Source organism: Cavia porcellus, unplaced genomic scaffold (assembly GCF_034190915.1).
Source record: "Cavia porcellus strain 051 isolate PalLab524CR breed Dunkin Hartley unplaced genomic scaffold, mCavPor4.1 scaffold_1, whole genome shotgun sequence".
Lineage (NCBI taxonomy): Eukaryota > Metazoa > Chordata > Mammalia > Rodentia > Caviidae > Cavia > Cavia porcellus.
The window spans coordinates 170792475-171716903 of record NW_026947484.1 but is presented as its reverse complement, the minus strand read 5'-3'; the positions used below and the strand labels follow the sequence as shown (position 1 = coordinate 171716903).

The following is a 924429-nucleotide window of genomic DNA, read 5'->3' as shown; positions in this document are numbered from 1 at the left end:
TGAGACATAATATCCAACTCTGGTAGCTAAAGGATGAGAGGTTTAACTTGCTCATGGTTTTTGTCCATGTGAGGTTCACATCAGCCAGAGATATTATGGTGAAAAGGAACAAAACTGCTCAGTTTATAGTGATCAGGAAGCCAAGCAGGGAAAACATGAGAGAGAAATGGAACAGGGACTCTATACTGAAGCCAGGGTCACATCTCCATGATCCACACAGACACACCCAAAAGTGTGCTTTATTAATCCACTAGGTGATTCTTAAGCCAGTGAAATTGACATATCAGGGTTAATCATCACAATATACTCCTTGTCAACTTCACTCCCAAGTACACTTCCTTAAACTATACTCATCTCTAAATAAAGCCAACCATAAATTCATAATTTCATCTAATATAACACAACTATCTCCTGTTCAACTGGAAGTGCAATAATCTCTTGCTCAAAGTTTCAGCAGTTCTGGTATTTTTTTCAAAAGACCAAATCCAACTCTCTTCTAAGACTCAAGGCGTACTCTTCGCTGTGAAACTCTATAAAGATAAAAAAAATTACATAAATTAAATAGTCCCAAGGAATAATGGCACAGGGTAAAAAATCCCCATTTGAAAAGAAAGAAATGGGAGAAATGAGGCAACATTAAAACAATACCAAATACCAGCACAACAAACATTAACTGTGTAGACCTATGTCCATTTTCCAGAATGCATTATGGTAAAATGAAAGTTTCAAAGGACATAGATGGTCTGACCCCTACAGCCTCACCAATTGCAGATCACAATGCATCCTTCTTGGGTGCACCTCCACTCATGGTTTGAAACTTTCCTTGACTGAAGCCACATTCCAGGTGGCTTCAACTTCCTGTGTTCTCCATTATACCTTCTGCTTTATTTCTGCAGCATCATGCAATAACCTTTCAGGGGCTCCTTCCCTGGTATCCCAAGCCTGTTTCCTGCATTTGCATGTTAATGAGACCAGCATCATTGGATGATGCCAATGCATGTTGTCAGCTAGGGACTAGGCCCCTTTGGACCATGGCTGCAGCCACCTATGAATGACTGGATAGCTGAGCATGGTGAAATGAATAGCTCGAAACCAATCCCCTAGGAGGCCTTTTTAAGTCGGGATTCCAAAGCTTGTGTTCTCAAATGAAATACTGGCACATTTATATGCTTGAACTTACCATTGGTGGATCTTTCTGCTTCCTCAGATTCCCTCAAGGCACCTATCTTCTTGTCTTTGTACAAAGTACAAGTTTCTTTTTAATACTGTTATTCTTTTTCTTTTTAAAATATTGCCATACCATAAATATTAACAGCCATACCTCTTTTGGTCCGAAGTTTATACATGATTCTTTCTGTGCCAAAAATTCAAAATTTTCAATATTTTTGCTTTGCCTCTTGTTCCTAAGTTTCATTATAATCTGACTCAAAAGCAACCAAAAGTACCCATGCAACAGCCTAAGTATTAGTTTGTCTTGAAATTCCCTCCCCCAGATTAACCTACTACTCTTAAACTCAGTCTCCTGCAAGACATGGGCAAAGTGTATACTTTTTCTTCCTCAGAGTATAACACACTGGTGTTAAGTTTAGCAATGGAGTCCTTGCTCCAAGCAAAAACCTCCTGAGCCTGACCTTTATTCTCATTTCTATCAGGATTCTGACCTTTTAAGCTCCAACTAAAATTACCCATGAAACTCTATTTACACCATTGAAGATTTTCTCTAGAATTCTTCTCCAAACCTTACTAATCTTCTCTCATAAACCAGTCCCAAAGGCTTCTAAACCTCATGGTCAGATACAAATAGAAGCCACTACTCACATACCAATTTTCTGTATTGCTCAAATTTCTCATCATTAAGGCTCAATACTCAACACTCACAAATTAAAGAACAGGTTTAATTTGCTCACAATTCCTTTCATGACTGATTGGCTTCAAGGTAGAGGCATAATGATGAAAGGGCATGGTTATATAAAGCTGCTGAGGTCAAGGTGACCAGGAAGGAGAGCAGAGGAAGACTTCTAGAGAGGAATGGGCCAAAGACCATATATATTTTCTAAGGTCATGTCTTAGTGACCCATTCACACACTTCTTGGAGCATGCTTTTCTGATGTTCTAAATGTTTCTTAAGCCAATAAAATTGACACATCAGAATTAGGGGTCACAATCCCTATTCTTAAAAAAGAGTGCTTTCAAATTTTGAATGACTTACATTCTCTGTGCTTCTGATCCTGGTTTTTACTCTGGCTAGAGAAAATCTCATCCTTCTCACATGTGTCTGGCATTTCACTCCTCACATTATGAGTTTAAGTACCATTTTTCAAAGGAAACATTTCAGGATACCCTCCTGTGTATCTCAGGACTCAACACAAGTTCACAGAACCTACACTCTTCCCTCAGCATAGCCTGAAACCACCAAGACTGTTTCCCTCTAGTAACTATTAGATCCTAAATTCCCTGAAGGCAGAGACTTCTGTGCCTTTAGTTGCATTCCTGTATCTATTCGATATTTGTTCGATGAATAAACAAACACACTCCACTGGTAAGAAACACTACTAAAGCAGGAAGAGAGACAATAGGAATTTTTAATGCACAGAAAGTCCTGCAGGGACTTTGGGTACGCCCACAGGTAGCAGGAAAAAGCAGAGGACCTGCAAACTTAAGAAAGGGAAGGAGGAAAGAAGGGAGGGAGAAAGGGAGGGAGAGGGAGGGGAAGGAGAGAGAGAAAGAAATAGAGAGAGAGAGAGAGAGAGAGAGAGAGAGAGAGATCCCTCAAAGACCCAAGCTTCCTCACTTCAACAATCCTTGTGGCTTCCTTTAAGATGCTGCTGAAGAGGTCAAATTGTCTCTTCACAGGTCTCCTCCAAGATCCACAAGAGGAAGAAAGTAGAGTATGGCAGAAAGGAGGGAGAAGAGGAAAGGTTGCTTGGTCTTCACCTGAAAACTTTTGCCTCCCCATTGACTGTCATCCATATGAAAGGTTTAAAAAGGAGAGACATCTGATAGAGTCAAATAATATTTTAGAAAAAATAAAAGCGAAAATGAGTAATTCCATTGGTTAAAAAGTTCTCTGTCCACTATCCACAGGAGAAATAGTTTGCTTTGGCCTTGCTGGTAACTTCATCTGCTAGGCTCATCATCAGAGGTCCCCCAGCCCACCCAAGGTCCCAGGATCCTTGGGAGTACTGCTCCTCCTAGGAGAATCTCTGTGCTCATGGAGGGCAGTAGCTTCCCTCACCGTCCCTTGGACTCCCCATACATATTTCGGGGCATGGACACCATCTTCTCCTCGCAAGTAATTTTGGTGTCCTTGAGGATGCTGTACCACACCATGCCTGCAGGCCGGACCTCTTCGCTGCGGCAGAAAAGGTAGGGCACGGTGTCCACACGGTTCTGGATATAGGCGCTTCGCAAGAGACTGGAGCAATGGCTGCTTACCCTCTCCAGCCGCCGCAGGATCAGGTGGGCCTTCCTGAAAGGTATGAGAGGCAGCAATGTTCAAGAAAAAATTCCAGATCAAGGGTTAGGCCTTTGGAGGTAGCAAATTAAAGTCAAAAGACACCTGAAGACATCCACCCCAATGATTTCCTGTGCATTTCTAATTTAAGTGTGGTATTTCAAACACCTGTCCTTTTCAGTTGTGCAAGTGTAAAGAAACAAAAGAGGCATACCCTTTCATTTAATCTTCATCCAAATGAGATCCCTTGGAGTTAAAAGATCACTATTCTTGGGATTCCGATCAACAGAAATTAGAGTAATGATTTTTTTCAAAACTCACAATATCAACAACTAAAACTTGATATGTAATAGGCACTAGTTGTGTACTTCATATACAAAGTAAAATCTGTATGTAATCGTCACATCAGTCCTCAATATCTTGTTCTTCACTCACATTTAACAGATGGGAACCCAAGCAAGGTTCAGAGAAACTATCTTACTTGACTGAGGTTAGATATCATTGACCCCTGCAGATGGGCACTGAAATCTGGGCCTGAAACCCCACAAGGTCCCTTTCCAGCAGTTTGCTTTCTTATTCCCTCATATGCTTCTCCCAGCCATGGAATTTAGAAAACTTGCCCTCTATGCCTCTCTTTGATCAAAACCTAAAAATAAATGTCCCCAAATTAGAACCTTCCTGTGTCCCATTTTTCCCCATCACTAAAATAGTGATGACAGCCTTATTCTCATAGGTGGGTTATGTGAGATTATGTATGAGAAATGCCCAATGGCTGACACCAAACAAGCATCCAATAAATGATAACCATGATTATAACGATTATTATAATGATATTTCAGTATCAAGCTTAAAATGAACACTATGCTTAGCAAGAACCATTCTGTGTTCTGGTGATCATAATTAGGAATTTATTTAGAACCTTTCATCTAGCAATAGAGAGAGGCCTTATGTGAGATCTGAAAGCTATACAAAGGTAGCAAGAATCTTCCAGATCAACTGGAACAGGGTTTCCCAACAGTGGTATACCAGTACTTCTCAGTTTACGAGGAACTATATAGGATGTTTACAAGTACCCTCAGGCCTTAACCTTGGATGACAAGGGCAGCCCCACGCTCATCAGAAAAAGAATATTAGCTTCAATTATTGGGAGAGGGAGCTAAATGATCCCTGTTGAGAAACACTAATCTAATCTGAAATAGCCTCATTAAAAATGTGGAAAATTAGAAGTAGAGAGAGAGAACAAAAAGAAGAAAGACTTTTTCCCAAACCACACAAGTCCGTTTCGTTGTCAAGCTGACTGTCTCACCTTTCTTTACACCCAGCTTCTTCAAGATGCCTACGGGTCCTGTGAAGCTAAACCAGAACTCTCGCCTTCTCCATGTCCTCTCCATGCCCTTCTCAGATCCTACCAGAAAAGTTTTATGACAACAGACCCCACAAATGGCAGACTGTGTTAGGCACCTGCATGGGGGCTGAAAAAAGGACTGAGTTTATACATTATGTTTTGTGGGCACAATTTATGAGGTGCCTTACAAAAAGTCCTCTTTGTATTGTTCACCACTTGGGTGGAATATTTCCTGAGTTGCCAAGAATTCATCTCTTCATAATTATATTCGACTCACAGTCCTCCCTCCTCTATAGCAAGTGCACCCCCAAGAGGAGTTTGAAGAGTTTATGTCTCATTCTTCTTTGAGTTCTTGCTCTGTTCTTTAATTGCTCTGTATCCTTGGGAAATTTACTTGACATCTCTAAACCTGTCTCTCTGAAAATGGGCTACTGTGAAGTTGAAGGAAGTAATGTAATAAAGCTGAGCACAGTGTTCCTTTCAGTAGGACTTAGTGGGAAAGACAAATTAAGATTATAATACAAGAGACAAGAGAGAAGATTGAAAAAATAGCAACAGAACCTGTAAGAAGAAGACAGAGGAAAGTTCCTAATAAGATTCCCCAATCCAAGATAGCCTCAGAATGGAAAGGGAATTTGTGTTGAGGTTTGCAAATGAATACCAGCTAGATAAAGAGGAGGTCAAAGGCATAGAAGATGCCATAGGCAAAGTCACAGAGATGAGAGACTCCTTATAGTTTCTGAGAATCTATGACTGGGATACAGTGTACAAATGGTAATCAGTGGAAAATTGAGAGAGGTTGCAGCTGGCATGTCACCAAGGTCCTGGCATGGGCTCTAATGTGTGACATAATGGTACACACACAAGTTCTGGATCATTGGCTGGTCAGAATCAATACCAGTGGAGCCACTTGACACTTGTGTGCTTTATCTGCTTCATCAATCTGCTTTATCACTTGTGTCTCGGTTTCCTTGCTTTTCCTATAAAATAGGAATGGTAACTATATAGGCCACAAAGTATTGTCTCAAATATATAAAAGGAAATAATGAATCTAGAATAAACCCTTAATAGAGATAAAATTGTTAAACAATAAGTAAAACAATAAAATAATAACAACAATGATGAATGAATAAAAGTAAAAGTATTACCTCAAGGATAAGTAAGTATTGGAGTTACTAAAAGAGCTTAAAGAAACAAAGTAAGGCCATGGTCATGCCAGGGAGAGAACAAGTCAGCACCTCTCAAGAATCAGCCATGCTGGAACTTGGGGGACTGACCAAGAAAGCAGTGAACCATCCCTCCTGGTGAGTGGTGCCAGCAAGCCATGAGTGTGCCAGGGAGAAAACAAGTCAGCATCTCTGAAAATCAGCCATGCTGGAACTTGGAGAAGAAAGCACTTCCTGGTAAGTGGCATGAGAGAGCCACGGGAGTGCCAGGGAGAGAATCAGTCAGTGACTCCTGTGTGCCTGGCATAGCGTGGGCTGAGAATTAAACATCAAACATCCTGTGCCCACACCCTCCTCACCATTAGCAACTAGATGGTTTCAAGGTCAGTGGGGAGTTGATAGCAGGTAAGGTACATAAAGCAACTAAATGCTAGCATTGTTTGGTTGATTATGCTGACCTGGGGCCAGAGGTTTGAGCATCTCTTGGGAGGATGACCGTATGCAATACAGCAATTATGGGGGATTGCCTTCTATCTTGTCTTTGAAGGCCAGTGTTTTTCCTCTGTTCTGCTTTGTTCTGATTAATTGTTTTTCTCTATTCAATATTCTGCTTTGATTGGTTTTATAGTGTTCTGTTTTTGGTTTGATTTCACTATATCTAATTGAATGGACAACTATTATGAAGATAACAAGTTATGCTATGGTATCTTTTATTGTTATTCTGGTATCCTGCCCTTAAGTTCTATACCAATTTCACTGCATTGTCTTAATTAGCTTTGTTCTGTATTGTTTTGTTGTATTTTACTATCTTTAAAATAAAAAATAAAGAAACTTTTATTAAAGAAACATAAGAGGTTTGGAGCTGGATGTTTGAAAGTATTTTTGATTGCTTTGAGAATTGAACAGGAGAAGGGCAAATCTGGCAGCAAGAAATCACATAGAGGGTACATCCAGGTGTCGTTACCCTCATTGTGCCTAGAATTATGGATCTGATTTTTCTCTTTGCACTGATACAAACTCTTCACTGTTTTATAATCTATGAAAAAGGAATACCATATTTCTCATCTCATAGACATATTGTGGGAGTTAAACAAGTTAAAACATGTATAATTCTTCAAAATTGTCACATAGAAAAGCTCTCATGGTGCCCAGTAAGAAGGAAGGAAGTATCATCAACATAACACTGCCACTATCAAACTTGTATTATTGGGTATCCTTTGCATGTCAGGCACTGGGGATACATAAGAACTGGTTTGTGCCTCAAATGTTTTCATAAGACATTGGCAGCTGGAAGACAGAGACATTAAAGGGAAAGATGCTGCATTGGAAAAGGCAGAAGGGATTGTGGGAGAACAGATGAACAGCAAGTCAATAATTTAGGACTCAGAGAAATCTTCCCAAAGGATGTCGCAGCTGAGCCAGGTCTTCAATAATAAAGCAAATGTTAGGCATAGGAAATAGGCTATTCCAAATGAGACCAGAGGTAATGCAAACCAGCAGTCACTTACAATGACTGGTTACAGCTAATGAATGTGAGACCAATGAACTCAACAAAGATTGGACCGTCTGGACTCTTCTATGCCATGCTGTAGGATTTGTATTTTATTCTTTGGGTAACAGAGGCCAAATAGAGGCTGATTCAGGCAAACACAAAAATAAATAGTAAATACAAAATAAGGTAGGAAAGCACAAATATTCCAACAGATTTAAATGATTTGTTTTCAAAGGCACAGCCATTTTTCAGGGAGAATCTTGGCATTCAGCTGAACAAAACATTCTTTTGTATAGATGGAAAAACTGCGGGTTGAAATGACAAAATTATTTGTCTTAATTAAGTGTTTTAAGTTAATAACTGAAAATGTAAAACAAGGTTCCTGACTACATAGGCAGAGATGGCCAACCTCCGGCAAACACAGCAGGCTCTTATTGTATCACTGAAACCTCTAAAAGGTTCATCATCACTGCATACAGTCAAGTGAACTTCATCTCTGAAATCCCTGATTCAAGTCCTGACTTTAATTTAACAACTATATAGATAATGAGCAGGTTCTTTAAAGCCATTTATTCTTAGTCACATCAGTAAAGCAGAAATAATGGTGCTGCTGGCAAGATAAGACACTGTGGGTAATGTTCTTAACTCTAAGGAAATCCTAGCAGTGGCTCAAAGTAGCATTTATGTTAGGAGGGACATGGACTTTAGTGTCCACCAGGGCAAGCTGTTTGACCTTACTGATCCTGTCTTTTCAGTTGTAAAATGAGAACAGAGATACTTACTGGGTAGGGCGGTTATTGAGCTAAAATGAAATGAATAACAGAGGCATAAAAGCACCAAAATTAGTATACACCAGGCACTAAACCAGCATTTACAAAGACAGCAAAGGCAAAGGAATTTGGAAGGCAAAACCACAGAAAAAAGGACTAAAGGAGGGAAAACTGGAAAAGAAAAAGGGATGTGAGACAGAGTATAGGTGAGAATGTTGGGTAATAAACTGGAGGCAAAGAAGACTCATAAATCAAAGGCTAGGCACGCTTTCTCTGGAGGGGAAATCAGGACAGCGTGACTATTTTTCTCAAATACCAGGAATGTAATCTTTCTCATCAGAAAGCAAGAGGTATAAAAGGGACACTATATATGAATTTATTGTATATTAACAGGTATGAAGGAGAGGGACGACTTGTGAAGGAGTAAGGGGTTGGCCCTGACTGCCATTTCTCTGGGAATAGTAGAACCTTCGACCAATCATTCTATTCCCATAATACTTACCCAATCAACTGTGGACATAGTTATCAGACAGAGTCTTCTAAAGGAGACTTGCAGTGGAGAAAAAGAAAAGAATTGAGTTTAAATGCCTTAGTGTTACCTGACTCTGCACTTAATGAGAGGCAGGGGCATGGCATGGATGCAAAAGACTGGAACACAACTTCTTGAAGAGAATAGGCAGATTAAAGAAAGTGATGACCTCATTCATGCAGCCCTAGTAAGGCCACTTCTGGAAAATCTTGGTCACTTCTGGTAAGAAGGATCATCACACCAGAGAGTGCCTTAAACACAGTTCCGCTGAACTGAAAACAGGAATAGAGAGGAAGATGAGATGTAGACAAATGATTATTTTCTATCAATTGAAGACAGTGAGCAAAAACCTTGAGGGTCGGGGTGGTAATGACTAGGTGACTTCTTCTATGCCACAAACAGTGCGTATGCATCCATGGGAAGACATTTGTCTGGGAAATGAAATTTAACCTGCATTGCAAATCGTTATACTTCATTCTCAGTCTATAGATGGTCAAAGTGAACCTGTGACCAGTCCTGTGACAAACACTAGAACAGAATCTCAAATCTCTGTTGTAAGGCACTGAAGTATTATTCATGAAACCCCTCCAAAATTAAAAAGGAAACTTTGGTTCAATGTGATAATATTAATGAAACTGTAAAACTATGTTCTTTGAAAACAGTAGTGTGCTCCCTATCACTGAAGGTGATAAAATAAACTATGTTTTAAAAAGAATTCTGCTGGTAGTGTATGTTGGAGGGGGTGCTTGTTGGTATGGTATTTTGGTGTATTTTTAGTGTAAAATGAATTCAGGTGCTGATTCATAGTGAAAATATCATCTGACTTAACATCTCATGTGCAATAAACAAAGAACCTGCCATGACACAACTGTCAAAGCGCTGGGTTCCTGAGGTAAAAGGACCACATTCATTCAGGTTCTAATCACAATTGAAAAGTCACACTGAAATTTCATATTCAGGGTGTCTTCCAAACCTTCCCCAATGTCATAAGCCACATTTTCCCCTAGGTTGCTGCAGAATTTTATTTCTCTACTGAGGCCTATAACATCGTCTCTCTTAATTATGTATATGTCTTGTGATGCAATATACTACATTGAAAAAGATGCTAGTTTGACCTCAGAAAACAATATTTTGAATTTGGGCTCTGAGTGCTGTTACCTGTATAACCTTGCACAATTTGTGCAACCCCACTGTGTTGCTCAATCTTCAAAATCTGTTACGCAAGAGTTGAAATGAAATGTAAATGACTGGGCCCACAAGAGGCACTCAGCTAATATTTCCCAGATGCTTCTTCGACAATATATGATTTGTTTAGTGTTGAGCTCCTAGCCATGCAAGATGAGGGATTATTAAATGTGAATTGACTTGAACTTAGGACATTTTAGTCCTACACTTCAAAATACGGTAATTCTCTAGCAGCACTTAATAAAAGGAATGAAACAGCACACGAGCATCCTTTGAGCTATGGAAATGATTATGAGTGGTCCAAAGGCTTACACAAATTCATCTGTAATAACAAAGAAATTGAAATAAATTTAGTTGGTGTTTAGCAAAAAATAGAATAATCATTAGACAATGTATTTATCAAAAGGACAATATATTGATATGTGTTTCCATTGGAAAAAAAACATGGTACACATTATATATTCATTCACTGTAAAATACCTGTCCGATATGCTGTTTAGTGGAAACAGGTAGATAATAGATCACAGTGTGCATATATTTGCTAAACATAATGGAGATTATGGAGATGGAGATGTGGTTGTAGATACAGATATACCCTTAAGTTTTGGTTTTCCTTCTCCCATAAATATCTATACCCATATCCATATCTATACATGGAAATATATGCAAGCACTATTAACAATTTGTGCTGAGGTAGGGCTGGAATTATAGGATTAAAGAGTACAAAATTTTCACTGCTTTCTATGCTTCTACATCATTTGTATGCTATAGAATGAGCAAGAATTATTTTGGAAAAAAACAAACAAAGGTATTTCTATTTTGAAAACACAAACATGCACACATATTTTAAAGTTATTATGATAAATTTAGTTATTGCTGCCATGAATTTATAGTTTCCCAGCTAACTAGGATTATTTCAGAATAAACTTACATTAAAATTTTAGTCTCAGATCACCCTTCTCCAAAAACCAGGAGTCAGACACTCAGGTACCATCTGTGGATAAATGTCACTAACATCAGGTTTGAAATGTGATGTGTAAAGTAGCCAAAGAAAATGTGTTCTTTCTTCCTCCTCCCTCATAATAAACTATGAGAACTTTTTAATAATATATTTCTTGACTGATGGCAAGAGTGACTAACCCAAAGCATTTCCAGCTGGAGTTGAGAGATTTTAAGATGGTAACCAGTAGGTGAGGAAACAAAGCCAGAAAAGACTTGTTCAAAATCATGGTGTGCCTGGTTAGTATTTCTCCATTCTAAGCTCTGATATAAGAGATGTGATTTAGTAACAGCCTTTCAGAAAGGATACCATCTTCATTTCAGAAATGTCCACCTATGCATGAAAAATGAAAGTGTATCTGAGATTATAGGAATATAGCTTCAGACCTGAATCTGTTCTTTTTCCCAATATCTTTAAAAATTCCAAGGGAGTTAGCTCAAGATACCAAGGAAGTTAAGAAAGATATTAATAGACCTTAACCAAGGAAGAAGCTGATACAATAAGGGTAAATGTATAACAGAATTCCAGGTTTGCTTATTTTTCACTAAGGGTGCAGCAATGGATATGTTAATTTCAAGGAGGAAAGGTGCCTTGTCTCATTATGTTGAGAAAGATCTCAGGTTGAACTAAGCCTGTGATCATTTCTGGGATCTATTAGCAATGTCTGCCATGGAAACAAAAGTGACTGACAATAAGTGCAGCATTCCTCTTCTGGATAGATTGACTTCACTCAAACAGAATCTCTTCAAACACTTGCTCTCTTCTATCAATTTGATCAAACATGAATGAAAGGTTATAGAAGCACAAGAGTGGCCAAGGATGCTCTGCCCTGAGCAAATTCTGGTCTTTAGCCACCTATGAACTCAGTTTTTCAAATCTCCTAATAGGATCCTTATGGCTGGGACAGCTGGGTGTCAGCAGGTCTCTTTTGAGCAGCTGTTTGCAGTAACCTATAGCTGTCATGAAAACCAGGCTCTGGGGAACACTAGCCTGATAGATTCATTAGACAGTGGTAAGATATACCCTTTGTCACTCACTTATATGGGAATGTGGGACCATCCACAGATCCAAGGAAGAATTGAAAACATTTTATAGTTTGGTCATTATAGGCTAAGAGAATCCTAGTAAAGCTCATCCCATAATATCAGCCCTCAGTTTGCTTCTGGAAAATTGCTAGTCAACCTAAGTCCCTGAGAAACATCAATGTGTGGGGGCTGGAGGTAAAATGACACTCATGATATGTCTGCTCTCTGGTATCTATGACCTTCAGGTTCTCTGGTTCCTTGGTTCCCCAGCTGGAAGGGACTTTGGAATTAAGATCTTTTATGTTACAAATGAGTCCAGAATAAGGATGGAATTTGTCCACAATAAGTTGGAGAAAAGCTGGCATATACCCACCCCACTAGAAGTTTCTTGCTGTCTTTCCTTTACACTTTCATAAGCTGCACACTTGCTAACCCTTCAGAGGCAGAGCAAATTTTTCAAAGTTCTCTTTTTTAAAAAAGAAAAAAAAAAAAAACCTTTACATGGCTTCTAGGAAAGAAGTAGCACAAACCCCTTAACAAGACTTACAAAAGTCACCATGATTTGACCCTTGCTATATTCCATTATAAGTGTAACCAGCAGTGCAACATAGAACTTTAAATATTAGGATTTTTTTTCTATTTTAGAGACAAGTGGCAAGGGATGACAACAAGTTATGTACATGTACCAATTCCCCATAAGTGATATAATAATTGTGTATGACAAACATGTACTAATAAAAAGTGAGTAGAACGTAATGAATCACTGGTCATGTATAACCTGCATTGAAGTGGGAAGAAAAGCAATGCCTAAATATTTCTGTAAGCCATGGGCATTAAAACTGTGAGTTCAGTGCAGATTTAAAATATGAGGGTGCAATGAGTAAGTCAGTAGACATTTTAGAGAATTTTCTGACAAGGTAGATCTGTATATAAGCCTTTAACTTCTATGTAAGATATATTTAAGGAAAAATAATTCCACTGATAAAACACAATCAGCTGTATTAGGTCATCTAGATCATCTTATAGATAAGACTGAGGTCCAGATAGGGTAAGCACATATTTGTACAGTGAGTTTATAGCAAGGGCAAGATGGATTAGGATGCTACTTATTTTATTCTTACTAACATGACAATGTGAGATGTTGGAGCAATTTCAGATCCCTTCGTGAGGGGCAAGACAAGGAAAGAAGGAAACTGGGTGACATGGCTCAGGATTGGTAGACAGGGACTGGGTGCTGACTGATGGAAGGTTAGTAGGTTATCACAATCCATTACTGGATTGGTTGCCCTGAGTCTTTGGGCAACCAGGAGGCATCTCTCAAAGATTTATGCCTGGGAGGGTCATAAAGGATCCTAGCAGGTTGTAAAGACAAAGTCAGGAATGGAGCTCTGGTTTAACTTGCACCCAAACTCCCTGAACCCTGTGGGAAAGCCCAATAAAGTGGAATGCCTTTCTTGGTTCACAGGCAAGATGGCAACCAAGATGACTAACATAGTATCTTTCATCTGGGGCTCTGCTCTTCTGCCTGCCAGTCCACTTCTTTCAGCTTTTATCTTAAAGAACCTGCCTTTCAAGTGAAAGGTAAAGAATTAAAGTCCAGGACCCAACAGGACTGATAAGGCCTGCTCCAGGGGGAGATCCCTTTTATCATTTTAACTAAGCTCTCATTTCATCTCATCTCATCCCTTGATGGCCCCAAATGCTTAGAAGGTCATTCCAAGTGTTACAAGGTTTCAGTGTGAGAGTTCAAGGTAGAACCAACTTCTGTGCCAAACTGAGCATCTCAGAGCAGTAACCCCATGGGACCACCACTTTCCATTACCCACAATATAGGTCAAGTATCCTATAGCTTCATATGAAAGTGTTAAGGTACATAGAGCCATCCACTATTTTCGGAAGCCATGCAATGCTCTCCAGTACCACTAATGATACCCCAGCTGGGAACATTATATTGCATCCCTGCGCCCATCATAGCAGCATTCAGGGCTTCACTGCCTCTCTCTTGTTTTAACTCCCCTTCCCCCTGCTTCCAAATGCAGTCAGAGGGATCTTTCTATCTTGAAGATCTGACAATATCACCTATGTGCCACCCCACCAATGAAAAAGCACTTGAAAAGCTGACCCTGGAGAGATAATCCAAACTCCTTAACCCTACTTAAAGGGAATTCAGGATTTGGCCCTGCCGACCTCTGCTTTCTTATCTCTTACCTCTCTTGATTGTCAAACAGCACAACTGCACGGAAATTCTTGAGTTCCTCTAAGCACAATGCTTAGTGAAAGGTTAGAGTCCTCTTGGGTAGAGGAAAGGATTTTAGCTGACACTCAAGATAACTGCAAATCCAATATTAAAAAAAAATCAAATATGCAAAAGTGGTTAGGTCACCTCCATCATTCTCTTCCTCTCTTCATATTACTTTCAAAAAACATTTTGGTTTGGGAAGGGACTGATCTCCCTTTTACAGGGAACAGCCTCAGGTTCTGCTAGGATTGACCATTTTTATTTCCTTCAGTTTTTGTTTTTACCAGTGATTAGGTTAATTTTCTGTTGTGGGTAGAGGGTACGGGTTTTTTCCTTCATAAAATGGTAGTGTTTTTCATTCAAATATATTTCCAGTAAGAAGTAAACCAATTTCCCATGTTTAGACCTGACATAACTCTACTGATCACTACCCTTATTTATTTGACAAAGTTCAGTGTCAGCTGACAAGGAAAAGATCACCTAAAACAACTGGAAGAAGAAGAATCTGCCCCCTAACTCACAACCATAATCCCATACCTGGGCCCCAGCTCATCCTCGCTCCGCCAGACAAAGTCACCAAACTTCTCATAGTGAGAGTTGTAGTGGTGTTGAACTCGGAACAGCATTGAGGCTGAGACTTCCATCAATGTGTTATAGGCAGTCTGCTGCTCCTTGCCGCTTGTGTACCCATTGTACAGATTGTATATCTTGTCGGCTATCTCTGAGAGGGAAGAAGTACAGGAACAGATCACTGAATAGTCAGAAAAAGTGAAGAGAAAAGCAGAGATGTCATGAGGAAGGCCTGGTTGTCTGGGAGTTTCCTTGCACGGCCTTTGGGAATAGACAAATCTTAACTGCATCCTGAATATGTCATTGACTGGCTGTGTGCAGTTTCTTATCTACCAGCCAAACACAACACAGTCTACTCTAGAGGTGCTTTGGAAAACCAAATTGAAGAGTGGCTGCAAAGCATTCAGTACAAGGTGTGCTACAAAACTACTCATAGTCACATGCTACATTATTGTTATTACTGTGCTCATGATGTAACAGGAGGCTCCAAAAAATGCCTGGGTTTAAATTAATTGAATTGGCTGATCTCTACCTCTTCCTTCAATTTCAGTGTAATATTTCTAACATGTTTCCATAATCAATTCTGAGGAGTCACTGTTCAAAAACCTTTTAAAGGAAATCCAGACTTTCATTCCTGTCATTCAGAGCCATTTCTACTCCTTCAGTCACTCTTACTAATCAGGATGGCCTAAATTCATCTTGAATGGAAGGCACATTCCTTCAGCCTTGGAGGCACTGGTAAATATCTACGTGTATTCACTAATGATGATTGCTCAGAGGCGAATCCAGCATCTTAAGGGTCACGATGGATGGGAAAAGTTCTTACTTTGAACTAGTTTGCGCTCTGGTCTTTTATTTGTTTTTAGTTTGTAACCATATGTATGTATTACTTTAAAGTAATCATGATAAAAATAAGAAAATATCAGAAATTCTTCCCTCTTTTAGGGTCAATAGCTCTGTCTCTTCTTGTCTGGCATCACATAAACATTTCCAAGCTACTGATTGAACTCTTTGTGGACATGTCTGTCTCTCCATCCAGAGTGTGCAGTTTTAAAAGATATAGACCTGTTTTTACTGCATGGGCTGGACAGGGACTCCATGGAAGTATTTACTCAATTTAGGCCCGGCCCAGGAGAGCACTCATTCACCACATCAGTCACAACTATTTACTCAATTTAAAGTAGATAGCCAGGGTTTATTGTTATATCAATGTTAGATTCTGTCAATTTAGGTATAGAAACTGTATCTATATATTGCCTAAGTATATAATAGTATTTTTTTCAGTTATTTTTTTCTCACTAATGTTTACAACCTCCTGGGCCGGGGAGGAAAAAGACTTAATATTGCATGCAAATTTTGGCTGATAGTTACTTATAGTGCACTACGCTGAGGATTATAAGGCCATTACTTGGCTGGATGGGACAGTGTCCTTTGATCAGTTAATCATGTCTGCCATGGTGCAAAAAAAGGATATGGTCTTCCAGGAACCATTTGCTAGCTCTAGCACAGATTTAAGTGCAGGAAAGTAATTGGTCTCTAAGAACATTTTATGTTAAGGATCTCAGGCTCTCTACCATTCCTACATAGACAGAATATGATTAAACTATAAAAGAAGAGCAAATCATACACCTGGCAAAGCACTGTTAGTCAAACTCCATTATTTTCATTATAGCTTTGATTAATGTAGCCCCATGTTCCTCCTGCTGCCTTAGCTCCTGTGCTCCCTTCTCTCTGTACTTGCTGGTGTGTGCTTGCTAATTAGTGACTATTGCATGTAGGATTTAAGAAAGAGAAACGTGAGACTTAACCTGGGAAGTGAAAATGAAGTCACCAACCTTCTGCCTTATTGTCATCCACCAGTGGACAGGCTGTTCTCAGGGTCACTGTGCTGAGCTCTGAGTGCCTCCCCCGTGTATCCACAGCATACAGAGTGAACCTGCAGCAAAGCAAGCAAACAGAGCACTGGGCTGAGACTTCACAGAAGGCCCTGGGAATTAGTCGGAGAAATACAAATTACTACACAGGAGCACTGGTCAAAAGCTCAGGAATGTTCAAGCTGCAAAATATTTTTTTTTTAAAGCATGGCAATTATAAAGCATTTATTGAGCACTGAATGCCTACTGGGCACTTCACCTTAATTACCTAATTTACAGTTTAGTGAGACTAAAAGGCAGAGACTTATTAAGCACAACTTTCTGTGTTCTCATAGTTACTGAAAGATAGAATACAGGTTTGAACTCAAGCAATCTAAGCCAAGGCCTAAGAATTAAGCCTCAGTGCTATCATATCATCTGGATACAATTGTTTGTATGTTCTTTCATTCATTCATTCATTCATTTAAAAAATACTTATTGAGGGCTAACTATGTGCCTTGAGTTATTTTAATGTTAAGTTTCTAAACTTCAACCAGAAAGTCAAGTTCCCGCTGGCATAATTTTAACTGAAAACAAATAATGAACATGGTGACATAGGTTTAGGTGCAATGAGGATGATGAAAAAAATACTACCACATAATGTGAGAAATATAAATATGGTTGTGGGGGATGTATGTGCTCTAGACAGGCTAGTTGATGAAAGTCATCTTGAAGAGGAAAATTTTGAGCTGATACCTGAATAAAGGGAAAGAAGCAGCAATGAGAGAGAGACCTGGAGGAAGAACATTCTAGGCAAGAAGGTCAATGAGTGCAAAGGCTCTGAGGAGAGAAGGAACATGGACTGTTGGAAGAACAGAGAGCTAGTGTGGCCAGTGTAAAAGGAGATGAGACAGAAGGCTGTGGCCAGGAGTCTCAGAGTCATTTTAGCTATAGGGCATGTCCCCACCTCCCTATGATGTCATCTATAGCTCAGTACTGTACTGGCAGGAATAGACATAGGTTCTCTGGTTTCAGAAAGAGAAAGGTGGTCATGTAGTGAATTGAGGTCTAATCTAGAGAAGCAAATTCATTCTAGAGCAGCCTCTGTCTGCCTGGGGGAGGCTCTGTGCCTATTTGTAGCTCCAGATTTCTGAGTTCCATAGTTTCTACAAAGTCTAAGGAGGGAGCTGAGAAAAATTTCCAGAAGGGGTAAATGGCCTAGAATAAATACTTCTTGTGTATCTGAATGGCCTGTTGTATATACCCTCCTTTCCCATCTGCTTTTAAGGGCAAAGACAATGGTATGGGGTGAGAGGAGGTTTTCCTGTGTTAAGTGGAAGAGTGGGACCTGGAGCCCTGTGTTCTTTCCTACTTCCTAAGCTCTTCATCTTAATGTGTGTCATAAATGGATGAGAAACTATGGTTGCCGAGTTTCAGAGCTGCAAGCCCTGATGGACCAGACATATTAGACACTAGGTAAATGAGTTGCACGTATAAATTAATATATTCTGATGTCTTAATATGTATCAAGCACTGAGCTAAGCGGTTTTACTCACAGCAGTCTAAAAGGTAGACAGCTTTACTCCAGTTTCTACCTGAATCACATAAGCAATTACTGGATGGTAATGTAAGCCTGGGTTGTCCAGCTCCAGTGCCCACGCACTAATCACTACTGTCCTCTGTTCACAGGCATGTGGATCCCACCTTGGTACACACAAAACTCCTTCAGCCCCACCTGCTAAACACCAACTGTGTTGAGGCAATTCTACCTCGAATATTTTCCTACTCTTAAGAAAACATGGTAAAATAACATTCTATCCGCCTTTTAGAAAACAAAATTAAATGCATAAAAAAAACCTATCCAGAGTCACAGATTCAGAAATTGAAAGAGTGCAACTTCTAGTCTATGTTACCCTAAAACCTGTACTTTTTGCTTTCAGTTGCCATTCCTGCTCCAGCTGCACCAATCACTGGCTTAGAGGATGGTATGAGTTTTATGACCTCATGCCTCAAAATTATCTTCAAAAAGGTTTATATGCATCAAAACGTCTTAACACAAAAGAAAGAGAGAGAGACAGAGAAAGGATCTTGGTCTTGCAGATGTTCAGACTCTTATATTGTAGCTATATTCCCTTACTCTGTGAACCTGGGCAAATCCCTTCACCTCTCTGAGCTGACTTCTTTCTCTGTAGCAGGCATTTGTGTCAGACAGACTAACACCCACCTCACTGCTTTCTGTGCAAGTGGATATGAATTCTAAATACTTTCATGTAAGTTATCATTGGAAGGCCACACGGAAGAGTCGGGAACAAGTTCACATACACCCATACACACAAAAGCAAAAACACGTCTGGAATGTCGGAGCAAGTAAAAGAACAAGAACAATTTTCACTAACATTGAGCAAGTACTTAATATCTACCCACCAATTTACCTAGAAACTAGCAGTGGCAGTACCTAGATCCTAGCCTTCCATGTCCAGAGAGTCCACAGCTTATGCACTGCTGCTCAGGTGCCAACACTGCACGAGGTATGACAGGCAGTCAATAAATATTTGTGTAAATGAATGAACCTGACTGCATTTCTCCACTTTTGTTTCTTCATCAGTAAAGTGGGGATAATTTTACAGAGAGCACATGGCTATCTCATAGAATACATGTATGAGGGTATGGCTGACTGCTGCAGATTTTCATAAAGAACGTATGGACAGCACTTTTTTGTGAAGATACAGGTTTATACAACTGCTTTTTTGGGATTTAAAGAGGAGATACATTGCACCTGAAGGATCCATGGAAGAATAGCAGTGAGTGTAAAATTTAATGGAGCCTCAAAGCACATGGACTTGGAATACTGTTTAACAGCTCTTCCCATTGACAAACTTAGGCTTCTGTGGTACGTCCATAATACATTTCCTCAACCAAGCATGACAAACAACATCATGCTCATGCTAGGGAAAAAGTCATCCTGGGATTTTAATTTATAAAATCATTTCTCCAATATCAGGCTGAGAATTCCTTTTGAAATCATTTAGCCTTCTGTACACCTATGTCTTCTCACTTGTAAAATAAGGTGGAATTACCTATCCCTCACAAATTGAGGATCAAGAGTCCATGTTATAGCCACTGATGTTCAGTCTTCACTCCTTAAAGTGTTGCTTCTATTTTTGTTATCACAGCAACCAAACACGTGACTGGAAGCCTCAGAATGCAGGAGGCCACAGGCCACCCTGCCTGGGGTGGGGGTGGAGGAGAAAGAGGAAGATGTCAACCTCACAGGCCTGGGTCAAAAGTCACAAGGCCATGCGCTTTCTGCCTGTCTCAGCTGTAATTGTAGAACTGTTCCAGAGACACATCTGAAAGCTGTTAGGGGATCAGGCTGGGATGGAGGGGCTCGTTGTGAGGAGGGGGGAGTATAGTGATCCTTGATATAGAGAAGGGGAGTGCAGACAGATTGAGAGAGACAGAGACAGATAGACAGAGGTATATACCACATGCGAACCCATTCTGGAGAGGGAGGGAGAGAAGGGGAGAGAGAGGAAGGAACAGAAATAGTCAGACCTGTCTTTCTCAGAAGATAAGTGTCAGAGGCTCTCTGCTTGGTTCTGCCATCCTCTCTCTGAAGCGAACTGAGGTCCAACAAAGATGTGAACTTACACTCTTGAGTCATCCTCTAACTTTGAATCTTCATTATGGGTGGCCTATAAAGAAAGGAAGTCCCAGAGGGAAACGGGACTTGCATAAGGACCCACCACCAATAAATTCAGAGTGAAGACAATGGCCTTCCTGATTCCTCCTCCAGTGCTCTGTGTGCACACCACCCTGCCTCTTGTACAGCTGGCTGACCTAGCTCCATGTCTATTTATAGGAAGCTTTTATTATAAATGAGGTGGCTTTAAGGGTAAAGTTGGATGGACTTTCTAGGAACCTGAAGCTCCAGGCTCAAATCATTGCTATTTCTTCCCCTGACCTTGTTTCATGGAAAAAACTTTGCTCAAGGTGGTTGGAAACCTGAGTTTGATTCACAGCCAGCATTTCTATGGACTGTGCAATATGAGCATTAAGTACTTACAGTAATCTGCTCTCAGTGCATTGAGAAATTAAAGTTTTAAAACCTGCGTGTGGAAATGCCTTGTGATGACTACTGAAACACGAGGAATATTCAGATATTTCTTCATCATCCTCACGATACCATTAGCCCATTAGTTTCACCACCCTCAGGACAAAGCCTCTCACTCTCCGGACAAACTCCCCACCTTGAACTCCCAGTACTGCTCCTTGATGATGATTCATTCAAATGTACCCTTATCGCTGAGTCCCAAATAAGCTGTGGTGAAAGACCCAGGCTTGTTGGTCAATCTTCGCTTCCTACGCTATTTCATAGTCCAGGTGGTCCAGCTACTAGTGGTTCCAGAACTCTGTGCCTCCTCTTTGGCTCTGGACTTGCTTCACCCACTGTCTGAGTCAGCCTGCTCCTTCTTCCATTGAGCCCCCCATCTTGTTCTTAAAGCATGCTTCAAACCTCATCTCCTGCCCTTTGAAGAACAGTGTAGCCCTTCTCTTTCACAATGTCCATGTCACATGGCTAGTTTAGTGCCCACCCATGTCTCTTACCGCCATGAATCTGTGCCTTTACAACCAGAATATAACCCTGCTCATTTCTAAACACCTACACTTGGTGCACCAAGACGTAACAAATACTGCCCAGAACAAGTGGCAGACTGAATACATGACTCAATTGTTTTCTCTGGGCCCTTTCATTCCCTACAAACCAGTTTTTTTCTCTTTAAAATGAACAAAAGATGGTTAGACTTAAGGGTTAAAAGAGGATATAGAAAAAAGCAAAAGAACTCAGCAAATGACTCTGAAATCAGCTGATTTTGTTTACAGTTCTGGTTCTCCATTTCTTGGTTGCATAAAACTTTGTCTTAATTTACTCACCTGTAAAATGGGGTCACAATGTTAAGGAGGGTAGTTTTGGAATAAAATATGATATTCAAAGTGCCCAGGATAATGTGCTAAGCAACCACTGAGCAATTGATATTGATATTATCATTAATATTCCTATTATACCACAGCTCAGGGATCTGACTTCACCCCCACCTGGAGTAAGAGAACCTAGTGGAGTTTTTTGAGGGAGAGGGTGGTAAGGGAGCCATTCAAGACCCCTAGACCTCCTCGCAGCAGGGGTGAGCAAATGAAACTGAGAAGTTAATTGGCGGTGAGAGCTTCTCACGGATCTGACAGGGGGTAAGAACAGGGATGGAGCCTGAGAGGCCCACATCAGGCCTGGGTCCCTGAGAGTACAGGAGAATGTGTTTGAAGTCTCCAGGCCAACGCCTGCTCTTCCCCAGTTGCTGCATGATTTAGGCATTCTGGGGAGGCAAAAGTCTCCTTGCTGATTTGAAGGGAAACAGATGTTTCCAGGCCAGAGGCCCTGGTCTTATAAAATGCTCCTTCCCCCCACTCAGCTTTGGCAAACAACTTCCCATTAGCTCAGGTCCACCGTCTTGTCTTCCTCCACCAGCATCACTCTTCTCTACCTTCCTAGCACAGTGTGCAGTCAGGAGTGTTGAGAAAACACCCAGTTCCAGGACCAGCTCTGAGCCAGAGTCTCTGGGTATTTCAGGACGCCTAACTGCTTTTCTGTGAATCTTTCTGCAGGACAGAACTAGATCAAGATCACCTCTGAGAGATCTGAAAGCTGACGGACAGGGAAATTGTTTTTCTCTGATAGAGGTATATTATCAGTTCCAGCCTTTTCTGCATTAACCTATGGCATATATCATAGGCTTACAAATCAGACTGCTCTGGATTTCAATGCGGACAGCACCAACTACTGGGAAAGCAGCAATTTAAACACTAAGCCATACTTCTGCATCTAAAAAATGTGAATAAAAGTTCCATCTCATTGAGCTGTAAGATTTAAATCACAACTCATATTTTAGGTTTCTTGAGAACAAAATTGAATATCATAGCTTTTCCCTGTACTCCCCAAAGTGCCAAGACTGGTCCCAGAGTCAGTGGGCAATGTTTATAACTGGCAGTTGGGGAGACACTGCTAGTTCCTCTGCAGTTCAAGGACACAGATTCTTAATCCAGTTCTACTCCTGTCCTAGAGGAGAGCATTCTCAACGTCCTGATCAAAAGGAGGCAGAAAGTGCAAGGTTAGAATAGACTCTAGAGCCTCACTGCCCAGGTTCAAATGTTGGTTTTGCAACTTACTGTCTTTGTAACTTTAGGAAAGTGATTCTTTGTTTTTATCTTTTAAGTGTGTACAGTATTACCATTCAGAGGGGTATGGGAAGAACAGTGCACTTAGACGAGTGCCTGGCACATAAGTGTTAAATGTTGCTGTTTGTGAAAGATTAAATTACTAATTCCATCTATAATAGATTTAAAGAAAGCCCTCTTCCAATTCTTCAATATTTTGTCCTGACTGTGAATGTGTTTGAGGGCTTTGAATAACAGGGCACAGTGGAAGCGATTCTGTGAGTTCTAAATCCCGGACATACAAAGCAATGGGACTTCCATCTTGTTCACTGAAACATTCTTGCTTGGAACCCAGCCTCCAGTGAGAAATTAGACTGTTCTGAGGCCACTGTGGTTGAGGAAGCCAAGGTGCACGGAGATTCATGTGTGGAGCCTATGGCAGGCCTGGGGCCTCAGCTCCTGACAGATGAGCAAAGAAAGCTTTGGATAATTTCAACCAAAAGAGTTGAATCACCCCAGGTTTGGTCCTTGAAGTTGAGTTCCTACACTTCATGAAGCAAAGACAGAGAGGCCTACTGTGTCCAGTGTAAATGTTTGAACCACTGAAGTTCTTACTAGAATAAAATGGTTGTTTCATGCCAGTAAATTTTGGAGTCATTTGTTATATCATTGATAGTAACTCTGACAACTTACAAGCATTAAGAATAGGGTCAGCAAACTGTAGCCCATGAGCTGAACACGGAACTGCTGTGTTTCTATTAAAAAAGCTGTAAGGGAAAACAGCTTCACTCGTGTGTGTGTGTGTGTGTGTGTGTGTGTGTGTGTGTGTGTGTGTGTGTTTGTGTGTGTGTGTGTGTGTGTGTAATGTATTTTCTATGACTGTTTCATACGGCAGTGGCTGATAGGAGTGACTGGACTTTAGAGACCATCAGGCCCATAATGCCTAAAATATTTACTCTCTGATCTTGTAGAACAAAGTGTGCAAACCTTGATGTAGAGCATTAGCAATATTTAAGGAAATAGCTTTTGCTTACATTATTTCATTTGATTCCAGGATTAGAAATCTTCCTCACTGTACAGATAGGCTCAGAGAATTCAAGTAACTAGTCCAAGGTCACAGGTCTTCCAACTCCTGGTCTGATGTCAAACTGCCCAGTGAAGTACCAGACTCCAGAACTAGACACTGAATGAGCAGTGTGTCTTCGACAAGTCCCACTATTTCACAGCCTGGCATTTCAGAACATTAGACAAGGCTGCCTGCGGTGGCTGCCAGAATTTAAACGCCTAGCTGGGTGCTGGTGATGAGGCAAAATTTCTTCTGCTCCCCTTTGGTTTACGAGTATCAAAGTAGAATAAGGAAATAAGTAGGCAAAGGATACTATGAATTCCTTCTCTGGTCCACATGTAGCTTTCTGAATCCCTAGCACCAGAAGCAGACCTTCCACTTCCCACTCCTGGCTAACAACCGAAATTTTTTCTATCAACATACATACTTAATTCTAGTGCTGAGCACAGAGACACCATCATGATAGTAAGAACTCTGGGATGAAGGTATGTGGCTGGACTTTAAATACCAGCTCCTCTTGATGGTCCTCCCATCAGCACTTCTACGTGAATTAACAGGTGAAGAAGAAGAGTGGGAATTTTACAGAGAGTGCTCTGGGCTAAGGTCAGCTCTGGAGACTAACACTAGCACTAAGACAAACTAGAGCTGACAGCAACCTAGAATCACTTTGAAGAACAATGCTCTGCCTAGTAAAGCCCCAAAATTAAGTGGTATGCACATATTCCTCCAAAATTCACAGTGCCACAAACATTAGAAGTAAATGGTTACAGTATTCTTTCACAAAAATTAAGTAAATATAAATTAAGCTATGATGAAAGCACGTGGAGTATTATCTCCAATAACTGCCAAAGGGTAAGTAATGTCACAGCACCTCCACTCTGTGTGCCTTGCAACAGTGAAACACCTACTAGGTACCAGACAATCTGTTAAGCATGGAACATCACCCATACAAAAGGAAAAGGAGACTTCTTGTTTTCACCAAACAGCAAGAAGATGTTAAGTTGAACAAAATATGGAATACAGCCCCACCAGCCCTTCAGTAGCCTTGTGTTTGCTTCAGGATTTTCCTTCTTCTTTCTCTCAAAATAGTAGATTAAGCCTTATATGTGAATCCAGTAACTACCTTGAACTAGCTCCTCTCTTCTCCGCAAAGTGAGGTCATCAACCACCTGCAAGACTCATATTTTCTCCTATGAAAAAGTGGTATCAATTCTTGTTCTTTCTGGAAATCCTTTGACAAGTGTAAGGCAGTTGATTTAGATATGCAAGTATTTTGCAAATGTTCTATGTGAGTTCATTCATTCACTCACCAAATAACCCGATCTCTCAAAAGAAAAATCCAGATTGGCAGTTGGTTTGGCTTTTGCAACAGTTATTAACCTTGTTTTCTTTTTTTTTTTTAACTTCTTTTCTTCCTTTTTCTCCTCCTCCTTTTTTCTCCAGTGGGTTTACTAAACAATAGTACATAATTGAACTGACCAACTAGCTGGAAGAAGTTCATTATTTAATAGGTTGCTTTAAAGTCAAGCAGACACAGACTAACTTTATGGTCCTTCGGCAAGGGATGAATTAAGCCTGGAATCCCCAGTTATTCTACTCTAGCCTGTAGAATCCAATCTGAAAACCGGACACAATTTTTTTTTTAAAAAATAACTTCAGGAGCTGGGGATTTAGCTCAGCAGCTCAAGTGCTTCCCTAGAAGGTGTGAGGTTGTGAGTTTGACCCCCAGTACCAAATAAAATAAAGTAAAATAATTTCAGGTTTGGAAATGATTTTGTAGAAAGACATACCTTAAAAGTATGCAAAATTAAGAAATAGAGAACACAATTTCAGGTTTTGCTTTGGCGTTAAATACCTGTGTGACTTTGGTCAGATTGTTTGACCTCTGGATACTCAGTTACCTATTGATAACCCCAAAGAGATGCTGCAAGAACCGAATAGTAATTATGAATGTGAAAGTGCATTAGAGATTCTACACATACTTCCTGGGCATCTACTCTGTGCAGACACAGTGCTGGGAGCATTTTACACCGTTGTTTTCACAACTGCCTAAGGGATGCATATGAACAAATCTATTTCACAGGGAAGCAAGTCAGCCGTGGAAATTTAAATTGACTTTTACAGGGCTACAGAGATACAGTATTAATAGTTCTGCAGAGCATAGTATAGGCCTACTCACTCAAAATTTGATGTTATCTTCAAACAGATTTCTTAGGCATTCATTGGTTCCAGTTAGATCTTCAGGCACAGTTAGCAGGTTGCAGTGTATTCAGAGTATAAGTTTCATGTTCCCAATTTTTAACAAGAGATCTTATCATAGAAAGACCATCCTCCAATGCTCCCTTGCAATTCTGATATTTCTCTTCTCCCATGGTTGATTCTAAAGCCTTTCTTCCATAGTGACTTTGAACATCTAAATTTGCCAAAGTTTCACCTAGAGACGGATGGGCCAAGCATAGACCACTGATGTGGATTACCATTGGTCATTAAGGTGAGGAACTCTGAGACAGGATTGTTGGTTACTCTGAGTGAAGTTCAGTCCTCATTTCTATATGTGAGCTGTTTTCCATGGGTGGAGCGGGTTAAGAAGAGGGAGAATGAATGCATTAAAAAAAAAGAAGAAGAAATAAAGAAATAAACTGGAAGACTGTAACAAGGCTTCTTCTATTTCTTGTTTCTCTCATCTCAGAGAGTCTTGTTTTGCCTATCTACAGAATAGAATCAGCAATAGTTGTTTCAAAAGATTGTAGTAAGGATGAAGTAACATGGGAAACACTTCAAACAGAGGTTGCTACAATAATCTCGTGGTTTTTGTGCTTACTTACTGCTGCTCAAGTGAGAGAAAGTTTGGACAGTACTTCTTGAAAGTGAAATCACGTCAAACTAATGCAAGAGCAGTGGTTCTGGAGGGTGTTGTAAGCAACAAAACCATCATTTTGAAAACACAATTTGGTTAGAGGGCAGTTCGGCCACTGCATGTATAGACAAGTCACACCATGTCCCCAAGCCTCAGGGCCCTCATCGATTACACAGAAACAGGTTTACCTTCTCTCAGTGATAGTTAAGAGAATATGAGATAACACAGTGAGTCATTAGCTGATCTAGTCTCTGAACCCAGGATGCCTCACTAGAAAGCCCTGAACTTATTGTCACTGTGACTTCAGAAAAAATCCTTCCCCATTGCCCCAGTGGATTAGCAGATGACTTCACTGGTAAATTACACGAAAGATCAGCACCAGTCCTCCACAGACTCTTCCAAACACTGCCAACTAATTCAACGAGGCCAAAATTACTATGAAACAAAAAGCAGGTAAATACATTGCAAGATAAGACAACTGCTGGCTAGTACTTCTAGAAATAAAGATTCAACAGTTGCAACTGAATTGGACAATCATAAGAGGGACTATGAATCCACAAAAAGGTGGGATTTATACCATGAAAGTAAGGTGTGTACTGCATATGAAAATCATTCCATATACTATCATATCAATCAAAGGACAAAGATGACTGGATCATCTCAGTAAATGCATTAAAAGCTTTTACAAACCTAAACACCCTCACATGACAGAAATGTTCACCCATCTATGAATAGTAGGCAACATCCTTAATATGAAAAGCAGCATCTATGGAAAACTCACAGCTAAAATCATATTTAATAGTAAAAGACTAGAAGTTTCTACCTACATCAGATTGGTAAAAAGACTAAGATTGCAATGTTCACCATTTCTACTTCATATGATAGAAGGTTCTGGATGTGGTAATTAAGCAAGAAAAGAAACAAAAGACTTACAGCTAGGGAAGAATAATGTAAAAAAAGGTTATGTGAAAATACATAAAATATGTAAATATACATAAAAATGAAAAGAGAATATTTCAATATTTATTATTTAATAAATATTTTAAAACAAGTTCAGTGAAATTATAAAAAGTAATGTACAAAACTAAACTGTACAAGATGTGAGGAACACAGGAAGTTTTCAAATGCTCATTCTGGTACAGAGATTAGGTGAATGGGTTTGAAGGTGAGCAAATTCTGTGAGTACTCTGTCTTTTGAAGACTGTGTGACACTGGCTGCGTACTTTGCCACCTTCATGCTTAGTCTCCTTGCCAATAAAATAAACAAAGTTCCATCTGATTTTCAGAGTTCTGTGGGAGATTCCCTGGAGTAGATTAATTACACTTCTCTCAATTCTTGACAAATGATAACTGCTTGATACACAGTTAGAATTACTATTCTTAATAATCCTCATCTACATTTCCTAGCTCTTTGCTAGACAGAAACACATAACTATTTTCTATCTAGTCAGGCTTCACCTTGAACTTTGGAATGCTTCCAACAGCCTGTACTAGTTCCTTTCTCTGCCAGGAATGTTCTGTCTCTGGTTCCTTCCCTTCCCTTCAAATCTTTGTGGGAAATGCCTCCTCTGAGGTTCCCTTTTCAAATTTCAATTACATCAGAAATGCCACACTTCTATTACCATTTACTCAGCTCTGTTTTTTTTTTTTTCTTTTTCTTCAAAACATCAGATTTTCAATAATCAGTTTTATTACTTTCTATACTTACTGAACTCGTCCCCCTCCCACTTGAACATAAGAACTCTAAGAATAAAGAGTTAGTCTGTTTTAGGCATTGTTATATTTCCAGTGCCCCAAGCTGTGCCATATCACATGGTAAGCCCTTAACAAACATTTGTGGAAAACACACATACATAGAAATTATATCTACAGAAAATCTTGTGAATTTTTCTATAAATATATGTGTACAAATAGATAGTATATGACATGGTAGAATAGAGTTCCCTGTCAACCTGAACTGAATACATTAACAAGTGAGAATTAAGTCTTTATTATGGTACTTGCTAGTATTCTGGTGTTGTAATTCAGCATATTTTGGCCTATCCTGACTTAAATAGACCATAGTCACAGACTGAAGACAATAGGGAAAAGTTACCTCAAGAACTATAGATCACGTGTATTTTTCATGCATATTCACTTAGGTATCTGCTAGGAACTTTATATGAATTGCTTCTGGTCTTCTCTTTGTCCTGATACAGACAGTGGTAATTATCACCATTTTACAATTGAAGAAACTAAAGCTACAGTTTGCTTTAATTTACCCAAGCTCACCCAAACAATAATTGTCAAGCTAGGATCTGACTTCAAGTCTATATGGTTCTAAAGACTGCTTTCTTTTTGATAAAATATGATGTCCTTATGGGACATTGTGAGTACAACACTGCAGAGGCCCCTGCACACATAAAATGCTAGAAGTCCCATCTTTTTGCTAGAAGTCCCTGTGTTTTTTTTTTTAATGGTTGTTTTTGTTTTTTTCTTTGTTTTTGTACAGGGATCAAATTCACCATCTTGTGCTTGCCAGGCATGCACTTGTGCCACTGAGCTAAATCCCCAGCCAAATTTTAACATAGACTCCTAATGTAGGTTTTAACATTGTCCTCTTTTTCCAGAAGGAGAAATGGGAAGACAGAGAAGTTAAGTAGCTTGTCCCTTGTATCCTATCTAGAAAACATAGAACTAGGATTGAAATCTAGGCTGCCAGAGATCCTAATCCTTGCCTATGCCACACCACAATGCTTTGAGGATACTTGTTTTAATTTTTACTGTTTGATAATAATTCCACATCCCTCTGAAAAAGGTCAGAGAAAGGGTAATTTCTTGCCTTTGATGGGCAGGCATTGGTAAATGGTCAAACTTATTCTTAAGTATAAGGAATGACTAGAATGAAAGTTCTGTATTTTGCTCTAAATTCACTATTGACTCCATGACATTGAGCCAATTACGTAGTTTCTTTTAAGAGGTCAGTAGATTTGTCTGTAATGTAAAGACAGCAGATAATGTTATTCTTTTGGATCACAGGGAAGTTTTGGGTTTTCTATCCCAACAGGTTTTTTCCTCTTAGGATTTTTTCTTTAAGAGTGTTGGGCAAAACTGTGTGTGAGTGTGTGTGTGTGTGTGTGTGTGTGTGTGTGTGTGTGTGTGTGTGTGTCTAAATATATGTAAAATTTTAACTTGGCACTGTCAAGCAAACTTTTAAGCAGTGTAATCCACTAGCTACATTTGGACATTCACAGGTAAATCAAATCCTGCCTTCATCTGGACTTCTCCCTGTCCCCCAGACCATCCATCTTCCTATCTTCCTGCCCCTACTACAGGGCAATGGTATCATTCAGTTACTTAGCCATGTTCTAGATATCTCTGCAGACATATCCCACTGCCTTTCTCAACAGTCTGTTTCTGTGTGTTCTTCAGTAGACGCTCTCATTATTTCTCAAATTTACTGACATTTTTTCCTTCATTGTAACTGTTCAGGATGCAACCTGGATAATTACTACCTGGATAACTATTACAGCCATTTTCCAAACAATTTCTCAGGCTTCCCTCTTTCCATTAGATCACCATCCTGGCCTATTCTTCACCTTTCTCCAGGGATATCTTCCTAATATTGATATTCAGTAATACCATGCCTTGTTGATTTCCTCTCAGCATTTATGACAAAATTTGTTTAGCTGTTTGACAAAGGTTTTTGACCTTCTTTAAATTATTTCCTCCAACAAGATGTAAAAGAAAATAGCACTGTTTTCAAATTTTTCCCATAATAAATTACTATGTATTCTAACCATTATGACAGGAATACAGGTAAGTCCTCAATGTCAGAATTTAATTTTTCCCTGGTGCCTAAGTATAGATGGCTCATTACCTTTTTTTATAGTTTTATTTTTAAGTTTTATTGGTACTTTTAAATACACATAATGATGTATTCATTGTAGGACATTTGTATCTTTGCTGATTCTTTTTCTCCCGTTCCTTCAATCCTTCTTCTGCTCCTCATTTACAAACATTTGTTTCAATTTTTCCCCTTCTATTCTATTTTTTTGTACCTTCCATCTTTTTCCCTTTCCCTCATCCTAGTTTCTTTCCAGTTGAATATTTTCTTCTCAAGTCCCAATATCTACAGTGCCTTTCAGACTTTACTTATATTTTCCATTTCCCACACCAGAGAAACAACTTAAATATTTGTGTCAGATTTATTTCATTTAAGAGTATGGTCTCAAGTAAAATTTAGGTAGAAATGTCTCCAGTTTATCCTTCCTTTTTTCCAGAGTAGTACTCCATTGCACCAAAACATTTTTTTTCTTTATCCGTTCATTGGCTGATGGATATGCAAACCAGTTCCAAGATTTAGCTATTAGAAACTGTGCTGCTATAATTGTGACTGTGCATAGATCACTGTGGTGTGCTGCTTGTAATTCTGTCAGAAAGATACCAAGAAGGGCACTAAATATATCAAATGAAGCCTCTAAATTTAGTTTTATGAGGAATTTCCACACTGATTTCCACAGTGGTTGCACTAGTTTGCATTCTCATCAACAGAGGAAAAAGGTTCCTTTTTCCTCACAGCATCACTAGCATTTGTTGTTGGTTAATTATTTTATTTAAAGAAAAAAAAACAAATAATACAGAATTAGAAATAATACAGAATTTCAGAAAAATAAACAGTAAGAACCAGTCGGTAAGTTACATACCATCATCTTAGAAATAGTTGCTCATTACAAAATTAAAGCATACAAAGTGATAATCAAACAATGACACTGCAAACAGTTCTGCTCAACGATCCAATAAGAACTTAGTAATATGGTTATCAGTCCTACACACTTGTTTTTTATCCTAAAGAGAGTAAGATTAAACATAACAAAACAGTTTAAAAGGGAACAATTTAAAGGAACATAGATTTCCAAGCAAGTTCACTGGAGATCTTCACTGTCTATCTTATTGTCTCTAGTTTTCTTCCAAATAGTTGTCCCCATCTTCACACACATTGAATATGTACTGAACATTATAGAACTAATCAGATCATTACAGGATGATGAAGGCTTTTTAGGTCTTCAAGACCTGATTTTGGGGAAGTCAATAATGTCTACCATAATGTTTCTCAGGCTCTTCATAGTAGCTGTCTTTATCTTTACATATGCTGAAACTGAACATAAGAGACTAGACTAAAATCACTCTGAACAGTGATAGTATTGATAGATTTCAGATCATAATGCTACAGAATTAGCACTGGGTTTCTTAGTGTCTCTTCTTCTTCAGAGCATCCGTTCATTATATTGTGTATTATATAATCTGTTCTCCTACATAGTTTAGAAATTTTACCCATGTATGAATCTCTACATGTATATCTATCCTTTCTGTATTATAGTGAAAAACAGATCAAAACAAGACAACAAAAATAAATTGCTAGAAAAATATGAAATGAAAAAGACACATAGGACCACAATATTAGGTGATCTACAGTAGTTACTATGATTTCTCTTATTATTTTCAATAGAATTGTCCACATCATCAGGCATAATATAATTGAACATAACATTACATAGCTATTTTAATAAAAACACCACTTTGAAGATATTGTAGGACTTGAAAGCTGTTAATAATCAAAACCAGAATGGATATCTTTTACATCTTGCCATCTTCACAGTAGTTGTCTCCATTCCCAGACTTGATACTATCAAGCATATCAAATTCGAATGAAATCAGTCAAGACTTAGCAGCAGTCTAACAAACCAGCTTCAAATCAGTCATAGTAAGACAATGTTAGTAATACAGGGTTTCAGTGTAAGTTAATAGGAAATTAAGGATAGTTACCATGGTATAATCTGCTATTTTGAGTTAGCTGTCTGTGCCCTCAAATCTAATATAAGTAAACAGACGGGAATAATATATAATCAAACTAAACAGAGTGATAAGACTACTGTGACTTTTAAATCCTGATACACTATTAACAATGTCCTCTGCCTTCCTTTTTTAGACAATTCCTTCCTTTTCCCTTTCTCAGGGTGCTTTGTATATTTTGGGTCCCACTAGCTCTTTTAGTTTCTAGATTAGGGGGCCAACATGTTATCTATCTGAGTGTTGCTAAACCTTTTTACTCCTGAGCTTGATCTTGAGCTGTACTCCTTTACTTACTAAAGTCACAAGGTTGTCCTTCATTCCAGCTGGGTAGTTCTACCTGCCCAAAAATGTCGTAACTTTCCAGTCTATTTGTGGCTGCTGGACTAGTTGTTCCTATATCTCTCTGGTTTCCTGTCACATATAGCATTGTTGTCTCATCTTTGACTCTGTTTATTAACCCTCTTTCAGGTTGAATGTATCTCCTATTCAGAGCATTTCGATGGATCCTGCCTCCTAATCTACTCTGCTTATGTTTCTTTTTTTTTTTGTTAGTATATCAGGGCTATCTATATTAAAGATTATAGTTTACCATCTCTGCCTCATTTCTGCTATTTTATTCTTCTGTCATTATTTGTCCACTTTACTCCTTTATTCCACTGTCTGCCCTGTTCATTGAGGCCTCTCTGTCATTGTTGCTGGAATCCTGGTATTTTTTCCTCTCTCTCTCTGGAATGTCCTTCAGTATTTTTTGTAGGGTTGGGTTGGTGGCCATGAACTCCCACAGTTCCTCCTTGTCTTGGAAATACCTTGTTTCTCCCTTAATTTTGAGGGAGAGTTTTTCCGGGTACACTAGTCTTGATTGGAGGTTATTTTCTTTGAGGGATTGGACTGTTTCCCCCCCAGGCTCTTCTCAATGTGAGAGTGTGTGTTGATAAGTCTGTCATTATTTTGATAATTTTTTCATTGTAGGTAATCTGCCTCTTTTCTCTGGCTGCTTTTAATGTTCTGTTCTTGTGGCGGATTTCTGGAATCTTGATTATTATGTGTCTGGGTGTAGATCGGTTTTGGTTGTAGGTGGCTGGATTTCTGTATGATTCTTTTATCTGGATATCATTTCTTTTTCCTATGCTTGGGAAGTTTTCCTTAATTATATCTGTGAATATTCTTTGTAGTTCATTTGTAGTTACTCCTGCTTCTTCGCTCACATTTTTTATTCTTAAGTTATAAATTCTCTTGTCATCTTATAGCCTTTGTATTATTTCTTCCTGGTTCCTTGTTATTTTTAAGAGATCTTTTCTTTCATGATCACACACCATAAATCTCTCTTCAAGTTTCAGAAAGCTAACTTTAGTTTCTGTCAAAGCATTTTGCCAGCTTTCAATGGAGTTTTTAGTTTTGTGGTAATCTCTTTGGATCTGTTTCATGTGTTCTAGATTTTGTTTATATTCTTCACCAAAGGTTTCTCTTCCTTTTCTGAGTTCCTCCATTCTTCCATCTGTGTTCTCTTGGGAGGGGCTTATCATTTCTTTAATTAATCTTTTTATATCTTGCCTCACCTGGATCAGAAGTACAGTTTTAAATTCATCTATGAGGTCATGAAGGTATTTCTTTATGTCCGCTGATGCTGATTGCATGGTTATTGCACTATTTCTCTTCTGTATTTATTTCTCCCAGGCTTATTTTTCCAGGGTCAGTGGCTGGACTTTTTTTTTTTTTTATTTCTATCTCTTGTCATGTTTCTGGTTTCTTTCAGACAGGTGTGTCCAGGGGGGTCTCTGGCCCTCTCCGTATTGCTTAGAGACTTTCCGAAGCGTGCTGACTGGGGTTTTGCTGCCCTCCCCAATTTGCTGTTATCTGAAGTATCTTAAACTCCCTCCCAGGGGCTCAGGACAGTGGGGGGACATTCACCCCAGGCTGCCCAGTGTTCAGGGTGCACACAGGCAGGCCCAGTTCCCCGAAGCTGGTTGATCATGGCAGGAAACTGTAAAGTTCTGGTTCTGTATTTTTGATTATTGTCTGAAGAGGTGTTTTCAGCAGCTTCTCTGGGCTCTTCACGGCAGTGGCTCCATGGGGCTGTAGTCATGCGGGCCTGGCAGCAGTGAAGAAACACTTGCCCGCCTGGAGATCTCCGGGGCATTCTGGCAGCGGGCGCCCCCTCAGTACTGGCTCTCTATGTGGGCTTGGGTCCTCGCACGAGTGGAGGGGAGAGTGTGAAGCCAGCAATGTGTCCCAGTAGGTCCAGTCCCACACCCATGACGCTGCAATGCTCACTCCTCCTCGCGCCCTCCAGGATGCGGCCCAGATCTGGGGAGGCTGTGGAAGTGGTAGTGGCCGTGGTGCCAGCAGCTCCATGGGGCTCTGGTGGCACAGGCCTGGTGGCAGCAAAGACACACTCACCTACCTGGGGACCTCGGGGGCATTCCGGCAGCAGGGCCCCTTTCAGCGCTGATGCCACGGGCTCTGGTCCTGGCATGAGCGGCAAGTGCAAAGGCAGTGATGCATCCTAGCAGGTCTGGTCTTGCACCCGCAATGCCGTAATGTGCCCTCTAGGATGCGGCCTGGATCTGGGGAGGTGGCGGAGGTGGCGGAGGTGGTGGAGGTGGAGGCGGTGGGGGCAGAGGTGGTGGTGGCAGGGATGGGGGCAGCCAGTGGGTGCCAAGTCGCTCCACTCCCCAGCCTCTGGCAGGTCCGCGGCACCAGAGTCAGAGGCTGTGGTTGGGTGCAAGGGCGCGGGGATGGCCTGTCTTGCCAGTGGCCCGGAGATGCGCTGCACCGTGGTGCAGCCAGCTGGAAGTGTATGTTTGATTGGTTTTTCTCACCTTAGTTTCTTGTTGGGACAAGAGAATTCCTATCCCTCTGTTTGGGGCTCCCCATGTTGTTTATGTTGCGTTCTAAATTGACTATCTCAGGCAGCCTCTGTAGACAGCTGTTATTTATCTGCCATCTTAGCTCCACCCCTAAATCAGTTAATTTCTTGACAATAGCCATTTTTCTGGAGTAGAAATGGAATCCTGATGTTGCTTTAATTTGTATCTGTTCAGTGACATTGAACACTTTTTCATATATTTATTTGCCATTTATACCTCTTCATCTGAGGAGTGTTTATTCATGTCCAATGTCCATATTTGAACTGGATCTAAATTTTAGAGGTTTGATTTTTTTATTCTTTATATATTCTAGATACTAGTCCTTTGTCTGGGGAACAGCTGGGAACAATTTTTCCCACTGTGTGATTGTCTCTTCAGTCTGTTGGTGGTTTCTTTGTTGCATAATGAGCTGAACTCCCAATTATAAATAAGCTGAAATCTCAATTGTTGATTATGATATTTCCTGCACAATCAAGGTTTTGTTCATAACACCCTTGGCCAAACCAATTTCTTTGAGAGTTGTATCTATTCCCTTATCCAGAAGATTTAGTGTTTTTGTTTTAATGCTCAACTCTTGGACCATTTGAACTTTAGTTTAGTGTGTGGTGAAAGATATGGGTCTAGTTTTAATCTTCGGCATGTGGAAAGCCAGTTTTTCTAGGACCATTTACCTTTCTTTCAGTACATGTTTTTGACTCTGTTGTCAGAGGTAAGGTGGATGAGTGTGTTTGGAGTTGTTTCTGCCTCCAATGTGTTCCATTAATCGTTGGCTCTGTTTTTTCAAATTTTTATTTATTTAGTGTGTGTGTGTGTGTGTGTTTAACCAGTATCATGCTGTTTTTGTCACAGTAGCTTTGTAGTATAATATCAAGTCAGGGACCTTGACTGCCTTGCCTTTTATTGCTCAGAACTGATTTTGCTATTCTAGGGCTCTTCTGGTTCCAAATGAATTTTAGGATTTTGTTCACTAATTCTGTGAGAGATTCTAGTGATATTTTGATCTAGTTTGCATTAAATCTATATAACAATTTTGGAAGTGATCATTTTCACTATATTGGTTCTTTCTGTCCAAGAACAAGGCATATCTTTCTATTTTCTGATATCCTTTTCAATCTTTTATTTAACCATATTCTGATTTTGAATGTAAAAGTGTTTTACATCCTTTATTATATTGATGCCTAAGTATTTCAATTTTTGGATGCTAGTGAAAGTTTCCCTGACTTTTCTCTCAGTGAGTTTATTTATTTGTTGTTGTTGTTGTTGTTGTTGTTCCTATTACTGTATGTATTCAGGCAGGGTTTTGCTATGCAGTTCATGATGGCCTTGACTTCACAGGCTGGCCTCAGACTCACAGAAAGCCTCAGCCTCATCAGTGCGAGAGTTATAGACATTTGCCATCACTCTTAACTCAGTGAGTTTATTTGTGCACATGAGTACTAGTGGTTTTTGAGTGCTGACTTTGTAACTAGATATGCTACTGAATTTTCTTGCCAGATATAGAAGTTTATTGGTGGAGTTCTTGGGTTCTTCTATGTAGAGTATCATGTCATCTGTAAATAATTACAATTTCACTTTTTCCTTTTCATACATATTCCTTTTATTTTTTTCTCTTGTCTAATTGCTCTGGGTAGTGTTTTCAGGACTATACTGAATAAGAATGGTGACAGTCGACATCCTTGTCTTGTTTGTGATTTTAGAATAAAAGATTTTAGTTTTTGTCCTTTTAATATGATGCTATTAGTAGATTTGACATAGATGGCTTTTATCAAATTGAGATAAAGACTTTGTATTCCAATTTTATGTAGGATTTTTATCATGAATGAATGTTGGGATTTCTCAAATGCGTTTTCTGCATCTATTGAGATGATCATGATTTTTGTTCTTGGCTCTATTAATGTGGTACACTGTACCTATTTATTTGCATATATGGCGCCATCCTTGCATCTTGGGATGAATCCAACTTGATCATGGTATATAAACTTCTTGATAATTTGCTGAATTTTCTTTGTTATATCTTATTGTGGATTTTCACATCTACATTCATTAGGGATATTGGCCTACAGTTCTGTTTTTTATTAGATTTTTCTCTGGATTTGGTATCAGGATAATGCTTGCTCCTGGAAATGAAGTTAAAAGTATTTTGTCTCCCTTTCAATTTCATTAAAATGTTTGAGAAGTTGTAGCATTAAGTCTTTCCTAAACTTCTTACAGATTTCAGCAATGAATCCATCAAGGCCTGGGCTTTTCTTTGGGGTAGGTTTTTAATTACAAAGAAGTTGCTGCCTATTTGGCCTAGCCCCTTCTGGGAATAAAGTTGAAAGTATTTTGCTTCCCTTTCAATTTCATTAAATGTTTGGGGAGTTCTTTAGCACTGGTCTATAGTATTGTTTATGACCATTAGGCAATCTCACTCTTGACATAATAAGAACAACTAATTAGGACAATTATGTCACATTGGCCAAAGCAATATAATCAGAAATAGCAATATCAAACACAGCCTAGAAAATTACAAACTAGGGTAGCTATTAAATTTTCAACATTAAGTGTATAAACTATATTTGTGGTTATATAACAAAATCCAAAACAAATCATAAAATTATATACAGTAAATATGTCCTCAATCTGGAAATTTTACTTTCAGAGGAGAAATTTTACAAGGGCTTAAAGGGAAATAGAGAAATAGAAGAAGAGGGAGAGATTAGAAGCAAGACTGGAGAACAGAGGAAGATTATGCAAACTTTGGAAAACTGATGAAAAAGACAAGGGTCAAAGGGAGAAGAAAGAAATAAAGACAAGAACAGAACAGAGCAACAGTGACAAAAAACCAGAACAAACATTCCAGAAAAACAATAAAACAGGAGAAAGAAAAAGAAAGGTAACGAAAAGAGAGAGGAGAGGAGAGGAGAGGAGAGGAGAGGAGAGGAGAGGAGAGGAGAGGAGAGGAGAGGAGAGGAGAGGAGAGGAAAAAGAGAAGAAAAGAAACGAAACATCCATTTCAGGGAAGGTTTCTGTTGTCACTAGTAGCAGTGTGGTCCAGCAGAGTCCAGAGTCATGCTGAATAATTCCAGAAATCCAGATGCAGGTTTATAGTGGAGTAGTGGATAACACAATATCACTCCTTTAGTTTCATTGACTTTCAGGCTGGTTTCTGACTGTTGGAACCTGATTTGTTCAGCCTGCAATACTCTATGTGTTTGCTGCTTCCTTGAAGTCAGCTTCTTGACCTCCTGCTGACTTGATCTTTAGTTCTGCCTCACCCTGACACTGGGAGCTGCTAGATGGAGCCAGCCATAGTTGCTCTGAGTCCTAGGACAGTTGATATCTCTCCAAGATAGCCACTAGTCAATCACTCTCCTATGGACACATTTGAACCCAAATAAGTCACTAACCCCTGCAGTCCACTGTTCCATTTTACTGGAGCTTTTCTCCAAGAAGAGAACTCGGAAGTTGCTAGTAGTCACTGTGCTTCTGCGGGTTTGAGCTGCCACTACTACACAGTGAGTCAGGGACAAAACACAACTTGCTATTTCCTTCTTCTGTCTTGGGACCTCTCTATTTGCTCTCCCCATGGGCTCAATTCTTGCTTCAAATCTTTGCTAGGTCTAGGGGACCCAATTCCCTCCTCCTTCTCTTCTTCATTTTGCCATATTCTAGCATTTACACACCAAATTTCACAGAGGCTGTTTCTTTGCTGCTCACCAATTTGCTATCTTTCTGGAAGTTTCTATTATATTCTTAAGTAATACCAACCTATGTACTAATTCATCAGATATGCCACTGTTCCATAGCCTTGGGGCTTTTCCTGTGTTCCTCCCGAATGTTCTCTCTGCGTGTAACAACCATCATCACCTCACCCTTTTGGGGTTCTTAACTGCTCTTTTACATAGTCCTTTCTCTGGGAAGACTTCAGCAATTCAATCAGAAGATGTGAGGAGCATAATACAAGACATGGAGAAGAAGATATCTCATTCTTCTGTGCTTTTCTTAGTGCACTTCACGGATTTCATTGTAGCCCTATGCCTGTTTTCTATACTGACTCCCTGACTATCCTATGAGCTGCTTGAAGGTAGGGGCTGCATCTTATTTGTCTTTATCTAGCCACCATCTAATGCATAGCAGAGGACTGTTAAACATTTGTTGAATAAATAAATTAATTAATGGTTGAATGTGTGTGTGTTGGTACACGCATATTTATCTTTTGGAAGTTGTGAATAAATAAGTGTGATGGTGATGTGTACAAGGATGAATGGAAGTAAAGCATGTAAGACAACACAGGATTATACATCCAGTAATCTAACACAGTCTTTTGTGGACCAGAGGTTTACTGTGCACTAATTGCAGGAATTGGACAAAATGACACCATTTGTCTTAAACTGACTTCGATCAATTGTAACGTATGTATACTGACATGTTATTTGCCTCTTGTAGTATTTGTGAAATATTAATAAAGGATTAGCAGAGTGATTTGCAATTGGCATTGAAAAATGTTAGTAATAATTGTTTTTCTTGGGAGCAATACTATGTCTATTCATAAATAGGTATGCATAGCTCTAAGTACTGAGTGTGTATCTGTGGAAAGAAACAACATTGGATCTTGTTTTTCACATTAGCATTGGAAGCCTGGGAAAAGGAGGAAGTAAAAAGAGAAGGGCCCAGCAAGAGGAGGCATGATAGTCCTAAAACAACAACAACAACAACAACAAAAACAAACAAACAAACAAAAAAAAACCAGTGGTTTAGGTGTACACATCTTCTGTAGCTTGCTGATGTGGCCATTTGCTAATCCCGAAGATTTCTAGAAATCTATCTACACTTAAGTGCCTTTTATACTAAAGTTTTAAAAGTAGATATAGATTAGTAACTCTATGCATTGATGACTCCACAGGAGAGAAGTTTAAAGGAAATATAAAAACACACTGTCTGCCCCTCAAGAGGTCCCCAGTTTACTTATCTTTCTATTTTCCTATCTATTTTCCTATCTATGTATTTATGTATCTATGTATCTATCTACCTGTGTATCTATCTATCTATCTATCTATCTATCTATCTATCTATCCATCTATCTGTTTATCTATCTATAGACATCCATCAGACAGATATAGTCAAGTAAACTGGTAAATACATATGTATGTAAGATACAGATGATATAACATCTTTGTCAATTATTGACTCTTGAATATCTAATTCTCTTTTCAACAAACCTTAATATTAGTCCATAATATCTATGTTTATATATGAAAAATTCATAGAAATGAGTGAAAAATCACAGAGATGAATCATATGAGTAATCAGTCCCAAGGCCACATATAATCCTAGAGCTTATCTGCCTCTAAACTGTGTTTGGTCTTATACAGTATGAATTACCAATACTTATTCCTAAACCAAAAGGTAGTTACAATCCTCCTTAAAGAGATAAATATGTGTTCACATGAACAATGGTAAACAAGACAGAATAGAACGTTGGACATGGTTAACATTACTCAGAAGTTATACAGAAGTTGGTAACTCTTTTCCCTAGGTAAATACAGAGTCATAGTCCTCACTGATTTAAGAAAGTGACGGCGATAGAAAATGAGGTTGTACATTGTCAATAGTACAACATAGAAATCAAATATTTCATACAGACTACCAAGAAAATATTAAATATGATGGATTTCTGTTATGTTGGTAGGACCTGTAGTAAAGGTAGGAAATACAGGGAAATAGAAGTAACCAAGAGAACCCTCACTCTTCTCAGCCTTAGGTTCCTAAAGAGAACTCAAAGCATTGTCCAAGCCTAGAAACTACGAGCACCAGGATACAGTCTTATCAAGTGCCTTATTCAAATTCTTCACTTAACTTTGGCTCAGGGAGAGAATTAATTTGTTCTAGATTACACAGGGAGTTCAAAGTAAATCCACAGCAGGATGCAGTATAGATGTCAGGCTATATCCATTAGAGCACAAGGCCCCAGTGCCTGGTTCAGGGGTGCTTCCTAGCTAGGGATATAAGTCCTGGAGGCTCTAAACCCCACTCAGCCAGGCACAAACCCCAGCACTACACTCTAGGGGTGCATGATTGCTAGCAGAACAAAAGACCTGAGCTCTGCTCACCCCAGCATCCCAGTGCAATTCATCAGGAGTGTGTCTGGCCAGCCTCACCGGTCACAGAGGTACTGAGCCCAGCCCAGCCCAGAGCCCCAGAGCCACCCATCAGGGAGTGACTAGCTTAGCCAACTGGGTTCTGGAGAATTTGAGCTTCACCCATCAGAGTACAAAGCACAGCACCATAGTTTAGGATTGCATTCCAGTTAGCCATGTGGATCCCAGAGGTTCTGAACTGCTCCTCACCAAGTGCAAGGCCCCAGTGTTGCCACAGTTCAGGGGCATGCTCTGGCTAACCAACTGGTTCCCAGAGATTCTGAGCTCCTTCTGCCTAGGCATAAAGCCCCAGAGGCACAACACTTGGAGGCCCTGCTCCAGCTAGCTGCCTGGGTCCTGGAGGTCCTGAACTCCACCCAGCCAGGTACAAGGATCTGGCACCACATTCTGGGGGTTCATCCTTGCTAGTTGCTTGGAGGATGTGAGCTCTGCCCAGCCTAGCATCCCAGTACAACCCAGCACAATCCATCAGAGGAACACCTGGCCCGCCTTACAGGTCACAAAGCACAAGGCTCCAGAGCCATAGTTTGGGGCTACATCCTGACTAGCCATAGGGATATTAGAGTATTGAAGCTCTGCCCAGCATAGCATCCACCATCAGGATGGTGCCTGGTCAGCTGCATGTGTCCCAGAAGAAAATGACAAAACGAAAAAGCAAATGCAGTCTCAGCCCTTCGGTCCAGTAATAATAAACCCAGGAGGTAATGAAATGGAAGACACTGGAAATCACAAAATTGACATTTCTGAAATGATACCAACTGAAGTAAAGAAACAACTCAATGAAACTATAGAGGAAATCAGATCAGAAATAATCTCTGGTTAAAAAAAAGTAAAAAAAAAGAAATGAGAAACAATATGAAAGAAATGTTGACTGTATTTAAAGAAGATCTAGATTAAAAAATAGAGGAACATAAGAAAATGATGGAAACTTTGAATGAACAATGTAATACAGAATTAGAATGCATGAAATAGATTCAAAGTGATATTCAGGAAATTAAAAATTCCACTGAAAGCCAGCAAAACTGCTTGAGTGAAACTGAACATAGACCTTTCAGACCCTGAAGACAGGACGGAAGCTTATGATAATGAAAGAAAAAAAATCTCTTAAAAATAATAAGGAATCAAGAAACAACAATTCAACAACTGCAAGATGATGCAAAGAGTAACAACATAAGACTGATAAGTACTAACGTAAAAACAGAGGACAACACAAATGACAAAGACCACTTACAGAAATAATTGCTGAAAATTTTCCAATCATGGGAAAAGAATCTGATGTACAGATAAATGAAGTATAGAGAACCACAATTAGTTATAACCAAAATAAATCTTCACCCAGACATATAATAATTAGGACATCAGAATTCAGTACAAGAACAAATACTAAAAGCTGTCAGAGAAAATAAACAGATCAGATATGAAAGAAAGCTTATCAGAATCATGCCAGACTTCTCAACACAAATCTTCAAGTCCAGAAGAGCTTGGAGTGAAATATTTCAGGCCCTGAAAAACAAAAACAAAAACAAAAACAAACAAAAAAAAAAACAACTTCCAACACAGTTTGATGTACCCTGCAAAACTATCTTTGAAAATTGATGGAGAAATAAGATACTCCCATGACAAAGAACAACTAAAGAAATTCATGACCACCAAACCAATATGACAAAGAGTACTGAGAGATACTCTAGAAAGAGACAAGGATAACTACAATCCCAAGAAGAACAGCAAAAGGAAACCACTAAGGAGGGCAAAAAAACAGAAAAAGTAAAAAATCAACAACATAAAGTTAACATGATAAGGTTAAGTCAATACATACCAGTTGTATTCATCAGTGTAAACAGTCTCAGCTTACCAATAAGAAGAAACAGACTGGCACAGTGGATTAAGAAACAAAATCCAACAATACGCTGTGTACAAGAAATACATTTACCTCAAAAGGAAATTCATAGACTAAAAGCCAAAGGATGGAAAACAATACTTCATACAACAGGAACCCAGAAAAAAAGCAGGAGTAGCTCTTCTGTTTGCAGACCAGATGAACTTCAAACTAAGAATGATCAAAAGAGATAAAGAACATCATTACATACTTGTTGGTGGAAAACTTGAAGAGGAAGAGATTACAGTCATAAATATAAATGTACTAAGTATGGGAGCACCCAATTATGTAAGACAAATCTTAATAGACATGAGAAATCAGATAAGCAATAATACAGTTATAATGAGGGACTTTAACACCCCATTGTCACAAAGAGATAGATCAACCAAACTAAAAGTCAGCAAAGAAATAACAGAAGGAATTAAACTTGTAGACACATGGATGTAGTAGATATGTACAGAGTGTTCTATCCAACAACATCAGAATACACATTCTTCTCAGCTATACATGGGTCATTCTTTAAAACAGATCATATACTAGCCCACAGAACATGCTTAAGTAAATGCAAAGGAATTGAAATAATTCCATGAATATTATCTGACCATAGTACAATAAAATTGTAAATTAATGACAGAAATCCCCACAAGAACCCAATAAACACATGGAAATTAAACAACACTCTCCTAAACACTCAATGGATCACAGAAGAAATTAAAGAAGAAATTAAGCAATATCTACAATCAAATGAAAATGTAAATACAATTTACTGGAACCTGTGGGACACAATGAAAGTGGTCCTCAAAGGGAAATTTTTGAAATTTATAATGGTGAATTTCCACATGTGGTAAATAGAATGAACACAAATAACCTAACGCTGTACCCCAAACTTCTAGAAGAAGAAGAGCAAGTCAAACCCAAAGCCCAAAGAAGGGAGGAAATTACAAAGATCAGAACAGAAATTAATGCAATTGAAACTAAGAAAACAATATAAAGAATTAATGAATTCAAGTGTTGGTTCTTTGAAAAAATAAATAAAACTGATAAACCCATGACCAGCCTTACCAAAAAGAGGAAAGAAAAATCTCAAACCCACACAATAAGAAATGAAGAGGGCGTAATCACTACAGACCCTGTAGGAATACAGAAGATCATCAATACTTACATCAAAAACCTTTACTCTCATAGCTTCACAGAAGCAATGGACAGATTCCAAGAAACATATGAATTACCAAAGCTAAGTCAAGAAGATATAAAATTGCTGAATAGCCCAATTTCAGTTAATGAAATTGAAAATGTAATTAGAATCTTACCAATAAAGAAAAGCCCAGGTCCTTATAGATTCACTGCTGAATTCTACAAGAAATTAAGAAAAGATTTAATGCTGACATGCCTCAGCCCCTTCAGGGGAATTGAAAGGGAAGCAAGTCTCCCTATAATTCATCGCCAGGAATATGTTTTATTCTAATATCAAAACCAGAGAAAGTTCCAACCAAAAAGAGAATTACAGGCCAATCTCCTTAATGAACATAGATGTAAAAATTCTCTACAAAATATTGACAAATCTGGGCACCACCGCCAGAAGGCCTTTTTCTCCATGCACCCAGCATGGTTGGAGAGAACCAGGAGAAGACCACCTCTACCTGCCAGGCACCACCACTAGAAGGCTCTTTCCTCCCTGCACCAGTGTGGGCAGAGAGAAACAGGAGAAGACCCACCTCTGCCTGATGGGAGTCCCCTCCAGAAGGCCCTTTCCTCTGCAAACCCAACACAGGCTGAAGGAGACAGACAGATCCAACTCTGCCTGCTGAATGCTGCAACCAAAAGGCCATGTCTTACAGGTGGCCACAATGGGCAGAGAGAAACAGCAGATCCACCTTCACATTCAGGAAACTCCACCAGAAGGCTCCTTCCTGCAGGCAGACAGCAGGAGCCTGGACACCCAGCCAGAAAAGACCTGTGCATCTATAGGCCACCATTTGAGACCCTTGGTTCCCTCAGACAGCCATCATCTACTAGCAGATTCAGAGAAACACACCGCTGTATGTCTGTCTCCATTGAGGGAGTCCCAGTATAGACACACAGCTGAGAGAAGCAACCCTGATCATCAGCCAAGCCCAGTGTACCTGCATGGTTCTGGAAAAGCCCACTCCATACCCTACTACTTCCATATAAATCTTGAATTAGAGGAACCCAGGTGCCTCCTCTATACTGCTTAGGGGAAGCCAACATGGGAACTGCCTGGGACCCCACAACCAGCTTGTTGAGAGGAATTCAGGAGAATGTCTAGATGAAAGAACAAAAGGCAAACTCAGACTTCTAGCCCACACACAATATGTCTGGGAGATACGGTCATGGAAGAAAATGGATGTCACACACCTGAAATCTCTGAGAGGATAGCAACTATAGTAAGGAAACAACTTCATGAGGTTGTAAAAGTAGTCAAATCAGAAATAATGTCTCAGGTTAAAAAAGAAATCACAAACATACTGAAACAATTGTTCAGCAGGTCTAAAGAAGTCATAGACAATAAAGAGGAACATAGGAAAATGATGGAAACCTTGAATGAATGTAAAAGGAATTACAATGCATGAATCAGATTGAAAGAGGAATGCAGGAAATTAAAAATGCAATTGAAAGCTGGCAAAATCACTTGAAAGAGACTGAAGATAGATTTTCAAACCTTGAAGACAGGATTGTAGTTAGTGATCATGAAAGGAAAGATCTCTTAAAAAAAACATAGAATCAGGAAACAACAACTCAATGGCTGGAGGATGATGCAAAGAATCATAACTTAAGAGTGATAGGTATCAATGAAGAAACAGGGGTCACCAAAAATGAAATTAAAATGATATTCACAGAAGTAGTAGAAGAAAACTTCCCAAACATGGGAAATGGATCTGGCATGTAGATAAGTGAGGCATATAGAACTCCAACTAGCTATAACCAAAGTAAGTCTACACCCAGACATGTAATAATCAAGATCCTAGAAATTCAGCACAAGAACAAAATATTAAAAGGTGTTAGAGAAAAGATACAGATTACCTATAAAGGAAAACCAATTAGAATCACAGCAGACTTGTCAAAACAAACCATCAAGTCAAGAAGAGTTTGGAATAAAGTGTTTCAAACTTTCAAAGAAAACTATTTCCAATCCAGATCGATCTACCCAGCAAAACTATCTTTCAAAATTGTTGGAAAAACAAGATACCTCTATGGTAAAGAACCACTGAAGGAATTCATGACTACCAAGCCAACCCTGGAGAGAGTGCTAAAAAATATTCTAGAGAGAGATGAAAATAACCATGATTACAGAAACAGCAGCAGAGGAGGATCACTAAACAAGACAGGCACTGAATAAAGGGGAAAAGTGGAGGACCAACAACAGGAGGATAACAAGGCAGAGACAATCAATGAATGCTGGTTGTAACCATTAATGTAGATGGTCTCAGGTCAGTAATAAAAACAAACACAGGGAGAGTGGATCAAGAAGCATGACCTATCGATATACTGTATACAAGAAACACATCCAGCTGGAAAGGAAATTCATGGACTGAAAATCAAAGGAGAGAAAACAATTGTTCCATGTGACAGGAGACCAAAAAAAGAAAGAGTAACTTTCTCATCAACTGCAGAATGGATAAGGAAGATATGGTATTTTCATGTAGAGGAAAGCTACCCAGCTATAAAGTAGCATAATCTCAAGGCTCCTATGGGTAAACAGATGCAACCGGAGATCATGTTCATGGCCAAAACAGTTCAAACTCATATGTGTGAACAAAAGAAACAGAAGGAGTTAATGGGATCCAAAAGCAAAATAGTTAATGTAAGAGCAAAAGGGAAGAAACACCTAGAAGGGAAAGGTGAAAACTACTGTCAATTTATTATTGTCTTATCTTGAACTCTTGCATTGTTTACACAATGTTGTTAGGTTTGGCTTTGTTTTGTCTTGTTTTGTTAGATTCTATGCCATCAGATGGTAGAGGCAGCTATTTTGAATATAACGAGATATTTTATGGTAATCATGGCGAATTTCAGTCCTATTATAGTGAAGTCTTACAATGCTTTCATTCATTGGTTTGATGGGTTTTATTCTGTTTTGTTTGATTTCATTAGGTGTGATGTATGAACAGCTATTTTGAAGAAAACAAGACATTACGGCAGCCATGGCTGATTTACTATCATCTTGTTTTGAAGTCCTACCATGGTTTTGTTCTTCTGTTTTGATAGGTTTTATCCTGTTGTGTTTTATTTGATTTTATTATGTGAGATGGTATAAACAAATTTTTTGAGGAAAATGAGATATTATAGTAGCCATTGTTCATTTCCTTTTATTTGGTGTTGAAGTCCTGTAATATTTTCACTCGTTTGAATGGTTTTAGAGCATTTTGTTATATTTGATATTATTGTGTGTGAAGGTATGCTCAATTACGTCAAAGAAAAGAGACATTATGGTAGCTACTGTTGATGAAGAACCCGGTTGTCTTGTGAAGTGCTGTGTTGCTTATATTGTTCTGTTCTGATTTGCTTTGTTCTATTGTCTTTTGTTTTATTTTCTTTAAAATAAAAAAAAAATAAAATACTGGCAAATACAATGTAACAAATCATCAAGAAGATTACATACAATATCAAGTGGGATTCATCCCAGGAATTCAGGGGTGGTTTAACATACACAAATCAATACACCTAATATACCATATCAACAAAACCAAAGACAAGAATCTCATGTTCATCTCAATAGATGCAGAAAAAGCTCGCAACAAAATCCAACACTCATTCATGATAAAAATACATACAAAAAATTGAAATATATGATCTCTACCTCAATCTGATAAAAGCCATATATGATAAATCAATAGCCAACATCTTACAAAATAGACAAAAATGAAAACTTGCAAACTAAAATCAGGAACAAGACAAGGTTGTCCATTATCACCACTCTTATTCAATGTATTTCTGGAAACATTAGTCAGTGCAATTACACAAGAGAGCGGAATAAAAGGAATAAGGATAGGAAAGGAAGAGGTTAAATTATTATGATTTGTATATGATATGATACTATACCTAGAAGACCCCCAAGAACTGAGGAATTGATAAAAGATACGTGGTATTTTTATACAATGGTGTACTACTCAGCTATAAAGAAAGATCACATTGAGGCTTTTATAAAGAAATGGATATGACTTGAGACCATACTCATAAGTGAAATAAATCAGACTCACATGTGTACATATCATATTGTCTCCCTAGTGGAAGCAACTAAAAAAGAGTATATATGATTCAAATCTACAATAAATATTGTGTAAGCATAAGAAACCACTCGAAGAGGAGAAGTAACTGGGTTAGGGGAAACAAGGAAAGAAGGAAGGGAAAACGAAAGACATAAATTTGTGTATTTGTATATATATATATATATATATATATATATATATGCATAAGACAACTAAAATGACTACACTACTAATTGTATTAGTTCTTGGAAAAGAACAGTTAATACTCAAATGATTAGATCAATTTTACATGTCTGCATCTGACAATCTAAGTAACCCCTTTGAAAGTAACAATATGCCGTATTACAAACATTAAATTCCTATCATCTTGTTTTGTAAACCCACACTGTTATTGTTCTGGGTTTGTTGTTGTTGTTTGTTTGTGTCTTTTGCTTTTTATGTTCCTTTTCTGTGTCTTTTTTCTTGTCTTAAACAAAATAAAAAAAAAAAATTATGCGGATTCCATGCTAAGAATCAACTCGGTATAGACTATGATCTGTGCAGATAGAGGGGTTTCCTTCCCAAAAATCTTATTTGCTTCTGCTCCCCTGACAAACCTGAACTGTCAGACAATCTGTATACTGGGAAATTCTGAGTGCTTTTTCCCTGATTCCCTTCTCTTATTCCTGTTGTGCTTGATCACACATTGCTCTGGTCTCTGCTTGCAGTACGGATCTACTTACTGCATTCCTCCCAAAAGCCATCTATCTTGCATACTACATGTGCAGACATGGTGTTGTATATTTCTATTTTCCAAGGACATTTGTAAGGAAAGTGCCCCTCTCTCTCCTATATGCAGATCACAGAAAGGAGCTCAGAGCAATGATGCATTTGCCTCGTACATGGCAGAATGTAGGATTTGAACCCAGGTCTGTTTGCATCTACCATCAGGGCTCTCTGCTCTTCACAATACTGTCTTTCTTTGTTTTAACCACAGATTTGGTTGCTAATTTGAACTCAAGCAACCCTGTACAACCTTCATCTAATATCTCTGAACCCCAACCACCATCTGGCTTCCTCTGCCCCGTGAAGATAAGCCTTTCTGGTCCACTGGACACAGTGGCCTTAAAAACCTTGAGTTGCTAGCATAGGAGCAACAGGCTGGCTGGGCACATTGGGGCATCCGGCCCTGATAAGACCTCGCCACGGCTGGACAAACTCTCAGAGACGTAAGGCTTTGCGTAAGCATGAGATTAGAAGAATACATTATTAAAATATTTATTTTCTTACAAGTATTGGCATTAAAAGCAGAGAAAAGGTTTCCAGGAGAGGGATAAGACACTGTTGACCTTTTTACGCCTTGGTTTGAATACATGGTTATTACAAAAATTAAGTTAGTATTAATAAGAAATAATAACAATGCAAGCTGCAAGCAGTAGCTGGAAGGAGCTACATTTCAATTTGCTAACATATGAAACCAGAGATGAGGGTGGAAACTGAAAAACAAGCAAGCAATCGAACAGCCATAAATACACCTTGATCTGTGGGCTAGACCTATAGCTTCTGGATAATGGCTGTGACTTCAGAGGAAAAGAAGGAGCAGAATAATGGGAAGGGAGAGCAAAGTAATCTTCAAATGTATCTGTAATTTTACTTTCTTTAAGGAAAAAAGAGTTCATAAGAAAATGTGAAAGAACTGACATGCATTAATCCTACACAGTGCCACATAGTGAAGTATTACATATTTTCCATAATTTGTGCTTTTTATTTTAGTTTTCATGGTTAAAACAAATGAACACATCCCTGACATCTATCAATTTACATTTTGCAAAGCTTATTACACAAATAGCCTTGAAAGCAAGACAAAGCAAGGTTTATTGCCTACATTTTACATTCAGAGAATTTGATAATTTGTGGGGAGGGTTGCAAAGGGGATTTTTAATCAAGGACACATAGTGAAAGAGTGATAGAGCTGGCACTTCATCAACTATTGGTCCAGGGCTCCTAGTGCTGCATTCACCTTGACTTTGAAGACAAAACTGTTCCCCTCTATGGTAAAACCTCTGTGGGGTTTGCATTGGTCCAAGGACTGTGATGGCACCAAGGCATCTCTTATTTTGGTCATTTATGCACTTATATTCATATCACTCCACTATCCAACAAAAAGCCTTGACATCATTGGTTGGCAAACATTTCTTCAAGCCTGGATATGAGGCTGAGACTTGCAGGTGCCCTGTTTCACAATTAATATCAGGCTATTCTCTCTATGAGCCTTCTCACCTATTTCCCTTTGCATAGGTTTGGTTGCTACACCCAACCGGGGTATTCCAGACACAGCCTTCACAGTGTAAGGTGAAGCAGTATGGTACAGAGATTATGAATCCAGCGCATTGGCATCTAAAAGCCCTATGTATGAACTCTTCTAAGCTTCAGTCCTATAAACTTCCATTTTTTCACATGTATAATGAGGTGAACAAGACTGTTTTCTGTTTTTCTTCCCTTACCCAGCCACCCTTACTTCTTTCTTTTTTAAAAGCACACACAGTACCTGTAATCACTAAATGTGGTATGGGTAGGATTACTCATCTTATTTGCCTGCCTCACATCCAAGCAAGGTAAGGGTCCTTTCCCCATTTTATTCCCAAATTGCTTCCTACAGCTCTGCCCCATCTTGAATCTATTACTAGTATATTAACCAGAGCAATCCCCCTGAAAAGCAAATCTGCCACGGTCTACTGCGCTGATGGCTCAAGACCCTTAACACCTTTCCTCTCAAGTTAAAATCCACACTCCTTACCTGCGCCCAAAGTCCCTTTATGATTTAAGTCCTACTAACTTCTTTAGCCTCACCAGTCAAATTTGTTCACTGACCTGACTGTAGTTTTAAACTTGCCAGGTTGCTGCAACAGTAACTCACATACAAGATTTCATCTCCCTGGAAAACTACCTTTCCTTTACTCCCTACCTTGATCTTACTGATTGTAATCCTCCCTAGAGTTCAATTAAACTGTCATGTCATTTTTTTTTTCATCAGCCTTCCCCAGACAGAAAGGCATTCCCTTCTCTGGGTTCCTATATCAAGGATCACATTTTATTGTGAGTTTTGTAGAAACAGGGACCATGTGTTTTTCAACCGTGGTTTCTGAGGAGGAAATGTAGAATCATACAGCAAAGTAGATACCTCAAAACTAATGGAATAAAGAAACATCAGAGGTATTAGGGAGGGCATCACATTTGAGCATACAGCATGCATTGGAAGGCAGGAGGACATCATTCCTGCGTGCAAGAGAGCTTCCTTTTTCTTCAAACTTGTTCATCCATAACTGATGAAGTATATGATATTATAGAACCATTTCACTAATTTTAATTGGCTTGTAAAACAGTGGTTTAGTTACAAATCTGGATTTTTCCTGAATAGGAGTTTTTAGGGAAAATACTATCTCATTCCTTGATATGTTCTTAAGGCTTAGCAAGAGATAACATAGTTCAGAGACTCAGAGCATGAACATAGGCTCTGAGACCAGACAAGATCTCCTTTCAAATACTAATTCTATCACTTATTCCCTTAGTGACTTTGGTCAAGTACTATGAAACCAAGTAATCCTTTATTTTCTTAGTTTCAATTCCATTTGCCCAGGACAAAAAAAATACCTGCTTTATACATTCAGTTACAACATTTTCCATTTATTTCTACAATAAATAATTTATTATAAAATATTTATTGAGTGCCTTCTGTGCATGTGTATTTGAGTAAATATAGATAAAAAGCATTGCTATCCCCATAAACTGTCAAAACTAATAGATTACATAAATTAATATACAAGTAAATGACTAGTACAAATTTGGCCATTGCAGCACAGGAAATGAATGAGGTTTATAATTCATACTATGGGTCTGGAGCTGTCATTCTTGGGAAGCAACATTTTGACCAGAACTGAAGGAAGATGGAGGAGTGGTTGTTAACCTAGGGAAGAAATATATAGCTTGTGTAAACGCCTCGAGATTAGAGCACATGCTCTGGTGTCTGTGAGGCTGAGTCAGTGCTAATGTGGTTGGAACCAGTTAATGATTAGAAATCTGTGTTCTGGAGCCAATCTGCAGGAATTCAGATTTGCCTTTCCTACTGACTTGTGGCATGAATGGTGATCACATTCTCTACTTCCCTGGGACCTTGATTTTGTCATCTGTAAAATGGGGATAATTACTATTCTCACAGAGAAGCCTGGGTGAATTAACTTAGGAAAGCCTTTCAAATGGTCTCTGAGGTGCTGAAAATATTTTTAAATAATGGTGATTCATATCACTGATGCTTTTATTTTCAGCCTCACATAGACACATTATTTACGTAGACACTACCGTCAAAGAGAATGGAAAGGTCTCATTGGAAGAAGATTTGTTGCAGGTTAAGAACTGGAAAAGAATAAAGGGAAATTAGGGGAGGTTGTCTAGTAAATTGTCATGGATTCAATGAGCCTCCTTCTGAACAGCATGACCCTTGCTTCTGGATGCTGTGAACCTCATGATGCCAGAGGTATTCCTGAGACATCTCTGCGCAGTCCCCTCAGCCTGCCATTGGCTGCCTGGATTTGGATGAGGGTATTGAGATCCCTAGAAGAAAATTATGACTCTAAGACAATATATTATTTAAAACTCCACAAGATTAAAGCAAAAACAAATTTAGAAGGTCTCTAGGGGTTACTATGGCTTTTTTAAAAAGATGTTTTTGTGAATTTCATATCCATGGGGAAGCCAGCGAAATTGCTATTTATTTATCCTGTAGCTTCTGGGTGTCTTCCTTGCCCCTGTACTTTCCCTCCTCTTTCTGTTACTGGCCCCAGATAGGATTCAAAAAGATCTATTTAATGGTGTTAGATTACTACACACATGGGGGCGGGTTTCTGGGGACAGGCTTGGGATAGGGAAAGAGGAGTTGGATACAGCTGTGGGAGTCTGATATGAAGCTCACCCACCCACAACCTCTCCATAAGCAAGACAGCTCCCTGCTCTTCCTTGTTCATTTTAATCCCTGAATGTTTCCCAGAAAGAAACAGTAACTTTTTCTTTTTCTGGCAAGGGTGCCTGATGAAACTCCCTGAAAACAGGGCCTCTCCCTCCCCTTCGAGCTGGCCTCACACATGCTAATGGGAATCAGTCCTGACCCAGCCAGAGATCTTTGGGAAGGCTGCCAGGAGCTTTAGAACAAACATGCAAAGAATGTTATTTCATTTCTAGCATCCTGGGGAAAGAGGGACAGAAAGAGGGAACTTGGGTAGTGAAAAAGGTAGAGAGAGAGGAAGAGACAGAATTAATATAAATGTGCACTGCAATAAGAGAGAATAAAATGAAAAGAATGGGTGGAAATTCACATGAATAAAGGATGGTAGAAAAATTGATAGATGGAATAGTTTAAATCTTACATGTGTATTTTGAAGTAAAATTCATTATTCTCAACTTTTGAATGCAGAAAATGTGGTCTAAAAAGTTGACAAATTTTCAAAGATCATTCGGTGACCAACTAGCAGAGTTAGAATCTGAACCAGATTTTCAAATGTCAGTCTTGAGTTTTACCTGTGAACAGACACTACCTTAATAATTGCTCTTTCATAAATTCCCCAAGAAAACTCAGAGCACAATAACCCCACAGTTTATGAATCCCATTCTCTGTCTGCTCCTTTATGGGGAAAAAACATAGAGGTAAGGCACCACTTGCTAAGTGAGATGTTTTAAGAAAATGACTCGAAATTGACCACATCTCATGTTCACGTGACAGTGCTGAAGGAGAACAGAGAATTATGACCAATTGTGCAGAGGACAGGACAACCAAAAACTGTAAACCCTGTTCATAGTGATCCCCCAGGAAGACTTATTAAGGAAAAGTCTTGTGTGTTCTTTGTATGCATTTGGTAGTGTACTGGTCATCTTAGGCCTAGGTCTGCATGTGTTAACTACTCTATACTTTTTTTCCACAACCCTAACATAATAAATAGCAATAACTCCACTTTGTAGATAAAGAAATGATGACCCAGGGAAAATAAGTATTTTGAACAGCTAGATAAGCTCTGAGATTTTAAATAATATATTGTCTGAGATTTGAGTCACACTTGGACAGCGTGACTCAAGATTCCATGGTCTTCACCTCTCAGGCACTCAAGAGGATTGGATTATATGGACCCTTGGACAAGAATGCAGCAGGAAGGTAATACTGAAGTTAAGTGTCCTGGCCCAGCTTAACTGTGACACTAGTTGTCGGAGCGATTAAGGACTGGTTTTGTCCTCTCCCCGAGCTTCAAATTCTCAATAAAGAGATGTTTATGTCAATGATGTCTGTGGCCTGAAGCACTAGTATTTTGTGATTCAAATATTATAGAAGAGTGGAGTTGTCGGTAGATGGAGAAAAGCTGTCTTGGAGGGAAAAGGTGAACAGAGCAGAAAGAAAAATGCTAGAAGTCTGGATTCTGTCTTGCCTCTGACTCTCTGCACATCATTAATGGTGATCCCCTGCAGTCCACTAACACCTTCCAGTGATGACCTCAAGACTGCTCATGGCAACAGTCTCCTTCACAGATGGAGGAGGGAATGATAGGTAGGAAGGCATCCCTCAGTGTACAGTGATAAACCTATAGCCAAGATGGCAGAAAAATTAGAGGGTGTGGCTTCAAACCTGTTCACTCCTAGAGTTCCCTGATGAGCTGAACAGGAAGGAGTTTTTCACTAACCCTCTCACTGTTTGCGGGGAGGAAACTAAAATTCATAAAGGCAAAGCTCTTGGTCCAAATCCCCAGGTAGATGACGAACATATTTAGGCACAGAACGTAGGTGGAATTGAGACCTTCACCACAGAAGCTCTCACTACGCTGAGGTATCACCATGCCTTATCCCTCACAAGGTAATGCTAAGATAAAAAGTGACAGCCAGAGTCCCTGGCAAGAGCGTCTGTGTTAGTCCTGGTTCAGCCTTGATTATGAAGCCTATTGATCTCTTGGTGTCTTGACTTCTTCATTTCTATACAGAGCAAATTGACATAGAGTTCTCAAATAATTAACTGCAGGATAACTGTTGCCTACCAAGATTTTGTTGTTGTTGTTGTCTGTTTGTTTGTTCACTTTTAAAGCCAATTTTATATTCCTACCATGTACCGTAGAAGTTTTCCATCTAGGTCTTTGTCAACACAAGCTTGGCATTCTCACACACTGAGGAGTAGCTGAATCTAAGTTTTCCACTCCATTTCTAGTTTACTATACTCCCCTCAGCTCTCTTATCAAGTATCTGGCCACACTGACCCATTAACATTACTGCCAATTTCTTCCTTTCAAAGTCCAGCTGAGAAATCACCTCATCCTTGTCAGCTCTCTATTGTCCCAGCATGGGGGCTCTTACTGTCTATAGATTACAAGCCCACTAAGAGCCAGTGATAGAATGTTCCCTTTCAGATAGAATGTACCTTGATCACTGTCCTGCTCTCTAGTGTCAGAGCGAACACATCTGTGCCTTTTGACTCTTGAATACCCCTATAGAGTTTATTGAACTAAATATGAACAAATAGTCCAGCTCACTCAGATGTTTCTTAGTGGCATCATTTCTCTCTTGACTTACTTTCTCTCTTCTAGGTAATGTCTACATCTTTGATCTTTCCTTGCAAGCCATAGCTTCTCTGTCATCATGATGTTCATTCATACCATTCTCTCCCCTGAAGATTTCCCACGCTCCTCATGGAGACGCAGTATGGCTGATAAGGTCCTTTTCAGTTCTGCAGACCCAACTCTCCTACTTCCCCTTATCCTCTACACTCTGGTTACATGTTCTATGGTACCATGCTACCTCTTTTCAGCCTTCTAACAATCCATCTTCTTCCTGAAATCCTTTTCATCCCTTGTTACCTTCTTATGATCAGAAAAAAAAAAAAAAACAAACTTGGTAGCTTAATATAGCAGAAATTCATTATTACATAGCTCTGGAGGTGAGAGGTCTGAAATCAAGGTGTCAGAAGGGCCATGCTCATTCTGAATGCTCTTGGGAAGAAACTTTTCTTGTGTCTTCCAGGTCCTGATGGGCCTAAGTGTTCTCTGGCTTGGAGCAACACATGTGAAATGTCTGTCTCCATCTTCCTATGCTTTTTCCTCCCAATGTGTTTTTCAGTATCCTCTCATCTTCTTAGACTGACAACAGTCACTGGAATTGGAGGATTAACCTCATTGATTATGATCTTATTTTGAACCTTAGATAATTATACCTTTAAAGACCATTTCCAAATCAGATCATATGCTGAAGTTTATGGCATAATTGAATAGGGGAGAGCATATTTCAACCCACTCCAGCTACTCTGACTTTCTAGGGAAGACTTTGCAGCAGAGCATTTCTGAGCTCTTTCTTAGTTTTCCCATAGCTTCTGGCTATTCCCATCAGAGAAAGAAGTAAAGCATCAAGCAATAGCCCCGTCCTTTATCTGTCTCACTAGCATGGCTGTGAATTTCATATGCTCGTGTATTTTTTATGGCTTGTCTAGTTCTGCATCCTGGGTGCCTATTTCAGTGTGCTTACCTTATATATGACTAACAATTATGACTTTTTCTTAGCACCTTACACTGTAGTTGTTTATGTAGAAAAAACTAGAACTTCCCAAATGTTTCTGGAACTCAGTTGAGGACATACTATCCCACTTTGGACCAGGATATTCCTTACCTGGGGATAGACTTAGAAATTCTGAATTATGAGCGATTCACATTTTCCTTCTACCTGCACTCAATGGCCTCCTTTACTCTCGACAACCATAGTCAGAACTGTAAAAGCACAGAATACATCCTGTCCCTCATCAAAACTCTTTTCTGACTTCTACGGCTTGTAGGAGAAGGCCCACGTCTTCAGCTTGACATTCAAGGGCTAGCTCTGCAGCATATCCTCAGCTTCCACCTCCTCCAGCCCAGGAGTTCACATGTTTAGTCTGTGCCCTTCCCTCAGCAATCATGGCTAGCTTCCCACTCTTGGATGAAATCCTCATGCAGTCTGAGGAAAGAAACAGCCTGCTTGAGAGTCCCCAGCAGGTTTTAGGAGCCTCACTGTCGGCTGAAAAACAGTGTTATTTTTCCTCTACAAGTCTCTCTTGGCTTGAGATGCATGACTGTGTTTGCGTCTGGCTTGAGGTCAGCTCTTTCCCCTCTCTGGGGCCTCAACTGTGCACTTTGGAGAGGTCAGTGTGACCTGCCACTAGATAGAATTGAGTTGCTAGGCTGCCCCTCTCATTCTCACTCCCTAATGGGCATTACAGCCAATGACAGTTCACATTCCACCAGGGTTTGGGGACATCACAGACTCCTGGCCTCTGCTGACCTCTGAGACCATTGGCCACACTCAGCTATCTGTTCAACCCAGAGCCTAATAATAAACACATATCCTAGTACTTAAGCTGGTCTGAGGTGTGGGCTGTAGAGGGAGGATAATGGAGGGGGAAATACCCAGGAGGACAGAATAGAAATGCTTCGAATATACAAGACAAGACACTGAGAAACAAAAAGAAATGAGAAAGAATCAGAGATACAAGTTGGAGGCATCAAGTACAAGAGCTATATAGGCATATAAGTACAAGTACATATAGGCATAAAAAGAAACAAACTCATTGGAAGTCACAGTGACACAGAGAACAAGGTAGCATCTCAGGGGGTGGAGTGGGAGACAGAGAGAGAGAGAGACAGACAGACAGACAGACAAGATAGTAACTAAAAATAAGACAAAAATTAAAGAAACAGATGGACAAAAGGAAAAAGCACAGAGGAGATATTGAGAAAAATGTGAAGAGGTACAGGGAGAAAGAAAGGAAAGAAGAAAGGGAAATGAAGACAAGAATAGTAGAAAGAAAGGAAGAGAGGAAAGAGAAAAACTGAAACACGCAAAATAATAACAAGAAGATGTCACAGTGGGAAACAAAAGGTCAGAAAAGAGCAGCATAGGAACTCTGTCAACACCTCCCCCACCCAGGCATCCTCTTTCCCTGATGTGTCCTGGATCTACTATGTGTAGCAGCCTTAGCTCCTGTTGGTTCACAGGCTACAGCCTAGACCCTGGTCAGCGTGGAAGGCTTTCTTTCTGAACATCGCTTTTCTCATAGGAGCTGGAAGTTCCCTCAAAACTTGGCTGAATCTTGTCTGGAACTTGGTTCAGGTGCCCTACAGAACAGTTTGGATCACTGAAGCTATGCGAAAGGAGAGTATCCTGCTATAAGCAGAATGAGATTCTTTCATCTGAACTTGGACCAATCTCTGTTTCCCCAATTGCTAGGGATTTGGTTTACCTCCTTGCCTCCATCACCACTTAAATGCAGTTCCTGAATTCTGAAAAGTTGCTTTCAGATGGCCCCCTTTAATCCCTCTTCCAGAAACTGAGATGTTGAGGCTTCCAAAGTAGAAATCATTTGCCCAAGGATTCCCACATACTTCAAGCTAGAGGCAAGAAGACTCTCCAGTCTCTGTCTCATATCATCTGGGAAAGCACTTTTGACAACCAGGCCTGGAGGTCTCCTGATGACTTTCATGCTATTTCCAATAAATTCTGTGCTCATTCTTAGAATCAACAGAAGAAATAAAGAGGAGAGAGGAGGAATGTAAATAGAGAGAAACATGAGAATTTCATCTAGTATATAATTATAATATCCATGGTGGTGGTCTTGTGCTATCCAGATTGTATCCAGGGACAGATAGTCCTGAGGGTGGTGGAGAACTCAGAAATGCACCATCCAAGGATCTATACCCTTGAGCTATTGGAATAGGATCTTTGGGCCAGTAGGTTGGACTTCTTGCAGAAACATAGGAGTCTGAAACCTAGGAAACCATTTCAGCAGATGAGACCTGCAGGGCAGAAGCATCTCAAACATAGCATTGAGCATTCATCCCTAGAGAGGGGCAGATATCCTCAAGCAGAGGCATGCTTCATGTGTTTGCATGGCACCATGGGGAATAGAGAGGGGGAAAAACCAAGAGGTTTTTTGTAATTCTTTTGTGGGAAAATTGAAAATGTATTCTATATTGTTTCCAATCCATCTGCGCATGAACCCTTGAATAAAATATTCTTTCCCACAGCTTCTACCTCCTGACCCCTGGCATTTCTACATGTCCAATTCTTGACAAAATCTAGTGTGGTGATTTTGAGTTCAGGTACAGGATATAAGTTGGCTGGGTACATATTGTAATCTCTTGCTAGCTTTGTGGCTATGGCCAAGTTACCTACTTTACCTGTGTCTTACTGACCTCATCTGTTGAATGAGAGTAATAGTAACTGCCTTATAGATTTGCTTTGAAGATTAGATTAGACAGGATTAACAGAAGAAACAATGGCAGAAAAAAGAAGAAAGAAAGATAGGAAAGGAGAGAGAAAAAAGATAAAGAAGGACAAAGGAAAAAGAAAGGAAGCAGAGAGGGCGGGAGAGACATAGAAACCTAGAGATAAATGTATAAATATGATACTGGACCACACTCTGGTACCCAGCGGGTGCCTCTTGAATATTTGGTGAGAGAATAAGTAGGAGAGGATGTTGTAAGTAATTAAAGGAAGAAGTCACTTTCTCCAGAACTTCTGCATTGATTTAGAAATTTGTTCTAAATAATTACTGAATTTTTAACTGGTGTCAATCCCAGTATCATGCCTCAGGAATAGAAAATAAACAAGGATGAAAATATCCTGCTTTTTTTTGTTTTTTCAGTAGAATAATAAAACCAATCATAAAGAGCAAATAATTGAAGTTTTAGTAAGCACTATAGTGTTAAGTGTCTGTGTTTGAGGCAGGTGGGAATGTCTGTATAATAATGTGGTGAAGGAAAGTTTCTCTAAGAAGGTGATGTCTAATTATGGCCTTGATGAGAAACAAGGAACTTGTCAGGAGGAGAGATAAAGGAAGAACTGCTGTGAATAGTAAAAGGTCAAGAGCTTTTGGAAAGGAACACAGACACATTTTGGCAAATGTGCCTGGAGCATGATAGCTGAAAGGTCAGTAGGGGAGGTGATGGCTTAACTTGTGCTTCCCATTGAAGTGGTCTCAGCAGAGGCCATCTCAGGCATGACCACAAGGGAAAATACACAATTAAAAATAGGCATAACAAGGAGTCCTCCTGCTGCCATTGGCTAAGCCTTGACAATAAACTAGAAAGTATGTTGTGTTCTTTCAGTTCATTACATGGCCAAGATCCAATTAAATAAGGCCTGTTATAATTCCATCTTACATATGAGAAACATGAAACATAAAAGTGAAGAAACTTGCCCAAGGCCACATAGTGGGTACTTGTTCAAGCCAAAGTAAAAACTCAACTCTATATGACTTCAAAAGGCCTAATTTAAAAGCACGTGTATGTTGTGGTGGTGGTATGGGGGCTCTAGATAGAAAAGACCTACTGCTCTTTCTTTTGCTGCTGCTTGACAAATATAGTTTGAAACGGATAAGCCATTACACATGTACAAAACCCTATAAAAAGAAGTCAAAATATTTTCTCATCTATTACATAGTTTAACCTTTACAACAACTTTGGGTGGTACAATCAACTATCTCCATTTTATGGATGATAAAGATAAAGCATACAAGTATCTTATTCCCAGGATCTATAGAATGTCCTCTGGGTTTTCTGGACCCCTCCCCCAACCATGGTATCTTCAACATAGTAAACAATGTTATTTGTGGTTAGAAAGATCTCTTCCAAATCTTCCCTCACCAGGTGTGTCTTCAGCTCCATATACATGTGTAGCAAGGGCGTTGATATCACCTTGGGAGAGGTGGGTTTTAAATGGGTAATAGAATCAGCTAGAATAGGAGTCTTGATTGTATTTTTTATATGTAACTTTGGGCCAAATGATTATACCCTTAAGCCTCAATTTTTCTAGTTTGTGATACAGAAGATGGTAAGATCTTCTCCATAGGACAATGGTAAAGATTAAATTAGATGACAAATTCTATTAGTCAGAAATAGACTAACTGCTGGGATACAGTACCAAACACACACAATTTACAGATTGTCTTAGTTCACAGTGTTAGAGAATTCAGTCCATAGTCAATTAGCTCTGAGAGAGAGAGATATACAGCGAAAGGGTATCACCCCCAGGAATCAGAGTAGAAAAGTTTCAGAGAAAAAAGAGAAAGGAACAGATATATTACACAAGGTCACACCTCCATGACTCACTTAGACACACCCAGAAGTGTTTTCCCACAGTCCCCTTGGTACTTCCAAGCCAATCAAGCTGACACACTCAAAATTTACCATCACACACATGTACCTAATATAGGTCCTGATACATGGGGGATTTTCAACAAAATACTATTTCTGCTATTATTTTCCAGAAAGTATTGATTGTGCTGAGGATCCAAACCTTGGTTTGGAGTCTGCGGCCATACCTCAGTAAGCAACCTTTTATAGTCTGCTGAGTTTAAGCTTTCTTTATACAGATGAAAAGAACAAGACCAAAGTATTATTGAAGAAGATAAGAGCTGCTGTCTGATTCCACACCACAGGTCCTTTTTCTATACAATGCCCATCCTTTTAGGGCCTTGGATTTCCTTCCACTGCTGTAATCCTACCCATCCCTGCTAAGCATTCTGTCCCCACCATGGATGTCGGCACTTGGCTTCAACACCCAGGCTCCCTTGGCATTCCTTTCCTAGAGCTGAAGCCAAGGAGGTAAGGATGGGCATGGGGGAAGTGCCTAAAGTCTGGGGCAAGCCCTAAGAATCAGGCATAACTTCTGCTGGCACATTCACTTTGGGCCCTTGGCAGCCATTCATGATTACAGAAAGGCAAAGCAGCCAAGACAAGGCAGAGTCTAATTACTTGGGTAATAGGAAATTGGAGAACAGCTACAAGCAGGGCGCCTAGAACTGTAGCCAGGCAAAGACAGGGACCATGGATGCCCAGGCTGACCTCAGCCTCTGGGCCTGAGTGGAAACTCCCACTTGGGGTCATTGTTGGACTCTATCACTCCGAGAACATAGGAGCTGGCCCCACTGTCAGATCTTCTGGGGACCCTCTCCCTCTCCTATTCTTGTTTGCTTTCATTCAAAGGGAAACAAATGAAACAAACAAGGAAATTCAATTTAAATAAGCATGGGTGGTGACATTTCTGTTTTGTTACACCAGAGTGAGCTTAGGACAGAAAATCAGCTTTGACTTTTACTTCTCTGTTCTCTCCCTCTGGCACTGAATAACATGGATGAAGGGGCTGCAAAAGCAATTTGTCTTCGTAGACTGAGGTAAAAAGAAGGAACAGAAATGGTGGAGGAGAAGAGAGAGCAAAGGAGGGAGGGAGGGAGGGAGGTTGCACAACATTCAAGTTAAGAAATAGAACTGAGAGACAGGGCAATCCACTCGGGACCCCTTTTGTCTCTCTCTCAGACAGAAGCTTTCTTTCACTCAGTAAATGTTTCTGCTAAAAAAAAGAACTGAGAGACAGAGATGCATACTGAGATACAGAAACTAAGATAATAACAAATAGAATGCAAAGAAAGAACATTAGGAAAAATGGCAGACTACAGAAATCCATATAGAAAATACCCAGAGAGGGTTTAAAAGACAAAAGATAGACACAGGAGAGATAGGCACAAAAGTGGCAGAACAGAAGTGAGAGAGGTTGAAAAGTTGGAAAAGCAGGAACATGGACAGAAGAGAATGAAGAGAGAAAACATAAATAATAAATCACATAGCAAAATCTGCATTCCCATAACTCTGGAGTTGTGGATAAAGCAATGCATGTACTTTTAAAAGATGCTAAAGTTTCAGAACAGGTAGCAGACATGAATGTTTAGCGCAAGACTGCAGAAGTGATGGTGATATATTGTGAATCCAGGGTTTCTGGTAGAGACATTGGTCCTCTTCTTTCTTGTCCCCTAAATTCTTTTGGAAACCTGGATAGGGTTTGAGAAGTGGTGGTTATGATTGGCATCTGACTGTGTTTAGCTAGCAGTCAGCTCTTTCCAAGCCTTCTCTTTCATGGATCCTCTTTTATTCTTTTCCCAAAGGTTCCTAGATAGTCACTCTTTTCAGAGATAATGGGACAGCAACTTACCTCATAGGAACTAGCCATTCCAGGATTGTCTTTGGGAGGAAGAGTCACAGATAACCAGAGACTGAAGCAAGAAGAATGAAATGGGAGAATAAAGCTGCTAAATCTTTACGCAAGTGCCTATGCGCCAGGCATTCTAGCAAACTGTTCTTGTAGTTTCTCAATGTAATCTTTTCTATAAACCTATGGGATCATGGCAATTAATAACCCTCTTTGTAGAGAAGAAACTTTGTCACAGAGCAGTGAAAAATGACCTGCCTGGATTTAATTTATTAGCATGCATAGGGCAGAATCAGAATTCATACCCAGCCCAATCTGTCCCCCATGTCTGTGTTTTTTCTACTGTCACATGAACTCTATCTTTGACTAAAAAGAAAAAAAAAAACAGAATTCAGTTTAAAAGCAGCAAGCAGAACATGAGAAACCTCAAGAACTCACACTGAAACTATTTTAAAACTCAAAACTGACTTGGTCAGACTTCACAGGGGGAAAGCCGCCAGTGGGAAGAGAGGTCATTCCAAACAACGCTCTGGCGCCTTGTCAGAGAAGCCCAGCCATTAATAAAATCAATTTCAAAAGTAAATAAATAAAAAATAAAATAGTGTTCAGAGATAGTGATGACAAATTCATGACAAGCACTTTTCTAAGAGAAAGTAAGAATGTTTCTCCCTTCACGTGGTGGGAAAGAAGGATGGGACCAGGCAATGAGGAAAATAGGTGACAAGGGACAATGTTCATCCTTTTAAGGGGATGGCAGCAGATCTGTCAGCTGTCAGTGTTAATTGCTTTTGAGGAGCTATAAAATATTTCATTGCTTTCTGCATAACGGGGTTGTAGGAATTAGCCTAGCTAACAACTTCCTACAACTCCACCTAGAGACAGGGTCACTACTGATTTAGTGGACAGGAACCACCTGACAGTCTTCTGACCTTTTCTGCTAGCTTCTGTCTCTCCTATCAGTTGGAGAATGGATAGGAGGGAGATGAAATTAGTAATTACCACAATAAAGGCAATAATAGCAACAGGGTTAGCAGTTAATTCTTATGTTCCCTCTGGGAGCTCCTAATTAAGCGGAGATTTTGGCACATGATGTGATCAAGTTCCCCGGGAGTCCCAGGGAGCCAGATAGCACTTTATTCACATTCTCACAGAGGAGGAATTTGAGGTTTAGAGAACTAAAGAGCTGATAAAGGGGAGGGTATAGATTTGAAAGTAGGAGTATCTGCCTCCATTCTACACCTCCATGAGGGACAGAAGAGACAAAATCCAGTTGTCAGCTGGTCTTCTGAAATGCTACTTTCTTCATATAATCATAGCTTTTAGAGTTGAAGAGGAGGAAGTTGTAGCTCTTAATCTGGTCACATATTTATTTTGCATAGATGTAGTGCCCCCAGAATTCATAGCATTAGTGTCTGTGTTTACTGATAAAGAAGCTATAGAATCTTACTCTCAATGCTCTCAATGTCTGAGTCATTTTTTCAAGTCCAGCAATATATCCTATCTCCTCTTGTGAATTTCCTTGATATCCCACTAGAAGAGCTCAGACAACCTAGTGTACTTTAAGGATTCCATTCCTAGACTACTCATTGCTCACAAGTGACTTTACAGAATTCTTGAACCCCTCTCTGAAACAGTCAGTGGCAAAGCCAGAGTCAGAAGGTGCAATCCCCATCTTATGGTGATATTCTTGAGTTTGTGTGTTAGTGCGTTATGTGATATCAAAAACACTGAATGTATCAAACATGCAGAGTTGTCTTTGCAAAAGTTATTGAAAGCAAATGGAGGAAAGAACTGTAATGTGATTTAGAGGTAAGGTAGGTTCACAGATAGTGGAGGTGTATATGATATTTATGAGACCTACTGTGTTACTTATTTTTCTCTTGTTGCTGAGACAAAATACTTGATACTCAAAATTATAGATAGAATGGTTTATTTAGCTCACAGTTTGTGGAGGTTTCAGTCTATACTCAGCTGGCTTTGAGATAGGGTGACTCATGTCAGAGGACAACAGTTCGTAGCAGTGGAAAACAGGAAAAGCAACAAGAGCAAAAAGGGAGGAGCATGAAAGCAAGCCTCTTTCCTTCCCTTTTATTCATGCAGGCTACACGTCCCAGGAAGGATGTAGCACTCACATACATAATTCCAGCACTGGACCATGAATGAATCACAGACTTTAGAAGCCTACTTCCATAACTGTATGAGGTTCTGGGTTGGGGGGATCCAGACACAAGCCATATCATTCCATCCCTCATCCTCCTAAAACTGCACATTGTTTAAGCAAAAGACAGTCCATCTCCAAGTTTCCAAAGTCCTAAAAGTTTCAGCATTGTTGAAAAATCCAAGTCCCAAGTCTCTTCCAAAATATAAGGTAAACTCTTAGCTATGAGGCCCTGTACAAATTTTTTAAAAAGTTAAACACTTCCAATATTTAATGGCACATGGTAAATATTACCATTTCAAAAGGTACAAAGAGTGGACTATAAAGGATTGGAACTAAACAAGTCCAAACTATAGAAGGGTAAACGTTCTATGTGGAATATCTGAAGCAATCTGTAGCAAACCATGAGCTCCAAGAGTCTTCCATGCTTCTATCCCTATGGTACTTCTGGTAGTTGTAGCTCCCATGGCTTCTCTCTTAGGCCCACTCTGCTCAACCCTTGCAGCTTTCCTCAGATTATCTATATTTGGGCATTTTTCAAACTTCTAAGGTCTCCATTGTTCTTTTTGCTTTACACTCATAGCTTCAAACATTGTTGTCTTAGGTGCATACTGCCTGGGCTTTCAGACCTTCTTCGGAAATATGGGTGGAAATTTTTAAATCTCAGAACACTGGCATTCTGCATGCACCTAAAACTAGTGCCACGCGGATGATGCCAATGTCTGCAGTAGACAGGCTTTCTTCTCACTTGGCTGTAGGGGCTGAGTGCCTGGATCCCTGAGCACTCTGAATCTGATTCTGAGGAACAAATTCTGTATGCTGCCAACATTCTGGAATCTGTTTCAGCCTCTACCTCCATTGTGGAACCTGGTGTAGCTGCCTCCACTTTGGAACATGGTGCTTTGAGGCATTCTCCTCAAAGAATGTCTTCCACTAATGCAGTTTTGAGGCTGTAAAGGGTAGAGACTTGCTACTTCCTGTGGTGTCCTCAGGCCATCTTTTCTGTTTTTCTGTTCCTTGTTGGCAATGAAGATCTCTTCACTTCTATCTTTGCGGTCCATGGCTTAACTGGAACTTCCTTTCTGATCAAACTCACAACATTTTAAATCATTCTTCTGGGCTCTTTGCTTTTTATTTCAACATAGCTCTGGATGAAAGCCCCCCAAAATAGCCATCTCAGAGCCTCAACACTCAATTGTCTTGAAAGTTCCTCTGCCAGATTAATTTGCCCACCACCCTTAATCTTAGTCTCAGATAAGATCACTGGATGTGAGCAAACTGCAGACAAACTTTTTGCCAAGCCTTAACACGTATTGCCTGAACTCCAACAGCCAATGTAGTCCTTCCCAGCAAAAACCTCCCCAGCCTGGTCTTTCCTAGCAGGGTTTTTATAAACCTTCTGACATTTTGAGCTATGACTGGAATCTCCCTTACAAGAACAGCCTAAGGTATTCCAGTTGTACTTTTTCAGGTGATATTTTAGAAACTTTCCCAACTCTTCCCACAAGCCAGTCCTAAAGTTTCTTGAACCACGTTGTCAGGTATAGTCACAGCAATGTCCTCACTTCTCTGATACCAAATTCTGTGTTGCTTATTTTTCTTTCATTGCTGTGACAAAATAACTGACACCAAAAGTTAAAGGAGTAAAGGTTCACAATTATTTAATTCACAGTTTGTGGAGGTTTCAGCCCATAATCAGCTAGCTCCAAGGCAAGGTAGCATGGCAGAGGGGCAACAATTCATAGCAATGGAAGACAGCAAAAGTAATAAGAGCAAAAAGGGAAGAGTATGAGGAGAGAAGACTCTATCTGTCCCTTACACTGTATGTAGACTAGTACGTACAGTGGGGGTGTAGCACTCACATCTACAATCTCAGTATTAGACCATAAATCAATCACCAATTCTAAAAGCCTGCTCTTATGGCCATAAAGGCTCTGGGGGGATATCCAGACACAAACAATAACATATATATTTGGAGATACTGTACTAATGTTCAATTTTCCCATAATTAGGTTTTATTATTTCTGTTTTACGAAGATTAAACCTGAGACCTATATAGGAAAGGCAATTTATTTAAGGTCACATAACCAAAAATGTCAAAACCAGATTTAATATAAACTCTGCGGCCTTTTATACCATGATTGGGTTATAAGTTTTTTGTTTTTGTTTTTGTTTTTGTTTTTGTGTGTGCAGTACCAGGGATCAAACTCACATTTATGCTGCTGAGCTAAATTCCCACCCCAATTATGTTATAAGTTATATGAAGATAAGACTTCTACCATAGTTGCATTTATATCTGAAATGCTTAGTGCAGTACCAAGACATAAGAAATTCACAAAAAAAGTGTTTTTCAAATAGATAAATGAGGGATAAATGAGTAAATATGAATGTAAACAAAATAAGTGATACGTTAATGCATGAGTGAAATAGGAGTATAAGTGAAGATAAGTGGATAGAAGAATTGATGGGTGGATTGAATGAGGTAGAAATAAACAGAAGATGAATGATTGAGTAGATAAGTGAACAAATAGATGAGAGTATGAATCATTAAGTAAGTGAATAGAAGAGGAAGTGAATGAGTTGAATAGGTAATAAATCTCAATTTCTTAATAACTGAAGCTTGTGGGGGATTAAGCTCAGTGGCATAAGTGCCTGCCTGGAAAGCGTGAGGTCATGAGTTCAATCCCTGGTTTAAAAAAAAAAATACCAAAAAATCTGAAGTTTTCTGGGCTCACTGGGAGGTAGCCTATATTTATAATTAGAATATGAAAGGAAAGTTGATCTGTTGGGGAGTTTTACAGCTTATGATGGCTTCATCTAGAAATGTAAATACTCATCAAGATGAAAAATAAGCCTGTTTTATTATCTTTAGACTAACAAATTTTAGAGTGACATCCTGTTGCATCTTCTGAAGTTTGAATGCAGTGTCTCCAATGTACTCTACAAAGGATATGTGTCTTCTATTATACTATATCAGTATTATGCATCTCAATGTATATGTGTATGTCAATATCTACACCTCTTAGTGTGGGTATGTGTGCATACAGGTCTCATGCATCTCAGATATACTAATCAAATATTTTTAAATAGAGACAGCATAGAAGATAGAAGTGAACAGTAGGCAGAGATTCACAGTCTTCTTGATAAGTTGCTTTATGATCTTAAATAATCCACTTTCTGTCTCTGAGCTGCAGGTTTGCCATCAGTAGGAGGAATGATTTTGAATTCTTAGCCACCCTGGGTCCTTTTGCATTAACTTTGTCTGAGTCTGTGATTCACAATGGTCACACTTCCAAATGGATTCTTCTAAAACATTAGACACTCAAGATACATAGAGGCTGACCAATAAATCATTGGGCTGGCTAGGATAGAATAACTATTGCTTTGCTTCCTGAGTTTAAAATTATTCAGTGTGCTTCATTCTCCCCATACACCCATCACATCTTACTTGTAGAGACCATCAGGTTCCAGGCACTTGAAGATGACCGAGTAGATATTGACTTCAGGGACCTCTCCATGGCTTCGACCAGCTGCTACACAAGATGTGCCCAGACCAGAGAGTAAGTCATCAGCAAAACTCAGGAATTCTCCTGGAGAGAGACAAAGACAGATGAGCTTGCCACTCACCCTTGATGAGCTGACATCCAAGCGCTATCTAAACCCATCAAAAGTCTGGATACCCATAATTAAGAGGATTAGTTGATTTTAAAAAGCACAAGATCATAAAATGATATTGATTCATATCTACTTCTGATGAATCTTTGTTCATATATATTATTGAAGAATAATTCAAAATTAGGTGAAATGCTAATATCTACCTTTATCAGATTGCAACAAGATAAAAATGCAATAAATTATTTTACAATTAGAAGTGTGTGAAAAGACAAGAAACTTGTGTTATCTTTCTGTCCAGAGGAACAATTTTGGCCTTGTCTCTGCCATTATATTAGTCAACTTCTTGAACAAGGCCCTATTTTCTTGGAATCGCATTTTCTTTATTTATAGTAATAAAAGAATTAGATTAAGGTTAAAAGTGATTAATGTCATTTGGGAACTATTTACACACTAGTACTCAGTTTGTGAAGTGTCATATTGAGATGGACAGAGACCTAGACCAGTCAAGAGGAAAGCAGTTTTGTGAGTCATTAGTAATGAAGGTCACAGGTACAGGAAACATATTTGAGATCTACAAACTCTGGAATTTCTGAAAAAGTCTATTTAGCTATTGAGTTCAAACAAATTGTTGAAGTTTACTACAAAGGGAACTCCACTAAGAATACTTCAAAATAAAGAAGACTAGAAAGTAAAATGAACTTTCTAGAATGTTGGGAATAAGTTTAGCTCTTATCAGAATGTGTTGTATAATTTTGGGCAACTAAATTCCCATCACTATGCATTTATTTTACTTGTATGAAAGGTGAAGATGCTAGAATTATTATTAGGATTCTTGGGGAATAAAAAGCACAGATGTACATAAAAATTGAGTTGCAGAACTATTTATATGAGTTATGAATTTAAAAATATGTAAATGTTCAACAAAACAGAAAAGATTATAAATTTTAGCTCATTGTTGTAATGGGGTATTTTATAGTCACTAACACACATGAAGTTATATAAAAGGATATTTACGACATACATCTAGGCTAAGAAAAACGTTATGCAATTACAAAATCATCCCAATCTTTTGGAGAAAAAAATGTATGAATTTTAGAATAGAAGAACTAAATATAGCAAATGCTTAACAGTGACCCCGGAGAGTGAGATAATGGGTACTTTTCTACTTATTTTTGCCTATCTCTACTTTTAAAATTTCTTCATAAACATATATTGTTTCTGAATAAAGAAAAAATCAATAAAAATTGTTTAAAAGTAGATAAAGTAAATGAGCCAGGCTAAATGGCCTCTCAGTCCCCACCCAATGCTAAAATTGGGTGATCTGAAAGTAAAACTGTCATGAGAAGCATTTTATACCACACAGTGTCAAATGGTATGAGACCTGCTAATTGTGTCTTACTTTTCCCCCTTCATACTTCTGTGGAGTCCCTCTGACACTGCATTGCATTTGTTCCCAGTTATAAGCAAGAAGAGAATGCCTGTCCAGTTACACCCCCTCTGCCCAGCATTAAGTTCAAGCTGGTGATGAAATCACTGTGAAACAACCATGTCAGCCAGTCCTCGCAACGTCTGAAACTCACAGAAGCCATTGGTACTTCTCTATGGAGGAACTGGTTTGGTACAATATACTCAAAATTTCTTACTGATTTTTCAAAGAAAAGTTTCATGCTGAAGGAAACACAGTTAAACATAAAAATTAAAACATTTCATTCTTCTTCTAATTTTTTCACATTTATTTGACTAAATTACCTGGCTAGTCCTGGGATTCAGTCACACAACTGTACTACAATATATTTATCACTAGAGTCCAAGCGATCTGACGAGTAGTGAGGTTTCTTTTTTTGTTTGTTTGTTTTTGTTTTTTTAACAAAGCAATACACAGTTCATTGGCTTGTCAGGTAGATCCTGGATTAAGTGTCTACGTCAAGCTAATGTCAGCAACATGTAATTTTAGTTGCCTTCACAGAACAAACCTGAGACTGAAACCCATTTCCACCATTTGTTGTAGGTCCTTAAACCTCTCAAATCCTGCTTACCTTTACGTGATAAGGAGGTAGTAGTTCCTTTATAGGTTAGGAATCTAGAAAGTGAAGCTAACAGTCTAGAAAGAAACAAAGATGTCTAGAACTAAAGGTCTTGCTGGAAAATGAATGCTAATTAAAGCTCCTTTGTCACCACCTTTGCATCCCACATTTTCTCTGTAGACCTTGCATGTCAACTTGCACTATAAACCAACAATTTCTCCATTCCAATAGCTATCAAAGCAGATCAATATAAGCTGTGCAACACATTTCAGAAAGAGAGAAAACTATGAGATTAGTCACTAGATGAAGTGAAGGTCTTGCTTCATTTGTTTCTCAAGAAAAAATTGGTGGCTTATATTTGTTTTCTTTGAGGCTGACTCCATGTCTTTTACTTTTCAATTTATTTCCAATAGCTATTGGAAGAGTTGGCTCTTCATAAGGAAACTCAGTACATTTGTGGCCGGTACTAACTAACTTCCTAAAAGCCAAAAGGTGGCTGACATCAATTTCAAATGGGCAGAGTTTTCCAGGTATATCTACGAGTTTTAGAAAATTCTGAACAATGGATAACTGTAAACATGTCAGGTCTGTAAAATTCTCACGGTGCAAATTTCTAAACAGTTTTAAGGGTTGTAGGTCTAGTTTAACTAAAGAATGTGACTCATTGAAGTTTATATTCATTGCATTATATTCAATACCCAATTTTATTTAAGACTATATGCAGATATGTGGCCTTGAGAAGAGTAAAAAGAAGTAAACTATTATTTAATATGTACTTTTCTTTTCCATCTGACCTAACTGTTAGACATCATCCCCATAACAAAACTGAAGTTCAGACTCCAAAGTTACAAAGGGATACAGATGATATTTGAACCCCTGTTCTTTAAACTCCAAAGCCACATCCTTTCTTTTATGCTATGCTGCCTCCTAGAGAAAATTTTAAGAAGCCAATGTTAGAAAGTGAGATCTATCAAAGCTATTCAATTTATACAACTCTTAGTTCTGTGAGTTTGAAGAATAAGATCATAAAAGAAATGGTCCCTGACCTTCTACAGCTTGTAATCTGACAACAGGAAGGGTTGTTAAATACAAGAACAGATCCATAAAACAAATTGTGAGATTGTTTTTCCTGGTGCTATACTTCAGAAGATTTTAGGGACAGGTGAATGAAGAGACCCTCATGTACCTCCCCACCAAAGGAAGAGATACTAAAACAGGCCTATGAGCTTCTCTATGAGCAAATGCAAATCAGTGCAGTTCAGCCACACATTTGTGGTTCCACAGTATACCATATTCCCCAGCTGGCAGCAGTTCAATTCAATAAGTAATAACACAGTGGAGTGGTTAAGTGCTTGGGCTGTTAATGTATACAACATTGGACTAAATCCCAGCACACCCCAACTTATTGCTTGCTTGGGACAAATTCCTTAGTTCTCCACATTTATTTTCATACTTGTAGAAACATAATGACATCTAATATGGTGTTGTGAACATCATAGAAAATGTTGTATATCAGCTAATCAGCAAAGTATCTAATAGTAAGAATTAAAATATATTAACTTCCATTATTATTATTATTATTATTATTGAGACAGGATTTCACTATGCAGACTAGATTGCCCTCAGACTTGCAATGATTCCTCTCCCTCAACAAGGCATGTGAGTTACCATGCCTGGCTTTATTATTGTTTTTGTTGTTCTTGTTCCAGTCACCATAACTTTCTGCTTACAGCACCCCATTGAGGCATCAAGTCTTCCCCAATGTCAGTTAAGATAAGAACCTCAAACATTTTTAACCCACACTTCTAAGATCTTGGAAGGAAAGTGACATACCCATGGTCACACACAGAATAGGAGGTAGGTTTGTCTTGGCTCTTGTTGTCCATGTGATCATTTATATCAGCCAGTTTAAGTGAAACCCAGAGAATTAAAGTCTTTCAAAAATGGCATCTGAGCTCCTGCTCTCAATGTCTGACTATATCACTGAACATGAACATGACATATTTTCTGGACATGTAGTATTATGTACCAGGCACAGTGCGAGGTATACAGTTCTGCTCTGCCATCTTCTTAAACCTCTTATTTCTGAAAAAGCTACAGAGACCAAATGAGACAAAGGAGCTCAGGATGTTTCTAATATATAATATTTTCTAATAGTGCTTTGCAAATTAGAATGTGCAAAATACCCGGAGTAAGGATGAATGCTAATGAGGGTCGGGATACAGTTATCTCCGCTATACTCACACTAACCTTCAACCATATCAGCTCCATTTTGATCTAACTCATGCCTATGTTTCTCATACTTCATTTTAAAAGCTATTCATACAAGCATTGTTAAAAGCTTTACTGAAACTTTAAATGCTTAAAATATTTTGAATCCAAAATTGCGCCATATTCCCTCATCAAAACATAGAAAGGTTCAACAATATTCCACCCTAATTCAAGGATTTCAGCTATTCAGGGTTCAGAGTAAGAGCCAAACCTGGCTCTCTTACTTCTGAACCTCGGGTTCCTTCCACTAGGCCACTCTGCCTAGGATGTCTCTTCCCCTCCTCCCTGGCACAGTATCATGACCTCATGGTAGAACCTTCCAAGAACCCAGGCTGCTGCTGCTGCCTCACCCAAGCCTGTGCAAGTCTCTAACATTCTTTTTCTGTTTTGCTTTCCTTGAAAACAGATAGGGAGTTGGGAGTCGCTGAACAGGAATGTGCCTGTTCCCCATTACAACTCTTCTGGGGCTGTAACCCGAGTGGGCTGGGGCCAGACCCCCACACATTTCTTTATCCACTGACTTGAGCCCTGCTCTCATTATGTTCCACAGAAAAGGTTAATCGTGATTCTGCAGCAGCTTCAGAAAGAACCAACAAAGCACAGAGCAATTTTCCTAAATGCTCCACCCCCTGCCTCAACTCTCTTCCTCCCTCCCCTTTCAGCACTCCTGCAAACCCTCTTTCTCCTTGTTTTCCTTCTTTCTCCTCTCCCTCTCCCTTCTGATTGGGTTGAGGTCAGAGTCAAAGCCAGCCACAAGAGCAAATTGAAAACAGGTTGGGAGAAAAGCAGAAAAGAAAATTCCAAAATGGAAAAGAAGGCGGGTGTGCAGTGAGTTATTTAGCTCAGGTGGGGAGAAAGGTCCCCAGCTCAGGACTGCACACTTTTCAGGAAACACCAATGGGACTTAGCAGCCTCTGAGCTGGCTTCACAGTTACCTGCAGGTGCTCTGCCATGGAGGCAAAGGAAGCTTGTACCTCCCTACTTTCCACATCTCCTACTTTCTTGTACTTGGGAAAAGGTAAACATCCATCCTGAGACTGTGTCAGTGTCAAATGCAACTCTATGGGCCCCAAAACTATCAGCTGCAACGGATTTGTTTCTTCCAAAACATAATGCTATTTTAATCTGAAGAACTAGCATGTAATGAAACTCACTTTTAACATTAGGGCAATATAAGGTAGTGGAAGGAGAATGGATTTGCAAGAGCCACAAGAGTCTGATTTTGGAACCAGGTATAGCACTTAGGCACCCTGTATTTTAAATAAAGATGCATGATTAAACACAGAGACTGGTCTTTATCTGGAAACAAGATCAACACATCTATTTCAGAGAATCAGATAGGGAGTGAATTAGATAATAGATGCAGTAGAAATGGATAATACACAGGTGGATTACAAATGTTACCATCCCCCCATTCCTGCTCCCCCCATTCCATTATCATGTATCAATGTGTCTCATGGCAAAATTTTTAATGGTGAAACTCATTGCTTTTAGATACATGATATTTAACTCTGTATTTTTTGTAAAGAAGTCATTTTAGAGAAAGGAAGAAAGAAAAGAGGAAATAGAAATGATTATGTCTTATTATATGGTGTCAACAATGCTAGACATTTTTATTTACATTGTTGGGCTAAAAACACTCAGTAGATTAATGAGTTACATTGACCGTGCTTTTTACAGGTGAGAAAACAAATTCAAGGAACATTAAACACCTTACCTTCAAAGATCTATCTAGAAATGTTAAACTGGAGAACCAGGCCATTTGGAGTCCAAGGTCTCTGCTTTTTCTACTAAATTTGCCTCCAGACTGCAAGATGCTTAAGGCATGAATTGAATTTTGAGCACTTTGATATCACTGGCACCCAGAAGAAGAAGGGATGTGCCAGTGTTTACAGAATTCTGTGGAACTGCCCTTCAGTGGCTGAATTTTTGATCCACTTGAATCCCCTCAGCACCACCACCAGGCAATGGAAGTCTCCCTTGAGAAAGCCAAGGTACTTCCTGCCTGAACTTTCAGCAGTAAATAAGACTTGCCTGGTACTGAAAAGAAGGAAGTGACACAAATAAACAAGGGTTCTTTAAAAAGGCAATGGTAGTCTAGCAAATATTCATTAAGTGCTCTTGTGTGGCACATATTATGATACGGAACTCTAGGATCATCTTTATATCCAGTCTCTAACGGGCACTGTTGGTTTGATATATTGCATATTTCTTCTTTTTGCCAATAGCACCCCTGCTTTCTACTTAGTAGTGAGGTCTTCCCTAGTTTCAGACTACATAACTTAGATAGAAATAAACTTCTCTCTCTCTTCTGAGGTTTGCATGTGATGAATGACTAACCATTCCATGTCAGAGGCAAAATGGAAAATGATCCAGGACTAATCGTCAGACTAGCACCACGACGTAGACCAAATTATGGTAATATCATTTGAAGTTCTAGACCCAATCATTACTGATTCTCAATCTACCCTTTGATATTTCAGATGTATGAGTTCATATTTTTCCTTTTTTGCAATGGTAACACACATTTGTTTTTCATTAATTGCAACCAGAGTCCTTCCAGATACAAATCATAAGTTGCACAATTGTCATTTTACAAATTTTAAGAGATGTTCACAGCAACTTAATTTAAAATAAGTTCCCCATGATCTTACACCATCTGAGAGACAAGACTACAATTCAAATTCAGATTTGTCAGACTCCAAAGCCTGAGTCTTTCTATCGTAAAACACTGCCTACCATGAGGAACACAGAATCCACTTCTCAGTAAGAATTAATTTACTATCTGCAAGGTCCTTTTGCCTTCAGACTTTCCATCTTCAATGTCTGTGCTTCCTTCCAGCCATGTCTTTTTCTCTAATATATCTAACATGCATGCCTTTGCCCTGTCATGTCAGTGCCGGAAGGCTCACTCCCTTTGCTTACCAGAATCCCTGCTTAAATGTCAAAATGACTTCTTCGTTTTACCCACTATAAAGGAACATTCACTGTCAGCCTCTATCCCTCTCCTACTTTACTTCTCTTCAGAAAATCTACCACTGTATCATAAACAGTGTGAAGTGCTGTGTTGTCTGCATTCCCTACCATAAGCCCCACTGGGGAGGGATGTTGCTCACGCAGAACAGTGCCCCCACACAGCACATTCTTCACAAATGTGCAGCAAGTGAATGTACAAACTATGCACTCAGAACTGTCATAAATGAGCTGACAACTGAGAACACAAACACGAAGACCACATTAGTTTGAGCTCTTTTAGAAGCAGAGCCTAAGAAATGGCTTAGGTGCAGATAGTTTGAGAGGCAATCCTAGGAAGAAGCATGGAGGGCTATTCCTAGGAGGAAGCATGGTGGGGAAAAGAAGAACAAAACAAAGAAGAGGAAAAGTCAATAGAAAGGAGCATCATCACGTTTCAGTAGGGGCTCCATTCTGTCAGGACTTTTTAAGAAGTGAATGAAATGTTTGCCAGAGTGGTTTGGCTGGGAGTCAAGGAATTAAATAGTGCTTCTCTCCCAGTTCCTACTCCCCATTAGTTGAGTCCCCTGCCCAGAGTGTTAATTCCCCCACACACTTTAGCTGTGCTTACACTTGAACTTGGAGCACCCCCTCACTCTCACTGTGGTGCAAACAGTGAAAGTGAGCATTTGAGACCGCTGGGAGCATGAGGAGCACCTGTATGCACAGAACTGTTTGTCAAGACTGTGGATGAAAAGGCCACAGGCCAAGAGGATCTGGAATGGCCTCAGACGTGTCGCTATAATTACCTAATCTGTGCCTTTGAGGAGTTTGTAGAAAGGACAACTGCTGTGCTGACTCACAGAGGTCCAGACGAACTTTCTATCCCCACTGTTGTTACTGCTCACCCACTAGGTGCCAGGCAAAGGATTGCAGCTGAGGACACAGCTCTGAACCACACGAACAAAGCTCTGTGCCTGCGGTGTCCACAGCTTAGCAAGGGAGAATTGCAAGACTTGCTTTTACGTGAGACCCACCAAGGAGTCCTGCAACTTATTATTAATAATACAGAATTTAATAATATTAACTCCAGCATTAATGTGCACTTGGCTAATAGAGCCTTTCCTTTTCTACAGTTGGGTTAATTAGGGCCATAAAAGCTCTCGTCATCCACACAGTCTTGAGGAAAAATGATGCTAATGCATTTGGCTGGAGTGCGTATTGCTAACATGTGTGAGGGGGACCTGATTTGGGGACTGAAATATGGAGGAGGGGGAAGGAAAGCCAAGCCTCTGTCCCCCTCCATCACTCTTCAAGGATCACAGGGTGCATTCCCTGCCTTCGAAGGATTCATTCACAGAAGGTTTTCTTTATTTTAAAAATCGCATTCCCAAATGTTACACATTGTTAAGTGGAAAGAACCAACAGTACACAATGTGCTTCTCATCAGATCCTCAGTACCTCTGACACTTCCAGCCTTCTCTGGGCTGAACACTTCATTCAGGATCACCCTCTCAACAAGGCAAAAACCATAAGGTGGCTGATGGTGGCCCTCAAAGCTTTTCTGCCCACAAATGTGATGAAAACAGCACAAGCAGGGTTGTGCTGGCAGGGATGGAATTATTATTCTCATTTTGTGAAGAACAAAATAAGGGCGCAGAAATTGGGACACATTGTCCACTGCACAGCTACTACCTAGTGAAGCTAGGATTTGAATCAGGTTGAACTGATTCTGAGGATGGTGGGTTTTTTCACCTCTTGTCTTAGTCTCACTGATTCAGAAATGAGGATGTCAGTACCTACTTTACAAAAGGCTCTTGAAGAATGAATCAAGTCTATAAAAGCACTTTTCATGATCTGCAAAGCATAATATGTATGTAACGGGCTGTTCATAAGTGAAATCCACAGAGTGCAAGTACAACCATAAAAATATCAGAGGAGTGAGTACTTCTGAAGTTGGTGGAACGGGAGGTCCTTTTGGAGGTATCAAGATACGTCAGTATTCACCTCAGGGACACACCAGGGTACACAGTGTGACAGCCAAGGTCCTTTGTCAACCTTAAGATGTAACCACTGATTCCACAGAGGAATTTCAGTGCCAATAAGGTAACTCTGTTCACATAGAGAAGAGCTGGGGAATTAGAATGCTGTCATTTAGAAAACTTCAGGATAACTTCCTGAGACTGGAGTGTCCCCAACTCTTCCTCCTAGTTTTCTGAAGAGCTGGCTTCCTCTCTCTCTCCTTCTCTCTCTCTCTCTCTCTCTCTCTCTCTCTCTCTCTCTCTCTCTCTCTCTCTCTCTCCAACTCAGTGACAGTTTCACTGCTTCCAAATTCTTGGCACCACCCCCTCTGATGGAACCCACACTGCCTGCTGCCAGTTATACCTCATCTTGGAACTCTTGATTTTCTTCCATAACTGCTGACAATTTGTAGTTATTGTTTGTCAGTTTATTTATCTTTTTCCTTTTTCTACATTATCAAAACATTAACTCCATGAGTTCTGAAGCTTTGTTGATTTTATTCAGGATCTCCCTGATGTCCAGTAGAATTTGGGAAAGACAGTAATTATTCATTAAGGATCCACTGAATGAACTGAGGGAAGGCTGAAGCCCCGGGAAGGTAACTAATGACTCAGCCAAGACTGCAAATATTTTGAGAAAAGCCCTGCTCAGTTCTTTTTCTTCATTGTCATTATCATTCAAAAAGCACCTCCTTCCCACCCACTGCCTCCACCCAGCAAGATTTAACTCCCCTGACTGCTGTCTGGGTCTCCAAATTCCCTGCACCTCCCTACACTGTAGTCCTGAAGTCACTCGTCATAATTACCTATTTATCTTGCCTCATCTTCCTCTATGGACTGGGAGGATTCATGGAAAAGTTTCTAGACTGCCTTATTCACCATCTGAGCCCCAGTGCCTGGCCTCATTCAGAATGAAGAAGTTGATGAATGTGCCTGATTTCCCTCCAACCTGGATGAAAGCCTAACCAGTGGGAGAAAAAGGATGCTATCTACCTTTGAGTCATATTGGAACAGCAATCTCATGGAGTCACTACATCTTATACGAAAAGGTACCAAACAGGGACTTGGCGAATTGGGCTCTGCCCCTGACTCCCTCCTTGAGAATCTGTACAAATCAATTCATTCCTCTCTGCCAAAGAAAGTGATCATGATACAAAGAGTGCTCACCAATCTCTCTCTGTAACCCTACTAACCCTTTGATTTGCTTTTCCCTTTGCAATGAGGAATGCCTTAATATTTACAAGGATGCCCCTGCTGCCTCACCTTATGGAAGCTTCACAAGTGCACGGTAAGCCAGGCAAGACAAGATGGGACTGAAAAGTCCCATTTCACAGAGCGGAAAACTGAAGCTCAGGACAGGGATGTGTCTACCAGAAGAGTTACTGGAACAAGATGATGCATTTCCGAATTTGAGACCCTGAGCCTTAGCAGTGGTACAAGTGCTCTCCTGTCTTCACGGAGACTGTGAGCTGACCTAGAACTAACACAGCCTTCCTTCCAGTACCCTGCAGTGCTTGCCAGGAACCCGCCCTTGTGGAGTTCTCCACACATTTACTGAGTTAGATGAATTCACTGAGACACTAATATCAAATCCCCTTTGGCCAGGGAAAAATAGCAGAAAAAAGGCAACATTGTGCTCCGATTGGGTTTGAATCCTAAGCAACTCTTAGCTAGGAGTGACTTAATCTTGTGAAATCCCATTTTCCACTCCAAAATGGATCTGAAAGTTCCTACCCCAAAAGAGGCAATGGAATTATATTTAAAAGAATGGTTTATGTTTGTATTATTTAATCAGTTTTTCATGCCCATATTTTTTAATCTGAGCAACTACATTTGAAGATAACCCTACACAATCTGTTAACCATTGTTAATCTCCTATTATCTTGTTTTGAAATTCTGTATCATCATTTTTATTTTTTCTTTTTAAAATAAAATTCAATTTAGGCAGTATATGCAAAGCATTCAGCACACTTTCTTACACATGGTAGACACAAGATAAATGGCAATTTTGTTATTATTACTGTTATGAAAAATACAAGTTTATGACACAATCCACATGGGGTAAGTAGAAAGAAAAAATGACAAATGAGAGAAAGTGAATTAGCCTCATGGAGCTAGCACTTCTTGTTCCTTCCCAAACCACAGCAACACAAACTGAGTGCCCAGAAAGTAAAAACTACTAAATGACCAATGTGTCAATCTGTTTACTAACTGTAACCCTCAAAAACTGATAGATATCTGGGATATCTTTGGTACCTGAATCAGCCTCTGTTCTTCTTCTTCTTCCCTAAAGTGGAGGATTACTCAGCCTTCAGACACAAATCTCACCATCACTCTCAAAATGCTGACTTTGGGGATCACATCAAAGGACCAGGGGAATCAAGTGAGATCTTGAGCTACTCTCCTCACTTGGTTGTCTTTGCACATGGATCCCTACACTCACACCCACCGGTGCTCACCTCCCTACCCAGTCTGTCCCTGGAGGCCTCTAGCCTCCAGAAGGGTGGAGAGGAGGCCTGGGCAAAGATGAGTCAGGTTTTCTGGTCGTGCAAACAACACCATTTAACCGAGCTGAGGTGAATCACTGAGGAAAGAGGTGGGACCTGGAAAGTGGCAAAGAGATATATACTTCCAAATCTGTGTGTCTGTGTGTGTATGCGTGCACATGTTTGTCAGAGAAAAAGACAGAGACAGAGACAAACACAGAGAGACAGAGAGAGAGGGAGAGAGATGAAGCTAGAAAGAAACCAAAGTATGAATAGAGCAAAATAAAAGATAGACAATAGGAAACAGGAAATAAATATTTTGTAAATGGGTAGGGGACTAAGAGTCAAGATAAGAGAGATGGGAAAGGGAAGTGAAAGGAATTATTAAGTGTTATATACCAACTCTTCACAATGACTATAATGACTGTGTACTACAAACATGTACTAATTAAAGTAAAAATTAAATGGAAAAAACCAATGAATGGAAGGAGGGAAGGAAAGAAGGAAGGAAGGAAGGAAGGAAGGAAGGAAGGAAGGAAGGAAGGAAGAAAAGAAGAACCTCACAGGAGATTGATGCCCTTATTTATCTGACCAGGGTAACTTTAGTAACCTCTGATCCCACCTCCTCAGAGGCAAATAATTGCAGAAGTAAAGGCCAGAGAGCTTATAGGTGACCACTTTCTCTATTCAATGCTCCTCATCTATTCCTCCCAGTTACATACAGATTGTTTTCATTCTCTACTAAAATGACTCCCTTGCCATCCATTTATATTAAAATTTTCCTTTAAATAGAAAAAAGGAACCAAGTTCTCTCTCCAATCCACAATGAAAGATATAAAACAGTTTTCTAAGCTTGGAAAATTTAGCTGGTCAGTTTTTCCTACTGTTTAATACCCGCCTTGGGTTACACCAAATGAGTAAACATGTTTTATAAGCTTCTAATTCATACCTAACCCTGTAAGTTTATATATGTGTATGTGCAGGTATGTACAGAGTAGGGCAGGATTACAGGCACCTATGATTAAGGTAAAACTCCTGGGAGCCACAGGTATCTAAAGGTCACAGCTCCTATCACAGCTTCTCTCTCAGTAGTCACAGAGACTGATTTCAAAGCTGAGGCAACACCATGCCGAATTCTGTTCAGTAAGGTCCCAAAGCCAGGGAGATCCTCACATCATATCTTTCCAAGGTTCATTTTACAGACCAGAAGACTAAAGCTCAGACACATTATTATCCTACTTTCCTCTGCACATTACAAAGCAGAAAAAGGGAACTAGCACCCTGTACTTCAGAGATTTTGCTTCCACAAAGGTGATAATTGTTCTAGTATTCTGATTTGTCGGAGTAGGACACTCATTTAGCAGTTAGTACCCTTCTCTGATGTCTACAATTAGAAGCTTTTAGATTCAGTAGCATTATAAATTGCAAAATTTGTATACAAGACACAGGTTTCACATCTTTTGAAAGTAATGGAAATGCTGCACATTCTCAATAAATACTAACACTCCTAGCACATTGGAAGCATCTTACTACACATATGGTACATCAATATCCAGAAAGGTGAAATGATTTGCCTAAAGTCATATTATATGAAGCATCATCCAAGAATAGGGAAGATCTTGACCTTTTATTCTGTGTGCTTCCTAGTGTCCAATAATCTACTCATTACCTTAGTAACACTGAGGCTGTTGATGAAGGAACCATCAAGATGTATACTCATTGGCTCTCTGCAGTGAAGACACAATGTTGGCTCTCGCCCAACTTTTCCCAGGAACCCAGCCTGCCTTCTTGCTTCTACCTTCTCTCACTCACTACCAGGTGGATGTAAGTGGACACAGAGGGACATCAGGTTTATTTTTAAAGTAAATCTAAACAAAACCAAAGCTAGAAATCTGCTTCCACAGGCAAAGCAGTTTTGGGGTTCCAATGGAACTGGGCTTTCTGCCTTTTGTATACTTTTATCATTAAAATAGGAATAAAAATGCTTTCAGTTTGATACAATATTCTAAAGATTCATTGCAGAAGAAAATGGCTAGCTCAGTACCAACACTTAATGCATAGACTATGTTCCCACAACAAGAAGTATCTGTGGATCAGAGCACTCAAATGGGTCTACAACTTTAAAATACACGTGGCATTTTTATGTTCAAGAACTCTTCACCAGGGTCTTCTGTCTGTTTGCTGTTTGCTGTGAGTACACCTCCTTGATGCTTCTCAAGTATTTTCAAGCTTTTGTTATTGCTGTTCTCAGCCTGGAGTAGTCTTCACCTATCTCTCCAAGAGGTTCATTCACTCCTTGATGCTGTTTAGTTCTGTGTTCAAGACTTTATTCCTTAGAAAGGTATTCCCTGATCCTCTTAACTAAAAAGGCAACCCCTGACTTCTATCCCTCTGCCAATTTACCTTATTTTTTCAAGTACATATTACTCTTTGAAACTGTATTGTGTATCTGTTACTTTATCATCATCCTCACTCTCAAGCTAGAATATAACTCCATGACTAGGGCCAGTTTGTGCTGTATCCTCAGTTCTAGAACAAACTTATGACATAGAAGGAACTCAGTAAGTGGGTACTGAATAACTTAACTCGTTGTTTACTATGAAATCCCAGAGCCTGACCAGGATGGTCAAGCTAATGCTATTTCACCCATGAATAAACTCAGGCTCTGGTAGGTGAAGAAACGTCTCCAAAACCTTCCAGCTTGTAGGTAACAGGGGTCAGACTGGCAAACTGAGCTTCACGGCTTCAATCCAAATCCTTTTTCCTTCACAGTTATGGTTTAGAGCAAAACTGTCCCATGATGACCTCATGTGCTTATAGATGGGGTTTCTGGAAGTGGAATGAATCATGAGGATGATATTTGCTCTTAGAAGGTGGGGCTCTTAGGTGAGAAGCCTCAGGAGACGGTGGTGTGAGAAACAGTTTGTCCATGCGCTCCCCACCCAGTCAGGCCTTACTAGAGTCCCATAGGTAAACAAGAACTCCAGTCCCTTGCTGGGTGTAGGCAGTCCCATACCTGTGTGCCAGACCAGCCACTAGCAGCCAAAGGAGGAAAGGACTGGTAACAAATTTGAAGTATGTGGGACGAGGATCAGGAGAGGATTGCTCTATTGCTCTAGCCATCCCCAAGGCTCCAGAGAGTCAGGAAGCAGAAGTCTAATTATCCTTTCAGAATAATTTCCGCCCTATAAAGAGGTGATGACTTACCTCATTGCCCTGAGCTTTCCATTTGCCTACCAGTGATGGCCAAGTCCTGCAAGGGCGGGAGCTGCTCACTGATTCTTCAGTTCTCTGGAGAGGAGAGGAAGTCAGGCTTGGACTTGGGTTGTGTTTTTGACTTATTTGTTACTCTGTGACTCACCTGTCCTCTATGGACCTCACTTCTCTCATCTATTTAAAGAATCCATGGGCCTAGATTCTGGCGATGTGTTTGAGGGCACACAATATAGCAAAAGGCAAGTACTATGGTGTATGTCAAATATCAAGCTCCTTGCTGTAAATCAGCCACAGTGTTTGATGCGCTACATACAGGATCTTTTAATCTTCACTCAAGTACTGTGAGGCTGAGGCTATGACACTCATTTTGCAATTGAAGGAGCAGAGATGCAACATCAATAAACATTGTCAGATTCACACATGTAGTGAGTACCCATTTTGAGGTCATAATTTGGAAATACCCCCCATGTTCTTATACTTTGTCCCGCTCAAGTGCAGAGATGAAATATTGCCCCTTAACAGTCTTAGTACCAGATCAGAGGCTTCTACAGACCATTAAAGTGATTCTCCTATTTTCTACACACAAAGAAAGAAAAGTGATTTATTTACCTGAGGCCAGGAAGCAGGATACAAAGACTGTTTAATTAGAACTGAATCAGACTATTCTGATGAACAAGAAAGAGGATTAATGTATTAGTAACCTACAATTTGCCATTATTATCCAGTCAAAAAGAGGATGGACTGCTGTTAGTCTGAAGGGCATAGCTTCCTATCCTTCCAAACTTCCTTCTAGACTACAATATTCCTGTAGCATATCACTCAGGGCCAGTACCTACTGAATATTCAAAATACTAACACAAATAAATGGGTGAGTGGATTTCCAGGCCAGACTAACTCCTCTCTTACTACTTGTGGTCCCTTTCTACAGTGGCACTTTTGTTCACACTTTCTTCCTTGTCTTATATTGTTTTGTTTTGTTTTTTTTTTTTTTTTTTTTTTTTTTTTTTTTTTTGTCCCAGATTTAGACTAACACTTACTCCTACCTTTCCTGGCTTCTAGTTTAGTACACAGAGACATTATTAAGTTATAAACTTAAACAAGTTTCACAGCTTTTAAAATCCTCAGTTTCTCCTTGTATAGGGCAGAAATAAATAGTAACAAAGTATCCAGAGGATCAGTGATGTCAGTTGCATTTCTTGAGGCACATATTTCATATTTGCTGTATGATGTTGGTGTCACAGTCAATCATTTCATCATCTTACCTACTTACACAGCCTATAGGAATTTCAGGATGCTCCAGTCATTCTTCTAGACCCGTCAACAGGTGTTTAGGTACACATGTATATACTAGAGAACCACCATTTGGGAAGCCCTGGTTTAGAAGGAATTACCAGCACCTTGGCTCATATGCATGATCCTTTACAATTTACAAAGCACATTTTTTCTTTCCGCATGTTGATCTTTATTTAACAATACTTCTGAGCAGTTGATGCTATAGCTGAGAAAAGCTGAGGATCAGAAATAGGAATTGACCTGACATAACTAAAGTGGAAAATGTAGACGCCCTATGAAATTTACAGGCTCGCACTGAGCCCTGTCCAAATGAGCTTTCTACAGCGTTTACATACATACAATAAGAAAATGGTTACAGAACAAAAAACAAAGTGCTTCCACTAAAGGAATACTGGGAAGAAGGCAACAGACAGAGATTTCAGAGGCAGGGGTCATCGTGACAGGCACTCCACACTTGACTCTTTCCAAACACGGGAAGAAAATCCATTTCTGCTTCTGAGTGTATCTTGGGATAGTGCTATCAGAACGGGGAAGGAAGAGGCATACACTTCAGGGCAGAAACAAGGGCACAAAAGAGAACCAGAGCTGGCTGCCTAATATTTACACTCCGACCACCCTCCCTTCAGACCTCTGGTTAGACAGTGTGAGATAATGTCCTTGTTTAAAGAATCAGAGTTGGAGTGGCTGGAGGTTTAGCTCAGCGGCATAAGCACCTGCCTTGCAAGCAGGCAGTCCTGAGTTTGATCCCCGGTACCAATAAAAGGGAAAAAGACAAAAAAAAAAAAAAAAAAAAGAATCTGAGTTGGGATTACTGTTAGAGCCAAAGATTACCTGATGCTTCCCATGGCTCTCACACACAGACTGTGCCCCAGTGCAGTTTTCACCTGGGATATTACAGAGGGTCAAGTAGGCAATCGGAAGTTATTAGTCACCAATAAAAAAGATAAGATGTTTAGGAATTTTTGTCATTTTTGATAATTTATGTCAACGGTCCTCAGACTTTATTAAGGGTCAGAATCAGTTGGGTCAGTCTTGCGGAAATGAAGATTGTGAGATCCACTTTTAGGATTACTGGTTCAACAATTCTGTCTGGGGCTTAAGAGTTAAAGTTTCAAGTAAGGTCTTAAGTAATGTACCTGCTGATCTGGATAATTCAGAGAATTGCGTAACAATTTCCCTCACACCAATTTGTATATAAAAGTAATTTATTATTTATAAATCCGATCCTTTTCTACATTCATTTTTACACTCCTATTTTTATTTTTATTTTTATTGGTACATGTCTGCATTACACAGTATTTTGCTAGTGCATGTTTGAGATACATAATGAATACGTTCATGGTGGGGGTGTGGGACACATACAAATGGCATCTTAATCCTTTTTACTTCCTTTTCCTCTTTCTTCTCTCTCTCTCTCTCTCTCTCCATCCTTAAATCCAGCTCCCATCAACAAAAGGCCTACCTTCCTATTTCCTGTAATGTTTTATTTTTTTCTTTATTTTCTTGGTTTCTCATACAAGAGTATGCAATATTGAATCTTTTTGTCATTATGGTCTCAAGGCACATCCATTTTCCTAAAAATAACACAAATCTGTCCTTTTTGAGGCTGAGCAATATTCCATTGTGTATATACACCACATTTTTCTTTGCATTCATCTGTCAATGGGCATACAGGCTACTTCCCAGGTACAACCATTATGTTTGTGCTGATTATATATATATATATATATATGTGTGTGTGTGTGTGTGTGTGTGTGTGTGTGTGTGTATGCATCACTATAATATGATTATCTTTAACTTTTTCAGGAAAATACCCAAAAGGAGACTATTGAGGTCAAATGGAATTGCTATTTTTAGTTATTTCTATTATTAGTTATTTCTACTGTTAGTTATACTAATTTCTATACAACACTACTTCATATTTCCTCCAACAATATAGAGAATTACTTTTTCCATACAGCCCTGCCAGCATTTATTGTTTTCTGAGTAACTGATGATGTCCATTCTTTCTGGAGTAAGGTAAAATGTCAGTGTTTTCTTAATTTGCATTTCTCTAATGACCAAAGATACTGAACACTTTTTCAAATACTTATCAATCATTTGTATTTCTTCTGAGAAATTTCTATTCATTTCAGTGGCCCATTTTTTTCTATTGAGTTATATTTTGAGGGGTGTAGGTTTTAGTTCTTTATATATTCTAGATATTAGTCCTCTGTTTGAGAAATAACTAGCAAAACAGGTTACCATTCTGTAGGATGTCTCTACTCAATTGGCTGCTTCAAAGCCTTTAACTTGATTTAGCCTAATTTTTAATTCTTGGTGTTATTTATGTGCAGTTGGGTTTCTGTTCAGAAATTCCTGGCTTATTCCTGTGTCTTAAGAGTTTTACTTACTTTTATATTCCAGAGGAATAAGGGTTTCTGTTTTAATAATCTAGGCTTCTTATCCACTTTGATCTTACTTTTACCATAGGGTGAGAATTATGGGTCTAGATTTAATATTCTGCATAACCAATTGGATGTGGTTTAATCAGTTTTCCCAACACCACTAAACAGGCTATGTTTTCTCCAGCATATGTTTCTTGCCCCTTTGTCTAAGCTCAGATGGATGAATGTACTGGGGTTTGTTTCCACACCTTCAGTTCTGATCCATTGCTTCATATGTCCATTTCTGTACACTGCTGTGCTGTTTTTAACACCATAGCTTTGCATTATAATTTGCAATCCGGGACTGTGATGCCTCTTGCTTTGCCCTTTTTGCCCAGAACTGCTTCTCCTATTCTAGTTTTATGTAAGTTTAAGATTTTTTTCTAGTTCTGTGAAGAGTGCTGTAGACATTTTGATTGATACTAGTTAAATCCACGTGTCAACCTCGGTAATACAGCTATTTTAACAATATTGGCTCTGCCTATCCATTTTCTGATATCGTCTTCATGCTCCCTTTTCAGAGCACTTAGTTTTCGTTACAGAAGTCTGTAACTTCCTTGGTTCAGTAAAGTGTTAGGCCTAAGTGTTTGTTTTTTAAAATGTACTATAAATGGGATTGCTTTCCTAATTTCTTTCTTGGCAGGTTCATTGTTGGTGTACAGGAACACTGTTGATTTTTGTGTGTTGATTTTGTATACTCTAAATATGAATTATTAAGCAGTAGGAAAAAATATAACTAGAGCTTACAGTAGTACACCTGGAAATTACTATTGAAGTGTGTCTTATATAGCATTTCATCCTTTATGCACATCATACATAAATAAGAGATGCAAACAAATATGCTAGATGCCAAATGCATCAGACTTAGAGAACTCAGGAGGTGGATACAATGATGGAGAGATAACACAGAAGGAGTCTTCTCTTCAATGCCCTGCCCTTCATATCGTGCAGCATTGGTAACCATCCACATGTTTGTGAGATTAAAAGATAGTAACTATTGTCATTATTGTTGTGCAACTGTCACCAATTAGACTTTATAAATTTCTTTTGTATCCACCATCTCAATCTTCACATAAAAGTGATCATTATGATTATGTGTAGGAAGAGGAGGAGAAGGCATAAGAGATTCGAGAAAGAAGTTAAAGGAGAATGACACCCTTTGTATACGTGGAAACTAAGTCTGAATGACTTGTTCCAGTCTTACAGAAAGTAAACTCTAGTACTTAGACCTGTATTTACCAGCCACTGAATTTTATAATTTCTCTTGTAAATTATGCTGTTTTCAGTGAGCAGTTATAGATACAATTGTGGATAAGAAAATTAACATTTAGAGCATTCACAGCAATCTCTCCTTCCAAAACTAATGATACCTTCTTGTTTCAGAAACTATCCATACATTAATAGCCTGCAAGGCATCTTCATTCATAGAAACATTGAACACTTCACAAGTAAAGCAAAACAAACAAATAAACAAAAAAAGACATAAGGGTAACTATCATAAATATGTAGGGGACTGTTTTGTGATTTTCACTGAGTACTAGTAGCTGACTATGATTCAGTTTGATAAACTTGACATGCTGATTACTGAGTCCATCAAATAACTCAGATGATTTTAATGATAGTTATATGAACTATTAAAGGTGCGGTATAGTAGCAAAGGAGAGATAGATAATCAAAAGCAGATAAAGAAATTCAAATTTTTTTCTTGAGAAATTTTAAACACTGTGACATGGAAACTTTGACAAAAGGAAAAGGCGATGACAATGAAATTAAGCCCACCTACCTCTTTCAGTAGACCAAATACATTTGGTCACCAACATAGCTGACTCAGTTTCCCAGGATGGATGGTGTAGGAAAGGAAATGTGGTGATCCTTGGTAGACAACTAAACCTGACTTCTCATTGCCTCCACTTTAAAATGAAGTTCCTGACACCTCCCTTGTAGAATTATGGGAACTGGCAAGATGATATAAAAGCTTCTGATAGTCTCTAGCTCCGAGTAAGTGCTAATAATAGGGAGCTTTTATAATTTTGACAGGATTTGGTAAGAAAGTAAGAAGGTAAGAAGACTTAAATGAAATGATTACTAGATTGGTTTGAGTAGATATAACACTTGCTTTATATGCAGACTTTCAAATCAGTTTCTAATAATTATTTTTAAAGTCAAAACTTGTTAAACCAAGTATTTCATAGGTCTGACTTCATAAATTATTTCTTTACTGTTTCAAAAGCTTTCTATAACAAGAACTAGCCTTTTTAAGGCAAATAATCAGAACTGAATCACATGAGAAAAATATTCTCTCTGGGGCTACAGATGCACAGAACACATTCCATGGCCAGTGCCATTTGGATTATTAGTAAAGGTAGAAAAGCCCAAGTGTTAAAAAAAATCACACAGCAGCATAGCTTTGATGCTTCGATTTGGACTAAGATTGCTTTCCTCTGAAAGTCTGTTATGGGTACATTATTTCCCCATCTCATTGACAGCATATTTTAACAAGGGTTGGACTCCCTAGAGAAAGGAAAAGTGATTCATAGTGTGAGAAAAGTTAGGAGCTTCTGTGTCTTAGTAGCTTCTACATGTGTCTGAGTACCTCAACAGAATAGAAAAAAGATTCTTTTTCTATTTTGTTATAGGCTTTCCTAGTAAGTGCTATGTGAAATGTAACTAGATTGACTGAAAGGCAAGAGAATTGCTAAAAACAGTACTTTACTATTTAAGCCATAGATCATAACCAGCATGGGTGAAAATGTTTCCATGGGAAAATGTGGTCAGAGTTCCTTTCTGTGTTGTGGTGCCAGAAACACCTTTCCTTTGCAGGCTTTCACTGATTTCTGGGAGGCAGCATGGCGTAATAGAAAGAGCTCTATATTTAGAGCAAGACATGAGTTTCAATCCAGTTTTCCTCCTTTATGAGTTGAGTGACCCTTAAACTCTCTGAGTCTCAGTTTCCTTATCTGTCAACCAGGTAGGAAAGTTCCTATTCTCTTGGGATTTTGTGAGCTGAAAGGAACAATAATGTTGCAGAATCACTCTGAAAATCTTCAAAGTTCCTTGTACAATTTTAAAGAATTCTTAGTAACTCTCTAATCTTCCAGAGTTAAGCTCCTCTATATCATGACCATACTGGAAGTATCATTTACATCTCAGCATTGCATAGTCAAGGTACCCACTTTTCCCTGTAGGCATGTTGACTGCAAGGTGATGAGGACCTCTCATCTGACAACGTCAACTTCCAAAATACATATGCTCCGAGACAAGAAGATTGAAAATGGAGCGATGATTGGAAGATATGCCCACAAGATGTGGTACAGCTCATGCTTCTTTTTGGATCATCTTAATAGAGTGTAACTTAGAGGTTTCTGTCCCCCCATCCAGTCTGGGAGCTTTTATACTATGAATCAGATCTCCTGTCTGTGACCAGTGTAGTAATCTAACAAATCAAGCATCACGTCTAAAAGCTACTTACTTTTCTAACACTGCTCCTTGTATTTGAGTGATAGTGGTAACCTAGAGTAATAACCACAGGATAAGTATTAAAGAAAGCTTCCTGCATTCAACAATAGTAGCAGAAGGGTATACAAAGGCTTCCCAATGTGTGTTGTCATTCGTTTGTTTTCTCACTGGAACCTAAGTAAAGCTTCTGCTACACACATTCCCTGCTGAAACGTCTTCAGCGATCTAAGGATCTCCAAAAAGGGTCAAAGCATTTTAGAGTTGTACCAGATGAAGTAGCCCCACTACCACTCCAAATCTAGAGGGGAACTCTGTCCCTAACCAAAGTTCAAAGCTTCATGTTCTGTGCTTTTTTTCTACACTCTTGCCTCAACTTGGTGGGTCATTTCACCTTTTTTCTTTGCCTGTTCCAGTATAGCCTTATTCTTCAAATCCTAATCCCAGGGCATCACTCAGGAGCCCTCTTTCTTATGAAGACTCACTTGATGCAAACACCCCTTTACAGTATGTGCTGCTCCTTTTTGTGTAATACACAGGTGACTTTTATTATTTGGCATTGATTCCCTTTGCAATAAGATAAGAGGGTCAACTTCACATACATGCATTCAACATCAGCTACATGTACGTTTGCCAAATCACAGAAACCTCTAAATGCCCATTACACGGTGGCTGTGATTGGAAAATACAAGAGATAAAGTAAATTTTAATTTTTGAAATATAACTTATTGGTCATTGTGATCTTTAGTGTGATTGCCTAGCATGCTTTAATTTTTTTTTTTTTAAATTCTTTGTCTGATGTACATTTTAAGTGCTCAAATCCAATTCTGGCCTAAAGCTAGTAACTGTCTCAGGATAAAAAGACTGACAGAATAGGAAAGATAGCCCAGAAATACATCCACATGCTTAAGTTCAATTACTTTTTCACAAAATTGTCAAGGTTACACAATGGAGAAAATGTGATATCTTTAATAAATGACATTGAATAAATTGGATATCCACATTCAGAAATTTGAAAGTAGACCTGTATATCATTCTATATACAAAAATCAACTGAAAGTTGATGAAAGACATAGGTATAATACCCCAAATTATAAAAATAAGAGAAGAAAACATAAGGAAAATATTTCATGACTCTACTAATGCAGGCAAAAAAGCAAAAGTAGAAAAAATGAAGTTGCATTAAACTATAACAAGCAATGATTAATACAGTGAAGGCAACTTATAGATACTATATGGTAAAAAGGTTTTAATATCCAAAATATATAGGAAACTCAAACAACTCAATAGTAAAAAACAACCAAATTAAAAATGGACAGAGTCTCAATAAGCCTTTTTCACAAGAAGACAATCAGATGGCAATAAGTCCATGAGAAAATGTTCAAAATCACTAGTCATTAAGGGAATGAATATTACAACTACAGTGTTTTCACCTCACAAGTTTAGAATGACTATTATCAAAAGCACAAAAGATAGAAAATGTTGGAGAGGATGTTATTGGCGATACATTTTTCATGGGTGCTGTTTTAGGATGTAAGCTTTCACCTAAGAGCCTCGTGCATTCAGATGTGGCACTTTTGGAAGGTGATTGGATCATGGTGGTCTTACACTCATCAGTAAATTAATTCCTAATGGATTCATAGCTGAATGTCAATTTAAGGGAGATGATCAGAATAGATAGCTCAGAGATGTCATGACTTTAAAGGATGTATTCTGTTCCAGCTCCTCCTATCTTCCTCTACTTTCTAACTACCATAGGGTAAATTTGTTTCCTACAGACAGTTCTCCTACTATGCTATTTCTGCCTGAACCCAGCCAACCATGGACTAAAAGCATTGAAGTTATTAAATAAATCTCTTCAGCTTTCAAACTGACAGTATTGGACATTTGGTCCCAATGACAAGCAAGTGACTAATATAGAAATTTGATACTGGGACTGGGGCCATTGCTAGGATTGTAACTCAATATGTGGTTTAGAAGATGATTTGTAGGAAGAGATTGGAAAGATGTGGAGATGCCAGCTAGAGAAGCCCTAAAATACTTTAAGCTGACATTGACTGGTGATTCTGGTTGGAATTCAGAAAACAAGAATGCTGACCAGCACATGGGCAATAAAGATGGAGATCAGGAATTTTAGTTAGGCTGAAACTGGACTAGATGCCATGCATGTCTCATTACGGCAAACAATTTGCCTACATTTTCCTCATGTCCTTGGACTTGTGTGAGACTGAATGTAAAGGTGGTGGACTAGTAAATCTGGTATAGGACATGTCAAGATAACCCAATGTTCAGGATCTCGTATGAAAGATATGGCCAGATTTATAATACCATCAAAGCAAAAAGAAGAACTGAAAGGTGAAAAAAGTTTGCAGTTTCATTAAAAAGAATGTATCTGCGAAGCTTGGGCTGAGTGTGGTTGCTGAAAAGATTAGCATTAAACCTAAACCAAGTAGGATGCATCAGGCCAATAGGAAAAATACCTAAAGGGCATATCCAGAAATGACCAGTCTCCACCCATCACAAGCTTAAGGGTGAAAGGCATAAATTCCTTTAAAAAACTTACTTTGGAGACAGAAACCCAGGGCACTCTGCTCTTTCAGGAATTCCAAATTCAGCTATTCAGGCACTCAGAGTCAACTACAGCCATTATTCAAAAGCCAGTGGAAATCTTGGCATCACCTGAATAGTGTTGGTTATGTAGGCATATAGAATGCAAGCTACAGAGTCATAGAAGCTTCCACCTAGACTCCAAAATCAGACTTCAGAAACCAGGCACAAGTGTGAAACATGGTTACAGTCTCTATCAGGAGTCCCTAAGAGGACAATACTTGAAGGTTTATAGGAGAAACAAGAGATTGGAAAGTCTAGAAATGTCGAATATCTGCCAAAGAAAACCATGGTTAGTGACTAGAGTCAGCTCCAGAGAGAGGCAATATGGTCTACAGATCACAGGGGCAGGACTGTTCCAGCCCTTTGGGGCTCAACATAACCTGCACCAGGAGCTGGGAATGAAGCTACTGGATGTTTTTGTTTTGTTTGTTTTCTGTGTTTTGCTACAGGACTTAATTTTTGCCCTGCTGAGTTTCATTCTTGTTTCCGTTCACTTCTTGCATGTTCCCTTCTTCCTTACTTTTAGAAGGTGAATGTTTATTCTGTACCACTGTATGTTGGAAGTACTTAAACTTCTGTTTGATTTTTACAGGGGTTCACAGTGAAGAGGTTGTTTTTATGCTCAGAGTAAAGTATGCAATTGGACTTTTCACCAATACATAAACTGTTAAGACTCGGGCAACCCTTAAAGATAGACTGAATGCATTTTCATAATGAAATGAACATGAGCTTTTAGAGGCTAGATACAGAATTTTTTGGTTTAAAATATAAATATGTCCCATAGGTCCTGTGTATTCAGAATTGGGGATTTTGGAGGATGGTTGAATCAGAGGGGATTATACTCATGGATGAATTAATCCATTAATGGATTCATAATTACATGTGATGTTAGGAGACAGGATCTGCTCATAATAGGCATAATAGACTTTAAAAGGTATACTCTTGTCTCTTGTTCCTTTTCTCTTTCTGCTTCATGCCAAGAGTAAGAAACTTTCCTTTACCTGGCCCATCCTCCACAATGCCATTTGCACCTAAAGACCACAGACTGAACCCACTGAAATCATGAGGCAAGATGAGCCTCTTTTCCTTAAAGTTTAGGAAGCATCAGGAAACTGATTGATATAATAGTAATACAAATTAGGACAGTTACTACAGAAAACAGTATGGAATTTCCTTAGAAATTTAAAAATAGAACTACTGCATGATCCAGCAACCCTAATACCACACGCAAATCCAAGTGACATGAAGTATGTGTATGAAAAAATAAGGACATTTCCATATTCACTGCAGCTTTATTTATAATAGCCAAGTAATATAATCAATCTAAGTGCCCAACAACTGAGGAATGGATAAAGAAACTTTGGTATATATACGCAATGGAATACTTACAAAGTTTTGGGAAGATGGAAATCCTGTCATTTGTAATAATATGAATGAACTTGAAGGACCTTGTGTTAAGTGAAATAAGCCAGACACAGAAAGACAAATACCACATGATCTCAGTTATATGAAGAATCTAAAAATCTCAATCTCATAGAAACAGAGTAAGAGAGTGGCTAACTGAATTTGTAGACTGGGAAAGGAATGAGAAGCTGTTAGCCAAAAACACATGAAATTTCAGCCAAAGATGAAAAATAAAGGAGAGTTATTGTATATCACGGTGAGTATTATTCATAAAATATATTTCAAACTTGAAAATTGCTAAGGTCAGGTTTTAATTCACCCACAACCCAAAAAGAGAGAGAGAGAGAGAGAGAGAGAGAGAGAGAGAGAGAGAGAAAGAGAGAGAGAGGGAGAGAGGGGGGAGAGAAATATTTGAAGCATTAATGTGCTATATAGTTTTATTTAGCCATTTCATTCCACATTTTATACTAATATCCAAATATTATGATGGACTATATATAATTTCATTTATCACAAAAATTGATAACTGATGAAATGACTGACAGACTTAATGAGTGAAAAATAAATGAGTCAAATAACAATCAAGAAACAGGAAAGACTTTTCAATATGAGAATACTAAATGAAACCAAGGTTCTCCTATACTTCTCCAGATGAGACCGAATTCTTCCTCTTATATCATTTGTCACAGTATGAACTGCCTATGTAAATCTGTTGAGTTACTATCTGTCAGCTCCAATTGACAAGTCCTCAATAGTAGGGTCTGTTTCTATTATTTATCAGCTACCAGGCCCTAGGAAAGAATATGACATTCGCAAGCACATATACATATTTAATAAATGAATAAACACTTAGATGCTTTTATTTTGAGAAAACAGAAAATCTTGCTTAGATAAAAAGAGAAGTCAAAGTATAGACTTATGCAGTAACTGCAACTAAGATGAGCAAAGACACCTTGTTTCTCCCATTTCATTATTTACTCTGGATTAGGGCATGCTCTGTGTTCCCCTTTCTTCCACCTCCCCTCCCCACCATAGAAACACTTATCACCAGTCCTGAATTAGTCTGCATCCTTGTCTGCCTAGCCCACAGGCTGTCATGCTCAAAATGACAAAAAATATTTGTGTTTATGTCCTAAATGTGTAGCCTTGGGTGCTGAAACAATGGCAGAAATTGTCAAAGTCTATCTGACCAGTGGTTGAAATTCTCTCTGCTTGATGGTGCTCATGGATATTTTCTTTCATCTGGCCTTGTTGCTCATCAAAATTTCTCCATGTTTAGATAATGGTGGAACAAAAAATTGTGACTTTTGTTTTGCAATTTATATTAATAAATTTTCAAATTCATTTGGCAATTGTATCATATTTCTGAAAATTACAGATTTTCCATCCACCTGAGATCTACAGAGTTAAATTTAAGAGAAGGAGTGGCAGGTACAATGATGTGTAATGTATATCATGGGCTGGGGACACTGGGTCCTGCAACCATATGGGAAAGCCCCAGGAGGTAAATAACTGAACTTTATTACAAGCTGATTAACCTTGAGTTTCCAAATCCAGAAAACCTTAGAGTTTCTTAAGGAAAAGTCTTAAACGTGGCCTGGGTTTTGGAAAAAGGGTACACTCTAAAATCGTGAATATCAGAGAACTCCATTGATGCAGATGCCCCATAAGAATAGGTTACTAACATCCAATCAAAAAAAAAATCAAACTTCAAGAAATAAGCATTGAGAGATCCACAGTAATGATTCAAACCAGACGGGCAGGTGGGTTGGGAGAAATATTTATACGCAGGAGGAACTCTAGTTTATTTTACATAGTTGTCACCACAACCCCTCCAGAGTGCTATAGTTCTACACAAGATGGAAGTGGAACTCAGAGCACCTTAGTAATTTTGCCTAAGGTCATAGTGCTTCTAACTGACTACTACAGGATTCGAAGCCAGATCCTCACATCTCCAAGTTCAGGACTGAGCCCACTATAAAACTAGTTGTGGTATCTGCTTTGTGTCTTCTAATATTTCTTTAGGTTTCTGGGGTGTGCATCCTAAGTCTCTCCACTCATTGATGTTCAAAATGAAAACTTTGCATGGTGACCTAAGGAGAAGTACCTAAAGACATATTCCCTGCCTTCTTAACTATAAAGTACACACACATTTTGCCTCTGGCTATACCTGAAATTGAGATGCATCCAATAAATGATGATATGCAGTGTCCATGATCCAGGCAGCAAGTGTCACTGTCTGTGGCTACGTGAAGTTGGTTTTTACTTCTGACAGTCTGACTAGATAAGTACAATCCTCATTAAGCCCAAAATATTCCGTAGAAATAATTATGGAAGTAATATGAATCCTCTCTGTTGTCAGACAATGTTCATTGATAAGAACTAAAAAGATTAGGAAAGAACTATCATTAGAACTTAAAGGAAAACCCAGAGGTTAACAGGTGCAGCAATAGAAATGGGTGATATGTATGCTACCATATGAATGGTCCTTTAAAACAGGGAAAGAAACCAATTACAAAAGAACATTTAGAGTCTAATTTCATCTAAATAAAATAGCCTGAGTAGAAAAATCTATAAGAATAGAAATTAAATTGTCCAGGATTAGAAAAATGGGGAATCTGTCTTACCAAAAAGAATAATCAGGATCAAGAAATCAAATAATACAAATACTGAACAGGCTATAAGGGAATCAGAACACATCTATATTATTTAGTGTAAACTAGTACAAACTATGGAAATTGATATAATGAGTCCTCAAATAACTAAAATTAGAATTTGCCAGGGAACAAAACTGTTGGGGACATAAGAGTTCTGATCATGTCATTGCTCCTTGTAAAGCCAACATGGGCTGAGGAAGAGGACTAAAACCAGCTAATGTTCCCCAGTTAGGACATGACACAGTCTACTTCTGAGAATGGGGAATGGTGATAAACATCCAGATTCTCTCCAGCTGCCCTTGGAAAGAGACCACCAAAAAGATGGCATTTTCAAACTAAAGAATTTACATACAGAACTTTCAAAGGGCATTTTATGGTTGACTTCTAGTATTTATGATGAATAAACCCTGAACTCTGCACTGATGGAGTCATATTACAGAATATGCAATGCCTAGGGAGAAGTAAGGTAGCCAAAAGAAAAATAGAGTATCCCAAGATGCTGGGGGAGAAGACAAGGCCAACCCCAAAACCCTCTACACCTAGTCAAGTGACTCACCTTGTCACAGCATCACAGGGTCCCACATCCCACCACCCAAAAAAGATGATTAGCATCCAAAATCTCTATTGGGAAAGAACACATGTATCTTAGACATGATAGTGGTTTTCCTGAAGTTGAGTCTTCTTTCTCCTCATTATTCTTATTCCTCTCTTCTTTATCTTCTGCTTCCTCTATTTTTATAGATAAGTTTCTATGTTTGCACATTCCATAAAAAATAAAGAGTGCTTTAGCTCTTCAATTCACAAAGATTTCATGTAACTTGGACAGTTATGTCATATTTTGGACTGCTACGTACATTTATTCATGATTTGTTTGGTTGATTGTTTCTTGGGGATATCAGAAGTTTATACTGGAACAATGGAAAGTCTTGCAGATCATATAGTTTTGACATCAAAGGTGACACATTGGGTTAGGTGCTGGGGGCCAGGCCTCTAGACCACAGGAATAAACACCAGAGCAATTTTCCAGGAGCCAAATAAATGGGAAACATGACAGAGAAGATGAAACTTAGAGACATTTTTGTGGCTGCTAAGGACATAAAAAGCCATGAAGCATAAAAAGTCCTCAGAGGGATTCCCTCATCTTCCCAGCTGCAGAAACATTTTGCCTAGCTTGTTTTGGAATCTGAGCCAGAAGACCCTTGGTGAGAGTGCCAGTGGCCAGCTCCTGGCCTAGCTACCTGCTATCCTGTCTGCCTTAGAAAACTTGGATGGACCCTGCTCCTCCACAACCTCTGAGACAGTTCCTTCCAGCTTCCCAGAGATGTTCTTGGACTATGCCGCCAACTCTTGGCTCAGAATTAGGCCAAGTGTCCAAATGTGCCAACTTGCAACAAGAGATGCCAGACCTGGCATTGCAGGGCCGCCTGCTTGGGGCCAGGGGCTATCCTCAAGAAAACAGTGTTTGACAGAGCCTGGAGATTCAGTGTCTGTGTTTCAATAATTGCTCACGGACCTGAAATGGTTGTCCAAGAGCCCTAAAGATTTATATAGAAAACACTGCTCCCAAAATTGGAGAATAGGGCTGGGGATTTAGCTCAGTGGTATAAGCATCTGCCTGGCAAGCACGAAGTCATGAGTTCAATCCCCAGTCCCAGGGGAAAAAAATTGGATAATGAACTGTGAATTGAAGGCTTCACAAGCACCCACCCCCTCCCTTCTATACTCAGTGCTTCATTTGGTGATAACCCAACTCCTCATTACTTAAGGGTAGTCAGCTTTCAAACATTTTCAAAACAATAAAATCTGCCTTCAAAAAAACCATACACATGCACCCTGTGTGAATATACATGAAAGGAGGATTGTCAGATTGTATACAACCAGCCTCCCCAACATCAGCTATTTCATTGTGCTGCTTGATCTCTTAAACTTTTAAATAAAGTTATTTTTAAAACATGGCTTGAGGAGTTATAAATAAATCCAATTTTTCTTAAAATCCAATTTTAAAATTTCTAATTTTTAGTGGGGAAAAAATTTAAGCAAATTACATTTAAACATTATCAGAATTTATTCAACATTTTTCTGAATATAGGATAAAAGACAAGCACTTTTCCTAGGCAATAAAAATGAAGAAATAAGCAAGATATAATTCTAGTGCCCTAATAGACGTTGTTGCTGAATAGCCTTTGAGAAACTGTTTGCACCTCTAAGTCTCTGTTGTTATAACCTCAGGAAGTAAAAAAATGCTAACCACGTGAGAGATTGACTGTTTCCTTGTGAAATCTCTTCATTTTACTAACAGAACTCAAATTTTGTAATGAAATATCAGACTCAAGGTTCACACTCAACTTTAAGCCTCTGTTTTTGTAGTCATATATTGTTTTAGATTCTCTAATTGCAAAGTAATGGGGAAAATCAACAAGAAGGTAATGATAGCAATGATTTGGAAACAGCAGGTATGGTGGTGATGCCTGAGTCTTCTGAACCCAAGGTAAACACTGAAGATCCTGGATCTCAGGTGATAGTGTAAGGCACTCAGAACTTAGCAAAACTGACAATATAAAATGAAATAAACTGGTTTGATTTACAGTATGTTCCTACTATAAATAACATTCCTTTTGACTTTCCAAATGCCTGTAGTTTGAAAAGCATTTCTACTACCAAGACCATGTTTGATCCTCATAGAAAAGATCTAGTCAGAATAGAATGGACATTGTCCCTTTTTCAGGGTTGTGGAAACTGAGTCTAGAGAACATGAGCTGTCTTGTCTGAGTCAAGACAACAGACAAGCAGCTGAGCCTGGACATCTCAATAAAGTCAGTGGTCTCTAGCTGTACACATTTTGTTTGTTTGAAGTGACTAATATGTTAAGTTAGAGACAGAACTAGAACTGAATTCTGACCTTGGAGTGTGAAGATGAATGACCTTGGAGTGTGAAGAACTACCAAGGAGATAAAATGGATATTTTAATAAGCACATATCTTTGCACACAGTTATTATATTTCAGAACTTCATAGTAGAATGGGAACGTAGCCATGTAAAGAGCTCAATAACATCTAGAGCAATGCATTAAGTCCTGTACCAGATATGTACAGAAGCTTGTTTGTTATGGTAATCAGGTATTATATTAATCTCCAACTCTCTCTGATGAGGAAACTGTGGCTCAGATAACCTAAGTCAACAGTTGCTAAGTCATGCAATACATGGAAGGAGGAGAAGTTGGGACTCTCATCACCAACCCCAATGTCCTTGCTCTGTACTTTGTCTAGCCCCCTTCAGTTTCTGTGAGGATTTCTACATGCATGCCAGCTGGAGGTGTCAGCGAATATTATGTTATTTACGTTTTATTTGTATGATACTGTGATATTTATCTAGAAGCTTTTGTTTGGACAATGCAAAGTATTTTGTAAACTGTTTTCATTTTTTCTCTCTCCTGCTGCCCCACCTGAGTCCTTGGGGACCAAAGAAGTTACCAGGGGTGACCAAGGTCATACGTGTGGACAGCTGTATAAGGGCTGGTGGTTCTCCACATGTAGACACAGCTGTGTTTGGTGATAACAGCAACAATCCCTTCCATTTGATCCTCATATCCGTCATGTGAAATAGGCAAAGCAAGCATCAGCTTATAGAGGAGAATACTGTGGTTTTCAAGGGTCAATTAACTTTTCTAAAGTCACATGGTTTGGCATAAAAGAAGTAGAGATTCCAAGTCAGATCTGTTGATTCATGTGTAAACAACACTGTGTAGTAGCTGAGGCTTAATCTGAGTTCTGTTGAGTTCTCTGTCTACTGTGTAACCCACATTCATAGCTGTACACCTAGAGCAGTGGACTTCCCTCTCTGTGATCCTGTTTTCTCATCTGCAAAGAAGGCTAATGCATCATTCCTATTCCAAGGAGCTGGAAAGAATCCATGGAGGCTTTTATATAAATTATAAAGAACTTATCACAGAGCTTGGAACACAGAGAGCTCTCAGTAAAGGCAACTACCACTCAAAGTCCCAACTGAGGTCTCTCTGCAGTGGAACAAGTGTCTGGGAAGAAGGCCTAGAGCTCCCATACACTTGAGAGGGTCAGCTTGGAGGTGGGTCCAGGTGCAGGCTTTACCTGAGCTGCCACCCAAGCTGAAGTTCTGTGCCTCATTCTTTTACCTTTGGGTATTAGCCTGTGTGTGGGGTGCATTCTCAGGCTGCCATTGGCAACAGGTGTGGGAGGCACACACTCCTGACTCACCTCTACAAGCTTGGCCCACCTGTCTCTACTCTTTGCCGCTGGCAGCTCCACTCTACCTCAGAGAAGAGCAGCAAACCTGCGTCCTCAGGTGCTCCCCTCTGAGTTCTCCAGCCCCAGGATACAGCCAAAGAAAACCAAAGCACTCTGTTTGTTTTCTAAGCTGGAGCCAGGAGCAATTCCCGTAAGGCACTGCCTAGCTTAATAGGGCCGTGTCTGAGCCTTCCCTGTGAGCCAGGCTTTGGCAGTCAGGAGGCTGCTCTCCTGCCTGGCTCCATCGGAGGCCACGGCATTTGTTTGAGGTGATGCAAAATCAGAGCCAAGGCGTCAGAGATGGCAGGAAATTTGGTTTGGGTTTATATAAACTGAGTCACTGTGTGACCCTGGACATGTCCTTTCCTAGCTCTGGGGCTTAGTGCCTCAGTCTCTCCATGTTAACCATAAAAGCAGATGTTTCTAAGCCAACAGTTCTTCACCTAGCTGCCAAGGAAAATCACCTGGGGGTGTTGTAAAAATTGAACACCTGAGACACATCCCCACAAGTTTTCTTGGGATTCAACTTGTAAGGAGGTCTGGGTGACTGAACCTTTTAAAAGATTTTTAGTAGGCTATAACAGTCTAGCTCCACGGCCCTAAATAAATGCTGGGATTCCTGTGGGCTCTGTCATGCAATGAATCTGTGAAAGATAAAGAAGGATTTAGTGAAGGAAGAGGAAGAGTCTGACAATAAAGAAATAAGCAAGAGTAGAAGAGGGGAATTAAGGACAGAGAATAGCAAAAGGAAGGGAAAGGAAAGGAAAGGAAAGGACAGGACAGGAGTAAGGGTAGAGAAGATAGCAAAATGTATACGAGAAAAAAAGGAACGGAAGCCATGAGAGGGGCATAAACACCCAGATCATTCTCAGTGAGTCAAGACAGAGCTCAGCCACATTTGGCCATACAGTCCGTTTTCAGCAAGCACAACTCCAGCAAGAGCTCCCATCCCAGCTGGGGCCCCAAGCCTGGGGCTGGAGCCTGCATGGGGGCGGTCTGACTCACAGCTGCTGTGTTTTCACCCTGCTTCCAGCTTCTTGCTCAATCCAGGCAGCAGACAGAATAGATGCTCTTTTGAAGGTGATCACTGCAGAGCATGCCCTGTAAGCTTTACACAAGGATTTGGGGGTAGGGCTAGGGAACAAGAGTAGGAGACCCCATGATCCTACCATAAGGAATAGCTGGGCAACTCCAAAAGAAGCCTACTTTTCCTGCCTCCTGGCTTTTCTCTAATGCCTACTTCTACTGGGATCCCTTCTCCAAGACAGCTGGCCTGGCATGGAATATTAGGCCTCCCTCATCTGGTAATATCTCTGTCCTCATGGTTCGTCCACATGTGTTTTACACTATTTGTAAAACTATTTATTTCTCCAAATATAAACAAAAGTTTCCTACCTCTTCACTTTTACTTATGATGTATGCATTCCCTCATCCAATTGAAACCACAGAGATCCTTCATGATACACACACACACACACACACACACACACACACTGAAATGTCCCCATTTTAATACTTTTCCTTCCAAGAAGCATTCTCAGACAACTAAAGTTAGAATAATTTCCTTCTGCTTGTATACTGGTCTATAGCATTCTGGATTCTGGATCTTTTATATTAGACCACAAAATTAAAAGTATGTAAGGTGACAAGATTTTTGCCCAGATAATGTCCCCAACTGTAGTGGTTTCAGTCTAAGTTTTACCACTTGCCCTTCATTTGTTTTGAGGAGTAGCATCCTGATCTGCAGTACAATGATGTCATTTTTTTTTTTTAAATCTCCTAGTGTTGTTGTGGGAATCACAGAGAGAATATGTGAGGGATGCCTGGAATGTAGTTGGCCTACAGTGGTCTTCAGAAATATGACTTGCACTTCTCAGTTAAAGCTCACGAATTCTAAAAGTCATGTGGAGAAGAGGACATAGGGAAAAGGACAAGAATGGTCATGCTATGTAGCAGTGCAAGCACACTTATATTCTCTTTTACTGATGAAGCAGAAAATGTGTATCTGGTGCTACTTTTCACTCAAGACTATTACTTTCTTGTAATAGTCTAGTGACAGAGGCTGAAATTCATGCCGGGCCAAATGGAGAAAGACTGTCTCATTCAGGGTAGGTTAGGACTTAGTCTCTCTTGGCATCAAGGTACCTGGACTTGCTATAAGGCCTCTGCTGCCTCCTAGGAATAAAAGCAATCTTGGCCCCCATAAGAGCATATGTCAGCCTTAGGACACAATGGGACCCGATCATGTATTTAAAGGAAGCCAAATACACCACTCACAAAAGACCAGGGTGTGGAGCCAGGAGAGGAGAAGGGGCATTAAAGAGTCAAGGTAACCCTTTGGGAAAACATTTATTTGGTTTCATCACCCCAGGGAGTTTCTCAATCGGGTGTGTCATGAACATTAAGAGACATAAGAATCACCTGGGGAGAGCATTAAAAATAAATATTCCCAGAAATTGTGATTCAGTAGTTTTGGGGCCAACCCAGTCATCTGCATTATTAACATAGTTTCCTTGATGATTCTGATATAAATGGACCATATATTTGCGAAATGTTTTAGTGCAATTCCTGATCTAAATCAGCTCTCTCCTCCCAGCCAAGCCTGCTGCTCCCTCAGAATCGTCTTGCGCTGAGAAGATAGAATAGTTGATGCACATATTCCCTTCCTCTTCTGCCATCTCCCATAATTTCCCCTTCCATATTTCATGCAGGTCCTAGACTAGTATATAGGAGTCATTTGACCTTTACAAGGTAAGTCCTTGCCTTTAGGTTTCAGATTCTTGAAACCCCTATTCTTGACTCCTTTGAGACCCAATTGAATCACTGACTCTATTGCTGTATTTCCTTTCCTCTGGAATCATTTCATCTCCCCAATCCCCCTTCTCCTACACACAAACACATGCACACACACACACACACACACACACACACACACACACACACACAAACACACACTCACCACTAATGTCCTGTGAATTCTACCTCTCAGTAACCTCCCCCTTATTGCTATCATTCTAGTTTTGTCTTCCTTCTCAAGGTTGTAGTTCATTCAGCCTGCAAAATGGAAAAAAGAGAATGATAGGGTAAGAAATGAAGCTGTGTAGTCGTGGAGCAGACTTCCAGTCTCCGAGTCTTGGGAAACGGAGAATAAGGAAAACTAGAAGGAAGCAGAGAAAAAGAAAATGAGGCCTAATTAAGTTTGTAGAATTACGCCTAATGATATAGTTGACAGAATTTTTATAACCAACCACAAATTCCTTGCTTTTACACATTCTTACTGCAATGATTTTCAGAAAAATAAAAGGTTTCCATTAAGACTTTGCTTTCTTCTCCCAGTAGCTCCCAGAGGCCAAAATTGGTACCCTGGATTCTCCTGACACCAAAGATGCTACGAATGTTCTATCACAGAATGCATGAAATTGTGGATGAGAAAATATTTTATTAATCAACCTCCTCCCCATATCTCATTTCTATCATTGAAATGGATATATTATAAAAATATTTTGTTCATTTCATTTCTCTTTGGGTGAGTTGTGTGCACAAGTGGGTGAGTTGTTTTTTTAAATTCTTATTTTAAAAACACTATTTATTCCTAATAAAGTCTTACAGGAAAACCCAACAGACACTGTGTAGATAAGGCAGGAAGTGAGTGGATGCAAACTCCTATCCACTTGAATTTACCTCCCCCAGTAACTCCTGCATGCCTTCTGTATCCCTGGGGTCTAACAGGTTTGGAAACTGCTGATCCAAACCAAACATTATTTTGAGAATGAGAGAGGGGTTTTGTGGGAGCTCATCCGCCAGCCATAGTAGAGCTGGGATATGAGCCACTGATTCCCTGCTCTCACCAGTGCCCCTCTGCTGTGTTAGATAGGTGTCAAGCTCAGGTATTAAGGACATGATGAAGATCCAGAAGTCGGGTGTCATAATAACACTCAGCATCAGCATAATAACACTCAGACCAGGTTCAGCACCATCCACTCTAGTCCAAGGTGTCATAGGTACAGTAAGTGATAATACTCAACAGCTATTGGACAGTTAAGAGTTTGTGCTGGGGTCTTATGGATTTCCTTGGAAATCTATAAAATTACTATCATGAAGAAAATGAGGAACATCCATGTTGGGGAACCATAAGGACTAAAGGAGACATGCCTAGTATAAAAAAGATTCATGCACTGATAGGCGATGAAGCTGGGTAAGACACAGAGACTTGAAGGCTTCTTCATGCTGAGTGTTTATAGAGATGTCTGGGCTATGCTTCAGCAGAGGGTCCCCTGGAAAAGCAGTCCCTGTGCCCCTTTCTAACATTTTTCTGGGTTAAGGAAGAGCCTAGGAATCTGCAGACATGCCAGCAAAGAGGCCAGAAAGTCTACTTTTCACTCTAAAACAAGACTGATCAATAACCAGTCTGACCTCATTTCATTTCAGTTCCCAAATTAAAAATAAATAAAAAGATGCAACTTTAGATGCTTATAGCACTCACTTCAAAGTAGCCCTGGGTAAGGGAGTGAAGTCCAGAGAGTGCTGGGGCAGCAGCCACTGCTTGTTTTCCTTCCCTTTATTTCCCCTCCCTTTTGCCCCTCTAGACCTCAATTTCTCCCCATCTGTTATATCACCATTGTCCTTAGCAAATATTTTCTATGCAGAAATTGTTTGTGCAGTATAGTGCCATACTTTATACTGGAGCAGAAAGCACATGCTAGAAAAATGTTCTGCTGTCAGAATGTTTATGTGCATATAACTCTGAAGTGCAGTGGGGAAGGCAAAATACTAACTTTGAAATTGGAAAGACTTGAGTCCAAGTCAAAGTTTTACTTCAGATTTGGTCAGGCTGTTGTGTCTTGGACAAAACACTTAACTAAGCCTCTACTTTTGTTTGGATAAGATATGGACAGTAGACCTATCTCCACAGACCTGGCCATATTATTTGTACTCAACCAATGTCATAGCCTCTATTCCCTCTCTTAGAAAATCTGGGTGAGTCAGCTTTGGGTAAGCCTCTACTTGTTCCCGTGATTCTGGGCAAAAGTTGAAGATGTAGAAGATTTCTAAGAAAGAACGGGACATCAGGCTTCAGAGCCTCCTGCAACTTGATGCATCTAAAGTTCTAGTTTCCCCAAAGAGGAACGAATGAATGAACTGCATGTAGTGAGGATTCAGTGTGCTTGTAATTGACTTACATTTCAGTTTTCATAATTTAGCACAGTTTATTCTATCCCCTTTTAATAACAGTACATCTATTTTACTCCATTTTGATGTGCTTCTTAGGGAGAGTAGAAAAGTATGAAATGGTAGAGAATGTGAAAAATAATACAATAGAGGCAGAATGTTGTGTTGAAAAATTATTGTTTTCTTGACAAAACCCTTACTTGTGAGATTCTAGCCCTGAAAAGTGAATGGGTCCTTCAAAGAGGCAACTTGGTTTGGTGTGAAGGCAGCGGGAGGAACGGCTCTAGTGACCAGAGTCCCGGGTTCAGGACCATCACTGTCACAGTTTTACTGTGTGATCAGAAACCAATCCCTTGCTGGGCAAATAAAATATCCATGAGGTTACATAGTATTTCTCAAGTGTTTAACAAAATTAAATAATTTAGGGCAAAAAAAAAACACAAAACACTTCCTAACTTTCTTATAATTCTTCAAATCCAGTTGTGGAGAGTGACTTGATTTATTGTTTGTATGATTTGACACTTCTGTAACACACACCAGCTTCCATTTTTTAGACAAGAGAGAAGGTCAGTCTCTGGAGGCTGGAGAGAGTAGAGCACCACAATCTGATGAATGGGCCCTAAGTTAAGGTTAGATAGAAGCAAGAAGTTTTGGTGTGCAATAAGGTGACAGTGGGACACACCAGCTTCCATTTTTTAGACAAGAGAGAAGGAGGTCAGTCTCTGGAGGCTGGAGAGACTGGAGCACCACAATCTGATGAATGGGCCCTAAGTTAAGGTTAGATAGAAGCAAGAAGTTTTGGTGTGCAATAAGGTGACAGTGGGGTGACTAGAGGGTGACTAGAACAACAATACATTTCAAAAAGTGAAAGGAAAAGTTTCTAAACATTTGCACTATAAAGAAATGATAAATATTCATAGAGACAAATATGTGTGTCCTGATTTAAATATTATAAAAAGTATACATGTGTTCAAATATTATCTGGTACCACATTAGTATGTAGAATTTTTGGTTTTTCATGCATCCATTTGTAAAGAGAAAAGAGAGAGCAGTTTCTGGTTTAAAACCTTTCAGGGGCAATAACATCTATGTAGAATTTTACAAAATTGTTTTGTTTTCATTGTATTGATTTTTAGAGTTATATTCTATTTATGACAAGGAATCCTGGTTTTCCATTTACCGGTAGTGATAAAAATTTCCATTTAGAAGTCATTGATTTTAGCCAAAAATAAGGACAAAAAGAAAGGAGTTAATTTGAAGAAGAACACATTATGATAAGAATATCCCCATTAGGATAAAAATGTGGAATTGATGCTGAAAGAGACGTAGAAAAAGCTATGCTCGATGATTTTGCGGGGCTCTTTGAGGAGGGAAACTGAGATTATCTGTGGTCTCCAGACCCTGCAACTTCTAGTCAGAACATTCTAGTGGGGATCAAATGAACTTTGGTTTTCAGGATAGAGTTTCTGGGAAAAATAATTTGTATAAAATGATACCCAAGCATTCAAGAACAGCTATTCTCAACCAGAGCCTGTAAGGGAGAAAAGCAAGTCTTTAAAGAGTAAAGTGCCCTTTAACTGTGGAGGCCAGGGAAAACAGCCTACAGCTGCCCAGAGGCCACCCTAACAAGAGGCCCTGCATCTCTCTGAGCTCCCCCGGCTGAGCCTCTCCACTTCCTAGCCAAGCCCAGGCAGGGCCAGCTGCACAGAGCAGCCTACTTGAGTGCAGCCGGGATCTCAGAGCCAAAGGGAATCAGGGCCCAGATGCAGGCCCCTTCTTCTGTACTCTCCCCACCGCCAGCATGAAACACAGTAGAGCATGGAGGTGAAACCAGGACAACCCCAAAGTGCAGCAAATGGGGTTAAGAGGGATGGGTATGGGATTTCCCCTCAGGACTCAGTGCACTGTCTCCCCACCCTAACACTCCTTGCCTCCAAGCCATCACAGGTCACAGAAGGCATTGTGAAGCTGACCTCTGCAAAATTACTGGATAGAACTCTGAAGTTATGGAGCAGGAGAAGTACAAGGAAGAGGAGGAAAAGGAGAAAGTAGAGGAGGAGCCAGAGGAAGAAAAGGAGGCCAAAGAGAGAGGAGGAGGGGAAGAAAGAGCAGGAGGAAGAAGAGGTTATTTTTAGTTCAAGAGGGATGAGAAGAAAGGAAGATGGATTTCTCCATGGATCTAACATTCACTGAACATATAAGTGATGTTAGTTAAATTTAAAAAAAAGAAGAAAAACTCTTAACCCTGTACCCAACACCTGAATCATAGGAACAACAGGCCATGGAAAGAAAAGAAGTCTCTGAGATAGGGGTATGGGGCAAAATTGATTTTGATTCCAGAAAGTCAGATTCTTGGTTTAGAGGCAAGTAGATCTGGGATGTGCTTGTTTAGGTGAGTATAGTTGGCCGTCACTTGGAAAGTCACAAACTCCTAACATGGAATCACCAGAGTATGTAAACTGTCTAAGCACATAGCAGGAGTAGAAAGATCTGCATCCATTCATCTAATCTATGCAACAATGCCTTCCATGTACGCAGCTCTATCCTAGGTATTGTGAATACGCAGGAGATTAGTTTACTGTCTGTGCCTTCCAAGTATCTTATCTTCCTCAAGCAGGAAAGACAGAAAGCTTGAATAAACAAGTGCAAAACTGTGACGAGCTCCCTGAGCTCAATGCTTAAGTCCCACCTCACCACACTAAGAAGGTCCTGAGGAACTTGGAGATGTACTCATGTGCCTCCTGACTTGAGGGACCCCACTAGTAACGAGGCAGTGTGTGGAGATTCACAGCTTTTAAGACTCAGGGCTCTTTAAAGGTGCCCAGAGACTGCTGAGGCTTCCACTTGAACCCTGAGTCACTTGCTTTTATTATTATCACTGTGTTTGTACAGTGTGCTTTTCTAAAACATTTGAACAAAAAAACCAATAAATATGTTTCAATACAGGGGCTGCTGAATTAAAAGTAGAGGGAGAAGGCTGGCAGAATTTAACTGGTTGATTACCAGTAACCCCTCCAGCTTTGGCTTGCTAGGACTATGATGACACAAACACATCTTAATTTAGCACAGTAGTTCTGGGGCATGAGAACATATCTGTGACCATACTCATAAGTGGAAGAATTTTGATCACCTTGTTTTCTTATAAATACTTATAAAGCTGAAGTTGTTAGTGTTCATACACAGGCACATATACACATGTGCATACCGTACTTATAGCATACATAGGAAAATATATATGCATATAAACATGTAGATTGAGATACCATTTTCTAATTAATGACATCTCGTTTAGTGACTGTTCAGCCTTATGATGGAGGCAGACTGTTCAGACCTAAAATCTTTTTATTGGTACAGTTATGTACATCTTGATACATAGAGTCTCGATGTGTTTTTTGTACAGCATACTTTGTTTATATATTACAGTGATTTTTGCTGATTGTACTGTGAAGTACAATACTGTAGTTTTATGTTCTTTTATGCATTATAGTAATACATATGAGTTATGCAAATAAAAGCAAAGTCATCAGACTGAAGTATTCTTTAATCATTTCTTTGTTTTGATTATTATAATGTACATACTATATTCAATTTCTCATTTAGCAACTAGTTCAGCTAACCATCTTGCCATACAGAGGTAGCTCAGTCATTAAATGAGGAATACTAGTATAGTGGCTAAAAGTATAGTATTTTGAATCTAAATGATGACCCCTCACGTTTCTGATTTGAAGAAACCTTATCTGTATACATCTTAATCTTTTTCTAATCTGTGAAATAGTAATATAAATAATTAACTTTGCAGTATTCCTAAATTAAATGAAAGTGTATAATGATAGCATTCAGCATGATATGTAGCAAGCAACCCATAAGCATATAAATTAAGTACTTTTTTGTTTTATACCCCTTCCAAAATATCTAGGCATTTTCTCTATGTGACATCCTTGTTCTCAACTCATTTTTTACAGTACCCCCCATTTTATTTGCACCTGTAGATACTTAAATGTGCCCAAAGATTAAAAGGAAAGATTAAAAGGAATTATATAAAATTATTAACAGTGATCAAACTAGAAATGATTACTCTTTGCTTTATTTTTTTTACTAAAAATCATATTCATTAAGTTTTCTGAAATGAAAAATTGTTTTATACTATCTTGTCCTTAATTTAAATAGGGACACTGCCACTAGGAAACCATTCCTAGAAAACAAGTTTATGCGAATGAAAATATTGCAAGTTGGAGGATTTTAGATTTTCTTTTTGCATTCCTACAGCAATGCATAGTCCTCAACTACAATGTGGAAAGTAAATATAAGCAAAGATGAAACAATAAAAAATGTTATGGTATATGTACATAATATTCTGCCATTACTAAACTTCAAAAAGTAACCACTATTGGTATTTTCCATACTCTTTTCTAAGCATTTATAAACAAATGTAGTACTTGCTGTATCTTTCAGACATCATATAATGCATTTATATTCCCTCAGGTAAAGTGATTATACAAACAAATAAAAGAGTAGCAAACTAGCATACTCTTCGCATTTTGTGCCTTGCTTTCTCAGTAGCTCTAGATTTGCATTTGCTTCAAGCGCAGTCCCCATTCCAAGTTCATGACTGAACGCATGTGTTTATATTTTTGTTTTTGTTAAAGCTCCATTTCAGAGAGACAATCTTACAACAATCATGTTCACCCTGTCGCTCAGTCTTCTTTTCAGCAAATCAGTACTAGGAACCCATTTGGACCATATTCTATACAATAGGAACTGACATGAGGGCAGAGTCCCTATTCTTGCAGGATTCTCAGACATAGCCCCCATGCCTTTGGAGCCACACATCCAGCTGGTGATACAGGGAACTAGTGATGCAGTGAAGGCTGGACACCTTCAGAAAAAATAACAATATAAATACTGGCAGCTACCATTTCTGTTAGCAAAAATTATGTTAAACACACTCACTCTCTGATTCTCTCTGCATCTCTGCTAGGTAAACACTGCTCTCCTTTTTCATTGCACAGGTAATAGAGCCACAATTATCTAATAAGCTTTCCTCCTCTGGACTAAGAAAGCTGTGAAAAACATGGGCCACATCTCAGAAGGGTCAAATTACACACTTAGTGTTGCTTTGGCCTAGGAAATTCAACTCAGGGAAGTAAATCCAAGCAGCCCAGGAATATAAGGCCTGAAAAGGACTATCTTTCCTTGGAGGCCTTTGTGCCTGCCTTGGTTAATAATGGTTCTAATTGAGCTCTTCTTTCCTAGACCATTGAACTCAATATATGTCTCCATCTTGATCCCAATTGCCCTACCCTATTCTGTTCTGGCTGACAGGAGGACAGTGTTGCAAGTTGGAGAATCCCAGACTAATCTATCTTTTAGGAAAACATCTGATAAGGCAGGATGCAGAAGAAAGAATGAGGGCTAAAACCAAGTTGCAGATAATAATCATATGGTTTATTCTAAATCTCAGTCTCACCAAATGTAAAAGATGACAATATTATCTAGTATATAAGACTGATGTGAGGATCAAAGAAATTATGCGAAGTTGCCTGGCACAAAGGAGATATTTAACCAATGCTTATTCTAATGCATTTACTTATTTAATAAATATTTTATTTATTGTTCACTATGAGACATTTACACCAGTAAACAAATCAAGTTTTAGATAGTTGGTTTTGTGGTATCTACATCTGGGGAGAGAAGAAGATGTCCTCATCCCATCCTACCTTTCTTCCTATCCAGCCAATGACAGTGAAGTTTGCTTCATGTATAAGGGTGCACAAGTCCTACAAGAGATCCCTCATCTTCCCTCAGGTATTAAATACTGCACTCAGAAGGACCCTTGGAAATTCCCTTTGGAAATGGCTCTCTGGGCCTTTGCCCCACTTTAAATCCATTGCCCTAACTTATTCTATCCTACAGGCCAATTTAGAGAGCTGAGACCTTGGAAATCTCATCAGACCAGATGGGCAAGAAAATCATCCAGGGAGAAGAAATTTAACAAACACATGGTGAATGTATCTCTTCCCGGGCCTATCCTTTGCAGGCTGAGAGAAAAAAGCAGGAGCACACACCCAGTTTCTTTCACAACTTATTTGGAGACAAATTCCAGTCTGAATTATGAGCAACGGTGTTTTCTTTTGCACTCCCACTCAGCGTGTTTGTATACTTGTAAGTCTGGCTGCAGGAAAAGTCTGAGGACAGAGTGTTGTCTGCTAACTCGTTGAGCGTGTTATAAACATGCTAGTACCGCATTGTCCTTCAAAAACTTCAACACAAAATGTGGAGTCTTAAACACATTTAATGCTAAGAAATTTAGATAAGGAATCTTAGATATGTATTACTATTTTCCCTACATCACAGATGAAGAAGCTGAGCTTTAGGATTCTAAGGAACTTGGTCAAGGACACAGAGCTAGTGATCAGGATTTGAACTTGAGAACCTGAATTCTTGACCTGTATACAATTCTGCCTTTTTCTCTCTTGAAATATTATTATATATCAGGCACTTTATCTTACTCTTCTTGTACTTTATACCAAACAGTTACTTATTATTGTATATGTTTTATTGAAATATAATTGCTCAAGAATACATTTAAGATCCTGCTGGTCATGGATGGTACTAGAACTGAAATTTGAACCAAAGATTGGTTAGTCCTAATACTTTAACTGAACTATACTATCACAGCTCAGTGAGGATCAAAAGGGGCTACAACTGCACACTATTAGCACATTGATCCAACTTGCATTTCCTCTCTTGTCTCCTTTCAGTTTATTCCCCATCTAATAGTACAGTGATGTTTATAAGAGAAAGTCTCATTATATCATTAATTCACTAATTTATTCTACAAGTACTTATTAAGCACCCTGATCCCAGGTACTTTGATGCTAATGTCCCTGCATCAAAAAAAAAAAAAAAAAAAAAAAAAAAATCAAAGAAGACAAAGGCTTGTCCTGAATTTCCATTATGGTTAGCAACAACTAATAGCCTTATATCAGACACCCCCGGCTCAGTCTTACAACTGAATCTTTCCACCTTTCTCTTTCTTGCTCTTCTTCTCCCTCATGTCTTCTCTATTTAAAGTACCATCTGGTGGTGGTTCATCTTCCAGTCCCTCATTCAAGTCCTGCTCCAGGCTCAAGTCCTTAGCCCACAAGACTTCTTTATTCCTGGAGTGTCCTTCCTCATACTTTCGCTTTATAATTCAGTGAGTATGTTTTTCTCATGCTAGGATGCAGGCATTGTGTGCTCAGATCTATGCCTTTTTTTGTTGACTTACATATTTCCACCCTCCAGCAGAATGTCTCTGAGACCTAGGAAATACCTGATAAGCATTTGTTAAATAGTTGAAAAGCTAAATATTATTTTAGAAACATAGAAATCAAATATTTGGGTCTAGAAGACAGGCAGAGAAGGATTATACAAAGCTTCTCAGAGAAAGTGAGTTATTTAAGCCACAAATCATGACAGACGTCTGACAGGCAAAGAAAGCAGGAAGGGCCCAAGAGCAGAGAACAACCTGTGTATGTCGTTATTCTACAGAACCAAAATAGAGGTCAGCAGGTGAATCCTGGCTAGTTTGTAGAAATGAAGAGCGAGGGCCTGGGGGGAAATAAGGTTGGAGAAGTCACACATGTTGAAAACCAATGCTCTTTAGGAAAAAAAGAAAGTATCCCTGCATCAAACCCATTCAAACATGCCTCCCCCACCCAACTTCTCCTTCTGCCTTGTAGGCTCTAATCTAGCACGTGCACCATGATGCCTTCAGGCACTTTGCAATGCTTGTCTCTCATATGATGTTGGAAAGTCCTTGAAAAAGAAGGGTGAATATTTAACTCATCTTTCTTGTCTCAATGTCTATCCTAGGAGCCCTGGCAGAATTTTAAGAAATGTTTATGGATTGGAAAAACTAAAGTAAAATAAAATATGTGTTTTCTTTGTATTTATACCAGTTATTATCTTCTAATTCCTAAAGTTTAGCTATATCATCAGGTTCCATGTTCGAAAAAGTCACTCCAAATTTATGAGACAAAGTAGACCATCAAAGAGAAAAACAGAAACCAAGAATGACTTTAAGACACAGACAAAAAGAGGCTGAGAAAAACAAGTCTCCTTTGTCAAAATCTGGAGGGGCCTGCTGGCGGCTCCCACAAGCCCCAGGGAGAAAAGATAAAGATCCCATCCCTATGGGTATCAAGCTGCATCCATTACATACCACCACTAATTTAATTTATACAGCATGACTGATCTGCCAAACTTTTATTGTTGAGATTACTTGAGACGATAGTTATGGAGGGCAAGAAGGAAAAAGCCATGCCCTCTTCTTCCACAGGCAGGGTCATAGGTGTCCCCTTTTCGTTCCCTTGGCTTCCTCCCAATTCTCATAATTGTGACACTTTATATTTCATTAGGGCTTGCCTACTGGCCAGGAAAAAACTTAATTTTTCCTTCCGGCACAGCCTTTTTCTCATCCGGCAAATAGAAGGTAGAAACCAAAACCATGATGGCAGCCCTGGGGCATAAAGCTAGAGTGACAGAGGTTGGTGGAAAGTAAGTTTAGGAACATTCCAGATTGTGACAGAAGCCCAATTCAGGTAAAACAGCATTTTCTAAAGTGGGTTCCTAAAAACTGGTCCTTTAGGGGCTGGGGAGTTAGCTCAGCAGCATAAGTACCTGCCTTTCAAGTGCACAATTGTGAGTTCAATCCCTGGTACCAATAAAAAATGAAATAAAAATAAAAATAATTGGTCCTTTAGAGAAAGGTCAAATATTCTTTTACAATTCCTCTCTTTGAGATTCAAATGCCCTTTAACACCAAAATTGCAAAATCACTGAATGTGAAAGTCCACTTCCATTCAATGAACTCAAAATTGTCTAAACTGATTTACAAGAGGATTCTGATGTGTCCTCATGTAGTCTCATGTGTTAACATTCAATAGGACAAATATTCTAGTGGGTGGATTTGTAGATACCTCAAGGGGAGGAGAGACAGGTTCAGACATGCTCTAGAATATTTCATGGAGGATGCAAAGCTTTTGCATGACCCTGAAGAATGAAAGATGGGCAAGCACTAATGAAGCCCATGAGAGAGAAAAGTTTCACAAGGTTTGTTTGTGTAACAGAGCATTCAACACATATTCATTCGGTGCCCACTCTGTGCCAAGGAACACTGATGTTGAAGACACAGAAATGATCAAGAGAGACATGAGCCTTACCCTTATGGAACTGGCATTCTGAAAAATAAAGACAGATACAAGCAGACAGTCACAGAGGAATTCTTAAGATGCCAAGAAAAGGATCTGAAGCCTAATGGTTAATTAAGAATTCTCTCAATAAAAATAGAACAAAATGAACAATGGTACTGGTACTATCCTTCAAATATCCCAGGCATGTTTTAACTCCAGAGCCTGTGTGTCTGCTCTTTTCTCTGCCTAGAGTAATCTTTCAAGTCCCTCATTGCTTCCAAGTTGTGCTCCAATTTTGCACTTTTCTGATCAGCTTATTCAAGATTATACAATTGCACTCATTTAGACTCTGCTTTTCCCCCCTGTTGTCTTCTTCTTCTGTATCTATTCACCATCTTCTGTAAATTATGTATCTTGTGTTTTATTCTTTTCTTTTCTCACTCTCTGTGTTCCTCTCTCTGTCCAACTAGACTCATCCTTCAGAGCTGTATGAAGGATGCCTCTGGAGTGACACAGTTATGGCAGTGTCAAGCACAGCAGGATGGTGACTCCATGAACCTGAAGTTTCATCTCTTTGGTTCACTGCTGTATGCCAAGTACCCTCGCGCCTGGTACACAGTCAACATTTAATAAATATTTGTTGAATAAATCATTTAATGAGTGACTAAGAAACATGGAAAATTTGAAAGACAAAGAAGGGAGGGAAAGAACAAGGATTTGTAAACCCCTTCCTCAAAAAGCACAAAGATTAGAGAAATAATGCAAGACTGATGTTATTTCCATTTCATAAACAAGTAAACTAAAGCTTAGAAATTTCAAGAGACTTAAATCAGTGTCACACAGCTAATAAATGAAGAAGCCCAGACCTAAACATAGATCTGATTCTAATTGTTAAAATACCTTAAGCCTGGTTAACTTTTAGTGCTCTCCAGCTGACTTTGTGTTCTTGTTCTTCACTTTAATGCAATTCTCCCTCAAACTAATCATGCAGTTCTCTGAGGTGGTCCAGAGGACATAGAACTGATTGGTTCCTAGGCATGGGACTGAAGAATAATGTCATAATGCTTGCAGGGCTGGGGATGACTCAGCAGATCAGAGGTGGGGAAAAGAGCCCGTTTCTTCCTGCCCAAAACACCTCATTCATTCTCAGATGTCAGGCGCCTTCCTAACCCCATGCTAGACCAGTTAATAGCTCACCCAATAAATGGGTGCATAACAAAGTCTACTGCAAAGCCATCACTTGGTCAAATTTGGCAGATCTCTGTTGGCCACATGACTAATCCCAACTGGCTGTAGTCCCATGCCTGGGGTCATTTAGAAATCCTTCACTCCTTGGTTGAGAGTCATCAGACTCACAGTCTGCAGTCCTCCCTCCCATGCTCCTTCCCCTCCTGCCTTTTTACCTTTGTTACTTTATCCCCTAATTTTTTTCATATAGTCATATATTCATCGAGTCATGAATTCATCTGTTCATTCACTTATTCATATAATTCTATTATGTTAATTTGTCATCTAAATTCATTTTTAAATGCACATATAGAGCCACTCATTTTCTTAATCAATCCCTGTATGCTAAGAGGTATTACAAACATTATCTGATCATAAGTTACTTGACTTCTTCAAGCATCTTTTCCAACTAAAAGAGGTAGAAAGAGGGCATTGATGACAAAATTTTTTTTCTTTAATGGGGGAGAAGGGCAGGATGTTAGTATGTGCTATAGGCAGGCTTTAAATTCACTTTAAATTTTAAAGACCCAAATTTATGAGGGTCTTCCTGCTTCAGCTTTCCAAGTGCTAGGATAACAATTGTGTGCCACTATACCCAGGTAAGTTTGTGTTTGATCATTTATTTTGATCAAAGGATTTTTGACATTTCCCACTAAAGGAATTGTTATAGTTCAAACTCAGCACAAGCTTTCTTATCAGGACCAAAATCTTCCTTTAATGGTAGAATTCCATGAGTTCTAAAATGTTTAAAACATGAACTCATTCTACAAGGATTCATAATCTAAAAAATATTCCTGTGATACACATATTTTTCCACCCCAATCTAGTTCACCTTTGCCAATGTTTATGATTAAAATACAAACTTTACTGAATATACCTTATCCTTGCTAGTTTAAACACAATCTGTTATATTCTTTATGTTTTTCTTACTGTTGGCCACAATTCACTAAATTGATTTCACAACCCACTAATGGGTTATTACTGAATGTTTGAAAACTGAACTAGAAGGTCTGTTTATGGGAGGATCTTTTTTATTACAAATATGCATAACACAAGCTAGATGCTTAAAGACCACTCTAGGCTCTCCTTTCTCATCATTCTCTGAATTCAACAGCCATTTACTGATGTCAGCTGTGTCTGCAACAAGCCTCTGGATCACTAATCCTTCTCTGATTTCTCCCTGCTTTCTCTTTTGCATGGCAACCATACTTCTCGGTCCTGAATTCTTGCCTCCTATCTTACTACTGTAGTCTATCCTCTAAACTGCAGTCAGTACTCATTCCAAAATATATACACGATGAGAAGTCTATAGCACTTTTTGATTGGGACCCTTTTCTTGCCACATACAGCTGCATAGGGGCAGGGAAAGTGACCTCAAGGTAAACCTCCCTTGGTCCCACCTCCTACTGCTGTAATGTCCTATTAGGGCAAAATCCTTTCATTTCTCATTTGTCTATGGACTATGAAATAAAGAAATGTATCTAATTTCTTGTATGACCCTGATTTCTCCTTTATGGCTCATCAATTTCACTTTTGATGTCACTTATAAATTCTTGACTATTCCATGATCTTTCATATCTCTGGGCTTTTCGTGCCCTTTTTACTTAGAATTCTCATTTTGACCCAATACTGCATTTATTTTTTAAAAAATCAGTTCAGTCACGTTATTCTATGTGGCCTTTCTGAGCTTTCTACTTACTTTTTGTACTATGCTGAATATATTTACTGAAATCTGCCCTGTGTTGGACTCATAAATTCAAAGACTGTGTTCGTGAGCCATTCTCCATCCCCAGCCCTCAGCAAGGAGACATGGTAAGGACATCGAGGCAGACTGCTTCCAGGAGAGGTAGGTCTCCTCCTGCAGACTCCCTTAGCTGCGTGGCAGACTGGGAGACTGCTGCACACCTTTCACTCCTGTGCTCCTTCACTCGGAGTCAGACACTCACCACAGACAGGGTCACGGCTCTCTCGGCAGCCCCCCTCTTCCATCACATAAGCCTTTCCCTACAACCACCCTTGGATGTTTTTCCCCACCTCAACATCTACTTCTCAGAGGACCCAAAGTAACACATTATTTTCAATGGATATAAGAAGGAACTGAATCTCAGTGAGATCATGTGACTTGCAAACAATTGATGAGACTGAGGTTCAGCTGAGTGCTGGTAAATGTTTAACAACTGGCTCTCTGGGGGGGGGGAAAGGTGCTGATTTGTAGTACTGGCTGGTATCCAGGATGTAAATGCTTCCACCTTGGCCGACCCCACACTACCACTTTACTGAAAATGAAGGTGAGAAGAGAGGTACACAGTTGTCTTCAGCAGCCAGACAAACCAGTTTTAGCATACTTTCTTGAGGTTTCTGCCCTGAGTTCTGATCTCTGCCTGGAATCTTCATTACTGTCCCCGAGTGAGTGCTCTTTTCAGGAATTTCTGCTCTCTGTGGGACCTTGGTGAACATGTAGCTTCTCCAGTGGATTAGGAGGTCCTAGTAAGAATTTCCTGAATCCTTAGAAATGTAGGTCTGCTAGGAAAGGACTGGTCAGGGAAGCCCTGTAACAAGAAGATGACCCAAGATGATCCTTCTGGATCTGACATGAAAGGCAGATGAAATGAAAGTATAAGAAAGACAGCACGGCTGGTAGAAGTAGATTTAAATAAGAGACATAAAACTTGAATGAGAGATTGTGGTATAAGGACTGTTTCACGAAAGAACTCATGCAGAAAGGAAAGGAGGGAAGAAAGACCATAGTTAGTAGCTACTGAATTTTATCATTTGCAAGGCTCTATGCTAAGTACTTTTTCAAGTGCCCTCCTCTCAAATAACAAGGTGAGAATTACTATCCCTTTGTTACCAGCCATGGGAACTGAGCTTCTGAAATACAGTGACTTTAATAATTATAGTGAAAGAGGTAGCAAAATAGTAGCTAGCATGTCTTTATTTTTACCCTATGCATGAGTGCTATTACTTCACTTTAAAGATGCGGTTAAACAACTAACAAATGGTAGCATTGAAATTATAATCCAAGCAATTATATTCTCATGACTAAAAGTATGTTGATGCAAATGCCATTCATAATTCACATTCAATATCTAAATATTTCATTTCTCTTTTCCAGATTGAGACAGAGATTAGGAAATGAAGTGCACAGTGTAAAAAGAAATGACTCTGAGATCCATTTTGCAGATGGAAATCCTCAGGTGCCCTTACTGATGAGACAATATTGACATTTTGCTCAATATTTTATCATTGGGCCAACCTAGAGTGAAAATATATATATATATATATATATATATATATATATATATATATTTTTTTTTTTTTTTGTCTTTTTCCTTTTTTTTGGTACCAGGGATTGAACTCACGACCACCTGCTTGCAAGGCAGGCGCTTATGCCACTGAGCTAAATCCCCAGCCCTAGAGTGAATATATTACTTGAAAGGAATTTTGGAGATGCTAACTACACTAAATAGCAAGAAAAGCTAGGGAGAAAATTAAATGTATTTGAGAACAACAGCAGCCATTAACCTTCCAGTCCTGAGAATTTGAATTTGTAGCCAAATCTCAGCAGACAGAGCTGGATAATGCCAGCATAAATCCCTTGTTGAATAAGAGACAGAATAAACAATAATATTTGAACACTGTGGCCACCCAGATTCACCAGCCAGCCTTCCATCTTCAACACATACAAGCTTGGTGGGGAGATTTCAGGCAGTGATCCCACCAACCTGAATCTGGTCTCTCTCTAACTCAGGGCCAACTATTCAGGTCAGCTCTCCACTGAGGATAGCTCACACCTTCAATATGGAACATGAATTTCACCAAATAGAGCCAGGAAAGACCTAAGAGTGCAGGGATAGAGGGTTCTACTTTACAAAGGAGCCAAGGAGGAGCAACTGGGTGAAGTGTTAAAGGCGAAACAGGTCCAGGGTAAGGTGAATGCCAATTTTTGATATTCCTCTTTAGGCAAGATGAAGCCTTTTTTTGACTCTGGTTATCAAGCTGCAAGAAAAGCAGTGAGTCCAAGCCTGGCCCAGGGAGCAGTATGATAGGAAGCAGATGAGAGGTTTGGAGCTCTGGAGCTTGATAATTGGCTCTGTGACTTTGGACAAGATATACTTCTTGTCTTCACCTGAGTTCTCTTTTCTGCAAGTCGGTGACAACTGTACATTCCTATCTCTACAGTTTTGTCAGGGAAGGAACAGACCAGACCAGTCAGAATTGAGAGTTAGGGCCAGACAAGACTGGTTTGCATGTCAGTGTTGTCACTGACATGGTATGCTCCCCATAGCAAGCCACTGCGTGCTTCTGAGCCCAACAAACATAATGCCCATCTAACAAGAGTGCTGTAAACACTTCATAAGACAATACACGCAAAGTGCTTAGCATAGTTTAGGGCATGTAATTAAGTGGTTAATAAATGTTTGTTACTGTGATTACTAACCAAAGCACAGCAGTAATAAATGAAGGCTTGTTATTGAGCCTCAGGTCTCTTATCTATAAAATGGTCAGATAATCCCAAATGTTTCTTCCCAGCCTTCTGTTATTTAATAACCCACAAAAATAATTTAGTGATATCTTTAAAAGTCACGCTTGAGATCATACATAACTGGAGAACAAAATTTGTTGTTTTTTTTTTTTTTTTGTTTCCCTTAGCCTCCATCCACATTTGTGTTCAGTGGTTTTGCTGCATTTCTTCTTTTCTTGACCAGTAGACACCTAAAGAAACTCATCTCTGACACCTGACTCACTCACTCCACTGGCCAAATGAGGACAGAGCCAAGGGCTGCGCTACATAAGAGCAGAAGGCTTTAGAGGAACTTAGAGAATCTACATGTTAACATCTAGTCAAACCCTGAGGCCAGACCCGCAAACCAGAGCACCTACATAGTTGGCTAAGGGCAAGAAATCTTAGCACCCCAGTTTTCCGCTTACACTTGGGATGATCTGACTTGTTCCCTTCTGCCACCTAACTCAGGCTCTTTGCCCTGTGTCTCTCACCTTCCTGTTGGCCCTTGCTCAAGATTTAAAAATGTTACAGGAAATGCTTAATTATTACCATGTAGTAGGACAGACAGGGGCTTTCGAAGTCAGAACGCTTGGTTTGATTCCAGACTTTCTAACTCTGCTGTCTTAGGCAGGTAGCTTCATATTTTAGCCATGATTCCTTCATTTTAGCATGGCTCTTAACACCTGTTTCACAGTTTGTTATATGAATTTCAATTTGGATAATGAATCCATATTCATCCTCTGTATCACATTTAATAGATTTTGAATTAATGTTCTCCCCTTTCTATATCAATAGAAAACAGAATCAAATTCTATATATTTATTTAACCTTTACCCCCATTGTTTAAGGTTTTTATTGTATATCTCTATCCTATATTAGACTGTGTGCTTTGGAAAGTAGACTGAGTCACTTCTTGATTCTACAACCCTACATTGCTCTGGGCCAGCTTGATTGCTTGAGAAAGTTTGCTGATCTGAATCAATTTCACTGAAAATCCCATGATTCCAAGAAGTAAGTTTTATTTGGTTAGTTACATAATAAACCAGCTTTGCTCAAGTACTGTACCATTCTGACCTGTCCTGTCTTCTCTGCAGGACCAGGCTTCTTAGGATCACTCAAATCCTCCACTCCCCCGACCACATTTAAAATATATATAAATTATAAAAAGGAAAAAGACATATATCCTGAGAGATGGGGTAATGTTTTTCCCCCCAATACATGATACCTGATGATAGTTACATGGGAACTCATAGATGAGTATTAAATGGGATGGAGAAGGTTGAGGCAAACCTCCTGGGGATGAACTGGAAACTGCAGGGACTCAGAAGATGTGGTTGGTGCCGTGCTCCAGCTAAAACTGAAGCCCAAAGCCTAGCCCTGGGCTAGTGGCTCGCTCTTTCTGGGGTACCATCAGCCTGTACTATTGCTGCTAAGTCATTGTGACCTCCTCAAGGACACCACCTGAAACCAGCTTGCTCTTTTCTACGGTGACCAAGGCAGAGAGGGAAAGAGGCAGAACTGAGCATTGTTAGATCTGGACTCCAGTTCCCCTGACCTGGGTCATCTCCTTTCCTGCTGTTTACAAACCTCTTCCTCTTCTTTATCCCCATTTCGGGCCTCTCTTTTCTCCCACAGAACATTTACTGAATTCTAAGAATTTCTGATGCTTGTAGACTTGTGTCGACAGTGAGTGTGAGTGTCCTGTGTGAGTGGGTGCAGACAATGTTACCTGTTCCTGTCTGTGCCAGGTGAACAGAACAGGCGTATGGGACATTTGTCTTTACAGCATGTCTGTGGGGATGTGATTATGTTTATGCATCTGCGTGTCTCTGTTATTTATCTATGATCTGTTTCTTGGGGTATCTGTTGTGTGTCTAGGACTCTGCATTACCTATGTGTAGGGTGCTCTCACCCTGCTGGGTGTCTCTGTATGTGCTACATTTTATTGTGTGTTTGTGTGTTTCCTGTATGTGACCATGTGGCTTTGGGATCTGCCTGTAACATACTGCACATAGTTTGAATGTCCCTGTTGGATTAGGTGCTTGCACGTATGTTTATTTACAGTTGTGTTTATGTACTGTCCTCGTAGCTGGATGAGAAATGGCTCCATCGTGTGCATCTATCTCTGTGTGATGGACTGCATTCATATTGGGCTTCTGCATCCTGTGTGTGTGTGTCTGTGCAGGGTAAGTGGTAGTTGTTGTTTGTAGGAATAATGTGTGTATTCTGTGTGTTTGCCTGTGCTTCTGTCTCTGTGAAATGTGTGTGTGAGTGTTTTCCCGGCCAGTTCTTCCTCCCTTTCGGGTGCCCCAGCCTCCCTCCCTCTCTTCTCCTCCCTAAGCTGTGACCGCTCTCAGCTGACACCTCCGCTGCTCTGGCAACCCAAGAACAGCCTGGAGAAAGGTCAGCTGGCAGCGTTCTCCCTGGGCCTGCCTGGATCCCTCACTCCACTGTTGTGGTGTGGGAGCGCCCTCTATGGGTAGCTTGGAGCTCAAACAGCACTGGAAACCGGCTTCTTCCTGTTTCTAAGGCCTCCAGAGAAGAATGAGTACATTTCTATATAATTGTAAATTGAGTCACTTTTGAGAATGAAAGAGAGTGCTAATAAGTGCATGGAAACTCTGAGTAAACAATAAATGCATCCAGATAAGATGGTGAAAAAGCCTCCCCAGATTTACGCAAACTATAGCTCCACCGAACTGAGCCATAAAATATGTACTAGGCCTCATGGTGTGACCAGCTATTCTCAACATACAGTCTACTGAGTGAGAATCTCAAATCGACATTTACCTGATGACTTCATTCTCTCCCCCAGGGAATAATTTTCCAAGACTTTAGTTTTCCCTTTGCAACAGGGTCTAGTCGAGACCCAAGGGTTTCTCCAAAAAGAGGACTGAAAAGTTTTCAGTGGATTTAATGTAAGAAGAACAAAGGTATCCTTGTAAGAGGAAAAGGAATAGTCTTGGAGGCACATGTACACACACACATACACCAGATGGGAGAATACTCAGTAACTAATGTGGCTAATATCCTTGGAGTTTGGGAACAAAAACATTTAAACTCCAAGTGTCGGGTACAGTGGACTCAAAGGACCACTAGGTTCAACTAGTCTAAAGAGGGATTTCTATGAAGCACTGATAGATATTTCAAGGCACAACTAAATAAAAATTTAAAATATAGTTAAATAAAGTTAAACATATTTCTTTCCCACAAGATATCGCAAAACCTTTAGTACAGCAATATGTTTTATGACTTTCTAGAAAAGGGGAAGAGTGCACTCACTTTTCACCAAAAAACATAGATAATAGTTTTCTTTTTCCCCTTCAAAATTCTGTGGGAGAAATGATAAATTTACACACCATCCAGGCAAGGTACAAGTAGCATAATTCAATTACTATTAAATTCTACTTTTCAATAAGGCATACGTTTCTGTTTTTGTTTTTGCTTTTGTGCATGGTTTAATTTATATCTCTGGATCTTGTAGTAACCTGCATAGGCAAGTACTATGTTATCATGCAAAATTACAAATGAGAAAAGAGACAGAGAGTTGAAGCGACATGTCCCAAGTCACGGAGGCAGTCAGTAAGAGAACAACATGACATCAAGTTTCCTTCTATAAAACACGTGACCTTCCACTCAGCTAGCTACTTCTGAGCGTGACTTTACAGAAAGTTTAAAATGTGGCCCCTGCATAACAGCTCTACATTGTTTTTAAAGAAACCTTAAATACATATATGGATAGATAGATAAGAGTAAGGTACTAAAAACAGTAGCAGATAAGGTAAGAATTCAGCAGGAACCAGGGTTGTCAGAGGAAACTTTCCAGATGAGGCGAATGTGAGCTGCACTTTAAAGGATGGAGAAAATTTAGATCAAGGGTCAGCAAGTTTTTAATGTAAAGCATGGTACAGTAAACAGTTTCTCCTTTGTGCGCCACCAGTCTTGTTGCTGGTGCCCTGCTTGCCTCTGTAGTATGAAAGCAGCACCCATAATAAGTAAATGAAAGCACATGGCTGAGTTTCAGTAAAACTTTATCTGCAAGCCAGGCGGTCACTACATGGGCCATAATTTGCCAACTCTTGAATTAGAAAGAGGAAAAGAGAAATCTGAGGCCTTTCCGAGCAAGGAGAATCCCTTTTATGGAACCAGTGAGAAATGCACTCAGGGTCATGCCAGGTCCCAGGCCTGCTCCTTGTTGTTCCCCTTCTGCTTCCACTCCACCTCAACCCCATCTCCATTGTGTTCTAACCCCCAAGGGCAAGCTTACTGCAGCTATGCAAACAAAAAGCTGCCTGCATAGAGATAAGCTGAATAAACAGCTCACGGATCCCAGTGGAAGGTGCTTGTGAACGTGTGCGTGGATTTAGTCTTTTGGGAAGGTGAAGACAACAAACTCCTGAGTTCCCTCTTGAAAAACGAATTGGTCCTTTTTTTTTTTTCCTTTCAAGAAGTTAAGGCCAATGATAAAACATTTGCATGGTGCTTCTACAGACCAAGCATGGACCACCTGCCCTTTAGCAGATAGCCAAGCCAATGTGTAGAATCCACATTTCATTGCATGCAAATGCACTAAAGCAACACTTCTGGTCTTTATCTCTAGTACAGTTCGCATGATGTTATTCTTTTGCATATTAAACTTCAGTAACTTCTCACTTGGTACAGGATCAAAATCAAGGGTTGTAGCCTGGCATTCAAGACGCTGTACGTACATGAGACTTCAATCTAATTCCCTTTTGCATCTACTCCAACTAAACTCCACTGGTCCCTGTGCATGACTTACAGTGTCAGTCTTCAGTCCTTTGTACTTACAGCTAGAATACACTACTGTTTCCTTTCATCCAAGTCCTGCTGTGTCCTCCCAGGCTCTACTCAAGGCCCTTCCTCCTGCCTGTAGCAGATATCCTGTTCTACCTCTACATTACCATAGTCTAGGTGTGTTCCTCATGAGCAGCGCCACTTTCCTTGGCTTGGTTTTTCTTTGTTTTCTAAAATAAATGTAATGTTTAATGATTACAAAAATTCAAAGGTGCTGTTTGAAAGACTTATGCATTCTAAAATGTACTTTGAAGGAAAGAAACATGGTAAGGTCCAAAAAATGAAAAAGGATCTAGACTTGACACATGCCTGTCATCCCAGCGGTAGGGAGACGAAGGGAAGAAGATCACTGAGTTTGAGGCCAGTGGGGACTACAGAGTGAGTCCAGGCCAGCTTCAACTACTTATCAAGACCCTGTCTCAAAAAAGAAAAGAAAGAAAGGAAAAGAAAGGAAAAAGAAAAAGGTATGGTAGTCTTTCAAAGTCTACGGCTGCTTTGTTGTGGGTGATTAAAGCGTCCCTATAGCGGGGTGATGAGCAATGTGCCTGGAAAGCTAGCAGGGTCCATGTATATTTCATTGACCTACAGATTATTGGTGAAAAAGCAATGAATGGTCTCAAAAAAGCTCCTAGCCTGACACACAGTAGGCAATCTGCAAATATTTCTGAACTAAAATAAAGCTGGTCTTGGGTTCTTGTGCTGAGAAAGCATCCGTAACTAGATTTCCTAACACTGTTGCTATAGAAAAGGCATTGTGTGAAACAGTACAGTAAAAAGCTCAGGTGGGCTGGCACCTGTTGGTGATCCTGTAAAGTATTTCTTTAATCATCTCCTCATCAAAACATTCATTGGCCCTCATATTGGCCTGTGTGTTAAAGATAGGCAGAAAAATGTGAATAGATTTTATTTCATGGTGAGCTGATGAGGGAAATCAGAGGAATACATGATAGAGAATTATATTTTTGAAGTGTAACTCTCTGGATAGGATAAACAAAGATTGCAGCACTGGAAAAAGGGAGGAGGAGAGGGAAGAAGACTCCCATAAGTCACACCTTTGTCCTCATACTGACCTTCTTGACCTGGGAAGCATTTGAAAGAGTGACAGAAGTATCTATTTCAATGAACTCAAACGTCCACGGAGCCTCACCGCCCCCCTTTTGCGTACCATTCCCCTCCACCCTTGAGCAATCCCATTACAGAGAACTCTTTCCACCTCCAGGAGCTGGTGTCGAAGGGCATCCAGGTGCAAGTGCAGGCAATGAGAAGAGGAAAGGGGACTAATCCTCTGAGAAGACTGTATGTCAGGCACTGACTTGGCTCGCCACCTGCAGTGTTTTGTGTAATTCACATGACAACCTTGTGAATGGGGATTAATATCCCTATTTTACAGGCAAGGAACATGGGGCTCAAGGATATTGAGTCATTCGACCTAATTATACATCTGTTAAGCAGGGGAGCTGGAATTCAAACTCAGGATGTTCTACCACCCATGCTCGTGGTATTTTGGGCAAAATAAGAGCCTCTGCTCAGACCAGAAATAGGGAAACAATTCCTGTAGATCCTCAATGGGCTAAGATAGGCCAGGATGACCCTCCTGATTTGCGGGACCTTAGGAAGTGTATGAGCGGATGCCAGGTGGGGCAGGAATGCAGGAAGTGCTTCAGGACAGGATTACTGCACATTGGCAGGCATGGCCCTACCAGCTCCTGTGCGGTTGGTTCTCGGTGTGCCTGTGCCTGTGCGTGCCCTGCGATGTACATCTTGGCCATTCTCTCCTTTCCACCTCCCTTTCCAAGTCTCAAGTAAATGAGAGAGAAAGAGAGAGAGAGCAAGAGAGAGTAAAGCTTAAGGGATCAAGAGTGCCCTGACTTGATCCCATAATCACATAAAGCAAGCCTCACCTTGTGTCTGTTACCAGCTCTCCTTTCAAAACCATCAGAAAGCTCATCCCTTTCTCCCTTTGCTTATGAAGCAATTTCATCCTTTCAGCAATCATTGTGTCTCCTCTGAGCCTGGAACTAGGGACACAGAAATGACAACATCAACACGCCCAGAGTCTGTGTGCCACAAGCTCTGCTACGAGCCCATGTGCACTGACTTTAGGTGAACAGCCACCTGTGAGATAGGTGCTGTCCTGACTCCCATTCTACAGATGAGGCCCATGAGACTCTAATTCATGCAAACTCACACAAAGAGGTTGATGGAGGTAGAATCTGACATCAGAACCCAAGGGCAGCACAATGAAGAGCCTCAAACAGCTAACTGTCCCCTTAAGAGAGGAAGCAAGAACATGCTGGTATGAGCTGGCATAGTGAGCATCCCATTCAGGAAAGCAAGGGGTCTCAAGTGAAGTGAGCAGAAGAGCACTGATCCTGTGAAACACAGTCAGTTTATACCAGGTGCTACACAAGTTTGTTAGTTATCTCATTTAATAACTTCTTTGATCCTGTGGAGAGATTATACCCCCATTTTACAGATGAGTAATTTGGATTAAGAAGATGTCAAGTCACTTAATCTAAATTAAAAATTCAATAATTTGGAGCTTTGAAGGTGAAACTCCTAACATCGATGCAAATTGAGGCAGAAGCTCTTGGATAAACAAGCAAGGGTATTTTAACTGAGGGGATACAGTGTGCAGTGGCCAGAAATAAAAGATGATCAGGGCAGGACCAGAGGACATGAGAAGAGATAGTTTTGAAGAGACAAGAAACTGAAGTTTTTGGAGAACCATATAAACCACATTTGAAATTGAGACCTTACTGTGAAGCCAAAAGAGAACTGGCATGAGTTTTAGGATCCTTCTTCTGTTTGCAAAGGGCAAAGCAGGTAACAAGATTTACAGAGGAAACAAGGGAGGAGAGTAGTTAGAAAAATAGCCCAAATACTAAGAAAGCGATCATGTGAAGGGGCAAGGACCACCGAACAAGGTTGGGAGGGACTGTATTGAATTATGCTCCATTGACTAGGAAATTGAGGCCCAAAAAGACGTTTTAGTAACTGTCAGAACTTGCACTCGAGTGTTGATCTTCTGATTCTTTCTAAGGATCCTTTTGGGAGCTGCTTATAACCTCTCACCTAGAATTCACTTTGCCACTCAATTCTTTCACACTGTAAGTACCTATCATGAGCAGCACATTCTGCATATATATTAAGAACATTTTTAATCATTAGATGTGACTGGTATTATCATTTTTAAATTATGAAATCAAAACCTAGAAAAAGCAAAACAAAACATAACAAAACAAAAGTTGGTGATTGTGTGTAAGACCATGTTAACAAGAAATAGCAGAGCTAGGATGTGAACCCAGGCTGTCTGGCACTAAAACCTATGTCCTTTCTTCTCTACCATGCCAGTACCTGAAACAATACTTTTGCTTCTCCTTCCTCAAATTCTAACCTCCTCTAAGCTCCAGCACATTTTATTTTAGAAAGACAGGCTTTCAAATGGAAAAAAAAATAATCGATGGACTGAGGAAACATAGTATGTAATACATTCTTGAATAAAGTTATTTTTGTCCACAGTGCTTTCTCCTCTTTGGAGGAATTACAGAAGGTTCAGATCAGCAGAAAAGCAGCCTGGAAATTTCATGCTTTAATAAGTTCCAAATATTTTTGAATTATTATTTACTTATTTTCTTAGGAAGTAAGTTCTATACTTGGACAAAGGGGAGGGCAGAAAGGGCCACATTCGCAGGTCTTTATTCACTCTCAAGAAGTAAGGCAACCAAAAAGATCATGACGTCCAATTACTGATCTGCTACTATGGGTCAACTATGTACATTAGCTCATGCGGTTGTCCTGAGTATTCTAAGAATTTTACTTTAATTCTTATTTTAGAAATGAGGAAAGTAATACCTAGAAAGGTAGAGGACTTTCTCTACATCACACAGAGGCATATGCGTAGAGATACCACTGAAATAGAGGATTCATCTGCCACACAAGTTCTTCCCTTTCTACTGCAATCTACCACAGCCTACTCAATAGTGAGCTTAGCTCTTCTTTTTCCTATACCTTCTTTTGTGAGAAAGTAGTGGATACAACTACCATTAGGTATAACGTGAGGAGAGGCGCAAAGACAACCTTTCCAACACCTACGACTTTCCATCTCACTATCCTGCTTTCTAAAACTCTACCATTTGAAGGCCATCATTATGAAAGTATGGAAAGCATATTGAACTAGTGTCTGGCTCTGGGATCCAGCCTTGGCTTGGCTGTGTCATAGGTATAGGTTTATAGACCAATGACTGCTAGCTAACCCTCAGTTTCAGCATCCACAAAATGAAGAGGGGCTCCTCATGAGTTTATATTTTAGGATTTAGTATTTCTGATTAGCATGAAATGCAGGGAACAAGTTCTCAGGGCACAGGTAAGCATATATAGGACAGAAAAAGCAGAGGTGTGGAGAGGGAGAAGACAAAGTTGGAGCTTAGCAGGAAGTCTCTAGTGGAGGGTGTGAAGAACAGGCCACAGTAGCTGGCAGCTCTTTCCTCTTGTCCAGACCCTTGCTGCTAAGCTTCATCCCAGATCAAGGACCTACATCCCTGGGGTTGTAGGTCCAACCAGGAGTTGATTTAAATCTAGCATTGAATGAAATAGCAGAAGACAGCTGGTGACAAATTTTCCAGTCACTCAGAATGCCCTGAGTGATCTGATTGTGTTACAAAGCTGCTCTTTGCTACACAGCAGCCAAGTTGGTGGCATCGGAGAGCCAGACATAATAGCAGAAGCAGCTTAGCCTTCCCTCTCTTTTTCCCTGGCTGCCATTTTCACATGAAAACCATAAAAGATCCCAGAAATGGGAGTTGCACTTAATGGGTTTTTTTGGCACCAAGAAATTAATCTTTTTTAAACTGAGGGGATTTTTTTTTTTTCCTAAAGATCTTTGGCAAACAGGAGCTAAATTGCTTCCAGGCCTCATGAAAGGTATTTTGTGCAAACGAGGTGTGATTTACACTTCCTTTAATTAGTCTGAACCCTGGAAAAAGAGAGAAATAATAGAAAACAAGAGCTACGTAGAAAACAAGTCCAAACAGCCCTAAAATAACAGTTTTGTAAAAGCATCAGTTGAGGGTGTTAGAAGGAGACCAACAACAAAAAAATCCTTCTAATTCTGGGAGTGGAGCAATTACAAGTGAATTGAAGTTTTGTTGGACTCTTTTCCCTTGGGATGGGGGTGGGGAGAAAGTTTGGCAGAAATGAGCTTTAGTGTTCTCAGAATGAGTTTCATGCTCTGGTTGACCTTCCTTCCACTAAGCCTCAGTCTTTTCTAAGGGCATTTGGGGTCTAGGAAGTCAGAAAACCAGGGGAGAAAGAGGACAGGTTTTGTTTTTGTTTGTTTTTCAGTTTATTTGTTTGTTTCTTTGTTTGCTTACAGCCACAGATATTTCACCACCAAGCTTGCTTCCCAGCTGGGTGGCAATATGGCATTTGGAAGGGATATGGCCTCTGGAATTACAGATCTGGCTTCAAATTTTAGCTCTGCCATGTTTTACCAAAGTGACTCTGGGAAACTCATATCTTCACTCTGTTGACCACTGTTGTGGTTTGTTTAAATATCCCCCCAAAGCCTCATGCAGTCATAGAGGCAACTGAGTCTAGCATTTGTGATTGGTTCTAGGTCTAGTCCTGAGATTGCTGGTGAGAGTAGTATACCTGCCCAGGAACAGGTAGGTCACATACAATCTAAGGGAGGGAAGGAGCTAAGCTTTTCTCTTTTTGCCTTTTTGCTCTTGTCCCTTGTGGCAGCCATGAATGCTTAGCCCCTAGCCACGCCAACCTTCCTTGAAGCCAGCTGAATATGGACTGAAACCTCCACAAATTGTAGGCTAAATAAACCTTTCCTTCCTTCATTTTGGGCATTAGATATTTTGTCTCAGCAAGGAGAAAAAGTAAGCAAGACAACTACCCTCTCCTTCTAGAAGTTTTCTTTTCCAACATGGCATCTCCACTTGCTATTTTGGTGGCTTTATTAGGTTATTCCAGCTTAGTGTCTTCTTTTGAATTAGGCTCTTGTACCTTGTAGTTAGTTGCTGCCACTGTTCAACACAGGTTCTCAAGTCATTTTTTCTCTTGGTCATCTGACCTTATTAAGAATACGTGTCTCTTGTTTCACGGCTCACCTGATAACTCTGAGAATCCTAGAACTAAGGCTGCTCTCCTCTCTTTTTTCGTCCTCCTATGCAATTGTCTTGCTACACATTTACTTGGCTATTTCCAAATATTGTACTTCAGATTCAACATATTCAAAATTGAACTCAGGCTCTTCTACCTTAGTAAACTTCATTTCCTAAGGTTTTATTCTCAGTAAAGAGACATACCTATCCATGCAAATATCATCTTTGACTCCCTTTATCTTTCACCTTTTATATCTGCTCTAAAACTAGGTGCAGCTGATTAAATTTTTGTGCTGATGATAATATGTAACCCAAGCCAACCTCAATCCCTGTTATACAAATAGGAAGAGTTTAGCAAGATATCCTCTGAGCATGTATTTACTCATGTGTGACTCTGTGTGACAAAGCAATTGTGATCATTTTATTCAGCCACTATTTTATTCTTAGCTTTCTAATTTATAATCTACAACAATCTCTGGCCCCCTCCAACCTTGATCTCACAAGTTCTTAGAGGACTTTTAAATTTGGGGGACAATACTGGACATAACAAAACTAGCCTTAAGACAATCTTTCTCTTTATTAATCCCATCCCTCTAATTATTTTCTCCTGCAGGGACAAAAAGAAAGGAAAAAGAAACCCAAAACTACCTTTTCAGCAAAAGGAATGGAATGGTTGAGTCCACACTCTACACAGCCTTGACAATATTTTCTTTCTGTTTTGTGTTTCTGTGTATAACACATACTTGATTATTCAGCTATTCTGCGGCTCCTTAAGAACAATTTTGTTTTACTTCAGGGGATGTTAAAGGCCTATAACTCCATTCTACCTCTAGAATACATGACAATTTCACTGTCCATATACAAAGAGTAATGAATCAGGAAACCCAGCCTTAAATCCCAGATCTAAACTCAGTCCCTTCCTACCTTTAGGGCTTGATTTTCTCAGTATCAAATAAAAAGGTTGAAGTAGATGATTTATATGGGCTCTGACAACTCTAAGGCTTGCAAGATTGTGTTAAATCTTACTGTGAGAATGGCAGAAAAGTCCAGGGATTCTCTTTTTCATCCTTCCTTGAAAATCACGCATATTAACTTGGCATGGTACCCACATATATCTATAAACCCAGCCATTAGGAAGGCTGAGACAGAGGATTAAGAGTTCAAGACCAGACCAGACTGGGTTACATTGCGGGTTCCTGTCAGAAGGAAGGAAGGAAGGAAGAAAGGAAGAAGAAGAAAAAGAAGAGGAAGGAAGGAAGGAAGTAGAAGAAGCGAAGGAAGGAAGGAAGGAATAAAGGAAGGAAGGAAGGAAGGAAGGAAGAAGGAAATGTTGAAATATGCATCTTTCTCATGAGAGAAAGAATACAAATAATAATAGTAATGATGGTTGATATTTACTGAGCATTCGTAATGTGCCACAGACTAACATCCACAGTAAAGAGTGAAACTAAGAACAAAAACAAAATGAAGAAATTAAGTGTCATAGCCAATGGTAATGGCCTATATGTCCATTAACACTTGAATGGATAAGGTAAATGTAGTACTTATATGTGCTGGAGTACTACTCTGCCATAAAAAGGATACACTTGAGTCATCTGTAGGAAAATGGTTACATCTTGAGACTATAATATTAATTGAAGTAAATTAGACACACAAGCTGAACTATAACATAATTTCTCTTATTTGAGAAAGTCAAAATATAAATAAATTAAAGAGCAAACTAAAAGATAATAGGAAACAATATGGTAAATTTTTTTTTTTTGTAAAAGAGAGAGAAACCAAGAGATGGAGAAAGGGAGAAGAGAGGGAAAGGGAAGGGGATGAAAAGAAAGAATTAAGATGTGTTATGTACTTGTGCCAATTCGTCACGATCAATGCAATCATTGTGTATTTCAACATCTAGTAATAAGAAAAAAGTTTATATAATAGACTTCAAACTTAGGCTGACTGATGTCCAAGTCTGTGTTGGATAGTGCTCTTACTATCTTTTGTCATTGCTGTTGTTGTGACTCTGCTTATGTTTCTTCACCCATTCATTCACACTACAAACACTCCTGAAGTACTTTCTCTGTGCATGAAACTATGTAAACACAAGAATCACAAGTAGAGATCTGTCAGGAAGCTAGGTTTGGCTCCCAGTTTGATCAGCAGGTTTAGAAAAGTGATCTTTCCAAAGCACTACTCTGATCATGTTTATGATCCTCCTCAAAGGGCTTCAAAGGCTCCCTTTTGCTTACAGGATAAAGTCCAAATAGCCTTGCCTGTTTTCTAATCCTTCTATGATCTGGCCCCTATCTCATATCCTGTCAACCTCATTCATCCAACAACATTTGTTCATCGCTGACTTTGTGCCAGACACTCTACTAGAGTCTAGGAATTCAAGACTGAGTGACACAGAATTAGTCCCTACTCCCATGGAGCTTATAGATATTATTCAAATAATCACAGAGAATTATTTGATATAGGGCTATGATTATCTTAAATTTTCAGTGGTCTAATCCCACTAGATGAGGAATTAGAGGTCTGGTCCCTCATTCTAGCAGACACACCCCTAAAACAAGCATACAGTAATTTTCCTTGTTTTCTCTAGATGATCAGTTGACTTTTAACAATATGATTTGTCCAATGATCCAAGCAGAAATGTCGCTTCTTTTGATTTCATGTTTTGATTTCAAAAAAGTTCTTTAACAATAGGTTGAAGCTCTTTGTTATCTATTGCCATGGAATATCATAGTCCCCTCTTTATACGAGTTGCTGTGCTTAAGTTTAAGCATTTCCTGCACCCTTTACTAAAGGCTAAGTTTCAAGAAAACAAAGTTTGCTTATTTTTGTTCATCAGTGGATTTCTAGCACTTTGGTAAACTTGGCACATTGTAGATATTCAGTACATATATTGCTTAGACTGAATCATCTTTAACTACATGGAGACAATTCAAAATGAGGCCATGGTAGACAGAGATTCCTATCATTCTTTTAAACTGGGGAAATATCCTGAAAGGAGAAACAACTTTCTAATTGCCACAAAGAAGGTTGCTAGATTAAAGTTGGGACCAGGAGAATCAGATGTCCTGAGTTTCAGTTTAATATACTATTCACAAACCTTGAGTCTGAAATGCTAGCAAGGCATGTCATCAGGAAAAAACCAACAGTAAATTGGGTGAAATCCAGTGTCTCCCACCTTTGCTGTACTAGAATTTACCTCAGAGAGATTTAGTGAATAGACTGTTCCAGATAGAAAGGCACATCTTCATAGGCAAAAACTTTGTTTGCCCCCAAATAAGGCCTCCATTTAACCCAAACTCTCCAAAATATTGCTTCCTATTATGTCTCAATAACTAAGTTTAACACACCCATATATCAAGATTAGATCTGTGAGCTCACATAGACTCAATCACTCAATTAAGAGGAGGGAAAATCTGATCTTCTCCAAACAAAGTAAAATGTGACATAACTCAATTGCTAGGATTATGTCTCACTCAGGAAGAAGCAAAAAAAAAAAAATCCCAAAACAAACTGGGAAAGAATGGGTGGGTCATTAGTGACAGAGAATTTTCCAGAGAATCTAAGTGGTATGACACTCTAGATCTTAATGTTCAAGCCACCAAAACAATTCTAGAGGCAAGACTGGATTCAGGAGGGCATAGTATCAGTGATGAGCTTTACACAGCTAAATCCAGAAAATCCAAGAGAGAAATGCTAGCCTTGGCAACATAATCAATTAAGCTAATTCAGTATGAAAACCTTCCTTTTAATAGACAAGTCCCTTTCTTTATCGGGACTCTAATCTCCATTTCCATAAAATCAGAGCTTATAGGAAGCTGACATGGATAGCATCTAAAAGTCTCTTCCAACAACTAAGGTCTCCAACTCATCAACTGAACATCTGGGATGTCTAAAAGGGCAAGGATTCTCATAAATCTGGATAGGGCTGGGTTCATATGCCACTTCTTAGACCAGTGATTTCTCTTGAGTATGTTTTATTGTTAAAATGGAAATAGCAACTTCTAGTTCATAGAATTACAAGTATTTGGTAAAATATATTTGGTATCCTTAAAACAGTGTCTGGCATACAGATGTATTCCAGTAAGTGATAGTCATTACTCTGAGACAGTCTTTGGACTTTGGATAATTATTCAAGAATGCAACATTTATGGATAAAATTTAAATAGAAATTTTGAGTTCAAAAAGGAACAGTGTTCTCAAGTTAAATATTTTACTAATTCATCAGCAACTTTTCATCTACTAGAGACACAATTCACAGTTGAAGGAACCTACTTTCCTAAAATCAACTGGCCATATTTAAAAAGCAAAAGCATTCCAGAACATTCAGATCTCAGCCTAGCATAGGAGGATACAACTCTTTCTGTAATTAGTAATAGGGACCCCAGTGTAGACTTAGGTTAAGATAAACTGGGACAACTTCTGCTATTGACTGGGTCATGCAATTAATTTTACAACTCTGGATTTTAGTTTTCTCCTTCTTACATACTACATATAATGGTAGAAGATTTTAGAGTTTGTTGAAAAGTTTTATGGTTGTTATTCCACATTTTCACAGTGCGGCGAGTTGGCAACAAGAGCAGGGATCCTTAGCAGATGGGTACCCTTATACTTCTTATTAACTATACATCCTTGGTTAATTCATTTTCCATTTCTGGTGTTCCATTTGCATATCTAGGAGATGAGTTCAAGTAAATTCCATTACAGGACTATTGTAACTGTGAAACAATGTATAACAAGCATTTTTAAAGTACAAGTTATTATTGAGAGGCAGTCGATGCTCAATTCAATGCCCAGTGTCTTTCTCTTATTTTTCTAATATTGGAGTGATTGTACTTCCATGTAGACAAGAATATGAAGAATCTATTTCCATCTCTGTCCTGCAAAAAGATTGCCAGTATTATTTCTTTCCTCTCATTTACGGCATCCTGAGGGGAAACTGGCCAGACTGTTGTCTACGTCCAGAGTCTTACTACAAAACTAAAACCCCACCCAGAAATCTGAGTCAAATAAGGAATGAGGCACTGGCATAAACCATGCCAAAAATATCCACCCTCTGCTTTTCAGGATCCCAAAATGTCACTATTCATTGAAAACTCTCCCCTATACCTGACAGGGAAAGTTCATCTCTGTTGAGGATGAATTTAATTCCCAAACTTAGTATTAAAATTCCAAAAATATCTTTCAAAAACTGTGACCTTCTTTTCAAAGACTTAATTTTGTTTAATTGTTTATTGGAAAAGTTTTAAGACCTACAAAATAGGTGAGAGCTAGGAGTATAGCTCATGGTAGATTGTGACATTAGCATGCATAAAAACCTGAGTTCATTTCCCAACACATAATGCTAAGAAATTTGGTATCTCTCTCCCTTCTGAGTTGTGGAGAGAGAAGGGAAAGTTGCATTAGACATCCCAAATGAGTTTTCTTTGCCTCTAATTCTTGCTATTACCATATGATATTACTATGAAAAACAGGAGTTTTGCATGGCTCTGTACTAAGTTTGCAGGTGGAGGCATTAGGAACAAGTATTATAGAAATCACAGTGGTCTTTCCATAAAGAGTAACTTCAATCCCAGAAGACAGCAGGGCTTAGTTTTCCAAGTCTCCATCTTTACAGTTTATGTTTCATTCTTCATTTCAGGTAACGTCTACTGTGATGTGTGCAAATAACAGTCTTTAAGCAGAAGTCCCTATCACACTTAATCCTCTCTCATCCTCACTATCCCTAGATGCTAGAATAATCTTAAACCTGAGATATTCTAAAACTCATAAAGGAAAGAGAACAACCTCTTCCATAATCAAATTTCCATAGCTCTTCTCAGAGACTTTTACGTACTCACTGAGAGAGTTATTCAATATGACAACTTCGGTTAACCACAAATTGATTACTCCCCCTTCATAATCTATGAATCTACGAATCTATGAATCTATGAATCTAGTCCCCCCTCTTCCTATAACTAAAAATTCAGCTGTAGGCTAACTTGCTATCTGAGTATGTAAAAACAACTACCAAGTTTTAAAACGGCATCTTTCTTTAACAACAAAAGAAATGAAAAAGAAGAGGAATGAGAAGCAGGTGGAAAAAGGAAGAAAAAAGAGGAGAGAAAAGAGAAAAAAGGGACAAGGAACTTAAATGCTATCCAACAACATATGAATGTATTTCACAGCATGGTGGCCAAAGGAATCCAGATACAATAGAATGTTTATCATATTATTTTTTGAATAAATCTTGAAGGAAAAAAGTAATCCAGAAATTAGAAATTGTGACAGTGTTTTATCTCATGAAGAAGCTATGACTGAATGGAAATACAGGATATGTTTTAGAAGCTTATAATATCTGATTTGTTGACATGGTTACTGATCACATGATTGTACTCACTTCAAGAAAATGAATCAGGGTCTACACTTATGATTATTGTTCTCTTTTGTATGAATGTTATATGTCCAAAGAAAGTTCAAATGATTGGAGAGCATGATACACATGTTTCATAACCTTAAATGCTTAAAGTCATAAAGCCTTAAAAAGATAAAGGTCTCACACGTTATTCAGCCAACTCATTTCACAGATAAACAAACTAAGGTCCATAGACATAAATACCAAAATCACACAGGGATTTACTAGAATCAGGTCTCCTGAAACCCACAGTTCATGAATTTTTGCCCTTCACAATGTTGCCTTCCTTCAGATAACAAAAGGTAGTTGTGAGCCATGCATCAGAATGTCACAACAAAAAAATTTTCAAATACTGATTAATATTAATGTCTGCCTTGCAAATGGCTTCAGCATCTGGGACGTGACAGATGTTGCTATTACAAATGTGTTGCCCATGACACATGGGTCTGAAAGGGTGGACGGAGTGAAGGAACAAAAGGAGAGTTTATCTGCTTGGAATGCAATGAGAATAAAGATTCCAAGGAGGTCATCCAGGGAGAAACTGTGCCTGAACCCCAGAAAAGGCTGGGGGCATTAACCAACATTCCAAACATCTGTGATTTTGCAAGAGAGATAAAAGGAAATCTGCTTCTCTGCCTCAAGGCATGATATACGGGCTTCTGAGGCACTGGGTGTGGGCTGCTGTTGAAGGCATGATGCAGGGTTTGATGGATGAAGGCTGAAGCAACTCACTAGGCCACACATTAATAAAAATTATCAACCTGTCCTGAATGGTAGGGTAGAATGTTAATGCCATTCTCCATGTGGATGTCAAAAACAGAAAATGTCTGGAGGGAGCAGGTTATGCTTTATATCTTTACCTTGATTCCACTTGTCCAAATTAAATCCTCTGTTCTTCTGCCAAGGTCCTAACTAAGCCAAGTCTGAGAGGGTGTACTCCAAACCAAAACCACCCATAATACTTCACTTGCCTCTAGTCATTCTTGACTAAGAATAAGAAGGTATATTCTAACACAACTTAAGCTATAAACACCTCCAATCACTCTCCATTGCCAAAAACTAGAGTCCAGATATCTTAATATGAACTTTGAGGTTTTCCCTTGACCACAAAATCTGGTCTATGTTGTACTGTACTCCTCTGGGCATCTCACTACCATCTTTATTCTGTGGTACATGCTTTTCTATCTGTCTTCTTCAATCTGTCTGAACTTCCTCTTCATTGCTTTCTACTACTGAAAGCCTTTTCATCCTTCCACGTTGAGGTCAAAGTTTACTTTAATCCATAAAAGTTCCCAAGATTAACAGTTTCCCAAACCAAACTAATCCTTCTTCCAACATTTTTATGACTATTTAGTCCCACTTGACTTTTACTACACTGTCATGCTGTTGTCCATTTTTCATGTTTCCTTTTCCAGACTGAGTGCTCCAAAAGAAAAGATAATATTTATCATGCTTTCTGTTAATTTTGCATAAATGCAACAATACACTAGACATATATACTTGCTTGATGTATTTATTTTCTGAATAACTATGTGAGAGAATCCTAGGGACTTCTGTACATTCCTCACTCTGATTTCAGCTTTACTTGCAGTGGTGTGAGTGAGTTCAGGTACATTTTGGGCTATGCTACACTAATACCTTCCACCTCAAGTATTTGTCAGATAGGTCTTTCTATTTTCTGCTCGAAGGCCTTCTCTATTGACACAAGGACTCTCAGCTCACAAGAGTGAGCACAGCTCAAAAATATAAGAAACAGCAAACTCCAAATAATAAGCCTGGAGAACCAAAGCAGCTTTGCATCCTTTAAGTAGAAATACACCCAATACATCAGCAATAATATTGTAAACACATCCTTATGCTACCTGCTTCTTCTTACAGTATCACTATTTATGATCCCTCATGTGTGTTCCTAATGCATAGCTATCAAATAAACTATCTGCTCCTAATCCTTGCTCAGGTTCTGTTTTTCATTTGTTTTGGGGTGTGTGTGTGTGTGTGTGTGTGTGTGTGTACACATATTATCAAAACAAAAATAAAACAAGATGAGGAAAAGTCTTAAATTAGTTCTGTTTCTGACATTTTTGTAGGGCTTAGAACCAGTAATCAATGTCAGCCAAAAAGGTGTCTGAAAATAGGAACTTCTAGTATCAACTGAACCTATGGAGAACAGTTCCATGTATAAACTCATGATCATCAGGACAGAGGCTTGTGTAGCTAATTCTAGGTGAAAAAATGCCTGGGAAGTTCAGTCTCACTAATATTTGATTCTACTTTGTCACTTCAGATTGGGTCAGTTAACCGTACTCATTGGATCTCATTTTTGTCACTCCATCCACTACACAAACCCGTAACTCCCCGGAGAAGCTTAGCCACAGCAGCACAGGAAAATCTGACCTTCCCAAGGTATGACTCATCAAGCCCATGATGACAGGACATGTGCGTTTAATACATGAAGTATGGTGACCAGCAGCATCGGCCCAGGATGTGACCCCCTCTGGACCAGAGCTCATGTTGTTTCTGACTCCTGCCTTGAACCAGTGCCCAGGGCCAAAATTTCCCTCATGCCCCTAATTAAAAATATGCCTCTAAATTTTTATTTGTTTTTTATTACATTCTTCTCTCTTTTATGTCATTAAAAAAAATCCATCTCCCTTCAGGGACTTGTTTTAGAGCAGCAATAAAGAGCATGGGCTTCTGAGTTCAGAAAAAAATTAGTTTCAGAATCCTTAAAAACTATATGCTCATTAAGCAAGGGACTATATGCTCCTTGTTTCTCAGTGTTCTTTGTTTATTAGTACATGTTTACATTATGTAATGATTATATTTATGTGGGGAGTTATATACTTCTAAGTCATAGTTTTCCTATCTGTGAAGTAAAGAGATAGGCTGGGGATTTAGCTCAATGGCATAAACGCCTAGCTGGCAAGTGCAAGGTGCTAAGTTAGATTGCTGATTTCAAAAAATAAATAAATAAATAAAAGAAAAGAAACAAAGATATAATTGCTTTTAGAGCAATTCTGAGGACTATATAGCATTCATTGAGCATGTAAGTACTGAATAAATGCCTTAGTTACTGTTCTCATTGCTCAGTCAAAATACTCAAAATCCAAAGTTAAAAGAGGAAAGAGTTATTTAGCTCACAGTTTATGGAGGCTTCAGTTCATAAGTGGTTGATTTTAATGCCAGCATAGCAGACAGGCATCACGGGGGAGGAACAATTCATAGTGGGCAGAAAGTAGCAAAGCAAGCAAGGTGGAGGACAAGACAAGTCTCTTTCGGTCCCTTATATCATATCCAGGCTACTGGGGTTAGGGGGTGCCAAACCAATCAGTGGACTGATTTAGTAATCACCCACCCTTAATCTTGGCATTGCACCAAAAATCAATCATACACTCTAGATTCTGCCACCTCTGAAAAAGTCCTGATTAGGGCTCCATGAGTCTGACTGGACATCAATTAACTGACTTCTTTCCCTTTCCTTTAAAGGCTTTGTACTTCTCACAATGCCTACAGAATTTTTGGTGTAGAGTAGGTGCTTATTATCTTAACATGTTATTCCTCTTGGTTGGGCTTATTTGTATCACATATCTTTATGATCTTAATTTTGTGATGTATTTGTATTCATGATCTCTGATAATTGTATAACTTATATTTTGATCATAAGAACACATTATAGAATGAGACAGGCATTTTTCTCATTAATATTGATCTTATACTCAAGAGCAATAGAACGTTTGTACACTGTTGGTGGGATTATAAAATGCTGCAGCCAGTAGGGAAAACACCATAGTGTTTCCTCAAACAGAACATGTAGCTTAGTGGTAGAGTGCTTGCCTAGCATGTGTGAGACCCTGAAATTAAAATCAGAATCTCAAATAGATATCTGCATCCCCCATGCACATTGCAGTATTATTCTCATTAGTCAACATAGAGAAAAACCAAACTATCATCAACAGAAAAATGGATTAAAAAGCATATGCACAATATATAGTTTTACAAAGAACATGGATAGACCTGAACTACATTTTATATGTGAGATAAGCATGACACAGTAGAATGAATACTGAATAGTCAAATTACATAAGGAATCTAAACAGTCAAATTTTAAAAAGAAAGAAAAGAATGTAACTTCTAGCAGCTGGAGTGATGGTTAAATGAAGAATTTGTTTTCATTGTATACATTCTGTTTTCTAAAATGAGTAAGTTCTAGAACTTTGAAATAAAATATAGCACCTATATGGGACCAGTGAGTGGGGCTGAGGTGTGGAATCCCATCCCAGTCTGGGGGAACACTCTTCCTTGCCTGGGGACCAGCTCGTGGTTTCCTACCGGGACCAGTGAGTGGGGCCAAGGTGTGGAATCCCGTCCCAGTCTGGCAGAACTCTCTTCCTCACCTGGGGGCCAGGCTGCGGTTCCCTGCCAGGACCAGTGAGTCAGACCAAAGCATGGAATCCTGTCCCAGTCTGGGGGAACTCTCTCCCTCGCCTGGGGGCCAGGCCATGGCTTCCTGCCATGAAGGGTGAGTCCAGCCAAGCTGCAGAACCCTGTCCCAGCCTGGTGGACCTCTCTCCCTCACTTGGAACAACACTTGAAGCTCAAAAATATAGGAAAATGACAAAACGAAAGACCAAAATGCAATCTCAGACACCCAGCCCATCCCAAGAAAGCCTAGAAGCCATGTGCATAGAAGAAAATATATGCCTGAAATACATAAATAATAGTAACTGAAATAAAGAAGCAACTCTGGGAAGCCTTAAAAGAACTCAAATTAGAAATAATCTCTCAGGTAAAAGAAGAAATGATAAAAGAAATGGAGGAGATGCTGAACATATTTAAAGAAGACACAGTTAAAAAATTGGAGGAGCTAAACAAAAACATAGAATCCCTGGATGACCAATTTAAGAAACAGAATATATGAAGCAGATGCAAAGAGATATACAGGAAATCAAAAACTCCATTGAAAGTTGTAAAAACCGCCTCAATGAATGTGCAGATAGAATCTCAGACCTCGAAGACAAGATTGCAGCCAGTGAACAGGAAAGGAAACATCTTTTAAAAACAACAAGAAATCAGGAAATAACAATTCAACACCTGCAAGATGAAGCAAAGAGGAACAACATAAGGTTGATAGGGATAAATGAAAAAGAAGGGGACAACATAAAGGATGTCAAGAGGATATTTAGAGAAGTAATAGCTGAAAATTTCCTAAACACGAGATTGGAAACTCATATCGAGATCAATGAAGCATATAGAACTCCAAAATGGCCATAACCAAAATAAAACTACACCCAGAAATATAATAATCACCATCCCAGAAATTGAACAAAAGAATAGAATATTAAAAGCTGTCAGAGAGAAAAGACAGATCACCTATAAAGGAAAACCTATCAGAATCACAGCAGACTTCTCAGCACAAACAATAGAGTCAGGAAGAGCATGGAGTGAAGTATTTCAGATCCTAAAGGAAAATGATTTCCAACTTAGGCTGATGTACCCTGCAAAACTGTCCTTCAAAATCGATGGAGAAATAAAATACTTCCATGACAAAGAACAGCTGAAAAAAATTCATGATCACCAAGCCAACCCTGCAAAGAATGCTAAAAGACAGCCTAGATACATTTAGGAAAAAAACACTAAACAAAGCAGACAATGAAACAGAGCAGAAAGATAAAGATGCAACAGCAGAAAGATAACATGTCAACAATAAACCAATATATAACAGTTATAACCATTAATGTAAATAGTCTCAATGCACCAATTAAAAGAAATAGACTGGCAGAATGGATCAAGAAACAAAATCCAACCATATGCTGTCTACAAGAAACCCATCTAACCCAAAAGGATACTCAAGGACTAAAAGTCAAAGGATGGAAAAAATACTTCATGCAACAGGAACCCAAAAAAAGTGGGGGTAGCTATTCTGTTTGCAGACAATGTGAACTTCAAGCCAATAATGATCAGAAGGGATAAAGAAGGTCACTACATACTGGTTAGGAGAAAACTCCAAGAGGAAGAGATAACTATCTTAAATATATATGTACCAAACTCCTGAGCACCCAGTTATATAAAACAAGTACTAACAGAAATGAAAAACCAAATTAGCAGTAACACAATTCTAACAAGAGATCTTAACACACCATTGACACCAATGGACAGATCAACCAGACAGAAAATCAGCAAAGAAATAAAAGAACTGAATCACACCTGTGTACAAATGGACTTAATAGACATATACAGAGTATTCCACCCAACAACAACAGAATACACATTCTTCTCAACAGTACATGGGTCATTCTCTAAAACAGACCATATATTAATTCACAGAACATATTTAAATAAATACAAAAGGGTTAAAATTATCCCTTGCATGCTATCAGATCACAGAGCTATGAAATTAGAAATTAATGATAAAAGATACTGCAAAAATCCCACAAACACATGGACACTGAATAACACACTCTTGAGTAATCAGTGGGTCGCAGAGGAAATTAAACAAGAAATTAAACAATACCTACAAACAAATGAAAACACAAATACAACTTATCGGAATCTGTGGGATGCAATGAAAGCTGTTCTCAGAGGAAAATTTATTGCACTGGTTCCCACATCAAGAAAACAGAACGAATACAAATAAATAACCTGATGTTACACCTCAAACAGCTAGAAAAAGAAGAGCAAGTCTACCCAAAGCAAAAAGAAGGGAAGAAATTATTAAAATCAGAGCAGAAATCAATGCAATAGAGACTAAAAAAACAATCCAAAAAAATCAATGAATCAAAGAGTCGGTTCTTTGAAAGAATAAATAAAATCGACAAGCTCTCAGCCAACCTTATTTTAAAAAGGGTCAAGAAAAAGCTCAAAATCATGTAATAAGGAATGAAAGAGGTGAAATTACTACAGACCCTCTAGAAATACATAAGATCATCAACACCTATTTCGAAAACCTCTACTCTCAAAGGTTTGATAACACAGAGGAAATAGACAGATTCCTAGAAGCATAAGAAGTACCAAAGCTAGGTCATGAAGATGTAAAACTACTGAATAACCCAATTTCTATTAATGAAATTAAAAATGTAATTAAATCTTTACCTACAAGGAAGAGCCCAGGCCCAGACAGATTCAATGCAGAATTCTACAAGAAACACAAAGAAGACCTAATGCCAACACTCCTCAAACTCTTCAATGAAATTGAAAGGGAAGCAATCCTTCCTAAATCGTTCCTAGAAGCAAATATTACTCTAGTAACAAAACCAGAGATGGACCCAACTGAAAAAAAGAACTACAGACCAATCTCCCTAATTAACACAGATGCAAAAATCCTCAATAAAATATTGGCAAATAGGATGCAGCAAATCATCAAGAAGATCATACCCCACGACCAAGTGGGATTCATCCCAGGCATGCAGGGATGGTTCAATATATGTAAATCAATAAACGTAATACACCATATCAATAGAGCCAAAAGTAAGAATCACATGATCATTTCTATAGATGCAGAAAAAGCTTTTGATAAGGTCCAACACTCATTTATAAGAACTGTGTAGAAAATTGGAATAGATGGTCTTTACCTCAATATAATTAAGGCCATCTAAGACAAACCAACAGCCAGTGTCATACTAAATGGCCAAAAATTGAAGGCCTTTACTTTAAAATCAGGCACAAGACAAGGATGTCCCATATCACCGCTCCTATTTAATATAGTACTGGAAATACTGGCCAGAGCAATTAGACAAGAGAGAGAAATAAAAGGCATAAAGATAGGAAAAGAAGAAGTTAAATTATTATTATTTGTAGATGACATGATACTCTATATAGAAGATCCCCAAAACTCCTTGAAAGACTCCTAGATATAATAAAGAAATTGAGTAATGTAGCAGGATACAGAATCAATACTCAAATATCAATAGCATTCCTATATACTAACAACAAAGTCACACAGAGAGAAATAAGAGAGACCACACCCTTCACACTAGCAACCAAAAAAATGAAATATTTAGGAATTACTCTCACAAAAGAAGTGAAAGACCTACACAGGGAAAATTATAATACACTGAAAAATTAAATTGAAGATGATCTCAGAAAATGGAAACACATCCCTTGCTCATGGATAGGAAGAATAAATATTGTGAAAATGGCAATTCTCCCAAAACTTTTATACAGATTCAATGCAATCCCAAAAATACCATCAACATATCTCATAGAACTCAAGAAATCACTCCTAAAATTCATCTGGAGTGAGAAGAGACCTAGAATAGCAAGGACAGTACTAAGCAGCAAAGGCAAGGCAGGAGGTATCACAATCCCTGACTTAAAGTTATACTGCAAAGCAACTGTAGTAAAATCGACATGGTACTGGAACCAAAATAGAGCCAAAGATCAGTGGGATAAATTGGAAGATACAACCACAACTGCAAACACACTCAACCACCTTATCTTTGATAGAGGGGCCAAACATGTACACTGGAAGAACCACAGTCTCTTTAATCAATGGTGCTGGAAAAACTGGCTCTCCATATGCCAAAAACTAAAACTAGACCCATACCTATCACCATGTACTAACATAAAATCTAAATGGATCAAAGATCTAAATATTAAAACAGAAATACTAAATATGTTGGAAGACAAATTGGGTAAAAACCTTGAAGACATAGGAGTAGGTAGAGAATTCATGAACAGGACTCAAACCACACGGAAATCAGAATCAATAACTGGGACCACCTCTTATTAAAAAGTTTCTGCACGTCAAAAGAAATCTCCAGCATAGTGAAAAGAAAACCCACAAACTGGGAAAAAATCTTAGTGAACTGCCCCTCAGACAAAGGACTTCTGTCTAAAACATATAAAGAATTAAAAAAAAATCAGACCCCCAAAATTCAAAGACCCAATCCAAAAATGGGCATCTGAGTTGAATAAACAATTTTCAGATGAAAAAATACAAACGGCAAATAAATACATGAAAAAATGTTCACCATCACTGGTCATTAGAGAAATGCAAATTAAAACCACACTGAGATTTCATCTCACTCTTGAAAGAATGGCCAAGATCGAGGAAACCACCAATAACAAATGCTGGAGAGGCTGAGGGGAAAAAGGAATTCTCTTGCACTGTTGGTGGGAGTGTAGACTAGTGCAACCATTGTGGAGGTCAGTCTGCAGATTTCTCAGAAAGCTGGGACTGGAAGCCCCATTTGACCCAGCTATTCCACTTCTAGGCATATTCCCAGAGGAACTGAAAGCATCATACCACAGTGAGATATGTGCACCCATGTTTATAGGAGCACAATTTGTAATAGCCAGATCTTGGAAACAACCTAAGTGTCCATCAAGGAATAGATATCCAAGGAATCCAAGGAATGGATAAAAAAAGTTGTGGTATTTTTATACAATGGAGTACTACTTAGCTATAAAGAATGATCACAATGGGGCTGGGGATTTAGCTCAGCGGCATAAGTACCTGCCTTGCAAGCAGGCGGTCATGAGTTCAATCCCCGGTACCGATAAAAATGAAAAACACACACACACACACAAAAAAGAATGATCACATTGAGATATTTATAAATAAATGGTCGCAGCTTGAGACCATATTCATAAGTGAAATAAATCACTCACATGTATAAATACCGAAGTTTCCCTTCGAAGTGTAAGAAAGGATAAGAATACTTAAAAGTATGTGGTAATCATGATTCCCAGTCATATTGGTTTGAAACCATATAATGTTTTCACTCATTAATTGCAATGGTTTTAACCTGGGTTGTTCGATTTTTAGTATCCGTGATAGTATGAATAGCTATTCTGAAGAAAACAACACATCATAAAAGCTAGTGCTGATTTAATATCATCTTGTTTTGAAGTCCCATCAAGCTGTTGTACATCTGTTTCCACTGGTTTAACATGTTGTATCTTAGTATATTTTACTATATGCGATAGTATAAACAAATTTTTTTATAGGCAACGAGATAATATAGAAACCATTGTTCATTTTCTGTTAACTGGTTCTAAATACCCTGTAATTCTTTCATTCTCTTGAATGGCTTCACACTATCTTGATATGCTTGATGCTATAGTATGCGAAGTTATACTCAAATAATTCAAGGAAAGAGACGCTATGGTGACTACTATTATGTTAGATTTTCTGGGGGTAAAACACAATGCTGCTTAAATTGTTCGGATCTGACCTGTGTTGTTCTGTTACAATGGCCTCTTTTATCTCAATCTCCACCCTTTTTATTTTTAATTAATCTACTTTTTCTTATTTTTTTTCAATTAAGGGAAAACTAAATTAAAAAATAGTGGGATATATTGTAGTAACTTTTTTGTTTTCTTATTAACCTGATTTGAACCCCAATATTGCTCTCCCCATCTTGTTCTGTTTGATTTTACTATATTCTATTTTGTTTGATAGTATCAAGTTTGAGGGTATAGGCAACCACTTTGAAGGCAATAAGATTTACTATGATGCCCATTATGGTTTGACTATTATCTTCTTTTGAAGTCCTGTAAGGTCCCCAGTGTAGGTTTTATTGGTCTTGTTCTATACTGTTTTGATCAATTCTATTATACCTGCTGGTATAGGCAACTCTTTTTAAAAATAGCAAGAGACACAATGGTAACCATTTTTGATCACCTGATATTCTATTTTTGCATCATGTACTATGACTATCCTTCTGTTCTAACTGACTCTGTTTTGTTTAGTCATGTTAGGTTTTATTCTCTTCAAAAAAAGTAATAAGAACTGTGAGAGTAAAAAAACCCCAAAAGTGTAATTTTTATTATAAAAAAGAGAGGAAAGGAAGGTGATCTAAGGGATATAACTGCGTGTATGTTTGAGTGTGTAGGATGGAAAACCATATTACTGAGCTTTTGTTGGATCATTGAACAGAACTGTCTGCAATCTCATTGTATGAATGTTCACTTTATATGCTTTAATTTTATAATTTGGACAACTGTTTCTAAGATGACAATACATAACCTATTAACTAGTGATTTCTTACTGTATATTTTTTCTTGAAATTATTTGTACCCCTTTATTGCTTTGTTTTTTATTTCCTTTCTTTTTTCTCTTTAAATAAAAAAATACAGCACCTATGGTTAACAATGTGTAAATATGCACTTTGATACACTACAAGGATGGAAGTCATGTTAAGTGTTATTACAAACATATAAACAATAAGAAAAAGAAATTTGTGGACATGGTGGTCTTGGTTGAGGTGATGGTAAAAAGGATGGGTACACACAATCAAACACATCAAGACATATACACTAAATGTATGCTTGTGCTAGGAAAGAATAAGTGATTCATCTAATAATGAATTAGTGAGATAGCCTCACAGACCTAGAAGTTTTGTTGTGTACACAACAAATATTTAAAAATGGAAACAACTTCAAAGAGACATTTCTATTTCTATAGTACAGTCAGATCAAACACTCTATCCATCTTATGGGCAAAACAAAAGCCAAAAATATTCTAATCTATGGTGAGTATCTCAAGGGAAGAGGTTCTCTGTCTCTCACAAAAATTAGCGATATCTCTAACACATTTAAACCTGCACAGAGAAAAGTGGATAACATAAATTAATGTAGTGGATTGGATTTTCAAAATCTAAAAGAGAGGGACTATGGAAAACCAGAGTTTATACATGTTCTCATGAGTGAGAGTTGCTATTCCACCCTTGTGCCACTTGGAAATGTGAGCCAAAGACTTCCAGAATCTGCTTTTTTTCAGCTGAAGCCAAGGATCAAATTTTTATGTGAAAAAAATGAAATTTACAATTCATGTAAATTTCCAGAGATGGCAACTTATTCAAATATTTTTAAACATTATGTAGCCACTGGCTTTCCAGCTCATTTAGGACCAATTATTGAAGATGAGCAAGAGCACTAGATGTACTTTCAAAGAAGAAGGGAAGGGAAGGGGGAAAGGATGGATTGTTACTATTCTCCACATACCAGGCAATTCACATACACCACATAGCATTTTATATGTTGCTCAAAGCAATGCTAAAAGTATTGATGTTTAATTCTCATTCTTCTTTCCATGATGTCACGCTTGTATGGAGAATATGTCTTGGAAAACAGACAAATATGACTCTGGAAGGATGAAGACAACTGAATATAAAGGAAGACCAGATGAGGTAAAACAAGGTGAGAAAGTTATAGCAAAAGTAGTTAGTGTGGCTCTTGTGGAGAAGAAAAAAAGGACAGATCTGAGAAAATGCAGAACAAATTAACTAATATTTTAAAAAGCCAAACATTAATGTCTCAGCAGAGAATTGTACCTTCCTTTACCTTCCCACTTTATACAGAGGTGGGAAGGACATGACATCTTAGACTATTCATTTTCATACCTCTGTTTAGTCACATCTACCAATCCCTCCAGAAGGGCAATGGAAAATGAACCCTAGTCATACAGACTGGACTAACTAGATCATGTCTTTATGCTACACAGAATCATTTCTTGTATCAATGATGTTCTGCAGAAAAGGTCATACAAACATCTTTATAGTTCCAGTGATTTCTTGGCTCTGATTGGATTACAATGCAGAAAGAAATGAAAAGGAGTGTCAATGAAACAAAGAAAATCAAATTATATCATGTGTAGGTGCAAATTCCCTGATGAATGCAATCATTATGCATACCTAATATATACTAATAAACAGTTAATAAAAGATAGTCAAGAGACACGATTAATTCTTGGTCCCACTTCTTAGAAGTTTTCAGCTATAAACTGCACAAGCCTGATCTTCATCCACCTAATCTACAAATATAGATAATATTGCCTTTCTGCTGAGAATTAATTAGAAAAAATAAAATAATTGATTAATAGATTTTTCAATTCACCCTCTATAAAGGAGCCACAGTGACAAAACTTGTTCTCTTCTGATTTCCTGTAATGGACACTGAAATCAGGGCTTTGCCTATATTAGGTAAGTACACTTTAACACTGAGATATGTCTTCAACCCTTTAAAATTTTCTTTTGAGACAAGCTAAATTGCCTAAACTGGCTTCAAACTTGTGATCTTCCTGCTTCAGCCTACAGTGCAACAGGGATTATAGGCAGGCCCCACCATGCCTAATGGAAAATCTTTACTCTTTAGCATGTCCTAAACAATTGTCCAAGCTGGATGAACTCCTGTTCATACTTCAGAATTTATTGGGTTCTTCCATGTACGTGACACTATATTAGGCCTTGGGGATAGCGTGGTGAAAAAAATGAACTATAACAACACCTTGGAGAAGCTAAAATTCTAGCAAGAAAGGCAAATACTAAATCCCTTCCCCTTGTCCCTCAAATTGAAATACATTCATTACTCAAAGCATAGGGGATTAATGGCAGTGTGTCTTTTTCTATAATACATTTCTAAAATTAAAGACAAAATGCATTCAGTATAATTGTAAAAAGCACTACCAAGCCATGAAAAGTATAAAATGCTAAAAAGTTCTCAACATTAAAAAGGAAGCCATATCCAATCTAAGGATTCAGAGAAGTGATACTTAAGCCTGACAGCTGAGTTTATGGGCTTAAACTGGAAAGAAAATTGGTGGTATCAACAGTGAAAGAAAAATACAGGCAATGTGATAGTTAAGCTTAGTTGCATCAATTTGATTGGCTTGACAGATGTGTAGGACAGTCATGTATGTGTTTGGGTAACTGCTGACGGCATGAAATTAGGTACCATGCATAGGAATTCCCAAACCTGAGTGAGGGACCACCTCACCAGTCAGGATTCATCTCTATTTGCAAATGCTTCCACTGCTGTCCTTACCATCTGAGATTCACTTTCCACCAGATCAGTGATAGCATTAGATTCTCCTAAGAGCCTAAACCCTTTGCACATGCTCCTTATGAAAGCATAATTCCAAACGCATCACTCACACTCCACCTCCCCAACTCCCATACTGTCTTTACTTTTCTCTCATTGTTGAGACAAAATACCTGACACCCAAAGTTAAAGAAAGAAAGGTTTATTTAGCTCACAATTTGTGGAGGTTTTAGTACATACTCAGCTGGCTCCAAGGCAGGGTGACATGGCAGAGGAACAACAGTTCATGGCAGCCAGAAGATAGCAAAAGCAGTAAGAGCAAAATAAAAGAGTGAAACATAAGAGAAGACTGTTTCTGTCCCTTATATGTATGCTACTCACCTTAGGGTAGGTGTAGCACTCACTCCCATAATCCCAGCATTGGACCATGAATCAATCACAAACTCTAAAGCCTGCCCCCATGACCACATGAGATGTTGGGGGAGACATCCAGACACAAACTGTAACACATACCTACTCCCATCCATGGAAAAACTGTCTTACATAAAATCTGTCCATGTTACCAAAAGGATTAGAGACCACTATCAGGTATAGTCTCTTGCCCTTTCTCTCTGATGCTTGTTCCTAGACACCCTGAATTATTGTTATGCTCTGCTTTTTCACCATGGTATTCCTGCCTTTCTGTCAAATGAGTCCTCTGAAACCACGAGTCAAATAAAACTCTTCTTTAAATTGTGGGTATTGAGGAATTTGTCCTAACAACCTGAGAACTGACTAATACAAATAGGTTAGTAAAATTGTGCATAACTTTGTTGGACCAATCAAAAATTTAAAAAGCTTCTTATAATATTCTTACCTCATATAATATCAGAGGTGCTTTCTCATATTATTCATTAAATCTTTCTTTCTCTCTCTCTTTTTTTATTTTCTTTCTTTCCTTGAAATTAAACCCAGAGACTTTGCATTGAGCTTCATGCCTAGCCCTCTTTAAGTTTTTATATTGAGACATAGTTTCACTAACATATTCAGTTGATATTCAAACTTGAGATCCTGTTTGTCTCAGTCTCCCAAGTGAGAGTTCACAGGCAAGTATCACCAGTGCTGGTTTATGTGCTTATATCTCCCTAAATTCTTAGATACCACATATTACTTCTGTCCCTAACCCCTATATTTCCTGTATCCTTCTTTAGCAGATTATTTTCATCAATGTTTAAATATACTATTTAACTTTTCTTCTTAAAATAATGAACATACATTCCATCTTATACTATACTGACAGGTGAGTACTTTATCTGCTTCTTTGTATTCCACTGCTTGATGTAAACCACTCTTTATTTATGCAACCACCTAATAATTAATCTTCATACTCCCTTTTCTCCTTCAATTTCAGTTCTTAGTTCTACAGCTAAAGTTACCATTTGATTATAGCTAGTGCCTAGCACAGAACCTGGCCTACCATGAGTACTCAATAAATATTGGATGAGTAGGTGTAGTTATGTGTGAATGAAGGAAAGATGGGGTGTTGTGGGTTTAAGAGTGAGGAAGAATGTAAGTAGAGAGGAGAAATCTAAATCCAAAGTCTAGCTGACATTAGTGACTAATATACTTTGTTACCAATATTCTAAACTGTGTGCTTTTCTCTGGCTGTTGGGCAGTATTATCACAGATGGAGAATTACATCCACATAGGTTTGGCAAGAAGGGCATGTAAAGAACAGGCAAGTAAGGTAGATTAGAAGGTTGGTGAGAGCAATGGTTTAAATATGAGCCTTTAACCCCCCCTCCCCCGGGATAAGGAGATGACATTTTAAAAGCTGAAACTGACAGACAGAAGGAAGAGTAGTGATACTAAGGGGCAGGAAGTCCTGATGAGTTAAAAGACAGACACAGTGGGAGTGAGAGAACTACAAACAGAGAAATTAAAATTTGCAGTTAAAAAGTGGAATGTTAAAACTAAGGATTTTGACAGAAAAATACCTTGTGAGGACAAAGTCCACATTATGGGCTAGAAGTCAGTGGCTGGGGTAGAATGGAGAAAAGGTCCTTGAAAATGAGCAGTCAAGGACAGGCTGAATTATTGGAGAGGTAATTCACGAAGACAAGAATAGTGATGAAGAAGAAGGTCCAACTCAAGTTTAAATATTTAAAGTGGCTGGGAATTTAGCTCAGCAGCAAGCACCCACCATGCAAGCACATGGTCGGGAGTTCAATCCCCAGTACCAAAAAATTAAATAAATAAATATTTTAAGCATCAATTTCCATTGAAACAAGACAAATCCTGGCTTTATAGACATAAGAAAGGTTGGCTTTGGTCCAGGAAAAGTTTTTGTATAAGAGATAGGCACCAAAGTAGCATAAGTTGTACCTGTCCTGGAAGGAGATTCTGGTGAGTATGAAGGGAAACGTTTTTTCCTCTCTTAGCATCTGTAATGGGTAGATGGTACCACGGACAGGACTAGAAACAGATGTGAGGGGGGAGAAAGTGAGACCTAAGGTAACTGTCATTTCTGCTAGTGTTAATTTCCAGGTGAGGTCTAGTAGTCTTAAGTATACCAAGTTGATTGACATGATTCATTATTGGGTTCAGAATCTCAAACAACTGTCTCACTTTTTCTGGGTACTCTGAACTGACTACTGGACTGAGTTTTTAAAAAATAATAAACCTCCTTTCTGTGTTCCTGCATTGTGAAAGTTGTTGTCAGTGCTTACGATACTATGACAACTTCTTGCTAAATTGTTTCTCTTTCCTAATAGACAACAAGTTCCATGAGGACAGGAATCATGCCTGTCATCACCATTCCATGCTCAGTATGCAGCAAAATGCCTGGATCATTGTAAGAGTTCTATATAATGACTGGATGAATGAGTGTTTTGTGATCTGTGAAGAACTCCTTGATATAGGAAGCAGGCTGGGTGGCCTGGAGAAGTGGACAGAATTAAAATTCTCTAAGTGCTTTACTTTCTAGAGACTTTTGAATTTAGAGACCCCTCACCCAAAGAGCAGCTAGAGTGACAAAAACATCTTCTGAGGCCCTAAGATCAGTTCCAGATGTTTGCAGGCATGTCATTTTGTACCTCACCCTGTAAAACATATTTCCTTTGCTGCTGCACCCCCTCCATTGTAGGTGAGGGAGTGGAGTCTAGTCTCTAATGACATCACCTCCCACAAGTCGTTCAGGCTAAGCAGACAGCAGGAGGGTGAGAACCCCTCTAGTTTCTCAGACAAAGAGCATGGTTCAGCCATGACCCACACTGCTTGAAAAGCTATGAATAATTTCTACATGATTTCATAAACACCTCGAATGTAACTGCTCCCTCCCAGTCACACCTCAGCTACTGGAGGAAACAGGTCCTCCTGTTCTTTTCCATAAGTTATTTCTCACAATAGTCACCTCCAGTTCTGCTTTCCATTACTTGAGTTTTTATTCTAAGGTTTAAGATGAAGCAGTGTGTGTACAATGGGAAAAGGACAGAATTTAATGGTAACAGGAAGGAAAAAAGGTACAGGATATAGCTGAGAGCATATAGAGGGCATCCTTTGACCACTGGGACAAATTCCTGATATGGATATGAATCTAGACAAGCATCTCATATCTGAGACAACTTGAAGCGATAAAGACAAAAACGTCATGGGTTAAGACATGGGCAGAAAGTGAAAGGGAGTGGAAATCAGAGACAGAAAGAAATCTACCGAGAAGGAGACACATACAACAAGAGAAAGAAGAAAGGAGAAAGGAGAAAAAAATCAGGAAAGGGTAAAGGAATAAAGAAACAGAGTTCAGAGTTGAGAGCTGGCAGGAAGCAAGCCTGGTACAAATCAACTAGGGAAAATCTCATCAGGCTCCCAGATGCTAGGACAAAAAAGGCACTGGCGAGCTCCAGATGTTGCTGCCTCTCATGAAAAGGCATGGGGTGGGGTGTGTGGGGAGGGTGCTGCCTCTCTGGGAGCCAAAAGCACCAGGTGGATGTCCAGCCTTGAACCAAACAAGCTGAAGCTAGGAATCCCACAGTGAAGGAGACAAGCCTCTGAGTTTTAAAAGGTTAAACAAATGCAGCAGAAGAAAAGCAGATGACCAAAGGAAATGTATGGTAGTGTGGTGGGAATATCACAGACTGCAAAGCAGATATGCTGTTACTGGGAGAGACCCTTTCTTTTTATTTTTTTCACTTTTCTCATCTAGACATCAAGAAGGATGAACTCAGTGTTTAAAGTCTTCCTACTCTAAAATGTTGAGGTTCTTATATACTAGTATATAAGAAAAGAGAAAAAATGACAAATTTGATACTATATATCTCCTATCTTTTTTATATCGGGTGACTATATACTTCAATCTACTGAGTCACATGAATGTTCTGTATCTCTAATTTCATCTGCTTCTAGGTTCATTCTCAATCAATGCAAACCATACCAGATGCACTAAAGGTTAACAGAAAGATCATCAGGCTTAATGGGGAGGCAGGCAAACAACTAGTCTGAGCTCTAGGTCAGGCTCTCCTACTAACTTACCATGTGTGAAACTGCTAGACAAGTCGCTGTCCTCTGAGCCCTTTTCTCTGTAGGTCAAACAGGGGATTTGGATTCATTAAATCTCCTTGTGCTTCATCCCTTCCTTCTTATTCCCATCCCCCTGCTTCTATCCTGCCCAAGAGGCTGAAACCTATGCCAGTTGCTCTGATGAGGCCACAGGGGAGAATCAGAGGTCTGTTTTTAATATTGATGACAGATTAGCATGTGGGAAATTCAGCCCCTCCAAAAAAACAAGCTCCATTTCTGCTCAAAACAACTGGAACAGGAGGCTACTTATGCTTGGCTTCTCCAACAGACACGCAGAACAGACAGAGCAATGACTTCTCTAAAGGAAACAGAGTGTGCCAAATTCAAGAGAAGGAAAAGGATAAGAGACAGGAGGAGAAAGTGAGCATTTTAATAGTTCAGAAGGTGTGGCACAAATGGCAGCCATAAAGTATAAAGTATGTGTGTATTCGTGTGTACACATGGGATAAAAAGAGAAAAAGGATGTGTGTATATGCCTATGTCTGTGCACATGGGTACATAGCCTAATGAATAAATAAATAATTCTAGCACTGGACTTAGCTGCTGACAAATATCCAGAAAGATCAAAGGATCAGTTTCCTATTCTGGCCTCACCTGACCAAATGTGTGAGTAATTATAACTGCCCAAAACAAGCCATACCCTTTATTTTGTTTTCTTCCTGATTTCTCTTTCTCTCTCTCTCTCTCTCTCTCTCTCTCTCTCTCTCTCTCTCTCTCTCTCTCAGAAAGGAAGCAACTAAAATGAAGTTGGCCCAAGTTTCAGAGCACCTGAAAGATTCCCTAAAATAGGAAATCAGAGTTCTAAGTCCAAGGAAATAAAAATGACTAGAGTTTTCAGACCAGAGTGATCAAAAGGAGATAGCTGCATAGCAGAGAAAACAACAAAGAGACATGTACAGAATCCCTTTCAGTAATCCACAGAATACTGATGGGAGCATGTGTATAAAGAACCTATCAACATAAAAGATTGGAAAAATGTACCCAGTGCTCAGCTAAGAGCCAGTAACAGCTCCCATCTGTATGAGCCATATTGGAAAACCTCTTAACTCACAGGCAATTGCATAAACAAGACTCTTCCTTTTAGACTAAATCCTGACTCAGTTACACCTAATAAGTATTTTAAAAATTTAAAAGAATCAAATTGTTTTCAAGTAACAATGTCTCTTAGAACACAGTTCAATAATTACTTTTAGGAATTCAAACATCTTTAGCACTCAACAAAGCATACTCTTAATATCTGGCATCCAATCAAAAGTTACCAGACAGCCAAAGGAAATAGGAAAATTCAGTCCATAGTCAGGAAATCAATAAATCAATTTAAACATACTTAGCTGACATTAACAAATAAGGATATTTAAAGTTATTGTAACAATATTCCATATGTTACAAAATATTAAAACATGGAATACATGAACACTTAAATGGAACTTGTAAAGTACAAAATCACAATGTCCAAGAGAAAAAAAGAATCACATTGAATGGATTAAGAATACTCTAAATTTCAAAAAGATTGGATTGGAAAGGATTAGGAATATATCAAATTTAGATAAGATAAGATTTTATCAAAGGTATAGCTCTAGAAATGATCCAAAATGAAACACAGAGAAGGAAATTTTTAAAAAATAAAAACAGACAAGAGGAGATGAGTCACAACTTCAAATGGCTAAATACGCATGTAAATAGAGTCGCTGAAAAATAAAAATGGGAAGAGAGAAAAAAATTGACAAAATGGTCACAATTCTTCAAAAAGTGGTGAAATTTAAGCCCACAAATCCAAGAAACTCAATAAATATCAAGCACAAGAAACAAGAAAATTATTCAAGGTAATTAATAAAGATTAAACCTTAGAAACAGCTATGAAAAAGGAGGGGTATAGATAGAAGGAAACTAAGCTAGTGATTGGGACTGATTTCTCTTTTCAACCAACACAAAAATGTAGGGTAAGGAAAAAATTCTTTAAATAAAAAAAAGCAAATTTGTCAACCTAAGATTCTTTTCCTTTCAAAATATCTTGCAAATGCAAAACTACAAAGAATATATAATTAACTGACATTAAATATAGGACATAGTAAAAGATATCCTGGCAAAAGGAAAAGGACATCTTATAAAATGTGGCTGGTAACAAAGAAATCAATACAAGCAAAAATAGTACCTATATGAGTAAACACGCACAGCAATTCATCTTATTATTTAAATATCACTAAAACATAATTAACTAAGGGAAAATGAATTGCATTTATGTATTTATGAATTTTTAAAATTGCATTTTAATACATGCATAAATAAAATATATCAGAGAAGTACACAAATGGTTAGAAACAAAACTACAAGGTTCTTATACTGTGCATGAAGTAGTGTATCACTTAAAGACCCAATGTGATATGATAAATATTGATACTGTAAGTCATAAAGCAACTGCTAAAGAGTTATTTTTAATAAATCAACAAAGGAGATACACTGAAATCATAAAAACAAAAGAAGATGGAAAAAAAGTTAAAGAGAGATGGAACAATAGAAAACAAGATGATAAACCTAATCATATCAATATCATACAAATTATAGTCCACACATCTCAATTTAAAATTAAGAATGTCATGTAAGATAACAAAAGACAAAAATATACAATGAGATGTTGTCTATAAGAAGATTATATTGATTATATTAGAGATCTGGGTCACCTCAGACTGCTGCCCACTGGTTCTGCCCCTACGACATGAGCATGTGGGCTGCCCCAGCATAACCTAGCCACCTGAGACTGCTACCTCTGGGTCTGCCCCTCCATGGGAACACATGGGCCACACCAGCAGGCCTGGGTTGCCTCAGACTGCCACCATGTGTCTGTCCCTTGGGAACCCATCCACTTCTTGGACCTAGTACTGCAGAGGATCTTTGGATCCAACCCCTTCTCCCAGAACCTTGGACGACAGTGAATTACAGTGCTGGCTGGATGGGAGTCTCAGGAACCTCTCAACCAAATATAATACCTCAGCAGGCTCAAGTCAGTGTGGTGAGTATGCCCGTAAAATAGAGTCTGCAGTGGGTAAATAGGAGTGAAAGTGAAACTCCCTCCAACTATAAGACCTTGAGGAGCCTGGCAAGAGAATGGGTAATCCCCTCCTCCATTCAGAGAACATCAGATAAACAGAGGAGTGTGCCATATAAGGCCTCTGGCGACTTGGAGAAAATTAAAAGAGCTTATGAGACCCCAATGACACTGTAGGGCCTCAGCTGACACAAACACTATAGACAGGGAGAGCTGGTCACCTGCAACACCCTGAAGACATAGCAACAGTAAGAACTAAGAGTTGATCTACATCAATACTTCTAGGCTAGTTAGCCCAGAAAGAATATAAGACTCACCAAACAGGCCCTGTAGGAGGAATTCAGGTGACTGGCTCCCTTCTCCATTGTGGTACCCAGCAACTGGACAAACATCAGCCATACAGTAGGACCCTAAAACTCACACTACAGATAGCTGAGACTGTTGGGATTGAAAGACCAAATATTTACCCAAAAGGTGTAAATGACAAAATGAAAAGGCAAAATGCCATCTCAAACATCTAGTGTATCAGGGGCAAGTACAGGTGACATTGAAATACAGGACTATAAAAGTCATACACCAGGAATCTCTGAAAAGATAGCAAATGAGGTAAAGAAACAAATTCATGAGGCTATAGAGGAAATCAACTAGAAATAATGTTTTATGTAAAGACAGAAATAACAATCTTAGTAAATATGTTGCTCAACTTAGCTAGAGAAGAAATAGATTTAAAAATACAGGAGCATAGGAAATTGATTGAAACTTTGAATGAGCAATGCAGAAAACAAGCAAAATCCATGAAAAAATTTCAGAGAGACATCCAATAAACAAAAAACTCTATTGAAAGCTGGCAAAACCATTTATATGAAGCTGAGGATAGAACTTCAGACTTTGAAGACAGGATCACAGTGATCATGAAAGGGTAGAAAAGGTAGGGTTATAAAAACAACAAAGCAGCATAAAATGACAATCCAGCAGCTTCAAGATGATGCGAAGAGAAACAATATAAGACTAACAGGCATCAGTGAAGATGCAGGAGTCAATGCAAATGATATAACTGAACTATTCACAGAATAGCAGAAAATTTCCCACACATAGGGAACAAATCTGATATACAAATAAGTGAGGCATACAAGATGCCAAACAGTCACAACCAACATAAATCTACACCCAGACATATAATAATGAAGATATCAGACATATGGCATAGAAAGAGAATACTAAAAGCTGTTAGAGAAAACATACAGCTTACATATCAAGGAAAGTCTACTAGAATCATGGAAGACTTTTCAGCACAAACGTTCAAGTTAAGATGAGCGTGGAGTGAGGTGTTTCAAGCCCTGAAAAAAAAAAAAAAAACTTTCAATCCAGACTGATGTACCCAGAAAAACTGTCTTTCAAATTTAATGGAGAAACAAGACACTTCCATGACAAAGGACAACTAAAGGAATTCAGGTCCATCAAACCAATTCCTAGAAAGAGTACTGAAAGACATGCTAAATAAAGATAAAAATGACCCCAATCCCCAGAACAACAACAGAAAGAAACCACCAGGCTGACAAGAAATAAACAAGGGAGAAAAGCCAGAAACAATAGGAATAGGAATAGGAACACAACATGGCAAAATCAAGCCAGTACATACCAGTGATATCCATAAATGTAAATGGGCTCAATTCACCTATCAAAAGAAGTAGGTTGACAGAATGGATCAAGAAACAGGATTTCACAGTATGCTGTATACAAGAAACACATCTGACCCAAAAGGAAACTCATAGATTAAAAGTCAAAGGATGGAAAACAGTATTCCATGCAAGGAATCCAGGAACCCTGAAAAAAGCAGGGGTAACTATTCTATTTGCAGACAATGTGAACTTCAAACCTAAAATGATTAAAAGAGATAAAGAAGGTCACTACATACTTGTTAGTGGAAAAATTCAGGAGGAAAAATTAACAATTATAAACATATATGCACCAAATACAGGAGCACCCAACTATATAAAACAGATACTAATGGACATGAAAAACCAAATACACAAGAACACAATTATAACAGGGGACCTTAACACACCCCATTGTTGCAAAGAGATAGATGAACTAGACAAAAAGTCCACAAAGAAATAATAGAACTGAATTATATCCATAAGCTTTTGGACTTAGTAGATGTTTACAGAGTATTCCACCCAACCACATCAGAATACACATTCTCATCTGTGCCTGGGACTTTCTCCAGACAGATCATATATTATGCCATAAAACATTTGTAAGTAACTGCAAAGGTATTGAAATTACCCTATGCATAATATCTGGCCATAGCACACTGAAACTGGAAATTAATGGCAAAAGAAATTGTAAAACCTGCATAAATACATGGAAATTAAATAACAACCTGCTGAACAACCAATGGGCTACAGATGAAATTAAAGAAGAAATAAAGCAATATCTATAATTAAGTGAAAATGCAGAAGCAACATACTATTATCTATGGGATGCAATGAAAACAGTATTAAGAGGGCTATATATAGCAATAAATTGTCATATCAAGAAAACAGAATGAGCACAAACAACTTAATGATCCATCTCAAGCTTATAGAAAAAGAACAAATTATACAGAAAGCTCATAGAAGAGAGGAAATTGTAAAACTGTCACTTTAAAATCAGGAACAAGACAAGGATGTCCACTATCACCACTCCTATTCAATATAGTTCTGGAAACACTAGCCAGAGTAATCAGAGAAGAAATAGAAATGAAAGGAATAAAGATAGGAAAGGAAGAAGTTAAGTTATCACTATTTGCAGATGACATGATACTCTATATAGAAGACCCAAAAAAACTCCATTAAAAGACTACTAGAAGTAATAAACACATTCAGCAGTGTAGCAGGATACAAAGTCAATGTTTAAAATCAATAGCATTCCTGTACACAAACAACAAACTCACTGAAAGAGAACTTATGGAAATAATACCTTTCACAATAGCATCCATAAACACTAAATACTTAGGAATCAACTAAGCATGTAAAAGACATATATGCTGAAAATTATGCTATGCTAAAAAAGGAGATGGAAGAGGATATTAGGAAATGGAAGGCTATTTTTTGCTCTTGCCTAGGAAGAACCAATATTGTGAAAATGGCCATACTCCCAAAACTCTTATACAGATTTAATGCAATCCCAATCAAAATACCATTAATATACCTCACAGATCTAGATAAAACACTCCTAAAATTCATTTGGAAACAGAAGAAACCCAGAATAATAAAGTCAATTCTAGGCACCAAAGGCAAGGCAGGAGGCATCTCGATTTCTGACTTAAAAATATACTACAAAGCCACAGTGATAAAACCAGCATGGTACTGGCAAAGAAATAGACCTGAAGATCAATGGAACAGATTTGAAGATGCAAACACAACTACAAAGACACTCAGTCACCTGATATTTTATAAAGGAGCTAAACATCTTCACTAGAAGGATAGCCTCTTTAATAAATGGTGTTGGAAAAATTGGCTCTCCCAGGGCTGAAGACTGAAACTAGATCTATGACTATCACCATGCCCTAAACTCTAAAGTCTAAATGGATCAAAGACCTAAATATTAAAACAGAAACTAAATCTACTGGAAGACAATGTACATAGAAATCTTAGAGACATAGGGGTAGGCAGAGAATTCATGAACAAAATGCAAACTGCATGGGAAACACTTCAAAGGATCAACAACTGGAATCTCATGTTATTGAAAAGTTTCTGCACTTCAAAAGAAATCACCAACAGAGTGAAAAGAAAACCCACAGAATGGGAAAGAACTTTAGCCAGCAATCCCTCAGGCAAAGGACTTATGTCCAGAACATATAAAGAATTGAAAAACAGCAAGCCCTTCAAATTCAAAGACCTTCTCCAAAAATGGGCATTCGAGATGAACACACAGTTCTCAGATGAAGATATACAAATGTCAAATAAATATCTGAAGAAATGTTTACCATCACTGCTCATTCAAGAAATGCAAATTAAAACAGCATTGAGACTTCATCTCACTCCGGAAAGAATGGCTGCCATCAAGAAATTAACTGATAACAAATGTTGGCGAGGCTGTGGGGGAAAAGGAACACTGCTCCACTGTTGATGGAAGTATAGACTGGTGCAACCACTATCGAATTCTCAGAAGACCAGGATTGGAAGTTCCATTCAACCCAGCTATTCCCCTCCTGGGTATTTTCCCAGAAAAACTGAAAAGGTCATATCACAGTGATATATGTGCATCCATGTTCATAGCAGCACAATTTGTAATAGCCAAATCTTGGAAACAACCAAGATGCCAATCAACCACAGAGAGGATGAAAAAGATATGGTGTTTTTATATGATGGAATATTACTCAACTATAAAAAAGGGTGATCTTGAAGCCTTCATAGGCAAATGGAGACAACTTGAGGCTATCCTCCTTAGTGAGATAAATAAGAATCATATTTATAAATATCACATTGTATTTCTAGTGTAAAAAAGTAATAAGAAACCCAAAATGTGTAAATGCTATTATAAAAAAGAGAGGAAAAGAAAGTGCTCTAAAGAATATAACTGCATGTATGTTTAAGTGTGTAGGATTGATTATCATATTACTAAGTTTTTGTTAAATAATTGAATGGAACTGTTTGCAGTCTCGCTATTTGAATGTCCACTTTGTATGCTTTAATTTTGTAACTTGAACAACTATTTCGAAGAGGACAATTTGTAATTATCAACTAGTGATTTCTTACTGTTTATTTTTTTGAAATTATGTATTATCTCTACCCTTTTCCTGTTTTTTCTTTAAATAAAAACGTTTATATTAAATATAAAGGCAAAAATAATATCACACTAGAAATAAAAATAATGGGCTCTAATTCAAGCATCTTGAGACATTATGTTAATGTCCAGCAAGACAGATTTCAGCATAAACAATGTCAAGAGATATATGTTATAGTCAGAGGTTGTAAGGAGAACAATTAGAATCAGGACACAAAATTTATAGTATTTTAAGATGGTCATCGAGAGTTAAACACATAAAGTGCAAGAAATCTGCCCACAACACTAAAGACTCAGAATATTCAGCTAAGAGTCTGAATCCCACAGCAATGTCCTGCATTAGTCCAGATGAAAACCTAGAGCCCATGGCAATGACTCCCATGAGTCCAACTGGAAGTCTAGAGCCCACGAAAAGGGCTCATACCAGTTTGTTTTATGGATCTGTGCTGGAAAGGCCAAAGGTCAGCAGTGGAAGCTAGAAAGTCTATGTCAGCAGGGTGAAGGAGCTGTGCTGATAGGTTGAGGGTTCTACAATGGAGCCGAGAAGTCACACTCAAAATAAGGACCAGGGCTGTCCTGAAAAGCACCACAGCCATCCTCAGCAACACAGAGGTCACGAGCTGCTCCAACAATAACAGTAGTTGAGTACATGCCAGAAAACCAACATGACAAGTTTCTCCTGGAGATTAAACTACACATGCCTTCCCCTCCAAGCCAGGAAGCAATGCTAGATGTAAGGACCAAAGCTCCCCCAAAGTTGAACCACAGCCACTCTCACCAACAAGGTCCTGAGCTACTCCTATGACAATGGTCAAACTCACATTAGGGAAGCTAGACATGACGAGCTCCTCCAGGAGAACCAATGGCTCAACACTTAGGAGAACCCACAATGTCTCACTCATCTTCTCCACATCTCTATTTATGCTGGCAACTCTCCTCAGCTGGAACATCTACACTCAGCATCATGGTGATTTAATTCAGCTGGTGTTAAGTTGACAACCAATTTTTAATCCATAACAATACAAAAGATATTTAACAATGAAAAAAGTATCAATTCATCAAGATAATATGAAAATTTTAAGTGTTTATGAAATTAAAAACTTGAACATACATAAAATAAAAACGATACACTTCCAGGAAGATGGCAGAGTCATAAAGAGTAGCAAATCAGTCTCTCCAGTGTTGAGTCCAGAAACTGAAATATAACAACTTGGGGAAGAAAAAAAGGAGGGAAGTGAGTCCCTGAGATCCAGGAAAGATCTGAAGGTAGAATTAGAGCCCACAGGGAAAATGAAGAAACAGGGCTCACCATAGAAAAAGGAGGTGGCAAACTGCACTTTCTCCCAAAATCTTGGGTCATGGTAAGAGGGAAGAGGTTTGCATCTACAGAGATACAGAGGGAGTGGAAGATTCCAGAGGCCTGCAAGGGAAAAACACATGAGTAGAGCAAAGAAGTGGATGCTGTGAGCTACTACTGGTGGGGGGTGGCTCCAGTCCAAGTGACTCCTGGAGATGACCCTTGGCAGACACCAGTGAGTTGGAGCAACCATGGGTTGGCTTCATCTTAGCACTCCCAGTGACTGAATGAGGCACAACCATACTAAACATCCAGAGTCAGGAAGATAAGGTCAGGCTGGGAAGAGACACCAAGAGTGTCATAGGATGAACAATTTAGCCTCCAATTCTCAGAGGCCGACCTCAACTGGAACTTCTGTGTAGATGAAAGCATAAGGAATACCTTATTTCTATTGCAGGTTTATTGGGATCATCCAGCATGGATCTGGGCTCTGTCTGCCTCTTTTGTTTACCAGTGACATTGAACAAATGCCCTGAATTGGAGAATACCACAAAACTATGGACTCCAGAACATCACTACAGGCTTAAAATCATGAAGAAATCTCTTTTGCTTTGAGTATTTTGTTTGTTTCTAGATTGTTTTCGCTTTTTCATGAGTATGAACATTGTTTTAAGGGCTTTATTTATTTATTTATTTATTTTGGTTTGGTTTAGTTCTTGTTTTTACTTTGTTCCTCTTTCTTTCTCTCCTGTCTTCTTCACTAGTTTCCCAAAACTTGGGTAATCTTTCTGTCCTTGAGTCTTGCTGCTAATCTCTTTCTCTTCTAGTATTTCTCTATTTATTTTACTTATCTCTTTTAAATTTTATCCCCTGAGGTTAAACTACTCTATTGAAGGAATATTTATCATGTTTAATTTTCTGATTTGTTTTAAATTTTGTTTTTTTTAAAGAAAGATAAAACAAAATATAAAATGGGCATAAATAGTACATACTTTCAAAGAAAAGAAATAAACAGTAATAAATCACTAGTTGAGGTATACATATTGTCTCCCCACAAATAGCTGTTCAAGATAGAAAAGTGAAACATATAAATGGGAATTCAACTAGGGAGACTGCAAACAGTTCTGTTCAACTATCCAACAAATACTAAATAATATGGCTATCAATCCTATACACTTAGACATATATGCATTTATCTATATCTTCATTTATGTTGAGACCTAACAAAACTTATTAGATTAAAATCCTTCTGAACAAAGATTAATAATAATTTCACATCATAACACTCCGGAATCAGCACTGGGTACTGAAGTGCCCCTTTCTTTCCTTCAAAGTATTTGTTCATTTCATCATGTGTCATAAGATCATTTCTCATAAACTGTTTATGGGTTTACGCAAGTATGAGTCTTAACATGTATTTCTATCCTTTCTATATTAGAGGGAGAAACAGAATGAAGCAGAATAGAACTAAACTTATTCCTATACATATAAAAATAAAAAGACATATAAAACTGTTGTATAAGGAGTTCTACCATGGTCACTGTGCTGTTTCTTGTTTTCACCAACCGAATTGGCTATATCATCATATAAAGTATAATTGAACATATCAGTATATAACAGAATTAACAGAAATACAACTTTGTAGATAGTTGTACACCTACAAAAACAGGTAGTGATCAAATCAGAATGGATATCGTGGTGAATCAATTGTTTTCAGTATAGTTGTCTATGCTCCTTAACTTGATACCAGCAACCTACCAGTTTTGAATAAAATCTGTTAATAATAAGCAGTATTCAAACAAGTCAGATTTAACTAGGACCAGTCATGATAAAATAGTATAAGTCATACAGGAATCCTGATTGAGTTAATAGGAAATTAAAGATGACCACTGTGCTATGTCCTGATATCTTCAGGACAGCTGTCCGTGCCCTCAGATCCAGTGCTTTTATACAAACTAGGATGGAACAAGTTCCAACTAAGCAGAGTGGTGTGAGTAATAAGGGTTAAATTCCTGATACACTATTAGCTATGTATTTTGCTGGGTTTTTTTTTTTTTTGAAGACTATTCCTTTCCCTACTCCCCCAGAATGAACTGTGTATTTTTGGGTCTCCCCAACACTCATGGTTTTATATTGGGGGGGGCAATCTGCTATTTAACTGTTTCTGAACTTCTCACTGCTGGGCTGGACTTCTTGTTATATTTCTTCATTTATTAAAGTCTGTCTGTTCAACCTATCCATAAATACTGGCCCACTTATCCCTATTACTCTCTAGTTCCCTATCACATCGAGTTCCATTTTCTCATATTTGATTTTGTTCTATATAACCTTCTTCAGGCTAATTTTGTTTTAGATTTTGTTATATAGCTATAAAATCTTGTACATATGGTTAAAGGTGGCAAATTAATACTTACCACGGTTTGTCATTTTCTATACGGTGCTTAATGACATTGTTATTACTGACTGTACTACTTTAACCCAGATGAAATAGATGCTCTTCCTTTTAGGTCAATACCAAGATTGTTGGAGTATGGGGTCATACATAATACCATAGTCCAGTGCCAAAGAACCGGGTGCTAGGCCAAATGGTCAGCAACTTCTTATCTCTAATAAATTAAAAGGTAGGATCTTGGGACCAACTCAAAATCTGAAAGCCAGTAGATATCTCTAAAAAGTAGTCATTTCTTAAGGAGTTCTTGATACTAGTAGTAGAGCTACCTATCATAAGAAATTTAGAAGCATCAACACAGAAAACCATTTTTTAAAAAAATAGAAAATTAAAGGGCACAAAAGTAAGATGCAACCCCAGACCTCAAGCTGACCCAAGGCAAATCCAGGGGGCAATGAGTTAGAAGAAATCAAAATCTACCTAGATGAATTTTTTTGAAATGGCATCAGGAAAAGCATTAAAGCAAATAAATGTGTCCTTAGGAAAAAAATCAGAAATAATTTCACAGGTAAAATAAAGTAATGCTGACCATAATGAAGGATGTGGTTAGTAAATGTAGAATAAACACAGATTTTAAAAGATAGAGGAGTTAAAAAACTGATAGAAACGACAAATGTTCACCATAGGAAGGAACTGGATTACATGAAACAGATCCAAGATACAGATTTAAAAATCTATTCGAAGTATATGCAACAGAATCAACCAAAGTGAGGAAAGAATATCAAATCTAGCAGACAAGTTTCCAGTTAGCAATCATACAATAAAAGAATTATTACTAATAGCAAGGGACCATGAGAAATGAATCAAACAGCTGCTAGATGATGCAATGAAGAATAACATAAGATTTTTTGGAATCAATAAAAAAGCAGGAGATAGCACAAATGACATAAAAATACCACCAGAAAACTTCCCAGACATGAAATTTGACATGCAGATAAGTGAGGCATACAGAATTCCAATTAGCCATGATTAGAAAAAAATACACAATGGCATATGATCATGAAGATTCCAGAAATTCAATACAACAGAATAGTAAAAGCTGTTAGAGAAAAAAAAAAAGTCACATATAAAGGTAAGTCCATCAGAATCACTTGTCAGTATAAATCTTAAATCAAAGAGAACTTGGAATAAAGTATTTCAAGACCTAAAACAGAACAACTTCCAACCTGATGAAATACTCCAAACTTATCATTTAAAATTGATGAAGAAATCAGAATTTCCATGAGAAAGAATACATGAAAAAAATTCACAACCACCTAACCACCACTCAAAAAAATGTACTGCAGGATATTCTAGGAAAAAAAATTATGAATATGAAAGGAAGAATCTATCAGGCAAGGCAAGGAATTAAATAGGGGGAAAATAAAGGAAATGAACAAGAGAAAAAATAAGAATAAGTCAATATATATCAGTTATATTCATCATTGTAAGTGCTCTCAAATCACTAATCAAAAGAAACAGGTTGGCAGAATGGATCAAGAATGACCTAACAATACAGTGCATGCAAGAAACACTCTTAACTCAAAAAGAAATGCACAGAGTAAAAGTCAAAGAATAGAATATAATATTCCATGTGACAGGACTCCAGGGGGAAAAGAAAACAGCGGTAGCTATTATATTTGTAGACAAAGTGAATTTCAAGCCAAGACTGCTCAGAAGAGACAAACAAGGTCATTACATCCTTGTAAAGGAAATAATCCAAGAGTAAGAGATAACAATCATAAATATATATGTACCAAATACCAGCATGCACAACTACATAAAGTAAAAATGGGCAAAACTTCAGGGAAAATAGACAAATTCACAATTATAGTCAGAGATTTTAATACCATTGTCTTATTGAAAAATGAAACAATGTGATTAATTTAATATAACTGGCATATATAGAACATTACACTTACAAGGTGCAATATATATATTTTTTAAAGTGGACACTGAGCCAGGGGCTTAGCTCAGAGGTGTAAGTGCCTCCTTGGCAAATGCAAAGTTGTGAGTTTGATCCCCAAAATAATGATAATAATAATAATAATAAAGTGGACATTGAATATAAAGATGAGGCATATTCTAGATGACAAATACAGTTGCAATAGATTTAAAGCATTTAATTATAAAGTCATAAAAAGTATATTATGTAAGTATAGTAGAGTCAAATTAAACATCAATAATAAAAAGATATCTGGAACATCCCAAATACTGAGAGAAAGAAGTAACATGCTTATAAGTAACCCAGAGACTGAAAGGTAAATTAGAAAGTATACTTTCAACAGAATGAAAATGAAAATTCAATTTAACAAAGTTTATAGATATCACTAAAGGAGCAATTAGAGAGAATGGCTGTATCACAAATAAGATCTTAAATCAGTAATCTTAGTGACCATCTTAAAATATAAGAGGCAGAAGAAGAGGAGGTTCTCAAAGGAGAGGGAGGGCAGGAGCAGGGTAAGCTCAGAGGAAGGAGGGAGAGAGGATTCCTAGTTAAAGTAAAAAACAAAAATATCTCAGCAAAACTAGAGTAGAAATTACCCTCTCCAATACAACAAAGATCACCTACAAAAAAAAATCTAGATATCAGTATACCTAATGGTGACAGACTAAACACTTCGAGCCCATGATCAGAAGCAAAGCCATTCTTACCACATTCTTACCACTTCTGCCAAGGAAGATCTTGCCAGAGCAATTAGGCAAGAAAAAGAAATAAATGTTATGCAAATTAGAAAAGAACACTGTAATTGTCGCTCCAAAGGACATGATCTTATGCATGGAAAACTTTAGGAAGAACTTAGATTCCCTATATTTGGAAGACTGTAAGGAGAATGGATTTTGAAAGGTGTAACAAAATGATAAAGGGGAACCAGGATGAGGCAAGCTCTTAAGATCTTTAACTTTCAAATTTTAAATCTTACAATAGGTATTTCAAGACAGTGAGATAAAGTGCAAACTAACCATCCAAGTATTTCTATTTCCCTTGCGATCTGCAGTCTATAGACTTCTGCTATGATAAAATGGCACATCACAAAGACAAAACACATACACAAACAAAAACCCTTCTCACTCATTCAGAGGTACTGACAAATCTTATGCATGTGAAAATGAAAGTGCAAGCAAATGAACACGAACACATATATGCCTAAATTTACACATTCATACAATCACATAAACTTGCACAAGCACACGCAACACACCAAGTCAAAAACTGAAAAGAATTAACAAATCTGGAGATGAGGTTAAAAAAAAAAAGGTTGCCTAATTACTGTTCCATGATTTGCCCCTCTCTGCAAATGAGGCCCAAAGCTAGGTGTCGTGGTGCATGCCTGTGATTCTAGTACTTGGATGGCTGCAGAAGGATAGTTGTGAGCTCAAGACTAACCTGGGCAACACAGTGAGCTCAAGACCAGCCTGAAATGAATAGAGAGACCCAGTGTCAAAAAAACAAAAGACAAAAAACAAAAAAACAAAAAAAAAGGACCCTCTTCCGCCTGTGCTAGCCCTCAGTCAGTAACATCAAATCAGTCACATCAGTTCCACCACTGACCAGGGTAACATCTCATGACATTTAGAACCTGGATTTTGTCTGACCTATCTCATATTTACAACCACACTGTAATAGTTTCACCCTAGTTTCAGAGAAAACAAAACAAAAATAGCCCAGAGAGGAAAGTAAGAAAAGGAAGAGAAAAGATAGAGACAGAAAATAAAGAAAACAATAAAGTTCCTTTCATTCATTATTCATTCGTCTTACAAATGCTTAAATGGCAGACTGTATTGAAGCACTGGGAATTTAATCTTTCTGAAAACACTTGTAACCTTCCCTCTTCCTATAACGTAATTGAGCAAATCACTGAGCAACTATACTTTAAGTATTCCAAAAGTCCCAATCTTGCTTCTGGATTAAAATTGTGAACTAGAGGAGACATCACAACCTGGATTATCCTGGATTAGTCTCAGATTCCTAATTTGGTAGTGGATGTAATAAACACCAAGCCTCAGGGCTGGGGATTTAGCTTAGCGGCATAAGTGCCTGCCTTGCAAGCAGGCAGTCGTGAGTTTGATTCCTGGTACTGATAAAGATGAAAATAAAATAAAATAAACACCAAGCCTCTTACAACTGTGTAGTTTCAGGGACATCTCAACAAAGTACTTAGTTCAGTGCACAGCACAGACGTAGATTCCCAGTGAAAGTTTTCTATTTGGAAAAGAACAATTACTGAGTGGAAGTCTCAAACAAGAGCAGAAAATGTAACCTTAAAATAAAAATCACAAGTAGATTCTTAGCTTCTTGGTAGTATCAGGGGTTTAGAACTCAGAGGTAATAATCTGAGTTACAAACAAATATACCCTCTTAAAAACCATCTTCCTCAAATGCTCCTGCATGCTCAAGTCATTTCCAATTTTCTCTTCCCTAGCAACGGTTGATAGACTGCCTCCATACATACATGCCACTGGAAAGGAGAGATGTTAGAATCTATTCATCTCTGTCTCAGAGATAATTAACTTACAGACCAAAATTTTCAAACATGAGTCCAATAGGCCTTCTCAAACAGAGGAAAATAAAATTCTCTTTAGAATCAACTAACCTTTTCATATATGATTTTAAAGGTACAGTTCAGAGAAACTCTTTTCAGCTACGAGTAGCTAACTTTTCTTATTTAACATCATACAAACACACAGATATAAATGGGCACCAGGAGAACACTAAATGGTTTTCCCAAACCAGATGACAGTAAGACTTCTGAGACACTAGAAAAACCCAGTTTCTCTCCCCTATCATACAGTTTCAGCAAAATACGAAGCCATATACTTACCTGTGTAAAGGTCAGTATCTGTGTACTCATCCACTTTCTTGTGTTGCAGAATATAGTCAGAAACCTTGGTCCCAATAGCTGGCTGAACATCCATCCATTCCAAGGATACCACAGTGCTGGAGGGTTCCACTGTTGGGGACAGTCGTAGCCTATAGGGGTGACAGGGAAGGTGGCTTGTTTGCCAGCTAGAATCTGATGGAGTTCAAAAGACTGCTTTTTTTCAGTATGAAGCAAATATTTCAGCATAGGTTCAAGTGCTGATTCCATCCCACAGTGAAACCTTGCATGGCCCTAGACCAATTTTTATTTTCTCAAGGCCTACTCCACCATCCACAAAATAGAGATAAAAAGAGCCACCTTTTAAGATCAATGTGGAATTCAACTAATTAAGCCATATACACAGGGTATGCTCAGTGGAAATTGATTGGCTTTTTGTTTATTTAAAACATATTCTCAATATTTCATTTTTAAATAAACTTTCAAAGATTTCAAATGCAAAAGCTTTTTATCTTTTTTCTATTCCCATCCAGTCCCCAGCATATCAGTTCATCATTTAATATCATTAAGTCTCTCAAAAGGAGAGTTACTATTCTGAAAAGGAACAGAAATCTTAAGGTAAATCCTTCTGCAAAGCAAGGAAAAAGCAGAATGACTTAAGGATAAAACTGGCTTAGTCCTTGGAGATAATGAAGTGCAACTTCCTAATTTCACAAAACAGGGAGAAAGGCAAATGGTTTGCTCAAGGTTACACAGTCAACTGGGAAGAGGACATTATGGTAAATTTGCATATCTCTAACCAGATACTTTCTTTCCTCTGTTTTACCCAATGTACTGCACTATCAAAGGCCACCATTTACAAAGTGATTCTCTCTCTCTCTCTCTCTCTCTCTCTCTCTCTCTCTATAGCACTAAAGATTAATTCTAGAATCTTTACACTGAGCTACATCCCCAGCCTTCCACTGCTTTTTGTTTTGTATTTGAGACAGGTCTCACCAAGTCATTATAGAGCTGAGGCCGCACTTCAACTTGTGACATTTCTGTCTCCACATCCCAGAGTTCTATGATTATATGGATGTGCCACCACATTCAGCTTACAGTGTGATTCTTCTACCTTACAGAGGTATATTCTGCTTTCCAGTGTTGGCTCCTGTACTATTCTCCTTTGTTCTTCAAACTACTTCCTCCTAATCACATTGCTCCAATCAAGATAACCTTTTCTTATTTCTCTGAATGCATTTCCTGTGTCAGGGCCTCCATAAATGCTATATCTCTTGCCTAAAATGCAATTATTATCACTTGCTAGCTGGACAATTTCTGTTATAATTCATACTCTCCTTATTTCCAATTCTTTGTCTTTCTTTATAGTTTCTTATTCAATGTGAAACCTACATTTGATTTTTCTTCAACATCCTTCTCTCTCACTAAACCAGTTCCCTAAATGCAGACTGTACCTGATTTGTCCACTGATATTCTTCCCAGTGCTTCATACACAGCAGGTGTCCACAATTATTTGTAAATAAACAAAAAAATTAATTTCCTTAGGAGAGATTCTGTACTTTCTTTCACTGTTTGGATATCTTTTTAAATGTTTTTATCTATTCATCTCCAGTACCTAAAACAGTAGTACTGACAAAGCAGTAGTCAGTTGCTCAATAAACCTTCCCTGAATGGATAAGTGAAGGGAGGAATGATGGACTGTATGGCATCATTTACAAGTCCAGTGTATGCCTCTCTACCTGTTTCTGTTCTGTCAAAGCTCCCTTCCTTCCAAAGAAAGCAAGTAGGCACCACAGAATTCAGAAATCTGGTTAGGTGCTCTGGGAACAAAGTCAAGTCATAGACTGGGCTGGCAAGACAAGGATGTGAGTCCATAGAGAAGGGTGGCCAAAGTTAAGGGGGCCATACATACGTACACCGGCTGTGGAAGGGGGCTGCAGTTGGGGAGCCCACTGGCATCAAAGGCGCTGAGATCACATCTGCACCAGTCATCGATCACATCCCCTTTCCCTGAGCACCAGTAGAAACTCATCAGTGCACTCTTAAAGGCCTGGAAGAAAAGAGATATTGACAGGGGTAGAGATGCTGAGAATGGCATCTAACCATCATAATGGCAGCCAACCAAGGCTCCAGAGCAAGCTTTTTAGGCATAAAACACTGTCATTATCTAAGTCCCTAGCATGCCACCAATAGCTTTTCTCATCCTATCTATTCCTAATATAAAAGCCAGAATGATCTATTGAGAACCTCCCCTACCTAGGGCACCTGTCTTAATTTAAGTAATACCTGTATTAATTTATGCCATAGTCAAAATAACCTTTCATGCTAGACATTTTTGTCATTTCTCATTCTACACATTGGACAACTCAGGCACACAAAAAAGTAAGTAATTTGCCTGAAGTTTATAACTAGTAAGTGATAGAGCTTGAATCTGACACAAAGCAGTATCTCCAGAGCCTGCCTTTGCTACAGTCCCAAAGATTATGTTTCCTTTCTATATAAGAGTCTTCAAAAGTTTCCAATAATCCTCAAGACTAAATCTAAGTTTCTTGTTTTATCTCCTGGCCATTCCCCAGCTTCATCTCTCCTCTAACCTGACCTTCTTTGCGTCATACTATCCACTCTTATAACCCATTAACATGCCAAACAACAGTGAGCTGCTCTCTATGTAAAATGTGATTTAGATCAGGAGACCACAAACTGTCTCTGCAAAGAACCAGAAAATAAATATTTCTGGCCTCACAGCCAGGTGGTCTCTGCCGTAATTACTTAATGCTGCCATTATAACATCAAAGTGTGATAGACATCATTTTAAAAGAATAGGCATTGTGCATTCCAATAAAACTTTATTTACAAAGACAGGAAGCAGGCTAGATTGAAACTAATGGCCATATTTTACTGACTTTCACTTCAAATTATGACCAATTTTGCACTTACTTACAATGTTATTCACAGTCTTTAAAAAACAAAACAAAACAAAACTCTTCTGCCTGGACTATTCTCTTCTTGCACTTTCAATATCAAGTGAAATATTTTCTCTTTTGGAAATCTCACCCTTGCTTTCTTAAAGCAAAGACTGATCAAGCTTCACTTCTGAATAACATAACATTAGACCACTCCAGCCATTATATGTCTTTGTGTATCCTGTTTCAGTCCCGAAACGCTAATTCCACCAAGGTCAAGTTGCCATATTCCTAGAAATATTCCACAGGACTAAACCCAGTTATTCCATTAACAGTGAATAAATGGATGGACATCAAGAAAATGGACATTAATATTGCCATTAAATAATTTGGAAGGCATTCCTTCAATTCAGTGGAGGACAGACCTCAAGTGTTACTTTCTCCTATGTTTTCTCCCTCAGTCTCAGGTGTAGAAGATACCTTGAAAACATGCTTGAAGCTAGAGTGAATAGATTGAATAATAGTCACTCCAATCACACTGGCATTACAAACTGAAAGATTTGAGAGAATTTTGATCTTTTATCTCTTTGCCAGGTATGCACTTCCCCAAACTCTATATGGCTTTTTTTCTTCCATTTCTTCTATTCTTTTCACTTTCTGTGTGCCTTTTAAGTGAAATTTACACACTGCCTAATGCCAAGGATACCTGATTATCCAAATGTCATTTTCCCATCCTTCATTGTTCAAAGATTCTAGTAGACGATGTTTCCGTAAAGTTGGTCTGAGGTCTACATCGTTAGCTACCCAGAACAGATCAAGATGGAGAATGTGTGCTTCAAGAACATCACGTGTTAGATTTCATCAAAATTTTTTGCAAGAATATTCCCATTCTCTCTGCCACATGATTTTATCCATATCCTATTCAAGGGATAAACACATTATCTAGCTTCTCCTGAGTTAAATGTAGTACACCCCAAACTAAAAAGCAATTATAACAAAAGATAATGTTCAAAAAGACTCAGCTACACAGTTCAAGGTATTTTGAATGCCATTAGAAATGTCATCTTCACAACAGCAATGAGAGAAAGACATATGATCATCACTTATAGATGAGAAAATTAGGAGTCAGAGCAGTTGAGTATGTTTACCAAGATCACACAACAATAAATGGTGAAAGCAGAATGCCGCTCAAGTCTTTTCTGTTTGATTATCCAGGGCAGTGAAATTATTTCTAAGGAGTGTTGCCAGGTTTTGTAAGAAAATATATAGTATGGTGAGTTAAATTTAAAATTGAGACATATATTTTTAATATAAATATATTCCATGAAATATCTGCACATAAAGCATCTGGGACAGAGTGTAGAACAAAGTAAGAGCACTGACCCTTTTCTATGCCAGAACCTGTGCTGGAAACAAATGTGCCTTCTGCCAGCATTAGAGGAAGGTACTTTCACAAGGACAAAAGGTAGATTGGAAAACACTTGGTTATGCAGTCAGATCTTTTCTCCCTTATTTGCAGATTTTCCCTCAGGGAAAATAATGTGAAGTGTTTACACCTTAAAATTCTGTAACAACTCCAGGCAGTGCTAAGAGCTTGACTGCCATAATAGTGAAACTTAGAGGCATGGAAGAAATGACACAGATGTAAGATTGCACTGGACTCAAGCAATGGTGAGAGAACATCCTGTTTTATGTACATGTTTTTATTAGTGCGTGTGTGCATGCGTGTGTGTGTGCGTGCGTGTGTGTGTGTGTGTGTGTGTGTGTGTGTGTGTGTGTTTTGTAATCAATAGGAAATGAAGCTTTTAGAAAACAAAACAGGAAATCACTCTGAACTTTGTGAGTTTCACCATCCAGCTTTTCTTGGGAAGAAATCCTTCCTGTGACTCTCCCTGTCCACTGGCTCTTTCCCAGAACCCTGAGGAACAGAATGGGGACTGGTGAAATAGCCAGGCAAACCCTGGATAGAGCACAAACACTCTGATAAAAGGCTGACATCAAACAGGGAGCACTTGCAAGGCAGCAGAAGCCAGCATTGTGTCAGCGCAGGATCACTCTTTTCTTCTGCCTTCAGTCCTTGCAACACTCCTTCCAGAGTCCAGCTAGATAGATCCCAGGGGAGGAGAGTCATAGAACATTCCAGCTTCACAGGCCTCTGTCTGTAAATCATCTAATTTAATCCATTTACAGTGGCCCAGAGAGGCTAACTGAGTAGCCCACGGTGAAAGAGACACTTTGTGATGAAACTGCTCCATCCCTCTACTTAATGCTCAGAATTACCCTCTGAGATGGATTTCTGACCCCCATTTACAGAGGTACACAGAAAAGAAGGGAAGAACTTGGTAGACTGAAGTTCATTTGACTCCTGTCAGCCTTGACCTTCTTAAGTCACATGAAAACAATAAATACTGAGATTTCATCCAAAATACTCTTTTCAGCTGCTCTACTTTGCGTCATGTGCTTGTGTGTGCATGCATGCATGTGTGCGTGTGTGTGTTTTCAGAAAACAATGAAATCATGTACTATAGGCACTGCTGATTACTTGTTTTTGAGTAAGTGGAAGGACATAGGAAACAAATCCTGGGCTTAATATAAGGGCTAAATTGCATGGTCATTGGTTTTCATAACAAAGAAGGTTTGCATTTCCAGAGCTTGTAAACGCTTCCAGTTTCTACTTAATTAGTTAGCAAACCAAGTTGGGCAGGAGGAGCAAATGGCCACAAAAATGTTAAGCAATCAAAATAAACTAGGATTTATTCCTGACTCTATTATAACTTTCCTATTTGAAATTTGCAAATGATTGCTTTTCTAAGTCTCAATTCCCAATCTGAAAAATAAAGGGCAGAAGATATATTTTTGAAGATTTAATTAGTTTCAATAAACATTCACTAAACTTTTTGCTCCTTACAACGTGTTGTCTAAAAGTTAAAAGAGAAGATGAACAAGGACCAGTGGCTAACTTCAAAGGACTCGTGGTTTAATGGTAAAGACACACACGAAGAATTAAAATTACTATGGTTCAAATGCTATGAAGTAATACACACAGGAGGTTGAGGAAGTACAAAGGAAAGGCCTCCAGTTCTAAAAGTTATAACAATGTCTAAGAAATCTTAAAGTTGAAGTAAATATCCTGTATTTGATTAAGATATTTGGGACTATCTATGCAGAATGTCACTAACCTTATGAGTTACTCTTGACATTGAGATGTTTATGGTCTGTAACCTTATGAGTACTCTTGACATTGAGATGCTTATGGTCTGTAAGACTCCAGAAAGATGACCTTAAATCTTTACTCTGAACCTAAGGATTTTGTTGTCTCCACAGAACTAATAAGCAAAGTCATATGGCTGAAAAATCTATACCAAGTAAGGAGCAGAAAAGCTTTCTAAAAACAAAGCAATCTATTATCATTTTGTCCTCTAGCTCCATTTCAGGGTCTAACACAGTACCTAAAATGTAACATGAGTCAGTTAATATTTATTTAAATGAACTGAATATTTGTTGAAGTTCATACAGCATGCTGAATGCAACAAACCAATTTATAAATGGTAAAAGCAAAGAAAATGTGTTAATATGTGTATGAATCTCTTTCTCCAAGTTTTCTGGTTCACTTACATGAAGTTGATGTCTCAAGCAAAAGACTGAGAATCATCTGGACTCCACCCTCTATTTCAAAAACCAACCTTCCTTCTCTTGTCCTACTATGTTGCTAGTTAGTAGTGCATCTTCTATAGACAATTGCCATGACATCTGGACTAGAGTCATAGTTCCAATGTCACCTATTCCAGCAATCTTCTCATGCCTTTCTAAAATATCACTGAATATTCCACCCTCTTGCTTACATCTCAGAAAAATTTCTTCTGCATTCTGGTAAAGCTTATACTCTCTAATTGAAAAATTCCTTTATTCTTCAGCTTGTCTCTCTTCTCCCAATTTATTCCCACTGCTCACACACTAGCACATCCTGACTTCTTACAGTACTGCATTATTTCATACCCACAAGTCTTTCTTCATGCTGTGCCTGTGGTCTAAAATGTCATTTCCCCACTTCCTCCTCTTTGTTGAACTCTGAGAAACTTTCTCTTCCCACCAGGACCTTGCTATACCTCAAGAGACCTTGTTTATCCCTCCCTTACTCTCATTAAGTTTTTGCAGATTTCATATTTCCTTGCAATTTGTTTCTCTACATAGTCTTCTCATCTATCAGACAATGAAGTACAAGGTCATGTATTCGATATTTCCCTGTGTCTAGCTCTAAGAAAAAGGATCAACACATAAGATGGTACCAAAAAATAAGCCTTAAATTCCATAGAAGTGGAATAAGATGCTCTGTTAAAAACATAAAGCTCACTCACTCACTGTTGCTTTGCTGATCCAGCAAAAGAATTGAAAGATGCAACTAGACATCATAAAAGGACTAAATTACATCAAAGCCTTTGAAAAGGGATGGGGTAAATTAGGGAGATAGCATCCCTTTGAAGACATTTGGAGTCACTGACTGAAGGAGTATACATTGACATATTATTATATTTTTTTGACCAGAAAATGAGTGCAGATATAAAACAAGAAGATTTTAGGGCCCTAGAGAAAGATGAAAGCAACATAGTTTGACATCCCATGTTTGTAGGAAGACCACACTGACCATATGTTTAGCTGGTCAGTAGGAATCAGGATGGATGAATATAGTGAAATCCCAGCAGTATCTGCACAGAAACAGAGGTTTCGTGCCACCTCAAACACTTGGGTAGGATTTACCAGGGCCACCTGTTGTGAAGTCATCAGCACGCCCCTCTTAAGTAGCTGCAGGAGAATTGAATCACTCGTTTCCCTAGAAGCCAAAGGAGATAAGACAACAGAAGCTGAGAATGGAATAATACATATTCATATGCCATAACAGTGAAGAGAGTAATTAGGCTAAAATTGATGAATGTGTGATTAAGCATTATGTGAGAAAACACATTTAGTAAGCAGAGTGGGTAGTGTTAGGTGACTTTAATCACCTTATCCCCAGACATGGCTGGAAGGTGAGTGTAGTGAGTCATCTCAAAGATTGCTTGAAGGTGGTTACAACTAAGGAACTAGTGACCAAATGGAAGCAGAAACCTTCAACTACAAATTTATTTAGAGCTCTGAATCGTACATGAGCATCTCTCAGATCTCTGCAAGATACTGTAATGGTATGTTCATGTCATTACTTATTTGTCACAACTCATGATATGCACAACAAGGTAAACCATGGAATATGGGTGACAGTGATGTTTCGATGTGGGTTCATCAATTATACAAATGGACCACTCTAGTGTAGGGTGTTGAGAGTGCGAGTGATGGGTTGCATGTGAGTTGGGAATATAGAGGCAGTCCTTGCTGGGAACCTAAAACCATTCTTCACAAAATCAGTCAGATGTCCTGCTTGGTAACATTCACTCTGCAAAGTAGTTCACACATACTGTTAATAGTTTGATGAAGAAAGAGTGAAATGAAAAGAATAGACATCTACCAAGCCTCATCTTAATCTAAGGTTGATGCTAAGAAATCTATTAGCATCCATAAGGCTCCCAGTAACTTTTGATTGCAGAAGCTCTTACTGATCCCAGTAGTTCTTAATAGTGAGTAAGTGAAAGCACATAGAACATACTGACCCAGCATCATCTAGATAGAACACAATCGAGCAAGGAGTCTACTTTGGATTCTTAAGTTCCTAATCCCAAGTGGTGGCCCCTGACCTTCTTCAACTCATTGCTTATTCTCAGCTTCGGACCCCACTATTCAGTGAAGAAATATCAACTGAGAAAGACCCACTTCATATATAAGAAATTGTCCAACTCAGTCTGTGGCCCTGTAAATCACAGAAATAACACCTAATTTCCCCTGTCAGGATAAGCTCCACTTTTCAAGCTCTTCTCTCCTGAATGATGAAGACCCAGCAGAACAACTCTTTAAACTAGGTGATAGGAAGAAGGCATGTAAAGCCAGCCAAACCTCCATCTTGCCACACTTAACTTTGCTAATGAAAAAATATTAGAGAAATAAACATATAACCCAGCGAGACACCCACATGGGAATCTGTAATCTGTCTGTTTCTCAAAATGCACAGAGTCAAGTTGATAGGGCTATATGCTCCTCCAGCAAGGAATTATTTTTCTTGTCATTTGGTTCCATATTTCAGCTTCCATCCCATTTAGAGAATGAAGTACTAGGTTTTAATGCATTAAAAATAACAGTGAACATTTTTTAAACGAATCTATATGCCAGAAACAGTGCTGATTGTTTTACATACAGTGAGTCATTTAATTTACACAATCACACAATGGATTAAGTACTCCTACTATTCCCATCATATATAGGATGAGACTGGGATCCAGGAAGTTTAAGTTCTCTTTCTTAGTCACATAGCTATAATTCAGCAAAGCAAAACTCAAATGCACATTTCTCAATTCTAAAGCATAAAATGCTTAGCCATTATGAGCTCATTTAGTCCCTATGTTAAGCATGTAGGTTAAATTTCATTGTTTCCAGGAAATCCTGGAGAAGGTTGAAATTTTAAACAGTTTGAGAGTTACATGGTCAGGAACTCTATTAATATCATAAACCCAGATGATTTAGAGTTGAGATTCAAACACATGTCTTATTCCAGACACAGATTTCTCTTCTCACACTGTTGTTTTCCTAACAATTGAGAACAGTTAATGTTTATTACTTATTATCTGGATATGGGAGGGTGAATGGTATAGTTAACCAAGATCTTGTGAGTGCTGAGGCCTTACCTGCCAGAATAACTTTTCAAAATGTGTCTTCAGGAACCTGAGTTCACTGGCATATTAACTGACTGACATGACTAAGATTGGGGTGGAGGTGGAGGTGAAATGAATTTGAAGAAGACTAGATTAAACACAACCATAGATTAGATTAAACATAGAACTACATTAAATATAGGACTGTTAAAGAGTGCTATGTTAATGGTTACCAGGAACTCCTAAGTAAGTGACATATAAAATGTAGCATGTACCAGACATGCTTATCCACAGGACTTTTGTTTCTTACATGACACGAAGGGATATGGGATTCTTCTCTACTTTGTTCTAATCTAGATTCTCAATCAGAAACAAAGCTCTCGACCAACTAAGAGTTGCTCTGAAAAGAGATCACCCAATTCTGTCAATAACTATTCAACTTCAACAAAGTGAGATTTTCTTGAATCTCATTTATATTGCCTGTCATTTATATTGAGGGTGTTGAACATTCTTATTTCACAGCCCCTGCTTTCTTATATCATCATGAATGCAAGGAACATGTGTGGTTATGAAATCCAGCAGCCCTGGGCTGCTTTGATTAGGTGAGCTCACTAGGACTCTGCCCACAGACCCTGCAATATCTCATTCAAGGAATATAAGTCATTTGGATGTCTTTTTGATGATGTTAGGCCCCCAAATCTCTAGCCTCTGTTTCCTCCTCCAGTGTCACCTCTCATCACTGTTCCTTTAGCGTTCTGTTTTTCAGCCATGTTTTTTTTAACCTTATCTAGTCTTTATATACTAACTCTACCTCTCCATCCAACAATTTGCGTCACTATCAATTCATTAACCCTCAACCTAGAGACTATCTCTTCCAGGCAGCATTTCCCTATCACTGTAAACTGGGATAGATACTTTCCTTTACAATACATCTTTTTCTCTTTCTGTAATTTGTTAAGGTGTTATATTTAATTATATAAGTACTTATCTATTTCACCTAACAGACTGGGTACATGAGTTTTGTCTGTTTTGCTTGCTATTTAATCTCTAGTATCTGATTCAGTGCAGTAGCCTAGAAATTGACTAATTGATCTATCATAAATAACATAGTGCCAGAAATTACAATCCCAAAAAAGGATTCTCCATCACTTTCCCTTAAATTGGAAGATGTTTCCACCCAGCTTCAGTCTTTGCTCCTCATCTCTGCCATGCTCTAGTCCTGCAAAGATTATTAAAATCCAAAGCTCTTATCTTAGAACCTTTCAAATCCTCACTATGTAAAGCATTTTTCAAACTTTTTGAACAAAGCACTCTAAAATAACACAGAGACTAGTGCTGAATTTCTTTGAACTGTCATTTTTTTGTTTTAAGTGGTTATACAAATCACATATTCAACTTTCTAATAGATAAGTTTGTTCTTAATAAATACAATAGAGATTTATTTTACTCAAAATGGTTCCCCTAGAGCAGGAATCTGGTATCAATCCACAGCCTGTTAGAAGCAAGAATGATTGGAGCAAGAGTAAAGCAAGCAATGCTTCTTCTGTTTGTGTATCCACTTGCCATCACCCCATTACTACCTAAGCTCTGCTTCCAGTCAGATCAGCTGCAACAATGCATTCTCTTAGGATTCTGAACCACACTGTGAACTAAGTATGTAAAGGATCTAGGTTGTGTGTTCTTTATGAGAATATATTGCCTGATGATCTGCGGGGGAGCTAATGTAGTAGTGCTTGCATTCAGGAACACCTGCAAACAAAGTTCAACATTAAAAGAGATGTTTGACTGCACAGAGACCACAACAGATCGATTGCTTACAGATTCATACAAAACCACATCAGTGAGTAGTGAGAGACAATTAAGTTGTGTTTGGTGGCAGGATTTATAGTGGCAAGTTATCTGATATACTTGGATTGCTGTATCTGGAGGAAGACTTTAAGTCAAAATCCAACACTTCTTTAAGGGTGAACAGAGCCTGCCCATTATTTTATTTTCCATTTACACTCGTATCTATGCATCTGACACAGTTACATATAAATGTCACTGGAGAACTTCTCTGAAAGGGGGAAAACATACACTGATGAGATAGCAGAATGCTCTAAGACTGCCAATAAAAGGAAAACTGCATTTAAAAGAAGATTCTACAAGTATTACTTAAACTGCATGTCCATTGAAACAGGTGACTCTCAGTGTCCAAGTTTGTTTTTATAGTATGTAGCAACTAATTATTCAGTGAAGCCATGAAACCTTCAAAACTGCATGGCCTCATGGAGGTCAATCACTCTACATTATTTACAAGTATTTACAAGTCCTTAGATTTTTGGAAAGAAAAAAATATTAATAGGAAGACATGAAGTCATTATTGAAGACAACCACTTTAATTGTGTCTGTAGTATCATTCTTAGTGTCTAGCTGCATGGTTATAGCTATGAAGCCCTTTACTATTGTTTAAGAGTTGATCTTGCCCACAGCTAGAGACCTTTATTATAAAATTTTAGAAGAGCCTGGGATGCAAAAAATGGCAAGTGTGCCACTTTGGGATAGCATCATAACTAAACAAAGAGGTAAATAATAGTGGATTCTGGGACACAATTGTTAGCATGAGTGAGTCACCATTTTATGAATTCCAGGATGACAAGTTTACAGATGTTGACAGCAAGGTACCAATACTTGTATTTATGTGATATATATTTTTCAAAGGATGTGCATTAGGGTGGTATGTGCTCTTGATGTTACAAAACTATTCAAGTATTCGGTTATATAGCAGAGAAGCAGGAATAAACTAAAGGAAAAAGAGCTTTAATGCAGTCCTGGGGCTACCATCAGAGCAGCTAAGATTAGTGGCTATCATGCTCTCACTGGAGCCGCCCAAACTCATGCTGCTGGGACTCACTGGAGCTGCCTGATCTAGCACCACTGCAAATCGCTGGAGCCACCCAAACTTGCGCTACTGTGACTCACAAGAGCTGCGGTCATGCTGAAGTTGGAGATCAGTGAGCCCAATCGAGAACAGAGCCAGTGAGGGACCTGCATTAACCCGAGGTGAGTACTGGGAATAAGACCCTCGCATGGGAAAGGGGTGACCAACTGGATGACATGTTGTAATCAGTTAGGACGGACCTGAATTAGGAATGGCAGTGACTTCAGCTGCCCCTACCCAGAGCAGCTTTGGTGGGATCTGCTTGGCCTAGATCATGCCCCTAGCCAGGACCCAATAAGTCATCTCAAAGTGATTCTGTATGAGCAGCACACAGGTTGACTGGCTCAGGGTGAGTGGCCAGCATATGCTGCCCCTGCTTACACATCAATGACCAACTGCAAACTGGAGAGTGCAGAAATCACTAGCCAGCATGCTTCAGAAGAATCATAACCAACAAAGAAAAGGGCTGGGTCCTCCACTCTACACGTGAAGGGAAGAAATCAAAAACATGACAAGAAAAAGAAATAAGAAAAAGGCCCCACACCCCAACCCTGAGAATATTGATCCAGGAGAGGTAAATACAAAAGAAATTGAGGGCAGCAAACATGCGATATCAGACATGGCATCAGTGGACATAAGAAATATCTTTGGGACCTTGTAGAGGAGCTCAAAACTGAAATATTAATTCAAGTAAAGCAAGATATAGGTATATTAATAAAAGAAATGCTAAGCACCTCTCAAGAAGACACAGATGGAAAAATGGAGGAACACAAAAAAAGGAGAGAAATGTTTGATGAAGAATATAAAGAAAACCTAGAATACATGAAGCAGATTCAAAGAGATTCTCAGGAAATTAAAAACTCCATTGAAAGCTGGCAAAACTGCTTGAAAAAAAAAACTAAGGACAGACTATCAAAACTTGATGACAGTTTGGCAATGTGTGATCATGAAAGGAAAGATCTATTAAAAATAACAAGGAAGGGGCTGGGGATTTAGCTCAGCGGCATAAGCACCTACTTTGCAAGCAGGCAGTTGTGAGTTCAATCCCCGGTACCAATAAAAAGGAAAAAGACCAAAAAAACAAACAAACAAAAATAACAAGGAAAGGGGCTGGGGATTTAGCTCAGCAGCATAAGCGCCTGCCTTGCAAGCAGGCAGTTGTGAGTTTGATCCCTGGTACCGATAAAAAGGAAAAAAAAAAAAAAAAAACAACAATAATAATAACAAGGAAATAAGCAGTAACAGCACAAGACTAGAAGATGACAAGTGGTTAAGAATTAAAAAATGTGAGTGAAGAAGCAGGGGTAAAAACAAGGGAAATGTCAAAGCTATTCATGGAAATAATTAAGAAAAACTTCCCAAGCATAGGAAAAGAAAACTTTATTCAGATGTATGAGGCATACAGAACTCCTACCACCTACAACCAAAACAGAGCTACACCCAGACACATAATAATCAAGATCCCAGAAATTCAATATAAGAACAGAATATTAAAAGATGTCAGAGAAAAGAAACAGATCACCTATAGAGGAAAATCTATCAAAGTTACTACAGTCTCCTCGACACAAATCATCAAGTTAAGAAGAACTTAGAGTAAAGTATTCCAAGCCCTGAAAGAAAATAACCTCCAGCCCAGATTGATGTACCCTGAAAAAATATCTCTAGAAATTAATGGAGAAACAAGATGGTTCCATGACAAAGAGGAACTGGGGGAATTTTTGACCACCAGTCCAACCCTACAGAAAATACTGATGGACATTCTAGAGAGAGAGAGAAAAAAAAATAACAGAATTTCAGGAACAGTAGCAGAGAGGCTTCAATGAATAGGGCAGACAGTGGAATGAAGGAGAAAAGTAGACAACCAATGGCAGAAAAATCGCATAACAGAAATGAAGTAGAGAAGGTTGGCTATAATCTCTAACATACATAGACTTGATACACTAAAAAAAAAAGAAAGAAAGAAAGAAAAAGAAATACAAGCAGAGTAAATCAGGAGGTAGGGTCCACCAAGTTGCTCTGTATAGGAAATATAATTAACCTGAAAAAGGGTTTATGGACTGAAAATCAAATATGAGAAACAATGCTCTATGTGACAGAGAAATAGGGGCAACTCGACCAGCACCTGAAGATAGGTTGGAAACACAGGATACTTATGTGCATTAGAGAGTTACTCTGCTATAATGAAGGAAAACCTTGAGGCTTTTGTAGGCAAAGGAATATAACTTGAGATCAAGTCCAGGAGTGAGAAGGTTCAGAACCACTTAGGTAAATATCAGGTTGCCCCCTAATCTAAAAACTAAGGGAGTTAGTGGGACCCAAAATGCGCAGCACACTGTGGGAGTGAAAGGGGAGGAATAGTCTAAAACAAGAAGACAGAGGATATTGTTAATAGTGCATCAGGATTTAAAACCCAATTACTAACACTGCTCATTTAGATAGATTATATTCCATTCCAGTTTGTCTACTTATACTAGATTTGAGGGCACAGACAGCTATCCTGAAAGTAGCAGGATATACTATGGTAATCATCCTTAATTTCCTATTAACTTAATCAGAAGTCCTGTATAACTAACACTGTTTTATCATGAGTGATCTTAGTTGAATCTGATTTGTTAGATTGCTGTTTTGTATTGACATATTTTATGCAAATCTGTCACAATTCATAGTATCAAGTCTGAGAGTATAGGCAACTACACTGAAGATGACAAGTTTCACTAGAATACCCACTCTGGTCTGATTATTACTTGCTTTTGAAGTTTTACACTGTCTACAATTTTTTATTAATATTGTTATATACTGCTATATTCAATTATACTATGCCTGATGAAGGCAACTACACTGAAGATGACAAGTTTCACTAGAATACCCACTCTGGTCTGATTATTACTTGCTTTTGAAGTTTTACACTGTCTACAATTTTTTATTAATATTGTTATATATTGCTATATTCAATTATACTATGCCTGATGATATGGACAATTCTATTAAGATAGCAAGAGACAACACAGTAACCATTGTAGATCACCTTGTACTGTGGTTTTATATAAATTTTTCATTTTGTGTTTTTATAGGAATTTGTTTTGTTTTGTCTTGCTATATTTTGTTTTTCCCTTTAATACCAAAAGGATAGAAATATATGTAGACTTGTGCATGCATAGAACCCATAAACAGTTTATGAAAACTGATTATATAACACATGATGAAATGAACAACTACTTTGAAGAAAAAGAGACACTAACCTACCTAGTGCTGATTCTATAGTGTCATGATGTGAAATCCAGAAATACTATTATTCTTTGTTCAGAGTGATTTTAGTCTATTTTGTTTAATTTCAACATACAAGAAGGTATGAACAGCTATTTTGAAGAGAATGAGAGACACTATGACAGCCATTATTGACTTCTCTATTGTCTGGTCTTGGAGACTTAAAATGCCTTCCTCATCCTGTTCAGATCAGTTCTATACTACGTCGTTTCCTGTGAATTCTCTGTATGTGAAGATATGGACAACTATTTGGAAGAAAATAAGAGACAATATGATAAATAGTGAAGATCTCTGATTGTCTTGCTTTGAAATTTATGTCTCTTACATTGCATTCTTATGTTCTGTTTTGTTGCATTTAATTTTACCCTCTTTAAAATAAAAGAAAGAAAAAATATATGTGTAAAGAAGACAAACAGTCATTTTATGTCATTATGTGCATGAACAGAGCATCAGTCATGACTAACAACTTTCCAGTTCTACTACTCAGGTCAAAGAGGTCTCTTCTGAATGTGAGTCCATATACTGGATCATCTACAAAGTAATATTGATTAGCCCAACAATTTAACATTTTTTGATGGATGTGATTAAAACCATCAACCACAATAAAGTATATGCCCTTCACTCGTGACTGTGCAGCTCTGTGAGATGAGTGTAGAACACCCATGTCTCTTCTTAAACACATCAGTGAGATAACTTTTATTAAGGTAGATAATTGGCCAGAGTTTCTGAGTTAGGAAAGCCACTTCAGAGATTACTTTTTAAAAAAACAGTCACCAATTGCAGCATGATTCATTGTCACAGAATGGTTACAAAACTTGCTTATTCAAGTGCCATATTCAGCCTGATCAGTGAACTCAATCTGAACTTCAGGGGAGAACAACATCTGTGTTCAGGTCAGCAGATAATGTGGCTGCATTCAGAGTGAAAGGAAAATTATGTAGGCAATAAGAGGACTTTTTTGCATGATTCAAACATTTGCAGAGATTTTTAAGGACCTGAACGAGGATCTTTTTTCTCCCAGTTTGGTCATTTATTTCAGCTTTCAAATGAGTGAGCAGTACTTTCTAACCACAACAGAGATCTTAACTGGGAAGGAATAAATTTGCCACTCATTATGTATAATAAAATGAATTAACTTTGTAATTTAAAGTGATCAGCTGCTTGAGATCACAAATATCAATAGCCTTCAAATTTCCATATGTTCTGGATTAAAGCCAAGGCAGAATATCCTGTTATTACCATGTAAAAGCACTGAAAATTCTTTTTTCCATTTCCAGCATCCTCTTTATGAAGCAGGATTTTCTGCAGTGACACCAAGCAAAATGATATTATGGAATACACTTGACATAACACACTTCAGTTGTCTTTGCCTCCTATCACCTGTAAATAGTACTGTATAGTCACAGTGGGAAAAAAAACCCAGAGTATGCCCACTGATTATACCTTATAGTAAGTTGTATAATTGTTTAACAATGTAATAATAACAGAAATAAAGTGCACACCAGGAAAGTGAAAAGACAGCCGACAGAATGGGCAAAAATTTTAGTCAACTGTTCCTCAGACAAAGGACTTCTATCTAGAATATATAAAGAATTGAAAAAAATCATCCCCCTCAAATTCAAAGACCCAATCCAAAAATGGGCATCTGAGATGAATAGGTACTTCTCAGATAATAAATATATGAAAAGTATGCAACATCATTTGTCACTCAGGACATGCAAATTAAAATAATATTGAGAAACCATCTCACTCCAGAAACAGAGGCTATCATCAAGAAATCAACTGGTGGGGATATGGGGAAAAAAGAACACTTCTCCACTGTTGGTGAGAGAGTAGCCTGATATAACCACTATGGAAATCAGTTTGGAGATTCCTCAAAAAACCAGGGTTGGGGGTTCCATTTGATCCAGCTACTACCCTCCTTGATATTTTCCCAGAAAAATCAAAAACATCATCCTACAGCAATATATGTGCACCTATGTTTATAGCAGCACAATTTGTAATAGGTAAATCCTGGAAACAACACAAATGCCCATTGACTGTGGAATGCATAAAAAAGATGTGGTATTTTTATATGATGAAGTACTACTCAGTTATAAAGAAGGATAAAATTGAGGCTTTTATAGATAAATGGATGCAATTTGAGACCATACTCATAAGTGAAATAAATCAGACTCACATGTGTATACATCGTATTATCTCCCTAGTGTAAAAATCTGAAAGAGTAGATAAGATCCAAAATGTACAATAGATACTGTGAAAGTGAATGTAGATGAAACAGCTCAAAAGAAAAGAACAATTGGGATGGGGGAAAGGAGAAAAGAAAGAAGGGAAAAGATTATATATATATATATATATATATATATATAATCTTTTCCCTTCTTTCTATATGTGATAGATAATTACATTACTAATCTATTTGTTCATTTAAAAAGTTTGTACTTTCATTGATCATTTTTTCATGCCTATATTTTGTAATATGAGCAACTACTTTTAAGATAACAATATACAATATATTAACCATTGTTAATCTATCATTTTATTTTGAAATCGGTTTACTCATTTTTATTTTTTCCATTTTAAAATAAAAAAAATTAAAAAGAAATGAAGTGCACCATAAATGCATGAACTGGAATCATTCTGAAAGCCATCTTTCCAACTTCTCCTCAGGAAAACTGTCATCCATGAAGCCAGTCCTTAGTGCCAAAAAGATTGTAGCTTTCTGCCATGGTGTGTTCTAGGGACTTGTCTTACTAATGATCTCAAGAACCTGTTAGAAATTCGTATTTTCAGAATGTAGTCAGATGCACTGAATCTCAATATAGGGTGTGCTATTTACATGATTTCACAAACTTCTAAGAAATGCCTACTACTGATAGATCATCTTTCTATCTGGTGCCTTTCAGTACATGCACTGGCACTTCAAAGTATATCATGCTGGATTAGGGTAATTCGGTTTGAAAATTTTAAAAAATCTACAGAGCTTTAATTGATACTTTCTAGACATCAGATAAAAGAGAACAGTTTGGTAGCCATCTTTGAACTAAATAATGCCATTGTTTTGTACAAGACTGGTTGAACCAAATTCGATTACTTGAAACAAACTGGGTCAATAAAATTTTTTCTTGAGATTTAGATTCAGATGTTATTTGATGTCTCTGAGTATCTAAATAGTATTAGATATAAAATGTTAGGGTCATGTGGAACTATGTACCTTCAAGAAGAGAGAGAGAGAGAGAGAGAGAAAGAGAAAGAGCGAGAAAGAAAGATAACTTCAGAAATGAGAATGTTCAACACTTTCTTGTTTATGCAAGTTAACTGATTCCCAGTGAACACTGGCTTGACAAGGACTGGTATAACTGGGTAAACTCTCTTTCCTGGAGAAGTTCAGAGTAAAACAAAGATAAAAGACTCTAAGATTACGGTTGGTAAGGGTAACCTGGATGCTGGCAGTTCATCTGTGTTCTCTGTCCTTAAATTACATGAAAAATTATTATAATTTCTGTTTTTCTCTTTAAAGGAGCTTTGACTAAGACAATGATAAATATTCTGTTTCTTAGTTTGACATATAACACTTTCACCAAACTATCTCTCTAGCCTCATATGCTCCAAGTTGTTGTTGTCTATCTGCATCCTACTACCAGCCACCTTAAACACTAGTCATGGACCAGGCAAACCAACAAACTTCTGCCCTCATAGATGGCTTCTCTCAGCCTATTGTGCTACTTTTCCCTGCCTACCTCTGATCAAGTCAAACTCAATCTTTAAGATCCACTAAACTATAAGCCTCATTAGAAACTATTTCCTGATTTCCCAGAAGAATTGAAGGCCCTATGCAATATGGGCTACACATATTAGTGAATTTATCATATTCTACTCAGTTATATGTTTGCTTTCCCTTTCAACTGAACCATGAGTTTTTACTTTGTTTTACCAGAAGCTCTTTGCACAAGGCACAACCCAAAGTAGGTACTGCATCAATGTCCGTTGTATGAACAAGTGTTGAATAGATGAGTTGTAAATGGGGAGCTCCCTAGATGTCTAATTTTTGTGATCCTAGTAGACCTGCTCAGTCATCAGGGCAGTAGATTCTGCTTGTGTTGTTCTAAACTATCTCCAACCCATTTGTCCTGCCTGTCATTGAGCTGATAGCAATTGTGAAAGTGATGAATAGCAGACCAATTATGAGGAATAGGAAACATCAGTTATAACTCCAGGGAGAAGACATAGCCATATCAGTAGCCTCATCCATCTAACTGAGTCATCTTTCCAAGGCATTCTTCCCTGTGACCTTGAATTGCCAATCTTAGTTTTGGACAAATCCAAATTCTTCAGAGGATGGCTCCTCCTCTCAGCCTGTCTCCTACAAGGCGTTGCTCCTGGCCCACTCTGTCCTGGAAGAGAAAAACTGGATGGAAACTATATACTTTTCCTGAGGGAAATCCTTAGCCAAGTATCTGAACCCCACCCAATAGACAAGACCTGTCTTCTAAGTCCTACTATCCTTTGACAGATAGTGACTCCTCTCCCTTGTGGTGAGAACATCTGGAGATGGGAGGTGGGTGGAAAGGTTTCAAGTGGAGGATTTGTCCAAGAATGTAGAGTTTATGTCGCTAAATGCTAGCTTAAGTTCCTGAGTAAAGAACTGCAAAATTTTCCTCTGTGGCCACTAGTGATCTCATTTTTCCAGTACACCCATGATCCCTTAGGAAGCATGAGGGAGAAAGCTTCCCTTGCTTGAAGTTAGAACTAAGAGTTGGGTCCAAAAAAGGAATTCAAAGCACAAGAGGGGTCAAGCTTAGTCTAGACCCATACTGACCTTATCTTAGCCTTTTTTTTAAAGGGTGAAGTAATAAATATTTAATCTTTATGGGCAATATAAGTCATATGCAACTTGACCATGATTGTGGTAACACAAAAATAACTTTACACAACCATAAGCAAATTGGTGTGACTATATCCAACAGGACTATTTACAGACATCAAAATTTGAATTTTACATAGTCTTATCTTAGTCTTTCAAAAGGAGTTTTGGAAATTTGGCTGAGGAAGTTATGAAAGGAGAGACTCTTATCAGTTTCATTATAACCATATTTGTATCATGCCAAGTTGAATTCCGAAAAGTCTAAATCACTTAACTCAGAACAAGATGCTACACATGGTAGAGGGACAGAAAAACACACAAGTTAAGAGCATGGTCACTGGAATAAGACTCCTGGATACAAATCCTAGTGTTATCACTAAGAAGCTGGTAAAAAGGACTTCAGCTTTCTCCATGTTAAAGTGCTTCACTTTCTGCAATGTTAAACCAGGGTGTCTTAATATCTACTTGTATAAAAACTGCTGTGTCATTTACAAAATGCCTAAAATAATGCAGATCTGTACAAATATCCACACATTAACATATATTGATAATTAAATGAATATTGACTAAGCCTTAAATGCAAATATTCTCTAGATCAAAGTAATTGATGAATATATTAGAAAAAAAGTGTTTGTATTTATTTAGAGAGAAAAGAGTCCAAACATATTAAATACACTCACATAAGATTGTGTTTATCCTTTTAAATGTTGCGTACTGGAAAAAAATATGCTGTTGGAGACAACTGGTGGAAATACTTTGTTTTTTGGGGAAGCATGACTTTCTTTGTCTCTGAGATCTGTGAAGGCAAGGCAGTACTATTCATTTATTCTTATTTTGTGCTGGACGTTTTAATCAGAAGCAAAAGCATAAAACAGCAGGAGAAAAAGGAAAAAAAGAGAAAGGTAATGAAAATGAAGAGGAAAGACACTACAACGAATATTTATCAAACTTTTAGTCATATGAGGCATTGCTAAATGATTCACATGCATTTATTTATTTATTTAGGTCTTTTTGAGACAGGGTCTCTCTATGCAGTTTAGGCTGGCTTTGAGCTCACTTTGTAGCCTAGGCTGGTCTTGAACTCACAACAATCCTCCTGTCTCAGACTCCTGAGTGCTGGGATTACAGCCATGAGCCAACACACCTGGATCATAATTTATTTAACAACTGCTCTATGTGTTAATACATTATCATCCTCATTTGGATTCTGTACATTTGTTTTTTTTTTTTTTTTTTTTGGTCTTTTTCATTTTTATCAGTACCAGGGATCGAACTCACGACTGCCTGCTTGCAAGGCAGGCGCTTATGCCGCTGAGCTAAATCCCCAGCCCCTGGATTCTGTACATTTGAGCTGTATTTATACACTAAATGGTAAAATGAGAATTTAAACTTAGGTCTGCTTGATTTGGATACGTTTTTTTCTTTACATTCATCATTATGTATAATACCTAAAACTACTATATAAAAAGGTTTTTCTTATTATCTCCCTTTTGCTGATATAAAAATGAGTTTCTAATAGGCTAACTCTCATGTATAATGCTATCCCACAGGCAAGCATGAAATTAGAATTCAAACCTAAATCTAGTGGACCCCAAAGTCCACAACCTTTCAGTGAAATCTCACTAAATCTCCTAAAAATCTCAAAATCTCACTAATAAGTATGCCTACCTTGAATAACATTAACATATGCCCCAATATATTAAAAATAAATACATATTTATGTATACCTCAATGTCTAGATCTGTTCAAAATTATTGTCTTCATATTTGAGAAATAAACACCAGGGAAGCACTGTGGAGGGATGAAAAGTGTCTGCCCACATGATTCCCTTCCCCAAGAAGCTACTATGCTTCCATTAACTGGTATTGTCTGACTTATTTTTTAAGAGTATCAATACTTTCCCCAAAAAAAGGATTCATGCTGAGGCACAATAATAATAGCTACTTAAGTAGCCTTGAAGGAGCCAAGTCCAAACTATTTGGAGAGTAGATGTATTCTCTCTAGAAAAGGGAAGGGAATTTTGGATTGAATTAATAGCAGGTCTTCATTAAGTATTAAATGGGGGTAAAACTGAACTTAGATTATGAAATAGAACTTAGCTTCTACTGCACTGAGAGATGACTCAAAGGTGAGAATAAAGTTCCGCCAACAGGGAAAGATGACAATAGCTAGTGGCGGGAAAGTCTCTGGAATCCCCCCAAAAAAGCTTCTTGGTGATAGAAGAGTCTTACCCATTCAAAGTATAGTAGGAGATGATGATGAAGTTTGTGCAGTTTACACAATGGGACCAAGGCTACAGGAACTGTATAAACAGTTGTTTATACAGTAGACTCTAACCTACTGGTTATGAGACACTGATGCTTCTCCTCATGAGTTTCAGTCTCTTTTATCCACTCAGCTATTTTTAATGCCTACTAAGTGTGTGGCAGTAAACACAGAAGCTATTATGCTCAAGGGCAAACCTAGAAATCTGAAAGCAAGAGAATTAGCTTTTATCTTTAAGTCTGTAGGTTTGAAATAGTCTCTATGTGTTTTTAAATCTCTTTATTAAAAAAATAATATATTAAGAGAGCTTAACTTCCGCTTCTCTCCCACTTCCGCTTCTCTCCCAGCGAGAGAGACACGAGTGGCCAGGCCCAGCCGCAGCCGCAGCACAGCCGCCGTGGCGGCACGGAGGAGCCAGACGCAAAGAGAGCAAACCGAGAAAGAAACAAACACCCCCAAGAAGAAGGAGAGTAAAGTCAGCATGAGCAAAAACTCCAAGCTCCTCTCCACCAGCGCCAAGAGGATTCAGAAGGAGCTGGCAGACATCACTCTAGACCCTCCGCCTAACTGCAGTGCGGGTCCCAAAGGTGACAACATCTATGAGTGGAGATCTACCATTCTAGGACCTCCAGGATCTGTGTATGAAGGTGGTGTATTCTTCCTAGATATCACTGTTACTCCAGAATACCCCTTCAAACCTCCAAAGGTTACATTTCCGACAAGAATCTATCACTGTAACATTAACAGTCAAGGAGTTATTTGCTTGGATATATTGAAAGATAATTGGAGTCCAGCACTAACTATTTCTAAAGTCTTCCTTTCTATCTGCTCACTTCTTACAGACTGTAATCCTGCTGACCCTTTGGTGGGAAGTATTGCCACTCAGTATATGACAAACAGAGCAGAACATGACAGAATGGCCAGACAGTGGACCAAGAGATACGCTACATAAATTGAACTGCGCTTTCACAATTCTTACATTATTTGTCTGTCACAGAAGAGAGCTGCTTATGATTTAAAGGGGCAGGGGAGGGTGGGAGTTGGTAAAGGGTAGGGTATTTCTATAACAGATATTATTCAGTCTTATTTCCTAAGATTTTGTTGTAACTTAAGGTATCTTGCTACAGTAAACAAAATTGGTAATAGCAACTTTTAAAACTCATTAGTTCTACAATATTGGCTGAAATGTAATACAGAAAAGAATGTATACTAGATATTTGGGTTATATTTGGATTCAATTGCTTGTATGTAATTTTTAAACAGCTTAATCTTGTACAGGTTACACACATGGCAATTTATGTAAAGTCATTGTAAAGTGACATACTTCTTTGTTTTAAATTGGAATTTGGCCCTTCTTGGAAGGGAGCACTGATATTTAACAGAGTTTTTAAGACTGTCATCTCATATATATATATATAAATAAATATAAATATATATATATATATATATATATATATATATATATAAAATAAATGTGGCTATAAGACACCATGTAGGATATGAGTAGTTAATGTATTTTATTTTATATGAAATTTACTTTAAAGGTTTGAATCAGGACTTCTGAGAACCTGTAGTGAAATACCTTAAGCTGTTAAGTGTAAGGCGTGGAATAGGAGTCACTCAGTGGATTAGTTATATGTTGTAGACTTCTTACGTTTGCATTTGTTATTGTGTTAATAAACCATATTAAAAACAAAAAAAAAGAGAGAGAGAGCTTAGAGGTGTTGGAGTTCTTTCAAGGCCTAATAAACAGAGTGATTGAGATAAGACTGATGGCTGTGATTAGAACAATGGTGTGTCCACCAAAATTCATGTTGAAAATTAATCCCCACTGCAATAACATGATGTATGGCCTTTGGGGAGGGGTAAATTATGAGGGTTCTATGCTCATGAAGGATTTAGTGCCTTTGTAAAGGATCTTAAGATAGAAGGGGGCACTTTTTTGATATTCTGTCCCTGCTGCCACATGAAGACGTCATATTCCTTCTCTCCAGATGATGTAGCAACAAGGCACCAACTCGGAGGCAGAGAGTAGCTGTCATCAGATACTAATCCTGCCACTGTCTTGATGTTGGAATCCCTAAACTCTAGAACCATGAAAAAATAAATTTCCATTCCTTATAAGTAATCCAGTCTCGTGTACTTTGGTATATTGGCACAATTAGACTAAGACAAAATGTAAATAAATCCTTAAACTCACATAGTGAAAAACTGTTGATAGAACTAAGGACAATTAACAGGTGAGAAGAAAAGTTCTACTCAGATCTAAAACAGCTTAGTATACCTGAAAGTCTCTTTCGCAAGAAAGGGGAATAATTTTTATTGAGTTTCTTCAATAGCAAGCATGGTTATAAGCACCTTATGTAGATTATCTCAATTCATTTGCAAAACAATTCAATAAGACAAACATTACCAATCCTATTTTCCTAGTGAGAAAACAAAAGTTTAAAAACTCAAGGGTCCAAACATGTCCAAAGGAACACAGAAACTTTGTGGTACCTGATATTTGAGCCCATGTTCTCAGGTTCCAAAACACATGCTGTCTACTAAGTCATTACCTAAGGTTTACTCAGTAAAGTATTGATGGGTAAAAACATTAACAATAAGAAGAAGAAATACACAGGAAAGTATTTTGACGGTTGAGGATGGAGCTTAGTGTCAGAGCACTTGCCTGGCATGTATAGGGCTCTGGGTTCAATGTCCAGGACTTGAAAAGAAAAAGCATTTTTAATTCAAAATAAAGAAATCTGCTTCAGTAGTTAAGAGCAAGTGGCTTAGGGAGCCACTGAACAGGCCATTCCTAGGTGTATTATGACACAAACTTTTTCAGGACAGAGAAGAAAGTGTCAAGCAATGGATAAGGGCTGGCCTAGATGCTTAAGCAATCCCTCTTACGCTTTTTTTTTTTCCTCAGGAAGTATAGAGAAGAAAGGGCAAGATCAACAACAGAAAGAGGGAAACTAGTAAGACAAGATCTTGTCTTTCCTTAGCATTTATTATATGCCAGGCACAAGCATGCTATTACCAACTCTTTATAATACAGTAACCTCGAAAATTAGTAACAACTAAACTTACACAATACCTGAGAGACTAAAGCTCAGAGTCCCTTGCCAAAATAAAGAAAAGGAATAACCAGGATTTGATAATGGATTTGACCTGCATCAAAGATAAACAAACAGAGCTGGGGATGTAGAACAGTGGTGGAACACCTGCTTAGGATGCACTGGCCCTGAGTTCACTTACCACTATTTAAAAAATTCTTAACTACTGGAGAAAAAAACAAGTTTTTCTATTAATCATTTTGATTTACAGGTCTGTCAGTACTACTTGTAGTGAATTTCAAAACAAAATTTTAAATCATGTTTGATTAAACTTCTAGACTAAACTACCAGATTATAAGAAAAATGGGGCCAGAGGAATATGTAAGATGGTACAATGGGGATACAACCAGCAGAATTCAGGTTGGAGGTAATTGTATTTACAAACAATTTAGATGCATCAATGAAAAATTCTAAAAAATAGAAAGAGATGGAGGAAGGAACCTATATATTAAAAGAAACTCATTTAACAGCCAGTAACAATACTTGAAATTTACTTTTACCCTAATTTGAACAAACAAGTTGGTATCAAAGATTATCAGGTTATCTAGTTAACACAAATAAGAATTGGATATTGAATGATATAGAGAGATTATTAATTTGGGGATCTTGGTAGTGATATATAGGCTATTTTGTGTTTGTCTTTTAGATATAGACTTTAACATTTACACATGATCTAATGTTCAAGAGGTTTTTCTAAATTACCAGGGAAGTAGGGAGCCAGATGGAAGAGGAGGTAACACAGGCATAAATTGATCATTGATAAAACTAGGTGACAGGAACATGGTAGTTCCTAATGCTACTCTTTCTTTGTATGTTATATTTTTAAAATTAAGTTTTAAGGTGATATCAGATCCTATAATTTAATAGTACTCCCCAAAATGTTACAATTTGAAGATGAAGTAAAGAAGAAATTGAAACACATGATCCAATGAGAAGTCATGTTCCTCATGGTCTTCCCTTTCTCTTAAGGTATAAGTTTGTGTCCTGAAACTCTTCTATTCAGACATCCTAGGAGTGATACGAGTCTGTTGGCCCACAAAGGCACTGCACAGACTATTTGTGTAACAGTTACAAACTCAAGCTGTTTTCAACTGCATATGCCTGATGACTTGTGAGGAACATCTGGAATGAGTTCTTTTTTTCTTCTTAGATTAGAGGGGAACAGAAAGTGAGAGTTGGGTTGTTTGTGAATTCTCCCTGGGCCTTTGGTATCAGTGCTGACTGAAGTTGCTTAATGACCCAAGAAGAGACCCCTGTGAACAGGGCCAAGCTCCAACAGGGGTGGGACCCACAGCCCACTGTTTCTGGAAGTGCAGCAGTGTGGTGGATAGGGCAGTCTTTGCATGATACCTTCAGATTCATGATGGCTGTGTGATGAATGCGTGGATGTGAGAAAGCTAGGAAAGGATTTCCAGCCCCAGCTCTGACATTTTCTAGTCCTGTGGGGCTTCAAGGAATGATTGCCTGTACTCTCTGAGCCTGTTTTCTTATCTATAAAATGAAAATAAACATTGCTACCTTCATAGCCCTACTGAGAGAATTCAGGAATCAGTGTAGCATGTAGGCATACTGATACAAGCCAGTGACTTTTTTTTCATACACCATGTATCTGTTCACATTTAGTTGTGCTTATTGGATTTTTGTGATATCAGACAGTACATCATAAGCTGCTGGTGAAAGCAGAACACAAGTTGGTTCACTCTGATCTCATGAAGTCTGCCCCCTAGCGTACAGGAAAATATTTTGACTCAGTATAATAAAAAGAAGTCTCTGAATGGAGATGGAGTTAGGAGTCATTGAGCACACCATTTGAAAAGTAGGAATGTTCAAACACAAGCCCACAACTTCTTTCAAGGTGTGGTAGGAAAGAACTAAGAAATAGACTATGGTTGTACTAAATGCCTATGTTTCTCTGTTCCTGAATGTACTGCATTTTCTTCCTCATAAAGACTGAAGAGGTCATAAAATAGTAAATTTTGAAGAGGACATACATTAATCAAACAATTACAAAAAATAAAATTATAACTAGAAATTATAATACTCTATTATGAAAACAATGAAGAGACTGACAAAAGTCAGGAATCTTGTAAATTGTACTGCTAAAATCATGGATATGCCTGTATCATTGTGATTGTTGACTTTAATTTTTTTCAGGAAGATACCTACAAAGGGAATAGCTGGATCAAATGAAATTTCTAGTTCTAGTGTTTTGGGGAATTTTTGTACTGATTTCCATAGTGGTTGTACCAGTTTACACTCCCACCAGTAATGAAAAAAAGTGTTCCTTTTTCCCCTATAATCTCACCAGCATTTGCTATAAATTCATTTCCTGAATACATATAAGAGATGGAGTGGTGTGGGGTGGGGGGAGAAAGGGATGGAATAAAAAAAAATTAAATACCATGTATACGTATCAGTTCCCCACAATTCATACAATCATTATGTACTCTAAATATATACCAACAAAACAATAACACTGAAAACATGAAAGGAAGTGAACAAACAAACAGAGGGAGTTATCAAATCTAGAAGCTTTGGCATTCTTGTAAGTGACTAATAGTTTACTACGTGGAATCCACAGAAGAAATGGGGTAAAATACACTCCAGCACCAGGGAACAGTATATGCAAGGTCTCTTTGGCAGGATAAGACATAGAGTCTTCCAGAAACTGGAAAAAGAGCACTGAAGCTTGAAAACAGAGACAAATAAGGAGTAAAAGGTGAGTTTTAAGAAAGTAAAGTGGTCCAGTCCAAGGAACACTTTGTAGCAACGGTAGGGACCTTAAACTTGATCCTGGGAGCATTGGGAGGCCCAAAACTTTTAATCAGGAAGGGATGGAGGATGTTTTAGTTTGGAAAATATCACCATGGCTTCAAGATAGAAAATGAATTAAAAGAGAAAAGAGTCACCATTAGCCAATTTAGAGGCTACTACAATAGCACAGGAAAGGCTGAAGTTGGACTGTGTAAAGGGAACATAGGAGAAATTCTTATAACAAATCTACATGATTTACTAAGCCATATGGTGGGGTACAGGAATAAGCACGAAGTAAGGATATATATCAAGTATGTCTCCTTGATTTTGGAATTACAAGAACTGAGATTAAAAAAGAAAACTTTGACAGAAGAAGACAAGGTCATTTATGGCAAATATACTAGAGAGGTTGACCCTAAATATAGGTGAAAACTCACTATATTTCCGCTGAGTGTTGACAGCCAACCCTAAAATGAACCTGGATGAGTAACTATAGACAGCAAACATAGTTTACTTTTTCAAGGACCTCAGTACAAAATATCCTGAAAAAGTCATAGAATGAAGTAATAATGTCTTTAGTACATAACAGACTTCCATTTTTACACTTTCTTTCTAAAATAGAAGGGAAATAGATGTTGGAAAAAAGCATAGCAAAATGAGAAAAAAAAAAAAAAAAAAAAAAAAAACCTCAAGTACTGAGGTCAAACTCTGGCTCCACCAATTCGTACTTTTGAGCGAGTGATTTCACTTTTCCATGCCTCAATTTCCACACTGGAAAAGAAAGATAATGATGATACAGGGTGAGACTAATGCAAGGGTTCAGTGAGCTAAGTACATAAAGTAACTTTAGCTTAGCTTTTGGCCCCATTGCAGTGCTTAGTAAATGTTTGTTATTATTAAAAGGACAATGGAAAAGTATTCTGTCATTCTCATTCTTACATTTAATAACTGAAATCAGTGTCTCATACAACAAAAAACACTCTACTCTTTGACAATAGGGATGTTTGTGTTAGCTAAGCCTGTGTCTTGTACATCTTACTGAATCTGTTGGTCCCCTGGTCCATGAAAGAGTTATATGTCTCAGTTTCTCAAAAAGAGGAGCCAGGTATTAAGTTCCTCTTTTGTAATTGACCATGACTGTGTTGAGTAATATGTGGATTATTTCTCCTTCTTTTCTTCGATCAATCCTGTTGCCAAGGACTGTCTGACAGTTTGATTCCTGGCCTTTTTGATTCATCTCCTTTTCAGAATGCACAGAGAAGGAGAGGAAGTGGCTCACCAATAGCAGAAAAGATTTAATCTAGATTATAAGAAGTACTTGACTTTTTAAATCCCCAAATCAGGAATTCCCTGAAGGAATTTTTAAATGAGAAAGGTATATGAACAGAGTTGTGGTGAGCGAGTCTCAAGAAATTGCATTTTTAACAAATGTTTCTTTGGTATCATCCCCAGTGATTCTGGTCTGATTTAAGACACTCAGATATAGATCTCTACCCTCCAATAAGCACTCTTTATCTTTCTTATTTGGCTCTAATCATTCTTTTCCTTAACCTTTTAATATTACATTATTTACAAAATGGAGTGCTCCTTTTCTGTCTATCACATATACTCTGGTAAGAATTAAGTTCCAAATGATAAGGATATATCCCTGCTTTGTTCCTGGACATATCCCAAGTGCCCACAACAGTGGCTAACCCCTGGAAGTCTTCAGTCAACATTTGTTACAATTGCTTGAACTGAACTGCCCCTTCCTCAGCCAAGTCCAAGAGCGATTTCTGCAGTAAACCTCCTAACTGATCTCCTAATGTTATTATTCTAACATTTTAATCAAGAACATTCAGATCCAGGTATGGTGACCCTTGTCTGTAATCTCAGGATTTAGGAAGCAGAGGGAGGAGGATCACCATGAATTTCAGAGCAGCAGAGGCTACATTTACATGAGTTCAAGGTCAGCCTGAACTACATAGTGAGACCCTGGGTCAAAAAAATAGGATGGGAATCTAAACAGTCTTTAAAGTCAAGCACACAGACATTAAATGAATAAATCTTGCTCTAAAAGCAGCTGTGGCCCCTGAAATTCATTGCCAGTGTACATTGTGAGTATCCCTAAATTTCGTATCTAGTTATATCTCCTTTTGATTCAAAATACTGAAGGACTCTCAAGGGTTACACGCTCCCCACATTCCTTAATATGGCACCCAACATTGCCCACATGCAGCCTTCTGCATAACATTTTTACATCATTGCAAAAGTGGCTGAACACAAAATATTGGGCTCAGACATTTTGGGTTTGCATTCTTATCCTGCAATTCGCTAACTATGTGACCTTTTTTATATAAATTATTTTCCTCTCTAAAGTCTCAAATTTTTGCTTTGTGAAATCAGCATAACAGTGCACATTTTAAATATATTATAAGAGGATAAAGAATAAGAGAACATGTATTAATATACTTCAAAATACCAGGTACATAGTTGTTACTCAGCAATTTTAAGTTTTGTTTTATTTTTATGTATTTAATTTACCGTTCTTTTTTTTCCAATTTCCCTCAGTATAGATGTAGAGTTGACGAATTTTTGTGGAAAGCACTAGATAGTATGTATTGTGGACCTTGCACAGGTCCACAATACATTTTACTGTTTTCTGTGGTCCCCACTCAAAACTACCACTGTAGCAGGAAAGCAATCATAGATAATACGTAAATAAACGCACGTGGCTATGTTTCATAAATTTGCTTACAGAAACAGGATGCGGACCAGGTTGGTGTATGAGTCCTAGTTTCCCAACTGTAGTCTAGACTAGGCTTGGTACCTTATAGACCTCAGTTCAAACTTCTCCAGGCCTCTATTTCCTAATCTGTTAAGCAGGGCTAATAATAATACCTTCCTCATATGTTACTGGATAGTCAAATCTTTTAGTACATTTTTCGGCACAGTATAAACATCTGGTAGATGTCACTAACTTTATCACCAATAGATTTGCCTCAAGCTGTACTATTCTCTGCTCATGTCTACCTTTACCTTTCCAAGAATCTTTTTCAGATTGTCCTCTCATATATTCCTTACGCTTTCTAACATTGTTTGGATGCTTAGTGTAGTATCTGAAAATCAATCATGCAGTAATGCGGCATTCACAAGAAGTTATAATTGCTTATATCACTTTAGCTTATTCCCTCAAGAAGACCCCAGCTTCTTGAGGGCAGAGACGGTATCTTATTTGGTTCTCTGGCATGTATCATAGTATCTGGCACACACAGAATACCTAAAGAAAGGGGATGGTAGTAATAGGGCTAAGGTATAGTGGCAGTGGTAGTGGTGGTGGGAGAACTGTGATGGTGATGGTGATGGTGAACATGATTAGGATGGTGGTGGTGTTGGCTGTACAGAGATCATGATGGCAGTCACAGTGGGGGCACTGCATGTAGTGATAGTCATGTGATAATAATTGGAGTAGGGGAGTTGGTTGTTTTTCAAGGGATAATTTTTGAGATTCTCTTCTAAATATGATCCAAAAAAATGAAAATGGAAACAAGTCTTTCTGGCAGGGAAAAAGATCTGTAGAAAGGTCAACCACAACAAGACCAAAATTTTATGACACTTCCTAGGTCAGTGTGGAAAGAAAAATGTTTACAGCCTTGAAAATCAGGAAGTCTGAGGATTAGAAAAGATTCCTCTATATCAATAGAGTATTTTAGTCTTCAAACTAGCAGCCAAAATACCATTTGATCTCTTAAATCTTTTTACTTGAGTCCCCCATATATAAAATTACTACCACCCATTTCACAGATGAGAAAACTGGTTCTCAAAGAGGTAAAAGATATTTCTGAGTTTGGTGAGAAGTTTTCAAAATTTTCAATTTAGAACTGACCATGTGACTTAGAGAAAGTTATTCTCCATTTCTAGATCTCAGTTTTACTATTTATAAAATAAATCAGTTGCTGACCTGTAAAATGCACAAGACATGGTATTAGAGCCTCTCTCAGCTAATAAATTATCATGGAGATGGGAGGAAATATATAATAAATAAACCAAGTTGTGATTGGGAAACAAATTGTAGGTATTGGGATACCTCTTTCAACCTCAAAATACTTCTTTTATATTCTACTGAGAAGTTAGATCTGACCTTAACATAGCACCAAAGGGGACTTTGGAAAAAGTTAGCTTGTACTATTCATTATACAGATAAAGAAACAGAGGTCAGATTTAGTTGGAAGCAAGTCTGATGCTGTATAACAATCAGGGTAGAGGCAAAGTTCAGATTCGTGATGTCCCAACTCTCTATTTTACCCAGAGAAAACTTTCAAAGCTGAAATGGACAGGGATAGAGCCTATAAAACATTCTTATAAAACAAGTAAAAGAAAGGTCTCATAGATAGTAAACACTAGAGATGGGATTCAAATCCAACTGTCTGAGTCTTCACTATAACACTCACATGTCTTCCCACATTGGAGACTCTACATAACCCTGGCTAAATTAACAGCCACATAAACTCTTGTGTATTTATATGCCAATTATGCTGAACCAAGTTCTGTGGTGTTAGGATGTGTAAGGGCCATTTAACAAGTGGACAGAAGAGATTTATACATTAATCAAATTCTCCATCATAGAGAGTTTTTTCTTGCTTTTCTTGTTTGTATCCAAAGCATTAAGTATAATTAAGGGCTCCTTTCCACTAGAGACAGAGGACATCATCCTTTAAAATATGTTCATTGGAATGGCTCCAACGAGACCCCAATACCTAAGGAGCTGGTGTCCAACTGTCCCCAAAGCCATTCAAACATCATCCTGTCTGCCATCTAGAATCAGAGGCCAGGACAACCACCACAAACCTCAGGCAAGTAATATCCCTTCTCTATTCTCTGTTGCTCCCTGACCATGCCATCAAAGGGTCTTAAATAGCTCGAGGAGTTAGGTTCTCACACAGGATTTTCATTCTGTATTGGTTTCAGTAATTGATTATAAAGTGAAGGAATATTCCTCAGATTCTTTCATTTGTAATCTGTCCTTTTGCTCAATGAAAGGGCCACTTCCATATGATGTGCAGATCCTACTCTAACATGCCATTTAACTAATACTCTGAGCATCCAAGTGTTTTTAAATACTGTAGTATCTAGAAGAAGTACCAAAGAAACATACTAAAAGAAGACAATTTCAGATAAATATTTTATCAATATAGTCAATAAGACTTTTTGTTATGTGCAAGATACTATAATACTTATTATTTCATTTGAGTCTCATGAAACAGAGGTCATGATACATATATAGTTTATAGATGTGGAAACCGAGGTGCACAGATATCATTCAGCATCATACAGTAAACAGGGAATTGAGGCAAGACTGCTACCCAAGCCAATATAGCACATAGACTCCAGTATTTGCTTTCATGTAGGCAAAGTTTCTTGTATGAAATTCAGAAAAAAGAAAATTGTCACTCAACTTTTCTGGTTTCTCAGATATCAAAAGTGAAAGACTTATCCAAGGCCTTGTTATGACTCAGTATAAGGATCCTAGTCCCTCAACCCCAGGTCAAGATTCTTTTCTGCTTTATCTATGTGACTTTCCCTCAGCATACAGAGATGACAGTGAGATGGGGAGGCATGGGAGAAGAGATGGTAGGGGTCTGAGGCAGAGGCAGAAAAAGCAAATGATGGCCAAAACAAGAGGGACTGCATTTTCTCCATACCAGCTTGTTGGATAGCCATGCTGCCTTGTGCAGGACCGTTTCCAGACCTGCAGTGGGACTCTCTCATCTACTCGTACTACAGCCTGGCTGCCTTGAAATACCTAGTATGTCACCAACTCTCAGCTGTGAAACTTTAAACAGGACTGTCGTTTGGGTTTGGGGAGGGGAAGAAGAAACTGGAGACTTAGAGCAAGCCACCTCTAGTCAGCCAGCTCGCACATTTCTTTCTAACGATCACTAAAATAAAAACATGGAACTAAGAGAACAAATTCCATGCCTTCTACCTGCTTGCTCCTCTCACAATTCCTGCAACCTATGTCCAAGTATTTGGGTACCAACTTTTCACCCCAACCTTCAAACTCTCCTGAGCTCTCTACAGCATTACCCATAGAGAAACCCGTCAGTTTTGACCCCAGATGCACAGGTTCCCTTCTGACCTCAAATGGCCATGCTTACCAGTCTTTGTAGGAACTGGGCATTCTACTTGGAATATCCTAATATTTTTCCCTCCTAAGCCCAATCATTCTCATTCACTTTATATGTGCCTGGCTCTGAGGATTCAGTCTAAATATCTTATTTTAGAGAAGACTCCTCTGACTCTACAAGACTACTTGTCACACACTTTCAACCCACTCACCTACACTTTTCCTTGGTACTTTGCATAGTCTGGCTCTTTATATATTTACTCCATAAGTGTATCAACACCATGAAGATAAAGATCATGTAGTGACATAATTTAGTGGTGCAGCATTTGCTTAGCATGTATGAGGTCCTCAGTTTAATCTGCACTGTAAAAAAAAAAAAAAAAAGATAAAGACCATGTACATTTGGAAGACTGAGGCAGTATGATCACAAATTTGAGCCCAGCTGGAGCAACTTAATAAGACCCTGTCTCAAAAAAAAAAAAAAAAAAAAAAAAAAACAAGGATCAGAGATTAGAGAAGGAGGCCAGTACTGGGTACAATACCAGTACCACCAAAGGAAAAAACGACTAGGTACATTTTTCTATATGGTCCATTTCTCAGGGTATAACCCAGGGTTTCACATAGAGTGGGTACCCAAAAATATTTCCTGAATTAATGAATCCATGATTAGTACATCCTATTTCCCCTGGGCCTCCTGCAAGGAAAATAGTGACATCTAGTGACCACTTTTGTACACCCAGGCTTCTCTGATTCAGTACTTAATTGGTCTCAGAAACACTTCACTGGATTCCAAAATCCTAAACATTTCAATTATATTAAGCAGAGCTAGTACAAAGTCCAGCCATAGGGGAATTTGGCTCCTGAGCAAAGAGGAAAAGAACCACTGTCCCCTACACACACATACACCACCACGTGTGTGCCAAGAATATGTTGCCAAAGTCCCATAACTTTGTTTGCATTGTACCACATTGCAGATGCTAAAAGTTTAGCCAGAAAGGCAGTCATTAAGGCAAATTCATAGAGCAGTCAACAGAGATGTTCACTCACAAAGTCCCAGAGAGCCAGTGCTACGCAGCCAGTTCTCAGCAGGTGTCCATTTCTACTCTTGATTCCCACAATATAACCTCACCCTGCAGTCAGAAGTGTGGAGACATGTATGCATTTCTTGCTTGTAGTTAATTAGTTTGGAGATTTTTGATACACAGAATTAGACTGCAATGTGATGGTTGCTTCAGCACTCAAGCATATGGCTGTGCATGTCTTATTAGGCATTATTTATTTAGCTCTTTAGTTAATAATTTAGTTACTTTAAAACACTTTAAAGGAGTTTTAAAAATCTATCACCAAAAATACCAATTAGTAACTATACTGTTCATTATATCCTTGCTTCCTTTTTAAAATAGTCTTACTGGACTGGTATTTATCCTAAAAGGTAGAACATTTGAGGTAAGAGTATATGTGCTTTGGCTTAAAAAGAGGAAAATGCTCATCATGATATACAAAATCTGTACAGAATTTGGACTTAATTTTTCACTTAATAAATTTGTTCCTTCATTTTACATTGCTAAGTGTCACTGTGGTTCATTAATTTTTGCTGCAGTAGTACGTGCTATTAAATGAGTACCACATACTTACCTGATCTCCTATTGGTGGTATTTTAGGTTGTTAATAGAAGAGTCCTTCTGCCACACAAATTTAATCCTATCAACCCTGTCACCATCTATCTCCATCATCTCATTGAAGTGCAGGTCCCAAACTCTATGGCTGTACTTAAACTATACTAAATGATCAGACCATTTCTGACATCTCCGGCCTCATCCTTGCTCTTTATGCAATCCTCTCTGATCTCTGTCATTCTCTAGCACTGATCCCAATAGAATGCTGTGGAAGAGGAAAATAACCCAGAGTTCTAAACTGACTTCTTTGGAGGCCAAAAACTGTTTGGGAACTGCTACAGAAAGAAGAAAAAACCCACTTCCTTCTTCTTCTTCTTCAGTGAAATAATGACATCACTATTCCTACTTTTATGGATTGGGGATCCTGGAATATCACATTTGTAGAAAGTATGCCATGAACATAAATTTGCAAACCAGTGAGCCAAATAACTCATATGATCTTTTCAAGTCCTGAAATGCTGCAATTAAAAATAAGACACAGAAGAATAAAAGAAGAGATATCAATCATAGCATAGTTAAGCATGTAAACTCTGGAGCAGACAAACTTTGAACAAATCACTTAACATCTTTGAGGTTCTCTCAGTTGTAATATGGACATGGCAGTAAGATGAACCATATGTTCAAATGTCAACAATTTCATGTGAATCAAACCAGTATTTCTAAGTAAATCATAGATCTGGAAGGCAGATTAAAGGGTATAATTCACATGTAAAGCTGAGGTAGACCCTGCTAGGTTTTCACCACACCTATGCCCTCTTCTCTTAGGCACACAATAAGAATGTATTTCCCTGAATTGAAGACAAGTATAGACAATGGTTGTCATCAATAGAATCAGAGCTGAAATGACATTTGACCCATTTAAACCTTTGCCAAGCAATCCTTGAAAGATCTTTTTCCTTCGACAGTGAGTATTACTGGTGCACGAGATAAAACAGGATAGATAACAAAAAGTAAAGACACCCATCAACCACAAACATCTCTTTGGGACTCCACACCAACAAAAATATAACTGCTATTGTATTGAGACACTGAGATTTGAGGCTTTATCAGTTATATAAGCTAGTGTCACCAAGCTATCTAAGTTGTTTAGAATATAATAAAGAACCAAAAATGCCTGTAGTCACCATAATTTTGTTATTGCTGTTGTTGTAGAAGGTGATGATGATGATTATAATGATCCCCATGGACAAAGGGTCCAAAAGGAGAAGTGGTAGGAGGTGGTTTGATGTGGAGGCTGGGTCAGGGGAGCTCACCTCCTTTGTGCCATTGTCTTGGATGAGGGTGTAAAGTGGTACCACACGGTTGATTTCCAGCAGCACTGGTGTGGGACTCAGCTGCTCCTTGCCCGGCCGACGGCAAAGGTGGCAGGTAGAGGGACAACGACCCTTTTCCTCACAGCGAATCTCCACACCTGAGATGAGCTGGTCATCTGACAGCATCTGGGCCGTCAGCAGACCTGAGAGATAGGTGATGAAGGGCATGGACTTGAGCTCCTTCTTGCTGCCCAGCTCTGTGGTCTCTGAAGAGGCAGAAAACAGGAAGAGGTAGAAGTAAATTTAGTATTGTTCAAAAGGCCTAATTCTTGAACCCATAGGGAGAATTTGCAAAGGAGCTGGTATGTATAAGAAAAGAAAACAGATCTTTTTGTGATGACTTGCAAAGATGGCTAGCCTGAGGATTCAGAGATAAGAATTGTGTGTTACGCTATCGTTTATACTGGATATCTTCTAGACCTCATTTTCTCCATGTTTAGAGTTGGTAGGTAGGACTAAGTGATTCTCCAAGCAACTTGCATGGTATAAGTGCTCAGAGATATTTTCCTCAGTCAGAAATTCCCTTCTGTCTATTGTCAACTTGCAAAGGTTATACCCTTGCTTTAAAATTTAGTTCCACCTGGGGATCTAGCTCAATGGCATAAGTGCCTGCCTAGTAAGAGACAAGGTCATGAGTTTGATCCCTGGTGCCTAAAAAAAAAAAAAAAAAATTGACAAAGTAAAATTTTGTTCCAATTTTATTTATTTTATGAAATTAAATGTAATGAGACAAATATAAGCTTTGAGTCCAACCAAATTCACTGTAAATCCAAGTTCTGCTTGATAATACCTTGATAGCCTTGGAAAAGTCTTAATACTTAGAAGACTCTAATCATCAATTCTGTTAAATGAGCTTAGTGAAATCAGCTGCTAATGATAAATGAGCTACAAGGAGATGGAACTGTCTGGAACAGACATGATTTCCCTTTTCTGTTCTGTCTCACTTGTTCTCTTATTACAATTCTTTTCCTATCCATTTCTTCACATGTACACTAAAATCTTATTTGTGCATGTTCATTCTGTGCTGTCTTTCTTGACTGATACAATTCTATTCCCTATCTCTATATGCCTTTGTTCATGCTATCTTACTTTTCTCCTTTGCATCTCCAAATTTTTTCTATCAACACTCTGCTTCAGTTATACCTTTTCCAGGAAGTCTTTTCTTATTGGCTCAGACTCTCTACTCTGAATAATCACTTCTGTTTAGAAGATTTTAAGTTCATTTTCTTATCCCATTTTCTTATAACTTCCCTAACAATATTATCAAGACCAGAAGCCATGTCACTCATTTCTACCTACTTTTAGTGCCTAATGTATGCCACTGACGTACTGGAGACTTAAAGAGGGACCTTATGCAACTCTGAGTAGACAGACCTGTATCTGTGACCTAATCTAAAGACCCAAAAATTTTCCGATAGGAATTCTAGAAATCCAGAGGATAGGAACAAATACTCTGAGGAAGAGACCTGAAAAACCCGAGGCTTATTTTGTAGCATTATAATATAAATTCTAGCAATCTATTGCTTGCTGATTAAAATAATTCTGGACTGGTTTCTTCAGCTCAACTTCAGCATATGCAGAGATGGGGACGGCTATCACAAAGAGAATGAGAGACGCGATGGTAGTTGGAAATGTCTTCCCTAATTTGGAACTTGAGGACCTAAAAAGACTCCATCATCCTGTAATGATTTGATTAGTTCTATAATATGCAATAAGTATAGAAAGTGGGTGAAGTTAGGGACAACTATCTGTAAGAAGCTAGAGACAGTTAGATAAGGTAGATCTCCAGTGGACTTGCTTTGAAATCTGTATTTCTTTAAATTGTTTTTTATTTTTTTTTTTAAATGTTCTGTTCTGTTTTGATATGGTTAACCTTATCCTCTTAGAGATGTAAAACAAATAGGTGGGACTGATAATCATATTACGGAGCTTTTGTTCGGCCACAGAGCAGAATGGTTTGTAGGGTCACTTTTTTGAATGTCATTCTAAATACTTTAATTCTATAACCTAAACAGCCATTTCGAAGAAGACAATTTGTAACTTATCAACTGGCAATTTCTTACCTTTTGTTTGTCTGTAATTTAGTATTATTTTTCTACCCTTTTATTCTTTAATCTCCATGTATTTTTTTTTTCGTTTCCTTTTCTTTAAATAAAAAAAAAAAAAAAAAAAAAAAGGAATTCTAGAAATCCTAAAAAGCAACCAGCAACAGTTTACGTAAGGAAGGAGGGAAACTGAGTGGGAAGGCATCTAAACAATTTCAGCTTCAAATAGAAGTTTCACTTTTATGCCTTTAAGAGATTTGCTTTCTATGTACTAGCTTATTTAAAAAAAAGAAAGTCCTATGCTATATGACAGTTCTATGCTACATGAAGACAAAAAGGAATTTGTTTAATTCACAGGGTTACATTTACATAATATACTATATGTGAATGATGTTTTCAAAGATATGCAGGCAAAAAAGAAAAAACTAGTGTGATCCACACCAAGGGCCAGGGCTTACTGCAGACACAAGCTTCTACTAAACCTGGTGAAATTCAGATGGGGTGTCCACAGTGAACACAGAGACCTTGGGCACTGAAACCTAGGAGAAATACTAGAGTTTGCTCTTGCTCTTGCTCTCAGCTTGCTATGACACGCAGCTGATCTGGAAATGGGCTTACCAATTAGAAATACAAATAAATGCAGCCTTCATTCATTACTCTCTGGGCCCTCAGGCCTAGGATCTGGCCTCCACCTTTTCTGTCTGGTTGTCAGCAAATGCTCATGAGCATCAGATCAAAGGCTCTAGGGAAGGAAGATGAGGCAAATTCCAGCCAGCCAATCCTTCAGAGGATTAAAGAAGGGTAGTTACCAAGATAAACAAAACCAGGCTGTGAAGAAGGCATCTCAGCAGCTGGAAGCTGGAGACAGTCTTCTATATGGACATGTGTGAAGAAAAAGACAATGATGACTTTTGTGACTATAGGCCAGAGGGACAGTTTTGGAGAAGGGTGACTTCAAACTTGGAAGGAAATAGCCATCTGGGGAGAATATCAGAAAGCAGACAGATCTGTGAGGATAGTAGCAGTCAGTTAATCTATACTCTGGGCTAGATTTTAATACACTGTGATTCATGCAATAAGTGCATATCATTTCTTGCTTTTGTAAATAAAGTTTTATTGGAACATAGCCACTCCCATTCATTTATGTGTTGTATATGACCACAGTAGCAGAACTGAGTAGTTACAATAAAAACTATGGCACACAAAGGCTAAAATATGTACCACCTCATCTTTACAAAACAAGCTTGGCAGTCCCTGTTGTGACTTTATTTTACAGAGGAGTGAATTTCAAAAAGTCACAGGAATATAGCAGTATTAAAACTTTAATTGTGGAGCTGCACACACCTCTAATTCCAAGCACTTGTAGACTAAAGCAGAGGACAGCCAATTCAAGTCCTAGATAATGTAGTTGGACTGTTTCTCAAAATAAAATAAAAAGGTGTAGGCATGTAGCTGTATTGTTGGAGTACTTCTCTAACGCACCCAAGGCTCTGGGTTCAATCCCCAACACTACACACAAAAAAAATAAAACCAGAATCAAATAGACCATCAATATATTTGGACAGTGAATCACCAAGAAAAAAAGATAGAGTGGGACATCTTTTCTCTATTAAAAGTAAAAACCTATTGAAACAGCATGCTTTTGAAAATGCTAGCCCTAGTACAAATATCCCCATTTTAATCAAGAAGAAAGTGTGTCCCAAAGAAGGAAATGACTTTCCCAGATGACGTGGTGAGTTAGTAGTGGTCCTTTTAATACATGACCTGAGATTTCTGATAAGCAGTTCATCACCTGAACTAGTTGTCTCTTATTTTAAAACTCTGATAGCAAGTACCATGTAACATCTCGCCACATGTACATTACTTAATTCAGGAAAAAGTAACTTGGAACTGCTAGTAAAAATTCGCTTTATCACACAAACATCCATAAGCACTGGATTAAAGATATAACTTCATTTCACAACAAAATAGTCTACAGATCTTTTCTGCTCTGCTTCTGCTCAACAATCTATCATTCCAGTAAGGGGGTTAAAATCTGATAGCGTCAGCTAAAAACTGTACCACAGTTCAAGCAGGAGAGGACGTCTGTATAGTTTGCCTTTCTATCAGTGTAGAATTATTAGTTGAATTTAAGGCTGATTTTGCAAAAGAAGGATTTGGCAATCATCTGGAAGAATCTTTTTCTTAACTGATGAGAAACCTGAAACCAAAAAAGGGAAACTAAGTTACATCTAAGTCCCATGAACATTTATTAAAAATAATTCTTTTCTTAGAAGGTTATATCATGCTTAAATGATGGTCCTAGTGAGAGTTACAGCAGGGAAGACTGTCAGTCACTTCATTAATTATTCTTCTGTAGACATTACAATTGTGAAAGCTACCTGCTTTTCATATAACCTCCCTGTGTGGTTAAAATCAGTTTTTCAAAAGGCAAACTATACAGACGTCCTCTCCTGCTTGAAATTCTTTGTTGCTAGACTTAAAATACAGATCAAAACCCATAAGGCAGTGCATGAATGATATGGGATGGAGACAATCCAGTGTGATCTCAAATTTTATCCCACCTAGTCCTCCTACTTTGGCCTTTAATAATCTTTAAGTCCACTGTATACAACCAGTGTCTTTATATCATTCCTAGCACACATTCTTCTCTCTGAAAAATGCTACCTTGGATTTTACATTCAAACGCCTGACTGATCTTTCAGAGCTTAATTCAAGTGCCACTGATTCAGGAAAACCTTCCTTGAATTGCCATGCCATCAATATGTACTAATATCTCATATTACAGAACCTCATAGCATTCTGATCTCTCTATCAGCTAAGACAGTCTCAACTATAAACTGCATGAGGGCAAAGGAGAGTACCAGTCTTGTTCATCTCTGCATCTACCTTACCCAGTTGCAGAACATAACGGTTTTCAAAATTACTTTCATTATATATCTGTTTATTATACAGTACCATTATATGCTCTAATCCCTCTGGTATCTTCTCAAACAATCAACAAATCTAAGTGGCAAGATGGGGGAAATATAAGTATGACAACTAATCCAGTCTCACTTTCAAGACACAACCTCTTACAAGTAAAACAAGCCTTCTCAATTGAAAAATCAGTATGTGAAAATCTGATAGGTTTTCCTGAGGTTTTGACCTCCTCCAGGTTTACATATAGCCCTTGCCATTGAGAGAATGGGAAAGTTAGGTTAAACACGCTGTCTTTTACAGGCCAAGAATAAAGAGCATTTTTGAAGAAACTTATCCTCTGTTCACATTTCCCATCCGTTTGAACAATGCTTCCAAAATAGGATCATGTCCAATTCAGTTCCAATGACACTACAACCCATTCATTTGAGAACCTGCCAACTGAACTCTCTTTTTTCTCCTCCCAAATTCCTGCTGGGTATTATTTTGTTGCCACCAAAAAAAAAAAAAAAAAAAAAAAAAAAAAAGCCTCAGTTGAAGTGACAACTCCTTGTTGGGAGGGCAGCCAGGGCCTTTCGGCAGGAGGTGATGGCACCATTTGCCCTCGTCCAGAAAACAAGACAAAGGCATCAGAATAAGGGCTTCTTGGGAGAGCCAAAGCTACAAGGGTGTTTGTTCAATATTCCGCAGCAGCAGCACAGGGCGCTGCCCCCCTAGTCAGACAGGCTTGCTTTGGCAATAGGCTCACAGTTGAAGCATTTAAAGGCTCCACAGGGACCAAAGAGCCTCAAATTAGAAATGTTAAGGGAGGGGAAGAAGGGTGAGACTTTTATATCATAAAGAATGGCCTTTCTTACAGCAATGGCCTCTCAGGAATTGCTGAAATGGGATCATTTCTTAGGTGGAGTTACTGTCTCCTGTTGGAGGAAAGTAGTTGCTCTGTACAGACTCAAGGACTCATACGAATACCCTTAACAAAGGGCAAACAGCCAGCTAAAATGCCATCAGTTAAGGCCTGTGCCTCTGTGTTGCACAATCTGAACTTCTCAGCCTAACAAAGTCCAGCGTCATCAGTACGTCCTTTATAAATAACAGTACAAATCTAAATGACTCATGGTGAGTGAGGCTTAAATAAGGTGCCTGGAACAGGTTAAGGCCCCAGTAAATATTAGTTGTTATTGTTTTTGTTGCTGTGGTTGTTATAATTTTATTGCTGCGGTTGTAACAGGATGTTAGAAATGAAATTTCTATTGAGACACCAAGATATCATATTAGTGAAATCTCAAAGTCATGCTTCTGCATCCAGAATTTACAAAGCAGATGAATCCTAACTAGTTTCATAACTTCAGAAACTTCAGCCAGAATAAGAGAATAAATAAGAGATCAGAGAATGAAAAAAAAAATGATTTCAGGAAAGTTTTCTTTGGAGAGACCCTCTACATGTTTGTGGTCCCCAGTACCTAAGGTGGGACATGTAGAGCATGATGGCTTTTAAGTCCAAGTTTTGCATAAAGGATCTCAAAGTGTTACTTAAAGAACTTATTATTTGTTATCAGCAGCAAGAAATGTAATGGAATAAAGTCTTTCTCTACCTAAAAAAGCTACAGGCTACTGCATCAGTAGCCTGTATCAGAAAGGGGTTCATGATATTAGCACAAACTCCCAGAGGTTTCCAGAAGAAAAATGGTTTTGTTTTCCCTGGACCAGATGTGGAGAAAGAGCTAGCCTGGAGCTGTTTTGTGTTTTGCCCAAGAGGAATTCTAACATAAGGTCAGTGGTGTACAGAACGAGTTTCCATGAAGTGAAAGGCCAGAGAAACAGAAGGTTGGAGGATCTGCAGGAACCAAAGGAAAATTGTAAGATTTCATATATTTGGAGAAGTTCTTAGCCATGGGGATCACCACAATGCCATTTCAACCCCTCTCCCCAAAACAAAGGACTCAGTATGGAACCAGGTAACAGGATACCAGAGCAAGTATGACCATCCCAATCCTTACCAATTCTTCCCTTCTACTTTGAATGTGGAAGGAGAGAAGGAACTACAAGTTAGAGAAAGAGAATGATGGTCAACAATATCTCAACTCCTAGTGACCTGACAGAAAATACAGGGCCTGACTATAATCAGATTTGATTATAATTCTGGACTGGAAATCCTAATTCTTGATTTGAAACAGTGTCAGCAATATAAAACATCTATTGTATTACCCATTCCACCAGTGATAATAGAAGTCTGCTATGATTTTCATCAGGGGCACAGGAAGATTAACCAAAGCAGATACACTAAAAGCAGTGCTAAAACCAACTCAATATTCATAGATTATATTTGACTATTCTCAGTGTCCTTTATCACTGAGCTATGACATCATTGCTATAGTGCTTATCACATTTGCAACTTTAGTTAATGTGCTGGTTAAAAGAATATCGGCTTCACTAACTAAATTGTTAGCTCCATAAATACAAGGACAAGGGCCAGTTTTAGTAAGCTTTTTTATTCTCAGTACAGAGTTCACTGTCTGATACTATATACACAGTTTGCAGTGAAATACCTGAATAAATGAACTCATGATGTGTATTTATTTCACTCAATGTGTGGACCTGGCTCCTTTCTACTTAACCTTTCTTTTCAGGTGATATTTACTAGACTGTAAACCTATTACCTCAGTTTACTACCTCAGTATCAGACAGTTGGCCTTCACCCTATGTTACTGATTTATACTTAGGTAATTTGCCAAAGCCACACAGCTAGTAATCAGTCTAGTTATTTATACTTAGTTATGCTTCTTGCACAGAACGTATTTCCTCTTTGAAAAGATTTTAGCACCAATTTTCACTCTGCATGATGAGTCTTCCCTGTTCTAAGACCCTTCCCTGTACCTGCTACACTTCGCCAGCCATTTTCATTTGCCACTAGGTTCTAATGAATGGAAGGCAATTTAAAGGTCATCTCATTGGAAACTCCATCTAATGTTTCATTCACCAAATCATCTTCCAATTCCTTCTTAGACACTTCATGGGATGTGAAAAGACCTATTGTGAGAAAGCTGTTAACCTGAATTCCCATCTAGAAACTGTGTTTCTCCAACTCACAGATAAGAGTTTCATGCTACTTGGATGACCTTTCTGAACTATTCAAATATGCTCCCTACTTAAGGTCATGCTAAGATTTATCAATTAGCTAGGTGAATGAAGTCCATATCACAGAAGCTGTGGGAGCATTCCTGACTGGTTTCTGATAAGGTGTATATAGTGCTATATCCCACATATGTGCATTTGGGCAATGGAAGGAAAAGTAACAGTGGAGATTCCAAAAAGAAGAAAGCAGTTTATGAAACTGCCAAATTATCTGATACAACCTTATTTGCAAGCTTTTTATGCTAAATGCATAAATGATAATAAAAATCACTGAGCGGCAGCTAAAGCACAGTGGTTTGTTTGACTTTGAATTCTTCCATTTTTCCACTAGATGAGTTTGGACCACTTATCCTATAGCTCTATTTTCTCATCTGTAAAAGGCCAATAGAATTAGTACTTAAATATTGGTCATTTGAAAGGTTAATTAGAAACAGAACCCATAGAAAAATTTTCAATTCTAAAGCATCAGGAACATCATAAACAGTCATATCTTCTGTTTCTTAGTCTTTATGCCATCATTACTCAATTCTTATGCAAGTCAGAATCTCTCATTTCTTCCCTTGAAACTTGCCTGGTGCTGATAAGATATTTCTCTAAATCCACCTGCTTTCCTTGCTAAATAGACTGGTGTTAAACTGAGTGCTTAAGATCAAAGCTATTGAGTCAGACTACCTAATTTCAGATTATAGACAAGCCACTGAATTTACTACAATGATTTTCTCATTTGTAAAACGGGATCCTAATTCCTCTTTCAACTCTCCTGAGAATCAAATGAGAGATGCTTAATTACCCAGTTTACACCTATGATTTTATACGGTCTTCACCATCATCCTACAAAGTACAAATTGTTGTCCTTTTTTACAGATGTGAGAACTGAGGCTCAGGTGATAAAGCATAACCTATAAGCAGTTACCTGCCTTCAAATATAAACAAGTACTTCTCTGTGGAGGGTCCTACTTTCTATGAAAGAGAGGGAGGGGGCCAGGCACAGCCCAGCAGTGGCTTGATGTTTCGCCAGAATCAGCGAGCAGTCAGCCCTGAACTTCATTAACATGTCTGTCTCTGGAGAAAAGAAAGATTGTGACCAGTAATTGGAGGCTTCAAAATAGACCATGTGTGATCTCCTACTGCCCTCTAGTGCCTGTTTAAAATGATTGCTCTTGGGAAACACTTGCAAGATACCTCTCTGTGCCAAACAGTAATTACTGTTTGCCAGCAAACTTGAGGGGCACTGAGGGCAGCAAAGAAGTTAACAAAAGTGGAGCTGTAACACAAAGAAGTCTATTACAACAACTAAAGTAATTCTGAATGATCCCTTCCTTACAAAGTTTATCTAGTGCTAGGCACTGAGGGCAGGTGTGTGTGTGTGTGTGTGTGTGTGTGTGTGTGTGTATACACATAATGATTTCTTCTAACGTTAGTGGTACTTAATTTGACTGAATGTGTCAACTGGGAAGAAAAATAGAGTTGGAGAAGTGAATAGAGATGCAACATAGAGAAAAGATAATAGAGCTAAAGCTTAAAGGACAGAAAAAGGGCTAAATGCCCATGTGGCAGTGGGAAGGACATGGTACTTATGTCAGATGAGTTCAAACTTCAGTTTGTTCAAAAGTAAGCATGCTAGAGGGGGCTTCTATAGCTAGCTATGCAGGCTGAGCCCTATGAAAGGATAACAAGGAAAAGAATGAGCAGGGACCAAATCCATTCTCAGCACTACTTGCCAATTCTGTGCCCACATAATTGAGTCCAAGCAGAGGAGCATCTTTTCTTAGTCCGTACAAAAGGAGATGTACAGGTTATCTACAGGCCTGCATCAAAGCACAAAAAGCTAATTCCTCAATAGAAGGCTGTGTGCTTTCATGTATAAAATAAGGGTAGTACCATGCACAATAAAAGTTGTGAAAGCTTAAGGTAATGTGTGCCCATGCCATACATTTAATAGTCAATCAAGAGATACCAATTCTTAATGCTCTTCTTTTAGTATTATAACAACATAGTATTTTTAGGACGGACTAGGATAAATATTTGAAAAAGAGAAAGTGGAAAAGAAACACTTCTCAGTCTTCTAGTTTTTATCAAGCATGAGAGACCATAGATCTCATTGAACCTTCTCAATGTTTTTTGGACAAAGAAATGTTATAATCTTTACAGTTATATGATAGCTTACAAAATAGAGGTTTTGAGGGGTGATAGATTTTGGTTACTCAGAACCTGACTCCAAAAGTCTCTTTTTAATTAAATGTAGCTCAAAGCATCATTAGTGAGAGATCTAGATCATTCCCTGAGATCTAGTTCCTCTAGCTGGTTAAAACTCTGCTCACAATGTACTGCACAAGGAATGACTTAGTTCCTCCCTGATTCCTTCTTCTTCTTTCCAGTTGTAGAAATAAAGGTCAAGAGATCATATTTGAATAGAGCTTAGAGAACAAGAGGCCTCTGAAATACTAACACCTTGGTTAAGTGAAAACTCCAAGATTGCCTGCTTGGATGTGACCTAGAGGCAGGAAAGCAGATCAGCGAGGCAAACTAGGCCATCGGGGGCCAGGAGAATGCCAGGACCAAACCTCCAGGAAGGCGTGAATGTAGGATGGGGACTGCTGGTGCCTTCGGTTAGAGAATTCATTAGGAAATAAAATTGTAACCTTCTGACCACTTTCATAGGAGAAGCTCAGCCTTGCCTTCTCATTTCTCTATTTTTATCAAAATCTTACAGTACTAGAGTTAAAAGATCACTTTCAAATGTATTTATAGACATTCCATAATATGCTCAAGTGTGAGTTCCTTCTCTTGGCTGTGCTGCTAAGGGCAAAGGAGACTAATGAACTTGTCTAGCAAAAAGTAAAATTAAATTAAAATTAAAAAGTTGAAATTTAGGAGAAATCTCATCTTAAAATGGAAACAATTGCTGGTAATTTCACTCGGTAGCTTAAGCACCTGCTTGGCAAGTGTGAGGTTATAAGTTCGATTGATCCCTGATACAAAAAAAAAAAAAAACTGAAACAATCAATAAAATTAATATTAACAACTGTTACAAGTCTAAAGGCACTTATTCTAGGCCAGGTATTCTGCTATTTGTTTTCCATATGTTGTTATACTTGTTTTTTATAAATCATAGCAGCTAGGAGAGGTGTATTTCAACATTGCTTTTTACTGATGATGAAACAGATCATAGAGTCAGAGGTCCAAGAAGAACTAAACTAACATGACACTTCCACCTATCTTTATTTCTAAACATTTAATCAGTAAGGTAAGCTGCTTCTTCTATGCTCTGTTGCTAGAGATTCAGCTCTAGGCAATTACAAACTCTGTATTTGAACATATAATTTCTGTAACTTCTATCTATTACACCACAGTGATAAGCAATAAAATAAGAATCTATGAGAAATTGATAGATAATTCATTGAAAACTACAGTGTATCTAAAAATGGCATAGAACAAAAAGGAATCAGAAAAATCTTTATTATAGGCAATATAAAATAAACACAAATATATATTACTAAATTGGAAAAAAGCAATGCATCCAGCAGTGTTGATAGTGCTTTTCCTGGGAAACAATATTTTCTCCCATCTTTTTACACAAAGGATATAGTTTTTTTCACTTAAAAATATTGAAATTATTAACCAAACAAATAAAATAGTTATCTGTAAGAGAATCCAAGAAACTAGGTCAAGCAAGACAAAAGTGACAGATCGAGTCTTTCAGAATATAAGTTTTAGCTTTGCAACACAAATTTTTGCATACTTTTTAAAAAGACAAAATTTATCTTCACAAATTATATACAAAGTGAAAAATCAAGCTGTATATCAAATTGTTGACAGAAATAAACAGAGAAAATAATTTGAAGTGCCTTTATCAAGCAGTATTTGGGTGTTATATGCTTACTGGTAAATATTACAAACCAAATAACCTGCGAATAAATTTAAACTATATTTAATGATCTTATCTACAATTATAACACTGGTACTGTAATTTTGAAACTATTATGTGCATATCTAGAAATAGCAACTAAGCCATTATGTTACTAAGATTTTCAGCATAAAACAAATAGTGTAGGCATAAGGTGAAAGAAGTTAAAGAAAAATTTTGTAAACTGAAATTTCAAGTAGAAATATCTGTCCACTCTAAAGGTCTAGAAGTAAAGACAACCTACTATAAATGAAAAGACTTAATGCTCAGATACTGATTTCCAAATATTATTTTCCATTAAAAAGGAAAAGAAAAAACAAAGATTCTTGAAAAAATTCCTGCTTTCAAGTTTGGAACAAATATGGCCCAAGCTAAGCCTAGGAGGTTTTGTTATATCAAAAGACAAGGTCAAGGCTAATGTGATGATTTTAAAAAGACTTACATCAGCCTAACAAGAAAGAATTTCAACATCAAAGATAATAATGGTAGCTCAAGATTGAAATTTATCAAAGAAACATATTTCCATTAATTCATAATATCCTCTAAAGGTAAACTTCAATCACATTAAAACTTAATCCAAAACTCAATGAACAAATAGTGAACAAACAAAGCTCACTGGTCACTGATGGAGATTGCTAGTGTGTGTGTGTGTGTGTGTGTGTGTGTGTTTGAGACAGAATCTCACTATGAAGTTCAGGCTGGCCTTGAACTCACTTTGTATCGCAGGCTGATCTCAAACTCACAATAATCCTCCTGTTTCAGACTCCCAAGTGCTAGGATTACAGGTGTGAGCCACCATGCCTGGCACAGATCAATGTATTATTTGAAAATTAATCAGACAGCCAATTATTATTCATGTGTTTATCATATGAACTGAATTCTATGGCAACTACATCTTTGTGGAAATATTACTGGTAAGAAAGCCAGAATGATAAAATCACAAAATTGTTACCTGCAATATCTAATAATTGTTACAGATAATTATTAAGAATGAATCATAAAACCCTTAGAAGGAATGGTGATAAACTTTCTAATGAATAGGTTGAATCAAAGCAATTAAATCTTCTGATCAATCTTACCATGACTAAATGTACTATAAGTATATGCTAAGTCTTGACATGATCTTATAGGAAGTACACTTTTTATGTACTTTTGGTGGTACTCCTTAAACCCATGTGTAGCCTTTGGAAGTCTGTGAACTTACATATGAAAGAAAGTCTTTGAATTGCATCGTGGCATTACTTTAAATTATGAATGCAAGCAACACACTAGAGTAGTAGTATAATATTCTATTTATTTGCTATGAGTGAATTTGTGTATATTTGCATCATATTATAATTTTTTACAAATATCTCAAAATACTTATGTTCTAGTCAGAAATTATATTAGACTATCCGATAAAGATTTTGTCATTAATAAAACAGTATATATGTAAGTACATTTTAAAAACATTGTTTTGATGACAATATCTTGATATAGTTTATTTTGTAGTTCTTATATATTTTTTATGCAATCAAAAATATTAGGCAGAGGGGCTGGGGATTTAACTCAGTTGTATAAGCATCTGCCTGGCAAGTTTGAGGTCATGAGTTCAATTCCCAGCATCAAAAGAAAAATAAACAAATATATATACATATATGTATATACGTGTGTGTGTATATATATACACACACCATTATAGTATCACACAATTGGATTTCCACTGCCCCCCAAATTCTCTGTGCTCCATTTATGCATTCCTCAAACCCCTAACAACCACTGATCTTCAAAGTTCTTTACTGTTTTGACTTTTCCAGATGTGTGTAGGGGTGAGTAGTATTCATCAATCTTAGCAAAGGAGTCCAGGAAACAAAAACAAGTGATGAACTAAAAGAGAGCAATAAATTAAACACCATACAAGGAAGCGATCTGTTAAATTTGCAATATGGAATGGTTTTTTTGTAGGTTGTGTCCTATCATTTTGTGAGAAAGGATATCACTATGTAGTTCAGGCTGGCCTTAAACTCTACATAGCCCAGACTGGACTTTAACTCACTGCAATCCTCCTGCCTCAGTCTTTGAGTGCTGGGATTCCAGATGTGTACCCCCAGCCTACGTAGTACAGAAATATTTAAAGGGCAAATGAAATGGTATCTTCAACAACTAACAGCATATTTGTGGACAAAATTAAAGTGTTAACCTCTATAAATTAAAAAAAAATCTAGTATAAAAACTAATATATTTTTAACATACTTAAGTATATCCACTATTTTAAAAATCTTTTTAAAAATTAATTTTTATATTCAATTTTTGAAAAACTGAGTATGAACTGCTAGATATTGCAATATTATGTTAAAATATCTATCTGTTAAAAATATATACTGAGGTATTTATGGGAGGAATTACATGGTATCTAAGATACGGTTTAAAATATTTCAGCAACAAAAATAAATGAAGGCTGAGCAATAGCTAAAGCTAAACTGGTAAAATATTTACAATTACTGTGTAATAGATACACAGAAGACACGATATTATTTTCTTTCCCAATGCACATACTTGGAAATTTCCTTAATGAAACATTAGGACACCTGCCAAAAGGATTAAACAAAGTCTGTAAAGATCATGATTGCTGCAGAGTAAAATGAGGGAGATTTTTTGATATTCTACACTATGTGCTGCTTTGATTCTTTCTTGCAAATCATATTAACTTCTGTCATTTTTTAATACCATTTTTACAGCATTTTTAGGGTTACAGAAAAACTGAGAAGGTACACAGTTTTCCCTGGCCACAAACATGCATAGCCTCTCCCATTATCAACATTCTCATCAAAGTGGTATATTTGTTTAACTGATGAACATACATTGACACAACACAATTACTTAAAGGCTACAGTTGATAATACAAGTCATTCTTGGTGCTTTACATGCCATGCTGTTCTACAAATATATAATATGTCTCTGCCATTATAGTATCATACAATGGATTTCCACTGCCCCCCAAATTCTTTGTGCTCCATTTATGCATTCCTCAAACCCCTAACAACCACTGATCTTCAAAGTTCTCTACAGTTTTGACTTTCCCAGGTATTATATAGTTGGAGTCATACAGCATGCAGCCTTTTCAGATTGGCTTCTTTCACTTACTAATAAATATTTAAGGCTCCTCTGTATTTTAACAATGTAAGAGGTAATTCTACTTAGTAAGCATTGTGATACACAATCTGGATATACCACCTTTTATGTATTCACTGACCTACTAAAGGACATCTTGGTCACCCCTAAGTTTTGGTATTTATGAAGAAAGCTGCTATTAATTGTCATATGCAGGCTTTTGTAAGGGTAGGTTTTCAATTCCTTTTGGTATACCCAAAAGAAACCCAAGTGTTAGAGCTCGTTACAGCATATTTTTTTTGTGTGTGAAAACCTGTCAATATCTGTCCTCTAAAGTGGTTATGCCATGTTGTGTCTCCACTAGCAATGAATAAAGGTTGCTTCATATCTTCTCAGCATTTAATGTTGTCAGTATTCTGGATTTTGGTCATTCTCATAGGTAAACAGATATATAGGCATAGGTATTTTGTTTTAATTTACATTTTTCTAGTGACAAATAATGTGGAACATCTTTTTTCTACCTATAGTCATCTATGCATCTTTTTTGATAATTGTCATGCATTTTCATCTCTGTACCTTCTTTGACAAGATGTCTATTAATACCTTTCTTTATATCTTGTCATTTACATATATTCTTTGATAAGATATCTATTAAGTTTTTGGTTTTTCTCAGCTAGGATATCACTATGTAGTTTAGGCCAGTCTTGAACCTGATGTATAACCAAGACTAGATTCGACTTGATACTGTAGTTTCAGCATCTCAAATGAGAGAATTACATGGATGAGCCACCACATCCAGCTCTCTGTTAACATTTTAAAGCACTTTATTCAAGTTGTTTGCTTTGTTATTGTTGAATTTTTATGTATTTTAACTATCTGCTTTATCAGCTGACTAACAGTGCCTCACTGGTTTTTGGATTTTCCCCAAATCTGTGTCCTGTCCTTTCATTATTTTCATATTGTCTTTTGCAGATCAGAAGTCTTTAAATAAAGCCCAGTTTATCTAAATTTTCTTATGAATTATGTTTTAAATTTTAAAATGGCATCCAAATTTCTCATTTTTGCAATATCTTTACAATTTCTGAATTCTTTCATGATTTTAAGAATTAAAGTAACCTACTGGATAAACAATGACATAAAACAGCATATGTGAGGAGACTAAACAAAGCTAACTGTCTCAGTATACAGCCAGTTTTGCAGAAGTCAACTGATGGATTAGTGATAACCACTAGGAAAAAAAAAAAGGTGGCAAAAATCCTGGAATCAAAAACAAAAAAAATATGGCATGGGGTTGAGACACAGGGCTTAGAAGAAACAAGGCACATGGAAAAATTTCTGGAAGGCCTCATTTGGCAATGAGTTAGGTTAAGATTGGTGAAACTACACAGGGAACATGCTCTGGGACACTCTTCTATGTTGGGAAGGATGTGGCCTTTAACCCTGCTCACCAGATCAATCCATTGTAAACTGGGTCAATTCAATGAACAACAATGTATATGACAATACCATAAAGATTCAGAATTCTGAACTAGGTATTGCCATATTAGCTCAAGAAAAAAATGAAAAGGAAAAAATTCTCTCTGCACAAAGATGTGTATTCATTCTTGGTTGTTCAAAGATGAGCTTGTCAACTTGACAAATTTCTTAAATAGCCAGTTTGACAGATATGAAGGCTGGAAAAAGTGATTTCAAACATTTCCTCATATTAGATAAATAAAAGGTTAAATTTATATTTATGGGAAAAACATTTTTTGGATACCTAGCATCATCATTAAGTATGAAATGAAATGAAATTAATAACAGAGTAGCTCATGTTAAGGAGAACTTTGTAAATGTACATGTATAATGGAAATATACATGTGTATAGGTGTATAATAATGGTTATATTTTGTGACAATTATATTGAGGTGGTAGAGTTGACTGTTTACAAATACTCTTTTATGCACTAAATTTAAATTGAATCCAAGCATCTACTGAGCAAGTATCATGGATCAAGTATTGGCAAGACTAAAAGTCATGCAGATATAAAATATGGAATATGGAGATTGAGTCAGTTCCACCAAAATGCAGAACCAAATAGATAGACAGATAGACACAAAGAAAAACAGAATAAGAGCAGGAAGAAGAGAAAAACAAAGGAACGGAAGGAAGACAAGAGGGGAGATAGCCTCTGCGATAGTCTTCAGCAATCTCACCTCCTGATGTACACTATCTGTTATAACTTTCTCGATTTGAATAACTTACTTGTAACCAATAGGATATGACATTATGGAAGGGATGACACTTATGTGATGAGTTACAAAAGAATATGACTTCTATCTTATTAGCTGACTCCTTGTGGGCTTTAATGAAATGAATTAATAACAGAGTAGCTCATGTGGCAAGGAACCAAGAGCAGAAGCCACACTAAAGTCATCAAGGAACAGAGACCCTTAGTCCTAACTGAATCTAATCACCTACTTTAGTAATCTTAGAAATGATACTTCCCAGTCAAGCCTCCAGATGCGACTTCAGTCCTAGTCAATAACTTGATTTAAGTCTTGTAAGACACTGTGAAGCAAAGAACCCATCTAAACGGTGTTTAGATTTCTAAATCATAGAAGCTATGAAATATTAAGTATGAGTTGCTTAAGTAGCAAGGTTTTGAGAGTTATTTACTATGCAGTGACCGATTAGTAATACAGGTACAAAGATATTGACATTCCTGCTTTAATCATCAGGTTCCGTTTCTGCAACTAGGTCATTAAATGAATTGGTCACTAATGAGGAATTACATATACACAGCATATATAATATTCAGAACAAAGAAATAGTCAAAGAAAACTTCAACTTGATGACATTGCTTTTATTTATGTAACTCTTACATGCAGTATTCGGTAACAGAACACAAATTATAGTACTATATAGAATGACCAGCAAAACTCACAGTACTGTACTGTAGAAGAAGCCACCATAAGGCCACCCTGTCATCTATTTTCCTGTATCATAACCCCAGTCTGAATGTGGGTTGTAAATCCAAGCAGCAGGTAGTAAGTCCAAACAGAGCTCCTTGTTACAAGTCAAGTCGTTAAACAGGTAGGTTGTTAAACAAGGGATATCTCTGTATAACTTTTCATTGTTTCATAAAAATTACAGTAATTGTAAACCTCTAGATTCAGAAAGAATTGGTTAGGATATATGAGAGCTTAAATTCCTAACATTTTCTGCCTTTTATGCTACAAGCAAAATATTCTTCTGCCTCATATATAAGTTGCTAATGAGAGACTAAAAGAAACTATTTTGATGAAGATAGTAATGATATTAGTAACAATACTATTAATGACAATAACAGTTAACATTCACAGAGCACTTATTCTTTATCAGGTAGGACTCAAAGCCTTTTAGATCTACTGAGTCATTTAATACTTACATTTCTATGTAATAGATAACTATTACTATCCCCATTTTATAAGAGGATAAAAATGGTGTGCAAAGATGCTAAATTGCCCTAGGTTACAATGCTTTATCTATTCCAATAAGTTACTAAGCATTACTTTAAATCATCTTCTCATCCATCCAAAAGTACCTCCCAGGTGGCAGAAATTAGAGATTTATCTGATTACCAAACCTTCTTTCTATACAATGGTGTGCTTAGTAAGCAAACTTTTTTGTTTGTTTTGTTTTTTGGATTTTGTTTATTTGTTTGTTTATCTTGATGTATAGATCAGGCTGCCACTGAACTCACCATGTAGTGTAGGCTGGCCTGGGACTTACTGCAAATCTGCCTTAGCTCCAGAGTGCTGAGATCACAGGTGTGCACCACCAAATCTGGCCTAACTTATTTTAATAATAACAAATACAATATAATGAATATTAAAAGTACATGTTAAGTAAAATACTAAGCATTTTATATCTAACATCTCATTTGGTTCCTAACAACATTGTGACTTGGGGAGCCCTTTAAAGTAGAAGAAAACCACAGATCTTTTCCAGAAACAAAGCCAACTGGGTCCCCCAAAAATGATGTGTTAGAGGCCTAACTCCTTGGACATTGAATGTGAGTTTATTTGGAATTAAGAATGTGACAGATGTAATCAGTCAAGGTGAATTCATACTGGAACGGCACAGCCCCTTACTCCAGTATGACTGGTGTTCACCAACCAAGGAATGCCCGAGGCCACCAGAAGCTAAAGTAAGCAAGGATCTTTCAAAAGGCTTTGGAGTGAACACGGCCTTGCCTACACCATGGATTCAGACTTGTAGACTCCAGAACTGTGAGAATAAATTTGACTTGTTTTAAGCCCACCTAGTTTGTGGCAATTTGTTATTTTTCCTAAGAAACTGATACAGGTTGTTTAAATGTTAAATGAAAAACAATTATATTAAAATGTTGAATAAAAAGTAATAACTCCACAAAGAATATTTTTAAAATGTCTAATAAGAATGTTAATATTGTGCCAGCATGTAGAAAGCTACCGTATAAAAAATGAATACGGATCCCCAGAGTATTTATTTTACTCTGAAATTTTCATGAGACATATGGTAATTAATTCAATTGGTAAGTAATTTAATTATTAAAAAAGATAGTCATATAAATAGCCATTATTTTTTAAGAGAGTAGTGAAATTTTTAAACATAAACAGTAGTTTTACCCTAAGACTTTAAGGAGAACCATTAATTCTTCTCTGTGATTGGGAAGACATCAATATATATGTGTGTGTCTTCCTAGTCTGAGAAGGAAGAATAAGTTAAAAAACATTGGACAATAACTCTCCCATATCTCTCATCTGTAATAGAGTAGCTGGACCCAGATCCCTATCCAGAGGCTCCTGCCTTTCTAGTGGGATAAACCAAATTGAACTTCCAACATGGTAGAAATCCAAGGAAGATAGCGTTTCCTACTCTTCTGGGGTTAATACTCAGATCAGTTTGAGGCAATCACTGTCTTGCGAAAATTACATCACGTGATAGCCAAAATGTGCCAGGCAGTCCCTGATTTCGTAAGTATTACTATTTCTTTTCTCTTTTGAATCTTGTAAATCTTACTCAATAAAATGGAAAGACAGATCGTGCCCTTAAATACTGGTAGTTCTGGGCTGGTAGTTCTGAGTTTGTCATAGGCTAATGGGCCTGGCTTTACACTTTAGCTCTCCCACTTCCTAGATGTTGGCTTTAAGCAAGCCATTTAATCTTCCCGTTACCTCTTTTGCAACATGAAGTTACTGGTCTCTACTTAAGGAATTGCTAAGGAGACTGTGATGTGTCTGACATATTAATGATGCTCAATAAATGGCCAACTCTTACATGACTGATCCCACTGACTCATTTGGCTGCTAGAATAACTCCAGGTAAAAGAACTGTGATTCGGCTACGGTCACATTTCCATCTGACTCATTTACTCAGCAAATCTTACTTTCATGCTGAGTTGAGTGTTATGTTAACAGATGTGACTGCACATGGGCAATGTCCTTCAGGAAATTTACAGCTCACTGGTGAAAATGATAGGTAATGGATAATTAAAATCCAACCAGTATGTTTTATAAGAAATCATCAAACTGCAAGTCTTCATGCAGTAAACACTTAAGAGTTACTAGGAGCACAAGAACGTTGGGAAAGCAGAAGGCCCTTCATCTGTCTTTCCACAGTTCTCTCTGTATCCATCAGTTGCCAATTTCAGTGTATTCTAAGTCCTTCAGTCCCCAACTGGGATCTCATCTCAGTCCAATTTTCACTAAAACTATTCAAGGTTTATCTGATGAAATCCCAGACGGCTCTGAATTGCAAGTCTATTGTCAAGGCTTTCAATCAAGGAGTACAGAGTCCAGTGCTCTGCTCCAAGGGCCATGTCATTCAAACCTCTTGTCTAGTGTCTAAAACGCTGCAGGCTGAGAATTATGGAACCAGCAGCCCAGAATATGTAAGAACTAGTTACAGTGTTTTAAGTTATCAATAATTAAGTGAAAATCAGTCATGATCTTGATTAGTTCTCATACCAAATCCTATTTTTGTTTAGAGACAAAACAAGGCTAAAAGAATTCTCAAGAGTTCAGTTTACATAGTTTGTTTTTCCTTGATTTTGAGGCATTGGGGATTGAACCCACTTTCTTGCACAAGCTAGCCATATGCTCTCTCACTGAACTATACTCTCAGCTCTTTTAAAGCATCATTTTGAAGGAAGGTCTCACTGAGTTTCCCACAGTATCTTCAAATTTCTGATCCTTCTGCATCAGCTTCCTAAATTGCTGGGATTAAATGCATTGGGTACCCTGCATGGCTCTCAGAATTGGCTTTACATCTAGGTTCTCACATTTAGGAACTCTTGACCTTGTTATTTAATCACATAGGTATCAGCCACCCTATTTTAAAGGGTTGCTATGATGATTAAATGAGCTTTCCCAGTGTAATGTAGAGATAGGTCCTCTTAGCCCTTGAAGAATTAGTTTTATTATTGTTTTTGTTTAATCATTGTGCAGGGTCGCGTTGCGATGTGAAATATCACAACCAAGCAGAGATTATAGTACTTCAGACTCTTCTGTGCTCCTAAACTACACTATATGAGCAGGTGATTAACCTCAAACTACTTTAGGGACTGCAGGTCCTGGCCAAGCAGCAAGCACCACCTCCCATCTGGTAAGTAAGGCTCCCTCCTGCCCCACTCCCCGGGGCTAGACTGAGAATTTGGGCTCCTGGATAGCTTCAGTCTGCAGGCACAGGGGGCTACAGTGTTCTTCCAAGTCTACCTCTGCGGCAGATCTTCTAGCCGTGTAGACAAAAGATTCCTCAGCAACAATTCACTTCTCAGATCGAGTCTCCAGAACGGGGAGTGTTAGTGGCACAAATACTGCCTTTTTTTTAACTTTTTTTTTTTTTTTTTCCTTTTTTGTTTTTATCAGTACCAGGGATCAAACTCACGACTGCCTGCTTGCAAGGCAGGCGCTTACGCCACTGAGCTAAACCCCCAGCCCCAAAAGCACTGCCTTTTGAAGACAGTGAATACAGCCCAGGTTCTGTGCATGTCCTCCCTTGCCCCATCTCCCGGGCGGGAAAGCTGAAGCTCAGAGAGGCCTTCAGGCAAGGTGCCCAGCGTCTTTTGAGGAATACTCCTAGAGGTTACAGTTCAGTGAAGGGGTTAAGACTTTGAGACCGCGTCAGACCTTTGGGTTCCAGCTTGGCTTCCAACTTGCCGAGAGAACTTGGGCAGATCCCTTCTGCCCACTTTCGTCACTTGTGCGAAGCTGCTTTAGCCATGCGAAGGCCTTCAGCAGTGGACGAGATAGGGCACCTCAGCCACCTCCGGTGCCTCCGGCCCCTCCAGCCACTCAGACCCGAGCGCCAATCTCGAAGGCCTACAAGCCCCAGAATCCTCCGGGAGAGGGCGGGAATGAAGTGACAGACAGGCGACTCTACGAATTGGAGCCTGAAGACGGGGAGCGCCTTGGCGCAGGCGCATAGGGCGGCGGGCGGGTGGGCTGGCTGCGGTGGACTCGTCGGAGCCGCGGGCGGTCAGGTAGGGGGCGGGAAGGAGGGTCGGGGACTAGGGTCTGCGGAGGTAGTCGCGGGTGTTAGCTGAGCTGCGGGGGAAGGGGCGCATGCCCGAATGGCAAGGTCTAAGGACTGGATCTAAGGGGCAGAGCCGGTGGGGGTGGGGCTGTGAGGAGCAAGCTGCTGGGGAGGGATTCCATGGGGCTGAGGAGACGAGGAGATGCAGCAGGGGGAGGGGAGCGAGGGGCTGTTCGAAGATTCTCAGTGGCAGCGTCTCGGGACGTATCAGGTAATGTAGGGGCCCAGTGGAGAGACAGGGTGCAGCTTCTGGAGATAGGAAAGAATCTGAGACACCTGGAAGGGTCTAGGCGCCCAGTTTCAGATATATAATGAGCTTGGGAGGCCTTGATGAGATCTGAAGTGAGAAATCTCAAGAGCTTGGAGGAAATCTGGGGGCGATAGGAATTTGAAGAGAGAGACAAGATCTGAGATCAGAGAAAGCAGAATTTCATTGCTAAAGAGAGAGAGGGATTTCCAGAACAGGATCTGGAGGAACCGAAGGACAGGTTCCTGAGGGAATCAGTAGAAAGCAGCATCTTGTTAGCTAAAAGAAGAGACCTGGCAAAGGTTTGAAAGCAACACAGGAGGTTGGAGGGAGGAAGGAGGAGGACTTGAGGGTGGTACAGCGCCTGATAGAATGCAGGGCATGGGAGCTTGGATTGAGTCAGGGCAGGAATCCGAGATGTAAGAACTGGGGCATTGGGCCAGGATATAGGGTTGAAGGCTACGAAGATTTGGAAACGGGAATTAAAGAATATGTCAGAGGAATTTGGGGCACATGAGTGAATAATGGGTGAGACTTGCGTGGTTGCAATATACAGCCAAAAAGGTTGAAATTCTGAATTGTAAGAGGGTGGAACAGGATTTGGAGAAGATTGAATGGTGGGTTGAGGATTCCTTAACAAGGCTATGGAATTAAAGGACTTTGGATAGATTTGTGGGTTGGTTCCCTGGACTACTGAAGAAATTTTCTTGACCTCTCTGCATGGGAAGTAGGAGGAGTTCTGGTGACCAAGGACCTAACAGTAATCTATGCAACTATGTATGAGTGTATGAAGTTTAACAGAATTCAGGGGTTTAGCAACAAAGTCATAGATGTGAAAGGCAGAGACTTCCTCACTTACTGACCAAAATCCTTTTTCCAAAGATAGGCATGATGCTGCCACTTACTTCCACTTTGACCATCCTACTCTTTCCAGTGCCTGCTGAAAGTGTTGGTCTTTGGAGAAGAGAAGGATGGTCAAAGATAAGAGTGGTAAGATAGGAGACTATTCAAGGTCATCTGGCTACCCTTTCTTGTCCCTCTACCCCCAAGTTGTGATAGCAGATGTGTGAGACCTGCATGAGAATAAGTGGAACATTAATCTTATAAGGTTTATTACAGCACAAAGAGGCAGTGGCCCTCTGAATGAAATATTTGGGCTGCGAGAAAAACAAAAGGAGGGGGATGGCTCCTGTATTGTGCATTCAGACCTATGCTATGTTTTAAAGCAGTAGTTCTTAACCAAGAGTAATTTCATCCCTCACAGGATATTTAGCAACAACTGGAAACGTTTTTTCAGTAGTCACAGGTGGGGAGGTACTACTGGCCTCTGGTGGATAGACACTAGAGACGCTGTTATCTTATAATGCATGGAATAGCTCTCACAGCAGAGTATTGTCTGATCCAAAATGAGTCAAATTTGACACACTTTGCTCTACAGTCAGGTACTCTGGATTCAAATCCTGGCTCTTATGTTTTGCTGACTGGTCTCGAGTGAATTACTTACCTTTTGATGCAATGAATTACGATATTATAGTGAGGATTTAGTGAATCAATCAGGGTACCTAATGTTTAATCAATAGTAAATGCTTGTGTATCAGTACTTTTTAGTTTTTAATATCACTTCTTACTCTATTTTTGTTTTGTTTTTTAAGAGATAGGGTTCTTGGTGTATCACTGAGTTGTGCAAGCTGCTTCTGATTCAGTTTTCATAACATCCCAATTTATGTCTGTATCTAGTTTGGTGACATAGTAATGCTGGAGTTAAGCTCTTATCTAAGATCCTTGTAATATACATTCTCACATTTGTTGTCTTTCTGTTTCTTGTTTTTGTTTTGGAGAAGTTGTTTGTTTGTTGTTTGTTTCCTGGCATCAGCTTAGTCTTATTTTTTCAGCCTGTTATCTTAATGAAAAGGATGATGACCCAGTGAGTATCACTGAATATCAAAGTAAATTCTAAGGGAGGGTAAATCGCTCTGTTTAGATAGGGATAAGCTCTGGATTTTGTTCTTGGCTTGCTGTTAGACAGAAGCCAGTGTGAGAGGTAATGGAAGAAGCTTGAAGATAGGAGGCTTGATGAGGTAGAAGGGCCTATAAGATGAGGCCACTGCCACCAAAATATACCATGTAGTTCAGGCTGAAGGCGGTCATGAAGGAGAGTAACTGCTGTTCTGAATGATCCCTTGGGCTTCCTTCTTCTGTGCCAGAATAGTAGCACTGGCTCTGTCAATAACTGAAAGGCTAGGTATACTATTGTCAGAATTAATTTACAAGCAAATTCAGACGGAGATTTAGCTAGAATAACCACACACACTCCTGACAATGGTATGTCATGAGAACTGAGTTAATCTTGAAATCAAAAACTTAAAAGTTCAGACTTTTTACTTTGGTGCCTAATTTTCTATATGACCTTAGTCAAGCATTTGTTCAGTCAGCCTCAATTTATTAAAAATACAAACAAGTATACTTACTGAGTGCTTATTAGGTCTCAGTAACTCTTGCCTGGCAATTTTGCCAACAATCTTAAGTGTTACTCCTTATAGGTCAGAAAACTAGTAAATTAAATGACTTAACCCAGGCTACCTAGCAAGGCGTTAGAGAGAAATGCAAACTCTTGTTCTGTTTGACTCCTGATTACATTATGCTAGCTTTATTAGAAGAACTTTCCCAACACTTAAACTTCCCTATGCTTATATCTGGAGAGTGGTTGGAAAGCAAAAATTTATAAGGCTTTTGAGATGGATCGTCTTCTGTGCACACTGATATGTTTCCTTCGTGACATGCCCTGCATTATGTCCTACAGTAGAGAAAAGTGAGATTTTAAAGTCTTTCCTAGGTGTCATTACTAGCATTAATGGTTGTCTAATCAGCTAGATAAGCATAATGTGTGTATCAGTCTGATTTTATGGCTGGTTTCATTTACAGATGGACATTTTGATCTGTGTTCTGCTCACCAGTGTGTAGACCTTGGATAGGTCACTTTTCAGGGACCATTGTTTTCCTTATTTGTAAAGAAGAATAGCATTTTTCACATAGTTTTGAGAATAAGAGCGATGCATAAAAAGCTTCTGATACTCAGTAAATAAACTGTTTTATGAGTAATTACAGGATAAAGGTAAAGCTGAAAGGGACATAAGTGCTGTTTTGCCATATTTTTGATAACCATAAGTGGTTTGCAAATTCCCATCCCCTACTGTATTATTCCCAGTATCTGCTTCTTAATCTTTCAGTCAAAAATTTCATGATCAGGGCTGGAGATGTAGCTCAGTGGTAGAGGGCTTGCCAAAGAAGCCCTGAGTTTATCCGTAGTATTGCAGAAACTAACAAACTAGAAAACAACTTGTGATTAAATGATCATAATGCAGAGAAATGAACTATGGATTGAGTGAGAAGTTTCTTGGAAAAAGACTTGAATTTTTTTCCCCTTGTCTTAGATTCTGTGAGTTATATTGACAGTATAGATATTATCAAAATTTTTGTGATGATCACATAACATTTTTTTTAGCTCTTTCAGAAAAATTTTGAGAAAGACAGAAATAACAGGCAAATGTTTTTTTCAGGAAGCCCCGTTGTTGCTATAACCTGACCTTGATTCAGTTGAATGAAAAAAGTTTCCTTTTTCACAGACGTATTTCCTTCTGGTTTAAGTGTCCCATACTGGCAAAACTTTGGGAACATGCCATTGTCTTCCTTAGCTGTGTGCATCTGTTTTAAATGCCCTGACTGGGTAGATGTCAGGCAGTAATCTCATTGACTTCCTGAGTGACCTTTGTGGCATGGAAGTAGTTAGGCATTTGATCAACATTCTGTTAAAAAAAAAAATGTATGAGGAGTAAATACAAAAGCTGACATGAAAGGGAAAGTAATAAACCTTGCAAAAAACCCAGCCAAACCACTAGAGTATATGAACAAAGCTTGTGAAAGGAAATGTATTTTACTTGTCTGGATTTAATGTGAAGGCACTTTTCCTGTCTCTTTCTTTCTCAAAAATAACAGTCCCTTCCACGGAGCTGGACTTGTTGCTGGGTCTCAGTGAAGATTGTTTTAATTAATTGTTTTAGGTCCTCCAGTTTAGCTCATGATCTAAGCCACCATGAGTGCAGGTGAGTGAGCCACTGATATGGTGCAGGAAATACAGACAATGAAGTGGACACATTTAGAGAAAGACCTTGTGACTGAGATTTAGTCAGTGAATGAACATTTGAAACCTTGGATCACCCCTAAGTTTTGTTTTTGACATTCGATAAAACAATCTCCCAACAAGATTCTGAATATTCTCTAAATGTGTGTGATACTTCAAGTATAGTTTGCCTATTGAAAAGTGTCTCTTCATTTCTTCTCATAGGATGAGTGCTAGTGGTAGCAGGTGGTAGCTGGTCCCACTGCCAGTAATAATAATAAAATTTTATTTCTGCACAGCTAATTGTATGCCTGGCTTGGAGCTATATTATTTTATACACATAAACTCATTTAAACTTTGTAATAGCTATATGAGGAAGATACTGTTTTTGAGACCCTTTTCATAGCTAAACTGGCAACTAAAGAAGTTAAATAACTTGCCCAAATCTCCAGTTAGAGTTTTGGTTCAATTCCAGAATGCCTGACTCCTAGGTCCACTTCCTTAATCTATGCAATACTGCTCACTGCCTTTTATCATTCTGCTGAATGATTTATGTGCTTAATTTCCCTCTTCTGGTCTCAGTTTTCTCATATATATTACTCTTTGAGATCACTACATGTCTAGTTTTAGACAAATAACAGTCTGATGGGAACAGTCTATGTTTAGTCTCTCTGGAAGCAACTATAGCATTTTACTTTGGGTCAAGAGAAGTTGTGAATTAGTTCTCTATAAGCTTTTAGTCTGGATGTTTATCATGCTTAACCAAATTCCTCCATAACTTACCAGGCCTTTTATTAATCTTCATGTGCCTTTACTTCCCATGGAAAGTTAAGTTCTTCAGTCTTTCAGACTTTAGTTGTAAATTGAATTGTTGGTTAATATCCGTAGTACTGATGGTCATTGTTAATGCTGTTCCTGATTGTTAAAATTATGGTAAAAGGCACCCTTTTATTGCATTCTTATCAGTATCAAGCTAAGTAATTTATGTCTGTTATCCCTAGTCATTATGGTAATGTTTTATAAATTAAATGAAACAGGTTTAAATAAGTTAACAACTTGCACTTATTCCACGTCTTTCAATGAATGTGCTAAGATTTGATCTCAGTTCTGTCTGACTGCAGAATTTATGTTGCTTTTGTTTTGTTTGTCCTTTGCTTCTCTAATATCCTAATCATTTATTTCATGTACTATGGAAAACCTGGTGGTACCATAAGAAACTAACCAGGCTGGGATAATATTAAAACAATTTCCTGAGTCTTTGGACAGTCAAAATAGACATAGATTAAGGAGTACGTTTTTCTTTTGGAGTCCAAAAAAAGTGTTCATATCATTATGGTATTTGTAGTATATAAATCATCACATCAAAGAGGTGAAGGAAGAAGGTACTTGAGGTTAGAGGAGGTCAGAGATTAAATCTTGACAATACAAAGGATGCAGTAAAACCGTGTAAGAGATTAAAATGGCTAAAAATATAAATGTTGTGGTTTCATTCTGGTTGGTCACAGATCTTATAGCTGGTTAAAATGGGCAGCATACTTAAAGGCCTTGCGTGATAAGGCAGTTCTTTTCACTTGTATCGTGTGATGTCCAACTGAGCTTCCATATGAGTCATTCTTAGTATTAACAGTTATGACCACATTCTCTTGAGGACAGAAGCTGCCTCTGCCTGTTTCTTCTATTTCAGGCTAACAACCTTCTGCAAGCTGTGTTTTTAGGTCATGATTTGGATTTTTTCCAGGACTAAGACTCTTCATGCCTGATATTTCTTTAATAAAAAGAGCTTATGTTTCCCTAGCAAAGCATGGCAGCTTCAGTGCAGAAATTTTTCCCATCCTGCAAGGACGTGGTGTGCTTTAGACAGGTGAGATAATTTGGGGTATAGATGTGAGCATAGTAAATTCATTTTTTAAAGCTGATGATTGAGACAGAAAGGCAGGAAGCTTTTTATTTGAAGGAAGTGGTATGATATTCCCAAAAGCTAGGGAAAGAATTTGCTGGTACTGTATTTTTACAAGTTGGCAGCCTTGTTTAATTATCTGATCTGCAGTGCCAGCTCTGGAAAGAACAGATGTCCCTGCACATTGTAAGGTAACAAGCTCTGGATCCAAACACCGAATGTTGCCCTCAGTCTGTTGTCCCAGATGATAAAAGAGAGACAGTGAAGCTATTGGTTTAGAATTGAGAAGGTTCGCATGGATCCTGTGTTGGGGTTTCTATCGGAATTTCTATACTGGTGCCCCCAGATGCATGAGGTACAAGAATTTGTCCTTTATAGATATCCACGTAAAGCATTTTAGGTTCATAACGTGTGCTGATTTTGTATTTTGTTGAAACATGGACTTGGATCCTAGTCTTCTCTTTCATGAGAAGAATGAGAATTATATGTTATAAAGGCAACATTTCCCAAGGCTTGCTCTATTGGCCTAGAAAACAAAGATATCTGTTCTGTACAGTACCACCATGTTTGAACTGCATGACCTTGAGCTAGTTTTTATGAACTTTAATTTTTTTATCTGTAAAGTAGAATAATGAAAAAATGTATTTGAAAGTGTCATTATAAGTATTAAATGAGATTAAGCATTTGAAACACCTGCCTTGCTATCTAGCACACAGTAGAATGAATACTAGATGAATTCCTTGCAGTAGGGGGACTTCAGGGAGGTAAGATTGACTTTAGATAAATTGCAGATGTTTGCTGCTACTTGTGAAATTGCAGCCCAAAGCTAAAGATGGTAGAAAGTAGTTGTAATATGTAGCTCAACATGTACATTTAAGTTGATAAGAGCAAAGCTTACCTTAGGTAGCTACATTGCTCTTAAAACCAAGCTAACTGATCCTTTACCATCTCCTTGACAGTGGGCCATCCATAGGTGATGAGAGTGCACAGGTGCAGCTGCTATAGGATTTGCATTTAAGAGGTCTGTGTTTAGCCATGTGCATCACCTTGCTAGTTATATTCATTCTAATTGGCCTGTAATTCGGCAATGAAAAAAGGCTGCAGATCTCACTAAGTCAGACTTATGCACATATGTGAGGAGGCTGGGAATGTTCATAATACATACTGGCTGAAGCAAGAGGATTCCAAGCCAGAAATATAATGTCTTGATAAAGAAGTACTATTTTTTAAATCATCCAGGCTTGAATATTTGGCCATTGTAGCACTCCACTCCCTCATCATAATCTACTCAGTTTCTAAGTCTTACCAATTATATTTCTGAAATAGTGGTCAAATATATCTTCTTTCTATTAATATCTGCTCCATAGGTCAGACTCCTGTTATCTGCTTCAGGCTATTTTGCAGTTGCTTCCGAACTAGTTGCTCTGATTTCTTTGTCCTGACTCCATTCTATCAGTTCCCTGCTCCAGAACACATGGCTTCACCATGCCCTTCAAAACAGATTTCAAAACCTCGTATTTTGCCTCTGAAGATCTTTTAGAGTCATTTCCCAGTTTGCATTTCCAAACCTTGTAATCTGTTTTCCCTAAAGGCTCCCATAATTTAGTGTTCCATATACAGTAGTATATATATATATATAATTTAATCCTTCATCCTGTAAGTGCATTATTTACATTTTACAGGTCAGAAAATAGAACAGAGGTTAAGGGTATTCTGTTCTCTTTGCAGCACAGAATACTTGTCTTTGCCCCTGCTTTCCAGCCACGCTTAAGGCTGTATACTTTGCTGATTACTTGTATCCCCCATCTGTATACTTATATGCATTCTTAAAGGCTCACATCAAATGGCATCTTCCCTCTGAAAATTCTGCTTTCTTTCAACATAGAGTGAATTCATCTTAACTGCCATCATTTTTTATTTATAGCCCATTTATGATACTATCCTCTACCTTGATTTTTTACATATCTTCTTTTTAAAGTTTGAGCATCTGAAGAACACAATCTATATCCTAAACACCTCTTGGTATCTATTATAGTGCCTGATTCCTAGAGTAAGATAGATGGGTAGGTGCATAGGTAGGAAAATAGGTCAACGGAAAATATGCATTTTCTGGTCTAATGTTTTGCAGATCACCTAAAGCTAATGATCACAACTTCAAAACTTTGTTTTCTGAATAGTTCCTAATCACCAAACATGATATAGTAAACCCTGTGACCTAATAAAAAATCTTACTATAAAAGAGACACCATTGTATTAGTTTCTCAAGTGAGTGATGAAGAAACAACTTTAGGGAGTTAGCATTACTTCTTGAGCTTCTATCTTTGATGTAGTGCTTTGTAGCTTTGTTTTGCTTTGTGTCTCCATCACCTGCTGCATAATAGACCTTAATATATGTTAGTTAGATGAGTGAGTGACTGAATGAGCATAGCTTTTCTCTAAATGTTTCTTAACAAAATTAATTTATTTGGACAGTGGAAAATGAATAATGGTTTCTTTTTCTCTTTAGCAGGAATTTGATTCTGTGGGGCATGAATACTAAGCTATTCAGTTCTGTGCTGTGCTAGCAAGAGCATCAGGAGAGCCATGGCTACAGCAGCCGCTTCTCACCTGAACCTCGATGCCCTCCGGGAAGTACTGGAATGCCCTATTTGTATGGAGTCCTTCACAGAAGAGCAGCTGCGGCCCAAACTCCTACACTGTGGCCACACCATCTGCCGCCAGTGCCTGGAAAAGCTACTGGCCAGTAGCATCAATGGTGTTCGATGCCCCTTTTGCAGCAAGATTACGCGCATAACAAGCCTTACACAGCTCACAGACAACCTGACAGTGCTGAAGATCATTGACACAGCTGGGCTCAGTGAGGCCGTGGGCCTGCTCATGTGTCGGTCATGTGGGCGGCGGCTGCCCCGGCAGTTCTGCAGGAGTTGTGGTTTGGTTTTGTGTGAGCCCTGCCGGGAGGCAGAACACCAACCTCCTAACCATGATACACTGCCTGTCAAAGAGGCAGCTGAGGAGCGGCGCCGGGACTTTGGAGAAAAGTTGACCCGTCTTCGGGAGCTGATGGGTGAGCTGCAGCGGCGGAAGGTAGCCTTAGAAGGTGTCTCTAAGGACCTACAAGCTAGATATAAAGCAGTTCTTCAGGAGTATGGGCATGAGGAACGCAGGGTCCAGGAGGAGCTGGCTCGCTCCCGGAAGTTCTTCACAGGCTCTCTGGCTGAAGTTGAGAAGTGTAATAGTCAAGTGGTAGAGGAACAGAGTTATCTGCTTAACATTGCTGAGGTGCAGGCTGTGTCTCGCTGTGACTACTTTCTGGCCAAGATCAAGCAGGCTGATGTAGCACTACTGGAAGAGACAGCTGATGAAGAGGAGCCAGAACTCACTGCCAGCTTGCCCCGGGAACTCACCCTGCAAGATGTGGAGCTCCTGAAGGTGGGCCACGTTGGCCCTCTCCAAATTGGGCAGGCTGTTAAGAAGCCTCGGACAGTTAACATGGAAGATTCCTGGGCCATGGAGGCTGCAGCTTCTGCTGCCTCTACCTCTGTTACTTTTAGAGAGATGGACATGAGCCCTGAGGAAGTAGTTGCCAGCCCTAAGGCTTCACCTGCCAAACAGAGAGGTTCTGAGGCAGCCTCCAATATCCAGCAGTGCGTCTTTCTCAAGAAAATGGGGGCAAAGGGCAGCACTCCAGGCATGTTTAATCTTCCAGTCAGCCTCTATGTGACCAGTCAAGGCGAAGTACTGGTCGCTGACCGTGGCAACTACCGAATACAAGTCTTCACTCGCAAAGGCTTTTTGAAGGAAATCCGCCGCAGCCCCAGTGGCATTGATAGTTTTGTGTTAAGCTTCCTTGGGGCTGATTTGCCCAATCTCACTCCTCTTTCAGTGGCCATGAACTGCAATGGGCTGATCGGTGTGACTGACAGCTATGACAACTCCCTCAAGGTATATACCTTGGATGGCCACTGCTTGGCCTGTCACAGGAGCCAGCTGAGCAAACCATGGGGCATCACAGCCCTGCCGTCTGGCCAGTTTGTGGTAACTGATGTGGAAGGTGGGAAGCTTTGGTGTTTCACTGTTGACCGAGGAGGAGGGGTGGTCAAATACAGCTGCCTCTGCAGTGCTGTGCGTCCCAAATTTGTCACCTGTGATGCTGAAGGCACTGTCTACTTCACCCAGGGATTGGGCCTCAATCTGGAAAATCGGCAGAATGAGCACCACCTGGAGGGTGGTTTTTCCATTGGTTCTGTGGGCCCTGATGGGCAGCTCGGTCGCCAGATTAGCCACTTCTTCTCAGAAAATGAGGATTTCCGCTGCATTGCTGGCATGTGTGTGGATGCTCGTGGTGACCTCATCGTGGCTGATAGTAGTCGCAAGGAAATCCTGCATTTCCCTAAGGGTGGGGGCTATAGTGTCCTCATTCGAGAGGGGCTCACCTGTCCCGTGGGCATTGCCCTCACTCCTAAAGGGCAGCTGTTGGTCTTGGATTGTTGGGATCATTGCATCAAAATCTACAGCTACCATCTGAGAAGATATTCTACCCCTTAGATGACGAGAAATACCATTTTCACCTGTATCCAAGTCAACTTTCCTTCCCTTAGTTTTCAGTTATTGATGGTACCATAGAGTAGACTTGGTGTATGTCTTTGATTCCAACTGGCTTGTCCTGGAATTTTAGAAGCTCTAGTTTTTAGTGTTTGTTATTCCCTTCTCCCCATACTGTCCCAATAAATTTAGAGCTTTAACAGATTCCCCAAATAGGACTCATGATGGTGTTAACCGAAGTTTGATTAGAAATTAGTCACTTCATGGCTTCAGTAGATCTACTTTAGCCCCTGTATTATAAATTTGTCCCTGTAATGAATCTTTGTTGATTTTCTTTTTCCTTTTGGTTATGATGTCGTTGTCACTGGTACACTGTTTCTTTAATATAATGTGTTTGATCTGTGGAACCTCCTCTTTGACTCTGGTTGCATTCCATGTGCATGCTCCAGCTGGATCTGCTTAGTCTTTCAGTGACATTTCAGACATCTACCCCTGCAGCATGATATCTTAGGTTAATGACCTTTATCAATGTGAAAGTACATTTATTAAGTGCCACCAAGGTACAGTATCCCTTAGGAAAAGAATACCTTTTTGGCTGGGCAATTTGTGCCATCTTGGATTAGTCTATTAGTGCGGATGTTCCAGAGAATGGATTGATCCTAGCTGGTTAGTGTTGAAGACTTCAGTGCGAACTATTTGCCTTTTGAAGGAACATGTGAAATTATGCCACACCATAGGAAGATGGGACTAAGCAAATTTATATGCTCAAATAGCCAGTAAACTTAAGAGTGTCTAGGACTCATGTTTCATACTCTTTCTAGCAACCTGTAATAGAAGTTGTTTGAGGAATTGTAGGACACAGGCGATGGCCAACAAAGTGGAGAGGTAGACACAGTCATTTTCATTACAAAAACAGACAACTGTTGGGTATTCTGTATTTTCCTCAAGTAAGAGCATAATATTTGGCTTTGGAATTTATATCAGTTCTTTCAAGCATTAAATAATTGATAATTGTTTCTTTATCAGTGGTATGCATGTCTTTTAATTAAATACAGGATTTGGAAGGCAAGGAGAAGGATAACTTGTACCATGCTGTTTTGTTTCCTGTCTGATACTGTTCTTTGAAAGCATAGTGGTCTACCCAAATTAAAATTCAACCAAAAGCACCATTATGTAAAGATAATGCAAATCTTACTTACACATGTGAACAGAATCAGCCCCAACGTTTGGAATCACCCTGTTCAAAATTGAGCCTCTACCATATGTATGTGTTTAATTATTATAATTACAGTTTAAAAAAGAAAAATAGTCTTGCACATTTAAAACTAAATGTGAAAGAATCTGTGATGAGATTCCATAACTGATGTTTTAGTAAAACACCAGCATATCTTGATTTTTAAATGCAGAGATGGTGGCAAAAGGCACAAGCAAAATAGTCCCTTGCTTTCACAGAAGCAAAATTTCTAAACTGAGCTATTCATAATTACTTTTAGAATTAGCAGTGTTGCCTCCCCATCCCCTTCAGTTGTGATTAGTTGTCACCAGACAAGTAAGGGATTCATGTGATATTGAAGTAGTTTGTCTTTTGCTTTTCATCTAAGAGAAAGCTCTATATTCTGATTATGAAATTGCATCTGATTTTCAAAGATTGTATAATTGAAAGGAAACTGATCCAATTAAAAGTACATCAATAGTTATTAGAGCCGTTTTATCTGGTGGCACCCAACAGCAGGAGATCTGTCTTTGCTGTCAGCAGGGAGCTTTGCTGAGGCAATAATAGCAGCCAGACCTTTATCATACAGTTTGTACCGGAAAAAATTGAATATGTGAGCTGGCTTGAGGTAAACAAGGCCAGGAATCCTCCAGCAGCCTGTACTTTGGGAAGAAAGTGCTATTATTTGGCACTCAGGAATTGGATTACATTATTGGCATTCAGGAATTGGATCTATCCCCATTTCTAAACTATAGTCATACTCAAGTAAAATGAATATCTGCAGGCTTAAAATGTGGTCTGAATGTTTTTACTTCTTTTTACTCATTGATATGAATCTTTGGGGCTTTGCTTGGTACAATTTTCAATTATCTGCCATGTTAACTACATTGGAGAGTATGGTCCCAGGAAACTTAATTTTCTCACAGTAGTTGGTTTGTTTTGTTTTGATTTGCTTTTTAAAGCAGTGGAATTTTATCCAAATAAAGTCATATGGGCAACTCTGTGATGTAAAGGAGACTAAAGAACACTGGCTGTGGCTTAGGCAGATTTGTAAGGCTAGAGAACAGGCTACTTCCTCCCTCCTCCCACTGTCTCTGTGCTACCATTATAAAACACTAGTGAATCTACAGTATACCTTTGTTAAGCCAGTGAAATACAGCAGTCCTAATTTTTCAGTTGCATCTCTTTAGCCATGTGGCCTTGGACAAATCACTTAACTCTGAAGAATGATACAAATGACCCCTGCTTCCTGAAATGGTGTGAGATAACATGTGAAAACTAACAGATGTGTTTGAGAAATGATAACTGCATTAACTTCCTTATTGAGTTGCTCAGAAAAGCATTTCAGTAATGTGAGGTGGTACAACACCACCAATCAGTTCTTTTCTTCTTGCCTACCTTGTTGCTGTACAGGTTTCTATTGGCAACCAAAACATTTCTCAGGCATTTTAACTATACATCTCCAAACAAATCGTCACCTTTGGTAGTCTACTAGCTATTTATATTTCTAGTATCGTATTAATCATTGTTTTAATATTTTTCCATATATAGTATCTGAGCTTTATTGGCAATTAGTCTTTAGCTACTAGCACATATAAAATGTGCCTAGTATAAAGTATCTTCTCATTTACTTCACTCACTGAAGTTATCTATCCAACTTAATGGTGGCTATGGTAATTTGAGGTTTCTTAGTGCAGACTTCCTGTATTTGATAAAATGCCATTCTCAGATAAGCCCCTTTAAAGAGGTTTTAAATAACAAATAGCAAACAGTTGACCTAGGTTGAGTAATCTTGTGTCATTTTCTTTAGGTCTATAAAATTTGAAGTATTGGAGCAATGATTAATTAAGCTTTTAATTGAGCACCTACTGTAGGCCAGGTACTTTTCCAAGTGTTTAGAAAAAAAAAATATATGAACATGTATTTTTCATAAATTATCCGACAGTTTCTTACCTAATGTACTTGAAACCCATATTTTGTCATTTTGCACTTCTTTAAAGGCCTAGCATAGACTGTGTCTTGAGTTAATGTGAAGGCAATTCAAATGTATGCCTCAGTCTGAGCTGCTCTGCAGAGAGGCACTCCATTGTTCCAATCAGAATAAACTCAGCTTGAACTATAAGGCATTTCTGAAAGACAAGCAATGCTTACTTTTTAACCTAGTTATTAATAGCATCTTAAAAGTGAAATGCTACTGAGCTCTGTAAGATGCAAATGGAAAACAGCTAACATGAGACTCAGGTCTCAAATCAGGTCTTACACTCAGAATATGAAGCCCCTCAAGGGATCTCAAAACAAATTACAGATGTGAAGCAGCAGATACTTGGATGAATTTTACAATTAGAGCAGTGGTGAGGTAGCCTTTTAGCAAAACACACACTTAAGACTCCAGACCTATGGCTTTATCTTGTCAATAGCATTAATATTCATGGGACCTTGTCTAAGTATGAGGGTAGGCAGCTCTGGGACTGAAGTGCATTCTAGTGGGAAGATCACTGGACTTAGAGTCAAACCTTTTTGTCTGAATTACAGCACTGCCACTCAACTAGCTAGCTACTGGACCTCAGGCAATCACCACATCTCTGAGTATCAATTTCCCTATCTATAAAATAAGAATGTTGAATCAAATTGCCAAAATCCCTTCTAGCTCTAAAAGTTTAATTTATTAATCGATGCAAAATGTGATTTTTTTCTCCCAAACTTTTTGCATAGTATTACTTAACTAGAATAGTAGAAAAAACTTGCACTTTAGAATCAGTCTCACCTTGGTCCAATTGCTTCTCTACCCCGACTATTGTTACCTTGTCTCACTTACTGGCAGTTGCTTCCCTACTAATCTATAGTTTCCTCATCTTGTAAAAGGAAATGAAAGTTTGCATTTTAAAGAACAGCCGTGGTGAGAATTAAACAATTGTGGAATACTACATGCAATGTACTTAATTTTGAAAATGTGACTTCATTATGCAGGACAAAGTCTTCCTTTCCCCTCATGATGAACTCATACACATCCTAGGAAAGATTTCACACCTGTATTGGTGACTTGACAACATATTCAGCACTGGTTGGCTTCTTAATTAAAAAGTCTTGCCAAAAGAGATATTTCTGGAGGTGCTGAGACAAAACTCACTCAGTAGTACATCCCACTAGGAAAGCTGCACACAAAACCTCAAGTATAATTATTTGATCAAAGCAATTAAGAGAAAGCATCTTGATTTTCTGAGGTAAATAATATCAGGATTTTTTAAAAGGTTATATGCAGATACTGTATAGATAAATCTGCAGAAAAAACTTATAAAAGGTTAGAGACATTCATAACTTCTTGTAGATGGGTATGTTAAAAAGATTTTCCCTCCAAATCAACATTTATTAACTCGAATTACAAAAATAGCCACAAATAGTACTGTTAGATGGAAAGGAATTCCTAAGTTTGGTCGTGCTTCCCCTGCTTATTGTCTCTATGATCATTACACCACTTAGCTCTCAGTCTCGGTTTCCTCACATATAATACAATGATTCTGTTCCACCCTTCACTGCAATATTGTGAAAGGGTGATAAGCATAAAACACTTAGCAGCATAAAATGAGACATTTTTTAAATTACATATCTGGAAGTTAGTCTCAGTTTTTATGATACAGGGAAAATACAAAACTAGTAAAGAGTCTGGACCTCTATCCTTAAGGAAAGTTATTTAGTGGTGAAATTTTGATTAAAATGATTAAAATCACTGAAATTTTGATTAAAAATGAAGATTTTATAAGTCAAGTGCATGTTTTTCCCTCTACAGGTAAAGTTACGATTTTCTTCTAGTGACTATAACATTACATATTTTCTAGTGACTATAACATTACAGAATAAGAAGATCTGAAATACTATTTGTTCATTTATTCATTTAACATATAAGGTATTACTGTTTATTAGAGTAATGAATGCAAACATAAATCAGTCATGTATTTTGCAGTCAGGTAGCTTGCGGTCTAGCTGCAGAATGAGATATACAAATAATACAAATACACTGAATAATAGGATAAATTATAAATGAAATACTGTGTCAAGTGTTTGAGCAAAGACTTCCAAGCTTAGAGGACCTGGCTGCTGAAGAACCTTGAAAGTAGGTGGAAAATCATGAAGAGACATATAACAATAGTAAGTATGAGAAATTTGAGGTCTAGAGATCAACTTGTCTGTGACCTTACTATGAGTAATAATTCAAGTGGTTCTTTTCCTTGTCCTAGGCCATGTCATGTCTCAGTAAACAATGGCTCAGTGAGGCTTCATTCTTAAGGAAGTGTTTCAATATGGATTAGAATCTCCTTGGATTCTTAGAGGTGGAGGGCACGGTGTGAAAATGTCCTCTCAGTTTTCTAATGTGTCTCCTTAATAGGTTTCACTGATCAGCATTGTTTCATCAATAAGTCTAATGCCTTTTAAAAAATCTGGAAGTAGCATGAAATTAACTCTAAATACAAATTTCCCTCAATAGCTTAGACCAAATAGATTTTCTAGTCTCGGTAACTGTGGTAGAATCTGACTCAGTTTTTAACATTTGTCAATAGTTTTCAAAACTCATGATTCCTCCATTGCCCCCATATCTGTACGTGCTCGTAAGAAAGCTCAAGTGCTTCCACTTCTGGTGCCAGCCAGAAGTTAAGACCTGTCCACAGTCTATCCATGGAGCTTTCATTCTAGCCCTACTTCCACATGACTATAAAAGCCCAAGCTAGCACCTTTACCTGTTCAGGCACACTCCTTTCCCCAAAAGCCTCATTATGGGAGTGATAAATCTTTTCATATTTTATTTTGTATGAGTAGTATCACCAGTCTATCTAAAGCAAGTTTCAGTGGAGTCTTCACTTCTTTCTGTGGAATGACTAGCAGTTGACCCTGGGGCCAAGGAGATCACAACCGCCACTAGAGGACTTTATGTCTTTATGTCCTTTGTCTCCAAGCTTGTGCATCAAGCATTGCCATATTTGCTTCCTCATCAATTCTCTATTACAGATGTATTCAACTAAGTTTGAAATTTTTATCATTAGCGTTTAAGGAAAAGAGAAAAGGACTCTAGTCAATTAGTCTTGGTCCAGATCCATCAGTGGGTCTCAGATTTAATTACATGTTTGCATTCCAGTGTAAGTGGTAAATGACACAATTGGAGGAATCACTCTTGCCCTGTGATTTTTAGCTGGTTGTCCCAACCAGGTATTGCCTCCATTCTGTAGAACTTTCATGGGAAATACTGATACCCCATTGAATGTACACACCTGTTGGTGGTCACTTGTGGAGGAGGATGATTATGCTGTGCCTTACACATCTAAAAGTAGACAGCTCACTAGGACTTAACAAAATGCCTTTATTGCTGTACTACCTGTACCACAGTGGACAAAAAAATTCTGATCTTTAGGGAAAGGCATGACATACAGTATCACCAAAGGGTTAGTGAAATTCAACTTACATTGAGACTCCTTATACCCTATTAAGTAATTATTGCCATCTGAGAAGCCCTAATCCTGATGATACATATCTGTGACTGGAGGAAAAAATATACATATGAACAATAAAGAAGACTGTCCCACAACCCATACACATTAAACTTTTTTCAGTGACTACTCCTCCACCAAACGCTTTGAGTGGAAGGAAATAAAACTAGGCAAAATAGGAGCTCACAATTTGACCTAATTAGAAATCTAGAACTTACTGAAACTGTATACAGCAAAAACACAGCAAGATAGAAGGTTGCTAACTGACTTGCTCTTCTGCAAACTAAGTTCTCAGTTAACATCTTCCAGAATTTAGTTGTCAAACCTTCATAGCAATAAGGCTAAGGCTCAAATTAATTATACCTTATCGTTATTCCCCTAATTCTAAGCAAGATATCCCTGTAATCTAAGGATAGTTTCTGAAACTATTTCAGAACTTGTAAGAAAAATAATGCCTCGTCTTAATCAGCAGAACTTGCCTAGATACCTCACAGCCATATCATTCATGATCATAAAGAATATACCATATTAGGCATTGATGCTTTTAGCCAATGAGTAATAAAAGTTTATCTTTGATATTTAGTAATTGTTTTGCCAAAATAGGACATGGACCTTTCCCTCCTCCACTAGTTAAAATAGTTCATATGGCCCAGTTTAAATCAAGGTCTTCAAAATTTGAAACCTATATTGGAGACCTACTTAGGACTTTTATCTTCATGCTTCAGTATTTAATAGCTCAATTTGGCCTGCTCTTAAATCTAGAGATAATGCATGGTACCTCAGTGGATTGCTGCCATCCTAATGCTGAGGTTCTACCTAGTGCCAAACATTTTTTGATCCACAATTTTAAAATAACCCCGATGTGTGTTGGAGCTTTTAGGATTTTAGAGATAGTATATTCCTCACTTACAAATTTTACTTTAGCCCATTTAGGCTGTTACAAATCTACACATCTTGATTTGTACAACAAAACATTCTAGAATTACAATATAGTATTGCACTGAAAGACTTTAGCAATGTCCACTCAAGTCTTCTGAAGCCTCTGGATCATACTTGATGGTGTTAAGCTGTTTGCAAACATCTGGGGCAAAATCTGCCTCCTAAATTCCATACTATATGCAATTAGGATGCAGTTACTGGATACACATCAGACTCTTCTGGTAGCACTTTGGTCATCACAATTCCTGAGCTTGTGACGCCACATACACAGCTGCCTATTATGCCTTAGGTCAGGTAAACACCTCTCTGAAAGCATAGCATAGCTACTCAGGCCTCTGCTGCACTTCACAGTCAAACTTGGCATACCCTCTCTGCGGTAAATAGTTTTACCCATCCTTAGTCTCTTGCCGGATATTATGGTACTAATGAAAGTTGCCCTCTTTACCAGACCTCTTGGATATCTGTGGAGCTAAACTGACTCAACAGTAGACAGTATGTGTGTCTTTTACAGATGACATCTACTGCCATTACTTGTGATGGATTTCCCTGCAAGGCTGCCTATTTTTAACACTTATCTGGGATGTCTTTGATATGGAACAGGACCCAAGTCAACACAAGCAACTTCCTATAGTCTTTTTTAATACTGGATGCCCTGGCTAACGGTCTTCCCTATCTGCACAGTTATGTTGACTCTTGATCCACTGCCATCTTGATCATCTGTCCCTGCCAATTGCAGCAAAAATAGTTCCCTGTCCAGGATTGCCTTTTGGAGGAAAAGAACTCTTATGAATGTCTTTCCTCTCAGATACCCAAATATAAGTCATACTAAATCCACAATAAAAGATCTCACTAAGACATTCTTTATATTTTCAGGGTCTAGACAATACTGATGGTTACCAAGTCACTCACTTTATTTTTCAAAATATACAGTTTTGGACTCTTACAAAAGGATTTAATGGAACTTTCACTCCCTTAGCAGTCTCAGACTGCAGACCTCCTAGAGGTCCATAATGACTTACTAAAACAAGTTCAATTAAATGAAACCACACATTTTAGTAATCAACCAAACATCAGGGGTGAATTGTAATGATGATTTTGACTCCACTTTTTGTATTTGATTCCTGAAAGCTTTCAAATTGTACTATTTCTCTTTCCCCTTCACCTCATTTCTGGGCAAATGATAAGAAACTGTATGTGCTCCTACCTGTAGAACTTCAAAACATGCAAATGCCAGATATCATATAGGAAAGGAACCAGTTCTAGCTTCAGCCACACCAATCTCCTTTCCCCGTTTTCTCAAGGCACTTTGGAGCTGCTTTGGAGCCCCCACTGCTTTCCTGAAAAAGTTTCTTTATGTCAATGATACATTTTTTTAAAGGGTGTATGTGGCATTATCTGTCTCAGTATCTGAATTGGTTTTGGGAAGACGATCTCACTCCTTCAGAGTGAATGACAACGAATGTTTAAATAGTGAAAATTATTGCATACCATGATAAATGAAGTTTTTATATTTAATTATGGAGTGGCCACATGAATAAAGTCAAATGTTTTGCGATGCCAATTAATATTTAATTTAAAATAATCTATAAATCTCTCAGGTCTCAGGATCTAAAACTTATTTGAAACTTTTAATTCTGTAAAAGTGCTAGGAATAAAGCTAAGTGGAAGATACCATGGCTTTAAAAATGAACAGGCAATTATATGCATATTGCTTCACCTAACCCAAGACGTATGGGCTAGATGTAGGCAAATAAAGCTTGGACGAGTTGATAATGCTGGTTATATAAAGATAAAGTACGTATGCCCTGAACCCTGGATAAAACACAAATTATTACCTAGATGAAAGTATAAAGAATTAAGCAAAACCATAAAATGTTTATTCTTCCCTTTACCGATGGTTAGAATGGCCACATTTTCTCTTCAATGAAACAGATATATTAACTTCAGCCACTTAATTTATACTAGGAATGTTCTTCAGTGTCCCATAACATTTTATGTAAGTAAATGCTGGCAAACTGAGCAGCATGGGTATCATCTCTGAATGCAATAAATCCTCCATATGTAAAACGTCAGAAACAATATTGGGTGTGACAAGAGAAAATAGCTCCCTAAGGAAACACATTGCAAAACAGGAACTTACTTTTTATTCTAGATGATATTGTTATCTCTCACTTCAGTTACCTATTAAACTTTTTCAAATCCTGTGTCTTTCAGGCTTTGTCTTGCTTTTGATTACCAGACTGGTAGCTACTAAACTTCCCATTTTATATTGCTACTTACATATCCTAAGGAGATTTAGACTCAGCATATTTAAAGCTGAATTCAGCTCACCCTTAACCAACACTTTTTCTTTTCCCCCTATGAAATATGAGCATCAAGCATTTAAGCCAAAAAACTTGGAACAGTGCTAATCACTATCCTCATCTGTCATCTACCTCCTATTATTCAGTCCTAAAGTTCTCATCTGCTATCATTTGGGTGTGCTTTGAGCACTCACCAAGAGTCCATGTTGACTGATGCCTTGGTCATCAGAAGGGCACTGTTGGGAGGTGATACAACCTTTGAGAAGTGGGGCCAAGTGCAAGGCCCTTACTTAGGTTTTGGGGTGCATGTCTTGGAAAGTAGGTCTTGTGGGACTCCTTGGTAGTTTTCCTACCAAGGATTGCTAGAAAAACCTGAGTTTAGCCTCATGCAGCTGTCTGCTTTCTAGTTCAGGATACTTTTGCTTGCCCCAACATGAGCTTCCACTGCTGCTATATACTAACTGCCCTTGCCAAAGACAAATATAACAAGGTCTGCTTAATTTGAGCCCTGGAACTTCTGAACTAAGTAAACCTCTTTTTTGTAAGTAGCCTGTGTCAGATATTTTATTATATGATGTAATGTGAATTAATAAAACCCCCATACCAGCAAATTAATATTTTTGGCTTCTGTTTATTCTTTTCTTCATCTTTATGGCTACTAGGATTTAAGCCACTATTATTTTTCTTACTATAACATTTGCATAGCTTCTTAATCGATCTTGACTCTAGTCTGGTATTCCTCTAATCTAGTATTCTTCCCACAATGCTTTTCACCATAGATTGTGTCCTACCCCACACTAGATAACTTCAAAACCACAAATACTAATAATAACATAGAACTTTGAAGTGGCCTTTAACTACCACGAGTAAAATACAAACTCTTTAACATGGTCTACAAATTGTAGTGGAATTTGGTTCCTGCCTGTCTTCCTAGGTTTGTCTCACCACCAGTTCCTTCTCTCCCAGAACTCAGCCCTATCTTCATTGTTTCTTATCCTATGGACTTTTTTCTATGTTTTTCTTTCTTGCTACTTAAAACACATTCCCTCTCTTTACTTACCTATGTTGGCCTGAGCTTTATTTCCAGGAATTCCAGAATGCCTTGACTGAGTCACCTCACTCTTTGGTTCAGGTGTACATCACACTTTGAATTTCCTCCTTTGACATTTATGTATCACATTGTGACTTTTCCATTACTTGTCTTTCCAAGGCTAGAATGAACCTTATGAAATCACAGTAATATTTAATTTACTGCTATATCTAGAGTATCTAGCACAGAAGATAAAAGATAGAGTCATATCTGAATAGTATCCCTGGGTCACAGCATCAACTTGGTTATGCCACTTTCTGCTCCTGTCACCAACTGTTATTCTCAATCACAAAGTCTGGTTTCAGTTGGAAAATCAGCTATAATTGGAAGGTGCAAGGAGTGATTCCCTCTAATTTGCTTTTCCTTGTCTTATTAGCTCTAAAGTAAATGAAAATCATGTTCCCATTTAGATTCACCCTTTCTTTGTCTTTGTGCAAAATCAGAACTGGAAGAGACAAGTTAAAAATATACTTTGCATTGTGTGGTATATAAACTGTATCTCTGTAAATTTAATAACAGAAAGTGATGGTATGCTAGTTAACTGTTGTGTTAACTTGAGTAAAAAATGCCCAATTGATTGGTTTAGCATAGTTCTGCGTGTGCCTGAATGGACTTAACTGAAGACAGAAGATCTGCCAGAATGTGATTGACACCAACCAATAGGGTTGTAGTTTGAATGAAACAAAACAAAAAGCAGAATGAAGTCCTGCTTCTGTTTCATTGGAGGAGCATTTGTCTTTTCCTTCACCTTGGACATCTGGCTCCTGGTTTCCAGTGCAGACTCTACAGCCTATAGAACAAAGTGTTCAGCCTTGCAGTGCACTCTTTGGGCTTCCAGCACATACCTACTATGGACTCATGTGGGAGTCTACAGAGAGCCCCCAACCTTTGGCTTTTGACTGGATCCTTCTCATCGCCACCATGCAGACAGCCCTTTTGCACTTTTCACACAAGACGCCGTGGGCAGCATTGTAACACTACTTGTTAGCTCAGATATCTCGCATATCAAATATTTCTCTACTGAACACTGAGTGTTATACCTGGTCTCTCACTCTCTTTTATTTTTATTTTTATTTATGTTTTGAATTTTTAAGATAGGGTCTCAGTATGCAATGCAGATTGGCTTTGAACTCACTATGGAGCCCAGGCTGGCCTTGAAGTTCATGGTGACCCTCCTGCCTCAGTCTCCCCAAATGTGTCACCACACACAACTATACCTGTTCTCTCAAACTGCCTGTTAATGCACTTTATAGGATGGAAGACAAAGAAGAGGGACTGATATTCCTAGGTTCTAATCCTATTAACCAACTTGTGGTTTCTTTGTGCAAACTGTTTCTTCTCCCTCAGATTATCATCGCCTCCATCTACATTATTAATTTTATTAAATTAAGCATCTTTTGAGTTATAAATTTTAATGACTCTAGACCTCATAGACTTAGACTTATTGAGCTTACATCTGCAAAAAAAGCCTTCCAACTCCCTGAATATCTGTGGAACTCAGAAAAATAGTAAAGAAACCCCAACAGACTGACCATCCTAAGGAGGGAAGCCTGGGTCTAGGTGTCATATGTGTCAAGGACCAGTATGACTGTCAGATGAAGATAACCAAGGCCAACTCCAACCCCTGAGTTGGATAAGTCAACCTCTAAGACCTGGCTCAGAACCTGTACTGTGACGCAGAGCCAAAGTGTTAACTAGGAAAGAAGGGTCAGAGCCAGCTGGCCAGAATCATGCAAGCTTAACTCGTAAGAACTTCTAACTGTTGAGGAGAGAAATGCCTCTTTTTGGAATCCCTTCTGTGGCTAATAGCAAAATGTAAATGATGAGAGAATTGGAACAAAAAATAGAAGAAAAAGAAGGCAAAAGAGGATACCATTTAACAGCTCTGTGGTTTCAGATTATGTTGTTTGCTTCCCTAGCCTCACCTCCATCTGAGTTTCCAAGGCATAAGGATATCAACTTGAGAAGGCTGCCTGAGAATTAAATGGAAGCATACATGAAGTATCCAGCATATTGGGGCATCTAGTGGCCTCTCAATATATCTGCACACTGTATCTGCATCTGTTTCCATAGGGATGTAGTGAGGCATGTGGACTTTGGAGTCATTCCTGGAATGGACTTGTCTCTCTGTGTGAGACATGACCTTGAGAAGACAAGGTAAAAATTAGTACGGACCTCACCCCACAGTATTGTTATGAAGGTGATATATAATGAAATTAATGGTTGTGCCATAGTAGAAACTCAAAACGTGTAACTCACTGTTGCCCTTTCCTCTGTTGCCCTTTCCCACAACACATATGCCAGCATATGCATTCTTCTTGAACAGTATAAACTTGGTAATAAGCTGTGTGGATATGCTCTCCATGGGCCCACTGCTGGTATCCAGCTTATACTATTTGATAGCATTACCTTTTATCCCAACTCCCAAGTAGAGCTCAAATTTAAAAGCTTACAGATCTGCCATGAAGAAACAGCTATGATTTAGGAAGCATGGCAGAAGACAGTATATATTTTAGGCTGCTGTAATCAAGACTGGGAAGAGCTATATCATCATGGGGTTTTTTTGCTTATAAAAACTAATAATAATAATCATTAGAGGTTTAATTATGCCTCAAAATAATAAATGATAACAATAGCAACCAGCATTTCTTGAGCATTTATATATCAAGTCCAATGATAATTACTTTACAAGCATTGCTCCATTTTATTGTCATAACAATACTTGTCTTGCATTATTATATTCATTTTAAAGATCAAAAAAATTCAAGGTCAAAGAACTGAAGAAGTTTGACATAAGTCACACATCTGGAAAATGGGACAAATGACTCTCACAGCTCGCTATGTATTTTTTTTTTTTGAGACTTTCACTTTTGATAAGAAGTGGACACTAATGACTGATTTGTGCTGAGTTTCCACTATTGGCCTAACTAACCACAGGACCTCATATCATCTTCATAAAACCAAGTGCAATATAGACGGCTTTTCAAATCTTTCTTGGTCCATTGTTATTACTAAACATGTATTTGTGGATTCACTTTTTCCTATTTGTTATGTTTCTCAGTTATGCATAAAGACAATGGAAAATTTTCTAACTACCTAGGAAACTGAGGCACAGCGACATTCAAAGGTCTAGCAAAAAAGCCATTGGCATTCCTCAGGAGTACCTGAGGTGATCCAGACACTACTGTTTGTAACTGGTCTGAGGTATCTCAGCCTTCTCCAGAGTTCCCAGATCTTCCCCCATATCCAACTTTGTAATATGTTCCTTGCCTGGAATCTCCTTTTGCTCTACTTCACCTGTTGCAACTGTTTAGACATTTCTTCCAGGGAAGCTTCTCAGGTCACTCAAGGTGGGAGTTATAAGCCCATCTCTCAGCTTTGCCTCTTCCACTTTTCCCCTCTTACCCCTAGTCATGAGCATACAAATGGGTATGAAAGGTTGTTCACCTGTTAGTTTTGCTCATTTGACTATGAGGTTCTTGAGAACAGACATTGTTTCTCACCTTGTCATCCCTAGCCTGGAGTATGTTAGGGGCTCAGAGCCCACCAGGAATGGTAGAGAATTGAGAAAAGCAATGCAAGGCAGAGGGGAAAAGAAAATACCAACCACAATGGTGTGGTATCTTAAGAGGATTATCTTTAAGTAAGGCTGCACCTATGATGGTGAATGAAACCTACCGATGAAGGGGGAAACAGAAAAGCTTCAGTCTATATGTTTGTGTTCAGACCATCATGTGCTCACTAAGGGAATAAAGCGAGACAACAAAAGCCCCTTTCCCGTGTCCATGGAAATTTCCAATTCTTGGTGCGAGAATTATGATAGAGAAGCGTCCTAGCTACAATCCCACTCCCTAAGTCCCTGCATCCATGCTTGGGACCATTACTGTGAAAGGTAAATGAGTGTGGTTTGTCCCAGCTTGAAAAGAACCAAAGTGACTAGTTCACAACAGTGTCAATATCTTTTGTCTGTTTTCCTAAGGAGAAAGACAGTGAAATAGTCCTCTGTGTTTCAGGTAATGATATAATGTGTATGTATGTTTATGTGTGTGTACATGCACAGGTGCATCTACACATCTCCTCTAAGCAAATGGGCTACCAACCAATGAGCTTGATGGTGTCAACCTGATAGACTTCGGTTTCTGCCCAGTGGATTAATGGTGCACACCTTTGGATATGTCTGGCTGGGTTGTACACGCATGGCACTGAGGTCCATGGTCCTTCATGCTGTTCTCCTCTGACAGTCTTCCCCTCCTCTGATTTCTCACTGCCATGACTTAAACAGCTTTGTTTCTCCATGGCCTTTCATCATGATGTATCTACCCTTAAGGCTCACCAGCCATGGACTGAATCTCCCCAAACCACGAGCCAAATTAAACCTCTCTTCCGTTAAGTTGTAGGTGGCAGGTATTGTTTTCAGCAATGAGATAACTAATTGATTCAGCTTGTAGGAGATTTTGCAGCCAGGAGTCTAAATTTGCTCTAAGTTTTCAGGAGGAGGAAGACAAAAATACTTCTCTCTGGCTATTAATAATGTTTTCCTTTATAACCACAGGTCCTAATACTGCATAAACTTATTTTAACTCTTCCTATCAGTAGGGAATAACTAACCTAGATAGGAGTAAAAATGCTTTACATAGGAATCATTATGTGTTAGTCTTCTACTACAAAAGACATTACTAAGTAAGTCATCTTTTCCCTCTGATCCTGGTCCTTACCCAGAATCTTTTGAATGTAGTACTCTAGACACTCACTACCATTTGATTAGAATGTCAGAAAGAGAAATTCAGGCTTGGCAATGTGCTTGCTAAGTCCTCTTCCAGCTCTGATTTTTACAGCTTGTCTTTAAAATACTGCCCCTGAGCAAATATTTGGAAGCTAGTTGTATAGAGGGGTATTGGTGAGTAAAGAGAGTGTTTCCACACCTGCCCAAACTGAGATCTAAACTCTGAGTCTTAGCTTTCTTCATTTCTGACTGTGATAAGAGAAACAGAACAAGAGAGCAAGTGGTTCCCTGGGGTTTGATGCCAACATCTAAGGAGTTCTTTGAAGCTGCTGTGGTATAGTTGGATAAATACTGACTTTGGAATTAAAGCAGCCTGGGTTCAAATCCCTGCTCTGCCAAGTTTCCTGGTGTGAACTCCAGCAAGTCACCTCACCCTTCTAAGCCTTGGTTTCCTCAAGCGTGAAATGCAGATAACAACGCCTACCTTGCAGACTTGTTGAGAAAAGTAAATTGGATGAAATAATGTATGTGAAAGTGCTTTGTGAGATGCACTGCAGTGAGCACATGCGAGAGATTATTATTCTTGGTGTGCACCAATAGGAAAATGACGAGGGTGTTCCGTTCCAGATGGACTCAATCTAAACTGGGGAACAAATGCTTTTTTGGTAATTTCATCTTGTGGAAATGGCAATCTCATGGGCCTATTTGTGTTTAATGAACCATATCCTGTATCGTCTTTTTGCATGATTCTAAGAAATAAGTTGGATCTCTCCTCTGGCATGCTGCAGACTAGAAGGTGTCCAGCTTATATTTAACCTCCTCCAGTCTCCCTGCTGTCTCCAAAAAGAAACTAGAGCTAGGCTGATCCTACATTTAGCTGCACAGAAGCCAAGGCTCAAGGCAAGAGGAAAAGGCTATTTATCCAATTTCTACTACCATGTTGGGCCAAGCACGGACTAGTATTTTAACTCATCTTATAGTTAAGCAGTATAAGGCTCAAAGGTAAAGTTATGTAACTAAGAAATGGAGAAGCTGAGTTTAACCGTGGCCAAAGCCAGCATTCTCAGATACTCAACAAAGTGCTTCCTTAATCATTGTTTTTCAAGTCAGAGGATGGTTTAAGATTTCTAGAGAGCTACGGAAATTTTCAGCCCCAATTAAACACAAAGACAGACAAACATCACTTTGCTTATAATACTAAGATATGTATGATCCTCCCAGGCTGATTCATTCATTCATTCATTACAATAAATTTTAGCCAGACACTGGCTAAGGCTAATGCTGCAATGGTTAGCCAATCAGAGCTCCAATCTTCATGGAGCTTATAGTGAGGTAATGTAGACAGGCATAAACTAATGAATATAAACATTGAGGTTATGTATACCAAAGGAATATCATTCAATGAGAGAAGGTAACAAAGACTCCTTACCTAGCCTTAGACTTCTTGAAAAGTTTTCTTGAGATTGGCATTTGAGGTAAGTGATATGAAGCGTTCCTGACAAAAAAGGGACCAGCAGCAGAAGACCAAGTTGAGGAAAGACTACAGCCTGTTCCATGATAGGAAGGGAAGTCAGTATGACAGAAAGGCAGAGAACATGGGTACACACGAAGCTGAGTTGCGTGGCTAGGGACAGATCAGACCCGAGAGAACCTTGAGGCCATGAGAAAGAGTTTAGAAATTATCTTTAGAGCAAGGACAGGGCACCCACAAGTTTCAATCACAGGAACAGCATGGAGGGGCACTATTTTAGAAACAGTGTGTGATGGTTAATTTTGTGTGCCATCTTGACTAGGTCATGAAAGGTGGTATGTCTGGCCAGACATTATTCTAGGTGTACCGGGGAAGGTGATGTAACAGGAGAATCACATTCAAATTGTTTGACTGAGTAAAGCAGCATTCTCTCCCCAGTGTGAATGAGCATCATCCAATCAACCTTCTTAACTATGTAAGCCAATTCACTATTATAAATGTATATTTATATCTTATCTAACTCTTTTCTTCTCATCCCCATCCCACAGGTAAGATCTGTATGTATATATTTGAATCTGCACCCTGTTGGTCCTGCCTCTCTGAAGAATTCTGACTAATACCTATGTTCAGGGTTGCTGTGTGGTTTGAATTGACAGCTATTGAACAGCCATAGGAAGACAAAGGAGGTCAATGCTGGAATGCATGAAATGGTGATAGCTGCTTAGTACACGGTGGTTGCAGTGAAATGGAAAGCAGTGACAAAATTCAAGAGCTTTTTGGGAATTAAAATTAATTGGGCTTGGGATAGTTTGTAAATGGAGGGAGGTATGAGAGAAGAAAATGCTGAAAAGGAGTCTTAGGATTCCTAGGCTTCTGGCTCTGCCTCTAAACAGATAATTGAGCATTTTATTAGAACACTAGGAAAGTACTAGGTTAAGCAGAGGCAGGGGAGTTAGCATGGCAGCAAGCATCAAAGGAAAGCCTGGGGCTGGAGGTATAAAGTAAGAGACATCAGTGTAGGCAAGGCATAGGGAAACATGACAGGTTTGCTTCTGTATACTCTGGGAGGGCCCTCTAGGTCAGGCCTTATGTGAAACAGCATTTACTGTTTTGGCAGAGGAAGGTAATCTTGCAAAGGAGACAGAGAGACAACGGGTAGAAAGAGAGGTGGGGACCAAGAAAGATCTGGTACCACACATCTGAGACACAGGAAGTGCCTCAAGCTGGAAGCTGTCAACTCTGTCAAATGCTACTTAAAGGTCAAGCACCAGGGGAATGGAAAATGCCCTGGGTTATTAAATCACTGTGGAAATAAACTAGTACCCTGCAGGTCACAGATCCTGAGAACCAGTTCTTTCATGTCTTGTTGCTGTCTTTGAAGCACGTTCCCTCAGGAAATGGAAAGCTCAGGGGAGTTCTCTGGCTCACACCAGCACCCCCTTAGGCACATCTGTCCACACAAGAGGAGGTGACACTTGACTGCATCTTTCCCTTCTTATCCCCTCATCCTCTGCCCCTGATATGCCTTTCAAACTGCTAAAAAAAAAAAAAAACTCCTTCAGCTGACTCAAAAATGCATTTTAATTCAAATAGAAAAGCAAAATGCATTACCTTGGACAGTCCTGGAAAATTATAATAGAGATAAAAGATGCTTTGAAAGTGGCCACAGGTATTTGTCAATAGGGACAACACTATACCATGGATCCAGCTGATCAGAACTCAAGAGCAATGCAAACGTCACATGGAAAATGTTCTTTCACAGGGCTCACAGGGGCTGACAGGCTGCAGACTTAGAAAAGGCATGTTAGTTATATAAATTCATTTGTTTCTAGACTGTCCTTATTTCTCCATTTGTCTTTTCGATTTGGTTTTACCTTCACCTCTGTTTCACTCTCTCCTCCTCCACTTCCTCCACTTTTTCCTCCTCCTCCTCCTCCCCCTTTCTCTCGGTCTCTTTCTCTGTCTCTCACACACAGAGAATGAGTAGTTCCTTCACATACACACACCCATCACCTTCCAGAAACAATTTCTCCATGAAATAAAAGGCAACTAAAAATTACAAATAATATTAGGCTGCTAATTTGTATATCCATCAGTATTCTTCCTAAGTAGAAAATGATGGGCGGACAAAGTCACAGAACCCTTTTGATATCTCTCTAGTCCAATTCCTTAGCCTCCTTCCACCGTTGCTTCCACAAATGAACTCTCCATCCCAGCTGAACCCATCCCATACCTGATCCAGGGTCAGTTGATATTATGAGGAAAGAAGTAGTAGTTACCTACCTGTTCATACATACATGTATGCCTGTGTGAACACACACACATGTATGTACAAGTGTACAGACACATCTGCTTAGAGTGATTCAAATGTATGTGGCATCCAAGGGTAGAAGGAATGGTTTCAAAGAACAAAATAATTAGGTGCCCAGCTCACTACTAAATGGATCCACTCATTTATCTATGTTCTTATTCCATTTATACAACTATACTCTGTATTTTAGGCATAGAGAAATTGATCTCAGAGAGTGAATCAATTTGTCTAAAATTCTATCACTGGCAAGAGGTAGAGCTGGGTTTTAACCAGTGTCCATCTAAATGTAAGATCTATGCTTCATCTCCAAATGAATAAGTCTTTATTTGAGTAACCAAAGGAAATATGCCTTTATAAAGATAGAACCATGATATAAGGCTGAGTATCAATGTCACACCTACGCAGAGAATGGGAATATCAAGATAAAGAGTGAAATTGAGCCCTATTGGGAGAAAGGTAGCTTTACAAAATACAGTCTATCAATAGCATAGCAGCATACAGTGCAAGTATTACCAAGAGCAAGACACCCAGAACGTTACGTGATGCTTTGGGAACAGCACAGGGATAGAGGTTATGATATGAGGACACTGACATGCTAAATACCTTCCACATTAATCAGGCCTGGGGCCTGGATCTTCCAGGGATGTCTTCAGTAACTGCTGTTGCTTCCTGATGCCCATCTTTTCCTAGGTTAGGCCATCTTCCATCTTATTGACCTGTATAGATTTCTAGTCCCCTCTAGACTTCTGGAAAGCCCAGAGCACCACCTCCTAATAGAAAACTCCACCTGCCTCCAGTCATCCTGCCATGTCCCATATCTCCTCTGGAATCAACATGAGAAGCTAGGTCTCTGTCATTCTGGCTTTGAATTTTCCCCTATTACAGAGAAGAAAATTCACAGGATATAGTCTACCACACTCCCTTACCCTATTTAGAACAGATACTACTAACTGATCAGAGCTTGTTCTCAGTGACACAAATGACCACCATACAGTGGCTTAAACCACTCCCCAAATAGTCATAATTGGCACAGGAAAGCTACAGAGCATAATATGACAGTGACTGAGTGTCCTACCATGTGCCAGTCCCCTTCCTGTTTCTAGCTGCCTACCAATAGGTTATAAAATGTTGGACTGGGGACATAGTTCAGTGGCATAGTATCTGCCTGTCAGGCACAAGGTTGTAAGTTCGATCCCTGGTAATCCCACCCACCCACCTAGCCAATGTCTACAAAGAAAATAATGAAACTTAAGAAGCTAAAACAGGCTAGTAATGAACTAAAGAGTCTAATTCTCACCTACTGAACCACTCTAGCACATGCGGCAATACGTACAGAAAGAAAGCACCTGGTAAATGTTCAGTGAAGCAGAGAACTGATGAATGATGAATGTGCCTTCTTTTTCCTGTGGAATGTACACTCAGAGACACTTAAGGAATAAAAGTAAAACCTCTCATGGGAAACATTTTAATCAGAAACATTCACCTCGTCTCTCCTGGCTTTCCAGTAATTTCCAGTGACTACCCCACATCATAATAATGGCCGGGGACCATCACTAGTGAAACCTGGAAAGGCTGAGATACTTGTTTCTGAAGCATAAGGGTGCTGGATCTAGTGAAATGAAGCACTTGGCTCAGGTTGGGATTCAAACCCAATTCCTTCACTGATGGAAAACTATGTGACATAAAAAGCTATTTTTCTTCATTATGCTTCACATCATGCTTCTATAAAAGTAGGTATGAATATTCTTGTCCTCTTTGCTCATCTGCAAGCTTTAGAAGATTGTGCAAATGCTCATGATTGTTTTCCGTACCTTGTGTCATCTATTTTCCTTCACCTACTCTTCCAGGTGTGGCTTACCTAGTCAAGTAGATGGCACTGTCTAAAACTCAGATATCAAAGATCATAAATTTCAAAAGAATTCTAGAACCCCATCCACTGATCTCTTTGGTAGGCTAAAAAACAAACAAACAAACAAATACAGAAATAACTGATTTCTAGTGACATATGAGGTTCACAGGAAAAAATGAGGGTTGAGGTCACCTATTAGCAAGGACTGGGATCAGGAAGAGAAGCCTTAGCTGCTGCCCACTATTTTTGTGTTATTTAAAGCTTCTGTTTTTTTGTACCTAGCATTTTACTCGCATTATCTCATTTCATTCTCTCAAAAGCTATTCGAGGGAATTACTATTCCTCATTTAACACAGGAAGAAAATGAAATTTATAAGTTATTTTGCCCAAGGTTACCTGGAAGATATGTAAGAAGAAAAGTCACGATGTGAATTCCCATCTGTTCCACTTTAACATCGTGCTGTATCTCTCTTTCTACATGCTCTGCCTTCTAAATTATAAGCCTCCAATCTCATTCATTTTGTCCTACGTTCCAGTGATTAGCAGATGTCAGTGACATAGAATTGATGGTTTGGAGACTATCACTGATTATTTCTGAGTCTGAAGAGTTCCTCCAGGTCCACAGAAGCAAACTATCAGCTTTTCAATTCCTTTCCAGATACAAAAAACAATGTAAAATATATCTGATGTACAATTTAGGTGGTCCCAGCAGGTAAAGATGGGAGGGAAGAAATGCACAGTAAATGTTTAAGTTAGCTAGCTTAAAGGTATGTCTTTACTCTTCTTGGGAGTAAGTCTGGATATGGAGAGGAAAAAAGCACTGTGCAGACTCGAAGTCCAGAAAGGGAAGCTACTACACCAAATTTACCCAGAAAGTTTGTAGCAGATTCACATCTTGGAGGAAAACCTCTGGCTGCTCTGTCAACATGGTTTTTAACCCTCTCCCACTTCAATTTCCCAGTGGCAAAATGGAAGAGCTGGGCTCATTGAGGTCTTTAAGGTCTCTTCTGTGGCTTTATGACTTATGTGATTGATTTAGTTACTAGGAATAGGGAGTGCTGAGCCGAATGAAAAGAGATGCAAACAGGTTTGTAACACCGCTCCTCACTCTTTCTAGGGACAGTCAACATGGTTTTTACCCTCTCCCACTTCTCACGTGCAATTGCTTCTATATATCTACTTTTTCTGGGATCAGGAAGTTGAAGCCCTGAAAATCATCCAACAATAGAGATGGGGTGGAATTTAGCATCAGAGTACTGTCCCAGGTCCTAAATGTGGCATGAAACAAATTAGTTCAGTGGCCGCAGTGAACAGAGGTTTTTATAAACATAACCTAATTGTATTACTTCAAAGTCCTGAAGCTTATTGCCCTGCTTAATGATGTGTCACATTATTTATAGGGTAGCACAATGAGACTTCTATTGATTTAATGCACTTCCTTAAAGACTATCATTGTCACAGCCATAAAATCAGGCTATTCCCAGACAACTCAATTATGTCCCCTGTGCCTATAAACTACCCGCACCCCACACAGTTGCACACAGGAGTCAGGCAGGGATCCAAACATGTCTAGGGATGCAAAACCCCCAGAGGCAAAAGGAAAGGCTTATGAAGAAACCAAAGGAGATGGCCAGAGTCCCATCCCATCAGCAATGCACAGCAGCTGAGAAGAACTAGAAGAGAGGTATGGGGTACCCTTGCTCTGTCTTGGCCCAGAGAAGTGGAGCTGGGTGAGTTTTAGTAGGTTTCCTCCTCTTCTTTAGCCTTCAATTTCCCAGTGGCAAAATGGAAGAGCTGGGCTCATTGAGGCCTTTAACGTCTCGTCTGTGGCTTTATGACTTATGTGATTGATTTAGTTACTAGGAATAGGGAGTGCTGAGCCAAATGAAAAGAGATGCAAACAGGTTTGTAACACCGCTCCTCACTCTTTCTAGGGACAGTCTTTCTTTTATGATTAATTAATATTGTTCGTATTTTGGGGGAGCAAATACCAGGAATCGAACTCAGGGCTTGTGCTTGCCAGGCAGGCACTATGCTGCTGAGCTACATCCCTAGCCCATTAGTATTAATTATAGCAAGAAGCACATCATTATGACTGGAAGAGGGAAAGAACATAGACTTCTGCAACCGGCCAGCCATGGACTTCAGGCCTGGGCTTGCTACTTACTAGCTGTATGTCTATGGGCATTTGAGTCTGAAGCTCAACTCAAATGTGAAATATGTTGACCTATAAAAATACATGCATATGAGCAGTATTACTAATGGTAACAAAGTTCTGTTGACCAGACACTTCCACTTTTAAGTGGGGAAATGGATAGAAATAGGTATTTAATTGTCCATTTCACAAGAAGGGAGAACTGATGTAAGACAGAGATGATTTCCCTGAATAGCAGAGATTAGTCTCCTGTACTTGGTCTGGGGAATTCCATTTCTGATATTAGTTAAGAACCATTTAGAAATATGATCTTGTGGCCCTCCATGACGATGATAACCTCTCCATGGAAGAGGCTATTAAAGTGTGCTCTTGGATGTGTGGGGATCTCTTCCAGAGGAGGAGAAATTCCTCCTTGATTCTGTCAAGAAACATGAAAGAAGATAGTACCAAGAAGACCCCACTGCCTGTCCCCAACTCTGATCATTGCCAGTTATTTAAAAGATAACCCTTGCAGTGGAAGGTTTCTGCAGGACAAAGCACCAATTTAGGGCCTCAGAAATGCATGAACTGAAAGAATCCTGAGAATGCATATCCTCTAACTCTGCCCACAGTGCAAGTAGAGCCCAGACAGGATCAGGGACTTGCCTAAGGCTGCAGAGATTATCTTTAGTAGAGCCAGGATTTCAGACCAAGGAGACCTATTGACTACCAGTCATCTTCCCTGGTCACCACCTCTAACCAGCACTCCAGGCTTACCTTTCTGATACTGGAGCCATAGCTGCTGCTGGACTTTCTTGCTAGGGAAGTGGATGATGCAGGTGAGCTCTGAGCCATAGAGGGCCTCTGCAATGTAGTGGGAGCCATAATGCTGGATGAAGGACAGCAACTCATCCCGACTGCTCTCTTTAGTCAGGATCTTGAGAACATTGGTAAAACCTAGATGAGGAGGAATATGTGTCAGACTTCAGAGAGTACAGGCTAGCAGGTTATACAGGCTTCCTAGCTTGGCTCAGTGCCTATTCCTCAGCACAGAGGCAGTAGACTGGCTGCCCTTGTCCAAGGATGCACATTACTCCTCATTGGCATAGTAAAGAATTGCTTTGCCCAGTGGACACCATGACAGAGAAGGACCCAAAGGAGCAGAAGGTCTAAACTTAGTGACCTGGATTGTGGTAAATTTATAGTTATAATCCAGAGAGATAGAGTGGCCTCAAACTCACTTTCATTTTCATTCCAATTATGCATGTACCAAATAAACTAGGATGTGGACTATCAGCATCTGGAATCCTGCATCTTCACTGACCCCAGGCTCAGTGTACACTCGCTCCATGGATCTGATCACTGCATTAGCTTCCTATAGCCTTTTTTTCCTCTTTCTCTATACTTGCTTTCCAATCAGCTGCCTTCCTAGATGACCGCAGGACTGTCTTACTGCTCTGTTTCCCTTAGTCCTATCGTGAGTCTTAGCACAACCATCAGTGAGTAACAGCTGCTCCTCTTTCCCTGACCTTCCTCAAATAGTGCCTGGCCATGAGAATGTGGTTTACAAGGTCCCTTTTCAATCACATCTCCACAGCCAGCAATGCAGTTTTAGTTGAATGAAACACTTAGGGAAGTTTCAGAGAAGAGAATGATGGGACTCAGAAAACTGTACCCTCAAAACATGCTACTTTGAACTTCAAGGTTAGAGAAATGGGGTAGCAGTAAGTGCAAGGAAGAGCTTTTTTTTTTTTTCATTGCCCTATCTGCTTTAGAGCCCAAGTCCTTTTGATTTCTTTGAATTCCTTTCTCAGCTAACTCAGGAAGGAATAGTAAAGTTGACATCAAACTCAGGGCCCAGATAAACTGTCCTAGACTCCTGACCTTCTTTGGGCCCATTTATCCCCTCTAAACATCACTTACTCTTCCTCTGCCTCCCTTCCCCACTCTTTCAGACTCTCTCAAGCTCCTCTCTGCTCTTTGATAAAGCCCAAAATGACTTTATTTGGGCACTTAGACTCCCCAAGGCCATCTGCTGAGAGCTAGACACACCAGGCTTCTGCTCCAGTCAAGACAGTTTTCTCATTTGTCCTGAATGTGACATGGATTTCCATAACCCATTCATACTTCGTCGACATACTTAACCCTGTAACTCCTGTACCCATTCATCCACACAGACACACATGTCCATGTGACTATCCCATCTTCTGTAGGTTACACTTATGCTTCCAGACCCCTGGGAAGTTACCCTTACCAAGTAATCTCTTGCACAAAGTCTTGCTCTATGTGCAGACAACATTCCCTACTGTGCAGGCAGCAGTCCCATCTCACTTTCCTCTAACTCTGCACTAACCCTACACCCCAATCAAGTGCATGACATAGTCCCTGGAGTACAGCAAATACATCAACCCTGATTATCACAAGAAGAGCCCACTCTGCACCACATTGAAGAATATGCAGCTCTCCAGCATGGACAATGAGCTCCAGTTTACCAAAATTTGATTTTCAAGGAGGGCATCCAGGAGCACCACTGCTGATTAATTAAAGTCAATACACCTTTGTAATTTAACAGAAACATCACAGTTAGATTCAAGTGCAGGGTGAGGGGGTGATGCAGAAACAGAATTAGAACTCAAAGAATGAGTGCTTGATTAGGATAACCTCTTTCCATCAACATGGTAACTCGTGGAACTGGGTAATTAATACAGTGGTATTCATAATGACATGTTTCTATTAAGTAATAAATGACAGTACCTGGGATCTTTATCCAAGCAGACAAAAATGCAATGGAACACCTCTGCTCACTGCTTTGCCACTTACTAGCGCTATAAACTTGGGTTAGCTATGTAACCTCTCTGACCCTCAGTTTTCTTATCTTAAGGAAAATGGAATAAATAATGCTTTCTTGGTAGGACTATTTAAACATTATGAAGTACTTGACAGATGTCAGCAGTAATAACTATTTGTACTTTCCAGAGGGTAAAGTCCTCCAATTCCCAAACCAAAAGAGCTGTTTTGCTGATGAACAATATGATACTAAAAAAGATGGGGAAAGATGTAAGAATGCATGGAGAATTAGGGAACACACAGACTATAAAGCAGTGATGGTGTGGTCAGAATCAGGGTGGAAAATCTTAGAGAAGATCTCATCTTCCCAGAGTTCTTTATGCCTTATATTTTGATTTACATTTTTGCATTCTTCAATCAAACATGAGCACTGACAATGTGCTGATTCTCTGTTATATTCTGGTTATATTCGAATAAGCAAGGCCTTGGTCTTGCTCAAGGCTGTCAGGTCATGGCAGAGACAGATCTGATTAACTTGATTCAGATATGAATCTAGCTCTTGTCAGTGCATTGATATGGGTATTCCAGCAGAGCGAATTACCTGAGTTGTACCTAGGGGAATGTAGAATGTAGAAGGTATCAACTAGTAGGTTAGTATGTGTTTTCCAGGAAGGAGATGCAGGCAGAAGGCACAGCAAGAGTATAATCACAGTCACGGAAAAACATGTCCCACTTCAAAAACTATAAATTATCCCTCTGCTGGAGCTCAGTGTCCATGTGGACAGCATGTGGGTAATGCATGTGTATGAGGTGAGGTGGAGTGGGGCTACATACTATTGCTGTCTAGAGATGGCCAGGAAAAGAAATTGGCGAGAAGAGAAGAGAGGAACTGGTGCCAGAGAAAATGTGCAAGCCACCAGCCTGAAATAGTCCTAAACATAAACATAACATATTCATCCTTCCCAACCCCGCTTATCCCCTCCTCCAGGAAGCCTGTCTGACCTCGCACAGTGGACAGCTCCTGCTTCTGTGCCCCATTCTTTCATTGGCCCTCTTGCAGCATATTGATGTTACTGCCTGCTAGTCCACCTGCCTGCCTTGGGAGCTCCTTCTTCCCCTCAGGACCCTCAGGGTCAGCACAGGCTTGCCACATCTTAGGTCTTTGATTCATCCCAAGTTCCTTGGCTATCTGAGTGGCATCCTCACCTGCTGAGAGGGTGATGGTGCTAAGTTTCACACGGTAGAGGTTGCTCCGTACTCGCCACTGCTGTACCATGGGGTAACCCATGGCCTCGTCATACCGGACATCTCCTGAGGGAAGAGATAAGATGGCTGTGTAACTGAGAATTCAGATGTTTTATGCCACAGTTCCTGCCTTTGAGCTCTCAGCTCTGGCTAATGGCCACGTCCCCAAAGTGAGCCCAGGTTTGGTCTTTGCCTGTGTGCTTTTAGTAGGATTAGCAGTCTTGTCTGGACCTGCCTCCGGGCCTGTGATCTCAGCCCCATCCCTGCTAGTCCTCTCTTGGGCTTGCAAGTCCCCTTCACCCTACAGAAAAGAACATCCTCAGGCCAGATTTATATTCCACATAACCTCACTGCCATGGAACACTAGACATCTAAGTTTGCCCATCTGATGCTATAGCTACCTCCACTAACCTTATTTCATAACCATTTTGTGCGATTTGGATACAATAGAAGTGGAAACCTTTGGTAATCTAAAAATTCTGTACACATAGACCAGGAGCCAGCAAGCTACACCACATTTGTTAAATTTTGCCTGTGGTTACTTTTATACTTATATGCATAGAGACCACTTGAGAGGCCAAGCACATTTATTATCTGCCCTTTACTGGTTGCTGACCTGTGAGAGAACCATTATTTCTTGACAGGGAAATACAAATGTTCTTAAGTATTATGTAAAATACATATGTATTTACATAAAAGTTTTCCATCTCAAGTAAGAATAAGAAACACAGGTTAAACAAATTAAACCATAGATTTTCAGGACCCTGAATAGATTGATATACATATTAAGGCTCTATAAATGTGTGCACACCTTTTTGACCACAGAACCCCTTTCATATTGAAGACCCAATTGCACTCATGTTCCATAGAATAGTTTGGAAAACACAAACTATTCTATTGTATAAAAATTTTTTATTGTATAAAAATTTTTTTAAAGACAAAATAAAATATTAGCAGTGGTTAACTTTGGGCAATGAATGTATGAAAAATTGTTGTCTGATTTACATGCATCTCCATGTTCTAAGTTTTCTCCCCTGAGCTTTGTAACCTCCCTTCTTTATAATTAGGAAAAAGTGCATTAAACAAGAAATGCTAGGCACTTCAGAAGTTATTATTATTGCTGTTATGTATCCATGCTTTCTTGTGCCTCTTCAAACAACAAGCACATTTCCTATCCTTTTCTCTTGTCCCCTGGTGAGGAGACACTTAAGGAGATATCTGATATCAAGATTAAAGTAAGACTCTCATTGGAAAAAAATTATTTCTTCCTGGACATTACTGCAGTATTAAAGTTGTTCATTACTGTCAACCTTCTTTTTACTCTTTAGCCTTTTCAGTAATAATATAGTTTTAGAAGATTTCGTTTTAAAGTAAAATATTCATGATCTCCAAAGATACGTCCACTGGAGTGAGGTTGTTTGGCTACAAATATATCTTCTTTGTTTATCTGCTCTGTATCTCCTGTCCCTCCTTTACAAGGGCTGTGAGAGAAATGAGAGTGAGAGGAGGGAAGAAGGAGAAATCCATGGTTCTCATTCAGGGCACAAGAAGATTCAGATCTCAGGACCCAGGCAGCTATGCAGCTTCTACCATGGCTCATTCATGTTCAAAGCTGGCCATCTCTAAGGCCATTTCCAACAGAGGAAGGCTGAACATTATGATGCAGGGTGTTGCAGTAACTCTTTCATTTGACATGATATCCAAAAGGAAGAAAAAGCACACTCTGATTGTGAATGAATTTGTAAAACCTTTTCCTCTGCCCTTGAGTCTATCCTTAGGTTTCCCTCATCAAAACCATCACTCCATTTCTCACTTCTCCACACCCTGGTCCTTCCTGGATTCGGGCCTGAAGTATAAGCTTTTCAAACAGAGTCCATCGTCTTGAGCATGAAGCTGTGATCTGTATTATTTGCATTTCTTCAGCCAACATAAAACAGAGCTCAGCATATAGTAGTTTCTCAAAAATTACCTAACACTTGATTCATACCAGTCACTCCATTCCTTGTTTTCATATTTTGCCTGGTCACCATCACCCCCTGTTCCCTCCTAGATTCCTACCTGGGATTTATAGGCATAGAATGAAACTCTGGGATGAGAGAATACTTTTTCTTTGTAATTAAATTTTTAAAACCTCTTAAGCTATAAAAATTCCTTTACTGGAAAGATTTCTGAGTCAAAACAAATAATATAGTCAGTAAGAATGGCACAGATTTGTAATCTCAGTACTTGAGAGGCTGAAGCAAAATGATCATGAATTTGGGGGCCAACCTGAGCCACGGTTTGGGACTGGCCCAGACTATATAGGAAGACCTGTGATACAATGTTCAGTTCTGATCACTGAAGAAATAAAAGTTAAAACAACATAAATATTTCATCTTACATCAGGAAAAATGGTGATCATCAAGAAACCAGTTAACAGGACAGCGGGGCTGTGGTGAAAGAGGAAGCTTTCTACATTGTTGGTGAGAATGTAAATTAGTGCCACCGTTATAGAAATCCACATAGAGATTTCTCAAAAAACTAAAAACAGGAATTCCATTTGACCCAGCTATTCCCTGCTAGGTATCTTCTCTAAAGAAATAATGACATCAAATTACAGTGAAGCATGCATACCCATATTCACGTTAGCACAATTTGTAATAACTAACTCCTTGAAGAAACCTACTATGTCCAAAGACAAATAGATAAAGATAATGTGGTATCTATACCCAATGGAATACTACTTGGCTATAAAGGATAAATTTGAGACATTTGTAGGAAAATGGACACACCTGGGAAACCTAATCCTAAATTAAATAAATCAGATATGTTTAAAGACCGTATAGTTTCTCTCATTTGAATGATTAAAAATGTAAATAAAGACAAAACAGAAGACTGATTAAAAGAAACCGAGATAGATCTTTTGAAGTGAGAAGGAGTCCAATAAACCAAGGATCAGAAGAGGGGGTATAAGAATATTTCAGATGTGTTATGCATATGCACCAAATACCCTCAGTGAATGTAATCATTATATGTCCCAAGTGTGAGAAAAAATAGTAACAATCCTAATGAAAACAAGGAGAGGGGATCTAGTGACAGGGAGGAAAGAAAGTGTGTCGAGGAAGGGGAATGAAAAGAATCAAGATATGGTAGGTACACACACCTACTCCCTAAAATGAACGTAAACTTCATGTACTGCAAGCACATAAAATAAATAATAAAAAAACAATAATTTGTATCGTCACAAGAGAAGCACAGTAAACCAAGAATTCTATACACATGATCTTCATTTCTAACCGTAATTGTTATACTACATTTTTTAAAGTGAGAAACCCAAGCTCAAAGAAGGAAAATAATCAGTGGCATGCAAGGATCAACGATGGGGCCAGGCACCTTTAAACACAGCACTGCACCATGGACCACGAAAATATTTGCTCAGAGGTGATAACTCCTTGGCACTGGAGGTATCCAAAGAAAATCATTTTCTCTGCAGGAGTATTCTGGATTTAATTCCTTATTAGAAAGGAAAATCTGACTAAATATACTTTGGAATTTCTATAGCCTTATGAAAAATTAAAAAATAAGGAGGCATAAAAGCTTTTAGGCACATCTTACAAAGCATTTTTAAGAGTTCATCTGGATTTTTTTCTGATCTACGTCCAGGTCTCTCTTTGAAGTAGGACAGGTCAAGGAGGTGATGTAAAATAGAGAACTTTGGAGTCAAGACCAGCAAGGCTTAACCCCTACCGAAACATTTGTAGACAGTTGTGGGGTCTTACAGGAGATACAGTTCCTTTAACCAAGAACAATAATGCCCCTACAGGATTATATATGTTGATATATAAAAGGTCTTGGACCCAAGGAGGCCCCTGACCCATGTGAGTTTTCTTCTCTGTCAGTGCCATGTAATAAGAAAGGTTCAAAGAAGTTAGCTTGCCTGGGCGTCAGAAGCATTGGGGGAGATTTAAACCTAATTCTATGACATTGCAGATCCTCCCTGGGGGACAATTCCCCTCTAAGTGATGGAGCTCAATCATGCATAGGGGTGACCATTTTCTCTGGGAGTAAACGCCATACAACTACTATATCACAAAGCAGAGTCCAGGCCCACATATCTTGGAAAAACCACCCCAAAACAGGTGGAAAAGGAATAGCAGGAGACGATGAGGAGGAGAAAGGTGTGCTGAGGTGAGGCAGAAAATATGAGGCCTCAAAAGAGTCTGCAGAAGACAGCTTCACAGTAGGGTGTGTGGGAGCCACAGAGCTAGCAAAAGGGCAAAAGCCCAGGTTCTGCTTCTGGCAGCCAGCCCGTGTGACCCTGGGCTGGTCTTCAACTCTCTGAGTCTAGACTCCTTAACTGTAAAATAGAAAACATAATTCCCATCAGGGGAATGGCTCAGTGCCTAGTACAAAAACAAGCTGTATCACTCAAGTGTTTTCTTTTCTTTCTTTCTTTCTTTTTTAAACTCAAGGGTTTTCAAGTGTGCGACGCTCTTGGTTGGACAGTCTGCTGACTTGACTTTACAATGAACTTTAGATGAACCAAGAAAACAAAATACTGAAAGTAAAAGAAAAAAAATCAGAGCATTGTCAAGACAGTGAAAAATGTTTTGATACTTAGACACAGAGGCAAAACCCTCACTGAGAAAGGTTGAAAGGTTGTTCCTGTTCTCAGAGAAGCCTGTCCTTGAAAGCAGTTCCAACCAGAACCTGGGATCTCAGCAAAGTCCCTCAGGTGAGACACAATAGCAGGAGCCCAAGAACTGGGAGGTCCCTGCCCACCACCCCCGAGGAGGCCTGGATATCCTCCTCTTGGATCTGTTGAGGACTAGCATAGACCTGAAGCCCAACGAGGTTACGGGACACGCATCTTACCAGTGAGTAGCTGGAGGTCGGGCAGGGGCTCAGAGAGGACTCCCCGGCACTGCTCCTCTACTGGCAGTGGAATCACCAACAGCCCGTCAGCCAGCTGAGGAAAGTCCTTGATGAAGTTGTTCTCCCTGTGGAGAGGAGCAGAGAGGCTGCCAAAATTGAGGAAGCGGAGGCTGCTGGGCTGCAAGGCAGGAAGTCAGGAAGTTCCCTGGTTGGAGAAACCCATGCCTGGCTGGTTTGCCTGGATGCTTCTGGTTCCCTGAATCCTGGCTCTAAGAACAACATGCTAATGGCAGGCAGCTGGGCAGCCAGGCAGCAGGCAGGCTTGGGCTTCAAATCCTGGCCCGAACATTTACTGGCTGTGCGATCTCAAGCAACTTATTGTTTCTCTTGGAACTTCAGTTTCCTTCTCTATAAAGTGAGACTTCGATCTTATGGATACCATAAACGCTTAGTAGGATAAAGCTGCCAGTTGTTTAGGACACCCTACAACGCTCTATAAGCTATTTGGCTGCTAACTGTCCTCTTGCATTAGCAATGGCAATAATACACCATGATATGAGGGAGCTGAGATGAGTATGAAGTCTGAAGAGTAAGGGGACAAAAATAAGTTAAAGAAAAGAAGGCTTGGAAAAAATCTTAAAAGTGTGTTAAAGTGAGAGGGTCCTGAGAGATATTTTAGCTTAAATTCCTTTTACAGATGAGGAAACTGAGGCCTGAAAAGGGTAGTCATTTGTTTAATAATATCATGCCCTAAACTCACAGGGACTTCCCTCTATCTCTTCTATGAAGGGTAACCCCAGGAACAGAAAATATACACCTGAGTGTCTCCAGAGGACAGAGGCCTGAACAACAGAAGTTGTAAGAGGGACAGGGAGGCAGGTTTCACTCCAGTAAGCAAGATCTGCCTAAAAACTGAACAGCTGCCAATGGAGGCGGAAAGCTCGCTGGGGGGAGGGGGGTGCAAACAGGGAACTTGACAGCCAATTGGTTCGGGTGATATCAAGGGCACTTCTGTATTAAATCTGACTTTTGAGGTTACTTCATATGCAGAGATCCTCAGAGTTATAGACACTAATTACAATCTGGAGAGGGAGGAAAAGAACAAAGGGAGGAGGATGTTTATCATTTCGTTTTGCCACCTGGAATAGGCAACCTTGAAATGAAAATCAGAAAGACAGAAGCAAAAATCCGTGATACTAAAGCAATGTCTTTGAAGTCAGGACCTCAGGCAGTTTAAAAGCAGCTGTGGAAGTGTCAGATGACCTCAGTCATCCCGTTGTTTGTACTCCACATCCTCACTCCATGCTCCAGGCACCACTAATTCATTCGTGTAATGAACATGTTTCTCCATGCCTGCTTCTGGAGGAGGAGCAATGCCCTCTCCATCTTCATCATCCCAGCAGCACTATCATCATTTCTCACTTTGTCACTGCCACCTGTATTACAGCTTTTATTGGATTCCCTCTAATTATCTAGGATCTAGCTAAGAACTTTACCTACATTTTGTCATTTCATCTTCACAGTAACCCTGAAAGGTAGATATTATTATTTTACATTACAGATGAGTAACAATGAGATTGTGAGTTAGTAGGAATAGGATTTGAATCCAGATCTTCCTGTCCCTTGGACTGCATGGCTGGGGATGCTTGTGCATGATGGTGAGGCTCTAAATCTACATTCAACACTTAAGCATCCGTGTGTGTGTGTGTGTGTGTGTGTGTTGGCTCCTACTTCAGGTCTGTGGCAGCATGTGTGTTCTACTTTGGTGGTTGTTCTTGGCTTTGTTTACAAACCGGAGCATGGAACAGCAACGCAAATTAAAAAACACCAACTTCCAGGTAAAGGAAGTGCTGTCCCATAGCATGTGACACCCACCAGAGGTAAGAGACTGAGTTGCTTCATGCCTCCACTGTGAAGCAGCCTCTGATCCTACAAATCTTCCATCAAAGGTATAGCAGGGTAGAGAAGTATTCCACACACCAGTCAGTCAACCAGGATGTGCTGAATCTGTACTCAGAGAGAAGCCCTGGACTGGATGCTATAGATGCATAGATTGCATTCACCACTGTCCTCTCCATCTTCCAAGGCTGGTGGGAGAGGAGACACACACTGGCCATGCAGAATGGTCAATGGAGTGTGCTATCATGATTCTGGGTGAGCTGAGTGCTTCTGTTTGGTAGCCCCTTTCTCACAGGACCCAGGCCCTTGTTATCTATATAGAAAAGGTCACACATGAGGAGATGATGGTAGCGCTGAACACAGGGCTCCAGTTTTGCCTACAAAACTGGGTAAACCAGATAGAATCACCCCAGCCTCAATATTGTCACCTTTAAAACAGGGATCATAAAAGCCACTCATCCTGCTATATCAGAACAATGATAACTTTACTGAGAACTCTTTATGCTCAGTAGTTGCAAATACTTTACCACTGCCCAACCCTATGAAGTAGGTGCCCTTGAGATTCCCGTTTTGAGACTGAAAAGCTGAAGCACTAAGAAGTTTAATAGCTATTCAACACAGCTGGGAAAAAGAAGTAGTCTGGCCCTAAAGCTTGGACTCCTCACTCAGCTGCAGGTACTGAGAGCCACACACAGGACTGACACAAGCCGCCAAAGCCAGAAGGACAGATGTGCCTGTGGGTGCACTACCCCCCAAAAGGCTACAGCTAAGAGAAGGGATCCATGGTTCATTACAACCTGATCATTCAGCAATGCTCTGTTCTCAGAGTGACCTCACCAGTCCTCATGCCCACACCGAAAGATGGGCACAAGTGTGGGGCACATTCCCCCCACTTAAGCAAGGAGAAAATGGAGAAAAGAGTGATTTCTACAGATTTAAACTAGGAAGGCATTTGGTAAGCAGGACCAAAGGAGAAATTTAGCTTATTTAACTTTGTCACTTAGGGCCTCCATTTTCAATCTCCTCTAGAAATGTTTTTATACTGCAGAGGAGGAATGCGTGGCATTCTCTGTCCTGTCCATGCCCTCTCCACCAGTCCCTCTGCTCTCTGGCCAGGTCAGTGTGAACCTTGTAGGAAACTATGTCAGGACATTGGAAGGGAATATAGTGGTCACCTAAGGAGACAATGCCTGGCTCAGGATGAGATTTTCTCTTGGATTGAAATTTTTCTAATATTCCAGAAAGCAGAGAGGGACTTCAGGAAGCGCATGAGGAAGAAGGTGACAAAGGGAGTGGTTAGCGAGTCAGCGCTGAAGGCCTACCAGGAGGCAGGCAAGGAAGAAGTACAGAATGACAAATCAAGAACTGTCCCTCTACCCCTACTTGTTCCCTCGGTGGCTGCCTTGGTGACAGCCACAGTCCTGCACAGACTCTGCCAGCAGAGGGCGCCCTGGGCCTTCGCATCCATCAGCTCTGCAATGTGGCAAACCTTGAAGGTGGAAAAGAGCCATCCGGAAGTTCAGATGGAAGACCAGGCCACAGTCTCAGAATCCACTCACTTGGGAGAGGTGACCCAGGAGGAAGCTGATAGGAGGCTGGCTGAAACTCAGGTAGTCAAAAGCTGCCATCTGATTCTCAGAACTCCTCCGTGTGTGGGGTATGTGTGTGTTAAAAGGTATTAGGTAATTAGAAAGAATAATAAGTAGCATTTATTACAATTTATTGATTGTATGTTTTTCTCATCACCTTTGTTCATGGTTGTAGGTTGAGATATGTATACATGTGCCATTCTAGTCTCATAAAAACTATGAGACAATTACTATTATTATTTCCATTTTATAGATGAAAAAACAAATCATCAAGAAGTTAAGGAATTTTTTAAACCGAGGTCTACAGTTAGGAAGTGACAGTGCCCAAGATCACATTCTAACTTCTCTAGTGTCTAGCTCGTGCCTGACACTCAGAAAGTACATGTTTAATTAATCAAGCAAATATCTGTACACTTGATCACAGGAATAAACTGAATCCTGCAAAGATGAGGCCGGCAGATGGGTTGCTCCCCACCTCTGCAGAGTGCTTTTTGCACACAGAGTTGATTTAATGTGCATATCTTTGTATGTGTTGCATGAGTGAGTGTCATGTTTCAAATTAGCAACACAGCCACTGTTGGTTTAGGCCCAGCTCTCTCAAAATACATTTACGTTTTGGTAAAAACAGTTTAATTTCAGTTGGTATTATATCGAAATGATTCACCAAATTTTTGAAAAAGTAGATTCTGAGTTCTGGGGACTCTAGGAATAAGAGGTGTCATTCGTCCCACAAATAGTTACTAAGGGTCTGTCCTATTTTAGTGGCTAATCTGGGCACTAAGGGATACAGCAGTGGAAAATCAGAAGAGAGGCCCCATTTGTGAAAGTCAAGAAAGTCTAAATGCCATACTGAAGTCTACAAGGCCCCTCACAGTATAAGCCTGGCTATTCCTGCTCCATACTCTGGACCACTGTTCTCCATCTGCACTGACTGTCCTCAAGCTCCTTAATGAGGAATATTCCATTCTTCTTTATCTGCATGACTCCTACTCACCACTCAAACCACATAGCACTTCATCACCTTTGAGAAATCTAGGATCTTGCTCTCTTCTGCCAGGAAGGAGGGCTTCAGAGTTTCTAACCTTAGACCAACCCATGGGAGACCTGCTGATGCTCATTTCTCTCACAGGCTGTCAGCTCCACATAGGACCAAAGTATACGTGTCCAAAGTACCGCGGCGGCATCAGGACTTAATCATGCAGACTGAATAAGACTGCGAAAAATGGTGAACAGTAGGTGCTCACGGAAAATCTGTTCGAAAAATGAGGAAATGAAACCAAGAAACAAAGGCAAGGTGTAGTCAACCTATATCTTTTGCTAGAGCCCTGTCTGATGTCTTGCCATAAGGTCCCACAAGGCTTCAAGATATAAGGAATACTGAACATTTGACTGTGAAATCCCAAATCTTTCATAATAAGCTTTAAAATCATATTTTATTGCCCAAACTTCCTATGGGCATAGTCACCATGGTCCCAAGGAGACCAGAAAATAGGACCCAGTGACAACGGGGCTAGCAGGGATCAGATGGGAAAAGATATCTCTCCTAGAGTGTGTGTAGGGGGGTGCACAGGTCTGCCCTGTGCCTCCACATGTTGGAGGATTGGAAGCTGAGAAGCAGATAGGGTGAGGGCTGTCAGCAGGAAGCAAGAGGCCCTGTTCAAAACCACTTCTTCACAACACCAATGCAACCTTCCCTGGTTGGAATAAATCCTTCTTTATCACCTTTCTCTCTTGTTTGTCCATAGATTACTCTAGTGGCTATAGGATCTGATGGTAGAATATGCATAGAGTAATGGGTCAAAATTCTGGGTAAGGGAGATTGGATCTAATCTACAAGCATTAATGGTTTCCTGCATAGAACATTGGTAATGACATTAGTTAGCTTCCAGGGGTTGGGAGAAGGATTTATATAAAGTCACTTTTAATTCTCATTATTTTCTTGAATCTCCCATTAGACTTTTAATCTCTTCAAGGATCTTGGGGTGTTTGGCACAGTACTTGGCTCTCGGTATACCGGTTCATCTGTGAACCATGCATAGAGGGGAGGAGACTTCTTTATCCTCCAACACCACCTACATATCACCTCTAAAAGCTACACAGCCTACAGAGTACTTCCACTGAGAATACATACACCCAACCGAGCTTCATTATAATCAGCCAAGCTGAGGAGAATCCCAAGCAAGGGAAGCTGACCTCCTTTGCTACCCTCCCCCACCTTTTCTAGGCCCTTCCCTTCCTCTCTCTTTTAAGAATATGTGTGAGTGGTTTGGATACATTAATACACAGCAAGAAGCAAGCAAGAGCCATCACCCCTCAGTTCTGGGGAAATTAGCATTTAAATTGAGGTATTTCAAAGAGGTAAATCACCCTAGAGCCAGCCAGCTCTCTCTCTGCAGCCTTTTCTTACCTGGGAGAAGCCAAGGAGCTCTGACCTGGGCGCTGGGAAGTTTGCAGAGAGGAACTCACTCTTTCTGCCTGTCTTACTGCTCTTCCTAGGCTGCCTCCCAAAAGGGTCACATCATAATCTGAAAAATAATGAGGACATCAGCCTCATCTCTCACCTCCTGTTGAATTGAGCCTTTCAACCAAGGGAAAGAAGTGGCTTTGGCTGACCTTTAGTGTGTTCAGGAAACGAGGTTTCAGGAAACCTGTGTTCTCTTGGTTCTGTCACTGCCAGGCTGTATGATTTAGGAAACCAGCTTTCCTTTTTTGGAATCAGCAAGGGTGAGAGAAGGGCTGGTGTGAAATACCTGTCTGAACCTTGGGCTGGGAGGTGTAGAAAATTGAATTTGTTACCTGTTCTGTTGTAGGCACTGGGTGATCAATCTAATGCTAACATTGTCCCATCTGCAGTCATTCTGAAGCGCTGTCCTTCTTGGGGAGCAGTTGGAAGACCCAGGGTGTACTTCTTATTGAGGGACACTAGTTTACATTCTTGTCTCAAGCACTCAAGACTCAAGCGCTATAAGACTTTCATTATACTTTTCACCTATTCATCAATTCATTCAACAATCTTTACTATTGTGTACTAGGCACTGGAAACCCAGCAATAAAAAAGACATTATTTTTGTCCTCCAATTAGTCACTGGTTGATAGGCAACATACATATACAAATAATTCCTACATATTGTGCAAGTTTCATATTTTTGAAAATATTAAAAGGGATCATATTCCTTCCCAGACATGTGTTTGGGACATTACTCACACCAAACCCAGAGCCTCCATCCTTTTCCTAGAGGAGCAGATACCACCCAGAAAAGAAGGGTCAATATCCAGCTTTGCATGCCAAAGCTGGCTTTGTCATTTCGGATTAGTCTGTGCTGAGAGTGAAGATTCTTGGCTATGTCAAAAGCCATGCCAGGTCAACTCATTGCATTGTGTTTTATTTTACTATATAGGTGGCACAGGCCTTAAAGCCTGTTCCCACCAGACTGGAAAAGGAAATAGAAAACCTTTCTCTCTGCTTCTGGTGCTGCAAGGAAGGCATTACTAAAGACAAAGACCAAGAGGCCGAGAGTGCAGATGTGATTATCTCAGCATCCCAACTTCCAACCTTCTGAAGGTGAGCATGTTCTCTGTGCACTCTAAAGTATGCAAATCTTACCAACATATGTTTATCTAAATGAGGAGCAAAGGATTTTGAGAAAATCTCAGGGTAGGTCACCAGAGCCACAGGGCAGGTAAACAGGGCCAACTGGACTTGATTCCCTAGAATCAACTTTTTTTTTTTTTTTTTTTGGTCTTTTTCGTTTATATCGGTACCAGGGATCGAACTCACGACTGCTTGCTTGCAAGGCAGGCGCTTATGCCACTGAGCTAAATCCCCAGCCCCCTATCCCCTAGAATCAAGACATGGTCTGGGGAGGCCATGCACAGGCAGACTGGGAGAGAGGCAGACACCAGCTCTCTCCTGTGAATCTGCACATTCGCAGACTGTGGGGAAGGACGGCAAGAAGTCAACAAGAAGCCAAGACCTCCTGTAAGTGGGTGCCATGGGTGGGCTGACTGGGGGAGAGCCACATGCCAGCCTCTTGTGGCGTGTGGGCAGGGAGACAAGAAGAGCCAGTGTTCCTCCTAACACGCACCACCCGCTCTGCCATAAGCTACCAGCTCCAGAGGAACACAGGCTGTGATGATAGCTAAGGAGGTAAAATACAACTTAATGCTTGCAGTGTTTATTGTTTCACTGACTTTGCAGACCTAGAGCAGTAGTCTGATCATTTACGCAGAGGATAACAATATGCAAAGTAGCATCTATGGGGGGGGGGTCTCGTTCTGAAGGTGATAGCCATTGTTAATTTCCTATTATCTTATTTCAAAATCCTGTATCATTTTCTTTTTTCTTTTTTTTTTTTTTTTTTTTTTTTTGGTTTGGTGGGATTTTATTCTGTTTTATCTTGTTTGATTTTGCTGTATCTGATGGCATGGGCAGCTATTTCAAAGACATTAAGATATATTAAGGTAGTCATTTTGAATTTACTAGTATCTCCTTTTGAAGTCCTGTATTGCATCCCATGTTTTGTTTTTATGTATTCTATTCTATTTCTGTTTTGTTTGTTTGTACTGTATCTGAAGGTATGGGCAGCTATTTGGAAGGCAACAAGAGGCATTATGGTAATTATTGTTGATTTCCTATTATCTTGTTTTGAAATCCTATGTCACTTACACAGTTTTGTTTTTATTGGCTTTATTCTGTTTTATTTTACTTGGTTTTATTCTCTCTAAAATAAAATTTCAGAAAAATTTTTAAAAAGACATCGTCTGGGGAATTTGTAAGTCCTTTCATTCAATAAGCTAATAGGAACTCCCATGAGGAGTAATGGTAGTGAAGTAAAAAGCTTGAATTCAAGCCTGAATGTTGCACACCCACAAGGTAAAGGAGGAAACACTGCCAAGACTTCTTGGCACAGTATCCCTGCTCCTCTAGATGCAGTGGTAATGGAAGAAGCCCAGATCAGAACAAATGGAGGTCAGCATAGAAAGCCCTAATGACTTTGGACTTTGGATGCGGGTTCTAACATATTGCACCTCTTTAAAAAACTGTTTAATTTTTTCATATGATGATAGAAACCGGATCTATTGACAGCTCAAACTAAAAACCATGTAGTGAATACCTGCAAGGATCCAGAAGGCTTTGTCCCAGAGACTCTCTTACCAATATCTGCCTGCACCTTGAGGCAAAGTTGAGCGGTGCTGAGACTGTTTGGTATAAAAGAGGAAGCGCTGCTGGGCAACTATGAATAGACTGGTTATTGTAGATAAGATGTTTTATATCCTTAATCAGCAAGTGGAAGAACTTTTATGTTATTGGTGTAGTGGAAACTGGAGGAAATGGTTATGTCTGTTGTATAAAATTAAGACTATAGTGATTTGAATGTGGAGCTGTAGTGAAAAATATATGAAACCTTGATGGTGTAAACAGACAGTTTTAGGTCAGAATAATGAAACTAAATATTCATATGGGAAATTCAGGAACAAAAGAAGCACAGAAGAGGAATGCTTAATGCAGACTGGGGAAGTGTGGAAGACTTCCTGAAGGAAGTGAAATAGATTTGAAAGCATTATTTAGAACAAGAGTAGGAAAGACAGATTGGGGGGGGGGCTCAAGCAAAAAGAACGTTTCACGGAAAGGTCTAAAGGTTTTGTATTTGAGTCAAAGGGGGAGAGAGAGACAGAGAGAGAGAGACAGAGAGAGAGAGACAGAGACAGAGAGAGAGAGATTAGGATAAAATACTTGCATGGCTCAGTCAGGAAACTGAAAGATGCTAAGACATTGAGTATAAACCAGATGGGCCTAGAGAAGTGCAGGGGGGTCAGCTCTTATGTGATTCTCTGAAATAGTCTTTATTCTGAGGGCAATCAGACTCTTTGCAGGGCTTTCAGCAGGAAGGCAGTTTTATGAGCTGGAGCTTCAGAAAGATTGTCAGGCTATTGTGCAGAAGTTGGAGTGGGTTAGAATGAGGAAAACAAATTCGAAAAAAAGGAGTCTGTTTATGAAGATTTGCAACAATCCAGATAAAAAGTGATGGGATAGCTGTGTGGCAGAGTATAGAGAAGAGGCACAGATCTGAGAGACTGGAAGTAGAACCTGCTTGTCCCCAGCATCAGTTGCCTATGTTAGGTAATGGGAGTGGAAGTCATGGGATCTATCAGGCAGTTCTAAATACAAAGTTAAGCCTGTGCTCCCAAACTGACTGTACGGGCCTGTCTTCCCAATCTTCCGTCATTACTAAGCATCAGAACCCTCCAGACATGCCTTGGTTTATTGACTACCACCAGAAAACAGACCAATGTGTATGTGCCCACAATTGAAGCTCAGTCCCATTTCTGTCTGTGCCAGCATCAGTTCATCTCAGTGTAACTGCTCTTTGTTAGAACTGCAGGAAGGGATTCAGGTCTTGAGAAACTCCCCACCTCACCCCAGAATATTTTGCAAGCTCAGCCACCTCTCAGGTGGATCTCTGAGGGCTGCCAATCCTTCCAAAGTACAGTGATGTTCAGAAGCCCTATCTTCCAGGCTGCAAAATCAATCCACTGACTGCGCAGTGACCCAAAAATGTGGGGCCATTCTAACACAGCTGAGGGTCCCGGGAGTGATGCTCATCACCATTCCTATCTGATGGGAGACAAGACAGAGAAGGCAGGGAAGTGGCTCATTTAAGAACTCCCAGATTTTTTTCTTCCTTTACAGCACCTGGACTGGCTACCAAGCCTTAATCTTGATTTCCAGCCTGGACTTGTTCCATTTGCATGTTCCGAGGATCAGTGAAAGTGACCATTTAATTGGCCTAACAACCTGTGAGTATCGATGCCTTCAGAACAGAGACTGTGCTGATTCTTCTATGCAACCTCTTCTTAATCATCTTGAGATTTCCCAGACAAAACTCATGGTGTCATCTCTTCTAGGAAACTGTCCCTGAGCCCTTTCTTTGGAAGTAATGTCCTTTGGCTTTCATAGCCCTTGATTCTGGCTCTGGCTTCAAGATCTGCACATTCTGCCATGTGTGATCCTGCATGTCTGTCACTCATCTCCAACTGTGTGCTTCTCTTTTGCAGGGGTGTACTGGCTGCTTCCCCTCCAAGCCCTCTTCCCTACAGTCTGAGTCCAGAGTCTAGTGCAGACACATTGCCTAGCAGTCATCTGCTCTGGATGAGGACACCCTCCACTCTCATCAGGACTCAGCATTCATACTTGTCCTCTCCAGTTCATTTAGCATCATGCAGCCAAATGATTTCCTAAGCGGATGGTCCTAACTCCATGTATTTGTAATTGCTGCCTAACAAGAAACTATAAACTTAGTGAATTAAAACAACATAAACATACGATCTTAAAGTGCTGTGGGCCAGAAGCCTAGCATGGACATTTGGGCTAAACCCAAGGTGTCTTCAAGGCTGCATTCTTTCTAGAAGCTTTAGAGGAGAATCAGTTTCCTTGCAATCTCTAGCTCCCTGAAGCCACCCACATTCCTTGGCTCACTGCTCTCTTCTATCATCAAAGGTAGCCAAGGCAAATCAACTCTTCCTCAAATCACACTCTCTGACTCATTCTCTGCCTCCCTCTTCCACTTAAAGATCCTTGTAATTATATTGCACCCATGTGGTACTCCAGGAAAATTTATTTATCTCAAAACCAGCCGAGTAGCAACCTCATTCACCCGCAGTCTTACCTCGCTGTTTACTATGTATGGTATTCAGTTTCTGGGGATTAAGACATGAACATAATCTTCTGCCTATCATACGCAAATAAGTTTTATTTGCCTCTCCTAGGAGGACAGCACCACTGCCTTTCCTTTCATTTGAAGATTAGATGCCACCTCTCCATGTTTCCACAGTACCTAGTCTGCCATTTATACCAGACCCTTATTTGTGGTCATGCCATCTCTCTCTCTCTGAACCATGAGTGCTTGTGGGCAAATACAGTGCCTGTCTTCTTCAAAGCTGTGCATTTAGCCCACCCACGTGACAGGCACTCGATAAATGTTTACTCAAAAATGATCAATGGAATAGATTAGAAGATACAACCACAACCACAAACACACTCAACAACCTTATTTTTTATAAAGGGGCCAAACATGTTCCCTGGAAAAACGACAGTCTCTTTAATAAATGGTGTTGGAAAAACTGGCTCTCCATATGCAGAAAACTAAAACTAGATCCATGTATATCATCATATATTAAATTAAAATCTAAATGGATCAAAGATCTGAATATTAAAACAGAAACACTAACTCTATTGAAAGACAAATTGGGTAAAAACCTTGAAGACATAGGGGTAGGTAGAGAATTTATGAACAGGAATCAAACCGCATGGGAAATAATACCCAGAATCAATAACTGGGATCACCTCTTATTAAAAAGTTTCTGCACGTTAAAAGAAATCTCCAGCATAGTGAAAAGAAAACCCACAAACTGGGAAAAAATCTTAGTGAACTGTCCCTCAGACAAAGGATTTCTGTCTAAAACATATAAAGAATTTTAAAAAAATCAGACCCCCAAAATTCAAACATCCAATCCAAAAATGGGCATCTGAGATGAATACACACTTCTCAGATGAAGAAATACAAATGGCAAATAAATACATGAAAAAATGTTCATCATCATGACTCCTTAGAGAAATGCAAATTAAAACCACACTGAGATTTCATTTCACTCCTGAAAGAATGGCCGAGATCAAGAAAACCACCAACAACAAATGCTAGAGAGGCTGTGGGGAAAAAAGAACTGTCCTGCACTGTTGGTGGGAGTGTAGCCTAGTGCAACCACTGTGGAGGTCAGTCTGGAGATTTCTCAAAAAGCCTGGATTGGAAGTCCCATTTGTTCCAGATATTCCACTTCTAGGCATATTCCCAGAAGAACTGAAAATGTCATACCACAGTGATATATGTGCACCCATATTTATAGCAGCACAATTTGTAATAGCCAGACTTTGAAAACAACCTAAGTGTCCATCCACTGAGGAATGGATAAAAAAGTTGTGGTATTTTTATACAATGGAGTACTACTCAGCTATAAAGAATGATCACATTGAGATATTTATAAATAAATGGGCGCAGCTTGAGACCATTACTCATAAGCAAAATAAGTCAAACTCACATGTATAAATACCGAATAGTTTACCTAGTGTAAGAAATGGTAAAGATACATAAAAGTATGTGGTAAACATGATTCCCCATTATATTGCTTTGAAGCCTTATAATGTTTCATTCATTAACTGGAATGGTTTTATTCTGGGCTGTTTGATTTTATTGTCTGTGATGGTATGAACAGTTATTTTGAAGAAAACAAGACAATATAATAGCTAGTACTGATTTAATATCATCTTGTTTTGAAGTCCCATGATGCTTTTGTTCTTCTGTCTCCATCAGTTTATCATGTTGTATCTTATTGGATTTTATTATATGTGATAGTGTAAACCAAATTTTTTATAGACAAAGAGATATTATAGAAACCATTGTTCATTTTCTGTTATTCTGGTTCTAAATACCCTGTAATACTTTCATTCTCTTGAATGGTTTTATACTGTCATGTCGTGTTTGATGCTATAATATATGAAGTTATACTCAAATATTTCAAGGAAAGAGACACTATGGTAGCTACTATTATGTCGGGTTATCTTGTGGTGAAACACTATGTTGCTTAAATTGTTCTGTTCTGACCTGTGTTATTATGTTGCTATGTCCTCTTTTATCTTAATCTCCTTTCTTTTCATTTTTTTAATAAAAAATGAATGAATGTTCATGTGATGTGTAAGCTTGATTGCATCAAATTGGCTGGCTTGGGAACTGCCCTGGAGATTGGTGGAGCGCACTTCTTTGTGTGTTCTGGGTGGGGCAGGGGGTGCTGGCTTTGATTCCTTTCCATTTCCTCTCTGGCACTGTTTTTCTGCTTTGCTTCCTGGCTACCATGAAATAGGTAGCTTTGCTCCATCATGCCCTTCTGCTATATTTCTTCTGCCTTAGAGCTAGCTGTCATGCACTGAGTCTCCTTAAGATATGTGTGAAAGTAAACCTTTTCTCCCTTACATTGTGGGTTTCAGGTAATGTGTCTAGTAATATGGAAGCTGACTAATATAGCCTCCTAGTTGAAGGAAAATGTAGGGAAATAATACATTAGGTGGTGTAACACGGATTCCCAGTGCTGAGTCCAGGTCATTGCCTTATTCTTTTCTGCTCCTTTCCCATCTTCTTCTCTTTCCTAGCTATTTAGCACATGGAATTAAAATAACTAGCATTATTTTAAAAGGTAGTATGTACTGTTAGAGTGTGCTAGACTTTGTTCTAAGGGCTTTGCACATATTATCTCACTTCACACTCACAACAACCTTCAGTGTTAAGTACTTCATTCTAATTTAATTAATTTACTTAGTTGGGTACTGGGAATTGATCTAATTTTATTTTTAAGTGAAGGGATAAATACATAAAAATGTTAAATACATAAGGTTTAAAGGCTGGGTTTGGAAAAAAAAATCCTAACTCCATGTTCTTAAAACCTATGAAGGTGAAAGTTTAATTTTTCCCATAAATGAAATGCTGAAAAGTGAAAGTTGACTTCTTGAAAATACCAATGCAGGCTGAGTGTCCCAGGTGGACTCACACACTGATAATAGTGACTAACTGTCCTATACTGAGTGTACTCCATGTGTTAGGTGATCAGAAAGCTTTGTTTCCAACCTTCTCAACTATCTTGCCAGGTAGGTATTATTATTTCCATTTCAAATGTGAGGAAACTGGAGCTAGAAGAGATGAAATAACCCAGGAGTCATCTGCTACTCAAGGCTGTTAGTGGCACTCCTCGCTCTGTCATTCTGACCATGACCATGTCTGCCTTTCTGTCTCTTTCCTGCCCCTGGCTCTGCCCCTTCACTCATACACAGTGTGCTGCATGAACACACACACACACACACACACACACACACGCACACACACACAGATGCAGACAGAGACGGAGACAGAGACAGAGTGAAAGAGTTATGCCTCGGTTATACATTGTATGTAACATCTTTCTCTAAATGAATTGCAAAACTGCTTCTGCCAATGGCACCAAACTTACTTAAGCATCCCAGGCATGGCTGCTACTAACTCCTGCCCTGGTAATTGCGATCCCTGAAATTGAAAGAAATTGCAGGCTACAGAAACATTATCTTCTCCTCAGCCACATTGCCTTCTATCTCCTTGCCTGTGTGTCAGCACTGGGATTCCTCGTGCTGTCATAACATCACGTACAAGCTGAGTTGTTGTTATCATAGCCTCTGGAATGTCTTTCCAGACTTTTTCCCTTTTCATCTTAGGAGAACAAATCAAAGGCCCAGATACTTGGATACAAAATTTTAGAGCTGGGGATGGGGAGAATTCAACATTTCTTGGTCCAACCTCTTCATTTTTCTGACAAAGCATTATGCTTATCTCTGTTTTTCACATGTTGTGAGATACACAGAGGAAAATTAGGCTTGCTTCAGATCACAGAGCCCAGATGTGGTCAAAGAGATCTGACACTAACACCTGTCTCCTTACACAGATGTGCAGGGCGTGAGAAATGAATTCCCTGGTCCAAGGGGACAGCTGAGCCTTCTGAAGGAGGAGCCTTGAGCAGCATTTTCTCTTCCCAGGTGACCAACTTTTGTGGGACCTAACTATTTATTTTATTACAGTCAAGGACAGAAGCCAGTATCTGTGTGCATTTAAGGATGTTTCAAGTCTGATCAGGATTGTCATATTCTGGTATTCCGGCATTTTCTGTTCTTAGTAACGCTCTAATCCACAGCACCGTTGCACTGCATACTGTTAAAGGCAGGGACTGTACTCCACCAAGATGCCATGAGACAAGGCACAGTAGGTACATGAAGGCGCTGGCTCCCCAGTGAGTCCAAGGGCTGGGGACTGAATTTCAAGGTGAACAATCATCATTCTTCACATACCCGGGTCAAGGGACAGGACACCTGAGCTCTGCCCATCTCAGGGGGCTTTAAAGCACTGAAGTCATTTCTTTGACTAACACAAGTGTCCCTAAATGGTTCCAACACAGGGCACAGTGGAAGTTCCAACCTGGAATTTCCCTTTTCATTGGAAATTTTTATCTTCACTCACTTTTTTTCAATCATTATTTGTAGGCAGACACACTGGGTTTGCACCCTGGTTTCACCTGTGATTTTCTGAATGACTTTAGTTGGACAAAAGATTGAACCTTTTCTGAGATCCTATTTCCTCATCAGAAAAATGAGAATAATAATCATTTTTCTTCACATACTTGCTGTGAAGATGATAAAGTCCATATAACGAACTGCTTAGCACAAGGTGTGAGAAAAGTGGGCTCTCAATAATATGGTAGCTATTACTGCTTTAGAATGTACCACCCTAGCAAATTTCAGCTTAAAAAACTCAGAAAGCCTGTCATATCTAGGCACAAGAAGAATACAAATTTTAGAACTGGAATGGTCCTCAAACTATTTTCTTTAATCCCTACCCAGATAGCATACGTAATTTGTCCAAGTCACATGATAAAACTAAAAAGAGAACATAGAACATACAGCTACTAATTTGGGGTTCTTTCCTTTATATCGTGAGACCCTTTTTCTATGTTTTTTTAAAAATTTTTTTCCTAACTACATATTTTACTCACAATCTCTGGTAAGAGTTATTAAATCTAAAGAAATGCCCTTGTACCATAAACTGAATATCCTTCTCTCTATCACACCCTGCCCTGAATTGATATTTTCTAAATTGAGAGGCAGAGAAAAACTGTACCCTTTCTCTCCTTATCTGGTACCTACAAAAGTATTGGGCACACAGAAAATGCTCTAAAAATGTTTGTGAAATTGAACCTCTAGTAGATTGGACTGAAAATTAAAGGAAAGAGATTTTTCAAAACTCCTAACATAAAGCAACTGATAAGAAAAAACTTCAAAGTCACATTTTAAGTATCCACATAAAATCAATTTGTCTTCAACTCCATCCCTGGTGATCTAAAGAGAGAATATGCATATATATTTTTTAATGTTCACAATTAAAATCAAACTATGAACCAGACATTGGAGTCAGAACATGTGGCCTAACGACAGATGGTTCTGATGTGAAATTGTGGCTGGGGCCATATTTCTGAAACTTTCTTTTTTTCTCTTTTGCCTTTCCCATTATCCCCAGGGCACCTTGGAAGTCTTTCCATATAGCCACCTCTAATGAGCTTTGCAAAATGAGAAACCTGCTGTAGTACAAGGAAATCTAATAGCAATGGCTTTCTTCCCTCTCTCTTTTCTCTTTCTCTCTCTCTTTTTATTAGTCATTAGCAGTGGAGAAAGAAAACACCCAAAGGCAACACAAAGGCATCAATACTTTCACATGCTTCCTGCGTTGCTGTGCTAATGAGGAGCCCTGGCCATGCTTCTCTCATATTCCTTCTTGCTTGTTTCCAACAGACATCAGTTGCAGCCAAATCCAGAACCCAGCTAGGGCAGGCAGTAGGCAGTTCGCTTCAGAACCAAGAGGAAGTGTGCGTGATTCACTTAAGAGATGTCAAGACTTAAAAAGAGGCTTAGGAAAATAAAAAATATAATTAATGAGCACAATTTTGGGTCTTGTCAAATTTGACATCAAAACATAATTGATTTCAGTTTCAAAAACACTGTATCTAGTTTCCCATTTTGCTAGCTATAAGTGATCCAGTCACATTCAATTCTCATGATCATGTTGAGCCTCAAGTTTGCCTGTAGTAACCCTCACACTTCCTGAAAGGGTTTTAACTGTGTCTCCTCTAAGTGTGTAAACATAATCAAGTTTTTATTTTTTTAATTGCAGGACCCTCAGTCACCTTATTGTAAAATATCATAAAAATACCTACATCTATAGGCTCAACCAGTATGATTAAACGGGACGAGGAATATAAGCATTCTGCATATATTTGAGTGACTGGTGGTGTATATTATAGTTATTTGTTTCCTCATAAGAAGGACCAGGCTAATGGTTTGGCTCTGTCTCTAACAACTTCAGATAAGCTCCTATAGTTTAATAAACTTCAGTTTTCTCATTTGCAATAGGAACAAAATAACACTACTAGTTTTGCTGAAGTGTTATGGAATAGCAAAATTATAATTCCAGCGTAGCACCTGGGTGACACATCTATATACTACATCAATGTTAAATATTTATTATTATGACTTTACTAAGTTCATATCTTTTTACTGTGCAGTAAAAAAAAATACTAGAGAGACAACAATAACAAAACTGTCTTGGAACTAATACATGATTATGGCAAAATAAACAAGTTTGTGTACAAAAGCCAACCACTTTCCTATGTCAGCAATAAATAGTTGAAGATTAAAAATGCTGTACTATTCATAGTAGCTCAAAAATATAAAATACTTGGGTATAAATCCAACAACATTCTATATGAAGAAAACTAAAACTCTGAAGAATCAAATCAATTTATCAATAAGAGGAAAGATACTCCACATTCAAATTTGATATTACAATGTCAGTTCTTTGCAACTGAACCTAGAGGTTCAATGTAATTATTTTGTAGATGCAACAAATTCAGTATGAAGTTTAAATGAGGCAAAAGACCCAAAATATCCAACATAATACTGAAAAAGAAAACAAACTCAGAGGAAAAATACTATCTGACTTTAAGACTTATTATAAAGCTAGGGTAATCATAACAGTGTGACTATGGAGAGGAAACAAACAGATCAATGGAACAGAATAAAAAGCCCAAATAGACCCACGTACATCTGGCTGATCTCTTGACAAAAGATCAAAGGCAATTAAGTAGAGAAAAGACAGTTTCAATAAATGATGGTAGAACAACAGGATACGAATGTGCAAAAAAGAAAACAAAGCAATGATGCTAAGTACAGACCCTACACTTTCACAAAATTTAATTCAAATTTATGATTGGTATAAGCATTCAAAACAAAATTGTCGAATTCTCATAAGATAATACCAGAGAAAATCTTAGTAGCCTGCAGTTTGGTGATGTGTTTTTAGATAGCATTATCCATAAAAGTAAAACAAAATTGGTAATGTAAATACTTAGTATTTCTACTCTGAGAAAGACACCATTAGGAGAAGACATGCCACAGATTGGTAATATTTGCAAAACATATCTGGTAAAAGACCCCTATCCAAAATAGGCAATGAAAACTTAAAATTCAACAAAAGACAAATTACTCAATTTAAATGAACAGAGGAACCAAACAGACCTTTCATCGAAGAAAATTTACAAATGGAAAATACGAATGTATGCACAGATCCATGTCATTTGGAACTGCAAATTAAACAACATTGAAACATCACTACCGTACATGACTATCAGAGTTGTTGAAATTCAAAACACTAATACCAAATGCTGACAGAAATGTGGAGAAAGAAGAAGAGTACTTTCCTGGTGATAATGGGATATGTATGGGCACGCTGGAAGATAGACCGGCAGTGTCTTACAAAGCTAAACTGTCTTACTCACTTCAACCATTTTGCTCCTTAGTGTTTATCTAAGCGAGTGGAACATACACCGACAGAAGAACCTGCACAAGAATGTATACGGGACATTATTCAGACTTACCACACCTTGGAAGCAATCAACAGGTCCTCACCAGAGAAACAAATAATGCTACATCCATACAGTGGTATATTTTTATTCATCAATAAGAAGTATGTTCTCTAGCCACAAAAAAAACTTAAAGTAACTTAAAAATATATACTCACTAAGTGAAAAGAGCCTGTCTGAAAGGCCTCCATACTATGTGATTGTTGTGGTTTGGACCAAGAATGTCTCCCCAAAACTTCATATGTGTATAGTAGTGGCTTTTGGGAGGTGATTGAATCACAGGGCAATATAGCTGCTTTGCTGTTGGGAGATGGGATATGGTTGGGCGAGCAGGATTACTGGGGTGTGATCTGAAGGTGTACACTTGCCTTTCTCTCCTGCTGCTTCCCGACCTTCATGACTTGAGCAGCTTTCCACTGCCAGACCATTTACCATGCTTCCTGCCTTGGAGCTGGGCAGTTATGAACTAAAACATGAATGAAAACATACTTCTCCTTTAAGTTGTGGGTGCTGGGTATTGTGTCCCAGGATCAATAGAGTGACTAAGACAATGACTACATGAAACTCTGGAAGAGGCAAAGCTATAGAGACAGTGAGAAGATCAGTAATTTCCAGGGGTTCTTGGAGAGCAACAGAGAAAAGATAAGGAGAGCCCAAGAATTTTAGAGCAGTAAATGTGTTCTCTATGATAATTTAATGGTAGGCATAAGACTTTATGTACTTTTAAAAACCCATAGAAACCTGCAACACAAAGTCAAACTGTACATTTCAGTTAATACTGTAAAAATACTGGGTCATTTATTGTAACAAAGATGCCACACTAATGCAAGACGTTAATAATAGGAAAAACTGGGTATATTAGAACTCTTTGTGCTCAGATATTCTGTAACACATAAAACTGCTTTAAAAGTAAAATCTATATATATCGAGAATAAGATGCATACTATGACCCTCTAGTTAATCTGACTCCTCACATACTTATTTTTATAAACAATGTTTTATTAGAACACAGCCACACCTATTTACCTTTGAAAAATTCCAAAATTTCTGTTTTGGAATTTCAATGGCAGAGTCTAGTATAGATAGATAGAACTAGTATAGATAGATAGAACTGACATAGCCCACAAAGCTGAAAATTTTTGCTATCTGGTCCTTTAAAGAAAAGTTTGACTCCTGCTGTAGAATATAGACTTTAAAGCTGAGAAGTGTGTTTGGAAGCTGTTTAGCTCAATTACCTAATAAAGGTTTGAATCCTTGCAACCCCATCATCCTGGGAAGCGTTTTCCAGCTACTATGAACTTTGGCACATTCATCTTCACATCTGAAATCAATCTCTCTTCCTTGCTTGAGGCCGCCAAGCCCATACTTTGTGATCCAGAAATAACAGGTCAAAGTGCAACTTAGGCTTGTACCCAAATCTCAGCCTTCATTCTAAAATGGTTTTCTTGGCCCAACTCCACTTCTGAACTTTCTGGTTCTGACCTTACTCCTAATTCTTCTGCCTCCAGGTCCTGCTTCTGCCTTTTAATTTACATGTGTGATCTGAGCACCCAGTTCTTATCCTTTTCCCTTTGACTTCATTTACATTGGAAAGTCCTGTGAATAGGCCAAATCATGACCATCAAAGATATTCAGGCACTAATTTCAGGAATCTGTGAATATCAGCATATGTTCTGGGTTAAATTGTGTCCACCACCAAACAACCAAACCAAAAAAAAAAAAAAAAAAAAATCACTGTTCATATCTTCATAGTAATCTTCCCCCGAGAACCTTAGAATGTAACTATATCTAGAGATAGGGTTTTAAAGAGGTAATTAAATTAAAATATGAACATAGCATCATAATCAATCTGACTGGTGTCCTTGTGAGAAAAGAACATTGGAAAGCATACACACCAGGAACCAGCGAGAAATGGGCCACCTGAGAGCCAAAGAACCAAAGAGGATAATGCAGAAGAATGTGAACCTGCTGACCCCTTGATCTTGGACATCTCATCTTCAGAACTGTGAAAAATAAATTTCTTTTGTTTAGCCCACTCAGTCTGTGGCATCTTATATGGCAGCCCTAGCTAATTACTAACATGTCCTGTATGGAAAAAGGCTTTGCAGTGGAACAGTTCCTTAGTCTAATCTCTCCACATACATCAAATTAAGGTTTGTGAAGAGGGAGATTATCCTAAATTAGTTGGGCAGACCCTCAATGCCATCACATTTTATGTCTGTGTAATAGGAAGACAGACAGACATTGAAGTACAGAAAGCAGGTGGAGGTGAGAGGAGAGATTGGAGTGATGGGGCCACAAACTGAGGAATGGTGTCCCACTGGAAGAGACCAGCAGGGAATCTTCCCTGGGGTCCTGAGAAGAAAGGTATGCTATCAACTTGATGTCAGCCAATTAAGTCTCAGTTGGGTTTTAGCCCACAGAACTATGAGAAAACAAATGAGTGTTGTTTGAACCTCCAAGCTTGTGGTAATTTGTTACAGCGATGATACAAAACTAATATATCCACCTTCTCAGATGAGAACCATTTTGGCTTAGTTGGGCCAGCTCCTTCTTAGCCACCAGCATTCAGGCAGGAGTCTGATGGCCACTTTACTACTGTACTGTCCACACAAGAACAGTGTGCTAATGTGGTTGCATTCCTAGGAATTCTGTGCAACACAAGCTTGGGTATCAGCCATGATTAAGTTTGAACCCCTACTCCAAAAGGGTCTGTCTTTGTGATACTGAGCATGTTATTTAGCCCATTGAAACCTCAATTTTCTAACAAATGAGTACTAAATGATAAATATCTAGCACTGTTGTGATGATCTTTAAGTGAGTAAAATGAAGACCACATTTTCTGGGGGTAGCACAGATTATTAAGAAGTAGAAATGATTGCTATCTGTAGTTATTTTTGGATGTACAGATCTTCTGAATCTGACTCCCATTTTCCAAATTCACTGAGGGAGTTTGGCACTTCACTGATTTGGTAAATATGTGCCATCTACTTCCCGTGCATTCCATTCATTTCAGTTCTACATTTTGGACTTAAGAAAGATTGAGTGGCACATCTTCAGAGAAGCTACTTTCCCAAGGTTGCACAGTTAAGTGGCCACTCTGATTAAAGTCCGGGTTTCCAGCACACTGTTCATAATACCACATGTGTCTCACCTGCTCAGCTTGTCTCTCCAAGTCACCCTTTTAACCATGAGAGCTGCCACCACATCTCCTCCTGCTAAAGTGGGTGAAGATGTTTCCCTGAAGTCACCACCCTCTCCTCTCCTTTGGGATCTCCTTTTTTGGGACAGTGCCTAGAGAAGAGACAGATGGGTATACCCCAAGCAGATGGTGGAAGGCCCAAGACACTGTGCCCTTGTACTGGAGAATGTGGCAATACACCCAATATCCCTCCATCAGGAACCAGCGCTTACACAGACCGCCTTCCCGCTCTGTCAGCAATCCAGACAATATGGTTAATTAGCTACAATTTGCAACCACATCTGTGATCCTATTTCTCTTTTTGGCATGCCTGAAGTTAATTACTGGAACCATGGGAAGCTGCTGGACCTCTGGGATCATGGTAGGTGTGGGCGCTCACAAAACATGCCCATGGTTAAGGGGTCGGGGTCATGGAGAAGTAGAGGATGGAGAGGGCCATCTGACCAGATGAAGACGGGGCCTTTCTGGTATTAGCATCAGTGCTTATGGGACACAAGGACCCTCATCTGTGTATGCTGGCAAGCATCCTTAACAAAGAGCACCACATCACTGGATGGCAGAATGGGGAGTTCATTCTCTGATCACCACTGCTCTGCTATTCTGCCGTGGATTATTCTACAGAGTATCTATTTTCCTAGCACATGCCATTGTGCTATCCTGTCCCGGTACATTGGACCTGTGACATGGAAGGTATTGGTCGGAAGACTAACACATGTTGCTGAGCATCTGTGGAATGAAGACTGTAAGATTTATATCCCACTATTTTATTAACTATTAAATGAATTAAAGTCCATCCAGCACCCATCCTGGCCACTGTCATGATGATTGGTACTCAACACTAATTTGTTGAATGAAGAAATGAACAAATATGTCAATGAAGATATAGCACAAATACGTGTGTCAGGGCCAGGGATATAGCTCAGTGGCACAGTATCTGCCTGTCAAGTGCAAAGTCCTGAGTTCAATTCCCAACGCCCCTTCTCCAAAAAATATGAGTATCAGTACTGTAAGAAGCCAGAGGTAAAAACTGAGATCAGTCCATCTACTTTTCCTCAGTTTCTTGACCTGTAGATGAGCACAATATAATCCTCCTGACTTATTAGGTTTCTTGAGGATGAAAGTTAAATAGAACTTTTAGAAGAAAGTTGAATGCAGTCAATAGTGCTGCTGATGCTGTTCATAGGAATAAAATGGGAGAACTTACTTCTGGTAAGAGAGGGAGCCTAGCCCATAGAGCAACAGTCGGTAGTATTTCCTGCATTACAATTCAGGGCTCCTCCCTCAGTCCACATTGCCACTTTCTGAGCACTAAGGACCTTGTGCCATGCACAAAGAGTCCCAGTGTTCAGAAGACAGAGGCGCCAGCTCCCAGGAGTCAGTGTTATGATGCAAAAACAGGAAGTCCCCACTTGTGGAACACCCTGTCCAAGAAACAAAAGTCTAGGCACGCATTGGCTGATGTTGCCAAAAGTCTTGTCCAGTATGAGGCTCCTGGGGCTCCTGCATATAGTTTTGCAGATTGTACCAAAGCTGAGAGAGAAGACAGAGGCTAAAGCTTGGCATTTTTGCTGTGAGCCAAGCCCTGAGCCCATGCAAGAATATCTGTGTTTTTTCTCTCCCAATCACATGTAGGTACTATACTGTATTGTCAGCTCTGGTCTTTGAGAACCTCTAGGGCCAGCAGGTAGCCCAAGGGCAGGAGAACATGAAGCCCCAGGACTGTTTGACAACTGTTTCATGGAACAAATCAGAATCTGTCTTACTCATGTCTGTATCCCTAGTGCCAGACCCACTATATGCCCGCGTGGACACCCAGGCAAATACATGCCGAATAAATTATTTTATTCTTAATATCTGCCATAACCCCTACCCTGTGGTGTGGGCTCAGTGTGTGCTATATAAATATTGGAGAAGAAACTACAAATGAACAATAATTTGCTAGATCTACCGCCCTATGTAGTAAGACTTATTGGGGAGTAAGTCTGTGACAGGTGTAGCATTTAGAGCTGAAAAGTGTTATACCCTTAAATCTCAGGATACGCATCAAGAATCGTTTGCAATTTACAGATAAGGGCAGGCTCCAGGGCTGCAGAGGGCTGAAGGACTTGTCTGTGTTCAAGCAGCCCTGAAGGAGGAATATTATTAGCACTTCCATCTTGTTGTTCCTGGTGCGTTTTGTATCCACCGTGCTCTTCTCTACTGGGCCCACTCCATCATTAAGCCACCTAGCAAACTCTCAGGAGACCCACAATTCCCTCTGTCTCCTATGCTATCTCCTTCACTCATATAGTATGCGTTCATCCATTCCCTGCAGGTGTCTACTTACCTGTCACCTCTTTCCAGAAGGCTGCCTTGCTTACCTTATATAAAGCAAAATTTCACAATTCTTTAGCTTGCTTTATTTTTCTTCACATAACTCACTATAGAAATACCTCTTGATTTCCTCTTGGCCTTTCCCATGTTTCTCTATCTCTTCCCAGAAGTTAAGCTCCATGAGTGCAAATTTCTTACCTGCCTTGTTTAATTGCCATTTTACTACCACCCAGAATGACACCTGGCCCACAGAATTACTCAACATATATTTACAAAATGCATGAGAAGATGCTTGAATATCCTTGGGTTAGGAATTAAATGTCTGCTTGATGTCTAATCTCTTTCTTTCGAGACAGTCAGAAAAGCTACAGATCTGGGTGGGTCATCAGGATAGGTTTAAGGACTCACCAAACAGAAGGAATTATTATTGCTAAACATCACTACACACACCTCATGGGCACAGATCTTTCACCATGTTCAGGCATAAAAGCTCAGGATATAGCCAGAGGCCTTCCCCTCTGCCAGGGCTGAGAAGCACAGCCTAATCTCAAAACCTGTTTTTGCCAGTCCAGAAAAACAGCCTCCACTAAGACAGATCAGCTGCGGTGGTGTGAAGACTGTTTCTGATCAAGGAAGGAAGAGGGGAAGCTTTTAAGGCACTAACAACTGATGGCCACATAATATTATGTGAGTCACTTCCACAAAACCTAAGTAATGACAGTGCAATCATACAGGAAACTTGCTAGAATCGAACAAGCTAATAATTTTGCAGGCACTTGGGGAAATATGATACTTAACTCTCAGATAAGGCCCTAACCTTTGGGAGTAAAAGCCAGGTCGAGACGTTCATAACTTGTTTAGGTAGAAGCCTCGGGAGGATTTTGAGAGAGAAAGAAGTACACTAAGCAAGAGTGTGATGAGACAGGCTTGGCCTTCACTTCCTTTCTTTCCCTTCCATGTTATGCCTGAGGTGGGGGAGGGAAGAGAGATAGTCTGCAAGGGAGGGAATCCCACTTCCAAGACATGCACACAGCGTGGGGAGCACAGAACAGGCCTGGGTGACAGGCACCACTTGTGCCACCCTGATTAGCAGGGAAAATGCAAATCTGCACTTCCTTCCCTGCCGCAGCTAACAAGATAATGAATATTTTCATCGTCTGCAGAGAATACAAACATCTGTAGGAACACCAAACCTACTCTCAAGGGCAGGGGAGGAGGGAAGATGGGGAGGTGGGGAAGTGTAGCTTCCCAGCAGCTTCAGGAACAGGCAATGTGCTGAGTTGCTGGAAAAGTGGCTGGGAGCTGCAGGCTCTGGCTAGAGCCTCCTGTGCATGATGAAATGGGGAGTACATAGCTGTTCATTACCACCATGCCCACTGATTTTCATGGTTGGCACACTAACTACTGTCCCTAATGGACTCATCAGTCTATCCACCTGCACCTACTTCTCTCCCAGTTCATTCACTTATTAAGTCACAAACATTTACTGAATCCTGTTGTGTGCCAGGCACGAACTAAGGTTCCAAGTGTATTCAAGTGGATAAGGCATCTTTTATCTATCCTCTTGTTTTCAAGAAGTTCATTTATTCCTACAGTCATTTAATTATTAAATGAATATTAAGTACCTATAGTGTGAGGGATATTCGTATTCTAACTGAGGGGACAAATAGTTGACCTGGCCTACTACTGAAGAAGGAGTTTGAAGTAGAAGAGCAGAGGAGGGTGGACACCTAACTGTTCTGGGAGAGGTGTTCAAATAAGACCCTAGGAGAAGATGACAGATCCTGGATATGCATCATAGATTAGTTAGAGTATTTTAGGCAGAAAAAGTAAACAGTATGAGCAAAATCATAGAGACACGAAGAATTCAAGGGTACTGAAACAGTGGTGAAGAGATGTATAATGGCAGGCAAGGCCTGAACCAGGTTCTAGAAGATGCTTGAAGAAGGGTTTGAGCCTAGTTACATGGAGCCACGTCCATCATGCTAAATACTTTATTCTGGACACAATGGGAGACATTAAACGTTGTAAGCAAGGGAGTAACATGATCAGAGCTGAGTTTTAGAAAATTACTCTGGTTCCTGGGTATGTTGGCAAATATTCATAATTCCAAAATTTAGTGGAGTGATGCAGAAGGAGTTGAAGCCCCACCTGAGTTACATAGCAAGATGGAGAGAGAGAGAGACAGAGAGAGACAGAGAGACAGAGAGAGAGAGAGACAGAGAGACAGAGAGACAGAGACAGACAGAGCCAGAGGGACAGAGGAAGAAGAGAAAGAGGATGAGAAAGAGAAAGAGATAAAAAGAAAAAGAGGAAATCACATAAGCTATGTGGAGGGTGACTGAGAATAAAGATAAGTAACAGAGCGGTTGAGAATTCTAATTCAGGGCTTCCTGGCCCTGATACAAGACTCCAGAAGGCTCTGGTGGGAGGTCCCGGAAGGGATCTGCAGATGGGGCCATGTAGCTTTGCCATTTAACAAGCTCTGTGACTTTGTAGGGCAACTTAGCTCTCTGAAAGTCAGGGGCCACTAATAATCCCTTCTTCGTGGAGTTTTATAGAAGAACAAATGAGATAATGTGTGCCAGAATGACCTACAAAGTCTAAGGCACTGTCGATATATTAGTTACCACTGATTTAATTATAGTAATAATAACGGGTCTAATCATTACTTCATTCTGTTTTTCATTCCCATTGCTGCTATCCAGAAGCAGAAAATGGTACCAAATTGGAGCCTTGAGGTTCTGGCACTAACCGTGAGCTTGGAAAGTGCCCTAATCTTTGTGCTTCCATTTCTGCTTTTCTGAAATGGGGATAATATTCTTCTCTGGCTGTTTTGTAGGCTCCCAGGAGGGCAAATCTGAACGACTGACTTTGAAGTGAAATGAAGAACATGACTTCAGCAGCTTGAAGAGGAAACAGGTGTGATCTCAGATCCACCGAGTACGGTACTTTCCATAAGTTCCATGTTTTCAATCAGGGATTTGGCAAACTATTCTCTGCAAGTCAAATACTGCCTTGTACTTTTTGTTTGTTTGTTTGTTTTGGTATTGTGGGCTGACATTGTTTTCCTAGATTCCTAAATGGTTATTAAAATTTAGAAGAGAAATCTTACAACATGTAAAAATTATAGAGATTCAAAACTTTACATCCATAAATAATATTTTTCGTTTGTTTTGAAACATACCCACAACACACTAAATGGATGATTGGAAGGATGGGCTTATTTATATATTGTATATTGCTGCTATCCCACTGTTACAGCAAAAATAATAGCTCTTTACAGTAACATTTTTATGGCTGCAAAGCTTAAAATATTTGCTATTTGGCTTCTTTGTAACTTTTGCTGACCCTTTTCCTATTTTAAATATGACTTGTTTGATTATTGTAAAGCTACAAGTTGGGATTTTTTGCCCCCTATTAGACAGATTATGTAACTGAGGCTCAGAGAAATAGGATCACTTCCCCAAAGTGATGCATAAGAAACCTGCCTTGACACCATGGCTGCCTTGTTTTCAAAGTGTGTTTTATCTTTACCTCACTATGATGCTCCTGGGAGGGTCAACATTCTGCCTTCACTGAGGATACCTCATAGTCAAGGGATCCGTAGCTGTCTTCTCCTCTTGACTACAAACCATGTGAGCACAGAGACTGAGACCATGTTGTTCACTACAGTTTCCATAATGTCTAGCAGGGCATATGTAGCTCAAGAAGTAATGGTTGCTAACTTGGATGCACGCAGTTGGAGGTGGCAGCTCTGTTCTACCAAGTTCCCCACAGTTTATCAGCCATAAATTTATAAGATATACTCCTTTTCCTTTTAGAAATGAGTGTAAATCTGTCCCCAGGCACAGTGATTAGAAGACATTAGCACACCTTCTGTTCACACAGCCACATAGGACCTCTAAAGGCCAGCTGCAAATGATCGGAATTTCTTCCCCAGGCAAATATCACCCACACTTGAGCAAACCGGCAGGAGAATGTCCACCAAGGGTGCAGTGAGTGGTGAAAGAAACACACCCTGTGTGCATCTGGGAAGGTGGAGTCAGGTGGATCTAGATTTTTATCCCAACTGCAACCATGATGGAGTATGTAAACTAGTGCCAGATCCTTCATTTCTGTTTTTATTTCCTTATAGGTAAAGCAGGGCTCACCTGTCAGGACTATGGAGAAGAGTGAGCAGAAGAATGGAGAAAGAGCCTTTTCCTGATTGCCTATTGTAGACCCAGTAGGCTCCACTAGAGTCCCTTTGCTACCACAGGCAAAGAATTAAAGTAAGCCCTAGGGAGTTGCAGGTTCCTCAGATGGGGAGGGAGCAAAATACCCAGACAAATAAGGCACCAGGTGTATAGGAGAGCAACAGAGGCCCAAAGGAAATTTCTGGATAAATTTTACTGAGGATTCCTTAGAGGCTGGATATTGGACTGGGCATATCACTGAGAAAACCTCTGAGTCTTTCCAACATTCCTATTATAGAATGTCTATTATAGAATGTCCTTAGACAAGAAAAATGATGGGTGAGATTATGTGACTGGGCCCAGGTTAAATGACTACGTGGTAAAACTGTGAAGCTCCTTCCAGATCTTCTCCAGGCTGGGAAGACTGGTCTCAGCTGCTGGGTGTGCTCGGAGCTCCCCACAGGGCTGCTTGGCTGTAAACACTAAGGTCCTATTCCACGCCTGCCCATAACCAGCCTGGGGATAAAGGCCTAGAGATCTGGACCCAACACAGGACAATGCTGAAGGATTAGTTCATTCCAGAGCTCCCAGGAATGAGTGCAGAGGTGGTCTTTAAACTTTCAAGGAAGCTCACTTTCTTTCTACTTTCACTTCTACCCTGTTCCTTGCATAGTGTTAATCCTAAAACCACTATTTTCCAATAAGCATCCTGTTTGTTCAAGTCAGATTCTGCACCTTTAACAAACCCAACTCTATGATAGCTACTACACGAGCCAACATCTGAATCACATCTGTTCAGTTCTCAATTTTAACATCTTTCTATGCATAATTTCATTACTTGCAAAAGATATGCATTCATTTTTACAAATATTTTGTTGTTTCCTATGTAATTGTCTTCTCACCTTTTTGTGAGTGTTGACACCTGAGCATTTTATCTGCTTCTGTTATTTTAATTGGAAGTCGAGGGTGCTCTAATTAAAAAAAAAAAAAAATAGCAAGCACCAAAAGCCCACACCCATCTGATTCTCCACTCTTCTGAAAGGCCCTCACCATACCCTGTATCCTCCTGTGCCCACATACTCAGCCTCACTCCTCCCAGTTTCTCTCTCCCTTTTTCCTCCTCATTTAATTCTGAATCAGCTCTCTTTATCTTTGAGAGACTCTAGTGAAATACTGATGCCTCTACAGCATGCCTGCTAATGACAAATTTGAGGACTGAACCAGCATGGCTCTGAATTAGGCTAATTCAGCCCAAGAGGGTTCCTCCTGAGTGGAGGCTAAGTTCTACCTGAGAGCATCCTCTGATGTGGCGGAGCAGCCTAATGAACCCTTTTATGTGCAGAAAGCACTGCTCTCCCTCTTTCCCAGCATTCATCCACCAGGCGCCCTGCAGCTATGAACTTCTAGATGGTTCCCAGCCCCTGAGTCCAGACTAGCCAAGGTCCTGAGGCTATCCAAAGCCTTTTCCCCACAAAACTATTCAGAGTTAAATAAGTACCCGAGACAACACCAGCTGCCTACCTCTGGCTGGCTCAGGACTTTTGTTAAATCAGAGACTGGGGATATAGACTGGTTTGACCTTTCTTCAGGCTGTGTGTTGGGTTTGCCATGTGAATGTGCTCACTGCTCACCCAAAAGGTTTTGCTATCAGATTTATCCTTAGCAGATCTGTTTCCAAGGGTGCTCTCCATGATTTAGTTATGATAGTGAAAAGCTGAAATAATCTAAATATCTATCAATTGGGAATTGATTAAATGAATAAGTCTAGATAATGAAATTCTGAGCAGGCATTAAAAACGTACAGCTGATCTTTAAAAATTAGAGCAGGAAGATCTCTAGGGGATGCTTTTAAATGCAAAAAGACTAACATAGGCTGTGCGGTGCCTCCTCTTGTAATATGTGACTACAGCCACAGAAGGAAGGAAGTTTACTAAAAGATGAATGTGGTCACCACGAGATAAAACTTTAAGTTACTTGATTTGGGGATGACAATGCACAATGTATATCTCATTATTGGCCCTGATTGATGTGTTTGAGATTTTGTTGGGTTTTTCCCATTTTTTTTTCTCTTTGAAATAAAATGAATTTAAAAAAGAAACTTCAAGTGACACTGAACCTCTTATTTTTTGAATGGCTGTTGGATTTTCTAGGGAAACATGTATTAACTACGGGAGTAGCGGAGAGAATAAAGGCTGTGTGGTCTTGGACATATAACTTTCCTTTCAATCTACTATGTTACCTGTTAGTTGAGGCCAGTAAATATCACATAAAATATATCTAAGGTGTTCAAAACCATACTCTAAGATTTGGCTGGCCTCAGTGGTCACTGTTAGCAGCTGTCATAAAGATTAAAAGAGACTATGAAATCCTAAACAATGAGCCAAAAGGCATAACAAAGAGATGATAATCCTACAGGACAAACTTCATTCCTCCTACTGTTGAAACATACACTCATCCACACACATGCACATACATGGGTACACAAAGATAAGCACAAACATGCAAGCATACTCACATAAACAGATTCATTATTGTATACACATACATGAATACGCATTCACCCTCACATGCACATAACCTCACAAGCCTGTGGAACTCACTCAAGAAGAAAACACACCTATCCCTGCCCACTAACTCACTCAACCCATGTCTCTCTGCATAAATTGGCTGGTCTATGATGGCTCCCAGAGGTCATATCCCTGTGAGGACAGGAAGGGGTGGCTGGGAGAGGAGAGGGTGATTGTTTCAGTTTAATTAAGCCTGACGTCCAGAGAGAGGAGTGGAGGATGCACTGTAAGACACATTCTGCTGAACTCAGAACCCTGTTCTCCTGGAGTATATGGATCTGACAAAACATTTCAAAGCAGAGGAAAGCATTAGCAACAGAGGTAGCTGACAGCTCCTAATAGCACAGTAACAAGGAGACATTAAAAGAGTTTTTGCCTGTGAGCTGAGCAGCTCTAAAGACAAAGAGACTTGGGATTTCAAAAGCAAGTTGGCAGTACATAGGCCTTGCTTGTGGTGCTTCTGTCCCCCAATGTACCACAAGACAGGACAGCAGTTCATGGAGGAAGTGTGTATAGAACCCTCTTCTGAAAACTGGAATCTCTGAATCATTGAAAGTCCTCTGTAGTTAAAAGGATATAGCAGCATAATAGATGCCCATAAATATCTGTGGGAGAAAAAAAAAGAAGGGAGGAAAAAAGGAAGGAAAGGCAAAGGGAAGGAAGAAAGAATAGTAGCAAGGATAAAGGGAGGAGGGAGGAAAATCTTCCATCCCCTAACTGTATATCTATAATATAAAAGAACTCATGGCCCACATAAATGATCTACACAATTGTTGATGTTTCAAGACAAAAGTTATTAAACACTTATTTTGTGCCAAACCCTACGCAGTACTGATTAAAATCAAATAAAGGAAAGACAAAAAACAAATAAAGACCCTGTCTTCAGGCTCTTGGCTGTTTAGCAGAGGAGTCAGGCAAGTAAAAAGATAACAGAATATATTGTAAAAGCTTTCCCAATCCAGTGTGTTCCCCTATACATTCCAGTGAAGTTCTTCCCTGAAAAAGACCTTGTCTCATCTCTCACCCTCACCCGACTCTCCCACATCCTTCTTTCCACAAATCCTTCTGTACCACAGTCACTGATGACTTCCAATCTGCCAAAGCCACTCGTCTCCATCCTCCTCCTAGGTGACCTGGGAGTGGCATGTGACACAGATGACAGAACCGTCCCCATGAAACTTGTTCTCCTAGAGAACCCATGACATCCACTATCCGGGGGTTTCTCCCACCTTCCTGGAACCTCCCCTTCGGCCTCTTGGCTGGTTGTTTTTCTTGTTCTGCCTCCAAATAATATGTTTCAGCTCTTTTTAACACCTATGTGAGACAACAGCTGTGTTTTGAATGTTCATAAGCTGTAGGTTGAAACTCTAATCCTCAAAGCCAGGCGATGGTAACAAGAGGAAGAGACTTCAGAGACTGAATCTTTTCATGAATGGGATTAAGGCCCTTATAAGAGACTCCTTTGTCTCTTCTCACCTCTAAGGACACAGCTAGCAGGTGCCTTCATGAATCAGAAACTGGGCTCTCACCCCACAGAATCTGCATTGATCTTGGATTTCTCGGGCCTCAGATCTGTAACAGATGTTTGTTGTGTATAGCTACCTAGTTTATGACATTTTATGGGATTTTAAATTTATTGCTTTTCCAGGGTCTATCAAATAGATACATTTGATATTCAACTAGGAGATGTATTTTCCTATCAAGTAGAGTTATTCTGGATAGTTTGATACTTTGTCTTTCTCTCTGAAGGACTCAGGCAGGTTATACAGATTTAGATTACAGCATGCATGCAATGCTGTGGGAGGTTATAGCCCAGAAGAGTATATATGGAGAAAAGACAAGTGTACTGAGCAGAATGTCCCAAGTAGTCTGTAAGGCATGTTAAAGGGCAGAAAGAAAACCAAGAATGTGTTGTGTGTGGAAACCAGAGAAGTTTTTTAGACAGAGTGAACAATGATGCTAAAGAGAAGAACTGGGATAGAGGGAAAAGTATGCATTGAACAGGTGCACTTTTGGCCTTGGGAGAGGCAGTATCTGGGTGATGGGTGTAGAAGCCAGACTGTGGTGGGTGGAGAAGAAAGTACGAAGTGAGGAAGTGAAGACCATTTGCATAGATGTCTCTTTCTAGAAGGCTGGCTGTGAATGGAAGACATAAGGTAGTAGCTGAAGGCAACTGGAAGTTTGGGGGGATGAACATATTCATGCGCCAAAGGGAAAGATTGTCCGACAGGGAGATATATATGACAGAAGGCAGGAGGGGGTGCCTGATGAAATTAAATTACATAAATGATTAAAGTATAAGGGATTAAGTATTAGTACAAGAAACACTTCTTCCATAAGGTAGAAGCAGTTGTAAGAATGGATATGTACATGGATACAAGTGAAAGATGTGTGAATGTTATACCATTTCCTGCCTAATGGCCTTACATGGTTTGTTTTAACCTTAGGATGGAAGATAAAAGAAGGGGACTTAAACAAGAAATCTAAAGTTTTTAAAAGAGCCACTGTTCCTGGCATGAAAGGAGACTGGCAAGAAGACTCCACCCTAGTACTGAAGATTCAGGTGATATTGAAGACCATGGGTGGGTGCTGGCACCAATCTGCATTGTGCTGTGGATTATGCATATTATGTGTGTCTAATCCTAGACTGGATGAAAGACAGTTGTTGGGTTGACTGAAGCTTGGGGATCTATGCAAGATTAGTCCTTCCTTCAATGTGCATTTTATAGGACAAAAGGTGGGGCCTTTGATAGGTTATGAATCTTTTCATGAATGGTATTAATGTCCTTATAAGAGACTCCTTCTTCCCTTTTCCACTGTAAGGACACAGCTAACAGGTGCCTTCAAGAGTCAGGAACTGGGCTCTCACCCCACAGAATCCACATCGATCTTGGATTTCCCAGCTTCAGAACTGTAACAAATAATGTCTGTTGTTTATAACTACTTGGTTATGACACTTTATGAGATTTAAATGTTTACCTATATTCTAGTGTTTATTAAATAAATAAGTTTGAGATTCAACTGGGAGGTTCAACTGGGATGGTAACAGCAGCTATCATTTGCAGAACATTAATTACACACAAGAAGCCTTGCACACAGTAAATTTAATTTTCAAGATAGTGCTGAAAAACTGCTAGTATTCCTCCTTTTATGCAAAAGAACCTGTCTCAAAGAGATGATGCAATTTGCCCAAGATTTCATGAGACTGATTCCAAAACCCTGACTTTTTCTTCTATCACACCTTTTTCCAGCTCTAATTTTCCTTCTGAATATTTTCTTCTCTTAGACAAACAACCTGCTTTTATTATTTCCTTACAAAGGCTCATCCTTAGTCCTCTCACTCTCCTGCTTTCCTCTAGCTTTTCGTTTCCTTTCCTTGAGCACACCCACACTCACATGCCCTCTCTCAAGGTACCAGTAGTAATGAATTCCCTATGGAAAACTTCCTCGGTAAAAATTTCCTGAGAAGGACTCTGGGACATTTCCCCCAAGGACACTTTCATATGCTTCAATTTAGCTTCTCCCTTATGCCAATTTGCCAATTAAGACATCCTTCAAGAATTCAAGAGTGGCACTACATGGAGGTTCATCTGCTTAGCCCTCCCGCCGAAGTTTGACTCTCCTACTCCATAAAAATCAAACCACTTGCAGTCTTATGTGCTTCTTTCCCATGGTTTTATTATGCTCCCTACTGATCCTTCTGTCTAACATATCCTTCTCTTTGCCCTTTCTTAATAGTCATTTACTCTTCAAGATTCAAATAAGGCATCACCTTTTAGAAAGTCTTCCAGATGTCCTCACCACATCAGGTGCCTTTAGGTTTCAGGCTCCTACCAGAATAAGCAAGGCACCGTGACTAGGAGAGTAGGTTGTCTGCCAGTAAGACCAAACAAGACTTGATACAGGGCACTTACTGAATCTCTCATTTTACCTGTTATTGTTTCTGTCTGGTCAACTGTAGAATGGGTAAAGTATTCCATCAGAGGGTTAAGCTGATCAGCATAAACCACATGACACAGCGTGTGGCACATAATCACTGGTACTTATTCCTGCAACACTTGTCAAAAGTTGTATGTTTTATTTATGCTTATATATTACCTAAGTAGTGCTTGATTTGTGGTTTCCCTTTTACTAACTCACAGAGTCTGGTACAGCATAGCAGCTTATGAATAAATGAATGGGTGAATATATGTCACTATCTCAGCTTATACTGTCCTTAAGATCACATTATCTAAAATCACCTGTTTTGTTTCCATGATTTTTAAAGCCAAGATGAGGAGTAAGACAGACTTTCATCATTTGAAAATCAGGCTTCTCAAAGAAATAAATGGAAGGTGGGAGGATTTGTAGGTCAACTTCCAGCCTCCATGCAGGGCCACAGACAGTGATGGTGGTGGGTATGCACAGCTAAAATGTGGTTTCACTCATACAGAAATCATCAAGGCCAAGAAGCCAGGCATCCAAAAGAGTAGGCAGGTAAGGGGAAGCATGTGGAGAGCTGTGGGAGCTCTGCAGCAGAGCTAACATTCTGCTCATATTGGTGTATATGGCATTTCTCAACTGAGTGTGGTGACGCACACTTGTAATCCCAAGCACTTGGGAGGAGGAGAGGATGCCTGAGATTTCAAGGCCAGCCTCACATAAAGAGTGAGTTCAAACCCAGCCTGAGTTACATATGCAGACTCTGTCTCACAAAATCCAATAAACAAAACAAAACAAAACAACAAACAAACAAAATATTTTCATGCTAGTCCATGTGAGAGCCCCAAGATCCATTCTGAATATTTGGCAGCTATGTTGTTATATTTATGAAACATAAAATATTTCACCACTCTGAAACCCCAGGATCCAAGGTTCCCAGGAAGACTGAGAAGTCTGATGAGCAGCACAACTTGAGGATTACACATTCATGGATTAGACATCAAGCTAACAGAATAGAAGTCAGGTAAAGAGAAAGGTAAATTCAGATAAGGGAAAGGCCAGCTGACCAGTAAGTCAATGACTTAGACAGCACAGTCATGGAAACTACTCCTTCAAACATTCTATCAACCAGAGATTCATTATGTGTGGAAATGATCAGCCTCTTCCCCAGCACTCTCATCCCTCACAACCATTGTTCCTCAGCTCTCTCCTTCCTATATCAGAGCCACATAACTTGGAAGCAGTCTCATCTTGGCTGCAGTTGCCTGGACTTTATTTCAGTCAAAGAAAATTTATGAATCCTTATGTCAGAGCTCAAGGGACTCTTCTTCAAGTTCATACTTGGTACTTGTATCTATTAGGAATACACTAAATAGTATAGACATGGCTTCTTTACAGAAGTGTTTTAACTTGCCTAAGACTTCCCTACAAGCAGAAGGATAAACAAATCATGGAAGGAGAAATAAGGAAATATAAGGTCAAGAAATTAGGCTGGCTTCTGGCTTTACTCTCTTGTAAGGAACTGATTCTAGTAACTGGATACCCATCCTATGTTCCTGCATACTTTGACCTTCCTTTTTATTCTTTCCCTTACGAGAGTAGACCTCTATCTATAAATGTTTGTCTACACTCTTGAACCTTTAGCTTTTAGAAACTGATTTCTACTGCAAAGTCCTGGGTTACAACTCTGGGTAAACATAAGAGTTTACTGCCCAAGAGGGGGAATATCTGTATTGGACTAGCCAACCTAGTAATATAAAGCTTTTCCCTTCTTACAAGTCTCTTCTCACAGAGTTTACATTCCTACCAAATTTGTCCAAAGGTGGAGTGTAGGGTGAAAATACTGTGGCTAAGTGGGGACCTTAGAAGAAGACAATATCCAGGCAGAGTAAGAGCTTAATAACTGAGGCGGGAGGTGGAGTCATGTCTCCTTTTTGAGGTTGCTCTTGATGACAACCTTTGAAGACTTGCACTAATCATGCAACAGAGAATTCAGGTGAGGAAGAGTGGAAAACTAAAAACACACTGAGTAGACATCTCATACTGAACAATTTGAGTGTTTTCTCTGCCATCCTTGTCATAGGAGGCTTTATCCCCATTTTTACAGAACAGAAAACTCAGACTCAGAGAGGTTAATAATCTGGCTCAATATCACCAGATACTGACATGGAATTACATCCACTCTGTTTGATTATAAAGTCTTTCTAGCCTCCTACAGACCTAGATCTCTAGTCTAGACAGACTTAAGATATTCCTACATTTCTAAGGCATTCATTGTCTCCAGATTAGCTCTACATCTTAGAAAATATATTTCCATATTTTAAGAGAGAGAGAGCTCGCTGTCTCATCTAATTTAATTCCTTCCACTAGGAAGTAGTAGAATCATAAGACATCTAACTATAATAACATTAGCAATTTGTTGCAGCAGAATTTTATAAATTCCTTCTTTTTATTTGTAGCAAAATCCCATGTTTGCAATTCCAATGCATGAAACAGATATTGTAGCATACTCTTTAGTCCCATTTTGCCTTTCTGGGGAGGATGCCTGAGGCTCTTCTGAAAAACCCATGTTCCTCTGTGATGCACAGTCTCATAGACGTTGTCTCCTCATTTGTGAATGAGGAGGCTAGGGATCAAAGTCAAGAAGGGGTTTTCCTGAGCCTATCCCATGACCTTGAGGCAGAACAGAGACAAGAATCTATCTTTTGCACTGTATTCTACATGATGGCCAAGTTTTATACATCAAAGGGATGGTATGATATTCTGGTTTCATATGGATTGGTTAAGTAGAATGTGCTGGAGGCAGAGGCAGAAACTACCTTCTGGTGAGAAACAATAACAGTGGCCAACATTTAACAGGCACCTCTGCAGTGCTAGGCACAATGCTAAGAACATTTCTTGCAATATTCCATTTAATCCCATCAGCAGTTTAGGATCCCATTAGGCAGTTAAGACAGGTAAATCTTAATTCCTCAGCAATTGGTGGACAAGGTGTTCACTTATAACTTTGGTGGGATCTGATCCTTGGGCATATTGTTCTAGAATCCTAGTTGTAGCAAGTGTCCTATACTGTCTTCTTAGGAGTAGGAATAATATCTTAAAGGCTAGAAGCTTCTTCATATTTACCCACACATCCTTTCTTCTCCTCCTGTGAATCTCACAGCAAATGCTTTGCACGATCAGACATTTCATTTTCCTCACTGTGAGCGCCAATGTGCAGGGTCTTGGGTATAAATGCACACTCCACTGGCCTCACTGCAACACATGCACATGCAGCAATATACACAGGCACAGGCACGTGCTCATGCATAATGCATGACGCGGCAGTCTCAAATCCCACTAAATTGAGATTCAGCTGGCTGTTGGGTCTGGAGACACCTCAGTGCCTGCGTCATTAGCTGAGCTCTGAAAGTCATCATTACTGCAGCCACTGTGGCTGAGGCACTGAGACTGTGAACAGGTAATAGAATTGCAAGGACACACAATAAAAGGGAATGGAATGGGGCTGGAAAGGAGGACTATCTGTTAGCAGATGCTGAAGGGTGATATGTAAACAAGGAGCTCCAGGCCCCTTGAGATGACAGTTCCACCAAGTCCCCCAGTGCAGGATAATAAATGGCTCAATTATAACCTCTACATGCTGAGGTTTGAAAGGAAAGGATGGAAAAAAATCAATGAAATTAATTTAACACAGACCCATTCTTTATGTTTGTTTTGCTACAGCAGTTGTATGAGATACCCCTATAGGCCTACTCATCTTTCCTTCTTCTAATGTTTTTACCCATGAGAACAAAGCATGAAATAAAGGAGCTGGGGAGCCAAGCCTTCAGACATATTTGTCCCTGATAATCTCAGGGACGGTAAACAGATCAAAGACTGCCAAGGCTGAAAAAGCCTTTCAAATCTCATCTTTCATGACATCAAGGAAAACCTGGGTCTCTACACATGATGCTGAGGCTGTACTCTGCATGAGGGTATCCGATTGAATGGTGAGGACTGAGATCTACTCCATCCTAACAGACAGATCTTTCATGGAGTTGCATCCACCATTATATAACTAATGAGGAGAAGCTACAGGTGGATATAATGAATCATACTGGCCAAACAATCAGAGATCTGCATTGCACAGGACTCAAAGTGAATGACCTTCTTATACATCTCCTTTCTAGATATGGTTCTTCCTTTATAAAAGGAGGGTGGTAGGTAAGACACCTAGCCAACAATTAATAGGACACAGAATTCTCACTAGGCAAAAAGTTGAGAACATAAAGTATTTGCCTTTTAGGAATCTCCCTTAAAGTTAACTTAATTCCATTTCAGTGACGGAAAGTGAAAACAAAGATCGTAGAGATGTGTTCATCCGACTCTGGTGATTAAACATTGAATAAAGAAGAGCTAAGATTGAAATCCAAGCATATCTGGCCTCAAAATTAATGCCTCCCTCACCCAACGCCCCACAGCATCTCTCCTCTTGAAGGCTATTTCCACATTTAGTTCTCTGTGATTCTCCTTGTAAAATAGCCTTGATTACTAGAGGGTGGGGTGGGTGGAGCAAAGGAAAGTCTTTGCTATCCAACTCAAACATCAGAACCATTGCCTGATAGGAGTTAATGAGAGGAATTTGCTCAGAAAAAGGCAGGAGGTGGGGAATGATGGTAGTAAAACTGACCAAATGCAGAACTGGCTTCCCTAGGATGTTAGTGAGAGGTGATCCTGAAAATCACTGTCCAGTCAGCTTGGCATCAATATTTAGTAAAATAATTCGGTGAATGTACCCAGTGAAAATCTGTAAGCATTCAGGAGATAAAGGAATAATGAACAATGAGGAGGTTCATGCAAAACAAATCATTCTGGACAACTTGATAGCTTTTCCTGACAAAATTACATAATTAGCAGATGAAGGAGATTTAGTAAAGGTTAGAGATCTAAGCTCCAGCACAATATGGAATAGCATTATGTGTGATGCCCAACTTGCCAAGTTAATTCAAATTGTCTCTGTCAAGCTGTGCCTTGCAGATTAATGTTACTGAATCTGATTGAATAGCGCCATTGGATGCTGATACACGGTACTGCTCCAAAGGTCATTGCAAGACTTTCTTGGCTCCATCTGTGGTCAGAGTATGCCACAGGGTCTTTGGGACTCCAGATAAGAAATGAGGACATCTATAAAGCAGAAGAAGATCCTGGGGCAGAGGAAGGGACATTTCACAAGTAATTTAATTATCACAAGCTTTCTATAGGGCAAGTACCATTAGCTCACCCTCTTCATCATCTTCACCTATCCTCCTAATTTTGCTTATAAGACAAGGTGGTGGGGATTGGAGAAGGAGAGGCTTTCCACAGGCTTTCTACTCTTGGTAAGTTAGAAACCATGTGTTTCTTTTTTTTTTTTTTTTTTTTTTTTTTTTTTCATTTTCTTTTTTGTCTTTTTCGTTTTTATCGGTACCAGGGATCGAACTCATGACTGCCTGCTTGCAAGGCAGGCGCTTATGCCGCTGAGCTAAATCCCCAGCCCCGAAACCATGTGTTTCTGATTCTAATGGCTTTAAAATTTTTCTATGCTCAGTAGTTCTTGAACTTTAGTCTGCATTAGGATTACTGGGGGCAGCATTAGGATGGAAGGAGAGTTGCTAAAGCACAGATCACTGTGTGCCACTCACAGAGCTTCTAGGTTGGAAGGTTTGGAGTGGGGCCTGAAGTTTTGCACGTCTACCAAGTTACCAGGTGATGCTGGTTTACTAATTCAGAGCACGCACTCTGAGAACTACAGACATATTCTAGTTCTCAGTAATTTGCACAGATCTGAGGATCTTAGTAAAATGCACTTGTGATTTAATTGACTTTCTGGAGAGTAAGGGATATTGCATCTCTGCTGAGCTCGCATATGACCTCCATACAGTGTTATGCTTCGTATCATGAATAGTAAACACTGGTGCCAGGATATTTGGAAATGAGAGACTAAAAAGATAGCCCTACCATTCAGCAATTTACTCTGGAATATAAAAACACAGAAGGCATATTTTAAAACAAAGATAAATATGAGCTTTAGAAAGAAAACACTTTAGCAGATCTGAATTCAAAGTCTGACCTTTTCTTTCTTTTATTAGCATTGTGATAGGGCAGGTTTCGTTAGCTTCTTTAGTTATCATTGTGATTACTCTTTAAAAATTATCTTAAAGAGAATAAAACCAAGCACAATAAAACAGAATAAAACCAATAAAAATAAAACAGTATGATACAGGATTTCAAAACAAGATAATAGGAAATCAACAATGGTTACCACAATGCCTCTTGTCTTCAAAATAGCTATCCATCCCTTTAGACAGAGTAAAATCAAATCAAACAGAACAGAACATAACTAATAAAAGTCAAAACAATGAATGCAATACAGGACTTCAAAACAATAGTAAATCCAAAATGGCTACTATAGCTTGTCATCTTTGAAATAGTTGCCCAATGCCATCAGATATAATAAAATCAAACAATATAAAACAGAATAAAACCCAACCAAACAAAAAAATAAGGATACAGAACTTTGAAACAAGATAATATGGAATTAACAATGGCTACCACCTTCAGAATGAGATTCCCCCATACATACTATACTGTACACTGTCATCTCCCCAATAGATGATAAACTATCAGCATTAAGCCTGTAAACTCAGTGAATCACTAACACTAGATGCTGTATTTCACCTCCTTAGCTATCATCACAGCCTGTGTCTCTCCAGACAAGCTGGTCACTCATGGGGTGGGGTGGAGGGTATGCTGACCCTTGTTGTTTTCTGGAAGGAGCTGGCACCGGCTCTCCCTTAGTCAGCCTGTGCATGGCATCTATGATTACTATTTTAAGGCTTGATTTTTAAAAGATTCATAAAGAAAATTCTTGAAAACAACTGTTGAAAATAAGGTTCATGGTACTGCACAGTACTGCTTTTCTTTTATCACATTTTCCTCTTTATTTCATTTGTCCCACTCCACTCTTCCCTCTATCATTATTTCTTCCTTCTCTTCTTGCCTTCCTTCTACATTTTATTCCTTATCCAGAGCCTAGGCATGCAACTGCATCCCCTGACCCTTTCTTTTTACTTTTTTTTTAATTTTGAGGCAGGTCTTTCTAAGTTGCTAAAATACTCAGTCTTGTCTTAAATTTGTAATTCTTCTGCCTCAGCCTTTCAGAGTGTTGCTGCATAGTACTTTTTGTATAGAGAACCAGAGATAAATCCATGAATGCAATGTTAAGAAATCTCTGTCCCTTGATGAGTATATGACCAAGAAAAACCCCATACAACCTCCTTGTCAAGATTTTACTTAACACACACTTTTAATAGTTTTATTAACTCAGAATTCTAGAATTGCTATATTAAATTGAAAATGGGTATATAACCTTCTGCATTAAATAGAAAATTGCATGTATACAATTTATTGTTACCTGCTGGAGTCCTTTAGGAAAACAGAAAGGACCTCAACTACTAATACAGTCAACACAAATGGAAGGAAGTCTGCTACCCAGCCTCTTCTTGAAGCTCAAGAGAGAAACAAAAAAGGGATTAATGAATCTTTTTACATCCAGTCAGAATTAAATGGCTAATTATAATTGTGATTATTATTATACACTAGGAAACCAATTATATTTTAAAATTGATATTTAAGGACTATAATTAATAAAACTATTGAGTTCTATCCCAAATAACCTCCCAACCTCTGTTAACTCCTGTCTTTCTTTTTCTAAAATCTCTGTGTGCCCTCCTGTGGGATGTGACGTGACCCTCCAGTCCATGTATTAGAAACTTAAACCCCAGGTCAACAGTGTTGGGAGGCGCATGCTTCAGAGAGGCAATTGGGTTACAAGGGCTATGTCCTCATGAGTGGACTAATATCCCAAAAAGGGGCTTGATTGGGGGAAATTTGGTTCCCTTTTCCCTCGTTGGTCCTTCTTCCATGTAAGGATGAAGACCTCTTCCCTTTGAAAAGATACAAAAACAAGATGGCGTCTGGGAGAGAGCAACCAGGCCCCACACTGGACACTGAATTGCTGGTCCTTTGACCTTGACTGTCACAACCTCTGAAACTATAATGGATAGTTTTCTAATCTTAATAAACTATCCAGGCTTAGGCATTCTGTTAGAGCATACAAAATTGTATCTCTCCACCTACATTTTGAGTTTTTTGGGAACATTCTCCAACATTTCACCCATATCCTCCCAAACCTCAGAGCCTAGCATAACAGAAAATTCTAAGTATTGATTTATTTCTTAATATTTCCCAAATCCCAGGAGAGTCACACTAATATTGTTAAAGTCTTTGTCAATTTTTCCAGAGCAATAACATAAAGTTCCCCAAGGCCATTTCCCCAAAGATGTATAATTTATGACTCACTATGGCCAAAATCATGTCCAAAATCTTTGTCAGTCTAGCTGGGTCAGTGATTAATACATTCACTCATTCCTCTTTTCAATCATAAATGTTAAAACTTTCTCATCTGTTTTGCCATTCATAGATTGCTTCACTAATCTATTAATAGAATTATTCATCCATGTATTTTTATATAAACTTATCATATTCATATATATTCCATGAGTACTTCAATCCAATTTTTATTCACATATCAATTCTCATTAACGTGTTTACTTGTTCATTCACAGTACAACAGCAATGCTTATTGGGTGGTCACTCAAAAAGGTCTGTCTTGGGCAATGAAGCTAAGACATAAAACTACTGATGTAGAAAAATTTAAAAGTCAGGAAAGGAAACAAAGGAGCAGACTCTATAAGGCCAGGCTGAAGCAGCAAAGGGGAGGAGGTTGGGAAGAGAAGAAGACATAGTTACTGAATAACTTCTATGTTCTAAGTACTTTACATGCCTTATCTGATTAAAATGCTCCCCTCACTTTAATAGACAATAACACTAAATTTATATAAGAAGAGACTTAGCTGAAGTCTGAGTCCAGGTGTTGTCACCCTGTTTCCAAAGCTCTTAATCATGCTACTATACCCACTGTGGCTATCACTGGGGGCCTTCGTTTGGACTAGCATTAATGGAGAATGTTGTTGGAGACATCAAATTACTAAGGTGTAAGGAACAATTGGAAAGTGAGGAAGTGGAGACAATAACTTTCTCTTAAGCAGAGTGTCCTTTCATGGGAGGACAGAGAAAGTTGTAACTGCAGAGGAGGTCGGGGTTGAGTCCTGGATCTGGCATCAGTTGAGTCCTGGATACGACATCAGAAGGATCTCATGAGTGTGGACAAACATATCAATCGTTAAGCTTTCATCCATTCTTTCCCTGTAGTTGTCTTCACTTTCTCTGTCCTTGCCATGAGTGTGTCCTACTTTTTTTACTTCTATAAACAGCAGGACTCAGCCTGGGCCCTGCCAGAGAGTAGTTGATTAATTCACACATGAGGAATGAATGCCAAATGCTGTAAAATGGATTCACATGTTATCTAGAGTTACATTTCAAAGATAAAAGGAGGAGTAGATCATTTGAGCAGACCTTTCTACCAAGTAGCTCATAGAACCAATTGGATTCTGGAAGGTGGATGACCCAGAGTGAGTGACTATGATAACCAAAACAAATAAACTAAGACAACACTGATAAGGAAAATACAGATCAAACACAGGGAAATTGAGTTCAAACATGAACAGAGAGAGGGATTAAAGTTGAGGGCATGTAGGATTGCCTTTGAGAAGACAGAAAATTTGCCACGGCAAACTTTGACCTAGGAGATAAGTGTCACATGTCTACATCTTTTAGGTGTTTTCACAGTTTCCTGGTAGTCTATGCCAGTCCAGGAGCCCCAGAAGAGAAAATAATCTCATATGTGTAGGAAATGAAAATTCCTTCAGTGGGGTGAGTTTTATTACAACTGTTGTTAGTCTGTCATGCAAAAAGCTCATTTAAAACTCATTGTGGCTCTCAGAAATGTTAAGCATCTTTTTATAATTACATTCTCTCTGATTCCTCTCTGTGATTCTTGCTGCCATCTGAGCACATGAACTATGAAAGATATTTAGGGAGGGATGGCTTTTAGTTTGTTATTTGAGTCCAGGGCCCAATACCTACAGCTCATGTCCCACATATTGCTAGAAGAAAAATAAAAGGACTCTGCAGGTGGTGAATTATAGCAGGTGCTTCAACATGTATTATTTTATATCACAATAACTAGAGGAGCTGGAAGATCAAAAAGCTCAAGTAGCTTTCACAAGGTTACACAGCTAGTTAGCTGTAGTGTCAGTATCCAATTGTCTATCTTCAAAATGTGTACTCTTTCCAGGGGTCCATGTTGCCCTCTGCAATGGGTCTCTTTATAAGAGAAGACATTTCTCATGACAGGTTGGCAATCTTGGATTTAGAAATGGGGGAAAGCAAGGGAACAACGGGTGAAAGGAGAGGACAGAGCATCATTCCACGCCAGTTTCAGACTCAAAGATCACTCCCCAGCTGTCAGCGAAGCCCACAGTCATGGTTGAGTTTTATTAAGGAGCAAGAGTCGTTGAGGAGTGAAGTGACAGATTTAAAATTAACTTGCCAAACTCCCCATCAATATTATGACAGTTCCCAAATACCAGTTCCGCGACCCAGTGCACCAACTTGACAATATTAACATAACTTTGTTGGAACAAAAGCTTTCTCTGTCTTTTCAAGAGAAGTTAATTTTGGGGAGACAGACATTCTTCCCTCTGCCTCTTTTTGCACCGCTGTGACAGGTCCCTTTGGGCCACCCCGAGAGTGCATGTTTCATAAACCCCCATTATCCTTCCACCTCCCGGGGGGTTGCCACACGTGGAAGATCTTGAGTCAGTCAGGAGGTGGTTCTGTTCCTCAGGAATCTACTGAGTGAACGAAGGCATACTTACCTCTTTACGTTAGTTTTATTTTCTAATTTTGCATTTTTTTTTCAATTTAGGATGAGGCTCCAAAATGTTCAACTCCCTCATATTTAGCATGTGGGGCATATGTTATCCATACCCACTGTTTGCTCACCAATGAGTGCCTCTCTTTTTCTTTGCCAAACAATTTGTTACCCCTCACCGCTCAGCTTAGATATTGACAGATTCTTGAGGAGCACCTACCTCAAACCCCAGGCTGATTTGCTTCTACCGCACTCTGATTTCAATATGTCATCCTGCATGGGTAACTTTATTGAATTTCATGGAATATATTTCTTTCTTTCGTTGGTTTATGAGCACAGTACAGAAAGCGACTATATAATTTGTCATCTAATCTAGGCTTCATTTTTCTGGGATAAATTCTAAACTGAAAAAGATTGTAGAACAAAAATCATAAATTAGAACTATCCTAGTTAAACTGGGATATATGATCACCCTGAAAATAGGACCATATACTTTAACTGTTAAGCCTTCATTCTGAGTCCCCACCACCTTGTGTGGAGGTTAGAAATTAGTACAAAATGTTGAATGAAGAATGAATGAACGAATGGTTCTTTTTCTTTTAACAAATTCTTCAAGCAAACTGAAAAAAACCCTTTTCTCTCCCTCTGTCTATTCTCTCCCTCCTTTTATTTCTTCATTCCTCTCATTTTTCTTTCCTGTCTTCCAGCTGTTAATCAGCTTCTATGCATCAAGTTCTGTTTATTTATCATTCATACATTCCTTTTGTGAATCCAGAACTTTTGTATGTGTGTGTGCATGTGAGTGTGTGTGTGTGTGTGTGTGTGTGTGTGTGTGTGTATGAATTTGAAACAAAGTTCCCTTATGTATTTCAAGTTGGACTTGAACCCACTATGTAGCCCAGACTGGCCTCAAATCTAGGCAGTCCTCCTGCTACAGCCTCCAGACTGCTAGGATTATAGGCATTCACCACCACATCCAGCTAAACCCAAAACATTTTTTGTGCATGGCACAGGGCTATAACCTCACTTGACCTCTGTTACAGATCATTTAAATAAGCATGACTTCTGCCCTGAGGGGAAAACCTGCTGAGCCTCTATTATGTGTGAGCTGATTCAAGGACAGTGATTATTTAGCCAAATGCCCTGATAAGTCAGTTACAAAAACAAGATAGTGAAATCTGGAGAAGTTAAGTGACTTGACTAAGTTCATACAGCCAACAGCATCAGAATTTGAATTTAATCCTAGGTCTGCCTGAGTCCAAAGCCAAGATCTTCTCACTAGACTAAAAGATCATTTCAGCTCCATAGAGGGAAACTCACATATAAATTTTACAGGACAAAATGCACAATGGTTCATTCCAGTCCTAGGCTGGATACAGAAGCTTGTCTGACCCACAAAATCTTATATACATTATCCATGTCAAAAAAAATCTACTTAAAAAATCAAACTTCTGTTTAAAAACTTTTATCCTGAAAAAAATGTTATAACTTATAGTTATGGTATGGTCTTGTTTGGTTTTATTTTGGTTGAGAGAGGTCTTACTTTGTAGGTAAGAACATTCTTGAACTCACAGTGTCCCTTTTGCCTCAGTCTCCCAGGTTTGTATCACCATGCTTGACCAGTCATGATATGTGACGATCTTAGTTGTACCAATGATTTGCCAGATCTTGGAAATTGATAAAGATGAGGAGTCAAAGCTGAGGTTAAGCACAGGAAGTAAACATTTAAAAGCCACAATAATTTTGAGTTTCACAGGCCTCTCTGAGAAAAATACTATGAGAACTACCCATAGTTTTTCCTTTATAAAATCATGATTTTCACAGATAAGGAAATTCAGGCTTGAGTAGATAAAGCATCAGGATCACAACATAGAGAACTAGGATCTGAAACTGTATCTACTTGACTCGTAAAAACTATATTGCTCTTTCTTTTCCTCTTCCTTCAAAAACAGTTCATGCACAAGGGATTCGTGGAACAGAACAAATCCCTGACTACCACTGTTTCTGTTCTCTCAACCTCACTGTCTTCATATGCAGAATGGTTGTGACACTGGTGCTTCCTCACAAGTTTGCCATTCGGATTAAAGAAATAAAACATTTACAGCATTTTTCAGGGTGGCTGGCCAAAATCTATCTGTCCAGTAAACAGTAATTATCACCATTGTTAATATTACCAGGCAGTAGTGAATTATTGACCAAAGTCATTTGGTGGTCTGTCACACACAAAATGATCTGTGTAATTGGTTATCTTTTGACATGGGCATTTTTTTAAAAATAACTTTTCCCCCCATTCTTTTACTGTCATCACCTCTTTCTCACTCAGTCAAACACAGTAGTACAAAAAGAGAAGAATATGCAACCAGCCTAGTGGTGTAAGAGGAGGTACATATTTGAGGATGTGTTTAGTGCTAGACTGCCTAATCTGCACATTATGATTTATAAGACAGAGGACACTGAGCAAAGTACTTAAGCTGTGTGCTTTAAGTCCCCAGTGCTACCATCTGTTAAAAATGAATGTATCCATGTGTCCTAGGTCACACTATAGGGTGTAAGGACCGAGTGGGTTATGACAGGTGAAGTTGCTCCCTGTGTTTCCCTTTAATGTCACCAGAAGCTCTCCTCAGTCTCCTTCACTAAAGGCTCCTCCTCCTTCTGACCACCAAGTCTTTAGAGGCCTTCAGAGGACTCAGATGTGCTCTTCTCTTCTACACTTCCTCCCCAGTGAGTCTATCTCCTCTCCTTTAGATCTTCTCCATGCTATGGGGTCCTAAATTTGTATTTTATGTCAGGCCTCTGTTCTGGAATGCTGTATCTTACTGGGTTCCTGACATTTCCATGAGGTATTATACTAGACATGACCAGATTATGGTTCTTTAAGCAGGATGATGACACCATAGCGTATCATTCTACTTATGTCCATTTTTATAGACGTCTGAAAAGTTCCACAATCAAGTTCATTCTTTTTTAACCTGGCCAAACAAATCTGTATTTCTACTCCCCCTTTTTTGGTGCTTATTCTTCTCATAGTCTTTCTTAACTTCATGAATGGCACATCCTCCTCTCCAGTAGCTCAGGCCAAAACTGGGGAGCCAATCTTGCCTTCTCACTTTCTCCCCCTCAACAGTAAATTTGGAATACACCTCCAGAATACACTCAGATTGTGTCCAACTCTCACCATCTCAACCCTCAGTAAGTATCCTTGCCTTTCACCTGGACCACACAGAAGCAGCCTGGGAACTGTTTCCCTGGGCCAACCAGCTTCCCTGAGGTCAGTTCTTCATACCCCCGCTGGGATGGGGCTTTAAGACATAAATCAGATCAAAGTACACATCGTTCAAGCTAATGCACTGTTTTCTTTCTCTTCTTACTCAAGTTAGATCCAAAGTGCTGTACTTCTGTGACTCACAGGACCCTACACAAATTGCCCACGCTCTCTACTTAATACCCACTACCTCTTTATTTTTAACCTTTTCTCCTACTGTTCACTTCCTCTTCTAATCTGTTCCATCCATTTGGGCTCTTTTTAGCTCATGGAACACATTGAGGATCTTGGTACCCACTAAGCCTCCACCTGTTCCTCACTGCTTCACTTTTAAGGTCTCTGCAGTAATGTCACCATATCAGAAAAGCTTCTCATATCTAGTTCTACGAAACAGTCCCCTCTGCCGACTATACGTTAGCACCTAACTTAACCTGCTTTCCTCCATAGGTTTTATCTACCTGAGAATATCTGTATTTGTTGACTGTCACCCCACTGAAATATAAAACTCTTAAAGATGGATTTTTATATGCTATATTTCAACTTTCCTAAAATTATGAGTGGCATATATAGTAATAGGCACTTGAAAATATTTTAGATTAAACTACACTAGTGCTTGGTTCCAGGTAAATTGGCACATGTGTCATTATTATTCTTATTACTCTTATTTCTGCTACACTTACTTTTATGAAACCTGGGATCCTAACAGTTCTTATCTCAGCAGGATCACAATGATATATAATTGCTCTTATTTTCTGTACATGGAAAAAGAAGCTAAAAAAGATAAATCCAATCCTGTGAGGACAAATGGCCGAAGACCTGGCATCTCCTGCTGCCAAATCCATGCCTTTTGATGTCCCTGAGCTCCTCATGTTCCATCTTCCATGGGGGAACTGTGTCTTCCAATAGAATACTGCATGATAGGTTTTTTTCACACTAGTTTGAATGGTGTTTGTTTTTCTGTTTAAAAGTTGCTTGTCTTTGAGATATATAAGGGGTATCACTAAATAAGAAAGCGAGAATATATATATTTGATCACTTGAGAAAATAGTAAAGAAATATTTAATCTTATTTGTTTATATTTACGTAAGAAATGCTGAAAAGATACCCAAGAAACTAATAAAAGTGAAGGACACAGCACAGAAGCACACAGATACAAAGCAACTGAGAAGGGAATGTCACTCCTCATTGGATGGCTTTTATATTGTTTTTATTTTTGAACCTTGTGAATTTAATGCCTATAAAAAGCCACTTAAAAATAAGCATACCAAACTGTCACAGCCAAGACGAGCTTGTGGAGACAGACTGCTAAATGTAAGAGAGTGACCAAGTGACCCCAACAGTCCCCTCTGCTGGACTCAACTCCAGACAGGCTTCTTATAGATGGTGGGTCCCTGACCCCTCTTTTCTTAGTGCATTTACTTTAAAAAAATTATAATTGTAAATTCTTTTTCTGCCTCTTTAAGATGTAAATCTTTTTAAAGGCTTTTTGCTAGTTTTTCAACAGAAGACTGTCTTTTTCAAGGAACTGAGAGCCATCTATTCTTCAAAAAAGGTAGCAGCCCTATCTCCCCAGCTCTGTGGGAGGGTGGGGGCCTAACCTGCATGGGTGCTAATTAGCAAACACAGATGGCCTAATTGCAAAGACAGGAATAAGTCAGTGTGCTGGACACATCTCATGCTTCTACCTCTTCCTCATGTCCTCTGTACTTTTCCACTTCCTCACATTAGTGCTCAAAAATGCTCCTGCCCTTTGTTCCAACAGAATTGAGTCCAGACCTGTTCACCCTACTGCAATGGTCTGAACAGAGTCTTTCTTCTCTGTTTAACACTGCCCTCTGCAACTTCTGCTTTGCCCAGAGCACGCTGGATCAGGAAAAGGGTTCTTAGGTTAAAAACAAAGAAAATCAGATTAAAGTCTGGTCTTTCCCTAACAATAATGAACTGCTATTAATCCATCAAGAGATACTATACTAATGTACTAAGAGAAACTGGGTATAGGGTGTATGGGAACTCTCTGTACTATCTATGTAATTTTTCTGTAAATGTAATTTTATTTAAAATAAAATTTTAAAAGTTAAAAGAATCAAATTATTAGAAAATAACCTTCTCTGACCCTCAAGGATATGATATTGGAAAAAAAAAAACAAACATAAAAAGCCTGCTACAGAAAGATGCATACTGAATGATCTGTGATGTAGATTCCATGAATTCAGAATTCTAGCAGAGAACAGAATGATCATTACTGGAGGTGAGGAGTAGGGGCTGGAGTCGGGGTGAGGAGATGGAGAAAATGAAGATGCTGGTCAAAGACTCAGTTATACAGGAGGAATTGTAAGGCATGTTGGCCATAGTGTTTAAAAATTCTGTATCTCAAAATTGCTTTTAAAAGGACCATTTGAATGTGTTCAACACAAACTGATGTGACATGATGTTTGTGTTAACTAGCTGGGTTAAAACATCCCATATGTATGTGAAATATATATTTCAAAATACCACATTTTACCCTTAAATATGCAGTTATTATTTGGGAATCACAAATAAAATTACACATCCATACATCCATACCTATACATACACAAACACACACAGAGAGCTATATAATCTCATGTACTATGTGGAAAGGCATTCATTTTGACACAGAAGCAATGCAGGTGTCAGAAAGAGCCAGGCAGGCAAGGCTCTGACCCTAGCTAAGTGACTGCAGGCAAGTCTTTCTGCATCTGTTTAATGACCAGCAAATCCAATTACATCATGCATTTTCAATGGTGGAAGCAATTATTCTTTGGTTAAAAAAAAGCTGAGACATTACATTGGCTTCTGTCCTTTTCCAGCCAAACCCTATCCAATAAAATTGTATCCTTCAGTGTTTAATTTCTCTCATTAAGGAAAGGTGAATCTGAAATTAACTTTTTACCAATGGGGGTGGAGCAATAATGAAAAAAAATGTCAAGAAACACAGACTTGGGCTGAGAATTTAGCTCAGTGGCTCAAGCGCTTGCCTGGTAAATGCAAAGTCATGAGTTTGATCCCCAGTACCCTCCCCAAAAAGCATATATATATATACATATATATATATATAATATATATATAACATAAAACACACAGATTTACATGGTATGGTATCAACAAGTAGTATATATTTTTTTTTCCCTTTACTCCAACCGGGAAGCAACCTATATGTCCATCAACAGGTGAATGGATAAAGAAAACATGGTATCTTTATACACAGGAATGCCACTCTGCCATCAACAATAAAGTGAGTCATTTGTAGGAAAATGAGTACACCTTGAGAGCATCATGTTAAGTAAATCAGACACAGAAGCTTAAATATCACATGGTTTCTCTTTTATGAAGAACCTGAAGTATAAATACAGAGCAAAATAAAAGAGATAGTAAGAAAAAGGAGACAGATCTTTCTTAGAAGGGGAGAGAGAGAGATGGAGGAAGAAGAGAGAGAAAGAAGAAGGGTATGAAAAAAGAATTAAGATGTGTCCTGTACATGTACCAAATCCCCACAGTGAATGTAATCATTATGCATTGCAAACATGGATTAATCAAAAATAAAAACTGAAAAGCAAGTTTTGTCCTGTTTGAATCTTCAAAACCTGGCACTTAAAAAGTACTGGATGGATATTTATTGGTTGACTCATAAGACTGAAGGATCATTTAATTGTACTTTAGTTTTGAAGCTATGTTTCTGCCTCCTTTGCAAACACAAATGTAAAATGTCTGAATGGTTTCCAGGCTTACACCATGTGTTTCTAGAGCCATGAAATACTAGGTAATTAGAGAATTAATACAACTCTGGAAGAGTGTGGTCTTGAGTAACTTAATCTCTCTGAACAATGACATGGCAAGGAAGACCAATTACTTCACTGTTTCTTTCATTGTTCTTTAGAATGTGTGGTGTATGGGGGCTCAGGAACATTTAAGACTGCAACGACCCCCTGGCAGAACAGAACAATAGCTGATTAATTCACTTGAGCAAGGTCCATATGCAAGGACTTCGCCAGCCCTGGACTACACTAAAGTCTACAGCTTTGGCTCCTGCCTTGTGCCTGTTAAACTAACTGCCTGAATAGGCTCCACAGAATCTTATAAGACATTAAAATAAATGCTTATTTTGGCCTCTTAAAAGCCACCTTTGAGGTGACCCACTAGATTATTATTGATGGCACCTATTCAATGTTGATGTTACATAAAACCCCAGTCACTGTGCTTGGAGTTTTCTATATTAATCTGCATCCAACAGACTGCAATTGTATCTTTCATTGGAATTCTTAATAAATACATTTCTATTCAGGGTACTTCCCTGAAATGGAAATATTTCCCTAAAAGTTAATTTTCTTGATATACATGCGTAGGCTTATTAATGTGAGCTTAGAATAGATTTTTTCATTTCTCTGGAAGGAATGCAAAGACAGTAAAGCTGGTGAAATTGCATCCCACATAATGTTAAATGTGACAGAATGCACCACAACACAAAATTTCTGAGTAAGTTGTACCTCACAGATGCTTGAATTTTTGTTAGGAAAATGTTGCTAACATATGCACATGTCTTTACAAAACATTTTAACTTGACCTTTCTCACCACCTCTCTGGAATTCTCCTAAAAGGTAGGTAGTGTTAGGTTTCCAGATTTAATGATGAGGATCCGAAAGGTTAGCCCACACAGTTTTATAGCTAGTAATGTTTCTCCTTCGTTTGGCACTTAAACAGCCCTTCTTGGTTGAATGCCCACTCCAACCACTTGGCTCTACAATCCTGTCTTCCTTCTTCCTCTCTCTTTTCTCCTCCATTTTTTCCTTCTCCCCACGCCTCAACACCACTCCTTCATCTTTTTGGCTAGGGATTGAACCCAGCTCTTGTGCAAACCAAGCATGCACTGCAGCACTGAGCTACATCCCTGCTCCTCCCTACTGGAAACCCTTCCCTCCAATTTTTCTTTTCTCCAGATCCTCTGTGCCTGTTCAGTGAATTTTCTTATGTGGATGAGGAGGATTTTTGACCTCCTCTTTGTCTTTTCATCCCAGTGCTTTATACAGCCCAGGCCACAACAGGTATTCAATAAAAATATAACAACAAATGGGAGCAAGTGGTAGCACCATGGTTTTGACCTCAAGGGAATCCTTTGGTATCTTCCCATTTCCTCTCATAATTAATGAAATATTAACAATAGCAAATGACTTCTCAGGTGTGATTCGTTCTGAGAGCAAAGTAGCCACATTCCTTAGCATACTGCAAATAGAGTGCCCTGAACTCTGTTTATTAAGTTGCATAGTGTTTGTCCAGGGTGTGGGCTGGCTCCTACCTTTGGAGTGCTTACTTATAAAAGAGATTGCTAAGCACATTACTCCATTCGCAATGTAAACAAGGTCATGGGGAAAATGGTAGAAGATACTTAAGAGAACAAACTGCCTGGAGTCAAGTTGAAGCACTCACTATGAACAAACAATCACAGTGCTAATTACAATTGCTTTGCTAATTACAATTACTGTGCTAATTACAATCTATCCTTATCTGCTCAGTAGGTTCCCTATGGACTTTTCCTTCTGAGTGCTTAGACCAGCTTGAGTTACTGCCTGTGTTTGAGTGTAAGGAAATTGCTCTTCTTTAAAAATTGTCTCTGCTTCAGATGTCTCAATGATTCAGATAGGCTTCCCCCTCCTAGTAAAAGCACACAGTCAGGGATTTTGAAGCCAGGAAATTGAAAGCAAAACTGTGTGGGGGGTGGGGTGGCTGTGAAGAGTTGTGAAATGGATCTTATTGCTTTGACAGACCAGAAACACATTTTAGGTAAAGAGCAATTCTATGTATAATGTGATCTTTTTATGGAATGTTAAATATGTAAACATTACAAAGCAAAATGTAAACTAGCTATTTTTCTTTCTTCTCTCACTATATCTAGGAAGATTAGAGAAGCCTCGTTTAAAATTCTCTAGTCTTGTCCCCATCCCTGTTCCACACACCCAGGAAAAGGCATCTTTCATTGTGTTTTAATTTTACTACTTTCTCTCCACCCTCAGTTAAATTAGTAAGTGTTAATGGCATCAGATTTTTATCTCAGTGTTTAAGAAAAATAAACTTTATTCTGACCTGTGTCCCTTTGTAAATGAACTTTTTGCTACTCTTTCAGAATTTGTCTTATGTATGAAGCAGACCACAGCTCAGCTCTGCACTGGCAAGTGGCATTCTGCTACATTCAGTGACAGTGTGGGCACATGCAGGTGGCACAGATCTGGGCACTCAATCATAGCTTTGGAACTTGGGAAGCAGAAGCCTTCCTCATGTAAGTGCCACTCCATCGGCAATGACCTCAGAGTGTTCAAGCCCCATCATTGATCTGAGGGGACAGACTCAAAACAACTTGTCCTCTATTAGACACTGAGGTCCTACTAGATGGCAGGAAAGGATTGTCCATCCTGTCAGTTGACAACTAAAACATATCCTTTGCACTTGGTCACTAGGGGGATGATTAAGGGAGAGGGACGTTTTGGGACCCCTTAGGATTATTTTAGTCCCAAGGCCAGGTGTTACTGGCCTTGAGAATAAATTCCTGCTTTCAAACAAATAAAGGAGCAATAATCCAGCTCTCAGGCATAGCCTAAGCAGCTGTGATTCCCACTGAGCGCAGAGATTAATTTAATATCCTGCTATGCAAAGCTGATCCGCAGATTCAAGAACTCTTTGAAATGCAGAGCCCCAGTCCCTGCCAGTGATCTGTAGAATCAGCATGATCCCATGGTGACTCATATGCACATTAGAGTTTGAGATGCTCTGATATAATTTTTATATATTGAGTTCTGACTGTAAGGAGATGCATGGGAAATTCCAAACTTTAGGTAGGTTCTCATGTATAGTAATGATGATGAGCTGGACTATACATTCTTGGCCTTAGAGAATTGAATCCTGTGCTTTGAGAGCATATGCATGTGCACATACACACTCAGTATCTAGAGACTGTAGATTGGGTAAGAGGGCAAATCCTGAATCCTGGCTCCATTCACAGGCCATGTGACTATGAGGCTCACTTCTCTGAGCTTGTGTATTCTTATAAAACTATGACAGATGCTTGGAGCATAACTCAGTGGTACAGTACTCACCTAATATTGGCAAGACCCTGGGTTTGATGCTAAGCATCAAGGAAAAAAGTGTGACCGTCACTGCGTTCTTTCTATATTTGTGTCATGGGAGACACAAATGTGCCTTGAAGATGGCTTGGAAAAGAACAATTTTATAATATCAGTTTTGCTTACAAGCATCAGGAATTGTTCAGAAGATACAAGTTGATAAAAAGGAAAATAAAGGAAGGAAAGTAGATGAGCAAGACTGACATGCAGCCCATCAAGGCTTCCTGGTTCAGTTTTGTTCTGTTTGGATGGATTTCCTTTCCTATTAGTCAAAACTCTATGCTAATCATTAAATAATATTAATGTCATTTTAGAGGTGACAGAGTAACACATTACCAAAACTTTTGTATCTGGGTCTGGACTGATTATAACCTTTCAAACAGGAAACATCAGCACCTAAGTCCTACATTCCTAATGAGATATATTTCAGTGAAGATTCATCCAAAGACAGAAAGGTGGTACTTAAAGAAACAGGTGATATAGTATGTCAGAGAGATTATGATTTTCCAAAGCATGGTCTAAGCACTCCCAGGGGAGGGAAATTCTGAGAACCTTCTCACTTTGTACTGTGTGACTTCTGGAATTAGAGAGAAAGGAATGCAGTTGAAGGCAGAAGAAAAAATATTTACTGATAGCTTGCTATGTGATAGGGCATTTGCTTATTAGCCAGTTAAATCCCTTACCATAAGCCTCCGAGGTTATTTTGAAGTAAAAGACACAATTTTATGAAGATCTGGGAGTTCATAGAATTAAACAGATTTGTTCAAAGCAATATAGCTAAGAAATGGCAGGCAGGGGATTTTGATCCTACTAGCTTTTCATGGCAGCACCCAAAATTCCAGTTAGGTGTAGAATAAGGTTCCTGCAGAATCATGTGCCTGGAGGTGACTTTGGCTAAAGATATCTCCTTAGTTACAAAATTGTGAGCTCCTAGTGGTACCTAGAGCCTCCTTGTTGGCTGAGAAAAAACAAGGAATAGATACCAGTCTCATTTGGTTATCACAATATCAGGAAGTGGTATCACTGTAATATTCCTAATTGAGAAAGGAGAAACAGAGACTTAATCAAATAATGTGTCTATGGTTATACAGTTAACAAGTGGGAAAAATAAAAAGAAACTGATGCCTCAGAGCTTTGCCTCTTAGAACAGGTCATCATATCCCAAAATTGGTGAATCACCTGGAAATATTGAGAATTCACTTTTCTAGGCTCCTTACCTGAAAGAACATGGTATGCTTCAGGGCAGCACCAGGGGATTCCTGTGATCAGCTGAGTAGGAAAGGCTTCACTAGACCCCTGTCCATAGGACTACACTGGGTCAGAGGACCTGGATCTTCTTCTGAGTTCTGCACCAGCCCTTTTTATTTACAGAAGAAGTGATAGAAGCCAGCGAGGAAAAGGGCCAAAGGTGATAGTGCTGGGAATGGCAGAAGAATATCAGAAACTCATAGATGTGAACAGCAGCATGGTGGTGTGGGAAATGATGAGGTGATCCATAAAAGGGTATACAGTTTTGGTTATGTGAGATAAATAAGGACTGGGGACCCACTACATATGTAGCATGGGACCTATGCCCTACAGTATCTCTTTTACACTTACAGTTTTCTAAGAGAGGACATATTACCCCACCTAAATAAATGAATGAATGATAAAGGGGGTGGAATCATACTTTGAAATGAGATGACTGCATCTATGTCCTTAAGAAGGATGGTGGTTTTATGGGTCAGTACTGATCCCTAAACTAATGAATCATATACATTAAATATATATAGCTTTTTTCATGCTATTAATATCTCAATAAAGTGATTTTAGAAAATTTACAAAAAATGAAAGTTTCCTAATTACAGTAACTATGGTAAAAGCCAATATTGACTTGACTTCATTAAAAAGAAGTGATAATAGTCAAGTTTCCTTCATTTGCAAATTAAGGATAATTATAACAACAATACCTGTACCTACTTTCTGGTGTTGTGATAATTAAATGAGATTGGCACTTGTTCCATAGTATATGTACTCAGCAGTCCCAGGAGCCACAGGAAGCTACAATTCCATAATTAGCAGGACTCTTTGGCAAGGATCACCTCTAGAAACCTGACCCTGCAGGAACCAAATCCTGTGCCTGGCTGGGATAATACATAAAGGGTTAGGTGATCTCATGAGAAGCAAACAGGGCCCACATTCCATGTCTGCCACTTCCTATGCTAGCATTCAAGGACGCATGTAACAATGATTCCTCTTTTATCTCAGACTCCCAAGTACCAGAATGAGCAATGGCCCTGCGTTCTCTGTGAGAGGTATAGGGTTGGATCAATACATCAACGTTTTCAAGTCAAGCCACTGAGGTTTTGAAGTTGTTTTTTCCCAAAGCATAACCTAATGCATTCTAATATACATTCATTTCTTTTTGCAAAGCCAAGTTGTTAATGGTTACTTTGGTAATAGGAATAGATAGATAGATCAGGTAAGAAAATATATGAACTATGTGGTAAGTGACAATACACATAAAAGTACATGCATGAAATAAAGAAGGAAAAAAGGGAAAATATGGAAAAAGGGAAAATATGGGAGGAAAGATACAGGAAGATCCAGGAATAGTATGTGCAGTTAAGTATCTCTCACGAAAGAATTAGAAAAGCCCAAATCCAGAACAGCTTAGCAGGCCACTTCATCAGCTCTGACTCAGTCTTCTGAGATGGGGAATAAATAGATGCCATTAATGAAACCAGCTTTCCTTGAATTCTTAAAAACAGCCCTTCTGTCTCACCATGAGTGGGTTTATGATGTGGAATACTAAAATCCCACATCTAACTCGAACTGTCCTCTTATGTAATACAAACATCTAACTTGAACTGTCCTCTTATGTAATACAATATGCACATCTGATAAACAGATTGGAAAGTGGCCTCCTAGCAAATCTGGAGAGCCCCTCATGTCCTTTGTAGGTCAGTCTTGATGCCTGTGAGCAAATATCTGCCACCAGCATGACTGTCTTATTTTTGACAATGAAGCTTTTGCAAAACTTAGCACTTCTAAGTATGGTCTCAAGTTGCCATCATTTACCTATAAAAGCCTCAAGATTGTCCTTTATAGCTGAGTAATATCTCATATAAAAATACTATATCTTTTTTATATTGTATTATCTCTCTAGTATAAAAAATAATAAAAAATAAAAGGCTGAAAGAGTAACAAGATCCAAAATGTACAGTAGATATTGTAATAATCAAAGGGAGATAACATAATAAAAAGAAAAGAACAACTGGGATAAGGGAAAAAAGAAAAGGAGGAAAGGAAAAGATTATACCTATGTTGGTAATCATATATACAGGTATGTATGTATTTATACACAAGATAACTATAATATCAGCCTCTCTTAGTTCATCAAAAAGAACAGTTTGTTCTGTCATTGTTTGATTATTTTTGTGCCTAGATCTTATAATCTGAATAACCTCTTCTGAGAAACAATGTGCAATATATTAATTAGTGTTAACTTCCTACTGTTTTTTGAAATTCTGTGTCACTTCTATCCTTTTTTTCCTGTTTTGCTTTTTAAAATAAAATTCTAAAAATTCAGAAAAAATTTTTCCACTCTAATTTGCTCATTTTCTGTTCTTAAGCAGCATCTCTAAACTGCCATTTCTGAGACTCTGGACTCAATAATAGTTCTTGACTGATGTTTATCTAAATCCCTGCAATCTATAACCTAAATTGACCTCTCCTCCTTACAGGAATGCAGTAGACTGGATGAGGACAGAAAAGAGAGGGAGTGACACCAAACAAACAAACATCAAATACCACCAAGCTTTGACTCATTTATCTTGCTTCAACAGCCTGCTGATTCCCACCCTGATTAAGAGCTACAGAAAGGAGATTCTGATGGTAACCCCACAGGGGTCATTAAGAACAACCCTGAGCACCAAAGGAGATTAAAAACAGACAGCCTGAATCACTCCTCAGCTTCAGGGGCAACTCAGACCATGAGATACTGGCTTTCCACACTCCAGCAGAACTTGACATTTCACCAAAGGCCTTTGTGTCCATTCATTTCCACTTGAGCCTGATTCTAATCTCTCTCAACACCAAGTCTCAAAACAGTCCTCATTTCCTCCCTAGGAACAAACTGTATTTTGACTGTGACCTCTGTGTTCTTCTTTCTCTCTCACTCTCTCTTCTTCACCCCTTCCATCCTTTACACCTTCCTCACTCCCTCATCTTTTATCATATACCTCCTTATCTCTCCTCTTAGCTCTCCCTACCTTTAATTACTTCTGTGCTTGCTATTGCCTCCTGTCACCCAGACATTTCTGCAGTGTCTTCCACCTTTGATTCTGACAACATGAAGTGGTGGCCACCCATGGGTGGCTTTTGCTTACAATCTCTCCTTCAGTATAAACTATGGCATGTGGCTCCCTCCCTCTGTAGTAAAAGCAGGAATGGAGCACATAGCTGTCCTCACCATATGTTAACATAGACTGTGCAGGAATTGTATATGCCTATCCCTCCCTGGAGAACTGGGAATGAGGGCGTAGTCTGGGCGGAATCAGGATCTCTATCTCTGTCTTTTGGCCTCAGAAGAGCTCACCTCTGTATGTGCACCTGGATGATTGTATCCTTCCCCTTTTACCGTAGTTTCTCTACCTATGCAAGACAGGGTAAGTCTGAAATTGTTAATCTTTAAATACTTGTCTAGCTCAGAGATTTTACACTTTAAGTGTTTGTAAAGTAGAAACTAGGTTGCTTTATCATGGAATTTTGAGAGAGGAAATGAAAATGCAGACTTCTCTTCTACCAGCAGCTGCTAGCTGTGGTCACCTGGAGACAGGGATGGAGGAGAACAAAGCAGAGGGTAGCTGTTTTATGAAGACTCTAGCTGGTAGAGATCTGGAGCTCGAGGGCCAGGCAGTTGCCAGGAAGTGAGGCATATGGTAGGACGGCTGGTGGCAGAGCCTGCTGGCTACTCTCTAGGGGTGGACCGGAGATTACTGAGAAGAGGAAGGGAAGGAAGTAGTAGGAGGATGTGAGAAATGACAACAGCCTTGGAAAACTTTCTGAAAAACTTTAGCCTTCCAGCACATGGTGGACAAAGAAGCTTCAGCCTCTTTCCTGCGGGGGACTCAGAAACGGAGATTTGAGAAAGATCAGCGTGGATTCCTCAGAAAATAGCTTGCTTTCCCCTAAGCTGACTTAGCATGTAGCTCCAAAAGGTGACATGGACTGGGGGTGAAAACAACTGCAAGGAAAGTTTCACTGGAGCCAAAGATGAAAAAGGCTAAACAGAATGAATTGTTGTTAATCTAGTAGCAGTTTGGAGAGTCCCCTAAACATTGAGGCTCTCAGGGAAGAGAAAAACCTACTATATTCCCTGTATTTCCTGCTGTGAACAGATCAGGGAGGACACAGGTCCTGCCTACCAAGAAGCCATCCAAGGTAAGGGTACTGGGGAAAATGAACCGTGTTAGAGGCAGATGAAGAACTGATGGGGTGAAAATTTCATCTGAGCCCGGACATCTGAGCCTTTGGGTATCAGTAGGTGTATAGCATAATGGGCAGTAAGATCAGTAATCCCTTGCTTTGTGATCAAGTTTCTTCCCATGATCAATCAGGGCTGTAAAAGGACTACCAGGATTCCAGGAAGTCCTTTCAGAATTTAGCATTTTGTTACCATATGAGTCCTCCTTCCTTCCTCTGAACCAAACTAAATCTTTACAAAAGAGAATGAAAATAGGACAATTGATCCTATCTTTATCACATGCCAGCCAGAGTAGTAGTTATCAGAAGAACTCAAACTACATCAAATATGTAATGTGCCTATCATAGTAGCTGATGTCTGAAAAAAATACCCCCAAACAATGCAGGAGCAGAAATATTTTCCTTGTGGGTGGAGTTGAGATTCTGCTAGATTTATCTGAAGTTCTGCTTTCCGGACTTCCTTTCTGTTTATCCATGTCCAGGTCTTTGAACACTCCCTCCTTCCTGTGCAAGAAAATGACTTTGTACCTCTCTCCCAAAGGGTAGTGATCTTTGCTATCACTTCAAACTCCAGTTCACATATCTTGTCCTCTGAGAAGTCCTTTATTCCTCCTTCTAATTCCTTTCAAAAGGTTTCACATGAGATCTCTTTGGAAAGTAATGGCGTTCCTTAGGACAGTGCTTTGCAAATTTAATTTTGCCATTATTTTTCAATTGTGCATGTCATCTTTCATGCTTGTAAATTCCTTCCTCAAAGGGATGGGATCATTTATTTTTTCCCTTTTGATTTCCAAGCAGCATTATTCTATTCATCATATTTCCAAAGACAAAGCCTCATAGATGATTAAAATTATAGAAAACCAGCATTATAGAATCTCGGTGTTGAGTAACAGTTCACCTGGTCTGCCCTTATGTTTTTCCCACTGCTTCTTTGGTAAAATTGCATTCAACATCAGTTTGAGCATCTGAGTGTTAAAACTATTCTTTTCTGGGGGTGGGTGGATCTGACTCTGCCAATAACATATATGGCTGTCAGTCTCTTCTGTCATCCTTGAATTTTCTCTCAATTATTCCTCATCTTGCAACTATTCAATGGACCTTACAACTGTCCTCCCAAATTTCTTTTCTCTCCAGTCTTGTTCCCATCATCCTAGTTGAATCCACTGACATTTTATGGACCTTTCACAAAAGATACCTATTTGACCTCTGTTTCCTCTCTTCCATGCAATCTACTTCCTACTGAGCCACCATGAAGTTGAGAAGTGCAATGCCATCATTGCATACTCCCTCTTTAATTCTTCCCTTCTTTGATGGTTGTTAGAATAAAAAACTTGACCTGCAAGATCTGCATGATTTTCTACTGCTTGGCTTCATTCTCTTTACTTACTTTAGCTTCAGCAACAGTAGACTCTTAATTCCTGAAAGCAAGCAACTCCATTCCCCTCTTTAGATATTTGCCTCTGCTTGAAAACTTTACAATGCTCATTGTCCCAGTGGTAGTTAGATAATGCTTCATCTAAAAAGTAGACTTCAAAGCATCATTATTGCTATCTAATGTCACAGTGGTACCCTCAAAACTCTGATCAAGCCAATTTAAATCCTATTAGTAATTGTTTTCTTGACACCCTATATTTCTACTTTTTCCAGAAAATTAAGTAAATTATAATATTTCCTATTCATCTATGCCTAAAAGCCATGGAATATTGGAATTTTTTTTATCTCATTTTCTACTTGGTCCTCAGTAACAACCATGGTACCTGGGGCATAGGAGGTGCTCACAGAACGAGTGCTGATCACAAGGATGAATGTTTTTAAGGAGTTCACATTTCCATTCTGATTTACTACAATGAGAAATGAGGGAGTTTATGGAGTTAAAAAGAAAGCTTCAGAATCAGACTCACATCTGAATCTGGACTCCACCTCTCACTGTACAGTGACATTGCAAGTCATTCACTCTGCCTGGCAGTGACTTTTCAGTTGTGAAGTGGAGCCTTGGTTGCCTCAAGAGGCTCTAATAGAGTACCTAAAATGGTATTATGTTGGCTCTCTCACTTCCTAGGAAAGGATTTTTGGAAAATTACTTTAAATTTATATTTATCATCTTTAGAAAGAGTAGGATAATAGTCTCTGCCTCACAGGACCACTGGGAGGATTACACAAGTTAATAGATGCTAGAAAGTGCTAGAATATCATACGCATGTACTGTGCCAGTGTTAGTGGTCATTATTATTATTAGTGATAATAGTGGGAGTAAAAAGAACACAGAGTGATTCTTAACCACTGCTAATTACAGTACCACTCCTGCTACAATGATGATTACTGCTAGTAAGATGATGAGGTGGGGCAATGGTGACTATTATGATTTGATACTAAATATGCACTTTATATGACTTCAAATGATAAAGATGAACTAGCTTTAAAACACTACCATTTCCATGAAAAATTATCTAAATTTTTGCCTATATGAAGTCTGCTTTTATACATGCAACAAACTTTCTCAATCTACCTTCTTAAACTCTTGATTTTGCAACATGAAGAAGTCCCATCAAAGTTCTCCTGGAAGAATAGCCCTAATGTCTTCAGTCATTCAAGGCAGGCTTTCACCATTCTCTTATATGTCTAATCTTATACAATCTAGCCAATCAAGTTATCATTCTATTCCCGCTCATGTCAGGTGTGTTCCTTTTTATCTTTTAATTTTCCATGTACCATTGTGTCATTAGTAGGAAAAGAGGTCATTGGCATATTGCTGGGCAGAAAAAGATAATTTCTGAACAGTATCACTAGGATTTGAGGTGTGTGTGTGTGTGTGTGTGTGTGTGTGTGTGTGTATAGACAGAAAAATAGTGAAAGGGAATGGTATAAGGGAGTAGTGTTGTGAGTAGTGTTGCTTATTTCTGGGTGATGGGTCTTTATTTTCTACTTCATTAAATGTCTTTATTTTTGAACTTCATGAATAGCAAAGATAGGATTCTTATTTCTTAATAGACCAAAAAGATTAATTACTTTTTAAAAATAAAGTCATTTCTTTTAGGACAATTTAAGGTTAAATTCAAAATATGTAGATAGAATTAAAAAATGGGAAAGCAGGATAAGTAAAGGCTAGGTCAATGAAAAGGAATATCATAGAGTGACTTTTGATGAACTCTAACACTCTTTGGGGAGGTGATCATAGGAGATATGCTGGCCAATATAACATGTCTCAATTTTGCTATACTCATGGCTTTCTCCCCATGCCCAGATTTTGAGCCCATGACTGGCACTGTGCAAGTGCCTGTCCCATACCTGAAGGTCATCTGGAAGACTTGACCTTGGTTCACATGCTGGGTCCTGTTGTTGTATCCATGTAGCATCTCTCCAAAGAGGGTATCATTGAATTTAGAGTCAGGTTTAAGGCACTTTGGGCCCTCGCAGACATCTGAGAGCATCAAACAGGATTTTCCGTCTGGAGCCAGCTTGTATTCTTCTACACATCTGTATGATAAAACAGAAGAAAGTGTTAATTCTGCATCCCAGGTACTCTCATTAGAGATAACCTAAAATTTTTATTTTTGCCTGAAAAAGAGGTCAAAATTTAGAAACGGAGATGGCCATTTTGACTGGAATTTATCTAGGGCACAGGTGTCTAGAGAGAAAGCACATTAATCCTGCAAATTAGTAAATTCAAGGAAAGTCATTTGTGACATTTTGGAGAAATGGAGGGAGAAACCAGTGTGCACATCCATGCACAAAGCAAATTTTAAAATGGTTTTCCACGAACACACAGACTTTAAAAAGCATGACAGGCCAGTTCATGGAGAATTATTAGTTTCACAAAACAAAACAAAACAAAACAAAAAAACGACCTATTCTCAGTGTATCTGTCAACCAAAGTTGAATATAGTAGCAAAAACCAGGTTTTTAACACCCTTGGAGTTCATGGGTGACTCTTCCAGGACCACAGACAGCACTCAGAGCAGCAAGCTCTACTTCTGTTCAACCATCAGCAGCACAAGAAGCCCCAATAGGCTTCTCATCACCATTCCTGACAGCCAGAAGGACTCTTGACATCCCTTCAAGTCAGGAATGGGCTCCTCTAGGAGCCAAACAAGCATCTGAATTAGGTAAAGAAATAAGACATGTAATTTGGGGATGTCTGCAGGAGGAAAAGGATTTCTAAGAAAAGCCTGAAGGCACTAAGGTAGAGATTGAGAGTAGAAAAAGAGCAGAGATCTCCGGACCCGAAAAAAGAAACCCAATCCAGAAACTGAAATTCTTTGAATGTTTACTTTTTATGGCTCTGTGCCAAGCACTGCATATAGGGCACACATAAATTAAGACAAAAAGAGAATAAGATGCACAATTGGAGAGACTTGTAAAATTTCATCTTTAATTCTTGTGACCTATGTGAATCCAAGCAAGATGTTTAATTTCTTTGGCCCCCAGTTTCATCAGAGGTAAAATAAGATAGAGCTTCTAATATTGCCTGAATTCACTAGGATGCCATGAGATCATATGATATATTCAGAATAAAAATAGGGATTGCAATGCATTTAACAAAATAATTAGACTAGTGGTAGTCAAGATGGTGAGTTCATTTATGGGCCATGTTTTACCCACTGGACAATTTGCATGTTTATTTTCTCACCATGAATGAAGGTAAGTATCATCATTCCTACTGTACAAATAAGGAAAATGAGGATTCAAAAAATTAAGCAAGTCACACTGTAAGTGGCAAACTTGGCATTCAAATATGGGTACGTTTAGCAACAAAAGCATCTTTTTCTGTTCTTTTCTCCATGTGATCCAGTCTTTTCTATTTGCATGACAAACCCCTAGTTAGTTTGGTTTGGGCTAGTATAAAGCAGTCAACTCTTATTTGCCTTCCCTCTACTGGAGTGGAGATCCACTGAATCTGATTGCACAGAGATTCAAAAAATCATGGGACAAGGCAGAAACTGTGAAGTGATTTGGGCAAAACTGTATCCAAAACTGTTGAAACCAGTAGTAAGTCATGAACACTTTTGAGTTACAGTTCAACTGGAGGCAGAACATAGAAAGAGACAAAACCTTAACCCAAGACCATTCAAGTGAACGTCTTATGCATGAAGCAAGCTTCCACTGTTTCCTTGATTTCCCCTGGTCCTCAGTATACTGCACTGATGCTCTTACTGTTTTTCTAATGTTTGTGGGTTATTCCCCAAAGTACAGTAGAAAGTCTTTTGGAAGGAGGTCCTGTCCCGAAATGCAGGTAAAATCTATCCACTTCCTCTTTTCATCTATTAAGTACAGGCAAGTTAACTTTAATACAGTTTCAGTGCAGATGAAATGAATGCATATTAAATATATAGAGCAATTGGTAAGTGGTCCATAAAATCTATTTTCATGCATTATCCCAGAAAGTTCCCAATATCTATGAAATAGTAGTATTCTGTGTACCCTAGAAAGAACTCAGAATTCCCTGCTTCTCTCTCCTTCCTTCTATTTACTGCAATATCTACAAACACACACAGCTGTGCACCTATGAATAAACACATCATGTTGTAAATTAGTAATCTCCATAAAAATCTAGAGTAAAATATCAAATTCTTACCTTCCTACTTCACCTGTGTCCTGCCCTGTACTTATCACTATCTATGTATCTACCTATCTATAGATTTAATAATAAAGAAACAAAACTGCACTGTACATTATTATAAGACATGCAACATGAGTTTTTACCTAATACTATTTTGGGTTTCCTGCCAAGTCTGTAACATACACGTCTACTTTTTAAAAATGGTTGCATGTTATCAAGCAGTATAAATACACCATAATGTTTTCAGCTAATCGCTATAGATCACTCTTCACAAACACGTGTTCTGCAAGCCTGAGGAAATCCTGGCATTGTTTTATGAATTTCAAAATTTTGATGATTCTACTAAATGGCCTTCTGTCATTGCCCTGCCAGTTCACAGTTCCATCATTGATGCATAAGAGGCCTGGTTTTTTTTTCATATTACTCATGGTTATTACTGCCATTGTGAAGTAGAAAGAAATTCATTTTTGTATGGAATTGCATTTCTCCAATTACAGGTTAAGTCCATCTTTTTGCCATAGTCATTTATATCCTCTCTTGTACGCCTTGCTCATTTGCTTTGACCATTTTTATACTGGCTTTTTCTTACTAGCTTTTATATCCTCTGTGTATTTTCTATATAGTTATTGTTTACTTTTCCTTCACACAGAAAATTTCTTCCAATCTACATTGGTATTTTAACCTAACATTTCACGTCTTAAAACCCCTATATTCTGATCCTCTACTGTTCCTGAGTTGTGTTCAATATTCATGAAACTATAAGATTAATAAATTACCTCCTTGCTTATTATTCTATCATTTTCATAAGTTTTCACCTTTAATTATTCAAAATGTATGAACTTTGTTTCTCTGTGTGGTGGAAGTGATTATTTTACCTTCTTAAAAATCAAGATTTTGGTTCCAGCTGAGCTTGGAGAACTATGGAGTTCTAAGCAAGCAGGTGGGCGCCCACTTTTCCCAGAGCACAGCTTGTTTGGGACCCTCACACTTTCTGGGTGCAATGGAGCAGCTAGGTGGGTCTGACGTGCCTGCATCCACTTCCCCATGTGCTTGGAGAACTGTGGAGTTTGAAGCAAGTAGGCGGGTGCCCACTTTCCCCGGAGCCCAGCTTGTTTGGGACTGTGGAGTTCTAGGCAAGCAGGCAAGTACCACCAGTTCCAGAGACCTGGTGGCCTGGAAGAACTGGGTGCCAGAATCCCAGGAGCTGAGGTCATAGAAGTGGATTTCCAACAGATCCTGGGTAAGCTTTCAAGTAACACTTGAAACACAGAAATATAGGAAAATGACAAAACAAAAGACCAAATTACAATCTCAAACATCCAGCCCATCCAAAGAAACCTTAGGAGCGATGTATATAAAAGAAAATATATGCTATACACCTCAAATATTGGACATAATAGCAACTGAAATAAACAAACAACTCCGGGAAGCTTTAAAGGAATTCAAACTAGAAATAATCTCCCAGGTAAAAGAAGAAATGAAAAAAGGAAAGAGATGATGAACATATCTAAAGAAAACACAGTTTAAAAATGGAGGAACTAAACAAAAAGATAGAATCTCTAGATGAGCAATATAAGAAACAAACAGAATACATAAAGCAGATGCACAGAGATATACAAGAAATCAAAAACTCCACTGAAAGCTGTAAAAGTCACCTCAGTGAAAGTGAAGATAGAATTTGAGACCTTGAAGACAAGATTGCAGCTAGTGAACAGGAAAGGAAAGATCTTTTAAAAATAACAAAGAATCAGGAAATAACAATTCAACAACTGCAAGATGACGCAAAGAAAAACAACATAAGATTGATAAGGATTAATGAAAAAGAAGGGGATGACATGAAGGACATCAAGAGGATATTTAGAGAAGTAATGGTTGAAACTTTCCCAAGCATGAGATTGGAAACTGACATCAGGTTCAGGGAAGAATATAGAACTCCAAATAGTCATAACCAAAATAAAACTACAACCAGACATGTAATAATCACCATCCCCAAAATCCAACACAAGTATAGATTATTAAAAGCTGTCAGAGAGTAAAGACAGATCACTTATAAAGGAAAAACTATTAGTATCACAGCAGATTTCTCAATACAAACAATAAAGTCAAGAAGAAGATGGACTGAAGTATTCTAGATCCTAAAGGAAAATGATTTCCAACCTAGACTGATGTACCCTGAAAAACTATCCTTCAAAATCAATGGTGAAATAAGATACTTCCATGACAAAGAACAGCTAAAGAACTTCATGATCACCAAGCCAACCCTGCAAAAAATATTGAAAGACAGTTTAGGTACACTTAGGAAAAAACCACTAAGCAAAGCAGATAATTAAACAGAACAGAAAAATAAAGATACAACAGCAGAAAGATAACATGTCAACAATAAGCCAACATATAACAGTTATAACCATTAACGAATATGGTCCCAATGCACCAATTAAAAGAAACAGATTGGCAGAATGGATCAAGAAATAAAATCCAACCATATGTGTTCTACAAGAAACCCATCTAACCCAGAAGGATACTCACAGATTGAAAGTCAAAGGATGGAAAACAACACTTCATGCAACAGGAACCCCCCAAAAAAGCAGGAGTAGCCATTCTGTTTGCAGACACTGTGAACTTTAAACCAATAATGATCAGAAGAGACAAAGAAGGTCACTACATACTCGTTAGGGGAAAACTTCAAGAGGAAGAGATAACTATCTTAAATACATATGCACAAATTCCATAGAATCCAGCTATATAAAACAAGTATTAACAGAAATGAAAAATCAAATTATCAGTAACACAATTCCAACAGGAGACCTTAATACATCATTGACACCAAGGGACAGATCAACCAGACAGAAAATCAGCAAATAAATCACACATGTGAACATTTCGACTTGATAGACATATACAGAGTGTTCCATCCAAAAACATCAGAGTACACATTTTTCTCAGCAGTACATGGATCATTCTCTAAAATAGACCATATATTAGATCACAGAACATATTTAAATAAATGCAAAAGAGTTGAAATTATCCCTTGCATCTTATCGGATCATAGCGCTTTGAAATTATAAATTAATGATAAAAGATACTGCAAAAATCCCACAAACACATGGAAACTGAATAACACACTGTTGAGTAATCAGTGGGTCACAGGGGAAATTAAAGAAAAAATTAAACAATACCTACAACAAAATGAAAATACAAACACAACTTAACAGAATCTGTGGTATGCAATGAAAGTTGTCCTCAGAGGAAAATGTACTGCACTGAGTTCCCACATCAGGAAAACAGAACGAATACAAATAAATAATCTTATGCTACAGCTCAAACAGCTAGAAAAAAAAGAGGAAGTCAAGCCCAAAGCCAAAAGAAGAGAGGAAATTATAAAAATCAGAGCAGAAATCAATGCAATAGAGACTAAGAAAACAATCCAAAGAGTCAATGAATCAAAGAGTTGGTTCTTTGAAAGAATAAATAAAATTGATAAGCCCCTAGCCAACCTTATTTTAAAAAGAGAAGAAAAAGCTCAAATTCATACAATAAGAAATGAAAAAGGTGAAATCACTACAGAATATATAGAAATACAGAAGATTATCAACACCTATTTCAAAAACCTCTACTCTCAAAGTTTTGATAACACAGAAAAAATAGACAGATCCCTAGAAACATATGAAGTACCAAAGCTAGATCAAGAGGATGTAAAACTGGTGAATACCCAAATTTCTATTAATGAATTGAAAATGTAATTAAATCCTTATCTACAAAGAGGAGCCCAGGCCCAGAGAGATTCACTGCAGAATTCTACAAGAAATACAAAGAAGACCTAATGCCGACACTCCTCAAACTCGTCAATGAAATTGAAAAGGAACCAATCCTTCCTAAGTCATCCCTGGAAGCAAATATTACTCTAGTATCAAAACCTGAGGAAGACCCAACTATAAAAGAGAACTATAGACCAATTTCCCTAATGAACACTGATGCAAAAATCCTCAATAAAATATTGGCAAATAGGATGCAGAAAATCATCAAGAAGATTATACACCATGACTAAGTGGCATTCATTCCAGGCATGCAGGGATGGTTCAACATGCGTAAATTAATAAATGTAATCCGCCATATCAATAAAGCCAAAAGTAAGAATCACATGATCATTTCTATAGATGCAGAAAAAACTTTCAATAAGGTCCAACATTTATTCATGATAAGAACTTTTCAGAAAAATGGAATAGATGGTCTTTACCTCAATATAATAAAGGCCATCTATGACAAACCAACAGCTAGTACATACTAAACGGCCAAAAATTGAAGGTCTTTACTTTAAAACCAGGCACAAGACAAGGATGTCCTTTATCATCACTCCTATTTAATATAGTACTGGAAATACTAGCCAGAGCAATTAGACAGGAAAGAGAAATAAAAGGGGTAAAAATAGGAAAATAAGAAGTTAAATTATCATTGTTTGCAGATGACATGATACTCTACATAGAAGAACCCCTAAACTCCATTGAAAGACTCTTAAATATAATAAATAAATTCAGTAATGTAGCTAGATACAGAATCAATACTCAAAAATCAATAGCATTCCTATACACTAACAACAAAATCACAGAGAGAGAAATAAGACAAGCAACACCTTTCACGTTAGCAACCAAAAAATGACATATTAGGAATCAATCTAAGAAAAGAAGCAAAAGATCTATTCAGGGAAAATTATAATACACTGAAAAAAAGAAATTGAAGATGATCTCAGAAAATGGAAAGACATCCCTTGATTATGGATAGGAAGAATAAATATTGTGAAAATGGCCATTCTCCCAATACTCTTATAGAGATTCAATGCAATCCCAATAAAAATACCATCAACATACCTCATAAACCTAGAGAAATCACTCCTAAAATTCATCTGGAGTGAGAAGAGACCTAGAATAGCAAAGACAGTTCTAAGCAACACAGGCAAGGCAGGAAGCATCACAATCCCTGACTTGAAGTTATACTACAAAGCAACCATAGTAAAATCAACATAGTACTGGAATCAAAACAGAGCCGAAGATCAATGGAATAGATTAGAAGATACAATCACAACTACGAACACACTCAACCACCTTATCTTTGATAAAGGAGCCAAACAAGTTCACTGGAAGAACAACAGTCTCTTTAATAAATGGTGTTGGAAAAACTGGCTCTCCATTTGCCGAAAACTAAAACTAGACCCATGTCTATCACCATGTACCAAATTAAAATCTAAATGAATCAAAGATCTGAATATTAATACAGAAACACTAAATCTATTGGAAGACAAGTTGGGTAGAAACCTTGAAGATATAGGGGTAGGTAGAGAATTCATGAACAGGACTCAAACTGCATGCAAAATACTTCCCAGAATCAATAACTGGGACCACTTCCTATTAAAAAGTTTCTGCATGTCAAAAGAAATCTCCAGCATAGTGAAAAGAAAACTCACAAACTGGGAAAAAATCTTAGTGAACTCTCCCTCAGACAAAGGACTTCTGTCTACAACATATAAAGAATTTAAAAAAATCAGACCTCCAAAATTCAAAGATCCAATCCAAAAGTGGGCATCTGAGATGAATACACACTTCTCAGATGAAGAAGTACAAATGGCAAATAAATACATGAAAAAATGTTCATCTTCATTAGTCATTAGATAAATGCAAATTAAAACCACACTGAGATTTCACCTCACTCCTGAAAGAATAGCCAGGATCAAGAAAACCATCAGTAACAAATGCTGGAGAGGCTGTAGGGAAAAAGGAACTCTCCTGCACTGTTGGTGGGAGTGTAGACTGGTGCAACCATTGTGGAGGCGGGTCTGGAGATTTCTCAAAAAGCTGGGATTGGAAGTTCCATTTATTTCAGCTATTCCACTTCTAGGCATATTCCCAGAAGAACTGAAAGCATCATACCACAGTGATATATGTGCACCTATGTTTACAGCAGCACAATTTGTAATCACCAGATACTGGAAACAACCCAAGTGTCCATCAACTGAGGAATGGATAAAAAAGTTGTGGTATTTTTATACGATGGAGTACTACTCAGCTATACAGAAGGTTCACATTGAGATATTTATAAATGGATGCAGCTTGAGACTATACTCATAAGTGAAATAAATCAAACTCACATGTATGAATACCGAATAGTTTCCTTATTGTAAGAAATGATTCAAATATATAAAAGTATGTGGTAATCATGATTCCCCATTATGTGGCTTTGAAGCCTTATAAAGTTTTCACTCAATTGGAATGGATTTATTCTGGGCTGTTTGATATTATTGCCTGTGATGAAATGAACAGCTATTTTGAAGAAAACAAGGCATCATAATAGCGCTAATTTAATACCATCTTATTGTGAAGTCCCACCAAACTGTTGCTCTTTTGTCTCCATTGGTTTTATCATGTTGTATCTTACTGGATTTTATTATATGTGATATATAAACAAAAATTTTTATAGGCAAAGAGATAATATAGAAACCATTGTTCATTTTCCATTAGTTGGTTCTAAATACCCTGTAATACTTTCATCCACTTGAATGGTTTCACACTGTCTTGATATGTTTGATGCTATAGCATACAAAGTTATATTCAAATATTCAAGGAAAGAGATACAATGGTAACTACATTAAGTCAGGTTATCTTGTGGTGAAGCACTAGGTTGCTGAAATTGTCATGCTTTGACCTGTATTTTTATGTTGTTATGTCCTCTTTTATCTCAATCTCCCCCTTATTCATAAAAAAATTTATTTATTTATTATTATTTTTTTAATTAAGGGAAAAAAATCAAAAGAATTAGCACGGTATATTATAGTAACTTTTTAAATTTCCTATTAACATGATTTGAAGCCCTGTATTACTCCCACTATCTTGTTTTGACTGATTTTTACTCTGTTCCATTCTGTTTGATAGTATCAAGTTTGACGGTATAAGCAACTACTTTGAAGGCAATAAGATCCACTATGATGCCCATTCTGATCTGACTATTATCTTCTTTTGAAGTCCTGTAATGTTTCCAGTGTTTAGGTTTTATTGGTCTTGTTCTGTACTGTTTTGTTCAATTTCATCATACCTAATGATATAGGCAATTCTTTTTAAGGAAGCAAGAGGCATTATGGTAACCATTGTTAATAACCTGGTATTCTGTTTTTACATCATGTGCTATGTCTATTCTTTGTTTTGACTGACTGCTTTGTTTTGTAATATTTGGTTTTATTCTCTTCAAAAAAAAGTAATAAGAACTATGGGAGCAATAAAACCCAAAATGTGTAAATTTTGTTGTAAAAAAGCGAGGGAAAAAAAGTACTCTAAAGGATACAACTGCAAGTGTGTTTAGGTGTGTTAAGATAGATGACCATATTACTAAGTTTTTGTTGGATCACTGAACACAACTGTTTGCAGTCTCACTGTTTGAATGTCCACTTTGTATGCTTTAATCCTATAACTTGAACAACTATTTTTAAGATGACAATATGTAATCTATTAACTAGTGATTTCTTACCTTTTTTTTTTTTTTTTTGTAATTCTGTATTACTTGTAACCTTATACTGTTTTTTTTTCCCCTTTAAATAAAAAAGGAATCAAGATTTCACCATGTAGTTCAGGCTGCCCTTGAACTCACTGCGTAGTTCAGGCCATCTTTAAGCCAAGTACACCCTTGCCTCGGCCTTCCATGTGCTGTGGTTGTAGGTATATAACATTACACATAACTTAAACTATTTTTAAATGGCAAAACAATTGTCTTTTCACATTAAATTTTTTAAATGACTAGACAATTACATTTTCCCTAATTTGAAATACCATTTTATCAGATATTAAATCCCAATATATAGTATATGTACATGGTTTGCTTTTTTCCTACTTAATTATCTATACATTTCTGGACTAATTATATTATTTAAATTACTATAGCTTTATGCCATGATTTAGATATGGGAAAGTAAGTCTGCTTTCTTTCATAAATACCAACATTCTATTTCAAATTATTTTGACTGCTCTTCCTTATTTTCCCTTTCAAATCAATTTTAAAATCAGATTATCAATGTCCAAGTAAAATCCTAGTAAAAAAATTTGGGTGGCACTGTATTGAATTTGGGTAGAAATGCATTGAAGGTGAGGGAAGATATAGATAGATACAGATACAGATACAGATACAGATACAGGAACAGATACAGACATGGCAAGAGACAGACAGAGAAAGATAGTAACAGGGAGAGAGAAAAGAAATTAACTTTTGTTTGTGTGCTTCCGATTTGGGCAAGAAAACCTCATTCATTACAGCAAGAAGGCTTTTCTTATCTTGACTGATACAGATTTTTTACAATTTGGAATCTTCTAATTCAGATATAGAGTTTGGAGCATCATCTACTAACTGTTGTTTAACATTTACTGGACTTGCAGACATTTTGTGATAAAGATCTTCCTAGTCTTGTGGAGGTTGCTCATGGGTGTTTACAAAGGACACTGTACCCTAGAGGCCACAAACAGGTGTTGGAATTTAAATCCTGATTCTACCACCTATTAGCCATCTGACCTCAGACAAACTGTTTAATCTACCTGTATTTCCTCTGTTTATCAATAAAGACATTTCTACTCTGTAGTGCCACTATGAGGAGGAGATGTGCTATGGTTGGAATGTTGTATACACCTTTGTGCTGCGAATGATACTATTACTAGTCTTTTCTATTTCAGCAATAGGATCATTTCCCCGTATGTTCTTACGTTTTCTGAATAGTTAAAGAAATTTGAGGAAAGCTATTTTTAGTTTTTGTAAGCAGATTTTACATCCTATCAACATGGAAAAAATAGATCTAATATGTCTACCCAAATCTCCTAGATGTTGCATGTTAGTTTAGCAACTAGAGTTAAAAACAGAATAAGTTAGAAAACTGCTTTTGGTTTTTTTTCCTCTGGATCAATATATATAGGATTGTGTTCTTGGTGATTTTAATAGGATCTACCTATAAAAATCTATAATCTCAATGTCTTCTCACTTGTAGATATTTAGTTCTCTTATCATTTATTTCTACATTATCTACCTAGTTAGACTTTTACGTCATCCACACTCTAACTTGATAATTTCTCTTTTCTAAAAAATAATACCTTTTACCAAGACTTTCAAGTGTGTTGGTATAGAGCTGTACACAGTATTTTGGTTTTATCTTCTGTGCTTCTATAGTTAAGTCTCTAGCTCCTTCCTAATGTGTTTATTTGTGATCTCTCTCTCTCTCTCTGTCTCTCTGTCTGTCTGTCTCTGTCTCTCTGTCTCTCTCTCTCTTCTTGAACAGGCCTTTTGAATTTTATCCATGGGGCTCCAATTTATTTCCTGTTCTATTTCATTTACTTCTGCTTTTATTTCTATTAATTCCTCTCTGCTGCTTTCTTTACTTTGCTTTATAATTCCTTTTTCTGGTTTCTTGAGTTAAATGCTTCCTCTATTTATTTTCAGTCTTTTTAGTGCCTTAATAACAGGTATGAAGCTTCTGGCTACAACTTTGCCTACATCTCACAAGTCTGATATGCAACTCTGCTTCTCCTGCTTATTTCTAACGAGGTGACAATTTCAGTTTGACTTTTTTCATAGTGGAACTTAGACAGCACTATTTAAAAAATAATTTTTAATTAGATTTTTCCTTTATTATTAATATTATGGATTCTAGCTGAAAATGTTGCATGTATAATTTCAGTTCTGATGACTCTTGAGATTCTATTTCTCCTTACTTAAGGTAGGCACAAGGTGGAAAGTTCAGATTTTGGAACTAATTAAAGTTGAGTTCAAACAGAGGCTCTACTACCTACCCGCTATGTGACATTGATCACTTCCCTAATTCCCTGGCATCAGTGTCATAATCTATTGAATAAGGATAACTATAGGCCTGAGGTGAGGTAACTTAGGTAAAGGATGAAACTACTTCTCACACAGTAGAGAAGTACTGCATCGGCTGTTGTACTTACTATAATTTTATTAAGACTACTCTTATTTTGTCTATTAGCCCACTTACACTTCTCAGCAAGTGTAAATTTATTTCCAATGATTCTTAGCTTCCCTAGAGATCTAAATTTCTTCAGAAAAAAGGGGTAATAGAATTACTACTCTTTTTTTTTTCCTTTAAGGTACATGATTAGGAACATTTTTGTGCCATTTATTGAAAAAAATACACAGTTGCTTTTTATACATATAATTATTATATATGTAAATAAATGCATCATGACATATTCATGTATAGGTGCATGTACACATTCATTTAAAGCTTGTCTTGCCTTGAAGATCTCACATTTGAGTGAATTTTATATATATATATATATATATATATATATATATATGTGACTTTATTTGGTCCTTATAATCTGTAATGGATAGAGCAGTGTTGACTCCAAACTGTAATCCTTTAAAACTATTAATGTACTCTGGATAAATGTCCCCATGTGGCTTAACTCTTTAACATGATTTTGCAGGCTTGAATCACTGGTAACACATGCCTCACCACTACATTGGGCAGATTGTTCCCCTGGTGGTACAAATTAACCTAATCACTTTTACAGGTATTTTTACTAACAAATAAATAAATCAGTCCATGGTGCTATTGACACAAGGACCATAGAAAGAAGTTAGGTCACTGGAAAGCTTTAATGGACTACTGTAACCCAGTACCTTTTTAATCTCTCTCTTTTGCTGCCAAGCTGATATGAGGAGAGCAGGTTTCTCCATCATGTATTCTCATCATGAATTACTGTGTATTATGGGCCCAAAGAGACAAATCCAAGGGACTATGGACTGAGACCTGTAAAACTGAGGATCAAAATACATCTTTCCTCTTCACAAGTTTGTTTATCTTAGTTATTCTGTTGCAGTAATGGAAAGCAGAATGCTAAGCATTTGTGAGCATTTTAGCTTACATGGCAAGGAGTTTGCAGATGTAATTAAGTAAAACATTGAGATGAGAGTATAATCCTAGACTATCAAGGTGGACTTAATATAATCATAATTATGGAAAGGAATCAAGAAAATAAAATATCTCTATCATCTGGAAACAGATTCTCCCTTAAAGATTCCAGAAGCAATGCAACAATGCCAATGCTTAGGTTTTAGGAGCTGTAACCTTTAAAGTCACTAAGTTTGTCCTGGTGTGTCACAGAAGTGAAAGGAAGTGCATAAACTCCACAGGGAGCAATGCTCCCACTGTGAGATGAAAAAACCTGAGGTTCAGAGAAGTGACAAGTCAACGTTGGTGTTAGGATTAGCACCTAGGATTAGAGTTCATTTTTTTTTTTTAATCTGTACCATGGATTGAACTCACGACCCCGTGCTTGCAAGACAGGCGCTTATGCCATTGAGCTACATCCCCAGCCCCTAAAGTTCATATTTCAAGGTGCATATAATAAGAGTGTGTGTGAATGCAAGTGTGTGTGTGTGTGTGTGTGTGTGTGTGTGTGTGTGCACGTGCACACATACATGCACATGTGTGGCTTTAACCACAGGGTGATGTTCTTTTGCCTTAGGGTAGAAAAAGATTACAGTTTAGAAGGAAAAGAAGGAGGGAGAGATAGAAGGCCTGGGGTCTGCTCAGTAAGACCCTTAGAGATGTAAAGAGAAAAAAACAGGGACTCATAAAGGCAAATGATCCTCTGAGTTTTGAAATGTGAACAATTCTTTCCCATAAGCCACCTCAGGGCACAGGAAGATTTATGTGAGGGTCTGTTTAGTTGTTAGTTTCTTTTTTAAATTTTATTTTTGTATGATGCCACATAATTATACAGCTCCTTTAGAACATTCTGTCGTCTGGGAGATTTTCTTGCAGAAAATCTAAAGAGCGTAGGCTCATAGGAAACCAGCCAAAATCCGTATGAAATTGTATTTATACATATGCCAAGATGAAAAACATTAAAATAAGTACAAAGACATAAACTGGGCATTTTAGTTGAAGGCAACAAATGTGTTACCCTTAATATACACATCACATTATCGGGAATATCAGAAGTAGATGGGACTCTGGGGACTGTGCCTCAGAACCCTGTACGTCTTTAGTCGAGAGCATGTATTATTTAATCCTTATAGTAATACTGTGAGAAGGGTAATTTCATTCCAACATTGCCAGTGAGGAGGCTGAATCTCGGCATTCACAAGTACTTGGAAAAGCCAGGACCTTTACCTGAGTCTTCTTACTCTAAATATAGTGCTTTTCCCACTTTAGCATAAAGCACTTTCCCCAATTTGCCTATTTTTTAAAAAAAGGAGACTAAGACCTCCAAAAAAAATGACATTGTGTCAAAACTATCAAGGCAGAGATTCTAAAAAAGTATTCTATTTATTTGCTTATTCATTCATTCATTCATCAATGATATATGGAACCAATTTTTGTGAAATATGTATGTGTGTTAGGTTATCATCAGTGGGAAACAATACTTGAGATATATATTTTAAAGGTGGGAAACTTTTTGGCTAATGGCTTCACAGGTTTCAGTTTGTGGTTACTTCGTCTCATTGCTTTGATCTGTGGTGAGGCAAACCATCATGGCAGGGAATTCTTGGAAGACCAAAGCAGGTCATTTTATGAAGCCAGGAAGCAAAGTCAGAACTCACTTTATAAAAAACCCCTGCATGCCAAAAGCCATTAATTTATAAACACATTAGTGGATCCTGATGTCTGATAATCCAAACACCTCCTGAGACCCCACCTTTGAACACAGGTACTCTAGGGACCCAGTCTTTAACAAATGAGTTTTAGGTGAGATACTTAAGATGCAAATTATAAATATACTAGAAATATTGTTTTAGAAGAAGGGAAACAAATCCTAAAAATATAAGAATAGAGAAAAGTTAAGGGAAAGAATAATTCAAGGAATTGAAGACAGGTAGACTCTGAACAATGTGGAAATGATTCTAAGCATCCTATCTCCAGGGTAACACAGAAGCAGGCTCTTTTTCAGGGAACTTTGGCACTGTAAGAAATCCCACCCTGGGGATATCAGGCCAGGGTCAGCAACCAAGAACTTCAACTGTATCACTGTTGTGGGAAGAGCCTCAGTCTCACCATCAGTCAACATAAAGATCAGTAGGTTGGCCTGCAGGTTTCACTCAAGGAAAACTTGATAGTTTCTACAAAATCTATTTTGAAGGTAATGTTCTGAAGACTATTCCTTAACAAGTAAAGAAGAAAAGAAATAGAAAGGCAAGGAATCAGGATTCCGTGGGGGCATTCTAGGCTAACTCATAAAGCACAGTTTATCTACTCTAAGATATCAAACCATCGTAAGAAATACTAGCATCTAACTTAAAACTCAGAAAGAAAAAGTGTCACCAATTTAATTCTGTCAAATCACTTATAGTAAGATTCTTTGAATACAATAACTGTTAATGTGTGAAAAACAGTGGCAATTAACGAGTGGACAATGCGTTTCCCTCCATTTTATTTCTTACAACTGAGCTTTTGCATGTGGTTAAACAGCAGAGGTACAAGGTTGTAATGATTCATTAGAATTTGGTACACAGGACTAGAACACAGCTTAGTGGTGGAGTGCTTACCTAGCACATACAAGGCCCTGGGCTCAAGCCTTTTCACACATAAAAACAGGACTTCCCATCAGAGCACTCATTGGTAAACAACAGAGGTCAAAGACACATCATTCAATCATAAATTAGAGGAAAGGGGACACAAGTTCTTGTCTAAAAGAAGGGAACTGCCACCAATCTGCAGGCAGTCACTAAGTCAAAGCATGGTCTCCGTTTTCTAGCTCAGTGTTATCTAAAAATCAGAGCAGATCTCAGTTTTGGCAGTGAAAATAAACAACTTCCAGTGAACGGCGAATATTAACCAGGTGTGTTTATCTCCTTTCCCTCCCAAAATCACACCAAAGGAACGTTCAACCGATAAACTTGGCGGGACATGGGCTTCGAGCCCAGGTTTTAAAATATACTTTCACTGAAACTGCAACTGAGAGATATTTGGGATTTCTCAAGGTCCTTTTAAACTTTATGTCTTAATTGGCTGTGAGATGTCTTTGGGCCTTAGTTTTTTTCTCTAAATGGCCTGAGAAATTGTAAAACTTCAATAGTGTTAGGAAAAGGTGGACACCTCCTGAAAACAAAACAGACCACACAATTTTTCCCCAGGCAAAGACAGTGTATAAGCCACTATATTTTGTTTTATATTTTTTCCTATTTACCATGGTTGCCAGGAAGTACAGAGCTAGATTTATCTCATGTGGAGTGACTATCATTTGAGACTCCTGAAACAATTTTCTCTCTATGCCTTTTGCTCTTTACAAATGACTCTGATCATTCTTATCTTCAGATTAACAGGTTTTAAAATACGTGCTGAATGTATGTGGATAAAGTGAAGTTCTCTTGGAAGTGTGTGCAGCAGACATGGTAAATACACCCACGCAAGTGAAACAGACCAACTTGGTTGCTAGGTAACTTCTGGGGTTTTCATAGGAGGTAATACTTCCGCACCTGTAAATTTCCTTCTAAATGCTTCAGCTTAGTATCCAGTGACCTTCTCAACCTCTCCTGCATTGACTTGCTTCTGCCTCCTACACTGGCAGCTGTGGTCTGTCAACATTCATCTGGGTCAAGTGAGGCTCAACCAACTGCTCCCAGTAGCCTCTTTGCCCCTCCTGGGCAAGGACTTTTACTCAACACTTCACTGTATTCTTAATATTTCATTATCCAAAAAAAAAAAAAAAAGAAAGAAAAAAAAAACTGAGCACAAAGGAGGCATGACGAACCTTAGGTGAATTAATTCTTTAATTTCACTGAAATGGTTTTGAAGTAATCCTCGGGGCAAGTAGGATCAAATGGTAGCTTTTACCGCTCCCCCCCCCCCCACACACACAAGTGAACAAGACAAAGACTCTGCTCATGAGAAGTTTATACTGGAACACACAAAGCAAGAAAGTCAAAAAATGTCTTAGTCACTTTACTGTCGTGGAAACACAATACCTGACACCCATAATTCAAGGGAGCGTTTTATTTTGATTCATAGTTTCAGTCCATGGTTAGCTGGCTCCATGGTAGAAACAGGATGAGAGGGGGACACAGGTGAGCCAGGCAGCAATGAGCAAAGGGAGGAGCAGGGGAGAAAAATGTATCCCTCCAGGATACACCCCAGAGCCAAGCCTCCAGCCAAGCCCTTCCTCTCAACTACACATTAGCACATTCGGTGTTGTGTCCCCAAGATCCAATCACCATCCAAACACAAGGCTTTGGGGACATGTTTTCAAAAATCTAAACCATAACAGTAATTAACTGAGCAACGGAGTTACCACAGGGAGAAATACAGGGAATAGGCTGTGTGATGCCAGGAAAAGGATGCTTTACCCGGTTTTGCAGAATTTGGCTTCACACGGATTTGACAGTCAGGGCAACTAGTTGGAGTTCCTCCACAAGAGATGTCAAGATTTCATGAGATAAATTAGAATGTAAGGAAAATGTAAGTATTCCTGTCTCATATAAGGGGGCTGAGAAGAGAAAATAGTCTTTTCTATGCTGGCCTTAGCTGAACTTGATAAATTCTAAGCCATTATTTAAATAATTTTCATTTGAAAAGATACGTATTTTTACATCGCTCCAAGCTGACTGCACATCATACTCTTGACTTCCATGGAACTCAGAACTACTGTACCAATAGTAGAAGATCAGTCAGAGATGTTCAGGCTAAAGAGACAGGGACAAACAGAAGAAAGGAGGTAGCTGGAAACACAACAGGAAGGTCAGACTGGAAGCAATGATTTAGCCATGTTCCCAAAGCCTCACACATTCACAGGTGACTGGATCATGGGGTGTAATAATCATCAGCAGATCAGTTCACTCATGGGCACAGTACTAACTGTGATGTGGAGAGGTGAAGTCTGATAGAAGGAGGTGGGGGTGTGGCCTGGCAGGGTCTGTCTACCCCCTTCCTCCAACATCGCTTGCTTTCTTCCTGCTACCCTGCCATGAGCTGTTCATCCTCTACCATGCCGCCCAGCCTTGGAGCCAGCCAATTACAGACTAATTCCTCTATAAACTGTGAGCTAAAATAAACCTTTCTTTCTCTAAGTTGTGGATATTAGATATTGTGTCCCTGTAATGAGAAAGTAACTAAGATACCATGTTCATAATAATCATTTGATAATTACAGTTTAGAACCTACCTTGTGTCAGGCATTGTTCTAGGTGCTGGAGATAAGAGTTGTGGGAAAAATACAAAATCTTGCAATTGAATATTTATGCGAGAGAGTTCTATACTCATGAGAATAATTATTAGTATAGTTTACTGGGAGCTTAATTATGACAGCCCCTGTGCATATATAATTTTCTTGAATCCTAACAATGGTGCTACAGTCACTTCTAATTTTGCATGGAAGAGCAGAGGTTCAGAGAAACTGAGTGACCAGCCCAAAACTACATGACTAGCTATATGCTGAGAGCAGCAACTCATATTAGATTTGTCTTGACTTGGACTGGAGCACATGAGCTGGGCTTGAGTCCTGAAGTGCCCTCTCCCCAACTTAGCAGCTGTGTGACCATGAGCAAGTCACTGAGCCACTCTGTACTTGATTTTCTTAACAGTAAAATGGAAACCACAGTAGACTCTGTAGCAAGCTGTTATGGTAAATTAAAGGAGCTTATATATAGTGCACTTAGAATAGTCATGGCACACACATTTGCCACTACTTGCCTGGCAGCAAACAGATTTATTAAATCTGCTGCTGATTAGGAAGCTCTTAAGAAAGGGCACAGAGCTTTGAGCAAGCTGGGAAGGTCTGCCTGAGTGAGGCTTTTTGTTTTCCCTGCTTAATTCAACAGCATCCACTTTCTCTCTCAACCAACACTTTTGCAAGCACCTGCTAATAGTCTTCATTGTTTACAGCGCTTCTAACAAGTGTGGTAACTCCTCATTTGCATCCGTAATAGCCAATTTCCAAATCATGTTGAAACTGCAGTTGGTTTTTAGGAGACCTTGGTTTTATTTGCTTTGTTGTCCTTTCTATGGGTATTGGATAGCTTTTAATGGCTCACACTGAGCTGTGCCCTGTCTTATTTAACACTTTCACACACCATTCATGACCGAGAATGTCACTAAGTCCCTCAGTCACAGATCTAGAAACCACACTGTCAAGGGTATCAAGTCACCCAGCAAGTAGCAGACAACCATCATTAGGATAATTCACTTTAATTATTACTCAACTTCTTGTTCTAATGCTGTGCCAGGCACCATTCCATAGGACTTTAATATCAATGCAAATTTAATGTATGTGTTTGACCCTCACAACACATCCATAGACAGAGAATACTATTATACCTATTTTACAGGTGATGAAACTGAGGTAGAGATGTTAAATAACTTGTTCACGATCACACAGCAAGGGGGCAAAGATCTAAACTACTTGCTGTATGACCTTGAGTGTGTTGCTTAACCTTAATGGTGTAACAAATGTAAAATACTATGTACTCGTCCCAGCCCCCATTATATTAATGTTGGCATTATTAACATTTTATAAATGAGGTAATATAAGGTCAGGGGTTTGGACTCCAGGTCCAGGGACTGGGCCTGGAGTCTACGTCTATCAAATCCACGGTTCCCTGAAGCATGCTCTGAATGGAAGGTGGTGATTGCTTCTGATGTCAAAATCCATTACGGCTGTCGCTGCTGCTATTACTGTTGTTATTTTCCACTGAAGAACACCCACCCCTCCCGGTAGACAGGGAGGGAAATAACAATGCTAAGAAGCCAGCTGATTCCGTATGCAAGCCTGCAGATCTGAGTCTATGCATAATTTACTCAACACTGCCCTGCAGTCACTTAAGCTGAGGAGAGACGCCATAAATTCAGGTCGGCGTACGCTAATTTATTTCTTATTTATTTTACTGATACATATCTGGGGCCTCCAGTGAGCTGCTCCAACACCTGCTTCAAGGCACCTGCAGCCCCCTGTGTAACCAGGGCAGAAAAAGAGACCCTGAAATAACTACTGTGTACTAGAACCGTGAAAGTTAAATTAATTTCCTGGTAAACTGGGATTAAATCTATGTGTGCTCCCTTTTTGTTGTGATACGTAAGGCAGTACAGGTTGCTGAATCTCTTCTTCTGCTTTTCTGTTATAGTAATGAGCATGCTAGGCATGCTTCTCACAGCAGCATGGGGTTGTTTTTCTGAGTCACAGAACATTGTCAAAAGATGAACAAATTTTCCAATGCAAAGATCATCAGAAAGGGAATGAAGAGGAGAAGAAAAATGCTGTTATTTTCTTGAGTGGTTACTGAGGACCACACACTACGCTCATTGTGACACCAGCGAGAAGTAACTCCTGCTGCACATACAGAAAGCAGGTGAGTTGGAAGAAACATTAGCAGTGACTGTGGAAAGATTCTTCTTCTAGTGGTGAGACTGTGGCCCAGAGAGCAGAAATGACTTGTTCCAGGCCACTCAGCAAGTCAGTTCCAATATGTCCCTCTCTTTCATTTTCACACCAAGTTTTAGATTCAGTGTAAGGAGTTATAGAACTAGCTCAGTGTTAGAGCACCTGCCTGGCACCTTCTGTCTCCAGTATCATAAGACAAACAATAACAACACACACCTCAGTTTGAGGTCTTCGTGAGCCAGAAACTGCACTGTGGGTTATATTTGTATAATTTTCTATACATCTCTGCTCCTCAATTAATTGCCATTAGCTTTAGGGGAAGTAAGGCACAGAAAGTCTGAGCGTCGAACTTGCACTGCTGATTTCCTGAAGAATCTAGTTCCAAGCCTGGGTTAAGCACATGCAAATCAATTATTCAACACATCTAGTGGTTTCTTTGTGACACCATTCATATCTTTTGTTTCCACACTGCACTGAACAAGGCCACAAAAGGAGATGTAGAAGGGTTCAGAAGATCTGTGGGAGAAAGGTTCTGACCCTAGAAGACAGCCTGGACAGGGACTGCCTGAATTTATTAATTTTTTTCTTCATTCATTCTTCTTCACAACCACCCAACAGGTGATTCTCTTGCCTCCTGCCTTCAGGGCTGACCCAAAAGTCCAGAAAGGCCATTTCCCAGAAGGTTAGCTACAACCTTGTGGTCTGTGGTTCTGGACCATTTTCCCACACATCCCCTGTGGATATGAACATCTCTGAAGCTTGGATTAGACACTCACCCACAGAACATGAAAATGGTGCTGGAGCTGGCATCGTAAGGCAGAGGCAGTGTCTGCTGCAGGCACAGCTGCTCACAGCCACCGTTAAAACCATCAGAGCAGTCGATGCCTTTGGAGTGGTCATAGCAGCCAGAGCCATCCTTCATGGGCTTCAGCTCTTCAGGACACTGTTCAGAGAGGAGAGAAAGCAAAAGGTGGTTTACAATAGAGGAATTGGCAGCCCCATCACACTGTCCCCTCCGACTCTCGAATAGGTTGAGACAGAGAAGCATTCAAAGTGGCCAACTAATAGCTGAGGACAAATCCCTTTGCTTCTCTGCATTCACTGTCCCCACCTGTAGAACAGGACTTTTGTGAACACATCGTTCAAACAATTGTGAGAGTAAGGAAGGGAGATACTGTTGGCAAATACTTAGAACGCTGGCTCACATGGCAACAGACAGCGAATATTAGTTGCTGTTAATACTGATGTTGCTGGAATCATTTTCATGATTATTTATATTGCTATAGTTAGGCAGGGTCTGATGCTATAAAGTTCACTTAAGGAGGCATCTGGAGTTTTAAAAAAGAATCCCTAAGTGTGTAATTTTAAATTCTAGCTCTTCCCCTTCTCCACTGTGTGACTCTCAGAAAATTAGCATCTAAGTTTTGATATCCTCATCTATTAAATGAGCACTCATACCACAGGTTCATTGCGAAGTTTAAATTGGATCGTAAGTTTACATACCTTCAGAATTTGCCACATAGTGTGGCACTTATAAAATATGAATTATCTTCCTCTCTGTCTTTAATTAATCTCTTTTCCCTCCTTATCCCTTGAGCCCTAAATGAGATTCCTGATACAAACTTGAGAACACCTTCTCACTTGTCTACTGGCCTCCAGTCCACTTCCTCTAAACCATCCTTCAAAGGGGATCAAAGTGCTATTTCTACATCGCAACCCTAGTTTGAATAATAAATGAATTTTCAAAAACTTGAATGTTCCTAAAGCTGCTAAGCTGAGTCTTCTACAGATGATTTCACATCCTCTGCTCACCACGTGCACCTTCCTCCTCACAAGCTTACTCTGGTCTTTGAGCAAACCCCAGGGATCCTCACCTTCAATGACCCCAGCTGAAGTGCCCTTCTCAGTGTATCTGGCACCTGCTAAGTGCTCTGTGCATCTTATACTATGGAACATCTCACTACATATTTAACTTCCTTTTATTTAATGAGGCTGGGCTCATCTTCTCCAGCTCTGCTGATGGGACTGTATTTGGAACTCTCTTGCCTCAAAACAGAAAATGAGGCCCCAAGGTTTTAATGTCAGTCATCTTGCCTGCATTGGCTGTCCACAAAGATTAACACACAGAGCCCAGCCTTCATCATCACTGGCCATAACTGATTCACAGGCCTTCCCAGGGTGGCTCCCCCCAGCTGGTTCCCTGAACCTCTTCTCTCCAAGCCATCCTCCAAAATGACATCAATAACAAAACACACACACTGCAAAATTAATTTCCAGAAACCACCACAACAAAAAAGAGGTCAGCCCTCTTGGAAATTAAATTTTGCCTAAGAAACATTTGTAATTACAAATGCAGGAGAGATTTCTTGGAGACATTTGAGACTGGCACTATGAAGGGTGATGGAGAAAGTAGGTTATAAATGGCCTTTGTCAAACTGCAGAAAGGTTATAAAATTGCTACATTTTGTGCTTAAAAAGAAAAGTCAATTTTCTGTGTGTGTCCATATTAATACAAGCTCATAGGCAGCTCCTGCTTGTCTGTAAATGGTCACTGTTAGACAGAAAGGTACTTGGTCACAGGGTCATTTGGAACCATTTGTCAGGACTAGGGGCTAGATTCTGTCTGCATAGATTCACTGAGGAACTCTGAATCTTCTCACCAGGTAACAGGAGAGTCCTGAGCATCGTGATAGGTTCCATCCATCACCTGCCAGTTTTGTTCTATAAGTGAGTGTTCACTGTAATCCAGGTGTTATTTAAGTATGCACATTACCTGTCCATACTTACTGAGTCCTTAGAGTGAACACCTGGAGAAGTGTGAGGGCAGAGAATGTCTCCCAACAATGCCCCTGTCCTAAGCCCTGGAACCTGAAACTTGTGAATGGTACCATCTAGAGTAAATGTTTTGCAGATATAACTAAGTAAAAGTTCCAGACAAAAATATCTTGGATTCTCCAGGTTGGTTTAAAAGCCATCATAGGGGGCTGGGGATTTAGCTCAGCGGCATAAGCACCTGCCTTGCAAGCAGGAGGTCATGAGTTTGATCCCCGGTACCGATAAAAATGAAAAAGACAAAAAAAAAAAAAAAAAGCTATCATAGACGTCCTTACAGTAGAGGCTGAAGGAAATTACAAAAGTGAAACAAAGGAAACAAGCAGGTCAACCAGAGAGAGATTGGTGTGTTGTGGCCACAAACCACAATGGTGGCAGTCACCAAGATTTGGAAGAGGCAAAGCATAGATTTTCCTCCAAGGTCTCCAGAGTGCAGGATCTGCTGACACTTAATTTAGGACTTCTGGCTCTGGAACTGTGACACAATAAATTTCTTTTGTCTTAAGCCACCCAATCTGTGGGAATTTGTTGTAGCAGCCAGAGGCAGCAGTTTTCAGGGCTGACCTAACTCCTTGCTTTCCAAACAAGGGGATGGAATGGGAACAGCGTCTGTGACCCACAGGTCCCTTAGCATGAGGATAGAGGACACACAGCCCGATGTCCTTAGTCTCAGACTCCAGCTCTCTGCTACTCCATGTTTACATTAAAGAATTTTACTGATGAAGACAGACTGCAGATCCTTTAGTCTCTTTCTCCAAGATTATTCACAGCTGGAAACTGAGGTTGGTTCAGGAAGGTGAAGGGTTTTGGTTTTTATCACACTATGCATTTAAAGTAGAGATAGAATTCCACCTCGGTTTGGTCCATGGGCAGGGCAGAGACCTTCCGAGTAAGCAAAGTGGATTTTTCAGTTACTCCTGTCGAATGCCTTCATCATAGACTTCAACCTGGGGTTCTAGGCAGGGGCAGACGGAGTCTAGCATTGCCATCATTTGTAATTATGTGCATATTGTTTTAAGTTTTTCATTGCTTATCCTCTGCCTTCTCCACCAACATGTAAATTTTGTAATACTAGAGACCACAGGTCATTTGTCCTCAGCTGTACAGTAGGTACTTGGTATGTATTAATATAATTATAGAGTGCCTGATAAGATATTTAGTGCATCTGTGAATTAACTGTGAATCTGACTCCAAACTGCCTTCTATAAGCTGAGTAAACTCTGCACTCTTATGTTCCAATGACTACTGAGTAGGGATAAATAGTGTAGTAGCCAGGTGGAAAGAGAGTTTCCTAGTGATTTCTGCTTCCTGGGCTCAACACCCTTGCATTCACTCCTCCCTCCCTGCACCAATGTTGTCGATGTGACCAATAAGCACGTAGCAGTAGAGATAGTATGTAACTTCCAAGATTAGGTTATACAAGAATATCTCTCATCTCTCTCTCTCTCTCTCTCTCTCTCTCTCTCTCTCTCTCTCTCTCTCTCTCTCTCTGTCTCTCTCTCTCATTCTCTCTCTCCCTCTCCCTCCTTCCCTTCCTTTCTGTATCCTTTAACTCACTCTAGTGAAACCTAGCCTCTATGCTTTCAGTAAAGAGACCTATGTGGTGAGAAACTTGTCTCTGGGCAACAGTCATGAGATGAGACAATAGCCAGCAGGCCACACACTTGTAAGCTTGGGAGTGAGTTATCTCTCCCTAAGAGGCTTAATTGAGCCTGTTCAGACTGCTGCAGTCCCCAACTGTATCCTGACTGTGACCTTGCCAGAAACACAGCTAAGCCATTCTTGAATTGATGACTCTTGGAAATGGCAAGAGAAAATATTTTTTTAGCCGTTTGATTTTCAATATTTTCTTGCACAGTAATAAACAACTAATACTGTGACTCAAATATATTGTGTAATTAACGTAGCGATTAGCAACTGGTAGCTGCAATTGTGAGTACAAGCTCAGAATCTAGCTTGAAAGATAAGAAATTCATGTATTTGTCAGGCACAGAACTAGTTCTACAACAAACATCAAAAACTGTGGTATAATTTAACTGGACAACAAAAATTGCAAGTAGAGCTGAGGAGTATCCAAAAGAGGAGACTTTACTCACAGATGCCTGACTGAAAGAGGAAATGTGACTGGAATAGAAAGACACATTGAGAGTATGAGATGGGGAAGACCTAAGCTGCTGCCTAGGTACCCCACTCACCTTGGACACTGGAAAGTCCTTGAACCCCTGTGGGGTACAGTTTCCTTTCTTTAAATGGGAATACAGCTTGAAGACAAGAATATAAACACCACATACTTTAGTGGATTTTGACACACGGTTTCTGACATTGAATATCTAGGCAGGATACTTTTCCTAAGAGACAGCCTTGGGGATCTCATCTGTAAAATGGGAATTGTAACGTCTCCTAGAGGCATTTCTGGGGACTCTATGAGAAAAACATGCAATTTTCTGCATATGACTTTGGGCTTGACACATAACAGACACTCAATAAAGGAAGGATAAATGGATGAATAAATTGATAAATGATAAATAAATGAACTCAACCTACCAAGAGAAAACTTACTTGAAATTGTCAGTTCAAGTTTTCTTCCCCATCGATTTAAATCTTTCATTAAATCACTTGATACATATTTATTAAAAATCTCTCCTTTGCTGAGTTAATTTGTGAGTGATAGAAATAATGCAGTAAAAAAAATATGGCCAATATTCTGTTCTTAGAGAGACTAACACTAGAGTGTAGGCAAATGATTATTAAGAAAATAAATAAAACAATTATTTCTTAGGGTCAAACTGCTATGAACAAAGAAAAAGCTGTAATGTGATAAAAGGTTAATAAAATGGGGCAAGAGAAGTCTAAATTTAGCTTAGAAATAGAATAGAGTTATTTCACTTTATTTTTCTTCCTCCAAAAGTAGCTTTTGCTGTTTTAGTTACCTTACCTTTCTAAAAACACTTTTAGAAAAATATTATCTATGTCTACGAAACTCATGTGAAGATTTGCATAGTAATTAGCCTAAAGTCTTTGTCAATTTGGGAAGTCTGGGCATCTTTACTATATGTCTCTCACAATGATTTTGATTTCTTGATTTTTTTATCAGCATTTAGCAGTTTTCACTGTATGAATCTCCTACATATTTAGCTAAATACTTCACTGTGCTTTAGGAACTGCATATGTGATTTCATTTTTATGTTAGTGCCATGTGTTCATTGCTAGTATAAAGGAAGTATATTCTCTACTGAGAATTGAACCCAGAATCCTTGCACTGAGATACGTCCTCAGCCCTTTTTATAATTTTTTATTTTGATACAAGGTCTTGCTAAGTCACTAAGTTTCCCAGGGTGAGTTTGAACTTGAGATTTTTCTGCCTCAGCCTCCCAGAATGCTGACATTACAGTAACTATAGCAACGTGCCTGGCTGTTTACTTATCTTGTATTCCGAGAACTTGCTGATTCATTCATTGTGCCTACGAATGTGTTGTTTTTGTTACAGATTTCTTAAGATTGTCTGTTAAACAATCATGTGATCTCTTTAGAAGTAGCTCTATTTATTTCCTGCTATTTTCTTTTTCCCCATCTTACTGCACTTCTTAGACCACTCAGCACTATGTTGAATAACAGTGATTGTTTCTGGCCTTTAAAAGAAATCATTCAGTGTTTCATCATAAATATGCACTTGTAGATTTTTTTTTTTTTTTTTTTTTTAAATCAGTACCGGGGATCGAACTCACCACTGCCTGCTTACAAGGCAGGCGCTTATGCCACTGAGCTAAATCCCCAGCCCCCACTTGTAGATTTTTTTATTGATGTTTGTTATTAATTCTTCTCTGTCACTATTTTTATGACAGTGTTTTAAAATCATTTTGAGTGTAAATTTTGTCAAATATTTTTTCTGCTTCAACCGATATGCTCATATGATTTTTCCCTTCTTTTGTCTTTAAATATATTAACAAGTTTTCAAACATTAATCCACTCTGTGTACCTGGAATAAACTCCATTTAGTCACAACATAATTCTTTATGTCTTACTAAATTCTATTTAGTAATATATTTTTTTAGATTCATAATCATTTACATGAGGGTTTTTGGTATTACTCTGTAATTCTCTGGTTTTACACTTTGATTTTGGTAATGAAGTAATGGTATTGCCCCAAAAAATGAATTTGGAAGTATTCTCTCTTCTTCAATTTTTGGGAAGGATTTTTTTTCTCAAGAATTGGTACTGGGGCTGGGGATTTAGCTCAGCAGCATAAGCACCTGCCTTGCAAGCAGGCAGTCGTGAGTTTGATCCCCGGTACCGATGAAAAGGAAAAAGACAAAAAAAAAAAAAAAAAGAATTGGTATTAACTCTTCTTCTAATATCTAGTATATGTTTTCAGTGAAAGTACTAAGGTCTAAATATTTTTAAGTAGTAGTTTTTAAAGTTATAAATTCAATAGCAGTTGAAAATTATTTCAAGTTTTAAGTTTTTTTAAGGAAGTGGTCATGTAACTTAAGTTCTCAAAATTATGTGTATAAAATTATCCATAATATTCCCTTATTATCTGTTTAATGTATTCTGGGTTGATATTGAGATTACCTGTCTGATCCTCTAATATTGGCTATTTTTACATTCAATCTTTTCTATTCATTAATCTTGAGTTTTTTCTATTTTATTGACATTTTCAATGAATTCATTTTTTATTTTATTAATACTTGTTAATTTTTTATTTTCAATTGTATTGATTTCTTCTCTTTTTGTGAGTTTATGTTGCTGTCCTTTCCCTAGATTCTTGAGGGAGGAGCGTGAGTTACTGATTTAAAACTTCCTCTTGGGGCTGGGGATTTAGCTCAGCGGCATAAGCGCCTGCCTTGCAAGCAGGCAGTAGTGAGTTCGATCCCTGGTACCGATAAAAACGAAAAAAAAAAAAAAAAAGACAAAAAATAAATAAATAAATAAAACTTCCTCTTTACTATAGATGGATTTAGGCCTATACAGTTTCTTACCACTGCATAAAAAGCCACAAATAAACTACAGGAAAAACATGAATCATGGTTTAAGCTGTAATCCAAGAATTTTGGAAATTTTATTTTTATTTTCATGTAGTTTAATGTAGTGTTTAATTCCCTTGTGTCTTTCTCTTTACTTAGAAGTATGATGTTTCTTTCCAAGTACTCAGTGATCTTTCTGTCACCCCTGACAGAGGCTCATGTCCACACTAATTCACATTGAAACTGTAATTCTGAATGTAATACTATTCTCACCTAGAACCTTTGGGAGGTGGTTGGATCATGCAGGTGGATCCCTCATGATTAGAAAGGAATAGAGAGTTTGCTCTCCCTGAGTGTAATGTACAAAGACACAGGAGGGGGAAAAAAAAGAAAGCCCTTACCAGAATACTGACTTAACTAGACATTTATCTCAGAATTTTAGCTTCCAGAACTTTTTTGTTTAAGCTACACAATCTATGACATTTTTTATATTAGCCCAAGCTGATAAAAGGCACTCTTTTATTATTTTATTTCTGGTTTGATTCTACTGTGGTTGGATAACATTCTATATGACATGAATTCTTTACATTTTGCTATGTTATTTGAGACATACACATTTATTATTGTTGTCAGATAGCTCTACTAAAATGGTAGATGATCCTTTTATCATTATATGATGTTCCTCTCTAGTAATTTGTATTCAATCCTACTTCATCTAACACTAATATCCTACTTCTGACTCTATTTGCATAATGTGTCTTTTTCTATTGATGTTGGACTTACCTACAGTATCATATGTGAAGAAATTTCTTGTACAGAGTATACAATTGGGTCACCTTTTAAAAAAATTCACTCTGATAATTTCTTTTAACTTGTGCCTGAGATTATTCAGTTTAATATGATAATGTGTAGGTTGTCTCTTCTCTCTGTTGGCTGTTTCCTTTGTTGCGCAGAAAGTTTTTAATTTGAAGTGATCCTATTTGTTGATTTTTGATGTTATTTATATTTGGGGTTCTGCTCAGAATGTCCTTGTGTTTGCTTATGGCTTCAAGAGTTTTGCCTGCTTTATCTTCCAGCAGATTAAGTGCTTCTGTTTTAATATTAAGATCTTTGACGCATTTTGATTTTAGTTTGTACATCATGAGGGATATGGATCTAGATTCAATCTCCTGCAGATGGGTAACCAGTTTACCCAGTCATCACTTGTTAAATAAGCTATCTTTCCTCTCCTGTATGTTTTTGGCCCTTTTGTCAAAGACCAGAAAGCTGAATGTGCCTGGAATGACTTCTGCATCCTCTGTTTTGTTCCAATGATCGACATGTCTGTTTTTGTGCCAGTACCATGCTGCTATTATCACTGCAGTTTTGTCATATAACTTGCAATTGTGGGTTATGATGCCTCCTGCTTTGCTCTTTTTATTCATTGTTGCTTTTGCTATTCTGTATCCCTTCTTGTTTCATTCAAATTTCAGGATTTTTTCACTAGATCTGTGAGAAATGCTGCTGGCATTTTATTGGGATTGCATTAAATCCATATCACAGTTTTGGTAGTATGACCATTTTGACAATATTGATTGTGCCTTTCCAGGAACAGGAGAATGTTTTTCATTTTCTGATGCCCTCTTCAACTTAGCTTTGGGCTTTATTTCATCCTTCTATTTTACTTGGATCTCTCTAACATCATCAGAGCAAAGTAGTTTTGTTTCTGATAAAGGAAAACAAGCCCAGTGGGTCCACCTGGTCCCAGTGACACCTAAGAAGGAAGGGTCCTTGCTGCTCCTGGGTGGGATGGGAGTCTGACTCCTCACAAAACTTAATACCTTCCAGATGGGAGTGGGAGATCTGTCTAATTACTGCCTCTATTAACTTGGCCTCTATTAACACCAGATGGACATGAGGTAGCCTTGTTACTGGTGGTTGGAGGTGAGCATTCTTTCAAATTAGTCTTGTTCTGGCAATACTATGGCAGGGAAGAGGAAGGGGAAGGCATCTCATTGCTGTGGGAGAGGGGTAAAAGTGCAGGCTTTTCATATGGTCTTCACTGACATTGAGTGGGCCAGGATGTGCTCACTCCTTCTTGATGCGAAGTAACATCTTGACTCTCCACTTGACTTTTTCTGTCATGTGTAAGATGAGGTCCATATTTATATTTTCTTGGAGGATTCAGCTGTAGCAGTAAAGTTCTTGTCTCACAATTTTTGGTTTCTAAGCTCTTTTTTTCTAGTACATTAGCTAGAGAAAGCATGCTTTTTATTTTTATAATTTTTAAATTTTTTGTATGTGCTTACTGGCATTTCTGAGTTACTATTTCCTTCAGTTCCAAACTTTAGGACATATAAAACAAAAGAAAACTCAGGAAATTGAATCTTTATCTTTTCTTAGGTCCCAGTTCTCCTAACAGATCTACCTTTTCTCCACGTTCTATAGTCTTATGTTTTGTTTTATACATAACATCTAGGGCTGTTAGTTGTATTTAGCAGGAGGAATAGAGAAAAGATGTCTGCTCCCCTGCAGGCTGTTTTTGCACAGCCCTAAAGCTAAGAATGACTTTTACATTTTGTTTTTAAAAATGGAAGAATATGAAACAAACAAAGGTATCACACGTGACTTGGAAAGTCTAAAATATTTACTATGTAGTCCTTTATATAAAAAAGCTGCTGACCCTTGGCTCAGACCTAGCTGAGCCAGACATCCAGTTTATTCTAAGTACCCCTGGAGGGCTTTGAAGGGTTGTCAGCAGAGGAATGAAGTGATTTGATTTGCTACTTTGAACAGATTATGGAAGTTAGTGGATTCAGTTATCTCTAAGCATTTTCTTAGCACTCACAAAAGGAGCCTTGGGAAGCAAGTTCCATGAGACTGGGAGTGCATATGAGAAAGAAGCGGTCTTGTCTAGCAAAGACTCCATCCCATGAGCAGCTGCTCCTCTCCCTGAGGCTGCACAGTAAGGTGAGAGAGCTGGGGCTCTTACTCCTGTCCGCTGGTATGTAGACAGCGGACACTGTGCGCCCTTTCAGGGGCAGACTCCCTGGCAGACTCTAGGACTGGATCCCTGAGTCTAAGACTTGCAGTTCTGGGAGTAGAGGATGCCTCGGGGACTTGCATCTGTGCCGCTCACAATTCCTTCAGCCTCCTCCTCTATCCCATCGCCTGCTCTTGCTGCTTCTTAGCCCAATTTTTCATCATCACTAAGCCATTTGTTTCTGTTTGTAATTATGCATTTTAATATTCATTAATTATGGAATGAAAATTGCTGCAAGTGCAAAATTTGTAATGAGCTGTTCCACCACCCCACCCCAGGTCTAGAAGGTGGGCCAGCTGTTCTGAGCAGAAGAAAAAACAACCAACTTACAAAATAGAATAACTTCTCCTTGTGGGTAGGGAGTGCTGAGTGAAATGTAAAGTAAATAAAGCTGAGGAGTTTCCTCATGGGGTGCCACCAGAGGATGCGTGCCCTTCCTGGGTCCTGGGGGACCTTAGTATAGTACCTTTGTTCTTTCTTACAATATTTGTAATACCAATACCCAAGCACTGTGGTATTGAACAGAGCCCAAGCTTAGATGGACTACATTACCTTGAGTTTGTTATCTGGCTACAAAAAGCATCAGCTTCTTCATCTGATGACAAAATAATGAGGAAACCATCCTCACAGTGGGTGTCACTGGGAAATGAGATTCTGAAGATAATAAGCCAGGTCCCAGAAGGCCCTCAGTAAATACCTGGGGAGAGCTCTCAGAGCACTGAAAATTGCAGTTCTGCCTGGCCTTGTTCTCTAACTGACTGAGTGGCTCTAAGGCAGCAACAATGGACTCTGAATCTGTTTTTCCACTGTGAAATGAAGACAGTAGTCCGTATGAAGATGGACAAGCAGTTCAGAGCTTGATTTTTGTCAAAACAACTGTAAACTGAAAAAGGTTCTAAAATATTTGAGAAGAAAATAAAAATTTCCCTAGGAATCAACTAAATGTGTCTTAAGATTTCATAAGGATGCCTGCAACCCTACGTAACAGTGGCTGAAGATATTTTACCTCCAAATGCTCAGCAATTAATTGATTTCTCCCATCTCTTCACTAAAGTAAGGGTAATAATAGTGCTACCTCTTTCACATAGTCCTCCTCAAAATAGCATCCCTCCTGACATCATGAGAAAGATTCAATGAGATATGAATATAAAAAGACTGAAACATATATGAAAGGCAGAGCACATTGTCAGTCACGTGGGATATGCATAAAGTCTGGGCACACTCTCAACATGTGCCCTTGCTTCACTCAGCCCCAATTTCCATGCTGACTCACTGGAAAGGGTAACTCATTTCTCACTTGTGAGAGGACCAAAGGAGATCAGGCAACCAGTAAGCAGCACACAGATGTAAGGCAGGTGCTCACCAAATGTTCCTACTATGGCTACCTTGCTATTTTTCCAAAGAGGAAACAATTCAGGGAAAATATAATAGGCCACATATATAGAACATGCAGGCAGCCCATTTGCCATAGGCGATGTTATTCTTCTCAGCAATAGGTATGCTTCTGACTACACTGCAAAAGAGGAAACCAAAGCTCAGTCCAGGTGACTTGCCTGAAGTCACCAGAAAGGGAGAGGTACACCAAGACCACCACTGGTGAACCCTTGATAATACATGCACCCTGCTCTCTTAATCCACAAGTCATCAACCTTTGATGCACAAGGGATTCAGAGTGATGAAGGCTACCCAGGGATACTTGGAGCCCTCCGGGAAGGGTGTGTGTGGCTTTGAGGGCACAGAGACAAATGGAGACACTGCTTTTAACACTCTGGGATGTGCAGACCCTGGGAATGAGAGGGAGAGAAAGAAGCAAAGAGGGCAATGAGATGGATATTTATCGAGTATTTACCAGGTGCTTGACATCTTCCTGTTTGCTATCTCTTTGAATTCTCAGAGAATTTAAGGCACTTCTCATTTGTGCCCTTTTTATAGACAGGATTACTGGAGATCACATAAGCAGAACCAAGGCTGCTGAATTCTTCAGAATGAACCATGCTTTAATGAGAGGCTGAGTGAGCCTGGCTCTCCTCATCGCAGGCACCTTAGTATACTGCCTGGGATGTGACAGGGTCGGGAAGGCCCTGCCAGCCCCCAGCTCCCTACCTTTCTCCCTCCTTAGCCTCAATCTGTCAACGAGTCCAGCTCACCCTGCTATTAATGCTGACATTGATTTGGACAAGCAGGCCAGTCAAGAGCTCATAATTACTGGGAGTTTTAATCAACTCTTGCCAATTCAGCTGCTGCTCAATTTGTGCAAGGCTTTGGTGCTGACAAGGAGGGAAGGGGCGGGCCTGCAATGAGGATTAAGGGATCAATGGTCCTAGGTAATGTAGCCCAGCAGCTGCAGTCTCCAACAGGGGACCTTGGACTCAGTGTGGAGAACACAGAATCTGCTGGGCTCTTAGGAGAGCTCCCAGGCACAGAGCCCAGTCCACCATTCTGCCAGTTGGGCTGCAGACCCTTAGATACTGGCAAACAGTGCCTGCTCCCTACAGGGTCCAACCTCACTACTTCTGTCCATCACCAGAACTCTGGCCCCATAGAGAACACTATGCACTGGGCCTGGTGGCACATACTTGTAATCTTAGTACTCTGGAAGAGTGAGGCAGGAGGATAGCAAATTCAAGTTCAGTCTGAGCAACTTATTGACTTAGTGAGACCTCGTCGTAAAATTAAATAGACAGACTTACAGATGTGCTAAGATGATGGCTTCAATCATAATTCCACACCACCAAAACCAAATCTTATTGTGCAGTCATACCTGTAGTGCTTCTCTGTGGCTCTCTTCTTGACCTCCAAAATCAAAATAATGAGGAGACAGAAAAAAATCTGATCCAAATGCTTACACTAGCTAGCTGTGTGACTTTGGGCAAGTCACTCTACCTTTCTGATCCAATATTCTTCATTTTTAAATGGACTAGGTAAATTACTTCCTTCTATCCATCAAAAAAGGACCATCGTGGACAAGAAATGTTTGAGTAGAAGTTTCTCCTCTTCTCACCCTCTTTGGGATGTGATGGGTAGAACATATGTTCTGCTATTCAGTACATCTCCAGCACTTTCCTTACTTTTCTAGTAAAAAAGAATCATTCTGCTTTTTCTTCCGGGCTAATGAGATGATTTCTGGTTCATAGCTTGCCTTTCTGTGATTCCTTGGCTGTTTGAGGAGGGCTGTCATACATACAGCTTCTTGTTTTCTGCCCAAAGGGATATGCCAGTCAAGGGTTACCTTTGTGGCTAGGGAGAACTGGGCTTGAATCCCTGGTGTTGTCACTTGAAAGCCATAAGGTGCTAGCCAGTCACTTCATTAACATATTGAGTCTTGACTTTCTTAATATAAAATGAGCCCAATCATACCTACTCAGAATTGCTTTGGAAAAAAATAAATGTAAAATATTTAATGTCCCCAGGATAGTGTCTGGGATATGGCAAAATCCCAGCTGCTATAAAAATTGTTATTAAGACTATTATCACTCTTAATATTTGATGCTTGATAAATATTTCTGGAATGTAATAAAAGTGTCTGGCTGCATTGCTTCATTTTGGCTTGAGTTCCAGTAAAATACCAACAGGCCATTCTCCCCACATGGCAGCCATCTGTGCGGCATTCAACACACCCTGACTAAAGACACGAGAAAGGAAATTCAAATGTTTTCACGACATAATATGGGCCAGGCACTACACTAGCTGTTACCCTTACACTCCTTTGGTGAATAATAAAGCTCATATCATGAGCTTGCTATTTAGTAGCTCAGTGTTTGAAGAAAAGGACACTGTCACAATACATTTCTTTTGTTGCTCAACTTTTAGTGGGCAGAGCCCAGGTGCAAACATGATACTTCTGGCCCATGAAGAAACTGCACCAGCTGGAAGGAATGGGTAAATACCAAGAGGAAGCTAAGTTATGCTCCCGATGACTTATGATCAAGAATTGTGCCAAACAACAACAACAATGGACCAAAAATGGATACAAATCTTGAATAGATATTTTCCCAAAGATATGCAAATGGCCAAGAAGTAAATGAAAAGATTATTAATATCATCAATCACTGGGACAATGTTAATCAAAACTGTAATGTATCTCTCACCCATTAAGATAATTTTTGTCAAAAAATAAATAAAGAATAATAACCATATGTTGATGAGGATTTGGAGAAACTGGAATCTTTGTACATTACTGATAGAGTAGTAAAAAGGTTAAATTGCTATTGAAAACAATTTCGAGATTTCCAAAAACTTAAATGAAATAAGAATATGATCCTGCAATTCCACTTCTAGATATAAATCCTAAATTAGTGAGAACTACTTGTATAACTTTGTTCATAGAAGCAGTTATTCAAATGGTTAAAGAGTAGAAGCACCCCTGTTGTCTATGGATGGATGAACAGATAAACATGCAGTATATTCATACAGTGAAATTTTACTCATTCTTCAAAAGTAAGGAACTTCTCATACATACTACACTATTGTTGAAACATGAAGACATTATCTTAAGTGAAACAAGCTAGTAAGAAATGCAAACACTATATGAGTTTATCATAGGAGATGTCTACAGCAGTCAAAAATCATAGAGACAAAAATAAATAATGGGATTTCCAGAAAATATGCAAAAGGAGAATGAGGAGTTATTTATGGATATAAAACTTCATTTTAAAGGTGGAAAGAATGTGCAATCGTAATTAAAATATTAAACATTTTTTAAAGAAGACATGATGGTTTCGGACCTCAAGGAGAATCCAGATCAACTACAGGCCTGGATAAACCCACTAAAAGAGTTAAGCCCTGGTTCAAAATGGCCTATGATTTAGAATCATGCTGCAATGAATATCAGTGTTTTATATGCACACACACACACACACACACACACACTAATCATGGCTCATTTTTCCAAACATGTAATTGCCTGCCTATCCATTTAGTGAGCTCCTAGTGTATTAGGAGGCACAGATGATCATTCTTGCTTTGGGATGAGGGAGGTATCAGCCAGTCCCTAAAGGCTTTCCCAGCTTGGCTATTCCCTGGCACTCAGCAAGAGACTGGCAGGAATGCCAAGGGACTCAGGTGTTGGGTTCTGAAAAGAGGCTGCACCTGAGCTGGGAAACCGGGTAGAAGGGTGCCCCAGTCAAACTGGCTTGGAAACTTGCCCACAGTTCATCTCTCGAAGGGGGGTGGTCAATCTTCTGGAGACATTCCCATACCCTCTGCATCCCTGTCTGGATCTCCCTTAGGCCCTGCACCAAGTGGGTACTTAGCTCAGCAAATGCCTTATTCAGAGCCTGCTGTCCTCCCAGCCTTTAAGAAGCATCTAATTTGATAGAGGCTGGGGGAATAAGCAAGCATGTCCTTACAGTTCTTGAGGGTTTTACATGGTAGAAATAAGAGCTAAAATCTGAGAGAGGGGAATACAGCTAGTGTTTTCCCAAGAAAATCTGCCAAGAGTCTTGAAAAATGTCTATTCAATAACTGTCTGGTGATGATAATAAATAGCCTTTGTATAACTCATTAATAATAATAATAGCTAACACTTAATAGTGCTTACTGTGTGCCAGACACTGTTTTAAATGTGATTTGAATATCAACTCATAATGTGAACAACCATCTAATGTTATAGATAGTACTATCCTGCTCATTTTTCAGAGGAAGAATCAGAGGCACAGACACAAATAGCTTTAAGAACTTATCCCAAGGCAAAGGGCAAGTAGAGGCAGATCTAAGGCACTGAGCTTCCCTATACAGTCTTTCATAACGGTGTTCACATTTCTAAAGAACTTCCTTGTCCATCACATTCTTCCTGTTTCCCATGGCTGCAGGACACAAATCCAGATGCAGTTAGGAAGAAGAGGTACAGACATTCATGTGAAGAACTTTCCCAGGGCTTTGTAATCAATACCACGGCTTAGAGCTTAGGTTCAACTCACATCCAGGTCACCCAAAGCTGGGTCTGCTGGGTGAGACTTAGTGAGAGCCTCTCTGTTGTTTGGATGGGCACCTTCCCTGTTGTCCTACCAGATTTAAGTATTCTGAGTTTCAGGGTGCTGGAAGGGGAATGGCTATCTCCTGGATACTATGCACATCGGTCACACTGCTGCAGGGCTACGTTATTTTACTTAATCTTCTTAGCCCCTCAGGAAAGATGTACTGTTATTCTCCCCAAACAGAAAACCAGGTCGGATAGGGGCAATGACTTTCTTCAAATGCACACTCTATGTTTTTGGATTTCTTTTTTCAAAGCCTCATGCCCCACCCCCCTTTTTTTGCCTGTGAGCAAAATTTGGGGAGCAAAAAAGGGGAGTTTGGACAAGGAAGGCATGCTACAGAGCTGTGTGCAAGGGGTCACTTGGGTGAAACAGCTTTTTGTGATCATATCTGAGCACTCACTCTCTTTGAGTCAACTCCCAATGTTGCTCGAGATGTGCTTAATTGATTTCTTCCTCACAGTAGCCCTAGGAGACAAATACCCTGACAATGTCCACTTAACAGATGGAATCAAGCACTATGAAGTTCATTAATAATCTTTAAGTCACGTAGCCAGTAAGTGGCAGAGACAGGAAGTCACTTCCTTAACCCTTCAACCAGATTTCCTCACATAGTGACCATAGAAGACAGTGTGATAGCAGAAGAAATCAAACTCATTTGTTCTTACTATACTTCTTTTTTTAATCGGTACTGGGGATCAAACCCACGACTGCCTGCTTGCAAGGCAGGTGCTTATGCCGCTGAGCTAAATCCCCAGCCCCCCTTACTATACTTCTTGCACCACAATCAACCCAGAATAATCCTTTGGTGATCTGTGGTGACTAAATGGTGCATGGAGCTTTCTGTTTACCAGTAAGCTGCTCTCTGTTGGATGCTTTGGTGAACACCAGCAGGGTGTCCTGTTTTCATTCCGTTCTGACTTGTCCATCTGGGAATAGTGTCAGATCCCACAGGTGGAGGGTTCAATTCAACAAAATGGCCACCTATTTCCTATGTCAATTGCAAGCTCTGGGTTGTTCTGCCATTGCTTATGGCCAACTGGCTACAAATGGAGGATCCCGTGTCCCCATCCCTGGGATGGATTGATATGTCAGGTTGGCTGACTGGCTTGTTATACTTATGAACACCAGGTGGAAGAGATGCATAGAGCAGAGACCGTGGTAAGGGACGGGGCACTTGTTTAGTGTACTACTCTCCAGAAATATGTTCAGATATTCAGAAACTCCCAAAGTCTACTCGTCCTGGGTGTTTATGGAAATTTCACTTCAGGAACATAATTGATTAAATTATTGGCCCTAGGAGATCAACTAAGCCTTCACTCTTCCTTACCTAGATGTGAGGAGATGAAGTTAAAAGTCCAAATCCTCTTATTTTACCTTGGTATTTCCTCCGACCAGTCACAATGCTGAAGCCACCTAAGGGCAGTCAGCTAACTCATGAATACACAGAAACACTTTGGAAATGAAGGATTTTAGGAGCTGTATGACAATGACCAAAACAAAAACAAAACAAAACAAAACAAAAAAAAAAACGGGAAAAGACTAAATACTATAACATCACAGATATGTCCTATTATTATATTTTTTGTGCTGGAAGACTAAGACACAATGAAGTTTAAAGCATCGTGTCCTTTGAATGGTTTTACACTGACTTGATATGTTTGATGCTATAGTATATGAAGTTATATTCAAATATTTCAAGGAAAAAGACACTATGGTAACTACTATTAAGTTGGGTTATTTGGTGGTGAAGCACTAGGTTGCTGAAACAGTCATGCTTTGACCTGTATTGTTATGTTGTTATGTCCTCTTTTATCTCAATCTCTCCCTTATTCATTAAAAAAAAATTATTTAGTTATTTTTTATGACTTTTTTAACTAAGGGGAAAAATTTGAAAAATTAGCAGGATATATTATAGTAACTTTTTTGATTTCCTATTACCTTGATTTGAAGTCCTGTAATTCTCCCACTATCTTGTTTTGACTGATTAGACTCTGTTCCGTTCTGTACGATAGTATCAAGTTTGAGGGTATAAGCAACTACTTTGAAGGCAATAAGATTAACTAAGATGCCCATTCTGGTTTGACTATTATCTTCTTTGGAAGTCCTGTAATGTTTACAAGGTTTAGGTTTTATTGGTCTTGTTCTCTACTATTTTGTTCAACTTTATAATACCTAATGAGAGAGACAATTCTTTTTAAGGAAGCAAGAGGCATTATGGTAACCATTGTTGATTACCTTGTACTCTGTTTTTACATCATGTGCTATGTCTAACCTTGGTTTTGACTGACAGCTTTGTTTTGCCATATTTGATTTTATTCTCTTCCAAAAAAAAGTAATAAGAACTAAGGAGTAATAAAACCCAAAATGTGTAAATTTTGTTGTAAAAGAGAGAGGGGAAAAAAAAAGTGCTCCAAAGGATACAACTGCAAGTGTGTTTAGGGGTGTTAAATAGATGACTATATTAATGTTTTTGGTTGGATCATTGAACACAACTGGGGATCGAACCCATGACTGCCTGCTTGCAAGGCAGGCGCTTATGCCGCTGAGCTAAATCCCCAGCCCTCCTTACTATACTTCTTGCACCACAATCAACCCAGAATAATCCTTTGGTGATCTGTGGTGACTAAATGGTGCATGGAGCTTTCTGTTTACCAGTAAGCTGCTCTCTGTTGGATGCTTTGGTGAACACCAGCAGGGTGTCCTGTTTTCATTCCGTTCTGACTTGTCCATCTGGGAATAGTCTGCAGTCTCACTGTTTGAATGTCCACTTTGTATGCTTTGATCCTGTGACTTGAGCAACTATGTCTAAGATGATAATGTATAATCTATTAACTGGTGATTTCTTACTGTTTTTTTTTTTTTGTTGTTGTTGTTGTTGTTGTTGTTGTTCTGTATTACTTGTAACCTTACACAGTTTTGCTTTTTCTCTTTTTCCTTTTAAATAAAAAAAAAAATAAAGCATCATGTCTGCCACTACAGAAATATTTGAACTTGTTCAGTATTACAGAAGATTTGAAACCTGAAAGCTGGACTCCAAAGAATTCCCTCTTTATTACACTGTGTCTCCTAGTGAGGTACTTATTTAGGGGTCAGGCCAGGCCTTCATTAGGGCTGGAGACATGGTCCCTTCCAGACCTGCTGGGTTTCACCAGCAGGTTTCCCTTCTCCATCCTTTGTAACTAAAAACTCAATTTGCAGCTCGGGGCTGTGTCCTTATATCACACCTTCTTATTGATCGCCCAGACTCTGAGTGAGAAATGATTTTATAAGCTAGTTGGCTTTGAAAAGCATAGAGCAGCAGCCATTGAACATATGCTTCTGTGGGTATATATTTATTCAGCTTATGCTGAGTGTAATTTTGGATGGTTTGCATATTTTATTTTATTTTTTTTTGTCACAGAGAGCAATTTAAAAGAAAAGTAGGAAAAAATTCTATCCCCACATGAATTCAGATGCCATATATATTGGACCCTCAGGGATTTGGAAAGAACGCAGTTCTCCAAGTCCAGCGTTCCAGGAATGGAAGTGGGTGGAAGAAAACTCATAGGCGCTAAGAATCAAGCATAAATTCTGATGTTCATGGTAAGGCACCTACCACCAAGGCCTCAGGCAGGCCTCTGAAGTCTTTCTTATAGGATCTCCCAATATCCAGTCTGATTTTCTCATTTAGGTATTATTTTCTGAGTATTGAATGCCTGTCTTAGCAAGCCCAAAGTTCAGTGTCCCTGTAGGCACAAGTCCACTGACCTGTGCCTGCCACCATCACCATCAGCTGACACAGCGGGAACCTGCATACTGAGAGGCCTGGCTCCACAGCCAGCACAAAGTCCCTCTCAGTCTCCTTTGGTACTTACTGGGTCTTGGTCCCAGTGCTGCCAGTTCTTATCTAAGTGGCTGTGGGGATGTCACTCCTTCCTGACCTGGTCTTTACAGTCAAAATGCTGGCAGCAAGAACATTTTTGTGAAGTGAACTGGAGATTCAGAGATACAAAGTTGCACTTAATTCACTTGAGACATCCGTTTTCTTTCTCCACCTCATAGCATGCCTAAAACGTTCTGCCCTGACTCAGGATGAACACAAGAGGTAGTGTTTCAAAATGAGCTTTAAAAAAAGCTTGAAAGGTTTTGGGCGTGGAGCAGCTGGAAGAAAAGAATTCATATCTAAACCACAGTCTACACCAAGGAGAGTTCAAGTGAGGGAGAAATATTCACCCTACTGTGCAGAAAGGAGGATCCATGTGGGACTCCAGATGACAGAACTCAATGCATCACTTTCTGGCCATGCTAATGCTTGTGAGCTATTTGGTCACCAGGGCACAGGTGATCTCTTATGGGTTTAGCAGAGATCTCACATGTAGTAAGTGCACAGTAATGAGTTCTGAAATTCAAATCACTCTGTGACTGACTGATAAACAATTTTTGCCTCAGCTAAAAGCAAAGATCAGTTTTATAAAGATCTAGCTCAGTGAGATGTATTATATGATGGAGAATCTACTACTGAGAGTCATAATTAAAATGAAAGTATTACTCTATACATTCTTCTGCATATAAAAGGAAAGCAAGAAAAGGATATGAGCAGGATAAAAGTCAGTGTTAGGGTTGTTTCTACGTGGAAAGAGGTTAATGTGAGAAATGAAGACATAGTGGGCAATTCAGAAGAGGATTTCTGGAAAGCAAAGAATATTCTCATTCTTGACTTGAGTGATGGTTTAATGGTTATTGGTTAATTAGTACTGATTAAACTGTAAATAATGTTTTACATGACTTTCTATACATATTCCATTTCACAATGACATTTGTAAACATGTATCACCTACAAAATCTAAAAGAAAATATTCAAAGATGGACAGTCGTTATTGGAGGTTGGATGACTGGGTGTCACTGGTCTTTTCTCTATATTATAAGCATTCTTGCACATGCCTATTTTAATTTCAAAACTTCAAAAAGATGTTGTATTAGTAGAAATGGGTTGTTTCTAAAACAAGTAAATAGCGAAAGCACAAAAGCTGGTTCTATCTCTTTTGCCTAGAATTGTATCTCATGGAAACCTCTGTCACCTCCCTTACTGTGCATAGAAGAACAGTTCTGCAGTGGGAGCTGAGACACCATGTCACACTGGCGCATCTTCAGCATCTGAATATATACAGACCCATGTACAACTCTGATGTGTGGACTCTGGGTAGGAAAGAAAGTATCCCAGAGAGAATCAAAGGCAACTCTGAAATTGTAGAATGGGAGGCAGAGCCATACTGGGGAAAGTGGTCATTTTATCACCTTGGTTTATGTCATGCTCATGGTAATGAGCTCTTAAAATTATCCTTTCATTTAAATGACAATGGAGATAATTTCTGAAAGCCAAGCAAAAAAGCCATGTTTCCTACCTCATCAAACTCTGTGTTTCATAAAAGGAACTGACCTTGAAAAGAGAAGCCATGAAACTGGTTTTAGTTCATGTCTGGTTGAGCACACAGGCTCCTTCCAAAAACACTGTAAAGTGCATGGATAATTCCCAGTTTGGAGACAAGATAAGAAAGTCAGGGTCATTCAACTCCAAATCACGCACTCATCTGCTCCATATCACACAGCTTCTGCCGTGAGGATGGGATGCACACCTGACTCTATTGTGGCTCAGTCTACTCTCTTCAGGGCTCCACAGTTATGATTAACTAGCCTATCTCCCTAGGCACGAGTATCTTTCTCCCCAGTGAGAATGAAGGCTAGCAAGTGTTTAATGAAATCTTTTCATCGTTTGCTATCTCAAGGTGAACATATTTAAAAACATCTGGGCTTGATAAAAGATTTTTAAGGCAAGAGTTATAGAAAAACTGGAGAATATGGGGAAAAGAATAACTTTAATTACTCATGCAGTTAATAATTCAGATGAAAATGATGCCATTCCTTACCCACTTATCCCCAACAGTCTGGATAAAAGAACAATGATAAAGATAAAAGAACAATACTATCCTAGGAAGATAGGCTAGACTGAAATTAAAGACTCCCAAGTTCTATTTAACCATAGCTTCTGTGACCTTCAGCCTCAATTGTGTGTGTGTGTGTGTGTGTGTGTGTGTGCGCACATGTGTACACATCTGCCTATCCATCTATCTGTCTATTTATTGTGCTGGGCATTGAAACCAAGTCCTCACCCACACTAGGCACAGGCTCTGTCACTGAGTTTTGCTCCAGCTACTTATCTTTACTTTGACACAGGAAAACTAATTATACATGGTTAAATTTTAGCTAGAAAGCCAATCGTCTTTCAAAAATTGCCCTTTGAAAAACATGTATAAAGGTATACAGTTCTGATATGAAAAACTGTACCAAATAAACAAAACTGAAAGCTTCTCATGCATTCATGTTTCAACTCATATTCAAATTCTTATTTGTATTTGCATATGCATAGGGGAAAATGTACAAGAATTCTATACATAGATCAATCATGGCACAAATATCTCCTACGTAAGTGTGTGCTAGGGAGAAAAGACCTTGTTTTTTTTTTTTTTTTTTTTGGTTTTATTTGCTTTGTACATCTCTGGAGTATTTGAATTTGTTTCATTGCATACTGAGCATGTGCAAAGTAGGGAAAAATACCCTAAAAGAAAATTGAAGACCAGATGGAGAATACAACTTACAAATATAAAAATTCTGTTATTATGATTAAGATGAGCACAGTTCTTTCATCACAGAACCAGCGAAAGATGTCCAAATACCAGGATTCAGAGCGAAGCAGGTTTCCCATGTGCTCAGTACAGCCATGCAGGGCTGTGCGTTCATGGCATGTGACCTCCTCCGACCTCAAAGAGACAGCACCCGCTGCTTCACTGACTCCTCTCTGCCCCCCATTTGGACTCTCTCCCACAAGCACTTTGCACACTTCACTGGGCTCCACTCCCTCAAGCACCACTTTTATTTTTCATCACTCCTCTGTGTGAGGACCCTTGCAGGCAAACACCCTCGCCTGCCCTTCACTGCAACATGAAGGCAAAACAGCAGCCTGCGACAGAAGATGGGTGTGAAGCCGCAGGCAGCATGGCTCCTGGGTTTGCTGCTGCTGCTGCTGTTGCTACTAATTCATCGCATTCCTTCACCTCCATCATGCGATACTAGAAAATTGTCCTTACAAACTTCTGGGTCTCTCATCTAAAGAAATAAAGCCTAGAAGAAGACTTCTGCCCAAAGATGCTCAGAGATATACAATATGTAATAAAATAGGAAGCAATCAAAATGTCCAAGAAGACAAAGCAATAGAGAGGATCTTCCACCCACAGAATATCTGGCAACCATTACAAATGGTGTTTACAAAGAATTTGTCCTGGCTAATGTTTCAGCTAGTTTTGAGCCTCTTGGACTAAACTTCCTGCTGGAGAGCTTAGGAACTGAACTACAAGGACCTAAATAACACCAGTTTTCTACCTATAAGAGAAGAAGTAATAATTAGACTCACCTCAGATGCTTGGAATATACCAGGTACTTACACAATTTTATTTCTCATCATCTCTACCACCACCATTATCAAATAATATATTAGAAAATAATAACACTAATATGGCTATATTTCCTGCCTGTTTAAGGCCATACACTGATCATTCTCCATGTATTATCTGCTACTCCTAGTAGTGAATTTGTCATCAAAGTATTATTATCATTGTTTTCCTCAACAGGACACTGAAAGAGGTCTTAAATAACTTGCCCTTAGGTCACATGTTTAGACAGTGACAGAGCTAGATTTTGTCCCAGGTTTCTCTAAATTCAGCAACTGTAGTCTTAAGACACTGTTCTGAACTACTAACTAGACTACTAACTGTAGTCTTATCACATATCCTTAAGATTGGGGTTACAGTGGAGGAATACAACTTCTTCTATACAAACACCTTTCCAAATTATAAAAGATGTATGAGGCAGGTACACAAAATGCACAGTTAAAATATGAGTGATGAATCTAACCATCCCTACACTATCTATTGTACATTTTGGATCTTATTTACTCTTTTTTTTAACACTAGAGAAGCAATACAGTATTTACATATGCAAGTCTGATTTTTTTCTCTTATGAATATGGTTGCTAGTTGCATCTGTTTACATATTAAAGCCTCAAGTTCATCCTTCTTTATAGCTGAGTAATACTCCATTGTATAACAATATCACATCTTTTTTATTCATTCCAAAGCTGATGGCTATTTGGATTGTTTCCAAGATCTGGCTATAAACATGGGTGCCCATATATCACTGTGGCACAATGCTTTCAATTCTTCTGACACACATAAAATTTAAAAAAGTAAAATAAAATAAAATAAATAAAATGACTACAAAAGGGAAATAAAAGGAGAGACATACTTCCCTCTGGATACTTCTTTCCCACATACTAATGAATTCATTCTCACCTTCTCCCTCTACTGTCATTCCTTGATCTTAAGACCTTCCAGTGTTAGAATCACTACCCTCTGAGACCCTGTAACTTGAAATCATGAATTCTAAAAGCTAAACCTTAGCAACGCATTGACACTCCCTTAGCTGCTTCCTCCCTCCACATCTTTCTCCCAGGAGTCAAAGGGTAAAACACAGCACTTTGGAAGGGTGAGGGCTGCTCCCTGACTTTAGTTGATAATGACTTCTGCACAATAAAACCAACTTACCAGAAATACCATCAGACCCAGAAATCTGGGTCCCAAAGGACTAAAATGAGGGGAAAAAATAGACAAGTCTTCAAATGTCACTGGAAGAATAAAATATTTAATGTCATAAAAGGGTGCACATATTTTATGAAAATGTCACGCATTATAATCTTGGAAATCCTTTGCTGCCTCATCCCTTTCTACCAGGTTTGAAGGAAAGAGAGCCATGCTAGAAATTCACAAGGAAAGATGCAAGTGCATAGCTCCTTATGGAGGAGAAACTCCCTCACTTTCAGCCCCCAAAGTTTGAGTCTTGTGTGCCAGAAGTGAATCGATGCCAGTTCCAGCTTTGTCCTGTGCAGACTGTGCCTGTCCCCTTACCTAATTTCATGCTCTCTTCATTTCCTGCAGATCTCTTGGGTGCTAAGGAGGGAGAATGAATGCTGGACATTGAAGGGCAAAGGGGTGCTCCCTGGGGACATTTGCTTTATACCTGGAGATTCTATTTTCATTCTCTGGTAGTTGTCATCTGTTACATTATGAGAATGGGTTTTAGAGTTTGATAAAGTTGGATTTAAATTGTTGCTCTGCCTTTACCTGGATGGACAAATTTCTCATACTGTCTGTATCTATTCCTCATGGATAACATGAGAGTAATTATGCTTGCTCTGTAAAATTCTGTCTGTGGACCATTACATCTGAGGGCCCTCTGACAAGGATACCATGGAGACGACCCACCAGTTAAGTAATTTCTCAACCTTCAGAGTCTGAAATAGTCCTCATAAAGATGCCTGCTCCTGACTTTGCATCTTTCTCACAATTTTTAAAAAGAAGCATATGATTAGCATCATTCCTTTCATTTTAGATATTACCAAAACCTGTTCCCAGTCCTCTAAGTCCTAATATTTTGATACCATTTCCTCAGCTCTGAAATGAAAATGAATAACTGAGTTCATTTTAATAATAATACTATAATTTTTATATTCATAAGGTATTTCCCAATCTGGTATTCAGTTTTCTTTTAGTTTCTGTTTTTAGGTAGTTCATGCTTACTGTAAAATAAATTGAATATAAACTCTGCTGATCTCTGAAGTGAGTGAGTGGTAGATTTATCAGGATGGACTGAGTCCACTACTAGGAAGGAGGGAACACTGCTCAGAAGCCATAACCCACCAAGGCTCGGTCCAGCTGCACCTCCTCTAGGAGGCCCAAACTGCAGGCAAAAAGGGTCTGGCTTCCCGTGGCCAGTTGTGACTATGCTGAGCTCCAAAGAGATTGAGATTTTTCACCCTGCAAATTCTTCTCACTTTTCTTCTCTACTTCCGTGAATTTTACTTCTTTATTTACAGCTTCACTGAGTCATACAAAGCGGGGAGGCACTAGCAATGGAGAAAAGCAGCCTCTCTCTGCCTTATTAAACCAGATTACAGTCCCTGCCTCTCTTGGAGCAGTGCCAGGAGGAGCCTGACCTGTAATAAATGAAAATTCCTACCTTTATTCATCTTGACATTATAAAGGACTGCGTTTTGTTGTTGCCCCCCAGTATTTCTGGGCAGTCATGGATCCTACAGTGCTTCCTACTATCAGGGAATCTAAATGGGTTTTCTGGTCAAAATGGAAACAAAAAAGATAGGGCAAAGGAAGTAGAAATGTAGCTGAGTGATTCATGGCAGTGTTGGACTGGTTTTGAGATTGTTCTGGAACTCACAGCAGGGCTGGGAACTGATGATGAACATACCTCCTACAACATGCCAGTTCCCCGTGGGAGCTACTCTGCAAATCTATCCAGCATTGCCCTTCTTTCTAGCTTCCTGTCCTACTGTGCTTTTCCACATATCCCAGTTTCTTACCTGTTTGATTTGTCTCGTGTAAATCAAAGTTAATAATAGTACCTAACTCACAGGATCACCATAAGCATTAAATTGCTGGAAATAAGCAAAACACTTGGAACCGTGCTTGGAAGTCATTGGTTGCCGTCACGTTAGTACCATTTCTCTTTTTATAAAGTGGATATGGCAGTGCTCAATTGGGAGGACAGTTAAAAGCACTAATTGCCGTGCACGTAAGCTGTCATGCAGAAGGTGCTAAATGAGAAACTCTGCTCTCCAACCACCAATGCCCACTCTTCAGTTCACACACCCACCCCTCAGATACTCTCATTCAGAGAAACAAAGTTACTTGTTTGAGGCCACGCTGCCACCTTGCTAAAGTCTATTTTGTCCTCTGAACTAGCTTACCAGCAATGTGGGCCTCTTGTTTTTGTATTTCTTGCCCCATTTAACAGAGGTGGACACAGGAGCGCTGTTAAATGAAGATGCAGACTGAATCACTAGCAAAACTCTTGCTGGAATCCATTACCATAGGAAGGTTCACGGGATTAAATCCAGATTCTATCATTTCCTCCCTACATGAGCACAAGCAATTTCTGTGCCCTGCTAGGGCCTTTCCATTTTGCATAATACACAAGTGCTGGCTTGGGTTAAAAGATCTCCAAGGTCCCTTTCTATTCTGGTCCTTTTCTTTCTTTCTTTTTTTTTTTTTTTTTTTTTTTTTTTTTTTTTTTTTCTTTTTTGGTACTGGGGATTGAACTCACAACCTCACATTTACTAGGCAAGAGCAAGAATCTCTGAGCTAAATCTCTGACTCTCTGGCCCTTTTCTAAGACTCAAGATTGTAGATGAATGGGTAGATAAAAGATGATCGCAGATTCTTTGTTATTCTCAGCGACAGATATAGTTCAGTTTTTATCTGTTGAATCTGGGCCGGCCTTAATAATATGCTTGGCCAACAACAGAGGGGTGGACATGATGTTCTGGGACTCCTGGGAATAAGGTACAATGAAGACTTGTAGCTTCTGCTTAGGGTCTTGAAACATTTGATCGTGGTATGGTCCCAATGCAAAGGAAGCCTCCATAGCACAAGATGTTCAAGCCAAATGGAGAAGCCACATGAAAACCCTCTAGGCGACAGCCCCACCTGAAGCCCAACACAGGTAGTGCCACACACCAGCAGCACTAGCTCTAGCACTGGACAAGTAAAGAAAGGGGCAGTCTTGAAAACTGAACTGTGGACCTGGATACCCAACCTGCTACAGGTCAGACACAAGCTATCTGCACCCTTTCCATACTCCCTGATCCACAAAACCATAAGTCAATAAAACAAGGTTTTAAGCCATTGAGTTCTGGAGTAGTTTATGATGCAACACTATACAATTGGAACAACAAAACTAAGCTATCAACTGACAGAATGAAGTGGTAGAGGAGGATGGAGTTGCTTGGAGTTGGGTCCATTTAAAGGCTTTTTTCTGCATTGGGAAAACTGGAAATCTAAGGCAATAATGTGAGTGAAATGCGTCAGGGGGCAGCAGTTACTCAGAAATGGCAGGGGAAGCGTCCTCTCCACGATGCCATAATTAAGTGCTTGCAGTTTGCTTTATTTTTGTCCTCTATCTTGATTACAGTTTTCCAGTGTTTATACTGCCACACAGAATAAATGGACTCATAGCTTATATTTAAAACTGTGCCTTGCTGATATCATTACGTTTGTCAGATTTGTAACATTTCTAATACACAACAATTTTTCACTCTCTAGGACACTGAAGGGGAACTCAGGCTCCCTCCCATTTCTGATGCTTCATTCACTGTTGCTTTCTCCATCCCTGGTCAAAAGCTGAGATCTCCAGGGAAATTATTTGGAGATAAAAATATAGCATCATTCTTTATATATTATCTCCTGTATCAGCCTGGCTCCTCTTATAATCTTTCACTCAGCATCGCATTGCTTTTGTAACAAATTGCTATAAACACGAAAGTTTAAGGCAATGTAATTTTATTAGCATAGAGTGGTGTAGGTTGACATTTCAACACCAGTCTTCCATGGCCACCATCAAAGTGTCTACAGAGGTGTGTTCCTTAGTAAAGGTCTAGGGGTGAATCCATTTCTGCTTCTTCTGGCTTCTAGAGACCCTGCTAGAGACAATTTTCCTAGCAAGCACTGCTACAGGTACCCTTCAGCTTCCTCTGCCACATTTAAGGACTCCTGTGACTACATTGGGAAAGCCCTAGGAATTCAGGATAATCTCTGTCTCTTGAAAAATCTGATAAGTAGGAATCTTCATTCCATATGCAGACATCTTTTGATCTTGTAAAATGACATCTTATTCACAGGTTCTAGGAATTAGGATCTGGACATCTTTGGGAGGACATCATTCTGTCCACTGCACAACTTATTTTTACACTCAAAATGAGTTATTACAGACCAGAGGAATACATTATTCCAAAGGAATGTTATCAAAGAAGACCAAGAAAACCAAGCAAAAGAAGTCTGCTATTGTATTTCACTTTGTGTTTCAGAAGTTAGGGTCTAGATAAAAGGTAAAAATTACATTAATAATTTTAGCTTAATGGAAGTCTGTGATGTGTTACAGATCTAAATTCCCTCACACCTACAGAGAAGTAAAGATCATTTGAGTAGGAGGAGGAAAGGCATCTTAAAAGTCAAACAAGATAATCTTGTAGGTTCTAATGAGCCTCCTTAAAGGGAATTCTTTGCTCTGTTCCCACCAGGCTAATCACATGGGCGGTTGGCAGGGAAGGAGGACTATAGAAAATTGGGTGAATTCCAGGTCAAGGGGTCTACATCTTGCCAGATAGCATCTCTTTGATGGCAGATATAACTCAGTGCTATTTCCTGGCATGAAAACAACCAAATATAAATTCTCTCAGGCAATTCTATTTCAAGAGGGCTGCAGACAGATCCTTAGGGTTGTGTAGAAATGCTGTTAGACATTCCTCATGCCCTCAGGGGGCTGGAAAGATATCTGATAGATACAGGCAGCTGGCTATAAGTGATCTCTAGGTGGAACAGAGTATCAAAGAGCAGATACAAGCATGGACCACACATCTGTGAATCAAGTGGGCCAGGGAAGTCCTCACACACACAAGAAGATGAAGAGAGTGATGGACATGGGTCAGAAGGGACAGCAGGTACCAGACTGAGAGGTGAAGACAAAAGGCCATCTATCCCCTGGCTCCCAATGCTTTAGAGACTCATCAGTCTCCTTGGACTTAAATGTGTAGGAAGAGGTAAGAGATAAAACATTAGAATTGACTTAAATGTTAATTAAGTGTTAATGAATGGAGCAGAACAGAAATGTCATCAGTTATATGAGGATCACAGAAAGATATGCTGTACTCTTAAATATATACTGTGTCAACTACCAGTGATATGACCTTATACAGAAATAGCATTTTATAAATCCTGCATCATTGTACTTTTTTTATTTTCCAGAAACTCTGTGAGTTCAAGAAGCAAAACAGTTATTGTAAGAGTGACAGGGAGGAAACTCCTGGGAGGGAAAGGTGGAAACTACTGTTAATTTCTTATTGTCTTGTCTTGAACGCTTGTACTATTTTCACAATTTTGTTAGGTTTGGCTTTGTTCTGTCTTGCTTTGTTAGATTTTACTTTGATTGATGACAGGGGCATTTATTGTGAATATAATGGGATATTTTATGATAATCATGGTTTCCTATTATATTGTTTTGAAGTCTTATAATGCTTTCATTCATTTGTTTAATTGGTTTTACTCTGTTTTGTTTTGTTTTATTTTGTTTGATTTTATTATGTGTGATGGTATGAACAGCAATTTTGAAGAAAACGAGACATTATGGTAGCCACTGCTGATTTCCTATCATCTTGTTTTGAAGTCCTATCATGCTTTTGTTCTTCTGTTTTGATTGGTCCTATCCTGTTGTGTTTTATTTGATTTTATTATGTGTGATGGTATGGATAATTTTTTGAGGAAAATGAGATATTATAGCAGCCATTGCTCATTTCCCATTATCTGGTTTTGAAGCCCTTTCTTTTGAGTGGTTTTATACTATTTTTTATGTTTGATATTATTGTGTGTGAACATATGGTCAACTATTTTTAAGAAAATGAGAGACATTATGGTAGCTACTGTTGATTTCCTGTTGTCTTGTTGGTAAGTGCTACGTTGCTTGCATTATTCTGTTCTGATTTAATTTGTTCAGTTCTGGGTTTTTTTTTTTTGTTTGTTTGTTTGTTTTATTTTCTTTAAAATAAAAAAAATAAAAAAGAATTGTTCCCTTTCAAAATATTGGGAAAAGAAGACCAATGAGGTTAAGGTACATTCCAATGAACACCCACCAATGAACAAACCAGAGATTAGGAACAATGCATCAAAACCATCCTTTTTTCTATGTTTTTTACCCCCACGTGGCCCTGATTTTAAGAATGATGCTGGAGACAGGGCCTTGGTCTTCTCTCCTTTACTTAGTGGTCAAGACCTCAGAAAGTCATGCTGCTTCCTGAGCCTCAGGCCCTCATCCACAAGAGAACCTGTAGCCCAGGTATTTTGAGACCATAAATTATTGATTGTAGACATGCTTTGAGCACTTTAAAATGTTTTAAAAAGTGTTTACTTTTATGCCAGATGGGGTTTCTCTTTTTGTTTGTTTCTATTTTTTGTTCTTTGGTATCATAATCAAACTTAGCACCTTGTGCTTTCCAGGCAGGTGTTGTGCAGCTAAGCTATATCCCTGGACCTAGACGGAGTTTCTCAGAAGAGGAAGTTGGAGAAAAAGTTTGATTTTGTAGGCATACTAAAGCATACAGAAAAATGAAAGGTATTTTACACCTCAGTAAGAAAGTGAAGGTGTTGGCCTGTCTATGCTACAGAACAGAGTCTGACTTGCATCCATTTAATCCTGCAGTTGAAGTTTTAACATTAAATCCTTAATCAAGAGAGGAAAGTCTCTGACAACCTCATCAGACTACTGAATTTTCCCTTAACCTCCAGGGAATGAATAGTCTTTCTTTCTGTGTTTTCATCCTTCCACTTCATATTAATGAGAGAAAAAGAGAAAAAACTTCTGCCTACACACACACACACACACACACACACACACACACACACACACACACTTCTGCATTCGGAGGTTTCATTCTTTTGGAGACTTTCATCCTCAAGGAGAAGGAGCTTAATTATTTCTGGAATGAGAACTGTTGCCAAAGAGGAAAAAGGCAGACAAGTCAATCCTTTCAAAAAGTCAATTTTGTGCTTTGGAGCCAATGTGGACATAGACATTCTTTTGACTTTTTTACACATTGACTGACTCCAAGAGTTGGACAAATCTTCCTCTCTTTCTCTGGGTCTCACTTTTCCAGTATATAAATTGAAGGATTGGGTTGCAATAGTCTGAAGTAGAAAGCTACTGGAATGTACCAATCTGGCACCCACAGCGTCAATTCCTACTGCTATCATCCACATTTCCTTGAGACTCTGTCCCATCCCCATCCCTCAACCATCCACTGCAGGGGCAGTTGTTTCCTGCCTGGAGCTCCTCGGGTGACTCGTAGATAAGCTCAGCCGATCACTTTGACTACAGGGCCTGGTACAGGAATGGGCAAGAGAATCAAGACGGGTTGGTGAGATGAGTTGGTGGTGTACTCGGAGGGCCTAGGAAAGAGGTGCAAAATGCTGCATGGAAAATGTGCATCTGGCCAGAGGATGGCACGATGTTAAAGAAATCAGAGCTGAGAAGTAAAGAGAGAACAATGATAGTGTTAGAACTCCTTACTGTTCTCATCATTCAGACAAAATACCTGACTCCCAAAGTTAAAAGAGGAACAGTTTGCATAGGTTTCAGACTACGGTCACCTGGACCAAAAGCCGGATACCATGGCAGAGGGACAGAGGAGAAACAGCTTATGGCACGGCAAGCAAAAAGCAGAAGGCACACGGCAGCAATCAATGGCGCAGGAGTGAGCAAGCCTGCCTTTCTATTTCATGCCAGCCTTGGCATCAGACCCTTAATTCCAGCACCAGACCCTTAATTCCATCATCACTCACCCTAGATTCAGCCACCTCCAAATACCCTCATGTGACCACATGATGCTTTGCGGGGAGATCTAGATAACAGGCCACAACACCTTTCAGCCCAACTTTACTGAACCTCCCCTGGAGCCAGTATATTTCCCCTTCGCCTTAACTATTTCATGTTATTTTTTTTTTCACTTCTAATCCTAAGAATTACAATTAATGAAATTTCCAATTCTTCTACTTTACAATTGCTCCACCAACAGCTTAAAGTACAAATCAGTATGGAAATCCCTCAAAAAGGCAAACACAGAAATTCCATTTGACCTAGGTATACCTCTTTGGGATATCCTTCCAAAAGACTTAAAGACATGTGTAGTCATGAATATAGCAGCACAACTCATAATAGCTAAATCTTGGAAGCAGCCTACGTACCCACTAATGGATGAATAATAAGGAAAATATGTTATATATTCTTAATGGAGCATCACTTAGCCAAAAAGAAGGAATAATTTGAATCATCTGTAGGCAAATGAATGCACTTTAAGACCACAATGCTAAGTGAAATAAATTAGACATGAAAGATTGAATATTGTCATTACTCTTATGTGATAACACAAAGCATAAGTGAATTAAGAGCTAATTAAAAGATAAATGATAGGAAACAGGGAGATGGGTAGGGTTTCTAAGAGTGTGGGGGAGATAGGAAAAGTAAAAAGGATCAAGATATAATATGTACACATACCTATTTCCCACAGTGAATGCATTTATTACATATTGAAAACATATGCTAACACAAATTTCAACTGGCCATCCATCTTTAACATTTGTTGATCTTTGAATCTAACATATATTTTCATTGTGTCATCTCATTCTAGATGATTCTTTTACACTGATCCCCTGGTAAAGAGCAAATGAAATAGTCTTTGCCAGCTGTCATGCAGATGTGTTATGGGTCACTTGTATATTCTGCTTTTCTTGGATCTCATTAAGAAATCTTAGTCTAGAGCAGAAATTTCCCTTCCTTCTTCCATGCCCACCTTTATTGCTTCTTTACCTATTGAGTTGGTGAGAGAATCGACTCCCCGTTTGTGATGTAACCCCCCCCCCGAGCTATAGAACAGAGCTGTAAGGAATGTCTCACTCCCTAATTCTTCCTTGAGATATCGGAGCAGGACAGGAAGGAATGCATTTGCTAGTCATTAACCACAAGATGTTCTGTCCTCTGTAAAGGAAAAGATAAGTAAAGGAATGTGCTGTTCAAACGAGACCGAGTTGTACCTGGCACTCTGAGATCAGACCAGGACCCTCAGTCTCCATGGTTACTCAGCCCCAGACCCCTTGAATCAGCAGCTGCCAAAGTCCTGCGCCGTTCAAAATTAACCAATGCGATCTGCTTCTGTAAACCTGCTTGCTTCCCGCTTGTACCCTTAAAAACCCTGCACAAATTCCCCTCGGGGCCCTCCGCACTCGTTTGCCTGGAGGACCCCATGCGCATGAAAATAAACTTTTTTTCCCTCACCAAGAGTTGAGTCCTTGGGGTCTCTTTCCCTGCGGCGGCGGCCCTAACATTCTGGAGGCCCCGGTGAGATACCACGCCTCACGGGAGGTGACCTCAACGGCTCTGCGGTGGGTGAGTACGACCGGTCGCTTCTTATTTTTACTCTGAGGATCAATCTACCGGTATTTTACGCCCCGAGCCAAACGGCTCCGATCTAGGGGCAATTTTTGTTACCTGTTTTTGTTATCTGTTCTCTGTTTTCTGGTGACCGGGGGACGCCCCACATGGTTTTCCGTGACTCACCGTCTGCGATAGGATTTTCCTATCGGTCTGGGGAATTTCATTCCCAATCTGTGGTCCGTCCGGGCCAATTCGGAGACACCCTCTGAGGTGACTCATCCGGGCCAATCTGGAGACACCCTGTAAGGTGGCTCTTTGGAGTGAAACTGATGCGTGAGAGTGAGGTGGCCGGCCTGTTTGTCCTGTGTGTTGTGGGTGTCGTGTTTAGTTATTTGTTGTATCGCGCTTGCGTTAACCGCCCTGTGACCATAGAACATCATGGGACAGTCGACCTCATCACCATTGTCCCTCACCCTCGACCATTGGTCGGAGGTGCGGAAGAGGGCTCACAATCTCTCCTTGCAGGTCAAGAAGAGTAAATGGCAGAATTTCTGCTCGACTGAGTGGCCCACTTTTTCAGTGGGATGGCCGCCGGAGGGGACTTTCCACCTGCCCCTCATCCTAGTGGTTAAGAACATCATCTTCCGCCCTGGACAAGGGGGCCACCCTGATCAGGTCGCTTACATCTTGGTATGGCAGGACCTCAGGGAGGAACCCCCACCATGGGTGAAACCCTTTCTTCCCCCTTCTGACTCCTCTATACCAAAACTCTTAGCTCTGAAAGGACCTCCCACTTCCGCTCCGGCTCCGATCCTGCCTGAGTCTCAGCCTGATCTACCTTTACTCGACTATGACTGGCCTCCTCCCTCCCAGCTGACTCAACCTCCTCCGTACCCACTCTCTCCTCCAGCCTCCTCGTCCGGATCGAGCGCTCCTTCTCCTTCAGCACCCTCTTCACCTGAACCGAACCCCTCTTCTCCTCCGATACCCACGTCCCCTCTGTATCCCCCGCTCCCTACGATGGCTTGCTCTGGGTCTACACCTCCGGGGCCCACAGGCCCAGCCCAGAACACTCGAAGCAAGCTATGGCCTGAGGACCCAGTTGTTACCCTTCCCCTTCGCCCCTACAGGCCCATGATAGATGACGGGTCAGATGGAGGGCAGATGCCCGCTTTACAGTACTGGCCTTTTTCTACCTCAGATCTCTATAACTGGAAAAACAATAACCCTCCTTTCTCTGATGATCCGTCTAAGTTAACAGGTTTAATGGATTCTATCATGTTCTCCCACCAACCCACATGGGATGACTGCCAGCAGCTTCTAGGGGTCCTGTTCACCACCGAGGAGAGAGACCACATCCTTCTGGAAGCCCGAAAAGCTGTTCCCGGAGAAAACGGCAGACCCACCCAGAGACCAGACCTGATTGATGATTTCTTCCCCTTAAAACGCCCCAACTGGGACCCCAACTCACCTACCGGTAGGCAGCATCTTTCTATCTATCGCCAGACTCTAATGGCAGGTCTCCAGGCGGCCACAAGGCGCCCCACTAATTTGGCCAAGGTAAGGGAAGTTACCCAAGGGCCTACTGAGACTCCCTCAGTTTTTCTGGAACGCCTGATGGAAGCTTACCGGCGGTACACGCCTTTTAACCCTGAAGAGGAAGGCCGACAGGGCTCAATAGCCATGGCCTTCATAGGACAATCGGCTCCTGATATAAGACGTAAGCTCCAAAGGCTAGATGGTCTGCAAGACCTAACTCTGAGGGATCTTGTTAAGGAAGTTGAAAAAGTCTACTATAAACGGGAGACAGAAGAGGAAAAAGAGTTAGCTAGGGACAGAAGACGAAGCAAGGAACTAGCTAAAATGTTGGCCACAGTTATTCAGGGAAAAACCTGAGACAGGAAAGGGAAAGCCCACTCGCCCCTCATTAGACCCTGACCAATGTGCATATTGTAAAGAAAAAGGACACCTGATCAAAGACTGTGAGAAATTGAGAAAGAAACAAGCCAGAGAGGAACGAGAAAAACAGTCCTCGCAGCGGCCCCGAGCCCCCATGCTCGCCTTAGATGAAGAGGACTAGGGACTTCGGGGCTCGGACCCCCTCCCCGAGCTCAGGGTAATGTTTAAAGTGGAGGGGACTCCCGTAGAATTCGAGGTCGATACGGGAGCTGTTTACTCGGCTCTTCAGGCCCCCTTAGGGGCCCTTTCAACTAAGAAATCTCTAGTTCAAGGGGCTAATGGGAGCAAATATCGCTCGTGGACCACCGAGCGCACAGTTGACCTAGGCAAAGGAAAAGTAAAACACTCCTTCCTGGTTATTCCTGAATGCCCGGCTCCCCTCCTGGGACGAGACTTATTAACCAAACTGGGGGCGAAAATCTCCTTTGAGCCCCAAGGACCTCAGGTGACATTCCGCAACCCAAAGGTTGGGCAACCCAAGGTTACAGTGTTATCTCTAAAATTGGAAGATGAGTATAGGCTCTACGACCACCGAGACCCCCAGCCCATCGCCCCTGCCTGGCTAACTGATTTTAAAGACTCCTGGGCTGAGACAGCTGGGCTCAGGCTGGCAAGCCAGCAACCGCCTGTGGTGGTTACTCTAAAAGCCACCGCCTCCCCTATTCGAGTTAAACAATATCCCATTAATAGAGAAGCTCACCTAGGGATCAAGGTACACATACAGAGACTTTTAGACCAAGGGGTATTGACTCCTTGTCAGTCTGCATGGAATACTCCGCTGCTCCCGGTCAAAAAGCCCGGGGCAAATGACTACAGACCAGTACAGGACTTGAGGGAGGTCAACAGCAGGGTGGAGGACATTCACCCCACCGTACCCAATCCTTATAATCTCCTCAGCGGTTTGAATCCGTCAAGGACTTGGTACACTGTTCTGGATTTAAAGGATGCCTTTTTCTGTTTGCCTTTGCACAAAGATAGCCAGCCCTTGTTTGCGTTTGAATGGACGGACCCCGAGACTGGGTCCACCGGACAACTGACCTGGATGCGCCTCCCACAGGGCTTCAAAAATAGCCCGACCATCTTTGATGAGGCTCTACACAAGGATTTAGCCCCCTTTCGGGCTCAACACCCGAACCTCACCCTCCTTCAATATGTAGATGACTTGCTGCTGGCCGCGGACTCTGAGGGTGACTGCACCAGTGGAACTCAGGACCTTTTACGTGAGTTGGCTATCCTGGGATATAGGGCATCGGCAAAAAAGGCTCAAATTTGTAAACGAGAAGTAATTTTCCTGGGCTACTCCTTAAAAGGGGGGAAAAGATGGCTCACTGAGGCTAGAAAACAGACTGTGGTCCAGATTCCCCCTCCGAAGAGCCAAAAACAATTACGGGAGTTCCTGGGTACCGCGGGGTTTTGCCGGTTGTGGATCCCTGGGTTCGCAACCTTGGCAGCTCCCCTGTACCCGTTACTGAAGGGGGGATCTCCCTTTGTTTGGGAAAAAGACCACCAGCAGGCCTTTGATGCCATCAAGCGGGCCCTCCTATCCGCTCCGGCCCTGGCCCTTCCTAATGTGGATAAACCCTTTACTCTCTTCATTGAAGAGAAGAAAGGAATAGCGAGAGGAGTACTAACCCAGGCCTTTGGGCCATGGAGGCGTCCGGTGGCCTACCTCTCAAAAAGACTGGACACTGTGGCGAGCGGGTGGCCGCCCTGCTTAAAGGGTATCGCAGCGGCTGCTTTGCTCATCAAGGATGCTGATAAATTGACTTAGGGACAAAAAATAACAATCATTGCCCCGCATACGCTAGAAAGCATCATCCGCCAACCTCCAGACAGGTGGCTCTCAAATGTCAGAGTTACTCATTATCAGAGTCTCTTGCTCAACAAGGACAAGATAACTTTTGGACCCCCGGTGACTCTCAACCCGGCGACCCTGCTGCCGGAAGAAGCTCCGGAACCCATCCTCCATACCTGCCAGGACATCTTGGCAGAAGAGGCCGGAGTACGACCGGACTTATTGGATTACCCCCTACCCGATGCAGAGGTGACCTACTTCACTGACGGAAGTAGCTTTTTGATTCAAGGTAAGCGGTATGCGGGGGCGGCTGTGACTGATCATTCCAATATTATCTGGACAGCCAGGCTAGAGGACGGGTCCTCGGCCCAAAAGGCCAAACTGATTGCTTTGACTAAGGCTCTGGAGCTCGCCAAAGGAAAGCGGGCAAACATTTACACGGATAGCCGATATGCTTTTGCAACGGCCCACATCCATGGGGCCATATACCGCCAGCGGGGACTTCTGACCTCCGCAGGCAAAGAATAAAACACAAACAGGAAATCCTTCAATTACTAGCTGCAGTTATGTTACCTCAGAAGGTGGCGATAATACACTGTAATAGCCACCAAAAAGGGACTGATCCTGTCACGAAGGGAAACAACCTGGCCGATCGGGCAGCAAAATCTGCAGCCATGGGAGGCTCACAGATGTTGGTGACTGATATCAAAGATTCTCCTCCCAAAGAGAAAGCTCAGATTAACCAAACCCCTGAGGCATCTGACCTGACTACTTACATACAACAGGCCCACCGGCTCACCCATTTGGGAGTTAAAAAGCTGTGCCTACTGGCCCAACGCCAAGACTTCCTGGGGGCATCCCCCACTGCCATACGCCAGGTCGCCACGTGGGTTGTGACTAATTGTGAAGCATGTCAATTGACCAATGCCTACCCTGCCAAGCTGGCCCCCGGCAAAAGGCTACGTGGTACCAGGCCTGGACAATACTGGGAAGTGGACTTTACAGAAGTTAAACCTGCCCGTTGTGGACTAAAATATCTGCTAGTTTTTGTGGACACCTTTTCTGGATGGACTGAGGCTTTTCCTACCAAAAAGGAAACTGCTGCCATGGTAACGAAAAAGTTGATGGAAGAAATTTTTCCCCGGTTCGGATTGCCAAAGGTAATAGGGTCCGATAATGGGCCGGCGTTTGTGGCTAAGGTAAGTCAGGGACTGGCCAACATATTGGGGATTGATTGGAAGTTACATTGTGCTTATAGACCCCAAAGTTCAGGACAGGTAGAAAGGATGAATAGAACTATTAAGGAGACCCTCACTAAATTAGCTCATGAGACTGGCCTAAAAGATTGGACGATGCTCCTACCTTATGCCCTTTTTCGCGCGTGAAACACCCCGTCTGCCAAACCCCCTAACCTTACTCCCTTCGAGATCCTCTTTGGCACTCCACCCCCCATTCGGGATCTCACTCCCTTAACTGAACATGCTGCCTTGTTGCCAACCTCCCTGTCTGACAGGCTCATCGCCCTCGACAATCTACAGAGGGACGTGTGGACACAACTAGCCTCGGCCTACGCCTCCAGTGAGTTCCCTGCACCACATCCGTACCAAGTGGGAGACTTTGTGTTCATCCGGCGCCACCAACAAGAGACTCTGCAGCCTCGCTGGAAAGGACCATACCAGGTCCTATTGACTACTCCTACAGCGGTAAAGGTTGACGGAATCGCCTCTTGGATCCACGCGTCACATCTAAAGCCTGCTTCAGCGCCAGAGGACGGCTCCTGGGAACTCAAACGGTCTGATAACCCCTTGAAACTTAAACTGAGCCGAAAGACTCTTTGATGCTGTTTCTGTACACTCCCCTTGTGTATTATTGCAAGATGACCCAGCAAAAACCCCAGATTGCAACCCCCTGGGCTATAATGAAATTACTCATGTTAGTGTTAGTCACCCCTACAATAGCTAACCCCCACTGCCCTTGGATCTGGTCATTGATTAAGTGGGACAACCAAGAGGTGGTCGGCAAGTGGGAAGGATCAGGTAATCCCACCTTTGCCTTCTTTTCCTGCGATATTGTCCCTCAAGCCCCCTGTATGGATCCATCTCAGGGTGTTTACCTATGCCCAACTTCAGTGGAGGGGAGAACCTATTGTAACTCCCCAGGAGAGTATTACTGTGCTTACTGGGGATGTGAGATGGTGGCCACTGCGTGGACACCCACCATAAGGGACCAACACATTAGTCTTTCAAGGCTGACTGGGGCTCGCCCAAAGCCCCCCACTTGTTATGGTGGGGCTTGGAACGCCGAGTCGAGCCAGGGACCTGGACCCTGCCTATACCTACAACTCACGGTCCTCACCCCCCAAGAGCCTTCATGGATCACAGGAAAAACTTGGGGGTTTAGATATTATCAAAGTGGAAAAGACTCAGGGGGATATTTGTTTATCAAAAAGGAATTAAAACCGGAAACAAGGCTGTCCCTGCCACCACTGGCCCCAACAACTGCTAAAAGACTTTTATCCCCGGGGCCCAAGGCTACCCAAAATTGAGAACACATGACCTCACCTCGCACCCCCTCCGGGGATTTAACTAATCCTCCTGAGTCGGGACTCGTCCCTCCAACCGTGAGCTCTCTTCTCAGCCTTATACTTGGGGCTCATAAAGCCCTTAATCTTACCCATCCAGACCTAGCCCAAGCTTGTTGGTTATGTCTAAGTGCTAACCCTCCATATTATGAGGGGACTGCCCTAAATGATTCCTATACGCTGACCCCCAATTCCGACCAGTGCGATTGGGATCACGTGTTCCACACCCTTCCTTTACCCGGCCTCGCTAGCCGAGGAACCTGTATAGGGACACTTGATAATTGGCCGGCAGACCTACGCCATCACTGCCTCACACATACCCGCTCCTTCCCCAGAAACCAGTACCTCGTCCCTCCCACCGGGGCATTCTGGTTATGTACTACGGGGCTCACCCCTTGTGTTTCCACAAATGTACTCCTTGCAGGGGACAGCTCCTGCATCCTCATAGACCTTATGCCACACATTAAATATCTCCCTCCTGACATGCTCCCCCTCATGAAAGGTCGATATAAACGGGAACCTGTCTCCCTGACCCTGGCAGTCTTATTAGGGATAGGTGTGGCAGGGGGGATAGGAACTGGTACAGCAGCCCTCATTACTGGGCACCAGTCCCGCCAGCAGCTTCTTGCAGTTGTGAACCAGGATCTACAGGCCCTAGAGACATCTATAACTGCATTACAACAATCTCTCTCGTCTCTATCTGAAGTAGTGTTACAAAACAGAAGAGGCTTAGATCTTTTGTTTTTAAAGGAAGGGGGTCTCTGCGCCACACTTAGAGAAGAATGTTGTTTTTACACTGATCATACTGGGATTGTAAAAGATGCAATGGAAAAGTTGAGAGAGAGAATCAGATCTCGAGAGCCCCCTTCAAGTGAAGCCAAAGTGTTCTCTTTCTGGGAATCAATCCTGCCCTATATTCTCCCTTTATTGGGACCCCTGGCCGGATTCATTATAGTCATGGCTATAGCCCCTTGCCTCATTAACCGAGTAACCTGGTTTGTGAGGGCCCAGATTTCTCAAGTAAAAGTTATGGTGCTACGTCAACAATATGATCCCTTACCCATACAGGACCTTTAAGATTAAATGTCATTTGCAAGAAAAAGGGGGGAATGAGAGAATCGACTCCCCGTTTGTGATGTAACCCCCCCCCCCGAGCTATAGAACAGAGCTGTAAGGAATGTCTCACTCCCGAATTCTTCCTTGAGATATCGGAGCAGGACAGGAAGGAATGCATTTGCTAGTCATTAACCACAAGATGTTCTGTCCTCTGTAAAGGAAAAGATAAGTAAAGGAATGTGCTGTTCAAACGAGACCGAGTTGTACCTGGCACTCTGAGATCAGACCAGGACCCTCAGTCTCCATGGTTACTCAGCCCCAGACCCCTTGAATCAGCAGCTGCCAAAGTCCTGCGCCGTTCAAAATTAACCAATGCGATCTGCTTCTGTAAACCTGCTTGCTTCCCGCTTGTACCCTTAAAAACCCTGCACAAATTCCCCTCGGGGCCCTCCGCACTCCTTTGCCTGGAGGACCCCATGCGCATGGAAATAAACTTTTTTTCCCTCACCAAGAGTTGAGTCCTTGGGGTCTCTTTCCCTGCGGCGGCGGCCCTAACATTGGGAGCTATTGGGTTGCTGAGCAGAATCACCATGTTCTCAGTTTGAGGAGAGAAATTTTAGAACTAATCTAAGCTTGAAGTATCACCAACGAAACAGTCACTGTGGGCACAGAAAACAGCAATGATCCCTTGAGGAACACCACTACTCCGTATGGGAGAGAACAGTCTTCATAAAGGAGAAAGCACTTGAAACATATGCACTTGTTTTCTCCGTGCGCTGGGAGAACAACTCCCTCTTTGCAGAAAGGACATCTTGAGAAAAGCCATGAGGCATTAAACAGGCAGCACATTCAAAGAAGAACATCTAATTAGCACCACTTAGCTCTACTACAGCATGAAGTAAAGTGGTGTGAGATATGGCAGGATGGGTTGCAAAGGGACCGAAAGAAGAAAGGCACTGATTGCTAGGCTGAGTTTAGTTTGTGGGGAAGTAGCCTAAGTGCATTTCCAACACAGGGACATATGCACACCTCTTTCACTTGTTAAAAAGTCGGGTTCCAGAGACCTAATCTCTTCTAGAGTGGAAGCCTGAAATTTGCATTTGGAACAATGACTACGCCCTAATGTCAGCAAGAGAAATCATCATTACACTTCTCCTTTGTCCTTATTTCACAATAGAGCCTGAAATGCCACATGCACAAGGCTGCTTTCCCTCACTCCCACACTTATGTCTTGGCCATCAGCACTGTGTTCCTAATGTACATGGAGTGGTCAACATATACAGTGTATACTTAAATTTAAAAAGTACTCCCATAAAGATACATCGCCATCAGGCCCCCTCTATGTACTTCCTGCCCCTTGCTTCAAATGCATATACTGCATTGTTCCTGCCACTTTCCAGAGCAGTTCTGGAAACCCTCTTTTATGCTGTTAGGGAGTGTTCTCAAAAGTATAGTAAAGGTTGCTGCTGAGTGCCACTCAGTGGAAAGGCGGGCTCCAGAAAACATTCTGTGTCCGCATCCACTCCTTTACCTAATCTGGCACCACGTGACCTCTGGATTTTCCCAAAGTCAAAATGACTATGAAAGATAGACATTTTTAATTGATTCAGGACACTGAGGCAGCCAGGATAGCAAACTAAAGACACTCATGAAATAGGGCTTCTAGAACTGCTTCAGGTGGTAAAAGTATATTCAAAGCAAGGGGCAGTAGCTTGAGACAATGTGTCTTTAATAATTTTTAACAATTTAAATATTCACTGTATTTTTAAACTGATACTTTTTTAATTTTAAAAACAAACAAAAAAGGATAAAAAACGATACAGAACTTTTGGGATCACACCCCACTGATACATCTGTTGAAATCATTTCCAGTATCAACTTCTTAAAGAAGTCTATTCCACACTTAAAGTCTCAGCTGATCCTTTCTCTTCCAAATCATACCAAAGCACCTATGCATTGTATAAGAGTATGCATCTCATTGAGCTCCACTGGATTCACAGAGATAGGGCAAGCTCTACTGTACCTTCAAGGGCACTGTAAGTTTCCAGAAGCCAGAAGCTCTAAAGGACCTGTTTTATGGTAGGCATTTGGGTTATAATATCTCATGTCCTTCTGCCAACAATGCCAAGAGGAGAGTTTAATGTTACCATTTTACAGGTGAAGTGAACAAAGCAGAAGCCCGCAGTGGCAGAAGCTTCCAGTAGTATGATGTGCCTTGACCCACTGCCCTCACAGGGGAGTAAAGCCTGAGCAAGTAGCCCTGGCATCCAGGTGGGCACTCACCACACATCCGGAGGAATCCACCTGGCGGTCAGATACACACTTGAAGTTACGCGTGCAGCCCCCATTGTTCCGAGAACAGTCACGAACTGGCCCGAAGGAGGACAGCAGATCATTGATGGTTTCAAAGTATGTGGACAGCATTGCTTCTTCCCTTGGAGAGAAAGGGGAAGGTTAAAGCCCAGAAACATCTGCAATGCTGGATTCAAAAATTAATATGCATTGATTCATTATATTTAAATCATCATTTATTTTATGTATAACTAGGAAAACAACATAAATAAATACTTTTAAAAATCAATAGGTAAAGCATCCTGTAGCATGGTGCTTAAGTCCTGTTGTGGTAAAGAGAAATGGACTTAAGACTCTGTACCCTTCATTTCATTAATCCTCACAATTTTGGAAGGTAGGTATGAGACTTCCATTTTGCCAACAGGCCCTGGACTTAAAGTGATGGTGTGTTTTGCTGAAGATCACCCAGAAATGAAGTTTGCACCATGTTCCAAGTCCAAAGAAAATGCATTCTACTATAGAGTTTTGACTTTGATCAGATCAGTTTTTAAAACTTATAAGAGCTTCAGGGGCTGGGGATTTAGCTCAGCGGCATAAGCACCTGCCTTGCAAGCAGGCAGTCGTGAGTTCGATCCCTGGTACCGGTAAAAACAAAAAAGGCAAAAAAAAAAAAAAAAAAAAAAGAAGGAAAAAACTTATAGAGCTTCCTATAGCAATTAGGAAGTTCTAGTTCCTCTAGAACTGGGTACAGTCTTACTATTCTAGTTTTATTATTCCAAACTACTATTCACTTTATAAAACTGAAGCTACAAAATGTTGTAGGACTCATCCCAGGGTTACAGTCTATGTACAGCATAGCCACGACACATCATTGATGATTGTTTCTCAGATGATTCCATATACTTCATACCATCAAGGTTGTCAGTGATAGCTGTTCAAAAGGTCATAGTATTCTAAGGAAACACAATTTTTCCCAAATGAAATCCCCAAAATGTAAGCATGGACTAGATACCAAAATCCATAGATCTCGCAAAATTTTGTAAGATGGATACTGGAGGATAGAGGTGAAAGCTTGTTATGCTACATTCAAATTTGGGATGACCTTCAATGGACGCATGCATGATTCCCGCAACTGCAGGGTATTGAAGGGGCAATACAAGCAGTGGAAAGAGGCATTATCTTCTTTCATGATTTGCAGCTCAGGAAGCCCAAAGTTGTGAAAGAACTTGTATAAACACAGATAGCAGGAAAATCTGGGAAACAGTGCTCATAAATGTCTTTGGATCATTCATTTTAAATTTTCCCCCCAGATTTCGCTACTTGGGCTTAGAGCTCCAAATTTGAATCTCCTAACTGATTTCCTGCCTCCAATCGTATCCCTTTCTTTTCCATGTTTTCATACCGACTACCAGTGAACCTGGTAAGTCCAGGATCTAAGGAGATACTTCCCTGATCAGCAGCTTTTCAGTATTTACAGATGGGTTTAAATTAATTTTCTTGGCCTTCAAGGATCTTCATAATCTGGTCCCTGGATACCCATCCAACTAGAGTTACCCTGTTCTCATACTCTCTACACTCTGGTCATATGCCTTTTTTCATTCCTGGAATGCAGAATCTTAGATCTAGTGCCCATGAGAACAGTCTCTGAAATGCAGTAGTGTACATGAGGTTTGTGGAGGAACCACCTTGTGAGTTACATCTGTGCAAAGTGACCTTGAAAGGATCAGAAAAATATTTGCAAGGGGGATCTGAAGACTCAACTGATCCTGTTTGTCCCTCTAGAGCTGGGGTGATGCTTTATAGTTGCCCCAAGTTAAGCTAAGTGACCCAGAGCTTTTCATGCCCACATAAACCTGTCATTGGCTGAAGGCTGCTGTCTACAAGCAGGCACCTTGGGTGAGGCAGTTCTCTGTGGCAGGAGCCAATGCCCCATGGGAAACAAAGCTGTGGGCCATCGGTCATGGCTTGTGAATGGGTGGATATGAAGTGGTATGTGGATCAGCATTACTACTTGAGTGTTCGCTATGCAACACGCCTGGGACCAGAAGTGTTTCAGACTTCAGACTTGGCAGTGCATTGGATTTTGGAATATTTGCATAGACCTTGTCTGTTGAGCATCTTTAATCCAAATTCTAAAATCTAAAGTGCTACACAATCTGAAACTTGAGTACCATTATGCAACCTATACCTTCATGAATCTCACTGAATCTTTAATCATATTCTTCCTTTGGTCTGGGGTGTCCATCTCTGAATTCTCTTCCTGATGAAACCCTGATGACTCCTGAAAAATATTTCAATTCATTCATATATTGTACAAGTTTGTTGAGTGCCTACTGCACACTACACACTGTTCTATGTACAGGGGATATTGAACAGGTCTTACCTCCACAGAACTGACTGGCACCTGCTCTGTGAAGCCTTGTCTACTTCTCCTCACTAGGATTAATTCCTCTCCTTTTGAGCACATTTTTAAAATCTATTACCTTATTGATCTTAAATACTAGGTGCCTGGTTTCTCGGAGAGACTGTAAGCTTTCCTAGGCAAGGGCTCAAGATTTACTCATCTCTGTTTAGTCCCCGGCAGAGGATGTAGAAGAATTGTGCTAGGTAGATGTTTTTAAATGATGCAAAGAAAACATGAAAAAATACCAACACAGTTCCCACTAACCAGTTCTTTTACCAAGGATCTGCCCACAGTCTCCCCCTTGCAGTCGTTCTGAGTTCCCATTCCAAACCCTTCATACCCAAGGCTGTTAAGATACAGACAAAAGAGTATGTGCAAAGAGCACTGCCTGATTATCCATCACATAGTAACTTCATAGAGAGCGATGTGACACAAGGTGACAGGTGTATGAGGAGAGAGAATTAACTGCTCCTGAAATGAAGCTCTGAGGAGATATGCCACTTTTGAATCATGGAAAGAGTTGAGGATCTGGGGAAGACATTAAGGGTATTAAAATATTAACACCTTTAGAGAGATAAGAAATGGAACAGGAGACGAGGAGATAAAGACTGAGATGGAGACAATCAGGGAATGAAAGAGCAAGAAAAGAAAAAAATATATGGAGGATGCTAGGAAGAAAGAAGAGAAACAGGAGCAGAAACACAAAGAGGTATCAGAAGATTAATATATATAGAGAGAGAGACAGATAAACAAACAGAAAGACTGGCAGGTAGGCAAGCAGAGAGAGAGACACCCATAGAGGAATTTCATAAGAGACTGAAGCACAGGGGAATAGAAGGAGAGGAAGTATACAAAAAGGAAACAAAATGAAACAGAGTGGGAATAAAGGAATAGAGAGGAAATTATAGTAGGAAACATCTAGATATACAGAAAAACGTGTAAGAATAAAGAGAAAAGGAAAAGCAAGAATGTGGAGGGAAAAGGGATTTAGAGACAGAAAGACAGTAAATGAAAGTGAAGGACTAGATATTAGGTAGAAAAGATCACAGCGAGAACAGAAACAGAGAAAAGAGAGAAACAGACGAGAAAAACAAGCCAAAAAAATATATATATCGTCTCGGGAAACTCAGAGATGAGTCAATGTATAAAATAAGGAAACTGTTAGCCTTAAAAAGAAAAACTACACGAAATACAAACAGTCCCTTGACCTAAGGGGTTATCCTTAGGGGCTGTTAGTAAGCCAGGATAATTGATTGTGTCCTGGAAATGAAGAACCTAAGTACCAAAAGAGAACCCCGGGCTCTGTCCAGGTGGCACAGGGGAGCATAGGACTCTTGCCCCGTGATGTACAGTCCCTTTCCACAACATTGGAGAAGAAGCTGGGCCTTGTGTCTGCGCCTGCATATTCCTACAACTTCTCAGCGTCCTTTGGGCAGTGACTGAGGAGATAAACCATGCAGGAACAATGTAAAAAAAATAAATAAATAAAAGAGAAAAAGATTTTAAGGCAGATAGTGGTGTTTTCGTAACTTGGGGACTCAATCCACCGTCTTAGCCTGAGTCTAGGGTTTGTCATCTTATGAATTTTAGAGCTACCTCATAGTAGGGGGTGGCTGCATGGGGGCCGAGATCAGTTGAACTGATAGATTTAGAGGCATAGGAGACCTAGTCGAGAGTCCTGGCCTTGTCATGAGTCTCTGTTATCACCATCATCTTCATAATTTATGATTTTGTGAGCACGTACTATGTGCTGGGTTTTCTTAGGTTACTGCTTTTGATTTTCATAACATCTCTTCGAGCTTCAGCGTTTGCTTCTCATTGGACAGCCCAGGGCTGGCAGGTCTCAGTGGAGACTGGGCACACAGATCTGCCAGATTTCCAGCTCTGTGCTTTTTCCATGCTGCACTAAAATGTCAACACCTGCTCTGTGTCCAGGGTAGGACAGCTCTCCTTATAGGAAATCCAGTAGAAATCATCATATCTAGTTTCTGTCTGCTTTAGGGGAGGACAAAGCGGAAGTCCTAAGTCTGTGCATTCTTCATGTAACCTTCAGTTTCTGACTTCTGGCTTATGCTTTGGTGTGCACAATTGCCTCAGTCTATGTTGGAATAAAAGGGGAAACGCAGTGTACTCTTCTCCCACAACTGCTATTGTAAGTACCATAGAGAGAGTGACTGAAGACAGCAGAAATCCTGTCACGTTCTGGAGATGAGACGTCATCCAGAAGCAAAGTGCTGGCAGAGTCGTGGACCTTCTGTTAGATTACAGAGAGACCCCTTCCTTGCCTCTGCAGAGCTTCTGATGGATCATGACAACTCTGGGCTCCCCTTCCTTCCATGACCTGCATTTTCATGACAACAGTACCTGCCTGTGTTGTAACAGGGCCTTCCTTCTTGAGTGTACCTTTGTATCCCCCCTCTTTTTTTTTTAAAAGAACATTACTATAATGTGAGAGCTTTACGATGGACCCTAAACCCTCATGGGAACTTAGTCACCAAGGTAACAGCAAGGACAGGTACCACATTTGGGAGGTGATCGAGTCATGAGTGTGGAAACTTTGGGGATGCAATAGTGTTCTTCTAAAAGGGCTCATCAGACAACGAATCACCAGACAATGAACCTGACGGTGCTCCAGAACTGTAAGAAATAAATTTCTATTCTTTGTAAGGTTTTCAGCCTGTATAGACTGTTATATTAGCAACAAAGGAATTAAGTCAACCTTCCTTTGGGTTTAAGGCCACAAAAGGCTGAAGAGTTGGAGTTAGGATTTAAAACTAGGGATCTTATATATTTACATAAATTTATGTCTTTTTCCTTTCTTTAGCTAACATGATTATGCTACTAATTGTGTTAGTTCTTGGAAAAGAACAGTTAATACTCATATGATTAGATCAATTTTGCATGTCTATATCTGGTAATCCAAGCAACCTTTTTAAAGTTAACAATATGCAGTATTACAACTATTGTCCAATTCCTATCACCTTGTTTTGAAAACCTATACTGTTATTGTTTTGGGTTTGTTGTTTTTGTTGTTTAGCTGTCTCTTTTCCTTTTTGTTTTCCTGTTCTGTATCATTTTTTCTTAAATAATTTTTTAAAATAATCAAAATAAAACAACAACAATAAAAACTAGGGATCTCTGATTCCAGAAGCCACATCCTCCTTCCTACGGTCCTTCTGAACCTCATCTTCTCATCTCTTAAATAGAAATAACATCTATCTTGCTCCAGCCCTATAGATGATTATGAGGACACAACAGCATAATATGCAGCAATGTGTTTTCCAAACTGCAAAACCCAAAGCAAACTCCTTCACCATGCTTTCATTTAGTAAATAACTGATCACTTACTGCATGCCAGTACTGGGATGATTATTCTGGCTTCTCGCTGTACCCTCTTCCTGTACCTAACTCCAGACAGTGTCTAAAATGATTCTAAATATTTCTCTGCCTCTCCTATACTTTCTTTTTTTTCTTTTCTTTCTTTTTCTTTCTTTCTTTCTTTCTCTTTCTTTTTCTTCCTTCCTTCCTTCCTTCCTTCCTTCCTTCCTTCATACATCCTTTTTTTTCTTCCTTTTCTTCTTTCTTTTTTCTGACAATAATCAGTTCAAAATGGAGTTAACCAGACCCAGCAGAGCTGGGTAAGGCAGCGTTCCCTCGTTATCGGCCTGGCCACACGCACATGTGTCATGGGGTTCCATTTGGCCCAGTCAGCCTGAGTACTGCACAGGGTGAGCATTAGACAGGGCAGCCTGGAACAGATGCTGACATGACCCGCTGTTAATAAACACCAGGCCACTTCTGTGTCACTCACAGAAAGGTGTGAAAGGATGACTGAGAGCAGAGAGAGTGACAAGCCCCCCACAGATACACACTAATCACTTGCTGGTAACGATCAGCAACTTTGTTTCCTGAGCTCTAGGGGAAGTGCAAAGATGGCAACAACTCTAATGGGAGTCAGATTCTCCTCTTGCCCATCTGCCTTAGGGTCTAATGAGCCTTCTCAGCACCCAATTCCTCCAGCTACCATGTAGAATAACAGATAAAGGGCAGATATGTCTGGAGCCTGATAGCTATGTGGCAGATTCCCAGCTTCACTCACTGAGGTTTCAGGCAAGTCCTTTAAATTCTGAGCTTCCATTTTCACATCTGAAAAACATAGATATTAATACCTAGCTATCAAAGTTAACATGAGAAATAATTTATATATGCTAAATGCCTAGCAGTTGGTAAGTGTTAACAACTGGTAACAAACAGCATTGTCTGAGTGTCCCTCAAAGTTGCAAGAGGTATGCTCAGAGTTGCAAGATGATATAGAAAAGAGGACCTATGTGCTTCATTTACTCATTTAAAATGTTTTAGAGATGTGCAATTTGTTCTGGGCACTGGACTGTTTCTTGGGAGATGTAGGAATGTATGCATTATAGCATGCACTGAGGAGGCAGGAAAAATTAACCCAGCAATATAAGCTTTACCAGGATCAGTTAATGAAAAGTTTCCAGGGGAGGGGCAGGTGAGCTGGCACAGGGCACAGGGAAGTGAGTTCGAGCTTTCCTCACACTCAAGCGCTCCTGCAATGGGAATGCTGCTTCCCATTCCCTCTGCTGGCCTGTGGAGGAGCAAAGACTGAGAAGGGCTGTCCATCTCCCGTGATGGTTGTGCACAGTCACCCTTCTAGGGGAGAAATGTACAGTGACATGATGATAATAACAATAATGACAGCTAATATCCACTGCATGGATTATTTCGTTGAATTCTTGCCATTGCCCTGTGGGATTGTTTTATTATCCATATTATTTTATTTAAAAGATACAAATTCTCGCATGTAGAAGGTGGCACCTATAGCAGTGAGCCTTTCTGTGACAGGGAAGCGCTCCTGGGAGTGTCTAACTCCAGTCTCTTCAGAGACCTGCTCTCCTCAAGATTACTCCCCACTCAGAGATTCTGGGACTGGCACTGCAGCTGACACTTCATATTCTATTTCCTGTCGCAATTATACTTTGCACTAATTTAGGTGGAGAATATGGATTGCCATGCAGAGTGGTCTCATAGCTTCCTGTGAGTGCCTTGGGTCTTTGAGTAGCTTGTAACTTCCTGCACGCTGTAAGCCTTTCTCAATTACCTCCCCCAGTGCACTGGGCATGCTGCAGCTGTGCACTGAATAAGGTTGGGGCTGGAGGAAAGGAGGAGGGGAAGGATAAGGCCTATCAGCTGCGTGGTGTTGGGAACAAACAAATGATTCTGATGTCCATTGTGTGTCTTGGAAAAAAGACAATAATATTCAACATGCAGGATTGTGGGTTGAGATTTAATAAGTGAAAAGATAAAAAAGCTCCTCATTACCACCAAACCAAACTGGGATGCTCCACAAAGGGCAGAGATGTTTTGGAAAATGCATTTTGTTCATTTAACAAATATTTATCCAGGCCAGGCATGGTGGCACATGCCTGCAATCCAAGTACTCCAGAAACTGAGGCAGGAGGATCTCTGCAAGTTCAAAGCCAGCCTGGACTACAAAGTGAGTTCAACGCTAGGCTGAACTGCATATTGAAACCCTATGTCAAAAAGACAAGAAAACAAACAAACAAAACCTAAAACAAATATTTATCCAGCACTTATCTTATAGGCTGAAAGATGTAGCAAAAACTAAGTAAAGCACACACGGACTTTATCCTCTAGGGTTTGTGATTAGTTAATGGAAGAGTCGCCCAGCATGTGCCTACCTCTTCACAGTATGTGTGTCTATATTTAAACCCATGCCTATCTATGGCTATGCAATAGCTATATCTGTATGTATGTAACTCTATCTATGTCTGTGGCTATATCTATATCTAAGTCTATAATTACAAACTGTGGAGATTGCTCTAAAATACTGAGAGCACTGTGATAGCATATGGCAGAGGGACCAATCTAATCTAGGGAGCTGGGGGTGGTACTGTGGGGACAGATTTCCCTGGAGAGTGTCAGGCCTTCCTTGAGCCAACCAGGCTGTGGCCTGCCAAGGTTTTGCCATGCCATGGCTTTCTGAGGGGGGGGGGGTGATTTTTGTGTCCTCTCCACATACACAGTAACCACAGATCCCAATCTGATCTCCAGGGCCATTATTTCTCCTCTCTGTACTTGCTCTGACTGCTCAGTAATGGAAAATCTCCTTTTCATCCAACCTCCCTCCTACCCCTTGCAAGTCTCATCATTATTTTTAAAAAGAAAGAAAGAAAAAAAAAAAAGTTCAATGACAAATGCTGAGACTTGAGGTTATTTATTCATGAAATACACACGCAGAGTCATGGACAGCTCCCCATGGTTCTCATCTCAGCGAGAAACTCATTATGGCTGAAGAGATCCTTCCCCCAGATGGAAGTGTGCCTGCTACCTGGAGCCTGGGAGACCTGGTGGTCATGGTGGCATAGGGGCTGCTGTGAGCCAAGAGAGCCCCCCACCAGGCATGTGTTCCCCAGCAGGGAGAGCATTATGCTGGAGGCTCAGGAACAGCTCTGCCTCCTTCTGCTGTGTGTCCCTGAGTGACCCACATTCTCTCTGGGCCTCACATTCCACGTTGGTGCAATGATGGGGTGATCCCTAAGGGCCCTTCCAGCTTGGATTTCTGTGAGGCTTTCCAAGAAGGTTGATAGCTGCTGTCAGATGTCAATTTCAAAGATAAGGTAGAAATATGAGAATGGAGAGTGAGAGAGTAGTCTTTATTCCCATTATTTTACACTTAAGGAAATCAAGGGACTTCCTCAATCAGCAAGGACACCAGAAATAAACACAAGCATGTCCCTATGAAGATTCCTGCAGCTCAAAACCAAGCCCTGCCTTTTATTATTAGATCAGAGACCTTTAATGACTCATCCAACCTCCCTGAGCCTCAGTTTCTTCATATATCAGTCACAGATATTAGTACCTGAGGATAAAGAACTAATAAAAAGTGCTCCGTGAAGGCAGGAGCGTTGTCAGCGTCCTGCAGTTCAGAGGCTTAAACAGTGCCTGGGGCACTTGCCAGATTTTTATTGAATGAATTAATGAATGAATGGGCACATGAAACACTGTGCAAAGCACTGAGTCCAAAACAAAGACCAATATGCTCTCTATTACTGTTGAAGTGATTCTTCCTAAAAAGAGCAAGCTTTTTGTCAGTCCTCAAGTCTTCCTCACAGAAACAGCTATTCTTACATTAGTGCCCAGGTTCCCTTTGTGAGTCTGGTGAAGCTTGAGACCCATTTCTTAGGGTCCTGCTTTTGTATTCATGAAGCCAAATGCAAAAGCATTACAAAAGAAACCATTTATCAAAATCTTTTCAAAAAGCCACTTATAATATCATAATATATGTGTTTCTTTATTGGCACATTTAATAAAAAATCTAGGAGCAGGTGTAATAATAACCATAAATTCAAAGTAGTGATGAGCATAAACTATATTTTAACACCTCTGCAACAAAAGAAATAGGATATCAAGCCATATGTAATTTCTATTGGTGATGAAGTCACAGGTAATGTTTCCATATCCATATTTGTTTGACTGTGTTTGTAGGAGAAAGAAATATCTACATTCCATTGAGAAGTTAGGGAACATAAAGATGTATTATTTTCATATGTGACTCCATGGGCCGCCAAACTGGACCCCAGGAAGAGCTCCTGTCTAGACTGACAATTTTCCGGAAAAGGACCTCCACTGAATATGTGCCCCTTTGTGAATGTAATCAGAAGCTGTGGTCCAGAGAAGACGAGACAGGAAATTAAAACTCAGTTCTGATCACAAGAATATAATTACATCCTGGAGGGACACATGTGGTGTGATGAAAGGAAAACAGACAGTAGCTTTGGGGGAAATGTTAAAACCTTAGGGGATTTGTCCACGCGCAAGTGATGTCCCCTTTCTGACCTTCGGTTTTGTCATATGTAAACATTCATTGCTGTGTTTCCTCCATGGGTAGCTGAGTAATTGTGTAAAAGAAGGTAATACACCTATGCAAGTATGCAAATACTAGTTCTTCCTCTCTATCTCCTCCTCTCCCTAGAGTAAAAGATGTGTATTGGAGCTAACCACACTTGGAACTGCTGATGTACCATGGTGGGGATGCATTTTATAATTTCTCGAGTGCCAGGACCTTTGTTAGATATGCATGACTCAAGCTCTCGGGAAGTGCACAGTCAGAGAAGACCAAACAAAGTAAAGATTGAGGACAAGAAGCCAAGAGGACATTTACAGAGGCATAGAGGAAGAAACAACTTCTTCCTGGTGAGATTGGGGAAGGTTTTCTAGGTCTTGCAGGAAGATGGAGACAAGGAAAAGGAAGGAAGAATAAGAAAGGGAGGTGAAGGGAGGATGGGGTTAGAGCAAAGCATAAGTACAGGCACTGAATGAGGAGCAGAGGAAGAAAAACCAGAGATGCAGAAATAGACCACGCGGCCACTATGGAGGCATGGGGTGGGCACCAGGCTGTGTTGCAAGTGACACTTTCTGGTTTAATCTGACAAGGCAGATCTCACCACCTCATTTTACAGGTGTGAAATCTTAGGCTCAGGGAGAAGAAATTGTTTACAGGCTTGTAGCTTTCTGTGGAGAACCTCCTGGAAGGGTTGCAGTTCTCCAGGCTGGTGGATGATACTTGTCCTTCAGACCCTGGGGATTTTCAAAGAGGTGTCCTGGAGGTGAGGTGTTCTGGCCACAGCAGTATTCTGATAGTACTGGGCTCTGAAGTTCGCCATTCTGCTTTCCAGAAAAACCCTTGTAAAAGACTGTGCTTTCTGAACTTCCAAACTAAGATGATTCAGGATCCAAAAGCTTAATAATTGGGTTTTATCACAAACGATGGCACCAGGCTCTCTTCCTCATCTTATACTCTTCATATCACCTCTTCCTTGGTGCCTTGTGGGGAAACCTGGGTGATAATGAACACTGAGGTAGTATGTGGTGACAATTGGATTATAGTCCATCACCCAGAAGATGGTCCAAGGGTTTTTCTCCTGCCTGCTTCAAACTCACATTGCCAAGGGCTTCCTCTGCTTTCAGTCCTAGCCAGCCTGGCTTCTGAAACATGCTGACTGGTGGCTCCCATGACCAGCAAAGGTGAGAGCTAGCCAGCTCCAGCTTCCCTCCTGAGGGAATACCTAATAACATACAGTGAACACTACAGTGTATAAATGTCAAAACAGTCTGAGGATTTGGAGGAGTTGGGTATAAGACATCCACTGAGTTTTCTAACCCTCTCCTTAGCCCGTGCATATCTGACTTACTCTGCTGACAAATCCCCATTGTCTTTGCACATTTATGCTTTCTTTCATCCATCCAAGCCTTGTTAAGTTAGTGACATTCTCCAGAGCCTCACTGAACAGTGAGTTTATTTTATTATTGTTGATCAAGAAATGACTGCCAAGATGCTGAGTTCTCCACCTGCATTACCGCATGCAATCTCACAGCAACCTCTTAAGAGAAGCATTTACAGGCAGACAATATGGGTATAAAAATGGGGATGAGGGAAGTGAAGACGTTTACTTCAAATCACATAGGTAATGAAGACTTGAACTGAGCTCCATTTCAAGGAGGTTTTAACTCCTATGCGATCCTGAAATGAATGGCAGTTCTTACCACGTGAGTTTACACATCAACTCCACAGTAAGTACTAGCCTGCAGAAGGTACTGTGTAATCACAGAAGGATGCAGGAAGAAAAGGAGCAGTTGAGCAGAGAAGAGGGGTGGATAAGAGACAAGTCTGGATCTTAATTTTCCAGTAAACTGCATCTAAAGGCAAGAATTCTTGCACCTTGCATTAAGGCTTAGCATAATGACACTTACTAGGGTTGTCAAATACTTTTTGAAAATTTAAGTGAATAGCTTGATGTACAAACAAATAACACAACTGATTGAGGAATTAAAGAAAGAGTTGGCTCAAAATTTCTTGTTAAGTTGATCTTTAAATGAATCATATTTTCCATAGGTGAAGGTTCACCCTTTAGATGTTTCCCCTTGAGGTAATAATAAGAACACAGTTTTGGAATAAAGAAAAATAAAAACAACAGCCCGCGTTGAACACTTTACCTATTAAGAACCTAAGGAAGATGAATGAGTTCTAGAGATTTGCTGCGGCACCACAAAGTGCCCATCTTTAAGAACAGTCTATTGTGTACTTAAAGATTTGTAAAGAGGATAGATCTCAAATTAAGTGTTCTTACCAGGAAAATAAAACACACACAAAAAAGGGGGCACAGTAAACTTTGAAGATGATGGATATGATAGTTACCTAGATTATGGTAATGGTCTCATAGATCTGCAGGTAGGAATTTAGCAAAGATCCAGGAAGGGAGGAGGTTGAAGCCTTGTAGGAAATGTAGGCATGGACATCCTTGGACAAACCTTTACAGTCATCTTCAAATTTTCATAATCAAGCTGGCTGAGAGTAAAAATAGTGGAAAGAGAACTGGATTCAGAATCCAGATACATAGATTCAAAATTGTCTCTGACACTCACTCACAGTGTTTATGAACAAGCCCCTTTCAATCTCTGAGCCTCAGTATACCCATGTTGGAAAAATAGTTAGGACTTAATGCTTCCTCAGATTTCTTTGGTTCTCATTGATCTCCCAAAGAGAGGGGGTCAGGTGATAGCCAGCTGCCCTGATCCCTATGGAGAAACTGCTGCATTTTCTGGACTGTGTGGAGATTCCTATTTTCTTTGAGCCAGAAACTCATTCTTCATTCATGCCATATTTGTGGCATACCTGCTGTATACCTGGTATTATCTAAGCCTGTGGGGGTGAGCAGGGAAGTCCTCTGTCCTCAGGGCACTTGTACTTAGGTGGAGAGGCATTGCAGACACACTAAAATGGACCACTGACAGATTTTTTTTTTTTTTTGTTACAAACAGCCAAATTGGTATCAGTGAGAACAGCATTCACTGTCTTAGGCATTTTGCAAAGGTGCATCCTTTTCAAATTGATGGCATGCACATCATTGGGGAGGCATTACAGTTGTCTATGATCTTGCAGTTTTCATTTTACAAAAGAAGAAACTGAGTTCTCAACAAAGCGCATAGCTAGCATGGAATCAGACTCTGGGATTTCCTGGGCAGTGTCAGGAGCCTGACGTGACTGGTACAGTAGTGGTAAGGGGTGCCCCTGGAGGGAAGTGGCTTAAAATATGATGGAGAACACAAGTGCATTACAGAAGAACATGCCTAGGGAGCAGGGAAGACCATATGCCATCAATCCTCAAGGAGAAGGAGGCACAGATCAAGGAATTTTGAAGGATGTGCATCAATGCTGTGCAAGTACAAGGAGAAGTCACAATTCCATTGCTGTGTGTGTACTGTGAGAACAAAGGAAAGGAAGGCATGGAAAGAGACCAGCCTGGACCATAAGAAAGCACAGAGGATTCAAGTGAGAGGAATCTGAGCTGGACTTGGGAGAGTCACTTCAGTTTCTGACCTCAGTTTCCTTATTTATCAAATGGAGGCTGAAGCACCCACTTCTCAGCACTAATATGAAAACACTAATATATAAGTCCATTAAAGCACATCGACATTATTGATCAGAGAGTAAAGAAAACAAAGTCTAACCAGGGTAAATTACTTTTCATTGTACTTCTTATTCTGCAATTGAGTGGCTGCTACCTTTGCATGGTGTGTACAGGTTAGAAGAGAGCTCAATTTCCCAACAGACTCCAGCTTTTGAAAAGCACAACACATCTTTACATGCCTACAAAGAATCATTTTATAAAACAGAAACCACAGGCACAGAAAGGCTGCTTCTAGTCTATCAGTCACTTGTTAAAATATTTAGTAGTGGATAGTGAGTTATGGCAATTAAACATTAGTTAGTTAACTCACTTGCTGAAAGTGAAAGTATTAGGATTATCCACAGCACAACTTAATGAAATTTTATGTGGTGAAAATCACCAGGTAATTGCTCACTGATCATCAATAATTACAAGAGTGTTAGGTCGTCAATGTCTTAAATGATGATTTCTTTAGGAACAATGAAATACTTATCCAATCATTTATTTATCCATCATTATAACAACACTATTTATTAAGCACCTACTGTGCTTTGGCCTATGCTGTAAGCTTTCAGAGATAGAGAGAGGAATAAGCCAGGACCTCTGTGCCTCACAAAGCCAGAAGCCTCACAAAGTAGAAAAGATGTAGCACAAGGAAACAGAGAAAATTCTGCAGGAGGTCAGGGAGGGAGAGGATGTCAGAGGCAGGGTGGCAGCAGTAACACATGATTTAAGAAAGACTTCAAACTTTTTATATCTTTGAAATGTTGCACTATGTAAATACACATTTATTCAACAGTAATAACCACAGTGTTTAGAAAAATCAGTGATGGCACTGAGAGTGAGAAGGAAAAATGGAGTCAGATAGAGGAGGAGGGGGAGAAGTACAGAGAACTGAAGACCTAGAGTTAAAACCACTTATTTTCCAGACCCTTACCTGCATCTTAATTTGCATCCATTTGACAAGAAGAGGTTAGTTTTCATTCATCAAGTGAACGTGTATTTTTGTCAAATGATTATTCTTAGTGCTGAGCGGGGTAGTGAAATGCTATTTTCCTATTCCAGTTATAGGCGTATAATTTGCCAAAATTTATGGAAATAAGTCTTGTAGAATGGATCAAGAATTCAGATGTGTTCATATATTTTGATCGAGTGATTATAGCAATAAACCTTAGAGGAAAATGAACAATGCAGGTGAAGGCGAAGGTGTATACACAAAGCCATTCATGACAGCACTGTCCATAATGGGCCTGAAATGGCAGTGGTCTAACTATCCAACGATGTGAAAATGTTTACAGATATGACAGCTCATTATACAATGAGACACTGCGAGATATTTTAAAATCATGACTTACAAGCATAGCTAATTATATGGAGAAAATGTTTGTTAGAGCATTAATTTTTTAAAAGTGAGGGAAAATTACATTGACATGAACACATAAAGCACATGCTACAGAAAAAGAAGGACTTTAAAGAGGAGATTACATTTAACTGGAGCTGATGTGTGAGGACAGATCACACAGTGGACATCCTTGATTTGGTTTATGTGATATCTGATTCCCCTTCAAACAGCAGTGGGTTCCCAGCAGTAAAGATTTGTCAGTTAGAGCATCTTGTTTCCCTCTCACAGGTGAGCAGGTGAATGGACAACTGACCAGTCAGATGTTTACTCCTGGGACTCTGGGTTTACGATGCAGAAGTCATTTGTTCTTTATTCACGCACTTCTACCCTATGGAAGCTACTCAAAGCACCCTTTCAAGCGAGATGCTACTTTGGTGCCCATAGGAAACTGCTGCTGTGGTTTGAAGACTGTTTTCATAAGTCAGCCATCAGAGGTTTCTAGCAGAACAATGGCGTAAATAGGACTTGATTACTACAGTCCACTAAGAAACACTTTAGAGCATTTAGATCTGAAACAGCATGTTCTGAGTTTTGTTCACAGAAAAGATTGGCAAAGATTCTGTGCTTTTGGGAGCAAAGTGTCAAGAGAAAACACTGAGGTTTGGGTGGGCAGAGCCGGAAGGAGGACTATTTTGGGCCCCTTGAGGAAGATCAGTAGAGGGTAGAAGTGTTGGAAAGAGAGATCTTTGCCTTCACCCTGCTTCCATCCCAAAGAGCCTGCAGAAAGCAGGAGGAAAGAGAAAAAGCAAGCAGAGTGTACTTACAGGTCAGTTTTAATGCAGTTCTTGGTAAACTTAGTCTCACATCCAGCCCTTTATCTGGAAACCCAAACCTTGTAACCTCAGGGCCTCAGCCTGGAGATCTGTGCTAGCTGGGAGCCAAGAGTACAAGAGAAAACACTGGATCTGAAAGTTTGGAGAAGTGGAGCAAATCCCTGCTCTCCTGCCACCATGAGAGGCCTTGGCCATCCAATTCTTATATTAGTTTGCAAGGCCACCCACAACAATGTCATGCAGAGGGGTGGTTAGGCAGGAAAACACTTCCTTAAAACACTGCAGCCTAACATATCCAAGGTCAACATGCTCACAGGGTTGATTTTATTCTGATACCTTTCTTGTGCTTTTTAGATGGTCTCTTTTTATGCCAATTTATCTTCCTTGTGTTAATCTGTATCCAAATTTCCACTTTTTATAAGCTTATAAGGATTATTGTCTGGGTCTCTCTCCTCTTCTGGTAGTTTATAGTGGCTTTGGAGTTCTGGACCCGTATATGCGTCACCATGATCTCTGCCTTCATGTCCATTATGTCCTACCTGCGTCCATGTCCGCCACTGAATTTCCCCTTTTCATATGGGCAACAATAATACTGGATTAAATCCCACTCCAACAAGCTCACTTAACCTCTATGACTATGTTAAAGACCTTTCTTTCAAGCCCAGTCCCTTACTGAAATACTGGGGATTAGGAGTTAAATATGTGAATTTTAGGTAGACATAAATGCTCCCCTTTCCTGACTCAACTTTCCCATTTTTAACAGGACTCTGCTCACTCATCGGGGTATGTATCTATTCACTCATTCATTTAATCATTTATCAAATATCTGTTTAATACCTACTACTACCATCTAGGTACTAATATTAGGTCTAGGTGTGGGCAGGAAAACTGTTTCTTTTCTTACATCAAAGGAGTGGCTGAGATAGACAAGGAAGCTGCAGACTCCTTATTTCTGGGCTCATTCCCTGGTCTCTACTTCCTAAGGGCCTCTGGTCTCTTGTTGTCTATATTATCAGACCGCAAGCACAGAACCTGCCAGAGAGATCTGAAATAAACAAGAGGGAAACACAGGTACAAAGTCCCGGAGGCAGAAGTGAAGAAAGATGCAATTATGTGCCCCAGGGCCGCTGTGATCTCTTTCTAGTCAGAGCCACTATTTACCCACCCGGAGGCAGGGGAAAGGGTGGGGAAGGAGGTGGTGCCGGTACATAAAGAGCACATGTGCAGCGTGGTGTTATTCATGCTGCTTGGTTTGCTTTTTCCTTTGGTAGGGAATGAATTGGTGTTTCAGCAACTGAAAAGAAAATGGTGGATACTGCGGCTCTGTGCACACCTGGAACTGTTCTAGGTACAGCAAAGAAAGTGGGCTGTAAGAGGGTTCTGTCCCTCCCTGCTACATTTACATACTACTGGAAGGTGGCAGCTGTGAAACACGCAAGCAAGAATGAAGAGTTAGGCTGCTCACAAGTTAAACACGCACTGTGACGGAGGGGTGAGGAGAGCTGGGCGCAGGTGCAGGGTTAGTTAGCAAGGTGGTCTGGGAAGGCCCCATCCATACGCTCATCAAAGTAGAGGGTGATAGAGAAAACCAAGGGGAATGAGTGCGGAGTGATTAGCACAGCATTTGGCATAGAGCAAGGGCTCGGCAAATTGCTGCTGTTGATGTTGTTACTGTTAATTACATTTTAAAATCCTTATCTGAATATGGGGACATTATGCTCAATTCATAAGGTTGCTCTAGACTCTGTTTTGAAAAGCGCATCAATAACCTTACATGACAAGTTCAATGATTGCTGAGTACCAGCCAGGCACTCTGGGTTGGATGCAGAGAACAGACTCCCGAGGATGTGCCTAAGAGCAAAGGCAGGAGGAAAGCACTGGATACAGCAAGGCTGGCACAGCAGGAGACACAGCAGGTGCAAAGGCACAGAGGCAGGAGAAGGCTTGGCTGATCCAAAATCAGCAGGGGCTAGCTCACAAAGGGTCTTAAAAGTAACAGGAAGGACTCTAGGTTTCATTTTAAGTGTAAAGCAAAGATACTAGAGGTTTTTGAGCAACTAGTGAAATGAGCCTCTTTAAATTTTAAGAGAGAATTCTGACTAACATGTAGAGGTAACAGAATACACATCAACTCATTTGTCTTTGACAAGGCATGAGATCAGCAGTAATGCATATATACATGTCAGGCCTGCATTCTAAAATAACTATTCATTAAGAGCCTACTACACATAGACATGTCAGATACACCAGGATCACTGGAAGTTACAACACACAGCTCTTGGAAACCCGGCAGTTTGAGTGGCACAAGGTAGATGCTCAGTAAATTCTTTACATTTGCTATGAAATTGCCTATTATGTTACTCATATTGGCTTCTCCATTGCTTAAGGTAACGATACTAAAATCCACCAGGGGGCTCATTACTGAGCAACAGGAGGCAGCAAAAGAAAAGCAGAAAGTCGCAATATGTCAATTCTTCCCCTTCTCTGTGTTTCTCTGTCTCTGTTTCTATCTCTTTATTTCTCTCTGTCTCTGTCTCTATGTGTCTTTGCCTCTCTCTCTCTCTGGATACGATATTCCTGCAACTTTCACCTATACCTACAAGGTGGACCCCTGTTCATATTTCAGGGCCCTGCTCTTCTATTACCTGCCTTCCAAAGTCACAGACCTCTCTTCACCTACCCAGGCTGAACTGTCATGGGTCCGTCCTGTTGCTTGGTACCCAAATCCTTCCACACAGAGACACCTCCTGTGACACAGGAAGGTGCTATTTGTCCACAAGGCTCATTTTGCATTTACCTGTCCATCCTCAGGGATCAGAGCCAGCTCTGATATATGACTGATGTAATAAATGGGGAAGAAACAAAAAAGGGGAGGAAGGAAGGGAGGGAAAAGAAGGGAGGGAGGGGAGGGAGGGGAGGGAGGGCGGGAAGGCCGGCAGGAAGGAGAGAGGCAGGGCTGGCAGAAGGAAAGGCATCTAATTCTTTCCTCCTCCTTTTCTAGATAATGCTAAAGCTCATTTCAGCCAGCAAGTGCTGAGTTTATTGATCAACATTTCTGAGATATTGAATGGAGTTTCTATTGACAGAAATAACTGGCAAGCAGGCAGAGAGAGCAAGAAATGTGCTGACAGCCAGCAAATCATACCCCCAGCACGGGAGTGCCTGTCTATGCCAAGGGGCACAATCATTAATTTCCTGTTCTTTCACAGTTCCATTTCTTGGGCTGACTGACAAGTTCATCTGGCCTCTTATAAATAAACTCCCTTCTTATTCCCTGCTTCTAACTGCACCTGCCACCCAGATGATCGGCCACCCGGGACTCACATAAACATCTTAAATTGCTAGCAATAGCTCAACATGGTAGTTAAAGGAAATCTTCTGCTTACTGTATGATATAATCAAGAAGACCCATTTCCCCTGCATTGTAGGCAATTGGAGTCCACACACAGGGCCCAGGAGGATATATTTCCTTGCCTCTATACACATTTAAATAAATGACACTCAAACACATAGGCATACAACGGTCTGCTGGAACATGGAACTCTTGTATTCCAAAAATAAGCCCCCCCAAATGGTGTCAAAAAATGGGGCAAGACATGTTTTTTGAAGATAAAGCAGCGCTGTTTTATTTAACCTGGTACCAGGGGCACAGTGTAGTTCGAGTACGCAAAGTTGTGTAACTGGCTTAAAACTTTCACAGTCTTTTGTAGAAAGAGCAATTACAAAGTGAATGGCTTTTGGGTGTGGATCAGGAAATGAGGAAATCCTTGTTCAGCTAAAGAATGAGAAAGACCTTTGTTTCCCTTTGCAGAGGGGAGCAATAGTTAATATATCAATCAGGTCACCCAGGAAGATGGCAAATACAGAACAGTATGACAGCGAGACAGCTATTAACAATGTGGTCGGTGCCCCAAGGTGTCTGGCTGTAGAAAATAGTTGAGTTTGCAAAGGAAATGGTCATATAACTTGGGCATTGGCAAATATAACACAAACATAACAAAGCTCTTTTTTGTTAGTGTATAACAGGAACTTAAAATTTAGTCCTCTAACACAGCTGCGCAATGCTGAGTAAGTCACATAATCTCTCTGAGCTTCAGTTTTCTCATCTGAAAAATGAGAATACATTAAACTCTGCAGACAAGTGGGAACAGAAGCTAACATGATAATGCTCTGTAGAGGAGAAGAAACTTCTAAACCCCATTCAGTCTCATATGAGTCTTATGATTGCTATGTGTATTTCTCTTTTACAGAGGAGACAGTGATTCCAAGATGAGATGTGACCTGCTCTAGCTTGATAAGGCAAAGGTGTGATCTGAACCCAGCTGTGCCAAAGGCAGATGCTCAAATACAGAAAATGCATCGTTAATCTTATTAGTCATTTTACTCCTATTCTTGGCTTCAAATTCCATTTGGTACCAGTGGCCTAGGGGTTAATACAGGAAGAATTCAGCTCTCAGCTTGGCTTTGCATAAACAAAGCAATTGCAGTCCACCTAGAAATAATTATGTGGCCTTTCCAGACATCAAAGCAAAATTCTTGGAACCGAAATGCCTGGCATTGATGTATATAATGTATTCATTGTTCAGTTTACTTTGCTAGCAGTAGGCAATGGTACCTTGACATTTGCATTAGTATACATTTCTCTTAAAGACTGTTTATAGTTTGAAAAGCTTTTGAGTAGTGCTAACTATTAACTCAGGCTGAGAGGTAATTAGCCCTATGGTGGAGCTTTGGGGCTGTGGCTCAAAACATTTCCTTCCACTTACTTCACGGACCTTGACCAAATACATGCCAGTCTAGTTTGGTGGTTTCCAGTCACTGTAGTTCTTTTGCAGCTTTTACTAGAGTGGGAAGAAGACATTCAGCTGACAATAATAATAATAAGGGTTTGCTATGTGTCAAACAATGAGCAAAATGTACCATTAGGATTTGACCCCAACATGCAAAGTGACAACTGTGCTCCACTTCATAGATGAGGCACAAAGACATGCTCATAGAGTCACAGCCTGGAAGTGGAGAATCCAGGGTTTGGATGCAGGCAGATTCTAAACACAATGCAGTCCTGTGAGTACTGATTAACAGATGAGCTTTTGGCCTTATGGTGAGAGGATTTTAGGTGAGCAATGGGCACATGCAAATCTGCAGAGCCCTTGGCTTGCGATGCTTTCACTTACACTTTTTGACTTTATCGTGGTGCAAAAGCCATGCACTTTCGGTAGAAGCTCTATTTTGAATTTTGTTGTAAAAAAGAGAGGGGGAAAAAAAAAGAGCTCTAACGGATATAACAGCAAGTGTGTTTAGGGGTGTTAAATAGCTGACTATATCAATGTTTTTGGATCATTGAACACAGCTGTTTGCAGTCTCCCTGTTTGAATGTCCACTTTGTATTCTTTGATACTGTGATTTGAGCAACTATTTTCAAGATGATAATATGTAATCTATTAACAGGTGATTTCTTGCTGTTATGTTTTTTTTTCTTTTTTTGTAGTTCTGTATTACGTGTACCCTTACACCGCTTTGTTTTGTTTTGTGTTTTTCTCTTTTTCCTCTTAAATAAAAATAAAAAAAAATTAAAAAAAAGAAGCTCTATTTTGAATTTAGATCTAACTGGGCTAGTAATATGAATTTTTTTTTTCTCTATGCAGGGCAGTAGAAATAAGCCTCAGCTCCCAGCAGACATCAGATTAAGAGGAAAGATAACCAATACTCTACAGGCTACTGTTAGTAAGAAAGGGTGTTTGGCAAATATTATGTACTTACCAAATGCTCCATTTATAAAATTTTCAGTTTACAATGGGTTTATCAGAACATAAAACCACAATAAATTGAAGGACATCTGAATATTCATTGTGTATTTGCATGCATTTGAAAATTTCCATAATGAAATCATATATACATTCTAGAGCTGGCCAGCCCAGGCTTTTACCTGTAAGACAGAGGTAACATGGGTGAAGGTAAAATGTAGATCCAGGGTATGTCAGCTATCATTTATTGTCTTAGCTACCAGGAAAAATCCTGTGGCACTTACAGAATATAGCAGGCCATCCCCATGGCATTCTTAGTATAAGGCAATTCATCCCTCAGTTGCTTTTTTAAGTGTAATTAAATTTGCTTGAATATATATACTTCATTTCCCACAAAATGAACTAATCATATATTTATTTATAACATTTTGCTTATTACTATAGTAATAACCATCCCTACTTAAAAATCACAGTCATATAAAAATAAATTTTGAAATGTTGCTGGTGGACCTGTTTACTTCACTGTAACTTTTCACATGTCATTCTCTGATCTGTGCTAATGTATCATCGCCAAGTAATTTTTGTTTAAAATAGATTAGCTGAGAAAGTAACCTTCCTGTGTTGAAAAAGCCATGCCCAAGGGGACAGCATCTTATCTGAAGGATGGCTGTGCAGTGTGAATGCTGCTGGCCTTATATATAAACATTTATGCTTGCGTGGACTGAGGGCTGGTGCTCTGTCGATGGGGCACGGGTGGTTGTAGGTAGGACAGCTGGCAGCCTGAGAAATTGCCAGAAGCTATGAGAATGAGTAAAGGCTTTTGAGAAGACAGGTGACATGCCAGCCCCTGTCAGATCATCATATAAAGGATCCAGCTCACCGAATTGTAATCTGTTTTTTATTATAAAAGTAATACATTGCTGTTGTGCAGTATTTAGACAACACTGAAAAGTTAAAAGAAAAACAAATCCGTTGATCCCACCGCCCAGGGAGCTCTACATTTTCTTTTTTTACTTTCTTTGATCCAAGTGTGAATTCTCTTTGCTCAGACAGCCTTGTGACTCAAATGTTACCTTTCAACTTCCTGACCACCAGCCACCTCATATTAAGGTCCACCAAATAAAAAATATGGGCGCCCAATTAAATTTGGACTGTAGAAAACAATGAATACTCCCCATATTTAGGGTTTAAATGTGTCCTATCTATCTCAATTACCCATTGCCTGAAATTCCAGTTTTAACTGTGCTCCATGTGTTTTATCTTGCACTCCTACCCAGTGGCCAATGCACTTTCATCACTTCTCTGTCTCCTATATTTGGTTTTTGTTCCATGGCATAAATCACCCTCTAACAGATAAATAGATTTATTTTATTGCACTTATTATTTTAATTTTTGCTTCTGGTTAGAATACAAATTGTGCATGGGTATTGATTTTTCTTCATTCCACTCACTGAAATATTTGAAATATGTAATAAGGATGTGTACCCCTCACTCTCCACACTTTAAAATCATATAATGTGTGTATTTTTGTATTTTCCTTCTTCTTTTTTCTTAAAAAATATTATAAGGGCATTTTAGATACTTGCTTCCTACACAGGATTTAAATGGCTATTTTGCAAATTATCTCAAAGTTGGTTAAATGATCCAAATCCTATTATAATTAATAACATTGTTATGGTTTAGATCTAAAATGGGCCCCAAAGCTGCATGTATTTGGAAGGTGACTGGATTATGGAGAACTACAGCTGATGAGCTGTTAAGAGATAGTGCCTGCTCTGAAGAGACAGGTTACTGGCGTTCTGATTGGTACAGGTACACCGCATCTCTTTGTTACTTCTTCACCACTGGGACAATATATCCAATACCAATAGGTTAAAGGAAGAAAGTTTATTTCAGCTCAAATTATGTAGAGGTTCCAGTCCATAGTCAGCTGGCTGTATGACAGGGCAGCATGGCAGAAGGGCATCAAGGAGGAGTAGCAGTCCATGGCAGAGAAGGTAGGAAGCAGCCAGCCTCCTTCCCTTTTATGCCATCCAGGGATACAAGCCTTTTGGGTTGTGCCACCCATACCCAGAGTGCGTCTTCCCATCATCCATACACAGGACTAGGTTAAACTAATCAGTGGACCACACATCCTTAATCCTAGCATCATACAACCTAAACCTACCCAATTCCAAAAGGCGGCATCTATGAGCACATAGGCTTTGAGTCTTCTAGATATAAAATATAGCAGCCTCCATCCCTAGCTCTCTCTTCCCTTGGCTCTTTCCTTCCTTTGCAACATGAGGTGACAAATTTCCTTTGCCTAGCACCTTCTATCATCCCTTCATGCAAGGGCTGACTTGTAAAACTTTTGAACCAAAATAAATCTCTCCTGTTTTTAGTTGTAGATGTGTTTTGTTACAGCAATGAGAAAGTGACTAAGCCTTCGTGGACAGTTTGGCAGAAAGGCAGTTTGTAGGATGCTGCCCACCTGGAGGAAGGTAGGAAGGATGTAGACAGCTCTGGTTCTACCATCTTATTGGCTCAGTAGCCTGGATAAGTCACTGCCTCTTCTAGCCCCAGTCTCCTGTTGTAAAATGCCATGCTAAGAACACCTACCACCTTGGTTGTTGGGATTCAGTAAGTGAAGTTTCTCAGGTGAGGGAAAACATCTCTGATGAGGTAGGAGAACAGGGCATGGCAGACTGGCTGTGGGAGTAAGGTACAACCTGTTACTAACAAAATCCCAGAGCCCTGGTGCAGAACAGTTTCCAAAGCCCAGCACATGGACTACTACAGAAAATTTGAGCAGGTTTTTGATAGGATGCCCTAGACCTGAGGAGTGGGAGGTACCAAGAAAAACAAACAAACAAAAAGTTGATATAAGCTTTCTGCACTGTTTTCTCTCTTGTACACCCTATATAGTTGTTTTCTTACATTTTGGTGGTCCAGATTTGCTCTGTTTCTTTTCCTACATTTAATAAATGTAAAATTTGCCATGTTTTGCACTTGTCTTGACCAGTTCTTTGTTCAGCAAAGAAAGAACCTAGATATCATGTCAGAAGGAAACTCTAGCACCGTAGCACCAGTAACACTAAAAGGTATATGGCAAGGAGTGAACACTCAGGAAGACATGCTGTTTATGCTCTTACGAGCTCTTCTACCCCACTCTTTCTTTCTACTGCTCTTTATTCTTCTTTCCTCACCTTAGTGAAAGAGTTTTGGCCCAGACAGGACACTGTAGCTGGTAAAGCCAAGGAGCTCCATCTCCCCCACACCTATAAAGTGGGATAGAACTTTACCTATGGCGCCAAAAGAATACCAATGGGCTACCTGTGTATCCCTAATGCCCCCTCAGGCTCCACCCAAAACCTAAGCTACATATATCCCTCCACTTCACGTGTTCCATGGAGAGATCACCGACCCTGGGGAGAGATGCCACGCCCCAGAGGCTCGGGGGTGTCAAAATAAAGGTCATTTATATTTCATACTTCTTATCCTTTCAGCTGTCACTGGTCCCCCACAGTTCTATCACTTAGTAATTCTTTTTTTTTTTTTTTTTTATCTTGCAAGCCAAAGCCATCTATTTCCAAACTGCTATAGTTTTACTCTTCATAGGTCTTTCTCTCCCTTCTCCCCCCAACCCAATTATCAGATTAATTCTTGTTGATTTTTGTCACCATGAAAGATCAGTTCTTGAACTGTTTCTGCACACCCTGGCTAGCACACTTCCACTCCACCATCCTTGAGCAACCACATAGCATCTGTTGGAGTACTATGGTGTAATAGAGAAGCAAAAGTACAATGCGAACAGGTTTACTGAGTTGAGGACCTGGGAAGGAGCACACAACCCATGGAGCTGGGCTGTCTCCTTCCACCAGATACAGAGAGACAGAAGGGTTATATTATCTCTGATTGAATGGTACATGGGGCAGATATTGATGATGTATGAGGAACCCATTGGAATTCTCTGTGCATGCAAACAGGAAGGGAAGTTGCAATTAGGGCTGAAGGAGCAGGAAGTGATAAGCATTCCTGCTTTGGTCTTCTGCCAGGTTAGACCACTGCCATCACTGTACAGTAATTTATACCAGGGCAAGCACCTTTCAGCATTCATTAGTGCACAACTCCTTTGAGTCTAGTGGCTTTTGCTCCACACCTCCTTTGAAGTGCCAGTAGTCTTCCCTGCCACCCTGGAAGGACTGATTGATGGCCTTATTTGTGCCTTGCGTTTGCTGCAAGTTAGGGGTGGTAGAACTCCCATACCAAATGAGCTGGAATTACCTGCCTCTTTCTGCACAAAAAAACATATGGGCCTCCTTTCAGCCTCGGGCCAGGATTTCCTACCTCTAACAATCAGTAGAAAAAATAATGGAGCTAGGCATGGCACATATCTGTAATCCCTGCACTCTGAGAAACAGGCAGGAGAATCACAAATTTGAGTCATCTCTTGGGCAAGGTAAATGTTTGGGCAAGGCTTTTTGTCAAAGTAAAAAATAAGAGTTAGGAATGTAGTACAGTTTAGAAACGCTAGATTTAATTCCCAGTAAGTATTTTTTTTTTTTTTTTAAAAGGTAAATGAAAGATTCAATCCCTAGCCCCAGGAAAGAAAAAAAAAAAAAAAAAAAGTAAGTGGTAGGAACAAGTGAAATGCTAATTGATATTTGACAGTGACAAAGAATTATAAATACCTCTTTAAAAAAAGACAAACCTTATCATTACAATTAAAAAACAAAACAAAAAAGCCAAATGGCAGCAATCACATAACAATAGGAACTACTGAATCCTGCTGGAAGTTCCCCCTGCACTCTAATTCTGAAAGTCCTGAGGACAGATTCAATATTATCATTCACATTTTATAGGTGGATAAATAGGAGTTTAGAGAGGGTAGATAAATTGCCCCAGGTCTCAGTTAATCAAGGGCAGAGCTGGGACTAGGATTCCAGGTTGAGGTTGGTCTGACATCTAAACCTCAGACATCAAGTGAAGACTTCAGGCCCCACAGTTTCTAGGATGTCAGAGCAACTGGGTTTTCAGAAGTGTTCTTGGTCATCTTATGTATTTATTACAAAGAAAGGCATTTTACTGCCAGAAGTATAAGTGGCCCTAGGGGAGACAGTGTCGGGCAGAGTTCTCATTCTGAAAGCAAATTTAATGCAGCTATTTATACTGAGCACCTGGGATGAGGCCTTGGCTCAGAGACCCTGGAAATATTCAACCAATCACCATTATTGACAGGGAGCGAGTGAGACAGGAGAGAAGGATGTGACTTTGTTAATTAGTATAGGGGTATGAGGCATCATAAGTAGGGAAAAAATAGGATGAAGGCTTCATTGAGCTTTATCAAAAATTAATGAAACAGCTTTGACCTCTGCAGCAAGACTCCAGTAATTGTAAGGGCAAAGGCAGCCAGACTCAAGCAATTAGGAAGACAAAGGCGAAGAACTCCAGACCAGGGAGGCTCCTAGGTAGTGAGATTAACATGAATCACAAATTTTCCCTTTTCTTAATCCTTAAACCTAAACTACATCCTAGGGACCCCACTCGTAATCTTATACTCCATCAAAGGACAGGGAAATGGTTTCATGACCAGAAGAAATCCAAGGTTAGAATGAAAGACAAGCCAGGAAGGCATCAGCTTCCAGGAACCTATGTGGGACAAGAATCTCAATAAAAGGAGCTACAGACAAGAAATCTAAGAATTACTCACGTTGAAATACACCCTACTGTCCAGAGCAACTGTCTTGCTTGCCTCTCTTTCTTCCCTATTTCTTCACCTTCAGATAAGTTGACTTCTCTGATTTTAAGTTGTTTCTTTAGTTCTTTTGCCGGTACTGGATTTAAGATCACTGGGAGCTGTGTGTTCCAGCAGAGCAGTAGCTTGTTGTCCACCTCTGATGTTACAGTGTGGCACAGTGTGGGTGGTGGATCCCTTCCCCCTCGGGCGTTACATCAGAAAATTCCAGGACATATGTGTACTGCTTTGGACATCTTGGGAAAACTCAAGCACATTTTTGATGGAATGTTCCAGACCTAACATCAGCCTGAGGAACAGTTGACATAAAAAGCACAGATACTATGTTCCCTTTATACAGTGATCCATTCTTGCCTTGTGGAGAATACTTTTTTCCTACTTTTACTTGACCCAAACTCACTCTGCAGAGCTTTTTTCCTACCTTCAATACACAAAAATCCTCACTACCTTTTGTACGTGTCTGGACTAAGTCTTTTGCTCAAGATAGAAAGAATCTAGAAACTACCTTTAGAAGTACTATAGACAGCTAAGTTATTCAGAAGTATTATATGCAGTTAGCTAGAACCGGGCCCTCAAAAGACCAGTGAAGAAGACAACTGGTCAGAGGTATAGTCACTGAAATCCAGGCCTCAGGAAAAGAGGAACTACTTACTCATATACTTCCCCTGGGGATGGACAGTAGTGATGGACATTCTAAATAGACATTGAACACCTTGGGGTGGAGAACAAACACCTCCTTAACCTACCCCTTCCAGGACAATCCTTCTCTATCTCACGTGTGCTTATTATATGACTTGCTTCTCAATTTTATATCCATTTAGTCAGTATTGTCCAAGTGACTACACTTGTTATAATCTTATTGGTTAACCATGGTTCTATCCCACTTCATATCCAAGTTGTGATTTTCCCTTGGATCAACATTACCTAACTGACTGGACTTGAAATCTCATTGGTTGACTATGATCTTGTCTCACCTTGCACCTGATTCATCTCATGGCTTTGCTTAATAAAATACCCTTAAGAAGTAGAGTCCACCAGCAACTCACTTTCTGGACCGCCTTCTGTCCTTCTTTGACAAAAGTTTTCTTTCACTCAATAAATTCTTTCTACTTTTAATCTCTGTTGTTTCTAGAATTCATTCCTTGATTTTAGAGAACATGAATTCAGTGTTTCAGACATCTAGCGGGTTGGGAATTATATTTCTGTTATATTATTTGTATTATCTGAAGGTCACATATCATCTACCCTCTATTAGAAGGAAACTCCGGTACCCCAAGATCCAACCTGGTAACAAGGGAAATGGGAGCCAGCATACAGAGGGGTACAGAGGATTAAGTCTGCGTTCCAGATGCTTTTCTGGATGGAGTCTGGTGGTTTTCTATCAATTAACTTAGGTATAGCTTTTATGGGTTCAGAGTTTCATGTATTAAACTGGGCAGCAAATGAAGATTACATTGACTTTCTACTCAAATCAATAAATAAGATAAATAGACCAGAAGTGCTAAATAGTGATCAGGATGAAATGGGCCTAAACACTTACTAAGAGTAGAGAGGGGAGGAACATATACATCAGAAAAATAAATATGCCAATAGAGCATCGGGCCTGCAGCTTTATTTTTTTAGTTAAATACCTGTGGTGAAGCACTGATATTTTAGTCAGCCACCCCCCATACTCACTGCCTCCAAAAGAAAATGAAAAAAAAGCTAGTAGAATTAAGTTGTGACATACAATAAAACTACTGATTGCTAAGAAGACTGATTGGATTTAAGAAAAAGAATGGCATTGAATTACAATGCAGAGACATATCTGACACAAAGAGCCGTACACTAGGCAGCAGGAAGGCTGAGTTATTAAGTGTCCTTGTTATAGGCAGAGAATTACATGCTACTCTTCTGTCTCCCCTGACCCTGACCCGGTGCCTGAGTCTAGAACACAGACGGTCTTAGCCTGACCCTGAGAAGTACAGATCTGGAGCTCTGGATATGGGTACCGTAGTGGATTCAGAAGACCATCCCAGAAAACAACTGAGGGGCTGAGAAATGAGACAAGGAAAGAAAGGAGAGCAGCAGACAAAGGTGTGTGAATGAGTGGACCACTAGGTAAACAAGAGGCTGGACTTTTTATGGTCTCTTATGAGAAACTGAGTATGAGACATCTCAAAATGTTTCCACCAAGAGCAGGAAATCTAGGACATTTTCCCACAAACCCCCCATCTCTAACCTTTTAAATTGTATGTAAGGAATTTAACCCCTTTGTCACCTCTTCTATGCACAAAAAATAAAAATAAAAAACCACCTGAAGAGAGATCTGGGTGCTCCTGGAAGCTGAAGGTAGCCACTGTCAAGAACCTTATGTAAGTGGAGGGCTGAGGCCAGCAACACTAACTAACTCAGAAGGGTTGCAAGACTGAGCTCTGTGTGCACTGACTGTGTCAAGCCCCTCTGTCTCTCTGGGCATTAGTATATAACTCTAAGTAGCTGTTTTTTTTTTGTTTTTTTTTTTTTTTTTTTTTTTTTTTTTTTTTGTTGTTGTTGTTGTTGTTTTGTTTTTGTTTTTGGTACCGGGGATCAAACTCATGACCTCGTGCTTGCCAGGCAGGCACTTACACCACTGAGCTAGATCCCGGCCCTAGTATTTAACTCTAAATGTTAGTTTTACATCTTGACATTTCTCTCCAAGATTGAGCATCAGTAACTGAAAACCAGATGGTCACCCTTAAAACAGAGGATTAGCAGCCCTTCAGGAAATGTCTTCTGAGATAAAAACGAGCCATAATGAGTGCTCCACTTGTTAGCTTTTAGGTATGAGCTTTTTAAGCAGTTGAATACACACTCAAATATGTATGTATACAACGCGAACCCTGTGGCATTGTTCATAGGAGTCAAAAATTGGAAACAACCTAAATACTCCCCAATTAAGGCGTAGCTGGATAAAATTGGTGCATTCATAGTCAGGAATGTTCTCTGCAGTTAAAAGAAATGAAATGAATTTATATGTGTCAACATGGGTAGAGCTCAAAAAACACTGCCAAGGGGAAAAAGCAGCATGATGCAGAATGTCATCTGTATATATAGTACGACACCATTTAAGAAAACACGCACACATTATAGGTTTCCTACGAGAGGGCTATAGATATGAAAAGTATTTTTAAGAGACTGAAGTGACAACACAAACTCATTAAATGTTATTTTGGAAAGGTCTGGAAAAATAAAGATCACATTTATAGGAGTGGCTGCTTTTGGGTGGGGGGGAGTAAGGACAAACTTAGGACTAACCATGATGAATGTGTGTAGGGAGTAACCATGATTTGAGATTTAACGATACTGTTCTAATTTATAAAAGCAGAACTGATTCACACATTTTAAGTAAATTTTAAAAAATGTCTAGTACACAGCCTGGCGCCTTACAAACCTACACTATAATGTGTGAAGAGATTGGAAAATACAGTCAGAGAGATTCAGTGATCCTAGCAAATGTTTTCTTTGCTAAAAGCATCTGCCCTGCCACCTGCAACACCAGTACAAAATGGCCTTGACATATCAGGTTTCCAAGGCTGCGTGCCAGCACAGTGGCTTCAAGGGTCTTTCTTCTGGGGCACAAATTTACATCCAGCAATTGTTCTCACTCTCTTCAAAATAGGACAAGCTGTGTTTCTTTTTAAATAATAAAAAGGAAGTCATTCTTTTAATGAGTCAAAATTAGAAATTCTTCCCCAATTCCCAGGGAATCAGGAATCTGATTGAATAGATTCAGAATTAACATGGCTTTTGATGTGTTCTTTCTTTCTTTCATTCTTTATTTCTTTATTTATTTATTTTGGTCTTTTATCGGTACTGGGGATCGAACTCACGACTACCTGCTTACAAGGCAGGTGCTTATGCCCCTGAGCTAAACCTCCAGCCCCTTGATGTGTTCTTAATTGCCATAGTGCCAGTCACTTTGGGACTGAACAATATTACATCTGATCAGGACTATGCCATTTTTCTTGGCCATGCAGGCATGAATATGAGGAGCTTTCCACAGTGATAACCCCAAGCTAGCGAAGGTGGTGCACACCCATAATCTCAGCACTTTGGGAAGCAGAAGCAGGAAGATGGTAAGTTTGAGACAAACCTGGGTAATTTAGCAACCTGTCAGGAGCCTGTCTCAAATTAAAATAAATAAATCAATAAAAAATAAGTAAAGGGAAGATGATATAGGTCACTGAGAAAGTTCTGAGTTCAAGCTGTAGTACCACAAAAATAAATACATAAATGTATAAGTACATATATAAAAAAAGCAACACAAAGAATGTTATCAAAATCAAAGAAAAAAGCCATACCCCATATTAAAACTCCAAGACTAGACAATCGGAAGTCAATCTCACCTGTTATGGCAGACAATTTCCTTTCCAGTGTTTATAGGTCCACATCTTACTTTTCCTTCATGTAATTTTTCTGTAGTTAGATTTGTAGATAAATCTCACCCCACCTCTCATAGATATGAGACATACAATAATAACCACCATTTGCAGGGACAACATCAGTTAGCAGGCACCATGCTGGGGGTGAGTGTGGGGTCCTCACCTAATCTAATCCTCTCTGCAACCCTGAAAACTAACCATCCTATTTTTATGGAAGAAGAAGAGATTCAAGAACTTGAACTAGGAAGGGCTCATCATTTTCCAGAGGCTCTAATTTTGTTATCTCTCACCCTTTACCACAGTTAAGGCTTCCTGAAGCCTCTGATTTCTGTGAATATGATGTGTAGAGGAAAAAATCATTTTCAAGGATTTTTCTTGTTGAGAGCTATATTTCTAGGGCTTATCCCTCAGAAGCAGAAAGTTTTAAAATTAAAATATAAATCACAGAAAAAATATATGTAAATAATCAAAGTAATGACTAAGTCCCACTCTTCAAGGCAGCAGATCTGGCTCTAGATAAGGTAAGGGGCCTGCCATTTGTATCAGCCAGCCTCCCCCTAGGGATGAGGAGGACCAGGGAGCCCCCCTCACCCCTCCCGCTGCGCTTTCTCAGTTCTGGTCTTTCTTCCCCTCATTTTTGCTTTGCAGCTGCCATAGGTAATAGGAAGAAACAATAAATCGCTTTGCAAGTCATACAGGAATCTGATTCTTTTCTATAGGATTTTTTTTAAACCATAAGTTTGCTCCAGGCTTGATAGAGGGAGTAAAATGATTACCACAAAATTTTAATCTTTCTCTCTTTCTCTCTCTCTCTCTTTGTGAGTGTGTGTGTGTGTGTGTGTGTGTGTGTGTGTGTGTGTGTCTGTGTATCTGTGTCTTTCTCTGGACTTCTTGAAAACAAAGGCATAAGTGTGAAGAAATTCGGGTCCAAAATCAAGTACAGCATGAATGGTTACAGCTCAGTTCTGAGTCTAAAACCTCCTTCTGGCTAGCAATTGTGAGTGTGTGTGTGTGTGTGTGTGTGTGTGTGTGTGTGTATCAAAACCTCACTATCCTTCTGGCAACATCCACCTTAATTAATACGATCACATTTATATACATCAAACCCCTAAAGAGCAGGACTCAGCTTGGATTTGTTGTTCTGCCTTCCAGTTTGCTTAGCTTCATGCTATCCACAGAATAATTGTGCAGTAAATGATTATGGAACAAACGGATGAGCCAGGGAGTCAGTGTGCTGACCCTGAAGACTTCCTTCAGATGGTATATCATTGAAGACAGTGATGAATACGAGGGAGCATCAGTCTTGGTAAAGGGCACTGTCTATAGGTAGAAAGAGCCTGAAGGCAAAGATACAGCATGCAAGAGGCCATAGAGGCCAGAGCAGCCCAGGAACAGGTAGGAATGGGAGGCTCCACAGCTAACGAGACAGGGCTGCTTTGATTATCTCTTCCTGGGAAGAAGGTCACTGAAATCAGATTGGCCTTGCCTAGATCATTCTGATGAAGCATGCCAGAGAAAAAAAAGCTTCTGGGGCCAACTATGCTGGAGAAATTCTATGTTAATCAAAGTTGAGCAAGTTCTTTTTATAAATTCTTAGAGCAAGTGCATATCATAAACATTCAAAAGGCAAAAACAGTGAACATGGCACATCTCCACCTCTGTGACCACAGAAACTAGTCTCAGAGCCTCTCTCAATGCCAGCACTCGCATTTCCTCTGTTTGTCTGATTTCCAACTCGGAGAAAAAAATAATAGGCTGGTGAAATTATCTAAAAGAATAAGAAGGATTTCTTAAGGCAGAACACCCAGAGTGAGGACAAGATAAGAAGTCAGTCCTCTTTTCTCCACAAAGATTAGCTAATCTCAAAGGACAGATGAGGGGCAATACGGAGTCATGCTTGATAACTCGCCTTCTGGCTCTAAATTTTAAGGGAATATGAATTTCAAAGTGTTTCTAAATTCTGAACTTTTCTTTACACCTCCACTGCCAGCACCCTGCTGCAAGTCACTGTCACGCTAGGACACTGCATCCCCTACCCATCTTCCATACTTAAGGTACTTTTGCAGTTTTGTACTCCTGCAGTTTTGTGATAGTTACTTTTACTAAATGTATTTGCATGTCAACTTGCCTGTACTAAGGATAGCTGTGTGGCTGATAAAGCAGTATTTCTGGGAGTGTTTGTAAAGGTGTTTCCAGAAGGGACTAAATGTATGAATTGAGACCATCGGCACCAATATAGGCAGGCATCACCCAATCTAGCAAGGGCCTTAACAGGACAGTATGCTGGAGGGTGTCAAACTGTGCTCTGAACTGGGCTTGGCTTTCTCTGCCCTTGGACATCAGTGCTTCTAGTTCTTGAGCCTTTGGATTTGGAGTGGAACTAACACCATTGGCAACATTAGTGCCCAGACCCTTGGGTTTGGGTGGGTATCACTGCTTTCTCACCTTGCAGGACTCTCAGCTTCCACAATCATGTGAGCCTTTGCTTAGAATAAATATTTCTCTATCTCTGTGTCTTCTTGGTTATGTTTTACTGGAGAACTCTGACTAATACAAGTGTGTTCTCAACAAACTGGCCTGTTTTTCTTTTGATACTTCAAGCAATGTTCCTCTGCTATTTAGAGCCGTTCAGTAGCTTCTCAGTTCTTTCAAAGTTAAAGCTCTTCTTGTGTCTCTGAAGAGCCTTGCAGGATTTGCCTACCTGTGTTACCTCTTCCATCACACCTCCTATTACTCTCCCTTCTACCTTGGAATACCAGGTACTGTCTGACTCAGGGCCTTTATACTTGCTGCTCTTCTCCTTGGAATGAACTTTTCCAGATATCCACCTTTTCTGGGTTTATTTCCTCTTTTTTCTTTTCCTCTCCTTCAATTTTTTTCCTAAAAGCTAATATTTAGGGTAACCTCCCTTGACTGTCCCATTTAAAGTCACAACTCTGACCACACCCTCACACTCCTGACTCCCCTACTCTGCTCTATTTTTGTCATGTCTGATGTACTATTTATAATTTACCTGTTAACGTGCTGTGGTCTGATTTGTCACTCTCAGTTCAAAAGGTATATTCTTTACTGGCATAATCTCTGCTTAATACACTAATATGTATTTAACACCTGTTCTAGTACTTATTCCACTCAGGAGATTTATGACCAACTGTACTTGCCAAAATTGACCACAGTAATATCTCCCATTCCACTGTACTTCTTATAATGTGACCTTGACGGTTACAGCCTCTGTTCCTTTTGGTTTGATATTTATGATTACTTCAATCCATACAGTAGAACAGACATGATGATTTGTGACTTCCAAGGTGAGCACATAAAAATGCCATGCGTATCCTTCTTACTGTCTTAAAACTTGTTACTCATATGGTGGGGAAGCTCAGGTATCCTATGGTGAGTCTAGGACCAACTCGCCAGCCATTGCAGTATGCCATTTTGAAAACTGACCTTTCGGCCCCAGGTAAATGGTTCTAATTGACACACACACAGTGCAGAGATGACCATCCGTGCTCAAACACTCAAATCGTGGCTGAACCTATACCCAGATCGTAGATTTGTAAACAAAAGAGGTGGGCCTCATTGTTTTAAAAGCCACTAAATTTTAGAGAAATTTTATAGAATAAAATGGAATAAACTCAACAGATATTTGTTGAATAAATAAACTGAGCTAGACACATGTGTCAGTGCATACACTCAAAGTCTACCAATGTACCCCTTCGACAATTAGGAAATTTCCAGTTCAAAGCACCACTGAACATGAATTGCAAATAGGCTAATATCTGGTGACCTAAGGACCTACTTTTCCTTCTGTGTCCTACTGTTCAAGTGAGTTCAGGAAAAACACACCTATGTCAGTTTACCATCTGTTATCTACAAGTGTATGGAGAACATTAGATGAGATGATGTTCAAGGGCTTTCCCAATGTAAATCTTCTGAAGATGATGATAGATAATCTGCGAGTGTTTTTTAGAAAATCAGTACAAGTATTAGTCACCAACACAGAGTTAATAAAATGCAAACTCCATCTTGGCTTTCTATGGCTGAAAGTATTTCACCATAGTAATAACCACTTCCATGTGCTCTTACTGTAGACCCAGCAGGGACTGTACTAAGCAGTGTCTTCTCATTTCATTTAATCATGCATACAGGTCAGGACAGGAATATTACTTTCTTATGGTTGCTATAACAAACTATCACATAGCCAGAAGCTTAAAACAACATGAAATTATTAACTCATGATTCCTGAGGTCAGAAGTTTGAAATTCATTTCACTGGGATAAAGGAAATGTGTCATCAGGGCTGTATTTCTTCTGAAAGGTCCAAGGAAAGACTGTCTTCTGGCCTTTTCTATCTTGCAGGGGCCACCTGCACTGCTTGGCTTGTGGCCTCTTCCTACAATGTCACAACTAGGAGTCTAGTGTCTTCTCTCATCTCCAATGTCACTTATATTCTACATCTTACTCTGACCCTGATCCTCTTTTCTGTATCTTTTAAAAATCCTTAAGATTATACTGGGCCACCTGGATGATCCAGGGCACTGATTGCTCAAGAACCTACTGATCCGATTGTAAAGTCTCAAATACTACATAAAGTAATGAGTTCACAGGTCCAGGGACTAGGTCCTGGGCACCTTTTTGGGCAGGGTAGGGCACTGTTCAGCTTGTTGCTGTGAGTGCTACCTTTTATGAGTAAGAAAGCCAGGTTTGTGGTGCCAAAGGGTCCCCCAAAGCCTTGCAGCTGGAAAGCAAAGGATGAGGACTGGAGTTTAGGTGCATCTGGTCCCAGGTTCAAGTACATTCCTCATTCTCAGGCTGCCTTACCCAAAGGGAGGCTTCACCCCCTCTCTTTAAGAAGCCCCCAGACGAAGGATTCACACAAGTGACTGAAGGCCACTCAAACAGAAGAGGCCAGGAGGATAGAGCTGCCTAGACAGGGAGCATGTAAGCAAAATCTCAGGCCTTTTTCAGGACTCTAAAGTCAGGATTTGGTGTATGACATTAAACCACACCTAGTAGACACACCTGGAATCAGGTTACAGGTCTTTCATTTCAAGTTGGACACATCCCACCTGGATGCTGAGCCCTCTTTCTCCTTCTTTTGGATATAGGATATATTCTTCCTCCAGGTTTTGGGTTCCTTATATGAATGGCTTAAAGAGCATGTGTAATAAGCTCAGTCCAGGGGGAAGTATGTAAGGATCAGAAGACTGTAGCTTGAAAGTCTCAGCTCAAAGGAGGAAGTCTGCAAAGGCCTTATCAGCTGCACTGGAGGTCAGTACTCCTGGGTCTATGCCACAGGGAATTCGCCCAGCTGGTGGTCCAGCTGGCACTTGCTTCCAGGTCTCTGATAGGACCAATGTGCATGATTCTATCTTTGCTTTCAACTTCAGGGATGCCTGATCTTTGTTTGGATCCCAGAAGATTACTTGCACTTGAATATGACCCTCAGCCTTCATCACTGGGGGTTTCTGCTATGTGTCCCAGGGCACCTGAATCTCCACTGTCAAGGCTAATGTCATAGCAGACAGCAAATGTCACTGGTCCTACTCATTCTGCTACATGTGAGTGAGGACTGGAGTGGGAACTCCCTTACCTCAGAGAGCTCTGATACCTCCCACAGATGTGCCTTAAAGTAGAGTAGAGTGACTCATTAAAGTGGAGTGACTCGTTAGAGTAGAGTGACTCGGGTGAATTCATCCCTAAAACATAAGGACTGAGGGAGGGACTGCCTGACGCTCTTATATATGTAGGAACTCTCATAAGACTACCTGATTGTTTTCTTCTTACAATACAGAGAGTCTGGGTACAACCACCAGAAGGCAGCAGGATGGCAGGACAACATTTAAGGTGGTCAGGCTGATGCTGCCTAATAGCTGCACTGTGTTACACAATTAGATTTCATCCTGGGAGCCAAATGCTGGCTCTCCAACTGAGGCATGTCACTTACTAGCAATGGATCCTAGACAATTTACTTAGGGCTTCTGGGCCTTCATTTCCCATCTGTACAATAGAAGTAATAAGATTACCTATCTTAGAAAGTTGGAATCACAAGGATTAAATGAATTAATAATTGTAAACCATTATGAATGGAATCTGATCTAGTTTAAGTGCCATAGAATAATCCATCACAATCAAGCTGCCTGTTGAGGGTTTCTGTGTATGTTTCCTAAAGCAGAATGGTCTTCATCACTTTTGTTTCTTAAAAAAATCCACAGGATAACCAGCACTATTGCTGGATGGTGACCATCTTTCGTTATTCTGGTTTGTTTGTGAATGTATGTTCCACTTTGTTTAGTGGCAGAGAGAAAGCTCCAAGTCCCAGGTCTGGATAGCCGTGAAGCCTAAGCCAAATGCACCTCCACATACACCCCAGCTCTCATCTAAGCCCTCTCAAGGCCCTTCTATGATCCTACCTTTTACAGAGAAAGAGGAGAAAGGCGAGACTCTGATACTTCCCTCCATTCTCTGCCATGGAGGTCTCTGGCCAACATTTACTTTCCTGGTCTCCGATATTTCAGGAAACTGAAAAGACTGCCTAGGGAGCTAATCTTGGGCTTTACTTCTGGGGGAGTGGGGGAGGCAGATTTTCCTGTACAGAAGAGCGTGTGTTTCTTTTGAAAAGTCCTAGCAGAAATAAATGTACAACCTATTGTAAGCAGCGAGAAGCCACCAGCAGGAGTTGGTGTGATACAAAAGGGGCATTTGTAACAGCACAAAACACTTAGCACTTTAGCAAGACATGCACAGGATATAAAAAGAGACGAAGGGCCCAGCGAATCCGCCAGGAAAGCAACGTGCCCTGAATGCAGGACAGCCAATCACTACACCCGATGCACAAGCTTTATTCTCTCAAAGAGGCCACAGGCTTTTCTGTCTAGTGCAGAGGGGAGTGTTTGAATGCAGGTGGAAAAGACCAGGTCAGTCCTCCTTCAGTATCTCCCACTCAGGCAAATGCCTCTGTATTCCTAAGCAGGAGGCCCACCCCAACATTCGAGATGCCCAGGACAGGAGAATAAATAGATGCCTACCTTTAATGAGACTAATTACTGAAAAGCTGTACATTCAAGTAACAAGATATTGAATAAATGTATTTCATCCTCCTAAATTGACAAGTATACTTTCATGACAATCTGTACAGTAAGGCTCAGTGCAGCCTCCTTGGATATCATTGGAAGGGTGGATGGCTTAGTGATAGGCCCCTAATATTCATGGTGGCCAAGGGATTGAGGTGAATTTGAGAAGCACAGGACTAAGTGATTCCCCTCCTGTTTCGGAATTATAACAGCTAGGAAACATGCACCTTCATGGAGAGTCATATGGTAAATGCTTTTGAACCTTGCGTCAAGACCTGTGTCTGTAGATTTCTCTTGCCACATTGACTTTTTCACTTCAGCTGATCATGGTCACAAAGAGATCGTTCCTGTTTTCCAGGGATCACTGGGTCTTAGACTTCTACCAAAGTCCAGGGAGAGACTTTCTGTGTACCAGACACTGTGCAAAGGCTTCAGAGGTTCAGGGAAGCTGTGACGTTTCAGTTCAGTAGCTCACAGGAAATTGGGGACAAGCAACAGTCAGGCTCATGTAAGCTAGTTAACAAAATGTAATGATGGTTGAAAAAGTGAACGTGTACAAAACTGACACACCTGGGAAGCAAATTCTGAGATGTCACAAGCTCAGAAGAGACTACAGGAAGCATTTTGTTCAATGTCAGGGGAAAAAAGTTTTTTGTCTTTTTTTTTTTTTTTTTTTTTTTTTTTTTAAGGCAGTAGAACCTTGAAATGAAATGCTACTTTACATGCAATCTACACACAGAAAACTACAAAAATCAGAGCTGTCCTGGGATAAAGGTGGTGGGGAGGGCACAGAGATTCTTACTTCCACCCCAGACCATCTTTAAGGCATGCCAGGTCAGGACCACCTCACTTTAAATGCTATTGCTAAACTCAAGCCTCTTCATGTACAAGAAGAGTAGTTTGCTTGTTTCCTTCACCACATCGACAGCCTCTAGGAGTCATAGTTTAGACCTGGTTCTCTTTTATACATCCATGTCTGGTGCCAGTGAATGCTGAGTTAAGAGGGACTGAAAGGGAGATGTAGCCCAGAACAGTGTGGCAGGTGTTATGCAAGATCACTCAGCTTGTTAATCGGATGCTTAAAATCTTTCCTAAAAAAAGCAAAGAAAAATTTGGGTGAGAAGATCCAAGAAAGAAATCAGAGGGAGAGAGCAGCAAAAGATCAGTAAAAATGTATACCTTGATATGAGATTTTTTTGTTGTTAGTATTGCTATATCATGAAATATAAAAAGTACCTTTAAAATTTTTGTATTTTTCTATCTCTATTTAGTACTTACAGTGTCACCAACTTAACAATTATGATTGCTACCACTGATTGAGCAACTACTTTGTAGTCTTTACTAAGATTTTTGTATAGATTTTCTCATGTAACTCTCAAAAACTCTTTCATTAATGAAAATAAATGGTCTACAGAGGTTTAAGGGACTTGTCTAAGGTCACTCAGCACCTAACCCACACTATCCATTTGCTGCTTGCTTAGCAAGAGAGCTGAAGAATGCAGTGATGAGAGGCCTACTTTCCTTTTCCTTTCCCTTTGGCTTGTGGTCACGGGATGGGTGATATATTTGTTATGGTTTGAATATGGTCAGACCCTTCTAAAAGTCATTTTGAAATTTCATTCCCATTATCAGATATTGAGAGGTGGGGCCACGAGAGCCCTTTAAGAGTGAATAAAACCTGCCTTCATGAATGGGTTAATCCATTCATGCAATTAATGGAGTATTAGAATAATGGCTTATCCTGAAAATGGGTCAGCTGCAAAAGCCAGCTTGACTAGAATTTTCTCCAGTTCCTTGTCTCTTACCATGGGATGCCCCGTGGCTCCTTAAGACTCAGTCAGTGAGGAGCCCATCAGCAAATGCAGCCCCTTAACCTTGTGCCAGAACTAAGAGCCAAAAGAAGCCTCTTTTCTTTATAATTTACCCATTCTAAAGTATTATGCTATTAGCAACAGAAAATGGATTTCGCTCACTGTAGCTTAAAAGCCTAGAGGTTGAAGATTCCTGTGCTTGAGGCTCTCATTGGGAGCCAAGGCACCTCACTCTTTAGTCAGGTTCCCAGGGAGTAGCAGAGAGTGGGGCACTGTCCCTCAGAAAAATCTCTGAGGCAGCCTCCAAGAATTGACAGCTTCTCAAATCCCACACTCAGGAAAGCCTGCTCTGTTTCAGAGCAAGCTGTACCTTTGCCTGGAGAAGGTTTGCTTCCATGGGCTCCCCGACTAGTGTTAAGCATGGCTAAATGGGGCCCATATTTCACCCTACAACTGGCTGCATTTCAGGAGCAGAGTGTGATTAAGAAAGACGGATGGCAGGTAATATCCGCTACCAACACCTGTACTGTGCACAGGGATCTATTTGGGAGAAAGGGGAGATGTGAGAGCAAGATCATTTCCATTTGAACTAGAAAACGAAATGTGGTGTGGGAATGGTGAAGGATGGGAGGGGAGTGGAGTGGAGGCAAAGGAGGGTGACACAGAGGCACAGAAATACAGCACTGCAGGGATATCCACAGCAGGAGCTTGATCAGGGGACCTCCTTGAAGCCCAGCTATGCTGCTGACTGTGAGGACTAGGATAAGTTGTCCCCCTTCAAGAGCTTCAAAATCCCTCAATAAAACACTGAAACCTCAGAGGGCTTGTTTTGCTCATTATCCAAGCTGCAGGAGACATGCTTGGGAGACAACCACACACAACAATACTAGATCAGCCTTCAAGAGTGCCTGGAACCCAGTAGCTAGCCAAGTGTAGACGCCATCAACTGCTACATCTTGTGAGGCAGGAAGGTCCTCAGGCTGTGAAGCCTCAAGATGAATTATGAAGACTTGCAGACTGGGGTGTGTGGATCATGCATCATGGTCACAGTGATTTTGCAGATCCTGCAGCTTAATAAATGAGTCAACATTTTTAGAAAGGGAAAGAATGAAAGGATCTAGGTTAAGACAGTAACAGAGTCTAGGCATAAATACATCAGGGCCAGGATACCAGCTTTGCCAATTAGTTGCTTGGGCAGACACAGGTAAATTAAGTTATTCTCAGAGACAGCCGTCTTCTCATCTGTAAAATGGGGGGAGACCTACTATGACTATTAAATGAAGTCATTATAAGTTCACAGAACTGAGTCATGGAAGCAGTTGATTCAGTAAATGGAGTCTATTTCCTCCATCTGGCTCCTCAGCACCAAAAGCGTCACCAGCACTGCCATCTTTAGCCTGGATAAATATTTTGGTTGTCTGTTCTAAGGCTTTCACAGAGCCAACAGGGAGATCTCTTTCTATGTGGATCCAAAGGAAGCTAGAATCAATAGATATGAACTATAGAAGAGGCAGTGAAAGATTAGGAAAAGGATAAACATACATCTAGCCCACCATTTTTATTGTTCAGAGCCACTGTTTATTGCCTGAGATACTGGGTACATAGACCACAACACAATTACTTGTGTAATAGCATAACTACATATGCATATATAATATGGATATTACACTTTACACTGTGACATAGACATCTAGGAAGTGGACTCATAATCCTGAATACAGTCATGGGGACAACTACTGATTATCTAAGAGATGTACATTTCTAAAGAGAAAACATTAAAGGTTAAGAATTTGTAGTGACCAGAGCTTGGAATGGTAAAATGAATGCCAATGGACAGGGCAGGGACTGGAAGGACTGTGTGAAGGGTTGATAGAAAACAGTAGAGGAATGTAGGGGTCAGATTGGGAAGGGTCTAATAGGTGGTAGGGATGACATTGGATTCGCTCAAAATATATTGGAAAAGGGGTGTGAGGGGGTGGGCTTTGGTAGCTGGTGACTTTTATTTTTAAGTACTGTCTTAGTCACTTTCCTAGATACTAGGACAAAATACACAATGTTTACAACTAAAAGGAGAATATTATTTTAGCAAATGTTTTTAGTTCACAGTTGGATGGTTACAGGACAGCATGGCAGAAGGATCTGAGTAGAGGAAAGCTGCTCATCTCATGGGAATAGGAAGCAGAGAAAGAAGGGAAGAGCTGAGGAGGGGAGTTAAAACCTTTTAGGCCACACCTCCAGTGACCCAACTCCTCCAATCACATCCTGCCTTCCAACAACAAGCTAGCTGTATTGTTCCATAATCCAATCACCTTTCAAACACAGATGGCTTCGGTGGCCATTTTAGATTGAAACTACAACAAATGGTAATCCGAGCTATTGTGGGGAGATGGAAAAGGAACTGGTGGAGAAGGATAAGAAAAACAGAGGCCAGTTGGAAATTAGCACCATCTCCCAGGTCAGGGATGATGATGGTTTGGACAAGGAAGTCAGTGGAAGCTGTTGCGACATTTTAAAATAATGGCTAACTTTTTTTTTTTTTTTTTTTTTTTTAAATAGTGGAAAAGGTACGATTTGTCAGTAGCTTAGATGTGGATGTGAGTGAGAACTGGTCAAAGATGCTGAAGAAATGTGTCAGGGCCATCTTCAATGTGGGGCACTCTGTGCCAGGTGGGAATAATGACTTCACTTTCAGACATGGTACATCTGAGATGCCTGTTACCCACCTAAAAGGAGGCAGTTTGTCAGCTGAGGCTAGCGCTATGAGTGTTTCAAACCGCAATGCTGAAGACAGTTGCCACAGGAGTGAGAGATCTGAGGAGTGAGCCTGGTACCATCTAACACTGAGAGATCAAAAGCAGGAGAGAGGGAGCAAGGCAGCAAAACAGGAGCTGTTGACATACAAGCTAGAGAAGTAAGTTGTTTCCAGAAAGATGGAGTGGATAGCTATGTGGCAGAAGGTAAAGGGTCCCACAAAACTGAAATCAGAGTGGCTAAGCATGCTTACCCTGGATGGCGACTTTCCCTGATTCACCTAATTTAACACTCACACAAAGCAGCATCATTTAAGAGAATGTTAGCCATTTATCCATGGTCAAAAAGCTGGGAAAATGGAAAGTCTCAAACTGAGGGACATTTTACAAAACACTTGACCAGTTTTCTCCTTAACTCTCAAAGTTATAGCAAAGAACTAAAGTCTGAGAAACTATCTCAGACCAAAAAAGACTCAGGAGATGTGATGACTAAATGCAACTCCAGTATCACAAATGATTCCAGAACAGAAAGAGGACAATAGGAGAAACACTAATGACATTAAAAAACAGTCTGGTGTTTGGTTAACAGTAGGGATCCAATGCTGAATTGTTAGTTTTGACAAGGGTTTCACGGTAAGGTGGTAAGGTAAGATTTTAACAGTAGAAGAAAATCGGCCAGGTATACAGGGAGATTCTGTGCTCTCCCCGACTTCTCTATAAATCTGAAATTAGCTGAAAGTTAGAAGTTGCCTAGAAACAATAATAGCAACAATACCAGCAGTAGCAGCAACAAAGAGGACAACAGAGTAATGCGCTCCTTGGTTTTCCAACTCCAGGACGTACTGCCTCCGATATGGAGGTCACTGTGATCTGTGGGCACTGTTCTGCACTCGAGGTGGCCTTGGTAAAGCTCTCTCTCTCTACTCCTACATCTGTCCTCTAGCTGAGAAGCAGCTTGGCAAAGTGGGAAAAGCTGGCTTTGAATCCAAGCAAGCACAACCTGAGCCTCGATCTCCCTATTATATAGCCATGAGCATAGAGAAGTCACTTTCTTTGTTGAACCTGTGGTTTCTTGCATTTCTAAACAGTAACTAATCATCTCTCCTTCTCCTTGACTTGGAATGGAGTCTAAATGGCAACCTAGAAAAGTCTAGCCTTGAGCATACTATAGGTGCTCTATAAATACATGGTCTGCCTTTTTGCCTTGTAAAAGCCAAGAGCTGGGAGCTCACCCAGCTTTTTTCTTTCTGACAAGAACCTTTCATGTTTAATTTATAGGCTGTTTTAGGTAGTTGCATTTGTAAATAATTCATAGCCTTGCTGTTAATATTTGTAGTTGTTGAATTCCTTTAATAAAACATTTAGGGATTTCTTTCCCCTCAAAGTGCATTTTTCCCAGAGAATGATCTGTTTTCAAAATCTAGGACTTGGTTGCCCTTTTATTTTCTTTTCTGCATCAAATTGCACCTCTTGCTGTGGCACAGGTGACAGACACAAGCTTGGGCGTCACTAGGCTTAGTTGTGCAGGAATAAAGCCAGTTCACCTGTGGCTGAAGCTGGGGAGGTGAGCTCACATTCCTGGGAGCTGTGTGGAAGGCAACAGCAGTGCCTTGCACTTTGGAACTAGGTTTGAAGTCACGCCTACCCTGTTCTTGTGAGAGCTCCTACAGTAACGTCTCTGAGCCTTTGGCTTCTTGTATGGAAGTGAGAGTAACACTTGGTTTGCTTAGCATGATGTACATCTGGATCTTTAAATTCTGCTTCTATACCCAGAGCGAAATCCCTCCCTGGCTCAACACCTACTTTGTGTACTTGCTGTGGCAAGGAGACTCCCATTTAATGTTTCCTTGTCATTTGGTTTGAGTTGTTTTTGCAAGAATCTGTGGTTCCTTCTTGGATCCTGTGCTGCTCCACAGGCACTGCTTGGCACCTTGGGTTTGGAGGAAGGAAAGTCTGGTTGGTGAATGTTATAGCATTTTCTTAAAAAGACTCCGCCCCCCTTTGGAAGATTCAGGAGACTCTGGAACACAAGGCAATTTTCACAGGTGCCAACTGTATTGTTCAAAGAATCTACTCCCTTTTATAGCACTTGTATTTCATTCTCTACTGCCAGAATGGAGACACATGCTGGGTTTCTGCATTCATAATTGGAGAAGAACAGATGGGAGAGATGCAGTTGGAAATAATACTGTCATTAAAATAATCTATACTGCTCATAACTCTCAATTGCATGCAAGAAGGTGAGTGGTGCCACGTGGCCTAAGTTCCCTCACATCCATTCCTCATGAAGATCACGGGAAGCACATGCCATGGTAGGAGCTGAAAATTCACACTCCTTCACGGAATACCTCTGTGAGTGTACTCTACACCCAGGACCCTGAGGATGAGAAAAGGAACAGATTGGTGGCAATATTTTCTTACGTAAAGGGCAGCGTGGGCATTCTGGACAGGGAGAACAGCCCAAGTAAAGGCATAGAGGCTGGGAAATAGCAATCATATTTAACAGTAACAGTGAGTAGAGCAGCTGAGCTGGGGAAGAGCTCTTGTAAGGAAGGAGCTACAGTGATGCCAGCAAGAACTTGGGCCACAGTGAGCAAGATCTTGAACATTAAGAAGCAATCTGAGGGGGCTGGGGGTTTAGCTCAGCGGCATAAGCACCTGCCTTGCAAGCAGGCGGTTGTGAGTTCAACCCCTGGTATCGATAAAAATGAAAAAGACAAAAAAAAAAGAAGCAATCTGAGCTTGGTGTGGCAATGCATACCTTGAATCCCAGTACTCTGAGGGGCTGAAAAAGAAGAATCACAAATTTAAGCCCAGCCTGAGTTGTTTAGTAAGACCCTGTTTCTTAAAAGAAAAAGACACGGTTCCGGGAGAACATGGCGGACAGATAACAGCAACTACCGGAGGCTCTCTGAAAGACTCGGCTCAGAAGCCAGGAATGGTGCGGACTAAGGAGACATAAGCAGGTGGAGATATGCTCCGCTGACTCAGGAACAAACGGGGCTGAGAGAAACCAACTTGGAATGCATTCCTGGTGCTAAAACAGGAACAGAAAAGCCTCTGTGTGGAGGCTGGACCCCGCGCCATTGTAAGCCGCGATTTGGGTTTCCCGCCGCGCGGCGGCTGGCTGCCTCTACAGTGGCTCGGCAAGGAGAGAGACACGCAGAAGCTCTGAGAACGGCAATCTGCGAACGGCAGGGAGGCGTGCACTGACTTATGGTGAGGTGAGTGAGAGAAACTGACACTCTACCACAGTTTGACTCCAGCGGAGGACTTTCTGGGTCCGAGCAGTCCTGCGGGAGCAGGGCGCGGTGGCGACTCCAGCCACACATCCCCCTCTCGGGCGAGATTGGTGAAAAGTGCCTGGCCTGCGTGACACTGCCAGCGGACCTGGTAGGCTGTCCCAACCCAGATCCCAGAGCCTGACGGTGGCCGGGAGCGTAGGCTGCCTGGTCCGTAACGCCCTGGTGCACAGCGGTGAGCGGGAACACCTAACTGGCGCAATTCGATCAGGCTGTGGCTGACTGGGAGAGAAGCTGGGCCTCTTATATAAGCTTGCATATATAAGGAACAGAGAAGAAGAGGCAGCATGGGAAGAGGCAGCAACAAGAAAGGCTCCTCGGCCCCCAATTCTGAGAAACAGGCAATAGCAGACACCGCACCAATATACATAAGGCACCATATAGAGAGCCTCATAGACCAATTCAGGAATGAAGTTATCAACGACCTGAAGCTAGAAGTATGCAGAATAGTTAGAGAAATGCTAAGTACCACCCAAGAAAAAACAGGCGGTGGAATGGAAGAACAGAAAAAAAGGGGAGAATTGTTTGACGGAGAAAACAGAGAAAGCATAGAATACGTGAAACAGGTTCAAAGGGACTACCAAGATACTAAGAAGTATATAGAAGACTGGCATAACAGCTTGAAAGAAACTAAGGACAGACTATCTGAACTGGAGGGCAGACTTGTAATATGGGAGAATGAAATGAAAAACTTCTTAAAAATAACAAAGAAACAAACAGCAATAATACAAAGACAAGAAGATGATAAGAGGATCCATAACTTAAGGATTAAGAACATAAAAGAAGAAGTAGGGACACAAACAAGTGAACTACAAAAGCTACTCACAGAAATAATCCAGGAGAATTTTCCTAATTTAGCAAAAGGTAAAGATATTCAGATGTACGAGGCATACAGGACCCCAGCTACCTACAACCCAAACAGAGCAACACCCAGGCATATAATAATAAAAATTCCAGAAATTCAATACAAGAACAGAATATTAAAAGCTGTAAGAGACAAGAAACAGACCACTTACAAGGGAACACCCATCAGAATTACAGCAGATTTCTTGGCACAAACCATCAAATCACGAAGAGCGTGGGGGGAAATAATTCAAGCTTTGAAAGATAATAATCTCCAGCCAAGATTGAGATATCCTGCACAACTGTCCCTGGAAATTGATGGAAAAACAAGGTGCTTCCAGGATAAAGAGGAACTGGGGGAATTTGAAACCACCAATTCAACTCTACAGAGAGTATTGTAGGATATTCTAAAAAAAGAAAAATACAAAGAATCCAGAAATAATGGCAGAGAGGCCACAACGAATGGAGCAGAGGACAAAATGAAGAAGACAAACTGACAGCTACTGACAGAAAAAGAGCTCAACAGAAATGAGGCAGAGAAGATTGGATGATAGGAACAGCTATTTTGGAGAAAATGACATCTTAATAGGTAATACTGATTTAGTATCATCTTGTTTTGAAGTCTCATCTAGCTTTTGTCCTTCTGTCTCCAATGGTCTAAATAGGTTGTATCTTACTGGATTTTATTATGTATGATAGTATAAGCAAAAACCTTTTAAAGACAGGGAGATTATACAGAAACCATTATTCATTTTCTGTTAGTCGATTCTAAATACTCTGTAATGCTGTCATTCTCTTGAATGGTTTTACATTGTTTTGATATACTTAATGCTACAGTATACGAAGTTGTACTCAAGGATTTCAAAGAAAGAGACAATATGGTAACTACTTTTAGGTTAGGATTATCTGGTGGTGAAACACTATTCTGCTTAAATGGTTATGTTTTGATCTGCGCTGTTTCGTTGTTATGCCCTCTTTTATCTCAATCTCCACTCCATTATTTACTTTTTTATCTTTATCCTTTTAATTAAAGGAAAAAATAGCAGGATATATTATAGTAACCCACTTTGACTTTTCATTACCTTGATTTAAAGCCCTGTATTACTCTCACCATCTGGTTTTTAACTGATGTTCCCCTATTCTGTTTTGCTGGATAGTATCAGGTTCGAAAGTTTAGGCATCAGCTGTGAAGATAATGATATTCATTATGACGCCCATTTTTGTTGACTTTTATCTACTTTTGAAGACCTACAATGTCTCCAATGTTTTGGTTTTGTCGGTTTTATTCTTTACTGTTTTGTTCAATTGTATTATAACTAACGATATAGGCAATTCTATTAGAGATAGCGGGAGGCATTATAGTAACCATTGTTGATCACCTTGCATTATGTTTTTACATTATCTATTATGTCCACCCTTTTGACTTGACCAATTCTGTTCTGTTATGTCACATTTGGTTTTACTCTCTTCCAAAAAAGTAATAAGAACTGTGGGAGCAATGAAACCCAAAATGTGTAATAGTCATTGTACAAAAGAGAGGAAAAGAAAGTGCTCCAAACTATATAACTGCATGTATATTTAAGTGTATAAGATAGAAAATGATATCACAGAGTTTTATTGGATCAATGAACAGAACTGTTTGCAGTATCATTGATGGAATGTCCACTTTACAAGCTTTAATTTTGTGACTTGAACAATTATTTCTAAGATGACAATATGCAATCCATTAACTAGTGATTTCCTACTGTTCTTTTTTTTTCTGTAAATCTGTATAACTTGTACCCTTTCCCTGCTTTTTTTTTTCTTTTCTCCTTAAATAAAATTTAAAAAAAAAATAAAAAATAAAAGAAAAAGACACAATTTTTTTTTAAAGGGCTGAGGATGTGAAGACCAGCTCCAAGTGAAGACCCTAATTTCAATTCCCAGCTTCAGAAAAGGGTAGGTTGAGAAAGAAGGGAAGAAGGAAAGAAAGAGCAAATAGGCAAACAAGCAAACTGAATGAGGGTTGCAGTGTTGTGACAGAGCGAGCCACCTAAACATGGGAAAGACACTGCTCTTCCCTGGGCTTCAGTTCTTCACCTAAACTAGGTATGCAATAGGTGAACCAAGCACTTGAAGGAGATATCTCTGGACTTTAACAGAACACTAGTTCAATTTGACTGCCCAGGTCAACTCCAATCAAACTTATGACTCTGATGTTTGGTTGATAATAAAATTTTTTTGATAATAAAATTTTGTTATCTGTCAAATAACGTAGCTGAGTAAATTACTGAGGACCTACTTTGGGTCAACACAGTTACAAATACCTCCATTCTAGTCAGTAAGGAAGCCCACTGCACATGTGCTGTCGCTTCTCTTCACAGCTGAGGCTGAGAAATAGGATGTCCTTGTGTCACCCAGCACAGGGAATCAGGGCCAAGAGTCAGGCCTGCCTTCCTAAACAGCTGATCCCTGAGCCCCTAGTCAGTCCTGCTGCTATGGCAATAAACAGCACCTGGTAAGGCGAGCACTGTAAAGACGCAACTTAATATTCCCACAGCCCTTCAAGGTAGACCCCGGGATCCCCACTTTCCAGATGAATAAATTAAGACATCTGTAAAGAGAAATCACAGCCCAAAGTTGTAAATCAGCCTGTGCTACAGTTGGGCTTTGATTTTAGATCGCCTGCTTGCAAACCTGGCATCCATATGCTGCCTTGGGATATTTCAGCCTTCAGCCTCACAGATGGAACCCAGGATTAGGGGAGCTCCACATATTCTTTCCCCAAAGTGTGTGTGTGTGTGTGTGTGTGTGTGTGTGTGTGTGTGTGTTCTTTGCAAGCTCTTTTCACAGAGATATTAAATTTTTCAAAATTTATAGACTGTCCGCTCCTGCCCTGGGGAGAATTACTCTGGAGAAATGGCATCGCCATTGATACAAAGTAAATATCTAAGCTGATATCTTCATAGGTCTGTAGCAGCAGCTTTAGGTTTGCTAAAAGGCCAAAGAATTCTCATGGTTGTGCCCAGACACATTGGTGAAAATACTACTGCATAGCAAAGTAGCACACAGACACAAAATAAAATATTGGTTGTCCACCACTCACTCTGAAATAGTGAGATAGCCAAACCACATATACATACATATATACCTCTCCTTATTCCTGATACAGTCCTCTGTAATTCCTTGTAATTTTCTGATAGGAGCATCTTGTTATCTAAGGAGATTCTCAGAGGGCTCATGGGTATCTTCAGGATGGAGAGATGGGAGTTGGTCACTAGAAAGATCAAGCCATTATTGCAATCTTGGAGCTTTCACTCTGCCCACCATTATCCAGGAAGGTTAGAGGAGCTGGAGAGATAATTAATCATCCTACATGAAGAGGCATTCACAAAAATCCTTAAACCACAGGGTTTAGATTGTTTCTGGGTGGGAAAACCCATCTATTCCAGCAGGGTGGCATATCTCAGGTCTGAGGGACCTTTCTGGACCTCACCCTTCACACTTCATCTGGAAGCTCATCTTTATTTTTTACCATTTCTGTTATAATAAACCAGTAAATGTAAGTCAGTGTTCTCTGAGTTTTATGAGTTATGCCAGAAAGCTATTGAATAAGTGTTGATAATCCCTGACTTTGTACTCGCATAAGGCAGATCTTTAAGAACTCATTGTTTTAACTCGTGTCCAAACTGAAGGCTATCTTCTGGGGATGGGCTCCGCAAACCTTTACCAACCACATAAATAGTGACAGAACAGAATTATACAACAGCCCACCTGATTTGTATCTGAAGAGTTGGAGCAATCACTGATACGGAGGAGAATCACCCACGTATTTGATGTCAGAAGCATTGTGAGAAATAGGTTTCTCTTAGAAGGTATTCTAATTTCTACATGTCAAGTTTCATGCTAGAGGCTAGAGGTTGGAGTCAGGAGTTTATCTCAATAATCCAGGATAGAAATGCAAGTGGGTCATGAGTTCCCTCTCTTTCCCTGTCTCTTCCCTACTCACAATGGTCCACCATCAAAGCACTGTGGGATCTAGGCCAGGTCACATCTCACCTGGATGAAGGTTGTGTATTTGAGGAGGGCAGGCTGAGAGGAAGGAGAGAAAATGTAACTGTTTTATACAAATTAGCTCATAAACCCCTAATCTCTGTTCTGTGTGATTTCTTTCACTTTCCGGTGAGGAATCCAAGTCCATAGAGGCTTATATGACTCACTCAAGGGGCAGATGATGTTGAATTTAGGAGGTTGATCTGTCTGACATCCAAGCCTGGATCCTGTCTTCTGTACTACATTTCTGTTTATATTGGAAACAAGTTGACTCGTCCTTCCCTACCTCCTCTTCAGAGTGATATGACTTCAGTAGTGTCTGAAATGTCACTGTTTGCCAGCATTTGGGCAACAAAGCTGCTGACTTTATAGAGAGGACTACACACAGCTTAGTCACACTGACTGTATTACGCTATCCACAGTCTTTGTACATGCTATTCCTTCTGTCTTGCCTCCTTCCTCCATTAACCCTGCACATCCCTTAGACCTCAGATCAACTGTGACTTTCTCTCAGAAGCTGTCTGGCCCCCAGGTAGGTTCCTTGATGCCAATTAACTCTCATAGCATTGCTCTACTTTTTTTGCAAATACAAAGTTGGGTTTGCAGATACTGATTGATAAGTGTATGGTTGGATTCATGCGTGCTTCATTCCCAAGACAATAAGCTTAGAGGCAGGGATCATGTCTAGTTGGATCACAATAGAGTCCCCAGTTTCAAGTATAAGGTTTGATACACAATAGAGTCTAATTGGTGTTTACTTTTTCTTTTCTTGGTACTCAGAATCGAACTCAAGGCCTTGAGCTTGCCAGGCAGGCACTGTAGTCAGTGTTTACTGAATGAATGCATGCATAAATCTGGGTTTCCTGGATCTAGAAAGGAGATAATTTTCTAATTTGTGCTTTAAAGACACATATCCTTGTCTTCAGACACACATATCCTGTATTAGACACACAGAATCCCATGCCCCACCCCAAAACCCCGAATAAGTATCCTGAGTTAATCCTAAATATATCAGTGACATGATAGAAGATTGTGAAGAGGACAGGAAGAGAGATTGTGGCAGCTCACATTAATTGGTTAATTCATCCGCTAATGGGTTAAATATTTTTGTAAATTACATGAGTGCCTACTATGTACTTGGTACTGTTTTCAGCCCTGGAACTCTGGCATAAACATGGTAAACGTAATACTTCCCTAAAAAGACAGCCAGCAGGAGCATCCAGAGTAAAGAAGAGGGATTCATACCCGCTCGGAGGGCAGGCAGGACTTTGATAGTGGCTGGCAGTGAAAAATACATGGGCAACTCCTTGGGCAATGGAATTCATGGCCACATATTATGACCAGGCAAAATATGGGGGTCATGGGGTTGTTTTAATAATCTAGATTTGGAATGCAAGCAGGTATTTAATCTCCTTCCTAGCCCAGCTCTCCCCTACATCATGATGCCACCCTGAAAGATCTGCCTCAAACACCAGATAACATCCAATCCCAGATGATTCTATCAGTTTGCCACACTCTTTCCTCAACTGCATTCAGTCTCCAAATATCAGTCTTTCACCTTGTCTCCCTCTGTGTTGTCTTTCTTGTTCCCTGCTTCTCTTCCTAGGCTCCCTCTTTCACATCCATTATGTGGATTATTATGCAGCTATTAGAAATGATGCTTACAAAGACCATGCAATAACATGGAATGTGCTTAGGCTTAATAGGAAGCCAAGCGTAAAGTCATATGGACAGGATTGCAGTCTTGCAGAAATAATCCTGTATAGTTAAAAGAAAATTTAAAATAAAATCCAGAATATATCAAACAATATTGGCGGTTGCACAAGACCTTAAAATTGCAGCCCTTTAAAATTTTCCTATTTTCCATTTTTTTATTAGTGGAGATTTCTTTTGTAGATGGGAAAATACATAAATCCAGCAAATTAAAAACTGTTGCTGTTTATTTGCTACGAATGTCATTTTTGGCAGCCTACAAACTTTCCTGAGATATGGGTTTCTCATCTCTAAAGAATGCAACGATGACAGCTGTGCTTGCTCTCCAGGTGTTTGAGAATAAAAGCTGAGCTCATAGCCATTATTACAGTGAAGTGTGCTGATCAGAGTGCAGGTTACTTGTGCAGTGCAGGCTGGATCCAAGAACAGGGCAGCTTTGATGTGGAAGGGAAGGAAACTGAGGGCACTGGGCTGAAAGTCCTGCCTTGGGAGCTAAGTTCCTTCCTATCTGGCTGTGTGACTTCAGCAATTTCTTCCTATCTCTGGGCTTTTGTTTTTCCAGGTGAGAAGAGAAATGCAACCTCCACAACCAGTAAAACTCCCTGGTACATATCTAAATGATTGTGCCTTACCTCCTGTGGAATTCTCACTGCAGACTCCTTAATAATCCTAAGTATTCTATTGTACAAATACTGTAGCCTCTTTCAAATGTCTCTTAGTCCTCTGAGGATTGCTGACCTATGGATAAAAGCTTATCTCTTTAAGGTCAGAAAGTCTCATTCTAGCTTCCTAAGTACTAGAATCATTCCCAGCACCACAAAACAAAAAAATATTGTGGATCCTCTAGTTATGATACAACCGGCAGCTTTCCTATTCTTTATGCACCCTATTTCTGGCTGGTCACAGAAAAAAGTGGGGGGTTTCTTAGGTTTTATCAATTGTTTTGTAAAGATGCCCTTTTCCTGAGCAGGGAATACACACTGAATAATCCTACTTACTTGGGAGACTGAGGCAGGAAGATCACTTGAGCCCCGTAATCAAAGGCTAGCTTTAGCAACATAGCAAAACCCTGTCTTTAAAAAAATCAAACTTTTTAAAAGGTCATTTTTAGAGTTTAGGAATTTGAGTGGGGCAGTTTCCAGTCTATGGCTGGCATGCACACCTCCCTGCTCTTTTCAATTAGTTTCTCAAAATAGAAAAGTACAGAAAAGTCTTGTTTCTAATCTTGCCTTCTTTGCATCCCTCCAGTACTGCACAATGGGGTAGGGATTGGATCAGATGCTTTTTAAAGATGCTCTGATTTCTAACTCTTTCTACATCCCTGGGACAGCTGTAGCTTCTGTGGATGAAGGAGGAACTTTTTCTGGAGCACGTGGCTCCCTCTCAGAAGCAGCATCCCACTCCCACCCCGGTAGCTCTGCCAGGCTCAGAGGAGCTCGGCCAGCTGGCTTTGCTGTATGTGCAAACTCTAAATAATTTTAATATCTTAAAAGCTCAAGAGTTGCTCTCCAGCTTCAGTGAGAGGCAATATTAACAGGGGATAATTTAAAGGAAGGGTATGAGAGAGGGAGAAAGGATGCAAAGAAGGGAAGAATAGGAACAACCGATTTTCAAGATCCTTTTAAAAATCCTGGGTCCAGATCTCACCTGTCTATAGCAGAACCCTTTCATGCTCCGGACGCATTCATTTCTTAACAGTGTAAACGAAAGTGCTTTATCTGCACACTGCTGCATTTTGCCTTCTGCTAGAATGTCTGCTCCATGGGGACAGGAGTTTGTCTTGTCTGTTCCATATTGCAGGACCAGTTTCTAGAACACTGCCAAGCACTTTGTACGTGTTCATCTGGTATTCGGTGATATGATGGACTATGAACTCTGAATTGAACAAGATCCCTGCCACATTTTACAGATAATCATAGTAGAGTTGGTAGGGGTTAAGTCACTTACTCAAGGTTATGGCACGACCCAGGATTCAGGCCAATATAACCTTAAAGCTATCTTATTTCAGATTTCATGTCTATGGACTCATTCTTCTCTGTTTCCCTGATAATGAAAATCTCCTTCCTTTTTCATAGAAGGTCTTCTGCTCTAGAGCCATTTCCTTGGGCAACCTTTGGCTGAAAATTTTTTGAAGAAGAAGAAGAAGAAGGAGAAGAAGAAGAAGAAGCAGACGCAGAAGCAGAAGAAGAAGATGTATAAGGTGGTTTATTGCAGTAAAAAAATAATAACTTAAAAGTCTATTATTGCTAGTAGTTAAATGGTCCACAATGCATCTGTGCTGTGAAATGTTAATCAAGGAGCTGGGGATTTAGCTCAGCAGCATAAGCTCCTGCCTTGCAAGCAGGCAGTCCTGAGTTCGATCCCTGGTACCGATAAAAATGAAAAAGACAAAAAAAAAAAAAATGATAAAAAAAAAAAAGAAATGTTAATCAACTGTGAAACAAATGAAGGGTGGGGGATGTACTTTCCTGTCGCACTTTAAGGCCCTGGATTCCATTCTCTGTACCACAAAACAAAAGAATATGGTGGATCCCCTAGTTGTGATGTAATTCAAAACCTTCTTATTCTTTATCAAATCAAAACACGCATTCCCCAGGACAGCTATTTATTATATACCCTGAGCTATGTTCTGGTATTTTATACCTTGAATTATTATTGTTTACAATGCATGTACCTATAACAAATTAGAAGCTTCTCAAGAATACTCTATGTTCAATTAATTTTATGTATTGCCACAATGCATGACTTACAATTTGTTTCTAATAAATATTTATTCAGTAATGACTACATTATCCTTTGGAATAGTAGATTCAGGAAACAATTGAGGAGTGGTTTTCAAACATTTAAAGTAATTTTCACTTTATCATATCATCTGATTAGGAGGACCTGTAAAACAAATGTGGTCACATGTAAAATGCTGTTTATTAGTGCAATGGTTATGATAGTTATATAAATATTTTTGTAATAAAAGTCTATTGTTTGCTAGTGGTTAAACAGATTATGATATATCAACACTACGGAATATTAATCAGTTGTGGCAAAGGAATATTGCTGATCTGTATGAAATTAGGTGAAGCCAGATTTCAAAGGCTTAAAAACTCTCACAAAAACATATTCAGTGCCATAATATTCAGGTTAAAATTTACCTATGTAAATTCATGTCAGTACTTTGGAAGGAAGCATATCAAATTGTTAAGCAGAGGGTACTTTCAGCATGGACTGTAAATTTGGCAAGTCAAGGAGACTCTGGCTTTTTATACTCTGAAAGTGCTAGAGGCATAGCCCAGTGGTAGAATGTGTGTGTCACAGGTACAAGGTTCTGGGTGGAATCATAGTCACCAAAAGTTCTAGGAACACCCAAAGGAAAAGAAGATAAAGAAGAATGAGCAGGAGAAGGAAAAGTATAACAGCAAAATTCTGATCAAACTCCATGTTGTGGGTGAAGATCTGGAGAGCTGGCCAGACCTGTCCAGCTGGACACAGGCACCCTGGACTGCTTCTCCAGTTGCTTCTGCCAGCCTGATGGTATCAGTTCATCAAATTGCTGTTAGAAGTGCAAGGGGGCCTTTGTGTTTTGTTTCCCTCAGGTCTAGGCTGATAATTGTTCCAGATGCTTGTTTACTCAATGAGTCACTCCTTGAGCCAAGTCAACACATGCAGCTTATCTTACCTTCTTTGTCTTCAAAAATCCATGTATCTTATCAAAATCAGAATTCTGCTTTGGGAAGTGATATCTTTCCAGTTCTTGAGGAAGAGTGGAAAAACTGTTTTGTGATATAACCTAGTGTTCATGGATCAGGCTTAGCAGAGATGAGCACCAGCTTTTACTACTAACAGTGGGGATTCCTGCAAGCCCCCTTCCCCTCCCGGCCATGGGTGGCTGGTCTGAAGTAGGGGTCGGGAAGTCTCAAAAGGAGCCAGAGGATGGAAAGCAAAACTTCAATTTAGGATCCTCAAATCTCAGATTTGGGAAGAAGCTCAACAGAGAAAATTTACCTTAGCTTCTGGCATCAGGTGAGGGCTTTCTCTGCAGTAACCAGAGTCATCACTTCCTGTTGTTGGCCAGGTCTCACTGAGAGAAAGCACTTGCTGTGTGAGCCTCACCTGAATCCCTTCCTATGGGCTAAGAAACAGGACGCTGCAGTGAACATACTGCCAGTGCCTCCTCTAACTAGTGTGAGGCTGTAAATCAGACATGCAGTAATTTAAGAGACCAAAATTGGGAGAATTCTTAGAATAATCTCCCACTTTACAGATGAGAAAAATGAGGTCTAGAGAGTAGACAATTTATTAAAATTCAAGACTGTAAGACTTTGGGTCAGTACTAAACTCCAAGCTATGCTGGCTTCCTCAACATAAAAAAATTAGTATTTTTCCCAAGAACTAAAACATTAGACATTTACATGCACTGTGCTGAGAGCTATATATAGGCTTTGCTTACTCATCATCACCATCTTTACCATCAAAGTAATGGTGATTATTTACTGAATGCTCACTATGTGCTAAGCCTTCTGTTAGGTGTTTACATTTAAGGATTATTACTTGAGAACCTCTGATAAGTGAGAAATCACCTAGTGAACGAAGCAATGTCCTTGGATCACAATAGACACTTTGCAAATGGTTTCTTAAGAGGACCAAAGATGTACTTCTTCTTGCTGGATCTCATCACCTGGAGCTTGGAGTTTGTTAGCAATGGAAACATTGGGCTGCTCTTCTGATACTGAAATGTGGATGTTTGCATGGATGTATGTCTGTGTGTCCATGGATCCATACACATACTCATTTCGATTCCCTGAGACACAGAAATATTAAAGGCAGCAAGGCTGGCCATGAGAACTGCCTTCTCTTTAAGAATTATCTGCAGTCACTGAATATTTCCTTTGGTTTCTGAAACAGAGTCAAACCTGGCTCTCTCACTTCCCCTTGCTTTCTGCCTTCCATCCAAATGGGTGAAGAGTAAGGAAGACCAACCTTCCTGGTATCAGGCTTCTCTTGCCTTCTCCCATACATAATCACACACACACACACACACACACACACACACACACACACACACACAGTGTGACACATTCAAGTAGGCATGCAAATATTCAGTCATCAGTGTTTACCTCTGGGCTGAAACTGAAATTTCCTAGCCAGAAAACACAACCTTGTGTTATTTAAATCTCCCTGTTTTCTCCAAATTTTCTTTTTTCCATTCTTCATCAGGCTCCCTCTAAGCAGACATAGTCTACACATCATCCTGGTCCCTTGTAAGGTTTTTCTCAGCCAGTATCCCTGCTCAGAATGCACCCTGTCCTAGCATCAAATTTTACTTCAAATACTACAATGTCCAAGAAGGCATTAATGGGTTCTCCTAAAAATTACCTAAAGACACATAGTGATCCCAAAATGCATGTAGATTCCTTAACTATCACTACTTCTTCCCTGCCCTCCAATCCAGTGTTTTCTTCTTAGAATGGAGTTCCTTATGGTCCCTTCTACAGCTGTGCTACTTTCCTCTGGTTTTATAGGAATCTCTGCTTTCTTTTCCTGCTTTTTGACCCTTGATTTCATGTTATCAGGTCTCATTTTAACCCTGTGATCTTCATAAACTAAGTTTAGGTAATTTGAACATTGTTATTATTATTTTGACCAACCCTGAAAATGCTGATAATAATTTTATTAATACATTTAATTACTGAGTTATAGGTACTATCCTGAGTACTTTACTTATATGCATTCTTTTATTTAAATATTTCATAGAATACTTTTAAATGCCCATTTTACACATGAGAAAATTAAGTCTGGAGAAGTTAATTAAAGGTCACTCAAAGCTGGAAACTGAACTCCAGGTGTAGCTGACTCCAAAATGCAAGCTCTTAATTACTTTAATAGATAATAACTCAGTGGCATTTAATTACATGAAGCTTACTGTATATGAGAGATAGAGCCATCCAGCTATTATTTACAAATAAAAACAATAAGCACAACAAAATAAAAAATAATTGAGCACACAGTCTGAGAACAATGAAATCATAGCTTACAAGTTTTAGGTAAATGAATAAGTTTGAATGTTGTTAAGAGCCACCACAGAAATCTGTCCTTGAGAAGGCTGAACAGGAGCACCAAAGAAGCTCATTTGGATAATGCATGTATTTAGCATTTACTTGAGGGACATAGATGGCAGAGTGCAATTCTGTGTTCCTCCATTCGCATCTCTACTTTCATTGGTATAATCTCTACTCCTCTCTTATTAGAACCCTCTCTAGGAGACATAGTATCTTACTTCCAGAAAACTCATGTTTACCATTAAAAGAAATAATGCATGTGAAACACTTAGTGTGTGCTAGGACCACAAATTCACAATGGCTAACTCTTCATACATCCCTAAGGAATAAAATGGAGGTTTGGGATTATCTGTATCACCCATTTGAGACTTTCCATTAACTCTTTAGGGATGGGCCATCCTCTCCCACCTACCAAGACTAAAACTAGGATCACTATTTCTACAAAACACTCCAAGACAAGATCCTTGTTAGCATAAGATCGTGTCTGTCCTCTTGAGTCATCCTAACATTATACTTTCCCACTGAGTCATAGGCCTCTAAGTCTTCTGCCAATTTTGAATCTTTTACTAGCCCTGCCTATCACTGTGTACATTCAATAAATAGTGCCTGTCTTGGCATGGCACTCTCTTGGCCCAACTGGAAACATGGACTTCCCAGTCACTCACATTTTACTAAATTTGACTTTAAAAAAAAAAAAAATTAATCCTCTTGGCTGGATCCCTGATAAGCTTGGAAACCAGCCAAAAGATCATCCCGCAATAAACATAAAGCTATAATAAAACCTTTATCATTACTCACTGAAGTGGGTGGGTTTTGCTTTCCTGATTTTCACTGGTATTCAGGTTTCTTCTTGAGCCAGCTCTGGTTCACTCACTTGTACAACAACATACTTATGAGGACTGGTAGAGCTCACTGCTTTAGCTTGACTGGCTCTCTCTGTGGGAATTGTCTTGTCCATAGTAAATGGGCAGCAGTTATACAGTAAGTCTGTAACACACCATCTTCCCTCTAACACGCACAGGCTCCTGGGCTCCCCTGGGCTCTACCCTATCATGTGCACAAGTGCTGGCTCCTCTTTAAACATACATGTCCAGGGATAGGAAAGGATCTTTTCTCATTCATCTCTGCTTCCCATGTAGCACTTCTTCCAGGACTGTGCCTGTAGCAGATGCTTGGGGAGTATGCTTGGGATAAGTGAGTGATGATTGCAAATCTCATTGCAGTACCATGTTGCTGCACACAATTACCTGTCAGTGCCAATAACCTCCTGTGGAGTTTTCCTTTGCTGGGAAACTAAACCTATTTTCTTTGGCTACAGTTCTCCTTGCAACAACTCACGGTATCTCTTCCTTGCTTTCTACTTGCTAAGGTTCAGTGTGTCTCATTTCTCCACAGCCTGACTCATGCATTCTCTCTGTGACTGTCCCTGGTCTCCTAACTGCCTCTCTCTTATAAATAACGCTAAAACAGCCACTATTTACAGAGTACCTACTATGAGGCAGGTTCTTTATGTGCAAAACCTCACTGGATACTTGCAATCATCCCTGAGGTAGTCTATTTCAATCTGTTTTACAGATGAAGAAACAGGCTCAGAGAGGTGACTTTACAAGCCTAAGCAAAACAGCTGAAATCCAGACCCAGTGGTGATCAGCATTATACTGTAGTGTACTTTTAAGAAAAAACACTGATAATTAACTTTTTCAAATATTCAAACAACATTGTATATACACATTTGAATACAAATGGGTAGTCACACACCCCAGAAGTCATTTACTCACAAGGTTTTGTGGTATCAAATCTTCTTCCTCTAATCTCACCCAGGCTTTCAGTTCTACAGCAGATACTCAAGCCTACTGTGTGCAAAGGAGACCAGGTACAAAATGTATATGGTCTAAACTGACTTAGTCCTCTGATCATGTGTACTACCATTTAAGATAACTGAGTTATCAGAACAGAGAGATCCAGAATTGGAAGGAATGGAGAGGGAAAATTTTTGAAATATTGATTCTTCAAATTCTCTTCAAATGTGAGGTATTACATGGAGTATGTCAAAAAAGGTAAAGAAACTAACATTTACTGAACAGAAACTAAGCCTTTATTAAGTCCATTTGTAACTACGGTGTCCATTTTAAAACATCTATGATGTTTTGTGAAAGTCTCATACACTACCCATTGCCTGCACCAGAAGCCTCCAAAATATAAATTCTTATCTCTATTGTCAAAAAATAAATAAATTAAGACACAAAGAAGTCTGAAATATTACTAAACAATACATAGCCAACAAGTGGCAGCACCAAAATCATAATCCAGACTTGTCTGGGTCTGTTATTTTATTTCTTCTGATAGACCCATTGTCCACATTTCGGACTTTCGTCACCCAAGCCTCATTAGTTTGCAGTTGGATCTGCCATATCAGTCTGAACTGCAGGTAAAGATAAAGTGGCAAGAGCCTCTGGGATGAAAAGGACCTTGGAACTAGAATGCTTATATGGAGGAAATTTGGGAGACTTTATGCAGGTGTGTTGGGTTTGGACAGATAGATGAGACTTGGTATACAGAGACTTAAAGCTTTCTTTCAAAAAAGGCTTTGGTGAATACAGGTATAAGTGTGTCACATGAATGAAAAGGCTGGAAAGCCATTGCCTGGTATAGTTGTGGTGTGAGGCTGAAATGGAGATGCTCAGAGGCCCAAGTTTGTTTTGGCCTCTATTCTTGACTTTGGTAAACAGCTTTGGATGAACAGTGTTAATGCAGTGAACTCAGTCCTACAGGGAGTCAAGCCAGAAGACAGGCAATAAGACCATTTTTCTAAAAGAACAAGTTCACTGGTTCCTACTAGCAGACATGCTTGCTCTCAGATATTCCTTCTGTGCAGAGTCTTGTGTTATTCTTATCTATTCTAAACCCAGGGAAATAAAGTCCACAGTGCCTTTGGGAGATAAAACGGTACTCGTTCCCGACTGCCTAATCTGAACAGCCCTTTGCTGACTAATTGAATTACTCTGGCCCACAAACTGATAGACAGCTGCTAAAAATGGTTATTGCATTATTAATTCGCTCCAGCAACTTCACATTAAACCTATACTGTTAATAATTTTTCCCCTTCTATTTCTTCCCTCTTAATTAGACTATTTAAAACTTTGAAGGAATAGTCTCTCTATGCTAAATGAAGGCATCGGGCAAATTACATTTTTGATTGAATACTTCTCTGATAGGCCAGCAAATGAGACTGTTGAGTTGTTAATTATTGTCAGAGTTCCACACGATGCCTGCTAATGAGGCAGTCAATCTCAACTGTCAGTCCAGGAGAATGAATGGAGGTTGATGGGAGGTACTGGGAACAGGGTTTGTTGAGGTCCAGAGGGTCCTGTTCCCTGGCTGTACATCGATGGTTGGCAACTTCCCACTGCTATAGATGAGAACTGTGATGGGCGTGGTGAGGAATGTGCCACTGGGCAGAAGTGAGGAAAGCCAAAGTGGCTTCACAGCATTCAGGTTGTCAGGTCTGAGATAGCTGCCTAGTGACTGTTCAGAATTTATCATTCTTGTGTGGCTGTGCATTTACAGATTCTTGGTCAGGGATGAGTATAAAGTGGTGTCTGTTGAGCAGTCAGGAGAAGGTATGCTCCTTAATCCTGCTGGCCTGGGCTCAGTGATTCTATTCTAGACTCCAGTACCACTTGGTGTCTTGAGACTTAGTTCTGACCTTAGTTCTGACTTGGTGATTGTGGTATGGATTGAGAGAAATTTCAGTTTCATTCTGAAAGACACGATGGCAAAGGGGATGCGATCCATGACTGGCCTTCAGAGAACCCTATATTTAGTCTGGAACAAAGCAAAAGTTCAGAAGAGCAGGAAAGGGATAGAAATTGCATTTGACTCAATAAATATTTACTGAGCACTTCATATGCATAATAAAGACTTAAATTCCCTGTGCAAACTCCCAAGGCCAACAGTATTTGGGAATCATCCTTGACCTTTACTTCTGCTTCACATCTGCTCACTCCCCCCCTCCCCATTAGACTGGTTCCCCAGGTTCACAGATTATCCTTCAATTCCTAGGAAACTCATTCTCTTCTCTATCCACATTTCTCTCCTCACAGTCCCTGGCCTTGCCATCATTCTCTGAGTCACTGCCCTAATCTAATTATTACTAGACTATAGTTTTCCACCCTCCCTAACAGGGACATCTTCAGCCTCACCTCCTACTCCTCATTTAAGCTCAGTCTGTTCTTCAAATATGCTAGGCATCCTCAGTTCCACCCCTCTGAGTTCTTGCTTTATCACCTGAAACAGTACATTGGCCCGATACCCTATCCTGGCAGGTTCTGCTCCACACAGGGTGGCTGGATTTCTTCTCCTTGAGCCTGTATCCCTAAGCCTCATCATTTTATCTGATATTTCACCTTTCATGCTGTCTGTCTGTCCTCTTGATCTTGTGAATTGTGTCATGATGTAGACTCTGGTTGTGGGTGAGAATGGAGAGGACAGCATAGCAAATCTGCAATATCTTAGCAAAGTTCTCCAAATAGACATTTTTCTCTCAGGCATGGGACAAGGCGTGAAGACAGATTCCTATCCAGAGTGGTGGTGATGGGTGATACAGAAACATGTTTGTGAATTCATAAAGGTCTTATTTTGCAACTTGGTGTGGATATATAATTAAAGAAAATGGAATTCAATTTTGAAGATCCATCTTGCCACTTTCGAAACTGGAAGATTATTAGGCACTGAATTTTGTTTTAGGTATAAAAGTATGGGTCATAAAAATAGAATCACTGGCCACCAAGACCTTATATTCTAATTTGGGTGGCAAAAAGCCACCCAAATTAGAATATAAGCTAATCAATAAGTAATGGGAAAATGAAGCATGAGAGTGATGGCAGAACAGGCGCCTGGGATCAGACAGTGACATGGAAATAAGTAGATTAGAGCTGACCTCTCAAACATGCAAACTATCTACACAGGCCTGGAGGTAGGGGGAGAAAAGAAAAGGATTCAAGCAGAGGGACCAGAAAATGCAAAAGGACTGAGAAAAATACAAGATTAGCAAATTTCAGGAACAGTAGTAACTACAGTTTGGTTGAGTTGTAGACATGAGAGGTGAGTGTACAGTGATGCAATAAAGTGAGAATGAAGAGACAGGGCCTCAGAAGTTGAGGTGCTAAGACTTGATGTTTATGCATTGGTGCAGTGGACAGCATCCAGTGCCTTCCATGGACGAAGTATGTGCTCCTACACCTTACCATAAGCTTGAATGTCAAAAGCAATAGGAAGCTCTTGTGATTTTATGTGGTATAGTGACAACACTGAATGTAGGTGATTTCTAATGATTATCATTGAGCACATCCCTTAGGTGAAACTCATGTTGGATGTTGGATATGTATTAATGACATAGATACAGTCACCGCCTTAGAAATCCAGGTCATGGTGCAGACAGACACACATAATCTGATACAATGTAACAGACTGACTGTGGACCCTAATATCTGCCACTTCCTTCTTGTAAAGTCACAGACATTTTGTTCTGCTTCTGGTTGTTCAGTATAAACACTGTATTTCCCAGAGTTGTGGCCATGAGAGTCCACTGTGGCTAATAAGATATTTGTGGGAGTAAATTACAGCAGCTCCAAGATTTTTCTTTGCAGCACAGCAGGGTTCACATCTCACAGTTCTTTCTCTCACATCTGGTCTCCTGGTTGGACAGAGATGGTATAGCTGTAGCACCACTGTGGAACACACCATGCAGACCTGGACTTCAGAGATGGAGAAATGCAAAACCCACCTGAGCCTGAACCTCCAACATTTCATGAATAGAGCAAAAATCTAAGATTTTATCCCTGCATTTTTCACTCTGAACTTTTACCTGAGAGAGAAACATACCTCCATTGCATGTAGAAGCTAATTGTGCTAATAATGCATTGGGGAAATTTTTAATGGACATTCAGAGACAAAGGAACTAACTCCAACTTCTTTAAGACCCAGTTCCCCTCCTGATTTCTTCTCCTGATCCATCTGCACTTGCACTTCCTAGCCTACAATTGCAGTAATGTATAAGACTGGCTTCCCCTGAAACCTCAGGTTAGCTTTGTGTGTACTTCCTTCTCTTCCCTCCTGATTTCAGGTTGACAGAAAAGGAGACAGAGAGAAGGTGACCATGAAGACTTGCTCAGAGAAGTTTGAAGATTGTTTCATGTTTATGAGACAGGCAAGCCAAAACAAGTTTCAACTGGAAACCAGAGCACATAAGCAATTAAACCAAAGTATTCACATTTCACAAGAACGGAAGAAGATAGAGAAGAAATCAGAACCTGACAAAACAGAGATAGCAACCCTTTCACAGCTATTACTTCTTTACAAGGGGTGTTCTTGAATTTTATTAGAAATAAAGAAGACTGAGGAAGTTTAGTGCTTTCTAAAATACCACCATTTAAAGAGAATAGGTGGAATGCAGCAATTATGCTAGAATCCACATGTACCTGAGCAAGACACTAGACAAGAGAAAATGGCACAGAAGATGTTGATGGTCTAACTATTGTGGATGGAATGTCTTATGGCTAAACAATGTGTTCAGGCATAGGAGACAGTCAACATATTCAACAGTAGATATATGCAGGGCACCATGCACCAGCTAGCCTCTGATGTGTCATGTGTCAGTCCTTTGTGGGAGATCATTGAGAGGTGTGAGGAATTACTAGTAAAGGGTTTAGGGTGTCAGACTCACTCATCAAGGGTTAGGCAGCAGCTAGTCAAGAACTAGCTCAGAGGCACTTCAATATTCAGAGGCAAATAAATATTCTAAAACCACACACTACACAATTGTGTATCTCCTGGATATCAGCCTTAATTCTACCAATGAAAAACTACTGCTCCAGGTAGGTGCCTTAATGGCTTGGATCAAAGAAGCCCTGTTTCTTTTCTCTACAGATATAGAGGTGTCAGTGCTCTGCAAGTTTTCTTCCAAGTCCTCTAAAGAAGCCTGCAGTACTCATCAGGAACAAGGCCAGCTGCAGTGAATGCACATAAATGCTTTGCGATTAGCAGGGCTGAGTGTCATTAAGAGAACCTTAGGAGGAATACAGTGCCCCCAAGCAAGGCTCAGGGCATAATGAAACTAGTCAGGCTGGTAAACACCTAAGTGATGGCCTTGTAAACAACATGAGTTTTTAATTCATTTAGCTCTGCAGGCAGAGTCATGGCACAGACAAATGATGTGCACTTCTGTCCAGAGATGGTGACCACTGGAGAAATGGGCTTAGTTTCCTAGAATAGAGTTGTGTTGTTAGTGTGCGTATTTCAGCTCTTCTCCTCCTTAGCTGTGCAAACTTGGGAAGCTACTTAAATTCTGAGCCATTATTTTCTTCATTTTAAAGAGCTTAGGGGAGCACTGTTTGCGCTGCTGGGATGTTGTTAAGAGGAATTACAAGTGTGCTAATCAACGGTAACTCCCCTAGTAACCTCCATGTCTTTGACAGTTGAACATGCAATTCTAGCCTTGCATTTTAAATGATGCTGAACTGAACTCCAAGAATGGCATCCAATGGGAAATACTGTGGGATTCAAAGCTGATAGAGTTCAGTGCTCAACACTGTGGTTGTTAGCCAGTCATGGATATTGGTATATGCCTATAATCCCAGCTCTCTGGGAGGCTGAGACAGGAGAATCACAAGTTCCAGCAAGTCTACATATACCGCCCCTCATACACACACACAGTGGGTTTTAGAGTTCTATATGGCAGTATTTTTGGCCTTGCATTTTATAATAGCTAAGTAATCCTGGACACGTAACATCTCTGAACCTTGGGGTCTTCATCTTTTATGAGGAAGTAATATTGCCTTCTCCCCAGGATGCTTGTGAGAATCAAATAAGATATCGTGTAGACCTAATAAATAAAAGACATTCAGTCAATACAACCCTTTTAAGAGATTACCATTAGAGTGGAAGCATGTTCCTCTGCAGGTGACAAGTGGATTTGAGATGAGTCAGAAAATAATAAAGCTTCCATGCAGACAATTTGAAATTCCAATCTCACCACGTAGTAGAATAGGATTAATATTCTATATCTTCTCTTATTTCTCTGTGTTAGTCATTTCTGTGACAAAATACTGGAGACAAACAACTTTAAGAGGCGAAAACATTTATTTTGGCTAACAGTTTCAGTTGTTTTACCCAGGGATGCTCAGCCCCATGGCAAGACAGAAGACAATGACAGGAAGTGTATGGTGGAATAAAACAGCTCATCTCATGGTGACCAGGAAGCTAGCAACAGCAGAAGGGGTCAGGGTCCCCATATTCTTCAAGGGCAACCTCCAAAGTCCTGTTTCCTCCAACTGGGTGCAGCATCCTAGAATTCCACCACTTTGAAAGTAGTGCCATCAGCTGGAGACCAATATTTCAATACATGAGTTTTGGGGGACATTTGGAGGACATAAGCACTGTGTCCATTTGCTCATCATCAAGGCAAGGAAATGATATTGCCTGTACCTTTGGGTATATGTGCTCTGCCTTGTTAGCTTGAACATTAACTGTACCTACATTTGTGTATAGCATAAGTATCTTGCCAGTATCAGGCACTATGCTCACACTTTGCAATTCAATCCATCAAATTCAATTTTCTTATCAATTCATTGATATAAGCACTAAAACTAACTTTCTTTTACAGATGAGATCTTAGAAAGGACATTGAGTAATCTGTCCAAAATCACAAGGTTAATAAATGGTAGAAGTGGGATTTGATAACAACATATTTTGGCTTTGGTGTTAGTACCCTTCAACACCAAACTATGGGACCACTGGCATCACCACTGCCAGAGTCACTACTACCAACAGTCCTTCAACCAGTCCAACTGCCCCCACAACTGTAACTGTAACCACCAGAAGCCCTACAACCTTTACTGCTGCAATCACTACCACCACCTCTACCATATTTACAACCACTACTACAATCAAAGTTCCAGCTACCACCACAGTCACCATCACAGCCACCTCTATAGTCGGACTACTGCTACAATTATACATGCTGTGTGCTAATTAAGTGGCAAACACTTTAGCTGCATAGTTTCATTTTATTTTCTCAAGAACTCTATAAGGTGAGTTAAATGACCTGCCCAAAGCTAGGCTATGACAGAAAGTACTAGCACATGCATTTGATTTGAGTGACTGGCCACAACATCCATGTTCTTAAGCTCATTATCAGGCCATTGAAATTGTAATACACCTAGCACTTCATTAGCCACATAACCAAGATTTTAAAAAGCCATTGCTCTCCTCTAGGAATCTTCAAGCTGTAAACATTGGGTTTTCTGACAGCATTTGAGCACGGTGACATCCATCTTTTCCTTTTGTTTTGAAAAGTGAATCCAGTGGCTTCAGATAACAAATGAACCCACACACATCTCCACCTTGTTCTCATTTAGCACAGCTGTGCCCACGGCTTGGCACCTTGTTTATGTCCTGGGAAAAAAAGAATGATCAGCTATGGTGAGTGGCAGAGCCCCACCTACCTCTTTAGGGTCTGAAAAAAAGTGCTGAATGTCAGAATACAATAATGGAAAATATCAGAATCCAGGAGCCTCAAATATAAAAGGTCTTGCCCATCATTGTTTGCATTATACTTTTCAGACTCCTAATTTAGTTCAATATTAAAAACTAGGCCTGGTGTCTCCCAGAAGAATCTTAGACTCAGCCATGTCTAAGACAGGAGCCTTGTATTCCCCCTCTATCCCATCTTTCATACCAAGACAGAATGATACTTCCAGAAAGGAAATCCAGTATTTTTTTTTTTTCTTTTGAAGTCCATTCATGGCTTCAAATTGCCCTCAGAAGGGACAGGAATCCTGAACAAAATCGCAGGGCTCTTCATGGTTGGCTTCTGGACCAGCCACTCTATTCCTCATCCTTGTTTCCCATCTTTCTTTGCCTTCAACCTGTACTTCCCGTTTCCTAGGGTAGTTTGCCTGTCTGGAACATACAAGGCATTGCTCTCTCTTTCCCCAGAAAGCCAGGTGTATAGTTCAGACCTTCCCACTCTCCAAAGCCTCACTTACTCACTGTCTCCTCACCAAGACCAGAGACTCGGTATAAAACTCCATCACCTACAGATTGGCCGGGCTATGTATTTATTTGTTAAAAGAATGAGCATACAAATATTTCCTAGGATCAGGAGCTGCCTTACTTTTCAGGATATTTGTAGAAAGATATGCATTTTAAGATATAGGATAAGATAAAATTACAAATGGAATTTTAAAAATTAATAGTTACTCTTCTTTGATTTATGGCTGACCCTAATATCATTCTTTACTAATACTGTAAGGATTTGTTAGCTTTCTAAATTCGTAAGGCTATGTGCTAGAGTTAGCCGCAAAGATCATATGACATCATTTCTACCTTCATAAGGCTCACATGTGAGTACCAGAGGCAGCACACAAAAATTTGGATCACAAACTATTCTCAGCTCCCTGAGGACACACTGTCTACCTGGCCCTTTTAATACATGATTTCTATTTTTCTCAGCAATCTATGAGATAGACATTGATGAGGAAACTGAAATACAGGCTGGTTTAAGTATGCAACCTTTGTTCCATCAAGCAGTGGAGTGACAGAAATACGAAGTGACATTCCTTAGCACCTGTGGTCTTCATACTACATTAATTTATGTTCAACCGTGCTGTTAACACACTCACATAACATTTTGTTCATTTACAACCATTTTTATGCAGATCACCTCATTTGAGTTTTACAAAGCAGTGTTCAAGAGGTAGACAAGGATGTTATTATAATCTTCAATTCATGGACAGGAACGCCGAGACCCTGAGAAGCTAGGTCACATATTCATGCAAGCAGGAGTAGAATCTTGATTTCCAATGAGGCCTTCTCCTCACATTACAAATATGCCCTCCAAAATCAGGTACCTCTGTCTCCAAACACATACGTACTTCTTTTAGTCCACAATAAACATGGACACCTCTCCCCCAGAGCTAGCGAGAGGACTTGCCCTCCGTCTGAGTGAGGCTGTATCACAGGCTCCAGGGGCTTGCAATAAGCCCCCTTTCCCAAACCAGTGCTTACACTAAACTTGGTTTTGGGTTTTTATCCATTGCTCCCTGTTCACTGATATCTGAAAGGGCCCTGGAGAACACGGCCAGCTCTTGGCTCTGTTTAAGGACAGCACATTGGCCCAAAACCTCAGCACATTATCTGAGCTTCAATATATTATCACAATATTGTTTTCTTCAGGCTGACAACAATTCATTACTTTAAGTACACAGGGGGATAATTCCAGAGGAGAATTAATCATTGCTTTGACATATTCCTTGCTATTAAAAAAACAAAGAGCACTCCCAGGAAGGGCTATTCTTGGCTGGCCTCCCTTCTCTAGCTTTTATTTCCTTAACTCAATGCGACAAGCCTTTGCTTTTCTTATCATGTGCCAAGTACTGTGCTAAGACTTGAAGGAAGAAAGACAAATGTGAATGGTAGCTTTACTCAGGGTGTTCACTCTATTCATAAAAGAGACAGATATGTGAAATAGTAATGTTGACTCAGAAAGATGAATACAGCATCATCACCAAAAGCTCAGGTATCACTAGGCATCCAGTCGATGGTTTGAATTCCGGATCTGTCTCCTGTGAGTACCATATCCTGGGGTCATTGACTGAATCATGGAAATCCCTGTTTCTTCTTTAGTATAGCATAGATAGTAACCATACTGACAGTGAGTCTTTATTTAAGAATAACATACCAGCTAGATATTAGTAATCATAGCTGTCTTAATATAGATGGTAGCCAGCACATAATGCTCAACGAGTATTTCAATAATGAAAATAATTGGTTTTGTTAAGTAATTAAAAAAATATTATTCTTACTCTTCAGACATTCCATAAGACTGTCACCTCTGAAGGACTGGGACTGCAAGCTTTCCTCCTTTGTCACCCCCACATGTATTCCATTCTCAATAAAATTTAATTGAGAATATTTTAGACAAATTGATATAAATTAAGGTCCTTTTGCCATTCTTTTGTACTTTTTGTTCTAATTGACCAAACTTCAAAATACATTTTGTGAAAACCTACGGTGCACAGGTCCTGTTTGTTTGTTTATTTGTTTCTGTTTCCTCAGGCTGGCTCTGAACTCCTGGATGCCAGGCATGCTCCTTCCTTGGCCTTCTTGCAAGTGCCCCTGGGCCTGACTCTAGGTCTTGTTCTAAAGCAAGCAAGAGCTAAATAAAATCTCTGCCCTGGTCTCATAAATCTTCCAGGTGCCCCAGGTGAAAAGAAGAAATAACAAGAGCAGTCTTCAGAACGATTCAGACAAGAAAACAGAACAACACTGAGGCTACTGCTCTGGAATCCAGAAACCTGCTTACCGCACACCGGTGTACTGTGTTTAGTCCCATTAGCTTTTGCTACACACTGAGGGCCCTTTTCTGGGAAATTACTCCAACATCAGACACTTGTGATTCTGGCTTGACCTTTCCTTGCTTTCTTTTCTGTAATTATTTGACACACACATGCGCGTGTGCACACACATGCACGCATGCATTTGTTCTGGACTGCCTTACGGAATTATAAAGGCTGTTATATCCTTTATTATCTGTAGAGCCAATATCCCAGTTTGAATCCAGAAGCCCATAGGCCGTTATAGAGGGACTAAGAATGATGCCTTACTTTGAATGCAGGCCGGCAGGACAATTTCTCCTTCCTTGAGGGAGGGTTAACCTATTGTTCTATTCACCTCTTCAACTGACTGATAGAGGCTGGCACACATAAGGGAAGGCAATCTGTTTTCCACAGAGTACAAGTTTAACTGTTAATTTCACCTACAAACTCTCTCACAGAAACACACAAAATAATGTTTGGGTAAACACCTGGGCACCCATAGCCCCATCAAACTGACACCTAAAATTACTCATTATATGCTTATAAAAAAAACTAAGCAAGGAACACTGAACTAATCCTATTAGCACACTTAGATTTTATTTGAGTGTTGATTATATTTTCACCAGAGTAACCTTCAGGCAGACTACATCACATCAGGGTTAGGCACCTGTGCTGGGACTATGGAATTGGCACAGCAAAAATAGAGTGAGTTACACAGCCACAAATGTGAATAGAGACGCAGAAAGAACACTGACTCAGTACACTTTGGTTCTTCATTTATAAACAAATAAAATCAAACTGGATAAGCTAAAGAATTCTCTCATGCTCTAGGATTCTAGCAATTTAAGGAGAAGGTGCCCACATACCACATTTGGAGGTCTCTTCCTATCCAGAGGACTGTGGTAAATGCGATTAGGGTTATGCTAGCAAGTTTCAGTCCTCTGGGCCAGTATGTTCAGCCTTAGCCTTCACTCTCTTCAACCCACTGAGACCGCTACCCCAGCTCACTTTGAACTTCTACTTAACTCTTTCTCTTGTTTCTCATTCTGCGCTTCCTCATCTGCCTGTCTTCTCTGACTCCTGAACTTCTAATCTTCTTCAATAGGTGGATTTTCATCCTTTGTGCTACTATTCATTATGTGGTCCTTTGACCCTAGAAGTCTAAGGTACTAGACTTGGAGAGCCACCCTTTGCTGCAGGAGGCCCTGAGTCACCTCCAGCTTCAAACCTCCTATCGCCTCATCACATTTACTTTGGAAATGCAGGGGTGCAGTGAGTGTCACACTTTTCCTGCCCAGAGCCAGGGGTTCCAAGCACACATCCTAGGAGGCACAGCTTTTGCAGGCTTCCCTGAGCAGGTGTCCTTTCTGTGTCCACAGAAGTTAGCCAGACATAAGAGGTGTGAAATTCAGAGGACAATTTTTAGATGCCTTGCAGAGTGAGCAAGACTAAACCAATTAGAGACCAAGTTTAGCCAAATACAAAGAGGGCTTCAGGAAGGGCCAGGTTGGCCTAGATCAGAAACAACAATGGCAGACCAGTACGTAGCTGAAGCACTTGACCTAGAACTACCAAATAGCATAACTCAAGCCTTTATAGTCATCACATTTATCTTCACTCTCCTACTTCACACTCTCTCCTAGGTGACTGACCCTACAGGAATGTGAATGCTATTTTGATAGTACAGTCAAAGCCAGAATTAGAACTAATGATGTGCTTAAAATTTCTTAATCATTTTAAATTGATACCTACTCTGTGTCAGGTACTGTTGCCAGTAGTTATGGAACGGGGATTAACAAGAGGAATCAGGCATGATTCAATGTTTACTATTTTTAGTTGTAAATGTTTTTTCGTAACTTTTATTAGTATACATTTTCAGCATATAATGATACTTTCCATGTGTAGTGTTGGTATGTGTATAACACATTTTAATTCTGTTTTCATTCCTCTACCCTTTGGACTTTATTTACTCTTTCAGTTTCTCACATCAGGGAGACAATACAATGTTTACACCTATGAGTCAAATTTATTTCACTTATGACTAAAGTTGCAAATTGCATCCATTTACCTATAAATGTCTCATTTATCCTTCTTTATGGATGAATAGTACTCCATTGTATAAAAAGACCACATATTTTTATCCATTCCTCCATTAACTGGCATTTAGGTTGTTCCCAAGATTTAGCTATTACAAATTGTGCTGCTAAAACACATATTTGGGCACACATATATCACTGTGGTATGATGCTTTTAATTTCTCTGGGAAGATATTCAGGAGAAATACCTGGGTTGGATGGAACCTCTAATCCTAGCTTTTTGAGGAATCTCCATACTGATTTCCATAGTGATGTACCAGTCTGCACTGCCACCAACAATGGAGAAAGGTTCCTATTACCACACAGTACCTCCAGCATTTGTCATTGGTTAATTTCTTGATGACAGCCATTCTTTCTATAGTGAGATAGAATCTCAGTGTTGTTTTAATTTACGTCTCTCAAATAACCTATAATATTGAACACTTTTTCATATTCTTTTTGCCATTGGAAAAGGCAGGGAACCAAGAGTAGGATAATAACATGACAAAGAAGCCAGTGCATATCAGTTATGACCATCAATGTAAATGGTCTCAATTCACCAATCAAAAGAAACGGACTGGCAGAATAGATCAAGAAACAAGGTCCACTCAAAAGTATACAACTGCAAGTGGGTTTAGGGGTGTTAAATAGATGCCTATATTAATGTTTTTGGTTGGATCATTGAACACAACTGTTTGCAGTCTCACTGTTTGAATGTCCACTTTGTATGCTTTGATACTGCGACTTGAGCAACTGTCTCTAAGATGATAATGTGTAATCTATTAACTGGTGATTTCTTACTGTTTTTTTTTTCCTTGTAGTTCTGTATTAATTGTACCCGTACACTGCTTTTTTTTTTCTTTTTCCTTTTAAATAAAATTTAAAAAAAAAGAAACAAGGTCCACCAATATGCTGCATACAAGAAACACATTTAACTCAAAAAGAAATTCATAAACTGAGAGTCTAAGGATGTAAAACAATACTCTATGCAACAGAGACCCAGGAAAAAGCACAGGTATCTATTCTGTTTACACTGTGCACTTCTAACCAAGAATGATCAAAAGAGATAAAGAAGGTCACTACATGTTTGTTAGGGAAAAACTTCAAGAGGAAGAAATAATAATCATAAATATGTATACACCAAAAACATGAGCATCCATCTATGTAAAATAAATACTATGGTGATGAAAAGTCAAATAAGCACTAACATAACTATAATGAGGGAACTTAATACTCTACTGTCACAAATGGATAGATCAACCAATCAGCAAAGAAATATCAGAACTAAACCAAGATTGTGAAAAAATGGATGTAGTAGATGTTTACAGAGTGTTCTACCCAACAACAGCAGAATATACCTTGTTCTCAGCTGCACATGGGACATTCTCTAAAATAGACTATAAATGCAATGAAAATCAACAGTAAAAGAAATTGTAAAAACTTCATAAACACATGCAAATTAAATAACACCCCTCTGGAAAACCAATAGGTCAAGGATGAAATTAAAGAAGAAATTAAGCAATACCTATAATTAAACAAAAATGTTGATACAACAAACTGGAACCTGTGGGACACAATGAAAGCAGTCCTAAAAAGGAAATTTATAATGATAAATTCTCACATCAGGAAAATGAGCTCAAAGCAGAATCAGTGTATTATTTCTGACATTATCAGAATGAGCTCAAATAGCCAAATTAATGTTTCATCTCATCCTCCTATTATCTATACTGTATTTTGTTCTTTATTTATATTTTGGGTTTCTCTAGAAATCATAGACATATAAGCTTGTATATATGGTTTACTTCACTTAACATTATGGTCTTAAAGTGCATTCATATTCCTACAAATGGTCCAAGTTAATCCTTTTTTGTGGCTGAGTTTAAACATCAAGAAGCTCACAAAGTAGAGGGAAGGGGCAATGGAAAAATGTGTAATACACCATGTGTAAATGCTGGGTCCGAGAGTGAAGGGGTTCATGTGAGGGACCAGTGCTCACATGAACTTGTGATTATAGGGATGCCATATCTACTCTTCCAGGTGCTCAGGCTGAAAGATAATCAGTGCTGTTGCTACCATGTTTATTTCTAGTCCATCATGCTCTACAAGACTGGAACACAATTTGTCTGCTTACATAAGACTGGCTAAATTTCAACTCATCTAAAGAAGCCATGTTCAAATGTTCTGAAATTGGATCTTCACGATAGTTATACAACTTTGGATATTTACTAAAACTCATTGAAATGCATGCTTAAAGTGAGTAAGTGTCATTGTGTGTGCGTAACATTCAAAAAGCCTCTTTTAAAAAGGTACATACATCTTCTAGGGACTGGGCAGTTCTGAAGAACAAAAACATCAATACTTCTTTAAATTCTTCAGTGTGAAATCCACAATTTGGCTTGGTATTCAAAATATTACAAGCAGTAAGGCTTAACTCTGTATAGTGTTTTTCTTTTTCTCCAATATATTGTACTGGCCTCCTACATGGCTTACATGTTTTCTCCCATTTTAATTCACTGCATTTCTTTCCTTTCTATTTATTCCATTCTAAGTCATCCAATTTCACAAGATTTTGTTTCTTTTTTAGTTTGCTTTTAAGAATCTACTTTAGCAATTTATAGCTTTGTCTTAGGTATTAAAGAAACAGAGATGAAGATAAATACAATCTGCTTTCCAGCATTTCAGACTCATCTGCTCGTCTGACAGATTTGAAAACATACACTCACAATGGCAGCAAATACTAACTAAGGTAGTATCTGCCAGGAACTAGCCTCATGCTTTTATACATATGATCTCATCTTAGTTTTATAACTACTTTATGTTAGTGATACTAATGTTATCTTCCTCTTACAAAGGAGGGAGCTGAAACAGAAAAGAGTTAGGTAATTTGTCCAAGATCACAAAGTAGGTATCAGAGATAGAATACAAACCCAGGCATCCTGCCTGCCAATTTCATGCTCTTAACCTCCATGAATTAGGCATAAAAATTAATGAAAATCATCTCAATTAATTTTGGGAGACAAGAAGCTATGTTGTTTTTCACATAGATGTGTGGGATGTGAGAGCACTTGAAAAGAAGACCCAAAGTTATGAATGCGTCTTTTGAACTGAGCTGTGTTTGGGGTATTGTGAACATTTTGATGTGGTTGGAATAAAAAGAGAGGGGATAACAGTGTTTGGAAAGGGGGCTTGAGATGCTGTGAGAGACCACATTACCTCTGGTGCAACAGTTATATCTCTTCAGGCTGGCTCAGCCTACGTGTAGTAAAGCATGACTAAAATTGGCTGGTACTGTCATGATATGAGTTGCTGTTTAATCAGAGAGTCCACGGACAGGAAGGAATTATAGTTAATGTCTGGAATGTTCTCCAAAGGTCATGTGTTAAAGGCTTGGTCTCTGATTTGGATCCACTGGGAATTGATGACCTATTTTTAAATTTTATTTTAAAAAGAATAAAGCCAAACAAAATAAAATAGAATAAAGTCAATAAAAATGAAATAATGGAAGTGATACAGAACTTCAAGACAGGGTAATAGGAAATCCACAATGGCTACTATAATATCTCTTGTTATTTTCAAAATTGCTGCTCAAACCATTAGACATAATAAAATCAAACAAAACAGAACACACTAAAACTAATCAAATCAGAACACTGAATAAAACAAAACAATAAAATGGAAACAAAACAGTGAGAACAATATTGAATTTCAAAAACAAGGCAGAAGGAAATCTCCCAAGTCTGCCACATTGCATATTGTTATCCTCCCAATAGATGCTCAGACCACCAGCTCTAGGCCTGAAAAGTCAGTCAGATAATACAAGCATTAAGTTGTTTTTGTAGCTCAGTTGCTAACAACGGGGATGTGTGCAACTGCAGAGCAGTGTTCTTGTCTCCCAGCCTGTGCCCTGACTGGGTCACAGGAGGTGCGAACTGGCTTCATGTTTCTCCTCCCAGGACACACATGGCTTCTACCAGCTCCCAGGAAGGGTGCACTCAAGAAGTGACGGACTTTTTAAGGGGTGGGACAGAGTGGGAGTTTTTGAGGTCACTAGGGACGTAACCTTGAAAGGGATACTACAACTTTACCTTTTTTTTTGGTTTTTTGTGACTGGCCTTAAGGTGAGTAATTTTACTCTATCATTTGTTTTTGCTAGGATGTGCTGCCATAGACCCAAGACATCTTGGCCAGATGATCTTGGACTCCAAGCTCCAAACTGTGACCTAAAGTAATCCATTTCACTTTATAAGTAGACTTATCTTGAGTATATGTTATAGTGAGGGAAAACTGACTAACATGGGAGGATTTCAGAGTTCATTGGTCAGTTCATCCACTCAACATGTCTTCAAGGAGGGCTTCCTTCCTGGTCTCAAAGACACAAAACTTTCAGGAGATTAATAGTTACTGAATCTTAAGAACAAGGGCATGTTTTCCTAAAGATCCAACTTATGTCTCCCTGTCACAGACTGATGATCACAATGATCAATCAAGGGAAAAAAATCTACCATACTGATTTAGACTAATGGTGACTTAGTTTTGAGAAGGTGGTACAGTTCTATGTGCAAAAGGTGGATATTTGCACAGAATCCATGTTATGCAAGCAATGAGGTGAGAAACAAATGTCAAATAGGCAGTTTGTGCTTCTGAGTAACAGCTAAGCCTTTTTCCTACAAGTTGTAGTGCTGGGAGATGAGGAAAGCATGGCAACAAGGTTAGGGTATATCAAGTCTATTCTTAAAATCCATCTTTTATTCACCTTCCTATTGGCTTTGCCACTGTGGCCTGCTGTTACCTTCACCCCTTTCCTTTACCCTGCCCTCCTTTCCTTCCTTCTGATAAACAAAAATTTACCCAGTTTCTCTTGATTTCTTACAATTGTTGTTCAATAATATAATTAATGCTGGAATTGCATCCTGGCATAACATATACATACAGTTTCCCCCTGCATTGAATCTTTATCTCTTTGAATCTTTATCTCCTTCAGTTCACCCCCATTCCACTTCCTAGAGAAATCCTTTATGAACAGCACAGCCCCCACTGATCTCTCCCTTCTATGGAGACTTTTTCACCATCCCCGAGGCTGCTTGATAATTCCTGTGGAACACAGTGTGAGAAAATGGGAAGCTATCCTGTGGCTGGTTCTGTAGACATTAAAAGCATCCCAGAATTAGAGAATGCCTATTTTCCTCACCTCCAAATTGAACCTGTCTCTCCTTTCAGTCTTTTAAAAAATTCTCTGATGATGATTATTGGCTTTTTGTAGCTAAAGGGCAAAATTAATAAATTCCTCAGCTCCATAACTTTCTTGAAATGTAATAATGATCTTTGACTGTTAGCACCAGGATAAAAGATGAAGATAATAAAACAGAAACAGGGAAGGAGAATGAGGTAGGATGTGTGTGTGTGTGTGTGTGTGTGTGTGTGTGTGTGTGTGTGTGCCCGTGTACACGTGTGTTTGTGCTTGAAAGAAAAGAATCTGTGTATGTGCATAAAAGAACAGAACCTGTTTATTATAGAAGTGATGCTTTCTAAGAACAAAGATGTGTGCCTATGTGAAAGTGAGAAAACTTCTCATTTTCATGTCTTAGGAACAAAACATAGTGTACTACCCTCATCTTAAAAAGCTTTTCTTAAACCTATCTCAAATCTGCATACTTGGGACTGGGACTAATGATCTCAACTAGCTTCAGTGATTTTTGTCAAAATTGAGACTGTCTTTAAATTTCAAGGTAGAGGGAAATAGGAAAGAACTATTCAGTATGTACTAAGCTAATGCAATGTATGCAGAATGAAGAAAAAAATGACACCAGTAATAAGATTACAGGTGTTTCTTTGAGGAAGGCTCTATGTGATATGCATCTGGGGAAAGTGGGTAAGCACTACAGTGCTTTGGAATTAGACAGCTCTATGCTTTATGCCCTGAACTGTCACCAGCCAGACATGTGGTTCTGGGAAGCTATTCAACATGGAGGCTTTAAATTCCGACAGTATAAAGCGGGCTTCATATCTTCTGTTCTTTTTCATTCTGTGTCCATGTACTATTTTTCTGTTTTGCTTTGCTTTTGGTACTGGGAATTGAACTCAAAACATCACACTTGCCAGGCAGATACTGTGCCACTGAGTCATCTCTCTGGCCCAGTCATCCCTCTGGCCCATAAACTCTTTGATGGAATTTATGCTATAATAAAAATGGAGGTCTCACATAGATATCTGAGTGAGATGGGTGACTTTGTGGTTTCTTTTGGAAAATACTTCTCGCTTCCCAAAGGGAACGCACTGCCAATTTCACTGAGTAGTCAACATGCAAAAAACTTTGATATTCTGTGTATGTGTCTATGTCTGTCTGTGTCTGTCTGTCTCTTCTGTATCCTAGATCTCTTTTCACTCCACTAAAAGCATAATGGAGGAGGAAATCTCTATACCTTTTTGGTACTCATGAGGATATCCAGGAAGAGGTTTCTTAGGTACAAATTTGGTCAACTGAGAAAAAAAATCATTCTCAAAGAAAACATTTTGATGTTTTATACTTCTTCTCAGAAGAAGAATCTTTTCCTAGGAATCACTGGAGAATAAGTTACCAACTAGATATTTCACTACACTGAGTACATTAGTAGTATTTTCAACAAATAAAAATAGGCTCCTATATAATGAAAATACAAACATAAATAAACATAAATATTGGAAAACCAATACTGATACATTACTACCATGAATTTCCCATGAAATTCCCATGTTCCATTCAAGTGTTGCCAAGTATCTCAATGATGTTCTTTAGTGGAAGATATGCAGGTCAGAACTATGTGTTTCCTTTATTTGTAATATCTTTTAGTTTCCTGGGTATAACACAGCCTCCACTATGCCTTGTCTTTCATAATCTTGAAGCTTTTGAATAGTATCCCCTTTCGCTTTCTCTTTAATTTGATTCTTCATGATTAGATTCAGGTTATGCAGGAATATAACAGAAGTCATGTTTCTTTGTTAGGGCATCCTGTCAGGTAGTATGATTTTAATTTGTCCTAATTAGAGCAATATTCCTTTTATCCATTCCATTAAGATGCTGCCTGCCTTTCTTCTCTACTACAAAGTAACCCCCCTCCCTTGTGTAATGATTCTGGTTTTTGTAGGAAGGCATTTTGAAATTATGTAAATCCCTCATTCTTTATCAAACATACAATATATCAAATTGTTCATGCAATCTAATATTGACTGGGTTATAAGTCACTCTTAATTATTTATTTTGATGTTTGACTGGTACTAAATTGTCAAATTTTCAAGCTGACTGCTGTGTCCTTTTAACACATTTACACATTTCTGATTGGCTTTTTTATACAATGAAATATACCAGGTTCATCCTTTACTTTGCTTGTTTTGCTTCTGGCGTCAACAATCTCTCCACTTTGGGTAGAAGTGGCAGTTAGAAATCCAGATCTGAACTTTTACCCATTGCTATTTGGAGAGGGCAGGGTTTAGGAAGGAGGATTGCTGCTTCTGCGTCTTATCAGTGTATCGCATTTTACTTGTCTATGAGTGTGTGTGTGTGTTTTACTTACTGATACGTTTATTTATTTATTTATTTATTTATTTATTTATTCTTTCAAGATGGGCTCCAGCTATGTGTTTCAGGCTGGCCTTGGACTTACTACTTAGCCCAGACTGGACTCTGATTCATGGTGACCTTGTAGGCCTCAGCCTTCTCCGCGCTGATCTTACAGGCATGCACCACTATACTACTGGACTTTACTGTGTGTGTGTGTGTGTGTGTGTGTGTGTGTGTGTGTGTGTGCGTGCGTGCAAAGGTGGGGCAGAGAGGGAAAAGGTAATATATTGATTTCTTTGTATTATAGCAATCAGAATAGAATTTCTCAAAATCCCTAATAAGAATTATATATATTCAGTGAAAACAGAGACCCAAGTCTAGTGAATACTAGATTTCATTGAAGTTTGAAATACCGTCACACTGATGGTCACACAGTGCGTTCTGTAGTGTGTGGCACCTATGCAGTGTATGGCAGTCAAATGCTACAGTGATAAATGCTACAGAGATAAATGCATCTTTTTAAAAATGTACATGATTCTTTAACAAATATTTTTCATTTGAAAAATGTACGTGATTTCTCCACAATTCCTGTTTGAAAATACACTAGAGAAATACTAACTCATTCCTTCCTTTCTCTCCCACACCACAACCCTGCTTCACAAAATGCTGAGATTTTGTTTTCTGGGGCATGGAGAAAAGAGGAAGAGCTGGCATCATGTCAGAACCAGCTTGCAAGGTGGGGGTGGGGCTGTCCCTGCCTCCAGGACTTTGTGGATGGAAGTAGCTTGAATTTTGGGAATAAGTGTTGTCCTCCACACCATGTCCCAGTGTTCCTGGTCTAGGAGGAGGAAGAGTGAAGCCTCCTCTCAGAGCCGCTTGGTAGAGACAGTGAGAATTAGAGAGGTTATGCAGCCTTTATTACATAGTGGGTAAGAGTGGAGTATTGTGAACCTGACAGATCTGCGGATGAAGCTTGGGCTGCCTGTGAGAAGGCTGTGACTTGAGGTACAATAAGAGGATCCATTTTAAAATACACGCTGAGAAGGAGACATGACAGCTGCACAAAACACACTTAACTCACGGCCTGGCATATGGCAAATGCTCAGTCTATGGCAGGGTTTTCCCATCTCTTTTTTGGTGGAGGATTTTACTTTAGTATCACTTGAGAGTTTGGATGGTCTCTCCAGGATGGTGATAAGAGTGCAGAGTGAGGTATAGTGGCATCTGTAATCCCCACACTCTGACAGGCTGAGGCAGGAGGGTCACAGATTTAAGCAAGGCCTTTCCTCAAAATTAAAAATAAAAATAAAAAAGATCTGGGAATGTAGCTCAGTGTGATGACCTGGGTTTAATCCCAATCCCTGGTATCTCTCTCTCTCTCTCTCTCTCTCTCTCTCTCTCTCTGTCTCTCTCTCTCTCTCTCACACACACACACACACACACACACTCACACAGAGTGTGCAGTCCAGAATGATGGCAATAGCTCTAGAAAAGCAGCCCATGTCTCTCAGTCTTTGCACTGGTTTTCATTTTGGGCTTAGGAATTCTGTGTTTTGTTTGCGTTGTTTATCCTGTTACTACAGGATGTTCAGCAGCACACTTGGCCTCTGCCCTCTCCCCAGGTGTGACAACCAACACATATGTTAGTCAAATGACCCAGGAATGATGGGAAAAATGTCCTTGGTTAAGAACCTAATGATTTTCCAGTAAGTTGAGAAGGAGTAGGAAGGGAAATAATAGAATAACAATAAGAAACCATCTAATCAATGAATTTTCTGGTGAGAGAGAGAGACAAAAGGGAGAGAGATTAATATACAGAATTATAGTGATTAAGCCATGATTATTATTGCTTTCTAAATTATTTGTTTTAATAAGATATACTTGAACATGTTCAAATTCTGAAATAAAATGACCAGTAATGGAGAAGATGTTCAAGGCTGTTATGGGAAATTGTTTTCATTTGGCAAACTTCTCTTCCCACTTGATGCTGGCGGCATCACCAGATTTGTTTACTTCTACTTCCCACCCCCCTTGTCCAAAATTTCCTCTTTTTCACTCCACAGGGCTTTGGGGGAGGAAGGATACAAATATGTGAGCCCCTTTCCCTCGGTGTAGCACACTGCAGAAATGGCTGATAGTGTGCTGTTTGGTCATTGCACCCTGAGGAGCATATGCACCCAGCTGCACCAATACCTGCTGGGTGCTAAGGTTTCATGCAACATAGAGAAGCTGTTTGCTTCATGTTCAAGATGTAAGATCAAGATGCATCTCCACAGCTTTTGGTGCCCAGGTCCCTTATCCTATGAAGGACAGGGAAACAGTATGCTTGACAGAGACAGTAAAAGTAAGAGGGTGAAACAGTTCTTAGTCTGGATACTGCCATGGGTGAGCCTATCTCTATCATAATCACCTCCAGTCTTGTGAACAGATAGCTTCCCCTTCACAGGCATACTAGTTAGGGGTCATTTTTCTCACTGACTACAAACACAGTCTGGTTTCTATTACAAAAGATAAAGGAGAGGAAAGGTATAATCAATACAAGAGGGACCTTCCTTAAACTGGCATGCATGAGATCAGCTTTAGGCAAGAAAATTTGTCACCAGCAGCAAAAGGCTTATATTTTGGAGATGAGTGAGAGACAAGTAGTACAGATGGAGCCCAGGTGTTTATTTGGTGGAAGAAGTATGAGAGGCACAAAAGTCAAGATCAGTATGGATTTTGAGTTTGCAATCACAAGTAAGATGATTATGATCTCCCATTTTTCTTTCCACGCAAGAAGACAGTCAGAATAGCAGGGAGGGCTACTAAGTCACCGATGATGTTGAATCTACTATATTTGTAAAAAAAAAATTTGAAAGAAAATAAAACCTAGTAATTCTACTTCCATTATTATTATATTCCTTGCCCAATCTAAACTTTGGGTTAAGAATCTGTAGTTTCAAATATTACAAATGAGAGGAACTTGAATTTCTGAGTGTTGAACTTCTTTGTGACAGGGTCTCACAGTGTAATCCAGGCTAATCTTGCACTCTGTGTGGGCGGCCCTTGAACTCATGACCCTCCCAACTCAACCTCCTGTGTTCTGGAAGTGCTGGGAGGACAGACAGGCACCATTTCACTCATCTATGTTAGATTTCTTACAAAAGACCCCAAAATTCACGTGGAGAAACATGCACTGTGCCACTGTAATTGAGAGCGACTAGAGTAAAATAATAAAATTAGGTGTTTCATTCATTACTGATAACTATGAACTGAATTTAAAATTTCCTTTTAGTTTTTTCTTAGTAGACTCATGAGAGTTCCAGTGATTTGAGCAGTTGATGATCTAACTTGAATTGTACGAAAAATTTCAAGCATCACTCTTGCTGGATGGATAATAACTATCTGTGTGTCTATTTTTGCCAGATCCACTTCAGACATCAGCTAATCAGGCCTGGCTTTAATTCTCAGTGAGTTTACACACAGCTTCAAAATCCTCAAGGGTGTGCTCTGGGGACTGTATGTGTAGCCTGAACATGTGACTTATTTGCTATTGCTCATTGATTTAAAAACCCTTGGGGTTTGTCCCTGTTGATTTCTTGGTGAAGAAGAAATGACCTCCAGGATGTGGCAACACAGAAGGGCAGCCTTGAGCATCTGGTGCTCTGTTTCAGCATTCTTAGTCTCCCATTAAGAACAGGTGTGATGTGATGAGAGGCACAGGCTGGGAGGCTTTGGACTTTTATCTGCGGCAATGACACGGGCAATGTGACATGCAGAGTAATGAATTGCCCTCCTTGCAGAAATGAGTAAGTTGTGGTTGGTGATGCAATGATTAATTTGCTCCATCGCGTTCAGTTGCACATTCATCATCCACACCTGCTGTCAGAAGTCCATGGCCGCTGAAGCCCAGGGCCACTGATACTGGCCTCAAGCCTCTGCCTCCGCCAGCTGAGCAACAGCCCATGGAGCTGCCTCACCATGGCTCAAGGCTACCCTTGATTACAGCCTCTGATGAGGGGCCCAGGGCCTACTCAGACACTGGTGAATTTGGACATCAGGGAATCTGTGATGATCTGGACGATTGAGATGCTGCGCTGTCCCACAATGTGACCGTGGGCTGGCTCCGTACCCCCTCTGTTCCTCTGCTGCTCCAGTCTAAAATGAAGCAATGGGGGACAGGATAGCTATCTCTCAGATCTCCTTCTCTGACCCCAGAGATCCTCCACAAATACCTGCGACAGGAAGGACAGTCTGATTTTAACGTGACTATTTATTGAGGCAAATAACAGCATTTATTAACTACAATTGTTAGTATCAGTGAATCAGTTCATTGATTCTCACAAATGAGTAACACGTGCAATTCTCACAGTTTACTGATGGACAAACTGAGGCACAGCAAGGGTAAGTAACGTTCCCCGAATTCCAAAGAAAGGTTGTGTCAGAACTGAATCTGTTTCTGCTTGACTCCTAAGCCCTTACTCTTCCCACAGAGAACTATTTGGGGTTAGGAGCAGGCCATTAACACACTGGAACTCACTGATTTCTTGGGAGTTGGCAGGAACCAGGTGCTGCTAAGGCTCCTTTTCTGCTGAGAGGAAATAAGAGAGTCACAGAGGAGCCCAGGATAAGACACTGCTTATTGCATTCTTGGTGAGGAAGCTGAATTTTCAAGACTCTGATTAGGATTAAAGTTATGGAGACAAAGTATATCTCCAACAAGAATGTCTGCTGGCTTCTCTCAGTGTCCTTTGGGGCAGCTGCTGCCTGCACCTCCCACCTCTCTCCCTGCCCGCTGCGGCTCTCCTCCTTGCTTCTCTACCCCCTTCCCCGCCCCGCCTCCCTCCCTCCTTTCCTTCCTGTCTCATATCCTCCCTCCACTCAATCTCTCCACCTCGATCTTTATTATGTCTTCCTTTCTCAAAAGCTTTTTGGTGCCCTGAATTAGGTTCTCAGCACTGTGACTGATCCTTGATCATTTTAGTCACATTAACAAACTTACAAGGTTACTTGCTCACAATCTTGAATGGGAAACTGATGCTCAGAGAAGATACTTGCCCAAGATAATTTGGTTCATTAATGTCACAATTTCAGCTTAAATCAATCTGTCATCTGCCCATAAATTCCAAGGAGTGGAAAAGGTGATGATGGGGCTCAGAGCTAGAGAACATGGTGCTGATCTACACCCTGGACCTGCTCACTGTGTGAGCTCCTGCATCACACACTTCCTCCCAGGTCATGGTTTCCATTTGTAAAATAACCAGGGTCCTCAGAGCAGCAACTACCTTTATTTAACTCTTATTATGGGCCATAATCCCGTGATATAAATATCACCATTCTCACCATGCAGTTTAGGTATCTGAGGCTAGAAACAAATATGACTGACTCTAGGACACAAAGTTAGGAACAGCACAGTTAAAGTTCTGACTTGAAAGCCTAACCCTTTACTTATTCAGGAGCAGTTTTTTTTTCCAATACATATTATACAGAAAAAAATTATCTGGTTAAAATTCACACTCTAATTTAATTTGTCTAGATTGAAACCACTATTGTATATTTCAAGTAAGCAGGATACATCAATACTACTGGCTCCAGGATACTCAAATTAGCCATTGTAGCAAGAAATAAGAAAGCTGGAGATGCCAGGAATGTGGAATGTCTGAGGAAAGTCATGAGGAGTGGGGAATGTCAATCCAAAAGAGAATGCATAAGAGCAAAGTTATAGGGGCAGGATCACTAAGCCAACGGAGTTTGCACCTTGCCATAGCTTGCCCTGGGTGTTAGATATGGGACTCCAAGATTTTAATGTTTGGCCTCCTGGATTTTGGTCTTCCTTTGGTCCCCTTAGTTTCTATCCCCTTTTGGAATGAGAATGTTTAACCTGTGCCATTTCATGTTGACAGTATTTAACTTTCTTTTATATTTTTACAGGGGCTCACAGTTAAAGAGTTTGTTTTGAGTCTTAGCAGAGACTTTAGGCTTGGATTTTTCAGCTGAAACTGACTTTGATGATTTTTAGACATGGAATAAATTCATTTTTTTATAAAAAACATTGCATGAGTCTTTTGTGGCACAGAGGAGGGGAATGTTACTGTTTATATCCAGATATACCCAAGAGTTTATAGCTAACTCATTAGGAGGTGGGGCATGAGTCACTTGGGGTGCACCCTGACTCCTTTCTGATTCCTCCCTTCACTCTCTTTGCTTCCTCTCCATCAGGTCTTGAGCAGTTCTCCTCCATCATTCCCTCTGCCATGCTTCCCTGACTGCCCTCCCTGAAATGGGAGCCAAAATAAACCTCCCCTCTCTCGAGTTTTGGATAGCTAGTTTTTTTTTTTCCCCCCAGTAATGCAGAAAGTAACTACACAATTGCAGATGATTGTTAAGTGTACTACAACTTGAGAAAAGAGCTTACGTCTCCAAAATGTAGGAAGGGCCTCGTGTCTCCCACTTTTGGGAAAATGAGCAGGCAAAACATAAAAGTTAAGTTAGGAGTTAAGATGTGGTGTCAGGCAGGATGTCAAATGTTGGCTTTCTAAAAGCTCTGGGGCCTTGGATATGCAGCTTAGCCTCTCTGGATGAAATACGGTTTCTTAATTTGCAACAACAGCATCATAAAAATATAACCATGTCAATGAAGATTCAAGAATGAATGAAATAAAATGATTTCCATGAAGTATCTGGCTTAATTCTTAGTCAGGATGCTCATAAAGTAGAAGCTATTGTCATCAGGATGATGAGAACCAGGCCTCCACATGTTCACATATGATCTGGCATGAGCCATCCCTCTCCTGGAGGGAACTAGAGGCTTGTGAATTGGAAGTAAGAATTACAGTAATAGATGAGCACAAATATATTTTGACTCAAAGTATTGTATTGCCATTGGCTTAGCTATTTCAGAAGACCAGTTCTTAAAGAGTCAGAACATCCATTATACCATTATTGATATTCTAACATACGTTTGTCAATTACAATAAGAAATCTTGATTTGAATTTTTGAGCAGGGTGCTACCAGGAAGACACATGATGTGGTTGAAGCCAGTTGGAGACAGAAAACACACCAGGTTTGGATCTACATAAGCCAAGCTTTTAACCTCCTGTCACTGTATGCTCTATGGACTTAGCTAGTTGCTTCACCTTTCTGAGTCCCAGGGTTTTTTTCCCTATATAACTAGGCCAGTGTTATAAATCTCATGGTGTTGTAAGAGTTTACAAAGTTTGACATCAAGTCTTCTCAGTCTGCTCTCTATCAGCACCAGTGCTGTAGTTAAATGGTGAATAAGAAAAAGCATCCATCTCAGTTCATAAAGGAGTTTTACTGGAAAGCTAAATCAGAAATCACACACCTGTGACATGTGCTGTAATGGAGAAGGACCAGGGACTCTTTCCAGAGAGATATGTCCAGAACTGGTGGTCAGTGATGCCTGTACACTAGCACCAACCGAAAACTTTTTTTTTAACTAAAGCTTTAGTATCATTAGCACCAATTTAATCAAAATTTCAGAGGCATGGTCTTTGCCACATTTTTAAAAATTTTAATGTAACATTAGACTTAGAGAATAGTTGTAAGATTAAATGTGAACTGTTACCACTTCTATTCATTTTTGGAGGTTTTAGTCAGACAAATTAGGAAAGAAAACTGTTCAAATAGGAGACAAAATTAATTATATCTATTCATAAATGACTTTTCACACAGAAAACCTTAATACACACCGACACACATAAAATTGGAATAATCAACTGCAACAGTTTTCAGAGTATGAGGTCAAAGTACAAACATCAACCATGCTCCTGTATAATAACAGTGAACAAACTGAAAAAAAATTAAGAAAAACAACTGCATGTTTAATAGCATCAATAAAAATGAAATATTTGCAGATAAATTTCACAAAATAAGTTCAAGACTTGCACATTGAAAACTATAAAGCAATGTTGAAAGAAACTAAAAGTCTAATCAAATAGACATCCTATGCTTATGGCTTACAAGATTTAATATGGTTAAAAAAGTAAACATTGCCAAACTTATCTATAGATTTAGTGCATTCTTTATTGGAACCCAGTTGATTTTTAAAAGAGATTAACAAACTCAACCTCAAAGTCATATGGAAACATAAGAAACCCAGAATAGCTAAAATAATATTGAAAAACAACACAGTTGGAGAATTTTACAGATCTCTCTGTTTCTGTCTCTGTCTCTCTGTCTCTCATTTCTATCCATATGGTATATGTGTCTTCTTGATATATATATATATATATATATATATATATATATATATATGCACATATTTTTCTGAAGTACTTGAATCTTTATACTCTTAAATAATTCAGTGTTCATACTCTTAAAAGTAGAATATTCTCTTACAATTTCAATATGAGTGATTCTCAAAGGCATAATAGTACTATTACATAATCTACACAATTTTTCAAGCATTTGACTGATATTCTTTATAACAAAAGAAGTCAACACTCATGTGTGACCTTCAGTTGTCATGCTCTCTAGGATTCCTTAATTTGGACAGTTTCTCAGTCTGACATTTATGAGTTGATGTTTCTAAAGACGAAGGTCATTTATTCAGGACAATAGTCCACATCTGTCCCATGTTTACTGATAAATCTAGGTTATGTGATTTTGACAAGAACACCCCAAAAGCAATGAGATAACTTTCTCAGTGCATCACCAGGAGATACAGAGTACTGATTTGTGATGTTAACTTGTTCAGTAATTAAAATGGTATTATTTGGTTTTCTCATTGTAAAGTTATTTTTCCCTTTTATTTAATAGGTTACTCACTGCTGAAATATTTTGAGGTTCTATGAATGTCCTGCCATACTACTACCTCTATCATGCACTGAGGAATTTTAAGAGCTCACTAAATTATATGAATGCAGTTAGGTTGAAAGCTTCTAACCTAAATGAATCTAAGTGGTAAAATCTGGCCTTTTAAAAGAAGGGTCATTTAAACTGTGATCTAATGCATGAGCAGAAATAGCCCTACTCCCTGGAAATTGATGGGGGTGAGAGAACATTTGTTCTAGAATCACAATGGCCTGGAGATACACAAGTTACCTAGAAATGAAGGAAGCCCAGCTAGCTAACTCCAAAAGTAATAGAGGATGGAGGAAGGAGATACTATCAGTGCAAGTAAATAGTTTGGCCTTATTGCAGAGAGTAGGCAAGACTGTGAAGCAGGTTCAAATTAAGAATTGCTGTAAGTGGGTTCTGTGGCTAGAAAAAAGGATATTCACTGAGTAGCAGGGAAAGCGTCAAGTGAAGGATGGCAGGAGTGAGGGCAGGAAGTAGAATGAGGAGGTAGGAGTTGACCTGGTAGCTAAGAGGGGAAGACCCATCTAGGCAGTGGAGGTCGCGAGCAATGGCACAGAAGCACTGAGACACAGTGACACTGAACGAGGAAAGTGAACATGAACACTGCCATGTGTTGCGTGCTGAAGTAGAGAGGGTATTAATCTGGGCTTGGGGAATCAGATCAGGCTTCCTGGTGGAGGTGATTATGCTAAACTCTGATGATGAGTACAAAGCAACCAGATGAAGAGGCAGTTGTGTTTTGGGCAAAAGGCCCAAGTAGCTCAGAGAAATAAAAGCACTAGAGAAGCCTGGCTCATCTAAGAGAGAGCTTAAGGATAGGACTGCAGAGCCAGACAAGCAAGTCTTGTGTCACTGAGAAGTGAGAGCTTTATTTTAAAAGCAGAAGACCAGAGGTGAAATGGATGGAGCTATAGGTGGTTTGCAGTTTGGAGAAACCTGTGCCAGCTGCATAGGGAGGATGACCTGGAGGCAGAAAGAAAATCTAAGAGGCTAACTTGACAACACTATGAAAAACATCTCTTCCAGGGGTCCATATATATTGATGCTCAACATGGGGAAGCTATTACCATCGCTTGCAACTTGGAAAGGACAGCCAGGGAGAAACCACGGGGGCCTTGCAAGCACTAATTTGGGTCTTTTTTAGGTAAACCTTTGGGAAGGCAGGCTAGAAGAAGAGAATGCAGAGGAAAGGATTGAAAGAACCTGTTGGGTGGAGGTCTGGAGAGGAGCACAAGAGCAAGAGGCTTACTCTGGTGCCAAACAAAGACAAATGGGCAGCGAGTCCTGGAGAATACATCCTTTCTCCAGAACACTTGCCTCTCCATCAGGGCCCAGCCAAGGCCTGTCAGACAAGAGTGGCGCTTTTGTGCATCGGCCGGCTGCGCTCCAGTTGCCATAGTGATGGGGCCATAAGTCATGTCTGCCACTGCTGCACAGAGGCGTTGTGATTTATGCTTACCCAGATGGGATTGTAAACTTTTTTTTCTCTCTTTTTAATGTTCAAAACTCATCACAGTATGGGAGGGCAGCATATTGCTAGCTCACTTTGGAGAAGTGGGCTCTTGTCAGACCTTAGCTGACTCCTTGCCAGGGATGCTTCTGCATGACTCAGCTGTGGGACCACTGGATCAATACAGCCAGACTCTGATGTGGTCCTCTCTGACCCCCACCAGAAGGGTGTCAGAAGCTTGAAGCTGATGTTCAGCCTTGAGGTCAAGCTTCTTCGTCCTTCAATTCCCTAGGCCCATTCTCTGTTCTTGCCAGGCCCCGCCTATGCGTGCCAACTTTCCTATTTATGCTTGCATCCCTGACCATGTCCCAAACCCTTTAAACTGGGTTTCTAGCGCAGTGTAATGGAAATAATATGAGTTTGAAATCATACTCTTTATGTCTCAAGTATCTATGCAATAGGAATAACATACACTCATTGACAGCAGGGTTTGCTTCTTAACTTTGGCCCTTTTGTCATTTGTGTTTGGATATTTTTTTCTTAGAGAATGGGTGTCCTGTGCATTGTAGGGTATTTAGCAACATCCCTGGCTTCTGTCTAAGGTTAGCAGTAACACCATCCAGGTCATGACAACTAACAACTTCCTTAGAGAGGACCAAATACCCCCTGAAAGGCAACATCATACCTTTTAAAACACATTTTACAGATTAAAGACATGAAGCTCTTCCCTTTGACCTATGATATTCTCAGAGTTCTTGGGTACCTGCATGAACCCCCAAAGAACAAGCCCTTCTGGAATATGTGTGGCAGGGACAGGCCTGGTGCCTTCAAATCATGCTGTCTTCACTCTGCTGGACTGGAAGCTATCAGGGATAAGTCATCCCTCAGGTACCGGAAGACTGTGAATCCAGTTCCAGGGCATAAGGCTTCTCAGACTGCTCTACAGTACAGATAAGTCATGTTCAGTGTACACAAGAAGATGGTGGCAGGTCCAAAAGTGTCTTGAGATGAGGAATGTGCTGGATTGAAAACTAGTGGACAACTTGTAATACCAGCTGAACTGAATCAGCATGGTGCTTCCACGGATGGCCCAGCTAAGAATTGTTGCCAAGATAAAAAAGACAACTAGAGAGGAAGAGTTTAGTGTTGGTGGTTCTCCGTGGTGTTGCTGGTTCTCCTGTTACCATTGGTTCTGCTGTTGCTATGGGTTCTCCTGGAGGAACTTGCTGAGCTCCTTTCCTGGCCTCATCATCAAAGGAACTCAGGACCTTTTTGTCACTGAGAATTGCACAATTCACTTTGGGGGAGCTCTGTTCCCCACTTTGAGTATGTTTCCTTGCTCTGGAGGGGAAGAGAGTGTGCTGCTCAGTCTTTGGGAAAAGCTTGTCACACTGGCTTCCTGATGTGAACTCAGCTGTTCTCACTGTCAGAGGAGCTTGGGACCTTGTTACTGAGAATGACTGAGGTTCACTTTAGGGGCACTCTGGTCTTTATTGTTTCCTGGCTTTGGAGGGGAAGATGGTGTGCTGTTTAGTCTCCAAGAGAAGGTTGTCACACTGGCTTCCTGATCTGAACTTGGCTGTTATCATGGGGGGAGCTTGGGACCTCACTATTGCTGAGGATGGTTGTGTTACTTTTGTGGGGAGCCCTGGTTCTTCTTTTGAGCACTGCTTCTTGGCTCCTGTACAGAACAGTCAACCTACTGGCACAGCTCCTTCACCCAAGTGACACAGACTTTCTAACTTCTACTGCTGACCTTTGGGCCTTCCCAGTGCATGTCCATGAAACAGACTTGCATGAGTCATTATTGTGGGCTCCAGGACTCTAGCTGGACTCATGCTGGCCATTGTCATAGGCTCTAGCTCTTCAGCTGAATTCACGTTGGATATTGCCATGGGATCCAGGCTCTTGGCTAAATTCTCTAGGTCTTTAGTGTGTGGACAGATTTCCTATACTTTCTTTGTATTTGACTCTTTGGGTGACCATTATAAATAACACTATAAATTATGTGGCCTGTATTGGCTTGTTCTTGCAATCCACAACTACACAAGGAGGGAACATGAAGTATAATACAGAGCCATGCTTTCTGCTCCAGGTTCACTAGGTGCCTTTAATGTCTGACAGTTTCCTAGAATTGGCACAGATGGCCACACACTTTACCCAAAGCTATTCTTTTGCATTATTCTAATTTTTTAGTCCATTTTTATTATTATAAAATGCATGTGGATAGAACATACTATCTTAATAATCATTAACTGTATAGCTCCTACTAGCAAGTGCATATTGTGCAACCATTACCACCATTCATATCTGGAACTTCCACCATTCAGAATGAAACTATACCACTAAATAACTCCACATTTCCCCTTCCCTTTAGCCCTTAGCAACCACTATCATACTTTCTGTTTCCATGACTCTTTCTCTAAATACCTTGCACAAATTAAATCAAGCTTAATGTCCCTGGGTTTATCTGAATTACAGTACATGATACAGCCTCACTTTTAAAGAATGGCTTCTTTGTAAAAGCTGAATAATATTCTATTGTACTTTATAGTATGCTTTGCTTATTTATTCATTTGCTGATGGACACTTGATTTGCCTTTATGTTTTGACTATTATAAACAACACAGCTGTGAATCTTGAACTCTGTTTTGAGGCATCTTTGAGTTGCACTTCAACAACTCAATCATCATGCCATTCACTGAATGTTTACTACTTGCAGAGCTTCAGGAAAAAAATCATATGAAATGTCACAATCCCTTCTAAAAAAGCAAGAGTTCTGAAAGCTTCCCGCGGTAGGGTGGGGGGCTAGATAGGTTCATATTTGTATTAAATAACTGTAACATAACAAGAATAATGTCTAATATTTTTGTGCTAACACATCATACATGAACTCAGTTTTCAATAGCAGTTCTACTAGGTAGCTGTGGTGACATCTATTTAGCAAATGTGGAAACTAAGGCAAGGGAGATAGAGTAAAGTGTTCACCATTCTCCATATAGTGAGTAGCTGGCCTAGAATTTGAGTCAGATCACCCGGAGCCAGCACCAGTGCTGAAAATGACTGGGATCGCTAAAATTAGGTAGTTTGAAAGACTGTGTTGTTATAAAGTATTTCTCCTCTCTCAAATACCTCCTTATACTGCTCTGCAAATTCTAGGTAATTCTGTGATTCTGCTCCCCCAGGGCTCACTCCTACTGGACTGTGGAGGCAAGGCCATCCCAGCTGCATGCTGCTCCCCCCACTAGACCCTGTGCTTTTGCAGAGTCAAGAAAGATAAAACACGGAGTTCAGCAGGTAGCCAGTTGCCTGGCTAATGCATCAGCAGGTGAGAAGTCAGCTCATCACTTCGACTCCTCACAAATGGGAAAAAGGCCCCCTGGGAACCAAATCCCTCTTTCTCTGATGTTTGGTGGCCTCTGAACCTTGACAAAGAAATGTAGAATTACCTGAAGTACATTTCAAGGAAGGTCACTACTGAACTAACTCTTAGTGGAATAATATTGGGGAAACTGTAGTATCTAGAATTTACTCCTAAGGAAGCTACCATTAAGTAAATTAGTGTAGCTACCTCATTCCTAACAAAAATTCTCAAACTCTGCAATTGAGGAATCCTTCTTTCTAAAAAGTCCCCTCCATTTATTTATGTCAAACCACTGGTGTTATTTGGAACCACTTTGAGATAATATGGTCTGTTATGATACAATACAACAAACACTGTGAAGCTGGAGATTTTGATAGGTCTATTTTGATGCTGGGGACATTTATCTGTAAAGGGATCAGATGACCCTTGGAGGCAGCACAACAGTATTTGGTCAGAAATATTTGTTCTTAATATCAAAATATCTTCATGATCATACCAAAAAACAACATCAAATTAGTGTCATCAAAATTTTCTATGTTCTTTCTCTGAGCTACTTATGGCACTTAGAACTGGGAATAAAATGACAGTTATGAATCAACTCATGATCCCGCAGAATGCTTAGATTACTATGTCAGGGTAGAATACACATCTATACTTAACTTCAATGAAGTAAATGTACTGTACCCTATCTCAGAAAGAAACATCCAGAAATATGAACAAAGCATTGATGGGTGGCAATTTTGATGGACAGGAGGAGGGCATATTCATGGAAGGTTATTCAAAGGAAGCTGTATTTCCAAAAAGCTATGATGGATGGGGCACATCGAACCTGGTATGCAGTGGGACTGTGTGAGTGTTAGGACACTTCAGGCAGAGGGACAAAGGCAAGGAGATAAAAGTGCATGGCATTTGGGGACATGATGAGGACACGTAAGATGAAATGACACTGAAAAGGTGGCCAGACTGGAGTGCTAATATGTTCCAGCTAACTCACTATGGAATTCTCTTTCTTTCTTTTTACTTTCCTTCCTTCCTTCTTTCCTTCCTTCCTTCCTGCTTGCCTGCCTGCCTTCCTTTCTTTCTTTTTTGAGGCACAGCTTCACTATGCAGTTCAGGCTCCCTTGAACTCATTTTGTAGCCCAGGATGGCCTCAGACTCACAGGGATCCTCATGCCTTAGCCTCCTGAGTGCTGGGTGGATTTTTATTCTGAGTCATTTGCAGGTGAGAGAAAGCTTCAAAGGTTTTAATCATGGGTCAGGCACAGCCGATTTGTGCAGAGGTTGTACTGTGTGCACATGTGGGGTGAGGTGGGATGGCAAGCAGGAAGACTAAGAAGGTTGGAGCCAGGGAGAGTCAGTGAAGGTAGAAAGATGTGGACATGCCGAGGAGATTTGGCAGCTAGGATGGAAGAACATACACTTGGAATCTTCCATGTGCTTCTGCAGAGCCACACTCTGCTCATCCTTCTCTGCCTGGGGTCTTAGGAAGCTGACTTTGATGGGTGACCTGCAAGGGTTCCCTTATCTGTTTCCCCATGAGATAGAGTTGGAACGTTTATTCCCCTGGTACTCATGCACTGTCACCATGCACTGCTCCTCTCCCTTGAGTAAATGTCATAACTTGATGGAATTCACTCCCCATGTTCTAGAAACCTCACCCTTACCTTGACCCACTGACACCAGTCATAGAATACAACATATCTTTTGTTGCTTTTCTAGAATAGTCCCTTTTGTGAATGGTGTGCTATATAAACTCTCCAAGTTTGAATATGCAACCTGTTTACTCCTGAGATCCTTTTTGCTATTAATTTCATGTTAGTGAGAGGGAATAGAATCAAGTTTATCCATAACATCTTTGTGACTGACTAAACCCCACCCTTGTGTGTGTGTGTGTGTGTGTGTGTGTGTGTGTGTGTGTGTGTGTTTGCTGGGGCACAGGAATTGGTGTTTACCAGGTAAAATAAAGCACTATAGAAAATATATGATTCTAATCAGCCACAACGAGTAGGGCTTAGGTAACAAAATGATTTTCATCTTAGTTCACCTTGGCAAGCATATTCCTGAGTTACAGCTTACAAAACTGAAAGCACAGCCTGTTCAGGTGAGATGAAAAGAAGTTTTCTAAAGAACACTTGTCGGTGTCGCTCCCGGCCGGCAGGAAGAACACGCAACAATATCTGGCGGTGGTCAGGCTTTTCTTCATTCTCCTTCTCCGCACAGTCTGCCCCGGGATTCTTCCCGGCCGAAGCCTCTACCGGTCCGCTCCCCACGTCTCCTTTCGTGCTTCTTCTCTCTACAGTCTGTCCCGAAGCCTCTACCGGTCCGCTCTCCGCGGCTCCTTCCGTGCTTCTTCTCTCGTGGCGGGAGAGGCACTCACTTTTATAGGGTTACAGTGGCCAATCAGTTCAAAGCGCGCGATGCGGGCTGATTGGCTAACATCAGTTGTTGCTAGGCAGACTATCTTACAGGGCGGGTTGTTTACCAAGCAGGAAGCAGGAGATAAGCGCCATCTTAGCACACTCGATGGGAGGGGTAATCTAGCTCAGGCTTTGCTCTTTCCTACAGGCCTCATGTCCGCCGCGCATGGCGAACTATCACAGACGCGGCTCCCAACAAACACTGTGGAACCATAGCAGGCAACAAAGCCAGAGACGGTGAGATACCTGCAGGCCAGAGTAGAGTCTATCAATGTGGGACCATCAGGTCATGGCAGGGAAAAGGGAAAAGTGCTTCAGAAGGTCCCTTCTGAATCTGTAAATTTTATACATCCCTTTGGGACACTAGGGTGCAGTTGAAGGCCCTATAAAGCAGGTAATTTGCTTATAGCTTAAATTAGAATGTTCCATTTTCAATACAAGTGATGCTGGTAGTGCCACACAGTATCTAGGAAGCACTTCTACAGGAGGCCTCAACTCTTCCACAAGCCAGACATTTATTTCAGGAAACACATTGGCATTGAGATGCGATTTTTCAAATATGCCCCCTGAGATAGCATGGTTGAACACTCCTGGATAAAACAGTTCCATTTCTAATTCATCCATAACATCTCTAATCACAGAACTATCTTTTCTTTTATGTCTCAACAAAAAAAAAAAAAAACAAAAAAACCTCACTACACTTTTTAGGCGAACATAATCACCAAGTTATGAAATAGAAAACTGGAAGTTCTCTAAATATCATCCAGATTGAGATGGCAAACACTGAGGCTTCTTCAGTCACAAACCCAGCTGCTGATGGGTGGGCCTCCTGAGTTGATCATTATACTTCTCCCAGTGAATTTGTCTGTAGTCTCAGAAATCTTCCCAATGTAACCCAAGGCAACTTCTACCTATTTACCTGTGTTGGAACTCTGGATGTCTAACATCTGCCATCTCTGATTCTGAGCCATAAGATGGATGGATAAACAGAAGTTCAAGGAGAATTTTGAAGATATGAGTAGGATTAGATGTTTCCCCAGTTCATAAATTCTTCTCTTGGGTGTGTCTGCACATTGTGGCCCTGACTCCTGATAATGGATAATTAAACTAGAGACAGTATCCTAACACCAGCTAAGCCAATGATATTCTTTCTCTAGAATTTTTCCAAATTAATGTCAAGGAAAGGAATGCCATTCTTGGTATCAGAGGTGCAAAACACTTGTCAGAGAAGATATAGTTACAGAATACAAGTGAAGCATGACATTATGGGGTGAGGTAAGAAGAAAGAACATCCTAACATCAGGCCATTTCTTCATCTTCCCTCATCTCTGTGGTTGGGCAGAAGCTTTCCCAGTGATGATACAGCTTTCATGAAGGTCATTTGAATCAGGTCTTTGTCCACTGAATCTTGAGAGCCAAAGTCTGTGTTTAAATTCTAATTCTTTCCTTTACCTTCTACCTTAAGGTCTTTGAATGTTGCTCCCTTATCTGTGAAATGGGTGATAAAAGTAGCCTAGGCACCAGAAGCATCAATTACAGGAAACTGAAAAGAAGGCTTTCACCCAAAATGTAACTCAATGCCTCCAGTATGTGGTGGAGACTTAAACCCTCAGTTTCTGACCCTCAGCCCAGCAAGCTTGCCAGAATGCATCCTTTCCTACCCTATCTTTTTAATTGGAAGATCTGAAGACCCTCCTCAGCATCAGAAGTCCCATTTGAAATACGTTTAACTTCTAATGCAGATATAACAAATCGTTTCTCAGTTTCACTGTATCTGCAAACCCTTCTATAATTCAACATCAAATATTTATTATTACATTTATTAAAGTTTTAATAATTCAGAACCTCCTGCATGTAAAATAGAAGCTTAGCTAACTGGTTCCCCTTTATCCAACCTGGGTCACTTCAATATTTATATTCCAAAGTCTCCATTTGAGTTTCATTTAGGAAGTGCTGTGTCCAGAGCCCACTATCTGAGCTGACAGTTGGTGTGCAGTGCGGCCTCCCCAGTGGCAAAGACTAACAGAAATCTGGTGCTGAGTAGTATTTGAAGAGATTTACTGAACCTGGGCAGAAATCGCTCCTAATGGACTTCACTTTTATTATGAGCACTAAACTAAGATGGGGAAAATATATGTATCTCTGGGCTCACTGGCTGAACAGCAGGTAACAAGAACATAGGAAAAGAAGGCAGAAAGTGAATGTGTGTGGCAGGGAATGTGAAGGCCTATACAGGGATGCTTGTCAAAGGGGCTTAGTTCTCTTAAGAAAGGGAGGGTATGGTAGCGCAGGGAAAATTCTAATGTCCAAATTCTATGAACTAAGCTGTGGGTGCCATTTACCCACAATCTTCTCTTTTCCCCACTTATAGTTCACATTTTACAAGTGCAAAAAATATTTATATAATGGGTTGTCTTACTTTTCTAATTGGTGGGACAAAATACTCGATACCCAAAATGAAAAGACGAAGCATTTATTTTAGCTCACTATTTGTAAAGGGTTCCATTCATATTCAGCAGGCTCCAAGGCAGGGTGGAATGGCAGAGGGGCATGGCAAAGGAGCATCACAGAGGGGAAACAGTCTAGGCCAAGGCAGACAGCAAAACGGCAAGCAGCAGTAGTCAGTCTGCCTTTCCCTTTGTCCCCTCCAGGATGCCAACCCTTTGGGTGGTGCCATATAATCTATGCTAACTCCAATCAGTGGACTCATTTAGTACCACACACCCTTAATCCAAATATCACACACCCTAGATCTATCCAGCTCTGAAAAACTTCACCTATGAGTAAATTAAGTTTTGAGGAGACATCTAGATACAAGCCATAACATGAACAAATGGCCAATAAAGACAAAGAAAGTTCACTGGCCCTACTCCTCGATCTTACAGAAAATTCCTATATCCTGTATCTACCTGTATCCAGTAGCCCATATTTACTGATCATTCACCCAATAGACCAGGTTCAAATTCTGGTTCTGCCACTTACTACCTGAGTTATACTTTGCAAATAACTTTATATGTTGGTACTTCAGTAAATATCAGTAATTACATCATTGACTTATTGTTATAAGAAGTCAGAATTTGTATCTTTAGTGTTTAGACAGGACCAGATACACAGTAAGTTCTTAATAAATACTAGTGGTTATTAGTTAGGACTCTAGAAGTTTAACTATGTTGTGCAATTCTCAAAAGCATCCAAAGATATAGCTGAAATTCTCATTCCCATTTATAGGTAAGAAACTGAAGCTCAGAGAGTGTAAGTGTAACTTAGCTAGCAAATGGTGGAGCTGGGATTTCAACCCAGGTAATTTGCTCCAGAGTTTACACTATTTATTGTGCCAAATACTGCAATGTTCTCTGTTGCATTTAGGTAACTGGAGTGCCTGTTCAAGTACTCTTGCCCTCTTGGAAAGATGTAATTTTGCAGGCAGAGGAAAATAGAGGGGAAACTTGGTAGCCTCTGATTCCACCTAATAAAGCCTAAAGAAACCAATCCAGTGTCACAATCACCACTGGAAAAGTAAGTACACATTTAGGTAGGTAGGTTGCCTACCATGTACATATTTGTGTACACACACACACACACACACACACATAAAATCTGAGGTTGCAGAAAATGTAAGGACAAGGAGTCTGAGCACCAAACAATACAAGACTTTTATCAAGAGCCCCTTGCAACCTCAGCTTTGCTGCCCAGATCCATACAAAGCCAAGGGCTACAGTGTAATGGGTCATACTGAGCCCACTCCCACCTACCCCCATGTCCTATCATCCTCATTCTCACACACTTCTCCCATTGATGACCCAGAAAAAGAGGGCAGACACCCTGTCTCTCTTCCACTTCTCTACCGTGAACTACATCTTTATTGCCTGGTCAGACTGCATCACGGTTACTTCCTGACCCATCCTATAATTCCTACTGTAACTTCTAAAACTTCCCACTATTCAAAGAAACATTTGCATGTAAGTTCCTGTCTGTCACTTTACATAACTCATGCGATTCTAACAACCATCATAAGAGGGAAATATTGAACTCTACCTTCCAGACTCAGGGAGAGGGACTGATGTGGCTCAAGTGGCTCCAGCAGCAAGATGAGAGTCGGGATTCACATCCAGATCTGCACTGATTTCAAAACACACACTTTGCCCTATTTTTGTTTCTATCCTTCTTTACTTGTATGTTTTTAACTGACACTAGAAATGGGGCAATGAAATCAACTTTAGAGATTTTCCCCTTGCCATTTAACATGTGATCTTCTAAGGGGTTGTTTCTGTTACTGTTTAAAGTAGTTGGGATTAAACCATGGGCCTTAGCAGTCAGCTACATCCCCAGCCCTTTTTTATGTTTCATCTTGAGACAGTCTCACTAAATTATCATGCTGGGGTTGAATCTGCAAACATTCTGCCTCAGCCTCCCTGAGTGCTGGGATGATAAACCTGCACTACCACACATGGTATGATCCTTATGTTTCTAGACCTTTCCAAAAACGCTCATCCCATGGGCAAGATCCTAGTGTATATTTATGAAGAATTTCACCTAAACATGCAAGGCCCCTATTTCTAGAATCTATCTAATTAAATATATCTAATTAAAGGTAGTGCCTAGGTTCAAGCAAGACTTTTGTTTTTAGACACCTCATCCAGGAGTCACTGCAGGAACCCTGGAATAGTGAAAACACTGACATCAGTGCCCCTAAGTCTTCGCTGGTTCTGCTAGGCCAGGTGGTCCACTGCTGAGAGAAGGGGAAGGGAGAGAATATCTCAGAGGTTCTGTCTCCAACGCTTCCCTCACTGTGGTTTGTACATGTGCTCCTGGCTGTGGCACTGAAGCCAGAATGAGCTGGACACTCCCTCATCAAGCATGCCAGCTCAAGGCCCTGCCCCTGACCCATGATGAAGACACCTGAAGGAGAGGTTTCTTTCCTTGTATGGCATTCATTTTTTTTTGTTTATCTTGATTTTTCTGTGTGTTTTAAACGTGAGTTGGTGACCCAGGTCCATGTCACTATAGCATTCTGCCCCACTAGTACTGATGTAGGCTACTGGCCAATGTTTCAAACTATGTCAAACTGAAGCATTGCAGCCTAGTGGTGAAGAACACTGAGCAAGAGTCAAGATCTCAGGGTTGAAACCCTGGTTCTGCCATTTACAGTTGAGTTACTCAGGGGAAGTTGCATGACCTCTCTGTGCTTAGTTTTCAGGTCTTAAATGGAGCTAATAATGGGTGAAAATTAAATTATCCATTTCAGTGAGGCATCTGGAAGTACCACATAAGGATGAGCTATTATTGTTACTGTGTGGTGCCTGGAATTTTGCTTACTCCTTTGGAAAATATGTCATCTCTTTATCCTGGCAATGCTAAACTTAGGAGGTAGGAGGAGAGAGTGTACCTAAAAAGGAAATTCAACTCAGAGGAAAACAGAGGTGAAAGATGAGAGGAGACAGGGATACCAAGTCCCAGCAGCACTTGGGAGCTTACAAATCCTGCTAAGCCAAATCTCATTGCCACCCTGAGTTTTCAAGCCCTTAGATCTTTTGTGTTCTATTTAAACCAGGCATCTTATTTTCTGGCTTGGTACCTAGTGCATCTATACTTAAACATTAGTTTAAGTATAGATGCATCATTTACCTGTGAACTCATGCAGTCAGGCAGCCTGGATGACTATCGGACTATTTGATTCAGTAAGTCTATTAGATTCCTATGGTTTCTACAAGAAATCCCACAAACTAGGTTGATCCCAAAACAACCGGAAGTCAAAATCAGTATTCTTGGGCCAAAATCAAGGCCACATGCCCTGTGGAGGCTCTGGGGTCTTATCTGATTTTTTCCTCTTTCACCTTTTGGTGGCTGCTGACATCCTTGAGCTTGTGGTTATATCACTGTTGTCTCACTTCTCCATATTGCCTTTTCTCTGGTGTCAAATTCTTCCCTGCTGCTCCCTCATTAAGGGCTCCTGTGATGATATGATAGGTCCATCCACATAACCAAGGATCAGCGTATCTGCAAGATTCTTAATGACACTGGCAAACACTTCTCCTCCCAAAAGGTAATAGTAACAATTTCTAGGGATTACAAATGGCTGCTTTTGGGGTACTTATTAGTCTATCTGAGGTGATGTCTGGGAGTTGGCATTTCTACCAGGTTTCAAGGTAAAGTTGATGCTGCGGATCCTAGGACCACACTTTGAGAACCAATAGCTTAGTGACCTCCTGGGTACTCAAAATTTGTCCCCAAAGTGCTCTTCACTGTGAGAATTCCCTTTTAACTTCTCATCCTTGTGTTACTTCTCTGCCTTGAAATTTCCTTCTAACCTTTTCAACAAAAGTATATACTTTTGTTTAAGAGTTCATCTAATTGAATACAGTGAGATTTTTGTCTCTTTTTATGTTTCCAAAACCTAATCTGTTATCTAATAGGTGTTTAATAAATGCTCAGTGCTAAGAAGTGAAAGGCCAAGAGCACAAGATGACATTCTTAATTCTATTCAGAACTAATTCAATGCGAAAACTATCACCAAGTACGCAGTGCTAGGTTGCATTCTGATAGCCCATTATTCCTTCAACATTGTTGGGAATTAACGGCATTTCACCATTTCGTTTTCATTGATTTCAGATCATAGAAAAATCACTGAGGAGCTCCAAAAGCTTTGTGGATGACTATTATTCTAGCTATAATAGCTATTCTCACATTTCTCTTACAGGAAGACCTGGCTCCAGGTGTAATTGTGAAGAAGGCCCAGTGTGTAGCAGTCAGTGTTGTTTGCTGGGCTTCTTTCTCCACAAGGGACTTTTATTTCAGCCCTGAAGTGGGTCTCTCATGCCATGATGCTTGCTAAGCTGGGAGCCGCAGAAGGCAGAGGAGGCTATATTCATCTCCATGTTCCTAAGGTTCCTGCCACAGTGTCTGGCACATGGCGGGGGGGTCCCACAGACATTTTTCAAAACTTAAAGGAATCTGTATGAAATTGAGGCAGAGTTTGTTTCTCCACCTTTGGGGCTGGCATCATTAGTGTCTCCGATGCTAAAAATCTCATTTCAGGCAGCTTCCCATTGGGACAGGCTGGAAAATAGGAGCCATCCAGGGGAGTTTTCTTCTTTTGCCCTTCAGTCCTCAGACTTGAAAGCTTTTCTTGCAACTTCAATTCTGCACAGCCAAATCATAGTTACAATTCATGGTTAATTGCAAATGTTCTCATTCCTGAGAATAACTGTTTAATTTCCTTCACTGGGAATTTGTTCTTTCTTTATAATCTCCTAAAATACTCTGTTATGAATTAATAAATTTCCCTGTGTCTACTCCACATATGACTCTTTCTTAATTCATTCTGTAAACATGTCCATGTACGTAAAGCCATACCTGGGATACTGAACTAGATTTTATAACTAGTTAAGTCTTTCCCAGACTTGATGACACAGGAATTAGTCCAAGTCCTTTGTACTGAGATAATGTTGATATTAAAATGCATTATCAATTTGATTTTAAAATGCATCTCTTTCAAAAAAGGAAAGAGAAAAGATGAAAAAGCAAACGAACAATTCCTTATGCTACCGTCAATGCGAGCATAATAACCAGTGTCTCTAAAGAATTAATCATGTGCTACATTCAGTGCCTTATGCATTTTATGCCATTTGATTCTCACCTCCCACTGTAGGCAATCTTTTATTTCCTTAAGAGGAAACAGCTCTTGGAAAGATCACATGGTAAACAAATAGTGGACTGAAGACTTGAACTCAAGTGGTTCAGCTGGGATACATAACTTTAAATAATGACTGTATTTTTAATTGACATACAATAACATCCACAAAAAAAGTATACCTTGGTTAGTTTTCAGTAAACACATTCACATAACTGCCGCTAAGATCAAGAAGTTCAGTATCATTAGCATCATGCAAGCCCTCTTGCCTCTCTGGTGTTTTCCTTGTCACCCAAAGCCAACGCCATCCTTTATTTTAGTATAAAATATTAGCTTTCAGTAATTAGTAAAACTAATTTTTAGAATCTTTTATAAGCCTAGATATTATGTTGCATTTCAATTACATAATTTAAGGTTATGTTTGTGAGATTCATGTATGGTAAGTGTCTTGGTTGTGTTCCTTAAAATTCCTTGTTAATAGTATTTCATTGTATGATTATTTCTTTAGTTTGTTAATGAACATTTCAGTGTTTTTTTTTCAGCTTTCTACTAGTAGAAATAAGTACCCCATTAGTGTTTTCATAGGGTTGTGTGTGTGTGTGTGTGTGTGTGTGTGTGTGTGTGTGTGTGTGATATACGTATATCCATGTTTCTGTTACACCTTCTTAGGGATGGTGTGATGGGATATGCATATATACAACATTAGTACATATTGCTCAGTTTACATAGGGCTTATTCTAATTTATATATCCCTGTTAGAAATACAAAAGTTCCAGTTTCTCTATAGGCTTGACAACACTGTTAGTTATTTTAAATGTAGCCACTGGTGTGGAGCACAATCCATTTATTTGACAATGCTTTGGTTTTGGGAGTGGGAGGGCCTCTAACATCTGAGAATTTATTACAGACTTGAAATCAAACAATCAACTTGCACCACACCCATGCATTTTCCTCTCCAATCTTGCTATAATGTTTGTCTCTCTTTCCCTGTGCCTTTGCTTTTCCACACAGTCTTTTCAGTAATCTCTCTGTTGTGATGCTATTGGCTATCTATAATTATGATCTATTATTTATTAATTTCTAACATATCACCTGAATTGAACTTATTAATTCTTTAAACACCCATGGCATGCTTGCCTGAGCAATATCATGTCAAACAAGGTTTATTAGTGCAGCTTGGAAAACTCAATCAATTTAGCATAGATCCTTTCAAATGGAGATGACAGCAATATTTTATCCACCCTTGTACAGCAGGCTTTGAAGCATGGCTTATTTCCCTACTTGCTAATCAAAGCACCCCCCTGCCTCAAGTTCATTTGTTTGTTGTTTGTATTTTTTATTTATTTACTTTTGATCTGTAAAAATGAAAATGCATCTCCCCATCAGGCTGGCATAAGGATGTAGTAAGATAGTACTAGTAACATACTTGGCACACAGTGTATGATCAACAGATACGAGCTATTATTAGTGTACTCTGTGAAGAGACACTGTTATTATCCTCATTTTACAAAGAAGTGGAAACTCAGAGAGTTCAACCTGGCTATGATTGTATTGATCACACATGATAGAGATGGCATTTTCACCTAGCCCATTGCAGCCCTGGAATATGTGACCATTAGCTTGTATGACAGCTGTCTCTTCTGTATCCTCATGGAAATCATGAGTGCAATGTCAACAATAAAGAACTCTGCAGAAAGCTGGCTGGTATGGGCCTTCTTTCTGTTCTTTTCAGATAAGGTCATTAGGTTCCCTTGAGAATAGTCCTTCAACCAGAGATATGCTCCTTGCTCCAACTTTAAAATACGAAACGTAGAGAGACTTTTGCACTTGCTTTACTAAATTTCATTTACTTCAGTTCCATAAAATGGAAACAATAGTCTTCTATTAGTTGATTTTTGTATGTGTGCACTTAGTCCCTTGTTTTCAGTCATTAATGCTTTGTTTTCTAAATGTTATCACCCATTAATCTATTCCTTTATAAACAACTGCCTTGGGAAAATATTAACAACCTGAAAAAGCATGGTAGTTTTCTCCTTCTAAGTTAAAAGTGAGACTAAACATATGGCAAAGTAGGACAAGTGGATCTAGGACTTTCCTGTTATGATATTATGCTCATACTGATATTACCTTGACTCAAAGAGTGGCCCATAGACAGGTGTACAGTGGTGTGGTGATAGTCACTGGTAGTTGGAGATTCATATTTTAATTTTTAGTTCTAAAGCCAATAAGCTGTATGTATGACAATTTTAGATACAAAACTAGCCTATTTTCTGTGACATCAAAATTTCTAGAGGATTTCCTTTAATTAAATTAAAAGTAGAAAAAACCCTTCACTAGAAAGCTCCAAGATCAGATCTAAGACCGGCGACTTAGCTAAATCAATAAACATTAGTAGGTGTCCAATGCGTACTAGGAAATGGGGATTAAAAGCTAAGTAAGTCATTTTCCTTGACCTTGAAAAACATGCCACATAATGGGGCAGGTACGTGTAAGTAACTAATTAAAAAGCAGTTGAGTAAGTCCATAATGAAATTAGGTGTGAGATGTAGCAAAAGAGAGTAAAGAACAAAGAGATTTGACCTGGACACTTGGATCATGGGCTGGCTAAAGTACTTTTTTAGTGTTAAAGTCACAGTAAAAACATCCAATTTTCCAAATTTTTCTTTCTCATGGTTCCCCAATATACTGTTGTGATTTTTGCATGATAAACTCACTAGTAACACATAAAGAATCAGATAACTTGTTAGCCTTTTTAATATTTTATAAAACCCCCAAAAGAGATCAAGGACCTTACAGTGTAAGGGACTGTGGCACAGCAGTGAAGGCCACTTTTAGGAGGTTAGAAGAATGGTGTCCTTGACAGTGCTCTGTGTATCAAATAGGCTGCTTCTTCCATCAACAACAGAGATCACTTCTAAAGACTTTCATGATCCCAAAACAGAAAGACTTCTAGGGCTCCCAGAAGTCCTTGTACAGCATCCAGGGGATGACTTTCCTACCTGACATCTGCAGGGTCTTCTGTGACAAGCACATCTGTCTTGCAGCTGGCCAGAGGATTGATGGACAGCTCCACAGGTGGGACCACGAAGCTTTTGCTGACAGGAAGCCAGAGGCCTTGGCCCAAGCTGAAAGTAGACCTGCAATGTAAGAGTTTCCATTGGGAACCTCCCTGAGAAGCAGAGAGCAAAAGAATAAGGGGGCCCCTTATCCCATCCCTTACAGGACATTTTCTCAGCTCTGTACCCAACCAAGACCTCTACATTCCCCAAGGCCAAAGGTTTATGGTCATTTTTTAAATTTCTTCATCATGTAGCCCTTAAATTACTTTGTACTTCTAATTTTATTTTCTTGAGTAAACAGTGGACTCTGAAGATGGACTATTTCATCTGCATTTCCCCCATGGTCATGATACCTAGTAGGAGTTTCATAAGTGACTGCTAAGTCTACAGGAGCAGCCTAGCACAAAGCTTAAGAGGACAGACTCCGAACTAATTCAAAACAAACTCGGATTCCCAATTTTACCCCTTAATTTGCTGTAAGTCTTTAGCTACTTAAGAATTGAAGTCTTGCACAGCATTCTGTGGAACTAGTGGGACAAGATTCTATGGCTATAGGATATTTTTAAACCACTCAAATAGATGATCAGCAAAGATTCCCCCAGTTCTGAGTCTGTAAGTCTAGATGCTGGACAAATGGGAATTGGATTCCCATAGCATCCTGGGCTGAGATGGTGTTTCAGCACCAATGAGAGTTCTCTCATACTCAGTGCAGCTCTAAGTGCACAGGATCTGTGTTTAAGAATGCATGACATCACCTTGCTATCAGACTTTCCCCAGTCCCCAGCAACATTCCCCTAAATGACTGTCAACTCACCTGAGAATCTTTTCAGGGGCTTGTTCCCCTGTCACCAGATCATAGCCCCTCTCCAGGGTGGTATAAGGCCAAGGTCTGTGAGCAAGAACAGGAAGGAAAAAGGATGGGAATGAAGATGACATTAGTCAGAAGCAAGTGGAATTCACACACATATGAACACTGTACAAAATAAGCAAATCCCACAGAAGCCATTATGGGAAAGACCTTTTACATTAATGTCTCCATTTAATAGAAGGACTCAGCACTTTTATAAAGTTCACTTTCCATTTCTGAGTTTATGTACAAAACACCTGACCTCTCCTCAGTTCACTTAAGGAGGTAGTCATTGACTACTTCCCATCTGAGTAGATGACTTAAACGATAGCCTTTGTTCTCTAGGAATTCATCAATCATGTACCTTTAATATGAAAGCCTGAGTTGGTGGGACAATTGAATTCCCTCCTATTGACACTTGCATGACTGTGGCAGAGGATCCTGTCTGTGGATCAGTTTTGGGCATCTGATAACAAAGGAGGTACAAATAGGTTCTTCACCGTCCCAGTCCTAAGTCCTATGCCACTCACCCTTCACTCTGTCCCCAGTCGTTGCGCACACACAGGTGTCTGTGCACAGGATCAGGGGCGTAGCCTTCATGACAGCTGCATTCTCCTGGAAGCAAAAGGAAAGGAATCTTGTGAAGCATTGCTCCCTGAAATAGGCTTCTCTGTGTCTCCTGTTGTCCTGGAAAATAGAATGAGCTGCCTAGGTTTAGAAAAGACCCATGAAAAACGATGTTAGGGTCCATTGACCGCTGTGCTTAATAAGAGTTTATCCATGTGTTCATTCATCTGTTCACTCATTCGCTTATTCATTCAACAAGACCTAGCCACACTCCGCCAAGTTTTTGGCTCTGTACTAAAGACACAGAGACCAAAGGAGCAGTCCTGTGGTTGAACAACTCATAGCTCAAGCAGAGAAACAAAAAAGGAACAAGTGGCTACAAATGGAGACCTACTTTCAAATAATAAAATTATGATCAGCAGTATTTACTTAAAACTTATAATCAGATATTCTAACCACCTAAACCAGCAAGTCATGCCCATTTATAAAAATTAAAGTTTAATACCTCTTCCAAGACACTTGTTTTCCCTTTTAGGAAAAAGTTTTGTTCTTGCCTACAATTTTCTAATTTTATTTTGTTTTATTTTTTTTTAACATTTTGAAATTGTCTACCTCTCCCGTCTCATAATTTTCAATCTCTTTTCTTCCTTACATTTATTATTGATCCATGACCCACTCATTTTCCCTCCCTTGGCTACCCCATTGTCTGGTTGCATGAATGCTTTCTAGCCTTCCAAACCGCTGTAAGAATATCCAAGTTCACTTCAGCGGCCAGGGCATGTCTCGTTTCCTAGTATAGCTTCAAAAGCTCAGTGTCCTAGAAGGATTTTCAGAAGCTCTTTGTCCTGTCCTCTAGCTATTAATTACTTCTGTTTTACTGTGCATCTCTTGAATGAATTTTTTGATGCAATTAGTTATTGGGTTTTTCTCTCCCAAGTATATTTATGAAATATTCACAGATGCTTTACAAAAAATAAGTTCTATAAAATACATATAGGAAAAGGATTTCTTCATAGCCATTAGAGTGTGATTGTTCATGACAGTAATACATATGATTTTCCTCTAATTTATTTTACACTGGGAGGCTTGCTGCTGGAACAACTCACAGGATTAGCAGGCTTTGGAACACATCTTGAGAAAAGCTGAGGGAACTGCTCTGCCTTAGCCTACTTCCTGGAGAAGAATCACTACTCAACAGTGTGAGGTAAATGGATAACTATGTGTTATGGCTTTAGTACATTTCCAGGTTACTGCTACCGGATTACTGTCTTTCATATCTTCTAGTAATTCTCTCCCCCCCACACACACACACGTGCGTGCGCATCCCTTCCATCCTATTTTACTATGTTGATTCTGATTGGCCTGACCCTAAAGATTTCAAATTATGCCCTTGAAATGTAGGGAAGTTAAGGATTTTTTTTTCAATTTTTGTATTTACTTTTTCTTAAAGTTTCCTGTTTAAATCTCTTTAAAAACTAAAGGATAAATGGTAACAGATGTCATATGCCAGACTTAAGGACACAGGAGAGAATCATTATGCTAAGTCAAATTGCCAGGTAAATTTATTTTATGCTGTGTTTAGATAAAAAGTCTCCTTGTCATCTTGGTTTCATTGAAGAGGGTGCTGAGATTGTGAGTCAAGATGCTAACAAGCTCATGCTGTTTGCAGCTATGTTTTATGTGAATCAGGATCTCCTGCACCCTGTGTAACCCAAACAAAATAGTCTAGTGAACAAGGTATCAGGGTATCCAGAATCTACATCTATCACACACAACTCCTGATTTCTAGATGTTTGGAAGCTTACTTTTTTTGCTGATGAACTATGCACATTATATATTTGACCATGAATGAAGCATTCTGAAAGTTTAAAAAACGGTAACATGTTTTATGTACTGCAACGCTGCTTAATCTTTGTGGCCCTAGTCCTTCACAAGTATTTGACAGATAGCTTGAGTTTCATAAATAGTGGTTGAATTGAAATGGTAGTAACACAGAATACTGAAAAATGAATCAGAGATAGTATCTGAAATATTTACAACAAAATTGTTTAAAGAGACAGAATAGAGACCTCTATATGTTCTCTTCCCTGGGTACTTGGTAAGCTCTGAAGGGGCTGCTCCCAGGCAGGATACTCTCTACTCTTCCCCCAACCAGCATGCCCAGGGTCTTCTGCTGAAGGCCAGTGCTACAAGCTCCTGTGACTCAAAGGACTGACTGTGGCCAGAGGTAAGGGAAACGGAAGGAAAGGGCTGAACACCTTGAATTTGGATAGGAGTAATTTACCAGAGGGGGTGGTGGTGAGAGTCACTAATGATGTGTTAAAATGCAACAGCTCCCTCATGAAATATTCACCACTTTAAACACGTCTAATATTAAAGATTAAAAGTCCTGGGATTTGTCCTCGAGACTCCCAGCACTGATTTATGATCTGCCAAAAGCCACAGACCTCATGATTCATAATGGGAGAGGTAATGGTTACTCCTGGCAAAGGGACAGGAAGCCAGGCAGGGTGGGTGAAGAGGATTCTCCTTCTTCCCCCTGGAAAGGGTAGAGGCTGTGGTGCCCTGCTTCCCCTGTGTGTCCAGGATTGTGCAGCCAAGTCCACAGTTCAATCTCCCCTCCCTCCTTTTGGAAATATTGGTGACAGCAAGAAATCTATTCAGGAACAACGACAACAACAACAAAAAAACCTGCTACATTTTTCTCTTTCCTCCCTGTGTGCTTACTGAACAAGTTTTCCTTGACTCAGAATGGATCATTAACTACTGTCTTTCATTATACAACAAATATGTGTTTTGCAAATGGGAAGCAGCCACCTGTGGGTCCCCCATAAGGCTGCCTGGAGAGTAGGAAGTCTACAAGGGAAACTCTCTCAAGGACTGCAAGAGGCAGACCTTCCTATTACTCTCTTTAGTTGTGCGGTTTTGGCAAAGCTACTTTCACTCCTTGACCTCAGTTTTCTCATCTGTAGAATAGGACTCAGAGAGCTGTATCTCACAAAGCTAATGGAACAGTGAAGAGTAAAGCTCACAGTGCAGTGAAACAATGAATTGACAGTCAGCAAATACGCTTTTCCCCCTTTTTCTTTTATTCCAACACAGTTCCTGATTTGTGTCTATGCTGACCTAATAATTCTAGGGACACAAGTAATTTCCTATTCTCTGCACCTTAATTCAGAAGAGGTACCTATCAATACTGAGCACCAAGAATCAGCGGTTGGCATTGCTTCCCACAGTCTCTGGAAACAGTTTTAGCTTCAGCAGTGATCAATCTTAATCTGAGCAGGGGACCAGGCATCCATGGCCAGATCTCCATCAGTGCCATGGCTATTGGTTTATTGTTTCCTATTTGCTGACTCTGCTAACTCTTCCTGTTTGCAAACAGGCTTCTCCTTCTTATACCATGCAAATCCCTGTACCATGCAAATAACTGAGGCTTATTAATCCCTTCCCTGAGCAAATCCTTTCTGCTTCTGCATCCTCAGGGTGCCCAGAATGAGTGAAGTCTCCTGGGACATATGTTAGCATGCTGCTTATGACTGTCTATGCTCCCTCACCCCTAAGGGTGAAGTTATTTAGCAGAAGGTGTGATACCAATCTTTTTTTTTTTTTTTAACCATTGCATTACAACACAGATGCACTGCCTGGTACATAGTAGCCATTCAATAAATAACTGTTAATTAAGCAATGGAACATATTTCATAATAGTAAAGCCTATATCAACAGGATATATTTTTATTTGTCTTCTTCGCTCACTAGACTGGAAAATTTTTTTTTACTGCAGAAACTTTCTTAATCATCTTGTAGCCCAATAAGTAGTGTTACCTGACAGAGAGTAGGTAACTCATTTATTGGACAGATGGATGGATGGATGAATTAATGAACACATAAATATATTATAAATGTCAAGAATTGAGTCTGAGTTCATTTAGAGTAATGATGACTCTGCTGAGGTCTACAAGAAACTTTCACCCATGATAGATATTTGCCAAGGAAACAGAGACTGTAAATATAAATGTTGAGGAGATGTCTAAAAAGAGAATTCTATTTCACTTCCGAGTAGGAAAAGCCCTTAAAGATCCCCTAGATCAGATTTTTCTGAGTTCATTTTTTTTGGACGATGGAAATAAAGCTCAGAGAGAAAAAGGATTTAGCCGAATCACTGTACCAGCCTCTGGGCCAGTGGGATTGGAACCCAAGGCTCTTTGCTACCAGTCCCAATGTTCTTTCTGAAGCATGGGTAGTATCAAACCTTTAGTGCACTTGAAGATTTTTCTAGCAAATTTTTGCCCTTTGTAAAGTCCAATGACATTTTGAGTGTCCTATCATGAGAATATTATGTTTCTCAGCAAGATTTGTGGAAATCCTTAAGCACATTAAAATATATTTGTATGTGGTTAATAACACAGATTCTTAAAAGGTTTAATCCCTTCATTAAACTGGCTCCCATAAGGGCATTCAGTTAAGTGAGTTTCCACCATCTTTGTTACTAGAATCCCGTATCATTAGGTATAGATGAGCTGCATTGGTTTTAAAACATTTACTGCTAAGTTGTGTTTATTGAGTTCTTATCTTACACGGCAGGCATACACCATTTATAAATCCTCAGATAAAAACAAAAGAGCCCCTTGGTCAAGCGTAGTCTGAGTTTATGTCATATGGTGCTTTTTTTCAAACATCTAAAGGTGAGACAATAACATAAGGCCAGCCAACTGGAGAAATGATTCAGACCCTGGGCCTTGGAATCATCTTGTTCTGGTTTCAAATCCTGAGTCTGTCACTTAGAGTATATATGAAACCAAGTTGCTTCCTGTTTCCCAGGGCCTCTTTCCCATTTGTAACAAGGCTGATATCCATGCATCTGCTGTAAGTTCAAAGGACAGGGCATATTTGGAAAGCCCTCGATGTAGCATTTGGCATATTTCTTGCTGCTAAAAATAAAATAGCAGTTTGAGGTCTTCTTATTGTAACTCGATCAGAAAGAATAGTTCAGCATCTTAGTTTAGGGGGAAGAAAAGGTGCTTAGGATGAAGGTACGCCTTTCAAATCCAAGGTACGCCCATTGCGACATCAAAGGCAGTGCAGTTCTTTATCTGTAAATTTGGAGCAACTCAAATGAGATCATCCCTAGGTTGCTCTTTCATATTTTCAGAACAATAACATCTGCTTGGCTTTGTTCATGGTACCTCCTGCTGAAGCGGGTACAGTTAAAACATGGCACAGGTAAGAGGCTACTGCTCCCTCGCTCCCACAGCTCAGAGATGCTCAGGATCTGTCTGTGAGAGTGCGGGATATGTGCATGGCCTTCCATCTGCCTCCGGGCTTCCCACCCTGTCATCCTCTTAGGATTCCATTTGCACTTTCTTCTAACTCAGTCATCACATATCATCACAGGTCTGGGCTACTGCCTGCCGTTCATTTCACTATTTATGCTTCTTGTCCCTATGGCTTTGAAAGGCATTTCTCTGGGTTTTCGGAACAACAAAGCACAGCGTGCGTCCCTGTTCTGGTCTGACTGCAAATGGGCAACCACAGGCCACTAGGACTTGTGTCCCTGAAGCTCATCATGAGGTCAGGTGTATGGGTGGAAGCTGAGCAGAGCCTGCATTTTTAGACCCCTGACATATGTCATCACATGTCACACCTATGACTAGAGCCAAGAGGAAAGTACTGATGCCCCCATAACATAAAGGAATTGAAGGGCAGATTCAGCTAGTCACTAGCTCAAGGTCACAATCACATCTTCAAAGCTCATGCTGCTTTACACCACTATGCACACCACAGCAATAAACATTACTGCAAGAACAATAGCAGGACAATTATGCTATGCTAGACACCGAAGGTCAGGGAAAAGTAGGAACCTCCGATCTACCTCCATTTAAATGATCATCCTGCTGCTTTTAAAATTCCACTAAAACTAAAGGTTAAGCCCTGTTATTCACAATTGCTCATTTAAAAGCATACATTTTATGCAGGAATTGCCTTCAGTTCATATCTATGTAATGATGGGTGGTGGTTGGATTGATTTTCTAGCAGCAGGTATAAGGCAAAGAAAGGGTAGCATCATAAACATTGCTAACTGAGCATCTACTGCATGTTGACTTTATGCAAAGATTTCTGGCATCTGTGACAACTCCAAGAGTAAGAAATCATTGGCTTTCATTTAAACAGTATGAAGCGGAAGGTTGGATCAAAGTTGCACAAAGGAGAGAAAATCCAAGTCCTGGTGTTTCTGTTTATGATGGACTTCTACGAGGACAAGGGTTTAGAGATTATAATAAAAGGATGTGAGAATGGTAGATAAGGGGTCACTAAAGGAAAATGCGCCAGTCTCCACATCTTCACCATGGCTATCTGTGAAAAGAATGAACTTTCTTTCCTACCTTTTGTCTTCAGGCTTGGTACATAAGCTGTTTTGGCCATCGCAATGGTGGAGGACAGGATGTGAGCCAAGATTTATAGTTTGCTGGTGTGATTGGGTTTTCTGTCTTATTCCCTTGAAAGGCAAGATCAGTGCTACCTCTGAAAGTGTGGCAGAGGAGCAAACATTGCATGCAGTTGGCAGTAAAGTGCTGCAGTTATGCATCCTTATTGTGACAAACTATTCTGGTATACTTTAAACCCTTGTCTCTATCTATATAAATAATGGTCCTATTACCTTTTTAAGCAGGAAACTTTAGAAAAATTTCCAATGGGCGCTAGTTTTGATGTTCAGCATCTGAATCCCACTGAACCTACCTTTTCTGTGTTAGTCGTGATCATGCCTTTCCATGTCTTCATAGGCATCATCTGTTTGGCCCTTGATATTCTCCATGTCTACTTCTCTCACACTATTGGCACTAATAACTTATTTTTCAGAGTTTTCCCAATCAATCAGACTTTTGATCAGCTACCTTTTGAAAAAAATAGTTGTTATCATGATGTGTCCCCAAAACTCTCATTGGTTTCCAGTTATATTCAGAGTACAGTCCATATTCCCTGGCCTTGCATTGAAAGCCCTTCATCATGGGCTAAAGACATCTTTCCTACTTTATTAATTGATCTCCCTCATTTGTACCTTTTCTGGTCTAACTTCTCTAGGGCTTACTGTGTGTCCTGGTAAGAACAGAGTGATTTGAGTCCCATAGCCTCTATGAAGCTTCTGGTAGCAGGGCCACCTTGATCTGACAAACAAGGAAAAACAAATCCTCAGCAATGGAGATTGAGGACAATGGAAGAGAGGTCAGAGGTTATCAGGCAACAAAATGCAAGGGAAAATGATTATTTAGTAAAGGAGTGGGATTACTGGTGCAGTTTCAAATATAACCAGTGTCACCAAGGATTCCATTTCATAACACTGATTCTTTGCAAATCATTTTACCTTTCTCTGCCTAGTCTTCCTCTCTGTAAAATGAGTAGGCCATGCTCAGAGCCCCTTTAACACCTTTTTCAAATTCCAGTTCCAATTATTCCATAATACTCTTTTGTCTTATCTCTTGAGATCAGCCTCTCTCCAGTGATAAGAGAAGTGGAGTAGGTGTGAAAGGTTTAGGATTTGGGAAAATAGGGACCTGGGAAACAGAGACATATGACAAAGTTACTTTCAGAGTAGAGTTCATATTCCAAGCCCTCACTTTGAAAGCCCTTCATCGTGGGCTCCATTTCATCTTTTCACATGACTTGTCTCATATCCGGTTCAAACTAAAGACTTTACTTTTTCAGTACAGTTGTAATTTCCCTTAGCAATTCCTCTGTAGCTAGTATGGGGGAGATGAAGACTCAGAAACGAATACATCTGATTTTCTTCCTTCAGGTCGCTAACACTCCAGCAGAAGGACTAGAAGAAAATTACATCACTACCATAAGATGTTGTGTGGGCTCAAAGTGGAGTGTGTGCAAAGAGCCATGAAACCAAAGGAAGGAGGATGAAACTCAGTCCCCAGGTCAGAGAAATTACCAGGAAAGAGGGAGGGTGAAATAATAACAGAGAACTAAAAGATCATTAACTTTCAGGCAGAATCACAAGTTCTTCATTTATAACAGCTCCCATGATCCTCCTCATAACCCTGTGAGATGAGTTCTATTGCTAACCTCATCTTCCAGGTAAGGAGACAGAGCTCCTTAGTCAACTTGCTTGCCTCAGGTTAGGAAGCAAAGAGTACCAGAGCCAGGATTTGAATCCAGCCAGCAAACTAGTTCCACACCATCAATTGCTGGCTCCAGGTAGTCCTGCTTACCCCTCTGATAAAGGCAAGGGTTTCCAAGAAGAGGAAAGGTAAAGGGCAAGGGCAGGTCACAGAGTGAAGGGGAAATGGTCTGGGCTTCTTGAAGGTGGAAGAGCACTAGAAGCAGAGGCAGAATACTTATAGTCATTTAGGATTGCTGCTCGTATCCTGCAAGAGTGGGCAGGCAGCCCCTGGAAGGCCCTATGTCTCTTCCACAAATAGTCATTCCCAAACCCAGGATTCACGAGAAGTGACTGAAAACAGGTTGTTTAAGGTAGGTAAGATAGGCACTGGAGTCACAACTGGATTTGAACTCTTCATCTATCAAGCAGTGACTTCAAAACTATAAAATTTCCTATCTCCAACCAAGATTCATCCTTCTCATTTCCAGTTTAATCAACCCTGGCCCTTCAACTGAATGATATGAAAAATGCTCCCTTCCCAGGAGGGCTTCGATAAATATCACTTCCTATTGCTATGACTACTCTGAGGGAGCTTGTTCCTTAATGCTCCTGACCAGTCATGGCTCTTATTCTGTTTATAAATTGGAAATAGGAAAAGGCCAAGAAACACTGGGGGAGCTTAATAATATGATGTGTTTAAGTAGGCTTTTCATCTTGAACCCACTGAACTGTACTGTGAGCAGATAAATGCTGTTCTGAATTTACAGATGAGGATGTAATGACTCAACCACAGTTCATAGAGCAAGAAAACCATGAGTCGGGATTTAAACCCAAAACTCCTTGACTCTGGAGTCAAATCTCCCCACACCCACCCTAGACACTACACCATGTAAAATGCCAAGGTTCAGCATATACCCGTCTAAACAAAACTACCCACTTTGCCGATCCTGTATAGCCACCCACTATACCTGAATGGGAGCTTACAAGGAAGAGGGTAGATGATGTGTTGGGATTGTCAAAGACATGGTATCCCAGAGCCCTGGAGCTCTGCTGCTTTGTAAGTTGCTGAGTGGTGTTACTCAAAGCATTTCATCTCTCTGAGATTCATCCTTCGGGAAATAATCTCTGTCCTCCTATTCACAAGAAGATTGTGAACATAAAATACATGTTTAAGCCAGTTGGGACACATGATGATTAATAACTCAGGTGTTGGCCACTTAGACAAAGCCTGAAACAGCAAAGTGAAATATAGAAGATAAATTAAATCAAACACAATCACTCATACTGCAAAAGGGTTCTTCATTCCAAAGAAGGGACTCATTGGCTTTTTTTTCCTCTAAGCATCAGTTATTTGGAATTTTAAAATAAAATTGCATTTATCCACTAAAGATAAAGGATTAATGATTTTCAGAGGTGACCTGGTCTGCAAGAGGCAATACCTATGGTTCTCCTATGTCTTTCTTGCTGCAAACAAGAAGTCCAGAGATCTATACAGCGTTAAAGAAGGGTAAGATCTTTCCCTTCATCCCATCAGGAATGTGGGGAAAACAAGAACCTCTGGACAGCATGGAATATCTGCTGTGTTTCACAGGATCCTTCCCTCAGAGTGACTTTAGTTGCTGGCAGATGGTCCAGCTTGTAGCCAGCTTCCCTCAAGAAACTGAAGAATTATCTTTCTAGTCCCTTCCATCTGGAATATTAGTCCCTTTGCCATGATATGCACACTTCACTGAGCTCAGTTAATTTTCAGTTTGTTAATCTCATTCCGTATTTTTATCAGAGTCATTGCTTTGCTCTCCCTTCTTGGCCTTTCCCTAGTGTGCTTTATGGTTGTCTTCCCATCCACTTCTGGCTCTCCTGTTCTTTTTCAGTCCATATTTTTGTCACTGCCCCAGCCTTTTTTGTTGTTGTTATTGTTCTCTGTTATGATTTAGATCAGAACATGATCCCCCACCATCTTTTATTTTCAGACACAGAGCTTTTGGAAGGTGATTGGATCATCAACAAATCAATCTTTTACTGAATGTTGAATGTACTGTGTAGGAGTTGAATATACTATAAGGAGATGAAGTTGCACTGCAGGAAGTAGGTCTCTTACGGCATGCCTGGAGGGGTATCTTCTTATCTCTGGTCCCCTTCTTTCATTTTTTCTCTGTTTCCTGGCCACCATGAATTGAGTCACTTGACTCTGTCATATTCTTCGACCATAATGTTTCTGCATCAGAGCCAACTAACCATTGATGGAAACCATAAATTGAAATAAACCTTCTCTCCTTGAAGTGCAGGTTCTCTGTTCTTTCCATGTGTAGGTATATATTGCAGCAAGCTCTTCATACCATGCGGGGAAAGACAGTCTGACCTCCCCAATTTATGTAAAGCATCTCAGATTCTTGGATGTCCTGGCCTGAGGAAGATTCCTGGTGTGGTCACAAAAATCTATCTTGTACTATATGTTGGAAACCCAAAACCATCTAATAAAGTTTCAGTTAAGAAACCACTCAGGACTATAACAACACACACACACACACACACACACACACACACAAACACACACACACACCCCTTAACCTTCCAAAAGGAAACAAAAGCTGCCTTCATTCAAAAGAGAGAAGAAAGGACAATTTGTGGCAATGGACAGCCCTCCTACATATCAAATCACCAGAAAAGGGTAATGTTACTGCTAAGTGCCATTTTAGAGGGCTTCCAGGAGGTCCCTCTGCTTTGCAATCTGTCACCATTCCTTCCACTCTATCATGATTAAGTCTCTTATGGGTTCAGCATTGACAACACTGGGGGGTTCTTTTTGCCCCTGATTCAATAATTTGTACTTGCTGAACGTGTGCACTTGACATATAGTGTAGCATATATACTGTACTATTATAATCATCACAATAATATAGCAAAGATGAATGCTTTTCCTTCTCATTTATTAGAAAGAGCAGGAAATTGAGGTTGAGGAAATTAAGTGATTTGCTCAATATTGTAGCAGTAGTAAAAGGCAGGGCCAAGATTTTCATTTCCATCCATCTGACCTCAGTGCTGAGATTCTTTTCCATCTTGTCCTGGCTTTCTTCCCAAAAATAAAACAGAGCTCAACGTTGGTTGTGTCCCTCCCTGGTGACTAAGCTCATATTGCTTCCCGTAACATTTGTGAAACAAAAATGTTCATGGGTTTTAGGAGGAGCATGCTGTGTCTAAGATGTTCTATCCTGAAACTGTTGTAGGAACAAGGGCACCTGTGCACATATATGCAAGACAAACTCCACAAAGCACTACCAGAGGCCAGCACCACCTGCTCAAGTTGTAAAAGACATGCACAATACAAGAGTCTGAATTGCAGCTGGGGCCTGTGTCCCAAAGATAAAATATTTTGACTGATGAGGATGTTCTCAAAAGGTGAGGAAATGAAGCTTCAGCATGGAATGCAGATGACTCTGCCACTCACTTCTTGTACTGCAGAGTGACCCTGAGGTCTGGCTCTAAACCCCATCTGTGGTCTAAGAGGAAGGCTGAACCAGGTGATTTGCAGAGATTCTCCAGGTCTTGGGACTTGTTCTGTGTCCTCCAAAGACATTAATGAGGGATACTGTTAAAGGCTTCTCAGGTGATGAGGTAGGGAGGCAACATTCATGAATTAATACTTTTCCCTATAGAATTTAAGGAGGCATTTAGGGTTGCACAAATGTGGTCTAGAATGAGGGCATCCTTCAATTGGAGGCCTAGGTCTTCTTATCTGCCTGGGGTGGTCTCAGTCCTGCTTGGCATAATGGTCGGCCAAGTTCTGTTCATGTTTTTAATTGTTGTATCATATCTTTAATTCAGTGTTTCTCGCCTCTGCTCACATTAGGTCCGTGGTGTCACACTCTCCTGGAGTTCATTTTTTTAGACACAATGTGAAAGTTGGACCTGAAATCCACACATTTGTTAGGGAAACAGCAAATAAATTAGTCATTTCTGATGTCAGAGCATGTAGTCAGGGCAGAGATGGCTGCTTCTTTACCTCACTTTAGCTCACTGACTAATACTTAGCCCAACTTAGCATACCATAGGGGCCCACTCAACAAAAGCAACAAATGAAATATAGTATTTGGATCCTGACCACTTCTTTTCATCTTCACAGCTAACACCCTGATCCTAACCACCATCACCTGTGGCTTGCATCATCACTCCAGGCTTCCCACTCTTCTCTCTTCCCTCTATCCATCCTGTATAGATCTTTTCCTCAATAGGATGCAAGAGTGATACTCTTAATTCATAAGTTAGATGCTGTGACCTCTCTGCTCAGAGTTCTCCAGTGGTCCTCCATTTCATTCAGGATGAAAATAAATGTTCTTACAATGTTTTACAAGGTGCACTCATGGGTCCTGACTCTCTAACCCCTCTCTGGTTTCATCTCTTAATAGCCTCCTGGTATACAGCTCAGCCCAGAACATTCTTTTCCCAATCTTCCTTCAGCAGGAAAGGCAAAATCTCCTCTCAGAACCTTTGGACTAGCTGCGTGGTATTCACAGATTTTCTGAAACTATGCTTTGGGCTCTCACTGGTTCCTTTACTTTTAATAAATAGTCTGCTTGTATTCCCTGCCCTCTCTAACACACACACACACACACACACACACACACACACACACACACACGCCAGATGAAGGGGAAAGAGAGAGAGATGGAGAGACAGAGAGAGATTCATCACTACTACCATCTTCTAACATGTGATGTAGTTTCTTTATTACTACAAACATATGTGGTCCTTGGAATTGAACCCAGGTGCTCATACAAGGTAGGCAAATGTTCTAGCACTGAACTATATTCTATTCTTTTTAATTTGATTTTGAAGTAGGTCCAAAATTGGCCTAAAACATGTCATCCTCCTGCCTCAGTCTCCCAAGTATCTAAGATCTAAGCAAGTGTCACCACACCTGTAAATTACAGATACTTATGCTTTAACATTCCATTTGCCCCTTGCCCACTTTAGAAGCATGAGCTCCATGAACACAGAGATTTTCATCTGTTTCATTCGTTCTGACTCGTACATCCTGCTTCAGCTAGATTCTTCATGAATACTTGTTCAATGTTAAGTGAAAAGATACATAAATGAATAAATAAATACCAAAATAAGTTCTTGACTTTGGATGCAAAAACATTAAATCAATTCATTAGACATGTTTTATGCTATTTTTTTTCTGTAGAAGAATGAAAGTGGTATATAGTTTAGGTTTTACATGCCATAAGGTTCTGACCATTAAACTCTCCTCTTGTGCACAAAACAATCAGAACCAATATGTGAACTAATGAGCCTGGCTATATTTCAGTAACCCCTACCAGCAGCAAACACCATTTATCTTGTGGTATAGCTTGCTGACCCTGCAGTAGGTTAAATCTTTTAAAGTCACACAGCTGGTCTGGTTATGTTCCTGGTGAATCCCTATGCATAACGTGGTGCCTAGCACTCCACCGTCACCAGGTAAATATTTTGAGTGAAACTAAGTGTATATGAAATGCAGTGCCCCTTGTTACTGTATGTCATAGCCACGTCTGTTTAAATTTGCTGCAGGAAAGAAATGCTCTCTATCTGTGCTCTGCAGCACAGCATATGCTAGCCACAGGTGGCTCCTCAGCACTCTAAATACAATGAATATTACTGAGGATCCTGAATTTTAAAGTTTATTTAATTTTCCTTAATTTACATTTTAATTTCAATAACTCTCTATGTCTAATAGCTATCATTGGACCAAGGTGTTTTATCACTCATTTTTTCACTTTATCATCAAACACTAGTCCTCCCCCCCCCCAAAGAAAGTATTTTTTGACTACTAAGGTTCACAGCAAGTATTATCTTTTCTGTGATCCTACAATAGTCATTTCATTCAATCTGAGTTTTTGCCACAGCTATAATAATAGCTATTGTTTGTAGAGTTCTACATAGCAGACTAATATGCTAAGTGCTTAATATGTTATGTCTAGTTCAGTCCTCCTAATGATCCTGCAGGGATAGTTCATGTCATTAATACTGTTTTACTGTTGAGAAAAGCAGAGGTGCATGAGGATTCGGTAGTGTTCAAAGGTTGTGCAGGTTTGGAGCAAAAAGTCTTAATTGAGTCTCTGTTAATCTGAATCCAGAACATAATTTCTTTTTTTTTTTTTTTGTCTTTTTTCGTTTTTATCAGTACCAGGGATCGAACTCACGACTGCCTGCTTGCAAGGCAGGTGCTTATGCCGCTGAGCTAAATCCCCAGCCCCCAGAGCATAATTTCTTGAGCACCACAAAGTGTTAATGAAACGTAGAAAATCGTGTGTGCTTAACCTATCTATCATGCAAGAGCTTAGGAATAATTGGCCACCCTTATTCTGCAATTTCCAAAGCCACAGTCAGCCATGGCATTGGCTTTCAATGAAGATATTAGTATATAGAATTTCAGAACTGGAGAGAACTAAGAGGAAATCTAATTTAGCATTAGCCTGTATTACAAATACAAATAAAAAATGACTTACCAAAGGTCACATCATGATTAAATTGCAAAACTAGAAGCAAAGCTCATAGATTTGTCTCCAAATCCAGTATTTCATCTTTCATGCACTATTTGACCATTCCTTATTAAATATTAGAGTGTGCTAGATATAGATAGAATAGCTCATGTTACTTGGAAGGCTAAAGCCAGAGGACTGCTTGAATTCAGGAGTTGGCGATTAGTCTGGGCAACACAGTAAAAGCCATCTCACAAACTCCAAACCCCAAAACCAATCAACCAAACTAAGAGTATGCTAGACAAGGGTCTTGGTTTGGTAATAAAGCAGTGAAAAGTACAAGTATAGTCCTTGCTTTTAAACACCACAGAATTACTTAGATAGCAAGTAATTGCATATAGACCCACAAAGAAGAGTATGCAATTACAGGTTGTAATTATGTTTGACAGCATATGCTGGTGAATACAAGAATAAATTCTGATGCCAGCCTTCTGGATTCAAATCAAGACTCCACTACTTTCCAGACTTTGGGAGAACTCATCAATTATTTGTGATTTAATGTCCTCATTTGTAAAATGATGATGATAATATATTACTCTAAGGACACACAACTTTTCACACTTAACATCCTGGGCATGAAGAGTCATCAAATGATTATTAGTATACTGTGGTTACTGTAGGCTGCACTTTTTTTAAGTTATACATAAAAAATTGGTATCTTTATGTGCTTCTACTTTGTTTAATTAAAATATGATTATATGTAAATGTGTACTCTTCTTATTATTATCATGTACTCTAAAGGAAAAATAATAGAGTACTATTGTGGCATAAAACCTGAGAGAAATGACCTTGGCTACATGGTCACTTCTTTGAGGATGTGATATTTAAATTGAACATTAAGGATGAAAGCAGAGGGTCAACTAAAGACAGGGGTTTACGAAAAGTGAGGGCAGGTGGAAAACAGAATCCCACACAGTGGGAAGAGTACCTGCACAGACCCTATCACCCTGGCCTCCCCAAAATGTCTCTGCATAGACAAACACTTTGTGCCATGATTCTGTGTCCTGGTAACACTTTCAATCCCAGCTTGTGCTCTCAGCATCATCTTTTCTTCCACATTTTTTAATTTGCTGATAATCTATATATTATTGGATCCCACAGATACATTTAGAAGTTTTCTGGATTCATTTCTTAAGCAGAGAGACACATTTTCAGAGGCCTAATATATTTGTGAACACATATTGGAAGAAATTAATTATAAATCTTAATTTGAATTTTGTTAGATTATATGTAGAATGATAAAATCCAGTTTTCAAAGGTGAGTATTGCTTTCCTGTTTGATATTTGCACCTAGACATCATCTACAGAGATGTGTCAGCTTTGCAATATGAGACGAGATCTCTCATACCCTCTTTCAAGTTTGGAAGTAAATGTTGCATTGCCTTGCAGTGGAACTGACAAGTTTTCTTTAAGGAAAAGATTTCACAGTCTCCATCATATACTATTCTAAACTTTTTGTCTTTTCCAATCTTTCAGTGATTAAACTTGTTCCAGAAAACTGGCTTCTAACATGCAGAAGATTGAATCTAGACCCTTATCTCTCATCTTGTACTAAATTAAAACCAAAATGGATCAAATAACTAAGTATTAAAAGAGAAACACTTAACCTGCTGGATGACAAAACAGGTAAATTTCTTGAAGATATAGGTGTAGCCAAGGATTTTCTGAACAGAACCCCATATGCATAGGAAATAGTACTGAGAATCAACAAAGAGGATCATATCAAATTGTCCCACAATACAAATGGCAAATGTTGGCAAGGCTGTGTGGGAAAAAGGAACACTTCTCCATTGTTGGTGGGTTGTAAACTAGTACAACCACTATGCAAAATCAGTATGGAAATTCCTCAGAAACACTCAAATACATTTCTCTTTGATCTAGATGCTCCCCTTCAATGTATCTTCCCATAAAGGATTAAATATATCAAATCCCAGCGACACATGCATACTATGTTTATAGCAGCATGACTAATAATAAGCAAATCTTAGAAGCAGCCAATATGTCTACCAACAGATGAAGATATGCTAGAGCAATATCTGTGCGCCCATGTTTATAACAATTTGTAATTAGTTAAATCATGGAAACAAACCAAATGCCCATCAACTGTGGAATGGATAAAAAAGATGTGATTTTTTATACATTGGAATACTACTCAGCTATAAAGAATAAACTTGAGGCTTTTATAGGTAAATGGAGGCAACTTGAGACCATTCTCATTGTGAAATAAATCACTCATATTTGTAAATATTATCTCCCTAGTATAAAAAACCCGAGAGTAATAAGATCTAAAATGTAAAATAGATATTGTGATAATGAATGGGAAAGAAAGTGATCAAAAGGAAAGAACAACTGGGATAGGGGAAAGGATAAAAGGAAAATATTATATGTATATAGATATACATATATGTGAATATGCATATATATATATATATATATATATATGATAGATAACTATACTACTAATCTGTTAATTTATCCAAATGAACAATTTGTGCTTTCATTATTTGATTGATCATTTTTTGTGCCTAAATCTTATAACCTGAACAGCTACTTCTAAGATAATAATATACAACGTATTAACTTAGTGTTAATTTCCTACTATTGTTTTTTGAATTTCTGTATCATTTTTATTCTTTCTTTCTGTTTTACTTTTTAAAATAAAAAAATTTTAAAAACAAAGAAAAAGGACATACTTTATAATTCTACATTGTCATAAGGAAAGATAAACTTCAATCATTTATAAGAAAATGGATATACCTTAAGGCCATAAAGTTAAGAGAAATAAATCAGACACACAAGCTTCACTATCAGGTGGATTATCTTATATGAGAAAATCAAATTATAAATAAAAGTAAAGTAAAAGGCAGATAATAGGTATTAAGGTGATAAGTCTTTCTCGCATGGGAATAGGTCCAGAGATGGAACAGGGAGAAGAAGAGAGAAAGGGTGCTAAAAAGGAATTAAGATATGTTATGTATATGTACCAGTTTCCCACAACATAATCATGTATTGCAAACATGTACTACTGAAAAAAAAAAAAAACCTGTCGCTTTCTGATGGATAATCTAAAGTTTTATGACCCCATCATTGAACTTAATTCTCCATTTTTAAAAGATCTCGGTCCTCGTCCACTTATATTTTACAACACATTTAAACCAAACACAGCAAGAGTAGCAGAATTATAAAATATTTTCTCTATAATTCATAAAGCTTTCACAGTTCCACTTCTCAGTTCTGCATTTTCTCCTTGTCCCTGACTCAATTGGGTCCTTTTATTTTTTCAAGTCAACTCATTCTGTAAATTCTTTGTCCAAAGGACACAGCCCTGCCTCAGAGAATTCTCTGCAAATAACTATTAAAAGGAAAATGCCAGAATGTGTCTCTTCTCAATCCTAAGCAAACACTCTCACTGAAGACAATAAGTTACACTTCTTTCAGGGTTCAAATCCAAGTACTGATACTTAGCAGAAATATGTCCTTGGGAATTTCAGTGAACTACATTAATACACAGCTGCATGTACAAAAAATGAGGTCAATGACACCCACCTAGAAAAGTTGTCAGACTAAGGCAGTTATATAAAGTCTCACCATTGTGCATAAGGGCATAATAAATTGTAGATGCTGCTATTGTCTGTTTAATTTTTGTGTAGCTCTTGGTAGCTCATCACAACTCCACATTACTGCTGCTAACTGCACATTTTCTGGCTATTGTCTCACACCTCCATCTGCTACATGTAGATAATGCACCTACATCAAGAGGATCAAAGTAACAAAAAGAATGGAGCTTTAAGACTAATGGAGTCATTTTATGAAATGACAACATATAAACTTTAGTTTGCAGCAGTTGTTTCAGGTTTTGTTGGAAGTAGTTTTAAAAGTTCAATTCCATTATCTTGCATATCTTTGAATAACAAGGCAAAGCTTTTTTTATGTGTTATAGTTAATTTGGATGAAAGTTTAAAATCTTTATTCCAGGTTTTAGTAAAGTTAAGGACCAATGAATGGTAAGTTCAAGAAGGACTGATGGTGCCCAGATCATGGGAGAAACTGACTTTCAGAAGGGAGTTAATGTCCCCAACTGTCCCCAGTAAATCTTTATTCTGCAAACACATAAACCGAATGTGCCCAGCACTGTGAGAGGTCTCCATGGTGCTGACGCTAGAACCCTACACCTAGTATGTTGACCAAACCATCAGCATTCTGAAAATGAAATTTGACATTCCTTTCTTCCTTCTTTCATTTATTCATTCACTCACCAATTGATGGTATTTTGGTTGGAAACTGTTTGGAACTGTATCATTTTCAAATGTAGCTATAAATAAAATAAGCAAAATTCAGGTTTTTCTAAAACGTATTTTTATACCTTAGTCTCTCATCTCCAGTCTGCCAGAAATCACCTATTATTATTATTGAGACAAGGCCTCACGAAGTTGTCTAGGATAGCCCTGAAATTGTCATTTTACTGCTTTAGTTTTCCAAATTGCTATAATTACAAGTATGCACCATAACCAACCGTCCACAACTGTATCTCAGTCTTTTTAGAAGTATATTTCATGTACACACAATCCCACTACAATGTATATGCTGCATTTACTTAGAAGCTTCAATGTTACCATCTCTTTCAGGGTAGGGATATTCTTCACCTTTGTGAATTCTTGGACTTTCAATTTCATAAAGTCCTCCACGTCTCCTTAAAACTTTAATAACACAGGGCTCAGCAAGTAATAGAAACAATCTATAAACATTAGAAATATTCAGTATGATATAAGACAGCTATATGGCATAACTACACACATCATATTTTCATTTCATATCCTATTACAAATGAAAAGTGGCTGCTGAAGACAAGAAAATAAACTGAGTATGATGGCCCGACATGACTGAAGTTCATATCAATTGTGAAAAGAAAATTCAATTTGCTATAAACGCCATTTACAAATTGTTTCAATCATACTTACGCTTTAAGTTATTAGTGCTTAAAAGGTCATAGAAACATGAAATTTGAGCAGGAAAATATCTTGGGAATTATTTAGGGCTGTAATTTTGATCTTGCCACTAATTTACTAAGTGACACGGGACAACTTGCTGAATGGTTCTGGCCATCAGTCTCATTAGGTCAGACAAGATGATGTCTGGGGACCTTCCCTGCAAGAAAAGTACATTCCCACTCATCACTTTTCTGAAGACAAGAAATCTGAAGTTCACAGTATGTGACATACCCAAGGTCAAATGACAAGTTTGTGGCAATGCTGGCACTAAGTTTGAAAGAAACTATGTTTTTTTATCGCAAAGAATTAACAGATACACCAGCACTAAATGAAATTTTAGTGCAGAGAAATGTTCATCATATTACAAATTTCTCTACCAAATAGTTTCTAGGTTGCAGAAACTATATATTATTTTCTTTTCACTTAATATGGTGTAGTTGCACATTACTGGATGAAATATTTATGAAATTAATAAGTGAGGATGCAAATAATTGGAGAACTGATTATAAAAGTCAGAGAAGACATTTTATGTTGAGTGTGTTGCTAAGTTAGGCAATGAACACGAGTATTGAGAATTTTATTTACATCTTATCCTCACAAGTACTCTAAAAGAGAAATTATTCTCCTCACTTTTATAGTTACAAAAATTGAGGCTCAAATATATTAAGTGACTTGTCCTACAATCAAACAGCAATTACACATAATACCACACATGTGAAGAATGTCCATGAAGCTATTCCCAATAAAACATTAGCCACGATGATGTTCCTGAGAGTTCAAGCTGGGCTGACTGAATTTCTGGGGGTTGTGCTCTAAGGGGTAGAACAAGCAGTCCTTTAATATTCACTTCCTGTCCTTGGAGACATAAACAGCATGGGTTGTCCTCCAGTGTGAAAGGAGCATGATGCTAGTCTTGTGTTGTGTTCTGGTTGCCCATAAATTCTCCTTTGGCTTAGTCTTTGATTAGTTCTCATTTCTACCCAGTATTGTGTTGGTAAACATATAATTATTTGCTTTATGAAGAAAATAAACTCTACTTCTCCACTTACCCACATTTTCTGGTGTAAATATCCTCATCATTGTCAATTTCTTACATACACGACAACAGCAAATAAAGAGTTGGGAAGAGACATGAACAGTCAGCTCAATGAGTCCATACAAGATGACTCCCATACCATGGATCCAATTCTGCAGTCAGTTCCATGGGTGGTACTAATTGTTGAAATCTCTGGGAAAATACACTTGTGTTGGATATGACACACAACCAGATGGGCATGTCTAGCCATGTATTTCTCAGTTGTGACATCTTTCCCACTTTCTTCCTTTTATCCTGTCACATGGGAAGAATGATCCTTCCTATCAACACAACCAAAAAAGCTTTAAGGCATGATGACTTCAGCACTGTCTATCTGTAAGACGTTGACCCATAGATGAAGCATTTTTAAGGGATACTAAATCATTTCTGAAAGACGTAATGTTGGAATGAGTACAAAGCTTGGGGATTTTTCAAATACTTATTCCTTATGGGATACAAGGATTTAGAAGTCCGACTTTTCCCTTGGGTGAGATGTTTTCTTCTTTGGCCAGTTAGATGTTTCCTCCTCTTCCTCTTCCTCCTCCTCCTCCTCCTCCTTCTCCTCATCCTACTCCTCCTCTTTATCCTTTTCTTTTCCATCTTCTTGTTCTTCTTCTTTTCCAGTGCTGAAGATGGATCCCAGTACCTTGTGTATGCTAAGTAATTGTTCCACCATTGAGCTACACTCCCAGCCCTGACACTGACGTCTGTATAAGCCCTCTTCATCTCACTTTTCCAGTCTCATCCCCTGCCGCCCTCCAAGTCCTCTGCTTCCATTTTCTGTTCAGCACATTCTCCAGGTGCCGGTACAACTACACTGCTGCTTCCCAGAACCACTTTAAACTTTCTTTCTCATCCTGTAACCAAATTCTCTCTCCTCAAGCCCGCTTCCTACTCATACTCCTTTACTAATTCTACCAAGCTAAGCTAAAAGATCATCTGCTCCATATCTATCTCCTGAAATCCCCAAATAAAATACATTTCTTCCTGTTCTGCAGACATGAGGCACTTAGTTAATACATTGTTCTTGATTTATACCACACTGTGTTTTTTATAATAGTTATATAGGAGAAGATTCTTTTTATCCTCACAAAAATGTAAAATCCATGAAGACAAGAACACTGCCCAATTTGTCTGTGATTTCCCATAGCACTTAACACAGTGACTTACAAGTTGTAGAATTAAGTAAATCTTGTTTGAAATGAATATAACAAATTGAACAAAATTTTACAAAGTGAGTCTCAATCAAGTCTCGTGAAAATATATTCAGGAATCTTACATTCCCATTTCCATTCTCACCTGTAGGAAGTGCCATCTATTTATGGCTGGAATGATTTATGAGATTAAGATAGTTTGCTGGGCACTGAGGTGGTGAAGGTACAGGGGAAAATTGTATACAGTCCTTAGTCATATGAGCTTATATTCTGGTAGGGAAAACAAATTTTCAGACAATAACACAAATTTTAATCTTGTTTTTAGTCAACAGCACTTATGATTCTGTGGCAGTCACCCATTCCACTGAAAGCAAATGAGGCAATAACATGAGTAAGATGATGGGAAGAAGGGGATTGAAGGAGGGAAGGCATTTCGCTGAGGAAGGAACTTGGACTCCACTGACTGAGAAACTTTGCACGGGGTACATGTGAGACAATTGTGATTTCCAGCAGATGGAACAAAGCAAAGTAGGCTCCTGGGGGTTTGCAGTCAGACTTGCTGTTGTATAGTTTTTGGTGAGTATATTTCTCAAGGGTTTAAAAATAGTTAATCTGAATTATTGGGTAAGGGATATGGAGGAAAACCAATGTGGCATGCATGAACATTTCAAGAACGATGAGGAGTGAAACTGGCTTCCTCCTTCCTCTTTTTTATTATTCTTTGTTCCCTTAGTATAGGTTGGCATTATGTGGCGTTATAAAGATAAGAGAGATGAATGAGACGCACATTTTGTCTTTCTCTCTTTAACCCCCAACAAAGTTTACAGGCTGATACTGAATGCAGATAAAAAGAGAACAGTGACTCTGCAGAGAGACAGGAATTAGGAGGTAAGGTAGCACAGAGGCCGTGACTATTGAGAAAAGGACCCTTTCTTCTGGGCCAAGGAGGGCCTCAGGAAGACATGTGGCACACAGGGTGTCTGGGTAAAGTGTGAAGGGAGTAAAATGGATCCCCAGCTTCCAGTAAAAGGAAAAAGGTTTTCAAGAGAGTAAAGAAAGGGTAAAGCCTAGGAGGGTATGGTACCTTCAGGAAACTGGAGATGCATGGTGTCTGAGAGGGATGCCCCACCCAAGGCTCCTATAATGAATGCTTGAAATCCTGTACAGCCATATTCAGAGGTGGGGCTATGTGAGATGAGTAAACCAGGAAGGTGCTACCTCACAGATGGATGAATTCCCTGATGAGTTCATTAATGGAGCGGACCATTAGGACATGGAGCAGTCAGAAGAGGCAGTGCACTGACTAATGCCTTTTGAAGGGTGTGTGGTCCCTGGTTCCCGCCTTCCTGGCTCTAGCCCTTCATCAGTCTTCCTGGTTGCAATGAGGTGAACAGTTTTCCTCTGCCATGCCTCTCTGTCATGGTGTTTTGCCCCATCCCAGGCCCAAAATAATAGAGCTGGTGGACCATGGACTGTAACTTCTGAAACCATGATCTAAAATAAATGTTTCCTTTTTTTAGCTATTTATGTCAAGCACTTTATCACAGTGACCAAAACCTCACTATTATTCCAGGGCATGTGGCATAAAGAGGTAGAAGATGAGATAATAGAAGTGAATAGAATTTTGTTAAGATGATTCAATTTAATGTGGCAGCTGGGGTTTTCAGTAAGAGTGTCCAACATGAGAAGAACATGTGGAAAAATGAGTACAGAAAGCATTGCTGTCACAAGCATGGTCAGTGAGCCAGAAGCATTGGCAGTAGCTGGCCAATGGTTAGCAGTGCAGACCCTCAGACTCCATTCCTATGATGTAAGGGGGTTTGAGAAGTATTGGTCCAGACTGCTGGATCTGGGCTTAAATCCTGGCTCTGATCTGTGAGCCACGACCTTAGTTCAGTCATCTGCCTTCTCTGGGCATCAGTAATGGCTACAGTGGGTCCTAGTAACAGTTTCAGCTTTAAGGAATCTCTCTCTCTCTCTCTCTCTCTCTCTCTCTCTCTGCCTCTCTGTCTCTGTCTATATGTGTATTCCAGAAAACACGGAGAACAGCAATTATATTCCAAATGGGCTACTACATCCCTGCTCCTTGAGCAAACCACTCTTTGTAGTCTGTGCTCAGTCTTGTGGCTAGTGGAGAGGATTATTGGAAGTCATAAAACTGCACAAGAAGAAGATCAGAAGGGAAGTGGCCCCACAGGCATGTACTACTGGCTTGTCTTGGGTGTCGCAGAGGGAAGCCAAATGTGTTTCTCTTCTGTTACCTTCCACAAATGATGTCACTTCCATTTTATGGAAAGAAAAAAGAAAAAAAAGGGCCCAAAACACATAATTTCACGAGGGCTTTGCTGGCTGCTGGATGAGGATAATGGAGAGTGTGCATGTGAGCACAGAGGTGTGTGTGTGTGTGTGTGTGTGTGTTCAGGAGGAGGTGCTGGTTAGGGTCACAATGACTTAGAGCCTAAAAATATTGATAAAGAGAAAAACCTAGCTGTCTGATGAGATGGAGCATAATAACTGTATTGCATTTCCCAAATAGCTTCCCCTTTGTTTATAGTCCCCACATAGAGACTGTTAAAATGTATCTGAGTCTAACTCTGACTGAAGGGTTAGTAGGCATTGTTTTAAAGTGAAATCATGGCTCAAACATTTAAAGACCCAATTTTTATCCTGGAAAAATTGTTATTTTCTCATATTTTCAGAGTTGATGCTCCTTGACAAGAGAAGGAGATACGGGACAGTGGGAGCAGAGAACCCCACCTGGGTTATTACCTAAGTATAGAGAACTTGGCCCCACACAACACACAGGTGTCATCATAGCACCTGTGCAAAGAGATTTCCATAACACCTGGACAGACACTCAGGGATGAGGTAAGAATGAAGTCACAGGAAAAAGAGCAATACTTCCCATAAGGATAAGGAGAGGACAGAAAGTAAGGTGACATAGATTTTGATTCTAGCTCTGTTCTAACTTCTTTGGAATCTTGGCATGTCCCTTGCTCTGATAGGTGTTTTTCTATTTGTTGACCAACAAGAACTAGCGTTTGTTGAGTACTAGCTATGAAAAGATATTGTTCATATGCGAGGCATTTAGAATAAACAAGATGGTATTTCTTGGATTTAAATACCATCTAAATGCATATTTCTAACTCCAGATCAGATCTCTCCTTGACTTTGAGTTATGGACCTGTAGTGAATTCTTACAGTTTTATATGATTGTGACTTCTATTTTGAATACAACATTATTTCAGCAGAAAACAGGGTTCAGTCACCCTCATGACAGCCTGTGGCTCTGTATCTCCTTCCAGCTCCTCAATGTGGTTGATTCAGATATCTGCCAGGTATTCAGAGGTCAGGAGCAGCATGGCAAAGGTGGACACAGGATATTAGAAGTGGAACACCGTATCCAAATAGCTCAAGACGTTGGACAGAGATAAGAACTTAAGGGTATCTTTTCTGCCTATCTGACTAGACTCCTGCTTTCTTGTCACTTCCTTTAAACTGATCGTTTGAACACTTACTAGTGAATTTAAAGTGACCCACACCCTATTCCACCACATACACTGCAGAAAGTCTTGGACTCAGCACCAGAGCAAGAGCCAGGTAGATACAACATAGACACAGGTCAGATAAGAGTCACAGCCTATCTGCTGGTATATACAAGGAGAGGGGTTTTCTGGCCATCATGAGATAACTAGACATTATTCATCCACCAGGTAAAAATGGCCTATGCAAGGCATGCTATAAGCACATACCCAGGGCACTTCACTTTCCAGTAGGCTGCAGCTGCTAGCCACAGGGGCTGTGGAACACCAGGGCATATGCAGTCTTTTAATAAATGAACCTAGTGGCCATTTTCCATTTCTACTTGAACTTAAAACTGGAATAATAGCCTTTATTCCCCTCACTCAACCCTGAACTACCTGACACCCCTTGACTCAGTAAATGATAACTTGATTTATCTCACTGTTTCCAATGAACATTTGTAATCACCTCTGCATCTATTGTTTCATATATTGAATATTCAATAGCAAATGTTCTCAGACCTATACCCGAAATCATCTGGAGTCTGACAATATCTCACTGTAGGCCCATGGTTCAAACTCTTGCCTAGATTAAAGCAACAGGGTCCTTGAACAGTCTCTAATAGACTTACACAGCAAACAGTCAGTCTGTCAAGATGTTAGTCGGGGCACATGGCTCTTTTCCTAAGAATCCGCCATTAACTTTCTGTCTCACTCAGAGTAAAAGTCGAAGTCCACATTATCCTTTAAAACACCCTGAAACCCTTCAGGGCTTTTCTGTTCCTCAGATCATGCCTCCTGCTCCTCTTCTTCCTATCTCCTGACCAGCCTATTGTGCACCTCCTAACAGTGTGGAAATAATGATTTTCTGTGGGCTCCCGCCTTGTAGATCCCCTGCCTAGGATGCTCTCCCCCCAGATATTAGCATAGTTTCCACTGTGCCCATTTTGAGTCACCTGCTCAAATACCTTCTCAGAGGAAACTTCTCAGTCTTCTCCATAAGCACAACTCCTCTCTCACTTCCAGATTAGCATTCCATATCCTTGTCATCTGTCACTCCCCTAGCAATAACTCTAAGCTTCTTTATTCATTTTGCTATTGCATCACTGTTCAACAGAACCTGCCATAGTGCTGGAACTGTTCTATAACTGCATTGTACAGGAAGGTAGCCACTGGTCCTTTGAGGCTATGGGACATGGGAGACACACGTATTTTGTTTTAATTAATTAAAAATAAATTGACACAAATGGCTTGTGACTACCATATGAGATCACACAGATTCAGCATTACCCCTTTCCCCACTACACACAATAGAATGCAAGCCACAACAGGCAGAGAGTGTGCCTATTTACAATTGTGTCCTCAGTTCCTAAAAATATGTCTGGCTACTCAAGAAATACCTATGGAAAGGTTGAGTATATGAATAAATGAGTGTATTGGAAACTTTACATGCATTATCTCACTCAATCTCAACAATAGATTTGTAGGTTGGGTGTCATTTTGATTCTGTGGTACTCAGAAATACATTGTGTCTTGCTACAGAAGACCCAGCTACTAAGTGATAGATGAGCTCTGAACTCAGTGATACCTGATAACTTTTAGACACTTTGCTATGCTAGAGTTGAACTAGATGTTTTCTATGGTTTTTTCCAACTGTTACATTCTGTTCTTCTCTAAGAATTTCTTCCTTTACCAGAAAATGGCAACAAATGCCTTCACATCAATTATACTGATGGATCTTTACATCAAACTCTTATTAATGGTTCAGAATTGATGGGGTTATTTCCTAGGCAGAAGGAACACAGACCTTTCTTCAGCTTATGCTATCTCCCTCCTGTTCCCCAGCCCAAGGTCCCCCATGGCTCACCAGTCTCCGGGTCGCAGAGCTGCTCACAAGCATCTGTTGTCCTTTGTCCACAGAGGTCCCTCACCCATGGGGAGGTGGCATTGATCTGGTAATATAGGGACAGCTTGGCTGGATTTAGCCAATCAGAGATGTCCAGGTAGCTCCCTTCACTCACCACGAAACTGCTCCCTATGGGAGAACAGAGAAAAAAGACAGTTATTTACTCCCCAATTTAAGAAACTCACTGCAGAAAAACAGTGGTCTCATAAGTTCCATTCCCCCGCCCCTTCGCCCAATCTCACTCATTTTAAAGCAGTTACAGTGCTGATCAGAGACAGACGCAGATCAACAGAGACAGAGACAAGTCAGGTTTGAGAGAGAATTCAGCCCCGTGGTTAGGACTAGGTTCTCAGAACTGAGAACAAGGGTTCATGTCTTAAATATGTCTTTACTCACTATTGACTTTGTGTAAGTCACTCAGTGCCTCTGGGCCTTGGTTGCTTCATCTGTAAATGCACATATTAATGAGACCCACCTCAACTGTGAGAATAAAATAAATTAATGTGAAGTGCTTAGCCAGCACCTGGCTTGTTCTAGTAAATAATGATGGAATGTTAAATTTCCAAAGAAGAAAAAGCTAATGTCCTGTCACATAAGTGTCCCCGCTGGAAGAAGAGTGCTTGATGCCCACAGGGCTTAGGTGGTAAGCCTAAAGGAATGCTGCCTGGCTAAAGGGAAATATTACCCAGGCTTCCTGCCTTTACTTGTATTGTTTGATTTTTTTTTTAATTCTACTTTTTTATTTTTTAGTGGTGCAGGAGACAGAATCCAGAAACTCATTTCTTCTAGGCAAATGCTTTACCACCAAGCTACGCTGTTAGCCCAATTTTTATAATGCTGAGAGAGATAGAGATGAAGATAAAGAGGGGAAAATTTTCAGAGAAATTTCCAGCACCTGTAAGGAAAAATGCAGCACCCAGATGGTAAAAGTGCCTTGATGCTGTGAAACAATAGAGAGAGGCTAGTTTGTATCAAAGGGATTCTGCAGGCTCCATCAGAATCAGGATCAGCTGTGAAACAGCTCCAGGCAGCTCTTGCCACTGGGGCCTAAAGGGCAGTGTTACCAGTTCAGTGGAGGCGGAAAATACAAATTTTTGTTGTAATCAGGCAGTTTTTCAATAATGACTTAAATTGATTCCTAAAAACTTGCATAGGACAAACAAAAACCTGTAGCTGTGCAAACTTTGCTCTGAAATGTTCTTCATTAATTCACACAAAGAGGGAGATTATATACACATACCTATGTGCATGTATTATATATTTGGTATATACTGCATATTCTTCATAAGTGTACATACACACATACTGACACACCACATATGCACATTCCGTTTGTTGGGAGACAAAAAAATAGAAGCCTCTTCGAAGTGGATGTATGTGGACTATACATAGTGAGTATACATTGTAGCACTAAAGCAAAAATTGAATTTCATGGGTTAAAGAATAAAAGAGCACAGATAGGACCAGTGTTGACAAAGCTGAACTTGAAGAATGGTTCTGGATCAAGGAATCCCCACCATGGAGAAAAGAAATCACATTTCATAATTAAAATGACTCAGCTTCTCTCCTGTGTCTGCTTCTCTAACACCTCACAATCAACCAAAAAAAAAAAAAATCTTTTTTCCAGTGATGCAATTCAAATTCCCCAGTGAGGACCTCCATGAATAAGCATGTGTGGGTTTTCACAGAGAATGCTCTGTGAGGTCATACCAGACTCGCTTCTGACCTATAGGTTGGACTCGTCTTTGCTCAGGTGACCTGCTGTGGTCCAATGGGCCTTGGCCAGGATGTGGGTGATCACATCAGACCATGCCTGGCTGCCTGAGCATCTAAGGATTGTGGGTGGAGAAGTTTCCTTGGAAAGGAAAAGAGCATAGCAGATTATTATCTTCTCTAACTCACCACAAATGTGAGCATTTCTGTCACTCTGGAGAATGAGTTCCTCAGTAAAAGCACAATGGACAACATGATTTTTTGTGTGTGGATGTGAAAGGCACCTATGCAAAGCAGCAGGAGGAGACAGCATCAGCCTCTGAGATAAATAAATGACCACAATAGAAGTTGGTCCTAAAGTCCTTGGCAGCCAAAGCAAAGAAAGGAAGGAGTCTGCTAGATTCTGTATTTCAAATTTCTGGCAAGCAAAGATATGCAAATCTATCTGCAAAGCCATATTTTCCCCACTGGAACTAAGCCCAAGCAGAAATATGTCACATGGGTCCTTGAGTAAGGCACTGAACATCAGTATCAACTACAGATTTTTCTTTTAAAAAGCACAGTCATGCTGTTCAAATGGATAATTTTTGTATTTATTCTCACTAAAGACTGAGAGATGGCTATTGAATTGTGTCCCAGGGCTGAGTTTGGTTAATCCTTCTACTTCAGGAAAGCTACACAGTACAGTAATAAAGAGAACAGTGGGCATGATATGGGTTCAGATCCTCATTCATTCTGTTACTCACTAAATATATAAGCTTGGGGAAGAAAGGAAACCCTCAGTTACTACTTAGGAAAAGCATGGCTACCTAGTAGCCTTCACAGTGTTTATACCAAGATTAAATGAGACAATATCTTCATTTTAGGTCAGAGTCACCAGTAAATAAACTCAGAGGCCAATACTGACATGCAGGAATTTTAGGAAGCATAATCTTTAAAAGAGATAAGCAGAGTGGGACTAGTAGACAGAGAAAAGCCAAACTGTCATGTCACTGCTGCAAAACCCTCAGGGGATCTCATGGGGAGTTCTAATGCAGGGATGGTCTTTCCCAGTTGTTTCAAATCCAGGTAAGCTTTGGTGACTTCACATTTACCAGTCATAGTCTCTAGGGGAAATAACCTTGGATCAAATAATCTTGTGCAGAGGAAATAACCTTAGCTCAAGAGGTGCTTTTCTTTCTTTTCTTTCTCTTTTGTATCAGGAATGGAACTCAAGACTTCATGCTTGCAGGCAGATACTGTGCCACTGAGCTATATCCTTGACAAGAGGTAGTTTTCCATGGGGGACATTTCTTCCTGAAGGGCTCAACTCCAGAGTGGTCAACCACCAACATTCCTGGAAGGTGTAAGAATGCAGGCATGTTGATCTTGATTGCAGGCATGAGATTGGGGTGCAGCGTCTTAATATGCACAACAATAGATGAGACCTGGACACAGTGTGGAATCCCAACCTACCAGAGCCATTTTGGTCATTATTTGGATTTTGCATAGACTTCGAATCTCTAAATGCAATATTAGCAGATTTCCTGTGTGACAAAAGAGATTCATTAGAAGGAATTGGCTTGAAAATAAATGTAAAAGAAATGTTTACCTTCCCGCTACTATCAAATTCATATACTTAAATTGAATTCTCAATATGATGGTATTTGGAAGTGATTAAGTCTTGAAAGTGGGGCCCTCATAAAGTTAGTGCCCTATATCTAAAGAGGCCCCAGGAAGCTCCCTTGCGTCTTCCACTATGTGAGATCACAGTGAGAAAATCACCTTCTGCATACCAGGAAGCATCATTTGCCACAAATCTAATCTGCTAGCACTTTGACCAGGGACTCCCCAGCCCCAGAACTGTGAGATACAAATTTCTATTGCTAGGAGCCACCCATATGGTATTCATTATGGTATTCATAGCTCAAACAAACTAAATTAACAAACTAGTTTTAAATTTTTTAGAAAGATACTATATAGAAATATTGTGGTTTGTATCTAGGTGTCTCTTCAAAGCTTTATACATTCTTTGGTGGAGCTTTTCAGAGATGGCTGGATCTAGGGGTGCAAATATGGATTCTGGGCATGTGATAACTGAATCAGTCCACTGACAGGATTAGCAGAGCTCTGGATCTGACTGAATGGATTTACTGAACAAAGAAAGCCTATGATGGGTGTGAGCAGCACTAACCAATAGGATAGTAGCCTGAATAGCATAAAAAGGGAAAGACAATCTTGCTCTTGTTGTTTTCTGCTTTGGCTCTTGTTATGGATTAAGAACTGGTAGTCGACTTAATGCCAGCTGGATTACATCAGCATGGCATTGAGCGAAGATGCTCCACCTGAGGAAAGTTGCCAGGATAAATGGGTGAAGGAGAAGGAAGTTATTGAGGCATTAATGCATTATTGCATTGCATTGAGGTATTATGGGTTCTCCTTCGAGTTGCTGTTTGAGCCATTAGGTTCTCTTGGAAAAGCTTTTGGTCCTCACGTCCAGCATTGCTTCCTGGCTCTAGAGGGGAAGATGTGTGCCGCTTGGTCTCCAGGATAAACTCGTCACGCTGCTTCCTGGCACTTACCCGACTATGCTTGTCTTCAGAGGAGCTTGGGGCCTCCGTGTCACTGCAGATGGCTGTGATGCTTTTCAGGACAGCCCTAGTCTTTGTTGTGAGTGTGACTTCTCGGCTCCAGCGTAGAACCCTCATTCAACCAGCACAACTCCTTCACCCCGCTGGCAAGGACTTTCTGGCTTCCACCACTGACCTTTGGGCCTTCCCGGCACAAATCCATAAAAGAGACTGGCGTGAGTCCTTTTTGTGGGCTCTGGACCTCCAGTTGGACTCATGGGAGGCATTGTCATGAACTCTGGGTTTTCATCTGGACTCATGTGGGACCTGCCATGAGATTCAGGCCCTTGACTAAATATTCTGTCTTTGGTGTTATGGATAGATTTCCTGCATTTTCTTGTGTTAACTACTGGTGACCATTATAAAAATAATATTATAAACTCCATGTCCTGATCCTAATCGTTCTCTGCACAACACCTAACTACAACACCTCTCATAAAATGTTTCCTCTTAGCCATGCCACCTTGCCTTGGAGCCAACCTACTATAGGCTGAAACCTCTACAAACTGTGAGCTAAAATCAATATTCCCTCTCTTAACTTGTAGGTATTGGGTATTTTAACCCAGCAACAAGAAAAGTAAGTAAGATAGATGTATGGTTGGTTTAATGGCAGAAGAGGGCTATTCTCCTTTGCAAGTCCTTTCTCTCCATCCTTGAAATGAATGTGTTATACATCTGCTCACTTAATCCTTATAATAGCCTCTTAAAATGGGTATCTCCCTATTTTATAGAAGGACAGCATGTAATTCAGAGAAAAACTGATCTAGCCAGATTTGCACAATTTGCAGGCAATGAGAATAGAAACTGAGCTTGATTTTTATGAGCCGCCAAAGCTAAAAACTTCATGTTACTCTAGGCTGCCTTTACAATCAGGGACTTCAGCTGGGTTGTTTTCAGTGGTTCTTTCATTCCCCTCCCACTATCCTGTGCCATCCTCTATGTGTAGTTTGGAAGAGTCTTTGTTTTCTCTGATTCACTGGGATGTACTACACAGACTTAGTCCTATCTTATTAGTTCTCATCAATCCAGGTCTCAGTACACTGACTCAGTACAGTGACTATCAAGGGCAATAACAAAATCACAGTTCCACTTTGACTGGAGGGAAGTTCAACTCACTTTATCAAGGGATTGTGAAGAAGGAATGACTCTACATTGATGCCACAAATAATACATTTTTCATTCTGTAAAATCTAGATAACAATTCTAGGCCTTTAGAATAAGCTCAAATTTGAACCTTGCCATCTTGGCTTTGGGGGTCTTACTGTCCCTTGTCCTTGAATGCAGATGACTAAAGCTGAAACTCAGGCAGAGGGCCCCATGTGGATCAAAGGAGACATGCCAGTGAGTGTCACACCAGTCAGCATTGGATATGTGCCAAATCAAATGTGTTCATTTGACCAACATTTGATATTCTCCTCGCTGTGTAAGAAACAGGCATAAAGACTGAGAAATGGGATGAATCCAGTGAGACACTTATTGAATAATAGGGAAGATTAAATATATGTGCAGATATCCATAATACAAACTAGGGTGTGGTGAGGATTGCTTAGCAAGGCCTAGACATTGCCTATAAATGTAAGGAAAAGCAAAAATGGAGCTGAGACAGGAAATATTGAAAGTTGGCTTTCAAGCTGGACCCTGGGAAACATGGAAAGCAAGGAACTGAACAAAAATCCAGGTGAAGAAAGCAAGCATAATGTGCTATTTCCTTCAGAGTAATGGCAACCTGTGTGGCACCAACCCTTTAAAGTTCAACTTTAGACTCAGCTTCTAGTTCCCTTATTAAATACGAAATATTATTCAACAGGCACCTAGATAAACAATGTTAAAGTTTCATGCATTCAGATACTACTATGCAGTGCTCTATGTATGTATCATTGTTGCCCCCGATTGATGTGTTTTCAGTTATTTTTTTCTCTTTGAAATAAAATGGATTTGAAAAAAATTAGATATACTACTATGTATCAATCCCTGCCCTAAGCTTGTTGTATAAAATATGGCCATCTGTGGAGTTTATAGTTGAGGAGAGGAGATCAGATATGGCAAATAAAAGGCAAATTATGTGTCCACTTCCCCTTTGTCCTTAACTTATTATTATTTTTTTGGTGCCAGCGATCAAACTCACAACCTTATGCTTGCCAGGCCAGAGTTTACGACACTGAGCTAAATCCTCAGCCTTCTCCTTAACTGCTTATCTCATCTAGATTGTTCGTTTTTTGAGGGCAAAGACGATGCTCCATTTAAACCTATGATGTGTGTAGTTCTTAGGATGTACTGGAGCTCGAAAGATGTTGGAGTGGGGATGTGTGAGGGGTGAAGGAGTAAGGAAACAGTACTGAGCCAAAGAGTGTCAAACAGCACCCTCTGAATGAATTCTGGCACTTTTGGGGAATAAAACTATGTAACAAAGGAATCAAAATTCATGTGACTTGCATCCTTTTAATTTTATTTTTGATTTCTGTTTTTTTTTGGCTTTAGATTGATTATTAATGCCCCTCCCATACTCCTATAAATACCTGCAAAGTAGCAATGACCGTGATATGAGTCTCTGTCAAAATCTCAAATTCAAAATGTCATGTTGTCTTCTTTTTAAGTCATAAATATATGTGTATATGTGTGTGTATGTATACATATGTGTGTATATGTACACACACACACACACACACACACACACACACACACACATATATATATGCATACGTTTTTCTCCCACTGCCTTGTGGGAATATACATCATCTAATTAGCCAAATGGATTTTCAGTTCAGCCCAATCATTTCCTTATCTAGCATCTAAAGCCCAGCATTGCTCAAGGGACTGCACGGGCATGGAGGTCCTCATTAACTCTGATCTTCAATTACATTGATTACAAGCCTGGTTCTGTAATTGTGCAGCATAGATCAGGGGTGAGTCGGGGAGCTCAGGCCACTCTGTAATGTTCTCTGAAAAGCCAGAGGCACATCAGCCCCCAAAGAAACAGAAAGCTGCAGACAAGGACTAAAAATACCACAGAAGAAGGCAGCACCAGATAAAAATTGCCCAGAGAGTCAGACAGCAACTGCAAATCCCTTTCATTACAACTCCAATGATGAGACACACCTTTGAGAGCCATGGATAGAGGATTTCAGAGTAAGACTGGTTACAGTGGCAAATGATGAGCAGATGAATGAAAGTGTATGGCGGATAGACTATCTTCACAAATGAAGTGCAGGGATCGTTTTGGATGAAAGTATTGAATTCTCTTTTATTTTCGCTTTCTTTAGCTATCTAATAATTATAGGTTCCCTCCCTTCTGTTACACCACCATGGATTCTATCAGGTTTTGGGACCTGAAAGGAAATGTTTTCCTTGGACAAACAGTAATGAAGCAGATATGAAGACCACATTTTCTGTAAGCCCAAGCAGTGCATCAAGTGTGCATCTTCTCCTGCCCTCCGGTTCTCAAAGGCTCATGTCAGGCTTGACTGACCATCAACAGTCAATGGAAAGCTATTAAAGGATTTGGGTGTCCAAGCTGGTAAGTTGGGCTTAAACAATTTGAGGTTTTATAATAGTGGGTGGAGGCTACCTGACAGCAGCACAGACTCGGAGGACAGCAACTTGGCCCTCTGATAGTAGCTTCCTTCCTCACAGGGGTCTCTGAGAGAGACAGCAGCAACTCATGTATATGGATTTCCCTCCTGGTCTTTTCTCGTTCCTTCTGTCATTCTCTTTTCCTTTTTCTCGTATCAGTTTCAACCTTCTCACACTCTTCTGTATGGCCTTAATCTATATCTTATGTAGCTGTCCTAACATCCAATGCCTTAGAATGTGACAGAATTTAAAGACAGGGTCTTCTTTAGCTTAAACAAGGTAAATGATGTCATTTGGGGGAACCTTAACTCAATATGACTGATGTTCTTGTAACAAGAAAAGAATGTCTGGTCACAGATGCTCATGCAGGAGAACATGTGAAGACAAGAGAAAAAACAGCCATCTGCAATCTAGAGAGAAAGAACCTCAAGAGAAATAACTTTGTTGATATCTTCATGTTTTACTTTTAACACATAGAACTGAGGAAATACATTTATGTTATTTATTTTTACTGATAGATTGATTGATTGGTACCAGGAATCAAACTCAGGACCTCTTCCTTGCCATGCAGATAGGTTCTATGCTATTGAGTTACATCCCTGGCCCTATTTATGTTGTTTATTCAGTTTTGATACTTTGTTATAGCAGTCCCAGCAGGTTAATATGTAATACTTCTGTCTTATTTAATACATATCTCTTAAACTGATATTTGTACCATGCATTAACCTTTATTTTGTGAAAAGGATCCCTATGGACTACTTCTGAGAATAAAGTTTTCACATGGAAAAACATAATACTTAGTATAACAAAGGAAACCAGTAAGTAAATTACATTTCCACCAATGAATTGCTCAGAGGTTCACAGAGCTCAGGATCTGATTCTAAACACTCCCCGTATCACCTGACAGACAGAGTGGGAGAGGGTGGCAGAGAGGTTATAATACACACACAGAATATGCATATGATACAGATGCATGAAAAGAGGAAGAAGGAAAATAAGATACTGAAAAGGTCTAGTGGTTATTTTAGAGACAACTGATTTCTCTTGGTTCATTTTATCTAAAAATGCATTTTTTTCAATGTCCATAGAAGACTGAAACTTGATTAAGATAAAAATCTTCTTGGGACAATCGTATAGCAGGTCAGTATTATGTGACTCTATAATAGTTACATACTTAATTTTAAAGACTGTCACAAAACTTAGCATCCTTCTGACCCAGAGTTCTCAAACATTTTTCCTTTATGATCCCCATTGTAACCTTTTCTAGATAATTTCTCCAAACCATCTCCAACCCATGAAAGTTTAATAATACCACAGACATAATTTACATCTACTTTTGTATGATACCGTGCTTCTATTGTCTATAAAGAGAGTGGACTTTTTCATGTTATCTTTGGAAAGTCATTTTCACCCTTTTGGGTCCCGTTATGGTTCTCATTGAGGATGCAAGTTTAAGGTAGACCTACTCTTTCCTTTTAGAAATTTCATTTAAAAAAACAAAACACGCTTAAGAAAAGCAAAGGATGTGTTCACTACCCCAGTGAGATCAATGAAGAAGGGTTATATGTTGCATGATGACATTTTGACCATCAATGGCCCATATACACATCTATGATCCCGTAAAAGTATAGTGGAGCAGGAGCACTCCTGTCACTTAAATGGCACTGACACTGCTGCAGTGTCATAGTGAGATGTATTACTCACACATCTGTGGTGAATTTGGTGCAACAAAACTATGTACATGCTAGCCATAAAAATAACATCATACAACTATACATAGTACCTAATTCCAGATAATGAAAGTGAATGACCGTGTTATGTATTTACTATATTTTTATGTGTTTGCTATACTTTATGTATTTACTATACTTCTCATCATTACTTAAGTATGTATTCCTCCTTACAAAATGCTTAACTACAAAATAGCACACCATGTTACAGTGGCAGTAGTCACATATATCACCTTTATCATGTGTCTTCATTGCATCACTTGGTCTTGTGCATGATCTAACTTCCTTTCCTTTCCTTTATCATGATCACAGGAGCAATAGTCTACACTGTGCACCTAGACCATGTTCTTTGGCTATGAAGCAGACTATACCATCTAGCTTTGTGTAAGTGTATGCTGTAAACTTTCCATAGTGACTCAGAACATATCTCTCCACTCAAATGATGTATATAATTACCTTTTCACTTAGAACCCAGACTTTGGACTTCCACATTCTTACTACTAAAAGGCAGTTGAGGTTGGTGAGATCAACTGACTTTCCAAGTCCCCATAGCTGGCAAGTCTCAGGACCAGAGCAGAATCTAAGTGCTATAACTTATTGCCCAAAGCTTTTGCAGTATCAAACACCAACCATTATTGAGAACAGTCATGGATGGTGAGCACACTGGAAGTTAGTGCTCTTATATTGGAAGGAAATGCCTATCCCTCCAGAGGGCGATGGCATGTAGGAAGTACTAAAGAACTTGTCCTTAGAAACCCCAGAAAAAGAAGCACAGAGATGGAGAAGCTGCTAGGGTTTGGAATGTTCTACATTAGAAAAATGGTTGTTTCCAAATACAGCTGTATAAATTTCCCTATTTTCTCCCCAAATGGAGACTTCTAAAAGTGCCATGCCCAATTCTCCCCAGATAATGGCTATATTTTTTTTTATCATTTTTTGTATTCCCCACAGCAAATTGTGATCAAAGCCTGACTAAAAACAGATTGCCAACAGAATTCTACATGCTTTTATGTATTCCTGGCCTTGCTTCAAAGTTGAGTTAGGTGTATTTAAGTCTGGACAAGAGGTGTTTGAAGTTTTGATATTTCAAAAAGTATCCTCCCCACCACAGTGGTGGTGGGGGCACAACAGTTTGGTACTAAATTAGGTAAAGGGGAGAGAACAAAGACATGGAATGCTTCTCATTTTTCTTTAACTTGTTTAAATTGTCAAGGAAGAGCCTCGGCTAAAGACAGAAAACACCTATTTACTTTTAACTTAAGAATGTATCTCCTTTTAAAGAATCGCTTCCTTCATTATTTCATTGGAATTTGTGCATCAGACCCAGTCTCCTTGTTAGATTTCTTTCTGATTTAAATTCAATGCTTCTCAAGTGAACACGGTAGACAGTTGCTCCCAAAACCCAGAGGTCCTTTACTTTTGACTTTCTAATATTGAAAAATCACTTGCTCTTTGTCAGCTGCCCAAGTAAGACATGAGTTTAGATGGGAGACTTGACAGGAGTCAAAGAGGGGCTGATTAAATCGTGTCCCAGGCACTGGTTGCTGTGTGATCCTGGAACAAATCATTTATTCTTGACAAGCATCCTCCATTTCCTTAGCTGCACAATGGGAACAATACTCTATAGAGTTTCTATGCCTGTTAAATAACTATTCATGAGAATTGCCTATAAGTACTGCTGTGCTTGGCTATGGCCTTCATGTTGTATTAGTTGAAGGAGTAAATTTTACACAGTAAATGACATTTTATATGTAAATATGTGTATCCTAATATATATTATTGTATATTTTTCTTGTCTATGTATAACTGATACTAGAATATGTCCTCCCGTATAGGCATACCTATGTGTTCATATTTAAAAGTACAGATAGTTTTGTGAGCAAATGTGTTCTAGGCAGACCATGCCTTCTGAAGATGTGCAATATAGTAGTTCTGCTAGGGTCACAGCCAGACGTGAGTTTCATTAAGAAAAAAATGGTCACCTTGGTGTCACCTATCGATGTTACCCTCATTTTCCATCAGGGGACTTAGGGTACTTCCTAATAGTTTCTTCTGATTCTTTCAGCAACCTGACGTGAGCTTGGCAGGGAAGGAGGGAAGGTGGGCTTCAGGAGTGCAGGATCCTAACAATGCTAGGCACGCGTTAGGTTCCGTACATGTGGAATGAAAATGCAAAACGTGTGACTGAGACATTAAAAGCTGGTGTGGGGGGGGGGGACAAGTGGGTGACTCTACTGCGGCCTTCTGATTACCAAGAGCTATGTTCTCTCTCCTGTTCCCTCTGCTTTGGGTCTGCCGTTTCCTATGACACACAAACTTCTTTCTGCTTCTCCCAAGGAATCTATGCAGACGTCATGAGCTATTTGGCAATGATGGCTCACAACTGTGAGCAATAAAGAATAACCATATTAGCAATTCCTCCCCGGATCTGTTTCATTACTGCACTGTGGTTTCATGCCAGTTGGCCAAATTAGGGCCAGGCACCTGCTTCCTTTTGTGTCTCTTGCTATCTGTGTGTGTGTGTGTGTGTGTGTGTGTGTGTGTGCTGCATTGTTTATGTTTCTGTATTTCTTGTCTTCTCTTCTTTTTATTTTTTTATTAGTACATGTTTATAGTGTGCAGTGTATATGGAGAACTGTTACATGTACATAACACATTTTAATTCATTTTTTACATACCCTCCCCCTCTCCTTCCACCCTCTCTTGGTCCCCTTCTTTTAGCTAAAGGTCTTATCTTCTTGTTTATTTTTCTCTTTATTTATTTTGGGTTTCTCATGTAAGAGAAATGGGAAAAGCATAATCCATGGAGATGACAAATTTGAATCTAGAATTATTCTATAAACTCACCATTTGAATGACCCCAAGGTAAAGCTTAATATTTCTTTTCTCGGCTCCCTCATCTAAAAGAGAGGGGATGCTGTTGACCATGTCCCATTTGCATAAACTCTGAATGTGACTATGGGTGCTCACTCAAATGCACTTTGTAAGTGGAAATTTTTACTATTGCTGCTGCTACTAATAATCCAGAGAGGGCTGGGGATATAGCTCAGCGGCACCACCCCTGCCTGGCAAGCATGAGGTCCTGAGTTTGATTCCCAGTAGTTTGATTCCCAGTACAAAAAAAAAAAAAATCCAAATAACTTTAGAAAATACTATCAGGCAGCAAGTGTTACTTTTATTCCCATTTTACAGGCAAGAAAATTGAAACTCAGGAAGGTTAAAGGTACATGTCCAGAAGGGTACAGAGAAATTTGATGATTAAAAATCAGAACTCAATCTGCATGTCTCTGAGTCCAGAGCTTGGTAACACTAGGCTACCTCCCATTATTCTTATTTCATGGAATACCTGTCTACACTAATAGGACTTTATATTGTTTTCAGGTTTTTTTGTTTCTATAAACCTTTACCTTCTGCTTATTTCTCTAACCAATAAACTATTCTTGGTGGTAGCTCAAGCATAAATAATTTAGGAGGAGAAGGTGAAACAATATTGTAACGCAATGCTTATAATTTCCAAAGACGTATAATACATCCTCAAGACATTTCCATGAGATATTTTCTGGAAACTGGACAATACTTCAAATTAATGCTGACACTAAATCTAATTGTTTTATGATGCTACAACAGACTATATGGGATAAAACTTTCAAATATCGGAGGTTCCAACATTTAAGTTGATGGAACACATTTCACAGTCTGGCAAAGATGAGAACATCTGCCTAAATGTATAATATTGGTACCTGGAGCAAAATAATAAAAGAGATCTTCAGCTTAGAGACCCTGTACCACTCTCAGCAATCAGCCTTTATACTGCTGAGCCCTACTAAGAATTCTGGGAAGGTAAGTAGAGGAAAGGATACACTTTATGAGAGGCCCTGGCACTCAAACTGGGCAGTGGTGGCTGTGGACTACATTTCCAGGTTGTGACACATGAAGAATGAATTCTTCCATTCTTTCCCCAGAAAATAGGGAGCCATGCTTTGGAATCAGTAAGAATTGTAGAAATCACAGCATTGTTGTCTACCATTTGACAGACTTCAAACTCTGTGAGTCTTGGGACTCTGCCTCCTTTATTACTGAATGATAATAATACCTGGCACATACTTCTGTGTATAGTGGCACATGCGGAGGGGCATGGTTCATGGGCAATCAGACTGGCCAAGAACATATAGGATCTTATCTCATGTAGAAGCAAACTCACATTACAAATAGCAATTGGGAGTAGTGTGTGTGGCCAAATTTCTAGAAGAATAGACCCCCAAATAGTCATCAACATGGGAGACAAGGACTGGAAATGTGAAAGAAAGTGTGTTGAATGCTTACCTATTACTAGTATTTATCTTATAGTCCTGTGCTAATACTGATGATGATACTACTGCTACTACCATATTACCAACTTCAGAAGGTCTGGGAAGGAATAAAGGATAGAATATAAGCAAAGCTGTAGTGATGCCTCACACTCATGATCTGTGACCAGTAAGTGTCCATCTTTTCCTTCTTCATCTTTCACTCATTGAGAGGAACATCCCCCCCCACCCCACACACACACAGAGATGGGCCTTAGGCCAAGATAGGGAGCGGTTGACTAAATGTTGCCATTTCTCCCTCCCAAGGGGGTCCCCCAAATCATTACTGCTTTGCCTATGCATGGGATCTTCCTGACCATGCTCACTGTCACAGGCCCCGCCTAAGGCAAGCTCTTCCTCACTGGTCCTTTCACCTGGAAGTGGCCAGCCCTTTCTGACCTGACGGCCTCATATACGCATTTCTCTCCTTCTATCCGTGTCCCTTGAAGCATTTGACTTCAGCATACATTTACTAAGAATGCAGCATGTGGCAACATTTGGAGAACATTGGCGGCTCACCCTGTAAGAAAGGAGGAGCTTTCTGATGGAGAATCCACACCTAACTCACCTCTGAGCTGGCATCTCTTAGCACAGTGTTTGGCACTTGGAAGGTGGTCAGGAAAATGTTTTACGTGAATGGAGGGGGAGACAAACGGTGCTTTAGCCTACTATGTGAAGAATATTGCGTTGGATGTTACCAAACAGAAATGAAAGAAGTAGGCTGCATGGTTCCAACCCCACCATCCCTAATGGTAGGGACTTCAAATCTTCCCTGAGACTCACTAAGGGGCATCAACAAAAGAGCATTTTTGTATATTGCCTAAGATACTGCATAACCACATTATATCTAGTATCACACTTTTTTTTTTTTTTTTTTGTCTTTTTCCTTTTTACTGGTAGCGGGGATCGAACTCACAATTGTCTGCTTCCAAGGCAGGCACTTATGCCGCTGAGCTAAATCCCCAGCCCCATCCACTATCACACTTGATCCTTAAACAAAACATATTGGAGGTTCTGGAGTAAGAACTGATTCACACCCACATGACCACAGACAAGCTTATTGTTCTTTTTTGGGATTCACTGTCCTCTTTAAAGGTAAAGCCTTTCCTTTAAAGGTAAAGGAAAATAGTGATGGTTATTATCAGCATTGTCAAGCAGAAGTAAGGTAATGAGTGTAAAGTACTTTTTTAGCATTGCTGGTTTTCAGTTCTAATATACTCTGTACATACACGCTCAGGAGAATCTTTGTCATTTCCAGGTCATAGAAAAAGAAGCTGAGGACTGTAAGAGGTGGATTGCCCAAGTTGCACACAGCTTGGAATTGCAATCCAGAGGCCCCCATGCCAGGTACTGTGCTTTTTCTACTTATTGTACTTTTCAGCAGGCTGGCATCGTGTTTAACTTTTGACACTATTTATTCATACAGTCAACACATGTTCACTGAACACCACATACATGCCAGGCCCAATTATAAGTGTGAGGCATTCACCAAGGAAAGAAAAATGACATGGCGCTTGGCTACAGACCATGTCCAGGGCTGGACAGGAGGTGAACATTAAACAGGCTCACACAGCAACGTTTGGATGATAACAAATGTGACTGAGTGCTGTGAAGAAAGAAATGAGCTGCTGTAGAGTACTAAACAAGGAGTATGCATGTGTGTGTGTGTGTGTGTGTGTGTGTGTGTGTGTGTGTGTGTGTGTGTTTTACTGCAGAAAGGAGGGTGGTAGTGTTAGTGAAAGTGTTCTGTGCAAAGACAATGAGAATATGAAGTTTCTAAGAAAATAGTTCAGGTTCTGTTGTCAGTTGGCACTAACAGCCTGTCCACAATGCTAGCTAAACTCAGGATTGCCCAGGACATTTAGTGTACATTTCTTTCTTTTGCTTTTAAAGTGAGTTGTCCTCTCTGGGGTGCTGAGTATCTAAAAGAGCATGCTTGGATAGCAAAATTATGATAATGTGAATCTAAACCAAACCCAAGGTGCATGTTCACAGTTTACACAATAGGAATGGGCAATAGTGGAAGCCATATAAAAGATCAATAAAACTCATACAATTTCAGTTTTGCACAAAGCCAGTCATTTGCTGTATTTTTGGTTGCTAAATTCAATTAGATGATAAAGTTCTACTATGAGAGAGAGAGAGAGAGAGAGAGAGAGAGAGAGAGAGAGAGAAACAGTGTTTACTGCCAACCAGTGTTGGCCCTACCACTAACTAAGAGATAACAAACCACTTAAAAAGCCTTTGGTTCCTCCACTAGAAAAATGTGATAATGATCTCATAGGAATGTAGGAGGTAATATATGTAAATTAAATTTTCATTGTTTCAAATTACTCACTTTTAATGTAAATGAGGTAATATATATGAAGGGCTTAAAACATTACTTGTGTTTTGCAAATGCTTAATAAACGTTAGTATTCTTACACTATTACTACCTATATGAATTTGATAATCCTATTGTGAAATAAAAGAGAACATTGCTTTATTCAAATAAAATTTGGCAAAAACAAATACAATAATCAAGATTCTGGATTAAGCAACATATTAGCTTTGAATATAGAAGCAGAAACAAAAGCCCATTTTGTGACTCATTTCTACTTTCCTAATTGCTTGTTCCTGCTCTGGACTTCAGCCAGGAGTCAGTCTTTAGCCATGGATATATACACATCAGATTGCGTATGAGCATAAACAAGAACACACAGCTCCTGTCGCCTCTGAGGACTCCAAAGAAATGGCATTAAAAGTGAGTGATTTGAAACAACTGAAATTTAATTAAAAACAAAATTAAAAGTTGTTCCAAGCCTGGCGCTTCAGCCAGCAAACTCAGAGGAAATTAGTAAGTGCTACTAATAGCTGGATCCAATTCACAAGCCTCTAGAAGACAGTGGAAGGAAGATGTGCACCTTTTAGATGAAACAATTAAAGATCACTTCTGAGAAATAATCACAAACAGTATTCCAGGGTTGAAGGGACCATTAGTTGTTGGACTGTTTCTTTCAAACATCCTCATTACCATAAAGGGAAAGTGCCCTGAGATTTTGCCAATAGCATTGTCCCGGGCAACATAAAAGGACTGTGTGGGAAGGTGAGGGCAAATTTTTTTAAAAAATATCTGCCACCCATTGCCTGAAACTTTACCTTACCAATTCAGCTTTATGGGAAATCTCAAATACACAGGTTGGTTAATATAATAGGTTCTCCTCAAATGATGGGAACTGAAGAAGTGTTCTGCCATCTGGGGTTGATATACCCGGATGGGTAAGTGAGCTGTGGTGAGCCCAGGCTGAGAGGGCAGCACACAGTGGGCTGATTCTAGACAAAGTCCTGAGGTGGGTCCCAGGGGTCAGTCTGTCTCTACTCTCAGGGTACCATGAAGGTAACAAGATAAGAAACAAAATTATATCAAGGAGCAGAATGATGACAGATTGTCTTAGCTACTGTTCTCCTTGCTGATGCAAAATATCTACCACCCAATGTTTAAGAAAATGAAAGGTTTATTCAGTTCACAGTTTGTAGAGGTTGTAACCCATAATCAGCTGGGTCTGAGGCAGGGTGACACATGGCAGAGGGCAACAGTTCGTGGTGGCAGAAGATACTAACAACAGTAAGATCAAAAAGAGGGAGACAAGCCTCTTTCTCTCTCTTTTATCCTATCTAGGATGCTGGGATTAGAACAGTGACAATCCAGTCAGTGGATGGATCCAGCAATCACCATCCTTAATCCCAGCATCTTTAATCCTAGCATTGAACCATGAATCAGTCACAAACTTTAAATTCAGCTACCTCTAACAAAGTTCCATCTAGAAGGGCATGGTGCTTGGGGGGTGGTCATCAAGACAAAAACCTCAGCAGGGATGGTGCAGCAGGCCAACTGGAGAGAACAGAGAAGTGGATGCCAATCTCTTACACAAACCAATTTCCTAGTTTGTATATTTTCCTCAGATCAGTTTGTGGTCCTCTAATTATCCTTGAGGAAGAGGAAGAATCATTCCTTCAACATTCATCTCAACTTCTACTTTATTGCAAGCTGCTTCAGTGAGAACAATCTCCATCTTTCCCAGGGATCCTGCCAGAGCTTTGGAAACAGTGCAGTTTATGGTTCCTGGATACAAGAATGGTCTGAGAGAGTCTATCTCATTGCCAAATCACATGACCTAATTCGAAGTTTCAAAATAAAATGGCAATTGAGACCATAATCACAATAACAATATTAAATATCTCAGTTGTGTTTTTGTGAAGTATCATTATTATTATTATTATTTTGAATGAAGAATGCATCTAAATAAGATGAACTTCCAGTATCCATGTTGGAAACTGTGGTAAGAGGTGGAAGCTAGAGAGATGGAAGAGCACTGCTGCCTAAAAATCGAGTATGGCTCAGGCAGGAGATAACTCAACAAAATGTAATACAGCATCCTCAGGCTTGGCTTGGACATGTAATAGTGAGTGAGCTTCGGAAGATCCAGCAGGGCCACTCTCCTCTATAGGCACAGATTGCTTCCTACATATGTCGATGCCCAAGTGAAGCACTAGAATATAGCAGATAGGTGGAGTGGAAGAGCTGAGGGGTTTATTGCAAAAGGGGAGGTGTTTACAAAGGAGTACAAGAGCCAGGGGCTTGAGGAACCAGGCATATTTTACCTATGTCTGGAGTGTGAGATGTCTGAGGTGAAGAAAGAGGAAAGATAAAGCTAAAAATAATTTCTGGTTCTGGTTAAATAGCGCTCAATAATTTGGAAAATTGTCAAGCTAGCTACTTGGCAATATGCCCACCCTATGTTCTCACCCCTGTGCCCACGCTGTCCTTTTGAGGTAGAAGAAACTGCCATTTTAATTGACTCCATATTTCAAACATGACACCAGCTCCCATCCGCTGGTCTCCAAGCCTCTGCCTCTGAGTGGATTCCTGTGCCCAGCACATTAATGCTGCATTTGAATCTTTTCAGGAAGCAGCCCCTGAAGCTTCCTAGGTATAGTTCATATGAGCACCAGCATGGGTGCCTCAGACTGACCACATTATCCACCCCCTTCCGTAGCTAAAAGACTATGGGAAGACCCCATATAAGTTATTCCACAGACCATTCAAACCTCCAGGAGACCAGCTGTTAGAGATCGACAAACTCATTTTGCTCACAGCACACAGTGACATCTCTTACTAATAATGTTTATCCAGTCAGGATTTGTAAAGGCCCTAAAACTGCGTTCTTCAGTCTCTCTCGCTCTCTCTCTCTCTCTCTCTCTCTCTCTCTCTCTCTCTCTCTCTCTCTGTGCCTGTGAGAGAGAGAGAGAGAGAGAGAGAGAGAGAGAGTGTGTGTGTGTGTGTGTGTGTGTGTGTGTCTGTCTGTCTGTCTATCTCTCTGTCTCTCTCTCTCTCCTACAAACTTAGCCAAGAGGCGGGCCTCTGATTCTTCACTTCATCTCTGAAAGTGCATGCATGACCAGAATCATAACACTTCCTAGTTCTCAAATATGTCTACCATGGGGCAGGCCATTGCGCTTAACAACCACTTAATCTCACAAAAGAGGTCTAATTTCTGATACATGAACATCCTCATCTTTCAGAAACTGGAGTTAAGAATTGAAGTCATGGACTCTAACACTGGAGTTCAGTGTCTCCACTAATATACCTCACAGTCTTGCCAAGAGAGACGAGAGACGAGAGACGAGAGACGAGAGAGAGAGAGAGAGAGAGAGAGAGAGAGAGAGAGAGAGAGACAGAGACAGAGACAGAGACACACAGAGACACACACACAGAGAGAGAGAGAGAGAGACAGAGAGACAGAGAGAGACAGAGAGAGAGACTGAGGGGGAGGTAGAGAAATTATTTACTCAGGCTTCTCCCCTTCTCACTCGGGCTGCTTATGGGGATGTCTGGACTCCCTAGCCCCTCAGAGATCCCAGCAGGGGATGTCACATTATCTGTGACTTTTGCCTCTTCTTGGGCCTCAAGATACATTTCCTTGTTTTGGTTCTACAGAACCTGCATCCTCTTCACCCTCACTTCTCTGTCCTTGTTCAGGCATTAAAATGAGGACTAAATGGAGCAGCCCCCTCTGAGGGTGGTTTGCCTCAGTTCGGTAACCTCATATTCCCTGAGGTCAGTCCACAAATCCTGCAAAGTTAGAGATCTCATAGGATAAGACTTCTCTGCCATTAAAAACTTTCAAGTAGCATTGGCAAGAACTATGGCTCACCCTTTGAATGTGGTTTACTGTTCCCATCTCACAGATGAATAAAAAGAGGCTTAGAGAGATTAAATAAATAGCTCAAGGGAACACAGTTAAAAATGTTCATAACCAAGTATTAAATTCATGGAGTGTGTTTCTACAGATTTAATTAAGTTAGACACTGAGTAAGTAGTTACAGCTGCCTCAATACAAAAAGGGAAAGTTCAGACCATTTAACAGGAGAACCAACTTAGAAGAATGATGGTGATGACGCTGATTAAAATACAATCTTGTCATATGCTCTTGTTTGACAAACATAATGCTGAATACTCTATAAATACTATCTCATGTAATTCTTATAACTATAGAATAATACACCAGAAGGGTCAAATAACATTGTTAACATCAAATAGCTCTGAAGTTCATGGAGCTAACATTTGAAGCTAGGTGAGTCTATGCCTACTGCTTTAATTACCAAAAGTCAGGATTTCACTGACTTTTCTCAACAAATAACTGCAGTGCTGATGCCTTTGCTTAAAGTCCTTCAATGGTTCCATGATGCTCAAACTTTTCCAGCATGAAAGCCCAACACAGAGGACTCCTACTTCTTCTTCCATCAGTCGCACTCCTGATTTTACACTTGGGAGCTGCCTGCTCCTGACACATCTTTGCTCGTGCTATTTTCCTTTTGTGGAAGACTGCCCTTGTCATGGCCATTCTCCACACCTCCGACAGAAGTGCAGGCTCTCATGCTCCATCCTGGCTAATTTCCTCAAATGGGAAAAGGCTCAAGAAAATTTTTGCTGAAGCTTCACCCAGATCTGCCCACTGGGAAACACTCCAGGCTTTCCTGGCACCCTTGCTAGGTCTTGGCTATGTGACCTATGGCTTCAGGTTGTGATATGCCATCTATTATAGTTCTTTGCTTACATCTAGCCCACCATTTAAAGTAGCAACTATGCTGTCTTTGAGGACATAAGTAGCATTTATTGATCCTCTATTTTTGGCTACTTTCATGCCATTCTGTTCATCTTCACCACCACTCTGGGAGGTAGGAGTTTATTACTTTATTATGACTGGAGGCTAAAAGAAGCAATACTGTCATCCAAGACCCATAGTTAGTGAGCTGAAGAGTGGAGATTTTAACCTGAGATTTTGTGATTGTAAATCTCATATTCTCTTCCTCATTTCAAACACCTTTAATGCTAACTGTATATGAGCTTGTCCCAAAATGTAAATCCTGGTCCTGAGCAAATGGTCAGAAAATGTCAGTTTAAACTCTTAATGTAGGGACTCACTAATAAAGTTCAAATGGGAATCAGGATCACAATAGAGGAAGGAATGAACAGGGTGTTCAAGGGTGTTTCACAACTTGTGGGATAACTTGAGGTTGGAATGAGATTTTCACCCATCGGCAGAGATTTAGAAAGTTGCCAATGGTTTCTGGAAACCTCAAGGCTGAGCAGCTGCAGATTTGGCTTAAATAATCCAGAGGAGCTGGCTGGGGAGGAAAACAAAATAGCAAGGCTTTGCTGGGTACCAGGGCTGAATGGAGAAGGGTGTACTGGTTTTAATTATTCTTCCCATCTCATCATTCCCCTCTGAATACAATGCATTCTCCCCCTCCTATACTCTTGCCTGCATCTAAGACATTAAAGGTCCCTCAGCATCTGGGGCTGAGAGCCGAGGATTGTGATAAATCTTTCCCCTACAGCCTGGGCTTCCCACCACTTTCTTTTTCATCCAGACAGGCTTGGGAGCCTGCAGTCCCTGAAGAAACTTGGCTGTGATCCTTCCAAGCTCTCTTCAAATGGCATCTTGCAGGCTGGGGAAAGTTGGTTCAGCTGTCTCTGCTCCCAGCATCCTAGCTCAGAGGCTGCATGGTTGCAGATTGCCCCAAAACAGACTGAAGAGAGAAGATGGTAACAGGATGATTGCATACAGATACGATCCTTCATACATAAATGAAGGAGAGTCTTTCTTAAAGATGATGATAATAATTTTACATATTCATAGGGTACAGTGTGACATTTCAACACATACCAATAATGAGCAATGTTCAAATCAAGGCAATTATAAAATCTTTCACCTCAAACATTAATCATCCCTATGAGTTGGGAACATTCAAATCCTCTCTTTTAGCTATTTTGAAAAATACAAAAATAAATCATTAACTACAGTCACCGTAGTGTGCTATAGAACACTAGAAGTTAATCTCCCATATAATTTTATTTCTGTATTTGGCAAACAACTCTTCCCTATAATCCTACCCAAAACTTTCTACTCTCCCCTTTCATAAGACCCAGTTATTTTAGTTTTAAACACAAGTAAAAACATACAACCTGAATTTGTTCTGCTTCTTGCTTACTTCACACAACGTATCATCCTGCAGTCTTTTAAACCTCATATTTCCCCTTCTACTCTTAAAATATTCCAGGCAGGGGAAATTGTATGTAACATCCTGGTTCCTCCTATATTTTACAGAGAAGAAACTAAGATCTGGAGAAGCAGAGATTGGCCCGATGTCAGTGAATTAATGGTAGAGCCAGGTCTCATTTTAGTCATCAAAATTTCTGCTGCATTTTGTGTACCCTAAATTGAAAAATTCTACTTGCTCCCCTCATGCCTGTATGACACTAGGTGGTTGTATAACTTCCCTCTGCTTGATCTTTGTTCGTTTGTGATACTGGGGATTAAGCCCACTGACCTGCATCTCCAGGATCCTCTGCCTTTAAAATATGTTTTTGAGACAAGTTACTACTAAGTTGTTAAGTTGTCCAGACTGGCCTTGAACTCATCAACTTCCTGCCTCTGTTTCCCAGAAAGATGGGATTTCAGGCCTGTGTCACTACATTTAGTTCATATGAACTTCAAATGTTTATGGTTTCCTTAAATTAAAGCAAATACCATAATTGAAAATCTGGTTCATGAATGAACAGAATTAAGTAAAACCTTGCAAAGTTCTTAGCATAGGCCTGGCACTTAGCAAAAGTTCTGCAACTTTTCCCTATTACTAGTACTGTTACTACTGCAACTGTTGGGAAGCTGCTATACTGATCTACATGAATATAGGAAAACTGTCCATATGCGCCTCGGAAAGCCTGCCATTGACCATCAGCCACCTCTAGGAGGCTTCTAAGGCTCTGAGACCTAGCACAGGAGGCACCTGCTCAAGACGTTCCCTCCCACCACTCATCATTCCCAGCTTTGAGATCCTGGCCCCTCCTCATCTGTGTCTCCACAACAACCAGTACCATAACATTATGAATCTCACACTGCATTTCACCTTGCAGTGGCTTGGTGTATATCAAAAATATTAAATTGGGAGAAAGCAGGGGGTGTGTTTCATCCATCTGTATCCTTAGTATCTGAGCATCCACAGAGAAAATCATCTGAGATATTTGTTGACCATAGGAAGGGGAGGAGGGAAAGAGGAGAGGGGAGGAAGCAAAGGAACATACAGTCATTACATGAAGGAACAGTATTATTAATCAATTTTTAAATATTTATTTTCTTCCTTTTGGCCAAGAGAGGCTTACCCTCCTCATATGATCTCTTTTACTTGCCTAGCTTTATCCACTAAGACCGTATTCCAATCTTGGGATTGCCTTTTTAAATAATGAAACTATGAACAAATAGAGAAAGGCACAGCATTCTCATAATTGTACCTGCTCCCAGAGATGGCAAAGTGCAAATACACATACCCCCAACACTCTTTTGAGGCAGGAGCAAGAGCATTCTTTGTAATTTATTTTAGCTAAATTCATTTTGTTAGTATATGTCTGGAGTACACGCAGTTTATAGTCATCTTGGGGGTGGGTAGGTCATGTACACACTACAGCTTATTTCTGATTTAAAACCCCTTTCCCTTTATTCCCTCCTCATCCTCCTCCTCTAATTTCCCTGCCATGATTTTTATTTTTGTTGATATCAGTCTTTGCCCAGGCTATGATACATAATTATTACATTCACTGGAATTATTAGGTACCTGTACATGACATATCTTTATTCTACTTATTTCTCCTTCCCCTCCTCTACCTCTCATTGCCTGCCTCTCTCTCTCTCTCTCTCTCTCTCTCTCTCTCTCTCTCTCTCTCTCTCTCCTCACAGAAATATGGAACAGAATTGTTAATGATAGAAAACTGAGTTTCTCTATCTCTTGCAAAAACCTTCTGCTCTCAGTTCCTGGGAACATATTTTTGGACTCAATCTGCTATCAAAACACAGAAATTAGTCCCCAATTTTGGATGTCAAATTCAGTTATCTCTTTTGTTAAGAAGGGAAGTGAGTAACAATTCATTCTGGTGGGAAGCCAAGCTAGCATCTTAGCACAAACTGTCGTTAAAAAAATCTCAATTCCACAGCCTCTTGTGATATCTTTAAAAGCTTGAACAGGCGCAGCTGCTTAGACAGGCTGCCCTGGGTTTGTTCTCCCCCAGGCCTTGTGTCACATTTAACCCGGGGATCAGTTACTATTTAAGGAAGAAATGGCTTGAAGCATTTTTCCTTCCACAACTTTGTGGATTTAGACTTTACTAATGAAGAGATTTGTAACAAAAAAAAAAAGTAGTCTACTCCAGGGGATATCCACAACCCCAGCACTGGCTCTAGGCCATTGCTGAGCAAGTTGCCCATTAAATGCAAGAAGAAGGAGAAAAAAAAGTTTTCACAGTTTATAATTGTATTATGAGTTTCATTACAGATCTCATTTTAATTCTGATTGAAACCCAGCCTTGCCTTCTCCCTGTACTCTCTCACGTATAGTTATTAAGTCTGGGTTGGAGTTCAACCTATTCTTCCTGGTTTCAGCATATTAATATAGTTTATTGGTATTTCATTGCCACTTCCCTTGCGAGTGTTCTGAATCTCAGCTCAATTTTCATTTTCCCCTCTCCCTTGGCTGTTGTTTCATTTTGATGTTAGGAGAAGGAAGGTGAGTTTGTTTGGAGTTTCTTGTTTTGGGAATGGGAGCTCAAACGGCGGTGGGGGAGGCCAGTCACAGAAGAGGAAACCTCAGATTTCTTAAACTGTCATTCATTACAATGTGGCTTCCAGAGCATCGGACTCCACCTGCCAGTTCTTCCTGCCTTCATTCTCTTACAGGTGCAATTTATTATATATCTGCTAATTCAGCACTTCCATTAGGCATTGCAAAAGGTTAAGGCATGCATACACTGTGTCCTTACCCTTTTGGATATTTAGCTCTATCCATTATAACCCCCACCCCCTTTTTTTCTTCTCCATCTGGCAAATGATTTCTGCTGAGGGTAAGGGGCACTAACTCAGTTTTTAAGACATTGTTGTAGGTCTTGCATATAGTGTACAAAACACTAAGATCTTTAGCCTTATGGACCTTTTGACCTACTGGGAGACACCAACATTGGCTGAGTACATATGTAATTACAAATAGAAACAAACTCATAAAATAAAAGGACAGCGTTCAAGAAGAATAATTAGTAAAGAATCTATCAAGGACTGCAACATGACAAAGAAGATCACCATTGATTAAACAGGAGAAGCTGGAAGAGGGGAAATTTTCAGTCCGAGAGAGCAACTATGTAAAGAGAATAATTTTTTTTTAAAGCAATGTAGAGTGCAGTGAATGAGATTGGAGAGGCAGGCTATGACTGAACCTCACAGCAATGAAAAGGCCAGCTTAAGAATGTTAGTCTTTTAAACAAAGTACAAGGAAAGCAACTGAACAGTTTTATGGAAGAATTACTTTATTATTTTAAAATATTTTAAAATATTGCTCTGCTTTAAGTGTTGCAAAAAGCCTGGATGGAGGCTATCTTTAATGCTGAACATTGGTTCTTAACCTAAGGTAGTTTTCCCAAAGACACCTACATAGCAGTCACAGGTAGGGGAGAGAGATTGTAAAGCCATTAGAAAGATAAAAATGCACTTCTTCAAGAAAGGAGAGATTATTTATCTTTGGGGAGTGAACTGAAGTTATCTAGAGAAAATAAATTATTGTTTAAAGATGGTTATGTTCATGGCATATGGAAATGATAATGGTTACTTCTAGTAGAAAATAATATATAAGCAAAGGTATAGGGAAGAGCAGATATGAGGTAAGACCACCTACTTTCTAAATACCACTACATGTAAATAAATTAAAGAAGAACAAAGTGGGGGGCTGGGGATTTAGCTCCGCGGCATAAGCACCTGCCTTGCAAGCAGGCAGTCGTGAGTTCGATCCCTGGTACCGATAAAAACGAAAAAGACAAAAAAAAAAAAAAAAAAAAAAAAAAAAAAAAAAAGAAGAAGAAGAAGAAGAACAAAGGCAAAGACCATATATTGCAGCACTTTTACCAATTAACATGATCCACGATGTTTGAAGATCTGCAACCAGCACTGAACAATTTAAACAAAGCCTGGGCTGATTCCAGAAAGCAGGATGTCCAAAGCACAATTTTTTAAAAAAATAATTTGCTTGACAGTTTCAGAATGGCATGCAGCCACTTTAACTGTGGTATAATTTCCCCTTCTAAGAATTTAAAATAGTTCCCCCATATATTCAAATCATTGCAAACTGGCTCTACAACCAAGATATGAAACTCATCCCTCATTAAAGACACAAAGGCACACACTGGCTTACTCTCCTGGGTTGAAAGACTACAATAAGGGAGGAAGCAAACACATGTACATTAGATACACTGTAAACAAATTTGTGATCAAAAACAGCCACACATGTGTCATATTAATGAGATAGGCCACCATGGTGAGTGGCCATTTATATTTGATGATTTCTTAGGCTTGAAGAATCCTAAACTCCAAATAACTCAGTCAAAGGAACAAAAAATACTTCAATATCATTGCAATTCAACCCAAAAAGATGAGGTTAATACTTTAAATTGACCAGAAGTAAAAGTACAAAAATCACTTTGTTACAGATATTTTATACAAAAATCACATCAATATAAAACTATAGGTGTGTGTGTGTGTGTGTGTGTGTGTGTGTGTGTGTGTGTGTATACATTTTGCTAAGAAAAGAATTCAGGGGACATTCATAAGCTTCCTTCATTTCCAAGCATTCCTCTATGTCTGATTCTGTGCAACAAAGGCATGATAATTGGGGATGAGGTAGTCAAAATAAACAAACATATCCTCAACATTCTAAAATATTAAAATGGTTTTAAAATTTAGATACTGATCAAATGGTTCCAAATAAAAATATCAAATACGTAAAGCATTCCTTCTCTTTTCTTCTATAACTTCATAGAAAATGTAGTCATCTATTCTCCGGAGGCCCCCTATCATGGGGAACTCATTACCTGGCAATGACCCCCTTCCAATATTAAGAAAATATTATCACAACTGCTAACATTTATGTGATTTATTGAGCCATTAGTGGGTCTTAGGTACTGAGCTAAAAGCTTTATGAGCATTATTTCATTTATTCTACACAATAATTCTATGAGATAAGTATGCTATTATCACTGTATTGTAGATAATGAAACTAAAGCTTAGAAAGTTTAAGTAACTAGAACAAAGTCACACATTCAATAGCAGAGGAAGACATTTCCACACTCAGTCTGTATTTTCTGTTATCACTCACCATCCGTATAGCTCTGGTTTTTCTTCCTAAGGCTTCCAAGAACTAACCAGTTCCCTTTTCAAGACAAATGATAATTGTGGCCATTTCTCCGTAAGCTTAAGGTGTGATAGAAAGTTGGTCTGAATTCAAATATTATTAAGCATTCACTCTACTTTCCTTTCATGTGTTAACCTGACCAAATCACAGAACATCTGATACTTGCTTTTTAAAATTTATTTTTAATTGATAATAAAAATTGTATATGCTTATGAGGTATCATGTATTATTTTGAAATACATAGAGCATTATGTAATATTCAAATAGAGTATCTCTATCTTCCCAATATTTACATATTTTGGTGAGAACATTAAAAAGTAATTTCTTCTAGCTCTTTGGAAATGCAAAAGAAAACATTCATCATCTGTAGTCATATACAGTAGAACACTAAACTTGATTCTCTTCCTTAACTATATTTGGTTCTCATTGACCAAACTTTCCATATTGCTCCCACTCTAGCCTTTGGAGACCACTACTCTACTGTTGCTTTCTGTAGGATCAACTTTTTAGATTCCATATGTAAATGAAATCATGCAATATTTGTCATTGTGTCCTTAACTTACTTCACCTAACATAATGACATCCAGCTTGATCCATACAGTTGCAAATAATAGGATTTTATCCTTTTTATGCTAAATAGTATTTTTCTGTACAAACATATCCCACATTCTTTATCCATTCTTCAATTGGTAGTTAGTTACATAGTTTCCATTTCTTGACTATTGTGAATAGTGCTCCAATAAATGTGAAAATTCTGGTGTCTCTGACACATTAACTTCATTTCCTTTGGATGTATGTTCAGTAGTGGGAATGCTGGATCATATGCAAGTTCTATTTTCAGTTTCTTTGGAGTCTTCTTACGTTTCTTACTATGGCTATACTAATTTGTATTCTTATCAATAATGTGTAAGGGTTCTCCTTTATCTACATCCTTGCTAGCACTTGGATCATTCATTCACTTTTTCTTTCATAAACTCATTTATTATAATTATTGTAACTAGAGTGAAGTGATAGCTCATTGTGGCTCATCATACCCCCATTTTGCTGATGTTTAGTGATGGGGAGTTTTTTCACACATCTGTTGGTCATCTGTATGCATACTTCTGAAGAATGTCTGGTTAGGTCTTGCATTGTTTTTAAAATCAGATTTATTTTCTACTATTAAGTTGTTTTATTTTCTTATGTATTGTGAAAAGTACCCTCTCGTCAAATGTGTACTTTATAAATATTTTCTCACAATTTATAGATTATACTGTTACTTTAGTCCTACATTCACGTATGCAAAATGAAGATTCTAAGACATCTATGTAAAGCACTTTATACAAGGATAGATACATAGCACATTTGCTCAACAATTTTAGGTTCCCTTCCTATTTAGGTTCCTTCAGCACTTCTTTTAGGATCATCCTCTTCCACCCATTCTTTAAGAGGTTGTTAGGTGTCTACAATATTTCTCTTTAATACCAACCTCACTTCTCAAAACAACTTCCAATGTACAGTAATTCCAAGAAAAAAACATAAGAATCTTAAAACCAGTGTTTGTTACCTGCCTACACTGAAATGGAACCATCTCATCCATTTAGTCTAGACAGTTTATTGCTTTAAATGTTGTCTATTCTATTGCCTTAATGATATTGGATAAGCATATACTGTCTTCCATTGGGAGCTTCCAGAGATATACAAAGTAACACCTCAGCCAATGTTTTTAATAAACATTCATCAACCTGCTACTTGTATTGCAATTTTGATGAATCCCAAATCTCTGTAATCAAGGTTAATATGTCATAAACTTGATGATAGGCCATTTATACTATCTTCAATGCTATAGGAAATCATTGTAGCTATGCTCTCAAGCATACAGCATAGGAGGTACAGCATTAATAAAGTCAAAGCATTAGGGCAAAGGGCATTAATAAAGTGAAAGATGGAAGAGACCAAATGCCTTAATCAAAGGCCTTCATGAGTTCCAAGGGGTCTCAAGGGAGATCACATATGTTATGCAGAAGGAATGTAGTACATAGATATTGATATTGCACTAAAAATACTGCTAAGGGAATACTTAGAATTCTCTTAAAAATGTTAATATATGCACTCCACTCCTAGAGTCTTATTAACTAGTTCTAGGGATTATTAGCCAAATTCGGATGATTTATGTATCACAGCTGGAGAAACAATGCTAAATTTAATAAGCTTATGTTCAAGTGTGTTCCAACTCTTGATTGTGTGCTCAGCTGGGCAAAAAGCCACAGATGCCCTTGAAGAAGCTGAGAAACAGAAGGGGTGGGATTTGCCAAGGTCTTGATAGGGACCATGTCATTATGCATTGCTTTTGCCAGCTGCACAAGTGCCTTGTCTCTCTGACCCTTTCCCTACAATAGACGGTAAGCATCAAGTATAACTGTACAGGAACAGAAGGTCAGAATTCATTTTCTTCTTCAAGACTGGACACATTACTCAGCCCCATCTAACGCTTCAGCACCACGGACAGCTCAATCCGTAAGGTTGGCTGGAAATTCTCACTACTAACAAAGGGCCAGCACCTTTGAGCCCCTGTGGGAGAGCAACAAAGGATGAGAGCTGCCATGGAGATGCTCCTTGGGAGACCAGGTCTTAAAAGGAGCTCCGCCTATTTGACATGAGTTGCTGTCTTTGTGACAGGGTTGATTTTATTTTTTAAAACCCTACCCAGCAGTCTCAGGGGCCTATGTTATGATCTGGGTGTATAAATCTATGAAAAATATCATTGAATTTTACACTCTCCATCTGTGTTACTTACTATATTTATGATAGATTGCAAAGCACTAATAAATATCAACGCCAAGCTGTGACAAAGATTCAGGAAAACAGTCACCAGCATTACCTTTATCTTGTCCTCCATAAGTAACACCCTCATGTGTCCAGAAATCTGAGCTAAAAACTCACAAGTCTAATGCACAAAAGACTGTACTTTTCAATATCATGCTCTAGCCCTATGGAAGACAGGGTTCCATTCCTCTTCAAGTCCAAATTCCCTTATCAGCCAAATATGGATAATGAGCACTTCAGAGAAGTATGTGGGTATAAAATAAGATACATCTAGGAATTTCTCCATTGAAAGAATACTGTGAGAGGTGGGATTGCCTGGAATTGACTCTCAGGGTTTCTGCTGAGGTCAGAAGACTGAAGTTGCTCACAAGTTAATGCTACTCACACGTTGGTGCTATATCATTTACTCCATTTCATTCACCTAGCTGAAAAAAGTTAAAATCACCCACTCTTTCAGTATCTTACTCCTCTGTATGTGCCAGTGTCTGAAGTTATTTTTTTTTTTCTGAGAGCATGACTTTAAAAATAAGGGTATTCATCTCAGATGCTCACTTTTCGATTGAGTCTTTGAGTTTGGGGGACCTAATGTTCTCCAATTCTTTATATGTTCTAGATATAAGTCCTTTGTCTGAGGAACAGCTGGCTAAAATTCTTGAACTGCTAAGATAACAATATGCAATATATTAACTACTGTTAATTTACTACCAATTTTTGAAATAGTGTGTCGTTTCTATTTTTCTGTTTTTATTTTTAAAATAAATTAAAACAAATATAAAAATAATACTACTCATCAATTACTGGGCAGTCAAAATCTTTTAGCCATTCAAGCAAGTACATTATATACATTATGCCCCATGTAATTTACATTTTACAAAGAGGAAAATCAAATTTAGGGAGATGCTGAAACTCTTCTGTGTTTTACAGTGAGCCAGCAATAGAACTGGGATCCAAACTCAAATCATTTAAAAGGATACATTTCTGGCTAGGATGTTACATCACAGAAGGGATGTGGATTCCATTATGTCTGGCAACTGACATACTGTGAGCTAAGTCCTCCCAGTGCTGCCCAACATGTTTGTTCCATCACATATTCAGGACTTGTATATTACAAGGTTATTCCCAACTTTCTTTTTAAAATTATTGCATTGGCCTATTTTCTATATTATCGATGCTCTGGCATCCAGATCTTCCTAAGTGGTGAGAGACTACCCTTCCCCAGCTGGTTAAATCTTAAAGACAACAAAAGACTCACCCAGAAGGCTCCTTTTCATATGAAAATTAACTGAAGTCCAGGTTGCAATCATCTCTTATATCTGGTTGTTTTATTCTGAAGGACATATTTCCCATTCTTTATCATCATAGCGCCAGATGCCAGGAAACTAGGGACAGTCCTGTCACCCCATAGCTGCAGAATTATTTAAGCTAGCCAATCCTAAATCTGTCTACACTGTTTCTCTCTCTCTCTCTCTCTCTCTCTCTCTCTCTCTCTCTCTCTCTCTCTCTCTCTTTCTACAATAACCAAAGCCAGGTTCTTATGCATGCTTTCTGCTTGCTGCCTCTGCTGCTGAATAGTTCGTAGTGTATTTTTATCTGGCTTTGCAGAGCTGTGTTGTGCACTGGTTTCTGGAATCTAAATACAAAAATTTTGTGTCTAACAACAGTTGTTTCTGTATCTGTGCTTTCTCATACCTGATTGAAGCAAGTCCCAAGCACGTTAAAAAATCACTGTGTTCTCTATACATTTTCTGCCTTGGGTTTCATTATTTCAGCTTTTCTATCACTTAGAAATCTAATATATAAATCCCACAGAACTATTACCAATTCTTTCTTAACCCAAACAATATTAATTGCCTCAATATGTATTTATTAAATAGCTACCATGGATCTGATACTATATTTGTCATCATAGATAATACATTTCTTTCAAAAGACTCAAATCCTGATTTCACAAAGATTCGATTCCAGAGACAAAGCTAGATTTAGTCTATTAGCAGTTATAAAAGTTTATGTCTAGTGTAAGACTGCACTGTATCTGAGTTGGGAGGCATGTGCACAGTGGTGGTTAACCTGTGGCGCACATGACAGATAAGACTGTGTCACTGAGAGCTCTAAGGGGCTTCCCTCACTGGCTGAATATGTGCAAGGGCTCAGGTTCAATAAATGCCATTGGAAAATGGAAAAGAAGAAGAGGAAGAATTTTTAAGTTTATGATTGAGGTCAGAATAGGACATATATAGGTAAGTAACAAAGTGCATCTTTTTAATTCTCCACATTTTGCTCTGTCTTTAGAAGATATCAAGACTGTCTGTACCTTTCTTAAATGACCTTCTGATTTTGTTATTTCCTAACTAAATGCTACCTGAAAATTCAAAAAATGAAAAAGAAATGAGAGCTATAGTTTTTAAAACAACCATTTCCTATTTCATTTTTCTTTAAAATTCTGTATCACTTGTATCCTTGTTTGAAAAGAGAAAAAACAAATATCCCTATGAGATATGTACTATTACTGCCCACATTCCATACATGTAAAGACTTAGGCTCAGAGAGGTTAAATCACTTACTTGGTTATAGAACTGGTAGACAATGGAATAAATACATGAATTCTTGTGTCTTTCCAAAGCCTGTATTCTTAAAGTATTTTATCAAAACCTTGAGTAAGTCAGTCTCTAAGAATCTCTGTTTCTATATATATATATGAAAGCAAGTATTTAAAACTTGAGTCCCTTTGAAATTTAACAATTAATGAGTAGTGGCTGAGGAGGGATAACGGGTGGGGGCACACTTCCCACAATGGTCAAATTTCCCTACTGTTTTTTCACAATCATGTTTGTCACTTCTACTCACCTAGCCCCATTTTCCAACCGCACTTAGGTTCTAACAGTTCTTTCAGCCCTGAGCTCCATGAACCTACTTTACTGCGTGCTCCTTCAAATACTGCTGCTTCTTTCTTCCTCTTCAACACAACGCACACAGACACACACACACACGTACCACGCAGATGTACACATACCACACACACACACACATACACACACACACAACTTACTTGTCATATGTGCAAACGTGATTTGACTTAGATGAAATATAAATGTGCAAGAAGGATTGCAAATCAATTGAATACACATGAAATGAGGGTTACTGAGCTTATTTTCATTTCAGGTGAAAAACGGAGGGTTATGCACTGTGGTGAGTGGGAGCAGTCAGGAGATGCACTGACAGAGTAGGACTGTTTCAGAAGAGTAGTGAACATTTCACCATGCTCTGCTCAGAATGTACGAGAGGGAAAGTGCTAAGCTGTGAATAACAACACAGAACACGAAGACAAAGTTCAGCTCTATTGAGATAAGGCTGACAGAGGGAGAGGCTCTCCAGAACATTCCATATACATTCAAAGATAAAAACTTCTACAACAACAAAATGATATTAATATATTACTTTAAGTCAGAGGTTTAAATACCACTGGGCATTGGTTGGAACGGTTTTATTCTGTTTTGTTTGATTCTATGTGTGATGGTATGGAGCAGCTATTTTTAAGAAAACAAGACATTATGGCAGCCATTGCTGATTTAATATCATCCTGCTTTGAAGTCCTACCATACTTTTGTTCTTCTATTTCCATTGGTTCTATCATATTGTCTTATTGGATTGTAGTATGTGTGATAGTAAAAACAAATATTTTCTATGGAAAATGAGATAATATAGTAGCCATTGTTCATTTTCTGTTATTTGGTTTTGAATGTCCTGTAATACTTTCATTCTCTTGAATGGTTTTATACTATTTTGTTATGTTTGCTATTACTGTGTGTAAAGCTATGCTCAACTATTTCAAGAAAAGAGACATTATGATAGCTACTGTTAATAACAGGTTGTCTTGTTGTAAAGTACTATAATTGTTTACATTATTCTGTTGTGATTTGCTTTGTTCTGTCCTCTTTTGTTTTATTCTCTTTAAAATAAAAAAAAAAACCTGAAAAAAATACCACTGGGGAGTATCAATTAGTTCAGAGATGAAGACACTCTCTGAGGTGTTAATTTTTTTTTTCTTTTTGAAAATGATATATTCCTATGTAGACTTATGTTAAGTGTTTCTTATTTTATAACAAAAGGAAGGAGAGATGAAACTTTCAGAGGTGATGATTATGTTCATGCCATTACTTATGGTGATAGTTTCACAGGTATATACTTTTTTCAAAGTAATTGAGATATACACATTTAGCAATTGCAAATAAATTGAAAAATTAAAAGTGTGAAAAAACTGAACCGATAAAAACACATTAAGTCCCATACTCATGGTTGCATTCTTTATAATAATATTCATATTAAACTTCAGTACAATCAAATGTGACAATACCAAGTAAATATAAATGTTCAGGGAAATGGGTGCCAACATACTAACAACTTTTCTGGAGGGCACTTTAGCAATAGATATCAAATAGCTTCTTGGACCAGGCTTTGCTAATGACCATAGTGACTACAGTGTCTCATTAACTCAATTTAATTGGGTGAGTAATAAGTGGTAGAATGTCTGATACTTGTAAAGTATGTTTACAGAGAATGAGCTATGAATACTCTCCAGAACATTCATGAAGTTCCAGTAAAACTCATATACTTTTACCTGTCATATGTTGTTAATCAGCAAATACCCATTAGAGAGGGCAGCATTTCAATTTGAATCCATAAGCATGGTAAGAACTAGCAGATTTTGTATTAATTCAATCTTTCTGCCTCTACATTTGAAATCTTCTTGGATTCAACAATCCTTATCCTTGAACATAAAATTTTAAAAATCTTTAATTTTTAATAATCCAGAGTTTAACATGATAAAGGCATCTTCCTAAACTTTTGGATACTCCTTTTTTCCTGGGATGTATGTAACAGAATTTTGAGGTTGAGCCATGTGTGGAACCCCTAGTCAGACCTGGGTACGAGGTTTTGAATGTCTGTGGGCCAGCTTGGCTGCTGGGCTCTTACCATCTGCAATGAAGTGCTCAGGTACATGCAGAGTCACCTTCACCGTGAGGGGACAGGATATCTGACTGCCACACACCATCGCCAGGATGCAGGAGCTCACAGCAATCAGTGTCAGGGATGTCTTATTCACTGGGCTTTTCAGCAGACCTAGCAACACAAACACAAAAAGAAACACATAATTCTATGAAGTGAGGATAGGACACAGGCATGGCATTTGAGAATCATGTTATTTCCTAAACAAATCTGCAAAAAAAGAAAAGCTAAAGCCTCCTTGTTTTCTTCTGTGGACTCTTGTTGGGTCCTGAGAAATGCTTCACAAATCAGGGGTGTTAGCTTTCTGTCACTCTGACAAAATTTCTGAGTAAACAATTTAAAGAGAAGGAAAGCTTTAGTTTGGCTGATGGTTTCAGAAGTTTCAGTCCATGATTATTATTTGTCTCCATTGTCTCTGGGCCTGTGATGAAGCACAGCATTGTGGCAGATAGGGCTTAACAACCAAAGATGTTCAATGCATGGCAGTCAGGAAGGAGACTGAGACAGAGAGTAAGTGACAGGATAAGATACTGTCCCAAGGGCATGGCCTACTGACCCAGTCCCTTCAAAGAGGTCTCATCTCCTGGTTTCTACCACATCCTAATAATGCCTTCAAATTACGAATCCATCAATAGATTAATCACTCGATAACATTATTGCACTCATAATCCAGTTATCTTCTGAAAGGTACACCTGTGAACTTAGGTTTAACACATGAGTTAGGGGAGGTTTCATATTCAAATCTCAATAACAGACTCACAATTTACTCTGGCAAAGACAAAGAAATAAGCTTCCTGAGCATTATGGAAAATTTTCACACAACTCCACTTCAATTTGGTCATTATTGATAATAGTTGGACTATATGAGACTCTCTACTCTCTCTGGTAACAAGGGGAAAGACAGGGTGTGTTGGGTTCAGTAGGGCTTTGTAGCATAGTGGCACACCTGAGCATTAGACAATTTTGGATTCACAGTTTGGTGTTAGCTCTCTTGAGCTGTGTAACTCTTTCCTACCCATGAAGGTGCTGCAAGACCTGCTTTTTTCTACAAATCTCAGTTCCTTTATGTGTATGAATATGTATCTTACAGGACTGTTGTCATGATTACATGGCATTATATATCACTATCATTATTGATGCAAATATAGACGTAGATGTAGACTAGATATAGATACAGATATGCCTACAATATAGAAAGGTTTCATAGCTAGAAACTGGTCACCCAAATAAATGTCAAAAATAGAAAAGTTTCACAGCTAGAAACTGGTCACTCAAATAAATGTCATTTAATAGACATCTACTTTGTGAGACCCATATAGAGTAGAATTAGAATAGTTCTATTCTTGAGGAGTTTACAGGGTAGGATAAAAAGGAGAGCTTATTCATACACAATTATATTCCAAGACAAATTATGTAAAGACCTAGAGATAAGAGGGCCAAATGTGGCGCAGTGGAGTTTTTGCATGGGAAAATTGAAGATACTTTCATGGTTACACCAGAATGAGTAGGTTGGATCTGCATGGCTAGGAATGCACTGTGTCAATGAAGTTTGTGAGTCTGTCCTGAGCTTCCTTTGTTTCTCATTTTCTGGGATTTGGCCTTCACATCTATCTTTTGTGTTCTGAGTACCAGCACTTGAGCAATTCTGCCCAAATTTCCTTTGACTGCTAATCATCTTTTTTGAGCCAATGTTTATCCCCAAACCTCCTGGCTATTCCTTTGTGATCACAGCAAGAGATGTCACACATGACCCCGTCAACACATGTCACATGATCTTCTCCTTTAGGGTCCCTCTTTAGGCTCCTTAATGTACTGAAAACATCACCTTGTAGATAGCCAGCTGAATAGCTGTTATCATTCAGTTGCTTGTCTTCATCTTTTACAGAAATGAAACAGCCACACAGCTCTCTTTCTCTATTTCCGTCTTGTTTTCATATTTCCTTCCTCCTCTGTCTGTTTACAGGATGAGAGTAGCACAGGTATACCTGTCCACTTCATTCCCTCCTCAAGCCCCTCCAGTAGTTCTACAGCATCCCTTTGTGGGATGTGTCCCACATTTCGTAGCCTGACATGTGACTTATGGATGGCCTCCATTCCAACTTCCTGCACTCTTTCCTACCCATGAAGGTGCTGCAAGACCGCAACTGTTCCAAAGCCTGAGGGTAGACCTCTTTCTCATCCCAACACTGGTCTAGGCACTGTTTCTATAGATAGAGCCCCATTTCCTCCCCTGTGTTCTTTCTCATCTCTATTGGTGATTTGCCATTAGCATAAATTCTTCATTCAGATAAACTATCTACATTTATTGTTTTCTCAAATACCTTACTCCAAGCACTGAAGTTCAGTACACAAGGGCAAACTCCTGGAGGAAAAAGCTCATTGTCTTTTGTCCATCATTATATTGCAGTGCCTGGTATAGTGCCTGGCATATGGATGAATCTCAGTAACTGCATGGTCATTTATAGGAATGACTGTGACAATGCCAGTAACCAGCACTACACAGGCACTGAGCATTTAGAAAGAATACCAGCTAATGTGACCATACTAATGGGTTTCCATGTAACAAGGGCCTTATGACAATCCACTTGGGATGTTTTATGAATATCTGTTTTTCTTAATAAATAGTGAATTGCTTCAAAGAAGAGATCTGATCTCTGTTTTTGTGCAGATATCGATGCCTGGGAACTAGAAGTTGCTTAGACTTACAATTTTAAAAAACAATTTTTGTTTATATACATGTACAGTGCATAATGATTATATTCATCCTAGGGAATTGATACATGGGCATAACACATTTTAGCTCTTTTTCCATCCATCCTTTTCCTCTCCCTTTTAATCTCTCCATCTCATGATCCATTTCTCTTTTAGTTTTAGAGAGGAAATTTGTCCTTATTCCCTGTGCTAAGACAATGCATGGTATAGTAGCAATTATTCACACAGTTATATTTGTTACAGTTGCAGAAAAGATGTTAAATGAAAGAATTAAATAAAAGATGTTTCTGGTGTCAGAGTATAGGAAATGTCTGAAACCTAAAATGACTGTAGAAAGAAGGAAAAAGTGTTATCTCTTTGTTGAGTGCCACAAGAAACTGTTTCAAGTTCTGACAGTATAAATATTTTAGTAACTAATCAGCATAAATGAGAAAACACCAATGTTTTCTACTAGAAATATGATGGACAAGGGGTTGGTTCTTTGCACAGATTCCACATTAAAGAGTAAACATACTACTGCAAACCTGTTGCACAACAAAACACTCCCAAAGAGAAGTTACCAGATGTAGAATTTTTACTTGAAAATCTTGGGGTCTTTTTGTGGGGGAAGGAACATGTAAAGATGAATCTATACAAACAAATTCTAGGGAAGGTGAAACACCCCAATGATGGGGTGTGAAAGACATCTGGGGGCTCCTGGCACTGGGGAAGAAATGCCCCAGTCAGTGAGTCACAAACAATAGCAGGTTAAATACCTCAGGAAAACACTGCTCATCTCTGATCCACAAAGCAGAGACACTGGTGTGACCAAAACATTGCTCTTGCTAATTAACCAACCACTAGAAACCCACCTGCACTCCACGGGGCTGATTTCTTAGTAGAGGAAGACTGCTGACAGAGGAGTAATGAGAATGGAATTGCTTGAACTCTCATTGAGGCCCTTGCTGGACTAATTGCATACTCCAGGTCACCTAAACCTTCACAGTAATCGAGGTTTTTCAGGAGTCACATGGGCACTGAAGTCACTCTCACATTAGCTTATTGACTCTGGGATTTTTCAGCAAAAATAGTAGTAAAATGACTTATCCTTTGAGAGTGTTGTAAGAACTAAATGAGCCAGAAAAATGTCAAATTCTTCGCATAGTTTCTGGAACATAGTGGGCCCTTAAAAAATGATAATTTTAAAACTACACATTGGTATCTGTCTCATTACTGAACAGAAACCAGGATTTATTTGCTTCTTTTCCTAACATACTATCAGAATATATTAAAGACTGAATGACACTTTATAGAAACAGGCAACAAAAAAGTAGCAAAGGGAGAGACATAAGCAGAGGCAAAACAAGGGAGGGAGAATAAGAATGAGCCGCACCCTGGGGCAACCATTTTCAACCATCAGAAAATGCCTAAATCACCACGGTTGTCTCTGAAGTCCAGGAGGAAGAAAGCACACAGGTGAACCCTACACTATGGCCAGCTGCATATGGAGCAGCCACTGGGGTTTGTGAAGTTGCCATAGCAACCAGAAACTTCACAGTGGGATTTAACAAAGGTGACTTCTTAAGAAGTTCTTGGCCCAGGGAACTGAGCATAAACATTTAGCTGGAGTAACAGGTGTAGATAGAAGCAAGGGAAAAAAAATCTATCCCATAATACTTATCCTTCCTCCCTATGTATGTTCTGTACTACCCTGCCATTGAAAGAGGCACAAACAGGAAAGGGAAGCTCTCCTGCTTGAATGCTTACTCTGATCCAGGCACTAAGCCTAGGATGTATCTACATATCTGTGCATCCGCTCTTACTATCTCTGTTTTAGGGTTGAAACCCTAACCACTGTTTTAGGGTTGAAAAGAATAGCAGTGTACTTGAAGCTTACATTTTAGAGGGCCAGAGCTGCCTGGCCCTCTAAATCTTCACAGCAAAAAGCTGCTAGTGTCATTATGTCCATTTTACAGGGAAACCCAGAAGAATTAAATGACTTATTAACATCACTCGATTTGTATATGACAGAGCTAGATTAGGACCCTCCTGGTCCAGCCTCTCAGTTATGCCATATGACTTCCTACTTAATCACAGAATGAAGGTTCCAGGATGCCATTGCACAGTTGGAGAAAATGTGGTCTTTGGAGACAGACATAACAATGTGCAAATCCTGACTTAACCACAAAACTTCTCTATGACACTTGCTAATTGAGCCAACACTTGTAAATCAAAAGATTCCATCTGTAAAAGTAGGAAAAGTGATCTTCTGCCAGAATTAATGTAAAGACAAAATAAGTTCAGAAATAAAATTACCAACAGCAAAAAGCCTTAATCGATGATAATTTCAGGAGATAACATGCATATCCTCAGATACCTGAGGTCATAGTTCTCTTAGGTTCACACCTGCTTTGTAGTCCTCTCCCCACCATGTGCAGAGGAATGAGCTGTCCTAAGGAGTATGCAGTCCTACAGATGGCTGGCCCTGGAGAAAGTTAATAATAATCCATTTTCCTTTAATTTCCATTCCCCCTCACTCTTCAACTTCTCTTATGGCAGAAGAGAATGGCATAAAATGCTTTGCTTGAGAAATTCAACCAGAAATAGCTTGGCATTGTTGATTCACACACTGCCTATAATTTGGGGTTTGATTGATTCTTGGTTTGGAAATGCCAGGTTGAGAGAAGAAAATCAAATTTAAGTTAAATTTGGAATTGAATCAATCACATTTTACAATGAAGAAAATAGATCTAACCCCGTCAGACCATTATGTATGGAAAATTTAAAGCTGTTCTGTGGCCATTAATTCCTTCCTCCTAGTGTCTCTAAGGGGGGAAGGGCCCATTCTCAGAAGTCATCTATTTCTTCAAATAACATGTAGGGACTGGGATATCAGTGACCCAGGATGTTAGTATTGAGGACACCAAGGGGTAAAAGACCACTTAGAGGAGGAAGAGTCTGAGCGCTGGCTCTAGACATTAAGATTTTATTCCAAACTTGTCCATCTAATAGCTGCTTGGCACCTGGCAAGGTACATAAGTTTACAGAGCTTCAGTTTCTAAACTACCAAGGAGAAATGTTGGCCCCAGTCTGTAGGGAAGCAGGGGGGTTAAGTGGGACATCAAAGTATCGTCAAGTATCAAAGTGCTAAGCATGGTGCCTGGTACATATCTTGGGCTCTGTAAGCTGCCAGTACCTTCTATCTCACTTCCTCAAAAACCTCACTTCCCAACCACCTCCCACCCGGCATCCATGTGGGTAACAGCAGATGCAAGATGTTTACCCTTGCTGGAATTCTGGCTTTTACAGCTAGCTGATGATCCCTGCGGAGAAGTCATTTTAGTCCTCTGGAATTTGATCTTCATAAATGGAGAGTAACTCATTCAATACGTAGTGGCTTATGTGCATCACCTATAGGCCAGACCTCATATACTACATGTCCCCTAGTTATTTTTCATGCCTATAGCATCCTTGACTCTAGTAGGTGCTCAGTAAACATCTAAAAAATGAGTAAATGCTTGTGTAACTGTTGTTTTCCTTTCTACCAAGAGATGTCAGTATTAGAATATTGTTTTCCTAATCAAATGTAATCACTCACTTTATCTGGTATGGGTTGGTCCTTGTCTAGTTAGATGGCATCTAAAAAGCCTCTTGAGAGGTTCAGATCTTCCTACACATGAGGATGACCAGGCCAGACTGCTGCAGAGCCTCATTATCCTGAGTGCCGACTGGGATTCCTGCACCACTTGAGCTCCAGACCTCTATACTTCCTGCTGTATTTCTGGAAACTAAAATTGGGACACATTGTCTGACAAGTGCAAATGTCATGCCAGAGGCAGGAAGAAAGGATATGTGAAATTGGAGCTTTCTCAAAAGCCTTATGTATGTGGTCCATATCCACAACCTGTCTCTTATGTGTAGATTCCCCACACATTTCTGTGCAATGCTTTGACATGACTCATCTGTTCTCTCTTCCTACCCTTTGAGTCCATTGTTTGCCCCCAAGCTCTCCTCTCTGTCTGTCATGAACTAGTTTGCACACTGTGATGCACACATGCTCGAGTGTGTGTGTGCACGTGTGTGTGGGCGTGAGCAAGCGCATGCGCTCTGATTTTAGTGATTTCAGATCCCTGATAAACTTTCAGTATTTTACTCAATCTCTCCTATTCTGTAGGTTTGTCTTTTGTAATATCTTCACAAATGTTCATCCAGCTCTGTTTGAATACTTTCAGAGACAGAAGACTCAACTTTTAATGTGACTCTCAGACAGCTTAATGTCTAATGAGTCCTAGACACTCAGTCTATAAGTCAGTTTCTACTGTCCAAGTTAAATAGGATGTACCAAATTCCTTTTCTTCAGGATAGCTACTGAGTTGTTTAGGCAGTAATTAGTTTGCCTTGAGCTTTCTGTCCCCCAAATTCAATATTGTTAGCTTGACTTTATTTCTCTAAATCACATTTTGATTGTCCTTGGGATACTTTATAAAGATTGGCTTTACATACAATATCTTTTCTGGTAATAAAGTCATCCTTGTCATTATCATCACCATCGTCAACACTTATAAAAACTTATGTACCAGAAGATATAACTAAACCTTTGCATGCAGCGTCTCATTTAATCATCACAGACAGTTTATGAGATGGTTTCTATTACCCCCTACATTTTGTAAAGAGGGAACAGGCAACTATTTGCCAAAGGCCAAGCAAAGAGGCTGGATTGAAAAACCACTGGACTTTGGAGGAAAGCTCGTAACCGTTACCCTCCACAGCACCTCATCAGCTTGCTAGACGTCGCCTCAATAGAGCAGAAGCAAATACCATAACCATTGAGCTGATTACCTCAAGGCATCTGTTTGCCTGTCAACCTGTGGTAACATCAGTGAACTCACTATGATCTCCTTGTAGCACCTGACGCTGACTGAAGTCTTCAAAGCAACCTCTGTATCACACAAAGAAATGTGAAGGGGTGCCAAAAGGCAAAGGGATGCAGTGGTGGCCGTTTCTCCTCTCCTATGAGCACTAGAGAAAAACTACATGGACTCCTTGTGGTCCTCAAGGCCAAGGTGAGGCCAGTGGGGGACAACATTGGCAGCTCCCCTCCAGGGATAAGGAGAGTTTCTGAGGCTAAGGCTTGAGTTCTGGCACCTTGCAGAAGTCAAAGCTACTGGCAGCAGGAACTGAATGGGGCTCCGAGAAGCTGGTGGTCATTTTAGGCCTCTGTGTTTGCAATGGGAAAGTGAGTTCAAGGTGGTGATGGAGATCTTGCCAAGGATGTGGATGATGAACATGCTACAGATGATGCCATACTCTTTTTGCTCTTACTAACTTATGAATTGCTGCTAAATATCTCACTGCCTCTTCACCACAGCACTCTGCATTAGAAATTGCTGTGAAAGCCAGCAAACAAATCACAAAACTGAGATCCCACTGTAAATTCATGTTCAAATACAGAGGAATCATGGAGCTTAAAAGACATATATCCTGACTGCAGAACTGTCATTATAGCGAATAAAATACAGAAATAATGAGCTACTTCAATAATATATATAAAGCTTGTACTTAGTAATATTAACAGATCCTGACAGTTAAGTCTTGCCCCTAGGGCAGGTACTTCTCTAAAGATCATATGTATATCATTCTACTCAAACTTTGTAACACCCTGCAAAGCCAGGGGTTGCTAATTCATTTAAAGATACAGAAAAATCAAGATTTAATAGGTCATAGGGAAATGGTGAAAGAAAATTTCATGGCTTTCCTTTGACTCCAATGTCTATATTCTTCTAATTCCCAAGTGCTAGAAGGAAATACAGTTTTAAAATCACAGGGAAATATGTTCAAAGAAGGAAAAGAGGCAGGTACAAGAAACCAGTTCAGGGGGTTAAAGACTGTTCCACTCATATTTAGCAGGCTGGTGGAATGGATTAGAAGATGAAAAAAGATGCAGCACTCAATAGATGAAATTGGAATGTGGAAATGAGAAACAATAAAGGAGATGATTTAAAAGAGCTAAAGTTCAAGAAAGGTTCGGGAATAAATGGGAAAGGAAGAGACAGAGAAGGGGCAGTTGGTTTTCAAATTCACAGATGAACATTAGCTGGTACTAACAAAAATTATTTTAAGACATTAGTGACTTTCTCTTGTGTTAGCCCTCAAGACTACACTCTGCTTAGTTATATTACCATAGTCAGCAAATCTCAAAGTAGGACTAAGAGTGGCAGAGAAGAGCTAAGGGTCAAGTCTTGCTAAGAGACACAGAAAAAGAGAAGATACAAGTTTCCATGACTACCATAAAAATAAGAACCAGTAACCACTGGCATCCATGAAAGACATCTAGCTCTTTTGTTGACAGAACTTGCTGGAAAAGTTAATATTCTATTCTCCTTGATTACTGATGGCAAACTTTTTAGAGCTTTCAATAACAAATAGCCTGCGACATCATGTATGCCTTAGCGTCACCACTACTGTCCTAGATGATGTTAATGGACTTTGACCCATAAACAAGAAAATAGCATCTGTGGTGCATTTAGTCTTCACAGGGCCTAATGTCTTGTCTTTTTCACTACAGAATCTCTCTTATTTTTTATTCTGTAGTTCCAGCATAAAATTTAGACAACAGATGATTAGAGGATTTAACTGACTTCCCCAAATTTTCCAAACTGGTACGGGATAGAGGTGCAATATAAGCCAACATCTATTAACATCCAAACTCAGTGTTCCTGCCAACATTTCTCAGCCTGCCCTGATCTTGTGGAACCATGCTGACTGTCACAGTGCTTCTAAAAATAGTAGACCTCCTTAAATCTCTGTACTTACTCCTTCCTTCATCCCCTGACCTTAGACTGTACATAAGAAGTAACAGAAAATGAGTTTTTCCTGATAAGCCTTTCATTGCAGTTAGGTTTTCTTGTCTATTTCCTTGTGACTGGCCACATGCACTTCCTACTTTTCTCAACATATCTAAGCAAGACAAAGTTTGGAAGATCAAACAGAATCCCCCTGTCCCAGAAGTTACTTTCACCGTTGCCATTCATAGAACCCAGCATTCCTCTTACCTGCTCCCTTATATACCACCTTTCAAGCTGGAATCACAGAATCTCAGAGTGACGAGAAACTACAAGAGTCCTGACCTCAGCATCTTACACAGTGCAGGTCATCTTTGCAATGCTTCTCCACGAACATTCAGCCTACGTGTGAACATCATCTAAACTTGGAGCTTACCAACTCAAAAATCATTTAATTAATGACAATGATGGCAGTAACAAAAGACATCTTTTGGAGAGTATTTGGGATGTATGGTATATTGTCCTAAATATTTTACAGGTAATTACTTTTTATTTGATTATAAAGGTTTGTTATCTTCTCCTTTTACAAATGATGAAACTGAATTTACTCAGGGGTTGGAGCACTTCTGAAAGAGAGATAAGCCAGGACTCAAATCCAGATCTGGATACCAAGGCTCTGACAGTGTTAGTGTATAGTCTCTTTTCACTGCTGACCTTCACTGTGAAGGGTCGATACAACAATGTGAAACAAAAATCTGCTCCTACAACTGCCACCAGCCAAACACCCATTTCTACCTTCAAGAATATCACAAATGGTCCCATTTCTCCTCTCCAAATTAGACTTCCAAATCTAAAGTTGGAAATAGGCTTTTCATCCTTATTTGTTCCAAACACTGATTCTATTGTCTCTCACACAAAGAATATAATTATAGAATCAGAAAAGACAGAGCTGGAAGAGCCATTTTTGATCAGTAAGTGTAACTAATTGTGCTAAATAAAGGTTAGAAGGAGAAAGAACAGCCTTGCCCAGATCCAAGGTTAGGCCCATCTTCCCCAGGCCCCATGATGATGTTTCCTTGTTTACCACTTTCCCTTTTACTTCCTTAATCAATACATCCTGGAACAAAGACAGTACACAGGACACTTATTTCATGGGGAAGCAAAGTATCCCATAGAAGAATCAAAGTCAGACACAAAATGACTAAACAGAATAATGTACAATAGAGAGGAACATGAACTGTGGAGATAGAGAAACATAGGTTTAAGTCTCATTTTTGACATTTTCTGGTTGATGTTTCACTAATTTCTTTTCTTCACTTACAAAAACAGGCCCTTTTTCATAGGGTTCCTAGAAAGATTAAGCAGGGTCATATACATGAGAGGACAGAAAGCCTAGAATTACTAGCTTTCAGCAGTACCATCACCACTGTGATCATGATCAAAAATATCTTCTTCCTCTTCATACTATCAAATTTAAGATTAACAAATGTAACCACTGACCTTTGGACCAAAGAGAATACCTGTATAGATTTAAGATGGCTCAAAAGCGGTATAAACGTCATGAGACCTAAAGAAGTATCAGTATATGATATGAGAAAGTGCAAACACATGAAAAACACATGAAGAGCATGGCCAGTGTGCTGAAGTTGTGTTAGGCTCTTGGCATCTATTGTTTAATGCATTTTTCTCAAAAACTCTTGGTCAGAATGACCCATACCCAATGTACCCACAAAAAGACATAACAGAATGATGTACAATAGAGAACAGCAATGAAAAGAATATGGACTTTGACTTAAAGTTGGGGGAGGAAAATGGTCTGGTCAAGCTCCTGGACACAGTCAGCTTCAGAGCTGGTCGTTGCAGCTCAGCTTTGTGTGGTTTTCTAAATAAGACAAGGACAAGAGGTCTATGTTCTTAAGAAGGTACCCAGGACTGGATGGGAGATCGCTTCAGGAGAGGATAATCAATGAAGGATTTGTGGTATTTATCCTTGAAGCAAGAAAATGTCATTCTGTGATAAGAATGTGACAGGAAACACTCAAGGAGAGACACTATGGCACGCTAGAGGCAAGGAGCATTCATAAGCACACTGAGATGTTCATCCAGGTAAGCTGGTACAGAGCGGGACCAGTCACTGGAATAGGACCTAAGTGAGCCAGTGAGCTGATGAAACCAAGAAACATTAGTATTTAGAGTAATAAATGAAGCTACTTCATCGGTATGGTACTACTTGCTGCACAAGTATGGGTTATGTGCTATTTTTGTGAGATATATAAAATATTTCTTGTGAAGAAGCTATGGATGCCCAGCTTGATACCACCCTCAGTGCCAGGGTAGGCTGCATGGCCCATCTGCTGGGATATAGAGCCCAGAAATTATGGTATTTTCTGGGGAAGATTTGTCAACTCCCTGGTCTAGGTGCTGTTACAACCACAAACTGAACACAGAGACTGAGCAAGTTGTGGCATAGCTGGAAATCTGGCGTGCAAAGACTTAGCCAGAACAAAGGTAGCTGCTGGGGCTAAGGCAAGAGCACAGCAAGGAGATGGGGCTGAGCCTCGCTGGAGGGGGAGATGCCAGTGGCTGGCCGTGGACATGAGAGCAGTGAGGCTCCCGATCATCATGGATTACAGACAGCAGCACTGAAAAGCAGTTCTGTTTATCTTAACCAACGGCACAAAATGATTTTCCTCATTGTAAAAACATCTATGAGAGAATAGTTTGTTTTGTTTTTCTTTTTTTGGTTTGGTTACTTTGTATGTTTCTGTGTGCGTTGGCACAATCATAGGTATATGTATTTATTTCAGATTTTGCTTCTATGGTGCTCTGTGTTGTTTTATCTCACTTTTCCATGTCAATGATTGGTTCATTGGGTTATTTGACCTTGTTTTATTGTTAGTTCAATAATTGGATTCAACCAATCTAACCCTTCTCTCATTTCCCATTAATATTCCCTTTCCTTCTCTTTTTCTTTATTCTTCCCTTCATACATACTTCTGTGTCTCTTTGCTGCTCCCTTTAAATATATATATATATATATATATATATATATATATATATATATAAATACTATTAAACTGAATATCATTAATGTTTAATATTTATACCCATTTGTATTTTACTACTTTCTCTGTGTTTTCCTGGGTAAGCCAAATAGTGGAAATATTTTAAAACAATGTCTTCATTATATAATAATACATGGTGTGATGCTCAATGTTTTATTCTCATCGCACATAGGTGTAATGAAGACTGAACCTAACAACTGAAGCAGATGGAATGAATGCTTTCACCCAGAGACAAATCCAGAGCCCATAGTAGGTCCCAAAGATAAAGCCATTGACCAAAAGTACCCTCTCAGCTCAGTGGTAGAGATACTTACCCTAGTGGATCTGTAAAACTTGACACAGAAACACAAGCATCCTGAGATAAGGCAAAATAAGTCTCTAAAAATTCACACCTCTCAAAGATACTGAAATGGATAAAATTCCAGACAAAGCACTTTGAAAATGAAATGTCCAAATAATCAGTGAGGTCAAAGAAGAAACAAATAAGTACTTTAGTGAACTGATTACTGAGATCATCAATGAGGACAAAGAAAATATAAACAACCAGAAGACTGAATGAAGGAAGTCAATACAACTTATGAAACACGACTGCAGACAGGACAGATGTTCTGTTTTGGACAAGATAAGTGAGCCAAGAGAGGGAGAAAGAGGCAAGGAAGGGGATGAAGAGAGAATTCAGGTGTGTAACGTCCACATACTAACCACCAGGATGAATATAATCATTATGCACTATAAACAAGTTATGAATACAAATTTAAAAAGAGAGAAATTTCTGAGAAAGAATCAAGCAGAAATTTTAAAATATGAAAACTTCATTACTCAAACAGAAAATTTCCACAGGTAAATGGATCAAACTTGAGACAATACTCGTAAGTGAAATAAATCATGTGTAAACACTATATGGTCTCCCTTGTGTGACACACGGAAGAAGTAAATAAATAAAGCCAAAATTTGTACAATAGATGTTGGGAAATAAGAAGAATTTATTTAAAGAAGAAAAGGAACTAGGATGGGGGAAAGGGACAAGGAAGGCAGGGAAAAGGGAAAAGAAATCAAGTTAGCTGTACTGTTAGTATCTCTTAGTTCACTGAAATGGAAGATTTGTACTAATATTGATTGGAGAATTTTTCATGGCTTTATCATGAACTCTCAGTAACTACTTTTAAGATGACAATATGCAATGTATTAGCCATTGTTATTCATCTATTACTTTGTCAAGAAGTTCTATTTTACTTTTTCCATAAATTAAAAAGTCAGAAAAAAAGAAAAATCAAAGTCTTAGCTGTGGGTAAGATGAATCAGAGGAAAAAATATCAAGATCTTAAGACAAGGCAGATGCACTAGAACATTCAGACAGCAATCAAGATAAAAATAAGCAGTGAACAGATTATTGAAGTGCTTTTGAATGACTCTAACAGGAAGATTTAAGACCCATTGGCCTGGAGGAGGGTAAGGAAATACAGCCTAATGGCACAGAAAATCTAGTCACTAAAATAACTGCAAAAGTTTTCTACACCTGAGGAATGAGGCATAAAACTTAGGTAAGGAAGACATTTAGAAACCCCAAAACTGGATGTGGTGGCACATGTCTGTAATCCCAAGACTGAGAAGCTGAAGAAGAATTGCAGGTTCAAGGCTAGGGGCAATTTAGCAAGACACTATCTCAAAATAAAAAGGGCTGGGAAGGCAGCTTTAAACAAAGGTCACTCATTTAATTTCCAGTACTGACCAAAGAACTAAACCAAACCAAAAATTCGAATAGATATGACTAGAAAACAAAATATCCACAGCACATTGTAGTCTAATGTCAAACTGTGAATAACCCAGAACAAAGAGATAATATTGAAAGCTATTAGAAAGAAGCACCATATCACTAGATCAAATTTATTAGAATAACAGCAGATTTCACAACAGAAACTAAAGAGTAGGTGGGCTTAGAATGATGCATTTCAATAGAAAAATTACAAAAGACATACCACTGAAATTCAGAAAATTATTAGAAACTATTTTGAAAAATTGTATTCCAATAACTTGAACAATCTAGAGAAATAAATAATGACCTGCCAAATTTGAACCAGTAGACATAAAGACATAAACATATTAATAACAAGCAATGAGACTGAAGCACCAGTAAAGCTCAGCCATAAAAGAGACCTGTAGGACCTGCTGGATTTTCTGTTAAATGTACTAGACCTTGAGAGAATAAAACTAGCACAATAAAACTTTTTCCAAATTTGTTACACAAAATCAGCATTGTCCTGATACCAAAACAGAATGAGGACCTAGCAAAAAGAAAAAGATATGGGTCAAAATATTCAGTGAACATAAATGTCAAAATCACTCATGCAAAGATGATTCAGTAACACATTTAAGAAGTCACCATAACTAAGTTGATTTCTTCCCAGGGGTTCAGTCATGGTTCCTTATATGCAAATCAATAAATGTACCACATAAATAGAATCAAGGATAAGTAAAAGCAAAATTCTCTCAATATATGTAGAAAAGGCCTCAGTAAAATCCAACATCCTTTCATGATAAGATACCTAGAGAAAATGCATACAGAATGAGCTTCCCTCAAATTGATAAAAGCCAATTGACAAACCAATACCCAACATCATACTGAAGAGAGAAAAATTGAGAGCATTTCTTCTAAAACCAAGAATGAGACAAGGTTGTTTGTTTTCACTACTTCTGTTTATGTAATACTTGCAACTTCAGCCAGCTCAATCAGACAAGAAAACATAAGTAAAAGGGACACACATAGGAAAGGAAGAAGTCCAGTTATGGCTATTGCGGATAATGTGATCCTTCACATAGAAGATTAAAGAAAAAAAATCCATCAGATGATTTTTAGATCTGATAAGCAAATTCAGCAAAGAGATAGGGTAAAAATTAAGAATAAAAATCAACAGCAATCATGTGCACCAATAATGAATCCACCCAAGGTGATATCATGAAAATAATTACATTCATAAGATCTTTAAAAATTACCAGTATATACAGGAATTGAAAGACTTCTATAGTAGGACAGGTGAAGGGGGAAAGGGTAGTTGGGAAAGGGACATAATGTATACTATTAGTATCTCTTAGTTCATGAGTAAAGATGGTTCATGCTAATATTGATTGAAAAAAATTTTATGCACATATCATGTACCTTAAGCAACTAATTTAAAGATTACGTGTAATATATTAACAATTATTTTCCTATTATTTTGTTACAAAATTTTATTTGATGTTTTCCATAAACATATCTTAAAAATTTTAAAAAGAAAATTACAGAACACTGAAGAAAGTTTAAAAAGACAAAACAGTATCATGGTAACAGCAGAAAAACAGACCCATGAAATAATGAAATATAACAGAAGATATATGAACAAACTCAGAATGAAAGCCATTGGGTTTTTGACAAAGCGACGATGAACTTACTTCATGTAAGGCCTCTTTAACAAATGGTTCTGAGAAAAATTGGATATTATATGCAGAATATTGAAATTAGAGCCATTTTTTCAGCCTTATTAAAATTAAATAAAGTAGATCAAAGACCCCTGTATCAGACCAGACACTTTGACCCTGGAAAGTATTATAGGCAAATATTCAAAGTCACAGACGTGAACAAACAACCTGAATGGAACCTTAAGCAACTAATAATAAAAAATAATATCAAAAACAAATGGATGGGCCAGGGATTAGCTCAGAGGTACAAGGGCCTGCTGGGCAAGCAAGAGGTCATGAGTTAGATTACCAGTACCCCTCCCCCAAAATGGAATTACATTGAGTTAAAAAACTCTTTCACAGCAAAGGAGACAATGAATACATAAAGAGACAGCCCATAAAAATGGGAGAAAACCTTTACTAGTTATGCTTTCTGCTGGAGGGTTAATATCTGGATTGTATAAGAAACTAACAAAAACTTTTAAAAAGCAAATAGCACAATCATAAATTATCATACAAATAGATTTCAAAAGAGTACAAATATTCAATATGTGTTTAAAAAGTGTTGAATATCTTTAGACAATATGGACATGCAAATAAAATCTACTTTGAAGTTCCATTTTACTCTAGTCAGAATAGTTATCATCAAGCATTCAAAAGAAAAATAACACTAGGCAGGGTGTAGGGGTAGAAGGAACCCTCCTACATAATTGACAGGAATGTAAATTTATATAATTCACTATGGAAATCAAAATGCAGATTTTGCAAAACACTGAAAGCAGAAAATATCATTTGATCCAGCTACCACTGCATGGTGCATTCCCTGAAGAATTAGGGACAGCATACTACAATGAAACACACACACTCATGTTTATAACAGCATAATTAACAATAGGTAAGCTGTGGAAATAGCCTAGATGCCCCTCAACAGATGAATAAAGAAAATGTGACATATATACACAATGGAATATTATTCAGAGGAGAACCTAATCAGATTATTTAAAAGAAAATGGATGGAAGTGAGACTTCATCAAGCGACATAAGTCAGACTCAGTAAGTAAATATCACAGGCTTTCTTTTACATGAGAATAAGGGCAAGAGGAAGGAAACTGGAAGACAGGCTTTGGGAGATGGCAAAGGGAGTTGGTTGGCAGGGAGAGGAGGTTAGTGGGATTGAAAATGATCAAGATATGTTACATGCATATCAAACTGAATGATACTAATTGTATGCAGTAATAAAGAAAGAAAATATTCAGACACACACACAAAAAACAAAGGAAACAGATACTCAACTAAAACACCCACTGTGAACCATGTCAGGGGCCTAAGCATGGAGCACTAAATTAGATTATTTAATTTGCTCCTTAAAAATATTCTCCAGGGTAATATTCTATTTTTATAAATGGAGGAAATAAATCTTAGAGAGATTCAAAATTAAGAAACTATCAGAGGCAATGGGACTCAAACCAATTGACATTCCTGTTCTTCTAAGTCCTTATGCACCTAGTTTACTATCAATTCCACCTGAGGGGTTAAGAAATTATAAGAAGCGTTGGCCTGAGGCACAGTTTCCAAGTTTCTGTTCGGTACCTACACCCTTGCTTTCTGGGAAAGGAAAATATCAAGGCTTCTGGGAGGCGATTGATTGGCTCTATCCTTTCCTGGGGCATGAGTTCAACTGTGAAGCACCTGGGGACTGCACTACAGTGAACATACTCTTCCCCTGTTCTAAGCCCAGGAGCCTATTTTTCAACCTATTCCATCTTCTTCTGACAACTAACATTTCCACAAATGCATGTCTGCATTGTGTTTAAACAGCCTTCTGGAGATAAACAGCTTTGCCTTTAGACCTTTCAAGAAGAAACAGAAAAGGATGACAAAGACACACACACACACACACACACACACACACACACACACAGAGAGAGAGAGAGAGAGAGAGAGAGAGAGAGAGAGACAGAGACAGAGACAGAGAGACAGAGAAAGAGAATGTTCCCCAGAGCATTTCCTTCCAAGCACATTTTCACAAGAAGGTCTCTCTCCATTTCAGACTGACATTCTGGACCTTTCAAGTCTGCTAGTTTACATATGCCATGGCCAAAAAGCAATAGTAGACTTAGGCCATTGAACATTTTAGATCCACTTTCTGTCTTGATTTTACTGTCAATGAAGTCCTCAAGGGCTGTGTAGACAGCTTTGTGCTGACAGTCCAGAGCCCCTATTTGAACACAGATTATAAATATACTTGCTAAGAGCCCACTCTACACTGAGTTCTTGGGAGCTGTGGAAACGGAGACCAGAGGCATCAAAGGTTTCACTGTCCAGTGAGGTGGTATGATCTCCACAGAGGAACTAAAGGTCAGAAAGAGAAGGAGGAGGAAACTCTTAAATCAGTTTTGAGGGTCACAGAATCACTACCCAAAGCTAAGGCTTACAATATAGGAGAGTGAGCTGAATGCAAGATGGAAAATGTATGGGTCAGAGGAGCAGCAGGGTTTTCACTGCACATAACTGGAAGGCTGGGGATATCAGGCACACATGGTTCAGTAAGGGTTGAAGAGGCCAGAGAGCCAGGCAGGGAGCAGCTTAGAGAGAAAGTTGTGATCTCTCAACAAAGAGGTAGCTGTATCCTACGTAACCACTCCAGCCTCTCATGGCTAACTCTCCCACCACGGTGGGAGAGTTACGTTTACATTGTCAACACGAATATGCTTAAGTACAGACTAAATGCCAGTCACTATGTTGAGTTCTGAGGATGCAGCAGGGATTTCATAAACCCGAAGGGTGATTTTTGAGCTGTATCAGGGTCCTAAGATCTTGTGAGACTGGAGAAGATGTACATTTACCTTTGGAGGAGAGACAAAGAAATGTATTTGGGCTAGATGGAAGAATCTTACTTTGTAAAGGAGTTTACAAGAATATCACAGGATGTTTACACAATGAGGCTGAAGATATCCTGGATCAAATTAGAGCACTTAAGTTTGGTGGTAGGGTATTCTTCAAGTATAGAGACACATCACCTGAAATACAATTTAAAATTATATATATAAACACACACATATATATGCTTGCAGAAAAGGCGGTCAGGAAACGTTTGAGATGTTACTTCTCACGTTGGGGTATAAAAGACCAACTTCCATTTTGGTCACACGTACTCTCTCTCACTAGCCTCACGTTCTTGGCCTGGTCAAGTCACGTGCTGTGACACAAGTGCACCCTGGGAAGAATGGCAAGGATCTGAGTACGAGCTTTGGCTAACAGTCCTCAAGGAGTTAAATTCTGGCAACAAATGGAAAAGATGGAAAGCAGATCCTTCCTTGGCCCACACTGAGATGATGGCAAGCTGGCTGACACCTGCATGGAAGCCCTATGAAATGAAATCTAAAGTCAGAAGACCAGTGATTTAGGGCTTGGGTTCTCCTCCATGGAAACCATGAGAGAATGTATGTTTGCTAATAATTTAAGGGTAATTAGTTTCATGATAATAACTGAGAAAGCCTGAAAAGTCTCGATTGCTAGCTGGAGACTTAAAGAGCTTCAGGTTTAAAAAAGACTGCATTTATTGAAACAAAACAAACATAAGAACAGCCTTCTCCAAGCACAGATCTTCTCCTGACCAGGAGAAGACTAATTACACCGTGCCATGATTACGCTGTGGTTGTTGGAAGATTTTACAACTTTTTAAGAGTTGAGTAGCAGCCATTGAAATCTGATGCAACACAAGACTGGCTTCAGAGGGAAGGAAATGAGCAAGCTACTTCCTTTTATCTCTGCTCAGGAACTCTCTGGAAGACTATGTTCACAACCCACCTTGGAAGCAAAGCTGCTGAAATGGATGCCTGTGAGTTCCATAATCAGGGAAATTATGTTTTAAATGCTCCTGAATAATTTATATTTATTATTTTTTATTACATATTTATATTTATTATATATTATATATTATAATTATTGTACTGAATAATTTATTAACACCATAGGATATCAATAAAAAGGAAGAACTAAGAACTTGGCTCGCAAAGTCCAACAGGTTTGGGAGCAAGAATTAGCACTGTTCATTACTAGTTGAGGGTGCTGGTACAAGTAATCTTATCTTTCAAAGCTTCAGGATCCTCATTTGTGAAACAGAAATAATTGAAATACTTCACAAGATTACTTGAGTTAAAGCAAGAAGCTTTTAGTACAGTGGCTGATGATAAGGAAAGCTCGATAATTATCAGCTAATATGTCTTGGAAAGTTATTTAATGTCTGTATGCCTCCTCATGCATGTAAAGCACAAGTACATTGCTCAGTATATACTGAGTGCTCAGAGACTGTTAGCCGCTACACATATTACTATTATTAGAAGACAATGTTCATAGTTTTAAATAGAGGCCCTAAGTCCCTCTGAATTTTCAGTTCCCTGCAGACACGGGACTATTCAGCAATGATGATCCAAGATACACACCTTGCCTGGTTATAAAAAGGATCCCTACCATATTCCCAGGGCTCTCAGTTCTTTGTGTGAGGATGGAGGCAGAGATGATTCCTGCAATAGGAGCTGTGCAGAGGCCTCATTAAGGTAGGAATGCCAGAGACAAGGAAGCAGTGGTTCCCTAAGTACTAATAATTCAGGTGCCATACACACCTGGAGCTTCCTGCATGTGATGTTAAATTTATAGAGCAACAGTAATAGTAACAACATTAGCACATATTTATTTATAAAATGCTCACACCTGAACAGCCTAAACAGCTAAAATAGAAATCCTTCTACATTTTATAGAAATCTATGTATATATGAGAAGACATGAATATATCTATAAATATAAAATAATTGAGATCAGAATGCAGGTATGCTTACACTAGAAGTAACAACAGCCCTGGGAACCATAACTATCCACTTCTTCTTCCATTTCAGTCATCAAACAGGACCAGTATTATTAGCAACACTTCTGCCTTCTTGGGTTTTCTGTAGTCAGCAATTCACAGAATGGAAATTGCCACTGAAAAAGTCAGATGCACTCAAATTCCCAGATTTATAAGTTTCTCTCTACATGACCTTGGACCAGTCACTTCTGTATTTGTACTAATATGGTCCCCCAAATGATAAAAGAGTTATAATTATACTTTTGTGCTACTGTGGAACATAGACACTCTCACCCTAGTTTATCTTTTCCTTCCTACTGCAAAATAAAAAAAGGACAAAATACATCAAAGTGCTTCAGCTTTACAGATTAATCATCCAAATGACAATTTTCCAAATTTATTTAGGAAGGCCTGTGACTAGGAAAGCAAGAGCCGAACTTGCCTTCTCACCGTGAGACTCCATTTTTCTTAAGGGATGTGAGTCTGCCTTGTTTTCTCTAACACAAGACTTGTCACTGAGTATACGTTAAATTAGTATTTGGCTGATGAATAAATGATACATAAATGATAACTGCATGGAGCCCCTAACTAGTTACTTATTTCACAGAGGAGGAGCTTTGTAAGCTCTTTTGAAAAATCAATACAATGCAATAGAATCCAGTGCTCACCTCTGTGGTTCACAGAAAGAGGCAGGCGAGAGTTTCATATGAGATACAGCTTTCACACAGGAATTTTTAAAAAGCTGCCATGTTAAGTAATTAAGTGTGCTGGTCCCTGAATTAACTGCTATGCATGGAATATTTTCATGCCATCCTTATGACAACACTGTGATGGGGTTATGAGTATTACAGTCAAGTTACAGAAGATATGATTATGTTTATATAAATGAAATCTCATGTGAAAGATCACACAACTAATACAATTTAAACCCAAGATGTTTGAGCTTAGAACCTCTGAAACCATGCCACACTGCCTCTCAGGTGACAGCCTTCTGTCTTGTAACCCATGAGAGAAGATTCCAGTTGCAGCCAAAATTGAGCTAGGCATGGTATCAGCACAGAGAGATGAAACAGAAATAGCTGTGGCCCCCATCCACATGAAGTTCCAGTCTGGTGAGGCTGGAAGTTCATCGGTTTCACATATAGAAAGAGACTTATAAATATTGGAATTTGTACTCTGATGTCTATTAGGATGAAGAAGAGTAGGGTGGTATGAGTGGGCACACCAGAACATCTCTTTTAGAATGTGATACTTAAACCCAGTCTTTATAGTAGAAAAGAAAGATATTCTAAGCAACAGGTGGACACTCCAGGGTAAAAATACAGTGAAAAAGCTCATATGTAAGATTAAATGAAGCTGGAGAGGTGATATGGGGCATGCAAAGCCTTAGAGGACTAAGTTGAGTTTGGTCTCAACCATAAGAGAACAGGAAAAGCATCTAACAGTATTGAGAAAGACGCTGGTATGACGAGGGCATGAGGTACACACAATGAAGGTGAGACAAGAATGACACCATGCCAGGGTGATGGTGATGAGAAAGGGGTCGCAGCTTGAATGTGTTGGTGACACTGGGGTGGGGAGAAGCCACAGAATGCTAGCCGTTTTTGGAGGTAGTCAGTGAGCTTGTGATGAATCACATCTTTAGGCAGTGGAAAAAGCAGAGGAAAGTGGCATATCGACACCTTTACAGAAACTCTATGTTCAGGCAGTATTCTTCAACAGACTACCTCATTAGCAAGGCAAATTCAGTCAACCACACAAAATTCCCTAGTAAGAGAATACTGAATCCTTCTTAATCATGGATGAATACAATATTTCAGGCTATATACTGATTTTGTTACTTGTTTATTTTAAAATTGTTTAATTATTTTTTAAATGACAAATGTTCACGAAATCTCCACATTCCCTATAGGGATCAAACTGTGGCAAGAACTACAGATGCAGGTAAAACAAAAAAGTTATTTCTAAAAATTGCATCTCTATTCATCCATTGATTAGAGCAATGGTTTGTCAGACCTGACTCCAATTAGCTCAAAAGACTGTCAAACACTGTGAGAGATTGTGTGGCGATGGCTAGACCTAGTGGCTTGAAATTGGATTTGTTGGCATTCATACTGTGGAAACTGGAAAATCCTACAGATCAGGTGTTTTATTAGTTGGTGGTTAGTTTGTCAGAGAACCAGTTTACCAGAAAACCAGTGGGTTAAATAATTGGACTGATGGCATGATGACTTCTCTTTCACATATAGAGAAAGCAAAATTATATACAGATATTTAAGTTGTAGTTTCAAACTATGCACAAACTCTCTTTTGATAACTGTAAGAATTTCAGGGCCAGTGATAGACTTTGGAACCAGACAGACCTGGGTTCATGCCTTGATGCAGCACTCAGTGATGATGCAGATTGGGCAATTTACTTGCCCAGTCTAATCTTGGTTTCCTTGGCTTAAAATGAGGATAACGCATATATATCATGTTGTTTGTAAGTGCTTTGCAGAAGGCTTTGCACTTAGTAACTACTCGATAAATGGTGGCTACATTGTTTCTCTTTTATGGCTATTATATAAAATTTATCCTTTTACCTCATTTTATTCTTGATTATCCAGCTTTCACGCCATCTGGAAGAACCAACCCTCAACTTTCAGAGTCACACAGCCTATATACAGTCAGCTCTGCATATAAGAAAGACCCTAAAAAGCAAACAGTGTAATTTTTATCAAGTCTTCATTTACTTAACATATTATGCAAATATTTGCTACATGTATATTAAGCTATTTACTTGAGCTATTGCTCAAGGTCACAGATCAAAACAATTAACAATGTGATGTACATTATGTCTATTCTACCGGTGACCTTGGAGGAGAGCAGGGGCCCTGGAGCCAGAAGAGCTAGGCTAAAATTTTAATTTGAACTGTACTACCTGTGTGACTTCAGATAACATTTTATCTTCCTTTGACTTTGTGTTTTCACATATGTATTTACCTTTGGTAGGTTTTTGCCAAATATCAAATTAGTTCACATATCCTCCATGCTTAGAATAGTATCAGAAAAATTTAATCTATAATGCTTCCTGATGCAGAGCTAATACTGTTTCTGAGTGTCCCACTATGCTGCATGGTAAGCTGTAAAATACAAAAGTGAGTAAGCATTGGGACTGGATACATCAGCCATGGATGGCTACATATGGTATTTTGGCACGTATGGTACGTACCACGTTTTAAAGGAAGAATATCTGGCTTAGGATTCCAAGCCATTTGTCTAAGAGAACAACATCTTCCACACATACACAGATGAGTTATCAAAGTCCAATATTCAGGGTTATTACAGCTCACCATTTGTGCTTCCTCCATCTGCTTTCTCACCTGGAAAATGAGAAAAACTGGCTGCACCAATCTTACAGGAGATTGTGGGGAATATATGAAGTAGCATGTATAATCCATCTGAAACAGAGTCTGGCATATTTTAAGTGTTTGACAAACTTTTGGCTTGTGAAGAAGCAAATCCAACTTCTATGGAGTCCTAGCTGTGTGGCCATGTAGCAAAGGAATAGCCCTTTTTATACTTATTACCTTTCTCCACGGTGCCCTCCCCTTAACAAAGCATGAATTTTTTTGTTCTTCAAAATCAGTCCAATTCTATTTCATATTTTTTTCTTATGAAAATATAGTCACAATCCCAAAATGCATTTTCCTCATTTATAGGTTAGTTTTGTTATTTCCAGTATTTGCATGGTCGCATCAGGGAGGAGACATCAGTTTCTAGATGCTGTGTTTCCATAGCACAGCTGATACAGATGCATCTTAAGTGTCCAGCTCAAGTCCTTGACAGGCGTGCGAAAGTCAAGTGGGTAAGTCCTAAAGTCAGTGAGAGGCTATAAATTGTGTATTACAAATGTGCATTATGTGATTTGTTGTATAAATTATTACTGCTGGTCCAGGCTGTGGCTTGCTTACATTCTCAGAACAAGGAAATAAGTACTGTCATCCTTGATCTTTCAATAGGAGAGTGAAGAGGAAGAAAAGATCCCAAGTTCACAGTTCACGGATGACATTCTTATCCCTGTGCAAGAAGGGAAAAAGAGGAGGAAAGTGGAAAGTTGGGAGAAAGTGAGGAAGGAAAGCAGGTGATACTTGGAAACTAAGTGTGTCATTTAATATCACCAGACCCTTTTTTTTAAACCCTCATAATTTTGTTAAACCCTCATTACAGTACTCTTTTTGCTTCTATAGAGTAAGACCAGAGACTCAAGGACACTATGTTACTTGCCCAAGGTGCTCATACCCGTAAGAGGCAGAGACAGATTGTTGTGTAAAGGGGGAGACAGTCCATTCCCTTCCCCTACCCACAACCTGTAGCAATGTATTTTGCGATTTGATTTTGTGCCAGCGCTAACAGGATTGGCCTGAAAGTGAGGTTGCTGAGAAGCCCTGCCTGCTGATGGCCCGACTGATGTCCATGGCTTCACCAACACAGCAGCCACTCCCCACCTTCCTTCCTTCTCCAGAGGCTTTTTTTCCCCCCACTTTGGATCACAACATCATTTCTTTAGACAGCTGCTATGGAAGCACAATACTTAGGACCTAAAAGACAGCTCTCTTCCAATAGTACCTTAACCTTAGTGAGGAGAGACCACTTGAATTGCTCCCTGGTTCAGAAATCTCCTATGGGGCTTATTAACAATACAGTTCTTTAAGCTCTACCGAAGACCTACTGAACATAGATCTCTGGGGATGGGCCAAAGACCATGATTTTAAAATAAGCTCCCACTCCATTGTTAACTATTATTCTTACAGATGCAGAATCTAACAAAAATCCCTTAAAAACCCCCTAGTGACAAACTACATGTTCAGTGAAATCTGTGTTCAAGCACACAGCCATATCCATGGTGGCCAGGGATGCTGATATGTTCAGAGTGACCAGATGATGGGGACACTGTGTGTGGTGTGGATGCATGCACACACGTTAAAATGCTTCTGGGGCAGATTGAAAAAAATATACAAGCTGTATTTCTTTAAAAGTAACCTTTTGATGGATATTTATGAATAAGCAATGCTACTCATATTTGTCATGTAAACCAGTTAATTAGGCTTGGCAAAAGAACTGGAAACAATTTTTGTCTGTGATCCCATCAATTTTCAGGAAGACTATGGATCAAGAAAACTTTCTGAGGATTTAGCCTTGGCTCTAAATGATCGCTTTTATATTGCCATGCCTCAGGCAAACTAGAATAGGAGTTTATAGGAAGGTATCCTGTGCTAGCCTCAGAAGCTGGCCCATCCTGTTGTATTCTCTTACTTCAAGTGCATTTCAGGTCAAGCATAATTTTTATGCAACAGCCTTGTAACCCAACCGTATTAATTTATGCAGAGTTTCATTATGCACTTACAATGTCAGGTATAGCTCTAATTCAAATATAGCACATAGTAAAATATTAACTAGGAATATTCTTAGAAATAACTACAGTTTGTAACTTTGACACCTTTAAGGCATAATTCTGCAGATTAAAAAAAAAAAACTCTTCAGGTCTCATTTGGGTATCTAGAAATCTGGAGTAGCATTATAGTGGTTTGGTCCACTGCAAAGCAGATCTATACTTGAGAGCTAGCCTGGGAACTTTGCCTTTGCATTTACTGTATGCGTGTTATTATGAGAAAGTATACCCTGAGTGCCAAAAGATTTTACAAGTGAATTTCTGGCAACACAGTGTACTCCTAAGTTGGATTCCTAGGAACTGTGGAATAAACTTACTAGGAGAGCAAAGAGCCACAGGACCAGAAGAGCTGGATGGAGCTCGCTGAGGGCTATAAATAGTGTGCCAAGCGACCCTAACAAGCTCTTCTATCCACTGGGGCTGCTCCAACAGCAACAGCTTTCTCTTTCAGATACATACAAGCAGCTGAAAGGATTGTATTCCCCAGAGCTTTTTGGCTGCCCCAAGTGCGTCAAGGGACTTTGCTGTTTCTAATTATCTCCCTTTATGTTCAGGCTGAGACTTGTTAATACAATAAACCCGCGTTTCCAGGACGTGCTCGCTCACAACGCAGAAACATCTCAAGGTGTTTTACAAGCAGAAGATCATGTTAAATCAAATCAAATACCAATTAAAGACCAACGATGGTGTTGAAGAGCTGTTATCATGGTCCAGCCAGGACCTCTGGGATGCCCAGTGTTTATTCCAAGCTGCTGCAGTCCAGCCCCTGTCCATGCTACTATTTTGAAATCTCTTCAGGGTTGCTAGTTTTTGCCTCAGGCATGAAGTTCCAAAATATCCACATTAGGAAGAAACTGAAGGTCAATGCAGATGATCTCTGTTGTTTCAAATGGGTAAACTGAGGTACACAGAGAAGTGGTGACCCACCCCTAAGTCCCAAAATCTAAGCTCCTTGTGATGTTCCCTGCAGTGGATTAAAAACTGGTTGCTCAACTTAAACATCAGCTGAACTGAATGAGCATGGTACTGAGTGTAGATGGCCCACCTGAGGGTTGTTGCCAGCATGAAAAGGATACCTGGAGAGGAACAGTAGCATTGTTGTTTGGAGCTGTTGGTTCTCCTGGAGGAGCTTGTCATGCTGGCTCCCTTGATATGAACTCTGCTGTTATCATCACAGGATCTTGGGACATTGTCACTTAGATTGGCTGTGGTTCACTTTCGAGGAGATTAGGTCCTTGAGCATCCCTTCCTGGCTCCCAAGGGGAAGATGTGTACTGTTTAATCTCCAGGAGAAGCTTATTATGCTGGCATCTTGATATGAATTCAGCTGTTCTCATCATCAGAGGAACTTGGGACCTCGTCACTGAGGACGGCTCAGGTACTTTTAGGGGAGCACTGTTCCTTATTTTGAGCATTGCTTCTTGGCTCCAATCAGAACCCTCAACCTGCCTGGCACAGATCCTTCATCCTGCTGGCATAGACTTTCTAGCTTCCACTGATAGGTCCACAGGACCTTTGGACCTGTCCAGCACAGATCTGTAAACCAGACTTGCATGAGTAATTGTCATAGGCTCTAGTCCTTCAGTTGGACTGTGGGGGCATTGTCATGGGCTCCAGGTCTTCAGCTGGACTTGTGCCCGCTATTGGTGTGGAACTCAGCTTGACTTTCTAGATCTTTAGTGTGTGGACAGATTTCCTGCACTTCTTGTATTTGATTCTGGATGACTATTATAAAATAATACTGTGAATTATGTGCCTTGCATTGTCTTGTTCTCCTTGTAACCCCTGACCACAATATCCCCCAAAGCCTCCACTTATTGGCATACACTTCCATCTGAGTGCTTTTCAGTGCTACTAAGCCTTTTCTCTGCTGTTTTCTCATAAAGGATTGAACTGTGGCGCCCCAAAAGATAGCCCACCTGCAGCTTCAGAATGTGACCATAGTCAGAAAAAGGGTCTTTGTGGTTATAGTTCAGTATCTTCAGAAATCACCCTGGATTTAGGATCAGCCCTAAGTTCAATGTCTCCTGTCCTTATAAAAATACAGCAGAGAAAGTTTTGAGAGGTACAGAGGCCTCCAGAGCTGTGTAATGACAGTGACTGCAAAGATGCATCTATAAGAGAAGGAACACCAGCGACAGACAGCAGTCCCCCAAAGCTTGAGGGACTCGTGGGACAGATTCTCTTTAAGGCTTCCTGAGGAAATCTATTCTGTATGTTCCTTGACTTTGGACTTCTGTGCTCCAAACTAGTGTAAGAACAAATTTATGTTGCTGTAAACCGTCAGGTTTATGGCAATTTGTTTCTGCTTTTCTTTGAAGTCTCAGTAGTCGAATTACCACCAGCCTCCTTGTAGGCCTTCCTCAATGAGTCCTTAGGTAGGATGTGCTTCAGCTACAGACCTCACACAGCTGGTCTCAGAACTTGCAAGTCACTGCTTTAGTCACTTGCACCTCTCTTTCTCCTGACTGAGAGTCCATCTAGAACATGGGGCATGTGTGCAACCAATCACACCTTGGGCCCACAGAGCTGTTTAACCCTGAATAAATGGAGCACAAATGAATGATTTAAATCCTGTTCTCCCTTTCCAACTATAGAACCATGTGGCTCCTAACTTTAAGTTGATGAAACCATAAACTCAGAGATTCTTCAGGCCCAGACATGAGCAGTACAATGGCAAATGTGTGGGGGTCAAATACACCTATATGAAAAACCAAATTCTGGCACTTTTTGTAACCTAACCTCTGTGAACTTCAGAGTCTCCTTGTGAAGATTAATAAGCTAATACACCTCGTCTGGACAGCAACTCCTTTCAGGAGCATCTCATTCTCATTTTACAGAGTAAGACCTCGAATTCAAGAGAAAGGATTTGTCGAGGGTCACACCGACAGGATGTGCCATTTCTAAGCAGTGTATGTGCTCTTAATCACTGAATTCCACAGAATCCTGCATCTCTCTATACCCCCACCAAGGTTTCCTCTAAACTATTTCCTGGGTAATAAAAACAATCACTTTATTGTTTTCAAGAGTGAACCCTTTTCAGAATAGCATGCATCTTGAATTTATCTTCTTCGGTGGGCAGGCTCCCTGGGAGGCCTCTACATCCAAATCTAACACAGTCTCTTTAAGACACAGCTGCTTGAGGCACTGTGACTTGTAATCCTAGGAGTATGAGCCCTAATGCCCTCTGCCTAAACCATCATCTTTCAATTACCTATCACTCTGCATTCCAAAGTGCTTCCTGACAGCTACAAACATTTTGCTCTCTGGTACTAGTGGGAACTGAGAAGGCTGAGTGAGAGGATTTGGGGAGAGCAAGCAATGGGGGAAGAATGAGACAGAGAGAAGAGAAGGAGGAAGACAACTGAATCAGTAATTCTAATGGACACTGAGAACCCATCTAGTTCAAACCCTTTATCATAAGGGCAGTACTAGAGGCCTCGATCACATGGATCACAAGACTGGCATTCAAGGAGTTGAACAGTGGCTTCTAGGGCTGGGCTAACATGGAGCTATTTTATTTTTTAAAGCAATGAATATGAAACTAAGGCATAGAGAATTTAAGTGACTACATTAATCAATCTTAGCAAAGTAACATTAAGAGCAGGAACTAGGGCATCTAATTCAATGATTCTTTAGCATACAGGGGGTTAGGTAATCCAGTTTTGAAAAGCAATGGTAGAGGTAGAAGGAAATTTTCATGTGAGGCAAAATAGTGTCATGAAACTGGAAAGAGGGAGAATGAGGGGAAGAATGGATAAAGAGATGGTGAGAGACCAACTAGATATTAACAAAGTAAACAAGTTGAGATGCAAAACTTGAAGACCTGGACACAAAAGGAGTGAGAAATCACAAAAAGTCAAAGGCAACATAGTGGGGCAAAAATACAAAGCAAGACATAATTTGAAGAAGCAAAAATACTGTTAGATAAGGCTTTAGTCACTATCCGATGAAAATGCCTCACGCACCCCTGTTGTTTTTATGCATGAAGACCTGGCACTTTAGCTGAGTCCCCTGCCCTGTAGGATCAGGCTGACTGTGACTGTCTTTCCCCACCCCTTCTTTGGCCCAGCTTTCTGCTTCTAAATGTGCTGTCTGCCTGGACTGTCTTTCTCTACTCCTAGGTACTGCTTGGTTCAGTTCATCTAGTTCTTTGGAATTTCATCTCTTCTGGGAAATCTTTACCCTATTTCTACTGCCCACTCCTCATTCTAGGCAAGTTTGGAGAACTCTCTTTTATGATTCCGTGGAACCCCACAAACCCCCTATTACTTATCACAATAGGCTCTAAATCTCTATGTTCGTGTTACCCTCCTTTCCCCAACAGACTATAAATTTCTCGGGCCCGGAAACTGTGTTTGATTTATCTTATATCTCCAGCTTCTACCACAGGGCATAGAATAGAATACACAATGAGCAGGTGACTGACAAATGCATGACAGATTAAACGAACAAATGGTCAAAGCCCTCCTTGGCTCAGAAGTTAAAGAACATGTTTACCACCACGTGGGGGCGCTCCTGGGTAAGTACAGCAACAGGCCCTTGGGGAGCAAAGAGTAGAATTTTTCTCTGCTACTTCAGCAAAGCAGAGAAGGTAAGAGCAACACTGAACCAGAGAGTTCCTTCTTGACTTTACCAGGTGCGGCTGAGAATGACACAAAGCCTTCCCTAGTGGATTAAAGACTAAAAGAAACTGGTGAGCTCTGTGGCCTGGGAAGTCGCTCATCTCTGGAGGGCAACAGTTCAGTCCAGTTACACAAGCCCAGGTGATGCCCATTATTATCACTCCCTGCACCTGCCGGGAACAGGATGCTTGAGTAATAAAGCACTCAGATCTACTGGGGGGAAGGGGACCGTAATACAGGGAATGAGATGAACTGGAATGCTATTCTAATTACCACCAATAACTGCATAACTCCTACATCAGACATGTTACCAGGCACTATAATACAGATCTGAGTAGCTCTGGGTCTTATGCTCTAGGGGCACAGTAGAGACCTGCAAGCTAACCATGTTTTAAGAAAAAGGCAAGGATTTGATGATAAAAAGAGATATACGTAACATACCACCATGGTAACATTTGTTTTGAAGTCAGGGAATGTTCAGAAAGAGATAATATTTATTCTGCTCAGTCCTGGAAGGACATTTAGGTTTTATTAGACAGAGCTAGGTTAACATGGTAGAGAACAGCCCAGCAAACAGTGGCAGACAGTGGCGAGTGTGGGAATCTGAGAAGAAGGAATGGAAGCTGAAGCTTCAGAGGCAAGTCCAGCCCGTGCCAGCAGGTGGGGTGGGAATGGCTGCAGTTGAAGGATCTTGTGAAGAGTTGTGCTTATAATATCTCATTAGATTCTAAAAACAATACACACACAATATACATGTGTGTATGTATATGTATACATATGAACTATCAATATGTAATTTTAACTTCTATTTCATGAATGAAGACTGAAATACAGGAGGATTAATAATCATATCTAAGGTAAATTTGGCAAAGCCCAGGTTCTATACTCAAGGCTGTAGATTTCCAAATGCAACATTTTTAAATGCCATGCCACACCTTAAAGCAATGTTAGACTAAGAAGTTGAGAATTTATTGTGAATGCTAAGAGGGAGTCATCAAAGGTAGGCTTGCCGAGGGAGGGCCTCATCTAGCAAATGGTTTCCCCAGATGATTCCAAGGCCAGTCCTACCCCAGTGGCCTTCATCTTCTGTTCCTAATGAATCTCCTTCTGGAAGAAGCAGGTGGACATGGTCCATTTGGAGTAGTACCTAAGCCTCCTAAAGGAGCATGGAATGAGCCTAGCCTTGCTGATAAATGCTCCAGCCACCCTTAGCCCTAGAGAATGATTTATCATCACAGAATCAGTGCCTTTGCCCAGCAGCCTGTGATGCAAGCTATTGGTCCAGGCTGGGGTTTTAATTAGCTGAGAGAGGAAAGAGTCAAGCTCTCCCAGACGGAAAGAAAGAGAGACACTAAGAAGGCTCATAAATCTAGAAACAAGGAGCCATGGACTGGACTCAGGCAATCATGGGCGGCTGGAGTAGGATGCTTGGTGAGGGGGAGGGACTGATTAATAATTCTTTTGCTTTCTCAGCGAGATGCTAATGGAGTAGGGAGTGGGAATCTGTATCACGCTTTAGACAAGAGTCCTTGGGGTGCTTTTCTGGTGACTATAAGACCACATGTTGGGGAACCTTTACCTCTGAGCTCCTGTGAGATCTGAGGTTAAAAAAAAAAAATACAACAGAAAAGCTTGTAGGCTTTGGAGTTAGTGAAAACCTAAATGTCAATTCCATGATGCCTGGCAAAACTGTGTTTCAGGCAAGTTGCTTTTCTTCTTTATACTTCAGTCCTCTCTTCTATAACAGGACAAGATCTCATATTTCAAGAATTAAAAAAGATAAACCATGGTGATGTATTACTGTAATTTTAGCACTCGGGGAGGCAGAGACAGGAAGATCACAAATTTGAGACCAGTAGAGACAATTTAGCAATACTCCATCTCAAAAAAGAAAGTGAAAAAAGACCTGGGGTGTGTGGTGATGTAGCTCAGTGCAAAGGCACTGTGTTCAGGACACAGGAGTATAAAAACAAAATAATGAAAGTCCTTGATCCCTCATGGATATTCAGTCAATGACAGCTATAATTAAATTTTCTTTTCCTTCCTCTGAACTTCAGTTTCCACATATATGAAATGCAAAGTTATGCCATGTAACTTACAAGGGCTTTTCTAGCTCTGATTTTCAAAAGGATTTTTAGCTGGATATGAGAAGACCTGGGTGTGGAAAGAAACAATGTCATTTCCATATTTTTTGGTGAACCTTACATAGGAAAGAAGGTATGCAGATTTACCCCTTACAGGAGTCCAGAGGTAGAGCTGGATCTAAATTAGTGCAGAAGATTGAGAGATGCACATTTCATTCCACAATAAACAAGACAATTCGGAGAGTTAGAACTATTGGCTGCTTCACTGAGAAGTGAGCATTCCATCACTGGAGGAATGCAGGCAACATTTGTACAGTAACTTGGAGAGGCTGTCCTGAATGCAATTCAGCCATCCCACATGGGCATCCAATGTCCTTACCAGCCCTGAGACTATTGTGGCATGATCCTTGGTAATATTATCACTTTACTATAAACCTTCTAATTTAACTCAAACAGCACGCCAAAGAAGTAGAGGGCATTAACATCACCACATTGCAGACAAGAGACCTAGGATGCTGAAACTTTTTAAGTCATTCGCTCAAGGTTCCACCCAGAGAGAAGGAGGCAAAACAGGAGCTCCAGTGCATCTAACTCCCAAACCCCTCTGTGTTCACTGCTCGCCTCTCATCTCTGATTCTCCACCTGACGGCGGAGCCCAAGTGTGCTCATATTGATTGCAGCTGTCCCTTCCTTCCTCCCCAGCCCCTCTCTCCCCTGCTGCTCCCCCACATGTATTTATGCTGGGCTGCCTGGTAACAAACGGCTCGTTACCATGCGGAGGGCGACAGCCAGGCGATTAGTGAAATTTGTTACCCGTGTGTCTCTGAACAAAATTAAATTAAAAGTGCTGCTTCGCTGTCAAGATAAGGGCCAAGCTGCTGAGATAATTTTTCACTCTCAAACACTCAATTACCCAGTGAAGCTGGATCAGATACAATCAAAGGGGGGGGGGGGAAGAAAGGAAAAAACAGAAGCAGGACCTCCAGGAACAGATGTAAGAGTTTGTTATTGCTTCCTCTGGCCAGGGATATTAAAGAGGCTGTTGCTATGGTGATGGGGTTGGACCCTAGAGACAGGTAAGTGGGTGCGGTCCCTGATTTCATCCACTAACAAAGAACATGCTCTCTCCTCATACACTACCTCTGCCTTTGGCTAAAGAGTTTCCTTAGTCACCTGGATTATTCCAACAGCCTCCTGCCTCATGCTGCTCTTCTCTCCTTCTGTCCCAGCTTCCTGTCTGGATAGGGCTACCTTTCAGCCACAAAACCTAAAAGCATCACTTCTTGGGTGGGGTCCTTTGATAGCCTCTCAGTGTCATGATGATAAAGCCCAATTACTCATCTAGGGCCATCTCTAGTTCTGTGCTCCTCAAACTTCATGCTCCAGTGAGATGAATAGGAGACACCTCACCACATCCTTCCTTGTATTTACTCTAGAGAAATTATTCTGAGATCACAATGTGTCAGAAATTCTGATCCATCTCACCCTATTCCTGGATTGCCTCTATCTGGAAAAGTCTTCCTTCTTCCCACCAGCAGTACCACCTTGTTCTTCATGAGACAGGCAGCCTGTCCTTCTTCAGAGTGCACCACTCAAGTGTCCTTCCTATGTGTGTGAGTGGAAGCTCATGACGTCCTCTACACGGTTCTTTGGCACACTCTCTGGAATTGCACAATTCATTGCTTTTCCCTGTCATACTGTGAGACATACAAGGACAGAATTGCATTTCACCCACCGCCGTATGCTGGGGCCTGTAGGACAGGCTTTAATTCCTGGTAACTAAAATGACTTTGGCTTTAGATGCTAGGATGGCTATTGGAAGTATTTTCAGGAGCCTGAAGAAGCCTGCCTTCTCTTTGTTTCAATTCTCCAATATTGTTTCTTTAGGTGTCTGTCTGAAAATCATTCTCCTCTAGATGGTCATTCTTGATTTATAGATCTCTGTATCCCAAGGTCCTTCCTCTATACACTTCAGCTATTAAAACATGGATCTTACTACATTATTCTGTGTTATCTTAAGTTTTCCCTACAATTAGAAGTACAGTATTATAGAGCCAAGAAGAACATTACTGAATCAAAATTTACTTTGCTGAAGAGAAGCTGAGATCACAGAACTTAATATGATATTCTCCATTATTTCTTGCACATTCTGTAACTTGAAAACGTTTTGAAGAGAGTCTTAATCATCTTTGGTGCCTTAAGATGATGATTTTGAATCACAGATGCACCTGATGAGGTTAAAATGAAAAACAAAGAAAAAGAAATGGAGACACATTGTCGACACTTGAATGTGTTAAGTTAAAAATGTATATCTGAACTGAAATCCAAAAATAGATACTGGTTTTGAATCCCAAACACATTTACTGTGTACAAAGGTTTGGGAATCATGATGTGTGTGTGTGTGTGTGTGTGTGTGTGTGTGTGTGTGTGTTGAGGGTTTTCCTTTATTCAGAACACCACGCTTCAAGGACAAAGTAGAAGATCAATCTCCTTGTCCAGGATCCTTCCTTTTTGCATATTTACTTTTGATGCTTCATTTTCATTTTTTAAATGTTTCCCAGTAAGGATGAAATATGGTGATGTCTCCAGGAATCCCAAGATCAGATATATGAAGTTGTTTAAAAGAATACTAAGGAAGGATAACCAACATTTTTTCAAAATTTCAAATCAATGTAAAGATATAATTGACCTTCAAGATCATTTGATCCAGTTGTTGAGACATGTCTCCTCAGATATAAAGTGGCCAGACCTGATGCTACCATTTGTATAACATTTCTGCCTTCTAGAAACTGTATTGGGTGTTACTTGCATTATTTTATTTCAACCTGGAAACTGCTTTTAGAAGGAACAACTACCATGAAGGCCATTCATAAGCAGCAGAAAGCAAGGGTCAGTGAGTTAAAGTGATTGCCCCACGTTGACACTTCCAGGACTCACAACTACTTGTGATTAGCTCTAAAGACCAAAAATGTAGCATTGTATGCTGGGCCACTTCCAGCAAATCCACCCACCTTAACTCCCTTTTGAAAATAAGCAGTATATAAATAATATGCAGAAGGATAAACATATACATGCATAACATATTGTAATTCACCCACATATTTTTTTAAATGCATTGTTCTGTTTATCTTCAAAAGTCATCACTGTTGTCTGTAAATTCTGTCCCTCCTAAAAATTCATTCTTTATAATTATCTGGTTATACAATATTTTAACAAGTTGATGTATCATATTTTATATAGTCATTTCCCTATTGTTGGATATTTGGGCCCATTCCAATTTTCCAGTATCAGAAATTACACTGAAATCACAAACTTCAGGTTCAGAGATCCATGGAAAATGTGTAACATCATGGAAAAATGTGGTGATATGACAAGAGTGCAAATATACGTGTCAGTGACAGTTACAAGGGTGAGGAAGAAGATTCGTAGAAATAAGGATGGGGCGGATATGAAATGAGTTCGTTGATCCACAGAGTTATTGTTTATTCCTACTTTTAAAATTTTATGTTAGTAGTAATGTTACATGATTTTACATTAGTGAAAAACCAATAAAATCCAGGGGTGTACCATCAGATGCTCTGGGACCATGAATATGATACCATTTCATAGTTATCTATGACATTGTATGACAAAAGTAGAGAGACTTTTGAATGTAATAAAGGTCCTAAATCAAAAAGTTTCTTCTGGGTAGTTCTGGTATTGACGTGATCTGTCAAGTCCTCTAAAGAGACTGGGACCTTGAAGAAAGTGAGTCACTGTGTCATGTTCTTCTGGTGGCCTCAAAGGAGCATTCTGGGACCTGACAACAGAGGAGGTCTTATAGGGAGGGCTTCAGAGAGACCAAGAGGAATGAATGCAGAATGGTATCTGTTCGTGGCTTGCAGGAAACAGTTTCTCTCTCTCTCTCTCTCTCTCTCTCTCTCTCTCTCTCTCTCTCTCTCTCTCTCAATGTTTGATACCTGGAATTGAACTCGGGACCTTGCACTTGCCAGGCAGGCACTTGTGCCACTGAGCTATATCCTCAGCTGCTCATCACTTATATAGCTACAAGGAAAAGAGTTCCTTCAACAAGTATATAAGCTTGTAAGAGGGCCCTGTAGCTCACTGAAGTTGCCACCACCATGTGACAACTTGACTTTAGACTTGTGATGCCCTCAGCAGAAACTCAGTTATGTGCCATGACTGGACTTCTAACCCACAAAACTTTGAAGCAATCAACACACGTTGTTTGGAGCTCTTGTTTGTGACAACTGGTTTTTCAGAACAGAAAGCTAACACATGGCTGTGGAGTGCTCTCTCCCAGGCTAACCTCTAGGTTGGCAAGTGTTTCCACCTGGATGACTCAAAGGCTTCTTCAGAGGCATAATCTCTAAAATCCAGCTCATTCTGTCTCCCCTAGAAACCTCCTGCTTTCCCTTCCCCTGGCTGTGGATACTTGCAGCTCATAGGCTGGGAACCAGTATTCATCTCCTGAAATCCTCAGTGGCTCATCTTGAGTCACAGGGGTTCTGCTACTCATAGACTTGGCATATTCCTGAACTCCATGCATTCCATGCTCATCCAGAGCATCCCCATTCTGCCTCAGTAATGTCCTAACTGGTTCCCTGGTTCTAGTCTCTGCTTCTTGTGGCTCATCCTTTACTATAAAAAGTGTAATCTTCCTAAAACAGAAACATGAAGACAGCTCTCTGTCTCTGTCTCTGTCTCTGTCTCTGTCTCTGTCTCTGTCTCTGTCTCTCTCCCCTCTAATACATTCCTGGGCTCCCCATTTCTGGAGGCCTCAAGTCCATGCTTTTTCATGCTTACAATGGACCAGTCTTTTTTAACACTTGGCCACTTCCCATATTTCTCAGTCATTTCATATTTCAAGTTTCAGCATTCATATTGGTTCGTCAAAGATGTATTTCATTACTTTGCTCCAATTATATTAATTCCTCTTTTCTTTGTCAGAGGGATTTCTTCCAGTTTGGAATTATACATTCATTTATGTATTTGTGAAATACCATTCTTTTCCTTTCCCTTCTGAAATCACTATCTGCTTCATAAGGATAGCCACATTCCTGATTTCTTTTTCACATCTACCTGGCCCTTAGCATACAGATTCAATAGAGCTGACCATGTATTACACATTACCTGATTAAATACATGATTAAGTGAATAAACTTGGCTTGTAAAGCCTTTCTCAATCTGGCTGAATTTACCCTTCCTGGCATCTCTCTCACCATCTCCTTCATGTAGTTTATACCCTAAAAACACTCTTCAATCATCAGAAAGCCCTTGTAAGGTGGGATTATCACTTCTAGTCTTCAGAGCAGGAAATCAAGCCCAGGAAAATTAAGCAAACTCACCCCAAATTATTCAAACGAGGAATCAGGACTAAGTAAGGCCATGCATGCACACATGTACAGCGCAGCTCTTGACAGAACGGGTGCTCAGGGCCTGCAGTTAAGTTTCCTTATCTGAGAATGAATTTTGCAAGGGTAGGAGAATCCTGGCCAACCTACAAGACTAGGAAGAACTGGGGTGACAGAGCGTTCTTGCTTGGGGCTGAAAGCAGAGAGCTACAGTCTCTCATTCCACAGAAAAAGAGGGAAAAAATCCTGCTGAGCCTAGTTGAAAAACAAGAAAGCGAGAGAGACTGATTATTCCTTCTCGCTAGTGTAAGCAACTAAAAACGACATGTTTGCTTTATCGCCTTTGGTCTCCCATTTGATTCCTGACAGCCATCTCCCTCCCTGGGATGTGGGGCTGTCAGGTGCTGAGTTGGTTGGCATCGCAAAGGAGCTGGAGAACTGAGAGCAAGTTAAACAATATTTCAGGGACCGTCAGGCCTTGGAAAGGGAGCTTTTGAAGCTCACTGGCTTTCTCGCTACATTCAAGGAGCCTTTCTTTGCAGATATTGCTTGTCATTTGTGCAGGTTTGGGTAGAGCTAATCTGGAAGGTGACTTTAAGCGAAAGAAAGCTGCTGTCTATTTCCTTCATGAGTTGAGGAAAGGGACCAAGAGAGATATCAGAAAGAAGCTTAAAAAGCTCACAACAATTTCTGAATGCATAATTTTTTCCTCTTTGTTTTGTGAAACAGGGCCAAATGCAGGTACAGATCAAAGCTAGATTTCTACATTTTGCTGTTCTTTCAATAAGAGAAATCCAAATTCTCAGTCTCATTTCCCTAAGAGGGAAGGTAGAATCTTTCCAAAATCCTGTGTTGGCTACTGGCATCCATTGGAGTAAGGTTATCAATGCACCACACTTCATAAGCAGCCAACACCTGGGGAGAAGTTATAATAATGGGGAAAAGGCAGAAATCTTTAAGGTTCTTCAAAGGTGTAACTGAGGAAGGGCATGGTGGTGGTAAAAGTAGCTTTTGGAACTAACTGAAGTCCAGATCAAGCCTCAGGCCTGCCACCATTGAATTTATGACCCTGGAGAGGTTATTTTGCCTGGTTTCAGTTTTACTCTTTAAAACATGAAAATAAGGGCAACAGCTGATTTCACAGGAAGATTAATGAATATGCAATGGATCTGGCACAAAAATGACACTCAGTAAATGACTGCTATAAGATGTTATTTCTCTTGTATTCAAGTTTCTGGCTTGTGAAAATGAAGATACATTTGATGGGAGCCCAGAGCCAGAACAAGAATAGGGTGTGTTCTTGCTGTATCAAGAAATGTATTAAGTGGAGGTTTTCAGCCCTGGTTCAAAATTAGAACTTGAAAGGATTTTAAGCCAGCAAGCAGATCCTTGTCCAGACATTCCCATGAAGTGGTGCAAGGCATGTACCTGGAACTGGTAGTTTGTTTTTAAAAACTTTTGACAGATTTTAAGGGTCTTTAGTCCCTTTAAGGGCCACCTCGTCCCTATAGTGTGTCTTACCACTTAGTTAAGCATGCATTCCTGCTGTTGGTTCTGACTGATACACATTCTAGAATTCATCATTCCCTTAAGTGGGAAGTAATAGAGGCCTCAACCTCAACTCAGACCCTCACTATCCAGCTTCCCAAGATGATCTTATCATCAGTTTCTGCAAAGGGCCTATCTGCCCAGGGTTGTGGATTTTGCAGTCTGCTTTTTAAACCATGCCTCCCATTATTCAAAGTATCATCTTCCAGAAAATATTTGAATGTGTTTGATTATTTTAAGAAAATGATTCTAGAACCCTAGCCAGAGTCCAAATTCTTACTTTTCACTCACTGTTCACCTAATAGTGTTCCAGCAATCATTTAACAACTGGATGTTTGAAGGGAAACAGGGTACTTCCATTTTCAGTACTTGTCAATTTCAGTGGTGTAAATATTGCCACTCTGGCTGATTATAAGCTGCTGATAGGACATCGTTCAGAGTACAGGTAGGGACAGATGAGCACAAACTGCACTGGGCTGGCTCTGCCACAAAACTGAAAGTTTCTTCTTGTACTGCACTTTCGTGCCTGATCAAGTATCATTGTGGGGGTGGGGATGGGTGTCACTAATGCTGCCTTTTGTCCTTCATAGTGCACTGATTTCTCAGTGGTGGAACTTGTTTTGACTGTATTTGTTGCTGGTACCAGCCCCTCTCCAACTGAATCCCAAAGAGGTTCTCAAAGCTCATCTCAGGAGGTTCCAAGGGAATTTACTTGTGGCAGGATAGATTAGGGCATCCATCCTATGTCCTACAGAGTGCATACCCTGAGTCAGGAACTGAAATGTTCATTTTACATGATTTGTCTCTTTTATCCTCAGAATGGCATGACAAGGTGTATAAACCAAGGAGTTAAAATTCACATCCCTCTATCACATGGTAACCAGAGATAAGTGAGCTCTCTTAAGCTTTTGTTTCATCATCTGTAAATTGGAGTTACAAATATGCATTTTATGGTGTTATATAAAATTATAAAAGGTGATGCATTTAAACAGTACAGATTAACAAAGAATTTACTGAAATATAGTTTCTTCTGTTTCTTTCTCCTTTTACCCTCCCCCATATTTGTATTTCTATCACACAGTGTCACTGAGACACATTAGCCAACGCCCACAATTTAAAAGAGGAGAGCTTTTAATTTGGCTCATGTTTCTAAGGGTTCAGTGTGTGGTTAGCTGACTTCAAAGGAGAAACATTATGGTGGAAAGACTTGTGTGAACAAGGTTTCTTAGTTCATGTTGATTGGAAGCACAGCAGGTGACCTGTGGTGCCAGAGAGAATGGAAAGAGACCAGATATAGAATTCAAAGTCACAGCTCCATGACCGGAAGTGTTCTTTACTAAAACTGTTAATCAAGGTGATACAGTTAACCTTAACCATCACATGGGCTTTCAGAATGGCATTGTTGAGAATATATTGTGAAGTTTGACAGATTGAGATGGAGAGCTGAAGCCTTGCTTAGTTGCCTAACCAAATAAGAACACATCTAGAATTACATTAAAAAACTCAGAACTTCTACAATACTCCTTTAGTTGCCTTTTCCTCCCTCTGACCTTGCCTTCCTTCTTGTCTTGAAGGTTCACCTAGCACTCCTTGCCTCTCTGTCCTGTCCTAATACCTCTCTGCTTTCCCTATGCTGCTGTATACACCGTCAGATAATCACATAAATCCATCACGGGAAGGTGCATTGTTCACTCATTAGGGGGAGGCATCTAGTAGATGCTGTGCCTGAAGCCTACAGTTACAATATAGGTGGGAATTTCTCCGGAGTGACAGAAGAAGTAGACCAACACTTTCTGTGTCTCTGATATCATTCCCTGCCTCCAAATCCCGAGCATCTCTTCCAAGTCATTCTGGGCATCTTCTCCAGGTCACTCTGGTTACAAAGACTTTGAAGGCTGATTAAGTACAAATTAGGTTGGCTGCGGTGTTTGCTCTTCATTCAGTAGCAGGTCCTAGTCGTGAAGTTGCAGGCTTGCAGAAGGCTGTGCCTGGATAAAGATCATCCTTAAGCAAGAAGCAGTGGACAGTGAAGTTTAACGCAATGCCACAGTGCCCCAAGATGCTAGGATCACCAGATTTATGTTCACACTGAATAGCTCTCTTTTTTTATTTTCTAGAAACCAGACCAATTTGCGGGCCAACATATTGGAAAGAGGCCAGAATCCATGTGTAGCTTGGCCACTGATCTGCTGTGCTTGGCTAGCTACCATTTAACTGAATGTATGGCAGGCACACTTCACTAAACATGTCCTTTGCGTATATTACCTCATTTAATCCTCACAGCAGCCTAAGGGAGGACAGAGAAACAACAACTAGACTCATCCTCTTTTAACCTTGAGAAACTTAAGTCAGGGAAGGAAAGCTTCCAGTCCTAGGTCACACAGGTGGGAACTAGCAGAGCAAGGATTTAAACTTGTATCTGCAGATTATCAAGCTTGTATGCAACCTAGAAGCATCACTGTTTTCTCAGTGTATCTATCTAACAATGATTTTAATGAAACATTACAGGCTCCAAAAAGTAAGAGAAAAAGAGAAAATCCTACACCTCTTGTCTTGCTTCTTGTCTTAACATTTGGCCCAAATTACTTTTGTTCATTTTAAAAGATAACCTTTTTTTTTTTTTTTTTTGTACTGAGATTTGAACTCCGGATCTCATACTTGCCATTCAGGCACTGAGCTGCATCCCTGGCCCAAAAATGATAGTTTTAACCTCTGAGAAAATGCTTTCCTTTTTGTGTCTTGATTTTTATGCGCATACAATGAAAAATACAATGAACTATTTTTGAAATGGAAAAAAAAATTGTTGTGATTTGGTGAGAAGTGATAAAGTATGGAAGAGTTACCTTTGTCAATAATCAAGACAAGGTACCCCATTTCTATGGACCCTTCCACCATTATTATTCCTGCAACCATACACTTGGGCTCTGCCTGATTCTGGCATCCCTGACTTGCCAAAGTAAAACAGGCAATTAAAACCAAAAATAAACAAAACCAGGATTGGTTCTGCCTGTTGGAGCTAATCAGCAAGGCTTGGAGCAAGCGCAGAGGATTGGGAATCAGAAAACCTGGATCTCTAGAACCCCCAGAACAATGAGAAGAATGAGGTGCAGAGAGGGGTGAGGTTTGCCTAAGGCCACACAGCCACAGCACTGAGCTTTGCTGGGAGGCTCACGCTGGGTTCTTGCACTGCTGATTCAATCTAGCAGCTGTGGCTGCTCTGTCTCCTACGCAGAGCTGTGCCTGGGGCTGGACACACCATCTGCACTTTTCATCTGGACCTTGAATTAAAAAACAGCTTATCTTGATCAGCATCACCTCTCAGTGTGAGCAGTTCCGATCCCCCCAAGAGATGATAAGCCCATGCAGAGACATGGGGCTTGGGCCCCATTTCCCATACAGCCTAACAATATGTTTAGATAGGGTGTTTATTGCATAAATACAGTTTAAACTGGGTTAAGCTTTAGACTTAATGATGTAACATAAATATGCTTACAAGATTGTTAGGAAAACTGAGGACCTGAGAACCAAAAGCCACTAAATTAGTTCATAGAGAGGTACAAATGCACATCCCTTGACCCCAAAGCTAGTATTTTTCCCTATATGCAATGTCATCTCCAGATGACAAGGTGGCATTTCACCCAGTGGTAATTCGTCACAACAGCTACTTGATTAGCACCTTCTTAAAAAAATGTCAGAACTGGTAAACTGGAAACAAGTCTTGTCTCAGCTGGTTATGTATTTGATCCTTTGGTGGAGCCTTGAGGCAGTATATCATATGTAACACAAGGTCAGGTTCCTTGTACAAAACACTGTGAAGTTTCACTCTTGCTTATTGGACCAAACATAAATGTGTATTATATAAAAGTTTTAGAGAAATCTGCTAACTATGGCTTGCAGGCAAAATGTGGATCAATGCAGCTATGTTATGGAAAGTAAAGTTTTACAGGAATACATTTATTTGTGTTCATTTACATATTATCTATGGAAGCTGTCATGATGCAACAACAGTGTTGGGTAGCATACTTTGACTATGTGGCCTGCAGAGGTGAAAATGTTCACTCATTAGTCATTTACAGAAAAATGCTGCTGATCCCTTATTTAGAAATGACAGCAAATAAACACATCTTGGTCCCTTAGTCTGTTTCTTAGTCCCTTTGGGTCTCTTTCTCTCCCCGCCCCCATTATATCAATTACTGCAGTTCTCAGCTCTGGAACGACTTTCTACCTGACCACACTAGACACTTTTTCAAAACAGTCCCATTTCACTTAAAATAACCTGAGACATAAGAAAGCCACAGCCTTGGCCCAGACTGTATCACAAACCTCTTTTTAAATAGATTCTATTGGCAAAAATGAAATTTTTAGCTGATTTAGTTTGTAACTCAGAATGACTTAAAAGGAAAGAGAATGTGGAAAGAAAGAACAGTCATTTATTGAACATGTTTGGGTGAATCCCAGAAGGTTCCTCCTCCAGACCTGCTCACTCTATGGGATTAGTGTTAATTATTACACTTTATACAAAGAGAAGTAAGTGCCCAGTGGTTCAGAGCCCATTCAGGACCAAACAGAAGGGACAATAAAAGGCCACAACTCATGGCCAGATCTGACTGAATCGAACACCTGCTCTTATCTCTCTGATGGGACCTGGAGGACACAAACTTACACATCAGCAAATGTTAGAACAGGGTAGGGATGATATCTACATAGAGGGAGTATCACAGAATCTGGTGTGGAATAAAATGTAGAAGCTGAGATATGAGATGAATTCACAGAAGACATCATGTAAGTGAAGATCCAGAGTAAGTGTCAGTAAAATGCAGAGGAGACTACAAGGGCTGAAAGTTTGCAAAGCTTCTGGGAGGACAGACGCGTGTTTGTGTACATGGCTGGGGACAGTCATGGAGGCAACCTCGAGGACACAGGAGGGCAAAACCACTTGGGGTCTGGGGGGAGGATAAAGAATTCACATTTCATCTACCCAGGAAAGCACTGAAAGCTAAGTGAAGAAACAATACAGCCTCTACTAACGTTTGTGAAAATGACCATTTTCAGTCCACACTGAATAATGGACCGGACCCCAGTTAATGAGATCACAGAGAAAAAGCTTTTAGCCGTTTTAGCAAAGGATGCAGGTGGCAAGGATGAGAGCAGCAACAGAAGGGAAAATGAGAAACTCATAGGGATGAATGGAAGTCACAAAGGAGAATATGGTGCTCTCATTTAGCTTTTACCATTAGCCTGTGAAAGTGATGTCACTGTACTGCCACCCCACTTCAGAGATGAGAATATTACATCATTTCATGTGGAAGACTCTAAGGGAAGTAACCCCATAAAGCTACTGTTCCTCCATCTCCCTTTTGGCCAAAACCTGGAAGGAGGGGCTCAGTTTAGCATCTGGTTACACTTTGTTTTCTAAAGCCATCTAAAAAGCCATCTCTCAAACCATGTAGCTCATGGAAGGCCTCTAGATGGTCTCAACTCCCACCCCCAACTCAGGAGCTATCAAGCAGCCCTCTTCAATCTCTATTTAGAAACCAGGAGACTGAGCCTCAGAGACAGGTAGTAGCTTAGCTATGATCACACAGAAAAGATATGGCAAAGCTCAACTAAACACCACTGCACTGTCACTTTAACATGACTGCAGAGATCCACCTTCCCCTTCAATGATGGAAGCAGATGAACGCCTTGATTTATGTCAGTGGGTTCTTAGATTTAGGAAACACAGCTGAGATCCTAGTTTTTGAATGGAAACCAAGAGTGCATAATGCATTAATATGGAGTCACAAGTGCTATGAGATTACTGTTCCCAGTCAACACAGGAACTCATACTTCCTGGTATTGGTATTTTTTTCTCCCTGTACTCCTTGTACTTCATCATCTTTTCTTTGTCCCGGTCAGGCTGGCTCACATAGGCTGGGCAGATCACAAGGAACCCCTGACTCAATGCACTTTCCAAGAAGGAACTTGGATGGCAGTGACAATGACAGGAAGAGGGCTGAGGACATGGGTCTCCAAATAAGCCTGGGTCCTCAAGGAGGAGGAAGGCAGACCTGCAATCCTCCCCCACCTTCACTCTATACAATCCCGTGGTGCCCTGTCACAACTTTTTCTTCTCCAACTCTAATTCCACATGAATGCTTTAGGGATAGCTACTAATTTTAATCCTTATAGCATCCTCCCAGAGTACTGACAGTGAAACTTTAGAGACTGAGTGCCCAAACTGCTTCCCCAAACCGAATTATTTATTGTGAAGTATCAATAAAGCAATTAAACCTGATTACCAAAAAATAACTGTTTATACAGTGCTCAACTGTTGGGGCAACTTGGCTCATGTGCTGATAAAGAGGGCTCTGCATGTCTGCTGCGGAACTCAAGCCATAGGTTTGCCACTACTATCCTAGAGTTTAAATCATACCATCCTGACTTGACTCGCCAAACACTTATGCACATAGACATAAGCTGCATGTTTAATATGGTATTAATAGTAAGTGATGGGGCTGGAATTTGAACCAGGTAAGCCACCATCAGAATCCACTGTCTTAACACTCTGCTCTGCTGCTTCCACACCCCCATGTGCTCCTGGACCTTCCCTGGCTCACCATTGCACTATATGCCAACTATCAAAGATCCCTGGATTCCTTTGCAAAATATGAGGAAGAGAATGAAAGGACACAACCTTCATGGAACACAACTCTATGGCACCTGAAGAACTGGACATTGGGCTTTAAATTCTTTAGAAAGAAGACTTGCCAGAATGAAATTCACTTTGGGCTCAGTATATTCCATGGCAAAAACAGTAGCAAGACCAACAACCTCACCACCATTAGGTGCCTGTGAACATGTGCAAAGGTTAGGGAAATGATGCTCTGGGAGCCTAAACATGTAGATCCTTCCTACATGTTTAGATTACAGTTCACTTCCTTGTATTATTTTCTTACGGATTTGCCATAATCTATTTATATTTCTATATAATACAACTTTGTAAGCAGGGGCAGTATAGAAATTGTCACTTGGTTTTTGTCCCTGGTGCTTAGAAGAGCAGTAGACCAGAGGCTGTGCTGAACAAATATTTGAGGTATGTGAGGAAGGAGGGAGAAGAGGATGAGGAAATGTTTTAGGAAATAACAGGATAAAAGAGCAGAAAGGAGGAAGAAGAAAGAAAGTGAGGGAGAATGAGAAGAGAAAAAATAGAAGATAACAAAGAAAATATGAAAATAAAGGAAAATCATGGGTATGGTGGTGCATGTCTGTAAAACCAGCACTCAAGAGGCTGAGTTAGGAGGACCGTTGCAAATTTGAGACCAGCCTGAGCTACAAAGTGAGCGCAAGGCCAGCTTGAACCACATAGTGAGACCCTGTCTCAAAAAAGATAATAAATAAATAAAATGAAGGAAAGGAGGTGATGATAGAGGATGGAACACAGAAGAGAAGACAAAAATGAAGGTAAAACAGAGGTGGAAGAAGAGGCTTGTGCTTTTGGTGGAAAACAGAGGTGAGGGAGGAGGTAAAGCAGCCTGGGTGTTCTGCAGGCCGAGAGCCAGGGGAGGAGCTGGGGAGGCGTCACGGCCAGCTCAGGCATCTGCAGTGTCTGGGGGCACTGGGCCAGATCGTTTATCTTGAGACCTGGGGCTTGCTTTTGATTTGCTTTTCTTAAGTTTAGCTCCAATTTATGGGGGGCGTGCAGAGTGATGGATGTTTTTCCAATTAGCTGTAAATAGCCCTGTCCTGCTGAGGAGACCCACCAAGTTCTCTAGCCCTGATTCTGGCTGCTGGACTGGGGGAGGAAGAAGACAAGTCAAGAATTATTGATCACCCACTTCTAAATCTTCAATGCAGCAGATTCTAGACAGTGGAAACAACGTGGGAAGGAGAGGCTGGCCCCACAATTCTAATGGCTGCAGAGGCTGAAAACCCTTCTCAGGGGAGGTGTCAATGGAAACACTCCCTTGCAGTACCCTGGTTGGAAAAGTTGTACCAAGCAAGGGGAGAAAAAGGAGGCAAGGATGAGAAATGAACTGGCTTTGATAGTGTCTGCCTCATTTTGTCCTTAGGGTACACCAGGCATCATGATAAACATTTATATATAGTTGGAATCAAAGTTCATCTGCAAAGGAGTAAGGCAGCTACAAGGCCCATTTTACAGATGAGAAATTTGAGGCTTATAGAAGGTAAACAACCTTCTACTTAAGAGCAAAAGGGGCCCAGGGAAGGAGTGCACTCTAAATATCCATCATAATTGGGCAGGATGCAAGCAGAATGGTGCATGGGAAGATTACTTTCTCTCTCCTGCCCTAGGCATTTCTTCAGAACAAGTTGGGGGGTCATACATGAGTGCCACTGAGTCTTCCTGTTAGTGGGTTCTGGCCTAATCTATAGCATGGAGCACATGTCTGCAGCCAGGGTCTCTTGCAAGAACGCACTCACATTCGCTGATTTCCTATTCTATGAAACATTCGGACGTGAAGAATGACATTCAGAGATGAATGGTGGAACAGACCATATTTTCTTATATGACGCACTGAACAATCAGAGGACTACAGACCTCAGCCCTCTGTGGAGTCTTGCTACAGCATTTTGACATCACCATAGATTGACAGTCATAGTGATAAATAATCATGCATCAACACAGATTAGTTTTTAACCTGTTGAAGACACAGCCTAGAAAGTCACCTGAACACCAACTGAAGGTCTCTTTCCTAGCTACTGTGCCAGGTAAATAGAATTTTGTAATCTAAAAGGTTGCTTCTCCCCCACAGACCTTTGTAAGTTTTACTTTTAGTATATTTCTTTTTGCACTTTTGCTGCTAGCAATCTCTAACTTGGTAGCTCTTAGGAGAACCACAGAGCCTAATATGACCTGTGTTTCCCAGCATCAACCTAACTTAAGTTTGAGTAATTTTCCTTACTTTTAGTTTCCTTGTAATATGAGTGCTATTTGTTTTGTTTTTTGTACAAGGAATCAAACTCAAGACCTCGCACTTGCCAGGCAGGCGCTGTGCTACTAAGCTATGTCCATGGCACTTAATATCAAGTTTTATTTCTTGAAATGAATTTTTAAAACTGCATAAATTTAGGAAAAAATTTCCTCAAATACTCTGAAGAAAGACATAAACCAGGAAGTAAAGTACACAGCTGAGGAAAAAAGAAAAGGAAGATCTCTAGTCCAGCGAGGGCAGCAAGTGCCAAGCTCAGTGCTAACCAATCTGGGTCAAAAAAGAGTTTGATTTGCCATTGATCCCAAAATCTGCTTCCTGGGCTTTGCTCCCGCACAGTCTGGTTCTGGAAACTTCCCTGGAGAAGGCTCCATTACCTTTGCTGCGGCGGCGGCTGCGGTACTGCTCTGTATAGAAGGTCAGCTGCGTCTCGTCATCTGCCTCAGAACCCGAAGTCCCTTTGGTTCTTCCAAAACTGATTCCTCCTGCAAAGAAGCACAGTCCATCAGTCAGCCTCATCAGCCTCCAGACACCAGTGAAATCCTGTCACCATTCCAGAAGACTAGTCTCCCCACCTCCAGACTTCTTGCCACAAAGCCACAATGACCCAGGAGTCACAGATGTGAAGTGAGCTGGGTTCTAACCATGGCTCGCCAGCTTCCAGGCTGTGTAATCGTGAGGAGATACCTTACCTTTCTGAGCTCAGTTTACTTTCTCTCTAAAATAAGGGCAATATTCTTCACTTTGTGAAGTTGCTCTGAAGATTAAAGGAGATATGGTGTGTAAAATACCAGGTCCACAGTAGGTACTAAACAATAGAAAGGTACCTTTGCTTTCCATGATAAGCCTACCTCTAAAACCTGAATTTCACACACATTTCAGTCAAGGGCTTGCTGTATGGCAGGCCCAGAGCCAGACACTGGAGATACAAAGATAAATAGGACTCAGTCCTTGCCAGTCAGGGGATCATAAGCAAGTCAGGGAGACAAATGAGATCCTTAGGAGCCTTAAACCTAATTCATGGCTTATGTTTACCACACAATGCGATGCTAGGAATAGGAGGGGGAGGAATTCATTTCAACACAGACAGCCTGGGAAGGCTTTATGGAGAACCGGAGATTTAAGTCAGGGCTGGAAGGATGGATGGGGCATTAGGGGAGGAAGAAGAAGTCTGAGGAGAAGTCATTGTGGAGCATTCCAGGGATGCTGGCTTGAGTACTGAGAAAGACATATTGGAGTCACATAGTGGAAGGCTTTGGGTGCCAGAATGAGGAGGGGGTTGGGTGCAGCTTCTTTTCTGGTGTCAGGAACGGTTCTGGAGCAAAAGTTAGTTGATCCACTGTGTGAATCAGAAACGATGGTTTGTGGGTACCCAGGCCTTGCAATGGATGCCAAGGGGGTAGGCAGGCAGGGAGCTAGGAGGGTTAGCAGTCACACAGCTGAGAGCTGAGGTCATGTGCCAGGATGACTGGGGACTAGGGGGTCTGGGGAAGATAAGAGGTGAGAAAAGCTTAGAGACAAAATGAGAGGACCTGGAAGGGAAAGCACAATGTGTTCACATGCTATGAACAGTTCATTACCTGAAGGAAACAGAGTAGCCTGCAGGCTACTCAGAACTGCACTAAAATGTGACAGCTGTTAATCCTGAAGCGAGGATTGTGGTCATTTTTAGTCTTAACTTTATACTTTTAGCATTTTTAATTGTTTTAAAATGCTGGTGAACAGAAGGATTGACAAACTCTTTTCACTGGAGTAAAGACCAAAGAAGGAGAGCCTTTCAGAGCATCTTGCACAGGTGAGTGAGTGGGCAGGGAAGAACAGGACTTTGATTCTGAGGACTGTTTAATGGACGGGGCTTCAGATGTCTAAATAATAGACTTCTTCCAGGAGGAGACTCAAGAACCTGGTGAAAGTGGTTGTCCTGTACGGAGAATTAAGCAGCTGGAGAAAGAGGAGAGAAGGAGCTAGTTTCCTCTACAAATGCTTTGTATCTTTTGAATCAAACACCCTGCCAACCCATTACCTGTTCGAAAGCTCCACCTGAGGAAAAGAAAAGCATAGATTAGAGGGAAATGTTATTCAATTCGCAGAGGATTTATTATGTAGTCTCCTCGGGTAAGGATTTGAAATGGCGTTCGGCATACAGAAATCCCACTTGCACACACATTTTATGCAGTAAGAATATTACACATCTACTCATTCTAGTGACACTGTTAAGCAATCTACTATGTAATCAGAAGATATGTGTACACAGGGGCATACAAGCTGCATCATGGAATACTCACAGGGGAGGGTAATTAACAATCAAGGTAATAAAACAAAGACATAAAGACATACATGAAGGACAAATTTACTTGCCTAATATTACACAGTTCATGAACAGAAGACTTAGAATTCAGGGGTAATCTGTATTGCTCTGAATTTGTGTTTCTATGTATACAAATTGCTTTCTGCAGAACAACTCAAGACAGAACCCTGGGAAAGCAGATTGCCCTTCAAGTGACAAAAGGACTTGGTCTTATGTTACAAGTTTTGCATACATTATGTCCCTCCAAACTCATCGTATCATAGGAGGGGAGTATCTTTATGTTCACCTTACAAATGAGGCAACCAGCAACCAGAAAAGAAATATGATATGTCAATAATGAGTGATAATAGACTTTGAAACCTGATGTGACTGAAGTCAAGGTTCAAAATTTTAACTACTTGCAACACTGTCCCTTGGCTTAATGTTCCACCAAATGGAGAATGAATACCTGCACCTCCTGCCCCTTCTTTGGATAGTGTATTCTAATTAAAAAAAAAGTACAGAGGTAGCAATAGCTCATCTTTGTGCACTTGTATCTTCAGGCATGTGCTCACTGCACATGTCCCAATCCCTTGCAACTAAAGGCAGTAACCTGGAGAAGCTCAGAGACCAAGGATTCTAAAGAAGCCCTTCTGCCTATAAGGGCTCAGCTTTAAAATGCAATTGGCTGGTGGGACCCATGGAGGTTCTGGAAGGAGAGGGAAAGCAGAGGTTTCCAGAGGCCAGCAGGAATTTTAAAATTGTCATCAACATATTTTAGTGATATAAAAGGCAGAAAAAAAAAGAAAGAAAGACTTTGGTTCACTTATGCATACTTTTTGGTTAAGAGGGAAATGAAGGCATTTGAGGGAAGTTCTCCTTATGTGCAGCAGGCTTCTGCCATTCTTCCTGCTGGACTTTGGGCAGCAGAGCAAAAAAGGAAGGGTCTGTGGCTGTAGGGGTCCACGAAGACCCTTCCTACTATCTCTTCTGAGCTCTTTCTCGACTTTCAATATTCAGGTAAGTTCTCTATCTATTCCTTCTTCCCTTCCTTCCTCATTGCCTGTCTGCTATTTTATATTTCCTTCTTCGCAAAAAACTAACCTGTTATGCCCCTACTCTAGTGAAGAAATGTAGCATACAGGATTCAGACAAAATTCTTTCCCTGCTGGGACAGCCTAGTGGGGTTGATAAAAATGTCACCAGGCAATTCTAATGTGCTAAGAAAAGTTAGCACTAGCAGAGCCCTGTCTTCTTACCGGGCATTCATCTGAACCCTTTCCATGTGCTGACTCATTTCATCCCTAGAGAACCCTAAGATGTAAGATACTGCTCTTTTTCCCATCATAATGAGTGAGAAAATAAAAGCACAGGATAATTAAGTGATTTGCCCAGGGTCACATAGTTCGTAAGTAATATAACTGTAATTCATATCAAACAGTGGCTTCAGAGTCTACTCTTCAATCTCTATACTGGTGTATACACAAGCAATTAACTTATTTAATGCCCATAATTATTCCAGTAGGGATGGAATCAAGAACCTCATTTTACAGATGAGTAACTCTATCTTGATAAAGTAATGTGAGGTGTCAATTTGGGGAGCTAGGGTTGAAGTTATGTGTGTCTACCAGCAAAGATTGCTTCATAACTAATATAATGGGGTGGGGTGGGATATGGGGGAGGGAGAGGGAGAGAGAGGGAGAGAGAGGGAGAGAGAAAAAGAGAGAGAATGCATGTAAGTGTGTGCTTGTGTGTTCACCTTGCACTGAAAGGCTTGATGAGTTGATCTCTAAGGATTAGCTTCTCTCTTACTTGATTCCATCACAAGAAAGAATTTTCTACTTCTCTGTGCTCTTCTTGCAATGGTGCTTCTTGTAGAAACTAATCAGGTTTAGCAAGAACCTAGTGACTCCATTCTTCCATGTGTGCAAGCACATTGAGACCACACTGGCGTAACTCCTGTGATGCCTCTCCTTTAGAGGGGAAGCCCTCTGTCACCACATGTCTGGCCTCCATCTCACTTCTATGGGTAGTAGGGGACAATTTTCAGAGTGGGATCTGAGGCTAAGGTAAGGTGTCTCTAGACTGGCCTATCCAGTAGAAACAAAAAGCAAGCCACACATTTAACAATCTTAAATGTTCTAGCAGCCACATTAAAAAAGGTGAAACTAAGTAGATTAAATTAGTTTTTCAGACTATACCACATTTCAGCCAATACATTAAAATATTGTCATGCTAACATATAACTATGAAGAAATTATTGCTATGGAAATGTTTTACATATTATTTCATAATAAGTCCTTAAAACTCAGCACATATTTCATACTTACAGCCCCTCTAACTACAGACAGTCCACATTTAATCTGCTAACTACACTTGCATTACTAAGCATGCAAGTATTACTGGGCAGACTTGTATTAGGAGCCTGATCTGGGATTAAAAATGGTGTAACTGGGATTCTACAAAACAGGAACACTCAGAGTTTCTGTTCTCAGAGCTCTCAAAATATAGTTGGTTTGTGGTACTGATTTAACTCATAAACCATGATAGGTAATACACTTCATTATAAAAGAAATTAGGCTACTGAAATCAGACCTGAGTTGTAATAACTTATTAGCTCTGCAGTTTTGGGAGGGCACCCAATCTTTCTGAATTCATGTTTAAAGCCAGGGCAATGATTTTGACCTTACATGGTATTATGGCATATATCTGGATGTCCCTCCAAACCTCATGCATTCATAGATAGGGCTTTTGGGAATGATGAGATCATGGGAGTATGCTACTGGATTAACCACAGACTGGTTTAGCATACTTCTGGGAGTGAGTTATGGATTTACTGAAGAGGAAAGATACACTCTGAATGTGGGTAGCATTATCCAAGAGATTTACAGCCTGAATGGAATAAAAGGGAAAGAAAGAGAGCTTATTGTTTTCTGCCTACCTGCCTACCAGTCCACACGTCATCCAGCCATGTGGCCTAGAACATCTATAAAGTGTAAGCTAAAGTAAACCTTTCCTCATTTGACTTGTGAGTGTTGCATATTTTGTCCCAGGGACACGAAAGTAACTAAAACACATGGTCACAGTGAGGAAAACAATATACTGCGTGTAAACATTTAGAACAAAAATCAAGGACGTAAGACTGGAGGTGCCTTCCTGACTTACACAATATTTGCTTGAGTTTAATAGGGGGAAAGGAATTGCTGATGAGTACGTGTGGTCAGTCCCTCACCGTGACACTGGGGAGGTGGCAGACACCCAAAGCATGTAGCCTCTAAATGTCTATATAATCTGAAGGGGCTAGAGGCCAATTACAGACTCAGTTGGAGGTGATTCAGATAACTAGTAAAGGGTTCCCTCTGTCAGCATTTTAATATAAAATTGATGATTTAGTGCACTAAAGTGCAGCCATTAATTATCCAGGGCTGCTTGAATATTTCCCTTCAGGGGCTGAAAGTAAGAATGGTCAGAAATTGGTGAGAGAAAAGAAGATGCAATCTGTCTGCTGGAACCAATGGTTTCTTTTCCCTTGTTTGCTTTGGTCCTTGATTGTTTTATCCTGAAATGGAGCCATCAGGAAGATAGCCCAAGCTACCATGGATGGAGGGACATCCAGATATATGTCCCATGCCACACTATGGCAGGCTCTGATCACTTGTAGTAAAAGTTTACAAAGAGAATAAGATAATATAGGACACATAATTTATAGTATTCTTTTATAATGGTCACCCAAAGAGTCAAATACAACAGAAATGTGCAAGAAATCTGTCCCCACACTAAAGACCCCCAAAAATCTAGGTGAGGGCCCAAATCCCATGACAAAGTCCTACATGAGTCCAGTTGAAGACCTTGAGTCCATGACATGTCTCATGCAAGTCTGTTTCATACATCTGTGCTGGGAAGGTCCAAAGATCAGCAGTGGAAACCAGAAAGTCTTTGCCAGTGGGGTGAAGGATCTGTGCCTACTGGCTGGGGGTTCTATACTGAAATCAGGAAGTGACACTCAAAGTAAGGACCAGAGTTCCCCAAAAAAGTACCATAGCCATCCCCAATGACAGTGAGGTCCTGAGCTCCTCAGATGAGAACAGTCAAGTTCATATCAGGAAGCCAGGGTGACAAGTTTCTCCTGGAGATTGAAGAGCACACCATCTTTCCCTTTGGAGCCAGGAAGCAGTAAGACCAGGGCTCCCTCAAAAGTGAATTCTCAGTGACCTAAAAGTTGTGAGCTCCTCTTATGACTATAACAGCCAAGTTCATACCAAGAAAGAAGTTTGACAACTCCTCCAGGAGAACCAACAGCAACATGAGAACCAACAACACCAAGGAGTATGAACAACATAACCCCTCTTCCTCTTCAGTCCTCCCTTTTATGTTGGCAACAGTCCTCAGGTGGCCATCTACATCCAGCATCATGCTGATTTAGTTCAGCTGGGTGTTATAAGTTTGCCTCCAGTTACCAACCCACCACACCATTTAATGTGTAATATCCCATCCAAACCTCACAAGAGATTTTAGGGGTAAGAGTCAGTCTTATTTCATGCAAAGACAAGCCAATATTCCAAATATTAGTTCTGCTGACCCAAGAAAACAGAAGCAACAAATGAAAGAACTAAAATTCAAATTTAGCTTTTGTCTGAAAAAACTACGTGTTCTCATCAAAAAGATATTCAAAGCATTAATCATTGCACAAATGCAAATCAAGTCCCTAGCTACTAAGTCATAATTATGAGGTTGGCCATAAGGAAAATAATGCAAGATAACAGATGTTGATTTGTATATGAAGAAATTGAAAACACAATACATTGCTGGTAAGAAACAAATAAGAGGCAGACACTATGGAAAGAGATTAGCATTCCCTTAAGACGTTAAAAATTACATGACCTAGGAATTGTACTCCTAGGCATATGCCCCCCAAAGAACTCAGATAACGTGCTCAAGTATTTGTAGCTGTATATTCATACTAACACTACTAACATAGCTAAAACATAGTAGCAACAAATGCCCATCAGTTTATGAATGGATAAACAAAATGTGCTATCCTAACATATAATATTATTTAGTGATAAAAGAAACACCAATGCATGGTATCAGCATGGATAAACCTCGTCTACATTTTTCTAAGTAAAAGAAGCTAAACATGAAAAGCCACGTATAATACAACTCCATTCGTATGAAATATCCAGAAGAGAGAAATCCGAAGAAGCAGAAAGTAGTCTAGTGGTTTCCAGGACTAGGCAGAGGAAGGCTAAGAATGGAAAGTGATTATTCATGAATGATATTCTTTTGCAGCAAAAGAAATATCTCTGAAATAAATAAAGGTGATGGTTATACAACCTTATAAATACGCTGAACATCATTGAGTTATACATTTTAAAATGATTAAAGGTTAATTTTATGTTGCATGAATTTTAGCTCAAAAATGTAAAAAGAAGGCCTGTGTTCTTTTCATGAGATCAGGTTGGGAGCAGAACTGCAGAAAAGGAAATGTGAGAGCAGAGAGGGAGGCAGAGAGAGTGACGCTGAGGCACATGTGGAAGTGGTACACAGGCACTTTGAAAGAGGCCAAGAGTTCAGACAACTTGGGCCTCACTTTAGTGTGTGAGGACATAGAAGGTGAGCAGTCATCTCAGACCCAGAGGTCACCTCAAATAATCGCAGAAACATTATTTATTCCCATCTATTCATCACCATTTATCAAATATCCATTCTATCAAACACTGCCTTAGGCATGAAGGACAAAGTCATAAATGAACATACAAACACTTCTGAATTTTTCATGAGTTTACTTTCTTGATGGGGAACCATTAAGATACTATAAGCTTTTCATTGATAAATAAAGAGATAGTCGGTGGTATCTAGAGGCTTCATTATCATGACACAGATACGTGGTGAAATAGGGTTCTGATCACAGCTTGGATCTGGAACAGACAAATCAGAGCATTTACACTTCCAAACTGGAAGTCATATTTTGGAGAAAGGCAAAGCAAGAGGATGCATGGTCATTCCTGGGCCTATGAAAACTACATCATACTTCTTTGAAAACCTGGCTTCTCTGCTTGGGCTTCTCTGTCCATTGAGTGCTGCCAGCCTCTGGTAGGCCTAATCCTCCACACTCTCATTTGCTGCTCTCAATATTATGATGGATGGTGGTGACATGTTAAATTATTCAGGCTTTGTGTCTTCCTCAAGCTGGTGACAGCAATATTCATTTTTAGATTGTCCAGAATTGTGCCAGATAGAGAGATATGTGGGTCAGGAATGTAAAAACCCATCTGACCCCAATCATCCAATGAATACAAATGGTACCACTCATGGGAAGAGGACAGAAGCACCAAGGAACTCTTATGTAGTTTAAGTCACACAATTCACAATTGATCTTGACTCGGGAAAGCCACAGATGTTGACACACATCATCTCTCAGAGATATTTTGACCACAATTTCTACCTGTCATGGGCACCTACTATAGGCCAGACAAAGTGCCAGGCAGTTTACATAGAGGTGATGACTCATAATCTTATTCCTTTAACTGTGTATAGAGACTAAGAGGTGTGGACATCTCTACTTCTGCCTGAAGTCACACAGGCAGTAAGTAACAAGCTCTGGAGTCAATAGCTGTTTTTATCTGAGCCCTCAGAATAAGAGAATCTGCAGGATTCCTAGGACTCCTGTTGAGTTTTTAAAAATTGATCTTTACGATGAAAAAATCTTTATGATACAACATAATTAAGCATGACTGCTATAATTTTAGGAACAAATGTAAATAATCAAGGGGCCCCTTAATAGAAAACATTAAAAAAATGATGGCATATTTCTAAAATACTTTCATGAGACTATTAAACACAGTCCCATAAATCTATAATTATTGACATATATACATTTCCATGGTATGTCATGGAGTGAAAAAGTATTCAGAGAAGAATACAAAGAGAGATTTCACTTGTGGAAATGTATACAAACATGCTAATGTGTAGTGTAAATCCTACTGCATGCATAATGAAATAAATATGCTTTAAAAATAAGAAGTAAAAATTTATTCTGAGATATTCATAATGAAAAGTTTTGCACTAAGCATAAAAAGCATATTGCAAACTATACATACAAAAAAAGCAAATTCTGTTTTAAAAATACATACATAAAATACATATGTATGCACACACAGAAAGGTTTTAAAGATAATATACTGAATTTATCTTCTGGGTGATAAGCTTGGGGTATTTAAACATTTCTACTTATTGTTGTTCATCTGCATTTATAATTTCCTCAGTGAATTCCAATGTTTTCTAATAAAATAGACAATAAAAAGTTATGTTCATTTAAAAAAAATTAAACTCCCTTTATTTCTGCAATTTAAACCCGTTTCTCACTTGACCTTTAGTGTAACATGGCCACCCCAGGGGGAGATCATCCCACTCCCTGAGAATGCAGATATCCAATTTATCCCCTAACTTTGACTCAAAGAACTACTTATGGGAGATAAACTCTGATTAAGCTTAGCCAGCTATGAAATGAAAATAAACTTTTGTCTTCTGGAACATCCATTGCTTCCTGTGTTAGGCTGAATTTTCCAAGGGAGACCACAACAAAACCTGCCATTACATATTCTCTTTTGCATTACTTTCACATCAAAGCTGAAGGCTCGTTTCTCCACCCTTGAATCTGGGCTGGCCCTAACAATAAGCCTGTAATGTACAATGTTAGCTCATAAAAGGAAATACAGCTCCTCCCTGGCTCTCTGGATGCTCCCTCTTTGGAAACCTGCCACTGCACTCTAAGCTTCTCATCCATGTGGAGAAACTAGACATGAGTGGTTCAGTTAACAGTCTCAGGTGGGCCCAGATGTCAAGACATGCTGGCCATCCCCAGCGGCAAAAATGTGGAAGAAGAATCTTTCAATTGATTCTAACCTACTGCCATTCGAGATACCTACCGATGTCTGAGTTTTTCCAGCTGATGCTGGGTCACTCAGGAGCTGAAACAATCTCTCCTTGTTAATTGTCTATGAATTGCTGACCCTGGAATGTAGAAGTGTAACAAGACTGATATTGTGATTGTATACTCTGTAGTGGATAATCAGGACTTTATCATTGTCTGGTCCTATAAAATATACCAAATTCCTTTTAACTATCACCATTTGGCAGTTTTGGATAATGAAAAGATGAACCAGGAATCCAGACCCAAGTCCTACTGGTCTTTTGTGCTACTAAAATAATGTGCTAAAAAGATATTAACAACATCAAATCTGTCATACCACTGAACACTTTTATATCCTTCTGAGAGACAGCAATGCATTTGACCCACACATCACTGAGAAGTACTGTCCCATTTGAGAGGTGAGGACACTAAGGATCAGAGACATGGCATGCTGAAAGTCACATCCCTCACAAAAAACAAAGAGATAGACACAGTAGAATAAAAGAGCAGATCTGAGCCACTGAGGTTGGCCGGGAGTTGAGCTCTGTGCAATATCCACCCTCTAAATTGAGTCTGGCATTTTGAACCAATGCTCAAACTGTTCTCTTTTCCTATATGATGGCTCTTCATTTGTCTAGGCTTTTGTGTCCATTCAGAATCTTTCCATCCAAGACAAATGTTCCCCTAACTCCTTTAGCCACTGCTTATATCATATCCTTCAAAAATTATAATTTTGAACTAGAAATTTTTGAAAAAAAATGCAAAGCAGAAAGTAATAAGCAAGGTATATGCTATTATTTTCAAGTGGCTTCTCTAGAGGTTTTAACCAGGCACTCACATGTGCTTGTTTTATTAAAAAAACTTTAATATTTATTTATATCATAAATATATCCTGGGATCTAGTTATACACCCATAACTGTGTATATGTACACATCTCTATCTATATATAATACCTATACAAATGTACCTTTATTCACCAAAACATTAATATTTATTTCTTTTGAATAGTCAGATTTCCTTTTTTAAAATTTAAAATTCCTTTTCACTTTGTTCTTAAAGAAAATGAACATAGATTAGTTGTAGAATGAAAATAAAACTATATAAAATATGTGATAAACATTATGGTAAGTATTCATTTACAACATAACTAATTCCTGCCAAACATTCCATTGTATGGTTAACATTATTTAACTCCATTGTTCAATTCTATATTATTTTCATTTTTTCCTATAATATTGTATCACATATCCTTTTAGATTTTTTTTTGCCATGCTAAATATTGAATCTCATCCATGCCAGAAGTGTTTTATCATTGAGATCCCAACTCTAAAGAAACCTTGATAAATACTTCGATACATCTCTGTGGAGAATTTTCTGAAAAGTAAGAAGACACTGTTGGGTCAAAGAGCATTGATATTCTTAAGATGTTTTTTCTCTATTGTCATGATGTCTTCCAGAAAGTATCCACAGTTTCATCCTGATTGGAATGGCTTTTTCACCACATCCTCTATAGCACTAGGTATTTCATCATTTTTTTTTTTACATACTAGTGGCTATAATATGCATCCCATATTTCAAATTCATTTATCATATCCCTTTTATCATATTCCACTTAGCTAAAAGTGTTATTGAATTTATGTCCAGAGTCAGGCAACAAAGTTTAGGTGTGATCTAAGCTGTACTGCACAGAAATGGGCCATCGACTCCCTCTATGAACACGGAACTTATCATCATGCTGTCCGGGACCTCAGCTTTACTGCCAGCTGCCTTGTATTCAATATGCCTTCGATTCTTTGTTCACATGCTCTGCAAATCAAGCTGGTCTTAGCCATCGTGTATTTGTAGAATTGATTTTTCTAAACCAAAGTAAAGAACATTTTGTACTACCAAATTGTATCTGTATATTTTAGGCCTTTCTTCTAGTCTCTCAAGACTTTTTTTTTTGGGGGGGGGGGCTAATCCTCTGATCTCAGATTTTAACTATTCCCTAGCTACATGCCCTATATGAACTGAATAAAAATGAAATGAGCAATAGGTTAAAAAAGGAACTAATAGTTTATAGGTGCCTGCTAAATATTAAACAACAGAAGTTTATATACATTAAAATCATTTAGTACATGTAAGAATACAATTAAATTATTGCTGTTTTTCATTGTAAGCATCAGGAAATTGATATTTGAAACTGTATTTGCCTTGTGCAAAGGACACAGAGTCAGTAAAGAGGAGGAAGGAGCTGAGAAGTCTAACACAGTCCTTACACTCCCAGAGTCCCATGTGATGACACTTACATAAGAGATTGACACCAATATTGGAGAAAACTACATGAAAATTAGAAATTGAGATCACATGGCTGGGGAAATCTGTACAAGTTGGTGTCAGGTCCTTAATGAATACTCTTTGTGAATGTGTGATTAAATAATAATGAAACATCTAACAATATTAACAGGCAATTTACAATTTTTCCTTTGGATTAAAAAAGTATTGCTCATTCAACAGTTACCTGTTAAAACCCTATGAATAACCAAGTTGATATGCATTACAGAGTCAAACAGAAATATTCTCTGTAATCAGAGTTTATACTTACTTGGGGAGATAGAATATTCAGATAAACACATACATTAATACACTTATGAAAAGCTGTATTTAGTATTATGTTGACACTCAGACTTTTTGTGTTAGTGAGTTCTCTCGCATTTGCTTGGAGAAAACAATATTGCAAAGCATACAAGCATTTTACCTTGCCTCTTTATTCTTAGTGAACCCATGAGAACTTCTAGAGCTCCCAACTTCCCTTCAAACATAATCAAGCTTGTATATTTGACCAACTGATTTTGATGGTCTTGAGATTCAGATCAAGTTTTAAAACTGCTTTCCCACCTATTTGTAAGAAGAATAAGATTTATCCTACAAAATTTGAGAAGTTCCTCTGCCTGCTTTATTGCCTAAAAGGTTATAACCAACTCTGTGGTCCTGAAAATACATTCTTAAATCATTTTAGCATCAAAAAGTAATTTGCTTGCATCTGGAGACAGACATTGTGGCATACACATCAAAGTAAATACTTACCACCTTCTCCGTATATATGTTAGAAGTCCATTTCTTATGAAATGTCTTCATTCACCCTTTGCTAGTTTTCAGATTATTTTCTTGATATAAATGACATATCTGACAGATTTAGAATGAATTTAGCTCTATACTTTCATCTGGTTATAAGGATTCTGCTGTTTCACGCAATATGACAATAATTTCTTTGTTCTTTTTGTTCTAAGAATAGTTTTAAAAGCTTGTTTCATTTTTTGTTAGTTTTATTTCAAGTTTGCCCATTGTGCATTGAAAATATTTGAACTCTCAGCCTTTCTAGGAGTAATCCCATAAATTTGCGCTGAACTATCAGGCAGCCCTTATCTTTTAGCTTTTCATGTGAATATATATTCTTCCCCTGTGCTTTCTAATGCCCTGCCCCCTCTTTGTAGCTCTCTGCGATTATTTTTCTGCATTTCATATTTCAGAGTCTTTATCTATTTCATTTTACAGCCTCTAACCATAGAAGCAGAAGAAAATTTTCTGTAACCATTAAGACATTATGTGCATATGTTGATAAATTTTTGGTTATAATTTTTCATCTTTGGAAATAGAAATGTTATTTCTTGTTTTACTAATATTCAGTGCTGGCAAGGATTTTATGAAATGATCATTTTCCTAAATTGCTACTAGCAGTGCAAATTTGAACATCCCTTTTGGGAAGCAATTTGGCAAAATAAAAAAGTTTTTTAAAATGTCCATCTTTTTTGATTTGCTTCTGGGAATTCACCTTAAGGAAACCATCATAAATACAGAAAGGTTTTATGAGGCATTAAACTTATTTGTGTGTGTGTGTGTGTGTGTGTGTGTGTGTGTGTGTGTGTGTGTGAATGGAAAATAGTCTTAATGTTGAACTGGAGGGCAGAGGTGCATAACAGAATATTATGCAGGCCTCAATGACAAAACATTGTAAAACATTTATACTGATTTTAAAAAGAGGGATAAATGATTGATATATATGTGGTTCTACATATGTTACTGAAAGAAAAGACACTAATAGTTCTATTCTATTTAAAATACAAACAATAAATTCTGGACAAAATACAAAATTTACAACCCCATAGTTCTTGATAGAAAATGAAAACAGGCATATGGTGTCCTAAAATTGAAACTTGGAGGGGTAACATCCATAGAATGAATATTACAGTTTCAAAGCTACTTCTTTAAGGATTATCCACACTTAGAAATGGCTCAGGGTAAATGAAAAACCAAAAGAATGAAAAAGTCTTCCTGGACATCCAGTGAGTGGATCTCAGATTAGCTAAAGCCACCCAAAGAAAGAGAGGGATCAAGCAAAAGAAAGACAAAGAGAAGAGGGATGTCCATTCTGTGGACAATTTCTGCAAAAACCACTGATTAATTCTGAGCAATAAAGTGGACTCTCGGGCTGGAGATTTAGCTCAGTGGCATAAGCGCCTGTGTGGCTAGGAAACAGTCATGAGTTCGATCCCTGGTACAAAAAAAAAAAAAAAAAAAAGTGAAGTTTAGCTAAAAGCATAAAAAAAATCAGAATTTCAAATTGGTGCATTCTATAGGAACTACAGTTGGAGCCTAAACAAATTAACTGTTTTCAAAAACAAAACATCAATGTTCTTTGCAAAAATATAATGAAATTCATAAGTCTTCATTCAAAAAATCTAAAATTCAACGCCAAATTAGTCAACATATGGTAAACCAGGAAAGTTTTATCCATTTCTAAAGGAAAAGACAATCAGCAAAATTCAACCCTATGGCGATCTTGGTGTTAGAAATTGCCAAACAATCTAACATGAAAGATGTGATTAGTCTAGAGAATGATATTTGGAATGAATACAAATACAAATACAAAAATTATTATAGAGACTACCTCCCACATACACCACAGAGGAAATTTTTAAAGTTGAAGAATGAAGAAAAAGAAAAAAGAAAGAAAGAAATGGAAAATCACTCCATGGGCTTAAGCTAATGGAGAAAATAATTAGTGATCTTGAAAATAGATTAACAGAAATTTTTCATTTCGACAAAAAACATTAAGAGAATTAAACAATGACTAAACCACCCATGATACTATACCAAAAAATCCACAGATAATTGGAGTTTCGGACAAAGAGATGAGGGACAGTGGGAGAAAAAAGGAATAAATAACTGAAATTTACTGAATTTAGTGAAAGTTAAAAACTAGCAACATCAAACAAAAATAAAAGAAGGAGAAAACAAAGCCTGGGAACATCATACTCAAACTGATGGAAATCAGACACATAGAGACATTTCTATAAAACAAAAACAGTATAACGACATGAAAGGCAGAGATAAAATTATATTTGCCTCTTAAGACATTATTATTTACAAAAATCCACAGGGAATTTGCAAAACAATAGTTTATAAGTGATTTTAGCATGCTTGAACAACAAAGATAAATATACAACACTGTGACCCATGAAGCCAGTTTGGCCTTGAGGGGACAATGGGAGATTAAGAAAAAGATAAACACACACTAAAAGGAAAGCTGGGATCAGGTGGTATCTGGCCTCTCTGAGGGAGAAGCCATGACAGCCCAGTGCAGTCTGCATCTTTATTTATATACAGTTTAAAAAGGAAAGCAAGCAATGGAGTCAAAAGCGTTAAAATCTCAGTGTTTTGCTGAGGACCCTGAAAGCGAAGCCTTCTCAGAGCTACCTGTGCTGTGAGTAACAGGGAGGGATACCAAGGCCAGATGCCTGCCGGCCTGGTCTTGCTCTAGTCCCAACAACTTGTTTACATGGCTCGCCTCTGGAGCTCTGCATTCTCAGAGCAGGCCTTGTAGTGTATTGTTGAGATCCAGCTCTTCTGCTCCCCACAATACAAATTTTATTTACACACACTGGCAGTAAACAATTTGAAAAATAAATTCCACTTACAATAGTACAAAATCACTCTGAAATGCCTAATAACAGATTTAACAAAGGGCACACATGATCCTTTAATGACAATAACACTCCCAGAAGAAATTAAAGAAAATCGGAACAAGTGCAGACAAATTCCATATTTGTAGATTATAAGACGATAATTTCAAGATCTCATCCCCTTAAATTTATCTATAGAATAAATGCAATCCTAGTTGCATTTCTAGCAGGCATTTTTAGTAGAAATTCAAGAATGATTCTATAGTTAATATAAAAGTGTAAATAATTAATACACGCAAAGTAATTTTAAAATAGAACAAACTTAAAGGAATTACACTACTTGTTTTCAAGATTTACCATAAAGCTATAATAACCAAAATAGGGGCCAAAGCACAAAAATACACATTCAAGAAATAGAAAAGTTCAGAAACATAAACAACTGGTTTTTCTCTTTATAAAATTTCCAAAGGAAAGACTTTTCAATACATGGTGCTGGAACAACCAGAGAGCCATATGATAAAAGAAATGAACAGAGGTCCTTAGATTATGACATTAATGTATATTAACTCAAAATAGATCATAGACTAAATGTAAACCTAAGTATATAAGCCTTCTAAGTATATAAAAGAGAAAACTCTGACTTTAGAATAGGCACAAGTTTTAGCTAGAAAATCAAGTGCTTAAAGCATAAAAAACATATAAAAGTTACATTTTTAAATTAAAAATTTTGCTCTTCAGAAAAAAAGACTAAAATTAGGCAACTCACAGAAAGAAAGATGTATTTGTATTAATTGTATCCAGAATACATATTATTCTATCAGGATACAAACAACCCAGTTATAACACTGGCAAAAGTCCGGAAGAAATACCTAAAACATATGAATATCAATAAGCACACAGTCAGTTCCTCACCTCTTCAGTCATTAGGAAAACACAAATTAAGCCACAATGAGATACTACTACTATACAGTAATTCCAATTGATAAACTTAAAAAAACCTAACCTTCTTTGACAAGGGTTTGGGGCAAGTAAATCTCTCATAAATAGCTGATGAGACTGTACATCATGCATCTACTTTGAAAAATCAAACAAATTATTTTCACAGTTTATGATCATATGATCCAAGTACATCATTCCTAGTTACTTACTCAAGAGAAAATAAAAACATATCCATACAAAGATGAACGTAATGGTTCATGGCAGCTTTATTTACTATAGTAACAAAACTGGAACTGATATTCCCATCAACAAGTAGATAAATGAAAAAGAGCATTTCCATAACATGGGGTACGATTTAGCATTAAAAGTAACCACTGATTAGTAGAATAAGGAAGATTCACAAAATCATTATGCTGATGGACAGATACCAGACCCAAAGGAGAACATATTATATTATTTCATTTATAAGAAATAGTACAAAAGGCAAATCCAATTTATAGAGACAAAAAGCCAATCTGTGGTTACATGATACTGGGAGTGGAAAGAAAGATGCATTTTAAAAGGTCACAAGGATTCTTTTGGGAGTGATAGGAAATGCTCACTGATGTATACATCTTTCTAAAGTCACTGAATTTCAATCTCTACATTGATGCAGTTTATTGCATATGAATTATATATTATAGACTTGACTTTTAAATTATTTATAAAATATTAGGAAAAATAGAGAGAAATGTAAACAATGGTGGTATTTGGATAATGGGATTATAGAGTTTTTTTTTTCTGTTTGAACATTAGAGGACTTTACAAGCTTTCTTTAATGAACATGAACCACTAAAAATAAATCTATTGAATTTATCAGAATAAAGCCAGGATTTTGTTACTGCTTAAACATCCATACTCTAAGACAATTTGTTATAAATGACACATTTCTTGGTGGTTATATTTAAGGGCCATGAGGTAATCCCAGAGGGATGAGTGCCCTCACTTCTCCTCCACATTTCAGACATGAAATTAGAACAGAGACAATTCAATAATTTATCAGAAATTGTGTTTTTAGCAGAATAATTTTTCCTCCAGCTATCTGGAGAACTGAGCCCTCACTGATACACTGCATTAGCTCTAAATTGTTTTGTGTATTTAAAATTCATCATATATATCTAGCATGAAGTAGCAAAACTTTATTGGATTTAGAATGAAAATATCTGAGTTTGAGTGTTGATTATTTGCTTTGTGTTTCTGTAGTGATTTTAAACACGTCCCAAAATTCTTTAACACTCCTTCTATTGAGACAGGGAGGCCTTCCATCCTTGAATCTGGGTGGGCTTGTTAGTGTTTTGACCAAAAGAGAATGACAAGGTCTTCTCAGGCAAGGTCAGAAAAGACCACAACTTCACCTCCTTCCTAGGAGAACTGCACTAAGCAAATTACAGCCACCATCCAAGAAGTCTGAATGCCCAGAGGCTATCACACTGGAGAGGCCACATGGAGGCAAAGGAGTCCACTGCCCACTGGAACTCACAGCCAAAAATTCACATCAACTGGTAACCATGTGAAGTGGCTATTTTGATGTCCTGCCCAGTGGAGCCTTCAAATGACTGCAGCCTCACCTGGTGTTTGACTCCAACCACATAAGACAGCCCAAGAATGAATTCTCCAGTCAAGTGAGCCCCAAATTCCCCATCCACAAAACTGTGGAAAAATAAGGATGATGGTGTTTAGCTATAAGCAGCAGTTGATTCCACAGAAACCTCAGTTTCCCCCTTTCAGGGAAAAGTCTGTTATTCTCTGTGGCAGACGTATGAAGAGTTCTATACAAATGCCAAATTTAATTAGTTCAGATTTAAGTGAAAGGGACCAAAGTCAATTTGCTATTTGCACTCTTTCTTTTCTTTGGATAAGTTTAAGGTTTTAAATAGCTCTGGGAGAGAATAATAAGAGAAAGTTTTTTAGAAAGGAAAATGAAAATGACAGAGAAAAAGCAGTTATGATACCTATAGTTATGTCACGAAGGTTGGCTTGGGGAAGAGCAGGGAAGACATTGAGGGTTCTAAGAGTTACCATAATCGCTTTTCTCCCTCTTAACCGTTGGTATGGTGCCTGCCATGTAGTAGGTGCTAACAAGTGTTGGTAAGAAGGGATAAAGCAAGAGGAGCTCTCACCAGGCCCTACCTCAGAGATGAAGATGGTTTGAGGAGTTTTTCATTTTAATTCTGTTTGCTGAATTATTAGCTTGCTAATCCCAAACAGAACTATTCCACATGTGTTACAAGAGTGACTTTTCCTTCCCTGAGCCACCATTTCCCCCTCCTTTGCAAGTGCTTTTAAATTCCTGGCCCAGTAGAAAAGGCATTTTTCTCAGAAGTGTTACTCCTTCTTCCAATATGTCCATCAAACTCAGAGCGAAAACTACCTATGCCTCTGGATGTCCCAACATCCAGGACAATAGCAAAGAATTCACGGTGCAAACCCTTTTGAAAATCACTGTTATGTGCAAAACACAATTTCTGCCCTTTACCCACATCCCACAAGGGCAAAACTGCTAGCTAATTTCATTATTTTTCAAAGAGATTCACCAAGTCAGTAGAATAAAAATAAGCATTAATTAAGGTTTAGAATTCCTGAGTTCTTGCCCTGCTTCCATCAACTTTGCCATATGGCTCTAGGCACATTATTTCACCTTCCTGTTTTCTCTTCTTATAAAAAATGATTCTATATCCCCCACATATATTTCAAACTGCAATTCAAATGAGCGACATCACTGGCCAAGTCTGTATTCTTGGTTTTCTCTCCTAACAGCATAATGCTTCCAGAGTCCCTAATCTTATGATGCTCAGTCATGTCTTGAACTCAGAGAGAAATGAAGTAGGCAAGGTAGCATTTCCTCCTCTAGTGTATAGTCAATCCACACCCAAATGTCTCTGTCCCTACTTAAAATGCATCTTCAAGTTTAATCCATTCTCATCACCTCAGCACCTGCCACCTTAGATTAAACTTTTACCTTGTCTCTATTAGATTATGACATGAGCTTTCTGCCACTCTACTTTTCCATTTCCAGTGTCTGTTCTGCATATATTAGCTAGAGAGGTCGTATTATAAATGTAAATTAAGCCAGTACTATCACCTGTTCATGAGTCTCCTGTAAGTGTTCATCAATCTTAGAACAATGTTCTAACATACAACAACTGGATCCTAAAGGTGCAGCCCCAAGCTTCTCCAGCCTCGTCTCTCATTGGCCTTCCTCATTCACAGGGCTCCAACACCAGGGCTTACTTGATGGCCATGAAATACATTAGTCTTGGTCTGGCATTAGGGTCAAATATTATTCCTTTCACTTCTGCAGTACTCTTTTCCCATTTTATTCACATCTTTATACACATCACTACCTTGGAAAAAACTTCCCTGGTTACCTTATTTGAGACATCTCCTTCTGCAGCCACCATCCTTTCTATCCTCCTTCCCTACTTCATTTCTTTATAAAATTTATTACACTCTGAGGTGAATTCTTTATTTTTGCCTCTCCCACACAATAGATTGGAATCTTCCCAACACCACACTGTACTAATCTGGTGCCTGCCATAGTAGGCAGTTGATAAATATTTGTTGAATGCTTGAATATATACTGATCCTGAAAAACAAGACAAAAATTTAAATCTGAACAGCTAAAGGGAACATTGTCTGTTCTTTCTGCCCAATCAAAAGAGGAGAGGATTTACATGGAGACCTGGAAATCTTTTACAAATTTGCATACTTTTCAGGAACTCATCTATTTGGTTAAGCAAAGAACTCTCTGGAGAAATGAAGGAAATGAAATAACGAATCTTACTTTACTAGACATGGCGTGTTATTTCTCCCACATGCTCAAGGGTTCCTAAGAATTGGTTCTTGGGTTAAGGAGCAAGACTGCTAAGGCTTGTGGTCGTCAGGACAGAAAGATTTTTATTAAAGAAAAAATGAACATCCCCATATTTGCCCCAAGAGGAAGTAGACTAGGAGTGGCCTCCAGAGGCTCTGCCTCCTTCCAAGACCCTCTTTGCTCCCTTCTTTCATATGCTAGTTTCAGAGCTTCTCTCTCCAAGAGAAGAGATATAATAATAAAGCCTACACTGATGAGGATTGACAGGGACATTGTCTGGACTAGATCTGAGCTCAGCTTCTCCTTTGCTACCTGATTTTGAACAAATTACTCTATACCTCTGATCTTTTAAAATAGTATTTTCTGAAATGAATTTTGTAATATGGAAAATAAAGGCACTAATCCCTACCTTCCAAGACTTCCTCTGAGATAGGGCATTGACTGGAGATTGACAAAATTTAGGGATGTTGCTATAACATTACACATTACCTAATATACATTTCATGGAAGGTCTTGGGGTCTAACTTTAGAAGCTTTCCTGTGGGTAAATTTTTCCAGATAGAGGAAAATGGATAAAATATCACTAAGACATGAAAAAGTAATTGTCTCACTCTGTACAACTATTATTTTGTATTAAAGGAAATGATGCCTATTCAGAAATTACATAATTGTGAAGTTCTGAAAGGTTACACGTCATTTTGGCTCTTGCTGCATATGGAGGAGATACAAAATTATAAAATGGAAGAAGTTTGTGCTTTATAGGCAGACTACATCACATCTTTTTGTGTATGACTGAAACCCCAACTTCCTACACACATCCTGAAAAGTTCCTATGAAATATGTCATGTTGTGATAGCAAGTATTTGTCTAACATCAAGATCTCCAGTTCCTAGACCAGAGCCAATGACTGAATGAGAACTTGGGTACTCACCAAGAAGTCTGAAAACTCACATCTGGTTTATATGGTATTGGCTGCTCAGGCCTTTGTCAGAGGGACTAGTGGCCTTTTATTAGGCCAAGCACATATTTGATAAGGGGAACTGGAAGCACTAATACATAGAGACACAAAGCATCCTTAGAATAGAACACATATGACCTGTTAGGTCTAAGTTACAAAAGGATGATTAGATCCCTAGTCCACACATGCATGGATATGGAACATGGATATGCTTAGAATTTGGCAGAATATTCTTATTGCTCTCTTGGGACCTCTGATAAAAACATCATAGTGGGAAAGGCAAGTGGAGCCATTTCCATAATCAGTCAAGAGAGGAAATCCCTGTAGCTTATCCTGAGAGTGATGAAAGTGATTAGTGATATTCTTAAAAACCTTAAGGATGTAGGAGGAGTGGTATCTATCATACTGACATTTAACTCACCAGTGTGGCCTATTCAAAATTTAGATATCTCTTTACTTTGCCAGGTAAGCTATGGCATGTCATAGTTATGGAACATTAAAGTCCTCACAGTTTTAGCATTGCTGAAAAGGTCTAAGTCAAAAGTCTCCTCTGAGACTTAAGGCAAACTCTTAGCTGTGAGCCCCTATACAAATGAAAATAAAGTTAAAGCTTCCAACATTCAATGACACAAGACAGAGATTTCCATTCCAAAAGTTACAAACAGGGAGATACAAAGGAATGGGACCAAAGCAATTCCAAAATCCAGCAGGGCAAACGTTATATTCTATAGTTCCAGGTGCAGCATCTAACACAATCTACAGCAAGATGTGAACTCCAAAGGGCTTGGATGGCTACACCTCTATGCGATTTCCAGTGGTTATAGTTTCCATGGCCTCTCTTGGGCCTACTCTGCTCTCTCTTTGCAGTTTTCCTGCTGATTCCTGTTCCTGGCTTTTCCAAACTTCTGGGGTGTTCTCTGTACCTTTTTCTTTACACTCACTACACTTAACACACTGCCCTCTCAGAGACACACTGGTTAACCTTCCCAGGTCTTCAAAAATCTGAGTGGAAGCCTTCCTAATCCCACAACTCTTTTATTCTGCATATATCTCAATCCAGCACCACCTAGATGATGCCAAAGTCTATTGTCAGCTGGAGCAGTAGCTGGATTCCCTCTCTTTTGGCTGTAGAGGTTGATTGCCTGGCTTACTGAGCACTCTAAATCCAACTCCAAGGAATACATTCTCTATGCTGCCACCATTCTGGAACATCGTTCTCTGCAGCTTTCCTCTCTGAGCAGTCTTTTGCTTTTGCAATTTTGAGCAAAGTGCACCTGAAAAAGGTGAGGTCAGGCCAATTCTTGTGATGCCCTCAGGCCATTTTCCTATTCTCCTGTTCCTTCTCAGCAAGCAAGATCTCCTCTGCTCTACCTTTATAGTCCACAGCATTACCAGAGCTTCCTTTCTGAACCAAACTAACATTTGAAATCATTTTTCTGGGCTCTTTGCTTTTATTCTCAACATATATCTGGTTAAAATCCCCCAACAATAGCCGTGCCACAGCCACAACATTCAGCTGGCTTGAAATTTCTTCTGCAAGATTAATTTAGTCTTCTGCCCTTAATATTTATCTTAGGTAAAGTCTCTGGACAGATGGAAAATGCAGACAAACTTCTGGCCAAGCCATAACACACACATATCCTGGAGTCGAATGGCCAATGCAGTCCTTCTTACCAGCTGAAAATTCCTGAGTTTGGTATTTACCAGCAGGATTTCTATCAGGCTTCCTGGTCTTCTGAGTTCTGACCAGAATCTGGTCATTCATCAAGGCATTCCAGTTCTACTTTTTAAGCTAACATCTCCAAATCACACCAAATTCTTCCCATGAAGCATCCCAAAGGCTATTGAACCACATGGTCAGGTACAGTCACAGCAACAATTTCACTTCACTGGTACCAAATTTTCTTTGAGTTACTTTTCTCTAGTTGCTGAGATAAAATACGAGCACACTCAAAGTTAAAGGAGGAAAGATTTATTTAGTTCATAGTTTGTAGAGATTTTAGTCCATAAACAGTTGGTTCCAAGGCAGGGTGGCAAGTGGCAGCGGGGCAACAGATCATGGTGGCAGAGACATAAAAAGCAATAAGAGGTAGGGTAAAGAAGGAAAAACCCTGTTTTTGTCCCTTATACTGTATTCAGAATACCTGACCTAGGGTGGTTGTAGCACTCACACCCTTAACCCCAGCAATGGATCATGAATAAATCATAAACTCTAGATGTACTCACCTCTGAAAAACATGTCCCCATGACTGCATTAGGTTTGGGGGGGGTGGGATATATACACAAACCATAACACATAAAACAGAAACAGTGCATACACACACATGCATATATATACACACACACCCATATGTCCCCACAGAATAAAATTATCGACCTGCAGGAACCCCCTAGCTCTGAAATTCCATTAAAAGGAATCCAAGGACAGGATAATTGTCCAAGTGCAGTGGCTTTCTCTCTTAGTTATGCATCAGAAGCATCTGGAAGTCAGAACACTAATTGCCTGACTCCACCCTAGAGGGCAAGGGCCTCAGAATGGACATGTTTGTCAAGTTATCAGAGGATATGCGATGAAGTTACCAGAGGATTACTCAGGAGTCAAGACCCTTGCTTTGTAGGCCTCAATGTTCTCCTTTGTAATCTGGGAATAATAATAATAATAATGTCTACCTCACAGGAGTACTACTAGGACTTAAATAATATACTGGTGCCCAGTCCAGAGAAAGATAATGATACCAGTGTGTTAAAGCTGTAAAGTCCTGGCCAATCATATACAAATGCATTTCAACTGGCTCTAGCCCTCATGTCTCAATTCAAATCTTCATTTTCTGGGACTCAGGGAATCCTAACTATTAGAAGGGAAGAAAAGAGGTTAGACTGTAATTAAAGCTGCATGATTCCCTCCCCTGCTTCTTTCTTACCATTTTTTTCTAGTATTTCTCTCCTTGGGCATGAGTTTCACATCTTTATTACCTACAGTGCCAGATGAGAATGAGAAGCCGTATTCTTTCCTCTTGTCTCTAAGACATGCCTGTCTAGGTTTTGTTAGGCTGATAGAATTACTGTAGTTAGGAAAATGCCTGGTAAGTAACACACCTAAACAATATTTGTTGAAATTAACTGAATTTGTTGAAATCAAGGAGACAGGTTACATAATCTTGGATTAGCCACTCCTCTTCTTCAGGCTTCAGTTTCTCATTTTAAAAAGGGAGATTTCTCCGGTGTGTTCAAGCTTAAATTTTCAGCCACAGTGAAGTGGATAGATACCAGCACTGGAAGCAGTGAACCAGAGCCAGAGTCCCAGATCTGCCACTCACTCATGATAGAGAAGTTGTTTCCCTTCTCCATGCCTTCGTATCTCATTGGTATTATGAGATGTTATCTATGTATACACTTTCCATTCTATAGTCCTAAATTTCTTGATATTTTCTTTTGAGCTTCTTGGAGTTTTAAGGCCAAGGGTCTTTAAATTTGATTTGATATTGTAGGAGAAATTACATTTCCTTCTGTTTTAAAGTGACTGAATTTCACTAGAGGTTTCTGAGAGCTTACTAGATTAAATCTCATCAGAATCACAGCAATAAAGATCATTAATACTGTATGTAATCATTAAAATAAGTTGAATCATATGACTCTCAGCTCTGATCATATTTTTTCATCAGAGAATCTGCTGATGTTTCAGCAAGACAAATAAAGGCCAGGAGGGACTACCGCATGAATCCTCTTATAAATCTCTCCTGTATGCATTTTTACACTAAAAGAAAGGTGGTGTAAACTACTGAAGATGGCATTATTTTTGGCTTTTAAAGCTGTATTTTCGTTTTCTTTTTCCTTTTTTTTTTTTTCCCCCTTTTTTATCGGTACCAGGGATCGAACTCACGACTGCCTGCTTGCAAGGCAGGCGCTTATGCCGCTGAGCTAAATCCCCAGCCCTTAAAGCTGTATTTTCAATGCCAAGTTATTTTTCTTTCAAGTTGTATAACTGTAGTAAATGACTCAACCTTTCTCAGCCTCAGTCTACTCATCTGTGAATGTTTCTTTGTTCGCCTCAGGGTTTTTGCAAAGATAACTTGAGATAGTACATATGAAAATCTGTTGTAAACTGTTAAGCTCTTTGCAAACACAAGACATGGCTAATATGATAATCAAAAGCAAATGGCACATGAATATTTCACAAACATGGGCTGGGACAGATTATTAGTAAAGTATTCCCATCTAGTGAGGTTTTATAAGTATACACTCCCTCTGCTTATTATGAACTTCCTAATAATCTCTTTCCAAATCTTATTTCCATACTCCCTTTGTCTCCCCTGTCATTTCTCCTTAATATCTTCTATCACAGTAATTTATTACTGAACTCTGGGTGGCATTTGGGGAGATGGTTAGAGAAACATACACAAGCATATTTTTAATAGACACATAAGCAAAATGAATCCATGGTGCCTTGATTATAAACTATGGTATTAAAAAACATACATCTTTCTTTTGGGTTGTCAGAGCTGCTCTTACTAGCAGTACTTATCTTCTGAAAGTGAGTTTATCAAACCCACCTTATAAATAGTCTCAAATTTATTCACATGTGGCATTAATGTGGGGGGAGAGAACAAACCGTCACGCTTCGATGCATGGGTTTTTTTTTTTTTTCTTTTCTTAAAAAATGCAAGTTTTACAAAGCCTTTTGGAGTCTCTGTTGACTAAACAGGAAATCCTTTGCCATTTACTGCTCCTGCAGAGAAAGCCTGCTAGCTGCAAGATCATGATGAGGGTAAGCATTAATTAAATCTAACTGCGAGAGAATAATTATGTACACATATCCGTCAGGGCAAGTTGTCACTATCCAGTAACAAAGTTGGATACAAACTCCATCAGCAGAACTGTCAGGCGGCTGTTAAAAGGATATAAATGTGTCCCAAATGGATCATTTCATTTAGGGGGGGAAAAATTGGATTGCAAAGGATTAATGAGGCGAGGGGCTTGTGTTTTCAATTGGATGTAAAATGCAAACCGAGTAAGTTGCGATATCATCATTTAACCTTAATGTTTAGCTACGTTTGGGTTTCTAACTCTTGGTGGGGGCAATTAGACCTTGTGCATCAAACTAACATTTTCCATCATGGAATGAGAATAAAGGTTCATTTTTTTTTCAAATTAAATTGCACACAAGTTTACAACAAAATCATAAAATCTAATTTATACAGATGGCATATTCTTAATAATAATTAGGCAAGAAAATGAATAAAAATTCCACCAGCATAATTAGGATATTCAGTAAAGGGTCTGTTTTTATTGTTGACTACATTTCTGGGGTTCAGTGTAGGCTCTGAGGCCTGTGTATCTGCAGAGGTGTCACAAGGTGAAGTAGGCACAAGAACTGGAGCCAGGAAGCACAGCTGGGCCTAGCTAAGACATAGCAGAAAGGACAGTGGTGTTGGAGGCAGGCAGATCTAAGATTACAACTACTGATTTACTGTGTAAGCTTGGGCAACCTACTCTATGTTTCCAAGCATCAGCTTCCCTCGGATGAGGAGAATGGTTAAAATAATAGACATGCAGGCACCCAGAACAGTAACTGGCACAAAGCAAGTGACAACAATTGCTTCCTATGAGTTGTACGTCGCCAGGTAGAAAATAGATAGAAACTAAACTAAAATACTAGTCTCAGTATGCTATCCACTTATAATATCATCTTTGGTGGAGGAATTGTAAAGATGGGTTTTGAGCAACAACAAAGCAACAGGAAACCTAGAGATTTTGGTGGAAAACCGCAGTGGTCAAATCAAGATCATTTATTTCAGTGTGTTTATACAGTAGTAGTCATTTGTAGTCACTGTAGTTTAATGCCAGAATGACTGACTGGCGACGTGTTTCTTCCTCCATAGACCTAGAGCCCCATAGCATGGGAATCCCATGTATCTGGTTTTTCATTGCAACCAAGGAGCTAGTATAGTATTCCATAATTTGAAAACTACTTAGCTGAAATAATGGTAAAAGTTAGCTTGAAAAGTCAGGGTAGGAATATCAGCTTAGATTCTAGGAGCAGCCAGAATCTGGGAAGTGGGAGCCAGTTTTGGCAGCCTATGGAATCTCTGCCTATGCCAGACATGATAACTGTCATTCTCACTGTGTAGCTGTGCCGGGACCATGGAAGCTGATGTTGGTGAAAAGCAGGTCAGAGACTCTCCACTCTTGCCATGCTGTAGTGCTGCAACCTCCAGTACAATGACCTGCCCCTGAATCATCAAGTTTTTATGCAGCTTTTTCTCTTTCTGAATTTAACTGATATATAAAAACATACACAGTATACATATTAATGGAATACAATTGAACATTTTGTTACACGTGTGTATTGTTGAACAAATTTAGATCCTTAAAACTTAATCATTTATTTTCAAAATTTTTATTTGGGTGCATAACTGTAATCCATAGTCAGCCTGCTATGCAGACCATACCAGAATATCTTGTTTCTTTCTTAGTATAACTTAATACTCTCTGATTAGAGAGTTTCCCATCCTTTCCTTTTCTCCCCAGCCTCTACTCACTACCGTTCTACTCTCAACTTCTGTGAGATCAATATTTTATATTTCACATTTCAGTAGGGGTCACATGGCACTTGTGTTTCTGTATTTCTGGGACTGACTTATTTCATTTAATGATCTTGCGTTCTATCCACATTGCTGCAGATGTCCGGCCTGTGGAGTTTGTGTTGCTGTTTTGTTTAGTTGGCAGTGCTAGGGATTGAACCCAGGGACTTCACACTGAGCTACATCCCAACTATTTTGTAAATTTTAATTCTGAGACAGAGTCTGAGTACACCATTAAGTTGTCCAGGCTAAGTTAAAACTTGCAGTCCTTCAGCCTCCCAGATTGCTGCTGTGTGGTTATTTCTACACAGTCCTGCCTGAAAACAAAATGATTTCTTTGTGAACTTTCTCCATCTAAGAATCTATGAAGGTCAATACTATCATTGTGACAAAACACTAAAGGGATTGCACCAATCCTTTTCAGCCACCTTCTTCATCAAGGCAACAAGACCAATGCAGATGGAGGAGAAGTCTGGTAATAAGGGCTCTCTGCAAATCCCTACAAGTAGACATACATCAACAATCTGTAGAAGAGCCCTTCTCTCTGCAGAAGGGAGAATTGACATGGTTTCTAAATGATTGCTCTAATGATTTGAAGCATAAATATAAGAAACAAAGTTTGAAACAAAAACAATCACTTTCCCTTAACAGTGACTTTCTCTAGAGCATTTATCATATCTGCAACCTACCTGTACTCTACTTTCCATGCTGCAAAAAGAAAGAAAGAAATCCAAATCCAAAATTAAATGGAATCTGAAATCAGTGCACACATAATATTTCTCCCTACTCCCACTCCTAATATGGAATAAATGCCTTAAAGGGATAAAAAATTAAACTATACCTAGCCATAAGTGTAGCAAAGAGTCATCATTCAAATTAAGATAAAATTTCAGGAAATTGGGCCAAAGCCAGAAAACTGAGATCATGAGCTATCAAGATCCATAAAAAGAATTTCTCACTTCTAAAATAAAAGCAAAGCAAAACAACAAACATTTTAATTTTGAATTCTTTGGTGCAGAATTCTATGTTTATCTAGTCATCTTTCTAATAGTATTTTCATTATTATTATTATATTTAATTGACTTGAACTACTTAAAATATTTCCATAAAAGTCTCCAAATTTGACTACATATTAATGTATGATTATACTTCTCTCATTTGCCTTTGTATATTTTTAACATATGTTGTTACTGCATATAAGTATAAATTCTACCTCTCCTGATGAGCAGATTCTTTTATGGTTAATTAATGACTCTTTATTCCTAAGGATTACCTTATTGTTTCTTCTGGTAAAGTTTATTTTGTCTTACATGCGTATTTCTTGGTAAGTCTTTATTTGATTAGTATTCATCCCATACACACTTTCCTTTTCTCATCACTGATAAATGCTGAGTCTTTATATTTAGGAGGTTGTTAGCTAAACAGCATACAGCTAAATTTTCTTTAATACATGCCATCTCTAAATGTTAATATGCGAACTGCATGTACTTTGTTTTCTGGAGCTTTGGGGCTATCCTCATCTCATTCTTCTTTTCTCCTTTGTTCACGGTTTCCTTTTCACTCTACCCCATCACTAGCTTGGATTCAAATGTCATCAGCTGCTACACTCACACTCTGACTTTTTATTTCATATATCTATAACTCATGCATTTCATCTGTGTGTGCATTATACCTCTCTTTTACCCTAACCTTCCTCCCCTCTCCCCAGTTCCTGTCTCACATTTTAAATAAATTCACTCCCTTTTTCTTACCATTTCTCCTTAATTTTACTCTTTAAATTATTTATATTTTCATCAAAGAACCATGTGATACTTAAACTTCTGTTTCTGATTTATTTCACTAAACATTATGACATCAAGATTCATCCATTTTCCTACAAATGAATCAAATTTATTCTTCTTTATGGATAATCATCCATTGTGTATATGTATCACATTTCCTTTACCTACTCACCTACTGATGAGCATGTAGCCATTTCCATAATTTAGCTATCATGAATTATACAGCTAATAAATATGGATATGCATGTTTCACTGTAATATAATTTTTATAGATGAATTAGAAAAGAGTAAGAGCTGCTAACTTTTATCTACATGCTTTATTAAAATTCCCCAACAGTCAGTTCAAGTGTGGATCATATTACCTATGTGATTTTTCATGTTCAAATAACATGAAAAGAGGGTGATTTCTCAATTTAGGACTTCAATCCCATTTCCGAGTCGCCTAATTCTCTATGTGACAGGGATGAGTCTCCACCTCTATCATTTTTCATATCCACAAGCAGGTTCAGTAAGGTAAGATCCACATCCATTTTGATAGACTCAGAGATTTGCTTTGACCACTAGGATATAGTAAAAATTATGATGTGTACTCTCTAAGCTTATTCCTCTAAACACAGTATAGCTTCATTTCTTGCTTGTTTTTTTTAAGGACCCTCTAGTATGTAAAATAGCCTTGGGATAATAGGTTGATCAAAGCCAAATTCAAGATCAGATAATCCCACCTCAGGTCAGAACTGTGCAGCCAAATCAAGCTCAAATAATAGAGAAGTAAGTGCTAAATAAATGGCCACTGTTTTATGCCATTATATTTCAGAATGTTTTATTATGCACAACACTAATTGACATAGCACTGTACCATCTGGATGAAAGAACTATCATGTCTTCTGGCTTCACCAATGTGGCAGATTAACTAGCGGGCAGCTTGTAACATCCAGCTCAACTGAATCAACATGGTTCTGGGTGTAGAAGGTCCACCTAAAGATTGTTTCCAACACCATAAAAGAACTGAAGGGGAAGATGGTGTGCTATGGATTCTCCTAGAGAAGCTAGTCATGCCGCTTTTCCTGATATGAATTCAGCTGTTCTTGTTATTGGAGGAGCTCGAGTCCTCACTGTTGCTATGGTTGTCTGCAATTCTTTTCCAGGGAGCTTTGGTCTTTACTTTGAGCCCTGCTTCCAGGCTGCAGTGGAGATTCCTCAGCCTGCTGGCACAGATCTTTCATCCCATTGGAGCAGATTTTCTAGCTTCCACCAATGATCTTTGAACCTTCCCAGTGTGGATCCTAAAACATGTTTGCATGAGACATTGCATCAGCTCTAGGCCTCCATCTGGATTAATGGAGGACACTGCCATGGGCACTAGTTCTTCAGCTGGACTCAGGTAAGATGTTGCCAGGGGATCCAGGGCCTTAGCTGGGTGCTTTAGATCTCTAGTGCATGGAAAGATCACTGGAACTATTCTGCATTTGACTCTATGAGTAAATATCATAAAACAATCCTATAAATTAGGTGTCCTGTATTAAACCTATTCTCTTACAAATCCTGACTACAGCAACCAAGAACTGATCTGGAGCTTTCTGCTAAGGCCACTTCTAGTTGCTCTCCTTCTCACCAGTCTAGTCAGAACTGAATGAGTACTCTGTGACACATTTCAGATGGACAAGGAAAGCTGCCTCGAGGAGGCATACACTTTCAGGAAAGCAAACTTCTCTGAAAGACACATCACAGAAGATTTACAGAGGCCATTATGTGCTCTGACTTCTGATTACATATCCAATGCTTCACTGGAACATAGCCTGAGGATCACTAGGTTGGCTGCAGTATATCTTTGGCTGCATATGTTGTGAAGGGACTTCAGTCAACATGGGTAAAGCCAGAAAATTCAGGGAAAAAGCTCCCTCAATAAAGACACAGGCTATTTCCTGTCTTTGTTGGTGCCAAGACTCTGATTCTAGTATGCAGTTAATCTATAGCATGATTTAAAGCATTTTACCTTTGCAGGTCACACAAACTACATACATGTTTTTGCTGTACCATGTCAGCTGCCATACATAATATGTAAATAAATGTATCCCAGTAAAATTTTATTTTCCATAGCACAGCTGTACCAATCCACATTTTACCTGCAAGTCAGAGTTAGCTGACTCCTCTAAATATTCCATATGATACACCTTTATGTCTGGCCCAGAAAGCATGAGTGAAACTTCATAGTGTTTTCCAAAATGAAGCTGACCTTGTGTCACATATGATTACTCTGCCTCAAGACTCCATCAAAGGATTCTGTTTGGTCAAGTACATAATCAGCTGAGATGAGACTTGTATTCAATTAACCAATTCTGATGTTTTCTAAAAATTTACTAATCAAACAGCATTAGAATATTCTCACAACATCCATGGGAAAAGACAATGGCCTGTATTATCACATCCCCAATCTCAGTTACTGGGATGTGGTCTCAAGAAGAGTAAACAGTTTCGCTTGTTTACTTAAGGCAAGATTAGGCTTCCAACCTTGACTCAAATTTAGAAAACTTGTACTAGATAGCAATGCTTCACATGTCAGATTCACAATGAAACACTATTTGAGTTAGGGAAGATTTGTGGAAATTTTCTAACCCATCACCTTTGCTTTCTGAATTAACAACAACAAATATTTATTAGGAACTCACCATAATCGGTAAAGCTTGCTGAACACTTTATATACATTAACTCTAATCTCCCTAGCCTCCCTATGAGAATGATCTTATGAATGAATGATTTGTACATTAGGTAGAAGACACTTAGTGCATAAGTCATCTCTCAAAATTAAGCAAAGTCAGTGATAGAGTTACGAAATAAATCCACAAATACCTCACTTCAGAACCTGAGTAAGTTGCCACAAAGCCTCTGCACTGGGGGCACTGAGATCTGGAAAGTGGAGGATCTCATCCAAGATCATGCAGACACATCAATTCATCATCCATTAATTCCTCAAACATTAACTGAACAACTTCTACTTGTCAGGAACTGGGCTAGTCAGTTGAAGCAAGGCCCAGCTTGGACATATTGTTTGTACTTGGGAGAGTCACAAAGGGAGAAGGTGAAAAGTGGCCACGAATTACTTAAATGAAAGATAATAAATGAAAGATAGTTGAAGAAACTGAGGAGACAGATTTTCAAAACTTGGAGGAAGCAGACAAGTATGGTAGATTAATGATTAGCTTGTTAACACCCAGTGAACTGAATTAGCATGGTTCTGATTGTGGAAATCCTACCTGAGGATTCTTGCCAACATCATAAAAGGAGAACTGGTGATGAAAATGATGTGCTGTTAATTCTACTGGAGAAGCCTGTTATACTGGTTTTTCTGATATGAACTATTCTCATTGTCAGAGGAGCTCAGGTCCTCGCTGTCAGTTAGGATGTCTGTGATTCTTTTCTGGGGAGCTCTGATCCTTTCCTTGAGTGTTGCTTCCTAGATCCAGTTCAAATGTTTCAGCCTAGTGGCACAGACTTTCTAGCTTCCACTACTGGCCTTTGGGTCTTCTCAGTGCACATTCTTGATACATATTTGCATGGAACATTGTCATGGTCTCTAGGTCTCCAGCAGTACTCATGAAGGACATTGCCATGGGCTCTAGATCTTCAGCTGGATTCATACAAGACATTGCCATGTGATCCAGGCCTTCAGCTGGATTATTTGGGGTTCTAGTGCATGAAAAGATTTCTTGTAATCTCTTTCATGTGATTTTTTGTTTGAATATTATAAAATAACATTATATAATAATAATATTATAAAATAAACCTACAATCATCATCATGTGTGCTATTAACTTGCAAAACCCTAATTACAACAAGATTTTTGTTTGGGAAAAGTGAAAAGATTTCATGGAGGAAGCAACTTTATGTTTTCTCCTGATGTAAAAGTTTGAATATTAGACATGGAGAAAAGAAGGGAGGTAATTTAATCTGTAGAAATGGCACAGAAGTGAAGAAAAGGGACTATTTCATTATAGACTTAAGGCTAGTTTCCAGGTAGCTGGATATATCTAGTCTTCTGACACCTATGAGTAATTCATGGTTTATTTTAAACTTCAATTTGATGATTCAGGGTCAAAACTGTCTTTAACAAGTTTTCTGTATGAAGTCTTCAAAACTTCACCAAATGAAAGTCATACATAATTTTACATGTTCTGAAAACCTTGTCACTGCTTTCCTTGAATCCCACACAAATTTCTTGGCAGAAACGAAAGGCTGCTACAAAGACCAAAAGATCCATGGAACAAAGAAGGGAACCAAAGAAACAAAGATAGATCCCCAGGTTGACTGTTCACTATTTAAGCAGCTAATTAGTGAATAATTTATACCTAGTTATTCATAAAAAAGGAAGTATGTGTTTACATAAGCTTGCATCTACAGACAGTGTGCCACACCAAAAAAAGTACACTAGAGCTTATCTACGAGGAAGAATAAGGAATTCAGAATCTGCCTGTCTCAGGGAAGCACAGGTAGGAAGCTCATGACTGGGCTCTGTTGGAGGCTCTGGGGCCTTCACACCTTACCATCATCTATCTGGCTTAATTTTCTTCCAGATATTTCCATAATGCCCTACATAGTTTCACCCACTAAGTGAATTTGCATATTGTTCTTTCTTCTATCAGCAATATCTTTCTATACTCTTTTGATGTCTTATATCAACACATTATTTAAAGATTGCCTCCTCTTTAATTCTTTCTTTAATTATTCTTCCAGTTTAATAAACACCCCAATCTAGCCCATCCAAGTTCTGTGTATTCATTGTGCCACAAATGTCTAATCCTCTGTTTTCTTTCAAGAACTATTAAGTGATGGTGGACAGTGTTCTGGATGGCACATCCAAACAAACTGGGCAGATAACAAAAAAATCCACAGAGCATAGTCCTCTGGCATAAACATGGGGGCCTCTTGAGGACATGAAATTGGCCATCAGAGCACATATAAGGAAATATTGACTCTGTTAGCTTAGAACAAGAGATAACTCAACTTATAGAAACTTGTAGCTCCTAAACATTCTCACAGCAGCCTTAGTGATACAGAAAAGTTTCAAATGAAAGAGAAACTCACATATGCTTCCTTCAGTGACAAGGCAGATTGAGTTTCACAGTCAAAATTCTTAGCCAGCTAAGCGTACAAGTGAAGTCAATTAGGGAATCCTATGTGGGCTCTGAAGTCAGATGCACTGGACTCTCAGTGCACAGCAACACAATCTACTAGTTGGATAACCTTGAACAAGATACTTGAGGTGTGCAAGTTTGAGTTTATTCCTTTGTTGAAAGGGGACAATTTGAAGACTTCCTGGGATATTATAAATGAACAAAGTATCTGTGATGAGCTTAGTGCCTAGATCACAATACACCCTCAGTAGATCCAAGGTCTCACTGCATTGCATTCATGTTTTGCATTCCACGGATCTCCCCCCTACCCTGTTCCATCTACCCTACTACCCACCCACCTATATATCCTTCTCTTCAGATGCTTACTACCCTCTGCCAGTTATTTCTTAGGAATTGGGGATATAAAAAACACAAACCATGGCGGCTGGGGATTTAGTTCAGTGGCATAAGCGCCTGCCTCGCAAGCAGGCAGTCGTAAGTTAGATCCCCAGTACCAATAAAAAAGAAAAAGGAAAAACAAAACAAAACAAAACAAAACAAAACACAAACCACTGTCCTTTCTTTCATGAAACTGTGGGAATTGAAGGTGATAGATAAGTCCATATGTATTTAGGGTAGGTGACAATAAAGTCTGTGATTGAACTATGTGTGCTTCGAGATTGACCCACCACTCACTGAGAGAAAAGGCTAAGGAAGTGCTTCACAGAGATACCCCTGAAACTGGATTTTAAAAGTGAATAGCAATTCTCTCTCTAAAGTAGAAAAGAGGGTGGAGGTGTGGGACCTTCAAGCACAGCATGACCATTACTCAGACTTCAACATCAAGGTGTTTAGGGAAGGGGAGAAATGGCCCTCATACTGGAAGTCACAGAATACTGTGGCCTGGGGATCCAACAAGACAAAGGTAGAGTGAAGTCCAGGCTTAAAAGGAGCCTTGTGGGGCTGAGGATTTAGCTCAGCAGCATAAGCGCATGCCTTGCAAGCAGGCAGTTGTGAGTTCGATACCTGGTACCAATAAAAAGGGAAAAGGCAAAAAAAAAAAAAAAAAAAAAAAAAAAAAGGATCCTTGCATGGCAGGCAATGGTAACTTTTTGATCCGATTAGTGTGCCCTTCTTCCTATAGATTATTCCTTTTAACTGGATAAATGTATATCTATGGGGTACTAATACTAAAATAGTAATAACAATAACAACAGTAATAATGAAAAGAATAATAAATAGAGAACATCTGTTCAGTGTGTATCTTTTGCTTAGCTTTATGCTGAATGCTTTACAAGCATTATCTTGCTTGATCCTATGGAAATCCTGGAAAGAAGGTACTACTGCCATCTCCTTATTGATTAGTTTAACCGTGGCAGGTCTTCTTGGGATACATTATCCAAAGGCTCCATCAAATGTTACATTACTTAACTAACAAATAATGTCACATGTCTTACACTAAAGAAACAGAATGACTTTTTTTTGAATGATGGAAACACAAATATAGGCCTTATAGCTGATGTCTGTAGACCCCATAAGGGCGAGGTTACTGTTGTCTGCCTACAGAAAACTTCCCTTCAACAGCTGGATAAGCCTTCAACACAGGTAACAGAGTATAAAGAAAATGTTCCAGGCAGGAGAAATGGCACGATCATATTTAGTGTCTTTTCAAAAGATTACTCACCATCAGAGTGGAAAATGGAAATGTGGGCAATAAGGCTGGATGTACAAGCTGCTGGGCAGGTGTGGATGAGGGATGAGGAAACCTCGCCCCAGTCAGGGGGCACATAGCAGGAGGTAGGAAATGGGCTCATGAAGCTCTGGATGCTGGAGGGGCAGGACCCTGATGACAGTTCCGATTCTACTCCTTACTGAAGGTAGACCACATGACAGGCACTGGACCTTGTCTTGCATCTCTCAGTATTTATACCCACATGTGAGTATTGGCATTATTAGCACTTATTTTTTTACTGAAGAGGAAACTGAGACTGTGCACAACGCTTACTATTTGCTTAAGAGTATCCAGCTATTCAACAGTAGAAGCAAATTGCAAATAGGGGGTCCAGCTTTTAAAGATCGCAACCTAAAGAGTAGGGGCCTCAGGAAGCTCTTCCTCACATCTGCAGAAATCCTCCCTTTCTTATTTGAATGCCAATTTCTCCCTTTCATTGCCTGTGGGACACTGGGGAGTGGCTACTTAACAGCTGCCTCATAAACCCTTGTCAGAAACATGAAGGCAGTAATTAAGTCCTCCACTAGCCTTCCACTGCCTAATGAAGGATGATGCACTTCAGCATCCACCAGGCCTCTCAGGAGGAAGCCATAGCGCCAAAAACACATTGCGGCTGCTCTATAACCATGTGCTCAATTCCATGACACTGGTTCTCAGCTACCCATCCCATCTGCTGGGAACCACTGGGCACCACAGACTGGGCGTGAAGCCTAATGAAGCAGAGAGAGGCCAGGTGCTCTCACTCTGGGCCAGAAGGCCCACAGCCACCTCAGCGGCAGGGAAAGGAAAGACAATAGTAAGAATGAGATTTCAGATCATTCCATTTGGAATTTTTGATGATTCGTGCAGGGTAATGGAGCATTTCTAAAATTATGTTTCCAAAGATGCTTCTGTTCTGCAAGATGTCAATAAATGTTGCAGGGGAAAAACAGAGTCTGTCGACAAGATGGCATCACAGACATAGAGTTAAACAAAGAAGCTCAGCTTTTGGAACTGCTGGACTTCCCAGACGTTTTTACAGAGTAAAATCCATTCACAAAACACCAAGGGGACCACAGAATGCACTGAGTTTCCAAAATTTTGGTTTGGTCATGGAGTTCTTTTGCCCATGAAATCTTGATGGCCTGCAGTGAATGAGTTTGGAAGATGAAGATAATACTACTCTTAATCCTCTCCTGCAAAATCTTATGTAATGATGGCAGCACAATCACATCACCACTCTACTGAATAGTTTTGGCAGTTGCTTTAACAGTATTTGCTTGAACATATTTGACGTGCTACTAGGCAGGACGTCTAGGCAGTATTTGCTTGAGCATATTCGATGTGCTATTAGGCAGGGGAAACAGGATACACTGGAAGCTCTGGTTCAACATGGATTTCTTTTACACTATTCACTTAAAATTTATCAAACTGAGTCACTTTTCAGTGATCTTTCATATTACTACATTCATTCCACAAATATTCATAAAAAAATGTTCTATGCCTTAGGGTTATAACTATGGAGTGTGTATTTGAGACACACTCAGAGAGTGTGAAGAGAGTGAATGACCAAAACATTAATTTTAAACTAAACTACTATACTGAAGACACAAAACGGGTGTGGGTAGATGGAATGGATGGCAGCAGGTCCAAAATGATCCAGACTTTGGATTGCGTGGTCATGGGAGATGGTGCTGAGGAGCTGACATTTGAGCTGAGAGCTAAAAGGTGAGAAGGAGCCAGTTAGGAGCGCAATTCTGTGTAAGGGGAGACACAGAAAGAGACATGGAAAGGGGAAAGAATAGCAAGGGCTCAGGCTGTAGAAAAGGGAACCATTACCTGGGTTCTTGGAATGATAAGGGAATTTAGGTGGAACACAGGGAGTGAAGACTGGGTGAAGTCAGAGAAGGAGGCAGGAGCCAGATTCAGATGTGAGAGGGTCTGCGAGCCCTGGTGCACACTTAGCTCATACTCTAAGAGGAACAGGAAACTATCAAAAGATTTTTAGCCAGAAAGTGATCTTCTCTGATTTGTGTTTCTAAAAATGTTACTCTGGTTGTGCTGCAGAGACTAAATCACAAAAAAAGTATAAAGGAGGAAGTAAAAAATGACTGTGGTCATTCTGGTGGCAAAAAAACAAAAAAAGAACAACTTTGATCTACATTGAGGAGATAACAGTGAATTCCTTCATGCATCAGTTCTCTGAGCGCATCAAATCTGTGTATTAAAATACCGACTTTAAAGTCTAGGTTAAGTCATAGATGTTCATTATATCATAGTGAAATTCTGCTCTAACACAATGGCTCTAACAGAAAGTGAGGACAAATTTTCTTCCAAAAAAAAAAAAAGTCTCTAAGTGGTTTTATTTATAATGATGAAATATTAGGAGTCATTAAAATATCTAATGCTAGGGACCTGCCTAAGAAACATATGGTGCAAAACATGGGTATTTTTGAAAAATTCAGTTGCATAAAAAAGTTTAGTTTATGACACTAAGAAATGAAATCATATAAAGTTGCAGTCAAGTGCCTTTATGGAAGAGTACAAGTAGGGAAGACACAGGAGGGGATCCTTATGGACTATTAAGGAATAAAGATGGATATGGACGACTGAGTGAACTTCTGAGAGGTTCTGAATGCTCACATGGAAAAAACACAAAAAGCCAGTTTTTTCAATTTCTGATACTTGCTGCTTAGATATTCACTGTGGTCTTCTTTCAGCATTTCACTAGCTCATCACTGCAGTCTTCTAGTTTAAGGATCTACATTTTAGAAAACAGGACAGTGAGTCTCAGAGTAACATCAACCCAGCTAAAGAGCATCTGCAGTACTCTGCAGGTCCTGGTGGTAGAAGTTTTTAATGTATTATCGCTAACCTTCTCAATCAATCTAAATTTTGGAGGATCTCTTCTCACCCTCAGATGAGGTAACTGGGACTTGGAGAGGTGAGCTTTATGCTAGAGGTATGAGTCTGGAATCTCCAAGGGAATTTGTGAAGAGAAATTAGCCTAAGTTCAAAGAACAACAGGAGTAAAGAAAACAGACTTTCCAGCATCATCTGTAGAACCTTGAGACAGCTTGCTGTCTTTCTGGCCAGAACACCAGGAAGGCCTACCTCGAGATTTGCTCCTCCGCTTCCGCTTCCCTGCTGACGATGTACGTGGGGCGGGCTGCAGCTGACCAATCTCGATGGGCATGTTTGTGCGGAAACTCTCCTTGAACTTCTGCATCAGGGATTCCACTGTCTCCTGCGTCGCCTCAGCTGCTGCTACAGGGTAGCAATGGGCTGAGATTAGGGACTGACCCACCTGCAGCCCCCAGAGGACTGGGCCTGGGTACCTCCTATCTGAAACTCCTCCCTGGCCCACTGAATACACAGCACCACAGCCGTTGGTCTAGCCACAAGTAGGATATTGGCTTATTTATTCATTTACTCAATACCTACCATAGTATGTTCCAGACACTTCTCTAACCACAGGGGATATGGTGATAAAAATAAAGGACTCTCTGTGTTTCAAGTAATTCATAATTCAATAGGACATGTATCCAGACAATTCCAAAACTATGCAACACCTCAGTAACAGCCAAATCTAGATTTCTAGAGGAGTACCAGAAAGTGTGATTTCACCCATCTATATAGTAGTGTCTAAACAGATCCTAAAGATGAGTAGCAATTAACAAAGGAAGAAGATCAGGGTGGGGTTGGAGGGGAGATTCAGGAACAAAGTGTCCTGGGCAAGAGAAGGAGGATGTGCCTGAAGCCAGAAGGAGGACAGTTTTTGAACAACAGGAAAGTTTAGTGTGACTGCAATGGAGCTTATAAAAGGGAAGTTGAAAGAAATAAAACTGGAGGAAAAAAGACATCTTGAAAATCACATTTAGGAATTTGGATTTTATCCTAATAGGCAGCATTATTGCTGAAAGGTTTTAAGCAGGAAAATGACATGTTCAAATTAAATTACTTTGTTAACAATTACTAATTACAGTGTGGAAAATGCAAATAGAAGCATCAAAAGAGGCCAATACTGAGGCTTTGTTGTTGCAATGCAGAGGCGGCGGTGGTCTGAAGCAAGGCCATGACAGTGATGGTCCTGCAAGATCTTAGTAGGTGAAACTATAGCACTGTTGATATGTAGATCACTAAGCACTGAGTCCCCATTTCACTGGGAGAAATACTGAAGCCTCCAAACACATCCTACCACTTGCTCAAAGCCAGCCTACGGTAGAGCAAAACTTTTAATCTCTAGTCTGAGACTTCACGGGCAACAATCCCATCCAATGATTTTGGTAGTACGCATGTTTTCATAAAGTTCCATAAAGGAGACTTGTAAAGAGATACAGTAAAGAAGCAAGTGAAGTCAGAAAGGCAGAACAAAAAACATAGATGATAAAAGGAAAGAGGACAAAACCACCAGGGCTTGCAAAGGAAGGAAAGAAACAACAAAAAAAGGCAAGGAAAAGAATCCAGAAAGAAGAAAAGAGAATTGCTAAAGGGCCACAGTGCCTTTGTTCCGAGGAATTCCCAAAGAGAGTCCTGACTTTGAAATCTTCAAACTCAACCCTCCCACTCTCTGTGTCTCCAGAGGCTAAGAAATTTCTTCAGTTTGAAATACCTACTGTCTGCTGCCAGAAGATGGCATGCAACAAAGACTTGTATTTCTTTAAAGGGGTTTTACCAGATTGGACAAAGGAGTCTCTGGAACACTCCAATACCTACTCCTAAGAAGCTCTTGTCTCCCCCAGGAAATCTTGAACAGTGTAGATAGGTAGATGTGTTCAGGGTAAGTCAGATCCATATTGCTCATCTGGATATTACAGAAGCCCCACCTAGGGACACAGGAAGAATCTTTGATTGCTAAGAGAAAGACAAATGACAACGTGAAGGACCGTTGGGTGACATTCTACCTTCCTCACTGGCCTCTTTTGCTGTCCTCTCCCCAGATACTTCAACAAGTCCACCTGAAGGTGATTCAAAAAAATTCCAAATGTGGGCTCCCTATTCCAGCCTGTGATAGAGAAACCTCTAGCAAGAGGTTACAGTGTTATGAATCTATACCAAACACAATTTGGTTCTTTAAAGAAAGAAGAGTGGCTTTCCCAGAATTTTAAGAAGAGGGCTCAATTATGGTCAAAAGTCCAGAACAAGAAATGATCTAAAATCCTGAAACGGAGGGACTCTCACTGGTTTGTCAACATTCATTCATTTCCCAATTCATCCATCCCATCATTTCACTCTTCTCTACCTGTGCTGTACACAAGCTTTAAATGTTAGTCATAAGAAAATACTATAGACGTGTTGGCCTAAACAGCAAATACTCATTTTCTTGCAACTCTGGAGGCTGGAAGCACAAAATCAGCAAGCTAACAGGGTCAGATTTGTTGAGTTTTCTTTATGGCTTGCAACAGTCACCTCCTCTGGGTTACTTTTGCATGATCTAGAGAAAGGGAGATACATGTTTCTGTTAGACTATAGTCTGTTAAGCTATAGTTTAATCAGGTGAGAGTCCCCTCTAGGAGCTCATTCTATCATACATGCTCCCTAAAAACCATATCTCAACGTGCAGTTTGCCACAAACTGAATTGTGTATGCCCCATTCTCCTTTCATACAGTGAAATTCTAACTACTAATTTGACTGTGAAGATAGTGCTTTTAGTAGGTAATTAAGGTTAAATGAGACCATAAAGCTAGGGACCTAATCTGTATAATTGGTGGCTTTATAAAAAGAGGAATAGAAAGAAAGACAGGGAGGAAGGGAGATGGAGAGAGAGAGACAGAGACAGAGAGCTGTTATGTCTCTATGAACACACACTGAATGAAGTTCACATTAACACAAGGAAAGAAAGCAACATATGTGGATCAGAGGGTTCTCACCAGAACCTGACCTACACACACTGATTTTGGACTTCAGTTCCAGAACTGAAACTTATTGTTTAAGACACTCAGACTACAGGGTTTTCTTACAGTAGCCCAAGCTGACTAATACACAGTTATATTAAAGATTAGGAGTTCAACATATAAATTTTAGGGGTGATACAAACATTCTGTCTATAACTTGGTACAATGGTAAAAACATAAAATCTCATGATACTCACCAGGTAGAAAGGAAGGCCCATACTAAATAGTAATTTATACAGGAACAGAACATGAGAGACTGAAGCAGTAGAATCATTGTGAATTTGAGGCCATCCTGAGCTACATAGTGAACTCACCACCTCCAGCCTACATAGCAAGGCACTATCGAAGAAGAAGGAGAAAGAGAAGGAGAAGGAGAAGGAGAAGGAGCGAGGAAGAAGAAGAAGAAGAAGAAGAAGAAGAAGAAGAAGAAGAAGAAGAAGAAAAAGAAGAAGATATATATATGTATATATATATATGTATATGTATATATATATGTATATATATGTATATATATATGTATATATATATGTATATGTATATGTATATGTATATGTATATGTATATGTATATGTATCCCTAGTCAAGAATGTGAACTGGAAATTTTCCTTGAGAAAATGAGTGGTTTGACTAAGTTATAAAAAAGAGTATTCAATTGGTTGGGGCGGTGAGGTGAGAGCAAAAAAGAGAGAGAACATTCTATCCAAATATATTTTGGGGAGAAGGAAATGGAAGGGGTTTCAAGTGGTGACTGATGCTGAGATACTGAACTCAAGTGAAATAAGCCAGGGTAAGAAATAGGAGGCCTAACCCTACCCTTAAACCTTGTCCTTACTCTTTGTATCTGGTTAAGAGCAGAATATTTGGAAGCTTTAGGACTGCAGAGTAACATGATCAAATTTGCATTTGAAGTGATTTTCTAGCAGAAAAGAATAATTCACTGGAGAAGAGCAGTGATGGAAGTGAAAAGACCAACTTGGAAGATGAAGTCACAGTGTGAGATGACTGGATATGATCCGACAATAGCCTGGAACTGGATAACCGTGTTGAAGACAGAACAAGAAACAGAGTAATAGAGAAAACAGAGGCAGAAGTAGAAAAGTAGCAGAGACTGAGACAGAGGCTAATTTGAGAGTTTCCTTTCACGGGTAAAACATGCTTAGGACATGGAGACAAAGTAAAAAAAGTAAGTGAGAGAGAGAGAGGTACTGAGTTTTACTTCTGCTATTCTAGTTTTGCATAGCTACAGAATTATGGTTCTCAATGAGAACAAGAGTACTGTCAGAGAGCACATTGAATAGAAGTGAACAAAAGCTCAATTTTAGACATGAAAATTTGGTTGCTCTTTTGAGACACTGAAGTACAGATGTTGCATGGAGAGTGAGTAATGTGGGTCACATGCTCACAAGAGAGAGCTGAACTGTATGGAGCTGGACTCTATGGAAAGGCACGCGTTCTTTGAAAGAGGCATAGAGGAAGCATGTGTAACAGTTACAAAAATGAGCTTCTGACTCATGTGCAGAACAAGCAACAGAATGTGTGTGCATTCTTTTTTTTTTTTTTTTTTTTTTGTCTTTTTCCTTTTTATCGGTACCAGGGATCGAACTCACGACTGCCTGCTTGCAAGGCGCTTACGCCGCTGAGCTAAATCCCCAGCCCTATGTGTGTGCATTCTTGATCTGGTTTGGTTGTTCTCCATTGGCATCCCAGATTCATCTTCCTTTTGCTACTAGTGGTCATTCTGTCTCATTCTGACTATTATCATTAAATATTAATTCGATTAATTTGATATTTGATCAAGAAATCAGCCAGATTATTAAAACCCATTTTTTAGTGTGTCTGGGTGGGTCACGCCTTCCACTCTGGAAATGTTTCCCTGTTCTGTTCCCCATAAGCTAAGTAATTTTGCTCCACCATGCCCTTTAGCCATGATATTTCTATGTTGGATACAACTAAAACATCACTAAATTCCTTGAACCCATGACCCAAATTAAACTTCTCATCTTTAAATTGTGGGTGTTGGGTTTGATGTTCCTGTGATGGGATGCTGGCAAATACAGGAAACTATTAAATAAGGTTGTTGATATGACTATAACCTACAAGCCTGTGGGTCTAGATTGGAAAGATTAGGAGACCTAGATTATGGAATCCTTAGAATCAAACCCTGATGGATGATTCTGGTCAGAGATCAGAAGACCAGAACATTGATACAAACACAGACAATAAAGTCCAAGCTCAAGTTTCAGTTGGAAGCAAAGGGCTCCAATGAACATGGAACTAGAGGCTATGTATGTTCCAGCAAAAAAGTTGTCTACCTTTTGTCCATGTCCAGAGACTTTGCAGGAGCCTGAGATTGGTCAGTGGATTGATTGATCCAGTGAAAGGGGCTTCAAAACAGTCCAATATTCAGGCTGTTCTATGAGCACTGCTGGCTGTTTTCAGCTGGATTTATAGTAAGAATCATGGGCAAAAAGCAGAGCAAAAAATGTTAAATATTTAAATTTCCTCCCTCCCCCAAAAAACACATGTAAATTTGGGGTCAAATGAGGTATGTCTCCTTAAGAGATTAGTAATATATAGGGAAAAAAAATAAGAACAAACAGGTATTTTGTATAGGAACAAGAAGAAAGATGTCTTTAAGGAATCTCTGATATCAGCAAGACTCCACTCAATGCAGTCTGGAAGATACAAATATATCAAGCTCTCATTTGAGGAGAGTATGCCTGGGAACCCTAATTGAGAAGAGCCAAATAATGAACTGGTTCCCAAGCATTCTTTGCATCATGGTTAGCAATTCAGAAACCCTGAGGTCATTGCAATTGTGATCCTAGGGGCTTGACTACTGCTTCCACTGGTAGTAGACCCTGGTATTGTCTATGTGATACTAATTTTACTAATATACTCAGTCCATCTTCCAGACAGACCCCAAGGTGTTGCCTCACATTGCTCCCTATCATCAGACTGTTAGCTGGGTTTGGTCAGTGGGATACTCCAGGGGTATTTCTTCCTTTGCACCTTTCCTGTTTCTGTACTCTATCTGTGAAGGAGGATGGGACCCTTGATAATTATAGTTCCCGACAGGAATCTCTTTCTGACAGTACCAATTCTCTGGGGGAGGGGACACCAATAAAACCATTTTGTGTTTCTGCCCATTGAGTTAGTTCTAGGTGAAAGTAGCAATTTTCCAATATTTATTGTCCCTGATATCTTAATATTCTCATGTTGATTTACTTCATTTTAACTAGACATCCAACAAAGTGTCACTTGATTGAATTATCTTAAAAGCCACATTTGAGCATGTTCACCATCCTCCTACACCCACCTATTTTCCCTATCTCTTATATTCATCAATTCCTAAATGTCAAAATCCTTCTCTCCTGTTATTTCTATTTTCATTTTTCTACACTGATACAGATTTGACTGGCTTTGAGCAGAGAAAGACACATGGAGAAGAAAGGTTTCCTCCCTTGAGCTGTAAGGGTTTCTGATCCCAACAGTAGCAAATCCCATCCATCTGTTTGGCTGCTCTTGCTTTGGTGACAGTGCCAAAAGCCCAGAAAAGCTCAAAGGGGTTGTGCTTGTACAAACCTCTCAGTGGCTGATTTCATCCTGTGCACTACTCTCCCTACCCCATCTCTCCCCACTGCATATGAAAGCTCTATCAATATCAATATTTCAAGTTGCCCAAACAAGCCATAAGGCCTACTGGTACCCATTAAGCGCTGCCTTCCCAGAGCGGCAAAATGCTCACCCATCGCCTGGATGAATGCAACAGATGGTGTTTGATCTGATCATCTCGGCAGGCCCAGGAAAGGGAGGGAGTGGAGAGGGAATGCTGCCTTCTTCTAACTGACATATGAGAGACTGTCAGGTTTGAAGGGAGTGAACCACTGGGGCTGAGGAATGAAGCCCTGGCCCTGATGCCAAGAGAAAGATGGGGGGGGGGCGGGGATATGAGAATCAATATAAGAGAGGTAAGGGGAATTATGTTTAATAATAAAAGACAGGGGACAAAAAGGAGACAATGAGGAAAAGAAAGTGTAGGAGAGAGAAGACAGAGGTAAGTAGGACAGAAAATAAGAAAACAGAAAAAAGACAAAGTAGAACACAGAAAAGAAAGCAAACCATAACTTCCTTTGTATATACATAACTGCTATGTCAGTTTCCAACTCTCAGACAAGCCTGAGTCTCTACTTTGGAGGACTGGTAGTGAATGCTGTGTCTACATTGATACTTGATAATTGTGTATTCCAACTGTCATACACTGCTTTCTTTTTCCAATGACACCCAGGATCTTCTACCACTGACATGTGCATAGGTTTGTATTCAAGTTTCTGTAGTACTTTTATCACCTCTTTAATTTTTTCCAGACACATCTAATTTGTGTTAGAAGAAAACTCACAATTTCTGAGCACCAACCCTTTGCCAGGGAAGTCTGATATTTCCTTATGTTTTCTCATTTATTCTTCCTAACAATTTGGAAAGGCAAGTATCATTAACTTCTGTCTAGAAATGGACAGTGAAAATCAGAAAATTAAATGTTTTCCAAAGGTCATACAGCTTAGAAATTGCAGAGCTGGGTTTGGACTCAAGCCACAGTGACTCTGATCCTCAACCACTTCATCACCCAACAAACACTGTCTGTGGTCTGCGTGGTGGAAAAGATGGGTACATCAATTTTAGAGTCTGGATGTCACTTCTCCAGGTCTGAAAAATGACTCTGATGTTCAGTCACGCTTTAGATCATCTGAGTATGGAGCTTCAGACAATTTGCACCTGACTGGAAGCAGTGGCCCAAACTGTGTGGGAACTGCTCTGTTACACCAGAGGAATCTCATTCCACAGACAGTCCAGGCAGGTCCCAGGCTTAGACTTTGTCTGATTTTTCCACTTCTCTTTCTGAAAGCAATAGGTGGGCATCCAATGGCTGCATTACCTAATCTAAGTGAGAAAGCCCATTCGAGTTTCATTGTGAACCCTGCAGTTGGGTGACCTTAAATTACTCCATTCATTGTTTGTAAACCTTGGCTATCTTCCCTTATAAATGTCAAAAGTGTTGCTGGGAAGATTAAATGTAATTATGTGCACACAATACTTAACCAAGCTTCTACTAGGTGCTCAAGAGGAAGTACTCACTGCTCAACTTCTCTCTATCTCTTCAGTGTCATGACTTTTCACTTTATGCATTTGTTCCTTCATTCATTTTTTTTCACTTATTGATTTTGAAAGTCTTCAGCATTATAAAATAGCCACTATGGAAATTCTCTTAAAGGAAGGATAATTTCAAGCTCAGATCCTCTGGTAGAAAATCATATGTCAGTTTTTCTTGGATATTGAATTCAGTTATTTGGTCAAACATTATTATAGATGTATATGTGAAAGCTATTTTTATATAATATTAATATTTAAATCAATAGAAAAAGTGAAGTTTATCATCCTACTTATCATAGATGGGTCTTACACAATCAATTGAAGCCATACATAAAAGGAAGAATGGCCTTTCTGGAAAAGAGGGAAAATACTACCTTCAGACAGGAGCTACAACATCAACTCTTCCCAGGGTCTCAAGCTGCTGACCTACACACCAGGAAGACTGTAAACTTGATAGCTTTCACAATCACATGAGCTGACTCTTTGAAATAAATTTCTCTATAGACATGTAGGAGGGAAAGAAACAGATATACAAATAGGATGTGTGTAGCCAGTAGAATTTGTGTGTGCATATGCATGTATATTAATAGTGACTTGAGTTAGTGTCACAAGGCTTTGGCCTGGACATACACAAATGTCAGGACTGGGAAGCAGTAAGAGAAGACACCACATGCTAAGCTGTAGGCTAGACAGACCCAATATAAATGCAAAGATTCATCAAATTTAGAAGTTGTGCAAGCGGAGTCACTGAGTAATACAGCATTCCCTCTCATATGCATCACCTCTCCATGGAAAGAGTAAAAGGAAAAAAAAAGATCTTCCTTAGCCAGATGAGAATGCTCCATGACTAGTACAAATTTAAAGCCCATGTGTGCATTATAAAAAATGGCTGCCTCTTTCCTACTGTCTGGGCTAAAAAAATGATGAATATAATTTTCTCACATTTCATTTTTTCTCTCATACATTTTCTTAAATCTTTGGTGCCTGGTATAGCTTATCTTTAAGCAAGTGCCTTCAGACAAGACAAATGAACAAGCTGCAATAAATACAAATTGGAAAACCAAGAAATAGCCTTTTTGTTACACACAGGATCAGAGGACTGTCAGTTAATACTGCAGACTGCTAGGGTGGCCATGATTTTAGCTGAGAGAGTGATATCAACTGTGAATGATGGAATTAAATCTTGTGATATTTTCCTCTGCTCTGTTAAAAACACAATACCTTCCAGGTTCACTGGAGCTTGTTTCACGATCCCTAGCCAGAACACAGATGGTCTGAAACATTCCTTCCAGTTCTGACATCTTGTAATTCTAAATGGGAATGAATATGCTTTTATGAAGATGAATAATAATCACAAGAACTGTACTCCTTAGTTTACAAAGAATTTACACTTCTTAACTAAAGGTCTCCTTACAAACTGACTTCCCATTTTATAGAGGAACCAAAGAGAGACAGGTCATTTCAAAAGTTTAGCTGGAGTCGCCACAGGCTCACAGGTCTTATTCAAAGGAGAAAAGGTCAAATAGCTAGATAGACTGAGACAGACACTTCTTCGTCAGGTCACTGCCACCTTGAGGTGAAGTACAAACATGGAAGACTGGAACCAGCCACAGTTTGGGACATTAGCCATGAATGTTTCCAGCTGTGAGATTTGAAGAAATTACTAAAACTACTACTTCCTCATTTTCTCAAAATGTTCAAGTGATTTGTTCTAACATCAATAAGATGGTTTTGATAAATGAAATGTAAAAAAGCATATTATAATATGCAGATTCATTTAAAAATTAGACTCAAAATCTCAGTACTCTGGGAGGTCAAGGAGGAGGATCCCAAGTTCAAACTAGCCTGGGCAATTTACAAGTTCAAAATAGACTGAGCAATAGACTGAGCAATAGCCTGACTTTGTAAAAAATGGATGAAAGAGTCTGTTGATTTAGCTCATTGTGAAGGTCCTGGGATCAATACACTGTACTGAAAAAGAAGAGTTAGTATTGTTATTGAAAAAAAAAAATCAATCATAGCAAACCCAGATCTTTTTGCCCAACCTGGACAGGAAAGTCCAGCAGGATTCACTGTCACTAACCAAGTTTCTCTTATACATTCATCCCTTCTGTAAGTTCATGGAAAGGCCACACGCATCTCCACTTCTGGTGACAAGAGAGCCATCTACAATCTATAACAGGAATTCTTCATCCAATAGCATCACTGATGCTCTACCCAGAGGTGTTTTATCCAACTTTTCACTGTTTAGTGAAAAGGACAGGTAAAACATTATGTGTTAAAAGGTAAAAAGTAAAATGTAACAAGAATGATCCAGGTTTCTCTGAGTTCTTTTTGTGAGTGAAAAAGCAATGAAAAATTACCAGAAAAGGTTTTAATTAGTCTAAACTTTAAAGGGTATGGCACCTGGTAAAGGGGATAATGACATTTAGCATGACCAATGGGAGAATACTGTAGAAAATTCCATAGTTGGTTCTTCTGGCATTAAAATGAGAGATAATTTTATTACTAAGTGAACTAACCTTTGAGCTAAGAAAGAGGACCTAACTATACTCACTCCTACCTCTGCGCAAGCTCTAATTTTAAAAGCCTCATTTCTTTTTGTAGGCAAATAGTCAGGCCCATCACATTTTTCTGTGTTTGTTACTATTATCCTTAAGGCACTGAGTACACGCAGTGTAGCAGTGCAACAGATATGGGTGGAAATCTTCTTTTCACAGTCTCCTTATTAACTGCCCTAAGCCTCAAGTTGCTAGTCTGTTAAACCTCTTGTATAAACCTCCCTCGAGAATCGTGGATGGTTCTTTGCTTGGTTAATTTCAAGTGTGATAGCATAAACAAAGCCCTTAATACACATTAAAAATCAACAAAGAATTGCACAGGTTCCACACTCCTCTTTTGGGTAACCTGCTTCCTTTGACAAAGGACCATAGATTTTGACTCTCACATTCAACCTTTACAGTCATTCTGGGCCCCTGGAACACGCAGAGTGTCTCCTTCCCTTTATTGCAGCCAGCCCCATTATAACCTCGAGTATACACTTTGATCTTACCACAACCTAGAGCTTGGTTTTGGCTTCAGCACATGGAACAACTGCCCCTGGGCTGTGCTTTCCCCTATGTTTCTCTGTCATGCTCTCAGGCTGGTGCTTTGACCTTATGAGATCACCAGGTCCTGAAGCTCAGTCATGTTGGCTCAAATGTCTAGAAAAGTAAGACTCTCCTTATGACTATTGTAAGGAGAGTTTGTTTTCTTCCCAGGGGATGGTAGTGGGGAGAGAAGCCCATTCTGTTTCCCTTATTCCTTTTCTTTCTAGAAATTTAATAGAAATTTCAATTATTTCCCTGGAGTTACCTTAGACTTTGGTTTATGTTACCAGGGTTTGCCTAAATTTCACATTTCAATTTGCCAACACCATTTCATTAGACATATCATCACAATAACAATAAATGTGACATTCACAAATTATGGAGTGTGTTGTATGCGACAGGTAATACTTTAGAGTACATATAGCTATCATTTAATTTAATCCCATAATGACTGTGACACAAAGAATAGTTGGCCTTATTTCTTCTCCCCTTGCTGTAGACTTATTGAAAATGGAATGCACTTCATTGCATCTTGACATGGCCTTTGCCACGTGACCTGCCGTATCCAATGGTATGTGGGTGGCAGTGAGCATGTGCTATTTTTGAGCCTGGAGCTCAACCGACATCATATATTTCTGCTCACATGGTTATACCTGCAACCACCAAAAGGAAGTCAGTCACTGCTAATCTTCTGGCCTAAGAACATAAGCGATGATAGACTCAGCTCTGCAGAATAAGACAGCCACTCTAACTTCTACAGCCTCGGTCACTGACCCCAGGCAACGTGAAGATGATAGGCAGACCCATGTGAGATGATCACTATACTACTTCCACTCCTGAGGCTGATGACCTATCAAAATATATGACTGGATGCCTCTGAGATTCTTTAGTTCTTTGCTATCTAGCATCATGGCAGTGTTTGATTGATACACATCTCAAGATACATGTCATTATCTCCACCTTACAAATGACTAAGTCTTTAAGAGACAAACTAAATACTAAAGGATCATACACAGCATATAAACAGCAGAGCTGAACAGATATCTTTAATTATTTTGTGGTTTGATTTCCATGGAACAATAAATACAGTTTAATGAATGAAGGCTACATTGGAGAGATGAAAGGAACCATCCCTCTTTCAGCCAGATTTCTATCAGATCATACCAGTAATGAGTGTGAGGATAATCCCAGAAATCACAGCCACCTAAAATGAGGTGGCCCTCTTCAGAGCCATGAAGTCTATCGATATATCCCTTCATGGACTTTAGATTTGGACTGTACCTATTGAATAAGTGAACAGATGTTTTAAAGGATACACAACTCGGCCCCAGTAAAAGGTATGGAACATGTGCTGTAACAGGGGTACATTATTCACCCTGAAGTGGTTAGGATGTGGAACAAAGTGAGAGTTAAACACAGAATTTGTGTAATTCTTACTAATTCAATTGGCAGATTTTTCACCTAGTTTTCTTTAAGCCAAGGCAAATTTTACCAGTACATGGAGCAGTTATAAATTTAAACTCATGTAAGGCAAGAACAGCAAATGGCAAGGATTTTGTAGTGAAATTAACACAGCTGCATTATAAATAGGTCTTATTTCTCAATATTAAGCTCTTAAAAATAGAGTGGCTAAATAAACAGACAATAATGGAGTGAGGCTGTGTTTGCATTATTATAAGGCTTGGGATTTTTCCATTTAATGGTTTATAATTTTAATTTTCCATTTCTTCATGACAGCAAGAACATATTTTCTTTATTATGTGTGATTACACACCACCACCATATAATCCAAACAAAAGCCACAGAATAAAATTGGGAGTGGAACACAGAAGTGGAAATACAGCATATGTGGAAGTAGAATAGGTTCCATATTCCAGGTCAGCGGCTGTGTGACTCTGGACCCCCTTACCACACTATCTGAACCTCAGGAAATAAAAACATTTCTGTGATTGCAGGTTAAGGCATTTCATAACCTAGGTCATGATAAAAGACTGCAATGTTGTCTCTTCACTTTTGTTAGTAAAGACTAGAGGTCTATATTCTGCTTTTTATATCTTTTAGCAGATAATGTGCATACAAAGGGGTGAGACAAAGCTATATGATGAAAAGACAGTACAAAATTATTTTATTATCCTAGACAATAAGGTGCCAAACATGGCTCTATTAGTATCTGCTCACCCTTGAGTAAAATGAGATCACCTCTCTGAGCCTCAGCTGATGTGCATTTTCTAAAGGGGGATTATGATACCTACAAGAAATATTCAAACAAGCATAAGCGTGGAACAGTTCACTCATCCATGCCAGGCACTGGTACCTCTTATACTACTCAAATTAAGGCTGTTACATAAGTGACAATAGCATCTCCATTATAGACACAGAGGCGTACCTGGAACGTAAGCTTGTCTGATTTCAATAATCTGAACTATTGTGAAAATGGTGCAAGTAAAAAGAAAAGGAAATGGGAGTGCAGAGACAGGAGGAGGAGGTCAGCCTGTGGAGTGCTGGGCTGCCCCAAAAATCATATATGGGCTTCTATGTAGATATGGGTCCAATATCCTTCTTGGGAAATTAATTTCATTGTATGGCTAAATAATCGAATAACTTTTTTTCTTTTCCATATTTGGCACTAGCTCAACTAAGTATTACAGATACCTCTTTTTCTCTATTCCCTTTCTCAGAGAGCAGCCAAAAAAAAAAAAAAAAAAAAACAGAGTTAAGGCAGCAGAGAAGACTGGAAATCATGTCCTCAGTGGAGCAGAACAAATTCCTCCTCTGATGTTTTTTGGTGAAATAATAGAGATCCATCCTAGGGAGCCACTGGGAGGGGAGCTGTGTGCACGGGTGAATGGGTCTTGAGGAATGCTTTCATTTTGCAGGATGTGCACAATGAGGTAGAGTCATGTTATAAAACACAGCAGAGAGAGAGAGAGAGAGAGAGAGAGAGAGAGAGAGAGAGAGAGAGAGAGAGAGAGAGAGAAGGCTGTAGAGGCCCTGAGAGAATCTCTAGCCTGGGCTTGTCTCCTCACAACACTGGCAATTCTGGTAACCCTTGAAGGAAATGTATATGATAGGGAGAGCTCCAGGGTTGTAGGGACTATGAACTATCTCTCCTGTCTCCCTCAGTGTGCTTCCTCCTCATCATTATTGATCTTTCCTCAGAGACCTCCTCACTTAAGGTGGCACAAGTTGGCCTCTTCATTCATATCTGGCTTAGAGGAAGGCATCCTGGCACAGTTTCTGGAGCCTTCACCAACAATGTAGATTTGGTAAACACATGCAGTTGGGTAGCTTTCCCTTTTCCCTTTACTTTTTGTTTAGCAATATGAGCATTACAGACAGAGGTGACTGATGAGAGAATGGAGTAGCTACTTTTAGTCTACGATAGTAGGATTATAAGGTCCGGAACCAAGAAGGAGACAGCACCACCCTCGACTGAGACCATTCCTAGAGAACTGATTTGAAACAGTGTCATATTATTAACAAAGCAGAGCAGCTCCAGGCTTGAGAAACTAGTTAGATGCAAAAGCTTCTAACAGCATCATGGAGAACAGTAAGACTTTATGAGGGAGAATATGTTGGTTGGCTTCAATGATTTGAAAGGTTGAAGCATTAACATACTTTTTTGATGTTTACTTTTTTATTTTCCCTTTTTATTAGTATGCATTTGTGATACATATTAAATGCAGTCACGTGGGGAATTGGTGCATATACATATTGCGCTATAAACTATTTTACTTGCCTTTCCGCTCCCATCACTTCCCACTCCCAGATTATCGTCCGTCCAACATTGATGCCCAACATTACCCCTCATGGGTACAGCTGAGTCCTAGGTGCTACAATACATGCACTGTACAGTTTGACCAGCTCTTATCTGAAATTCTTGGGATCAGAAATTTTTTCAAATTTCAAGTTTTTCTTTTTTTCAGTTTTGAAATTTTTTTATGTAGACATCATTGGCTAAAAATTTTTTATCTCAAATTCTGAAATCTGAAAATCTCTAAAATCCAAAACATTTTAAGCATCAGTGGGGGGGGTGTTCAAAAATTTCAAATTTAAAAGCATTAGGAATTTCAGATTTTGGGATTAGGGATACATGACTTCTATATATGTTATCAGTTTTAGATGATAGTTTTCAGCAATTATATATATGGGGTCCAACATCTGTTGAAAAACCATTTTGTGCCAACTCTATGATACTGCAAAGCAACCAGTATTTAGCTCAGTGTCTCTCTCTCTCTCTTTCTCTCTCTCTCTCTTTCTCTCTCTCTCCCTCCCTCTCATTCTTATTCTCTCTCTCCTCTCTCTTCCTCTTATTCTTTCTCCCTCTTTCGCTCCTCTCTTTATTCTCTCACTGCAGATGAAATTTAGGGTCTTCATACAGTGCTATATTTCTAGCTCTTTTTGCTTGTTTTTATTTTTTTTTTAAACTTGAGACACAGTTTTACGAAGTTTCCCAGGCTTGGCTCCAGCTTGTGACCCTCCTACCTCAGGCTCTCAGAGTACAAGGATTATAGATATGTACCACCACATCTAGCTTCTTTCTCTCTTATTTATTTGTTTCAGTACTAGAGAACGCTAAGCTGCATCCGAAGCCTCTTTTTATTTTATTTTTTGGTAATTTAACATTTTGGGACAGGATCTTGCTAAATTGCTTAGGTTTGCCTCAAACTTGCAATAATCTTGCTTAAGCCTTTCAAGCAGCTGGGACTGCAAACAGATGCCACTGCACTTGGCTATGTCACTCTTTTATTCATAAGAATATTGATCCTTAGAGATTAAAGCGCTTGACTAAGGTCAAACATCTTAAGCTTGGTACTGGTAACTTTTAAGTCTGGGTAATTTTTTGTTGTAGAACTGTCCTGTCCTTTGTGGGATGGTGAGCAGCAGCCATGGACTCTCATCAGTATATATCAGTGGTCCTGAGCAAATGTGCCTGAGGTAGCGTCAAGTGCACCCTGAGCAGGGAAGTCTGCCATCAGGGTAAAAAAATAGACCACGGTCGCTTATAGAGTATGTGGGAGGGTTGGGATTCAAACTCAGATCTGCCTGGTACCAACCACTTTTATCTAAAAAGAAACATAGTAATAACAAGTGTAATTGTAATAATTATGATTTTTCTAACCTACTATCTAACAGAGCTTTCTAACTATGGAAAAAAGCTGCAGAAGTGTTAAGTTCTCTGAAATTAGAAGCTATCCGGCAAAGATGACACCTTGAAAAGCAACATGGAAGAGATTGAAACAATTTGATCATGCATAGAATAAAAGGCAGGTCAAACCAATGACAAACCTTAAAGTTCATCATCCTGTGAATTCAAAAGTTGAGTCTCTTATTTTTATTCTAATGTCTTTCGGTAACTGTCTCAATAATGACAGGAAAGAAAAAAATCTTAATTTGTATCTTGAAAAAATTCATCTTGTTTCTCTATGCACAAGATAGGGAAGATAACATTCTCAACTCCCTTTCTTCACCTTTTCAACGTAAACACAGGTACAGATGCTTTGGTCCAGGTCTCTAGATTGAGAAACCACTGATCCACACATATTTCTAAGAAGAATAAAACTTGGATTCAATAGTAAATCATCAGATGAGCAGCAAATTGGCAAGTATCCACTGGTTTGTGATAAGTTAATGATACCTGAGGAGGGAAGATATTGACAGGCTAGAAGCCCACAGCCTACCACCTGTCTCTATTCATGAGAAAAGCACCTACCCCCTGAGCTGTATTTGAACACAAAGGAGAGAAGCAAAAGGGAAATGTGCACATCTATAGCAACTGGAGACTGGAATGAAAAAAGACACATGGATCCAGTCAATAGGAAACTTGTTTGAAGCCAATCATCCAGGTGGTGCTTCAGAGTTAGTTCTCAAAAGTGCATGACAATACAAGGAATTATATCACAATGAAATTAAATTACAAATAGACTGGACATCAAAATAATTCTTCCATTAACTGAAGACTCAAGTACTGAAGAAAATGGTAAGAAGAGAATGTGAGATTTCATTCTAAAACAAAACAAAACAAAACAAAACAAAACAAAACAAAACAAAACAAAAACTGGAAGCTACCTGTCTGGGTGGCTTTAACATTCGCCTGTGAAACACTGAGACAAAGGCAATAGATATTGAATGCAGGACATCAAAGAAGACTGGATGAAAGTTTTCTCCGATGCAAAATACACATACAGTATGGCTGGAGTCTGGTGTTCATGGAAGAATTTCGCTACAGATGAGGTAAAACAAGGGGATGGCTACATCATGAAAGGATTCATGGTCAATATGTATAATACAGTTACACATGAGACTTTTGATAGGAAGAGTGACACTGTCAGAGACATATTTAGGAAACATCATTGTCAATGGAAGACAAATTTAGGAAAGGCAACAGATAATGATACCAATAAAAACATAGTTGAAATCTATTAGCAGTGCTACTCAGCATGTGACAGGACAGTGAAAATCATTTTACCTGAGTTTTCCAATTTTGGAACCACAACAACCAAAGCAGGTAAACATTTTGACAGTTTCCTTTGTGCTGAAGAAGAAATTAAGCCTAGCATTCAAATTATGCTCAAGGTCTCAATATTAATTATTAATGGAGTCAATATTCTAATCTAGTTCCAATTCTAGCAACCACATTCATTCAAGGACATTGTGTAAGTTTAGACAAAAATCCCCACAGATTTTAACTACAAAAACATCAAAGAAAATAGAAAAAGAAATTACAGATACAGTACTGTGAACAGTAATGACAGGACTTAAGAGTTGGAGGAGAGAGAGAAAAGTCAAGATTGCAGGCTGGTTTTGCCCAAAAATGCCATATAGCTATATGCTTTGTGAGATAACTGCCCTCTAATATATCCAGAATTTGCTGGAATGTCCCTTTCTTCCATCACAGAACAATGTTGTCAGTGTTTTCCTTGCCATGATAACTTGCCTTGCCTGTAGAACTAAATCAAAACATTCACTGCAGAAAAGAAAGATAACAAGCCATTCTGTGAAAAACTTCCTGCATTCCACCATGGATCTCAGAGCAGCGAGCACAGGGCAAGACTCCGACCCCAAATGTGTGAGATAAAGGAAAGATTGGAGGATTTACCCAGATGCCCACAGTGGGCGCAGGTTAAACGATCAAGAGCTTGAGAAAGACTCCACTTGAAACAGGTAAACACAAATCATGAAAATACTTACACTTATCAGTTCATTGGGCTTATAATGGATTGTTCATGGTTTCAATGAATAAGGTAAGTCCTGCCCTGGCTTTCTATTGCTCTTCTTGCATCTCAAGCATTTTACTTACTTTGATTTTTTAAAATGTTAATCTTTAGCAAAGTCTGAGTCCATCCCTGCTTGCACCCTTCTCCTCTTCGATATGCCTGAACCTCCCTGCCTTATCCTCTCTCCAGTCATAGCCCTCATTTGCTTCCAAGCTAATTCTCCATCAATGTATGCAAACGAACCATTTATGGGAAATGCCATGGAATGTTAATTTCATTTGGAAGGGTAATTGCAAAAAGAACTTCCGTTTTTTTTTTTTTTTGTTATGTAGAATGAATAAGTATTGTATTAATAGTGCCATTTCCAATTATGACCACAAACACTTGCTTATCATCTTCTAACTATAGCTTATTTTTCTGAACAGTTTTTGTCTAAAATCCCACCCCGACACCATTCCTTGTATCACTATAATTAAGATAATGCAGAATAATTATATACACATATTGGAAATTCAAACTCCAGCATGGACTATCCACAGAGTGTTATATGCTTACACAATTTATCAGGCAGAAAGGAAAAAGTGTTGGACGGGTTACTGAGGGAAAAGATGGAAGACTGGTAAAGTCAGCGAGCAGCTGATGACAGCGGTCCAGGAAACCTTGCCAGAGTTCAGGAGGCTGATGCAGGATGATTACCATGGATGAAGCCAGCTTGGACTCCATAGCGACTTCAAGGCAAGCCTTGACTACAGAGCAAGACCCTGTCTCCAAATGAAAAAAAATCAAAGATGACCAAGATGCTAAGCAGGGCTTTAAAAAGTGGAATGCTTCTTGGTATGCTCATCTTGTATTGCCTTGTTCTGCTCTGATTTTTCTTCATTAAATATTAATAACATTTATTTTATTGCTTTCCCCCCAAAGCTGTACAAATGTAAGCTAAACGAATTAAAAGACTGCCTATTTCATTAACTATTATATTGCCAGTACCTACAATGTTGACTGGGATATAAAAAAATCATCTATAAGGATTTTTTAATAAATTAAATGCAAGATGTGAAAGTCCTAGCTTATGAATATCCTTTACATGTAATGTGATGAATGCAACTTGCTCCAAACTCAGTCCCATGTTGACACCAAAGAAGCAACAATATTTTTGAGAGGCAGAGTGGGATGATGATGATAATGATGATGGCTAGCAGCTTGATGCTGGTACTAGAGATAATAGAAAATTTAAAATACAGTGTGTCTATATCTTAAAAATGACTAAATTTGGAATAAAAAATACTGATGACTAGTTGTGCACTTTTGCAGGACTTTCAACTACTCAAGAATATTATCAGTACAGTTATTTTACACACACACATACACACACACACTCTCTCTCTCTCTTTCTCACACACACTCTCACACACACATAAACTTTGCCAAAATACTTTGAGTTTCTGAGATGATCTGTTCAGTATCTGTCACAAAATACCTAAGCACTAGGAGGTGTATGATATCACTAATGGTGGGGAAAGTGGTGGTGGGGAAAGTGATCAGCATTTACAACTTTTGTCAGAGTAGGAAGCAGACATAGGAGATCCTGGGGGACAGCACTGCTGTGGACCCTACCTTCTCCTGCTGGAGGAAGTATGGAATATGCCTGCTCTTCCTGCCAGTTCAGAGAGAAGAGGATTCCCAGGACTACTCATCTGTGCTTCTCTCCAGTGAACTGGGCTCTGGATCCCCAGAGAAAAGCAAAGAACCAAACAGTGTGGCCAGCTGCTCTGCTGAGAGGAAAGCAAAACAACCTGTGTGGGAATCAGCACACACATTTGATGTGTTTTCTAAGGTCCAGTTGGGACACTGAGTAGAATGAAATATAGAAAATAGCTATTAAAATCAAGGATTGAACATCAGACTTCATGGGCTCAAATGCTGGCCCCTTCATTTTGTAACTATGAAATCTTGCCCAAGGAACTTCAAAGAGTCAAAAATCAGTTTCTTTACCTGTGAAATGGTTAGTACTCGTACTGACAAGAGTGTTGTGAGCATTAAATGATTAGGTGGAGGTAAAGCAATTAGCACACTGTAAATACAACACATCTGTTAGTCACCAAAACTGTGTTAAGCTCTGTAGAATAAGGCTTCCTGGTGGGGGGAACAGACCTCATTGAGAAGATGGGGAAAGACTAGATTTGTGGAATGAGTGAAGGAACATATAGAGACCTGGATGCTACCAGCAACATTCTAGAGATCTTAGAAGAAGGGTGGCTGGCAATCAGAGGCAGGCTCTCATCAGGTAATGAAAATACTATTAGACAAAGAGCCAGCTCTTCTGGCTGATGGGATCAGAAGAAGAAGCCAGATTATAACAGTGCCAATTAAGAGAAACCTCTGCTGCTCCTGGGACCTTCCCCAGATTCCATAATGGTTAAAAATAATAGCTACAAAGTAGGGAAGAAGGTAGGGAAGAAAAAGAAGACAAGCAAGTTTCACCTGTTTTCCTCAACTCCTTATAACTACAGCTGAAGTTAGGGAAGCAGAAAGGTGGCAAAGCTTTGAACAGAGACTGCCAGGTTATATGGCATTGGATAGCTCTGAGTCAAGACCATGTTTGCTGCATTAAAAACCATTAGTCAGTCTTGGTATTAACTCATGTTGATCAGAACAGTCAGTGGAATGCCAAGCATTCCATATGGAACACAGAAGAAACTAACACCATAATGCTACTCAGTAAACATAAACAGTGATAGTAAACAACAGTAAAGATGCTTGTGATGCCTCCCAACAAGCATTCTTCTTTATTATTTTAAACATTTTTATTAGTATATGTTCGCAGTGCATACATTTTACAGCTACCTTGGGGAGGTGCTCCATGTACATAACATGGCTTGTTTGGTTTTTTAATTCTCTTCCCTCATGCCTTCCTCCGTCTCCCTCTAATTCCTTTTTCTCCCCTGTCATTATTGTTGATACTATTAGCCTTAGTTTGTGTTTATGCATATAATATCCACATTAATTAAAGTTATTAGAATCCTGTACAAGGCAATTTCACTCTACCTGTTTCCCCATCCCCTCCTCTTCACTCCTCCCTCTTGGTTCCCTAGGGCCCCTTCTCATCTGCCAGAGAGCCATTCCCTTTTCCCCCTTATTCTTCCTTTTTTTTTTTTTTTTGCTTAGTTTGAACTTTGCTTTATTCAAAAGAGATACCATATGGTGTTCAACCATATATGTCTGATTTTATTCACTCAGCATTATATTGTACAAGAGCATCCATTTTTCCTACAAATATCCCAAATTTGTCCTTCCTTATAGCAAAGTAGCATCCTGTTATATATAGGTACCACATTTTCTTTATCCAGTTGTCAGTTGATGGGTAGCTCCAAGCTGCTCCAGGATTTAGCTCTCATTAACTGTACTGTAATAAACATTGGTATTTGTGTATTGCTGCAGTATGACACCTTAAACTGTTCGGGGAAGATACCTAAAAAGAGGACAACTGGGTAATACAGGATTTCTAATTTCAGTTCTTCAAGAAATCTACATATTGATTATAATGGTTGTACGAATTTATATTCCCGCCAACAATGCAAGAGGGTTCCTTTTAAGCACAGTCACACCAGCATTTATTATTTTTTTTTGTTTACTCTATGATTGCTATTTTTTCTGGAATGAAATGAAATTTTAGCACTGTGTTAATTTGCATCTCTCTGATGGTTAAGAATGTTGAACACTGTTTCATATATCTGTAGGTTATTTGCTCTTTCTCCTCTGTGAAGCATCTATTCTTGGTCAGAATATTAAGCAACTTTCTAACACTATGCTTATAACATTTACCACTTTATTATAGTATAGTACTTTTTGAAGTGGTACAATTTGATTCAAGTCTATATGTGCCAACTCATGAACTATTCTCATATAATTTATGATTCTAAATAACTATTTCATTTCCTTTAATATTAGCAAGTTTCATTTTCCAATTGGATGAGGTATCTTTGCAAAATGTTTCATTTCTTTTTTGCATCATATTAGGTACTTTTGCAGTATGCTCCCACTTTATCATAGATTCTTGTTCCTGTAACACAATTCATGTTTCCGGTGATGTGTGATTCCATCAATTGAAAATGAGCTCTACATAGACACTGGCTATGTTAATAGAATTTATTGTTTTCTGCAGAGACCAGCATCATGCTTGGCATTCACTCTGTGCCTAATAAGTCAACCAGGAGGTAGACCAGTCATTACTTTCCCTCTGGTTTTCAATGTACTGATCTTATTGAGATAAGTGATTTTTTTATAAGAACCCTACTGGTTTAATATGGAAAGATCTATCTTAAAATATATTCCCAACTTAAAAATATCTTTTCCATTAAGATTTAAAGTTAGTTATAGAAGTACTGCTTTAGTGGCTTGTGAAACTTGCAAAGCCAAAGTTTGCAGATGGGCATACTGAGTCCCAGAAAGTGGAATCAACACCCAAGTCAGGATCTGGATGAGAAGACAGGCAGACAGCCATTCCCTTGTAAGTCTAGTGCTCTTTCCACTACACCCAGCTGGCTGAAGAACCCTTATGGCCCTCTGTAACTGATTGTTTTTATGGATTCACACTCCAGGGCATCACCTGGTGAGACTGTCATTGGGTGTAAATGAAAAGTGACTAGAAGCTTGGAGGAAGCTTCTACTTTGGCAGTAATGGACAAGCAGCAGAATGCCAGCCTAATGTGTGGAGTTTGAAGAAAGATCGATAACCATTAAATCAAAACAGATCTTCAGTCTCCTGGTATCCTTAGATCCCTGCAACCCATCTGTTCAGGCAGCCAGGGGCTCTGATTCAAAGCTGTTAATGAAATATCTTTATGAGGTCTGGGCCTTCATGGAGCTCTGAGCATAGGCATGGGGACTCTTGACTTCTCCATGGGACATCTAGGTTGGGGAAAAGCATTCAGGCACATGCCACATACTTCTTGCTGTGAAGTCTGTTGGAGCCTCTCCTCTACTCCTAGGCATCTAATTCTCAGTAGCAAGAAGACACATAGTGATGGCCAGTGTTAATTAAGTTCCTTATCTGTGTTGGCACTGTGCTGGGCACATACACAGTTAATGTTCATGCCCCACCATCGCTGGTGAGATCCATCACTTCTTATTGTGACTATTTAAGAGACGAAGAAACCAAATCTTTGGAAAGCCAAGGCAACATGACTAGCACAGCACAGGTGAAGTCTGCCATGCTGTCTGGCTTCAGAGCTTATACTGATGGCCACTAAGCTTCATGATCCCACTGTTCATGTGGAGGCAGCACAGTAGCTTGGAGAGGTCATGTCCTCTTCTCAAAATGCCTGCTCTGTGGTGCCTTGCTCATGCCTTGCCTCTCCTGTCATTGCATTCACACTCATATAGAGCAAGCGAGTTATCTATTCAACACAGCCCAAGCCTTATGACTTTTGTGCTTTACACTCATTACTTCTCTTCAGTTTCTACAAGGAAGGTATTGCCGTATCTATCTTACAGATGATGAAATGGAGGCCCAAGGAAATGGTATAGCTTCCTGACAATCATCTGGTCCACAAGGAGCAAGACTGAGATTCTGATCACAAGGTCTAGCGTCCATTCCCCATGCTTTAATTAGTTCCTGCCTTATTATCCTTGCTTGAAGTGATTGTCACACCTCTTAACTGCCACTGGTTTTCCACCCATTTCCACCACACAGCACTGCGTAGCACTGAAGCTCCATAGTCAGCTCATGTTAATACCTAAGTTTTTACTTGTGCATGAAACTTCAGGTTCCTGAAAGTAAGGACCATGTGTGTTCAGTCCTCCCCACAAGCCCTTAACCCAGTACCCTGCACACTCGGGGTATTTTAGCAGCAAAGCATTATCTCTTTCTTTATACCTTGGGCTAGAAATTGCTGAGCAAGTTACTTGGCACTTTTTGGTTTCTGCTTCCTATGTCTATCAAAATGGGATGCCACCACCCCCACTTAAATGAGTTGTATGATGAAATAAGAAAGCAAATACAAAATATTTAGTATGCTGCCTAAAACAAAATAAGTATCCAGTAAAATTTTAAAAAAATTGGTATCATGGAACATCTGCACTTGAAGGAACGCACCAATCATCAGAGGGATCTAAATGTCTAGAATATATTTATGGAGGAAAACATACCTCTAGGACGAAATAGGGAACACATAGAGAACCTATTAGCACTTCTGTCAAAGAGCTCTTCTCTTTAGGAAGGTGCTGGTGGTCCATCAAACACATGGCCTTCTAAATAGCAGGCACACACTCTTCCATGGAACTATACTCTCAGGCCAAGAGTTCTTAACATATTAACTTTGGTGGTCTCTCAATACACACATTTTGTCAATAAAATTATGATAATGATGATACTATCAAACATCTGTATAACATTCTGTAAGTTCCAAGTGTATCTATTTAGGCACAATAGGATGGAAAGCGAGAAACCAAAAGTGAAGACGCCAAGGTGGAGACGCTGGGGGAAGAGGAAGAGCCCAAATCCTTGCGGACGCTTCTTTCACCAAGCAGTCCTCTGGTTTCATTCCACTGACTTCCTCGTCTTAGCCTCACCAGTCTTTATTTATCTTTCCTGAGGTAGTCAGGGTGATCTACCAAAAATGCAAATAGAATTTTTTGATTTATCTCTCTAAAGACATTTAATGTCTGCCTACTGTCCTTTGGACAAAGTCACATGCTCATATAAACTCAAAAAGAAACCTTGTTACAGCTTGGTTCCTAACAGCCTTCTCATGATTAGCAATGGCAACCACAAGCAGATGAAACCAACTTATCACTGTTTTTCCCACTCAGCTTCTTTCCATCTCCCTCTTCCCCAGACAAATGCTCCCTGTCTATCAGACCTCTGATCAGTTCTCTGTTGCTCTGAGAAGTCCTCACAGACCCTCAGGACTGGCAGGTCCCCCTGTTAAATGACCCATAGAAACACCTAAATCTCCTTATTGTTCAGTATCTTTTTCCCTATGGAATGCAAACTCCTCCAGAATAAAAGGTAACCATGTCTAAAAATGCAGCACAGTGTAAGGAACAGAATGTGAGCTTTGACTTCTTCAGCTCTGTAATCTTCAAAGATAACACGATACTGGTAACAACCACTGTTACTGCCAAGTGGGTTGGTGCAGACATATAAGCACACAGAGTGATATTTTTAAAACTCCAAATTATTGCCCATATAGCAGAGATATTTGTCTTATTTTATAAGTTTGAAGGGTGACCTAAAAAGGTCAAACCAAACTAAGCCAAAAGATAACTAGAAATTTTGAAGGGTAAGATCAACTAATTGAGACAAACTACCATTACCTGGACTGTGAAATATATTCAAACACAGGAGAACTGATGTGCACCATTTATACCTACTCATCCTTATCTCTCTTTTGTTGATCTATCACCTGTCTGCTATCTAACATTGATCACATTGAATGTTTTTCCCCCAAGCATCTTTCCTTAGTTGATAAATTCTTGTGCATTTAAAGGGAAATGAAATCCATGTGATCCTCAGTCATCTAAAGTCAAATCACTAAAACGTTATTTTGAAATTATATTTAAATAGCCAGGATATTTTGGAGGAATTGAATAAATTCCCTAAAACAACTATCTTTTTCTTCCTTTATTGTAGCTACCTTTTCCAAATAAAATGTCATTCACAGGAAAGGAACAAAATCAAAACAGAAAAATCTGAAAACACTGTAAGTGAGTGAACACCTAAACCAAGACATGACTTTTTGATAGTTTGACAATTTAACTGGAAACATTACTGTCTCTCCAGTCTGAATACAACAGATACAATTGACTGTGATTATAAAAAATTCTCAATATGGTAAATATTAAGCACATTATATACTAGGCTTTGAAAAGACAAGACCTTGAACAAGACCTTATTTTTAATGAATTTTAAGGGAGAGAGACATAAACTCCGTGAGCGCTTAGCAGGAAAATCTAATGGGATCCAAGAGATCAGCAAACTGTCTCTTAAGGAAGAACAGTAGGACTGGCATTTGTGCCCTTTTGCATAAAAGGTAGGTACTTTAGATGTAAGAATGATTTAAAAAGATAACATGTGTGGCTTTAAAAAGAGAAAGAAATTCTCTCTCCCTTCAGGGCAGGCAGCATAGGATGAAAATTACTATATCCAGTCAGCCTCTCTGAAACTCAGTTTCTCTATCTCAGAAAAACGAGTTATAACCCTTCCTCTGTTGTAGCATCTTTGGAAGGAATCAAGGAGCTAGAGGAGGCACTCTATGGATGATGAGCAGGTCTAAAACGAGAGAGGAAAGAGCTAAGAACATGATGGAAGGGCACCGAGAGGACAGTGGAAGTAGCTAAAAGGCGGATGGAAGTGCTATGAGAGGGATGAGTCCAAGAACACTTCACAGCCCGACAGCGCTGCACATGCTGAGGCAGTGGGATAAAGCTTCCTTTATCCATGCCTCTGCTTCCACTTGGATATGCACAGTGTGACTATTAGGATTCCAACTCAATAAAGTATGGATATTCATTACCTATACTTGCAGGGGAGGGCTCTGTATCCTCTAGGACATGATGTAGGCTAGAGCCGCTTTTCAAGAGCAAAATACTTAGAGCAGAAAAACTTTTTGAACTTTGCTGGTTTCCTAAAATACGTTCCCCACAATGTATCCACAGACTTCAGTTTAGGGACGCCAGGATTAGTAGAGAGCACCCTTTCATTGCAGCAGTACCTTGCTAAATTGTTGACTGTAATCTACATTAAAATTGTGCATTTTATATTTCTATCAAACTGAATCAAGATTGCATGAACAAATACTCATGTAATGTATTATACTGCTTTTTATTCCTTCTAGTGTTCTCTTATTTTATTGCAGTCCATTTCTTCATGATGTTAAAATGTTGACCTTGATGCACAAACAGTACCTGACTTGCAGCTTGAAAAATAATCTTTGAAGAACGACAAGCGTACTTCCCAGTTTGCCACCCTCTGTTAAATGCTGGTATGATCTTGGACAATACATTTCCCTCTGAGCCTCAGTGTACTCAGCTGTAAATTGGGAATGATGATGTCTACATGAAGAGTGGTGAGAATTAAGGTGCTGCCATGGGAAATCACTGCATAGCTGAGTTGGCACAAGGTAGCTGTTCAATAAATGGTGGTGATTATAAATAGAATCTGCTAATGGGGGAATTAGAGCATAGCTAAATCTTTCTTGCCTGAGGGAAAATAAAAAGGAAGAGGAAAAAAACTCTCATTCATTTTCTACCCAGGGGGTCTTTCTGTTTTCCAACTGTAGCTATTTGCTGTGGGAAGGGGGAACTTGGTCCAAATGCTTCTGTTTTCTGTGACAGGATTTATAAATAAGTAAAATGCTTTATCAAACATTTATAGTTGTTTGTGAAAGTCAAAAACAAAAAAAGGAAACGGCACGTGGGCTTGGGGTTATTTATAGTGTCTCTCTGCTTTTCTCTCTTCAGCCGCAATTTCACAGCTAAGCTTTCATTTGCTTTGGGTTGTTCTTAGATGAACTTTACTTCTAAGCTGAGGGTATTAATTATTAAAACACAGCCCAGTGAAGGCAGCCCATGCTGCTCCCCTAGACAATGACAGGGTGATGCAGCAGAAGGGAACCACCAGCAAGAGGGGTTGAGAATTGCCAACATTTGCTATCAAGCAGACTCTGCCTGGCAAAATTTATTTTAACAGCACTCTGTGGGCACCTATGAAGGCAGCTCGGGGGCTGGGCCAAACCAGGTAGAGGGCACAAGCCAGTGGTGACTGGGAGGCAGTTTGTAATTCACTTCCTGGGGAAGAACAGGAAGTCCCACCAAACGGAAGGAGAGCTTTAACGGAAAGCTGCAGGAAAGTGTCTCAGAGCAAAGTTCTAGAGGGCAAAAGAAATTCTGTTAGGAGTCATCCTGGCCTTTGGAAGCAGAATAATTTTGGGACCAGGTTGTCTTAGGTTTCAATTCCTTCTCCAGCCAGCAATGTGGCTCTTGGGCATGTCAGTCATCCCACTTGTGACACAGGTATGATGACATTTTCCTGGTAAGGTCATTGTGAACACTAAATATTAAAATTCATTGAGATGCTACAAACACAGTGGATAGAAAATATTTAAGAGTAATAGGATGGGACTTGCCACACCATAGATATTAAGCCTCATACTTCCCCTTTCCTGAATATTAAATTGGATGCCTCCAACTACAATGTGTTTGTAACACCACTGACATGTCTTCATCATTTCTTGTGTCCTTCTTCCATGCCCCCAGTTTTGGTCTGGTTCCAAATTTATTATTTATTCACATGTCATTATGTACTAATCTATTAATACTGATCAAGCACCTGCTATATGATAACACTGGTGGTGCAGAAGCTGGGGGTTCAGTGAAGGAGAAAGAAAAGTCTTTATATGAATGAATCTCGCTTTCAGTTGAGGGAAAGAGTAATAAACATATCAATGAGTAAAATATATGCTAGGCCCAATGATGTGAAGAAAGGAGGGACAGAAATTGCAGGGGCATCGGGTGCTATTTAAAACAAGGAGGTAGGGAGGACTCATCCCAAGAGTAACATCTCTGCAGAGACCTGAACAGGTCACTAAGCAGACTGTGGGTATCTAAGGGAAGAAGGTCCCAATAGAGAGAAGACCAGGTGAAATGCTCTAAGGCAGGAGCAGGCTTCGCCTCAGTCATCTCTCACTTTGGCCTTCTGGAGGCAGCGGAGAGGTTTGAATTTCCAAAACAACTCTGCTCTTCCCACACACTAATATGAGCAACCCAGAACTTGCCAATGGATTCCACAAACACTTTTCTGGAGAGGCAGAAGTCCAGCTGCATGTTTTGCCCTGCTCTGTATGAGGAGCAAATGTCACTCTGGCTGCATCATCAATGATGCAGCATCTCCACCCACCAGAGGTTCTGAGCTTCCCCAGGATGAGAGCATTTAGCAACATCCAAAAAAAACAGAATCTGGAATCACATCTCATAATGTTAGGATTTGAAGGAGGAATTCAAGACCATTGATGAAAGCAGAAAGAGACGGAAAATATGAAATCAGATTCTAGAGCCCAATTAGTTGAACTATTCACCAGCATGCAACAATGAATGGAGTACAAGTGGGAGTTCAGGCCTGGTCAGAGTAGAGGCTTCTGGCCTGCCTCTTTTCCTGGCCTAGCTGTGCATTTTAGGAAAAATTGCTTAGCCTCTCTGTGCATAAATTTCATCCTCTATAAAATGAGAATAAGAATACTTAACTCAGATCAGTAAATATTAGGATAAGTTGAATTTACTTGGTTAAATGTTGAACACAGTGCCTAGCTTATAATAAAATACAATAAAATTTAACTAGTGTTTCGAAGAATATATTATGTACTTTTTGGCAAATTTACAGAATGGAACACCACATAGCAACAAAACAGAATAAATTACTGGCACTTGAAATAACTCATCCTAATATCACAGATAACACTTCGAGTGGAAAGAAGCTAGACAGAAAAAAGTCCCATCTGTAGGATCCATGCACAAGAAGTATAGGAAATACCAACCAAAGATGACAGAAGTCAGAGGACCGTTTGCTATGGGGGATGGAGATTGTCTAGGAAGGCATAAAAATAAAACTTTAGAGGTTCTGTTAGCTTTTTGCACTGTAAAAAAAGCATCGGAGATAAATAACTTATAGGAGGAGAAGTTTATTTTGGCTCATGATTTCAGTCTCTGGTTGGCTGACTTCACTGATCAGTGAGGCCCAGGATCTCGGTGGAAGGGTACAGTGGAGAAAAGCTGCTCTCTCTGGTACCCAGAAGCCCACTAACTGCACCTTTGAAAGGATGGCACAATTTGTGGCCACACAGCTGGGAATGCAGAGTGGGCAAGGAGTCCGTGCATGGTCTCAGGAGTGGGAAGAAGGCAATGCAAACAGGACCTTCCTAGACAACCTCACTCAACAGTCTCATCACTGAATATATACACTTAATGCCTCTGTTAAGCCCTGCTAAATGTGAGAGTCTGTTCTAGATGCCTGAAATGGTTACAGGATCAGGCAAAAGCTCTACCTTCTATGAAACGCACATCAGAAATGTTGGCTTATTTCTCTCTCTGGTCACCTTTGCAGAGTCCCTTACCTGAGGCAACTGGACCACAGGATGAATTGTGTGAAATTAGAGTCAACTACACATCTTAAATTCTCTGTGTACTATCAGCTAATCCAAGGTTGGAATCCTGCTTCTTTTTCTGAGGCCTCTACCTACTCAATATAGTCCTGGATCTTTCATAGGTAAGTAAGAGAAAGGAAAGAGAACATATACTGGGAAAAACAAACGAACTAACAAAGAAACTGTAACGAAAAGAACAGCAAGCAGCTCTGTCAGCAACCAAGACTCTTATTAGTTAATGGTAAAAGACCAATTCCAAAAAGTAAATTATCATCCAAAACTTAATTCATTTAGCAATGCAATGTCCAAACCAAAACTGCTAAAAATAAATTTAATTGACCAGTCAAGGTTTTGAATGGGAGATTTTAGCATATGTCTCAGAAACAACAACAATAACTAAAAATATAGAATAGAAAAACAATTAGACATAAAATTAGGTTGACTAAATTAATGGGCAGTATCTAATGGCTACACAGGAAATCTTTGGTCCAAAAATTAGAAAATGTAGACTATTTCTCAAATGCACAGGAATCATTTACAAATATATCCATGCCTTGGGGTACAAAGCAAAACAAGACAATAACAATGAATTTAATAATATCTAACTCATATTCTCTGACAAAATACAACAAAAATCAATATGAATAAAAAAGACCTTTTAAAAGCATGTCTAAAAATGTAAACAAAAATCGTTGGTATAAGTAAGTGTCTGAATAAAAGGACAAAGAAATCTGAAAAAATATTCAGAATTAAGTAACTATTGTACATTCGACATAGAAAATTTGACATCTAAACATAAAGCTGTAATAATGCATATATTAGGAAGAAAGATTAAAAATTAATGAGGTAGCATTTTAATCCAATAAGTTAAAAAAGAATAGCAGATTAAAGACAATAAATATAGAAACAAGGAAATACTTAATGATACAGAAAAAAATAATATAGAGTAAAACCAGGAGCTAAGTTTTTACAAAATACTAGTAAAATAAATACAACACTAACAAAATTGAGAGATGAGGCCCAGTAAATCCCATACAGCTCCCATCTGAAATTAAAATGAAGATTGGACTACAAATATGTTACACACATACAGTTATATACACACATACAAATATATAATTACATGAATCCATATATATTCATCACACCATGAATATACATACATTATATAATGTTACCTGCTAAATATTTAACAAATGACATGAAAAACACAAAACATAAATCTTATCCATAAATATGACAGCTTACCCAAAAATTAGTTATTCTCAGGGAAAGTAACCAAGGTTAAAATTGACTCCAGAAGAGATAACTGCAATAGCTACATAAATAATCACACAGCTAGTCAAAATTTACCCTCTAAGAGACAAACAAAAACATGAGATTCAGAGAGAGCTCAGCATAAGTTATGGCAAGGTAATAATCCCCATTGCATAAAATAGTCCTACACAAAGAGCTGCCTTGAATAGTAAGATAACATACAAACTTCTGCTATGTAAAACTTTGTGTAATGAAGCTAGGACAAGGTTGGTGTTGGAGCTTCATAGAGCTGTTAGGAAATGTGAGACTATTTTGTCAGTGGAGTAGGTTTTACAATAAAATACTATATGATAAAGTTAAAAAATCATCTCGTGATATAAAAAAGTGCAGTAGTTAACATTTAATTCTTGATTATAACTTTTAAAAGTTTGAGTACAGTAAAAACAGAGGAAAATTGTATTTGCTTATTAACTGTAACTTTTTGGTAATCTACCTCAAATCTACAGAAACAATATTTAGTATTTATTTTTTATACTAGAGAGACAATACAGCATTAAGGGTGCGAGATAGATAACCACACTAAGTTTGTGATAGTCCATCAAACAGAATAGTTTGTGCTGTCACTGTTTGATTGCTGTTCGTTTTTTATGCTTTGATTTTGTAACTTGAACAAATACTTCTAAGATAACAATATATAATATATCAACTAGTGATGATTTCTTAATGTTATTTTTTGGTAATTCTGTATCATTTCTACCTTTTTTTGTTTTGCTTTTTTAAAAGTTATATTTATAGGGCTGGGGATTTAGCTCAGCGGCATAAGCACTTGCCTTGCAAGCAGGCAGTCATGAGTTCGATCCCCAGTACCGATAAAAAAAGAAAAAGACAAAAAAATGTTATATTTATAGATATCTCTATATACACATACTGTTGGAGTTCGAACATTATTCCCTTAAAAATCAGGTATAAGAAAATAGTATAATTTTTTATGATTTTTTTGTCAGAACTAAATGAATGAATGTATTAGGCAAAGAGAATACTTAAATAAAAGTTTTACAGAGTTACAAAAATTATTAATGGTAAACGATTTTAGATGAAAATGAAGGAAGGCCACAGAAAACACGACAATGCATCACAGTTTCTAGATTCAAAGTCAGTAAAAAACCAGCATTTGCATACATAAGAAAGCAACAATTAAGAATACAAAAAAGTGAAAATACATAATTCATAATAGTATTAGAATGATGCTTCTAGGAATTAGGAACAAGGAATTAGATAGAATAAAAGCACAGTGATAGGAACACAAAATTTTAACACTCTATTCAGAGACTTAAAAGCAAGGGCTAAATAAGGAAATATATTATTTCCTGGATGAGAAGCCTGAGTTTCCTGAATTTTGCACAATAGTTTGTAAACTCAATATAATGTCAATCATAGTCTGTCTCTCATGCAGTATGAATTTACCTTAAAGTTCACATATGTGAGTAAAGAGAAATGAATGGCCCACTTACATGAAAAGAACAATGAGAAGACCCTACCCTGTGTGATACCAACACATTATAAAACTATAATAATTAAAAGCAGTGTGTTACTAGAAGAGGAATCAATAATTAGACCAATAAAAGGAAGTAGAAGACTCAACACATGGCAGAAGAGTTAAAAATCAGAAGAGGATGGGTAGCCTTAAGTAGTGGGCTGGAATAGCCATTCACGTGGGAAAAAACAAAACAAAACAAAAACAGAAAATTGGATTTCCACATGGTGCTGTTAATATGCAAATTCCATGGTTAAAGGCCAAAATGTGGCAAGCAATTTCTTAATTATTTAGAACAAAATGTAGGAACACTGTTGAGATATTAGAACAATAAAAATTTCAGTAATCCACACAATGCGTAGAGGGAAACGAAAAAAAATTGTAGCACTGAAATGAATGAACATTCTCAAAATTAGTAAATGATTCTCTTTACAAAATTAAAATTTATGCTGTATACGGGAATATTTTCTAATGCTGAAGGTCTATTTATTTTTTCTGTTTGTTAATATATATGAAAATTCCTTAACACATATTTTTAAAAGAAAAAAGAAAAACACCCATCAGAAAAAAATATGCAAAAGATAAAATCAGAATGACAGAAGAGGAAAATTTAATACAAGAAAAAAATGCTTATCCTCATTAGTAATCTCTGATATGCAAATGAAAGCAGCATTGAAGTTATAATTTTATATGCCACAGATCCACAAAATATACATTGTCTGATATGCGCTGTCAAGAAGTTGAGGAATTGGGAATTTTTATGCATGCTGGTGGGAGTGTGACAAGATATAAAATTCAAAAGCAGAGGACAATCACGCTAGGGCGTGATCCTGGATAGGAAGTCAAACTAAAAGCATTTAACTAGGACAGGAACACCAACTTTAGTGTAGGAAGGCATAAATCCACTGGAGATGGTTATCTATGTCATTTAATATTTTATTGTGATAAAGATCTGATCTAGGCCATGAAACAGATACATTTGTACTAATTTGAACAGCAAGAATACTGGCATATATTATAATCATTTTATTGTGTGGTTATAGCAATTTATAGTTTAAATTTTAGGGGGATTTAAATGAAAGGATGTGATTAAAGAGAAATAATCATAAATACAAGCATATAAGTATAAAGCCACAAGAATTAACACTTACACTGTATTCTTTATAAATTCTACCCTATTTACAACTAACTTTTTGTATATCTATTTCCTGGTAAGAGTGGTGAGGAACCCAGGTTTTAAGTCATTGGTCTCACCCCACAGATACAATGTGGAGATACCTGCAATAAAATGTGGGCTCTCTAATAACCTACATTGTTATCATCCTAGCAAAGTGAGTTGCAGAAAAGTAGTTTCATGATCTCTAAGTAAAGCAGTCAGGTGTGCGGATGTCTGACAGGCTTGCTTTTCCAGGAAGTACACTTTTGGAACAGTAAACCCAGCATTGCTCTTGTTTATGTCTGGATTCTTATACTACATGGCAAAGCTATGGATCTTCCCAGGAAACTGAAGATTGGTCTTTGTGATGGTGAAGCTTGATTGTGTCAACTTGATTGGCTTGGGATCCATCCAGGTGATTAGCAGACCACACTGTGTGTGTCTTGATAGGATGTGGAGCCTTGACCTTGGGTGCTATATTTGGTCTCTCATGCCTTTTTCCCTGGCCTGTGTTCCAACTCTGCTTCACAGCCACTAAAAAGTTAGCAGTTTTGCTCCACCATGTTTTTCTGTGATGATGATGTTCACAGAACATCATCTGATGTTGATGTTGATGATGTTCTGATGATGTTCGTACCTTGGAGCCAGCTGGCCAAGAACTGAATTCCCTTAAAACATGAGCCACAAGACTCCCTCCTTTAAATTCTGAGTGTCCTAGCAATGGGAAAGCTGATAGATACAGCTCACATCTGACAAATATTTTCAGAAACAAACTAAAAAACGAACCACCCCCTTTTTTTTTTTTTTGGAAAAACCCTAATATAGAGAGGAACAACTAAATGCATATTCTCTGTTACTGACTCATGATCTACATTTTCACCACAGAGCAATCTCATCTGGATGGACCACAAAATTTATTTATAAGTATAATTGTATGTATTTATATAAGTATTTATAATAATCACATGTATGCTTACTCTCATGATTATTGTCACTGTCGCATGAAACAATCTCCTAAACTGCTCTCCTGGCTGCCATGTTTATCCTCTGAATCCTCTTTGCTTCTGAGCAGCAGGAAAAATCTTTGAGAATATGAATCTAAAGTTGTCACTCCTTTGCTCTGCACCCTCAAATAGCTTCAAATCACACCTGGACCAAAATCCTACCTCTTAACCATCACCTTTAAGGCCCACCATGATCTGACCTGGAGAAGTCTTCAGTGTCACTAATGTTCTCCTTTTTGTCACCCCACTCCATTCCCATAGTGTCCCTTCCTACCAGGGACTGTCTCAAATCCATGGTGGTGATGGTTTCTGAAACAGCAGTGCCCCATCTCATTTTTTGCTCCTTCAAACATACCATCTCTCTCACCATAATATTTAACTCCACCATGCATTCAAACTTCTAGGAAGGGCCTCTTGTGATGAGTATCCAGTGTTCCCAGGAGAATGAAGGCTCCACAAAACCAAGGTTTTGTCTATTCCGATAATTGTTCTGTCCTCATCCCTGAGAACGTACCCAGGAGAGAACAACAACTCAGTGACTACTGGTGAACAGAAAAGGTGGGGAGGAGGAGGGAAGTTAGGTAGTTTTTAGGATCATGATCTCAGGACACTGCTACAGACAGGTCCCTGTGTCCAACCCTGACAGCCTGTTGGGGTAGGCTGACTTTCCCCTCGAATACTTCTGGACAGCCAAAAATAACCAGTACCATCTTCAGCATCATCACTAACTGCTGGAGAGCAAGCAGAAGAGGGACAAGTAGGTCCTGCAAGAGAAGAAATCAGGAGCACCAGAGAGGAGTCCTTGCAGATGGGACTAGAATAGGAATTTTGGACCCACTAATCATAGCACTAGACCTTCACCCCTCAGACCTAAGTTTTAATTAGGCACAGAGAAGAAGCACACAGGAGAATCAAAGCATCAAGCATTGGCAACGCAGCATCTACTAGGAAAGAAACCTCGTGTGGTTGGACTGCACAGAGGTGCTATGGCCCTAGGTGTCAGGCGCAGTGCTGCAGCCAGGATGACATTGCACTACGGACCACATCTGGGGCAGTGCTGCAAGAAGCAGACTGCTCTAGACAGAGCACACTGCCTCTGGCCTCTCTTTCCTCCATTCTTTTATAAAAATGGTGAATGAGGTAGACACTTTCTCCAAATAGTTACAGAGACGATTTTTATAGGCGCAATCCGTAATAGTCTTCCTTACACATGATTAGCTCAATTCTTTTATTTACGTACTCAACCAATGTGTATTGAAGGTTTACTAGACAGCAGGAAATATTATAAGGGCTGGGAACACAGTATGTTTGTACACACCTAAAACAGTAGCTTACTTTCTATTTCAGGAAGGGCAAGACTGTATACATATACAACATATGACTATCTACATAAGTGTATATAAATATATATGGTTATATGCTGTGATGTATCTATATCTATTTTTACACAATATATGCACATAAATCTATACATATTTTTATATATGTATGTACTAATATGGAGAAAAGCTACACAGCTCATTGTCATTTTTATCTCCCACAAAGTGGAACTGAATTTCTGCGAGGAGGTAAAAGGATGACTTGGGATGAGCCTCTACCTTGCTAGCAGACTGGTCATTTGTAATAATAGGGGAAGGGATCAGCATTGCTTTCCGGGATCCTAAAAAGATGTCCCTTACCTTGCATCTCTCACCCTTCCTTCAGTAGAGAAAAACACAACACAAAGGCAACAGTGCTTGCTCCTTCTGCCCACAGCATTCTAGGGCTGCTGGGCCAGGGATCAGGGCCAGAGCCTTCTTTCCTCCCTCCTAAGCCCCCAGCCCAGTTTTCCCTTCAAGCTCCACAAGAGATCTACCCCCGATCTCCAGGCTGATGAAGATCTATGTTTACCAACTTATCTCATCCCTGCCTCTTGTTTCAACATCTCTTTTCGCCAAACACTTCCTTTCTTTTTAATTCAGTTTCAGATATGGAATGTTGGAGGTGGAGGGTCCTCCACAGAACTCCAAGTCTCAATTAACAGGTAGGGAAACTGAGGTCCAGTGAAGCATGCCTAATTCAAATGGCAGATCTGTAGCAGAGCTTTAAATGAAACACAGTGAGTCCAGTTCTCAGATCAATACTGTGGCGTCGTCTACTGGAGCACGCTAGCTCCTCATTTCTCATTTGGATCCCAGCGGTGGTCTTCCATCGATCTTAGGTCTCTCTGCCCTTATTCCGATCTAAGTTTATGCTGCCACATTAATGATCTTTCTGGGAAGAAAAATATCTGCGCATGGTACTCCCTAGTTATAAGTCTCCAGTGGCTTCCCCGAGCCTTCCTGATGAAGCCCAAGGCCCCCATCGTCCTTGTCAGTCTGCTGCTCCTGTACCTTTGCACTCATCTCAGACACTCTGAACTTCATAGGGTTCCTAGACTATGTCAGCCTCTCTCTTTCTCCTTGGGTTTGTGCATATTTTTTCTTTCCCCCGATGAGTCTCTTACCTTCAAAATGTAGCTCCAGGACCACCTCCTGAGGGTAGTCCTCCATGACCAGGGAGCACATTTCAATACCATTATGTGCTCCCCGAATACCTGTTAATATCCACATCCCAGCACGCTCATGCCAATAATTTATTGATTGCTTATTACACACTAAGCATTTTTCTCTTTTACTAAGCACTGTTTTAAACATCTCACATGAAATATCTCATTTTATATTCTATGCAATTTATAAATTATGTATGCATATATAGCTGCTTCCAAGACAAGGAAATCAAGACCCAGCGAGGTCAAATAATATGTCCCCAAACCACAGATCTGGTAAATGTCTCAGCTGAGACTGTACTGCAGCCACACTTTCAACTGCACACCCTACTGCTGCAATTGCCTGTTTACTGCCACTCACATATAACCACAAACTTGTCCAACTCTATAGCTACAACCTCAGCACTCAGGGCAAGAAGCTGGTTTTCTCCATAAAGCATGCATGTTGTGAATGACCACTGAATAAATGAGACTGTCCCTTTCACCTTCCTCTCTTCCTTTCTTTTTCTTTTTCTTTTTTCTTTCTCTTTCCTTCTGTCCCACCTTCCCCTTCCCTCCTGTCTCTTTTCCTCTTCTTTCCTGTTTTGTTGTTGTTATTGTCTGCCTTCCTGTAGACTCAGGCCTCTATCCTAGCTCGCTACATCTTAGTGCTTGAGGCTGTTAATGACTCCAAGGTCTTGTTTGTCCTGGTTCATGAAGCAGGCTAAGGATAATACCACCATGAGGATTAAATAAAGAAACCCATGAAAAGTGCATTCATAGGGCTGGGAACTGAGCAGAGAGCAGGCTTTCCATACTTGTTATGAACATCATTATCATTCAGTGTGCTTCTTCTCTTTCCAAGTCCTATCTCTCTTTCTCACCTTAATCAAGAGGCATCCCATCAGAGAGACACATTTGGGGGTTTACGAGGGCTAAGAGGGGAACATGCCTAGCCTGGCCCACTCAGCTCAGGGCCCCCCTTTTCCCCACACTGCTACCTTCCAGCTGTGAAATGGAGTCCTGCTCGATTGGGCCCCAGAGCTGTCAGGGGGCTGCCAATTTCACAGTTCACAAGGCTGCTGTTCCCCCCTGATTAATGGGGTGCCAGCAGTCATGGGCAAAGCTGTGACACTAGTCACATGGGTCTCCTCTCCTGCCCATGCTTCCTGAGGAGGGAAAGCAGGCCAGTCTCATGCATATTTATGCAGGGAGAGAAATGATTTTGTACTGCATGCCTTCCAAAAAAATAAATAAGACTTTACCCAGATCTCAAGCATTTCCTCAGCATGCCTCAGGAACACACACACACACACACACACACACACATGTGTGTGCACACACAAACACAAAATAATGAAAAACTGAAAACACTTTATATACCAATGATCTGAGCAAGGCATTCTCATGCCAAAGATGACCCAGGAGACACAGGAGATATTAAAGCCTGGAGCATGAACAGGGTTATATTGAAATTAATCCAGGTCCAACTCTGTAATCCCAAGGGGACTAGAACAGAATAGTCCAAACTCCGCTAGCCACTCCAGGCCTGTTTCACCAGGAACCCATCATTGCCACCACCACGTGCACCATCTAACCCCAGGGTTTCTAGGACACCACCCTGTGACTCAGACCAGTGGTCCTCTCTTCCCTGCAAAAGCAGCAGAGCACCTGCCATGACATCCTCTCTAGAAGGGCTGTGAGAAGAGATTTTCTCTTCAGTAGATCCAGCCCTCCCATCCCAGTTATGTGACCTGTGCAAAGCCCCAGTTCCCCCATCTCTGTACAATAGAACTTCCCGGCCCCATCTCCCGCCCTGTATTCAACACACTTGGGTTTCCAGGGTGCTCTAATGGACTGAGCGTGTTCTTTACAAGTTGCTTCCTCTGCTCTTTAGCTCCTGATTTGGTTGCACAGCACATTACTTAACATTCCCTCTCCAGTTTAAATCTCCTCCTTCAGAAAATCTTGAACAGTAAAATAGAGGACAGCGCCCCTTTTCCCCTCCCAGAGCATTCGTTCTGCTTCCTTCCTAGCTGCTTTGTGTTAATTAACCTAGGAACTGCATGATGTGTTGATTCAGATCTCAAGTCTCAAATCTGACTTTCTCATTAGAGAACAACATCTCCGAGGGCAGGGGGCACTGCTCAGACCTAATGAGTATTTGGTCAATGAGTGGAGGAATGAATGAACTACCCAACAGTTGTGCGAATGAATTGAAATAGCATACAAAGCACCTGATCTATTTGCAGATGACTCACAACATACTAAAATAAGTAACATTAATTGAACCTTTTCTTTGTAATAAGCACTCTTCAAAGCATTGGGACATGTATTAATGCTTTTAGACTCACACCAGCTTGTGAATCCATACTTTTATGTTCCTAAATTAGAGATGAGGATAGTTAGAGACTTGGGCATTTGCTAATTGCTACATACAGCTAGTAAATACCAGTAAATTTCAGGAGTTGGCTAGTGCAACCTGGTCTAAAAGCCCTGACTCCTCAAGAATACATTGTATTCCTCCCTCTTTATGCCATCCTGCCTCTACTCTTATGTTCTTTAGGCCCTTATAACACCTGCTAGAAGGCTCCCTTGCCTCTAAAGTCTTCTGATTTGCCACTTTTTACTTTCTTTCTTCCCCAAACCCATTAACAGAAAATTGATGTTGCAAAATGTAGCCTTTACTATACCAAAGGAGTCCCTAGCATTCTCTGGCTGTTTTATAGGTGAGAACAGTTTGTTTGACAATGGAAGGACACAGCAGAAACTGGTTTCTTTTCCAAAGTTCCACGGAAAAGACCCCATACATGAGGAGTAGAGCAACACCTCCTTCCTTCTGCCTGAGATACCTACAAGTGAAGAGCTGAAAGAGGGTGTGGAGGAGGGGAGGAGAAGGCAATGCAGGCCCGGTGTACCACGCTGAAGCAGAGCTCACTCACTTATGGGCCCTGCCCACTGCATCTTGCTGCTTTCTCTGCCCTGAAGGAGAATGCCTTGTGAGAGGCTCCCTGGACAAGGACACAGCTGGAGTCACACTAAGCCATAGCAGGCAGCCTGTCTGTCCGCTGGGCCAGGCTGCTTCCTGGGGTGATAAACAGCGCCAATCAGGCGGCACTTAACATAATTATAACGAAGTGGAGGCATCTGGTCTCTGAAGGCTTCATTCACCACAGAAATCAAGAGGAAGTGATATCTCTGTTTCTGCTGACCTCCTTGGGACACTAACAGGAATAATTCTTGGTGCCAGGAGGCTATCAACACAGGCTGAAGAACAACCTCTGCCACTTACTAGAAAGCTCAGTAGGAAAGTTACTGATCCCACTCTCCCTTTTGCAACGTTTCTATGCAAGGAAGTATGAGTAGATAAGGGCTTGCATCTGGGAAAGTCTTCCTCTCTGTTTGCCCCCAACCCATGCACCATTAGTCAGGCCCACCAGACACACAGCACTGCCCTGTGACTCAGCTTCACTAATCTCTTGTCATACATATACCTTATAGTCCCAGAATTCCAGTGAAAAAAGAAGCAACTCAAAGAATGTAGGTGTAAACCTGCAAGGGTCCAAGCTGCCCTTTATACAGACAGGAAGACTAAAGCCCAGGAAAGGAATATGACTTTCCCTGCACTGTGGGCTCTTCACCAGACTATTCATGTTATTATGTTTAGTCAAGAAAACACCACCAGCTGAGCCTAGTGCTATTGTTAAGGCAGTCTCACAGACACATGAGATTAAAAGACTAGCTTAAATGTTTCAGTTGGAGGCACTGTATGAAGACAGGATTCAGACCTGCATCTGCCCATTCCAAACTAACCATCATCCTACTAGTTGTCATCAGAAATCCCTGCCATTACTGTGCTGCTTTGGTTTGTAGATTAGTGCCTTTAAATATGCTGGCAAGCTCGAAGCAGGATGGATATCCCTGCCTTCTCATATGTACTAATGGAGTACTAGTATTGAAAGGAATTCTGTGGTGAATGCTTCTGTGAAATAGAGTCTTTTAGGAAAATGATGTGTCACTCTCTGATTTATCTCTGCTAAACCGCGCTTTCACAAACCAGATTCTTTTGAAGCAAGACACCCCAACTTTGCTTGGAGCAGGAAGACTCCTCACTGTTCTGGACAGGTTAGATGCTTTGAGGGGCCATCATGCTCATAGATGCCTGCTTCAGTAAAGTTGCCGCATAACCCAGCAGGAGTTCAGCTGGGCACCTGATGACCCAGCAACTTGGCAAAGATGATAGGATCAGAGCTCCATGCCTGAGCCAAAGCAAATGGCCTCCAATTAGCTTATGGATGATAATGTGGCCTGGTGTGAGGCTCTGCCCATGGGGACATTCAGTATTGGCTCAGGAATGTTTAAACAGGACATATGAAAAAAGACTCAGAGACAGGATGTCTCACAAGGAACAGTAATGAGCAAGATGCAGGAGCTCTGAGGTAGTAGAAGCCATCAGTATATTCAGATGAGGAGGTAAAGAGAACTTGTTTGCAGATGGAAAGAAAAGAGTCAAACACATGGAGTTAGCAGAGCTATCTGAGACAGAAACAATGTGTCAGTTCTTTCTACAGCCTCCTAATGAATCCTTCTCCAAGAAGCTTGAGATTATATCTGATGAGGTCTGGTCTTTATGTTCTCCCCCAGTAAAGATAGCAGAATTTTGGCAAAAAGTAAGAATTCAAGGCCATGCAGATTTAGGTATAAATCCTGATGCTAGCAGGTATATGATTCTAAGCAAGAAAACTGGGCTCTTTTTCACCTAAATATTGACAATTAGAAATACCAATCACATCATTTTCAAAAATTCAATGTGCACCTTTTAGGCACAATCGCAGAGCGTGACCAATATAGAGTAACTAATAACATTTTTACTGCAACTAAAAATAAGCCCCCATTGGCTGAACTAAGTAACCAGTTCTTCAAATTCTAAAGAAACTGAATTAAGCCACTACAGGCAGACATTCACTAATTCATGTACTAATTCACTTTACTCATTCATTGAACATTATTTACTTATTTTCTACTTTGTGCCAGACAGTGTTCTTAATAGTAAGTATATAGCATTGAACAAAAGAGTCAAATGTTCCTAAGGAATGATGTGCAATACCTACACAAATATAGGTAATGAAGCAAATGGTGACGACTATGAAAGAAAGCAGGGTAAAGGAATACACAGGGGTATGTACATATGTGATCATGTATATTGTTTTACTTCATGTAGAATGGTTAGAATTCACTTTAACGACACATGGAAAAAATACTAAGAAGTGTAGGACAAAATATCATACAGATGCCTGAGCAAAAAACCACCCAGGAAGAGAGAGGAGTGAAGTAAGGGTCCTGATGTATACCCTCAAAACACATTCTTATAGGTGACGACAATGAAGACAGATAATGACAATAAGACAATAAAATTGTTGGCCAAATTTGCATGTATGTTACAGTTTACAAAAACATTCACCTCCATAATTACTTGTGACTTCTATGGGGCTGGGAAGCTTATATCTGCATTTTATCATTGTGGTAACTTTAGGTGGGTTTCTCAGCTTTGCCTCAGTAAACATTTTGAACCAAGTAATTCTTTGCTGTGTGGGTGGGGGAAGCCTTCCTGTGCCCTAGATAGTATCTGCAGCATCTCTGACCTCCATCAGGTACCAGTAAAAGCTCTCAGCCCCTCTCCAGTCTCAGCAAATGAGCATATCTTCAGACATGGCCAAACACACGCAGGTAGAGAGAAACACCCTCGGGTTGACAACCACCAGCCTAGAGAAATGAATTGACTGCTCTAAGAGCTCAAAGTCAGTGAGCTGATAAAGTCAGATTCTGCCCTTGATATCCTTGGCTGGGGTGGGGGAGGAATAAGCGTCCCCCTATACACAGCCTGAAATCATACGGTCTAGAAGTTTCCTGAGTATCATCAGGATGCCTTGTGGGGTGTACAGGGTTGAAGGGAGAAAGGGGAGAAACAGTTGTTTCATGTAAATCTAAATCATGAGTCTACTCCAGAATGGCACAGCACAGGTAAGGGAGAAATGGCCATTCCTGCACTTTTGTGCCATATGCAGCACCTGAGAACCATTTGGATACCAGATCGGACTCCTGTCCTGCCGAGGATGTCAGCAACCCAAAGCAGCATGGTTCCCCAGCAAGTTACAGAGTTGTTTGTGTCTTTAGCATACATTCCACCAAGGAGGGATGAGGCATGGGATAGAACATGCAAGTCTTTTAAGGCACTGTGGTTTTCAAATATACAGTACAAAAGGAGGTTTAATAAAGATCTGCTTTAGACATGTCAAGGAATAATTATTTTATTGGCTAACCACAGGAAGAGAACCCATATTTTGTAAGAATCACTTAGGGGCCTGGTGCCTGTTTATTTATTTATTTATTAATTTGCATGCAAGTCAGTGGTCTCTCCAGCCATGCAGCAATAAATCTACCTGTGAAAATCAATGGAGGCCCTTTCTTTCCTTAGAAGCCTGGAGCCACATAGCTGGTCCACCACGCTCGCCTTGCTTCCAAGTCCCGTTGTCTTTTCCTGTACCATACCCAAGACAGTGAGGCGCAAGAGCCTGTCCACCATAGATCCTATCCTCTTCAGGATGAGACCTCCATCTCCCAATCAACCTCTTGGGGGAAGAAGTGAACAACAAAAGGATTCTGAGCTGAAAGGGGGGAAGAAGCACTGGTGCTGAAGTGCTCAGCAGATGGAGTCAGCAGAGCTAGCTCAGAGCTGCTGCCCTCTCACTCTTCTCCAGGAGCAAACTGCTCCTGTTCGGTCAGGAATGCATTCATTCATTTTAAGTATGTTTAATAATCTTCTGCAAGGTACCAGGATCAAGGCTATCTTACAGGATAGGAAAGAGGAAAGCATCTATCCAGAAGTTCTGAGGTTAAACTTTTAAGATGATATTGGTTAAAAAGTTAGAAAGTCGATTTTATAGCCACCATTAGCCCTACCTCCATGCATCCACTATCAACTTACCATCAACCTCAGACAAATATCTCCCCCACTCTTTGAGCTTCTGTTTGCTGAACATAATCAACAATTCAGAAAAAAACAGTAACAGCTTCCACATATTGATTCCGAGCACCAAGTATTTACATATATGAGTCTCTAATTTTCAAGTAAGTCTTGCAAAAAGCAATACTGTTTTAAAAATGAACAGAGTGATATTCAAAAGCATTCACAGCCTCCTCTAGATTTTACATTTTTGTGCGTTGCAAAGGTGAGACTTGTCCCAGTGGTCTAATTCAGAAGCTGGGGTTCAGAACTTCTTTCTGTTTTGTTGCCAGCCTCTGCCAGGTTTTACCTGACTGGAAACACAAACCTCAAAGACTTAGAGAGAGCAGAGAATGGTTTCCTTCCCCATGGCCACTAAATTGGGAATCTCTATCCTTTGTAACACTGGGGATTTCTGAAGTTCACACCTTCTAGAAAATCCTACTGTTCCTTATCCTTGCTGTCATTCCCAACTGCTTCCTCTCTCACTGCTCAGCCCATAAGTGCAGTCTCAATCTCTCTGAACTCTGGAAGAAGATCAGAGTTCAAGAGCCCTCAGACTTCAAGGAGGGCTTAAGGAAGTGAACAAGGTGACATCCATGATACACTGGAGACAGCAGCCCTTCTAGTCGAGGCCCCACCAATCAGGTGCTGCCAAGTGTTGGAAGGCAACAGAATAATCTGTGGCCTCTTGGAGCCTTCAATAATCAAATGAGACAGGAATGTAGATTTTGATGTGAAATTCTGCAATTTAAGTATTTAAAACTTGAATCAATAGTTTCAATATATCTTATATGTAAACAAAAATAAAACAAACAATTGCAAATACAACTCTACCCAAGAGATTCCAGGGCACAATTGGTCTCTTTAGCATCCCACCCTGCTCAATTTACATTCCATGTCTAAATCTTTCCTTCTCATTTTGACCCTAATTGCCTAAAAAATTCTCTAGCTCACAGTAACAGGCAGTGCCCTAACTTGCCAGGGTCTATATAAGTTTCTTTTCAATGTCCCTAAAACCAGATTAATTCTAGGGCTTCCCCCTGATGATGCATCTGGACATTGATACTGTGGGACTTTTGTACCTGCTATTCTGAAGATCTTTCCTCAAATGTCCATATGGTTTACTTCTTCTTATATTGCTATTAGAGAGTCTTCAGATGTCACCATATAAGTGGTACCTTTCCTAGGGACTGTTTCCTTCTTTGTTTTATTTATTACAACCTGTAATTATCATCATTTGCTATTAGTGGAATACTTTTTCTTTTCTATTTCTTCCTAATTTTTTAGGCTAGGAAGTATACTCTATGTGAACAAACTTGTCTGTTCTTTGCTGTTTTATATGCAGTGCTCTAAGTGGTTCCTTACATGTAATAGACACTTTACCTAAAGCTTACTGATTTCATGAATGAGCAAATTGATAAGTATTTTCTTATTTAACAAGTATGTATGTAAATATTCTGATAATAGGACATTAAGCTGAATATGTATCAAAGACTTTAAAAGATTCAGATTATCTGATGCAGTAATTCCACTCCTGAGGATACACTCTGAGGAATATGATGAGCAGGTATAACTCGGCTAATCAGGAAATCTTAGGAAAAATAGCAATTGTGTTAGTCTACCACACTACCAAGGTGGATGGGATAATCAAACAGGGAGACTGGTCCTCCAGAGGACTATTATGGTTGAGTTTTTCTAGACTCTGTGATAGTCAACCATACTGGGTGATTTCCAGTCATGTAAAGGGGGAGGGGTAGAATAGGACAGAGGTACAAGTCACCTGACTGCTGGGAAATTGCTCTAGCACCAATCAATCAGGAAACAGTCTCCACAGCCCCTGACATTTATCAAACCTCCTTCACCCTCATCTGTCACTGTGCAGCAAGGCTGCCACCCGGCACAGTCTAATCAAGTCGGCATGCCCTGAGGGTCCCTAGAGATAAAGAAGAGGGGGGCCCAGAGGGAGCAGGGAGAAAAAGGAGAGAGATAGGAAGAGGATCACAGAGGGGGAGGAGGGAAGAGCAACTGTTCAGAGAATGCCCATTTGTTTTGCTATCAGGGCAATTAATGCTGGGAATTGACATTTTAAGGGGCTCTGGTGACAGCTTTGGTGACATTCCTGTTTGTGATTCCATGACAAATCTCTGTCTATATCTTATTTTAGAGAGTGTAGAGACAGCTTAGGGGACAGCTGCCTGGGTATGCCAAGCGCCTCTCTTCTGTTACAGATGCAGCCTTTCCTCCCTCGCTGGAGCCTGGGAATTGAGACACCATTGGCGAGGGCAGTGGCAGGGCCCACAAAGGAGGCAGTGCCAAAGGCCAGCATTGAGGTCTGCTCTTACATGCTCATATTAATACCATATATTCTATAATTAGTCAGGGAAAATATGAGCATTGCTGTTCTGCGTGTGTCCTATGATTTGTCCATCACCTGGGGAGGAAATAAAGACAACTCGGTTCTGAATATATCTAAATAAATTCAAGGCTGCCTACTTCTAAAAGATCTATTTTCAAACACAGATATTCTCCCACCCCCTTTGTTTGTCCTAAGAAGAAAGTGCAATACAAACAGATTAAGCTTCAAACCTGCATTCTGAAAATTAAAAGAAATCACTTAAATTATGCCTAATCTCCAGCCATGAGATGACATCTTTGACAAAAGGCAATGCAGTTTGTGTTTGCATAATTCCACCAGAGGGGAGATTATGATCTTTCAAATTTGGGTGTGGGGGCAATGTAGATAGAACAAGATGTCTGCCACATGATATTCAGTATGCTTCAAGAAAAGAGTCATGAACTTGTGAACTAGAACTCCAGAGAGGTAAGCATGAGGACAACTCTGCCGCCATAGCCTGTACAACATGGGAGAAGGACATAATTTCTCAGTGTCAGAGCAAGGTCCCCTGTTTCTGAAAGGGGTTCAGTAATAGTGTTAATCATTCTATAAATGTTAAAGAGCTTACAGGGGTTTTATCCCTCTCTAAACTGAACTTCTAGGGAGACAGTGTTTCCTACTCTTCTTTGTATGTCTACAGTACACATAGCGTGTGTCCTTATAAACATTTGTTAAGTGAACAAATGAATGTGCAAATGGATGAGTACAGAGAAGGTGCGCACCCACAGGGTTGATGCACTGACTGAGGTCAGCTGCTATCCTCCATGGCTGGCCACAATGCTGGCGGTGTCTGAAGCAAATGTAAAGGAGATGCAGGATGCCCCCATTAGCCTGCTGGATGTTTCTCAATACAGAATCCAAAAAATGCTTCAGAGGAAGAGAAAGGGGAGGCAATTTAGTAAAAGAGAGTCAGGGCAGTTTGGGGATCTTGAAGTCATTTCTAACTTTCCTTCATTCTATGTGAGAGAGCCTATCTTTTAGGAATAACTATATTGAGCCAGTTGACAAAGTGTGGCACTAGTTAAAACATTCCATTCTCTCTACCTTTCAGATGCCCTGAATTCACCCTGGCAGCTGCCTTCAGGTGCTGTCAAGGTAGGAGCTGTTCTCTGGAAGGAGTTTTCCATGCTCTCTGACAACCTCATTCTTGGAATTCATGACCAGTAGCACGGGTAGGTATGGCTTAGAGAATGGGTGAAGTTTCCCAAGCAGGGAGCAGAGGGTGAAGGAATTTTGGAGGTAAGAATAGAGTGTCCTAAGACAACAGAGGAGAAAATCACTAGAGATCCCGTTGGAGGGCAGGATGAGCAGTTCCAAGAGAAATGTGGAGAAGACAAGACCAGCAAGTTAGAGGACTGGGTGACACCAATGGGCCAGCCATGGGGACAGCAGAGGTAAGACAGAAAGCCCTCTCGTGGGTGTTTCCTCTCTCAGGCACCCTTCCCACTACTTCTGTGAACTCCTTACTCTGATTCCCTGGAATGATTTGCATTTTTCAATCTCTTAAGCAAGGGGTCCTGCCAGGAAGCAACCTCAGACCCACCAGTCAGGGCTCTGTCTCCAACATAGAACAGTGTAAAATGTAGGTCATGGCCCACTCGCACACTGTGAAACCAGTTCAGGGGCTCACACCAGCATCAGAAATGGGACATAAAAATAATAGATGTATCCAAGCATGCAACACACAATAAGTTTTTGCAAAACTTATTTTGAGACACACATATACACACCTACATGTGTCACATATATCCATAGGTAGGATTCACAGTGTAAAAAATCCTTCTATGCGTAGTTTGTTATCTTAAGATCATGCTAAGGTTTTGGAATCAGAATAGGTTCAGGTTATGATTCTAATCCTCCCAACTATATACTCTGAAACAATACCTTCTTTATAAGATGCATAGGAAGATTCAGCAACTCATTGACCTGAAATTAGTAAACAAGATTTTCTCAGTACAGAGAAAGGATAAGGAGCCCCTGAACAGGTTATTATTCTGTGGAAAGACATTAAGATATCATTCATTCACTTACCCTTCCTCCACCCAATAACCAAACACATTATTATAACACTTGTAATATACCAGGCACTATATCAAACATGGAAGAAACCAAATATATATGGTACTGGATCTCATACATTTCAAGTCTAATAAGATAAAGTGCTTAATAAATAAATTCTAATAATAACAAACCTTTTTTGAAGAAACAAATAGCAGAGTTAGTAGAAGACAAAAGAGAAAAACTCACAGAGAAAAGAAGAGCTTTGTCTGAGGAAGTGAGAGACCAGAATGATGCAGAGTCAGCTGTGGCTTAGCTGAACGGGAAAAGAAATGGAGCATTTTTCCGGGTAAAGACAACCACATATACAATAGACCTGTGGTGCAATGAGCTGAGCAACTTCAATGAACTGAGAGGTCATTGTGGAAAGCAAGAGTCAAGATCGATAAGAAATCTGGGCTGCTTTATGCATGACAGTTAGGGTCAAAGTAACCTCAAAAGTTCAGCTGCTATGTGGAGGATGGATGGGGAAGGCAGGCCTGGTAGCACCAGTCCCAAGCATAATGTGAGGATGAAGTATTTTGGGGGTGCCAGCAAAAAGGGAGAACGATGGGTAGAGGCAGAGGGTGAGTCTGCGAGGAAGCATGAATGCCATGTAAGGCCGTGGAGGAGGTGTTGCTGTGAGAGAGATCCAACAATTCATACAGCGCCGTGCAGAAATGACATTTACATGGCATTCAGAGGAGGTGTCAGAAGGGTGAGTTATCAAACCGCTTCTCAGTTTCTGACACTCTACTGTGATCTACTGACACCAGACATGAGCTCACAGAACCCTTGGGGACCACTCCAAACAAATAATATGACCACACTGTTAAAAGTCCCTTCTGCCATTTTGCAAGCTCAGAAGCACAGTGTAGCAGCATTAGAGAACAGGTGTTAATTACCTGTATTATTTATTCCCAAATTTGGGATGAAGCAAGCCCAAGGTCAGGGTGCTTTAGCTGTCCCTAGAATTTCAGGACCTCGGTGCCTTCCCAAGTGCCATGAACCCCCTGTGACAGTGAGCCATTATCTGCTCCAGTTTTAGTCTGTACCTTTCTATATCAGTTCTCAGGCCTAATTTTAAACTGTTTCAGCGACTTTTCAGTCTGGGACCCTGGGAAAGTTCCTTAGTCCCTCTTTCCTTTAGTCTCCTTCTATGAAAAGTGGGATAATAGTAGTAGATACCTCATTGGGTTAGTGTCAGGTGTAAACCATATAATTCACAGAAAGTTCCAGAAAACTAGTGAGCATCAGTTAGACAAGTGGTGGCAGCAGCACATAGCTACTGCTTATCTACAAACCTTCTACTCAGAGTTAATGCCATCACTTTCATAGGAGAAACAAGGACAACAACTGGGGCACAGATAATCAGTAGGAGTCCTTTGTTCCCTATCCTCTCAGCAAGTGTCCCCATCACCCAGAACTTCCAGGACTGTATGCCCAGGCCACATCAAGCTCATCCTGCTGGCCCTACATCAGAAGGTCTATCTCACCTCCCATTTACTCCTGGAGGCCACTGCTGGTACCTGATTTCTCTCTTATTCCACCACCCTCAATTCTGAAAAGAGTGTGAGAAGCAGAGAAAAGTCTCAAACACAGGTCACTAAGAGGACTGACTTTGACTGACAAAGGAATTTGGGTCAATGTGAACCAGCAAAGCAAACGAACAAAAGAGGTGATTACATGTATAAAATATTGACAACTGTATAAATAAAGGCCAGATGTGTCTATGATAACATACGAATAGTCAGTGTAGGTAGCCTGAATATGACCAAGTACATATAGACACTCTTGAGAGTATGACACACATTCTAAAAATGAGAAGGCATGGAAGATCTTGCCAAAATGAGAAATGTGCGTATTCACTGATACAGTGATTCTGTTTTCAGGAACACATCTTCCTATAGAAATATTCTCAATTTTGCAGGAATGTCTATCCACTTTGCTACCTAGGTAGATATGTGCACAAAAATGTCTTTTGACTCACTGCAAGTTCAGAGAATTAAGTTGATGGCCTACAATGGGGGATAGTACAATAAATTTTGGTACAATAAATTTTGAGTATTATGGTATTCTATACAGCCTTAAAAAGAAATAAAGTAGGTATTCAAGGTTGACAAAGAAATACACTTTACATATGTTATTTACTAAGCTATCGAATTGTTGGAGAAATTTATGTGAATGATATGATCTGGAGACAAATGTCCAAATGTAATGTATGTATTAGGAAATTCAAAAAGAATTTAAATGAATCTATTATTCTAGATAAGCCCTTAGGCACTACCAGTGGAATACAAGGGACAAGAGAAAGTTTTTAGTTGTTGTTTTAAACAACTCAGACTTCTCTTTCCTTTCTCTTCTTCCTTCTTCCTTTGCTTCTGCTCTTCTTCTTCCTCCCCTCACTTTGTTCCTCCCTCTGTCTCTTCATTCCATCCCTCCTTCTCTCCCTCTGTACCTCCTTCTGCACTGTGCTATACTTTGCTAGAACTTATTTCTTCTATTTCATTGTATTTTAACACCTCCTTTACATGGGCTGCCAAGTCTCTAGATATTTGCTTACCCTTTGTAGAATTTGTGGCTATGCTCACATAACCCCATAGGAGACAGAGTTGCAAGGTTCTCTTTTAAGGACTAAATGGAGCAACCAAGAAAAAGCCTGATCTGAGTTTCAATTGTTAAGTCCCAGCAACGTGACAGTGTTACCATCCCTCTTCTATCAAAGCAAGGCCAACTAGAATCCCAGGGACCATGATGCTGCTGTAAGAACCCGCAGCACCCGCTGGCCCCCATGAACAAAGTGACTAATTTTCAACTTGGAATCAAATAGATTATGGCCTCAACCTGCTTCTTATTCTGTTATTCCTAACAGAGCCCATTTAAGAGACATAAAAAGAATCACTTTGTCAGAATAAAAACAGTTGAGTTAAAGACCTGGAGACACAATAGTAGCTTAAGAAATTGGTCAAAACAAATTTATGTCAAAGAAAGAGAAGTGGGATTCAAGTCCAGGCCTCCTTCTCTGTACTTGGCCCATTACCTGTTCCTCACACATGTCTTGGTTAACTTATTACTCATAGAACAAAATTTATTTTGGCTCATAGGTTTTAGATTTGGTCCATGGTTGGCTGGCTACAAGGAAGAAAGAACATGTGTGGAGAAAATGTATTTGTTTTAGTTACTTTCTTGTTGCTGGGATATAATATCTGGTATCTATAATTTAAAGGAAGAGAAGATATGTTTGGCTCACAATCTGAAGATGCTTCAATCCATAGTCAGTTAATTTCAAGTCAGGGCAGCAGGGTAGAGGGATACGGAAGAGGAGAAACAGCTCATGACATGGTGGCAGAAAGCAAAGAGAGAAAGAAATCAAGGGAAGGTGGAGGAGAAAGCTCTACCAGATCATGCTCCCAGTGATCCATCTCCTCCCACCAGGCTTCAGCTCCCAATAGTTCACCCAGATATAAAACTATCAGTGCGCTAATTCAGTGATGAACAGCATATCCCAGTGATACCATCATCTCCCAAAAGTCCCACCCATGAGCGCATGAGACTTTAGGGAGACATCTAGATATAAACCATAACACTACTCATCCCATGGCAGCTAGGAAGCAGAGAGAGGAGGATCTGAGGGGGAGATACACATTTCTAGACCATCATCCCTGTGACCCATATCTTCCAACCAGGCCTTACCTCCTATTGCATAATGAACTATGGATTCATTAGTGAATTAATTCACTGATAAATAGAGTGACCTCATCATCTAATCGCCTTCTAAAATCCCAGCTCTGAACAGAAGAGATGTTTGGAGCCATGATAGATTTAAACCATAACATATATTCACTCCTAATTTTCTTTAGACACTTTCTCTTTGATGTTTATAACAGTTAAAGTTATCATTTCAGAGGATATGAGCTTGGCTTTGTTACTACTTGAAAAGAGTTCTGCTGGGAAGAAAACACAAGGAGGAGAGTCCTACATAAGTCTCAAGGGAAAGCAGGTCTGAGAGTGCCTCAGACCTAATGTGTCCCTGCCAGGAGGGAAGCCAAGAACCCCTTCCCCTGCTTCTCAGGAGTTAGGCCAAGTACATTCCAGATTTGGTACCATTCTGTTCCCTATGCTGTCCCTGTCACAACAGTAAGGTGCCTACTCCATCTTTTAGAGTAACTGATAGAGGGATTGGTGGTGGCCAAAATGTGTAGTATCTAATGTGGCAAGATTCTATACTCCTTAGGAGCACAGAAATTGAAAAGCACCAGTCTCCAATAAAACTGGATATTTCTCTGATGTTTTGCAGCCCTTTCTGATCAAGCATGATAGGTAGTGAGATAGCTGTCTAGAGCAAGGATCTTTCTGCCCAGCCAGCTGAGCTTGGGGTTTTAGATATGAGCACCTAGCTCAGCTCTGCCACACCATCCTTGAGTGGCATAGTTACATTCATGGCCTCTATTCAAGCTTTGGTTCCTGTTTCCTAGCCATCCCCTTACATTTATAATTTCTATTATATTCTCTGAGGATAAATATTCTGCTTTCCCCATCTCTGTCTGGGTCTGTTATGGTGTTGGGTACTATGTAGTTATTTTAAATGAAAATGGAAGACATGAATGGCAATAAAGGTAATTTGTGTATGGGTCAGTGGCTGTGATCCCCATATTTTCCATGCATTGTCTCATTTAAGCTCATCAACAACACTGCAAGGCAGAATACTGGCACCTTGTTTTTTGAGGGGAGAAGAATACTGAACTGCCCAAGGTCTCAGAGTTGGTAATAATAGATGGGAAAGTCTATCTCCCTATTGGTCTGTCTCCTAAGGTGTCATGTCTTCTGAGTGAAGATTCTTTTCCAGCCTAACATCCTGCCTTTCATGGTGGGGAGGGAGGGAGGGAGGAAAAAGGGAGTGCAGACAAAGTTAGGCAGAAAGCAGGCACACCAGCGACTGGCAGTGACACATCCCCCCACCGTGAAGATGCCTGTTGCTTTCCACTTGAAACATGGTGGAAGTAAAAGGGAACAAGATGTGATATGCATTATATAATGTTACATTCCAGTACGGCCTGATGGATATGTTGATTACGTATCACAAACATATACTAAAAAATTTTTTGGTGAATATGGAGATGGTGGAAAGGTAAGAGCAGATTACAGAGGTTCCCTGGGACAGGCAAACTCAGATTTCAAAATAACACAGTGTGGGGAGTCCCAGACAGGGGGAGATGGATCCTCTCGATCCAGGAAGAAACTAAAGCAAAAAGAACCAGTCAAACATGCAGTGCCGAGGCTACTATTGAAGCAGCTAAGATTCTGTGCTCTCGCGCACCCAAATTCCCACCGCTTCAAGTTACTGGAACTGCAGTCACACTGAAGTTGGAAGTTGGCAAGCCCAATGGAGAACAGAGCCAGCAAGGGATCTGCATCAACATGCAGTGAGTGCCAGGAATAAAACCTTTCCACAAGAAAGGGGAACCAACAGGAAGACATTTTGGAATCAGACAGGACTGGCAAGAACAAGGAACAGCGGTGACTTCAGTTAGTTGTTCCCTTCGTAGACAAGATTGGTGGGGTATGTATGGCCTGGGTCACACCCCTGGTTGAGACCCAATAAGCTGTTCTAAACCAATTCCCTATGCATGGTGCACACTAACACATTGAAGGCCTCAGCAAGTTGACTGACCCACAGGGGAGGAGCCGGAATACACTGCCCCTGTTTGCACTTCAATAACACAATGGAGTGGGCAGGATCACCTAGCCAGTGTGCTTCTAAAGAACCCTAACCAACAAGGAAAGAGAGTTGGACCTCCTCTATATGCCTGTATGGAAGAAACCAAAAATATGAGAAGACGAAGCAATAAGAAAAAGTTCCCAGCCCCCAACCCTGAGAATATTGATCCAGGAGAGGTAAATACAAAAGAGACTGAGGACAGCAAATATGCAATATTAGACACAGCATCAGTGGACATAAAGAGATATCTTCAGGACTTCATAGACAAGTTCAAAAGTAAAATATTTAACCAAGTAAAGCAAGAAATGCTAAGCACCTCTCAAGAAGACACAGACAGAAGAATGAAAGAGAACAAAAAAAGGAGATAAATGTTTGCTGAAGAATATAAAGAAAACATAGAATACATGAAGCAGGTTCAAAGAGATTACCAGGAAATTAAAAACTCCATTGAAAGCTGGCAAAACTGCTTGAAAGAAACTAAGGATAGATTATCCAAACTGGAAGACAGGGGGATCATGTGGGATCATGAAAGGAAAAAATTCTTAAAAAAAGCAAGGAAACAGGCAGTAACAATACAAAGGTTAGAAGATGACAAGAGGATCAATAACGTAAGAATGTGAATGAAGAAGCAGGGGTACAAACAAAGGAAGAACAAAGGCTATTCACAGAAATAATTAAGGAAAACTTCCCAAGCATAGGAAAAGTAAATAATATTCAGATGCATGGGTCATACAGAAATCCAGCATCTTACAACCAAAACAGAGCTACACCCAAGCATATAATAATCAAGATCCCAGAAATTCAATATAAGAGCAGCATATTAAAAGCCATCAGAGAGAACAAACAGATCACCAACAAAGGAAAACCATCAAAATCACAGCAGACTTCTTGACCCAGACCATCAAACCAATAAGAGGTTGGAGCAAAGTATTCCAAGCCCTGAAAGAAAATAACCTCCAGCCCAGATTGATGTACCCTGATAAACTGTCTCTAGAAATTAATGGAGAAACAACATGCTTCCAAGACAAAGAGGAACTGGGAGAATTTGCGACAACCAATCCAACTCTACAGAGAATACTGAAGGACATTCCAGAGAGAGAAAAAAGTACTAGGATTCCAGGAACAGTGGAAGAGAGGCCTCAATGAATGGAACAGAAAGTGGAAGGAAGAAGAAAAGCAGACAACTAATGGCAGAAAAAGAGTACCACAGAAATGAGGCAGAGAAGGTAGGCTATAATCTCTAATATAGATGGCCTTGATACACTAAAATTTTTTTTAAAATAGAGAATAACAAGCAGAGTAGATCAGGAGGTAGGGTCCACTGAGATGCTCTTTATAGGAAATATAATTAACCTTAAAAAGGGCTTATGGACTGAAAATCAAATATGAGAAAAAATTGCTCTATGTGACAGGGAACCAGAGAGTAATAGGGGCAACTACACCGTTATTTGTGGTTAGGTTGGAAAGACAGGCTTTAATAAGTAAAGGAATACAACTAGAGATCAAGTCCAGGAGGGAGAAGGTTCGGAACCACTTAGGTAAATAGCAGGTTGCACCCCCAACCTAAAAACTGAGGATGTTGGTGAGAACCAAAAATACACAGTGCACCCTGGGGGGAATGAAAGGGGAGGAATAGTCTTTAAAAAGATGGCAGAAGATAATGTTAATAGTGTATCAGGATTTAAAATATTACTTGCACTGCTCTGCATAGATTTTATTCTGTCCCAGTTTGTCTACTTGCACTAGATCTGAGGGCACAGACAGCTATCTCAAAAACAGGATATACTACAGTAATCATCTTTAATTTTGTATTATCTTAATCTGAAGCCCTGTACAATTTATATTCTTGTATCATGGCTGATCTTAGTTAAATCTGGTTTGTTTGATTGCTGTTCAGTATCCACAGATTTTATTCAAAACTGTTATGATTGATAGTATCAAGTCTGAGAGTATATGCAACTACACTTAAGATGACAAGATTCACTACGATACCCAATCTGATTTAATTACTATCTGTTTTTGAAGTTTTACTTTATCTACAAAGTAATGTTTTTATTAATATTGCTATGTGCTGTTATATTCAATTATACTAGTCTGATAATATAGACAATTCTATTGAAAATAACAAGAGACAACACAGTTACCATGGTGGAACTTGTACAGTGGTTTTATGTCTTTTTCATTTCATGTGTTTGTAGGAGTACGTTTTGTTTTGTCTTGCTTTGTTTTGTTTCTTCTTCTAATATAGAAAGGATAGCAATGCATGTTAAGACTCATGCATATGTAGAACCTATAAACAGTTTACAAGAACTGATCTTATAACGCATGATGAAATGAACAAATTCTCTGAAGAAAAAGAGACACCACAGTACCCAGTGCCGATCCCGTAGTGTCATGATGTGAAATCCAGCAATACTATTATTCTTTATTCAGAGTGATTTTAGCCTACTTTGGTTTGTTTAATTTCAACATAAATGAAGATATGGATAACTGCATGTATGTTTAAGGATTGATAACCAGATTACTATGTTTTCGTTTTTGTTGGCTAGTTGAACAGAACTGCTTGCAGTCTCACTGTTTGAATCCCCACTTTGTATGTTTCACTTTTTTTTTTTTTTACACTTTTTTTTTCTTTTCTCTTTTTATCGGTACCGGGGATTGAACACACGACCACCTGCTTGCAAGGCAGGCGCTTATGCCACTGAGCTAAATCCCCAGCCCCGTATGTTTCACTTTTGTATCTTGAACAACTATTTGTAAGAGGACAATATGTAATCATCAACTAGTGATTTCTTACTGTTTATTTTTTCATTGAAAGTATGTATTATTTCTATTCATTTTCTGTTTTGTCTTTCTTTAAATAAAATTTAAAAAAAAATTTTAAATGAAACGTGAAACAAATGTGGGCATGTATGCATGCATGTGTTTGCATGTGTACGTATGTGTGTGTTGGGGGAGAGGGAGAAGGGAGAAAATTTGTCTATACTAAGTGTGTTTTGGTACCTGTCCTTGGTGGCCACTTATTTGGTATCAGTGACTCTTCTTTAGTTATTATATTCAAACTTTCTGCTCTTTTCCAGGTTTGAGCCATGATTGTCCATGGTCTTTGCTATCCTTTCTACTTCTAGGGTCTCACTTGAGGACCTTGGGGTAACTTCCTTCCTGGAACTGAGCCCTCTGAACGCCACTTCATACTTGGATTTATTTTGCTTGACTCATCAACTTTATCAATCATCCATAAAACAAGTTTTTCTAGAGTGTCTACTTAATAATGTCACCCATCATGCTGGACACCACTGAAACAAAGGTTCAGGACACTGTTCTTACTTTCAAAGATCTTCAAGTGTAGTCAAGGAGACAGAAAGAGAAACGGATTATCACTGTATAATATGGTAACTGCTATGCTCAATGTCCACAGAAGGACATCAATAGAAACACACATCTATCTGACCAAAGGTGAGATGACAATTTCATAGTAACTGCAACATAGAGGAAGACGTGAGACCAATATTCTAACTGGGTTAAGAAGCCACTCAAAAGCCCAGCTGAAACCCAAGGGCTGAGGCCTATAGATTCATTCTTGGGAGTTCTATGTCTATCATTAGCCAGGTATTAGCTTAGGTATTTTCCATGTATTTTCTATCTTGTCTTCTCACAGTGCTTTACAGTGAAAATGAGCTAAGTACATTGGATTCACATTTTGCCAAGATCACACCGCACGCCAAGCAGGCAGGATCTTAACCCAAGCCTGGGTAACTCTAAAATCTATGCTCTCATACTATGTACCATTTTGTTCCCTCCCTGAGTTTCCAGGTTTACCAAAAACCTCCCCCTTTTAAGAAGTCCTCACTGTTCCTTTTGGCTCACTGAGCTTCAAGGAAAGATGTACCAAAGAAGACAACATAGAAACAGAAAGGAAGAGTGTAAATCCAGAAAGCCCAGGGTGGGATCAATAAATGAGGTGCTTTATGATTCCTGGGAGTGGGTCAGTATATGAAATGAGAGTTCCAGAACCAACATTTCACTCACCATTTTCAGTTGCTGAAAGACAGTGAAAATGAAACAGAATTGTATCTCCATACAACTTGGTTGAATTTGTCTAAAGAAGGTTATCCTAGGTTCACTGACACACAACCTGAGACCAAAGACACTTCAGGAGAACAAATACAAACCCATCTATGCTTATGCTTTGACCTCAAACAGCACAAAGAAAATGGGATTTTGCAACAATAAGTATGAAAACGAGTGAGAGGTATTAGTTATCAAAGACTCCAGTGTGAGTGAGCAACAAATGCAGCAAATGAATAAAACCTCATGTTGCACCAGCAGGAGCATGACATCAGGACAGAGGGAGGTGACTGTTCCACTATGCTCAGCACTGGAGTGCTCCCACAGGATGAGAAAGCCACCAGCTCCATGCTCCTGCTCCAGGCCATGGCAAATAAGACTCTCCAGCTAGAGGAAAGCGACCAGGATGGTAAAGGGTCTGAAAATCACTTCATGTGGGATAGCTGAAGAAACAGGTATGGCTTATTCAAATTGATTTACAGAAGTAACAAGATCCTTTTAAAAAAAAAGTGTTCCTAAGTAGGAAGATCAGATTTTCTTTCTTTATAGATAGAGCCAAAGACACAGATTTCAAGTCCTATGGAAGAAACCTTTTAATAGTAATATCTAGAAATGAGGCAGATTCTTGAATAGTAAGACGGTTGTCAAAGGAGGTCATCAAGAAGCACTGGAGAGAGACTGGGCTGGGTCCTCTCTGAGTCTCTCAAATCTGCAATTCCAGAAATGCTGACACTTTTTTTGTTCTAATACTATTGAAGGATCAGGGAAGACAAACTCTGATAATCCCAGTACCAAAAAGGTGGGCCACGAGTCCGAAATGGTTCATTTTTGATGACACTGCTGGGACCCCCCTCACTAAGCTCCTGTAACTTTCCCACTCCCAAAAGTGTCCCTGGGAACGTGGATGTGACTGCACTCACCTTTCTTCTCAAAGTCCACTTTTTCTTCCCCTGGCCGTCCCAGGCTGTCCAAGGTGTGGGGTCCCTGGCTGCCAAACTCATCCTCACGCGAGACATGGTTGGTCCTCCGAGGCGGGTCCTCCTCCTCCTCATAGTCGTAGTCATCCAGGATGGGGGTCTCTCGGATGGGCACGCCGATGACCGAGTTGTGGGCCTGCAGCCGCGAGGAGCGGAAGGTTTCCCGGGCCTGGGGCCCGAGCAGCACTGATGGGATGTAGTGGATCTCGTGAGTAGCTTCTGTGCTTGCGCTCTTCTGGGGGATGCGGCGACGCTTCTGCCAGCGCCGCTGGGCATATAGGGCCACCGTGAAGACCAGCAACAGCAGCAACAGTGCGATGAGGCCACCCTGGAGCAGGAAGGAAGAAGGGCAAGCGAATGGGCCAGTGTTCCTTGGACTGGGATACCGGAAGGAATTTCCCCTACATCACGCTCCACCCAAGTCTGTTTGCCTCACAGAGCCTCAGGTACCGCTGGCCATGGCTTGGCAGCTACAGACACCACTTCCAAACTTGGCTTTCTCTCTTACATGCTATGTGACCCTGACAACTTCTCTGAGCCTTGATTTTCACAGGCAGCAAAGCATAAGTAAGAGGCCCTGCTGTTACTTTTTCATGGAGTTGAAATGGGCAGCAAATGATGGTAGTGAGTGACGTTGGTTATGGCCATGTATAAGTTATCCAGCTTGCTAAACATCAGGAAGTCAGGGATGTAGCTTCACACAGGTATCAGATCCTGGACTCTGCTCCCACCAGGAGTGACCTCAGGATGGTTGCTCTGCTCTCTCAACCTTGTTTCCTTATCCCTAGGATGAGGTCACTGTGGGCTCAACAGCCAGTGGCCTTTCGTGCTTCCTGCAGCAAATACAAGATCCAATCATTAAATCAAATGTAATTTCCACATAGCTTACATTGTCTTCATTCTCAAAATTAGTGGGATTTTACATTGCTGGCCCTCAAGAAGGGGTCTGGGACTAAGTAAGTGTTTAAAAAAATATTTGTTGACAAATAAATGAGTATATGGATGTAAGAGTGAATTGAAAAGGACCTTCTAGGGCTTATTTCATCAGAAGTTCAAGGTGAACCAAAATATTTTTATCTTTAACACATCTATCTCCTAAATGTTTGAATATGCACACGGTACATTAATTTGCAATAAGCTAACGTGTTTATAAACATATTTTAATGACTCATAAAAAGTATGAAATGACCTGCTCTGAGTTCCTTAAGAGCAGAAGCATTTGACAGCCATGCTTGTGCTTTCCCCAGGCATTGGACAAGGGGCATAAGGTGGAAGCTTTGGCTCCTCTAACCTCCCATCACAGCCACTGAGCCGGGAACACCTCCTCTGACCAGAAGGGAAGCCTTGATCTGTTGTCTGGCTTCTCCTCATTTATATGATGGCTATTTGGAGACTGAGGGCTATTTGGTTGAATCCCAGGTATATAACATGCAGATTTTAGAAGGATGGAGCAAAGGGAGAAAGACTCAGATACTTATATGGTGAGAAGCAGACCAAGACCTGAGCTTCATTTTTGTGTATTTATTTTGTTTGATTATGGTTTTTTTAAATTCTAAAATCCATATTCTTTCACCTGTACTTATATGGTCAACTGCTTCCCTTTGAACAATTTTTTATTGGGGGATAAGACAATTTTGATAACTATCCCAATTGGATTTCACAAAGAAGACTGATGTTAGCCCTACGTCATTATATGGGGGAAAGTAACTACTTCTACAACACTTACTGAGGCCAAGAAGAACAGGTTTACCTAACATTGTCCAACCATCCTGCTCCCTATAGTGATATCTGAGAACCATCTGTTCATTTTTCAGAGCACTCAGCTCACTAAGCCAGAATTTTTCATCACTAGTGTGGTGGGGAGTGGCAGGTAGAGGTTGCCAGGTGGCAGACAGCACTGGATCAGGGGCCAAAACCCTATCTTGACTGTGGCAATGAGCATTTTCAGGAACTCCAAGCAAGTTTTTCTCAATAACACAAATCAAACATAGCCTAAATATGCATATGTATGTACAGGTGTGTGGATAGGTGTGTATAATTTGTCAAGTATATACAAAATATGTGAGTCCAAAAATTCCTTGTAGAGGGAGTATTCACTTTTCAGGGCACTCAACTCACTAAGCCAGAATTTGTCATCACTACTGTGGTGGGGGGGGGGGGGTGGCAGGTAGAGGTTTCCAGGGAGCAGACAGCAATGGATCAGAGGCCAAAGCCCTATCTTGACTATGGTAGTGAGTTAATGGGGGTGGAATACTTATCAGTGCTTGGCAAATGCACAATACAGGGAAAATTTCAAACACAGCCCCTACAGAGTTGTACAAAGCAAACTGTAAAACAGCTATTTCAGCCAGGGGTTTAGCTCAGCAGCGTAAGTACCTGCTTGGCAAACATGAGGTTGTGAGTTTGATCCTCAGCACAAAAAATAAAACAAACAACCCCCCCCCCCAACGCGCAGAGCTATTTCATTCCTTACAACCTGAAGAGTACTGTGCACAAGCAAAGGAGCCCTAGAAAACCATGGGACCATCTCTGTCCTCTGGGCCATTCTACCTGAGGAGAGCAGATGTTAGATTCAGAAGCAGGAAGACATTGTTCTCTGGATAGTCCACACTGCTGCTGGATAGTTCTACACTGCTGCTGTCATGGCCCACTCTTACAGAATCTACACCTCCTCTTTACAGGCATCCTTATCAGGGGCAAGCAAGCAGAAAAACAGCAGCTATCGATCGGGGTGAGCAGAGCCACGGCATCCAGTCTCTGAGCACACATCAGGAGCAAACACAGGTGCTGCTGGTGGAGAAAACACAGCAGAGCAAGAGGGGCACCAAGGAGGGAAGAAAAGGCATGAGGAGCAGGCTGTGGATTTCTGAACACAAGTTAAAGAGAGGCTAAGGCTTGAGGGTTGACAAACTGAGGTCCTTCTGGCTTCCAAGATGACCTGATGCCAGATAAAATTTGAGCTGTGCTCACTCTGAGGCTTCCCAAGACAAACAAAGTTGGAGACATGGCTAAAAGTCCCAGAAAACAAAGCCAGTTGATTAGGTGGGGACTATTTCTGTGAGACTGTGAGCTGTACAGACAGGTATGAGAGTGATTCTGAAAATTTCACCAACCTGTCAGGCAAAGAATCAGGAAGAGGCACAGAGGGAACCTTCCTTCCAAAGGTCTCTCTAGGCAGACTGCACATTCCTCTTGTTCAGTTACTGACAGCGAGTCTCAAATTCCCCAACAGAACCAAACAAGGGCAAGGGCAGGAGATGTCAAGGGCAGAATGGTGTGACAGGAAAAACATGTCTGGGGCATGCAACTCCTTGCCTCCCTACTTACAACAACTGTGACGAGCGTGCTACAATATTTTCCTCCTTGGGCTCTACAAAGCTCCCTTTAAAATGACGCTGGTTGTTCTCAATGTGAAAAGTCATGCTAAGGATTAAACAAAGCAATAAAAGATGAAGGTAAAGAGCCTGGCACCACTGACGTCAGTGAATACCAGCCTCAGTCCTCCAGCTTTCCTCTTCCTCTATCCAAACCAAATCTTTTTACTACAGACTCTGGCTTCAACTGTTTGCCCAGTTTCCCCATGGTCCTCAGAATAATGTCTGATCTTCCCAGCCTGATTTTCAAGAGCTTTCACTGGGCCCTTACTTCCTTTTCCTGTCTAGAGTAGCCAAAAGACTGACTTGTCCTGCCTGCCATCCCTGTCCTAGAGCCACAAAATGGTTAGATTTCTCCCAAAGTGTGATCCTCTCTCAGCTTCATGACCTGCTCCTTCAGCCTAAAATTTCACTAACCGCAGTTTGTCCAAAACTATGCCCATCTGGAATCCCAAAAGGAGATGTTATTTGGAAATTTGATCTCTGCATGTGTAATTAGTTAAGATTAAGTCACACTGGACCTGAAATTCAATGACTAGTATCCATATAAGAAGAGAAGAGGACACAGGGACACACACATAAAAAATCATGTGAAGGTGAAGACAGATGAGAATGGAATGATGCATCTACAAGCCAATGGAAGCTGACGGACTACCATGAGCTGGGAAAGCATCTCCATCAGAGCCTCCAGAAGAAGTGCATTCTGCTGATAACTAAGTGTTGAATTTCTGGCTTCATGAGCTGACAAAGAGTAATTTTCTTTTCTTTTAAGCCACCTAGTTTGTGGTAATTGGTTGTGGCAGTCCCAGGAAGCTGAACTATGCAGCTCAACTCACCCAGCTCTTGGCCAGTACTTTTACTTTAGGCTGTGTATCCAACTGAAATTGTGGTATTTTCCCCTAAAGAGTGCATCATAAGCATCTAGAAGCCTAAAATCTTGAATGGACTTGACCTGAGGAATACAGATATAAGACACTGTGCTAGTTTTGACTCCCACATACACATGGCCCCTGATGAAACCGTCTATGACCCCTCTTTGTTGTTTGAATTTGTTTTCCCAACACTGGTAACTTCAGCCAGTTTACACATAAAATTTAAAAACTGAAAAATTGTAGAGTTTGAAATTAAAAAGGACTCCCAAACCATCCCACGAAGAGAGACTTCTGAAAAGTCAAACCTAGAATTCCATTCAGCCTGGCCTCATTTTAATCTATTTTTTAATGTTAAAATATTCAGGCACAGGAGAAGGAACCAGAGAAAGGAAATAAAGGCACAATGTGAGAAACGCTTTATTTGACAATGTGTCATTTGGAAACTGATTATTTCTGTCTCTGGCCTTTTTAATATTCCCTCACAACGGCCAAGCCGCAAGGGGATTTGGTATTCTAAGACTGGATTTATAATACTCTGTTCAGCAGTGATAAGAACACGGGCCTTTAATCCTCAGAGCTGTGAACATGCATATTCTCCCAAGTAATGTCCTTCCCTTCTTGCCACTTCTTTCTGGTCTCTGGCAGCCAGTCTGTGACGGCTCTGGACTGTGATCCACAGGGTGTTCTATCTGGTCATTTGCCGAGTGAGTGAGCAGGAAAGGAAGGGGGTCAGGATTCCAAGTTCTCTGAGAAGTCTCTGTTCAGGTCTCAGTCTCTGATTAAGCTGAGGGATCATCAGAAGACATTTCAAAGTCTTAGTGCTATGGGGAGCAGAACTGAGAGGCTTAGAGAATGCAAGCGACTTCACCAAGATCACAGCACACCCTGCAGGAATTTTTGAGGTCAAATATGCAGCTGGTACCCTCCAAAGTTGCTAAGAAATATGTGAATCATACAGAATTTGATCTATAAAATAGTTTCTGTGACCTTCCGTTCCTATCCATCCTATGGCTGTCCTATGTCCCAGTTTTCATTGTGATAATTTTAATACACACTGAATGATCTTTAAGCTTTATCCCCCTTCTTCCACAATTCTCAATTCATCTTCCTTCATATAACCAAAGCACAGCTGGAAGTACATCTCCTCCCCATTGACTAAGGTGGAAGTCCTGCAATTTATAGTTCTTGTGGAGCAGGCTTCCGTTTTTGTGAATAACCTAGTCTCAAATGTGTGCTTTTAAACACATTCTTGAGAACCCCCAGATTTTCTTCCCTAAGCAACAGAGTGGCAGAATCATCTGTATGTCTTAGAAAGATTACATTACACGAGGTAACGAGACTGGAATCAGGGAGACCAGGAAGGTAGCTGTTGACTATTGGCTATGGTTTTTCAACCAGGATCTATTTCACTCCCCAGGAACCATATGGAACTGGAGACATTTTTGGTTGTCACAGTTGAAGGGTGAAGGTGCTACTGTTATCCTATGGGTAAAGTTTAGAGAAACTAAGCCTTCCAAATACACAGGAAAGTCACATGCATAGGAGAATTATCTGGTTCTAAATGTCAATAGAGCAATGATGGAGAATCCCTGGTCCAAGAGAAAAACGCTACCTGAAACCAGGATGGTAGAGGGAGTTAGTCAATGGGTAGATACAACACATATACAACAGGTTGGGAAGAACAGTGCTTTACTATCAGGGAAGGGGCAGTAAGATGAACATAACAACAATGGCAGCAGATGTCTGGTTTCTGTCACTGGACCAAAGAGAAACCTATTACTATTTCCTGGTTAACATTCAAAAAGTTATACAGGATTGTAACCAATAATCAAATGAAAAGTTCTGTTTATATTCACAGATAACTGATTAACTAAAAAAGATAGAAGACTAAAAGATAATAGAAAAAATTTATATGTGTGTGTGTGTGTGTGTGTGTGTGTGTGTGTGTGTACATGGACATATCTGTCAAAATATTCCCACATCTACCTTTATATCTCATTATTTATATTTGCCACTGCTCATTTCTTTGCCTCTAGACAGAGACTGGGTGACCTATTTAAGGAAGCCCCATTAAGCAACACGTTTCTTTTAAGCAACTCAGCCATTATCTATTATAAATATTATTTCATTTTCCAAGATAATGCCAAAGAATGAAGTAAAAACACAGTATGATTCTTTGGAATGGATTCATCCTCCAATCATGAGCATCCCACTCAACCATCCTTAATCATTTTAGACTAGGTAAGTAAAGGAGCCAAATAACCTGGGAGCACTCTGAATCCCGCAGAGTTGTCAAGTTGACAGCTAATGGACAGGTAATGCCCGTAGGCAGCAGTCAGACATGGGTTTGATCACAGTCTTTAGTTGTGGATTTGGGGATGGATCACTGGAGTTTCTTCAGTCTTCTCATCTGTACTTGTTTGCTAACACCTAACTAAGAAGGCTAAATGAGACTGTTACATAGCACGTTTAGTAAAATGACTCACAACTACTGGATCTCAGGAAATACTTGCATCCATACTGTTAATGCAAATTCTTGTTTACTAAAAATCACACTAGATACAATTCAGTGATGAATTTTCTGTGTCCTTTCAACCATAATATGAAATTTTTTCTGTATAGGTTTTCAGGGGTAATACTACTTCAGTTTCTAGCTGTGAGACTGTGACCATGTCCCTTTCTTTCTCAGGGTGAGTTGGCAAAACTAGTTGGTTTCTCACAGTCTTTGTTACAGGTGATTAGAAAGACCAAGCTGAATTTGAAAGTATTTTTGGACAGATGACATATACACTATATATGCTTTTATATCTGGCCTAGTCCAACAGGTGTGGGTGCAGGTATTAAACCAGGTAGCCATTCTTATTCGTGTATTTTTGATTCTGCTGTTCCCCTGCTTGAAATGCTCCTTCCCTATGTCTTTATCTACCCCTCCATTCCTCAGTTTTTGGATAGTTAGTTCTCTGAAATCAGTTTCCTCTGATTAACAATTTCATCTGGGTTAACAATTTCATCTGTTAGGTCCAACCATGGCTGAAACTTTGTCCACCAGAGCACACAGCAACTTGTGCAGTAGCTTGGCTGCCCCTGTATCATCAATCACTTCCTGAGGGCACTCGTCACCATTTCGGTGTTCCCAGGCCTTGCTCAGGGTCTGATGTTGGGTAGGCCTCAGTATGCATTGATTGTCTTCTATACTGAGAAACAGTGAAGGAAAAGAGGGTTTTTTTCTGCATGAATGAAGTTGGTGCATGGCAGACAGTAAACCCTCAATTACTTGTACAAAGAAAGAATGAATGAATCCATTTTAAATGCAGCTCTGTGGGTAGGTGACTTAAACACACCTACGTCTCTCTGGCAGTCCTCCACCTGTATGTAATAGAGAGCTGAAGATAATTCACATGAGCCATTTAACACAAATCAGTACCCCACTCCATATCCTCAGGTGGCCTCTCAAGTTCTGTCTCAAATCCTACTTTGAAGCATGAATAAATGGAGAAGGTGGGAGAAGGTGCATATAAAAGGATTGATTTTCTTCCTAGTCTTTGAGTCACGGAGATAAACAGATGAAACTGGGTGATCAGGGAGGAGCTTTGCTCTCATTTATTGATCTAGTCATTTGTCAGGTAAGGACATGCCTGGAAGCAGCCAGCCCCGAGTTTAGGTTTTTATACTGTCACTTACCACTGATGTCACCTTGAAAAGCTCTCTGTGATGTCCAGTTGTCACACTTCTAGTATGGGAATGACATCTTCACTAAAAAGGGTTGTGTTGGGAATTCAACAAGATATTGTGCACTATGTCACACAGTCCTGGACCCAGAGGAAGCACCCTAGACACAGCTCTCATTGGGTTATTATTCCTATCACTGTTACATCCTTACCCTGTACCAAGCCTTCTGTGTAGATTTAGGAATACACAGATATGCCTTTGAAGAATGTGCAGTCAATTTGGGGAAATGGATCAGTAAGAAGATAATTACTAAAATGCACAGTTTGATAAGCTCTTTGCCAGAGGGAAACAGTGAGGAGCAAAGTTTCTCTCAGCATCCAAGTGCAAATCGAAGAGAAAGTGGGTATAAAAAAGACTTACTTGCAATTCAAACTAAAGAGGGGAGTTGCCCATCCAATCAGGTACACTTACACCCAGAATATGGTGATGGACTGGACAACCCACAAAAGACCATGGTGGTTCAATGAATGGGGCCCCTGCACTGCCATTTACCAGCTATGGAGCTTCTTTTAGGTGCATTTTTCTGAGCCTCATCTTGTTCTGAAAGTGGAAGGCAGCAGTCCTCCCTGAATGAGGGTATTGTAAGAATTAAACAAATATTTGCAGAAAAAGAATCCAATGCATCAGTGCTCCATAAACAATGGCTCTAAGAACTTGACACAGGAGTAACACACACTTGACAGCAGAAAACGTAAGTCACCATCCTTGCCTTGCCCCCTTTAGAAACTAAAGTCTGTAGAGATATCATCTGTTGTCACCATTATGCTGTTACACAAGGTGGCCACAGCAAACAAATAAGCTAGGCAACCTTAAACTCATTTATCAGGTCAAGAAAGTGAGTCTCCAACAGGTGCTGTGCCCAGGGTTGCAAAATGGGTAGGGCACACATCTGAGTCTAAAGTCCAAAGTGCATCTGTTACCTGCTGCTATGACTACCCTGAAATTTACACTGCATCTAGAGAGCAGAAAGTATGTGATGCCTGCCTCTTGTGCTCAATGTGTTGTTCCCTGTGAAAGTGTTGCAGGCTCCCAGGCCCATGAAGAGATCCCCAATAAGGTGCCAACTGGAAATACAGTCACCAACAGAGCATTCTAAAATGGGAAAGAGTGCTAAGACTTGAAGAGAAGGTGGGGGTCTCTCAGAGTGTGATTAATATTTAATACAGGTAAAATAATTTCATATAAGCTTGCAGGCATCATAAGTCAGACTGATTCTGAATTCTTTAGAAATCCTAGGCTGAAAAAGGCAGTCTCATTGGCAGCAGAGCAGGAGCAAGGTCTTGCACTAAGAGATGGAGCCATTGGCAAAGTGTTCCTTCACATTCCCTATAGAGCAGCGCTCTCCACCTTTGTGCCTACCATAGCACATATGTCTCCCTTTTTTGCTTTAACTTTCTTCGCTGTCTCTGCAATTACATTATACCTTAATGTGCTGATTTGTTTATTGCCATAATAGAATGGGACTTCTGTCAGCAATAAACAGTAAAGATTAGTAATCTCTTGCATACCAAGAAAAACATTTGATGTGTTTTTGATTCTTAGTGAGTATTTTGTACATGAATCTAGGAATGGATACATGAGTTAATAGTTGTCTCCCTATGTAGTTGGGTAGCTCCTTAAGAGTTGGGTCTAAATCTCTTCCCAGTCCTGTCTTCAGCCTATAGTACAGGACTAGAAGACTGGAAAATTCTTAGCAAAGAAGAAATCATTGCAGTTAGTCCCCTCCTGGTTCCTAGGGAAGAGGTACTGGCTGTGGGGTAATTAGGGGGCTAATATGATAACTGGCAAGTTATCTTTGTAGAGTTAAAGAAGAAAATTTGTCTCAGTCTCACCTTGCTTAATCCTGTATTTGTTCAGGGATCACTAAGAATGCATATCCTCTGGAGAAACAAATGAAGAGCCACATGTATTTTCTATTCGAGTGCATATATCAAGTTCGAAATGAGAACTTTTAGTAAATGGGGCCATTTATGATATCATTCAGTGGGTATTAAATTTGGGTTCAAAATCTGGCTAGCTAGCTCTACAGTCTTGGGGCAGGCACTTTGCCTTGCTAGCCTTTGTTGTGGTTGCCCTGTTCCTCTAGCATGAAAATGAGCATGATGGCAGGGCTCTCCATGGAAGGATTCCAGTGAAAAGCATGTTTATAAAAGAACTGTGTATGCCTCAGATTGATTTACACACATCAGCGCTCTGGACAATATCACAAAAGAGAAAAGATTCCGAACACCACTAGGAACTCTCACATCTCATGGAGAGAAACTGAAACCACAAAAAGAAAGCTGCAAATCCAGAGGATTTCCAGTACTTTTGATCCTCTCATCATCTATCCAACAAGCTTCTTCAAATCCCATTACAAATCACACAATAGGAGTCTTTTAAAGGCACTGTTTTGCTGCCATTTTCCAGCATTGGTGATGGAGCTGCCAGTTGTCTTGAAGGCATGTTGTGATGGCCTCTGGATCTCCCCCACTGGGACTGATCAACAAAACCCCAGGCAAGTTCATTACCAGGGGCAGAAAGTCAAGCGCAAGATGCCAGGCAACAAGAAGGGAAAAGAAAGCAGATTCAATGGGAAGCTGGTTCATGCAAGCACAGGAGTAGGCAGCAAACCTGATCAGTGTCCTTGATGCACCCACCAGGGATGACAAGGTCTGATTCACCCTTTCATCTCTGCCTTCCAGCTCCATGTGTCATAACTTTGTTTAGGTTAGTTTTGTTTTTTTTTTTTTTTTTTTTTTTTGTACCAGGGATCAAACTTGCTATCTCACACCTGCCAGGCAGGCACTTACTTCACTGAGCTAAATCCCCGGCTCTGTAACTCTTTAAAAACACAGATAACAGTATTCTCTGAGTGTCCCAAATTAGCAGAGATTATGCCAGCCATCTAGCATCTTTCTCTGAATAACCTCACTCACCACTTGATTACTCTTTTTCCACCAAGTATAACAACCCAGGACACAAGACAACAAGGCACACTCGCTTTCCTCATTCAGGGGATGTCCCAATTGTTACATTGAGAACCCCTTTCCTGGCCCACCATGAGTGCTGAACATCTTAAAGTCTGCTTCCAGAGTCTGCTGTCACATGCTGCATCTGCAGCCTTCCAAGACCTACCCTTAGATCTAGCCAGAGGCAGGATTCCAAGATTGACAGTGTTCATAGCTCAAGTCTGGCATAAAAGAATGTGCAGCGAGAGCTCCTTCTCGCAGGGAAAGCCCATGTAGTCAAGAATTTATGGGGAGTGTTAAAGGGGACATAGGGTCAGAAAGAGCAGAACGGGGGCTAAATAGAAAGGAAGACAGATGGCCACATCCCATTCCTCACTCCTTCATGTAGAGCAGAATGACTTTCATTTTCATCACAAGATTCTTCCTTGTTCTCTGTCCAAGCCCTAAGGTTGCACACTGAAGCCCATAAAGGGGGACAGAGAGGGACAAAGGGAAAACATGTTCAGAGGGGGACAAAGGGAAAACATGTTCCCTTTATGAGCACCATTCTTAAGGGTCTCATAAGTTAGGAAGCTGAACAGACAGGGGTCAGAAATCCTGGGAGACAGAAATGAAGTGATATAAACCCTGACACTTCATGGGTTTATATAACAAAGTCACAGCAGATATTCAGAGCAGGTGTTATTACAGAATTATCAGCAAAAACGTACATTTCTATTCCCAGTGCTTCTAGGAAATCTCATTTTACTCATCTACATAATGGGCCTCATGATGTCCTGACTTATTGAACTATTTTGAAGATTAAAATGAAAATGTACATTTACACTCTGATCAGTGTTAGGGAGAAGGGGTCCTTCTTAGTGCTTTACTTTGATTGCAGTGAATTTCTCCAAACTTTCTTTCTTGCCTCACCCTCTTTGCTTCTCATTGATCCAAAGTGGACTTGGAATGAAGATGGTTTCATACAGGTTAGTCCTTTCAGCATCCACCCCTCTTCACTGAAAGAGACATAAAGCCCTCAGTGCTCCAGAAGCCTCATTCTGCCCTGCCCTGTCACCCCTATCTTTGGGTGGGCAGTGACTTCCACCTGAGAGACTGCCAACATCCAACACCTGGCTTGGGCAGAGAAGTGCCCACTTTTGCCCTATCCTCCAAACTAACTTTCTTTATAAGTAAAGACAAAATCTTAACCTGCATCTGCTTTACTCCTTTAAAAAAAAATCTTTTAAATGGTTCTGAATTTGGGAGTTGGGGGATAAAGAACAGTTAGAAACCCCATGTTCATTACAGGCATTCAAAGAGTGTTCTCAGAAAGTTGTTGCTATTACACCCAACCTGGAAATGCTGTTGTCTATGCTCTCATCATAGGGAACTTTTTCAGTTTCTTTTTTTCTCTCTTTGTCTCAGAAAACATCTCCTTTGCTTTCCCCTTTTTATCTATGCAGTTCCAGAATTTCACTGCAATGCCACTAGGTGTGGATGTTCTTCTTCCTGTTCCTTCCTCATTCATTGTATTTGGCACTCAATGGTCTCTTCCAATCTGTTGCTCCTTTCTTTGGCTCAGGCCTGAGTCCTGGCATTGTCCTCTTCCTCCCAACACCTGTGCCTGGTTACTGGGGCTCCTTCCTTTGCTGTCAGCAGGGAGATTTATGGGGATATGTTTTTGCCTCGCCAAGTGCTCCTCTGGGTCGCAGCTGTGTGTCATTCTGAGGGGCAGAGAGAATTCTGGGAACAACTGCGGAAGACAAAATCTAAGGGCTGCTAATTGGGAGGAGGCTTTGCGTCCTGTTCCTAGGAGCACATGGACCTCACTCAAAAGCAGGATTTTATGAAAACTGCTGAACCTAAACCAGTATCAGGCTCAGAGGAAGCCAGGAACTGGGACCTTAATCCTCTTAATGAGATTTGCAGCAAATCACACACCTCCCATAAACCACTTTGCTCATCAGTTAGTTGAGTGGCACCAATAACTTATCTTCCCTGACTCGACTCCCAAGATGGCTGGGAGGATCAAATGAGGCGCAGCACATGAAAAGGCTTTGAAAGTTGTCAACAGCCATGTGCATATGGTTGTGCATGTGTGACACACATAGAATTAAAATGCTCTCAAGATGAGCACTATATTAAAGGGAAAGGGAAGCTTGCAAAACAAGTCTACTCATCCTTTATGATTCTGTCAAAATATCTATTTTTGTTTACTTGACTTGGAGCCTGAAGTAATTGGCTTTATATTTCTTTAAAGGAACTAATCAAATAAGGAAATATCACTGAGATGATATTTCCCCTGTGGGTAGAGGGCACTGAGACTGACCAAATAACCTAGCAGTTTTGTGGTTTCCATCCCATTTTCACTCTGGATTATTCATCCTCATTAAGGGTGACTGTGGGAATAATGACAACTCCTTTCTTATAAAATATGTACAGGTTAATTCACACAAATTAAATGCACATTTGACAGGATTCCTTTGTTGTAATATGCTGCTTATATTTGTCTAATGCGCTGGAGATAACTGTAAGATTTTGTTTGGACCAGTGACTCCCTGCTAAACATGTTAATACACCATATCATTCTGTAGCAGAGGGTGTCTTTGGAACGTGCAGAATGCAAAGGCTAGGCAGGAGGAAGGGAAGTTAGATAAGAAGGTGGGGCTACAGCCAGGCAGAAGGCAAGAGGCCAGAGCAAATCCCTGTCCTCCACAGACCACGGAAGGCAGCAGGGGTACCCAGCTGCCTGCCACCAGCCTGAGAAGGGAGCCTGAGGCAGGCACAGATTGTGTTCAGGTTGGAGGGTAAGACTAATAACTCAGCAGAGACAACACAGACGTGCTTAGCATGCAGACTGCCTCGCCAGGAATCTTACTACTTTTGCCCCTCCACACCCTGCCAATGTCAGCTAATCCCTCCCGAAATAGCCATGTGCCTCATTCCATGCTGAATAGATCCGGGACAGTGCTGGAGGGAGCCCCAGGAATGTGCAGACATGTTCCTCTGGCTACACTAAAATACACTTTAGGGAACGTCAGAAATATGCGAACCCAGTGCACTTCAGGTCAACAGACATTGTTAGGATTATTATCACTTTTGAACATTTTCCTTTGAAGAATATCTCATTGGGTACTCATTTCTAACTTAAAAAATGAGTTGTTTCAGCTGGAATAGAGGTTGGGGGTTCGAAATTCAAGATCACCCTGGCACAACCTTTAAAAAAAAAAAAAAAGAGAGAGAGAAAATATCCTTTGACTTTGGAAAGAGGAATATCAAGGCTGAGCAAAGACAAGAGAGTTTCCTAAATCAACCATATAGGGTGGGGGATATAGCTCAGCTGCATAAGAACCTGGCAATAACAAGGCACCAATGTTTTGTTTTGTTTTTAGCACCTGGGATCTAAGAACACAACCTCATGCTTGCCAGGCAGATGTTTATGCCGCTGAGCTAAATCCCTGGCCCAAGTGCAAAGTACTGAGTTCCATGACTTGTAACAAAGAAAAAAAAAAAAAAAAGAAAGAGGAATAGAATGAAGGCTAGAATCTGGCTGCTTGGTAAAGTTCTCAAGTCTTGCTCAATCATTCACACAAACCGCAAAACTGTTTAGAGATGTCCATGCAGCAGCGATTTCAAGGTGCTTGATGTCTTGAGTATATTAGAAGGAGGAAGGAGGCTAAATCTCATTTTCTAAGCCAATCACATGACACTCATTAACATGGATGAGTTAAATTTATTACTGAAATAAGTCGATCTTCTCTGGAAATTGGAAGTTGGTGTTAATTTAACCATTGTACAGATAAGAAAACAAAGAGGTTAAACTGCTTGCTTCAGGTCACAATATTAATTTTGTGGCAGATCCATTGTTAGAACTCAAAATTGTAAGATTTAGTAAAAAAATCTGCAGTTTTTCCTGCCCTCTAGAAAAATCACTCCCCATTTAAAAGTATAACTACAAGCAAACAATATAAAGCAAACCATCATTAGATGCAACTCTGACATTTGCACAGGCCCTGGGTTTGGAAGGCTTTTCACTCCACTTTCAATCCCAATCACACTCAAGCATTGGGATTAGTGTAAGGGAAACAAGCACTTGTCTTATGCACAGAATTTTTTAAAATTAATTAATTAATTAAAAAATCAGCAATCAGATAAATGCTATATTAATATTATAATTTTATAATGAACATACTCATGAATTTGGAGAAAATTCGTTGAAATCTGTATCGACAATTAAGGTGGCACTCATTTCTCTACTTCAGCTTTGGAAAATCTTTGGGTGCTCTTTCATTGACTTTCATTGACTAGCTGTCAAACTTGAGAGATTCTCAGTTTAGTCATCAGGGAAATCAGGAAGTTGATTCCTGTCTCCATGACTGTTATAAAGATAAATTGAGCTAAAAAGTGTGCATGAAGTCCCTATTAGCCAATAGCAAATCAAAGGCACTTACTGTTATTACCAAGTTGGCAAACTACGCCCCCCTTCCCAAGTAGAATTACAGAAACAAAAAGAAAAATGATGCTCTATTTACATGAAAATAACATTCTCCAGTCTTTCCCAGCTGTAAGATATTCCAGAATCCTCAAGGATAAATCCAGCAGAAAGTTCTTCACAAAACCTCAGAATGATGGATCACTTCGCCAGTGTAGAAACCGAAGCCTAGATTTGCCTTAACCGAGATCATGCAATAAAATAGCCGCTGACTCAGGTTTCAGTTTTTACCTCCACTTAGGCAAGCAAGAGGCCCTGATATCCTTCCCTGATAGCACCCCAGGGGCAAAAAGCAGCCCTGAGTCCTGCCACCAAGCCCACTCAGTATTTCCCTAACATCTCCCTGGCCCAGGGTTTGGCTGGGCTCAGGAAGCACAGAGATGAATGCAAAGTGAATTCTTCTCCCCAGGGGATTAGCTGTGAGGGAGGAGCAGCAGAAGAAGGTGGTTAAGCCTATTCACATGTTTCTGTAATAAGATCCTTCCTCTGTCTTTTGTTCCTTCTCCCAGAAAAAAATGGCCCAGAGAAGCAGACAGATGTTGGCAACATCTGGGCCATTGTTGTCAGGGCAGCAAGTAACTCCGGGCTGCCACTGGAAAAAAGAAGTTGTTGGTGTTAGGAAGAATAATAACGAGGTAATATTTGCATAGAGCTTTCTCCAGGTTCAAAACAGTCCCCCGCCACACACACACACACACACACACACACGCACGCACGCACGCACACACACACCGCTCCCGTCTATTAGCCTAAGCAATACAGACAGAATTTCCCTAAAAGCCAGGTGGAACCATTTCCATTTCTCAGTGAGGTTAAGCTTCCTATTCCAAATCACAAAGCCCATAAAGGAGCTAGAGCCCAAGAAAAAGAAGTATGACACTTAGGCTGGTGTTTATCCTATGTGCCAATTTCAGGCTGGAGGTGGCTGTATAAAAATGAGTGGGGCCCCACCTCTGTACTTGAAGAAAATGTCTCCTGTGTCCTCATTAATTTGCAGGTCCTGAATACTGTGTCAACGGGGCCCTGGTGAACATGCTTTCCTTATTTAGTTCTCTTGATATCAGGAATGAACACTATTTTCACCTTCTTTTGGATGCAGAAGTTGAGAGAGAGGTTAAGCAACTGCCGATGGTCACACCGGAAAGTAAATGAAGTAAATTCACATCACTAGGCCCTGGTGATGTGAATGCTGCAGTGACTTGGGTAGAACCGAAACATCAGGTTCTTTTTATCATCCTCTTCATAGACCGTGTCACATCTTTGGTAGGTGGCAGAGCCCAGAACCCCCTAGATTCCCTAATCAGTCAACTGGGTAAGATAGTGTGTGTGCTGATAGAAGGAACTGGGAAGGCCTCGGGATGGGCTACATCTTGACTGGGATTCTCAAGGACAAAGAAAGGTACATTATAGATTAAGCAATGGTCTGTACAGGTAGGGCTTGACAAGTCCCATAAAGATGATGTGGCTGGAGTAGAGTAAGTGAAAAAGGAGGAAAAAGACTACAGATTGGGATGTCATCAAAGGCTAGACAGCAGAAAGCTAGGAAACCAACAGGGGGAGACTGAAGCTTAGCTCCTCTTCCCTCACCACAGACCCTGGAGCTCCCCTTGGTACAATTGTGAAAACAGCCTGCAGCACACAGCTGTCCTCAGCTCCTGAGCCCATTCCTCACTGCTGCTAAGGGTCTTTAAGAGACTTTCTTAAGAGGTAATCAAAGCCTAAATCTCATTTTCAAAATGAAGGTCTGAAGCCCAACTAAAGGAACGGATTTGTGCAAACTCGTGCAGCACATCAGGGCCTTCACTTAAGATCTAGCCCGAGCTTTTTGCCTCTCTGGGAGACCCTTTACAGTACTTACTGACTTACACTCTCAGCCTTATATTCTGCACATAACAAGGTTTCAGTATGAGGTGCACCCTCACTCCTTGACTGCTTGAGTCCTGGTTACAATTCCCCTTTCCTTCTGAGCCTTTCTGGGCTTCTGCTTTGTCTACCCTAAAAGAGACACTCACAAGGGAGAAAAGGACAGTTCTCTCTATGCCATCTGCTTTTTCCAAGCCTAAGGCTATTTAAAGCCAGGAGGACTATCAGCTCTGACATGAACTGAGACAAATAAATAAAACCTCACCAAGGTGAATTTGTCCTTTTGATGCTTTTCAAAATTGACAAAGTAGCTTCTCAGCATCTGCAGGAATCATGAGTTTCTTCTAATGGATTAGTTTGGGTATACTTTCAGCTAAAAGAAACATTGACAACTACTCTTCTGTGATCTAGAAGTACCTTGCAAAGGCACTGTTGAGTTGCATTGAAACTAGAGGTCATTTTGACATTTATATCACTTCAACCAGTGAGAGTCTTGTGTAGCAGTTCAAACACAATAACTGCAGAACACATAGATAGACACATGGGCAGAGTGCAATTAGGGGTGACAGGAAGTGCTGGGAATTGTGGCAAACTAGACAACATGTGAACTTGCTGAAAAAGAGTTACTTACTATGGAAATTAAGCCAGTTGTCAGCACCCAAAAATGTAGACTGACTATAAGTGGGACATGTAATTTACACATGCATGTTCACATACAAACATTCTCTTTCTCTCTCTCTCTCTCTCTCTCTATATATATATATATATATATATGTATATGAATGATATCTCATATATATACATCATATATATATCATATATACATATATATATATGAATGATATCTCATATATATACATCATATATATCATATATACATATATATATGAATGATATCTCATATATATACATCATATATATATATATATATATCATATATACATATATATGAATGATATACATATATAAGCTTTTACCTACCAATTCTTTTTACATTGGTTTGCCCCATTATGGACAAAATGAAACTCATCTGAGGCATATATAGTGATGCCTTTGTTCATGAACTACTTCTGTTGTGAACAATTTGGTTTGCAAAAATTCGCTTCCATTCCCAATTCCTTATCAGGTGATGAAGGTGACCACAGACATCTTCCCCAGAATCGTGGAACAAATTAAGCTCATGAAGAAAGGTTCCACCATTGTATATAGTCTGGGGACCTCAGTTTATGACCCTTATTCTATGGGGTGCAATTAGCTTCATTTAACTTGGATCTACCTTTGGCATTCACATTACTACAATCCTCTAAGAGTGTTTCCCATTTGGAATGGTTCCCCTGGACTTAGCCGACATCCTGCTAAGCATTCCTATAGACCACTGGACTGAAAATTGGCAAGTTTCCACCTAGAGGCTGTAACTTACAAATATATCTCCAACTTCCATTCCTTTTACACTCTGCTGGTGGATATAATTGAGTTTCTCCCTGTACTAAATGAACTCTGAGTCTTTAGTACTTGATGTACTTAATGGAGGAAAGTCGAGAGAGGGCTGGAAAAGCAAGAATAACATAGAAATGGAATAGGGATGTGCTAGTTGGAGGTATCATAAAGCTTTTATCGTCTCTTGTTAGAAGAGAAAACCGTAAGTAATGTTATCATCTCACTCTCCGCATAATGAAAACTTTATGGTTTATGGTACACTGCCCTGCTGCTGACACACAAGAGGCCTTGGGACACAGGTAGGGGCTCAGCAAATGCTGGAGTCTATATTCAGGAGGGGGTGAGCAGGCTGAAGGATCACTGGAGGTGATGTTCAGTTGGAAAACCTGCTCTCTCAGGAACATGGCTAGAAGACCTCCCTAGAGCGCACCTCTCAATGCATATATGTGGTCCCAACTGATCTGTAGAATACTGCCACGGCTTCCTGAAGCAAATGCTAGTTTTAGAATTCCACAGGGAACTCAGCTCTGCCCTTCCTTCTGAGTGGTTTTGCAGGGAGAGATGACTCACTCTAGATTGCTAGTTTACTTGTTGGTTTATCACCCTATCTTTCATTTATTCATTCATTTGACACATACTGATTATTCATCATGGTCGTCATCATCATCACCATCAACATAAACATCACTGTAATTCATTAGTGACTTCTACTTTTTAAGCATCTTGTATTTTCACATATAATTCTCTACAATTCTTACAAGAAGAGTATCACTATTCCCTTTTCCTAACAAGGAAACTAAAGCTCAGTAAGGTCATATAATATCACCAAAGTCATACTGCTGATTTATGGGAGAGCTAAGGTGTGAAACTAGATTGGCTGGCTTTCTAGCTCATGGTTTCCTTACCATAAGCCCCTGCCTAATAATTGTATAGCACTTTGCTATATGTTGGAAAGTGACTCTCATAACTGAGAGTAGATCAAATTATCCGTGCTTTTTAGAAGAGAAATTGAGTCTCAGGCAGATTATTCAACATGCCAGAGGACACACAGCAATTAAGCAGGTCTCAAACCAAGTTTCTTCACTCCATGGCCAGAACTGGTTAAAAGAAAATGTAACTCTCAAGTCTATCTAAGCAATTGTACTTGTAATCTTATTGATCGATTATAATTGTCTCACCTCAGCCCTGCCTCACTTCATGGTTTTGCTCAATAAAACACCCTTGAGAAGCAAGGTTCACAGGGAACCCACTTTCCAGGCCCCTTTCTGCCCCTCTTAGACACCAGCTTTCTTTCTCTCAATAAATTCTCCCTATTCTTAAAAAAATACATCTATAATTCCATCACTGATAATGACAACCAGTAATAATCCTGGATGTTATCAATTCCTCACTTTGTGTCAGAGTGCTGCTAAGCATTTTACTAGAATTCACTCATTCCACCCTCATTATCATCCTATAAAGTCACTGAGACTATTACCATAAAAAAGAAACTGGACTCAAAACATTAGACAAAGTTTGCCCAAGGAACAGGGTGTACTCTTAAATGTCATAACCAGCATTTACACCAAGATTTGTTGGAGCCTTATTTTTACCAAAATTCTTAGCCTTTTACCGATGTGCAAGAAAGGCACTATGAAGGATAATGACCCAGACTCAGAATCAAACACATCATCATACTCCAAGGTGGCTCCTCTGTGCAGTCTCCCCTTCTTCCCTGTAACTGACTGAACCACTGCACTCCTGTTGGTAACTGCATCTCTGCCAGGTGGCTGCATTCTGACCAGTGAAATATACATACAGGCATTGGGAGGTGTTTCTGTACCTTGCAGAGAGCTTCTTTGTTTGCAAGGTGTACTTGGCTTCTTCTTTTTCTTTCTCTCTCATAACTGATTTTCTTATTTTTATCAGTTACTATACTACATCTGGATCTCTTATCACCAGACTTGTTTCCTGTCAGAGAAAAAATAAACTTCATCTTTCTAAAGACATTATTATTTTTGATTTCATAGTCATTTCCAGAAAGACCTAATGCTAATGAATACAGAGCTGTCCGCAAATAGCTTACAGTCCTTTAGGGAAAAGAATGCAGCAAATAGTCATGATACAAGTCAAAGGTGGCAGTAGCCTGAGTAACAGTGAGAAAAGGGCTCTCTCCATTCATACTCTCATGGCCTGCACCAATAATAGTACTGATAGCAAAACCCACAGGTTGGGGCATGCTCTCTGTTACGAAAGGCGAATATATTCATTTCAATTAGATGTGCCTGGTGCTAGGATTGGAACCTATTGATCCTGCCCATCTGAAGGCTGATTAGTTGGAATATTTGGGTGAATGGATAATAACAGGCTAATAAGCCTGCTCTCAGAATGCTGCCACACGTCTTTTTCAACACAATGTTACTGGTGCATTTGCAGCATCTGTGACTAATCTTCAAGTGGAGGAAGGCCAAGTTTGCAAAGCAGCAGAGGGTCAGGCTCAGGGTCTCCAAGGTCTCAACAGATGGAATGCGCTCAGTCTAATCCTCAAATTCTGTGCTGAGACTCAGGTGGCTAAGGTTCTTCCTCTAACATATCCTGCTGCTTCCAGAAAGGTGGAGATACAAACTGAAGCCAAAGTATGCTGATAGGACAGGGCTTGGAGATGTGAGGTCTCTGTTACTGATTCAAGTCTACCAAGAATGAATGCACTGGGTGATTGAAACCAGTTCTTTCCCCTGTATGGCATTCACATTCCTTATCTGTATAATTCACAGTAATCTTGAACTAGTTATATTTTTGCCTCCTGGTATTTGTACTCATTCTTCCCTTCCTTGTTCATTCTTTCCCAGCATCTTTTGCCCTATTATTTAGCTTTTTGAAAAATCTGCTCTATCCATCCCATATTTAGGTGCTATGGTTTACATCTAAAATGTTCCCAGAAATCTCATAAATTCAGAGGTGGAGACTTAGGGAAGTGATTGGAGCATCAGGACCTATACTCATCAGTAAATACCTATCAGTAAATTAATACACTGATGAGTTCATCACTCAGTGTGTTATTAGGACACGCGTCCTGTTTGGAAGTGGATCACTGAAGGTATGACCAAGAAGGGTGTATTCCTATCCTTGACTCCTCAAATTTCCCTGTTTCCTGGCTGCCATTGATAGAGTGGCTTTTCCCCACCATGCTCTTCCATATTTCTCTATTGGAGTCAATCAACCATGGACTAAATCCTCTAAAAACTGTAAACAACAATAAATCTCTCCTCCTTTAACTTGTGGGTGTCAAGTATCTTATCCCAGTGACAAATTGTAACTAATACACTTGGCTTCAATGTTACACAGACTCTCTATCTTTTATTTTTATTCAATTTTTACTTTTTGGTACATATCTGTAGTGCATAATGATCACATTCTTTACGGGGAGTTGGTATATATGCATAACACTTCTAAATTCATTTTTATCTCCATCCTCTCCCTCCTCTCCCTCGCCCTCTCTCCAACTTCAGTTCCCTTTTCCTTCTGCAAAAGATCTATTTTGCTATTTCCTGTTATCTATCTTTTATTTTGCCCTTTATTTATATTTTTGGCTTTTCAGATAAGAGAAAGCACTCTGGTAGAAACTGTACAAGTATTTCCTAATCTACTTTTCCCTTTTAATTCAAAGCTCTGTGATGGCAAAGGTCACATCTAAATGATCACAATTACATCTTCAATATCTAGCACAGTGTATGGCACAGAGAGAACAAAATAAAAAGCGTATTTGCTATAGATTTGTTCTACCCATTCCACTCAACGTAATGAGTCCAATTTAAACTGACATTGAAAAATCAAGCCCTTTACAAACCTCTAAAATGATGTACAGATGTGGAGATTTAGGAGTAATGAAAAAAAAAAAGTCTTTGAAGGTAGAGAAAGAAAGCATTTCAATTCTTTCAAGAAAATCACACTAGCTCAGCATGTCACCAATAATTACTCTGGATTTTCCTTTCCACATTTACTGTAATTAAGACAGTGTTTTCATTAGAGGAGAAACTAAGGCCTAAGGCTTCAGAAATAATGCAAGGTACAAATCCTGGCATGAGGGCACATGAGTTGGGTGGTAGGGGCCATGTCCTGCAGACCCTTTTGAACCTCTGTCCTCTTAAGTGCTATGGATAGAAAAATCACTACTGAGCTCACAGTTGAGAGTCAAACAGAGCTAATGTGTATAAAATGGATTGTAATCTGTAAAATGCTATGGAAGTATCAGTTAAATAGCTTTCTGCTGCCATGGCTTCTGGATAGTGGATGCTAGAACTCAGTTTTCAGACTCCTCAGTTCTGGGGAAGACACGAAATGAGGAGAGTGTGGCATGCCTGATGCACTACTATTCCCAATTCTCTAAAAATTTAGTAAAAAACAAGTATGTATTAGAAATGAGCATCTAGTATGTGCTAGAAATAGGAAGAAGGCATGAATAAAGATATGCCCTGATTTCAATGTCCTTTCCAGTCTGCTGGCTAGAGGATGGGCTGGGGAGACATATCACCATCCAATGGGCTCTTTCAGAGTTGTGCACTGCTCTAGTAGAAGAATGATAACACGGGGCAAGGAGTGGTTTTTCCAGTGGGATTCTGAAGCAACATTTGGTGCATGGATTCTACCTCATGAGGAATTCTGCAGAGGGAAACAACCAATTACAAAACATTCCTTCAAAAAGGCAAAGGCACTGACAAGGGAGATCATGACTGGATGCTAGTGGAGTCTACAAAGCATTTTGGAGAGAAAAACTGAAAAAGAAAATGTAACAAAATGAGAGAGAAAAATAAGAGGAAAAGAGGTAAGAATGTTAATTGAAACTGTGGAGAGAATGTCTAATAAAAATAAGAGGGAAAGGCAAGAATGAATGGCTCGTCCCTTATCTCGAGTCTTCGGGGGCCACCCATTGCCTGCATCATCCATCACTCAGGCTGCCTTCCTGGCTATGGGACAGAAATCTGCCCAGAGTTGCTGCTTGTCACATATGAAGACTGAGGAGCAGCGAGAAAGCACAGACGGAGATTCTCTTCTAGAACAATTTTAGAAATTATTTCTTTTTAAAATTGACATAAAAAATGTACATATTTATGGGGACCATGTGATGTTTTGATACAGTCATGCTTTGCGTAATGTACAAGTCAGGATAAACATATCTATCTCCTCAAATGTTTATCATCTCTTTGCAGTGGAAACATTCAAAATCCTTTCTTCTAGCTTTTTTTGAAATATGCCATATGTCATCATTACCTACAGTCACCACACTATAAAACAGAAGGCCAGAATATATTTCTGGAATCTCACTGTATTTGTTACCTGTTGATCAACCTTTTCTCATGCCTTACTGCCTGTAAAGGGATTCTGACCCTAGCTGTGCTGCATCCCATGGAGGGAAGGAACAGCCTTTCCCAATAGCAGTTATTCCCTTAGGAGTAAGGGGGCAGCAACACCTGCCTCACAGTTACACGGATCTCAGGATTGATAATTTTTGCCTCAGATACAGCCCTCGATTTTGATGTATTCAGGATTGAAAATAAGAGCTGTTATTCTGAGCCCACAGCTCCATTTTCAGACCTCAGGCTCCAATCAATTTATGGGGCAGTGCCCATACCTGCAAGGGGTGGGTCCTGAGTTGTGACTGTGCTACTGTACAGGGAATTAACAGGAAGCCTCACTACAGAAGTGGAAGAGAGAAGGAAGCTGTGTAATTTCCTTTTTAGGCATCACAGGCACCTAGCAGGTGGCCCTAGGGTGTAACAGACACTCGCAAGACATGAATTTCGTGTAACTATTAATAGAGACAAGCACTGTATTCATGCAAAGCCTGGGTCATGGTGTCTCTTAATATAGGCTGTCTCACTTGTACCTCTCAAGGACTCCTGGCCTTCTAAATCTCAGCATTCAACAGGCTTAGAAAATAAAGCCCAAAGAGGCAACCAGGTGAATTCACCAACCCTATCCGGTAAAGGTCTATTTATCTGTCACTCTTATGTGTCAGTCAATGTTCCAAGCTTCAGCATGAGAGTAACATAAATTTTCTGACCTCTAAGTATTCATTGTCTTGTAGTCCCACAGGCTTGAGGGGCCCACCTCACATACATAAAACTAAATGTTAAGATAAAAGTGAGGACAAGGTGTACGCCCCAAGAATGATCATGCAGTTCAAACAATGAGGACAAAGACCACATCAGCTTATTAGAGAAGCTGAAAAAGTAATGCCCCGTAGATTCTCTGACTTAGAGTCAAAAGAGACCTGAATGCTCTGGGGAGATGGAATGGTACAGGCAAAGACATGGTGAAAGTATCATGGAGCCCCTGACATGCTGCAAGAAGTTTACAACGTCCAGGGTGGACACATAATGTGAAAATGGCAGTGGCAGGGCATAAGGAAGTTGCCTACTTGGGAACATAGACAACCTTAGAGGCATGGGGCTCAGATGATCCTAAAGGGCACGGAAGCCATAGGAATATTCTAAGAAAGCAGATGATAGGAAGGGATGTGTGTTCAGCAGAGGCTGGCATCCTAGCCCCTTGGTCAGTGCTGTTGAACATCAACAAGAAGAAAGATACAGTGATTATACTGTCTAGAGACAGGGCAGGATCTGTTTAGTTTCTACACAGTTTATGCAATCTTGTATTTTATAAAAAACATAAAACACAGATGCAGTGCACTGTGGAGAGAGTTTAAGACATGCAACACTTAATGCTCCCAATCTGCAAGTAAATTCAAGTTCAGCAAATCCCATGTCCTCTTTGAACCATTCTCTGTACTCGAGACGTTAACCAGGCTACCTGCACTACAAGGCTCTCTGTTGATGGTCACAGTTGGGGCCACCAACTCTCTAGATTCACTTTCCCCACCATTCTACAGAATCTCATTGGCTGAAAACATCTCTAGAACACAAGGTTTCTTTTTCAGTGAATTTTTCAGCGGTTATTAAAAACCCTTATTTGATTCTGTTCTCATCACAAGATTCTGGAAGTCAATCGTAAGTGAATGAATGAACATAGCTGTGACTTGATAACTTATAACTTCTGAGATCCTATCAGGTTCTTCAAGAGCTTCTGAAGAAAAGAAGGAGAAAGAGAAAACAATAAAACACAAAAGAAAAAGAGAGATAGACACCATCTGTGGGGAGTCTGCTTTCTCCAGTCTCAGCTCCTGAAGTCACAGAGCCTGTTAGTAGCTTCTTTCTATCCTTTCCATTTAATCTTGCCTCTGTCTCTCTGCAACCTGTCCTCTTTCCCTCCTTGATTGACTGCTTGAAATGGAAGGCTTTATTTTCACTCTGCTTCTCCTTTCACGTCTGTTCAAACTGGAAAGCTATTAAGATCATTTTGCCCAGAGGTTTTCAAACTTTATTTTGCAGCAGAGCCCATTGTCCAAATAAAATTTTACACTCAAAGGCCAATACACAAAATGTGCAAAGGGATAGTTCCTGTAAGAGTGAGGGCGCAGCAGCTGGCACGCGGTTCCTCTTTTAGCCTCCACCACCGTCCAGCTTGACCCTCAAGCACAGCCACAAATCCCCAAGGTCCCAAGAAGCATGACTTAAAACCTATGGTCTGTCTTTCTTATTCTCATTTTAAAGACAGAGAAATGGAAGCCCTGATGAAAGAAATCACCTGCTTAGGCCACTACTGGAAGACAGCAGAGGTGCAGCCAGGATCCAGATTCCTGGGCTCCTAGGACACCTACTGTTACCTATATCCTATTGCCTGCGTTGTCCAAGCTGTTATGATCACAGCCTCAAGGCTTTCAAGGTGATTCTCCCTAGAGAACATCCCCATTTCCTCACTGCTTTCTCTTCCTTTCTTTAAAAATCAACTTGCTAAACACCCACACACAATGCCAGCCCTGCTTTTTGGAAACGGAAACATAGGTTCTCTTGCTTGTTGTCCCTGCAGAGACATCTGAGTCCAGGCAGGACCAGAAGAGACTGTACAGACTTCTGCTCTGTAAATAACACATATGTACATGCATGCATGTATACATATACACACACACATAAACACACACACACACACACACACACACACACACACACACACACACACCCTTATCCTTTAGTTAAGTGACAGGGCAATTGGCAGAGCTAATAATAGGCAAAGGATCAAAAGACCAGGTTTGAGCGCTAATCCCATTCTTTTCCAGCTACCTGACCTTGTTTGACACAGGTTTTTGTCCTTATTTGCCCCTCAAGTTTTCTAAGAAGATCAAGGAAGATAACAGAGATAGACACTTTTTATGAGTTAAAACTTAAGTACTTCCATGGATCTATTAATTAAATTGATTTTGAAAGAAAGGGTGTTTCTAATTATCACTTGGTCCTGCCTTCTAAAAAACACATATTTATTAATTTACTCAAAACACTCACAAAGCACCATCTATGTGCCAGACAGTGGATCACACGGCCTCCAGGTCTCGTGAGAGCCTCAGACACTATCATTCCTGTGCACAGTGCAACAAATGGAGGCCACTCGGGGGATGAAGTCCTGGGTCATGGATCTAGCCTTGGGTGAGAGGGCTACCAAAGGCTTCCAGGAAGAACTAATGTCTCAGTTAATATCTGCAAGGTGAACTGGGGCGATCAGGCAAAAAGCGTAGGTGGGGAGGATAACATGGGAAAGCAAGAAGTCACTTACATGGAAGGAAGAACAAGTGAAAAGAGGCTGTGAGTGGTTCAGTGTGCATCAGGGAGTGGTTAGAGGTGAGGCTCACTCAAGACTAAGCAATGGTCAGAGCACGAATCGTTCTAGAAGTAAATCTCAGAAGGCAGTGCCATCACAGCGTCCTACATCTATAGTGGAAAAGCTGAGGACAACATGACAAGATCAGGCATGGAGAGCAAGGGAGACAGAATGTCAACGCAGAGCCATCTGTCTGCTTCTCCAGTAACCTAAATGGCTTGCTCACTCCCTTGTCTCACTCGCAATGTGCAGCAAGTGCCACTTTCTCAGAGAGATGCTCTGTGGTCATTTAAAAAACAAAAACAAACAAACAAAAAAGGGCCGGGCATTTAGCTCAGCAGGCATAAGTGGCCTGGGTAACAAAAACAAACAAACAAGCAAACACAAAAAACTGAAAAAAAAATAAAATAAAATAAACCCCAAAACAGAACCGACCATTGGTTAGTCTTTATCTGGCTGTCATACTTCACTTTCCTCATGATACTTATTACAATTCTAATATGATAATATGCTTTGTAAATTTATGTACTGGGTCACTCACTTCCTCTCTGACAAAGACATAAACTTTCTAAGGATAGGGATTCGGTTGTCTTCTTGCTGTACACCTGGCAATTGGCAATTACCACAGTACCTGGCACCTGAAAGGAACTCAATACATGTAAAATGAGTATCTATCTAAAGCCCTTGCTATGATGATATTACATTATGCTGCTGTAATGTAACAGAGAGCCTCTGGCCTCCTTGTTCTATTATGAAGAGATCAGCATGATAAGATTTAGCTTCACAAAGTCCAGGCTGCTAGCAGTATGGAAATATTCACAGAGACACAAATCTAGAGTCCAAGAGAACAATGAAGAGACAGCGGCAATAACTTTTGGAAGATTGTGGTGTGTATGCCATAGCAATAAGCAGATACAGATACAGATAGGAAGCACCCAAAGGACACGACACTTTGGCAATTCATCGGTCCAAGATTTGGAGGCTGCATGCTAAGAGAAGTCATCTCCATGGAGGCAGAACTGTTCTTGTTTTTAAGTATTATATATGAAAATGGCTTGAATAGTCTCCCAAATTAAATTCCTTTAGAAAGGCCTGTGATAAAATTATATTCTTAATGGGTTTGACAGAGAAATGTCTTTGGAAAAGGAAAAATAAGATTAATTATGAGCATAAACGTCTAAATCACATAGAAGTGAAAGCTAAGTATACTCAATAGTGAGGCAGCTTTCTCTGAGAACAGGGATTGACCTTGATGACCAGCAATGATTATCAGTAGCTATCCAGACAGTGCTTCAGCTTTTTTCTCTGTGTACATGCATGTCCAGTTATGGCTATCACTGTACAGGCAGAGTTCAAATGTGGTGGTTTTCATTCCAACACTGCCAGAATAGATATTAAAATGCTGCAAATACCTGATTTGCTTGCATTCATGCACTTGCTCATTTATTCATTTAGTCAATCAATTAATTAGAAAGTAATTCAACTAGTTGTTTCAGATATCCTCAAAATGCCAGATTCCATATCATAATAAACACAAAACAAGGAACCAACTATAGTCTTACACATAGTATGAATGGCCCAGTGCTTCTTAACTATGTTCTTTGCAAAAGGCCATTCTAAAAAATGAAATCATTGTTAGAGTGTTTTCTATTTGCCAGTAACTAGAGATGTCTAGCACCATTTAATCAGCAATTCTATGCGGGTGTTATCATCACCCTCGTTTGTCAAATAAGGAAGCTGAAGCTCAGCAAGGTTTAAGAATTTTCAGATGAAGCACTCTGGGAAATTAGAACATAGATTAAATTTATATCAGAATTTTAACAAAGCTTTTTCCTGGTCCTCAGAAATGTCTCACCTTTGTAAAATTGGGATCTGAAGTAAGGGAGCCCTGGAATGAATCCTGGCAAGCACAGTGGCCAGTGGAGCATGTGGAACTGTGCCTATTTCCCAGCAAGTGCTCGAGGATGTGATCTGTTGTTACTGCTGTTATTAATATTTACTGGGCAGGTGACTTTGCCTTTGAATTACAGTGTTCTCCATTGAAAAGTGGGAACAAAATGTACCAGGGAGTTTGGATGTGAATTACAGAGATTGTGTCTCTCTTGCTGTCCAGTACACTGAGTGGCCACTGGTAGCCAGATCAGAGTTTCTCACCATGCCATGACAGAAGGATAGTCCTACATCTCTGGAGAGTTAACCTGTACCTGATCACAGGAGAAACTCCTTGATGACTATTTTCCCTCTACTTACCTGCGTTTCTTGTTTCAAAAGGCCATGACACTCTAACAGATCTCTTCTGGTTTCTTTCCAGCAAGGAGCAAAGGAAGAAGTGCTGGATCATGAGAACGGGAACAGCAATGCCTTGGGGATGCCCTGGGGGCACTCAAAGTCCAAGGCTAGGGACTATCTTCAGAAGTGATTCCTTGCCAACTTCAAGGCTGTCTCCCTTCTGCTGGAAGGCTCCCCAGGGCTAGAGAAAGAGCTGGTGTGGTGGGAATCCAGCAACTTCAGGACAGCTGGATATTGTTACCAAAGAGAGAAAGGTATCTACATCTAGTGAGTGCTCTATGGTGCAAGGCCTCTGCTTCCTTCTTCGTCTTCTCTCTTCTTACCCTTATCACACGTTTAAAACAAGCTACATTTGAGAACAAGAAAACAGAGGCAGAGAATTCCAACACAGTTACAAGCTGTCTCTGACCATCTGAATGGCAATTTCTGGAATTTGTGTCACAATAGTCATGAAAGGGTTAGTCAAGACATGACGGTGAGGGAGATACTGACCCTGTGATGGCCTCTAAGTCTTTGAATGAAGCTGAGGTCAGTTCCAAAATAGCTGGCATTGGAAACACAGGGGCCTGTGTAGTCAGTGTGACTCAGTTCCCCCACACTATTCAGCCACACACTAGAGGTACTTACCTGCCTTCCAGGCCAGCTCCAAAAGCCTTCCTGAGTCTGAGCACTCATGTCCTGCCTGCTATACCTGTACCAGCCTCCTGACAGCAATGCTTGTGGAGCCTGCTGAAGTGGGGTCTAACAGGTGGAGGTGAGGTTCCACTGCCAACTCTGCTCCTACTGAGCTTAACTTCCTTGAGCAAATGATTCCACTTCTTTGAGCCTCACATTGTCTTGTCCCTCAATTGTTATCACTAACAGAAAATTCAGAATATGGTGTGAGGAATAAATGACAAGATGCACCGAGGCACACTGTGAGCACTGAACAGGTCAGAATGGTTGAGGAAGTGGGAAAAAGGGCTAACAGCTGCCATTTACTGAGCATCACTATGTGCCAACTCCATTCTAAACAGTTAAGTAGTGATCAATACTCTTAAGTAGCCTTTACATTATAGGTGAAATTTGCATTGTCCCCCAAACTCATGTGCTGAAAATATGGCTGCCAGCTGATTTTGGGGGGAAGGGTAAAATAATGGGAAGGCTTATCTCATCAATGGGTTAGTCCACTGCCATGTTCCGAGTGAAGTGGACTATTATGCAATGCGGCCTATTTCTTGGGACTGGGCAAAGGGGGTCAATTGAGGACCATATCTTGTCCCCAGGTCCTTTTCCTCTGCTGCCCCTCCTCTGCTTACTGCTTGCTGCAACTTGGCCACCGTACATGTCTACTATGATACCTTTAACTAAAAACATTGCCACAGGCCTAAAGCAGTGAAACCAGTGGACTGTAAAGCATGTATTTGGTCACAATGACAGAAAGATGACAAATGGAATTTTTTAAAATTCATTATACATGTCAGCTACCAAATATTTTAGACTATTTCAACGAAACCTATTGTATTCTCAGCCACTTGATTGAACCAACAGATTTTGAGTGTTCATGAAGAGAAAACCCATGACAAAAAGAAGGGAAGACTCCAGTGGGTATCAGGTATGGTCTTTACCTTGGTCAGAAAGCATAGTGCCAAGCAGTAGAACAAGTTCATAACTGGTTATTTTGACATTAAATACGTCTATTTGTACATCTATGCATCAATGTACAATTGATCTAAAGTTGTTATAAACATACAAAAATAGTACTTTACTACCCCAGATTTATCCTAAAAGACTTTGTTCTGTTTTGTACTATATTCTTCTCTTCCAGTGTATTCTGTTCCATTCTTTTTCCTTCCTTAATACTTTCTTTTCCTTTTTAGTGTAATTCTTTCTATACTGGTCAATTCTGTTCCATTTTATTCCATTCTGTTCTCTTATTTTATATTCTATCCCACACTACTCTTCTATGTCATTTTCTATTTGTCTTAACAATGCTTGCTGTAAGTCTCTATATTTCATGATTGATTAAATGGTTTCAGCCTGTATTCCAAAAACTACCAGTTAAAAGAATTTTTTTCCTGTTACATATAGCGGATAAATTATATCTTAACAACTAGTAGAATCTTAACACAAGTTACTCTAACTGAAGAAGGGTGGAGACCCAGGAGCATCTGGTGACTTTCTGCATTACACATGTCTAGAGACTGGTGAGGACACTTTAGGATTAATACTCATTTTAAAGAGCTAAACTATCTGTAAAAAGTATATGCTTCAGGTAAACAGTGGGAGAGTATTTAAATTGTTAATTCAACTGGTTTAGTTGTGTGCTTTTCGCAGATGCTTACTGGGTATGATGTTCAATTATAGAAGTGAGATATAGCAAGGAACAAGGATTCTTACTTTCACTGAGGTTATATTGAATGCCTACCATCCACTAAAGTCTCTTACATACACCACCATATTAACCCACTCAGTCTCCCATTTATAACCATTTTACACATAAAAGCAAGTACAAAAGTAACCTGAGTTCAAACATTGATAAATGTTGGAGTTTGAATTCAAAACCAGTTAAGCTCTGCATTGTTTACTTCTAGATGGGAAATCTGGGAACAGCTCAGAGAGAAAAGCTTTAGGGGAAAGGAAAGTCTAGCCCTACCCCTCAAAATGCAATGGTGCAAGTTCACTGCAGTTAGGAGCTGGAGCCGCAGGAGATACTGAGAGAACACAGAGGAGGCTCCTTTGGCTGGAACACAGCATGCAGGAGGGCAGGACTGCAAAGGCCTTGGAGGCAGTGCAGACCATGGGGAAGGCAGGTAGAAAGAAAGAGCCTCAGTGCCCTACCAGGCTGCAGCCCACCCCTCCCACTGAAAGGCAGAGTGGGCAGGCCTCAGGCAGGGATGCACTTCATTCCCCATGTGGAAAGGAAAACACTGACAGGAAAAAAATTTTTATGGAAACACATCTAGAGATAGCTATCTATGCAAGGAAAAACATATCTGGTCTCAGTTAAAGTAACAGCTACAAAAATAAAGGGTCCCATTTGGATCAGTAACAAATCATTGCCTTTTTCTTGACTTCATTTGGTGTTCACACAAGGTCTGTGAAGTAGGCAGTGTAGACATGCCTTCTTGTGATGGAGAAATGGGCTGGGGTTGTCTGAGAGCAGCGGAGCCTGGGCCGTGGTGAGACCTTACCTAGGACTCACGATGCAGCACTGAGCCTGCTCTTCTATGATTGCTAACACCAGGTTCCTCAGTCCTTATGCAGAGCCCCTGTGAAATTGGACAGCACGTGTGCCTTCTCCTGGACTCCTGGACATCTGCAGCCAACACAGTCCTCATGCATGCCACTCTGAGTGGGAACAGGAAAAGGGACCCAGCATTTGTCAAGTGCTATGTGTGGCCTGTATGTTGGATAACTCATTCGATCATGAAAACTTGCAACTGAGTAGGCACTGAATTCCATCTTAGAAAGAAAGCACCTTAGGCTAAATAGTTGTCAAGATAAACAAGAAAGCGAGGTTAGACTTGAATTTAGGCACAGTTATTCACAAAGTTCATAGTCATCACACAATATCATTTGGTTTAAGAGCTAGTCATAGGAAATGTAGGCTGTACCACAGTAGTATGAAAGAGGGGAAGTAGGAAAAGAAAAAGAAAGAAAGAAAGAAAGAAAGAAAGAAAGAAAGAAAGAAAGAAAGAAAGAGAGAGAGAGAGAGAGAGAGAGAGAACTCTTGTGACAATCATTCCACCATGGCTATTATTAACTCAGCCTCTCTCCCTTTCGATATAAACTTCACATTCAACATTACATTTGACCCTTACAAGTTTCCTGATAAGGACACAGGACACAAAACTGTGTATACTTTTAGGAGACATAATTAGTGAAAGCACAGTCAGTTACAAACCTGGGATGGAATCTAGTTCAAAAGATGTTTTAACTGAAAAAGGGAGAAGGCTTTGCATACTATTCCTTGAGATGTTTCTGTGATACTATTCATGATAAGAAAACATAGAATGGGGCCCAGTACACAAGCAACTGTGTGCGCGCACACACACACATCAAAAGCTTCTGGAACAAAACACATCTTTACTTTCTATAATCTGATATTTTTTTTTATTTCATTCCATTCTATTTTATTGCAGAAAATGTCCATCTTGATTCATATAATGAATTTAATATCTTGCAACAAGGGTCAAAGACTGGATTTTTAAGGAGAATACACGTGGTCCTTGGAGAAGCATGAAAGCTATAGGTAAAAGGATCCAAAGGGCTCTGACATGGGAGAAAAACTAGATCCATTCTCCACTGCTAGAGAAGGTGAAACTGTGACCAAAGGGTGAAAAATGTAAGAACACAGATTTTAGGTCAATGTGAAGAGTTCTTTCTCAATTGGTAAAACTATCCAAAAATAGAAAGGCTGCATGGTAAACAGAGAATTCTCTGGCACTAGAGACATACAACCTTAATCTTGAAGATTTCTGGATAGGGATGCCACAGATAGAATTGAAGGTGACCTCTAAGTTTCTTTCCAGGCCAGATACATAATAATATCATTTTCTCATTTTTCTCCCCATGACAGCAGCCACCACAGGGAATTTTGGCTTTGATGGGAGACACAGAGGACACAGAGTAAAAATAGGGATGCTGACTTCCACCTCCACTGGTTAAGTGAGCAAATGATAAGACACCTTTCTTCATTCTCAGAAAACTGGAGAAATAAGGGGCAGAAGAACAGCAAGATCAACTTATAAAAAGATAGCAGACATCAGAGAGAAGGAAAGACTTGTTTTAGTCCAGCTGTGCTCTATTTTCTTTGTGGGACACAGAACCACTCAGCCCCTGGTTCCCCCCATGCATGGTGGGGATAGAGTTGTACACTGTATTCAAGGACTAATTCAGTTCTCTGGTTCTAGGTTTCCCTTATTGATTTGCTCTGGGTCCTCTTGTCAGCCCTCGGGATGCTAGCTCCACTGTTGAAGAAGGGAAGAGGAAACACGGGGAGTGGCTTAGCCTCTCCTTCAGAGGGAAAAAGAAAGTATAGTCATGGCCCACCTTCACGGTCATATGCTGACTGAGAGTCTCAGCCCATCAAACACATGGGTCATGGAGTTCAATTCATTAATTTTGGTGGAGATGGGAGGCTGACAAGCCTGATGCTGACAGGAATAATGATGGATCACCGGGAGACAGTCCAGAGAAATCTGCAGCTTAATCAGACCCAGAGTCTCTGCGGGCATTAATGTAGGCCAAGTGCTTCCCAGCCAATCAGACCCCATTTCAATTTAATGCTGCGTATTGTTACCACGCAGCTCAGCCTCTCAAGTACAACTCAGACTCAAAACTGGGTTACTCATCTGTTCCCTTTTTCTGCTCATTCGGAGTCACCTTCCTGGTCATTCCTGTGTGGCAGTCTGCAGCAAAGGAAGGAAACTGAATGGCAGCGAGAATTCACACAGGTTCATGCAAATGGAGGGGGCACTTCTATCCCTAAAGCTTTGCTTTGCTGTTGATAAAGGTTCACTGTTTCTCTGTGGCTGGCAGGATAAAAAGTGAGCTTTGTTATTAAATTCCTAACCACTCATGTTTCCTCATGCACCCTATGTCTGATCCTCAGCTGACCTTGTGCACTTTTAAAAAGATTCTGTGCCCTTGTATTTTGAAGCCCCCTGAGTAATCACATGTGCTTGCTTTCTGCCTGGAATCCCTGATTTAGTCCCCCCTCCCACAGTTTGCCACCTCATCTGTATATGCCCGTGCTACCCCCAAAAAACACACAAGGCAAACTAGTAGGTCTTGAAAAATGGGTTACTTATTTGCTTCTTTCATGGGATAAATAACAAAAGTAAAATGAATGAATGAAGGTGTAACTTTTGACAAGACATTTCAAGTTTCAGACCCTGTTTTCTCAGTTATAAAATGAGACATAAAAAGAAACTAGCTCCATCACAGAGAGTATTGTAGCCACTCATAAGGTCATGAAGGAACCCTTCCTTTCGCCTCCCACCTTCCCAGGGCCCACCAAAGCCTTCCTTGGGTGCAAGAGTCAGTGTTTGTGTTGCCCTCCCATCCCTCTCCTCACCAGCTCTGGGTCTCAGTTTCTTAACATGTAAGAGAGGAATACTGAATGACAGAGGCTTGGGAAGATTAAAAGCTGCATCCATTCATCTCTGTTCTCAGTATGTATGTCAAATGCTAATTATTGAGATCATGAATGTGAAGATGATTAATGTGAAAATTATTTTTCATAGGATGAGGTGCAGTATAGCTGCTCAACATTTCATATTCCCTTGTACTTTCTATACTCCTCTTTCTTCCTGTCTTCTTTTCTCCTCCTACTGGCCTGTCTCATCTATCTTTTCACCAAAGGTATGATTTTGAGATTCCATTTGGCTTTGAGGAAAAGAATCAGACACAACCTTACCTTCACCTTGAGGACCCTGACTTAACTTGGAGGCCCTCTTCCCCTCCCCCCACGAAAGCGAAGCAGTTAACACTGGAGTGATTATGCTCTTGCCAGCTATTTTATGTGCTGGATTTTGAGATCCTTTGCACACTCTACCATGTGAACAGGGTGTAAGAGGGTTATTGTTAATTAAGGGAATTGGAAATCCTTGCTATTCTTAATCATAAATAATATTTCTCATTTTCCCAATATATTTCATTCTACCTCTTGTAAACAAGTGCCAAGTTTGAAGGAAGGTTTGATGTCATGCGATTTCTGTTCCAAACTTCACCTTTATGTAACATATTTTATATCTTTTACCATGTACATAAATCCCCCCTCAAAACCTGTCAGAAACCATATCTAACAAGGATTCGCAAACTGTCAGGTGTCAGAGAAACAGCATTGTCACTGCAAAGATCAAAAGGCCAAAAATTGTGATTTCTTCAGGTCATCTTTGAAGAAAAGTCCAGAGTGATACTGTGTGGGGACAGGTAAGTGAAGTGTCACAGTTTTTCACCATTAACTAACTATATGCCCTTGGGCCATCTACTTTTCTCTGAATTTTGCTGTGCAATTAGTCTAGCTCAGTTATTATTTTTAAATAGAGGGAATCTATACTATGCCTTCCAGGCATAGTGCCAGGTACAGACACAGGGACAAATAACATGTAGCTTAAATTGTTTGGGAAGTTTAGATTTGAAAGTAAACATTTCATACATTATAATGCACTAAAGAAATTTTCCACAGATCTGACCATACATGTGTATGTTTGCACCTGTACTTCTATAGGCAAATATCTATTATTGTACTCAGGAAGGGAGAAAGTGAAGAATAATTAGCAAATGCCTCTGACACAAAAGTGAACTGAGAGTCTAGTATAAATGAGATGTCATCCCAGGCACTGCAGATAGAAGAAAGAACATAACCAACTCCCTGTTCTTTTATAGCTTACATTGCTGTGATTAACAAAGTCACCTCTTAGAGAACAAAATAGAAACCCTGGGTTTATTCACCCAGTTTTGGAGCCATAATTAGAGATAGGCCTTTGGTCACCAATGGAGGAGCTGAAACTGTGTTCTTTAGCAGGAATTCAGCCATGCAATAGGCTGCCTTTGTGCCAACTCAGCACCAGGGACAGCGCCACATTCCGTCAAGGTTTTAGGCATTGTTCAGTCAGCTAGCTGATCTATTTATATGCTCAGTGCTTAACATATCCTAGGGATTCTCAGAGCACTTAAAGTGTGTAGGTAGGATCTGATTCAGCTTTTATGGCCATGCCTGCAACATCCAGGAGTTGTAGATTGTCAACAAAAAATCTGCTCAGCCAAGTCTCCTGCTTGAACACTGGGCTAGAGTTTAAAAGAAAATTAATGCCACATCACTATTTCTGAAATGTTTCCCATGACTCTCTTCTCATTCTTACCTCTGCTTTCTATCTCTTTCACCATCTGTAGCCCTGAACTGCGCATTTGACTGTAAATGCATCACTCAAGGCACCTGTGGTGGAGTGAAATTGGCTAGGATTTCATGGTCCCATCCAATTTCAGCTAGCAGCAGGCAGGGAAGGGAAAGTGTTCATTTATGGAAAGTCCCATAGGTTTTGCTTCTCTCAAAACAAAGGTTAGAGCAATGGATGCTTATTGTTGTTGATTGCCTACAAAATTTTGTCCCTTAAATTATTTTCCCAAAGACTGCCATGAGATTTTTTTAGGGCATGTCCTTAAAAATATCTTCCTCAGGTAAGAAACATAGTATTCTTCCTTTGTTATTTAAAATTATTTCAACTTTTTGAACAACGTTATTGCAGTGGCATCTAACATCTAGGAGTAAGAGAACCATATAAACCAGACAGAAACTTTCAGCCTAGGAATTTTCAGGGTCTCACCTAGGAATAGAAGATACAATTTATATCATTAGAAAGGATAGTGACTTGCTTTCTTCTTAGTTAGGTAGAGTCATACAATATAGCATTCAACTCTCAGAATATTAAAATGTCTATAGTAACTAATTTTACTTGTCTGCTATTGAATATCCCTAACCAACACTATAGTTAACACTTTTTCTCTTTGTTAATATTCCCTCTCTCCTTTCGTAATATAGACCAAGTTTCCTTAAGAAAATAAGTTGTGCTTCCTTCAATAATCTCAGTTCATGTGGCTTTAGCCTGGTTGGGTTGAGTCTAGGTTCAGCATTGGGTGTGTGATGCAGAGTAAGTTAAGTGGAGCATGGTAGTGACTTAATTAAGATTTGTGTTCAGCAGAATAAGGTCTTCAAAATATTCCCAGAACCAGAAAATGCATTAGCTAATATGATAAGGGATAACTAGGATTGTAAGTAGAATTGAAGTTGCTAATCACTGTCATAGGTTAGAACCCTGGACTATCCAGATGGGTCAGAGGTAGAAGAGATCAGTGAGATGCAGTCTGAGAAGTACTTCAGGTACTCTTGTTGGCTTTGTAGATGGAAGATGAAAGCCATAAGCCAAGGGAAATGGCTGACCTGTATAAACTATAAAGGAAGGAAACAGATTTTCTTCAGTAGCTCCCAAAGGAAAGGTAGTCCTGCCAACATCTTAATTTTTACCCAGTGAAACCTGTTTCAAATAATTGCAGAACAGTAAAAAAAAAAAAAAAAAAAAAAAAAAGTATGTATTGTTTTAAGTAACAGCAAACATGTAACTGAACTTATGGTAATTTTCCGAAGCAGCAATAAAAATCAGCGAATGATAGACACATGAGCAAATAGTTTTCCCAGGCACTTTGGTTAAAAAATAAAAACCATACTTTTTACTTGTTTCTTTTTTCTTCTCTTTTCCTATAGTATAAAATGACTTCACCCTTAGGTAAGTTTGTCAAGAATGAAATTACAAAATAAATGAGGGAAGATATACAAATTTCTGATGATTTTGTATGAACAATGTATCTAACGCTTCTGGAAACCAAAAGTAGCTTCAGATACCTTAGTTCTTTGAGGAATTAGGCACCTTACTATCCTGTAAGCCAGTCTAAGTTAGACTCATATTACTTGCAAATAAAAAAATCCTGACAAACACAGATTTGGTAGAGTAAACATCACCTCTTGAAATATCCCATTCCAATTTTGGATTCTTTTGTTATTGTTCCTTTTTAAAATAGAGCCAGAATCAGCAAGCACATGGCTCTTACCCTTGATTGCTATGTCCTGAGGCCACACAGCAGACAAGCTGAACTCCCACTTCCTCTTGAAAAAGATTCAGGTTTTGAAAAAAGTAATCCTCCCAAGATCCAAAAGTCTTCTCTTCTTCAGGCTAAATCCTCTTAGTTACTTTCAAACTTCTGGTGATATGGCTTTGAACTCTTTCAGGAATCTGTGGTTAATCTTATCTGCATGCACTTGATTCTGATAATGTTTTTCTGAAAGGTAACACCACATCTGAGAGCATTAGTTCAAGAGTGACTAATGACGAAAGACCAGAACATTGTCATGAATGGGGGTAGGGGGAACTGATGAAAATTAAGTGGACAAAATAGTGTCTTGGGGTTTCCAGATAAAACTCTTCCTTTATTTGCTCACTGTCCAGTAATGCATGTGTATTATTCTTAGTGCTCCTGAGCCATTTCTCTGTTCCTCCCTCCTTACACAGTTCTTAGGAATTCTGTTTCAAAGTACATGCAGGCCTTTAGAGATATACCTACTGAATATTATCAGTTAGAAAAGTAGATAGTAAAATATAGGATTTCAGTTTAGTCGAGCCTGCATTCAAATCTTCCCCTCATCACTAATAGCTGCATGGTGTTGGGCAACGGCATTATCTTTCTAAATCTTAGATTCTTCATGATAACATAATAATGCTGTTTTTCTGATACCACTATTGTAGAAATAAATAAGGTGATGTATATACCAAACTCTCACAATACAGTACCTATTTACAGTCAATAAAAACAAGAAAAGAAAAAGTAGGCCAGAACTTTGAATCCTAGGATACTCCTCTTACACAAAAAAAAAAAAAAAAAAAAAAAAAAAGAGAGAGAAAGGGACAAACTATGAAGAGGAAAATAGAGAGGGATCAAAAAAAGAAGAGGAAAAAGACAAAAATATGGCCCAGGTTCCTAATATTCTACTTTACACCCATGGTCATGAATGAGCACTCCTAGAAAATAGGATGCTCAAATTTCCTAAATAAGGAAAGTGTGAAGTATAAGAAAATGGGGCCTTGCAAGGCAGAAAGCATAATCATTTCCTTAAAACAAATTAGATGAATTCCTGATAATCACAGACATGATTTAAAAAAAGAGAGAAGGCTATAAGGTACTATCTTAGAAACATAACTTCTAGAAAGGTTTGGGCCAATCCTTTCTCTTGATGAGTAAGGAAATAGGCTCACAAAATGAAAGAATCCTTTTATCCAGAAAATCTGTTTCAGGGCCGTAACTGGAAATCAAGGTCATATTATTCCACTTCTGGTCCAGACTCCTTGGTCAGAGATCACAGAAGCCAACTTCAGTTTGTCTTTTCCCAGAAGTTCACAGGGCAGAAATGTGAGTGTAAATATGAATGCATCTCAATTGTTTATGGAGATATGTTCCAATAAACCCATCATAAATTGAATATATAAAATGAAAATGCATTTCATTTTCAATACACCTAGCCTACCACACACCCTACACCATAATGAAAGGGTATCAGTTCTTTTACCCCTGACTGTGTGACTGGCAGGGGTCTGAAACTCACAGCTGATGCCCAGGATCTCAAGACAGTACCTCATATTAGTTGTCCCTGAAATGATTGAAATCCAAAATATGAAGTACAATTTCAACTGAATGAATATCTCTTTGGTGCTATCAGAAAATAGAAAAGTCATAAGTCAAAACATGATTAGAGTTCTATGTATAGTTTATTTGGGACACAATTTTAGTAGGAGATGGATCAGTGAAGAAGGGGAAGAGAAGGAAGACATAAAGGATGTTTTACTAAGCCAGATTCCACAAATCTTTCTGGTATACTCTGTGGAACAACAAATCTTTCTGGTATATTTGAGTTAGCCTGTTGGAGTGGCAAAGGAGGTACAACATTTATTAAACAATGGCCAGAATCAGTGGCTGAGGGCTTCAATGGCACTCTAGCTTATGTCAAGCATGGACAGAGGGACACATAACTGCCAGATAGAGTCCCTAGCCAAGTCAACATACTGGCAACGATAAATCAGGTCAGCAGTCACGGGAAGGGAATACAGGCTTGACACTAAGAGTAGTTGCTACAAAGTCCAGTTGATAATGAGCAGTTTCTAAATGGGCCTAAACTACTAACCAGTTAACCAACTGACCAAGTAAGAAAAAAATTACTGGTGGCAGCTGTTTGGGTCTTCTAAATCATTAAAAAGACAAAGAAAACACTCAAAGGTTTGCTCACATCAGTGATGTAAGTAACTATCCCACGACAATTCCTCAGAATCAGAAATGGTTAAGGACCAGTAGTTAGACGTCTCCCAATATTTTAATAGGTAAGCAGTTCTGATGTCCTTAGCTTCCTGCATGGTAACTCTTGCTTGCTAACTTCTACTTAAAGTAATTTCTGTCAATGTCTCTGCATTAGGGGCCATCTCTTCCATGGGAATGTCTTCAATGAGTTGACCTGTGTTCTTAACCTTCAGTAATCCTCCCCAGGTTCCCCCAGGTTGTGCCAGGTTGAAGCCATTGAGCATGGGCTTCCAGTCAGCCACAGTATGAGATCAGGATCTTATGAAACCTCTCCAAAGTTGCTTTGAATGACCACTGAAAGGAAGGGCATAGCCAAAGAAATAATTTATTACCCCTTTCTTTTCTGACTGCCATGGAACCCAGTAATGAATATACACACAAGACAAAGATGAAACATAAACACACACATGCGCGCACACACACACACACACACACACACACACACACACACACAAATGCATGCAGAGAAATTGTTAGGTTAAGAGACATATCTTTACCAGCTTCCACAACTAGATGTGTTTTAAAATGAAACAGTGCAGGGCAAGTTAGGTATCATTGCACTGCTCCACACTGGCCTTCTAAGTGCTAAAAGAATCATCTTTGACATTAGCACTTCATGGGTACTCACCCTGTCATGGTGATGCAGAATAGAACACCCACACATGGGGAAAGACCAACAAGGCTGGCAAGCACAGTGTGATCCTCTCCTTCTATACCTCTACCCAGACTTGAGTAGATGTACTAAGAAGAAGTAAGCTTTAAGATGTGCACATCTATTTTTTTTCTATTTCCATCCTTTTTTTTTTTTTTTTCCTACTTCCTATGTTTGTTTTCATTTTGCTTTAAAAAATACCTTTTCTCTACTGGGGTAATACATTGCTGCAGGCAAGATCAACTAATGAATGCTAAAATTAGTGGAGGAAACTGGATAGAGCAATAGGATGCTTGCAGAATCTCACAGTATTTCCCCAAATATTTATTCATGACTCCAGTGGTTTCAACAAAGTCTATAAATTCTCTGCCCCTTCTCCCTGTAGTAGGTAGATTCTAATCCATGTCTCCTTGAGGACATGCTGTACTCAGGAGCTAGTTTCTAAGTAACAGAATATAGCAAGAGACAAACAGTAATGAGAGTGAGGAGAAACTCAGTAAATACTATCTGACGCTAAACTGAGCAGGTTTGACATCATTTGTAGTAACTCATGTTGACATCTGACACCGGTACCTCCTAGGATGCAATGCAAAGGCTACTTCAACCCCGTGGCATTCTTCCTCCTTCTAATGCCTCATTCTAATTAGGAGAAACCACCAGACAAACTCAAGTTGAGGGATACCTTACAAAGTATCTGCCTAGTATCCTTGGAAAGTGTCACAGTGATAAGTAGAAAGACATAGGAGAGAAACAAAGGAGATATGCAAATTAAATGCAATATAGTGGTACAAGTAGCCACAACCCTATATAGCAGTTCCTCAGCATATTTCTAGGAGCAATGGTTAGAAATCTCAAATTTCAGATTGCTTCCAAGCATAGTGAAGGGACAGTAGTGAGCAAATTAGGAAAACAGGGATAAAATCTTTATTTAATAATGTATGTCAGTATTAATTTCTTAGTTTTAATAAATGTCCTATATATATATACATATATGCATATGCATACAAACATACATCTTTTCTCTTGTTTTTTTTCTCATTTCCCCTATTCCAGTTATTATTTCCTTTTCAGCTACTATTTTGCTCTGAAACTTGTCGCTTTTATTCTTTTTTTGTTTTTAAAATTTAAAAAATACATAAATGTTCTACGGTTATGAAAAATGTTATTACTAGAGGAAGCTGAGTTACATGGGAAGACTTTGTATTGTTTTTGAAAAAACTGTAAATCTAAAATCATTTCAAAATAATGTAAAAAAAAATAACACATAGCAAACAAAAATAGTTTTCCTTCTTAGTGGTGCTGAGTAAGGCTGGAGTAAAGATACCAGACCAGCTCATTCACTGACCTTTCTGAAACCTCTGTCTCCAAGGCATAATTTCTCCACTGATTAAATGATGGAGGGAGAGGCAGGAAGTGATTTAGTAGTTTTTGAGTCACATAGCGTAGGCCAGAACTTTGATAGTACCTAAGGTGAACTCAAAGAAACTGAGATCCTGTTTTCCACCTCCTCCAAACTTATAGCCAGGGATGATCTACTTTGATCTGTTACATCTGTGGTGTAAACTTTTCATTTGCTGAAAAGTTTCTGCTGTAAAATGTTGAAAAGCACTAAAATAGATCATTCTTAGGACTCCTTTGTAAATTTAGCTTTACACCACCCCTCCCTGAGTCTTCTCGGATTTTAGAGAATAATTCAAAAGCTCTGTTCTCTCCTTTCCTGCTCTAGCCCATGAGCTTTCCTCTGGTGGGCGCCACATCTATTTATCTGTGCCAAACAGTCCTCAGCCCTTGTCTTCTACCAGCACCAGGCAATTATGTGTTGGAGAGGAGAGTAGGGGTCTAATCACCTCTTGCCAAGAGATGGGGTGTGGGACACATCCCTGGTCTCATGGTCCCACCACTGTCATCTGCTGGATAAATGTCTTGACTAAAAACCTGAAGTTGTAAGTTACTGACCAGTATCCAAACACATGCCACATCAAATACCCAAATTAAGGTCCCCTTTGTCCAACATTTTCTTTGATCTCTTTATCTAGTACCTTCTTCCTCTGTGATCTGCATTTGTGGTCTGTTCCTCTGACACAATGTGACTTGTTTTCCCTGAACCCTTGACCCAGCACTCCTATCCAAAAGTATGAAAGCTTTGGTATTGGAATAAAAATGAAGTGCTCTGGGTACATGAGAAGGTCCATGAAAGCCAAAAAAGCAAAAGAACAAGTTTCCAGTCATCTGATTTCAAAAGGATGCAAACAAAACTCCAGCAGATCCGTGCTTGAATTCCAGCACTGTCAATTCTTACAGTGAGACCTTAAAGGAGATGTTTAATGTATCCAAGGCCTCATGCTCATGTTTATCACCCTGTTAATGCTATTGCTAAATTCTGTAAACCAGATTACAATTCCAGAAGTCAGACATTGTGTTTGGCACACAATATTGGGAGCCTATGGGGTTTGTGAAATTTTAATCTTTCTTCGGTTTCAGTTTCATTATCTGAAAAAGAACAACAAAAAAATTTAACTTTGCACTGTGGTCGTGAATTAAATAGCAGAGCACAGACAAGCATTAGGTAGGACACCTGGTGCATGACAATGACTCAATAAATATTTGTTTCTCTTCTAGTCTTTTCCCATCAGGTATCGTCTCCAATGAGGGTTCTAACTTAAGCATTTTTCACAGCCATGCACTTAATTATGGAGACCAAATTAAGAATCCAAGGTGCTCACATTTAAGAAAAAGCAAGAGATGCTAGGCCAGGAAGTGTGGCACGCAGTGTAATGTATGCAAGGTAGATCTGCTAAGAAAACATCTAAGCCCCCAGTGGAGAGACTAATGCACCACCATTAGCATAACAGGTGTCTTTGCTATAAGAATGACACTTTCAAGACAAATCCCCCCAGTGCATTCCCCAGACATAGGGGTGCATATTACATTTAATGCTATTTTCCCCTCTAGTTCTTTGCTTGGAGGGGACACATCACCCCACAAAATTAGAAAGGTTTATATAGAAATGACTGGATTTCAAAACTGATTTTCAACTACAAGGATCAAAGGAAAAATGTCAACAATGATGCTTCAGGGAAAGAACTATGGACTTGCTTTGCTTGTTTGCAAAATTACCAGTTAAGAGGGGAAAGGATGGAGTAGGAAGTGTAGAACATGCCAGCATCCAGGAGCACTGTAGAGGCACTAGAGGCAAGTTGCTAGGCTGATCCTTGTCATAGATTATTTTTATTTCAAACAGCAACACAATGGCAGAAGTCTAACCATTATTCAAGTTGTACAGGATCAGAAGTTTAAACTATGTCAGTAACTTTTCCACGGTCACATACATAAAGACCAGAGAAGTTACAGTTAAATCTGAGGTCTCTGACACACAGCACTGTTCTGCCCTGTTCACCTACATCTCAGTGGCTTTCACCTTTTGAATACAGACTTTGTAGAGGCTCTGTGCCAACAATTTCATATGCATCTCACCAAATCCTCAAGCCCTCTTGGTAGTGTTCTTTTTTCTGCTTTACGAAAACAAAACTCAAACTCAAATGATATTAATTAGCTTACCCGAAATCAAATGTAGAGGTAAATTCGGGATTTAAACCTAAATTCACCCATTTTTTAAAAGTCCTCAATCCCACATACCATCCATGGAAGTTTGAAGAAGTAAAATATTTCTATTGGCATTGCCTTTCTCTTTTAAAAATATGTTGTTATGATTATTAGACTTGAGATATAATTTTGAAATCTGCCCCCTTAAACTTTCAGGCATAAAATACAATCTCATTGACTAGAGACATAGCAACGAGGCAGCTCTGCAGACCCCACAGTGTATTCATTTCCCCTGACTAAAACCTTAGGACTCTGCTCACCGACTTCTCATTTCTACCTTCCTCTAATCCTTGGCAAGCCATCATTCCACTCTTCTTGAGTTTGACTCTTTTAGATATCTCAGATAAGTGACATTATATAGCACTTATCTTTTTGTAACAACAAGGGTCACAGAGCTCTTGAAGTTTCCCTCCTCTTCCAATGTGCCATGATGTCTGAGATTTTCTGTCATCAACTCTTCCCTGATGGCTACTTCATGGCCTCTACTGGCTTGCAACTCTCCCACGGGACTCCGCATATCCATCTCTGTTGTAAAGATGTCTGGCTTTGGCATTAAGTAGCTGCATGATCCTGGATACACTGATTATTTCTCAACTAACATCTTCTGTAAAACAGGAGAAACAATAAAAATAAAAGCTACCATATCAATGCCTAAATATCCAATGATGGTGTGGAAGGTAACAAATATGTGGACATTGTCAATGAACTGCCCAAGCACTATCTAGATATCAGCAAGCTTTACAACATCATTCTTATTACTAATAATAAAGTGAATGAATTTTTCTAGGGTGACTAAATTCCATCAACATAAAATTAAAGTATGAAAACTTAAATTCCTCTCATCGATTCATACATGAAAATCACTGTTTTGCAAAATCCTCTTCAAAGCTCCTCATTTGGATTTTTCACGGATACATTCAAGGGAATGTGGACAGCATTTTATCAGGAAAGTGAAGAAATGCTGGAATGGCACAGCAGCTAAAGGCACAGACCTGTGACCCTCACGCCTTGGGCTCAGGTCTGAGCTCCAGCACTGGCCCTGAACCTCAGCTTTCTTACAGGTAAAAGCAGCTGAAAACAGCCTCCTCCCTAGACTGCAGTGGTGATTTGATAAGAACGAGTCAAGCGTTGAAACACATTCACAGCACATAAAAAGACTCCGCAGACCATGCTATTACCAATACCAAAAGTTTACCGACGCACAAATAGCACAAGCCACAAGGATAGAACTGTACACGTGAGCTCACAGAAGGAGAATGAAGAGAAGGCTTAGGTGTCCCTTTTCAAAGCCTGCTCCTCCAGTGCAGCCTGCTCTAGTATTACCCTTTCACATAGTAGTAAAAGGTGAAAACTACATTTGCTTAAAATCCATCTGCTTTTTTATAACTTCCAGAGACCAAAATCTGCATGAGCAGCAATTCCTTGCTGCTCCTAATTAATTCCTAAACAAAGACCACTCTGACAGCAGCAGTTTATGAAGCCAGTTGACCTCGTGGTACAGAAATGATGACACAGATGTTGCTGCTGCTTCACAACCTCATTTTTCAGCATATCCCACTTGGTCAGCCCAGACTCATCTCCACCCTCCCAAGGGTATAAGCTGGTCCCTGTGGTGGCTCTGGGACCCCATCTGTCACCTCCCATGGCTGCTGGCCAGTTCTGAAAGTTAGGAACCCACCAGCAGCATCTGGGATAGAACAGAAAAGCCAGAAAAGCACCAGCTTGGTCTTCGGTTGATCTGAGAGATTCCCCAGCTGGGGAGTCTCTAATTTGTAAGACATGTAGGAGGTTACTGGTAATAATAATCACAGTCACCATGGATTTAGTATCCACGATGTGCCAGGCACGATCCTGGGCATTATGCCTGGTAATCTCATTTCATTCAACATAATCTTTTAAGATACAAGTTAGTGTCCTAAATTTTAAATCAAAGAAACAAGATATCAGAGAAGGGATTCACAAGTCTAAAGCTGCCATTTGCACAGCACTGCCTATGCTGAGGGACCCAGTACTTCACTCAGGTTCCCCTCTGAAGCCTCACTCTGGCCCTGGAAAGCTCTGGCAGGTTGACACCTCTTTCCAAGCAGCATGAGTGGTGGGTGCACCCTGAATAAAGCGCAGCTTTTCCTCTGAGTAGGCGCTCTTCCTGTCTCACTCATCTTGCTCAGTGTGTTGGTGAGAGAGCACAGACTGACAATGTAGAATCAAGGTCTTGAGTAGACAAGTGACCTTGGGCAAGTCAGGCCACTCATCCATAAATCTGGCATATTCTTACATATCTCTTTTGGGAATAATCATGAAGAGAGCCTTATAAAATTTAATTAAGTAATAGGTGATAAAGGCCATGCTGGTGTGTAGTAAGCACTCAGAATAATTGTTAGGGTTAGGAGTGGGGAACCACTAGCCACAATTCTTTCTGTATTCATCTTCTCAAAGGACCATAATTGAACACCAAAAACTGGGTGGCTAAAAAACCCAGCAGACATCATCTTGCCATGACTTCACAGGGCCATTCCTTTGTGTACATACACCACTTCTTTTTCTGAAGAAATGAGGAGCCCCACCCTGATGACTTCATGTAAATTTAACAACATTTCACAGGCTGTCTCCAAATATAACAACACTGGGGTGCAGGCCTCAACTTATGAATCAAAAAGACTCAATTCAGTCCATAACATCAGCTATTTTGAATCTCAAAAAGAAGAGTAGCCATGATCTTACCTTGGACCCAAATTGCCTGGCTGCAGGATTTCAGACAAATGTTCACCAACAACGCACCCACCCACATTTGACAGGGAGGGCTTCTTATTCTAGTGCTGGTGTGACCCTAAACAACCCCTTCTCTGATGTTCTGTCTCTTCTGCTCTACCACAGCCTTGTAAAGAGCACTGGCTTAGTATACTTTCAGGAGACTTTAATAAGATTTCAAATAGGAACATTCTCTGTGAATATAGGTGGTCAGGAGTGTTTGGACTTTAAGAATAGCTATAATTTATTGAGAAATTTCTGTTTGTCAGATCTCAGGTTTTGTATTTTATAGATGCTTCCATTCTTTACAATAATTTGATCAGAGGTGATGCTACTACTGCCAAAGAAACTCAAACTCAGGAAGGTCAGTCATTAGCTCAGGATCACACAGGAAACAAAAGGCCGGCAGATCCAGGTCCCCCAGATCTCCTCTACTGGGTGTCTGCTATCCTTGCAAATGGACTAGCCCTGTTTTGCTGTTGTGAGTTGTTCACCTGGGATCACCTGCAGTGAAGAGGGACTGGAGCTGCCCCACATCTCTCTAGCCAGCTCTCAGAGGCTCTGTGTACCATCTAACAAAGCCTCTGGCCCTGCTAACACACTTCACTCTCTATTAAGGAAAACTGAGGGAGGGCAGGCCTCTGGACACTTCATTAGGGGCACATCAGGACACATCAGCACTGCAATAAAACAGGAGTTGAAGAGGTGTCCATTGGAAAAGCCTAGAATGCCTCTTGCTTGTGTCTGCACAATTTTAGAGGAGAACAATGATTGGGACTGAAATAACAAGGGGAGGGTGGAGGAGACAGGGCTTCTGGGTTAGGTGAAGAGCTCTTTCTGCCAGTGAAGCAGACACAAAAGTCTGCCTATTTGGGTCTGTCCGCAGCACTGTTAACTTCATGTACCTCAGTGCACCAGCCTGTAAGACAGAGATGCTGGTGGGTGCCTGGCAGGGTTTTGCAAGAATTGAATAATTAGCAAGTCAAGCCTCCCTCCTCCTGTTCCACTGAGCTGAAGCTATGTGATTCCCTATTTTTGCAGGTTTCCTACAATCCTATATGAACGTTGAAAATTAAATGATATCCAGCATACCTGGGCCAGGGAAACAAGCAAACCAGGTAATTCTTTTGCTGTTTATTTCTTTTTTATAACTAATTATGTGAGACATTGTTGATACGTAAAAAAGCACATACATTTAACATAGATAACTCAATAAAAAGGAACCCTGGTGCACTGTTAATGAGAATGTAAATCAGCACAACCACAATGGAAAATAGGAAGATATCTCAAAAACTGAAAAACAGAACTACCATAGGACTTAGGAAACCTACACTAGTTAATTCTCATAGAGGAGTAATATTTTATTCCACATATAGTAGAACAATAAACAGCAGAACTTATTATTATAAAGCTACTAAAAAATCCTAAGACATAGTGATCAGACAAAAGGTTTTAGAATCAAGATACCTGGTTTCTAATATTATGCTGCTAATGATGTATTAAATATTTACTGTCTATGTGTTTCAGTCTCTTCCCAAGTTATGCGGGAAAACTAGCCTAAAGAAATGCTTTAAGAATTAAGAAAGGCAATGCACATAAACATACACATTCCCCAATATATTGTAAGTGTTCAGCATTATTAATAAGAGGATTCATTTTCCCTCACCCTTGAAAATAACTTGTAATAATCCCACATTGTGGAAACCCAGGGGTGCAAAAATTTTTTCTACCTTAATTCAAACCTTACATTTTGTTTAATCAAGCAATTTACAGGGAGCAAAACTAATTAGTGGTTTTAAAGTTTCTACTACAAGCAAGTATTGCAATCATGATAAATCATCTCTGACATATGCCCAGCTCCTCCAAGTGACAGATGACAAACAAAAGCAGGACAAGGTCCTCCCTCACAGGCAGAATCATTGAGTTAATGGAAGAATTATTGCTTCTGAAATCTACTCCAGTCCTATTGCAGGGAACGTTCCAATTTATCAAAGCCAAATGAACATTAATTGTAGCAGTCTGGTAAGTTTTCCAGCCGCTATGACCTTCATTGAATTTTAATCCAAAACAGATAAGATTTCCTTCCACACAAGAGGGAACAACACAATTAGCTCAAAATGACAGCTAGATTATGAAGCAGGCACACACAAGCAACACACAAACACACACACACACACACACACACACACACACACACACACACACACTCTAGCACAAGCACTTCAGCATCCCACAGAGAAAACATTGATTTGACTTGACTTAAAATTCAGAACAAAGGAGAGAGACAGAGAAAAGGTAAATAAATACAACCACACATCTGCCTCCCCCGCCCTTCATTCAGGAGAGAAACTTCAGAGGCAGAAGCCAAAATGGAGAAGGTGGCAGGCCGTAATAGAGACAGAATTTCAGTTAACTGCTGTAATTAATGTTATGTCTCATTGGGGAGACATTAGGAAAAAAATAGAGTAAGAAGGAAAAACAAGTATTAATTTGCTATCAGAAACGCCCTTGAGCTGGGGAACAGTAGCATCGAAAGTTCCAACTGCGTAAGGGTTACACAGTATCGGTGGATTTGCAGGAAGAGTGAGCATCGTAATGAGGTAAAGCATAGGTGCGCTGAAGGTGTGTGGTGGATGCCTTCCTGGGCACATGGTGATAGGGAGCTTTGGAGTGTGGATCACAGCCCAGAGAGGTAGCGTGGCTCAGTAGGGATCACACACACCCAAATATGTGCGCGCACACACACATTACCATGCAATCCAAATGGAAAGGCCATCTGTCACTGACCTGTCACTTGACACTGCCAGTCACTTTTGGAAACCTATAAGCTTTATTTAGTATTACTTTTCACTTTCAAAATGAATTGGACTAGATGACTTTTAGAAGAGCTTTCTGGAAGATTAAGTGAGAATTTTCTGTTTTCTTCTTTTTCAAGTATTGATTCAAATGGACAGCTGTCTCATAGGGGAACTGAACCCCTCAGTGGATCCCTCCATTTTGAAGTTCAGTAGCTGGAAGAACAGTTGGCTCTTCCTTAGTCCAGGGGCAACTGTGCCTCCTTAACAGGGTCCATTAACTGGCAGTCAGAGAAATAGATCCTGTCTCGGTCACTTTCCCATTGCTGGAACAAAATACTCAACACCTATAGTTTAAAGGAGGAGAGATTTATTTCAGCTCACAATTTCAGCCTAAGGCAGCCCAGGGCAGAAATGGCATGGTGTGAGGGAGTGTCACAGAAGAGCTGCTCAACTCAGAGCAGACAGGAAGTAGAGAGAGAAGGCAGAAACAAGGGAGAGGAATACAATTTTCTAGACCATGCCCCCTAGAGAACCACCTCCAATCAAGCTGCAACTCCAAATCACACATGCAGTTACTATAATTCAAAACCGGGTGAATCCACTGATGGGAGATCCAATCACACTCCAAATACATGAGATTTTGTAAGGTTTAAAATGTATCAGGTCCCTGAAAGGTCCTTATCCATCCTTGCTTCTATAAGAGAGTAAGCCCAGAGATCACATGGAAACAAAATCATAGATTTAATTCGAGGATTGCTTTTGGTTGTTTGATCTTAGTTTCTAGGCCTTGATTTTATCATTTGCAAAGCACAAAAAAGAGCAGTAATAGAAAACACTCATCAAGACAATAATTGTATATAGTTCATGTATGCTATATCATGTTGTTTATAGAAATTGTTATCATATACACTGGAGGAAATAGTAGCACTGAAAAGTTAAGCAACTTTACCTAAGTTCATACTGCATGTAACATAGTGAGTTGATGTAGGCAGTTCTTCTTAAAGGTAAAGTTATTTTTTGTTCTTGACCTTTTTATTTTGGAATAATTATAGATCTGGGAGGTTGCAAAATTAGACAGTTCCTGTATTTCCTTCAATCTGCTTCACTGGTGTCACCATCTCATTTAATTACAATGAAATAACCCCAAACTAGGGTACTGTCAATGATACAATGCCATGAAACAAAACATAGGCCTTATACAAATTGCATTAGATTTTTGCTGATGTCTGCTTTTTGCTTTGCTTTGTTTGCTTTGGTTTTTGGAACCCAGACTAGTCCAAGATCCCACATGGCATTTGAGTGTGATGTCTTCCCCAGTCTGCAGTCTGTGACAGTTCCTCAGTCCTTCTTGTTTTTACAGCTCTGATCCTTTTGAAGAGTAATTTTTAGTTATTTTGATTTTTTTTTATTTTTTTCACGATTTCAGCGGTTACACATTATTAATCAGGATACCAGAGAAGTGGAATTATTCTCTTTTCAATGCATTATGGCTGGGTGGTCCTAATGTCAATATGCCTTTTTATTAGTGATGCTAACCTTGACTACTTGTTTAAGTTGGTGAGATGCATTAAATAGTAGAACCTAGCAGTCTGTGTCCACAACACAATCCCTAGAAATTATAGATATTACCTTACTTGGAAAAAAAAAAACAGTTTTGAAAGATGTAATTAAGAATCCTATAGCTGAGTTATCAAAGTATGGCCTCAATCCAATAACATGTGTTCTTATAAGAGACAAAGAGATGAGACAGCGGAGAAAAAGAGATAAAGTAGTCACTAACAAAAGGGCATTAGGAACTACCATAAACCCAAAGAGGCAAGGAAAGGTTCTTCTTTAGGACCCCTGGAGGAAGTATTGCTCTGACAACACCTTGATTTCAGAGTCCAAAACCATGAAAGAATACATTCCTATAGTTGAAAGTTCTGTAGTTTGTGGCATCTTGTTACAACAACCCAAGGAAGTGAATGCAATTGGTATGTCAGAGTCCTTCACAAAAAAAATCACTATGCTCCTCTTTGATTCATAAAACATGGGATAGTGATACTTTTTTGAGACTCTGTAAATATCCTGTTCTCCAAGTTTTACCCATTAATTTTAGTACACATCAGTGGATTTTGTCAGCAGCAATTATTACAGTGGTTATTGCCTAATGGTAATTTTCTGTTTCCCTCTTTCCTTTTACATTTATTAATTGGATATTCAACTGTAAAGAAGAACTATCTCGTCTTCCCCATTTATTTAGTTAATTGATTACTTTTAACAATATTTTAGAGTCAATGTTCTTACTAACTCAAGCTCTACTTAATTCAAAAGATGTTTGTGAAGGCCAAGGGTAACAACAAATAAGGGAAATAAAAGGCAAAAGGAAGAGGATCTTCTCTAGATCCATGCTAAAACATCTTATGAACATTTTATTGTTTATCTCTTCTCAAAACCCCACGCATGTGGTCTCTACGGTGTCACAATCATGGAGAAAGTAAGATTCAGAGAGGTTCTGGACTCGGCCGAAGAGCAAATACTAATAAGGAAAAGAGTATTGAAGTGAAGCCACACTTCTCTTTCTCTAAGCTCAAGTCATTTCCATCAAACCAGGCTGCCTTTTGAGCATAAGAGAAAAGGGAGGCAGAACAATGAATTGGAAAGTGAGGTGTAAGTGTCACGGTATCTAAAACTAACCTCACCACCCATATCCATGGGCTACATGGGGAAGGGAGTAAGAGAATTAAGCTCCACAGGATGCATGCACCCCTTTCTGTTTGCACTGGTAAGAGTACTCTAAGAAAGCCTCAAGTGCTTGATGGGAAAAGTGTGGCAGAAAAGCAGGAGCATAGGAGGAAGAAACTCACCACTAAGGAGACCTTGCCTGATTCTCCTGCCACTCTGTCCCCTCCTCACTTACTACCTGGAAGGATTTCCAGTTTCCCTCCCCCAGCCTTGGTGCTCAGCCCAGTTCACTGTCCCCTCTGCTTCCCTTATAAACTCCCCTCCCTATTTCTTTTGGACACTTCCTCTGGCCACCCCTAACACCCTCCTCAGCCCCCAACTTACCCCAATGCCCTATTCTGCACTCCGCCCACCTCTTCTGCTTTCTTGGGCTTGAATTCCATCTGCCCCTCTTGCTCTGCTCTCTGCTTCTCTTACCCTGTTTCTGCCTGTGCCATCCTTCCTCAGTGAGTTTTATTCCCTTTTGGGTCTCCTGTCTGTTTCTCCTGCTAAATCTTCTGTCTGTTCCCACAAATTCCATTCATTTTTTAATATTTCTCTCATTGTTCTCGGCACCAATTTTTCTCAGCTTCCTTTTACTTCTCCCTGTCTATGATAGTTTGAATTTAACTAGGATAGATGCAGACAAGTACCTGTTTTACATGTGTCTATTTCTTATTGCTACCCTCTGTCTATGTTATGCAGAAATTATTGCTATATACATTTTCATCCTGCACTCTACTCGGAGTGTTCAGAAGAACTGCCTTCAGGTCCCTTGCTTATGCTATCTCTGGCTAGCTCCGGTATGCCTCCATCCACCTTCTCTCTCTGGGCTTGATCACTAGCCCAGACTGATATGTAAAATGAGGGCATGGTACATTCTATTGCAATTTATAATTGTTTGTATGTTCATCCCTGCAAAGGACTGCATACCCCTGCCATCAGTTCTGGGCTTGGTCAAGTATGTGCTTTGTTCAGTAGAATATGAAAGGACTTATATGTAAGAATTAACCAAATTTCTGTATTTTCCTAGATTCCTCCATACTCTCTAGCGTATTCCCTCTTCCATGAAAACCAAGGGCCTCAGACTAGGGCTCCCTTGAGCTAAAGTGCCTGAATGAGGAGAGACAGTCCCTCAACTGCTGAGGTGTAAGGTATGTGAGGAGTGAAGAAGAATTTTTTTGCCTCATTATCAAGATCCAGAGGGGTTTGTTTGTAGCATAAACAAGTAAAAGGTGACTGATACAAGAGAGTTGGATTTTGTGGCTCTGTAATGCTTTCAGCTCCAATATCCTACCATGTTACATAGTTTTATTGCTTTGGGGAAAAGTTGTGCCAAATACTTTCATATGCATGATCTCAGTTTGCTGTAACAACTTTAATTTTATTTCCATTTGCAAATGACCAAACAAGAAGCTCAGAGCATGCAATGACTCACACGGATCTCTGTGGCAGGTCTCTGGTAAAGTCTAAACTTAAACTCAGGCCTCCTGACATCAAATTTTATGCCAGGTCCACTTCCTTATGGTATTCCTACGTGCAGCAGTGGAGGTTTATTCTCCAGTTTGACCTGTGAGTTAAGCTATATCTGTAGCCCTCTTTCAGGGACTTTTTGTTTTTAAAGCAAGTCAGGGCCAAGCTATAAGGTTGATATGATTTTAAATTTTTAAAACAGAACAAATTATGATTAAAAAGTCCTGTTCTGGGAAAAAAATCAGTGAGATTCATGGACATTGCCCACTTATATTAAAATCCTTTGAGATATTTGCATTAGCAAAATTCATTATGTTTTGACAATTGACATAAGCTTGGTGATATTAATTTGCAGATAAGGACGCTGGAATTGAACAGAGAATGTGACTTGCATAAGGTTATGAAACATATCTTGGAAAAGCAGAGATTCATGAGTCCAAGCCCTAGATATCTGTATTATGTGTATCACATTGCCTTTCCCCCACCAGATTTTTGTTACCTTCTTATTTAAAATAATCCTTCTTCATCAGGACCTGGTTTTCTCACTAGTCTGCATTCTTTCTAAAGACTCTCCATTCCCACAGTTAGCAGTAGCTTGGCTTCTCCTTCCCTGGTTGTCATGGGCTTCATTTAATAACATGACTTACAAATAACACCATAATAGCACTAATTTTTAATAATTAAACAAACTGTGATAAAAAAAAAAAGTTGGACTCCTACACACTGGAACCTTAGAATGCGGCCTTATTTGAAGACAGGTTTTTTAACTGTAATCAGGTTCCAAAGTTCCAATATGCCTGGTGTCCTTATTAATAGGAAGGAACTTGGGCTCGGTGTGAGACACCCACACAGGCAGCAGGCCACGTGAAGATGAGAGTTAGACTGCCACAAGCCAAGGAATTCCCCGAAGTCAGGCAGGAGCCCTGGAAAGATTCTCCTGAGAGCTCTCAGAGATCTGGTGATGTCTGCATCTCAGACTTCTTTCTTCAAGAACAGTGACACAGCATGTTTGCTGCTGGGTCCACTCTGTTTGTGGCCCTTTGTTATAGCAGCCCTAGGAAATTAACACTTCTACAAGTGGCAGAGTCATAGCATGCGCAGGATAATGAGTCAGGCTCTAGTATACATGGTTAAGATTCAGATACCCTCAGTAGTTCTTGAAATACACTCTCTTAGGTAGATCTTTGCATTATTGGTCCATTAAAGATGGGAAAATGAAAACAGAGAAAAACACATGCTCAAGTCCTACATAATAATTCAGTCACATAACTGGAATGTGATCCTTGAATACATACTGTGGCCAGTGTTCTTGTACATCAGTTACTTTGTCCCTCTGTCTTTCAATAGTAGACACAGAGTAATAATAACAGCTATTGAATATGGATTAGTGTGACGATAAAATTAAATAGCCAAGCATTACAACAGTGTTGTTGAGCATCATTACTTTAATCTTCTTCTTTTATTTTTTTTTTTTTTTTTGTCTTTTTCCTTTTTATCGGTACCAGGGATCGAACTCACGACTGCCTGCTGGCAAGGCAGGTGCTTGTGCCGCTGAGCTGAATCACCAGCCCCTATTTTAATCTTCTTTACTGTATTCTTTTCCCATGACTTTTTTATGCAGTAATTATCTCTTTGAACATATAGTTTCTAGAAGTAAATACATTTAAAGTCTCACTTAGAACCTCCAGGATTATTTGTGTAGAAAAGTAAGTCCTTATAAAGGGTAACTAAAATATATATGACTTCATTAAACAATTAGAATACATAGTTCATTCATTCTGAGCTTGCAGTTGATTTTTTAAAAGCTTTAATTTTTTCTTTATCTCCCACCATGTAGACTTTCATCATCTGATTTAATAAGCAGATAATCCATTACATGATTACATGACTGAGTCAGTGAATGAAAGAATGAATGAAATAACTTGAACAAATAAAGACACTGGTTGGGGAATTGATCTGTATTTCTCTTCTGTGGAAATCTTTAATAAGTATTATCTGAACATACAAATACTTCAAACACATCTACTGATTCAGATTAGTAATAACAATTTCTTAGATTTATGTAAAGTTCTATAATCCTCAAAGTATTTTTCTATATATGATTATATCTTAGAATTGTAGATCATCTAAATTTGAAAGAACAATAATAATCATACAATTCAACTATTATTTCTCTTGGTATCCCAGTGAACAGGGCTGCTAGTCAGTGCCTACACTCCCTCAAGGACATGGAACTCACTAGTGCTTGACTAAGATCAATCTACTGCTGGAAAGCACAAACATCTTGAAAGATATGTTGCACCATTGGTGAGAATTTTAGTGCCTTTCTCAGAGCCCTCTAATACAAATCTGCAGCATTTTCCATGGGACACTTCCTTTGAAATAAAAGTGCCTTAGAAGGTCCTTTCTTCTTCTACATCAAACCAAGCAGCTTCTTTCATTCTACTTCTCAAAACATTTTGTCATAAAAAAAGACCAAAGTGAGAAGATGGGGGGGTACTATGATGAAAGATACCAATTTAAAGCAGTTCATATAGCTTCTAGGGAAATCTTTAAATCAAGACATACCGTATCAAAAATGAAGTATCATTTTTAAATATGGGAGAAAGCAAAAGTAAAGCTTCCAACACTAACCTTCTGAAACACAAGTGACAATTATTTTCTTTAACAGAAACCTTGATCAGTGCAAAAATAAAATAAATCTCAACATGCTAATATAACAATGAAAATATCAAGAAAAAGCAAAACCAGAAAAAGCACTTCGGGACAAAGAAGAAACAAATTTTAACACATTTATTAGGCTTTTGTTGCATGGACCCTAAGTCCATCTGAAGCTGTTAAACTCTTCTCACTTTCTAACTTAAAAAAAAAATTTATAAGATATATTCTTTTTCTGATATGCAAATTTGTATGTGAAGTTCCCAAACTGAGCTGGTATAGACTGAGGGGCTGGGATAGATTGTGCTGATGAACACTCTAAAAGACATATAAGGATTTAAGCCAACAGGTTCCTCTGCTTCTGAACCTGTAGGCAAATCAATCCCTTTGGGTTTCTTTTCTCCTATTGATAAACTGCTGGCATGAGCAACTCCTCTCTCCCTACCTGACACGTTTCCAAGTTCTATTGAGTGTTCTGAACACCCAGAGTGAATACTTCATAAATAACAGGCATGATAGACCCTAAATGCACCTAACATTTTAATAACAGCCTCTGCTTTCTGAGCACTTACAGAATGTCAGGCACTGTGCCATGCAGAATCGTGCCCAAGAACACAGACTCAATTTAGACAGACAGGAGTTGGAATCCAAGCTTCAGCACCTATCTGTGATGTGAGTAAGCAGATTGCAAAACCTCACTGCCAGCTTCCTCATCTGGAAATGAGGGAAATAACAGACCATATCTTATACCAGAGTTTCAATAATTAAAATCAAAACATGCGGCACTCCAGTGTCTGCCATGCAGAAAGTTCTTGATAGCAGTTATTATTTTCATTGTACAGGGTCCTTATAAATGTGATTTCATTTGATACTTAGGTTAAATCTCTAAGAAGTGGAGAATCTTTCTTCTCTGCATGCTGCTACCTGCACAGTGAGAGTAGGAGAGTGTCTTGGTGCTCAGAGTACCTAAATCTGTGGTGAAGAAAAGAGGAGCCCACAGTATATCTCTTTTGCTGGCCTAGGCTCACTGAACACTTCTTTGCTGCATCATTCTTTGGGACATCACGGTTTTAACTAATCAACTAACTAATTTAACTAATCAACTGGTCAAACCAATTTGGCTAATCAACTAACGAAGTTAAACTAATCAACTGGTCAAACTAATTTGGCCAAAGATGTAATTAGCAACAAAGGCATTGTTTAATCCTGGAACTGACTTTTTAGACAAACTCCTCTTCATGTCCTCATGGGTTCTTACAGTGGAGACCTTTGTAAGAATATATTCATGCAATCTTATATTTTAAGTCGGCAAGAGAGAAGAGAAATAGAGAACTACTATCCAGATAGAGGCAGAGGTTAGGCTTCACAGACAGAAATCCCAGTTTAACCACGTAACTTGTGTGTGCCTTAAATCACTCAGACAGTAACTTATTTATTAACATTTCAGGTTCCTCATCTAAGGAAACATATCCGCTTTAAGATCTATGGTGAGGATTAAATATGATAATACAAAATTTGGAGTATTGCCTAGAATATAGTAAATACTCAAAATAAATGCAAAGTATCGTAACTGTTTCTCAACATCAAGCATCAATATAGGGCTAAACCCAAAGTCTTCTTACTCCTTGATACATTGTTGCAGTGGTTTTATTAATAGTCTCTGTTACTATGTGCTTCTGTGTGTTTTCTCTAATCTTTCCAATAACTCTGAAACTGGTGCAATTAGTTCTGTGTCAAAGATAAGGAATCTGAGGTTCAGGGACATTAGGCAACTTGCTCAAGGGAAAGCTAAGGGGAAGCAGGAAGTAAGAATGTTTTGTTCTGAAAGACTCCTGCCTAATGCCAAACCTCTGCTTTCTTCTCTGCATGCTGCTACCTGCACAGTGAGAGAAAGAGGGCATCTTGGTGCTCAGAGTACCTAGATCTGTGGTGAAGAAAAGAGGAGCCCAAAGTTTATTCTCTTTCGCTGGCCTAGGCTGTCTGAACACTTCTTTGCTGGATCACTCTTTAGGATATTTAACACTCAAACTCCGAAACCTTCTGGGGCAAGGAAGAAACCCATTTCACGACTTAACAAATCTGAAGAGCATGAAAGTTCCACCCATCTACATATGGATTGCTACAGGCTCCAGAGACTGAGAAGAGGCTGAACTCTAGAAAAATCCTATCCTGTCATGGACCTCAGTTTACAGAGCCTATGAAATGGAAGAGCATAGCAAATCATAACATCTCAATCTTTTCAACTGAGGTGCTCTTCAAATTAAAAGCAAACATTGCTACATGCCCAGCTCCTCTGATAAAAGGATTTGGTATCATAAATGTTAGTTCAGTCTTCACTTTATCGACAACCAAAGCAAAGCACAGAGATCCAATACTTTGCTCAAGACCATCCATGCAGGGAAGCATCAGAGGACCACTTCACTCCCAGGCACTGGGGCCAGAGAGTCAGTGTTTACAACCCCTGATCTCCCTACCTCCAGGTCAGGGCAGAATTCTGAGAGGCTAGCCCCACCTCAAGGAGGCTGGCCTTGAATCAAAAGACATTATGGTGCCCAATGTCTTCTGGACATGATTTTCCCCAGAGGGTCTAATGGGAATAGAAAAATTTTGGATGAAGCCCTGAAAGGGTAAAATATTGTGGATAAGGAAGTAGTAGCCTACGGCAGATAGCTTAATCCAAGGGTGTGTGCAGTCTCTATGTAGCCAGCCAAATTCTGAATTACAGGAAAATTCACTGATATCTGGATCTTAATGACCTATTCTTTTCAAGGTGAACTCACTGCCACAAAAATAAAGGCAAGAAATACTCTCCTGCGAAGACAGTATGATTCAGTGAAAAAAAAAAAAAAAAAAAACTTGGGCCTGGAGACAGAAAAGACACATTCCAGGCTCATTTATGGTTGAGATAATACAATGTAGGTTACTGGGTTAGGAGAAGTATGTATGTAAGTATATCCTTTGCCACAATAGGAAAATACGTATTAAACATTAATAAAAACCACACATTAAAGGAAAAACAGTCACAGCCCCTCCGGTTCTCATTAACATTAAATGGTATCCTTGTTCCATGAGGAACTCAGAATGTACCCTGAAATGGTGCTTAGAAATATGCACCCCCAAATTAGCATGCAGGCACCCACCTATCTCAGCATGTTGTTGTATCATTTGCTAAATATATATATAGGAAAAAAGTCTATCGCATTCATTACATGAATAACACAAAGGCCTTGATTTGTTTCCTCTATGTGACAAGCATGCATTAGGTCCAAAATTAACATTAGTATATGGCTGGTATATGTGTATGCTTTTCCAAAAAGAGAACATTTTCAAGATCTTACTCAGACTAATCAGACTGTCTTATGCACAATGTTAATTGAAGAGGAACAAGAGAAAGACACCAAAACCAAAGGTCTCTTGAATTGTAGAATCTCAATAAATACTGACTCTTGAATGGAAGAAAGAAATGAAGATATGGGAGGCAGCACTTACGCCAATCACTTCATCTCTGTGGGCCTTTTTCACACACAGGTGGAGGACATCACTTCCTAACTGTATGTAGTGGGTGGGATCATGCCAGCGGAGAAAATGGTATCAAGTGCTTTGAGGAGAGTAACATTGGGAGACCAGGTACTGCCATTCTTGAATCTTATCCTAAGTTCAGTAGGCTGTGTATTTTCTACATAAGATTTGTTTGTGTCTTCTGTCTACCATGCAAATATATTAATGACGGCTTTATAATGAACTCATTAATATGAGCTTATGTGCCTTCTATGCTACCACTTAAGTAATTTCATCCTTAGTGATACACGTTGAAATGTATACCAGGACGTTAACAGAGGTGGAAGGCCACTTCCTGTCTACATCCATAGCTTTGTCTCTAAAGTAACAATGATGTGCCAAACTTCAGGCATTTTTGACAAGAGTACAATTATACAGTTTTCATAAATGTTTCCAGCATAGTGTTGCCATGTGGTAAATATTCAGGAAATTCTTAAATTGAGAGAAAACAACAGGGTATAGAGGATACAGTTCAGGCTTTGCAACCAGACAAGGGTGGGTTCAATATTCAAGTGCAGCTCCCCTTCTCACTCTATGTGACCTTGGGGAAATGTCTTTTCCATCTGCTATAGATTTACAAGTATTTGAGGCTAACAGAGGGGTCTTTCTACACAACTGCACTAGCTATACCCAGGCGATCAGCAGGGGCTGCTGTGTTGTAGTTGTGAGATTTAAAGCACCTGACATGCCATGACCTTTGGAAAATGGTGGTCCATTGTAGTTTTGTTCCAATTTTGTTTGATCGGACAGTCTTGGAAGGACCAATTATATTTTGGAGCAATGAACCTCAGCCCTAAGCAGAGCAGGCCAATTACGTGACAGATGTTAAACAGCTGTTCCCAGAGATGTCGGCCAAAAGGTCAAGGAGTTGGAGACCCTGTATTTTCTTCTCTAGAGCATAATTAGTTTGTCACAGCTGACAGATGATGGATGGGTATACAGCAGTCCAAGTGACACCATGGAATCCATCTGACCTTCTGTTTATCATCCTAACCTCTTGCACTCTCCAGCTCTTTCTTTCTACTTGCTGACAATTTTCTGCATCCCTCCATCTCTCCATCTCACTGTCATCTCCCTGAGCCCCCACCACATCCCACTCACTCACCATCACAGAAATGTGGAGGATGTGCATCTGTTCCTCGACGATCTCTGAGGGCTCCTGGAGTGTGGGGGCGGTGGCCCGGGCCAGCTGCCCAGAGCTGCTCATGGAGACATGAAAGTACAAGGTGCCATTCTCCAGCCACTGCTGCCTCCAGTGCACCAGCGAAATGTCTGCAGCGGTGCCTGACATCTCTGCAAGACAAGACCCGAGACAGTGGGTGAGCTGCATGCTTAGCTTTGGTACTTATGGGAGGAAAGGAGCCACACACAGTCAGGGGTTCAAAAACACCTAATTGTGCCATGATGCCTTTCCTCCCACCAAATTAATCTATGAGTCAAGGATCATCACTTTCATTTATAGATGTATACCAACTTTTATCCCAAGGAACAAGGGGCAGAGGTAGGATTTGAACCCAATCTTCCCAGTCCATGCCTTTCTTATGACACCAGGCACATAAAAGTAATTGTTTCTACCCCAACAGTTGAGCTAAGCAAAAGGGTCAACATGATTCGCTTTTCTGAGGTTATGCAACTAAAAGAAAACAAATGGAAGAAATCTATGAGAGGAATAGGAGTTCAGGTGTGAGTTCCTTAGAAGTTGAGCTAGAAGTTGTCATGCAGAAGCTCCACGAGATGGAAAGGTCAAGAAGGGCATCCAGTTCAGGCCAGATACCTCAAGGTCATCCTGCACAGAAAAAGCTTGAAAAGGAAGTGTTCTGATCCTGGTTCTTCTATGCCAGAGAGAGTAGCTCCACTTTTGAAAGTATATATATTGTACTCTCAATATAAGCAGTTTTCCATGCCTTGAAAATATCTGAAAAGCACTGTTGATCCCAATACTCTCAAAACTATAGGGAAGTTAGGACTTTCTAAAAAATCACCCGATTAGATCTCCTGGCTTGAAGATCCTAGATCTTGTCTCTACGCTATTTTTCTCACTTAAATGTCTTTCCTAATCATCATTTGAGTAATACGGGATAGTACTATGACACACAAACCTAGTCTCTCATTAAATAAAATGGATGAGTGGATGATGCACAAGCACCAAAAGTGTCATAGTATTGGAATCACATAATCTTAATCAGTATTCCTTACTAAAGAGACTGTGTCCTTGGAAATGTCCTTGAAGGGCAAAGTCTATCAGAACTTCAGTGAAAGGTGACGGGTTTTTTGGAGAACTTCCAGGTTTGCATTTAACTGAGAATTACACTGGAGATAATTAGAGTCCACGGTGCCCACCCGTGAGCAAGTAGTTTTAGCACTGTTTGAGGCTTTGAACTTTGGGGACTCTTACTGAGAAACAAAAGTGGCACAGAATTCGTATCCTCCCCAAAGACTTCATGTCATATACACAGACAGACACACACATAGAGACAGACTCTCTCTCTCTCTCTCTCTCTCTCCTTCTCTCTTCCCCTCTCCCTTTCTCTCTCTTAATGAGGACTGATGTGCAGACTAAGTTGGAGCTTATTATCCAATAAACTCTTCTCATGCCTCACTGGTGACACTGAACGAGACAATCACCTTCAAGAGATGAGAAGACAATTTCTATTCCCCAAATTCTACTGAATTGTTCCAAAAGACTTTAACTCATTGAGGCTTGCAAAAAACAAAAAACAAAACAAACAAACAAACAAAAAAACCCTCAGGGAAAGAATCTTTGGCACTTAATAAACACTAAGAAAAAAGTTAGCTATGCTTTTTTAAGTTAAGTGTTGATTTATCATCACCATCATTATTATTAAGAAGAATGGGATCTAATTCACTCTTCAGTAGCTCTGAACCAAAAAAGCTGGCGATAATCTTTACTGCTCATTTTCTCTCATACTCCTCCTGCAGCCTATCAGGAATTCCTATAAAAGATCCAAAGTCCGAACTTTTCAGCAACTCTACGTCAGCCACCTAGGCCTATCCTCTTTTCTGTCTTCCTCCTGGGGCTTCTTAACCTCACTCTCTCCTTTCACCCGTGGCCCTTCTGTCTATTCTCAACTCAGTGCCAAAGGAAGCCTTCCATCATGTAAGTCATCTCACAACACAAAATCTTTCCACCCTAAATCTTCCTGGGGCCTTGCATCTCCTTCCAGGTAAAAGGCAAAGTAGCCAGAATTTAGTAATTATGAGTCCAAATGTGGATGTTCGCACTTGCCTCGCTCCTTCACAGATTGAACAGGACTAGAGACAATCACAAAGTCATCAGCTCTTAGAGCTATGGGCCCCAAAATGCCCCAAAGCTCACCATGGCCATATCTTCATACAGTGCCTTCTCTGCCTCCCTAGGTAAGGTCATCTGCTCTCCCACAACCCCACCTCCTAGGCTCTACATCTGAGGCCTTGGCAGTAGCTTCCTCGGCATCCAGCCATTGGGTCACAGCAAGGTGAAGCGATGGTTGTAAATAGACTTCACTCGCTTTTCTTTTAATGCATCAAAGTGCAGAACCAGAGGCTCAGGGAACCCAGGGCTGACAGTTTCTACTAGAAATAGTGGTATCTAGTTCAGTAACTTCAGAAAGAAAGTCCATATGCTGCTGGCTGGGCAGGCACTACATGTGCTAAGATTCCCTGCAGTGACACCAAAAGAAAGCCCCCAGGCAAGCCACAGCTGGCTGACACTGCCTAGTACAGACTAAGACAAAGTAAGCACAGAGATGCTGGTGAAAATCCGTGCTCCTTTCTCCTGGAGCTATCTTCAGCTTTTGTCTGAAGTCCCTCCATTAAAGAGGTTTTCCATTGTCACTTTCCGATTAAAAAACAGATGGCTATGGAAGGGGATGACTCATTTAAGATTATTGGTGAATTTGTACTCAGCCGGACCCAGTGGATTTCCAGTCAACATAATGTTGACACTGCCAGTTACACATACAATGCCTCCTTTTCCTTGACTGAATTAGTCCACGAACCAAAACTAGATTGAGCTCTTTGTTTGCTGCAGCGAGGAGTGCACAGTCAGCAGACAGTAAATGTTAAATGATAATAACAGTGTGTGAAACACAGTAAATATTGAATCACACAGAATAGCTCTGGACTTACTGTGTTACAAAGACAAGAAACTGTTGTTGAGGAAGTGGGAGGGGAGCATGAAACTTCAAAGAGAAAGCTGTTTTAGCAGAAGCAGAAGGACTTGATCTTTCCTTTATTTATTCACTCACAGATTATATTCATTCAGTCAAACTTTACCAAGGAACTACTCAATTGTAGGCCAGTTAGTATATCAGAATATAGAGGTCACTATAACACAGCATTGCCTTCCAGGAGCTCTCAGTGCTTAAGTGACAGAAACTGTCCCCAGCGTTGTCACTGCCAACATATAGGAGCACTCCGAAGACTGGATTTTCTGTCCCATCTCACCATAGCCCTTCCTGGCATGCTCCAGCTCTGCAGGCCTTATGACCTCAACGGTCAGTGCCTTCTTGTATCCGGGTACAAGTATTTCTGTCTGATCTTCCTGGAACTCTCCTCCCAGAGCTTGCAGTTTGGCATCTTCTCAGCACTTGCATCTCAATCTAAATGACATTTCTCAGAGATGTTGTGCCTCTCCAAACACATTCGATCTCTATCACATCCCTTCAAAGCGCACTTTCCATCACAATTTTCACTATTAGAAGTTTATTATATGTATTTGTATGACTATATATTAACTGTATAACATTTCAGGAAAGGAAGCATCTTGAACTTTTTATTTTCTGCTATGTCAAAGTTCTTTGAAAAGTTCTTGGATAACAAGTACTCAACAAATTATAATGAATTGCTGCTTGTACATGCACATATGCATACCCCTATATATCCATCATAAGATGTGAGAGTAAAAATTTGAGTTCAGACAGTATGAAATAATATCAGAGGATTAAAGAAAGAATAGGTAAAGGTTTGTTGGGAAAACAAAACTAGGAAGGGACCTTCTTGCCTTGCAGTCCAAGACTACTCCCAAATATAAACACCATGGAGGATTCTGTATCTATGTTCCTCTGAGAACACAAGGAAGCACCAATCAGCAGAGCATCTCAAGATGTGAAGCTACACACACAGGTGGGAGTGCAGAAAAGTCAGGCAGGAAATGTAGTTCTGACACACAGGCATAGGTTTTCAATACTGGTGTTAGTGTATGTATTTTATTTGGCACACAATAAGAAACTGGTTGTAAATACACTTGATCAGAGAGCCGGTCCCATGTCCATTAAAAACAGTTTAAAGAAATGGTAACATGACCAAAGCCCACACTTGAAATTCTCTGCTGATTGATTTTCCAATTTCATTTTCCCTTTTCTCTTCCCTTCATCCTTGCATATAAACATTTCATTGAAGTCTTCAAGTCATATTACAATCAAACTTCAAGCAAAAGGGGGACTAAATGCATTTGGTTGGGAACCAAGACAATTCCCATAAAGGCAGATTATGCTGACATGATGAATATAAAATGAAACAGCAGATATTAAAGTGGGAGAATTGGTGCACCATGCCTTCCGGCGGTAGGCTGACTCCAGTACCAAGCTCCCTCCCACCCTGCATAGCTTGGTTTTATATTCCAATCATAAAGAAACACAGGGATTGCCTTTTCACCTTTCTCTGTTCTACCCATGAGGGCTGAAACTCGTGAAATATTCAACACACTCAAATCCCCTCAACTATCCCGCACAAGCCAAGCTAGAGGATCAGCCTTCATCAGTAATTCTGGGTAGACTGCCATCCTGCTACGGATGTCTTTTAGCCTCCTAGAAAAAGAAATAAAAAATCCTGAAGGCGTGTTGTGCTTTTAATTGGCTTGTTCTCCCTAATCTACGGCACTCATTGTATTTTTATTTAATTCCTGAAGGTCATTATGAAAATTAGCAGCTCTTCTGATCATCAGCCATCTTGGTAACATCTCCCAAGGGGCCAACTAACCAGCCTTCTGATTCCACAGCACCAGCTGACCCTCCAGCAGATTATTTGCAGAAAGCCAGGGCGAGCTTCCAATGAGTTTATAAATGATGTTTGTCTCACTGGGGTGAAAGCATACATGATATGAGATGGCGTGTAAGAACTCACAGCCTAGGCAGAAAGAGTTAGGAAGGACAGTGATACTGACTTCCACCACCACTGCCATAAGTTATTCTAGAATTCATCATTGATCATCAAGCATCTAGTCCTGCTGAGGATGCTTGGGAAACAACCTCAGGAACATGTCCTCTTTTTAATCTCTACAATGGTTAATTAATGCAAATCTTTATCAGCTCTCTCATGGGCTACCGCAAATGGCTTTGTGGCAGTCAGTTTCATCAGAATAGGCAAGACACACTAAGCAAGGCCACTGAGAAATGTTTCATTAAGGACAGCTTGGGCAGATTTAAAGCAAATCCATAATGAAGCACACCAAGGTTAGTAACAGAAAGGAACTGTTCACAGTGGTGGGGTTGTCAAGCTCTGAAAGAGCCATGGCTGTAGGAAAGAGCTATCACATAGTGTCCAGATGGCAGCTTAGCCTTCAGTGAAACAGCTCAGGCACTGCCCATGCGTGCCTGGGAAGCTGTCGAGGGACTTAATGCCCCAACTGTGCTTTCCTTCCGCAGCTGACTCCTTGCAGGTATCTCACGTGGGTGGACCGCACCAGAACACCTAGGAAGCAAACATGAAGCAACTCCTAGAGTTCAGACTTCCCAACTATAGAGAGAGACGGAAATGGGTAGAAAATTGGAGACTGCTCCGTAGATCGTTAAAACAGCAGCGCTCCTGTCAGGCTGCCTTATTCCCAATCGTTCATCAAATGGTCACCAGGATTAAATTTCTAAGTGGTAAGTCTGATCATATTCTTTCTTTGCTTAAAACACTTCCATGGTTGTTAATGTTCTTTGGGATAAAATCCCAGTTCATGAGCCCCGCACACAAGGCCCTTTGTGAGCTGACTATGTATATGTCTCCACCCTCTTCTCTTTCAGCTCCTTCTCTTCCACTTCACACACCCCTATAATTGGAGACATATACAGACACTTCATAACTAAAATGAACTACAGTTCCTATAAAATCACTGTTAGCTGAAATGTTGTAAACAGAAAGTGCACTTAACACACCTAACATACCAGTGTTACTGCTCACCCTACCTTTAATGTGCTCAAAATACTGACATGATCTTGCAGTTAGGCAAACTTACCTAACAGCATGTCTATTTTACAATAAAAGTTGAGTGTCTATGAAATTTTTGATATTTACTAAAAGTGGAAGACAGAATGCTTGTATGGGCACATAAGGTATAGATAATATGACATGCACATCATTTCCTATCATGAAGTTGAAAAGTCCTAAGTCAAACCATAACAAACCAGGAACCATATGGGTTATGCTATTTTCTAATTCAATGTCTTTGAAGATGCTTTTTCTGGAACTCTAAAAGCCATTCCATTCCACTCCATCCCTGCTCTGGAAGCCTTCCATAATCCCCATATGAGCTATACACTCTTTGGTGCTCCATGAGGAAAAAATAGTACGTGCTGCAGAAGATCACAGGCTCTGGAGACAAACTGCCTGAATTTAGAACCCAGCTCCCGTGTGGTCAAGCTGGGTGTCTCTGAACAAGCTCTTAACTTCTCTGTGCTTCAGTTTCCCCACTTACCAACTGAAGATAATAACAGAACCTGTCTGTAAGACTGGTTTTAGAATCAGACGTAATACAAGTTAGCAATTAAGTGTTATTGATACTCACTATATACTCCAAAATTACATTTGTTATACAGCACTTCATAGACGCGCTTTCATATACACACTTTACTACCGTCTCCATATTTACACATACATTTACGTGGTCTCTTTATACAGCTGATTTCTCTTATTGGATTCTATGGCAGGGATATGTCAGTCATTTGTGCAGCATGGTGCCCAGCACAGAATGAGACTTTCTAAAAGTTTTACAAGTTGAACTGAAATGTTTCTATATCTAAATTCAGATGGATATTCCCCAAAGACAGGGAGAAGACATAGCAACTCAAGGAGTCCATGATGGCATGAATTCCATATGACAACTCTTTAGAAATTTATCTAACAGGGGGCTGGGGATTTAGCTCAGCGGCATAAGCACCTGCCTTGCAAGCAGGCAGTCGTGAGTTCGATCCCTGGTACCGATAAAAAGGAAAAAGACAAAAAAAAAAAAAAAAAAAAAGAAAGAAAGAAATTTATCTAACAATTGGGCCAAGTTTAGGTACTGGAAAATCTAAATAAAGGAAGAATTTTAACTTCTAAGGAGTTTACACTGTCATTGAATAAGCAAGAGGAAGTTTATCCAGAAAGCAAGAAATTTTATGATTCTGTTTGGATATGAGTATGTATAAGTACAGCTAAGAAGAAATATACTAGAGCATACAGAATGGTGCTCTTTAAATGGTGGGATCAGAGGTGGTTTTGATTGTGTACTGATTCACTTTTCTCTACAATTTCCTACACTGACTGTAAATTACCTCTGTAGCAGATGCAAATACACACTCTCTTTAAATATTCATTTAGTCAGCCAACCTTTTCTGAGATCTGGCATTGAAAGAATATGTCCTCAGGGTCTCAGTCCAGCGTTTAGGGAAAGGGATGCTATAAATAGCTCTAAGTCAAATAAGATGATAAAATGGGAAGAGATGACTTTGAGCTGGATCTTGAATGTCTTCATGGGAGAGGATGGACAATATTTCAACAAATGCTACAGACAAGATCATTCAGATGGGGAAAAAAGCACAAAGACAATGAGGCAAGTAGATTGTGAATGTGGGAAGAAGGCAGGAGGAACTATAGAAGCTCATAGCATAAAGCAGAGAGAGACTCGCACATCAGTCTATGCGGGGAAAAATAATAAAAAGGGGAGGGTGGCTGCCACCTCTTGCTCATGGACCATCTCCTAGCTGAAGTGCCAGGTCCCACTTAGGGATCCTATGTGCAATCAGACAGCCCTAGATGACAGATCAATGAAGCTCTCATGGACTTTAAATTTAAAAAAATGACAGGATGGAGGGAGGGAGGGTGGATGGATGATGAATGTATCCCAGTTGTTCTGACCAAACAACACAGGTTGATGAAAAGAACATTAAATTGTGAATTAGAAGCTTACATTTGTGTGCTCTTTCTGACTGGCTTATCTGAACACAAGTCATAGAGTATCTATGATTTTCTTTATTTGTAAAATGGCAGTCAGTCACAATCTGTCCTACTTACATCACACCTAATGTACAGTTGAAAGAAAATAAGTCATACATAGCGACAGACTTACAAATCTGCCAGGTTCTACAGTTCATCCTGCCAACACTGCCATCATCACCCACCACAACACCTCTCACGAATCATTGATGGACAGCTTATAATGTACCAGGCACAGTGCTAGGGCCAGAGGATAGACTAAATTTCATAGCTGACCTGGAGAAGTTTCTGGTCCACATGGGATTCTCCTGTTTCCACTAAGCAGCAAAAGGTATTTCACTCATTCAACCATTTCATCATTCATTCACAGCAGTAGGTTGTGTAGGTCACTACTGTCCTTGGTATTTAGCATAAAGCAGATGAATAATAAATAGTCACTGAACAAATGTACCACTGAATGCACACATCTTGAGTCTTCTCCTAAAGAAAATCACAATCTAGGAGATCAGAGAAAGGAACATCAAAGAAAGTGATGATCATGAGATAGTGGTCACAAAAGAAGAGGCAGAGTCAATTCCGACAGTAAGGGTGTGAGCGTAACCAATGCTCTTCGGTCAGAAAGTGTTTAGGTAAAGCAGGCGTGCAGAGTCTATAAAGTGAATCTTCCTAATTCTAAGATTCTGACGCCAGCAGGGTAAATGCCTGTGAGATGACATCAATAATCTGCTGGGCTTGGGAGGTTGCCTGGGGGGACAGAAGGTGAAGAGGTGGCGGGGGCTGTGACACAGTCAAGGCCCTGCAGCAGTAGCTGGAGAAGGGATTCCCAGGAGTATCTCAGGGCCTCTCTTCCCACCCCCAGCTGTCAGCACTCATCTCTGCTTCTGCCTCCAATCTGCCCATTTCTGTCTCCTTTGGGAACTGCATCTTTTACAGAAAACTATTTTCCTAAGCCACTCGGTAGAGATAAATAACACAGTTATACCCAGTTAAATAAGGGAGTGGAAGAGAAGAATTAAGAGATACTGGCAAGGCAGAAAAACATATTGTTTCAGATTAAATTTGAAAATAGATGGAGTGTTGATGAAATTGATTCTCATTATTCCTAGTGATTCTCTTCCAAACCATCTCGCTCCCTCCTTGCTGATTACTTTTTTGGGGGCGGGGTAGGGCTTGGCTTCCCTGTACTATATTGTTTTCCCGTGTGTTTGCTATTTCTTTTGTTCTTTCTTTTAAAAATAAATCCATTCCAACAATGAAATTTTTTTCTCCTCCCCCTTTCCTTGTCCCATATGTTGAAAACTAATGCAAAGACCAGAAACAGGAATCAAAAGTGCCAACCTATACTTCAGGGTCAGGCTAGGGGCTTTCACTCTTTGTCCTCACAGGTAAGGTCAATAGCAGAACAATTATTTTTCAGGCAAGAGTTCTGAGGCTCCAGCAGGGAATGAAATTTTACCAAAATCTTCCAGCCAGTAAGTGGCGGAGGCTGAAGTCAAGTTCTGATTTGTTAATCCCAAATCCAGTGCTGTCACCACTGTCCTACGTAGAGTGAGACAAGGACTTTACACATTTGAGTGAAGAGGGCCAGGGTTCCAGTCCTTGCTAGGATGTGACACGGTACATACCAGGACAGGCATTCTTTCGGGATACTCCAAAGCTCTAGATTCATTCCATCATTATAATTTCACTTCCTGGGCCACATCTGGTCATTCTGTTCTTTATATGCAAATGTCACCTGATAAAGGAACAAGAAGCATTCTTTCCTGTGGTGACTGAGTTTTAAGATCATTTTCTCCTTTCTAGATTTCACTGGATTGACCTCGCAAGTGAGGTTTATCTCTCTGAGCCTCACTGGCCTGATATGTTAAAATGCAAATTATCAAACTATTCTTTTATAGTTGTTGTGAGAATTAGGGGAAATGAGATGTTTGAAGGAAGCTAGAGGAGCATCTAGCATACAGAAATTTTCTGTCAGCTGTCAGTCTTCTCATCACTCGTTGCCATTTCAGGCCTGGGCAGGAAGGATCAGATTATCTGGAAAGCAATGGGAATGTGTATGAGCACATGGCTTAGAAAGAAACAGGCAGAGGTCACAGCCATATCAGTGACCTAAAATCACTGAAAAATCACAACAGAAAATGTGAGGGGATGGAGGTCAATGAGGTAACCCACCTGTTTTACTGATCTAGAAAATAAGCACCAAAAAGGGGTACCAACTTGTCCTAAGTCACAGGGTTTTTATCATTCAGGGGGTTTTGTCTCAGTATTACAGACAAGGGCTGCAGAGCAGAGAACAGAAGCAGAACTTTCATGACTCCTAAAAGTGATTCAGAGCACAATGTCCAAAGGCTGAAAAAATTCTCACAAAATGTCAGGGATTCCACACACACTCCTGAAGATGCTGCCTAGAGGACTTCTCAAGACTGTGTTGCTACGTCTGAGTCACCAGTTCCCATCCAACAAGACTTAGCATCTGAGTGCATGGGTGGATTCAGGTTTGACAGGTAAAAATCTGAGATGGCACCATACAGTGTGGAAGTGAGGGAGAAAAGACGAGACCTGCAGGAAGCAGCAGCTGAACAGACACCAAGAGATTACCCAACATGATTGCTACCAGTTGTTTATAGAATGGAAGGAGAGGCTGGACTGGGAGGATTACCTCTCTGTGACAAATCTATCCCAGTGTCAGAACTGGATCTAAACCTGTGGCTTGCTTAAGTCACATCACTCTTCACTGCCACCCACATTTTGTTCATACTGTAACACCTGTCTGAAATGCCCTTACCTCTGCTGCCTTCACCGATGTTACCCACTCTTCCAACCCAACTGAGCTGAGCACTCCAAAGAGATCATTCCCAAATACTCTCTCTATCCTGAGTTCTGACCTCCCTGGAACATTTCTGTTCCTTTCCTTAGTTCACTAATATAATCCATACCTCATTCTTACTGCCTTCAGTAGATTAAAAGATTCTTCTGGGTTAGGAATTGCTATTAATACCTCTGCCTTTCCTTTCATAGCTCAGCACTTTTTGCAATAGCAAGAGTTTGATGAACATGAGCTGATCAAAGATTAGATCGTGAAGTCAAGTAAGGAGGAAAGCATGGTGAGACTACAGATTCCAAGTTCACAGACTCAAATACTGAGGAAGAGAGATGGGAAAGATAACTAAAGTGACTGAGAACCAAAAGCAAAAAGCATCAGTTGAGAGTTCCTCAGCTAAAGAACACACAGTTTCATTTGTCCTTTGAGGTTCTATCAATTCCCTGAGGTTCCACGTATGCTCTCTGCACACCCCACTCCATCACCAAATGGCTCCCATAAGATCTATCACAGTAGCACTGACCCAGATCAAGTGACCATTAATATAATCACCAGGTAAATGTGCACTCGTGTGTCTTGCTGTGCCTCCAGTATGGCCATGACCACACTGCCTTTTGAATTTGTACTCATAGGTCCAAAGTCTAATTCACATTGCTTACTCCATCTAAGCTGGGCTTGTCTTTTTTTATCAGCCTTATTCTTAATCTTCAGAATTCTGCTGTAAGTAGATTAAGTGAACCATCATGAGTCTTTTCCCAGTACATCAAAACCAGTGTGATTGGACATGGCACATCCTCCTATGGAGAAATAACTGTACTTCTCAGTCATAGCTAGCTTCTTGGCTGCTTTTGGCCAATGGGACAATACCAAAAGTGACAAGTAGAGTCCTAAAAATGTCTATGTATGATACTTGTCCTCTATTGTTCCTGGAAGCCCTGCAACTTCCTTGTAAGCAGCCAAAGCCAGCCTGATGGAGGGTAAGAGGAATGTGGTCTAGTTGCCCACGGTGCCCCAGATAAAGTTTGCTGCTAACCATCAGATCTGTGAGAGAGGCCATCCTGGTCACTCAGATGCCTATTGACCAACCACATGGGAGAGAGCCCACAGAGATGATCCAAGAGCCTTAGAATGTCTGCCCAGCTAAGCTCAGCCTAAATGATCAGCCCACAGAAATATTAGTTAAATAATTGAGCCACTAAAATTTGGGCTGCATGTTACACAGCATAGCTAACTAGAAAAGCAACTCAAGTATTTCTTCTGTGAAGGGCTGTTCCTCTCGGGCTGGGTTCAGTGTCCCTGCACTGTGCTGCCTTCCCCTGCTGTACTAATAACACTGCATGGTAATAGTGGCTTCAGTGAAGTGGCTTCACCTTCCTTCTGCTCTTCACTTCTCTGCGCTTCAAACTAAAGGCCCTGTCTCCCTTGCTCACTACTTGCCCACACCCAGCTCAGTCACCAACTTAGAAGCACGAGGGGCACAAAGCAAGTCAATACTGGACTTTCTCTTTGCAAGATCTACCAGATTCCCCCACTTCCACTCCCCATCTCCTAATCAAAGCCTGTGGCCCTGCTTTTAAGGACTGAGTGGGAATTGATTGATTCCAACTACACTGCTTCAGGAGCATTATCTCCCTCCATATTCCTTAAATAAGCTCTGTGCCTGTTCGGTGTGTTTGTAGTAGCCTTGACTGTAATTCAGACACTACTCCATTACCCTTATTTATAACAGGGCATTAGAGCACAGAGCTCTGGGCAGCAGCAGAATGATTACAGGACCCTTTTGACATGCAATTCTGCACCATTCAGTCCAATTTAGAGTAGGCACAGATGGTGCCCCATGGCAGGGAAGGGGACAATTACAGGATGCCAGGCTAAGGGTGGGGAGGAGGGAATGAGACCCTACTGGTTTCCTCACTGCACCACAGAAATACGAAAAATGCTCAGGTAGTTAAACACCCCCACTGAGGATAGTGAGTGACCGAATGGTGGCAAATCACACTCTCTATAGTAGAGCCAGGAGCTAGGAGTTTTATCGCCACTCTTGGGCCATGTTTTTATTCAATTTAAATGCCAGGAAACTCTCTCAGGGTGACATATTGGAATGGTGCTCCCATATTGCCAGGCTGTCAGAAAAGTCAAATTTTGCTTTTGTCTTCACACTGTGACCTCCTATGAGAAATTCGTATCTCTGGGCCTGAGTCTTTTTATGTGTCACATATGGGGACTGATCCATCTCTTGGCTCCTTCTCTGGGTCACTAGAAAAAGGCAAATTATAAATTCAGGAGCAAGAGGTTTGAATATAACATTCTCTGTGTAAAAGTCAGGTTTATGATTAATACCAATCAACCTGGGGACAACACCCAGAAAAAGAAATCCAAGTGGGTCAGGAGGAAAGGCTGAAATTTCCTCTGGTTTCTCAGTGTGTAGATCCACTGTCCAGTGCAGTGTTACGGCTTGATCTTTGAAGTCAGCCACTTGGGTGGCTCCCTCTGCCACCTTTTAGTTGAGAAGCTTGGCAGAAAACACTTACCTTCTCAACATCTCACTTTTCTCATGTAAACTCAGGGGAATTCATCACACTAATCATTGGAATATATGAGCTAGAAGAAAAGCAACTGAGTTCTCATTGATTGTTGTATCCCTGGATATAGAGTAGTACCTAGTATAATGTAGCCATCTCATTTAAAATAGAGGAATGATTGTCACCAGTTTAGTGCTTGCAGTGTTTCCAGCCATATGCATGTTTTCCCATTCCATCATCCATGCACTCCATGATGTGTGGGTAATCACAGGGACATAGTATTGAGCTCAGTGTCAGCACAGGGATAGACAAAGTCTCTTCTCCATAAAGTTTGCAGCAGTGAATGCTGCTCACAACATGCCTCTGTAGTGCTGCGCAAATAAACTACTTTTACTCCAGTTAATACAGGCATTTGAGATTGCTTGCTTGGAAGCACCAGGGCTTGTTCTTGATTGTTCTTGTTCCTGGAGAATAACAATCATATCTGTCTAATGTCCTCTTTAGGGAATGGTGGTGACAATCTAGAATATCCTCATGATGTCAGACTAGGGCTTTTGAGTCTGAGTTGTGATATCAGACCCAACTCCACCCCACCTTGTTCATTCCACTTGCAGAGCCACAGAAATACTAAACTTAGACTATGTCAACTCAGCAAATGTTTCCAGACAGTCTGCCTTGCGTCAGGTTTTGTGCTCAGAGTGTGCAGGCATCCTTTGCCTGAGTATCCAATTTTCATTTAGAGACAAGAAATTGAAACTTAGAACTGGAGGAATGTCCCAGATCACACAGAAAATGAAGGTTAGAGTTAGTAAGAATCTAGTATCATCAGTCACCTCATGGACAGACTTTGTACTTTATCATCCAGAGGCTGAATAGACTCCTGGATATGTCACTGATTTGTTTTGACATCTGGGAAAGGTGAGTCCCTTCTTTAACCTTTTTTTTTTCACTTGTAAAATGGGATAAGTCATTTTGGCTTCAAAAAGTTTAGTGGAGAATATTTTTAGTGGGAAAAATTTTTGACATAATTCTGTCTTTATGAAGACTGTACTATGCTATCATAGAAAAGAGATGTGATGGGTTAAAAAAACTGGTAGTTAACACCAGCTGAATTAAATCAGCATGGTGCTGAGCATAGATGGCCCACCTGAGGAAAGTTGCCAGCATAAAAAGAGATATGGAGAAGAATGAGGCATTGTGGGTTTTTCTAAGTGTTGCTGTTTGAGCCCTTGGTTCTCCTGGAGGAGCACCTTATGGCTAGCTTCCCCAGTGTGAGTTCCACTATCATCACTGAAGGAGCTCAGGACCTTGTTGGTCAAAGTGGCTGTGGTTCACTTTGGGAGAGCTCTGGTCCTTACATTGAGCATCACTTCCTGGCTCTAGAGGGAAATATGTATGCCATTTAATCTTCAGGAAAAACCCATCATGCTGGCTTTTGGTATGCAATTGACTGTTTTTATTGTCAGAGAAGCTAGGGACCTCATGTCTCTAAGGATGGCTGTGGAGCTTTTCAGGACAGGCCTGGTTCTTATTTTGAGCATGACTTCTCAGCTCAAGTGTAAAACCCTCAACCTATCAGCACAGCTCCTTCACCCCACTAGCATAGACTTTCTAGCTTCCCCTGCTGACCTTTGGGTTTTCCCAGTTGAAAATCTGTAAAACAGACTGGCCTGAGTCCTTCTCATGGGCTCTGGACCTCCAGTTGGACTTGTGGGAGGCACTATCATGGGCTTTAGGTTTTCATCTGGACTTATGCAGGACATTGCTGTGAGATCCAGGTCCTTGGCTGAAAATTCAGTGTCATCAGTTATGTTTAACTCTGGGTAACCATAATAAAATAATACTATAAATTCTGTGTCCTAATTGTTCTCTTGACAACCCCTGCTACCACAGGAGAGAAGAATGTCTTTCACTCTACAATTTACATGATGAACTATATGTATCTTAGTTGTATCATGTTTCTGAGAACTGCAATGTGATGACCAAGAAGAAGGGCTTGTCTGCTTAGCGTCCCATTTATGTACTCCATGCTACTCCATGGTGGGATGTTTACCTTCTCTGAATGTCTTTAATGAGCACTTATTTGGTGGTATAGTTCTTACATCATAACCACCATCACAACTTCTGTCCAGAGTATTCTGTGGAGCACAGCAGAAAGGACGCTGTTACCAGAAGCTAGGAGGAATTATCTTGTGATGGGCAGGAGTGACTATCTCAGAGGGAGCCAGACTGCTGACTGGCACTGGGAGTGATGAACAAGTTTGATAAGTCATCTGCAGGAAGTATAAAGAGCAGTCAGGCTAGGTGCATCACAGGTATATTATAGGTTATGTTGGCACACCCCAAAATACCTGCAAGGATGCTTATGTAGCTGAGTATATATGTTTATGTGCTCCTGAAGCACATGTGTGCTCAGAGATACAATCCTTCATGAACCTATGGATCTTGTGCAGTTCCAGGAAAGCATTCATATCTTCTTGGTTACAAAAACATACTTACCATTCTTATGTGTTTCCTCATGTATGGTTGATGTCTTCATAAAAACAGGTAATGCTGGGGGGGGGGGGCTGGGGATTTAGCTCAGTGGCATAAGCGCCTGCCTTGCAAGTGTGTGGTCGTGAGTTCAATCCCTGGTACCAATTTAAAAAACAAAAATAAAAAAAAAAACAGGTAATGCTACAGAATTTGTAGTTTTTCATAGCTACTCACATACACATTCTGCAAAAGTACTCCCTTCTTTACACTGACATCATGAGGATTTGAGGATTTGTGTGTGTCCATGAGTTCCCTGACACACACAAACAGGCATCTATAGTTAAATGTGCACAGATACATGTGAACTCTTTAGCAACGGAGAACATACAGATGTGTGGGGCCCTCCCGCACACATATTCATATAGTGTGTTCATTCAGCTCATATGGATGTTACCATGCATGGTCTTCTGTGAATGTTTAGATTAAAATATATGTTGGCTCTGTCACTTTCATGTCTAGACACACACCTATGTCACCAGGCTTGTAAAATGGCTGACACAGACACCTAAAGATAAACCAAGGTCCATATTTATGGCTCTTATATGCAAGGCAGTTAACCAACATCGAGAAGTGTATTTCTGATCTCCTGGGATATCTCTGGATCTGTCCTCTCAGAGCCTCATTTTGCACTTAAGGAAAAAGTCTAAATCCTCTCCCTTGCTCTCCTGAAAGCATATATCCGCTTTTCTAGTATGACTGACAGCTCATCATGGAGCAAAGAAGAGCAGAATCGTCTCTGTTCCTGAGCTGTCCATCCACTTAATCCTTTCTGATTTTGTTACGGAAAAAAATTTCCACTGGTTTACTGTTTCATCCCTTCAGCCTGGTGTCCTTGAAAGAGACAGAAGGGAGGCAGCAAGAGCCTTACTGATGCCAACCCCAAGGGGCCCAGCGACATTCCCAAGGGGCACTGCCTTCCATGTACTGAGTGAGAAGCCTGACCAAGAAACCAAAGCCACTGTGCTTATTCATGGGCATAAATAAATAAATAAATGCAGAAAGAAATATTAATATTCATCACATTTTTCTTATAGCCAAGCACTGCACTTGGCACCATTATACAATGCAATTCATTTGTTGCTTAGAACACTCTCCAAAGACCTATAAGCAAGCCAACTTTACAGAGAAAGAAACCAAGAGACCCAGAGATGAAACCATTAGTGTAAAGCACTGATCACTGTATGCATGGAGCTGGGGAGGAGATCTGAACTCATGTCTGCTTGATTCAAAGCACTTTCAGCACTTAGCAGAATGTGAAAGCCAGTGGGTCAGCTGTGTATCACTGCCTGACCTCCAGACTCTTCCTCACTTTAAGGGCATTTTCAGTTCCTAGACGAAGACCAGTGCATGGCAGAGGCAATTCCCAGCCTGAATAGGGAACAAAGAACTGGAACAGTAAGGAAGAAGGACAGATTGTTTGAGGTAACAAAAGGAAGTTTTCTATAGGAGAAGAAATCTTGTGGGTTCACAGGCAGGGCTTTCAGGTGAGTGGATTCCAGTGGTGAGCTCTGTTTGTCAGTGGATCAGCTGAACGTGCCAATAAGGACAGATCCAGGGGTCATGAGGAGAGCCACAGTGGTCTAGAGGTACCTTGGGAGGCTGTATTTTTGCTGGCCTCTTTCTCTCTTTCTGTTTCCTGACTGCTATGGGTCAACCAGCTTTTCCTGCCATGAAATCACTGCCTTGGAGCCCAAATGACCATGCACTGAATTCTGTAAAAATGTGAAAAAAATAAAGCTCTTCTCCTTTACCTATTGTGTGTCAGATACTTTGCCCCAGTAACAGGAAAACTGATCAATACAGGAAAATAAGAGCAGGAAAGGAGAATAAGATAGAGAAGTAAGAAAACAACTTTAGGAGGCAGCATAGTTTAGGCTTTTTTTCCCCAATAACAGGCACTAAGCCCCTTCTTCTCTGTGGTGGACTTCCTAGGAAATGCTGGCAGTGCTGAGGATTCAGGGAAGAGCTTTCATGCATGGAACTCCCAGACTATTAAGGCGGATGGCTGCTTTATAGAGTGTATTAAAGCTTGATACATTTTAAAATGCTTGCACATTTTCCAATTCAGTGAGGAAAGATGGAAAATGACCTCCAGGAATGTCCTGTCCCCCACCTCCACCAAAACAATCAGCATCAATTATCCATCAAGACTTTTATATTTTTCCCATAATACTCTAACAGTATAAGAGTTATCAGATTGATATACATGTCCATATATACACTTGTATATCCATGAATATGTGTGTGTCCACATGCGTATTTGGCTCAGGAAAGTGAAGACACTGAATGTAGATCACAGAGGATTTTGTAAAGGAGGCAGCATTGAGAACTTCTCACTCTAATTTCTGATTCCTTGACTTTAGGCATTCTTCTTACTCCTCTAATTCCCACAAGACTGGCTGTTTAGCATAGACCCTGAGAGATCAATGAGAGAAAGTGAAACCAATATCAGAAGAAGGGTGATTTAGCCAGTGACTGGACAAGAAGTAGGACCAGGCTTGTAACCCCAAAACCAATGCACTTTCAAAACGTGCTCTGTGACACACTATGCATTTTCAACAGTGGGAAATCCTCCCACCAAGGTTGTTAACCCTGGAACATAGGAAGGCAGTTGCTTGCAATTTTTTCTCCAAGATCTCATAGACAGCAATCTTCCCATATCTGAGTCCATAACATTAGCACCCTGCTATACAGAGGAGCCTATGAGGCCTATGAATGGGAAGCAATTTGTCTAAGTATTGCAGCTGTCTCAGAAAAAAATCAGGCTCCTCTCCCATTGAATCCATCTGAATAGTACTGGAAGCCTTGGGTGTGGATGTCTAGAGTAAGTGTGGGCAGTAGCTTGATAAGTAGTACCAGAGGTGTCACTTTGTATCTCTGGAGTCTTGGATTAGGGACTGGCTTAGCGGTACATGATTTAGAAGACATGTAACTCAGTGTTCAGAAAGACCCATGCCTAGCTTAGGCATCTCGAAACAGTTGACTTGGGGCCCTGTTATGATTCATGTCTAGATGTTTCCTCAAATCCTCATATACTCATAAGTGGGAGTTTGGGGAGATACCTGGATCATAGGTACAATACTCACGAGTAGATTAATCCACTGATGCCCTTATACCTAAATGTAAAGTTGGGAGACAAAGTCTGGTCAGACAAAGTCCCCTCCCTCCTCTCTTTATCTCTAATCTGCTTCCCATCATCATTCCATAAGTTACTTCATCTCATCATGCACCTCTGGCATGCCATCCTGCCCTGGATCTAACCAACTCTAGATTGAAACCTCCACAAAGTATAAGCCTAAATAAATGTCTCCTCATTTATGTTGTAGGTAAAAGTGAAAAGTTCCACGGCTAGTCCCCATATTCACTTTGTTCTGGGCCCCATGAATTATGTAGCTAGTTCTGTCTTGGACATTTCCCCTCTATGAACATGAGTTTCTTCAACTTTGGAATTAAGTTAATAGCACTGGGGCAACTAGATGTATAGTTGACATTTTTGTCCTTGTCCTTATCTACCTTTGCACTCATTCATCCAGTACAGTCAGCTGTCTGTACTTATAATCCCCACATTCCCAGAGTCAGTCAACCAGACTGAAAATGCTTGGGGGGTGGAGAATTACATATGTATTGAACCTATATGCACGTTATCCCCTTGTCATGACTACCTAAAAGTATGAAATAACTACTTACATGGCACTTTCATTGTATGAGATATTACAAGTAAGCTAGAGTTGATTCAAAGTGTTACCATGATATGAATCTGTTATACACAAACACTATACCATTATAAGGAATTTTAGCATCTGCAGATTTTGACACTCAACAATCCTGAAACTCATCCCTTTGCAGAGACTGAGGACCACTGTACAGGCAGCAGAGCAGTCCTTGCCTAGAGCTTTCCTAGCCCTCATAGAGAAAGGGTAGCAGTCCTATGGCAGTTTAATATCCTGTGCCCATTTTTTTTTCCTCCCCAGGCTCTTAGTGGAGTAGCTCTTAGCTAGCGACAGATGGCAGGTGGAGAATAAATGCCCTAGTTTGAGATAATCCCGAGCATGTTCTACATTGCTGAACCCTCATCATCCAAACTACTGTGTTCAACCATACACACTTCTCTAGTGCCCCTCCTTGCCTGCTTCTTTCTCTGCTGAGCCTTCCTCAGACCACCTCATGCAAATGACTTGACACAATCTTTTTGTCCCAGGGTCTGCTTCCAAAGAACTCAATGTAACACCGTGATGCCATAAAATAAATTGAGCTAATGCATGTAAAGTGCTTAATAAAGCATCAGACAGAGATATGAGCCCTCAATAAATGGTAAAGTTAACAAAACTGAAAAAAATTAAAAGCTGCTTTACGAGAGGGCATATGTAAGAAGACAGAATATTTATAATTGATTTCTAAATTTATCCTAAAAAATTACATCCAGCAGACCCTGCTCATGATCAGTGAGGAATGGTTTCTAGGACTGTTTTCCACCAGAGGCAAAAGCCAATCACCAGCTCCTAGAACCCAAAGCTAGAGCTCACAGAGCTGTCTATTTTTCACAGTCAAAGGGAGCACAAACCCATCCAGTTTCAGCTAAGTACTGGACATCAGGTTAATAGCTTTGTGTTTAAAGATGCAGAAATGGAGGGACAGAGATATGCCAAAGTCAGTCAGTGTGGAAGGACAAGGTGAGAAGAAGAAACCACGCGGCCTGCCACCTACTCTCCTTGTGAGATTTATTATTGACTGATGTATTCACTATTATTTCCTCTTTCTCCCCACATAGACACATATTCTAGATCATAAGCTCCACGGATGCACAGATCTTTGCCTGTTTTATTCACTGTGTTATCCCCCTGGAGCCTACAACAGTACCTGGCAGATAGTAAGTGCTCATGAACGCTTATGAAGAGAACAAATGCTGTTTTCCTATGACTTCATATAGTTTACTTATTGAAACTCTACTTGGTCTGCTTTGGAAGAACAATTAGTTCCAAAAACCCTCGAATTGCACTAATCATAATTACCGGAAGTCATTGGTAAAAGGGAACTTTGGAGCCATAGCAATCCAATCTTTACTCAGTCCCGAAAGGGCCTTGACCCAGTGCTGTTTCTCTGTCTCCCCATCTTTCAGTAGGGCAGCTGACCAAATGCATAGGAGGTATCCTTTGTAAAACATTAATTTCAGGGGAAGCAGTTGGTCCTTATTAGCTATTGGAGTAGTGGATACTGTGAATTGAACCCTTGCAGCAAGCTGACTTATTATCATTTACTTTGAGACAAGGCTTCAATTGTTTGGCTAGACTGACTGCAAACTTGCTATCTTCCTGCTTTACACTCTCTGGTAGCTGGGATTATAGAGATGTGTCACCATGCTTGACCACATCAGTTATTATTAAGGCAGAAAGAAAAGACCTTTTGCTCCTACAGCTTCTCCTTTGAGGCTAAGATATCAGGAAAATTCTTTTTTCTCAAATATGGAGAAATGCAACAATGTTGGTTAAAAGAGATGAGTATAAGCTAGCCCTTTGCATCAAATTATTAAATAGAGAATTACAAAACGAAAAAGTCATGTGCTCTCTCATTTTTCAGCTTTTTTGTTAAAGGTAAGAAAAAAGTATCAGCTTCCACCTTTTCTTTACCAATCCAGAGGCAGTAGGCCCCAGGCTTAGGTCCCAAGTGGGCTATTAGCATTCACCGGCAGGAATGTCATACCATTGTTTTTGCTTTCATTGTACTTATTTTTATAGTGGCTTTCTAATTTTAGGAAGTGATACTGGTTTTCCAGTTATTATGACATTGGCATTTCCAATTATAACATATAATATTATTTTTGGAAAAACAAATAGTTAAAGCAAATAAAGAGTATAAAATATAGCCAAAATAACCAGGGTAATCCTGAAATGACTGAGGTCTGGGATCTGCTGTGTGTTCTGATTTGGAAATTCTCCTGGACAAGGATTCAGATCCAGGCTCCTCCCTCAGTCCCTCTACTCATTTATGGTCTGTACCTTGCTCAAGCCTGACCCAGGCTTTGGTCTTCCTACCCGTGAAATAAAACATTTAGAAATACAAGTTTTTCCTCTTTTGAAATGTGTGGAATTCTTTCAGATGCCAATAAAAATTGTAACAAATGCAGCAAGGCCAGGTGGCTGCCTCTGCTTGTCTCGGGTATGTCTCACTCCCAGATGAAAGTTTGCAAACTCCAGAGGCTTACTGACACCCGTTTGCTTATTAACACAGTTTCACTTCATATGTCACTTCCCCTCTTCCTGCCCAATTCCTGACAAAGGAAATAAAGCCAGAACTGAAGAAGCCATGTTTAGAAACTTCGCTCCCTATAGCACACGAGGAGTTCACACATCACAGCGGGCGGCAACTGCGATTGTTCCCCACACCCCCACCCCACCCCACCCCACCCCAAGGTTTCTCTGCCCGCCTGGGTGCTGTTTCAATGGAGAGAACCTCGGAAAGGACACACATGTGGTTAGGACGGATTCTTAGGAAATTGGAAACCCGGGCTTAGGCTCTGACCTGCTCTTCTGTTTGGATTTTCTCATATTTACTGAGCTCAAGCTCTAAAGCAGCCTGTGAACTGGGGACACCCAGGGGACAGGGAGGAATCAGGCAAATCCCCCCACACACACCTGTGAAAGCCTTAGGGTAGTTAGATGGAATTTCAGTTCAAAATATGCACTACACACAGCATGTCAAAGTACAATTTCAGAAGTATACTCAAGACACACAGAGAATACACAAAGGGACAGGTGACTGCCATGGTAAGTCCCCTGGACAGATGCCTGCCTACTGTCATGAAGATAGATAGGTTTTGCCAGATGGAAGTAGGAAAAAGCTTTCTGGACACACATGCAGGATATATAAATGATTGTCAGCGATTCACAAATAAGAGCCACTGCCCTACTGAAACCTAGTGAACTCATCAAAGTTCTTCAAACCCAGGGCTTCAAAGTCTACCCAGTCACAACAGGTTTTGAACACTCGGGGACTCACAGTAAGACACAGAATCCTTTTGTGAACAGATGGCTCAGAACACAGTCACGGATGTTCCCCAAGAAACAAAACTTCATACTCTGAAGGCAAGTTAGAAAAGGGTATAGAACCTTGAAAGCTACACACAAAAAGACCTGTCATTCTTCAGCCTTCTAAGTTTTCTCTGAATCTATTTTTCCTTTGTGCATTGATATCTATGTCCCTGCTTTCTGAGACGTCTTTCCTGCCCCTCTCTTATCCAAAATTTCTTTCTTTTCATAAACAACACAAAAGCATTGCATACTAATTCTGTAAGTAATGAGCAGAGGCTTTTAACAGATTTCTAAGGCATTGCTAGATGGCTTAAGGCTTGAATCCCCAAGAATAGTTGCTGAAAAAGACAGATGCCTCTCTGGTTACTAGGACTTTGGATTTTTGTTGTTGGTGTTGTTTCATTTTGTTGTCATAGAACATCATCAACAATCTGTCTGTTGCACCTGGAAGTAGATGCACCCAGAGGTAGCCTACCCACCCTTACCCTGAGTGTTTAAGCAGAATAGTGTGAAGACAGAAAGCCTAGTTTACTGTGAACAAACAGCATCCCAAGAGGACTAGGGCCTGCATTGACACTGAAAATGTGGGGTTCAGGAGCCAGGCCAGGGGTAGCATTTCTACCTCCCAAATCCCAATGCAGATTTTTTGCCAAGATCTGAATATAACCTCTTCCCAACTCTCTCACTGCCATTTATAAAGTCTGAGTCAAATACCTGTGGTCCTGTGATTGCTATTCTCTTCACTGCCTGGCTTTTCTTAATGTATCTCCATACTCTGACTTATTCGAAGTAGGATTATACATTAACTAATTGCTTGAAAACACACCCCTGACTCTAATACAAAATACTCTAATGTACTCTGATATTTTCCAGCAAAATCCCTTGCATTTGGGACTGCCAGCCTTACTAGAAACAGAAATGATCACACCTATGTAAGTGATCTTCAAAATGTCCTTTAAAACATTTTAGGAACTTGAAAAATCATACAAGTTCACTTTATTTTTTCCTCTCTTTTAAGGGATACAGGCAGGAAAGTTAAAGAAGTCCTTATATAATCCTCACAAGTGAAACTGTGGTACCTACTTTCCAGTTTTCGTTAAGAATAACAACCCAGAAGCGCTGTCTGTGAACTTAGCTGAGTGTGAAAATGGTGAGGATGCATCGCTTTGCCAGCTCTGCCCAACTGCCAGCCCAGACCTGCCAATGTGCAAGTGGAGGGTGTGTTTTCTGGAGCAGCCTGGATTATGATCCCAGCCAGTCAAACTCCTTACCACAAAGGCAAACCTAGACAGATCTCTGTCTCCAAGGCTCAGTTTCCTCATCAGTAGAACAGAAATGATAGCACAGTTTGAACCAGAATGGCCATAATTTCTGTTACATACTGGCATGTAGGAGTTTTCACTAAATATTCATTTCCTTCCTCTTTCTTTGAAACTTCACGCAGTTGCTTTTGGGTAGCCATGAACAGAACTTTTATTGTGTGTTTCCTTTCCCTAAGTTCACCCCATCATGGAGTGGATCAGCTCTCCAAGTCTCTATCCCTTTGAATTCATCTCTGCCTGGACGTCCTCATAATTGAAATTTAGAGCTCTCCTCAAACACAATGAATATTAAATCCACTCTTAAGTATTTGAACATAGAAGAACTCCAGAGTAGATCTCCAGATGTGCATGTACAGGCTTCCCTGAATACACATAACTATGAGCCAATGGCTGTCATAATAGACAATGATCTCTTGCAAGTGATCCATATAGTCTGTCTCATATAAACTCCAAAAGAATAATATGAAGTAGATGCTTCTATCAACCCTTCATTGTTATAAACCACTCTATGAAAATGAAGCATCTGGAAGGACCAAGCCTGGCACTAGCTCATTGCTCCTCTGAGCTGGAAAAGGGTATAGGGTCACTGTGGGAGGAAAAGTAAGGCATATTTGTTTTATAGAGGGTACCATTTAGAAAACTACTTTTTCCAAAGACTCCTGGGAAAAATTCCTTCTCTTCCAAGGGGTAAACTATTTGTTCAAGAGAACCATTTATTCTGATAAGATCAAAGTAATCATTAAGAGTTGTGCTCCTCTTTGCACATGCCCTTTTTTTTTAACTTTCTTTTATCTTAAAAAGAAAAACAGAAAAAATGATATAATTAATACAGAATCTAAAAAAAACAGTAAGAAATCAACACTAGTTGATATATTGCATATTGTTAGTTGTTCAGGTTACAAGATGTAGGCATTAAAAAAATGATCAAACAATGACAGCACAAACTGTTCTTTTTGATGAACTAACAGAGAATAGTAATATGTATAAAAAAATAATTAAAACTGCACATGCTGTTTATTCAGTACTAGTGAGGTCCCATAACGAGATGTTGATACAGATCTGCAGTTGCATTTCCCACATGTAATCTAATGTTCAAATAATTTTTATGTAGGTTTTGGTCCAATCCTCTATCCCTGGAGCACAGTGGGGCTTTTAGCATGCTGGAAAAAAAAAAAAAAAAAACATAATGAAGCCATGAGTCTATGACTTTATAACTGTATGACTTCAACTAAGTTAGTCTACTTTATTCTCCTATAAAATGGGAATGGCAGTTTCACCTTGGTCAACTTCAAGGGTATTATCAGCAATAAAAGAAGTGGGACTTCCAGGAGAACATGGCAGATAGTTAACAGTAGCTATGGAGGCTCTCTAAGATAGTCAGCTTAGAATCCAGGAATGGTGCAGTGTGAGCAGTCCTAAACAAGAGGAGATATACCCTGCCAACCCAGGAATGAACTAAGCTGAGAGAAACCAACAGGAAATGCAATCCCAGTGCTATAACCGGGTCAGATAAAATCTAGGCACTGAAGCTGGAACCGGCACCTCTGGAAACCGTGATTTGAATTTCCTGCCACCACTGCTGTGTCTGAATCGGCACAGCAGGGATAGAGATGTGAAAGCTCTGAGAGTGGGAATTGGCAAACGGAGTTGAGAGCGGGACTGGCGGGGAGCCCTGCATCGACCTGCAGTGAGTGAGAGGTACGGGGACCCTTCCATAGACTATGAGGCTTCAACAGAGGACATTCTGTGACTGGGTAGACTGGCTGGAACAGGATGCTGCAGTGACTTTATTCACACATTCCCATCTCAAGCAGGATTGGTGGGGAGCACTTGGCCTGGGTGACACTGCGGACTAAGACCCAGTAGGCTAGCCCAAACCAGGTCCCTGCGCCTGGTGGTGCACCCTAGGAGTGAAGCCTTCAGTAGGCTGACCTGGGGGGGTGGGCCCAGCATAGGCTGCCCAGGTTTGTGTCTCCCTAGTACACTGCAGTGGGTGGGAACACCTATCCAGCACGATTCAAACAAACTGTAACTGACAAAGAAAGAAACTGGGCCTCCCATATATGCCTGTATGGGAGGAACAAAAAATATGAGAAGAGGAGGCAACAAGAAAGGGTCCTTGGCCCCCAATCCTGAGAACACTGATTCAGGAAAGGTAAATGCAAAGGAGAATGAGGACAGAAAACATGCAATATCAGACACGGCACCAACAGACATAAAGCGATATCTTCGGAACCTCATAGTCAAGTTCAAAAGTGAAGTATTTAATGAAGTAAAGCAAGATATAAGTAGAATAGTTACAGAAATGCTAAGCACCACCCAAGAAAAAACAAATGGTGCAATGGAAGAACAGAAAAAAAGGGGAAAATTGTTTGATGGAGAAAACACAGAAAACACAGGATACATGAAACAGGTTCAAAGAGATTACCAGGAAACTAAAAACTCTATTGAAAGCTGGCAAAACAGCTTGAAAGAAACTAAGGATACATTATCTGAACTGGAGGACAGATTTGTAATGTGGGAGCATGAAATGAAAAACTTCTTAAAAATAACAAGGAAACAAAAAGCAACAATACAAAGACTAGAAGATGATAAGAGGATCTATAACTTAAGAATTAAGAACTAAAAGAAGAAGTAGCGACACAAACAAATGAACTACAAAGGCTATTCACAAAAATAATCCAGGAGAGTTTCCCTAATTTAGCAAAAGGTAAAGATACCCAGATGTATGAGGCATTCAGGACCCCAGCCACCTACAACCCAAACAGAACTACACCCTGGCATATAATAATCAAAATTCCAGAAATCCAATATAAGAACAGAATATTAAAAGCTGTCAGAGACAAGAAACAGATCACTTACAAGGGAACACCCATCAGAATTACAGCAGACTTCTTGGCACAAACCATCAAATCATGAAGAGCGTGGGGGGAAATAATTCAAGCTTTGAAAGATAATAACCTCCAGCCAAGATTGATATATCCTGCACAACTGTCCCTAGAAATTGATGGAAAAACAAGGTGCTTCCAGGATAAATAGAAACTAGGGGAATTTGCAACCACCAATTCAACTCTACAGAGAATACTACAGGACATTCTAAAAAAGAAAAATACCAAGATTCCAGAAACAGTGGCAGAGAGGCCATAATGAATAGAGCAGAAAGCGAAATGAAGACAAACTGACAACTAATGACAGAAAAAGAGCTCAACAGAAATGAGGCAGAGAGGGTTGGATGGTAGGAACACCTATTTTGGAGAAAACAAGACATCATAATAGTTAGTGCTGATTTAATATCATCTTGTTTTGAAGTCCCATCAAGCTTTTGTTCTTTTGTCTGCATTGGTCTTAACATGTTGTATCTTATTAGATTTTATTATATGTGATAATATAAACAAAAACTTTTATAGACAAGGAGATTATACAGAAACCATTGTTCATTCTCTGTTAGTTGATTATAAATACCTTGTAATACTGTCATTCTCTTGAATGGCTTTATATTGTCTTGATATTTTTGATGCTACAGTATACGAAGTTATACTCAAAGATTTCAAGGAAAGAGACACTATGGTAACTACTTTTATGTCAAGATTATCTTGTGGTGAAACACTATTGCTTAAATGGTTATGTTTTGACCTGTGCTGTTTTGTTGTTATGTCCTCTTTTATCTCAACCTCCTTTTTTATTATTTACTTTTTTATCTTTTTAATTACAGGAAATAAAAAAAGCAGGATATGTTATAGTAACCCACTTTGATTTCCTATTAACTTGATTTGAAATCCTGTATTGCTCTCACCATCATGTTTTGACTGATTTTCCTCTATTCTGTTTTGCTTGATAGTACCAAATTCGAGAGTATAGGCAACAACTGTGAAGACAATAAGATTCATTATGATGCCTGTTCTGGTTTGACTATTATCTTCTTTTGAAGCCCTATAATATCTCCAATGTTTTGGTTTTATTGGTTTTGTTCTTTACTGTTTTGTTTAATTTTATTATAACTGATCATATAGGCAATTCTTTTTAAGATAGCAAGAAGCATTATGGTAACCATTGTTGATCATCTTGTATTTTGTTTTTACATTATGTATTATGTCTATCCTTTTGATTCGACTGACTCTGTTTTGTTATGTCACATTTGGTTTTATTCTCTTCAAAAAAAGTTAGGAGAACTGTGGGAGTAATAAAACCCAAAATGTGTAATTATCATGGTAAAAAAGAGAGGAAAAGAAAGTGCTCTAAAGGATATAACTGCATGCATATTTAAGTATATAAGATAGATAACCATATTACTGAGTTTTGTTGGATCATTGAACAGAACTGTTTGTAGTCTCACTGTTTGAATGTCCACTTTATATGCTTTAATTTTGTAACTTGAACAACTATTTCTAAGATGACAATATATAATCTATTAACTAGTGATTTCCTACTATTTATTTTTTTTCTGAAATTCTGTATAACTTGTACCCTTTTTCTGTTCTTTCTTTTTCTCCTTATATAAAATTAAAAAAAAAACAATAAATGAAGTGACTGAATTAACCCCCCTATCTGTGGATCCCCATTTTACCCATCAGGAAACCAACACCAAGAGATCTAGAGATAGAGTGGGTAATGTATATGAATCACAAGGCACTTAGTGGGAATATAATACGTTCCATTCTCAGCCCCATAATTTTTCTACTTCTACATCAGTCATGTAAAAATGTCAGAACTGACTCACTGGGTGATAAGATAAATGGGGGTTATCTAAAATCAACTTTAGGATTCTCAAGACTCAGTCACCAAATGAGCCCAAGGACAATACCTACTTCTCAGGTAGTTTGGAAAGTCAAATTTAAAAACCAACTGAACCTGTTATTTCAGCACTAAAGATACGTATTTAATTTCAGAGAATATGAAAAGTTATCTCCTCTTTGTTATTTCAGCTGAGGAAACTGGGGCTTAGCAGCAATGGGTTGCTTGCTGAGACACAGATTTCCAGGGTACACATTAACTGGACCCAGGAACTCTGCATGAGTCCAGGAATCATTGTAAGTCACCTCCAACCAGAGTGATTTTATGCCATACTCAGGTTGGAAAAATTGTCAAACATCTCTGTCTTGTATGATTGTTAGAGGAAAGATGAAGAGAGCTTAACACAGGCAAGGGCCTTTCCATATAGGATTCTATTTCTTTCTTAGCACCATACTAAAAGATAAGAATGATTATATTCTCTCAAGTCAGTGAAGAATCAGGCAGCAAAGGTTATGAAACTTGCTCAAAGTCACAGAGCTAGGAAGTAGTAGCTCAGGATTTCCTATCTCAGGGCCTCATAACTTTAAAATCCATGTCAGCTCCATGATGTCACTCTGCCCCTGTTCAGTGATCAGAACCATAACATTCTGCCTCCTTTCAAGACAACCTAAGGAACACTGTCAGATTCTGGACATCTATTCAGATGTGCTGTCTGCTCCTTCCTCTGCTCTTTGATGTCCTTCCATATAGTCTAAGCAAGGGGTCACAAAGTTCCTCTCTCAATCCAAGCTCCCATAACTGCCACTCAAACCTCATCATGCACATCACCCCATCGGAAGGGCTGTAACCTACTCACTGTTTGCATCCCTGCATGGGACTGCAGGGATCAAGGAAGCTTTAGAATCAAATGGGAAGGCTGCTCAGTCATGCTGAACAGATGGGCTGCCTGATGTTCCAGCTTGTTGCTTATTCATGTTCATTCTTCATGTACAAAATGCATATCTCCTATACTATTCTACAAAAGAAGGACATGCACCATGCTCCATCAGTTTCTTTCACCTCATGTTATGTGATATAAATCAAAACTCAAGTACTACTCCAGGTGGTGAGAGAAACACAGCTGCAGCAATCCATGGACAGGTGACCTGCCTGGGTATTAGGTGTCCTGGATATTTATCCAGGCTCCAAAGATTTTGGTAGTAGAATCTCCAGTCTGGATCTCAGTTTCCTTTGCTGTAAAGTGGAGTGGTAATAAACAAACCATGAGGTCCAACACTGTAAACAACATAGGTAGGAGATATTCAATAATTATTTGTGGGCTGAATAGAAGAAAAATCAGTGAAATTATGCAAGAAAACCTATGCTTTGGCATATTTAGATCACTCTCAGGTCAAGAGAAGATACTCAACAAAATATTTTTGACTCTGGGATAGCCATAGACATCTCTAGCTATAGGGATCATACTTACATTTTTGTACTTTTATGCAGACTTCTTGGCACTCTACATACCCAGTCTCAGAACTTTATATACCTGCATCAAAATATGTGTGGCCCATTGCTGCCACACTTCTAAATAACTAGATAATCTGATGAATTATTCAGGCCATTGTATAAATGGCTGCTGATAAGTAATTCTGAAAGTTGGAACCAAGTCAGAGAAACTACCTGCATCTCCTTCACTGTCATAAATCTTCAGTGCTAGGAAAGAAGTGGTCAGCACTATGGCAGGATTAGGAGATGCTTGGTAAAGGAAAAGGTGAGAATCTGTGATTCATCTTAAATCAAACAGATAACCACCTTCTCTGCTGGGCTGTTTTTATGCTCTAGAATAGGATTTCTCAATACAGGAACTTCTAACACTTTGTGCGGCATAATTATTTGTTATTCCGTGCATTGTATGTTGGAGATTAAACATAGCATTCCAAGGTACTTGGTACAAATAACCTCACTCCATTAGTTTTAACAATCAAAAAAGCCTCCAAATTGGGTCAAATATCCCTCAAGGGGCAAAAATCTCTTCATATTGGTAACTTTGATTGTAAAGTGAAATGATGAGGATTTGCTAATTCAAACTAGAGAGCTACACTCCAGGTTCCTTGAGTAAGCCATGGTACCTCTCAGCATTCCAGACTTTACATACTATTTCCTTTGTCTAGAGTGTTCTCTCCTTCTAACCCTTTACCACTAGTCACATCTATACTGCTCCTCCACTCCAGGGTCACGCTCTCTGCAGTCTTCAAGGACCTCCTGAAACAGGATGAGACAGTGTTCTCTCCTGCACTTTGCAGTCAGTTGTACCCTCCCTGTCATACTGTAGCTCTCTCTGCAAACTTGAGCCAAACCTTTCACTCCGTGAAGACAGGAGCTCTGCTCAGTTTATATGTAAACTCTCTACTCCAACACCAAGCCCTAGCACAAGTAAATAAATGTATGAACAGAGTGCTAATGTCTAATGATTTTCAACTATGTGTCAGGCCCACTGTGTATCCTACCCCAGCACAACTTCCCGGCAACTCTGCTTTATAGGCTGTTACCAGCCTGCGTTCTAGAAATTAATTGGCTCCCAAAGAGCAGAGATAACTCATCTGATGTCACATAGGTAGAAAATGGTACAACTGGATATATGATCTGAAGCCTCTACGGCTCCCTTCTGCCAGCCTAACCTTTTGTCTTCTCACGGCATGCAGGCCCATCTTGCATCCTAGATTAGAGAATAGCTGACTGCACACTTCACTGTCATCAGCCTATAGGCCCGGGGATGTGCCCTGCTGCTTACTCTTCACCAAGACATGGGCTCTGTGGACTTGGGGCTGCGAAGCAGTAGGCAGAAGGGTAAGACAGTGTTGAAGTGTGAACCTTGGGCCCCAAGCAGACACAAGTGGGACTTGAGTGAAGCAGCCAGAGGCTCAGGGCAATGGGAGGTATCTCAGCACAGCAGCATGGACTGAATCAGGGAACAGTGGGCACTTTCAACACTCCCTCCTGTCTCTGGTGGCATTGTTACACTCCTTCAACCTACTCAGTAATGGGGAACTTTGGGGGATTGGAGTAAGAACAATGATTTTTTTCCCCTTCTACTCCCCCAGAGTCAAGTCCAGAATTTAATAAAGTTAAAATATATATATATATATATATATATATATATATATATATATATAGTGGCATTCCAATTCCTTCTCACTGCAATTTTTGTTTAATTTAGTTTTAGCAATGAGTTTGATTGACAGCCCTGGAGGCTGAAGTATATCCATTTCCACAAGGAATCTGATATAGAGACTGAGTGAGTCTTTTCAGAATACACACAAACCCACATACACACACGCATACTCCCTTGCAAATAACAATTATTTTAAAAACTAGAAGACCAGTCATATTACGCAGATCTGGACATGGACTGCTTGTCCTATCTCTGCTCCTCTGCAGCTACACTCTCTGTTGCAAACTGCAACTGCAGACAGTTCTCCCGACCACCACTACCACCACCACCACCAACACCAACACCACCACCACCACCACCACTACAACTACCACAATACTACAACTAGTTTTGTTCAGTGTCTGGAATCAACCACTTGTCTCCAGCATATCTCAGGCAAAATCTGAGTACCATGAATATTAGCTTGCAACATAATTTTGTGACTTTGTTAGCATAATGAACTTGCAACATCTCCAATGACAGCTCCATTCCAATTCCCAGCCTATAGAATGTCATCTTACTTCTTACTATCATTTTAAATCACCAATCCTTGATACACTGAAAGAAAAAGGAGGATGAGGTATAAATGAGTGAAGATTTAGTGATCACAACGAAATCTCCTGCATTAGTGTGAAATATGTCCAGGTTTGTTCCACTCCCTAATATTAATTACTGTCATGAAAACATGCTGTAGACAACCTAAATTGTTTTTCTATGTTATAGACATAAAAATTGTTTTTGCTCTTTATGCATGTTTTTGCTTTAGTCTCTGTGTTAGCTATGTTGCTATTAGGGCATTTTGCAAATAAGAAAACAGAGACTCAATATTGAGTTGAATTTACATATATTGAACACAATTTGTTTAATGAATCCACAGATATTTACTGAGTGCCCAGTGCCATGCTAGACTCTGGAGACACAATAAGAAACAAGATAGACTGGCCATGTGTCCTTCTGACTGGGACAAATGTGCCACTCAGCCCTTAGAGAATATAACACCATGTGAAAAAAGTTGATGGGTGATCTCATGCAGCTAAAGAACCCAAAGGTGGATGCCCAATCCAAACACAGCCACATAAGCTCACATGATGCACAAGGTTTCCCAACAGAAGAGGAAGGAAAAAAGGTCCCAGTCACAGAGAACAACTGGCAACAGTCTGGAAACAACAGATCCAAAAAGGGACCTTCAAAAACCTACTAAAAAGTTCAATATGATTGAATTTTGGACAGATTTGGGAGGCAGCAGCAGGTTTTGGCAAGAGATGAGCTGACTCCTGCCAGAACTTGCAGGTGTGGTAAGGACTTGGAAATTCTTATGATATACAAGGGGAGGTGCTGCAGAGTCAAAAAGCTTTAGAAAGAAACAGAAGACCTAGACCAGGCTTCTGGAAGGAAAAGATAGGATATGAAGGTACTTGAGCCTTGAAGAAGGAAATGTAAAGCAGAAGCAGAACTTTTCCTGGGCCCCTGAAGCTGGGGACCCTGGGAGCAGGGGTGAGTTGGGCAGCCTCAGGAAGCATGGGCCTGTGACACTGCATATGTGTTTCAGGAGCTCAGAACTTTAGAGGACAGGAGTTAGACGCTCCTGGAAGACCTAGTTAGTCAGAGACTATGGCATCACCCATGTAACTTATTTATTAATAAAACAGGCAGACAAGAGATGCCATCTGAAGTGTAGACTTTTGGCTGTGAGCCCTGTAGGAGAGGATGATGACAGACCAGGCTCCTGCTGGTCCAGCATCGAGTCGAGTCTGGCTTTGCTTTGCAGATGGCACAGGACTGTTGCAGATTACCACTGGGGGACTCTGGCCCTGTCACTCTCTGGGCCTATAACCCAGGCACATAGTGCTGCTCTGGTCTACAGTGTTGCTATTGCCTTGCCAGGCATCCTTTCTGATGTGCCTGGCAATTGATCTTGAGTCAGAGCAGGCCAGAACCAGCATGACCATATGATAAGCCTAGAACATGGGTGTGGATTCTCAGTCTCCTTCCTTGATTCCATCTCTTCTTCCTTGCTTCCCTTCCCACCTGACTCCTAGAGGATGAAGGTGCCTCATCAATTCCTCCACTAATTACCTGCTGAGTGTTCTCATGGAAACTGATAAGAGGGTAATTAGGATTGACATGCAGGGATTACAGGAAGCAAGAAATGTTCTATTGTCAAGATAATGCCACTTCCTCCAGCCCCCTCCCTGACAAATGACTGGAGAAGGATTGAGGGATGATTTAGAGATGGAAAGGCTGGAAAAAGAGGGAAGTGAATGGAGGAAGAAAAAGAGGGAGAGGAAATAAATGTCAAATGTACCCTTAATAATCATCTAATTTGAGAGTCCAAAACTCAAGGTTTTCAGGTCCCAGGCAGGTTGTATAAATGAATGAAGCAGAATTGATGGGAAAACAGCAGGACATGGCTGATGACAAATGACAACTGACATGTGGCCTTAGGGAGGTACTGTGAGGCAGGGCTTCGGAACCCACAGCCCTTTCGAAAGCAGCAACACAACTGAGTGCCATCCACATGCTGCCATGCAGGAAGGAAGCCCAGTTTGGCAGTCTTTCTCATTTTTCAAGAGAAGCTAGAAATCCAGCTGTTGTGTGAAATTTCTCATTTTCCCCTTCATTTTGGAAACCTTTCTGCTTTGAAAAAAATATCAAAAAACACAAAATAGTTTATGAGCCAAATGAAACAATATCTGCACACCAGATGTGGCCTGCGGGCAGAATGCTTGAGATCTCTAATTTTAGTCCAATGACTTCTAGATAGTTGTGGAAGCTCCATAGTATGTAGAATTAAAGGGGGAGTTGCCCTAGGTCAAACAGCCAGTTCTTGATGGAGCCAAGATTCAAATAAGCTTTCACTGTCCCCTTACCCATCTTTTGTAGGAGTAAATCTGGAAGTTGATGCCCATCTCTCACAGGAGTAAACCTGGATGCAGATCACAGACATAAAAATAGAATAAGCATACAAATAATATTGTTGCATGTTAGTAGAGATGCTGAATTGCTCCCCCAAAAATTTCTTCAGGAAAAATATGAAAATACTGCTTCTATTGGTGTCTGGGGTGGAGAAAGCATAGACAGAAGGCTTAAGTCACATAAAAAACAGTAGAGAAAAATATGCTCATTGCTTCCATACAAAAATCTGGAACACTTACTTTTGCTAAGGAATGAGATTGGGTATATAGGCACAGTTATAACCCTCTAGCACCTCTAAGCACGTCAACAGGGGAGTCAGAGGAAGTGCCAAGTGAAAGCATCCCCAAGGAACTGCACAGGTCAAGGAAAATGTGTGTGAAATCTATGTGGAAGTGACAGGGATAAGAAAGTACTCAGAGATAAGATGAACACTTGAGATGCAGTCTAAATGGAAATATTTTACAGTACATTAGAGAGTGAATAAAAAACCCTCAAGGATACAAAGGACTGGGACATTTGAACCCATCCTAATTATTTCTTGAGTCTCCATGAGGACACATAGGAATCTCTAAAGATAATGGATTTCGGGCAATAGAAACAGAAGCAATGTTTCTGACAGAGAAATGCTTGGAAATGCCTCTGATTAGGAAACAGAGGTCATTCTGGAGGAAGTTCACACTCAAGAAGGAAGCTATGGAGGATGGGGGCGGGGTTTGAGCCTGTATCTTGACAGCCAGGTGTGCCCAGTAAAGAAGTGTGAATATGTTAGGTAGGGAATGAAGGGCTGTGATATATTTGTGAGCAAGGCCCAAGGGTGTGACACTATTGGTGCTGTGTCCAAGGAAGTTCCACCCGACAATACAAAGAAAAAAGAATTAGAAGACCAAAAAAAAAAAAAAAAAAAAAAAAACTGGTACAGATGTCCCTTAGTATGCTGCTAAAAGCTCACTCAATATTATTGAGTACAAATTTGTTGAACAAGTACCATGCTCCATGCATTAGTCTAGAAGCTGAGAACCTACTGATGAATAAGACAATCATTCAACTTATTCACTGAACACCTAGTATGTGCTAAACATGTTTTATGCTCAGAAGCCAAGCACAGAGTTTGGCAAACAAAACTGCTCTACAATTGTTTGCTCTATCTACATAAACAAGCCTACATGAAAACTGGGACAGAAATTCCATAGGGGCCCAAAGGCAGAGGTGGCAAAAGGTGCATATAGAATGAAAAATCTCTTGTTCCTGACCTGGGACTTGGGGTCTCATTGCTAAGTTTTTGTAATTGTTCTATAGCCATGCATAATATCCTTCCCCACCTTAAGATTAAGTTTCTGTATCTGCAAATTTTAGGAATTTGAGCCAGTTCTTTAAGGTTAAGTATGAAGCTGAAAACATGACAGCTGAGAACAGAAAGAGAGTATGCCTGCGCAGACTCTGAGGCTTCAAAGATAGAGTGCCAAGAAGAGGAAAGAGAGGGAAGCCAAAATCTAGAAGTTTTAGGAATACTTGGAGCGAAGATGAATATCTGCCAACTTCCAGCACCACTGCTCTGCCATGACTTGCCTTCAAAGGCTTCACATTAATGGCCACTGCTATTTCTCACCAGCTTCATTATTACAGTTACTGAATTCATTGCTGTCCTCCACATAGCCTATACATGGTGGAAAACACTTCTCTGATGACTGCTATTCAGTTCCTCACCACTGTCTGAGGGAATGCTAAGTGGTCTCATTTATAATCCCAAGAAAATGGGTGGAAAAGGCAGTCAAAGGCTGACTGGGTCATACAAACAATTTGAATCAGATTTGGACTAGAATGTGGGACCTTTTTCCATTCCTTCATTACCTGCCCTTCAGCTAAGCCACAGAGTCAGGGAGACATGTGAACAGGCTAGGCAATATGTCACTGTGAGAATTCAGTAAAGGCAGATCCATTAGAGAGAGTGTTAGCTTGGGAGTCAGAAAGAAAGGAAGAAATAGCTTTTCCTGCACTCTCTGGAATGTATGGAAGAGACCTAACTTTCTGTGGAAATCAGAGAAGGGCGGTGTGACTTCCTGTTAGAAATGAAGAAAAGGGGGACCTCTCCTCAGAAGATCAGGCAGCTCTGAAGGTCCGGGAAGGATGGCCTTCTGTAAACTGCCAGGGATTTCAGGAACAGGAAGTATTTGAGCATTTGTGCTAAGAAATAAAAACAGAAGGATTAAGTTGCTGTCCTTGCTTTGGGCAAGAAGCAACCATTCCACTTTCTTCAAGCTAAGCAGTTAACTTTTCTCATCTGCTCCTTCCAATATGATTATATTTTTTTATTTGTACATTATGAAATTTTTAGCATATGAATTTGCTAGCTTTTCAAATAAATGAAACAACTTTACAGAAACATAGGCTCATGGTAGACACTGTAGAGATCATTCTCTGTCTCTTGGTACCCTAGCTGTACGCTGTGGGGACCAGGTCTAGGCTGGGGATATGCAAACAGAAAAAAATGATCATGATCCTTCAAGCACTGATATAAGAAAGTACAAGCTACTCAGATAGGGTCTGAAGGAAGGAGAAGTGTGGAAGTAAGGATATGCTTCTTCCTTGAAAGACAGGACCAAGTTCATTTTGTAAGCAGCATTTAGGATACATGTAGCCTGTGAGCAAGAATGAAATAGAATTAGGTTTTGGAAGGACCAGCAGGAAAGAAGAAGAAGAAACCTTTCTGCTTTTAATCAACCTTGTGATATAGGATGAGAGTATGAGAGAGGTGAGACAGGGGAGCCATAACCCCTACCTTTTCCAAGATCATTTGGCAAGAGATTCTAGCTCACAGTACTCCACATATATTGCCAGTATTCTGCAGCTACTTAGGTCTGAAAGGGATCCAGAAAAAATTAGGAGAGTACTATGATAATACCTACCATTTGTTGTTTACTATGTTTCAAGAATCAGGCTCAACAGTGAAGTAATATTGGCTAGGTCTCTCATTGGTAAGCACACACTGTCCTCAGAGGTTATACTCAGCATTTCTCACCCACTGTCTCTTCTAATCACCACTCTGCCCCATGGAGTATGGGTTGTTACAATCTTTCATTTCCAAAGGAAGAAACTGAAAGTCAGAAGGGTTAACTAACTGGTAGGGCGTGTACTGAAACCTCTATCTTTGAAACTCTATAGTCCTTGGTAATTACTTATGCACTCATTTGGAGACATGCTTCTCTGAACCTACAGTATCCCTGTAACCAAAGTGATAAACTGATGTGGTTACCGTCCCTGAGGAGGGACTACCTAGGACATCTTTTCCCATTACCCTCTCCCAGCTCACTGCTCCCTACATGCCCAAAGAAGGAATGATTCTGAGTCTTATCTAGAAGGTAGTAAGGACTCCTGCTCATATTAACACACTTCAGCCTAAGGCTTCAAAAAAGCCAATAAACATGGTAGAAAATGAGCCCACTTGAGTCCCCTTGAATGAAAGCTTAGTCAAAAGTTGAGGATGGAAGGAAAATCAGAGCAGAATGTTTCACACTGAGCCTCTCTCCAATGCCTCTCTAGGCTGGTTCCTGGGGGAACTCCTGGGCCTTTGTGCCACCATCACAGATAGCAGAAAGTAAGAGAAAAAGCCATGGCTCTTTTGGTGCCAAGCATGAGAGAAGCCAGTAGCTCATATTTCCCATCCTAACTTAAACGCTTCACCTTGACCTCTGATGTAAAACACTGATTCCAGCAAAATCATCTTTCTTCTTTCTCCTTACCACTCCATCTCTCCATGTCAACCTCTACAAATACATTTGGGGAGAGAGAGCACAGCAGGGACAGTTCATCTTCCCTCCACAATTAAAAACACAGTCTACTCTTTTCAGCAATAATAGAGTCTGCCAAGTTTACTGGGTAATTTCTATCCTCCTGTGGAGATAGTTGCAACTAAGAAAGGAATGCTGGCTAAAGTATACATAAATCAAAGTTATTTCAACTTGCAACAAATTCCTAAGATAAGCAGAAGGAAGATGATTAACTCCTAAAAATTTTTCCCTTTATATGTGGTTATGGATTGTATCTCGATGTTCCCCCCTCCCCACCCAAAGCCTCCTGCACTCATACGCAGAATCTGGAGATGTTTGGATCTGGGGTGTATGAATATGAATTAAGGTCATGTGATAAGTGGATTAACCAGGAATCCCTGGTTGGATTAGCATAGTTCTTGATGTGTCTGAATGGATTCGCTGGATGGGGGAACCCATACCTTGAGTGAGGGTGGCACCAATCAATAGGTGTGTAGTCTAAGTGGAATATAAATTGACTGCTTGCTGCCTGCTCTGCTATGGACTGTTTCTTCTCTGCGATGGCCCTGTGTCATTCTAGTCTGCCTTGGAGTGAGCCACTTATGGACTGAAACCTCTACAAACTGTGAACTGAAATAAACCTTTTCTTCTTTAACTTGTGATTATTGGGTATTTTGTCTCAGCAGTAACAACAACAAAGAAAAGGACTAAGTTACATATCTAAAATCTGCATGCAAAGTATAGGGTTTGGAATGCCATGTTGGTCTGCGAAGAGAATTGAGAATTCAGGATATATGATGAAATAGAAAGACACTGGGTCACACTCCAGTGACTAGAACATGGGACTCATGAAAGAGACACCTATCCCATGTCCCTTCTGGAGTGTAGGATTCTCTCTCAGTACTAACCCAAAGAGAATTAGATAGTGGAGACTAGAAGTGTCGTGCTTGCAGGAGTCCGTTTCCCCTCTGATATTTGTCCAAATGGTGCAGTTTAACAGGAAGATCCAAGGCTTTGAAGACAGGAATTTCCATAAGTTTCTACTGCTAACTATACAGTGTACCTGTCCTGAGCCTCAGTGTTTGCCTCCCTTAAGTGAGATCAGTTGTATCTTCTTAGGGGAAGGGTGAATTTGCCATTTTCACTAATACTTCTATCACCAATGCTAGTAAAAAGTAACTGGAATATACACAGTATATGCAGAGAAACAACTGAAGAATATGGGAACTCTGCACCAAGCACGTGGCCTACTGTGGGTTCTCTTAGAACATGCTTAATTACTAAGACAATACTTGAAGTACTTTTCCCCATCAGAACTTTGACTCTGATGGTAGTTTTTGAAAAATAACCAAAATTCAAAAACTTATTAAATTTCTTTTTAAAGTTTGTGAGCTTAATTTCTGGGCTTCACTGAAAAAGCAGTGGCAGGAAGATCTTGGTTTCCTTTTAAAATTGGAAGGCAGAAAGATAATTACCTTCCTCTTTCCACAGTTTTCTTAGTCCTTCTCAACAATCCTCCATTCATGCTCCATTTAATTTTCACACATATTCTAAAATGGTAATTTTCTTTCAGACTTCACTAAGCAGGCTCCTCGGCCACTATCTGAAAGAGAGAGAACCCCTAAAGCTACAAAATATAAGATCCACTGAGTGGACCAGCATCTCACCCTATGGCAATCCAGACTTATCACAAAAGGAAAAGAAGAAAGGAAAAGGATAAACCTTGTTTGATTTGCTTGTTTGTTTGTTCGGGATAAACACCTACTTTGTCTCATAATAATAATAAACAATTCTATTATATATCTATCCTGTCAGGCTTTATGCTTCCTTTGGTATCATCCTTTATCTTATAACCTTTAAGACACGCTTACACAGTATGCAGGATTGGCCCGTTTAATAAAGGACAAAGCTAGGATTGAGGGGCTGTGGCCACTTGCCTGAGGTAACAGCTGATGCCTGTTCACACAGACATTTATAACAGCAGAATTCATGACAGTCAAAAAGTGGACATCATACAAATGTCCCAAGTGATGAAACTTCGACTTCATATGAGACACTGATGGGTCTTAAAAACACAGAAGCACTGATACACGCAACCACATGGATGAGCCTAACACATTAGGCTAAACGAAAGAGGCCAGTAAAAACTGCTACATATTTTATGATTCCATTAACATGGTACAATTCAGAAAGTGGGCTTATGTTGCTTGGGCTGGAGTTGCATATAGGGCATAGAAAACTGATAGCAAAAGTATGGGTTTATGGTGGAAGTGATGAAATATTCTAAAATTTGACGGCGACAGTTGCACATACCCGTGAAAGGCTGAAATCCATTGAACTGTCCACTGTAAAGGATTGAACAATACAGCATATGAATTATATCTCAGCTAAGCTTTTTTAAAAAAGTGGATTCCTGAAGCTATATTTGGAAGCCACCCAATTCCTGTTTATTCCACCTCATCACCTGGCCCTTGGCACACAACACCTCATTGAATTCTGAGGATGGCTCTGTGAAGTGTGCATGACCGTTCTCATTTCATAAATGAGGAAATTGAGGGCCAGAGAGGAAAGATAATGTGTTCTCTTGCCAAAGGAAAATTTAATTTGCAGAGAAGAAAACTGATTTTTCTCAACATCTCCATATAAGAGGACCCCCCCCAGCTTCATTATACATAGAGAATGTGAGAGCCACAAGAAGCTTTAAATGATCTAGTGATTTTCAGATTGCCCCCAAAGTGCCATAATCCAATGGTGTCCATGAAAGTGTTCAAGGGTCATGGCAGAAAGATTGGAGAGGTTCAACTGGAATAGATTTTAAACCCTATTTTAGCTATGGGGCTTCCATATAAGACTTCAGTGGGAAATGCTATTAAGTTAATTTGGAAGCTACAGATCATGTCCAGTTTACCCATTTTGAACATTAGATAACTGAAATGAGAGAGGAACAAGTTCTCTTGTAATCACACCGTGAGTTGTGGTACTTCTGGGCAAGGGTCCAGTTTCCTGCCCCTTCCATATGACACATGACTCTTATTCCAGATTAATGGCTTGATGCAAGAAGGCGAGGCTAGAGGACATGGTTCTGCTCTCCAGCCCACCCAAGAGGTCAGGAAACTTCTGGCTTTGCAGGCCATATGGGCTGTCCAGCAATTAACAGGGTTATTGTAGTGGGAAAGCAGCCAGAGATAATCAACGAACGAAGGGTGTGGCTAGGTTCCAATCAAGTGGGTAAGGAACCAGTCTGCTGATTCAGGCTCCAAGCAAATCCCCTACTCTCTGTCAGTCACTCCTCTCTGCAGACCTGGAAGGGTAGAGATTGGATGAAAAGCATGGTCCCCCACCCACTGCTTTTCTGGGTGGAGCAACACAGAGTCAAGCTGACCCCTAACACAGGCACACATTTGCCACATCTTGGAGACTTCTTTGAATATAACAGGAACAGTACACTCCTTTAGGATTGCAAGTGGTCATGCAAGAAACGGTATGCCAGACTTCCTTTAGCATAGAAAGAGTACTGATGACAAAACAATGCATGTGTCATCCCTCTGTCTCCCCTCATTTAGTCTCTACCCATCTGGATCCCTTTCCATACCTAGCTCCAGCAGCACTGGCCTCCTCACTAAATTCCGGTTGCATGCCATGCTTGCCCAGCCTTGGTAGTTTTATATGCATCACTACCTCTCCTCCAGAATGCTTTGTTTTCTGTACTTCCTGTGGCTCATTCTTCTCATGTTGCAAGTCTCCACTCAATTGCTACTTCCTGGCAGTTTTCCTAACGACTCCCATCCTGTACCCCCAGGCACTCCATCACATTACAGTGCTTAATTTTCTTCACAGTCTTTATTGCTATCTTAAATTTCATTACATATATATTAAAATGTTTGTTTTCTCTTTTGTTCTAAGATGCCAAAGGATCTGACTGAATCTGGTTTCTTAAAATCTAGAATGGTAGTAGGCACTCGATAAATATTGATTGAAAGAAAAATGAAGGAATAATAATGCCTAAATTGCTACACTTTTATAAGGTATCTTCTTCACTTTAAGCTGCTATGTTTGAGAAGTACCAGACTTTAACACAATACAAATATCTCTATGTTAGGAAACTCAATCTAAAGATGGAGCCTTGTATGACATAAAGATTTACCTGGAGCATAAAAGGCTTATGTTTCAAATTATCTGGGCCTCTGATGGTACCAGTTGCCAAGAGCTGACTTTGCACTTGAATTATAGAAAGGACATTTCATTATCATCTATATGAAATTAAACCTACAGATGTCCTGAACTCCATCTTTTCTTACATTTTGGTTAAGAAACTGAGGTTCAAACAAGATAAATGGACCTTTTACTACTTTTATTCTTCACTGAATAAGGAATTGCTTACGTCAATCAAATCACAAAATCCTAGAGCCATAATGCTCTTTAAACATCACTCCATCTAATAATATAGATGGAGCAAGAAGGAGAGAAGTATTTGCTCAACTTCACAGACCAATTCAGTTGCAGAATTAAGATTAGCACTCATGTCTATTTGCAGAATTAAAATTAGAACACAGGGTTGAAATCTCACCACTTTCTCTTTGTGCTGCTCTTTGGGGAAAAAACAGAAAAGAAAGAAAAGGAAATGAAATTATTCCAGGCACACATTTAGCAATGCTCATAAATCCTGACAATATTAACAACACACGACAGCTTCATTGAACACATTGGCAGTGAGTGTAGGCAGCTTAAGGAGGCAGGAGGTCTGGAATGGGGAAAAAAAAAGACCACCAGGCATGCAAAAAAAATTTCCCATACTGCTCTTTCCTGAATCTGTCTATGAAATAAGGGCCCAGACAGGAGGTGTCAGGGTATGGTGACAGTCTGAAGGAGGTGGCAGAGCAGAGCAGAGTGTGCATGCGTGTGTGTGTGTGTGTGTGTGTGTGTGTGTATGAACTGTGCTGCACAGCTCTCAGGAGACTATGAGGAATCATCCTTTCCTACACTGTCACTCATCTCTTATACAAATTAACCTCCACCCTTCTTGTGCCCCAGTTAATTTTCTCTTTGTTTCCTTGACATCCCACTGGGGAGAGTTCAAAAATATTGAAGCAAGTTTTTTAAGAGGTGAAAGGGGCAATCAGGGGTTGTGAGGGCCAGTATCCTAAAGGATCAGCACCTGTTCTCAACTTCCCTCCAGGGACAAAAAGTAAGCCTTCTTTGGTCCCTAGCTCTTGCCTGCAGAAAAGGAGCCCACGTCAGCCTCCAGAGGCTGGGGAGTACCAAGAGTTTCTCATATTTAGTGTGCACCTGGTCCATATGAAGTGATTTTCAAATTCCATGCCAACTCCACCATTCACGATTGTCAAAGTTTCAGCCAGCCTAATCTTTCAAAAATATTAATGACCTCACTGAATATGTTTGGTTCACTACCATCTAGGCAAATATGTTTTAAAGATCCAACCCTTATCACTCTTCTCACTTCTGAGAAGGCTCCTTCCCCTTGTTCTCAATCAAGAATCACCAAGCCCATGTGAGACTGAGCCTTTGAAATAATTAGTATCAGGACCAGGGATAGAGTTCAATGGCACATTGCCTTCCTGGCAGGTGCAAAGTCCTGAGTTTGATTCCTGATGCCAGAAAAAAAATCCTGGAACAGTGGTTCATGCCTGTAATTCCAGCTACTTATGAGGATAAGGCAGGGGACTCACAAATTTGAAGCCAGGCAAGTTAATAAAGCCCTGTCTCAAAATAAAAAAGGGCTGAGAATGTAGTTCAGCACTTTCTAAATTCAATCCTCAGTAAAACACACATGCACACACAAACACAAGGAAAAAAGCAAGGAAGACAGAAACAAAGAAGGAAGGAATGCAAGAATGGGAGAGAAAGAAAGAAAAAGGAAAAGAGCCCATGCCACATCATTTTTTAAAGGACTGGAAGCTTCAGCCATTATGATAAGTTGTGTCATAAAGAGAAAATTTAAAAACAAACATAGGGTGGGGGATATAGCTCAGCATACAAGCACCTGCCTGTCAAGTGCAAAGTCATGAGTTCAATCCCCAGTATCCCCTCCCAAAATGCAAAACATTAATTAAGATATATGCTCAAAGGCATGGATCTTCCAATCTTTCCCTTAGCCCTGTGTTTATTTGCTGATATACATATATAATATATATTATGATATTTCCTGCTGTATATTATGTTGCTATATATGGTATATACATGGTATCATAATACATAAGCTATCAAACATTATTTTTGGAAAGAGAAACAATATAAAGAAATAAATATACCAATAAGAACAACGTTAACACTGAATGAATGAAGAGGGGTTTTCAGAAGACATATATACTAATCATATTTAACAGGAAATATCTAAAGAGTCACAGAAAATCCTAAGGCATCGCTCAATCTTCACAGAAATCTACCATGAAATGGGGAGCTCCTACTTTACAGAGGGGTCCACAGAGCTATATGAAGGGCAAGACAACCAGAGGAAAGTTGACGTATGCAAGGAATAAGAATTATTTTATGTTTCATAGGGAATGGTCTATGACTTTTGGATTCCAGCCATCAAAATTGTGGCAGAGCCTAATGATTTTTGGCAAGTTAGAATCGAGGGCAATGAAAAGAGATCATTCTCATTTCTTTATCACCTACTCCATGCTACAAAAGACCGTGGACGCAATCATCTGACACTATACTAGCTGGTTTGCAAGCATGGTTCTTTAGCCTCTTGAAGTAAAAACAGCAAACTCATTTTTCACATGAATACATTGATGATCAGGGCAAAAAAAGGACTTTCTGGAGGTCTGGTAGCTTTTAAGTGTAGACCATGCAATGCATAACTTGAATGCATGGAATTTTCACTGTGAAGTCTCTTAAAGTTTTGCAGATATCAGATACTGAGGCATTATGAAGGGGAAAATAGAAGAACTTCTCTCCTAATAAATAGATAGTACTTTAGAGCAGACACTATATACAGCCCAGTGAGCTCACAGCTGAGAGGAACAATGGAACACATGCTGCTAAGACAATATCCACGGCCTGGATGTGTGAGGAATGAGAGTTGTGAGACACTGGTGACCTTGGACAAGTCAGTCTAATAAGTATAATACGTTGGCTCATCTTCTCTCATGAGGGGAATGGGGTAAAAGATGTTACCATGCTTTGCCATTTAAGAAATGTTACCCAGTTCTATATCTATAATTTATTTGAATCTAATTTTGGCTTTACATTACAAATTAACTCAAATAAGGATGTAATCACAATCTATCCATCACTGATCTAACTATAAATTCACAATGTCTTTAGTACTGGGTTTTCAATTTAGGGCAAGTGCTTTACTATTAATCTATATCCCCAGTCCCAATTTCACAGTGTTTAATACCTCTTCCTCATCCTCATTCTCACAGAATACCTGGAAGGAACAGAAGGAATAAGGAAGACTTTCCATTTGTGAATGAGAACGTGAGTCTTCCAGGACCCAGTGCAATATTGGACTATTTTTAATTATTACTTTCTACTCAAATTATTTGAATATCTAATTCCCTGATACAATCCCATATTTAAGATGACTTCAATGGATGTGCCTTCTCAATCTTTTAATCTCTCAATGAATCATGGTCTTTTTTAGATATATACCCCCAAAGCTTTTTTTTTTTTTTTTTTTTTTTGCTTCTGGGGATTGAACCCAGGGCCTTGTGCATGCAAGACAAAAACTGTACCACTGAGCGACATCCCCAGCCCATCATCTAGAATTCTTATCCATTCTTCAGTTCATTCATTCATTCAATCACCCTTTCTCCCATCTTCAAATCCTTCCAAAAACTACTTAAGATGACCTATTTGTGCCAGGGACACATACACCTAGGACCTATCTCTTGGGAATTAAACAACTAAGTAGAAAAAATAGGTAATAAAACATACTCAGAAAAAAAGCAGCCAATAAATTATAATGAAAATGATAAAGGCTCATCCTTAAGCAAGTTCAGAAAAAAGAAAGGGAGGAATCAAGGCAGACCTCAGGCAGAGAAGCACTCGTATTTACTGAGAACCTAGTATGTGCCAAGCATCACACTAGACACTTCTAATTTTATTGTTTTACTTAGCATTAACAATGAGGCAAATCAACCCTATGAGATAAATATAGGGGAAAGCATTTCAGCCCCTCCCATCACTATCACTAATCTACCAGCCTTTAGCACTTAAATGATTTGATTGGAGTTTAGCAATATAATTAGATCATCTTCACTTTCAGGCTGAGCCACAGAAATTAAGTGGCATACCTGAGCATGGGAACTCTTTCCTGCTTCTCCTGACCTCACAGCTGATGGGCAACTTCAATCACTCCACTTCGATCGCTTATTCTTATTGCTCATGTGAAGTGAGGCAGTTGTTTCAGGGACAGTTGATCCTATCATTTAGACTGAGGGGCATGATGGGACAGTTTCATATCCCATGTAGACTCATGCTTGAGCTGACAAGATGGAAAACACAATACTCAGTCTTCCCTGGGTTTGTGGATACAAGACTATCAACTACAGCTTCGTACACACATCATACGCTATTCTAATGATCAGTGGTAGTATTTGCCACTTTGTAGGTGAGGTCTAAAGAGAGCTGATACTGTTCTAGTCACACAGCTTTCAAATGGCAGGGCTGGGGTAGGAACTTGAATGAGTAACACATAATGAGTGCTCTTTCTGTCACACCGCACCACATCACTTCATGCTGAAACTGAAAGGAACATTGGAGTTACAAGTTATGAAAGCAGGAGAAGTCAAGGGCATCGTGTCCTCCTCCAAAATGCACAAGATCACACACACACATGCACGCATGTACCCACATGCATACACAGCCTGCCACACTTCCAGGGTCATCAGACCAGCTGCCCTCACAAACATGAGAAAGAAGCCGCTTTCCCAACCTTCCATTTCCAAAGAATCCAGAGGAGAAAACCCAAAGCTTTTCCCGCAGAACTTTCCGGTTAAGAAGCAGGAGCCCAACGGCTTCCCTGAGACTCATTTTTCATGCGATTAATGTCAGGCCTCCCATGTTTCCTAATGAAACCTGACACTAACTGAGAAAAATGGATACATTAATATTGAGTTCATTAGTAAATAGATTACCCAAATGTTTGGGGTGAGGGAAGGAGGAAGGTGAAGTGAGAAGGAGCAAGGAAAAGAGAGGCGCGCGTACCACTCAGCTCTTCTGACAGGGGCCTCTCTGAGGACAACATGCTGATCAAATATTTATAGATTTTAATGCACCAATCATTTATGTCAGGAAATATTCCCTTTAACAAAAAATTTTTAAACATAGGCTCACTTGATGCTGCAGCATTTCACATCCGTGGAAACTGAGGTCTACAGAGGAAAAGGCAGGGCACTCCCAGAAACATGGCCTTTGTTTCCTGGATGTGGAGAACTAGTGCTCTCTGAAAATATCACAGCTCACTCCTTGCACACCCTTCATGCCAAAAGAAAGAATCCTAGAGAATAGAAGAGGGGAGAGGAAGGGGAGAGGAAGGGGAGGACAGAGGAGGGGAGAGCAAATGGGAGGAGAGGGCGGGAGAGGGGAAGGGAGGGGAGAGGAGGAGAGGGCAGGGCAGGGCAGGGCAGGGGAGGGGAGGGGAGCAGAACGGAGGGGAGCTTGTGGGGAGCAGTGGCTGGAGAGGGCTGCTCTTTACCTCCTTTACCAATTGTCTCTGCCTTGCTAAAGAAGCCAGTGGCCCCACTGTCATCACTCCCAACCACACTAAGCTCCAAACTGGGGCTAAAGAGAAAAGAGTAGAAGAGGCCAGCTGAGCAGAAAGGGCTGGCTCTGTGCTTCCCTTGATGTGGAAACTTGACAGCCACCTCCCTCTCCTACCTCTGTGAAAAGGAAATGCATAGTATAGCCTAGCATCTCTCATAGAATCCCCAAGCTTAAATCATGTCACGGGAAGTGTGGCTCTTAATATAAAGTGTGAAATATCATAAAAGGCACAGTGTTGCTTTTTTGTGTTGCTGTTCATGTGGTATAGGGGATTGAATGAGGACCCTTCACACTGAGAGCTACATTCTCAGGTCATATTTGTTGTTGCTGTTTTGCTTTGTTTGACAGAGGGTCTCCAAAATTGTTCAGACTGGGCTTAAACTTGTGAAACCTCTGCCTCAGTATCCCAGAGTGCTGGGATTAGATGTGTGTGCCACCATGCCCACGAAAATACTATCCCTTAGTGTGAGAGTCATAAAAACAAGAAGACTGAGACCTCACACACAGCCAGCTCCACCAGCTGTTCTCTGTGAGCCTAACAAGGCCCTTTGTCTGGCTTGGTCTCAGCATGCCTGCCATGCAGGATCCCCCTACTAGACACCCTTCAGGGACTTTCATGCCAACACTCATGGGGCTTCAGGATCAGTTCAGCAGCTCAGACATGGACCTGACTTTGCTAGGGTTCCAAGATTAATCCTTGATATAAGTTCAGAGCAGCAAGACATAAAGATCAGATAATCTCTGAAAACTGTTGAAGTTCTTATACTATGTCTCATAAAAGTCCTTGAGCAAGGAGATCTCATGTCATACTCAGAGGAGAAAACAACTTAATAAAAGTGAGGATAGAATGAAATAAGGAAATAGTCCAGGTAGAAATGGACCCCAGAGAAAGTAGATGTTCATGAATCGAATAGTTTCTTTTCTGGTCTCTGCATTTCACTGTGTCATGGGTACTTTATTCACTGAGGTAGGAAGGATTTGCCAAAACATTTTTACACACAGGAGATGGAGATACACAGACAGATGGTGAGAGACAGAGGCAAACACAGCCTCTAAGCTGGCAGCAGAAACCAGAAATGTTCCTGTTCTTAATAAGCAGGAGGTTAAGAAAACAAAAAAGGAGAATAAAAGGAATGTTCCAAACAATCAAGCAACAGACAATGCCACATTCAAAGGAGGTTCTTTGTATTCCAAACAGTACTGACATTTTCTTAAACAGCAAATCCTTTTACAGGGGCCTCTTAACATTATATTTATTAATAGAAAAATGTATGAAATAAGAAGATACAGAATGCATGGGAGGATAAAAGGCAAAATGAGAAAATGTATTTTGCGTCCCAAATATTCTAATGTGACTCTCTCTATTGTGACAAAGTGAGAGGTCGCTAAGGAATTCAGTTCATATCGCATCCATCCTCAGAATAATGGGAACATCCCACCTTCTTTCTGAGAAGTATCAACACACACTGTGTGCCATGTCCACTCAATTCCATTAGAGGTAATGGAACAAGATTGTCGCAGAAGTTGTTTTCAATTGCTTCAGCGCATCCTTCATTAGGAAAACAAGAATATATGAGCAATTTGACTCAGGCTCAAGTGTGGACTTAAGTTTGCATTGATAGGCATGGATGGCCAGGTGGAGACCTAGTCAAATATCACCTCTCCCCATGGTTGCAGAAATGATATTTAAAATCGCCATTTCATGCCACACATGACAAGGGAGCACATGGCAATTCATTGAGTGCTGCTAACCTAATAGATCCCTGAATAATTCACTCCCACACAGGGACGCTCATTCTGTGAGTAGGATGATCATCCTCTGAGGCTGAAGAAACACACTTAAGGGCCAGATGGTCAGGAGTTTGAATCTCCAATTCTTCCCCTTCTAGTAGCGTAGCTGATGCCAAGTCACTTTGGTTTACTGAAACTATTTTATAAGCTGAAAAATGAACAAAACCAATAAATGTTTGTTAGAATAATTTGATTTATGTGTCAAGAATTCTAAAAAGCCACTCAAAATTCATATAAAGTTGAGAAGTGGCAATTAACAGTGATTTGGAGATTCTTAAAGTGAATTCCACCACTGACTGCTTTCCTCTATGTATGACCTGATGAGTATACATTATCATTTTCAATGCCAGGAAGACCTCATGTGTAACTCCAAAACTTCCCTAACAGAGTAGGAGTATTTGATCATTTGTCTCATTTAGCTAGGTTTCTGTTTCCTGACCTACAGAGTGGACTTAACATTTAATTTATCAGTTTGGAAAGTGTGCTTATAGAACACAATCATTTTTTAAACACATCTTCATATAGAAATAAAAGTCTGAATAACAAATGAGAGGGGTATAAAATGACAAGAGGGGCAAAAGCCCAAAATCCATCTGTACCCCTGACCCTCTCTGGTGGAGTCTCCTGTAGGAAACCTGACGTTCTAGGGAATACAGTGAAAAAAACAAGAGTCTCAGTGACAGCAATATCCCATCAGATGACATTCTTATTTCTACCTTTTTTTCTGTTTTGCTTTTTTTCCTCTAAATAAAAAATAATACTAATAATAATTTTTTTTTTTTTTAAAGACAACCAAGAGTCCATGGAAATTTCAGGAGTGTGGTGTGTTGGACAGCTCCTCCAGGATGAATTTCCAAGGCTGGACCAAGGGAAAAATTCCCTTTTGTAGTTCATCTTCATCACAGAAAATCAAGGTAGGGAGAGCTGATGAAAGACAGAAAGCTTCAAAACAGGCAGCCAGTCAGAGTGCTGTCGAAGGTCATTTTATTCTCACATACGAGCATGGTATTTACGTAGGAGCCACTACTATGCTGGGCTGAAAATAATCCATTTACCATTTACTCATTGTTTTTATTTCCTTATGACTATTGTAGCACATGAACACAATCTTGGGGACTTAAATGAACAGAAACTTATTCTCTCACAATTCTGGGGGGGCAGAAGTTCACAAGTTTGGGCCCAAAATTGAAATGTTGGTAGAACTGGAGAAACTACAGGAGTTTCTGTTTGTTGCATTTTCCAGCTTGTGCTGGTTCCTGACATTTCCTATATTTTTGATCCATTACTTTAAGCCCTGCCTCTCTGACCTTATTGACTCCTCTTCTTCCATTTGAAGTCAAATCTCTTCGTGAATGTCCTCAGGACCCTTGTAATCATTTGAGAACTAGTACTGCCCAGACAAGACAGAGTGATTTCCTTACCTCAGTAATGTTAACTTAATCACATCAGCAATGACTTTTTTTTACCTATCAAAGGTAACATTCTTAGGTTCTCAGGTTCCAGGGATTAGAGTATGGGTACCACGGGTCATTGTTCAGTCTATTCTAGGGCTAGTCTTTGTTAATGGCAACAGTGCAATCTTTAAAGATACAGACAGCACACCTGATATTTGACTGATGGAAAGTTTTATACGCAATAGACATGCAAAGAGACCTCCAGGATCCCTTTGTCTCTTTGCTCAAACTCTCCCATTATTTGAGGTATATCCTGCCCCATCCCAAATTCATAACTTACTTGCACTGAAGGATGAGCTTGAAAATAATTCATTTGAGATGCTTTCTCAGATCACCAGAGTTCCAGAACCAGTTTTTCTCTGGGATAGACATGCAAAATCATTAGCTAAACTGACATTTTGTTGGCAAGCAGTAGCACCAAATCAGATCTGAGCAACACTATGTAAGATTTGTTAATGATGTACATGAATCAAAAGAATACATTCTCAAAAATACCTTATGAAATAGATATTATCCTTATCAATAGGGTATCCTTATTACCCTATTTACAGATGAGAATACTGAGACTTGAAAACTTGTATAATTTGTCCAAGGTGGCTCAGCCTCCAAAAGGATGATAAAACATTCTAGCCCCAACCTATAACTATGGCTTCAGGATCCCAGCTGTCAGGTCTCCTCTTGGATTCATAGCTTTCTTGCCAAGGCCACTTCCATAAACTTCATATTTCCTATTCACCATGAATTTCTTAAAGGATGAGCCTTTTGGATATTTGTACCATTCCTCCACATGACATGATCTTTGCTCCATGAATAAATGAGTAACTGAGTAAAAGCTAAAATGATAAAATGAAAGGAGGAAAGATTGTGGAAGGCAGAGAAGACAAAAGGAAGTAGAAAGTAGAGGAAGAAGAAGGAAGGAAGGAACTGAAACTACTGAGAAACACTATCCAGAGGCACCTTGCTCTTTGATATCACTCTAGAAATTCCTGAAGCAGGAAAAGCATCTCCCAGAGTGGCTTCATCATCAGTTCCACTAGAGAAAAAGAGAAAGACTGAGACAGACAGACAGTGTGGAAGGAAAATTCCATCCCCAAATGCAACATTAACAGGAGAAAATTAAGCCCTATACCAAAGCATAGCTAATAAGACTTCAAAGATCTCCATGAATAGAAATGAATCCTGAAAGCAGATTTGGGAGATGGCATAGAACAACCTACATCAAGGTCGATGAAAGCAGTGTGAAGATTTAGAAAGCCAAAATGAGCTCAGAACCCCCAGAAACCTTGCTCCATTCCATCTTCATTCATTCTAGATCCCAAAGAATAAAGGACTGCACTGGCTTTCAGAGCCACACACAGTTTGGGAAGATACCTGGGTTCTAGAAAACAGCAACACCCAGCAGTGGACGTGCTCCTATGAGTATACACATGACCTGGGCAACACACCCCAGAGTCACACAGACTCGTGTCCAACGTAGCTCCGCAACCAGCAAGCTATGATGTTGCCTTTGTGCAATCTGTCTTCCTACTCTTTGATGATTTATTGGGATTTTTCTTCATCCCTGAGCCTAAAGCTAAGAAAAGAGGAAAGAAAGAACACAGCTTTCAACTCTAGACCTAAGAGTAATGAAAAGGGTGGGGCACAGCAATGCAGGGGAGGGAACAATGGATGCAGTGTGCAATACTACTGTGAACAATGCTCTCCCCTGGCTCATTTTTCCTAAGGCCCCTGATGCATTTTACATGCCAACATAAATTAATTTTATTTAGTTCCTGTTCTCCAGCATGTGAGTAGCAGAACTAACACATGCATCCTGTGCAAGGGTAGGGGATATTTTCCACCCCCAGTTATGGACAAGTAGTAGTTAAATAAAGAAAGTCAGGACCCCAAGGAAGCCAGTCAGTGGTAGGCGAGTCCACCATTATAAAATAAGGCATTTTTCCTGGGAGCTGTGAGTTACAGGGCACAGAGGAGCCCAGGGAGAGACTGTCTGGAGCTATTGTATGGCCAATGAATCCTCCAGGCTGCAAGACCTTCTCTTGCTTCTCAGTTTGTGTTTTATCATTTTACACTCATTCATTTCCTCCTTCAGTCTGTTTACAGAGTGCCTAATATGTGCTAGACACAGACTAGATACTGCATATTCAGTAGAGAATAAACAGATTAAATCCTCTACCCTGATAGATTTGCAACATAGAGGAGCAGACACACATAGCAAGTATGAATCACAATGACAGCTGCTTTGTGAGAGCGCTCAGTGTCTCTTGCATGACTCTAAGTACTTCAGATGTACAGAATCTTTTAATCATCACAAAATCTTTACTAGAATCTCAGGTGGTAGACAAGGACACTTTCACTCAGAGTCCATGAACTGACCCAGGCCACACAGCTGGTAGAGGGCAAAATTTAGTGCTCAAACTCAGCAGCCTGGGCCTTATTCCAAAACTGAGACAAAAAACAAATAAAAGCAAGAGCCAGATTAGACCTGCTGTTTGGTGCCACATACAAAATGAGGAGGGCGTGATGACAGGGAATAACTGAAGCACAGGACACCTTTGGGCAAGTTGGTTAGGGAAGGTTTCTCCAAGGCTGACACTTAAAGGAAATGAAGATGAGGAGAGGCCATCTGAAAAGCAAGAAGCACTGTTCCAGGGAAACATGCATACCTACTCCCTCAGCATACTTTCTTCCATGCCTTAATATCTCTCTCCACCCTATCCCATGCCTCTTGCTCCCTGGCCTCTATCACCAGCACCCTCAGTTCTGCACTTTTCTCTTTCACCTCTTGCTTCTCTCTGTTCTTGCTAGTCCCCTCCATGTGTTATCCAGGTTTCCTTGTGACTCTTATCTGGCCTACATTTTAATCTTCATTTTGCAACTCTGCAATCTAAGTGACAGAGGAAGAGAAGGAAGAAAAGGAATGATGACAACAAGAATTTTCCAGAGTTTTTTTTTAACCTTCCTACAGAGACTCAGAGGCTCAGAAGCATTAAACAAATTTGCCTAAAGCTAAGTGACAGGGTGTGGGGTGATCTCAGTCAGACTCATCGGTACAGACTCTGTCCAGTATGCCACATTATTCTACCCAAGTTTTGGCTACTTCTTTAAAGGATTAGCAACTCTTCCATCAAAGTAAGGCAAAGAAAGCAAGGAAAAGGAATAATCACTTAGAAGTTTCTCAAGTGGAATTTGGATATGCACATTGTACAGAACCCTGAATTTGATCACTCAGTTTGAATTTGTCCAACAAACTTTAAGTACTTTCACAATTCACCTGTGCTTATTCTCTGCAACCTTATTAGCTTAGTTCACTAACAGGTACCCAATCTTTACTTTGTAGAAATGGAAACCAATACCAAATCAAGGATGGACTCTAGGTTTCCTGATAAAGTATTTAGCAAAAATATGCAATTAAATATAGAAAAAAGAGCACTCTGCCTTAATGTGTGAAGTAGTGATACAGACATCTTCTTTGTGATCTGCCTTTCTTCTCCATGTCTTTCTTCTGCTAGTGCTGTGAGTGAATCCGCCCAGAGTGACCAGAGAGGTGTGGTATGAAAACCACAGACTTTGGTTCAAATCCTATCACCATTAATCTTGCGCACTTCACATAATCAAATGTCATTTGCTGTGAAATGGGGCAGGAAGACCAGTATGTTCAGGACTACAATGAAAATCGAGTAGGAAAACGTGCAAGGAACTGAATATAATACTCAACAATCTGCGTTGAATACCGGTCAGTTTCCTTTGCTTGCTGGAGAAATGAAAGGCAACTAACCAGAATGACAGATGTAGTTAATTATCACTGAACTGGTCAAGATTTAGCAATCTGCCTACCACAGAAAGGGCATCCTGCTGCTTTAGCAGTGTATGCTGCTTTGAGTTAGGATGACCTGGTATATCTGGCAAATAAGACATTTAAGGAGAAGGCTTTGAAGTAGAATATGGAAAATAAGGCAGTCAAGGACAAGGAGAAAAACCACAGAAATAATTCTCCAAAATCACTCAGGGTTGATAGTTGGGAAGTACTTGCCATACTAACTAGGAGGCTTTGTGGAGAGTTTTGGTTTTAGAGTGAAGCATTTTATAAATTATAAACACATTGGACTAATTGCTCATACATAAGTGGTTCTCCAAAATGACAGAAATGCTTCTGGCTTAGTATTTCATTTGTTCACACCAGCACCAGGGAAGCTTCCCTGTGACTCAAGAGTGGACTTTCCACTAATATCTGTCCATCAGACACTCTGCAAAGTCTCCTTAAATTGTCACAGCAATCCTGATCATAATCCCTACTTCATAAATGAGAAAACCAGGTTCAGAGAGGGTAAGAACTTGCCTTAAATCACACAGCTTTCTAGTAAGTTCTATTTTATTCTTCTGTACCATTGCCTTTTTCCAACTGTATTCATCTCTAATCCTCATAAACAAATATAAAGCAAAAATATTTTTTCTGAAAATCAGAACTAGGCAATAAACAAAGAGCAAGAATATGGTAGTTATGGCCATATAAAGACAGAAGCAGACTCTCAAGGGTGTAGAAGGTGTGAAATCCTAAAAGGGAACAAAAAGGTGCATTTGACTGTTTGACTTCACAACTCTCTTTGTGCGGAGTTTTCCAGCACTGGATGACAAGGGAACATGTGCTAAAGGGCAGAGAAAGCCTGGGGACCTAGGTGTTACACAGCCAGTTTTCTGAAGACAAAAATGGCAAAGTAATTTAGAGTTCAAAGCCCTATGCAGATTGCTGAGCTAGAATCCAGAGGAAATGAAAAAAAAAAAATCTAATCAGAGTGTCTACTGCCAGATGAGAAGATTATGCTTAACTTACCTTCTCATTATTTTTAATGTTTTCAGCCAACAGGGCACCAAGCTCAAAATCAGAGAGGAGCACAATCTATTTATAAGTAAAGTAGGTAATTGGGTAGGCCTGCTCAGCCTGGGCCTGCATGTTCAGGGCAACCCTGCTCCCAGGGTAGGAAAGATTAAGCAATTTGGCCAGAAGAAAAATGAGGTGGGGATTCAAGGGCATTTTTCCAGTAGTTCAGTAGGAGGTTTAGTACTCCAAGTGAAGAAATAAGACAACTTGAGGGCAAAAATATGGAGAATTGGTTCTATTTTCCCTTAAACTTTACAGGTATTTATTTCAACTTGGCATTCTTAGCTGCACTGACATGACAGAGGAGGGTCTCTACAGTCTCAGGCATAATTTGTTTCTCAAAATGTAGTCCATGGAAGCTCGTATCCATAGACATTAATAAGAAATAGCGTGTAGTATGGCTACAAAGAAATTTAGGAAATGTTCAGATAAGAAATGATAAATGGTTGTATTCACTGCAAAGCTACACAGAGACTACTTACATGAGATTATGATTTTATTACAAATAATAGGCTGAAATATATGCTTATTTGGGTGTGGCTACTCATTTGTCTGCACCTTATTCCAGAACAGAGCACGGAAAATCCTAGTTTAGATTGTTTTAGTGCTGTGTTGTTGCGGGAGGGGGACAAAGAAAGACATCTAAGATTTTATTTTCCATATGCCAAGCAAACACTTTATGTAAAGCCAATGGTTCCATTGCTATAATATTGATATGGAGTATTTTATTAGTAACTGATCTCCTAATTCATGTTTTAGGATTTTTGTCAGCACACAGAAGAATCTGTCTTTCTCTAAAAGGGAAGTGTGTGCAGCATCTAATTGTGTGCCTCTACCCTCTTTGCTCCATTAACATAGAAAAGAAAAGTCACTGGAAAAGGTAAACAAAAGTCAAAACAATTGAGATGTCACTTTATGGGTTTATTGACTGGCAACTGGTGCCATAGAAGGAACTAGGTAAGGGCAATGAAGTGTGTGAGAAAGCTCATTGATCATCGAGTACCTGGGTCAAAAAGGATTTTATCTCCTGTCTTCAAACTCAAAGCTGTGCACAAATACAGCAGATGGGAGGATTTCAGAACAATGCGAGATCTCCAAAGTCAAAGTAGGATCAAACATCACTATCAACTCTTGATAGCCTACAGGGTACAAAAGTACTAATTATTTTACTTTAATAAGTAGGAAAATGACGTCCAGATAACATACCTGGATTTTGTCCCCTACTTAGGAGAAGTAATGCTCCCATTTAACTTGTTCCTAAGAATCTATCTTGGGCCAGATTCAGATAATTAAACATGGAGTGAGGTTCTTGCAAGTAGACAATTAGACATGGCCCTTGCCTTCAAGAGTTCATTGCTTGATGGTGGAGAAACAAACAGATACAGGTGCATATTTATGTCTTTGACGGGGAAATACTTAAGATGTAAGAGAAGCACCAGAAGCACCGGAAGGAAGTACTTCACCAGGAGGCTATTAAAGGAGATAGTTATACCAAGAAGGTAGAGCTTAATGCCTCCCTCCTTCCATATGGACTGCACTTAGTGACTTAATTCTAATGAGCAGGGTAAATAAAGGAAAAAATAGCAGTCTTTCAGTGGATACACCTAGCAGACACTCCCTCAACCAAGTGACCAAGGTTAATGTGATGAAGGGAAGACAGGTTGATATGATTCCCTAACATGACTTGTTGACACAGGGAAGTCACATCTGTGATATATTTGCCACCCTCCTCTGCAAAAATCATGAGAAAATAATAGAGAGATTCAAATCAAGGGACAGTCTAACAAAGCACTTGACTTCTGATATTCACAACTGTCATCTTTTTTTAAAATGAAAAACTGATAAAATGTCAACTATCAGAGGAAACTTAAAGGACATATGAAGACTAATGTAACATGGATTGGATTCTGGGACAAAAAAGGATTGGATCCTGAGAGAAAAAAAGGCCATTGGTGAAAATGTGTAAAATATAAACATAATGTATACTTAATAGAAACATAACAACTGCAGATTTATTTAGTTTTGAGTACTACATCATACTGTAAGTTGGTAACATTAGGAGAATCTATATAAAGATATATTTAAGGAAAAATTTTGTATGCACTATTCAGTATTGCATTAGTGATGGAATACCTGAGACAGACTACTTTAAACAAAACCAGGTTTATTCAGCTTAAAATTCTGGAGGGTAGAAGGCTGAACAGTATGGTACAAGCTCTGGTGACGCTTTCCTTGGTCCTTCATGGCAGAAGTGAATCTCATTATCTCCAACTATGTGATTTCCCTCCTTTTCTTCAAAACCCAGCAGGATTCAATACCAGGAGATCCAACCAAACAACCTAATCTAATCTAATTAATCACACTCTCACAGGCCCGGCCTCTAGATACCATACTCAGATTAAATTTCCACATTCTAAATACCATTAACATAAAACTTTGAGGATTAAACTTCTGTATGAGTTCAGAGGAGCAAGCCATTTATTCAAACTATAACACTATTAACTGTGCCAATTTTCTATAAATCTGTATTCTAAAATTAAAGGTCTTTTTTTAAAAGTCACATTGCTTTAGAAGAATTTTGAGAGATTAATTATTCCTATAAGGCAGTTTGGAGGAGAAAGAAGTGAAAACCAAACAAAGACATTGTAGTCACAGGAAAACATATGTTCCAATTCACAGTGTTTTCAGAGCATTTTGTGTATTTGAGATGATAGTGGAGTGTTGCTGGCCAGAAGGAATGAGGCTGGGAAGACAGACAATGGTATAGGGAACCTAATATAATCAGCTAGGAATGTTAGCCAGTCAGTGAAGGACTCAGAGCAGAAAAATCCTATATGAAATATAATTCATATTCAGAAAGCAGGTGAACTTGCAAAAAAGCAGCAATTTATGTCCATTAGTGAAGAATTAAAGGGAGGAAAGAATAAAATTAATCACAATTCATTCTTCCTATGTTTATAGGACCTCTGTACTGGGTGGGACTTAGGAGACGGTAGAGTTGCCTTCTATGATTTGACTTGGAAACATAAAGGTAGAAGCTGGGTTATTCTCCTCACACATCCAACTTCCACCAAACAGCAGGAACAATTGAGGGGAAATATTATCAACCCAATAAAATTGCACATGGAGCAACACAATGCTAAGCTAAATCTACGATTTAGTATCACTAGATGTAAAGAATTCGAATTTGAGAGAACCAATCCTGGCAAACTTTGCTATTTAACCATGAACTCAGAATCAAATCCAAACCCTGAACACCAGCCTTTGATCACGTCGGTAAATTACTTTTCATCTTAATTGCTTATGGTTGCACTTTACCACTTTGCTGTGCCCAGAAGAAGAAGAAGAAGAAGAAGAAGAAGAAGAAGAAGAAGAAGAAGAAGGAGAAGGAGAAGGAGAAGGAGAAGGAGAAGGAGAAGGAGAAGGAGAAGGAGAAGAAGAAGAAGAAGAATCAAGTAAAAGCCTAAATGCTGGTACCTATTCACTGCACTCTCAGATTGAACTGCCTCTACTTGAGCCAAAAATCTTATGTTTTTCAGTATTCTATGTGCCCATGTGCAGCTTTCCTCACTACACAGACAGGGAAACCCCTCCTCCATTCGGGTATCCATATGTCCTAAGATTCTCCCTATAAAAGAAGAAAAGCTCACCTTCCCGCCCCCTTCCACATAAAGGAGGCCATATGATTCCTTTTGGCTAGTGAGTCGTACATGAGGTGAAATCTTTGATGGGACTTGTAGAAAAGATTTATTTTAATAAAAGGAAAAGCTCACAAAGGAAGCTCTGTTTTCTGCATGCTCTACCCTCATGCCCACTTCAGATACTGTTATTTATGGCTGCCACAGGTTCTGCACTAATCTAAGAGATCTGAAGTGAAGGACAACACAACCAGAGCCTCCCATCTCAAAAGCTGACATCTTCAGCTGAAAAACTGTCTGTCTCCAAACTCTGTCACATGAGCTAATTGAATTGCTCACTGTCTAAGTTCCTAAGACACAATTTTAAAAAGGTCGAGGGAGACAGAGCATAATGTCTTTTGAACTAACTTGAAGGTGACAATTTTCTAACAATGAGTCCATTTTGGATACAAAATCTGCCTTTCTCAGTGTACCTTCAAGAGTAAAAAAGCAATCCGTTAGGCTTAGTAGATTCCTTCAGCCCTAAACTGGAGAGAACAGAGGTCAAAGCTCTGAGAACAATCACTCTTTCACGTGAAATTTCTAACCTGGCCCAAGAAAAGCTATTGAAGGCCAAGTGATCAGCTCTTATGACTTCAGCCACCTTTTACTGTCAAGAGGTGATTTTTTAACCACACTTCACCCAGTTTAATGAGCAAGAGGAGCTATCATTGGCATCCCAGGACTTGTGACAGTTGGCAAGTATTATTTCCAACAACCTGGGACCTCCCACCCATTAAACACACAGGGGTGAAATACAATATTCTCTTCACATGTCACAGTCCAACAATCAGAGCTGAGCTAACTGGTCCAAGGAGAATCAACTGGTAAACAACTGTTAAATCAAACTGGTGTGGAACTTCTATTGCACAGAGATTCAGGTGCCCAGTAAACTAAAGACAGAGATGGACAGAAAGGAGAGAGGACAATCATCAACTACCATGGTACTTCATTGTGCATTTTTATTTTCTGAGGTTTCAGTTATTTTCAGCCAATTGTGTTTTGAAAATATTAAATGAAACATTTCAGAACTAATTCATGACTTTTAAATTGTGTGCCATTTTGAGTAGCGTATCTTTTCATTACCTTATTTTATTTTTTGAAAAATAAATTGAAATGTCATAGCAAAACAATGAGAATAACAATAGTTAATATAGTCTATCATCTTCAAAGTAATTACTATTAGACTAAAAAATTCTCTCTTATAAAGAAAAAAACAGATAACACAACACACTTTTGAATGACTAAGAGAAATGAGCACAATGATATCTTAAATCATCTTGGCCCAGCCTATCAAAGGCAGGAATCATCCTTGTCTAGGATATACAATGTATCCATACTGTATAGACTGCTTACATGTTAATCACTTAGTGCCTTTTTACATACTATGCTAGCACCATGGTAGCACCATGCTTGTCTTCAAGGAAGTGTTATTTTACTTAATAATGGTTCCAAACACATGAGTAAACATAAAGAAAAGCACAGTACATAGGGTTTGGTCATATCCACAGTTTCAGGCATCCACTAAGGCTCTTGGAATATATCACTCACAGATATGGGGGGAGTAATGGACTGAACTGGAAATGTTAGCCCAAGTACTTTATCTTTCCTGTTTCTCCTAGTTTTCACAATAATTCTAGGATTTAAGGATAAATATACCCATTTTATTGAAATAAAACTCAAAAATTGTGCAGATTGGCATCACTAAGCCAAAAGATGAAACAACCCAAATGTCAATTAGCAAATGAATGGGTTACCAAAATTATGTGCACATGTGATGGAGTATCACTCAGTAAGAAAAAATAATTACCCAAAATGTGTAATAGTCATTGTACAAAAGAGAGGAAAAGAAAGTGCTCTAAACTATATAACTGCATGTATATTTAAGTGTATAAGATAGAAAATGATATCACAGAGTTTTATTGGATCATTGAATAGAACTGTTTGCAGTATCATTGTTGGAATGTCCACTCTACAAGCTTTAATTTTGTGACTTGAACAATTATTTCTAAGATGGCAATATGTAATCCATTAACTAATGATTTCCTACTGTTCATTTTTTTCTTCTGTAAATCTGTATAACTTGTACCCTTTCACTGTTTTTTTTTTCTTTTCTCCTTAAATAAAAAAAAAATTCTGAAAAAAAAAAGAAAAAATAATTGAGTTCTAATATATGCCTCACTCAGCAGGGATGATGTTTGAAGACATTATGCTAAGCATAAGAAGCTAGGCATAAAAGGATGACTGATTCCAACTGAAATCTCTAGGATAAACAAACTGATAGAGATACAAAACAATTTAGAGGTCACAGGGTTTGGGAGTGTTTGTGGAATGGGAATTACTTCTTAATGGCTACTGGGTTTCCATCAGGAGTGACAAAAAAGTTTTTGAACGTAATAGTGGAGATAGTTGTACAATGTTGTGAGTGCAATTAATGCTACTAATTTGCACACTGAAAATGATTAAAATGGCAAATTAAAAATATATATGTATATCTTTCCATAATAAAAAATTATATCACTAATGTTTCACAACAACTTCCGTCCTACCTCTGGCTTCAATGTCCATAATCTTTACAGCAAACCATAAAAAGTTTCACAGCAATTTAAATTCATGCTATCCAATAGAATCTTTGTGCAATGATATAAATATTCTACATCTGCATGGTTCAATGTTGAATCCAGTAGCTACATATGATTGTGGAACACTTGAAGTGTGTCTAGTGTACCAGAAACAAATGAAATTTTAATTTTATTTAACTTTAAATAATAGACACATGTTGAATTATACAAGTCAAGTTAAAGAGTTGAAGCATAAATGTATAAGGAAACATTTTCACAAAAGAATGATACTGGCACCTTAAAAGATCAGCATCTTTCAAGCCAGGATTTAGTATGTTTTAAAATGTGGACCCAAACTGCAAAGACTGTCAGCACAGCCTCCCCTGGGTTCCTTGATTTTGGTTCATTGTGACTCTGATCCACCCATCTATCAGAGAAGACTTCATAATACTACAGCTAACCATGTCATCTGCTTCTGAAAAGTCCACTAACCAGGAATTTCAAATGCATATTACTAAGCAATGGAAGCCAATCTGAAAATGCTACATGCTTTATGAATTCAATTATATGACATTCTGAGAAAGGCAAAACTATGAAGATTGGGAAAAGATCAGTGGTTGCTATGGTGTATCAGGCAGGGAGGGAGATAAGGATGAATAGGCATAATATGGAGAATTCTTTGGACAGTGCAACTATTGTGTATGAAGAGTAAGGTAATAACATGTCCTTATACATTTGTCAAAAGCAATAGAAGGAAATACACCAAGAATGAACATTAACATAAACTACAGACCTTGGGTGAAAGTGATGTGACAAGGTAGGCTCACCAGTCATAACAAATGTACCATTCTGGTGCAGGTACATAGAGATACTCTGTCTGTAACGGTGGATTAGGGGTACTGAACGTTGTACTTCTTGCTCAATTTTGCTATGAATGAAAAGTGCTCTAAAAATAAAATCGATCTTTTAAAAATACATTATTTAAATTCATCAGCCTATGGTGTAGGAAAGCCCTGACTGTCTGGCCCTGTACCTGTCCCTCCAGTCTCCTTTCTCACTGCCACTTTGTCCCATTCCTGTCACAGTCCAGCTCTCTAAACTCCCAAAATCATTTCTGACACATTGGCTTTGCATACATTGGTCCCTCTTAATTGAGTATTTCTTGCCTTTCTACTACAACTACCTGTGCGACTCCTTCACATCTTTTAAAAGCCAAATCCACTTTTTTTTAATACTTTCTTGAACCATGAAAACTGAGTTAACTATTCTCTCTTTTGTGTACCTAAGCAGTGAATAAATATCACAGTTCTTATTGTTTTGTTACTGATCTATCTCTTCAAATAACCTGTGGGTTGCTTCAGGGTAGGTCTTATTTCACCACCAGCCCCTACTCAATCTGGCTCCAGGAAGTCTCCTAAGATCCTTCCATTTCTCCTTTCCTCCGGCCACATGGCAGAGTTCATGGCTGTAGCCTTTCCTTTGTCTCTTCCTCAAGTATCCTGTTACCAGTGAACTCAAACTCCTGCGCAAGCTGAATCCGCATTTCTTAGGGATGTTTGCCCTGAATTTCTAGCCTGAAATAACTGACCTGCTTAGAACGTCTCAAAATACTTAATGCTACTTCCTTCAATGCATTTACCAAAACACTGTCTAAATAATAACTAATGGAAGTATTTGTCTTATTTTTGTTTCTTCCTTTTACGTTTAAGCTCCTGGTCCTGCTTTTTTTCATTCTGGCTTTTCCTCACCTTTTAGAGTTTCAAAACTTCACAGCATATATTTGTTCAATAAATTAAGTATTTTTTTTCTATCCACAAGGTGTAAACTTAATAATTCTATGTAAAATGACAGCATTCCTTTTATGTCTAGGGCATAGGGCAGTCCTTGACACACAAGTAGTCAGCAAGTTCAGTAATCCTTGAATAAAAAATTAAATGAAAAAAGTTCAATAATCTTTATACAAAGGAAACCATTCCATTCCTTCATCGTAGGAACTATTGGGCCTCATAGTCAGAGTTTTAGCCTGAAGAGGCTCCTGGAAGTGAAAAGAAACATTACACTTATGAGACTGCAACAGTTCTTGTCATTTACCAGGTAGTTTTCAAGCATGCTACCTCACCTTGTTCTTTCAGCTATGTTGAGTTGGCTAACACAGAACCACTTCTAGAGACAGCTCTGAGAGAGGACATGACCCACCACATGTAAGGTGCCAAGCTAGTGGACAACCAGACACAGGAGATCTGGCCTCCAGATAGAGGTCCCAAATGGGAGCAGAGGCTACCAGGCCAGAAAAGCAAAACATCTGTTCAAGATTCCTGCACACCAGAGTTAGATGGGAAGAAACAGAATGGACCCTGATTACAATCTGATGGAAATTCTTCTGTTGAAAGAAAGCTGATTGGATTCTGCTGTGATGTCAGTGTCTGTCAGCAATCAAACACCCATTGGCTACCTCTATGTGGCTAGAATTGGAAAACTGTAAAAAGTGGCTGCCCTGCAGGTGGATATCATGCCAGAAGATATGGGAGCAGCTTAGCATCAAGTTACAGTCCAAGTATTGGATGGCATGCCTGCCCATTCATGGCACTGTTAAAAAAATACTTCCCAAAATAAGAGAGGAATTCTATACCAGGGGTTAGTGATGGAGAAAAATGGAAATAATCTGTTATAATTGAAAGATATATAAATGGCTTATGATCACAACAACCTGTATTATCAATAGATCTTTCACATCCAACTGAAACCATTGTTGTAAGCACCATATTTAAGCTAGTAAAGAGGAAATGTGTTGCTCAGTTACACGATATAAAGGGTAGAGCCAACATAAGAATTCCAAGTCCACTAGAGTCTCTCTTTCTACATAGATAAGTTTTTCCATATAAAGTCAAGATCTCAAAATATGGAGGGAACTTAATTTCCCTAGAGACATATATGAATCTAGATGCCTCTTGGATACCTACTAGGCACAAACAGATTTACTTCAATATTGGACATTACACATAAACTACGGGTAGAGAATACTCTCCTACATAAAACTATGATTGACTATGAGATGTGAAATCACTTATAGCAGGTAGCAGAGATAACAGATAAAACCAAACCAATTATTTAGCTTTAACTCTGAGAATCTGAGAAGCAAAAGTAAGGAATGAAAGCAACTCCTTTTTGTTTTGCTCTTTCAAGCAATATGCTGAGCCTGGCTCCATAATTAAACAGTGGCATTACTGTTGTCCAATCTGACTTCTAATTTCAATGGGCTTCTTGTAAAATATGGTTGCTTAAAATATGAAAAGAAAATTGAGGCATATAAAAACAGTTGGATCAGAGGCATTTAGAAAGAAATGTAAAAGTAATTAAAAAGCCTCTCCATATCATCTCGTGTAAGATAAAAATATGATATAAAATCTGTGCCACAGGACATATGTTACCATCAGGGACAGTGTCTATGACCCACAGTACTTCCAGGACATAATAAAACTACTGTTAGTTTTATTAAAACCAAATGCAAATAAGAATGTAATTTTAGATTTAAGAAAATAATTTAATATATAATATTAATATTGTCACCTTTATAGCAACACAATTGTGAAGCACTTATGACAATATTGATGATGATGATGATGATGATGATGATGATGATGATGATGATGATGATGATGTTTTCATAGAGGAGGGGTCCACAAAAGCAAAAGTTCTAGGCTGGAAAAAGTCTTATCAGAAACACACCTGTGGCTTGGCAGTTGTCACCTTAGCCATTGAACATTGAATATTGAACTAAAACAAGTGGATGAAGAACCAAGGAGCTGAGGAAGAATGTGCCCAGCTACAATATGATGATACAGGGCATTCTCCTAGACACACCTGGCCCTGAATATTTCTATGAAAGCTAGGTACAGGTAAGCATTTCTTCCTTGGCTTTGCCAAGCACAGAGGACAGAGGTGCCTCTTTGCCTCATCAATTTCTGCATCTCAAGCATCATACTTACCATGGATTCTCAAAACCACGAGAGATTTAAATCAATATTTAGTCTTTGGGTAAGCAGGTCTTTCACGCCTATCAAATCTTAGCTATTTTGGCCACAGTCTTTAACATTGTGGTTAAAGTGTAAAACAAAACAAAACAAATCTATAAATGTTGCTTGTCCCACAAGTGTCATAAAGACTTTCTTGTAATAAGGCACTTTTAGAAATTTGGGTACTTAACCCTTTGGGGAAAACACATAAACCTTGTTGAATGGAGGTTTAAACAAGACAGTGTCATAATGATTCAGTCTTAAAACTGTGTGATTGGGGCAAGTCACTTCCAATTTTAGGCCTTAGTTTCCCCTGATAATTATTGGCATAGGGAAAGTTGAAGGTTATCTTAAAAGTTAACCTGGGAAATTATTGTTGGTCACATCACATATTTCATTGCACTTAAACTAGTGGATAAAGAAGATCTATTATATTTGGTGTTTAAGCTTTGTTTTGTTTCATTTTGTTTTCTCCAAAAGTCAAGATATGCCTATGACTTTGTGTACAAGGCAATATTAATAAGGATATTCAGGGAAAAAGGAAGTAAAATTCAGGCTAAGTTACATCCCCCTAATACATACACACATAAATATACATACATGACCACACACTAACACGAGGATACTGTAACTTGGGGTCAACATTAGCTATGAGCTCTGAGGACAATAAGGGGTAGGTGTGTGGCCATATCTCTTACATGAGTTATCATATGGAAAATACCTTATGATAACTTTCCATATATTGCAAACTTTGCATTAGGGTACAAAAACAGTAAATCCCATTTATATTCTGGCCATTTGAATGAGAAAGGGGGAAACATTAAACTGGGGGCATTTGTCTTTATATCACCCCGGGCACTACTTCTAATCACAAACTGGCAGGACTACCAGCCACTTGTAGCACTATATGCAGGGTAGAAATTATCATGTAATTTATGACAAGCAGTCTCTGAAAGGGACTTTCTCAGCATCTGTTCCCTAGTAGTCTCTGGAACAAAGCAAGGAAGAAGGCTCACTGTGCTGCTGAAGAAACTTAATCTCCTCAGGTAGCGTCCAACTGTTCAACAATCTCTCTTCAAACTCTTCAGGCAGATCTCTTTCTTCTGCTTCTCTCATCCTTTCATATTTCTCCTCAGCCCTGCTGTTTGAAGCTCTATCCATCCTTTAAAACATCCCTTCATAAATCATACTTTGGGGCAAGAGCCTGTCCAGCTGAAGATAGTTACCAAGATTCACTTCTTGAAATGCCCATCTCTACCATCTCCGAATTCATGGAAGTTAAGCCTGCTTTGAAGTTGATTCAAAAATAATTAGTCTATGTAAAAACCTTGGATGGACTCCTGTCTCTCAGAGCTTTCTTCTCTGTCCAACATAAGGCACTGGGTCAATTAAAAATATTCTTTTTTTTTTTTTTTTTTTTTTTTGGTCTTTTTCCTTTTTATCAGTACCGAGGATCGAACTCACGACTACCTGCTTGCAAGGCAGGTGCTTATGCCGCTGAGCTAAACCTCCAGCCCCCCAATTAAAAATATTGACAAATACAAAGAAATCAAACTTCCTTTTTTGGACAATACCATTCCAGGTCTTCCCTTTCCTGTAGGCTTGAGCAAGAGTTTTTATATGTCTGAGCCTCAGATTGCTTATCCAAAAAGTGGGAATACAGTGCTTATATATTACAGATTGCTGACGGATCAAACAGAGGAAAGAAACAGAAAAAGAAAAAAGAAAAAATGGCAAGAAGGAGGGAGAGAGGAAAATAGGGAGGAAAGAAAAAAGAAAGAAGCAGGAAAAGAAGAAAGACAAGTAAATATCATTGTCATTCCAAAAGGACAACTGAGATGCTTAAGAAAGCAATAAATAAATGGGACTCCTTCCCCAACCCCTGGTTTTTGGCTCAAGAGTGATGATAAACAGCTTGTTGAAGATTTATGCTGAGACTAAAAGATATTATTATGCTCCCTCTGTGCATGCATCTAGGCTCCAGCTGCAAAGAAAGTGCCATTAAACTATGACGCAAAGAAGTGGCCTTGGTGACTTTGCTCCATCTTAGTTGAATCATAAGTGTCTTAAAATCCATGGGTCCCTATATAGATGGTGAGTCTTAGGATCAGCAGATAGCACATGATGAATATGTAATCAATATTTTTGAAATTACTGCACAGATATTTAACTGGAATCTGAGTATAATACAAATTTAGTCTGTGCTCTCTAATGATGGCATAGTAGGTGAAAGAACAAATAGGTAACCTTGGATCCCATACTATCAGAGGCAGGGAAAAGGGTGGAGTCAGAGGGTATAGATTCAGCTTTGACTATACCATTCTTTCTTGGTGTGGACTTGTATCATTAACTTCACTTTTCTGAGTTTCAGTTTCTCTAAATTCCAGAAGGAGATGTCAATGAATATATAGGCAAAACAACTTGATAATAAAATATAGTCATAGGAGTCAAGAAGTCATAACAGTGGACAGCATCCCTTAGTAGTGGGGAGGAATCAGAGAAAATAGACGCTAACACACAGCTTTGATTAGTTGTTGAATGTGAAGCAGGAAAAATCAAAGAGCATCTTAATGACTTTTTGACTCCTAAGGCATGCAGGTGGATGTCCAGCAAGCAGAAATTGTTGACTATATTCTGAAGGTGAGACAATCCTGGTTTCACTTCTTCAAGAATCTTTCAAAATTTTTGTTTGGCTCCTTCTGAGCAGACTTATTAGACAACCAAGAGCATACAAGACAGTCACAATCCTGCTCTCATAGGGCTGGGCAAGACAGACAACTGAACAGGGAATGAAAATGAAATATAGTTCAGAAATTAGGAGCATTCAGAGAATAAAGAGGTGTACAAAAGTAAGTGTCTAAGCTACTGGCCACAAAAGTCTCTCATCAGACACTTATGGAATATAAGAGCATAAGGATGAAGGCATCCAGGCAAAGAAATTCACACACTACTCAGAGAAAGGAATCAGCCAGTAATATGCAAGGTTCATAATTCCATATGGAGCTGCAATGTAATGTACAGAGTATTGAGCAAGCAGCTGTCCCAATAGTGTTCAAGTAGCAATACAGATACCCACAATCAAAGGTGGTCCCTTTCCACATCCATGGCTCCATAATGGGCATCATGTGGTCCAAGAGACGTTGCCAAAGCATAGCCACATTGACTTTAAGGCTAGCTTTATTGATGGTCTTTTTGTGACCATGGGCAAGTCTTTTTCTCTCTCTATCCTCAGCTTTCCTATCCATTTGATGAGGCAGTTATAGTAGATGATCTTGCATATACATTTCTCCTCTGAAAATTATTTGCTTTAGAATGACTTAACATTTTTCAAGATTGTTTCTGTGCTTCTAATAGAAACACATTTTTCCTTTCTGCATTATGCCTCTTTATATGAAATGTGTGACATTATTTATTTCTCATATCCTCAAGACTTAAATCCCTGAATTATTCTAAATCTTGCCCAGACTTGACATCACAAATAAATTCTCAATCTCAGGGGTATAGAGATAAATGGGGGCTGCCACTTCTGTGACCTCCATCAGGGATTTGGCTTCAAATTTCTCACCAAAGAAAATGTTGTAAAGTCAAGCTAGAAGAGAAAGAGAAAAGAAAAAAATGGGAAAAACACATAAATCTGGGTATTTGTGAAAAGACAAAAGAAGCAGACTTCCCCTGTATGCAAATGCACAGATCCGAAGGATTTAATATTGGGTCTTTGCTTCTTATTCTCAAAAGGAAACTGTGAAGGCAACCAAGAGTAATAGATGTCCCCATGCAGGGTATCTTGGAGTCTGAGGTCTGCCCCCACTATACTCCATGTGACTGGGGCCAGTCCTTTCATTATCTCTGAAATTCAATTTCCACTTTGAAGGGTAGATACCAGAGCCTCCTCAAGTAGTTGCTGTTACAGAAAAGAAGAATCTGCCCATGTGGAAATGCCTAGGATAGGCTTGGATCCTGTAGGATACATAACAACTAAGGGTAAACAAAGCTAAAACTAGGTAGGGGCTCTTTGAACACTGGAAGGAAATGTCAATGGCTCTCTGTTTACTGATGTCAGAGATATCACACGGGGAATCACATGGTGTCAGAGATATCACCTCTATAGAGGGAAGAGACAGCATGGTGTAGTGTGAAATATATGAGCATTAGGGTCAAACTGTTTTGTGCTGATTTTAGCTTTTCACATTTCTAAGACTCTCATAACCTCTATGAGCTTCAGGCCTCCCCATCTGTAAAAAGTAGCACCTCCTTAAGGCTTCATGGGAATTTACAAGAATCACTGACTATAAAGTGCTTAATGTGACATCTGGCACATAACAGGTACATAGTAAGTGATGGCTGGTGACCCTGATTCATGCTTGTCACCTTCATTTACCCCACACATTTTCTGTGTGGTCACTGTCCCAGGAGGATGACTTTGTGTTCCCCTACATTCTGTTTTCAGTTGAGATCTGTGAAGGACAGACATGGATATGGTTGAGGAAGTCAGTGCACAGGTTGAGGGAACAGGGTATTTACAATCATCCTTTCCCACTGCTGACCGGCAGTCTGCATCATAAACAGGCATCTCTATGATCAATGGCTGGAAGATGGCTCCTCTTCCTGGCATATTTGTTAATATTTTGACTCCTTGAGATTGATAACAGCTTCCCCTTATAATGAAGAAAAAGTCAGACTCCTTTTTATGATGTTTGGCTATAGATACCTCTTAAGTCTTACCTCTCCTTTTCCACTGTGCCTGCTATGACTGATTCTGCTCCTCTCCTCTCTTCCTTTGTGAAAACAAAGATGCCAGGCATTGCAGGATAGGGTAGAGCATGAATGAGACATGCTCCAAGCATGCTGTGAAAGATCACTCCATAGGGAGATCATTTTTGGCTATAGTTGAAGAAGTGAGAGAAAATGGCATATGCATAATAGGATTGAAAGTATGGGTAGGCAGGGCATGTTCTTTATGAAATCCCATTTTTCCCATCTACAGAAGGTGGGCTGTTTTATTTCTTCTCCAACTGCTTAAGCAAGGATTCAGTCTATTAGTAGCAAGTCAGTTGGTAATGGATGTTAAAAGTTGATGCTTAGTAATGTAGATTTTTAGTAATTTATGTCGTGTCTCACCCAACCACCTCCATTGGCTTTTAAGTGACGGGACTGAACACATGCCCCATGCATACAGATGTTCCTCCACTTGTAGAGGAGATACATCCCACCAAACCCATAGATTCAAAGTATTATAAGTCAAAGATGGATTTATCATACTCAGCCCACCAAACTCATATCACAGCAAGAAAATATGCGATAGAATATCTTCTGTTCATGCTCATACTGATAAAGGGCTGACTGGTTCACTGCTACTACCCAGCATCTCTGGAGGGTATTGCACCACACACCACTAGGACAGAGCCATCTGCATTCCCTTCTGATTTTATATTTAAGATTAATTTTATTGATAAATTTTAGACCTACATAATGATCACATTTGTCACATGGAATTTGTACTTGTACATGACAGATTTTGATTCTTCTTTTTTTTCTCCTTTCTCTTTCCTCCCTTAAACCCCTCCTTGTTTACCAAGGCTTTGTTCTATTTATTATTTCTATATTTTTCTTTCCTTTTCCCTTCCTTCCTTTCCCTCTCTCCTCTATCCCCTTTCCAGTTGAAGATTTTCTTCATTTTGAAAGATCTATTGTACATTTTGAGTTTCTTACACTAGAGAAACCATTTGATATTTGAATATGTGTATTTTATTTATTTCACTTAAGTGGATGGTCTCAAGCTACATCCATATATCTAGAAATGTCTCAAGTTTTTCTTTCTTTATGGAAGAATAGTATTCCATTGTAAAATAAACAGAAGATGAAATAAAAGAATAATGATAAGAAAGGAGGCAGTTAAATTATTACTATTTGTGGATACGTAGAAGACCCCAACAACTCCACCAAAAGACTTCTAGATTTACTAACCAAACTCAGTGACTTAGCTGAATTTGAAGTCAACACTCAAAAATCAATAGCATTCCTGTTCACAAATTCATTTAGAGAGAAATTAGGGGAACTACACCTTTCACAGTAGTATTCAAAAAGGTTGAAATACTTAGGAATCAACCTAATGAAGAAAGTAAAAAACGTCTGCATTGAAAACTACAGTGAGCTGTATGAAAGGAAATTGAAGAGGATATCAGCAAACAGAAAGATATCTCCTGTTCTTGGATGGCAAGAATCAAGATAGTGAAAATGACCATACATCCAAAATTGTTTTACAGATTTAATGAAATCCTAACCAAAAACACTATTATCATACCTCACAGAGTTAGAGAAAACAATTCTAAATTAATAAATAATTTTAAACCATAATAAATAAAGTTGGGACCATAAGAGACATACAATAGCAAAAGCAATTCTGGACAACAAAGGTAAGGCAGGGGTATCATTTGAAATTATACTACAAAGCTACTGTGATTTAAAAAAAAAGATATAAGGATCAATGGAACAGACTAGAAGATGCAAAAACAACTTCAAACACACTTAGCCACCTTATCTTTGACAAAGGGACCAAATACGTTCACTAGAAGAGAAACAGCTTTTTTAATAAATAGTGCTGAAAAAACTGTCTTTCCACATACCAAAGGCTGAAACCAGACCCATGTCTCTCACCATGCACTAAATTAAAATTGAAATAGATCAAGGTCTAAATATTAAGAGAAATACTAAATCTTCTGGAAGATAGAATAGGTCAAACCCTTACAGACAAAGGGGTAGGCTAAGACTTTATGAACAAAACTTCAATCACACAGGTACTATCACAAATAATCAACAACTGGTATCTCATCTTATTTAAAAACTTTTTACACAGAAAAAAAAAAAAAAAACTACCAACAGAGTAAAGAGACAATCCACAAGATGGCAAAATATTTGTCAGCTGTTCCTCAGATCAAGGATTAATGTCTAGATTATATGAAGAATTTTTTAAAAGATCAGACACCCCAAATTTTAAGACACATTCCAAAAATGGGCATCTGAAATAAATAGGCACTTCCCAGGTGAAGAAGTAGAAATGGCAGGTAAATATAGGAAAAATGTGCAACACCACTGATTATTTTAGAGATGCAAATTAAAACAATGCTAAGATTCCATTTCACTTTAGAAAGAATGGCTAATACCAAGAAATCAACCAGTAACAATGCTGGTGGGGCTGTGGGCAAAATGGAACACTTCTCCTCTGTTGGTGGGAGTGTAGACTGGTATAACCACTGTGGAAATTAGTGTGAAGACTTCTCAAATACTTAAAACTAGATATCTCATTTGACTCAGCTATTCTTCTTCTGGGTATCTTTCTGGAAGACTTAAAAACATCATACCACAGCAACACATGCATACCCATGTTTATAGCAGCATAGTTTGTAATAGATAAATCTTGGAAATAGCCTAAATGCCCACCAACAAATGAATGGATAAACATGCATTTCTTTTTTAAATCTTCATAATTCCCACTACAGAAGAGCAATGCAACCAGTATTTCAGAACAGAAGATGGATGAAGCCCATCTTCCTATTCTGATAACTTAAAACAATGAAGAACCAGGGAACAGTAACTTGACCAAGGAGCTGCCCAAGCAGATTAACAGCTCTCTCCCAAGATAGACTCTTAGCATCTGTCCTCAGGGTTTGTTTTTCAGGCGCTGGGTGCATTTGGCAACCTCTGTTGAAACCACAGATGTAAGATTAAAAGGAGTGATGGGCCAGGTGGGTCTTCCTATGCGCAAAGACAAATATAAACCTTTAGAACTTGTCTGGATTCTAAGATGAGTTTAATCAAGTATGTAATAAAAAGCCTGGGAGATTTACTTACTTTTTGCAAATGATGATGAGGTACCTCACGAGAGCTATGATAGAAGATAAACAACTGGGGGATGGGATGTAAAATATAGCTGTGGAATAGGAGGCATTTGAGCCTCAGGAAATGAAGGTCTGACAGCTTGAAAAAGGGAAAAATACCAGTTAAGAAACCCTGAGAAAAGTATTCTAGAGTTGTCGAAGTAGCTGGCTCTGTCATGCGCTAAAAAAAGAGTAGACCCAGAACTTTGAGCCTCAACACTATATCACCAAGGACTCAACAGAGTAGCACAATAAATAAGACAGGCATTGTTGTCTTATCTACTTGAGCTGCTATAACAAAATACACTAGACTGGGTAATTTATGAATACAGAATTATAGCTCACAACTTTGGAAGCTAGGAAGACTAAGGTCAAGATGACAGCAGATATGAGGTCTCTATATCATAGATGGCATTTTCTTGCTATGTTCTCATATGGTAGAAATGACAGAGCAAATAAGCTCCCTATGATAATGGTTTCAGTGCCATTCACGAAGGCCCTGGCATTCATCTACTCAGTCTGTTCATTTCCTGAAGGCCTCACCTTAATGCTACCACATGGAGTTTTCACAAAGGAATTCCAGCCTATTCAAGCCATTACAGCTGTACTCTTCCCACCTATGTCTCAGCACCACTCCTGCATCCTAGCATTAGCTAACACACATTTCAGCAGCAAACCCCAAATCTTCGGGGCTTAAACAATAATGGTTTATGCTTCACACAGACTACACGTGTATGCCAGGTCAGCAGGGCACCTCCACTCATTGTAGTCTCTCCATAACCCAGGCAGTGGGCAGCCACCATCTAAGTATTGCTGGTGTCTGTTTGAGAGGGGAAAGAATTGCTCTGCAGAGTTTTTTGGTCAGTGCTCTGGCCCAGCATGACATCCACAATTCCTATTTACAACTTAGTCACCAGAGCCATCTACTAAGGAATATACAAAAAAGTGCAAGTCTAGCATGTGCTCAGAAGAAAAAGGAATTAAATATTGGACAAAACCTCACTGACAGTTTGGCAGCAGACCTTCCCAGGAAAGTCTGCATGTGCTGCTGTTTGGGGGCAGCAGGGCAAGTGTCTGAGCTCAGCTTAAGTGGAGGCACCCTATATTTATGGGTGAGAAAGCCTGGTTTGGAGCTTGGCAGTGTCTTGGCAGGTGTCTCTCCCTCCTGGTATGTGTAAGTGACACTATCCGAGCTGCTCCAAGCTCAGTTCATTCCAAGTGGCAGATTTACCTTTGCCGAATATGACAAGTTAACACAGCATTTTGTTTGTTCTACGTGCATGACACATTACATAACTGAGCCCTGTTCTGCAGTTATCCAAGGCCTCTGCTCATTTCCCCTTGTAAACTCCTTGAGGGCAGAGGCCTTATCCTACTCATCTTGCAAAACCTAGCAAAGCTTCTTACATATCGAAGTCACCCACTGCATATTTATTTAATAAAGCAACAGATTAAATGTTACCAAACCCATGACTTCCAGGAAACTGCCTTGCCAGCTCAGTAGACATCTTAATTAAAATGTATAATGATGACACTGAAGAAGTCAATGCTTGGTGGAAAATATTAATGATAAGCAGTAATACTAAAAATAATAAGTATGGAGCACTTGCCCCGTGCAGATCCTTTTCAGCAATATTCTCTCTGGTGCTTTCTCACTAACCTGTGTGAAAGTACAGCAGACTGACATCTGCATTTTATAAGGATGAAGGAAAGGTCTAGAGAGGTAGAGGAACTTTCCTCAAGATCACCCAGTGAGTCAACGTAGAGCTGGAATAAAAGTGCAAATCTTTGCACCCTTTGACCATACTCATTTCATAAAAATTCTCCTCCTCTAATTCTTCCTGTTGTTATCAGATTATATATGACCATTTTTCCCTTGCATCTCCCAGTCAGACTCCTGAGCCATCCTGATGACCTCGGAATTAGTGATTGAGCTCCACACACACTAAATCCACCCACTGCACAGCCTTACTTTCACAACTCCTGCTCCCTGGGAACACCTGCTCTGCACCCCAAGTGTGTTCGCTTCTCCCTCCTCAATGAGTTCTCTAAAGTTAGTGAGGATGTTTTCTGAGCAGAACGGGGCCTGTCTTCTAAGGACTCACTGCTTCTCCGCTCTTTGTGCTGTTTTATAGCAACAGTGATGATAAAAATGAGTGAGCAACAATGAATACAAGGTATGCCACTGTGTAGGCTTCTCTCAAAGATTCTCTCAAACAGTGAGACCACTCACTTCATGGATAAGGTGCAAGAAGCCTAAGGCAGTTATGTTGCCGAAAAGGGACCATCATGCTAGTACTGGAGCTGGATTCTCCTGTTGGCTCTGCCACACGTTACCTCTGCAGCTTTTACTACTCTCCTACTACTCTAGTCTCAAATTTGTTCTCTGAAAAGTAGGGACATTCTCACAAATCTCTTTGGGTCTCTGTAGAGATAAATGAAGAATGTGTGTGAAAGGTTTGCAGAAATCCCTGCACATGACAGCAGTGAACATATGAATGTTGCCCATCTTTCCCCTAAATGGGGAGCTCCCAAAGGGTGAGGTGCTCTGTGTGTATGCACCGTGACTCCTCAGAATCTAATACAATGCCTGGGTTACAGCTGATGTTTGATAAGCTCCTATAATTATGCAACATGATGAAGTTCACAGAGATAGTTAATTTATAAAGTCACTGAGCTCTTGCTTCTTACACACAGAACTGAGATAACTCTCATCCAGTGTTACTTTTACCTTCCATTAAAATCTCAGAAATTCTGAGCAAAGAAGGACTTTAGGTCAGATTTCCATCCATCTTCAAGAGTTACCCCCATAATTCCCTGTCTTGTTTCCATACGATGAGCTCTATGCAATATTCCCTTCCACACTGTGTAATCTGTGCTTTTTGAACAAACAGCTTCCATTTGCACCTCTTTAGTTGCCTGCTTCTAAATAGAATACCAATCCCATGTTCCATCTGACCACAAGAAAAGTGAGGGTGAATAGAAAATGACTTGACTGTAGCTAGCAATCCAAAAGTGAACATGGCTTAAGCAGCTAGGAGGAATAAAGCATTAGCAAAACCAGGGTAATGTTGATGTGGCAATTTTACATTGACCTTTGGAAAGTATTATCATTGACAAGAAGAGCTTTTAGAGATCTAGAATTCTTACCAAATAGGGTTTTCTGGGAAATACTGTAAGTATATATGTACACATACACATTCACAATTCAATCTTATACTCAGTACATCCTAAGGGAGGCAATAGTTTCAAAAACAATTCAGGAAGCTACTGTGGCAACGAGAGCTGATGAAAGGAATTGTCACCCAGGTTCTCCAGTATAGAATTGCACCTTACTCGAAAAGGTAGACACCAATCTGTGTTCCAGGGAAGGTAAGAATGTGACTGTACCTTTCAGCTCCTTTCTTTCTTTCCAATGTGTGCAACAGATGTGTTTTCTCAAATATTACTGTGGTAAAGGCACCATAGGTGGGACACAGGCTCCTGAGGCCACACTAAGAGGTGAAGGTAAACAGCTTTCATTTTTCTATCTCTGTAGAATGGCCTTGGAATCCGGCGGACAGGAATAATGATGGTCATGCACTGTTTGAGATAATTGACCTGAAAAACTCATATATAAAAATAACACACATCTTTAACATGTTGGTTTATAAATACAAATCCCATTATCACAAATCCACAGTTGGCCTGCTCCCCATTGACGCAGGATTACTGTGCATTGAACACAGCAGGAAGAAAAACCATTTGTCGGCTTAAGAAATGCCCTGAACCTTGATTGCAGGTGTCAGCACAGAATCGTTCTGCTTGAACTTAGGTCAAGTAAAATGGGGCAATTTTATATAAATCATCATTTACTTAAGAGAAACTAAAGTATTATTAATGAAGACAGAAAATCTTCTCACAAACATAAGATAATACTTGCCAACAAAAGTATGGGCCAGGCTGGATTAATAAACTCTCTAAGTGTTCCTCCCTGCCATGGCTATTTATTAAAAGGGGAAGAGTGCTATTCAAATGCAAAGTCCTCCTACTTGTGGCTAATAACATTATGTTATTTTTCTAGGCACTGGTGATCCTGATTGCTCTTGGAACCCTATGGGAAAAGCGTCTTTATGTAACATGATTATAATGATTCATTATATTTGTGTAGGGTTTCGTAGCTTAGAAAGCACTTTCTCATCCATTATTAATGTTATCATTACTATTAATAATAGCTACCATTTATTGTGTGCTTTTCAGAGGGCAAGCACTATTCAGTGAGCAGTAAACACAGTATCTCTACTCTCTACAAGAACCCTGGAGAGAGGTGATAATCGGTAGAAAGCTGAGGATCCTAAAGAAAATAAGCTACCTAACATCATACATCGCGCCTGTCTTGCTGACCCAAGTTCTGGGCCATTTTCATTCTAACTATGGTATTTCAAGGATCCTAAAATTAGCCAGGTAGGATAAATTATCTACCACCTTTTAAATTTAGACTTAAATCTCTTTGAAGCTAGGAAATACATCCTATTCTGAGTGATAATGTCTCCTCTGAGCAGAGCACCTCAAACACTAAAGGCATTTGATAAGTATGTCTAAAAGTATGAACATGCAAATGAGTCAATCCACATATCTCTTTTAAAACAAGATTTGTTTGCATTTTCCTTTTCTTACCAAAAAGACATGCAGAGGTTCTGAGAAGAGAAATATCTTCTTGTGGGGCATCCACGGGAAGATCCCATTCTAATACTTCTAACTTCCCATCTTACTGGCCATTCACAGAGCCAGGCTGTCTGCTTCCTGCACCAAACACATGCACATCCACTGTATCATGGCACACTGGGGAGAGCTACAGCCTGCCTGACTCCAGGTAGACAGCCTACCTTCCTTGACACCTCTCTCCTCTATCAGCCCAGCCTGGAAGACCACAAATGACTGTGAGCATAAGTGTGAAAACTGCTACTTGGGGGGTAAATGAGGGTGGGGAGGGCAGGAAACAGAGAGCTGACAATTCAGGCAGCCAAATTCAATTTGAAGGAATTTGGTTCAGTGCTTTCCATTAACAACTCTAAGAAAAATATAATTCCCAGGACATAGAAAGAAAGGGGGAGAAAAACAACTTTTCATGGTGCGCAGTCAATGCAAAGCAAATCAATCTCACTCTTTCTCCCAGGCCCAGCCATGGCTCAATGAACATCAAAGTACAGGGGGTCTGAGTATTGTCAAGTCCCCAGGGTGGCACCAGGATATAGGGAAGCATCAAGATAAGAAGTAACTGGCCTATACTGCTTATCTATATTCTGGCTATCTTCGACCATGTGAAGAAAATCTTGTGATTTAGAAAACACTTCATCTACACTCAGATATTTGACGCTCATAAAAACCTTCTAAAACAAGTGCTATTATGATTTCTATTTTGTAAATGAGTAAGTGGGTCAGAGTTTTGAAGGGGGTGGTTCAAGATCAGGGAGCTAGTAAGAGGCCAGAATTTGAACCCAGTGTCCTTTAACCCCATAGGCAGGCCTGATTCTTCAGTTCTGTATTATCAAATGTCTCCCAAAGACCCCAAGGGAAAGCCAGGCCTAAACCCAACCACATATTGCTTCACACAAGTGAGAGACCCCCACTCCAATTCAAGTTTATCCCAACATACAAAATAAAAGCACCCCTTTGTCTTTAATATGGTAACAACACTCCTTTGCAAAAATAGCAATGCCTTACATTCCTACAGTGCTGTTCCTGTTGAGTCCTCTCACCTGCCAATAGCCAGTTGGGAGCAATGCTTCCAAGGAAGGTTTCCAAGGAAGTTACAAATGTGAACTTAGGATCTGTATAATTTGAGTTTGAATCCCAACCTGCCCCTTGAGAGCTGTGTGACTGTGAGCAAGCCTCACAACTTCCGTATGCCCCAGTTTCTTGATCTGTAGGGTCAGGACAGCAGGTGCACCTCCCCCGATACGGTAGATATGAGTATTGCTGAAATAATACCCCAAGCGCACAGTGTCCAGAAGACAGAAAGCATTTCATAAAGCCTTGCTATTACTACAGATGTCAAAATATCAATGGGTGATCAGTGCACATAGGATGCTACATAGGGGAGAACTCTGCAGAGTCATCATGTCTAATTTTCTCATTTCACAGAGGAGCAAAGTGAAGCATAGAGAGAGGAAGCCTCACCCCTGCCTCCCACACCAGCTTACTCAGAGAGCCAGCAATCTCTCCTATCCTCTGACTGGGCTTTTTTGCTGCCTTTGCACATGTTTCTTAAGGAGGTTTTGCATTCCCACAGGACTGCTCATCTAAAAAGAGCTTCTCTTCTCTCACTTATGAGAGGTGGAAGGCTGGTCTTGACTCGGCAGAGTTTTCAGGGAATTTGTAATGCTACTTGACAAAATACTGTCACTACTGATATTTTCAGTGTTCTGTTGAATGTCCTCAACCCAGAAACTGCATGAGGCCAGACTACAGTCCCCAGGGTCAGCATGCACACATTAATGTTTGGCTAATGCAATGACTCAAGAACTAGTTATGTTCCTGGTGGATCATCTTTATCCTTGACTTTTCTTCTCTCTTTCAGATGCCTCTTGGTCATTTCATGCCTCCTTGACTCTTCCCTCAAAGAGTGGGGATTGCAGGGGAGAACCAGGTTACTGATCAGTGAAATACTGCTAATAGTCAGCAAGTCTTACCAAGGCTTCTCATGCAGTGGTTAGATTTGCATACTTGGACCCCATTCCTATGGCCATGTGAAGGTTGAGGGCCATGTCCATAATTACAAACTAGGATCTTGGATTTTGAGGGGGTTCAAATACTAACACAAACACTTACAAATTATAGATATATATGAAATGCTATTCAAACTTCAGAGCCCATTTGTTCATCTCAAAACCAGGAAGAGCAATAGTACTTTTTCCAAAGTTTGTAATAGTTGAATGAGGTAATAGATACAAAACCATATGGCAAAAGGCTAGTGAACAGCAGGTGCTAAATAAATGTTTTAGATTTTGTCTATTATTTTTAGGTGATTTTTTAAAAAAAGTAAATTCTGTCTTATATGGGCTGCTGTGCTGCAAGTTTTGTAACTCACCACCTTTTCTCTCTTAACCCTTGACTGATATCATACAGCAGTTCCTTCCTAAATTATATTATACTTATTTTGTAAGTATATTTGAAGGATGATGTATGAAATGAAAAGCTGGATTGTGAACTAGAATGTTTCCCACAGTTCTTAATTATGACTGGTAAGTGCCTGAAATTCTCTGAGATTCACTCTCCTCATTATTTATTGGAGTTGGGGATGCTCTCTTGTCTGTCACATATATGTAGATTAGGGAAATATATACATATTGTTGTTGTGCTTGTTTTATTGCTTTCATTATTGCCAATATAACTTAGTGGAGGAATATTCAATTATTGAATGCTAAGTATATATCGTGCTTTTAAAATTCATTTAACTTTATGCTTAAGCTAAAAGTTACTATTAATCAATTTGTTAAAATGCAGAAATTATGCCTAATAAAGGAACTTGCTTTATCTACTATATAGTTTTTCTGTGATATCTACCCACTTAAGCTTCAGAAATTGGAAGTTCACATGGTTGGGCTACTAGTGTAATCTTTAACTTTTTTTTTTTTTTTTTTTTGTAATATTGGTGACTAAACCTATAGCCCTGTCCTTGAGCTATCTCTCTAACATATATGTATGTAAACATTTTTTTGAGACATGATTTCACTAAGTCACTACATTGCCCAGCTTGGGTTTGAATTTATGGTTGAGCCCTCCTACACTTCTTGGATTACAGGAGTGTGTTGCCACATCCAGCTAATATTTAACACTTCATTATTTGTATTTTTAAAGCATGTTTATCTACCTAAAATGCTCAAACCAAGAACAAAGTTATCTTCATGTTGACATCACTGGTAGCTCACATGGTTCCTTGTGTGTAATAAACATCAGTAAATGATTGCCCATTTTAGTGAAAAACTTTCAGGTCAAAGTATAAGGCATGCAGACAAAGGAAATATGCTCTCCTAGTGCTAGAAACATCCATTCAGAAAGGCTTCTTTTGAAGGGGAAATGTGATTACAGAGATGCTGAGATTATCAAGAATTCTAAGAAGAAATCCAGGTGGGAAATCAGACAGCAAGCTGGAACATACTTCTGCCTTCTTAATGAGCTAGAAAGGAAATTAATGATGACTCTGAGGTGGCAAAGATCCTGAACTCATCTTTGATAATCTGTCTTTTGCCAGAAAAAGAAAAAAAGAAAAGAGAAGAAATGTGGACAATTAGGAAGTAATTAAGATCTCAAGAAGCAGCTATGACAGAAAGCAGTTCAGGGAATACTTAGCGATTGGGGGGAAACACAAATCAGCAGGTTGGACAGCATGTATCCTGCGGTGTTCCAGGAGAGAGCTAATATAGTTACCGAAGCACTTATAATTATTTCTGAAAAGTCACAGAAGAACAGCAACAGAACATACACTTAAATTTTTTAAAACATCAAATGTCATATTGATCTTTTAGAGAGAAGGGAAAGATACATGAAGTAGGAGCTTTAAGAACTACCAGAGGGGAAAAAGTGAAAAATTTGCTCTTCCAGTGGGTATGTGCCAAGCATTTTCAAATCCAGCAGCCTATCCAATCACCAGCTCATTCTTCCCATTCTTCAGAACAGAAAGCAGGTCTTAGAATAAGTCAGCATATCCTTCAAGTACAGGCACTAATCATTTCCCAAACTGAGATTCAACTCCAATCTCTGTCTCTTGCTGGCAGGGTCTGTCTTATTTTTTATTACTCTTCTGCAATGAGGATTAACAAATTGGACACAACCCAGGAAAACAAAGGAATTATGAGGCTGCTCCAAGCTAGAGTTATTTTTTTTAAAAAAGTACAGATCACAGCCCAAGAACATGATAGCTTTTCAATAGAATGACAAACACAGTGGATGAAAAGATCACAAAATGACTTAATCTGGACCACAATGATTCAAAACATTTCTCAAAAATTAATTCAAATGGCCTAGGACTTGTATAACTGCAAGCCTTGAAAATTAACTCAAAGGCAGTTAATATATATATATAGTGAAAATAATTCAAATACAAAAGAAGACAGCAAGTCCGGTAGAGATCAAAGATCCTCCCCATACTATTTTATTAATCCTCCTGACTAACTGACAATGCTGGAATAGGACTAGACTGACATACTGGAGAACCTCATTGAATGAAGCTGTATCCTGAGATCTTGGGTTAATAAACGAACAAAAACTAGTTTTTCCTCACTGAGCACTTACTACAGGAAAAAGGAGAAGCTTTATTTAGGTATAAAGGAGGAAAGAGTTAGACTAGACAGATTCCTGATTCTGTGGATAAACCAAATACTATCAACCCAAAATGTGTCAGGTTCCGCCTGTCCTCTGCAGCCCCCATAGTTCTGTTTCTGTTATGGTTTAGATTAAAGATGCCCCCCAAAACCTAATGTGTTTAAAGTCTTATAGAGAGGGCTTTTGGGAGGTGACTGAATCATGGAGGTGATACCTCCATGGAGGTGACTTGCTATTAGGAGGTATGTCAGAAGGTCAGAAGAGGTAGGTCACAGGAAAGTGACCAGGAAGAGTGCATCTCCCTTCCTGAGCAGTTCCTTCTCTCTCTGCTTTCTAACTACCATTATGTGAGCAGCTTTTTCTCAGCGATGCCCCCTTGCCATGTTGTCCTATACTGGAGCCAGTGGATGACAGACTGAAAATATGAGCCATGGTAAATCTCTTCTCCATTAAGTTGTGGGCTTCAGATACTGTGTCTCAGCAAAGAGAAAGTGACTAAGATACCTTCTCATTAACTGAAGTAGGAAACCCATTTTGAAAATCAATCCTTCCTCCTTGGGATTTCCATAATCTCAAATCTTTACCTAAATGACCCTCCAAGATCTTTAGTTCATAATACTAGATCAAGGTCCCTCCCATCATGGTGAAGTTAATGCAACCAGTATCCTCATGCACAACTGTGTGCCATGCACTGTGCTAGGTCCCAAGGACAGAATGGTGGGTAAAGGAGAGGACCTTTCCCTGCCCTCTAAAGCTCAGTCTGCTAGGGGAGCAAGGAGCCAGATTTTGCCCAGTCTATTCACTGAACCTTGCTTAAATGTATACTCGGAGGGTTATTATCCTTCATAGAGATTTAGGGATATTGCCCAAGGGTTACAGAGTTAGCAAATACCAGAGCTGAGATTCAAAACTATGTCTCTCTGGTACAAAATCTCATTTTTTTTCCACTCAACTACACAAGCTGACCAAAACCTTGTACAATCAATAGCTATACTGGAGTTCACGACCACAGCCCAAGGAAAATAATAACTTTCATGATTCAGCATAAACTTAATGTTAGGCACTTTGATGATCTCATATACTCTTCATAAATCCTCTTAAAATGTTGTCATTAACCCCATATTGTACAGAGAGAAATGGAGATTAACAGAGGCAAAAAATGTCACATATATCTCATGCTAGAGAAGCAAGAGATTCAAGCTTCAATCTATAGATCATAAGAAGGCCATTGTTTAATGAAGGTAAGTATTAGTTTTCTATTTGTGCTGTAATGAGTTACCACAAACTCAGTGTCACAAAATAGTGCATATTTATTATATTACAATTCTGGAGGTCAGAAGTCCAAAATGGACTTTTAATTGTGCCAAAATCACAGTGTCAGCAGGGCTGTATTTCTTTTTGGAGACTTATAAGATGCTCCTCCATGGGGCTGGGGATTTAGCTCAGTGGCATAAGTGCCTGCTTTGCAAGCAGGCAGTCGTGAGTTTGATCCCTGGTACCAATAAAAAAGGAAAAAGACAAAAAAAAAAAAAAAGATGCTCCTCCAGCATCAAAACATTCAGAAGAGCATCTTCAAACATCTGTATGCCTTTATCTCACATGACTTCATTTAAGTCTAGTACTACTTCCTGACTCTCATAATGTCCTCTGTGATTACATCGAACCCAGCTGAGTAGTCCAGGAAAATCTTCCTATTCCATGATCTCTAATTCAGAACTGTCAAGTTCTTCAACCATATTCCACCAAATACTCATAGGTAAGGAATTAGGCTGTGGACATCTTAAGGTTACCTTTGTTAGCCTGACAAAGGATGGCAGAAGCATGCTTACCTAAGTAGAAACCATAATGACTTACCCCATTTTTTGAAATAACACACATAAGTTCATAAAGAGAAAGTGAGTGTTTGGAGACAAGTGAATAAGTTGCAAGATGGGCATCCAAACCCAAACTGGCATTGCTTCCAAGTCTGTTTTCTCCCTTACTATAGCAAATAGCTTCTAGGAAAATGTCATTAATAAGCCATTTGCCACATCCAAAAGAATACACCACAAAATGAAAATGAATAATCTTCAGGACAGAGGGTGATTCTCTGGGTTGATGGGAAATGGCTGTAATGATCTGCCACTTTGCATCTTTAGAAAAATGAAGATATCTGTAGTGCGGTTAGATGAATATTGATGAATGTGACTAAAGGTAAAGTTTCTCCTTATCAGGAGCCAAGCACACTGGGAAAAAAGCCTAGCTAGGTGACTCCACACTTTCTACTTCCAGCCATAACTAGGTTGTATCACTTGTCCAGGATCAGATTCTAAATTTTACAGTAGAGGTTTCAATGTCTTCTTGGAATGAATAAATGACATAGCATCTGTGATATTACCTCCAGAACATAGTAGGAGTTCAGTGAGAGAGTGGCAGTTTGATTTGCTCTTCTTTGTCTGGTCTCAATTTTAAGAGAAAGAAACAAAGATGTACGAGCTTTATTTAAAAAAAAAGACCTATAGCGGTGCAACCAATCTTTCCAAAACCAACCACTCCCTCCTTGTGCCTGTGCTCAAGGCTCAGCTGAAGGCTTAGAGACACGAGGCAGACAAAAGAGGGAAAGCAGGCAGGAAAAATGCTGCCATCCACCAGAAGCAGAGAGGATAAATGCAATACATTATTCAAAGTGTTCAGTGGTGGGCCTCTGCTAGGAATGGGTGAGGGAGCTGGGAGGTCTTTTGAACTCCTTAGGACTTGGCTGATATCCGAACAAGACCAGATGCCACAGCCCCTATTAGTCAGCTGTTTGCCAGCCCTTGATGATCCACTGGGAACTTTGCAGGAAGCTCAGGGCTCTGAACAGAGCAGGAGGTTAATCAAGCCACCTCCCCATTCTGGGAAAGCCTTTTCTAAAGCCCTGTTTTGGAAACCAGGCAGGCATTCAACTTCAGGAAACCAGGCACAGAAGGCACTTGGGGCAGGACCTGCCTCACCTGTAAACAGAATTGTTAATGATTTGCAGAGTATAGTTTGAAGGGTGATGGACAGTGTTCTAGACCCATAAAATCCCTCTCCATTTGTGACCACATATAAAATTCCACACCAGCTCTCTCTGAGTGTAAATTGGTATAGCATTTTTGGAGCACAATTCAGCAATATCTATGCAAATTGGAAATGCCGATGTTCTTTGACCTGGTAATACTGCCTCTGGGTATCTAACCCACAAAAATATATCTGGAAGAAAGCTACACACATACAGAAAAGTTCATTGTAGATGCTTTTAGTAGTGAAAGATTAGAAAAAACATAAATGTCCATCAATAAGAATGTATCAATAGGAAGTAAATTGCAGTCATCAATACAACAGAATAAGGTCATTAAAAATAATGAAGTAGATCCAAGTGTTCTGATATTAAAGATTTCTAATCATTTTTAAATGAGAAAAATATACACACACAAGTTTCAGAAAAATATAGCAATGACCCTGTGTATGGGGGAAAAGACAGATGCACATTTGGGCTCACACATGCATATGGATATAAACTGCTAAAGACACATAGCAAATAGTTAACCTCTGAGTAGGGAAGTGAGATGGACAATGCTCAAAGCCTACCACCTTTTAATTCATGTGATTTTATTCCTTATATTTTTTATGTAAAGAATGGCTTCACATAGTATTTATGTAATTTAGGCAACTATAAATTAAACAATAAATTTCATTTCCAGCTGTGAAAGCAAAAAGAGGTTGGCAGGTGGATGCATGTGCTTCATTTCTCAGACAGGGGTTATGTAAAGACAGGGGAGACCTACCCAGGTTCACACAGCAGGTTCAGAAAATACATATGAACTTGGTTCCTCATCCAGGGCTGTTTCTACCAACTTTAAGGTCTGGATCTTTAGGAATCCATGCTACAAAGGCAAATTTGTACTGGAAAGATTTGGACACATCCTGTAGGTAGTGTGCTATAGTACTGACAGCCAGGGTACTACCTTTGCCACCAGCTGACCTGTGGCCTCACTGAGTCTCTAATTTACTTTCAGAAAGTTGAGGAAAACAGCCAACTTTTTCATGGAGATGTCATAACATCAAACATTAATTCCCTCTACTTCTAAACAATTCTCATCATATTTACCCTTTTCTGAAAAAAAGATGACAGTCTTGAGAAAAATCAAGACAACCAGATTGTTTGAACCTCAAAATTAAGGTTTCCAATTTCTGTTCTGTCCCTCACTTACCTAGTAGCATTTGAGAAACTGAAAACATTCTCACAGATTTTAGACTCACTGAATTCTCTGAATGCCTTTACACTCTTCCAGAATATGAGGGAAAAAAAACTTAAATATATCTTAGATCAAAAGACTGTCATCAGGGCCAAATAGTCCAAAATGCATCCTCATGACTGGGTTCCATGTGACAGTGAAGGGATCAGCAAAGGAAGGCACACATGAGGCTAGGAGAGGAGAAAAAGGGCTTGGACATCTGCAGTGGGCATGATCATCTACTACACTGCCTCCCACTGAGACAGAACTAGCCTCAAGTTCGTGTACAGAAGCAGCCATGACAGAGTGAGATGATAGTAACTGGCTGGATCCAAAAATATCTCCTCCACCAGCTTGCCCTAAATGCCTGGAATTCTACCATTAATCCTTCCAGTTAAGCTCCTGAAGGCTTCTGTTAGCATGTAAATGTTTCTCTAGGGAGGAATAATAAAATTTAATTCCAGTGAACAAACATTTACTGACAGTAGCTTCAAATCAGGCACATGTAAGGCTTGGTAGGGCATCTAAAGATGGATAAGACCCTTCCCTGCCATCCAGGAGCTTATAGCTCATTAGAAGCAGTAAGATGTGTGCCAAACAACCTAGTGAGGAAATTCAACAACAAGATAACATGAAAAGATGGTTCCTTAATTGTTCTCTCCTCTGAATATTTTACCAAGAGCTGGATTATAGTACTATCATGTTGGGGGGCTTCCACTGAAAAAATGAAGTTTTTATACCTTAGGTGCAATATAATAGGCAACCATGATGGTTTTTAAATGAATGAAGAGTGGTTTGATGTTTTTAGAAGAGTGTTTTACCAGCATCAGTCTGACAGTTCTGTGTAAAATGGATAACAAGAGGCAAGGTCAGAAGGAAAAATGTGATACTTATGTGAAAAGTTTTGGAGAGCAAGAAACTGCAGAATGGTGAGTATATCGTGCAAAGGTAGGCTCTAGAAAAGACACAGGGCTCCAGTAGTGTCTTCACTGAGTCGTTCTTCTGATGCTAAAGCCTCCAAATACAACAGTAGGGTTATTTTTTTTTCTCTGAATCTAGAGTTGAGGGTGGGGGTTACTGGTAATCTAACATCATAAAAAATGTATCACTCATAAGGCACAAGTACACTGGAGAAAAGGGTTACAGCATGTTATGAAAAAAGTGAGATCTGCTGTGGTAGAGGGAAGGGCTATTGAAAATGTTTTCTTGGAGGGAGCAATATCTGATCTGAACCTAAAGGGCAAGGAAGAATGGAATAGTCAGTGGGGTCTTTGGTGGTACAGCATATACCTAGAATGTGTGTGGACCTGGGTTCCATACCAAGCACCAAAATAAAACAAAACAAAATGTTCAACAAATGAGATACAATATCATGATGCTAGAATGATTATAATAATAAAAAAGTAACAAACAGTGACAATATGGAGAAATACAACTCTGATCCTCTGCTAGTAGAATGTCAAAATAATGGTCACTTTGAAAACTATTTAGCAAATTCTCAAAATGTTAAGAATAGAAACAGTGCAGTACAAATTCCACATTTAGATGTCATATTCTTCTCTTTGCTGACACAAAAATGGTTAAGGGAGGGAGAGTTTATTTAGCTCACAGTTTGTAGAAGTTTCAGTCTGTAATCAGCTGGCTCCAAGGCAGAGTGGCACATGGCAGAGGGACAGCAAAAGCAACAAGCTAGCAAGAGAGAGGGGAGCAAGCCTCCTTCTCTCATATTGTATCCAGTCTACCTGCTTTAGGGTGGTGCCAATCCAATCAGTGGAATGATCCACCAATCAACCACCCTTAATCCCAGCAACATTAACCCAAGAATTGTGCTACAAATCAAGTACACACTCTAGATTAGCAGCCTCTGAAAAGCTGCTCGGTTCAATAACTGCATGAGGCTTTGAGGGCATATCCAGAGAAAAACCACAACACAGTGGTACCTTGGTTCATGAACTTGATTCTTTCCATGATTTGGGTCACAAACAGAATTGGATGAGAATCAAATCAATTTTAATGTTTAGGTTCAATGTTGACCTTTGGAGAATTTGATTCAGTTCTCATCCAGTTCAGTTTACAACCAGAATCACAGAGAGAAATGAGTTGTGAACTAAGGTACCACTGTATGTTCATGTAAAACCCATACTGACATATTCATAGAAGCATTATTTTAACAACTAAAGTAGATGGACACAACTTATTGCCCATCACTAGAAGATTGGGTAAATAAAATGTGGTATATCAATATGAGGGAAGATTATTCAGCAATAAAAAGGAACAAAGTGCCAAAATACGTTACAGCAAGGATGATTTCTGAAAATATTTCTAAATGAAAGAAGCAGATCACAGAAGATCATATATTGTGTGATGAAATTCAGTTGAAATTTTTAGAATAGGCACATCCATAGAGAGAAAGATTAGTGGCTGCAGTACAGGAGAAGGGGGAGTAACTGCTAGCTATGAAAAGATTTGTTTTGAGGTGATGAAATACTCTGAAATTACTAGTGATAGTTGCAGAAGTTTATGATTATACTAAAACCCACCAGATTGTATATTTTCTTTAAAAGGGTGAGCTTTATGGTATGTAAAATATATACCAATAAAATATTTTTTAAAAGTAATGATTTTTTAAAAGTAATGAAAGTAGGTGAAGAGGGTAAAAATAAAAGTAGTGTTCAGACCAGAGGAAAGGAAATGTAGAAGTCATTAAAGGAAGAAAGACATGGTTCAGAGCGAGAATGCAAGTCAAGTTTAGCACGGCTAGTGTGCCAGAAAGAATGGAGAGCAACAGTGTACAAGGTGAGAAATACAGAGACACATCACATTCACCTTTTAGACTTGATCTTTGTCTCCCAGAGAATGGAATGATGATGGGGAGCTTTATATGTAGAAATAATTATATTCAATGTCTGTGCTGGGCAGCCTGAAATGGAAGGCACAGGGCTGCTCAGCTGATTTGGATCCACGCAAAAAGAAGAGGACAAATCAAGGTATTGCAAAGGTATTAGGGTGTGGTGCAAGTGCATCAAGAAAATACACTACAGCTGAGCTTTGGGGATTGCGTTCACTAACCAGGAAGAATAGTGAATTTGAGGAAATTAATCCAGTCCAAGCTGAAGAGACATTTATTTAGTATCTACTATGTGCCAGTGACTGAACAAGGGATTTTATACCCATATTCCTTTTAGTGGTCGTACAAAAATAACAAGAGCATTTCCATTGTCCCCACAATGTAGAGAAAGAAACTGAGGCTCAGATAGGATAATAACTTGCTCTATGCAAACAGGTAACCAATGGAGCCAGAAGAAAATACATTCAGTTTTGTTCAGTGTCGACATTCTCTGCCTCTTTGCTCTACACTATGCTTCGAAGCTAGGTGTATGTTCAAAATGATTTTGAACATACACCAACTTCAGTCTCCTAGTAGTCACTGCCTGGAGCACCAAGTTAAGACAAACACTGAGCCCAGACCCAGTAGGAAAACAGACTATGATTGATCAGAAATGCATGCCGTGGGCACAGAAAGAGGCAACAGTGGAAAAAGTGCACCATGTCTGCCATTCCTGCCTGGCACTCCAAGGAGGAAGCTACAACATCAGGCTGAAGATACTGTGAACAACCACCTGTACACCACCAACACACACAACAGAGATGAATCTCAACATGATGCTGAGCCAAGTTCAGGAACAGAAGAGTGCCTGTGTCTGGGAAGGGCCACATAGTGAAGATGAAGGTTTTGACAGCCAGACAATCGCTGCCACAACTACTCCAGTCTGCCAATCTGGTGACACAGCAGCCACAGACTACGTAAGCAAATGAACACGGCCATGTTCCCAGAAATCTATTTCTAAACTCAGACATTGCAATTTCACATAAATTTTAGGTGCCATGAAGTGTCTCTCTTCTTTTGATCTTCTTTGCAATCATTAGGAAAAAACCACATAGAACCCATTCTTTGCCTACAGGTCATTTAAAAAAAAAAAAAACCTACAATTAGGCTATATTTGCATAGAGGGCCATAGTTGCCATAAGTAGTTAAATATATAGTATAGTATATACAATGGGAGGAGAGAGAAAGAATAGACAAAAATAATTACAATTTACAGATATCAAAGCAGTGAATATTTATGGGTAGATGAAGGCTGCCTGGGAGAGGGTACATAGGAACTTTGTAAGGTAATGGAAATGTTCTGCTATAGAAACATACCATTTGTCAAAACTCCTTGAAATGTGCTCTTAATGGTCATGCATTTCACTGTGTTTAAGATCAACTTCAGTTTAAAAGTGTGATTTTTAAACTGAAATCATCCTGCAGTTAGGGAGATGACTGCCTGGAGGAGGTGTCACTTTAAAAAGCCTTGAAGAATTGTTTTCAGCCTCCAACATAGAAAAGGAAATGTTGAGGAGGAGATGGGTAAAATTCAATCACAGCTCAAACACAAACAAAAAATCGGAAGAAAATTCTGTTTTGCAAGAAGCAGTGGAGGGGCACCCTCTCCACATACCTTACTCTCCAGAAGCTCCAGTTCAAAAATAATTGCCTTGCACAATAATTGGGAGACGCAGCCTGGCAGCCAGTACAAGTAGAGCCTGGTGCAATTTGGAGAGATTTGTTACGCTCAGCTCTCTTCTATCAATTCCAGAGGCTCAGATGTTTCTGACCTGTTGCCTGGCATATTGTAAAAACAGCTTTTATTTACTGCACTTCCATTAAAAGATGAAATCCACGAACAGGGGCTCACAGGCCAGAAAATCACTGTTTATGTCTCCACTTATCTCTCAGCAGCGGCCAAGAACTCGTCTCCTCGGCGCCTGGGATCTGGCCTCAGCAGCCAGTTTTAGAGCTGCCTGGGAATATCCATGGTGTGATGGAACTGAGTTCTGGGGAAGGGCTGGGGTGGAGAAAATGGTGATTCTGAGGTGAGCAGACTGCAGGGCCACAGAGGGTTACTCTGGGTGGGGCAAGAAATGAGTAGATACACTGCTAGGTTTTCACAGAGCATTAGGTGCCTTGGGGAGTATCAGGCTAGGTTAGGGTAGTAAAGGAAGTGTGGGATATGGTAACTCAAAGATAAAGGCAAAACTCAAGACCTTCTTCATCCTACTGAATCTCTGGTTCTTCTTCAGCACTATACATCTGAGCCTAATCAAATCTGGAGACTTCTGTTCAAATGTCAGTTTTGCTGCCAGATAAATGGCATGCACTATGACACTGGTCCTTTCTCAACTCAGAGCCTTGCTCTCCCATATGTGAAGATGGAAGGGAAGTTAAACTAAGAAGTCTTTTTCATCTCTGAGGTTCCTTTAATCCAGTCCTGGGTCTCCCTCTAATGATGAGTTATTATGCAAGCCACAGTCTCCACATTACACCTTGTAGGTCACACGTGTGACCTTTTCCAAGGTCCTTGCAGATTTAGAGACCTCTGCTCTCAGCGGCTCAGAAGACCCAGAGCACTTATTTCATTGGTTGTATCAGACTAAATGTTGGAATTATAGTAAAAACAGCACCTTCCTTTGGTTTTTGAGTTCAATTATTGGCTAAGTGGATGGATGGTGAAGGGTGGGAGGGTGGATGGGTGAATAGCAGATAAGCTGATCAGTGACAGGGTGCCTGAATAAATGGATGATGGGGTACTGGAAATGCTGAAGAACAGAGAAATGGGAGGATGGCCATGAAGAAGCAGTACTTCAAATCCCCCTTGCCTATCAATAGCTTAGGCCCATTAGCTTCAGCACCCACTATGATAAACACCACTGTATATAATCTCTGAATTTCTGAACCTTGCCAGAACTTTCACTTCAGAACATAACATCCCTTTCATTTCAAAGGAGGTACACAGAATTTTTAACACATATCATGCCTAATAATATGATAATGATAAAAAGAACCAAGAGAGTATGAGATCGTCACCTTCTGGGAAGCATAAGACAGATTTAGGAAACAATATAATGCAAAAATAATAAAATAAGTAACTTTTTTAAAGAAAAAATGTTTTTCTAGAGTATGTGGTTCAGACAACAAGTATTGAAGAAGGAGTTTTAGAGAAATCTGTGTGAATGGGTGAGTGGGGGAGAGTGTATGGAAATAATTTAACAGGAAAACATATTTGAAAGGAAGAAGACAAGGGATAAGAATGGGACATTATATGCAGTGGGGGGGACTGATAACTTTAAGACCAAGAAGGGCTATGGTAGATTGGGGCTGTTTAGCTCAACCAAATTGGCATACATCTCTACCCTCCTGTCTGTCTAGGAAGGACAGAGGAAACCAATAGAAGGGTACATACCAGGGAAAAGGGGGTAGAAATAGAAAATGAGAATGGGAGGAATGGTGAAGAGGGAGAGGGAAAGGAATAAAATAAAGACAAAAGAACAGTCGGATACAGAGGTCAGGAATTCTCTGCAGCCAAGAGTTCTGGTCCTTCACTACAGAAAGATGAAACTGGCTGAGTGTCCCAGAGAATGCCTACCCAGGAAGCTTTGCAGCCAGCACCAGCTGGAGGCTAGTGTAGGCTGGTAAGGGACACAGAGGGCAATGATGCTTTGCCCAGGGTGCTCAGAGCTGAGGTAAATGGCGTACGTGCAACCCAGTCTCATTCTCCTCTTCATTCTTCTCTGTGTCTGTACTGGGATCACCCTGTTACTAGCTAGGAGAGGAATGGAAACTGGTGGCCATTCTCAGGTAACAGGAAGCTGCCAACAGCCTCTCTTGGAGGTAAAAAGTAGTGTAGAAGAAAGGAACATGCACCCATTCTGCAGCTCTAGTCTGGCAAATCTCAGTGATACCATAACATGGTGGCCTTGGAGCTAACCCAGGAGTTAAGCCAAGTTGATATAGACCTGTGTTCTCTACCAAGATCCATCACAGTGGCAACCACACTGCTGAAACCAGGATGGACCATAAGCTATGTTCAGACTGTACTGGATGAGAGGAGAGGAGATGGAAAGTGGGGTGAAGCAGGGAGTGGGGACAGGAAATAGAAGGCACAATCCCAGAAGAATGTCTCCCTTGCTGACAGTGAAGCACCCACTATGTGGAGATGTCATCTCTCAGTTCCTCAGCCATCTTGGTACAAATGAAATATCCAGGGCATGGAAACCCATATGTAGGCCAGCAATGGTCCTTTCTTAGCTGTCTCCTGATTTCTTCCCCCTTCCTCTCATGCTTCGTCTTTACCTTGTCCAAACCACTTTCCTGCAAGGAATAAGAAAGGGAGTACTTTGAGCTGAAAGCTAGAAATTCTTTTACACTAATACTATTGCTTAAGGAGAGAAAGAGGATAGTATTTGTCCAGCAATAATCAAGCTGAGGGTTCAGTTGTAAGCCCCACCCCTGATTTACTGTGTTATTCTAAAATGGTCCACTGACCACTTAGAGGCTCATAGTTTACACCCTGTTGACTTTCCGGGGTAAGACATTGACTCTTTTGGAGACTGAAAAACTCTCCTATGCAAGAAAATGGGAAATTTAAAGCTTGGATTTTTGTCCTATTCAGAGATCCATCCCAGTCTTCTAGCTGTGAATCTAGTATAGATTATAGAATGAGCCAGAATTATTCACTGAGTTGAACCTTTATTTTGTAACTGATATTATACAGTACTGTTTCTTCATTCCACAAATACTGTTGATAAACATAATAAAAATATGATCCCTGCCTTCACTGAGCTTCCAGCAGGAAGTGGAAAATAGACATCAAGAAGAAATAAATTTATAATTAAAATATCTGATTAAGTACTATTGATAACAGAAACTTACATATAAAATGAGAAAAATCAACTGTAACCTGAGAAATCAAGGAAGGCTTTTCTGAAAGAGCGACATTAATCTAAGATCTGAAAAATTAACAGGGATCACTCAGGAAAAAGGAAGTAGAAGCAATATATTTCTAGGCAAAGGGAACATCTTGGCAAGGGCCCAGAGGCAGAAGCAGACTTATTTCACTAGAGGAACTGAAATAAGATTGGCAGAAATGAAGAAAAAAAAAAAAAAAAACAGAGTACAGGGAAAACGGCAGGATATAGGGCCTGAACGCTAAAGGAGCTTGGACCAGAAGTCAGCACTGTCCGACATCACTTCCCTGAGGCAAAGCCTCCTTCTTTCTGGAGGACAGGCTGAGTTGTGACCTCCAGGCATGGTCTGGGGCACCATCAGGTCATCGACCTTGCAAAGCAAACCAAAGGCTATAACTGTTGTGCACATCTCGCAGTCCTCTATACAGGATCTTTATAACATCGCTGAGCTAGATGCTTTATTTTGTTGCAAAAGCTACCACAGAAAAGATCACATACCTAATGGGTATCTAGCTTTATTTCACGGAGCTCAAGAATCACTTAAGGGTAAAGAAAAGAAGGCCAGTAAAGAAGGGCTTTGGAACCCCTTACTCCTACTCTCTTCTCCCAGCATATACAGCAGGATCCCAAACCCCTTCCATAAATTTACTTTGCTTACATAAACAGAGTTTGTTTCTGTTGCTTGCAAACTGACCCATAAACTTTGGAGGCAGAGTGGCTCCCTCAAGGTTCTCAGAGAGCCAGGAGCATGACAAAGGTCAGACACCAGAGCTCTCCCAGCACAGCACACTGCCTGCCTTGGCTGCTAACTCTTCAGCTCCATATAAACTGAGCCCTTAATCCTTACTTTTCTGGTTTGTCTTCCAGCTTCTTAGACCAAGCCTCATGGGGACTGAAAATATGGTCGCGTACCTTCCTCTTCATGGCCTCCAACAGAGCTCACAAACTATCCTGCCTTTGGGACTGCTCCTCGTGAATCTGACATCAGCTACCCCTCACTGTCCATAAAATAACATATTGAATGAGCAGAGAAACAAGTGTAGATGTTATGCCAGGAGCTGAAACTCAAGCTAAATAATTACAAGATAAATTCTTAACTGTGTCCTGCTGTGTTACTCCAATGTCATGCGTGTACCTCTCTCTCTCACCCAAGCAAGGATTAAAGGAATCTTTTGCAATTTTCCCTGCTTCAGAAAGCACCTGTGAATCTGCTGTTTCTACCTCACTCTTCTCTTTGTTCACAATCTAAAAGCAATTTAATTTCCTATATGAAAGCAGCAGCAAAGGAGGCCGGTAGTAGGGGGAAGGGAGCTTTTGGGATTTTTCTTTAGGCTTGCTCATTGACTACAAAGCTGTTTCCAACAGTAGCAGAAGTCACTCCCAAGGCACTTGAAGGAGATGGGAACACACAAGCCTAATTGCATTATACTGCAGTTTGACCAAGCGATCAGTAACTTTATTACAGAGAAAGAAAATAAAAATGACAGAGACAAATTTAACTCATCCCTTCCCTTGCATGCAGGACTATCCAGACACCAGTTGGAAAGCAAAGGGAAGCCAGGGGAATGCTCCCAGGTCATTACTTATTATTATTTTCAGTCTTGCAACCCTTTGAGGGAGGTGGTAAAGGGGGAGTATGGGTACAATCCTTCCTAAATCCAGCCAATTGCCATGCTTTCCAAATGGCCTACTTTGCCTGGCCACTATGGGGCAGGAGGAAGGAGCACATTAAAGCTCTACTCAGACATTTGTTTATTCATTCACACATTCATTCATTCATTCACTTATTCAGTAGTTATTGAACTCTGACTGTGAAGCAAACCCTATGAGAAGCAATTAACATGTCAAACAAAACAGGCAATGTCTCTGTCCCTAAAGAGTTTGGGGGGCGGGGAATTCATCCTGCACAAATAGATACCCAAATACAGTATAAACCCCTGAGTGACAGTGAAAAAACAGTGAGGGGACAGTGAGGAAGAGTGTGGAGGATAGGTAAATATGGGTGTGGAGTAAGACCAGTGGCCAAGGAGCATCTCAGAGAAGCCTCTGCAAGCAAGAGAAGTGTAGCATTGGTACAAGTTGAGGCAGGCAGGGTCGGCCTGGGAACAGGCTCTCAACCCAGCTCCACCCAGGCATCACCTACATTACTTGGGAAAGACGCACAAAAACCCACATTGAGTTCAACTCTAGGTTATTCTGAGTTGACTGATTCATATTTCAACTATTATTTTATTAATAGGCTTTCATTACATATTTAAGTGATTTTAGGCTTTTACAGAAAATTGAAGGTAAAGAGCAGAAGAATTCCCACATTTTACCTGTTGTTGCTATAGTCAAATCTTGCATTAGTGAAGTTTATTTGTTGCAGATGATGAGCCAAGATTAATTCATTATTATTAAGTACACTTCCACCACGTACATTAGGGCTTACTCTTTGTGGTATACATTCTGAGTTTTTGAAGAATCTATAGCATGCTCATCATTATCCTATTACATAGCTTTTTTTTTTTTTTTTGGATGAGGATTGAACTGGTATTGCATAGTTTCACTGCTCTAAAAATCCTCTGTGCTCTGCCTGGCCATCTTCCCTCCTTCCTCCCTCTAAATCCCTGACATTAGCTAATCTTATTCTTGTCTCCATAGCCTTGCCTTTTCAAGAATGTCATATAGTTGAAATCATGATGTATGGCCTTTTCAGGTCAGTTTCTTTCACTTAGCAATATGCTTTCAAGGTTCTTCTACATCTCTAATTGTAGCTTGATAGCTCAGACTTTTTTTAACTGAAAAATATCCCATTGTCTGGATGCACACAGTTTGTTTAGCCATTCGCCTACTGAAGGACATCTTGATTCCATGCATGTTTTGACAATAATGAGACAGCTGCTGTAAACACTCCCATGAGGTTTCTGTGTAGATATTAGTCTTCTTCAGCTCACTTGGGTAAACACTGAGCAGGGCAAATGCTACATCACATGGTAGCAGTATGCTTAAGTTTTATTTTTAAAAATGCTAAACTCTCTACCCTAGTTATACTTATTTAATTGGTCTAGGAAAGATTTCAAGTCCTGAGACATTTAAAAGTTCCCCCAAGCATTCTAAGCTACAGCAAAGGTTGAATACTTTCTATGTCTAGGTCAGGGACCCATACATTTCATTGTAAGCATAGTGAGAAGTCACCACAAATTTAAGCAGAGGCTCCACTGCTCACACATTTATAAGATCACTCTGCCTGCATGGATTGAGAAGTACAGGGACAGAAGTAGAATGTGAAGTATACCGAGTTATAGATCAGAGATGACAGTTACTCATACAAGGGTACAGAAGTAAAAAATAGGTGGATTTCAAAAATAATGTTGGGAGGAAAATTCACATGCTCTGATTATAAGTTAAAAGTTAAAATAAGGGGAAAAGAAGGGAAAAAATCAAGTGCTACAAGACTTGCTTTCAATCCAGCTCCAGAAGCAAATCAAATTCTACCCCAGAAGGAGATGCAGGGAAACAAAGAAAAGAAGAAAAAAAAATAAATAACAGGGCCAAGGATTTAGCTCAGTGGCACAAGTGTCTGCCTGGCAAGTGTTGAGGTTGTGAGTTCGATCACCGGCACCAAAAAAAAAAAAAAAAAAGAAAAGAAAGAAAGAATGAAAGAAAATATAATTCTACCCCAGAGATAGGCACAGAGGTTGTTCATTTATTTTCCTTTCTGTCACTTTTTCTCCTCTCCCTTCTCTTCTTTTGTATTGTTTTTGTTTGCTTTTTTGTTTTTGGAATAGAACTTATCTTGTTTTAGTGTCAATTGCTATTTTTAAAAAAATGACTTACCCTAACTGGGTGTATACCCATCTGGTCAAACTCAATCTCCTCTGCCCACGTCAGAAGAATACACACTATTCTGGGAATAAGTCATGCCTTTCATCGTTCAATTACAGCTGAGAGTTGAAATTTTGGAAGGGATGCTCACTTAAGAGGGTTTATCAGTCTTGCAACTTTTTTTCTGAAAGTCTCTAGCAGATGTTTTAATGCCCTGAGGAAAACAGCTTTTAAAAAAAGAGCTGGTGATGAATAGTGCAAGAGCAGCAGAGGAGGTTAAAAAGAATGAGCCCATCAGAGTCGCATTAAAAGAGCTCTGAATATTTAGCAAAATAGGAGTAAGACACCCAGGTCCTCTCTACCATCAGCCCTCATCTCACCCCCATGTCACATTTAAATTAAGACAAAGATCAAATCTGTAGAAGATGAAGGAACTGGTCACTGAGTCCTGTAAGGTCACTTTGGTCATTTGGAATCACAGTTGACAACAGAAGTAGCACTAACAGGAGCATAGAGGCCCTGCCATCAGAAGGGAGCTGGAGCTGCATTCTGCAAGGCCCTTCCCCACCCTGCCTCTGGCCAAGAATTCCCTTTTTTACTCAGCTTTGCAGCAAGTACCACACTGGAATGTGGCTCAGGGCAGAGGGATCCAGGTCTGAGCTTGTAGACATAGCCAGGCCACTGAACAAGGGGTTTGGGAGCTCTCTCATGTAAAGTGGGTAGACTGCAGTGACTTTTGCTCAGGGATTCTGAAGAAAACTCAAGACTGTCAATGGGAGACAGACAAAGATTGAAAGACAGAGATGAGATAAAGAGGAAAACCTACAGAAGAACAGACACATACAAACGGGAGACAAGGTGCATATTAAAGAGTAGGAGAGCTGGTATGGTGGCACATACCTTTTATAGCAGCACTGTGGGAAGCTGAGGCAGGATGATTCCAAGTTTGAGCCCACCCTGGGTGACTTAGCCAGATCCTTTCTCAAAAAAAAAAAAATAAATAAATAAATAAAAGAAGGACTTTGAGTTCAATCCCCAGTACATAAAATACATACATACATACATACATACATACAAAATGAGAAATTGACAGTAATAAAGATGTAATTGAAAGAGAAGCAATCAAGGACAAAGAGGAACTTGAGGGAGTATAAAGAAGAAGGAGACCCGATGGGGAGGAGTAGAGAGAGAAGACTTTTACACGCCTTGTTTGCACCATCACTCACCTGGGACCATTTTCAGGTGTTCTTGTTCTCAAGGAAACACTCATAAATCTTCCATGAAACACTGATAGGAACTCAAACTTGTCTATTCATGTTGGACAACTCTATCTGCACCTGTCTTGCAGGGACTGTGACCCCCAAGGAGACTCTTCTCAAAGCCTAGCTGTTGAGCTAGGCCTGGACTGGGGCATTGGGGAAAAAAAGAGTCCAAAGGAAATGACCCTGCAGGGGCCTGGAATTCCTACTGGTAACTGTGATTAATGGATTCCTCTAAGACACCTTGGACTCTAAAACCTACGGCACTTTGTAAATGAAATCTTTTGCTGCAATATATTAATTAGAAAGTCTTAATATGTTTAAAAACAATAAACACTTCATACTTCATCTTTAAAATTAGATAATTTGGGGAGTAAAAGTTAAAAGGGCACTGCCATAAAAACATCAATTCCATCAACATTTATTGGTGTCTTTTCAATGGCAGGCCCTGTTTCAAGTGATAGGGGACAGAGAAGGCCAGACTGCATCCAATCCCTCAAGGATCTCCAAGGTGGCCCTGTCAAGCAGAACTTCTTACAGTAGTAGACATGCTCTATATCCATGCTGGTCAATATGGCAGTCTCTGGCCACATCTGGTGACTACTGAAATTGAAATTAGTTTTAATAAAAATAAAATTTAATTTCTTAGTCCCTTAATCAATCTAGATAATGCTTGAGAGCCACAAAGTGTTACCGCATTGGGACTCTGCATGTTGACAATGAGATGAGAGATGAAAATTAGTATTCTAATATGAAGGACCTGAAGAGACTCATAAACATTGTTTCCTGAATAAAGTAGTTTAAGGCTGAACTAGAGAAGGAAGGCTTAAGGAATGGATATGCCCATGAAGACAGAACCAAGTAGGTTTCCACCAGCAGAAATACAGGTGGACAATAGCGTCCTGGCAGAGGAGACCCCTGTGGAAAAACACAGTTTGTTTCCTGGGAATAATAACAGGTCAGTTCGGCTGAAAGGTAGGCATAGGAGCTAGGAGAAAGAACAATAATAATGGTGGGAATGGTTCTGATGTAGAAGATCTAGATGCTGGGTGTCTTGCTAATATTCCTGAGAGTAATGGGGAGCCATTGAAGACTCCAACCAAAGCAGAAGCAACCTCTAAGGATGATGTATTAGGAAGCGTATGAGGTACCTAATTGAATGGAATACACAGGAACATTATTGCCAGAGCCAGGGAGAGAGATGATGTAACACAAAGAAGGCAGGAAAAGGAGGAAGGAGTTGCTCCTGTTGGAATACAATATCAAAGTCTGTATGCAAGCCTCACATTGACCAGAATAAGAATGACACCTAAGACAGAGAGAGAGAGAGAGAGAGAGAGAGAGAGAGAGAGAGAGAGAGAGAGAGAGAGAATGACGTCTAATAGTCTGTCATTATGGAAGGCAGATCCCTGAAGTCATTTCCAGAGCTGACACACTTGCAGAAGAACCATCCAAGAAAGGTGAGATTTTCCCCAATCATCTGTCAGCCCATTACCTTATACTGCAGCATCTTTTCCCCCAACAACCACCTCTACTGAATGTGTTCTCTCATAGGCCCCTGGGACAAGATCTTGGAGAACTGAGTAAAAGAAAGGAAGTGGAGAAAAGAGGAAAATGAGATGTGGAGAAGAGGTGTTTAAAAACATGCACAGGGAAGTCAAAACAAATTCCCAGCCATTCCTGCTGCAGAAGATTTTATGGGGCGAGACATCCTCAAAATAGGTTTTGAATTATACTCTGCACCTCATAAAGCACAGGAACGCTTGGCGGCCCACACACACACACATGCTGCCCTCTCATCACCTGCTCAACCCTCCCCAGCAGGGAAGCATGCCAGGATACCAAGTGGAGGAGACAGGACACAGAGATGGTGTTCTGCCGTTTGCATTCAGAAGCATCCTCCATCTCAGGACTGTAGGTAGGTGCAGCAACAGCCTTCTGTATGCCTTGGCCGCCTGTGCAAGAAGAAAACTGGTTTGGATGAGGCCAGAGGGCCCAAGAGTTCTAAATCTGGCTCATCTGAAGAGGTGGTTGGAGGACAGGCAGAGTTTCAGAGCCCCTATAAAACTGTGTGTAAGTATGGAAAGGGACACGCAGCGAGGGAAAATCTTTGCTCAGGTGTGGGCACAGAGAGAAAATAAGCTCTTTGATAATGTTTAATTCTTTTCACAAATATAAAAAGAAAAGCTACCAAACAAAGTAATAAGCTGAATACACGTGGCACTCTGAAACTCAGTGTAATATGAGAAGATTTAGTGGCAAATCTAACCTGCTGTGCAGACCCTGCTGGGTCATTTCGATACCCACACTACAGTTTCCCCTTGTACAATGTTTTGTTACCTCCCTAATAAAGCCACTCAAATGCCAAAGGACATCAGAAGTAACTGCTGTGGAGCCCTAAGAGGAGGCACAAACTCTAGGAATTCAATGACCTAAGTTTCTGGCTCATCTCTGGGATTCAGTTCCCTCATCTTGAAATCAGTTACTGGCAAAATGATAGCCAAAGGCTCAATCCCTATGATGTAAAGGCCTCTGTGAACCGGAAACACATGTGTATCTCAAAGCTTTCAGTCTGTCTCCTGTCTACCACTTGCATCCTGCACTTGCAAGCCACACACCAGTGTTGCCCTTCTTCAATACTCTGTGCACTTTGCTATCAGTTATTCGGCACTTTTAGAGGAAGCCAGTTAGCTTCCCAAACATGTTCATGCTCATTGTGTTTCATGTAATTTTAAAATTTAATGCAAGAGTGTCCAAATTAAAAATTTATGAGCATTCAAAGAAAATGGTTGCTATAAGGACTAACCTGATTTTAGTGTTAACAAAACAAACGTCACTTAAACATTGCTACTGAGTTAGGTCAGGTGCTGCAACTATAAAAATTTAGGAAGAAATCGTAAAACTCTAGAAGAATTACTTGGCAAGTGTCTTTTTTTTTTTTTTTTTTTTTAATTATTTAAGAGGAAAAAGAGAAAAACACAAAACAAACCAAAGCGGCGTAAGGGTACACGCAATACAGAACTACAAAACAAAACAAAACAAAACAAAACAAAAAACCATAACAGTAAGAAATTACCTGCTAGTAGATTACACACTATTTTCTTGAAAATAGTTCCTCAAATCACAGTATCAAAGAACACAAGGTGGACATTCAAACAGGGAGACTGCAAACAGCTGTGTTCAATGTTCCAAAAACATTGATAAAGTCAGCTATTTAACACCCCCAAACACACTTTTGGCAAGTGTCTTTAATCCTCAGCCTTCTCTAATAAAACCAAGGTTGGAGATCATATTTGGTACGTTATGAGCATGGTTTATGTAAGAAAAATGGCCTGGAACTCTCATCAGCTGACCTGGACTCAAAGAAAAGGTCTCTGGCCTACATTCAAGGCTTGGCAAATGGGTGCACAGTTATGTATCTTAAGTTAAAATGCAATGTTTAAGGTACAGCTTTTTTTAAAAAAATGAATCTCTGCTTTAATAGACTTCCTACTAACTCACCAACTGCCAATCCAAACTGTCTCAGAGACATGATAAGCAACTCAACCTAACCCCAGGAAACCTTTCCCCAGTAGTCTGTCTCTTGGCTCAAGTGAGAAGTTCAAAGAAGGAGAAGTGCTTTGTCAATCATGTCAAATCCCATGCCAAGGAGAAAGAGATATCTTCCCCTAACTCATTGTGATAATCGTTCTCTTTCTATCATTTCTCTTGATCAGTGTTCAGTTTCTTGTCTTAGTTCTCTAGACAAAAATCACCTGTCTCCTTCTCTATGTCTTTTTCTCTACCTCTCTCATACAGATCTGTAGGTATGTGTGTATACATATATATATGCATGGTTGTCTATGTACATATGGGTGCATGGAAGTAGATGTGTCATATATTCATACAAATACATGTGTGTATCTGTGTACAAGCAAAGGACAGTAAAGAAGACTCCCTGAGTCATATAGAAAATGGATCTGGGTGTGTTTAAAATGGCTTTGTAAAGCTGGCTTAACATTAAATATAAGATAGGCTTTCTCTAACCTTCAACCTATGTACAACATAGTGGAAACATTAACTATTTTTCCAGTGTATCATATGTGCTGAATGGACATCAAAGCTATGATTTAAATATATTGCTGTGCGTGCAAAACAATACAAAACATAAACAAATAGCAAAATAAAGGACAGATAATAGGATATAGGGAGATAGACCTTTTACAAAAAAAGATAGAGGAAGGGTGGAGGGAGAAGAGGGAATGAAAAAAATCAAAGACATGATGGGGCTGGGGATTTAGCTCAGCGGCATAAGCACTTGCCTTGCAAGCAGGCAGTCGTGAGTTTGATTCCCGGTACCGATAAAAAGGAAAAAGACCAAAAAAGAAAAAAAAAAAAAAAATCAAAGACATGTTATATACATGTACCAACTTCACAAAAGGAATGCAAATATTAAGAACTGCACACATGTACCAAAATACTAAGTACTGCACACATGTAACAAAAATCTTAAAAAGTTTTTTAAAAACTGCTCAAATAAGTTAGAGCTCCAGCATCACAGGTAGATAAAAGTGGAGCATCTCTTTAGCTGAAGTTCAGAGCAACTCATACTCTTCTCGTCATCCGGGAGTATAGTTTAAAAGCCCCTGACCAAGAAACTTTCAGAGTGAGCTTGGATAAGTGGCTTTCCCTTCAGTGTCCCATTAAAGGTGGCCCTTCAGGCACATAGAGATTCCACATTCCACAAGAGGTCCAGCAAGCTGTTCCTTATGATCACCTCCAGGAACTGAATTCGAGTAGAAGACAGACTTTATAATCTTATTGAATTATGTGAATTTGTTCAAATAAGCATGTATTTCTTTCGTTCAAATGAAGGTAAGAAATTCAGTAAACACGCACATACTAGCTGTTGGAGTTATAGATACTAAAAACAAATTATGTAGAATTGAGAAAGCTTACACATTCCAAGAGAGAAGGAGAAAAATAATGACAATATTCCTCACAAAATATGAACTACATGGGATATAAAACAGACTTGGGGAATAATCACTCTTGAAAACCAGGGACATGATCTTAAAAGTGAAGGCACATTCAAATAGGATCCTAAAAGATGATAGTTAGGAGGAAGAAAGATATTTTTCCCATCCAATCATCTTTTTATTTCAAATAACACATTTTTACTTTCTAGAATATTTTTCATTTTTGCTGTTTTGATATCTTTTTTGAAATTCTACAACTTTTCACAACTACATTAAATGCCTCCCAAAAGTTTCTAAGTGTACTCATACAAATATATGAGAAAAAAAATCTGACAAATTGACATGATTTGAATTTTAGAGGACCATCTGTGTCTCTGAGCTTGAGCTAGTCAGTGTTTCTCAATGTAATGCATGGGAGTTGAATTTTTGGTGACACTAGAGTAACATTTTTGTTTCAATAGTTATGTACTATGCAGACAACCTTCAATTTATAGCATTATTCTGAAGTTCCATTCATGATAGTGATCAGTTTCCTTTTCAAAATAAAGACTTGATCTCTCCGAATGGCTATTTCTTCATCCATAATATGAGGATACTAAAAGTATTCATGGAAAGGCTCTATGTAAATCAAAAGGCATAAATATTATTATTCTAGTAGACTGGAAGCTCCCAAGGACCGAGCACAAGGTCTGAGAAGGAGGAACCACTGGATAAGGTCTGCAGGAGCTTAGCTTCAGGCACAGAAGTGTTTGCAGTGAACCGATTTAGTGTAAGGAGGGTGGATAAAAGTCATCACCTACGCTAACCCAGACCAACAGTGACTGATGAAGCCTTTTACCAAGAAGGAATCTGAGAGAGTGATTACGTGACTGATTAGCAAAGTCTTTCATGAATACTGAAGAAGAGAATAATGGTATGACCACACATGTGTTCTGTTCATTCAGTCAGTCATGTATTCTTTCCACAGATATTTATTGAATGGCTACTATATGATGGGCACAGCTCCAGGCTCATGGGATTCCAGCAGAAGGATTCCAAGATTGTTTCTTGTCTCTCAGATGCAGTCCAGTCTTCCCCAGTTAAAGTCAGCTCTGACAATGTTCGCTTAATCCTGACTGAGTTCAAAGAGGACCTGTCATTCAACTGAGGTCACAAAGAAGTTAATGGCAGAAGTAGACTAGGATCCAAGGTGCTGGCTCCCAGTGCAGCCCAGCTATGTACTCACCAGACTTGTGAAACCAGTTTAGCTTGCTGAGCTCTGCAGCAGCCCTTTCAGGCCCAGTCTTCAGACCCGTTGTCCCTGAGGGAAGAGGGATGCAGACTTGCTGTTCTCATCAGGAGGCTGGGAGTCAGGTGAATGGTGGGGAGGAGTGGCACTCCCTAGGGGCCTCTGAGGTTTGGAGAAGTACTTTAAAGAGGTCAAGAGAACAAGGAGGAGAGAGAAAAGGAGAGCAGGGCAGTAGGAGGCCCTATTACTGCCAGACAAGTAATTGGTTACCTGGACTGGTCAGCTTCAGTAGTCTCCCTCCCTGGAAGAGGTTAAAGAAAGAAACTGAAGAAAGATCCCTAACAAATTAGTGTGAGACTGGGCTTCAAAACTCACTCATGTGGGTTCAGAGTGGAGAGTTTGATCTTCAGAAGCCCCACAATAGGGGCTGGGGATATAGCTCAATGGAACAGCGCTGCCTGGCAAGCACAAGTTCCTGAGTTCAGTTTCCAGCACACACACACACACACACACACACACACACACACACACACACACCACAGCCTTAGGAAGGATGCAAAGTGCAAAAAAAAGGAAGCTGGCTTTACCCAGAGGTAGCTCCAGCCTTAGAAGACCCCTGAGGACTCTTCCCTCTCTTCAGGGCTCCCACCATGCCCAGAGTCTCGAGAAGAATCTCACAGACCCCTTGGTTTGACCTCATTATGTTAGAGATGGGGAACATGCCAGAAAGGAAAAGAGCCTGGACTGTGCAATCCAGCAGAGCTGGCAACAACTTCCAGCCCTTCTCTCTCTGATCCTCTCCACCACGTTACCCTGTCTCTAGCATACAGGGGCACTTTACCCACAGGAATAATCCAAATTGTCCAGCTCCAAGTAAGGTGGGTAGGGGCTAGTACTATAGCATAAAAATACCAGCTTATTTACTTTTGCCTGTTTACAAACATTTATTAAATGCCAAGCATTTCTCTATGTACTTTACAAACTCTAGCTCCTCCTAATCTAACAAGCAACAGAACACTGTGAGATGGGGTCCCTCTAAGATGACACTCACTATCACCCTCATTCTTGCTAGTTTTCTTTAGAAATAATATCTACTCAATATCTACCATGTGATACCCTGAACTACATGGTTCAGGAAGCTGAATAAGATATTCCCTACTATCCAGGAGCTCTCTTTTAAAACTAAATGAGACTGAAGGCCATTGGGAAAGGCGGTGTATGGGGGTGCTGCTTTGGCAGGGATGACTTCTTGGAGGTAGTAATATCTGAGTTTCACAGGAAAGTGAGAAAACAGTGGAAATGAACTCACAGGGGAAAGCAAATTATTTAGGATTTTGAAGACCTTGAAAGGGAATTAGGATTTTATCCTAAAAGCAATAAGAACCAATTAAAGGTTTTATACAGGGGGAGTAGCAAGATCTAATTTGCTTTTGGGGAAAGATTACTCCAGCTACTGTATGGAGTGGGGATTGGCAAGCTTTCTCCATAAAGAGCAATTAGTAAATGTCTTAAGCTTTGCATGCCACACATCTCTGTGGCTACCACTTGGCTCTGCCATGGCTGTGCATCAGCAGCAACAGACAGCACAGAAACAAATGAGTGGGGCTGTGTTCCAGTAACCTTTATTTATGGACACTGACATCTGAGCTCCATGTAATTGTCACGTATCACAAAATATTATTCTTCTGATTTTTGTGCTTGCCTTAGTGGCACATACTGATATTTTTAAAAGTTAATTGGATTAAGGCCATATAAAAATAAACAGAGGGCTAGATTTGGCCACAGGCTCTCAAAACATATGGCACAAATAGACTGGAGTTGGAGAAGCAATAGGGAGACCAGTCCGGAGGCAGGTGTGAGAAAGGATGGTGGCTTTCGCAATGGAGATGACAGTGGGCATCATAGAAGTAAATTTTAAATGCCATTTTAGAATTAAAATAAATGAGATTGGCTGATGAAAAGGATGAGAGGCAAAGGAAGGGAAAGAAGGTGACTCTAGCTTCTTGATATCTGGCTGAGTAATGGTTTGGTTTTCTGCAATGGGGAAATGGGGACAAGCTGAGAATGCAAAATGAACACCAGGAGTGTCTCCCAGACAGGAAACAGAAAGACATGGCCTCGGGGGCTTCCAAATAAGATACAGGATGCTCAGCTAAATTTTAATTTCAGATAACCAGTGAGGCATCTTTAACATCAACATGTCCCAAATATTGCACTGGCATGCTTATACCAAACAAATATTTATTATTTATATGAAATTCAGGTTTCACTAGGCATCCTCTGGTTTTATGTGTGCCATATGACAATCATCCAGGGAACCTGGGGATTCAGAGAAAAAGAAATCTAAAGCAGAAGGAACAAAGATAAAGTTTTTCAGAGGAGGCACTGGAGAAGTCAAGTAGATCAGAGAGAGAAAAACATTCTAGAGAGAAAGAAAATAGTATTCTCATTCCAGATCAGGAAGGTGCAAGTTATAAACCTGCAAATCATGAGTGAGGTTAGAACTTCCACTAAGAAAAAGTACATCAGGAGCAAAGAGGCGCACAGGTGACATGTCTCAAAGGTCCTCCAGGAATATGCCAAGGGCTCAGTATTCTTTGAAAAATGTAGATTCCCAGGCCACATTTGAATGCCTTAGCAATTCTTGCATTGAGAAACCTGGGCTCTCGAAGGTGATTCTGAAGAGGAGCTAATTTTATAAAAGAGTGAGCTAAATAATCTGGGACTTTTCCCATCTACAAATCTCAGGAGCCTCGGAATGCTAGCCCTGAAAGTCTTGAAAAGAGTACTCCAGGTAATCAGAGCAGAGGCGGCATACAGCGAACACGCCATCTCCCACAGCGGCTTCTTCCAGTGGTGCTCTGTCTGCCTGGAGAGTGGAAAAGGTCAAGAATGCTGATCAAAGGAATAGTCACCCTGTGTTGGGCGCTCTCGGCTCATACTGGGAACTGTCCCTCAGCTCCTTGCAAGTAGACCAGACATCTCCCTGTGCCTTTCCTTGCTGCCCCACCCTCTTCCCTCCTCCACCCACAGCCACCACAGAAATGATTCCCCCCAAATGCAGCTATTACTGTGACTGGAAATCTCTTTACTGCTGATTCTGCTAATGCAAATGTTCCTTCCCTTTTCAGCTGCTTGCAAAGCCACTCGTGACTTCCCCGGGTGCCTGAGAGTAAGGCTTTGTCAGCCAGCCACCACCAGAAGGGAGAAGATTCTACCCCGCCTGCTACCCCAACACCCACCTGCCTTAGACTGTCTCTAAGCACTTCTCTGTCCAAACTGTCCTCAGACAACCCCAGATTCTCTGCCCCCTTCTCCCAGAATAACCAAAGATAATGGTCAATTTCATCCATTTGTGAGTTGCTGAGGAGGCAGCAGAGAGGCATAAGCAGAAGACACAGGAGTACAAAGAGCAGGGAGGAAAAGGGAATTCACATTAATTATTTATTCGCACCTTCACCTCTTTCCAAAAAAAGGATCCCAGGTGGCACAAAGAGGCAGGGATCACAAACTGTGTGCCAGACACTGAGCGAGGTGCTTTGCACACACTATCACCACGATGGGTAAGGAAAAGTCTGTGCACAGTGCTAAGCACTGTCTAAAATTTGGTCTACGAAGAATTCTTCAAAAATAACTGTCACCATGAGCCAGAAAAGCAATGATTTTTTTTTTCTTCATTTATTGGTGGACAAGCAGAGGCCCAGAGAAGTGACATATACAAGTGTAAAGTTACAAATTCATACACCAGTGATCCAGGGCTTTTTTTTTTTTTTTTTTTTTTGGTCCTCAGACCAGGCACGTGTCCCCTTTAGCATGCTGCTTCTCCATCAGAGGATAGGGTCCAGGGACTGCATGTTTGGATTATCTGTAGGACTTTGGAAAAAGTACTTCTTTTTGCCAGTGATAGAATAGTGCTGGATTTCTGAGGTGTCATATTACGTAGATCTCATATTTCAAAAGGGTATCTGCTATTTATTTAGATTTTATAGCATTATCATACACGAATACTACTTTATTTGTACAACATACATTCCAATTTCAAGCTGGGAACACTAAAATTGTACAATTCCTGTAAGAAACACCAAAAGTCATCAAAATTCAAACTTGGAGTTGAGCAAATTTGGATAAGAAAGAACCCAGAGCTAAATAGTAACTAAACCTCAGACAACAGATGCTCTGGCCATGGCTAGAAAGAGAACATTGAGTTTATGCAAATTTCTGGAAGAAATATGTCACAGGTCCCATAGCATAAAGCTCTGCATTGTATAAGGTGGAAAATCCCTAGGGGATAGGATGATGGAAAGTAAGAGGAAAAAGATAAGGAAAGAAAAAAGAAAGAGGGCAAGTAGGGAAGGAAATAAAGGAAGGCAGGGAGAGAGAAAACCAAAAAATTCTAGAAACAAAGGAACCTATTTGCTAAGTAGGTCTGGGGATAACAAATGATCTTGGTAGAATACAAGACAAGGCCGGGTGTTCTCAGCAAATCATGAGCAAAGCAGGAATAGGTGAGGCAGTTGGAAGATGCTGAATCAGCTCCTGGCACACACAAAGTAGGCTGGACTCAAGGACCTGTGAGACTGTCATGCCTGAAGTTCCTAACATCTGCAACTCCCTGTTCATAAGAAGAGGAAGAGCCAAAGATTTAAAGAGTACAAGAGGTTGTCAAAGAGATGAACACTCAGGAGATGCCTGGCTTTCTGCAGCATACAAGGGAGAGAACACAGGCTACGGAGCCAAACAAGCCTGGGACTTCATATATCTCTTAACTTCTCTGAGCCACAATGCTCAATGACAACATAGAGTGAGCCATGTTTGTCATTCGGCGTAGCTAAAATGGTAACAGATGTAATAATGTGACACCGAAGGTATGGTAAATGCTCACTTGTCATTGTTTTCCAGAATGATAAAGTCAGCCACCATACACATCTGACTTCCAACTGTGTCTATGCCTGGTTGCCCAGCTGTCCTTCCCCAAGCAGACACATTGGTCAGTAGATCTGGCATCTACTCCAACACTGACTCACTAAATAAAGTGACCTTGACTTTCCCACATTTATGCAGGCATATTTTGAGTAGATGATTTCCTAAATTCTTCCCACTTCTGAAATTAATGATCCCAGAACTATGGTGTATCATCTCCCTGAACATTCAGTTTCTCTTTGTTAGCTACAGTACCCAGGTTTTAATTCTTTCTCTTGGCTCCAAACTTTCCATGACAAGATCTTCTCCAAACCCCTCACTCTTTCTTCTAATTAACTTGGTCTCATTATCTATCCTGCAAACCCCTCAGACACTTAGGAGAGTGGAAGAAATAATGGTGGAGCTTAGAAGAAGGAAGGTTTTGGGGAAGAGGAGGCGTTGCACTTATCCTTGTGGCAAAAGTAGGAGTTCAACGCATTGGCAGTTTTGCACAGGAAGGATTCTGGTATGAGAAATGGCAAACCCAGGGTACTTGTTTTCTAAGATCTATGATGCGCCAGGTACAGGGTGAGTCACTGTGACTCCAGACAGGAAGGGGTATGTTCATTTCATGTGGGTGCGAGAAAAATAAGTAGCACAAGACAGATGAGTACCTCATGGTAAGTGAGGAAACCTGCTCTTCTTCTACTCCAAGCCACTATCATTTCTCAACTGAAGGCCTTCGTATTTCTGTCTTGCTTCTCTACAGAGCAGCCTATAATTCTTTCGAGATGGAAGTCAGATCTGAGCATTCTTATGCTTAAAATCCTGCCTAGTTCTCCACTGCAGTGAGAGCCAAATCCCAGTGGTTGCTTGTGCAGCTCTGTGGTTTCCCTCATCCACTGTACTCCAGCCCCACCAGCCATTCATTCTCCTCGCAACAGTCAAGCTGTGCTCCCAACTAAGGTCTAGCTGAAGCTGTTCTCTGCCTAGAATTTATTCCTGGATATTTGGTGGCTAATTCCTTCATCCCTGTCAAGCCTTTGTTCTAATCTTACATTCTCAATAAATTCTTTTTGCTCTACTATCTCTAATATTAAAAATGATCTCATCTCTGACCTCCTGATTCTCTTTTCTTATTTTTTATTTATTTGCTGTTTACAGAATTTATCATCTTTTCATATTCTATACAATTTACTTATGTTTATTGTTAGTGTTCTTGAATAACTCCACATGGACAGGAACCCCTGTGCACATGCAGAGGAATGCAAGCTTTCTGAATTCTGGAGTCTTTGTGTTTTGTTCTCTGCTTTATTCTAAGCACCTAGAACAGTGCTTGGTATATTGCAGGTTGTCAGTAGCTCTTGAATGACTATGATCAAAATGGTCCTCATAAGAACAGTGGCACCAAGATGCTGAATACTCAGTGTTGGTGGAGGAGGTCAAGAAAAATTTCCAAGATACACTGACATTTGGGTCAGTATTAAAACATGAGATGGGATTTTGCCAAAAGGTAGTGAGGCAATTATAGAAGGAGAAGGAGATGTCCTTGGTATAGGACAGTCTAGTAGAGTGTGACCCTGAACTATAGCGGGCAGATTGAACTTCATCCAAGGAACAGGAAGAGGCCTTAAAAATGATCTCCATGATCAGATTTGGGTCTTTAATGAAATCAGTCATCTGCAAATACAGAAGATGGATTAAAGGTGGTAAAACTAGAGGTAGGACAGACCACTGAGCTGACTGTTGAAACCGTCATGGAGAGAATAGTTTTTGAGCCCTGTAGAGGCTGTGGCAGTGCAGATGGAAAAGTAGTATCTCCCCATGATGAAAATCCTAATGAAAGATGCAATCCCTTTGTCAAATGTCAGCTCACAGACTAGACCACTTGTATGTTCTGGTATGTTAGTAAGGAAGCTACAAATATTGCAGCCTTAAATTTTATATTGTGTGGCCATCCACTCCTTTTCCATTCAAAAGATAGGTCTTCCGGGGAGCTATTCTCCAGAAAAACTACAGAGAGTAGGACCAAGCCAGTGAAAAAGCAAGCAGCAAGAGAATATAGCAAGACCTGCCAGGCAATGCTGCCTGCCTTCTTCTGGGGTACAGAGGCTATATTCGCTGCTGCAATGAATTCCAGCTCTCTCTTGCTATAGTTAATCTTCTGTTGCCACTAGCTGGTCAGTGTGAGAACTTGAGAAAGTATCAGCTCTGTAAAGGAAGCATCGTCCTGATGCTGCTGTACCCCAGGGGTAAACCTAACTCTTTCCTTCCTTTCCTAGGAGAGAAGAGACTTCTTCTTCCCACCCTCAATCAGCAAGAGTGAAAGTCAATGTGGCTTCCTCTTCCACAGAAGAAAAGTCCACCAGCTCAGGTGTTTAGGGAAGATGGGAGCCAACCAGCTGGATACTGGGAACAAACTCAATTTCTGTAAGGACGTTATTCTCCTTATGTTTTTTCTCCAAGGGGAGGAGGAAAGATTGGTGTGCCTTATAATGTTCAACTATGCTGAAAACAGTGAGATGTTTTCAACCCAGTGCCTCCTTTGAGGTTCAAGATCCTGATGGGAAATCAATGAGATTGAAATCTACTGAGTTCAAATGTGAACTGTGGCCACTTGAGAAGCTTCCTCCCTTCTGCGGACTTCAATATTAGTGTATAAAACAGAAACTGTGATGTCAAGGCCCTCTGAAAGGCTGTGATGCTGGGAGCCCATCAAAGTAGGCAGTTGTAGCAACAGTTTCATAGCATTACCCAGAAGGCCTCTGTAAGTTCCCATCTCCCTCCTCCTTCCTCCCCACACACATCCTCGCACTGCCCAGTGGCAGACACAGCCTAGTGTACAACAAAACAAAAAGATGGGAAGTAGGAGGCTTTGCCTGCCAGGAGCTTGCCAAACCTCCTGCCATGCTTGCTGCAAATAAAAATTATAGAATGTCTTTACGCTCCAAGAGCCCAGCCCAGGGAAACAATCAAGCTCTGGATCATATCAAACTTTGCACAACACTGCTGTATCACTGGTGACACTGATCCCATCAAAATAACAAGTCTGGTTGGCTTAGACTGAATCTGGGGCTCTCTAACAGCTGAAATGTATCCTCCCTTCTTCCTGCTCCATTAACATCTTAGTAACAGCACTTTGTGAGAACAGACAATGCATTTCTCTCTGCCCTAAGTATTAAAACGGCTCCATTAGCTTTGAACTGGCAAGAAACAGGAGCACTGAGTGAAGGAACCAACGGGAAAAGAGAACAACATTCAGATCAGAGGTCACTAAACACCACACTCCCCGTGGGCCCTTATTTACAATATCCTAGAAACCTGGATCATCACAGTGAGATGAGACCTTAAAGTCTGAGGCCACCCAAATACTTCATTCAATGATAAGTGACTTGCTGCCCAGATGAGGAAAGTACACACTTTGGCTTAAACATAACTTGGTCTGGAGAGAGTCTCAATCTTCTCCATCCCAACATTTCTCTCACACATGCAACAGAGAATTTGGAACCAATGTAAATGAATATTCTTTCATCAGAAATCTCTACAGAAGACATGTTTTGCTACAATCTGTAACTAACTTTCCTGTCTCCAAATCAAGGGTCTCAATCTTCAGAGTAAGTTAGAAAGCATAAGAGGCATATAGCCCAAATATATTCTAGGGCTGAGCTCCCTTCACCAGTGTCTGTCCAAGAGCACCAAATGTCTGTTTCAATGCTTTTTTTGATGTGGATATAAACATCATGAGGGGTCAGCACCACGGGTCTCTGGACAGCCCTGCAGGACACCATTTCATAGGGTTCTATTTCTTTCAGCTTTGTATTAGCCTAGTTGGAGCATTTTTAAATGGGACACATATACACAAGTAAACTTTATTGTATGTTGACAATTGCAGGAAACTTCTCTAGCACTCATGGATTGCTGTTTGTTGGCTAAACTCCCTGCTTTCAGCAACTCTTCTGGCCAGGTGCCTGGTCCTGCTCTAATCCTGGATGTTTTCTCTTTGAGTACCCATTGTTAGCTGTGCTTTAAGGAACTTTTGCTGGACTGATTAAGTTGGTATTCTGGGGTACATATTTCTCTTCCACCCATGACAATCAGATGCTTGCAAAGATGCCTCCTTTTGGGACAGATTATCAGGATACTGCCAGACCTACTCAGCAGGTGCATTTAAAGACATAATACAAATGGATTTGCCTTCTCCACGCTCTTTCCCTCAAAGACACAGCACACTCTTCTCCTGTTGAATTCAAGAGACAAAGCAAATTACCAAGAAATGTCAAACAATGAATGATTACTCAATGTTGCTACTTTTTTTTTTTTCTCCTTTTGCTGAATTAAGACAGGTAGTAAACAACATGGCCTGGTCACTATCAACCACAGGAAAAAGGATGACATTTCCCTACCTGTGGGCATGAAAGCTAAACCCACAAGCAGACTGCAGGGCTGCCTGAGGGAAGATGAGGACGGAGTAACATAGGAGTTCACCTCAGAAGCCCTCGCCAACGGGTGCTCCCATTCAAAGCCTTTCTTTTCATTCTGTTCTTCCCAACACCCCCATGGTACTGGCAAATGAAAACAGACAGGGAGAGGCAAGAACAGCTAGTCAGAGTCATAGAGTAGGTCAGGGCACTTCAAGTTCATAGACTCTTCACACTAAAGGATTATCTTAGAGCTCATCTATCCACTCAAATTACAGGACAAAGAACTAAAGCTTTAAAGGACAAATACGACTTATTCAAGGTCACAGTGAGCCAGAGGTGATATTTGTAGAGCCTAACAAACATTAAGTTCCCAAACTGCATTTTAGCATTCAATTTCTCAATTTTTTTTAAAAAAATAAAATCTTCAATGCCTTTCTTCCCTAGTGTCAAAGAATGTATCATCTCGATCATTAATTAGTATCAATAGATAAAATGACCTTTGATGCCATCTCAGTCATAAAATTTTAAACTGGCAGGGTCATTGGAGGTCATTTATCTAATGTCCTAATTTCAGACTGTCATCCTTCAGCTCAGCAGTATGGGAGAAATTCATTTGGAGAATGGTTCTTATCTTGTTGATGATTCTTATACTTCCCTGCTCAGTACCATGGTAATTTAAAACTTACCAGTAAATTCAGATTTCAGTTCTAGATCTACCATTTACTCCGTGTGACTTTGGACTAGAAAGTTGATGTCTAAGAATGCTTTCTCATCTGTCATATGGGAATAACTGTAGTGCCCACTCCATATATTTATGTGAATTAATAATACAAGGCTAGAGTAAAACTCTTAGCACCACATTAAAGATTCAATAACTGCTTGCTATTCCTTGATCACTTTCAGGGAAACTCACTTTGTCAATGTCAGTGACTTATAATCAGATTCTACAGAAGAGATCCAAGCACAGAAACTTAGGGAATATTTTACATCTGAGAGAAACTTCCATTCACTTACAAAAGGTTGGAACTTGATAGGAAGAACAGACATAGGAAAAGAAAGACACCTCCAGAAGTGTTTTTCCTCTTGGGTGTTATAATACTGAAGACAATAATTCAAATAAGAGAGGCAGAATAGAGTGAGGCAGAGTCACACAGGATGGTGAGTTTGGCAAATGAGGATGGCAAGAAACATGCTCAAAAACTGATTTGAGGTCCCACAAGTGGATTTAGGATAAAATGGAAAGTCTCTCTTCCTTGTTTGTCCCCCTTTAAATGGAGGGATGCTATACCACCAGCCTCTCTGGGCAAGCGCCACACCATGGCAGCCTATTGGTGGACACCACCACCCCCTAGTGGTGGCCCCACACTTCCCACTACTGGCAGAGCTGGGCCTACACTCTGCACACCCAGTTGTGGCATCCCACCATCTACAAATTCCCTGAACTGAAAAACTACCAAGTCTTGCTTACCTTGCCAAAGACAAACACTAGGCAAGATGTTTAAAAGGTCTGCATGGGCTGAGACTGTCTTGGGACCTCAGGAAAGAGATGGACATAACTAATTCTACACTCCCTACCCACTGCTACCACCAACCTTCATTGCCAGCCTGCCTGGCCCTCCAAGAGCTTACTGTGCACTTCGTGTTTACATGCAAACAGTCGAAGACCAACACAAATAAAAAGCCCACGTCTTTCTACACACTCCTGCTATACCCTGCCATCTGGTGACTACCTCGCTAGCCAAATCCCTGTGGGGAGCACTTGAGCTGGCAGTGCAGGGAGCTGGGGGGAAGGAGGAGGTGGGAACTCAGTACCCCATGTGCATCTGAAGGGTTCCATGCTGCCAAGAAGAGAGCACCGAAGTCACTCCAGGGGACAAGCAGTTCTAGGCCACAAGGTGCATGGCTGGGCGTCAGAAAAAGCAGAAGACTCCAAGCTCAGGGTACCTGGGCCCCGGGGATCCTGAGGAATTCAAGACTTCCAAATTCTCAGGTCCCAGTGCACTCATCCCCCTTGAAAGCCAAAGTCAAAAAATTGCAAGGCCTGCTCACTCCAGGAATGCTGGGGCCTCAAGAGCTGGCTAGACCAGGTCCTCCACATCTTTGAAGAGTTCTTGGAATGCTCTGAGGTTCTCACTGCCAAGTCAGGCCATGTTTAAGGGAAGATTCCCTTTCCTCTCATTTAGAGGACCAGTTCGAGCCCCCAGTCTCACCCACCTCTCAAGTCGTTCCAGAGTAAAGAGAGAGAAGGGTGGGACTGGAAGTGATAGCAAAGAGTTACCTTCTTTGTCTCTGGCAGAATCCCACACCTGCCAGTTACCTCCCTCAGCAGCAGCAGCAGCAGCAGAAACTAGCCCGAGGTCAGCTCAGGATCCTAAAGAACCCCCATCCACTTCCTTGAACAGGTTATCCCCAGGAGTATACCTGGAAAGGGCTACTGCTGTGTGGCATACACGCTGTGCTCCTGTGTGTGTGTGTGTGTGTGTGTGTGTGTGTGTGTGTGGTACATATGTCGCACACCAGACGCGCTGCCACCGGAGTCCCCGGACCTGCAAAGCTCTCATGCCTCGCCTCAGAAAGCTCAGCAAGCTCAGGTTACAGCAATCGGGAGGACCCAGCAGCTGAAACCCAGAAGCTCAAGCTCAGAACAAGAGACGCCCTGGCACTGGCTCATATCCCCAGAGTTGGCAGGAGGAGGAAAAAGAAGGGGTGATTGCAAACGCATCTCAAAATGCAGGGAACCCAGGAGAGTAGAGCCTAACCCATTAATTACTCTGCGGGGCTTACTGGGTGAGCAAAGAGTTAACCTCAGAGATCCAACCTAGAAGCCTAACGGCGCGGATCACGAAGGTCCAAGTCCACCATGGAGAAGCCGTGCAGCCCAGTATGGGAGTGCAGGGCTCTGGAGTCCCCCTCCAAGCTCAGCACCCTGAGGGCGCAGTCCGCGGCCAGACTCCAGCAGCCAATCCGGCCCTGCGCCCCTAAAAGAGGAGGGGAGCGAGCGAGCAGCGAGCACCGGAGAGCTAAGAGGGAACAACATTTTCGTAAACGCTCTCCGAGATAATTAAGCTATCAATTACCCGGGTGGGAAATCAGCCGCGCTTCCCACAGCTCCACGGAAGGGCCGACTCCTCCGGGATTCGCGCCGGGAGTCAGCAGGCAGCCGGCTGCTGCCGAACTTTCTGATTAACTTTTCTGTCGGAGCCCCCTACCCCCACCGGTTTTCTCTCCCCTCCTCTTCTTTGCTTTTAAATTATTTTTATTAGCAGCCCAGTGAGTGAGCTGCGAGGACAAACCTGCTCCCCGCTGGGAGGAGGGCAGTAAGGAGAAGGCCACAGAGAGGGTGGAGGGAAGACCTGAAAGTGGAGACTCAGGGCGGAGAACCCAGTTCTCAGACAGTACTCAGTCGACTCCAGCCCCATTTCACAGAAAGCCAAGCTGAGACTCAGAGAGGCAAAGCAAGCCACTCAAGGTCACTCAGCCCATGTGGAACTCGAGATTTTGCTGGCTCGCTCTGATTCTGGAGAAAAGCTATCTAGAAGAGTAGAGCCCACAACTCCTAGGCGAGAGCGAGGGGGCAGCAGCTGTGGGCGGCCAGTTGACCGCGCCGGTTGCTCCCTGGGCAGCCAGTCACCGAACAGGTTTTGGGAGGGGGTTGCCCCAGCCTAGTCTAGTCTGAGCGCAGTCAGTGACTGGGGTCTCTGGCGTCCGGGAGGGCTAGGGCAGAGCTCCGCGCGTGGCAGAAGAGGCGGAGGGACGGGTTCCCGAGGCTGAACGATGGCACGCCCCCGGGTTCCCGCCGTGCGCTCTCCAGGACCTCCCGCCCCACTCTCCTTTTCAACCACCTGTGCGCCCTCCGGGCCGCTCCACTGCCCTTTGCCAACCGCACTCAAGGCAACCCGGGGCGGGGACCCCAGGGCACCCCCACCAATCCAGCCTCATTCAGGGTTTCCCGGCTTCTCGGGCTCCCGAGTGCGCTGGCGCCCAGCTTACCCAGGGTGAAGAAGGGCAGCTCGGTGTTGTCCAGGTCATCCTGCACCGCGATGCGCCCGGGCAGCTCGTTACGCACAAAGAGCAGGAGGCGCGACTCGGCGGCGGTGCCTGAGGAGCCCGCGGAGCCGGGGGACGCAGCAGCCGCGGCGGCCCCAGCCCCGGCCCCGGCCCCAGCTCCCGCCCCGGCCCCGGCGCGGGCGCCGCTCCAGCCGATGTCGCTGTCCCGCAGGGCGGGCAGCGTGGACACCGTGACAGTCTTCAGCCGGCACGGGCTGTCGGGCTCCCGTGAGGCGGCGGCGGCGGCGCCGGCCAGTAGCGGCGGCGGCAGCAGCAGGAGCAGAAACAGCAGGAGCGGCGGCGGCGGCGGCCCCGGGTGGAAGCCGAGCCTCGGCCGCCCCCGGAACCCTGAGCCGGGGCCGGGGCTGCGCCGGGCGCCGGCGGCGGCCATGGCGGGAGGGGCTGCGGAGCTGCGGGCGGCGGCGGCGACAGAGGAGGAAGGGGAGGCAGCGGCCGAGACGGCGGACGCCGAAGCCAACCAGGACGCCCGAGCGAAGGAGCCGAGAGAGCCGCTGGCCGGCAGCCCCCAGCTCCGGGCTCCGCCTCCCGGTCGGCCCCGGCCCGCCCCCCTGCGCCGCCTCCCGGCCCGCCGCCCGCTCCCTCCGCCTGCTCCCCCAGCGGACCCCGAGCGTTTCGGAGGCTCCGCCCGGCCTCGCCCAAGTCCCGGTCTCTCCTTCCCCTTTCCCAGGATCCCCCAAGACAGCTCTAAGCGTTCTTTAGCTCTGGCACCCTTCTCCGAAATTCTAACGCTGAGGGATCCTCTGGAGTCTCCGCTAATCCCCCTGTCTCAGGCCGGCTACCCCAGCTTCCCTGCACCCTGCTGGCCTCAAGCCCAACATTGCACTGGAAGGCCCCTCTCAGCCCAGCATGGCTCCAGGCCCCGCCTTTTAGGGGGTGGTAGGGGCGCCCCGGCATAGCCAAGACTTAACTTTATCTCCTCCCAGTCTCAAGAAAGCGTCCTGTCTTCAATCCCCTGCCCTTGGCTAGTCCCTGAAATAATAACTTCCTGTGACCTCAGAGCCCCCTCCCCATCCACCTGCCAGCTGCTCACCATCCCTTCTTGTGACCCCTCTAAGGGCTAGTGGCCTGGGCAGCGTAGAACTCCGCTCTCTGATACGGCCTGCAACCCCACCTCCAGCCCACTCCAGGCCGCTCTGTCGGCCCCTTGCTGTGGCACAGCAGGGCGGCCCGCTCACTCAAGCACTTTTATTTTGGATCCCTACTGCCAGTTTGGAGCGACCCTGTTTGGCTGGTTCTGCTCTCTGTGTAAAATTCCTGAAAAGGTTGTGAGGTAGAAAGACTTACTATCCTGCGAGCTCTTGGCTCCCCCAGCTTCTAGCTCTTCCACCCCCTTTCCAGAAGTAGGACTTGCTCCCCAATTCTTGGTTCTAGGTCCTTCCCAATTCAAGGTGAGCTGGAACCCTGCTTCCTCAAAAGGTGCAGGCACTCTTGGCCTTGAGTCAGTACCTGACCCAGGAAGAGGAGCCTCCTGGGTTCCATCATCCCTCTGCAAGCATCTGCAACTTGCACTCCCCAGCCCCCAGCCCCCTTTTTTCCCCTTTGCCTTGGCTTTTTCTGTTCTTTCATCTTTCTGTTCATTTCCTTCTTCCTCATCTTGGCTTTAATCTTACAAATGCTTCCTCCCTATAATTTTAGAGCCATTTCCTTCTCTGTCTAGCTTGCCCATCTACACCTTTTGTGTAGTCTCTGTAAATTAACTGTTCTCTTCTTAACTCTTCCCTCTTCTGCCTCTTTTCTTTTTGGATAACCTTTCAAATGAATTGCACTGCCCCTCTCCCATTACACTGTTTTTACTTTCTTTTTTTTTTTTTTTTTTTAATGACTATGGATAAAGGCAAAACAGTGAAAATAGAGGAAGGGAATATTTTGTGACCTTGGTCTTAATAATACTGTGTATTAAATGGTCTCTAAGTGCTAGACATCTCCAAATGTTAGTTTTTATGCCTACTCATAATCCAGAGAGATGAGTGCTATGACTCCCATTTTCCATACAAATAAACTGAGATCAGGAGGTCAGGCAGGTGAAGCGACTTTTCAAGGTCATATGGCTAAGGATTTCAAGGACTGAGATTTGAACTCTGGGCTGTCAAAACCTTGTTGGTTTTCATTAAATCACACTGTCCTTGGTGACCTTGGATGAGCCCACTTATCAAAGATGCTGTAAAAGGCAAATCTGCTTGAGTATTATGGGGTCTGTTTTCACTCTGAGGTTTGTAGATACACTTCTCCTGGCTCAGTTTACTAATCAGTGAAGCCAAGCAGTAGGGGGTGAATCTGGCCTTTTAAGTCCTCTGATTCTAAACTGTCTCCTGACTCTGATGCTGGCTCCAGTGCATTTATGCCACCAAAATATGTCACCCTGCCTCCCTCAGTCTCTCCTTTGTACCCTTACAATCCTCCACTATCCTCTGCAATGGGGCTTTCTGATTCTCTATGCCCCTTTCTTCAAATATGCTGACATAGTCCATTTATAGAAGTGCACACCAGGAAAAAAGGGCTCCCTTATGTAAGGGAGAGTCTGTGCAAGTCCTTCATGGACCTCTGGTACAAAGGCCTGTCAAATGAGACCAACACTTTCATTCATTCATTCACCAACAAATATCCTACCAGACACTATATGAGGATACAAGGATGGATAAACAGCTACTGCCCTTGGAGAGCTTATAAAAATGAGGAAGGAGTGTGGGGATGAGACAGGTACAGAAATATTTCAGGTCACAAGCAGGCAGACAGACATGTTTCTTCTATGGTACAGGGTGCAACTTATGCTTGGAGAAATCAAAGAAAGCATCCCCAAGGTGTTGCTGTGGGCTTGAGCCATAAAGAACTGGCAGCACCATGAGGCTGAGCATTCCAGTTAAAGCTGGCCTTTGACATTTTTGCAGCTTTTATTAGATCAGACAAGGACTTCACCATCTGAGGCACAGCCCACCTCCTAGGAAGAAGTTAAAATTTCTCAATACTTTCTTAACTGCTAGAGCAGTTAGGGCCTGAGCGCAGTCAGACTGCACCAGCCAGACTGAACCACTCCAGAAGCTGAGAGGCAAGCTGGAAGAAGGCAGACTCTCTGGGGGCCAAAGTGGCAACAGTTAGGACAGACATGGCTTTATTCTAGTGGAAACACCTCCAATTGCTTGAAGCCTAGGCCACTGAGAGGTCAGTGGTGTGAATTGCCCTATGGATACTTTGTTGCTGTTGTAATAATATCTCTACCAATCTACTTGCTTGCTGTGACTTTGGGAAGTCTTTTTTGACCTCAGGAACTCTTAAACCCGGATCTCACACCTTTTTGTAATCTAGTCTCCCTTTTCTAAATTCTGTTTCTACTTACAGTATTCAGGACTGATTTCTGCTACCTACAGCAAATACATCTGCCTGTGAACACAGCATATGAAAATAGAGAGCAGAGAGGGCAAAGCTTATTATGAGAAATAGAGGAAGCACTGGGACAGAGGGAGAGTGAATGAAGACTAGGTTAAGAAGGAAGGAAGGAGGGCAAGTTTTATGGAGTAAGCAATGTCAAATGTGCCCTGACCAAAGGAAATGAATGCATGTTTCTGAGCCCACTCTGGGTGACTTCAGAACTTTCTCCAGTGAAGGATGCTAACAATTTCCATCTCATTCATGGTGATTATGAGGCTTCAGAAGCAACTAAGCAAAGCACAGAGTAGGTGCCCAGAAATTGTAACTGTTGTCTTCATATATAACTCAAATAACATCTGGAATAAGCTTCTCTTTACTCTTGTTAGATCTGAAATCTGACGCTCAGGGCAGCGAAGAAATTTGGCTTGGGTTGTGCAGTGACTATGTAAGCAGTGGAACACCAGATGTCCGACTCTTATGTTCTTTTTCAGTTTGTCATGGTCTGCCTGCCCTGGCACAGCTGACCCCACCGTACACTTTCCCAGTTTGCTGAACCCGCCTTCTTCATACTCTAATCCCTGTCCTCATGACCAAAGGCTATCACCTTTCTCCCCCTCAGCCTCTTCCCTCCTTCCCTTTTTGCATTCAGCTACATTTCATTATTGATCTAATGAGTTACAGTCTCCTGTCGATCTAATTTATTAACCTCTAAGGCTCCCTGTAGTACCTCCGTCTCTGACTCCACTGACCAGAATTTCCTTTTCATTCAGACTCCTTCTTAGTCATCCCAGAAAATGCTTCTTGTTGATTTATCCTTCATATTTGCCTTTCTAGGTGGTTTTCAACTTTTAAAAAAAAATTTATTATTAAATATTTGCAGTACATAATTTTTACGTTCCCTGTGTGCAGCTGGTATGGGTACACAGCACAGCTTAATGCATTCCTCTATTGATGGACATATAGGCTGCTTCCAAGATTTATGTATGGGGAGCAGTGCTGCTGTAAACATGGGTATGCATGTATCACTGTAATAGGATGACTTTAACTCTTTGGGGAAGATACCTGGAAGAGTAATAGCTAGGCAAATGGGATTTACAGTTTTAATCTCCACAGTGATTTCCATAGCAGTTGTACTAGTTTACACTCCCACCAACAATGTAGAAGGGCTCCTTTCCTCCACAGCCTCAACAGCATTTCTTACCATTTGATTTCTTGATGATGGCCATTCTTTCTGGGGTACGACAGAATTTCAGTGTTGTTTTAATTTGTAGTTCTCTACCGGCCAGTGATGTTGGACTTTTTTTTTTTTTTTTTTTCATTTCATTTTTATCTACCTCCTCCAGAATTTGAGTTACAAAATCCCCCTATTCATCCCACCAGGGTGGTTGGTAAAGCTAGGGCCCCAGAGGCTGACAAGCTTTGCTTTATATATCCTGCTTGCTATTTACCGACTGGGTCAGGTCACTTATAGCACCTACTGGACCTTTTGTTTTCTCATTTGTGAAATGAGGAAAGCGGTACCCACTTCTCAGGGTCACTATGGGAATTAAATGAGACCATGCATATGAAACTGTTTAGCACCTATGAGGGTCTCATTAATGTGATGAGTAAATCCAATCAGCTTATGGCTTCTTACCTGCTGTTTTCTCCTTCAGTCTCCTGTTCCGTTATCCTCACCACTATACCCTTCTACGCATACTGCTCTTTTTTTTTCTTCCTGAAATATTATAAGCTCTTATATCCCCAGAATTTTGGCCTTCACCCTGAAAAGACCTCCCTCCAGTTGCACAGATGATCTTTCCCTTTCTCTGTGTCTAGGAAAGTGCTTCCTCTAGGATGACTACCTTGCTAATCTAGACCTTCTTTGTCTTCCTTATCCTGTCCTATCTCATTATAAGTTTTTAAGTTTTAGCTTATCTATATTTTATGAGTCATTTGTATATTAGCATACTTTCTGTATTATTTTATTCACTTGGCTGGCAGCTCTATGTTGTCAAAGACCAAGTGTGTTTTGGTCACTGCTGTGTATACATGAGCAAAAGTAACTGACACAAGGTAGAGACACAAAATGAGTATTCTGCACATGAATCATCACATGTGCCTGAGACAGGTACTGTACTAGGTACCAGCTATACTTCTGCAGAGAATAAAACAAATATTCCTTTTTAGTTCTGCTAATTATTACTCCAAGGTAATTTTCCCTCCTTTATTGTTTGTTTATTTGTTTGTTTGTTTGTTTATGGGGAGCACAGTACTGGGGATTGAATGTAAGATTTTTGCACTGAGTCACGTCCTCAGCAATTTTACATGTTTTATTTTAAAACAAGGTCTCACTAAGTCACTAAGTTGCCCAAGACTGGACTCAAACTTGCAGTCCTCCTGCCTCAACTCCCCAGAGTGCTAGGATTACAAGTGTGCCTCCATGCCCACTTCTACTTCCTTTCTCTGGTCCTTTCCCAGGTTTCCATGATTGAAGTAATTTTTTATAGGCAACCATTTTCCTCTGAGCCTCAAGATGATCACTAGAACACAAATAAACTCCATTTCCAATGAAAGAGTGCTATCGCGAATTCCATCTCTACTCTATCTGAGCTCAATCTCCCATCAATCCTCTTCATACCCATGAATCTCTACCATTTGTTTTCTCTAGTTTCAAACATCCCCTTCTCTGTAACTCACACCATCCTTTTAATCTTACTTTGCTTTCCCAAGCACATTGACTTCATCCATCACTCCGTCATCTGTTCCCCACCATCACCACCCACACACTTTTGACCTTCGCTCTGCCAGACCCTCAGCATCTTGGCCTACACTGAGACCCACCTCCATCAGCTGGTTAATGACAAGATTATGGCCAGTCTTGAAAAATTGCCTTTTGATTATTGCTGCACCCAAATCAGATCAGATCACATATGTATCACTATCACCCTATCACTGATATCTGTATCTCTGACTCAGAAATAACTTTTGGTGACCAAAGTCCAAATTATTTTCTCTACCGCTTAGTGACCCACGGTTTTTCTTGTAGTTGTTGCTCACACCCACACCTGTATTAGGCTTAGTTTCATTGCCCATAGGTCAAGGTAATGGGAAGTTTGGCTGAGCTAGTACATATGAATGGAAGTACCTAATGCTATCTGGCACACGATAGGTCATCACTAATAGTAGTAGCAGTAATCAAACAGTACTTTTTTTCTGCCTCCATACAGCTATTTATTTGGTCCTTTTGTGACCTCTGTCTCATTACTTTCATCTTTCTACTTCTCTTTTCCAGTTTCAGAACATTCTCACCAGGTCACAATTAGAGCAATGAAAAATGAAAGAATGTTTTAATCACCGTTGTTCTTCATCTCAACTTGCACCTGTTTGACTGATTTCTGCTTCAATCCTGTACTCTGTACTCTTCTGACTCTTTCCCTTAACAACTCTCAAATTTATTATCTTTTTTCCCCTCTAACACATATCTTTCACTACCTCCCAGTTTCCCTATTCCAGTCCCCTAAATCAAGCCCCCCCCCTTCTCTGTGATTTACTGCAGCCTTTCATTTCCTTCTTACAGTCAAAATATTCACAGTACTCTTGAAAGTCTTTCTTCATTCATCCTTTGCATTTCCTTTTCCATACCCACTCATCTTTAATGCACCCCCATCATTCATTTTCTTATGCCCAAATCTCTGTGCCTCTCTGCCTACTTAATCATTTAAACTATCTGTGTTTCCTTCTCTCTTTTTTTAAGTTGGTCATCTTTCATCATTAACACATGTCAGTGAGAGTCGTTTCTTTAGACCTCTTACAAATCTTAATATTGGAACATTTTTTGCATCCTCCTTTTTAGTCACAATGACTTGTGCTTTCTGAGATCCTGATTTGTATTGTTTTGTTTTTGTTTTTTTTTTTTTTTTTTTTTTTTTTTTTTGAATGTGGGACCCTGCTTTGGTTAGGAAGGAAAAAAATGAAGTCTGCAGTATCTGCTTTGTATTTATTCAAGCTGAACTGCTAACCTGGTGCATTCCAATGTACATTACTGATGAAAAGTGCGAGCTTTATTCTCTGCTATAGAGCACTGGGCCATTTTCCTCCAGCAGCACATTACTTTTATTATTATATTTTGTACTGGTAAAGGCAATCTCAACACAAAGCCACTGTTTCCACAACACTCACAGGAAACCTACTAATTGTTTGGCACAGACCACATTTTCTTTTCTTATTTAATTCTCAACAAAAAAATTCTGTGAATTTGGGATTTTTAGTGCTGCTTTTGCTGTGAAGTTTTGGGAACACATAGAATATATAGTGCCTGAAATATGTAGAGTAATTTACATTGAATAAAATCTTTTCAACTTTTGAGGGGCAGAGGCAGCAATAGTTTAAGTTTCAAACTGTCAGCAGTGGTGCTGACAACTATTTTATATGAATGTTGTTTAATGTTTGTCTTCCCTGATAAATTACAGCCTTCATGAGTTCAGGAATCCTGTCATTCTTGTTCTCTGCTGCTGAGGTGTCATAGACAATCAATAGTGATTGTTGAATAGATAAATAAATGCATGCCTACAGGTTAAAAATGCAATGCCTGCATAAGGAAATGCTGCTTTTGAGCATCAGTGCTGCCATATAACAAATGAGTGACCTTGAACATAGTTGGGAGGAAGAGGGTATCGATTAACAGCTTGTATTCTTAAACTTTGTTGATATGTGTTTTTATACATTGTCATGGTTTATATCAGTGGCCCCCAAAACTCATGAATGATGGACTTGACCAAATCTAGCATTGTGATTGGTTTGTTGTCTAGCACTTGGATTGGTTGGGTGAGTGTTTCACCCATCTAGGGTTGGAGCCAGGATACAATGTAAGGCAAGAAGGTGTCTCTCTCTTGTCAGTTTGTACTGTTTGCAGCCTCTGTTTGCAGCCTCCATAAAGGGCTGCCCCTCTATGCCATGCTGCCTTGGAGCCAACTGAATATGGACTGAAACCTCCAAGAACTGTAAGAAATAAACCTTTGCTTCCCTACTTTAGGCATCAGGTTGTCTGTCTCAGTGATGAGAAAAAGTAACTAAGATATACATATTTAAATTTTCACATAATATTTTACAATATTCACAGTCAGATAAACCACAGATCAAGTCTGAGCTTTCCCACTCCTGAGTTTTTGTGCCTTATACAAGTTGTCTATCTCTCTAAGTATCACTTCCTCTATCTTTAAAATCAAATGATGCTGTCTTTACAGGTGCTGTAATTTGTTTGATGATCTGAGGTGAAATTCTAAGGCAGCCCAATCTTCAAACCTCTGTATTTTATACTGTAGCCAGGGTCTCATTGGCTGGATTCCAAAACTCTTTTCACTGTTCCTGCCCCTGGTTTGAGGATCTTTATGTAAACCTCACTCCCAGGGCCGTGCCCAGGTATTCCTCTGGAGGCAGAGGCCACTCACTGCTTCTGACCTACTTCCCAAGCTATATTTGATGACTGCTGTGTGATAATTTGCAGACTCAGCAAGGCTGGAACTCTGCAGGTTCCCTGTGTCTCCTGAAGTTCCAGTCTCTGCTTCACTGTGAGATGCATTCAGTAACATGGATGTGAAATTATGAGAAACCTGTCTTCCCAGATCAAGGGCACTTTTTCAAAAACTGAAGTTCTGGTCTACATATTAAAAAAAAAAAAAAAAAGAAAGATAATTAAGGCTTCCAAAAAATCCTTCCTACCTTGCTCTCTCTTCTTCATTTGCTCTGTCTTCCTCATTCTTTCCCTTCTTCCTCTCTTTTTTTTTCCCTCTGCATACTGGGGAATACTATATAGGTTCATGAGGGTGGTTGCTGTGAGATGCTATTTCCCAGGCAAGATTTAAAATGGTCCCTGCACTTCTGAAGTTTACAGTTTAATCAAGAATCAAACACAAATAATCAAAAATGAGCATATGAGTGAAAGTTTTAAAATGTGCTGTGCCGAATAAGTACATGGTAACGTGGGATAGAATAACAGGAGAGGTGTTAATCTGTGTTTGAGGGCATCTCTGAAAAAAAAGGGACAGTTTGTTAGAAACAAGAGGGATGAGCAGAAGTTGTTATGGCAAAAGGGTCAACAGGGAATTCTAGGGAGACAGAATCAAACGCAAAAGCCCCCTAGAGAGAACACAGCAGCTCTTGGAGCCAAACACAGGAAATCAGATTGGTCACAGAGTAGAGAAGGAAAGAAGAAAGTGCCTTTTAGAAATTAGGATGGCTTCAATTATTCAGGCCCCTGTAGACCTTGGTGAGGAGTTTGGGTTTGATTGTAATTTAAATGGGAAGCCAAGGGCAATTTCAAGTAAAGGGAGGACAGATTCAGAGAGACATTTATAAAATGCTACTTTAGCTTTAGGAAGAGCGTGGCTTTGCAGTGGTGGAGAGGAGAAGCCTGATCTGGAGTCTGCCTCAGCCATCCAAGTGCCAGAGACCATGACCATGGCAGGCCTATCAGCCGGTGCTCCAGCTTGCTCTCAGAGAGATTAGGGAACTCATTATGCCCACTGAAAACTCCTTCCGCTTTGTTGACTGACCAATAGAACACACTGATTTATATCTTCCTTGGTGAAACTACTACTTATTGATTCAAATTTTGTATTCTGGGGAAGCCATGCGGAGGAAGTTTCATGAAAATTCTCCACACACATAAAGCTATCTATCTTTTGTTCCTTTTCGAAGAATGATTGCCCCTGTCAGGTGCCTCCATTATTCTCTGTCTGGGTGTCAAAGTAAAACAAAACAACAATAATTAACAACAATTACATAAGCTTCTTTTTCCCTTAGAGTGAGAGCACTTTCGAAGTACAAGCTCATAGTTTATATATATACAATTCAAGTTCAAATTTTGATGCTAATGCTCTTGCTATATGGCCTTGTAAAACGACTTTAACTCTGTTTACTTTGGTTTCTTGATCTGAGGACAATAAGAACACATACTTCATGGAATTGGACAAGGATTACATGAACTTACAGAGGAAAAGCATGAAACACAACCTGTGTTAATAATCAGTGAGTGTTATTATCAACATTTTTAATTTCTTGGTCAAAAGCAACAGCAGTGAAATACAAGTTGCTGTTAGTTTGATTCAAGTGGAGTGATTTAAAGTATTAATTCTAACACAATATCATGGATAAAGTATTTAATCAGTAACCTTGTT

The 924429-nt window shown here is 39.8% G+C and overlaps 4 protein-coding genes, 1 long non-coding RNA gene and 1 pseudogene across 11 annotated transcripts; 5 read left to right on the top strand and 1 right to left on the bottom strand.

Moving 5' to 3' along the window:
• Nucleotides 1-2564: 2564 nt before the first annotated feature.
• Astn2 (astrotactin 2) lies at nucleotides 2565-914410 on the bottom strand. Of its 4 annotated transcripts, none has more exons than XM_023561395.2 (23): nucleotides 913832-914410; nucleotides 793050-793237; nucleotides 730135-730519; nucleotides 670161-670310; nucleotides 630351-630458; nucleotides 581153-581299; nucleotides 545606-545773; nucleotides 518336-518420; nucleotides 517773-517847; nucleotides 516899-517036; nucleotides 408716-408866; nucleotides 364947-365113; nucleotides 343550-343738; nucleotides 278349-278473; nucleotides 273456-273560; nucleotides 270240-270419; nucleotides 212461-212726; nucleotides 176540-176673; nucleotides 174627-174775; nucleotides 69311-69452; nucleotides 16611-16711; nucleotides 14743-14926; nucleotides 2565-3469 (listed from the first exon to the last, which is right to left on the bottom strand). In XM_023561395.2, the coding sequence occupies exons 1-23, from the start codon at nucleotides 914277-914279 to the stop codon at nucleotides 3232-3234; spliced, it is 4023 nt and encodes a 1340-aa protein (XP_023417163.2). In that variant the 5' UTR covers nucleotides 914280-914410; the 3' UTR covers nucleotides 2565-3231. The 4 variants fall into 4 exon arrangements, with proteins under 4 accessions (XP_023417163.2, XP_063116060.1, XP_012998320.2 ...); XM_063259990.1 differs by having other exon boundaries at nucleotides 670161-670313; nucleotides 913832-914409; XM_013142866.3 differs by having other exon boundaries at nucleotides 516899-517024; nucleotides 670161-670313; nucleotides 913832-914409.
• LOC106025486 (ubiquitin-conjugating enzyme E2 E1-like) lies at nucleotides 197423-198815 on the top strand. The gene is made up of 2 exons (XM_063244717.1): nucleotides 197423-197433; nucleotides 197874-198815. The coding sequence occupies exons 1-2, from the start codon at nucleotides 197423-197425 to the stop codon at nucleotides 198520-198522; spliced, it is 660 nt and encodes a 219-aa protein (XP_063100787.1). The 3' UTR covers nucleotides 198523-198815.
• On the top strand, nucleotides 234954-246977 carry Trim32 (tripartite motif containing 32). 4 transcript variants are annotated; one of them, XM_005007956.4, is made up of 2 exons: nucleotides 234954-235099; nucleotides 243920-246977. In XM_005007956.4, exon 2 carries the CDS (start codon nucleotides 243997-243999, stop codon nucleotides 245956-245958), a length of 1962 nt encoding a protein of 653 aa, XP_005008013.1. In that variant the 5' UTR covers nucleotides 234954-235099; nucleotides 243920-243996; the 3' UTR covers nucleotides 245959-246977. The 4 variants fall into 4 exon arrangements, with proteins under 4 accessions (XP_005008013.1, XP_005008014.1, XP_005008016.1 ...); XM_005007957.4 differs by having other exon boundaries at nucleotides 235000-235099; nucleotides 243923-246977; XM_005007959.4 differs by lacking the exon at nucleotides 234954-235099 and adding an exon at nucleotides 235303-235363 and having other exon boundaries at nucleotides 243923-246977.
• On the top strand, nucleotides 280378-291572 carry LOC134478528 (uncharacterized). The gene is made up of 4 exons (XR_010051213.1): nucleotides 280378-281857; nucleotides 282966-285398; nucleotides 288528-288634; nucleotides 288893-291572. It is a non-coding gene; the product is annotated as an uncharacterized LOC134478528 (long non-coding RNA).
• Nucleotides 399480-404633, top strand: LOC134478520 (uncharacterized). The gene is given in 4 exon segments (XM_063259985.1): nucleotides 399480-399969; nucleotides 400099-400930; nucleotides 400932-403318; nucleotides 403321-404633. Coding segments are annotated over 4 exon segments (5022 nt in total).
• Nucleotides 412411-412597, top strand: LOC111754309 (small nucleolar RNA SNORA73 family; annotated as a pseudogene).
• Nucleotides 914411-924429: the final 10019 nt, after the last annotated feature.

Bases quoted from the DNA above. Each gene is read 5' to 3' on its own strand.
- Trim32 (XM_005007956.4), top strand. From the start codon at position 243,997: ATGGCTACAGCAGCCGCTTCTCACCTGAACCTCGATGCCCTCCGGGAA.
- Astn2 (XM_063259990.1), bottom strand. From the start codon at position 914,279: ATGGCCGCCGCCGGCGCCCGGCGCAGCCCCGGCCCCGGCTCAGGGTTC. The intron at 278,474-343,549 runs GTATGGGACAGG...TCCTCTCCACAG, and splicing joins GTCTTCCAGATGACCTTCAG to GGAGAACAACTTCATCAAGG. The intron at 14,927-16,610 runs GTTGGTGACTTC...CTTCCCTCTCAG, and splicing joins GGATGACAATAAGGCAGAAG to AGATAGCCGACAAGATATAC.